Source organism: Xenia sp. Carnegie-2017, unplaced genomic scaffold (genome assembly GCF_021976095.1).
Source record: "Xenia sp. Carnegie-2017 unplaced genomic scaffold, XeniaSp_v1 HiC_scaffold_21, whole genome shotgun sequence".
Lineage (NCBI taxonomy): Eukaryota > Metazoa > Cnidaria > Anthozoa > Malacalcyonacea > Xeniidae > Xenia > Xenia sp. Carnegie-2017.
Window position 1 is genome coordinate 1 of NW_025813484.1, and position 1,094,274 is coordinate 1,094,274.

Consider the following 1,094,274-nt stretch of genomic DNA (forward strand, 5'->3'; position numbering starts at 1 on the left):
AGCGGGTCTATAACTACACCCGAGTTAGAAGCACCAAGTAGTAACACATACGAAGAGATAAATAATAGTTAGAGCCCCCATCTGCTACCTAATCCTCTGAAGTAATAGATATTGAAGATGATACTCCTCCTTGTAAGTGAGCAAAAACCTCCCTCCCTATGGGGACAAGTGAGACAGATTCAAATGAAGAAGAGCAAAAGAAATCATGCAGCAGATCAAAATGGTATAGAAACAACACGCCTGGAAAATGAAAATAATGCAGAAACGATGCAATCAGAAAATGGAAATACTGTAGAAAATGGAAATTTTGATGGGGTGAATAGGGAGCTGATTTTTCATGTTTAATACTATGTTTGACCAAAAGATTCTGAAATTCTTGTGAAGTGAATTCTGTTCCGTTGTCGCTCCTAATGCGTTTTACCTTGCCATATGGAGTAATATCAGCTAAAAATTTTTCAGTTGCCTTATTAGTGTCAGACTTATTCACGAGAAAATATATCATAGTTAGTCCTGAATAATCATCTACAAAAGCTAGTGCATATCGATAATCATTTCTGGCTACAGGATCTATTGGACCTGCTAAATCACAATGGACTAGTTCTAGAATTGCATTTGCACGCCTATCCGGTTTTCTACTTCTGCTCTGAGTCATTTTTCCTTCTACACAAGTTTTACAGTCGAATTCTTCCTTCTTGTCTATTTTCATGTCATCAACCACATTTTCTAAAGCAATAATATCATTTAGGTTGCAGTGCCCTAAGATGTCATGCCATTCCTTTAAAGATTTTGTTTTGCCATTTTGAAGGTGAAAACATACCTATAACATTATACGAAAAACATTACGCACAATGTGAGAGATTAGGGGTTGCTAAAGCATATAAAGATTCATTACATCCAACTATACAACTTGTTATGATGCATGATAAGGTGATCGATGCGAAGAATCGGAATGCTTCTTTGCTTGATTTCTTTTAATGGCGCATGTACTTATACAAAATTCGTGCAAACTTATTCATAATAAGCGGATACGAACACTTGAACGTATATTTTTACGATGTGTGGGTGTTAGCTATTTGCTTCAGCACGATTCAAGGTGCTATCAAGCATTAATATTTTTTCGGGATCAATTATATGAAAATACATTTTTCCAAAATGTATTTGAAGATTTTGGTGACATTCCCAAAGACTTTAATGTACATATGTTTGACGAATTTAACAAAAATTGGATTGAGGATGTTATGGCGCTGTTACAACATACAGACACAACCCAAACATTAGAAAGGCAACGACTGTATCGACGTAGAAATAGAAAACAAAATACACCTATCGAAACACTACAACAAGATGTTGTTCCTGATAGTAGTAGCGAAGATGATGAAACAATGGATAAAGAGCGGGAAGAACAAAACACAGAATCTATGGGTGAAGAGCCTATGGCTATAGCCCCACCCCAAATCTATTGAACCTATTGAAGAAGTGAGCATGGGTATGCCTTCACTTGAAAATACTGAAGGAGAGGTTACATCTGTCATCAATAACGAAAACCAAACAGAATTACAATCTGCTATGCTTGAAACGGTAAATATTGAAAGCGGGTCTATAACTACACCCGGGTTAGAAGCACCAAGTGGTAACACATACGAAGAGATAAATAATAGCGAAGCGACAATCATAGAAAACGAGCCCCCATCTGCTACCTAATCCTCTGAAGTAATAGATATTGAAGATGATACTCCTTGTAAGCGAGCAAAAACCTCCCTCCCTATGGGGACAAGTGAGTCAGATTCAAATGAAGAAGAGCAAAAGAAATCATGCAGCAGATCAAAATGGTATAGAAACAACACGCCTGGAAAATGAAAATAATGCAGAAACGATGCAATCAGAAAATGGAAATACTGTAGAAATGCTGCACTTAGAAAATGAAAATAATGCAGAAACGATGCAATCAGAAAATGGAAATACTGTAGAAAATGGAAATTTTGATGGGGTGAATAGGGGGCTGATTTTTCCAACCGTAGTTATGGTGCTGTTACAACATACAGACACAACCCAAACATTAGAAAGACAACGACCGTATCGACGTAGAAATAGAAAACAAAATACACCTATCAAAACACTACAACAAGATGTTGTTCCTGATAGTAGTAGCGAAGATGATGAAACAATGGATAAAAGGCGGAAGAACAAAACACAGAATCTATAGGTGAAGAGCCTATGGCTATAGCCCCACCCCAAATTTATTGAACCTATTGAAGAAGTGAGCATGGGTATGCCTTCACTTGAAAATACTGAAGGAGAGGTTACATCTGTCATCAATAGCGAAAACCAAACAGAATTACAATCTGCTATGCTTGAAACGGTAAATATTGAAAGGTCTATAACTACACCCGAGTTAGAAGCACCAAGTAGTAACACATCTTAAGAGATAAATAATAGTTAGAGCCCCCATCTGCTACCTAATCCTCTGAAGTAATAGATATTGAAGATGATACTCCTTGTAAGTGAGCAAAAACCTCCCTCCCTATGGGGACAAGTGAGACAGATTCAAATGAAGAAGAGCAAAAGAAATCATGCAGCAGATCAAAATGGTATAGAAACAACACCTGGAAAATGAAAATAATGCAGAAACGATGCAATCAGAAAATGGAAATACTGTAGAAAATGGAAATTTTGATGGGGTGAATAGGGAGCTGATTTTTCATGTTTAATACTATGTTTGACCAAAAGATTCTGAAATTCTTGTGAAGTGAATTCTGTTCCGTTGTCGCCCTAATGCGTTTTACCTTGCCATATGGAGTAATATCAGCTAAAAATTTTTCAGTTGCCTTATTAGTGTCAGACTTATTCACGAAAATATATCATAGTTAGTCCCGAATAATCATCTACAAAAGCTAGTGCATATCGATAATCATTTCTGGCTACAGGATCTATTGGACCTGCTAAATCACAATGGACTAGTTCTAGAATTGCATTTGCCGCCTATCTGGTTTTCTACTTCTGCTCTGAGTCATTTTTCCTTCTACACAAGTTTTACAGTCGAATTCTTCCTTCTTGTCTATTTTCATGTCATCAACCACATTTTCTAAAGCAATAATATCATTTAGGTTGCAGTGCCCTAAGATGTCATGCCATTCCTTTAAAGATTTTGTTTTGCCAATTTGCTTAGTCATGCTAGATGAGATTGCACTATTCAAATAATATAACTTTCCTTTTCTCTCAATTGGAAATTCTTTCCCATTTGAGCTAACTAATTTAGCACAATCTGGCTAGAAAGTAACAGTGGCACCTTTACTAACTGCGGCATGTACAGAGAGAATGTCTTGTTTATAGGATGGGACATAGAGAGCATCCTTAAGAAGAGCCTTATGCATTACACCATCATTATCACTAATTTCAATCTCCGCATCGCCCCTTCTTTGTGCAACCTTATTTGACCTTTTTCCATCTGCTAACTCAATGAAATGCCTTTCAGGAATGAAATTTGTGTCAAACCTAATAAATTTGCTCATGTCATGAACTATGTGTCTAGTTGCCCCACAGTCTACAAATACATGGTTAACATAGTCAGCGTTCGTTATATCCACGTTGACATTGAATGCATATGAATGACCTTCATGGATGTCATTGTTACTAACATAATTATCTCTTACTGATTTAGTAGCATCGTTCGTATTCCTCGTTTTCTTCTTGTTCTTGCGACATTTTTCTGTGTTGTGGGAGCTGTTCTTGCACAAATCTCACCAACGATTATTTGACTGACATTCTGATATTTTATGTCCTGGTTTTCCGCATCCGTAACAAACGATTTTTGCTTTGCCGTGTCTGTTGCTCGTAGGTTTACCGAGAACTTCCATCACGCTGTCCTCCTTTTGGTTATCTTCATCTGAGAGCTTTAGTGTTTCTTCGAAACCTCTCAACGCGACTTTGAATTCGCTAAACGTTTGTTCCTTGTCTTTCTGTGTCACAACCGTCGAGAACGTTTTATATTTTTCAGAAGGCAATCCTTTGATAATCATGGCAATCAGCAAGCTATCGCTTATCGTTTCACCAGCAGATTTGAGAGACGTTGATGCCGTTTCTGCTCGCAGCATATAATCCGTAACTGTTTCATCACTTGACTTCTTTAGCGAAGTTAGTTCTGTATGTAACGTTATCACACGTGGTTTGCCTTTCGAAAGATAGTGCTCGCGTAAGATCGCCAAAGCTTTTCTTCCATCGTTAGCAGCGTCACGAATGATGAGAGATAAACTTCTATCGTCCAATAGTTGTATCAGTTCAGCATAGGCATCGGCATTTTTCACAGCGTCTTCTTCTCTTTGTGTTTGTCCAGCATCGGTAGGCAATGACGACAGGATTGTTTTACTCAGCTTCTTGAGTCTTAAATACCCAAGGAATTTTATTTCCCATAACTCATACTTTCTCTCGTCACCATCGAAAATTAGGCGGCTGTTGCTGGGCCATAACCTGTTGAATTCATGATGGTGGTAGCGAATAAATCACACTATTAAGCTAATATAGTTCAAGTTTATTATTAGTTCGCCATTGCGTTACATGTGCTCGACTCGACTGAATATATAATAGAATGCAGTAAAAGCAGCGCCCTCTATAGTATAAGAGTTGGGACAAACGGTCTGGGGCGAGCGCGGAGCCGCCATTTTGGTTCCTACTTGCAAAGTGAAACTATAATAATACTATTGGAAATTGGGTTTATATGCAAAAGAAGAAAGCAATTTAAGCTTATTCCATGGTAGTATCAAATATATTAGGAATAATAGCAAGCTCTTGCGTTTTTAACGATTTGCGGCAGACCTGATTTAATTTCATTGGTTTGAGCTTCGTTTGCGGTTTACTAGTTCGTGCTTCAAATTGATCGTGACCCATTGTAAGAAGTATTTTCGTACGTGAACGTGTTTTCTCGGCTTATGTTCCGACTCTGTAACAAGTTTTCAAGATCTTTAAGCTTGGTGGCAAGCGGCAATGTTATCCTGGCATCAGTGTTATCAAATACTTGGACAAGACTTTGTTCGAAACTTTGAATCATAGTAATCATGCAGATTTAATGGAAGTGAGTGATTTATGCCCCCCCAATTTAATCCAAGCATGATATCTTTTATTCTGAAAGATCACAAAATTTTCTTGCTCAGCAGAAAATGACAGACTTTTTTACTTTTTAGTTATTGAAATATGATTTGACCAAGATGCATTTGACCTTAAACGTTTTATTCCTGTATATGAAGTTATTTCGCCTTTATCACTTTATAAAGTATTAAAGTTTATTTCTAATAAAGTTTGTTAGGGATTCTGCTGAAAATTTTGGTGAAGCATTTCTTTAAAATGAATATATTATTTCTATAATATGAAACATTTCTGTTGTTGAAGAACAGTCTGTTTGCTATAAATGCTACTGTTTGTAGTCTTTATACAGCATATGAGTCTGATCCAATCTTTAATTTAGCAAAGAGTTAAATTTATTGGTTGAGGAATGACAAAACTTCTATATGTGTTTAATGATCAAACAGGGTGTGTTGAGGAGCTCAGCCCCGTTTGTTCAAATTCTATGCCTTGTATTGCCAGTGAAATATATATATCAAAAAGCTAGCAGCACCTAAATATATATCAGAAAGCCAGCAATATTTTAATATATATGAGAAAGGCAGCAACAGTTGTAATATACATTAAAAAGCCCAAATAGCTGAAATTATGGAGATATGCCTCTGTGATCTTATAAACCAAAACCTACAATTAAAATATCATCAACAAGTCTAGAAGAGAAGTAATGTTCTACTTTGAGCTACAGAAGTAGGGTACATTTGTACAATTCAATAAAAATATATTGTACTCAGCTGTTTCATTGAATATCCTAATTATAATTACTTCATTTTAAATGATGAACTAAAAATACAAAATACAACATGGAAAATCATAAGAGTTTCTGTGATTTGGTGTAGTTGTTTTAGTATGGAAGTGGCTGAGAATTGAGAGGTTTGTAGATTGACCAATTTCAGAACATAATGAGAAATCATCTTCGATTAAAAAACAAGCTTTGGAGTAAGAAAACTATTGAAACTGCATCAGCACGAACTTTGCAATGTTATTTGGCCCAAAATGTTTCTCTACTTGAGTCAGTTAATTGAACCTTATATCAAAAGCAGTTCAGCACAACAATCACCATACGCAATCAAATTTCGTAAGTTCGACGTAAAGGCATTTTTTCATTTTTTCGTAATCCTCGATTTATGCGATATGTAATGACATTTAGTAGCCTTCAACAATCAGTTATTACACACTTATCCATAAAAAAACGCAATATTATCTCAAAATACTGTATTACTAGCAGCAATTGCTATATAAACACAAGCTAAAATTTCAAAACTAGGAACCAAAATGGCGGAAATTGATCAGGTGATCAATATTGCCCAATCAACGTAAGCTAAACGGATAACAATAGATGTCCCAACTCTTATACTATAGAGGGCTCTGAGTAAAAGTCCTATAAGAATGTTCACGTGTCTTAAAAGAAGCACTTAAGGAAATATCAAATTACAATGTTTAACCTAACAAATGTTTATCAGACATTGATCTTTACGTCCAATAAGGATGGTGTCATAAAATAAGCAGAGTAATGCTGCGATTGAGTGTACAAACACACCACACACATGAGATAGCTCATTTTGTTAACATATTGCACAAATGTGTTAAACATTCTACCAAACAATCCCTTCTCTTTCAAGATTCAAAATATGGCATACAACACATCAACTAACTTCTTTTAAGACAATATTGAAGACAACATAAATTGTTTGTGAATCAACATTTTTGTTCTGGCAGTGGCTTCGGACGAATAGTTTCCAACTTATCAATCACCTGAAAAATGGATACAGAAGTTTTTAACATGATAATGCTGCATAGAATAGCAAGTCTTACAGCCTTCATATGGCCAAACTATGGTAATTTGTTGATTGATAAAAATTAATCCTCAATAGATGAACATCGTTTCATCGCTTACAACAAGAGAAATGTCCCCATACAACTGTTTCTATTCTATTGAAACTTGCAATCGTCCCAATTTCAATACCTAAAATAAAAATTTTCAAAATGCTTGACAGCATCAACATACATACACAGCTACACATAATATGTAAGGAACAATGTGCACAGAGAATTTAAACTTTTCAAACAAACAGATGTTTAAAGATGTAAAAGGCAGCAAGTACCTCACCACTCTTACTTCCATTCTCGCTTTCCACATTTTTGTCTAAAAATCTATCCTTCTGAAGATTGGGATCGCTAAAATAAAACTCAATATGAAAATATAGATAAAACACAAATGGATCATAAATCAATGGAACAGTAAATAAACCTTTTCTACCTGCTTTATAAGATCAAAGGATGACCTTTCACATGCTCTGCTTTTCTCCCTCTGTATCGTTGCCTTTGACTCAAAATTGTCTATTTTATCACTTTTCGCATTATTCCTTCCATTGAAATGTTACTAAAATCAAAAGCAAGTAAATTTGCTTTAATAACAAATCAAAATTGTTGAAATATAGTACATGTTAAATGAATTTACATCCGCCATGACAGTTTTCTGACTCAGTTCCCCATGTGCGTGTTTACGCGTGACGCGTGAGTTGTCTTCAAAAGTCACATACGTACGTATAGAAGTCAAACCTATCAAAATATTATTCAGGTTGCCAACAAGTGCATATTTGAGTTTTTGTATTATCAAAATTATTGGCCACTGAGCTAACTGATGGGATCCTGTTATGATCAATACTACGATTATTATAAAAGTATTTCTGATTGGCGATTCTGGTGTTGGGAAATCATGCCTTCTTTCACGTTTTACTAGAAACGAATTCGATCAGGAATCGAAGTCTACAAATGGAGTGGAATTTGCGACAAGAAGTTTGGAAATCGATGGCAAAGTTGTTAAGCTCAGGTAAATGACTTTATGCTTCTGTTGAACGAGGAACGAGTTGAACTAGGATTAAATGCTCTTGGTTAAGATGCAATTTTTAAACAATAAAATCCATTTAAGCACTTTAAAATATTAAGTAGGACGAACGACCATGTAAAAAACTCACCCAATATCATTATTTTCATTATGTGTCTCACTAATGAAAATAAATTCAAACAATGATTTTTTATTGAGTCATTTTATATGTGCAATGAATTCCGACAATACTCTTCTACTTCCTGTGTTAAGTTGTCTTTCTACTGCATTGATAGCATCTTTAATATGTAAAATTTCTTATGAAGGTTTGGGATACTGCAGGTCAAGAAAGGTGCAGAGCAATTACAAGTGCTTATTACAGGGGAGCAGTTGGTGCTGCTATTCTAGTTTATGACATAACAAAAACAAGACTAATTACATCAAAAGAACACATCATTAGGTTTGGAAACATAGACAGATTTGGTTGTTTCAGCCCATTTGTATGCCAATGTTCGTTTATGCATTATCAACAACATTAAATGCAGAAAGTTGTAATGTATTTTAAAACCATTACGCTCCAAACTTTTGTATACCTGACTGCCTGGGTTAGCCCTTCAGTTTATCCTGTATTTCTGATTAACAAAATGAATCCTGTTTTTCATGTTATTGCAAATGCTTGGTAAGAACTTGGTAGGGGCTATCTATTTCCTAACCATACTTAATTAAATCATGCAAAGGAACTATTTCATAATGTTAAACAAAAGGTTTTAATTCCTCAGCCAAAAAACACGTTATTCAATTATAAAGGTGATCAATTCACGCATAATTAAGCATGACAACTGAAGATTGATTGTTCATAACAATAATCAAATATGGTAATTTATATCTAAAACGTTAAAAAGCACATCTACTTTTTTCTTGCATCAAGATCATCCAGTATCTTGGTCATCTAAAGGATTCAATATGAATAAATGGTCACGTGTTGGTTTGATCTGAAAATAATCACCTTCTTTGTCAATAACTACATGAGAAAAATTCACATGGTAAATAATTGAGAAAATATTCAAGATGATTGATAGCTAGCAACCATGTACTTATAGCGAAGTAAAAGACAACTGTGAATATATATTTTAAAACAATAGCACATACTTCATGTAGTCATATTTCCAGTCTTTAAGTTTCAGGATATTTCTTTTTACAGACAATGGTGAAACCCAGGGTAAAATATTGAGATAACAGCCAGGTTTATCATTGGTACCTGATGCAACGTTATAGCATAAGAAACAGCTTTTGTGTACAGTAGCAGCACAGCTAATCTATCTTATTTATATTGATATAACCTTCTGTCTATTGAAAAATATTTGAAGTAATAAAAAAACATGTTATTGAATGGACCGACCCCTTAAATAGTAAAAATAGTAAAAAGTCTCTTTACATACAAGTTAAGGATTATACTGGCCTTTAGGTTGTGCTTCATACGGCATAAACAACAAACCTGACATTCGACGACCACCAAATGGTTGTTGAGCAACCACTGACCCTGTACATTTGTCATTGATATAAAAATTACCAGCAGCTTGTCTTAAAACTTGTTGGACTTCCCTGATAACTTCTCTGTAATTATTCAACATATAGAAAAATGGTAAGAAGACTTGTAGTATTGTACTATATATGTGTATAAACATATTTTCTCGTAATATCACCAATTTTAGATTCTTAGTTTGAAGACTTCTTATGTAAATTTTTAGCCTTAATCATAAGTGGACAATGTTTACATCATTTGTACCTTGATTCACTAAAAACGGCTCCAGTTAAAGCAAATTTACTTGTTTCATCAATCTAAAAAAACACATTCAAGATGTAACATGAATATTTTTAACATGTTCATCAACTGTTATAAAACGAAATATTTCATTTTAGGACGATTAACAATTTCATCAAAGTCCGCAATTGCTAGACAATTGCTATGACCTTTAACCAAAAAGTCATCTCAAATTAATAGTTTTCTTTTTCACTGAACAATTAAATACAAACCATTTTTAATATATCTCTATACATATCAGCTTTGTAAACATAAATCGGAAGAACTGGTCCAAATATTTCCTAGACAAAAAAAATTTTTCGAAGGTCAACTTTTGTTAAGCTGAAATATGATGTTTAATGTTACCTCAGTCATTAGTTTGTCTTTTGGATCTTTTACCTCCATAATAGTTGGTTCAATGTAGTAACCAACTCTAAGTAAATTGCGATAAATCATGTATTTCTATATGGACAACAATTTCTCTTGATTTAAAAATTATGAAATAAGGTGAACATACCTATCATCTGAAATTCCACCAGCCAAAATAATCACATTTTCACATTTCTTTGCATAGTCAATGAATCCTTTAATTGACTCAAATGCCTTAAAATAATGTAAACATTCTTTCCTCCCCTTAAAATTTTAACAGAAAAAATAACAAAGACTTACCTTCTTGTTAATTACTGAAGACATAAAGTTGGAAAATTCTGAAGGCTAAACATAATTTAATTATAATTAGAAAACGTTACATAGATGTCAATGAAATTTTTAGAGGTCATACCCATCATGGATATGTGTTTTTTTAAATAGTCATGAATTTATATCATTTAATGATTTTATGATTTCCCTATCGTTCATTCTTTTTGATTTTCTTCGAAAACATTCCATTTATTGACTGGAATAAATACGGTCTCAATATTTTATTTTTGCAATCTGCTGTACGTAAAGCCTAATTATTTCTTTAAGTAACGTCAAACTTTAACAATTACATAGCATTGACTTAGACAAACAAGAAGTTATTATTTTCAGCACAGGTGTACAGATTTCTAAAGAAAAGTTTGTGGTAAAATTATATAGATTAGAAACCTCTCCCATTTTAACATCTTTGTGACAGTCCAACAATTTCTCACGTATCTAAAAAAACGTATCAGAAATCCTGACTTCATAAAGTGATGATGAATTATTTAACTGCACAATGCCTCAGGTCCAGTTTGATACCAATATGTGTTCAAAAATATTGACCTTTCATGTTGGTAAAGTCCTGAAAAAGACCATTGATGTTGATATTTAAGGAAAGATCGAATTTTTTGGCAGTAGTTAACTTCAAATTCAAGAAGAATTAAATGTCAGCTTCGCCATATTTTTTGTCTGCTTTATACCTAATGATGTCAAAACATCAGTCAATACTACTAACACCAACAATCCTTTTGAAGATTTTACTGTAAAAGAATTTTAATCCTTTAAATTATTGTTTTGGTTTACTTATAACATATATTTTCTATAAAGCTCCTGTCTACCCTATGGTTACCTTTATTACAGCATGTGTTCCTTACCTGAGGCCATATTGTGTCAGGAACATACATCCTTCCGCAGGCAGAACATTTTTGACCACTGTATTCAAAGGCTGATCGAATCGTGCTATTGACAACTAAATCTAAAATTTATACAACATTTACATTACTGTAATTTATAAGAAAGGTGAATGCATTTCATACCAATGTCTGCTGATTCATGAACAAAATGGAAATTTTTGCCTCCACATTCTAAAAGATAAAATAAATTATATTTATGAGTGTCATATTTTAAAAAGTATGAACAAAGGACAAAGATAAAGCACACACCTCCAGAAAGACGTGGGAAAGTCCTCAACAATGAAAAGATCATGTCATCAATTAAATAATATAATATGTAGAAAGGGTTTCAGATCAATTGGTTCACCTGTAAATGTCAATATTGTTTCCAACCTGTTTCCATAAAGCTTTAAAAGTCCTTCAAAAAAACCCAGAATTAATCGTTTAAAAAAAATACCATACACAAATCAACAATTTCATTCATACCTCTCACTACCAACAAATGATAAACCTGCCATATGTGGTGAGGATGTTACTGTGTTACCAAATTTTACTTCATGTGATGGAAGAAAATTGATGACACCTTAAAAAAAATTGGACTTAATTATGGCTGAATTTCAAAATTTGACGAAGAATTTAAAAAATGTTAATGTAAGAACCTGGTGGAAGACCTGCTTCTTCTAATATTTCATATATTGACCATGATGCAATCATAGAACTCAAAGATGGTTTCCATAACACTACATTACCAAGAGTTGCGGGACCTGTTGCTAAGTTACCTCCAATTGCAGTGAAGTTGAATGGGCTTATGGCTGCAATAAAGCCCTTAACAATAAAGAAATTGCATTTAATTTTACCATAAAATTATTTCTGCAAATAATAAATGATCACAAAATTGTAGCAACTGACCTCCAAACCTCTGGCAGTCATTGAGTTTTTTTCTTTTTCAAATTGAATAAGTTCAACGTTATCCAAAATTCCCTTACAAAACAATGACAGTTCACAACATGAAAATTTAAATAAATCAGATAAATCATTACTTTATGATTTATATTATATATTAATTTTTTACCTTTGCATAATGAGCATTAAACCTTAAGAAATCTGCCAACTCTGCAACACAATCAATATCTGCTTGCATGGCAACCTTGGCCTATAAATATCAAATACTTTTATATAGTATATTTTCACATTTTTATAGATATTATTGAGGTCAGTACAGGCCTAAGAAATACTGTAGCGTTTGCTATAGTTGCAGTTTTTGCTGACTGATGTAGACACACAGTACTTACCTGGATATTTAACATCTATGACAAACATGAAACAATACTCTTGCGTTCAAATAATATATATTTTTTTAAAAATAAAAATGAAACAAGTAAATACTAACTTGGCCAGCCATTGTTAGTGCTAATGAATGCAAGCGATATTTTGTTGTCAATAAAGTTGCTGCATTTGTAAAAATTGATGACCTAAATGAAGAAAATCAATTTACATTTCTCACAAGTTTTTATATCATTTTGAAAGATAAAGATTAATTAAATAAGTTGATTATGAACCACAAATGATTCATATTTCTAAATTGGAAACACAAAAGACCTATAGTACACAATATATTTTCAGTCTCTCAGCTTTTTTTTCAATAAAATCTTGTACCTTTCATCTTGACTCAAAATTTCCCACTCATTTCTCTTCAGTAAGGATGAATCAATAGCTTTGTTAATAAGTTTCTAATTATATAGTAATGGAAGAATAACAAGCTAATAAGCATTGGTGTATTACAAAAATTAAAAAGCCTTTCAGTTAGTACAATGTACCTCATCAGCAAGGTGAACTTTAGCCACCTTATTTTCATGTCTGTACGGCTAGAATACGAAAATATTGAATTAAAACGATAGAAAAATTACAGTGTTACTAACCATATAAATCTAACCAGGATTTGGTACGCAACATTTCCTGTAAATATTTTTTTGCCATCCACTACACATGGAATTTCAATTTGCTTGTTTTCCACATTATAGAGTTCGTTCAACAAACTTGTGCGAATAGATATATCAGTAAGATCAGTCGAAGGTTCATTGACAGGGAAAGAAGAAACATGCTGCCATCTCGATATAAAATATCTGAAATGAAATTGTTTGTCACAACGAGAAGCATTCAAGTCTATCTTATGTTTTTTGTACTATTTTGTACCTCGGCCATTTTAGATAAAACTTCTTCGCTATCATTTTTGTGCTCATCATTTAAAGTTTGATGTCGTTGATGTGGTTCATTGAGAGCATACATCGTCATCTGAGGCGAATATCGTCATCTGACAAATATCGTCATCAAAGTATTAACTTATTTTGATAGTTACTTTGGATCAGAGCCAGACAGGACAAAAAACATCCCTGTTCCATATAAACAGATCAAAATTACCTATAGAAAATGTATACGGTATATGATCCATCCCACATTTAACATCCAGACCCTGCTCTCATATAAACAGGCCCTAAAAGAGAGTAAGATGATATTATCAGGTATTACATCTGCACTCAGAACAAATGAAAGTTCCCGAGGGGAGGATATGAATGCGATGTGATGATACACGCTTTTGTTAACCACCTTTTCATTTTGTTGCCTTTACAACGAAAAACAGTCATTAAAGCAAGCCCTGTGTTATTCAAAAAAATAAAAGAAGTGTGATTTGATTACGTGGCAGACAAATTTAAAACTTTTTTGGCTTGTGCAGGTAATTTCATGAATTTTAACCTCCCCCCCTTCCCCAGCACAATTGGGAAAAATACCAAGTTCAAATACTGTCAAATTTAAGATGGCTGCTTGTGTAAAGTTTCTTCGTTTAAATGCTAATTGTGTGGAGAAATGTCATTTGCTCATTCTGTTTGTTAATTTCTTTTTGATTCGCACAAGTTGCAAGGAAGATTACTATAGTATCTTGGGTATTGATAGAAATGCAAATGTTGAGGAAATAAAACGTTCTTACCGTCGTCTAGCCAAAGAATGGTTAGTTATAGTTTCAAATTTTATACACTGTAATGTGATCGAAAATTTTAAAATGTTTAAAAAATGTTAATTTATGCAGTTGTCTTGCTTGATATTACGTTGTATAAAATCATTATATGGTGTTTTACATAGGCATCCTGATCGAACTAGAAGATCTGGTGCTGAAGAAAAATTTATTGAGATCAACAAAGCTTACGAGGTATTTATTCTAATTAATGAGCACAATTAAATCTTACAGAGAACAGCAATAAAAATGATAGACATTATGAAGATAAGTTGCTGCTATTGTTTGTAGTTATGAAAATGGACCATGGAAGATTGATAATTGGGCTGTGCCATGGCTTGTGCAAAATCTTGTCTGAAAACTGTTTCCCAAACTTTATTGGTCATGCTTAAAAAAAATTTTTTTTTAAACTTGACAGGTTTTGTCAGATTCTAATAGAAGATCAGAATATGACAGATTTGGTGAAACAGGAACAGCAAATTATCCTGAACAAAAATTTCACTTTTTTTATGGAAACGAGTTCATGTTCTTTAATGGCATGCCTAACAACAAAAGGCATGAAGATTTAATAACTACAAAATTTTATCAATATTCAATTTTACCTGAAAGCAGAAAAAAAATATATTTGCTCAAGATTATTTCAAATTGGTGTTTGTCATGTAAGTCTGATATTTTAATTATCATTCATCATTTTCAAGACAGCATTATATGTTAAGATTGATGATTTCATCAAGGTTCTGCTACAGAAGATATCTGGGAAGATCTCTCTCGTGATTTGCAAAGAAATGGCATTGGAACTGGACGAGTGAATAAAAATTTTGATCCTATTTAGCTCAGTTATTGGATGTAAGGAGGTTGCCTGACTTTGTTGCTGTTATCTATGGTAGATTATATCATTTTACTGGTATTGTTAGTGTTGAAAATTTGAAGAAGTTTGTAAGTGATTTGATCTCTTCTTATCACTATATTCATGAGGTTTGTGATGGTCTTTTTTAAAATAACAGTAGTGCTTTTTAAGCCACAATTGTGTGTATTTAATATTATAGCTTACTGACGGCAACTTTGAAGATTTTTTAAGTCATTGGTATGACAATAAACCACGGGTAGTACTGCTAACAACCAAGAAAGAACCACCATTGCTTTTAAAAACTGTGGTATTTAAATATAGACATTATATCGGTGTTGGTTATGCCCAAACTACAAAAAATCCAAAACTAATAAACAACTTTAGTGTATCAAAAACTACTCCATCATTGATGATATTTAAAGAGAATGTTAGATTTCCTCATATTTTTTTGAAGGTAGGTACTATATTTTTTTAATGGGCTATCTTTAAGAGTTGTTAATGTTTCAACTTTAAAATGATTTCTTAAATATCTAGGGTTCGGATCTAAAAGCTGGAGCTTTGGAGTTGGCAATTTTCAACAATTTGTATTTGAATCTTCCTCGACTTTCTTCACAAATGATTTTCCAAAGTTTTGCCCTTATCAACCTTACTCCATGAGCCATAGGTAATTCTTCATCATTATCTTACCTCAGTTCTGTTATTACATTGACATATGACAATTTATTTTAGTTATTGCGTTGTTTTGTTCACAAATGAATGGCCAAACCCAACTCACCCACTTGTTGTTATGGCTCAAGATAACTCCTGGAGAGAAAGAAAAATTCATTTTTGTTATATTCATACTAAGACACAAGCGACATTTGAGAGGAGCATTTTAATGAACGAGAAGTCAAGAAGTGTCTGTATAAACAATCGAGATCAAAGAAGGTTTTTTAGAACCTATTTTTATTTTGTTTTACATTTCTCATGATTTTTTCTATCTTATATAGATTGCCATTTTACGTCGTGTTAAAGAGAACGAAATTCGTTATACTTGGTTTGAAAATGGCTGGTGTGGAGTTGAGGACGTTAAGCGTCTTTCTCATTTTCTCAAAAAAGTACAGCGAGGGGAAATAGACCTGGAACTAAAAGCTGTTCTCCCAAATTTAAATGACGAACACAAGAAAGTATGACAGATTTTTTGAAATATTCGATGCAACATCTTACTGAAATAATTTGTTTGTACTTAGGATATTGGTGGTCGAATACTTGATCTTTGGCGTGATATACACTATTATTCCATTCATTATATTAATTGGTAGCCTATCATCAATTGTTCTCTTTTCTTGTCAAAGTTCAATTTCGTTATTTTTATAATATCTTTATTTTTATCACAGGTCTAGTCATTTACCTAAGATTTCTTTAGTGATGACCGCTCTTATGGTTATTTTCATCAGCGTCATCTTTCCATTTCTTTCGTGAGTTCTTATCATTATTCATTTCTACCGACATTTATAACGCATTTGACTATATCCTTTTTTTTCTAACAGCGAAAAAGAAGATAAGAAAAAAGACTCGCTAAAAACTGAAGACGTTTTTGGGTTAATTGAGTTGAACTCTGTCACACAGAATCAAGTTATTCAACAATGTCCCTCAGGACACCTAGTCGTCATTCTGTTATCAGATGCAATGTCAGGATATGAGGCTTTTTACTCACCAATTGTGAAAACTTTTGCGAATATCATTCAGCCTTTTCGTCGGTAAGATTTTTTGATCCTGTAAACAATGTGTACACAAGCAATTATAATTATATATTGTGTTTGATTTTAGTGAAAGCATTTTTAAAATGGGATGGTTATCAATTCCTCGCTATATTGCATGGTGCAATGAAGTAATGAATGTTCAAACGTTTGGTAAGATCACCCCAGGCACGGTCCTCGTTCTCAATCCAAAAAAGAAATATCTTTCAATATTTAAGATCAATAAAATAACCCCAAGTGATCCTGGAAGTGTTTTTGATGATTTCGAAGAAGAGGAAATGTCCTCTTGTCAAAACAAAACGATTTTCAGTGAAGACAAGAGAACACAAAAACGAACTGCGTACGAACTAGGGCAACAATTCCCAAGATGGATGGAAAAATTATTGCAAGGTATGATTGCGCGTGTAAAATTGGAAAATTGGCCGCACCTAGAATCGGACGAATGCTTTTCATAAAGCTCATATCAAAACAATTAAACATTTAAAGCAGATAAACTGCACATTGTAAAATATGTACATTTTTTTTAACGTCCTCAAAATATAATGCACACGAATAAAAAATACTTATTTTTTGTCCATTTTGCTTTTTGCTCTCTTCTGCTTTGAAGTAACTTTTACGTGACAGTAAGCTGGTTGTAGAGTTGTGTCAAAAAATGGAGGATTAGTAATTTCTTGAATTATAATAACGTAATCACCTGCATCAATAAACAGGAAACAGAATATAAATATACAAGAAAGAACGTCAATCTCAAACTTAAAAATTGTTAGAATTACCGGGTTTACAGTATTTCCATTTATCATCATTAAGTTTTTCTTCTTTCTTCTCTTTTCTACGCTTCCCTTCTTTATAATCTGACACTTCTGTTGTACTATTCTGGGCACTTCCTTTCTTAATGACTCGTTTCCATCTGTTAGTTAATAACAACATTATGATACCTCAATGAATATGAAAACAAGTACTTACAATTTAACATACTTTTGAGGTTGACTTGCATGACTGTCTGGGTTGTCTTCAGTAATAGAAGAATAACTTGGATTAAAAGGAGGTAGAAAAAGATTTGTAAACGTTGCGCGACCGTTAATTGTACGTAGTGTACTGACACTTGGAAATATATAGCCATGTGATGTACTGGATATACCTACAATGTACATGAATTTGTCAAAGTCAAACAAAGCCAAATGTAGCATCTCCTTATACATACCTTCTGGTGAAGCACCATAATCTGCAAGTGAGGAGTGTTGTAGCACACTTTCTTGGGTTAAATGACTTACAGCTGATGCTGTACGACTGGAATTATTCTTAGATGTATCTTCTAATGTCAATCTATCCTAAATTGGTATAATAAGATATTATAACAGAGAAAATTTATCAACTAGAATAGCAAAATCTTTGTACAATTTCTACATTCTTGTCTTCGGTTTCAATGGTAAGAGATACTTCTTCTATCTTCCCATTAACAAAAGATTCACTATCTGGCAACATTTCTGTCAGTGGATAAGACTCTGCTTCAAAATCACTAAGTATAATAAAAGTGTTCTAGAAGAGTGGAGACCTGGATACAAGTATGAAAATACAAAGACAAACAAGCAAAACATACAATGGAGTAGTGATAATCTCTTCATCACTAAACTTTCCTTCTGATCGTTTATTTAATATTTTTACTCCAGCAGTAACTTGAAGGAGTCGACCTTCATCTAAATTATCATAAGTATATAGAAGATGTAGAAAATTTACTATTTTTTCTCAATGTTCATTACAAAAGTGCATACCATTGACAGCCTTTCCATCAACTGTTTGACAAATAACATCCAAATCAAAACATTGTCCTTGTTCTATCTCAATCACATTGCTTTCACACACCAATATAGATGACTCCACTTACAATACAAAAAGACAAAGACAAAAGAGCAAATTATATTACGATGAAAAAAATTTGTGATGGTTATGTATGTAATGTGAGTCATTAATAATATATTTACCAGCAGGGCTTCCAGAAATCCACATTCCTTCATACTTTACTCCAGACACATGCAAGATGGAGCCTTCACCATTAAACATGTTATTTCGCCATTGACCCTAAATAGTCAGATAATTAAACTATGGAGTTGAACATAAATCTTATTCTGATTTCTATTATAGAAATTGTTTGTATGCCATGGTTACTCACATTGTATATTGTACCATCACTATATTTGATTATTCCATGACCTTGTTTCAATCCTTGCACCCAGTCCCCTTCATACTCATCACCATTACTAAGAAATAAAGTAAATGGTTTGAACCCAGGAGTAGTTTTATGTGTTTGTAGACATAAGAAGGTTTGCAGTAGTAAACATGCATATTGCTATGACAGGTTGGTATTTCCAATAATTATAAATTTGATAGTTTATAAAGTAAAACATGAATTGTTAACCTGTAAATTTGATGGCCTTTACCATGTTTCTTATGTTGATAAAATGATCCTTTGTAAATATCTCCATTTGCTTCAACAAGCTCACCTTCTCCTAAAAGGGCAAGCAAAGTAAAAAAATGAAGCAATGATATTGAGGTCAAAAACTGTAAGTTCAGCAATATTATACCATGTCTTTTGTTATCTTTCCATCCACCTTCATATTTTTCACCATTACCATAGGTCATAACACCAATACCACAAATTTCACCACATTTAAACTCTCCAATATACACATTCCCACTATAAGACCAGCTTCTGTAACCATGACCTGAAATTTCACCATTCTTGAAAGACCCTTCGTAGTAACTGCCATCAACCATTACCAAACGACCATGACCTTATGAGAATTAAAATAAGTTTTTTGAAATCATCTTCGGGAGTTAGTGAATAACAGAAACCCCTTTCAACAACTTACAACTAACTATATGTACTAAAGCAAAAATACCATGTTTTTTTCCTTTCCTCCATTCTCCTTCATAACGGAAAAATTTGTTAGGATAATTGTACACACCAAAACCTAAAATACATTAAATTCTTTAGCAATAATCGTGAAGTTGAAAATGAAAGTGGACCAAAGTCACAAAACTCATTCAAAACTGAAATGACAAAACTTAACCTTACCATTTCTTATTTGTTTGCTTGTCTCGCCTACATAGTTGCCAATTGCCTTTCCTGTTGTGCTTCTAAAACCTTTAGACATATTTATTATGTAGAAATGTCGTAAAAACTTTTAAATCCCCTAGTATTTTTATTATTCTACAAACACCATTGACAAACACGGCACAAAGTTTGCCAATTCTTCGCCATGTTTAAGTTGCCATGGTTGCTGAAAGACTGAACCGAAATCTGAAATATAAGAATAAAAAGGAAGCACAATACCCCCAGCAAAGTTCACGTGGCCTCTTGTTCACCAGCAATTTTTACAGTCACAATGGGACAGGCAAGTGGCTTGAAAATTTATTATTTTTTCTTATTTTCTCTAATCTGTTTGTCCTATTTTCGTCATGATTTAATTTTTTTTATTGTGTTTCATGGTTATTTAAAATTTCATAGGTTTTTTCCTAAATAATAATAATTTTTTATGACTTTATAAGAGTTGGTTTGTCGACGTTGTTCAATATAGATTTGTAACATCTTATATCTATGAAAATATAATTTTAGAAGAAGAAACAGCAGAAGAAAAAAACTCAGTTGAAATTTTCAATCGACTGTACTCATCCCGTGGAAGATGGGATTTTGAAAGCAAATGACCTCGTAAGTCATGTTTGTAGAAAAATTCCATTTTATATTTGATATAAAGTAAATATCGTCTTAATACTTAGGGCTCTCTTCCCTAAGTCATACATTTATTCTTCTAGGCAGACTTCATGAAAGGTCGTATTAAAGTGAATGGAAAGACTGGCAATCTGGAAAACAACATAGTGATTGATTGTATAAAGTCAACTATCAATATTACCTCAGAAATTCCTTTCTCTAAGAGGTAGTATAGTAATGTGATTCCTGGACTTTTGAAGTTTCAATTTTTTGATTGATGATATACATCCATTGAAAATCCTCTAGATGTATTTTCTCTTTGGCTCACACACTAGTAACTCCAAAAGATTAAATATTTTTTCCTGAAAGGCAATTGTGTTTCTTTAAACCATGATTTTGTGTTCTCTTAGGTATTTGAAATATTTGACAAAAAAATACCTTAAGAAGAACAACCTTCGTGATTGGTTGCGTTGTGTGGCAACTGGACCAACGGGTTATGAATTGAGATACTTCCAAATCAACAATGAAGAAGAAGATGATGATGCTGATGAAGAATCTTAAAAAGTTTATTTTGAAAGCAATAAAACATACATTCTGCTGAATTTTGTTGTTTATTTTAATTGAGCTTGATAAAGCAAAGGTTTAGGATATAAAAATGTTGGGAAGAGGCTAGTGAAAATTTAGGAAGAAATGTAATCCTTAGTTTTGATTGCATTATGAAAAGTGACCAAATGTTTGTCATTGTTTACCACAGAAAATATGGGAACTCAAATTAGCTGGATTTGCCTTGTTGGACTTTGAATGCCTATCCTTTTTTAGAACTGAGAACAAATTTTCTGCATTTATCCCATTTACGTAATTCACATACAAACAATGCATATATTACGTTGTAGTGGTGTGCAATGGGGAAGATTGAAATTTTGTCGCTTTATGTCTTCGAAGAGTAAACGAATAATAGCAAGTGATATATTGCAACGAAGAAAATATGATTTCATTAAAAAAATTGAAAAAATATCTGAAAAGCAAAAATTATGGAAGGAAGAAGGCACTTTAGCTGGAGTACTGGTGCCATTTTGTGTTGTCGATTGTAAGCCATCTATATTACTCACTAAAAGATCGTCGAAAATTATACGAAATAAGAGTGATGTATGTTTTCCTGGTGGAAAAATGGACAAAGGAGTAGATAACACCATTATTGATACTGCTTTAAGGGAAACTAATGAAGAAATAGGTCTTTCAACATGTGATGTTGAAGTATGGTTAGCTACAAAACCAATTGCTGCAAGCTATGTAAGGATGAAATGATCGTCATATTTAGTTAGTATGGATGTTTTGGAAATGCAAATGTTATTTTTTATGTCTTTAGGATGAAACAATAAGTGTAGTACCAGTATTTGGCTACATCCATAATGTTGATATATCAACTTTGACAATCAATAAAAATGAGGTTATCCCATTTTATAAATTTTCCGTTTTTAATTATTATTTTACACTGACGCAAACATTTCATTTAGGTGGAGTCTGTCTTCACTGTTGCATTGGAGGATTTATGTGATGTTGCACAACAAGCTCATACCAAGTTTAAAAGTGGAACAGTTTTGCCCTTATTTTATCAACATCCTTATAAAATTTGGGGGTTCACTGCAGTAATTATGGATTTTTGTCTTGCAAATCTTTTACCAGACTTTTATACTCTTAGGTTTGTCTCTTCAAGAAAACAAAAACAATGACAGTATTTTTATTTAATTTATAAAAACTAAACTGAACATGGTTCACAACGTTCTGGAGAAGTGTTATATTGCATTTCACGTAAATAAAGATTTTTATTGATTTGATGTGGATGAAGTTTGCTTGACCATCTTTGAGGTGTTGACTTTAGAACTGCTTTATTTCCTGTATTCATGACAACTGGTTGCTCCGTGGAAAATGAAATTTTATAAGTTGTGGCAAATTGACCAATGCTTTCAAACAATTCTTGTTCTTTCCATTTCTTCAATAGAGTTTCATTTAATCCATAATTTCTTGGTTTACCTAAAGTATTTCAGTTTGATTTAAAAGGCTTAGTAATTAGATAATCTTGCTCATGGTAGAAAAACTTACCTTGTAATGGAAAGTCTGACTTCTCTGGGAAATATGCAAGCCTTTTTCCATCCCATTTTCTCAAGGGTGGTAACTTGGATTCATTGAGTTCACGTTTATTGTAATGTTGGTCATACCAAGTGATGTGGTTTCCTTTATAGAGTTGGTCATGATGGTTGAATATATATTTTTTTCCTATCCCCTAAAGATGAAGTACACACATAAATTTTCTAACATTAAAAAATTATATTAAGCTAAATATTCATCTTTATTAATAGTGATACAATGATACACATCATTCATGCCTCATTACGTATGAAACAAGCTCTTCGAATCTTCGTGTCAGGCTTAACATTGCCATAATTTTTAAAGTCAGCTCTATTAGTGCTGTTGTAGTAACTTTCTCCATGACGAAACTATAAAATATGAAGAATGTAATGTTGGTTGTGTTGGTTGCCAAAAAACAGCAACTGTTATCAAATACTTAGATAAACACACAAACTAACATTTCTACACTCCTCGTTCCAGTTTCCAATCAAAACATGATTATTGTATCGAGGTTCTATTCTCCAGCCAGGTAAACTCAACTTCGTCACCGTTGCAGAACTCATTATGCACTAAATTAACAAAAAACCTCTATTTGAAACTTTTTTTGTATAATGTTATCTTTTTGTTATTATTACAAATATCCATAGCAACGGTAACCGTGACGATGGTGGATAATTTAGTACATGAAAGGATGCGTAATTTTGTTTTCTTATGTTCTGACAGTTCTGTCTTGAGATTATCTTTACCTTCACTGCCTTGATATAGCATGCTAAATAAAAACAAACCTGATCACAATGTTTGATGATATTATTTCTGGAAAAGAAGAAAGTAGTTTCATTTTAATACATGGTAATTATCTTCATCAAATTGATTGCATTTTATGACAACAGGAAAAAAGTGTTTAAGCAATTTATTAATAGACAGTCTAAAGCACAGAGGAAATTGCTTATTGAATCACATCATTCAGAAATTACTTGACAGGTATAAGATTAGGTATATTGTGTTGCCAACTGTGCATAATAATTTCATTTGCTATGTTATAGATTTGGCATTGTAATTATGCTGGCATTTGATAAGTTTTCAAAAAGTAATAGAAGGTTACTTGAAATTGATGTGATTTGATAAAAAAAACTTGGTTAAGTCAATTACTTTGTTTTTTAATTTTGTTAGGTTATACATCTATGATGGCATTTCTGATCCTCTGAGATGGATCAACATTGGGTTGGACTTCTTTTGAGGATTTGTTGCTTTTTGTAACATGTAAATTTATTTTCTCTTTTAATTTTATATTTACCGAAGATGCAATGATATATCATCTTCATATATTTGCAAAAATATTCTTGTGGAAGTTACAAAAGATGAAAATTTTATTCAGCTACTACCAGGTACCAGTTATTATCCCTTAAGAAAGTGGTCAAATCATTGAATTGTACAGCAGGATTTCATGAAATTTTAGATAAATTGACCAAAGTAAGTGTAGTGATCAACTCACTCAGTATGGTTATCCATCATGGAAATCAAGCAACAATTTCAAAAGATTTGTTTGAAGTCATCCATTTCAAAACACCAAGTATTCTTATTGTGTTATGTATAAAAAAAACACACACTTGACTTAAGTTATTTCATTTTGTTTTGAAGAACTCCAAGTTTATCAAACTGTTGCTCTAGTTCACTCTGATTTACACGAGAAAAATTCCTTGCTTTCCTTAAACTACATGGCCTCTACCTGTGTTCATCTCTTGCATCATGACTTTAATGGTGGTAATTTTAATGGATACCTTGCAATCACACACTTAAAAAGTAATGGGAAATTGTACAAAAAGGTTTGTCATGACAAACAATTGCTCATCATTTTGATCAGCATGATCATTTTGCTGGTGGTAAATTTATCAATATTTTTAGACTGAAACTTATAGATGTACGAAGAATGATGAACTAGAATTTGCAGCTACACTTGGAGGGAACAAAAAATATTTAGACAATGGAACAAAAGTATCTGAGAATGTAAGTCTATATTCATTCAAAGAGATTTTGAAATCACAATTTTGTATGTTCAACCTTTCACTACTACTACACCAGGAAGATGTCTTATCAAATTTGACATTCAATCTCTCATTAACTGATGAACAAAAGAAAATTCGTGATCAGTTACAGCTACCCTATTTGCTGGATGAAAAAACTAAAAAAATTCAGTTGGAATTGGGAAAGGAAAGTAAAATATTTTATGAAGCTGATGCAAATGATGATCTTGATGAAGAAGATCCTGATGATGATCTTAACTTCTAGCAAATATAACATATTATACTACATGTAAAATAAAATTTGTACATGACTTCTGTGATCTACATACAAAGCATGTAGCTAGAACAAAGGAATAAATACAAGTTTTCTTCACTGTGTGAGATTGACTGCAGGGAAAATTTGATCATCTTGTTCCTTTTCCACTTTTTGAATTTCTTTCTGAAAATGCTGAATGGCTTCTTTACTAGCTTTTAAACGTTCATTTAGTTCACTTATTTCATTGCTGATTTTTTGACGAGCAATTGAGATGGACTGTAATGTTCTTTGCTCTTTCTCTACCCCTGGAAATATATGTAATGTTGATGACTCACTTTGTCCTTTTCATTTCTGAACATGAATTTATGAACTTACAGTCTGTATCTTGTTTGCTAAAAGGAATTTGCCTAGTACTTAAAAGACATTGATGCATCATCTGAGTAGGATCTTGAAATATCTTTCAAAAAGAATTATTTCTGTTAAACTAAACACAAGTGTCAATCTGTCCATGTTACATCACCTACAATTTCATCATAGTATTCGGATACTAAGTTTTTCTTTCCAGATGCTAATGCTGCTTCTGTTTGGAAAAGTTTTAAAAGATGATACAGTGTCACCTATTAAGAAAATTAAAATTGAAGACATGAATCAGCCCATACAATAACAGATTCAGTAATCTTACTGGCCGTTCAACAGGATCCATAAAATACACTTTAATTTGGATTTCAAATTCTCCCCATCCTGTTTCATTCACTTCGTAAGGAGGTTTTGAGAGAACTAAAAATACCATGTTTTTTGAAACCATTGACTATTGGCCTATTTAACAAACTCTGTCCTTTTTTCACCTCTTGTTGGATTAGCATAACTTTCGTGAAGTTTAAACTGTACTTTCTTGATATATGAAGACATATCCTACAAAATAACGATCTTTCTTGCTTGTATAAGTTTGTCAAGCACAAGATAGTCAAACAATAATCGCTTACTTCGTTGTTAAATGATTTAAAATAACATGTCCATGAATGGGTATGCCCGTCAGTTTCACGTTTCTTACCAAAGTATGACGATTTATTTCCAAATATTATCTGCTTTGTTATTATAGTACCCTGCAACATACGTAAGTACGGTTCTCATGCTGTTGATGTGATCAGTGAAGAAAAACTTGTCATATTTTACCTTAACTCTGGAGTTGTCAGATGAATAACCCGCCATGTTGAAATCTACCTCTCACACAACTTTGCTCATTAATTGTATTAAAAGTTTTTATTTATCTTTAGTTGAACTATGCAAGACACATTAAATTCAATAAGCAACACCAAAGTCATTTATTTGAAACTAAGCACTAGCAATATATTTAATGAGATCAACAACGCGATGACTGTAGCCACATTCATTGTCATACCTAAAAAAGAAAAAAAAATGATATAGAACCATTCAAATACAGGACATCACATGTTCAACTTACCAAGCAACAAGTTTTACAAACTTATCATTCAATGCAATCCCAGCTTGTGCATCAAAAATACATGAGTGTGTGTCTCCAATAAAATCTGAAGAGACCAGAGGGTCTTCAGTATAGCCCAAATATTTATTCAACTCTTTAGATTCAGATGCTAACTTCACTGCAGCTTTGATCTCATCATACGAACACTAAAACAAGATAAGATAATCAAAAAACTTTGTAGAAAGCTTCATCCAAAAGCAAACTTACACTTTTCTTCAATTTGACAGTAAGGTCAACCACAGACACATCTGGAACAGGAACACGGAAAGCCATTCCAGTTAATTTTCCATTTAACTCAGGAATAACTTTACCAACAGCTTTAGCTGCACCAGTCGATGCTGGTATTACATTTTGATGGGCACCTCGACCATCTCGCCATGACTATACCAAAATATAGTGTTTCTTTACTACATTGCATATTTCTGACAGAAAATTTCCAATACCTGGACGATCTACATTTACAAACATTTAACGATACTCCCGGGTTCAAACCATTTACCTTAGAAGATGGTCCATCAACTGTTTTTTGGGTAGCTGTATATGCATGAATAGTACTCATCAAACCTTCCTCTATACCAAATTTATCATTTATCACTTTGGCAATTGGTGCAAGACAGTTGGTTGTACATGAAGCATTGCTGGGGGAAATAAACAAAAATTTCATTAAATTATTCATACTGGTTGTAAAAAACAATACTTTTGTAAACACCTAACAACTTTCATAGATTTTTCATAAGACTTTTCATTTACACCCATCACAAACATTGGAGCATCTTTTGATGGAGCAGAGATAATGACTTGCTTTGCTCCAGCCTCCAAGTGAGCACCAGCTTTCTCCAAAGTGGTAAAAACACCTGTAGACTCAACTACATAGTCTGCACCAATTGATCCCCATTTAAGGTTTTTAGGGTCACGCTCACCAAACACAGCAATTGGATTACCATTAACCACAAGTTTACCATCTTTTGCTTCAACTGTTCCCTTGAATCTACCATGTGTTGAGTCAAACTTGAACATGTACACCTTGCACATTCAAAAAAAAGAAATTGCATTCAATCACAGCTAAACTATAACTGAATAAAATTTAAACTAGATGACGTACCATGTAGTCAAGATCAATAAAAGGATCATTAACACCAACAATAGTAACTTCTGGATGTTCTAGTGATGCACGCATCACAAGTCGACCAATTCGGCCAAAACTAGATGTGAAGGAATATTATAACTTGCAGAATGAATACGGACGCAGCAGGAGTTTGCTTCACAACAGAAAAAGAGTTATACATTGCAAGTGCCATAATACAGACTATAGATTCTTCTGTTTTAATACTGTACAAAAAGTACATACCCATTAATTCCAACTTTGATTGTCATTCTGATGAGAAATATGCAGCCAAACAATGCTTTAGCTTCAAACTAATGTAAAATAAATACTTACAAACTTCACAAAGAAAATGGAGAAGAGAATCAAAAAACACTTACTTGCGTTTAAACGAGAGGAATTGCACAGCAACAAAAAAATTACCTTCGCCCAACAGTGCCACAAGTGCCGATATCCTTTTAACGATAATTTCTGTAATTTAATTGGTTTACTTGATCACGTGACGTTTTACAGTGCAATAATGCATGATTCGTGGCATGATTATGATCCCATTGTGTAATGTGATCTTTTCTTTCACTGAATCAGATACACCAATGCTACTCCAGTAATGAAACCACTCACTCTTTACCGTTGCACGTCATTGTTGGAACTTTATACCATTGATTTGATTTAATCATTATTAAAACTATGTGTTTTTGAAATTACAAGTGATGATATAAAATACAAAATTTAAGTCACAAAAAAAGAAGAAAGCAGGAAAGAGATTGTGGAAAATAGATTTAATACATTTCCACAAACGGATAGAGTAACTGAAGAAATTCTGAAACGAAAATAAATAAAATTGAAAGAAAAATCATGCTTAAAAATACTTAAGTGTACTGTTTAAGCCTTCAAGGTCTGTTTCTACTTGCCTTTTTCGTTGACTTCTCCATCGAGGTTTGGATCAGCCATACGTAATATGTCGGCCAGTTCCAATGTACTAGCCCTACAACTTATCATAAATGCATCCCGTAACTGAGAAATATCGAAGTAACCTTTTCTTTCAGGGTCAAACACTGCATAGGCAGAAAGAGCCTCTTTCTTGACATCTTGATGCTTTAGAATTTGTTTCATTACTTCGAGAAAGGTGTCCCAACGAATTTTTTTTTCTTCTACGCATTACGGTAACAGAAAAATGGTGAAGAATTGTTTAGAGTTTATAAACAATAAAACATTGTTACCTAATTCTCCCGTATAAAATCGAGCTGTAGTAATTGCATCATCAATGTCAAGGGATGTTTCATTGTATCCTAATGTTCTTAACAAACGAGGACGTCTTTGACGAAGATCTTCCGTTTATTTAAACGATCATATATTGAAAATGCGTCATAAAATTCTGTAAAAAAGAAAATAAATAATGACTTTTCCCTTTCATCGTAATCTATATTAAGTTACATAATTTTCTTAACCTGTCATTTGTTCGTTACTAAAAACAATATTTTCTGTTCTCCTGCGTCCCTAAATGAAAAATAAAGATGTTAAAATGACGTTCTTGTTAAATATTACTCATTACTTGTTTCTACCTTTCCTTTTCTTACAAGAATTCTCATTTTCTTATCACATTGTTTGATCAAGGAGACTGGCAGCGAACGAGCCGCGCAAGCAACTGTTATACCATTGATCTAAAATCAGCAGGTTTCAGTTAGTGGTAACAGTTTGTTTGGAAATGTACTTTATATTGGAACATCAGTGTTGTCACTGTTGTGTTCATTTTAAAAATCTTTTCTAATTTCACAAGAACAATAGGTTGCATTATTCTTGCAATATTATTTTGGCAACAGCCTTTACAACCTTAATGATTTCGTCATAAGGTTCTAGACCAGCTTTCTCTGCTATACTGCCTCGAGTAACATTCTCAACAAGTATTGGCGTGGCCGTCCATTCACTAACATCTCCTGTTTCATCAAACATACTACCACCGAATGAGAATCCAATTTCACCAATGAATCCTTGAAGTTAAGTCAAAACCATACTTTAGTAAGACCATTTAAGATAAAACAATCTGCAAATTTTGTCTGCTCAGTGCGTTATACAAGGACTTATATATTTGTTGTATTATGACAATGTATTTTTTAAAGCTTTTTCATCAGTATGTCAGTTTATGACATACCTTTCTTGCCAGTTGGAAGTTCAAAACACATCATTTGATCCTCCTTAACATGTTGTTCTTTGCTCTCAGATGCATTGTCAAGGTCGTTGAAAGTCCCAACGTAATTGTTAATCACTTTCTCTTGCTTTTTTTCCATAAAATGACATGATCGCTGCATTTGGCTCTTTTCGTAGATTTAACAACATATTTTGATGAAAAAGTTGATTGATTATAGAGGATGGTTTACTTCCAAAGTAAAATTAATGATGACTGAAGGATATGTTATAAAAGTAAAAAGTAAATATGAATTTAATTATTTAATTACTTTAGTTGAAAAAGCGTTTTCATTTCTATTTTTCTGATTTCCTTCACCTATCATCATCAATGTGCCTTCACTTGTGGTAAAACCATTGTTAGTACTCGCGTTTTCCTGTATTGAGAATGAAATATTATCAATTCTATGGTTACCACGTTTTTATTGGGTAAATACAGTCTCAGCAATATGTATTTCAAGTATGCAGAAAAAAATCAGCAATTCTAGTTATCACTTAGTCCTTACTTCTTACCATTTTAGTTAATGGTATAATAGTTGAACGCGAATCGACTTAGAAGTTCATCTTGTTGTTTTGTGTATTATAGGAGGAATTTTCTCGTTTTCGTTTGTGTCGTTTGCACTATCTGTTTGGTTTTCACGCGTAATTTGATATTTATAATGCATTTTTTATCGGTTTTTGCATAACAATAAATTCAAAAAACATAGCTACAGTTTCCCACGCCGTTACCAGGTGATGTTTGACACACCGCAGTCATGAAGCTGAATGTTTGAGTTAGAAATAGCTAAAAAAAATTTAAGTCTTGGAATTACTTCTGGTGACCTTCCCTGATATTTACTGATGATGAAATTGATTTGAATGATGAAGTGACTTGAACTATCCCTAGCATCCCAAGTCACAAGGAGACCTTGCGTTCATAGTACTTTAGCAAGAAAAATTGAACTTCTGTTTTTGTGCAATGCTTCAGATTTTCATTTTTTTATTGTTTTTTAAATGGATGTAAAAACACAAATAAATTCCTTTTCTTTGTAGACTTTTCTTTATTTCTTTTTTAACCTTTGATATTGTGGTTTATGAAAATGAATTGTGGTTGCTTGGCATATCTATCGCAGGCTCATGCGACAACCGTGCAGCATTGAATTAGAGCTAACCTACAGAAAAGTACAGTTTTTGTACAACAGGAAGAACCAGAAGCATTGCCATAACCAATGATTGTTTGATTTCACATTTCAAAATTTTTTATTCTTTTTATATTTCAAAGTGTGTATGTTTGTAAGTGCGTTTTCCACACTCGACTGAATTTATTTCCTGGTTAGGTCAGCGGTGTTGCGCCTAAAGATACTCCAAAAGTTGCTGCAAGTTCAACTTCGCATTCATTCCTTTCATCTTCTGCGTTGACTACTTCGGCTGTAACAAACAACTTTTGTCGTATTTGTACAATGGTAAGTTCATGTAATTATATTGAATGTGGTAATCAGTTTATTTTGTTTAGTTTAACTGTCGCTTCATTTGATGACAAATTACCAGGGAGTAGGGAGTACTCATGAATATGCAGTAAGAACTAAAATCAAAAATACCTTCAAGAAATAATTCATAAAACTAATTTTTTCTTTCGCAAGAAAAACATGCAAGCTCTTGTTTCTTCGTCATTTTTTTGTAAATAAACTGATGAGTGTTTTTTTACATGTTATATTGAGAAATTCAGCCTCAGTTTTCTTATTGTTATTGGAAAATATTGTCGTGTATTATTATTGTCAGGCTTTCTTTTATCGATTTTTATCAAAATAATGGGAAGATATTACTTAAATTTTCGTCACCAAGGATATAAATTGCAGCAATCTTTATTTCAAATGTAAGAACTTTTGTTGATTTGCTCTCTTTCACCTTTGTTGATTGCTTGCCCAACGAACATCCTGCTGAGACTTTGGTCTTTGTTGTAATTGGAGATTTTTTTGTTTTAAAATATATGTGAATTTAACGTATATGTGAATATATGTTGATGCAGTTTGAGCAACTTGTATGATTTTGCCAAAGAATCTTACTGTTTATGTTTGTCTTCAATTCATCCTTAGGCAGATCAACTTACAGAAGAACAGATTGCAGGTAATTATTGATTACTGAATTATCCATCAAAATTTCCATATTATATACTTAGCAACATTAGATAAGCAAAGTCTTATGAGCTGTGAATGTTGAAGAGATAAGCAATATATTTTTACTTTATGGGTGGTAAGATTTATAATCTTTTTTATTTGGAAGATGTAATGTTTTAGAGCATTTTATTTTAGTTTTGAATGGTTAAGAATTATTGAATTATATTCTAGGAATTTAAGTGCTCAATAGATTGGTATGAAGTATTAAATGCTAAATTTTCTTATTGCAATTGAATCTTTTGACTGTGATTTATTAAATACATACTTCAAACATGAACTGTAAAAGACACTATTTCTCATTTGTAAATCTTTATTTGTTGTAAGCTTTTGTATGTTTACATGTACAACTTTACATGAAAATGTTGGCTACAAATGATTTTATTTTATTGGATTTGCTAGAATTCAAGGAAGCCTTTAGTTTATTTGACAAAGATGGAGATGGAACAATCACCACAAAAGAATTAGGAACAGTCATGAGATCACTTGGTCAGAATCCAACAGAAGCTGAATTACAAGACATGATCAATGAAGTTGATGCTGATGGTAACAATTTTTATTTTAGTCTGTCAGAAATATTTAAAAGGGATACTTAAAGATATAAAATATTTGAAATGTTTCAAAATATTTGAATTAAAGATGTGCTTGTATTTTTATTAATATTATTGTTCCCTACTTTTTACAAGGTAATGGCACCATTGATTTTCCTGAGTTCTTAACCATGATGGCTCGTAAAATGAAAGAAACTGACAGTGAAGAAGAAATTCGTGAAGCATTCCGTGTATTTGATAAAGATGGCAATGGCTTTATTAGTGCTGCAGAATTACGTCATGTAATGACAAATCTTGGTGAAAAATTAACTGATGAAGAAGTTGATGAAATGATTCGTGAAGCAGATATTGATGGTGATGGCCAGGTCAATTATGAAGGTAGTGTTAATGTTAGATATTTATTGAAAATTTATTTTTGTAATTGAAGTAAATTTCCTTTTTGTAGAATTTGTCAAGATGATGACATCAAGCTAAGATAATTATTTATGTATGTTATTGCTATTGGTCACATTATGTGAACAGAAACACAAAGTTTTGTACAATGCAATTAACTTGTTTTTTGATTTACTGTTATTTAACAAAATTCTTTTATGTGAATTGGTGTAAATAAGTACTGTAACTAATTCTGGAAATGGTACTTTTTTTCAAGCATTTATAATTAGAAACATAAATGTTTAATGGTTTTCAATGGAAGTGTTTGTTGTGCAATTTAATGCTGTGTAATGCTGTGCAATTTTTTTATATTTGTGCAAATTGAAAGAAAGCAATAGACAATATTGTATTGTGAAATACCACAGAAATTTGTTCATAATCAATACATTTACGTCATTAAAAAAATCATAACAGAATTTAATGAAATATTGCTGTTTTTCTATAAACAACATTAGCAAGTTGAGCATTAGAAATGTGCACATGAATGTTTTATGTTGATATATTGATTCTTTTTTGTTCTAAGTGACTGCTGGCTCATGCGACAAGTATGCGACAATAAATTTTTGAATAGTCGTTCATTTTTCAAATCCGCATTTAACTATTGCTTTGATTCACAAGAAAATAAGTAAATAAATTATTATATGGCATCAGCTAGAGACCTTGATGGTTTTATGTTTACTTTCAACTGCTTTTTACCGAGAAAATTACACATTTTTTACAAGTTTCAAATAATTGCTTGATATGTTAATTTAGTGGCCACACCCTTTAAGAAATGTTACTAAAGCTGGGAGGGAGGACAAACAGGAATTTTCTTTAAGTTTAATACGTCAAGTGAGTAGAAGCAGGTCTCGAGAAGCAACGTACTCATTTTCAATATAAAGTTTTAAATGGTATGTACATAAGTTTGCGCTTGCTTACAAGTAGGATTCTCCACAACATATGCGTTTGTCATTGTGTGTTAGGTACACACAAGTACAAACTTAACTTCAGAGTTGTTGCCGTTATTTCACAGTCGCTCATCAACATCTAAAACTTTCAAAGATCTGTATTATTTCAAGCACACAACTCCAACAAGTTATATATAAAATTGTTATTTTCGTCTGCTCACGATCGATTTTTTTCAGAGGTAAAATGTCCCCTAATTTATATCCAATTTATGTTCCTTTATTTGAAATTGCTGTTCTAATTTGGATTTTCCCGATTTCTGTAATAGATTGTGCACATTCCGCAATCGTGTTGTAGCATTTAATGCTAACACCAGATCATTTTCTCCCAAGGCTAGCTTCTTGAGCTTTCTGTTATACGGCCGGCACATTAAAAAATAGAAAGCTTGTTAAATTTATGTGGAATGATAACAATCTACAATATTGACTATGTGAAGAACAAGTGAAGGTGTAGTTAGTTTGATTTTGGATTTTCTCATAATACTCCTTCCCCAAATAATGACCTTTACTTGGCGTACTGTTGTGCGATGCAAGAATTCGACCTTTTTAATGAGTTGAGTATCATAGTGTGTATTTACTTTTCGTTTTTGTTAAGGCTGATCAACTGACAGAAGAACAAATTGCAGGTAACTTTTGATTATTTCTTTTCATAAACATAGCTCAGAATTTTTATATATTATTTTTATTTTTATCAGAATTCAAGGAAGCCTTTAGTTTATTTGACAAAGATGGAGATGGAACAATCACCACAAAAGAATTAGGAACAGTCATGAGATCACTTGGTCAGAATCCAACAGAAGCTGAATTACAAGACATGATCAACGAAGTTGATGCTGATGGTAAGGTTTAATTGTATCATTTTTACTATCCTACTTAAATTAACATTGGCTTGTTGATGGGGATTTTTAGGTAATGGCACCATTGATTTTCCTGAGTTCCTAACCATGATGGCTCGTAAAATGAAAGACACTGACAGTGAAGAAGAAATTCGTGAAGCATTCCGTGTATTTGATAAAGATGGCAATGGCTTCATAAGTGCTGCAGAATTACGTCATGTAATGACAAATCTTGGTGAAAAATTAACCGATGAAGAAGTTGATGAAATGATTCGTGAAGCAGATATTGATGGTGATGGCCAGGTCAATTATGAAGGTAAATTTATATTTCATTAAATTTTTATTTGAATATTTGAAATTTACTTGTAAATGGTATTGAATTTTTATTGACTTTAAACTATCATGCTTCATTTTGCTGAATTCTTCCATTTTCATCATTGTATCATGATGTACACCTAGATCATTGTGATCCCATCAACTTGGCAAATTCTAAATGTATTAAACGTACTTGTCTTATGTGTTTTTAGAATTTGTGAAAATGATGACATCAAAGTAATATTAAAGTAGCTTTCAACTGGACATTCTCAACTTCTTTCATAATTGCCTACATGACATATTTCAACTGCTTGAAATATTCTATTGCTATTTTATTTAAACTTAAAAGTTAACAATCTTGTAGATTAAATTAATGGCATACATTGCTTCATAAACACAGAGTTTAATGTCTCCAAATGTATATTGTCAAACATACCTTCATATTGAATAAGACCATCTTTGTTTGTGTCAATTTGTTGAATGAGATTTGTCAATTCATCATCAGTGATGACTTCACCAAGTATTTTTAATCCTTCTTTCAGTTCTTCTTTGCTAATATATCCATCACCATTCTCATCAAAAGCCTTGAATGCACCAACCAGGTTGCTATAGGCACTTTCCTTTTGAGTTGGCTCAATAAGAGACAGAAACTCATTAAAATCAATTGTACCATTACCTGCAGAAATGCAAAAATTAAAGTTGGGGATTGTGTGGAATGGTGAATTATAAAAATCAACTTACCATCTTCATCAATCTGTCTGATCATTACAAGGACTTCTTCTTGTGTTAGATTTTGTCCAAGAGATTTCATTACATTTCCAAGTTCTTCAGTAGATATTGTTCCATCACCATCCAAGTCAAATACACTGAAAGCTTGCCAGTATTCTGACATCAACATGAAAATTATTGATAATGATACTTACACTTCAAATTTTTTTTCTTTTGTTTTCATGGCTTACCTAGGAGTTCCTCATCTGTAAATTTACCTGCCTAAGAAAGATTTTCGTATTGTAATCGTACTGATCAAGTTTTGACTAAGCTCATAATTTACAACACGGTTGGATTTTGATTTAGTGCTAGTTACACAAACTTCTCGTACAGAGCAATTATATAACTAAAAAACTTACCATTTTAATGAATTCGAGACGGACGAGTACGTTTCACTCACAAGAGAAAGGCGCGAAGGTAACTGACAGCAATCTCTCCCAAGCATTCCATACGTAATGTTTCCTTGGCTTAAAAACAATGGCTTTGAGAGTACTCCTAGGATAAATTATGTATGTTTATTTAGAACAGATGCAATTACTCATCGTATGGACGATAAAATGAGAATATAACTTTGAAATTGCAATATTATTTTAAGTTGTTCAACGGAAATGTCAACTTGAAATTGCTAAATTTTCTTTAATCTTTGCGTCATGCGAGCTTTACGAGAATAGCGTATTTACTTTGCAAGAAGTTACGATATAGCTAAAGAGAAATACAAAAAACTGCACCATTTATTAATTACTTAAGACAAATTTACATTTAAAACATTTCCCACATCGTTATCCAGCTGGGAGGAAAATTACTGTCCAGTCAGTTTCCTATTATTTCCCTACACTAGAAAGCCTTTTAAAACAGAAAATGTAGAAATATAATGTAATTGTTCACGATTTCTATAATCTTATCTTTACATTGAATACATTAACTTTTCGAAAGTTTAATAGAGATGCGGTCAGTCAGTCATATATTAGTAATAACTTCATTTGATACACGTCGTTCTATCTTCGGTTCATGAGAAACTTTCCTTTTAATCTAAAAATAAAAATAATTCTTGCTCTTTTTTATAATTTACAGCAAGGGAATTATAAAAACGAGATCAGTATCTCCCTCACCCCTTCGACGCCTCTAGGCTTCGTTGATTCTTCTGTGTAGGATGAATGAATGGCGGACCGTTCTCATATCTTACATTATCGTCAAAATCTTGCGTGCTTCCAGATGCTTTAATGGCTGCTTTTAAATTTTGCATCTATTTATTAAAAAGTTAAAGACAGCCTTGTAATGTAAATGTTTTGCAGCCTTAAATACTTAATTAGTGACAGAAACTTTAACTTCCATACTTCATTGTCAAATTTAGTTTCTTCAGCTGCCTTTGAATCACGAAAAGAATTTGATCTCTTAATTTGATTTTCTATTCCATGAAGAACATTTTCACAACTACTGCACCTAAAAATCAGCAATTAAAAAATATGAAACAGCTGTTTAAAATGAATAAAATTTGTGTAAAATATATCTTACCACTCAAGTAAAACATTTATGATTGATGGAATATTTTCTGATTTGATATCCCTTCCAATAGAAAATTCTACTTCCAGCTACATGTAATATTCATTGCTTTTTTGGCAAGAGTTTGTAGATAAATCAACTGATGTAATGTAGGGTGTACCTGGTTGTTTTTTTGATCCAATTTACCATGAATAACATCAGCATAAATTGCTTCTATTATCAAGTCCTACGATAAAATAAAAACAAATTCAGTCAAAAAAAACACACAACAATTCAAACAATATGGATATCTACTTACCTCTAAGTCTCGTACATTGGAAATATCTAATTCTTTCAGGAGAACTTTATATGAAATGTTCTTCAAAAAAATCATCATCATTAACCTGTGCATTACTTTAATACATATTATAAAATATTCAACAGACAAATCAAACCTTGGATTCAGATGCCAAGCTAATAATAGTCAAATGTTGAAGTTTCATGGTCTGTGCCGGAGATAATTTTGGTAGGTAGTTTATATTAGCTGCAGATATTAATAATAATAAGTTTTTACAAAAATTCTTACAAATGAAAAAGAAAGCAATAAAATTTACCTTTATAGTCACTATATTTACCATATGCAAAGATGTTTAACAGTGTCCAATATTTTGCATTATCGCCTTTTTGCAACTAAATAAAAAATTTGAAAAATAATACTATCTTTGCAAAAAACCACATAGAATCATTAAAAAATTTTCTACCTCTTGAATATTGGGTTGATTAAGCAGCTCACCAAAGACATATATACCAGTTGTTTCCAACACTTGGTTAACAAGTGATACCACTGCAGCACCTCTTGCTGATTTTGCCAACAAAATAAACTGCTCCAGGGGATTGACATTTGTTTTTATTTCTTTATCAACCATTTTATGACAATATTTGATCTCTAACTCTTCTTTAGAGTTGATTAAAATACCTTACACAGATGAATTAGGAGAGCAGCTTTTCTATTCTAGTACAATGCAACACCTACCAAATATTTAAAGTTGTTTGTGAAAAGACAACTTATTACTCTTTTTTCACATTGTTTCCAAGCATGAAAACTATCAGTTATCATTTATTTACTTTAAATTTACTTAAACTTCGCCTCTCAACAACTGTCGATTGTCGTCGACTTTTATTATGTTATGTTTTTCTCATTATCAAACTGGGTCAAACAAGGCGAAGGAGTCGAAAGGACGGTTTACTTAGGCGGCCTTTGGCGGTTTTTAACGAGAGCTTACGGAGCTCACGAGTTACTTATGACGTATCTAATTTATGCAAAGACCTGGCAAAGACTCGTGAGCACTGATATCTATACATGTTTGTAAATGTAGATCGTCCAGGTTGGTATAGTCCTGAGAAGGACTGTTTTTGTTGTTGTTGACTGACGTTTCGACAACTTTAGCGGTAGTAATCTTCAGAGTGAAATGAGGAGTAAACTTCAGGTTAGCCGTATTTGTTATCTGGTTCTTACGTCATTGTATTATGTGTACAGGAAATGTGTATTATCATTGTGAATAAGTCGTTTATAAGGTGCCCGTAATTGCTGTGATCTGTTCAGGGGGGTTTGTTCCAAGTTGGTATACCAACTTTCTAATGTAAGCCGTTGTCTATACTCTATAGTCAGTACTGTAAGTAATGCATTCTGCCGAGTCTCAGTCATTGTTGTGCTTTGTGATTCGGTGATGTTCGGCAATGTGATTAGTTTTGTCCTGTTTCTTAGTAGCTCGTTTGAGTTCAGTAAGTCTTATGTTGAAGTTCCTGCCAGTTTCCCCGATATAGGAGGCGTGACAGTCGGGGCAGTTTATTTTGTAAACTGCACCTTGTCGTTCGTTGGGTTGTTCTTTGTCCTTTATGTTCTTTAGTACTTGTCGTAACGTTGTGATTGGTTTATGTGCGACACGTATGTTGTATGGTCGTAAGATACGCGAGATAGTCTCAGACGTACCTTTGATGTAAGGTATCGTTGCTGTTGTCACTGAGTTGTTAGTTTCGTTGGGTTTGTTGGGTTTGTAAGTGTTGCGTTTGATAAAATCAGAGTTATAGTTGTTTCAAAACAATGCAGGTCGACTTTGTACCATCTCAATTTTCTGCCATTATAAAGCCAAGAAGACAAACTTTTTAGGCTTAAATATGTTTGCCGGTTGTTCTGTCCCTTTCACAAAAATTTTGCTCGAATCAAAAGTTTGTAGAAGGAATAAAAACGCAAGAACTATGATTTTGTATTACAAAAGTATAGTAAAGTGGGACCGATACCCCCTAAGGTCATAATCAGATGACGAATGCGAAAAGAAACATGGCGAATGCGGAAATAAAAAAGGTTTCGCCAATAAAATATTTTTGTTGATTCTTCGCGTTTTTTTTAAGAAAAATGAGCAAACGTATTCATACAACTGCATCATCAAGATTGAAGCAAGATTATATGAGAATTAAGAAGGATCCTGTACCTTACATTACCGCTTCACCTCTTCCTACCAATATTCTAGAATGGTATTGTTATATTTTATTTGATTCTTTTCGTGTTCTTCGTGCAGTTCGTTATTTTAAACCAGTTTACTGTATTTTAAGGCATTATTGTGTCAGGGGACCAGAAAATACTCCGTACGAAGACGGTTTTTATCACGGGAAACTTGTTTTTCCAAAAGAATTTCCATTTCGTCCTCCTAAGATATTAATGATTACTCCAAACGGTCGATTCAAAACTAACACAAGGTGAGATTTTAGAATATTTCTCTAGCTAGTTATAATTACTCCAAATTTTAATATCCATCCAATATTTATTCTTAAAGGTTATGTTTGTCAATCAGTGATTTCCATCCTGACACATGGAATCCAGCCTGGTCAGTGTCTACTATTCTTACTGGATTGCTTAGTTTTATGGTAAGATTTATGTTTTTATTATTTCATTTGAATTATAGTAAATTAGTTTTGGGTCTTTTGTTTTAGGTTGAGACATCTCCTACCTTAGGGAGTATAGAAACACAAGATTATGTGGTAACAATACTATTTTTATCATATTTGTCGAAAAGATATTGTTATTTCTTTAATGTTTTTAGAAAAGACAATTGGCATCAAAGAGCGGTGCTTTCAATTTAAAAAATGAATTGTTTCGTGAATTATTTCCAGAAATATGTGAGGTTTGTGTATTTTAAAATGAAAAATGCACTTGAATATTTCCACAAAAAGATGTTTTTTATCTAGGAGATTGAAACAAAATTAAATGAAAGAGAGAACGAAAATATCAAAACACCACCAATTGTAGAAGCAACTTCAAGTAATCAAAATGAAGGCATTATGGGCACTTCTGTAGCAAATCTAGTTGTAATTATTGGATTTGCTGCATTTGCATACACTGTCAAATGTGTCATATGTGGTGTTGGAAATAGTTAAATTACTAGAATATTGTAAATATTTATGAATTGATTCCAATATTTTTGCAATCATGAAGGGTATGTGGGTGTTTGGATACAGATTAGAATTTATCAGCAACCACAGAATTTATATCAGAATTTATCTGCAAAGAAGCTTTCTTAGTCTGTACCAAGATGTTGCATGTTACCAAAGAAGGACAAAGAAAAAATGATATACATCTTATTTATTACTGTGTGCAAACAAATCATCATGAAGGATGGAAATGATGTAAATAGACCAGTTGTTGAGTTTGTAAATCTTCTCTACATAGAGGGCATTGTGGCTAAATGAAGTTGAAAAAAACATCAATATCAACATCAAAAAAAATAAATGAAGAAAATTGAATTTTATCCTACTTACTTTATTCTTACACCATTGACAAATACAATACCAACAAAACAGGTGACCACAAGGTGTAGCTGTTATATCTTGAAGTTTCTCCAAACAAAGTGTGCATTTTAATATCTTACTTGAGTTAATCATTTTCTTTAAAGGCATGGAATTTACTTCACTCTCATTGTTGGCTTCTACTGCCTCTTTTACTTTGGAAAATGTCTACAAAAGAAACAAATGTCTACAAACTTCTTTTCAGTTTAACATGCAATTTCTTGTGTTCAGCCTCACTTGAATGGCATGATGAATGAATTTGCTGAGAGATAGCAAGAAATGTAGAAATGTTATATAACCAAGAACTTGATAGGTGTAATGATAATTTTCATTCCTCGTCACTCCTTGTGCAAGAACCTGTTACAGTAACAAAATGTTGTTTATCAATTTATAGTAAACAAATAAATGATTGTTAATTGTAACTTACATATTGAATTCCAGAAATACGTTTGGCAATATCATAATAAACACTTGAAAAATAAAATTTCGTCAAATGAAACCTTTGTAAAACTAGAAAGTATAAATTTCTTGTCAATAAAAATTAAAAAATTATAAAAGTTTCAATAATAGCCTAATTACCATTTATTAATTGTCTTAATAGGGGAACCAAAAGTAAAATCACATTCTTCATCTTTGAATGTGATACACAACATTGCAAGGCCTGCTCAAGTTGTCTTAATGACTTTCTTATAAGATAAGGAATCATAACTTGTATAACAACCATCAACTTTCTTTGCTAATGGAATAAGAATTATAATAAATATATTAGCAATAAGTAAGATCACTTTGTGGCTTCGTACATGCCAAGTCTCCTGCTTTATGCATGTCACACATGCCTTGGCATTAAGCTCACATATATAGTATGATGTATCTCACATATAAACAAGAAGTTGAAATAAATTTTAAATTTAGCACAAGAATGCATACATAAATTTTCAAATTTTCAAAGCATTTTTGATAACATTAGAGGTTGACATTAGAGATGGCTACCTGTCCTTAGTAAATGTACTTTAACAATGAAATATACGCAGAAAATATTGGAAATGTCATTTCATTAACCAAATTTTAAAAATTTCCTGGAAGGGATACATTTGGACCTCTCTCTTAACACTCTGAGGTGATGACAGCCACATGGATAATCTCATGCATGAGTGAATTGGAACCTTTTCATTAATTATTTACCCAACTTGTTGGTACAGTTCTAGCTGTATTGTCAACTTGAACAAGGCTACAATATTCTTCACCCAAGGTTTGGTAACCTTAATTAAATACAAGATTAAACATTGATAAACCAATGTAATAATCAAATTAACCAGTCAAGACTTAAAGGTTCAACTTACCAGAAAGAGTGGTAATAATATAATATGTGATATCTGCACAAAATTTAATCTCTTCTTTCCATTTAATCCATTGCTGTGTTCCTATTTGAAAATAATAATGTTTTAACTGAGGAGCAAGGAAAATGTTGGCGCAAGAACAATACAGGTGACTTACCAGTTGAAAGTTGTAAAATTTCACCTAAAGAGTTTCTAAAGAATGTTTCGTATTCTTCATCTTTTTGACAAGCATATATAATCTCACACTGACCTGCTTTTAATGGCATTTTAAAGCATTCGTTACCTAAATAACATTTATGTCCAAATATCAACAATATAATATTTTATGTCTAAATTTAAACTCATTATACAGGGGGGTCAAAGTTCAACATCAGTTTACAACTCATCAGACCGGGGGGGTTTAAAAGCAAAACTTTGTTTTAATTCAACATGGCGTCCGAAGGCGAATCAAGAAGCGAAGAAATATTAGGTCGAAAATGGGACCGATGCCTTGCTGATACCACAATAAAAATTGGTAGGAATTGTCCTTTTTGAAAGTTTTGCTATTATCTTTGTAAAAATATACGATTGTGTTACTTGTGTAGGTACCGGTGCTATTATTGGTGGAGTGTTCTCACTTATATTTTTTAAAAGTACGTTTTGCACTATTTAACATTAAAAATGTGTTTTGCTGAAAAATGTTACCATACTTTAAGTTTTCTAGCATCAATCTGTGAAAATTCTGTGTTGGTTTCTTTGCAGAGTTTGTATCGCTATGTTAAGACCGTATCACATCACTCAAATATATGTTTGTTTTTTGTTTATGCTTTAGGAAAGTTTTGGCCCATTACATTTGGGTCAGGGATTGGTTTAGGAATGGGTTATACCAACTGTCAATATACATTTTACTCTAAATTTCCTCCACAACATAATTATGGATCTCCTTGGTGGCAATGGGTAAGTTGATATCTATGTAAATTGTCACATATGCGTGTTTTGTATTGATTTAGTTTAAAGCGAGAAACAGTTATATTTAACAATTATTGTAAATAAAGTATGCTTGCCTGCTATTAATGAATTACATAAAAGCAAAAAAATGATTTTTATTCTTTTGACAATTACATTGTAAGAACCCTGAGATCATGGAAAAATGGAGAAAAAATTGGGAGAAAAGATTGAAGTTACAAAAGTCTTCTGAGAAAATTGATGAGCAAAACTCTGAGGATAAGTGAGTGATATGAAAGACATTGTTTGAAATTTTATCAAATACAATTTGTTTCTTCAATCCAGACAATTCTAAGGAAGAGAATCTTTGTATCTGTTTTAATTGATAAATTTTGACTACAGACAAAATTCCCCAATAAAACTTGTGAATTTGATTTCATAAACATATATGTATCATGTACTTTATGGGGACCATGATAGTGCATAAAGGCAATGTACTATCTATAATATACTCATGATAAATTATAAAAAAGTTTGAAACACTAAACATAGATATGCACAAATCTTTAGTCTACATACATCATAAGTAGTTTTGCACTTTGCTAAACATTAGTATGTCGATCAGGATCATATTTTCTTAATAATCTCTCTGGATTTAGAGATGCAATATTTGAGAAATCTCTTACAACATCAGTGAATGTATCATCACCTGGCAGAAACAAAACAAAAATGCCAAACAAGTTATTTACACAGTTAAAGTCACTTATCTCACCTTTATTATCTAATACATCACTTGATTCTTTCATTTCATCATTCAAACGTGACAAACGTAATCTAACAAAAATATCTCTGAGAATTTTTCAAATTTTTAGATTAAATGCATGTACATATGTACTTACAGTGTAACAATGTCAGCTTGCATCTGAGACAAAGCAATAGTCAGTGCATCCTATTGGTAGAATAGAAAATATCAATACTGGACTTTTGATGTACAAGTTATTGAACAACAAGAACCTGTCCATTTTCATCCACTGCATGCTGATTAGCCCCTTTCTTCAAGAGCAAACAAGCCTCCCTATAATTAAAGAAAACAAACAAAATATCCTTATGCATCACTAAAATTGAGTGAAAAGTAGGTACCCAGTTTGTCCCAAAAGAGCTGCATGATGTAATGATGCACGACCACGGGAATCACGAAGATCAATCTTTGCACCATTTTGAAGAAGAAATTCTGTGCCAGCTAGATATCCCTAGTATGATTCATAAAATTTTTATCATTTAAGTATAAATATGTATAAAAAAGAAAAACTGCTATTTACTGCTTCAACTGATTGGTGTAAACATGTTTTCAATTCATCCTCTTCATTTTGCCAGTTAATTTTTGCACCTGTACAATCATGATTATTGCATAAGAAATAACACAGGAAAAATTTGGAATTGTATACTTTGGATGTCTTTCTTACCTGCTGTCAATGCTAGCAACATCAAAGACAAATGTTTCCAGTTTGTGGCTTTATACAATAACTAAAAATCATAAGAGGATTATAAATTGAGCAACAATTGTCAAGATTGTGTTTGAGATCATTTAAAGAAGATTTTAAGGAGAGATAGATTGCTAAGTAAATATAGGAAAGCCTATCTACATAGAATCTATTCATCATCATTGCTGTAATTGAAAACATTCTAACCAAGTTTGCAGGAATATTCTTTAACATTTCTCTTGCAGCCAACAGCAAATGATTGTCTTCACAAGCTGTTGTATCTGTTTTATTACTCCAAACATCAACCTCTTTACTACTCCCCTCTTTCATCTCAATATCTGACTCATGGAATTCTTCTGTTTGATCACTTTCGTTACCATCTGAAACCTCTTGATTGATAAGGTTGTCATAGTGACTCCCAATGGAGTTTCGGTCAAAGCTGACTAGTTTGGCAGTATGAATGTTATCTTCCATATTTTGGGGGAGTTGAGATGAGACAGTTTCTTCCTGTTTATCTCTCATATCTGATTCATCACCCAACTCTTGTGGTGTCCTAAAATGTGACGTAATTGTGTTTATGTTCTCTTTAAGGGCATGTTTGTAATATATGTCCTATACCTGGAGACGTTTGATGCAGAAGAAATTAAATGAGATGAATTTCGTTGAATCTCTAGTGAATAATCAGGAGTTGCTGTTGTAGAGTTTCGTTTGCTAACATCAGTATTCTTTTTATCTGGTTTAGTACTAAATCGTTTAAAGAGAGGGATGTTGGGTCTTCTACGTCCTCCAATTTTCTTTTTATTTCGTTTTACTTCATTAACATGATGCTCAGGAACTTTTCTCAATGCTTTTAAAATGTGTTCATCAAGTGTGATTATTTTCTCAAGACATATTTCACGGCAAAAATATATCTTATCAACATATTTTGATTTGATCCATTCTTCTTTATCTTCTCTGCGAAACACGGTTATAAAGTGTCAATAAGATGCATATAGCTACAGATGCATGTGATGATAAAATTCTACCATTTACCTGTTGCTGTCTGGGGAAGGTTTAAAATTTGATGTGTCCGTTCTTGACTCTAATATTCTGTTGACGACCAGATTTCCCAGTTCTTTCATAACCTATGATGAAACAATTTATTCTGAAAAAAAAATCATTAGAAAATTCACTTTTTGATTTTCTCTTTACCTTAAGTGATTCTGGTTCCCAATCATCAAGATTAAGTGATCGAACCTTGGAAAAATGTACACCTAAACTCCTAAAATAAGTACAAGAAAAGTAATTAATACAAAGATTCATTTTTGATAGGGCAATTAAATGAATAAAAATACCTATGAATACCAGAGCATTCAATGCATAATACCAATCCTAAATTAATACTTGCCCACTTTGGATCTAGTAAATGGATAATGTTGAAATTACAAGTTAGAGATAAAAATGAATATTAGTCAACTTCATTAATTTTCCTGACTAATTTCATTTTTTACTTGCCTAGTTTATCACAGTCTGCACATCGATCGTTTCCGGCTACACTTTTAATCTCTTTTTCAGCACTGCAAACAAAATACAACAAATACTTTCTTTCGGCAATCAATTGTTCTTCGTTCATTGATAAAATAACTTACTTTAATAAAGAAAGTTTATCTAATGATTCAAGACTTCTGCTTTTAATGCTCAAAGCTTTTTTTGAGATTTGCGATTCATCTCCTTCGTCTTGATCAAGACTTGCCAGATTAAATGCGTGATGTATGCTTACCTAAACATACAAAATTCGAATTTCTTTACAAAATACGAATTTCTTTCATTGACCTTCATAAAAAAAAACAAAGAAAACCTTCATGGCGTTCTCCCACATCTCCTGTAATTGTTGCGAGTCTGCTTGGAGGATAACCAATCTAAACGGATCACAATCATAAAAGGGGGAGACAAATAGACGGTGTAACGTGAAGGATAAGAGGTAACTAGAGGGAAATGGAGAAAAATGTAACGTGAAGGATAAGAAGTAACTAGATGGAGATGGAGAAAGAGAAACGGTGTAACGTGAAGGATAAGAAGGAATAGAGGAGATGGAGAGAAAGGAACGTGAAGGATAAGAAGGAAGAGGGAATGGAGGAATGGAATGGAAGGAATGGAAGATGGAGAATGGAAGGAAGAGGAATGAGATGGAGGAATGGAATGGAAGGAGGAATGGAATGGAATGGAAGGATGGAAGGAATGGAATGGATGGAATGGAATGGAATGGAATGGAAGGATGGAGGAATGGAATGGAAGGAGGAATGGAATGGAAGGAAGGAATGGATGGAGGAATGGAATGGAAGGAATGGAGGAATGGAAGGAATGGAAGGAAAGGAAGGAATGGAAGATGGAGAAAGAGAAACGGAACGTGAAGGATAAGAAGTAACTAGAAGGAGATGGAGAAAGAGAAACGGTGTAACGTGAAGGATAAGAAGTAACTAGAAGGAGATGGAGAAAAGAAACGGTGTAACGTGAAGGATAAGAAGTAACTAGAGGAGATGGAGAAAGGAAAATGAAGGATAAAAGTAAGTCGGAGATGGAGAAAAAACAAAACAAATCGGATAAAATTAAAAATCTTATTAAATCTTAGATTTTATCCTATTTATAAAACAAACAAATTTTAACACCTAAGAGTTACACCAGCCGATAATTATTACCTTGTATTTGTGTTGATAAAATAACTTATTGTTTTGAATGGTGAAATATCTCCTATATAAAGAAATGTTACAATTATTTTTTTACTTCAAATTTGTAGGTACGAAATTTCTTGTCAATAACTACCTTTGCCATGTTTTAAACGCATTTTTACTCCTTTTAAACAAATAACCTTCCAGAACAACATCACTACTAGAACAAAGATAAAATTTTTTTGATAAAACTCTGAAATATTGATTGACATCAAGAGATGATGATTCTGGGTAATAATGTATAAAAATGAATTCTCACATTGAAGATGCGACTGGATTCATGGTTGCAAACATAGACTCATTCTAAAAACAAATCAATTGAAATAATGAACTATCAATAATATAAATTATCATGATGAATTTATATCTTTACTTGTGCTTTTACAAGTTGATGTCGGTTTTCCATTTCTTTCTTCTCAGCAATAAATGACACTGAAAGCTCTTCTAGCTATAACATTTACCATCATAAGTTTATGCATATTTTCATTTTTAAAATTTCCAGGTAAATGAGATGTCAAGTTTTTGACCTGTTTACCAAGAGCACGCATTTTTGGCTCAACTTCTTTTAGTAGATTAAATCCTTGATGGAAGAATGAATATTGTGCATGCATATATGCAAGCATCTAGGTAAAAGACTTAATGATTAGTTACATTAGGCCATGAGAAATAACATTACCATATAATACTAACCACATCTAAAATTTCTAAGCGTTTCCTTGATTTTAAAACATTAATCTAAAATGAAATATACATATTAAGTTACATGCATTATGTATGTTTGTATATCATGTTGCAGGAGAATACATATATTACTTGATATGTGTAATCCAAAGAAAGATGATCAAAACCAACTTTAGTAGCAGTAACTAAATTTTTCACCTATAAATTTAATAAAATATTCTTATTATTAGTAGGCAGCACAAGCTTTCACAGACAACAGACAACTTGCCTCTTCATATTCACTTGCTTTGCTATTTTTTGGTAACTGGGCATTTCTTACTAATGCACTATACAAAAACATAAAAAGTATGAGAAACAATTCCACAATGAAGAAAAACTATTTTTTAATACTTGTTAAGGTCATAAGACATTCTGTCAAAAGTCTTCTTTGTTTCTTTAACTTTTTTTAATTCGCTTTAGGAATAAATAAAACGTAAGATTAACATATGGACATTAGTTAGTATAGCTATTGTTAGGACTTACTCTTTCAGGAATTTCTGAAGAGCATTAGCTATGGAGGACCTTGTCTGATCCATTAATATCTTGATAAAAAACATGGCATAGTCTTAGTAAAGAATCATAATGCCAGCAATTGAAAATTGAACATACCAACCATAAAATATTGCCTTGTTTCTTCTAAAACATTGTTGAATTTTCCTAATGATTCTGTGACAATTGCATCTCCATTGAAGTAGGAAGATAATGAATATATACCTTTGATAAGACCACTGGAAGTAGAAATAAAAATTGATAATGACGGCACATTGCCAGCTAATTTTGAACAGCACACTCTTTTGTTTACAGGATTACCTCATAGCAGAGCCATATGAAGTTCCTGCTTCAACGACAGCATTGCAAGTCTTGATAAGCTGAAGAATTACGTTTATTTACTACACTTCTTACTCTAGAGCATGATAAATTGTTGTGAAAATACGTACTTTTTCTAGTTCTACTTCTAGCTTGGAAATGTCTTGCTCATTTTGCTCGACCTGGAATCTTTTTGAAATTAAGTAATAGGATTATTGGACCGAGATGTAGTTGTAATTGTATTTTTTCTACCGTTTTTAACTTAATCGTTCAAGATCTGTAAGCAATAATAATTTAATTTAACTTAAAAAAAACAAATACATCGACATCCTCAATTCAATTCTCGAACTCGCCACCAGAAAAATGATTAATAAACTATCACAAACAGAGTTGAAGTTTCTATTGTCATGTCGTTTATGACAAAAGCAACTGAAACTCTTTGTCGACATAAGAATTTCATCACTTAAGGCAACAAATTGTTTTTAAAATGTTTGTTTTCGTTCTACATTCTACTCATTATATAATAATATTCTGAAACTTTCCAATTAAAGGTTTCTGTTCTTTTATTGACTTCTCATAATTCAACCATATGAATACCAAAGTAGGAAACAGATATTTTACTTAATAGTTTAATTGAAATAAGGCAGAAATTTGTAGCGCGCACCTAAAAAACGGAGAATCTTTCAGACAGTCCGTGAATTCCAGCTTTTCCAACATAGTTTATAGAAAAAATTCCCAAATTATTCGTTGCTTTTAGACCAAATTTATAATTGCAATGTCCATCTTTGTTCAGAAAAATTATTACAGTTTATGTTATGACAGTCGACACTTTGCAGTCTGTGGATATTATCGTCACCGGAAGTAAGCACTCGTCACGTTTTAATGCTGACGTTCAAGTGTATCCTGGGGGGTGGGGTGAGGTGGTAAAATTTTATAAATGCATGTGAAGGACATCACAAAGGTGAGTAGATTTCGAAGTTCCTTCGTATTTTATGATTATTTTGTAAGTATAGCTTTTCATATTCACTATTTAAGTAAGTTAGGATGTAAAATATCAAGAAAGTCATGCTACTGAGTATATATTGATGAATGTGCAAGTTTATCATATGGAGAAACAGAAAATAAAAAACGGGGCAATGTTTATTTTTACCCATTGGAATGGTGGCGTTTGTGTTAAATAATATTGTACAAGTTTTATTGAAATCTTGTTTCCATATGATACCAAAGAAACAGCATTGTTATGTAAATTGTATAAATTTGATAATAATGGCTGTGTTAATGGGTTGTAAATATTTGATTTTTCATGTTTTTTAGATGCAAAAGTGTTATTCTGTATTTGGGTTTGGCCATGTGCCTGGTGATTACGATCTAAATGTGAAATTGGCCGAAAGTAATGCTGCTATTTCCTCTGTATGTCAAACTGTTTTGTTTATTTTCTAGTCTTCTCTTGTTCATAACTTGATTCTTTTCGTAGTATTCCAATCTTTTGAATTGCTTATTTGTCAAAAGAGAAAATCCTTGTCCGTTTAGTATTTCCACATCTGGTAAATAATGATGTACTTAAAATCATAGAAACATTTTTTCTTTCAATAATGTTAATTGAAATTATGAATCATTACAGTTGCTCCTCCAGCTGATACCAGATTAAAGATTAATGTTTTTTCTGAGGATATGAACCCAGTTATAAGATGCTGGTCTCATTCTGAAAATGATGGTAACAAATATCATTTATCTTAAGGTCATGTTGATGTATCATATTTCATTCATTGTGATTTTATTGTTATACACCATTGTATTTTTCTATATAGATTTTGTTGCACCTCTTCATTTTGTGAGAAGTGGAAATAACGAGGCATATTACGATTGTTGTTCTGAAACAGGACAGCTCTCAATTTACTTACCTTATAAACACAACAATGGTAATGGCAAGATAATGAACTTTTTCTTTTTTATTCAAATGCACTTCAGTGACGGTCAACTTTGAATGAATTTTTGTTCAGATCTTGATGAAAATGTAGAGATTCTAATGTTTTTATGCTCAAGTATGTCTTGTATAAAGAAAAAAGTTTTTCTCAAATTTTCATTAATCTACAGGTAGATATTATCATTATGTTCTATGTTAATGTTATACTTTAAAATCATCATATGAGTGTTTTCAATTCATTTTGTTTCAGAGATGAAGTAGTGGGATATAAAACATTTGGACTTCATGTTTGCTCAACCCCAATCAGGGATAGGAGAAACCATGAAAAACAAAGAAAGCCTGTTAGGAAAAGAAAAGCTCCTGTTGGTAAAACCGAATAATGAAAAAAAATTTTTGATTTTTGAAAAAATTAAAGATTTTTAATTAACACTAGGAGCTTATGAAGACACTCCTAATGAGTCTAAAGTGTTTGTATTGCCTGTAGGTATTCTAGTATTTATAAATAATTATGTTGAAATATGTTTTGGTATACTTAATTTTTTTCCTTGTTCAGATTAAGCAATCTTGGATCTACAATGTCATGAAAAAATTGAATCGTGGCCTTGAACTGCTGGATGCTACTACTGTTGAAGAACAAGCTTATTTTTTAAAAAGGTTTTATAAATATTTAACCACTGTCCTTTTGTGTTTTTAACATGAATATTAACATGAATATTATGATTTAAATTACGTATTAATTGCTTAGAGCAAAGCGAAGAAAAAAGAAAAGGGAAGTTAAATCTACTACATCATCTTCATCAATTTCTAGAAGTAGTTCAAAAAAAGTCATTGTAAAGTAACAACATCAATTTTAGTCATTTTTAGTTTGTTGTATACTGATATAGTTAAGTCCCATGATGGTCAATGTAACTGAATCTTTTGGTTAGTATTTGTAAATAAAATGTTAAATGAAAGCAAAAAACAAAACAAAAATAAATTGAGTTTATGCCTGTGGCGCGAATTTTGTGTTGTAGTTTGAAAAATTATGTTTAGGAGTTGATGGGCTGTTTCATTCGTGAAAACAGCAAAAATTTAACAAGCTTATTGAAATTTCTTAAAGAGCAACTGATTTCTTATTGTATTAAACATGTAAATATTGTTTGTGGACAATTAACTTTGTTACAATTTCATTGAAAATATTTCAAGAATGAAATATTGTTGATTGACGTTCAGTATTCAAGTATTTAGTGATTTGTATGTCGCACTGTTTCCTTTGAATAAGAAATCTGCATATTTTGCGATCTTGTCATCGTTTTCCTCACATCATTTGCTTCCTTGTTCTTACTTACGTTGAACCAGTTGACATTGTCTTCTAACTCATTTGGTAAGAATTGTTGACTGTCAATGTGATTTCTGGAAGTATAAAAATATCTGTCACGCCATTCCTTTACGTACCTCATTACATACACTTGTAATTATTTATATATTTATTCATTTATCAGTTTTTTGTAATGCTGTATAATCTAGTTAGAGGGCCACAGGTTTGTCAGCTTTTCAGCTGTTACGTGTCCCCCTCTTCAAATAAAGTCCTTAGATACATACTATAAACAAGTTTTCTGGCTACACTTTATAAATCAACGAATGCAAACAATCGTATTTCATTCAGATAAACCAATGATTCATTGTTGCTCATTTGCATGTAATATTACTCACTAAAACTTCTAAAAGAATCATAGAAACCTAAATGTCATTCAACGATAACGCGTATAGATTACGTAACAAAAGTTGTTATGTGTATATTATCTTTTGAAAAGTCATAAAGGATAAATATAAGAAACGATGCCAGGGAAAGAAATTCTAATACCTGTAATACACAGATCTGTTGCTTGATGAATCTTCAATATTCTAAAACAGTATTTTTTTAAAATTATTTGAGTTCAACATTTTCGTTATTTGATAAGATATTTCAAAACCTTGTGATAGCCTTGTCTTGCTTGATTTTGTTTTTGTTCACTCACATGAAAAGGTCGGCTTTTAGAGAAACTGCAAAAAAAAATATTTATGAGCAATAAGACTGTCTGAATTTATGTCATGTCTAAATTCATTAAGAGATTCTTGCATTTTATCGTATGATTTTTCTTTGCTTACAATCGTTTTTCCATGCTTGTGAAAAGTTCAAGTGCTTTAGAAATTCGTTCCATAATTACAAAATTTTGTCTTCCATTGACCTGACAAAATATGATGAAATACAAGTTTCGCAGTAGCTTGAATTTAGCACGATAATGAAGACGTGCATTTACCTTGAGATAAAATGTTTCCGTTGATGTCTTTCTTTTGTATGATGGTCCTTTGTTTTCATGCGTAATATTTAATGGTGAACCTTGGGAAGGCTCTTCACTGTTCATAAATGATCTAGTAAAGACTAAATTGAAATATTGCATGACGTCAATTGTACTTTTTATCATCGTGAAGTATAGTATTACTTACTTTCATCTTCTAATCTTCTTCTTCGTTTAAATGGTTGTCTTTGTTGTCGTTCTTCAATGGTACTGTCCCTTCCTGGACATGCACAAACTCGCACTTCCAACAAACGTCGACCCAAGACCATTTGTCTAGACGTAAACAATTTGAAATTATTAAAAAGGTGTTTGTTCAGCAAAAAGAATAGTAAAAAATACTTGGTAAGTAACCTGTGACTGATCTCAAAAATAATTTGGATAGACCGTCTGTTGAGGCCGACACATGAATTGTTACAGACAAATGATAGCAGTTCGTGAGTACTCAGTCTTTTCGTATGAGTATCTAAAATGGAGTTTTTATAAGAGGTTAAGTGTATTCTTTGTGTTAAAGTATTTCACTTTCTATACCTATTTTGTTTGGTGTATAAGGCAAGACAAGATAATATCTTCCTGTCAATGGACATTCTTTATACAAAACTTGATCACTCTCGCATCGAACGAAATGTTTGACTGTTGAAAAAGCTGGATGGCAAAAAAGTCAAAGTAAGTATAATTATCTCCTTCATTATTTTTACAACTTTTCTTTCCTTGAATTTTACATCGCATTTATTTTCTTACATAGTTTGTCTGCATTTTCCATGACATGGTTTGGACAACATCTCACAATGTCTCTGGCATCTTCAACATTCTTGAATACAGCCATTATTCTTATATTACAACTCTCTGGTATGTTGTCTGTTTTATGGAAACAAAAATTACAACTACTTTCAAGTCACATATGTTTCGTATACAAATAAACTTACCTGACGAAGAAAACATGATTGGACACAATGTTCCTGACTTGATGTACAACTTGTTGTTTTTAAACTGCAAATAATCATTTTATATCGTGTAAATGGTGTTCATAATATGCATATATTCATTTTATTAAACGTACCACCCATTCTGGATTGGCAACTCTTCTCAACTGTAGCAAAAATATTTGTGGTTTGTGTTGGTTAAAAAAATAAAGTTATCAAGCTATAACTTACGAAACTAACCTGTGGCCCAAGTTCCACTTGAAAATTATAAAGACCGTGCACCTCAGTTCTACAATACCAAAAAAATTGAACGATTTGCACAAATAATATGGTACAAATGATTATTTGAAATAATACGAACGTTGTTGGGACGTGTTGTGGCAAGTGAAGACTGGACATGGGTTCAGTTTCTGTGAATGAACATTCTTCGTCGATGGAGTAATTCTTAAAAATAATTCAACTATTAAAAAATGCATTGTTTTATGTACACAGCAATAGAGGGTGTAACTTGCGATGTAAAAAATTGCGTAATTATAATGTAAATTGACGGTTATCTACGCTATAATCTACATTGCTTATGCATATTCCTTATGCTTCAGCTGGGCCTCGTTAACATGCGTTACGAAATACATTTACACGAATTTACACGTGTAAATGTAACGATTAAGTTGCTTTTCAAAAAGATATAGCTATTACGTTAAAGGATCAAGTCTATCATTAAATATTTTCATTCAAATATGTTTAATGCATAAAACACATTTGATGACAAGAAACTGCCATCGATTTTTGTCGTCAAAATTTTAATCACTTTTAAGTATAATAATACAATTTATAAATACTTTGCTTGCTATTAGTGATTGCAAAATATGTTAAAGTCGAATATTTCTGAAAATAAACTTACAGAGATTGGATCGTCACCGTCTGCCTTTAGTCCTAGGAAATACGTTATTTTGATTAAGATAAACATAGAAGTTTTTTGTGACTGGACTGTCTTATTTGCGCACACAAATTTTGTGAAATGATCTTGCCAGAAAGCGGACTTCAAATATCTCATCGTTTCATAATACATGTGCATATATTTAAGAAATTAGTTATTGTACACGAGGATGGTTGCGTGACGACATGCTTAGAGAAAATAAAAAAATTTATTATTTTCTTAAGTGCTTTAGTTGTATTTTCTTTATATTTTCAATACCTGGGCTCTGTGATGAATTTGTTGCAGAACTTGGAAGTCTACGAAAGAAACAAAGAAATTTATTTCCGACTTGACGTCGGTACTTCAAATTTGCTGATACGATAAACACAATTTGTATGAGCTCGCTTCTGTCTGAAACATTGTCAGGAATTTACAAGTTTAACTGGAAGTACTTTAAATTAGAATTCTTAGATAAATCATTATTCTCTTACTCTGTAAGAAACTCTTTCACATCAAAATTGTTCATTAATTCATCAAGAGAGTCCATATTGAGTGACAGCTTCCAACATTTACCTTCAATGAGATAAAATTTCTAAAGTGATGTTCTTAATTATGCAATGACATTATTATGTTGATGAACTGATTTATTGATTTTTATTCAGATATGATGGTAATTATTACAATCTTTATAATGCATGACGAACTTAGTAAGAAACACAGTAACTCTAGTTTCTATATTGTTGCACGTTTGAAGGTTTTACATTATACTCTGTTTGGTTATAAAGTTTATGCACATTCATCTTTGACATTTCTATTTCAACCTTTCTATTTAAACATTTCAAAATTTCTTTTCTTTTTAGCGGAGGTCGACACGTTTCGCTGATACTTGGAAATTAAAATATCTTTTAAAATTACCATTTTATGTCTGCAGGTGTCTTCTTACAATAAAGACCATTTTTGCAACTAGAGATAAAGAATTTGTTTGATAACTTTTGTCTTTAGTGCTGAAGGAAGATGCTTTCATTACACGTCAAAATTTTCTATCTCCATTATCTTAGTTCCGCAAAACAATTTTCCTAATTTTTATATACGACAAGTTTCATAGAAATTTCAACTAGTCCAACATATAATTTTCAGTGCAGATAACTAAGGGAAAGTATTTCAAGCGATTTAAGTGATGTGTGCTGCACATAGTTTCGCTATTTAAGAATAATCCCTAATGTACAAGAGCATTTTTGGCAATATGATTTGACTGTGAGCGTAAAAAAATGACTTAAGAAAAAGAAATCTATATATTTTATATAGATTACAAAATGTTTCCTTTGACATACCACCAGGACTATTCTTCCAGAAGTCATCGTACTGTAACATACAATTTAAAATTACAAAGGCAAATATAAACAATTGACTATAGAGCTACGAAACGATTTTTATTAAGTCCTATTGTACCAAATCCACTCTATTTTAAAATTCATTTACAGCAATTTGCGACCTTTGAGCATTACCAAATTTGAGCAACTAGACATATATGAAGTTTCGGATGAATTGATGCGTTGTCGTGTTTATTTGAAGCAAACTTGACGAGGGAAATAGCTTGATCTTCATTGGTCAGTTTGATCATCAATCCAAAATTAGGGCGTCGTTTACTTGACATCTTCCAGTTGTAAACAGATTGGAAAATGTCAATATTCACCCATTTTTCTTTATCTTTAGAATATATTTCAGCACTCTTTGTTGCACTAGAGATTATCATAAATTTCATCAAACAATGTATTTTTCTATTTTTAAGATTAAATGCTAAATTATATCACATATGAAATTGTCAAATTGTATTCCTATAAACTCACCTAGCTTTATCCACATCCTCGTTAATACCCAAAAAATCCTTATACCACGGAAACCGTGATGTTGTATTTAATTCATGCCATTCAGTACTAGTTATTGGGTAAACGTCGACTGTATGTATCAAATTATCTACTTTATTCCCAGCATTGACTAAGAATAACTGTAACGTAGCTGATAAAAGCCGGGCACGACGCGGTATTCTGGCCAGATCAAATTGAATAAGGAAGCGATGGTTATGATCATTTACATGACGTCCTAGGTAAAGATATTCTGCACCAGCGCTGTTTTGAGAAGGAGAAAAAATTGTCAGTGCTTGAGTAACCTCTGCTTTTAGTGAACTCACTTGGAAATATTGAGCTTTTAAATCTGAAATAAAAATGATTCAGTTGGTTTGCCATTCATCACTGACTTGCAGTAAAGTGGAATAAAGTTTCATTTAACTGTTTTTTAACTTTTCTCCTTACCTGGACTGCACTCATATGTATTTTCAAAATTCTTATTAGGAACACCTGTGTTTGTTGGCTTCCTTACTGGTTCTACAAGAAAATTATAAAATGATGAAGAACTGTTCCAGCAATTGCATATACGCTCAGATTAAAATTTCACCTGCTTTTTCAGTATCCGAGCATTTGAGTCGAAATTTATAATTACTGCATTTAACATTGTCCTGTTCATTGTTTCTACATACGAAACCAACATCATTGCTGCAGTCAAAATTTTCCTCTGTACTCGCTGCATTCTCGCCATCAGCTGTTTTACATTCTATCTCAAGACTCGAGAAACCACCACACATTTTCTTTAGGTCAACTAGAGCCCACGATCCTGTTGAGAGTTTTTGCGTATAAACCCAATCACTCCATCGAAAAGGTCTTGTCGCCAAAACATCACATTGATTACCTGAACATTTCTCTATATAGTGGAATAGTGAAAAACATCACTCGCACGAGCCGTGAATTTCAATAAATAAAACACCTCACCTTCCTTCCATTTGCTAAAATCGATTATAGGGAGGCCATTCTGACATTCAACTCTTCTGTTTGTGTCCTCATTAACTGGAAGAAATGCATCTGGTTGAAGAGACACGACATTGTAAAGATTATCGCAAATCACACGAGACAACGACGTTTTCTTCAATTCAAGCAATTGTTCTGTTGTAAAAACACCATCTCGTTCATACCAAAACCTATCTCCACTTCTTAGTCTTTCAAATTGTCGTTTTAATATACAGTGAAACGTAGGACCAATCATTGCTCCTGGAACATGCGCCTCCGCAAGTCCAGCTACCCAGAGATCAGCGTGTTCCACAGTATCGTACAACTCATTTAGAATATTTCTCGCTTTTGTATCTGTAATCTCATAGTTCGTCTCGTCAAAAAATGTCGCTTCTGGAAGACCACATTCTCGTCTCCAAGCTCCATAGCCAGGAAGTCCGTGATCTCGTCCACGTTGAATATTCAATGCTGCTAAATCAAAACCGTGCTGAGAACCAGGTTGTTGAAATAAGTGTTTCGTTAATCCTTCAGCCATTCCACGATTTATCGTTTCTGAAACATTTCCCAATAAGCCAAGAATAAAAGGGGCGATGCCTTCCTTTTTTAAAAGATCATTGTTGAAAAAAGCTTTCACCAAGGGAACATCCTCACCAATACGTTCAAAATTTTCATCCAATCTAGAAAATGCTGGTCGAACTAAACTATGCCCTGCACGGAATGCAGAAGTAGCAAATGCATTGTAGATTGTCGTGTCGATGTTGCCATCGTAGCCAGTGTATTCTGTACAAATAAATTGTTTTTAGATTATCCGTGAAAAGAAAACAATATTCCAGTAAAATCAAATACCACTTACCTGAACGATAATCTTCCCCTAATAACTTTGGAAGATATTCTGTATAAGTTATATGCTGTAACTCAGCAATTACAATCTTTCTTGTTTCATGGTAAATCTTGGTTGAATTCCAACGCGAGTTAACTACTTTCAATATTCTAGCGATTCGATTATGTTCATGTACCCATAACGTGTGCATCGCAGCAAGGACAATCTGTTCGTTAGCCCGCATGTCACCTGCTTCAAAGCAACCTCCTGAAAATTGGCATAAATTCAACGGAGGTTTTAAAGTAGTCTCCATATCCGGTAATAGATACGTGGTAGGGTTGACTTTAAGAAAGCCTTGGTAATCTGTCGCAAAGAAACAAAAAACAAATTTTTCAACGTAAGGTTAACTGAAGGATTTACATACATGTAAGGAAAAGTGTTTGATTTGACTTGATATTCCTCTAACAATACCTGGTGAAAACTCTCTTAAACGTTCGGCTTGTGTCTTTGACGAACCATAAATCTGTGATCCGTCGATGTAGGACGTGATTAAATTTAATTGCTCTCGTTTGCTGATGTTTTCGGGATCTGTTTGACATGCAGCCGCTGACCGTGTGAACATCGTGCACTCACCACTTGTTTTTGGATACATTATAGGATAACAAGGATACTCAAAATCTTCAGATGATCCATCACACCTAAAAAAAATAAATAACGAAACAAAATTTCACAAGTCGAACCAAAATGACTATAGCTGCGGTGTATGAAGTAATATTACTTCAAACCATTACCTTGGTAATGCACAATGTTCAGATCCGTCACTTTCAGCTGTAAATGTTAAATCATGATCAAGAAATTGACCCCATTGCATCATCATCAATGAAAACTTTCCCCCTCTATCTCCTGATGTCCTGTGATTCACGTAACGTTTGCTGATCAAGTGTGGAGAAGGTAATGATGCAACTCGTAATTGCCCTGGAAATCCATAAGGTTCCCCTAAACCGTCTGCATCCCAATATTTTGCCTTTACCATCCTCTTGAAGGGAATATTGGCTGCTCCCCATAATGTATTGTTGAGATTATTACAAGTTCCGTCAAATGTCCTGTATTTTGAATGAAATCTTTGGTTCGAGCAATTGGCGACAGGAATAACACAATGGGTAGCGTTAATAAGCTCTGCTAGCTTGTCACGTGATGCAAGAACAATCGGAGAAAGTTTTGTGATCAATTGTTCGTTTGTCACAACACGTATAGCTAAAACAAAGAAAGAAGATTATAAAGAAGACGATAGAAAATATAAAGAGATTGAGAAAGATAGGTAAAGTACTCACATGCAAACTTGTCCTTAACGCTATTTCGCAATCCTCGGATGATTTTGTTAAACTTCGTGTTTGCAATTGATATATTTTGAGCTGTCGGGGATAGACGACGGAAGAAGCGATGAAATGCAAATTCTGACCTTCGAGATTGATTGCTTTCATCATGTTGTACTTGTTGTGTTAAATTAACTTTTTCCAGCAAATGGTCAAAAACATCGCCCGAATATGCAGGTATAACATAAACATCAATAAGTGCAGATGCAACAATAGTTGTTGGACGGTGTCGGAGCTGCGCTATCACAGTGAAACTAAATTTCTTAGAAGAATTTCTGGCGAGTTTAATTTCACTGAAATCCCGCTTGAGTTTTATTGTGCCAAAATCTCGATGAATTGAAAAAAATTCGTTCAATCCTGAAATATTATACGTAATAAACTGCGCAGCTTTTAGTGATTTCATTGGGAGATCAAGTATCTTTTCTCCATTCTTCATACTGTCACTTACAATGACGCTGTAAGATCGTCTTGAAAACTCAATTTCTGGGATGTTTCTTTTCGACACTGTAAAATGAACAGGGGCCAAAACATAACTTACCCTGTTCAATGATGCCTTCACTGTCATTTTGTAACTTCTCTCCTCTGGGGGAAGTTTTTTACGAGACCTGATCTCGCCTAAAAATATAAGAGCCATATTTAGAAACAAAATTCGCTGATAAAACGTGAAATAATTTATTAGATAAACTAACCTGTAGAACGAGATATTCTAAATGGATAAGATCCAATTTTATGATGTTTTGGATACTTTCTTATTAAACTGTACGAAATAGGAAGACTTGTTCTTTCAACAAAAGCTTTGACTCTCAACACCAACGTGTTCTCAGGGATTGATTCGGAAATATTTTTCCTGTATTCTTTTTCTTCGAAATGTATCTTGTAAGCTTTAGGGAAAAAGGGAATGGAACTGTTTACAAATTTTTGTTGCGCATGCATCATTTACACTGATCTTTTACCGGTACAATTGACGCCATCTTTATGAAGTATATAACCAAGATTACACGAACAGCGATAACTGCCCAAAGTATTAACGCAGTTCTGTTGACAACGATGTTGCGAAAATTGACACTCATCAACATCTGAAATTAAACTTTCTCAAATAAATACACCACGTAATCTGAACTTCTAATGCAAATTATATTCCTTGCCTCGAGCCATGTATCTTGCTCGAAATCCAATATGTTTTTGACTTTTGTTGGAGTTTGCAGATTGAAAGCGAATCCACATGAAGTTATCAGGAACAGTGACGTTCCTCATTTCTCCTCGTCCACAAAATACGACAGTTTGTTGCGATCCTTTAGGTGTGTTATGACGGTAAAGACGGATAGTACTTACTGCAAGATTTACACCTGACAAACACTCCACATCAAAAGTCTCAATGAAATCCAAATGCACGTAGAAACCTTCCATTCAGGTAAAAATAAATAAAATGTTTAAATTCCACCCAATAAGTTATTAATTAAGAACATCATTATTCATTTTACCTTTAGGTACTCGAATACGCCAGACACATTTCAGTTTATTTCGGTAAGGCAGTGGATAACCAGGAGTTTCAATAATCCCATAGGAGCCATTCTTTTTAATCAGACGTCTTGGACATCTTCCTGTTTACAAAAATGAGGCAAAAAACTTTTTATTTTATTAGCAAATTAGCAATTGGTTAAACAATATAATTTGCATTACTACTACATATTAAATACATAATTATTACAATTATTATGATATAAATATAAAAGTCTTTCATCTAACCCCGTCTACTTTCTCTTTTTCTCTTTCTCATAGATAATCCTTCATCAAAGCATATCGCTGCCATCCTGCATAAGAAAAAGTTTTCTTATGTAATATGCATCAATGATTTTAATTCAGATGACTATCAATACAAAGCATGCGGACAAGTTGTTTGTATTGATGCATTAGGAAAATATACACTTGCTATGTCGTGTGATGGACGTCACTGTAACAGGGTTTCAACTTAACGAACGGGGAATGAATGAAAAATTCACTATTATTAAGCGTTTGCACTCTTTTCGAAATTAAAACATGAGATGACTTATTGTCAATGTGAGGAAGTAAAAAATGCTTGAGGAATGAATGACTTTATTTATACTTCGCAATCCCTCAACTTTCTTTCAAATGTTCTGAAGAAGTCGATATTTATTAAGAAATACCATACTTTATGAAATTATACGTTATACTTACATAAAAATGATAATAAATGACTGTATTTTCGACATTGTTCTTGTTTATTATCAATGGCACAATAAGATGTCAAGAATCGGATGTACGTTAGCATAATTAACCAATCAAAAGAGGATAGAAAATGATATTAGACACCGAATATTACAAATATGGTCCATTTATACATGATACATTCAAGTCAAGCAGGGATGACGGTGATCATCAGCGTCAAATTATATAAGATCTCTACACATGAAGAACTTAGACTACATTTTTGTAATCATTCTTGAGCATTGAACTAAAATACATGGAATTTTGTATTACTGGTAGCGTTCCATGTATTTTAGTTCAATGTTCTTGAGACATCTTACACTGCCAAAAATAAACATGAAGCAAAGAAAATTTTATAAAAATAGCACTTTCTTATCAACTATCACATTTACAGTTTTAACATGTTTTTATAAATACGCACATTTATATATTGTATGACCAAGTAAATGGCGTAATGTCTCACAAATTCTTTGTTGAAAAAGATTATTGCAATGAAGAATACTTTTTACGTACAGCATTTCGATTTTCCCCACGATAATATCTAAGCTGCATAAACTAAATTGTTAGTTTTCTCCAGTTCTCTCCAGTGTGATGCTATTTAAAAGTTGAGAAATATCAAAAATGGTCGAATTGTAAAGTACACAGTGAGCATAACGGGTGTTTCACATGAAATATAAAAATAGATGTGATTTATTGTCAAAATTATGTATATATATTTTATAGTATCAAATATCAATATTGACATATCTATTTGTGATATGATCATTGATATAATAAATTATTAATTGTTGATTTTATCATGAATAGCACATTTTACTACGTAATGTTATGTAGACAACATGCAGAGATGAAACCTCCTAAGTTTTTTACATCTATGTCGTTTCCATCAAACATCATGACTATATTTGACATTCTCCATAACAGACGGTTTTGTTTGTGAGATTATTTTGAATGGGATAAAAAATTTATAATATAACATTTCGCCAACGACGGCATGGATTAGGATGTCCGTTATTTATACAAAAAATAGATGGTACTAAAAGCTTTCCCTTGTTTTTTCCAAATTAACGATTTAAAAACAGACATTGAAAAAGGGCATATATATTTTAATTTTGATGAATTAACATTAAAAAAACGTTAAAATATTTTTAAACATTTTATTTTACATCCTTTGTTGCTCAAAATACCGGATACATTTAAATATAGATTGTTTGTTTTATTTCCTGATGATGCATGTTTCCGAAACTTACTGTTACTAAATGTTTGAAAAGTATTTTCCTCACATCTTCTGTCACCGTTCTTAAAAATGTCCAATTTTCGTGAAGAAAACTTTACTATAAATTGATATCAATAAAATAAAAATAACTGCTAAGTATTTTATGTATAGTAAGATTAAAACATTCATATTTAAGTCTATTTAAGAAAACACGTTCCTTTATTTCAAGTTGGTGGTGTTATTAAGTTGGCGTTATTATAAATATTTAAGGTGGTGTTATCAAGTTGGCATTAGTAGGTGACATGCATAACTTTTTCTTACATTCTTCATTAGTAGTGAGATTTTCATTTAACTTTTTTATAAATTGTGTAAACCAATCATTGCTTTCGAGTGAAATCCTTTCCTTTCGTTGTAAAATGTTTAATTTCCTTCATACCATTATATTTCATGTTTAGTGTCAATTAAATTAGCCGTCTTTCTTTTGAAGTTGACCGGCTAATTCAACTCAACTTAATTATTGTCAACAGAGTATTGAAGAAATAGTGCTTATTTTACGGAAATCAATTCCACATTGCCATTTTTCTTTGATAGAATCTATTGTGTAGTGCCGCGGTCCATCTAAACCATGCATCTGTTGTCAGTGTTGCTGATAAGCTTCCTTCTTCATTTTGTTACTCCTGTTAGATGGATGTAAGTACTAAGTATATGAATTATTTTCTTGGTTTACACATAAAATACCAAATCCTATTTTCTTTATTCTTTATTCAACCTAACTGGGTTTTTTGAACATTGCTGCATGGCAATGACTGACGAGATTTATCAATAATTGAAGTTTGCGTAGATTTAATAAACTTCTTGAGAAATTAAAAAACAAACTGGTACAAATGCCACCCTCACTGCATGGTTTATTGGGGTTTTTTTATCAACAACAAATATTTACACAACTTCCTTATCTTTTAAACTTTCGTTACATTGATGCAAGTGCGTGTCCAAAACAATAAAATTTACGGCGACCACAACGGTACATTAGCAGTCATTTAATAGGGCTTTCAACAAGCAATTGATTGAGAAGTTCAAAGGACGTTTATTCGACAAAGTAAATTCTCATTGACATATTGACTACAGACAGAAAACAATTGGTTAGACATTCATTTAAAATGAGGTACTAAATATATATTTCATGAACATTTGAATTGAATGGAAAAAGAACCTGTAAGAAATTGTTGAATGTCACTTTCAAAAAGAAATCCATGCGTTTGGTTTCATTAACTATATGTTCAACGATATTTGTCATAGGTCCATCGCTTTGAGTGGTACAACGTTTGAAAATGAAAACATGTGTCACATTTTAAAAGGATTGAACAAAAAACAAGTTCGTGTTTGTAGAAGAAATGTTGAACTGATGAATAGCGTTAAGAAAGGAGCTGAAATAGCGATAGCAGAATGTCAGCATCAATTTCAATATCGTAAATGGAATTGTTCTACAGTAAACAAAAACAACGAACCTGTGTTTGGAAATGCACTGAATAAAGGTGGGCAAATCATTCACAATCCAAAAGGATCGTCACCCTACTTAACATTTTATTTTATTTTATTGTCGCAAAAAGGCACAAGAGAAAGTGCGTTTGTCAGTGCACTTTCTGCAGCGTCTGTCTCTTACTCTGTAACGAAAGACTGCACATCTGGACAACTAAAAAGTTGTTCGTGTGATACATCATTGAAAAGAAAGCAACCTCAACTTAACGAAGAGAATTGGCGCTGGGCTGGATGTAGTGACAATGTCAACTTTGGAAATAGTTTTTCAAAAAGTTTTCTCGATGCTCGAATACGTGAACGACAAGACTTCAGTCGTGCAAGACTTCTTATGAATATACACAATAACGAGGCCGGACGGACAGTAAGTTCTCTACTGTTTTGTAGAGTGACGTATGGTAATGTTCATTTTACACGTATCTTAATTCTTTTTAACCATCTCTCAATAAGATTAATCGCTCTTTACTATACAACAATATTTGAACAATATTTGAGATATGTTATCAGCCATATGAACATTTATATATTATAAACTTTCTAGATATTGTTAAATAAAATGATAAAAACGTGCAAATGTCATGGTGTGAGCGGTACTTGTGCTTTGAAGACGTGTTGGAGACAACTACCCTCCATAAGAACTGTTGGTGATGTATTGAAAGATAAATTTGATGGGGCGAGCTTCGTTAAAGAGACTAGAACTGGAGGAAGGCGTATCTTAGTACCAAAATACGATAAATTAAAACCACCTACAATTTCAGATCTAGTTTATCTTGAAGCATCGCCTAACTTCTGTCAACTGAACAAGCAGACGGGATCATTAGGCACAAAAGGACGTCAATGTAAAATCAAGTCACGCGCAATTGATGGTTGTGATTTGCTTTGTTGTGGCCGAGGTTATACTTCACGAAAAGTTCTTGTTTATGAAAAATGTGACTGTAAATTTATATGGTGCTGTTATGTTCGTTGTAAATCCTGTCAAAGGACTTTGACTGTGCACACTTGCCTTTAACCTAACTAACCATAAATTATTAAACTTTTATCTATGTGCCAAATTATACCTATCCCATCCTATCCTCATTGATCCAACCTTGGCCTTGATCTACAATATGTCAATAAACAAACTTTTGATTTGATCTTATCTTAATGTTAATTTCTTGTGGTGCATTATGTAATTATTATATTAAATAAGCTTTTCATTGACCAAACATGAGATGAAACAAAGATCATACAAAATGACAAAATAAACTTTATTAAACGCAATATATTTATCACAACAGACACCATCTTGTCTTTCTCATCAATGCATTTCAGAATCAAATGCCACATTTTTCTTTTCTTGCGTGATAAGTGCATGAAACTTTCCAGGAGCAATGGGATTTTGTTTTTGATTATTCCATGCCAATCTAAGTAAAATACGGATGTGGTTAAAAATTGTTAAAATGGCAAAAAAATAAATTAACTTAACTATAAATATGTTTGGAAAACCTTTTGTCAGCAACTTCTCTACAAACACGAATATGTTCATGTATCTTGTGTTGGTTTTCAATTGGATCTTCCATTAAATACTTCATCATAAGCCTTGTCATAAATGGCTTTAAAAATTACAAAAAATAAATACATCTAGTTACAATTATCAATATTATATTATGAAAATATCACATGTTGATTTTGAAAAGATTTTCATTGAAGCCAAAGGAAATAGAGTATAATCAAGTTATGTTATGTTGGTGGTATGTACAGAGATATGAGGCTTAATTTTACGGAAAAAGTTAAGAATTGTTAAATACAATATGTGAAGCAAGAATAAAGTGTAGAAAATAAAAAGACAACTGATTGAATTGAAATACTTGAATTAAGAAAGAAGCTTAAAACAAAAAAAAATTGGTTGATTTTCTTCTAAAATGATTTAAGCAGAGAGAAAATATATGTCCTGAAAAAAAGCATAAACAAATCTTTCACTCAAAACAAGTAATTCATAATAACCAGTTTTTTTTCTTCTTCTGAAAGGTCATTAGTGCCTGGTTCTGTAAAATAAGAAAGTACTTAAGCTAAATTTACCTCAATGGAGAAATGCAAATCAAAGATATTTATAATCCTAACCAATGACAGTCTTGTAAAATAGTAAAGCACTGACAGGAACTCCAAACGCTAAAATCTATCAGACAAAATATTTCAACATATATTTTCAATATCACGAAGATAAAAATTTACTAATTATATTGTGCAATGTAATAACTGGTTGTGAAGAATACCAAAAATTTCCATGACTGCTTCGGCGTTTCTTCAGCCAAATTGCTATTTGCTTGGATTCGTTGCAAGTTTAATGCTAGCCAAAAGATGAAGTATAAATACATTCAGGAAAACAATGGTAAAATTTGCTATGATATATGTATACATTCATTTTTCATAAGTGCATTTCTCGTACCACATTTAGAGCAACGAAAAAATCGATTTTTGAGATACAAAGTCATTCCCCTGGCTGCCATTTTGTAACTCGCATGTTTCGTTGAGCTCCGTTAATTGTCGTTGAAGTACGTAAGTACTCGGTCTATTTCTTATACTTTATATTACTTTGTTTATGTACACCTATGATATGTGAAACAAGCTCGCAACTTTGTAATTTACATTTGTCTTAAGAATAAAATTTAATTTAAAACCATTCAAAGTGGGAAAGATTACAGAGCCAACAATATGATTATTGTGTAATGACATACGCTCCACAAATTTCCAGAGATGATGGGATGATCTCGAGTGATGATGGAAAAGTTCATGAAAATATTTTAATTAGCAACAGAACTACGACAGGCAGAAATATCCTGTCTAACATACGATCCTTGTTTTACTTCTTAGTTGAAATATCAGAATAACTGAGTGGAAGAGACGATTGCACAGTTCACCATGAATCACAACTTATTTCGACAAATATACAGGATACATTGTGTCCATCGGCATTTGGAAAGGTTAATCTTCTTTGATTGTTCGAAAAATACTTGTTTCATCTGCTATGGTTAGAAGAACTTTCTCTACCAAGAGCGGCAGCAATTCTGTCACGAAGATTGTCAACAGACATCTTTGTCGATCGTTTGTTCTCATCAATGTCTTCTACCTGCAACCTACTAAAGATATCTGACGACACAGTTAAAACGGACGATCTGTCATAATGGTCCTTGGCTTTATTTCTAATTTTAGATCGCGAAAGATCAAAATTTTGTTGAAGAGCCAAGAAACGTATTCGTATATCACTTAGAGCTTGTGTCAGCTCCAGTCTTTCCTCGCACTCACGTCGTACAGTTTCTTGGAGAAGAACGACCTATAGAAATAATGTGATTTGAAAAAGCATCTTAAAATGCAAAAGAAAGAACTTCTTCTTTACTTTTCTTCTTTTAGTACCTGGTCTTCTTTTTCAGACAACTTTTCTTTTAACATTTTGATATCAACAAGTTTTTCAAACTTTACTGCGTCAAAACTTTTATCTTTATCTATTTCTTTTCTTTGAAAATTTTCAATTTTTTTATTCAAATCAAGAATTTGTAATTGCAACAGTCGAGTTTCTTCACTTTTCTTTACCTTGATCACATAAATTTTAATGTATTAATCAAATAAAGAACTGCAAAGAGGATATTAATAAAGTTCACACTTACATTGATCAAAGACAATTTCATCTTTATATTGTTGTTTTCGTCTTTTAAAGACAGCAAAACATTTGATTTTTCTTTGAGCTGTTGTAAAACAATGAAAGCTATCAAACAGAATTACTTCACGAAATATTGAAATGAAATGCGTTTCAAGTAAACGTGCTTTACAGACCCTGTAATAGCAACATAAACTCTGTCACAGGCAACCATTAAAACTAACCGTTTCCTTTAAGTTATTTATTTCAACATTTAACATGTCGACTTCTTTAGAATGATCCGTTCTTATAGCCGCTATTTTCTAAAAAAAAACAAAAGTATGTAACCTGGATTTTTATGGATAAGGTAAATTTTTCTTACTTTTTCTGCCTCTATGAGCGAAGAACGTAACGTTGCAGATTCGTTTTCAACTTCATTCTGTTTTTCAAGTTGTTTTTCGAGCTTTATTCATGGATGAAAAATAAACATAATACAACACTGTTTGTAAATCACAAAAAAACATTGAATTAAACTTACATCTCTACAATTGATTTCTGACGTTTCTAGTTTTCTACCATAACTTTTTCTTAAATCATCAATCCGGTCATGATGAGCAATAATCATCGTTTCTCTAGGGAAATGTTTGTAAGCATGCATTGTGTTGTAAATGATTACAATTTATCTGTTGAATGTCTACCTTTCACTCTGAAGACTTTCACAAAGGTTTGTTAATTCTTCAACTTTATCTTTGACATTCTAAAAAAGTACAACTTAAAATAACAAGAATATAACAAACACTTTAATATGATTCTTACTTGTAATTCAGCATCTTTTTTCACAGTTTTTCTTGCTTCTGTAGCAGATTTGTCATTGACTTGCCTTTCCAAAGACTTGCAAAAACTATTTAGTTTTTCAATTTCTTCATTTTTTTCAGTCAATATTTTTTCATGGGCTTCCTGTTGTTTCTGATGTTTTTCCATTGATATTTTTAATTGATCACTTGATGAAAATTGTACAAATATGGCAAAGAAAACATTTCTATCAACAATTAATCCAAAACAGATGGAAAAATTAAGACATGTTCATACCCAATATTCCTTTGCAATAATTCATTTTTTTCTTGCAATGATTTATTTTCATGTTCAAACTGTGTCACACGTCTTTCATATTCGTTCATTTTCTTCTTCATAACTGCAAATTCAGTTTTTGTTTGAAGCAATTTCTTATCTGTTCCTTCCATGTTTTTCAACTTATGTTGAAGATCCATACATTGTTTCTCCATGCTGTTGTATTTTAAAACCATATTATCTCTTTCAATGACAGCCTGTTTAATACAAAGATTAGATACTATCATGGCTGTTTCTTAATGAGACAAGATGATAAAAAAATGTAGACTGTATGTAACATACATTATCTTTTACACTTGTAGTAAATGTTTTCAGTTCATTTCCAAAATCAGCAAGAATCTTTTTGAAAAAACCATGTTCTTTGACAATATTCTCTCTTAAAGTATGTAAAACTTCCTTTTGCTTTCTAACTGCAACAATGCATAAATTGCGTAAGTTAGATAATCTTGTAATTTTTGTTAAAAGTCTATTTGTCTGTTTGTTCGATGTAATCATCTTGAAAATGCTTTTTTTCATGCAGCTCGTTTATTGTTCTTGCTTTGATTTCAAGGTCAGAGTTTAAGAATGCTAGCCTAAAAATAAATAAAACTAATATTTTTTCTTAAAAACAAACAAACATATTACAAGAAAGATTTTTATTTTAGTCTAAAATCAGCCAACTGTCCTTACTGTCGTTTTTGCTCCTCAACTTTATAACGCTGTTCTTTAACACTGGTCTCCATATTCTCCAACTCTTGTTTTAACTGTTTTTCTCGAAGACCACTTTCTTTATAATGTAATATTTCCCTCTCAGCGTTCGACAATTTTTCTTGCAAAGATTTCACTTCGTTGTGGATTAAATAACTTATTCCACAAAATTTACAAACAGTTTCACTGCGTGACATTTTTTGTATTTCTTCTGGTAAAGGATGTTTGGGCAGACAAAAATTCGAAGAGAAAGAATTTTTCATTGTTTTTGTTTACTATTCTCTTAAATTTCAGCATCAATTTGAAAAATATAACTTGTTTTTCCTTCTCTAGTTCAATTTGCTCATCATGGTGATGTTTGAAATTCACAGTCCGAATACGTTACGGAAAGCCACGAGGAAACCCGACCTCATCAAGACCTTCACTTCAGTAGTTGAAGTACAAGCCTTTGTCGGCTTTATGCGATGTTTTCATGGAGAATCCTCAAATCCAGGCTCAAGAAATCGATTTTTCAATTGAAATAAATAGCAGTAGAATGATTAGCCATCAAAAAAGTCGTTATCCTTGTTGTATTGTGTGGACGCCAATACCAATGTTGACGTACGTATATGTAGTTTCAATATTTTCTATTTAACATTTTGATTACGAGCTCAAGCCCGAATCAACTATCGCTTCACAGAAATCGAGAGCGAGTAATCCAATTGTTTTAGTAGAATCTTACCATTATTCGTAAAGAGAAGTGTCGTTATAGTTTTCCTTAATTTTTTTTAAACATTTGTTATTGTTGACGTAATGTTTATATTAAAAAGCGAAAGGCTCTTACTCGATGCATATTTTTATAGTTATTCTGATTGGATTTTTGTTTGTTTCACTTTTAAATATCTTAATATTCTGTAGTAAAATATATGATGTTTGATGTGGTGGTCAATACTCCTTACGTTGTATAAAATAAACGAACAAGTTTAATTTCAGCCCATCTGTGTCACAAACATCATAAATAAAGTCAAAAATTCAAAGAAATTAGATCAAATGTGAAAAGTAATTATTTATTTTTTTCTTGTATGTAATGCAGTTGGTTTTTTCCTTTCATTGGTCACATGGGAATTGCAATGTCATCTGGAGTTATTCGAGATTTTGCAGGACCGTATTTTGTTTCAGTAAGTAATATTTCTTCATATATGTATTGCAAATACTTTCCTTATATTAAATTATATATTGAACTACCACGTAGGAAGACTCTATGGCATTTGGAAAGCCAACAAAGTAAGAATTACTTGCTTATTTTATGAATTTTGCTTTGTGATCATTAAAAATTTTTTTGAATTCTTAGATATTGGCAACTTAATCCAACACTAGTCAAGAATTCTAATGTGACATGGGATAGTGCTGTTTCTGATGCATCTGAAGTTTACAAACACAGAATGGTATGATTATTCAATGATTTGAAATGTCTTTGAAATGAATAAGAAATAGTGATGTTTTACTATATAGCACAATTTATGTTGCGATAATTGTCATTCTCATGTGGCAATGGCACTCAACATCATGAATTATAATGGTTCAACATCTTGGAACATGTTCTATCTGTGTATATCCATGCTTATTCATGGAAAATATGTCAGGTCAGTTAATATGACATGTATAATAATTAAAATCAATGTTTTGTGAACTACTTTCCTTTTTTAGTGTTGGCTCATTTCTTAAAACATGGCTGCCATTTATGACATTGTCATTAATAGTAATTCTTCTTGTCATCTTTACTAATTTATAATAGAATATGAAACAAGTACAAAAACATTATCATGTATGAGTATAAAAAGTTATCTTTTTGTACTGTTTGAAACAACTATCTAGAACTCTATACATTTTAAGTTTTTTAAATTAATGCTTACAACAATCCATGCATATTCAGTTGTAACTAATCACTGGAATGTTGCTTTTTGAATTCCAACAGGTTTTTCTCCGATAATATTAATGCAATTCTCATGTTTCCCATGATTTATCTCTAAGCATATGAATTATATTATGATCTGTTTCCTTTCTGTATTCCTTTTATTTATGTATTCATTCTAACAATGACCAACTACAATAAAACAAATATATTTAAAAAATATGCACCCTAGAAATACACTTTTGAAAGTTTACACAAACAAAATAAAATATCACCATGAATATAATACTGTTTTTCAATACATTGCACTAAAGTGATAGCTTCTAAATGTGGAAGAGAAAAACTTGATCATGGATGAATTTTTCAGGCATTGCCAACGTTGTTACCTGTCACTAAAATGATTTATTTTGAAGGAAATTTCAATGATCTTGCAAGAAGAACAGCTGTTGTTTTACCAATATCTCCTTCATTCTTGTGAAGTTCCTTTAATATATCTTCACGTCTAAATCCCATTTCAAGAAGACCATTTATATCTGCCTCACTAACATTAGGTGGAAGACGAGAAAATGCTTCAGCGCTATATAATGACAAGAAAGATATTGTTTGATGAAAAATAAACAAATTTAAAAGTTTAAAACTTAATTTCTACCCATATCTTAATTGACTGCCAGATGATTGAGCTTTTGATGCTGACAGGCTATTTTGATTTTCATTTTCTTGGTTAAGATTACTAGATAATTGGGCAAATGATGGTAATTCAGATTCAGGTAAGAATGGAGTACTTGTGTTGGTTGTTCCAATTTTCAACTTGTTCTCCTTTAGATCGATGCAACACTAGAGCAAAAGGCATAGAGTAGCTCTGTAAAATAAAATGATGTGAATAATATAATTGTATTAACATCCTTACTTGATGACGTTTTAACATATCCAAGCCAAGTAGCATGTCCATAGGTTGTGACTCTAACACGGAAAATGATGAAGCAAGGAAGACATCTTCAATCTGAATCTGTGTTACATGAATACGACCAATAATCTTTTGAGTACCAACTCCTTTTGCAAGACCTGCATAACGTTGATCAACTAGTCTCATGATATTACACTTCTCAGCACATTCTGCAGTCATTAATGTTGCTTGAGCACCAGAATCAACAAAAGCTTTGACAGGATGGCCATTTACAAAACAATTTATAAACAGCATTGTCACCTGACCAAATGACTCAGGTGCAAATTCCATAGCCGTCTCCATATTTGAATTGATGTTCTCTTGTTGAATTGCCTCTGCTATTTTCTGTTGTGCTTCGACATCTAATGGATCTGCTTGAATCATTCTCTGTCGTAGTGCAATTTGTTCTGCTCTCATCCTTTTTTGTTCATTGAATGCTCTCACAAATTTCTGTGCATCACCACTCTCTAAAGCTTGAGATAATGGTGGGTTTCTGTCCTTCAATAAGGACCTTTGATAAGAATCTGAAAGTAACATTTCCCGTAGCACAAGAGGATCAATGTTAGCCATTGCACCTTCTCCTGAATAAGATCCCCTTGACATGTCCATAGTTGTCATACTACTCCAATCACTTGACATCTCTGTTAAAAATAATTGATCAACATTAACCAATATTAAAAAGCAAATGAAAATAATCAGGCAAAATACAAACCATAATTACCTTCTCGTGCGGGTGGCCTTGGAAGGCGTTTCGTCATTACCAAGATATCACCATCCCTAACACCGTAACTCTTTAACGTTTTCTTCGATTCTTTCATGTAATTACCATTGTGGTAAATTGCAAAATCAGACGAGTTTAATCCACTCTCTGACTCAAGTAAAGCTTTTAATACTTCTAATTCAGAGTCATGGCTAATGTCCAATGGATACAAAAAATCTTCGTATGTCACAGAAATCTTCATCGCGAAGCAAACTCTTCTAGTGATACTGAAGTAACAGTGAACCACATGCTGAAAGTCATCATCTGTAATGACATGTCACATGGCGCTATAAAGATGTCTGAATAATCTGTGAGAGTAATATACTTCATCCTCCTTCAACACGATGGTACGTGGTTTTAATCAAAATGGCCAAATTTTAGGGTGGCCCACAAGTACAAGACACAAACAAAAATAGCAGTACACGAACAAAAATAGAAGTACACGAACACAAATAGAAGTACACGAACACAAATAGAAGCACACGGACAAAAATAGAAGTACACGAACATAAATAGAAATACACGAACAAAAGTAGACGCACACGAACACAAATAGAAGTACACGAACACAAATCGAAATACACTAACGCCAGTCCATATTCTGCTTACTTCAAGAATAACGAAACAATAAGTATACAGTTTACATCACAATTCTTAGCAGTTTAATATTCCGAGCTTACATCTCAAGATCGAAGAAGCAACACGATTTTACTCTACCAGGAATTATCAAATGAAAATTACAAGCACTCTTATAAACCCAGACTGAAGGCTAAACTAAAGCAGGTATTTATAGTTTCTACATAAGAAAATTTATGAATCAATCAGCTGGTGAAATAATTGTTTCAACGGTATTTTATGCATTTCACCACAAACAGCTAATACAAAATTGGAATGCCATATTATATTTAGATTTGTACATATGACTTTAACGTCCCCACAAGACATTGTCGAACGTCCATGAACTTTACTCGCAAAGAATGGAAAACTCTTGAACAAATTCATTGTATAACTGATAGATGCTTGGAGCTTTAAGTAAAGGACCACAATTATGTGCAACAGATCGACAGGCGAAATGTTTTAGAGTCGGTGAATGTGATAACCAACTTCATTTCTGGCAGATCCACACTGGCTCCAGTAGCGAACAGAAGAAATGCAATAACGTTACTTCCAAGAGATTTAATGATATAATTAAAGAGCATTTTCAAATCTTGAACAAGTTTGACGTAAAAAATATTAAATTTATAATTTTATTCTAACTATGTAGATACCTCATTCAGTAGCAAAAGACTTGCAGGCTACCAATCTGTACGCATTCGTACCAATATTTTTTAAATATATGCCCTTGTATTTGATAAATGCAGTGTTATGGGAGATATACCCAAAGGCCAAGAAATGAAAAAGAAACGTGAATATTCATAATACCTATGATAAATAATGTTGTGACAAATTGCTTCGCTTGGCCCCAAATGTGGACACTGTTTTTTTTTTCAAAACAAAACGAAATGGGAGGGAAAACCGGGGATCCGGTAAAAAACCCTCCAATAAAAGAAAAGGTCGAATATTTAGAAAAACTTCTTCAAATTTTTGTACTTTTAAGATGTTTCATATTTTTGTTGTTTTCAATGATCCCGATGATCTACTTTAACATTCAGATCGTATAAAAACGAACGTACGTTTGTGTTGAAACAAAAGAAAAGGCAACTTTAGTAGAGAACAAAAAATGAAAGAGCGCAGAGTGTTAGCAAAAATTTTATTAAAGAGACGAAAAACAAATTGCAGACATATATAAATCATATGAAAAAATTATTTAGTCCAAGCGACCTGACCATTCACCTGCCAATAACAATGAAAAATGAAATGGCAAAAGTGACGTCATTACTTGCATAAATATCAATTTTGATGACTACTAACTTAAAATTTCCTATGTTGCTTCATTAAACCTTCATTGATAGCTGGCTTTCACTCGTGTGTTTTTTTCAGAATATTTAACAATTGTGAAGACTTATTTTTACGGAAATTTTTAACGGTTGAATTTGAAAATGTGCAGAAAGATTCACTCTAGTGACTTTAGTTATGCATAACTAAATTCACTAAAGTGAATTTTTCAGGACGCTTGTTTACTGGTGCTTCTGTCCGACTTGGTCGCTTATTCATTGTGCAGTTGGTAGCCTACAAAAACACGTTATAAATGTCAGCATAATGAATGATCAAAAACAAAACTTAAATATATTGAAAAGAACAAAACTTTAATACCTGATATCCAAGCGTTGTCCAGGTCAGTCTGATCCAGGCGACACAGTCGGTCTCTTCCTTTTTTTTTTACCGCGCAGTTTTTACGTTTATATCGTTGAAATGTATTGTACAATTTTTTCTTCGAAATTTTATAAACCCTACTTGCAGCATTGCAATTTTCTTTATAAAAATAAAATAAAATAAGTAAAAAGTAGCGAGTGAAAGCCAGCTATTTTCTAACAGCAAGTGACATCTTTTATCGACTTTATTTTTAATTTGCGTGTTTTTCATGGTTCAAATTATAAAATAGACCATCAGGATCTTTTTAACTATCTCATGCAGTTACTCACGCAAGTTAATTTTAACATTTATCTTCTCAACTTACAAACCAAAAGACATGGATCGTGTTTTTCCACTCGCTTCCCATCTTCGTAGATTAAAATCCATTTTTACCAATCACTTCAATGTTCACCTATGAGTCTACCAATATGCCGTTATGGGATGTCCATTCAGTATGTTTAGACCATTCCATACACGAAGTTACAGGCATCATTAACCAATAAAAAAGCTACTGTTCTTATGAATCGCCATTTTGATAGAATGCACACTTTGGGTAACTTCAAGCGAAGGAAAAGGGACCACTTCAATACCCCAGTTAAATCATCACTCAAAGAATGGTCAGTGCAGAGTTGATCTTCTGTGAGTATCAGCTGACCACCTTCAGGTGGGTTCATATAACAATGGGGCCCATCATCATTATATGAACAAACAACTGACATCCACAAAGAATCCAAACTACAAATGAACATTCTTGGCCATGAATCACCATGACACATTAGCAATGACAAACTAGTAAGAGTAATTGAAGTGAATGACACAGGTGGTAAAGGTACTTTCACAACTCCATCCATGTGGGATCTACAATATAAGGAAATATTAAACACGTTTACGAGATTTCATGATGAATAACTCTGCATATGACGCTAGTTTGCGTTTTAAATTTTTATTCAGATATATTGAGAATGAGCAAATTGTAATATGTTTTCTGTTTGACTGTTCAAATGGTAGAGCATTTACCTTCATTGCACAAATAGCTTTAGTTAGTTGAGTTTAAATGATGTAGCAAGTTTCACACAGTCAAAAGGCTAAACATCGTGGTCAAAGCCTCTTACAGTAGACGCTTTCGTATTACAAAGCCTTCACTAAGACTAGGCTATTATTCCACGTAACTTATACATATTTTCTCAGTAAAAAGACAGAATTCACGTTTCTTACTACTAAGTTAAAGTGACTAATTTTCCTTTGTTAACATTTCTTTGATTGACGTCATGACTACAATTCTTTATTTTCATTTACTCATTAGGAGCATGTTATCTTTCACAAAGACAATAATTAATCCTTCAATGCGTTTAAAGACAAAAATTCATTAGAATTTTCAGATGTTTCGTGCGTTTTAATGTCGTTATGCAAAGTAACGAGACATGATGTGGTAGGGTAAGATTGATGATACGATAATGAATTTAGAAAGTCGACTTTAACTTTGTCCAAATATTCATCGAATCTTTCAGTCATATTTCTTGCTAGGTTAAGCTTAGGAGAAGGTTTAAGGGCATTCTGTTTGCCTTGAGGTTTCTTGACTACTAAAAATAACGCAAGGAGTAGTAGAGATTCAAACAAAAGACAATTACGGCTCTCGTTCGTTGCAAGTCTACACCACAATCTGTGAAAACTGCTCCTCTATGCACTCAAACACATAGTGCGTTAGAGAAAGAAGGCAAATTTAGTGTAGTTGTATTCATTAGATATATTCAGTAATGACTAATGTCACTTTGAAGAAACCAAAAATCAGTAGCATCAATAAAATAATCATTTATCGTCAGTGTAGTCACTTACATTTATAGTTTCCAGCCATGGGATCTATTTTCATACCTGATATCGAAGCAATTATGTGTGTATACACATTTCATAAAGGATTTCCTCGCTCAAACTTCTTTTGCAGCTGCTATCAACATTTTGGATGTGGTACTGACAGCATTCCTGTTGGGCGTGAATACTAACTTACTTCACTTGGTTTCTCCTCTCTACGTGGTATCTTATCAACCGAATTTTCTCAAAACTATTGGAAAAGGTCTCTTGCTGTTGATCGAATTATGCCCAAATTATCGGTAATTACCAGTGCAAGTTACATCTGCAATCAAATAAGACGTCTTTCGAAGTGAATGGTATCTTTATACATGGTGTTAAGCATGTCATTATGTGTATTTCATCCACATGATTGTTTAACATGCCATTGTTCGTACTTGAACAAATTATCGGATATCTATCAAATCTAATTTTTAAAAACAAAACGTATTGTTTTGCCAAACAAAAGAACTATGCTCTCCCAGTGTCCCTTCATTAATATACGTAAAATACAAATGACTATTGACAATTTTTCTGTGATTCCACGCAAATCATAAATTAATCAAATTTATTCAGAGTATTAAATAACGCAAATATTGATTTTGAGCATTAAGATGTTGGTGACGTCAACCAGAACGCCCTTAAACCTTCTTCTAACCTTAATCTAGCAAGATATGACTGCAATTTGGACGAAATTAAAGTGTAGTTTCTACATTCAATATCGTCTCATGATTGCTACAACTTCATGCATTGTTACTATTCATAACGACATTAACGACATGTTCTGTAAAGTCTCGATACTGTGACTTCAACGGAAATTAAAGTAGATCATCGAGATCATTGAACCAAAAAAGATATGAAACATCTTAAAAGTACAAAAATTTAAGAAATTTTTCTAAATTTTTGATCTTTTCTTTTATTGGAAGATTTATTAACGAACCGCCGGGCTTCCCTCCCATTTTGTTTTGTTTTGGGAAAAAAGTGTCTAACATTTGGGGCCTAGGAAGTCATTTGTCATAACATTATTTATTGTAACTATCATGAATAGTCACGTTCTTTTTCATTTTTTAGCCTTTGGGTATATCTCCCGAATCGCTTCGTTTATTAAATACAATGACATACATTTTGAAAAAATAGGTACGCATTGCGTGTGTGTTGGTAGCCTGCAAATATATAGTAGATTAAATCAACATAGTTAAAATGAAATTATATCTTTAATATTATACGTCAAACCTGTTCAAGATTTGAAAATGCTCTTTAGTTATATGATCAAGTAATTTCCTCCCAATATTGGAATCCAATATTACCAAGTAATTGAAACTGCTGAAATATGATACTACAGTCGTTGAAGATCGAAGGTGCAGAATTCCAGAATAACGCAAACATTTTCTTTCTTCAACAAAGAAAGTCATTAAAATGTTTGATTTTGCATCTCCGCAAAATGACAACGAGCACGTAGCGTTGAAACACATCTCTTGGAAGTAACATCGCTACATTGCACATGTTTGTGGTCCGTTTACTTGAAGTTCCAAGCATCTATCAGTTATATAATGAATTTGTTCAAGAGTTTTTTCTATTCTTTGCGAGAAAAGTTCATGGACGTTCGATATTGTCTAATGGGGACGTTAAAGTCATATGTACACATCTGAATATAATATGACATTGCAATATTGTATCTGTTGTTTGTGGTGAAATCCATAAAATACCGTTGAAACAACTATTTCACCAGCTGATTTATTCATTGTCTTATGTAGAAAGTATAAATACCTGCTTTAGTTTAGCCTTCAGTCTGGGTTTATAAGAGTGCTTGTAGTTTTCATTTGATAATTCCTAGTAGAGTAAAATCGTGTTGCTTCTTCGATCTTGAGATGTAAGCTCGGAATATTAAACTGCTAAGAATTGTGATGTAAACTGTATACTTATTGTTTCGTCATTCTTGAAGTAAGCAGAATATGGACTGGCGTTAGTGTATTTCGATTTGTGTTCGTGTGCTTCTATTTGTGTTTGTGTACTAAAGGTTGTGTTCGTGTATTGTACTTGTGGACTGTAAAATTCATATAAGTACCTTTGACACTTAATTATTGCTGAAATTTTTTTTCTATTTTTTGTCTGTTGATTACTAAAATTTCTATCACACAAGCTTGCCAGTAAAACTCTTGAACTAATAAGATCAATACTTAAGTGCAACTTCATAAAATTCCTACCATTTAAAGATTTTCGTTATCTTCTTGTAATAGTTTTAATAAGCTTTATTAAAAAAGCTTTTTTGAATTTGAGATATCAAAGATCGAGTGGACCATATAATGTCCAGTCCAGAACTACTAACTTAAGGTAACACAACTTTCACAAGTTTTATTGCTAATATTCATGACTTTGTGTATCATTTAATCTATCACAAAAAATTCTGTTTTTCTGTTAAGTTTGTGGTTTGCAATAACAATTCAATTAACGTTATCAATTATCAAAATTAAAATAAAATTTAATTGAATCGTCGAGTGCTCGAGGAAGCAAGGCCATTTTTATTGCTACAAGAGTAAATTGATAAAAGAATTTCACATTTCAAGAGACGAAAATTGAAAACAGGTACGAAATGATGAAAATGAAAATACACTGACTGAATTCACGACATAATCAAAATAGAAATGTTTGTCGTTTATAACGACAAAAATACAATGATAAATTTTGAGCTTCACAACAATATGTAGAACAAATCTAAGAGATTTCGTGCTGCACAACAGCTAAATGTCTCTTAAGAATGTTTAACCACAATTCAAAGCGTTGTCAAGCACTTTCTAAAAAAGGCATAATTCGTGTGCTTGCTATATAAATCATATTGCACAACATAAATACAAGTTGAAAACCAAACAATGAATTTGCGGTATTAATTTTATTTAAATGTTATTATTTTTATGCACAAGTTTTGTAAAGTACGGAGCGTGCTTACGTTTTTGTTATAGATGCTATAAACGTGGCAGTTGTGGGTTGATCTCTATATCTACCTGAAGATGTAGTATTTAAAAAAAGTCCTTATAAATGTTACAGAAGTAATTATTTCCAACTATTTATCAATGTATACAATATCTCCTTCATATCTAACATTTGTCGAATAAAGTTAAAGTTGAGAAACGATATTATATCTTGACTTCAAGCTCCGAATCCTTTTATTGTTTAAAAATAACTCTACAAATGTTAAAATTTTTTATACTTTTCTTCGGCATATTGGAAATTGTTGCTAATGATTTCTCACCAAAACGAGATAGGATCAAGTATAGTTATGTCTAGTAATTCTATGTACCTGTCGCTCTTAAGTATTCGCCTATAATATATAGCGCAAAAACAGGCATCAATAATAACATTTTTGCAACTAACTATAGAAGTTGTATTTATACCATGAAAAATAAGTAAGTATAATGTAAAACCATTTTCTCTTCCTCTTCTCAATGGCTTGCAGCCGTCACTGAGTAAACTTATAATTGTTTAAGAAGTAAAATCAGAATTATTAAAGACTTAAAACAAAAATATTGTCACTTAGGAAAATTTTATCAATGATGACAGTAAACATCACAAATACAACTGAGACAACATTCGAGATATGTCAATTGCCTCAAGTTTACTACGTCATTGTGGCTGTGATTGGTTCGTTTGCATTTCTTCTTAATGCTACTTTGCTGTTTGTATTGTGGAAAAATAAGTCGCCAACGTTTAGACAGGGAACAAGTTATGTCATTGGGAATCTTGCATTAGCTGACAGTTTGACAGGTACGTGTTTTTACGTAAGTTTGCTCATTAAATAACCTGTTCACTGTCCACTAAAAATGTCACTTGAGATATTTTCGTCACGAAAAAATAGTTGAACACTTTTACTCATTCCAGGTGTCGCAATAATAATTTTTGCTTCATGTAACAGCATGCTCGTAAAATTTCAACTGTCAATGATCTGGACGACAATTGAAGCATCACTGATGAGTTTGGTATTCCTTTCAATTGAAAGAGTCATTGCTGTGTGCTATCCTCTCACATGCAAAATTATCGTGTCAGTAAAAAGGACTATTGTTACATTGTGCGTTATCTGGATCTTTGCATTTTCTTGTGGAGTTTTTATTACTTTAGATGTATTTAAAACTCAGTTCGCACTGACAATTGTATTCGAAGTTTGTGTTGTCGTCTTTGTAGCAAGCCAAGCTTACATCATTCTAAAAATGGGACAAAGAAAGCGAAGTCATTTGGTCTGTGATAGCGAAGTTTCGTCATACACGAGAAAATATCTTCAGACACAACGGACAAATGATCACGTGACAACGGTCGTTTTCCTTTTGGTAGTAATAATGGTGGTGACAATACTACCACATATGGTAGCCACTCAGATCTTTCTTCTTTCAGCAGTGAAATTTCGATCTCCATTGGATGTAAAAACACAGGGTACCCTTCGAAAGTTCATTAGCTATTATCTTCCAATAGAATTATTAAATTTCATCGTCAATCCCATCGTCTACGCGTACAGACTAAGGCGTTACAGGGAAGCCTTCATCAAAACCTTCTCTTTTAAAAAAACACGTGATGACTCGAAAGTGAACATATATGATCGAGAGATTAATCATTCAAAGAGATTGGAAAGAAACTCAAGACTGTTGAATAATTCAAATCAAGCAGGAACTAGTTTGACATAAATATTTCATTCTTTGCGGGTGTTCATTTTGGAACAGAGTTGATAAAGTTTATTCATTTTCCTAATTATTGAATAAAATGTCTACAAATTATAATTCTTGCCTGAATATAAAGACATTTAAATTATATTAACTTTCAATATAATCAGATAAAGTAAAATATTCAAATTTGAGCACATAAAACAAGCTGTTTATAAACATACAACACTCAAGCTAATAAAGAAGAGTGTACCTCGTCTGGGAAATTTTAAATTGCAGCAGTAGTAAACAAAATAAAGGTAAATTAATCATATTCCTCAAACGTATGTAGCATCTCTTATAATAAAATTGTGTTCCATCAGTTAAAGCCAACGAAAACTCAAATCTATAAATTTTTTTATGGCTATCTGATAAATGTAATATCATTGGCGTGAATGAGAAATTTTATAACACAGGAATGGCAACTGTTCAACATTTTTTCTTTGAAACCGTTTGCTTTAGGTACAATTCTAAATTTTGTGAACATATTAGGGGTTAACGCAAAAAAACATAAAGGTTAAAATTTATATTAAAACTTAAGGTTTTATTTCTCATCTATCTGTCTGGACAAAATGATGAACATGCAAGTAAAATATTAAAACTATTTTCTTTGAACACATTACCTTTCATATAAAATAATGAAGAATATCAGTCATTTTTATCTGTAAATTGACAAAGTTTGCATATTAAAGCTGCATATTAATGTACATATCATATGTTTTTATCGAAACAACGACAACTATCATTCGTTTTTATCTGCAAGTTGATTAATTCATAATTTTTTTCTTGTCCAAACAATAAAAGCAACGCATAACTCGCACATTTCAGTATGTAATTTAAATTGATGAATATATAAAGACTCATAAATATAAAGAAACGTTTGCTGATTGCTCTAGGTTCTGCAAAATGAGTGCTGAATTGAAACCATCTGACTTGCTGTCCTACACATTAGCCATGGTGGCAGTTCTTCTCAACGGCACTCTACTTGCTTCCATGTATAAAGAACGCAAAAAGATTTTTGTTTCCCGCATTCGTATCTCGTAGGAAACCTGGCGTTTGCAGATTTTTTGAATGGTTTATTTTTTGTGGTCCTTATACAACCCATAAGAAGCATGAGATACAAGGACCGTCTGGTTGCAATTTTATCATTACCTTTAACGTGGATGGCACTTTTCGCTTCTTGTACAACATTACTTCTCATGTCAGTAGAAAGACTAGTAGTCGTTGCCTTACCCATGACATGGTCTACACTCCTTAATAAACGTCGTACTCTGATGGGAATATTTCTTGTTTGGATCACATCTATTGCAGCGGGGTTATGGGTTGGGTACAAGAAACATTATGCACAGTTTTATGTGTGTGTTTTCATTGAAGTCAGCGCAACAAATTCCATCATTATACATTTCTACGTCCTTTGGGCATTAAGACGTGGAGCAAAACAACGCTTTCAAATGACCGAGGATCCGCAACAGTCGCAAGCTTTTTTGAAAGAGAATGTTGCTCACAAGAAAGTCACAACTGTCGTCACCATTCTTCTGGTCGTGTTAATCATAACATGTGCTCCATATCTTGTATGCACTCAAATGCTTATAGTTAATTTTACTTTTGACAAAACGCTTCATCAAAAAGTTAATGTCCATATCTTTAGCATCATCTATGATTACTCCGTCGCTTTCATGTACATCAATTTCCTGTGCAACTCAATAATTTACGCATGGCGTTTACGTATGTACAGAAAAGCATTTTTTAGCTTAGTAGGTCGTAGTATAAGTTTGTAATGTAAGATAGATCATCGCTTCCGACGTCTCCGATTACAACCAATCAAAAAGAATATCAAAATCGCGACTTTAATAAAAAGCTAGAATAGTGGTGACTAGACTAGAATCAAATTATTAAAGTAATTAAGGAGACACTTAAGATTTGGATGTGTACATGGTGTGAATGGTAAAAACATATAAATTATACTGAATGTTAAACATCCTCATGTTCATAGCAGGTGTGTATTATTTAGAAGTTAATTATTGCTTCACTTCATTCTACGTATTCCTGCAATGGTAACGAAATGACATTTGAATCACAAACCTGGTCTGTACGCCACACTAAACGTTAATATCTTCGCTGAGCCTGCAGCAAGGACAATTTAATGTGAACAGCTGTTTCACGTGTTAGCACACATCTGCTGTGAATCATTGTGAACGTTCATTTGGACTTTCTACAGCTGTCCACTAATTACGTCATTGTGCACGACAAAATCAATGACGACATGCCATTACCATGTGGAATGATTATGTACATTACGACTGAGTATGGATCTCACATCGGCAGTGAACCTGAGAGCATCTAACATTGGTAGTATATTCAAAAGAGCTTTATCAGATGGGTCAGCGAACCATGATTTTATTGGAATGGCATTATCTAGACATAAATACAACATTTTGTAAAAGATTTTCATGATAAAGATACAAATTTGGAGTGATCAACGAGTAAAAAAAATGTGCGCCAACGTACCTTTGTTATTCATGTACGCTCCAGGGGAGTTATCCAAAATAAAAATACTGGATAAATCCTCACTAATTATTGACAAGTCTTTGATGTAAGTTCCAAAATGTAATGTGCAATGCTAAAATATAAAAGTGGCTGCACTTTTCAAAAAAGAAATTGAAACAAGAAGAAACAACATGATATAACTTACATGTCTAAAATATCTTTGGCTAAAAAATTTCCTATTACCGTCAATTTTATCAGTGACAGCCGTACCATATCTCTAAAAAACATTGACTTTCATCTTTAACGTTATTTTGTATCATTGCTCTTTCAAATGAGTTAAACAAATTACCTCTAGGCTTGCTGTGAATACAACTAAATCAAACCACTGACAAACCTGGTGACAAACCAAAACCATTAAGATCATTAAAAAAACATTTATAAAATCATGATGTATCTGATTATAAACATACCAATTTTAAGAAAAAATCAAGATGAGGACGCTTATGAACAAGAAATCGAACTGTTTGATGCTCAACTGTAACCTACAAAAACATTGTTAATTCACAAAATAAAATGCACTAAAAATCATGTTAACATGAAGTCTTACTCGAAGAACAAAGTCAGCTGGCATATTGGGACACAATGATTTTCTACCAGTTCTAAAGTAATGAAAATTAAGATAGACTTATTCAAAGACAAACGTTTGTAACTTGATATGCTTAACAATACCCATCTCGTTGGGAATGAATCAATGTTTCATCTAAATCCAAGACAAATGTTTTTCTCCGTACAACACCTGTTCAGAATATATCAAAAACATAAAGTCATAAAACAAGAAAATTGCTTACAACAACATCACTATAAGAAACACAAATTTAAAATCAATCTACTTACGAAGTCTCTGCTGTGATAAAGGTGATAATTCAAATGTTGAATATCGTATTGTTTGATGCTCAATAACCTGAGAAAGAAGAAATATTGAAGAAAAAATATGCACAACTATAACAAATCAGGTCAAGATATAGCTATTACTTTGAACAATTTCCCAGCCTTTAATTAGAATTATACAACATGGGGGCACACGTACAATTTAGAAAAATGGGTAGGAGTGTTCAATGTTCTAGATTTAGGACTGACTTTTAGTGTAGTGTCTATTTTAATACACCAAATATACCCCTGATGTGTACCTCTGTATACAACAAACACAATGTAAAACACAGACTAGATTTTTTGAAGAAGTGTGAAGTCTTGGTAAGAAAGGAAGCAGGAAGACTGCCTACTACTTTACAAAATGCTAATATATCAAAAAATTAGACAACGGCAAATATTGTTTAGTGGGGCATACTTCCAATAATTTCCCAATCACAATAAAAAGACAAGAAAATTTAACAAAAAAAACAAGAGATGATATGACAATATGGACCAACCCAGGAGAAATACCTAATGATGAGCTATTTAACACAATATTTTCTCTAAAATATTGACAGACTTGCAATAATTTGAAAAAATTTGAATTTTTGCAAATAGCAACTATTTGCTTTGAATTACTTTGAATAATTAAAAGTCAACTATGACATTAAACACAAATGGAGAGCATAAAAATTAGTGATGTTGGTAAGTTCTGTTATTGATTTTATATTCTTGACAGTATAGTTTTTTACATGTTTGTAAATGATGATCGTCAAGGTTGGTATAGTCCTGAGACGGACTGTTTTTGTTGTTGTTGACTGACGTTTCGACAACCTTAGCGATAGGTTGTCTAACCGCTAAGGTTGTCAAAATGTCAGTCAACAACAACAAAAACAGTCCTTCTCAGGACTATACTAACCTGGACGATCTACATTTACAAACATGTAACGATACTCCCTGGTTCAAACCATTTACTTTAGTATAGTTTTTTGCAACATATTAATGTGTATTGTGACAGTGTAAAGTTGACTAACACAATGTGCATTTTGTAAAGTTGCCTCAAACTATAGTGTTCATAAAGCCTACTTACTAGTAAAGTTTTCAAGAACAGTTTCTAAAACAATGGCTAAGTTTTCTTATTGTGAAACTGAAAATTTCCAAACAAGTTGGAAAGAGTTTAGTTATAACTATATATTGATTTGACAGTAAAAAACTTGTTTGAGTTTTTGAAAGATGTGACAATGAATAACAAGTACATTTACAAAACAAAAATTCCAAATGATAGTTTACAACTGCTTTCGGTTTGGTTTTATGTATAAATTATTTGAATATAAATACAACAGGAAGATGGATGTAAGAAAAAGTTGTCTCTACTTTTAAAGAAGACAAAAATTTACACTGCTCCGCCTATAAAACATTGAGCACTATGCTATTTATTTATAAACTTATATATCAAGGTTTCCTTTCTCTTTTAAAATAAATCATTCATACCGCTCTCATATTTCGTTTGAGTATGTACACAATTAAACTCCATAGTTTTACAAAAATTGTAGTAATTCTCCGACATTTATGCAACGGTAAGAATTCTTTTAAGATCTTTAAAGCCATCTTGAGCTCCATACAGTAAGTGCATGTAAATAATTACAAGAATTTGATGATTTTTTCTGAATTTATTTCCTACATGATGGTTAATATTTTCATTCCAAACTTCCGCTTTATTTCTGTGTATTTCCTTTGCATTTTTCCAACCGAGAAATTAGCGAAGTTCGGTGTCACGTTTCTATGGTTACCGTATATGCAATTTGACAATTTCTCTCTTGGAGTTAAATTTGATATTAACTGATAACAATTTTGAAATATTTTTTGAAATGTCTGATTTCGATGAGGAAGAAGGAGTCGACGAGCCCATTTTGGATGACGACGACGATGATAATGGTAGTGGAGAAGAAGTGAGTTAAGGATGTATCGTTTTCTTGTACATTTCAATGCTATTATTGACTAGTCAATTGTTATCAGAAAGTTCCAGAGAATCCTCTCACAGAAGAAATATTGGCAGAATCTTTATCATTGTTGTGCAAAACTGGAAACGGCCTAGCCCATGCTTATGTTCGTTTAGATATCCACGACAGGTTGATAAATGTGTTCATTGAAAATCTATTCTTTTACAAATTGAAAATAATTTTCTGTTGTCATTTTTACCAGAGAGATCACTGACATTAGTATATTAAACTGCTTTATCCATCTTCGATATATAGTAAGTATCATAAACATTTCACGAACTTATAGATATATTGCATTTTTCAGAAAAATGAAAGTTTCATGTTTGTGTCATTACAGGACATCAGTAGTAATATGTTGAAGGACATTTCTTCTCTAAGCTCTTTAACGCATCTCTTGACGTTAAAAGCTGATAAAAATCTTTTAGCATCCGCTGGTTTAGACAAAGTATGAAAATCTTTAAGATAAAAATGTTTTTCTTTCATAAATGATCTTGACGTGTATCCATTTTATGTTTCAAGCTACCTTACTTGCAACAAGCCAACTTCGCCAATAACAAGATAGTGGATACTAAAGGCATTGCCCATCCTTTGCTGGAAAATCTGAATCTTTCATGTAATTACCTGCGTTCTTTAATAAAAGAAGACAACCTTATATTTTATTATCATTCTTGTTTTTTATGCAACTCGCCTAGCAAGGAAAAGTTGCTAATGCCTTCAGCAAGAACTTAAAAACCTCATGATTTTTGTCATGAACAAATTATTAATTGTTGACATGTCATTGCTTTGTTTTAGTCAACAACATCTATGAAATAAGTGACTTTGATTCATCAGCATTATCACGTTTGACAACCCTGGAACTTCGCAATAACCAACTGATATCTACACAGGGTATTGGAATGTTACCCAATTTACAGAAATTGTACTTGGTAAGTGAAGTCCTGACTGTGCCTGTGATTGCGTACATAACAAATTTAAATAAATCTTTTCCATTTGTTAGGCCGGTAACTCGATAAAATTTTTGGAAAATCTTGATCGTCTCGAACATCTGACTTCAATTCATCTTCGCGATAATGAGATTGAAAAACTTGACGGTTTTTCTTCTAACATGAAACATTTGCAGTATTTAAACCTTAGGTGAGGTAAACCATTTAATAGAAATGAACATGCTTTGAACTAAATCCCTTAAAATGTTCTGCAATATTTGTCTTTAAGAGGGAATATTATCTCCGACATAAAGGAAATTGAAAAATTGAAATGTCTACCGTTACTGCGAGCTCTTGTCATCATGGGTAATTTACACAACTGTAAATTCTCGCCAAAAAGCAGCAATGAAATTTTATTGTCTTACTTATAGAGAATCACGCTGCAGATGAAGATGATTACAGGATTGAAGTATTGATTGCTTTACGTCGACTAGAGAGATTAGATAAAGATGAATATACTGATGAGGAAAGACAAGAAGCTGAGGAGGTTTACTTTTGGATTTTATAACCATTTGCAGGATCTATGATTTTATCCTCTCAATAACATACAACGATTGTAATATTTTGCTTTTGTCTTAGATTCACGAACAAAGACGGCGAAATAAATCGTTGGAGGTAATAGATTTTTGAGTGTGGTCTTTTGCTTAAAGAACACCATCATTATTTTTGTCTTTTTTTCAGGAGAATACAATGGAAGTTATTGCAGATGAAGATGATTAGCCATTTAAGATGTTACCAACAAGAATTAGAAAATGACTGACTATCGATTTTGACAAAAGTTGAAGACATTTTTTAAAATTGTTCTTACTAAATAAGTGTTAAGTAAAATTTTTCCATTCATAGATTAAAAAAATACCCAAGCATTGTTATCAACAAAATACTATCTTCCACTTCTCAACTTTCTTCTTCCATCCATTTTCACAAGATGACGCGAATTTTTACTCTTTTTTTTTGTGTATATAAAACTTCTTCTTGTCACAAGTCTTGTTTGTGTGAATACCTTTCACATGACAGGCAACATGAACTAGTTTCAAATTTTTTTTTGTGAACAAAAGGTCATAGAAATATCTCCAGTTAACTTCACTATCTTTAGGTGTTTCCTTAATGGCTTTGTATAAAGATGGTAAAATCTCTCTCGATTTTTCAACTCTATGAATAAAATGAAAAGAAAAAATTAAAAACAAATTTCTAGTTAAACAAAAATATACAATATTTTTCTAACATGTGGTCAAGATTCCAGGTACTGAATACAATTCGTGCTTCTTTAGAACCATAAGGATTGATGGAATGTAATTTTGCACAATTTTCCTCATTAAACTTTCCCTCACATTTAAACCAGCCAAGTTTATCGCAAATTCGAGCATTACTTTTGGCAGAACGAGCAAAATAGTTTTCATAATAATTATTCTTGCACAATTCCTGATGAAAAAGATCCAATAAAGCCATTGTGTTATTGCCACCACACTCCTACAGTAGAGAGGAAAATATGAAAGAATTGTTACTCAGTACAGACAAATAACAAAATCCAATAAATCAATAGTGACCATTATGAAGCTCATACATGGTCAATGAGGTATTCCTTGGTACGTTGATAATAATTCCTAATTCTTTTCTTTGCCCCATCTTTCATGACAGAATTCTTATTCTGATATTTTTCATGTAATCCATCAAACCAACCACTATCATCCTCTCTCCTTTCCAAATCAATATTTGAATCAAGAGTGGTCACACAATCCAACAAAGCTTGATTGACAAGTTGTGAATGGTTTCCATTGAGCAACTCCTGAACTTGAATAGTGATAGTCTCCTGTCCTGATAGCTTCTTTGCAATTTTATTTGTCAGTACTTGCAACTTGAGAATATCTTTCAAATGCAAATGAATTAACATTAGTGAAAATGAAGAAGTCAACGAATACAGTTTGCTTCCCCCTCCCAATCACTGAAGCTTTCTCCAGCCAGATGTGTTAGAATCGAACATAACTCTTACCCATTTCTAGATTATCTTCATCATCGGGAAGGCAAAAAGTAAAACATGTCTGTGGTGGTAGACGTTTAAAATACTCCTCGGTCAAAACAGCTGTTCCATCATCTAAATACGGTTGGTGCTTTTCATGAATGTTTAATCGTTTTATCGCTTCTCTTTTTAAATCTTTTAGATTTCGAGCCGTTATTCCCACACGTCCGCAGCCATTTACTTCTTGTATTTTAAAAGGCTTTGTTGTATTTGTACCCATAAGAGGCTACTTATAACGAGAAAAATTCTATTATAAAATTGCCATATTATTTCAACTGATCCTGGTATGGACATTAATTAAGCATAATATTAAAAACTAAACCAATGATTAAAATCATTGAGTTCTTTTTCCACTTTGGCTCAACAAATTTCATTATTATCTTCTTTCAAATAATTGGTTTCCAACAGTAACGTCAGCAAAAGATCACCCTGTCAGGTAAATCAATGAATTTAACCATCAAACGAAGCACCGTCGATCTCACCATTGTTCATTCTGCTGTATGTGAACTGAACAAATATTAATTAATGTTTAGTAGATACAGCAGCAAGTTATTAAACAGTTGACATAGTTGCTTAGTTACCGCAAGTATATCTTCAAATAAGCTGATAATTTTCTAGGCTAGTTTCCTTGGAATTTGATCCCACTAAAGCAAAAACGTTCGTCTATTAACAATACGTCAATAGGTAGAATTTACGAAATTAAGATTCTTGAACACATGCTAGTAATCCTGTATTTTGAACGAGATTTTATGTGAGAAAGAAGCTTTCTTTGTCAGTCCATCTGAATCAACAATCATATGTCGACGGTGTAGCGATGTTGAATTATGTACAACGTGCGTGAGAAATGATGAGATTGAACAATGTCACCTCTAGCTCTACAAGACATGTCTCAAGATCGGTTAGTATTATCTTCATCTTCATTAAGCATTCAAAAACTCTTTTTTCTTATCTCTTCGTGATGGCCCAATGTCCATTTCTATAGAGACAGAGATGTTGAGATAGATATTGACCGACAAGAAGAAATCACTAAAAATATACCAACCCTTTTTCTATCACAACCAAACAACAAAGATCAGCGATCCTTTTCAAGTAACTCGAAACATTCACATGACTATGGACAACAATTTCTTCCGGCAAGAGCTGAGATTTGGCGTATTATCTTGTTTAAGCTGACTAACTGAGTAATTGATCAATCTTAAATTTGATTTTGTAGCTACCTTCGTCTAAGTATCGTTACACTAAATGGTATGATGTAGATTCTATGGAAATCAAGGGAAACATGTTGAAATCTCCAAGAATCAGACGAGGTAACAAGTACAGTTCCTCTCCGCTAATTGTAAAGTAAGATTATGTTTAAAAAACTTCTTCATGTGGTTTTAGCTCCTATTGGATACAACATTTCGACATTGCAACATGATCAAAAACAAAAACGACTCAACTATCAAAGCAAACTTGAATGTTGGGAGACGTGTGAGGTGTGTTGATTAAAAACTGTTCATTTTCCACAATTACTTTGTAATTACTGTTCATATGTTTCAGTTCCCGGTGATTAGGAGTCATTCAACACGATTGTAATAGGTCATCTTGATTTAGGCTGTTAATCTGTCGTTTCAAGAGCTTGGCCATTCGTATCAATTGAGACAATTTCTAGCTGTTCTTCAAAAACTAATTCGTTGTGAAAGTCTTCAGTTGATGGATAATGGACTAACTGATTTAAGAAATATTTACTTGCCCAGGTATAAATCACTGTTTAATACTTTAGACTGAAATGGGGGAATGTGTTTTGATTAAATTACACCTCTGTTCTAGATGTAAACACCTATGTCTTCAACGAAATTATCTGTCAAACTTTAAGGTCAGTTTTGAAAGAGCATTTTTCTTCTCAGAATAAAGAAGGCAAACTGCTTTTGTTTTTATCACAAGTATTCTAACGTTGGCTTTTGTGCATTTTTTAGAAACTTCCTAAAACTCCGATGTTGGAGCATCTATCGTTACAGAAAAACAACATAGCGTCTTATGAAGGCCTTAGCGCTCTAAGAAAAACATCGATTGTGTCTCTAAATCTTAAAGATAATCCTATTGAATTTGATCCATGGTACAGAAAAAGGTGTGTAGGATAAACATGTCATGTATAAACCGCCCATGTATGAAACAGCTACTGATAATCATCTTTAATAACTAAACTCTTTTTTCGTTGAATAGGGTATTTCAAATAATTCCAAGTCTGCAGTTCTTAGACGAAATCCCTCGACTTAACAATGAGGAATCTGACGACATTACCAATGACAGAAGTAAATGTTGTATTTCGTGATAACGACTAAACTTGAGGATGTTGTTGGACGATACATAAGCATTCCTTAAAGTGATGAAAATTTGGAGCTCGTCTTCATCTTCATCTAATATTAAAGTGAACAAGATAAATGAATTTTTTGAGTTTTCAGGACTCCTTAAAATACCTGACATGTGATGTTGTTGTGCAAATGTTTTAAGAATGACCGCAGGCGGTGGGCTCTTTATTTATTTTAAATAAATTTTAAATGAATATTGAATATATCGACAATATGTACATAACTGTTGAATTTATTTTACAACATTAAAAATGACAGTTAAGATAATTTTTTAAGCAGATGTTTTGAGACCTTGTAACCAGGCAATCTTGAAGACGACGATAAGAGAAAATTGAATTTGATTTTGCTCATTAATTTTTCGTTATGCCATTAATTATCCGACAGCTATTTCACTTCATCCATAATCATTCTTGTTTCCTCCTAATCCCCACCATAACCATCATCTTCCCAGTTAATCCCCGACGATCATCTCATGTCAGTAGTAGATAAAAGTGTTTAGTGACGCTGACGATGTTTATAACCTCGGTACTTGCGATGAAAAATTCACATTATACAATTCAATAAAACTTTTTGTTACCATAAACACGATGTGCAGCAACACAAAACATTTTCTTCCATAATAAACGTTCGGCTTCCTCTTTTGCCAACACCTCGGCCATTGCTGCACATCTTTCACGAAGCGTTGTTCGTCTTTCTCCAATTTCTGTGAAAGGTGTTTCTTTATCTTGTATGAGCTGGTTGTTGTAATCTTCTTTAGCTATTTTAATGTAACTCTTAAAACAAGCAAAAAAAACCAAATGTTGACTAGTCGTACCTCATAAAGCTGTATATTTCATTACCTGAACAAATTTCTTCTCGTCTTCAGCGAGACTTTTCAGTTTCCGCTCATAATTCGCCCTTCTGTCCGCTAACGCATGCGCAGTATCATTTCCCCAAACCTTAGTCTCTGTTTGCTGACGTTGTGCTTCCACACCAGATACAAACATTTCTTTAGCTGTTGGAGGATAATATTTGCTACGAATGAAGGTTATACTAGGCAACGGAGCGCTGAGTAATGTGGGAGATTTGGGCGCTAGCGTAACGTCACGTACATCGGTTTCCACCGATGAATTGCAGTGAGAGATTTTTACGTGGATAATGTTGCTCTAAGAATCAAATAAATAAATAATAATAAAATGTACAAGTCTATAAATACATCATTATTAAAAAAGTGACATTATTGGATATTTTAAAATTCTGGTTGTTAAATAGATACATGAATACACATCTCAAATTTTCATTTATATTGAAATAAGAATTTACGGTGAAATGCATTTCTCTTAACATTCTATCTTCTTCAGCTTTTGTACGAAGAACAGGGTCACGATCTATATAAACAGAAGCTTTCATACGTATCATCTACGTAAAAACCACTGAAATATACATGTAGCAGTAAACGTACTTTTATCTCTGATAGTAAAATTCAAAATGCCCTTTTCTAAGTCTTTTTCTTTTTGTCGAAATATATCTTCAAGAGTGTCCAACTCTTGTTTTTTTTCCTGAGATAACATGTGGAAAATCTATAATAAAATGAAGTAAGCTAATCAGCGAGCTATAAAATCAAAACATACAAAGACACAATTATCCATTTGAATCCTTCTTGAACTATAACACATTTGAAATCAAAAAGACATTTCAGTTTGAAATCAATTCAATACCTTCCTCGATAGCACATAAAATTTTATAACTATTATTGTAAGTATCAGCTGGTTAATCGACGCAACACATCTTTCGTATATAAAGAAGTTCATTTACTTTAAATGAGAAACATGCAATCTTTAAAACAGATATTTCTATTCAAAGACGACAAAGTACTTCATAGTACTTTACAATATTGCACGGGATAATACACACAGAATAGTGTAATCTATGACTTTAAACCCACGTTCTCTACACGTTCCCATTACATGTAACAAAAGCGTTCATTGTCTATAGAAAATACAATAAGAGAATAATAAAACGAATAATGTTCCATTCACTGAGAAAAAATTGATCTTCTAAAACATTCATTTGCGTGCAAAATAAAATTGAAATGAACGGACATTTTTTCAAACACAAAATATTTTTAATTAAAGAAAGATAATCAGGATGTTTCACACAGAACAAATTTCCACGGAAAAGATATACATCCTTTTCCGTGGAAACTTCATATAAACACAGATTAAAGTATGCTAGAGATTTTCCTCCTTCAACATAGACATTAAATTTTGTCTCAGTTTTATGAGTAAAACAATGAATATCGAACAGGCGGAATACATTTAAAAAATTAATCATTTGCAATAAATTTCACTAAAAACACATTAAATGCTCACGTTTTAAAAAAACTTCGGTTGCAGAATTAAATCAGCACATGTATTGCGTCTAAAATATCAAGATGACAGAAGTCGAACCATACTGAACTTGATTTTTCTCAAAGCGACAGGATGTGACGATAGAAATGTCCACTTTTTTGACGACCCACGTTCACACTAACAATCATAAAGGTTACACAATCGTTTACAACGGTTACATCTGTTCAGGGATGAATAAAATATTCAATTAAAAGTTACTAATAGTTACATCTGTTACGATCCAAGCATGGATAGTTTGTAATAAAGAGAGCCGACAGTAATATCTTTGGCGTCAAAACGACAAAACAACTAAATTGAATTTTTAATTTGATCGGCAGCTCCAACACTTGCCATATAGATTACGAGTTAAACGGGATGTTAATGTAATGTTAAAATATGCAGATGAAGTAAATAGTTGGGATTTGCATGTTTACTTTTTGTCTACAGCTACCGTAAAATCTGTTTCTAACTACGACAAATAAATAAAAATGTTTAGTACTGTAGATAAATCATTAACTACCACACACGTACAAACTCTCTCACAAAAAAAATTAAATGAAAACCTGTTTCGTAACTCTATGTACGTCAGAATGGTAGAACCGTACAGGCGTTTTTAATGATATGACTTTAATCATGTGAACAAATAGTACACTTTAAAATGTATGAAATCGACTAGATTGACGTAAGGAAACATTCTTAATTGAAGATTATCTTCCTATTGAATCTCATTACTAATTCCCTACATTCATACCTATCTTTTTGGTCAAGAGACATAGAAAAGAATATTTCACGCAGTTAAAATTTTTCACGTTTAGTAAGGAAATAAAATGTCTTCGAGAAAGTTCATGACAAACGAAAGCTTTAATTAGATATTTTCCGGATTTTCAAATAATTAATTAATTCAAGTAAATGTTTTTGATGAACAAATATGAAATAATGAAGGAAACATGTTCACGCAGTGAACAGTCAAGTGGGCTAAAATGCAGACGACTATCAACGATCAACTTTGAAAATATTTCACAACTAATGGATAAAAATTGCGTAACATTTAATCATTTTCAAAGGCAACAACAACGATTTCAATTTTTACAAACATTTTGCTTTATTCCTCTTAAATAAATGTATTTTGATATAGATAATGCTTTAAATGATTACCATCGTGGTAAAATTAAAAAATAAATTAATCTCCAACAAAGAAAGCAACGGCAGAAATAATGAAACAAGAATTTATCCAAAGTCGTAAAATATCTCTAAAAGTGAACCTTTTTTTTTTCATTAAATTCGCAAATTTATAAACTTATTCCGTTTTTTAAAACTTTATCAACAAATACAAAAATTGATTCAGTTTATTTTTGCCATCGTTTCCTACTGTTTCATGGGATATGATAACATCTAATAAATGATGAAATATTTTTGTGAGAATATGTCGCTATTTTAGTTGCGTAGCTATCATCGTTATTGGAAATGACCGCGCTGCCTCTGAAACACTTTTTTTTGAATTGCATGGTCTTAGTTATGATGCATAATCAAAATGACGGACAGATGTTTGAGAATATCATCAGGATAAAAGACAAAATTCAACTTTTACTGACTTATCTCAAATTCAAGAAATGCTACAACGCTTCATCTCGTTACGTTGAGTCAGTCGACTGTAGCCTGTGAGCTGGAAACAACAAAAGAATACATACTGCAACTCAACATCCACAATAATACAGGGTTACATGTCATACACTCAATAATCACATACATAACTTACATTTTATTGGAATCCGTAGTTGCTGACAGTCGTCAATTATTGCTTCATGTAAAATATCACGAAATAAATATCTCACTTGAAGAGACTTGTCTTCACCAAAACATGGATCGTAAAAACCGCTAATTTGAGTCTGCAAATAGAAAAGGACATTTCATGTAGTATTTACAGTAATTTTATTTTGACAAAAATAAGAAATGACAAACCTTAGAGCCTTCAGGTAAATATAATTTAGAATCTTTAACAAGACATTGCAGGACTAAGGTTACATCAATTATTTTATTCATTCTGTAGGGATTGTTAAGATCGCTGAAAGCAAATTAAAAGACGGTTGAGTGGAACAGTATTTTGCAACGCTTTAAATACGAAATTCTCAGATTCGTACTTTTCGCTGAACGATAAAAATTTTCCGTAAAAAGCACTAACGATAATGAGACCTAAATACAAAAGAAAATAGAAATAATTGGATGATATATACGTGTGTTTAAGAAATCGCCTCAACCATAAATGGAAGATGTTTATAACTTTTCTCTTATAACCCCTCTCGACACCAAACCCACTTTAAGCATCGAGTAAGAACAGACAGTAACTGATGGTGGAAAGTTTTCATGAGTAAAACAGATTAGTTAGGACATCGATGGAGAAAGTCATGTGACTACTATCTGTCAGTTCTTAACTTCAACAGTAGTTAAATTTCAAAAAAAGGTTTAAAGTTACTAGAATACCATGCCGTTTGCGTTCACACTCCACGCACGATTCGTAAGTTTCTCTCATTAACTCAGTCTAAAAATTAAACAGTAAAAAAAAAGGAACAAAAACTTGTATTTTACGTCACCAACACATATGATGTCAACAGCGCATGGTTTTGCTTACATAATCTTCAGCATTTTTTTTCATCGTTGACAATTTTTCAGCAAATTTGTCCTGCTTCTCTTTAGACTCTCTTAAATGAACGTAATGAAACTAGCTGGAAACTGTGTCGATGCAAATCTCTGACTGTCAAAAAAATAAAACTACAGACCTTTGTTTGGCTTGCGCTAAGAATGGTTTGACAATCAAAGTATTTATGGAGTAGTAGAGGATAAGTGGGGTCACAGTTCCATAGAATATTGCCATGGGAGAGATGGACTCAGAAAGATAAAAAGGGAAAACAAAACTCTGATTTGAACGATTCAACCTTAACATAAACAATTCATGATCATATAAGGGAATTGTGAAATTTTACAATATCATAAACAACTGTGTAAGACATTACCTTATTTTCAATGTTACACCACTTAGAGTACTAACATTAACACTCATGCCAATATTACTACGTTCAGATATCTTGTGATCTGCACCATAACTCACATTAGATCCCAAAAAACCCAATCTGTGGTGAAGAAAAATAGAAGCTATGACAATAGAATAAAACTTTTGCTAAAAGCAACATTGCCTACTTTATTCCAGTCCTCACAGTCGTATCAACAGCAATCTTGTAGTTATAAGAAAATGAAGCAAAACAGTTTTTGATCCCAAGCTACGATAAAAAATTTAAGCAAAATATTTTACAAAAATTGCACAAGATTGTCATTCACCAAGAAAAGAAAGTAGACCTGAAGACCAAGCTGTAATCTTGAATTAGCACTTTCCTTCACCAGCGATGTCTCAAGAGATGAACCTGAACCAGCTTTCCATGTCATATATCCAGTTGTTTGGTTTCCTAGTTGCCTAGCAACCACTGAAATTGAAAAAGAAAGATAATGTTGAAAAAACTGTGGTGAAGTGTTACCATATAAAACATGAAATGATTGTTATGTAAAAAAGAAACATACTTGCTTGAATGCCAGCACCAAAACCTTTATTTTGTCCATGTAGAGCAACACATGCACTTCCATAACTAATTGAAAATTACAGATAACATAAATTGTCAACATGTAGAAAAGCTTCACTGACATGACTATTACTTACGTACCTGGACTTGGAGATATTTTTAAATATTCTCATTTGGAACAATGGTCCATTACCAGCAGCAAATTCAGCCTTATAATCAATAACATCATGTATAAAGATGAGCTATTCAGGAACATAAGGTTTCATGAGAACAACAACAAAAGCATAAACATCAATTAAAAACAATTTCTATTCTCACTTCAGCCCAAGAAAATGTAGAAATAACTCTTCGCCAAGCAGCAGACACATGACCTGTACCATTACCATTTTGAACAGCAAGATTGCCACCAAGTGTGATTGTATCCTTGCTTGTTAATGGAGCCTAGACACAGTTTAAGTTTGAAGTGACATAATTAATTATGAATTTTATGATGTGCTCTTTCATATATGGCTACCTCAATTGACTGGTTTATGTTCATCTTTGTTACTTCAATATTTGGTAACAATCTAAAATATACAAATATCATACAAAAAATTAAATGCTCTCATTAAACATTGAATTGCTTTATATGATTTAATTCTAGACCTAAATTCATCGTTATAATCCTCATAATGCTCAAAGATATCTGTTCCATCAATGCCAATGATAAAACTTCCCTAAAAAGACAAATGACTTTAATTTACAACAGAAAACCAAGAAGTTAACACTACATCAGTTAAAAAGAAGTCAATTTGACCTTAGGATTTGTTCTTCTATTTAGCATTTCTTCTTCCTTTTGTCGTTGTAATCTTTCATATTCTTCTTGAATCTAACAGAAGATAATACAAAGTATTTAATTCTGGAAAAATTATGAATTATATACACAGACAACAATAAATTTAATGTAACAATACAACATTATAAAAATCTAATAATCTTACCTCTGCAGGTGTTCTTTGTCTGGCAATAACCTTAACAAAAAATAATCTTTAAAGTCAACTTTATCAACATTCAACTAAATCACAATCTTAATTACACCTGCCAATCGGCATCCAACCCTTTCTGTCCATACATATCATATATTGCTCTCTTCTCTTCATTAGAAAGCACTGCAATTGTTTTATTGTTAATAAGCAAAAAGGATTTGAGTTATATCAATAATATATGACAGCAAACCTTCATATGCCTTCTGCAGCTGATTAAAAAACTTTACCGCTTGCTGAAATAGATATACATATATAAAAATCTTAGTTAAGTTTACTGTATTTTTAAAACAAGTTTACCAACCTCTTTTCTTGTTTGCTCAACATGCCGATCTGGATGATAAAGTTTACATAATCTGCGATAAGATGACTTAATCTCTTCCGTACTAGCCTGAAAATAACGTTTTGTATGACATGACAGGACAGCACCACTGGCTGCAAACACATTAAAAAATTCAAGAAACACGCGTGCACCAAAACGTAAATAACTAATTATCTTTAAAATAAATATATTTTTATGTGTTTTTGGATTAATAATAAAATCACTACCTCCTTGCTGACGTTTAAAACGATGTAGTAATTGATTTCTACAAAATTTTCTGACTCTTCTTCAGACGCCATTTTGAGTGCTCAACCTATCACCAAGCTTATATGAAGTATTGAAATAATTAGTCTTCTGAAAAATGGGGGAGGAAGAAGGAAAGAGGAAAAGGAATCCTTATGAAGATCTTGACCGTGAGGTAAAGGTTATGTGATTTGAAGGAAGACAGATCATTACTAAAACTTAAACAACAATGAACTTTGCAAATGATCAACGCGAGGATGGCTTTAATGATGTTTTTACTGCATTGACATTAAAATATATTCTTGTGAAAACTAAGATTTCTTTTTACTGATATGTCCTGTGACACTGACAACGAGGTCAAAAAACATATTGGTAATACTAAACTGCAATCACTTACATCAGTTGAAAAAGAGAATGCTGCTGTCAAAAAGAAAATGCTGCTGTTGAGAAATAGCATTACTCATTAAAAAGGCAGTTGTTTTACAAAACACATAATGCTCCTTTTTAGATTGGTTGAAAATTATATTTTGAAGTATTACATTGTTGACTGCAATCATTGTTTCGCAGGAGTTACTTGCAAAGTTGACTGAGCTGGAACACCAAAATAAGCTGTTGAGGCAACATCTTACATCAGTTGAAAAGAATATGCATACACATTTAACACCAGATAACTGGGAAAATGATAAAGGCAAGCCAAGTAATTTGAAAAAGAAACGTAAAGGTTTCGATTTTTCAAGGTAGGTAGTCATGGCCAAAATCAAACATGAATGGTAAAGATAAATGACAGGAATGTCTTAAATATATCACAAAATTTCCTCACTTAGATACAATGTTCGTCATGTTGCTTTGAAGATTGCCTATCTTGGTTGGGATTATCATGGTTTTGCTAGCCAAGAAAACATTGAAAATACAATTGAGGTTTGTTTGTCTTTTAATGTGACCTTGGAACCAAACGTATGTCTTTACAACGTTTTATTTTCTCAGGCACATCTCTTCAATGCTTTGAAGAAATCTTGTCTTATTGAAGAACGATCAACATGTAACTACTCCAGGTGTGGTAGAACTGATAAAGGTGTCAGTGCTTTTGCTCAGGTACGTATAATCGAGTTAAACATCTCCACCATCATTGTCACTGTGACTAGGTATATTTAAACACAGTACAATGCCTCAATGCCAGCTAATTTTCAGGTCATATCGCTTCACGTCCGCAGCAATCTCGACGAAGGAAAGGGAATTATCGTTAGCAAAGATCCAAATTTCGATGTCGATGACGCTAAGCACTCTTTAAACAAAGAAGAAATCAACTATCTTTATGTTTTGAATAAACTTTTGCCAAATGAGATCAGAGTTATCGGATGGACACCCGTCTCTCTGGACTTTAAGGCTAGGTGTGAAAGAGTTTCGACATATTCATATTTAATGAACTGGCCTCAAATATGACACGTACAATAAACTGAAGAATCATAAAAAATGCATCATATTAAATGAGATAGAGAGATAGATCGTAAGCATAAAGTGAAGTTATTATCGTAAATAGCTTTTTTACGTATATGATGATTAAAAGAGGTATAACATTCGTATTTTTTAGATTTAGTTGTATGCATCGAATGTACAAGTATTACTTTCCCCGTGGCAATCTTGATCTAAAGGTGAAATTTATCTGTACACAATGTGTATTGTATTCTAAAAATAATATTGATCAATTTCCTATCTTAGCGAATGAATGAAGCAGGACAAAAATTTGTTGGTGAACATGATTTCAGAAACTTTTGCAAGGTTTAAATATTTCGTTCTTGTATTACCAATCATGCATAAGAACTGACAATGATGTGTTATTTTCCTATCAGATGGATATTGGTAACAACATCTTGTCATTTAAAAGAAATATTCTTTCTGTTGAGATTGAACAGTTGACAGAATTTGGGTGAGAATAACCAAAGTAGCAATGTTCACTCCTCTTCTCTACAATACGAATTTTGAATTATTGTTCCTGCTCATTTCAAACAAAATATTTCTTTTTATAGACACAGTGAATACGAAACGTGTACCGTGACTATTAAAGGTATGGCATTCCTTTGGCATCAAGTAAGGTGTATTGTTGCCATCTTGTTTCTCATTGGTCAAAAACTTGAAGAAGCAGAGGTAATGTGAGTGATATAGATGATGATGAGGTATTTTTTAACACTTCTACAAATGTTTGTTTAGATATCGCTGTTTCTTATAAATCTATATTTTATTTTATTATATTTATTGTTACTGTATTTTATTTCCATTTTAATAGATCATTGATCATATGTTGGATATAACAAAATGTCCTCGTCGTCCTCAATATAACATGGCTTCAGGTTAGCTTGCAATTTTTATTACTTTAAACTCTTTCGAAATGTGAGTGCTGCATTTTTTCTAAGTTGATACGATGTCAAGGTTCCTTTCTTATTGTTAAGAGATTCCACTGGTGTTGTATCATTGTGAATACGAATCTCTAACATGGCAGTACGATGAAGGTTGATTTTATTTTTGTATAACTATACGTAGCTACCTTTCATGATTTCATCGTATCTTGTTGTGCACAGCTTATTTATTTTTCTGTTTGTTTAGATGAAATGCAAAGAGTTTTCAACAACTTTCAAAAACTGTGGACCACTAGCATTATCAGGTACTTAATCTAATTCAGTAATAATGTTCATTCATCCCTTCTTACGATAATTTTCTTTTATTAGGACCACTATGATACGAACTTTACTGGATGATCTAAATTCAAAAAAAGGTAATATAACCATTTTTTGTTCTATCAAACGTGACACTTTGTCATCTGAAATGTTGGCCTGTGATGAAAATTATCTGACCAAAGGTAATTGTGTTTTGACTAGACACATGCAGTTTTTAATTTAAGCTTTAATAAACCATTGCAATTAAGTACCTATGTTGGGCCGTTTGAGTTTTGAACCAACCTGTGATCTGATCTTAAGCACCTTGGATGGTATGGCTTATGTGCAGTTTTTGTGCTTTTTTTTAGATGTCGAGACGAAAAAAACATTTCGAGGAATGTGTTTGATCCCAGGTCATCACGTTAATTCCTACAAGAAGATTTTGACACGAGCTTTGTGTGGTAATTAGACGTTATTTAAAATTTATTATGCTTCATTATTGACGTCACAGTTCATTGTTCATAGTTTAAGATAAAATTATTACAATGAATGTATTAAATAAAAAATAAATCATTTAAGAGTTCGACGTTTCCTCTTTCTCTAATCTATAGATATATAGATAAATGGATAGATAGATGATAGTCATATTTATTGTGTGAGCACAGACTTTCCATTGAAACTAATTTTTGCGGTCTTTTTTTCAGACAGTTTAGAGACAAAATTAGAGAATTTGGCTTCTAAACGGGACAGACGGAGGAAAAAGCTCAGCAAAGTGTAGCCTTCTCTATAATCGTGTGGTTTGGTGGCTTTTAGTGATCTCGGGTCCTTGCACGGTTCATGACCAGAACTATAATTGTTAAGATATTTAATTTTTCATGTAAACGATTTCAACTGTAAAATAAATTCTATTTTGTTTGTTATTTTGTGAACAAAACCATGCATATCATTGTTTGCTCAAGCACATATTACCTTAATGAAATGTCGCATTAAGTCTGTATGTGGGCAACCACACACCCAATGTCATAAATCATTGTTCCATGAGGTCGTCAAAATTCTTCTAAACCCAGGTGTGAAAAAAGCTATTTATCAAAACCGCACAAACACTTCATATGAAGATCACACAGCACTCATCCATTTGTACATTTACGTATTGAACAGAGCAAGAGGAAGAACTCGAGATTTGTCCAACATACTGACTTGCCTTTTAATAGACTATTTAAAGAAGTCTACTGCTTATTCTTTGAAGATGAGAATTTCATTGACAAAGGGTTTAGCAATCTTAATGTTATGGCTGGCGATGTAAGTTGGTTTATAGGTATTTAATAAGCGGTTCACGAGTATTTATACATTTTTAAGTCTTACGTTTTAAATTCAAACAGTTAATCGATTTTAGTTTTTTCTTTTTGGGAAAAAGACTAAGCTTGTTCTGATTTCAGGATGATAGCAAGCGGTAGTAGATTGAGCAAAAGATGTCAGAGACGCAAGAAAGGTAGTATTCTCATTATTCAAAATCTTTCTTCTTTGGAAATGCTACGTTCTTTAAACTTAAGCATAAACATGTAATCTTTCTCATCAGTATATTGGTAGAGTATTTTACCGGGCAATGAAATGGATGAAACTGACACATGAATTACTGAGGAATTTTTTCGTTCTAAAAATTAAATTGAAGTCCGAATATTTTCAGTTTTATTATGCATTGTACGTACATCTTATTTTGCGACTCCAAGTACGATTCTTTCATGTTCCAAGATTTTTTTCTACCCAAGATTTGTAGGATTTATTAATGAGCAGCTAAATATTCTAATATTTTGCGTCATTTGTGTTTTGCAGTTTAATATACTTATTTCAAATGCGCTCAAGTTTTATAATTTTGGTATTTTTTTTTTGGTTCTTTTAACTCCGTAAATTTTAAGCAGTGACATTTTCACGTGACTTAGTAAGTTATTAAGTATATTGGATTTCATTCTTTTTTATCTGAATATCAGGTTGGTATGAACGAAATTTATTGTCCAATATCATGGTATGTTATAGGATTAGTCTGACAAGATTGCGTCTCGGTGACTAGTGTTTCAACTACTCTTATATTACTAAAAGCTTAAATCAAATACGCCCGTAATTACTGCATTAGGATTAAAATAAAATTGAAATCTGATTTCGATCAAAGAAGGACATATGCATTTTTATAATTTGTGTTTGATTAAATATCTTGTAAAATACTTTGTGGCAAGCCGTGCTAGACAATGCTTGGGAATTAGGTTGGTGAATTAATAAAGAGTAATTAATTGCAATGCTAAAGCAATATAAAGCAACAGCGGTCGGCAATGAAAGAAATGACCAGCAAACTATCATAAATCATGGCCTATTTCCGCTACTGAATAGAGGCGTGATTTCTGTCAGCTGCAACAAATTGTTCCGTTGAAAGTTTATGCAGAAAATTCCAATCGGGAATTTCATCTAATTAAAGTTTATGGAACGGTGCGATAGCGGGACTATTGACGATCTGATCTGTTTCCTTAGAGTATTTTATAACAGTTCCTGTTGTTTTAAGGCATGCCGCCGTTGCATCTAACGTTATTAAATTGCTGAAAGTTGAAATCATAAATCACTTAAATGTTAATAACATACTTTTCCTTCTGTTAGATTACGCATGGTGGGTACTTAAATAGTGCCTATCGCCTACTTCACACTCGTCAATGGACCTCGTTGAACAATTGTAAACAAAACATACATAACATGCAACATAAGAGAGTTATACTGTGACAATGCCTTTTACTGACATGATTACACAACTCAATAAAACTAAAAGTTGTCTCCCAGAAAGAGGCGCAAATTATGCTAATCCGTCTAAACGTTTGAATAAGGAAAACCGTAAATGAGGTCATTGTCGTCAATCGTCATGAGAGCGTCTGTTGACCTGGACGAGAAAGAGGATACAGACAGACTGGCGTAGTAGTCTACGTTATATTGGGTGTGAAAATATCCATTTTTCTTTGACACCCTATCGTCTATTCACTCACGAGCATAAGGAAACTGCATGCAACAAATGTCAACGAAGTTTGCTTTTTCAAAATGTTCAACAGATTTTTCACAATTTTAAATTTTTAGGAACGTTGTCATTTTTCTTATTCATTTATACGATGCTTTTTCTTATTTAAGGCATATGTCGAACGTCCGCCATTTTAACAAAAAGTTTTGGCAGCTTTCACTCCCCTGGTTATCCAAAAAACTACAGTGATAACTCACAAAGCATGTGGTATATCCGTGTATCGAAGGGATATCGTATCAAATTACGACTACGAAGGGACTTTCAAATAGAAGATTCCACTTTGTGTCATAAAGATGCGCTCATTATTTCTTTTGACCAAACACAGAAGAACAAAAAATTACTCTGCGGAATGAAGCGACAGAGGGGAGTGACATCATCAACCAATGAATTGTGGGTAATGTTTCGCAGCAATGACGCCATCACAGCCAAAGGATTTTATGCTACATATCGGGCAATAGGTAAACTCTTACATAACCAATTTTATTTATTTTTTTACTTTCTGTTTTAGCATCATTTTCTTTTTGCTGTAGATGTGAATGAATGCAAGAGAGAAGTTTGCAAATTTCCTAGTTTGTGCAGGAATACGGTTGGAAGTTACATGTGTGACTGTCCTAATGGTTATAAGCTTAGAGGAAGAAAGAACTCTGGACGATGTGTAGGTTAGTCTGGAAATATGTAGTAAGTGTCTAAACATACAGTATACGTATTTTTCACAAGATAAAATATCGTTACCACTGTGCGAAAACACTTTAACAACTGAAATCACTAATCCAGTCACTTGTGAATATTAGTTGTAATGAAATGTTAATTTATGCTAAATTATTTCATTTTATCATTTTAGATATAAACGAGTGTTCAGATAGTCAGATGAAATGCGAGTTTAAATGCGTCAACACCGCAGGAAGTTATTACTGCACGTGTCCTAGGGGTTATAAATTAGCTCAAAATGAGAAAAGTTGTCGAGGTAAGAGAAATATTTTTCATCACCGAATGTTGCTTTGATTAGTTTATCTCAAGTATGTTTTAATGCTTCCATGTTAATGTATAAAATTTTTAAATTTTGTTGTTGAGATGTAAACGAGTGCTTGAAATACAATGGTGGATGTAGTCATCAATGTCGAAACTTCAGAGGATCGTACAACTGTATTTGTCCTCCTGGCTACAAATTGGATAAAACAAGAAAGATATGTCATAAAGGTTAGTCGGTGCGTGTCCATTTTTTATTTTTCAATTGATTGATAATGCAGTGACGAAAGAAAAAATGCTTTCATCTTTTTTTTGATAACTTGTCAGGTGTTGCGCGCTACACATGGTTTTCTTTTCCATTTTAGAAATATTCTACGATAATTATCAGCAAATCTATTATATTAAAGAAAATGCTAACATCGGGACATTGGTAACTAAAATAAAAACAAAGTTGAAAAAAAGACGAAGTCGGAAGATTCTGTTTTCGATTATAACGGAGAATCTAATGATGAAATCAACGACGTTCAAAATGAACCGGACAACTGGCGAATTAAGAGTTAACGATACCCTAGATCGTGAAAAAACGGCTGAATATCTTCTTGAAATCGAGGTGAAGCATTTGAATGAAAGACGAAAATGGACAAAAGCAAAGAGTTATATTGTTGTACGACTACTGGATGTCAATGACAATGTACCAAGATTTGGTTATCCTGCCTATACGTTAACTGTTCCTTGTAATGTCAAACCCGGCAGTATCATATACCGTATGGATACATATGATGCAGACCAAGGCAAAAATGCTCGTGTGATCTATAAACTTGAGCCGAAAAACTTATATTTTACTGTGCAAAAACACAGTGGTAAAGTGAAAGTCTTAAAAGGACTTAGAGCATTTTGTAACGGATCTCTCAGTTTGCCCATGAAAATTTTCAACTATAAGATTGTTGCAAAAGATCGTGGAGCACCTACATTGAGTTCAAGTGTTAACGTGCGTTTCATCATCGCGGGCGTCGATCTGACGTCACAGTCAATGTTTGTGTGGTATACTGAGAACCATGACGTTAAGTTAATACAGAAATCATCACGAAAGTCACGTGATCCTGACGATAAGTAGGTTATGAAAGAATACGATTGATGTGACTATTGTATCCTGTCTCCTGAGTGTATGAAGAACTTGTATATATAAAACAATGTATAAAGTTATAACAAGATACTGGCATATTTTGTTCATTTGAAGATACACACGTATTTTCAAAATTGTGGTTATGTGAAATAAAAAATCTTACGTCTTATGAATTTGCTAAGTAATTTTAAAGTAATGTCATTAAAAGAGCTTTTTACAACACAATTTTTAGCAACCCTAACGTAATTTGCTGTTAATAACCTGCTTCGGTAAGATTATGTCTTATATAATAAGGATTATTTGCTTATATTGATGTGTTAATCAGCAACATCTCTAGAGAATAATGAGTAAAGTCAGCTGACTAAGGATGTATTTCGCGACAAGAAAATATTTGAAATTAATGTGAAAATTAAAGAACGAATTAATCATTTTTGCTAAATGGACGAAGAGACGTTTTCCGAAAAAAACTAACAGCTGCAACTATGGAAAAATTTGAACAAAAACTAGCTACCAAAATTTTTTCCAAATGATTTTTTCTTCGGCTTGATCAAGAATCTAAACCTAATAACGATGCAAACCTTACCGCAGGTCCCAGACATAGTCACTTTTTTTTCATGATGGAAACCTGCGTATTGAAGAGTAGTTGAATTGTTCCCCAGGAGGGAAACCGTCATTTATACTGTAGAATAATGTTACAATATTTATATCTTTACACGGACTGACTTTTAGTATTCATAAATAACCTTACTTATCGATATTTACAAACTGGGATGGATTACTGCTATGTTTACAAGATTGATAAAATTGCCTCACAAAGCTTTACAGTTCGATAACCTACAACTATACAACCAACGAAAGAAATATATCACTCTAAAAATACAAATTCGCCATTTTTGATACCGCTTTTAAATGCTGTGCTTTAGTTTGCAAGCAAAATTTTTTTTAGTTTTCTTAGTTTAAATTGAAAACAAAACTTGAAAATGGAGATAAATGATGGTTAAAGTCAATTAAACGCTATTCGTGCACGTCGTTGCTTTGCTTTTTTTGCCGAGGTTTCGCATTGCAGTAGTGATTTCCGCCATATTTTGTGGAATTTTTCCACCATTATCGAGTCAACTACAAACGCTTGCGTCAATAGTGTTTGATTGTGATTTACATGCATTAAATAGAATTTAATAATACGTATTTAAATTTTTGAACTGACTACATACGACAAAACCTTAAAAAAAAGTACTCGTACATCCTGGTAACCAAGAAACAAAGACCGGTTAAAACATAATTTCCGACATTCCTTTTGAAACCAAAAGCTATCAATCGCCAGACATTCACACTTTTCAAACATATCAGACAGCTATCAAAATTCACACGTTTTTCGAATGTGTGGGTGGTGGTTTTGTCTTTTTTCCTAAAAAGTTGCCAATCCATTAGCAACACTTGAAGACAAATTAAGATATTATAAAAAATGACTTCGTTTTGCTACTCAACCAAGTTTTAATAATCTTTCTGTTAGTGTTGATTACCAGGAATCTGTACAAAAAATGAACTATCGCACCTGAAACGTCGTCTTCATTCGTTGATTAACTTAATCCTCAATGTTCCACAACAACCAACATTTATCCACTCATAACAAGCATTCAATGTAATCCCCAAAAACCATGATGTAGCTATCCAGTAATCCGTTTATGACACAACAATAATAGAATCCACATTAACCATGATATTATTTCACAATAACCATCAGTTGAGTCTACTCATGACTTAATTTACGACAGCCATGATTTAATCTACAATAATACATTTGTCTTGTAAGAAATACAAAAAACACAGACTAAAAATCAAGAGACATTATTGAAACAGTTCCCATGATCTTTTAGCTTAGGCAGCTTTGCAAAGTTTATGTTTTTGTTGATTTGGATCACAAAAACTTATGAATGAAAAAAAATTATATTTTGTTGTGCCTGAAACATCGTCTTTAGTCTTTATTCGTTTATTTATGTATTCTAGGACAGCCATGATGTATTACACGACAGACATGAATTCTACAACAGAAAACACCAATGGCAGATCTACGATAGATCAAAGAAAGTTATGAAGCTAATTTTCAATCAAAGATAATTTTTTATAACGACGTTGTCGGCCAGAAGCCTCTTAAGAATACTTAAAGCTAAATTACCAAGCCAATAGAATAAGCTTTACAGCAGAGTGTATCGAAAAATCTAATCATCTTTGAAATGAGCAGACGTCTACAACTCAAGAAAGCATAAATGCAAATAAAACAATTTATAAAACACAATTCTAAGGAACTTTGGAAATTATTTCGAATTTCGTTTGTGCTAACTAACGAAGATATGTACAGAGACAGATATTAATATTATTACAACACGTCAACTTCTAAACGTCTTCTCTTTTATACACTTTGTGCAGCAGCTGCAATACGCAATGAATTATATTAATTTCAATAGCGTTTATAGGGCTTTGGGAGATCAATTAATGCTGAATCATATAATTTCTAAACTTGGGCTGATTTCAAAGATGAATATAGTTTTTTGATTCACTTTGAGCCCAAGGGAACATATATTATTGTCAGGTACGTGCATGTAGTAGTTTTGTGCTTTGCAAAAACATGCATTGTAATGAACAAGTAGGATTATCACAGTTGTCGAGAATCTCCCTTTCCGACGGTAAACACTCGTGTCAAAAATACATGACTAACTACGTGATTAAAAATTCGGACAGTCAAATGGTCGGACACAATATTGTGTATGTAGAGAAGTAGCAAGAAAATAGAAAGAAGAAGCTCTTTGGGCATTTGTAAATCTCATTGTTTGCAGTGGCTTAGGGTCCAGACGTTTCGGGTCGCGACCGCACTCTCCCTGCGTACCCCGAACAAAGCCTATAGCAGGTGATCTCGGGGTCTGATGGGCGGAAGCTTGCTATTGCATCTCCCAAGTAGGATAGCGTGGAGGGGCCGAAATCTCCTACCGAAACGTTAACATGCGGCGTTCTAGTGCCTTACGCTTAAGAAGGTATCGGGAAGCATGGACCGAAAACGGGGTTTTTTATCTTTTTGTTTATCATAAAAGAAACTAAAGCATCCAAGGATACTGCAATGGTTCAAACAACTTCTGCGTTCTTGAATTATAATTTAAGCCAACTCTAAACATGTTTATACGTTTTTTACTACCCTTTTACAATGTAACTTTCTCCTAACTCTCTCGTGATGAACGAAAGCATCCATGGGCTTCATGGAAAAAACGGGGTTATCTTCCTTTTTATAATAGTTTCTACAAAGATAACATTTAACTTGTCATCTGTTCACGAGCCATGCAACTTGTATCGTCTAAATTGAACCTCGTTTTCAACCCTTATGTTATAAAATTTTGATACATTTTGACAGTAAATTTCTTTCTACTTAACAATATTTTCATGACTCAATCTAGAAAGTAACTTCTCTTCTCGAGTAATTTTTCGATTAAACAGAACACCTTTTGGATTCAAGGCACTTCTTTTGATCGGATAGAGACAGCCGTCCAATTTACTACGTAAATTCATGTTCTATATATTTCGTTGTAAGAAACCACCCTACCAAAGAATATCCAGAACTGGTTTTAGCTGCATCGAGCGAAGAAAATTGAAGAATTTTTTTAACTGTTTTTTATGATATTTATGATTCAATGTATCACATAATTCCAGACGCGATTTATGACTGCCTTTGAATACAATTAACACGTATTCTTAATAAGACAATGTTTTATGTTATCATTTAGCGTCATCGTAATTTCATACATTTAAATTTATAGCTATAGTTCAATTTCAAAATTCCATATTTACGTATATAACATGTAAATGATTCTGAAAAGCCAGTTAGGGAGATTTTATCCATCAATAATAGTAATAGTGATCAGTGATTATAAAACAGTGAAAGCAACATGTAATAAAAATGACAGTTCAAAAATTTGTATGGCTTGCTCTTTGTATGGCTTGCGCTTTTTGCGCTTTATCCAGTTGGAATTCGTTAGGATATTCTTATGTCACGCCGTAAAGGCCCGTAATAATCCTTACATAAAATTCATTAGCGCGACAACTTGCCAGTATTCAAGCTCTCCTTCGATCATTATGCTTTTTTCTAACCCAAAATGGCTATAATTTACTGTTATGCCTTCTCCCTTTATAAATAATCGTTCCGAATAACTAGAATCAGATGCACAATTGCCCCAAAACTCAAAAGCATCTTTACCACTCATTTGATCGTCCGAATTTTGTAATTTTATCTCGTATTTTAGACACGCGTGTCTATCGTCAGAAAGATGGATTTAAATTTCACAATATGAGGCATGGTTTTCTTTCCTAGGACATACCCTGAAAGTCTTTTAAATTGGAAAAACAAATTTAGTAATGTATTAAGACTTACCTAAAATGCATGACAGCCAAAAAGGCAGACAACCATAACAAAAATGACTACCATGTTGTATTCCACGACTGTAAAGATGCATAGCACGATAACTAGCTACATTGTACTCTACGAAAACCATGTTGTATCTCATGACAGCAATGATGTGTTCTAACACAATCATTATGTATTTCACGACATCAAAAACATCTACCATTACAACTAGGTTGTGTTCACGACATCAAAGACCAGTGATGCGGATCTATAGTAAGTAGAGCTTTATTTTAAATTCAAAATACTTTTGTACCAACGCTATTCGTTAGAAATTTATAAAGAATAATTATTTATTCTTTACTACAATTTTCCCAGTGGGATTAGCTGTAAAGTGTTTTTAATTTGGAAAAAAAATCGAGCAATGTATTCTGATCTTACCAAGATTCCATTATTAATGTGTTCCATCACAGCAAAAATGTCTATCATGAAAAGCAAGTTGTATTTCACCACAGCAGATGTGATGTGCAGTGCAGACTGGAAGAGCGCGAAAACTTTAAACATTACTTCAACACGTGTCTGTCACACCATCTAAAGTCCACTCTTTCCCAGCCTCTTCATCTTGAACACGGACATAAATTGGCGCCTGATTTGTTTTGCTCGCACTTCAAACAAAAATTTTCCCCAAAAAACTTTTCGCAAAAGCACTCTCAACACGAAAAAACCAGACCAAGAGACAATGCATGCTCGACACAAACGTTTTTTACGGTTTACTAACATCCTCTTGCCTTGAAATCTTCGCTATTTTGCCAAAACTTTAATGGCAACTCGCTTTGGCAAGACTGTTAGTTTACAAATTCGTGTCAAAACGTAAAATATTCGGCAAAACTTTTCTTCCAAGCGTTCTAAAACTATGCCTAAGCTATAAACTCATGTAAAACTGTCAAAAAATAATGGTACCAAATCGAAATTTTTAATTTTTAGAGCGTGCGGGATAGACCACATGCGAACGCGGAACAACCAGCACGCTCTAGAGACTAAATTTCATAAAAATACCAAAAAATAAGGCTTATAAGATACAAAAACCTTACCTCCATGTCATACATTGTCGTTCAATTCGAACTAATGGACTTTTGAGTAATTTTATAAGTCTTTCAAAGCGAGCTTCAACCAAATTCTCTCTTCGAGCGCGCAGTAAGAAATGAAACAATAACATTTAACAATATCATTCTAGATCTTGTCAATCATTTCGTCATCTCATAGCACTGTTTTCATTGGTTGGCTTTACTCATTGGATGACGCAAGCTACTTTACGATAAGCTAACGTTTTTGGAGCCTTTGAGTTACCAAAGATAAAATATCAAAGTAAAACATGATTATACCAATTTATTGCCAAAATATACTAGCACACAGAAAAACACAACAAGTGATTTTCATGTAAGGGCTATTGATTCACCCACTCCAGTCAAAGGAGTAAACAGGTAATTACCCTTCTACCTAATTTATCGTTACATCTTCAATACAGTATATTGAATGTGTTGAGAAGATCAATTACAAAATGGTAATTCGAGGTCACCTTCAACACTGTCAGTTAGTATTCTGTCCTATTTACTACATATATAGACATAAGCTTAAATAAACAAAGTGTTACACTTTGAAAAATCCTAATGGCTAATTCTTCAAAGTGTTAATGGTTGCAATGTTTACAGTTCCTTCTCTCTGGTGATCATCGCTTTGATTCCGTTGTACATATCTTGAACAAGCTGAACCTCTGATCGACCCAAACGCCTCTTGTTTGAGATATCATAGACGCCTCCAACAGATCCTGAGTGTTCACCGTGTATTCCTCGAATCTGGACGTAGTATTTATCAGCAATAGCTTGAAATTCATCCTTTCTTTTAGCCAGCTTTGGTAACTTGATGTGAACAGAAGCTCTAAGAGCAGTTCCAAGATTCGTTGGACATGAAGTGATGTATCCCAGATGTTCATCATGAGAGAATTTTGCAACTGATTCAATATGATTAGCTGCACGACTTAGACGTTCAAAAACTGCCAGTATATCAGCGCCCTTTTGCATCGAAATTATTCTCAACTGATCTTCTTCGTTCACCCAAACCAAGAACGTTTTATCGGCATTATGAAAGATACCACGACCAGATGGCCAATCTCTGTTGCAACCACATGCTTCAAGGAACCTATCACCTTCCCTAAAACAAACAGTTAATGAAATGATTAAAAAGTTTCCTTTCCTGTTATTGAACAAGTTGATCTTACTTGAAAAGAAAATGATCAGCGATCAATTGATTTTTTGTTTTCTCATCCATTCCTTCCAATGCATAAAAAGTTCCTTTCAAATCTCCAACAAAAGTCGAGCAAGCCCTAACAACCTTATGAAACAAAAGATACATGCAGTTACCATCGACCAAAAAAGTAATAAAGCAGAAAGTTGCATGGATAAATAAATAGAAGAATTAAACCTTTTCCATTATTTCATGTCGTTGTTCTTTTGTCACGCCAGGAGCCAAAGGATAACCTTCAAGGTTCCGACCAACTCTGATGCGTGTAGAGACAATCATGGCTGCTTCATCAGACATTAGTGGTGGACATCGAAGTTTACTTGCGTCCATATCTGACACGTGCTTGTCTTCCGGCTTGTGTTTGTGATAGTAAGCAATGATCTGATCCATGAGATCGGAAAAGACTTTGTAACTGTCGTGTGAGCCTGCATACACTCCAATGCCGGAGTCAAGATTCTTGACACCAGAGAAAATGCACAACTTATATGGAACATTATAGGCGTCTCTCTTGTCTTTATACTTTTCCCAGATTTCACGAGTATTGAACTTAGACAAAAGTGATTTAGTGCCTTCAGGAAAAACTGGGTACCCAGTTAAATCATCAATACTGTTTAAGTGAAGCCCACATGGCACATTTGGAGTAGACATAGTTCACTGTAGAAGATATGAAGAAAAAGAACTTGGCGTTTGACTAATTAGTGAACAGCAGATATCAGAGTACAACATTTGATATTCTAATCAAGTAAAAGAGTGTATAAGTTAGTATTTGAATGGAGACGATAAACCTTTCAAAAACACCTTAGGTCTCCAGGGTTTCTTGACTTTCTGCTTGTTAATCAGGGTTATTCGTGCATTGTTGGACAAAGTCTACAATCCTACTTTCGCATTATTTAGTCAAAAATTTAGACAGGTAAGTTTATCTTCGACAAACAAAAAAGGATGAAATCAACTTAGTAGAGACATAACTAATTTGAATGGCTTTCATAATTGAGAGAATGCGACAAGAGCAGTGAATTTATCCTTTCTAAAGTCCATCTAATGAAAAAGATCTTCAGGCAAAGAGTGGAAATTTTTTGTAAGGCGAAACGACTTTATGTATTCATACCACATAACAACATACATCCAAGGAATGCAATACAAAACGAAAAACAAACCAATAACGTACTGATAACCGTATGAAATGAATATAATTACGATTCTGTACATTAAAAGAACGAGCTCATTCCAATCATCAACCTACCACTTATCAATCTTTATACATTATGAAAATAAATATATTTCTATTACATACGGTCGTCCACAAAAGAAAAATTATTGAAAAACAACTTTCAATACCATTATCTGCTGCGGGGTGCCATCAAAGAGAAAGTGGGGCAAACGACGTATATAAGAAAAACACTTACCTAGTTTTCTTTTTTGGAGAAATAAAGACAAATATCAACAGCAGTAAACAGATGAACGCACCTTCAAGTATAAACTGATCGAAATGATATCGTTAATTAAGCTACGCAGAAAAGTCTAACTTGTTCTTCAAGCTCCGCCTACAACTGTCAATCCTACCTTGAACGGCTTGAGGTGTCCACTAAAGTATATGAAGTTACTCTACCTATCAATAAAAAGTCTGTGTATTCTCCACAAAGACATTTTATTGTTCCGAAGAAAAGTCAATAAACTTGCAAACTTTCGAAATAAAAAGTAAGTTCGGTATTGTACAGACGTCTCTTCAATATTTCCATTAATATTCCAGTTAAGACAAAAAAAAAAGCTAACCATGGGGGTCAATAAACACGACTTATATTTTCAATCAATATTCATGCAGTAAAGCCTACTAAGTCCGCTAAAAAGACGAGATAATGCAAGCAGACGTATTAAACAATACAAGGATTTGCAGTAACCAGGACAAGCAGACAATTTTAAGTAAAACAAAATAAAACAAATTCCGAAAACGGACATCTCGTTTTCTTGATATTCAAGATAATACAAGAGTTTGAAACAAAAGATGGTGTAATATTTCGTCTTTGTTCCAAAGACATCATCAATCATTAGTCTGATGATGTCTTTGGAATAAAGACAAAGTATTACACCATCTTTTGTTTCAAACTCTTGTATTGTCGTGAATATCAAGAAAACGAGATGTCCGTTCAGGATTTGCAGTGATTTACAATTATTTGCATTAATATACAAATAGTTGGCAATAATGGTAATGTGTGCTTATCATATCAATAGTAGAACACATAACATGTTTTTTGTGACTATGTTAGTTGAACTGTGAAGTCTTAGGCTATATAGTAACCGATTTAAAGACGTAATATCACATACCAAATTTATAAAAAATAACTGGCGATTTTTTTTAAAATAAGACGATCACAAAAAAACTACAACTACAGGACGATCATTTGGTATTGCAAAATTTCAGTAAATCTTTAGTCTTCATTGACAAAAAGTGTGATTGTCGACATTTTATTGAGCCGACTTTAATAGTTCTGAGGACAAACAGGACGGTAACATAAGAAAACATGGCTAAATGAATGTTTTGAGAAATACTTCCACCAATTTGAATAATTTTACCTCTTTCTCGTCACTACCCTCCCAATGTTCAGATCGCGAACGGTTTAAAGATCTGCTTGTAGAGCGCACAGACTTTGGAGTAGAGCCTGGAGAAGGTGAGTAACCACGTCTCCCAAAATGTCTTAGGACACCGCGAAGGAATGGCTCCTAAGGAGAAATGAGTTATGGTACTAATTTGATGCAAGAACAAGACAAAACTAGCCAGTAGCTTACCAATTCGCTTCCAAGTTTTCGTTTCAGAAGTTGCTTGTTTGCATGTTCAACTCGTGGGTCTTTGAGATAGAGCAATGCTTGCGATAAAATAAGTATGATGGAATTGTCCATGGCAAAGTTAACAGAAGATCTGTAAGTAAGACAAATATTATGTCGAATCAAGAAAAAATTCTTTCAGAAAAAGGAAGGCAAAAAAGAAGACGATGTAATTGAACTTACTTGGCTAAAGCTGAACTTAAAGCTTGAAATTTCCAAGGAGATCTATCAGGAGAGGAAAGAGGTCTTGGATCAGCCTATATTGACACAAAGAGTAATTTTTTGATTATTGAACATTTCTCTCTCCCATCCATAGTCCTACAGGTGACACACATATCCCATAAAATATACAGGAAGATTATTGAACATTTCTCTCTCCCATCCATAGTCCTACAGGTGACACACATATCCCATAAAATATACAGGAAGATTATTGAACATTTCTCTCTCCCATCCATAGTCCTACAGGTGACACACATATCCCATAAAATATACAGGAAGATTATTGAACATTCCTCTCCATCCATTGTCCTACAGGTGACACACATATCCCATAAGATATACAGGAAGATTATTGAACATTCCTCTCTCCCATCTATATTGCATACAATCCAGAAGAAGACCCACCTCCTGCATGTATCCTAGACAGAGGTTTAAACAGGATAAAAGCGTCCCAAAACCAGGAGATCTTTCATTATCCAACGCAGGCGCACTAAACGTTAGTGTGAACAGCGGTGTGTATTCATCAATGTCCATGCCTTCATCAAGGAGCAATTCACAAATATTTGGAGTGAAGTTTCGTTGAAATGCCATTACATTACAAACGATACGAAGTAATCTGAGAAGGGAACGTTTCGTTTCATTTTAAGTTGTAAATTTTGAACAAAGATTTCAACTGCCCTTCATAACATTAAATTCAACAACTCACTCACGTTTTCTGTGTTTCAACAACAACAGGATTTTGTTTTTCTAGAGGTTCATCAGGAGAAGAAAATGGACGTAACAAGTCCCTGGTCGTCGATAAACTTTGCGACAGTTTTCTTTTTGATACAGAGCTTGGATCAGAAAGTTTTGAAAAATCACGTGGTTTCTATTAGATAATCATTTTCAAGGCAATCCGTCAAATACTTTAGTTTGAAGTGAAAAACAAATTGAAAAGCTATTTCTTGCCTCTATAACATACGCCAGAAGTCGTGGTCTGATCAAAACAGCAATACAATTATGAAGAAGACATGATGATGAATGTATTATCTGTTGAAATGCTTGAGGTAAAGTAAGTTGCCATTCCTTACGATATTCTGACAACTCAATGATAAACACTGTGATATATTCAACTTCTTTAAGACATAAGGATTTGAGCTCGTCACCTACCATATCCATTACCTAAATAATAAGTATTTGTCGTTGGTCAGCAGTCAGTTTCATTAAGGAAAAGAAGCAAAATAAGAGATACTGTATATGATGTTACAACAAAATACATTTCTAACCTCGACAATCCTGCAGCAATGGACAGCCACGAAATCAAGACATTCTTTCAAGAACTGATATCGTAACTTACGAAGCAGAGTCGCCATGACGACAAGAGAACAACACCAGATTTTCAACCACTTATCACGAGACTCAGAACATTTATCTGACTGCAACAACACAAAGAAAATTTTATGCTTGTGATAATCTTACAGATATGAAACACGAAACAAAAGACACCTGAGATGAATTTTCACAGTCGATTTTCTTCAGTAAAGAGAACATTCCAAGACAAAGAGGTTGAACAAGTTTGTTTAAACAGAGTGATTGGGATGTCTGCAGAATGAGTTTATATAATTCTTTTCATAAAATAAAAATAAAACAAACATATTGAACGATTTTGTCTTTACTTGTAAGTAGTTTGCCAATGAAAGGATAAAATGTATAGCAGAGTCAATAACTTCAACATTTTCCATTTTCTATAAAATGCAATAAAAAAAAGTGAAGACAAAGGATAGTTACATAAATGAAAAACAACATTCAGAAAATTTACCTTTAAATTAACGTCAAAGATATTCACAATATTGTCATATAACGCATGCTCTGTGAAGACTTGATGCCATTTAACAGGCTCCTTGACAAACGTCACAATTTCATTAAGAAGACTTAATGACACTGAAAAACACTACATGAAGAAGAGAAACGCTTAGTTATATGCAACAAAAAGAACCATTATTTGAAAGAGAAACTATGTAAATGGATTGAAAAAAGAATAACTATATTCAATTCATAATCATACATACTCACCCTTATTTGTTGATGGCACTGTTTCTCTTCTTTAGGTTCATTGCGATACTGCAACATTTCACACATTAAAGGCAGCAGCAACAACAAATATTCGCTCGTTTCCTCTACGATAACAGAAAATATTATCCCATCACGTAAAATACATCATCAAAATACGCACACATTTGTATTCAGAGCTTACCCCGGTCCTCTATTTTCGTGTTTTGTAACAAGAGAGACAACGAGGAAAAAAGTGAGACACGCAAGTGAGTTACTATCTTTGAGTCTGTTTTCTCAGCAGTTGTGATTGTGGCAACGATGGACTCTATTAGATCTAATGATGACTGGGCAGCTCTGAATAAAAAAAATACACTATGTAATAGTTGTAATCACAGACAAAGAAAAACACGCCCAACATATTTGGAAGTTATAGAAAATAAACTTTTTGAATGCAAACATGTCTAGATATAATATGTGTCATAAACAGCTTGACATTACTATTGTAAATAAATCCTTCCCTCTGCATTACTTGTTTTTTTGTATATGAAATATTACGTAATATCACTATCATAAATTATCATGTATTTAAATATTTTATTTGCTATGAGCTGAACCTATGTATGGTGAAACAAGATTACATCAAAAAGATTAGACATATATTTAAGATGTCTTTTTCATGTCATGGTGCCACGCAAATATAAAAACCATTTTATTTCATATCAAACATCCATACTTGATCCATTTTCGAAGCAACATTAAGAAAAAGGAACATTTTTCGACAATCATTTTCATAGTAGTTTCGTCAATTCCTTCTTCGAGCTAAATAAATTTTAATCTTGATCATTTAATAATGTTAAAAACCCTTTACGAAATCATTTATCCCTACATGATTCCTTATAGATCTCGTTATGTCCATCAATATCATCATTTGAGCATTTTTATCGTTGAGCAGCACACTGGAAAACTGGATGATTGACATTTGTAAGAAGCAGATTTTGAGATGAGAAATAAAATTAATTTGAGTAGAAAAACCTCTGTAAGGACCATCAAAAATGTTCGCCATGACTTTTGAAAGTTTAGACATGCTTCAATCATTTCTTTCCTTTCATCGACGTTACAAAACAACCACGGAGAGATAGAATACTTGTAAAATATAAAAAAGATCTGTCATGACGTCATGTCATAAACCGAAAAACAAAGAACAGAAAAAGAATGTTATAGCAACCTGTTTCATCATGTACTCATATCTTCTTTTTGCTTCAAAAATTTCCAAGACCTTCTTCAACTCTGCGTCTAGTTCATCACTGACGTATATTAAAAATGATTACAGAATTACGTAGCAACGAGAACTAAACATTTTACAATGTCATGGAGCTAAACACCTTTTGATGTAAAACAACTCATGCGCAATAATCTGTAACACATATGATCGGATTTGAATGTGAGAGATCAACATCTAAAAAGTATTGAAAGTTAACAAAAAACGCTCACATTTTATGAGAGCTATCGTAGCAACCTTTTTAGTTCAACCTTGTGAGCCAGTACCTTATCTGAATCATCAAGATCTTCCATAAGATATTGTGATAGTGTTGTCCAAAATTTTTCTCTATAGAACCATAAAAACAAAGAAATAAGCATTCTTCTTTGTTATTTTCATGGTCATTAAAATAAAGGCTTACGATTTCTTTACTGTCGTCATGGCAACATGACGTCGGTTCCTCCACAAAGAGTAAAGAAAGCTGTAAGAGGCTGCTACAACAGGAGCAGGATTCTGATAAGGAAATAGAAACATGAACTCAGGGAAAAAAAGAACCAAAACATGTTACAACATGCAATGATCGTTTACTTTATGGTTTAAATTTGTAAGAAGTGACTTGAGACAACTATTTGAGCCAAATTCCTAAAAAGAAACGACACATTTATGCATATCAATAATCCGTTTTGCAGAAAAGTGACAAAGCAACTGCGTTTAAGAAAAATCTTTGATAAATACGTTCACAATAATTGACGATGAACTGAAATCAAAGAAGATTTCCAATAATCCAGGTTGAGTAGACACAACGGCTGATAAAAAATCCAAAATGGCAACTTTCAACATTGTATCCTAAGAAAAAACTTATTTTAATAAAATAAATTATTAGAAACGTGTTACTGTTTTAGATAGTCACCTCAGTATACGATGTCAATTTATTGATGATAGCATCTCTAAGGCTCTTCGTTTGAGATCCCAGATTACACAACATTGACATTGGAGATAACTAAGAGAAACACAGGAGTGAAGGTTTAATTGAAGACCCTAGTTTGGGTGATATATGTGTACTTACGAAAGATATCTTTCGGAGTAATTTCATCGCTAATACTGGTATATCATTATCTTCTTTTATGTACAAATATGAAGCAACAGTTCCAATAAGGTGAACTCCATCTAGCGTACATAAAAACAGGCTAACATAACGTTTTTGCTGTTTTAGAACGTTCTTACGGTTAATCAAAATATCGACTAATGCCGAGTTATACCTGAGCTATCACCGTTGAACTTTCGAGTGACTTGTGTAATTAATGAGTTCTCCAAGGGTGAAATGTCTACCTCATCACAACGATAAGTCTACATAATTACAAATAAAATATAATAAGAAGTAATTATGCACAATTACAAAAGACTCTTTACCTTTGGTCTTCTGTCTAAAACTTCATTTACAACCATTAACGAGAACTTAACAAGATTTAGAACAACTCCAGCTGAACTGAAATGTAGACAACATATAAAATGCACATACATGTCTTAATATAATCAAAGTCCACCATGATAACGAGGCTTTTTAATATTGATTTAAAAAAACTTTGATATTAAATCATGAAATGTACAATGTTCATATCGTTGAATCAAACGAATCTTACCTTTGTGGCAATAAAGAGACTTTATCGACAACTTCAATACCTATTCCAACAATTTTAATCAACGTTTGTCCAACATCTGACCACAGCATTCCTTCAATGAGCATCCTAGCGACTCTCAAAACGTGAGTTTTACTATAAAAGAAACAATCGATAGTTGAAAAGGGTTAAGAACAATAAACAGAGGTTAGGAAAATTCCTTCACCTTTTGGATTGTGTTACGTTGGTAAATGAACTATCAAATGATGTGCCAAATGTCTTCTCATTTTCATCATTTTCTTTTAAACATAGAATTCCATGAAATATTTCTAAGCATTTTAAGCCTGGGATGAACAAAAACGAATTTATTTGATAGCAATTATAAAATGAATTTGTACAAGCAGTGACTCATTAAATTAAACTCTTCGACATAATTACCTATCTCTTGCTTCTCTTTAAGGTTATTGTAAAACCATTTCTGGTAACCAGTAAATATTTCACGACACACAAACACAATACAAGCAACAAAATCATTGATTTTTGACCCATTCGTTGCTTCTGCACAACACATTCCTGGCAAAAACTCTTTGATGATGTCCAAAGTTGCTAGGGTTACTGGATAATGTCCACGTGAACGTTCACGAGGCAATACGTGGCCAAAATGTCCCGGATCAATTGTCACTGAACTGAACAAAAAAGAAGCATGTCAGATACAACAGACGTCAAATGTTAACTGGATTAAAGCTTCTACGTAAAAGCTCCAATGAAAACATAAATGACAATGCGCATTTAAAACACCTCATTAAAATTTTCTCGTCACTCGGTTGTAATGAAGTAACACAAAATGGAAGAAAACCAGTCTGTTGAAAACTCAACCATGACTAAAGAAGACGAATAATAATTGTATAACAAAACAATATGACACAAAGAGAAGCAGGCAGAAGGAGAGAGGTGGGTGCAGAGGGGGAAGGATAGTGAAGGAACGAGATTCAGGAAAGGGAAAACTGGGAAAAGAAAATAAGAGAAAAAGAGTAATGGAGGGAAGGGGAATAAAAGATAGAAAGTGAGGAGATGATATGGAAGGAAGGACAATGAAAAATTGCTGCTGACGGAGTGAGAATGAAGCAGAGTGAAAGAATAAAAATGAGAGACAAAAATAGGGAAGGTATTGTAGGGAGAGTAACAAGATGATGAAGATTGAAGAAGAAGAGAAAGAAACGTAAATGAAAATATACACATTACCTGAACGGTTTCATATGATGTGACAATAACAAGACACTTTAAACAGGAAACAAGCAACTCAAGAGGACAGTTAGGGTTAGCAGAGAATCTGTAAACAAATCAACATAAGAAAATGGCAAAACTAAATTGAAGAAAAATTGTGTGTGATGACTTACTTTTGTACGATATAGTAGACCCTATCGATAAGACTAACCAAAGATATTATCTTACTCCAGTTATATAGCAATACATTATGTAATATTTCAATAACATCAAGTACTTTCTTCACCATCTCATGTCTTTCACGATCTGAACAAAATCAATACGTATATGCATCATAGAGAACGTGGAAACCAGTTTAGATTTTTAACTGACCTGAGCTGTGAGGTACATATTGAAGAAAATAATCTAGTTCAAGTAAAATAACTGCCAACAAGAATACTTTAAAGACCACTGAAGTAAATGGGCGCCTGTATAAAATCAAATCAAATCATACAAAATAATACTGTGAACACCAAGTTCCCCTACTAAAACATTGAAGCATTTCCTATGAATATATATTTAGTAATCAAACCTTCATTTGATGTAGTAACTTTTCCAACAGTTCCCATTGGAATTACGATTTTATCTGCCGTTGACACAACTATAAGTTAAACGCACAAAGTTAAAATCTTTTTTTTCAAATCTACGCCAGCTTTCATACATTGTCAGCTATATGATTGCTATTCAAGATAGCAAGAGTATGTTCTGTTGTCTTAACCATAGAAAAGTTTACGCAATCCTGAAGTCAATAATGTTTTTACCAGACTTGTAGAGAATCTTTGCATTGATCAATTTCCACGATGTTTTATCCGAGTCAACACAATCGACATCTTCCAAACTGTTCAAACTTAAGAGTTCAGTGTAGAATTTCATGTTATCCAAGTAATGAAAAACCTTACAAGAGATAAAAAAAACAAGTTAACTATTTTAAAATTTAACTTTTGTTAAAATCCTGCTATAATAACACACATTTTCACTACTGTTCTCATCCATAGCAAGCGAAGCCATAATCTGTGCGAAAGGTGAGAAATTATAGGGAAACCTGGTGAAAAAGGATTTGTTCTAGTTTTTATCATGTTTTAAATAACAATATAAAACAGTAAACTAAACTTTTACTTTTCAGTGGCGGACTTTAAAAGCATTGCCATACCACAATTTAGACTCTGTGAAAACAGAAATCAAATTTTGAAAATTATTGCAACGTTTAGACAAAATATTTCATTCGTAATCTTACACTATTCCAAAATTTTCACACAGCTCCGAGTTCCGTAATGTTTCCTTTAACACAGCAATTATCATCTAAAAAAGCGAAGATAAAGCAGGGAAAGTTTAGTCCTAGAGAAGAAAAAATCTGAAGAGAAAAGAAGAAAATAATATACCACAGGATCTCCTAAGGTCGTCTCATGAAACAATGTTAAAACAATAGACAGTAGGTCATAAACAGTAGATCTTGATGAATTTGAGAGGATCTAGCTCAGGAAAAATAATACAAGAATAAATAAAACAGACATTGATATATTTATATAAAAGTCTCTTTCCTTACTTCATCATCAAGAAATGGAGAAGATTTGATAAGATTAAATAAGTAAGGAAAGACGCCACATTGTAACGCCCGACTTCCCAACATTTGTACAATCTTAAATGAAAATGAAATATTCATTAATCGTGTACTATTTTAAAAATGATTGTTGCTTCATTATCTATGTACATTTGGCGTGTCTACGTCATCGTCCATCACTGTGAATCTGACCGCAGCCCACGCTAGCATAACTGGAGAGTGATGTACAAGGTCTCCCCATTTAAGAAATATTTTCTCCAATTGCTGTTAGGATAAAACAAAAGTTATTGTGTACACATATCCATCATCATCACCCATAATACACACATATACCTTCTTGTCTTTTATTTTGCCAATTACATGATCTTCAAGACTAAAAAGCAAAATTCATGACAAAACATAAAAAACATAACAAGTCCTCAATCAATAAAAATCTAAAATGGTTCAAAAGTACCTTTGCTCTTCAACATGCTTGATTAAAGTATGTAATTTCATTCCTTCCAGCAAAATCATTACTTGAAGAAATCTAATAAAAGCAATGAATCATTTGTTAGTCCATGTCATGTAAAATATACATGATCAAAGAAAGGTTATAATGACAAACCCGATCTGTGGAATCATGAGCTTGGTATATCCATCAAAGGAATGTCTGTTCAGTTGTCTGGTACCAAATACCTGAGACTATTAGAAGAGAAAAAATTTTTTAGTTTACAGCAAACCTGTTTCTCACCACTCTTCTATGATTGGCCAGACTAAGTCATGAATTTGACAATGGAGAAGCTGCAATCAGTGATTAGCTCCTTTCAAAAAATTTCATAGTTTCAAGAAACATATGTGTAATGTATGTCTTATTGTAAATGGGACTACTTTCATGATAAATTTAGAATAAAATAAGAAAAATTTATTAAAAATTTATACATGTAACCATGGATGGATTAACAATGGTGTGTGTGTGGGGCGGGGTGAGGCGAGGGTGTAGGGTGAGGTAGGTGTGTGTGTGGTTGGGGTGTTAGATAAGGTGGGGGTGGGGGTGAGGTGAGAATGTGTGTGTGTGTGTGTGTGTGAGGAGGTGTGGGGTGGGGTGGGGTTCTTCTCCAGTTTATATATTAGTTTTGGAGGCTTCTCCTTGCCTAACCTTGTCCAACTTTTTTGTTAAATTCTGTAACCTTTTTATATTGATTTGGAGATATTTTAAAGTACAATCTTTTGAAAACTTATCACAATTGTTTTGCTTAATTACTTGCTATAAAAATCAGCAAACCTCCTCCAAGCCCATCCTCTAAATCTTCCCTGCATATAATACAATCAATCTAAATATATTTTATGACAAAGTTAGATAATTACCTGAAACAAGGCTACTACTGAAAGCAAAGATTTTGAAGGGTTATCAAAATGTTTGTATAAAAGATAAAGAAGACGAAGAACACCAATCTACAAAATGTAAGACAACAAGAAGTTATAAAACTACTCCTTGAGAAAATCATCTACTACTTTCATACACCTGTTCATTAAGTAACTGCCGTGCAAATCTGTGTGAATGCCTTTTGACCTACAAATATAAAACAAAGGACCTTTTAAAGGGATAAAATATACAAATTGAGAGGAAAGTATCAGTTAAATATGAAGTTTACCATATCTAGATGATCACCCATAGGTAAATGAATAGGTGTTTGACAAGAAGTCTGGTAGACATGCCACATCTGAAACACAAGGAAACAGCAATAAAAAAAATATTATATGAAAATTACTAATTCCTTATCATGTTACAAACTGTAAACTCTTACCTCTGTAAATATTTCCATATCTTTCATAATATCATCCAGAAACTGCACAAAAATTTCCTGAAATGAAGCAACATAAATTTTACGTCCTGTAAAACATAACAATAATAAAAGAAAATTTAAACCTGGTAAGGATGTGAAGAATTTTGTGATTGGATAATTATCACTTCAAGACATTTTAATATAGAGTTTCTCTCGTCAAAGTAATACTCCATTACCTAAATAATGAAATACAGCATCAAAAAATGTACAATTAATCTTTAGACATAATCAAAACAACCTTTATTAGTAAGGTCTCCATGAGAATCTCATGTTGAAGAATTTCCTTAACAACATAATGTAAAAAATTGAGAAACATTGAATCACATGACAAAGTAAAAATTGAAAAAAATAACTTGAAGTTGCTCTTTTGATTCTCTGAATGAGTTTTGAAGATAACTATAAAACAACTTCAGACTCTGTAACTCATCAAGATCCTAAATCATAAAAAAGTCTCATTGAGTACATAAGCATAGAAATAAATATACATTTTAAAATTTCCTTACAATAAACTTGCTGAGTTTCAATGTAAAATTCCTTTGTAATTGTTTCACTTTTGTCTCTTGTTCCAACTTTTCTTTTGATGTATTACTAAAATAATATATCATCAATTTGTATAATTGCACTTATTAACTCCTTTCAGAGATTTTTTAATGACTTGAAATCTTTCCTACTTTGGTTTTCTGTAATATGATAAGCTCTTCAACAGTATATCCTTATTCTTCTTCAATTCTTCTTCAACATATTCCTGAGTGATATAAAAACAGAAAATGTTTCAGGAAAATAAGTCAATTATTTTGAAAAACTATCATATTTTCAGTTGTGATAAAAATGTAGATTATTGCCAAAGTTTGTCTACAAAACTACACAACATTAATAATAATCATAAATATCTTTAATTTTCCATGAAATTATACTAAAAAACTACATAACAATAGTTGGTTACACAGTACCATCAAGCAAAACTTAAAGTTAGTGACAATTCATTGATAAAAACCATTGTCACTTGTCAGATGAACAAGTCAACAACAGTGAAAACATACATACCTGATTTCTAATATCACACTGATTTGCAAGAATATCCAAAAGTTCGGAAGACCTGGAAATTACTAATTTTAGTAGTTGTAATGTGTAATTTTTAAAGTTTCAATACTGTTTTCTAGACAGTTCATCAGTTTCATACTTAAAAACCATGACCAGCCAACAATTTAAAGAAATATGGTATAAAGCAAATTCCGAAAAAACAAGACATCTTGAGACTGCAAAATATGCATCAAAACAAGACGAGAAGTGAACTGTAAATTTTCGACTTTATTTCAAAGTCATCCTCAGCCAGAATGATATTTGAAACCATACATTCACATAAATATTTACAACGCATGAATTAAGTAACGGAAGTCAAGCAATAGAAATTAAATAGTTTGATATTTACGAAAGCGGAGTTGGAAGAGCTGTCATATATTAAAAGGATGAATTGAAACAAGAGACCAGACTGGTGGAATGAGTGTATTGTAATTTAAGAGAAGAGTTGCAATTCTTTGCTAGCCTTAAGTCCCATGTTCAGAAAAGGTTTGTTGTGTTTGATGAGAAGTGCTTCAAGAAAAGCAAGAATGTGGTAGTTGTTAGATTTGGTTGAGTGAAGTATTTTATAGTTGTTGAATATAAGGTTTTCTATAGGAGGGGGTTCTGGGAAGTGGAGGGAGATCATTGAGTTGTGAGAACTGGTTTTGTAGAGTAGCCAGGAATTGAGCGTTTCATATGTGTATGTATGGTTTTACATATCATTCTGTCTGAGGATGACTTTGAAATAAAGTCGAAAACTTACAGTTCGCTTCTCGTCTTGTTTTGATGCATATTTTGCAATCTCAAGATGTCTTGTTTTTTCGGAATTTGCTTTATACTATAGTGTCATACTTGTTATAAGTAACTTATGCACAGGAAAAAATCTCTAAAAACTATTGAATAGCTAATAAAAAACATACGATATATAATCTTCCATGACTTGGAAAAACTCGATGATTTAATTTTCAACGTAACAATAAAATCGACTGCAAGATAAGTCAATTTCTCTCATCTTGTTAAAGTTTGTACGGCGTCCATTTTCTTAATGCGGTTGATTGGTGTGTCCGCTGTACAGTTGGAAAGACAACTCAGAAGTAAATATAATAAATTATAAAACAGGACTCCGCTCAGAGCCCCACGAAAAGAATAAAAAAATGAAAAATAAATCCTTTGTATGAAAAATTCAATATCTTTTATAGCAGAAACTATGTGATTATAAAAAATTTTCATTCAAGCACATTAAGAAATTTTTCTCAAATATCTCTCCATGATGTGAATCAGGGAATGAAACATTGGGGTGTAAGAAGATTTTGTCGAACAATTCCATTCCATTTCCATCATAATTATAGTCTGTAGAAACCACAAGTAGAAACAGCAGAATATTTTAAAGAACAAACGCATGATGTCATAATCATAAGCAGGTACTTGTAGTCTACAATTATCACAAACATTAAATCTTCCGTTTCTTCTTCCAACATAAAATATGAGGATATTTTTCACTGTCCTTCTCTTTTTCCTAATTGTTCAAGTTTACGGACGACAGAGATGGATGAAAAAACATCGCAAAAATGGAAGGAATGGTTATACCAAAGACCAAATTCTAACAGCAAGTATGTAAGATACAATTTTATGTTGACAGTTGTTAACTGTCCATAAAAATCCAATAGTTTTTTTCTGATCTTTGTTATTTTGATTACATAGGAAATTATAAACACAGTAAGAAAAACCGTTTTGACGAACTGGATGCTTTGCCTTATTCATCACCACTCTCTCGACCTTATAATTTTAACATGTACATAGATGGTCCTTACGGCTGGGGGCCTGCGAGACGTCGACGTAACATTAACAGGTATAGTCAGTAGAAATTTTGATCTTTATCAGTGTCTAGAACTAAAGGAAATTTTTCTTGGAAATATTTTCAATAGTTACCAAACAGGTTCTCATCCAATTCAAAACAGTCAACAGTTCAATAATCTTCCAGCTCTCCCTGCTGTATATCATCAACGTCAGCCATATAATTATCAAAATTTTCAAAGTCGCAATAAGATAAATCATCCTAGTCAATTGTCTGTCAAACAACTGCTACCAGAGGCTCCTAAAGTGCAGCAACCTGCAGAAAGGACATGGGTGGACAAGATGGGAGTGACGTGGACGACAAGGAAGGTTAATGATTACAAATGGGGCGAACGAGAACCCGGAATAATGATGGATGAGTACGCAGGGGGTCCTTTTGGGTTCGATGACGTCAAGAGAGATAACATTGAACGGTTAACAGCAAACGAGGTATTTTGTTTTGTATATTTGTCTGGATTATCATGGGGCTTAAAAGCTCTCAAAGATTCAATACCATCTGTAAAGGAAGATTATATGTTTACTGTCTGGCGATATGAAGTTAAAAACACGTTTAACTATGTTTTATACCATTTCATTTTATTTCAGAGATGATCCAAGATTCTCAAGGAAGATATAAGAGAATAAGGAATGCTGTAAACAACGGGATAGTAAATTATTTTAAATGGGGTAAAGGTGAATCTAAGGTGAAAATTTAAAAGATCATTTGGCCAAAAAGATGGGACAAAAATTGCAATATACTTTCTCACAGGTTACAAAAATAGAAACAAACATGTTTCAAAATACATAGAACATCAACATTTAATTTTCACATTTTGTTTCAAAGGATCGTTAAACTTTTAAAACCATGATTGCAATGGCGTCTATGACGTCATAAAAGTAGGAAACATAATGCAACAACAGACGTGGCCTTAATTAAAATTTATGCAAAATTGACATCATAATTATAACAGCACCAATATAGTATCATATGATGTTATTATAACAACAGATGCAGCTTCATGTGATCGTTTCAATTTTCTATTTTTTCTATATTTTGAGACGTGTGTTCATTTACAATAAATATTTGAATATGAGGTTATTTAAATTTCATCATACACCTATGATCGTGTTGTAACAGTAATATGGAAGATTCTCAAGTCTTAAGTGAAGCTGGTGATTCGGCTTGTAGTAAAGAAACAGACGAATCGACACCTTTAACAGGAGAACTCAAATCACAGCCTCCTGGTGGAATAACTACATGGCTTTTTCTTACGACTTTGATAACAATATTTGGATCGTCTTTTCAGTTTGGTTATAATGTCGCAGTTGTGAATACACCAGAGAAGGTGTGCAGTCGGTTTTGAAAAAAATCTTTATTGACATTACTTCGTTTGCCATGTTTATAATTGTGCTATATGGAGATACTTTCTTAGATAAGTGAATATTCTGGTAGCTCATATAAATACACGTAGACTAGATATGAATCATGTGATATGACGCAACTATTTTGTACAGTTACAGCACCCGTAACAAAAATATATGGCTTTTGCTTTTATAGAATTGAGAAAAGTACAAAGTGTTTATAGTTGTAACTCTTGACATTTCTTAAACCCTGACTTTCGATGTTGAATCACTGTGTTTACAATATCATTAATGCCTTTAGATTGATATAAAGAAACAACCATAACGCGTTGAGAAAAGATTATTTTAGCAAAAGAAAATAAATATTTTCTTCTCAACAGCATTGTCAAAAGCAACCTTATTTAACTAAATTTTACTCAAAATATTAGCTTTCCTCCTGGAAGGTTAGCGCTTTGGCACGCTTTTATATCAATCAGTTATGTCATCATTAAACTTAAAACAGATTCGCGTAATAAACGCGTGTGGCATAATTGGTTAAAATTCATTCCAATTTTGATTTAAATATCTGATTTCTCTTGAAGGAAATTCGTCATTATTTTAAAAGTCACAATGTCGCAATAAGTGACATAATTTGGTCGACTGCTGTTTCCATTACATCATTTGGTGGTTTGATTGGAGCAATAATTGGTCCAATTGCAGCTGACATGTTAGGAAGGTAAAATCACATCAATCAAAGTAAAATTTAACATCTCTCTCTTTCATTCTTTCTCATCTTCTTGATTAGGAAAGCGACTCTTCTTTGGGATAACGCAGTTATCATTGTTGGTTGTGTTCTTGTATTTTCCTCTCGTTTTGCACTTTCGACTATTCTTCTTATTTTTGGCCGTTTTATTATTGGCGTAAGCAATGGTAAATAAATCGTTAACTAAGTGTTATAGCAAAAATACTTGAAGAATAAATGCTCTTATTCATAAATTTTACGTTCAGGTATAGTTACCGTTGTAGTGCCAATGTATTTGTCTGAAATATCTCCCACAAATTTACGTGGTGCTGTTGGTACATTAAATCAGTTTGGTATTGTTTTTGGAATGCTTATTGCCAACATTCTTGGACTTCATCAGGTATTTTTACCATTTTTAATCTTCTGAAGTGGAAAATTTAATTTTATCAATGTTCACGATGTTTATTCAGATTCTTGGTACATCAAAAAGTTGGCATTATCTATTGTCATTCAGTATTGTTCCAGCTCTGATTCAGATAATTGTTCTTCCCTTTTGTCCTTTAAGTCCACGATATCTTTTAATTACATTAAATAAAGAATCCCTCGCCAGGACAGGTTTGTCGTTTCGTCGTTTGATGAAAACTTTCTTCTGCAAGAAATATTCATGAATTCATATAGTATGATTATGTTCTGTTTTGTAGAAGTTATAAAACTTCAGGGTTCATACAATGTTGAAACAATCATTTCTGAAATGAGGGTTTGTTAATTGATATATCAAATAAAATACTTATCAATCGTATTTAAGAGGATGATTTTTTCTTTAACAGCATGAGAAAGAGACTATATTACAGCAAGGAAAGTTGTCAATATTGCAACTGCTACAAACAAAATCGTTAAGACGCCCTCTGTTGTTGGGTGTTTTACTTCAACTTTCTCAACAGTTTAGTGGTATAAATGCCGTAAGTATTTTTGTATAATTCACATGTTCAGATCACAATATCAACAATACGCTCACTGATTTATACAGTTGATGTTCTACTCAACTTCTACGTTCACAAAAGCGGGAATGTCGAATCCTGATGTGGCAACTTGTGGTGTAGGAACCGTCTCTGTTGTTATGGTCGCTGTATCAGTAAGTTGTCTCTGTATATGGCTATGCTTCTTATCAAAATGCAGTAAATCTCTGGCATTGACTTTCGCAATACTTTTTTTTCACAAGGTGTTTTTGATGGATCGAGTTGGTCGACGTAGTTTGATGTTGATTGGTCTAGCAGGAATGTTTGTTTTCTATGGTATAATTACGATCAGTTATGCTCTACAGGTAATTTCCATAAACTACTAGTCTGTAGTTAAGAATGTAAAAGATCAGTTTCCGACTTTCTCTACGATTCATTTAGGATAAGTATGAAAACTTTAAGTATTTGGCCGTTGCATGTACATTCATCACAATGGCTTTCTTTCAGATTGGACCAGGTAAATTAATGTTATTCAATAGCCTACGGGCAATATCCTCAAGTACAATTTACTACTTATGTTTCATACCAGGTTCCATACCATGGTTCATGGTTGCAGAGTTCTTTTCTCAAGGTCCAAGACCAGCAGCAACTAGTATTTCAGGTTCAGTTAACTGGCTTTCGGGTTTTATCGTGGCTATAACATTTCCTTCCATTCAGGTAGACATCATGGTATTTTACCATAGTATCTTCGTTATTTCACCACAGGATTGTCGGAGGATTTTTCTTATTTTAGGATGTGTTATTTCCTTACGTCTTTATCGTGTTTATGGTCTTTATCCTTGTACTATGGACGCTCATTTTCATCTACGTTCCAGAAACAAAGGGGAAAACATTTGAAGAAATTTCACGAGAATTGTTAATTAATTCCTACGAAGTAAACAATGATACAAATCATAGCGATTGAAACATATTTGTTAAACAGATATTGTTTATCGCATTTTATACGTTAAAATGAATATCTAAAAAGATTAAGAATTTTATTTATATCAGATATTTACAAAATTACAACAATTGTCTTTAGTGGTAATTGTTGTTCTCTGATGTATTTTCCACCATGTTTATTTTAAACTGTTGTTACCAAAGCTGTGGAAGTATTTACTGGCAACATTCCATCATCGCCAACAACTTTTAGTGAATTTATTGACGATGACCGCTGACTGGCTAACGATGACCGCTTACTGGCTAACGATGACCGCTGACTGGCCAACGATGACCGCTTACTCGGTAAAGACGGACGACGATTTACCGAGCGACTACTCGATTGATAATCGAGACTACCAACAGAGTTGTGTTTACTTCTTCTATTGTTAATTGTTTGTTCTTGAGAATAAGATCTTTTCCATAAAACGTTAGCGTCATTCTCTTCATTATCAACAACACTCTCGTGTAATTTGTCATATATTTTATCAAGAGCAGCATAATCTTTGCTGATGCCAGTAAATGAATCACTATTTAATGAAATAGTGTCTTCATTTTGTAAACGTAGATGCTTGATCAATTTATCTGATATTTCTGCGTATAAATGAGAGTCGAAGTCCGCGGTCAAGTTCTGGGAGACTGGGCGAGAATAATAGTCTTCGAGCAGTTCTTCCGACGACGATTGTTTACGAGAAATATCGAAGTCATACGAGCTTCTATTGCTATGAAATGAGAAACGTTTCACGGAATCATGTCGTTTGAAAGGAAGAGGTGGAGGAACGTCGGCCTTTATGTTTTGTGGTACATCATAAATCTCAATGTTCTCGTAAATCTCATCGTGAGAGTCATCTTCATCACTTTGATAGTTCTTCGAATAAGAAACGCGTTTTCTATCAAGTGTGGGGGCTGATTTTACTTTGACTTTGTCGTATAATACATGCAAAGTCCTTTCTTTTTCCATTGAGAGACTAATTCTGTTGTTGTTTCTGTTTGTGAGTTTATGTCGCAAATCAAACTCTGGAAAACTATGACAACGACCATTTGTTGGTACATGAAGATATTGAGAAGTAATTGTTGGTGTATCATAAATGGAGTAATCGACGTTCACAACAGGAACACTGGACCGTTCATTGCTTCGTACGTTATTAACATAAATATTCTCAGTGGAAGAAGACATGTAGAGATTCGATGGTTCAAGGTTATCATCATAAGAAACATTAGATGTAACATCTGATACTTGTGGAACAACGTAAACTTCTTCTGTTACTCCTTGTGATTCATTTGAAAGCAGCAAGGATGACCTATCAATATTTTCGTAAGTCTTCGCTATTTCACTGATGTTTTCATAAGGATGTGCAGATTTTCTATAATTTTCTTTCGATGTTAGATTACTATAGTAACTAGTTCGTTTCAATGGAAGAACAGGACGTGAATCAGGTCCAAAAGAAATTTCTGAATTCATTGAGTCTCTATGACTTTGTTGATCTAACTGCGTATTCATACCAAGAGGAAATGGGAAACATTGCTGTGATGACAATAAATTTCCTTTGTAATTAATTCCTGGAGATATTTGTCGTCCTTGAGCACTGCTACCCGGAATAGATATGGGTTTACTTCCGCTCATGAGCTCATAGTCTTGCGACATCAACGTATCACGGTTGCTATAGTAGCCAGAGTCAGCGCAACTCCTGGGGACGAGTGACGATGAACTGCTATCTGAAATATCCGGGTTCATTACGTCAAAAGGCTCGGTGTTTTCACCAGCTGAAAAATAAGAAAGGAATTGATGATAAGCAAAAACTTTAAAATGCTTTTGCAAAAAAAAAACTCACTTTGATTGTTGGAAGAACTATTTAATGGAATGAGCTTGGTTGGTAAGTTCAGTGGTAACTGTTTTTGAATCAATTGTCTGATAAAAAAAATATTTCACATGAATTCACATTATAAATTGTCTGCTCGAATACAAATTTCGATGATTCTGACCTTTCATCAGACATAACAGATCCCCAATCTGGGGTATCGCCATTACCACGATGAGCGCAATGGGAAAACGAATTATCCAATGGAGGACTGATATCTTTAACTTTTGCAACTCTATAAACAAAAAAAAATTCAATAGATTGTGAAATCTCCAAACTACAACAAAAACAGTAAATGGTATACCTGGTCTTGGACATCGAACCTTTCCTCTTCAGTGTACGTGTCACTAAAAGTGAGATGAAAAAATGGTGAGAAACCAGAACGAGGACACAAAAATAATGTTGCTATAGTTACCTAGTGAAATAGGAAAATAACCAACTTGTGACGTCCTTTTATTTTGACCTTTAGCAAACTCTGTTCCTAATCTTGATCTTAAAAATAAAAATTTTACAAAAAAAGATTTAAAAAATGAAAAACCCGAAAGAGAATTAAAGTGAACATCATTTACGATGTTCGAACATTTTGCTAGAAATAAATCATTCGATATTTTTATCACTTTAATGACTTACTTCCACGAAACAACTGTGATCAAATCCCCAGACTTCGCAAGCAACAGTTCAGTATTCTTCTTGTCTTGCAATTCAAAACAACACGTAACATCTTCAGGAGTGATCTTTGATAAATGCAAAACAAATATTTCACATGCAAAATTAACAAGACGACGATAGAAACCCTCCACTCTTCATCTTCATAATGCCTGCACAAAAAAAATTCACCTCATATAATCTCTCTTGAATTGAAATAAATTTTCCACGATCCTTTGGATTTGGATCCCAACAGTGTTCAATAAGAAGAGAATATAATCTATCAGGACAATGATCTGGTTTTCCTGGTCGCCCATTGGCTGGTTCGTCAATGATTTCAAGGATCTAACATATGAAGAACGTCACAGTGAACTTTTCATTCTTTTTACACTTAAATAAATATTTTTCTAACTTTACCTGAGAACCGCTAAGTCCTTCCCAAGGCTGTCTACCATATGAAAACATTTCAATAACTGTTATACCGAGAGCCCAAACGTCACTGGCATGAGAAAACTCGCGATTCTTAAGGCATTCAGGAGCACACCTAGAAAAGTTTATAAACATCATGACCAAAGCAAAAAATAGTGTTCCCTATGCAGTTCATAACTAACCAGGCCACAGCAATCCTTCCACTTGATTCCATAACATATACGTCGTCTTCCAAGGCAATATTCGCATCAAACCAAAATCACCAATTTTTATCTGACAGGAAAAATGATATATTTTATCATCTTAACATGTTAAGCGTGTATGTTGATATGTTTTACGAGAGAAATATAAAATCAACATTACTTTATCATAGGAGTAAAGAAGAATATTCCTCAAAGCCAAATCTCTATGAACAAATCTTTTAGATTCCAGGTAACTCATTCCTGATACAATTTGCAAAACAAAATCAAATAAAGTCGATATCAAGAATTTCTTGGGTTCCCTTTTCAATCTGTGAAGTAACGATCCTAATGGAGCGAGTTCCAGAACAAGCATAATAGGTGTCGCGAGGACAATGCCGTACAAACGGATCACATTAGGGTGGTTAAGGTCACTCATGGCACTTGCTTCACGCATCAAATTATCTTGCTCTCGAAGAAAAACATCTTTGTCTGAAAACTTTAGATATTTGACCGCCACAGGGATCTATGAAACGTTCAAAAGTACCTTCATCATTTATGAAGAAAATGATAATCGATGACATGCAACACCTCCGGCATCAAAATACAACATTACATAACAACACGCAAACTCCTGTACTTACTTTGGAACCTTTCTTTGGTGCCCATTCTCCTTTACTTACTACACCAAATGCACCGTTACCAAGCTGTCCAGTAAATTTAAGAGAACTTTGACTAATCAAACAAGAATTTCCCTCGGTGAGTTTGTCATTTGACGACTGTGGCGAACCATCTTTCTTTTTTCTCTGTGCAACATAAAACAAAATGTATCTATTTAAAGTTAAAATTCTCTTCATCAGTTATGTAGAATAGTTCATAAAATAATGAAAGTTAGCGATAGTCGTTGGAGAACTTCATATGCGGTACTTATGTTAAAACCACACGTTATCACGAGAATTGCTTTGTAAACAAAGTATGTCATAAGAGATCTTTGTATAAAACAACATGGGTGTGTTACTACATGTGACGGAAAAACACATATTCCACAACCAATATCGACAAACATGCGTTTAATACTTTTCTTATTGTTAGAACAGTTTTACTACATTGATATAAACTGCAATAACAGATTATTATGTAATGAGCAAAGCATTCTTATAAACTACAATAGTCACGAACATTTTACACCGTGATTAATGACCTTCACAAACTACAAATAATTAACGTCAGTTGGCAGTAATTACGTCAAAAAAAAAGGGTTTCATCACATAGGAACAGGAAGATGTAAGGGTACTTAAAGTCATCGATAGTAATATCAAGATTTTATAAGTGAAAACGACCAATAATGATGGGCAAGGTTTTGCGTCAAATATAAACTATTGAATCTTACTCCGTAGGAGGTTTTCTCCTTAGATCTATCAAATACAACCGGAAGTCGTTACGCTTCGTAAACGATGTACGTCACATGATGATATCGTGATAATGAAAGCAGAGAAAATGTTTCAATTAAAAATATTACGTGGAAAACGTGTGCAGTATTGACGAGTATTGTTAAGAGGAATATAGTTGGTTGCTAAAATTAAATAATTATTCCATAACAATATTATGTTTGTACCAAGCATGGAGAGCAGATTTATACGGCTTTAGAAGACATCATACCTTAATATAGTGCAATAGACATATGTGTGACGGGGGATTTTTGTTAAATGTTGAAATAAATTGACATCTTTCTATCAAAATTCTGGAGGATATTTTACTCATTGTGGGAGGAAAAAATTATTCTTCTACGAATGTATTCCTTATCAATCTTTTCTACAATTTTCTAAAGGGAAACTTCATTAGTGACTTTTCATTTCATTGAATGAAGAACGATATGATTTACCTGCATAACGCCACATACACACACGTGTTAAGAAGATCTCAAACAATACAAAAAAACACGTAATGAAAAAAATATTTAAAGAAATGTAGTCACACATAGGCAAATCGATCAACAAAAATGCTTGAGAGCAAAGACAAATAAAAATTTAAAAATCTCAAATGTGAGTGACCACGAATACTTTAATACATTAGCGTTTAATAACATTAACTTTTTGTTTCATTTATAATTGTCTCAATCTACAACAAAATAGTGCTTTTTCCACACAATAATCCTTGGAATAAAGATAATATAGAATTAAAATATCTTAAATTCATCTTCTACATTATCATACCGTAATCAGCTGGCAAGTATAAAACATTAAGCGAGGTATGAGCTGTATTTGTTACTAGGAATGACCGAAGTTTTGAAAGAAGTCGGTTAAAGATATGAAATTTATCATCGCTGTAATAACATTAAGTTTACGATAATACAACAAATTAAAATATGCATGAAAAGTGAAACTTACTCGAAAGCTTATTCTTATTTTGTGTCCTTTCTTCTTTTCTTTCTTATATTTCTTAACAGCATCAAATAATCTTCGTTGTTCAGGTTTAGACATATTGATATCCTCTAAATCACTTTCAGTAACATGATCGAAGTGAGACAATCGTGTCAGATGTAATTCATAATTTATCTTGTGGTAAAATTGTTCCAGTTGTATAGATTGTAGGAATACAAACACATCCACTTCAAGATCCCTTCCACTCATTCTTCGTTTATATATATATGAGATCAGATGATCAATATTCTCAAATCTTCCTCATTACTATTGTAAAAAAAAGCCATCATCTTCAATATCCAACGTCAGACTTTTATTCTGCTTCAATGATCCATATTTCAAATGCAAAGCAAATTCAAAATAACAATAAAATATGGACACGTTATCTCCTAAACGAATGTCTAATTTTAATTTAAATATATATATTAAAGCGTTGGCATTGTTTTGTATTTACGTAGTAAGGAGAAAATGCACTTTGGTCAGTGTTACTAACAATAAAGGAACAATAAGATGACAGCACGTATAAGCTCTACAGAAATATGCAAAGAATGTTAGTGGGCAACAATTTAAACACATACTTTATTTAAACATATCTCACTAAACTCCACAAAAAATGGTATTATCTCAACTTTGCGAGATTTAGTGTCTAAACTGACGTTAGCCAATCATTATCGCCAAGACAACTCCTTTCGACTGTAAAATTAATTTCCGTAGTCTCCTTTATATAGCAAAAGCCGCAAGTGCGTTGGAATTCTGGAATTTTTGGCTTTAGTAAAAAGCTTTTTGTTTACATTGAGTTTTATTTCAAACTTGAAAGAAATCAATATTGCCGTTACGCGGCACCCATTTCGCTTTCTTAAAGGAATTCTATAGAAAGATTTCTTTTTTACTTCCTTCTAATAATCATAAAATGAACGAGAATTCAATTCGTAAATCGTGAGCAACTAAAAAATACCACGCAAAATTTTTTGATCAAAACTTTTCATCGAACAAAGGATTTCAATGTTGCGGAAGTGTTAATGAAAAACAATTTTGTTGTCACGTTCTATGATATTCCATTCATTTTTTCATTTATAAAGGTAGAGGACCTTACCTACACCCTGACAATTTGAAAATGTGTGAAATCCCTCATTGTCCCTGATTAGAAAATCCCTCATTATCCCTGATTAGAAAATCCTTCAATGTCTCTGATTAGAAAATCCCTCATTGTCCTGATTAGAAAATCCCTCATTGTCCCTGATTGGAAAATCCCTCATTGTCCCTGTTTAGCAATAGATATAAACTAGTATTGAAGAACGAGAATGATAGCCAAATCTTGCCTCACGATAATCTGTTGCCCGTGTTATGTTGAATGCATTTCACTATATATGGTAAAAAGAACGCAAAGTTACCATCTTCCGGTAGTAAGGAAAGAAAAACGGTAGGACTTGTGAACTTTGATAAGATAACTAACGTTTCTATATGAGAGAGAGAGAGAGAGAAGATGGAGAAAAACATGTAGGTGAATTTTTTTGTCAATATAAATGGTCAATTCAGTATTGTGTATAAAGATGATTACCTTTAATTATGTCGCAGTACTTTGTGCTATCCGTGCGGTTTTTCTCAGTCAATACATGAAGAAGACATCTCCACTAAAACAGATAATGATCACTGATCAAGTACATATAAGAGATATCGTCTTAAACATTTCCTTTGTTAAGTTTTTCAACATATTTACTTTAGTACAGCTGTCACCAAAATAATGATTCACATAAGTCATTAAAATTGACGAATCTATGAGTAAGATTGTTTCCACTGCCTAAAAGTTAAAATAAAATACCAGAGCGAGGAAAGGAAAAATGAATAACATAATGGGAATAGAGCTATATTAAACCTTCTCATATTCAGCAATAAGTGGTAAACATAACAATGTGATGGAAATTTCCCAAGATTTTCCCACCAAATTTTTAAGTACCATACGGCCGAGTTGTTCATCACAATATCTTGAAGATAGTAATGACTATATGAGAAAAAGATAACACCTTTATTTTCAAATTATCTTCACTGTTGTTACCAAGCAAATCCAAAATAAATTTAAGGAAGAAAACCTTCGGTGCAGATAAAAAAACGCAAAATCTACAAAAAATTTAAGAAGACAAAATTGCATGGACGATAAAAATGTATTTAACCTGTAATTTAAGAAGTGTTTGCCAACAATAACGACAGGAACAGAATGACGATTCTCCATTTCCCTCAGTGATAATTTTATTATTCTTTTCTCGAGATAGACCTCGCAACCTCATGCCTTTATTTGGGGAAGATGCAGCCACGATGTTAGCCCGGGAAATCGGGCAGGGTTCGGTCACATGACCTGCAGTAAAAGCATTTGCTTTAAAAAATGATTGAGACGCATTCAACGTCGTTCCAATGTTTACTTGCCATTAAATGGCGGTAATTTGTCGAGCCAGGAAAAACGACGCGCAAAATGACCTGTGCCTCTAGGCTAAAGAATGAAGTAGAAAAATCTCGAACAAAATTCATAAAAAATGCACAAAAAAATTCTCTTACAATGTGGTAATGTGGGAACTGAAATTGCTGTTTTTCACGAGAACATGGACGATGTACAAGTTTCTTCAAATAAATATCAACGAGTAATTTCTACGAAAGGCGCAAAAACAGTAATTAAAAGATGGGAAAATGTCATAAAATATGATACAATTTCATCTTACTCGAGCTTCGTTGAACGATCTAGCACCTTTGGAATCTAAAAATTAAAAATTTACTATGAGAACTAAAGAGTTGTAGTAAATTAAACATAAATATTTGCTTCAATAAAACTATAACATTTACGAATGAATAAAAAAAAACAATAATACCATTGAGTAAGATCTCTAAAAATCCCTGTAAATGATTGTTGAATTGTGTCTCCCTATCCTTTCCCTAAATATATATATAAATAATTAATGATAAGAATGTAAACTTATGCTTAAATTATGACTGCAAACCTGAAGAAGATCTATAGTTTTCGTCAGAGTTAGAAGATGGCGAAGATGAAGAAAGACAAGAGTTTTGGCAAGCACTTCAGGAAGATACTTTCTCAGAAGCTAGCAAATAAAATGAAAGCAATTCATTAATAATATAGGCGTAGATTTTTGCATCAAATCAAGATATCCATTTTACCTGTCCTAGAGGATTTAAATATTCTTCCTTCGTGTGAAGAACGTAATGATACTTCACGCAAATATCCGCCAACTTTTCCTGGTAAAAAATAACAGAAATGGATTTAATAATTTAAGTGAAGAGAAACTGTGATATTCTTTAAATTTACTATACTTATATAAAACAATGATGTGAAGAACACACATTTTGGCCTTACTTTAGAGATATGAACAATTTCATCGATTGCTTCATCCAACATACAAGATTGCAGATACAAAATACATAATGCTAAATGATCTTCTCGACTAAAACTAAAGGAGATAAACGGTCAAACACATGAGAGTTTTCCAAGAATACAGCTACTTTGATTTCTGTAATTCTTCCTTCCTCTTTATCCCTTTATTCAACCCAGTCCCATCGTGCATATTAATTTTCAAATCATTCTTATGTGCTTTTTCATACACCTGTATCCCTTTGAACTCTTCAACTGTTTAAAAAGTTTTATTGCAAAATCCTGATTGTATCCATGAAGTAAGGACCTAAGAATTAGATTGGCGAGTTGTGCGGGCTCACTGTGGTAATATATATGCATCACTTTGTCAGCTGCAACCTGAATAAAAAAACTATTCTATGGTCATCATCATTCCTACAGAATGTAGTTTATGGTGAATGGTCTACCTTAGACAAGTCAATGCAAGTCTTTTCTTGATTCTTCGAGAAAAATATTGTATTGAGATAATGTAGTAAACCTTTTCCAAACTTCATTTCTTTCAACTAAAAAGCAAATGATGAACATGAGAGCTAATGAAAACAATTCCTCGAAGCTTGCTAGCCAAACTATCACGTGATCATCTTTTCATACATACGTCGCTATGTTTTAACCATTGAGTTCTATAAGACCTGGAGGGGAAACGTAAACAAAATTACTATAAATTATCAGCGCTGCATGGCGGATTTTGGTTGTCAAAGTCAGCGGAAAGACGCGGGCTCATAAAATGAAATTTTTGCCCACCCGGACAACCACAATAGCGATTATATAAAATATCAATGCCAAACACAAAACTTTTAGAAATTTTATCTTTAAATTTGCAAACTTGTTTGGTAGACGGATGCTGAAGTAATGCCAGAAAAGGAAACATTTCATGATACCGGTAAGCAACGTAAGATTGTTTACCATTTAAAGTGTTCAGTGTTTTGTTTTAAGTCAATACTTGAAGTGTGATTGTATATATTTTGTGAATGTTTTTACTCCTAAGTTATAATTTAAGTTATGTTTATCCATTCTTATTTGTTATTTACTTAATCGCTTGCTAGACGAGGCAAAGCAACCAGTTCTTATCGAGATATGCATATCTTAAAACTCCTTGTTTCAACTGAGTTGAAATGGAGGATTTTTTCATGATATTTTTCTGAAAATATGAAGCAAATATTAAGGACAGAGCTGTATTGAAATCAAATGCAGTGCAAGATTAATTAATGAGCTCTTTGGTACATGTCGTACAATAAAAAATACCTGTATTAAACAGCTAGCCTGGACAATTTGACAGATTATGGACAATCATGATGATGGTGTGTAATGGTTTGCTTTATGCTAAAAGTTTTATGAATGCCATCTGGTGTTTCTGTAAATGAATTGTTTGTTACACAGTGTAGTAAACAGGTTAGTACATCAAAATCAAGATAAAAACTACTTTGTTCAATAATGTGCCAAATTTTGCTCCTACCTTGAAATATTTGCTCAAGCAAAGCTTATCATGACATGCATGAAACATTAAATACAGTACTGCATCATCTGACAAAGTCCATATGTTTTCAATTCCAGGTGATTAAAATTCACATAAGATGCATTGGTTGCAATGAAGTTGAATGTGGAAGAAGCAAAAATTGATGACAAAGAACTTTTTATGTCTTTTGAAGAATTACGATATCATTTAAAAGAATAAGAGTAGCAATCTAGTAAAAGAAGCCACATCGGCCTTCAACATGAGACTTTTCCAATTATGTATAGTTTTTTGTACAAAATACTATTTTAGATAAACTTGATTTTAAGTCATTTACTGATATTTTTAAAAGACAAAAGAAAAATTCAAGGCATAATGTAAAATTCAAAAATTTGTCAAGTTGTTTGAACCTAGAAAAATTAGTATAGGTAACTGTAATTTGTAAGGACACAAGAAAAAGTAGTGCAAGAAGGTTAGCATTTTGAGAATTAATAAGTTCTTGACATACATTACACAAGGCCATAATATTATAAATAATGTCTGTATAATAACAATTATACAACATGCTAAATATCTTCACCTACATTATAATTATTTAAACAGGTTTGCCTTCATGCAGCAATAAGAAAAGTGTTATGTCAGAGAAACCAATGCACTTTAATTTAAAAATCGTATTTTCAATGGGAAATTAATGTAGTTCTGTTCAATAGTAGATCCATGGTTGTCAATGACAATCCAGTTACTAATATCTTGGCTCAAAACAGAACCAGCAACATGATTATAGAATTTCTGAATTTCGTTCTTTTGCTCTCCTAGTTCGAGATATTTTCTTCATAAGTTCTCAGTAGATTTATCAGAATATCATAATACCTTATAAGACACCCAGAATCAATCCTACCAAAAAACTCAAAAAAATACATACCTACTTATAATATATTTCCAGTCGACTTAAGTCGTAGGGTAAGCTAACTTTTCTAACTCCTTTTGGACATTTTAACTAATATTTACCCATCTATTCAAGAAAGACAGTTGCACGAAGCTGTTAAAAAATAGTCAAAAACACAAGTATTGCGCATGGGATTATGCATTAAAGCTTAACGACACATTGACAGTGTAAAGAATGCCGTTTGATATTTATTTCTAACATAGCTAAAGCATTATTTGACAACATATACGCTATTTTACAGTAGATTTACCTCATTTAAATGTGTGTGTCTATTTCACAAAAACCTGAAGCATTATTTTCAATATTTTATGCTTACGGTATCGTGGTTGTTTTCGCTGGTTGTCATCAGTGAACTCGACATTTGAATAACTGGAATGATAACCGAAGCCAAAAATTGAAGCCAAAAAAATATTTGTCGTCATCATTCGTCATCACACGTCAGGCTCTAGTCTCTCGCGTGTTCATTTTAATTTTTTTTAATCATTTGTCCCTTGGTAATGGTAGAGTTCGGATCTTGATCAGAGCGTAAAAATAACGAAATTTTTGGAATGAAAAGGTTCACGGAAAGTGAATCAAAGTGATAAATCGAGAAGCAGGGTGAGGTGAACTTAGTCGATCTGCTTTTACGCTGCGGTTTTCCTTTAAAACATATCAAAGTCTTTAAGGATATTCAATTACTGATATCGAGATGACAACCATTTAGTATTTCAAGCACTATCAAAATCGATGAAAGATACAATCGCTCTGTAAAAAGTAAAATGCGAGTTATCGACTCAACATTTTTTATGAACCGGGATATTCAAGTTTCTTTTTTCTTCGGAAAAACAGATCTTTAAATCCATTGAAACGACAAAAAAGACAAACACTGTCTGACACCGTTTGAAAATTTACCTTCCGACGAAAGAAAAATTTATTCTTGAATATTTTCTCGTCATATTTTCTTATTGTATTGCGTTTTTAGCATAAAGTGTAATTTTCAGTTGGCTTTTCCTCGTTACAAGTTGTAAGTAACAACGAACTCACTGTAGTAAAGTTTTAGCTGTAAAAAAATAACCTTTTGCGAGGAGTTGGCCTAGTGTGTTGTTTGTCGTGATGTTGTTTATATGTTTATGCTTTTGCAGTTTGTATTCAAATTTATATTGGCCGTGTATGTTTGGCACTCAGGGGAATGAAACTGACGTACAAACCGCGTGAATATTCGACTTTGAAGGACTGGAACTGACGTACAAACCGCGCAAGAGACTAGGACTTTGGCTTCAATTTTATATCTATAAAATGTATTGTAGTTATCATTCCAGATATATATATATATGGAGTTCACTGGTTGTCATTGATATAAGCAGTAATGGAGTTCCGGATTCGGGAGGGAGCGAATGTTAAAAATTTTTCTCAAAGTGGAAGTTTTGACAACCAAAATCCGCCATTACCGCCATGTTTTTGACCACGGGGTCCAGGCCCCTTTGCCCCTCCAGGTCTTATAGAGCTCAATGGTTTTAACTAACCTTTCCAATATCACCAACAACATTTTCATTGACTACATCCTCCAGACTAAGGTTTGCCATCTTGTAATATTCGTTAACGTCATTTTCATTTTCCATTGAATATCTTAAACATAAAAGTCACAACATTACCTAAGTTACGAGATTGTTGACAAGGATGGGGTATTGGTATAGAGAGCGAATTTTAAAAATAAAAGTAAGATATTTGGAGCAAACGCAATAGCTTTAATGAGCAAAATTTTCCATGACAATATAGGAGTTTTATCGTTCTTGTGGTAAATCGTTCAATTACTTGTGATCAAATCATTTCTAACCGTGAAAAATAATGACCAAGGTTTCTATAAGAATTCCTGAGAGCAAGAAGTAATGTTTGTTGTTGACTTTTGGTCATTTTACCAACTTGAAATTGTGTTCTTAAGATGAAATGTTGTTCTTTCAACAATCGTAAATCAGCTGTCAATGTGTCTGACTTCTCTGTCAAGCTCTCCTAAAAATTCAAACGTAACTAACAACAAGCAAGTGTGATAAAGAGAAAAGAAAAAAAGTTCAACATTAAAATGATCGTACCATTCTCTCGTAAAGATCATTTAATTCCATTGATGTAAGAACATGAAGCGTCCAATCTTCCACACAATCCCCATTATGTCCTTTTGATTTTTTCCTGTTAAAAACAGCAGAACTACAATATAAATACCCACAAGATGAACAATTAATGAAAAGTACAATTATTCCAGTATTTAATTCCTATAACATATATTATCCCTCAATACCATTTCTTCATTGATGGACTTGAAGGTGCATAAGACAACGTTAATATTCTCTTGCCAGCTGCAAGAATGGAGCAGAGACCTGGGATCTGGTCAACTCCAATCATATATAGATCTGTGGAAGGTGATGGACATGGCTGAAATAAAATATAGAACAGATGGTTCATAAAATAAGTAGCAATGTCACAATTACAATTTAAACAATGTAATACACATATATGTTCAAAATCAAACCTTTTGTAGCATTTCATAATCATAGATGGGAAAGCCATGATAGGAAATCTTTGTTTCATTATTAACTTTATCATTTGCATCTAACATATCCTGTACAGTAAATCCATCATCTTTGCCATCAATGATCGACTTTTAATGTATTTTGCAATAGTTGCATATAATGGTATGGTGTATGTTTCAATTAAGTGTTTTGTAATTGAATAAAGCATATTATTGCAAATAACAGCGGAGGTTACATCAGCAGTATACATACAACGAGCTATTAATTCTGATTCACCAAACACATTGTAGAGAAATCCTTGTTTTGGTGATGATATAAAACACATCATTCCAGATAATTCAGGAGTTTTCATCTTATTATGGTTAAAAGCTGTCAAAAAACAACAACAAATACATATATTAAAAAGAATAGCAATTTGAAAAGTTAAATTTTTATTTACTGAACATATAATTTCCTTACCAGTGAAAGTTGGCTGCAGTTGTAAGGAATGAAGTTCCGTTTCAATCACATGATCTTCTTTTATCCAATCAAAATAACAATATAGCATTGTAACAGATTTTACTTTTTTCAATGTAGTTTGTACTCTAACTGGATGACCATGTACTGTGTTTACAGGACCTAAAACCTCACATGCAGTCTGGGAATAATCAATAAAAGGAACTTCGTCTTTTAAAGAAGGAAGATCAATGACATCTGAAGAGAAATTCTCATCTTTTACATCTTCAACCCATTCTTTGCTACCCAAAATTGACTCCCAAAATGCAAACTTGTCTGTTTGATTCTTTTCATATTGATCAAACTTCCAAAGAACATAACTCTCATCAAGAACTTCTTTTTGACAAGCACTTGCAGACAATGTTTGCTGGGTTACAAGTTCTTTTGCTGTTCTGAAACAAAATAAAGATTGTTATACATTTATTGAATTTCTACAATTGGTATGAATAGATTTAATTTCTGAAAAATATACCTATGATTGGCCAAATTCTTTTCCATATTGATCAATATTTCCTCGTTATCAAGCTTGACTTGCAAAACTCGAACTTCACAAGTGGAAGTAAATGCAACATACTGTTTGCAAATAGCAAGCTGATTCATAGAAAAGCTAGCTTCAATTGTGTATAATCTCTGGAAATCATAAGAACATTGTTTACATTGTTCATACACAGTAATTGTTGACTCTGCAGCCACAGCAATGTTCGAACTAACTGGGCAACAACAAATGGCACAAACAGAGGACTTTGACGGTACCTCTAATGCTACAGGAACACTTTCATCAACAGAATAATTTTCAGTTAAGGAAAAACCAATTTGAACAGGTTGTATTTTAGCAACATGCTCAACCCATTTTGACCAATTGAAATAAACTCTTGCAGTAAAACTATTTCTTTTATCTTTTCTTATCATTTCCTTAGTAAACAAAAAACATCCAACGTTGCCAAATATTATCTCTGTTGCGACAGAAACAGTTGGAAACTGACAGAGTAAAGGAAAGCCATCCTCAGAAAGTGAATAAACAAAAACATGACCTTGTTTTGTGCTTATAAATACTGCATCTCTTGATATTGAATACGCAATTGCAATGGCTTCGTAAGCATCAGAAAATACTTTACGTTCTTGAAAATTATGGCAAATGAGAACACGAACCATCTTGGCTTCTTCATAAGCTAGCTCATTGATAATAAAATTTTATAATATAAGTAAACACTACATGTATATCCAGCAACGGTACCATCGAGGCACAAGACCAACTTCGGAACGCAATCGGAAAATCATCTTCGGAAATGTTTTCCGGATGCTCCTCCTTTTGATGGATGTTTTTCTAGTTCAATTTATATTTATAGTTATATTGTATTTCGCTTTAATTTGTCATCCATTTATTTCATTTCTGTACTTAGACAATTCTTTTTCCAAATTTTATAAAAAAAGGGATTCTCATATCTCAATACTTGCATATGAAAGTATGTACTTAATGATCAAATTCTAAATAATTGTGTGTCGCTGCATGATATGACAGTTTCCACACAACGAAATGATCTCCAATTCAAATTTTGTTTACCAGCGGAAATATCCATGAAAATATCAAATCTTGAAAAGTGAAAAAAACTCGACCGTTAAGTTTTGAAATAAAGTGATGAATTTTCCCAAATTCCAATTTTATTCTGCAAGTAAGTATTTGTATTTGTTACAGCATTTCATTTTAAGATTTTTAGAGAAACAGCGATGAAATTTAAATGTTTACAATAGTATTACTATAATAGTGAAAAGATTTGTCACCGATTCTAGTATGTACACTAATTTTAATTAATACTGTGGTATTACTATAGAGGTTCTAATCCTTTCGAATTTCAACATGGAAATAATATCGCTCAATTTTTTCATTAATGATTTAGATACTCGTCTTTGCTCATTTCGTACTTACAGTATGGTAAGGAATTATAAACTTTTATGTCTTAAAACTGTGTTGTGTGTTTCTTTTGATGTTTTTATGTCAGATCAAAACCAATGAGGAATTCGTTTAAATGAAATCACTTTATACGCAATAGAAATACTGTGATGACCTCATCTTCCTTATACCTAAAACAATGTATTATGCAAATTTTACTGAAGTATGTATTGAAAGAATTTCTTTTTCTCATAAAGGGCCAATCAATGTACTTGGCTTCCAACGTCCTATATGTTCTGTAACTTTTTTGTTCTGGCTCTTGGAGTTGTCACTGTTGTCCATTCAACGGATCACACCATTTCAGAATTGGTGAGAAATGAGAAATCAATGGCAGCAAGGAAGACTTACAACATATAAATAGGAAGCCTTTGGACGATAGGAAAAATACGTCCAGCTTATTATTGTTTTAGAATTCTTTTCAATCAATTTATGTTTTAATGTATGATACATTGTGTTTTGTTACTAGTTAATCCTAGGAATGGCCTTTTCCTTGTTACATGACATTATTATAGTTGCTGTGACATACGATGGTGATAAAAACACACGTATGTATGAAGGTTCAAAGCAAGAAAATTTTATTTCAAATATCTTAAATGAACAACGATTTTACAGCTGGTGTTTGCAAAGAAAAAGACCACTTTCGTTTTAGTTTTGGGTATCCTTTCATAGACACTTTCGTTAAAACGTGATGTTTCCTAATATGAAAAAAACTTTTGTTTCTTTTGATGTGAGAATGTTTCTTTAACACATTATGAAGAATGTCCATCTTGAATATTATCCTTAAGGTAAGTTTGAACATTAAAAGACGTACTGATAACTGAGTTAAAGAAAACAATATTTTCTCATGATAAAAATTGGAATCATCTTTTTAGCCAGTTTCCTTGGTCGCTATAATCCTGAACTACTTACATCGTGGTGATGGTGGATTCAGGGCAAAGGTGGCTGAATTTCGCGCCAACAGAGGTGAGGTTATTCTTTACTGCTAACGTTCATGTCACGTGCTTTCTCTCAGTTACCTTTTACCCTTGGAATCTGGGTTTTAATGCTCAAGAAACCAGAAAAGTTCGAAGCATTAATCGAGAAGAAATCTTTAAGAGCGAATTCAAACAAGATGTTAAAGATAGTTTTTGCTTTTTCAACTATAGGTGAAAATAACGAACCTCCCAATGAACCTCTTCCTCCAGTTGCGTATGGTAATCAAACATACTGATAACAAAGCCTATCTACGATATCTTTTGAACAATCTTTAATGAATTTTCCTTTAGAATAGTGTCTTAGTCATTAGCCTACACGAAATAACCAGCATATCGCACGTCTAGAAAGAATGTTACCATGTTGTACAATAGCAATATACAAGAAATATAAACAATGAAGTTAGCGTAAACCATTGTCGCTTGTGTCATTTTATTCTCACAGTTGTGTGTCGATACTGTGTTTCTCCTTTGAAATCATTTGATCCTTTTCACAGCATGAAAAATGATTCGCATATCACATTACTTCGACCTGTAGTACATGTGATTGGTTCGTTTGAGCCATAAAAAGGATGTGAATGCGCTTCGCGCAATATTATTGGTTAAAAGGTGAATTTGGTGGAAAATGAGGTCAACGAGATAAATCTACTCAATTTGGATTGAGCTGAAATGGTTTGTATTTGGAGTGCGTATTAAACAAATAATTGAATTTTATGAGTAAAGAAGTCTTAGTATTAAGGGTGAAGAAATGTCAATACATAAAGCGGATCCTCTTAACGATGAGAGAAGGGTTATAGGTAAATATATTTTAAATATTTTAGAAAATATAACAAATAAGAGCGTTTCTTTCCATTTATTTTAATTCATCATTACGCGTTAGCATCCATGAAGCAATTTCAAATCAATTCGCTAATTTCGTTATTTTTTAAGTGGATTGTTACGAGGGGTTATCGCCGCTCTAATTAACTCTTAATTAATTGATGTTTGCATTTGTTTAACAGCAATATTCAAAACATTAGCTTCATTTTACTATAGTAATTGATCCTAACTATTTATGAATGCGCGCGTTCTATTCATCCGCATTTTATGTAAACGGCTGTTGTCAAACAACAAAACTTGATTCGCTCAGCCATGAAATAGCGCAATTTTTACTAAACATCAAATGCGCCTAAATTTTCACATTTTTGCAAGAATTAAAATAATATAAAGAAGGAATTGTGAAAAACTTATAAGCAATAAATTAAACGCGTTTAGCTAAGGGAGTGTCGATATAACAAAAGGAAGTTTTCGGATACATTAAAAAGTTGCATTATCAACAATTTTTCATAAAAATGAATTGAAGGTCAAGTGTATCGTTCACGATAAATAAACTTTTTACTAGATAAAAAAAAATAAACAATTTTAAAATCGCAACGCAACATGGCAAGCAATCTGCTTCAACATGCGCGCAGTAAACAGGTTACACGTTTTTCTTACGTGAATTCAAAAAATAGGAAATCATCCAAATTTTGTTGGTGATTTGACAACACACCCTTCCTTGCGAAGCAATTACAGACGTACGGCAGCCAACTTATATAGAAATATTTCAAATTGAAAGTGATCCAAATAACAGTTGAAAAGTCTAAAGGTTATTACGAACCAGTGGTATTATTGCTGATGTGAAAAAATTCTAGTTTCGATAAAAGGACCTTTTCCTGTAAACTCATTAGCTGAATTTTGAAGTCTACGTTATGATGAACACTCGTGTCATTTTAGCAAACTTATCTTACAATTTAGATAATCTCATAGCAAATAGTCAGAACTTGATGGGAAATAATGAGACCAGTTTGCAGTACACACAATCGTCAGACTATCAAATGACGCCAACCAAATCAAAGATGTTAGCCAAATCAAGACGAGGACGAACATCGTTTACTCAGGCACAACTGTCAGATCTTGAAACAGCTTTCTCTAACACACATTACCCTGATTTTCAAACAAGAAAAGAACTAGCAGGTCGCTTGAAGATTCCTGATGATAGAATTCAGGTAAGAAAAACAAGTTTTTACAAAGCAAAACGTCGATAAAGATTTTTACATGATCATGCTCTGTCCTGTCTAAATAGGTATGGTTCCAGAATAGACGGGCCAAGTACAGAAAGATACAACGACAAATGGTAAATGGATATCGCGGAAGTCCTGGTTCACAAAATAATGCAACAATTATGTTGGTACATAGCAACCAAGAAGGAATTGCAAGAGCAGCTCAAGTAAGAAATGGTGATGTTATGGTCAGACCATCTTCAATACAACAGACCTCAGTAAAAGAGGAGAACACAGGTAGGTTATGTTGTAAAGATAATTTCTTAAGGTATATTTCTGTGTCACAAGACTTTCTTTAACCGAGAACGTTTTCTTCTCTACAGAAACAATGACTTCAGTTTTAAATGCTGTGACAGCAATAGAGAACAAGTCACAACAACACGCTACAAGACAGGACCACTTCACAAGTATTTACAGCAAAATGCCAACAGCCCACAGGTTACAAGAAATGTTACCTGAAAATCAACGAGTTGCACCTTCATTGTATTCATTAAGCACAGCAGTTACATCAGGACAATACATTATTTTAGGAGGAGGTAATGCAACTTCAATGCCAGCTGGACATTTTCAAGCACAAATTCCCACAACCTCTGCCAACTATTAGAAAAAGAAACTATTTTTTACATGTTCAAATACAAAACGCAATTGCTATTGTCAAATAAGACAAAATATTTTTTTGCATTGTAAATATTTGGTGGAAATAAAGTTTGATTTATTTGGTTCGAAAGGTATAGATTCTATGATTTTAAATTTTCATGTAAAATGTTTGTTTGAACACCAACATACTTTTGTACATATATTTCTTCCAATTTTCGTAGTCGTTCAGTGAGTTTTGGATGTTCCCAATCTCTGAGATCATTTCCTTCGTAGGAAAAAAATTCCTTCTCAACATCACCATGGAGAGCTCTCAATGCTTGATTTAGTTGCATTCTTTTTAACATCAAGCTCATCCCACCTTTTACATAACTCACATCAACTAAAGCTGCATTCTTATCTGCTGAAAATTCTTGTTTGTGATGAAAGTCAGACATTTTGTGGTTGAAAAACCAGTAACTTAAAATCGACAAAGAAAACTGAAGAAGTAATTTTGCTACGAGATTTGCAGGTGAGTAATTTGAGATAACAAGGATTGCTCTATAGGTGAAATATAACCAGCATGGTGGAAGAAAACAGTTGGTTAAAAAATCTAGATGTTTTAAATGACTTATTTCGTGTGCTAAGATGAACTTCAACTCGTCGTCGTCAAATAGCAAAGACTGGCTTAATTTCTGTCCAGCTTTGGAGGTCATATTAATTTTCTTCCCCTCAAACGTTAGCCCTGATTCTGACAGTTCAGTGACGTTAGAGTAAAGAAAAAGACGCGATACACCAATAACAGCAGCACCAGGCAATAAAGTCGTACCTGCCGATACACTACTTGATCCATTGTTTATAAACAGTTTTACCTTGTGTCGTTTGTATAAATCCATGTTCTTGGCAACGACTTGATAACTATCTTCAATTTTCTGTGGCATTTCAACGTTGTTGAATCCATAATAATTGACAACTAAACTAGGATAAATGTTGGGTACAGTATGAACCAAAGCTAAACCACCAGCTGTTGCAATAATAATTCTATGAACAACTCTTGATGAAAGCATCCAGCAATAATTTTGGTACTTTTTCCAACACAGTTTCAGATTAGAATGCTCTGAAATGGTCGATTTAATGACTGTTTTCCATCCGGTAAAGAGACATAATTACACCAGAAAAATAAGAAATATCTCAAATCTACACAGAAGAGAATTAAAGATTTCTTGTTTTTCACAGAGAAATCTTTCAAATAATATACATTAAGAAGTTGAAAAATAGCTACAGTAAATACAATCATCTTTATTCAATAAGTATGATATCTCCAGACTTCTTCGTCTCGTTACTCCCAGATTCATTGCTGTTTGCCGATGTTTTTTCTTTCTCTGTTGAAATCTGCACATGACTAACTGACTTTTCGCCATTCGTTGCATTAATGGCAGACTTAGAAGACACGCTGGTTTGAGGAATAGGTACATGTTGTTGACCTGCAACAGCTTGTTTTGGATCCTCAGAAACAGACTCCGGTTTCTTCTGTGTCAACTTGTTCAAGATACTTCTCTCAGTCATTTGAAGTCGAGATGAAACTGGAGGAAGGTTGATTAAAGTTGCTGGTAAACGTCCCACTTCATTTTTCATCTCTGACAGCAAATCTTCCAGCTGGTTGAGAACTACATAGTCAATATTCATAAGAAGAAAAGAAATTAAATTTAACAAGTTATTGATAAATGTAAGTTTTGTTTTTTATACCTTTATGTAAGACAGCATTAGCAGGTTTATTTCCATTTAATGATTCTTTAGATAAATGCTGATGACTTTCAGCTAAACACTGTACTTCAGCAAATCTAACACACCAGACACAAGAAGTAATTATACGAAAAAGCAACTAATAGAAAAATTCTCATTGTCCGTTTCTCGTGAGATAAGTACTGACCAATAATATAAAACATATAAATTATGGAACAAGTAAAAAAACAAAAATGCAATTTACTTCGAGTTTAACGCCATAACTGGAAGTTTTGGATCTTGATGTAAATTCAAAATTTTCGCTCTTTCTATCTGTTCTTCGACAATCAATGCCTGTTCCAGTAACTAGAGAATATATGATAGGTATATCGCCGTTTGTAAAATGTCAGAATAAGAATCCTAAATAAGTTTTCTACCTTGAATCGTCTAGATATAAACTTGTTTTTGTACTCTAGAGAAACTGTAAAAAATATCAATTAAGTAAAATGTACAAAAGGAAGTAAAAGTTCATTATAAGAGATACAAACTAGATTACAAACCTCTTCTAAAAGGTTCGTTGACTACGGTAAATTTTGGATCATTTGCAATATCTTGCCATCGACCATAACCATGACTAACACCTCAAGTTAAAGGCAATTCGCAGAAACACTATGAATTAATTCATTCTCAAAAATATTGAACCATAAGTTATGTTTCAAAGAATGTTTAAATGAAAGGATACACAACTAGTCCCGCAAGTAGCCAATAATCATGTTTTCTCCACCAAATATCATCTCTCTTCTGTCGTTCTTCCACCTCCCAGATAGTATGAAGTTCAGTAAAGCCACCATCAGCAATATTAAAAACAAATTCTTTAGAGCGAAGACGTGCAAAATCCTCAGGACTTAATAAAGCAAATCTTGGATCTTTCTTTTCTTCCAATGGAGGATGTTTAGTAGGGCCTTTTTTCGGCACAGGATTTTCAACATTTTTTGCATCACCTTCTCCAGCTTCTTTTTTATCGCTTTCGCTGTTTTTATTTTCAACGTCTTTATCAATCTTCGTATCTTTGATAGGAGGAGGAATTTTATTATCTTGCTTAGAAGTATCTTGACTGTTATCTTTATCAATTTTAACGTTATTCATAGTATCTTTGCTGGATTCAGTAGAAGATGGTTGTTTTAAACTATCAACATTCTCTCCATCTGTTGCCTCCTTCACCTCCTTTACATCCTTCACATTATCCTCATTTCCAGTTTTCTCTCCAGTCTCCTTTGCTGTTTCCTCGGACAGCACTCTATTCTCATCAGTTTTCTTTTCTTCTGATTTTTTCTCCTTCTCTTTATTAGATGACTTTTCAACAACTGCAGATAAGATAAACTCAAACTACACGAAGTATGACGGATAATAGGTAGAGATATGGAGAAAATCAACAAAAACATCGGCAAACAACTGCAATCATGTGAGAAACATACCATTAACTGCAGGATCTTTTATCTCGATCGTTTTATTTTGTTTGCTCTCCTATAAACATCGTGTTAAAAGAAATGGTTACATTTTATAAAACAGACACCAAGTAATAAGACATAAATTTTACCTTTACTGGACTGGTGATGGTCGGCTTTGGTAAAATATTATATGGTGAAAATTCGTCAACCTAAAAGAAAATCATGTTTTATAATTTTTACATCAATTTTAATAGTCTTCGAAAGCTTACTCATTTCCATCTTATCAAAATCTAACCTTCTTCCTAATTAAACTCATGATACCAATTCTGTTCAATACGACATGACGTTGTACTCCCTCTTTAGGAACGCCATCCGCATAAGTCGGTACAGTATCTGGTGTGGGCTCACACAAATGACGCATAAACATTGACACATAGGTCCTGAAAATACAAAACAACTTTGGAAAAAGTTAATTAAAAAAAAAAGGTTTTGCTTGTTTGAAACATACTGCACTTCTTTGTCAGTCTTTCCCCTCAGGTCACGAACAAACCTAAGATGAAATTTATACAAACAAATTCAAACAAACAATCATTTAATAAAAAATCATATTTATTTACCATTGAGTTCGAAACGATTGCTTTGGAGGCAGACCATATCTCATTATTGCATTTAAAAAAGCCCGACGTTGTCGAATGTTAAATCCATGTACCTACGTAAATAGCAAATTTAAACACGTAGAATTACAACATTAACAAAAAAAGAACAAGGAAAGAAGAAATTAAAAATCAAATGATAATTTTACTTCAAGATTTCCATTCACTTTAGCCAATAATGGTGGAACGTAATCTGAATCAGGTTTCGGTCTTTTGTTACGACCTAAATATTCACAATGGACGTTTTGTATGGATGAAATATTTTTATAATGATCTATGATGCATTGATCACCTTGTCCTTCCGATTTCTTATATTCATCTTCATCATCAACACCTTCTTCTCCATCAGAGAAATTTCCAGCAATCCATGCTTCAACAAAGACAAAATACAAAATAAATAAAATCATCAATAAAGATAACGATGATAATCATACCTTTGTCTCTGCCATCATCCACGTGAGAGTCGAGGTAGTTCACCTTAAAAATAGAAGAAATATTTCCTTTTTAATAAAGGTAAAATATAGAAATGTTACTTTATATTAAAATGTTTTTATTTCAACATTGAAATAAGATGAAAATGAAGTTATACATCAGTGTCAACAAAACATTACATCAATAATACACTGATCAATGGTTCATGCTACAAAGCACCAATCACATACCTGTTTACGTATTCTTTTTCCCTTTCCAAGTTTTGATTGGATGTCTTCTTGCTGTTGTTCATAATGATGACGTAATAACTTCTCCCAATACTCGGGATCAGGTTTTTCTGCTTCCTAATCAGACGATAAATCATTTTTCATAATCAAGGCATAACTAGTCATTTGTCATGTTTTTCTTACCTTTATAACTTCCACTTTATCTTGTTCATCATCTTGTTTGACGATATAACTAGCAACCTACGCAGGTAAGACGTAATATTAGCAAAAAAGCAATATTAGCAAGAAAATATTAACAAGAAAACAACACCTTAAATGAAGCAAGATATTCATTGGCCAACAAAGATTTCTCTTCCACTCCCTCTCGATTTCTGTCCAGTAGATTGTCAATTGTCGCGTCATCATAATGAATAGAGCCAGCATCTCCAGGTTCTCAATGTGGTATAAACATGTATTTAATATTTGCTTTTATTGTTTATATTTCACTGTCGATTACTACTGTCTGCATTTTATTGATTTTTTTGAATATATATAAAGCAAAAATCACCTACCTCCATCTTTAGCGTTATCATCTTTAAACAACTCTTCAGTTCCAAACTTCAATATATCATCGAGTTCTCTCTTGGACATACTTGCTCCTTTATTAGATCCAAGTCCTGGTCTCACAACCAAATGAGTAAGCATCATTTTCTTCTTAGCAACCTCAGTAACACGTTCCTCAACAGTTGCTCGTGTCACGAAACGATAGATCATCACCTTGGAAACACATTAATAAAAACAGTTTATTCTCAAAATTATTATTCGAAAGAATGAACCAATGAGACACAAAATCAATAAAATGCACAAAGCTATTGCCATGCCAACATATACCTTGGTTCGTTGACCAATTCGATGTGCACGTGAAAAAGCCTAAAAATATGATTGGAGATTATAAAATGAACATATGTCTACATTTAAATAGATCGAGCAAACAGCCACAGATATATGATAGAATAACATAAAGTAGTTCATATAGAAGAACCACTGACCTGTATATCATTATGTGGATTCCAGTCTGAATCAAAGATGAACACGGTATCAGAAGAAGCCAAATTTATTCCCAGTCCTCCAGCTCGAGTGGAAAGTAGAAAGCAGAACGCCTCCGCCTCGGGAGCTTTATATAACGACATTAATACGTGTATGTTGTTTTTATAACTATAAACCTGATTAATTTATATAAAAAATAATAAGTTTTACGTACCATTAAACCTGTCAATACTATCTTGTCTCATTTGACCAGTAATATTTCCATCTATACGTTCATACTGATAACTATGACCTTCAAGAAAATCTTCCAGTAAATCCAGCACCCGCGTCATCTAAACGTAACTCACCCCAGTCTTTACAATATTCTCCATCGACATCTTGTGCAAGTACTATACCTGAGAAAATATTAAAACTCGATGTCCTTGTTCCTTTAGTTTTTTCAACATTTTTGCCAATAAAACAAACTTTCCAGACGCTTGGGTCAACTCGTTCACTTCAAAATGACCATTCTCGTTTTTCGCGGCTTCCTGTAAAATAAATGACAACAATGAATAAAACACATAAAATACACAATTAAATACAGAAGATTCCTAATTAAGAATAGAGATATGTAGACCCTACTCACCAATGCAGCTGTCGAGAAAAGATATGGATGATTACAACATTTCTTTAGTTCCATCATAACGTTTAACAGGGAGACAGTCTGAGAACCACGAGCATTTAATGCCTCATAATTTCTCGTTAAAATATATTTGTAGTATTTCCTAAATGATACAAAAATTCTTAAACTCAAGCAGCAGGTTCTACACATCTATCTATGCACATGAAAAATCTGTCAAAATTATATATATAATGTTAGGAAGATTACAATTGGAAGCTAGCTGGAGCACATGCAGTTAATTGTATATCGTCCAACGCTAACGGCTAACTTCATTAATAAAAATTCCTTACTTTTGCAAAGGACTAAGTTCCACGCGAACAATCAATTCACTTTTGGAAGGCATGTCGTGAAGAACATCTGCCTTTAAACGTCGTAACATGTGAGGGCCAAGAATCTCATGAAGTTTTTTGATCTAATGTGGATAATAATGAATGTAATGGGATAATTTAGGTAAGGTTTTCAAACAATGAGTTCATGTGGATAACAATGAATGTGATGGGATAATTTAGATAAGGTTTTCAAACAATGAGTTCAATACCTGGTCCTCTTTAGCGACATCTTCAAAATCTCCAAGAAATTTGTTTTTATCGCTGAAAAAGAAAGAAAAAAAGGGGGGGGAAATATGGCACCAATTCAAAGAACTGAAAAATGCTGTTTTTGTCTTACTTGAATAAATTGGGATCCAAAAATTTAGAAGATGAAACAATTCTTCAAGATTGTTTTGTAGAGGTGTGCCAGTTAACAGCAAAGTGTAATCAATATTGTAATCGTTTAACACACGAAAAAACTACGACAAATGAGAACAAACATGAGTTAGATGTATAGCATAAAAAAACATTTCAACATTAAGATGAACAAAATGTATTTAATAATTGCATCAAATAGTGTGACGAACACTAACACGTGACTGGTTGTTCTTCAGTCTATGAGCTTCATCGACGACAAGTATTGCCCAGTCAATAGACTGAAGAATTGTACTGTCAATAGCCACTAGTTCATACGATGTCAATAAAACATTGAATTTTACAGGTGCATCTTTCTAGAAAAAACAAAAGTGCATTGCTTATTGAAAACTGTTTTTGAAGAATGAAATTATGATTTGCGTAATACAACCTTCATACGATAGACTTTTGTACCAAGGCGAATGGCATTTTCTTCAAAAGAGAACTCGTGTTCTCTAAGAAAAAAGAACACTTACGTACGTTAGTAGAGTATATTTGGAAAACTTGTCGTACATATAAACCTTAAAGTATATTTCTAACTATTTTAACATGAATACAAATTATTTATACAAGAATTTACCATTCACCACCACATATGTACCTTATGGAAGCCCTACAATCTTTATCACCAATATACGTCACACAATACATGTCAGGAGCCCAGAATTCAAATTCTCGTTCCCAGTTTATTAACGTCGAAAGTGGAGCGGCGATTAAAAAAGGACCATTACAATGACCCTACGCAAAAACAAGAATGCGTAAATCATTAATAAAAAATTATAACTTCTACATATTTTATGCTGTAAGATATTAATTTATCTACTGTATTGCTGTACCTCTTTGAACAAAGAATAAATAAATGTTATAGTCTGTATTGTCTTCCCCAGTCCCATTTCATCTGCAAGTATCGTGTTGGTTCCTTGAGCCCACGAGAAACGTAACCAATTCAAACCCTCCATTTGATATTTATGTAATGTTCCTCCAGTGGCGTCAAGATATTCTGGTTGTTTATGGAACTTTTGTCGACACTATATGATCACATGTTTAAAATATAAGTAAACTAATAAAAATATCAATAAATATGTAAAGGTGAAATTAAGTTTCTTATAATTACTGGACTTTATCTATCAAAGTACACTAACTGTAACACATTATTTATCCTTACATCAGAACTTGGCTTTGTTTTCCTAACTTTCTTTCCTTTTTTACTTTTCTCGTAAGCCTCCCTAAATATACGCAATTATGAATAATATCAAACATAAACAGGATAATGTGATTGGAAACAGAAAGGTAGCATAAGAAATGGCGATAATAATTTATAATGTACCTGAACTTTTCGTACTTAGTGATATGGTCTTTAAAATTACTTGAAAAAATAAATAAGTAACACACATGAACGATGGTTTACATCTACACAACATACTTTTTATGTGTTAAACGTTTTCTTACTTTATCAGAGAATTATATTCATCATCAGGATCTTCCCATGTGCTTAAATTATAAGCAAGTTCTTGCCATTTCACAAGATATAAAGTTTTGCCTTTTCCCGTTCTACAAAAAACGCCAAACGTTTATTTGTAAAGATAACATAAAAGATAGTAACATTTATCCAGTATTTGACTAAAATACAATATTTTAAACAGCGATTGGGAAACCAATAAAAATAAAAGGTTTAAGACCTGGAGTTTAAAATACGCTGAATTTGGAGATATTCAGGCCTCACACCATAACGATAAAATCTTGCTTCCAAATCATTTTCGTTCACTTTCTTACGAGCTTCATGCAAATGAATAATCTCATCGCAATTGACGTCATCGAGATCAAGTTGCTGATTGGTTGACATGTCATTCTTACGGACGTAGGCACTCAATAAACCTGGATGATGAACTTCCAACTACAATCATAATAGTCATAGTTCACAATGAGATCTATGTGGATAAATGGGTACTTAATGAATATATGTAAACACTTGGAGATCTATGTGGATAAATGGGGTAGTTAATGAATAAATGTAAACACTTGGAGATCAACACAGATTTAAATTAACTTTTATCATCATTATGATACATGGTCAAGTAAAATAAAAGAAAGTTTTATTGTATGCACAAAATGATCTCCAAGTTTGTGTAAAATGTATCATCTAACATTTATCAATGTATAATCTAATTAATGAAAATAAAACTCTGTAATACCTGCATTTCTTCAACCCAAGAACATTTCCAATAGGATTTTTCCTGCCATTTAATAAAGAACTGTCGCACAACATGTTCCTGTTATAAAACAATGAAACATTTAACTTGTCATGTAGTAAATAATGACAAAAATAAACATTTTTACCTTTGACTTTATGTCACTGACAATAGTTACGTTATTGCCATCAGCTGTGGACGCTACACAGTAATAAAAATATTTATAGACATGCTACTATGGATATGGATACTTTAAAAAGATAGCAAGAAAGCCAAGAAAACATAGCAAGTTATGAGCAATGGAGAGTCAAAATGAGATGTACATAACTGGTGATGTTACTTATTGAATGGTTTATATTTACATAAATGAACACAAAACGAGTATGCTTTGTTTAATTAATACTCACTGTTACTTGGTAATTGCACAAATCTCCAAAACAAAATCTTTGCTGCCTTTCCATCCAACGGAGCAACCTTAATGTATAAAAATAACAATTTTAATATATATTGAACACAGGTGGTTCTTCTCTCACAATTTCATGTCTTATGTTTAGTGAATTCAAACTTCTAGAAAGGTGTTTTGTACATCAGGTTTTATCCAATCAGCTGTACTTAATAATCCATGTGTTACCTGTATATGTAACCTGTGATCATTACCTTACATCGTGGACATCTCCAGTCTCCTTCAGGTATTTCTTTCAAAGGTGGTTTCAAACAATGAATATGATACGAAGATGGACATGAATCACAACACAATAAATCCCCGCCGTCTTTACAAACACGACAGAAATCAAAATGAACATCAGATTCCATCTGTTCGGCATCTTCTTCTTCCTGTAAATCAATCAAATATAAAAAAAATACATTGAAGATTGTCGTCAACATCATAAATTATACAATAGTTCTTACACATTTAGGACAACTCCATATTCCTTGTGGTGCTTCATCCAATGGTGGATCAAGACAATGTAAATGGTAAGATAATGAACATGTATCACACAGTAAAAGTTCACCACTTTCTTCACAAACTTCACAATAATCTTGATGTTGATCATCTTCATCATCATCATTTACATCATCATCATCATCAACCTGCTAACAAACATTATACAATGTCACTCTCCCCTCTCTGCTTATAATTTTGGTATGAATGAATAAAAGTTTCTTCGAACCTCATCTTGTTTCATTAAACGTCGTCTTTTAACCACTAAAAACAAAGGAGATAAAGATTGAGAATTTTGAAAATAAACATGAGATTAATGATATATTTCTCATTTCACCTTTCTTTTTTTCTTTTTTTGTTTTTGTTCGATCACTTGCTTTTGATTTCTTTTTCTTTGGTTTTTCATCTTCCCCAGAATCTTGTTCTGTTACCAGTACATTTTTCTTTTTTGAAATAACCTTACGTTTTTTTGTGCGACTACTGGTACTACCGGCATCACTTGACCTATCAGTGTCATCACCTAATTCTTGAACTGTACGATCTACACGGCGGGAAATGGATATTGATCAAAATCTCATTCATACACAGCATATGTGTTTTCCACAACAATTACTTTTCAACTTCTTCCTCACAGGAACATCTTCATTATCACTGTTGGAACCATCAGACTGTTCCTAGACAAGTAAGTAAATCATAAATTATGTTTTGATGATATGAAACTACAACATAGCACCTTGTACATTGTATGTTAGCATAAAACAATAGTCACTAACCAATGCTTTGTTGGCTTTCTGATTAGCTGGTATCTTTGCAAGTTTTATCTTAATTGGAGCAATAACTCTCTTCTTCTTTCCTGACTTTTTTATTTCTGTTTTACTCTCCTCAGTATCCTGTATATCAACATTTGTCCTTCCCTCAGCATCCTGTGTACCAGTGTTGGATATAGATGCTTCACAAACTTTATTATCAACACCTTTTAGAGAGAGACAATGAAAAATTCAGCAACAATATTAAGTAATAAATTCATCACTAAATTTTTAGTTTATATACCAACGAAATTTAATACCTTTATTTAGCATATGTACTTTGTAGTCTTTCCAAGCTGCAGCCACAAGTGAAACAATTTTTGAATTAGGAAATCCAGGGTTTACAGAAGAAATTTGTTTGTGAACAATTCGAAAAAATTTCTGGTAATTCATGTCATTTGTATCATTTGGAGGTATGCTGTACTCCAGTTTCATACCAAGGTGCTGTGCCAGCGCTTCTGATGGCTACGAATGTCAAATATAACTGTTGTCAATCTACTTTTTGAGAAGATTCTGCATGCTTACAATTTGTGACAAATACCTTCTTACATATCTCCTCTTTAACGTCACCTTCAACATAGGGAACGTCAGTGGATACCAATGAACTCCCAGGTGATTTTCCATGTACTTTCTTTTTCTTTTTTGATCCATCACCTAGTGGATAGAAAATCGAAATACTATATGATTGAATAATATAATTTAAATTTACATTTTAGATTCATTTTAAAAAACGTAGTGATCCTCAGTATTTATGTCTTTCTGGCAAGTCAGAAGTGAATTATTGAACAAACATTGAACAATCATACAAGTTTAACAACTTAAAATGAAGCAAGCTAGTATCCAATAACCAAAAGGTTTAGTAAAAATGTACAATTTGCCAATATTTTAAATTTTGCACTTGTTACCAGGAAAATGCTATTAGAAAAAAAATAAATACTATAATATAGAAGACAACAATTCCAGTTTTATAGTTCAGTGTAGTGATCGGTAGTACAGTTCAAAAACATCGTTCATCGGTTTTAGAGAAACCCAAACAGGGGGGGGAAAGCAAATGATAATATAGTAAATGCTTTCGTTCACAAGTCCAATGCTGTTTTTGTTTAGAAAAAACGATGATATTGCCCAAATATTACGTACAATTGTATGTCGTATTTTACGACATGAATAAGTTACGATACATCAACAGTTTAGCCAACATAAACTCAATGATTTGAATACTTTCCCACGCTTGTAATTTATAATTTACCGCGCCATTTGAACACATAACAAATAAAACACTAAAATATTACAACACAGAAACGTTGATTAAAATTAGACAATGACACAATGAATAAATGGCCATGTTGTCAATCTAAGAAATAAAACAATCCAAATAACGAAATTAAACAAATATGACAAATTTTCAACTCAGGGACTCACCAGACGTAGTGGGTTCCGAGGCTGACGGTTCTTTCCGCTTTGAACTGTTTCTTTTCATTGTTTAACCATAAATTACTGGGGGTTTTTTTATCAAAGAACGTATTTCTCTGGGGGACTTTGTCTTACGGGGACGGGCAAATTTTATGATGTCCACTGCGCATGTATTTTACTTTTCACCAGACTTCCACGGTCATTGTCAGGGGGGAGAGGTACTCATACTAAAGACAATAGCTGCACCCCTCCATTGAAGACATAGAGGTGCCAAAAAAGTACCTTTTCACCTCATAAAAACTGTAGCAAAAATACCCTGGGTGTTTCAACCTCCCCTCCTTTTTCGGCAAACATCCAACACCCACAAAAAATGTGTTTTTCCAGCAATTTTGACAACACTAAATAAATTGTAAAAACTTCACACACATGACAACTTCAGGCATTTTATTTGTTAAAACTTTCAAATCTTAAATTGAATTAGCCATGTCACGAACTTCCAGAATTTGATGTTGAAAGAAGGGCAACAAATCCAGAAGCGGCAGCTGTAGACATGACATAGTTACTATTCCATGATGTCAAGGATACATACTTTAGCAAGCTACACAATATATAACAAGTTGGATATGGTTATAAATCGAAACCTAGGAGGGCAATGTTAACACATAAAAAAAAAATTAAAAAAGGATACACTCCAGGATTAAAGGATCTCAACAAATAAAAAGACATAATCAACATGAAAAACAAGAACAAAGTGTTATTGTAGAAGATAGAATATGTTGTTGCTTCCATGTCTGCCACATTGTTCTTCTTCCACAAAATTCTGTAGTTCATATAAGACATAAAAAGTGAATGAATTAATTTTTTCATGTTTATTGATATAAAATATCTTGACTCAGTGTGTTTATGCTACTGAGCAATGAAATTATCATTAGTAAAATAATAAATTGTGCATTATACTCAGGTGTCTAAGAATATTTACCTTTCATCTTTCTCTTGTCTAGTCAACTTTTTTGTCTCTGGTTTTGAGTCAAGCACTTGATTGACCTCACGTGAGACAGCATGCTCTATCTTTAGAGCTATCCTATAAAATAAATAAAAAAATTTAACAATAAATAAGTATCATTATTATAAACATTTAGTATCATACAAGGATTCGCTTACTTATGCTTTAGTTGAAATTTGATGTTTTTATAAGCAAAAGAAATCAACCAGGTACATATTAAGGTCATCACAACAAACAAAATAACAGATTCTTGAGGATCCATTTCATGTACACGCCAGAAAAGCCCTTAAAAAGAATAAAAATAAATAATATAACCAAACAAGCCACAACTGTACAGTACACTGAGTATGTCTAAAACACTATGTTTATTGTTCACAATGAACTAAACAAAAGTACAATTTACAATTCATAAATAGATTTATAAAGCACAATGGCCTTCAAATATAAAATAAAATGGTCTTTCTAACAATTTATTTGTGAAAAGAACATGAACCGCAGATACAACTTAGATCAACTTACACAGAGGAACTGCCGAAACAACGAAGGCATTGCAATAAAATAAAAGAGAAGATTTTGTCGAAATGTTCCTGCCAAAATCTTGTAACAACAATTCCTCCTCTTTTGTGAGCTTCTTGTTCTTCGACATGCTTAAACCAAGGAGAAATACGAATTAAAACAAGACGTGTAAAGGATCACTTTATGGTAAAATTTTAAAAGATCACAACAACACGTAGTTGTTGTTGCCTCGTTTCCACGTGCTAGTTACCAGGCCTAGCAACTTGTCGGCTACAAGCGTACCACTACGTCATTATTTGCAGAAGAAAAAGAGTTCTATGACGTTTCTATGGTATACGAGCCTGTCTGCAGGTTTACAGTAAAATTAACTATGATTTCATAGTAGAGAAGGAAATGTTAGTTTAAACATTGCTTTTTACTTTTTGGATTATTTTAAATCTATTCGCTAAAATATTTAAATCATTCCAGATTTTTAAATACTATGTACAATACACTTTAATCATACATATATTCCTCTAATTATTGTGATATCTACGATCTAACTCATCTTTACTGAGTCATTTACGAGGAATTATAATTCATCATTACTTCGTTTATTAATATTTGATTCAACAACATTCTCTTCTTTACCAATTCCAACGCTATCTTCATCTTTCTCCATTGATTCCTCGATAATTCTTCCATCTTCTTCAGACTTTCCTTGGCTTTTACTTGATCGCCATTCCTCTGTTATCAGTTTGATTTCATTATCATTTAACTCAATTTCAAGAGCTTTATAGTTAAGCAAAATATGGCGAGGATCATGGGAACGAGGTATGACTGTCACATTCATATGAATAGCCCACCTAAAATAAAAAATAAATTGAACTAACATCATTTTTATTGATTGAGTTTTTATCAAGTTCAAGAGGAAAATTATTTTTTTCAAGTCAACAACTGATAGATGAAATTTTAAACAAAATGCACGAGTTCAACAAAAGTAAGCAAATATTTTACTTGTATATGTGATGAATGAATGAAATCCACCTTACGTAAAACGTCGTCATTTTTTTGGGAACTATATCTACCTCAGGACAACTTGAGCAACCACAAATTCATAATGACTTGCGATGTCAAAGAAAACTGGAGAAGTGAGAACAGGATTTGATTGAAGCCCTCCATACATCGTCCACTGAGAACCTAAAATATTTTCAAAAAAGTTTACTGTCTAAAGTGCGTTTACTTTAAGTAAAAATAATGCATTCATTTTCAAACCTAGGGTAGAATATCCCATGTAATGAATATGATGTTTTGCACAAAATGCACGAACACTTTCATCTTGATGGAATGGATCAAACCAATTTTGAAGGACGGATACAGGAACTTTTTTAATGTTTACTAACTCCTTCAGGTCAACAAGATCAAAATTACTGACACCAAGACTACGTATTTTTCCATCATTATGTAAACGTTCCATTGCTCTCCAACTATCCTGCCATGTACCTTGTGGAACTACACATTTTATAAATAACAGCATTTTACAAAGTTTCATCAAGTCAATATTTTGTATAAAAGAAGAAAGATTAAACCTTGTTGACACTTGAAGTAACCATCGTCACAATATTTGGTATGAATAAGAAAAACATCAATGTAGTCAGTTTGAAGATTCTTTAAAGAATTATAGACGGAAGAAATTGTTGAATCAAACCCGTGATTCTCTGGATGAAGTTTTGTTACTATCGTAATTTCATCACGTGAAATGTTGCGTTCTTTGAGGGCTTTTCCTAATGGAACTTCAGTTCCGTAAATTTGGGCAGTGTCGAATAATCTAAAAATGACGTAATTCATGAAAAATGACGTAATTCATGAAAAATGACGTAGACACCTCTGGGGCACCAGGCACGTAACAAAAAAGATAATTGGGGGGGGGGCATATTCATGTATTCATTTTATAATATGTAAAAACAATGGATTTCAAAAGAAACTAATTTGGCATATCATGAATATATGATCATGAATATATGAATATGCCCCCCCCCCTGCAATTATCGTTCTGGCTACGTGCCTGTGGGGTACTATAAAAAATCACTAGTTTACCTGTATCCAGAGTCTAATGCAGCAAGGATAGATGATAAATGTTCAATAGGATGAAGTCCTGCTGTTCCAAAGCCTAGAGGTGGCACTAACAAGGCAAGATTCCAATTTTAGACCAAAACTTAAAGTGAATAACTTTAACAATGACATGAATCAACATACTTGTATAGCCACTGATCAGTTTAAAATCAGGTGGATGTTTTGTAACCTTAGGTATACGTAAGGATGCAAAGGAACTATCATTGATAGAAATTTTTAGGACTTGATCAAGACTGGGTGATTGTTCTTTGCATTCAATTGTGGATGATTGAGTTTTTACTAAGTTTTCAAACATTTCTGCAGTCTTAAAAACAACAAAAAGTATGAGAATTTGATGAAAGCAAAACTAATGAGCATCAACTAAGTTTCTACATATACCTTGACTACATGCTCATTTTCCTTGTAACCAGCTTCGTCAAACTGCTTTTGAAAGTTGAAGACTTCAAACCATATGTTAATAGCAATATTTGGAGAACCAGAGGAAGTCACATGATGCCACCAATATTGGGGAATGTATAAAATATCTCCTGCAACAGTTATAAATATTATACAAAAATGAAAACCAAGATCTCATTGATGATACAGCGCATTTCTTTAGAAGTTGTTGTACCTGGATTCAATTCTGACTCATAAAATATGATGTCAGAAAATTTGGGAAATTTCTCCAAATCTACCTTATGTGGATCAATAGGCGAGAGGCCAGGTAGAACATTAAACTGATCTCCATAAACATTCTCACTGAATGAACTATTAAACAGGATAACTTTCTTTGTCCCTGATATTACTGCAAGTATATTTTCATAACCATCATGATGAATTGGTGAAGAAGCATTTCCACTATTTATTAAAAGATTAACGTCACTAATAGTTCTACTGATCTCTGGACACTGAAGCATTGAAGGAAGATTCATTTCATTTAGCATATTTGAAGCTGGGAATTGTGAATCTAAATAGACACTTTCTTCTTTGTAAATGTTTAGAAAGTGAGAAAGATTCATGTCATTACGTACACACAAGTGGTCTTTGTAAACTTTGCACATATGAACAGTAAATGGAAGATCTCCATAAGTCGAATTCAAATATGTCTCATTTGACCATTTCTTAATGGCGAGCCAATCACGTACAGCATTTCGAATCATAACTGGTTTTCGACCATGGATAAAATGATGGTAGAAATACTTTCCATCTGGGACAAATTTCAATTCAGGTATTTCATTTAAAAATCTTCCCTGAGAGCCAACTGGTTTCAAATGACCTGAACAAAAAAGAAATCTATGCAATGTAATATATCAATAAATTCTTGAGTAGAGACTAGAGAGATGGGAATAGATGATGTTTATGTTCTCATAAATGACATGCTTAGCTTAAAGATAGTAACTTTCTGATACAGCCTAGAAAACTGTGTTAAAATCCCTTCTTGTCATTACTTATCAATTTATAATGAACACATTAATGATCATGAACATCTGCTCACAGGTTTTTCGCGTTAGAAGACAAAATCATACAATGAAATGCAAGTTTTCAACAAAATGAATCTGTTTTACCGTCTAATACTATCGCAGCGTCTTCAATTTGATTTCCATATAAATTGTACAATTTCCCCATCAAACATACAAGAAAAAACCACATTTTGAATGCTCTTAACCTCGTAACTCCTCTCCAAATCAAACAATGTTACTATGTAAACACAATTTTTTCAATTTCTTCGCTTTGTGCAGGGGGGTAGGATGATGTACTAATGTACAGGGGTGTGTGGGAAAGCAAAGAAAACAATTAGAAAATTTATTGAATAAATGTTCAATAATGAATATAAAGCTATCTACATAGAACAATAAAGTCCTTCAAATTAATGTCATTTTTCTAAGTGATTTTGTTGAAATATAATATCAACGGCTGCTATATAACTATGAGTATTTACTACTTCCTTCCCTTTCGACGTTGTTGTCTAGCTTTAGCAAAAGGTTATTTGATTTGTTTGAGTTAGTTTGGATTGGCGTTGATGATGTAAAACCACCAGATAAATTAAATCCACCTGCAGGAGAACCTTTAAAAAGAAGATGTAACTCAAATATCACCATGGATGGTATTAAAAGTTATATCTTACCGAAATTAAAGGTAGCTGGTGTTGTTTGGTTACCAAAGTTGAAGCCACCAGAAAAAGATGAAGGGTTTTTTACAGCAGTAGTAGAGTTACCCAATTCACTAGGAGTATGGGATGTAAATGATGAAAAATTGACATTACTGTTGGTATTCGTTCCAGTAAATACGTTGGGTTGAAAACCATTGCTTGAATTCGTTGTTGTAGGGCAATAAAGTTAAAATTACTGCTGGACTTTTGAGTTTCCGATACAGATGGGGCTGAGAACGTAAAAGCACCACTGTTTATTGGTTTGTTTGTAAAGGTTGAATTTGACAATGTGAAAGAAAAACCAACATTATCTTTTTGTTTTACAGGTGCAGCAGTTGAAGAGAATGATGTTACATTGCTGGGATTTGAGACCGCTGGCAAAGTAAATGAAAATTTTGGAGTTGAAGATTTTTCAGATGGTTGTTTTGGCTGTGACATCAGCGTAGGTCCACCGCTGACATTCGTCCCTGAGACAGCAGGCGCTTTAAGAGTGAGGTCATTCTTTAGATTAGTTTGATTGGCAGTAGATAAAGGAAATGAAAACCCAACAGTCGGTTTAATACTGGTTTGTGATTGATCAACATTAAAGCCAGATGTAAAACTGTTTAGACCAACCGTCGTGCTTTTGTTGACAAGTGCTTCAGTTGTAATAGCGTTTATATTCTTGTTCGTATCAGTAGTAGAGTGTAAGTTAAACGATGATGAAGTGTTTGATGTGCTGGAGGACGTTGAAATGACCTGGGTACCAAGTACTTGCTTAGACGTGGAGGTATTTAAAAAGGGGCTTGGGTTCGAGACAAGTGATGGTACAAATGAAACTGACGTAGGTTCAACAGTACCGCCAAACAATGCAGTGTAGGATTTTATCCCGCTAGAAGGACGAGTGATTCCTGCTGAATCATTAGATATCCCACTTTGTAGCTGTGTGTTCTTTAACGTCGTTGTAAATGATGTAGATGAAGATGTTGATCCTTGACTTGTTTGTGTAGTAATGCCTGTCAATGGGTTTATTTTATCTTGTTGATTTCCTGGAATATTGCTGCTAAATGACGACGGTACTTCTGACGTAACATTTGACGTCACACTTTTTGCTTGACTGTCAGAAAGCTTCTCGGAAATTGTAGGGACTACAGTAAAGAATAAAGGAAAATTCATGAAAACGTAAAATCAGTGCCAACTAAAATGACATCAAGTCTTTTATCTTCTGTACACCAGTAAGTTTATAATAGTAACATGAACTTACTATTTTCTTTGCGGAATGATTCTTCAATGTCATCAAGAAGCTTTTGTGATCGTTTCCAGGCTTCGCGCCTACTTTCCTGTATATCCTTCCATGTGATGTTCCCACGACTTCTACGTCGAGATGAATTTTTCTTCTTTCAAAATGGAAGTACATTTAACAATACGTCAGACGTTTTCTATTGATATTTGTAGAAAATTGAATTGGAAAATGTGTCTCAGAAATTACCTCAACGCGTTCTGATAAGGAGGAAAGATAATTTGGCGAAAGGGATTTCCTTGGAGAAAAAGTAATCTAAAAATTGAATTGTAAATTTAAATCAGTTGCAATCACATAATACCAACATTATAACAACGATGTTATAAATACTTACACGAAAAACATTTGCATTTACTTCTTTGTCTTTTGTTGAATCTTTTTATTAAGATTGTGATGAGATACTTTTTCTTTTTTTCTTGCATTTTCTGGTAGATATTCATCAATAAGTTTGTCAGAAAATGATACAGACTTTCTTTTCCTTGCTTTGATCGATGTAAGCTTGTTTTCTGAAATATTTTATTGAAATGAAGGCATAAAATTATTGTATCCATAATGTTATGATCATAAATACATTTTATGATTGCAATGAGTACAACAAACCTTGAACAATAGGATTTTGTGAAGGTTTAATTGGTGAATTAACATCAACTCCACTGTCTTCGAATGAATTCCTGTAAATATAATAAAATATGTAATATAATGAGGAGAAATGAAAAAAAATATAACAAAGTTAACGATCATACAATGGTGGACTAGGTTTCTTTCTTGTTTCATTTTCTTTCATTTTTTTTGTGCCAGTTTGAGTTGACGGTGTCTGAGAACCAGAATAAGGTCTCTTGATTGTCTTCGTGACAGGAGATCTTTTCAAAGGATTGTTGACAACTTCCAAAAACTCATCTAAATCATCCCGACGACTAAAGAAAACAAATAATTGTAAAATAGAAAATTCATGGAAGTTTGTAATGTAGTCCAAACCTTTTCTTTCCCACTGGATATGAATCTACCATTAAATTATCTGAGTCTTGACGATTGCGTTTCCTATGAAACATTTGAATGCTCAGTAGAATAAATCAAAAAATGTTACACAAATATTTCTCAATAATTAAGACTATCACTGCATACCTGGATGATCTTTCATCAAGGGCAGTCACTACTGACTGACAACTACATGGATCCTTAGTTCTTTCAAAACGCTTATGAAGTAATGATTCTCTGCACAAAGCACGAAAACCTTTAGCACTAGCAGCACAATCAGTTGTACATTATATGAATTTAAGAGAAACAAGTACAATATCAAGAAACTTACAACGCAAAACGTGAATCATATTTACTATCACTAGGACGTGATATTTTCACCTTTGATGTATCATAATTAATTCTTCTTTGAGGACTTTGATAAATTAATTTTTCTGGATAGTATCCTTGTGTTTATAATGAAAGACATAAAGTGTTATGAATGTTTTAACTATGATAACAGAAGATTTAGTTCAACTGTACTAACCCTTGGTGGTGATGTTCAGTTGCAGGTGAGGTGATGTTGCAATTTCTGGATAAATGTACGATGAATTACTAAAAACAAGTAGAACAATTTCAGTGCTGAGCAAAAATAGTTAAAAACATGAAGTACTTGAATGGTGATATGAACCTGAAGAAGTAAAATGATGAAATGGATCATGCTGTCTCTAAACAGTGGCCACAAATTATTGGTTGTGGGCAAAGACTGGAACTAGTCAAGTCATTATACCCCATGAAATCACAAGTCATGCATAAATTTGCTGATGAATAAATTACATCCCTCAGAAGTCCTTCAAGTGCTTGTTTATGAATTTAAGCCTCATACATTGAGTTTATATATAACATAAATTCTTACTTGAACGAAAGACGTTTGGTAACTTGACAAAGTAAAGGCTCCCTGTGAAATGGTAATGTGTCATTATGCAGCTTGCCTCTTCTCATTTTTCTTCCGTATGTTTCATCTCTGCTCAATAGTGTACCATTCTGACTTGGCTCTATCAAAGTGTCTCTCTCGTAGTTGTACTCATATGATTCATGTTCAGTAAAAGTTATGTTATTCTCCATAAATTCCTCTTGATTTTTAACGATATTATTATTGTTCTTTGAATCGAAGATGAGTTTACTTAAAAATAAAGTTATTCCAATCAATATTCCCCATTTTAAGCCGTAGATTCCTGAGCACAAAACCACAGAAATAATAAAGAGTAAATCTTCGAGGTTAGCCATATTGAATTATTTAAAACTACTGCGCATGCGTTTAGTTATGAACTTCCCGCCGCTGCTTTAAACCAATCAGTAATCAGAATGAATATTTACGAAAAGCAGCGTCAGCGATATGAATGGAACAATGAAACAATGACAAAACCAGGGACAAAACTGACCAAACTTTGAAAACTTTGACATTAAACATTGACAAAATAACAAAACATCACGACATTATTTTATTTATTACTTGTCTAAACACACTTAAGAGAAGAATTAATTAAAAATAACGTTTTCTACCATACATAGAGCAAAAATGAAATAATTACTGGATCAAAATTCTTTTTGGATATTTATAGTTATATCATTGCTTCTCTAAGCCCCAGTCTTTTGTGCTTATTCATATATACCCCATAACTAAAGATGCCTACATGACTATATCTATACATGTTGGTAAATTTACCAACATGATTGTACTATATCATTTATTATATAATATGAAGAAATGAAATAAATGGTGCATTGACTAATTATTTCACTAATTTGAAAAAGTGGAGCTTTTACAAGTTACATAAAAGATTAAGATAAAATTGAATTTTATACAAATTTTGGCACGTGTACCTGATGTGATTCTAAAAGAAAAATATCACACAATCTTAAACATGGAACAAAATATATCAATTTGTTCAAAATAATGTACACATCTCCAGAGGAATTTAACAAAATCATAAAAACACAAATCATCGTTTTCTAAAATCATACCTCATTCATTCGTAGAAAAAATAAAAGCAGCCAATATAGAAATACAGATCTAAGGACAAAATGTAAATCTATCTAATGGCTGCTTGTCATTTATGTCTTCCACCATGACGTCTCTTCGATGGAGTTTTCTTTTCAAGTTTATGAGCAAAACTTTCACGACAAATGGGACAGCGTGTTCTAAAGGACAGAAAAAATATTTCTCATAATCATAAAATAGACTGTTGGACAATGTCAGGAGATGACGTTTGGTATAACGTCAGTAGCGCATAAATGACGTTTGGTTTAACGTCAGTAATACATAGATGACGTTTGGTATAACATCAGTAATACATAGATGACGTTTGGTATAACGTCAGTAATACATAAATGACGTTTGGTATAACGTCAGTAATACATAGATGACGTTTGGTATAACGTCAGTAATACATAGATGACGTTTTGTATAACGTCAGTAGCGCATAAATGACGTTTGGTTTAACGTCAGTAATACATAGATGACGTTTGGTATAACGTCAGTAATACATAAAGTTGGATTCATTTTTGGATTTTCGTTCAACTTACATTCCTCTTCGAATCATTTCATTGGCGCATTCTTTATGAACTTTATGAGAACATGGTAATATTTGACAACCTGTGAAAGCATCCTACAATAAAATATTGAAAATATTTTAAAGATTTGAATATGAATTTGACTAAACATTACAAAATGAAAGACGAGCAGCAACTATAATGAATATTTACCATTTGTAGCGGGGTAGAGATACAATGAGATAGATTTTATCGTAAGCAGAAGCAGTTTTAGTTTTGAGAAAAGAATTATTGAATAATGATAGTGAGAAAGTAAAAAAGTTGATGGTAAAAAAGCAAGTGTCCAAAAAAAGGTATCCACTATGGTGACGGTTGACTTGAAGAGAGATATATCATTTAAAGGTCGATAAAATTTACCTAACAACGGTGAAAGTGCCATACACACATAACAGCAACTCGTGTATATAACACTGAAAAGTCAAGAATCATTTGTTTTATTCTATTCATTGTGCCTGAATAAATCAGCAGGAAAACTAAAGTAAATGTTTACCTCTAAACATATGCAACATTCATCATGTGCAGAGTTTTCTACATTTATGATTACCACGCAGTTGTACATCAAGACACACACCACAAACATCGCAATGAAAAGAACGATCTCCGTGAACTCTAATGAAATATAAACGTGTCAAAAATCAGTTTAGTGCTTAATATTTATGATTATCTAACAAATGAGATCAATCAGTTATAATTGGAGAACGTGTTTTTATTTGGGTACATTTGAGTACCTGCAAATTCCACATTTCTCGCAATGATAAGGATGGTCGTCTTTGCCAGTAAGGTGTTTACATAAAGCGCAGAAATATTCGGCAAATTTAACACCACAATTCGTGCACTTTTCACCAAACTAGCGAATTTCAAATGAGAATAGGAAAAATTAAATGAAATGTTTTTACGACCATAACAAACAAATTTCATTTAACTATTCTCGTATGTTTAGAGTAGTTTTTTTGTGTTATTTTACAGCATAAAAATATATTACCTCTTGTACGTTGCTACAATAAGCACATTTGACTTTTTTTACATCACGTGATTTAAGCTTCTTGTTGCCACACGCACTTTGATTGTTATGACAACGATGACAGGGATAAAACTGCTCACAACAATCAAATTTAACAAAGCAATGTCTTTTATAGTGACTACATAACCAGTTACCTTCCCGAGACGTTAACACCACTTCAGAATTCTGGGAATTATTATGGAGCTTTGAATGTTTCTTACCATTACTGCCTGAAAATGGAATACTTTTTGGGAGACCAGAAGATCGCAAAGGATTGCTTGCATTGTTGAATGACGTATCTGTTGAAAGTTAATTATAAACAAAATTTTGCATTAGTAACGTAGGAAATAAAATCAATGAACTATATTGTTTTCAAACATTTTTTCTCAAAGTTTCTTCTCATATTCACGATCATTGAAATGAATATAATTAAAACACAAACTCCGAAGAGAAGGACATCTTGGTTAGGGATATTATTTTGTTTTTTAAAATGTATTAATTTTATTTCATTGCGTTGTTGCGATTTTTGGGTGGAAATTTTCGTGTGTTTGTCGCCCTATTTCTTCGGCGTCTATATCGTATGCTTTTCACATGCACTATGGGGAAAAAGAAATGAAAAAACAAAAAAAAAGTAGAAATTGCAAAATTTAACTTTCCCGTAGGAACAAGGTTTCAAGATATATTCAGTTTAATGATCAAGATATATTGACCAAATGATCACAGCCATCGAGAGCTAAAAACATGGTGTTGATGTTGTTGAGTACTTTAACATTTTAGGAGAAAATCGGAGGCACTGTCAAGAACTGCTCAATAATACACATTTTTCTTTTTGGGCGACATTACAATTCTATTCTCAACGCCGAAAAGCACTTCACCATACACCGTAGTCATTACCATACCATATTCTTTGGTGCCTCCACAGTTAAGAGTAGCAACATGAACCCACGTCGTGACAATGTCGATGACATCGGGCGTGGTGTTTCATGGGATATATGAAAATAACGTTAGAATGATTACTTTAAGTACTACTAGTGTAATGTGAGGTTTACAACAACGTATCAACAACTGCAGTCTCTTAAATTTTTATAGCTGCTGTGATAAAAATTATTTACTTAAAATATACCATGTTGTGCATCAAATATTCTAGGATAGTACATTTCAGGTTGTAAGAGTAACAAAATAAAAGAAATAAAAATTATTTTAAACTTACTCATTGCATGAACTGCATGCACGATTGTGTTTGTTGTAATTGATGATTTCGGTTTCTGAGTTAAAAAATCTTCTGATTGATTTTCATGGGGATGTTTAGCAACAGGGTTGGAAACATTGATGTTTACAGGCGACAAAGGATTAGAAGGTCGCTGAATGGATCTATGAGAGCTAACATCGTTGTTTCTTTTGGGTATGGGTTTGCTTGCAGTTGAGGAATATTGCAACGAAAGACGATCATTTGTTGACATTAATAAAGATTTATAACTTGATCTTGTTCCATGATTTTCTCGTCGAGGTTTTTCATTTGCTGAGCGTTTTTTGAAAACACTGTAATCTCCGGCCAGATAGCCGTCAATAATGTAGATGAGGTCAAATCTGATGATGGATTCAAAAAACGAGTGAAGAACACTTAAATTTGAAGCACTAATGATCAAACGACGATCAAGTTGATGTAAGATTTCTGTTGCATCTTGAGCATGCTCAATTGAGAATTGTCGACGTGCCCATTCTTTCATTGCTGTCACATCAGAAGACAATAATCTTTCAGGGATTGTGAGCAACATCATTTTGTAATTAACAAATAAAGAAGAAGCAACTGAGATTGGTGGCGCACTTTTTAATGATATATTTTCATAATTATTGCTCTCATCTTGTTGAACTGAGAAAGGTAATACATCTTCTTCATTAAATGGTGACATGTCTGAAGATCTCATCATTTCTTCATTATCATTTCTTTCTTGACCACCTTCATTGTTTCTCATTCCTTCATCATTTATTGTGTCATTTTCAATGTTTCCTTCAGGTTTCATTTCAACATTTCTTTTTCTTTTATCACTTATTATGTCGTTTTTTACTTCTACAGGACGTTTTTCCTCAGATTTTCTTTTATTGTAGTTCAGTTCTTGATTTTCATCAAAATATCCATTCATATCATTTGTCGAAATTACAACTTTAGGCACGTCTTTTAAGTCTTCATTACTGCAGTTAGTTGCATAATTACAATTCTTAAAATTTGGGTAGCCGAGCCGTTTCCCATCATTTATAATACCAGGATTATCAATGAAAACATGCTTACACTCTTTAACTTTTTCGGTTGCTTGAAAAAGTTCAATCATAATAGCGTTATGTCGTTCTTCTAACTCTGAAATTTTATGATTCAAACGATTGTTTTCAGAATTAAGACGATCTAAACGTGCTTCGAGCGTTTCATTAGCTTCACTGCCGCTTGTAAGCAAAGCAGTAACGTCATCGTCTTTTTCAAATTTTTTGATTTGTGAAGATTTACTGTTGGACGAGTTTCTAATTTCGGTATTCACATCGACATTCTCGTCTGAAATTTTGGCAAACAAGGTTGAAATGTCTTTCGCTGATTTGTCATTTGGATTTTTCAAAAATTTCTCAACTATGTCCACCGAAACAAGTAATCCTTCAGCTATTTCTTTCATGATTGAAACGATGAGAATACAATTGGAAATAAAAGATTTAGTAGAAGAAGACATATTACTACCATTATCAACTTCCTTCAAAAACGCAGGATTTAATGGAAATGGATTAGAAGCAGGACTTTCAGGAGCAAATAAGAATTGTGTCGCTTTCCGCCCGTTCATATTTTTATGATTTTTTCCCCTTTTTTTCGGACAGGCTTGTATTTTATCGTCATTGAATTTCATGACACCTTTCTTTCCAGTTTCATTTTGATCATTTTATTTTCACCAAATGTTAGAATCTCCACAGACATTTCTGATTTCGTAATATCTTCCAAAATCTTGGAAAAGTAGCCACTTTTCTGTTTCCACCAGGCAGGGCACAATACGTCGCCGGACTTCATATTTCAACTTTTCTCGATTGTCACTCATTGAATCTTGGAACTTTTTCAGAACGAAATTTGAATGTATGAAAATGAATGACCGCAATAAACTGTTTCAATGTCATACACTTGTACAATATAAAATAAGATGTGCTACGACAAGGAAGAAGCTCTACAAGTAACTAAGACCTTTCATAAAATGAGTTCAAAAGCTTTCACTTTCGTTTTGATTCAAGTTCTACGTTCATTTGAATTAGAAATTTATCTTTTAATACTAACTGATCTCTCTAACTTTTATGTGTTTGAGAAATGTTGAAAATTGCTAAATGTTGTCTAAAACGTTGAATAAAAAAATAGAACAGAGAAAGACATACCGACGTTCTTATAAAACACCAACTCAATTCGTTTATTTAAGCTAGTGTTAAAATATCGTCAGCAGCAGCAACAGAAGATGAACCAGTTTGTCCAATAAATATCATTGTGAAATAAGACTCTGTAAGAAAGTAGTTAACCACTTCAAAATTCCCAGACATCAATAAAAACAGTAAAGACAGTTTGGACAATCATTACAAGTTTAACAAATACACAATGAATTTGGTACGAAATATGTTCACAAATAACTCATACATCTAGATTACTGATCATAAACAAATATGAACATTATGATACCGTGTTGAAAATGTTGAAATTTCGAACGTTGAGAGTTAACGTGAAGCAGCGACAACAAAATGCAATGAAGCGGAAATTTCTAACGAAGCAAATATATTGTTCGAATTCAAAATACTAGGAATTTCTTAGCAACGGTCATGCAAACAGTGGGAGTTTCCCATATTAAAATGGGAAAGCCCCGATGGAAAGAGAAACCTGCTTTTGAATTTTGCTCGATTTGAGTGGAATATTGATCATAACCCGAATCATGGGAACATAATTAATTTAAAAGTAAGCCACTTTTTATCGAATGATTTCGATTGGGAATGACCAATTTGCTTGACTAAAACTTTTGTGGGAGTTCCCTAAGAAACCTTGGGAATTACCCTACAGAACCACTCTTGTCAAATAATACTTCAAAAAGCTTACACAACTATATAAAATCAAATCTTAAAATAACAAAGCATTTTGAAAAATAGAAATAAATAAAACAATCAGACATGTACAAAATTAACTTTTTCAATCACACAACACGCTAAATAAATGTTCAGAGGGGTTTCCCCGTAAACAATTTCAACCATGCTACTATATAAGTATACAGAATCAACCTCGTGTACATGCACAGAATCAAGGCTTTGAACACATTTTTAAAACACAGAGGTTGAAAAGGTAAATGAAAATATAAGTAATTGTAAACACAAAAATAATTATGAAAAAAGGTCCGTTGGATAATTGTTTCAACCTTCCATAACAAGAAAAAAATTCAGGTACTCATGCATTAGTCTATATTGGGCAATCATTTTCTTTGTTGTTTCTTCGTAGATTTCTTTTCTAGTTTATGAGCAAAACTTTCTCTACATATTGGACAACGAGTTCTATTATAAAAGAAAACAAGATATTGATTCAGATAGACAAATAAAAAATGTTCAGTATATTTGAGACAAAACCTCACATGCCAAGGTTATAATCTGTCATATAATTTCATATCCACGATCCATTGGGAAAAATTTGAGACAACGAAACATTTAAGTCAGCCACACAAAATGCTCATTAGTGAGAGGTATTAAATATCTTATCAATGAATCACGATATGGAATTTAAACATGGCAACAACTCAACTATAAATATTTAAACGGATATCCTCCTTATTTAGAAAATACATTATACATTTTCTCCCACCACCTAACCTTACAATTTGCATTTCGATTTCTTCTTTTACTTCTCATTAAATTTGGATTGAGTAAAATCAAGAAACAAAATTTTAGCCTTCACCTTTTACACCATCAACGTGGAGAACCAATTCTTCGAGTATTTTCAATTTAAGTTGGCTATATCAACCGATACTAAAGTTTCTGTTATTATTTTAACTCAAGTTGCACATAAGTATATAATATAGACATACTTCTATCGTATATCTATCATATAATCAAAAAATACAGCATGTCCAAGCCCTTTTTATTGTACTCTATGTTTCCTCTGACACGTGATTACGAAACTTTGTTATAGATATAAATGAAAACCTACATTCCACTGCGAATCATTTGTACAGCACATTCCTTGTGAACTTTGTGAGAACACGGCAAGATTTGACATCCAGTGAAAGCGTCCTTTAACAGGTACAAATACACATTTTGATTAAAAGACACACATATAACTAAGAATGAATGAAATTTGTTATTTATATACACTTCATTACCTCTAAACATATACAACATTCATCATGTGCAGAACCTTCTCTACATTTATGATTACCACGCAGTTGTATATCAAGACACACACCACAAACATCGCAATGAAAAGAACGATCTTTGTGAACTCTACATTTTTTCAAAAAAAAAAAAACAAAAAAACGATGTAAATGAGAAAAAGATAGACTGAAATAAAATAAAATAAATTATTGACTGAAAGTTAAAGTTTGTACCTGCATATACCACACTTATCACAGTGATACGGATTATCATCTGTGCCGGTGAGATGTTTGCAAATAGAACAAAAATATTCCGCAAATTTTATTTTGCATCGTGAACAAAATTGTTGAAACTGAAATATTAAGAAAAATTTCGCATCAGTGTTGTTACTGACGTCATCAAAACAATGGCTGACCTGAGTCATCAAGTACACTAATATTTATTTATCATGAAATACATACTGGTTGTTCTAAACCGCAACGAGCACACTTAACACGCTTCGCGTCACGTGATTTTAACTTCTTCTTTTTGCCACAACTGCTTTGGTTGTTATGACAACGATGACAAGGCCAAAATTGATCACAACACTCAAACTGAACAAAACAATGACGTTTGTAATGGGTACACAACCATTGGCTACCACTGCTGACCAATTCATCAAAAAATGACTCCAAACTACGTCTGTCTGAATCATCAGGTCGTATTGGTTTGGATAATTTCTGTCCATTGCTTCCGTTATTGTGTGAAATATTTTGTTGATCACTATGTCCAGTTGATTGAATGATACTAACTGAAAATCAATAATTATTACGTCAGACGTTCATCAACATGACCATAATCAAAGATTAATATAAACTAAACAACAAAATTTCATGCCTTACCATCATCACTTCTTCCACCATCTACCACGATTGTATCACGTGGTAATGTCGTGCTAATATTTCTTGACTGAACTTTTCCTACCATGGGATCACGTGGTAGGGGACTAGGATGGTCCGTATTACCTTGATGATACGTGTGTCGTGATGTTGATTCACGTGATTCTCTAACGTTAGATGTTGCAAAACCAGACATCGTACGTGACATCTCATTTCCAGCTGTAGTATTAAACCCAGAATCTCTGTGACGTTTTCCTCTTGAAGTGGAGTGATGTCGCCAAGATGACACTCCAAATGATGAAGGTCTACTTTGTGAAGTTGATCCAGGATGAAATGAACCCAGTTCTGCGATTGGTTTACGTATTCTCAATTGAGAATAATCCCCAAGAAGATATTTATCAATAAGAAAGATGATATCATATCTTAAAAGCGTATCAAAAAATGTTTTCAATCGACTGAGATCGAAGATATTAATAATCCTTTTACGAACCAATTCTTGAAATATCTCTATCACACTTAAAGATGAACTTATCTCGAACTCGGTCCCCACCCAATTTCTTAGAGCAGTTATCTCAGGCTTGAGAAGCTTGTTTGAGATGCGAAGAAGCAGAAGGTGGAAATTATTTTCAATATTTTGATGAACACCAATGTGTAAATCGTCAGTTAAACTACTTGGTGTGGATGTAAGAGTTTCTTGATTACCATGACCATCAATTTCAATGTTTCCTACATCTGATCGCAACATTCTTTCATTTTCTACTGCTTCATTAACATTGAGAAATTCTCCAGATACAACTGCATCTGTTTGTGTTGAAACTACTTGTGAAGTATAAGTATTTTGAAATATTTTATGGCGTCTGCTTTCATTTCGAATCTTGCTCATTTCAAAACTCATACGACCAAGTTCTGTAAAAGTTTCCTGTAATTCAAGTTCACGTCGCGAAATTTCTTCTCTCAATTCATTATTCTTACGAGCTAGCTCATTGACCTGTGACTGTAAAACGTGTCTTGTATCTCGGATTTCCTCATTTAAAGATTGAATAATTTTTATCGCCCTTTCATTTTCTTCTCTCAAACGTTCAACTTCACTAGAAGAATGATCTGTGTTTGTAAACATATCAAATTTTCTTTCATCATTTTTATAAGAAGAAAAATTTTCTTCATTACATGCTGCCTTGAAGTCGTCAATGTGATGTTGTAGTAGAACATCTAGTGAATTATGGGGATCATGAGGAACATCATGAATCATTTCAACTTTGTCTGTCTTATTATAGTTTGTTTCATAGTTTTGGGTAGACAAGGAAAGATCATTAAGTAACTGTTTCAAAGTTTTCAAAACCAAGACCAAAGAGGAAGACTCTGATTGGGAACAATCTAAAGAACTATCTTGGGATCCCTGTGATACGATCGAAATCAGCACAGGACCAGGTTTGGTGACAAGAATATTAAAAATATTATTGTTCAATATTTGGGTGTGAAAGTCTTTTGAATGATTGCTGACAAGACTTCTCAATAAAGTTTGAAATCTCTTAAACTCTTCTAGTGATTTTACATAAAGGTGTAAAACAACTTTTTCTGTTGGATGCATTAAATCTTGAACATGAATGGTCCATCTATCGACATTTTTGTATGCTTTATTTAAAGATGATGCCAAACTCCAACGTTTCAATAGCTGATCAACCAAATTTTGTTCTTTCTTCTCCTTTCTTTCATCAGAATTTGTATCCTTGACCATCCATTGATATCCATTCTTTAATACTTTCACACAACTTATCATCAATGAATCCATTGCTAATGCACAAAATACACTATACAGACTATAAAAAATAAATCTTGTTTCGTAACATCTGTACATCAATAATTATGTAACAGGCACATAACCAGGGGGGGTACACTGGGTGCCTGTATATCAATAATTATGTAACAGGCCCATAACCAGGGGGGTACACTGGGCGCTTGTGTACAACGACACTAAACCACTATTTTATGGCAGATACATTGACAATATTTTTTGAGTCCCCATATTGTTGAAGTCAATTGGGTGTTTGATTCTCAGTATTCATATAAAAGTACAGGTACCAAGTTGAGCCAGACTTAAGAAAGGGTGTTGGTAGCATACAAAACACTAACATCAGTTAAATTGCCAAAAAATGGGCATTATGTATTTATTTTTCTTCAAATGTGCACCTCCCTTCTTTAACCTTTCATGATAAGGCAGTGTAAAATTCTTTAACTTTCAAAAAGAACATCAACTTATCATCTGTCATTCTGCTACATCAAGTCTCATAAGGTCAAATGTGAATAAATAATTAATAATTTTATCCGCCCATGGAAAGAAAAATTTTATGAATATTTTTTTACAAAGTCTATGATTATGATCATGATGGGAAAATGATTTTTATTCCGGCTATAAGTCCTTTCTTTCATTTGTATCTTGAGTGAAGAACAATTTAAAGCTGATGAAGTGTAGGGTATCATGTCTTATAATCAATTAACCGGAAGAATCAAAGGTTAATTTATCATTTCGTCAGAGAAAATTAACCAATAAAAAAACACTATGGTATATATTTAATGATGGTCATTCATGATAATTCGTTGATAAAGAAGACGCTGATGAATGACACTGTACGACTGAAGGATCGAAGATATTTCTGATTAATGTTTCTGAACTTTATATTGGTACACCTTTGTTAATCACTGTTCAAAATATTCTTCAAGCTAGTTCTGTTCACAGATATACGGTAAACTTAGTATCATAAACACTGTTTAATTAAAGCATTGATTCTGTTTGGAAACTTAACAGTTATACAAAGGTAAAATCTGAAAAGTCCTTGAAAAATCTTAGAGAATATTTTCAACGACATATGCTCTCCTCATGAACTAATATCGACAATATTTTGAAAGCAAATTCTTATCAAAATTTGTAAATTATTTGCGAATAATATCATAGTTATAACAAACCTTTATCAAATTCAACAACGAGAATCTATTGCTCTTTAACTTTTTCGTAAATGCAGCGAAAAATGATGTTGTGTAAGCAATATTTTTAAATAATTTTCCTTATACGTACTTGGTTTGCAACGAACAAACGACTTAAAAACGCGAAGTTCAGAAGCATTGCGCATGCTCGTTGTCCCTCCCAAATCGTCCCCATATTCATCCCGCACACCTGCGCACATCACAAATGCCACCACCACCACCCCAGACACACGCACACAAAGCTTAATATGGATCATTGAAAACGTTCATCATAAATGATTTCTAACGATGATTTGAGCCAATCCTTTTAATCCGCTTTTACCCGTTTTTAATAAGACGTTGCCGCTTAATGTTCTTTGAAAGTTACCTAATTTCTTTCCTAGAATGATTCTTAAAGTAGAAACGTTTCAAAGGTTAATCTTGGTAATGCATGCCTTGTTTAACTTGGACATGAATTTACTACAAGAACTGCAGCATTTTAACATGAATAATGACGGTAATGGCATCGAAACTGTCATAACTTCTCTTAGGGAGAATGGACAAAATGATGCAGCTGATCTTTTACGCATCACCATTCAAGGTAAAGTTGTTGAATTTTGGAAATACATTTTTAGTGTTTTTAATAAATTCACCCAAATCAATGTTTCAATGTTTAATTTCCTCGCACTCTTTTTTAGTACCAGGAAATCTTTATCCATTAGAAGAACAGGAAAGAAATCTTTGTTCTAGGTTGGAAAGTGCTTACGGCAGGAATAGACAAAACACCGATAGCTTGCCCGAGATTTGTTTCCGGTTGACACGTAATGGAAATCTTTTACAACAAGAGCAAGGTTTCCAACAAGAAACACAGCCAAGTAATGACAGGCATCTTCCTCAAGCAGAAAGACAAGGAGAGAATAATGAACAATCAAGACATCACGGTCAAAACAATTATAAAAAAACTGTTCATCGTAATTACGTACATTTGGAAGAAGATCACTCTCGTGAACCTGTTTTTGGTCAACCTGTAGAACCAATCAGTAGCCCTAGACTAGAATGTACTACTTGTGGAAGAAACTTAGAAATAGAGGTATTTTGATAAAGGCTGCAAATGAATTTTTCACAGTTGTAATTATAAAAACACAGACACCTAGTAGACAAAGTCAACTTTTAACAATTCTCTAAAGGACAGAATTCACGTGGCAGATCGTACCAAAAATCTTAACAATCATGGTTTTCTACTATCACTATGTTTTACATTTAACTTACAGTTTCAATACTGCACAATTTTTAACAATACGACTTAAGTCTTTGTAAGAAGATGTTGTAAAAATTTAGTGTCACAAACGTGGACGATGTAAACTACTTTAGAATGAGTTGAAGACGTCATTAGAAGTGTGGAGTGCTAGAGTAAATAAGTAATCGTTATTAGTAGATCATTTGTCAAACCTAAATCCAAAGTAATTTATTTTAGACATCGGACAGTAGTCAACGCAATAATCTGAAAAATGTGCTGTTGCAAATAATGCAAAATTTAGACGAAAGGCAGAGGACTAGTCTTTTGCACGAAATATGCTCGTGTACGGAGATAGAAAATCCACGAAGATCTATGCAAGGAAGAGAAGTCATGGAGTTTTTGATGGGTCAGTTACACCACTTGCGTCGTCAGGGAAAATGCATTATATGCGTGCTAAAGTATGCTTTGCAAAGAATTGGATGCACAAATTTAGTAACGATAACAAGATTATTGGGCTGATTGCACGAAGTCATTTCAGTCAAAGTTTAGTTGTAATTTAATTGTGTAAAAAATTCTAAATTAAAAAAAACGCTATGCGTCGAGAATGCGCTAAATGTAAATAGCTATCGAGATATTTTCAAACTCAGGCAAAAATATTCTTTTTATTCAAATGCCTCTGCATTCTATTGTATTTTTTCATTCTGTTCGTTGACATGTAAATAAACAGTAAAACCGATTGCGATGAATTTAGAGGAGAAATCAATATCAGAAAAAAACAACTTTTCTTAAGTTTTCGAATTTTAGAAACAAATATTTATAAGTAATTTTTTATAACAGCATTAGATAGAAACAATAGCAAAAAGGTAAAAAAGGTATATTGATATAATCAAACATGACTTTTTTGTTTAACATTTGGTATGAAATATGTTCACAAATAACTCATACATCTACATTACTGATCATAAACAAATATGAACATTATGATACCGTGTTAAAAATGTTGAAATTTTGAACGTTGAGAGTTAATGTGAAGCAGGGACAACAAAATGCAATGAAGCGGAAATCATTGCGTAAACAATTTCAACCACGCTACTATATCAGTATACAGAATCAACCTCGTGTACATGCACAGAATAAAGGCTTTGAACACGTTTTTAAAACACAGAGGGTGAAAAGGTAAATGAAAATATAAGTAATTGTAAACACAAAATAATTATGAAAGAAGGTCCGTTGGATAATTGTTTTCAACCTTCCATAACAAGAAGAAATTGGATGTACTTAGTCTATATTGGGCATCATTTTGTCCATTCTCCCTAAGAGAAATTATCACAGTTTCGATGCCATTACCGTCATTATTCAAGTTAAAATGCTGCAGTTCTTGTAGTAAATTCATGTCCAAGTTAAACAAGGCATGCATGACCAAGATTAACCTTTGTAACGTTACTACTTCAAGAAACATTCGAGGAAAGAAATTAGGTAACTTTCAAAAAGCATAAAGCGGCAACGTTTTATTAAAAAACGGATAAAAACGGATTAAAAGAATTGGAGCAAATCATCGTTAGAAATCATTTATGATGAACGTTTTCAATGATCGATATTAAGCTTTGTGTGCGTGTGTCTGGGAGGGGGCATTTGTGATGTGCGCAGGTGTGCGGGATGAATATGGGGATGATTTGGGACAGACAAAGAGAATGCGCAATGCTCCTGAACTCGTCTTTTTTAATCGTTTGTTCCTTGCGAACCAAGTACGTGTAAGGGAAATTAATTAAAAATGTTGCTTACACAACATAATTTTTTGCTGCATTTTCGAAAAAGTGAAAGAGCAATAGATTCTCGTTGTTGAACTTGATAAAGTTTGTTATAACTATGATATTATTTGCAAATAATTTACAAATTTTGATAAGAATTTGCTTTCAAAGTATTGTCGATATTACTTCATGAGGAGAGCATTTGTCGTGGAAAATATTCTCTAAGATTTTTAAGGAATTTTCAGATTTTACCTTTTTATAGCTGTTAACTTTCCAAACAGAATCAATGCTTTAATCAAACAGTGTTTATGATAGTAAGTTTAGCGTATATCTGTGAACAGAACTAGCTTGAAGAATATTTTATTGCTGACAGTGACTAACAAAAGGTGTACCATTATAAAGTTCAGAAACATTAATCAGAAATATCTTCAATCTCTTCAGTCGTACAGTTCGTTTCGACAGCGTCTTCTTTATCATGGTCATGAGCGACAATCATTAAATATATACCATAGTGTTTTTTTATTGGTTAATTTTCTCTGACGAAATGATAAATTAACCTTTGATTCTTCCGGTTAATTGATTATAAGACATGATGCCATACACTTCATTTGCTTTAAATTGTTCTTCACTCAAGATACAAATGAAAGAAAGGACTTATAGCCGGAATAAAAAATCATTTTCCCATCATGATCATAATCATAGACTTTGTAAAAAAATATTCATAAAATTATTCTTTCCGTGGGCGGATAAAATTATTAATTATTTATTCACATTTGACCTTATGAGAGTTGATGTAGCAGAATGACAGATGATAAGTTGATGTTTTTTTGAAAGTTAAAGAATTTTACACTGCCTTATCATGAAAGTTTGAAGAGCAGAGGTGCACATTTGAGGAAAAATAAACACATAATGCTCATTTTTTGGCAATTTAACTGATGTTAGTGTTTTGTCTGCGACCAACACCCTTTTTTAAGTCTGGCTCAACTTGGTACATGTACTTTTATATGGTTGAAATTGTTTACGGGGAAACCCCTCTGAACATTTATACTTAATGATAGCGTGTTATGTGATTGAAAATGTTGATTTTGTATATGTCTCATTGTTTTATTTATTTATATTTTTCAAAATGCTTCGTTATTTTAAAATTTGCTTTTATACAGTTGTGTAAGCTTTTTGAAGTATTATTTGACAAGAGTGGTTCTGTAGGGTAATTCCCAAGGTTTCTTAGGGAACTCCCACAAAAGTTTTAGTCAAGCAAATTAGTCATTCCCAATGGAAAACATTCGATAAATAGTGGCTTACTTTTAAATTAATTATGTTCCCATGATTCGGGTTATGATCAATATTCCACTCAAATCGAGCAAAATTCAAAAGCAGGTTTCTCTTTCTATCGGGGCTTTCCCATTTTAATATGGGAAACTCCCACTGTTTGGACGACCATTGCTTAGAAATTCCTATTATTTTGAATTCAAACAATATATTTGCTTCGTTAGAAATTTCTGCTTCATTGCATTTGGTTGTCGCCACTTCACGTTAACTCTCAACTGCAATAAAAAAAAATCTGAGGAAAAACGTCCTGAAGAAGTAAAAAACGACATAATGAGTGATAATAGAAAAAGAAATGTTAAAATGAAACCTGAAGGAAACATTGAAAATGACACAATAAATGATGAAGGAATGAGAAACGTTGAAGATGGTCAAGAAAGAAATGATAATGAAGAAATGATGAGATCTTCAGACATGTCACCATTTAATGAAGAAGAGGTATTACCTTTCTCGGGTCAACAAGATGAGAGCAATACTTGTGAAAATATATCATTAAAAAGTGCGCCACCAATCTCAGTTGCTTCTTCTTTATTTGTTAATTACAAAATGATGTTGCTCACAATCCCTGAAAGATTATTGTCTTCTGATGTGACAGCAATGAAAGAATGGGCACGTCGACAATTCTCAATTGAGCATGCTCAAGATGCAACAGAAATCTTACATCAACTTGATCGTCGTTTGATCATTAGTGCTTCAAATTTAAGTGTTCTTCACTCGTTTTTTGAATCCATCATCAGATTTGACCTCATCCACATTATTGACGGCTATCTGGCCGGAGATTACAGTGTTTTCGAAAAACGCTCAGCAAATGAAAAACCTCGACGAGAAAATCATGGAACAAGATCAAGTTATAAATCTTTATTAATGTCAACAAATGATCGTCTTTCGTTGCAATATTCCTCAACTGCAAGCAAACCCATACCCAAAAGAAACAACGATGTTAGCTCTCATAGATCCATTCAGCGACCTTCTAATCCTTTTTTGCCTGTAAACATCAATGTTTCCAACCCTGTTGCTAAACATCCCCATGAAAATCAATCGGAAGATTCTTTAACTCAGAAACCGAAATCATCAATTGCAACAAACACAATCGTACGTGAAGTTCATGTAATGAGTAAGTTTAAAATAATTTTTATTTCTTTTATTTTGTTACTCTTACAACTTGAAATGTACTATCCTAGAATATTTGATGCACAACATGGTATATTTTAAGTAAATAATTTTTATCACAGCAGCTATAAAAATTTAAGAGACTGCAGTTGTTGATACATTGTCGTAAACCTCACATTACACTAGTAATACTTAAAGTAATCATTCTAACGTTATTTTTGCATATATCCCATGAAACACCAAGCCCGATGTCATCGACATTGTCACGACTTGGGTTCATGTTGCTACTGTCAGCTGTGGAGGCACCAAAGAATATGGTATGGTTATGACTACGGTGTATGATGAAGTGCTTTTTAGCGTTGAGAATAGAATTGTAATGTCGTCCAAAAAGAAAAATGTGTATTATTGAGCAGTTCTTGACAGTTCCTCTATTTTCTCCTAAAATGTTAAAGTACTCAACAACGTCAACACTATGTTTTTAGCTCTCGATGGCTGTGATCAATTGGTCAATATATCTAGATCATTAAACTGAATATATCTTGAAACCTTGTTCCTACGGGAAAGTTAAATGTTGCAATTTCTAAATTTTTTTGTTTTTTCATTTCTTTTTCCCCATAGTGCATGTGAAAAGCATACGATATAGACGCCGAAGAAATAGGGCGACAAACACACGAAAATTTCCACTCAAAAATCGCAACAACGCAATGAAATAAAATTAATACATTTTAAAAAACAAAATAATATCCCTAACCAAGATGTCCTTCTTGTCGGAGTTTGTGTTTTAGTTATATTCATTTCAATGATCTTGAATATGAGAAAAACTTTGACAAAAAATGTTTGAAACAAAGTAGTTCATTGATTTTATTTCCTACGTTACTAATGCAAAATTTTGTTTATAATTAACTTTCAACAGATACGTCATTCAACAATGCAAGCAATCCTTTGCGATCTTCTGGTCTCCCAAAAGGTATTCAATTTCCAGGCAGTAATGGTAGGAAACACTCAAAGTTCAATAATAATTCCCAGAACTCTGAAGTGGTGTTAACGTCTCGGGAAGGTAACTGGTTATGTAGTCACTATAAAAGACATTGTTTTGTTAAATTTGATTGTTGTGAGCAGTTTTATCCCTGTCATCGTTGTCATAACAATCAAAGTGCGTGTGGCAACAAGAAGCTTAAATCACGTGATGTAAAAAAAGTCAAATGTGCTTATTGTAGCAACGTACAAGAGGTAATATATTTTCATGCTGTAAAATAACACAAAAAGTTCCTCTAAACATACGAGAATAGTTAAATGAAATTTGTTTGTTATGGTCGTAAAAACATTTCATTTGATTTTTCCTATTTTCATTTGAAATTCGCTAGTTCGACGAAAAGTGTACGAATTGTGGTGTTAAATTTGCCGAATATTTCTGCGCTTTATGTAAACACCTTACTGGCAAAGATGACCAACCTTATCATTGCAAGAAATGTGGAATTTGCAGGTACTCAAATGTACCCAAATAAAAACACGTTCTCCAATTATAACTGATTGATCTCATTTGTTAGATAATCATAAATATTAAGCACTACACTGATTTTTGACACGTTTATATTTCATTAGAGTTCACGGAGATCGTTCTTTTCATTGCGATGTTTGTGGTGTGTGTCTTGATGTACAACTGCGTGGTAATCATAAATGTAGGGAAAACTCTGCACATGATGAATGTTGCATATGTTTAGAGGTAATGAAGTTTATATAAACTTCATCAATACTTGGTTATATGTGTGTCTTTTAATCAAAATATGTATTTAAAGGACATTTTCTCTGGCTGTCAAATCTTGCCATGTTCTCACAAAGTTCACAAGGAATGTGCTGTACAAATGATTCGCAGTGGAAAGTAGGTTTTCATTTATATCTATAACAAAGTTTCGTAATAACGTGTCAGAGAAATCTAAATGCAAATTGCAAGGTTAGGTAGTGGGAGAAAATGTATAATGTATTTTCTAAATAAGGAGGATATCCGTTTAAATGTTCATAGTTGAGTTGTTGCCATGTTTAAATTCCATATCGTGTTTGATTGATAAGATGTTTAATACCTCTCACTAATGAGCAATTTGTGTGGCTGACTTAAATGTCTCGTTGTCTCAAATTTTTCCCAATCGATCGTGTATATGAAATTATATGACAGATTATAACCTTGGCATGTGAGGTTTTGTCTCAAATATACTGAACATTTTTTATTTGTCTATCTGAATCAATATCTTGTTTTCTTTTATAATAGAACTCGTTGTCCAATATGTCGAGAAAGTTTTGCTCATAAACTGGAAAAGAAATCTACGAAGAAACAACAAAGAAAGTTACGCATGACCCTTCAAGGTAAAGTTGCTGAATTTTGGAAATACTTTTTTAGTGTTTTGAATAAATTAACCCAAATCAATGTTCAAATGTTTAATTTCCTCGCACTCTTTTAATACCAGGAAATCTTTATCCATTAGAAGGGCAGGAAAGAAATCTTTGTTCAAGGTTGGAAAGTGTTTGCGGCAAGAATAGACAAAACAGTGATAGCTTGCCCGAGATTTGTTTCCGGTTTACACGTAATGGAAATCCTTTACAACAAGAGCAAGGTTTCCAACAAGAAACACAGCCAAGTAATGACAGGCATCTTCCTCAAGCAGAAAGACAAGGAGAGAATAATGAACAATCAAGACATCACGATCAAAACAAATGTAAAAAAGCTGTTTATCGTAATTACGTACATTTGGAAGAAGATCACTCTCGTGAACCTGTTATTGGTCAACTTGTAGAACCAATCAGCAGCCCTAGACTAGAATGTACTACTTGTGGAAGAAACTTAGAAATAGAGGTATTTTGATAAAGACTGCAAATGAATTTTTCACAGTTGTAATTATAAAAACAGAGACACCTAGTAGACAAAGTCAACTTTTAACAATTCTCTAAAGGACAGAATTCACGTGCCTGATCGTACCAAAAATCGTAACAATCATGGTTTTCTACTAGCACTATGTTTTACATTTAACTTACAGTTTCAATACTGCACAATTTTTAACAATACGACTTAAGTCTTTGTAAGAAGATGTTGTAAAAATTTAGTGTCACAAACGTGGACGATGTAAACTACTGTAGAATGAGTTGAAGACATCATTAGAAGTGTGGAGTGCTAGAGTAAATAAGTAATTGTTATTAGTAGATCATTTGTCAAACCTAAATCCAAAATAATTTATTTTAGACATCGGACAGTAGTCAACGCAATAATCTGAAAAATGTGCTGTTGCAAATAATGCAAAATTTAGACGAAAGGCAGAGGACTAGTCTTTTGCACGAAATATGCTCGTGTACGGAGATAGAAAATCCACGAAGATCTATGCAAGGAAGAGAAGTCATGGAGTTTTTGATGGGTCAGTTACACCACTTGCGTCGTCAGGGAAAATGCATTATATGCGTGCTAAAGTATGCTTTGCAAAGAATTGGATGCTCAAATTTAGTAACGATAACAAGATTAATGGGCTGATTGGACGAAGTCCTTTCAGTCAAAGTTTAGTTGTAATTGTTGTATATAATTTAGGATATTTCATTTATATTTTTTATTGCATGCCAGATTTTATAAGTTCCCATGCAGAGTTTTATGTGTGCCAAAATTATAATTAAAAATTAGGGTGTATATACTTAACACTTCCTAAGTATTTTCTCTCTTAATTAATTCATGTTGTAGTAGTGCACGTAAGTCACGAAATGTAAACATATAAATAGACTCAAATTTGTAATAGTCGGGGAGATTGTGTAGATTGTTCATTGCTAATAAACTCCATAAAACAAACCGAATCAGAGTGCAGATCAATTTTCTGGACGAACTCAGTGAATTCTGCGACAGTAATTAAAATTGTGTAAAAAATTCATAAATTAAAAAAAACGCTATGCGTCGAGAATGCACTAAATGTAAATAGCAAAAATGTTCTTTTTATTCAAATGCCTCTGCATTCTATTGTATTTTTTCATTCTGTTCGTAGACATGTAAATAAACAGTAAAACCGATTGCGATGAATTTAAATGAGAACTCAATATCAGAACAAAACAACTTTCCTTTAGTTTTCGAATTTTAGAAACAAATATTTATAACTAATTTTTTATAACAGCATTAGATAGAAACAATAGCAAAAAGGGAAAAAAGGTTAGGAGTTATTGATATAATCAAACATGACTTTTTTGTTTAACATTTCATACAAATCTTCAGTTTCCATTTTTTCTTCCATCTTTATCTTTTTTACATTTTGGACACACTGTCCTAGAAAGAAAAAGATAAATAAATGAAAAACAACGATATCAACAATTATTTTGTTTCATTTTTTTTTTGTGAAATTATATATGATGGCTGACAACATACTTTCCGTTTTTCGTTATTTGTTTTGCGCATTCTTTATGAACTTTATGTCCACAAGGAAGAATTTTACAACCAGTGAACGCATCCTATGGGAATACAAAATGAAACTTGTGTCAAAAAAATGACAAAAGTCAAATAAGGAAGCAAAATTAAATAAAAATTTAAAAATATATTATAAGTTAAAAATTTATCAAGGATGGATTGTATCACAGCACAGCCACATATGGAAAATTTTTTTCATATGTTGATCGACTGAGACATCCGGGAAACCAAACTTACTTCGAAACACACACAACATACGTCATGCGCAGAACCTTCTCTACATTTATGATTACCACGCAGTTGTATATCAAGACACACACCACAAACATCGCAATGAAAAGAACGATCTCCGTGAACTCTAATGAAACAAAACATTTAAAGATCACTTTATCAAAAAGTAAATGAACGTATATCAACGAATTAAATTTGTTAAAGAAAGAAAAATGAAAAATTTCGTTTAAAAAACCAACGAACCTACAGATTCCACACTTATCACAATGAAATGGATGGTTTCTTTTGTCTGTCAGGTGCTGACATATTGCACAAAAATACTCTGCAAATTTCAAGTTACATCCAACGCAATGCGGTGATTCTTTAGGAAAATCTTGAACAAGACCACATCGTCGACATTTAATTTGTCGTATATCACGTGATTTAAGTTTCCGCTGTGCACAAGTAGTTTGGGCGTTGTGGCATCGATGACATGGCCAGAACGATGAACAGCACGAAAATTTTACAGTACAATAACGATTATAATGTTCACATGGATAATTTCTGCCTTCAATCCACGATTCACTATTATTTTCGGTACTTGTAGCAGAGGAATTACCAATGGTCATCGTACCTAGGGCATTGGTGACAGGGGTTATTGTACCTGGGGTATTGGTGCCTAAGGCATTGGTACCTGGGGTCATCGTGCCTAAGGTACTGGTACCAGATGTTATTGTACTTATGGTATTGTTGACAGGGGTCATTGTACCCAGGGTCAAGGTGACAGGGGTCGTTGTATCCTGAGAATTGGTACCAGGGAAAGCTGCGATCGAAAGAGGTGTGTTTTGATATGAAGAACGACCATTAGCAGTTTCAGAACCATTGAAAGAAGCATCAAACTTTCCCTCAATAGCATTCAATCTTTCAGTATCAGCAATATTAGCAGGTCTATTTCTTCCCATCCAATCAAAGGCTTCCGTGTTAGCCTGGACAGAAGATGCTGAATGCACAACTGAATCCTCTTCATTATCTTGTTCTTGCATAGAAAATGATGAGTACGTTGAAGTATTTTGTGCATTAGTTCGGTATGTTCTTTTTAAACGTCTATCAACGGTGGCATCAGATGTCATAGTAAGTACCGATGTGACAGGTAATGAACCACCATCAACGACGTCTACACCACTAACATCGTTACCATGGTTTCTGTTGCTCGATTGCGATATAACATGGCTATCATTACGTTCATTACTTTGCTCTCGGTTTACAAGCAGAGTTTGGGGAGGCAATGATTCTTGATGGCGAACTTCTTCATTAAAGCTGCGTGATTGTGCATTAGGATCAGCAGTTATAAAGATACTCATGTCACCTTCTTTAATACAGTCTAACATATGAACTAGATCAATACGTTGGATCTCAAAGAATGCATTTCTCATATAATCTGTGTTTTCATTATGTATCATATCACGTCTCACTAATTCTAGAAAAAACTCAATTCCATTTGGAATTACCCTTATCACTCTTGCTGGTACATCTCTCTCCACAAACTGTCGTAAATTGGTCCAATCAGATTGTGTTAACCTTGTTACAGAATATTGAAAGAAAGTTCGTAATGGTAGTGATTTATCAGCACCTGCTCCATTATTAATGTCAGGATTTGACTTATTTTTTACTGACGATAGTCCACCTGTATCCTTTAGAGTACATAAGAGTCTGTGAAACATTGTGTAAAATGCTTTATATATGATTTTTTTTTGATACATCATTTCATTCAATTCCTTCTGAAAATTATGCTGACTCATTAACGGTTGTGAACTACTTAAATCTGTTTCATCCAAACAAATACGAGAGTTGATAAGTTTTGGTAAATCATCATTTATTTTCTTCAGTTTTCTAACTTCATCTTTTATTTTATGAAAGTCTTCAGTGGGAACTATCCTTTTTTCATCAGATTCAAGTACATATGATACACCTTCACATATCCATAAACATACCCATTTATCATTGGTTTTCAAGTTTAGAGTATTCCTTAATGAAATAAAGTTTTCATGGCAATCACAAGGTCCACTTCTTTCAGTAAAACTTTGTAGGTTGCATAACACAAATATATCCAAAAAAAATGTGTTGAAAGACTCTTTAAAGTCTCCATTTACCAAAATGATATTGTGACCACTATTTTCTATTGTGTTTTTCCATTTTTCAGGTTCCAAGCATTTGATATGTTGTATTATGCCATCTTGGTCTTTGAAAGTCTTTGACTGTGGTATGATAAGACAGTTACACGACTCAAGATTTTCCCAAGATGTTGCATGAGAATCACTCATAATTTGACAACACTTTTTCTTAGGTACACAAAGTTCTTAACACAAAGTGCCAAATTAAAATGACGAATCAACGAGAACATATTTTTTAAAAGAAATTTTGAAAGATCAGCATGAATAAGCAAAATTATATGGCACATGATTATAAATTTTTCTTATCAATATATACATATATATTAATGTATATTACATAATATGCATGGCATTTTTAAGTGTGGTGCAATTAAGGTTACATTATTAATGTTTTCATTGGAGTTTTTAAAACCAAATTTGGACCTTTGTTATATATGAACACGTAGCACTTTTAAAGGGGAAAATTATTTTCCCCCAAATAAAATTCTTTTCTCTCTGAACACTTGCACAAAATTTTATTAAAATACATCTTGTGTTAACATTACCGATAAAATAAAACTCAAATGATCCACAACATTTGATAAAATTATTCAAGATATTTTTCTCTCCATTCTTACATCAACGACAGACAAAATGGCCGACATCACAATGAATTTTAAAATTGTACATTTAAAACATTGATTTGAAATTAAAATTGTTTTTAAAAACTGAAAAGAAATATGCTCTTCAAAAGGCCTTCATACCAAAGAAATTGCTGCTTCATTGAAATAAACCCACGAGAACAGAGAGCAAAGTCATACTTTATATGTGTATAGCTCATTTTAAAATTTAATAATGTATATACGTCAGCCAAAAAGTCAAAAGTGCTGCGTCATTCGATTGGCAAAATTTACTCAAAATGTTAATTTACCGTCAGCATGCAACATGAAAGCGAAAATTTTCGATAACATTGACAAATTTGATGATTTACCTTACTATTTTGACACCAGTTGACAAGGTTGCTTTCCTTGTTTTTAGATAGTTAAATATTCTCTTTATGCCATGATGTATCTATACAAAAACATACCAAAATAAAATACAAGAATTTAAAATATTGTAAATTTCAACAAGAAAAAGGAAGTTCTTTTACCTTCAAACGAAATGCGCTTATTATATACTTAAACGGTAATTTAAAAAATGCAAAATTTTATCCAATCCGATGTCAGAATTAACAACGACACAAATTTAAATCATTCATAAGACCTAAGCTTGGTATAGCCAAAATGCTTATATCTTTACTCTTTCCGTTTACATCATTGGAAATTGAGGAAATATGATATTTAATATGAAGTCATACAATACAGATGTTTCCTCTTAACTAATGATTTGTAATCACATGAAAGATGAATGAGATGTTTTTAAGGAACACTTTTTTTCGAGAGAGTTCAATAAAGTTCTAACTCAAAAGAGAGCTTTTGCTCAAAGACTAAAAATATTGTAAGAAATTTCACTATTATTTCAGGCAGTCTGTTTAGGTTTATACAAAGACTATTTGCACCATTATTTTCGATTTCCTTTTACACCTTTGTCGTCCAAAAAATGGTATGAATTGATTGAAAACATTTTCATTTTCCGTTTCTCCACACTAGTAGAAATATCATCTGATGTCTGATCAACAAACGTCCACTATTTTATCTACATGTTTAACATCATTATTAACAAATAAATAAATAAAAAAAAATAAAAAAAGCAAAATCTTTATCATCAAAAATTTGAAAGGGTATCACAAGACTGCAATATTTCATGACTGCTATAATTTAAGAGTGAGAAATCTCATTCGTTTCGTGATTTATCGTTGTCGTTGACGTCACTTGACCCACGAGTTTTGAAATCATTTCCCGGCTCGACTTTTAAAAAAAGGAACATATACAATTGAAAAAAAATTATTGAACTTAGAAAGACATATTACGCGTAGTTTGAAACCTTTATTATATCTTTGGCTCGTTCAGTTGCCTCATCAGCTCGCCTCCGTTCTTCATGTAAAGCTTTATAATGATCAATGTTATCCTTTTGTAAAACATTCTGAATTCTTCTGCATGAAAGATAATAAACAGATCAACAGTTATCATGACAAAAAAGAGAGAGAGTTGTACAAAAATTATTCACCTATAAACAAAGAACTATCATTTACCTTGACTTCTTCAATTCCGACTGAAGATTGGTGAATTTATTTTTAAACCAGTCGTGAGCTTCTTTTAAATTAACAGCGACCTTAATGTGTTAAACATAAACTTAGTTTTCTTGAAACTTTAAGAAAGCCTACAGGTAATCTTAGTATTGACTGGAAATTATAAATGAAATATCTCGCCTAAAATATTGAATATAGTTGACCTGATGTGACTCAAAATTAGCTTCATTTAATTGTCGTTCTGTCACATCGTGTTTCACTTTAAGATGTTTTTCACGAGATTTCAATTTCTAAAAATTCGAATAACAAAATCGATGAAAAACAACAATTCACAAGAAACTAAAAAATAGAAGAAAAAACTATGCAATCAATGATGTATTTCTTGAAATAGATAATATTATAAATAACAGCATTCTCACTTCACAAATCAGTTCAGTTTCTCTTCGACGCTGTTTTTCTTTTTTGATCCTCTCATCTTTTTGCCTTGACGATGTAGAAAATTGTTTTATGATTAGGATAATTCAATTTACTGCATGGATAACACGGTTGACTATATGGATAATATGGTTCACTACATGGATAATACGGTTGACTATAGGGATAATACGGATCACTACATGGATAACACGGTTGACTATATGGATAACACGGTTGACTGTATGGATAATACGGTTCTCTACATGGATAATACGGTTCACTATATGGATAATACGGTTTACCACATGGACTATATAAAGTCCACCATATAAAACAGGGTGACTTTTTTGGATATGTAAATTTATAGAACTTTACTTGCAAAGTAATTTTGTCTCATGTTGAGCTTGTGCTAATGTTTGAAATTCCTCCTGAAGTTCTGTTAATTGTGAAATGAAATCCTGTAATGAACGGGCCTAGGAAGATATGGGATAAAAGAGAAGATAAAGAAGTAAAAATTTGATGGAAAATGGGTTAAAAATTAAGCAACAAACCGAACCTGTTCAATATTATTCTGATTGTATTCAATTTTCAAGTTTTCCAATGTTGTAAGTTCACGATTCATTGACTGAAATGAAACGATTTTCAATCAGACAATTTCAATAAAAAACTTTGAATAAAATAAAGTTTAATGGATCTTTGAGTACACCACATGATAGATTGAATGCACCACGTGATAGATTGAATACAACAAGTGATAGATTGAATACACCACGTGATAGATTGAATACAACACGTGATAGATTATTTACCGTAAAAACGTGTCACATATACACAAAGTTATAAACAAAGTTACTCTTACTTCAATCTTATTATGGGCAACTTCCAACTCTACTTCTTTATCATTTACTCGTTTGACACAATCATCCAGTTGATGTTTTGTTTGTTTTAATTTTTCTCGTAATTTCTTAATCCTACCATCCATCTCTTCTTTTTCGCTTTTAAACCAAACATTTTCCTCTTTCAGAGAGTTCTTTAGCTTCACTATTTCCTGAAAATCTTTGCGAATCTAGAAGAAATAATTATTTGTTTATTTTTTCATGAAAAAAAAGTGAACAAAAAAATTGGCGGAATGAAATGATGAGCAATCGACGTTGTTTAGTTTGATCAACGTCATACGTACGTAGACTTAAAATTTATTGAGTATCCATTTTTACCTTACCAATTTCCTTCTTATGATGCTTCTGAATTTCCTTTATTTCAGCATCATATGTTTTTCTAACCTCGTCTATTTTCGTCTCCATTGTAACAGCTTCCACTTCCATCTCGCGTTTAACGTTAACGGACGAAGCTCGAAGTTTTTTTATTTCATTATTTTTTAGTTTCAATTCGTTTGCCATGCCTTCAAGAGATTCTTGCAAATCTTTATTGGTCTTCATTAAAGGTTCTATAGTAGCGAGTAACTTTTCACGATCTTGCTCAAGTAAGTGAAGTTTATCTACATCTTCAGACTTATCATTAACGTTTTGCACGAGTCGTATCTTCAATGTTTCCACTTCTTGATTCAAATTCACAATTCTTTCCTCAGTGTTTGACCTGCGAGTTAAGATTTGAGTATAAAGTGTCACGTAAACATGTTTTGAAAAAATTTATTTACTTTTCTCTCTCCAAATGTGCCAAGCGACTGTCTCGTTTGCCAAGCTCAGTTTGTAACTGTTCACACAGAGACTGGAGGTGAGTATGTGACGTCATAACGCCATTGAGTGTTTCTGCCAATTTCTTATTGTCTTCTTTTGATTGATTTAAGGCAGAATGAAGCGTTTTTATCTGTACGAAAGTAAACAAATTTTTCGGAGCACAGTAATTATTTCCGCTTTAATTAAATACCTGTTTTGAATGTTTTTTTTCGTAACTTTCTGATTCTTGTATGACTTTTTCTGCAACTTTCAAATTTTCTCTCTTTGTTTCATTAATGATTCTATCTCTTTATCCTTTGTCAATAGAAGGTTCTTTAGCTGCATAAGAAATTTACATGTTTTAAATGGTAGAACACCAAAGTCAATAAAATGAGCAGAGATGACAACCTCATTGAGATGTTTTTCAACGGTCTTCTCCTTTTTTTGTAACTTCTCGTTCTCTGTCTTTAAAGCAGATATTTTCTGGAGTTGAACTAATCATAACACACAGATGATGAAAGATTCAGTTATGTACTTACTGATAAAACACCATTTTCATATGCCAATCTTCTTTTATCTTCAACCATGTTTTGAAGAGCAATGTTTATACGACTGTGATTTGTCTACGAAAATCAAGTGATTAATAATTTTATACGTTAGTTGATTATGATGGATTTGAAGATAAAATTGATGAAAATTATTCATTCAATATGTTGACCTGCTGTTGTTCAAGAGTATCAACACGAACTTTCAACATCTCACATTGATCAGATAATTTTTTGTTTTGATGATTTAAGGATTCATTCTCAACCTCAAAAAGTGAAATAATTTCATGATAAAACAATTTGGAAATGGTTACTACAGGAAATGACGTATGTACATACTACGTTTCTCTACATCGTTCTACACTGTATTGGACTATATAACTATATTTGAAATCCTCTACTTCCTCATACATAACTACAATCACAATTGCTACATAAAGTATACTACATACTCAATTTTACTATAAAATACTACTCAATGTAATACCCAGATCCCTTGGTGTATACTTTTCTACACAATGATTGATTCCATGCCCTTGACTCCATGCTATCCTACACTATCCTACTCTGCTCTATTCTAGTGTAACTTTACCTGCATCTGAGAGCAATCCGACAATACCTTTCTGTCATCAAGCTCCGCACTAAGGCAAGTCTTTTCAGAAACAAATTTGTCCAAGTCACGTTTGATCTAAAAAGAAACCACATGAAATGAAATAAAGTCAAAGAGTTAAATATTGTTATTGTAGATGATATGTCAAACTTACTTCCATTAAAACTTTATCATTTTCTTCAATCATATTTTCACGATCAGTTGTTAACTTCTCCAACACTTCTTTGATGTTGGACAATTCTTTATCCTTTAAAACATTATTGAAAAAATCATCATTGAAAAAATTGTCATTAAATAAAATAAAAGATAAAAATAAACAAACCTTTTCATCCAGTAAAACTTGTTTTGTATCTCGATCTTTTTGTAGAATGACACTGTGTATAATTTGTTTTTCATTAAAATATGATTAAAATAAAACAACATTTATTTTACGAAACTATACTCATTTTACATTTCTTTTTCTTTTTCAAGTAATTCTTGTTTCTCTTTTCTTAATTCCTGTAAAATGCTTTCTTTTGCTTCATCCAGTATTTTATCTTGTTCTTGCAGTTTGGCAGCAAATGCTTTCTTTTGTTGTTCAACAGAATCACAATGTTTGGCTACCAAGATCTTATTATCATCTTCCAACTTCCTTTGAGTCTCTATCATTTCTTTAAAACGTTTCTCTAATTCAAGATTGGCATCCTATTTATTATGAAAAAAATGATGACATGATCAATTCAAAGTTATCATAAGTGGATTTCATTTATTAAGCAATGGAAATAAAGAGGAAAATAAATGAAATGATGCTGTACCTTAAGTGTGTTGTTTGATTGTTGTGTGAACTCCTCTTTCTGTTTTAACTCTTTGTTCTCATGTTTCAACATCATCAAGCTCAACTGTAACGTCTTAAATCAAATATCCAAACTCTATAAGACTAAATAGTTCTAGACAAAAATATTCTAAATATAACTGCAAAGAGTATACCTGTTTGTCATTTGAAATAGCCAACAGTTTAGATTCCATATCCTCTGAGCAAAGAAGCAATATCTTATTTCCATAACAAAAAGGAAAGTTTATGTATTAAAGAAATTTCTATTATTATACAACCTGTATCATTCCTCAATTTATCTACATAAGTCTCCAACTTTATTCTTGTTTGATATTCTTTATCATATCTTGAACTTGTCTCGAGCAACTCTCTTTTTAATTTCATACAATCACCAGACAACATTTTCATTTCATGATTTTCTCTTTCTACAATTTTCTCCATTTCTGTTACACGATTCAAAAGATCAGATTGTGAATCTTCCAAGTTCTTCCGCAAATTTTTCTCCTTATTCAATGCTCTACTTAACTATTTAAAGCAAAAAATGTGTTTCATCACACAAATGTACAAACACTTTAAAAAATAAAATAATTTCACTTACATCATCAGCATTTTTTGCAACTTCATCTTGTGTGACATACATTTCTTGTATCTTTAATACAATATCTGAATTTGTCATAGCATCACAATTCAATATTTTTCTTAATTTTTGAAAATCCTCCTCAGTTTGAGCACGAAATCTTTCACTTTCCCCAAGCGATTTTTGTGTTTTTGTCAAATCTTTCTTGAGTTTCATAAGTGTTTTCTCATATGATTCGTTTGCATGTAGCGTCTTCGTGGCACTATTTCTTGTCATTAAAGTATTCTCTGCCTCAAGACTTACTAAAGCAAGTTTTAATGACTGAACTGTACTTTCAACATGACAAACTCGACTCACAACATCTTCATAATTCTTCTTCATTGTGTCATTGTAACCAACGATATTTTCACTAGCTTCAAATGGTGCTATTGTTTCGATAACATTCTTTCTTTCAGAATTATTTGCTGGAGCAGCTACGCTACTAAAACCATAGCTAATCAAGTTATCCGATAGGTTCTTCACTTCAGATTCTGCTTCATCTAATTTCTCGTGCAACAATTTCAAAGTCCTTTCAGACGATGACTGCCTTGCTTTGGAAGGAGATAACACTGCTTTGTTCATCTAAATATTTCTTGTTCACAATTCTTCTTAGAAAGTCAAACATACACTACACATTTAACTGTTTATTTTTGAAATTTGCGCCAAATCATTTAGGTTTACGTTCTTCATGTTTTGCATGAATCTCACACCGATTTTTTCCGAGTATTTCCGAAAGTTGACGAAGGAAAGATAGCAAAAGAAGTGTCGTAGTTATGGATAATATTGCTGAATTTCTGATAGGTTCAACTGCTGCTTGTGGAGCATGTCTTTTCACAAATCCATTAGAAGTTGTAAAAACACGTATGCAGCTGCAAGGAGAACTGCAAGCAAGAGGAACATATGCCAGACATTATCGTAATGTTTTTCATGCCTTTTATACTATAGCAAAAGTTGATGGAATCATGGCATTGCAGAAGGGACTGGTACCTGGTCTACTATATCAGGCTGTGATGAATGGTATCAGGCTTGGTTCCTATCAACATATGGTTAGTTCTTCTCTTGTTCGGGATTCCGAGGGAAATCTTATTGCATGGCGATGTATCCTTGCAGGGGGTATATCAGGATGTTTGGGGGCATTCATTGGAAGTCCATCTTACATGGTAAGTTGCTGAATGTAGAGCTTTTCCTCTTAATATTTAAACAAGATTCATTGTAGAGAGGTTTATATATACATTTGTATTCCATGATTTTAGTTCAAGACCCAGCTACAGTCAAAGGCTACGGAAAGAATTGCAGTTGGAACCCAACATCAAATCACAAGTGTTACTAGTGCTTTCAGGGATGTTTATGGACACTTTGGGATAGCAGGACTGTGGCGTGGTGCAAGTGGTTCTGTATTACGTGCAAGTATTGGTTCAGCAGCTCAACTTTCCACTTTCTCCATCACTAAACATGCAATTGCTAAAAGGAAATTATTTGAGAAAGACAGTTTTATGTTAGGAGTAACAGCCAGCTTTTGTAGCAGTTTTGTTGTTTGCATTGCTATGACTCCATTTGATGTTGTCAGTACAAGGTTATACAACCAAGGGATTGATAATAAAGGTCATGGTTTACTGTATAGTGGACCTTTAGATTGCATAATTAAAATATTCAAACAGGAAGGGTTTTTGGGTTTCTATAAGGGAATTGGAGCACAATATTTTCGTCTTGGCCCACACACAATACTAAGTCTTGTCTTTTGTTATGAATTAAGGAAACTTTATTACAGGTTTCGCAAGGCAAGGAGTGAGTAGTTTTTTCAATTAATATAATCATGTAATACCAAATATAGAATTAATTAAAAATGCAGAATGTAATTTCTTCTTAAAATACATTTGTTATGTAACAGAACATAGACATAGAAATAAAAAATTTATTGATTCAAAACAACTGAACATTTCAGTGTTGTTGATACATTCTCGTTTATAATAATACCAACAACATGGTCACCACTTGTTGTAATTGCTTCCTGCATTTCAACGCAATCAACAGGAACAACGACACCTAATTTTTTACGGCATTGTGTTGAGATATCTTTGGCTGTATCTTCCAAGCTTCTCCATTGTCGTTGATCGTAATTTTTAACAAAGTCTTCTCAAAGAAAGGAAGGATCTTGGGATCCTCAACTTCATTTTTAACTCCTTTCTCTTCACGAACTTTCAAATATTTCGCTTTATTTTCATCAGTTGCATATACTGCTCGCCTGTTAAGGATTAAGTCATTTCTACCGTAGCCACGTTTTACTTGCACAAGTTGTCCAGCAAAACCTAAATTTGGAACATCTTCTTTCAAAATCAAGTTCAACCTCGGTTTCTTGTTCGCCTTTTTGTTAACTTTAACCAACTTTTTATAGTCAAATTTCTGAGTTCTTTTGTTGAAATTGCGGCAAAATGAATTTCCTAAGTAGTAAGTTGAACTTCTAAAGATAACTTTTCCTAAGTTCATGACAAAAAAAGCTGCTAAGGCAGCAGAAATTCAACTAACAAAGTTTATTAGACTTTCGCCATATTGAAATCGACCGCGTGGAAAACTGGTAACTAAAGTGAGAGTGAGACATACAGAAATACAGATGTCGTTACAAAGTAGATTCAGACAATTTTTCACTGTCATCTAGCAGCTCAACAACAGCATGGTCCCAAATTAAGAGCGCAGATGTTCACATTGAATTCTACTCAGGTAATACGTGTCTTTCACCCACGGCAGAGTTTCATAATTAACATGTTTTGTATTTTTGTTAAATAAAGACGCCCTATGAAGAGAAAGAAAAGTCAAATGAAGAAAGTCTAGGGGGAACTTTCCGTCAGTCAGACTTGTGACTCATCAGACAGACTTTATAACAGCTCACATTTGTTATCTTACTTATCAACAACACATATATATACAAGACTATAAAAAGCAATGTTACTTTGAGCTTTCGTTATTTCCTTCAGGAAATGAAATGTCTGAAAATTCTATTAATTTTTCCATTTTCAATTACATTAAACATAGCCCATTTCAGTGAAAATATGATGCATCATTATTTTTTTGAAAAGTATACATGTCAATTTCCATCAACGTTCTCTTGATATTAAAAATGATGCTTCAAATGACAATGACGACGATGATGCTACAATGAAACGAAAGCTGATATTTTTAATTAAGAACATGAGTGCTTTTGAGTGATCATCATAGCAAAAAAACAGATTTCGATTTGTATCTGTACTAACATACTTGAGCAATTTTATGAAAACAGCCAACATAGTTTGTGGCTATTTTCTTATAGAAAAACGTCACAAAACTTTACATATGTAAAGTTATTGACGTACACTGAACAAGACATATGCTTCTGCAAAGCGCTAATGAATAAAGTTAAAAATATCTCCATGAATATCTTTGGTTGCTATTGCGCTCACGAAACATGCTGTAAGAAACCAAAATTACTTATTTTAATGCTAAAGCAGTTTCTCCGTGGAAAATGCATTTTTTGGATGAAGAGTATTATTGACATAAAAAAATAAACGACATCAAAAAAATAGTTTACATTTAAAATAGCCATTGTAGGTAATCATAAAAGCAGCTGCAATGCAAGGAGAGCGAATGTTCTTATACTGATGTCTTGATTGGATAATACATTTCCTTTACGATGTTATGATTGGGCAGTTTTATCGATGAACAGCACCTGTGTTAAAAGGATGTACACAGGACAATTTATAAATCTTACTTTGCGTTTGTTACGTTCTAACAAATGTCTTGACAGTCTGACTGAACAGCATGATAAACCATTCGCTCGCAAGAAGAAACTGCTAAGAAAGGATATAAACACCAAATTATGGAACAACGAGAAAAAATGTAAAAGTGAATAAAAACAAGATGTCTGGATTGATTGTTGAAGATTTAAAGACGAACTATTTTCAATTGAAGTCATCAAGTCTCTTTGTTACTGGCAACGGACACATCGCGACTACATTTGCATGCTTATGTTATGTGAATGGACATGACGATAAAGTGAAAGCTGTGTTTGCTTACGACAACAGCAAATCCTTTATCATAGATTTCAGAGCGACTATAAAACAGCAAAATGTTAGCACTAAACATCTTCAATGTTCAAATGAAATCGAAAGCAAAGATCAAAATTATTTAATGATAAATGTCGGTTATATTCCGCCTCGTGCATTAGTCATGTTAGAGATAACTGTTGCAGGAGAGTTGGAGGTTGCAGAACAAGCTTTGGTCTACAAAACTCCACAGACGTTTACACCATCCTGTTTGGACGAAGTGATAAGCAAGGAGAGAGAGTGTCAATTTCATTTGATCATAAAGATGACTTTTCCCTGTCAATTAGCTGGCTGCTTTTCATCATCGCATGCCATTCAAGTTGATGGAGATATTGATGAAACTGGCGCTAAAGCTGTCATTATCACATTGGCTGAGGATTATAGATATGATAGAGATGTCGAAGTTCATTTTTACCTTGCAAAACCATTAGATTTGTTTAGTAGCATAGAGCATGGCTACTTAGTTGACGATAAAAACTCTACAAAAGAATTTCTGACTGATCATTTATCTGAAACTACAAAGAACAGGAAAACAGACGAAAAGTGTAAGAACTTTCCAGAATATTTACTGAGTGAGGATTTCTTGTACAAAACAAAATCAAAGAGCAATTCAACGCAGGATTATATGAAAGCAAAAGATAGTTTTGAGGTTGAAATAGAGAGAATGGAAGAGAATATTCGTTGCTCAAAGAGTAAGATAAACTTTTCTCAGCAAAATAATCAATCACACATTCCAACTTTTATTGACTCAAAGAATCTTGCTTCATCTCCTAAAACAAAGATTTCCAACAAAAAGATTACAGACAGCACACTTCAGTTGAACAGCTGTGAAACGAAAGAAATGTTTCGAGTGGGAGAAAAAAATGTTTTCAATAGATGCAATGTTCAACTCGATGGAAATGACACAAAAAAGCCGAATACTTAGTTCATAAAAGTTTGTTAAAAATTTATGAGTGTTGCAAAGAGCTCAGACAAAGTTCGAAATTAAAACACGAAGAAAAAAACTTTAAAATGGACATAAGTGAAAACAACAACATAAATTTAGATTCTATACTTGCTGTAAGTTTAGTCCTCCTTTTGTCAAACTATCCTGTTTGTGGAGAATTTATCTTTATGCTGGACAGAAGTGGCAGTATGAGCGGTTCTTTTATTACCAATACAAAAGAATGTCTTGTTCTTTTTCTCAAAAGCCTTCCGACTTCTTGTTATTTCAATATTGTTAGCTTTGGATCATACTCACAATCTCTCTTCCCCACTAGTCAGCGATACAGTGAAGATAACCTAGAAAAAGCTTGTGAATATTTAAGTGGTATAAAAGCAGATATGGGAGGTTCTGAGCTGTTGCAACCATTGAAGGCCGTGCTGGACGCACCAGAAAAAACTGGTCATGTGAGGAACATTTTTATTTTTACTGATGGAGATGTCGCTCAACCTTCAACCATTCTGAATTTTGTAAAGATGAAAAGGCGTGGAGCAAGGTATGGAGAAAATATATACATTTACATGGATGATATCACCAGGATAAGTAAAGCGTTTAAACTAAGATTTCTGAAAGAAAATTACTTTTATGTAATTAGCTCATCTATACAGTATTTAATAAGTAAGTTATCTTAATTAATATTTTACAGGATATTTACGTTTGGAATAGGTCCAAATATCTTTTATGAAACAGTCAGAAACATTGCAAAGCTTGGTAATGGTAAAAGTTACTTTGCTCAAACTGATGGCAAAATTCAAACCAAGGTACACTGAAAGAAAATGGTTTTATACTTTATCATGAGGATGAAGGAGACTTTTTTACCTGAGTAGGATTACTAATCAGTCTTACCCTTTATTTTTATTCTTTACAAACTTTATTTTTTCAGATGATTGAATGTTTAAAAGAATTTTTAAGACCAACTCTTTGTAATGTCAAAGTTGATTGGGAATTGCCACATAATTGGTGCGTAATACGACCAGCTCCTACGATACCTTATATAGTCAGTGGTCAGCGTACTAACTTATATACAGCAGTAGTTTTCCCAGATAAAATCACTCATCACCAGTCGAAGAGACGAAATCAAGTAGTGTTAAAGAGTTTTGGTTTGATGAAGAACTCGAGTCTTGTCAACTTGGAGATGAGCTACAATGTTTTAAGCTTGAGAAGAGTACTCTAAAGTCATTGAGAAACGACATTGATGCTTTGATGGAGTTGAATAAAAGCCAATTAAACCTTGATGATGCAATAAAAAACTGGAGAAAAACAACTCAGTTCCATTCAACTTCAAGTGATACTAGCACAGATACCGAAGATGAATATTCTCGATTCTCTCCTCCTGAAAGGGATCAGTCTGGGATAACTGTGGATAATAGTTTAAATAACAATGCTCACTTTAAATCCAAGACAAACATTGTACAAGAGAGGGAATACCTGATAAGTGAGGACAGACCAAAGAAAGTTTTTGGTGAAATGAATGATGTCATAACCCACTACATGACAAACAACGCGCACTTTCGTAGCGCATTTTATGCAAATGATATAATAAACAGAACAAAAAGAGAAAACACAATTGACGTTTATAAATACGTTAATTCATCAAGTGATGTTAATGAAACAGACAATCATATGGATTTCGGCTGGGGATGTGTTTCTGTTACTGGATATATTGGCTCAGATTTATACAGAAAAAGAATAGAAATTCCTTCACAACCAAAAGTGTGTCAAGGAGTTGCACTACATCAGTTTGCAGCCGAAAATATCTTTGTTGCTTTGGAAAACACGTTGGAAAGAACGCCTGACAGTTCACATTTAGAAAGGAGTTCCTTTGTTTTGAGTGAAGAATCAAAATCACTTTCAAGTAAGATGTTTGAAGACACTTTAGATGATCCAGAAGATGTTATGGTTTCATCTAGCAGGTAAAGTGTTTAAATGTAAACAAACTTTAATAACATTTTCATGTCGCTAGAAATGCATCCGTAGAGGGAATTTCAAAGCTGAAAATTGCAAACCAAGCAATCACTCAAACTTTATTTGTTTCATGTTCAAAGCTTCAAGTTATCAACAAGAAAACCACCATTAATGAAAACTCCAGAAAACATTTTCGAAAGTCAGGATATTTATAATGTAGAAGTATCTCCGGCGAAAAGAACGTTTGATATGTGCTTGGAAGAAGATGTTATACTTGATAATAAAAAATATAATCGTCTTGAAAGACAAGAACCAGAAGGTTGTGATCACGTGACTTACAAACCACGCCATGCAAGTCGTCGTACAAGTCTCAAGGAAAGACAAGTCACTTTAATAAATAAAGTACATAGAAGCAAATTCATTAATGCCCAACTGGCTTTACTGACAAGGAAAATGAGAAGTATCCAAAAATTGAATGTTTTTGCTGGTAAAATTTTCTTCTATTTCCACACATAGTAGCTGAACATATACTTATTTTGTTCATCCTTCTAGGTCCCTCATATATCCGTTTGATCCTACTGCAATCATGTCAAGGCTACTGGCAATTAAACTACGCTTTTGCGCGTATTGTTGACCTACCTCTCACACAGCTTGAGCTGTCTGCCCCTTTTGTAGACTCGACAATGATTCCGTTGGCAGAGCAAAATGGTGGCCTGGGAATAGATAATTACTATGATTCTCTTTCATTGTGGGCAACGGCTTTGGCCCTGATTTATCTTGAAAGGAAATGGCCAAGCGTTAAAAGAGAGTGGGAACTAATTGCAAGCAAAGCCGCAGCTTGGTTAGAAAGACAGAAATTTCCTTTTGGATTTAATTATTTAGACGTAAACTTGGCAGCAAAACAGGCTATGATTTTACTGGAACAAAAATACAGAAAAAGAGCAAACAGTAATCTCTTGTAGAAGCAAAATTAAAACAGAGTTCGATGTAAAATCGTCTCACAGTTTATTTTCTTATTTCATTGTAAATAAAAACAATGGACGTTGTATTTTTCCTTTCCCATTCGAAATTGCTGAAGTTAGACAGCACATAAATCTATGTATTTTTGAGATTTATCATCAGATTTTCCATGTTCTTCGTCATTTCCTTGATTCGTCCTTCTCAGATTCTTTATTCTTTACAGCATATTTTTTACTTTTTTCTTTATTGTCTTCATTTTTTTCATCATTCTTTTTGTCGAGTTCATCTTTCTTTTCTGATTTATCCCCTTTCTCAGATTTTTCACTCTCATCTAATTCATCATTTTCTTCAGATTCACCACTTTGTTCAGATTCACCACTTTGTTCAGATTCACCACTTTGTTCAGATTCACCACTTTGTTCAGATTCACCACTTTGTTCAGATTCACCACTTTGTTCAGATTCACCACTTTGTTCAGATTCATCACTTTCTTCAGATTCACCACTTTGTTCAGATTCATCACTTTCTTCAGATTCACCACTCCCTTCATCATCGTACTTAGATTTTTCCTTTTTGTTTGATTGTTTCTTATCATCTGATTGCACCTCATCATTACCATCACCACTATAATCATCATATTTGTCTATCTCATCAGTTTCCCCGCTATTAGACTCCTCCTCTTCATTAGAGTGATTCATGTCTTCATTCACAGCAGTTTCGGCAGCAAATTTTCCCAAAGACTTTTCTTTCTCATTTCTCTCATCTAGTCATGCATAATAACATTAACCTTTAAGGACATTTTGTAATTCAATTCAGCAAAGGATATAGAACTTACACTTACCCAACAAAGGTTTACCAAAAGTGAGCGATACGCCGAGAATAAGAATAAATCCAGTAAAATATATGATTGTCGTCATATTTAAAGACGATAAAACCTACAGGAAATGAAATTTTTCATGTCAAGTAACACAATATAAAAGTGCTTTGTTTCAATAAATTTAATTTAGCACCAGGTAAAGGTGCTAATTCTAGATACTCTGATATAATTAATTTCAATACAACTTTAAGTACGAAAACAAACCTTCATATCATCGGAATAAAATTTGAAATGAAAGCAAGAAAGTTTTTTAAAGAAGTAAATATTTTTCTTTTTAAAATAAAAACGTCTCAATAACTGTTCAGGAAAGACGCATTGTTGAACACACAAATGTTAAAAATTACTTTTTTAACGTATATACTTATATAAACGAAATAATATATGAAATTGGCTTTGATTATTTAAGCAAATCTGCCAATATTTGCAAAATAGAAAGATGTTATTTTATTCTTCAAGGAGACAAAAAAAAATGCAACAAACTTTAAAAACTACTTTGAAGAATATATAACAAAAAATAAAATAGTATATAAGTATAAGTAAAATATCCACGAACCTTATATAATGTTTATCCAAAATTACTTCGCTCAACCTTTCCGTGCAATAATCAATAATAGTACATTGAATAGAAAAGAACAACTGGTATCTTATAGTAGACGCAATGGGACCAGTTTTAGATTAGCAGGTGTCACAGACCGCAAATATTATAAACAATATTTCAAGTATAAATTACTTCTTCATTAAATCAATATAGTTTAATCACTTATAAAACAATAATAAATAACAATAAATTGCAAAGTTTACTGAAAGTAGACACAATTTTCAGTTAAAAATTCACGAATTCAAAGCCATTTAAAATTTAGCAATAAATATCATAAATACTTAATGAAAAAATGAGGCTGTTCACTTGTAACCCGTGAAATCATTTAACTAAACACGTTTATCGGTCATTATGAAAACAAAAAAAATATTTGGTAGTACGTATTGAATATGAACACGTGTAGTTAATATTTTTATTTCACGTATATTTGATTGGTGAGAGGCTCGTCACTAGAGCGTTGATTAGGATGGGGTGAAGACTGGAGGGTCGTTGTGGGTGAATATTCATGTATTCAGTTGTGCTCAATTGATTTCATTTGTAAGCAAATTCACTTCTCAGTCTGGCAGAGCTGAATGCATGAATTCTGGCACCTTTCCTTTAGATTAAAATGTTGTAAGGACAGCACTGGTTGGTGGCTTTCTACTTCAATGTGTATTCACTAAAAAGTAATCCATGATATTTGTCTGATTTTCATAGTTAAATCAAATGAAAATGAAAAATATAGAATGATGACAGTATCTTTATAATTTACGTTCATTTTAAAAGTTGCTTCAGTTTTGAAAATAATGCTAAACTAGTCTCAATAGAAATCACTTACATTTCAAGGATTTCTATTAAAAATAACAATGATCTGGTGCATTGTACAAAACTACACTTACTGCAAAGTAATTTCATGAAGCAACTGGTTTTTAATGACCTTTTGTTTTAACTGTCCTTTTGCCTTCCTCATTTTCTTTTCTACATAAATTCACTTACTCAGTATCATACCCTGTGTACAAGTCTTTCTTGTTATAATTGGCTTCTATAGCTTCAATCGCATGTTTCTATAAGTTCAATTGAACAAAAAATATGTTCTGAGGTTTTTAAATTGATACTATGCTCATGTATGAGAGTTTAAATTAGAAGACACGAGAAAAAGTTTAAGATTATATGAATAGTGAAAGACATTTAGTGAGATCTTAAAGGTAAGTGGAAACACAATAAGTAAATGAATATACATACTCGTTCATCAACAACCAGTTTAATCATTGCCATTGATTTCTTAACCTTATGCAATCGCTCTGGCGATGGCATAACAACCTGCAATCTTTTTGCTTCCTCTTGAACTGTTAATAGCATGTTTCGTTCTTTTAACAAAACATACCTATGTTAACAAATTACAAAGATAGGCTTTATTCTCAATGACATCAATATTCTAGTTATCCATGGTTATCCTTCATCAACTCCCATTATCATTGGCAATTTAACCTTAACATTATTGCCCATGGCTCCTGTATCGGAGATGAATGATATGGCTAGAGAATACCAATTTCTATAAAACCATGTAATGCCTAAAAAAATCTACTATTGATCATGTAATATCTCTAACTTTACCAAAGTTTATGCAAGTCTTCATTGCTTTTCTGTCTCAGCTCAGCAGCTCTCCAACGTCTCCCTAGAAATAAAATATACAATTTAATATTCTTAATTAAAACATCTCACTTTGCAACAAATGATGTAGAATATATATTTACCAGATTCGACCTGCTCTGGTAATGGTTGTTTATTCTGTAACACTCCAGGAGGAAAGAACTCCTCAATACCACAATACTTTTGACATATGAATACATCTTGGCTGTACTTTAGTTGGTTTCAATGGTAATATATAAAAGTGTAATTGACTCAATTTTTTTTTCATTGAATATGAAAAATTATTTACACAAGATTTTGTGAACTCTAAATGTAGTAAACGGTACCTTGACAAGGAATACCTGTAAACCGTATTTACTGAAATATTTTGGAATATTGAAACGGCCGCCATTACTTTGGTATCACTGACCTCAATACAATACATGGAGTATGCACATTGAGTATGCTTCAAAATATTGGTGTCGAAAAAAATCCTCTAGGCACAGGTTTTATCAAAGTGAATACTTTTTCATCATCCCTGGATGAATATTATTCATTGCAAAATGTTTTATCAAGTAAAAACTTATGTAATGAGTTGTTTGCAGTGAGATAAACGAATATAAGACAATATACAAGTTAATTCTTAATATTGAAAACTTCGATGAGTTTGTATATCATCGAGTAACTGTTGCAGATCATCATCTTCAAATCTTCCTTCAAGGCTATGAAAAAAATAATCAAATCACATAAAAAAAACATTTTATTTTCTCATTTCATCTCATTTAACTCTTGAACAAATGGTAACCTACCTTGGTATTAGTGATTTTGCTTCTTCAGCTGATTCTGGGCAAAGATTAGCAAGACAAGCCAATTCAAATCTATGAAGCTTCTTTTTACCCAGCAAACTGGGGAATGAATATTATCGTAAATATACACAGACGGTTTTAATGTGTAAATTGAACAATGAACATCAAAACATGATCAACCAACAAACCTTCTTACGCTAGCTATAGTTTCACGGTTTTTGTAGCGACTAAATTTCTCCGTATACTGTAATGTTTTCATAAATACTTCAGAAAGTTCTTGTTCATCGTCCGTTTCTTCACTTTGTTTCTTTCGATGTTCCAGTAACATGAATACCTCAGAGTTTAACAAGGTTTCCGCATCTTCAAACTCTATACAACAGAATTAACTAGCATTGAACAAATATTTTGAAGAAATGAACGATTCACGAAAAGTGACACAGGTCTTTTACCTTTCGTAAATTGCAATTCAGTAGCGTCTTCTCCACCACCATCTGAGGAAACTGCCGCCATGTTTACTCTCGTTTCAGTTTCCCGCGCCAACTTTTGAACTGAAAGAGGACTGAGGAGGACAGGAATGGATCATGGATGTAAAAGGTGGATATTGCAAGATAAAGGTCATTAAGCGAAGAATGAGCATCTTTGGTAGAAATAATTTCCCCTTGACTTTATGTAACACTTAAAATACTAACAAATGTGCTTGCTATGGAAAGATTTCACGTTTCAACAACTTTCTCATTGTTGTCATTATTTTATCAATTCATCTTGTGCTCATTGTGATAAAGTTGAAATAAGTGTCGTTACCGCAGCCTACATACAAGACGTGATAAGATAGAACCATTTTTTCTGAGGAATTGAGAAACAGTATGATACAATTTAAAATGTTTTCTCACATTTAATTCATCCTATATCGTGAAAATATGTTTGTTCAAATCATTATCTAACTTATCAAGAAATTGCCATACAACTGAGTCATTGATTATGAAGTAATAATGATAAAATTACATTCACTAAGTATAAATAGTACAAGAACTCGCCTGTCATTAATGGGTGCCCTTATTGTTTCAATTATTGCAAAAATTGCTAAAGAGTGTAATTACTCCCTCATCATTAATGAGTGTTCTGATTGTTCCAATTAATGAAAAAATTACTAAAGAGTATAACTTACTAATCAATAAAGAGTGATATAATTCATCAAATTAATGAAAAATTACTACATAGGTAACATTGTGTCATCATTATCATCATTTTCTAAACTAAAGTCATCATCAGCAATAGCATCATCCATTGGCTGAAATTGAAATATTCAAATCATGAAAAAAATTGACAAATACTAAATGTAATATTTATGATACATACTTTGTATCGAGTTGGTTCTTTTCTACCTCGACCTCTACATATGTAATTACAACCATCCTGAAGAAATTAAGTGATTACAATGAAAAACAAAATATCTAAAATCTTTACACAAATTTGCACAGTTTTGCTATAAAAAACATACAGCTTGTAATGCTCCAAACTCTCTCCACATTAAATAATTAGGAATCTGTTCCATTCCTTTTGCACCAACAATAAATCTTTGATAAAGAAATCCCAACAGCAAATAAAGAAAAACAATAATCGCAATGCTGCAATGAATGAAAAATAAGATTCATAAGATTATTGATTGCTAAAAACAAGAGTTCTATGTATTTCACAAAAATTTTAATTTCATTATAAGGATAGAAAAAAAATGAGCACAAATAATTATGTAATGACGTACATTATAATAAACACTGATCCTGGGCTGATTTTACTCTTCTCTGGAGGACATACACCATTATGTTTCATTTCAAATAAATAATAACAGAAATCATTATCAGGTTCATTTGGTCGATACTCTTCGATAATTCTTGGTTTTCTTTTTTTCTTTAACAGAACAAGAATGGTTGAGATTCTGAACAAGAATTACAAATCTAGAAAAACTTCAGTGATTTCAGGGAATAACAATTAGTTAATATTCTACAACTTCCATCTAGTTTTACATTGACAAAATAAATACTTACAGGAGTGGTAGCAGATTGATCACATCCAATATAAAATATTGATATTCTGTTTTTCTTATTACAATGGGTAGTATACTTTTCACCTGTATACTGAATAATTAACCAATCATCTATGAAAAGTAATAAAAATACGAAAAATTTACTTTTAAATGTTATTCAAGTAAATCTAGCTGTAAAAACCAAGTAAACTTACTGCCGCCATAAACGTGGGCACTTTTGAAGTTGCCAAGATCATAAATGTCCTTTGGTTTTTAAGTCATATTGTTCAATTGCAATATCATCTTCGCCTTTTTTGCAAAGATTTATTATGTATTTATATTTCTTGTCTTTGTCATATATCGTAAATTCGCTATAAATGAAACATTTAAAAGAAAATCCACATTAAACACATCCGATAAAAATTGTCATTGATGAATTTTGCAAGCTCTTCACGAATCAGAACATGAGAAATGCACTACCTTGTTCCAGCTAGGTTTCGGGCTTTTTTATTGGCATCCTCATTTCCACCCTTCTGTTGAGGACATACATATTCTGCATGAACAAAAACAGCCAAGTAAAATACAATAAAAATGATCATACATCCTCGCCATTTTTCCGCCATCTTGCGTGATAATCTCGTGACTCCATCCAGTTACGTATAGAGATCATCATAACAAGATGGTGGTCATCGAAGGTAAAATCGCACTTCTCACGTTTCTTTTGTACGTCTTCCTCGTACTTTATGTATTTTTGGGGGAGAATATTGTTCATCTTCAATGGATGGTATCGTTTAAATTCCCTCTGGCTTTATCTCTGACATTAATTGGTGTTTTTCTTCCATATTCTCAAGTGACAAGACGAGCAGCTTTGTTAGGTTGTTTATTTGGCGTTGGTATTTTGTTAAATATGAATTCAACGTACGATTCTTGGTCTTGCCTCGGATGGTACTTATGTTCATTGTCATTCTTTCATTTCTCGGAGTACATAATGATGGCACTGTATAATGAAAATAAACTTTCCATTGACTCATTTTTATTAAATCATAGTTTTGAGTACAAGATGGCTGCCGTAGCCAGTTGGCTGGAATTTTTATTGAATACTATACATTTCCATTCTTAAAATCTCAATTTACTATCAGTTTTCTGGGTCTTATCTTAGTTGTGTTCGGTGAACTGTTGCGCAAGATTGCCATGGTTACAGCGAAAACAAATTTCACTCATTTAATTCAATACAAAAAACGTGATCAACACATTTTGGTCACGTGGGGTGTATATGGTTTGTGTCGTCATCCTGGATATGTTGGTTGGTTCTTCTGGAGTATTGGTAAGTTCATTTCAGTGTTTATAGAGTATTTACTATCTATGTCTTCAGGTTTTAAAATTCTACTTTTACCACCTGTTTTAACTGTGTAGCGTACCTATTTTTTATAACACTGTGGTATACTTTCATATGATTGTACGTCAGATATTAGTTAGATCTAATATCATTCTTGGTGTTTTCCAGGGACACAGATAATCCTTTGTAATCCACTATGTGTCCTAGCCTATACCTTGGCATCTTGGCAGTTTTTCAAGGAACGCGTTGAAGATGAAGAGTTGTCATTGATTGAATTCTTTGGTGATGATTACCGCCTTTACCAGAAGAAAGTTTCAACAGGATTACCATTTATTTACGGTTATAAAGATGACAAATCATAAAGAGCTTGAAGAGGATTGAAATTAGTTTATGATCGTTGTTTCCTCTGTAAAAAACTTCTAATTTTTCATTTACCTTCAATCATAAAAAAACAGTCATGCGAAGAAAGCACAAATAATTTTTATTTAATATTTACATTATTTAGAGTAGACGCAACGCAACTCGTCTATTTTCAACTTTAGTTTTAAAGCAGGTCCCAATTTCATGCCCATTTTATTCGAGAGATGATCTTCAGTGAGTAAAATCAATGCCTGTCCATCGATTTCTTGCTCACGAAACATGTCACAATATTCTGTTGAACCAATAACGGAGCTAACAAACTTACAAACTTCTTCAATACTCCAACCAACTGCAACTATATCCGAACATACGCGACCATTTGATGTTCTTTCTTCTTCCTCAATGCAAAACTTTGAATTTTCGTTTGATGAACAACGAGATTTATTTCCTATAGCGACAGGTTTCGTCATTGTTTCATTATTTAGAGAATTATTCTCCAAAATATCAACTTCGCATTCTTCTCTTTTCTCTTTTTCGTCTGCTGGAACCTTCTCCTCTTGTTCATTTTCACTCTCTTGCAAGGTGTACGGTTTAAAATGTGATGCAAGAATTTGCTTGCCCGGTAATGGATGTGTAAATGTGAAAGGAAACACCGTCGGCATGGCACCAAAATCCTGACGTAAATGCTGAGCGTAAATACGCGACGATACAACAGCTTGATCACGAAGTACCCGCATCTGCGCAGGCGAGGCAACCGATGCTCTAACGAAAGACGGCGACAGTAAACGGGGTGACGTGACGTGACGATGTAAAGCCATATGATGTTGACTATGACCGTATAAGGTATTTGCTGAATACACAGAAGACGGGAGTGTCAAGACAGGGAGATCTAATTAAAGATTGAAGAGAATATTAAAAACAACACAGTACTGATTAGAAGTCAACAAATAACAGATATTAATTATTGTTGTTGTGTTGTTTTTAAATTGACAAATCAATCGTAATCACTAAATCACTTCCAACCTCTTCTTAACGGATCATGAAAAGACTGGACTTCACTGCTACGTTTCACGTCAACACCTATGACGTCATGTTTCCTAGAATTTTCAGCATGATTTTCTATACAAGTCAAACATATACATTATTCATGTTAGTATCATATACTAATACATAGACAACAATGAGGAAGATGACACTGAAATCAAAACAAAGGTTGTTAGAAATACATTTTCTATCTCTCCATTTATCTATTCATAACCTTACATTACACTCTTCCTTACCTGCTGTAGTTTCACTCATGCGTCGTCTTTTCGTGTTAACACGATTACGTTCAAGATCTGGTGAAGAACTACGGGGTCTCCGTACAGAATTAATATGATCCACTGCTGTGTAAACTCTAGGTTCGTCCGAGTGAGATCGCTGGGGAAGGGATTCTTCATCCTGGTTTTCCGACTTCACATGTTCAATTTCATCACTACTTGTCGTTGACGTTGAGTTTTGTCGCCACATTGAGGGGAAACGATCGGCCATCGACTTGTCCGTAAGATATGAAGGTAATTTAGAGAAACCACATTTGTCTGCAAGCCGGGTCCGATTCTAATCAAAGAAAAAATGTCAATTTATGCGTTTCCATAATTTCCACAAAAGACTAAGTATGTTGGAAGATTGGAAAAAATGGAAATGAAACAAAAAGTAAGGAAAACATTTTCCTTACTTTCATACTAAACGACATGTAAACAGATTGCATCACATTGTTGCTTTCCTTTCTTGAGTTTATCAACAATTATTTCTTCATAGCTCTCAAGTTATACACGAATGCACAGTCTTTATCGAATCAAATTGGAAATCGAAGTGGAGCGCTGGTATTTGACTCAAAATGCGACAATAAAACACTTCAGCATGACTATAACTTATGATTAATTAATCACTCTTCATGGCAAAACATGTACTTCATACGGTATCTTAATCATCGAAATAAGCAAGCCTTATACAGCCAAGCACACATACGTGGGCAGGTGGCGCCTACGCTTTGTTGACAACTCTTATTGTAGTCATGCAAGTATAAACAGCAGGCTTTGTTATTCATATCAATGGACATTTCTCGAAATTACGGAGATCTTACTATCAAACTTAATTTGTCTTGTTTGGCTGTGAACATTGCAGAAAATGGCAAAAGTTTAGGTAAAAATAACAGAGACAATGTAAGCGACAAAGCATACGTGACACTAACAAATACAGGTATAGTGGTACCTGTGTCGTTGACAAGACAATGTTTTTACTATTTCATAACTAAGCAGACTTTCGTGAAACCACATAATTTTAAAAACAATATCATTTTTATGAACAAAACAAAGTTAAATCAGACGTTTGTTACAAGGCTTGCGTAGGAGAACTGAGTATTCTTACTCACCACAAATGAAGAATCGGAGACAGAATTTATATACTGAATGCTACTCTAAGATCACGCTTTAAATGGTTCTTGTGTAAGCATTTCACTCAATTTCCGCCTGTCGTAAACACTTGTGGCGTGCTTATATCTAATCTTTGCGAGCTAAAAATAACGATAAATTTCGAACGATTCGCGTGCCTCATATGTCAAGGGTCATCGTAAATCACTAGGGCTATTTTCCTGCTAGAATTTTCTATTACATGGGCGAGGAAAGATGAAATTTCTACAATTTTTTAGTGCATTTTCTTTACGCATCGTAATGAACGTTAATACTTCAGTGTGCAGATCGTAAAAGACTAGTTTAAAAAATCTTAAATCACAGTTGTTGTAAAAAATACCAACATAAAATGAACTTAACTATATTTTGAACAGCAAAAAAACAAGTTACAATAAAAGTGTAGTAACATAATTTTGCATTCATGATGGAGAACACTTCTAAGTTAGGTCTTGCACTCGGAACAAGGTTTAGACTAAATAAAAATGAACTAATATGAAAGCTATGATAAACAAAAGAACTATTTATCAATTAACGGATAGCAAAGCTGTGATTTTCATATTTGCTTTAACGCATCATTACATTCAAAGCAAAGAGAGAGAAACCGTGTCGCTACGACATGTAAATAAACCTTGAACATTTAACGTGCAAATGGTTCTTCCAATCAGTTATCGTGGGCGTAAAAGAAAGCGTGGTATGATAATGACGGCAAAAGTTTAAAACAAGATCTATAGCAACCATATAAACTGCAAACGGACAAAATCGTTAAGTTTACATAGCGTTAAATGTATTACTGAGAAAAACCTTCCTCTAATTTAGGTTGTTGGAAGAATCGCTTGATGGATACAAAATTATTTCATGGAAGTTCTATCTTAAACAAATTATTAATTAAACAAAACAAAACGATTTACTCATTCTTATAACTGTACGATTGTAATTAGTAGGTGAAAAACAATTATGCTCCTTCAGTAAGTACGGAGGCAAGTACCTTAATGCAGGTGGAGAATATAAATCATCCTGCATCCAAAAATGTCTCTTCCAATTACCAAAATATCAATATTTTCAGCTTGAAATAAACCCAGCTGTTTTTTTACGAACTAAGCAGTTGTTTTGATTGTCATAAAGCAGTGCAAAAATTACGCTAATTTATAAGGTGTGTATAGAAAGCTAAAAATACAGGATAAGCCAAAGATAATTAAAATATCGAGAATAACAACTTAAGAATAAATAACTTACGACAGGCGAGGAAACACGACATCCAGGACAGTCACAAATCGGTGGATGAACTTTTAAAAATCCTTGAGCAATTAAACTTTTTAACGACTTCCCTTTGTGTCTAATACTTCGTTTCCAATCTTTGGCCGTCTCACGTCCACAAATATATTGTAGTTCATTTGGCGTCAACCAATCGTTGTCATAGAGAATACAAGGCCCTTTGCTTCCCTGACACAGCTTGGATACAAACAACAACGCACTCTTCTCTCCGCATTGAATTTCCAAAGGTTCTTCACTACCAACGTTGTGTAAGTGCGTTTTGCCATTTCTCTGAAGGGATCCTTGAAGCAACGACCTTGTATTTTCATATATTTTTCCGTTGTCTGAGATTACATGCGTCGAGCTAGCCACACCAGACGAGACGGACGACGGGGCATTTATAACACTCTCACCGTTCATAACGGGTCCTTCTGTTCGCAATGTGCCGTAGACGTTTTGTCGGCAGTGAATTTCACAAAGTTACAAGACGTACAATTGATATATCTGTAGCGTTATCTCAGAGCGCGTCAGCGGGCACCGTGCAATTTGTGGGCGAAGAAGCGAAAAACGCCGTAAAGTCCGTAAGATTAAATACGAGTTTGACGTCACAGATAGCTTATACATGAATAATTAAAGATTTGAACCAATCACCACGCTGCGTGTGGGTAAACACAATAATCGTGGTATTCGAACGACGCGTATTTGGCATAACTTGGATAGCATTCGAGCCGACAATGACAAGTGAACGGGATACCATGTCCGATATAAACATTGACATATGTGTTATATTGCACCTAAACGAAAATATTGGCAAAATAAACAAAGAAAAGTTGAGTTGATGTGACTTACAGTAACACAACGATAGACACTTTTCTTATCTTAATACTCCTCTTCACAACCTTATCCGCTTTATCTTTTCATCAATATCCAACGTCTTCGTGTGATATACAAAATATTGTAGAAAGAGAATGATTTTATTGTTATACAACACAATATTGTATCATGAAACGACAGTTTGTTCTGGACTTTAGGAAAAGAATATTACCAAAGATGTCTTTCATCTTCGAGTGCATTTTCACCTTCCAGAGAAAGAAAAGATGAAAACAGTCAATGAGTTATACATCGAGTGCTTGAAATTTAATACGAGAAAAAGATTTTCTACATTACATTTTAAGCACATCGTTACTTCAAACAAGCATTAAAATAAATCATTTAAATTTTTTTTGGAAGAATTTACGAAGAACATTTTATGAGCGATGAACTGTTGTCATCAATATAAATACAAATCTCACGACTATTATGAGTACAGGGTGTACATACACTTGTCTAACGATTAATGACCGCCTAGACTATCGTTCGATGCCCTTCTTCGGACATAAATCGTCTTCGCCACAAGTATGACAAGAATGTTAATTTCATTAGAGTGTTCAACAACGTTGCCATGGATACATAGTTATCTTGCCGCGTCGCCACAACTGAAATATAATTTACCCTTTGAAATTTGGCCCATTTCTTTTTCTTAAGTTGTAAATGTTAGAAAACTAAGACGTCGAACAAGAGTATATTGATATCAGCTCAAAACAATGACACAATGAAGTAAATAAGAAAAGAAAAGATATTTAAATGTTGATGTACAAACTCAACAGGGTATTACATAGAGGCAATGTTACAGTCTATAGATATATAATGAATAGCACAGGAAAAGTAAATACTGTCGTGTATTACGCAATGTTCACATTAATATGAACGATCTAAGCAATGTTTAATTTAAACCAATGTGTACTTCGTCACATAAATACTATGAGCTTTACACTTGTGTCAACATGAGACATTTCGCCAAATACGGCATTCTAATATACGATGACGTCGTTTAACCACTCATCACCTGTCGCTTCCGGGATATTCTAGCGGCTTCTATCACATTGCAACGATAAAAACATCTCAGGGAAATCCTACGTCGCCTGTCGTCGCCTGATGACGTCATATGAAGCGGAACTGACCGCGAGCCGGGTGGAGTACGATTTCACAGAGATATACACGACAAACGATTGATGTATTAAAAGTAAGCGGACATGGAGCTTAGAAGGAACTGAGCAATCATTTTCTTCAATGTTAAGATATCGATGTAGATCATCCTCACATCAGCCTAGTGATCTCTTTAAATTGCTAAGTTCGTGTTCAATCATTGATAACGAAAATGATACAACTGTTTCGTTTGTTTTATTAAATTCCTAAATGATTGCATGATTCATTGTTTTTATTAAAGATAAAATCAGATTTGCTTAACTTTAATCCAATCGATTAAGCATGCAGAAAAGCTGTATTTCCTTTTATTTCAAGGCGAGTCAAGTTATTAATATCGTCATGTAGAATGACCTTAGAATTTAACCTCACCAAATATAGAATGAAATAGAAACCTTACTTGAAACTTTTTAAGCCCTTTGAAACATATAGAAAAAAACACACCTTCGTATAAATGATCCTTTCTAAGTAAATTCTTAACATAACAACATATGCATTGACCAACTTTTATATTAAAAATATTCTAAATCATATTCGAAACCAGGAATCAAAGATTAATACAAAGTTTCTTTTCGTAGGATCGCAGACGTATGTGTGAACGTCACTCTCCCTGCGTACCCCGAGTACCATAGTGGATCTCGGAGTATGATGGGCTTAAGCTTGCTATTGACATCCCCAAGTAAGATAGCGTGGAGGGGACGAAATCTCCTATCGGAACGTTAACATGCCTGTCCCAAGATGTCGGGAAGCATGGATCATTTTTTGTTTTCAAATTTTTTTTCTGATATGTACGCGTTTTTTATTTAAAAATAAAAAGCGAAAGGCTCACAGCTTTAAGCTGTTGCTTAATTTCTCGTAAACTAAACAAATCTTAGTTAAAGAGCTTGACATCAGTAGATGGAAGCAAGAAAGCTACAAAAATCGTAAAACATCTTGTTTCCATTTTACGTCGTCTTTAAAGGATTTTGGCTCAAGAAATTTACATTTTGCTTTCTGTAGTGCTCTATCTCATAGTGTTTAACGTAAAAACTTGGTGACTTAAATTTTAAATTGAACGCTTTAATCATAAAAGATCGATAATGTTTAGAAAACCTCTTAACATTATGTATATGTTCCATAAATAACATTTAACAATATATATACATATTTATATATATAAAATAGCACGCAAATATTCTTGTGTTTGTAAGTTTTGCCATAAATTTCGTAAAATAATCATCTCTGCAGCGCATGAAAAACAATAAAGTGTAAAGTCACTAACCTCATTATTCCTGTGAAACAACAATACCTCTCAAAAGAACATGATATTGCGTCACTGTTTCACCTTTGACTGTTACTGTGGTGGATGCACTAACAACTGCATTAGTATCATGGTCAGCGGTAGGCTGCCATCGAAATACAATGTCTTTCTTAGCTCCACTCTCCACACTTGATTTGATGGGGTCAAAACTGAAGCCTTTTTCGTTGCATTCTTTGAGACTATCAAAAACAAACTCGCAGGATTTTCGATTCACCATACTTGACTTAATACATCCAACCAAAATACGTCGTTCTATAGGTTTGAAGGACTCCCCTTGTTTGCTTTCGCTCTTGAACATCAGAAGAACTTTTTTTTGAAGAGGCGAGCCTAGTAACATCATGAAATGACTTGAAAGAATGAAGTAAATAGTTGCAAAACTAAGATAATTCAAAAAGAAAACAGGATTTAGACAGACAACACAAGGCTCAAAAAAAGAAATGTTTCCATCTTTTCTACCTTCCTCGTGTTCACTGATGATTTCCGTAAGTGATTTTTCTTGTTGACGAAGTTCATCCCATCCTTGAAGATACATCAATGTCGGAGATGCCCTTGCTCGCAAACGCACAATCTCGCTTACATCATTGTTAACCTCGATACTTAGTTCGTCAGCAAAATATTCACTGGCATGATCAGGGGTAAAAGTGACAAAAATATCCTGAGATTTGCCAGGTTCTATATTGCCTGACGACGGCACACAATCAAATACAACTTGACCAGAATAGTTAGAGCAACCTAAAAAATTCGACATGAAGCCAGTACTTTGACGAAAACATTATAAACGAGAAGTGTACCTATAGCTGGAGATTCTGTTTCAAATGGCATGGTGTTTCGTAATATCGACCGCTTGGATTTCGATAAACTTGCAAAGTTAAGATCGTAGGAGACACGTAATTCAGAATTGTTCTCCAGCTATAAAACCCACAAGTTTGTAGACATTCAACAATGGATGAACTTCACAAAATAAGATCATGAAAAAATTTCAGCACAATCACCTTAAACATCGCAGTTACTGAGTCGTGAACCAATGCATAGCCAAAATCAATGACAGAATTTTCAACATTACTTGCGACAACGGGCGTGACACCTTTACCTCGTAATTTCACATGCAGGCTCGAACGAACACAATTGAACTCCAATACTTCATAAAACTGCAAATGATGAAATCATAATGATGGTAATTTCAACACAAATGAACTTTAGAGAAGACTGACATACCTCTTCTGCTGACTGAGGTGAGAATGAAATGCAGCAGGAGATACTCTCCATACTCTCTAAAGTTCGATTGACATTGAGCAACATAAAAGGACCATGAGGATCAAGGATGGATGTTGATAACTCCAACGTATATGACGAAATGTTTTGAATGGTCAAATCTCTGACTTCTCGCTGTCCTGAATAATTAACATTTGTCAAAGGTTAATCGAGCAATGGGTATGTAAGGGTGGGGGATGACAAAAAGGATGAATGTATGCAAGATTTAATGAAGAGGTAATGATTATATTTAAAGGAATTTTGTCTTACCAACAGAGACTGGACCAAAATCAACAGAAGATCTTCCATAATTTGAAACAACAACCAGATGAGGCCTAATTGCAGGACAATGTACTTTTAAGAACAACGTATTGTATACACTATATTCTAATGTTCCAGGTTCACTTGACTCTCCACTAGCAACAAAACACGGTATACTGTAGCTGTTAAATTGGTTTTCAAAGTTTTTCAGAAGGGAGAGTTGAGCTGCAGAGTATTCGTCACTTCTAAAAATATAAGACAAAAGATTTACGTGTAAAAGTTGGCTATCTACAATGACTTAATAATTTTAAAGAGATTCATTCGATAAACATTCACCCTTTCATATCTTTGTCGTCGGTGCTTGTTTTCATTGATGTCGATTGTGTCTTAGATGCAACTGAAGATGTTTGTCTTCGTTTTGGTGAATCTTTTCCACTTTTCTTTCCACCCAACTTGGTTAATTGTTTCTTTACATTAGATGGTGAGGTAGTTGGAATAGTTTCCTCCACTTTGGAGGAACTTTCTTCACTTATCTTTCTTTTTACCATCTTACCAGCAATACGAAAAGTTTCTTGAATGATTTCTTCTTCCAACAGTTGTGGTGAGAATGTTACATCAATGTTACAGCTCTAAATCACGTTATATCTACGTATCAACTGAATGAGTAACGCAACCAATGGGAGTAAACCATTTGTTACAATACCTTTCCTGGCATGACAACACCAACAGCGGGAGATATATTGATAGGAGAGCCCGAAGGAACAACAAACTCAAAGGTAGTTGGTCCAAACTTAGCCACAGGCCCCTTCCCAATACGCGGTACTTCATGTGTAAAGCCATTTTCATCAGTGAGATGATTGGTGACTTTCAGTTTAGCAACTGAACTGTCACCTATGCTCGTTGCACGAAATGATATGCTTGATACTGATAGTTTTAATGGTGGGTAGACACCAGTCCCCTGCATGAAATACTAAACTCGGTCCCAATGCCATTCTTGCACACAAGATCCATATTATACTCCTAGAAGAGAGGGAATTTTACGAAACTGAAAATAATTAACTAGGGAAAGATTGAAATACATGAAATTGCTGTATCGTAACTGATTGTAACATTTTATTGAAAAGTATAAATAAATGAGACAAAAGAACTTCACCTGAGCATTCTTCGGACTAAATATAACATCAACATCAAGACTTTCTAACGGAAGTAAAGTACCAAAACCATCATTTGGTTGTACTTCTAAACACTGAAACAAAATGAAATGAATATATATACATGAGTAGTTATATTTCATTGAGCAAAAATTATAACCAATATTACCTCGGGTACACGACAAAATCCATACATTTGTGCAAGAACTGATTTGTTTGTCATGGTAATGGTCTGTTTTACAGACTCCACAGTTGTACAATAACCAAAATCAATTTTGGAGACATTGAATTCAATATCGGATGGAGTTACAATAGCATGTACAGTGAATTGGACTGGACGCGTCTAAACATCAAATCATATATTAAGATAAGATACTGTTGATCTTGGAGAAAATAAAAGTTAACAAACCTTATCAGCAACACATATTGTAAGTGGCGCTCGAAGAATTCCAGTTTCAGCGTTAAAATAATTTGGACAATCTTTAGACAATGTCTTTCTAGAATGTTTAAAAAACCATTATATTAATGTATCAAGTATTGTACACAAAACAATATTGTTACCTTGGTAGGAATTTAAGTTGAGCAGAAAATTGGGACTGTGCCTGAATGTAAGCAGTCTTTGGTAATAACTCCAGGTGATTACTAACATCTTTATTTACTTCAAACTTTAGTCTGAGTGCTGATGTTGCTCTAAACAAAGACAAACATGAAAGCAATTTCTTTTTGAGAATTTTTCCATGTTTCGTGGTTTACATTAAGATAAGTTACCTGTTGTTTATGACAATAGCATCTTGATAGAGTCTGTCATACATACAGATTTTGAGATCCACTATCTTAAAACAACACAACATAAGTGTAAACTTTCATAGTTAGCTACTAACACTTTATCTAGTATACCTCACGTTCAACCCACACAGGAACGTCGATACAAGTCCCATGAACATTGATGATGATCTGCAAGTAATTAAGAGTGAGAGTACAAAAAAAAGTATGGAAAACGCAATAGCAACTTACAGGCAATAATTCTCCATCTTCAAATGTAATTTCGAACGAGCAGGTGCTGTCACCAGGCTTAAGAGGTGCAAATATCACTTCGAGTTGAAATGAAGTTTGTGGTCTCAATTCTCCACATTTCACCTAAGAAAGAAAGCAAGTAGGAACGAGTTGAAATGAAGTTTGTGGTTTTAATTCTCCACATTTCACCTAAGAAAGAAAGCAAGTAGGAACGAGTTGAAATGAAGTTTGTGGTTTTAATTCTCCACATTTCTACGATGAAAGCATGTAGGAACGAGTTGAAATGAAGTTTGTGGATTAATTCTCCACATTTCACCTAAGAAAGAAAGCAAGTAGGAACGAGTTGAAATGAAGTTTGTGGTCTCAATTCTCCACATTTCACCTAAGAAAGAAAGCACGTACGAACGAGTTGAAAGTCCTTAACTTTAAATGTTCATGATTACAAACCTCGCCAAGCGTGAACTCTTCTGTTACGATGTCATCAGACTTTTTATGTATAGGTGAAGGTAAATCTTCCATCTCTTGTTTATCTTCGATATTTTGTTTTTCAAAGTGTTTCTTATCCTGAGTTTTGTCATCAAGTTCTTTAATCAACAGGAATTCACCACAGCTATCACTATTGTTTCATAACATTTTTTTTTAACAAACACAATCATACCTTTTAACTTTTCTTGCTTATTAAAATCGTCTCCAACATTTTCCACAACATTTCTGTCAGTTTCCTATAAAAAATATTACATAAATTGTTCAAATGATTCTGAAAAATAAAAATAATTAATATTTTCACAATTCTATCCAACTTATCCGCTGAGCCAATCTAAATCAAAGATAAGCTGATCCGATGGTATTTTAAGTATACCTTAAATAATGGAGGATTGACGTCAACTGACGAAAGACATTTCTTCACGTAAAACCTAGTGCCCAATGCTCCGTCATTTATCAACGTGACTATTTTTTTACAACTCTCTCCAAGAATTTGAGAGCCAAAGTTGATGTGTTCTTTATCAACGCTGACCTAGAGGAAACACAATATATCCATGACACAATGATACGATGAATCAACTATGTTTATGTTTTATGACAATGTGCATAGGCAAGATCTTTTAAGTATAGTATTGCTATGGTAAATAAGATCTCATAAGGATAGTATCACTATGGATAAATAAGATCTCATAATGATAGTATCACTATGGATAAATAAGATCTCTTAAGGATAGTATCACTATGGATAAATAAGATCTCATAAGGATAGTATCACTATGGATAAATAAGATCTCATAAGGATAGTATCACTATGGATAAATAAGATCTCTTAAGGATAGTATCACTATGGATAAATAAGATCTCTTAAGGATAGTATCACTATGGATAAATAAGATCTCTTAAGGATAGTATCACTATGGATAAATAAGATCTCATAAAGATAGCATGGATAAACATGATCACGTCCAATGTAAGAAGACACTTTAAGATAAACCTGACACTTTTTGGAGAGACATTTCACAGGCACAGAAAATGGACCAGTTTGAGCAAGAAAATCAATTTGACCAATAAGATCTTCATTCAGCTTCAAAAGAAAATATTTTACAATAATTTTAGTCTTTGCAAATTGACAAGATAAAATTTTGAGGTATTCTTTACCATAGGTTTAAATAAAACGGCAAAATGACATGTAAGGCCAGCAGACATCGCTCCTGGTGGATCATAACTGAATAATAAAGAGTAAGAGGGGATAAACAGGGGAACAATATGATTACTTGGTGATTATATATCCACGTAACTTACATGACGTCAATAAAGTCAAGTAACTGTTCAGACATTCCAACATATTTACAAAAATTCTGAGTAAATGAAACGTTCGTGAGGATGATTTTCTTCCGATAACTTTTGCCGACATCGAAATCCTGAAATACACATTTCAACAAAAAGATTGAAAAGGCATAAGAAAGAAACATTGATTCAGTTACCTTAAAGATGATAACTTCAGGTTTGCTATAAAAAGCCTGACCCTGTAAAACACAAGAACGCAATTTATGCAAATTATATATCTGATACAAAGACGTTAATTAAGAATGAACTAACTTTAAACTCTCTTCCAACAGCTACTTGTTTTGAACAATATTATCCCTTTGTTTCTTTAAGGATCGTTCTCTTATTTCCTGATAAGCAAGCAACCAGTAAATAATCAATATTTTAACTACAGTAAAAGAAAATGTGTTCTTCTTCACAAGAAAATGAACGTAGGTAATTAACCTGTTCTGTTTTACTCATGGCATTGTTCACTGTCAATTTTCTTTCCGTCTGACATTTGTCAAATTTCTAAAAAAGATCATCATAGGTGATGAAAATTCAATCCATATAGCTACGATATAAGAAAGGAGGAACCATCATAAAAACCTTGTTTGCACTCTCTTCAAAATCATTCCATAATCCAGGAAATTCTGGTTCAACAAGATCGTCTTCGTCATGATCAGAATCACTAAATTATTGTTCAAGTAATGAAAATATGAAAAACTTATGATCATGGACGATGACAACTCAATATCCTAAATTAAAATACCCATCTTTTTCTTCATCACGACTTGTGTGACCAAATGGAGAGAAATCATCTTCGTCATCAGATGAAACTGGGACGAGTTTGCTGGGTAAAAATCCTCCCTAATGAAGAAAAGAAACTTGTCAGTTACTTTGTTTTTTTCTGTAACCAAATTACCGTTGTGCCTACCCCAGCATCTTCAGCATCTGCACTGTATTCCATTGAAGAGGAACCGCTGTACACTTTGAACGGTTTTGATTTCGTTCTTCTTTTAGCAAATCTCTAAAGTAAAATATTATAAAACACTAAAGACCAGAAATTCGAAAGATTAGGAATTTAAAGGATGTAGCAATCAACGAATGAAGAAAGTGAAGCTTCAAATGCGCAAAGAATCGAGATTTGAGAGAACAAAGACAGTGGAGTGCAAAAAATTACAGTTTAAACCTTGTTTCTATCACGATGTTTCTCTGGCCAAAGTTGTGGTTGCTGTTGAAAACGTTTTTTCATTTGTTTTTCCTCTCTCAGTAACTTATCGGCAATTTCGATCTTAAATATAAGAAAAAATCGTTTGAATTCCGAGTACGCAACTTCGAAAATAGGATTGGAAAGAATAGTCGCAAATTACGAAACGAAACTAGTATACAAGTGTCGTTGATTATATTTTACGAGAAAAGAAGTATACAAAAAAATTCCGTACCTGTCTTTCCCGTTGTCTTTTCTCTAATGTTCTTAAAAACAAAAAATATAATGTATATCGTCAAATCATTTGTCTTTAAACACAACATATCAATGACCACCCATTTACAAAGTAAATTCATAAACAGAAAAAAGCAAACAATTGAATAATTGACAGTTGAAAATGGCATTACTCTTTATCTTTTTCAAACTGTCTTATTCGCTTTCGACGAGTTAATATTTCATCAGGATTCAATCCATCAATAAGAATTTCTTCTCGTTCAAGTTGATCTCTTTGTTCTTGCTCCTGTCTCATTACATCTCGTCTTGCTTCAATCGTACGTAAACTGTCCTGAATAGCAAAAATGATATGATGTCATCACATGACTTATATAGACTGATTTCAAAATAACATGACGCCACTCACGAAGACAAAAAATTACCTTGTTTTTCTCAATGTTGTTCTTCAAACTTAATAAATTTTTGATTCTGATTTCCATATCAGCGCGGTGATGATCTTCGTCTTCAGCTTCCTTCAAACGAACTCTAAAATGTTAGTAAGAGTAAATTTAAAGGACTATGATCAGAAAAAATGTCAATTATCTATAATTTCAGGATAAAAAGATTGATGTAAGCCCACCTAGTCATTGTCTCTTTTAAAAACTTTGAAGCTTGTTCTCTACTTTTTTTAGCCATATTGATAGCATGTCGATGTTTTCTTTCTCGTTCACGTAATGCTGTGATATTCTCCCTACATTTGCACATATATAAATGAACCATTTGTACACAATATGGTCACACAATATATTATCAATTATTTTATATTACTAGTATATTTTATACATCATATTATAATTTACTTCTCGCGTGTTCTTCGACGTTTGTCAGCAGCCATTGCTGCTATATTTTCTTTTCTGATTCTCATTGCACTGGCTTCTGACTTATTTTTTACTTCAAACTGTTCCTCCTTTTCAAGTTCTTCACCAGCCAGAAGGAATCGACCTTGTTCCATTTTTGCCAATGAAAGGGAATATCTGAAACAAACACAAATGCTCTCAGGGTCATATCACACTGGAATAAAATGAAGGTTTAACTATTTACTCAGCAGAATCAAGTCTATCTCTTATTGCCATTTCTACTTTATGTTCCGTGTCAAGTTCACAACACAATTTGGTGTAATGTGACTTGAGTCGAAATATTGGTGCCCTGAAAATAAGATAATTCAAACTGTAAACATAGTTTGTAGCTATCAAAAGAAGAGAATCGCTCAATTGAAAACACAACAAAAATACTTGTTTCCTTTTGATTCATGGCATTCAATTTCCTTTTCAACTTTCTGAATTTCTTTCTCCAATGATTGTATATTTTCACGACATTTCCCCAGCTCCTCCCTGTTAAAATAAGTAAGAAAACATTATTTTTGTTAAACAAAATCAACTGATCCATAAAAGAACCTGGATTGAATCACAAGATAATCATTCTGCACCACTTGATCACTTAGAGCATCAAGGTGTCTCCTCAGAGCAAGCATCTCCAATTTATCCTTAATTTGTACATATATGCATGTAATTTCTATCAAATATATCAATATTCACAAATGATGATTATCTGTTTGATTACCTGTCGAATGTGTCTTGTGACAGAATCTGAATGGTATTCTGTATCATCACCTGTCATTTCATATTCATCACCACCAGTAACACCATCCAGACTCCTTAGCACAGAATATTAATTTTAGCAACATATTCATGCAAAGAAACATTTCAATAACTTAATGCTTACCCAGTCAACGACTCTGTATCTTCATCGCTCATTGCATTCTGTTCAAAATCCGAAGGAGAATCACTTTCATGAACTTTAAAATCCGCTAAAAAAATTTAAATTATGATAAATTATCATATATAAGTGGATTTTTAAAATCTCCAAGACGTTCAACACAAATTGAAATTTTACGCTTTACATGTTCCTTCACCTTCTTCGTCAGAGTCATAATCATTTTCATTCTTCAATACTTCATTTTCAGCATCAATCAAATTGCTCATCTTTTCCTTTGACTCGCTACCCATCAACTCCATTTACTTAAAGAAATGCTGCAAAAGCATTAATGAAATATAGCTTTTACGATTATACTAAACTGATATAAATTATGTGCATAAATACTCTGACATACTTTCATCAAAAGCAAAAACAGAAACTATCCTTGTACAAAAGAGAAATATTTTCATTTCAATGCAGTGGATTTAATTAATTTTATTTCAATTCGATTGAATCAATTGCTTGTCTCACTCACTGACGCCATCTTGTATGTTTCGGAACGAACTCGGAAGTTTCCGTACGAGCTTTTCAACTTGACACTCGACCTTGTATAGATGAACTTCAATATTCACCCTTATAACTGGTTTCTTTCCCCTAGTACTTCTATAGATTGCTGAAAAAAGTTATTTGAATAAGAAACTTTCCTGATTTATGTGTTTCTGTGTGTAAGCTTGTTTTCTAACTGGAAGATTACGTTTCACATGACCATTTTCGACCAATTACATTTAAATATTGATTATAATCTTTGCCATTGATGTGCACGAACTCAACAAGGAGGACTGAATGATAACAGTGAACTCCATATATATGCATCTGAAATGATAACGACAATACATTTATAGACATAAAATTGAATCCTAAGCCTCCCGATACCCCGAGATAGTTGAACACAAGAGCGTTTCATATTAATTGACCAGACAATCCTTGTTTGCCATGAAGCCCATACAATACAAAAGAATACTTTATTTCAGAACAACATGTAAATACATCATTATTAAGAAAAAGGAAACCCAGAGGTTAGCCCTATCTCAAGGGTCTCCTATTTATGTAAAAAATCTTACAGAACTAGTTAATAAAAATAAAAAATAATAAATAAATAAATAAAATAAATAGTAAATAATAATAAAAAAAAAAATGGACTCGTGATACAGGAGAAACAGTAAACGAGAGAGTTAAATCAGAATGATATAAGCCAATAAAAATTGTTTAAAACATGTTTAAAATTTTATTAAATTATAAGTAAAAAAGGCAGAAGTTGTTTGAACCTTTAGTGAATTCTTGGACTTTGTAAACAAAAAGATAAAATTCGAAAGCAAAAAACCCCGTTTTCGGGCCATGCTTCCCGATACCTTCTGATATGTAAGGCACTAGAACTCCGCATGTTAACGTTTCGGTAGGAGATTTCGGCCCCTCCACGCTATCATACTTGGGAGATGCAATAGCAAGCTTCCGCCCATCAGACCCTGAGATCACCTGCGATAGGCTTTGCTCGGGGTACGCAGGGAGAGTGCGGTCGCCACCGAAGTGTGGGCCCCTAAGCCACTGCATACTATATCGCACACAGCTCGAACGCATGCGCAGATGATTTCTCTATTAAATTGTTACTAAGCATGCTATTTACTTTAAAATTGGTGCTAGTAGATGCAGTGCGCAGATAATTTATCCTAAAATTTGTGACTGAGCGAGCTAATTACGCCATAATTTGTACTAGTACATACAGTTAGTCGTTGCCATGACCATGAACTTGAAGAGTTGGTGCAGTTGGCTACGCATAATAAGATTAATTCTCAATTAATTTGTGACGGAGCAAGCTCGGAAATTGGTGCTTGTATATGCGCTTAGCAAATTTCAATCATATATTTTGACACTACTTAATCTATACCCCAACTTAATATTATTGTCCAGACAGTTCTTTCAGTTTCCCTGCATTAACTCAACCCCCCCTAATCCTGTCATGGTTTTGTTCAATATGGCGGTACACTTTGCTAAAATTTTTAATATGGGTAAAAATCTCCTTTGTTTATGTTAAAGTTTTTCGATTGATTGCTTGAAACTTTTCATCTTATTTATATTTTATTTAACAGCTGGGACTCGACGTTTTCAAAGAATACGTTGTTTTGCGATAAAAATCGAGCAAATTAACAAGAACCACGGATTTTATGTATGTAATGTACTATACATCACAAAACGTAGTAAAATGTTTGAGAAATTCGATAACAATAAACACATTAACGGTAATTTATACAGTCGTTTCTCGTATACTTAGAAATTGTATGGATGTCAGTTATTAAAATTGACTAATACAAACTGAATTGCCTCTTTTAAGCTATTTCATAATACCTCAAAAGTACAGTGCAGGTGGTTGTGTGATGGCTTTAACAAACAATCAAAGAAGGCTGGTTTTGTCAGCAAAAGTAGTATGAGCAGTCCAATAAGATGGACTGGCTTCATTGTTACTGTAATTATTGGTGGAGCTGCTGTATATTATGTTAAAAAAGCCAAGGAAGAAATGGGAAAAAGTTAGTACTATAATATTTTGTTATAATATGTTGAATTTGTTCTTTTCTCAAACCTCTTCCATATGGTTACTCTATTTTCCATCCGTCAGAACGAGAAGTGGAAAGAAACAGATCGATAGGAAAAGCTGCTATTGGTGGGCCATTTACATTGGTAAACCATGAAGGAATTACAGTGACTCATAAGGATTTCTTTGGCAATTGGTTAATGTTGTATTTTGGTTTTACCCACTGTCCTGATGTTTGTCCTGAAACTTTGGAAAAACTACAAAATGCTTTGGATAAGATTGGTAAGCAATGTGAACAGGAATCTTTATCATAAATTTTAATTTTGAAATATGGCAAACCTAAGCTTGTTAATCAAGATTGTACAAAAGATGTTCCTGATAAAGTTTTACCAATATTTATTACCGTGGATCCTGCCCGAGATGATGTTAACACTGTTGCTGAATACATTAAAGGTAGTTGGAAATTTTGTTGTTCAAGAAAACAGTCCACATATCCATACCAAAACAAACAATTTTTTTTTAAGATTTCCATCCTAGATTGGTGGGTCTAACTGGGACAGATGAACAAATAAAGGCTGTATGTAAAGAATATAGAGTTTACTACAGTGCCGGACCTGCAGATGCTGACAATGATTATATTGTAAGGAACAACAAATGATCAATCATATTTATAAAAAGATTTTACTACTATTTTTGTTTATGTTTTCATACAGGTTGATCATTCTGTGATATTATATCTTGTTGATCCTCAAGGAGAATTTGTTGACTACTTCGGTCAAAATATGGATGAAAATGAGATAGCAAATACAACTATCAGTCACATGTTAAAGTATAAATTACAAAGTAAAAATAACAATAGATGACAACTGATGTTATGACTTCTGCTATCATATTACAAAATATATCTTATGTTGCTACTAATGGCAAACTAACATAGCTAGTTAAGTAAATGTAAACGAGAAACTATTATACAACCAAGATATCGTCTGGATGATGATGTCATTATAAATTTTAACAATCATCTATCTGCCATAATAAGAACAATACCAATCAATGCCATAGCAACAGTTGTCCATCCAGCACCGTACGACCAACTGAAGTAAATATCTTCATCCCAAAATTTGAATGTGTATATCATCATTGCAATAAAAGCGGAAACAGCTGAATAAATTAATGATTTAAAAATAAAACAACTTGTATGATTATTTTACATGAAAGATAAACGATTGACCACACATACCTGCGATACCAATTAAACTACAGTTTACGACGATAGGATATTTTGTACGTCTTGTGTAGAAAGAATAAATTGCAGCAAAAACAAAGGCCAATATAAAGAGAAACATTGAGATGGAAAGTAAGATCATTACCATCACATTCCAAGCTGTTATAAAATAAAGGAAAAGAGCATTAAAAAAGTAAAGTAGGAATAAATTATGAAATATATTTCCTAAAAATGAACGATAATATATCCATCAATTTTCAAAAGGAAAAGTATTCTGTGTGAAAAAATCCAGAGATTTATAAACATACCTGCGACTTTAAGGTTCAAACAATTACTCTTACTTTCAACATAAGTGCCATTTTCGTAGACGTCAAAACATCTTTCATACAAGCCTTCATAATGATAGTGAACTTGATTGGCGTTTAAACCAGCTTTCTTTATTGTATGTTGATTCCAGTGAGAAGTCGCAAATGCCAGAATCAGCATTAAAATGGACACAAAAGAAGTGACATAAGTCACAATTATCTTGATCATTGTTACAAATTATTACGAAAAGTTGTGAAATAAATGTTTCAAAAGTCAATAATTCTTTGTCGTTTATTATGCCTCAAATACGTTTTCGACTAAAGAATGTGGAAACCGCGACGAGTTATTCATTGGAGGAATGAAACCGAGTTGCCTGCATACGGGCGTCTGAGGCGGAGGTGCCCACTGCTGCCATGTAGGTGGTTTTGAAATTTGAATGGTACTATAATCAGTGGCATCAACCACTGTTAAGTGTTTACCAAATATTTTCTACTCAAATAAATATCACGTATTATATTATTTGTTGCTGTTTAGGTACGTTACCGTAAAAATTATCTGCCAGCGATTGTTTATGTTGATCTGCTTGTTATGATTATGAGCATGAATATTCTAACGAATAAACTCACTGGGTTTGAATTTCTTTGTCCCTTTTAAATCACTCTTTATTTATTCGTAAAACCAAGGTAAAACCTTACCAAAAAAAATCCATGTCACGTGGTTCTTTATCAACGGGACCAACAACAACTATCCCAAATTTTGAGTATATGAGAGCTATGATGTATTTCAGTATATGAGAATAACGAGAGCTTTAAAAATATTTGTGATTATTAGTTACAAGTTGTAAAAAACATGCTTGCAACATTGAAAAAATTGAATACTGATGTTGATGCTGAAGATTGAAGGCAACCATCGTCAATTCACCAGTTCACTTGGAAAATGAACGAACAGCTATGTAATTATGTCCTTTACAAGAATCGTCATTTGACAGGAGTCATCTTTCTTTCGTTCTTTTCTTACCTTTGTGTCTACTTTTTTTGCCCACTTTTATCTCTAACTTAATGTCTAACTTTTTGTATCTTTGCCTTTAAGTCTTCCTTTGTGTTTACCTTTATATCTAATTTTATGTAAACCTTTATGTCTACCTTTATGTCTACCTTTGTCGACCTTTATGTCTACCTTTTTGTCCAGCTTTATGTCCACCTTTATGTCTACCTTTATGTCTACCTTTATGTCTACCTTTATGTCTACCTTTATGTCTACCTTTGTCTACCTTTATGTCTACCTTTATGTCCACCTTTATGTCTATCTTTATGTCTACCTTTATGTCTACCTTTATGTCTACCTTTATGTCCACCTTTATGTCTACCTTTATGTCTACCTTTGTCTACCTTTATGTCTACCTTTATGTCCACCTTTATGTCTACCTTTATGTCTACCTTTATGTCTACTTTTATCTCCACCTTTATGTCTACCTTTGTGTCTACCTTTATATCTACATTTATGGACACGACCATTTTATAGCAAATCATTCTGCAGTGCTCCTAAGCTTCTACGTCGCGGATAGAATTTGGTACGCGTCCGCTAGTCATAATGTCAGCTGTCCCTTTATCTGCCACCTTGAAGCCATTCACTGAAGATGAAGGAACTTTATAGATCGGATTTCAGAGCTCCACTGACCTTACCAAACATCATTGGGACCTGGACGTAGCATCTCATGCAAAATTGATATATTTTACTATCGCGCAGTTTATTATTAAAAATGTAGATGACGTTATGCCATGATTTGTTAATTTTGGAAAAGAATGTCAATAAGGAGCGTGTCGTAGTTAAGCTCAAAGAAATTTAAGAATATTATAGTTATTCATTTTTTATAAATCGATTGTTTTCGCAATGAGCAAGCACGGAAATATTCGCATAGCAGGAGTAAATAAACCTGAGAACGAAACGGAAGATAGAAAATGCAAGAAAGATGAACCAATAAGAATTTGTGAAGGATGGAATGTCAAAGAATGTTGTCATAGAAGTGTATTGTCTATTCATGTATAATTCATTCATTACAACGGATGCAGGCACCCACAGAAAACACAAACATTTCACGATATGTATCAAATTTACCATTCATGGTGGTAAATGTGAGAAAATAACATCATTGATCATACAGAATAAAAACCAACAAATTGTGAAAGCAAGATAGAAAAATAATGTTTCAATAAGATAATTTTTGAAAACCGTCTTTTATCTCTTTCAATCGTGCAGCATCCTAACAATGTCGCCTATGGTGTTAGCCACGCCTCCAGGCGATAACACACATTTCATATTAATATCAATGAAACCACTGAGTCACAAGCAGCCTGTATCTGTTACATAGCTTGCTGTAAATATGTACAGAAGCACTGTTGCTATTTCTCTGTTAGTGGCGATTATTACAGGGACGTGCAAGACACAAGATAATGGTAAGTCAATGTTTATTTTATCTTATGAGACATTTGTCTTTCGTAAAACCATGTGTCTGGATACTATTTCACAGCATTTTTTAAATGACTAAGTTAAAATATTTAGCTAACAATGCAAAACTCTCTCTCTTCCACCAAATCAAAACAAATGCAAATGTGCAGAAAAATAGGTAACAGTGAAAAAAAAAAAGGGACTGAAGTATTCATATGAATGGAACCAAAGAGTTGGAACATTTTCCCTGGGGCTAAAAACTGAAGATGCATATTTTATACCCAACCGTTTCAATAACAGTGCTTGCATGAGTTAAAATAAACTTTAACTTGATTATTTATCGACAGCAGACACTTGCTCTTGTCCTTATAAATTTCACCTTTGTTTCTAACAGCCAAAAATTTCAAGACGAAACATTAAAGCGTGTCGACATAAATAAACATAAATGAAAAATTTTGAAATTAAAAGATAATCGCCTATATTCGTAAATAATGACCAATTTGGTATCCAAGTAACATAACTTTGCCTATCGTATTATATTTCACGTTCTGGTCTCATCCTAATGTGTTGAGCATAGGAATATTTTAGAATTGGCGGGAATCGTTAGATAACGTCATGAATTATTATTTCATGTGTGAAAGCATAAATGACTCATATCTACTTTTTTCCTTTTCTGATTAAATTCACTACGTGCTATTACAGAGCATGGCAAGATGAAGATAGCAACAGACACTTGACCTTTGATTTGATTTGCTTATTTTTTAAGAAACATATCTTAACTACACGAAGTGAAAAACCAACAACACGCTGCTTACAACGGAAATTAATTGTTGTTTAGTAAAGAAAATATTTGTCGGTGTTCACAAACTCTGGTTTTAGTATTCAAGTTAAATCTGGTGTAAATTAAAAGCATGGTAAATGGTTTCATATTCTTATCTTACTTCGAATGTTGCATTAGAGAGCTATCAGTATAACGATTGATAACAACCGCGAAGTGACAAAGTCACAATTAAGTCTGTTTCCGGCGTGTCCATAACTTCATTCATTTGTTCTGGTATATTTATCAATAATGTCATCTTATCCTAACCCTTTTTCGATTCATTTTTTATGCTTTAAACATTATCCTTGCTCGCTTTGTCATATTATTTTCATGTCACAACCTTATATTCCGAACAATTGGTAAAATCTTAACTTGTGTTGAAACTACGCCAAATGTCAGACATATTTTCAAACTGGCGGACATTTTCAAGAGATGTTATTAAAATGACAGAGTTTCAAACTTGATAAAACATTATGTATACCAAGAGGTAAACACAATAAATAAATACTTAAAATTTAAATTTAAAAGAATTTTTAAAGTATCTTCCAAGGATACTTTTTGTAAATTCTTCTAAATGTATGAATGTTGACTGCCTGTATATTCCTGTGTAGGACGTATGACCTAACGTTATGATGATCGTTAATATCAAAGTATGCATTCACATGATTCTTAGTTAAAGCTTTAAAATGTCCTTTCTCATTTCATAACATGGAAAAGAGTTATTTACCTTAAATGGGACCAATAATTCTAATTTATCTGTCAATCGTCACAGAAAGACAAAGCGAAAGTAGATCACTGGAAAATTATCGTTAGTATATGACTTAACAGGGTGTATAGAAGGACGAATAAGATGTGAATGCTTCATTAAAATTAGTCATCCATCCAGTATTACTTGATTAAATAAGAAGGTTTGTTACTATTGAAAAGATAGAGCTTAAGAGTGATTCAAGATTAATATTTCGTTCTAAGAACATGACGGGTCATTCTTCTACTTGAAAGCATGAGACCAGGATGAATTTTGAAAGCCTGTCACAACGCTATTGTGAAGTATTTAATTTAAAGTTCATCCATTTTAAGCTGAATTTCTTTGACATACAACAAAAGAAAAAGAACAGAAAATGAGCATATGTCAATTAAAAGTTCAGAACAACGACGCCAAGATCCCATTTTAGCTGTTTTATTAAAGAACGACTGACGCCAGCATTAACGTTATTTGATGAATAACCTTTGTCTATGGTAATCTTAGGCTTATTCTCTTTCATTATTGTTAATGAAATAATAATATTTTTCAGAGTACTTGCAATGCAATACTTGCGTTAGCGAAGTCAATTATGCCAGCAGGGATCCCGGATGTCCCATCTCTGGCGAGAACGTCAACATTCAAACATGTCCACAAAATTTCGATCGTTGTATCTCGTATCGAGCACGTAATATACTCACGGGAAAGATGGTGTTTCGACGACATTGCGCTAATCAAAAGATTTGTAAATTGCAGTGTTTGTTTAAACAGCACTTTGATTGTGAAAAAAGTTGTTGTATAAATGACTTGTGTAATGACAGGAAATTGGAAGTATACAAGGTAGGAACTACGACACCTAGGACAATAAAACAAACCATAACGACAAAATCAACAAAAACAACTGCTACAATCAAAACCAAGATACCCTCTACACCACCACCTACAAAGCCTAACGTCGCAAAGTCCACGTCAACCACTGCTATCCCAGAATTCACCACGACCAGTAATGTTCAACACAGTACTACTAAAAAAGGAAAACCCACCACACAAGAATATATAACGACAACAGAAGAACAATTATTAGGAGGACCAACAGACCAGGAAATATCAACAGGTACAAAGTTCAACCGACAGACAAGAGATTGAAGATAAACAATAGACATTCCTTTTTTCTGTCCATGCTAATTTGAAAATATCCTCTAATGTAGGGAAGCCAAATCCCAATTGCAGAGATCGTAGAAAAGAGTGCCCGCTATATGCTAGTTATCCAGCGTATTGTCAATATACAAGAAACTTCATGTTAGTCCACTGTCCAGAAAGTTGTAAATTTTGTGGTAAGTCACAAATACTATAACGTGTTGCTTTAAGAACATTGATGGTGATGGAGGACTGTTGGTGAGGTTATTTAGAACTGCGTTTTTAATTATTTGGAGACGTCATTTTCGCAGAAAGAATTCCAAGAGGAGCAAGAACAAGACCAACTACAAGTGGTACAACAACTGTAAGTTTTACAGAAGTACAAACAACCAGCAATCGTGTGATTGAAGGACCAAGTAAAGGTAAATTTTTATCTAATATAACTTTATGACAAAATGATGAAGGAAATTTTCCAATATTTTATCACAGGTTGTGAGGATAAACGTAAAAGATGTGGACATTTTTCAAATTTTGATGGATACTGCGGGTATCATAAAGGTTTTATGATGACATACTGTCCTCTATCCTGCAATTTTTGTGGTACGTACTATTTTTTAAGGTCTACTTAAGAATAAAGAAGGAAAACTAGTTCACTGTGTTTTCTTCTAGATGAAGTGCGCCTTCCAGAATCTCCAACCAATCCGAAAACAAAAGAACCTGCGATAACCAAGGAGCCAACAAGTGGGATATCTTTTTCTTTAATAGGGAGAGGATGATATTAACTTGGCTTTTTTGTTGTGTTTAAGGTACATCAAAGACAACAATGGCTCAACAAGAAACAACTAACAGTTTTGATGGGGAAGGTAAGGGATGGCACAGGATAATGAACCGCGCACAAAGATCACGAATTTTATTTTGGGAGTTTTCAAAACTGATAAAATGTACTATTACTTAAACGTACACACATTGAAAAAACTAGCGAAAAAAAAACAAAAAAATGTTATTGCGTGAAACTCAGTTAAGAAAATTTTATTTTTAGACTTGAATGACGGATGTGTTGACTTAAGAGAAAACTGCACATTTTACGCAACAAAATATGATGGATATTGCGAGTACAATAAAGATTATATGGAGATTTATTGTCCATTTTCTTGTGGATATTGTGGTAAGTTTAAACGAGGAAGGCAAAGATCTCCATACATGACCAAAAAAACATAGTCGTTTGCCGCGAGTGCGCAGTGACTACTCACACAAAAAATTTGTTTCGAAAATACATCATGAGAGCAAAGTACTTTGTACAAATACAATTTACCTTTGACGACGTACAAAGTGTTTTTAATCTCTCAGGAACAACATCAATAGAGAATGCTTTTCCTCATCCTCCAATTTTCCATAATGGCCATAACGTGAGAGGTACTTATTGCAAAAAATGAATAAATTTCGTAGATTTTTACCTTGAACAATAGAATATATATTAACTTAAACTATTCCCTTCAGATTTTCCAGATTTTCCAGCACCCCCCGTCAGTAAAGGTAATGTTTAAAATGTATTTTTACAAAAAAAATCAGGACACATATCATTAATATTTTCGTAACATTGTACCCAATTATTTCAGATGCAAGATGGTTAACTCTATCTTGCAATGAGGTAAATATATTTATTTAATACTTGTATAAATTTTATCAATAATAAAACATGTTTTTGGTTTGTTGTAGTGTAAAAATGGTGAACAAGAATGTTTTTCCAAATGTATTGTTATTCTCAAGGATGGTACATATGAACCAACAGGAAATAACGTATGTAAAAAATTGCTTGGGCAGCCAGAGAAAATTATACCTTGTTAATAAATCTATATAATGGAATGTAGAATAATGACTTGTTGAATACTCTACGTTTTCAAATGTAATCTTCAAACAACCATGTATGGATGACTAGAGACGATGTAATATTTTGTTCTCCAATATATTTAAGTCCAGCGTCAATTACCACAAACCTTAAATTGCCTTGTTTTCTTTTTTCAAAAAACTGGAACAAAGTTTTGCTCTCGAAGATGGATATTTTATTTAAATAGTAAATGATTTACCTGTATAATAGAGATAGACATCATAACTTTTAAATTGTAACTTGCAGTTATATGATATTGTGCAACCACAATTGAAGATCTTTTAAGTCATTCTCATCATTGCCTTTGGCACTACATTCAATAAAATCAACTTTCATTGAACGTATGTCTTCAAAACTGAAATCTTTTCCTTTCTGTCCAACAAAAACCTCGTCACAATTGACAGATTTCTCGTCCAGAGCTCTCACAGCTGCAGCTCTTGTTTTACGCAGGGTATTACTTAGATAAACAAGTGAAATATTAATTTTGATTAGGTGTCACTTTAATGATGAAAAATGCAGTTACATTAGATGAAAGATTTAGAGAAAGAATTACAATACAAAAAAATACTAAAATATGTTCAATTTATAATTATGAAAAACTCTTTTTGTGTCAACTGTACAAATTTGGAAGTATTTCAAAGTTAAAAATGTTATCAAAAAATTCTCAAAGAAAAAAGGTAAATATACTCACATTTCTTTAGCCAGCTGTGATTTGATGACATTCATTGACTTTGCTGTAGTTAGATCTGATTAATTCAGAGATTTTTTAGAATTTAGATATAAATATAAAGCTTTCCACTTTACAAGCACAGTACATACCTTGCTTGTTGCAGGCAACAAGGACTTTTGGAGAGATTTTGTTAAATGTCTTATTACTTAGTATGTCAAATAAGCATCTATGATAAGAAATTATTTCTTGTTACTGTCATTGTACAAACATTTCATTTCAAAAAAAATCACTTACTCAGCAACAGCATGAAGTTCTCGAATAATGTTGGCACTGTCCACAACAAAGATTATACCTCTAAAATATTCAATACTTTCATTTACTCAATGGAACACCAAGTTATCAAACCACAATAAAATTATCCTACGATATGGTAAATTTTTAACAACTTCAAGATGGTTTCAATATACCGTGCAGAATCTTTAAATTTATCAGTAAATTTTGATCTTAGTTTTTCATTTCCAGGTATATCAACCAATTCAAGTAACTTTCCATCTTTCATCTAAAAATATTCATTATACGTACATTACAATAAAATTGAACTTTAAGAAAATAGAAAAATATGGTATTTACCTGTTTAGAAGAGTAAGGTCCTTTGTTTTCTTTAATTGAAGTGTGAGTTTCAACAAAGGTACCATAGTAAAGCTGCAATTGAATGGCAAATTCAAAACAAAATTTATGAAATATTCATTATTTTCGGAAGTTTTCTTACCCTGGTAAACAGAAGAGTTTTTCCAGCGTCAGATAAGCCCACGAGAATAATGGTATTTCGCTTATTTCGTCCGAAACCCATGACCCACACAATAACTAAAACACATTCGCTGTTCAGAATCTTAAACTTTCTTCTAACTGCACGAAACATTTTCATGAACAAAATTATTATTAAAAATTGAAATCTCTACATACCTAAAGAGATAATAACAACAGTCACCGCTGATATCAAAGCAAAAATTGTTCCATTGTCACCATCCAGAATGAAAGCCACGTTTTGTAAATCAATCGCCATATTGGAATAAGGATAATTTCCCATCTGTCAGAAGGAGAGAGGAGCAGCATTGATAGAACGATGTTTAAATGCGCAAACAGGGATATATTTTTTAATTAAACATAAACATAATTTTTTTAATGAACATTTTAAGTTATTAATATCGCAGTTATCTCAATAAATGAATTGATGGTTTGATTGATTTAGCAATTTCGACTCTAGTTCTAGGATATTTTCATCACGTTTCCTGTATATTCTTCTGTTTTTCTAAGAATTCGTAGGGCAGTCTTTGTATTCCGAAGGTTTATACCCAAGTTTATGTCGACACACATATTTTTGAACAAGATAATCATGGCCATTTTCTTTGCTGAAACATTTTACGATGCGTCTTCGAAACCCTCCATGACACTGCTCAAAGAATTATAAATTTTAATGAATCTCTAATGAAGAATCAAGTAAATAAATATGATACAGAAATCATACCTTCAACCATTCTCCAACAAGCCAAAATAGTTCTCTTTTGATTTCCACTGTAAAATAAAATAATTTTTTCAGTTACTTTGTGTAATTGATGATGGAAAACACGACTGTGAGAGATTTCGATGGATACAAACCATTGCAAAATCCACAGCTTTTTTCACAGCTTGCTTTCATAAATGCTTTGTTGTATTCACAATATTCAGGAAGAAAAGCATAAAAACTACAAAGTTCATCTCCATATTTATTGAAACAGTCTAATATGAAAGTATAAAAAAACGTAATGATTATATCAAAGATATTCAAACAAATGTCGAGACGTTATTTTACCTTTTACAACTTTCCGTTTCCTCGTCCTTCGACAAGATGGTCCACTTTGACTTCTATCTCCATCAAATCCATCATTACTACCTGTAATCCCTGGAAGCGATAAAAAAATCACAAGCCTGTGGCTACAACCATATTTAACAAAGCAAATCCTACCTCTTGGGGCAACATTTCTGACATAATCATCAATAAATCCAATATTTCCCAGTGGATGAAACCTAGCAACTGTTATAACACCATTACGAGCACTGGTACCTACAGCAATACCAACTTTTACTGTGTCTTTCCAAATAAGCTGAAAAAATGAAACCGAGAAAGAAAATTACAACGATTAAAGACCATCATGTAAATTGTAAAGTAAATAATGTTTTCATACCTGGGTAAAATGTAAGACTGGTTTTGTACCATCTAGAGAATAACCAGTAACATAGTTATAATAATTTGATTCGTTGTACCAAGAAGCAATGGTATCTCGGCATGCATAGCAATCTCCAGATGGAGGGTATGTACGACATATTTCCTTTGCAGGCAATAGATAGGAAACAGTTTCTCCCTGACCAAGTATTTGTAAAGACTCGATGTCGTTGGTGAAAACGTCATTTTTTGCTAGTTGATCGGCACGAAGTTGAGCGTGATATTGTAAATCCTTACTCCAACGTAATGGATGAGATCCATGGTATTTACGATATTTATTTATTTCAACCAAACAGTCTTTAAAGAAATTGTTTGGTACGGCTGCGGAAAAAAACAACAACATAGTAATATAAAACTTTTCAAATTTTAATATTATAATTATTATTTTTCCACAAAAATTACGAGAAACTAAGAGACATTTATTAAAACATGTTTCTCCTTATTGACGTTGTTCTTAACGTTTTCTTTGACAATTTGCATAATCCTGCAACGTTCATCTCACCTTTTATAAGAGGATGTGAATTTACGAGACAGGCAGCAACTACAGCTTATGCCGGATTAAGTAATGTATCACATAACGAAAGACCAAGATTGTTTGCGCAGGAAAATGAATCATAGAGTATAAGCTAGCGCTATTAATCGACTATAACTCTGACTTATAATACCAGTCTTTGAAACACTTTCCTTTTATACAAACCAAGAGGTACGTTTTCTACATTGTATCTAAACTATTAAATACATGTCTGTGAATGTACTTTCTCTTGTATTGGGAATAGGATAAACAGGGATAACGACGGATACTTATACTTGGTATATCTCTAGATTTTCTCGTTCATAAATAAGTAATGTGAAACACGAAAAAAAATGTAGACAATGAAACAGGATATGAGTTAAATCATAAATTAACTAGATGATTTTTTAGTAATGACAACAAGTTAAGGTGCCGTATGTGTATTGGTTGATGACAGCAATATCCTTGTCTTGAAATAAAATGATGCATTATTAATATACGGAGCAAAGTTGATTAAATTAGAGATGTTGATGTCTATTCATAGTGATGCAGTTTTTAACAATGTATTTGGATATGGGCAATGAATGGTTACGAAGATAATGACATATAGACAATTCCCTTATCAAGATAAATAACTACAGCTAGTATAAACATTTCTTAGACCTCACCTTCAAAAATATTTCGTTGGTTACATGTGATGAAACGAGTGATGTGGCACATAAAAAGAAAAAAAAATACAACTGTCTTCCTCATGGCTTATGTTCACACCCGGCAGTGTCGAATTGTAAAAGAGATACGCTTTCTTTGGTCGATAATCAGTCGTCCTTCGGTCAATGTCACCAAACGAAACTGCCTCTTTACAGCAACTAGTAAAGTAGGATGGATTAATCAAAGTAAATAAAGATAAATAAAATGAATAATGTTGGTTATCATATGGCGCTGTTGATCGGTAAAAAGCTGTTGATATTTCGACATATATAAAATATATTTCATACACTCTATTCAACGCATATCCCTATAGATCGCACAAAACATACATATCCTAATTGCAATTTTTAACATCGTTTTCCTCCCATTTTTTGCGAAAATCGAAGACCGACAATGGGCAATACGACAAAGCCCTTCAGGAAGACTTTAAAAGTGTCTGCTTTCGGTCGATAGTCTGTTTTATCATAAGACAAATGTAAAAATTCATGTATGAAGAATCAGACCATAAAACACACGACATTATCGCTTGCAATGTTAAGACAAACTTACTGAGGTTATGGAAGCCCAAGTAATGAGAATGTAGTTACTGTAAACTTTGGTAAAAAGCAACTCCAGACATCATTATTTCAAAGGAACTACTTAATAAATCATCACCAATATTTTTTTTTAATATCGTGTATGAATGATGTTAACACAAAATCCAGGAAATAGCACATTAAGTTTCATATCCTTATCACAAAAATATAAAGTTTCAGTCAATTTCACTAACAATGCATAACAATTAACAAGTAAATTTTCGAAAAATTCAAAAAGCATGTAAGAAATTTAGAGTTTACCACGGGTAATAGCAAACTAAAATTCACTCACAAAAATGTTCTAAAAAAACTAACGAAACAGTTCAGAAAAGCTACAATATAAACTCTTACATAAAGTATGTCAATACTCAAATCCAAGATGGCTGACAATGTTAATATTAACAAAAACAGTACTTCTGGTTCTATTTCGACAAACACAACTCATGCATCCACTAGCTCATCGAAAAATACCTCGGCAAATTCAAGAGATATCGACGTAAAACAAAAATCAGGTGGTGCCTCGCTTGCAGATTTTTTATTGCATTTGGATGATTACACACCAACGGTATAAAAAATTCAGTCGTGTAAATCATATTTTGGAAAAAAATTGTTCGTGATCATGTTTTGTTATTTGAATTCTTTAGATTCCAGATGCAGTTACATCGTATTATTTAAACAGATCTGGTTTTGAGACTTCAGACCCGAGATTGTACTAACTAAATACTTCAATTATTTGATAATTGTTAAATTGTTTATCTTAACGTTCGTACATTTTTTAGGGTTCGTTTGATCTCTTTAGCTGCTCAGAAGTTTGTTTCTGATATTGCAAACGATGCTCTACAGCATTGCAAAATGCGAGGATCTGTACAAAGTTCAAGAAAATCAGGAAAAGTAAGATTTTTAACGGTTCTTTTTAATGTTATTTGTGATTTTCAGTGACGAACATACCTCTCTTTTTTTGTAGGATAAACACTACACATTGACCATGGAGGATCTCACTCCAGCACTTGCAGAATCTGGGATTAATGTAAAAAAGCCACCATACTTTTTATAATACATTGCTATAAATGGGTTGAAAGGTAGAAAATATTAAAAAGAAAAAACTTGCGCAGAATCATTTGTCAGAAAAGAAAGCATTTTTATCAACAAGTACTTGCTGGCAACAACATATATTGAAATGAAACGTTTTATTTTTTCTAATTATTGATGAATAAATTACTACTGTCACGTTGTGTATAAGTTCCCTTTCGTTAAACGAAAAGGACAAGAATCTACGAAAGATCTATCTAAATGTAACGATAATACAAGTGGCAAAGCCAATCCACAAGTTTGGTTGTGCTATGTAGATGTTTCTGTGTTCAATCACTGTAAAAAATACATTTCTAACGAAATAAGCAATGATAATGTCTGAAATTTAAATAGCACGACCAAACTTGTGTCGTTTACGGCACTGCATAGCAAACTTGATGTCGTCAGAATTTTAACTAAATTCTCCGTCATGGTCAATAAATGACAACGTTTTCCGGCAATTTTCACAGTAATCTCAATGAATCTGATCATAATATCAAAAAAATCATATAAACTGTATGTTTTGTCGTTGTAAACTTTCCTCCGTATATATTTAACGTACGCAGTTTAAACACGAAGCAAAACTATTCTTAGTATGTTTTGTTCACGTGACTTTCTACATTTTCCGTGAGTACATTTCAACCAAAAATGGTTCTTCACATGACTCCTTCCTTATGAAGGTCCCGAGTCACTATCGTGATGATCATCATAAAGCATTTCACTTCCCTCGACGGTTTGACGGATCTAAAATAATTTAACAAGAAATTTTTGGAAAATCTCCGGAAAATAAAAGAACAAGCGATTCTTCTTTCGCCCTTTAATTAATAGAATTTCTACGAGACTGCAGTTACATATAGAGATCTCACTACTCAGGAGAAATAAAATAAAAGAAATGAGAAATTACCTCAGTAAGTGCAACAACACCGACTAAACGACCCAATGAAGTCACGTATGCATGAGAAAGATTTAATAACGCAAACAACTTGTGCACCTGACACGAATAAAAACATTAGAAAGTCGTCATAAACTCCCTCATCGTCGGATATAAACCATAGAATGATGAATGTTCCTTTGAAAAGTTACCTTCAGTAAAGATGTTCTTTCCACAAGTTGAAATGGTGCAGCATCAATTTGACATAAATCATAGTCAACTTCTTTTTCGAGAATTTCTTTTTCCCATTGTAAAAACTGTCAAAGAAACGAAAAACAAAGAGTTGATGCTGTGATTATATTGTCCCATTTTTTTTTATGTTGTGTGACAATGGTAAACATCAAACCTGTTCCTGCGACATACTATTTCTTGCAGAGTTAGGACTAGACGTACGAGTCTAGCATAAAAAATGTAGTTATAATTAGAAAGAATATACGTCGTCCACACCATAGTTATGTAAGGTTCACAAAAATACGTCATTATATTTTATCACCTGTGAATCAAGAGATGTTGAACTCGAGTTGAACAGACGTTGAAGTTGCAATGAACCTAAATGTTGAAACATTAATAAATTAAACAGTGAAGATGCTAAAATTCATTTTTTGATCTCACCAGGAATTCTTTCCAGTAATGATGTATTACTGCTGGATGGTTGTAATGCAGTCTCATTTTGACACGACTAAAAAAATTTTGAAATGTTCTTGACATTTATTTCCATAGTCAAAAATTTATCATTCTATATTGTCTATGTTTGAAGTAATATTAATCATTTTCATAACCTCATCGTTATCAAACTCGCTCCCATTTTGCCTGCAACAGAAAAAAGACATCTTATCTTGCAGACAACTAAAACAAATATTATTGTTTATCACTAACCTGCGTTCAAGCAATAAAGTTGTTGATGAAGATGAAGGAGATGAGCCAACCTCACTTTCAGCTCGACTGTTTGCCTCCTGTTTTGCCCTACTCAAATATCGCGTCAGAAGCATTTGAAGTTGAGTTCGACGTATTGAACCAAGAAGAGTCATGGTTTCTAATGAATGAAAGATATAAAGAAAATAATCAACTTATGATTAAAACACACACAGATGATAGCATACATTATCAAGTAAATGCAACAGTAATGATTCACTACACTTGATAACAAAATGAATTATTACTCCATTATATTAATTTTCAGCTTACCTTTGCTGTCAACTAATGGAAATGATGTTAACTTTGTTGCATTAAGTACATGTTTAAGATCGCCATAAGTAGAACTTCTTGTAATGAACTTTAAATCAGTTTTCATAATGTTTGCAACAGTGATTTTATACAATCTACAATCATATAAAATATAAATTTTTTTAAACTGTACTAGGACATTGTAACTTTGATAACAATATCAATATATTGTTTGTCAAATTACGCATTATAATTACCATAACGATGTACCTTGAGTTAGTTATTTCAGGAAGGTAAGGAAGTTTCTTGATTTGAATAATACTATCATAAATCGAAGGTTGCAGCCATTGCGCAATTCCATTAGCAATCAATACAGCAACCTAAGATTTTATATTCGTCAATAATCCAAGTTCATCATATAACTTTTAACAATAATCCTACCATGACAGGAAGTATGTGAGCAATTTGCCCAGTAAGCTCGAAAACGATGACAGAGACAGATATTGTGTGAGTAACAGCACCTGACATGGCTGCAGCACCTAGCATTACCGCAATGATTATGAATAGCATAAAATAATTGTGATGTCAGGAAAAGTTTATTATCAATGTTTGTATTACCTACAACAGCATATCCACCAGGCAATATTTTACTGATAACGTCATTAGGACCTTTGTCATGGATACCATCTGGGAACCAGGTGGCCATGGCTTCACCAACAAGTCGACCAAAGGCAGCACCTGTAAAGAATAATACCATGAAAGATAAAGGTATTTAGTAAAAGATAACGGTGGAATGTTTTGGAATGATATTTTACGCACCGATAACAAAAACGGGAAAGAAAATTCCTGCAGGAACAGGTAAGGTTATTGCGATAGCTGTCATAACAAACTATAAAATCATTTAAAATGTTTTGATGCGTGGAATAAAAGGACAAAATAAGAAACAAAACACGATGTTACGTACTTTAAAAACGATGAAAAAAACTAAAGTAACGTATATATTATGAAATGCTCCATTCCAATGTTTTAATGTTGCTGCAGGAACATCGGAGTCTTCACTTTCTCCCAATGACCATGTTGTGTTGGAGAAGAGTTCTTCTATAGCTTGTTTTTGAGTTAACTACTCAAAGATAATAAGAAGCGAGTTGAATATACTGTAAAAGAGTAAAATTTCTTGGCTATAATAACCTCTCCAGCAATGAGACGTCCAGGTCCTGGTGGAAACATTATAGTTGACACAAGTAATGTGACTATGACGGGATAAAGAAAACGACTGGAAAAAAAGCAAAATGGTAAAATAAAATTGTTTTTTTATGAACGAAGTTCTTAATTCAAAGAAAAAATTTCATGTGGTTAACCTTTTTTCAAGGAAACGAGAAACGGGATTATCCCTATGATCTCGCCTTATATCCACAATCTTCCTGTGAGTATACACAAACAACGCTCCTCCAAATCCACAAAAAACCCTAGAATAAATGCGTCATTATACGTATCAACGATGTTGAAACTCAGAAATAGATAAATATATTGTTATGTCGATCGTTAATGTTGTTAACTCACCCAATCAGAGAGAAAGCAATAAATTCTTCTGTATCAAAGGGAAATTCAATCCTGAAGTTGGTCTTAAAAAGAGCTGTGATTGTTTCTGGAAATGAAAAAGTTTCAGAATTAATTGACCTTGGCGATGTATTTATCCACAAAATCATTGCTGACACATGCGTTATAATGCCATGTATCATTAATGTGATCATACGACCTTCTTCATTGTCCCACACAGAAAGAAGACTAAACACAAATGCACCACAAACTGCAGCAAAGAATCCTCTCCAATAATTTCTTACGGCAAAATATGTACTAGTTACTTCAATACTGAATAAGACACCTAAACATGAGACGTTAAAAAAGTTATATCAATGTTTGCACTTTGTCAGGTAGGCAGTCAAAATGCTCAAGACTAACCTCCAATTGGAGATGCAAAACAACTTGATACACCAAGAGCACATGCGGCAGCAAGTATCTCTGTATTACGTGATTCATTCTATAAATACAATTCATTGAATATGAACTTATATTTAGTCAATTGCAACCCATTTCACTATGTTATCAAAATGTCGTAATACCAATATAGTACCATAAATATTCCTTTAAATGAAGTAACAAATTTTCCCAGAGCCCTTGCAACAATACAAGCAATATGAACAAATGGACCCTACAAGTACAAACATTAAAATTGATGATTTATAAAACTCAAGTCTTATTGTAGTTTTACTTAGTTAATACATGTAAGTTTTTAAACAATCACCTCTTTTCCAATGGGAATGCCACTTCCTATAGAAGCTGTTAAGCCAATCTAAACATAACAATTTTATGGCCCTTGACCAATCCTGTGTTTTTGCTTTAAAAATAATTACTCCAATAAAAAAACACCCAACGTCTACAACCCTACATCTTTCCTCCCAGCAATTTTTTTCTCTCTACCATCTACCATTCTTTCCTGCTCTTCTTCTCTACCATCTGCCCCTTTTCCCTATCATCTGCCCCTTCTCCCTATCATCTGTCCCTTCTCCCTGTCATCTGCCACTTTTTGCCATTCCTTCATGCCATTCGCACCTTCTCCCGGCCATCCGCCCCCCTGCTTCTACCCTGGTAAAAAAAAAACAATGTTTATGGTCATATGTACCACTTTGGAAATTAATGTTGGTATTGAGAGATAACGTTTTAAAACAGTGCCACGCAAAATGGTCTTCATTTCTGGTATTCCAGAACCTACAAAAATAGTTAAAGAAACACTGGGTATTAACAAACTAAACACTTGGATATTTATAATTCGTAAACATTATTACCGATAGCATGTGGAGAAACAAGATGCGTAAAACCAACAGAGAAAAATATCAGTGAAACAGGAAAGAAAACCCACAACAAATACTGAACGAAAACATTGTCAGAGACATGAGAATACATCCAGAAATGTGCTAGATAATAAATCAATGATATGTTATCATTTTGAAGTAACTGCTTTGAAGTTTAACCAAAGACATTCTTTGTTACCTTGTTGACATTTATCTATTGAGTAATCCAAACCAAAACTAATGAGGGCAACAATAATTCCCAGAACAAGAAGAAATAACCAATCACTGTCAAATTTCTCTTCAATTGACAGAAAAACTTGTTTCATTTGTCCTGGTAACAATGTAAAACATGTTGCAGTACTAGCAAATGAAAGAATTTCCTTCTCAACTTATCCAACATTTTATGTGTGTAAATAAGTGTAGAAAGTTTGTATGAAATTGATGTTTGCTTGCATGGGATGAACAACAAAATTGTGGTTCGTAAATTACAACATATTTTCCATAACAAAGAGAATACATTGTCTACTGTTAATTTTCTACACGATTCAATAGATACTCTTACTCACAATTTCCATCTTTCCATCATTTACACTATATTGATCCTCTACTTACTCCTAATTATCCCCCATCTGGAGGTACTGTATGCGTGAAAGTGATCATCATTTGGTTCTAATGGTGCGGTTTCATCTTGAGAAGTTTGACTTCGTAATTCAGCAGCAAAATTCTTAGCATAATCTTGTAATTCCTGGGCTGTATGACTGCCATACATCTACACATAAAAACTTTAAATGAAATATTCCTGCTCATATAAAAATCTGTACAAGAATTTCCTTGCTATAAAACATATAAGACTCTGTACAAGAATTTCCTTGCTATAAAACATATAAGACTCTGTACAAGAATTTCCTTGCTATAAAACATATAAGACTCTGTACAAGAATTTCCTTGCTATAAAACATATAAGACTCTGTACAAGAATTTCCTTGCTATAAACATATAAGACTCTGTACAAGAATTTCCTTGCTATAAACATATAAGACTCTGTACAAGAATTTCCTTGCTATAAAACATATAAGACTCTGTACAAGAATTTCCTTGCTATAAAATATATAATGCTGAATATATTTTTCTGTTTGAGAGTACTGTGCACAAATACTTTGCCTCTGCCTTTTATCGATATAATTCCCTGGCCTCAACTGCCTCTACATAAATTGTACACTCTTGGCAATGAAACAAGGAAATTCAAGTTACATTTAGAAAGATTTTTGCAACTAACCAATGTTTCTTGATAGTTATAACGACTTTGTTCATCCTCAACTCCAGACATGATTAAAAAGAAACGAAATCGTCAAAATAATATTTCAGTACAACTTTAAAATTCAGCCATATTTGCGTTTACACTAAACTACTTTCCATCCACCAAAGTCATCTAAAGGTATTTTTTACAGAATGATCACAAAACGACAAGACCCCCTCTTCAAGTCTTTTGCATTAACATAAACAACATCAATATTTTGTCAGACCTATGTTTATAATTTTTTGTCCAAAATCAAATAAATGTTGAAGAAGAAGAATATGTTGCATTCGTGATGAATGGTCAAAGGAGAAGTACGGTAAAACCACTGGGTATAACTTAATGGAATTTGGTTATTGAGAACAACAATGATACAATTGCCATTACCAAGCTTACTTAAATGACTCAACTTGTCAAGATCGATACAAGTAGATGTTTGTAGAAAGCACAGAAATTTAAAACATGTAATTTTATTCCAGAAGTAATGAAAAAGACTAGCAATTTCTTCTTAACCGACGATTTAATGATCTTCCGAGAACAATAAAGTATTTTCATTGTTCCCAAATCACAGCTCAACCTGGAGTTCTCAGGAAGGTCACGATGAGAAAAAATGAGAGCAGCATATTTCGAAATTTCTCGAGAAATCTGTCTGTTATGATAGATATTCTCTTCTTTCTTCACTACTGGTCCAATACAGGCAATTCTATAAAAAAATAGCAAGTGAAATAAAGCGTCTTAGTTGTAAAATATTACATGAGTATTTTAACAGTTGGATGAGCATAAAGTGATGAAATGTTACAAAAATTGCAACTTACAGTACAGATTGGACAACACCATATAAAATTCCGTCAACCTAACGTAATATCACTCCGTCATTATGACGATGTTATAAAATAACATTAAATATCCGCTTCTTTTACGGAGGACTTAACGACGCCTTGTCATTCATTCCTATCATTGCAAACAAAGACTTTGTGTTAATTATATCGTATAAACTGCTTTCCTAAACTCAAAAACTCATAAAATGTAGTTCTACCGTTCCTTGTGTTGTGTAAAAAGAAAAATTGCAAGTCGATTTTCTCTCAGTAGTTGAAGTAGTTAGTCTTGATACGTTAGCGGAAGATTTTAATATTCACATACATTAGAACCCAGGCTACGTCGTTAAAAAGATTTAGGAAGAATTTAGAGGTTACAACAATAGTAGTCCTATGTATTTTGTAAACTGAACTAGATCTAACAGTATATGATTGAAACATCACGATAAAACTATCACAAACATTGCCTTGGTTTGCCATAAACTTGGTCATTGTAATACATTATGAAAGCTTATTAGTTACTTGAAAGAGTCTTTTATGATTGAAGAGCCTCTAAATCTGTTACACTAAGTTTTTCCATTTTTATATGCTTAAAAATAACACCTTGCTTTGAGTAACTCTCATCTGCGATATCATTGTTAAGCATACAATACAGTTATTGTTAATAAAAACACCTTTTCTTGATAATTTAGAAGATTGTGAAGAATTTCATTTATTTTTTTTTAACGTTAATAAGCTTTATATTGCCCAGTCGGAAGCACAGTGAACCAGCACATTTGGCGTAAGTAATTTAGATGAACAGAGAGAGTGACAGAAGAAACACAGCAATATTTAGCGAAGATAGAAAAGACAAAGTACTGTTATACAGGTATCGTTTACCAAACAAAAATAAAATAAAAATAGTATATATTGTATACATATCTTTCATCGATGTTGTGTCTTATTTATACAACAATTTAATAAATATTCTTGGTAAATGGCTAATTATTTAACAATGAGATTGCAAGACTAATTTAAAAAAGAGGAAAAAAACGATAGAGTAAAGATTTAGTGATAAAAAATAATAGTTTTCTTATCTGCAGAAATATTACTTATTATTATTGTTATCTTAACTGCATATTAAGACGTTTAGCCAAATGTGTTTTAAAGAACTACTTGGAGGTTCTACGTCAATTGAAAATATTCAAAACACGGAGGAGGATGGATTAAATAAATTTCTAAAAGTTTGAGCAATTAAAAAGCGATGTATAGAAAGCAAAATATTCTTCCATCTTCAGGCTTTTCAATTTGTATTTATGATAATTGGGCAATTTGTTTTTGTTAATATCGCACAATTAAGGTAGAATTAAGAAGAAAAATTATGGGTTTTCCATCAAAGAACACATTATTTTTTTTACCGTCTATTTCCTTAATTATCTTCGATACAACTCTTGAGTGTATTTCCAGAACGATCAAGAAAAACAGTTTCCTTCTACAAGTTTATAAACTTTTCGTGATCATGAAAGATAAACACTTGGTCGCCATATACACACAAATTTTTTTATGTTCACGAAAAATCTATTGTGTTAATAACGCATTCTTGCAATTTATTAATAAGTATAAAATAAAAAAAGTAGATAAAATGACAGCCTAAGGCTACACTTAAAAATATGATTTATAAAATAGAGTTAAGAATCTTAAAAAGAATCTATAGCCCCCACGCATTAATGTCATGGTAACACTCAAATCAAGTGGGATTGTCATGTGAAAACGAAACATATATAACTAGAGACAATCTTTTCATTCAAACATGTTAGTTACAGTGATCTGTCGACGTTCATATCAACACAAGAAGTATCAAAATACGAAGATTATAAACTACTAAACATAAGGGTAAGTTTGTTCCATATTATTTACACTTCTTTCATTTCTTCTTACAACTTAACTATCTCTCTTTCATTATAAAGAAAATGTACCTTTGTAACCCACTATGTTCACAGGAGTAAAAACTTCCGCTAGCAAAATGAAAATTCTTCTGATCTATTGTACTTTCTACCCATAAAACAAAGGGAGGAGTTTTTTTTCCAATAAAGCTAAATAAGTGTAATACATACATAATAGCATACGCACTTTTCGAGCACATATTTATAAGAAAGTTATATTATGGTGCATGTTAACTTTTCCTGTTGTCAACAACCTTAGCAATTAACGTGAAAATTGTGGGCGAATATCAAGAAGCATTTAGCGTCTTGATGACGTCGTATCATTTAACATGCTGAATAACAAGATAAAATTTACTTTTAGAAAAGTCGTCAACTACAATAAAATTTATGATGAATAAAAGAACTTGCGGTGTCTGCATCATGCAAGATGACATACTTCATAACTACCACGTTAAATTTTTTAGTTCATTAAATTTGTTTACAATATTTACCTTGCATGAAACTCGTTGGCGTGGTAGGTGTTTTTGATCATTGTAGCTTACTGAGCATGCGCACGTCAATTTCTACATTGATAAAGGAACTTTGTTTTTGAAATCAAGTCATAAAAACATCACTAGAATTAATCGGCTGTTCAATCGTCAGCAGAATATAAAGAGGATTATAACCTAACATCATTTACCTTACATGTTTTTAAATGTTGACTGTAGTCAACAACAACAAAAACAGTCCTTCTCAGGACTATACCAACCTGGACGATCTACATTTAAAAACATGTAACGATACTCCCGGGTTCAAACCATTTACCTTGTTTACATAGATTGTACGAACAAGATGAATGCATCAGGATCATTGTTTATATTTTCATTGGCAATGTTATTACTCCTCATACAAAATGCTGAAAGTAGACCAAATAATGTCAACAAAAAGAAAAAATCGTTGAAAAGTATTTCACTTTTTCCCAACCGCACAAGCTGGTGTCGGGCTCAAGATATAAACCACGTGATAGATCACGAGGGTTGCGAGTCTGTAAGCGTGCGAAACAAGTTTTGTATTGGTCAGTGTTATAGCTACATGTCACCTGACGTCATGCCAAGAAATTCAGTCATTCGTTTAAGCCATTGCGAAAGATGTGTTGCATCAAAGACAACTTGGCAGAAAGTTCAGCTCAATTGTAAGGATGGAACTAAAGTGGATAAAATAGTTCAATTTATCCTGGAGTGCAAGTGTAAAAAATGCAGAAACAATATGTAATAAGAGCAACGATTCACTCTAGGAATAAACTTATATATCGACATTCAAGATTGTAAAATACTCTTGAAGATCTGTAATTCTAAGGATGCTACAGTATATTGAAAAAATTATCAATAACGCAGTGTTTGTGATTGTTTAATACACCCACACGTCAACTGTTGTTTTTTCCTGACTCGTCGACACATTTGCTTGTATTCGAAGATTTTTCTTGCAAATTTTTACAATAAAACGTTAAACGTTTAAAAATAAACGAACGTTACAAATAAAACGTGTAAAACATTGTTTTTTACATGTTTCTCTTTAAAACCCTCATTATCCACCAGAGTCCTCATCATTATGACGTCAACATAATTAACAGACATTTTTGTTTTTGAATATTTTACGAGTTGCCATAACAGTTTACTAAAATATACAGAAAAAGCTGGACAACTCTCCGTCGTTCAGGTTAGAAGCTCCAAAAAATGAAAAAAATCCCGAAAAACAAAAATTCACCACAAGGATCCAAGAAGAGCTCAAAAACCAAGATAATTTTAGCACCGTTAGTTGATTTTGGACGACCACAAATATTGAAAGAACCAAGTCATCCATCTTTGATTGCATTCAAAAGAAACTGTGAGCGACCACCTACTCCATACGACGATATTCGAACGAAAAAGTCTATCCCAACACCGGAAACAAATTCACCACCATCTTCTCAAGCAAGTTTATACAGTATTGAAACAAGACAAACAAAAAGAATTACAAAAATACCACCTATAGCAATGGAAGCATACGAGCATTACAATGAGGATTCAAAAAAACACAATCGTAATCGCACAAAATCATTATTCTTGCCAAAAATTGACAATAGTATACCGACCTCGTTAATGAATCATTCACACTGTGGCAATACTCGGTCGACAATAGTGAAGCTCCCACCAGCAGGTTGTAGAAATGTTATAACACAAGGCAATTACTCTCATGAGATTCGACCACAATCACCAGCTCCCGGTTCGTTGACGAACATTGAAGGAAACAGCAAGATGGCAAGAAAACGAAGAACAAAATCTCGAAACAAACAGTTTCATAATAATTTAGAAAACGACGATGCTGAGATTACGAAGAAAGCAAAATTGTGAATATTACATTTCATAACAATTAATGCTTCGGCCAAAAAAGTCATCATTAATATTTTGTGAGACTGGTTCATTTTATTAAAATGGAGACGATTGTTTTGACAAAACCATTAACTATGATTACATTTTCCAGACTTGTCATGATACAATAGAATAAAATTATAACTGGGAGCATAATATAGAAAAAAAGAATACCGTTCCTTTACTAGGTCAATTTGTATATACGTCTCTTTCCTAATGAACCACAGGATATGTTTATCATACTATAGAAAAAAATGCTTACGTTTCAAAAAAGGTTTCTATTTTTCACGACTTAAAGCATCGATAAATTGCTCTAGACTTTCTTGGATATGTCTCACACGTTCTAAGATACAGAAAAAATTCATTACTATTTTGTGTTGCTGAAATCTTGGGATATTGAAATATTGTTATATAAATAAGCTTGAAGCCTTGGACTTACTTAACTCTTCGGAGAGATCAACTTGTCTTCCAGTAATCAAATTCATCTTTTTATTTGGATCAGAACAGATGTCATCTAACACAATTTTAACATCTTTCTCAAGACGTCGCGCTAAACCAAGACAGTAAATATCATTGATAAAATAAGTAAATCACGATGTGTTTATAAGAAAATTATAGTCAACGTGCCTTCATAATTCATGATTTGTTGTCGTAATGAATTGCTGGTAATTTGTAACATTTTTTGTATCCTCCAAAACAACACAACATCATTGCATTGCAACTGAAAAATATTGTAAAATTTACCAAAAAACTATCGAAATGTCATCAACTTGCTAGCCCCATGATATAAATTGAACAACATGCTTACATCGGTATTGATAGAGTCTTTATGATGAAAACCTTTCCGGCATTCTTGAGCATTGCGAATGGCTCGTTGTATAAACTGCTCTCGCTGCATATGCCTCCAGGTACGTCTGATCTGTTCAAACAATTAATAAGATACCACCATGAATAACAAACACAACTATATTTAAGAATGGTGCGAGTTAAAAATAAACACTGACTTTGTAAGTTAAAACAATCAAAATCAATTTTTCATTTCATTAAAGTATCATGTGGAAATAAGCAGTCGATAATTCAATTACACCACTTTTGAAGTAACTAGCTCTCTAAATCATAAATTACTAGAAAAAGCATCTGAGCAAGAACAGTCCGCTCTTAACCAACGGTTTGAGTTGATAATCATGGCTCGATCGTATTCGAAAATATTCGAGAAATCATCTGAGCATGCAGACAGTCCACTTGAACATGCATGGTTCACTCGCTCAATTGTTCGAGTTCATAGTCTTAAAAATGACCATTTAGATCCACTTGCACAGCTTTTGGACTATCTAGCTCGTTCAGTCACAAACTATTAAAGAAACCATTTGAACACGCGCAGTGGACATGACGAATGTTTCATAGTCACGGCAACGACCAAATGGTTGTACTTGCACAGTTTTTGCAGTAAATAGCTTGTTCAGTCTTAAATTAACAGAAAAACCATCTGAGCGTCAAACATCTAGTTGATGTCAACTAGCAGCGAAGACAGGATATCATTACGTAGTGGTAACTTAGGATGAGAAACGTATGTCGCAACGTCACTCTCCCTGCGTACCCCGAGTGCCATAGTGCGTCTCAAGGTATGATGGGCTGAAGCTCGCTATTGACATGCCCAACGTTAAAATGCGACGCTCTAGAGCCTTTCCTCTTCCATGGTATCGGAAACATGCACCGAAATAGGATTTTTTGTTTTCGAAATTTCTTTTGACAAAATAAACTGTAATATCCAACACAAATGCAAATTTTCAAACAATTTCGGTCTTTTAACGTCAACCTTACATCAAATTCTATTTTCTCCGCTAATAAAATAAGCCAATTTAAAACATTTTTCATAAGTCGATATCTTTTATAACTTAACTTCCTCTTATGTAACTTTGTCAAGAGATATCAACGACAATTCATACCAAATTATGATCCACATTAACATTTAGAGCTTCCAAATTCTTACGAACAGTTGTCAGTTCATCTTCTGCAAGATCAGGTCCGTGTTTCTTTAAAGTAATAACAACGCAGCTCATATACTTTTTGACAATGATATTTTAAATGCAGTGTTATGTAAAGAAAAGTAAACTGACCTCATCAATTTGAAGAAGTTTTTGTAACTCATCTCTTGCATACGAACACAGCTCCTGAGAAATGAAAACTCACAATTATAGACGCATTTTATACACTTAAACAATTGAGGATTGATCACATTTCTTCTTAACATCGAGAAGAAAATAAAGAATACGAGAAAATTATTCAACCTGTTCCTTTGAGCGATTTTTCCAATACAACCATCTCTCTGCCCTTCCCGGTCCAGTCAATTCGTACATTTTTTTTGACGCTTCAAGACAAAGTAGTGAAAACAAACATGTTTTGTCTGATAGCTGAAGAATATCAAATCTACAGATCTTAGTTAATTAACAAGATGAGTTTGAGATGATAAAGTTAAAAACATTTGATACCATCATCCAACTGATGATTTAAGGTCTCTTCAAGGAATTTCGTTGCCGAATTCCATTCCAACTGATCACTAACTGACCAATCTTCCAATGCCGTCATTTGCATCACTTTCTATAATCCACAAAAAGGCCACTAATATTTATAAATGAAGGGAGTAATTCAAAGCAAGGAAATCACAACCATTGAAGTAAATGTAGAACTGGAAAATATAAACATGTCTCTACTTGCACGAGGCTAAATTTTACCTACAGACACAAATCTCACAGTTTAGCTTATTGTCGTAAATGAGATTTTTGGAGCGGTGCGTGTAAAAAATCGTGAATAGCTAAATTGCTGGCTTCAAATTTACGCAAAGTAGCATTCCAGTTATGCATGTAGAGCACAAGGATCACATCACATCTCACCAAGCTTTCCTCTGCTTTATGCAACCATTGATGGTTTGTCGTACAATAGCTCTTCACCGATGATTTCAAGTTTTCAAATAAAACACTGTGACTATCTCGACGATTAAACGTGTTCGACGTCTAACAAATAAACAAACATACAGCTACATTTACTATCGTAAGTATAAAGATGTGTGGCTAATATAACTGCTTATGGTAGACTAACCTCGAGAGACTTGGAAACTTCATAAAATAATGTATCCCAGCCAACCTAAAACATATTAAAACAATCATAAAAGTAACATTAGAATATAAGAAGCAAGAGGGCATAAGAAAGTCACATTCTACAGCACCTGTATTGAAGTGGTGGCGAGACTTTTCTCTGCCCAATGTTTTAGTTTAATGTCGACAATTGTATTAAATTTGCCAGGATCATTATTCTGTGCAGCAGGAATGTATATGTCGTCAATCACACGTGATGATATTGTTTGCCATAAATTTTCATAGAGTTTTTTCTCCCAATCTTTTGGCCTAATATCATGAAGACTTAGAACATCATCCAAGATCTCAGCTCTACCTTTCTCAAACAGTTCATCCTACATGAAGTAACAAGAGAACATTACTACATGAAGTAACAAGAGAACATTACTACATGAAGTAACAAGAGAACATTACTACATGAAGTAACAAGAGAACATTACTACATGAAGTAACAAAGAACATTACTACATGAACAGAGGAGTAAAAAATTCTACAAAGCTTCGCAAGAATGAGCGCACCCGATCAAGCTCACGGATTTTGGGAAATTGATTCTTCCATTCTGCCTCAAGATTAAACTTTTTAGCTAAAGATAAACATAGAAAAATGCAATGGTGAGAAGGACCGTTGACTGACGTTTCAACAACCATATAAAGTCATCTTAATAGTTCATACTAATATCAAAGGATTACCTACGTATTAAAGAGAAATTTTATGAAAGAACACAACTACGTACCTTTAAAGAGATCAGCTTGTTGTTCAATAGATTCTCTCACCATTTTCCAAAAACAATTAGATACAGCAAAACTCAAGTTTTGCGTGGTCATCTGACTGGCTTTGAACACGCCAGTTCTTCAAAAAGAAATAAAAGACATTCAATTTTTATCTTTGCTTCAACAAGAGGACAGTAGACTACAGACAAATAAAAACTTACTTAAAAAGTTTTGAATGTCGGAACATTTCTTCTTCATAATTCTTGATTGATTCAATACTTTCACTAGGATTTCCTGTTCCCGTAATCACGGCAAAATATCCCAAAGCCTTCATTGGAAAGAGACGGCCTTCCAGAATTTGTTTGATCTATAAAATATAAAAAACTTATATTTGAAAAACTATTATGCAAATAAATAAATTTCAATGATTAACTTTGTGATAGCTACGTACTCGACTTGGGCTTGTCTCGTTCTTCTCTGCCAGATCAACCTTAGTTAGTACAAAAATTGTTCTCTTGCCTGTAACATTGTGATAAAAAACTTTATCGTCAAAATCAATATCTCTCATGAAATTGAAGTTGATGGTTCACCTTGAGGATCCATGATATTTGCAAGCTCTGTTACATTGCTGCGTTCGGCATCAATGGAGCCATCTGGTAAAATGTAAGATTATTGTTCATGTCACAAAATCAAATTTTTACAATTTATAAAGTTAAAAAATGACCTTGAATACATAAGATTATCGCGTTAGGATTCTGCATATATAACCTTAAAGAACAAAATGAATTCCATTTAGAAACGTAAAGTAGATGCTTGCTTGTCAACATGAACATCAATTTTCCAGGTGGGAAACGAAACACTCACGATAGTTTTACAACAAAGAGAAAAAATTTATTTATATTGCTTACTTGCACATTTAATATAAACGACAACTTTTTTGAAAATAGACATGTTTCGACATCTCATGATGCCATGCTCTCAAGATGGAGACACGTTTATATTAAATGTGTATTGGCAATAGTGCTTTTACGAAATTATGGAAACATTTCTTACTTGCTCATATTGTAGATTGAATCTTTTGTATCAGCCGCCATACCACTCGTTCGTGTCTAACAATAAAATAGTATTGTCAATAAACATACAGTACATTTAAAGTAAAATAAACGTAACTATGTATCGATGTTACCCCTATAATCCCTGGAAGATCAACCAAGACCATCCGCTGTAGTCCAGGTCCTTTAACATTCATTGAGATCACCTGGGTAAAGATCGAATGTAATTTTCAAAAGGACATCGATGACGAGTTCAAGAACTATAACACACCTCTTGACTAACTGTTTTGCCTTCTTTAACACTGTTTTTCATTCTTCTTTCAACTTCTTGTCTTAATGCCTGCAACTACGTAAAAATAACATCCTTTCATTCAAGGTATTTACGTTAGTTGAAATAAACGCGACAGGTGTGTACGCAGATATGAGAAATAAGAACTAAATATTATACTTACATCATCTTCTTTACTTAAATCATATTCATGAGAGCTTCCTTTAAAATAAGCCAAATGATTTGGACCTTCACTTAACGTCACCTTTCAAAAATACAAAATTAGTGAATAAACTACAAGACTTTAAGAATTATAACACAAGACTAGAAATGTTTCACAAACCATAACAGGTGCTCTTGTCATCATTTCACCAGAACCCCTGAAATCAGAAAACCAAAATAAAATGAAGAATTGAACTGGATGATTCATACTTGCCAAAATTACCTAGGAAAAATCCTCGCTTGAGCAATCATTTCAAGAACACTCGTTTTTCCAGAACTTTGATCACCAACAACAACCACCTAAAGGGTAAAGGAAACAATTCATTGATAATTTCTAGGAACCATTAGAAACATAAATTTAAGTGAATAAGAATTACATACACGAGGAAGGTTATCAGTTGTGTTATAATTGGCATCATATTCAGAGAGAAGATCCAATACATCAGAATACATATCAATCAATGATTTCTAAATGATTTAAATACTTCATGAAAGCAGTTCATAAGAATACTCTCTATGAAACTTAGGTACAACTATGTACCTTGATGTGTCTGCTGGATACTACAGGTTCCCCTTTCAACAACAAGATTTCTTTACGAAGATTTTATTTTCTTGAGATAATCTTTCTACCTCATGCTGATACTTTTGCTAAGAATTTTTTGTTTGGAAAACATGACATTATTATTTTATAATCATGTCAGACTAATGATTGAGTTTAACTTACCTGTAAATCTAGTAATTCTTCACTTGATTTCTCAAGTCTCCTATGCAACTATATGTTTTAAAAATGAATGCAAATTTACGTAAGCAAGAAGTATTTAGTACTAGCATATTGTGCATGCAAAATGACTATATGACGAAGAGAAGACATTGATGTGAGTAATGAAGGCAATCGCAAACATAAACAAAAACTCTTACTTTATCTTTTTCTTCATTATCAATCTTTACATTGTTTTGTTTAACTGCTGCTGCAATAATAGGGGGACCAGCTTCTAAGAGAGACACATCATTAATATACACAATCTAAATTACAAATTTATGAATTCACAAGAAAAAACGACAGAAAAAAGCAATGATGGACCTGATCCTAAGGAATCTTCAAGATACTCCTGAGCCGCAACAAAGAAATTTTTCAAGTCTGTACAAAACATCATTTGTACAATGTGAGCTCTTGTTATTTTTCATCAAAAAAATGATAGTAACAATGAAAAAGACACTTACCTTTGTTTAATGATAAATCTGAAAGATCTGGCAGTTTTTCTTTGGAGAAAAAATCTTTCAACCATGTGATATTGAAAGGAAGATTGGGGATATGACTTGTAAACTTGTCCCATTTATCTTTATAAGAATCAAACATCTAAAACATTAAATAAATTAAAAACATGATCATTTGTGAATGTATTGTGGATACACACAATATCTCACCATCTTTGAACCAATAACACCAGCTCCAGCTGTACCCAGCAAAACATATCGTAATCTCAAAAGGTTTGACATGGTTCGAACAATATTTGTGACATAAAACTGTCTTCTGTACATTCCCTGGTCTACTAAGAGTCTTTTTGTCCATGTTCTATGTAAAGTGTTCAAATGACGAATGGATGACATTTGTTTGTAGACAATGCAAAAGTTCTTCTGTTTTACAAATGATGTTTGATTAGGGCAAACTAATGTAGTTTTCATCACTTGTTTTGATTGGTTGGTGCAACTTTTTGCTACAATGCACACAAGACGCTCTAAAATACGAAAAAAACATGGCATTTCTTATAAATATTTAGTTGAAACCTTCAAGAAATCTGTCAAAAAAGTCCTATGTATAGTCAACAATATTTTCATATTAGGTTGGCTTGTATGATACAAATGCTATCTGAATGCTTTGAAAATCGATCTTTTCATCAAACACATAAAATAACAGATATGCACTGGGACTTCATACTATAATATTACTACAGGATATAAATTCGCAATGCCTCATTAAAAGCAGCATTTAATCATTTTTAATGTCGTGTTTTTATGAATTGAGTTTTAAAGATATTTCACATGTTAACATACCCAAATGTCCCAATGATACGCTGCATTTTTTGACAACTTAGCTATAAAGTTTTACTAATCATAACTGTGACAAACTTCCTTCTCTTCATTGCTAAAACTTGAATGAACAAAAACTGTATTGACATCAGGTGAAAGCAGCCATTTTGAATTTTAATTAGAACGCAAAGTAAGACGTCATTGGCAATGGCAATGGCTTGGAGATTTTGTTTTTCAAGTACGAATTTTTTCTTCAAGAATGAAAAACCATTATTAAAAGTTTAATATTCTCATGTAATTTTTTTAAAGAAATTATAACATGAGAGTAATAATTGCTTTGAAAGCATTTTCATATGCGTTATTGGTTATTTGAAATTATTCATTCTTAAACTGCTGACGTAACTAAACACAAAAAGCCCAGAAAACATGTATAGTTTGACATGGATAAAATCTTACTCTTAACTCTGCATTTGTTGAAACTTAGCACCTGAAGACGGTCACTTATCTGACTCACACAAAACACAACGAATTTCCAACATGTTGCAAACTAACTACGTCCATAAACCTAATTTTTAATTGGTGAAAATGAAAAAAACAAACTAAACCATCCAAGCACACCATAAAAACATCTTTTAAAAATATAAGAAAATATACAAAACTAAACATGCATAATCGTCGTATATAATATATGATAAACCATCTAATGTCATAATAATCTATTCCCATTCAGTAGTTCCAGGAGGTTTGGCTGTCAAATCATAAAGTACACGTGATATTCCTGGAATTTTCTTTATTTGTTTCGCCATTTCAAGGAATACCTGAACAAAAAGACGATAAACTTTGTACATCTATTGTTGAAGAAAAGCTGAACAATCAATGTTTACAGTTAAAATGTGGTCGTAAAATTAAAGTTGAATAAGGAGGATACAGAATATGGATTAAAAAAACATCAATTGAATGATAATAAAATGAACCACTAACATGCTCTGGTATTTCTTTATCAATCGTAGCAGGGACTCCTGTCATAAAGTCATTTGTTATGAATGTTCTTATCACAACAGACCGCTGACACGAAGGTATTCTTGACAACGGATCGCGGTCAAAATGAACGGGAATAAGAACTACAGGCATTTGACTCAAGGACTTCATGTGACCTATAAGATTCAATAGAACGATTATACATCATCTTTATGTGAGCTCAGGGGATTCAATAGAACAATAGTACATCATCTTCATGTGACCTCAGGGGATAACACAGAGCATAAAGGATGATTTTTTACATTCAAAATGCAACACCTGAGTCCCGTAAAACTTTTCGAGCGATATAATCAGCTTCTTTAATCAAATCCAAAACACAAGTCGACAAATACGTTGGTGTAATATCATTTATAGGATAATGAATACGACCACCAAACGCGTACACAATTCTGAAAAAACATTTTCTTCATAAACCAAATGTTCTACAGGAAAACCTACTGTGATAAATCAACAAGAAAATTTGATGTTAATTAAAAAACCTGTTAACATTGTGACAAATACGGGGAATCAACTTTGCCAACGTCATCAAATCGTTATAACTAACATTCTCATCGCTTGATAGAGCTACAACATAACTGTATGTACGACAGTCACCCTGTGACAGATGACAAGTTATCAAAGGTACACTTCTTCATATACGTTTATGTTTTAATTACCTGAACGCCCACAGTCTTTATGGGCAGCAGTGTAGCCGTTACTTTATACTTATCACTAAAAAACTTCATGAATTCTTGTTCTTCAGGCGATGATGCATTTTTGATGGCTATCAATGACGTATGAGGCTAAAACAACAAAAACACGTTTGTTTGTATAAACACAAAGTATTTGAATAATGTCTTTGACTTACTTTCGTTAAACTTTCTGAATAATTCACAATAGTCGTTACAATCAATTTCGTATCGGCATAATCATCCTTATGATAAGGTTTCTCACCACAGATAACACGTATTGCAAGACCAGGACCAGGGAATGGGTGTCTATCAACGAGATTCCTCGGTAACCCAAGTTGTACGCCAAGTTCCCTAACTTCGTCTTTATGAAAATCTTTCAATGGTTCAACAACTTTTCCCTATAAAGTAGTCACCAAAACAGATTATTGCCTACAGCACACCAGATCACCCCTTCAAACCCTCTAAACTCCTACATACGTACATGTAATCATTGCCTACAACACACCAGATCACCCCTTCTAACCCTCTAATCTCCTACATACGTACATGTAATCATTGCCTACAACACACCAGATCACCCCTTCAAACCCTCTAAACTCCTACATACGTACATGTAATCATTGTCTACAAGACACCAGAGCACCCCTTCAAACCCTCTAAACTCCTACATACGTACATGTAATCATTGTCTACAAGACACCAGAGCACCCTTCAAACCCTCTAAACTCCTACATACGTACATGTAATCATTGCCTACAAGACACCAGATCACCCCTTCAAACCCTCTAATCTCCTACATACGTACATGTAATCATTGTCTACAAGACACCAGAGCACCCCTTCAAACCCTCTAAACTCCTACATACGTACATGTAATCATTGTCTACAAGACACCAGAGCACCCCTTCAAACCCTCTAAACTCCTACATACGTACATGTAATAATTTCCAACTCAATTCTTACCTGTTCTCTTAGAGCTCGGACAAGGTTCGTATCGTTATGATGTGTTTTGATGGCGTCAGCTTTGCAGCTGGCCATTGCTGAACCACTTTCTATAAGGTCTGGTCGTAAAGTTCCTAAATTTCAGATAGATGGAAGAATGAGAGAAAGCTAGAGAGAATACCTTAAATGAATGATAAATGACTTGACCAACCTTGTGCTAACATCGTAGTTTTAGGATCTAGTTTAAGTTCTTTTATTGCATCGTTAGCAACCTGAAATAGTCAAGAAATTAGCCGTTTTTCAAGACTAGTTAATTGATGTCTTTGTTCATCACCTGTATAAAAGTATCACCAATGATTTTACGTTTCTCCTCTGGATCTGAAGAATTGTTTAAAGTTTGTGAATACCATCTTTTTACAGGATAATCCATGTCACTGGAGTTCTGTAGTGTTTTAGCGTTGTAGAATGTGTGACTGGCATTGATTACTATCAACAAAATAAAAATTTATGATATTTTATGAGAAATTACTTGGGCAAAAATACATGTCAATCCTATACTGAACCTGTTAACTTGAGTCCTAATGCAGATAAAGATTGGGTGACCTGTTCACTTTCGTTTTTACGCATAAAGCCATTATCAATATGAACCGCATACACTGAGCTTGCACCTAAAGCCTGGAGTGATACAAACAATAAATTCATGTGATACCTAAGATTGCGCAATACAAGCTGTCAACTCCCAAAAAACACATGATGAAGTTAAATATTGAGAACTTGAGAATGTGAAAAACTTCAGTTACGACTCACTTGACTTAATAATGCTGTACAAACAGTTGAATCTACTCCACCACTGACTAAAGACTAAAGAAATGATTTATATGATAATGGAATGGACTTCAGAAAAATATGTGATGTAAAAATTACTGACAAGGATTTTTGATGATCCACATATTTTCTTAATTTCATCCATACAAGAATGAATCCTACAATCCATTGTAAATTGGCCAGAACAGCCTGCTATCTATAACAAAATGTACAAGAGAAAACACAATATAACATTTTACTAAAGTAAATGGTTTGAACCCGGGAGTATTGTTACATGTTTGTAAATGTCCATTGTTCAGGTTGGTATAGTCCTGAGAAGGACTGTTTTTCTTGTTGTTGACTGACATTTCGACAATCTTAGAAGTAGACTCTGAAGATGACTACCGCTAAGGTTGTCGAAACGTCAGTCTACAACAACAAAAACAGTCCTTCTCAGGACTATACCAACCTGGACGATCTACATTTACAAACATTTAATAACATTTTACTGTTGGCAAAAAAACTTTCTAGCTACAGGCTATCAGCATGCTTATACATAACAACTTACTTTAAATAGAAAATTTTTAAACATATCCACACCATGTACAGTGAGGTCAACCTCAGGATGAAACTGTACTCCATATATCATTTTAGCTTCATTATCAATACCTAAAAAATATCACAAATATCCATGTACTAAACGTTTTTCATCTCTAAATACTTGGAACGAATGTAGTGCACACCAGCAACAAGATTTCCTGATTTGGCAATCTCTCTAAAACCAGGTGCAACTTGTGTGACTGTATCACCATGTGTAAGTAACACATCTTGAGTTGATGATAATCCACTGAACAAAAATAACAAATCTTTAACAAGTTTGATAACATGAATAGATGGGGCAGAAAAAATACCTGAATATTGGTGATGATGTATCAACAGATATTTTAAATTGACCATCCTCTCTTGAAGTTTTTTTCTCAACTGCTCCACCAAAGATTTTGTTTATCAACTATATCATTACAAAAAATGTCATTACCAAAAACCTTCAAATATACAACATGCAAAGAGCATATTTATTATTTAATCAAAAACCTGAATGCCATAACAGATTCCTAAGATAGGAATTCCTAATTCAAAGATGTGAGGATCACACAATACTGGTTTTGTGTCATTTATACTACCAGGTCCACCTGAGATTACTATAGCCCTGAAAACACCACAAATATTAACATAGGAATGAAATGCAGTGTGAGAAAAGTGAGCACCATGTTTCTTACTTGTATTTTCTCTGTTTGATTACAGAGGCTGTCGTCTCAAGAGGTAGAAAATCTGTCTCAACTTTTAGTTCCCGTATTCGTCGATCAATGACCTACAATAATTGAAGATTTACATTTACGATAATGTTCCCACTTAATATGTGTATCAACTTTTTGAAGCAGACGTTTTTTTTCACAATAAACAATTAAACATAACAAACAGCTAATTCTTTCATCAATCAAAGCATATGTTATAATACATTGTCAAAAACGAATCTATTCCCATGTATTATACAAGCTTACTTTTCCATATTGAGCTCCAGCATCCAATATTGCAACTCTTTCTTGTTTCAGTGATGTCGTGTCTTCTGTCATTTCTACATGACCGTTCGCAGAATGATGAACACTTGTGTTCATCTTCGCCGCCATATTCTGTGTTGATATCTGCAGTCCCCAGTCTTTTACATGGTGAGCAGATGACGCGTCCAGTGTTGTGAATTTGGGATTTAATTTTTTCCATTAAACATTTTTGCAGCTATTTTACTCATTGTAGCATTTTCTAAAATACATAGCATCCATCACATGTTATGTAACATGCAGACTTTTCATACTTTGCCGTTTTTAACTGAAATTTTGTCAAACTGTATGGTACGTTATGAGCAGTCCAGACGTAGTAGTCATTTGAGATCAGTCATACAACCTTTACAATATGGCCACCAAGACATCAACATTTCTTCAAAGTGCAGCAATAGAATATCAAAATAAATGCCCCGAACTAGCTCGATTTTTGATGACAAAGTGTTATAAACGTTTTAACGATCACGTTTCTGAAGAAATAGACAAAAACATGCATTCAATTGCTTGCGAGCATTGTGGAAACATATTTTCAGGAACAAACTGTGTATTCCGAATTAAACCCAAAAGAAAACGAAGAAAGAAAATCCGATACAGAAACTCTCAAAACATTAGAAAATCCTGCAATTTCTTGCAAATCCTCTGTAAATACTGCGGTTGGAAAACAAGATGCGAAGGTGCAGCGAAAAAGAGAAGACAGTCCTCGACTGACAATAATAGTGCTTTTCGTACTCCAGAATGTAATAAATCAATGAGAGAACTAGATGGTTCATCTTCCAGACAAAGATATACAAGTGGGAGTAAAAAGAGATGTAAAAGTCGATTGAAAGAAATATTGGAGAAAGAAAGATTAGATTTAGATAAAAATAAAACTCCTCCAAGCTTGAGAAACTTTCTTGCTACAATATAACAATGTATGAATATGAATAAATACTATCATCTTATCATGCTTTTTTTACAACTTTTTTACAATTTTTATAATTTAAGTGAGCTTCACAACATGCGCACTCATATACAATATGTACATGACCTTCAAAGCAGAACCTCATCAACTGTCAAACATTTAAGACTGACAAATACGTAAGAAGAAACATTAAGAAGGATTATGTCGTTTCATCCATGTTCGAAACCATCTTCTTGAACGAAGAATTATTATTTCTTTTGACAAAGCTTTACTAGCTGAGGTACAGGCATACCAAGAAGTAAATGCCTAAGAATGATATAGTATTTATGTTAAAAACCATTAAAACAAACTCAGTCGATTGTCATTAAATATTTACTAAGAAAAAGAGCAAAGAATGACTGGAACTTTAAAATTTACTTTTGAGAGAACAGTTTGATTATCAAGATAAACCATGGCAGATGAAACTCTTTTCTTAACGAAGTTGTGCCGCCAACGTTTCCAATATTTTGAACGTAAAATCTGTTGTAACTAAAATACCAGACATGCCATAGTTTGTAAGACATAAACCATGAACTACTGTGAATTTGCTCTTAATACTGACGAATACGTAAAAATGATTTCACCTGATTATCAGCTTTTCTTGATAAAATCCACTTAGTCTGCCATATTTTGAAACATTTCATTATCAATCCAAAGTTAGTTCGCTTATGTGAACGCTGAAATTCACGGAAAGAATTCGATAGACTTTTTTTCTTGGAAAAGTAAGCATACCATGCCAAAAATGAACTGAAATCAGAGATAGATAGAAGTCAGATATCAATGAAACAAAGAAAAAAATTTACAAAAAGCTTTATACTTCCTAACCGTTGCATTGACCGTTTTTCTTTAAAGTATTTTGCTATTTTTGAATTTTCATAGTGATGTCGCCAAAGTAGAAATTTCTTTTTCATTAATTGAATATGAGAGTTTAAACAAAAATTTTGTGCAATCTTATATTGTTCTTTATTCGCTACAAAAGATAAAGACATTCTATAAAAGAAATCGCAGACTGAAAAAGATGATAGTTAAAGCATGACAAAATACCACCAACCTGCAACCTTAGTTTTCCACAATTGAAAATGTTTCCGCGTCTTAACATTAGTCGAAATTTAAAGTCAAACTCGTGATTGGCAAAATATCGATATATGAAGGAGAAATGTCTAACCTTTTGCCATTTAGAAAGTTTTTTGCACCAAAAACGAAATGCCTGTGGAAAAAAATCAATAAGTTGACGTCATCGAGATATTCCACAAAACAAATAAACGATGCGTTAAACAATGATCGTCAACTTTTTACCTTTTTAAGAACGCATCTAGCACAATATTTCTCACCATCTTTGTTCATTTTTTCTCGATGCCAATGGTTGAAAAAGAACTCAAGATGTCGCCTTTCTCTTGCTGCAGTGAATTCCACCAAAGTTTGTTGATTTCTTGTTGTCGTTCTCCAAAACTTTAATGTTGAATGTAGCTAGAAAATTATGAAGAAGTCAAACTTTTGCGAATAAATCAAGTCGTTATTGAAGGTCAATACCATAATTCTTGCAGTGAAGAGTTTAAATGCTGCCGTAGCTTTTTGTGTTTCAGCCTTTTGTATCAAAACATATTTCCAACCTCTGAGAATTCTGTTTGAAATCACACAAAATGAAAAATGTTATTGTGCTGCATGCATACTATCTTAAAATAATTCCATTTTTTTACTTTTCATGAATAATAGAAGAACATCTTTCTTCACCTAATTTGAAGAGATCTGTGGTAATATTCTCTCAATCTTCCATATTCCTTTGTAACAGCAAACCACAATAATAATTTTTCTTTTAGTTTTCTTTTTTCAAGAACGTAGTTATAATCATGCAAAGATTTTCTCAAAAATCTGGACTCTAACAAAACAAAAAGAAAAAGAAGATAAGACTTAAATTACCAAAATACTGAGAAGTTCAAATTAACTGTTTCAACATATTATGATAAACTTAACATAGATCTTCATAAGTATTTTTTTTTTGAATGCATTATACCTTTAGCCCACAGTAGCCAAGCGTTAAATATCTCTTTAATTTTCCTTTTTTTCGAAACCTTCAAATAGAGAGCATTAAATTGTATGAAACAACAGAGCCAAGCTTTTTCTTGAAAAGTGTTACGTACTTGAAAAACAATCCTAGCAGTCTGTATATGTTCAAAGCGTCTCTTCCATTCATGAAAAACCTGTGAGCAAAGAAATGGAACGCCGGGATCATATAAAGCAAAAGCAATAATTAATACAAAGTTTTTGACAACCTTCAACTGAACTTGCTTAGCCCTAAATGTCCACATGTTTTTCCTATGCAGAGCTCGATGTAACGCCACAGTCTTCCATGAGAGAAAACATCTAAGGCGCGCATCAAAACATGAATTAATAGGGAAAAAAGAAATTTAAGATTGTTTTAAAAGGAAAGGATACCTTTTCAGTAAGACATTGCTATAAAGCCTTGTAGCCATTTGTAATTGTCGTGTGAAATTTTTCCATCTGTAAAACGTCTTTCGCAGGCGGTTCTGATGATCTATTTTTTTGCATTGTTCTATCACTAACTTGTCCATTTCTCTTACTAAAAATATAACAAGGACAAATAACTGTTGCATTAATTGAAGACATTAATAGTTACGTAACTTACCTTTAACCAATCGTTGCCAACCAGAAATAATGCTTAATAAGCGAGTTTTAGTTGTCCCCTACATGGAAGTTTCGAAGAAAATTAAAAGTTTGCAAAATGAGGTATTTTTACGTACGTTAAAGTTAAACAAACCTTTTTTTTCCAAATTTTGTAAAACTTCGTTATTAAAATACGTTTCATGAAATCATTAGCATCATTTTTACGTTGAGAGCACAAATTTTGTTGCTTGTTATACTGTTGCCATATTCTCAAATATTTCTTCTTCATCATACAAACCTGAATAAAACAAATAAAAATTGTTACACGAGACGTAAAGGTATCGCTATAAAGTGTAAATATATCGTTGTCACAAAGTTATGAAGAACTTCTGCAAAAAGCCTTTTTACTTCATTCACGTCTCATTTATATTTAAAACATACCCAATATTGCCGACAGAGCACAGAAACAAACAGCCAACGTCTCCAAAGATGAAAATATTTCCCAAAAAGTTTATTTTTTTTCCTGATAATCCATTCACCATAAATCCATTGAAGATGATGAATATGCTGCGTGTATTTGAACCATGAACGAAAGGCAACACTTAAAACAGAGATCTCCAATGAATAATAGTATAAGCAAGTAACAATTCCCGTTTATTTGCTGCCTCGGTGCTAGGAGTCTGGTACGAGTGTAGTGATTGCGCATCACTCTGGGGTTGGTACGAGTGTAGTGATTGCGCATCACTCGGAGGTTGGTACGGGTGTAGTGATTGCGCATCACTTGGAGGTTGGTACGAGTGTAGTGATTGCGCATCACTCGGGGGCTGGTACGGGTGTAGTGACTGCGCATCACTCGGAGGTTGGTACGAGTGTAGTGATTCCGTTATTAGGAGTGATGCAGCAGAGTCCTGGAGCAAAGAAAGTATTTTTGAGTCATTTTATTGAATATGAATTTGTAATAAGGCATTTAAACAAAATTGATTGATTCAAACATTCTTACTAAGTCATTTTCTTCTCCTTCATAATGAGGGAAGGAGATGTGAGCCTCAGAAGAATCGACATCAAAAGATAAAACATCTGAGAAAGGAATCGTCTCCTCTTCACTTGATCGTGGACATTCTTGTTCATAGTTGAATAGTTTGACTGTTGAATATACACGTCGACTTACTGGGTGATAGGTAGGAAGCATTGAAAATCCTTTATACACCTGATCACCTGTTGGACTAAATGGTCGTGATCGTGATGTTGACTTTGGTAAGAGCAAAGTTTGTCCGTTCTTGTCTGAAGTAAAGAACAGAAATGATGAATCAGAATTCTTAAAGGAAGTTTGGTAACCAGAGGTCGATAAAAATGTAGAACCACTTGACGTTTTCATAGCAAGGTTGAAGGTAAAGTCACAAACTTGACGATCAAATTCTGATTTCGCAAATTTTTCCAAGTCAAAAATATTCTCGTAAGGCACTTCTTCTTTGAATGGTCTCTAAAAAAAATGAAAATGAATTTTATCAAACTATTGGTGAGATATTCCTTCTTTGACGTCTTCATACTTTGCTTGGCATTCAGCAAAATATTGTCTTCTCCATATTAGAAAAGATCGTCGCATTAGTAACGTTGTTTGATTTTTATCAGCAACTTCTACGAAGGATGTCATCATCTGAGCATGCTTAAGATGACGATATTTCCAGGAAGTAAAAAAACTCTTGAGAATAAAATGACTTATAAACTATAGAAAAGAAAAGAGTCATGTTTAACCATACATTGTAGTACACAAACGTTAAAATTTCCTCTTTACAGACCTTATTAACAAACATTGTTTCCTTATACTCTACTTTACATCGAGCCTTTTCTTTCCATATTCTCATTTGTTTCCTCAATAAATTATTCTTCCCCTGTAAAACCAGTCTTTTGCTCTCTCGCATGATCAAGGTATACCCTGAAGTATCAAACATTAATGAATAATTTTAGAAATAATTTAGACATGAAGTAACGAAGTCAAACGAACCTTGCCACTTTAAGAAATGTCTTGCAATTTTTGAACGTCTCAACGTTTCTTCTGTTTCTTTTTGTTTAGTAAGATACCACAAGCTTAAGCTACAGAAGAAATTGTTTAGAAAATCACAAATGATAAAAGAAAATAAGTCAGCATTTTAAACTGAATAAACAAACCTCCAGTTTTCAAAAACATTTTTCTTTAATCGAAAAGATTTCTTTGAGTTAAATCGTTCAAGTTTGTATCGAAGAGATGAATAATTTTTCCAAGAATCAAAAACTCTATAAAAATAATTGCTGTCAAAATATCATTCCAACTTTGTATGATCAAAGAGTTTCTAACCTAGCCATATTTCGACGTACACGTCTCTTTAACAACGGTTCAATAATGCAATCTTCCTGGTTCACAACTCTCCAGGATCGAAAAATACGACAAAGTGTTTTCCTTTGTAAAGTTCTCGAGGCATTCGCAGATCTCTGTCTTAAATCGTCAGCTTCCCGTTGTTTAAACTTCCACATTTTCAAATAACCTGATTAACATTGTTACAAAACAAAATTGACTTTAGAAAAAAACTCTAGTTTTTTATAAATGGTTTTGACATTTACATTACGTTTTTTCAGAAGAATACAAAAATATGGAGAGCTTTCTTCAAGCTTTCTTGCAAGTTTACATTTTTTTGTCACCAGTTTCCAAATGTCATAATACTTTTTTACACAACGCTGCCTTCGTTTCAATTCAGAACGTCTAGCCATCATGAAAACTGTCAGTTGAAATTTCCACTTTAACCAATGTTTACGCACGAGACATTCTGATCTCGTTACTCGAAATTGCTGGACAAAAATCCTGTTTCCAGAAAGACAATGAGTAAAACTAAAATACAACAAAAACCACACACACTCAAAGGAAAATGTCTTTACTTTATTTTCTTGGTCTTTGTTGCTTCTTCTTTCCAACATTGAAAGAAGGAACGGATGAAAAAAATTTGCAATCGTGAGATGTATCTTTTGCGAACTTGTTTTAGTTGGATGACAACATGTAACCATTTAATAAAATATCGTCTTTTTCTGACCTGTATAAATGGACAGTACAAAGATATAAATAAGAAGTGACAACTATGCAATATAATGACACTCAAGACAACATTGTCAGTTCACCTTTCTCGCTATGGCTTTACATAAATGTTTATGAAGATGCTTTCTTTGATATCGTAAATGCCATAATTTCATCACTCGACTGTGTAAAAATAGAAAAGTATTTCACCATGTTTAGTGAAATGTGCAAAATATAATCACAAAGTAATAGCACATTACCTTTGCAGTTTTCTCCGACAAAAATGTTTCGCCTGTTTGATACTTTTAGACTGTCGCCATAGTTTAAACAATCTTCGCAGCAACATTTTCCTATGATATTCCTTGCACATATTAAGCAAACGAAGATGAACAAGTCTAAAAACAGCAATATAAATGTACACATGCATAAACACAAGTATACGGACAATATTTCTTACAATTATTCACTTAGTATTGCGGATTTCATAAACGTACTTGGCATACTGAGTCCAATGCTTCCAATGAAAAAACACTTTGATTAACATTCGTCGTCTAAAAAATATGGATGTAGAATGACTCAAGTCTGTCGTTCAAATTTGATCATTGAAGAAGTTTTAAACCTTGACAAACGTCGACACAACGAGGATTTCTCGCTCCTTTTCTTCCAATAGTTAAAAACACGATGCAGACATTTTTTTTCGTAAAAAAATCTGAAGAAAGAAAAAATTTGATTTTTGAAACAAAATATAAAACTACATATATTGTACAGATATTGTTTAGCAAAGCAACAGTTTACCTTGCTCTTTTCCTCAAGAGATTTTTTACCGAACGTTCTTTGATATAAATCACCCAACAATTCCAGAACTTATAAATTATATTGACTCTAAAAAATTCATGAAGTTTCCTAAATTATTAAGATAAAAGAAGTGTTATGAAAAAGTATATGGCTCTCACTCACTTAAAATGAACATTGGCCAGTCTCGTTTTCTGTCTTAAATCAAACATTTTCTTCCATTTGTAGAGATTTCTGGACAAAAAATGTCGTCTGGCAATATCGTGAAGCAAGGAAACTCTGGTTAAAATATAAAATAAACTTTATCCGGTCGGTGAAGAGGACCAACATCAGAGAAAATTTTTATAGACCTTTTCATATTAAATATATAATAACGCCATTTATTGAACATATCCAAAATTTTTCCCTTTTCTTCGCACAAGTCTTACGTCGCCACTAAAAAATATCATTAAAAATCTATGTTAGTGATGAAAGGTTGTTTAAACTAGCGATAAAGACAAAGGACGAAAAACATCATATCTTTGTTCACCGTTTGCCAACATTTCTTCATCAAAGCTGCATTTCGTTCATAAATCAAATATTCATGGATCGCTTTTCGTCTTTTCATTGCAAAATTTAATCCTTTCATAGCTTTCACCAACAAATGTTTTCTACATAATTTATTAGCTTCGTGTCTAAGAAATGATCGTTGTTTTCGCCAAGCAATAAATATATTTCTTTGTAGCTTCATTCTATAAAAATCTTCAGCTCTGTAAATAAAAAAAATTATTGAAATTTTCATCCGTGCTTGTAACCAAAAATAATTGCATCTTCAAGTACCTTCTTATTTTCTTTTCATGCTCTTTTTGAAACAACTCTTTAACTTTGTCTGTTTGATATAAACACTTCTAAAATATGAACACAAAAGAAAATAAATCTTCTCCCATTCTTCAACAATCAAGTAAATAGCTATTTTTATCACTTTACCTGTTTGTTTGATGGCTTAAAATGTGTTTTATGATAAGATGATCCCCAAGACTTTGACAAACTATGAACAAATAACAAAATTGTAAATTTATCTAGTTTTATAATTGAGCTGAATAAATATTGGTAATACCTGTACGACTTTACCGTTGTCATTTTGTTTTGAGATTCACTGTTTTTTGACCTAACAGATCTCCTTGGTGTAGTGCTATGTACTTTGTTTTCCATTAACTTCTCAAAATTCTCGTTCACATTGGTTTGAACAAACGGTTTAAGACATGCAGTGGACGAGAAAGATTGCCTGTATCCACAGATATCATCTTTGTACGTCAATGGAGAAGAAGATCCCAATCCTTGATTTTGTTGAGGTGAAAATGTGGTTTGCGGTAAATGAGTTAAGCTGGGGAGATTTTGTTTGAGATTTTCAGACCTACTAGTCATTGGAGAGACGTTTGATTTGGACATAGAACGACTTAGATCCAATACAACATCTGGAATCTCAGAAACTAAATCTATGGACAATTTAGGATTTTTCTGGAATGCAGAATCACTTCTTGATAAATTTGGAAAAACGTTTGCTGTTTGAAAATCCTGAAGAACAGCGTCTCCCTTTTCTTCTACTCCATGTTTAACACAGCTCGCTACTAAACTTCCACCATTATGTTCGTCTCTTACGTTTCTGTAGAGATGAGTGAAGTGATCATCATTAAAATTCTTGCCGCTGTGAAACTTCTCAGAATTTCTTCGAGTCGCAGCATACTGCTCATCCATTGACCTACCAAAACAAACGATACATCATATTTGAGAAGTACAAATGTGTGCAAAAATTAAAAATACAGTAAACGAGCATTAACACTAAACAATCCAAAACAGTAAATAGGTTTACAAAACATATTTTTATTTCTTCAACTACACCACCTTTTCTCTACATGGATATTAAGAGCTTTCAACGATCTTTGTAATTAGAATGAATAGTCGTGTTGACTGGGAGAAAAATATAGTTTTAGTTCATGGCTTTATTTTAATGAATACAAATACTGAGCTTAAGTAAAGCAACTTGTGATTAGCATTCTTTTTTGAAGAACAAACATTGGCTTAGTGAAGTTAGTTTTAACAATAAACTACAGTCAAGTAGTCGCTAGCTCTTCAATGCAACGCATGACAGTTTTTCATAAATTCCTGTACCCATTGTTTCGTTAAATAGTGGTTTTTATCGATGGGAACGAGATGAAAAAAAGCAAAAAACAAACAAAATTCTTTAGTTGCTGTTAGAGACAATAGAGTCTTGCATTTTTAAACAATACATATCATTTCCACGAGATTGTGAGGGTGAGCAGTTTCATTTCTCAAAAATAAATTGCATATGCTCTTCAACAGTTTTGTAATTCTAGACAACAAAATAACGTGTTTTTTTCCGTCTGCCTCAAACATTTATCAACCAACACGTCATCACCTCACAAGGTGAAGTGCGACGTCACAGTAAAATGTAACAAAGATCTAGGGTAAGAGCAAAAATCACAGACCTTTGTCACCAGTGATTAACAGAGTTGACAGTTCCTACGACGTTCGCTTGAGTATAAACGAATGTTCATATCGGTACTATTAGGGTATTATAAAAAGTTTTACTAAACGATTGAAACTATCAATGTTAGTATACACGGCCGCCACCTCTAGAGCGGTCTTTCTGTAATATTGAATGAGCATCGAACGCTGATCAAAATCACAATATTTACAATCATTAATATTATTGTTCCATTGATATCGCACATTTCAACATAAATCCACTTGACTTTATAATAACATATACACGTTGATGTGGGATATATTTTATCACATGTAGTAGTTAGTACATACCTTAAATATTCTTTTGTAACATATTCAACACGGGATAATTATAATATCAAAAATTTCACAGACTGCTGGGTCTGTGGCAAATAAGAATAACTGAGTTTTCAAGTTTTGAATCGTATGTATTGTTTGACTCACAATATAGAAGAAACTCCTTTAAAATTTCAATGATTAATAAAGATACATAGATCTTATAATCGTGAGCGTAATAGATAAAATACGTGAGCATGTATTTTAGAGGCGCCATATAAATGCTGAGAAATATGATCGGCTGATCAGCGGGATGTCTACGTAATTTATTGAGTTAACGTATACATCGAGAGGGTGATAACTGGTGGTGTTAAAAGAACAAAACATAAAACAACATGTGCTTCAGAAATACCACATTCTCTCACAAAGGTGAGCGGTATCCGCCAGCCAAGGCGAATGGTGATTTCTTCGTCACAAGCAATATTAATAACTTGATATTACTATATAAGCACACACAATAATCATAAAATCATAAATGTGGGACAGCATGTTTTAAATACATCACATACGCATGCGTATAACTGTTCCTGTCGATTTATTGTGCGTTTTAAATCTTGCTACTCTACCGTATTTCTTCATCATTTGATGACAATATATATGTTTTAATATGAACTTCATCCAAAACGTCAAGTTTGAAGCCAGTGCCTGCTAATTCTCATCACATCCAATACGACAGCAACGAATAAAACTAAAAGAGCACCTTTTATCCAAAACTCAACGTTTGATTTGAGAGAAGTTGTAGAAAAGGATTTCGATGTCTGAAACAAAAAACATCAACCTAACACACTAGCGTAGAACGTAATAACTGAAATCATTGAACAATTAATGTTTCACCTTTGAAATGCCACTAACAACTCCTTTTGATAGCGGTGGTGCAATACTTGGCGTAAAAATAGGATTATCTTTAAGGAGCCTTCCTTTCAAAAAATGCTTTCCAGTTTCTATTATTTTAACTTCCACCATTTTCCCCATTAAATCACCTTCATCTTTACGAACCAGCACCTATAACAACAAACAATTATCGACTTAGGGATTGATTACATGAGCCAGGGTAGCCGGGATTCAGGCAAGCGTTAAATGATTTTGGCAAATGGAAACGATTCAATACTTATGATCAGATATATCTTCTCGAGCAACTTCACATTATTCTGATTTAATAACTGCTCAAAACATTTAAAAATGAAAGAAACCAATTCGGCCTAATTTGAGAATAACAACAGCAATGACTTGTGGTGCTTAAAAAACAGTTGTAATTTTTAACCTTGAAGTTTTGGCCTCTTTCAATCCCTCGAAATCACTTCCCGCCTCACTGAATCTCGGCTAGCTGGGATCATATAAACAGCCCATAAGAATACAGTATTAAGGAGAATAAAGAAACATTTTATACCTGATCATAACTTTTATTGTGAGCAACGTAATGGATTCCATCGTGAGATTCTTCTGTGATCAAAACTCTTTGATTTTCTCCTAACTAAACAAGACAATCAAAAGCATTTGTATTTTGTCATCGTAAGTGCTATAGTTTCAATTTCATAGAAAAACCTTTCACTTTGTCGTAATCAACGAAAGTAATTAATGAAAGAAAACTCAACAAAACTTTGATAATTTTACCTTATGATCATAAGGTAGATAAGAATTGAATAGTTTTGTAATTCTCCGCGTACGTCCTTTCACCTAAAATATAGCGCAAATTTTGTTCTAATGTAAATATCATATGTATATGTATTACATCGTGTTTATAATACATACAATGGCCGTATCCAGTCTCTTCATCCGCGCTGCAGGAGTTCCCGGACGAGGATAAAACTGGTTGATGAACAGACTAGGAAATTTAAACTGTTCAACTACTTTCATCGTTTCATCAAAATCCTGAAAAATTCGAAGGTGAATTTTATATCTCTGACAATAAAATAGTCACATGTTTGTAGATGTAGATCGTCCAGGTTAGTATAGTCCTGAGAAGGACTGTTTTTGTTGTTGTTGACTGACGTTTCGACAACCTTAGTGGTAGTCATCTTTTGAGTCAATGAGTCTTTTTGACTCTGAAGATGACTACCGCTAAGGTTGTCGAAACGTCAGTCAACAACAACAAAAACAGTCCTTCTCAGGACTATACCAACCTGGACGATCTACATTTACAAACATGTGACGATACTCCCGGGTTCAAACCGTTTACTTTATTAAAATAGTCGCTGAAAGCTCGTAATACAATTAAAATCAAATAGAATGAAGAATCCACACATTTCATTTTCCCGTACATCATAAATGACGATGAAAATTTGTAAAATACCTGCTCAGTCTCCGTAGGAAAACCACAAATAACATCAGTTGCAATGGTGATATTGGAAACTCTACATTAGTAAAGAATACATTAAGAATACAAGATAAAGTAAAGAAGAAAAAAAAAAGAAAAATTTTGAATTACCTTTGTCTGAGATATTGAACAACATGTTTAAAATCATCAATACAGTATTCACGTTTCATGTCCGCTAAAACACTGTCAGATGCACTTTGTACTGGACAATGTAAGAAAGAATACATCTTAGAACTGTTCATTATCTTTGCGATTTCCTAGAGAAGAAAAAACATCTGCATTGATAAGTTGATAAAATACACAATTTATATCAAAGTTTGATATTACCTCCAAGTGCTCTAAAATATACGGTGGATTCGTCATTCCAAGTCTCATCATTCCACCTTCAGGAATGACGTCAATCAGTTGCCATAGTAACTCAGGTAACGATGATCCAATATCTCGTCCGTAAGCTCCTGTGTCTTCACTGGTTAGCCAAATTTCAACAACACCCTCTGTAAATAATTACACTTGATAAAAGACATTTAGTTGTCAAAATGAATATCACCATCTTGTACTCCATACCTTGGAAAGCTTGTTTAGCTCGAGCAAGAATCTCATCAGGAGAATAACTTCCTAATTCCCTCTTGCATGTTTTGTTTTGCAATATGTACATTGATTTAGGCAACTGTCAAGTAAAATGAACAAGAACCATCTTGCTTTTTATTTCTGAACAAAAATGCTATGAAAGTAATATTCTTAAAAATATCATTATTACAATCCATTATAATGCCCTACAAAGCACTCACCCTGTACTGATAGCAATAATCTCAATGAGTGGATTTTTTCGAATTTTCGGCAAATCTAACTTTGCTCCCCCAATTTTTCTTCCATTCTCTTTCTTTTGTTTAATTATCCTAACTGTATGACCTTAAGGAGGGCAATTGTGATCACAGTGATGGTGTATCTACAATCCAAATAAGTATTTCTTTCATACCTTTCAATGTCTCTTCTACTGCTTCAACTATTCTGTCAATTTGTTGCACCTACATGTACATGTACATGATGACAATATTATGACAAATCTTCCACTTCCCTTGGTTACTTTACTTGGTAGAAGTATAAATTGCTCAAAATTTACATTTCTTAACAACATTTCTCAACAGTAAGCTCAAAACACAATAAATATGTCATAGTTATATGAAATTATAATAAAGTATTTAAACTGTAGTTAGCCCACATCAATGCCTCAACAAACTATCACACGTACATATTAGTGCTTTTCCAACATTCACATAAAACATAGAAAATACTCAATACTTACCCCTATTATACTTAGACCACGTAGGCTTGCATGATTTGGCTGTCCTTGAGAAACACAACCTGCCAAAATTACATGTTTACCCCATTCTTTTGCTTTTTTATACTGTTTCTAAAGTTATCTTCAGAGGGATTTTTTACAGTACAACTATTCAAAAGCCAAAGATCTGCCAGAGCTGGTTCATCTAGGAATTGACAGCGTAAGAGTTTATGTAAAACCATAATTTATATAAAAGTGGATGTCCGTTCAAAGATTACCGATAATTTTATATCCAAATGCAGCCAATTGACCAGCCATATATTCGCTATCACTATTGTTATGAGAACATCCCCAAGTTTTGATGTAAATCTTCTGTGTTCCAGGTATAATACTATCTGAAACAGGTTCTCTAACATCAAAACTCTCCTGATTTTTACGTTTGCCTTTTCTAAATTTGGGCAAAACATCGTTTCTTACTAATTGTCCATTATTTGTAGTCACATCACCCTTTTTTATGATATCTTCTATATCATTTACATTCTCCGAGCACAACATTATATAAATCCTCCACAAAACAATGAAGGATTCAGTTCATTCAAGTTTCTTTACCAAACGTCTTCTCTACACCCGATTCGCACATAACCAAACAGCCGCTAATTTTGGCAGTTAAGCACCGGAGAAAAGACAATTGTAATCTTACCACCACCAAGGCAAAAAGCAGGGACAAATTACCAGAATTACATTAACAAAATACAATTAAAACAGTAGAAATTGCACCAATATTTAGAGAAGCAAGATTCTGATGAATTAAAATCCGACATATTTGGCATGTTCAAGCCACAAGTAAATAGAATAATAATTTTATCAAAAGACAGATGGAATCTGACAGATACACATATCTAATAAATGACTTTGAATAAAGAAATGAAATAAAATGAAATTCCCCATATATATATAGCTGTGATATCGTCTAAGCCACAATTGCCAGCAATAATCCTCCATTGTTCCAACACGTTCCCACACGTAAAAGGTCAATGAACAATAGATCCATCGGTGCCAATGAAGACATGTCTTATTCACTCATTTATAAATCATCATTTAGTAAATCATCGTCGTCCAAATCAAGATCCTACAAAGAATCAAAAACATTTATCAATAGAAGAAATACAACTGATTCACAAGAACATGAAATATCTAAGGAGAAAAGTTTCGTGTCGATTGATACAGGTTTCACTTAGTAGAAAGATAGAAACACAACGCTATGTCTAATCTTATCATACAGAACAAGCAACAATATAAAAAAACGCCTCAATATTATTGTCACAAAAATATTTATATAACCTACGTCATCATCATCATCCAGATCAACGTCAACATCGTCATCATCACCAAGATCGTAATCCTATGCGAATGAAATCAACAGTTTATCAAACCAAATATTTCAAATGTCATTAACAGATTCATTTACCTCATCGCTCGTTAAAGACGCCGCTGGTTGTTGAACAGCTGGCTCGTTTTCGGGACTTTCGACATCAGCGAGAGGAGGTTCGGGGTCAGTGTTGTTGGTTAGATTCATATTCGCTACATAATCCTGACAAGATAAATACGAATCATACAAACAAACAAAGTGACTGAGTTATGTTACAACTTCAATAAGCAATTGAAAATGGGCATTGTAAACAATTTTTTTTATACTCACTGTAACGTTATCAACATTCGCTTCTACTGAAACATTAACGCCTTTGATTTCTTCAAAGATATTGCGATCAAAATTGTTCTAAATCATGGCATAAACATCCTTGAGAAGTGAATATTATGAATAACTCCATGAGAATATGACTTACTGTTACTTTAGTATAATCTGATGCAGGGAGAAGATTTAACCTTTCTTTCTTCAAAAACTGAAACAAAATTTTCAAGTACTGAGCCAATCAAACTTTGCTACCAAACCATCTATCTTTTGCTTCCTAGTCCAAGAAGCATTAACACAAATCCAATAAAGCCTTACTATCAAACTAAACAGACATTACCTCTTCGGCTTTTAACGCTTCTTGGAATTCTGGGAAAAGATTTTCATAATCAGTTGGATCAGCAAGAGAATTCGCCGCTTTCTTGTTTAGTTTAGCTAGATCTTCTTTCCATAAACCAACAACTCTACAAAAGATTATGAATAATTGACAAATCATTGAAACAAAAACCATTGACCCAAGAGAATAGTCATACGTATATATATACCTGGATACATGACTTGGTAAATATGTCCTAGCCATAAAGGCTGCTTCTGGATAGCGACCTGTATTGCACAAAACTTGAAGACAATCCTCGAGTCTAATGAAATGTGATATATAAGGTAGCTAAATATGTTAAGAACTTACAATTATTAACAGTGAAATTTTTCATACCTTCCCAAGAGGAAAAATGCCAAGAACGCAACATTATTCTTTCCTTTTTCTAAAGCAGAATCTGCAAGTTTTGCAATCATATCAGCATGGCCAGCAGACGACGCTAGTAACAGCAGGCCTCCAAAATCTTCAGCTCTATGTAGGCATTCTTGAGCCAAATGAAACTCACAATTCTTGATCGATAATTCTGCCAACTGTTTCCACTTCTTCTCATTCTGATAAAAGAAAAAGGAAACGCAAGACAATGAAAGAGAAGTACAGTAAAGCCGTTATGTACATCACCGATAAAATAATTTGTATTAAGTGTTCATATAAAATCGATATGTTTAAGGCAGCGATTGAGTTTTTGATCAGAGCTTTTGATAAAATATACTTTGTTACATCGTTAAAGTAGATGAATGACACTATATAAGGTATGCTACATAGCTAGAAAAAGACAACAATGTTTAAATAGTGAATATTTCACATCCAAAGTTAAAAAACAATGAAATCAAACGATATAATTTACACATGTAACTATGTCTACATACGCCAAACAAACCTGATCTTCCAAAGCGATATCATAAGCAATCTTTAGCTCTCCCAACTGTATAGCAAGCTCAAATCTTTAAACAAAACATAATGAATGTTAAAAATAAGTACTAGAAAATATTGCAACTAAGCTTGATGAAACATTACTTGTGCTCAGGATCACATGACACGGATAAAGCTTGTTGCTTGTATCCTTGCTTCTCAAGAAAATGAGCCACGCGGTTACGTTGTTCCTTTGGAATAGTCGGTAGCACCTGTACGTAGGCAATGTTACGAGACCATTCGCTCATCATCAGAAGAATAAATGCACGCACACACAGAGAGAGTACAGTATTATACCTGTTTAGCAGTTTCAAAGTCTTCTCTCATCACAGCAGTCTGATACTCGAGTACAGAAAGAAGAAGGGAATAACTAACGACATTAAGATCTTTATCACCAAGATAAAGACGATTATCTTTAGGAATGTAACCAAGCAAGTACATCGTACTAAATAAAACAAAAAAAATGTCGTAATTGTTTTAGCTACTAACGAGAAAATGCGAATGAGTTAACATCTTACCCATCCAAATGAGCAATCGTGACAATTTCTCCGCCAACATAATAGTTTAAACGATTGACTGGAAAGAAAGAAAAAGACTTTGGAATCATACGCGGCATTACAATCAAAGATATGTTATTTATTCATAAATATTTTTTACCTGAATTAGTGTAAATGAAACAATCACCAACCCAGAGTCCAGTTTTTACAATATCCTCAATCTCACCAACAACCTTACATGAAAAATTGAATTATCATCACTACAGTCATATTTTAACATGTTGGACGTCGTTAGCTATAACAGAATATAGAGAATATCTTACATCAAATGCATCTTCAACACCATCTTCTGAAATCTCATCTTTATTCTCCATCGCTTCTTGAACTTTATCAGGATTATATTTAAGTATATATATTGTATCATCTGCAGCAATTGCACATAATTCTCCGCTATCGGACCAATGAACCTAAAAAGACATTACGTTTTATTGAATTTGTTTGTCTATTCTTATTTGTTTCATAACGTTATTTAAGATTAAACATTTATGAATATTGAAAATGAATTTTGATTTTCTGTTTCCTAACCGACTTGGCCGTGATGTCTATCCTTCGTATCAACTCGATATTTTCCCAATCATAAAACGAAAGTCCAGCGGTTGAACGAACTCCAATAAGATTACCACCAAAAATATCTAAACATAAATTCAAACATTAGCGGGAGATTTATTATGCTGAAAAAATTAGAACAAACTCCATATTTCTTAAATAGAAAACAAACTCACTCTCAGCGCCATAGTCTGGTTTGAACGATTTTCTTTCTTTAAAATTTTTGTAAATGGATATTTTGTTGCCGTCACGAATAGCGTATCTGATAAAATAAAATATGAACAAGAAGATGAAATGATATCAGAATATGAGCAAGAAGATAAAATGACATCAGAATATGAACAAGAAGAAAGAATTTGGTGGTAAACTTACTCAGAAGAATCACTGGCCCATATGAATTCCATAGCATTACCAAAACTTTTATTCCGTAAAGCCATTGCTGTATATATGATGTACTCGCCATCACCACAAGCAACCACAAATCTTTAAAATGAAATCATGCGATAATAAAACAAAGAAAATTATGAAAATCTCACCCCCTCAGTCATTATGGTACGATGGTATTGTACCGTCCATTGGGATTGTGACATAGCGTCTGAGGAAATATTTCGCACGAGCCCATGTCCTTGATTGCCAGCGGAATTTTCTCACCATCTTTGATTTCATAATCTGTTAAGTAATTTATAAGACAACATCGTTAAATAATAAGACACGTTAATCAATCAAATGTTGAACAATAAACTATCTTATTAAAAAACTTCAATCATCTCACCTGCTAAGTTCTTTAAATTTGCTTGACTTATTTCACTGTGCTTAGCAAAGATAATCTTGCCATTGCTGTCCATAGACATTGCAGGCTCTTCTCTACCCAGCTGTAAAAGACAAAGGTAGGAATATGTTAAAAAATATCAATATATTAGTTCAAAGAAGTGCCAAGTACATGTCAGTTGACTGAAAAGCAACATTTGGAAAATAAAAAGTTGATTTGTCTCATTGAAATATACATTGGTTAAGTTAAAAGTGAGCAAAGTTAGTTAAAGAGTGGATTGGTTTGATAAACTAGGAATCCAAAGATAGCACACAGCTTGCTTGTGATGTTTGTGTTATATTTATTGACAGTAAGCTGATAAGTAAAAACAAAAAAATGCTCATCAAAGTTGTTAACTATAAATGCTTATACAATGTGAAATTTTACATTAAACATTGTTTAAAAAGAACCAAGTAATTTTGTACTAAAAGCAGCTTACGTACAATTCATGCATTTGATCATGTTTGTAAAAACCTACACCTGGGTATACTGGTTAACATCCTTTAGGGAGATGATTGATACATTTTTCAAGGTAAATTAAAGAGTTGATGTATATTTACCTTAACAATCATACTTCCTTCATCATAACCGAGTGCAACATTATTTGATCCTTTCATCATAGAGATAGTCCACACTCTCTCAAGGCCATAGTTGAGAGTATTCTCAAGACGATATGTGTTGGCATGCCATATTCTTACAGTACCTAGAAATTTTAAATTAAAGTGAAAAACAAATCAAAAAGAAAAATCATATTGAAAAAAGACAATATTACCATCTTCAGAACCAGAAAGAATAATTGGCAACTCAGGATGAAAACCAACACAAGAAACATTCTGTGCATGACCTTCCAATGTTTGTACGCATGCTTTATTCTGTTGATTGATTACAGCAAGAAAAAAAAATTTACTTCTTATTATTAAAGATTGATGAGAAAATGCAAAGTAAATTTTGTCACCAATTTTGGGTTTATTTATCATAATCTCAAATATTGGTAGACAACAGTGAGTGTACCTTATAATCCCATATTTTCAAACAGTGAGTGTACCTGATAATCCCATATTTTCACAGCTTTATCATCAGCTCCTGAGATGAGGTAAGGTTTCTCTCCTCCATGAAAATAATCAACACAATTTACACCCTTTGAAAAAAACCAATAAAGTGTTTGATTAGTTATGCATCTTACAAGCAACAGACTTGTACATTACCCTTACACTACCTTCTCATGTCCTTCCAATGTAAAGTTTGGTGCTGTAGATCCTAGTTGCCAAACCTTAAAAGATTTTTAGTAATTTATTAGCATGAGACAACAACATTTAAAAAAGAATATTGCATTAAATAACCAAGTTGTTTAAAATGTCATTTTACCTTAATGGTTCTATCCAAAGAAGCACTTGCAAACTGATTGTTATCTTTAGGATTGATGACAACTTGCATCACATAATGTGTATGTCCTTCAAACACTTGCTGAAGCTGCCAGTTTTTGTCCCAGTTCCAAAGCTTAATGAGCATATCATCTAAGAAAAATGGTAAATGAAAAAATGTTGACATCTAAGTTGTTCAAGATGAATATATCACTAAATACATGACATACCACTACTGCTAAGGATGTATGATTGAGTTGGGTGGACTGCAATGGATCGTAGGTAGTCACTATGAGCTTCAAAACCATGAATCTATAATGAAAAATTATGCGATAACAATACCAACAATATTGAAAGATTCTTTGTTGTAATTAAGTTATTTTACTATGAGTATCCCACCTTTTCCAAAGTATTATAGTTATAAATGCGTAGATGCATGTCATCCTGTATTAAAACATAGCAATAGATAAGAAACTTTACTAAAAAATCTTTGTATGAAAAAAACCACAAAAGTTACCGAGCCAGTGATCACCCAGTTTTTGCGAGTCACAAATTTTGCTACTCTCACTAAAAACATAGAAAATGTTTATAATCAAAGATTTTGATCAGTAATGAAAACTCACACAATTTCCTTACAGCAACAGTTACTTGAAACTGATAACAGTGTACAAAAATATAAATAGGTTCCTTAAAAAGATCTATTCTTTAAAACAGTCAATGGAAATCAATGATTTTATATTGTTCATTATTACCTGGCAAATCAGTAACTTCAAAAGTTTTGATTAATGTTTGTGAATCAATATTCCAAATGTGCACATTTCCATTGTATAAACTTGCTAACATCCATGGCTCACTTGGATGTAAATCAACACTTTTAACACGGTCTGAACGTGCTGATAACTTGCGCTGAAAATTATAGGAAAAAGTTACTGGTAAATTATATAAATGCTGTGAAAAAATAAAATGACACGATCAAGTCCCAAACCTTAACATCGAGACGAAGAGGCTGCAAAATACAAAGGAACTCATATTATTTTATTTAACACACTAAGATCAACAAAGCAAAATAAATTAATAAAATTATTGTATATCACTCACTCAGTAAACATGCTATAGAGTGATTAGCTTTAACGAAGTTGACGATTTCATGATGAAATGATTTCAAAGAAAACTAAAGCACTATATATATTGACTATGAAACCCATGTGTATTTATAGTACAAATTAAAATGACCGAGGACCTCGGACGCCATATTATTATACATGCAGTTTAAATTTTTAAGATTTTTATGAACATATAGTCCATTTAACATATAGCACGTCTAACTCCATCTAACACACGACTTCAATAAAAAAAAACTCACCATGATGAGAGAAAAATGACCAAAGAAATAAGAAATTTTAAAAAGTATGTTCCACAAAACCGACGTGGCAAAATAAAACTAAGAGACTGGAAATGACTCTGAGTTGGCATTACTTTATGTAAGAACACAGAGTGAGTTCAGCCAGTTACGACGCATGCGTTCATATGTCGTACAATCCTTTGTAAAAAGGAGGTAATACATTACTGCAATCACTTTAAACGTTAAAATCTACACAATAGCAGTCTATAGGATGTTTTGGGATGTCATAAAATATCATAGGTTATCACAGAACGTCACAGGATCAATTGGGATTCTATAAGATATCAAAATACACCATTCTTAAATTAAGGCGTACATCGGTGATCACACCCAGCAATTAAAGGATTTTCTAAGTTTTTGGACCAAATTTTGTAGTGTCTGTGTTTGATAGAACAAACCACAATTTTAGTCAGGCCTTCTTTTAACGTTCTCCCTCATCTTCTCAAGGGAAGTTTTAGAGATATTTTGGGTTATGCACCAATCCACACACACTAATTGGCGCTTCAGTTCCTAATAAAAAGCTATGAAAACTTAATGAAATTTTTGAAGAAAGAGAATGAAAACAATTCATTATGCCATCATCGACCAAATGTCTTATTTTCAACATTTCAAGGATGAACTAATGTTAGAGCACTTCAAGAACGACGACAAACCAAGGTTAAAGTTCAAGATACATAGATTTCAATAAAATAACTACCATTTTATTCTGCTGTTGAAAGAAAAAAAACGATGAACTTTGAATGATTGAAAATAATGAGAACGAACATTTGAAAATCGTTCGCAGTTGTAAACAAACAACTATAGAACAAAAAGTGTTTGTGCAAGCTGATGTTGCATAACAAAAACAGCCGTTGCTCTGTTTCAATTATGTCTCTTGTCAAGTTGATCAACTCAGACTCCCAAAGCAATAAAAATATTTGTGTATCGTTCAATTGTTCTATTCATTAACGACACATGATAAAATAGATATTTTTTAAGGATATTGTTGCAACTTGAAAATTTGTTTCCATGGCTTCTTGAATGTAATGTATACAATGAAATAAATTGCCCTTGGCACTTAGCTTAAAAGTGATATAATGGATTTTTTGAAGTTGATCCGTCGCCATTATATTTTTCCTAATTGTTCATAAAATAAAAGCAATTGACTTTTAATTTTATTTCTTTCATTTAAACAAACCATTTCTAAAAAATGGTTTACAAAACATTTTAAATATTTATGTAAAGAAAGCAGGTAAATTTACAAACATAAAACATCCATTTTTGAAATTGATATCTAGTTCTCGGTTTTCACGAGAATATTGTGTGATCGTAACCGCTCAGACACATTTTAAGAAGTTCGGTAATTCGTCTGTATTGCCTCAAGTCATAAATGAATACTTTCATTTTTCAAAGTTTCAATTTCCGATCATTGAGACTATAATGCTTAAACCCAGGTGTTTGTTGAAAACTGATACAAACATTTGTCGAAACAAAAAACCTTGTTTTGACTAAACAAAAATTCCAAATTGCTATTAGAAGATATAGAATTATATTTTCCCTAAAGGTACAAAATTTGGTGTTACTTATAGCTCCAAATAGCAAGCAATTATTTTCTTTACATATAATAGAAAGTAGAAAATACAACGAAAGGAATTTATTTATTAAAGAAGCAAATTGGCCGCACAACACACACATAAAAACAATTTTATTTTTTCACTTCATTCTTTTTCACTTCTTCACACTAATACAAGCATTCCTCTCTAAAAACTGATGGATAATAAATGTATTCCTGGTGTTTTAAATAAAAACATAAGAAATATTGGAGTATTTTTTGCCATCGTTGAAAATATTTTAGGTATTGTAGAAGTGCGTTAAGTACTACTGATCTATAGTCGTCCCTACGTAATTTTAAAACATCATATGATATCAACGCAAATATTTTGATAACAATCGTCAACCAACGGACGTGTAAACTGCCAAAGTCATCAAACTGTGAGAGGAGACTATAGTTTCGTGTACAAAACCCTGAAAATCCCAATATATCAATTATAAAATAAATGATGAATATAAACGGTATTTGTCATTTATTCTCAAACATCAGAAAACAAAGTTAGTTATCGTTAATGGAATAGATTTTTAGCAACTGTGAATGGTCTTTACCATGACACCTGGTCTATCTGTTCTATCTATATGAAATAAGTTGTTTAAAAACGATATTGCCGGCTGTTTTTTGAAAAGACTTTTTTGACACTGCACTTAGCAGGAACTTATTGACATAATACAAAACAAGTCATGTTTTAGCGTTCGTGTAAATAGAATAATTTAAAGCAAACGGTTTGTAATTATACACAAAATGATTATTAAAGATGAGCAGGTGTTAGATAGTGTTTAACAGACACGAACATCTTGATTAAATAAATAAATTTTCTCTCAAACTTTACTTAAGTAGTTATTCTAGCTAAACTACTACTTTTTAATATAGGGATATTTAGATCTTTTTGATGAAAATCTTTCGCGTCAATACCATTAGAAAAATATCTCTAAGCATGTATACAAAATTGTCTAGGCTAGTTAGATTAATGACTGTACTGTTTGCGTCTTATGCTAGTGGTAGGCCACAATCTTCCATCATATTGCAATGAATCATCATAACACATGCATTATAAAGATCAGTTGGAGTTATTTTTCATAAAACTTCTTACAAAGTACATAGTGAGATCATTATATGTCCCGATGTTCTCATTCAGGAGCCCTGTTGTAAAATAATGTCACAGCGCCAATAATTTGCACCGCATCGCTATTATTATAAATATATTGATATATTTCAAAAATACTGTCAATATAAATGAATGATAAGTCAATGGCAATAAAACAAAGCATGATTCAACGATATGTATACAAATGGATGAATGAGGTTTCTGTAGATTTCTTTAGACCTGGAAGCTTCTTTTTCAACACTGCAGCTATAAGTGACGAAGTGTTGGACAAATGAAATTTCACACTGTTTTAAAAACTTGATATCACACGATTTAAACTTTGCATCTTTTTATGTCATGAACAAAGCAGAATTGAAGACCACGATCTTAAATAATTTTATGTGTTATATAAAAAATCATAAACAGCTTGTACATGCAATATTTTGATAAATAACAGCAGAGGATAACAAGCTCCATTGAACAAGCATCGATGCAGCAAATCATAAATAAGTTTGCACAAAAATAAAAAGGTATACAATGCATCATATAGAAAATACTCGAAGAACAATTCAAAATATACGATAATTCGCGTTCCTATATGTATATAATGAAAGATTCATAATTTCATCTTGTTACATGATTGTAAAGTAGTTCAAACAAATTTAGATAACCGAGCTTCTTACTAAAACAAACATAAAATAAGGGACGTAAATGTATGTGAAAGGATTCGGAGATAGAAATATCTCGCGCGATGAAATGCTGATAGAATCATTATTATGTCAAACAAAGAAAACAAGCTAAGACTGTCATGAAACATTCCTTGGCTATCATTTTTCTGACAGATTTATGGTGGACAATAAAATGCATTTCCAAAATGTGTTCATTGTAACGATAAAGTTTTGAATATTTGTTTACAAAATTTCACGTCAATGTAACGATTTCACAGAACAATATTATCTTTTTATCAATGCAAACATTTATGAAAGAAGCAAAATATTTACATTTAATAAAGAATCTGAGCAACAATTTCATTTGGTTATCAACTTTAATCTTTAGGCTATGCATTATAACATTTACTGAGAATAATTGGAGAATTTGGACATTTCATAAGATTAGCAATTGTTTATTTCTCATGTCTTCGTCAATCATAAAGCTGGCTAGCTCCTTACTAAACCTTAACACTTTATTTATAAGCACAATTGACATTTTAACTGAACAGAAAATATGCATTTATCTTGAGTAAACTTTACAAAACAAATTCATGATATCGTGTAAAATTCAAAGATGTTTTAGTTTCTCCCGCAGTGTGCTCATTATTTCCAAGATTGGATAATTAATGAAAGAGAAATAACGTAAGTAGAAGCTAAATCGACGTAAAACGTGGCAATTTTTACAATTCTATCTTCATATAGACAAATGACACAGATCTACACTCAAAATGCAATACAGTATAACAGATGAATTGCATTTGAAGTCAATACAAGGCCATTTATTGCCAGGAAAGTATAACATTTGATAGAAAAAGCGGATGAAGTGAGAACGAAAGGCATGCATTGTACGTAACAAGTTAAAGTTGTCAATGTATAATGGAGCAAACGGATTTGACAGGAAGCTACGGTGTTGTCTTAATCTTACTAAGAAAAGGGTTTGCCATTCTTCAAAGAGTGCAGTTGAAGTGGCACGTTTTTCCTTTAAAACTGGTGACATGAGTGTAATACGATGAATGTGGATAATGGCAATTTTATAGAACGTAACAATTAAATGGCATTGAAGAACCAGCTGTAGCCATCTAGGTGGTCGACAACGTTGACAAGCAAAGACAAAATAAGCAATCCAATTGGCTTTAATATCTGTATTTTGATTGGACGATATATGACAATAGGCATAGCGGGATGCCTTGTGAGTATTTATAGCTGTTTGGTTCTTAGAGGCTGCAACAATCAATGACTCTTGTACATAACACAATCAAAATACGCCGACAGAAAATCTTCAAAAATGGGTTCGAACGAACATGATTTTGAACAGAAACATGTAATCTCCGAGCGAAATGTGAACTTGAAAACAGATAATTCAAACTTAGATGAAAAAGACCTTGATAAACACAATGACCCTAGCGTCAAACCACCGTATTCTTATGTCGCACTGATTGCTATGGCTATTAGGGAATCACCGGAGAAGAGACTTACTTTAAATGGTATTTATCAGTTCATCATTTCCAAGTTTCCATTTTATGAGAACAACAAGAAAGGTTGGCAAAACTCTATTCGACATAATCTCAGTTTAAACGAATGTTTTATAAAAGTACCTCGAGAAGGAGGCGGAGAACGTAAAGGGAATTATTGGACCTTGGATCCTTCAAGCGAAGATATGTTTGAGAAAGGAAACTTTCGTCGAAGACGACGTATGAAAAGACCTTATAGACAACCAGCTCTTCCACAGAATGGAAGCTTTGCTTTCGGTGATCCAAATCATTATGGACCAGCAAGTTATCACGGCCTTGCACCAAACTGGTCGCCGTATGGACAGCCTCAACTCAACCAAAGTGCTTGGAGAAGTGCAACTCAACCTTATTCACAAACAACTCGAATACAAAGTGGTTCATTTGTATCACCCTATATGAACATTCCTTCAATACCAGGCGTCTCAAACTATGCTACTGCTGCGTCTTCCTATTCTACTCATCTTCAAAGTCAAATGAATGAACAACATCCTTATATTCCTTTACCAAATATGTCAAATTGTAGACGAGAACACGATCATTCACAAAGTCCTCATTATCCTTACTAATTGTAACATTCAACGAGCTAACATATAATAATAGGCCACGCTTTGTTACACTTCATAAGTTCTCAACAATCCATTGAATTTCCAAAGCACGATTGCCGCCATTTTCACGAGAACTTTACCGGCTGAATATTTACCAATCTGATGATTAAACTGGTTTGACAGAAACGCACAGACTACAATCATTAAAAAAGCAAAAGTACGTTGACTCCCTTAGCTTTTCACAAACTTTAGATATTTTATGTTTCCTTATGTAGAGAGTATATTGTAGGTTTTATCTGGCCCCTGTAGGCGTTAAATGTTTTCCCAGTCCACAAATTGTTTCTCAACAAATGTTTATATAATTTAAATTCATTGCACACGGCTATTTTGTCTATGGACTGTATCGAAATGTCGAGGCTAAGACTTTAAAATCGCCCAATGCGAACATTTTTCTACTTTGGTTAAAGGGGATTTCATATTTACGTATCATGAGAGTATGATACTAAGAAACGACTTCACATACTTCATGTGAACATTACTTATATATATATTTATATATATATTATTGATTGCAAATTTTAATTTAAAAAACATTCAATGTAAATATTTAGATGATTTTATTCACATTCATGTCAATAAAGAGATTTATAACAATAGATGAGTCGTATAAAGATCTCGAAGTTTAAATAAGACGAAAAATTTGTGGGGGTGTCAACGATGGTCGGCTATATTCCGGTAACTCGCAGTCTGCATTTCACCGTATATAAATCATAATTGCATCTTGTAATTGTGTTGAAAAACTGATCTAGTGTACGGTAAGGTCATTAAAGAACTGAAAATTTGGAAGTAAGCGACGCCTATCAATGCATGACACGCATATGGAAGGCAAAGAGCTTTTCATTCAATTTCTTTACAAAATCGATTTAAACGTTTTTAAAATGCTTAAGTGTATACAATCATTCCGTGAGCAATTTGCATAAATTTAATTAAAGAATAATTGAGTTGGTTGTGTTTCTATTTTGTTTTGTAGTATGAAATGATTCTCTAAAGACTAAAGTTGTTCCTTCGCCATTCAAGGGCGGTTCTGTTTTACCATCACAAATGTAAACTAATTTTTTCATAAACACTTGTTTTGAAAAATAAATTACGCTTTTTCAATTCGTTATTGTGGTATAAATCATTTGTCTCCTCACATCACGGAAGGTTTCGTTCATCGACCAAGATTCTAATCTTTATCCGTACCCTAGACTTACACATGCAATGAACAAAATGCAAAATTACTGAGGATTTTAATTTAAATCTACTATATTGCTTTTAATCTCAAAAGTCGCGTGAGAGATATCTATTGAGTGAAATTGTTTTGCGGTAAATGAATTACGTAGAGTACAAGCGATAAACTAAAATGTTCAATACGAGGGAAATTCTTGTTTCAAATGAAAACGTAAATGATAAGTACAGAAAATCCCATCAAAAGTACAGTGGAGTATCTTATTGACAAAAATGTCGACACATACGAAAGATACAAGCGACGCCTTTAATGCTATTTATTAATTTTGTTTAGATAAGAATTTCTAATATAAACAAACGATTGACGATGACGAATCGTCAAAATGTACAAGGTGAGAGTTATGAAGTATTGAGATCATCCCGCGAGAGAAATGGAGAGCTTTGAGCGGAAAGAACGCATCCACGAGCCAACGCAAGAAAAGAATCAATGTCGAAGAGATTTTCAGAGATTTTTATCAATTTTCAGCTGTTTCTAAAGAGTAAATGCTGCGCTAACGCTAACTTGAACAGGTGACACAAGTGAATATCTGCAAGATAACTAAGCCAAACAAACATCAATTCAACGGAGACAGAAATCGGAAATGGTATCGGAAAAAAGCAATTTGCGTCAGCCCGCAAATGATACAGCTTGAGTTCCATCATTTTATCCAAATGAGCTTTGTAGCGTATTTAAATTTGTTTTTCTTATCAGTAAATTTCTAGGGAAAATATTTTGCATATATTGATTTTATAAATATAATTGAAATCAAAGCAAAAGATAGAAAAGATGTTGAAATACGAGGTAACTTTAAATGTCAGGCAAGTGGTCGCAGTTATTGAGAGAAATCACAAAACCATTAAAAATGATCGCTTTAAAAGTTTGATCGCTACAACTGGCTCTTGCGGCAAACAACATTAAATATTTAACATTGGCCATAAAGTAACTTGGAAACGCGAATGTCGAACAAATGAAAAATATAAATATGAAAGAAACCAAAAATCTTTTAAAATAATTTTTTGCTTTAATAAATATTTAAACTGGTATAGTAAAAATGATGCAAAAATAAAGAAATGAAAAGGAGATATCTAAAATGGTTACGTTGGGTTTTTTTTCTGTAACTGTTTTTTCTTCGTGACTCAATACTTCTAATGGTGTAAATTTTTTCCCAAACTCAGTAGCTGTGATGAATGAAAACACGCAAACGATGCTTATTTTTATTGCTAGACGCTTTGTATAGCTACATCGTACGTGCAAAAGTTATTATGAAAACAAATTAAAGTTGTCGTCAATATTGTTGCAATTAAGATAAAGAATATTTGAACGAGCATGATTGTTGATGGGAACCATCTATAGGCGCAAAATCCAAGAAAACATTCCGGAAAATTATAACTGGGTGTGACAACCACAAAAAGTCGGTTTTTTTCATGAAATATTTTTTGTTCATGAAAACGTATATTCTCGCCAGATGTAGATTGCTTCTAGAGATTAAGATGAACATTAGAAAGCTTTCATGTTTCACTTGTGCTTAGTAATATATAAATATGAAAACAAAGAGAATTAAATCTCATTGTTTTGCTCCTCAGTGGTTAGTTTTCACCGACTTAGGTCAGAAGACAAAAAGACGATGTAGAATTATGATTTGTTTTTAAAAGACCGCACATCTAGTTTGATTTTTTTTAAGTATGGTTTGTAATGTATCGTGACTTTAGCTGTCTTAAAGCAATACCATGTAATCTGTTATACATTCTTAAATATTTATACGTCTGTTTAGGATGTGGTTTCAATCTAGATTGTATCATTGAAGTTGTTGTTTTGCCTTTGTAGTAATTTTTTTTATGAACTTATTGAGGCTCTCTCTAAAGATGACAGAAAATGGAGGACAAGTGATGAAAAAGACTTTCCACCACATCAGAGTGAAGGTACAGATGAGTTGAACCGCTAAAGATGTAAATGAAATGAATCGTCACCTCTACCCAAGGAACGAATAAGGTGGCCACACCATTCCTATGTTAAACCAAACAACATCTAACCATCTACATGGTAAATAGAGTGAACTAAGAGAGGAGAGAGGTTAAAAAAAAAGAAAGATTTAGTGAAAGATGAAGAACACTTTGGTTGGTACTTATTTGGGCATAAATTTCACATGTCACACAAATAAATTCTATTACTTTTTACATGAATTAGACGCGAGAAAAAACTTTGAGTTATTTATAATCACGTGTTGGCATGATTTCACACTAATGACGTAATGTTCGTAGAATAGATCTCTCGCTCTTAACCATTTAACGTTGACAAATGTCATGTTTCAAATGGAATATTTTAAAAGGTATAAAAGAATCACGTGGGATTTTCTCCATTACTCTTTCGCTCTTTTAACATGGAACAAATGCATGTGGCTGTGTCTTGTTTTCTAGCTTCCTTTCCATCTTCTGAGTGAACACAACATCATCATCTATTTCTACCATGAACCATTTTGTACTTTGCAATTCCTCGTTACCAGGCCATTCTCAATGAAGAACGAAACGTTATAAACATAAAGCATTAAATTTCTTCAATCATTGATGCTCTGAATTTCCCCCATGTTTACTCTCTCTGCAGCTGCATTTACACTAAAGCCAAGGATACTTGGATCAACTTTTTGCATTCGCTGTTTCTTCTTCTTTTTTGTTTTGTTACCATTCACTTCATGATCACTTTGGGTATTCTTGCCAACTCCTCGGGAAACAACGGGAACAGGAGCATGCGCTTTAGGAGTCACGTGTTTCCACTCGGAATTTTGACGTTTCTCAATAAATTGTTTTGCAAAGTTGTTCGCTCTCACGCTGTCTCCAAAATATTCGCGAACATAAGTATGAACCTATGACACGAAATTAAACAAAAACAGAAACTATCAGATATTAAACTCGTATAATTCGTGAAATACCGGATGAAAAAAGAAAAAAAAATTAGAAACATACCTCGTACGGCGACTGTTGCTCCTTTAAAAATTCGATGAATGTTGGTACTAGACGAACGTAATGTAATGTGAATAAGGAAAATAAGCGAACATGACGTAACGTCAGGGCTCACGTGAAAATGACGGAAAAAAGATGTACATGCCCATATGTGGATGAGTTCTCGCCATTTTTTTACACTATTTTCTTGCTAAATTTTTCTAATATTATTGATGAAATGCAATGGTAGAAATGAAAATAAAGGGTTTAAATAAAGGTTTGTCTAATAAAATAAGTCACATGACTATAGAAGAATTGTCTGTTGTCAACATAAACAAAAACATAAAAAAACAAAGATTTCCTACCATCAACATCAGTTGAAAAACCTTTTAAACTTTGACTACACCATTCAATAAATGGATCGTCACTGACAGCTGATTCTTGAAATATTCTACGCACGCTCTCCTATATATGAATTTTTATTAAATTGCTTCGAATTGTTCAAACCAACGAACAATACATAAACGAGAAAAGTTCATTTGTTCCATATCATACGTTACCTCATCTTTAGTCAACTTTTTCACAACTTTTTTCCCATTATGGACGGCATTTGTTGGACTAAAAATTCAACACAAAAATTACGTGAAATTTCGTGTTTCACCAGAAATCATTTGAAAATAAACATACCTAGGTTTAGTCGTCTGATGACTTCTCATTGTCTGTTGGTTTCTATTATTGTTTTTTATGCGCTCGTTTGCAGCCTCCTCGAAGTCATTACCAGTCCACACATTGTTGTTGCCCGCGGTCCAAGCCATGTTCCATGCGGGCGAGACCGGGGCTGCGGGCTAAACAATCCATGGAAAATAATTTCAATTTTCAAAGGCAACATTTCCATAATAGAAATAGCGCATTTACGTAAGGATCTGTAACAAACCTGTGAGCGATAGGTTGTTTGCTTGTTCATTTTCTGTAATTGACGAGCTTGTTCATCTTGGATATCTTTTAAAGACTTCACGTTACTTGTAGGAGATACCCTTATATAAAGTATGGAAAACTTTATACAACCATAGATAATCAAACAAATCTCTAAATTGCATATTAACGTACTTTTGAGATGACCATCCACTACTTGTGGTAGCCGACTGGAGTTGACGTTGCCTAGCTTCCAGTTCCCTCATTTTTTGCTCGTGCGCGCGGCGATTTTTTTCTTCCTGATTTTGAATCTCAGACAAAGATAGAGTAACAGAAGCATGTGATGTCATCCAATGGGAGGTACCATGTGACTAAAAAAATAAATATTCAATGCATGGGAGGTACCATGTGACTAAAAAAATAAATATTCAATGCACAGGAAGTACCTTCAGTGAATAGCTTTCAAAAGAATCAGTACGGCAAAACATATGAACAAAACACACCCCCACCCCCAATAATGTTCTAGGGACAGCCCTGATTCAATGCTAGAGGTTGGCCATTCAAAACGATGGCAAAATGTTCAATATGCAGACACAAACCTCGGAAAAATTTTCTTTTTGCTTGTTTTCCTTCATTTCATCATTTTCGGCTCTTTCTGGAATACCTTTTGATCGTTTAAGCACCTTCAAAATAGAAAAGAAAACATCCAACGCATGAAGATCACGACCAAAAACGTCAAATGATCAAGATTTCACTACATCTTCTGTAGGTTTTTGTTCAGCAACGTTATTCTTCACGATATTTTCTCCTTTCCTTTGTTTAACTGCATCATATTTCTAAAATGAAAAATATCCCGAAGGAGCGCTCACCAGGTATATTGACATACTACCACACTTTATCCCAAGTAATCATAACCTACGCAATCCATTGAAATCCCACAAAATTCAGTGTTACCTGCATACGTCTAATTTGTTCATTCTTTTCATTCTTTTGTAATTCATCGGTAACTATCCCTTCGTCTTTCAACATGTGACCAACACGTGATTCCATCGTGTCATAGAGCTTTCCACGACCCTTACCCACCTTACCAGGCACAAAATCTTTACTACCACTAACTTGTTTGTTTTCTACTTTTTTATTTACTTTCTAAACAAAAAAAACATATATATATAAAATTTATTCAGCTTTATATGGAACGGTACACGAGATGACGGTACATTGATAGGGTAAAACAGTATCTACAGGCAAAAGATGATGTAGGATCAACTGAACAATATAGAGAGCAGGAAGTACCAAGCGTTGAATAATGTACGATAAGAGCATGAAATGATTGACACCTGTAGTTCCTTGTCCTTTTTTTCTTTCAGTAATCTTTCCTCCGCAATACGCTTTAATTTTTCCTCATCTGAACGTTTTATCGTTTCCTCCTCTCTTTGTTTTAAAATCTCTTCTTGTTTCTACCATAAAGAAAGCAAGAAAATAAATGTTCTGTCCTAACATTCATATTCTCACTAAACAACTATGCTGACTTTTCTTTCTTCGTCTCTATCGTTAGTTTCAGTCATTTTGCTTTGATCATCGTCATTTCTGGGGTAAATCAATATTTGCTGTTAACAAAAATTTAAAAAACAAAATTCTACAAAAATTGCGAGAATCCTCATACCTTATTGTATTTTCTTTCCAAGGAGAAGTTTTGCCATTTACTGACCAAGACTCTATCGTAAAAAGACATGATAACGTCTACTTAATACTTGGTGATTTACGTAACACATGCGAATCTTGCGATTTAAAATGTTTAAAAAAACGATGATTTAAAAAACTCAAAAATATTCACAAGAAATAAAATAGTACTTTCTAAGAGAAAGATAAATGATACAAGGAGAAGTTCAGTCGAGATGTAAAACATTATCATCACACACAGTTAAACATAACATATTCATTTACTAACTAAAGTGCAGTAAACACATACGAATGCAAAGGTTCTAACACATGCGTCTTCCACGATAGGTATATTCCCAATTTTAACTACTTACCTTGCGTTGTGTCCGGATCTGGTCCCCAAATCATTTCTGTTACGTCAGTGGGAGATCCTGAATGCGCCTGAGTAAGTAATGATCGTGAAGCAACAGCCGAGAAAGACGACGAGTTAGAAGATAAGTTTAGTAATGCTGACTCGGCAGCTTTTTGACGCTGCTCTTGTTGCAACTGTTGCTGTTGCTGTACGTTAAATAAAAATAATTTTAATTGGAAAATTTTATACTATATGCTCAACTAAATGGCAGCGATTGAAACCTGTATTTGTTGAAGAATGGCTTGTTTTTGAAGTTGCTGATAATGTTGATTTAACAATTGTTGCTGCATGAATATTGTTTGTTCATTCAACACTTGTTGACGCTAAAACGAATGAATTCAGGACATAAAAATGGACACTTCATAAAAGGGGAGAAATATTCCTTTACATGATCGTACAACGGAACAACGCACCGTAATAGGAGGAGGACTGGGTCCGGGTAAAAAGGGAACGCGACTCCAGCGTTTAATGAGATCACCTGATAAAAAAGTCGTAAAGAAAATAATTATGAGAATATGAAATACGAACATACATCACAGCTGAACAAATGTCTCTTTCGTTATGAAATGAAATTTTTAAAAAGAACAGAGTTTCAAAAAACTAACCAAGAGAAAGATAAACATTGTCGCAATTTCTTCTTACAGATAATTGCATGGTAAAATAACCATGATGGAACCATTCCACCATTTCTTCATTACTAAAAGGGCCTTGTTCCTGACCCTGGGGATCAAGATAGTACCATGATACTTGATGTAATGTTGACGAACTTTCCTCTTTTTCTTCACTTATTTCTTCTTCCTTGAAATATAAACTTAATTTAGTTTAGCGCTCGAGAAATTATTGTTGGAAAAAAACACACCTCAACATCTAGGCTGGCAATACAACTTTCAGCAACTCTCTCTAGGTTTGCTCCAACTTCATCATGACGAGATGCAACAGATGGACCATCAACATCATCAACTGCGTCTAAACAAAGATAACAACAAAATTATTTTTTAACACAAATCAAAACATGAATTGACACACAATTTTATTTACCTTCTTTTGACAACAGCCGTCCATCAGATTCATTTAATATATTTTTTATGTGACAAGGAACATTCTCAACAACATCCTCAACATTTTCCTCTTGAATCATAGTGGTTTGGAGATTATCTATATTGAAGATAGGATAATGAGAATGATGACAATTACTGAACAATATGATATTTCAGTCTACACTGACCTTTCATTGGTAGAGTAAGTGGAGTATCATTGTCATTTTTCTTACCATTGCTATTCTATTTGTATGAAGACAAAATCAAAAAAAACAAAATTGATATAAACAACTAAAGTATAATATATGAAATACAAACTTACATCACTGATTTCTGATTCTTTAGCAAGATTTCGATCTGAGTCCTCTTTAGAACATTCATTGTCATCTGGGGGTTTTTTATCCTGCAACATTACCACAAATGTACCTCTACATACACATTTATCTTATTAAAAAGATCATATTGTACCTTTGAAACACAAAATGCTCCAGATGCATCAAATGTTCCAGAATCTGGTTCAAACACATCATCAGTTTTACTCCATTCAGGAATATTTTTATCATTGTGCCATCTTTCCTTTTGTTGATCTTCTCTTGACCAATGTTCACGTGATGATGCTAAAACAATGAACAAGTTTCATACAATCATTGAATGCTATGCCCAAGATACATGTCATGCCTACATCTCCAATGTTCGGATCCTCGCTGCTGAATCATCCATGCAGCAGGTTCATCATCAGTCTCTGATGATCGCCAGTTTCCACTAGCAAGAGCTCGACTATGACGACCAGATGACATTGTTGATTCATAAGCTCCACGAGATGTTTCTGAGAAAAGAAGTATTTATTTGTAAAATGAAGTCATTGAAGTTTTGTATTTTAAAAACCATTTACCATTGTCTTTTTCATTTGATCTCTCACTAAATCCACCTCGCCTATAGATGAAAAAAATTGTTTATAACTATACAATATAAATAAAAATAAAATAAAGTCAGCTTACCCACTACTGTCTCCCCAACTTTGCTTGCGTGATACACCCTCTCGTTGCCATGATTCTTCTGTTTTTATTGATGCTGAGTCCTCTTGAGAAAGCCCACGTTGAAATGCAACTTCCCCACCTCGTCCACGACCAGATCCCCTACCACCCCTCAACATCCCTCTACCTCCTCTTGATCCTCCTCTTCCCATCATTTTCAACACAGCATTGCTGTTTAAGGATCCAGATGAATTTCGCTAACAAAATAACATATTTCATGTAAAGTCAATACTCTTAAGGTAAAAATAAAACTTTCAGATCTCACTTGTTCTTCTTCAGTTAAAGGTTGCATGGCAAGGGGATTGCGTGATACTTTCTTCAAAATAAAATCTGCAATATCTGTATTAACAACAGGAGGTTTAGTAGTTTGTGAAAATAAAGCCAACATTTCTTCCTTTCCATATCGATACTTTGCAAGTTTATAGGCAGGACCAGGTGATGGTGGCGGCACTAAGATGTTGCTTCCATTTGAAAGATCACGAATCCTTGAAATGCACATAATTTGATCATACCAAATTTTTTGATACATTTTTGTCAAAAAAAAAACAATGAAAACATATCTTGAAAATAACTAGAAAGGCAAGCCTCGACTTCTTTAGCTGACAAAAAACCCAAGTAAAGCAAACATAGACGACCAAAGTCATCAAACTCGTATCATTATATAAAGTACACAAAAATTCTTAGGATTTTAATGATTGTAAGTATCAATACTTCTTCGTTAAGTATGAGACTTACCACTTTGGTCCAAAATTTAAAGCTTCAGTGTTTTGGTCGGACATTTTCACCTAAAAAACGCATTTATAGATAGTTCCTGTGCTGGAATATTTACAATTTCATTTTATTGAATAGTATGGACAATTGCAATAAGAAACGAGGCAAAAAAAGACAAGCAAAAAGAACTGATATTAACAAGAACATACAACATAAAACAACAAGCAAATGACGTACTTCTTTCTTTAATCTTTCTAGCACAGGAATATTGGTAGACTTCTTTCGAAATACCACGAAATACGACTATTATTTTTTTCAAGCAATATGGCGTCCAAACGATCACGTGTCAAATTATGTGTTACATAAGAGAGACTGGGGAGAGCCAAAGGAAGAGAAGAAAAGTTGAAAATATTTTCAATTTATTTAATCCAAGTTTCTATGTACACAACATTTCAGGGAAATGCAATGAAAAATAGTAATATAAAAAACCTAGATTGCTGCTACATTTCAAAATATGCCTACAATTGATAGTATAGGTAGGAAAATCGTTAAGATAATGACGTGAAAAATTTATGTTATGACGGTTACATATTTATGGGGAAAATCAATGAAACCAAAGAGAACCATCTGGTTTTGGAATACAAAAGTAATCTTTCTTGCATCCTACAAAAATGACCAAAACAAAAATACCGAACAACAGCAGCAACACCCATAAACCTACTAAGGAAGCCTTAAAATTGGCTCGGAATCTTGATGGACCAAAAACACTCAAAAGAGCCATAGTTAGTGTAATGGTGTAAAATAGGGATATCGCTGTGTTAATTGTCACAATGAGACCAAACTTTGCAAAAAGTTGTATTTGAGTAAAACATAAAGGTACCGCTGCAAGAATTGTAGTGATCGCCGAGCTGATGATTGACATACCAATGTGTGATAAAGCTGCTCTTGCCCTCCATTGACGTGCATTCTAGAATAATAACAACGAGAAAGTCAGTGTATTATCAACATTATTATTTCAAAAATATTGTACAAATGACAACTTAAAAGAAAGTCACCTTGTTCGATAGAGATGGGTTAACAGCTTTTCCAGCAAGTATATACCCTTCAACAAGATGGAAACAATAATCAACAGAGGTACCAACTAGGATAGAGAGGGATATAGCTTCAACACCGCCAATTTGCCAACCGGTCAAATAAAATATTGCCATTACAGTTGATAGAACAGCTGGAAAAGAATATTTGTAAAATCATTTTCACTGTAGGTTAATCATTGGTCGTAAAACTACAAACATACCGGTAATTGTAATTGTTAGGACGAGAAAGAAAATGATGTGTCCAGTAAAGATTAGTACAGCAGCTACACATAACACCAATGACGTAGCAATACCATATATGGCACTATCAAGCACAATAATACCGCTGAACATCTTCACCCACGTCTCGCTGGCTATAAAGCCTCTCTTCAAAGACTCGGGAGCATCATGTAAAACGTCTTCAAGCTGTTTCTTCCATTTATTGTAATCTTCGTGTTGAGACTTGAAGCTGGATGTCTTTGATGTCGTCTGTAATAAGAACATATCAAATCACATTCATAATAATTCTATTGTTAGATACGTCATTGCATCCATGGCAACAATAATTGAAATATTTACAGATATAAAGGCCATTGCCATCCATTTCAACTGACGAAGACCTTGGTCATTCTTTTCAAACATAACATAACTTTTGAGTTTCGACGAAGTCGACTGAGGAAGATTTTCACATTCGTCAGCTATTTTTCCTAAAAATGGTTGAATGCTTGATGGAAAGCACTGGGACCCTCCACTTTTCACAAGATGACTATTTTCGTTAAACTTCTTGCAAATTATACAGGCAGCCTTCAGCACACGTTTAGTATCGCAATTGACTTCACGTAAAAAGTTTTTGTCGTATAAAATTTGGCCCTGAAATATAAGTAGATTGGACGAGATGTAAGTACATTGAGTGAGACATAAATACATTGGGTGAGATACAAGAATATTGGAGGGAGATACAAGAACATTGGAGGAAGATACAAGAACATTGGAGGGAGATAAGTACATTGGGTGAGTTGTAAGAACACTGGACTAGAAATAAGTACATTGGGTGAGTTGTAAGAACACTGGACTAGAGATAAGTACATTGGGTGAGATATAAGAACACTGGACTAGAGATAAGTACATTGGGTGAGATATAAGAACACTGGACTAGAGATAAGTACATTGAGTGAGATACAAGAACATTGGGTGAGATATAAGTACATTGGGTGAGATGTAAGTACATTGGGTGAGATATAAGTACATTGGGTGAGATGTAAGAACACTGGACTAGAAATAAGTACATTGGGTGAGTTGTAAGAACACTGGACTAGAAATAAGTACATTGGGTGAGATATAAGAACACTGGACTAGAGATAAAAACATTGGGTGAGAGATAAGTACATTGGGTGAGATATAAGTACATTGGGTGAGATACAAGTACATCGAATGTAATAAGAAGTACATTGGGTGTTTAGTACAAATGCAGTGGTGACGCACGAGATTAAAAATAAAAAAGATATTTGAGTGAGTGACATAAAACGATAAAGAATGTAATGATCACCTCGTTGTTCTCTAAAACATGTCTTCGATCAATGGAAGACTTGTCAATTCTTTTAATACCAAAAACAATATAGACAAAAGCAAACGTTTCATCGGGCGGGGGTGCAACTGTTTTACAACCAGTGGAACAAAGAGGCGAAACAGTCGTCGATGGAATGATGCATTTTTCAAGTTTCTTAGCATGACGTTGGGTACCACAGTAGGTACCAGACTTCTCGCCCAATTTAATGCAACTATAATGTTCGATGTTTTTGTAAACGAATGGAAAATTGCAACAAGTTTTGTTTGGTGTTTGAGTCTGAAAGAGACAGCTACCTAAAAATAGATAGAAATCACAACAAACAATCAAATAAAAAGTTATAAACGATGGGATAATAGTGAAAAATAAAAGCTAGTTGAAAAGTCGTTAAATCATGGGTTGTTTTTGTGTTGTTGCCTTTTATTGTTACCTTCAACAGTTAGATTGCACATTTTTCTATTTTCTTTGGTGTAAGTGTCCTTAACCGAACACCACGGTTTGCTATCCTCCAAAACACAACCCAGACGTTCCTCTCTTTCGTATTTGAAAGGAATATAACAACAATCTCCGTCCACCGTCTTTATTGGACAGTATCCTATAAGAAATAAAATGAAGTCAATGGAGATTGATGTAATCTTTACATTCATATCAGCAAAGTACAAAACTTTAAAGTGATACAACGAAAAAGAATTAGATACGGAATATTGTAAAGTTGTTGTTTTGATTGAATAAAAGTGAATTAAATCTTACTGGAGCAGGACGGACCAGAGTATGAATGATGACATTTACATTGTCCTGTTTCATTAATACATTCACCCATAATGCATTTCAAAGGACAACCTATAAAAAAATGCAGAAACGGTAAAAGTATTTCATCTATTTATGCAACATTTTACCATAACTAAAGAATGAATAAATATACAAAAAATTACCAGTTTTTACAGTTATTTTGCTTCCAGTGGTTGGTGCATAATTTGAAGGATTATATGTAGTGTTAGACCACGATGCTCCCTTAGATGGCTTGCGATTATTTACTGTAGCAGATATCGTTGTTGCTGTGATGGCCTTTTTATGAGTTGTCAAGTCAGATGAACGAGTTGTCTGCTCAGACTGTGAACTAGATATAGTACATCGAATAGTACAATAAACTAATAGAAATAATACATAAATAATACATTCACGTATTTTATATCACTTATCACAAACGAATAATAATAATACAAATATTATCTCGCAATCGAGTTTAATCATACCTTGCCAGCGATGATGCCGTTGAAATAGTTGGGCGTTCTGGTGTAGTAGATGTTGTATGGTCAGATTTGGTGGCAGAGGTTGTATGGTCAGATTTGGTGGTAGAGGTTGTATGGTCAAATGTGCTGGTAGAGGTTTTATGATTAGTTGTGGTGGAGATTTCACGGTCAGGTAAGGTGGACTTTTTAGGCTTAGATGTAGTAGAGCTTGTACGACGATCATGTAAAGTAGAGGTTCTTCGGTTAGGTGTGGGAACATTTGTACGCTTAGATATTTTAGAAGTTGAACGCGTCCAAGGTGTATTGGTTGTTCTTTGTTCAGTTATAACGTCATGAGGTTTTGTGATTTCCGTCTTAGGAAATTTTGTTGGAATGTTTAGAGGATTTAAATTCTCGATATCATTGATAAGAGTGCTTGCTTTCAGTGAAACTTCAGGTAGGTCCAACCACCTCTGCAAGTTACTGTCTTTTTTGAAAAATTTTGGTTGTTCTTTCGATATCTATGAAGATAGAATAAAAATCAAGCGTTTAAGGAAGAAAATAAACATTCTTCAACTTTCTCAACTATCTTTCAACATGCTTTGGATATAATATAGTATATGAATATATGTTAAGGGTTGTTTTGTCAATAAAGCTGAAATCTTTAAACTACGTTTCTATTATCATGGCGTAAATAAAATAACCAGTGACGTCATTACCTTAAGCTTGCTAGTAAGAACAAAAGAGGCAATTAAAATGGAGACAAAAATCATCATAATGGCATAACGACCATTGGTTACAGGGACTGAAATAAAATGATATACAAGACCCTGCAGGCGGAAGCCAATGTGATCTGTATTGTTGTAAGAAGAATCTGTGACATCTTGGTTATCTGTGGTATCTGTGGTATCTGGAGTATTCTCCATTTCAAGACTAAGCAATGGAACATCATCATCATCTACTTCAAAATTATCATTATCATCATTGATAGGCATTCGAAAACTTTCCAATTCCAATTGCTGTGGAAATTCATTATCATTTCTTCCAGAGAGAAAGTCACGGATACCATCTAGTACACAAAAATAACAATAATGAATAGCTCATCAGCAAAAATATCATAAAATGACAATCTCATTCCCAGGCCCCTTCCATGCAAAGGCGAATGACTTAAAGGGGAGCATATATAATTGGTATAAAGCTCCAGTTTTTTTCAGCCAATGGTCTTACCTGGCAATCTTAATCTCTCATTTCTTGTAACACCAATTGCCCGCAAACAACTTCTCCATATAGACAATTCAATTGATCTAATTCCAGCATGCCATAGGGTAAGGGTCGGTGAAATTATGAACACTACGCTCAACCAACAAGTTGTAACAAGAATAGCCATAAACAAACCAAAATCATGAATAGCAGGGATCTAAACAACAGTAAAACAAGTTTTATCCTAAACCAAAACAAACAATAAAGAACAATGAGAATCCTACCGGTGATAGTACATTTGCACCAAAGGCAACAGCAGTTGTAAATGATGTAAAAAATGTTGCCTTTCCAGCAACATAAATGGTGTGAGCAATTCTGCTCTTAACATCCTCGTTGTCTTGTGCCTGACGAAATGTATTGACAAACACGAATATATCATCAACACCAATACCAATGATGACAAATAATGAAACACCATTTAATATCCCAATGTATTGTACACCAAATACAACATGGTATACAAAATAGGCCAATGCAACACTGGCAAGGATTGTTATGATAGCCATTATGGTCAAAATAAGTGAAAAGAGCAAGATTAACAGCAAAAAAAAAATCAGTATAAGGCTAATGAGAGCCAGTCGAAGATCTGAAAACAATGCTTTTTTCACAAGATGATCAAATAAATCACCACCACCATAGAGAACAGACACCTCGCTGTAAGAAAATATTATGAATAATTTAAGTGGGAGAAAATGAAGCACATCACAGCAAGAGGCAAGTGTATTCAAATGATAGCATGCTGAATATTTTCTTTGTGAGAAAACAATGAAATATATGAAAGTTAGAAGTTTACTTTCATGATGAAAGGTGTTACATTTGTGTTTTTGTCATGAAAATAAAGCAAGTTTTTCACATTCTTACTGATAGTAATTAAAAAAGTACAAATCCCGAAGCAAAGGGTCTTTATAACGACTAAAAATATTTAAATGTAAATGTTAAAACACAAACATACTTGACAAAACAATTGATTGCTCACAAACAAAACAGAGCTTACATGTCAATGTAAAGACAAACACAGGAATTAAGAAGTTTTTAACGTGGATGAAAGTTGTGCATAAACTGTGGTCAGAAAATTTAAGTGAATATAATAAGGGGCTATTGAAACAAAGTAAAGAATCTTAAAAATCCTACTTGTTATTGTTTAGGTTCTCCAATAAGCCCTCATACGTAGTTAGAAAACGTTTGTATTCTTTTTTCTGATCTTTTATTCCTTTGACTGGCTGTCCAAATAAAATCTGTGCTCTCAATATGTTACTCTTTCCTGTACGTCTGAAATTCGAATCAACGTAGAAATAGAAATAGCTTTTAGATTTCAAATATGTCAGCGTTTCTTCAATAGGACGCTGCATTTTGTCGTTTTGACCATCAAATACTTTATCTCGAGCAAAAAAGAATAGAGTCAATGAATTTGGCGGTGTACAGTTGCCGTACTTCCTTAATGATTCGTCTTTAAGCGAGAGGTCTGATTTATAGCAGTGTTTCTTGTACGACTTGTGTTCCATTAACGTTTTTTCAATTTTGTGAATTCGCATTAAATTCTGTTCAGTGAAAATGTTGCCTGTACCTTTGGCTTTATAAACAAGATTTAACGTGCCAGAAAGCTTTCGTTGATAAGGGTATTTTTTGGAAAGTTGTGCCACATTTGCTGCATATGAACTTCTCTTTGATCGACTCTTTTTCTTAGGTAAATCATTAGTAATACAGGATTCACCTTGTAACAACGACTGAAAATCCTTCTTGGAAGGTCGCTTTATTTTTGCTTTTGCTGCACTAAAGGAGGCGTATTCGTTCGACACTTTTATATCGGGCACCATAAATGAATTAATGGATATATCTAAACGAAATCCGCGGTACTTTCCAGATAAAGATACCAAAAACAAAGCCACGACCAACACAAGATAAGAAATTAAAAGAAAAAGAGCTACCTTCCACCTTCCAAACGCATTTTTCAAACCAACATTGAAAAAATTAATTAATGTCAGAGTCATTTTAGAGAGAGTCGGTCTCAGCAAGGAATACACACTTGGTTTAGGACCAGGAAAGTCGACTGTAAAGCCATCTAGTCTGTGGTTCTCTTCGCCCCCGTTTAAAGACTGCGTATCAAACATATTCGTATCTTCAGTGACATATTTTGATGCTGAGTCCAAACGAACGTAAGAATTTCTTGAAACAGGCATTTCTACTTAAGAATAACAACCGTTGTTGAAAAGCACATTAAATATAAGAACTGATGGCTTAGACGAGCTAAAGATAAAATTTCTCACATTCCAACAATATTGAAAACATCATCAACGTAACAATTTTCGTTCTCAAAGTCTTTTTGTTTGTTGTGAGACCAGTGATTATTCATCATCCGTCAGCATGATGATAATGGCATAACCAAAAAAATTCAATTTTAAACATGTCATATTTTTTCGTAATTTCATTACACCTTGAATCTCTAAACAAAAATGAAGTGAAAAAATAAGAAATACAATAAAAACACTTAAGCACCCACCGTGAAAATTGAAGAAATTATTCAGGAGCAGTCCAAGCATACAATGCAAATGATAAGATGCTAACTCCGCAGATGGTAAATAGTAAAGCGGGCTTCGGATCTACGAGAAAATTCAATTTACGAAATGTCTAATTTGTGTGAAAAAGATCAACAAATTCTTGATTGTATCTTTAACCCAAATCAATCGTTCGGTTTTGAAGTACATTCACAAGAACCCGAAAGCCATAAATGTACGATAACACATGACTACGAAGTAAGTGAAGAGGTCAAAGAATTGGAAATTTCTGCTGTAAAGTATGCTGAAGAAGGAAAATTGGATTTAGCTTTAAGTTGCTTAAATAAAGCTGTCAATCAATGTCCCTTGTGTGCATCCATCTATAATAACAGAGCACAAGTTCAATTGCTAAAAGGTGAATAATTAAAATCTTTCGTTGAATTTATTTGCAATTGCCTGGCAGTAACAGCTGACATTTATCATACAGCTTACTATTCCTCTTAAAATTAAATTTTTAAGGCAACAAAGAGTTTGCTTTGTTGGATATTGAAAAAGCTCTAAAAGTGAGTAATGGTTTGGGTGAAGTTGCAAGCCAGGCATTCACACAACGAGCACTTATTCATAGATTAAATGGAAATGACAATGCTGCTTTGGAGGATTTCAGACATGCCGCAAGTTTGGGGAATTTATTTGCCAAATCACAAATTGTAGAGATGAATCCTTATGCTGCATTGTGTAATCAAATGTTGGCTGAAGCAATTTTTAAACTAAGATACTCTAAAGAAGCATGAGTTTAGATTATTATGAATGTAAAATCTAGACTAGTTATATCCTGCCTAGCGCATGTTTAATAAATAATTGCAAATTATGTTTAATGCTAAAAGTTATTGTTTGTTTTGCCAAGAGGTTTTATGCAGGTCTTTGTTAAAAATGATCACATGTTACATCAGAATAGTTGTTGATGTCTAGGTGATATTTAAAATTGATGTTGTGATAAATAAATCATGATTGAATTTCAAACAACCGTTATGATGTTTTCCATGTTTTTGGATGTTCATCTTGTAGTTGAGACACAGCTTGACGTTTCCATTTTAACCACAGAAAACCAATAATAACACTAATTACAGTTTCTATGTAATATCCATCAATGTTTGTTATGCATTTACCACCCAGATCAGAACACATCTACATAATAAGTGAAATAAAATTTTCTGAGATAAAAAACAACTGGACAAGCCTTGCTTTTCAATGTAACTCATTAAACTTAATACTGTACCTTTTCACCAATTTTTGAGCTACAGTTAATAGAACTATCATTTTTGCCAACACAGGATTTCCAAGTTAAGATATCAACAAACCAAAGAGCAGTTGTGCTTGTCCATACTCCACCAAGATTCGATAAAGTGTTGAGGAGTGTCATGTAGGTCCCACCAACAGTAGGATCACTGACACGTGCAGTGAAAGCCATCATTGAGACAAACATACAGTTTGTTGTAACCTAAGAGTCAATCATAACAGGATTATATTAATTACTTTTGTATGGGCACATTTAACATTGATGTATATTACCTGATGTAGAGCATAAAATAGTACTATGGTAACATAGAAATATAAAGGAAAGTCAACTTGTCCTGGTGCTCTGACGTGATGCGCCCACCAGACACATAGTGCAAACACAATGCCCATTAGCAATCGAAATGGCATTGCAAATAGGGCAACATCCAATGGCCTTGATCCTGAAAAAAATTAAAGAATGAACATAGTTATGTATAAATCAATTGCCCATAAGAAACTATAAAAACTGTAATAATAACCTGAAACATATCGACTTATTATCCAAGGTAATGTAATCTGTAAAGGAATCATTGGTATAGCTAACATTGCAAGTGTCTCTTTGGGAACACCAGCTTCAATAAGTTTTAAACCTGTAGCAGCATCGGTGATAGCAAAGCCTACCTGAAAATAAAAATGTCTTGAGAACCATAGTTTACAAGAAATATAAACTGTTAATAAACCGTTTTACCTTGATGGTAAGAAGTATCACAAAAAGCTTTTGAACATTTGGCAAACAAACTATTTTCCATGCCATCTGATATGCAGCAAACACTCCTTTTTGAAGAGTGGAATCTTTGCTTCTTTTGTCTTTTTCATGTTTAAAAATCCACACAAGAGTTGTCGTAACAAGGAACAACAAACCCCAACAAAACAGGAAGCTTGATGTTTTAATAATACCTGTTTCCTTGGGTACTATTCGAAAATATTTATTTGCAAGATCAGGTGAAGTTAATGCCAAGAAACAAAGATTTCCCATAAAATATCCAGCAGTTTGGCCAACAGAATTGCAGGTTGAAGCATAGCCAACATTTTTATCTGATAACATAGTTAGGGCCCAACCATCAGTTGCAATATCTTGTGTTGCAGCGAGAAAACACAATGAGAAAAATAAAGGTGTCAGCTTATATATATTGATGTCAGCATTTTTATTAACTTGTCCAAGTAAACTGTCAGCAGTCTAAAAAAACATTAATTCACAAACTTAGCAGTACAACACAAAGTTTGACAGAGTGAACTAAAGTCATCCTTACCTGAGATAACAAAATAATAAATAGTCCAATAAGATATTGAGTTGGTATTAACCATGACTTTCTACGACCCACACGTCTTGAAAAGACAGAATCAACTATTGGTGCCCACAGGAGTTTCACGCTAAACGGCCAAAATGCAAAACTAAAAACAGCTTGATCTTTGTATGCTACATGTTTTGTTTGAAGAATCAAGGGTATGCTTCCAGTCAAACCTAATGGCATCCCTTGTAAAACGTATAACAGCAATAAGAGTGCAATACTTCCGCGGTCTGTTTTCATACTTTCTTCTTTCCTTACAACATGATTCTCTTCTAAGCCGTCGGGTTCATCTTCTGGTGATATTATTGCACGCCGTGAAATAGCCATAGTAAAATGAACAGTAATTAACACACTATAGAAATTACGTCAATTCAAATGGTTTAAAAAACTCAACTTTGTTGTAATCAGTTTTTATATTAATTCTAATTTTATTATTTCTTTGTGAAAAAAGTCATACAAGATTTGATTAACAAAATAGTACCAAGCACGACAACTTCGAAATTTGAAAAACGTGTCGAAGTTTTATTGTGGCATGTATAGAATATATTTATCAATCACAGTAATTATGAATAAATTATAATATTTTTCATAATTAAAATGGTTTGCGGATATTATGATAATCTTATTATTTTACACTTTGCAATGGCAAGACTGGTTTTTAAATCATGGTACTAAACTTGACACCAGAAATGAGTATAGAGTCTGCAAAAAGGACTGAAGCAGCTGTTTCCAGAATATAACAAAATGAAGTTTTTTCATGTCTTTGAGGGTTAATTTTCGTGAAGAAATTTTCCATTTTTGCAATATCAGACATGATTTTATTTTAAGAATGATGTACGATTTCATTTGAGGGTCAATTAATCGGTTCAACGTCATGGACTGTTGTACATAGAAATATGCATATAACTGATTAGTAGTCTATTATAGGGTGTATCAAAAAAAGGAAAGCTTTCGAGCTTGTAACAAAGATATGTGCTAGATATGTACATACACATAACCAACAAGACCTGGCATATAATTATAGGCAGTGAAATTATATTATTAATTACAATATGTCTAGGTTTTCTTTTTTCATACACACTCAATGTATATGAACTATGAATTATTATGGACAATTTTGAATGTAAAAGTTGAATAATCGGAGTTACTTGATAACCATGAGATTTATAATTTTAAACTTTTGTCATTAATATGTGATATATACATTGTGTTTTGATTAAATTTCTCAAAAGTGGTTAACTGTTACAACTGTACCGTTTTATGAAGCTATTGATGTTATATCCATTTGTGAAATTGCTTTGGACAACAGTGTGATTTTCCGTGCCATCACAGAATCACCAGATACAATGTTTTCACATGAACTTCTTGCTTTATTTAAGAAAATATCTGCCTAAATGATATTCACATATAATTTTTCACAAGGAAATAAGATAATGTTAGAAACAGAAGAACTCCAGACACCATCTCACCTGTTTAACATCATTAATGATAAAATAAAGCATAACAAGTGTAAGATAAATTTTACACATTATAGAAGCATTTTGTACTGGCTGTTGTTCACGTAATTCTAAAATAGCCTTCAACACCTGCATTGCTTCCGCTTCTCTTGCTTCGCCTGTTTAAGAAACATAAAAAAATAATAATTAAATCAATTTATGCATCAAATGCATTTACATGTTTAAATTTAGTTATTACTAATGCTATCCTGGTTACATCATCATACCAAGAACGTCAACGTCATCAGTGACGTCACTGTTTATTTGTCCAATTATTTCAGTAGTAACCACAGGTTCCTGAGTTCTCTGCTCCACTAACTGACTGAGATAATCATTCCAGATATCAATAACCTAGAGAGAAAGATGGCCCACTGGAACATGTTGTAAATAGTGTTCCTTAAGAACAGAACCACTTTGACAATTACCTTGTTGTAAAGAGAAAATCCCACATCAAGTCTGTTTTGTTGGTAAAAAATGTTAGCCATTTGAAAATATCCTCCTGACGTTTGAATGTCTTCAGTACCATAAGCACATGAAGAATAATAAACCTAGAGATGAAAAGTCATAATGGATACCAAGTCAATAATTGGGAATTGTTGAAAAACAGACAATGCTGTTTTATATATTCACAAATATTCATATTGCATTATTACATCATTTGAAAGGTGACTTAAAGCTTGAAAGTAATTCTTTTTAGCTGCTTCAAGTAATCCAAGGTTTCTGTATAATTTTGATTTCATTTCATCACTGCAATCTGGTGTCTTTATAACTGTCCATTGTGCTTGAGATAAATACTCACTTGCTTGAAATAACTTTTTCAAGCCTTGAAAAGCAAATTTCATTATTTAGTTATATACTGTCAATGTATATTGTCTAACTGAGAAATTTTACCAATACTAGCTTCACCAAGAATAAGATAGGAAGGAACCAACTCAATACTTGACAGCCCATAAACTTGAATGACAAACTTTAATGACGCAAGTGCAGCTGGTATAGCACTTTCATATTTTCCTTCAAACAACAATTTCTGACCAGTTGTACGACATAATTCTATCATTTGTTTCTGAAAGAGTAATATTGGTCATTACATGACATACATGCAGATCTTGCAGAAGATATAAATATGTCATTGCTTGTCACTTGTCAGTATTTACTTTTAAAAAAATTAGTCCAACATTGATTTTTGTTACAGTTGTTGAAAACTTCAAAACCCAGGTTTGCAAGCTTTAATTTTCCACTTCTATCACCAGCTTGCCACATTTACCTGTCTGATAACTCGTTGATTATGACGATGTTGTCGATCTTCTTCTGATCCAATAATTGGTAACGGAGTCCTCAACGGTATCAACAATTGACATATCTTTTCATGAATACCCAGCCAGTCTGCTTTTTGATGTTCTGCAGAACTAATTTAGAGTAGAACGCGTTGAAAATCAAAGGAAAATTTTTAATTTTTAAAATTAAACGCCTCGAGAAAAATACATATGACAAGTCAGTCAAGTCTTACCAATAATAAGTCACCCTACATCGTGTGCATAGTTCAAAAGCTGGTTTCTGACAGAGTTCACAGAGTAATTTTACTCCTTTAGGATTGGCAAGAGGATTCAAAGCCATTCCAGCCAATATTTTTTAAGAAGAAATAGCTTGCTAATCGCTCGCCATGTTTGTATGAACAGTTACTAAGCAACGTGATGCTTGCATAAAGTTGTCGAGAAAATTGGTGGAGAATGAATGAAATATACTTAGGGAAGAGCGAGATGGCTGTGAAAATATGTGGTGATATATGTTTCTAACTTATATTTAAGTCTTTGGACAGTTTTTACAAAATCCCTGGAAAACAATTACAATCGCTTCCTTGGAAGCCAAGTTGGCGCAAAAATTGGAAAATACCACGAAATAAATGTCGGAAGAACAATATGGCTGCCAAAGCAAATGATCAATTGAATTCAGGACGAAAACAATCAGATGGCTAATTTAAATCAAACCGTTTCATTCAAAGAAAACGAAGGCAACGATCCTGCTTGTTTTCTTCCCGAAGGAAGTGAAGCCTTATTTCATTACATCCAGGAAGATTTATTGAATGATTGTGATTCTAATTCTGAGGACGAAGAGTCAAGTGCAGAAGGGTACACCGTAAAAGTATTTTTAAAAGCAGCTGAAAAAGGAAAAATAGATGTCGTTTCGAAGATTTTAGACTCAAACGAAAGTTTTATTAACTGCAAAGATTGCGATGGCTACACAGCCTTACACAGAGCTTCTTATAATGGTCACATTGAAATGGTTAAATTACTTATTTCGCTTAATGCTGATGTAAATAGTGTGACAAACAATATGTGGCAACCACTGCACAGCGCTTGTAGATGGGGTAAGGAAAAAGTGCTTTCATTGATTATATTATTAGGGAAAAGGCATTGAATGTGTATATGTTGGTTGAACAAAGTAAGTCGTACTTTGCTAGTTTAATTTATTTTGTATTTTAATTGTAGATCAAACGGCAGTAGCATATATATTATTGCAAAATGGTGCAGATATCAACGCTCAAACATGTGGAGGACAAACACCGTTACATCTTGCTGTAACATATGCAAGAGGAAACTCTTTATTAGAAGTTCTTTTGCTGAATAAGAAATTGGATGTAAATATTGTCAATTGTCAAAATAAGACAGCTCTTGACCTTGCCAAACCATTAGGTAAAGAGTCTTTATTTGAAGTTGTAGAAGATAGCATAAATGTACAATGGTAATTCTTTAAGTGCTTTAAGCATCAAGTTAAATACAAATGTTGCAATCATAATGAAACTTTACTACAGCAATTATTTTGTTTTCTTCATTCCCAAGACTGATATTTTATTCAGGTGCTCAAACAAGATGTTCTATTTGTAAAGGTTTTCATTCCAGTCTTGATTTAGGTACAAACAGAACGTGCATTCATACTAAGCACACTGGTGTACATTATAGTACCCGGTGCTTCACAGAATGATTCCATTAGTCACCGCACTAAAAATGAGGCAGTGAGGAAGGTTTCCTAGCAAACCTAAATGAATCATGAATAGGTACCCTTAGACTGAATCTGTCCAGGTTAAAGCTGTCTTGAGAAGGACTGTTGGTGTTGACTGACCTTTTGACATTCTTAAAGGTAGTCAACATTCGAATGTGAACATGATTACCACAAAGAATGTCCAAATGTCACTAAATACCAACTCATTCTCAGAACTGTACTAACTAGGATAACCAACATGTACGAACATGTAAATTTGAAATATAATTGGAACAATAAAATCCATTTGCTTTCTCAGCAAAGATGATAATTAAAAAAATCCTTGACTTGGCTATATCTGTATTTTATATTTTTATTTTTTCTTTATACTTATTACATTGAAACAAACTAACTTGGTGTCCCACTCAATGGTATAAGCAGAGTTATTGGTTTGTTACAAAAGTGCATAGATTAACTTTGGTAACACAACAGCTCAGAAAGGGAGATAATTTCAAATGACAAATAATAGCAGTACACATTAAAACATTTAAAATAAAATAATATTTGCCCATATGTTGGGTATTCAAGGTGTTTGATTTAGCTGAGAGAATTTCCAACATCATTCTGATCTCATCCCATCTCTAGGTATCAACTTATAACACAGACAAAACTGTGTTCAATATCGTGCTTCTCATGTGGTAGCCTTTTTAGGAGGAGGTCTATGTGAGGAAAAAAATCAATTAAATAGCCTCAAACATGATGGAATAAATAACTGAAAGATTCGCTTTGAGAAAATCATCAAAAGAACAAAAATAATTCACCCAACATGATACGGATGTATAAAATTGCACTATTACAGTTCTAGCATACCTATAAATACCAACGACAACAGCATGATCTCTTTCATAAGGTTCTAAAGTAAGTTGTTCTTGTGGTTTCATCTTTTCACTTAACATCTTTTTAACTTCCCCCGCAAACACAGCAGCAGGCTCAGCAGTTGAGTCAATACAATTTGCCTGTATAAAAAAATAAGGGAAAATGACACCAACTAAAACCTTACAAATCATCAAATTCAGTTTGAACTATTGGACTTGATTTTGTTAAAAGTCTTTAACTTTTACAATTCCTAAAACCACAATCTGACACATTGAAAGCAATTTCAAAATGTTTGTTAAAAAAGGAATGATCCCTTGGACATTCAGTATTCTAAAGCCAAGCTATGCAACATAAGTATTTACCTTTATGGATATGACAAAGTGTCCTTCATTTTTCAAAAAATGGTGAGCATTAATTGCAACAATTCGAGCTTGATCCGGCTGAGCTACATCAGCAAAAATGGTATCAACCATTCCTGGGAAAAAAACATTGGTTTTATTAATAAGGAAAAAAACAAAACTGGCAAAAATTAAAGAGAACAATAATTACCAACAAGGAGCCTGTATTTATGAGGATGACGAGCATCTTCAATTATAGGGATGACATTTGTTCGCTTTTTGGCAACATTTATTAAGTCTCGCCCTGATCTATGGGAAAATTCCACTGCATATACAAGGCCATCCTTTGAACAAAGAAAGTATAGTATTTATTTTCTTGTTCCATAACTGTGAAATTTGTTAGAACTTGACTATTTCACAAAATAAAATGACGATGGTTAAAAAGATCAAATTTTTAAGGCACATACAGGTCCAACGATATCAGAGACATGAGAGACAGTTGTTCCGGATGCTGCACCAAGATACAAGACTTTACTACCAGGTTTCATATGTATCTTGTCAATTCCACCTAAGATGGCAGCTGCCAGCTTGGAACGAAATGGATTCCATACTCTATATTCAACTTTGTTTCCTTCTGCAACCTTCATAACAAGACATATGTATCATACAAAAACAAAATGCAATATAAAAATTACAACCTTACACCTACATCCACAGATATTTTTTTTTCTCCATAAACAGTTTCGCCAGGAACAATATTCTTGGTAACCAAAGCATCTTCTTTGCCACGAGCAATAAATACACCTAAAAAACCACTGACCATCATCATTCCAACATATAGAAAAAGTAATACTTTCTTATTACACTTTATTAATCTGTAAATTTACATATGTGTTCAACATTTATTCCTGAACTACAAAAACAAATTCAAACCTTCGTGTCTGTGGGGTTCAACAAAAACTCTCGCACCGCCTTTGAAACCACCTGTTAAAAAAATGTTCTACACGGTAAGAGAATAACAAAATAATTTAACTAATACTTTTCAATATCATTAGAATATGAACTAATATAAAAAATATATGGTTTATGTCATTGACTGCAGCATTTCTGTAAACATCTAGAGTTTAAAGCTTCAGTATTGGACATGATTCAAACAAGAGCTTCTTTACAATGATATTAGAAATAAAAAGAAAAGTTTATCACTTATTAATAAGCCAATAATTTGAAAATGACAATAAAATTGTCCATATACTAAACATGACAAAAATTGAGCCTCACCTCTTCCTCCACCACGACCACCACCACGACCACCACCACGTCCTCTACTACCACCTCTACCACCACCTCGTCCACCTCGTCCAGGACTCTTAAAACCACCTGAAAATATGGATGTAAACCATGTAATTAGAAACTATGCCAAGAAAGACATCGGTACAATTTCTGCAAAACTCTCTCAAATAATTATTAGGCTTCAATACTTGTGCTCCAGTATTTTGGTAAAAAAATTGTCAAAACAAATTTAATAATCAAATTATCAGGAATGTAACACAACTTTCACACACAATTTCTGGAAAGCTCAGATTGATAGATGCAAGGAAAATGATGTAAAACGTCACCTCTACCACCACGGCCACCACCTCTACCGCCACCACGTGGAGTACCCGATCCTGAAAGAAAACATTGATTTGATGTTTCTCTATCACAATACTTGACATAATTCACAAAATAAATCAAGAAACTTCGTCCATACCTGGTCTGCCCATCTCGAAATACAGCAACGAATCTTGGCTGATTACAATCTTTTAATACAGATTGCAAAAGATTTATGTTATGACTTTGAAGTGGGTTTTTGCAATTGCGCATGCCTGAAGACAAATATTTCAACAACGCTGTGGTCACGTGGGTAGAGTTCGTTTATGTTATATAAATAGGTACGTTAAGCGTACATAAGAGCACGTACATAAGAGTTCACATGTCACCTGTCTACCTTTATGTCTACATACATTTATGTCAACGATACCTTTTGTCTACCTTTATCTACCTTTATGTCTACCTTTATGTCTACTTTTATGTCTACCTTTATGTCTACCTTTATCTACATTTATGTCTACCTTTATGTCTACCTTTATGTCTACCTATGTGTCTACCTTTATGTCACCTTTATGTCTACCTTTATGTCAACCTTTGTGTCTACCTTTATGTCTACCTTTATGTCTACCTTTGTATCTACCTTTATGTCTACCTTTATGTCTACCTTTATGTCTACCTTTATGTCTACCTTTATGTCAACCTTTATGTCTACCTTTATGTCAACCTTTGTGTCTACCTTTGTGTCTACCTTTTGTCTACCTGTATGTCTACCTTTATGTCTACCTTTATGTCTACCTTTATGTCTACCTTTATGTCAACCTTTGTGTCTACCTTTGTCTACCTTTGTGTCTACCTTTTTGTCTACCTGTATGTCTACCTTTATGTCTACTTTTATATCTACCTTTATGTCAACCTTTGTGTCTACCTTTATGTCTACCTTTCTGTCTACCTTTATGTTTACCTTTTTGACAACTTTTGTACTAACTATGTCTAACTAAATGACTTATTTCCTTGTTCATAAGAGTCGACATTTGGAAAATCAATAATTTCATGAGACCAGATTTAATGTATACTGCGGGCTAATTGAAGTGCATGTAGGATTCTGTCGTATAAAATTTTATTACGAGAGGATGGAAGTAAAAGTTGAATCATAGTGACTTTTTATTTTTACTGCTTTTTTATTTTAATGTTACACAAATATGAAACTAAGGCTTATTTTCCACAACATCACCACATGATAATGAATCCTTTACATGTCTTTAACAACTCTATGCTCAGTGCCATTCTTGACGGACTTGGGGAAATTCCTTTGAGGAGTTCAAGGAGACAGACAGAATTTGAACATTACCAACACAAAAAAACTGCAATGATCACAATATCACAATTGATATTGGGAATGTGTGCTGGTGCAAAAGTCCTGCCAGACCAAGCAAACTTTTCCACGATTATAATTTTATATATAAAAATAAAAATCATAAAAAATCTTATGTTTACAAGAAAATAATTCAACAACCATATATCGTGTATGAAATGGTTTAAATAAATTAACCAAATTATTAATCATAAATATTTTTTTGTATTACATTACTTTAGTGGTTATAACTGAAACAATGGGAAAATTTCTCTTTTGGACGTTGAATAACATAGTTTGCATAGTAAAGAATAAAAGCAACACAACCATACACAAATGTTTCCTTTCTATTCAACTTTAAATCAATCTTCAATTTTCACACATACTCTCTAAAGTAAAAATAACATTCAGAGTGGGGATACGACTAAATGTGATGGTATTTTTATTGAAAATAACAATTATTCTACTTACGAGGAGTCTCTTCTTTCATCATGTTTCTTCTCGTTCAACTCTTTTTCAGCGAGCTTTTTCATATCTCGATCACGATGTTTCTTTATTTGTTTACGATGATTATCTTTGGAGTTTGTACGTGTTGTATCTTGCTGTGAAATACAGTTTTCATTCAATGAATCATCTTCACAGTACAATCCACTCCTGTTTCTCTTCAATTCTCCGCTCATTATTTTTGATTGATCAGAATCCATCAGTTGTCGCCGAGAACGCATGAGAACCTTTTCAGATGCACTCTCGGAGTTCATGGATTCGTTTGGAATATTTTGAAGATCATTTGAACAATCGTCAGGCATGACGTTGTCAATAATGCTTGCATGTCTTGACTTGGACATTAAAGCATCAACAGGAGTGTCAGCCTCGCTTCTAGCACGGCGAAGTGGAGGAGAAGACCTAGGTTCTAGAAGTTGATCATCCATAGATTTTCTCAAGACATCACTGGACTTTTTAGGCAGCACAGGAGAACGCTTTGGTAACTGAGCACGTTTTCGAGAAACATCGGCGCCATTACTTCCATTTCTTGAAACAGGAAGGTTTGTGATCAAAGGAGCTTTAATAGGTGGAGCCTGGTGACTAGATCGTGAACTCTCTGCTCCGTCAAGTGATAAATCTTCATTGTATTGAGCTCCATCAACAAACACATTCTCGTCTGTCTTCGGAAGATTTCTCGGTTTGTTAGAGAGGTTATTCGGATCAGGCAATAGTCTGTTACCGGAAAAGGAACGCGTAATCTTTGATTTATGTCCTTCTTTCATATCTGACGTCATAACAGTAGATTCACTATTCCCAGCATCCATCGATAGTTTACGCTCACTCAATTTTTTTGAACGATCAAGGGAAGAATTTCGTGGTACACGCTTTCGTTCACCATGACTTCGTGCCATTCGCCTTGTATTTCCTTTTACAGAATTGTCTCCTGTTGCCTCACTCAACTTTTGTCCACGTAATACTTTCTGTTTAGCTTTGACATCATTCGTAACGTCACTCGGTGTAACCTCGGAAAGATTTTCGCCTTCGGAAGATAGTGACATATGTATTTGATCCGTATCCACACTCTCCAATAGTTCAAATTCAGAAATGGCTGTTGTTGGTCGAGAGTTGACGTCGAAGGAGGTTTCTTTGAACAGGTTCTTTTCTCCTGTATAAGTGTTCGGTTGTTTGGCTGAAGATGACCGCGATAACCTACCTGAATGAAGAACGTCATCACGTGGAGTCTTATGTGGGTCAGATGTCGACCGCATGATCTTACTGTCGGATCGTTCTCGACGATTAATGACTTCCGGTCTGTTTCTTGTTTTATGTTCGTTGCATGACGAACGCCTAGATAAACTACTAGATTTCTCCGAAAGACCAGCAAGAGAAAGGTTTCCTTCAGAACCAGACAAATGACGACGTAATCTTGGAGATCCTAAAGACGACGATGGATTTTTTACTTCGAGGAAATCAGGTGAATTTTTTGTGGAATTTCTTTTGTGTTTTGGAGATTGAATGGGTGTCGATTGGAGATCAGCATCATCAGACGTTAGGACTCTGGAGCCATCATTGTGAAGAACAGCTTGAAACAAAGCCTATAGTGATAAAAATATAACATACTAAAACAAACCACGAGTTGTTTACAATAATAGTTTAAAATCAGCTCACATACGACACCTTTCTAATTTTTTCTGTTTTTAAATTCTATTTTTCTACGAATAGCAGAATTTTACCTATTCTTACAATGTTCAGTAAAATGCAAGCGTTTTCTTAACTCATTCATTTCAATGTTTTGTTTTTGGGTCATAATTATACCTTTGCTTTCTCTATTTTTTCCGTCCATTTTGTTAGTGCGTCAGAAGAAGGTGCTTGAAGTACATAAGCAGTAACCATGATGTAATATTCGTTTAAATAAACCATTAAAAACATGCCAGGATCTTTCAAAGGATGTATGCGCACTTTGTCTACACGCATGGGCTATGTATAAAGAAAACAAATTTGATGTTAGGAAGATGAATCTTCATATGAATCATCAAAGGTGGTAGAGCAACTTTTGTTACACGACTACAGTTTTTTGTAGCTACTTATTTTCACTTCTGTGTATATTTTCATAAAAAAAAATGTGCCAAATGATCTTAGTAGCACAATAATTAATAAACAATTTAGATAAACGACAATATATATACGTGATTGTAAATGTAGATCGTCCAGGTTGGTACATGGACGATCATGTTTACAAACATGTAACGATACCGGGTTCAAACCATTTACTTTATACATACGTGTGTATAGTGCTTCTTTGAGAGTGAATGCAAAAGCACGGTGAACAAAAATGACTTACGGTTTAAGTCGAAACATGTATGTGACTAAAAATTTTAAACTGAAAAATAATGTCGTTTAATCAAAAATTTTTATAAATCATCCCAAACATGGCAAACTTTGTGTAGCAATGCACAACTTTATGAATCCATGGAACGTCAAAAAATATTACCGGTTTCACAATCTTGAACTTTTCCGTTTTTTTCCCTTTTGTTAAGAGAATTATGTCGGTGAAGAGAAATATATGAAGATCCATCTACATGAAGCAAGATAAACGCAATTATATATAAATATATAAATAAGACATTTTTCATGTTGTATACTTAGTTCAAAAGACATACCCGTCCTTGTTTGTCGTACAATCTTAAAGGTCCATGATATAACAAACATCTATGTTGATCAACTGATGCACCAGGCATTACTCGCAACAAATCAAAGTCACAATAATTATCAACAAGAAGCTATGGAACAAAAAATTGAAACTCATTATATGAACATTTTAATCTAGTCATAGGCTTTCGTTTTGATGGATAATCTTTGTAGTTCTACTGACCTTTTCAACTTCGTCAGTGACAGGATCAACAGGCCAATAACTTTCAATTTTTAGTGAAGTTTTACTTAAAATCTCTTTTTCCTGTCGAACTTTCATACTACTATCAACTTTACTAACAAACTTTTGTACCGTTAAAATCTATATCCAATATAAAAGTTGAAAAAATAGTAAGTAAACAAATGATTTATAGCCACCTTTCACGCATGATCTCTTACCATTGTTGATATTTCCTTTCGTTTTTCTTCATCCGAAGTTTTCTTTAATATTGCTTTCAACAATAATGGGTATTTTGTCAATCTTTGCATTGGTTTAACAAGAAGATCACTGAGTTTTAAACGTTTACATTCTGGTCTGCTCTCGCACCACTAAAAAAGTTAAACAGAATATGAGTATATGAAACAGAGACTTTGCAGTGGTAACAAATCTAAACATTGCCTTGAACAGCGAAATTGCCGGGGTGAATGAACAAAATAGAGTTCCCAAGGGTTCTGAAACCCAAGGCAAAACGAAGAAAAACCCAAAATTACTGAAAACAACTGTTTTAGACGCTATGGACTTTCAGCAGAAAACTAATCGGGTGTAAACGTCTGCTGCCAGATAAGAATGAATGAAATTGTATTTATAAAACTTTTTATCATGACGATTTATCCAGTGGGAGATGTAGTAATTATCTCTTCTATCATCTAGCAGACGTTGTCATGTTGTCTGCCTTAATACATAGTGTCCAAAAAAGTTCTTCTCAGAACTATTGGAAAATCTATTTTTTCATCATTAAAAATAACAAATAAGAATACAGGGTTTATTCTACCTCAACATAAAGTCTAAAATATTCGTCTTGCGACTGTTTTTGTTTGAAATATTTGGTACAGCTCGATTCCTCCATACAATACTTAAGATAAGGCTCGAATTGACTGTCAAACTATACATGGTAAATATAAAAATGTTGTAAATAACATTACTTTAAAATCGACCAACTTAATATTACATCATTATCGAAATGAAGGAAAAAAGATCCTTCGATGAAATTTTTACCGTGGCAAAACCATCTGCCATGTCGAGTGAATTCAATAACTGTTTTGTATGTCTTGCCTAAACTCAAATGATAATATCGTATTTTGAAATATAAATATGCTTTTGGCTCTAGCTTTACATCACAAATATATACTGACCATATTTATGACTGGTTTCAACGAATTCAACCAAAACGACACATTTACAGCATAAATCTCTTCGACATTACTGAATAAGTTTGTGAGATCAATCTAAATGGAAGAGAGCAAGGATGTGACTTTCTTGTAGGTAATTTAATGTTCATTGCATATAGCTGTACCTCATTTAGATAACCTTCATTTTGGATGTTCCGCAGGCATAAAATAAATATCTACAGAGATTAAATTAAAAAGTAACTAGTTGTTGCAAAATGGACAGAAATAACTCATCCAATGTTGCCAAAATGTTTTACTAGCCTTTTTGATAACCTGAAGTTTGTTAATATAGGCAATCTCAGTGGTTAGTAGCTCCCAAATTGCTTCTTGTTGATCACGAACATTTTTACTCAGATTCTAAAGTCATCAAGTCAAAATACACGGGTCATCGTTTAAAACTATCATTGCATTCACAAAAGAATACTTCGCTTAGGCTACCTCATAGTTTTCAACGATATCACTCCAAGAATTTTCCTAAACCAGAAATGAAATAAATAAAAATCTCAAATTGCAAACTGATGAAGAATAATTTTAAATGCTTTCCATATCAATGTTAAGAGAGTTCGTACAAAAAAGTTAACGGCATACCATATAAAACTGTTGTTGGTTTGAGTTGTTAGCTTTTGAATCATTCTCCAAACCATTTTCAGAGTAATATTGTAATAAGCGAGGTAGAACTTGTTCAATCTTTTAACGAAAAGAAGAAAAAAACAGTATAGATACCATCAAAAGATATGAATTCTCATTAAGATCGTTTTTATAAGATCTTAAAAAAAAGAGTAAAATTTCAACTTACTTTCCCTTTAAGTATAGTTGGATTGCCAGCAAATGTTCCTGTAGGTTTTCTTTTTTGGAATACTGTTGAATTACTGCTGTTTGTTGCGTTCATATCATTATCCATTATGAATTTTTTACCTTGTTTCTAAAGATATTCATGAAGAAATTAATTACACAGTTTATTTCGTGCGACAATCCAACATTTAGGTATATAGACGAATAATTATAAAATCTCCAGAAACCTCTACATCTTTTTCGTCTTGTTTCAGCGTTGCGTCTTCTTTTTTCTTACCAAATGATGGAGTTCTTGAAACAGGATTTTCAGGCGCATTTCGTAATTCAAACTTTTGAGAAATATCTTTTACTCTTTTGTCAACATTTGAGTGATCTAGGGTTAAAACAAAGTTTTTAAATTACAAATACCTGTGCACAAAAACAAGACGTTAACACGTTTTTCAAAACATTTACCGCGGACGTGAAGGATACTGCCACTGAGAGGAAACGTTTCAAAAGCAAGAGGCAGAGGTGTGTTTGAAGAATCAAGAAATAATGAATGACTATCAAATGTGATGTTGTATTTTTCCAGAATTGGCTCCAGTGAATCCCTAATAAATAAAACTCTTCTTAAATAAATATTTCAAAGAAAAAAAGTTGCAATAATGTTAAGCATTTTTTACTTTAGAGTTTTTCCTTTCAATGCAGGTATAAGTTCAAGGTCAAAATCCTCGGATATTCCAGAATATATCTTAATTCTTATACACTCACGAGCAGGATCCTACAACCAGAAAGAAAATTTAAAACATTGGATTGTACGGCTTTGGTTAATGACGAGTTCAACATCATACATCGGTGTTGTGTCTTCGTGGTTTCTTCTGCTTGTCATTTGGAAGCTTGAATTTTCTTCGAGTTGAATGAACTTTACCTTGCTTAGACTTTTCTCTGCATGGGACATAAAATCACATCTTTATTTTTTAAACTTAACACATACAACAATGAAAACGAAAATGAAGCACCCACACTGGAAGAATGTCGTCTTCAGCACCAGAATCAGATTCAGCAATTTTACTTGCAGACATTTTTTCTGAGGTCACGTTTCCTGACATTTAATGAACAATTAGCACAAAGTAATACTTAAGTAATGGATCGTAAAACATACGTTGTCTAAGAAATTGATAAAATGTCTCAAATTCATGCATGGTTCTTGAAAGATTCCACACGAAACACACTACACAGTCTGAACAAAGTAAGTGTGGCTGAAAATTGTTTAATTTCTGACTGTCTTTGTCATGATAAAACCTGATAAAAAAAATAGTCAACCTCACAAGACGTCGTCGTACGAGTCATAAACATAGGCTGTGACGAAACAATGACAATATGGAAACGTAATCCTTATAAAGAAAATCCACATAAATATTGGTATCAAAAATTAAATACCTTCTAAAACATTAAGTGTTTTGAAATATACATTAAGTTATACTAAGTCACTCACCTTTGAATCAAAGTTTTTGCAATAAAATTTTTATATAAGCATCCTTGGCTTAAGAGTAAGTCTGCAACATAAAATACAATTCCTGGTTTTACCAAAAATTAAAAAAGTTTATTTTTCAAAACAAATCCAGTGTAAAAGGACACTTTAAGAAACACACAAGCTCAGTCGTATGAAATCACTGACCTCAATCAAACATATGATAAGGGGAACATGAAGATACAAGACATCCATGTGACATTAAAAAAACAACTCATGTAGGTATCAATTCTCATGACTTTCATTAAAGATTATGATTTAATAAAATGATGAATGCTAATTTCACATCAATTACTATACAATTTTGTTTAAAATGAAACTTAGTGAATACAATATTAAATAAAAACAAAGACAAAGTTTTTGATACCATAATGCATTGATAATTTTGTGCTGAAACTTGACACTTGCTTAATCAGCCAGTAGTTTTAACCAAAGGATAGATATTTACTGTTTAGGCTTGCCAAAATAACAAATTTGATATTGAATTTCTATATGCAAGACTACTTAAAATCAGATATTACCAGTGTTGCACAATTTACGACATATTTTATAAAATAATTTGCATACGAGTTCAATAAACGTAGATTTTTCACTTAGAGGTGACAAAATAAATAAAGGATAATTATGCCATCGTATTCTCATACTTTACACTAACGTCAAGCGAAAAACTTTAAGATAATCAAGTCGATCATGAATATTTTGACGTGCGTTTTAATAAATATTTGCAGTGCATAGCCATGTTTAGAAAATTAATGTATAGCAAACGGCTGCACGAACGCCGACCATGAACCTTATTTGTTTTTTGTCACGTTAATGAACATTTCATATTAGTACAACTTTTTTTAAATTGATAATCATTGGTTTGTCGATTACATTTTGAAGCCTGGCAGTTCCTAAATTCTTAGTGTTATTTGCAAACTTGACCGTAGAAATATAATAATTTTGCGTTGCGATGCATCACAATAGAAGTCCTGACTGTCATGTGTCTAGTAACTTTAGAATGTTTCTAATTATAGATTTTCCTTACAGATATAAACACAATAGATCATCAAGTTTAACGAAAGCTTTTATTTAAAAAGAATGTTGTGTTCACTACGATAAGGGCCAACACATAAAATGTTTGGTTAAACGTGTTTTGCGGAAATCGTTTCTTTCAAGGCTCCAAGTGCAGATACTTAAAGATGATATTATTCTCAAAGGATTAATGAGGCGTTTTAAAGTTCAAAATCCGGCGAAAATGTCGCAAATGACAATTAATAAATTGAAAATAATTTAGTTTATTGATATATTAAAGAAAATGTGGCAGAAAGGCGAAAAATTACAAAATGAAATCAAATGAGAAATCTTGTTTATGTTTCATATCGTATGCTCGTGTTTAATAAACACAGTCATGAAGACACGGGATGAAGGAACGTGACATATAACAAAATCAGAATTATACACCGCGTGCTAGAAACAGCACGTCCTTGTGGAAAAGCGAAACGACATAAATCGTAAATGTCAGTTTAAAGCATTTTCCCTAATTTTGCGAGTGTTTACAATACGTAGTTTCATAACCTTAAAACTTAGAACAGGGGCTAGGATGCAGTAGTTAATTCCGAATATTTATTTACAAATAACCAAATCTTCGCAGGTAACCACAAAGAAATTAGTATAATAGTTTATTTGTTGAAGTAAAGAGCGCTGTAAAATTTGGTTAAAGTAAATAATACATGACACTTCATACCTACCTTCATTGGATATTTGCATTTACAAAACAGGCATATTTTACACAATGTCCATCGACGCCACAAATTAACTTCCTCAAATATAATTGTCAGCTATAAATGCTTCTTGTTTAAAAGATATTTGTTCCAACTTTCATCAAGAGTTCTATCATACGGAAACAATGACCGGTTATCCCAAACGCGGACTAAGACGACACGATGGCTTGGCAAACACAAATTGCAACGATTCTTCTTTACAAACGTTTTACGTGGAAAGCAAATCTTGTCATTCCTAAAATAAGATGAAACTTTGGCCTCTAACCATTGAAAGTTTCTTTTAGGTAAATATTGTCGCTATATTTCTATTGCTTTCGGAACGTTAAATGATAGATTCCTTATGGGACAGTCTTAACTATAACTTAATTTACATATCATTTACATGTAAAGATATTCACCAATCAAAAGTCACTAATGTGATGTTAAACACACATGCGTGGGATTATATGCAAACATTGCAACTATTGCGAGACAATTTACAGGTTTTGAAACATCTTCAAACCATAAAAAGTTTCATAGTCAATCATCTGTATTGCAGATTTAAGATGATCTTACTGTTGGAAATGTTATTTTCAGCAAGAGAATTATCCACAAACTCTAATACTTCGTTACTTTCTCAGTGGCAGTCTGGTGAGCCTCACAGCCCTCACACCTCACTCATGTGAGATGGTATAAAAACGTGAGCATAAAAAGCATTTTAATAGAATAAAATTACAATTGCTTGACTTACTTTTGATTTGTTGGTTGGTTCTATGTGTTGTAAATAAAACATATAATTAGTGTAGTTCACTTCATTGGTTCCAGAAAAAGTTGCAGGAAATGGCTATAAAGAAATCCTGCGTACCCTCAGGTGACCATACACCTTCAACACATGATTCAAAAACATTGATTTTGTGAAGGTTAACCATGGGGACTAATTACTCTTAAATTACATTCACCATTAACTTATTTTACTGCAAAATTTTGTTTTGTACACATTCAATATTTACACTTTATCGTATGCTTCACTACAACAAGATAATGCACATTTGTATCCAGTGGGATTCCTTATAAGGAACTATGTTGACGTAGAAATCAATTCAACTCGTTCAAAATCATTCAGTTGTTTTCAAAACTACTTCCAAATCTTAATCACGCCATCACGGCTGGCGGAGACGAGCAAATGTTGTGGAGTTGTGACGAATGCTAAATCTGTGATGCAATCATGATGGCCGGTTGGAGGTTTATCTGGAGCACGTTTTGGCATGTCATCTTGTACGACGACCTGGCTTGATTTGCAATACATTTCTCTTAAAACTTTAGTGCCATCAATAAGACGTGAGCTGACAAAAAATTATTATACCAACATAAAAAAACATGCCACTGGTAAATTAGGGGTATATGCTACACAATCAACTCTAAAACCATAAAGAAATCTTTGCCATCCTGTATTGAGCGAAGAGATGATAATCTTATATCTATAACTGTTGACGTGCACGTTATCAAAACAAAAGAAGTATTTTGTAGGAAAATCGCGTGATCACCTGTATCTCAAGACGACATCGTTGAGATTGTCAGAAGACGATCCCGCTATAAGGCATGACTCGTTAGGTGATTGAAGATCCCAAAGACGAATTCGTCTATCTGAACCACCAGTTAAAATAAACTGACCGATGTCTGGATTACTTGTATAAATACCATAGACCGAATGTTGGGACACCTAAATATATTAAAGAACAGAAGTCATTGGGACTAAGCATACAACGGATAATGGAAATATTTAAATACCAAGACACCTGTGTTTGTGATAGTGGAGGAGCATTACTTGCCCATAGAGCTTTCTCGCATGCTCCAGTCTCTAAGTTCCACATAGAGACCTCATTATTGCCATCAAATGAACAAGTCACACAAGATGGTTTTGAGTTTAACAATGGTGCTGCAGATAATCTTCGAACTCTGGCACCTACTCATAATAAAAATATTTTACATTACATAATTATCGTGTTTTCATATGAAATAGAATTGTGTGTAACATATACCTCTAGGATGGGTTACTCTAGCAACAGGTAATTGAAATCTCAAATCCCAACAAATAATCTCTCCGTGACTTGTGCCAACAGTAAGCCAACATTGAGATGGATGGACAAAAAATGATGTGATCAATCCTATATATACACATCAAACAATAAAAAATCGTTTAAAAATCCAGCTGTTCTTATATACTATGAATTTGTAATGAAATAACCAAAAAAACACAAAAAGCGTGAATTTGAAAGAAGATTATTTGAATAGAAAAATCGCGGACGAAAGAATCACTCAAGTTTTATATAAACTCATCTTGTCAATATATCTTTTGATATCATGTAGTCAATAAATCTTCGGACCAATAAATCATGTCGTCAATTTATCCTGAATTCACAAAACTATTATTTACCAAAAGCAGGATCATTCTGTAATTTCCATATTGTCGAAGATACACGGACGTCCCAGCCATATATCAAACCTCGTACGGTAGCATATGACAACACTGAATGAGAAGCTAAAACGAACAATATAAAATCAAAATTTGTCACCAGAGATTTGCCAGTTGAAAAGCAGATTCTCATTATGAACATAATAGTCCAACATAAGACTTTTAGAAAAGCCATCACGACAATAAATCAGAAGTAAAAAGAAAAGGTTTTTCAATAATGACGTTTCGTCTTTAACTTAAAACATCTTCGATGATTTTAATGACTACTCAATTCTCTCTTCTTCCTCCGACAATTATATGACCTTATGATTCATGAAATTCTTCTCATATCTAAGCTTAAACCCTCTCTTAACACACAAGGCAACTCAATTCCCCTTTCACCTTCTCTAATACAGTACCCTTTCCATTCTGTCATCTAAACTCCCTGCTCTCCTCTTATGTCATTTAACACCTTGTAAATGTATGCTTATATTTAAAGCCTCTTGTAAAAATTTCTGTCATTGAATTATGAAGATGCGTTAAAGACGAAACGTCATTATTAAAAAACCTTTTATCTTTAATACTGATTTACTGTAGTGATGGCTTTTTGAAAGTCTTATGTTGGGCTAGTATGTTCATAATAAAATCAACAACATGTTGTTTGTACAAAAGCTGCTTAAGTAACGAGGAGGAAAAGTCCAAATAAAAGCTACTTTTGAATAACAAAACTTTACCGGTGTAAAAATGATGCATGTCAACAAGGTCCCCGCCCTGTGCTGTATCCAATCTTGTGCTGAGTTTTACGACAGGTTTATACATGGGACATTGTGTCATTTGTGTAGGAGTTGGTGTCACCTCTGGACTGAGGAGAAAGAATATAAATATACGTAATCACGTAGATACAAGATAACAACTCACAAACCAAGGATAGTACAAAAGTTTTCCAACTAACACTCCTTTTTTGAGTTGCTATTTTATTTTTTCTATATTTACTTTATTTCTTCATTAAATGCGATTTAATTCTGACTCCTGTATGTAAACGAGAGCATAACTTGACTTCATAGTTATCATTGTTTCCCTTACTTGATAATGTAAACATCTCCTTTGTCACTAGCACAAGCCAGATGTTGTTCTTTCTGAAGAAAAACAATCCCTCGTACCTTACCACCTTGAAAGAAAAAATTACCATAACTTTTCTGTAAATTTCTATTTCAACCGTTGAAGATTTTTTATAATAATGAGGGAAGTGGGGTAGAACAAGTCCTTAACGAGGGAGGTGGGGGAGAAGAATTCCTTTACCATGGAGATTGGGGAGAAGAATTCCTTTTCCATGGAGGTGGGGGAGAAGAATTCCATTACCATGGAAGTGGGGAGAAGAATTCCTTTACCATGGAGGTGGGGGAGAAGAATTCCATTAGGAAGGAGGTGGGGAGAATTCCCATGGAGGTGGGGGAGAAGAATTCCATTAGGAAGGAGGTGGGGAGACCATGGAGGTGGGGGAGAAGAATTCCATTACCATGGAGGTGGGGAGAAGAACCATGGAGGTGGGGAGAAGAATTCCATTAGGAAGGAGATGGGGAGAATTCACCATGGAGGTGGGGAGAATTTCTTTACCATGGAGGTGGGGGAGAAGAATCCCATTAGGAAGGAGGTGGGGAAGAATTCTTTACCATGGAGGTGGGGGAGAAGAATTCCATTACCATGGAGGTGGGGAGAAGAATTCCATTAGGAGGGAGGGAGATTTTCTGTAGGACAAGTAAAATTCCATCAATAAACTTACGTGTGGTTGTATCGGCATGTTGGAGTTGAAACGTAAAGCAAGATTTTACAATCATGCCGTGTTTTTCAACACGCTGTGTATCCCATAGTTTCATTGTTCCGTCATTAGATATAGATGCAAAGAGAGATGTGTTTGGACAAACTTGTAGCCTATGAACATACAATAAAAATCAATAAAAATATGATATCAAACCAACCAATATACAAAATATTTTATCATTTACAACACTCACTTTGTAACCGCGCTTTTATGTTCGTGTAAATGAATGATTAAATTTCCCTTTGGACGCCTTTAGGTAAAAATAATATCAATAAATATTTGTAGGAGTGGCTATTTAAACAAAATGAAGATCCACCTAATTTGTCCTTTGTTATTTGAGTAAAGAGCCTCGTTGATAAGCAGTCTTGTTTCTAACTCTAAGAAAGTACGTTTAAAATAAAAAGAAATGAAAAGTTATGTAGACTTCCTCCGTCAAACCCTTTTTATTTCTCAAGTCCGTAAAGACATTCAGCAAATGTAAACACTACCTTCAGAATATTGCTCTCGTTTGTATTTCACTAAATCATAAAGAGATTTCTTGAATGTTTCTGCCTTGGAGCTGCATGATGATGTCGGAGAAACGGGGGAAATGGTGACGTCATCCATAGCGCGAATGGAGTAAGTACGTTGTTTTGTTTTGGTCGTCTTCATTTGCAACCGAAACGAAGAGTATTAAATATATATCAAAAGGCATATACTTCATGTAAAAGATCTAATTTTTTTTTGAATCACTGTTGCAAGCAACAAAAATATCATATTAAACCTGTGGCATTGAAGCAGATCTTGTGAGAGGTTTCTTTTCATTAACAACATCAGCCATTGGTAAATTCCTAGAGTTGCCTTTCTCGTTCATGTTTCCAAATATTTGATTCCATTCAGCGTTCTTTATGATAAAAAAAATCAAAAAAAAGAACACACTCAACGTTAAATGCTCAAAATCATGGAAATAAAATTAGTTTAAGAGTAAGAAAACGTAGATAATGACCATAGGTGACTGATATTCACGCTTTGATTTTTTTACACTCTTCGATGTAGTTGCAACCACGTCCTGTTTCTGTTCTGATTTAACAAGAAGATCGGCATGCTGCCTTTCAACTTTAGTACCAAATTGTTTTAAATCGATAACCCCTGGATGGCGAGTAACCTTTTTGTTGACTCCTTTGTCGGATAAAGTGATGAAGCTAGAAGACAGTTAAATAAACCAATTATAAATAAGTATATTAATCAATCACATAAAACCGGGAATGATAAGCTGAAACAAATCTTACTTTATTTTTGAGTTGTGTAATTTTAAAATGACTGTCTTCAACAGTATTAAAGTATCTTCTTGTTCATCGTTCATTCCCTGGGCTATGAGTTTACGGAACATATGAGACAATACATCATTTTCAATTTTTGGATATTCCACTTTGACATGTGCCTTGTTTTGACGTCTCAAAACCTGACGTTCATGTAGGCTAAAAACATAAACAAATAGCGAGATTTTAGTACTGTTTCTATAGTCACAGTCGACAATGTTTTTCTTCATTTCCACGAAAATTTATTTTTTTATTTTCAAGGCGAAATTTTACCAATCATAGAAGGCTTTCACGTTCTCAGACCGTACGATGAAATCAAACACAGAACGCGACAATGGCTCTTTAAGAACACTTATTAGCAAAACATCTTGGTCTGCGTGAACAATTTTTTCTTTGAAGTACGGCTGTAGCAACGGTAAAAATTTACAATGAACATCAACTGCACTGAGTGTTTTTGCAACAGCAGTGACAAAACCAACAGCCCCATAACGAATCCATATATTCTACAAAAAAGTTTACACATTACTGCAAAATTCTAGATAATTATTTGACTGTGTATCGTAGACTAACCGGATGAGAAAGAAATACAATAATATCTGAGGTGAAGTCGTACAGTGTTGATTTCTGCAACAAGCCAAGCTCACCAAGATAAGTCAACGCGTTTAACGATTTACATATAACAAACTCTTCATTATCGGTCAAACCCTGAAAAAAGAAGATGAGCACATTGATTTTGTAATATTCATGAAGACGTGTCTATATAAGAGCATACTTGTTGTAAGAGCGGTTTTAACATGGCTAAACTCTGCCAACCAACATATGACGCAACACCAACAATGCTGTCAAAAAAAGACGCCCTCAAGTGCCAATCCTTTTTATCGTTGAGAAAGGTGATCATGTGAGACAAAAGGACATCATTTGCTTTCTGTCGTCCGAAAAACACACAGAGTCGTGTAATGCCTTTCTCTAGTAAAGTTTGTTTCACTATATTCTCAGAGTCACTGAGCAGTTTTACAACTTTTGTCTGAATTACTTCATGCAATTGTTGCAGCTCGGCATCGTAACTTCCCTTTAGAAGGAAAGAAAGTTAATCAAAATTGTAAACATTCACCAAAAACTCAAAAGCTCCATCTACAGGCTAGAAATTTACTTTTACCTGATATCTCGAAGTCTGTTCCTGACCTTCTTCTTCGCTAACCGTATTGTTATACCTTAGCTGTGCCATTTCCAGAAAATTCAACGCAATTTCAGCAATAGAAGCTATGTTCTCAGCGTATGCTATACGAACTATTACTTCCTCATCGTCCGGTAAGTTCATCAATGCAGGAAGAATATACTCAGGGAATATGTTCCCTTCATCTGGTGGTAGGATTTCAACGAGCTGTAATATCTGAGTTAAAGTCCAAATTGCGCGTGCTCTAACACGTGCAGCACTATCTCCGATAAGATACAATACATAAGGCACAACTCTTTCTATGATCAATTCATCATTGGAATTTTCAGCCAATTGCAGTAACAACTCTAAACATTTCAGCTTGGAATGACAATGCTGAAATACAAAGAAACCTCGTCAAGATTTGTCAAAACAATATTGCTAACAATGCACAGTTGAATACAAATTGTAGATATGTCAAAACATTGCAAAAATATGTAAAGTTCATGAATAACTGTTTAGCAATTTAAGCTCTAAAATCATCCAACCCACAAGTCCACAAAAATAAATATGTTACTTACATGACAGTTTCTAACACTGGATGTAATCAACGAAATTATCAATACAAGAGTACCTACGTAGCACAAGATACATAAAAGAAATTGTTAAAAAACATTAAAAAATGTTAGCTACAAATCTTTAACAAAACAAACCATTTTCCTTGATAAGATTTTCCTTTTTACCAGCCAGCTCTTTCAAGATAACAGAAATACAATCTGCAATTCTAAATTACACGTATATTAAACAATTATGATTTAACGAATGAATTGAGTTTAGTTTATATCAAATACCATGTTTGTCAGGTTAGTGGAGTCCTCAGAAGGAATGTTTGTGTGGATGTTGATTGTAATTTTCAGAGTCACGCGACTCTGACGAAATGTTGATGAAAAGTGCTAAGGTTTTCAAGAACTCAACTAACCTGGACGATCTACATCGACAAACATGAAGCAATACACCAGGATTCAAAGCATTCCCTACAAGCTATGTAATACCTGACAACTTTTTCATCTGGAGTAAGTACGGGTACTGAAGCAAAACGAACCATAAACGCACGAAGGAAAGTAAAAAATTCTTCAGGGAATAATGATCCTGTGACAGTTTTCAAAACATAATGATGTTGAAGCATAATTTTAACAAAGACCAAAGAAAATATCTTAGTAAACATTCACCTCTGTATCTCTCTAGATATTCAAATGCTTCACCACGTTTCTCTGGATCTTTTGATATCATCTCACTGATCAATTCCTTCAACAAACAACTATAAACTTGAATTCTACTTTCTATTACATATTTTTGTTAATTATATATATTTTAAAGGTCAAAAAACAAAGCTTATTAACATAAGCAACAATGAAATCATTCTATATTTACCTTTACATGAACATCATCAATTTTTTCCAAAGACAGCAAAGGATCATAATCATTACTACGATACGCAAGCAGTTTTGAAAGATCAAACAAAGGAATACCTTCACTAAACAATTCTGTGATCACACAACTGTAACACAAAAATATATGAAAGTCATCATAAAAAATATTTATATTATATGATTGGACACCAACCCCAATGAGAAAATATCCATTTTTGAAGTTAACTCTGAAACATGATCTTTCATTAAACCCAAGTCCATTGAATCTGGAAGTTCTGTGCTAGCAGTATTAATGACCTCAGCAGTTTTAGTGTCTATAAATCTCTCTGGTGCAAGGTAACATGTTCGTCTCCGTGACGTATCAAAGAAATAGGAAAAGTCTGCGGGATTATTTTTTTGTAGGAATGTAGGTTTGAATGAAGCAAAATCAGTAAGAAGAACTGATGTCCAACTAGTTACCATAATATTTTCTGTTTTAATGTCACCATGAAAAATCTACAAAGAGAAGATGAAGAATACTTTTAATTGCTTCATATAATGAACAAAAATAATAAATTTTCACATGTCATAATTACATCATTTTGATGACATTGCACTAGAGAACACAACAGCTGAAACACAATCCATTTTTTTTCAAGAGCATTTAGGAATGGTCTTGTACTAAAACATAACAAAATATAATATTTAAAGAAAGTTACAGCTTATCCACTGAAAGGTCATATAGTAAGTTTAATACTTTAATTTAGTACATTATACCATTATAATATCCTGACAGGCATTATTATCATTTCTAGTCATTAAATTATTACCTTATTCTATCATAAAGGTTATCCTTCATATATTGCCTAACCAAGATGCCAGCCTTCTCTGTAATGATGATTCTTTCAAAAGGCAAAACATATTGGACTGTTTGAAGTTTGTCTGAAATTTCCTTGATGTGTTTGTAGTATGTCTGTAAGGGTAATGATGGATCCTGGATAGCAAATACCTTCACAACACATAAACCTTCCCTAACAAGAATTAAAAAATTTTATGATTATCAAAATCAAAATAAACTGAAGGAACTATAAATATTAAATATACTTATGTTTTGCTCTTGCAACTTTGAAGAATCTTGTGCTACCTAAGCTTTAACAAATAATTAAAATGAAAAGTTGAATTTGATCATGATTTTAAAATCTACAAGAACATTTTTCTTCATTACACACATACATTATACATACAAAACATATAAAATTGTGACATATTTTCAGATATTATTCAATTTTCCAATCTACATTCATTCCATATAGCATACATCAAAGAAATTAGTCCTGGATTTACAAATCTGTAATACATTTTATAATAAATATTGGTATATCTGCTCCATACATTTTACTTCGATTGCCCCACATTGATGTAAGAACGTTCAAGTCTTTTGCAGTTTTTAGTTTAAAACAACAGTGATAAGTTAAGTACATTTCAGTTTATGTTTGCAAACAGATTTCCAAAAAGTTTTTTGAACAAAATCTCAGATTTTAGACTCATTTTCAACAGTATAAATATATTAATGTGGAACAATTACATTTCAGTAATCCAGTTTGTTTTGTTAAATTGGAGGTTACATAATGAGACAAATGTAATGATTCAAAATACCTTATATCATATTCATAATCACGTAAATCACTGAAATAATGATCTACACTCAGGATTTGGGAAGGTGCAATACTTGATAATTGATTTCCCATCTTACATCTTCTTCCTGATGATAAAGTTACTTTTTTTACTCGACATTTTGTTGGCCGTGCTTCCACTTTGCCCTAGAAAAATTTATCCTTTTTTCACAGATTTTCTTTCTCTGTAACGGCAAATTCCTTTTATGATGTAACAATTACATACCTACAGTTAAATTATGTATCAACTCTGGCTGAAACCATATTGGTGTTACCTTTCTTATGGTACAATGTTAGCCTAACCACAGTTGTCGACATTGTTGGTTATAATGGTTAATCTTCGTATGTAATGTCAGCCTAACAACGTATGTAACGCAAGCTTGACAAAGTTGTCTACTTTGTTACAACCATGGCTATGATGGTTGCAACCATAGCTTTGATGGTTACAACCATGGCTTTGATGGTTGCAACCATAGCTATGATGGTTGCAACAATAGCTTTGATGGTTACAACCATGGCTTTGATGGTTACAACCATGGCTTTGATGGTTACAACCATAGCTTTGATGGTTACAACAATAGCTTTGATGGTTACAACCATGGCTATGATGGTTACAACCATAGCTTTGATGGTTACAACAATAGCTTTGATGGTTACAACCATGGCTTTGATGGTTACAACCATAGCTATGATGGTTGCAACCATAGCTTTGATGGTTACAACCATGGCTATGATGGTTACAACCATAGCTTTGATGGTTACAACCACAGCTATGATGGTTACAACATTAGCTATTATGGTTACTCCTCGTTTGTAAAGAGAGCCTTCGTTGATAGTGAAAATACTGAATACCCAACCACCTACGTTGTACGTTGACTCGTGGAGAAATATACTGCATCTTTATGCTCATTTGTGTATTCATCAAAATAACGTCATCAAATTACAAAATTCGTGCAATCAAATGGTCGGACATAGTATTGTATTTGTAGATAAGAGCCAATAAAATAAAAAGATTCTCTTGGGGCGTTTTTAAATCTTATTTTAGAAATACAGGTCGACTAATTGTATAAGTAGAAGGTGTAAGAGTGAATAAAAACCATTGGCCGTCAAATCAAAGGAAAGCTTGGATATGACATGCAATATGCAGGTACAAAGTAATAGAGAAAAATAAAAAACATTTTTAACATTGTCACGAATATTACGAGTGCCGTAACAAAGTGTTGATGAGTTTCATATGCATTTGTCAAAACAAGCTTAAGAAGACAAAGAGCATGCCAAAAATATATGATTGAAAACTTGCTCAGTGCACCTACAAGCACCAATTTCAGAGCTCGCTCTGTCACAAATTAATTGAGAATCTGAGCATGCGTTGTCAATCCCACAAACTCTCCAAGCTCATGGTAACGACCGACTGGATGTACTAGTACCGATTTTGGAGTAATTAGCTCGCTCAGTCAGAAGTTTTAAGACATATCATCTGCGCATGCGCAGTCAACTTGACCAGCTACCCAAGTTCATGGTCGTGGCAACGACCAACTGCATCTACTAGCACCAATTTTGAAGTAAATAGCATGCTTAGTAACAATTTAATAGAGAAATCATCTGCGCATGCGCTCGAGCATGCGCAGTCCACTCGAGTAATTGTTCATAGTCATGACAACGACCAACTATATGTACTTGCACTACATTTGTGTCAATTAACTCACTTAGTCGCAAATTATCAAAGAAATCATCTGGGCATGCGCAGTAACGATAACAATTATCCCACAACTTTCGTACGCCTTAAAATTTTGGTATATATATATATAAAGCTAAAACTTCATATAGTAGATGTCAACTAGCAGTGGAAGCTGGGTGCGATATAGTATGCCCACACTTCGGTGGCGACCGCACTCTCCCTGCGTACCCTGAGCAAAGCTTATCGCAGGTGATCTCAGGGTCTGATGGGCGGAAGCTTGCTGTTGCATCTCCCAAGTAGGATAGCGTGGAGGGGCCGAAATCTCCTACCGAAACGTTAACATGAGGCGTTCTAGTGCCTTACATATCACAAGGTATCGGGAAGCATGGCCCGAAAACGGGTTTTTTTGCTTTCGAATTTTATCTTTTTGTTTTCATCTCATAAAAGAAACCAAGCAATGTTTCAATTAACTTCTTATGACCCTGTCTTTTTCTCACACTTATAATTAAAGACAACCTTAAACATGTTTTATACCATTTTTATCGGTTTATATCTTTCTGATTTAACTCTCCCATTTACTGTTTCTCATGTATCACCAGCAAACCATCCATATGCTTCATGGCAAACAAACAAGGATTATTTGGTTCCCTTAGTTAACATGCGACGCTCTAGTGCTCAACTATCACGGGTATCGGGAGGCACGGACCGAAAACGGGATTTTTTTTGTTTTCAAAATTTGTCTCTTTCTTTAGAAGAATTCTTCGCATAAAAGAAACTAAAACGTCCAAGGATATTTCAAAGGTTCAAACAACTTCTGTTACCTTTTACAATGTAGCTTTCTCACAACTCTCTCGTGATGAACGAGAGACTCCTTATACAATATGACTATCTCATTTGCTATGAAGGAAAGCATCCATGGGCTTCGTGGGAAAAAATGATTATCTACTTTTTTATAATAGTTTTTACAAAGATAACATTTATAAGCAAAGCAATTCTATCGTCTAAATTGAACCTCGCTTTCAACTCTTATGCTAGAAAATTTTGATTCATTTTGGACAGTAAATTTCTTTTCACCTTACAATATTTTCATGATTCAATCTAGAAAGTAACTTCACTTCTCGAGTAATTTTGGGATTAAGCAGTAAACTTGTCGGATTCAAAGCACTTCTTTTGATTGCGTATAGACAGCCGTCCAATTCATTACGTTAATGCATGTAGTATGCATTTCGTCGTAAAAAAACCACCCTACCAAAGAATATCCAGATCCGATCCAATAATAGTGATTAGTGATTATAAGACAGTAACCATTGCTAAGATGGTTACAGCCATAGCTATGATGGTTACAACATAGGTATGGTTACAACATAGGTATGATGGTTACAACATAGCTATGATGGTTACAACCATAGCTATGATGGTTACAACTATAGCTACGATGGTTACAACCATAGCTATGATATAGCAACATTAATGACAAGCACTACAATTAAGCATGTTTTTATAAATTATAGCTGACTAACCTAATAGAAGAATTCACGAACCACAGAATAATCATTGAAGAAACATAAAAGAAATGATTTTTTTAACCATTTTTGGGTTACTGTTCACACAAGGTACTAACTATTGATTGCATCTTTTAAAATTGAGAAAGATAAATAAGATTTCTATTCAATAAATCAGAGTTGTATAACGATCATTTACGACTATAAAGTGTTACAATAGTACAGTCCTAATACCTAACACGTTGCCTTGTTGTTTTATTTTGAAGGTTTTAGCCAAGAGTTCGACACAAGTGGAATAATCTACTACGAAGTAAATGGGACATTAACAACACATGTAGAAAACACGGTAGATGGTTACTCAACACAGTACAAAAACATTTCAAATCATCTCGCTCTAACGGTATAATAAATATAAAGTTTATCGTCTGTATGGTAAAAATTGATTAACAAGAATTTAAATAGAATGCATCTATCTACTAATAAATTAAGCTTTGGGTATTGAATGTTACAGGTACATCAAGGGTTAAATAAGGTAGTAATTATAGTTATCATTAACTCTTACTTTTTTCTTTGTATAGTTTGTGCGACTTTTCCCCAACCACTTTTCATGGCTTGATTATAACATTAGCGTGAAAGAAATATTCATTTGGTATATATGATCTTTGCATGGTCAGCATAGCTGGTTGTACATTGTTCCTTCGATCCCACGACTTTCCATTATTTCAACCATGAACTTTAACATTGCTTTACATTTACTACATGCCTAAGGACACCTATGAAGATGGAAAGAAACACAAGAAAGTTAATGTAAAGATAGTTAAATACAAACTAACTATCTCTTAAATGAATCGTAAGAAAGCGTAAAAATAATCAGTATCCACAGCTTCATTTTATTCCTTTACAGAATTTCGTTTACGTTAATTGTGAAAAACAAGTTCAAAACAACTGCACAAAATAAGGGACGTGCAGAGACTTTTTATCATACTGTTATTGAAAAAAACAGCAAGAACAAATTTGGACTAAATGTTAAATATGGCAATGCTAAAGTACGTTAAACAGAAAATATTGAAAATGAAATAGAAAGATTACTGATATAAATGAATGAAACACGACGAAGAATATGCACATTACAAATACATTTGTAAAGAATTTAGTTTAATTCAATGCAATGTTGATAATGACGGACAATTTTGAATCGTCTGATTTCAGCTTTTGCCAAGAGACATTGTAGATGTCACCATGCATTACATGGCGTTCATCGATACCTTCGACAAAGGAGATGAAGGAGGCAAAAAACCAACCTACAACTCCTCCATAACCGCATCAAGTCTGAATAACCTAAAGATTTCTATGGGATCCACTTAAATATCTTACATAGCGTACACCGGTATAACGATGTCAATGGTTGGCATGCTCATAATGATGACGTCATTATCAATTACAAATGTTACTGAAGGATATCTGACGCCATACATAATACGTTTTAAAAAATCACTTCAACACCTCATGAAAATCCTTTTTACAACCAATCTAAATGCAGAGACCGATTTCTTCTCTTTTCAGAAGACAGAAAAAATTCCGACGAAACCAAATTCTTGTGCATACCTGTGTAACTATAATGGCAGGAATGTTGCTCAGTGTTCTGGCGTTTAACTTTGACTGAGCTATGAAATATTGTTCAATTTTGGCTCAAGTTCTTCTTTGCTTCATCTTAGCTGCATTGCTATGGATGCGTGTCGATGCATACAATCTGTACAAGGATGTGGTCAATGTGTTAAAACACCAACATCCTCCCTCAGAGTATTTTTACTTTCCTTTCAGGGTAGGCATCTTTGCTTACGGTAATGTTAACTGATGAAATAATCACGAATGTATGAAATGAAATAAAATCATTTTATCAATTCACAAATTTATCAAAACGTTTTGAGGAATGCCAGCAGCAATCGTTGGAATAATGTCTGTTGTGGATATTGATGTTTTCGATCAAGTCAACGACGCATAAGTCTACAAAAATTATACTTCATATTACGTGCCATGTCTTATGTTCGCACGTGACAATAAACATTAGTTGGAATCTTAATCTTTTACAGTTGTTCGATGAAGCCATGGAAAGTTTTAATGAGCTTTCTCATCCCAGTCATACTCATACTTTCTGTAAACATTATATTCTTCAGTCTGATTTTGCACGAGATAATGAAAATGACAAAACGTGATGAGAAAAACATCGACCCCAGTCTTCGTGCAGCTGTATCGCTGTCAGTCGTATTTGAATATTGTTGGCTTCTCTCAGCTATCTCTACGTTAACGTCCAGTTTAATAGCAACCTATGATTTGTAATTGCAACATCGTTTCAAGGATTCTTCATCTTCATATTTCACGGTGTTGGGAAAAAGAATTTAGGGACGAGTGGATAAATTTGCCCATATTTCATTGTCAGTTCTTTAAGAGTACTAGCAACAATTGTACTTAACGACTGGATCAAGTATCCAAGATGCACGAAAAAAGGATAAATGTTTAACACCAAACAAGTCCAGAACAATTAGTTAGTGCAGATATATAGTCCAGAAAAATTTTGAAGACCATACTTATGATCTTGATACAGATTTTCACTTCCTTAAATACCTTAAGAGAAACCTACATTGCAAATCAAGAAACACGAAATGTATTGTAAAGAAAAAACAGTTCACTGGTAAGCTATCATAAAGAGTTCTTTCTAACCATGAACCGAGAATGAAAGATATGTAGCTACAAAAGAAATAAAAACTTCTATTGTTTTGCACTCTAAAACTGATTTGAACAGTCCAAGCATCATAAATTAAGCCCATCTTTGCACATACAACGCTTGTTCTCCAAGATAACTGGCACAAGACTTTATTCTCTTCACGATTGTTTCAATGCTATAATCAGGTTCGGTTATATTTAATATTTTAGGCGTGTCTTCTCCCCAATCCTGCAACCTTGCCCCCCAATAATGATTCATACGTAACATATTTTCAGGAGAGTTCATACTCCTCCCCTTTTTAATGCCATTATGGTGCACTTGAGCCCACATGATATCTTCTGGTCTGTATATAGGCTTAACAAGTGCGTTTGCAGGCTTGCGGGTTCTTCTTCTGATACGGGCCATTAATAAAGGTTCTATTGTATCGCTTATTGGTTTTCCAAGAAATAAATAATTCTTCATGGTAATCTCGGAAACATCAAAATATTTTGAAGTAAAATCATTCAGAAATCTCCTCATGAAATCCACGTCCTGATCACGTGGACTAAATGGATATTCATCAATGTCGATGGCTGCCATCCACGTGGTTTCTTTACCGTAATGATCATTACAATGTTGATAGGCAGCAACTTGAGTGCCCTGAATCGTGTACGGGTTCTTTTCACTCCAGTCGATATAAGTGGCAAATCCTGATTGGATGAAAGGTGCCATGACGTCACGTTGAGACTCAGAGGGCTGCACGTAAGCATCATAAACATATAGATGCTCAAAGCCAGCATAACGTAAATACTGAAACCATTGAATCATTTCACGACTTGACAACTTAGCCAGATCCGATTCATATATACGCACTAGTAATACAGCTGTTAAATAATATGGTGGTTTTATATTGTTACCACGATTATACCATAGGCTACAATTTTCGTTTATTGTACGTGAGTCAAAAACTTTTCATTGCAGTCTTATGTTCATATTTTGCATTGCTACCTTGTTGAAAACCATTTGGATTACCATTAAGTTTTAGCCTTGAGCCTTCGACAGCATTACGCTCAACATAAATTTCTTTCTTATAGCTCCGACTCGGAGTAATGCCCTCAATACCAGTTCGTATTGACAAACCACGATGTTTTGAGCTTGGCCAGTAATTATTTTCTTCGTTTTTTCTCACGGGATATAGGTAAGGCAGGATCTTTGTAGGATTTTTGAGGGTATCATTTTCCCAAGTAACCTGAGTAAAGAAATTTAAAATGGCGAAGAAAGTGAGCAACGACAAAATCACCAAAATTTTACGCAATTTAAAACAACGATTCTTGATAAATGGTATCATTTCGAATGTTCGCCATCCAACTCTTTAAAGCAGCTGAAAATGATAAAATTATTTACGTAAAGAAATGTTTACTTCGACAAACGTAAATATGCATTAAGTCATTCAGATACATGGACAATATACACACACACCTCTGAATGACAGATATAAACATCAAAAATATCCATGTATAAGAAATATTTTCACAAATATTTTCAATGCCTTTCGTATGAATTGATAAAATACTTTATATTTGATATATTTGTGACTAAAAAGCGTCAATAAAACAACACAAATTATTGCACATTTTAAGATAATACCAATATACAACAACTCATTTACAACTTTAGACATAAATAGTGAGCAAATTTCAATGACGACAATTCTTTAAATGCTTTATAAATGCACGTAAAATAATCATTTAAAGCATTTGTACAATTTTAGCAAACACCAGCAATCAAGTAAGAGTTTAATGGCCAGATACACGAAAGCTGACGCATTAAAACAATTATATTACGTGCAATGGACTATAAATTCAAATTATAAAGTTATAATGTATTGCAACAAAATGCATTTGAAACACAAAGTCATCAAACGGGGAAAATCAACAAAATAAGAATGCAATATATATATAATTAATAGAGCATACCTTTTAGTTAAACACATAATCCTGTAGTCAAGAAATGTCTTAAGAAAACCGCCAATCTCTTTATTCTTCCTTATCGATTCCAATTAGAATGTTTATATATGCATGTTGTTACGTGTACATAATAAACAGATGTCATACTTCAATATGTCAATATGAACAGAGCATAACATACTACTGAATATCACGATATAAATTGGGTATAATTTGGATAGAAGATTACATAAAACAATTTGTAATTTGATAGAGTGATTAATATCCGACGTATGTGCTAACCGGATCCACCAGGTCCCATATATAGCATCACATATCGGTGGGTTACGGTGGCCGGTACGGGTCACCAGAAAAATAATTTAGAATACACAACAAACAATAAGAAAACATCACTCAAAATCATACTACACATTTCAAAATACTCACTACACATTTCAAAATATTCGCTACACATTTCAAAATACTCGCTACACATTTCAAAATACTCACTACACATTCTTCCTAGTCTTACCCTGGTCTGGCCTGCCCACGGTCATCGTTAGTTTCCATATAGGAAACTGACATAACATAAAGTAAGCATATTAAATATATAATTCCGCATTTCACAAGACAAACAAAATGGGACATTGGGATAATAGCATGAACATATTGGTTGAGCTCTAATCAGAAATTCTTCCAGGGTTTTGCTGGACTTGGTCGGGCAACAACATTAGTAGACTTTCTACATATCGCCAGCAAATGTATTTGCAGTGGCTTTCGACACATGTCCGTACTTTAATAGCAAAAATTTGAGTATATGAATTTGCATTCGCTATGTCGCGTACGTACTTGTGTGATGCGTTACAAAAATAACAAGGAAACCAAAGAGGAAATTTACACATAGTGCTATAATTTGTTGCACAAGAAACGCCAAAGAAAATGAAAAGTTCGGTAATTTCGAGTAAACGCAATAAATTTAGAACTTCAATACCAGTCACGTCAATAAGTGCATTAGTTAAACTAATGATTGTCGAATATCACCAATACAAATACAATTACATGTAATCTGTAGATTGACCACTCATGTTGTGTTGTCTAAACAAGACCAAGAAATCCCTGGAAGAAATATTACTAATAGTTCATGTACGCGTATCGCATATTTTGATGCTATTGTGGCGATATGTTTGTCTATGTGCCGAATTCCACATAGACAACATATCGCCACAATAGCATCAAAATATCCTTACGCGTACTGAACTGTTAGTAATATCGGAAGCGTATATTTATATTAGCTTTCTGCCATCACGTCGTATATGTAAACTAATGACGACCGTGGGCAGGCCAGACCAGGGTAAGACTGGGACGAATATGTAGTGAGTATTTTGAAATGTGTAGCGAGTATTTTGAAATGTGTAGCGAGAATTTTGAAATGTGTAGTGAGTATTTTGAAATGTGTAGTGAGTATTTTGAAATGTGTAGCGAGAATTTTGAAATGTGTAGTGAGTATTTTGAAATGTGTAGCGAGAATTTTGAAATGTGTAGTGAGTATTTTGAAATGTGTAGTGAGTATTTTTAAATGTGTAGCGAGAATTTTGAAAAGTGTAGTGAGTATTTTGAAATGTGTAGTGAGTATTTTGAAATGTGTAGTATGATTTTGAGTGATGTTTTCTTATTGTTTGTTATGTTTTTTAAATTATTTTTCTGGTGACCCGTACCGGCCACCGTAGTGGGCACCAGTGCGTGGCATACACGTTATATCTGTTGTTGCTATCGATATTGAATGCGCGCAAAAACTATCTCATCAAACATCTTTGAATCGTTAAAAGTCAATTAAGCTCTTTTAACCTACACTGGAAACAAAAGAATGTGAGTTATTTTTTGTTTTTCTTTGTACTAAATTTCATCGTTTTAATCCGCTTTAATAAGAGCGTCGGAACGGGATCACTGTAATTGACACAGAATGAGTTTTTGAAAAAGGAAACTCGTGATGGTGAACATAATATTCTTTTGAGAAATAAAATGGAGCTTTTGAGGGATAAAAATACGAGATAGCTCAGGTTAAACAAAAAATTTATCACAAATATACATAACCTTACCTTTACAACAAAGGATTTAAAGCATCGTTGATTTTTTCTTTATCAATATTCATATCCTCAGACATTCGTTCACTTCGTGACCGTCGTCTTATACATCTAGGACACGATCTTTCCAGTTTACAATGTTTATGGAACAACGCTTTGCACCTAGAACACTGTGTTAAGGATGAAAATATACGTAAAAAAATGAAATGATATTAACCTAGCAACGTGAGAAGTTTTGGATGCAAGATGTTATAGCTAATAAAATCTTACAATGAACATAGTATTTAATGTTTACCTGTAATGTATTATGTACTTCAAACGGATAGAGAATCTTTGAATCCTTACAGATTTCACATATAAAACCTTTTTGACTACACACCTAAATTTACACCAAGAGAATCTTTTTACTAACAACCAGGGATGGTTGGAAAGAGCAGTAGACAATCCAGGGTGTATATATATTACGATAAACATATTTCTAGTTCATATACTTTTTCGCATTCATTTCATCGTATTTTATCCTTCTATATTCTTTAGAAATTTCCAACCAACAACGTTTTCGTTGTGGCCATTGTAAAATGGCCATTTTATTGTATTCTGACCTACACCAGATGACCGTTATGGACCCCCACTTTTTTCATTTCAATTATTTATAGACTTTTTTTATATACGTTAAGAGTCCGTGCATTGCAGTAAAGCATAGTCTTCACTTGGAACATAAGCAAAAGGACAAGCAAAGACAAAAAAAGATAAAACGCAATGCAACGAAGCATCTTACAAAATGATAAACATAAGCAAAAGCACCTCAACTTGGCACATGGGTAGCTTTGCCCAAGTGAAACAAGTGAAACAAAAGCATATTAAAGAAAAGTCCTTTTGTTTTGTTTCTCCAACGTCTGGAGGATAAACTTTGCTTTGTTTTCTCTTTTGTGCTTATGTCGATAGTAAAAACTTGTGTTTCTATTGAAATTTATTGTAAATATGGTTTGTAGTGGAAGAATATTGAAATATAACCCACCCCCCAGTCCCAATTATCAATTTTCCACCGTCCATGTACGATAAAGTGATGAAAACATGCTAAGATTGTAGGTAGAAATCTCCAAAGATGATTAAAGATTGTGATCTGTTTTACCTCGCATTCATAAACATGTTTCTTACAAAAAGAAATAATCTTCCTTATGTGATGATGCAGTTGTCCAGAATTCACTTGAATTAAGTCCTGTAAGCAAAAGTAATTAACCAGGCATGTTATAAACACAAGTCTTTACAGTACTTAGTTTCAATTAGTTAACATAAAAGGAGAAATGTTCTCATTAATCCTTACCAAAAGCGAATACTGGTGAATATCATCCCATAGATAGTCTCTAGGCCACATTCTGACAAGTAAAACAAGGTATTTTGGCGTTACATTACGCTTATAGCACTTGTAACACAACATATTTAACAGTGGAGTAAACTAAAAATTGTTAAATTGCTTGTATTCCTAAAATACAACATTAAATCAAACACAGTCGCGTAAAGAGCATTTAAGCGTGGGTGATATAAAAAATTTTGTACAAACAGAAATAACATGAGATCAAACTACACTTTTTATTTACGACATCAGAATGTTTACAAGGTTTAACTTCACTGAATAAAAATCTACATGTCATCGATCAATCACAAATGTACAGAAACTCTCTCAAACCTTCTTCTCACATCTTCAAAAATCATGGAATTTTTACACGTCATCACATATCCTTTCATATGTTGAAGTTGCATTCTTAAATGCTGGAAAAGAGAACATTTTATGTAAGATAAGAAGTTTGATACGGCGAAAAATAATTTTGAAACAACCTTCGCTTTTTTCATTTTCCCAATGGCATTGTACAAAGTAGAATTGACTTCATCAATATGAAACAAAGGTTCCTCGTCAATTTGCATCAAAAATAATTTCACATGTTTCGCAACTGAAAAACATCCAAGAAGAACACAAACTTTTAAAGATAAAAAGGGATAAAAGAGACAGTAATGGATAAAAGATTAATCACATAAATACCTTTGTATTTGGACAAATCCCAGTTGTGGACTATTTTTGATGGTATAACATGTTCATCGTCAACATGGCATTCGTAGCAGTAATAACTGTTGAAAATACTCTAAAACTTTATAACTGCAAGATGCAGTACTTATGGATTTAAAAAAACGTTTAATACTGGACAAGGGAATCATACTAAAGGAACAAAGCTCAAGCAAATAAAAATATTCAAGGCTTTTACAAAACCCTAGATTACTTTTTATGCATGACCAACCTACATGCAGGCTAAACAAAAAAGATAATTTGCCTGGATATATATCTGTATATCAGTTTTACAAAAATTCTATGAAAACTTGTCCATTGACTAACTTAGAGATGTACTATATCGACTTTTTTGTTGTAGAGAGTTTGCTACAATAAGACATACCCAACATCAACTGAGCAAAATGAAGATGATAAGTAACTCATACTAGCCTAAAATTACTATAAATTAGATGTACCTTCCATCAAAGCAACACACTTTGTACTGTCCATAAACTATAGAAAATAAATATATTTGAGTTATAATGAAAATAAGAAGTCGAGAATCGATTGATCATACTCATTCCAATTGGTCTGGAACAACCATGACATTTATAATTTTGACCATCTAGCCCTTTCTCTCGGGCTATATTGTTAATTAACGACAGTAACTTCATACGTCGTTCTTGCTGAACATCTTCAGGTGAAGTAGGATCATCAATAATCTATTAAGTATAAAAACAAAATTTATCCATAGAATTATAGCAAAGTTACGATGGAAAGATGAGAGTTATTAAAGCTATAAAACTTAAATTCAATATATCGTATAAAGTACCTCAAATCCCGAGGATTTCTCGTATCGAAAGGATTCTAAAGTAAAGATGAAAATTAAGATGAGAGATTTTGAAGAATTGAAACTAGAGAGTTTTTCAAGTAAAAAAATGTTAAAAATACCTGTACTACCACTAGATTCTTCAATGTCTATGCTCTAAAATAATAGTCATTAAAACGACAATTTCAAAAAACATAAAAAAAGCTAAGTATTTGTAACATTGGTGAAAGATACAGGATGAACATGAAACCTTCTCAGAAGACGATGCAACGAGACCATAACCACTTGATGTGAACTTCTTGCTAACAACGTTTGCATAATCCCTTAGCATACCATGAAAACTAACTTCTGGTTTAGGCGACGCTTTACTAGCAACTTCTTCAACGTCTTCAGGACAATTAACGTCTACTGAACTGGTGTCACAAGGCTCAAATGACGATGACCAACCACTAGCCATACCTAACATGTTACCACCAGAAATCTTTCTTGGGTAGATCAAGGTTTTAGGAACTTCAGACAAGGGTTGTGTTGAGCTGAGACCTAAAAAAGAACAAATATGGATAGATGATGAAGTGGAGAACAAGAATAGAGGTTATAGAAGACACACTACGTATGGTCATTGGTGTTTCACAGGGGTATACATTACAGGATAACTATGGATCCAACTAGTCTAAACAACTAGGTACATTTAAGCAATCCATCTTTCCCATGGTAAACACACGTGTCAAAAAAACGTGATCAAACTACAAAATTCGTGCAATCAAATGGTCGGACATAGTATTGTATTTGTAGAAGAGAGCCAATAAAATAAAAAGATTCTCTTGAGGCATTTGTAAATATTATTTTAGAAATACAGATCGACTAATTATTGAGGCAGAAGGTGTAAGAGTGAATAAAAACCATTGTCCGTCAAATCAAAGGAAAGCTTGGATATGACATGCAATATGCTGGTAGAAAGTTATAGAGAAAAATAAAAAACATTTTTAACATTGTCACGAATATTACGAGTGCCGTAACAAAGTGTTGATGAGTTTCACATGCATTTAACAAAACAAGCTTAAGAAGACAAAGAGCATGCCAAAAATATATGATTGAAAACTTGCTCAGCGCATCCACAAGCACCAATTTCAGAGCTCCCTCTGTCAGAAATTAATTGAGAATCTGAGCATGCGTTCTCAACTCAAAAAACTCTCAGAGCACATGGTAACGACCAACTGGATGTACTAGTACCGATTTTGGAGTAATCTAAGCATGTTTATACGTTTTTAACTTGTTACCTTTTACAATGTAACTTTCTCATAACTCTCTCGTGATGAACGAGAGACTCCTTATACAATATGACTATCTCATTTGCTATGAAGGAAAGCATCCATGGGCTTCGTTTATAATGGTTTTTACAAAGATAAAATTTATAAGCAAAGCAATTCTATCGTCTAAATTGAACTTCGCTTTCAACCCTAATGTTAGAAAATTTTGATTCATTTTGGACAGTAAATTTCTTTTCACCTTACAATATTTTCATGATTCAATCTAGAAAGTAACTTCACTTCTGGAGTGATTTTGGGATTAAGCAGTAAACTTGTCGGATTCAAAGCACTTCTTTTGATTGCGTAGAGACAGCCGTCCAATTCATTACGTTAATGCATGTAGTATGCATTTCGTCGTAAAAACCACCCTATCAAAGAATATCCAGATCCGATCCAATAATAGTGATTAGTGATTATAAGACAGTGAAAGCAACACGTACTAAAAATAACAGTTCAAAAATTTTTATGGCTTGCTTTTTGCGCTTTATGCAGCTGGAATCCGTCCTGGATATTTATACGTCACGCCGTAAAGGCCCGGAACAATCCTTACAAAAAAAAGTCTTTAGCGCGACAAGATGCCAGTATTCAAGCTTTCCTTCGATCGTTATGTTTTTTTCTAACCCAAATCCAAAATATTTAAAGTTTACTGTTATGCTTTCTGCCTTTATAAATGATCGTTCTGAATAACTAGAATCAGATTCACAAATGCCCCAAAAGTCAAAAGCATCTCCTTACCTTTTGTTGCCCCTATTCTACATAAACAATACTTTGCCGGTCATTTGATTGTCCGAATTTTGTAATTTCATCTCGTATTTTTGACGCGTAAGTCTACCGTCGGAAAGGTGGATTGATGCCACTGACTTTAAGCTCAAATGCACCGTACCTGAGTTCTTATTTTCTTGGGATAAATTGGAGTCTTCTTCTGAAGGAGTTTCTTTCTTCTTTGTTAAATGTTTAAGGAAAATATAAATTTAGAAAAAGATAATGAAACAGTTTAGAAATAAACTACAGACTAGCGAACCTTGGATATAGATGTGACCTTTTTACAATTTCAATATCTTGATCATTGCTATGCTCATGAGTTGTGTTTTCATCCTTTGATTTTGTTTCCTGTTGAACTATTTTGTCTTCAGCTAAATCATTCATGGATGAAACATTGCTCAGAATGGCTACCTTAGGAACTGTTAAAAGTTGACCCGACTTCTCTAAAACAATAAGAAAAATACCTAACCATATTAAACAGTACAATCAAATATGAATATTGTGTAAATTATTTTTTCTTCTAAAATATATATAAACAACTAAAGTCTGATATACCTGTGACTTTTGCTGAAATGGTAGCCGCTGGGGCATATGGTGGTTCCCAGACTCCAGAAAGCTGAAGTGATTGCCCGGTCCATTGATTAAGACTGGGAGTATTGTAATTGAAGTCAAAAGTTAACTCAATGAGACCTAAAAACATTGAAACTGTTTGTCTGTTTCATGTGCAACCAAAAGCAATGAATTTTATCTCACATTTCTTCAGTTAAATGTCCATACACTAATGACTACCTGACAGATGTGTTAACAAAATGGCCACAGCTTCATCATCTCTCAATAATGACTTGGACGTATAACTATGACTACAAAATTGAGGCAACATTTATCATAAACTGTCTGTAAAAAGTACATTAATTCAAAGTACATAAAAAATTCCTTAACAAAAACCCTCATTTTTACTTAAAATGTCTCATCAGCTATAACTGACTTCCGATACATTACGTACAAATTGAAAATAATGCACATACTGAACTTTCTTCTTGTCAGCTAATATAGCATGGAAGTAACTCTCTAAAAGTCCATCATTTAAAGCTAGTCTCAACCAAGCCTATAACCAATGCATCATAACATTAATAACAAACATTAGTTAGAGCATCCTAACAAAGACTGTTGTTTCTTACCCTACACAATCCAATATGAGATGTAATGTGCGATAAATGAGCCAGTTGATGAATAACATCATTGTGGGTAAATGAATGGACAAGTTCCCAGAAATCCTTGAAAAAAAACAGACAGCTCATACTTCATAGCATTGCAACATCAAAGTCTTGAAGAGTAAATACTCACTGGAGTAGGCATTGTTCCTGATGATGTTTTCTTGAAGAAATTTGTTCTCTAAAATTTAAACATCAAACAATTTCACATGAAACATATCCAATATCAAAGACATTTTACACCTAAAAAGATATCTTACAGAAGAGACTTGATATCCATGCAGAAAGATTGCTTCTATTACATATGTCAAATTCATGGCATAGTCATCATTCCTAAAAAAGGACCATTAAACTTTATAAGTTCTTTACAAATATCCTATTTAGTGCATACAATAATAAGAGAAAATTGCCATCAACTGTCTAGAAACCTTGAAACATCTAATGTCCCAGAATTTAATGCAAGCTTTGGAGCTAAAAAAGAAGACATAGATGATAGCAAAAATAAAATGTCAAAGTAGTAGTCTGGAAAGTTTGTACTACGCACCTGAGATCTTGAGTGCATGTTTTTAAGATAAAAATGCTTTTATGCAAACAAATCTCAAATCAGTTGCAAGCAGTTTACAAACTTTCCAGTGTGCATGATTAAAGCACTGAATACAAAATCCCACAGATATACATTACATACATCTTTTATTACTTGAGAAAGCTCCTTTAATATATTCTCCTTTGTTCTTTCTAATTTCTGATCATTGTCTAAACAGGAGCCAAAAATATGACTAAACAGATGAAAAGAAGTGTAGGTGAACGCCATGATAGTCAAAGGCACTTTAATAAATTTGAAAAGCATTATTTTAGCTGCCCCTTACCATACTTAATAGCATTACAATAAAAAGTAGATGCTGTGGGTTGACATAATGAACTGTTTTATAACATTTCAAGACATAAAATATCATAGTGAAAAGCTATATGGTAACATAAAACAACATTTAAACCTGTTTTGTGACTTTTTGTCACGTATTTGCTTGAAAAATGTATGAAATTCCTACATATAAACATGATTTTAAAAAATTTTATGGAAATTTAATTACCGCCTTTTTTCCTGTTCTGAAACATGTTTTAAATCTTTGTAATACAATGAAAGAGTAGAGGATAACGAAGGTTTTCAATTTTCATTCATGTATTTATGTTGCCACCATTAAGTACTATAGACCTGGTCACAGGGTTTTGCCAGGTTGCCAGGTTAGGAAAACTGATCGCAAACATCGGCCAAACTGGAGTAAAATAGTCCAAAATTGCTAAATAACCTAAACTTTTCCATGTTTTCGCCGAAAAACGGTTGATACTGTATTTATCGTATTAAATACACTGTTCATGCACAAGTGGACAATACATACATTTATGGCAGGCTCGCTTACAGAAAATTGTGTGGTGATGTGTAATCATTTGATTCTATTGTAAAGTAATTCATTGTAAATGTGAATGATCAATTGTATTTAATGACAAAACTGTGAAAATATAATCTTAGCTTTTAATAGCTGTTTTTTGTCACATTTTTTAATTCATATTTTGAACAAAACAAAAACATAAATGTACAAAATTTAACCCATTATCTAAACCAAATAAGTTCATACATTAACCCTCTAGGAGCCGAAAATACCTGCTAGAGTTGAAAATACCTGTACTACCACTACATTCGTCAATGTCTATGCTCTAAAATAATAGTCATAAAAACGACAATTTCAAAAAGCATAAAAAAAGCTAAGTATTTGTAAAATTGGTGAAAGACACAGGATGAACATGAAACCTTCGCAGAAGACGATGGAACGAGACCATAACCACTTGATGTAAACGTCTTGCTAACAAGGTTTGCGTAATCCGTTATCATACCATGAAAACTAACTTCTGGTTTAGGCGACGCTTTACTAGCAACCTCCTCAACGTCTTCAGGACAATTAACGTCTACTGAACTGGTGTCACAAATCTCAAATGACGATGACCAACCACTAGCCATACCTAACATGTTACCACCAGAGATCTTTCTTTGGTAGATCAAGGTTTTAGGAACTTCAAACAAGGGTTGTGTTGAGCTGAGACCTAAAAAAGAACAAATATGGATAGATGATGAAGTGGAGAACAAGAATAGAGGTTATAGAAGACACACTACGTATGGTCATTGGTGTTTCACAGGGGTATACATTACAGGATAACTATGGATCCAACTAGTCTAAACAACTAGGTACATTAAAGCAATCTATCTTTCCGATGGTAAACACACATGTCAAAAAAACGTGATCAAATTACAAAATTCGTGCAATCAAATGGTCGGAGTCAGATAATATTTTAATGTGTCTTCCTCAATTAGAATTAAAATAGATAATTCCTTCAGGAAATAAATACTTTACTAATTTTTTAAAACAGGTTCAATGGACATCCTAAAGTTACTGAAAACACTTACAAACATTAGTTATGAAACATAGCACAATGTATTACTTGGTAGTGTATTAGATTCCAGGGTTAGGAAATTACTTGGTCATATAATTAAACTGCATTTTCAAATCTTGAACAAGTTGGACGTAAATAATATTAAATATATAATTTTATTTCAACTATGTTGATTAAATCTACTTCATTCAATAGCTATATACTTGCAGGCTACCAACATGTACGCATTGCGTACCAATTTTTTAAAATGTTTGCCGTTGTTTTTAATACGCAGTGTTTTGGGAGATACACCCAAAGGCCAAGAAATGAAAGAAACATGAATATTCATGATAGCTACAATAAATAATTTTATGATAAATGGCTTTGCTTAGCCCCAAATCTGGACACTGTTTTTTCTTCCAAACCAAAACGAAATGGGAGGGAAAACCGGTGGATCCGGTAAAAAACCCTCCAATAAAAGAATAGATCAAAACTTTAGAAAAATTTCCTCAAATTTTTGTAGTTTTTAAATTTTTCATATTTTTGTTGTTTTCAATGATCCCGATGATCTACTATAACATGCAGCGCAGTCAGTCAGATCGTGCGTTACAGTGGTATAAAAATTTAAATTTACATAGCGACAAAAAAGTGGGCTAACTACCCTATTGACACAGCTAATATTTTATGATCGAACGAAAGAAACGCAAACTTTGGTAGAGGACAAAAAATGAAGGAGTACAGATTATTAACAAAAATCTTAGAAAATACGTAGACGAAAAACGAAAACAAATAGAAAACATATATGAATCATATGAAAAAATTATTCAGTACCAACGCCCTGACCATTAACCAGCCAATAACAATGAAAAATGAATTGACCAAAGTGACGTCATGACTTGCATGAATATCATTTTTGATGTCTACTAAACTTCAATCGATTTAAAATTTCCTATGTTGCTTTAATAATAGCTGGCTTTCACTCGTGTGTTTTGTCGGAAAAGTTAACAATTGTGAAAAATTAGTTTTACGGAAATTAGAATCTTTCAATAAGGACTCTCAGGATCTTCAGTCCAATTCATTGTCCAGCGAGGAGGCCTACAGACATAGCTACTCTATAAAAAACACGTTATAAATGTCAGCATAATGAATGATCAAAAACAAAACTGAAATACACTGAAAAGAACAAATCATTTATACCTGATTTCCAAGCGTTGTCGGGGTCAGTCTGATCCAGGCGACTTAGTCGGTCTCTTCCTTTTTTTTCACTTTACATGATATACACGTAAAAACTCTCACACAGTTTTATGTGTATATCATAGAAATTAATTGTAACCTTTTTATCTTAGAAACTCAACAAACCCTACTCGCAGCATTGCAATTTTTTTTATAAACGTTAAATAAATTAGTAAAAGGTAGCGAGTGAAAGCCAGCTATTTTCTCAAAGCAAGTGACATCTTTTCTTGACATTTTTTTTAATTTGGGCGTTTTTCATAATTAGGGTTCAAACTATAAAAATAGACCATCAGGATCCTTTTTTAGTATCTCATACAGTTACTCATACATGTTAATTTTAACACTTACGTATGTACTCAACTTACAAACCACAAGACATGGATCGTGTTTTCCACTCGCTTGTTTCCCAGAATCTTCGCAGAATATAGCCCGTTTTCTAGTCCAATCACTTCAATGTTAATGCTCTCATACGTACATATGCCGCTATGCAATGTCCATTTGATATGCTTAACCCAATCCATACACGAAGTAACCAGCATTAATAACCAATAAAGTAGATACTGACATCGTGAATCGCCATTTCAAGCGCCTGAAGGAAAAGGGATCACTTCAATACCCCAGTTATATCATCACTCAAAGAATGTTTAGTGCAGAGTTGATCTTCTGTGAGTATCAGTTGACCACCTTCAGGTGGGTTCATATAACAATGGGGCCCATCATCATTATATGAACAAACAACTGACATCCACAAAGAATCCAAACTACAAATCAACATTCTTGGCCATGAATCACCATGACACATGAGCAATGACAAACTAGTAAGAGTAATTGAAGTGAATGACACAGGTGGTAAAGGGACTTTCACAACTCCATCCATGTGGGATCTACAATATAAGAAAATATGAAACACATGTAGGACATTTCATGATGAAGAATTCTGCATATGACGTTAGTTTGCGTTTTTAAATTCTTAATCTGATATTTTGAGAATGACCAAATTGTAATATGTTTTCTGTTTGACTATCTAAATGGTAGAACATTCACCTACATTGCACAAATAGCTTTAGTGAGTTGAGTTTGAACGATGCAACAAGTTTCAAACAATCAAAGGCTTAACATCGCGGTAATTTTACAGCAAAGCTTTCATGTTGCAAGGCCTAAACTAAGACTAGTTTATTATTCCATGTAACTCATACTTACTTCGTCAGTAAAAAGAGAGAACTTACCTTTCTTACTACAACGTTCAAATGAAGAAGGCCTGTTTCAAATGTCGAACTTTAAGCCTGGTTCACACGAGGAAAGTAAGGAGAAGAACAAGCGTAGACAAAAGATAAAACAAAGATAATCAACGAAGCATGTGACATAAGCATCGACATAAGCGTCGACATAAGGAAAAAATTCCAGCATAAGCTAAGAGAAGAACAAAAGAAGAACAAAAAGATTTGAACAAAATCTCAATGTCTTTGTCTTGGTAAACATCTAGAGCAATAGAAACAGAGGGTCTTGACTTTCATGCTCATTTTACTCGTGTGAACAAGGCTTTACATGCACCGAACGCATTAAAGACAAAAGAAAATGAAATGAACTACCTCATTATCTTTTGTTTTAAATGCATTCGGATCATGTAAAGTTCGACGTTCGAACTAGGCCTAATTTTCGGCATTATTAACATTTCTTTAATTGACGTCATGACAATTGATTATTTCTGTATGATATTATGCAAATCATAAATTAATTAAATTTATTCAACCTATTAAATAACTCAAATATTATTCTATTATTTTCAGCTAGTTGCTCTTTAGCAATTCATTTGTGCTGCTTGAAACAAATTTGAAAGCTCTTTTTATTTAAAAGTTATGTTAACTAGAAGCACATAGTTATATTATTTTTTGGTTTCTTGGTTTTTATAATTTTTGAAGACTTTCAAATGGCAAACAAACAATGTTCAAACACACAATTTGCTCAATTTTAGAAATTTCATTGAACTCATCAACAAAGTTGAAACTTCATAAATGTTCACAACACAAGTATGTACCTTACCACAGTTGGGCAAGCATTGATATACATCCATTGGTGGTGCCAGTCGGTGGATGCACATTACTTGGGATCACCTTATCTATTTTTAATAGTTATCTTTACAAAAAGATTGTTTACATTTTAAGGCCTTAATTATGTTTACAAAATTTCTTATACTGCCTTTATCTTTACAAAGTTGTTGACAGAGGTGTCCTATTGGCATTATGCACCCTTCATCTTCGGAAAAAACCGAAACCGGCTCCTTTTTTATACATGTACCCACGTAGTTCACCCTCTTCATCATCACATAAATACATGTACCCACCTAGTTCACCCTCTTCATCATCACATAAATACATGTACCCACCTAGTTCACCCTCTCCATCATCACATACATACATGTACCCACATAGTTCACCCTCTCTATCATCACATACATACATGTACCCACATAGTTCACCCTCTCTATCATAACATAACTGCAATTCTCCCTCATATTTCAGGCACATAATGTCTCACCTATTTTGACATTCTTCTTGGAGATAAATTTTGGTAGAGTGTCATCAGTGGGCGAGAAATAGCCAGGAAACGATGAGAAAAGTTGTGGTAAGCAAGACAGTAGTTCATCACATACTACAGTGTCGAATTCAATTTATTTCAGTCAACCAATGAATAAAATCACCATCAACAAACTGCATCCCACCCTGAACATCTTCCTGAATAGCTTCCTTGAGTATAAAAATTAGTTTAGTACCATAAAATTTAAGAGAAAGCATCCTTGAAATGGCATCATCTTGTAAACTCAAGAATAGAGTTATGCTAGCAAAATTTATAGCTTTTGTGAACATATTGTGTACACAAAACACAAATCATGAGTAGATAAAATAATGCTTTTTGGAAATTGTAGGCAGGGAATGGTTTTTGTACCATAATTCTTCGTTCGCCATAAAAGATGCCAGTAGAAATTTTAAAATATTCACGATTGTTCGTTTATACTCTTGTCTTGACTTGCAATTCAGCCATGTTGGTGATATGATAGAAAAGAATATTTTATCAGTGTTATTTTAGGCACCAACCGACGTGGGCGAGCAACATTGTTTGCTAAATCTCAAGAGACGTGACCAAATTGCTATAAATTATTAGCGAACAGCCTGTGGTCAAAAACATGGCGGATTTTGGTGGTCAAAGTCCAAGTATGGTTTTATACTTCCGTCGTTAATGTCAGATGTTATTATTTTTTGGATAATTACGCATAATTAAAGTTAATTATTTACAAATATGATTAAATATCTTTCTATATTCTTTTCTTTGATGAATTTCTTTCTAAAGACAGTGGTAAAAAGCACAAAAGGACCACAACATTCTCATCCTTTCTTCTTCACCTTACACTTCATTGGGCATAAAAAGATATTACTGCATCGATTCATCACTGCATTAATTATGATTGCACCCAATCATCTAGCTTCTTTGAATAGAAATGTGATTTTGTCTCAGTATGAAAAATTTGAAACTGCCATGTTAATCAAATGACAAACACTATTGATATTAATATTTTCATGCATAATATTTATTATAAATTACAGAAATCTTTGGTCAATAATCATTGGATAATTTATCATATATTATGATTCAACTTAACAATAAATCACACTCGGGAAAGAGGTTTCCATTCATCACACACTTTTTATACACATTATGCTAATCTTTCCAAGAAACAACAAAAGCTAGCTTGAAATTAACAGTAATATTTACAAATTGTATTAAGCACTAAAAAGCACACATCACAATCTAGTCAACTTTGGGGATATGGTCTTATTGTCATTTGATGCACCCCAAAACACGTTACACTAGCAATAGTTTTATCGACTTATCAGCAATGATCACAGTTACCTCAGATGTAAAATATCCGTACTTTTGATGTGCTCACCAACAATTTGCCATCATAGAATTTTGTCTCAATTACCAAGTTGCCACTGTGAGAAAATTAAAGTTAGTTTAAAAGGAGAAGAAACTATACACTAATTATTTGATTAATTGCAATTGATCTAAAGAAATACACATGGCATTTGTACATACAAAAAGGACTTCTCCTCACCTCAGAACTGATGATGGCATCATTTGATCCTCCGGTGCTGCTTCAATTAATGATTGCCATGTATTCATGGATTCTGGTATAACAAATCCAAAGTCAAAAAACCACTCTGAAACAAATAAACACTTTGAGTTACATATAAATGACGAAAAAGGACCATATTATTTATCTATATTTGTCTCATCTACCTTCAAGACATTTTCCTTTGAATAAAACTCTCTGCTCTAATCTGAATTGTTTCATTTCTTGTAGTGATGAAAAATTCATCTCCCTTGACACGGCTTTGCATTTTAAGATTTTCTTTGGTACTCGTGCTAAAAAGCAATAACAAATAAAAAAACAAATACCACAATCAAAATTACTTACCATCAAAACATACCTTCATGTTCAATATCAGGTGAGGATCTAAAGTTTGTACAATGGCATTAGAATAATATCTTTGTTTTGCTATTTACTCATAGAAAAATTGTTTTAACAGCTATTTTTATTATTCAATGTCTTAAATATAAAACCACTAAAATATGAACATGAAGATTATGAAGAAATATAATGTTTTGAGACAGACTCTCATCTTATATAAATTCTACATCAACGACTTACAAATCTTCACTTGCTTGCCAAATTATTTTGCCACTTTCAGCATCTCGGAAGTTGATCCAGTTACTAACATGACGAAGTTAAGAATGTACTTTCTCGTAGGAGAAACACGTGAAAACTTGTACATTCTAGACACTGAAAAACGATCACACAATACACTATCGAGTCATTTTCAAGATATCAAGGTAAAAAAATTTTTTTTGCGTTTACTACAGCGCAAAAAATGTTTCACTACAACGTAGTGAAGCATTAAGTCTTTTCAGAAAACAACGCTACTCACGCCATCAACAAAAGCAACAGACACCTTAGTTACAACATGCCTTTTATAAAATTTATGTTCTCATTTCAAATCCGGAGAATGCCCTGTGCTGTAAAAAAGATACAGTTTAAAGCCATCCATGATTTTCTGTGCTCTTTCCATAACAAAAAATCGTTAAATTATTGCAACAAAAAGGACAGAAGTTGAAATATTTTAGCTCAAGCTGCTACCTTGGTAATGTTTATATTAAAGATGGCGAACTTGATGAGCATTGCAGTATATAATGGGATCATCGTAGGTTGAAAGAGGGGACATAGTAGAACCGATGAAGAATAAAATAGTACCCTCTTGACCTTTGTTTATGTGGTCCTAAGCCACGACGCCAGACCAAAATGGTCAATATCATTTTAACAACAATGTACGAATTCTTTTATTGTAAGCAAATTTAATAATTCATGGCATATTTCCGTTATTGCTAAGTGATTTGGGTTCGTTTTTTAAGACTGAAACCTATAATTTGACAAACCAATTTCTTGTGTTTCTCTTCAGAGTTTGGTGCTTATTTTAAAGTATGCATTTCTTTCTACATTTTCTGTGAAGTAAAACAAGTTTTTAAATGTTTAAGCATTGTAAGTGCTAGATGAGACATTTCCACCATGACCTGTCCAATTGGTATGAACAAAATCACCAGGTTTCGACAATAACTCGTACGTATGAGCTCCAAAGTAGTCACGTTGAGCCTATGGTAAAGAAAAAATATAGCTTTAATATAGCTTTACTTGATAATATAAATTCTTATGATCAAAAATATAAAAATACCCAATAATTTTTATAGTTTATTATATTTATTCGCAACAGTGTTATACCTGAATAAGATTTGCAGGAAGAGTTTCGGACCTGAATATAATGAAAAAAATATACAGTAAAATATACTTATTTACTTGTTGGCCTCAAAACAACAACCTCAAAAATTTGATGTCAAAGGCAAATGAACTTTTGTATTGTTTGATTTTTCGCAAGATTTTAAAAATTATTGTTTGGAGATGTAGTATATACAGCAATAAATTGACAAATATTCTCTACTTGTTTCTATGACTCGCCTGATAACAAAAAAATATGAATCAATGATATATTAGAAGTTTGATAATACCTTTACGTTTTAGCTAAAAAACGCTATAAAAATGACAATTCAATGTCAAAATGATAATTTTTAACACTATCAAAAACGTAGAAACTATACTGTGTCAAGTGTCCGACTAAACTTAAAGACTACCAATTGCTACTATAATTATCAAAATATGAAATATGAAATTTGATTTTTAGAGACTTTGGGATGCAGTTGCCTTTTTTTTGTAATACAGCCTGCTATGTTGAATCTTAATGAAAGCACTGAATCTTAATGAAAGCACTGAATATACCAAATTCATAACAGTTTTTCCTACCATTTTTACTTTACCATGATATTGACTATTTAATATATACGCTGATTACAAATTGTAATGACATTAATAATGAACACAAATATGCTAAATAATTATTTACAGTAGAAGATATTTAACAAACCTGTAACCATCAAAAAATGCCAAAGCTGAACTGAATGTTGGGGTAGGTATTCCTAATGTTACAGCTGTAGCAACCACCTTTCTCCATGAATCCTTCAAAACAAAACATTTGCAATTACGTAAACACAAGAATGGTGATACAGTGGACCAGTAATTGTAAATTCCATCAAATACCTGACAGTTTTCTATAGCATTCTTGAAGAAATCGTCAAGCAAGAGATTTTTTAAGTTTGAATCCTTGTCAAAAGCTTCTTTGATGTTTCCCAAAAATACACTAGTTAGGCAAATGAAACAACATTAAAATAATTGATAAAATGCCAAAGAGCAAGCAATTACCGCTATAGCCATTTCTAACCTGCGAATAATACACCCTCCTCTCCACATGAGAGCAATTCCTCCATAATTTAAATTCCAATTATATTGTTTTGCTGCCTCCCTTAGCAACATGAATCCTTGAGCATATGAGACAATTTTAGAAGCATAAAGAGCCTAAAAATAAAAAACGACAATTTAACATGAAGGAAATACAAAGAAAAATAACGTGAGCAATTTTATAAACAGTTAAGATAAAAGCTACCTTTCTAATGTGTTCGATGAATTCCTTTTTGCATCCTTTGTATTTTGTAACCTTTGGTCCTTTTAAATGCTTGCTTGCTTCAGCACGTTCATTTTTCAATGACGACAAACAACGGGCAAATACAGCTTCACCTATAATTAACAATATTTGAGAAGGGCATTTTGTTTCTTCAGTAAGCATATTTCTACCAAAAAATCATTCCAGTTTTTACCAATGAGTGTAACAGGAATTCCTTTGTCTAATGCAGATATTGCTGTCCACTTTCCAGTACCTTTCTATAAGAATAAAAGGTTCTGTATGCCGTTATATGCACATAGAAGAAAAAAACACGACATAAAAAAGATATTTCTACTAGGAATAAAGTATATAACAGAAGCAGTTTGACAAAACAGGGATCATTGCAAAAAGTAAAAGTAAAAATGTCTCTTGACATGACTACTTCTTCCATATGCTATGTTTTTCACATTGAAATCATGATAATTCACCTGTCCGGCAGAATCCCGTATCTTTGTCACTAAAGGCTTGCCATCTGTATCATTGAATGCTAAAATATCTCTGGTTATTTCAATAAGGAACGAGTCAAGTTCACCTTTGTTCCATTCGTCCAAAGTCTAAATCACAAATTATTACCAGCAAGATCCAGATTATATTTTCATGAATAAAAAATTAACCTACCTTGCTGATTTCACCTTCAGTCATTCCTAAAGCATCCTTCATTAAATGATACGCTTCACAGATGACCTAAAAGAAACATGTTACTAAAATGAAATTGACTAGAGCACGTAACAATAGCATTCCCCAATACACACATGGATACTTGCATATGTACCTGCATATCCCCATATTCTATACCATTATGAACCATTTTCACATAATGACCAGCTCCATCCTCACCAACCTGACATAAACATGAATACAATGAAAATCATTCCAACAATACTAACAATAACTTTTTTCGTTCTCATTGTGAAAACTAACCCAATCGCAACAAGGTTCTTTACCAACATGTGCAGCAATTGATTGGAAAATGTCCTTTATGTGAGGCCTATGTAACAGAAAGAAAAGCTACATAGGCATGTATCTTGATGTACACAAATCATTGTGTGCCACAAGTGTTTGAATTTGAAGAAATTATTTACCATGCTTTAGGAGAACCACCGGGCATGAGTGAAGGACCATAACGAGCACCATCTTCACCACCACTAACACCACTTCCCACAAACAAAATGCCTTTCTCTTGCAGAGACTTGCATCGACGCTGTTAATAAAATACATTTCATAGTTGTAAAATTAATCACTGCACAAATTGCAAATTTTTCATCATGGAAGACCAAAACAACCTGAGAATCCACATATTCTGAATTTCCACCATCAATAATAATGTCATCTTTCTCAAGCAATGGCACCTATCACAAAAATGGTTCAATTTAAAGTTGTCAAATCACCTTTAAAGTATAAAAATTTGTTTCATACCAGTTGATCAATAAATGCATCAACAGCATTGCCAGCTTTTACCAACATCATAACACGACGTGGTTTCTTCAACTTTGACACCATTTCCTCCATGGAATGCGCACCAATTACCTTAGTTCCTGATATTAGAACAACAAGCATCATATCATTGGGTAATTTTCAATGAAAACCAGTGACAATTATTAAATAATGTTGAACCTTTAGCTTCATTTGCCAAAAATCGATCAACTTTTTCCACAGTCCTGTTGTAGGCACATACCTGTAGAAATTTCAATGCAAAAAAAAGAATACTTCACATCTGGTCTTTATAAAAATATTATCAACCATTTCACAATCACTTTATGATTAAAAAAATAGATGTTATTGGTAAAAACAGAAAGGTTATGAAATTATCGAGATGCTTGAGTAATTTTAGAAGTTATATAACTTTAAAAATGACACTATGTGAAAATGAAGAAAAAATAGTGAAGTCTTACAACAAATCCATGATCATTCATGTTGAGGATAAGATTCTGTCCCTGTAGATTAAAATAATGACAGTTATTTGTCACTATGGTCTAAGATTGGCAGACAGTTTTTGATAAAACACGGAAATAATATTTCTACTGCTAACAAGGTCTGCATTTTTGCATAGAAATTCATATTTCTCTTAAAATACATCATACATACCATGACAGCAAGACCTATCAAAGCGATATCAGCTCTAAAGAACGATAAAACAAAATCAAACTTGTTTTATAACGATAAGAGGTAAACCTCTTCAAGGAGTAACACTGGGAACAAAACAAATTCTCTTATTTTGAAAATATATCAAATAAATAGAAAAGAACAACAAATTAATGTTTCTATATTTTTCTATTTTCTAACAAACAACTTACTGTCCTTCTCCAGCCATTTTATTCTTGCAAAATCGTTAAAAATATTCTGTCCACAAATGCTCAACGATTATGAAATTGTATTTGTACAAGCCAAACCCTAACACAGACCAGTGACACAAACGTTCGATAAAACCTTTTCCGGTGAAACAACTTCCGCTACAGTTATAAATTATGCAGAAAATTATAATAATGCAAATATATGTTCAGAGAAATATTTATGCAAAAAATAATTCCAAATAAAATAACATTGTGGACTTGATTCGTGAACGGTTTTGAATAGTTACGATTTGGGAAAAGAGATCGAGCCTCAAATAAAAGTTTATGAAACAATAAGGTAAATATATGACCAAATGGCCGAGGCTGATTTTAAAATATGTATGAAATGACAGAAACCAAAGCTTGTTTCTCAAGCATTGAAAGGTAATACTTTTAATTTCACAGCCCCATCACATATGTAAAAAAATACGAACATTTGCATCATATATACCAAACCAAATCCAGAAACACTTAGGCAGCATTCAGCAGCAACCATCTGGTGGTTATAAGACCGAAGTTGGCGATGAAAACCTGACGTCACGTGTCACGTGTTTTGCAAAATTGCATCTTTCTTCGTTTTATTTTAAGGTAGTCTCTGTAGTCTTATATAAGAACGCATTTACAAAATTTACCAAGTTAAGCCAGGCATAACCCAGAATATTTGTAACATATAAAACATTAACGTTAGTTATGATGCCAATAAAATTACTTGTGCGAGTCCATTTTCCTAAAAACTGCGGCTTTATACCACTTATATATGCGGGACGATGGGAAGTCTTGAAAAGTTAAGCAGGTTAATTTAAAACATAATCTCTTTAATTTTGTCATACAACTTTTTGTTATTGGCACACTCATAAATCTAAGATAAAGGACATTTGTACAACAACAGTAGTCTCTTTTCGACAAGTGTTCAATCTTTTAGCATTTTTTATTCTTTGTCTATGGATCTTGTATTCTTACTTCTTGGCGAATTTTTACGCGCAAATTGTATAACTGATGTCGCATTTGATTGTTGCTTTTTATTTCTTGAAGCAACTAAAACTCCTTTCGAATTAGTTGAAGTGAGATTTGTGGTGTGTATAGAAGAAATATCTGTTTTTTTTAATCTATGAGACTGCACATGGAATTTTAAATCACGATATTCTTTAAATGTCAAGCCACAGAAGGGACAAGCGATTGCTTGTGTATCTTCTTCTTCGTGCTTCAGTTCATTCATCATGGTGAGGAAAGAAGATTTGGTAGAATCCAGTGATATAAATTGTTGACGTATATCTTTTGGCAATGTTCGCCTTTTAAGATCATCCTGATTTTTAAAGACATTCTTTGATGTCCGTAGGACTTCGCTCCTCAACGGACAGTTTACTGTTCTCTCTGATGTATATTGTGGAGAATAATATCCTTCATATGAAATGGCGTTTTTACTTTCTTCTCCTGAAAGTTTCTCATTTGAAACACTATAGTTACTACACTTCTTTGATTTCAAATACAACTCCGAGTTGATACTCTTTGTTTTCGGTAAAGTGTGAAAAACGTTATGAACATGTCGAATGTAAGTTGTTTGATTTTGTGGATCAAACTTGGCTGCTTTTCTACCAATGTCATACAACTTACTTGACAAAATATGATCTCCTTTGCGCTTTAACTGTGTTTGAAATGTATAGCCGTGGTGCGCAGAAAACTTTGTATTAAGATGATTGATATTGTAAACGTCCCCTTTTATAAAAAATGGATTTGTCGATGCAGCGACAGGAGTAGAAATTTCTCTTAATTTGGATTTTCCGTGTACCATACTTTCTGGTTTGTCTTCTTCCTTTCTTGTTTCGTCTACCGAGCTTGTTTGTTCGTGAGTCATTCGTTGAAACTTCGGATTACTTAATTGACGTAGTTTATCCGTTTACTTAACGAAACTTTGAATTTAGAAGATTTCTGCAGAATTGTCACCGCCACTGCTGTTTTATAAATCACTTCTGTTTATACTTGGAAGCAAACATCAAGTGCTACCATGGTTTCAATACAGACATGATATGATAAATGTGTGTTTAAAGTCTTTGATCAGCGCAATTTACCTCGCATAAGTAGACATTTTAAGTTCAACGCCCTATTCAGGGTGGCTACGGAAATTATATCAATTCAAATGTTTTGATTACTAGATTTGATTACGTCAATGGTTTTCCGCTCTGCATGATTTTTCCTTAATAATGTCCAAGGCAACTGATTGATTCTATTTCCAGAAATTAAAACGTCACGCTGCTGACGAACCCAAAATAGCAATGATGAAAGACTACGATTGCGACATCTCATTATGTCTGGTTTTTTTCTTCAATGTCGTGTTGTGGATGAAGTCTGAAGTCGTTTACATGCTTCATTCATTTGCTTGTCAGACAGAATGTTGCTGTAGCTACGAACAGTTATCGCTTTAAAATGTTATTTATGTTTGATCATGATGTATGAACATAGAACTTAAGCTTTCCTACGTTGGAAAGTCTGCATGAATGTCGTTCATTTCAGACAATCACATCGGGTAGCCACAATATGAACAAATAATGTTTAATGCTGCATATCAATACGCTAGGAATTAATATTTTAACTCAGGAAAATTAGGAACATTTTGTTGCATGGATTTCCCATTTGCTGATGATAAATTTTCTTTTCTTTTACCGAAACGGAAAACTCAATTAGTCCGTGATTCAGCAAATTTAAACAATGCGGAACAATGAAATAAATTTAGGAAAATTATCAGGCATTTTTTTAAATGTCACTACTTCTGGCCGTTCACAGCACGAACTTTATACTCTGCAGCGCGTCAACACAATACAACTCCTTGCCAGGTAAAAAGATTAGCATATTTTGCGCGCATGACGCGAATGAGATTAAACTAATCGCATTATATGATGAAGTTAATCAATTAACGTCGTTTCAGTTTTGCTTGAGTAAATAACAAAAATACCTTCCATTATGATAGCATAGGAAACTCTTGACTCACAAAGAAAATCACAGCGCGGTAGCCTATGCAGATATTTTATAGCAGATTCTAAGCTCATCAATATATTGAAGAATATAATTCAAATACCTCGAAACGTCCAGAAACATTACATATTTTGTCTACGGATACTCCCACCGATTTATTGAAACTCTAGCATGTTAACTTTTAAAAAGTATGAAAATTCAAAAGTCAAATATGTAGCTGTAATCACTACTGCAATATAGTTGTCAGTTTCATCTCTAAAATTTTATTTATTTATTTACAGTAGACATTAATCGTAAACTGCATTATCTGACAACTAGTGATCACATAAACCAGCTTAAAGCTGTTATTATGACTGTTAATATACATTCCTTTTTCTAATAATCATACGAAATTCTGGTCTGTTTCATCATCTCTCGATCCCCTAGTAGCAGAATCAGTGATTGTAACACCGCTGTCGGTATATGTTTCTATTCTGCTTATTTTCTCAGGTAAACAACATTGCGCAAACTCGCGAAAGTTAATGCCACCTTTCTTGGGTTGGGCTACTGTGTAAGCCATTGTTACAGCTAGTCCAAGTTCTATCAAGCGAAACATGGAAACATAGACCCACCATAACCAGGGGTCCGGGTGAGTTTTTCCATCAAAACGAACTTTGAATACACCGACTAAGGCATAAATTTGTAACGCTGCACACGTAACCCCAAGTAACGCTGTCATCAAGGTTACACGAGCCACTTTCTTCGTGTTACTGGCTTTGGTTGAATATGTTGTTGCTTTTTTTGTGCTACCAACTTTTTCCGTGTTAACGCTCATACGTTTCAGCGTCCTTCTGTGTGTTTTTGATTCCTTCATAACACGGACACCACTGTAAAATACGCTTGCAGAAACTGCTAAGGCACAGATGATGAAATATAACATACAAATTATGACGAGTACACTTGTATTCGCAACGTATGATGTAACAATCTCAGCAACAAGAACCAAAATCCCGTGAACAGCTATAACACCAAGAATGAATCTCAAGCTCTGTATTTTACGTCTCGAAAAACTCACTTTAGCTGCTTCGAGAAATGCATAATGGATAAGGGTATAACCAGCAATGAGACATGGGAAACCACTGCCAAAGAATAATCTTTGTATAACGATTGGTGTTCCATTTCCATAATCAACCATTTCATAGGGATAAAGAAACAACGACAATGCTCGAGTTATACCGAAAACTACTAGTAAACAATTCACGGCATAGCAGAAACGCCGAGTGACAAGAAGTTTTGTATTACGGGCACGTATTAAAGCCAGAATTGACCAAAAAGCAACAAGTAAAAACATTATTCCAAAACCAATATAATGTAACTCCCATGCACCTTTCCATACATACTTTGCAGCAGGCCATTCTGGGACTGGTTCGGCATTTGGATGTCGTGGATAGTACTCAGCTGTCGCAGGTGGTTCACTCTCTGGTTTTGATATGTTCTTAGGTGATGGGGATGGTTCGCTTTCCGCTCGAGGAAATCTCATTATACTTTTAAAAAATAAATATTATTGATGCTGTTAATAATTTTCGTCTGTGCCAAGACAGATTATACAATCAATTATGAGATACAATAGCTGACAAAGAATACAGCGCATATACAAATTCTTTCATTAATGCTTACCTGTACGGATGCAACCCAAGTAAAAATACAGAACTAAACTTTAATACTTCACGTAAGTTTTCTTGTATTTGCTGTCTGAAATCTATAAGCAAAAAGTAATTTTGATATTTTTTAATCAGAAAAAAAATGTAAGCTTAGAAAAGAGTTTTAATAATATTTAAAAGTAGATCAACGGACGTGTTGTTGAATATAACTACATTACGTGAACAACGGCAAAAGTACACGGTTTCTTGAGATGCAGCCTTGACTGTAGCCACTTTTCTGTGTATTTTAAGTAGTTCAGAAGTTCCACAAGATCATTGCAACCAATAAATTTTATATAAATTTTCCATTTAACTGTTTAAGCTAAGCGTTCGTCTTAGCCCATGCAGAAAAATATAATTAAGATCGAGACTTTAATAACGTTGCTTCAAACCAACAGGTGAAGTTTCATCGCAGGTGTTTGTAAACTTTGTCGGACGTTAAAAATTTAACTTTTCCTTATTTAAACAAGAAATATTGAACTTTAAATTTTTTACCATCCAAGAAACAATTGATTTCTTTTCCAAAAAAACATTCATAAAATCAAAATCTTACCAATGCTAAAAACTCTATCTTTTGAGAGCAAGTACTTCAAAGTATGTATATGCATATATGTTATAAAAATTTTATGTTATAAACATTAGACTAGCATATAAATTGATCATTACTCTTATATCATACGTCATAAGCTTTCCCAGCAGGGAGTGATTTCCGATGTCAGTGTAACTGTAAAAATTCAAACTGTTGGTAAATTTGTAATGAAACATTTTGCACCTTTTTTGAGTTTGCAAAAAAAGACAAGATCAATATTGTTGACGTTTTAACAATATCAATTATAAAAGGCTTTATAATTTTATCTGTATTTTACTGGTATAAATTTTTTCTTTTCTGATTTTAATTATGAGAGTGCCTTGTCATTGCCAGTATCTCATTAAGAAATATTTCGATTCAATTGAATAATTCAATGTTTATTAAAAATTTTCGCTCTGCCAAGATTCAATTCGTTATATAAGTTTTGAATGCACAGATATATAATCACATAATAATTGGACTTCAAATAAAAATTTGGAAATCGGATCCGCTGATTTAACGTTAATCTATATACGTACGATACCATTATTAACTATTTGCACAAACGTCAATTCTCGCCACCAGCACTAAAGACTGATGCATAAGGTTGTAGTCACAAAGTCCAAAGTGGACATATCCATTTGCTAAATACATTATTTTAAAGACAATAGATAATGATTTATATTCCTTACTGTCCGTTGTCGTTATAAAGCTCCTGGCAACGAAAACGTTTTCCTTTTATAATACTAAAAATCTAGCATGGAGTTGAATTTTATGTTTGTTGAATATATCCGGACATAAGGACATCTATCAACAATGCTTGTAGAAAAATTGCAATTTCAATATCACTTTTATTATGGCGAATGAAAAACCTTAGATATTTTTCTCGCCAAAAAAACTTACGTAAAGTTTTACATCACATAAGAATAAATAATTTTATATATTGAAACGAATATTTACGTTGGATTTGAACCAAGGCAACTCTTCATTGCCAATTTACCCTTTTGTGGCGTAATGATTTAATTCATGTGGCGTAATGATTTATTAAGCGATAATTTAACAAATTTATCAGACACATATACCAAATATTATTCAATATATAAAAATTCTAATACGCCATGATCAGCTAACGGAAAATGAAGAAACCATTCACGATTTCATTTGTCTATAAAATTACATAAGTTTCTTCAAGATATATAAATATCCTTTCCCATCTTTAGTGACCCTTGTAGCTATGTACATACCTGGTGACAAACATAGAAAAGTCTAGCCGATGATTTTTTCTGTGTAATAACTCAGAGCTGAACGGCGAAAAGACAATGTGTTTACCTACATTAAAACACTCCAAACTACATTTACCTCTCACGTTTAAACAAAGAAATTTCGCCTTGTATTAAAGAATTGTAGTACTTCCTGTCTTTATTGCGTTAAACCTTGTATGCCCTTAATCACATGACAAGCACATTCCACGCATAATGACTGTATAATGTTTGCTAAAAATTATCATTGGTATACATGGAAATGACTAAACTAGCTACGACAGTATTTTCAAAAAATTATAAAAATTCAACACTTAAAATGCAGTCGCATGCCTTGTGAAAACATTACTGCTTTTTAAGCTTAAAGTGTCTAGATTAATTTATGTGGAAAAGAGAAAAAGGATTTGAGAACACTTGGAGTTGGTAAAATCCTTCCCGCAAGGAAAATTTTTTCCAGCTAAAACAAACTTTTCATAAACGTTCAAGATATTGAATGGTACAGTTATTGTAGAAATGACAATTGTCAAATGACAATTATTAAAAATACGTTACCACTAAAATTATTTACGAACTATCTCAACATACATTCCTGCACAAAAATCAATAATTCTTTATAAAAAAATCACACCACCAATATGAAACGTTAGTTTTGAATCCGAAAAAAACTATTACCAGACTAACATATAGTTACTATATTTGATATATATTCAGTATATAAACCAACTCTATTTAACTAAATTAAAATATTCCTTGGTAAATGTAAATGATGATGAATAGCAATATATGAAATATTTGTTACATTGTTACTGCTAGTAAAGTGTATGTATATCTACTAACCTACAAATAAATGTGCTTTTATATAGAACTAAAAGTCTTTTATGTATGAAACTGAAAAAGATTTTGCGTATGTCGTGATGATTGATAAATAGAATTGATTCTTGTTCAGTTAGCAGTTACGATATTTCAAAGGCATTGGGGAAACGTGTTCAATGCATGCTCTTATTGTGACATGATAATCTATCTCATTAAATAAATGATAACATCGAACCACTCTCCATTGCTGTCCATTTTCACACTAAAAAAAGAAACGCTTATTGATAGGCAATTTTTCAATGGTTACAGGCCAATATAGTTGTTACAAAGTGCAAAAATCTGACATCGTGGTGCTTAGTGCTGGATATTTTGAGTATTGGGTAATAATTAACATAGCCATGTACAATACCTCACTCCAAGGCCAAATTTTCCATCGCAGATTGTTTCCTAAAGATAAAAAATAATCTCAATTCACGATTGTTAAGTAATATCGATCGATAAGAGTAGAGTGAGCAAATACTGAATTTCAGTTGAATAATGCATTTGTGGAAAAAGTTTCCTCTTACCATACGGAGACGTTTCCGGATTGGCTGGTGTAAGAATTCGTATGTTGCCCGGATTGGAAACATCAGGTCCTAAAATTTAATAAAATTTCTTATCTATAGGATAAATAAAAAATTAAATGACTCTAACGTCTTCACAAACCTTGTTGTACTTGATTATCTACAAAGAAGACAATAAACAATCAGATTTAACAAAATATTGTACATGCAAAGAATGTGCAGGCTACATGAAAAGGGAGTGCAAAAAACGTGACTTCAAATCTACCTGTCGTGCTTGTATCACGTGAGCTTTCCGAGGTGGTAGATGTTGAAATCTTTTCACTTGTACTTTTAGATGGAGTCATGACTTGGCTACTTTCTGATGGTACTGTAGTTTCTGTTTTTATTACGACATTAGATCCATCTAAAAAGACAAGAAAATAATGAACAACTCGTTTATTATTTTTAGTTATCTTTATATGACGTAATGTACTCACTGCCATCACAAAATCCACAAGATTTTGGACAATTTATGCTCATAAAATCTCTAGAATATTCACAATATCCATCATATTTTGCAAACGTTGCGCATTTTGTTCTTTTATCATAGCAATCTGAAATAAGTAATACAAAGAAAGGTTTTTAATTATTTCTACTGTTCAGATGTAGTGTAACTTGTCAAAAAGCCATTAATCGTTTAACTATTGATGTGAATGTAAGACTTTGTCGTAAAATGTTGAAAGAGAACATTGCCTGAGAAAAAGATTTTTTAAATACCTTTTTGATTTATCTTTGGCCCTAGAGAGCTCTTTGTGACAAGTTTTGTTATGGCTTCTGTTGTACTGATCTTCGTACTCATTGATGACGTCACAGTGATATTGCTCTTTGACGTTGTTGGAGCTGTGTTTAGCAACTTGGTTGTCTCCGGAGGTAACTTTGTTCCTTCAGAGCTCTCTACAGTTGTTGTATCGGGTGAAAAATCTACACCCGTAGGTCCAGCAATAAAGTCTTCAGAAAGACATATCACTTTTAATAGAATTATGAATGATGAGAATTTGAAATATAAAGACACGCTAAATTACCACATAGTCCACATGTTTTACGGCAACCAGAATCCGATAGTAAAGAAAACAATCTACAATAATCCATCTTCTTGAATTCACTACAATCACTCCTTAAATCTTCGCAATCTATAGTGATGACAATTATTAATTATTGATGTGATGACAAGAGAAGATTTATAAAATCTGAGGTGATTTGAAACGTGATATTCAATTCAACACTTCAACAGAACTTCAAAATCATTTTAAAAGATAAAAAGACGCAGTAACATCTAATTCTAAGAGAGAGTCTACCTGATAGTACTTTTACTGTGAAAATTTCCGTTGATTTTTTTAGGTAGGTAAAAAGTCACCAGGAAGAACAACGGTGAAAAAATTCTCTAATTTTGTCATTTGAATCATATTATGGAGACAAATTATAATAAAAAAAATTATTAGAATCATACTTAGTCTTTGGCTAAGCTCCTACCTGATGAAATACCTGTTTGGGTCGAAAATACCGTTGATTTTCCACCTAGGTGACGAAACAGAAAAAATAATGAATTTTCATAAAGAAAAGGCATAAACTATGAATTCAGTGAAACAAGAAGATTTTCTAATTTTGCTATTGAAATTCGTATTGTTATTGAAATAAGTAGATTACTTAATTGTGAAAGTGGCTGTTGGTGTAGAAGGAACCGTTGATTTTTTAGCTAGGTGATTGAACAGAAAAAGTAAAAAATTGAAATAAAGGAAAGGCATAACTTATATGTGTTGTAAACTAAGAAGATTCTCTAATTTTGCTATTAAAGTTATTTTATAGATCAATTAGATTAGAAGGAACCGTTGATTTTTCACCTGGATGATGAAACAGAGAAGGCAAAAAACAATCATTAGTATGACTGTAAAAGAACAAACGACAGTCACTGATTTTCTAATTAAACTTATTTCATAGATGAATTAGAAAATGTATGAAATATGAAATTGATGAATTGAAAATGTATTAAATATATTGGTGACTTTTGCATGGTATATTACGTACTAGTGATAGTGGCTGTTGATGTAGAAGGAACCGTTGATTTTTTGGCTAGGTGATTAAATAGAAAAAAAATTAATTAGAATTTACAATGAAAGAAAGACATAACTTGTGAATGCAACGAAGCAAAAAGATTTTCTGATTTTGCTATTAAAGTTATTTTATAGATGAATTAGAAATTCAAAATGTATAAAAATATGTTGGTGACTTCTGCATGGTAGATTACATACTTGTGACAGTGGATTTTTGTGTAGAAGGAACCGTTGATTTTTCACCTAAATGATGAAACAGGAAAGGCAAAAAACAATCATAAGTGTGACTGTAAAAGAACAAATTACAATTTAAACATAACTATATTTCATTTACCAGGAAGGACACAGAAACCACAGGTCTTTTCACAAGCTAATTTCGAATATTGTTTATTTATCTCACAGAATGATTGAGCGTATGCTGAACATTGTGGATCTATATCACGACAATCTAAAAGAGCAGTAATTTTCAAATTATCAAAAAACGCTATTTTGATATTTCAAAATTTTGTATCGAGTTAAAACGTTGCATAAATGATGTTAGAATAACGTATACAAGTGCATGAATTGTTTGCAGTTTGTTCAATTGAAAAGTTTGTATTTTATCAAGTGGCTTAAATATTTATCTTTCTGTTTCAATAATTTGGAGCAATTTTTTGTAGCTTTGAGCGATTTCAGTTTTTAAGATTACCTGAACGAATTGTAGGGTCAAATTTCTTTGTCATTCTGTCAACTTCATTGGCTTTTGATGATTCTGTTGTAGATAGTTCTGATGATAATTCTGTTGTAGATGTCACAAATACATCATTAGAAAAAGTAAAATTCCATAAAAATTTGCTGTATGATTATTTAACATTAATCATGTCAGAAGAAATTTATTTTAACATCATTTTCACGACAAAAAATCTGTTAGTATATACATATAATTTCAGCATTTCCGTCAGTACATGTTATTTTGATATAACTAAATTATATTGTCTAAGCAATTGTATGATACAAAATAAATTGTCAAAGAATTTGCTAACTGTCCATAGATGATAACGAGAAAACAGACTAAGGCACAGTAAAAAAGTACCAAATATCTTTTTTGTTAATTTTTCATTTAAGGTAAATGGTAAACGTAAGCATTTGCTCCAAATTTTGTGAATTTCATTAATTCGGACTTTAGAGCTTACCTGAATTGACAGCTAGATTTCCTTTCTTTGTAGTCTTTGGTTCCGGTGTTGAAGGTTCTGGTGTTGATGGTTCTGGTGTTGATGGTTCTGGTGTTGAAGGTTTTGGTGTTGATGGTTCTGGTGTTGATGGTTCTGGTGTTGAAGGTTCTGGTGTTGATCGTTCTGGTGTTGAAAGCAATTTGTAAGCGATTTTTTTTCGTATTTCCTGTAAGTCTTAGTCATGTATTTTCTAAAAACGTTTACAACTTGAGTAAATATATTTACAGTGTTTCGAGGTGCAGTAACGTACTTCATAAATCTATTCAAATAGTGCAGTTACGTAAAATTAATCCTAACTTTTACAAAAAACAACTTTTAGTTTATGCAAACCGAAAAAACAAGGTCTCCACGAGATTAATTTTTCTGTCAGCAAAAATCACCATTAGTGCAAATTCCACATGTTTTCTTGCAAACCTTAGCTGTGAATTGAGATATTTCTTCACAATATCCCAATATCTTCAAAAATTTAAAATCTGTGTGCATATCCTTACAGTTTTTAAGACGTTCATTTATCCAATTACTTAACTTTATAAAGTTCGACTAAAGTCTATAAATAGTGCAAGTTATTATTTAATGATAGTTGCTTAGGATTTTGTTTACCTTCTGTAGAGAAAGACTCTGTGGGCTTTTCTGTCGTCTTTTCTACTTCTATCAAAGCACAAAGCTATTAAAATGGATTTCATTGAACGAGAAACAATGTTAAAAGAAAAACAATAGAATTACTTTCTTCAGCAGGTAAACAGAATTTGCAAGTCTTTCGGCACGCAAATTCGGTGAACTCGAAGTTTTCTTTGCAAAACGTATCCAAGTTTGAAGAAGCCACGTAGACTGGACAGGAAGGGTCTAAATCTGTACAAGCTGGGAAATAAAAAGTTTAACCGTTGATACAGATGAGACATCACGCATTTGTCGTGACAGATAAGATGATTATTACATACGGTCTCCTTCTGCTGGAATCAAAGTATTCTCAGGACCAGATAATACATCAGAAGGCTCTTCAGCTGACTTAACATTACTTTTTGTTCTTTCTGTGGCAATAGAAAGTCCTGCTTTGGAAGTTGTATGCACAGTAGACTTGTCATCTGTAAAATTAAAGTTATTACAAAGGTTACCAGAGCAACATTCGAAACGACAGTCACTTGTGATAGTGGCTGTTGATGTAGAAGGAACCGTTGATTTTTTGGCTAGGTGATTAAATAGGAAAAAATTTAATTAGAATTTATAATGAAAGAAAGACATAACTTGTGAATGCAACGAAGCAAAAAGATTTTCTGATTTTGCTATTAAAGTTTGTTTTATAGATGAATTAGAAATTCAAAATGTATAAAAATATTTTGGTGACTTCTGCATGGTAGATTACATACTTGTGACAGTGGATTTTTGTGTAGAAGGAACCGTTGACTTTTCACCTAAATGATGAAACAGGAAAGGCAAAAAACAATCATAAGTATGAACGTAAAAGAACAAATTACAATTTAAACATAACTATATTTCATTTACCAGGAAGGACACAGAAACCACAGGTCTTTTCACAAGCTAATTTCGAATATTGTTTATTTATCTCACAGAATGATTGAGCGTATGCTGAACATTGTGGATCTATATCACGACAATCTAAAAGAGCAGTAATTTTCAAATGAAAAACGCTATTTTGATATTTCAAAATTTTGTATCGAGTTAAAACGTTGCATAAATGATGTTAGAATAACGTGTACAAGTGCATGAATTGTTTGCTGTTTGTTTTGTTTAAAAGTTTTTATTTTATCAAGTGGCATAAATATTTATCCTTCTGTTTTTATATTTTGGGGAAATTTTTATATTTTGAGCGATTTCAGTTTTTAAGATTACCTGAACGAATTGTAGGGTCAAATTTCTTTGTCATTCTGTCAAGTTCATTGGCTTTTGATGATTCTGTTGTAGATGTCACAAATACATCATTAGAAAAAGTAAAATTCCATAAAAATTTGCTGTATGATTATTTAACATAAATCATGTCAGAAGAAATTTATTTTAACATCATTTTCACGACAAAAAATCTGTTAGTATATACATATAATTTCAGCATTTCCGTCAGTACATGTTATTTTGATATAACTAAATTATATTGTCTAAGCAATTGTATGATACAAAATAAATTGTCAAAGAATTTGCTTACTGTCCATAGATGATAACGAGAAAACAGACTAAGGCACAGTAAAAAAGCGTGTGCATATCCTCACAGTTTTTAAGACGTTCATTTATCCAATTACTTAACTTTATAAAGTTCGTCTTTATAGTGCAAGTTATTTAATGATAGTTGCTTAAGATTTTGTTTACCTTCTGTAGATAAAGACTCTGTGGGCTTTTCTGTCGTCTTTTCTACTTCTATCAAAGCACAAAGCTATTAAAATGGATTTCATTGAACGAGCAACAATGTTAAAAGAAAAACAATAGAATTACTTTCTTCAGCAGGTAAACAGAATTTGCAAGTCTTTCGGCAAGCAAATTTGGTGAACTCGAAGTTGTCTTTGCAAAACATATCCAAGTTAGAAGAAGCCACGTAGACTGGACAGGAACGGTCTAAATCTGTACAAGCTAAGAAATAAAAAGTTTAACCGTTTATACAGATGAGACATGACGCATTTGTCGTGACAGATAAGATGATTATTACATACGGTCTCCTTCTGCTGAATTCAAAGTATTCTCAGGACCAGATAATACATCAGAAGGCTCTTCAGCTGACTTAACGTTACTTTTTGTTGTTTCTGTGGCAATAGAAAGTCCTGCTTTGGAAGTTGTATGCACAGTAGCCTTGTCATCCGTAAAGTTAAAGTTATTACAGAGGTCACCAGAGCAACATTCGAAACGACAGTCACTAAAATCAGGATCTGCACAGGATTCTCTTTGTTCACAAGATCTTTGTGATGCACATTCGCGTTTGATGACTGTTAAATTTTTTGTTCGTGAAAACGCCTGTATGACAATACACTTGTCAAAATGATCTTCTAATGAACAATGTTCAATCTGAAGATTGTTTTCAGAAGAGCAACCTCCAGTCTCTTCTGAGCAGAGATAGCATTTTGTCGAAATTTCTAAAAGAACACATTTTCATACAAAAGTGCGGATACAAAAATATATAAATAGAGTACTCGCATTAGCAAGCAACCACTGAGTAATTTATGTTCAAAGGGTGAAATGGGCTGAGTTTTTCTGTTTGTTTTAAAAAGAAATGGATAAAAAGTCATGAAAAATAAAGTCCAATATTTTCAAGTAGACCGAAAAATTCGTGAAGGGAATGGAATGAAAACAATTTCATGAAAACCTTCTCGAATTTTCATTAGAAAACTTTAACATCGTAAATGAACGTCAATTCAATGCGGGTACAGAACTTTATAAACGAATTAAATTAAGATAATTATGATACCTTCTTGGTACGTTTATATAATATTTATTCACGTTAGGTATACTTATAAGCTATAAGAAATGCATGACTAATCAAGATCAAATAAAATACCGTCATATGCGCTTATTTCTCACATTCTTCTATATCATAGTAATCATGCATACTTTTTTATTGGGAATAGGATTACTCTTGTAATACAATAAGTTATACATTGACTATTCCACTATGTACAATTATACTGAAAAGAGTTACTTAACTTTATTGGTATGCAAACCACAAACATCCATTTTACTGTTTGTTGTGCTTTTTAGGTTTCTTAACCCAAGAAATAACAAGAAGTAATTATTGGATTATTTTAGGAAGAATTTGAATATCTACCCAAAACTACTTAAAAAACTGATTATGAAGTTAGAAATGAAGAAAGTTGTTTGTTCTTTAATTTCAAAACCCTTGTGCAAAATAGTAAACGTAATGAAAAGAAAAACATCACTCAGGTTTAGCTGAAAGAATGGCTAAAATTAGCCAAATGCATAAACAACTTTAAACGATTGAAAGGTTTTATAAAAAGGTCGAAAATGTTAGTGAGCATAGAATTTAAGACGGCATTTTGTGGATTGCGTCTAGTTGTTTTTCATTAGAGATAATCCATGCAAATTTTGTACCAACAACGGAACATCAAAGTAGGTCAAGGCTTGTCAACACAAATAATAAATTTCCGATTTGAAGAGCTACAAACATGCAAGATGCAAGTGAAATAGTCAATTTTTAGCGTTTATTTCAGGATAAAAATCAGTTATACGATAGAATTATCAAAGATTGGACGTTATCTTGGAAAACTGTATCCACAAATACATAAACCCAGAGTAATATGAGTTGAATTATGAAGAATTTCTAAACTTTTTCATTCATTAAAATTATGAATCGCAGGAAATGAAAAAATCTTGCACATCACAATTTAAGCTTTGGATTGACGACTTTACGATATTTTTCGACAAAATAAATTTCATAGATATTGTTGGTAAAGACCAACATGCAAAAGACCAATGAATACATAAAACAAAGAAAAACTTAGAGTTTTGTATGTGAATCTTACAATATTAACGGAATAGTTGGTAATCAATGAAACATTTCAGAAATAAGGCTGTATAGTCTATTTTGGGCTGAAAATATATTTTTGATTTCGAATAAATAACATTATGACGCAGTGACATAAACACGACAAAGCAGAAATATTTTAATTCATTATTATAAACATTGACTCGATGAACTTACCTTTATTGTTTAATGGAGCACCTTCCAAATCATAAAGAAATTGACTTATGATAAAGAAAAATATCAAGAAGATTGACATCTTTAAAATAGCTATTCTACACGCAAAAGACGCTATAATACGACGCTCTTGATCACCTTAAGGAATTTGCCCACCTAGTTGAGCGAGGCTCCCAAGCATATCCCAATGAAAATAAAGAATATTTGTCTTTTTAATTTTTACATATACTAACAAAAAGCTCAAGTACAAGCAATAATTTACTATAAACAATTCTTACAATTGTGAAAGTAAAATGTTTAAGTATTTATGCAAAGCAGCGGGAAGCGTGAGAATAAAGATAATGCTAAGTGTTTCTCTATACAAATATCCTTCACCTATGGTATGCTTGATTGTCGAAATGAAGTTGTTAGAAAAATTTTTCCAGTACACGTAAAAATCCAAGACAACAGCCATCGCCTGTTTCACTTCTCCCTGTGAGAAATCTCTGACAATTCAGCGACTTCTGTTTAAAGCAACTAACTCATGGGTTTTTTATATAAAAATTTTAAAGTTCGAAGTAAAGATCGTAACAAAACCGATCCAGCATTATCACATCAACACAAGGTCAAAAGCGTAAATTCGTGACATAGTTGTTATATGCTCTTACCACAAAGTGCAGTCTCTATCATGAATTTTTATTCTGGAACAATATGATCTATAATTTTCACTAAATGCTTTGTGCTTGTTAATCTTCGCAGACTAATGTATTGTATTAAACGTGTATTATGTCGAAATTCACCATTGAAGTAGGTTCCGAATAAACTACCATGATATCCAATTGGATATCAAAATAAAATTATTGTAATGGAGTGATTTTGACGCACATTGATAAGGATGCTTTTCTAAAACCATACGAACAGGAGCATTTAAAGGATACAGTGAAACCGCCAAGCAGAGCAAATTTCAAACATTTTCAATAGTATTTTCTCGAATGCCAAAGTAAATAGTTCGTGACATGGAATGCGTTCATGGTATTTAAAGAGAATGTACACAGTGGTTTATAAAGCTAATCAGTCACGTATCTTTAATTGTGTTTGATGAATGTGTGTAGGTGTTAATATGAAACAACTTACTGCTGCGAATTCAATAGACATTCTCGAGAATTAATACTAAAATTAGCTTTAAATAAGAAATAAATCAGGCAATATAATTTTATCAATAAGATTGTTTCAGCTGTGTTTCATAATATTATATGAATAAAAGATTGTATCTGCACACAAGAAATTGGAAAATCAATGCATTAAATAGTCTGTATAAGCAGCGACAGTTGTTGACATAATGATTTCCATGTTTTCTTGTAAAACCTTTGATTAGTGGCAAATTTATCGACAAATGACTTTGAAACAATTGATGAATTTTACTATTCTACACCCCGATCTTTTAGGACATCATCTTTGTGTTTTTGTCCTCAGATGTCCCCTATACACCATCATCATCAAGCTCATCCAGACTGTCCTCACTCTTTGTCAGTCCTCCTCCTTGGTGTTCGGCCAACGCTTGTTTTGCCAGGTAGGCCTCTCGTTTGATGAGTATGTCTAAATCTTTAGGAATATCAGGAACGAGAAGATCAATCATCGCGGATACAAAGAAGACAAAATGCTATAAAAGAAATATAGCAAGAGTAAAATAAAATTTACGTTAAAATATGACTTTGTACTGACGTGCATATTATTGATAGTTTAATTACCTCAAATATTATAACAAAACCTAGCTTGAGAGCAAGTAAATGCCAGTAAAAACCTGTATGGGAGCCATTATTATCGCGGAATTGTAAATATCTAGATTTTAAAAGAAAAACAACGTAGAAAACAATGTATACAGCTAGATAAGCATACGAGGATACAACTAGGATATGTAACTACCTGCAAGGCTCTTTCGTGGTATTAGCTGGTGCCCAAGCTAGAGAATAGTTTGTGTATCCTTCTAAAGAGCCATCTGGTGAGACCGAGTAACGGTACAAGAGCTTGGGTAAGAATGATGACGTAAACGCGATGAGAAATGCCTGAGATCAGGTGTAATTGAAAATTATTAAAAAATTTTAGAACTTGATAAATCAGAAATATTTGCTACGTTTAAACTGATCATGGCATACAATGCAAAGCAAAAAGTCGTCTATAATATCCATGAACATGAATGAAACAACAATTAGTACCATTTAAAAATCATAAATATACACGTTATCGTTGAGAAAATAGGAATGAAAAACTTACGTTGCTAATTACAGCAATCTTAGCGACTGCATCAAGAATATTAAACCAAATACCAATATCCTGAGCACGATCAGCTATTGGACGACGCACTTCGCATACAAACTTATCAGAGTCGATACGGATTTCAAAAATGTTATTGGCAAGCGCGAAGAATGGGGCGAGAGGAAAAGCAGCAACAAAAATTGTAATGAAACCAAACTGAAGAACTTAAAATGAAAAGAAGATTAAGTTATTTACAATTAAGATAAAAGGGAATTTCAAAAGAATGTCGTAGAGTGATGATTTTTATAAACCATTACATAAAACACAAAATCTTACCCATTTCAAGATATTCACCAAATAGTCCTTCATTTGGAATAAGTTCATAATCTTGTTCCCATCGAGTTTTTACTTCATCTCCCTTCTTACCCCTCTTCTTCCTCGCTATCCATTGTTTTACCACACTACAAAATTGACATTAAACACGATCAATTGAGAAGATCTTGCTGGGAGTTGTGGATAAAACGTTTATATTTACATAATTACAGTGTTTACAATAATGTACTTATGGTGTCATAAAGGATAAAGAGGATACTCATAGTACATTATTATTATCATAAATAATGTACTTACGGTATCATGAAGGAAAAAGAAGATACTCATAGTACATTATTATCATCATAAACAATGTACTTACGGTATCATGAAGGATAAAGAGGATACTCATAGTACATTATAATCATCATAAATAATGTACTTACGGTATCATGACTTCTTGTATATTGTTGATCAACTGTTTTCCAATCATTATAATGACCAACTGTTGGGCCAGTTCCATCAGACAGCCACCAGGAGCACACTAAACAAAACACATTAACAAAAGCAGTTTTTTCTCGCATGTTTCATTTAAACAAACTAATTGCATCATTTTACTTCTTCTTGACGTAAACCCATCAATCTGTTGTAGTTCCCAGGATAACCAATCATCCTGAAATAAAGACAAACATGCTGAAAAATTAGTTATAGATCTACAAATAATTCTCATCGCGAATGATTCTAATCTCACATACTTTCCCTTGAAGAACGCGATATAGAAGATCGAAGAGTAGAAGTTGACAAATTGGAAACAAAAAACTTTGAACGTCAGACTATCTTCATATTCAGTTTGTGTCCGATGCATTTCTGTAAAGATGTAAACCACCTCAATATAATAATGAAAAAAAGAAACAAAGAACACAAAATTTTACACACCCCAATGATTTAAAGCCTGAGCAACTTTTTCATAAACCTAAAATGATATGAAAAACATTTATCAAAGATAGCATGCAACTCATAAGGATAGAAGAAAATGTATGTCCTTACCCTACTTAAAATCATGATAGTCATTAAATTTACAATTGCTCCTGTCATGTTTGCAATCTGTTGCGCTTTTGCTTTTGTTGATGAATTTTTAGCCAGCGGTCTGTACACCAACAGTTTATATACAATTACACCGACCATAAAGACTAAAACTAAGGAAACCATAGTAAGTATAACAGCAATGCCAGAGAAAACACGATTTGATCGTCTCTCTTCAGGAAAATGAGGTTCCATGATTCCTGTAACTGGATTTCTCGCAACCGTGGGAGCTAAAGCTGCAAATGTTGGACGAGGCCGCTCCTAGGCGAATATAGAAGAGAACATGAAACATGGGATATTATGATTAAGACCATAATGACGTTGAACAAGACTTACAGCAGCCTCTTCATATTCCAAGACGTCCCAATGATAAGCTAACGTTATTTCTTTTCTTTTCCAAAACTCGAGGAAGAAAACAGCTGTTTAAAAATAATAATGAATTGGTACAATGTAATTTTCAATGACAATTTAGACATTCATGATTTCTATCATGCAAAACGCCTCACCAATACTTGAAAATAAATATTTACCCCAAAACGAAACAAAGACAGCATAAAATACAGTGGCAGCGTTATCGAACAGATAGGCGATCTACAATATATAGGCAGAAACTTCTTAGTGAAAAAATTCATATAAAATTTCAATTGTGGAATACATTTACCTTTCCCGTACCACAGCTCATCTTAAGATCCCAATATCTACAACCTAAATCCTCATCACACAATGGACACATTTTAAAAGTCCATGGAGGATATTCGCACACTTCCAAGCTATAAAACAAAAAATTTCACAAAGAAATTTAAAATCTAATAAATTAGCCCCTGAACATGTAATATAAACGGCCAGAGATGTCGACTCAAGATAATCTTCGAAAACAATTAATTATGAGACTTACGCAGGTCTGTTATCCGGACCGTGAATGGTTATCACTCCATAAAGAAAAACAAGTGTTCCAATAAACGATGGAGCTAACAGCCATGCCGTATATTGTCCTTTAAAACAGTAACCAACAAAATAAATGTTAAAGTTAAATTAACGAGAAGAAATATTAAGAGTTTTACCAAGCCATGCGAAGTATATTCCAATCTTTTCGCCAAAATATTCCCTGAAAAAAATGAGAAGTCAGTTTCATATGACATTTTATGTTTCAATGATATATTTACAATGTTTACCTAATGTGATCTAGAGGTTGATATTTCACCCATTTTCCCCATCTTGCCCAATATTCTTTTAAAACCTAATAAAATATTCATTTTGTGAATAGGAGAAATCATTTTAAATGTTTATGCATTCAAAGCAAAGGTGTGCAGGAAGAACAACAAGCAAACCTGTCTTTGATTAAGATTAATTTCCTCAGGACTGTCAGGTCCTTCCTTATATTCGCGTGGTAACTCGTAGGGGCCCTTGTCAAAAATTTTCAATCATAAATATTGTCTGATGATGTCTTGAGAATAAAGACGTCATACTTTTCAATAAATACAATTCTTTATAACTTTGTATTGGATGGTTTAATATTTATTATTAGAATTCTCTTCACGTCTGGTATTTCTTGGTCAATAATAAAGTAAATTCCCATTCTTAAACTTACCACATGAAGAGGATAGGAGGCAACAAAAACTTTCTCTTCAACTAATCTTTCAATACCTGTGAAAGAGGACACGTCGGTGGCATTATGCGAACTCGATTGTGGAGCACACACAACCAAACATGGCACAGTCAAATTACCTATCTCTCCCCTTTGTTTTTTGCCATAAGGAGCAGTCTCCAAAATTTCATATGCCTAAAGTTAAACAGAATTTTTTACTTCCAACCACGCTCATGCCATCATACATAGTGAAATAAATGATAATTATTGATAATAATAATTAAATATAATGATAATTAAATACAAACAAATAGTTACATTAGCAGTTAAATGGAAATTGCAATACGTTTAACTTACAATTCGGCTCCTTTCCGTATCTTTGAAATATGTATCACGATTTTCATTTCCCAAGAATCTGGAGTGGTAAAACTATAGTTAAGGACACAGCATTCTTATGGACATATGGAGAACGTCAAAATACTCACTTGTCTAATTTAGACGCCTGGAACTCAGCAGTAAAGTAGTCAGGAGGTTGATTAGGTACGTCATCTTTAAATATGTTTGGTAAACGGAACTTCGTAAGCATTCGATCACTCCAATTTATCTTTTTTGAACCTCGAATCTTTAGTAAGAAAGAAGTAATTTAAAGAAGATGGACTAAAAAGAGGAAAATTTTTGAGCATTGGCATAAAACTTGTTTAAGTCTGTAAAGAAAATCAAAATTTTAAAAATTGCCACCAACCTTAAGAGGAGCTCGAAAGCTTAGTTCCTCGGCGTAAAAGAGTAAAACTTCCCAAGGAACATGAAGTTTAACGAAATGAACTTTGCTCTTTCGATCTTGTGTTATATCCTTAAATGTATAAAAAAAAACAGTAGAGGATTAGGAGCAAGTAAACAGACGTTATAGTTTATCATTGTTTCTATACTTCTTCGAATTCCAGTTGAGATTTCGCTAGATTTTCTAGGAATGTTCTTCTAAACTCAGCGTGACGCGGTGGAAGTGCTTTTTCTTCTTCAACATAGACAAGAACGAAGTCTAAAACATTCACAACAAAAAGACTTAGCTTTTGAAAAGATAAAATCTCGGCAGATGTTGAAATATCTTAAAAACTTCATACATTTCTTTAAAAGTTATCAAATTTTCTATGACTCACCAATTCTACGTTTGCCATCCTTAAAGAAACACCCTCTTTCACCAATTAGATCATCTTCATCAACATCCTAACAATTGTAAATCCTTATTAGGAATTCTTAGGAAACCTTATAGGTAAAAAAATAATAATGCCTGGTTGTCAAGTCTGAGTGCTGTACAGTTCCATGATTTTAATACATCATATTTTACTGAATTTCATTCCTCATGCAAAAGAAATACTGTTTAACAACCTTATAGTAGCTATAGTTATGATCATCGAAAGTGTTGTATTTAGGAATCAATTCCTGAAAATACAATATTATTATCAATTAGAAGGCCACCACTGGATAAAGCGATATTTTCTCTTCGTTACAGATGTCAGCCACTGTTACAGCAAACAAAATTCAATGAAGAAAAACCACATACATTAAAACATCCATACAATATCGACGACATAAAGACAATGGAACGTATTTTATATAACGTTTTAAGAGAAACTAATTGAAATAAAAATTTTAAGCAAAAATATAGTGTTTATCTTTAGGATGATACAAAGCCAAAGTGATATTTTACCTTTCTGGATTTAAGGTCAAAGAAAAATTTCATTTTACCAAAAATTGTTTTACAGAATTTCAACAATCAAACGTAGATTTTTGTGTCAGTGTTCTTTCACATCTTCGTATTTTGAACGAATGTTATTAGAACATATAAAGGAAAGCTTAGCAACAAAAATATCACGCTGTTATCTTTATGAATTTATCGATAATTACTAAAAATGCACAATTACTGCAGGTAGCAACACGAAGTTAAGTATTGCAAATAATTTCAAAATTATTGAAATTGGAGAAACGGGAAGAAAGTTTACATTTTCAAACATGGTGTTCAAAATTTGTCCATCTTGACAACTATGATATAGATATATATATTATATTATACATTAATGTTCATCCAAGAGTAGTTCCCAGGGCTCCACTAGTTATATAGAGAAAGACGATTTGCAAATGTCATGCGTAAAAGCGACAGCTGCCCAGCTGTGTTTATATCAAACTTTTACACGTATATTTTCAAAATATTAAACGTCTTTAACTACTAAATACCCCAAAACAATTTACAAGTAGTTTAAGTCATCATCATGAATGTTCGTGTTGACAAAATGAAAAAGCAATAAGAGATATGTGGTTATCTCATCAGAATTGTATTATGAGTCGCTTGCTATACCTTCACTATTATCTATCACCTTCAATTGCATTTGGTCGACAAACAAGTATCATCTCAAGTATGTCAGATTTGGAAGAGATAGTTTCTTCTACTTCCGAATATATCTTAATCCATTGTTCGTTGACTTATGAAGCCATAAAACCAACATCATCGACATTATTCAAGTTGTATATATATATTACAATATATCAGCAGTTATATGACGTCTATTTTACTCGCAGTTATTTATTATTAATTTGTTAAATAATATTATACCTCTGAACTACCACTTGCATAATCAAAACTACTTGACAAGTTATGTCCATTGATCAACCTTCGTCTAGAATTACCACTAGATTTTTCTGTCAAGCGATAAGTCATACTTGATACATTGACAAAGTACGTACTCTGTCTTAAAGATTGCTTGACTGCTTATGAAACGTAATGCGAAGGCAATTAGCAAATCTAAATATTGTCCACAAGAGCAGTCAAGCCTGAAGCCTGTTGTTTTCATTTTGCAAGCTAGACGTAAAGTAGTTAATCCATTCTTATTTTGAATACAAAAGGAACATCCTCCAACCTAAAGGTTATCTGTTATCAATGCATTTAATTTCAGTTAACAAATATATTTGAGCCATCTTTCTTTCTTTCATTAAAGTCCCTAAATCTTATTTTCAGAACAGTCTAAATTTTTACAGAACTGAGGAGCTGTGTGTAAGCTTTTTAGTTATATACATCAGCTTCTATCGATAGCTAAAATGTCACGTTTTCTAAAGATCGAAAAGTTATTTCACATTTGTTTGAAAAGATATTTACTGAAGTGTACGATAGCCTACTGTAATTCTGCTAATTCAGTTCATCAGCCAATATATACACACACTTCTTGAAAACTGACATTTCATTATATCGCAACATGCTGCCTTGTAGAAGCTTTATGTTTGTAAGCGCAACGTGGTTTTGTGGCTTGAAAAATCATTGAATGCACTTAGAATTTGATCTCGATGAAAAGATTTCATAAAACTTAACAAATATATGAGTTATACTTCTTTTACAGGTAATAAATCTCTACTTCCTATAAATTAGGTGCTTGTAAAAGAACGAATAAGCAAAACTTCGCAATCAAACTCTGAAATAAAATCTTCATTAATAATACAGCTAGAGATATAACATTCATAAAAGACCACGGACGAATTGCATCTCAAATATATGCACAAATTTGATTTAGTGTGAAGATTTTGATTAATCCATGATTATTCCACAGAACAAAAAATTATTTTGGACTATTTTAAGACTTGCAGCAAAGGAAGATAGCGGAAACAGTGTTAAGGAACACATGACATTTTGTTGCTGAATTGATACTACATGTAGACAAATCCATCTTAAATAATAAATACTGAAGATGACAAACACCTTAAAAACGTTAGGAAGACGAGAGCAGCTACAACAAACATAAATAGCTACATAAGTCACAGCACAGTGCATACAATACCAAACTATCACTATTTCGTCTTCTTAAAGGCACTTTCGAAACCCTTTCCATTCCTTTCAGAGAAATATCAAAATTTATCGTCGTTTCTCTTGGCTAATTTTACTCGATGCTACAATAATATCATGGACCACATCTCTGGGCCATTTCATTGCACCACGGTAAGACAAAAATAGTCAAAAACATCAAATGAAATCAGACAAAATCCGCTTGATTCCAAAGATATTGCGAATCAGTTTTGACGTTGATAAATATATTCAAAAACTTTGTCAGAGTAAAGCATGTATGTATAAATTAAACTTGGGACATTGCTTTCATAAACCAATCAAAACACAAGCTTTATAAGGCAGATGTTTTTACGCTAAACTGAGTGAATACAAATACTTTGGAAGAAAAACATTAGCAGTACTTTTTTTGCAACTGAACAATAAACAGTAGCTATAAACGAGAACTTCTTCTACAGAATTTCAGAGATTTGAAAAAACGCTGTGAAAGTTTCTATCGTTCGTTTGAAAACTTTTATCTAATACAAAATTAATGACGAATATGAAAAGCCACTCAATTCGCGGTTGTTACAAAAGCATCAATACACGTGAGATACAATTCATGTTTTGTTGTTGTATCTTCCTGTCACGTACATGTTAACATGTACAGCAGACGTTTCACATGACGTTTTGAACACAACAAAAAACATTACCCTAAGACGCTAAACTTTATCTAAGTATGCAAGCATACTACATGAAGTAGACACTCAAGGGTGCAAAGTTTTATCTTAGGATACATAGTATTACCTTGGGATACAAGGCATTAACCAATGATATAGAGCTTTACCGTAGGATAGAAAGTATTACCTTAGGATGTATTACCTTAGGATACAAAGCATAATGCAAGGATACAAAACTTTACTCTATTACAATAAACACAACTGCACAAACCTCTTTATTTTTGAGAGACGAGTTATAGTATTTTTCCGCTTCTTTTTCGACAAGAAGTGATATCCTTCCCTGAGATTTCTGAACAAGTAAAGCAGCCTTCTCTTGAGGTACATCGCGAACATCTTCACCATTGATCTAAAAATAAAAGACTTTTTCAACAGTACTATTACTAATTTACTCTATCAACTAAGTATATTCCATTGTACCTGTCGATCTCTTATAATACACATGTATTACCTTGAGTATCCTATCCCCACGTTTCAATCTCTTATCACGGTCAGCTACCCCACCAGGACGTATAGACGTAACGAATATCCCAGGATTTCCCGCGAGGTAAGGAGCATCACTTCCCCCACGAACATTAAAACCAAGACCTTCAGTTCCTTTATTGAGTTCAATTAGAAGAACAGGACCACGATTTACGTCAACACTTCCTTCTTCGTTTTCTTTCTATTGAATCAAAATCAACTTTTATTCAAAGTTATCATTGACATTGAAAACATGAGTCGGTGGGAATGAGATCAAATCAAATCAACTTTATTTCATCAGGGCTACATCAAGAGATCCACGAAAGATCCTCAAGTCTCTAGAAGCTTGGAAATGCTTTGTTCGAAATGATAATCGATGAAGTGATGAAGACATGATCCAAGTGATATTTTCAAAAGTTTTCTACTATCTACCTCTACATTACGAAAATCTTTTCATCATTTAAACGAAAGTAGAAACATACAATCATATTCTTTAATGCATCTTTCAATAACTTAATGCGAACATTTTTCTTGGATTCGTTGATGAGATCAAGTAGTGCTTGTCTGGGTACTCGACGCACATCAATACCGTTAATCTAAATGAGAAATGAAAGATCATATGAAAATTGCGAATGAAAAACGTTTTAAACACTTCAACCGATACTGTCCACGAAGGCCTCAAACTTTCTTCACTCAGCTTACTTCAAGTATTTTATCACCAGGATGCATTTGACCATTTCTAGCCGCGACACCATTTTGCCTTACTGACGTAACAAAAATTCCCGGATCATAACTGAGATGTGGATGGTCCACACCACCACGAATGTTGAAACCAAGACCAGAAGCAGAGTCTGAAAGAACCAGTGATAAAGAGATTGAACTACTGGAAATCAGTAACATGTCTTGGCAATCAATACCTGAAGGATTTTTTGGTAACGTTATTTCAATGATTTTCTCGCTCATATCTTTGGGTTTCATTCGAATCTAACGAATATTTTTTCACATTAAGCAAAGGAAGTTCGCGATAAATGGTTCAAAATCTTTCAAACCTCAATTGCATTTTTTTCAATTTTTAATCTAACTTTATTGACGGAATTTTTCACTAAATCCACAGCAGTCTGAAAATTGACAAATCTGCAATCCCTGTCATTGATCTAAATTTACATAGAAAATATATTAAAAACATCATCTGACAATATAGACTGCGACTGGCATAGCGTTCGTAAAATCAAAACTTGCTGCAATATATGCAGGGCACCTTAAGACAGGGCTCTTGCAGGTACCTCCCTCCTGGAAATGAGTTTCGTAGCTGAATGGATTACTCTACTTAAATATGTTCATTTTCAACAATGCCCATTATACTTCAGAGAATAAAAAACACGATAATCAATTCCTGTTGAAATGCATCTTTGCCACTTTTCGTTAGAAATATTTTGATTTCTTTTCATATGTGATAGATTTACCTCAAGAATTCGATCTCCAGGTGAAAGTGTTCCATCTCTAGCAGCTGCTCCTTTTGGACGAATCTTTGTAATGAATATTCCAGTGTCTTCTCTAATGACAGGTTGATCCAGACCTCCTTTGATGTTGAAACCATAATTTTCTAAATAGAAAACAGAAATGATATTTACCTCACATGTGGACGTTACGGTTTCATTGACTTCATAATAAAGGCTATCTCAATACATAAAAGTTTTTATTGCAATCTATTTCACAATAGCAATTACAGTAAACCAAACTGAACATTTATTAATTCAAGTTAAAATTAATTATGGCATTGACGTCATCAACCGACATTTTCTATATATACTTTTTCTTCAATGTTTCATATTATTTGATATTGTCCTCACCTTCTGGGTTGGATTTAAAAAGCTCCACCACCTTTGTCAGTCCACTTCCAACGGGTTTAGCTTTGTTGGCTTTCACATAAATCTGCGAATCATCGGAAAGTTCTTCGCTCTGCAAACACAAGAGAAAGTTAAGTATTTTTTCCACCCTTGAAAGGCAAGACCGTGTGACAAATATTAGTGAAGCCATGAATAAACGAAAAGTCTGAACTTTTGCAAAGACTGAACATTTGTTAATGTTTTTAAGTCCTAGATGACTTCAAAAAATTATAACAACACTAAACTCATTTAACGAAGAACTCTCTACATTGTAGATTGGACACACCAGTAACGTAGCCTGCCCTAAAGCCCAGTCCCCTTTGCTCCCCAGTCCTTATATCTGTGTAAATATGTGGAGATGACACGCGGAAATATACTAGCTTACCCCAAGTCACCTAAGTCCTAACTTAAAAGTCAAAACAGAGTAGCCAACAATTCATTATTTTCGCGACAGTATCGTTGACATAACAAGTTATACGCATCAAAGTGCACGAGAACAAAATTTATAAGTACAGCACGGTAACTAACATGTGTGCATCATAAGAGATTATAATGGTAAAAATAGCGACTGCAATTCTTGTCTCAATACGATAATAACGTTAGAGTAAACTTTCTAATAAATCAAATTCACATTCACTGGTGGACATTCAACGACTTTCAGTCGTGTGCCCAGTTTTTTCATGAAGTCAACACATATAGAAGGCATGTATGTATAAGGACGTCATTCAAGGCATATTATTGTGGCAGTTCATACGTGTAGGCGAAACATCTATTTGTTTATTCATTGTGAATACTATGGATTGTAATAGATTGTTGTAAATACGAATGAGCTTAAAGTATGGCTCACTTCTCCGCACTAAACTAAGGCAAATCTTTTGTTATGTTACGCTTTATAAAACACTAATTAATTGGAACAAAACTTGGTAAACTGTGTATACGCTGATTAATGATTTTGAATCGTTTATAAAATGTATTTCAAGACAAATTACATGATGGAAATCATTAAAACATTGATAACAATATTGGCCTTTATGTTTAACTGACAACACAGATGAAGATACGTGATTCATGAATGTGAATTGCAAATATTTTATCAAAATTTGTAAGTTGGCAAAGATTGTTAAAACGGAATAACAAACCGTAAAAATTGTATTCTTCTTTACAACGCTAGTTCATAAATATATGTGGTAGCGATGACAATATTTTAAACACCAGAGACGAAGAAAAACAGTGAAAATAATTTGTTCAATAGATGCTTATATATACTTAGATGTACTTATATTAACTGAACTAATACGTTATAACACTTAACCACATACCGAAACGTAGGACATTTTAACACAGTCACACTGACTTGTTCTTTCTTATAAAGAGGAATTACGCAATTCTTTCATTCGTTTTACCAAACAAGCATACACGAGTCGAAAAATGGAACGGTTACCCTGAAACGCCACCATATCGGTAATGGATTTGTATGATTTTACCGTTGAAATGCCATCAGGTCGTTGAAATTACTCGTCATTCATGCAACATCGGTCAAGAATATTTACACACTGTTTGGTCAAGCATCATTAGTCACTTTTGTTATATAAAATGCATACAAAATATAGCAAGTAACCGTAGAATGTTCTTACTATTAACGAAGTAGCAATGAAGATGATATATTCAGACATCCAATGACTTATACGATCAACTATCAAGCTCTTTGAAAGCCTAACTAATAATATGGTTGATTTGAATCTATGATCCAAATAACAGCGTTTCAATGTTATAAGAAATTATTAAGGACTAGCAACCGGTAGGAATTTTTATTTCAGTCTTCATACCTAACTTTAACTAATGAAAAAATTTTTTTCAAAAAGTTGGCAGTTTTTACCAAAAGAAAAGAAGTGCTTTATTTTTTTTTCTCTTTTTTTCTTTAATTTTTTTTGCTAACAGAAGGAACGATAGCATTATTTGTGAAGTATTTTGCTATATATATATTAATATCAAAATACATCTGAGTTAGTTTTGCTTTTAGCTGACATAAATATAACGTATATTTCTGCTATGAAACAAAAAATTCTTCTACAAACACGAAGACAAATCAAATGTTGTCTTTGTACGTCTCAATCTCAGTCCGATTAAGTTTTTGACGCTTGAAGTTATTGTGGAGTACAACATAGTAGGATGGTTTAAAGAAAATTATTAGGTAGGTAATGTCATATGAAATACAGAAATCAATCTGTATTTCATATGACATTATTGAAAAAATGTTTTTGCTTACTCACTTTATAACGAGGCTCAAATTTTCTAGTGGACGTTTGTTGGCTATAATATTCATCAAGAAACTCTATGATCTCATCGTAATTTTCTCGAAGATTTTTTTCACCCATTTTTTCTTTCTTTCCAAACATTTGTCTTTAAGGTACTGACGAAAAAAAAATTGAAATGATGGATGTATGGGTCAGACAGCATCTATCTATAAAATTAAGATTGATAACTAGATCAAAATAAAATGAAGTACAATACACAATAACAATTATAAATCAAAATGCGAAAATAACCATATTATGTAGATCCCTACTGTGAATAACATTCTAAAAATTTATGTACGTGACTGATCATTAACGACTGCCAACAACATCCAAATATTTTCTTTGACACAAAAATCAACCAGTACAAGAAGTTCGTTAAAAAATGCAACATTTCCATGTTAGCAGTAAACAAAAATATGTGCTTTTTAAGTCAACTGAACTGTAGAAAGAGCTTCAATACCTGATTAGCAATGTGCGCTTCTATCGTCTTCAGAATTTCTTTAATTCTATCATGTCATTATTTGTGTAAGTGAACGAACACTCTTGATTTCTAACAATAAATGTAGAACCACAGACAGAACTAGACAGGAAAAAAGAGCATTTGAACACTGGAAAACAATTTCTGTTTAAGATCAGTTCGATGAACGACGTGCGTTTATCTGATGAAAGAATTGTTAAGGTTATTGAAAATTAAGTCCAACGACTGCAGTTTATCAATTTAATTGGATTCTCTGTGTATTTAAGGGTACTTTTCGTACACACACTCCCACTCGCACATCAAAAACATAAAATACACAAATAAGAATTTTGAGTATGATTATTATACTCGACTCGTGCATGCGTGAAATAATTCATTTGTCAGGTAAGAATTGTGTAAACATGACAAATTAAACCTTTCTGCCAATGGTGAAAATTCAACATTTGCATGACTATAAAATGTTTAAGCTCATGGGCCATGAGATTAAACGTTTTGTGTTAAAAATGATTTTTAATCTCCTTCAAGTCTAAACAGAGATTGTCATTGGTTGCCAGGTATTACTAATATAATGACCTCACCAATGAAAAAGGAAAAAGATGGTGATGGTAATTCACTGGTGCAATATTACAGAATTGTGCGCCCATAAGCACTTAGTCAGCGGTTCTTAACTGTGGCCATCTTGTTTTAATTTGTATTGGTATGAATCCAATGGTATATTTATTTTCTTCAATTCTCGAATTTTTATTGTGAATATCGAAGGAGACGCGAATTAATTCTACCGAAAATTTGGCTATGTGGAAACGCAGTTTTCAGTTATTAAATAGTGCCTGGAGGACAAAGTTTATTTGTAAAAATTTCATGGCAAAAAATGTTTCATTTTTGTCAGGAAACATTGACGATTCTCGAAGTAAGTATGGAAGGAAGAAATAAAATTCTAAGAGAATGAGGAAGATTATTCGTAAACTCAGCGGGGAAAAAGTTTTGATAAAGATCAGGGAAAATTTCTAAATAAAATTAATTGTAAATGGCAAATCTTTTTAATTGAATTAGGTATCTTCATGGGAAGTTCTACTGGTACTACGACATCTATATTTCTGAAAAATTCACTTGTTGGATTCAGTGACACAAAGACAGAAGTGTATTTTCCTAATTATACTAATATCGTCAAAGACATCCCAACTTTGCAAGTCAAAAAGAATGCACAATTGTTGACATTGTTAAAAAATAATATGAATCATAACTTATATGAGAATGGTAACATGCTGGTTAAGGATAAAATTGATAATCAATATTGGATGGGAAATTTATTGAAAAAACGGCGAAGGAAAATGAACAGGCAAAAATACAAAAAAAGACGCAAACGAGATCAATTCAAAAGAGAAGCTCTGAAAAATCTGCGTTTGAGGAAAAAACAAAGAAAGGAAAGAGCAAGAGAACGCAAACAGGAAATTCTTTCAAAAATGGTGGTTAATACATCAATATCAAGGAGAAGAACAAGATATTTAGCTCATAAACTTCAACCAGGTGTAATGAAGGTGATGGGCTAGCATAATTTTAAAAATCTTATAAGATTTCATAGATTTATTTCTATATTCTTCAATCATATGTCCATAAAGAGATCATCAAAAAAAAACAAGTCTATGGTTTTCTTTCTATCATCATAGTTACATAAAAAATCACGAAAGTAGCACCTAGGTATACAAAATTTTCTTCCAATAGAAGTGGATTTGTCAAATTGACTGTTCTTACCACAGTTCATATCTTTATAATTCTTAATCACATACTTTAAATCTACCAAAGAAAAGGAACAAACCTAAATGAAATATTAGAAAGAGGTCAGCACATTCCTTGCATTTTCTTAGAGATATACCTTACCTTTAAAAAAACATTTAATAAACAGATGGTTGATGTGTGGGAGCAGTCTCTGGTATATTCTGATAATCTTCATGTCTTGGACCTAAATAATAATTTAGAAATCATTTTTTGTCAAATATCACAAACAAAACGATCTCAAATATTTTCATATTCTAATTTGACGTGAACAACTTGTTTGTTTTAGTATAGTCAAACATCCCTGTATGTTCCTGATATCCCAACAAACTACTATCGTACCTTGAGATGAGGTGAATGCCTGTGTTATTTTACTATAATCAAATGTCCCTCCACGTTCCTGATATCCCAAGAGAAAAAATATAATTGTAACTGGCTGAAACAAATAAAAACAACTGAATGTAAGAAAATTACAATAAGACTTTGATAAAATGCCATTGAACCATTTCTTACCTTCAAGAATAGATTAAAGAAAGAAAAACTAAATTTGTTAAAGAAAATTTTACCAGTCAACAACTATGAGATGTACAGAATAAAACACACTTCAAATAGACTTATTTTAAACTCAAAATTTGACATGTATTGTACATAATTATTTATCATCTGTAAAGGGTATTTGGTATTAAGAAATCAAAAATATAAGGATACACAACAGCAAATTTTCTCTCAGATGAAATGTCATCTAGTGTTAAGAAAGACCAATAGCACTTTCACTATACGAATATCAAATGTTGAGACAAATCAGTAAAAAGTTGGAAAAGCTAGGCAACTTACTTAAGGTTGAATCAAAATATATCCCAATTAAAACACAATCATTTACTATGCCAAAAAGCAGCGAAATAAGAAACTAAAAAAAAATGAAAGAAGTTAAGCAAAAATATACAAGAAGTTCAAAGTTTAAATTTCAGTTTACCACTTGCGCTGCATCTAGACTATCTGGTTGAATTACCACCCAAATAGCAAACATCAAAATCATCAAATGTGAAAATAAATAACTTGTTGGTAGCCATGGAAATGCAAGAGCCCTGTAGTAAAGTGGATGATTTTTTAGGCATGATCAACAATCACTAACTACAAGGTAAAACAAACATAAATATTTCTTCACTTATAGACAGCATTTGCATTTATGTCATAACTGTATTTGATAAACTACCAGAATTACCATAGATCATTAATGTAATTCACAATCATTGATCATGACGTCATCAAATTGGTATTGAAGTATTTTAAGAAACAATATCAACAATAGCGAAGGTTAACAATCTTTCCCTTGTTTTAGTATTGAATAAATTGTTAAATAGCTTTAACACAAGCTTACCATGATGTGAACATAAAATGCGCCAAAATAAAAAACTAAAAACGCAAGAAAATGACTTATTATTTACAGTCATGTGACAAATCATGCAAAGTGTAAGTGCAACATATTAACATTTAATTATAAAAGACGTAACAATGGAACACAATATTCGTCGAAGTACATCTTTTTTTGCAAAGTTCTCACCTTTAAAGGTATCACTAGCATGATGTTTTGTGGAAACCTGTAACAGTCGTGCCAGAATATTGCGATTCTAAGAACTCCTACCTTTATCTAAAGCAATGACCGGAAATGAATGAAACGAATTTTTAAGAAACGCATCTTACATAAAGTATGTGAATTTAGGTGTCGTGATAATGGTAAATGTATAGTCACCTCGCATTTTATGTTAATTTCACGTAAGTAGGGAATAAGAGACAGTATCATATTAGAAATGTTAATAGAAACCAAATACAAGTAAATTATGTACATCATTACATAGTAAATGGCAGACTAGAAAACCATAATTACATAGAACATAGTTGACAAATTTCTACATAGCATTTCATCTGCTTGAATGATATTTTTCAATTCATTCATTCACTCATTCATTCAGGAATTCATCTTCATCTTCTGCTAAAAGAAATGATAAAAAAGCGATCATTTTTTACTTCCTTATAAACCATAAAAATCTATTTAATACCCCATCACCCTTTCAAGAAAGAACTGTTTCAATTTTATAAATTTTACCTTCTTCCTTCACAGCATCTTGAGGAAGCTCCATTATCTCATCCTTATGATTTTCTTCAACTATGTTGTTTTCATTTTTGCCTGAAAACATGTAAATATAATATGAAAGTTTCCCAAATTTATGACTTGTGAGGCCAAAATTTCCAGGGAACATTCAATACACTCAACACTCTTTATCAACACTATGTGGTATAGGACATTTTATGAAGCTTTATATTCAACCTCTTTCTTCATCCTCCCAATCTGCATTCCTTTTATCTTGTTTCAAATGCACCTCATCTTTTGGACCAAAATCTACATCTTCCTGGTCCTTGTTATCAACATTGAAATTATTCTCTTCTAGAAATAAGATCACAATTCTTTTTTTTCAAGATTAACTATTACACATAAAAAGTTTTATACATATGTGATGTACCTTGGTTATCATGGTCCATAACTTCAATATTGTCAACATTTTTGTCATTTTCATCATTAATGCTTCAGGCTTCATGTTTTCTTTCATAACATTAACTATTTCTTGGTTTTCCTTTTCTTCATTTAATTGTAGAGGATGATTTTCATTGTTTTCGTTTACATTGTTTATAACATCTTCATTATTGTTGATTGTATCTTGATTTTCAATTGCATTATGATTGATGACAGCATGAGGTTCAATAAAGTTTTTCTCATTTGGTACATTGTCTTCATTTGCGACATCATCCTTGTTTACAATATCTTCATTACTCTTACCTGTATCTTCAATTTCCCTTTCATTATTATTAATGACATCATAACGTTCAGCAAACTTTTCACTATTAGCTTCATGGTCAACATTAGCAACAAGGTCCTTGTTTATGTTGCTAAAAATTTTTTCATAAGTGTTGACTGGCTTGTGAAAGTTATTACTTTTCTTTGAACTTTTACCCCATGATGGCAAACTTTCATTCTCTTCTAAATTCTTTTCAAAGCCATATTTCTTTGGAACTTGGTGATTTCCTAAACTCTAGATAAAGAGGAAACAATTTTGATGTTCACGTCAGACAACATTAATAAAATTTCAAAAATTATTGACTTATAAGCCCAAAATCTCATCAAGTACTTCAATTTTTCTCTTCCTAAAAAAGAGACAAAACTCTTTTAACAAAACATATCAAACTTGTATGTATAACTTGCACAGCACAGCATTTACCGACGCCTGATTCTTGAATAAGAATTGTCTTTATGTTCAGTTAAACCTTGCACATCAAAACCAGCTGGAAAATCAAACCTTATATGTAACCAATATATTACCTACAGACAAACATTACTTTACAAGCTAAATTACAAAAAACCTGTCAACTTGGTTTTAGTTTTACTGTTAGGGTTAAAGTCAAGTGTTTATATTATACACAGATGAGTGGATGGTTATTTTGCAACTGCCTTCTTTACATAAAGGCTATTTACCTGATTTTGAAATAATATTACTATTCTTTGCAGTTTTTGCTGCAACGTTCTAAAAAAACCAAAATCACAAAGCTGGAAAGTTAAATAAAGATTGATTTGCTTTTGCTAAGTAGATTACCTGATATTTACTAAGACTTTGTTGTAAAGTATCTATTTGCATCTGCATGTTTTGTGCTTGCTTTTGGTACTTTTCCACTTCATCTGATATAAAAAGTAAATTAGGTATAGAAAACAGCTCGAGGTTTAATCTTCAAAATGATTACAATAAAAGAACTTCAGCAAAGCCATCAACAACTAATTTAAAGTATTTAACATACTTTGCAATGCAATGATAGTCCTAAGGTTTTTCTCCTTCAGGTCCCTATAGTTCCTAGAATGTTCTATGTTCATCCTACTATGGTCTTTTTTAAGACGATCCAAGGTTGCTTTATGATTGCTGCAGTCAACTTGAGAATCTTTGTGATATGCCTAAATATTGAATTTGTATCTGTATGATTTAAAAAAACCATGAACCATAGACCAAAACAAATCCAATCAAATACCTCAAGATTTTTGTACTCTGTATTTAATGCTTCATAGCGTGTCTGTAACAGATGAAGATCATGATATGAAATCATGTATAGTATGAGCAAGCATACATAGTTCCCATTGTATAAATAACACCTTAGCTTTGTTTGCATCATTCATTAAAGTGATCCTTTCATCATGCCAGGCTGAAAATTTGTAACATGTGAAAACCAACGCAATGAATAAAGAAAGAAACGTAGCATGTTATAATTATAAAAACCTTTCTTTTGGTCTAAAAATTCCTTAATCTTGGTTTTCAAGGTAAGTTCCAAGTTGCTTTTTTCTGCTAGGGCATCTACAATTTAACAAAATCAACTATGAATTAATCATTTCCAATTAAGGTGTATAACTAAACGTTTTCCGTTCAAAGATAGTATTAATCGCATGTTTTATTTTTATCAGATGAACTTTGTTCTGCCGGTTAGTCAATCAATTGATGAGTGACGACTTTGAGGCAACAGACTTAAAGCGATATATCTACCGTAGAATTGATAAGCACACGTAAAGTTGTTCAAAACCAATGATTCACAGGATGCAAAAAATGCCACCTACCATCCACTTGTCGAGTAAGAGAATTTCTTTCCTCCAATAGTTCATGATGTCGAATTTTTGCACTTTTAGCTTCGACTCGTTATCATTATAATAGTTGTATGCAGATCGTAGGGTTAATCCAAAATTGCAAATAGAAGTAAAGCTTGCCACACTGTTTTTTGACGACGTAACATCTCTATCATTGTGTTAAATATCAAGCTATGTTCATAATACGGTCGGAAAGAAAATTTACCAATAGAACATGATAAACATTGTAGCTACAGCACCAAAATTTGGAGAATGATTTGTGAGGTAAAACTCTTGAAATTTCACCCAGATTAAAAACAAAACATTTCAACTGAAATCTATGTGTTGTGTCGACGTGGAGTGTAATTACAGCAGTGAAACTAAAACAAAGAATAGTTAATGAAGTATCAAGTCAAAAATTTCCATAATCGTTTTAGGTAGCCATGTTATTGAGCCTGCGATTTTCTTTCCATTACTTCATTTAAAACAAAATAACAAAATAAATAAATTTTTGTTCTTAGCTTTGTCTACCTCTTAAGAAACATCTTTCGATTTTATACTATTAAGACATGGTAACTAAAAAACACTCGCCTCATATCTTAAAATAATGGATCTCGAAGCGAAAATTTCTTCCCTCAGAAGCTATGTGAAATTAAGTGCACAAAAAGATCAAAATGGCATAAAACAGAACGAGAAACCAGACAACAGTGGAACAGATGCTGAGTCTAATGGATGGTGGAGTTCAATATCTAATAAGGCACAGGAACCAGATCCATGGTTGCCTGGATTGGTAAATAAATCTTTATTTTGTACTTTTGACAATGATTATCTGTTTTTGTATTCAAGTATTAAAGATGTCCTATTTGAATACATTTGATAATTGATATTTTCTATAATTTACAAATGAATTTCTTTCAGACTAAGACACAACGAATTGTCGGGTTTTTTCTATGTTTACTGCTGGGAGTGTTTTGTTTTGGAATGGTAAGCATGCAGTTAACAGCCCTTTGCATTTCATCTTTGCAGTGTTTACTATCGTAACTTAAACTTTAGGCTGCAATGATTATTCCATTCATCATTCTTAAATCAAGAAAATTTGTTGCACTTTACACAATGGGAAGTGTATTTACCTTAGGAAGGTATGTATGTTTAACATATTGAATATGACAAATAAGTTCATCAATGGTATACATCAAATCACATCAATGTGTGCATCAACACACATCAAAGTACATTTCTTATTTAGTTTTTCTTTACTTTGGGGTCCTTATCATCACCTGAAGCATCTTCTGAGTTTGGAAAGATTGCCATTTACCACAATGTATTTTGGCTCAATGTTCACTACCTTATATGTTGCCATTTTTGTAAGTAATAATGTTGAAACAAATAAAACAAAGTGTGTTTGCCTTACCTTTCATTGCTGGCAATGTTTTTTTAGATAAAGAGTACGTTCTTAACACTAATTTGTGCTATAATTCAAGTCATCACATTGACATGGTAAGTTTAACTTTTTGTTCTTGACATGTATGTTTGCATAAATAAGTGCACCATTATCTTCAGTAATCAGAAAGTCAAAGATGGATTGGTGTGATTAATGTCAACCTATTTTAGGTACATAGTAAGTTATCTTCCTGGTGGAACAGCTGGTATGAAAATAATGTCAAGATTTTTCTCAAATGTGGCCATTAAAACAGTTTCAAAAACATTACCTGTGTAAAAATGTACATAAAAAATGAAGTAGAGATCAATGAAAGTCAAACTCTTCATTCCTCTTTTTAATTTAGGATTAAAATTGTTGGTACACATGAAACATTAAACATCAACTTGTATATTTTTAATTATATTACAGGGTAAAAGGTGTGGGAGAGTGTTGGTTAATGATCAAATAAATAATTACATAATTGTTGTCATACCTGACTTTCAAAGTTCTTAGGTGTTTCATTTTGTTAGAAGAAATCACTTAGAACCTGAGTGTAAAAGCTGGTACAGCTGTTTTTCCTTGAGATTTGCCCACAGGCATATGAAATGAGCCGTCACTCTTTTCACCATCTTCAGACTGTAAAACATGAAAGGATACACATGATAATAAAAATCTTCACTATATCAATTGAAGAATTGCAAAAAAGATACATGTATGTTTAATATAATAAAAGAGAATGAATTGCATACAAGTGATTTATAAAAATCTCCTCCTTCTGGTGCTTTTGGACTGGCTTTTTTAGCTCGTTTACTTCCTTCACTCCTGGCAGGCCATGATGGAAAGTGTGAAGGATCTACGGGACTTGGTGCTTCCTGTACATACATAACATTAAATAAAAATATTTAAAATTTTCTACAAAGCACCATAATTCAAAGAATGAAGGGCCGCTCATTGCTGAAAGAAAGTGTGTTCATTACTTTGAAAAAGTTGTGACGTAATGCTGCATCAGCCGTTATCCTTCTCTGAGGATCATATGTCAAAAAACTAAAAGAAAAAGTCATGAAGAGGTCTGGTACTTAAGCAATACTGTCTTATGACTAAATAAAGCAAAAATATTACCTGTTCAATAAATCAAAGCCATTATCTGTGAGTGTTGCTCCAAACTTGTTACGAAGATTATTGTAAGGATATTCAGAAAAAGTAATTTTCTTTACGGCTGGATGCTCGGAATATGCTGGTGGACCTGGCCATATCTTGTCACTGGGTGTTCCCAATTCTTTAAAGATTTTGTTGATTTGACTGATCTCAGTCTGACCATTAAATAATGGCTTCATTGTCAACAGTTCAGCAAAGACACAGCCTACTGACCAAATATCAATGGGCGTCCAATATTCCTGTGTTATAGAGTCAGAGGAATATAGAAGTAAATACTTTTGACAAAACATTGTACACACATTTACTTTATGCATAAAAAAGATGTATATGTTAAAAGCAAAGGTTATTGCTAGAGATAATAAATATATGTAGATGTTTCCACACATAAATTATATTTACCTTTGCTCCAAGCAAAAGTTCTGGTGCTCGATACCAGAGTGTAACAACAACTGGAGTGTAATATTTTAATGGTGAACCATATTCACGTGCTAAACCAAAATCCCCAACCTGAAAGACACAATGTACTATAATTTGAGAAGATATTAATGTTTAACTTAAAAATACTACTATAAACATTGGGAAAATGTGTGCAAGAGATGAAATTTGTGATAACATACCTTAAGAACACCTTTGTTACTAAGCAATAAGTTAGAAGTTTTAATATCTCTGTGAAGGATCCAATTATCATGGAGATGATTAACAGCACGTAGCAATTGAATCATTATTGTTTTAATCTCACCTGAAACATAGAAAAAGAAAGTATTGTTGAGTATGTATGTACACAAGGGGACATAATGTATTGTATGTACAGTTGGTTATGTAAAATGTTATTGTATGTACAGCAAGTAATGTTGAGTGCACAATAGAGGGTGGTTGTGTAATATAAAAGAAAATGTTTATCTTACCAGCAAGAAATGGGTGAGTCATTGTTTCCATCAATGCCTTTAAATCATGTTCAACAAAATCCATGACAATATAGATCTTATCCATGTTACTACCAACAACTATTTCCTATGTAATAAAATCCATAAATATTTGATATGAACTCCACAGGTGCAAAACATCCCATAAAAACAAAGCTTTGCCAGTATGTCAAGTATTGGGTAAACAATGGTCAATTCTGGAAGGATGAACTTAGGAAAAGTTGATGACTACTGACCTGTACTGTAACAATGTTAGGATGCTGAGCTTTCAACAAAGTGTTAATTTCACGCAATGAAGTTATTGGAAATCCCTCCTTTTCTTTTTCCATTTTCAATTTTTTTAATGCAACCACTTCTCCTGTAAGATACATGCAGACATTCATTGTATTGCCCTCACTTTGACAACAACTGTAATATGTCACCGTTTATTTCACCTGTTCTCTTGTCTTTTGCACGATAAACAACCCCATATGTTCCTTCTTCAATCCTATTTAACCACTGGAACTCTTCAACACTTCTACAGCCTTGGATAGCTGGAAAATAGGGTGGAAGCTTGGGAAGCTCAGGTGAACTTTCCGTTCAATCATGTCCTCAGCTTCATCATCTTGGTCACTATCTGAAGCTGAACTGACATCAGATGCTTGAACCTTTAATTAAACAATTAAACAAGAACATAGCACAAATTATTATAATCCACAGAAAGCAATTTCAACCAACCATATGAATATGCTGCGGACTTTCATCACTTTCTTCTTCAACAACTTCTTGCGAAAGACCTTTACTTTCTTTGAGACTCTGCCTAACCAGTTCCCTCATTGAGTCACTCATAATCCCCTTCTGTACTGGTTCTTTAGATACCTGTGCAGACTTTCGATGCTCTTTTGGTATCTTACTACTATCCTTAGATTCACTTTGATCCTTTGATATAGATATTTTACTGTCTTTAAAAGAGTGCCTTACATCTTTTCCATCCATTTTCTTTGTCAATTCCTTTGAACGATAGTCTTCTGTTGATTTCTTTAAATCTTTAGAACCTCTATTGTCAACAATACTCTTCTTTTCATTCCTCTGAGTTATATCCTTCCGTAAATCCATCCAATGACGATCCTCATGTTTGCTAGTTTTACCAGTTCTTATCTTCCTTGAATCATAGGACCATGGTTTATCAAAGTCAACATCATGGTATTTTTGTCCCTTCTTATCTTGACGAGTACCAAGGCTTCCCTACAAAAATGGCAACATATAAATGTCAAAAATGAATAAATAAATACTAAAATGTTTTAGAAGATAACACCTCTCTTCTACTTTCGCTGCGATTGTCATTTTTCCTTTGCTGTTCTCGTTCTCGAGTTCGATCTTTCTGTCTAATTCGAGTGTCTCTTTCACGATTTCTGTATTTCAGAAAACTTTCATCATTTTGATGCTTATCTCTTTTTCTATGATCTTTTCTACTTTTTCCTTTTCTACTAGATTTCTCAGTGATTTGTGCAAGTTCTTTGTGAATATCCTCCTGTAAATCCTCAAGATCTTCCATTGTTTTAGTGATGTAGTCACTTGATTCAAGTCTTTTTCTCTTTTCACCTGTGACATTTGTCTTTCCATCAACATTGTCATGAACATCCTTAACACTATTCATGTCTGACTTCATTTCATCATCAACACTTTCATTGTCACTTTCTTCATTTGCCTGAAGGACAGGACTGACATCATTTGAACTTGGTTTTTCATTCACTACAGAGAAGAAAATGAAATGCTTAACTGAGTTGAATAAATGCTTGTTTAATGTGAGTAAAACAATGATCGTGTGTACAATCTTAAAAAATCAACAAGAAAAGCTTCGCAAACTAAAATGTTAAACCCTCAAAATCATCCAGTACTTCAGATGATGCGACAAATGATCATGTCTGTCTGACATACCAACAACTTAGAGCAAATAACATTTACCCAAGAGATATGTTGAAATTATAATATGAAGCAATTTAAAAAATTTTACGTAAAAGATATTGAAATTGTCAAATTGATGACACAATTTTCATACACGCACAACGCACATCTCAGTGCGGAGCGTCATCAGATAGCTTTTATCTCAAATACTATGATTATGACTTTCCAACAGTTATATCAAAACCAACATATTCCTTCTTCTTTTGTGGTCGATTGCAAAATGGAAACAAAAATACTTATTTCAGTGGAATTTGAATAATTTGTAACTTACGCAGCGATTCGTCATTATCTGAACTCATTTCATAAATAACTACTCCAGGCGAGTCCCCTTCACCTTTTACAAGTTCAACATCGTTATCTTCCTCAGAAATTTCAGAAAATTCAGAAACAATACGCGCTCTTTTCTCTCGCTTTATGCCTTCATCATTGGCAGCCATCTTAAGTTTGAAAGAGGTCAGAGGGGAGGGGAGTATTAAAAATTCATGACTTCTCCTCGTTGCCCTCCACCCCCGGTTTTTTTTACCTTGTCATTGATCAAGAAGAGGAAAGAATTAACGAAGATGAAAATACAAAGAACTTGGCAACCATTACTTCTCGAAAACACAACTAGTACACAACTAGTACAAGGATTCAGGTAATTTTCAAATATGCCATCAAAAAATTTAACTGTTCTTTCGTTACCTTAAATGTCATTGATACAGAGCTCTGGACATAGGCGTAAGGGATGGGGCAGGGGCAGCTGCCCCCAACGAAGAAAGTTTAAAGATCAAAAGGTTGGGCCAACTTTTAACGTTAGTCGGGCGAAAATTCGTCGGAGCCTTCTTAGTGAGTTGGAGAAAATATTTTCTGCCCTCCAGAAACGATAGCCTATATGACTCTGGAGTTTTGTTTTGTAAGGAAATGAAGAAACAAGTACTTAGAAAGTTTGATGTAAAGTGAATATTTAACGTTAAGTAATCAAACATGGCTATAAAGTTCTGTTCTTTTCAATCATAACGACTCAGAAAGTTGTCAAATTAGTTTTTGTTTATATGCTATCTAAAGAACTTTACCTAAAATTGATCAGCACAAACAAACACAACGATGCACGTACATGTTTTATGTTTGCTAACCACAAATGTGCTCTTGTATTCCAAACTCTGACAATGTTCACGTGGATTAAACAAAGCAATACCAATACTGTATCACGTAAAATCATCAATGCTTTATTTCTTCTTATGTTTTGTCGCTGTTTTTTCATCAGAGCGTGCAGAATGTGGAGGAGAAGAATTCCTCGGTTGGACTTCCCGACGATTGATCTGGGGGTAATAAAAAAGGTGAATTTTACAACTGTTTTCATTAAAAGTGCTAATAGTTGTTCCATGAAGGAAGATATCGTTGATTTATACAAACTCACACTTTTCATTATCTTGTTTTTTAATTCCTGCGCTGTCAATGGACGACATTCGTCTTCACTTTCCTCCGTACTGCCTTCAGTTTCGTAATCATCACACGTCGTAGGAGGAACAATAGCTATCGATCCTGCAGCTATCTGAGGACCACCACCTAGAAGTCCAACAACACTCAAATCTACTCGATCCGGGTCTTGAATCTAAGAAAAATAAAAGTACGTGAACTAAAACATTTGATTTCTTTGACGAATCATTCATTACTAATATGGAAAGTATAGGTTATACTTACTTTGGCGTTTTTATACGCATGCGCTTGAAGGAGTTCATTGGTTCTTTGCTCGATTATGCCTAGATACTGAAAAATTAATTGCCATTTAATGAAATCTCTGGTGGAAATGTATATATTGACACATCTTGTTTACCTGCATCATATTTCCTTCAGTTACTCCAGCAACACCACCTAACATGTCTCTTACAGATGATTTATCACATTTGATCTTCTTGAACAATGAATCCACCCCTAGAAATTCACTAGACCTTATTCTAAAGTTCGTAAAACTTATTATGTTCTCAGGCCTCGTTCCCAGGTCTTCCTCATCTATCCCAAAAAACAGAGAAAAATTTCTAAACGCTCACTCGCACTCACTGAGTGGCTCTTAAAGATGGACACCTCATTGTCGTTCAAAAACGCCGTTTTCTTTCCACTGATTACTTCTTTTAAAATATTTAGCGAAAATCTTGCCATCGTTGGAGAAAAGACTTTCTCATTAATCAGGGAGAGCGTAATTATTATATTCACTATGTGAGTGTGAGTGACCTTTAAAATGTTGCTCACCTTCCTTTAGCTGCTCTATAATCTTATGCATTCCTTTGTAATCGCGATCACAATCTTCCCCAGTTTTAGATGCCTTGTGTAATTCATCCTCTAACTTTCTTAAAATATTCTTACGTTCCTCTTCAACATCGACGCCTTCACTTTTGAATTTATCAATATCATCTTGAGCCTTTGAAAACAATTTATTTAGTGAGTTAGGATGATAATGAAAATTGTTACCCTTCGAGGAAGAGGTGTCGGGATTTTGAGGTTAAACAGAAAAAAGCATGCATTACTGTACAATTATTACTTATTTTAGGGGCTATGGTATTAATATAAAACCTCGTAAAAATTCTCTTTTCTGAATAATGTTCAAATTCATTTTACATACCATGTTGATCTGTTCTTGCAATAATTCGATGTCGTTATTCAACTCGTTCACGTAATTAAAGAGAGCAAAATTTTTGTCTTCAACTTCCACGAATTTATTGACAAGAAGATCGATATCGTCAATATCTGTTGCTAATTTTAACTTCTCAAATGCTTCTTCATAAGACTAAACCATAGAATCAGTTGTAAAGATTGCGTTCAAATGTTGTTTCATATCGTTTAAAGAATAAAAAGATAGTATAGAAGTGTACCTCAACAGTTTCCTCGCGGTCCCCTTTATCCTTTTCTGTCTCTTTTTTTTGCTTCTGGCTAAAATCGCTATCAACAATGTCAGTGCGTTCCTCTCCTTTCACTCTCATGAATTCTTTCAGTTTCCTATCATGATCAATGATACGAATTAGTTCTTTTAGTTCCATGTTGTATTGAGCGAGATCCTTGTCCGCTTTCTCTTTGATTGCGATCATTTTTGACTGTGCTTCATCCCTGAAGAAGAAATTGTTCGCCGTTTATCAATGATTACGTGTACGCATTCATTTAAAGAAATTCACTTTATGGTTGACCTTGCGTCGTATGCAGCTGAAGACATCTCAATAATTTCACCCATTTCACGTTTTAACTCTGCCAAATTTTCTTCCAGTTTCTTGTATTCTCCGTCAAAAATCGCTCGGACTTTTCGTGCGTGATCAATCTCATCTCGAAGCTTGGAGTTTTTTGCAAGATAACTATTGAACTGAGTCGTTTTCTATACAAATACATTCAAAGCAAACATTTAAGGATTGGTATGTAGGAAGTCTTGGGTCGTAGCTACAACGCTAATTTCTTTAGATAGCCAAATCACTTTAAAAAATGTCAAACACAACTGAATATATAAATATACACCCTTCCCCCCAATTAGCGTTCGAGCTACGGCCAGGAGAAAGTCCACAGAACCATGATGTCCATAGAGTCTTAAAAAGGACAAGTCAAGATTAATTTAATCAAGGGAAGATGGGGGGAGGTAGGAGAGTAGGGAAGGAAGAATAATAATTGATACCATTGTGAATTTCATCAAGTTCACAACATTAATGTCATTTTGGTACACATAATTTTCTGGCGCCCCTAAATCTACGTCATTATAAAGAGTTTTTATATTCTTCAACTAATTTTAAAATTCTAATTAATTACTCACTTTATCAAGTCTATTTTCCATCACTCGTATCTGTTTTCCTATTTGAATGAGGATCTGATGTCGTGCATTTGTCCTACACACAAGAGAAACAAGCCTCAAAACTTTAATAACTTATATATCCAATTTAAACACATTGTTGATGATAAACCTACCCTCTCATAGTTTGTCTTTCAGAATTTTTTGATCTTTCAGCCAGTTTAATCTATGATGAATATTTTTTCAGTCATATTTTTACAAATGAGAAAAACTCTTACATCTTATACCTGTTGATCAAGGTTGCAAATAAGTTTTTTCTCCTCATTATACTGTACTTTTAAAGCTCCTAAATATGCACAGACTCTTTGATAGGACATTTTATTCTTAAAAGGTTGTAATTTTTATTATGCTTACCGTCTCTCTCTAGTAGTTTTAGAAGATAGTCAGTATTTTTGTTGTCCTAAAGACATAAAATGTCATAATGAAATAAACCTACTAGCAGTATACTCATGTAAATATTTTCTATATGATAACTCATGGATTGCTTTTTTTACAAACAATGGAATGTGTAAACAAACCTATCCTATTTAAAAAAAATCACCTTTTGATGATTCTGTTTACTACCAGCAAGCTCTAACTCCTTCTTTAATTCTTGGATTTCTTCATCAAGTTGAGCTATTTGACCTCTTTAAAAAGAAATATAGAAATTCATAATTTAAATTCATAATTGAGATATCAGAATAAAAATTATATGAGAATGAATATGAATATCTGAAACATTCAGACCTCAGTAAGGTAAGAAGTGAAAAGGCTTCACAACATGAAAAGTTTCACACATTAACTGACAAAACTGGTTGTATTTCTGCAATTAGGCAATTACTGCATTCCAATGATAACATACTGTTGTTTTCTGATGATATTCTGTGATTGTTCGCAGAATGTCCGACGTTGACCGTCCATGACACGATACTGGCGTTGAAGTTTTTCCAGTTCTTGCTCAGCTGTTTATCAAAATTTTTCAGTTGCAGATTATTTTGCAAATATATATGCAAACGTAGTGTACAATTTTATTCTCCTACCTAAGCCATCCATTTCTATATCACTCTCTACGGAGTGTCTACTGTGAATACGATGCATTGTTGGACGTTTTTGCAACCTCTAAAATCGAGTATAAAAGAAAACGATAAAGATTAAAATTTTATTAAGAAATGGAATGGATTTCTTTTGTTTATATTTGGAATTGGAACTAGATAATAGAACAATATTTTTTCACATAGATACAAAAAACCACAGTTAACATCATCCCACCTACAAACAGAGTATTGTGATTCTTTTCTTCTTCACAACTGATGTTTCGAATATTCCTTCTCAAGTTGTATATCTGCTATTGCCATGGTAACTGCTGAATGTAATAACAAATGATATTACCCGATTGTCGGGCAGGATCATAAAAGTATTTTCAGGCGTGGCCAATTTGGACAGGTTTGTGCAAGTTTAGGCAAAGTATGACGTCATTCCAATATGGCAGCCTATATTATATATTAAAAATGTGCTAGTTCGTTTTATTTCTTTGATATGTATGCTTCGTTTAGTTTCAATCGCGAGTCTTTCATATCATTTTGAAACTAGGGTATTGTTTAAATATTCCTGTTACTTTTTAAAGATGGGAGAACCGCGTTTTTTTGCAGAATATGCGAAGCAAGGTCGGGCCAAATGCAAAACTTGTAAGGAAAAAATTGAGAAGAATTATTTAAGAGTTGGTCGTTTGGTTGCTAACCATTTCAGCAACGATGGTGGTATGATGAAGGAGTGGTATCATACGAAATGTATGTTTGATAAACTGAGTAGAGCGCGTAGTACAACAGAACGAATAGAAACGACTCAAGATTTGGAAGGTTTTGATATTTTGGAAAATAGCGATCAAAAATTGATTGAAAAATACATCACTGGTAAAAAGGCGATATTTAACTTGTTGCATCTTTGTCATATACAGTAAAATCGAGTGAAGAGATTCAAATTTTACTTTATTTTTACGATCATTACCAATGTGAAGGACTTTGCCACTTTTTAAAATATACCCATTGACGTGATCTGTCCCCATGAACTTTATATTCCTTGCAGAGTTGGCCGAATCAAAGAAACATAGCCCTAAATCAAAGAAAAAGAAGCAGACAAAGTTAGCCTTTGCATTAAATGCCAGCATCTCCAAAAAAAGTAGGAAATAACAACGAAATTTAAAAAACAGAACGTTTTTCACATTAGTACAAATGTTCCGGTCTATCGTTCGCACTTTTAGGCCTTGATAAAACTGAGACAGAAAGCGTTCACAAAGGACTGAGCAACGTTGATAACTCGACAAGCTCAGTGACTCCGACATCTTTTTACCAGTTCTGCCAATTATGTGGAGATCTGTTCAATGAAACAAGTTACAAAGCAAAAACGACCATTGTAAAGAAATTTTTAATTAAAGGTCAATGTTTAATTCATCCATTCATCCTTTTGCGTTCATTTTTATATGAAATCATGTGAAAACGACAATCATAGCATGATATTTTAACGATTTGTGAACGTAGGAATATTACGTGAGAACTTGAAGACCTAAATTCTATTCTAAAACATTTAGTTAAAGAAAACGAAGGAGATATTTATCTTGTCGTCAAGCTGCTGTTACCCAGTGCTGTAAAGAGAGTTTATAATTTACAAAACAAACAACTGGTTAAATTATTCAGTCAGGTTTGTTAAAATTTGCAATGCACGTAGTGTTTACAGTTAATGTTGCATATTATATTTGTAGATTTTAGATTGTAGTTTGGAAGAAATGACTTCTGATTTGGATAAGGTTCGTTTTGAACATACATCATTAAATAATCATCTAGATAAAAGACTGAGGACTTTTTTGTTCGTTTTTTTTTTCACTATCTTTTCAAGATTCATTTTTATTTCAATTACCAAGGGTGATGTCTCAGAAACAATCAAGAATTTCTTTGAAACCAGCATCAACAAAACTCTGTTAAAGCAAAGTTGTTTGACTCTTCAAGAGGTTCATGTTGAACTCCATTTAAATGTCAGAGTGACATTTTAAATGTTTGTATTTTTTCCAATTTCCATCGTTTTCAGGTTGATGCTTTTCTTGACAAAATGAGCACGTTAACTAGAGAAGATGAACAGCAAAATGAATTGTCCAAAATGACAAGGAGGTATTCGTACATAAATTTTATCGTCAAAAATAATTCCTTCTTCTTGTGAATGAATTCTTGTTCATCTCTTTAGATGTACATCCACTGATCTCAAGTACATCATACGTTTGATAAAGCACGACTTGAAGATCAACGCTGGTGCCAAACATGTGTAGGTTAAAAGAGTTTAATATAAATATAGAAACTCTTTCATATATGATATACATCAACATAGTCTTTAATCTTCCGACACAATGACATATAGACTTGATGCTCTTCATACGGATGCTTACACCGCGTTTCACGCTTCTCACAATCTTCAAGATGTTGTTGAACGTTGTTTGAAAAAGAATGATGACGTCACTGGTGTGTCACGTGAGCTGAGCATCAATACTCGAGTCATGACACCAGTGAAACCGATGTTAGCTGAAGCATGTAAATCATTTGATTACGCCATCACGAAATGTCCAAATGGAATGTTTGCTGAGATCAAGTATGATGGTGAACGTGTACAGGTTGAAATGAATGTGTTTTAATACTTTCGTAAAAGCACTATTGCTAGTGCGCATTTAATGTACACAACGAGTTTTTTTAGAATAGACATGTTTCGACATCATGAGATGTCGAAACATGTCTATTCTAAAAAAACTCGTCGTCTATACTAAATGCGCATATTTTAATACGTTGTCAACGTGATGGTTAAATGTTTCATATTGGAGCGAATTTTGCTGAACATTTTTTTCACTGGAATTTATCGTTATTGACTTGTAGACGAATGAAGCTGTTATTGAGAGCAAGTGCTCAAAATTAGGCGAGGCCATCAATTTTTCATATGTTTTCTACAGATTCACAAGAGCGGCAATGATTTTCAGTTTTTCAGTAGGAGTTTGAAACCTGTTATTCCTCATAAGGTATTGAATTTGTTTTCACTGTTTCTTTCAAGAGAAATGATGTTAACACGTTAGTTCTCTTTTAACTATTCAAGGTTTCTGAAATCAAGGAGTTTTTACCAAAGGCTTGTCCACATGGAAATGATTTGATATTAGATAGTGAAGTACATGTTTATATATGTACGCCATTTATGTAGTATCAAGCTGTTTTAACGTGAACATCGATTTCAGGTTTTACTTGTGGATCATAAAACTGGTAATCCTTTGCCATTTGGTACACTTGGAATACACAAGGTATTCTTTATCATTCCAAATGTAGATTTGTTTTCTCTAACATAGTTTAATCAGTAAGTAATTCAAGTACTGATTTAATTATTTCTATTGCTAGAAATCAGCGTTTAAAGACGCCAATGTCTGTCTGTTTATTTTTGATTGTTTGCAATTCAACGATGAGAACCTAATGAAAAAGTGAGCGAACTTTCTTACGGTAGAATCATTTTATTATTATGTAGCTTTATGATTCTATCTCACAGACCAATGGAAGAAAGAAGAAAGCTTCTTGAACGAAATGTAAAGGAAATAAAAAATCACATTATGTTATCTGAAACTAAACTTATTCAGGTAAAATTTTAAGCCTCATGCTGAACTTTTCATATGAACGTGATTCGATTATTGTTTTCTCATTTTATATTTTCTTCAGAGTAAGGATGAGTTGTCTGATTTGATGATGCGAGCCATTAACGAAGGTCTCGAGGGACTGGTTATGAAGGATGTCAAGGTAAGATAAACTTCCACGACGAACTCAATTATTCCTATGCTCTTGTTTCCTAGAATTTGAGAATGATTTCAATGACTTGGTTTTCATTCGACTTTTTTTCTTGTCTTTCAGGGAATTTACGAACCAGGAAAGAGACATTGGCTCAAGGTATATTTGAAACACCATGTTAACATAACTATATCGTGTAACTCAATTTAACTAAGGCAGGAAAATCGACAGCGAAACCACAAATTTCCTATTTATCTCTATTTATAAGATGAAGAAAGACTATTTGGAGGAAGGGTCTATGGCAGATACCGCTGACCTTGTTGTTCTTGGCGCGTATTACGGTACTGGTAACAAAGGTTAGACTTTGAAGCTTCAAACTTTTTTGTTTGACTTGACTTTTTTTTCTGAATTGACTAAACGGGGTTTTTCTTCAAACCAAGGTGGCATGATGTCAGTATTTCTTATGGGAACGTACGATGAAATTTCAAATAGCTGGCTAACGGTGGCAAAATGTGGCAACGGTCATGATGACAAAACATTAGATGAAATAAACAAGACTCTAAAAGTTGTTAAAATTAGCAAGGTTGAGCATTTTGTACGCATGCGCTAGAGCATAAACAAGACTCTAAAAGTTGTTAAAATAAGCAAGGTTGAGCATTTTGTACGCATGCGCTAGAGCATAAACAAGACTCTAAAAGTTGTTAAAATTAGCAAGGTTGAGCATTTTGTACGCATGCGCTAGAGCATAAACAAGACTCTAAAAGTTGTTAAAATAAGCAAGGTTGAGCATTTTGTACGCATGCGCTAGAGCATAAACAAGACTCTAAAAGTTGTTAAAATTAGCAAGGTTGAGCATTTTGTACGCATGCGCTAGAGCATAAACAAGACTCTAAAAGTTGTTAAAATCAGCAAGGTTGAGCATTTTGAACGCATGCACTAGAGCAAAATTTAACTGTTTGGAAAATGACTATACGGTTTTTAAATCTTCTATTTCTTTATCTTGAATAGGACAGCACTAAGGTACCTTTGTGGTTAAATGTTCATAAAACTCTCGTTCCAGACTTTGTCGTGTTAGATCCAAAGGTTTGTTACTTAAAAGTACTCTTAAAACTACTCTCAAATCAACTCTAGAATCTCCTTTTTCTTCTAGGCAGCTCCAGTGTGGGAGATCACAGGCGCTGAGTTTAGCAAATCGACGACCCATACGGCTTATGGGATATCAATACGTTTTCCAAGGGTTACTAAAATCCGTGATGACAAGGATTGGAAAATGGCAACAAATCTCAAAGAGCTGAAGGTTATTGTTGAGAAAGAACGGAGTCTTTCTCGTATTTTTTCATGTTTTTTTCAATTCCAAAATAAATGTCATATTTTATCATAGAAACTTGTTGCAGCCTCCAAACAAACACCTGGTGTGGTAATGTAGTTCTACATGATTTTCTTCATAATGAAAACCAGAATAATTTAACTTTGTTTCGTCGTTTTGTGCTAGACTTCAAGACAAAAACATCAACATCATGTACTGACGTTATTGGCACAGGGAAAGCGCTCGGTACTGTCGACGAGACTTTAAAAGAGCACGATGGTCGAGGGGAGAAAAGAAAAAGTGACGAAGCAGAGTTAAAAACGTCAATTAAAAAGGTTTCTATTGTTTTCTGAATGCAGGACTAATTCATTTTTATGACGTTCTGATGAGAACATCAGTAAAAACGTAGTTTTTATTTAATGCTTCAGGTCAGATCAGAGAATTGCTTTAAAAAGAATCCTGTTGATATAGAAAAAGTCCCACATTGCAATCGAAAATTGCAAAAATGAAGGCAAAAGAAGAACTCACGTGGTTGGTTAAGAACGCATGCGTAAATAGTGGCAAGGAATCACATGATGTATTTGAACTGTGTTTTCTTTTCTAGAGTTTGCCTTCAATATTTTCTGGAGTCAAAGTATATATTGCAAATGATGTTGAAGATAAGAAGAAGCTGAGAAGATTTGTCATTGCGTATCCTCTTATTACGTAGTACTTTATTCATTATCCTTTTGTTACACTTTGTACATCTTCCAGTATCTCTTAATTTCCCAATCGGTCTTTTATTATCCTCTAAGTGCCCAGTCGCTCTTTCAGTATCCTCTTAATACATGCTCGCTTTTCCAAGATTTGCCATAAAGTGAACATGTATAAATCATGTAACGTTTTGTATTTTTTCAAATGACAAAGACCATGCGTTGATGTTTCCTTGACAATTTACACAGATATGACGGTGATGTTATTCCTGAATACGAAAAACATAATGCAACTCATACTATTTGTAACGAGGTGAACATTTTAGGAATTGATTCATGCCCAGACTTCTCATCGGTTATCGTTAAGAATGTGACATTGATAATTTTATTTTATAGAGTTCACCAAAAGAGAATGGAAACATCAAAATAAAGCCAAGTTGGGTGTGGAACTCGATTAAAGCAGCGAAAATGTTACCCGAGGAAGAATTTAAACCTTAGAAAGTAATTTTTGCTCTTATCAGCAATGTATTGTTGCGTGCAGCTTTTAACAGAATGAATGTATTATTTCGCAGTGATATGAGACGGTAGATTTCTATATTTTGATTCATATTTAACTAACAAGTGTAGGATAAAATGTAATATGTCTGAATCAAATGTATTTAAACTGATATAGCTAAGTATTAAAAATTGATTTAAATTTAAAGTTAGAAACATCACAGAGAATCATTTAGATAAAATCTTGTATATAAAGATCAAGGTAAGGTGACAAGCTGCTACATTTAATAACATTTTACACACTGGCATGGACAATCTGTTTAAGTGAATTCTGATAAGCCATTCTTATACTAATCGCTCGACACAACTATACTGGCAACTTTGCAGAAAAACACTTTGAAACACATTGCAAGGAAGTCTTACTCACATACAGGGCCATATAAGCAGCACTTTCCATGGCTTCTTCAATGCAAACTCAAGGTACTCCAGAAAAAATTCTTCCCAGTTGTTATAACATGCTGCAATATACAAGATTGTAAAAATGAATGTGAACATGTTTAAAAAGAACAGAATAACATGCAGACAATGAAATAAATATTTCTCACATACCTGAGCAATATAAGGATCCCGTGGTCTCGCCCTCTACAGGGTGTTTCTTCTAAATTTCATTCGTTGACCAGTCTTTATCCAAGTTATCGCTCTCTAAGTCGAATTCGAACCCTCCGTAGATCCATTGCAGTTGTTTCGGTTCACATTTAATCCGCTTTCTCACAGAAGTACTTTTATGTGCTTTCAATGCTTTATTTTATGTATACTTAACCGTGCTCAAATAAATCTCAACGGACCACAATTTTAATCTTTATGACAATCAGTGGTTTGCAAAAAAATGTAATAAATTTTTTCGTCCCATTGTTTTAACTAGTACAGGATGAATAAAAAAAGAAACTTTCGACAACAAATACTATATACGCAACAAGAAGTGCCAGCGGTCCACCGTCTATCAAATAAAATAAACTATTTATGGGGATTAATAAACGTCAAACAGTAATTTCAGCATACCATGTATGTTTGGAATTATTTAAAGCTCGTAATTTTTGTGTCCCAAATTCAAGAAAATTGAGATTCAATGACGAACTATTAGTACCAAATATTTGGCACAACAGTTGCACTCCTCGAGAGTTCACGACAAATGCATTTAGGCAATTATAAATATATAAAATAACATCACACAACAAAACAACTTATATAATTTTTTTAAGGTTAGATTGGAAAGGCAATAATTGTTTTAGTGTAAATATTTCTGCACTAAACTTGCCAGATGACGAGGAGGACTGGGACGATTGCGATGACGCATTGGATGATGTACGACTCAGTTGTGACAATTCGTTAACTTCTTGCGAGGACTGGAAACTAGATTCAAGCTTCACATAGCAATAAAGAAAAAGAAGTTAGTGAAGTCAAAATGACGAATGTGCTGAAGTTGCTGTTATCAAACGAAATATATCAAATCAAAAAAGACAAAAATATGTACCGAGGAATTGAAATGTCATGAATTGAAATGACGGTGAAAAGTCATCGTGAAAATATACCTGAATTTCAGAATGCACATCCTGTATCTTATCATGAACTCTTGGCAGAATTTTAGTGAATTCTGGAGGACTTCTTTCATCACTTGCACATCTTAAAACGATTAGTGAATGCACATAACATTAAAAATAATGACAATAATGTTTGAAGGTGAAAAATCTCTCGCGTGAAATTACTTGTTTTGTATTTGATCAGGTGCCTTTACACCATCTAGTAAATGGAGAGCCTCGTTGATTTTCGTTAATAACTCATAACGCCTCTGACCATGTACCTTTTTTAAAAAAAGTAAAATACCTTCGTGGTGATAATCATTTCACATAATCTCCAATTGTTCTCACCTTCAGATAAAACGTTTCATCGGAACTTGAAGATGAATCAGCCGCACATTCTTGGCTCCACTTTCCTCTCTTCACAACAAATCCATCGCTCAAATAAGGATTTACTGGAAAATAATGTCGATTAAAATCACGTGCTTACTGAATACAAAATTTTCAAAAAACATACATATCTCATATCATAGCACATAGGAAAAAAACTTTCTATGAATTCTTTCATACGTAAAACTTACGTCGTTTGCGAGGTTGTTGTCCTTGCGTGATAGAGAACTGGAAAGGTTTGGGTGAGCTGGAGTCTTTAACCGTCGACATTAATACACTCTGTCGAGGGGGGTATAATGTTGTTGTGGATGATGTGACGTCTGTCGTTGAACTGGGTTCGTTGTCCTGGTGTTTGTTTAGCTTTGAATTAGATCCCAGGTCCTTTTCACTGCTATCTCTCCCAGGTGAAGCACATATACGGAGCTCAACCACAGTTATACCTTCAACCCTAGAACTGACAGAGGAGAAAGTATGAGCCTTTGACATACATGTATATCACATATAATACATGTATGTACTATCTCATTCCTTATAATCCATCAAATCCATACTATACAATAAAAGTAATTAAATAACGTACCCACATTCCAGTCGAAAGGATAAATGTGTTGGTCGTCTGTTCATTCCTCCAACACAAGAGTTAAAGCATGTAAATCTAAACAATTCCTTGCGATATCCGCTATCTGCAAAATAATTTACAGCAAAATTACTAAATACCTGTGTATGTAAAGAAATTAAAGTGCTAAAATAAAATACAAGAGCAGCACATATACCATCTGGTTTCATAGCATTCAGCGGTATGAATATAGACAACCTTTTTGTCTTTGGGCAACTTTCGTATCTTGTTTGTGGATTATCACATCTCATTACATGCTCAGGATACTCTTTTAAAACAAATAAAGTCAATTCATATTAAAAGTCGTTTCATTCTCAAGTTTTAAAAAGTTAGATGAGTCTTACTTTCTGAGCACGTATTTTTATGATTTGGACAACGGACAACAATTTCGCGATAATGCTCTGGTTTTTTGTACATAAGAATACCACGAATTCCGCTACCAGACGGTGGATTGCCTAGATAAAATATTCAACATTACATTCGTCACAAATATGAGAGCAAAATACAGAAATCGATTCGATTCTTTTACCTTTTATTTTAAACATTATTGGAATGACACATTGCATCTTAACAAATAATTTTTTACGTTCTTCGACGTAGACACATGGTGTTGCTTTAGTTATTGGAAAAACTGTGGGCTCAAACTCAATACCAAAATGGTATCTTCCCGGATAATCCTTATTACTAAGAATTGGAGCCAGCTCTATTTCTTCATTTACGACAAGACTTTCCCCCTAGAAAAATAAAGAACAATTGTTATAAGGCTATGATAAATAATGTGTGAGGCAATATTTGTCATTTGTTTTTTCTGTTATGCGTGAAGAAAAAAGACAATAATGTAAGTTTAAAAGCTTAACTACTCACTACAAATTTATTGTTTCCTAAATGTTCAAATTCGTATAATAAAAATTAATGCCCAACATAAAGTTTTAATTAGAGCCATAGAATATACCAAAAGTTGTAAAATAGTTCTAAAGATAGCAAATACCATAGTGAAAGGTAAAAGTAATATAATAAGTTGATAGTTCTTAAAAGAACTGTTTTAAGTAAAGAGCACTAACCCAATAGTTCTAAAATAAATCTTAATGCACTAGGGAAGAAAGAAGAGATATGCTCCCTTTGAGGACAAAATTCCCAAACCTCTGAGATCTGGTGTAGTCTATTTATCCAAGTGTTGAAGCTGCTACGCTTCGTATGTGGGTCAAACCACACTTCATCTACACACCAGATTTTCGGAGCATTTGGCAATATCCCCCCTTTGTAGGCAACCAAGTTTCCCACCCTTCATTATCGAGCATTTTGCTCACATTAACGCAACTAGACACACCCCCAACCTAGACGACTTTAAAATAATCTCCTCTTCTAACGATTCTTATGAGCTCTCCATTCATGAGAGCTTCTAATCAATAAATACAAGCCTTCACTTAACGTGCAAGGAAGTTCCATTCCACTTAACCTCTTTTAATTTCACATTAAATTTTATTATACAATATATTGTACGAATTTGATTTCCACTCGGCAAGTCTCTCGCTACTATTTTAAATGTTCAAATTTTACTAAAGCTTAAAAAAATAGAATTGTCACAAAATTAGCTGTGTTACCCTCCATCTGATATCTACGATGTTATATCACATGGCAAAATGATCGAAGATTACTTGGCACTACTTCATCTAATTATTTTAAAGTTTCAACTTCTCACATGTTTTTTAATGTGCAACAACAGAAAATGTTTTGTTTATATTGTCACACAACATAAAACATACTGGTCTCAACCTTTATAGTTTTAATTCAAGTTCTCTTTTCCCACTACATACATAAAATATTCTTAGAATAACAACTGGTAGAAAATAGAAATACCATTTCTTACATTCAACATTGAACTTTCATCATCATGGCCATTGGTCGATGGCAAACTTTCTTTTTTTTCCTAAATTGACAAATAAATAAGATTCACAGAAATGATGCAAACTTCGTAGCCTTTTGGTTTTGGATAAAATATGAAATATCATCTTAACTTTTCTAAACTGCATCTGAGCTAAATAAATTAAACTGAATCTTTCTTTCAAAAAAATAAATCTCAACTTTCAGGGCACTTTCCTGAAAGCACACCTACATCCCTGATTGTAGAAGTATAGCTGTAAATGTACATCTTTAAAACACCACCCCCTTAACAGAAATATCTATTTTCCATCTGCTAAACCATTTGAATACTTTCTAACTATAATCAAACAATTTGATAAACATAATCACAATACAGATTTAAGTCACGGCTTACAAAATGTCTGTTACATGAAATAAATAAAGCAAGTCCATAAAAAAAACAAACCTAGCAGTATGTAATGTGGCACAAATTAGTCTACCTGAAAGTTATATTTGGTGTATGAAATTTCCACCTCATCATGATCTATAAGATAAAAAATAAAAATTTAACATCAACTTTGACTTCTCCCCCTTTCTAATGCATACATTAATCACTTTCCACTTTATCACCACATATACCACACCTAATCCTACATTGATAAAATTTTCATAAGTCCCATCTTGTTGACACTACAGAGTGCTGTGCAATTTTTCTTAACAGAAACATACATAAACAAACAGTAAAGTGATTTTGATTAGGCCACTAAAAATTAACAAGGGTAGGAAAACATTGCTTCATAAGCACTTTCAAGTCATGTTAAAAGAGCTTCCTTATGTCATGAATAAAGTAAAACATGAACATGTAAACTACATCAATGGAGACCAGTGCATGCATTAAAAGTCAAAAGCAGTGTCCATCAAATGTAATGTGGGTGGTAGTAATTATCCAAACATCCTAAATGATAAGTGCCACTTGACTTGTCAAGCCAATGAAATTGGGCAGATTGAACTAATTATTCAAAATTGTCACGTTGAGCTATCTAATCATGCATTACAATTGAACACAGATTCAAAACATAAGTGATGTTATAAGTAAATTTTGCGCACAACAACTGATCCAAAAATACAATACAAAAATACAGGCACAGAATCCAAACAGCAGAGAAACATTTACAAAACAAAAATTCTTTATATGCTTTGAAAAACATAGCCATATGTGTTCAGCAAGCTAATGACTTTTAGTATGTAAATTACAAAAGCCATTATCACAGCTGGTTATTTTTAAGAATAAAAAATTGAAACCAAACATAAATAAGCACACACAAAACTTTTCACTTTCAGAAAGACTGATAGGAAATATTAAAAGTTAAGTATATTCGAGTAATAACTTATAAACAAGAGAAGAAGAAGCCTTTCTAATTCTAGTTATCACAACAATGGTCATTTGTAAAACAAAGCCCACCTCCGTGACATATATTGATTTATCACCACATTAGAAGGGATAAGATTTACAATCTAAGGAGTTGATTGCATTTCTTTGATGTCAATTACCAAATAAGAGAACTTGAATGTTGAACAAATGCCAGTGGAAGTCAATAGAAAGATTGATTTTTTCAAGAGACAAAAGCTTATTATATTCTATTCAATTTCTATAACCACTCAAAAAATGACATGATTAGAAAGGACCGGAAGGATGAAAGCCACACAATACACAATATGGCTCATGTGAACATAGAAATATTTCAAGTGACTGTCACATCTCACACCTTTTTATGCTTCCACAAGATATCTAACTATATCAACTAATACCTACATTACTGGACAAGCAAAAGCCAACAAAACATTTGCTACAATGACAAAAGTAAAGACTAATACGGTAAACATGTGAATGGTTAAGGAACGAGCATACCAAGCACATGGTAATGCGTATTACAAAGTGTCCTCATTTTCTTTGATCACAGACAAGCAACAACTCAAGGAAATACTAACTAAAATAACCCCAAGTCAGCATTATTGACCCATACACAGGATGGAAGTAACTTGTAAAGCATAAAGGTATGACACATTGTTACTGCGGGCGACAGCACACAAAAGAAATCAAAGATATACTAATGTTGCAAATTAATATATTGCTATCAACTTGTGTTGAAAACACTGTTTGTTCCATGGTAAAACAAAAAGATGGCAACAATTAAGCATCTCGTATATTTTTGCTCACTTCACAAATGTTCAAGAACAACGTGCGTGCCACCAGGCGCATCGGGGTAGACAAAACAAAGTTGCTTCCCATAACATTTGTTAAAAAGCTTGAAAATAACAACAACAAAAGAAAAAGAAACATCATGCCCAACAACATTCAATTGAAGAACATACCCTTCAAAAAGGAAATTATATCCTCAAAGTTACACCCTTCCATCTGCTGGCTAAGCATGTGCAAAAAGAACTGACGTGAAATAAATGGCACACATTTATGCCACTCTCAATCACCGCTGAAAATGTCAAGACAACAAAAACCGAACAAGAAACGAACAACTACGATTATGACAGTTCACAAATGTGATTGGTTGTTCACATACAAGATTGAATGATAGAAGTCAGTGAAGGACAGGACATAGGAAAAGGAAGTAAAGATGATATTGAATGAAGAATCATATATTTCCTGAGAATACAAATCTAAGCATTCAACAGGTTATAAAAGTTAATAGCAATATGTAATACACAAAGTTTAAATGTTGTTACCTTTATAATCTTGATCTCTATACTCGATTTTTCTAGGAATTGTATCCAAAACACTAAAAATGCACAAAAGAAATAAGTAAATTTGCTACATTTTACGAAAATGTACTCAATCAGTAATAGTCAATATCAAATTCAACCAATGCAAATGGGCCACAATGACCCACACATTTTGAAAGATACTTATCAAGCTCACTAACCATAAATATCCCAAAACAATTTTAACATGAACAATATCATACCATGTGGGATCACTGAATGTCCTTTGCAAGGAAGCCCATATCTCTTGAAAGGTCCCCTGAGATAAAATATCTGACTCTTGTGATGAAGGTTGATCTGATTGAGACATCTAAAAACATACAAATATAATTTAGCACAACTATTTGAACAGTTATAAACACCCCCAAGGCATGGCTAATGATAGGGAAATCCTGATTATGTACTGGATTGTAAACAAAGTCATTAATTTTTCCAGATTACAACAGGAATATGTATTCTACAATGTCAATGCTAAGTTATATGTATTTTAGTAAATAATGTATTGTTGTGTCTAAACCCTCAATGAAATTGAATTACACATTATTATTCATCAATTTATGTTCATAAAACTGTGTTGCAATTTTTTCAAAATTTTTTTTTTTAATTTCTAGTGAAAGTTCTGGAATGGGACGACAAAACTCTGTTTATTTGTCACAAAAAAAATAATTTACATAAATGACCTCTTGCCCTCTTGAATAATTTCACGGTAGGGTGCTTGTGAACACGAGAGGTGTAATATGAAGCTTTAACTAGACACAAATAATACTACACTTACTAGTAGCTAATAATACTTTATTTAACCTATTATACTAACACATATACTTTAAGGCCAATGTTTTTAAAATATGATTTCAAAGAAGTAAACGGAAATTTCATCAAAATAACATTGTTATGAATTCTTATTAATCCAATCCAACGCATAATTCCTTCCATTGCTGGAATACTACCCAAAATTACGTCCAAATGAAAACAAAACACACATACGCAAAGGATAAAAGACAAAAATCCATTATTTCATACGTCAATCACCACGACAATTCTTAAATCTCGTTAAACTCGTAGCTGCAAGAATGCAATCTGTAAATGCATTTCGTTTCCTTAGCATAAAACAAAGCGCCTCACGATTCGTTTTGTTGCCATACAGACAATACAATTAAAGAACAGTTGTTATAGTGATTGCAGTGAAATTTAAACAAAAAGAAATTATTTATAATACAATTGCCTGTTTTTGTCCATAAAATATGTTAAACATAAAGGACAAGCGTCACTTTCTTGCATAGAGCAATAAAAAATAAAATATGGCGTCAACCACGTGCTTGAAATATAGTTATGTAAAACAATGAACAACAAAAATGCGATGCAGACGTAATTTTAAAAATCACGTCACAACGCCAATAGTTTTAGCATTTGACTTTTGATTTGTGAAAAAACCCTGATGCTACATGGCGATGAAAAAGTGCGAATTAAGCCTTCCCCCACATGTTTAAGTCGTAAATGAGGAAATGTGATTAATGCTTATTTTACTAAGGAAAACTTTCAAATACAGAAAATCGTGCAAATACCACCATAGTATATAAATACCTTTACAAATCACAGAGCGATTGCAGAATACCCGTTCACTCACACATTTAATACAAAACTTGACCTTAACCCTAACCCTAACTAAAATCGAAAGATCTTAGGCAAAAAACCTGTCCAAAAATGCGCACATTCTTACATCGTAAGATGGAAAAACACTTTGCATTGAGTAACCATTCAAATTGTATACTTTGGCAATTTTGATTAGCCACCAGATAACTATATAAACAAAATTACTCGCTTGGACTCAACTTACTTTCGAAATCACGTAGGTATATTTTAGGTAGTATTGAAAATAGCCTAATAACGCTGTCTCCTATAAGTGTTGAATTACCATCCCATATGTTCAACAATATCAGCCATGAATTGAAAAATTTGCGCGTAGTTTCACATTTGATAGCCCCCGTTATTTTGCGTAAGCGATGTAAATTGTAACGTTCTTTCCAAAACGAGCCAATCAAATGATAGAAACTGTATTCTCTTAACTTATGTCTATATCACTATATCATGACAGCTAGTATTACAAACACGTGGACAATAAAAAGATTTAAGGAATTTATCTTGCTGATTTAGATGTGAAGAGCGATAAATGTACATGCATTTCAATACAAAAAACAAGGAATAACCTCAAATCATAAATTATGAAGCAATCCCACAAAGACATAACCCAGATCAAATTTTTATGACAAATACAAGACACACATATATGTCGTTGTGATCCATACATACAAAAGAATTACATTTATTACAAGGAGACAACACACATACAAAAACGTATATAACTACACAATACAAACACACATTCTAACGGGCTATACACAAGAATTTTCTTTAACAGGCTTAACAACACAAGAAAGACAAATAACGAAATACATACTTTGTGTTAAGTGGGCAATCATGGACATTATATGACAAAATTCGCAGTATTAATCCAATGATGCTCTTTCTATTTCTTACATGTGATTGTTGGGCACGTTTAGACATGCCTTTTAGAATTTCGCTTTAAAATGTATAAACCTGCCCAAACCTGTTTATAAGATATACATATATTAACTGATGACGTCATCATATGGAAACCGTGAGATCGATTGTTCACAGTATTCATCACAAACAGTAGTGCAGACGGGCTGACTTTAATTCATGCTGTGCGAATATTTTTGATGATGGTCTTGCAAAAAACTAGACATTTTGTATTGCTTTGTGTTTGCTTTTCGCATAGTGTTGCAAAGTCATTGTGACATCACCATTTATATAAAAAGGACCGTAATCTTTGCAGTAATCTTTCATTTGTCAGGTATTGTATGATAATCATGATGATATAGAGGTATTTAGACATGGTTTGTTTATAGAAATTCATTTTGAGGAAACTGAACAGCTGCAATACATGACGTCTTCATCTTGCTTAATTGTGGTTATTAATTTAATTATTCAAAATTATTTGTAATATTTTACGCAACTTAATTCGATAAGTATATTAAACATGGCGGACAGCGCAGAAGGTAAAGCGGAAATTCGCGGACTTCTTTAATAAGTTTTTTTTTACGAAGAAATATTTTCTGTTAATTTTTCAGGCGAAGAGGAAGATGCAGGAATTCCTTTACTAGATAAAGACGAACTTGTAAGTAACACGATTAGATAAATAAGGCTGCGTTCTGTCAATCCATACAACAATCAGTAATTTGAAGGACAGGTCATAGTAGAAATGAGTGTTAGTGTTACTATGATGGCACTATTATGTATGATTTAGGATGTTGATTTGACACATAGACAAATTGAGAAGATTGAAAATTTAGATCATTTACATAAGATTGAGGTAATAGGTCTTGGTGATTTAACTGATTTTCCTATGAATTATCTGCACTGTCTGATGTCTGAATTATGGTCTATTGACAGACATTGTGCCTTCGAAGAAATGTTATTCAGAAAATTGAAGGTTTGGAGACGCTAGTTACTTTGGAAGACCTCGATCTTTATGATAATCAGATTGAAAAAATTGAAAATTTAGAATCTCTCGTCAATCTCAAGTACGTGATAGGGAGAGATTTTGCATTGTGAATATACTGCAAATGATTTACATGAATATATTATGTTGTAGAGTTTTGGATCTGTCTTTTAACACTATCAAAGTTATTGAAAACATTGGATCTTTGACAAAACTTCAGAAACTGTTCTTTGTTCAAAATAGAATTTCAAGAATTAAAAATTTAACAAACTTAACATCATTAACAATGCTTGAACTTGGGGCCAACAAGATAAGGGTTAGTATGAAACATTACCTTTGCTTAAGTTGATTTTGTGTGTTTTGATATATTTTCATTCACTTCTAATGTATGAAAGATATCTTTAATAGCATTCATAACTTGATTGATAAAGTATTTTTCATGTTTGTTTATTACAAAATACTTCAGTTGTACAAGTTCTAAGTAAATGGGACTGGGTATGAAAGCAAAATGTAATTATTCCAAGGGAGGATAGGAAGTGGGTGCATGCCTTCAAGCCTTGTATGAAATGACATAACAACACCCACAAACAAGCCACTGAAATCATATTCATACTACATTGACTGAGCCACATCATGTAAAAATATGAAGAACAGTCCCTTTCAACAAAGTTTTCTTGGATCCTTCCCTGAATAATTCAGCAATTTTTTTTAAGGTAATTGATGGCCTAAACTCATTGGTCAATTTGGAAAGTTTATTTTTGGGTAAAAATAAAATAAGCAAGTTGGAGGTTAGTCGATATTTTTATTTTGTCACATCAACATTATATGAAAAATACAACAAAAGTACCTGTTTCTATGCAGAACCTTGGTAGATTAAAGAAACTTAGACTGCTCAGTATCCAAAGTAATCGTATCACAAAATTAGAAGGACTTGAAGATCTGGAAAATTTAGAAGAATTATACATTAGTCATAATGGAATAAAAGTGATTGAAGGTCTTGAGAAACTGGTATGAATCACAAGTATTTGTGTAGACTAAGTGGCATTGCCAAAGAATATGTATTTTTTTTTGAGGTAAATCTCAATACACTGGATTTGGCATCAAATGAAATCACTAGGATAGAAAACTTGAGTCATCTCAATAAAATTGAGGAATTTTGGGTATGTGAAGTGATGAAGGAAATCCAATATGAATTATCGTATGTATTTCAATACTGGTCAAAATCAAATGTAGTAATTGAAAAATTACTATTTGTAGTTCAACAATAATCTACTGAGCTCTTGGAATGATCTTGAGTCGCTGACAAAAATTGAGACATTGCAAACCATTTACTTGGAGGGAAATCCTATAGCAAGTGACGTTAACTATAGAAGAAAGGTGAAACTAGCTTTGCCATTTCTTAAACAAATTGATGCAACACTCACCCGATAAATATTTACTTCTACGTAGTTGATTATTTGTTATATACATAGATAACTGCTGATTACTCTATTACTTTAATGTACAATAATATGCTTGTCTTTCCACATTTAATGTATATAATTTGTAGTCCATTAAAGATAAGTTTATTAAAGCTGGTTTGGGGCTACATGCAATATGCTGTTATTTAAATATACTGTATTACTTACCTCTGATATAATGTTGATGAATATTTATTAGTCAGTTGGGTATTCTGGAATACAGGTGTTTGTTTACAGTTCTAATGTCAAGATCACCAAGACGTGGAACTTGATCAGCTTGAATGTACTCTAAGTTCATTTCTTTATTATAAGGGACTTTTCTTGAAAATTGATCTTGGAAGGAAAAGAAAGATTGATGAGTTTATTAGTAATTTAAAACATGCTATGTAACCACTGTGTGTTACATCCTACCTGTTATGGTTGATATTGAGTTCAATTGAGGTGTTTTGAAAAAATTCCAAGCAATGTAGAAACATATGACAAATACCAACGTCATACAACAATACAATGGTCCTGCGAAAACCCAGAAACTAGAGTGAAAATAACTAACACTGTTTACATTAAACATAAAATAAAAATAAAACATGGATATATTGTTCTCACCGCTGTGGTAAATATGTTATGCCAATATAATTGAGAATGGAATCAGGCAAAAAAGCCCACATAATGTACAAACCTAGGAAAGGAGTTTAACAGTTTAATGTAACATAAACTGGTGTTAGTAGTGTTTTACGAAAAAAATGGAAGTTAGAAGCACTGACCAAAAACCAAATATGTCGTAATATAGAGAAAGAATCCATATATTGCTCTTTCTGGAGTCGGAGATGGAGAATGTTCAGCCATTACTCAATTTAGCGGAAAGTTTTCAACAGATTTAAATTAATTAACGTCAGCCATGTGTTCCAAATTTTTCATGTTTAAATTTTTTGACAAGAAAAGCTGTGAACTGAAAGATACCGCTGACGCCAATTAAAACGGCTCAAATTTCTATTTTGAATGTATTGAATCAGTTGGACAAAAAAGAAACATAAGAAAAGCAAGTCAAAAAGAAACAAGAATTAAAACTCGTCTAAATAAATCCATCCAAACTTTAAAGAGCGTTCCAGTTTTTTCAGAAAATTTAATTAAAATGGTTGAGCACTGAAAGACATACAGGGTGACTGACTACAACGAATATATGGGTTAGACACACACTAACACTCCTGTTATTCATAGCTATGCAAGGCAATGGAAAAACTACATTCAAAACAACGCAATTGTTCTTTAAGTTTAAAAATGACATACAAAATGGTTTTAATTCAAATGAAAAATATTATTGCGCCTTATAAGCACATGAATATATTTTTAGTCACTCACATTGAATGTCTGCAGAAGAAATCTTGCCATATTTTCTGTCATGAATACATAAATTCAATATGGAGCTATTCTATGAAGTGAGTGCAGCTATACATTTCATACACAATGGTATTAATTTACTAAGAGCTTGTTTAATCAGTTGTAGGATGCAGAGAATCATTATGTATTCAAGAAACAACCTATTTTTGTCTATTCTTCAGATGTTGGAATAGTTCTGCTTGCATATTTTTCATCTTTCCAGTATCTTCAAGACTTTGAACACTTCTACTCAATAAAAAGAAGAAAAAAATCAACGTTTTATAATGCAATACTTGAAAGAGAAGTTTGAGGTATGATATACCTTTAATGGTACCTAACAAGATTATCTCACCTAAGTGCATTGACTATATCCCTGGTTTTCCCAAAGTAAATTTCATTCAGAGTATTACGCATCTTATTTTCCATGTCCTTAAAAACAACTTGTAATTAATCAATCTTGTGTAAATCTCTGAGAAGTACACAATTATTTTACAATTACCTCGATAAGTTTACCCATATTTACTATGTGAGATCCAGCTTCTGACATAGGGCTGTCAGTCTCAACCTAGATTTAAAGAAAAACACGAGTATATGTCTTGTTAATGCAATAGAAATTCAGCATTAACTAAAATGTTAAGATTTACTTGACAAGCTTACCTGACGTGTCAAACTACCACCTAAATTCATGATGCCCGAGCCTTGTTTATTGGTCTGTACAATGACAAAGTTTAATTCAAAATTTATAAACTAAACAGCTTGAGACGTGAAAAGACTTAAAGAACTATACCTGTAACCAAAGCATGACTGTTGAGGTTAGTTTATAATGAGCCATTCGACCACCTGACTTCTCCTAAAATATACATAATTGCATTTATACAATGTACATGTTGAATGAGTGTTGTTGTTCTGTGTCATAATACCTGTACTTCAATTACATGAATGGAATCCCAACAACCTTTGATTTTTTTCGATCCATCACCAGCTATGTTACAAAAATCCACAAGTGAGAATTATTCTATGGATGGCATATCAGCCAATTAATCAATATAAACCTTTCTTAATCAAAATAACCCCTGCAAATCCATGGTCCAAATCCCATAAATAAACAGATGAGACACCACCTTCAAAATACCTAAATAAGATAACTTTCTTAAATACACCATTCATATTGTACACTTAATGACCAAAAATGTACATTTCACGATACTGATCGAAGGCAGCATTTGCATCTTGCTCCAGTTTTCTAAGTTTTTCAGATGGAATTGCTCCGTCGTCTAAAGGTGGGTCATAAGTGTTGCTCCATGGTGATCTGAAGTTTATAAAAATCAATTAGACATACATTAAATATCTGTTTAAGTTAAACATCATTACTTATATACCTATAAGAATCCCCATCTCTGTTATAATCACATAATAAGTAATCTTTTCCAGTAGCTTTGTCTCTGGCAACCTTCAGCGGTTGATCCACAGAAGATAACAAGTCTTCACACAATTCTGGCACCTACAAACACATACATAAGTCTTACAGTTAGAGGATGGAAGCTTGAGTACACAAAACCTTGCATTTCATATCTTACTAGATCAATAAGGTCACTAAGATTCTTCTCAATCTGCTGCGGAGGAAGACGTCTCATTAAATCCAAAGCATAATCCAACTGACGTTCAGTCTGTTATAAACAATGTATATTTTAGTGCCTTATCTAAGAACAAACAAATAACCAAGTGTTGTCCAAGGAAACTGTTTCATGTTTATTTAATTTTATTAAATGTCAATTCACGACAAACCACAATTGTTTAAAGCAAAAACATGTTGCAATAAAAATAAAATCTTAAATCTTTATCTTTAATCCTATGGAGCATAAATGAATTAAAAAAAACCTATACATACAAGTATAAAAATACATTTTCAAAATACAAAGGCTAAGAATACAGTATTACCGAATGACAATGCACCCGTTCTAAAACTCGCATATCACCTTTATTCACAAATAAACGAAAACTAAGAAGAAACAATTTATAAATCCTCGATAAATACGGCTTACCATGGTCTTCTAGTTTCGCAATTCAGGAAAATTCGAAGTAGAAACTAAAATACGACAAGTGTACTCCCTTCTTCCGCTTCTGAAATAGATATAAACTTAGATTTATGGACGTCAAACTATTTCCAGACAAATATGTCGCGAAACATTTCCGATATACCATCAGCACTGACCTTTAATAGCATCTGGACTCAAAAACAAATCAATTTGTAGCAATTTGTAACTATTGATGTTTTAATATAATCTTTTTATCTTTATTTCAAGTGGTTTTGTTTTTTGACAACCAGTTGCCAAAATATCTGCTTTGCATGGTGCCTGTAGTTTGAATTTTCAACATTCACACTCTTTTCTATACTTAACACATGCTATTATTTAGAATTTTTTCATGAAAAAAAGGGTATCATTCACCCTGGAGCTAAATAACAAACAAATTCAATATTATCAATTCTATGTGTTTACACCAATGGTTAACCCACGACCGCACCCTATACATGTCAGTGACGCACCCAGAGATATATCTATGACCGCACCCCAAAAGAAATGTCGGAAATAGCCGGAAGTCAAAACCGCCGACTCATTCCGATTGTGTCAAAATAGGAAAAATATCTGCAATATTCGATTCATCGACAAGATTTGTCAAATTTTAAAGGTCTATAATCAAGAAAATTGTATCGATGGTTGTGGCTAGCATCATGGATGATATGAATGCCATTCCAGTCAAAGCATTCTTTGATCGGTAAGAGATTTCAGCTTTAGAATTTTATAATTTTCTGTTCGTTTATGATGGAGTTTTTTCGAATTATTGGTAGTGACTCCTTGATCATCACATACAAATTTCTCAAGGTTGAACTTTTGTTTGAAAATTTGTTTCGTTTTGACTCAAAATGCTTTTTGGTATTTGTATTTTCCTTTGATAAACAAATCAAAATAAAAGTTTTATTGCCTACATTAATCATAAAATAACAACAATGAACAATATACCTACCAAGTTGGAAATCGGTTTTGATGAAAGTTGTGCTATGTAGTTATAAAATTTTATGCATCAGAATATAAGTATGATTGTTAAAGACTTCATGTTCTTACCAGGGATGTGATATGTGTGAATATGAACCGTGGTATGTCAGTTGATGACCTTTCAAACAATGTGAAAGAGTTATTTAAGTTCATGCCATCACAGGAATTAACAATGAAGTGGCTTGATGATGAAGGTAAATAATGCAATAAAAACTTAACATAACGGATCTTTTTCCTGTTACTATTGGTTAAAAAATCATGCCATATTACTATTTCTAGGTGATCCTTGTAGTATTTCATCGCAAGACGAGTTGAATGAAGCCATTCGATTGTTTGATATCAATAAAGAAGCACAGTTGATTCTTCATGGTATGATGGAAGGAGTTGATGGGAAATCGTTTAATGTTGAGTAATTGGATAAAACAATATTTTATGTTCTTTTATTTTTTTACAGTTTTTTGTGGCATTCCAGAAGAACCTGGAAAGCTATGTGCGGGAGAAACAAGTAAGAAACAAAAAAATTATTTTTAGAATATCTTAGATATTCAATGTAACGGGAAGTTTGCACCATTTATCATTGAAAACACTTTAGAATGCTCATGCTTGCTCACTCTGTCGTCCAAATGATCTTAATCAAGTGATTGATTTGAACCTGTGTGTATTGTTGTACATGTTTGTTTATAGATGTGGATTGTCCAGGTTAATGGAGTCCTGAAAACTGAGGGTGTTGTTGACTTATGTTTCAACACCATTAGCAATAATCATCTAGTGACGAAATATAGTTGACTAAGATTGTCAAAATTTTAACCCCTCACCAACAGGCCATCTCTGGACTCGACAAACCTGGCCAATCTACATACATCTGCAAGCATGCAATAATATTTCCTGTTTCAAACCATTCACTTTAATGCTCACTTGGTAATTTTCTATGAATTTGTATGTCAGGGATCCTTCAAAATTCATCAAATTCATGACTCTATGTTAAACCTGATAATGTTGTCCCTTTGCTTACTCTTGTCCCAACAAACTATTGAATTACTTTGATAAAATGCTACCAATTATTTCAAGTCATTTTTTGAAGACAAAAAATAGCCTTTCTACTTTGCGACTTGTGAAAACCAAACCTTGGACAAATTACGTAGAATTTGCACTTTGATGCTCTTCACAATGACATAATACACTTCTACATTGCTATTTCGATATTTCATCTTGTATTGTTGTACTGGGTGGATAATCTTATATAATGCATATTATAATGCTGTAATTATCATGACTAATTAGCTTATAATATTCTATTATTATGTGGTCAGCGACCTGATGTATTTTTAAGTGGCAGTGTGTCCAAGCGATATTATGACTGGTTGAGGAATTTTCATTTTTAAAAACAATAAGTTCATTTTAATCATATTCATATTGTATTTTATGTCGTGCAAAATACACGACAACCATTCTTATTGTACGTTTACAATAGAAGAGCTTGTTAGTGTCTAGTCAGTGACATTTGCTTCTGACGTATGCGCTTGTTAATAACTTGGCGTTAAAATGAAGTAGAAGAAGTAAGACTGTTCAATGAGGAAATTTTGGAGGAAAGAAACCACGTTAAATTGGTGAATATATCCTTCTCTTCTCCTCTGGGAATACTTTCATTTATTGTTTCGTCATTTTGTTTTCAACGTTAGTGACATTTGAATACTATGTTGTTGTGTGAACTGTGAATGAAAATGCGCTAATATAACAGCTGTTTCCAGCTCGTGGTTCTACTGTGTAGAAGATTATACTTTCGTGAATCGACGTTATTAATCATCAGATAAAAAAACACCGTGTTTGCCGTGAGCGATATGATTTTACTTCAGCTTGTATCACTTTTGTGATCAGACGCGCTCTGTTGGATCTCTGTTTCATTTACATAAACTGAAAATTAAGTGGTGGTGTGCCATTCAAATGTTTTTTTTTTGTTTGATAAAATGATGTTCTGAAAAGTGATGTGTTTATATCAAACATATCTTTGATGTTACTCTTTGTGTTGATGACGCTATACTTTAACATTATATATCACACAATGAGCGCAATTAAACAGAATGGTTAAAAATGATGTGCGATTAACAACCGTTCAAGAAATCTTTATAATAAACTGAAAACATCATTTCCAACAAATGATCCCTCATTCCTCTCCTACATTTCCACACACATGGAATCGTTTTCACAATTTGACGACTGATTTGGAAGTGAAGTACGAACAGCCACAAAAGCGTGTTACGATACCTGCAATCCCTAATGGAAAGCGTAAGAAAACAACGAAGGTTTCATTTGATGAAAACTCTACTCTTAACCCAGAAAATAAACAAACAGAGAAACACACCGGTACGACTGAGAGTAACCGACTCTCTTCCGGTTATATTTTGAGTTTGCCTCCAAAAGGACAAAGTAAGTTATCGGGGACTTGTGAAAATCTGTCTCGTGTCTGTAAAAACGAACGTGAAGATGATGTTGGGAATTGCGTGAAAAGAAAAGGACGATTACACACTACCCGTTCATCTCCAAACGTAAAAGGAAAAGCTGTTAATCAAACAATTGATGGTATTGTCATTATACCACTGAAATACTAAATCCAAGCACCATTTCCTTACAAATCATTTATTTTATTTTTTCTGAGTAATAAATTTTTAAGAAGTGTGGAATAAGGAAAATATATTTGCTCGTTCTCAGTCCTTATACTTTAGCATCTGCTTCAAATGCAGGATGTGAGTAGCGTTATGAAAAAGAGGTTGAGAGAGAAACTTTCGTTTCTAACTTCAACAAGGATCCCTGACTTGTCATTTGTATGAACGGGACTTCATAAGTTTCGGTCAAATTTGTGAAATGAATAAAACAATCTAAATCATTCATTTACTCTGCTTTTGAAAGATAACTTCCTTCACGTCTATTTAAGGAAATATTTATCGTCGTGGCGCTCGTAGATGGAGGAAGATTTACAAGATCAATGGACATTCTTTTGTGGCGAGAAGATTCAGTAGAGTAAGTGTGACATGTATTAATTTTTTTGTTTCCATTCAAATTTGCTATGAATTAAGGAAGAATTTTTTTCTGTTTTTAGCTTGCACAATGTGCCTATTGCACGGACATTATCTGGGGATTGGGTCGACAAGTACGTGTTTTGTCAGTGTGTAATGGTGACTTGAAATTTGTTATGATTAGTTATAATCGTCTTTTTCAGGGTTATAAATGCTTGGATTGTCGTGTTATTGTTCATAAGAAATGCAGTCGATTATTACCTCAAAGCTGCGAAGAGATTAGATCAGTAAGTTATTGAAAATCGTTGGTGTATTCAAGAATCATGTACAGAACGACTTATCCACAATATGCCTTATGTTTTCATGAAAGATCATTAGAAAAACATACAATTTCATCTCTTTAAAGAATCAAAATGCGAGGTACACTTCCTTTCCTACTGACTCTGCGGAAAATACTGGTAACGTTCATGATCGTGTAGTAAACCGAAGTAAGTTCATGTTGCATTTCCTACCTGTCCCTCCCCACCCACCCCCTATTATTATTACCGTTAAGAGATAACATTATTCTTGAAATGAAAAAATTTTCTTGTAACAGCCAACAGCGATAGCCCAAGTCCACATAGTAAACTGTATAATGACTCATTTCCTTTGTCGAAATCGGTAAGCTGATGTGATACAATTGTGAGAGATATCGTCTTTGCATATCATGTGACTGACATGTGTATCTTTTCATAGGGACTGGATACGAGCAAGTCCCACGTTAATGTTAACGATTTCGACTTCATTCGTGTAATTGGTCGTGGCAGTTACGCTAAAGTTCTTTACGTATGTCGGAAATTAAACTGTGTGTTAATTTTATCTCAGGAAATCAGTCATACCAATTGATAATTTGTGCTAAATTATCTATTTTAGGTCTCTCACAAAAATACTGGGATTAAGTACGCGATGAAAATCGTTAAAAAAGAATTAGTAAATGATGACGAGGTGTGTCTATAGTTATCTGCTTCTATCTACTATATTGACCCTTCATTTTGCCTTCTCTTTCTGTCTTTTTTTTTGTTAACCGTGAAATTTGTCTAAGTTTAGTCGTATGCACTGAACAATCCCCAAGCATATAGATTGTGTCCAAACATTGTTGTTTGAATACTCTAGGATATAGATTGTGTCCAAACATTGTTGTTTGAATACTCTAGGATATAGATTGTGTCCAAACATTGTTGTTTGAATACTCTAGGATATAGATTGTGTCCAAACATTGTTGTTTGAATACTCTAGGATATAGATTGTGTCCAAACATTGTTGTTTGAATATTCTAGGATATAGATTGGGCCCAAACATTGGTGTTTGAATACTCTGAGATATAAAACTGGGTCCAAACATTGGTGTTTGAATACTCTTACATATAAAATTGATTCCAAACATTGTTGTTTGAATACTCTACGATATAGATTGTGTCCAAACATTGTTGTTTGAATACTCTAGGATATAGATTGTGTCCAAACATTGTTGTTTGAATACTCTGAGATATAAAATTGGGTCCAAACATTGGTGTTTGAATACTCTGACATATAAAATTGATTCCAAACATTGTTGTTTGAATACTCTAGGATATAGATTGGGTCCAAACTGAGAAACACGTGTTTGAACAAGCATCGAATCACCCGTTTCTCGTCGGTTTGCATTCATGTTTCCAGACAGAAAGCAGACTTTTCTTCGTGATTGAATTCGTAGCAGGAGGTGATCTTATGTTTCACATGCAGAATCAGAGAAGATTACCCGAAGATCATGCCAGGTACGTGAAACTTGTTGCCTCAATTTTTTCATAAGAAGCAGCTAAATCTTGGAGTACTTGCTTTATTCCTGGTGATTTTTTGTTTTCATTTAACTGAGCATGTTTTTGTGTAGGTTTTATTCAGCTGAAATAGCTTGTGCTTTGAATTTTCTTCACGAAAGAGGTAGAATACAATTTATATTTCCTGGCCTAACATCTTCGTGTGTACCCACACATTCCCCCTGCTTATATCTTCATGTCAACATGCGTTTCCACACATTCCTCTATTACATCTTCATGTCAACATGTGTTCGTACTTATTCCTCTATTGACATCTTCAGGTATTATCTATCGAGATCTCAAACTCGATAATGTTTTGCTGGATAAAGATGGTCATATCAGATTAACTGATTATGGCATGTGTAAGGTATGATTATTGAACGTTGAAATAAGTCAATTAAGTTAGTGCTGTGAGAATATAATCATTTTTTATTCAATGATAACAGGAAGGTTTAAGACCTGGTGACACTACTAGTACATTTTGTGGAACACCAAACTATATTGCACCGGAGGTTCTGCGTGGAGAAGATTATGGTAACAAACGATTGCAGAAATGTTACCGTACTTTAATGTGTTTGTCTCATTGTTTATATTTTGTCAGGTTTGAGTGTTGACTGGTGGGCTACTGGAGTTCTTTTGTTTGAAATGTTAGCTGGACGATCTCCGTTTGATATGGTTGGTCAGGCAGATAATCCTGACGTGAATACTGAAGATTATCTATTTCAAGGTATGAAGTATTTCATTATTGCATTTTCTGTTATATCCTTTGCTGGCCTTTTGTAATTTATCTTACTTGTATTTACGTTTTTATCAATCACGTAAAATTTCCTCTTGTTCTCCAATAGTAATTCTGGAAAAGGCAATTCGAATTCCAAGGTCACTTTCCGTAAAAGCTGCCTCAATTCTTAAAGGATTTCTAAACAAGGTGTGTGAGCTTTTGTGTGTGTAATGTTTTTTTGTTTCTTTTGGGAGCACAACTAACCTTTTTTGCAACAGAATCCAGAAGAAAGATTAGGTTGTCATCCACAGACAGGATTTGCTGACATACAATCTCATTTGTTCTTCAGAGCAATAAACTGGAAACAGGTATTGACAGTTTTCCACTCAGGTATTAACATTTTCATTCTCATCTTAGAAAAATTATTTTTTTTACAGTTACAGGCTCGTCAGGTATGTCCTCCGTTCAAACCACGAGTGGAAGAAGGACAAGAAGTAGAAAATTTTGATCCTCAGTTTACTGAAGAACCTGTTGTTCTTACGCCTGATGATCCGTAAGTTGCTTTGAACTGAATTGAAAAAGGACGCGAGAAAAGGTTGAATGCAAACACGATAATTATTGCTTTTAGGAAAGTGCTTCATGCTATAGACCAATCAGAGTTTGAGGGATTTGAATATGTGAATCCATTATTAACATCAACAGAAGAAGTCGTATGAGTTAAGGATTAAATAAGAGAATCAAAAGGGGAGAAATATAAGGAGAGTAAGATAATATTTTTAGATTATTGCTACAACACTTGCACAATGTATAATAGCCATTTAATGACCACGGTAAGATCAACTTTAGTGAGCATGCTCCGTCGTGATTCCTGCCATTTCCAAGATTGCTTTATCTGGATTTTCGTCCCAGGTTCCCGGCAATTTGACCTGCATATACGTACGAACAGAAAGGTTCTTAATATACACAACGTACATGTATAATTACAAGGTGTCCAAATAATAAATCCATCGAATACCTTTTGTAATTTTTCTGCCTGTCGTTTCTCCCACTTTTTTTGTTCTTTTTGGTGAGTTTCGGCGTTTTCGCCTGCACAACCCCATACCTGTAGGTATATATATAACTAGAAGTCTGCAGACACATGCGTAAAACTTGCAGATATGTGTGCGGTGTTCCTTGATTTAGCAAAAAAACAGAATTATCCCTAAAATCTTTGCAAAGTTTGTGACGGTGTAGAGATAATGGATGAAATACCTTTATTCTATCCACTGGAATTTCTTCCAAACCAAATTTTGCCGAATTTAAACCATCCAACAACGATACGACAGGTTTGCTGGGATTACGTCCCAAGACAAGTCCAACAGGAATGCCACGCGTCTTCTCGTTGAAGAAAACAATACTTTCTTCTAAAATTAAAAGAGGAAAGATTGCAGTTATTTCACTTTCATTTCTTGAATATTTCAATGCCAATGTAATAATCTGTGCATCTTAATGGTTTCTACCATCCAAAATATTAAATCCCGGATTAATTTCATAAAGGCGAGTATTGGCTCCTCCGAAACATTTCGTTGACTCTCTAAAAGAGAAAGACGACGTATATTTAACGTAAAAGAGCTTTGTCAGTTACTGTTGTAAATACAAAAATGAGATTTTTTCATTGTTTTTACTTCACAAGTTACCTCCACTCCACGTCAAGAGCCAGCACTAATCTCTTGTCGTTCTCTAAAACTATTAACATAACAGTTGGGCCACGGTATGAGAATACATGATGTTTGAATCTGAAATGCACATGAAACATCCTATGATGCCCAAAATGACACGCAAAATTTTTTTATTGTTATACTGAGATTCTTGATATTAACCTATTGTGACTAAGACCATGTTCGTTACTGTTATAAAGATCTCTCCATTCACATATTGAATCTTGATCCTTAAAAACCAAAGAGAGATGAACATCAGTTTTTCTATACGAGTATGAGATAGAACAGCAGACGTTCTGTTTTACTTGTTTGACAGTTTTTCGTTTGTTTCCAAAAAAAACTGTTGGAATTGAGACGGAAAGCAGCCACAATATTTCCGGTGTAATGATAGGCTCTGCGTTAGTTGTTTGTATTGACCAGCAGTCCTTTTTGAAAATAAAAACGCACTTTTAAATGACCAATCATTTATCGCCAAAATTTATTGTCATACGTTTACTTGTTTTTTACGTTGATCTGTTTCATATAACTTGTCATGTTCACGTAAGGATGCCACTATCCTAGAATGAATACGATTAAACAGCCTTGGCCATAATTCGATTATTTTGTTGGCAGACGTTTCTTTGTCTTTGTTAACCTAGCCATTATTTTAACATGAGTAAAGCATCAATTGATACTAAAAGTTACTCCTCAATTCATTATTTACCAAACCCCTGGCCACTTCTTGAAAATAAGATGATTGTTCATATGCTGTATTTAACTCTGCTGCATAAACAACAGTCAAGGTGCGTTCGACATCTTAAATGATACAATGGACAACGTGAAAAGGTCGTAAAAGAAAAGGTAATTCTTGAATTTTTATCTAGTCACCTTGGGCACTTATTTGTTGTTTCCCATTATTAAAAACATTTAAATAATATGGGACCATCTCTTTTGCGCCACTATCTAAAATCATCCCAAACATTTCAATAGAAATTATTAAAGAGTGGTCAGTGGATAGTCACCAGTGTACCTAATTTCATTATTTTATCAAATGCTGAGATAAAAGAAGCGATTTCCAATGTTTTTGAGGTTTTATTGTCTGCTTCTGCCATGAGCATTGTATGATTGAACAGAAGTTCAATGATTTTCTTCTTTTCATTGGAAAACAACTCCTGAAAGAATCGAGATGAGTTGGAATACGTCAGCGCATGAGCAGAATCTGTTGTCACGCCCACCAAGAAAAGTTGAAAAAACCTGAACTCTTATAAAAAGTCTTACATTAAATCCAGACTCGTTCATAATACGTTTGCCATCGCAAATTGTGGACCTATCCTGGTGAATTAAACAAATTTCTATAAGCAAAGTGACGGTAGAAACAAATGAATGGCCAAACGCCTTTAAACCAAACCTGAAAAAGCTTTGACAGAAACAAAAAATTCGGTGAGTCTTTTAACTCTTGAGGAACATTTGATCGACTATTGCTAATACCCATCGCAACATTTGATGCGAAGTTCGTTCATCGACGTAATTTTGAAATTACGTCTGCATTCCTTTTAAACTGGTTTTCTCCTTATCCAGTTAAGACTACCTTAATTAATTTACAGCCATTTGAATCATTCCACTTCTTTATTGCAAATGTGACATAAATATTGTAGTGCGAAATATTGCGTGTGGGGTACTCGCGCGTTGTCCCCGATCACAACTTGTAAACAATAAGTCGTCTGCGGTCTTTGCTTCTGTATTTGTGGGATTATTCGTCAATTTCGACAAGAAATGAGCTCACCAAACTCAAGTCGAGATGAAAGTCACAGTAAGGACACAAGGTTAGCTTTGTTTGGCGTTATTTGATTCATGCTTTTGTGTGTAAAGTCGTTTCAACAATTTGTATTGTTGTTGCTATGGCATTTGTACATAAACTTCTGTGTTTTTGCATTATGATTAACTAAACATTATATTAAGATCAATAGCTTTGTAGCACTAATAATTCCTAACAGTCAGTGTCGAATTTCCATGTTTATTTTCAGTATATGGCTTGATGCTCATCATGATCCAGTATCATCCCTTAATACCTTTACATCTTGTTTGTCCCTTGCTGACCTTCATGCTGATGGTGATTACAAGCTTTTGGTTGCAGATTTAGGAAACTGGTCAAATGAAATGAAACTTAAAGTATTCAAAGGGACCTGTTTGATGGTAGAGAGTGCAATAATTGATCTTCCCACTGGTCTGGTTACCTTTTACATGGATACAAACGACCCTCGTACACCAGCGGTTGCCGTGGCATCTGGCCCATTTATTTATGTCTACAAAAACCTGCGTCCATACTTCAAGTTCACTCTACCACCTTTGGATGTGAATCCAATAGAACAAGATCTTTGGCATCAAGTTTGTGATAAGAAAATTGATGTGAAAGTATTAAGGGAAATGTTGGAAAGTCTTCAAAAAGAAGGAAGTGAGGGTTCTCTAACCGTACGTTCATTGAAGTTCTTACAATTAGATGAAGATGAGCTTGAGGCATTTGCACAACTACATAAAGCTGTACCTTTAAAACGTCAAACTGTTATCACATGCATAACAACAATAAAAAAGAGTCTGCCTGACGATGATGCTATAAGTTGTCTTGTTGTTGGTACAGAAAGTCATGAGATATACATCCTTGATCCAGAGGCTTTTACTGTACTCTCAAAGATGTCTGTAGCTAGTGTGCCTGTGTTTATATCAGTGTCAGGTCTTTATGATGTTGAGTTTCGTCTTGCTATCGCATGTCGTGATGGTAACATTTATATTCTAAAGAAAGGAGGAAGGTCATTGCGTCATGTCATTGAAGTTGCGTCACAGATAGTCGGCTTGGAAAGAACTGGGAAGACATTAGTTGTTGGTTGTATTAATAACAGTCTTGTGTGTTTTTCTTCAAAAGGACGGAAACTGTGGTGTGTTTATTTACCACATAGCATCACTACAATGACCAGTCTTAACCATAAAGCCAAAGGTTTTAAGGCTGTACTTGTTGGGTTAAAGAATTGTGAAGTTCGTTTGTACAAGGAGAAATTCTTAATCAGCACTCTCCAGGTTGACAGTCCTGTGACAGCAATGCAGTATGGAAGATTTGGTCGTGAAGATAGTTCATTGATAGTTGTGACACTTAAAGGAGGAATTTATGTGAAGATTTTGAAGCGTACTGCTTCATTTGAAGAGAAAGATATCATATCTGGTCCACCACCAGCACAATCAGTAAAACTCAACATTCCTAAGAAGACAAAGTTGTTCGTCGATCAATCGTTACGTGAACGTGAAAACAGTATTAATATGCATCAGATATTCCAACGAGATATCTGTTTGCTTCGTTTGAGGGTGGCCAGAGCCTATGTCAGTGCATTGGAGAAAAGCCTTAACCCTGTGTCAAGTGGTGCTGAATCTATTAAAGTGTCTGCGCATGTGCAAGGATTTGGTCCAGCTTTCAAACTCACTATAAAACTACAGAACACGTCTTTCAACTCACCGTCCACTGATCTGTTTATAAGCTTTCACTACCCGGAGAGCTTATACAACCTTAGTAAATCGTGTATCCCTGTACCTCTACTTATCCCAGGCATTGAGTACATATTTGAGACGTTTGTTGAGTGTATTAGTGACAAAGGGATAGCAGATATCATAAAGGTGTTCGTCTTACACAAAGGAAACAGCGTTCCTATCATTACTGCTGTCATTAATATGCCCGTCAGCGAAGCACTTGTCACAGTCTAGCCTTGAAAATAAACCGACATATGCAGAACTTTGAGTTAAGTTCCAAACTTTTAAAAATCTTTTTTCTTTTAAAAATATGGATGGATTGTTTTATGCAAAGAAGCAAAAACACTTTTAAATGTGAGAACAGGATTATCAACCATGAAACTTTGATACGTTTACTTCATTACTCCATTACACCACATTTTAAATTTATTCATGTATCATTAGGAATAAATACATTGTCCTTTCTCAAGAAAAATAATTTGTAAAGTGTGCACACGTCAACCGATAAACAAGCCCTCCTGTTTTTTTTCTTCCTTTCCCTTTGAATCAAGATACTGGCTTTAAGTAACATTGTCTTTATTTAAATTTCTTCATATAATGTTGCTACACTTTGTCATTGATATTCACTCCACATTTATGTCTCAAATTAGCCAGTTCTTCCCGTTCATGTTAAATACCATCAATTTCGCTTTCTTAGCGTCATCTTCAACACATAATTTACTAAACTTTTAGCCACTTGAAGAATAAAAGAAATAATTCTTAAAGTAAAATGCCTTTCCTGACGGCAACCTCTTTCAGTCGCCGCTTACGACACACGCAGAGGATGCGTTGGGTCTATTCTTAAACGCCGGAGCCTACACGGCCTGTTCAAATTGTCTTTCTATGAATGTGTTAGGCTTTCATTGGCAGTAATTTCTTGGCATTATTATTTCTTTTTTAATACATATATTTGCCAAAAAACCCACGTGATTCAACAAGTGGATACCTTTGTCTTGCATGTAATACCTTCAAATTATAAAACAAAAAATATTACACAGCAAGATATAATATATATTGATATTGAAATAACTATGTTAATACAGTTGTGGTAGAAATATTTTTACCTCGACGTACCAATGATCCATAGCTTAAAGAAAGTACATTATTCTTCTTTCAGCTGGCTGTTTTCGAGTGGACTGGGAATTTAACCCAATAACCATACAAACCCTTCATGTTTCCTGTAGGTCCCAAACATGGCCACCCTTTTTTGTTTTTGAGAATATTCGAGAGAATACTCATTGAGGGAAACCGGCGATACGCCGGAGGAAAACCCTCAAGAAAATGTGGGATGTATGCTTATGATCACCTTGTCTATTTTTTTACCTGTTATCTTTACAAAAGTCACGTCTACATTCATAAGTCCTTAGTTATGTTTACAACAGTATGTAGACTGCCTTTATCTTTACAAAGTTGTCGAAACAGGTGATCAAAGCAACATACATCCTTGTAAAAATTGTCTTTTAAAAATGAACCGAATCCGCCAAACACTGCCATTTTTAAGTCGCTTTTGACTTTTCCGGATTTTTTTTTGCGTATGCGCAGCCTTAGCTGTAACCCTGTCGATCAGTGGCATGATTTAACTAATATCTATAAAATAAAATAAATCAAAGCAAACCTTTCCACGATGAGACGAACATGCGACGATGAGACACCTGCAAAGCAATATTAGTACCCGTGCCGAATTGGAACCTAATGGATGGGGAACCGCTTCCCTGGGCCCTTATACATTACCAAACGGCGTGCCAACCAATCCTTCTTGTGTCCAACACTCGATCACCTAGGCACCAGTTTGGCACCGTTTACAATTATTTCTACCTACATCTACTCTTAATGTATCGCCGATTACTTCGTCTCGCTATCAAATCATCTTTCTTCAGCAAATCGATGAAGATGTTAGACTTGATGTCGAGACGAGCATGCCACTGTCATAACATTGATTTTGATATTCAAAAGCAATGCCAGAGTATCATGCACCTATTCTGTTTTGTTTTTCACCAGACAATTTTTTCACTACAGACATATTCATCTTGATGATACAGGTCATTCATTTTTTAGCCACAAACATTTTTAAACACTTAAAGTTGTTCCTTTTATTTCGCATTCTTTGACACAAAGCTTTTTTTTAGCATGGTTGAAAATTTTAACTTAAAAACGAATCGTGGAAATCGAAGAGCATCATCAAGCAAGAATATTTCAGGCATTTATAATTTTATTTAAATTTTATTTACGTCATGCAGCTGCTTGCATTGCCAAAATGCCGAAGTTTGCTTTGTTGTTTTCTGCCATATTTTGGATTCCGCCATGTTTTTGGATTCTGCCATGTTTTTGGATTCTTCCATATTTTTGACCTTTTTTTTTGTGGTCGTATCGCGCTTTTATTCAGGCATTCAGACTTTTAATGTTTAGTTATGCTTTTTAGTTTTCATGTTGGATTTGAAATATTCATGCGCACGATCAAAATTCAAGGAAACCCATGCTTATTTCCTTGAACTTAGATTCGTGTATCCTGGTGATCAAAAAATGAACTTATAAAAATAGTTCATTTCATTAACACTCAAACTATTTGACATTGTTAGAAGCCCGTAAATGATGACATCTTTATGTTGCACGATAGCTAGGTAAAAGCTCTCGTGCAGTACAATATGTGCCGTCATTTTCAGACAACTGTTTGCTCTGAAATCATCGGCGATGTTCTGCAATCATTATTTGAAATCAGTATGAAAAATGTATAAACTCTAACAGCATCAAGACAGTCAATAAGTTTAGCCATATTTCAATTATATTCATGCTAATATTGATCACCAGGATATTAACAAAATGTAAACTTTGGAACCTTTATCGTCGTCATCATTGTAGATTTCCTTTCGTCATCCATGACGTAATCTACGACATTGAAGATATAATCCACGATGTCGACAATGTGATCCATGATATCCATGTACTCCATGCATGATATTTGTGATGTGATCCATGATATCCATTATGTACTCCATGACATATATGATACGATCCATGATATAATCCACGGCAAGATATGTGATTTCCATAATCTATTTCATTGATCTGATGCTTCATTTCTTTACACATAAAAAAATGTTTTAGAAAATGAAAACCTGCGTTGGTGAAGTTTTTTTTTGCGAAATCATTTTTTATACCAATGATAATGTATGTGAAAACATTAAAATAAGTATAAGAGAATTTTAGCATTTTTATTTCTAAAAGGTCTCTGGAAGTTGTATGTTTTTCAAGCAGGTACATTATTTTATGAACAACGTGCCTAAAATTTCAGCACATACCTGTAAGATCAAGGCTGATAAGAGCTAGTTGAGTAACGTACAGCAATGACGCAGATGCCACGGTCGATAAAGTGTAAATTTCTGTGTGCGACAATTTAGAACAGAGAACGAATATTCAAAATTTTCAAAAACGTGTCCAACGTTTTTGAAAATTTTGAATATTCGTTCTCTGTTCTTATATTTTAAACCACAGTTGATTAATCTCAATTAGCACGTATTGTTGAATGTACGGCGAGTTATATCTTCCCAGCATGCAGTTTGACACAAATATTGATTTAGAAAGTGTTCAAACGAGTATGATATTTACAAAGGATTACACCAAGCCCATATTCCAGCTGATACATGACATGTACGATAATTGTTTTCATAGATAGTAGTTTACTCCAATTCTCTTTTACTCCGATTTAACGATGACAAAGTTTGTATGTGATGCGACACAAACACCATTTGATGACAACTATACATATCATTTCTGTACTTTTCATCTATCTCGACATCAGTTGTTCATCTTCAGCTATTGACAGTGATTTACTTGTGCACAATACAACAGAAGTTATTGAATAGTTAACCAAAGTGTTTTTTGACAGACGTTTTTCAGTTCATGTTGGTTACTTTCGTCTCAATGAATGTACTTTATGCATGCTTATACCAGGTTTATTGCGCTAAACAATTATTTTTTATCAAGCGTAAGTAGTCATTTCATATAGTATGTACTCCAAGCTTGTACCAAGTTTATTAGGCTAAACATTAACATAATTGTTATGCCTATGCGTTCAGTAATATATTATATTAATGAATGGAGCAAAGTAGTTGTCATCCATTCATTATATAAAACTTTCATTGGGCTTACAACTAAAAGAAAACTTAGGAGAAGAGAAACATTTTATTAGCTAAGCATACAAGCTATTTACATTTTGCAGGCTGAATTGAATAGCGTCATAAAATCATTCTTGACGTCTCACTTTTAGGTCAATTAGTCTTGACGTTCTCACAAATTGCCTTTCAGTTAATATTTTAATGTAATAAAGAATTTATTCATTGTATCTTGTTCTGAAAGAAAGGCTTACTAAGTGTTAGCTTGTATGGGAGGAGTTTGAACTGAAAAACGTCGAAAAATTTTATGTCATGAAAAAATATGTGCACAAGTAAATCAGTGAATAAGCTTGATTGTCTCTTTGTTCCTATGAAATTAAGTCAATTAAATATTCATCAAAAATAACGAAGAAAATCACAAAACTGCAAGACTATGGTACTGCCATCCTTTCTCAACAACGAAAATAGTTCAATACTGTACTGTTGGCCTCCATGACTTCAAATAAAGAAAAGTTGATCGGCCATTTTGTCTTATGGTAGCGAAAACTTCTATACACCATATAAATTTATTGTTTTAACTCGGTTTGAGATAACTGAACAAAAATATGAAAGCGCAAACATACTTTCTTTCATGAAGATTTCGAATCTCTGGTCTTTTCTGTCGAATTGTTTTCACTTGAATTTTAAATTAGGCAAAACTTGTGCCCAGTCTCTATATAATTGTTCGCTGTGAAAAATTGGCGCCAAAATTTGTTCTTCCTCAACAACATGATATATATTGCCAAAGAAACTTTCGTATTTTCAGTAGAAAAACTCGGTTTTAACTTCAAATAAACGGAAAAAAAATTATTCACATCCTACCTTTAAGTATAGTCAGTCGACATTCTTTGTTTCCGTCGAGTTTGTTAGGTTTTTGGCGTTGAAATGGGACAACCGCTCGAGTTAGCTTGTCGCGCAAGCTAAATGGAAGTGGTCACAACTTCTTGCTAAAAACGGAAAAATATGAGCTATTTCTTGCTTCCAAACCTTCCAAAGCATTCATGAAAGGAAGAAACAAAGCAACATTGTAAAAAAGTTTGCTAAAAATATAGAAAACGGGGGAATAATACGACAAACTATCATCTATCGCCAAGGTATGGCGAAACAAACAACAAGCCAAAGTCCCTTGAGTGCTTTTAACCTTGAAAATACAATGAAACAAAACAAAAAAGTTTTCTAGACCACAAGAAAGTCGTTACCTTTTATTCAATTGAAGATAGATTCACAAATTCTTCATCTTTCTGCGATATATCTTCGGAATTTTCGTCGAAATTTTAGACATAAGCTCTTCTTGAAGATATGTAATAAATGAAGGAGTTGGGTTCTTCTCCGGAAATGCAACTAGAAATGAGTGATTGACACTTGGTTAATTCAACCTTCCATTGGTGAAAATCACCCAATAAGATTACGAGATTTGGTTTCGGCGGGAAATTTGCTTTATTTCTTCTTGTACCCTTTGTAATCATGCGATATACTCATTGTCATACAACAAGTACCAGTTTGTACCTTTCTAACCCTCCGCTGGTAAAATTCTAATTGACTCTTTTTTACGAATTTTAAAACCAAGGCAGAAACTTGCCCCGTTATTAAGAATACGAGATGCCATGCAGATACGCGACTGGACTTATTCATGAAAATAAGATTCATAATATTGGTTTGATATCTATTTAGCTTCATCAAAATGACAAAGTTTATCCTTCGTTTACATGGTAATCTTTTACAACACAACATATATTTAACCTATTTGGTTTTAATGTCTTACTATAACCTATGCACATGTACTTTGTCATCTCTGTATGAAAAAGACCATATGTTGGAGTACTCAGAGCCGAAACATTCTATTGCCACTGGTGTTAAATATATGTATAATTTATAGTATTAGGCTGAAAAAAGCATAAATTTTAATTGCACACATTTACACTGTACACACTTCACAGAAAGGACAGAAAAGAGAAGAAGAATGGTAGAAGTATGAAAAATGCTAGTGGGTGTTCACCTTTGAATTATGAATGCTTTTGTTATATGTAAGCTTCAATGATTATTTTGCATTTTGGCTATATCATATATATAAATTGTGCTAAAATCATGCTACTGTTTGATGTTGTTTTAGTTTTCTAGTGATTTGTAAACAATATTGTTATATTTTATGTATAACATATACCCATCATCCTGAGCCTCAAGGGCTGCAATTCATTCATCATAAGTTATACATATAAGTAAAAATTTTCCAACTTTTTATTTTTATGTCAAAAGAAACAAAGAATCAATACATGCCTTAAAAGGTGAAGCATGTACAAATACATTTTATAATATCTAAAACTCCTTTTTTGATTCAAGAAGATGCCATAATTGTGGTGAGAAGGGAAAAAGCAAAAACATAATGAGAATGAATGACAATGAATGAAATAACATTTCTTTCATGAATATTGAAACATACTATGATGTACATTTTCTTTTTAGACTTTAATCAAGCAAAAAAGTTTGAGCTAGTAATAAAACGTTGCACACTGATTCTGTGACAGTGGTTGCACAACTGCATTCATACGAGGCCAACAAACAGTTCTTTCGTCGATAGGCTTCCCTCGTGGGAACCAACACACTGGCAACCACAATTTGACTAACCATTTTGAATTTTCGGTTATTACCTTGATTTTTATCATCGAATTGTTGCCGAAGAAGCCAAATGCGAAATAAATAACACATTTCTTCCGAACTTATTTCAGGGGGGGGTATGACATTACAATATTTTCCGAAAACGGTCAATTTTGGTAAATCTCAGGGAACATTGGGGAACTATAGGTCTTTTTCGCCATTTTTAAGTCGACAAATAAAGCCGTTATTGCGATAGAGCTTCCAGTAACCAGTTATTAAAGAACTCTAAGTTCTCTACTACTACAAGTACTGTTAGAGTTAGCAAATAGTTATAGTAAGCGTCCGCAGCTTCAAACAATAAAATATTGATTAACCATGCTTTGTCCTAAATGATAATTCCACTGCAAATTCCTAATTCAAAATGAATAGTCATGGTAACGAAAACTTTTACATAAATAATGCAATTCTGGGATAACAGAACAGAAACATATCATAATGCATTGAAAATTAAATTTCTTTCTTCATAGTTTTCATTATCTGGTCTTTTTTGAAATCTTTTCCATGCAATGATCTCCGATTTCTAAGTATATTTTTTTGCATGTATTATAGAAAATTTGGTCCCCAGTCTCTAATAATTAAGCGCGGTGAGAAATTGGCGCCAAAAGTGCTTCTTCTTCAATACAATATAAACGGACCAAGCAAAATTTCGTAGTTTTAGCACAAAAACTCGCTTTGAACTTCAAATAAACAAAGAGAAACTTTATTCACGTCCTACCTTTGTATATTTTCAGTTGATGTTCTTCATTTTCCGTCCAGTTTCTTGTTTGTTGGCGTTAAAATGGGACAACCGTTTGCGATATCTTGTCGCGCAAGCTCAACGGAGTGGTCACAACTTCGTGCTGAAAACGGAAAAATATGAGCTATTTCTTGCTTCCAAACCTTCCAAAGCATTCAAGAAAGGACGAAACAAAGCAACATTGTAAAAACGTTTGCTAGAAATATAGAAAACGGGGAAATAATACGACAAACTTTCATCTTTCGCCAAGGTATGGCGAAACAAACAACAAGCCAAAGTCCCTTGGATGCTTTTCACATTGAAAATACAATGAGACAAAACAAAAAAGTTTTCTAGACCACAAGAAAGTCGTTACCTTTTATTCAATTGAAGATAGATTCACAAATTCTTCATCTCTCTGCGATATATCTTCGGAATTTTCGTCGAAATTTTAGACATAAGCTCTTCTTGAAGATATGTAATAAATGAAGGAGTTGGGTTCTTCTCCGGAAATGCAACTAGAAATGAGTGATTGACACTTGGTTAATTCAGCCTTCCATTGGTGAAAATCACCCAATAAGATTACGAGATTTGGTTTCGGCGGGAAATTTGCTTATTTCTTCTTGTACCCTTTGTAATCATGCGATATACTCATTGTCATACAACAAGTACCAGTTTGTACCTTTCTAACCCTCCGCTGGTAAAATTCTAATCGACTCTTTTCTACGAATTTTAAAACCAAGGCAGAAACTTGCCCCTTTTTTAAGAATACGAGATGCCATGCAGATACGCGACTGGACTTATTCATGAAAATAACATTCATAATATTGGTTTGATATCTATTTAACTTCATCAAATTGACAAAGTTTATCCTTCGTTTACATGGTAATCTTTTACTCACTTATAATGCAAAATTTCCACACGAAATATGAGTGATATTGAATGGAAACAATCCGAATGGTGAGTGTAAAAAGAACAGAGTTGTCCAGGTAAAACTTTTTACTAAAAGTTCACTGTATTTTCGGCATGTATGATGGATAACTTTCGGAACGTATTTCGTTTTGTAATTTGTCTTGCAGCGTTAATTATTTGGGGGTTGAGTGGTCTTAGCCACCCTTCTATAACCCCTTTAGCTCCTGCTCTAGGAAGAAGGTCATGATAATTTTATCACATACGCACAGGAACGAATATCGACCAGTCGGAATCCAGGAAAGTAAAAAGCTATATGATAACTGGTATATACCAGTGAAATGAACAAAGGTGAAAACTGTACCTTAGTTTAACATTCTTTTATTGTAACTTTTTAATGGCCTTTATTTTAAACAAAATGCAGGGTGTCAATATTGTTACAGACTTAGAACTCGAGCACTGCTATTCACAATTTCATCAGCAAAAACATATACTAACACCCCTCCCCCCCCCCTATGATAAGTGAACAAAATTTTCTTGAATCAGTTGAATTTCTCGGAATGTAAATTGGTTTTAATAATGTTCACATCAGATTTATTAGTAAAACATACAAAATAATTTACAAGAAAATCTTGATTGATCACATATTAACTATATTATCTTTGACAAAAATGATCATTATCATTTCTATTGAAGTACATCAAAAGAAAAGGAAAATTATTGACTTAAAGTTTTGGTCTAGTTTCGATCAGCTCTTTTATCTTGCTGGCACTGCTGGTTTCGTCATGATAAATCTTTCCATTTGACGTTGGGGATCATAACAAATGCTTGTCATCTGAAAGCCGTAGTTTTCTAAAGCGTGAACAATATCCATCTTCAAGAGTTGAAGAGCGTTAGGACCGGAGTACAATCGTTGATTAAATTTAAGGGTTATCGTTAACGCCATAGAGTACTTTCCTTGAGCTGCAAGAAAGACACAAGGAAGATTTGACAGACGTCTCTCAAGTTGTTCTACCATATCTTTATAACCACTGACAACAATATGCTGTTTTTCAAAAATTTCGATCGTTTCTATTTGTAAATGCCTTGGTTCTGTGTACATTTTATTCATTTTTTACGTTGAGTTCGATTTTAACCGTTGAATTTTTATTCTACTTTATTGTTCTCAAGGTGATCGCGTGACCATTAACGATTTTCTTGTCCAAACATGAAATAACTTGCACGAATCCATATGCAAATGTTCATAGCCCCTTGCAATCCAAGTGAAAAAGACATTTTTAATTTCAGAATTCATGCAATGAATGACTAACCAAATACCACTCACTACATGTACAAGCAAGTCACAACGACCATTAGCCATTAACGCATTAATTTTCGTTGTGTCTAGTCAAAATACTTAAATATATCTTAAAGACCAACATTAAAAACTATCGTAGAAGGAGTAATTGTATTACGGATATTGTTAATCCAGAGATTCTGCGTGCCCTTTTTCACGAGATGAATACACTGGACATACAACAAGGATTAAAACATTATTTCCGAAGCTGACTATTTTTGGTATAAAATATATATGGCATTGACAATTAACATATTTCCTATCAAAACATGAAATTTGAGATGATTGATGGTAAATCGACTTATAAAAGGACATTAGTAATACTCAATTCTCAATAGAGCTTGCATTTATAGTATTTATTTGCCCTAGAAGTTTGTTATTTTATTGAGCTAGCCAAGCGGATTAATTAATCTAAAAATTCCTTGTAACCATTGTGTAGTTTTCTTGAGTTTTGTCAAATAGAAGTCTTAGTCTATGCTCATATTTTTCATTTTGAATGAACAAATGTTTACGTGATTACAACAATCTAAACAATTTCTCCAAATATAGAGTGCTCTTGAAACATTCTTAAGAACTCTGAGCTGATATAAACAAGGAAAAGGCAGTACTATTGTACTAGTGTGCTCTAGAACACAAGGTAAAATAAACATTTACACAAATAATTCATAGCTTTAAACATCATTGAAAAAAATAACACGTTGATCATCAACGTGTTATTTTTTCAGGCTACATTTTATTTTAAATATTTTTCCACTTACATAATGTGTCGATGATAGAGAAACACGCCCTTTTCATGCCTACGTAGTTCCTTTTTTTCCGGAAGACTGAAAACCCATAAAGCTTAAAATTGCTTTGTTGTCTTCATCAAATCTACGATAGAAAACAATACGAACGCGTGCCGTGCAAATAAAAATGCCAAAGCCTGTGAACGTTGTTGTAGAAATGAGGTATGTTGATAAACGTTAGATGAAGTATCTCCTTTGGTGGTTCTTGCTCATTTGTTTTCAGCAATCACGCACATTACGTTGATTTGCATAAAGAGCGTTATGGAACGCATTATTTTGATCTAATCATAAATTTAAGACATTTTCTTGGTGCGTTTGGTGTACCTGCAATATTTTGTAATGTTGCAGATCGTGAAATAAAAAATACAATGGCAATCGTTATCTATCGATTTTTCACGATGTAATATTAATATTTCTAATTTTCTTAGTACTCTTAACACTAATTTCATTATTCTAGCGGTGAGAAAGCTTATAAAACTCTCTTTGCTGAGCTGTCTAGTTGGGTTCGACGCAGAACCCCTTCGGCCGAGTGTACAGGAAAGACTGGTAGCGATGGTCCGTTTACATTTTTTCAAGAGATTTCATTTTCAGTCGACAACGAGGAGAAATTTTAAAAGTTTTTGATGTTTAGGAGCTTTTGAAGTGTTTGTGGATGGCCAAAAGATATTCTCGAAGTTGGACAGCAAGGGATATCCTGTCTTAAATGACGTAGGTTTTATTGACTGCCATAGCCGATCTATCCTCAACTATCGTTCTCTCGTTGGTAGTTGATCTATCCTCAACTATAGTTTTCTCTTTGGTAGTTGATCTATCCTCAACTATCTTTCTCTTATTGGTAGTTGATCTATCCTCAACTATCTTTCTCTTATTGGTAGTTGATCTATTTTCTACCATCGTTCTCTCATTTGTTACCTTCATCATTTTTTCTGCTTCTTCCTAGATTGCCATGGTGATTGAAAAGTACGCGAATGGCAAACCAGCTGTTATTGTGACAAAAACAACGCCAAAGAAATGTCCACGTGGTAATGAAAATTGCGTGTGTGGCATAAGTTTTAGTTTAAAAAAAACAGATTGTCCATGCCAGTGTGTAAAATGTTATTAAATGTAGCAGCTTGTCACCTTACCTTGATCTCTATATACAAGATTTTATCTAAATGATTCTCTGTGATGTTTCTAACTTTAAATTTAAATCAATTTTTAATACTTAGCTATATCAGTTTATATACATTTGATTCAGACATATTACATTTTATCCTACACTTGTTAGTTAAATATGAATCAAAATATAGAAATCTACCGTCTCATATCACTGCGAAATAATACATTCATTCTGTTAAAAGCTGCACGCAACAATACATTGCTGATAAGAGTAAAAATTACTTTCTAAGGTTTAAATTCTTCCTCGGGTAACATTTTCGCTGTTATAAAATTTATTCAACCTATCAAATAAAGCAAGCGTTTCTTGTTCCCTTAGTCACAGACGCATCCAAGTGATGTAGACTACAAGTCTTGGCACTTGTAACTACGTTAAGGCTTGTTGTTAACAAGTGCATGTCACTATGAACTAGAAGATGGTTCACCACATGGCAATTCTTGACATTGCGCTTACTTTATTCATCTTCTTTGTAGTTAGAAGCATAAATTGTTTAGAATGGAATGATTTGATATGAAAATCAGAGCAAGTTTTTGACTCTTAGTTGTCTTGTTGTCGAAGACTATTGCCAAACACATTTCAAATTAAAGTCTTAGTAAACATTTTGAATAGACGACAATATTTCTAGGTTTGTAATTTTTTATCAAGGAATTTAGATCATATGGTAGAAGCATTAAGTAATAAAAAACGATAAACTCTTTATTTTCAAGATAGGGAAAACGGGGAAATCTGCCAAGAAATAAGTAGTATTCGTTATTATTTTAACTAAAACCCCAAAGAAACTAAAAGCAATAAATGCTTTTCTCTTACAAACACTTGATATGTAGTCTCGCTCACTTCCATCTCACTCGTCTGGCTGAGTGGCACAGACGCAAGGTTGTCAATCGTTCCATCCCCAGTTCAAGACAGTTTCGTTTTATTTCGAGTTTGAATGTTTGCATATAACTACTAGTAAAGTAGTGACAGTCGAATCTTCACAGGTTCAAGCCCAACTCCCTTTCTTTCACTTCAAGGTTGAAGAAAATGGTGAAATCTTCCAAAAAATGAATAGTATTCGTTGTTGAGCTTCTGGCTCAACAGGCTTTGACTGACCTCCAATGCACGAGGTTCTTGGTTCGTTCCGCGGTTGCTGTCGGTATGAGTTGAAGGGTTGAGTGCAAGGTTGAGGTTAGGAGAGAGTTTAAGGGCGGTCTGTTTGCCTGAGGTTCTTGACTATTAAAAATATGACTCCTTACGTTTGTAAGGAGTCATAGAAAAATTTAATCAAAAGAGTTAGTTTTTTTAGGGCAAAATTTTGTGCATGGATCCACTATCTTTTATTTACAGAGGGAATTTTTTTCTGAAAATATACTAAGTGTCGCATTCCATTCTCTAAAAACTTAGAAAGAGTAAACTCATTTGCACACTTTATGTGCAGTATTATCCTCCTTATCCTCGCATACTCCCTACCCTCGCTGACTCCGGTATCCTGACCAGTTTGACTAGTGTTCATCACAAGTTCAATGCACAACACCATACTACCCTTGAAGGATTCGAACCTCACACCTCAACCTGAGAAACCTGACCACTTGCACTCGACTACTGAGTGCGTTGAAGAATCCTCGTAAATTTAGTCTATTTATAGTGGAACACGTGATTAAAGTAATAAAAAAATATATATTCTGTTAAGTAAACAATCAATGAAACAAACTAATAAACCATATACCTTTTTCAAGAATCTAAGAGGTAAATCACAAAGCATTTAGTTGTAAAGAAATAATATTTTATTGTCAGTTTTGTCATTCGCACAACAACATTACATTAATAGTTTCTAGCCATTGGATTTATTTTCATGCATGATATTGCAGCAAGTATACATGTTTAATAGGGTTTTCCAATTGAGATTTCTTTTAGCAGCTGCAATCAATGTCTTTATGTGATACTATCTATCTAAACATCGTGGCTTTCAAATGCTTAGATATGATGTGGTATATGTGTCCATTAAAAAGACGCATTTTCTAACTTAGGCCCCATTGCACTATACCGTTTTGCTATCGTAGCAGGTTGAATAATCTTTATATTAAAAGGCAGTGCAATTGTTCAACGTCAAAAATACAACCAGACTAAATCTATCAACTTGATAAGCTTTTACTCCGAACAGTTATCCCTTTAAAGCAAATGAATATGTCGAGATGAGGAATCCGGTATAGTGTAAACGCAGCCTTAATTCTGCACTGATAGCTTTCAACGTTAACAGTGCAGTTTTCGTTAACGATCCCTTCCAAACTCACGTGATTTGGTTTCTCCTCTTCTTGTGGTATCTTATCAACTGTTTTTTTTTCACAAACATCAGTAAAGGTCTCTTGCTGTTTATAGGATCATGCCCAAATTATCGACTATTACCAAGTAGGGTTGAAAACACTAACCAATCTTCCTATCTTCTTGTGTTCTGTGATTCATCATTCCTCTACCATTTCCTGCATGGCTCTTCATTAGCATTTGATCACTATTTTCTACTGTTTTTTTCCTAAAATTAACTATTCTTGTCGTTAACTTCAGTTTGCTCGACTTAAGACACTAAATTTTCTTTCCACAACCAGAAAGTTTTTGAATCGATAACATACTTGTTGCTTTTGAGTTATCTTGTTTGCATTTGTTCTATCGCCAAGTTTTACCACGACGCCTTGTTGTTCATAAAAGCCAAAAACTTGAAGTGAATAATAACTTTGTGCAAGGTGTTATGCACGTCGTTATGTATTTGTTCGAAATGATTGTTAAACATTCATTGTTCCTACTTAAACAACTAAACGGATACCTATCAAAATCTAAAACAATAAGTATAGTCATGCCAAACAAAAGAACTATGCTCACCATTAAATATAAGACATAAAGGTAGACATAAAGGTAGACATAAAGGTAGACACAAGGTAGAAATAAAGGTAGACATAAATGTAGACATAAAGGTAGTCATAAAGGTAGACATTAAGGTAGACATAAAGGTAGTCATAAAGGTAGACATTAAGGTAGACATAAAGGTAGTCATAAAGGTGACATTAAGGTAGACATAAAGGTGACATAAAGGTAAGCATAAAGGAAGACATAAAGGTGACATAAAGGTGACATAAAGGTGGACATAAAGATAGACATAAAGGTATATATAAAAGTAGACATAAAGGTAGACATAAAGGTGGACATAAAGGTAGACATAAAGGTAGATATAAAGGTAGACATAAAAGTAGACATAAAGGTGACATAAAGGTAAACATAAAGGTAGACATAAAGTGAACATGAAGGTAGACATAAAGGTAGACATAAAGGTGACATAAATGTAAACATAAAGGGAGACATAAAGGTAGACATAAAGGTAGACATAAAGGTAGACATAAAGGTGGACATAAAGGTAGACATAAACGTAGATATAAAGGTAGACATAAAGGTAGACATAAAGGTAGACATAAAGGTAGACATAAACGTAGACATAAAGGTAGACATAAAGGTAGACATAAAGGTAGACATAAAGGTAGACATAAAGGTAGACATAAAGGTGGACATAAAGGTAGACATAAACGTAGATATAAAGGTAGACATAAAGGTAGACATAAAGGTAGACATAAAGGTGGACAATCTAACACATAAATTCCAAGACACAACTATACGACCTTTGTCAATGATATACACCATCACAAATATAAATGTAAAATAACACAATTCGAGAGAACCACACAAAAAAACAATTCGCAGTTATGTTTATCTTACTGTAATTTTATGGATTTCCTATAACATAATATCAAGGATTTTATACTGACATTAGTTTGCAATGCGAGTTAATTCTCAAACTTTTTTAATGTAAAAAAGTCCATTTTTTGGTGGATCTTCGAGGTCTAAAAAAATGAATGTTGATGATAAGTACAAGGACAAAAAAAATTTAGTCAACCAAACTTCAATACTACCTTCTTGATCGTGAACACGAAGCTGGTATAAGTTCACTTATCACTGGTTCTAGTCTTTTGAAATCCGATACGATGAACAAATTTTTCTTTTCTTTCGCTATTTGCTCTAATTGTTTTGGGTATACGCTGCCCACACCAACTACCATAACTCGTACACCTTTAGAATGTAACTGTTGCGCTGATGGAACGACGTCTCCTCTACTCTTTCCGTCAGTCATTAGAACAAGCACCTTCTCAGACTCAGGGCGGCTTCCACGTGCTATAGTGAATAGTTCATTTGCCTTCTCCAAACCTTTTTCAATGAATGTTTTTCCTCGTTTTCTCTCCAAGTTTTGCACCGCAGATATGAGCTGTTCACGCTGGTAATAACGGTCAAATGCGATCGCAATTTCTGCATCTGTACTAAACATGACAACACCTACTCGAGTCTCTCGCTCCGAGATCCCTGGGAAGGCGTCGATCACATATGTTACAAATTTAATGACGTCGTTGAATTCAATATCGTCAATGCTGTTTGAATCATCCAATACGAATGCTAGATCCAAAGCACCCGTTTCGCAACCTACAAAAGTAGGTTGTAGTCAATGAAAATCTTATTGCACTTAAATTGAAAGAAAAACCCGTCCGGTACTTTATAATTATGATGTGACAAAACTTACCGGGAATTTCACAAGCGGTGCCAGTAAAACTACCTGGACAGCGGCATGAATAGGTTAAATAAGGTTGCTCAACGCATGAGCCGTTGTTTTTACAAGGTGATGGATCACACGAGGTGCATGTAGATACCAGTCTTTCTTTCGTCACGTCTTTGCTAGGATAGCTAAGTTCCAGGGTCTTGCCGTTCAACGTTACATTCCCAATGCAGCCAATGAACTGGAAGTTATTATCAAGTTTCGTAAACTCGCGCCCATATACTCTAAGAGAGAAAAAAGAAAAATCACTTAATACTTCTTGATGTTATCCTAAAATATTTGTTATTCATCAACTCACCTTTCGGGTGATGTTTGACTTTCTCCATAAACTGTTCCAACGTACATTTTTTCATCAAGATTGATCTTCGTAAACCTTCCCACATTTTTCGCATTCACAAAACTCTGATCATCAATAAACAAACGCATTTCCACAGAGTTTCGGTACAATCTGATTTTGTGCCATTTATGCAACACTAGAGCCTGTCGACTAACAACCGAACTCGTACCGCTGCCAGAATCCAATCTAAGTGAATAGAAAAACGCGGCATATAAGCATTGTTATGTGTTATTTATGTAATCATATAAAATAACTTGGCAATATACCTCGCCTCTACTGAGCCATCTCGCATGGAAATAGCAATAAAATCTTTCTTCTTAAAAGTGACAAAAAGTGGGGCTGTTTTAACTTGAGGTCTGATTGAAAATGACAAGTCAAAATCTACGTATTCATTTTGCACTGTTAAAACCATCATTGAACCCTTTTCTTTGAAGTAGACAATGCGCTCTGGAAGAGAAATTATGAATTATTGACATAGAAACTCTGTGGTCAGAAACAAAGTTTTCGTATGACATAAACTGTGTAAAACCTTTTCTTTCACAAAACGTTCCGGTATATTTGTCATCGCATTTACACGTAAATCTTCTGTCATCATCATGAGGAACACAAACTCCATGATTACCGCAAATTTTTCCAAGACACATAGGACAAGGCACTAGGGCTCTTTGTTCCAAAGTATCGCCATCTTTTCTTGCAAAGTTGATAGTGTGATCATCAATTATAAGATTATTGATACAGCCAGAAAAGTAAGCATGTTTTAGACCACTGCGTTCTCGTGATATTATTCTAAAGGCAAAAAAGTTTTTCAACTGTGTTTTCAATCGTGAACTTTTCATTGTTGCAAATGACGTGTTTTTTAAAAATCTTGCAAAACCTACCGTTTCACTGGTTCTTTTGGTTCACCGATGACGAGGGAACTTTCAAGATCGATGACAATAAATGTTTTGGGCAACGATCCTTGCACTTGTTCTTGCTCATCAACAGTCAATTCTAAAACTTTCTTGTCACGATTAATTCTGATTTTGTGCCAGTCAAAGAGAGAAATTTGCTGTTTAGTTTTCACAGTAATTTTTCCCTGGCCAGCGTTGATGCTAAAGAAACAATTCAATAATCAATTTAGGCAATTGACAAGCGAAAACACGGCATCTTAACATTATTAATGATGGTTAAATCCAATTACCTGACTTCAACAAAACCATTCTTTACACCAACACTGACAAAATCTGTTGATTTGTCAGACTTTCCGAACAAAATGGTGCCATCTTTTTTCAAAATTCGAACTTCCATTGAGAGAACAAACTTTTCCTTGTTGTGAAATGATTCTAAAACTGCATAAGATCCATTTCCAGGGAAATAGACTGGTTTTCCTATGATATACGAAAGAGTACAGGATAGATAAACATACAGTTAAAGTATTTACAATTACAAAATGATTCATGTGACAGTATTCATGCCTCTGATAGTTTGTATCTTGCTTGACAACAAATGTTTTTGATAGTTTATATCTCTTGGTTTACAATTTTTTTATGATTTATAATGTTTTCATCGTGAAAGAAAAACGAAACTGTTCATAACCATAACTTTCTCAACCACAATATATTTTTATATATTTTTAAACATAGAGATTAAAGTGTAAAACACAGTTTAAGCGACTCACAACAAAAAATCAAAACCAGAAAAATCTTGTTTGAATATCATTAAAGGAAAATTTTCCAAACATAGCTTTGACGTAATACCTTTGGCCTGACATCTTCTACCCACAAAACCTTTCGGGCAGATGCAGGTGTACGAGTCATGCATCTTCGGATCATATTTACACTTGGCTAAGTTCTCACAAGGTTTTGCTTGGCAGGGATCACTGGGACATTTTGCTATATTTCTCTGCTTAATGATATGAGCGCCAGGATAAATGAGATCATAGTCCATAAAACTAATTTTAAGACCTTCCAAACAACCAACAAACCCGGCCGTTGTACCTCCAAGTTGATTTTTAGTTCTAATAATCAAATATAAAGATATTAAAGAACTTGACTTCCCGTTTCTAGAAAAATGAATTTCAACAAAAGGAGAATTTCTGACTAGGTAATAAAAGCAATATACCTGGACGACGATTTTTCTATTCCGCCAAAGTATAACTTTTTACCGACATTAAGTATGGTAAAGTTGTTTGTAGACATAAGCATAGTTACGTCTTTCTTGTTGATTGTAATATTAGCCAATCTTCCTTTTCTTGTTAACATAATGTGATACCATTTGTTTATCTCCAACTGCTTGGCACTCTTTTTTATTGTCAAACCCTCACCAAGATTCATTCTAAAAAATTACGACAACCATTACGTAACAACTCATTAGTACAACAAAAACAAGATCAAAGTCTTGAAGAGAAACACTCACCGAAGCTCAAGATTTCCATTTTTTAACACAAGCGCTATAAAATCCGAGTACTTATCATCGCTAACAAAAAGCAGGACGCCATTTTCTTGAAGAGGTCGAATGCTGAATTCCACATTTGTATAAACACCAATCATTCTTAATGGTGTTTTAAACTGCATAAATGATGTTCCTTGGAAGTACTTTACGACTGAAAAAATTGATATTAGTGAGAAGAAAAATAATCATAATAGTGATTTTTATATAGTAGTTTTAAAATAATACACACCTTTTTCTGTTTGTTCAAATGTGGCAAAGATAGCATAGAAAATAGGACAAACAATGTTAGTTTAGAATTTAGTAAAGAATACTGAGTGAAATTGCTTGCTGAAAAATGCACATATAGGAGATACATTAACATCTACATTATCATACACGACGTTCTTACCACATGATCCAGGTTTTACGGTTCCAATAAGTGTGTTTGTTAAGCATTCTTCAATCTGCATATGACACATATTCTTGTAAGTCTTGCCATTTGCTCCACACACCCGTTTGTACGCGTTAGGACAGGACCCTAAATCTGGACATTTACACATCGATTCTCCCGTGTCGTTTAATAGACATTTAGCATTGATTGGACATCTTACAAATAGACAGAGAGCTGAAAATACAATACAATAAAATGTTAAGATTTATAGTAATTGTGGGCATTTCTTAAATGAAGCTACTGTAGCTCAATTCTCCAGCATTATAAAAGCTTCAATTTTATATCGAAAGAAATATTTATTAAAGACGTACCGCATTTCTCCATAGGAACAGGTAACAGTGTCTTTTTAATTTTGCAAGATTCTGCTTTCATTTGACAGTCATTTCGATAAATTCTACCATTACTTGCACACACTCGCTCAAGATATGGAGGACAATCATCTTTCAGTGGACAGAAGCATTTTCCTTTCTTGCAAACAGCGTAATGTTCACATGTTTTTAAAGTGCAAGAGTTCTCAATTACACCTAAACAAGCAAAATTCAAAGGAGGTGAAATAGAGTTAAGGATTGTTTTTTTCGAAACATTTGTTTAGGATTAAGCAGCTCACTGTGTTCGTACAACATGATATGATATCGATGGATGCCTAAGGATCTTACCACAAACGCCTTCATTTTTAACTCGTATTGCTTTCCTCTTTAAGCAAGATTCTGTTCGAAGTTCACATAAGTTGTCGTATGTTACTCCATCATCTCCGCAAACAGGTTTAGCAGACTTGATACATTTCTCCTTTGGACAGACACAATGAAGTTGATTACTTGAATCCACTTCACATACGGAGTAAAACTTACATTTCTTATTGGAACAGATGTCTGGAAAAAAGTGAATTGTGTATTAGTAGACTAAACATAGACTTGATCATTCAATTCAACCCTTTAATTAAAAGATTTATAAGATGCAACATATATTCTAAATGTCTTTAAAACTTACGACATGATCCATTGTGAACGGCATATATCGGATTGTTTTGACGACAAGCATCAGCCTTCAGATGGCATTCGTTATCATAATCTTCACCATTGCTTCCGCAAACTCGTGGTCCTGTTTTTGGACACTCGTCAGCTTTAGGACAGTTACATTTTGGTTTTCCTTTTACAATCATACAGGTTGTTAACACGCCACAATTCACACCAGAACAAACATCTAAAGAGTCAAACGTACGTATAAGCCTAAATTACATCAGATCAATTTACTCCGTCTGTGAAGTGTATTCTGTTGATTTCTCTTACTCTAACAGAATCAAAACAAAGACAGAATGCAATCAAATCAAGTCATGTTTTTTCTAATATTAACGTACCACATTCTCCTTTGTTTATGATGACTAATTCCTTCATTTTCTTACAACTTTCTAACTTCATTTTACATTCATCTTGATACGTCAAACCATCAGATGCACAAACTTTTCCTTTGGTACAAGAGTATTTTACAGGACAATCACATTTGGTAGAACCTTGTCTGTCCAATGAGCAAACGCCGTAAAATGGACAGGTTGTGAACATACAATGATCTATAAGGATAAGAAATAGTCACGTTATAAACTTATACAGTGATCTATTTGGATTTTTGCAACTGATATGTTGAAAAAAAAATTGTCATAGATTGTCAAGTATACGAATAATGACGTAAACAAGACAATTTAAAACTCACCACAAATTCCTTGCTTAACCATAACTATTTTTTTGTTCTTTCTGCACGAGTCAGCCTCCAATCGACATTTGCTTGTATAAGATTTTCCATTACTTCCACAAACTGGTTCAAATACAGCTGGACATGTTTTAATGGATGGACAAACACACTTTGCTGATCCATTTTGATCCAGTTCACATTTTGCGTAGTTGTCACATCTTTTTTCAGTGCATTTATCTGTTTTAAAGACGAAAATTTCAGCATTCTCCTAGTATCTAAAAAATTTTTGTGCAATAATTTTATGTCAATATTAAAATACTTACCACATCTCCTGTTTGCAATCACTTTTATCATTTTGCCTTGTTTACAAGCTTCGGTTTTCATTAAACATTCATTACCATAAGTTCTATTGTCACTTCCACAGACCAAATCTTGATCTTCTGGACATTCATCCAAACTTCGACAAACGCACATGGCTCCTGTCTTGTTGCTCAATATGCACTTCGTAAAACGAGAGCACGATTTACCACAGCAGGAATCTAGGAGGGAACAAGACAAAAATTACATCATCTGCAGTCCAAAAAAATAATAAACGTGGGTAGTTTCAAAGCCTACCATCTTTATTGTTGGGACACAATGAAGGAGATAGTAACTTTAGGTCACCAAACACCATACTTTTAATGTTGCACCATGTGATAACATCACCACCACTCATTGAACCACATGATTCAGAAAATGCTGTGATTTCATTGGGTTGCAATACCTTCGACCAAATATTGAACTGCGTCATCTCTCCAATGAGAGCATGGTCTTTGTCAAACCTGTAACCAGCCTCTTCTTGCATATGTCCTAGAATCAAAGTTCCACCACGTGGAATAACTCCCTTCTGGAAATCGGTCCCATTTGCAGAAAGTTGTCCATCCTTATATATCCCCCATACACCGTCATTATATCGCCAAGTCAGCGTGATTTGATGCCATTTGCCATCATTTACAGCAATATTTGTTTTCCTGGAAATTTAAGAAAATATTCATTGGTTTGAATTGAATTAAAATGAGAAAATTTCCGAGAAAAAACTTACACGTGCTTTCCGTTTTTATCATCGGCGTTAACATATAGTTTTAGACCCTTTGTATCCGTCAAAGTCAACACATTTCTTTTTCTGGGGACTGAGATCGAAAAGATCGTTCCTTTTTTCACTTGGTCAGCTGTCTTCACCCAGAATGCAACAGAGACTTCTTTTATTTTAGGCAGGTTTTCAAATTTAACGAAATCTTTATCTTTGCCAGAGAATTGTAAATCATAGTTGGTTTTTGTGCCTATGAATTACCAAAATATCATTAAAAACCTCCTTAATCTCATACGAAACTACTTACCACAACTATACGTAATATAAATCCTGGATTTATATTATAATTTTATAATATAAGTTTAGGATAGAATTAAATCATGGATAATGTAAATTTAGGATTTATATTATGTATAATCGCTCTGATGATGGCTTTGGAATAAACTTACCACAACGTCCTTTATGATTAACTTTGATTAATTTTCTGTTTTCACAACTCCATTTTTTCATGGTACATTCATTATTATACGATTTTCCATCGTCACCACAAACTGGATCTTCTACAGTGGAACATTCTCTGATACAAGAACAGTTCACTCCACCATTGGCAGCTGGACTACATACACCATTGAAAGGGCATTTAACCAATGAACATATCGCTAGCAAATACAAAAACATATGTTAAAGTTAGTTTTCCTATGATGTTGAACAAAAGAAATTTCCACAGTAATACTTACAACAATAATCATTTTCGACAATTCTGAATGTTTTTTGCGTCAGACAACTGTAAACCTTTTGTGCACAATCATTAATGAAAGTTTTTTGTTCTAACTTTGCACACACCAGTTGAATTTTACGTGGACAGTCTTCAAGTCGAGGACATTTGCACATCGAGCCTTTTCCTTTCATAGCAATACATTTACTGTTATTGGGACAAGTCCTACTCTCACACGTATCTAATAAAAAAACATTCATCAAATAAAAAAAATGACACTATGGTGATAAAATGAATGTAAATTGATGACTGACGACAATTCTGTCTTACCACAGGCTCCAGTTTTAACGGTTTCAATCAGCATTTGTTTCTTACATGAAGTAACGTCAAGATGGCATTGATTTTTATAAGTACGTCCATCGGTACCACACACAGAACGAGGATCAGGTGGACAATCACTCTCTTTAGGACAAATACATTTTCCTTCGAAACAAGAACTACCATATTTACAGGTCTTCAACGAACACAAATTCTCAATAAATCCTAAAGAACAAAAAAACACAGTATACAATGTGAATATAAAAAGTAAATATGTGGGCGCATGACCGTACCACAAGATCCTTCTCTAGCAACTTTTATCTTTTTGGTCCCTTGCAAGAAACCACTCTAAGAACACATTTATTCCTGTATGTCTTTCCATCTGTACCACAAACTTCTTTGGTATGATTAGAGCATTGTGTTGCATCTTTGCATTGACATCTAGGAATACCATTTTCTACAATACAATCACCATCAGCTGGACATTTTACCATTGAGCACGCATCTAAAAGAAGAAATAACCAGTGCAAAAATATAACAAAATTACAAAATTACAAATATATAAATATTACAAAATTCAGGCATCAAGTTGTTTTCTAATCAGAAAATTTCGATTTCAATTCAAAGGATAAAGACTAAACGAAAGCCATACCTTTAGAGGTGTAACACAAACATGCGTGGGGCATTTTTTAAGGATGGTCATAAATTGAAATACTTTACCGCATTTTCCTATCTTTTCAACTTGCAAAAATGTTTTTGTTTCACAAGATTTTTTCTCAAGATGACATTGACTTGGGTAGGTGTTTCCATCTGTACCACACACTGGCTCATTGATATTTGGACAGCTTGTTAAACAACTACATCGAACAGTTCTATCCGCATTCACTGAACATTTCTTGTTGTATTCACAACTTGCAAATGCACACGGGGCTAAATTGTAATGGAATACACACTGTTTAGTAAAGGTTTTCACGTACTCGTGCACTGAGGGTGACACAAAAATCTCGTTCCCACTAATGAATGGCAAACGTATTTTTGCACTGATGGCAAGATTTTTACTAAAATAATTCAAATCAAGCAATCAGTAAGAGTGAATATCGTCTTAGAATAGTTATGAGGTGATTTTCAATCCCCATAAATTGAATGTGAATGTGAGTGAGCTTATACAATACACTAATGCATAACTTACAACAAGAGCCATATTTTTTTACGTAAATTGAAGCTCCTCGTTTGCAAGCCGTCGCTTTTAAATGACATATATTCTTGAACGTCACACGATTGCTACCACATATTTTTTCTGCAGCCGAAGGACAGTCATTTACATCTATACATGTGCATACGGTTGAACCATCATTGTTTATGCTGCATGTTCCATTATTTCGGCATTTGGACACTGAGCAAGCATCTAAAACATTTCAAAAAATATATGATAGAAATATTTCTTTAAAAAAAACTTTTCAATCAAAAGCAATCCAATACTCACCACAAACTCCGTCATGTAATGGAATTATCCTCTTCTTCTTTTTGCAAGCTTCTAATTTCATTATGCATTCGTTAAGATAAGATTTTCCATCATCTCCACAAACAATCTTTACGTCTTTAGGGCAAGAATCAAGTGTGGGACAAACACAAACTCCACGATTATTTATCTCTTTGCAAGTTTCGTGCTCATGTGTACACGTAATCATGGTACATAAACCTCAAACAAACAAAAAATAAACATATTGACTTTACAGAACAAACTTATTTGAAACAACATTTGAAATCATTTTGGAAACACACAACTGACCACATTTTCCCTTATGAAGTGGCGTAGTTTCTTGTCCAGTTTTACAGGCCGCGACCTTGAGTTCACAATCATTAGGATAACTTTGACCATCAGATCCACAGACTGGGTACGATACCAAAGGACATTCTGTCTTCTCAGGACATTTGCATGTCGCGGTACCATCATTGTTTGTCTCACATTTGGCATATCTGTGACAAATCTTTGTTTTACAAGATCCTAAAAAGAAAAACGTCCGTTAATGAAGGTCAAGTAAGTCAATGAAGTTTCAAATATAGCAGGTTATGTACCACAAGGACCATCGTGTATCTTTTTCAAGGATAGTTTCATTTTACAAGCTTCAATTTTCATTAAACACTCGCTATCGTAGGTCTTGTTGTTTGAGGCACAAATCATTCGCGAAGAAGATGAACAATTTTCCTTCACAGGACAGACACATTTTACTGTTTTATCGTCATTCTCAATACATGTCGCAGATTGGTTACAGCTTTTCACCAACGTACAAACATCTGAAAGAGGATGGAAATCAAAGTAAAGTAACACAAAATTTATTCATTAGCGCAAAATGGATATCAAACATCAAGTAAAATGGAGTATGAAAAATTGGTCTGATTTTAAAAGTTTCACTTACTGCAAACGCCATCTTTGACTTTCTTCACTAAAACCCCTCTCAAACATGATCTAGCTTTCAATACACAGTCATTGAGATATGTTTCACCGTCCGAGCCACAAACAGCATCAGCAACATGTGGACAACTACGCTCATCCGGGCATTTGCATTTCGCATCTCCATCGACATCCACATGACATTTGCTGTAGAGAAGACATTTCTTTGTCTTACATTTATCTTTAGAAGAGAAAAAGAGAAAAGTGTAAACAGATGAAGTAAGATGCTACGATATCAACGTAGATGCTATCACATCATTTGTAGATCATATCATGTATAAATACATAAATATAAATTAGCAACAACAATATTTAAAGTATCAACAATTCTATCTACGACACATACCACATTCTCCATGATGTAATAGTGGGATGTGCTTCATTCGTTTACAACTCGCCACCTTTCTGAAGCAGTCATTAATGTAGGTGACTCCATCTTGTCCGCAGACCGGATGAATAACCTTTGGACAATTATTCAGTGTTGGACAAATGCATAATGCAGTACCATCATCCTTTAATGCACATTTTGCATAATTGACGCAGGCAGTTCGCGAACAAAGATCTAAAGGAGGCAAATAATTAGAGAAAAATTTTCCAGAAAAGTTCTATTTTTGAGTATTTTCTTACCACATAAGCCAAGTTTGATGACGATTAAACGTTTCTTTTTTGTACAAGCTTCTTGACGTAGTGCGCATGTATTGTCATAGGTTTTACCATCACTACCACAGACATGGTCAATCTTATGTGGACATTTTTTAGGGCATTGACAAATTGGCTGAGCGTCTTCATTAACCACGCAGTCAGCAGAAAAATCACATTTGAAATTGGAGCAAGGATCTAAAACAGAAAAAGGTGCCATAAGTGGAAATGAAAGAAATATTTTGCCTAAAATTTGCAAAACCAAAAATAATTTTATGATATACTAATGTATTTTCAACAGATATGCATGTATTAAGTAAAATGTCTATACACATTTACCAACGTATACAAAATATTTCATTACTTTTGCAGGATAAAGAAGCCAATTTCCCAGCAAGTGGAGCAAGTTCATCAAACGAAGACACTTTCAAATAATATCCTGGGCTTGCTATAGCCTCTAGTTGATCATCCTTCACATATTTCCCGATGCCAAGGGCAATTACAGTGGTTCCACTCTTGTGTAACTTATTTGCAGCGTCTTCAAACGCGTGATTCGTCTTTCCATCGGTGAAGATAACCAAAACGTTTGGAAATTTCTGGCGTGCTCCATTTTCTGGTGTGAACATTGAAATTGCTTCATATAATGGTTTGTCAAAGTGTGTAGCACCTCCACTACTCTTTATTCTTGTTAACGCAGATTTTAATGCAGCAATATCGTATACATCATTCAGTCTGAAAAAGAAACCACAATTGAAATAACATATTGTTTTTCGTTAAAAAATCTATGTGAATGAGAGCATGTTGACGAACGTATATGAAGAAAACGGGAGAAAGTAAAAATTTTATTGTTTTAATACGTCAGAGCTTTTACAGTTCTGCAACAAGTTTTTTCAAATTAAAAAAAAATTTCGTCTTTGACAAGTAAGTCTTATTCACAAGTTTAGTAAACGGAATTTTAATATAAAATATAGTTTTGTTACCTTATCCAAACCGTTGTCGATTCACTGTACTGTATAACACCGACACGAGTTAGTGTTGATGATATTTGCATCATTTCAACGGTATTGGAAACCAGTTGCGTCATAGTGCTCAACTCCGATTGTGACACGCTCGTTGAACCATCCAGTGCAAATAAAAGATCAACTGGAGTCTTACAAGCTGTTAGGAAAGAAAGAAAATTGTATTGGTAGAAGAATTACATCATAAATAGTTCAAAAATATAGTTGATGTTTGGCAATATATTTTATGTCGTTTTGGACACACTAAGCATTGAGAATATCATAAATACTCACATTCAGGAATCCTACAAACTTGCTGCAGCATCAATGGTCCGACAGGAGTGCATCTTCCACACCACCCACCACATTTTGCAGTGATAATCATTCCTTGTTTTTGGATCGTAAAGTTATGAATTTCCACATCGGAAGGATAACCTTGATTCTTCCATCTTACTTTATCATGCACCTTTAGACCAGTGTCGGTAAGATCGACCATGAAAGAACCCTTACGACAGTTACCATGAGGATTCATTGAGAAACAATCACCAGCACTTCCATAAGGTACTGCCATACCTTCCATAACAGTAAATTGATAATCATCAACGACCACACTAAGATCTTTCAGATTCAATCTAATTTTCGAGAAGTATGTTTTCCCTCCATTTTGATAGAGATTATTGCTCAAAATTCCGTCGCATTGGAATCGAGAAATGACAGGAGATGTTGGCAAACGTCGATCATACACAATACCAAAGTTTCGTTCTCTTCCAGCAGGTAGCTCAAGATATTCTTTTGGCTGATCAGTTGTTAAGCCATAACAATAAACTTTGATAGGATCTTTACAATTTGTGCTGACGTAAATGAGATACAATCCATCTTCAGTGGCCCCACTCGATTTTACGTCGTTGCAACTCTTGAATTCTGTAACAAACAAAGCTCAAACTTAACGAATAATGTAATATGCTCATTTCCTTTTTCCGTTTTATTACTCTATGAACTTGATAAAATCAATTTGAACATGAAAGCTCGTTTTAATGATTTAAGTCGTACCTTGTGTTACTTTTTCCACGAGATCATCAACAATTTGCGGTTTCTTCTCAAGACTTTCTGCTATTTCCAAAAGGTTTGGAGTTGAAGGAAGTTTCTTTGCTTTTTTCTGGTGTATATTATCTCCAAGGAACAACACAACAACTTTGATGCCTTTATTATGAAGTTTCTTTTTCGTTTCTTCTGCCTCAGGAACATCTTTTTCGTTTGTTATAATGACTAGACTTTTTCTTGCTGATGGTCTTGCACCATTCTTTATCGTAAACAATTCTTCTGCCACCAGCTTCAAACCTTCTTCAAGGACACCGCCATCTTCACGAGCTAAAGTCTTTATATCTTGCTTCAATGATTCTCGATCCTCAATAGCTTTAAACGGAATCTTAATAACAGGCTTTCCACTGTATGCAACGAACGCAACATGTGTTTTTTCTTCAGAAATGTCAAACGAGTCCAACATCTTTGCAGCCACTTTTTTGCCATCTTCGAAAATGTTTTCTGCATCTTTTCCATTAGTATCAATCAGAAAGGCAAGATCTAGACGCTTCTTATACACTACACAAAAAATAATTGTAAAGACTAAAGATCATACGGTTCGTAAGTTAAAATAAAACATTAAACAAATGTTCATGTAACTTGTACAACATAAAATAAACTGTTAAATAGTTTGTAAAATGATGTAACATAACACATTTTACTTACAACAAGCGCCCTTATGCTTTAATCCACCATTTCGTTCTTCCTTACACATTTGTCGACGCATGACACATTCATTAATGTACGAAACGTTATCAGAACCACAAACTGACATACGAAGATTGCCACAGATTTTGGGACATTTGCAAATCGTCAAATCGTCTATAGTAGGAATACATTTTGCACCATATTTACAATCACGCGCCATACAAGGATCTAAAACATAAAATCATAACCACTCATCATAAAAAGTGTAAAACATGTTGAAAATATGAATTAATAGATCCCCAGACACCCACCTCTCTTTACGACCTCTTCAATAAATTCAGAAAGTTCCTTTGGATCGACAGTTTTCCTCTTCTTTACAATGTTTTTCTTCGGTGTAATTGTTTCCAATCGTTTATCATCTGGGTCTGTACCTAGTTTCACTAAAATTATCTTCACATTCTGGTCATTCAATTTTTTCGCAGCCTTCTTTAATTCTGCAGTGGTGGAATCGGCTCTTCCAGTTACAAATACAATTGTTATTTTACGAGCTTCAGGTCGTGCATATAACTTTAAAATTTTTTCGGCTTCGACAAGAGCATGATCTAACTTGTTTCCTTCGTCGGTCCACTCTAGTGTATCAATAAATTGCTTGACTCTATTTTTGTCCGGCTGGTCGTTGAATCGTGATTTTACGAGAGCATCCCGTCCATAAACAATCGTACTGTAGAGAACATCTTTGTCCTTGTCATTATCGATCATTAATTTTGCAGTTGTCTTTTCTTTTTCAAATAAGTTTAGAGCATCTTCACCAGTAGATCCAAAAGCAAACACAAGATCAATCATTTCTTTCTCTTTACGTTCTGTTGAATTGAAGAAATTAGAATTGTTTTTATCTTATCAAAAGTTAAACGTCAAGGAGACGTGAACACAAGTAAAACAACGAGAGAAAAATGTTTTCCATAATGAAAGAAACACTTACTTTTGATCAAATCCTCTTCGATAATCTCAGACATTTCCTTGTTAAGTTTTGGTAGTTTCTTTTATCCTTTGTCTTTTGATATTTTCCTCGTCACCAACCAGTCCATTTAAAACTTTTGGATCAGCATCATCCAAAGCTATTACGTAAACTCTAACACCGCGTTCTTTTAACGGTTTTGAAGACTTCTTCAATGCTTCTTTACCGGTTGTATTACTGGCCGCAATAACAACTAAAATCTTTTTAGCCGATGGACGTCCTCCCATTGAAACACTGAACATTTTGTTTATAGATTTATCCAACGCCTCGTCAAGATTTGCATCTTCTCCTGCTGATGGTGTCATGTTCTTAATGACGTTCTGTATTACATCTTCATCAAATGTTTCATCAAGACGAAGCTTTATCGATGGTTCTTCACTGTATTCAACAATGCCCACATGTGTTCCGTCTTTAGATATTGTATAATTTGATTGCACCATGTTCTTTATGAATTCTTTCGCCTCCGTAAACCCGTCTTCTTTCATTCTTCTTGTTCCTTCGATGGCAAATACAAGATCTATAACTTCACCAATATCTGAAACGATAACAAATATGAATGTGAAACTTCTTTCGAAAACTCGTTTTCATTTTCCTGACTCAAATTTACTGCATACCACATGTAGTTGAATCATCAGGTTTAGCAACACAAGCTTTACACTCGACAGCAAAACACGGATCTGTAAAAAATACGCAATGATATAAGATTATGATGTGAATAAAATTATGTTCACATTCACGTCGTTTACCATTAAAAGTTTCCTCAGAAACTTCATCAGCCAATTTCTTAGGATCTTTTCCTTTCTTTGCTTTTTTGTTATCAAGAAGTAAAGGCTTAAGTTTGTCTTTATCAACGTTATCTTCCAAAACAACAGGAATTATTTTCACATTCTTCTTCTTTAATGGCTCTGTCACTTTCTTTAATTCTTCAACAGTCGACACATCTTTACCATCAATAAATACAATCATTATCTTACGAGCCTCTGGTCGTCCGTTCTTCTCAAATTCGTTTCCAGCATTTTTTATTCCTTCGTCTAAATTTCTTCGTTCTTTGAAAGGTATTTTCTTTACGCTTTCTTTCAATTTCTTCTCATCTTCGTAAACACCAAGAGGTACGTGTATCGAACCAATGGGATCTGTTTCAACTACACCATATTTAACAAATGCATCTTTTGGTTTCTCAATCATGTCGTTCATAATAAGCTTCTCTTTCATCCAGTTATCTCTGCCATTTGGATCAGCAGAACCCACAACGAACATTACGTCGACAAGTTTCTTAGGAACGCCTAAAATACGTGATCAGTAATTAACCTAAAAAATTGCAAAGAATACTATATCTCTAAAAATAGTTTTACAACTCACGTTTTTTGATATCTTTTTCGATGTCTTCAACTAGTTTTGAAGCAATACTTGGTAGCTCTTTCGGCGTATTTGCATTATGTATGTTCTTTTCGGTGGGTACGATGTCCTTGATTTCGTTAGGATCAGTATCTTTTCCAATATTGACAACATAAACTCGAACACCTTTTTCTTTGGCAGGTTTCACAGCACGTTTAGGTGGTTCTTTACCAGTTGATTTACCATCTGTAATGATTATAAGAACTTTCGATGCTCCAGGTCTTCCTCCTGCTTTTACATCAAACACATCATTTGTTGATTTTCGCAAAGCTTCATCAGTCACCGTGTCTTTACCACCAGATGGAACGATGAGATCAATTTTATCTTTGATGGCGTCCGCTTCAAACAATGCATTAAGTGAAAGAATAACTTTTGCTTTATTGCTGTACTCTATTATCCCAACATTGGTTTCACTCTCAGAAATTGTGTAGTTGTCGATCATTGCTTTAACTAATTCTTTAATCTTAACAAATTGATTCTTATTCAAACTGTCAGATCCATCCAAAGCAAACACGAGATCAAGGAAGCGTTCTACGAAGAAACAGCAAATACATATTGTTATGTTTGAAAAGTAATGATTTCAATCTTCTTTGAAAATTTGAATCACTACTTACTGCAAGAGCCTTTCTTTTTCTTGGAAATCAACTTTTGCATCATACACATGTCTTGTTTCAGGTGACATTCGTTAGTGTAAGTGACATCATTAGACCCACAAATGAAATCTTCTGTTGTGGGACATTTCTCTTTACATTTACACAAAGTTGTATCATCGACTTGAGCCTCGCATTTTGCACCGTAATCACAATCAATAGCATCACAAGGATCTATAACATACATGTTTTTATAAATCTCACATTCACCTTATTTCAATAAAAAAATTCAATGATGTTGATAAAGATTGCTTACTTTTCTTTACTTGCTCTTCAATAAATTCAGAAAGTTCCTTTGGATCGACAGTTTTCCTCTTCTTTACGATGTTTTTCTTCGGTGTAATTGTTTCCAATCGTTTATCATCTGGGTCTGTACCTAGTTTCACTAAAATTATCTTCACATTCTGGTCATTCAATTTTTCGCAGCCTTCTTTAATTCTGCAGTGGTGGAATCGGCTCTTCCAGTTACAAATACAATTGTTATTTTACGAGCTTCAGGTCGTGCATATAACTTTAAAACTTTTCGGCTTCGACGAGAGCATGATCTAACTTGTTTCCTTCGTCGGTCCACTCTAGTGTATCAATAAATTGCTTGACTCTATTTTTGTCCGGCTGGTCGTTGAATCGTGATTTTACGAGAGCATCACGTCCATAAACAATCGTACTGTAGAGAACATCTTTCTCCTTGTCATTATCGATCATTAATTTTGCAGTTGTCTTTTCTTTTTCAAATAAGTTTAGAGCATCTTCACCAGTTGATCCAAAAGCAAACACAAGATCAATCATTTCTTTCTCTTTACGTTCTGTTGAATTGAAGAAATTAAATTGTTTTATCTTATCAAAAGTTAAACGTCAAGGAGACGTGAACACAAGTAAAACAACGAGAGAAAAATGTTTTCCATAATGAAAGAAACACTTACTTTTGATCAAATCCTCTTCGATAATCTCAGACATTTCCTTGTTAAGTTTTGGTAGTTTCTTTTTATCCTTTGTCTTTTTGATATTTTCCTCGTCACCAACCAGTCCATTTAAAACTTTTGGATCAGCATCATCCAAAGCTATTACGTAAACTCTAACACCGCGTTCTTTTAACGGTTTTGAAGACTTCTTCAATGCTTCTTTACCGGTTGTATTACTGGCCGCAATAACAACTAAAATCTTTTAGCCGATGGACGTCCTCCCATTGAAACACTGAACATTTTGTTTATAGATTTATCCAACGCCTCGTCAAGATTTGCATTTTCTCCTGCTGATGGTGTCATGTTCTTAATGACGTTCTGTATTACATCTTCATCAAATGTTTCATCAAGACGAAGCTTTATCGATGGTTCTTCACTGTATTCAACAATGCCCACATGTGTTCCGTCTTTAGATATTGTATAATTTGATTGCACCATGTTCTTTATGAATTCTTTCGCCTCCGTAAACCCGTCTTCTTTCATTCTTCTTGTTCCTTCGATGGCAAATACAAGATCTATAACTTCACCAATATCTGAAACGATAACAAATATGAATGTGAAACTTCTTTCGAAAAACTCGTTTTTCATTTTCCTGACTCAAATTTACTGCATACCACATGTGGTTGAATCATCAGGTTTAGCAACACAAGCTTTACACTCGACAGCAAAACACGGATCTGTAAAAAATACGCAATGATATAAGATTATGATGTGAATAAAATTATGTTCACATTCACGTCGTTTACCATTAAAAGTTTCCTCAGAAACTTCATCAGCCAATTTCTTAGGATCTTTTCCTTTCTTTGCTTTTTTGTTATCAAGAAGTAAAGGCTTAAGTTTGTCTTTATCAACGTTATCTTCCAAAACAACAGGAATTATTTTCACATTCTTCTTCTTTAATGGCTCTGTCACTTTCTTTAATTCTTCAACAGTCGACACATCTTTACCATCAATAAATACAATCATTATCTTACGAGCCTCTGGTCGTCCGTTCTTCTCAAATTCGTTTCCAGCATTTTTTATTCCTTCGTCTAAATTTCTTCGTTCTTTGAAAGGCATTTTCTTTACGCTTTCTTTCAATTTCTTTTCATCTTCGTAAACACCAAGAGGTACGTGTATCGAACCAATGGGATCTGTTTCAACTACACCATATTTAACAAATGCATCTTTTGGTTTCTCAATCATGTCGTTCATAATAAGCTTCTCTTTCATCCAGTTATCTCTGCCATTTGGATCAGCAGAACCCACAACAAATATTACGTCAACAAGTTTCTTAGGAACGCCTAAAATACGTGATCAGTAATTAATCTACAAAATTGCAAAGAATACTATATCTCTCAAAATAGTTTTACAACTCACGTTTTTTGATATCTTTTTCGATGTCTTCAGCTAGTTTTGAAGCAATACTTGGTAGCTCTTTCGGTGTATTTGCATTATGTATGTTCTTTTCGGTGGGTACGATGTCCTTGATTTCGTTAGGATCAGTATCTTTTCCAATATTGACAACATAAACTCGAACACCTTTTTCTTTGGCAGGTTTCACAGCACGTTTAGGTGGTTCTTTACCAGTTGATTTACCATCTGTAATGATTATAAGAACTTTCGATGCTCCAGGTCTTCCTCCTGCTTTTACATCAAACACATCATTTGTTGATTTTCGCAAAGCTTCATCAGTCACCGTGTCTTTACCACCAGATGGAACGATGAGATCAATTTTATCTTTGATGGCGTCCGCTTCAAACAATGCATTAAGTGAAAGAATAACTTTTGCTTTATTGCTGTACTCTATTATCCCAACATTGGTTTCACTCTCAGAAATTGTGTAGTTGTCGATCATTGCTTTAACTAATTCTTTAATCTTAACAAATTGATTCTTATTCAAACTGTCAGATCCATCCAAAGCAAACACGAGATCAAGGAAGCGTTCTACGAAGAAACAGCAAATACATATTGTTATGTTTGAAAAGTAATGATTTCAATCTTCTTTTGAAAATTTGAATCACTACTTACTGCAAGAGCCTTTCTTTTTCTTGGAAATCAACTTTTGCATCATACACATGTCTTGTTTCAGGTGACATTCGTTAGTGTAAGTGACATCATTAGACCCACAAATGAAATCTTCTGTTGTGGGACATTTCTCTTTACATTTACACAAAGTTGTATCATCGACTTGAGCCTCGCATTTTGCACCGTAATCACAATCAATAGCATCACAAGGATCTATAACATACATGTTTTTATAAATCTCACATTCACCTTATTTCAATAAAAAAATTCAATGATGTTGATAAAGATTGCTTACTTTTCTTTACTTGCTCTTCAATAAATTCAGAAAGTTCCTTTGGATCGACAGTTTTCCTCTTCTTTACGATGTTTTTCTTCGGTGTAATTGTTTCCAATCGTTTATCATCTGGGTCTGTACCTAGTTTCACTAAAATTATCTTCACATTCTGGTCATTCAATTTTTTCGCAGCCTTCTTTAATTCTGCAGTGGTGGAATCGGCTCTTCCAGTTACAAATACAATTGTTATTTTACGAGCTTCAGGTCGTGCATATAACTTTAAAACTTTTTCGGCTTCGACGAGAGCATGATCTAACTTGTTTCCTTCGTCGGTCCACTCTAGTGTATCAATAAATTGCTTGACTCTATTTTTGTCCGGCTGGTCGTTGAATCGTGATTTTACGAGAGCATCACGTCCATAAACAATCGTACTGTAGAGAACATCTTTCTCCTTGTCATTATCGATCATTAATTTTGCAGTTGTCTTTTCTTTTTCAAATAAGTTTAGAGCATCTTCACCAGTTGATCCAAAAGCAAACACAAGATCAATCATTTCTTTCTCTTTACGTTCTGTTGAATTGAAGAAATTAGAATTGTTTTTATCTTATCAAAAGTTAAACGTCAAGGAGACGTGAACACAAGTAAAACAACGAGAGAAAAATGTTTTCCATAATGAAAGAAACACTTACTTTTGATCAAATCCTCTTCGATAATCTCAGACATTTCCTTGTTAAGTTTTGGTAGTTTCTTTTTATCCTTTGTCTTTTTGATATTTTCCTCGTCACCAACCAGTCCATTTAAAACTTTTGGATCAGCATCATCCAAAGCTATTACGTAAACTCTAACACCGCGTTCTTTTAACGGTTTTGAAGACTTCTTCAATGCTTCTTTACCGGTTGTATTACTGGCCGCAATAACAACTAAAATCTTTTTGCCGATGGACGTCCTCCCATTGAAACACTGAACATTTTGTTTATAGATTTATCCAACGCCTCGTCAAGATTTGCATTTTCTCCTGCTGATGGTGTCATGTTCTTAATGACGTTCTGTATTACATCTTCATCAAATGTTTCATCAAGACGAAGCTTTATCGATGGTTCTTCACTGTATTCAACAATGCCCACATGTGTTCCGTCTTTAGATATTGTATAATTTGATTGCACCATGTTCTTTATGAATCCTTTGGCCTCCGTAAACCCATCTTCTTTCATTCTTCTTGTTCCTTCGATGGCAAATACAAGATCTATAACTTCACCAATATCTGAAACGATAACAAATATGAATGTGAAACTTCTTTCGAAAAACTAGTTTTTCATTTTCCTGACTCAAATTTACTGCATACCACATGTGGTTGAATCATCAGGTTTAGCAACACAAGCTTTACACTCGACAGCAAAACACGGATCTGTAAAAAGTTCGCAATGATATAAGATTATGATGTGAATAAAATTATGTTCACATTCACGTCGTTTACCATTAAAAGTTTCCTCAGAAACTTCATCAGCCAATTTCTTAGGATCTTTTCCTTTCTTTGCTTTTTTGTTATCAAGAAGTAAAGGCTTAAGTTTGTCTTTATCAACGTTATCTTCCAAAACAACAGGAATTATTTTCACATTCTTCTTCTTTAATGGCTCTGTCACTTTCTTTAATTCTTCAACAGTCGACACATCTTTACCATCAATAAATACAATCATTATCTTACGAGCCTCTGGTCGTCCGTTCTTCTCAAATTCGTTTCCAGCATTTTTTATTCCTTCGTCTAAATTTCTTCGTTCTTTGAAAGGCATTTTCTTTACGCTTTCTTTCAATTTCTTTTCATCTTCGTAAACACCAAGAGGTACGTGTATCGAACCAATGGGATCTGTTTCAACTACACCATATTTAACAAATGCATCTTTTGGTTTCTCAATCATGTCGTTCATAATACGCTTCTCTTTCATCCAGTTATCTCTGCCATTTGGATCAGCAGAACCCACAACAAATATTACGTCAACAAGTTTCTTAGGAACGCCTAAAATACGTGATCAGTAATTAATCTAAAAAATTGCAAAGAATACTATATCTCTCAAAATAGTTTTACAACTCACGTTTTTTGATATCTTTTTCGATGTCTTCAACTAGTTTTGAAGCAATACTTGGTAGCTCTTTCGGTGTATTTGCATTATGTATGTTCTTTTCCGTGGGTACGATGTCCTTGATTTCGTTAGGATCAGTATCTTTTCCAATATTGACAACATAAACTCGAACACCTTTTTCTTTGGCAGGTTTCACAGCACGTTTAGGTGGTTCTTTACCAGTTGATTTACCATCTGTAATGATTATAAGAACTTTCGATGCTCCAGGTCTTCCTCCTGCTTTTACATCAAACACATCATTTGTTGATTTTCGCAAAGCTTCATCAGTCACCGTGTCTTTACCACCAGATGGAACGATGAGATCAATTTTATCTTTGATGGCGTCCGCTTCAAACAATGCATTAAGTGAAAGAATAACTTTTGCTTTATTGCTGTACTCTATTATCCCAACATTGGTTTCACTCTCAGAAATTGTGTAGTTGTCGATCATTGCTTTAACTAATTCTTTAATCTTAACAAATTGATTCTTATTCAAACTGTCAGATCCATCCAAAGCAAACACGAGATCAAGGAAGCGTTCTACGAAGAAACAGCAAATACATATTGTTATGTTTGAAAAGTAATGATTTCAATCTTCTTTTGAAAATTTGAATCACTACTTACTGCAAGAGCCTTTCTTTTTCTTGGAAATCAACTTTTGCATCATACACATGTCTTGTTTCAGGTGACATTCGTTAGTGTAAGTGACATCATTAGACCCACAAATGAAATCTTCTGTTGTGGGACATTTCTCTTTACATTTACACAAAGTTGTATCATCGACTTGAGCCTCGCATTTTGCACCGTAATCACAATCAATAGCATCACAAGGATCTATAACATACATGTTTTTATAAATCTCACATTCACCTTATTTCAATAAAAAAATTCAATGATGTTGATAAAGATTGCTTACTTTTCTTTACTTGCTCTTCAATAAATTCAGAAAGTTCCTTTGGATCGACAGTTTTCCTCTTCTTTACGATGTTTTTCTTCGGTGTAATTGTTTCCAATCGTTTATCATCTGGGTCTGTACCTAGTTTCACTAAAATTATCTTCACATTCTGGTCATTCAATTTTTCGCAGCCTTCTTTAATTCTGCAGTGGTGGAATCGGCTCTTCCAGTTACAAATACAATTGTTATTTTACGAGCTTCAGGTCGTGCATATAACTTTAAAACTTTTCGGCTTCGACGAGAGCATGATCTAACTTGTTTCCTTCGTCGGTCCACTCTAGTGTATCAATAAATTGCTTGACTCTATTTTTGTCCGGCTGGTCGTTGAATCGTGATTTTACGAGAGCATCACGTCCATAAACAATCGTACTGTAGAGAACATCTTTCTCCTTGTCATTATCGATCATTAATTTTGCAGTTGTCTTTTCTTTTTCAAATAAGTTTAGAGCATCTTCACCAGTTGATCCAAAAGCAAACACAAGATCAATCATTTCTTTCTCTTTACGTTCTGTTGAATTGAAGAAAGTAAAATTGTTTTTATCCTATCAAAAGTTAAACGTCAAGGAGACGTGAACACAAGTAAAACAACGAGAGAAAAATGTTTTCCATAATGAAAGAAACACTTACTTTTGATCAAATCCTCTTCGATAATCTCAGACATTTCCTTGTTAAGTTTTGGTAGTTTCTTTTTATCCTTTGTCTTTTTGATATTTTCCTCGTCACCAACCAGTCCATTTAAAACTTTTGGATCAGCATCATCCAAAGCTATTACGTAAACTCTAACACCGCGTTCTTTTAACGGTTTTGAAGACTTCTTCAATGCTTCTTTACCGGTTGTATTACTGGCCGCAATAACAACTAAAATCTTTTTAGCCGATGGACGTCCTCCCATTGAAACACTGAACATTTTGTTTATAGATTTATCCAACGCCTCGTCAAGATTTGCATTTTCTCCTGCTGATGGTGTCATGTTCTTAATGACGTTCTGTATTACATCTTCATCAAATGTTTCATCAAGACGAAGCTTTATCGATGGTTCTTCACTGTATTCAACAATGCCCACATGTGTTCCGTCTTTAGATATTGTATAATTTGATTGCACCATGTTCTTTATGAATCCTTTGGCCTCCGTAAACCCATCTTCTTTCATTCTTCTTGTTCCTTCGATGGCAAATACAAGATCTATAACTTCACCAATATCTGAAACGATAACAAATATGAATATTAAACTTCTTTCGAAAAACTAGTTTTTCATTTTTCTGACTCAAATTTACTGCATACCACATGTGGTTGAATCATCAGGTTTAGCAACACAAGCTTTACACTCGACAGCAAAACACGGATCTGTAAAAAGTTCGCAATGATATAAGATTATGATGTGAATAAAATTATGTTCACATTCACGTCGTTTACCATTAAAAGTTTCCTCAGAAACTTCATCAGCCAATTTCTTAGGATCTTTTCCTTCCTTTGCTTTTTTGTTATCAAGAAGTAAAGGCTTAAGTTTGTCTTTATCAACGTTATCTTCCAAAACAACAGGAATTATTTTCACATTCTTCTTCTTTAATGGCTCTGTCACTTTCTTTAATTCTTCAACAGTCGACACATCTTTACCATCAATAAATACAATCATTATCTTACGAGCCTCTGGTCGTCCGTTCTTCTCAAATTCGTTTCCAGCATTTTTTATTCCTTCGTCTAAATTTCTTCGTTCTTTGAAAGGCATTTTCTTTACGCTTTCTTTCAATTTCTTTTCATCTTCGTAAACACCAAGAGGTACGTGTATCGAACCAATGGGATCTGTTTCAACTACACCATATTTAACAAATGCATCTTTTGGTTTCTCAATCATGTCGTTCATAATACGCTTCTCTTTCATCCAGTTATCTCTGCCATTTGGATCAGCAGAACCCACAACAAATATTACGTCAACAAGTTTTTGAGGAATGCCTAAAATACGTGATCAGTAATTAATCTACAAAATTGCAAAGAATACTATATCTCTCAAAATAGTTTTACAACTCACGTTTTTTGATATCTTTTTCGATGTCTTCAACTAGTTTTGAAGCAATACTTGGTAGCTCTTTCGGTGTATTTGCATTATGTATGTTCTTTTCCGTGGGTACGATGTCCTTGATTTCGTTAGGATCAGTATCTTTTCCAATATTGACAACATAAACTCGAACACCTTTTTCTTTGGCAGGTTTCACAGCACGTTTAGGTGGTTCTTTACCAGTTGATTTACCATCTGTAATGATTATAAGAACTTTCGATGCTCCAGGTCTTCCTCCTGCTTTTACATCAAACACATCATTTGTTGATTTTCGCAAAGCTTCATCAGTCACCGTGTCTTTACCACCAGATGGAACGATGAGATCAATTTTATCTTTGATGGCGTCCGCTTCAAACAATGCATTAAGTGAAAGAATAACTTTTGCTTTATTGCTGTACTCTACTATACCAATATGTGTTTCTGCTTTTGAAATAGTGTACTCTTCAATTATCATTTGTACGAAACTCTTAATGATATTGAAGTCGTTTTTACCGATGCTTTGCGATCCATCCAAGGCAAATACTAAATCTAGAGTTTGTGCTAAAATGATTGAAAATGAAAATATTAAGTGAAGAATTTAGATTTGCATGGTGATGATATTTAATAGAAGTCAAAATATAAGAGCACTAACCACAAGGGCTTTTCTTTTTCATCACAATTATTTTCTTTTTCAAACATGATTTGCGCTTCACCTGGCATTCATTTTCGTACGTAATGTTATCCGAGCCACATATTGGTTGAATGAGATCGTTGCACATCTTACAATGGCATATTGCCGTATCATCAGCTTTTACTGCACATTTTCCGTCAAAAAGACAATCTTTAGCAAAACACGCGTCTAGAAATACGACGTAATTTTGTTAGAGTGAAATACAAAATGTCATTTTGAAATACTTGAATTATCTTCTTACCTTGCATTATCTCATCATCAACTTTTTTGGCAGCATGCTCGTTGGTTTCGTTCTCATTGATCGTTACAATATTTTTTCTTGGAGTGATTACCTCAAGTTGTTCATCATTTGTATGATTTCCTAGTTTTAGAACAACTATTTTCACATCGTCATCATGCAATCTCCCTGACAATTTCTTTAAATCACTTTGTACTTCATCAAGATGACCACTTACAAATACAACAACCATTTTACGAGAATTTGGACGGTCACGATATCTAAACAGTTTAATTGCAGCTTTAAGAGCGTGGCCCATCTTTATACCCTTGCCTTCCCATGTTAAATTATTGATGAGCATTTTCAGGTTTTCTTCACTTGTTGTTTCATTAAACTTTGATTTGATGGATAAATTTTTGCCATACACCATTACTGCGTACGAAATATCGCTTTCCCTGTTATTCTCAATCATTTGTTGGGCAATTTGTTTTTCTTTTTCAAACCACATGACAGCGTCATCTCCCGTTGAACCAAGTATAAAGAGCAAATCAGTAAAAGATTTCTCCTTGCTTTCTACAAATGAAACAAGTGTGTCGCACATTATTTTTTGTAGTACGTAAAATTTATTGCTTTCTTCTTGCATGTTTATAGTTTACAATAACTTACTTTCTGAAACATCCTTTCTAATGATTTCTTGTAATTCTTTGGAAAATTCAGGTAATGCTGATGATGGAGTATTCTTTGGAAGCTTGGTTTCATCAGGAAGAAGAACAGCCAGAGTCTCTGGATCTGAGCCCAATGATACAACATAAACTCTAACACCGCGTTCTTTTAATGGCTTTGAAGACTTCTTCAATGCTTCTTTACCGGTTGTATTACTGGCCGCAATAACAACTAAAATCTTTTTAGCCGATGGACGTGCTCCCATTGAAACACTGAACATTTTGTTTATGGATTTATCCAACGCCTCGTCAAGATTTGCATTTTCTCCTGCTGATGGTGTCATGTTCTTAATGACGTTCTGTATTACATCTTCATCAAATGTTTCATCAAGACGAAGCTTTATCGATGGTTCTTCACTGTATTCAACAATGCCCACATGTGTTTCGTCTTTAGATATTGTATAACTAGATTGTATCATCTCCTTTATGAACTCTTTTGCCTGAGTAAAACCATTTTCCTTCATTCTTTTTGTTCCTTCCATGGCAAATATAAGATCGATAAACTTAGCGTCATCTAGTGAAGAAGAAATAATTAATCCATGTTAATTTTTTAATGCATTCGTAACAGCTCCATTCAGCTTGTCAATATACTTACCACAAGTAGTAGAATCGTCTATCTTTACAATGCAATTATAACATTCTTCAGCAAAGCATGGATCTAATGAAGAGAATGAAAGTAAGAAAAAGACGATTAACAATGCTTTGATAATAATGGGTAGTTCAGGATTTTACAATAATATCAGCAGTGCTTTAAAAAAGAAATACATTACCATTTAAAGCTTCTTCAGCGAGCTTTTCGCTGATATCTTTTGGATATTTTCCCGTGACTGGTTTCTTATTGATAGGTATAAGACTTTTTAATTTTTCATCATCAACTATTGCATCCATTATTACAGGAATAATTTCAATATTTTTAGCATTTGATGTTTTTTTCACTTTAACCAACTCTTCTTCATTACTTCTATCAATTCCATCCACAAAAGCAATTATAATTTTTTGAGCTGATAGACGACTGTTCTTTTCCATTTCTAACAATGCTCTTTTTAATCCTTCATCCAAACGTTTTCCGTTTTCTTTCCAAGTGAGAGACCTTACATAGTCTCTGAGCTTCTTTTCATCAATGTAGCCAAGTGGAACTGGGACGTCTGTCTCGTTCCCAAACAGAACGATGCCATAATTAGCAATAGCATTGTTCGGTGTGCTGATGAAATTCAGAACAACATGTTTCTGCGCGTCAAATGATGTCTTGGCCTTTGGATTGAAAGATCCCATGACAAAAATCACATCCATTAATTTCTTTGGCAATCCTATTAAAAATGAAAGGCCAAAAATCAATGTTTTTCTAAGCTCTCTCTTCAATTGCATATCGTTATATGACACAAATCATTAAACAAAAGCTAAAGTATGGCATCATTTCATATGAATAAAGTATAACTTACGTTTCTTTACATCATTTTTTATCTTATTTGATAGTTTTGGAGTAATTGCTGCAATTTGATCTATGTTCTTAATAGGAAAGTTATTATCTTGAGTGGGTACGATGTCCTTGATTTCGTTAGAATCAGTATCTTTTCCAATATTGACAACATAAACTCGAACACCTTTTTCTTTGGCAGGTTTCACAGCACGTTTAGGTGGTTCTTTACCAGTTGATTTACCATCTGTAATGATTATAAGAACTTTCGATGCTCCAGGTCTTCCTCCTGCTTTTACATCAAACACATCATTTGTTGATTTTCGCAAAGCTTCATCAGTCACCGTGTCTTTACCACCAGATGGAACGATGAGATCAACTTTATCTTTGATGGCGTCCGTTTCAAACAATGCATTTAGTGAAAGAATAACTTTTGCTTTATTGCTGTACTCTATTATCCCAACATTGGTTTCACTCTCAGAAATTGTGTAGTTGTCGATCATTGCTTTAACTAATTCTTTAATCTTAACAAATTGATTTTCATTTAAACTGTCCGATCCATCCAAAGCAAACACCATGTCCATAAAGTATTCTTAGTATATATAAAAAAAACACATTTTAAGAATTATATAATTAAAATTAAAATTACTTGAGACTAATAATTTATAATTTTATAATCTGCGTTTACAGAATATACTCACTGCAGGACCACGATACTTCATGTAGATTGGTTTCTTCAAGCAGGAGTCACGTTTTAAGTTGCAAAGGTTATCGTACGTAAGTTGATTGCTACCGCAAACTGAATATGGCTCATTACTACACATGAATTGGCAGTCACATTTTGTCATATCATTGGATAAAATTTTGCATTTTGCATAATGATTACACTCTGCCACGGCACAAGGATCTACAAGAAGAGATTAGAAGCTTCGTTATACGTATTCATTCTATGTCATACTTAAAAATCAAAAACAAGTGTTTTGATTAGATATGCAATAAATTCTCAACTTACTTTTGTCAGAAATTTCCCCAATGAATTCGGCTACTTTGCTTGGTTCATTCGATCCATCATCAGAGATAACATTTTTATCGGGTGGATGGATTATATTATCAACATCACCCATTTTAATGAAGATTGTTTTCACACGAAGCTTTTCAAGATTTTTAGCAGCTAATCTTACTTTCTCACTGATTGTATCAATATTTCCCGTTATAAAGACAATCAATTGTCTTCGTGAACCAGGGCGACCATTTTCCGTGAACATATCTGAAATGATTTTAGGTTTTTATTTTATTTTTTTCAAATACAGCACTCAATATCAATTGATGAAACTTAATTTATTATAGCTTAGACTTTAGAAAAGAGATTGTTTATCAACTATGAAGAGCCGTTGAAAGAAACTATTAAGCCCAGGGTACAATCAAATTTGTGGCCTTTTCACCATGACTTAAGGACACCTATATAACTTTCCTTTCTCGTTTTTCATTTGGAGACCACGTTAAGCAAGAGGCCCGAGAAAAATTGCTCCTGTGACCTCTTCCTGAGTGGTCCCAGATAAATAATTATACATACTATGAGCTTTATCCAATGGAAGGTGGAGCCGAGATCCATCTGATTTCCAAGATAGCTTTTTAATCAAAGTCTTCACTTCATCCCTGCTGTAGTGGTTATTGATGTCAAGCTGACTCTGAGCACGATTTCCATACGCTATGACACCATATTTTGTATTGGGAAAACTCTGCTTTTCTATCTTACTCAGTGTTATAAGCTTTTGTCGTTCAAACAACTCGACAGAACTTTCACCCATAGCACCAAGAGCAAAGATGATGTCTACCATAATTTCTTCTTTTTTATCTTGTCCTAAAAGGTCAAAAAAACTTTTATACAGGAATTAGTTATTTATGTGGCAGCATAGATGACAAAAAATACTTACCTTCGGTCACTTTCTTCAATATTTCGTCCACAATTTTATCTGTCTCCTTCGGAAGGGTTTTAGGATCCACCACTTGGTGGACATTTGGTGTAATTATCTTTAAAGAAGGATCAGTTTGATTTCCAAGAGATATGACCATTAAATGTATTCCATGTGCCTTTAAAGGTTCAACTGCTTCACTTAAAGACTTGTCTCCATCTGACTTTGATCCAGTAAAAAGAATCAAAACTTTGGGGTAGCTAGCTCTTCCACCATTTACAACGGTAAACATCTCTTTAGCTTCACGAAAGACTTTATCAGTAAACACCTTTTCTCCGTTAGAAGGTCTGATATCAGCAAGTACTTTCTTTAAGTTTTCAAAATCATAATCATCATCCAATCTTATTTCAATCGAAGTGGTGTCACTAAACTCGAGGACGCCAACACGAGTGTCTTCACGAGATATTTTGAAGCGTGCCAACATTTTTATCGCTGTCTCTTTGATTTTATCAAAACCTTTGCTTAAAGCCTTAGAGCCTTCAATAGCAAACACAAGGTCCACTGCATCATCGTAAACTAAAATTTGTGACAAAACATAATTATGCTAATGTCAAATTGAGTATTATTACCTGTGTTCATGCTAGAAAATTGAATTTTAAGTCTTATTTTCACTTACTGCACATTGTCGTTCCGTCGATTAGTGGTTTGCATGAACTTCCTTTGTTGCACTTAATTGCAAAACATGGATCTGTTAAACAAAAAATATAAAAACATACACGTTAATCCATGAATATTTAAAGCTCTCGTGATTCACAAACTGCTGTAGAAAAGGCATTGCACAAACAAAAAGTCATAATGGGCAATAGTTAAGAAAATGACAAACCTTTGTAAATGTCTTGGCTAATATTATCGGAGACATCATTTTGATCATCTCTGGTTTGAATGTTCCATGATATCATCTTCTTTGTGTCGATTTCTTGAAGAATTTGATTATTAGCAGGTGTACCAACAACAACTGTAACAACACGAATATTATTTTTCTCCAATTTCTGTGCAATATCCTTGATTTGACGACGAAGAGTCACATTATTGATGTTTCCAAACACAACCAGTATTTTCTCTGCATTAGGACGGCCAGTCTCTTCAAACGTTCTCAAGACTAACTTGAGTCCGTCGACAAATGTGTTTCCCTGAGCAGTATAGTATACGCTTTCTGAATCTCGGATAAACTCATCTTTTTCTGAGAAAGGAATCTCTAAACTTGCAATACTATTATAGCGAACCATTGCAAATAATGCAGAGGATGTTTGTTGCTTTTCTACAACACTGCGAAGAAGTCTAATTGCTGTGTAAAAATGATACACTGTATTACCACCAACCAAGAATATAACATCTTTAACTTTTTCACGAGTTCCTGAAAAAAATAAATAAATAAAAGTTTTCAGAATGGCTGTAATACAGCTTAACACAAATGCAGCAAGATCTTACTTTGATCAATTGCACGTTGAATGTCACTTGATAACTTATTAGAAACTTTAGGTGCCTCAATTGGAGTTGCAACTTTTGTAATTTCTTCTTGACTGGGAGCGATATTTTTTAATTCCTCAGGATTAGTTTTATCTCCGATATCAACAACATATATACGAACACCAATGTTTTGTAAAGGTTTTACAACACGATAAAGTGGTTGTTTACCACCTGACTTGCTATCTGTAATGATCACAAAAACTTTAACAGCGTCAGGTCGTCCACCAGAAGATACAGCAAACATCGTTCGAGCTGCTTCTTGCAATAACTTGTCTGTAACAGTTACATCACCACCTGAAGGTATTGTCTTCTCAATAACTTTCATGATGTTTGTCGGATTGTAAATCTTATTGAATGGCAGAAGAACGTTCACATCGCTGCTGAATTCAATCAATCCAACGTGAGTGGCAGACATGGAAACTTTGAAACGATTTACGATATTCTTGGCGAGCTTTTTTATGTCATCAAAACCTCGAAATTTCAGGGAAGAAGAGCCATCGAGTGCAATCAAGAGGTCAACAATTTCAGCAGGAACTAAACAGAAATTTTATTAATATTAACAGAAATAACAGATTTGAATGTTATGTCATGGTATGTATTTGATTGTGATAAAACCTACCACACAAGGACTTGTCATCTGGGTTCACTGAACATCTTTCATTTTTCGAACACGTGGTAGCAAAACACGGGTCTTAATAAATGATAAGAATTGCTTATCAGGCATAATTTAAACTTAATAAACCATACGAATTCATACGACTTTATGTTTTCTCTGATAAAATAAAGTCAAGCAACCAAAATATTTACCATTAAATACTTCTTGCTTCACAGATCCATATGGATCTTCTTCCTTTTTCATTGGTGTTAAAACTTTGTCAATGGTATTGATTTTAGGATCCACATAGTCACCTAGTACCACAGATAACAGTTTAATGTCGTTTTTCCTTAAAGGATCTAAAATATTCTTTAGTTGATCGTTGGAGGGTGCAACAGGACCGCTTGAGAAGACCACAATCACTTTTTTAGCATAAGCTCGACCTTTCTTTTCGTGAACGTCACCGGCAATTTTTATTCCATCATCGAGTTCAATTCCCTCCTCAAACCAATCCAATGATTTGACGATTTTTATCGTTTCTTCATCTGGCCTCGATGCGTCAAAATCAGCACGTATTACAGCTGTCTCACCATATTGAATTACTGAGTAAGACGTGTCAGCTGTGACATGTTCATTGATCATGCTCATAACAATCGTCTTTTCGGTTTCAAATATTGAGGAAGCGTTAGGAGATCTAGATCCCATCACAAACACAACATCGAGCATGCTGATGGGATTTCCTAAAAAAATTTCGAATCAACATCAAACAAATGTAAGCAAAAAAATTGATATGTACGTGTAAAGAGTCAAAAACCTACGCTGAATAAAGTCTTTTTTAATCTTATCGGCAACAGAATGTACAATATTATTGAGATCATTTGGATCAGGAACATGTTTTGTGTTATTTTTCTCTTGAACAACCGTAGCATAATCATCACTATCAATTTTATCTCCTGTAGTTACGATGTAAAGACGAACACCAGCCTTCTCTAGTGGTTCAAGCAATGAGGTGACCGGTTTTTTACCTTGATTGAAAATAACAATTTATGATCAGTAAGTTCAAACATGCACAAAGATAAATGGGTGGAAAGTGAATAAAGTTATTCAGCTAGTAGAAAACTGATCTCTCTAACTAACCAGGTATTCCTTCATCAGTGAGAATAATCAAAATCCTTTTTGCACCAGGTCGTCCACCCTCATTGACACTGAACATCATATTAACTGTATTTGCCAGCACACTATCTGTGACAGCATTGCTTCCACGAGATGGTAAAATCCTGTCTACAATCGAATACATGGAATCTTTATCGAAGATTTCATTGAGCTTGAATTGAACAGCAATTGTATCGCTGTACTCCAATACACCGACATGAGTTTCCTCTTTAGAAATTGCAAACTTTTCAATGGTTTCTTTAACAAAAGTTTTGAAGTTGTTGAATTGTTCAGCTGATAAACTGCTAGAACCATCTAATGCAAACACAATGTCCAGGAGTTCACGAGGAACTAAGAAAGAAAAATTTAAACAGTTCAAGAATGCCGAATAAGTTTTTGCATAAAAAACAAACACTGCACAAGATATTCCTACCGCATAAAATAGAATCATCCGGTTGAGTTTTACATATTTCATTCTTGCTGCATCTTACTGAAATGCACGACTCTGAAAACGTTGATGAGGATAGTAGTTGAAAAAAATATAGTTGGGTGAAATATAGAAATATTCAAAACAAGCTTGAACTGTACCTTGTTTGGCACCTTTTTTAATGTTGTCCACAACTTTCTTGACAATCGTAGAAGCATTTTTGGGAAAATCAACTCGATAAGTGTCCGTTATATTTCTTAAGTATCTTTCTAATTCACTTAAATCAGATGAATTACCAACAACCACCACGTGCGTTTTGATTCCATCTTTATTCATGACCACAAGTGCATTTTCAATTGGTACAGAGCCCGTTGATATTCCAGCAATAAGTAACAAGATCGCTCGTGGCACGTTTGGACGAGCTCCCCCACGGAGAGATAAAACGTCTTCTTTAGCAACAGACATAGCAATATCCACGTTTCGTTCATCACCGTTGGAAGCTTGGATCTCATCAACCAAGCGCTTCAAAATAACAGGCTCAAAGGATCTAGTAAGTGGAATTTTTACTCGAGCATCTTTACTGTATTCAACGATGGCAACATGGACTCCATCTGATGAGACGTCGAATGAATCGATGGTCTTCTTAATGAACTTTTTCAAATCATCGAATTCTTCAGCCTTAAGAGACTTTGAACCATCCAAAAGAATCACAAGTTCCAACGGTTCCAACGACACTAAATTATATTTTATGTAATACAATCGATAAATTTAAATTACCCAAACATAAACAACAGGTTTACTTACCACAAGTTGTGCTGTCATCGCTATACTCTTCACACTTTGTATTTTTTTGGCACTTTCTGGCAAAACATGGATCTAAATACAATAGAAACGAAAATCAAGTCAAACACAGCTCATTAAATTTTAAATGATAACAACTTAAAGCTTTAAGATATTTGGGACGAAATAAATGACATTTTTCATAAACTTTAGAAACGTTTTTCAACATTTTTACCATTTGTTGTTTGTTCTGCGATCTTCTCTCCAGTCTTCTGTGGAGAAGTACCATTTTTCATGGAACCCAAATTCAAAGATTTCCTTCCAGAAAGAGCTTCAAGGTTGTTGCCAATGTATCCTTCAGGATCATCAAACGCGATACCAATGATCTTCACACCATCTCGACGTAGTTCTTCACCATGCTTCTCAATGATGCTTTTAGGATATCTAGAAATATCTGCATCAGAGAAAACAACCAAAACTTTTTTGGAATTCGGACGACCATATTGTTCAAATGATAACTTTGCTTTTTTAAGAGATTCTAGGAATGCTTGGGCAGGCTCCTCATACTTCAACGACGCAATTAATTTGGGAAGATCTCTGTCTTTTACTCTTTCTTGTAATCCTTTCTTTACTACTGCAGTGGATCCTCGTTGTATGATCTCATAAATGTAATTTAAGTTCGTTCTTTGATGATGACGAACCATCTCCAAAATAACCTCCTTTTGATTCATAAAATACACGGGATTCAGAGCACCCACGACCAAAATTACATCCACCAAGTTTTTGGATAATCCTTCAGAGAAAGCAAATCAAGTATTGAAAATAAGTAAATTGACGAAAGCAGAAGTGATGTTGGAAAATGTTTTTATAGTTATTCTCAATTCTCAGCTAAAGACATTAAACGAATTCACGCCCTTACTTTCAGAAATATCATCTCCAATGATCTTTACAATTTCGTCAACTTTTTCTTCAGGATGAACAGGACTTGTTGGAAATACGTGAGTAGGAACAATAATACTCTCGTCTTCTGTATGTAGGCCGTCACCAACACTTAAACATACACTCTCACACCCTTCCTCCGTAATGTCTTTATTGTATTGTTTAGCGACCGCTGACTTGTAGACTTACCAGCAGTGATCAGTACAAAAACACGTGATGAACCAACTCTTGCACTCTTGTCAAACAATTCAGTGTCAGCCATTTTAACTGCTTCATCAATTGCTCGACCATTACCTCTAGACTGTTCAATTCTGTCAATCATTGCTAGTAAAACATCGCTATTAAAGCTTTCGTTCAGAGGTACTTTAACAACACTGGTGTCACTAAATTCAATCACGCCTATATTAGTTGCTGTAGGAGAAATGACATAGGAGTTCACAATATCTTTCATCATATCTTTCAGTTTATTGAATTGTTCAGAGTTGAGAACATTGGAACCATCCAAAGCAAACACAAGATCAAGAGTCGGTGTGCTTTCTGTAAGATTTTAGTTAGAAAAGAACATTAATTTAAGGGGATAACGATTTCAACAATATAAACAAGATAGACGTACTTCGGTTGACTGTCCATAGGAATTTTGACATGACTACAACATCACCGTCAACGTTGAGTCCTTTTACAATAAAAGAATGTTGTCCATCTTTAATATTTTCACCGTTCCACTGTCCTGTTTTCCCATTACCACAAACTCTAAAAGACTGACTATCTAACGAACATTGGAAAAAAACATTTGTCGTTGAATTCCACTTCAGTACTGGATAATGATTTGTCACAGTAGGTTTCTCGATAAACGTTATCATTGGTTCGACCGTTTCTGAAAAATATTCTCCGACTGTAAATAACGTTATAATAATGAAAATTGATTGGAATTTCACACTGACCTACGATCCATGTATGAGTAATTGTTTGTCCCAAATTTCCAACGCTATCTCGTCCTCGAACAGATAAATTATGCTTTCCGTCATTCATACTATCATCACTCCATTGCCCTTTTAAACCATAACCACAATTGAGATACATCTCTGCATTTACTGAACATTCAAACTTGGTGAATTCTGATGATATCCAATTTATTTGCGGTGAACCATTGGTCTTTGATGGTGGATTGGTGAATATAATGATGGGCGGAATTGCATCTATAAAAGGAATTTACAAAGATCTTATAAATCACATTCTTATGGTGCAAGTCATATTCGTATGGTGCAGATAAATGAAGCTCACTTACCTACTATCCATTTTAGTTTGAATACTTTTCCTACATTGCCAACTGTATCTGTTGCTCGGACTTTCAACAAGTGACTACCATCCTTTAACGCATGCGCATTCCAACGACCACTTAAACCGTCACCGCAACTCCTAAACACTTTTCCATCATCAAGTGAACAATCGAATGTAGCATCTTCTGATGATCTCCAAGTAACTTCAACTGAACTACTTGTCTTCCTCGGTGGATTGTTAAATGTTATAACGGGATTAATGGAATCTACATCATAAAAAACTCGTAAGAATACAAAATCATTTCTAAGTCATAAATACAAGTCAATTTAGTTAGTGTTACGTACCGACGATCCACACATGTATATTTGTTTTTCCTTGGTTACCAGAAAGATCAGTACCTCTTACAGCTAGAACATGCTCACCATCTGAAATATTATCTTTCTTCCAAGATCCTCTTCTTCCATCATGACAGTTTTCAAACGTTCCATTATCAAGCGAACACTCAAAAGAAGCTTCCTCTGACGACATCCACCTAATGTGGGAAAGCCATTCGTCTTAGCAGGAGGATCAACATATTGGATTTTGGGTGCCACAGTGTCAATTATCCATCCTGTAATTTCAGTTTCAACCACATTTCCTGTTTTGTCTGTGGCTTTAAGTTTGAAATCATATTGTCCATCTGAAAGACCACGAGGACTCCATTGACCAGAGAGACCTCTACCACACATTCGATAGACTTGGTTGTCGATTGCACACTCAAATGTCATTGTTGTTGGTGCTTTCCATTTGAACTCGGGCAAACGATCGAAGAGTCGTCGTCTTGGTTGCAGAAACTCTATTTTGCCTGAACATGTTTCAAAAGATTACTCAATGAAATATCTAAAGGATTATACAAGTTAAGTTTACATAAATATGGATAGTGTATCTTACCAATAATCCATGAATATGTGATAGACTGGCCTACGTTTCCAACTGAATCTATTCCTCTCAAAACCAGAATATGACTGCCATTTTTTACATTATCTCTTCTCCACTCCCCCCGTATTCCATTTCCACAATCCACAAAATCTTCTCCATTGTATGAACATTGAAATCGAGCATTTTCAGATGATTGCCATGTAAACATTGGTGAAGCAGTTTCTCTTATACTAACGAACGAAAGCACGGGACCTGTTGCATCTAACCAGAAAATAATCATGAAGAAATCAGAGCATTGAAAATCATAAAAATAAGAATGAATAATAGTATATGCTTGGGATTATTTGAACGATTTGATAATTTACCAACAATCCATGAATGAGTGAATTTCCGTCCAAGATTACCGACATCATCTTCACCTCTCACAGAGAAAACGTGTCTACCATCACGAAGATTTTGACCATCCCATGTTCCATTGACACCACGTCCGCATAATTTAAACACTCCTTCATCCAACGAGCAAACAAAAGAAGCAACTTCAGAAGATTTCCACGAAAAAGATGGTGTATTATTCGTGATCCTTGGTGGACGAGTAAAGGTGATGATGGGACCTCTTGTATCTATTAATGAAATAAACGTTATCAAAGTGCCTTTCTTATATCAAAGGCGTGAAAATAAAGATCAAGCTATTTTTCAAGACTTCCTCAAACAATCTAAACTTTCAAAGAGCCGTACGATTATTTATGAATCAATGAAACTAACCAACAATCCATGAATGTCTAGTAGAAGGCCCTGTATTACCAACACGATCAACACCACGGATCAAAAGAACATGGTTACCATCACGTGATATTTGCTTACGCCATTGTCCAGTCAATCCATTGCCACAGTTTTCAAATGCTCTCCTATCGAGTGAACACTCGAAATTTGCGTCTTCTGACGAAAACCATGAAAATTCGGGTGTTCCATTAGTTTTTGATGACGGACTAATAAAAGTAATAATGGGACGAACTGTATCTACAAAATGAAAATGAAATCATTTAAAATAAAAACTTGTGGAAAATTGCCACGATTTTGTAAAAACTTTTAAGTAGAATTTACTAAATCATAGAATGAAGTTTTCTTACAAACAAAACTTACCAATATCAAATTGATGAGTTACTATTCTTCCTATATTACCAGAAGAGTCTCTTCCCCTCACTGACAAATAATGTCTACCATCTCTTAAATCATTTCCATTCCATGTTCCAGTACGTCCACTACCACAATTTTCATATCGTCCATTGTCCAGTGAACATTCAAAGACAGCTGATTTTGTTGACTGCCATGAAATGGAAGGAAAACTCGTTGTTCTTGCAGGAGGATCATTAAAAGTAATGGTTGGAGGGACAGTATCAATCAACCAATTATCAACTGTTATATCCACGGTATTTCCACGACTATCAGTTCCTCTCAATCTAAATGTGTGTCTTCCATCTGGAATTATGTTTCTTGAAGTCCATTGACCAGTTAATCCTTGTCCACATGATCTGAAAAGTTGATTATTCAAAGAACACAAAAAGGTTGCTGTTCTTGTGGCTGTCCATTTAAAAACAGGTTGACGATTTCCATATGGAGGAGGTTGCTCTGTAATTTTGATTTCGAATGGTGCTGAAAAAAAATGAGGAATATTTGAAATTAACCAAAACAAGTAAACTTCAAGAAAAAAACAAAATAACATGAAGCAAAAAATTTCATTGATTTTCTTAAAATTAATTTATATGAATAATTCTTTCGCTTACCAACATCAAATTGATGAGTTACTGTTCTTCCTATATTACCAGCAGAGTCTCTTCCTCTCACTGACAAATAATGTCTACCATCTCTTAAATCATTTCCATTCCATGTTCCAGTACGTCCACTACCACAATTTTCATATCGTCCATTGTCAGTGAACATTCAAAGACAGCTGATTCTGTTGACTGCCATGAAATGGAAGGAAAACTCGTTGTTCTTGCAGGAGGATCATTAAAAGTAATGGTTGGAGGAACAGTATCAATCAACCAATTATCAACTGTTATATCCACGATATTTCCTCGACTATCAGTTCCTCTCAATCTAAATGTGTGTCTTCCATCTGGAATTATGTTTCTTGAAGTCCATTGACCAGTTAATCCTTGTCCACATGATCTGAAAAGTTGATTATCCAAAGAACACAAAAAGGTTGCTGTTCTTGTGGCTGTCCATTTAAAAACAGGTTGACGATTTCCATATGGAGGAGGTTGCTCTGTAATTTTGATTTCGAATGGTGCTGAAAAAAATTATGGATATTTGAAATTAACCAAAATCTGTCTAATCTGTTTTAGATCCTTTTTATAAATACCTTCTATCCAGCTGTATGATTTTCTCGTAGCGATATTTCCAGCTCTATCAGTAGCTCGAACGTGCAACGTATGAAGACCAACACCTAATGAAGAACTACGCCATTGTGATGATATGCCTTCCCCACATTCCAAATACATAGAGTCATTTAGGGCACAATGGAAGAACGCAAATTCATTAGACGTCCACTTGAGTAAGATCATTGTTGGTGTTTGTTCTGGTGGTAAAACAAATGTCACCAAAGGAGGCGTGGTATCTAAAACAGAGTAGGTAAGGATAAGTTTACAAGATACAAACCCGCAATGATGATTACTGTACAGGATGATAGTCTTTTCTTACCAACTGTGAACGTCAGATCCTGTGTTGCGGCTCTGTTTCCAAATAAATCTTCAGCATTTAAATAAAATGTATGTTGACCATCAGTTAAATCGAACGACTGCCATCTTGATGTTCTACCTGATCCACAGTCAAATAACGTTGTTGAATCATCGATTGCACATTTATACAGCGCATTCTCATTGGAAGTCCATCGGAATTGAGGGGAATTTTGCCGAGTTAAAGATGCGAAAGGATTGATTATAACAAAAGGAGCAGTGGAATCTAAAAATAGGAAAACCTACCATGAAAATGTAGAATGATGAAACAGTGTATATGTAATAATAATTAGCTACGTGATAAGGTTAAAATGTATAAGGATGTCTAATTATCGTCCTATTGATCCTTACATGAAACCACAACACAACTTGCATTATTATTTATAAAGCCTTACCAACAATCCACGAATGAGATATTGTTGTTCCTTCACTCCCATCTGCATAAACCGGTGTTACACGAAGTATATGAAGACCTTCAGAAATATTCCTTCCAATCCATTGCCCTGTATATCTCAATCCATTAAGATCTCCACACCTGACGAAAGGTCTACTATCCAGTGAACACTTGAATATAGCTGGTATGCTAGATCGCCATGCAATACGCGGTTCTTTACCTGTTCTTTCATTTGCACTAACAAACACTAACGTTGTCTCAGATATTCCTACAGAGAGAAGTGTAAAGCATCTTAAACCAATCACCACTTAGACTACATAGAAATGAAATGCATGAAATTAAGATATGAACTCTATTCCTTGACATTAATAGCAACATCTCTATGTGTAAAATTTCTTACCATCCTACATACATGCGAAACATGTTGACAGCTAAAGAAATATTGTCCCTAAATCCTGGGGCCCAAAACGAATGCATAATTTGCAAGTAACATTTTTTATGCAACATCTTACCGCATTCTCCAGGCTTGGCCATAGTAACAGTAATATTCTTCTTACAACTCTCAGCTTGCATTGCACAAATACTAACATAAACCTCACCATCACTACCACATACTGATTGACCAGTTGTTGCACACTTAGATATTAATGGACATTGACATCGTGCAATTTTGCCATTAACACACCGAGTGTACAAGTGGCATTGCAGTTTTTCACATGGAGAAGGAACTGAATATGCAATAAAAACACAGAAAAAAAAGATCAAACCTTTTTCAAAATAAAATAAAAATATTTCCTTCAAAAAAGCAATACATACCTTTCCTTGATGTCTCAGCAACTTTGTCAGCTATCTTTTTTACTGCAGAATCCACTTCACCGTTTATGTTAGCTAGGATGATATCATCACCATCAGTAACCAGTTGTACCATTTGTTCCGGACTAACACGCGATCCAAGACCAATAACAATAACATCAACACCCGACTCTTCAGCCATCCTTCGTACATTCATCAAATTGTCGCTTGACGCAGTTGTCTTATCATTCATAAAAACAATCAATAGTTTTTTGGCACCAGGTCGATTTCCTTCTCTGATTACTTCAATACCCTTCTCAACCCTTTATCCACACGTGTACCTTCATTTTGCCAAGGAATCAAGTCTAGAAGTTTCATGAGGATTTCTTTCGGTATGTCCGGTGTTAGCCTAGTTATTCCTCGATCACTGTAGGTTACAAAGCCATAAAGAGTTCCACTTGGTCTTGGTTGTTTGATCATCTCTTGAGCGATCTTCTTCATGACGTCAAAATCACGTGATGCAAATGGATTGCGAGCACCAAGAACGAAGACAATATCAAGCTTAGTGTTATTCATGGCTAAAAGCAAGAATAAATAATCGTTTACATCACGCGTAGGCGTACAATTATGACAAATAGATTTTAAATTATAACCTTGTTGAGCTTCATTTAGGATTTTCATTTTTATGGGCTGAACCAGGGTTTCTAGTTGAAGAGCATCCAAAATATACTTTCGATCATCATTTGGTGCAACAATTTCCATGATTTCTTTACGATTAATCCGAGGTCCCACTCCAATAACATAAACTTGAATATCTTCACGTATAACAGGTATAACAGCTTCTTGAACTGGTTCGGAACCAGCTGACTTACTTCCAGTTATAATGATCAGCCTCCTTTGAGCAGTTGGACGACCACCGGAGAAAGACTTGAAAGCTTCGCTAGCTGCCATGCGTAGCACTTCATCAGTGACTGCACTTCGACCTGAAGATTGCTGTATGTTGTTTAAACTACTGATAAATGACTCCACATCTCTATGATCAGACAGTTTGATTTTTAAAACTGGTCTATCACTATATTCAATAACTCCCAAGTGTGTCTCATGCAGAGATGTTGTATTCTCTCGCGCTGTACTTTACAAAATCTTTCATCTTTTCAAAATCCTTGCTACGAATATTGACAGACCCATCCAGGGCAAATATAACATCCAGAGCAACTGTTGGTTCTGAAACAAGAAGACATATCGTTGTGAAGCCTTACTCATATGATGACTATTTAGCTTCATAAAGAAATGAATATGTGACCAAATGCAAATGCTAAACTAATAAAAAAACATTGAAAGGAGTTCAACCATAGTTATTACTTTAATAACGCTCTACATGTTGTTCTAGTTAATCTTATACAAGGTTTTTTTGTAGAAATTATGTACTATATAGTAATCTAAAGTGAAAAGCTTTCTCACTTCTAACTTTTTGCATATATTTAGTGAGTGAAACATTTGCATCTCAGTAAAAAGTACGTAGAATATGAAAACTGCATTTGTTACTTCTGAATCTTACCACAAGCTCCAACATGTTTTACTTTAACATCTTCATTTTTTATACAGGACATTACTTTCATCAAACAAATACTTTTGTATGTCTTTCGATTACTTCCACATATTGTCGTATGTTGGCCAATACACGAGGATTCATCATTACATCGACATATGGGGGCGCCTGTCCTGTCGTAGACACATTTCGCTGAAGAAGGACACACAATAGAACGGCACGGATCTAAGAAAAAGTCGATCAAACAAATTAAAGTTCTTGTTTTCTTTAAACAATACAACGTAAAACTAAAATACCTTGAAAGATGTCACTTATGATGGATGGAAGAGCTTTCTTTGTGTTCTTATTAATGTCGATATTGATGATTGGTTTATCTGCAGGAATGATCCTCTTAATTCCCATTTCATCTAGAATATTTATTGCAATCACAACAGTATTCACTCCAGCTTCTGCAAGGGATCTCTTTAGATCAAGCGATTGGTGGTCATCCACAGTTGAGCGTCCACTTACAAATAACACCAAAACCCTACGAGCACTTGGGCGACCATTATTTTTAAAGTTAGCCAAAGTTTTATTGATAACTTTATCGATGGCTAGACCCGGTTTCTCCCATGGCATTGCGTCAATAAACTGCTTTAACATTAAGGAACTACTGACGTCGCTAAATGGTAGCACTGTCTGTGCATTATCTCCGTATTTGATCACACTGTATTTTATGTCTATGGTATCAAACGAGTCGATGATTTCTTTCGCGAGTTTCTTTTCCATGTTGAAGATAGAGTAAGAACCATCAGCACCAAATGCGAAAATCATGTCCGTTTTTTCATTCGTCACTATAAAAGAAAGTTTAATTATCATCATGAAAAATAGGTGTTCTACATTTTCTTATAGTTATTAACCTTTATTTAAATTTTCATTTATCTTGTTCAGAAGACCAGGAACAACTGTGTTGATCTTCTTAGCTTCATCTAATCTATTTACGTATCCACCACTTGTTTTAACTGACGATACATCAGAAGTTTGCTCTTCGTTACCAATAGTAACCACATATAGAAGAATGTTGGCTCGACTCAGCGAGGTCACTGCGTCATCAAGTGATTTACCACCGGGGAACAGCCCATCCGTCAGGAGAACAAGTGTTTTATGAGCACTGGGTCGAGCTCCGTTCATCAAACTAAATCCAACACGACGAGCAAACTCTAATGCTGCGTCAATTCGTGAATGTCCCCGAGAGGGCTGGATCGAACCAATAGCATTGTTTATTTGATCTTCATCATAAAATTTATTAAGAGGAATAATTAGTCTAGGCTGATCGCTGAACTCTATGACACCGAGTTGCACACCATTATGAGAAATCGTGAAAGACTTAACAAGTAAGCGGACGAAATTTTTGAAATATTTAAAATCATGATCATTGACACTAGCTGAGCCATCTAGGAGGACGAGAATGTCAGCAAATTTCTTGTACGCTACAAAAAAACAACGATTTAATACAATACAATTGTTGAGTTGTGAATACAGTTATCGATATACTACTGTACTGTTACTTACAGCAGACGCCGTAGTTTTTGATAGTAATGTTCAAGCTGTTACGACAAACGTGTTTCCGTAGTGAGCACTCGTTTTCATAAATCTTCTCATCACTACCACACACAAATCCGGATTTCTTTTCATAAGGAAAGCATTTTTCAAGGCATCGACATTTCGTTGTGCCATCAGCATTTGCAACACATGTACCATAGTGCTCACAGATTCTTCGAGAACATGGATCTAAGAAGATTCAAGTACTATGGCTCAATAAAGAGGTAGAGTAAGATTTACAACTAATAGATATTCACCTTTATTGATAATCTCAGAAACCTTGATGGTGGCAACGTTCACGTTTAATGTTGGTGACAGAATATAAATATCTTGATTGTTTGGAGAAACATCAAGCAACTGACGTCTAGATGAACCAGTATCAACAACAACCAATCGAATGTTAGCTTTCAAAAGTTCATTTTTATTGCGTGCAATTCAGCGGAAGTTGCATCAGTTGGACTGTGGGTAAATAACACGATCAATCGATGCGCATTAGGATTTCCTTGTTCAATAAACATTTCCAATGCTTTTTGAATTCCTAGTTTGAACTTGATGCCAGGTCGTGGTTCATCCATCTTAGAGATAAAATCCGTTATCTTGGACTTCTTCCAGTTGAAATTGAGATCAATGACAGACAAAGCTTTCTGACCGTATACGACCACTCCATAACTCAAACTTGGTAAGCTTTCTTGATTAATAAGTTCCTTGATGACTTGTCGAGATCTCTCAAATACTTGAGAATTACCAGAAGTTCCAAAAACAAAAATAACTTCGTTTCTCTGGAAAATTTCTATGAAAAAAGATTTTTGACTGTTTGATCAGAATCCTAGCAATACAAATCAAATCTACAATAGTAAGAAATACTTACTAGATTCAGCATATCCTCTGATGTTTCTCTCAATGTTATCCTTAACAATATTGATATGATCCGAAGTGTTCACAACAACCACGCCATTTTCATTTTGTACAACATCTGTCCAATCTGCGGGAATCACTCTGGGCCCAATTCCAACGACATAAACTTTCACTCCTGCTTCTAACAGTGGACTGGCAACAACACTAAGTGGTCTCCCTCCAGTAGACGAATCATCAGTTATAACAACCAAAACTTTAGGAACTCTAGAACGCGACCCAGTAATGGGTGAAAATAATTGATTAGCTTCAGCAAGAACATGATCAGTCAAAACCCCAGATCCACGAGAGAACATCACTCCATCAATAGCTCTTAGTAACCCTGGTTTGTTGGTGTGAGTCAAGAAACCAAATTTCATATCAATATTATCACTATATTCTAATAAAGCGACACGAACATCGTCTTCAGATATCGGGAATCGATCAACGGTAGATTTAATAAACGCTCGAACGTAGTTGAAGTCTGTTGAAGTCATGCTATCTGATCCGTCGATGGCAAATGCCAAATCCAATGGGTAATTATACAGGCTTTGTTCTGTTGGAAAGTAAAAAGAGTAAAAAAGAAAGATTAACTCAATATATAATACAGGATATGAAAGTAGAATGTAGATTAAGATGATTTTAATACACTTGCCACATTTCTCATATTCCTGAATATCAATTTTCTCTTGTTTTCTACATGATTCGTAGTTCATCTCCTCCTTACTGCCATACACCTTTCCATCACTACCACATAATTTATGAGAGAACTTAGAAAATGAATTACTCAACGACAAATTGCACTGACACATGGCTATATTTGATGAGGTTAAGGCACATGTTGCGTAGAAAGAACATTCAATATTGTTACATGGATCTACGAAAAGTAAAAAAGAAGTTAGAATTTATATGTTAATCCCAGATAATAGATCGTAACTTTCGTTACCTTGGATAACGTGTTCAGTAATACCAGGACTTATGGTTTTCGCAGAGTCTCTGGGATCAACGAACAGGATCTTGTCCCGTTTAGTTATTGTCTCTAGTTCAGAAATTTTAACATTGTTGCCAATAGACACCACTATAATATCAATTCCAGCTTTAGTTAAGCTATCGACGCCCTTTTGAATATTTTGAGCCAGTGAAGTAGACTGAGTGGTGACAAACAGAATCAGGCGTTTATGTGAACCTCTTGTAGAATTTTGTTGAAACATTTCTGAAGCTTTTCGTAAAACCTATTTGGAAAAAACATTTAACGAAACCATTTTATGTTGAATCAACATATTGTTTATCAACTTACTTCATCCAATCCAGTAGCATCACTTTTCCAAGAAATTCCTTGCAGCGCTCCTTGAACTTGTATCCGATTCCCACCAAGATCCAATACAACCCTAGCAGATTTTCCGTACTCCAGCATTCCATATCTCACATTGATTAAAGACACCAGATTCATAATGCTTTCTACGATATCTTTTTGCAGATTCAAAACAGATGACCCAATGGGACTTGATGCTCCAAGTGCAAACACAACATCCATGGATGGTTGAACTGCAATAAATATTTAAATTTCACAAAGAAGAAATTAGCTCAGACAGATTTGCATAAACATCAACATTGTAAAACTACCTGTAATAACATGGTTACTAATACGCAGAGCGATTTTCGAAATCAGTGGTGAAAGATCATTGCAGTCATCTGTCACAAATACGTCATCTTTGTTACCAGGCGCAATACTCGATAACTCGTCACGATCAACGTCATAACTTGTACCAATAACGAAGATGGTGACTCCCAGAGATTTAAGCTGTTTCACAAACTGTTGCAATGGTTCAGTTCCAGTAGATTTACCACTTGTGAAAAGAATAAAGACTTTTGGTTGACCAGGTCGAGCACCATTCTTTACTGTGAACATTTCTGCGACGATTCTAAGGACCTGATGCAAAAATAGCGAGATAAGATCGGTTTATGAGCGTTGAAACTTAAAAACTTCATTGATAAAAAAAGATACATTACCTCATTCAAGTTTTGTCCATTACCAATGGAAGGTTGGATATTATTCAAGGCAGCAACGACATCCTTTTTGCTTATGTATTTATTCAGATGAAAAGCAACGTCAACACGATCACTGTATTCGACCACACCGACACGGCTGTCTTGTTGAGACACTATCATTATTTTAAGCATATTTTTAATTGAGTTCTTCATTTTGTCAAAATCTTCTGGTTTCACATTTTGTGAACCGTCCAGAGCAATGACCAGATTTGTACCAATGCTGGGAACTAGAAAACAAAAGAAAATCCGTATTATGACGTCCTTGTTCGACATCAAAGGACCCGATCTAAATGATGTAAATGACGCTGTATACATTTTTGTATTTCAGAGATAACAAACAACAATTGTTAAATGAAATTCTACGTTTTATTCATTTTATTGCTCACCGCACACGCCAGAATGTTTTAGTGATATTTCCAGTTTCCAAAGACAAGATTCCCTCTTCATTGTGCATTCATTAATATAAGTTTTACCATTAGACCCACATAGAGGAAGGTAGTTTTCTGAACAAGATTGCCTGCAAACGCATTTTGCTGTTCCATCAAACTGTCTAATGCAGTCAGCACCATGTTGACAATACGTCGCAGCACAAACATCTGAAAAACATAGATCAGAAACAAAATGAATATTACAGACAATCAATCAAAACCCCAGTGATTTACTTTAAATTATACATTTACCTGCAAGCAAACCGTTAGTTATCGTAGTGATCACCACATTCGAGACTGGATCTGTCAAATTTACCACTACAACATCAAAATCTTTGGGTACCAAAGGTCTTAACACATTCTTTGTGCTTCCATCTGTTGTGATAACTCTAACTGTGATACCTTGTTTACGTAACATAGCTCCAACCTGAGACAGCTCTATCTCACTTGCAATTTGATTACCATTAGTAAACACGATCAAAACTGAATCTGCATTCGAACGTCCCTCTTTGACAAACTGATCAGCGGCTCTACGCAACGCATGCGCAAGGGTGATTCCATTTCTTCTCCACGTCATTGTATTAATACTTTGTTTCAGATTATCCTTATCCCTAATATAGCCTAAGCGCACAGGCACTGATGGATAGCTATCATATTGCACAACACCAAACCTTACATCACTGTGATAAGGAATATCTACGATTTCTTTGACAATATCTTTTGTTTAGCAAAAATAAGGCGACCATTTGGATCTGAAGAACCCATGACAAATATCATATCCACAGCATGAAGCTTTTTACCTAAAAATATTAAAAAAAGAAGGATATTACTGGCAGTTTTCTGAAAAAGAAACAAAGCTAATCAATACAAACGTTTCTCAATGCTTTCATCAATCACGTGGGTTAGTTTAGGTCCAAGGTTTTTCACGTCATCCGGTATACGAGTGTTGATCACGTGTTTAGGGCTAGTTGCAACATCCTCTATTTCCTTACTATCATGTTTTTCATTCATAACAACAACATATACTGGAACACCTTTCTTTCTTAATTTCTCCACTGCATAACGGTAAGATTCTGTGTCACTCAACCTATCATTGGTAAGAAGAACCAATGCTTTTGGAAAACCTAAACGTAATCCTCGCTCAGGAACAAATACATGGTCAGCGGCTAATTCTAGGGCGTTACCAACAGTGGCATTTAAACCACGCGAGGGTTGGAGGTTATCTAATACATCCTGTAGTCCATTACGTTCCATATAATCATTTAAAAATGCCACAACACGTGCAGTATTGCTATACTCAATGACAGCAACCTGAGTGTGGTCAGATGAGATGGTGTAACGATCTAAGGAACGTGATACGAGTTTCTTTGCGTTATCAAATTGCATTCTGGTCAAACTATTGGAGCCATCCAAAATAAAAACAAGATCGATGGCATTCTTTGGAGCAGGGTAAGGCTTTGAAACTAAAAAACGTAAAAATCACAAACACGTGAAGTGTTAAATTTCTCCCATCACTGCAATAACAGAAAATCAAGTCATCAAGTCATAAGCAAAGGACAACTCAGTTGCATTTCATCAAGTATTGAGTTCTTCTCATTAGCACCTACCACAAGCACCAAAATGCAAGACTTCCGTTTGTGCCATCCTTCGACAATTTTCTAACATCATTTCATCGAGATTACTATATGTATGACCATCAGTTCCACATATTGCTTCATAAACTGTAGTTATATCACGCTGACACAAACATTCCGTATTGTTACCAGATACAACACGACAAACACCGTTAAATTTGCATCTTCTTGTGTCGCAGAGGTCTATAGAGAGGGAAGTCACACGTTTAAAAACATCTGATTTACAAAATGAGGTTAGTAATGATATCATTGTATAGTGGTAATACAAAGAATTTTGTTGACTATTTTTGCAGTCGCAGCTGATTCAATTTTATGCATTCGTCTTAAGTCTTACCGCAATGTCCACTGTAAGCTTTTGTTATAATTTTCTTTTCCCTGCAAGCAGTAGCTTGCATTGCACAGTTACTTTCGTATGTCATTCCATCATCTCCACAAATTCTCTCAGTGTCTTGCGAAGTTTTCTCACACGAAGGACAAATACATGAGATAGAACGATTGGACGAAACATGACATATTGAGCCATACTGGCATTTTGCTGTAGCACATGGATCTAAATAAAATAAAGCGCATTGAAATTTTCAGATAAATTCAATGTGTTGACATCGGTGAACATCAAACCATCCAATCAACAGACTGCATTTTGTACAAACCTGTGAGCGTTTTCTCAGCAATAATTGAGGTTGTATTTTCCAACGTTTCACGAGGCAGCACAATGTACATATTGTCTACTCGTGTTGAAAAAATTTTCATTTTATCTTGGTTAACATTTGAGCCATATCCAACCACAAATACTTCAATATCCTCGTCAGACAAAGATTGAATCATGCGTGACAATTGTGGGTTGTTTGCTGTCACGAAACCATTTACGAAGAGTAGGACCAAACGACGAGCATTCATGCGACCTTCATCCTTAAACATTTGTACGGCTATCTTCATACCTTCTTCCGGTCTTATACCATATTTCAATAGTTTAAAATTGTCAACTTTAGACCAAAGATCTTGTTTACTGGATTGAGGAGTCATTGACAGGGTCTTTCGACCAAAAAAGCTATACTGAACAACACCAAATGCAGCATTCACGTGTTTAGCTTTGCCAATTAAAGACTTCACGTGTTCTTTCTGTTTGGAGAATATGGTTTCAGCATCAACGCCATTGGCACCAAGCACAAATATCACGTCCAAAATATTTTTCCTTTTATCTGTAGTAAAATAAAGAATTTATTTATAAAATAGTTTTATAATGAAGAAACTTAACTTGAAAAACTTAGCGGAACTAAAAAAAGATCGAAAATAATTTTCTATGAAACTCATATGGTCATTTTAATCAATGGATAATCAACTTGAAGAAAGCAAGGTAATTTTTTTCCGAAACTTTCTAGATCGTCAAGAGTGATTTTAGGTTCGCTACCTTTCTCTATGTCAGACATGATTTTATTGGCGATGTTTGAGCCAAGAATGTCAAAGTCAGCATTTTGAGGTACATTGAAAACACCATCAGAAGTCATATTCTTTAATTTGAAGTTATCCTTTTCACCAGAATAGATGACTATCATTCTCGCTCCACGATCAGCGAGAGCTTGAGATGACAATCTTAAAGATTCACTACCAGTAGACGGGCTTCTTGTGAGAACTATAACAACTCTTCGTACTCCAGGTCGCGCACCATGCTCCAATGTATACACTTGACTAGCTACCAGTCCTATGGCTTGGTCTGTAACCACACCTAAACCACGAGATGCTTTAACTCTTTCCACCGCTAACTTCAAAGACTCTGGATTTTGAAAGTCTTTCAAAGAAATAACAACGGAAGCCTTGTCACTGTATTCAACAAGTGCAACATGACTGCCTGTATCAGATATGTCAAATTTACTGATGACTGATATTATAAAGTTCTTATACTGCATAAACAGTTGTGGAGAGACATGTCTGGATCCTTCGACCACAAAGACGAGGTCAAGAACATTTTCCGACACTAAAGAAGCAAATAAACGAAAATATATTCAGAAATCATAAGAACTCGAAAAACAACAAAGCACTGCAACATATATACCACATATCCCATCATGTTTTATATCCATTTCAATTTTTCTCCTACAAGAGGAGATCTTCATAAAACAAGTATTGATGTATGTATTTCCATCCGTAGCACACACTGGATTGTGTTTTCCATGACACGAGTCCACATCACGACACTGACATGTGTATGAATCATTAACATTGGCGATGCATTGGCCATGATATGAACAACGAACTGTTGAGCACGGATCTAAAGTGGAAATAAAAATAAAACTAGTGATGCAGAAGAAGCCTTGTAGTTTCATGCAAGAAAGTTTTGAAGTTGGAAGCTTTGTGAAAAAATATTTAAATGAACTATGTGAAGAAAAAGAATATATTTACTATATTTACATGTTCAAACAACAGGTTAATGACTTAAGATAAAACATAACGATGGTCTTAAGTGAACTTTACCGGAACATTAAAAAAAGCTTATAAAGATCTAAAGAAACGCACCTTTCAAAGCTGCAGCACCAATAAGATCACCAAGTCTTTTAACGCTGTGGGTTGTTTTCCCAGACAAACCATTCAATGATGTAATTGCAAGCATTTCCTCATAATAAACTCTCTCTCCAAGACCAACTACAATGACTTTAATGCCGGCAGAATTTAAAGTTTTTACAGACTGCTTTATTACATTGAGATCCACGTTTTGAAGATCGTTGATAAAGGTCAAGAAAACTTTTCTTGAACCTTTGCCCCATTTAAAGGTCTCTTCAACTGTAGTGAAAATATCCATAAACTGATCACCATTTCCTTGCCACTTTAGAAGATCGATTCGCTTTTGAAGTTTTTCTTTGTCCTTATAATCGTTCAGGTCGATCAAAATATTTGTAGCGTTGTAATAATCAATCAAGGCATAACGCGTTCTAACTATAGTAGGAAGATTAATAATGTGCTTCACAAGTTTTTTCTCATACTCAAAAACATCCATTGCACGGCTGCCCGAGGCACCAACACCAAACAAAACATCAAGATGTTCGAGTGAGTCTAAAACAGAATTAAACAACGTTGAAGTAATTAAACAGTTCATATATTATTACCTTTCTAACTAACAAGTACTAGATGTAGCACTGAGAGTACCTCCTTTGCCTTTGTCAAGATCCTTTATCACATCACGTACAACGGTTGACAATCCTTGTACACTGGGTACGACGTACACGTGATTTTCGTTCCCTGAAATATTTCTCAACATCGTCGGGTCAACTTGTTTTCCTAGACCAATCACAAAAACTACAACGCCATCTTGTCTTAACAGGAAAGCAGTATCATCCGTCGTTGGGTCGTCTTTGCCATCTGTTGTGAGGACAACCAGAGCCTAAATTCAGAAAAATAGTGAGCAAAACAAGTACCTTTTTCGTGATACAATCTTTTTGAAGATAGTTTGAAAATAGTTAATTTCTTTCACTTCAATTGCCTGTAATATTCTATGTTACCTTTGCAATTCCTGGACGACTACCGCCAATAGGACTGAACAATTCTTCTCTGGCCAATTTCAATGCTTCGTTTACAGACGCCATGTTGCCAAGAGAAGGTCGAACACGATCAACTGCTGCTTTGAAACTATTTAAATCTTTCGTATCTTTGAACGATATTGCAACTCTTGCAGCATCACTATATTCAATCACGGCAACATGTGTTCCTCTCTCTGACACGTCATATTCTTGAATCACAGTCTTTACAAATGCCTTCAAACGATTAAATTCTTGCACGGTAAGTTGACGAGAGCCATCCAAAGCAAAGGCCAGATCCGTTACTCTCAACTTCTCATAATCTAAACGTTATAAAAGTAAAATTAGATTGTGATTTTAGAAAACTTTTTGATATTTTTGAAACATACTGCATTCTCCAAAAGATACTTTGGCGATCGTGATATTTGATTGACATGATGCAACCTTCATAGCGTGAACATTGCTGTATGTTCTCAGATCAGAGGCACACACAGGCTCGTAATTATCAGGATATGTTGTCTTGCAAACACAGCGGCTTCTTCCATCTTCATATGACACGCATACACCGTAAAAGTTGCAATTAATCGCCCTACATGGATCAGTAAAAATGATTTTCACAATCCCCTTGAGCACAGGATCAATGTTTTGGGTGGCATTTAAACGAATCACGAGGTCTTTATTGGTGGTGATCGCTGATATCTCGTTGTTGTCTGGCCTGTTGCCGATGGGAACAACAAGAATATTTACACCAGTTTCACGAAGTTCTTTTGTTTGTCTTCTGAGTTCAGTGATCGAAGCACCAGTTGATGATGTTATAAAGACAACTAAAATTTTTCTAGACTTGAGTGGTGATGATTCATGAAAAAGCTCCTTAGCTTTGTCCAATGCATCATTAAGTCCCGCACCATTTCCAGTCCATGGTATTAAATCTACAAATTTCATCATTATGGAGTTATCTTTATAATCCCCAAATCCCATTCTGATGTTCGCCTTACTCTCGTATGTTATCAAACCGTAGCGAGTAAAGATTGGTTTATCTTGAACAATTATTTCCTTTACGACATTCATCTGAGATTGAAAGCTTTCTTTTCCACCAGGATTACTTGCACCAACAACAAAAGCAATATCCAATTGACTGTTGTCGTTTTCTAAAATAATGAGACCATTCTCAATGCCGTGAAATGACAGAAGTAAATCTTATTGATGTTAGAGTACTTACGTCTCTTGATATCTTCGTTGATTTTCATGACAACATTCTTTGAGATCCCAGGCAGTTCATTAGGTCTATTTATGGAGTAAATTGCACTTTTTCCTGCTGCAATCCCCTCGAACTCCGGTGTATCCACATGACTCCCAATACCCACAACATACACTCTCACACCGTTCATTCTTAGTTGTTCAAGGACCTGAACAGATGGTCTAGGACTTGATGACTTGCTGTGCGTAATGAGAATTAATGCTTTAGGAACTTCTGCGCGTGCGCCTGCCTCAGGATTAAACACGCTTCTAGCAGCTTCCTCAAGGACTTCATTCATTCGGCTATTCACTCCGCGCGTAGGAATAAGATTTTGCAGAGTCTGAAACACTTTAGTTGCAGAAATGCCATCACGAAGTGTAGAGACAATTTGAGGATGGTTGCTGTATTCGAGTATAGCCACACGCGTATCGAGAGGAGAGATGTTATACGTCTCAACAACTGACTTTGCAAAATCTTTAAGGTTCTTAAATTCTTCTTCAGTCAGACTATCAGAACCATCAAAAGCAATGGCGAGATCCAAAATATGAGCAGGTCCTGAATGATAAAGTTTAAGAATAGTTTTTAGTATATTGATAACGTTTACATTGTTCTATTTCACACACCACTGTAAACTTTGATTATTCAAACACTTGGCTGCAAAACTCAGTTCAGTTAAGCTCATTAAAGTATCCACTAATCATTAACTAACATAGCATTACTACATACATTTGACGTGAACAGTTTTTTTGATGTTAAATATAATTACCGCATCTTCCCATATGGTTGATTTTGATATCTCTCTGATTTTGACAAATTTCTGCATTAAGATGGCATTCATTGAGGTAAGATTTCCCATCGCTACCACAAAGAGCTTTGTCTGCTAAAGAGCAGTCGTAGACTGAAGGACATGAACATGACACAGTATCATTAATAGTCATTTTACACACAGCTTTATGTTGGCATTTCATCATGGAACAAGGATCTATAGGACAAGTAAAAAATCTATTTAGTACGAATGCTCGATTTTGTTTTGATTGCATGAAAATTTACAGTTCAACTACAAACTTTACTTACTTTTCAAAAAAGCCAAGGAAATTCTGTAAGTGTCGTTATCTTTGTCAGTACTTGGAGTAATAATATTCTTAGGATTTTTGGCAATTGCAAGCAATTCGTCGTAATTTAATTGATCACCATAACCAACCATAACAATGCGCACACCTTGGTTGATTAAAGGTTGTATTAACTCACGAATAGTTGCTAAGGGTGCAGACGCCTCGCCACTCATAAAGAGTACAAAAGCCTTCTGCGAGCCGGGTTTTGATTGGTCGAATATCGACTTGACCTGAGTTAAGGCTGAGTGAACACCTGAGCCTGAACCTGGCCACTTGAGACTGCGAACATTCTCTTCAAGTCTATAGGTGTCAATTGATGGTTGCATAGACATTTCTGTGGTTGAAGTACTGGAATATGTGACCACGCTATAACGTGTAGGAATCCCTTTCTGTTGGCTCATAAGGGATATGGCCAGCGCCTTTTCTTCTTCAAATATACGCGCACCATTCGGATCATTAGCACCGAGAGCAAAAACTATATCTAACTCCTTTTCCAAGAGATCTGCAAAGAAAATGAAGAATATAAAAAGGACAAAGACAAAAACACAGTAAAACATTGTTCGTTTTCGTGATCACGCACAAAACTTTAGTCACTAGGACATTGGACAATGTTACTCTTTTTGTTTTGGCTCAAAGAACTAGGAAATATTTGTTGGCAATAGCACAAATGATTTTAAGCATCAAATGTAATTTTACCTTTTCGGGTGTTGCTGATCATATTACGTACGAGACGAGAAGGTAACTTAATAAGATCATAAACACTTTGAACTTGATAAAATCGTTTCTCTCCGCTTGTTAAATTATGCAATTCCTGTAAATCTGTTGCTGCTCCAACAGACGTGACATAAACATCTGTCCCAATCTCTCGTAAAGGTTTAACAGCTTGAGACAAAGGAAGAATACCAGTAGATTCACTATCTGTGACCAATATGACAGCATTTAGTACACCCGGGCGGTCACCAGCACTACGGATGAAAACTTCATCAATGGCTAACTGCAAAGCCAGATCCGTATTAGTCCTCAGACCACGTGACGCGATCACATCATCAATGGCGTCTTTAAGAGCAGCTTTATCGTAGTACTTATTCAAGGGGAATTGAAGAAAAGCCTTATCACTGTATTCTATTAGACTAACTCGCGTGGAAGTTTTATGAATATCCATTAAATCAATGATGGATTTTATGAATATCTTTAAAACTTTGAAATCTTGTGATGACATGCTCGATGAGCCGTCCAGAATGAATAACAGATCATAGATTGGCTTCGTTTCTAAGGAGAATGGTTAACTAATTTTACAAATAAGCAGAAAGTTTGAAAACAAGAATGACTAATGAAATCACATGACTAAGAAAAAAATCAATGAATTGATGATAACGAGGAATGTAACGTAATGCAGCTCCACAAAGCAAAATACTGCACACTGGAATTTTGTTTTCAAAATCATCATTCATGTTTTAGTAGCTACCTTATGCATAATTTATGACTTTACTTACCACAGGATTTTTCATGTTTTACGGTGAGTGGCAAACCCTGACGACACGATGCATGCTGTACGCTGGTAAAACTGGAGTATGTTCTACCATCACTTGCACACACTTCAGCCAATAGTGATACGTCGTTGTACAGACATTCACATACTGCTGTATCATCTACAGTGCGCATACACTGCGCACTTGTTTTACAATGGATTGATTGACAAGGATCTAAACAGAACATTCATGCTGCAATCTCTTGTATCCCAACAAAACATTGGTAGGTTCATGATAACTAAATACACTACAAACCTTTGAATATTTGCAAGGCAACTCTACTTCCAACGATCGCGGTTTCATTTTCTCTTAACCATGAAAACACATCATTTGTAGTTGAAACAATGGGTTGAAACATCTCATTATTTATGCGACGGCTGCTGTAAACAACTGCAACCACTTTAACACTATGAGAACGAAGTTCGGCTGAGACGTTTTTTAAGTTCTCGATTTCTTTCGCCGTCAAGTCATTCATAAAAACAACTAAAACTTTTCGTTTAACATTGCTTGATGAGAATTCATTTTTGGCAACGTCCATCGCTAATGAGATAGATTTACCACGTGATTTTAAAACTGTTGCTTCAACAAATTCTTTAAATGCTTTGTTGCTTCTAAACTGAGATATACTTCGTGAAACTTCGGCAAAATCCAAGCCATATTGAATAAGACCATATCTGACTCTCGATAGTCCCTGACTATCAACAATGGAGCTCACTATCGTTTTCTCCTGGTTAAAGATATTAGCAGCGTTTAATCCATAAGCTCCTATCGCAAACATCACTTCCATATCTGATAGAGGAAGATCTGAAAATGTGGAATATGTTAAGTGAGCAGTGTCCGGATGCAATTTGGTAATCTTAAATAGGTATATTTGCCTTCTGCACTTACCTCTAAGGTCTTTCATGATCTTTTCCACCAGTTCTGGGGCAAGCAGGCCTAATGAATCAAATTTTTTTGATAAAAAAATATCTTTCCTTGTCCTACTTATATCGTGCAGTTCCTGCTCACTGATCTCATCTCCGATGCCAACTGAATAGATAATTGCTCCCATTTGACGAAGTCCTTTAACTGCATCAGACAATGGCTCACTTCCAGTTGATCTGCCATCGGTAACAAGAACAACAACTTTAGGGACACCTGGACGAGAACCTTTGTCGTAGGTAAAAAATTCCCGGGACATAGATCTTAAAGCAACATCCGTTCTGGTACGGCCACCTGAATCAGTAATCTTACTGATTTCATCTTGTAGAAGACTCAAGTTTTGATACTCGTTGAGTTGTATTTGAATTACTGGTCGGTTGCTGAACTCAGTGACGCCAATCTGCGTGGCATTGTGGGAAAGACGAAAAGCCGTGACAACCAAATTGACGAAGTTCAAAACGTGGCGGAACCCATCCTTTCCTACGCTACCAGATCCATCAAGAAGAAAGCCGATATCCACTGGTGAATGAACAACTGAAAGACAGAGAAAGCTGTGAAAGAAGAACATTATATAAAAGAACAACAACATAAAACTTCATACCACATTGTCCAAGGTTCTTTATCATGATGTCGGTTTGTTTAAGACACAAATTTCTTCTTAAGTCACAATGATTGTCATACGTCACATCATCACTACCACAAACTGGACCAACGTCATGGAGATCTGGGCAAGTTGTTGGACATTGGCAAGTGACTGTATTATCTGCATGAGGTATGCAGTTAGCAGAATAGCGACACGGGAAAGCGTAACACGGTGCTAAAGTAAAGCAAAAAATCGAACAGCACAATTTATTCAAGGTAGATCATTAGTTTCTAATCCTCCAAAAGAAACGTATTAAACGAAAGATACTGAATTCTGGTATTACCTTTGAAAAGGAAACCTCCAGCCTTGTAAATGTTAGCTCGTTGATTTGTATTGCGAGGATCTATATCAACAATAAGCGAGGGATCTGGTACCCACTTTGAATGGTCCGCGTTGTTATTGGTGTTTATCAAAATCAAACGGATATCTTGACGATAAAGATCACGTGCTGCCCCAGCTAAGGCACTGACTTCAGTTGGAAGCAACAAAATGTTAATAAACAAAACCAGGACCTTGTGGGATTTTGCCGGGCTGAATTGATAAAGTTTCATTGCTTGACGTAGAACTGACGTAAGGTTAGCGTCAGAAGAGGTTGGTAATGGGACATCACTCATAATTTTCATGAAAGATTTCTCATTTTTGTACAGTTGAAAATTAGTTTTAACTGTCGCTGGACCATATACAATAAGACCATAACGTCTCTTAGCATTCGACTGGAAAGCGATGATTTGCTTCGCGAATTCTTTCTGTAAAAGAAAGAGGTCGCTTTGCCGGAATCCAGATGCACCCAGAGCAAATCCAATGTCATAAACAGGAATATTGGCTGTAAAAAGAAAATGAAAAATAAGAAATGCAAATTTTTATTTACTTTCTTGTACATCATGGTTTTTTCAATCATACCGTGTCATCGAAACATAAAAGACAACGATGAAAAAGTATTCTCACGAAGATAATATCTAAAATGAGCACCTACCTTCATCTTCATCTCTGATACGCTTCACAAATTGATCGACATTATTCTGCACAAATGATAATCTCGTCAATATTGTGATATCATCTTTATGTACTAAAGTCTCTAAGCGCTCTTTAGTTGGTCTGTTGGAAGCTATAATATACACTCTTATGCCATCTTTCCTCAGATCTTGCATCGCCTTTTCCAAGGTAACATCCAAACCATTATATTCACTGTTTACAATCAACACTGCAATCTTACTTGCTCCCGGTCGATATCCTTGTTCTATATTAAAGATGTCCTTTGTCTTCGTAAATGCTCGATCAAGTCTAGATGTTCCACCAGTTGGTTGGATCGTGTCCATAAACAATTTGACTTGGTTTTCGTTATTCACCCAACTAAAGGGCAAGGCTATTCTTGCATCTTGTCCAAATTCAATGACTCCAATGTGAGTTTTATCCTCTCCCACGTTCAATTTTGATACTAATGACTTTGCAACGTCTTTTATTTCGGAAAATTCAGATCGGCTTATTTGGGAGCCATCAAGAATGAACGCAACATCAAACAAAGAGTCAGACGTACCTAATAAAATCAAAACATTAGTATTTATGCTATTTGACGTACATTGTATAATGACTCCATTTTAGCAAACTTACAAACAACATTCAACTTAGATAGTGTGCAAAATATGCATTGCCTGTTTTTAAAGACGAACCATTTTATGGACTATTTTGCTTTTAGAATTTAATTAGTGTTAGTATAAGCTCTTTAATATTACAATAAAATTTTGATATTCAATGTATTATGACATCATTCAAAACTATTTTTTTGTAATTCACACGTAATTAAGCCTTGAGACCGAACTGCCGTGTGTAAACTTCAATAAACTGTATAAAATAATTTAACTAATTTACAGGTATGTATAATACTTGTTTGTGTGGATGGTTGTCATGTTATCAACGGTTCCAAATGTCTGTAGTTAATTTGTTGCTCACTTTTCTGCATGGTGAAGAGATGCACGACTGCAAAAGTCATTGAGGAAGTAAGTTTTATAAAGCATTTGTTGAAACAAGTTAAAAGCCAGTGTTAATTTAAGTTCACATTCCCACTGCCAGAAATGCACTTCAAGAAAATTTTGGCAAGAAATCGACTATGTCTTCAGGCATGCTTGAAATTTTCACGACAGCAATTTCATTTTCCGTGCTTTGATTGGATGGCCTGATCAAAACATTGGCATCGACCAATCAGAGCACATGTTTTGCCTTTGTTGTTTTATAATTGTACGTCTTCATAAAACCTAACTACCTAAATAAAATAAATTATGTAGTACGTTAGTAAAATGGCTTTACTTACTTTTTGGTATTTTTAATATATCCCTTGCAACAGGCGACGCAAGACGCCTTAGACTATTGACCTCATTCACTGAATAAAGATTTTCTGTAGGACTGATGGCTTTGCCCAAACTTAATGTGTCAGGTTTACTTCCAACTTTTACGGCTAGTATTCTTGCACCAGTCTGTTTCATGAGTTCTGCTTCAGACAGGAGATAATCGTTAGAATACTCCTTGCCATCAGTCACCAAGACAAGAACTTTTGACACATTAAGTCGATTTCTAAGTCCTGGGGCAAACATTTGTTCACGTACAAACTTGATAACATTCCCAGTTTTTGCTGATGAACCTTCGCTGGCTTTGATCAGTTGTATATCTTTTATGATGGCTTTACTGTCGTAAAAGTCGTCCAGATTTATTTCAGCATACTGCCTGTCACTGTACTCAACCACACCTACGTTTATCTCTGACTTGGATACAGGCAAGAATGAAACAATGCGACTAATAAAATTCTTCATTTGAAGGAAACTAGTGGGATGATCCTTGCTTGAACCATCAATAGCAAAAACAACATCAATAGGAATGGATTTACCTTAAAAAATAAAGAATGTTTCAAAACGTTGTAAAGGTAACGCATTATTAAAGAGCAAACACTGAAATATTTTGAAAAATTGTACTGGAGGGTAGATGATATACATTGGGTAGTTGAAGAACATTAGGAGATGTCAATAAAATATGACTTACATGGTCCAGTGTGAGCAACAGTTACATCAATCTTGTTGTTACATGACCATTTTCGTAGTTCACATTCATTCTCGTACACTTGACTATTGCTACCGCATACGAGATCCATGCGTGTACTACACGAAGTTGGACACACGCATTGCGCTGCATTCAAGCTGTTGACTTGACAAAATGAATAATGACTACATATCATGCTTTTGCAAACTCCTACATGAAGATTGAAGGAAGGCAATATTAATGACAATAAAAGTTATGTCAAATCCGATACGCAAAATTAAACTCACCAACAGTACAGGCTCCTTGCTGCCGTAATGTTATAAACGTCCTTCTTTGACATGAATCTTGAATAAGAGTTTCGTAATTTTTGTATGTTCTCCCATTGCTACCACACACAGGATCTGTATAGTCGCTCGCCTCGGGACAGACGCACTCGGCTCGGCCAATACGATGCTGTATACAATAACTATGATAGTGACACCTCTTCCATAAACAACTTTGTAAACCTGTCAATATTATAGATAATATTTTACAAGAAACACAATATTTCCAGCATTATTGGTAAATTGGAAATTACATATTGAACCTGTTTTCCTAAAACGCCACTTGTTTTGGGTGGCATCAGAAACAAACTTCGAGACAAGCAACTACATTTTATTTGAGTAAAACGACAATAAGAGTATTGAAAGCATACCTGAAGTTATACCATTAGCAACATTAGCGCTCATTAACGGCATTTGAACTTCATATCTTGCCCAAAAACTGTACGCCTCATCTGATGCAGCTGGTTTTAAAATGTTATAATAGTTTCTGGTTCCAACACCAAACATGACAATCATCACGCCTAGATCTTTTAAAGACTTCGCCGCTCTTTCAAACTCCAGCCTGTCAACAACGGAGTAACCATCACTAGCAATAACTAACACCTTAGGGATGGTAGAGCGAGGGTAACCAATCTGTAGCATTGCACTGAAGTTGCTGTAGACCTCAGTAAGTATCATCTCCAAAGGCTTGCGGTATGGATTATTTGGTATGTATGGAATAAAGGATCGAAGAACGGTGAGATTGTAGCCATATTCAAAAAATTCAACGGACGAGTTGCCGGTAGCAGAATGCATAATGTATCCCAATTGACTTTTTGATGATTCAAAATCAAAGAAATTCAACAGATTTTTATAAAATGAATGAGTCTGAATCAGCATCGTTTGTCTTTGCTCACTGGTGAAGTCCGTCAAATAAATCACATCCACTGCCTCCTCGCTCACTAGGATACGAAGAAAAAAATAATAAAGAATACAACAAATAATAAGTTTACCGAAGTTCACGTGACAACGTACCACAACTTCCCAGTTTAACAAGTGCTATCATTGTTTTCATACTACACGCAGCTTGTTGCATTAAACATTCATTATCATAAGTACGTCCATTACTACCACAAACTTGCGCGATCCGGCTGGAACAACGATTTGGACAAGCGCATTTGTAGCCAAGCTCCGAGTTTGGATGACGGTAACATATAGAATAATATGGACACTGAATTGATATGCACGGATCTAATAAAAGTAAATATTGTTCAATTGCAACAACAACGTCGATAAAAACTACATGGAGCAGATACCTTACAACAAAGTTCGTAGTCTATAGCTGTGGGGTTTAAGGTTTCACGTGCCGGTTCATTTATCGATGCCAACAATATAGTATGTCATGGCAAATACAATAAGGATAGCAATGTCAAACGATGTAGACTATAATCAGATGTTAGTTATACTGCCAGAACATGAGAGGGAAATATTTGCATATAATTAAATAAAACTACAATTACCATCTTGTCTGATGCATTCATCTTGCTGTACCGTTACGTCCCCATCAGGTCCGCAATGTCCGCACCAGCCACCACATTTGGCTGACACGACATGATTGCTTGTTGATCTGTAGAAATCTTGCATTCTAATATTGAGTGGAAAACCATTTGCAGACCATCTAACTGTCCTGTCCACGTGCAATCCAGTATTTGTGAGGTCAATCTTGAAACTGCCTTTTCTACATGGCCCAGGATTAGCTGAGAAACAATCACCTGCTTCGCCAAACTTGATCGATCTCCCAGATTCAACATGAGCAAACGTAAAATCGTCCGTAATGATTGTCATTTTCTCAACATCAAGTCTTACCTTATTGAATCTTGTCACTCCAGCTCTGGAATAATCCAATCTTCCAACAAGACCATCACAGCGATACCTCGTGTTGACAGGGTTTGTAGGCAATCTCTTGTCATATACTATAGCGTAGTTATTTCTCTCACCTTGTGGGAGACTTAGGTACTCCTTGGGTTCTGTCGTGTTCATACCATGACAATATACACGAACTGGAATTTGGCATTTACGGTTTAGTTGAAGAAAATAATGACCATCATCACGACCCAGTTCCTCCGTGAGAACGTCACGGCAAGTTGAAACTCCTGAAATATATACACATTTTATCGTTCTCAACTATCTAAATTTCCCTTTCACAACGAAAGCAAAGGTGACTTAAATTACTTTTGGACAAACTTACCACAATGACCGTAATGGATGATGGTAATGTTTCTTTGTTTCAGACAAGACTCGTATTTTACAACACAAGGGTTAGGGTAGGTTATGCCATCCGAACCACACACCGGATCATATTCCTTCGTGCAAACAATTGGACATCGACATATTGGTTTACCAGTCGAAAGAACAATACAATATCCTCCACTCTGACATTGAAAATTCTCGTTACATTTTGTCTCAACGTCTGCAGCAAAATAACTCTCCAGCCATTCACGATTCTCGAGTTTTTCTAAAATGCACGGGTAAAAATTTAAAATAGATTTACTGTCGGAAAGATGAGTATCGTTTGCATCTATGTCTTCTCACAACAATTGCTAGAAAAGTCCATGTGGCAAGTTGGTTTTTAGATAAAGGAATTAACATTTAAATGTTAGTAAAACGACTTGTGTTTATAATCTGATAGCCAAGAGAGAGGAAAATAAAGCGATTTTTGTATACGGTGAAACTTTTACTTTCGCTTTCCCAACAAGCGGTTTGCTAGTAATCTACTTTTAAGTCACTTTTAGATGCCGTGTGAAAAAAAGTGAAACTAGTTTCAACATATCGAGGATGATGAAAAATGATGTAAAAATCTTTGAAGCTTGTGAACACCTTAATTCATCAACACGTCCTAAACCTAATGTGACTATCGTTGGCAACGAATTGTACCAACTCACGCAAATTTCAACTTTGTATTTCATTATTCAGAAAAATAAATCATGAAGTTTTTTAGCGCTATACTCATGGCCGAAAAAAGACTTCCCTTTTAAAGAGTTCATCAGGTTCAAGGTTAAAAATGTGACAGTTCTAGTTTTTTCGGCAATATGCCTGCCCAACAGACCACCTGTCAACGCAAGTGTTACTATCCAATAATAGTTCGTGTGTATTTAAAGGTTTAGCCGGCAGTGCTTACAAAATATCCATAAAATAAACAATTTCATTCGGTTTCTATCGTTCATAAGTATCCATATAATTATTCTCTCTGTTAGCATTACGGACAAGAAAGTCACAAATAACTTTTCTTTAATAAGTTAATTTCGTTTAGAATTTGGGACAATAGCCAATGATGACGAAAATTCACACTGTGATACGTGTAATAGAAAATCTACGAAACCTCTCCACAGTAACGAAAGGTTGATTTCAATGATAGTGCTTAAAACTATAATGCATCACTACACTATAACGCTAACCAATTACCCTTTATTGATGTAATCTAATAGCAAGTGAGTGTTTGAAGTTCTTAAATTGCTTTATATAAACAATTAAACAGGTGTAAAACATAAGGTAATGATTACGTGCAAGAGCAAAGGAAGGGAGCAAAGCAAACTTGAAGAAACGTACCATATTTTGCATTAAGTGTCAGGTGTTTAAGACCCAATGGTAGGGTGCCAGACAAAGAAAATTTTTTGCGATCAGGATGTGCGTCAATAACGAAGATTCTTTGATCACCAATATTAAGCGCATGCCCACAAGACTTGATTTTGTTCACTTGTGATAACTCCAATTTATGGTGACTAATATTACCATAAATATTCTCTAAGATACGAACAGATATAGTATTCGAGCTCTTGGTTTCATTTTGAATTTCACCAACGATCACAACACTGTGTTCATTTAAATTCACGCTTCCACAAACATCGCCATAAATGATTTGAAAAAACGATAGCCAATACAGAATCACCACTTGAGTGCAGTAATTAGCAATTGCCATTGCGGCTTACCACTCAAGCTGTCCTTATGTCTAACTTCACAGATCCAAACCTTCTCTTAAAAGCAACAGTTTCTGGCAAAATAACGTGATGTATACAATACTGAGAAGTCCAGTAAGATCGATGCATGAAATACTTTGTAATTTGATATGAATATGCAATATGCAATATTCGTGAAAGAAAATGCTAGCGTCTCTCTGGTGTCGTCTCACCACGAAAACAGCCAGTCGAATAATGATCCCTTGGATGCTGACAACTAAGTTATTCTGCGTCTGTGCGGAAGACAGAAGATTTAGCGCGCATTGATTAATTAAAATAGCGTGCGATGTATCGGGGGTCAATAAAAGGTCGTGTACCTCCGGAAAGACACACCAGGTCAACTGTTTACGATGAAAATAAAAAGATAAAATACTTGTCAACTGTAGGTAATACATCTTTAGAATTAGTCTCGATGTTATTGGTGTAACATCATGTTTCGACTAAGTAGATTTATAAAAAGGAAATTGGCCTTTCACTATTGCGTGTGGTCATTTCTTTTATAATTCACGAAATGAAAATGTTAGCGCTTTTCTTCAAATACTATCCCTTTTTGTAAAAGCTCAATCCCCAAAAAAAAAAAAGAAGAAAATTGAACGTGTCAAAGTCATCGTTCCAGTGAAGTATTTAGTTTAAGAGAGGTCAAACAATAGGCATTTGTTCATTATGTAACTTGCATTGATTACAACATAAAAAACAATCAAAATTAATGAAATTTGAACGGAAAATATTTTAATGCGCGAAGGATTTGACAGATTGTATTAAGGAAACATCGCGGGATAGAAAATTTCAACATGCAAACAAGATCAAACTCATAAATACCAGCGATAAGTTGTGGTCGACGTCTTTAACCAACAAAGAAAAGCTTTTCCAAATAAAGCATGCAATTTTAGAACACAAATTGAACAAATTAAATCAAATGAAAATCGATTATGAAAATATTTTTTATTGTAAAATACTGCTCAATTTGTTCGAGGGAAGAGTGTATCATAGAGAAATTCTAAAATCAAAACAGAAAATCCCCCGTAAAATTAGAAAATGCAGAAAATCCCCCGTAAAAAATGATGCAGAAAATCCCCCCGTAAAATTAGAAAATTTTCTATTATTTCTCAAAAATTTAGTAAATTTTCTATTTCTACACAAAGGCAATAATCAAACCATGGATATGCCTTGGCAAAATAAAGAAATAAACACAAAATGTATTCAAATTGTAGGAGCTTGTCCCATATCGTCGTTTCTGGTAGATAAGCGTATCAGCTAATATAATTCTGGGGAGTTATGCAGTTGGGTTTATTGGGAACCAGTCCCCCCTAACTTGCACTCTCGGTTTGGTAACTGTAGAACACTAGAGGTGGCATTGTAACATGATTTATAGTCCAAAAAATGGTACGAGCAGTTTGGAGGACAAAATCAATTCCCTGATGTTAAGCTACAGTGGCCAACTCTGATATATTGTTAAGATTTTGCAAAAATATTACAGTTAACATAACATAATCAGAATCAATTTATAACACAATAAATTCATCACATATTGTAATTCTTTATGGTCTAAACCACTCATGTTTTGTAAAACATGTTTGTTTTGCTTTTTTACTTATTCAGTAAATTTAAAATCATGGATGTTGTTCATAAGAATAAACTATAACAATAAAAGCTTGCTGAAAACATTTACTAACGTTTCAAATTGATAATATTTCTTGATGTTAGCTGCATTCAGACAAATGAACAAAAACACTTACAAAAGTTTTCAAGAAAGAGTCCGAGCATGGCAAAAGGATGGGCAAAGCATATTTAGCTCTTTTGTGTTTGCTAAGCACCTTCAAGAAACCTTGCAATACATCTGGCACCTAACTCCCCCCCACCTCCTCAAATACACAAAACCCTCTTGCTCCATAGTATTATTAATAATCTCTATGGAAGTAGCAACAGCTAAATGATAGATGCAGTCGTAGCGATAGCTTGGAGAAAAATAATTAATGGTGTACGTGAATTTTTAGCTGTATAGAATCAAAATATAAACAGAAATGATTTTCCCATAAGACTAGTATTTTAATGATTAAAACTTACTGATGACATCGTTAGCCTACTTTGTAAATACCAGGTAAAATATAGACGTAACCAATCCCAGTCAGCAATATTCTTTTAATTACGATTGATTGAAAAGTCCTCTATGTTCATTATTTGTACATATGCAGTATCTTTTTAAAAAAAAAGTAAAATGTGGCTGAAAGAAGTTGCCAAAGAGGTCACTATATTCAAATCAAAATTCCCGCCAATACCAAAGTCGAGCATTGTCGAGTGTTGTCGAGCATGACATCACACAAATGGCTTTAAACGCACTCCAGCATTACGCATTTACGCCAGAGATCAGTGGTAAATACAATTTATAATTTCAAAATGCCTTACATATCGCAAGGTAAGAAAAAAGTCATTTTCCTTCATTTTTTTTCTTTTGTTGTCTAAATTTCTATTTCAAATTCTTTTCTTTAGGCAATATACAAGAAAGCCGAAGTATTTGGCGGGCTAGTATCGTCCAAGATACGTTTTGGGGAATTATTAATTTCGTGGTACTTTTGTGAGTTTTGTTTGTTTGTTGTTTCGTATTCAAATTTTTCTTTGATGAAAGAAGTGATATATTTGCTTATATTCTTTTTCATTTGCAATGTTTTATATATCCTCTTGAAAATGAAGCTTTCGAACAATGTTCTCCGTAAGTATCAATTGAATTGAAACCATCGTGCACCAAGACTCCAAGTCTGCATTGTCATTTTCTTATGGATATCTAAAACATTCTGAATGAATAATAACTATTGTAAGTAATGTTGACAATTGTTCATTTTAAGCCTGACATGACAAAGAAAGGAATTTCACAATCAACTGATTATCGAAGGCCTGGTGGAGGGTAAGGGGCTCTTGGTAAATTATTTGCTTCTAAGACACTCATAGATTTTCACTCTTGTTGTTAGACCACCACGACCTCCAGGAAGACGAATGGGTCGTGTTGGTGGTGGAGGAGGTAGGAAGAAATGTGGAAAATGCTCCTTTATGTGACATTTGTTTTAATTTTAAAATTCATTCAATGTTTTCTTCAGGTGGACCAAGTCCTCCACCAATGGCTGGTGGTGGATGAGGAAGGTATGTTAAGTGTAACTGTATTCACTGATTAATAATACATTTAGGTTAAATATAAAATATCATACATTATAATTTGTAGGTAAACGCTTGTTGCTGATGAGCAACAAGCGTTGGACCTGGAAGCAGCAATGAATACAAAAAAAGTTTTCATTGGGGTCCTAAACTTATTTAAATATGAGAAGCCATCATGGTCTTAGTGAAGTCATTTAAAAAATGAACTGTTGATAAACACATGTATAGCTTTTCAAATGAATTGCTCATCATACATGTACCATCCATACTTTTATTTTTAATGCCCCTACAAATACATGAATCATCCTATGTACTCCTTAACATTGAAGACTCCCTATTAAAGACCCACTCCTACCAAGGAATTAAATAACATTGAATGGTACATTTTGTGAATGAACAAATGGTACATGTTGTGATGTGTAATTCTATGTAAAGTCATGTATGAAATCCTATGAGTAAAATTATATTACTATAACCTCATTGGATGGATGTAGTATGCTCTTTATGTAAAAATTATATGTATTTATAATACAAATCTGAAATAAAACTGTAATTATTACGAAATTCATATATTAATATTTTAATATTTTTTCTTTAATTGCTCATTAATCCTTGAAGTCTATCGAATTAATGGTTACTGGAATTGGAAACAATGTTCATTGTCACCATGACAAATACATGAACATTTAACACAACAAACACAAAATTATTTTGAACAGAACACAATCTAAACTACTTTATGTTTCATAAATTATTTTGGTTTATGACGAAATCGCAGTGTGCAATATCCAATGATGTGAAATATGACTGTATATGCTAACAAAATGGCAAAATTCTCTCCATATGTCCGTGAGACATGGAGATGTTTAAGAATTTGACTTCCACTGATTGTAGTACCATTATTTTGGCATTCAATGTAACTTGTTCTTTCTGCACAACTACAAGACGAAAGTAAAAAGATTTGTGCAAGTTAATTTAAAGAAATCCGAAATTCATTCGTGAAATTTTCCCCTCACGTATATTTTCCTCTAAGGAACGTCATTAATGAGTACTGTGCTGTAACTAGAACGTTCATTGGAGGGATGTCAATTCATATATTCAGGGGTTAAGTACATTTCATGATATTTCTTATAAATATGCTCACTCGTCACAAATATACTGTCGATATCAAGGCTAAGCGAAAAAAATAAACTTATTTAATCAATAATTAAACTAATTACCAAACCTGTGATCTTTGATTCCGGTAAATTCCATAATGAGGCAATTTTCGAATGAATAATTAAGAAAGGTGATATAACGAGTCCAACGTAACCAATCAGGTACTCGGTCAGTATAGAATCCACCCAATAACATACACGTAAGAGCAAAAACTGACGCAAAACGATTCCTTCATTGAAAGACATCACTGTGGCACCAATAGCCAGACCTATTGACTGTAACGTACAATATATATAGCTGTAGGTATTCCATTTGAAATATACAATTCAAATCAAGCAGTCGACACATAATATGTTCAATCATAAGATAACTCAAACGTCAAACATTCATTAAGCCAAGTCTATTTCCACTTGCTAGGAAGGCCTGCTCTAGAAAGTCAATACAGGGAAGAATAAACAGTTCACCATTTAACGTATTTTTTTATATAAGAAACCCTTATAGTACAAGAACAAAAAACACACCTGAGATAAAATTGCATTAGTAACGATGTTTAAAGCTTGACCAAGGAACGCGACACTCGGATTAAGGCCACATAGCCAATAAAATATGAAAAGAAAAATGATTGGATAACAGATAACCAATGGTATTTCACTGAGACATTTAGCCAAAAAATAAGCAGACAGACGGTAGCTTCCAGCCGATCTTTCTTTGCGAATGACGACTTCCTCAGAAGGAACTGTAACAATAAAGAGAGAAAATAGACATTGTAGTTTTAAAGAACTAAAGGAAAAGAAAGGAACAAGAATAAAAAAGAAATATTTTTTAACAAACATGTAATAGTATCTTAAAAAAAATAAAATCATTGGCAATCCCTACTTACAAGTGAGTAAAGCTCGAAACAGTGGAGTGAAGGTCCAATATGTAACAAAGAAAAATAACTGAAAGGAGAAAATAAAACAGCATAAATTATTAACAATTGATCTCGGAGAAAATAGATTGTTTTCCCGACAGGATTAAATAATGCATGAAAAAAAACGTTCAAACTTTATTGAAAAACATTAAAAATAAAAACAACGTTCCTCGAGAAATGAAACATAAATGAAGCAATAAAGCATCATTAATTCGGGGTAATAATGTAAAATCTATGTTCTGGTAGCTGATACTCATGTTTTTACTTCTTTACCGCAATATTTAGAATTACATATGCACATTGCCATCAAGCACCATGTGTAAGTAAAATAATTTGTATGATGAAGCATACCAATCCTCGTCTGTCATTTATTGATTCTTCTTTATGTGGCACTTGAAACCAAATCAATCCAATTATCAAAGCTAACAAAACATTCTTGCAAAGAAAGAAAAACAGCAAATTCACCATCATTATGGTAAATAAAGTGTGTATGGTTACGTGTTTGTAGATATAGATCATCCAGATAGAGTCCTCTGAGGACAGTTAATGTTAATGTTCAAAAGCTTAGCGGTAGCCATCTTCAGAGTCAAAACTAATCTGGACAATCTAAATCTACAAAATTGTAATTTTGGAGAACAAAAATCATCCATAATAGCAATATTAGCTACATTACAATCAAAATAGTAACCTGCACAAGATTTAACTTTGATAAAATGATCGGCATTGATTGTTTAAATGTTCTATGAGTGAGAACACGGAACTGTGTCCAAAATGATGTCGGCCATTTATCTCTGTGATCCAAATGAAACCCATGATATCCATTATCATCATCGCTATCTTCCGAACTATTATCCATCATTCTCTTTATGGCTTCCATAGAGTTTCGACGAAAGGATACTCGATTGTTCCCTGTAGTATCGATATGTACGACAGTTTCTTGTTTAGCTAGGAATCCTGACCCAATTTTTCCTTTATTTGCCGTTGTGTGCGTCGTCTTCACGCATCCATTAGATTCATCATTGTCATCATGTTCATTTTTATCGGTACTCTTGGTCCCAGTACGCGAGCTAACAGAGTCAAGGGAACGATCCTCCCGTGAAATCGAGCGGTTTTGTATGCAGTAGTCCAAAGGTAGCACGATGGAATCACGATTTCTTTCGCTTTGGGTTGACATGCTTCGTCTTTCTACACAAACAGGAATAGGCAGGGTTCCTTTAATCCTGTGAAAAAGACAATGATAGTGATATGTAGGTGAAGATGACAGCATTACCATACACCAATCTAAGATTTTGGCTACAGGATCTTCTTTATGACCTTCGCTATGAGATGATAAACAAACATCTCTATGGCGTTGGATAGTAGAGTTGTTTGTCAAAGCTTACGGACTACAAGATGGTAGACACATCTTTATAGGCTTAAGAGCAATGGATGGTAGACACATTTTTATAGGCTTGTAAGCAATGGATGGTAGACACATTTTTATAGGCTTGTGAGCAATGGATGGTAGACACATTTTTATAGGCTTGTGAGCAATGGATGGTAGACACAATTTTATAGGCTTGTGAGCAAGGATGGTAGACACATCTTTAGGGCCTTATGAGCAATGGATAGTGCATTTTTATCTTACCATTCTTGACAGGCAGAAACAATCTTCTCTTCTGCTTCAATACCACTTGACAAAACCTCTACTAAAGTATTAGAGAAACACAAAAAAAATTCAATCATAAAACTCTATTTTTATATGAAATGAAATAAAATCTTACATATATAGTCTGCTGGATTATAATGTTCTTCACAAGCATAACCAACATGCTCAAAAAATGCGAGCACATCTGCAGAATTTCCGTAATAAGCCACCTGAAATAAAGGTTGTGAATTATAACAATAAAAAGACACGAAGGGTTATAAAATAAAATATCAATGTAAAGGTGGTGAAATTTTTACCTTTCCATGAACCATAAGTAATAACTTATCAAACAAATGAAATATTTGGCTTGATGGTTGGTGAATAGTCATCACAATTGTTTTTGCTTCCCTTTCAGCAAGATTTTCCAAAGTTTTCACTAAACTGTAAGCATTACTTGAGTCAAGTCCAGATGTTGGTTCCTATAACATTCAAACAACACCATCACAAGCTAATAAAGAACACATCCATGATATACAACAATGTAATGGTTGAATTTTTGATGATAAATATTTACATCAAGGAACAAGAGTGAAGGATTGGTAATCAGTTCACATCCAATGTTAGCTCTCTTTTTTTCACCTAAATTGAAGAAATATTTTATAAACATAAAAAACTAATGTCAATAAGTCTTGTTTTCATACCTCCAGATAAGCCTCTTTTAATAGAGTTTCCCATTTCTACATTTATTAAAAAATTGTTGATTAATGTTTTGAGCTGCAAATGATTATACAATATAAATTTTTACTTGTGTTAACACATTGTTTTAGATCCAAAGTTTCAACAATCTCTTCAACCTACATAAACCAATAAAATATTGTTTACACATCATGAAAATCAAATATTATCAAAAACTGTACCATAAATTTCTTCATTTATCAGATCTATACCTTCCGAAGTTTTTCAGACTTTGACATTTTCTCTGGCAGCCGAAGAAAAGCTGAGTACTAAAAATGACAAGATGATACACTATGACATTTTATCAGATACAATTTCATCATGTATTATTGATTTATTATTAAATCTTACAGTAAGGGTCTCTTTTAGTGTCAAATTGTCAAAGAAAAGATCCTCTTGCAACACATAGCTGACTTTTCTCTTTAGTTTCTTATTCATATGTCGACCATTCAATAAGACTTCACCAGATTTTTGATCACCAACTTGACGGCCAGCAAGAAAATTCAACAGAGTCGTTTTTCCAGAACCTTTATTAAGTTATTTTAAAGTGATCATTGATAGACTGGTATGAGTGGTATATTATATATTATCTACCAGCTTTTTTAAAAAGATATACCACCGCAAGATTACATTGCAGTTTTGGACAAAGCTTTTATGCGGTGTCTTATGAAAGGCCGTGCTAAAAAATTATTTACTATGGCAAAACGTCATCTTCTTGCAAATCCGGCGATAACTATGTTGTGGTTTTAACGCATAATTACTCAAGCACGAGACGCAATTGTCCAGACAATATAATCCAACAAAAGATTTAATATCATTAAAAGTTATCGATTACGATGGTAGCAGTTCCAAAAAGAAAACAAGCGGTAAAAGAAAACATAACTTGCCCCCAACCTGACAGAAAATGTCAGTGATAAACTTTACGCGTATAAAAAAGTTCTTGCCTTACCACTAGGTCCCATTACAGCCAGAACTTCTCCTGGCTTCACACAACCGCTCACATTATCAAGAATCTTGCGGTTCTCAATAAAAACTTGTAAGTTATTAAAAGTTAGAGTCATAGGACTACTATCAGAGGACGTATTTACACCGGTGTTAACGTTAGCGTCATTTTCATCCTTATTTCCAGGTAGAATTATCGGTGAATTTTCCCAGTTATTATCCATCTTTACAATGAAACAATAGAACTCGTACTTAAATGAGATATGATCTTCGCACTTTAGCTGGACAATTTAAGCAATCGTCTCAGGACATGAAAAAATCAGGTGACTCAACGTGATTCGAACCCATGACGGCACTGCATAAAACATTCATAGAACTCGTACTGATGTTTCTTGTTGCCTCCGCATGCGAGCAAAGTAAAGCGTTTAGTGCTATAAAAAAAGTTCAAGTTTTTTGGTCTTCTCCTGTTACTTACGTCACTATAACGAACGTAAGAGCAGGTTGCAGGATGATGGTGCAATTTACAACATGGTCATTTTAGCGCAATTTCAAAGATTACAAAGCTTCTTTATGGTGTAATCAAGTTTATTGTCAAACACGCCATTTCCAAACACGTCACCATCGACAAAGAAATTTTTTCAATCAATCCACACTGCTGTAACTAATTTAAGATGAACATTTTCTTAAAATTCAGGCCACTCACTGAGACAACTGTCAACCGCTACCAATAACAACACCAACAATTCTGCATTACGCATCTACCTGCTGCTAATTTATATTATTTATTTACTGTCCAGTTAGCAAGAAAAATAAAAGCACGTTTTCAAAACAAAAACGTCAACAAATCAACAAGCTGTTTGAGAGAAACGTGCAATGCTCAAATAAATTTTACGTTCAATTCATGTTTGATGAAAACAAATATCACCAAATCCACCATATCTTTAATTACAATGAAAGACCAGCAAGGTGTCTGGTACCCACCAACCAATAATTCACACCACAAGATGTACTTTACATGAATACTTCAAAATCAAATTACAGGAGAAAATTTCCAGACTACACTCATGCTATGTTTTGTTAAAGATAAGAATGTTTACTTCTTGTGAAAGGACCTAATAATTTATACAACTATCAATCAATTTTAGTCTAATTACTCTCATGTTTTAGCAGTTCATTGTAGTCTCATCACAAAAGCCAAGAGGCTATGCTTTCATCATTACTTTCCCACATTTGAAAGAAAAATTATTGTAATGATCACATTGCAGCACATTGTTCAGCTTAATACATCTGACTTGATTGTTAAACAACTTGTACAATTCATAAAATTTACACAAAAAAATTCTAATTTAACCTAAATCTTCATTCTAAATTAATAGCAATCATGCATGATTTGCTTAAACTTAAATAGAGGTACATATAGCAGATATTCAGTGCTGCCTTGCTTGCATAAGCCTTGTATTGTCATTGAATGTAGACAAGTCTGATCAGTGTTGTTCATGTACATTTTACAAAATAAATGCATAACTACTGGCTCAGCAGCCACTTCACATCACTTTCATTGCAGCGTTACATATTTAATTCCAAATCTTCAGGAAACTGTCCCAGCTACCGGTGCAGACAGCCATACCATCTTCAGTGATACCAAGATTACTTACTCTGTTGTCATGACCTGCTAGAACACCAGCACGTTCACCCTTCAATGTGTCCCAAACATTACAATTAAAATCATCGTAACCAGCCAGCAATAGACGACCACTCTTTGAAAATGCAACTGATGTAATGCCACATATTATGTTGTCATGTGAATAAACAATGACTTCCTAAAAATATAATGTACCACAAATAATCACTAGTTGTACAAGCTACACCCACTTCATCCCTTTATAATTGTTGTAAGAGTTTTTTCATCTTACAACAAAGTAACAATCAAGAGCACAAACCTGGTCAGCTCGGATATCAAATAGCCGACATGTTGCATCATCAGATCCGGTAGCAAATGCATTACCATTTGGAAAGTACTACATGAAATGAAAACTATGTTTTCATAAAAATTTCAAAATAGATAACAGCCTGATGAAAAACTTACAGCAACTGCATTTATATCAGATTCATGACCAGTGAAGGTTTGCTTGCACATGCCATCACGGATATCCCAGATCTACATATATTTACATAAAAGAAACACATTCATGATGTGTAATTTCAAACTTTCACTATGAAACCATTTATGTAAAGCAATGTGAACTGATAAGCAAATTCTGCCAAGCATTATTCTTTGGTATAAATGTGATGTCATGCATATAATAATGTGATGTCATGTCAATGATTTTGTTAGCTCTAATAAAGACATATGTTTAACAATAAGGTCTAGCAATGTATGCAACAATAACTCTCAGGAAAGATGATAAGTAGTATCTTATTCATCAATAGACTAATGCAAATTTTTACCTTAGCTGATGCATCACAAGCACCTGATACAAATGATCTTCCATCAGGAGCAAGAGACAAAAACATGACATCCCCTGTGTGACCATGAAAGGTCGTTGTTTGTTGACCAGTATCAATATCCCATAAGCAACTAAATAAAATATGAAATACATTATGTTACAATTGATCAAATCAACACAGCACAAAATTACAAATTCAAAGCATTAAAAAGTACCATGTCATATCTCCTGAGCAAGTAATTATTTGCGAATCATCTAAAAATCTACAGCATGGAAGGTAACCTACAACAAGAGCAAAAATCTTAAAAAAACCATTTGATTAAAGACAAATCATTTGCTATCATGAAATAAAAACAAAAGCATCTACTGACCAGTATGACCAGGTAACTCCCTACTAACTTTAACATTGCCCTCTCTGGTCTTGAGACTGTAGATTGAGCAAATATTGTCCAATCCACCTACATAGAAATATGATCAACATGAATTTGGAAAAAATTTCCAATTTAGAAACGGCTAATACACAACTAGAGATCATTAGCTTACCACATGCAACAAAGTTTCCTGATGGAGCATATGCACATGTCATTACCCAACTAGATCTTAATGGAATGGCATGGACCTGAATTCACAATAGTAATGATTAATTTCACATAAATATGGTTTACATTTATAAATAACGTTACCAGATACCTTGTTTGTTGTGTAAGAATCCCATACTATCAGTTTGCCATCTTGAGATGCACTCACAAGATTCCTATAACAAGGAACCATTCGTAAGTGGCAATTTATCAAGCCAATTTACTTTACTTTTCAGGCATCATCAATACAATTGTGTATACCTGGAATCAGTAGCCCAGTGTAAAGCATAGATCTTTGCTAAATGACCTCGAAGAGTTCTTCTGGTGCGCATTTGAATTCTACCCACCGCTTCAACATTAGAGGCAACCTGTAGACAAACAGATATTGGAATAAAATATATCCTATTAAAAATATTGCCTTCAGAAAGACAATAATACAACAAGCATGCCTATTGATAGAATGGTTGGCCAAAAATTTGTGAATAAATCAGTGAAGAAGTACCTGCATTAATGTTGTATCTGCAGCCACTTTGCGTGCATCCTGCAACAAAAGCATTGCAAGAAAATGACGTTTATAACGTTGTCACATATGATCACATAAAGGAGTTAAAATTTGGGAAAACGTTAAACCCAAAGTGTAACGTTCAAATCACGCTTAAAATCTTAAGTCAGTTTTTCCACAGAATTTAAAGTCAACTTAAAACAGACAGCCAGTTAGCAATGGATTCTACGAATAAGCGATTGAAAGTAGCAATCTACAATGTGTTACAATTTTCCGTAATAGAACTCCAATTAGAACATATTTGTACAATAAACTGCAATATTTCCAAACCAAAAATTATGATCTAGATTGCGAAGGCTTAAAATGAAGCACAAAAGATTGCATTCTCATGACAACTCGTCACAAACCAAATGCAGGTCTTGTGCAACGAATGTTGCGCCAGTTCCGCTGAAACAGATTTCACAATAGTGTCGAGAGAAAACTGCTCGATTCATCAGCACTGAATAAAGCACTTTTGAAAATGATTATAGTTTAGTATAAGCGATGAAAAAAGCATTATTTTGACAGATTTCAGCTCGAATCTAAGACAACTACGCAGTATTTCCATATGCAAAACACAACAGCATGGACGAGTGATAAACGCAACATCGGGAAGCACATTTTCAGGCATTTGGTGAAGATATTTTACGATAGATTTCAAATGTATTTCTTATGTTTTTCTTGTTTTTTTCTAACAAGAAAAATTCTTCAACAATAGGATTGCTTCATGAATTTTCGTTCAGCTGCGCCAAAAATGTTACAGCTATCAAGGCATTTCTAATGAGCTACTCATGATAAACAAGTCCGTTTTTCGTAGCCACAAAGACACTATAACGTTATAGCACTACATAATACAGTACACAAGTCATGATACCGTAATACACAAACCAAAACACGAAAAGCAAGACAAAACAGGAAAAAAAACGACGTTTTTAAGTTTCTCTTCGAACAATAAACAATATAAGCGACGCCAATTTAGCGATTCTGCAATAGAAGCCTGGCGATTTTGATAGAAAAGTTTAATGTAATACAACAACATACCCTTATTTCGGTCCGCAAAGTTTCGGCCTCTTGCCGCAATCTATCTATATCAGTACTCATTTCGTTTTAGTACTAATAAAACGCACGTAATACTTCTCGCCCTTTATCGTTCTGTGCTCTTTACTCGAACTACCCAAATAAATTCTGTGGACTTCACGCACAATTAACTGCACCTTCAACCCAAACAAAGCTGTTGAAACAACTAGAGGGTATTAGGAGAGAGCCTTCGCAAATCCAAAATCTACCAAAAGCGAAAAATAATGAAAAACGTTTGCCTTTACACTGGGAGTGGTTCCTTTCGACCTACACGATTGCAATGCCGCAGCTCGACATCCGTACAGCCCCTGCGTGAAACAAAAGACCGCCCCTTATATGGTTGCAAAAAAGATCGGAAGACAACGTAGACTAAACACTTCCGTCTGTTTACGATGAATATGGATATAATTTTCTTTGAGAAATTTCTAGTCCCAAGCTTTTAAGCAAAGTAAGATAACTGTTGTTTGAATTTACACTTAACCACCGCCTGCACCAACCAAAAATGTTGGTCCGCCAGGTTAGTGCAGTTTGGAGAAGGAGTGTAAATGTTAGTGCTGATGGAGTCAAATGAAGATGATTTCAATCAACTGTTCTCCTCTGGACTTCACCAACCTATACAATCAAATTCTACAACCACGTAACAATACTAGTTCTGCCATGTTCAAGCCATTTACTATGACATCGAGATTTTATTTGGTTTTCCTTTCTTGCATGTTACAATAATGACACTGCCGAGAAAAAAATTCATTCGTTTCTTGTAGTTGTGGGTATTGAGTGCTGTTGGGTTGGGCTCAACCGAATTGCCAAGTTATACAATAAACCACCAATTTTGAGAATTACTTTTTATAGTAACAAATATAACAATAGGAAGAAAAAAGCAGCCAAGAATATTGAGAAAGATCACAAAAATTTACAACATTAAGTTGTCTTTTGTCTATTTACATCTACGACCATAGATTTTAGTTTAACATCCACTCTACATAAGTTAGTCGTAGCCACAAAGTGCTTCCCTATGAATTAGCAAGCTGTAAGGCCCATTTCATCAAAAAATGAGACAACAGGTGCCTTGTATTTCATCCTACTCTCTTTAGTAAGATCTACTACATTAAAAGATAAGAGTACAGGAGCCTTGATATTGCAACCTGTTTTTTCTTCAGAACTTCACAATACAATGACACCATGGCTGGCCATGATAACTTCGTATAACGTTCTATAACATAACTAATAACGTGAATGTGTTCAATTTTTTATCTACATCGCACACGATACATATATACTGCTTAAAAAAGCACAAAGCCAGCATAATTGTTGTTACACTGATCAACAGTAACTAACTTGTTTTACTTAAAGTTCTACATTACATCAACAAAAAGTTCACATGGATTAGACAATGCAATTTGGAAACTACTTCTACTGGCAGCAATATGATCTGGAACTTGATCTAAACGTCCAAAATCACGGACATTTGGGGTAACAGCTGGACGTTCTTTCACAGAGATTCTATCCCCCTTACTGCTTCCGCTCGTACTACTTCCGCCACTGCTTCGAGATTGCGCATCCACGTCCTTTTCACGGCTTTTCTGCGAGCCACTGCTTATACTTCGTGGGCTACCGCTACCAGTCTGTGATGGGGCCGTGAAAGCAGCCGGGTTGTAAGGATGAAGATCAGGGAATGTCTGAGGCATCGGATAAGGGGGACGCCAGCCTGCAGAATACTGGGGAGGTACGCTACTCGCCCAATTTGCAGGTTGAGGTAGAGGAGCTAGGGTGTCTTGATCGCTGCCATCGTGCTCCTTCAGCGAGATGCTTCCCATTTCTAAAACACAAAACAAAAAATTAAGAAAGACCAAAACAAAATCATTTCAGTCATGTCTGCGTTCAGAATTCAAAAAGTAAAAATGGTAAGCGAAATACTTACTATCGCATAAATCACCAAATACATAATAACATTGTTCAGAGAAAGTGATCTTGTTCACAGTATGGCGAATATAACCAGCCTAATAGAAAAGAAATAAAAAAAACTCCGAGTTTATAACAGAATTTACGTTACTGTGCGATGTTATTTTCCTTACTAGCATGTGCTTCTTTGTGAAATATACTGTATACTGTCGCTTATGTACCTTAAGTAAATTGGATGCATATTTTCTGGCTTCCCTTCTATCCGTGAATCCTTGGATACGAGTAAAGAGCCAATCGACAAGATCAGAGCCAATGAACGCACTTGGAATAGTAATTTTCAACCACATTCTATCTCTGACATCAAGACCCGAGTCTGGACTTGCTAGAGCTTTTGCAATGAGACTCATGTCACTGTTAACATGAAGCTGTGAAAAGTTTTCTTCTGTAAATCCTAAAGATGATAAGAGAGCACACGTTAGGTAATGCAAAAGAAAAAAATTCTTTGAAAAGGTAAAAAAGTTGATGAAACATGATGAAAAGTTACTATTCAAAAACACAACGTAGACAGACTTTTGAAACAGTGACTTACTATCAGATTCTGGTAAGGAGCTTGTCAAAGACGAGCTGGTGGACGTCATGGTTCCCAAAGATTGATTCACCATCTCTTTCGCATGGAATTCTAAATAAACATGTGTAAGTAAAGTTTAAAACGCGGTGAACTTTAAGGAAGATCGTGTACCTCGCATTGCAGCCAACTGTTGTACCCAGGCTTCCGTGTTGATAGGACGAACTGGCTCACCTTGACAAAAATAAAGCAACGTTATATTTTTTCAAACAAGTGATAGAAGATGGCTTACTCTGTAACAACGTAAAATATGACTCTTATCTGTGACAATGATAATTCAACTCACTTTGTGGGAGTGTAAAATATCCTTGCGGAGAAGGATCCCAACATTTAGCAACGGTTAATGTGATTGGTCCAGGTTTATGGACCATTTCACGAAGAACTCTGACAGCATCGTCGTTGCTCATATTTTGAAAATCCACATCATTTACTTGTAGTAACATATCCCCAGGTTCAATACGACCATCGAGAGCAACAGCACCGCTACGAATAAAGAATTTGCAACATGGAAGTATCACAAACGATGAAATAGTGTTTGAATTTTGCTAAGCATTTTGAAAATTGTCATATGCTGGCTAGCGAAAGTTGAATGAAATTGACAGGATCATGAGAACAGGAAAAAAAAACAGCTGCGACGTTTTGACTTGATTTACCAAGTTATCTGATATTTATGACGCAGAACTTTCAAAATGGGAGAACGAAAAGTTAACTTGGTGATACTAACATGATAACAGTCAAACATAAGTTTGAATCAAAAACCTTGCAAAATCAAACAAAATAACAAAAACATTACGTAGGAAAAGATTTTGAGGTTAAAATATTCCGATTATGAAAATTCTTACCCCTTCATTACGGAGCCAACATGAATGCCACCATCACCACGGCTACCACTCTGTCCAACAATACTTATACCCAAGAAATTGGCTTTATCTGTCGATAATACAATTGGATTAGTCCAAAAAATTAGTCAGTCCAGAGTATATGTCGATCTTCAAGTGAATTTTTACCCATGTTTAAGGTGACAGTGATTATATTCAAGGACATGGTTGATTCTGTAATTGTACTGAACGAAGTGCACTGCAAAAATAAAGACAAGGGCTTATTTAAGTTCAATAAAAGAAGACGTCTGTCTTATACGCAGAAATATAACCAAGTACCTCAATCGGTGAATCTCATCCTAATGTGCTTATCTATATACATTTGCGATGTAACAATAGCAAGTCTGACATGATATATCGATAGGAGAAAAAGTATTCGCATTTAAGTGATTATTGCATTCATGTAAACTGAAATATTTATGCGTTGTCAACGCCTACACTGTGAAAAAACAGTTTACAGTAAAAACACATGTGATTGCAGTAAATGGCTAATTGTACGAACATAGTACAAAAAATACTTGATCAACGCAATGTATAACCAAGAAGACTTCACAATTAGAATACAACCAACGGACCAATTACAACTGTCCTTTTTCAAACTTTACAACAGGGGAAAATTAGGCTTCAACAATGTTTGTGTTCAGTTATTAGCTACATTAACGAATGAAACTGTCGTCTAAACTCTAAAGTTCTTTCCCTTTTACTCACCCGTTGAACGTGTGGCATTCGTGGACGTCTCCTACGACGTCTGTGTCTTCCTTGGTACACACTAGACCCATCTGTGATGCTGGATATCCTACCATAAGGATATCATGGATCATAAGCAAACATTAATGGATCGTGAGCAAAATTCATCCTTGCATAAAGTAACACACCTGCTCTTACGATCGTCCTCTGATTCGGCAACACTAGTCGTATCCAAGTCACTACTGAATATGGACGATTCCTCGCAACTGTCGTCCACTGGAGCTTTATACCGCTGACTGCTCGAACGATGGGCTGCAATGAAGAAAACCATGTGATAAAAATGACTTTTTACGTCTTGAACAAAAACAAGAAATAAAGAAAAAGCTGGAAACGAAGCGATAAAATACATACGTCTAGATCTATGTCGACTAGATTGACGAGAACAGATGGATTCAAGATCAGAATTATCTGTATCTTTAACAGACTTTAATCCCGTACGGCCACTGAAAAATATTTAACATTTAAAACAAACAGAACAATAATCCTAATTAAAACGCCCTTTTGAGCAAAACCCTAAACTTACTGAAATGAAGGAGGTCTAGAATCCCCGGATGCAGGGCCTCTTGTTCGTGGAACACCTGTCGAATCTGGATCCGAAAGAACTGACTGTTGATCGTGCTGTTCCGAGCCTGATTCCGAGACAGTACGTCCGACATCGCTAGCACTTCCTTCTGACGACGTTACAAGCTGAAGAAACAATCAGAAACGATTTTTTTGTAAAAACCTTTCGACAAACAATGAAATACCATCAAGTTGGTGATCAACATAAAAGTATTAGGCAAGTAGTTGTTGAAGCAACAAACTCATCAGCTATCACAAAAAAAAAATCATAAAAACGTTTACACTATACAAAGATTTTCCATTGAAGGGTTGAAATTATAAATTAAGTCTATAACATCATTGCGTGAATAACCTCGAAACCACCAACATTTTTTGTTTGTACAGTATAATCTAATATAGACACACCCCTGCAAAAAAAACTTCAGGGTCAAACTTATTTAACACGGTTCCTTTGACACAGTACACCAAAACAAACTACTTGCTCCATCTAACAGACAAATTACATTATCACATTATCGTCTGCCTTTGCTTTAGAAATCGCACTTAATTATAGCAAAGCGTGTGTTGTATATTTGCTTTCATCTTCGAGACATTCTTTGGTATCATCAACACTTGATGAGCAAGGTGACAAGTGCATGTTGAGAAGTGAAACACACTTATAAAGATATTTGTATATGTAAAATATGCTTGTAAAATTGGAAAGACAATATATATTCTATATGAACACATGAACAATAATTCCGACTTTTTATAGGAAATGTGAAGTATTACACAAGCGATATTAACATTAAACCATAAAAGCGTTGTGAAAAATATCTTGGAACATAAATCGAAAGAAAAAATATAGATCTTTTGCCACACAATAAATATTCTTTGTAAGTAAAAATTTTGTTTTTACAAGCATGCCATTTTCCTACCAAATAATTTCAGCAATGTCGTAGACAAAAAAATGTTCAAGCCAACAAATAACAAAAAGTCTTATTTCATGAGGAACATTTCAAACAATAAAAAATAACAGAATTTAAATGAATATTTTGCAACTGATAAAGATAATAAAGCAAATATTAGTGTTAATTAATAATCAAACATGTATTAAATATTTTATTTAAAAAAAAGCAAGCCCAGGCATGACGAGATTATCATATAAAACGCTTGACGAAGAGAAACATTTTTACACGAGTGGCAATTAAATAGATTACAACAGTCAATTCTTGATCAATTTATATTTCAAAACACTTCAGTAGCAGTTTGTTCGGTAAGATATTGTTCATTAAAAGTTCGCAGCAAATTGTTGTGAAGCTTAATTTAACTTTAAAATCGAGCAACTGTAAACGATTTTGCCAACCCCTACTGCTAAATACTAGTACAACATACGGTTAAATACTCAAGATAGAGTTATGTTAGCGTTCAATCAACACCACACTGTAGAAATTACTTGATTTCGTTACTGAGAATCAAACAAGATTCTTTTAAATTTTTTATGCCATAAAATTCACTATTGCCTAAATCAATTTAGTAGCAATAAATGTTTTATGAGAATTTGATAGGCGTTGATGTAAATTAAGAACAGGTACGCAGCAATTTGCTGTTTTGTAATTGTAACATTCAATGTTACAACAATAAAAAATTCGTTTAAGTTTTGAAGAATAGACAGTTTAACATAAGAATTAAACAGCGGCAATTCTAGCAAACTTTTGAAATTCCATCTTCTATAAAGAAAATGCGGACATGCCTGATAATATCCCGCTTGTTCGCTTGCTCGCTACAATCTGTGACTATAGAGACATTTTTAAGAGCATATTATTCATACCTACCTGTCAATTTCCTGAAGCACTTCATATTAAATATTGGGACAAGGGCAAAATCATAAAAGAATGTTTTCATATTGTTTCGCGCAATAAGATAGTTTTTGTCATTTCAGTGCATGTTAACGGCGTTTCGTCTGGGCCAGTTGGGTAGGAAAAAAAGATAAAGCACTACAAGGATCATTGATTAATTCATTCCTTTGAATTGAAATAACAACAACACAGAAATCCCGCAAAGATAAGGTCCCGTTTGTGATGCTAGACATTTGCCAACCGAAATATGATACGTGATTTACGTGTGAAATATACAAACATTTGTTTTCATGCGTAAATAGCAACATATTTATTATAAATTGGACGCCAAAATAGGACAAGAAATTAGATTACATGATACGATAGACAAATGTTTCGGAGCAAGCAATGACCACGCAAAACACAATTTTAAATTAGGCAGAAAGGTCACTAAACGGACGGATTAAAAACAGCTCTTGTTAAATTAAATTAGAAAACCTATATTCCAATCTTACCCAAGCAACTACACGTCCATTTACACAAGGCAAACCTGATTCATCATCTTTTATCTCTTCCTTTACAACTCTAAATAAAAGACAGAAAACATGCCGCATCGACATATGCTTAAAGATATTTAAATAAATAAAACTTAAACATGTATTTCTCATTCGAACATTTTGCAATATACGAGATTCGAATCTTTGAACTGCTCTAAATGTTACAATTATAAGCCAATTCTTCAGCAATATATGGTAAAGCAATAACGCAATAAATATAAGACAGTATAATACTGCGAGTCTACTTGCGCGTATTGACAATACATATCGTAACAACACGCAAATATTCATTGTCTTTGAGCGGTATCAAACAGTCGGAGTTTGTCTCAGTATTATTTCATTGCAGCTAGCAAGACCTAAGAAATAATTTTGCAACATATACTTCTTTCACAAACACGCTGATCTTTTCTAAAACAAAAATATTAAACAATTGAACAAAGCGTCCTTTGGCAGTATTGGTAGTACTCATTAAAATACAACATACCCAAAGTCATCGTCCATAGATTTGAAGAAAAACTTATAACTAGGACGGTTAAGAATGTTCTTGAAATCACCAAGTGTAACATCGCTTGGTCCTTTCGATATTTTCACTAAATACGGTGTTTCTTCGTCATCTATATGATAAATAATCTTGGTTTCGTCCGCCATCATCAAATTTTGCTCCGAGAAGTAAACTATTTTATAATGACCTTCAGAATATACAAATACTGCACACTGATTCGCTGATATTGTCACGTGACCTGGCCATTGACTGTTCTCCGTTTCATTTGGTGGTTTCGTATGGTTTATCTCGACCAATCTCTACAATTTCGGTAATTTCTAAGTACAGCAAACTACAGAGAGCAAACCGAAAGATAATTGCAATTGCAAACCAGTTTTACTTATCAAAAATCGATGAAATCAAAGCTATCAAATGTTTTGTCATAAGAGAGTTCTTTCAAAATGTTTACTGTACAAAGCTTCACTTTATTTGGAAACAACCAAACGAGCCATGATTAAAGAAGCTAAAGTCAAACATTTACATTTTTGCAATATAAAAATCGTCTTAAATCCACAGTAAATTTCATTTTCATTACACTCTTGTAAATGACCTATGTAAATGAATGGCACAAATGATGTGATGTCAAGAAATCATAAATAAAGTTTTACTTGAAGATTTTCAGTCAAACGTGAAATGTTGGCTTCGGGCGAGTATCTCTTCAAAATTACTTTGTAATTAAAGCACAACTAATAAACAGTTTTGTTCTTGAGACAGCTCATTAACGGGTAATTAAAAATTGTTTTCATGGGAAACTGGAATTGGGCGGATTAAAAATATTGTTCGGTGGAATTTCAAGTGGTTTTTTAATATAAAATTTTAATACGTCTAAGGCTATGTAATGTTAATATTTCATATAAGATCATGAAAATGAATTTCTATTTTCGTTAGCAACAAGTACGCTATAGTCTTGTCAACAGGATGTTGATAAGTTTACTAATGAGTAGTTCTATCTCAAATGACAGAGAAGTGAAAAAGAAACTGTGTTGGCATGTTCAAATCTTTCCATACAAATCTTCTGCTTTTGCTGATATTTGTAAATTTTGTATCGTATTTACCGGAAACATTTAGTTAGAAGGTACGGAAATGAAATTTTAATGGAAGTGGCAAACACGTTGAACTATTGACAGGTATTTTCTTGCTTTGTTGAGTAGCTCGGACACACAAAATTGCATTTTTCAATCCGTAAGTATAAAAATGGCCGAATGTACATAGGAGCGAATAAAATTTCTTTTGATAGAATTGTGGAAAAAATCGTCAGAGTAATGAACAATTTGAAGCGTTTTACCTCCACTTATTCTGGTCAATAGGATTGAATTGCTAGATGTGAAATACAAATGTTTTCCCTATATTATGTTCATAAGTCCTTCATCGATGACAAGAGAATGACGTCACTAAATGGGACAGTGACGACAAACATGATAACGATGACGTTAGAATGCTATTAAAGAAAATGTGAAATAAAAATCAAAGCTCTCGATGTAACACATTAGGTATGATATGCAGGAACAAAAAACAATTGTATCGCATTTCCAAGCGATAAATTTGATTTTAAATTAACTAAGTTGATCCAATATGAACTTCCTTGTTTGGAGTTAAATTAACGAACAAAAGTCATGGGGGTATGGAATCTATCCTCTATGGGAAGGAATGGAAGGAAAGGATAAATATTTTGTTTGTGGCCTATACGCAGGTGGCATTCTTTCTTCGAAAATGCAGGCTTGGCAAGCATTAGCAATCATTTAGACCACGAAGACTTGAAAAGTCAAAAAAAACCTATCCATTTAACTTTAAAAATGTTCCCAGTACTTTTTCATGTAAAATCTTAACAAACTTAAAAATTTACATGTATTGTTCACTCTTATTCAAGGGTTTTATTACTTCAAAAATGATCTGCAAACTGTTTCAAAGCATTTGGGGCATCAGGCATTACTACATTTTGAGCAATATTGATCACATAAATCAACTCCACCCATTTTTTTTATAAAAGCAAGACTATAAAAAATGTTAAAACTGTTAAGTGGTATTGTGGAAATTGTTCTTACTTGTTAATCAAAATCAATATTATGATTCAGAATTCAGGACAACTGGCTGGATCCTGCACCACGTAAAGAAGCATGTATATGTGTCTTGATTTGTATTTCTAGATTGGCAGGTAACTTCAATTTCTTTTACTTTCCCATCACTTTCCATTGTTAATTCAGTATAATCTGACAGCATAACAAAATCATTTTAAAACGATTATTATGCCTAAGTATTGCCATTAAAATTTAGTATTAGCGGCCGCCATCTTGGAATATAAGATAAAAAAAAATCCAGAAAAAAGTTCAAAAAGCTGTGAAAGTCAATGGTGAAAGTCACGCCACCGCAGTTTTTCTCGTAAAATATGTCGGCAGGGGTTATGATACATAATATAGGATGATAAAAATGCAGAATAGTCTTCACCAATATAGTCTTATCAAAATGTTATCAAAGATGAAAATAAGAGCAGCAACACAATACGGCCCGCGCCCGTCGACCCAAAAAGTTCATTGGTGTTATGTACTGTCTTCAGTTTCTTGTCAATTTTTTTTTTGTAAGTAAACATGCGTTAAATATCAAAGGTAGAGTGAACGATGTATCGTACTGTTGTTATTTCGAAAGAAAATAAGGAAGGTACTTCATTAAAGATACTTTTATAATTTTTTATATATTTTTCGTCTATTTTTATCTGCATTAAATACATCATCCGAACCGTGCTACTTGCATGCACGCTGTGTACCTATTTTTATAGAGGAGGGAGGGAAACCATTGAATCATAAATATACTGGAATGATACCTCCATTAAGAATGCCCTGTGATTGGATGAAGCAATATACGTCTGAAATTTGTCTACTCCCCCCTGAAATAGTGCATATTTGCTTACAAAGGATTGGCACTACCTACAAAACACGGCTTCAATTTTCCCCCCTGAGTTATCATTCAAGTATATTTTTATTCAAAAAGGGAAACTGAAACACCTGATCTCAGGCACAATTTGATTTGCAGTTATTTGTCATGGTATTTGTTTTCACTACTCAAATCATTTTGATGATAATCAATTATTAAATAACATAAACAACAACATTTTCAATAATATTTTGAATATATGTGAAGGAGGCTTGCAAATAATTTTTATTCTGCGTAGTTTAAAGTTTTAACAAAAATCGTAGTCGGCAGGATTCGAACCTGCGCGGGGAGACCCCAATAGATTTCTAGTCTATCGCCTTAACCGCTCGGCCACGACTACCTATGACGCACAAACTTGAAATAAGTTATTTTATACGTTTTACTTATTACTTATTAAAACGTAATAATATATGTTTACCAAACACTTATGACGTATTTGTTATTTAGGAGGGTACAATCTACAATTTGTCAAGAATTTCTTCTTATTAAATCTGATATTTCTTCCGTCAAAGACCACGAGACAAAGCATAAAGATGTAAGGAAACCCTAAATGCCATGAGTTTCATTAAAGTTGTTAGAGAACCGAAATAAAAGCAGCATTAGGCACAAATTTGTTCAATTGTTTTATGCCATTACTGAGTTATTTAAATTGTGTGTGCTGCCATTTTCCTCTGCCTTTCTAACTTATATTCTTGTATTTATATCTCTAGGTCGAATGATAGATTAAAGCAGACTCAGCAGCAAGTTGATGAGGTTTGTTTTAACCTCACATGTCAATATATTTTACCTCAGAAGAATAACTGAAACGATCGTTTCAATTCATTCCCGAATATGAGTATTGGCTCTGAACTTTCGCTTACATTTATTGATATTTAAACTACATTAATATGGCCTATCACATTTCTTCGTAGAAGTGTGACAATGTCAAATTTTAATATAAAGCACATTTCATGTTTCCTGTCATAAAATATTTCCTCAAACAGCCACAAAAAATGCATAAATTGGATGTGTTTTTTACAATGCTACGTCACCAGACTTTCTCACCAATATCAAACAGACTTTCTCACCTATATCAGTATTGCCAACCTTATTCAAGTTATCTTTCCTTGCTGATATACATCTGTTAAATTTAAGATACAATATAGATTTATGAAATTTTGGGGGTTCTGTTGTAAACTAAATCATTCTGAGGTTCAAAACAAGGCATAAACGACTGGCAATCTGGTTTAGAGTATCACAATTTCATAAATTACCTATGTATGTTGCTATGTTAAAATCTTTGATTTTAAAAATCCCGATTCACCTACATTCTTCACATATTTCAAGCATAAATTGAATGAGTAAGCAGTTTGTTCACTTTGTTGAAAGTCTTTTATACAGCTTTCTGGATTTGTTGTATTCTGGTGTTCCCAAAACATAGGGCTGGTTGGAGTGTGCAAAACCATGCTTTATTGTAATAACTGGAAACTTCATTACTGGTATTTAACTAGCAATTTAAGATGGAGTGCTGGGGAGAGATACTGTATATATCACCATCTTTTTAATTGTCTTTCTTTGTATGTGAATTTGCATTTAGCTAACTTCTGCATTCATGACTAACAACATACGATCATTTACAAAAATCAGTTCATTGGTAATTGATTATTAGGTTGTGGATATTATGAAAGAGAATGTCGATAAAGTCTTAGAAAGAGATGCTAAACTTTCAGACCTTGATGATCGAGCTGGTAAGATTTGGATTTTATAAAGTAGATTATTCTCTTTTTTACACTGTTTGTAAATAATTTTTACAGTCTCTATTCACTTTATATTTGTACATTGTTTCTCAGATCAACTTCAAGCTGGAGCTGCCCAATTTGACACAAATGCCCACAGACTGAAACGTAAGATGTGGTGGCAAAACTGCAAAGTAAGCTTTTGATTTTAGTATTATGTACTTATGGGTTTCTGTTGCATCTTAACTGTAATTGCGTTGTCGTTTAGATGTGGGTTATTCTGATTGTCGTAGTTGTTGTCATTATTGCTGTTATTGCCAGTAAGTTTTTGCAGAATTCTATATTGAAATCATGAATCTGGTGGAATGAAGTACATTAAAAATAGGGATGTGAATAAGGGTGATTGAAGTATACTGAAATAGAGATGTGAATAAGGGTGGTTGAAGTATACTGAAATAGGGATGTGAATAAGGGTGGTTGAAGTACACTAAGAATGGGGATGTGAATAAGGGTGGTTGAAGTATACTAAAATAGGGATGTGAATAAGGGTGGTTGAAGTACACTAAAAATAGGGGTGTGAATAAGGTGGTTGAAATACACTAAAAATAGGAGTGTGAATAAGGGTGGTTGAAGTACACTAAAAATGGGATGTGAATAAGGTGGTTGAAGTACACTAAAAATAGGAGTGTGAATAAGGGTGGTTGAAGTACACTAAAAATGGGATGTGAATAAGGGTGGTTGAAGTACACTAAAAATAGGGGTGTGAATAAGGGTGGTTGAAGTACACTAAAATAGGGGTGTGAATAAGGGTGGTTGAAGTATACTGAAATAGGGATGTGAATAAGGGTGGTTGAATTATACTGAAATAAAGATGTGAATAAGGGTGGTTGAAGTACACTAAAAAAGGGGATGTGAATAAGGGTGATTGAACTATATTTAAATAGGGATGTGAATAAGGGTGGTTGAAGTATACTAAGAATGGGGATGTGAATAAGGGTGGTTGAAGTATACTAAAATAGGGATGTGAATAAGGGTGGTTGAAGTACACTAAAAATGGGATGTGAATAAGGGTGGTTGAAGTATATTTAAATAGGGATGTGAATAAGGGTGGTTGAAGTATATTTAAATAGGGATGTGAATAAGGGTGGTTGAAGTACACTAAAAATAGGGATGTGTATAGGCTGTTTGAAGTATACTAAAAATAGGGACGTGAATCACAAGGGTCAAAGCATTTTTAAGTTGGACAGGACATGAATAAAGAGGATTGAAGAGTCTGGAACAGGACTCTACCTTAATAAAAATGTTTGTCAAATTATATTTGGTTTCCTTTGTTGTCTACTGTATTCTTTTGTCTTATATTGTGTATTTACTATTGTCTCTTCATGAAATGTTTTTTTTTTTAGTTTGGGTAGCTACTACACAGTCATAGTTACTACCAGAAAATTTGTACACCATTGCTTTTCATTTTGGTATTAGAAAATTTTACCATATATCAACTGTAATAATGAAATGGAAATGTTGAATATTCTGTTGAATATTTATTATTGTCAATGTAATAGTTTGCCATTAGTATCAACTTGTATTAATTATGCTCCATTCTTGTCAACATCTAGATAATATGGTGGGTTTAAAATCATCAAACATTTCGTGTTTGTAAATGATGACAAAGTGTAGGACAAAAAAGGTCATTTATTATGAAACAAAACTAAATTAACTTTAGGATTTTTGCTTAGACTTTATGTTTGACATTGGATTGGCTCTTTATTAAATGCATTTTGTGTATGAAAATTCCATGCAAAAATTCAAAGAATGCTTACGAAAAATTTTTGCTTACATGTATCTTGTGTACAAATAAACTTATTTAATTATTTCCTTGCATACTAATTAAACATGACAATAATCAGAAATTACGTTAATGGTTTAAATGTGTTGTGATGCCATGAGATTTATATCCTTGTATGACTGTCCATGCATGAAAAGTCCATACAAAACAATGATGCAAGTACAGCTCAATTTTCTGGTTGACAAACGTCTCCCTCTTCCATTGACTTAGTTAAAAAGCAAAATTATCATAACGTAACAACATACAACTATTATAATGAATTGTGGCGATCATTAATACTCAGTAAACTAGCGAATCGCGAATTCATTCATGCGAGGGTGCGTCATTTGGAAACGTTGAAATATCCAAGCTCTGGAAGGGGTGCTCACCTTTTACACCTCTTCTTTGGATGCACTCTCACTTTTTGACGCAACCTTCTCTTTGGATGCACCCTCCTCTTTTAATGCACCCTCCTTTTTTAATGCACCCTCCTCTTTGGACGCACCCTCCTATTTGGATGCACCCTCCTTTTTTAATGCATCCTCCTCTTTGGACGCACCCTCCTGTTTGGATGCACCCTCCTTTTTTAATGCACCCTCCTCTTTGGACGCACCTTCCCTTTGGATGCACCCTCCTCTTTTAATGCACCCTCCTCTTTGGACGCACCCTCCTCTTTGGTTGCATCCCCGTCTTTAGATGCACACTCCTTTTAGGTTGCATCCCTCTCTTTGGATGCACCATCGTCTTTGGTTATTGATAATAGTTACTGTGTTGGTGATATGCCATATTGTGTGAATGTTATTTTGTTGTGTAGCATTAAGATGACATATCTCTGTTGCAATTTTTTAAGCACATTGTGTATGGCTATCTTCCAAAATAGAAAAATAACATTTCACTAAATGGTGAAAAGCGTCATCATTACCAATTGCTTAAGACATAACGTTAAATATTAGTATCTCGCAATTGCACCAGTGACATCAACTATATACAGTACAAACTATTTTACCAGGACTGGCTTTCATTCACATATCACTTAGTTACCATCTCTTGTCAGAAAAATGTACTTCAACTTCACGTTTCGCATAATTTTGCAACCTTTCATGCGTATTACTTTAATCACTGGCTAACAAGTGGCTCAACAAGTAGTATATGACTTGACTGTTGACTCTTCAGTTGTTCATAATGTAAGTAGACTGTTATAGGATCGTTTATGTATAAGAAGGCTGTATTCATTTATTTTAACCGATGTTAACACATATAATGTTGAGTATTGTCACAATGCAGCGTAAGCTGTGTTTATTCATGGGGATGCGCCATGTCTTTGATGGCTTCAATGTTGACAAAACTACTGGGTTTATTGTTTACTATCTTCGTCATTACCAACTTCTTTTAATGCTTTTTTATGTTTCCAACTATTATTACGGTGTCGTGTACAAAAATGTGAGTGGTCACTGTAGTTAACGATAGGATCACACCTCGGAGATGATATTAACAGTGCGCTTATATAGTTTTTTTAATAAATGAAAAATTTAAATTCAATGAACGAGACATTTCTTATAGAAAATATACAAGAAAAAAATTCACAAGGCAAATTAACCCTAGATTCAACACATTCTAGGCTTTAATTTCCCCGGCCAGACTTATCTAAATCAGCTTTATTGTATGACACAGCATGGCTTTTAAATTCAATACCAAAAGACTGTTAATAAGTACATTATCCTGAGTGCAACGGAGCTGCCAATTGTATCCAACCTGTGGATGAAACTGATTTTGAAGACATGAGGGAATACTGCCATGAAGATGTGGAAACTAATATTTTTCAGGAATATTTTTTGCATGTGACAGATACTCTTCACTTACTCCCTTCCATCAATTGGAGAAATGCTCTTGATTTGTATGAAGATTTATATCAAATTGCTCAATGAAATGTTCTATAAGGCAAACAAATAATTGATAATTTTTAGTTTTTTAATTAGTGTAAAACTTTTTTAATAGCTTGATTTTAAAAATAAGTGTGCTTATTAAATATAAATGAAAAACTGTTCTATGTGAACAAGTGTTAAACAAAACTTACAATAAATAAAACTATTTGTATGCATTATAAAAAACTGACATGCTTGCTATAATCATCAGTTTATAATTTGCTGAAGACTCCTCCATTGATTAATGCAATCAGCAATTGATGGGCTATGCTGTTTTCAACAGTATATTTGTTGACATACAAATACAGCATATTTGAACATGTTTGAGCAGTAGGTATCGTCATATCATCATGCACATTGTTGGAGACGGATCAAAGCCTAAAGTAGGTGTGTCCGTTGCACCAGTTGCAAACAGAAGAAAATAAGCAGGTTTTAAAGACGGGATGAATTTTTTTTTCTGTTGTTAACTCAACACCTTCATCAGCCAATTCCTGCATTAATGTACCATCTACAATGTAAAAGCTTGTGTTAAGATTGCGCCTAATTTAATCTTTAGTAAAAAGTTTTTCCTGAATCTTCAAACATGTTAGTAAACCATCAATATCATAACGCCATTCACATTGATTGAGAGTTTCATCCGATTCCTGCTGAGTGCTGCTATTTTCAAGCTAAAATTTCAACATTTTTAAAACAATGAAATTTTAAGATAAATATAGGGATGCTAAACAATCAACGGATCAATATGACATACCTTCTTTAGAGAATTTCTGATACTCTTTTCAGGCACTTCCTCAATAACTGGTGTTGAAGCGTCAAAGGATCCTTGAATGTACTAGCAAATTGATCTACTCAACAACCGTGGCAGTTGACCTCCTTGAACAACTAATGTTGATAGCATCCGCCCAACATCTGCATAGGTTTTACTCTGCAAAGCATTTACATTGCACCTCAAAACATGACTGCAAGTTGTATCTGCAAGAAACACAATGATTTTAGTATGTAAACATTACAATGTATGTTCCCCATATTCAAATGGTCAGTTACATTGATGGAGAAATGGTACTTCATACTTGCACTAAACAATTCCAAAGTCAAAAAATGTTGAGGTGAAAATCAAAGTTGAAACATTGAAGCTGCCTTACTTGTTAATGTTGCACTTCCCCTTGCTATAGCTCCCAACAAAAGATGGAAAAATTCCTTTCTCGGACCACCATGATCAATAGACCTTTTCAAGGTTATCGCAGCCATATTGCAGGGGGTGCAAAACATTGGGCCGAGCGCGCGGTCACGCATAGAGTCCATATAAATTACTAATAAATGCGCAAAAATTACCCTTATACATATTGGCCATTTCTTTCAAAAATATTTCTCAAACTCGTCCATTTTAATAGTGAAATTATTATTTGCGATTTTTTATACACGTGAGTCCAATTTTGTGGCAATCAACAAGCGGAAAGTTAAAGAAAACATTTGTTTTCTTTGAACAAGTTGACCGTCGTTTCAGCGATGCTCTCGAGTTCGCAAATATGCGGAACTCGTAAGCCAAGTCAAACGAACTAAACCCTAAACTATCCGAGTAGATGTGAGCAGTCATAGCCGAAATGGTAAAAAATGCGCGTTGTGCAGTTGGATATTGCGATAATGATTAACGCTATCCTGATTATCAAGTTAAGAGGTCTCGCGTAGAAAAGTTAGTTTTTCATTAGTGGCTCACAAAGATCAAGCACTTGCTGAAATTTTGCGATGACTTTAACCCAAAGCCTGGTGCACAAGGTACTTTCGTTTGCTCAAATCATTTTCCCTTGGGAAGAAGAACCCCAAATAACCGCGGAACGGATTATCCTTCGATTTTTATTACGCTATCAGAGTACGAGCAATCAAGGACTCCGCTTAAACGTAAAGGAAGAGAACCATGGACGACATCAAAGCGTCCTCATCAAGCCTATGACACCGAGGATTCTGATACAAGTTTTGATGGAAATCCAGCAAAATCTGAGGCATCTATACTCCCTGTCCCTTTGGAATTTGAACAGTTGACGAGAGAGTATGATGTAAGGTTTCACACCGGCCTGCCATCGACTAACAGTTTTAAGTGTGTATTTGAATACTTGGCTGTTTCTTCTTCTGGCTGTTAAGTCGCCTTACATAATAATAAAAATAGCAATGTCTCTTTACAAATAATTGGAAATACTAATAAGAGTTTGCCGTAGAACAGTTCCTCGCGATACTTGCTGACTTTGCTGTAGACATGTGCGTGGGTTGCGAAGTGAAGAACATCGCTCAAACGACGGTCAAGTTGTTCAAAGAAAACAAATGTTTTCTTTGACTTTCCGCTTTTTGATTACCACAAAATTGGACTCACGTGTGTAAAAAATCGCAACTAATAATTCGACTATTAAAATGGACGAGTTTGAGAAATATTTTTGAAAGAAATGGCCAATATGTATAAGGGTAATTTTTGCGCATTTATTAGTAATTTATATGGACTCTATGCGTGACCGCGCGCTCGGCCCAATGTTTTGCACCCCCTGCAATATGGCTGCGATAACCTTGAAAAGGTCTATGCGGCAAATGTGACAAATGCGGCAAAATGTGACACACAACATGTAAGGAATAACGAACAACGAATAGTTTAATAGGCGTGAACTTACATTTGTTTGGCCGTCGAGCCTGAACAACAAATTCATGTCCGGGAAACGAAAACAGCGAAAGAGGCATGGGATGCCCTAAAAGCCCAATTTGCACGAGAGTCAATCTTGCTGAAAATCAAGTTAAGGCAGCAATACTTTTCCTGCAAATTCCAGTCTGGAAGTAATATGTTGCAACATATCAATCACATGCGTTCACTTCATGATCAAATGCGAGAGATGGGGATAAATGTAAATAACAAGGAATTGGCGATGACCTTGTTGGCAAGTCTGTCTGTTGAGTACAAACCTCTGATTACCGCATTAGATGCTGTTGGGGAAGATAGCTTAACGTTTGAAAAAGTCAAAGGTATGTTGTTGAATGATGTGGACAGAATGGGTGATGAAAAGAAGTATGAGGATGCCTATTCTGTTCAAAGAGGTAGACTTAACAATGACAAGTCAATTCATGGAGAAGGGAAAGAACGAAGGGATTATAAGAAACAATTTCAAGGAGTTTGTCACAATTGCAAGAAAAAGGGACACTTTGTGAGAGACTGTCCAGAAACTACCGTGAAATTGGCACCACATGGGCACAACTTTCAACACAACATTCATCACAACATTCAACACCACATTCAACTAAAATTTATCATTCAAAATGATAAATCGAAAAATCGTCTTTAAAACACGTTTTCCATCAAATAAAATAGTAAAAAACAATTCTTAACTGTTTATTATTATTTTACTGTCCTTAACCATCACAAAAAATGTATAAAAGTCAAGAAATTGAAGAAAACACTAAGATTTATATTACAGTGTACTTTCCATTTCTCTTAATTAGCGTATAACTTAAAAACTACACGGTAGAATTTTTTTAAACTTGGCCAGAATATAGATAATTATATTGCCTAAAATATATCCAAAATCTGGAGAGTGCACAAAAAAATAAGTTGTAGAAAATCATCGGCAAAGTCGGATGACACGAATACGCGTAATATAATATTATATAATTAACTTCCTATATCAAGGTATTTTTGCAAACAAAGGCCTATAAATAAAAAACTACACGGTAGAATTGTTTTAAACTTGGCCATATTGTAGATATTTTTATTGTCTATAACATATCCAAAATCTGGAGAGTGCACAAAAAAATAAGTTGTAGAAAATCATCGGCAAAGTCGGATGACACGAATGCGCGTAATATAATCTTGCATATTTAAGTTAAGAATTCCGGTTCTTTAATAAACAAAGCCTTCTAAATAAAAAACTACACGGTAGAATTTTTTTAAACTTGGCCATATTGTAGATATTTTTATTGTCTATAACATATCCAAAATCTGGAGAGTGCACAAAAATATAAAAGGAATAGTATTCCTTGAGAATAAACCGTGAAGTTGGCACCACATTCGACAAACAGCTTTATAGCTAAAAAACTACACGGTAGAATTTTTTTAAACTCAAGTATATTATAGAATTTTATATTGTCTAAAATACATCCAAAATCTGGAGAGTGCACAAAAATATAAATGATAGAACAAAAACATCGACAAAGTTGGATGACTCAAATGCGCGTAACATGATCTTGCATAAATAAGTTAAGAATTCCGGTTCTTTAACAAACAAAGCCCTATAAATAAAAAACTACACGATAGAATTTTTTTAAACTCAAGTATACTATAGAATTTTATATTGTCTAAAATATATCCAAAATCTGGAGAGTGCACAAAAAAATAAATGATAGAAAATCATCGACATAGTTAGATGACACGAATTCGCGTAATATAATCTTGCATGTGATGAACAGTTGTTTTTATTTTGCTTTGTTGTGACGTGCGCGTGCATTTTACGTGATTGAAATTTTGGGATTATCACAGAAGGGGGGAGTGTTGTTGAAAATAAAAGAATTCGAGATGTTGTTGTTGTTGAATAACGTTGTGTTTTTCTTTTGACGACTTCGTTGTAAAAAAATAACGATTTTATCATGCAACGTGCATGACATTGCATATTTAAGTTAAGAATTCCTGTTCTTTAACAAACAAAGCCTTATAAATAAAAAACCACACGGTAGAATTTTTTTAAACTTTGCCATATTGTAGATATTCTTATTGTCTATAACATATCCAAAATCTGGAAAGTGCACAAAAAAAACAAATGATAGAAAATCATCGACATAGTTAGAGGACACGAATTCGCGTAATATAATCTTGCATATTTAAGTTGAGAATTCCTGTTCTTTAACAAACAAAGCCTTTGATTTGAAAACACTAAGATTTATATTACAGTGTACTTTCCATTTCTCTTAATTAGCCTATAATTTAAAAACTACACGGTAGAATTTTTTTAAACTTGGCCAGAATATAGATAATTATATTGTCTAAAATATATCCAAAATCTGGAGGTGGCACAAAAAAATAAGTTGTAGAAAATCATCGACAAAGTCGGATGACAATTTCAAGTCATTGCTAAACAAAGGCTTGTAAATAAAAAACTACACGGTAGAATTGTTTTAAACTTGGCCATTTTTGGAGATATTCTTATTGTCTATAACCTATCCAAAATCTGTCTATAGCATTATCGAAAATCATCGTTGATGTATGGTTACAGATGTCCGTAATATGTAAGTGAGTAGCGGTTCCGGTTCTATTGGAAACAAAGGCGTCTAACTTGTAAATCAAACGACATGCCTATTTAGCTGACAACAGTATTTAAAGTTTTTATTTATTTTTAAGTCATACACATTAATATATATGAATAACTTTTTTTTTCCCCCCTCTTCTTCCTCGTTGCTTCCTTCTGTTGTTTTGTGGGCATCTCCATTTTTTGTGGCCAAGCTGCCCACAAATAAAGCATCTCACATCTGTAAAAAGTGTTCCCACTCATTTTACTTGAATAGTTCTAGCGTTACTTTCTATAAAAGATGAATTACCTTTTAAAAATGGAGGCTGAGTCGACGCCTGGTGCATGGGTTGATCTGTTTTCTCCTGATGCTCAGAATCTGAAGAGAATTCTTTATCAGCTAAGAAAAATGAGGTTTTTCCAACATTTATTTTCAATATAAAACTGCACCTTGGGTACGTGGAGCTTGTTGTTCGCTGGGCGGAACCTCTCCATTTTTCCGCAAATATTCTTCAAACACTGTAAAATTATAATATATAACTATTTTATAAAGCTCATTAGATGACTTGAAAGGATATTTTTATTTACAGCGAAATCTTTGGAGCATTTCTTCGTCCAATGTTATGGTTCTTCCCCCACTGTTTGGGGTAGCTACTCCTTGCATTGCCTCCTCAATTTTTTCAGCATCTATAATAAAAAATAAGTCTTGTTGTTAGAAGAAAATATAAAAATATTGATGAACTTTTCTTTCTTCTATTCAAAAATATTACCCATTGGCGAAGACATATTTTTTTTGAACTTTAACTCAACTGTTCAGATTTCAACGTACTGGCTGGTCTGTAAGCTGTGAACAGTGATAGGATGTAATGTTCTAGGATGCTTTGTTGTTAGGAATTTGAGACGAGATGACAACAACAAGCCAATGACGGCACTGCTATTTTTGGATGATTTGCATATCTCAATAGAACAATAACAGCTCCATATTCTCATTAATTGAAGTATATTCAAAAGCATTTCATCGGTTGTAGTTAACTTTTGAAAGTTACATTGCTGATAACCATACTTTTTTGAACAGGTAAGCAGTGGGCCTTTTTTGATTTTTTGGCACCGAATTAACAAAACCGTTATGATTTACTCACTTTATTTCAATTTGCATTTCCTAAGGTAGCATTCACACACTACAGAATTTTTTAACTGCATTGCGTTTATAAAAATGTCGGTATGTAACAATTTCTCTTTTCTGCGTAATTTGCGTTTATTTGAATGAATCGTTATGGACACTTTTTTATCTATTTATAGACACGATTTCAAAAAGCAAAAGTCGCAGGATGTTTTCCTCTAAAGGAGAACATTAAGGAAATTGCATCCATAATGGTATCGTTGAATTGTGCCAACATACATGCATGTAAGTGGTGGAAAATTGATGGTTTTTGGGCTAAAGTTTTGGAAGAGTGTGGACATCCAAATCTAGCAAATTCACGCAAATACCTCTATATGATGGGGCGACGAAATTGGGGAGGGTTTCAAAATGCATACGAGAGTGAACAGCAAAGGCAAACAAACATCGCTAAAAAGTAGGTAAATTATTGTGAATAAGACATTAATACATTCTTTGTGTAATTAACCCTTATTTTACAATGACGATGCAATCTCGATTGTGCATGCAAACAGTGAACTCAATATTTAAACAACTGCAATGATGCCTGAAAGCAAAATTGAAGCCAAAAATCTTTGTCGTCATCATTCGTCATCACTCGTGTTTCTCCCGCGTTCATAAATAATTTGTATTTTTTCGGACTTTAATTTGACCTCAGTTGATTTCATTTCAATAGTCTGTTTTATCTTCATCAAGAAAACATTTTGAACTTAATTTACTTCGTACATGAGTGATTGTTTGAATGACATAGCTTACAGTAAAGACTTCATTTGAATAAACAAACGTTTTGCGATAATGAAACGAGGAAAACGTCTAAAATCTTCCTTTCCTAATAAAGCCATGTGATTAAATGAAGCTAAAAAATATGTTTAACCGCATTACGTAAAACGTTGTTAAATGCACATATCTGTTCGTGAGGGTTTTTTTAAAATTTGTTGACAGAAGCCTTCTTACAGCTAATGCACCGTCGTTTGCAAATTTGTAGACACCCCATTCAGTGAAAAATTGGAGATTCGGGACAAGAAAAAAGTCCTATGGAGCAATAAACTGAGCAGATTTTTTCTTCTATTATTGTCAAAGCTAATTTGCAAGCAAGGCATGAAAATAAAGAACGCAAGTCAATTGTAAAACTCCTGTCATAATCTTTATATATTTGTAGGTTGTTGGCTCTAGCATTCCGGGAAGTCGTATGCAGTCACAAGAGAAACGGGAAAAGGAGATGCAGAAAAAAGCTCCTATATCAGGTGATAAGAACGTATTTATTGACACAAATGACTTTACACCATTGACATGTTTAGGGGAGAATGATAAGTCTGCAAGAATACAAGTTAAGAAAGACGAAAATATGCAAGTAGAAGTGAAGACGTTGGAAACTGTTCTCCAAGATAAAAAGTCAGCATGTGCAACACCCTCTAGTCATATTCGTGTTTCTACTAGGCAGCGTCGTGCCCCCAAAGTGTACACTCTGAACTGCAGCGAACAAGCTGTTTATTGCTTTTGCCAACGAGAAGACACTGGCTGGTATTTAGTGTGTAATTTTGAGAAGGTAGGATGCATGAAGTACTATCATCCTAGATGCGTTGGTTTGGAGCACTTGAAAAATAAAGAAGATGGAGAATGTTTTAGTAACTGTCTTGATGGTGTTTCATTCATGTGTCCTGTATGCATAAAGAAAACGGATGAGGAAACAAGTGGCTGGATGAAAAACAAGAGTGTACCACATGTGCAAAATAGTTCCAAACAAACAAACCGAGCCAATGCACATTTGTTGACTGAAGAAAATGAATGTACGGTCATACAAGAAGTTAGCAGACTTAACAGCCCAAATGTTCCAACTAATGACGAATTATTTACTGCGGAGAATCAAGAGGCTGAGATTGAAGGTGCTTGGAAAGAAGAAAATATAGTTTGCTCTTATTCATCAGATGACGTGAATTACGATGACATGCCAGATGACGTTAATTACGAGGACATGGCAGACGATGTGAAGCATGATGGTATGCCAGATGACGCATCAATAACGCTCAGAGAAATAAGAGACGACGATCTAATACAGAATTATAACATCAACAGCTTAAAAAGGAGTGATTTGACGTATGTTTCCAAAGACAAAAAAGCCATTGGGAATGAGAACGGAGTGACAAAACCATTTGATGCAAAAGAAGCTGTTCATGTAAGACCACCAACTGTCAACATTTTGCCAATTCCTCATGACACCTTAGGTCGCATGATGGATTGTCCAAAACTAACATTTGATTCATTCTTCACTGCGGAATGTCCATCAGAAGCATCGTTTACACTAAGTCAGGATGAATGGTCGCAGATGGTACCCACGTATGTATCACCAAATCGCCTTCAAAAAATTGGACTAAGATAATTGCCGGACACCTGCAACTATCTAATCCATTTTGCAGTTTCATCTTCGACAGGCATTATGTTCAGAAACAAAACTCACGAAAGCGACGTTACAAAATCTATTTCAAAGCTAATGGTCGATGTATATTTGAAGACTGTTCGTGCCGCTTTACTCTCGCAATGAGCAAAGATGATTTTCCTCAAAAAATTGTTCATGTGAAATACAATGGTAGCATCAAACATACAAATGGTGAAAGAAAATCTCGTCCCATTAAAGGAAAAGAACGCGCTCAACTCAGGGAAGAATTCTGCAGTGGCCTTCTTAAGCCATCCGTTATGTATCAGAAGAGAAAACTGGATGTTTTCCCTGATGCAATGGCATCTGGAAATAGAACAGGCTGTGGCAATAAACCTGAAACCATGAGAAAAATTGCAAGTGAAGGAAAACAGTTGTTGCAACAAGATAAAGACCTTTCATGCTCTCTGGAAAAAATAAGAAGAACGCTTGTTGAAAAGGAAACTGCACGCGAATTTCCACCATCAAAAGCCCACGATGGTTTCGTACATACTATTGCAATGTATCCTCTCATCGTTCACATGTGGATAGAGAATCAAGTGCGTTTGTGGCACGATAGGTGCAAGGATGATATTTCTTATCTTGACGCAACAGGAACATTGGTTGCTGATCACAACGGGAAGCGCGTCCTTTATTATGCAATAGTAATACGCCATCCAGTAGAAAATGAACCATCGTTTCCAGTCGCAGAAATGATTACTTCGGATCATACAACAGGAAATATTCGCTCATTTTTAGAAAGATTTCGGCGAGATGAGTCAAAGTTATATAGAGGGCATCTATCATCTTCAAGGCAGGTAAACACTGACTATTCAAGGGCTTTATTAATGGCAGTTTTGCAGGAATTCAATAACGAATCAATGGCTGCATTCTTCAAGAGAGATTTCAGGATAGTCAATGGAAGAAGTCTTGACAATGATTTATCTCTTACAGTACCTCATGTTGGATGTAGTCACTTCATGCACATTGTTCACAGGTATCTCAAAAAATTGGATTCTGCCGAAAAATTTGTACGGCCTGTAGACGAACTTAAGGAGAAAGAAGAAAATTGGTATCGTTTCAACATGTACGCCATGTCCTTGCTTGTGAATGCCAGGACTCTACACGAATTTCAAACGACTTTAGAAGACATTATTATATGCTTATGCAGCAAGAAGCAAACAAAGATGTTAAGGAACGCATATGCAAGAGTTAATGCACGCATCCAAAACATGGACAAATTATGTTCTGTAAACATTTCCGAATTCCAGAAGGAAAGCAATCACACCACTTTGGATTACAGCGACTGTGAGGATAGTGTAGTGATCCCATCTTCAAACCCTTTTGTCGATTTGTTTTCTACCATCGTTGGGAAAGTTAAAGGATGTGTTGAGAAGGATTCAGAAAATTCCTGCAAAGCACCAGGAAATGAGAATCGTTCCTACTGTCCCAAATTTCTCTGCTTCATTACAAAGTATTTGAGTGAGATGGCATTGTGGTCTGGTGTTTTATTAGGAGATATGACACGCTACGGGGAGAACGGAGGAATTCGAGAAAGTAGCTCTTGTAGGTTTTTGTCGTTCACATCGGCAAACGCTAAGACTGAAGGCTACATAGAAGGAGCCATGCGAAATCTCAAACAGGAAGACTTCCCTGGAAAAAGACGGTTAAGAGCTGACGTATTTGTACTGCAAAATTATGAGCGCATACGACGTCGTGAGCGAAATTATGGTGATCGATTGCATGTTTACTTGAAAAAACAGAAAAAGAGAAGGTATGAAAAGAGGACAAAGAATATCGCTGAGAGCAACAATGAATCTGATAGTGATTTGCCAGAAATGACATATCACACAAGTCAAGAGACATGGGGTAAGAAAGATCCGGAAACTCCTAAGCAGAATCCAAAGCTTGGAAGGTATCAACAATCACCATCAATTCCACTGAGTGTAACTCCAGATTTAAAGAAAAATAAAAGCAAAAGCAAAACGCTACTTGATAAAACAGACAGAGATGCAACATTGATGCGAAGTTCACCAGGTAAAAGAAAGTTTATGAGTGATATGACGTACAAACAGAACGAAGCAGATAGTACCTATTCCAAAGTGGCAGTTACGAAGATGAAAATTGACGATTTAGCAGAAAATAAACATGAAGATGGTCAGGTGATAAAGAAGGACAAAACGCGTAACAAAGCACACCTTGATCCATGTCAAAGAAAAAGGAAACTAAAAATAAAGCGCAAGAAACGTTTGTCAAAAAGCGAAAGAGAGCAGGAGATCAAAAAATGGACCGAATGGATGTGGAAAGGAATGGATGGGTGCGGCACAAAAAACATCGAAGACGAAAAAATAATGCCAAAAGAACAACAATGTCGCAAGGAGGTAGTAATTCACAACTTAACAAAAGAAAATGACCTGAAACAGCTAGAACAAAGTAAGAAATTCTGTGGTTTAATCAACAAAAGAAATTCTTGTTGGGTTAATGCTCTTTTGCAATGTTTGTATGTCTTGCCCATCAAACGTATTTTCTTAAATAAAACAGAAGAAAACGTTAAAGAGCAAATTGATTGTGCTCTTTCAAACGCATTGAGGAAAAGCATCAAAGAGATGCATTATAGCACGGGATCAAGTTTTTATCCATCTGTCTTCCACAACGCGTTTACAGAAGAACACAATTTTCCATTGGGCAAGCAATGTGACGTACAGGAAGCGTTCACAAGGCTGTGTTCCAACACAAAGGAAACGGCCATCGGCGATGCATTCAACATTGGCACTCAAACCAGGAAAACATGCATGTCCTGTGGTAGTTTCGAAGATAGAATGCCCGAAACACAAACTTCATTAATTGTATCTCCACGCAACGGCATAGATGATTTAGAAAATGCTATTAGAAATTGCTTGGAGGACACAGTAAATGCCTGTTGCAGCTCGTGTAAGTCAGAAACAAATCATTTCCAACACCGAAAGTTCATATTTCTTCCCGAAACACTGGTTATATGTTTTGCAAGATTCAAATTTGGTAGTGGACGTATTTGCAAAAATGAGGCGATCGTAAATTTACCAAATCAATTAAGAATAGGACCAGAGTCCTTCCACTACAACCTTCGTGCTTGTGCGCTTCATCATGGTTCGCGAATACAAAGTGGTCATTATACTGCTCTCATTTTTAATGACAATAAAGTTTTGCATATTGATGATACCAGATGTAGTGACGTGACTTGCGAGTGGCAATTGCTAGCGCAACAAACAGTATATTTAACTTTTTTCACAAAAGTTGGAAACGGCTTAACTCTATTTTCGCAGATAAGTTCTGGTTGTGGATTAGATGAGTTTGAAAAAGGTGATGAAACAGGGAATTGTAATGAGACATTCGAGGAAAAGGCTAATGTTCAGCACGAAAATGAGTCACCTAATTATAAATATGATGTACCAGGAAAACAAAGTAATGAAGTACGCTGGAAGGAAATTCAACAACTTTACGACGTTCTCAATAAGAATAAAACAATTTGTTTAAACGCAACTCACGGGTACGAACTTAAAGGTGAAGACTTCAAGACACTAGAGCAACCACTATTAAACCAGACTTATTCAGTAAAACATACTGGGTGGTTGAATGATAAGATAATAAATGCTTACACTCATTTGATTGTCAATGCTGCACGTGAGAATGGGAACCGTGTACTCACATTCGACACACTTTTCTATTCCAGGCTTCGTCATTGCGTGGTACAACGCGCTGACGAAAAGAAGTTAGTAAGAATGATGTTTGAAAAGAAAAGTGATTACAAACTCGAAACCTACGACTACGTCATCATTCCAATAAACGATAACGAATGTGGTCATTGGACTGTGATGATCATTGATATTTGGAAGACCTCTATCCATTACTACAACCCATTGAAACAGGGGATGCAAAACGAGACAGCAGTAAAACTGATCAAGTTCTTCTTTGCTGCTGTACTCAAATGGCGAAGGAAATGCGAGGTTATCATAAATAAACGTATTTTAGTTGAGAATTTTAAGGTAATATGGGAGAAATCATTCAATTACCAGCAAGATTCTTCCAGTTGTGGGGTGTATGTTTTAATGTATTGCAGTTATCTGTTAGGGCTTGCGTTTTTCAACCCATCTAGAAAAGATATAACTGTCATCCGAAACAAAATTGCCGGAGAGTTACTGATTGGTAGGAAAGACAACACACTGAATGAAATTTGCAGACAAATTAGGCGCAAAGATCGGTGTATCACTGCCGAAGTCTACCGACAATATGTTGAAGGTGAAGTTTTATTGTACTGCAGTACTTTAGCAAAAGGAAAAAAATTCATTTGGCGACATAAATCTGAAGTGGTAAGTCGTCAGCAAATACATAAGTTTAAGTTAACACCAAATACTAAGGGTACATACACATGCTTCGTCTCAACTAGAGATGACATTGAAAACAGCAATTACCTTACATGCTCTTGCAATGTGGAGTGTATAGAAAGAGCTATTAATTACAATGAAAAGGAAGTAATACGTGAATTGAAAAACGACATTGAAAAAAGTTTTGTAGCAAAGAAAAAGTGATGTGTGGAATCAGTCACTGTAAGAATTACAATGCGCGACTAGCAGCTTACGAGGAATGCGCAACGTGAGCGACTTGTTTTGAAATAACGAGAACTTTCCCACTAAATTTGGAAAATTCTCGCAATTTCATTTGGCGCTGTTGCTGCTTTATTAATGTTTGATGTTTTTCAAACTGACAGAACGCGCTGTCGCAGCATAGTTAGGAATTTTCAAACAGGGCCGAAACTGAAACGTCCATTGGGGTGAGGGGGGGGGGGCAGTGGTGAATATTCATATATTCAGGTCTGTCCGACTGATTTTGTTTGTTAGCGATCTTTAACGTTCTAGTTTCGGCCCTGTTCTCAAATCTTAACCCATTTTTCAAGAACAATGAGAGAAATACGGCATGCAGTTTTTCAATAGACTTAATATGCAATGCCCGTATTTCTCTCTCAACAAATTCATCACAAAGCGATTTTTTATCCACGCATGTACCATTTAAGGCACAAAATGCCTCTAACGAAAAAATGACAAGAAATAGTGTGGCTACTTTAAAATTGATTTTTAAACGCGCAGATGGCTAAACAACTATCTCGCTAAAAGTCATTGCTTTTGTATGACAAACAGTAGCACATCCAAAAGTCAAAATATATGTTAGTGCTCAATTTCTGAAGACTAAAATTTTTACCAATCACGAAGTTGAGTCTAACATCACACCGTAGAATGTAGTAATTTTTGGTAAAATTTATGTAAATAACATATAGATATATTCAATATAGGCCATCGGCAGCCATATTTTATTGCATGCGAAATAAATAAAAAAATTCCACACAGCTTTCCTTTCAGCGTTGTGAAAATGAACATGTTATTGCCATTCACTTAAAATCAATGAAAAGCACAAAAAAATTGTAATTATAAATTCTAAATGAATGGAAAGAACGTTTTACTTAGCACTTCGCCTAGAAACTGGAATAGAGGAATCGCGTTTCTGCTGATTACATATGTATTGTGTGTATTCTGACCATTGAAATGCAAGCATCGATTGGAGAAGCAAAAATAAGCAAAGTACGTATTCGTAACGAATGTTTAAATCACGCTCAGTTATTTAACAAACGTCTTATGGTAAAATCTTTTCAGATTTCGACGTTCGTTGATGTCATGATCAGCACAAAATAGCCGCTTCACTTGTGCCTCAAACTACTGGTATGTACCTGTAAAAGCACATTAATTAAGCCAAGTACGTAATTGCTAAAATCTGCCGAAAACCAAATTCAATTCTCTAACAATTATTGCAATAACGTATTTTGATTTACTTTCAGTATACATAAATAACATTTTCAGAAAAAAATCTCTCCATGGATATTCCAATTGTAACCGTTGTTAACACAATTAGATTCTTCAAAATCAACAAAAACATACTGTGGAAGACAAAAATGAGGACTTGTGCTGATAAACTGTAAGTGTTGATTTGTAATAGTAAAAAATATATACTAAAGCATTATAAACCTGTGAGAATACATTGAGAATACTAAATCATCTATTAATAACTGCATTTCTATTTAGCTACAAGTGACGTGTTAAGAAAGCGGAAACGGGCAAGAGCGTAGTAACTAAAATCTGCCAAAAATAACGTTCAATTCTCTATTAATCGTCGAAGAAAAGTAACTTCATATAAGTTCAGAATGCAAGAGGAACATTTTCAGAAAAATTGAAATTATTAATCGATATTCTGATCGTGTCAACAACGTAAAAAAATGCGATAGAAAAAAAAATACTGTGGAAAATAATAGCCGATTTTTAATTATAAGACAATAAAGTAAAGTAATTTTCTAGTAAGTCTGTAAAAAATACAATATAAATAATGCACATGTCTAATTATACCGTGACGTAAAGGTCCTGGATAAAAGTAATATTTGGTCACGACTACTCCAAAAAACAAGTCATTTACTTCACTAGATTCACTAAATTTTGAAAAAATTAAAGCGATGAGCAACTAGAACAAATTTTCAAAAAAAATAACCAGCACTGTTACGTCACTGCATAATTAATTTGGTACTAACAACTAGAGTTTAATACTTTTAAACAATTTAGTAAAAAGTGAATTGTATTAATAATTTTTTGTTCACTCTCTAGATTTTGGATATATTTAAAAACAATCTACCGTGTAGTTTTTTATTTACAGGCCTTTGTTTGTTAAAGAACCGGAATTCTTAACTTATTTATGCAAGATCATGATACGCGCATTTGAGTCATCCAACTTTGTCGATGTTTTTCTATCATTTATATTTTTGTGCACTCTCCAGATTTTCGATATGTTATAGACAATAAGAATATCTACATTATGGCCAAGTTTAAAAAAATTCTACCGTGTAGTTTTTTATTTACAAGGCTTTGTTTATTAAAGAACCGGAATTCTTAACTTAAATATGCAAGAATATATTACGCGCATTCGTGTCATCCGACTTTGCCGATGATTTTCTACAACTTATTTTTTTGTGCACTCTCCAGATTTTGGATATGTTATAGACAATAAAAATATCTACAATATGGCCAAGTTTAAAAAAATTCTACCGTGTAGTTTTTAAGTTATACGCTAATTAAGAGAAATGGAAAGTACACTGTAATATAAATCTTAGTGTTTTCTTCAATTTCTTGACTTTTATACATTTTTTGTGATGGTTAAGGACAGTAAAATAATAATAAACAGTTAAGAATTGTTTTTTACTGTTTTATTTGATGGAAAACGTGTTTTAAAGACGATTTTTCGATTTATCATTTTGAATGATAAATTTTAGTTGAATGTGGTGTTGAATGTTGTGATGAGTGTTGTGTTGAATGTTGTGCCCAATGTGGTGCCAATTTCACGGTAGTTGTCCAGAACGTTATAGAAGAGGGAGTAAGCAACAACATGGTGATTAAAATAAGGATCCGTCCATTGTGCAGAGAAAGATGAAGCTGATCTTGATTAGGAAGCTTTAATTACATCCGACTGTGGAGATAATGTCCACTGGATTGTAGACTCTGGGGCTACTCAGCACATGACATACCAAAAGAACTGTCTATATGATTATGTGGATTTCAAGAAACCATGCATCGTAAATCATACAATATTTTGGCAGATATCAATGGTCGTACCCAAAATATTAGTCTTTGTGAAGTACTGTATCTTCCAGAATTAGGAAAAAACTTGTTATCTGTAAGAGCAATGACAAGATTGGGTGCCTCAATAAAGTTCCAAGGAGATGAATGCGCAATCTCAAGAAATGGAAAGTTATTGGCAAAAGGTGAGATATGTGGAAAATTATTTGTGTTAAAAGCTATCGATGATGAATAAGTCAATGTTGCAAAGAAAATGTCTCAGGGAGAATTATGGCATTGTTGGTTTGGGCATTTGGGATATGATAACATTTCAAAACTTGCTAAAGGTAATATGGTTAAAGGAATGAATAATTTTCAAGAAGATGAAATCAAGTCTGTGTGTGAATCATATATTATGGGACTCCCTATCCAAAGAACGTGAGTACAGCAACCTATTTAAGAAACCGAAGTCCTACTACTGCTGTGAAAGAGGTAACACCATTTGAATGATTCTTTGGATATAAGCCAGATGTGTCAAGCATGAAGGTATTTGGTTGCTTAGCTTATGCCCATATTCCTAATATCAAACGGAAGAAATTAGACACTAAATCGTCGAAATGCATATTTATGGGTTATCCTGAAGGTACAAAAGGATTCAAATTGTAGAATCCAGAAACAACGTCATTCATCAAGAGCCAAGATTTAATTTTTGATGAATGGAAGTTTTACAACTTTGACAATAAAAATTCAAACACTGCTAATACATTTATATGCAGACACCTCTTATGCAAACTGATGATGGTAATGTGGAAAATGATGATCTCGCTGTAAGAGAAGATAATATTTTTCATCCTGAACCTAATAATCCAGTGGGAGAAATTTATGAAGAAACTTTTATGCAACAAGTTGAGAATCTGAATTTGCGAAGAGAACGAAGACCCCCGTTAGATTCGATGAAGAGGTATATGTTGCAGATGATCTCACTGCAGATATTAATGAACCCAGGAACATTAATGAAGCATGGTCATGTGATCAGAAAAAGGAATAGATTGAAGCCACTGATGCTGAGTATATTTCACTGATGGAGAATAAAACGTGGGAGTTGGTAGCTTTACCCAGTGGAAAGAATGTAGTTGGAAGTAAGTGGGTTTTCATATTAAATATATGTTGTTTTGTTTCTTCTTTAATAATAAATGAACACAACAAACCATGTGAAGACAAGAAGCCACTTCTTTTGAAATAAGGCATGGCTGTTTGCCAAATACTCAGACGACTTACAACAATATTTCTCTCTGGACCTTGAACTTTAATCTTTGTATGTTGCTTTATCTTCTCTTGTAAATCATTGACGGACATTGTTGGGTCAACACATCACTTTTGTTATCCATAATGCGGTTTAAGCTGAGCCTGAGAGCTTTTTCGACAGCACTATTCTCATTGTAGCCAATTGGACTAAATTATATAAGAAACAACATGCATTATGTGCATGCATATCAACATGTAGTATGACTATGTCCTGCAAGTTGGCTCAGGGCAAACACTTTATTTCAGCATCGTATGTGGAACAGTAACTTTCAAACTCACATGAAATCTTCAATCTGATATAGCAATGTTTGCTCATCAACATCCAACACTGGACTGCTCAGTTGAACATTCTCATTATTTCCATCTCTCATGTCATCATCAGTTTTAATGGTAGTTGATCTATCTCCTTCATCATACTCATCTGTAAAAGAATTATTTTCCACAATTCTAGCTTCATCGTTGGTTAGATTACTGAATTCATCTTCATTTTCCAAAAGAACTTCCTTTTCTTTCGCTTCATTGGCTTCCAAGACTGGAGCCAAATAAAGTGTTATCCTTGAATAAGCTTTGCCAAGGCCTTCCTTTTATTTCTTCAGAGAAAACTCGATATCGGTACCTGCAATAGTGCGCGTAATTTTTCCGTCAGCATATACCAATACATAACCGCGATATCGATCAAATGACCGGTCATAGTCTTCCCCCTTCGTCGTTGACACTTTCTTCCGAACACTTTTCTGAGACTGCCTGAACCGCATGGTTCGAACTCCATAATCCCAACATTGATCAAAACCTCTTGATCTTTTTCTCTTTTTGAGCAAACTTTTCTTTTCTTCAATTTCGGCTCAAAGTATGAGCGACGCTCAGCCTCCTTTTCATTTCTGTAGGTAAAAAAATTGTGAATTTTCCCTCTGGGCTCTTTGTTTTGTTTCTCTTCAAGTTGCTTTCGTTGTTTAAGTCTTTAGATAGACACGAGGAAGTAGAAGATTCAAGGTCTTCTACCTGCTTCTTGGTGCCGTAACTTGGACAAAACAAGAACGTTTTTTCAAGTTTATAGCCACATTTACAGCAAAACATAACAGCATTTAAAATCAAAACACACTTGCTGATTCTGAATGAGCCTGCATTAGCTTTGGTGCGCGATAATCATTTCGCATTGTTAAACAAATATTTTGCACTGAAACATTTTAATAAGTTCGTTTTGACTCTTCTGTTTTGCATTGGCGGACTTTGAATTGAGATTTCAATACTTAAGTGCGCTTTGGCAACATTAATTTTGTTTTGTAATGTTAAAAATTGCATCTGAAACATAGATGTTGCTTTGAATTCATTATTTTATGTATTGCACTTGTGGGCAACCGTATATTACGTATTAAAACGTAATAATTCTATGTTTACCAAAGACTTATGACGTATTTGTTATTTAGGAGGGTACAATCTACAATTTGTCAAGAATTTCTTATTAAATCTGATATTTCTTCCGTCAAAGACCACGAGACAAAGCATAAAGATGTAAGGAAACGCTAAATGCCATGAGTTTCATTAAAGTTGTTAGAGAACCGAAATAAAAGCAGCATTAGGCACAAAATTGTTTAATTGTTTTATGCCATTACTGAGTTATTTAAATTGTGTGTGCTGCCATTTTCCTCTGCCTTTCTAACTTATATTCTTGTATTTATATCTCTAGGTCGAATGATAGATCAAAGCCGACTCAGCAGCAAGTTGATAAGGTTTGTTTTAACCTCACATGTCAATATATTTTACCTCCGAAGAGTAACTGAAACGAAAACGATCGTCTCAATTCATTCCCGAATACGAGTATTGGCTCTGAACTTTTACTTACATTTATTGATATTTAAACTGCATTAATATGGCCTATCACATTTCTTCATAGAAGTGTGACAATGTCAAATTTCAATACAAGGCACATTTCATGTTTTCTGTCATAAAATATTTCCTGTCATAAAATATTGGCTGTTTAGCCACCAAAAATGCATAAATTGAATGTGTTTTTTTACAATGCTAACATAGATGCCAAGGTTTTTGGTTTGTATGGAGTGAGAAATGTAATCACCCCGAAGGGGCAATAGTGAGGCTCGGATGGCCGAACTTCTAGACTAGGGGGTCTGGGGGCATGCCCCCCAGAAAATTTTTAAAAATTTATGTTGCAGAGAAGCAATTTCCTTTATTCTGGGCAAGCATTTGTTGTTTTTAAACCATCAAGTTTATCACCAAAAGTTATGTTGTCCGTGACCATAAAATGAGATGTAGCCAGAGCAAACTTTATAATTAATATTAAGATTATCTTGTATCAAAAACAGAATGTTTGTTTCTTCCAAATGCGAACAGACTCGTTACTTGATTTATTCAATAAAATTACAGCAGCTTGATTACCAATGATCTCTTATTTAAACAAAAACATATAATAAAAATTCATCGACCTACTTTGGTTTTCATCAACGTAATTGAAATAAGGGTTCAATCAACATGTTTTGTTTTCTCAACAGTAGAAGTTTTGTGAAAGAGTGATATTTTGTCTGAATGGCGTGGTTGCGTGAGATTGCGTCGAAAAGCGTGAGTCTCACGCCAAAAGCGTGAGACTTGGTATCTATGTGCTAAGTCAACCAGACTTTCTCACCAATATCAGTATTGCCAACCTTATTCAAGTTACTTTCCTTGCTGATATAGATCTGATAAATATATGATACAATATAGATTTATGAAATTTTGGGGGTTTTGTTGTTAACTAAATCATTCTGAAGTTCAAAATAATGCATTAAGGACTGGCAATCTGGTTTAGAGTATCACAATTTCATAAATTACCTATGTATGTTGCTATATTAAAATCTTTGATTTTGAAAATCCCGATTCACCTACATTCTTCACATATTTCAAGCATAAATTGAATGAGTAAGCAGTTTGTTCACTTTGTTCAAAGTCTTTTAAACAGCTTTCTGCATTTGTTGTATTCTGGTGTTCCCAAAACATAGGGCTGATTGGAGTGTGCAAAACCATGCTTTATTGTAATAATTGGAAACTTGATTACTGATATTTAACAGCAATTTAAGATGGAGTGCTGGAGGGGGGAGAGATACTGTATATATCACCATCTTTTTATTTCTCTTTCTTTGTATGTGAATTTGCATTTAGCTAACTTCTGCATTCATGACTAACAACATACAATCATTTACAAAAATCAGTTCATTGGTAATTGGTTATTAGGTTGTGGATATTATGAAATTGAATGTTGATAAAATCTTAGAAAGAGATGCTAAACTTTCAGACCTTGATGATCGAGCTGGTAAGATTTGGATTTTATAAAGTAGATTATTCTCTTTTTTACACTGTTAGTAAATAATTTTTACAGTCTCTATTCACTTTATATTTGTACATTGTTTTTCAGATCAACTTCAAGCTGGAGCTGCCCAATTTGACACAAATGCCCACAGACTGAAACGTAAGATGTGGTGGCAAAACTGCAAAGTAAGCTTTTGATTTTAGTAGTATGTACTTATGGGTTTCTGTTGCATGTTAACTGTAATTGTGTTGTTGTTTAGATGTGGGCTATTCTAATTGTCGTAGTTCCTGTCATTATTGCTGTTATTGCCAGTAAGTTTTTGCAGAATTCTATATTGAAATCATGAATCAGGTGGAATGAAGTACATTAAAAATGGGGATGTGAATAAGGGTGGTTGAAGTACACTAAAAATGGGGATGTGAATAAGGGTGGTTGAAGTACACTAAAAATGGGGATGTGAATAAGGGTGGTTGAAGTACACTAAAAATGGGGATGTGAATAAGGGTGGTTGAAGTATACTAAAATAGGGATGTGAATAAGGGTGGTTGAAGTACACTAAAAATGGGGATGTGAATAAGGGTGGTTGAAGTACACTAAAAATGGGGATGTGAATAAGGGGATGTGAATAAGGATGGTTGAAGTACTAAAATGAGATGGGAATAAGGGTGGTTGAAGTATACTAAAATAGGGATGGAATAAGGAAGTACATTAAAATGGGATGGAATAAATGGGAAATGTGTGAATAAGGGTGGTTGAAGTACTAAAATGGGATGTGAATAAGGATAGTTGAAGTACACTAAAATGAGATGGAATAAGGTTGAAGTATACTAAAATAGGGATGAATAAGGGTGGTTGAATTACACTAAAATGGGATGTGAATAAGGTGATGGGATGTGAATAAGGGTGATGTAGGGATGGAATAAGTGGAAAAAATAGGGATGTGAATAAGGGTGGAACACTAAATAGGGATGTGAATTAGGGATGGAATAAGGGATGTGTTACACTAAAATAGGGATGTGAATATGGTTGAATTACAGATGGAATAGGTTGAATTGAAATGGAATACTAAAAATAGGGATGTGAATAAGGTGGAAGAATGGGGATGTGAATAAGGGTGGTTGAATTACACTAAAAATAGGGATGTGAATAAGGGTGGTTGAATTACACTAAAAATAGGGATGTGAATAAGGGTGGTTGAAGTACACTAAAATAGGGATGTGAATAAGGGTGATTGACGTATACTGAAATAGGGATGTGAATAAGGGTGGTTGAATTACACTAAGAAAGGGGATGTGAATAAGGGTGGTTGAAGTACACTAAAAATGGGATGTGAATAAGGGTGGTTGAAGTATACTAAAATAGGGATGTGAATAAGGGTGGTTGAAGTACACTAAAAATGGGATGTGAATAAGGGTGGTTGAAGTACACTAAAATAGGGATGTGAATAAGGTGGTTGAAGTATACTGAAAATAGGGATGTGAATCACAAGGGTCAAAGCATTTTTAAGTTGGACAGGACATGAATAAAGAGGATTGAAGAGTTTGGAACAGGACTCTACCTTGATAAAAATGTTTGTCAAATTCTATTTGGTTTCCTTTGTTGTCTACTGTATTCTTTTGTCTTATATTGTGTATTTACTATTGTCTCTTCATGAAATGTTTTTTTTTTAGTTTGGGTAGCTACTACACAGTGATAGTTACTACCAGAAAATTTGTACACCATTGCTTTTCATTTTGGTATTAGAAAATATTACCATATATCAACTGTAATAATGAAATGGAAATGTTAAGACTACATTCTGTTGAATATTTATTATTGTCAATGTAATAGTTTGCCATTAGTATCAACTTGTATTAATTATGCTCCATTCTTGTCAACATCTAGATAATATGGTAGGTTTAAAATCATCAAACATTTCGTGTTTGTAAATGATGACAAATTGTAGGAGGAAAAAGATCATTTATTATGAAACAAAACTGAATTAACTTTAGGATTTTTGCCTAGACTTTATGTTTGACATTGGATTGGCTCTTTATTAAATGCATTTTGTGTATGAAAACTCCATTCAAAAATTCAAAGAATACTTACGAAAAATTTTTGCTTACATGTATCTTGTGTACGAATAAACTTATTTAATTATTTCCTTGCATACTAATTAAACATGACAATAATCAGAAATTACGTTAATGGCTTAAATGTGTTGTGATGCCATGAGATTTATATCCTTGTATGACTATCCCCGTGCATGAAAAGTTCATACAAAACAATGGTGCAAGTACAGCTCAATTTTCTGGTTGACAAACGTCTCCCTCTTCCATTGACTTAGTTAAAAAGCATAAATTATCATAACGTAACAATATGCAACTATTATAACGAATTGTGGCGATCATTAATACTCCGTAGACTAGCGAATCGCGAATTCATTCATGCGAGGGTGCGTCATTTGGAAACGTTGAAATATCCAAGCTCTGGAAGGGGTGCTCACCTTCTACACGTCTTCTTTTGATGCACTCTCATTTTTGGACGCACCCTTCTCTTTGGATGCACCCTCCTCTTTGAACGCACCCTCCTCTTTGGACGCACCCTCCTCTTCGGATGCACCCTCCTCTTTGAACGCACCCTCCTCTTTAGACGCACCCTCCTCTTTGGACGCAGCCTCCTCTTTGGACGCAGCCTCCTCTTTGGATGCACCCTCCTCTTTTAATGCATCCTCCTTTTTTAATGCATCCCTCCTCTTTGGTTGCATCCCCGTCTTTAGATGCACCCTCCTTTTAGGTTGCATCCCTCTCTTTGGATGCAACATCGTCTTTGGTTATTGATAATAGTTACTGTGTTGGTGATATGCCATATTGTGTGAATGTTATTTTGTTGTGTAGCATTAAGATTACATATCTCTGTTGCAATTTTTTAAGCACATTGTGTATGGCTATCTTCCAAAATAGAAGAAATAACATTTCACTAAATGGTGAAAAGCGTCATCACTACCAATTGCTTAAGACATAACGTTAAATATTAGTATCTCGCAATTGCACCAGTGACATCAACTATGTACAGTACAAACATTTTACCAGGACTGGCTTTCATTCACATATCACTTAGTTACCATCTCTTGTCAGAAAAATGTACTTCAACTTCACGTTTCGCATAATTTTGCAACCTTTCATGCGTATTACTTTAATCACTGGCTAACAAGTGGCTCAACAAGTAGTATATGACTTGACTGTTGACTCTTCAGTTGTTTATAATGTAAGTAGACTGTTATAGGATCGTTTATGTATAAGAAGGCTGTATTCATTTATTTTAACCGATGTTAACACATGTAATGTTGAGTATTGTCACAATGCAGCGTAAGCTGTGTTTATTCATGGGGATGCGCCATGTCTGATGGCTTCTATGTTGACAAAACTACATGGTTTATTGTTTACTATCTTCGTCATTACCAACTTCTTTTAATGCTTTTTTATGTTTCAAACTATTATTATGGTGTCGTTTACAAAAATGTGAGTGGTCACTGTAGTTAACGATAGTATCACACATCGGAGATGATATTAACAGTGTGCTTATATAGTTTTTTTAATAAATGAAAAATTTCAATTCAATGAACGAGAAATTTCTTATAGAAAATATACAAGAAATAATTCACAAGGCAACTTAACCCTAGATTCAACATATTCTAGGCTTTAATTTCCCCGGCCAGACTTGTCTAAATCAGCTCTATTGTATGACACTGCATGGCTTTTAAATTCAATACCAAAAGACTGTTAATAAGTACATTATCTCAACGTGTGCTAAGTAATTGTTGGTTGATAGCTTCTTTAGCAAGATGTGTAACTATTCATCAATATAATTATCAGGGAGAAAACTAGACTGTTGGAGACACAGAAGGAAACAGAAGAGGTGTGTATAATTATGATTGGATTTTACGATGTGTTGAAAGTAGTGTAATACTTGAACATTAGAAGGTGGGTCATGGAATAAACATTAAAAGCGTATGGACAATAACTGTGTCATACGTCAGACAAACGTCACTTGTGTTAATTATTCAAAGTCAAAGCACTTTAACACAGGAAATTAATAAAGATGCTCTGGCTGTTCACCTTCCTCCGTGATTTGTGCTAAGTTCCCATTGCTATATTTTCTCACTTGTGTACACTTATGAACATTTATGTACAGGCTATTGCTATTATGAGAGATAATGCAAACGCACTTATTGCAAGAGATGAAAAACTCGAGGAATTGGAAAAACGATCGTGTAAGTGGTGTTTAGTTAGAGACATGAGAGCCAAGGGAAGAATAAAGTAAAATGAGGTCTAGTGAACAAGAGAAATAGAGAAAGGGCGGGGGGTGAGATAGAAGAATGGAAGGAGTAAAATATGTAAAATATGAAAGAAGTTGGGTAGTATAAGTGAGGTGATAAAGATAAGTCAGCACTTCTCTAGCTAGCTAATTTTATTTTGCATTTTTCTTTGGATAAAATAATATTGTTTTTCCCAATGTTTTTTTTCGTCAATAAGAGAAGCCTTTTAGAGACAAGATGTGTGCCAATTTTACATAGGTAACATAAAGGAAGATGCAGCAATGTTTAAAAAAAACGCTACTGGTATCGCTCGTAAAATGTGGTGGAAAAATAAGAAGGTGAAAATTTTTAAAATTCTATCCACAATTCACTGTCTTATTAAGTATGCCAACTAATTTATGAAGATTTTACTTTAGGAATAATATCACTCTTTGTGAATGCATATTGTATGTAATAAACTATACTTTTATTGTTTCAAAGAAATAATTCGAGATCGGTGGTAATTCTTTATTTTATATAGATGTGTGTTATACTTTGGGTGGTTGTTGTCGTTATTATCGCTGCTGTAGTTGGTAAGTTGTCAAAGTATAGATGAATTATCCATGATTTGAACAATCACCGTTTAAAGCACTAACTACATGACGCCAAAGCGTTGATGGAAAATAAGTCAACTTGTGTACTTAAACAATTACAAAACTATCGAACAAATTTTAATATTTATGATGATATTTAACGTTTGTGACTAACACAAGGCTGGATCACAATTTTCACTGTAAATGGGGTTTGCGGGATTCACTCCAATTTTTTAGCAACCTTTTTGACACCAGCCAACATACAACTAGGTGACAAAATTTTTTTGTGGGAAATCGATCAGAGTGCATACAAAATACAAATGGTTTACTCCTTTTAACTTTTCTTTATTGTTTTTTAGTTTGGTTTGCTGCCATAAAGTAAGATATGACATCATAATTTTGTGTATTGTACATTGTGGACAGATTTGGCTGATGTACGCGCATAATTCAAATTTAAAAAAATATATAAAGACGCTATGAAATGCACCTCTACCCCTAAAATACAAGAATTTTGATGAAGATTTCAAATACTGTAAAGGGTGTGTTAACTGAATTTTGCGTGCATGCATTTGCAGTGTGAAATGATGACATTCATTTAATAAAATAGTCTCCGGCTGACTGCTTTGTCACTGCATTAGGTCTATTGGATTGCTATTGATTTCTGCGTCTTTGAATACCAAACTTGTGTCATTAATAAGACATTAAAAGAGTATTTTAATCTTCTTTCTATCTATTAGTATCAAGAAAGCAAATAATTGTTCTACAAAAATTTCATTCAAGACAGCTCAAAATATTGCGCTTATAGTTGGATCATTTTAATGCAAAACAACGTGCAATTTTGCACGAAAATTTGACGTTTTGCTGGTGATTTAACAATTTCCGTCCGATTTGCCACTCGTTTGATATGAGATAATGACAGAACCTTTTTCTTCAATCATAGAAAAAAGTATTCCAAAATTGTTGCAACAAATGTTTTATTTTGCATTCAGACTATATTTACCAAGACATGAGCATTTTTTTCTCCATCATGTAAAGAAGAACGTTTTAAAAAGAAATTGACAAAAATTTTTCATTTAACATTTTCCTTTCCAAAACACTGAGAGCTTTCAGAACATAAAGAAACTGTTTTTGTGTTAAAGGCCACTTGAAACATTGCCTAAAAGCTCATTATGAATTCATGTTTCGCCCCCTGCTATGTCGGGGTTGGCAAGGGCCATATAGAGACGCCACAGTAAGATGGCGGACTTAAACAGTAGTTTAACTGCTATGGATTGGTTGCCCAAGTTAACCGTTGGTGGAGCGATGGCCAACGCAAATGGTTGCGATAATATTGCTAATGGTGTTAATAAAAACTCGTTGCGAAAAAGCCCCGTTTCACCTGTGAATCCCTACTCGACATTACCTGACCATGATGGTCACGACCATCAGTTGAGAGAGAACAAGCCGCCGTATTCATACGCTAATCTTATAACATTCGCGATAAACAGTTCAGAAAGTAAGAAAATGACCTTAAGTGAAATATATCAGTGGATCTGTGACAATTTCCCTTATTATAGAGACGCTGGAAGTGGTTGGAAGGTAGGAGTTTTTGATTAATAATTCTTGCATGATACAATATTACAAATAAGTCTTGTGCAGTGAAGTATATTATCATGAAAGACGATCGCGACTGTGTCATTATTTTTGTTTTTTTCTCGTTCAATCATGTGTTTACTTTTTTTTAGAATTCTATAAGACATAATCTCAGCCTAAATAAGTGTTTCCGTAAAGTTGCGAGAAGTAGAGATGATCCAGGCAAAGTACGTACTCGTTTTTGTTAGACACCATACTTAAATTATTGCTAATATTGTTGAAAGTCTATTGACATATATTTCCATTCGAAGGCTTGTTTTATAATTCTCCTGACTATGCTTGAGTTTTTTTTTGTTTTAAACCTACGACTTACTTCGTAAATCGTGATACCGAGTTCTTAGTAAATTAGTCATCTAACTCATCTCTTATGACCTTCCTTTATGTACAATTTATGTGCAATTTTTGTACAATAATTTATTTGTTAAACGTTTTAAGGGGTCATATTGGGCGATAGAACAAAGTCCTTCTGACGACATATCGCAGTTGCGATCTAGTAGAAAACGTGGTCCAAACGGAGTAAGTTTATTTTGTTGATTAACAATATCAATATTGGAAACACTTACAATGATGTTGGCGGTGTATTGTTGCTTAGATTTGACTTTAAGTTTTGCGTTGGATTTTAATTCATTTTTAATCATCATTTCGATGTCGTTTTGTAAATACCTGTTCTTAACATTTGACTTTAAAATTTTAACAACATCCTATCATTGAAAAATTGTTTGTAAGTATTTAAGTAAGCGTTGTTTTCCTGCGACATTTTTTCATCAAATTATGTGTCATTTTCCGTTTTTATTTAACGTTTTACGGTCCATTTGCTTTGAACCGAAAGAAAAATATATTTCAGTTAATTTGATGTCAATGGAGTGCCGATATTTTCAGTGTTAAATATCAAAATTGCTTTTCATAAATTGCTTTTCATTGCTTTTCAAAATTGCTTTTCAAAATTGCTTTTCATAAGCATTTTTTGGGGGATTTTTTGCTAAAAACACTCTTTCCACTTTGGAAATCTGTCTTGTTTGCTGGTATTCCTGCAAACTTTATAGTTGTTTTTTTAGAGGGAATAAATGAGGTTTGACCAATATTGTGATGATATTGAAGAGATCAAATTTTTTTGTCTACTTTTTTTTTGAAATGTGTATATTTGATGTATATGTCTTATATTTTGAAAGAAGACATAGTCTCATAGATGATAAATTAATTGATTAACACCATTTAATTTTTAACCTCTGACTAATGCTCTCAACTCTCCCTTACAGACATTTTTGTATAGTGATGATGAAGTCCAATATTCACCTGGTGGTATGTCACCTGACTTATCCCCTATACATGCATCCCCTATCCCAGGAGGTCCGCTACATCCTTCTCAGTCCCCATATAGCAGCTCACCTGTTACATCAACACATATCTCTCCTCATACTCAACATGGAGTTGTACCATTCAGCAACAACAACACTGGAGAACCTCCTACTAAAGTTGTACCTGAAATAAGTCTTCAAGACTTAAGTGCATCCTTTCGTAGTTTGTATCGGTCCATGTTTGATGCAGGTCTTGCCAATAATTCAAATTATGGAGGTATGTTCTCAATCATTTGTATAAATCATTCATATGGTGACAATTTTTGTTATAGATAGCTATCTTATGTAAATCAATGATTCAACTGTAAATTATCATTTTATTAACATAGTAAATCGATTTTTTAACTTACTATTATTTGTTCTCAAAAGTAGAGCATTTGTATGTTCATACTCATATATAGTTAGAATCATGCATTTCACACGAAACAATTTTTTTGTCTGCATTATGCAAATGTAATGAATTTCTTTAACTAAGGCTCAACTTCCCAATCAAATCCAATAATGGGCAATAATCCAAGTCTTGGAATGACAAGCACCAGTCAACAATCTTTAAGTCTTGTACAAAACCTTGAAACATTGCTGGAAAGTATGAACTCTGGCGACTGGCATAATCTTGATTGGGGGCAAATGCAATCTGTGATGGAAAGTATGCAAGGATTGGATGCCAGCTCATTTGGTGTTGATCCCATGCAATGGCAAGAGCTAACTCAATCATTTAATCAACTCCTTAATAGCCAAGGAGTCCATCGGAACATTCCCACTTCTAATCAATCATTCTCAAGTAACAGTAGTTTAAGTAGCCATTCTGGCAGTAGTTTTACTCAAGGGAATTACTTAAATATTTCGCCAAGTAGTCGTCCACATTTATCAACAGGGAGTTTTGTTAGCTCAAGTAGTGTTGGAACAAGTGGCGGATCTTATCATTCTGCTACTAGTGTTCCAGGAATTCGTGTAACACCACCAAATTACAATATGTCACAGCGAAATTTCATAGATGATGAGGAAGAGGATGAGTTTGATTGGTCATCAATAATGTAGCGAGGTAAAAATCATCAGCTTAACATACCATGCAGTTTTTTTATGAATGCTAGCTCTCAAAGTCAAAGGCAATCTATTCTTTTGAGTGACATTGGATATTGTTAATATTATAGATTCATTCTTGGCTTCATAATACATGTATGTATGTAAATAATGGGTATATTTACTGCCCAAAGTTAAGTCTTGCAAGAAGAGCTTCTCTACTTATTCATGAAATAGTTGAATTCAAATTCAAGGCTTTCAAAACAAGAGATTAATTTTGGCAATGTTGGACATGAAATATAGATGCATTGCATGGGTTCATGATTCAATGATTGCTGTGATAGGTGTTTGAATATTTGGTTATTGGGATTCATGGTTAATGGCCTAGCCAATACTGTGTTTATACAATTCATTAATTTGAATGTATTCATCAAAAGCCTGAGTAAGAGCAAAAAGAGTAAACGAGCCTGGTTTTGAGCAATAGTGTTAGTATATATTTATTAAAGTTGAACTGCCAGGTTTAATTAACCAAGTTGACCTTGGTTGTGATGTAAAATAACCACTTCTGTTATTGGTCAGAAATATATTGTGATGGTACCTTTTATAAATATAACTTTATTAAATATGTTATTTTATTTTAGTGTTTTGTGTACATTTTTGAGAGTTATTGACCAAAACCCTACTATTATTTGTGATCGCAAAAATACATGAACACCTCAACACAAGTAACAATACCACTTCACCTCACCCCCACCCCCACCCCCTAGGTAACTTATTGTCTCCTAGACCCCAAGAGACAGTTTACACCATTGAGCTCTAAAAGACCTGGAGGGGCAAAGGGGCCTGGACCCCGTGGTCAAAAACATGGCGGTAATGGCGGATTTTGGTTGTCAAAACTTCCACTTTGAGAAAAATTTTTAACATTCGCTCCCTCCCGAAACGGATCTCTGTTACTGTTCATAATAATGACAACCACGATACCGTAAGCATAAAATATTGAAAATAATGCTTCAGGTTTTTGTGAAATAGACACACACATTTAAATGAGGTAAAACGGTGTCATGAAATGTTTCCTTTTCTGGCATTTCTTCAGCATCCGTATACCAAACAAGTTTGCAGCATGTTTTAAAGATAAAATTTCTAAAGTTTTTGTGCTTTGCATTGATATTTTATATAATCGCAATTGTGGTTGTCAAATCCGGGTGGGCGAAAAAAATTTCATTTCATGAGCCCGCGTCTTTCCGCTGACTTTGACAACCAAAATCCGCCATGTTTTTGACCACGCGGCCGCGCGATAATAATTTATAGTAATTTTGTTGACGTTTCCCCTCCAGGTCTTATAGAACTCAATGGTTTACACCTATAAAGTTCATAAAAAAACTTCCGTAAATTTTAACTATGGAGCAAGATGATCTCGAAGAAATGAAGCTAATGAGAGGTACGTTCTGTGTATACTAGTTTGTCCATGAATTCTTCCACTGTTTTTGTGATACTTTACGTACGGCAGGTTTTGAATGATGATCCATTATGGTTTTCTCCATGATTAAATGTAGAAACAAAAAGCACAAAGAAAACTGATAACTCCAGCTTCCAGGAGGGATTATCTTCACATACATTGCCAGGTTCATCAACCCTCTTATCATCATTTTGTTACTTTAGCTGTAGATGGTTATTTTCAATACTTGTTTCATGCATTGCATTTTATTTCTAAGATGATGAAAAAAAAGATAGTATGTCTTCATTGATGGGTTTCTCTGGCTTTGGTAGGAATTTGTTATAATGTTTATTAAATGGTTTTATAGTCCATTTGTTTACCTTATTTTATCCCTCTTTTCACACTTGTTTCAAGTGCAAGACTTGGCAGTAATGTCATAACCATATTTCTTTCTTAGGGAAGAAAGCTAGGCAATTTGACATCAATGAAATGATGGCTGTAGCTAAGAGAAGGGTAGCAGATGCATATGAAGAAAAGAGAAAAATCAGAGGTATAATGAATGCAGATTATGATGAACTATATTGGAAAAATTACTCATTGATTGTTAAATAACTTTTTAGATGATTTAGATGTAGATGCTGATGATGAAACTCTGTATGTTACTATGCCTTCATGTAATGAAACTCCAAGTGATAATATTAGAGTATGAATATTCTGCTATTTCATGTGTACTACTGCATTTTTTTAAAAAACTTTGAGTGTTGGAAGATTCAGTCTTTTCACATTGATGTTAGGTCAGTCAGATTGAAAAAGCCAAAGATGACGACAGTGATGATGAAGACAATTTGGAGGATGATGCTGAGGATGTATGAAAAACCTTTTCATAATTATGTTGCATTATATACTTGTGCTAAGTTTTGTGCTTTCCCTTTCCAAAGGGCATAGCGTCAATTGTTCCATGCAGCCATGAAATCTCTTTGGGACATGGTGCAAAGACGGCAAGTGTTTATTTTTGATTTAAAGAGGAATTTCCCACTAGTTGTTTGGGAAATTTTGCATGAGTAAGGTCATTAAATATTTTTTGATAGGTATCAGCATTATCTTTGGATACAAGTGGAGCTAGGTTGATATCTGGAGGACATGACTATGATGTGAGTGGGTGTTCATTAATAAAGCTGCTACATGTATGTTGTATTTCAACTCAACTCATTTACAGATTAAGTTTTGGGACTTTAATGCAATGGGTACATCAATGTCAGCATTCAGAAATATTCAACCATGTGGCTGCCATCAAATTCGTTCTTTGGAGTACAGTTCCAGTGGTGATACAATTCTTGTGTGTTCGGGAAATGCTCAGGCAAAGATTTTGGATCGTGACGGCTTTGAAGCAATGGAGTGCATAAAAGGAGATCAATATTTGTTTGATATGGCAAAGACAAAAGTGTGTTTTTGTCATGATTTTGAATATCCTTTGCAATCTTTTTAGCATGATTTTGTATTTTCAAGGGTCATGTCTCCATGTTGAACTGTGGATGCTGGCATCCTAAAGATCGTGAAAAATTTATGACATGTGGAGATGATGGGTTTGTGTTTGATGATGTGTTTGAGTTTGATGATGTGTTTGTGTTTTATGATGTGTTGTGTTTGATGATGTGTTGTGTTTGATGATGTGTTGTGTTTGATGATGTGTTGTGTTTGATGATGTGTTGTGTTTTATGATGTGTTGTGTTTGATGATGTGTTGTGTTTGATGATGTGTTGTGTTTGATGATGTGTTGTGTTTGATGATGTGTTGTGTTTTATGATGTGTTGTGTTTGATGATGTGTTGTGTTTTATGATGTGTTGTGTTTGATGATGTGTTGTGTTTGATGATGTGTTTGTGTTTGATGATGTTTGTTTGATGATGTGTTGTGTTTGATGATGTGTTGTGTTTGATGATGTGTTGTGTTTGATGATGTGTTGTGTTTGATGATGTGTTGTGTTTGATGATGTGTTGTGTTTGATGATGTGTTGTGTTTGATGATGTGTTGTGTTTGATGATGTGTTGTGTTTGATGATGTGTTGTGTTTGATGATGTGTTGTGTTTGATGATGTTTGTGTTTGATGATGTGTGTTTGATGATGTGTTGTGTTTGATGATGTGTTGTGTTTGATGATGTGTTGTGTTTGATGATGTGTTGTGTTTGATGATGTGTTGTGTTTGATGATGTGTTGTGTTTGATGATGTTGTGTTTGATGATGTGTGTGTTTGATGATGTGTTGTGTTTGATGATGTGTTGTGTTTGATGATGTGTTGTGTTTGATGATGTGTTGTGTTTGATGATGTGTTGTGTTTGATGATGTGTTGTGTTTGATGATGTGTGTTTGATGATGTGTTGTGTTTGATGATGTGTTGTGTTTGATGATGTGTTGTGTTTGATGATGTGTTGTGTTTGATGATGTGTGTTTGATGATGTGTTGTGTTTGATGATGTGTTGTGTTTGATGATGTGTTGTGTTTGATGATGGCTATGCTGACAAAGTGTAATGGATCGTCCAGGTTGGTATAGTCCTGAGAAGGACTGTTTTTGTTGTTGTTGACTGATGTTTTGACAACCTTAGCGGTAGTCATCTTCAGAGTCAAAAAAAAACACAGTCCTTCTCAGGACTATACCAACCTGGACGATCTACATTTACAAACATGTAACGATACTCCCGGGTTCAAACAATTTACTTTAAAGCCGCAACACTTCATATCAACCATTGTTATTCATCATTTTTTGTAGTACTGTACGACTGTGGGATGTTAACACACCGAAAAAGAATATTAATGTACTAAAAACAAAAAGTGCTCAAGGTAATATCACATCCAACTTACATTTTAGTTGCATATCTTTTAAAATTTAAATAGTTATAAATAATCCCTTTTCTACATCGTTCTACAATATGATTTTTAAAACATATTTTAGGGAAGAAAGCCATACCAACACATTGTGCTTACAGTAAAGATGCAAAATATATCATTGCTGGTGTTCAGGTAACTCAAAATTTTTTTGCATGGCAAGATGTTTTGCATTTTCATTTAATTTATTAATTCTCTTAGAATGGAACAATTCATGTATGGGACACTCGAAAGGCTTTTGTAAGTTTAGATTATCCATGCTGTATGATTGAGTAAAAATGAACTTTCCATTCATGACGATTTCTTTTAGGTTCATCCCACATTTTTGATGAAAAACTGTCATGCAAATGGCAGTGACATTTCATGTCTGAAATTCTCTTATGACAACCAAACATTTGTGTCTAGAGGAGGTTTGTCCATTATTAATAACCTTATAGATGAAGACTTGTAACCTGCTTTGGTCACATGTATAGCTTTATTTCAGGAGATGACTCAATGAAACTTTGGGATCTTCGCAGTTACAAAAAGCCAGTAAATGTTGCGCTGAATCTTCCAAATGCATTTTTGACGTATGTTCCCAATGAGTAAAAGTAATTTTGTAAAACAACATAAATATAATTGAATTAGTTACTCTACGTATATTACATGAAAAAGATTTTCACGAAGAGGCTAACAGTCAGAAAGAACCAATTTAAATTTGGTATTTATTTAGTAAGAGTGGTGATAGCCAACATTTTCTTTCTTTTGTTTTGGCTGAAATAATGTTGCTGACGCTGAATCTTTTGTGATGACAACATAATTTTGCAAAATGTTTAAATAAAAAGATCTTTATTGTATTTTGTAGAACTAGTTGTTTCTATAGTCCTGACGAGAAACTTATTGGTACTGGCACCTCCGTGAAAAAGGGACAGGTGTTTATCGGATATGTTTTTGACCGTGTCTCCAATAATCATAACCACATAACAATTTCCATTGTGTTTAGGGAGAAGGAAAATTGGTATTTTTTGAAAAATCCACCTTCAACAAAGTCATGGAATTTTCAGTAGCAGATTCTGTAAGAATATTTTATCATTTGTTTTGCATAAAACTTTTGTTTTTATTTTTGTCGGTGTGTTTTCAGAGTGTCGTCAATTGTCTATGGCATCCAAAAATCAACCAATTATTCGTCGGTTGTGGCAATGGAGAGATAAAAGTTTTCTTTGATCCTCAAAAAAGCAGAAGGTACGATAATCTCTGTTCAAAAACTGAGAAAAAAATAGATATTTCATATGTTGGTTTTTTTTGCAACTTTCAGAGGTGCAATTACTTGCATATCTAAAGCCAAGAAGAAAAGTGAAAGTCGCGAAATGATACTTCCACCAAGAATAATTACTCGTAAGAGACTCGAGTGAAGAGTGATGACTGTGTTTATCGATGTTGTAAGAGTGTAAATTTCATTAATTATTTTCCATGAACATTCATATCATTACAGCGCATGCCCTACCAATGTTTCGTCAAAATCAAGGTGGTGCTACCATGAAGAAAGTGAAAGATAAGCAACGCGCTGATCCAGTAAAATCAAGAAAACCTGAAACACCTCTGGCTGGTGCAGGTCTCTAATCCACCATCATTCGCAACTTCACAAAATAAAAAGATTCTGCCTCTTTTTGATATTTATGTATGTTCCATTTTTAGGAAAGGGTGGTCGCGTTGCGTCTGGTCTCAGTTTGTCACAGTTTGTTTCAAAGAATTTAGCTGTAAAAAATCTCGATGATTCTAATCCTCGCGAGTCTATACTTCGACATGCTAAGGTAAAACAACACTACAATTTACCAAACTATCTCTTAGAACTCACTCCTTTCCCATCAACTCAATCTATCTTTCTCTGTTATTAATGTCCAGTTGTATATTTGTTACAGGAAGCTGCTGAGAATCCTTTTTGGGTCAGTCCCGCATATGCAAAGTACGTATATCCCCACTTTGTTTTGTATGTCTTCATGATTAGGTGTAAACTTTGCTGGAAAATTTTCTTGTCTCATTAGAACGCAACCTCGAACAATTCTTGTTGAAGAAGAAAATGAAGATGACGAAGAAGAGGATGCTAGCCAAGCAAAGAAACTAAAGCTTTCCTGATTTCCAAGTTCAGTGGTTCGTTCCAAGTACGTTGGAGCAACCTGTGATATCCATGGTATTACATGATTTGGTGGAGCAACCTATGATATCCACAGTTGTATACATGGTTTAAGTGTAACAACCAGTGATATCCATGGTATTACATGATTTGGTGGAGCAACCTATGATATCCACAGTTGTATACATGGTTTAAGTGTAACAACCAGTGATATCCATGGTATTACATGATTTGGTGGAGCAACCTATGATATCCACAGTTGTATACATGGTTTAAGTGTAACAACCAGTGATATCCATGGTAGTATAGGGTGTGGTGGAGCAACCTATGATATCCATAGTTGTATACATTGTTAAAATGAACCAACCTATGATATCCATGGTTTTTTACGTGATTTAAGTGGAGCAAGCTATGATACAGTATTTCACGTGTACTGAGAGAAAAAGATGAATTTATAGACAAGAGAATTGTTGCTGGTATTTAACGAATGTGTTATTACGTAAGAGAAAACAAAGGTTGTTATGTCAAGTAGTGATAATTCAATAAAACAGGTCAAAAGTCAGTGAGCAGTTTCGTATGCAAAACATCAAAGTGTGGAGGCATTCTTTTAGAACAAACATCTAATGTACTGAAAGTATGTATTTGATTAAATGAATTGTTTATTGAATGTTCATAAACGTTTTCTTGCTGTTATTGATTTGCTATTTTACATATCTAACTACACGTATGTACTTTATATTTATATGCACTCGTTTTCTCCCTTTAAATATCACATATTCAAATATCGCTATTCAAAATATAAGAATTCCTTTCCTTCAGTCTTCAATAAATAATATCTAAATGCAATGAGCCATCTCGTTATAAAAATGTTCGGTAAAGCTTGAGAAAACGATTGCACATAAGTCCGACAGACTGTTATTACCAGCGTTTATAGAACTTTTTTTAATTAAACATCTAGTTAGTATGAATTTGGAGTTCAAAGCATCTGTGTGTAAATGAGCAGTACTTTTTATACCCAGATAATCCAGAGATATTGAAAATGGAAGCGAAATTTTTGAACGTCATTGACTTTTGAGGCGCCACGCGTGGCAAGCAAGTGCAAGACAAACAAACAGACGCATGTTTTTGTTTCCGTCGCCAAGAATAGCTTTTACCTTATAAGTTCCTTTGCCATACGCTAAAATAGAGCGGTTATCTCCAAGGTTTACTACACACGGTTGCTTAAATTCTACGTAATTGCATAAGCCTTCCAAATCGTAAGTCATGTGCTGCGTTGCACCGGAGTCGATAATCCAATCTGAATTTCTTGTAATACTTGATGAATTTGAAATCAACGCATTACCATTATCGATTTCGCTATTTTCTTCGTTTTCTGCAAGCTGAGCAGACTTGTTTCCCTTATTGATTGAAGAGTTGCCACTGTTTGGAAACTGCTTCGTCTTCTTCTGCGGACACAGTCTTTTGCTAGATGTCCTTTCTCGTCACAAATGAAACACTTGCCACGAAAGCCTTTCTTTCGATTAAAAATGTTCTCATTCTGACCACCACGTTGTTTCCCACCTCGAAACTTGTTGCGTTGCACGGAAAATGCATCCTCTTTTCTGGTCTCGGAATCTTTGGCTCTGTCTTCATCATTTAGTATCATGTTTTTGACTTTCTCATAAGAAAGTTCATTCTCACCAACAGCATCCAATGCCGCTATTAATGGTTTATATTTATCTGGCAAACTAGCCAACAGGGTCATTGCCAGTTCCTTATCATCGATACTTGCGCCCATTTCTTTTAGTTGCTCGTGTAATGATTTTAAGTTGTTTATATGCTCCAACATATTCCCTCCAACATGAAATTTTGACGAATAATATTGCTGACGAAGACGAACCTTTTGAAGTAACGATTCCCCTGGCGAATTGACTTTTCAAAGCGTCCCACGCTTCCTTTGCCGTTATCGTTTCTCTCACGTGCACTTGCTGATCCGGCTCGATAGCCAAGCAAATATACGTCCATGCCTTTTTCGCTGAGGAATTGAATCTCCTTCGAACATCTGCACCGGCATCGTCGTTAGGAGCAATCGCACTACCTTCGACGAATTCAAACAAGTCCATGCTTTCCAAATATAACCGCATGTTGAAAGCCCATGACCGGTAGTTCGTGCCATTCAATTTTGCGAACTTAAGAGCGCTATCCGAAAATGACATTGCTTAAGTTTTAAATTACTTATCTTTAGTAGGACAGTTTGCGTCCTGGGCCCATAACCTGTTGAAAGTACAGTCATAAAACAAACACAGTATCCAGTAATATAGTTTATTAAACGTGCAATCCAAACAGCAACATAATAGAATAGAAAGGTATAGGAATAGGAATTAAACAGTAAAGACGCTAACTATTATATAGCATGCAATAGACCACTTTGGCGGTTTTATTTTGAATAAAAACACGTGCTCGCTAAGTGAAAAACTCGGACAAACATGGCGGAAAGTCATAACAATGACTAATTGCTATGTGAAATAGAAATATTTTTCGCTCTCTTGCAAATGTAGCGACGAATCAAACTTAGTCATAGTTGTACTCAATGCAATAACATAGGGAAGAGTGCTTACTTTTTCAATCTCACAACATTTTTTAGGATATTGAAAAATATGAGAAATGTCCCAATGATTTCATTCTCATGGAACATAAATGGTTCAGTAACAAGGATGCAACAATGGAAAGAAATAAATGGCACAGAACTTTGCACACATTGTTTACTCTGCATTGATCTAAGTTTATTAACACAAAGGAATATTGTCGCTATGGTATTTCTCCCCAGGAAAATGTAAAAAAAATACTTTGCTTCTACATGCGTCTCGTTTTAAACGATCAGGATACCGCGAATCGCTTTTGCAGGTTCCCCAAGCGCACCTCTTCGTCGTAACCATTGTTATAAAATTACTCCGCCACGTATGGTTATTATTATTGCATTATATTTAATCATACGAGTTTACATTGAATTTTGCTATGCTCTATTCATCTCTTGTCCTATTCTATATTTTGTCGTGCATTTATATAATAACTAAAAGGGAGTGTTCTCCGTCATATCCTGCACGTAATAGTGGGATGACTTAGTTCTTTCTAAGCGCGTTATAGTGCTTTCATGCTTTGTGGTCGGGCTTGTGTGGTTAGCTTGTAGCGAGTTGTTGTGCTTACTCACATCGTATATCCGTTGACGCACAACAACTATGACTAAGTTTGATTCGTCGCTACATTTGCAAGAGAGCGAAAAATATTTCTATTTCATATAGCAAATTATGACATTGTTATGACTTTCCGCCATGTTTGTCCGAGTTTTTCACTTAGCGAGCACGTGTTTTTATTCAAATAAAACCGCCAAAGTGGTCTATAGTATCAGGTGACAAAATAAACCAATCATCATTAACATAGATATGTGACCTTTGTGACCCACGTTCTTATAGTGTGATCGTTACATGCAAACTACGTCACTTAAAATATCACTTCTTAACAAGTATGTCTTCGTTGATGGGTTTCTCTGGCTTTGGTAGGAATTTATTATAATGTTTATTAAATGGTTTTATAGTCCATTTGTTTACCTTATTTTATCCCTCTTTTCACACTTGTTTCAAGTGCAAGACTTGGCAGTAATGTCATAACCATATTTCTTTCTTAGGGAAGAAAGCTAGGCAATTTGACATCAATGAAATGATGGCTGTAGCTAAGAGAAGGGTGGCAGATGCATATGAAGAAAAGAGAAAAATCAGAGGTTTAATGAAGGCAGATTACGATGAACTATATTGGGAAAATTACTCATTGATTGTTAAATAACTTTTTAGATGAGGTAGATGCTGATGATGAAACTCCGTATGTTACTATGCCTTCAAGTAATGAAACTCCAAGTGATAATATTAGAGTATGAATATTCTGCTATTTCATGTGTATTACTGTATTTTTTTAAAAAACTTTGAGTGTTGGAAGATTCAGTCTTTTCACATTGATGTTAGGTCAGTCAGATTGAAAAAGCCAAAGATGACGACAGTGATGATGAAGACAATTTGGAGGATGATGCTGAGGATGTATGAAAAACCTTTTCATAATTATGTTGCATTATATACTTGTGCTAAGTTTTGTGCTTTCCCTTTCCAAAGGGCATAGCATCAATTGTTCCATGCAGCCATGAAATCTCTTTGGGACATGGTGCAAAGACGGCAAGTGTTTATTTTTGATTTAAAGAGGAATTTCCCACTAGTTGTTTGGGAAATTTTGCATGAGTAAGGTCATTAAATATTTTTTGATAGGTATCAGCATTATCTTTGGATACAAGTGGAGCTAGGTTGATATCTGGAGGACATGACTATGATGTAAGTGGGTGTTCATTAATAAAGCTGCTACATGTATGTTGTATTTCAACTCAACTCATTTACAGATTAAGTTTTGGGACTTCAATGCAATGGGTGCATCAATGTCAGCATTCAGAAATATTCAACCATGTGGCTGCCATCAAATTCGTTCTTTGGAGTACAGTTCCAGTGGTGATACAATTCTTGTGTGTTCGGGAAATGCTCAGGCAAAGATTTTGGATCGTGACGGCTTTGAAGCAATGGAGTGCATAAAAGGAGATCAATATTTGTTTGATATGGCAAAGACAAAAGTGTGTTTTTGTCATGATTTTGAATATCCTTTGCAATCTTTTTAGCATGATTTTGTATTTTCAAGGGTCATGTCTCCATGTTGAACTGTGGATGCTGGCATCCTAAAGATCGTGAAAAATTTATGACATGTGGAGATGATGGGTTTGTGTTTGATGATGTGTTTGAGTTTGATGATGTGTTTGTGTTTTATGATGTGTTGTTTTATGATGTGTTGTGTTTGATGATGTTGTGTTTGATGATGTGTTGTGTTTGATGATGTGTTGTGTTTGATGATGTGTTGTGTTTGATGATGTGTTGTGTTTGATGATGTGTTGTGTTTGATGATGTGTGTTTGATGATGTGTTGTGTTTGATGATGTGTTGTGTTTGATGATGTGTTTGATGATGTGTTGTGTTTGATGATGTGTGTTTGATGATGTGTTGTGTTTTATGATGTGTTGTGTTTGATGATGTGTTGTGTTTGATGATGTGTTGTGTTTGATGATGTGTTGTGTTTGATGATGTGTTGTGTTTGATGATGTGTTGTGTTTGATGATGTGTTGTGTTTGATGATGTGTTGTGTTTGATGATGTGTTGTGTTTATGATGTGTTGTGTTTGATGATGTGTTGTGTTGATGATGTTGTGTTTGATGATGTGTTGTGTTTGATGATGTGTTGTGTTTGATGATGTGTTGTGTTTGATGATGTGTTGTGTTTGATGATGTGTTGTGTTTATGATGTGTTGTGTTTGATGATGTGTGTTTGATGATGTGTTGTGTTTGATGATGTGTTGTGTTTGATGATGTGTTGTGTTTGATGATGTGTTGTGTTTGATGATGTGTTGTGTTTGATGATGTGTTGTGTTTGATGATGTGTTGTGTTTGATGATGTGTTGTGTTTTATGATGTGTTGTGTTTGATGATGTGTTGTGTTTTATGATGTGTGTTTGATGATGTGTTGTGTTTGATGATGTGTTGTGTTTTATGATGTGTTGTGTTTGATGATGTGTTGTGTTTGATGATGTGTTGTGTTTGATGATGGCTATGCTGACAAAGCCACACCATGTTTGTAAATGTAGATCATCCAGGTTGGTATAGTCCTGAGGACTGTTTTTGTTGTTGTTGACTGATGTTTTGACAACCTTAGCGGTAGTCATCTTCAGAGTAAAAAAAAACAGTCCTTCTCAGGACTATACCAACCTGGACGATCTACATTTACAAACATGTAACGATACACCCGGGTTCAAACCATTTACTTTAAAGCCACAACACTTCATATCAACCATTGTTATTGATCATTTTTTGTAGTACTGTACGACTGTGGGATGTTAACACACCGAAAAAGAATATTAATGTACTAAAAACAAAAAGTGCTCAAGGTAATATCACATCCAACTTACATTTTAGTTGCATATCTTTTAAAATTTAAATAGTAAAAATAATCCCATTTCTACATCGTTCTACAATATGATTTTTGAAACATATTTTAGGGAAGAAAGCCATACCAACACATTGTGCTTACAGTAAAGATGCAAAATATATCATTGCTGGTGTTCAGGTAACTCAAAATTTTTTTGCATGGCAAGATGTGTTGCATTTTCATTTAATTTATTAATTCTCTTAGAATGGAACAATTCATGTATGGGACACTCGAAAGGCTTTTGTAAGTTTAGATTATCCATGCTGTATGATTGAGTAAAAAAGAACTTTCCATTCATGACAATTTCTTTCAGGTTCATCCCACATTTTTGATGAAAAACTGTCATGCAAATGGCAGTGACATTTCATGTCTGAAATTCTCTTATGACAACCAAACATTTGTGTCTAGAGGAGGTTTGTCCATTATTAATAACCTCATAGATGAAGACTTGGAACCTGCTTTGGTCACATGTATACGTTTATTTCAGGAGATGACACAATGAAACTTTGGGATCTTCGCAGTTACAAAATGCCAGTAAATGTTGCGCTGAATCTTCCAAATTCATTTTTGACGTATGTTCCCTATGAATAAAAGTAATTTTGTAAAACAACATAAATATAATTGAATTAGTTACTCTACGTATATTACATGAAAAAGATTTTCACGAAGAGGCTAACAGTCAGAAAGAAAGAACTAATTTAAATTTGGTATTAATTTAGTTAGAGTGGTGATAGCCAACATTTTCTTTCTTTTGCTTTTGCTTAAATAATTTTGCTGATGCAGAATCTTTTGTGATGACAACATAATTTTGCAAAATGTTTAAATAAAAAGATTTTTCTTGTATTTTGTAGAACTAGTTGTTTCTATAGTCCTGACGAGAAACTTATTGGTACTGGCACCTCCGTGAAAAAGGGACAGGTGTTTATCAGATATGTTTTTGAACGTGTCTCCAATAATCATTACCACATAACAATTTCCATTGTGTTTAGGGAGAAGGAAAATTGGTATTTTTTGAAAAATCCACCTTCAACAAAGTCATGGAATTTTCAGTAGCAGATTCTGTAAGAATATTTTATCATTTGTTTTGCATAAAACTTTTGTTTTATTTTTGTTGGTGTGTTTTCAGAGTGTCGTCAATTGCCTATGGCATCCAAAAATCAACCAATTATTCATCGGTTGTGGTAATGGAGAGATAAAAGTTTTCTTTGATCCTCAAAAAAGCAGAAGGTACGATAATCTCTGTTCAAAAACTGAGAAAAAAATAGATATTTCATATGTTGGTTTTTTTTGCAACTTTCAGAGGTGCAATTACTTGCATATCTAAAGCCAAGAAGAAAAGTGAAAGTCGCGAAATGATACTTCCACCAAGAATAATTACTCGTAAGAGACTCGAGTGAAGAGTGATGACTGTGTTTATCGATGTTGTAAGAGTGTAAATTTCATTAATTATTTACCATCAACATTCATATCATTACAGCGCATGCCCTACCAATGTTTCGTCAAAATCAAGGTGGTGCTACCATGAAGAAAGTGAAAGATAAGCAACGCGCTGATCCAGTAAAATCAAGAAAACCTGAGACACCTCTGGCTGGTGCAGGTCTCTAATCCACCATCATTCGCAACTTCACAAAATAAAAAGATTCTGCCACATTTTGATATTTATGTATGTTCCATTTTTAGGAAAGGGTGGTCGCGTTGCGTCTGGTCTCAGTTTGTCACAGTTTGTTTCAAAGAATTTAGCTGTAAAAAATCTCGATGATTCTAATCCTCGCGAGTCTATACTTCGACATGCTAAGGTAAAACAACACTACAATTTACCAAACTATCTCTTAGAACTCACTCCTTTCCCATCAACTCAATCTATCTTTCTCTGTTATTAATGTCCAGTTGTGTATTTGTTACAGGAAGCTGCTGAGAATCCTTTTTGGGTCAGTCCCGCATATGCTAAGTACGTATATCCCCACTTTGTTTTGTATGTCTTTATGATTAGGTGTAAACTTTGCTGGAAAATTTTCTTGTCTCATTAGAACGCAACCTCGAACAATTCTTGTTGAAGAAGAAAATGAAGATGACGAAGAAGAGGATGCTAGCCAAGCAAAGAAACTAAAGCTTTCCTGATTTCCAAGTTCAGTGGTTCGTTCCAAGTACGTTGGAGCAACCTGTGATATCCATGGTATTACATGATTTGGTGGAGCAACCTATGATATCCACAGTTGTATACATGGTTTAAGTGTAACAACCAGTGATATCCATGGTAGTATATGGTGTGGTGGAGCAACCTATGATATCCATAGTTGTATACATTGTTAAAATGAACCAACCTATGATATCCATGGTTTTATAATACGTGATTTAAGTGGAGCAAGCTATGATACAGTATTTCACGTGTACTGAGAGAAAAAGATGAATTTATAGACAAGAGAATTGTTGCTGGTATTTAATGAATGTGTTATTACGTAAGAGAAAACAAAGGTTGTTATGTCAAGTAGTGATAATTCAATAAAACAGGTCAAAAGTCAGTGAGCAGTTTCGTATGCAAAACATCAAAGTGTGGGGGCATTCTTTTAGAACAAACATCTAATGTACTGAAAGTATGTATTTGATTAAATGAATTGTTTATTGAATGTTCATAAACGTTTTCTTGCTATTATTGATTTGCTATTTAACATATCTAACTGCATATGTGTACTTTATTTTCATATGCACTCGTTTTCTCCCTTTAAATATTACATATTCAAATATCGCTATTCAAAATATAAGAATTCCTTTCCTTCAGTCTTCAATAAATAATATCTAAATGCAATGAGCCATCTCGTTATAAAAATGTTCGATAAAGCTTGAGAAAACGATTGCACATAAGTCCGAGAGACTGTTATTACCTGCGTTTATAAAACTTTTTTTAATTAAACGTTTAGTTAGTATGAATTTGGAGTTCAAAGCATCTGTGTGTAAATGAGCAGTTCTTTTTATACCCAGATAATCCAGAGATATTGAAAAGGGAAGCGAAACTTTTGAACGTCATTGACTTTTGAGGCGCCACGCGTGGCAAGCAAGTGTAAGACAAACAAACAGACCATGCATTATCTGGTTACGGAAATGCTTTTCATAAGTCTTTCAAAATGACTCAAGCAATGTAGTCGTTTCATCTTCAACATATTTCTTCATTTTTTGTGAATAGAAGAAATAAAATTAAAAACAACCATGGCACCAACGGTTTTCTTTGGATGGACTTCACCAGATCTACCAAAAGAACTGACCGTAGATTGCTTTTTACCTACTGGCGTTTTGGTTCCTTTGCAATGTCTTGTTTCTGAAACCCTGGCGGAAATTAAAGCAAAACTTTTTAAAAGTGCACACAATTATCCGCTCTTCAGTCGTCTCGATGAAGCATCGAACTATTGTTTTCTTTGTATCAACGAGAAAGGAAAACGCGAAACTTTGTTGGATGAAACGCTGAAACTGACAGATGTTCGGCCATTTAGGCCTGTGTTGAAGCTACTAGAGAAACGAAATGACGAGAAGGGTAACTGTGAACTTGATGCGAAAATAAAGTTTCTAATGAGACAAACCCCTGCTGAACTGGAAGGCAAACAAAATGAGGAGGTCGTTAACTTTAGAAAGGAATATTTAAAAATATCTTTAAAAGAATCTCGAGAGAGACGAAAATCCACATGGGAGGACAGAGCATTATCTATGTATCCTTCAGAAATTTCGTTTGATCCTCTTCCTGACTATGTATTCGATAAACTTCACAATGATAAATATAATGTGATTGTGTATCTGCCCCCTGGAGATGATGTGGAAGAACTGGAAATTCCACTTGGTATCAATCCTTGCGATGTTGTCTATGTATTCAGGCAAAACTCAGAGGAGAGAAAAAGAGCTATTGAGAGTGATAAAGACTATGTGCTGAAGATAGTTGGCAAGGATGAATATTTATTGGGAAATTACCACATGGACAGCTTTCAGGTTTGTAGAATCTGGTTCAATCCCTCTATGCTCATTCTACTAAAGGAGTTCCTCCAATACATCTAAAGTGAATTGAATATACTTCTACCTAGCTGTCCTTTAAATTTTCCAATTACATTATGATCAGGGTCTGATGTAAAGCATATTTTTGGCTTCGGTTTATGACATTTCAAATGCATGTAAGTGTAATGCTCCCTAAATGTTTGGTTTACTTGCAATTTTAAAGTTTGTATTTGTTTCAAAATTTGCTGACAAAATACAATAAGTTGATAAACAATGGTCAGAATTATTGATTTTAACAATTAATTTTTCTTCATTTTCTGATCATATTTACTAAACTTTTTTTTATTCTGGTTATGAATGTGAAATGACTGATTTTACAATTCTTTACCAAGTTTTAGTGGCATATAAAGGATACTGCTATCTCTTCCCTGAGACACATAAATCTACACACAATAACACACTCTAAATGCAAATTTTTGCATACCACAAACTTTTCATGTTATAAACAGGCTTTAATCACTAAAGCACAAGCCATTCTCAAGCCAGTAAAATAAATTGAAGTTGAAACAAAAAGAAGTATGAAAAGGCAACCATAAAAACACGAATTCATGGAAAATGAGAATATGCGCAAGTGAAGCAGTGAAGCCACATACTCGTATCGATCAAGGTCGTGTTTGGGTCATCGAAACCTTTCGTGTGTGTGGGAGGTTAAAACGCGCTTTCACAGCTCAAATACCGTATTGTATATGTATTATTTATGTGTACAATTGTATTTCGATTATTCGTGGAAGAAGGAAGTATGTCGTCATGTTTTTTTTATTCGGTCATCTTTCACTGACTTTGTAAGAAGCTCGTTTGAGATGGATTTTATTCAGTGGAATAGTACAGATGTCGCGGCTAAAGTCGAAGTGAATTGCTTCTTACCCACTGGCGTTTTGGTGCCTATCATGTCCACTCTTACTACATGTTTTTTGGACATAAAAGCTCAACTATTTGAAGAAGCGCAGAGGTATCCATTGTTTAACAAGTTGCCCGAACTTGAACCGACAAAATATAATTTTATGTACATTAGCAGTAAAGGAAAGCGAGAAATGGTTGACAACGAACGACTAACTCTTCGGGACGTTAGACCTTTTCGTCCATTTCTTAAATTGGTTGCACAGCGAGGAATTCGCGAGAAAGAATTAGTGGACTCGAAAATAAGATGCCTGATGGGCACAACTCGTGCCATTGAACACCATACAGACAACATTGAAACAACTTTATTTCGACGTACATATGCGGAACTTGCGACTGAAATATCTGCGAAGAGACAGGAAAAGGAATGGCATATTAGAGCAATGTGTGCTTACCCAGTGGATCTATGTGATGATTTCCCTAAGCTACCAAGACATATCACTTCAAAATTAGAGGATGGCTACTTCCTCGTTTCACTTTGTAAACTTACTGATCCAAAAATAGGAGAGAATGCTCTGATTTTCACGTTCATTGTGATTGGAAAGCAAGTGATGTTCTTGCAAAAGCTTTGCAATGGAGGGCAGAGAAACTGAAGCTTGCTATCAGTGATATGAGTAAATTTACCTTACAAATAAAAGGAAAACAGTCGTTTTTATTAGGAAATTATCCTGTCTTACAATATCAGGTGGTCAATCACCTTCATTTGGCTCTTTGTTTGATATATTAAAACTAGTGTTATCTCAGCAATGCTTTGTTTGTTGCACCTGACCAATATAAACTACAAATTGCACAAACTTATGCTTTCCACAAACTTATAGTCATAGCTTATACAGTGTTATTATTTTTTTAGTACATTCGGGATTGCATTGCAAAGCAAGTGAAGCCAGAATTATCAGTGGTTCCAAAAAGTTCCTTGAAAGTGGAAGATTATGCTCCTGCATTTGCTGACCCAGTATCTCCTCCTCCAATTCCACCAAAAGTAAACTTGACTGTTTGGGAAATTAATGCTAACTTTAAGTTTAAGATCAAATCTGCATCCAACATCTCTGTTGATTCAGGAACAGAGGTAGAAAAGCAACAGTTTCATGAAAACCACATAACTGTGTCTAATGCAACAACTTATTGTTTGGTATTTATTTTAGATTGGAGTTCGGGCTGGATTATATCATGGAAGTACAAAATTGTGTGAGGAAAGGTTTTCTCGGGAAAAGGAAGGTCCTTCACCAGATTGGAATGAGTATCTTGAGTTTGATATTAACATGTGTGACATTCCACGAATGGCCAAACTTTGTCTTGGAATATATGCCAAGAGAAAAAGGGTCAGAATGACGAAATTTTTTGAACCTGGCTTTTGACTAAAGATTCATGTGATTTGTTGACATTTAAGTCTATTACATTTTAGGATAGAATACCTTTAGCCTGGGTAAACATGACCTTATTTGACTTTCGTAATTATCTACAACAAGGCAAAGTCAAACTTCATGCCTATCCTGTGAAAGACAATCTTCAAGATTTAAATCCAATTGGTACTGTGGTGTCAAATATCAATACTAGCACATCACCTTGTTTGATCATTGAATTTACTCAATATGCAAGACCTGGTGCCAGTGTTGTTTATCCACCATTTGACAAGGTAATTCCTGTTGAAGAATTAACCACCACAGTGCTTTGACTATTGAAATTGAAATTTTGTAAAACTGTCCAAGCTTGGCTTATCTCCAATAGTTTTTTAACATGTCATTAGTATGTATTTTGAAACTTTTCATTAAGGTCAAAATCCAACGTAATGTAGTTTCCAACCTACATTAAATGGTAGCATTACTCTTTTGATATTCATGTAATGTCCAACACACACTCATCTAATTTTCTTGCACTAGATTCTTGAAAAGGCATCCACTTTAGCTGGAAATGATTCAAACGATATACTTGTGAGTATTGGAATATTATGCAAAATGATGTTTTGTTGCAATTATGTTGACTGTAATAAAGAAAAAGTTCAGTATAATTAATGATTATCTTTATATATCCGAATTCCAACTTGGAATGTTTCCATGGCTTTCCAGGAAATGTTGGTTGAACTTTAAAACCATGTTATTTCACAACTGTTTGCAGAGAGAGAAAGCTAACATAGACTTGCAATTACTTACAAATCGCGAACCTCTTGCAAAGTACACTGAAGCAGAGAAACAATCTAATTTGGTTTTTTAGGTAAAAAAAATATCAACACCTAAACAGTGTTAGAGAACTAAATCAAAACTTACATAAAATCTGTTTAGATTTGAATGCAGAGATAATTTTCCCAACTCCTTGCCCAAGGTTTTGTTGAGTATCCACTGGAATAATCATGAAGATGTTGCAAGGGTATGCTTATCATTTTGTTATTTTGAACATTAATTCAGAATAATATTTGTTTTATTTTATGGTACATTAATGTGTAGGGTGGATCTATTCTTATTTGACAAAAGTCAGTTTAAACTATGGGTGCCATGGTAGGTTAGCAAAGGGTTTCAGGGCCTTGGCTATGTATTATTAAAATAATAACTAAGTTGCATTCATGCTCTGTCTTACTTTATAATTTCATCATAAGAACTTAAACTACACAAGCCTTATTTCAATTTTATTGTGAAGTATACATCCACCTGAGATCACCCCCCTGAAAATTGATGTTTATTTCTCTGTTAGATGCATGCACTATTACAAAGCTGGCCAGAATTTCACCTGAAGCAGCTTTGGAACTACTTGATTTCAAGTATCCAGACATGGAAGTTAGACATTTTGCAGTACAATGGTTGGAAAAGCTTTCGTGAGTTACTATGATTTTTTAGCAGTGCACAGTTTTCTAAACCAACTCATGATTTATTTTATTATATTTAGTGATGGTCAGCTTCATTTGTATCTTCTTCAGTTGGTCCAAGTATGTTGATATTTATTACAGCATTTGCTGGTCTTTAACTGATGAAAAAGTCACCTTATTATGTATTCCATTGAATGAAAATTAATGACATGAAAGGAATGTCAATAGCATCTTTTAACATCCGTTAGAATTGTTAATAAACAATAATATCAAAGCCAAATACATTTACATTCAAGACAAAATCAATAAATACAGCATCATATGCATCTATATGTTGAATAAGTTTAGTTGGTGCCATTGATCATTCATAACACATTACTATCATTGTCATTATTTTGATGATTTTTGTTTTGCATTAATAACCAGCAAGTGCTGTATTAATTTTGCATACATATAGAAGTACCTAGGGTGACTTTTTAAAACAGGGTAATATTGATCACTTGATAATTTTTATGTTTATGTTTAACAGACAATCTTATGACTTGCCATTGCAAATGTTTGTTTTTAAGCATAATTTGTTTTAAAGCACTGCAATGTTATTGTTCACAGCATGCAGTTTTTTCCTACTGTTGCCTGATCACAAAAATAATCAGTTAAACAGCTTCAAAATACCCAAATTGAAACTCTGAGACGCGATATTCAATAATCATTTTGAATGATGTATAACAAACCATAAAGAAAGAATACAACCTGAACTTAATTTAAATGAACAATATTTGATGATTACTGAGAGATTATCATCTTGTTAATGCATGCATATGGGTGTAGCCAAAGAAATTACATCCTCTGTGGTGGTCACAAAATACACTAGGGGTAGTACCACTGAAAAAGAGAAGGAAGTACATCTTAGTATGTATTGATCAACAATCGCTTACACAACACAAACGTTTTTCACATTGTTTTCATACTTCAAAATTACTTACACAATACAAAAGAGAATGAAAAACTGTGACAAAATGTATGAACTATATGTTTCATCAAAAAAAGTTTGTATCTATTGTAAATTTTTAGGTTCTAAAGTATGAAGCATACTTGGATTGTGATCTGGCCAAGTTTTTATTACGAAGGGCTCTGTGGAATAGAAAAATTGGTCATTCTTTGTTTTGGTTACTTAGGTATGTAAATGAATTGTAATTCAGCTCAATATAAAAGAAAGGATGAATTTGATACTTTTCTTTTCAAGGGCTGAAATGCATGTTCCAGAAGTTTCAGTGAGATTTGGTTTGCTTCTTGAAGCTTACTGCAGAGGTTGTGTGGCACACATGGCATCATTATCAAAACAGGTAACCAGCATTGTAATGAGTATACTATTATGTTTTCGATTTACAAGATGGGTACAATGATTTTAATGTATTAAAGATCTTGCATTTGTCTTTCACAAACATTTTGCTGATATTTATTTAAAATTGGAATGCCCTTCAAGCAGTTCTTTTTATGAAGGTCTTTGATAATTTTTAATTGGTTAAGAAGTGTTTGAATTATTATTTTTTTAGTCAAAGTATCATCAATATTAACATATTCATATGTTGATATTGATGATACTTTGATGATACATCATATCAACAAATTTACATGTTTTCATACTTCAAAATTATTTACACAATGCATAAGAGAATGAAAGAACTGAGAATGAAAGATCTTGCATTTGTCTTTCACAAACATTTTGCTGATACTTATTTAAAATTGGAATGCCCTTCAAGCAGTTCTTTTTATGAAGGTCTTTGATAATTTTTAATTGGTTAAGAAGTGTTTGAATTTTTATTTTTTTAGTCAAAGTATCATCAATATATGATTTCAATTGACAGATTTTACAATAACTCAGTTAATTTAATAAACTTGATCTCTGACAAGTCTTTCATTTAAAAAAATATCCTTCAACACAGCTTGATCTTTTATGTATCTGTGTAGTAAAAATCTAGATCAAACTAATTCATTCATCTGTGAACTAATTTAGGTGGAAGCCATGAATAAACTTAAAGCAATCACTGAATTGTTGCAATGTCAAGCATTAAAGGTATAGAATGTAATAATATAATCATAATGCACAATATATGAGATCTACATTAATCACGAAATTAAACTTATCAAGCACATAATTTTTCTGTGTGAATTAGAAGGAAAAATGTCAGCAAACGATGAGAGAGTGCCTTCTTCAGATTACATTTCAAGAAGCATTTTCAAATTTTCATTCTGTGGTAGATCCATCATGCAAGTTGAAAAGCTTAAGGTAAATTTGTGTAGTTTATTTATACACAAATAACCTTCATTTGAAATTTTTACAATGTGGTATTTTCAGAGTTGATAAGTGCAAAACAATGGACTCTAAAATGAGACCTCTATGGATGGTATTTGAAAATGATGATGAAATGGGCCCTGATACAACATTGCTTTTTAAAAATGGAGATGGTTAGTAGAGCAAGGAGTACGCAGTTGTTTGAAGTGTATATTTCTATGAATTATCGATATTTTTTCAAGATCTTCGCCAAGATATGCTTACTTTGCAAATGTTCAAGATCATGGATACTCTATGGCAAAGAGAAGGATTGAATTTAGAGTAAGAAATGGTTCCTTCAATGTTCCAAGGAATTCTTTTACTTTACATTTACCTTACAAATATTTAAGCTCTCAACAAACGTTCTCTTCATTTTTGTTTTTAAAGAACGATTGGGGTATCCTTTTGTTTTTAGTCTACAGGCTAGAAAAGAATACACTATTGTTTAAAAATATCATTTAGGATGACTCCTTATGCTGTATTACCAACTGGCGATAAGATTGGTGTTATAGAAGTTGTAACTGATGCAAAAACGTTAGCAAATATTCAAAAATCAGAGGGTGGTGTTGTGCGAGGTGCATTCAAGAAAGAAGTCTTACTTGATTGGTTAAAAAAGCATAATAAATCCCCTGATATGTGAGTAACTTTAAATTATAAAATCCAGTTGAAACTTTTAATGCAAAATTTTGTCTATTTCTTGTATTGTCTATTTAATTGTTTCATTAAACATGGTCCCTAGGCTTCGAGGTGCAGTTGAGTCATTTACTATGTCTTGTGCTGGTTACTGTGTTGCAACATATGTCTTGGGCGTTGGTGATAGGCATAGCGATAACATTATGGTCAAAACAACTGGCCAAGTAAATATTCTGTTGTAAAAAAGTTGCTCAGGGTTTTGTAGGTTTTTCAAATTTTATGTTTTTTTTACATTTTAGCTTGTTCATATTGATTTTGGACATTTTCTGGGAAATTTTAAAGTAAAGTTTGGTGTAAACAGGGAACGTGTACCTTTTATTCTTTCACGAGATTTTGTTTACGTTATAACAAACGGCAAAAAAACAGATGCTGACAAATGTCAAGAGTTTTTACGGTGGGTGCTGGAACTCAATATTAGAAAAAGTGCTCATGTCTATCAAGATTTTGTTTTAACAATTTACTGATTTCAATTGTATAGATTCAGAGAAATATGTGAGAAAGCCTATTTAATCCTGCGAAAACACAGTCATTTGTTCATTAATCTCTTTACCATGATGCTTTCAACAGGTGTGACTTAACTATGGTTTTTGATGTTGGTATTATGCATTCTATGAAATTGAAAAATTCATTTTTTAGGCCTTCCTGAACTTCGAAGTGCTGCTGATATTCAGCATCTTCAGAACACTTTAGGTTTAAAAAGTGATGAAAAAGATATGTGTGAAGAAGAACTTGAGAAAGCTGCATTGAAAAAATTTAGAAAGAATTTTGATGATGCTTATAGGAACAGCACGAGCACCAGTTTGAATTGGGCAATCCACAATTGGGCCAGACAAAGCTAAATGATTTTGGAGAATATGAGGTGAGGATGTACCTAAAAATTGCTTCAGTAATCAATGCATCTGTTTTATGGGTTGCAATTTAACCTCTTGAATAGTTTCTTAACAAAACATTTTTGTGACTTAATTTTGATGTAAATAAGTGTAAATCTATATATTAATATGCTAATACTTAGTTATACTATTCTAATCCAAGACAATCAACATTGGTAAAACAATTTAAAATTTCCCTATTATATCGATCAAAATTGTGCTTAGTAGATTCGAGATGCAGCAAGTCTCCACAAAAACTATGCACTTTAGTTGCTGTGTGAAAAATTTCGGATATGGCTGTTTACAACAATTAAAATATGTTGGAATGTAATAAAAAAACACAACTTTATGTACCAATATTTGGGAAATTTCTGTAATAAGTATGTTTAACACTTGTGTCAACATTTTGCATTACAGTTTTAGCCAGAAATAGTTTTGCCTGTTTATTCTCTGGTTAATACTGTTCAAACTATTTGCATATGTATTTCGTTCTTTCATAGCCATTTTCTTTTTTTTAAGAGCAATCTTTAACAACAACTTGGTCAAGTTTTGTTTCTGTTTTGATTTGATTTTTGATTTTTTATCTTTGTTTCTAAATATATGTTTCTTCTGATTTTGCAAATGCTTTTTTTGAGTGCTATAACCAGTACCCAAATGTGATAATCTTCTTCGCCTATTTGATGTTGCTGCTTGCTCATACATAAATGGAATAAATTGCCTGAGGCTCCCTTTAGGCCTCAATCTTTCATGTCGAAAATCTTTCCCAGATGAAGTTTTAAAAATATTCTGATGACGAAGAGCTTGCATTTGGTGCGAAGTTGGTTTTATCCAGAATAATTGAACTTGCAATTCTTTGCAATTATGTCTTTTCAATAGCTTTTCATCAGGTATTTGGGCAAGTCTTAGATTTGAAGAATTTTGAAAGATTTCAGAACTTTTTGACCAGTCATCCTTAAATGAGCTTTGTCTTGCAAATTCACTAAGAGTCATTAAGTCTTCGAAATTTCTACTCTCTTCACTGACATCTGAGATTTCTGCATCACATTCACTGATACTTTTTTTGCATGGTAGTAAATCACCCCCATTTGAGAATACACCCTCTTTTAAAAGACCAGTAGACAATGAAGCTTGCAAGATGAGACTTCCTGTAGTCTCTTTGATACAATTAGAAGGTGGAAATGACTGTATATTGTTGTCCGACAATTGTTTAATTTGTTCCGAAGATTTAAATAGCCTTGGTTGAAGAAGAATTTGACAATCAAGACATTTCTTCAACAAAGAACTTTGTGAGGTCTTTTCTGGTACTAGTTGGGAGGTTTTCTTTGAAACATCCACCAAGCAGTTTTCTAAACACACAACCAACTGCCCTCTATCGAAGACATCTGTATAATTATCTTGTGTCATTTTTCAGATCCTAGTAAAAGAATACATTTATTTGAATATCAAACAGTATTTAGAAATTTCATTTATCATGGTGTTGACCACGCTTACAGCATGGACAATAATTGCGAACAAAAACCTCCAGAAATTGAACATTTTCACTCCAATTACATAAAGCTTTTAGGATTTGTAAAGTTTGATTGTCTTTGTTGCAAATGATATAATTTTAAATGTCATGGCAAGTACAACAAAGTAAAATTTTGAGAAAATTATTTTTTGCGTGCGCCATTTTAACAGCAGATTATAATATAATTTCATCTTACCGAAAGAACATCTCGCGAATTCAGTCAGAAGACAACTTCACTTCAACTAAATGCAAACAATGAAGAAATTTGTATTTTCCTTGTCTTTGATATAAATGGCAAATCTTGAAATAAAAGTTTTAAATTCACCAAACTCGAGCAAATTGCAAATAAATCGGGTGATACATCGAAATCCGGGATATTACAACATTACATCATTCTGAACAAAACATTATGGGAGGGGACGGTAAGGAAACTCGTGAAAGAAAATGTCAAAAAATTAGACTGTCATGTTTTTCATTCTTCTCCTGAAAAGCTGAGAAAAGACATATAAATTAAATACCTCGAAAACTATGATATATTTCAGCTAAATATTTCTAAAAAAACGAAAAAATCAAATGAATTTCTCTGAGCCTTTTCTAGCGGCGTATGCCGCCAACAAGCGGGTCATGCTCGGATGCGGATGCGCGAGCGCATATTAAAATTCAAAAGTTTTTAGTAAACGTTATAAACAAGTTGCAAAATATCAATATATAAGGTTTTTAATTGCATTTAGATTTTTTATAAGTACATTTTAAAAAAATTAAACTCATAAGCTGACATTTATTTATATATAAGTACAACAACTATGGGAGTGCCAAAATTTTACCGTTGGTTGAGTGAACGATATCCTTGTCTTAGTCAAGTTGTAAAAGATCATCAGGTAATTTATTTACATTGCAACCCTTGTGAGTAAATAGTTATAGCTTTTATGTATCAATCAAAAATTTTACATTTATTTGTTTCAATTACTATAGAAAATTGGACAAAAATTATGAATATAATACTGCATTTGTTGAATTATTAGCATTCTAACTAAAATATTTACGTATGGTTGCATAATGTAGCATGATTAGTTACAGCTTTGTAATTAGTCATTGAAGATTTACTGCAACTACATTTATTATTTGAATCGTGTTTATTGTATTTGGTGATTCTCTCATCATCACACATGCAAAATTTACACTGTCATTTTGTATTTATTCCTGGCTCCAAGTATTGACAATAGTTAAGACTTTACGTAATATAGCATATTTGTTGTGTCTTAGGGTAACATTATCTCAAAACATTTGCCTTTAAAGTTTTTCAGAGTTCTGCTTAGAGATGTGCTGCATCACTTGTGTGACCCACAAAAATTAAAATGTTTCCATGCAGGTTCACATTCAGAGAATTTCCCTTTTGTGTATGTGACAGTCAACATTTATTTTTTATTTCCATGAGAAAATATCAACATTATATTCTTTATGTTGCAAGTGTAGTATTGCATGCTTTATTAATTATATATAAAATTAAATTTTAAGATTCCTGAATTTGATAACCTATACTTGGACATGAATGGTATCATTCATCCTTGCTCTCATCCTAATGATGATGATCCACACTTTCGAATCACGGAGGAGCAGATTTTTTTAAATATTTTTCAATACATCGAGGTAAACAAGGACCATAATAGATGTTGTTTTCTTTTTAAGTTGTGCTTAATTGACTGATTTATGTGGATGTTGTATTTATATAGGTATTGTTTAGGATAATTAAACCGCAAAAAGTATTTTTTATGGCTGTTGATGGTGTTGCACCAAGAGCAAAGATGAACCAACAAAGGGGGAGAAGATTTAGGTTGTTAAATAAGATTGTCTTGCAATTTTATACAAATATCTCTGAGCTATTAAATAAATCTTTGTTCTAGGTCAGCACGTGAAGCTGAAGCATCAGTAAAGAAAGCTGAGCAAAAAGGTGAAGTGCTACCTATGGAAGCAAGATTTGACTCAAACTGTATCACCCCAGGTATGAAATTTTCTAATTCATTTTTATCAGAAATATGCTTGTTTTATTTCAACATCTATTTCCTTTAAAATTAGGTACAGAGTTTATGGTAAGACTCCATGAACAACTGAAGTATTTTGTAAATAAAAAAATTAGTACTGATCCTGGTTGGCAAGGATTGCAAATTTATCTTTCTGGTCATGAGGTGTGTTGTGTTGAATGATTGTTGGGTTTTGTGAAAAATGGTTTATGTTTATGTACTTGTTTATCTGTTTTCCTTTCAGACACCTGGTGAAGGAGAACATAAGATAATGGATTTTATTAGATTTGAAAGATCACAGCCTGGATATGATCCAAACACAAGGCATTGTTTGTATGGTCTTGATGCTGACTTAGTAAGTTACGATTTTCTTACAAAGATGATTGCTTTATGCTGATGTGCTGAATGCTCTTGGTGTTTAGATAATGCTTGGTTTGACCAGTCATGATCCACATTTTTCTCTGCTTCGTGAAGAGATTCGATTTGGAAAGAAAGAGAAAAGGTTGCAGTCAAATAGTTTTGTATTTCACCATCCCATGTGATTTTTTGTTTGTAGCATGTTAATGAGTATTTTTAATTTATTAGGATAAGCAATCCTGAAGATATTACATTTCATCTCTTGCATTTGTCTCTTTTGAGAGAGTATATTGATTTGGAATTTGTAGCTTTAAAGGTGAATTTCAGATGTTTATGTCAGTTTTGCTGTTAAAGGTAGCTGTTTGGCCAATCTTTATGTAATCATAGCTTTTGTCTTTTTCCCTAGGAAATTTCGTATGGTTATGATTTAGAGAAAATCATCGATGATTGGATATTGATGGGTTTTCTTGTGGGAAATGATTTTGTTCCTAACCTACCAAATTTTCACATCAATCATGTAGGTAAAATATCTGCTGTTTTGTTCAAAACTACATTTGAATAATTGTTACATTTGTATGAAACAGGATGCCTTACCTTATCTGTGGAGAGTATATAAGGAAGTCATGGTTTCTTCTGATGGTATTGTATATTTTATTTGTTTTCATGAGATATCTGCCATCTAAGATTGTATTTTGATTGGTACATACCAGATTCTAATTTTGTACTTTTTTTGGGAGCTGGTTGAACCCCTGGAAAATTTATGATTCTTACATAATACACATAATAGTTTATATTACTAGCATTTTTAGGTTATATGCATAAAGATCATAGTGTGGGAAATATTTGGGGGGGGACTCCCCTGTCTCCTTGCCAACATCACTGACCATGTAATAGCAAGTTGAGCTTTTGTTACAGGGGTGGATCTATGATGATTTTGTACAGGGGATGCTTTAATTATAATAAAATATCATTCTGTTTGTTAAGTTTGGATTAGATTTTGGTGGCTCCATTGTGGGTGTTGTTATGTCATTCGAATGTCAGACTTTTTGTGGGTTTGACTTGAGACCCTGGGAAATATGTAGTTTGATAGTTGCTTTAGCTTCATTAGAAGGTATATTAATCTTTCATATGGAAATTTGCACCCCTTCTGCACCCCTTGTGAAAGCTACGGGGTGTGCACACCCATCCACACACCTCCTCTAAATTCATCACTGCTTTTTTATATCCAAATATTTCTAAACAAGCAGTACTGTCTCATGTTTTAATTGATATTGCTTAAATAGGTTATCTTCATGATGGTGGCATTCTTAATTTGCAGCGGTTTGAAACATACACAAGGGCCATTGCCAAGGTTTTTTAATACATTTTTTCTACACAATCTACTTAAAGAAGGTTGTGTCACAAACACATTTCTTTATTTTAGTTAGATCTTGAAACCTTTGAAGACAATTCTGCTGATTTAAAATGGCTTGAAGGAAAAACGTCGCAAAACATTGAAGATGATGAGGTGTGCTTTTGTCCTTCTATACACTAAAAATGTTGATGTTTTGTTTCTTGTGGGAAGAAAGGAGATGTTCTTTTTTCTGTTAGTTATATTTTATGAATTCCTAATGATTTGGGTTTACAGTTTTTCCCTATATTTACGTGTTTCTTTTCTAAAATATGTGTTGAAATCATCAAAATGACTTTCAAAGTATCTTTTTCTGTGCGCACACAGGAATCAGAGCTCTCTGAAGTTGATGGCCCAGTTAAGTTAGCATCTGTCGACATGGAAAATATGTCTCTGAATTGTGATACAGGGAAGCAACAGGGAAAATTGTTGAATTATCTTGAAGAAAAAGGTGAACTGGATGACGAAGATGATGATGGAGATTTTACTAAAGAGCATGAAAAGTATAAGCTACGTTATTATAGAGAGAAATTTAACCTTTCAGAGGATGACAGGTTAGATGTATATTTAAAAATTCCTCACTTTGTAAATGTTTAACATTTAAAATCTTAGTGTTGATATATCATGTTGTGTTTAGTTGTCAAGACATTATTCGAGAGTTGTGTATGAAATATGTTGAAGCCATCCAGTGGATATTGCATTATTATTTTAATGGTGTCTCATCCTGGGGATGGTTGGTAAATTTTCACAATAATAGAAACCTACCACTGTCTATAGCATTGTATCTCATGCTACCTTATATTTATCATATATTATTCTACATGTATTTATCCTATGCTATGTAAATTTAAAGTTTTTGTTATCACAATAGTCATAACATTCATAGTTACGACATTCATGAATGACCATTCACATAACGTTATAACATTCATACTTATGTGACCATTTACATAACGTTATAACATTCATACTTATGTGAACATTCATATAACGTTATAACATTCATACTTATGTGACCATTCACATAACGTTATATCATTCATACTTATGTGACCATTCATATAACGTTATATCATTCATACTTATGTGACCATTCATATAACGTTATAACATTCATACTTATGGGACCATTCATATAACGTTATAACATTCATACTTATGTGACCATTCATATAACGTTATAACATTCATACTTATGTGACCATTCATATAACGTTATATCATTCATACTTATGTGACCATTCATATAACGTTATAACATTCATACTTATGTGACCATTCATATAACGTTATAACATTCATAGTTATGTGACCATTCATATAACGTTATATCATTCATACTTATGTGACCATTCATATAACGTTATATCATTCATACTTATGTGACCATTCATATAACGTTATATCATTCATACTTATGTGACCATTCATATAACGTTATATCATTCATACTTATGTGACCATTCACATAACGTTATATCATTCATACTTATGTGACCATTCATATAACGTTATATCATTCATACTTATGTGACCATTCATATAACGTTATAACATTCATACTTATGTGACCATTCATATAACGTGTATAACATTCATACTTGTGTGACCATTCACATAACGTTATAACATTCATACTTATGTGACCATTCATATAACGTTATAACATTCATACTTATGTGACCATTCATATAACGTTATAACATTCATACTTATGTGACCATTCATATAACGTTATAACATTCATACTTATGTGACCATTCATATAACGTTATAACATTCATACTTATGTGACCATTCATATAACGTTGTATCATTCATACTTATGTGACCATTCATATAACGTTATAACATTCATACTTATGTGACCATTCACATAACGTTATAACATTCATACTTATGTGACCATTCACATAACGTTATAACATTCATACTTATGTGACCATTCATATAACGTTATAACATTCATACTTATGTGACCATTCATATAACGTTATAACATTCATAGTTATGTGACCATTCATATAACGTTATAACATTCATACTTATGTGACCATTCATATAACGTTATAACATTCATACTTATGTGACCATTCATATAACGTTATATCATTCATACTTATGTGACCATTCATATAACGTTATAACATTCATACTTATGTGACCATTCATATAACGTTATAACATTCATACTTATGTGACCATTCACATAACGTTATATCATTCATACTTATGTGACCATTCATATAACGTTGTAACATTCATACTTATGTGACCATTCACATAACGTTATAACATTCATAGTTATGTGACCATTCATATAACGTTATAACATTCATACTTATGTGACCATTCACATAACGTTATAACATTCATAGTTATGTGACCATTCATATAACGTTGTATCATTCATACTTATGTGACCATTCATATAACGTTGTAACATTCATACTTATGTGACCATTCATATAACGTTATAACATTCATACTTATGTGACCATTCATATAACGTTGTATCATTCATACTTATGTGACCATTCATATAACGTAGTTATAATATAATATCTGACTTTAGTATAACGTGGTTATAATATTCATAAATTTCTATGTTTTTTCTAGGTACTATCCATTTCATTATGCACCATATGTATCAGATATAAAAGATTTTCAAGATCATCCCCTTGTATTTGAAATGGGCAAACCCTTTCTGCCATTTGAGCAACTGCTTGCAGTATTACCTGCAGCAAGCAAGGAGTTGTTGCCTGAACCATTTCGAAATCTTATGATTATGGAACAGTCACCAATCATTGAATTTTATCCTGTTGACTTTGAAACGGATCTCAATGGTAAAAAACAAGACTGGGAGGCTGTTGTTCTTATTCCCTTTATTGATGAGGTTGGCCTGACAACATTTATATCTAGCAGATTTACAAGTGATGATGTGGCTCTCCTAACTTTTTCTAACATATACCAAGAAACCAAATGACAAAAAAGTTAAAAATTTACAACTGACAAAAATGTGGTTTGTAACGTATAAATTTGAAAATTTAACTATTTTATTACCTAGAAAAGATTACTTGAAGCAATGGAGCCTTTTTATCAACGATTGAAGAAAAGTGAACGCGAGCGTAATTGCCATACTTCATGTATGTTGTATACTTATGATGCTGGAAAAACTGAACGTTATACGTCTTCTCTACCTGGAGTGTTTCCTGACATAGAATGTTGTCGGGCAAGGTATCTTTCTTCGTTTCTGTGCAATTGTATTAAATGCTCGTGGATTCTTTATTATGATAATGAAAAGTTAACTACTTTTATTTTAAAAAACATTCTTATTTTTAGTTGTGAATTCATACCTATCAACAAGTATCGCCTGTCAACTGAGAAAATAATTAAAGGTGAACAAAAGCTGTGCGATTTTTATCAATTAATCGCCTTCCTAAAAATGTTTAACTTTATTTTAGGTCTTCTACGAAATGTAAAAATGGATATCTACTTTCCTGGATTTCCAACATTGAAACACCTCTTGCATACTGTAAGTGAAAATGTTATTCTACTTTAATTAATTGTGAGGTGATTGGTTGTAACTTATAGCAATGTTTGAAGCTTTAACAATGTCAGCTGACTGTCAGTGATTTTTCTTTTATTACTAATGAAAGGGTGAACTGAAGAAAGCTGGTGTCAAAGTTTTCCAAATGCACAGTCGTAATGAAAGTATGGTGTTGAAGATTGACGAAACTGACGAACCTGTACGATTGAGTGTTCAATTTTTACTTTTATTGTATGTTTATGTCTATACATTGTCGCTGTACCGTCTTTGGACGGGGTTTTCATATTTCTTAGAATTTGAAGGAGATTTGTGACTCCTTGGTGGGAAAACCATGTTATATTGGATGGCCACATCTTGTCGAAGCGTTTGTGAAAAGCGTCAGTGATGGGAGAAAAAAGTTAGTGAATGTATTTTGTTATAGTGTTTTCTTTGCAACTGCCAATTCTTCATATGAATTCCTCTACAGATACATCATTGCAAAAGATTTACCTGAAAATATTATGGAAGTAAATTTAACAGAAAGCGATGCTTCTGCCTGGAGGAGACAAGTCTATAGTGAAAAATCCGAGTAAGCAGACATGACCACTTTTAAGTGTCATTTTTGCATTGCGTAGTAACTGTACAAAAGTTTATCGTTTTTGTTGTAGATATCTTGAAAGGAAGGCAATTGATATTGGTGTCACACACGTTCTTATTGAAGCTTATCGAATACAGGGGAAAAAGTATATATGATGTTTGTTTCCTCGTATGGTGTTGACTCGTGTGTACTAATGATGTTATTTACTTCTTCATAGATATGTTTGCGAGAGTAATGGAGAAGTTATTCCGGAAAAGATATGGTCTGATTCGGTTGCTACTTGTCCATTGCAAGTTACAGTAAAGGTGAGTTTTTGTGTCTGAGTTATAGTGTGTAGAAACTACAGAAACTTGGAAATGTTCGAGTTGCTATGATAACGACATGTCTGTTATTGTCTTCAGAATATCAATGTGTTTGATGAGGTCGATGCTAGAGGTCTGTGCACTACAGTTGCTGAGCTATTTCCTGTAGATACGGAATGTTTCATGATGGCCATTCCTCATTATGGTTCTTTAGGAAAGGTTGGAGTGTTTTCAACAAAATGGTTTACTTAAAAAAAGTAAATGAATTTCTTTTTAAATTGCTTTTGTTATATTTCTCTTCAGGTTATCGAGGTTGACTCGAAGACGAATCGCGTCAGAGTTCAACTTAATGTTGTTCCTGAGCCGGACTTTATTTCACTCATCATTAACAAGGAAGACTACGCTGAAAACTACATACCCGCGCACATTATGGCCAAGAGACTGGGACTCACAACGCTTGCACTTGCGCAGATCACAGGAAAAGTTCTCCTTTCTGTTGGTGATGAGGAAAAGTAATAATGAAATTGTCTTATGTATTCAGAGTTAAAATACTTGCTCGGTTTGTTTGTGCATTATGTAGTTCTCTTGACCATTTTAATTTAACTCACAAAACCGATGCATAAAATTTTGAAATAAGAATAAAACTTTGTCCGTATTACGAATACACGTTAAAGTCTTTGCTTCACACAAGAGAGGAATTAAGAAAAATGGTCAGCATTCACATGAATCATTATCTTTCTGTTTCAAACTCTTATATATGTATTTATTTATATCATAGCTCGAGTAAAGTCGATATTGGGTTAAATTTAAAATTTTCCAAGCAGAATAAAGAGGTTAGCATGTATGAACTATATGGATAACAATACTTAACACATTTTCTTCTTTGTAATTCTTTTTTATTTTATTCATGATACATCTGTACTCCCAGGTTTTAGGATATGCTCGTAGAAGTGAAGGAAATTGGAGTTTTTCCAAAAAAACTGAACGAACGATTTCAATTTACCAAGAAAAGTAGGCGAAAATTGTATAAAGTGTGTATGTCTATATTTCAAATGTATAATAAAATGCTGTTTCGTAGATTCCCAATGGTTTTTGACGTCCTGAGAAAAAATTCCTTGTACAATGAAAGATTGAAAGTATCTGATGTGTTTCCTGATGAAAAGTTAGTGTAGTGCAACTTTGCAATAAATGCTGGTTTGAATTACTTCATTAATAATAGTTTTAATTCGTTTATCAACGTTCTTCTACCATTATTCTTATTAACCCTCCTCTTTCCTTCATCTTTTCTCCTAGATCCATACTCGTAATATTTATTTTCTTAAATTTGAATGGTTAGATCAACAATTTTTGCTGATGTGGAAAAGTGGTTGAAAACTCTCCCTAGTCACAAACAGAAGGCCGTGAGCTGTGGTAGTTCCACTCTGGATGAACCTCTTATAAGACAGATTGAAGAAACTGTAGAAAAACTAAAGGTTGGTAAACTTTAATAAACCTGTAATAATAAGGTAGTCTTCGTCTTCCATTAAAACATCGTGAAACATCATGGTTGAACATCATGGTTGAACATCATGGCTTAAACATCATGGTTGAACATCATGGTTGAACATCATGGTTTGAACATCATGGTTGAACATCATGGTTTAAACGCCATGGTTTGAACATCATGGTTTGAACATCATAGTTGAACATCGTGGTTGAACATCATGGTTGAACATCATGGTTTGAACATCATAGTTGAACATCGTGGTTGAACATCATGGGTTTAACATCATGGTTTCAACATCATGGTGATGAAACATAATTATTTGTCGCTCTTACCTTCCAAATACATATCTTCTGTCCGATTTAGTACATTCAGGCTATCGTGTCACTGGATGAGCACATTTGTCTTTCAGAAAGAAAGAAGAAGCAGCAAAATTGTGAAAGTTCGCGTCAAACCTTCTGTTCTTTATAGAGTATGCTAAAATCATTTATTTGTTTTATATAATACGTGCGGATAAAAAATTTTCACAAATTTGTAATATTTTTAGCCAATGAAATTTTTTGGTAAAGTGTCGCCAGATCCTAAGGCTGATTTTCAATTGTTTGATCGTGTTGTTAACGTACGCACATTGGGTGTAGCACCGTTTGCTCTTAAGGGAACTATTGTTGGCATTCATAAAGGTATGTTACTGATCATCTGTTGGTTGAAATAATGACCTATGCATAGTGATCTATGGTCATCTGTTGTTTATAACGGTGACCTATCCATGTTGATCCATTGTCATCTGTTGTTTATAAAAGTGACCTATCCATGTTGATCCATTGTCATCTGTTGTTTATAACAGTGACCTATCCATGCTGATCTATGGTCATCTGTTGCTTATAACAGTGACCTGTCCATGTTGATCCATGGTCAACTGTTGTTTATAACAGTGACCTATCCATGTTGATCCATGGTCAACTGTTGTTTATAACAGTGACCTATCCATGTTGATCTATGGTCATCTGTTGTTTATAACAGTGACCTATCCATGTTGATCTATGGTCATCTGTTGTTTATAACAGTGACCTATCCATGTTGATCTATGGTCATCTGTTGTTTATAACAGTGACCTATCGATGTTGATCCATGGTCAACTGTTGTTTATAACAGTGACCTATCCATGTTGATCCATGGTCATCTGTTGTTTATAACAGTGACCTATCCATGTTGATCCATGGTCATCTGTTGTTTATAACAGTGACCTATCCATGTTGATCCATGGTCATCTGTTGTTTATAACAGTGACCTATCCATGTTGATCTATTTATGTTCAGGTAAAACGGAAAGCGAACCTGCAAATTATGAAGTTTTATTTGATGAAGAATGCATGGGTGGAGAGTCATTAAGGTGAGGGTTTTTACTACTAATGAAACTACTTTTTGTTTCAATTATTTATACACGTTAAAATTATACAATCTACTTCCATTTTTAAATTTGCTTTTTCATTGCGGATTGATGGAGTTTCATTCCCATTTATGTAAATCTTCTAGAGGTTCAGGTGCATTTGAAAATAAACTTTATGTGATACCAGAATGGTCTCTTCTAAACCTTTCCTATGGTGATCGTCTTGAACGGGAAAAGAGAGGTTTACCAAACCCTCTTGTTCAGGCACAACATGCACTTCAATACTCGGTCGATCCGAAAAATGGCGTTCCAGCTGAATATAAACGAAGCAGAAAAGGTGCTTACCATCAGAAAACTTGGCAAACGTCATTGTGGAGTACCAATCGCCAGAGTCCAAGTCCAAGTGGTATAGCACAGAATAACAACGAGCAGAGTCCCCGTGTAAGTTATAATAGTCTGGAGTCTCATTCCTCACTCCAGAATCATCAATTTAACAGCCCAGTGTAAGTTTTGCGTTTCAAATGTCATAGCTTGAATAAGAACGTTATGTTATGGTGTTTTGTTATATTTTCAGGAATTTGGAATATCAACCATTAAATTCGCAAACTGTTAAACGGAATGAAACTAAAGGCATGTTGGTAGCTTTATCTGTAGATACGGTCAGCTTTTTTCCCATCATCTACATTTATCGCCAATTCATCATTTTTATTTAGTAGTTCCAAGTGAGACAATGAAAGAACATCTTTCAGCTAAGGTGAGAATTTTGTTAAATTATTTATACAGTCGCGTAGTTATTGCATGTTTAACAAAAAAACTTTATTTTTTTTTTAGGGAAGTGAACGCACGACTCGTGAAATGTTGCAACTTAATGGATCTCATAATTCAAATACTCCTATTCATTCACCTCAAACGTCGTTATTTTATCCAGGTGTGCAACAACTAAAGTTTAATATTTTGGCCATGAAAACTTTGGGCTTTTATTTCAAATTTTATTTTATAAGTTTTCTGTTAAATGACAAATGATGTATTGTTAACGTTGACATTTTCCTTTCAGATAATGCTTTCATGACGTCATATCTTCCTCAGGCTACACCAGTTTCACTTAGGTATTGTATGTTTTGTGTTGATTTGATTTTTTGCGATATGCACCATGATTATAGTGAGTAAAAACGAAAGTTTTTTTTGAATGAATAAAACAATGTTCATATGAATAACCCATTAACCCATGTCATATACATAGGGTTGATCACATTGTTACAGAAATTTTTACTGTTTATATTTATTGTAAATATTAATTATATTTTGTCATTCTTTAGCACTTCAACAGGTATGTTGTTTCTTATTTGCCAGCAAAACAACTGGCCTCAACCTACGTATAGTTGTCAACCTACGTATAGTCATGCATATGCTCAGGTATGTGGGAAATATTTATTTCATTGTCTGCGTGTTTTTCTGTTCTTTTTAAACATGTTCACTTTCATTGTTACAATCTTGTCTATTGCAGTATGTTATAGCAGCTGTCTGTGTAGCGGGGAGAATTTTTTCTGGAGGACCTTGTGTTTCTATTGAAGAAGCCATGGAAAGTGCTGCTTATATGGCCCTATATGTAAGTAAGAATTCCTATTAATGTGTTTTTTGTGCAAAGTTGCCAGTTTAGTTGTATAGAGCGATTATCATGAGAAGGATACTTATCAGACTTCAATTTTTTAGGATTGAGTGTTTGACATTTTCGATTTTTGAATATTTTAGTTTTCCTTGCAACTCTTTTAACTATAATCTCAAATGAAAATGAAAAACTCACAGCTACACAATCGTTTGTGCTAATTTTAGATAATTATAATGAACAAGAACTGATAATTTATTTCATGATAATTGTGACGTTTTTCTCTGTCGTGAATTACATCGCGAATTACAATTCGATAATTATTTTTTAGTAGCGTGATAATAACTTCAGTTATCTTATCCTTCAGCAAATGATTCATAATTTTTCTTTAGTCTTTTTCCCCTGAAACATATTCGAGGCAATATAACAACATGACGTCATCTCCTACTAGTCCCATGGCATCTACTACTAATTACAACAATTTCTCACCTTCCTCTTATTCATGCAATAACGAGTCTACAACTTCTCCCATGAGTCATGCAAGGACTTCTATGCGAAAGGAATTCTCTTCCGAAAAACATATCCATGAGAAACAAGCTGCATCGCCACATGAATGTTGGGAAAATGTTTTCCCCAAGAATCAAGTTGAATCATTTAGTAAAGGATCGAATTCCGCGAGTGGAAGTTTGAAGAATTACAGTGGAAGTAATAATCCATTCATTCCTTTCCAGGTAAATATTCATCTGAATATTGTTGGATAAACTACACTGTGATGTTTCCAAATTTGATGTATTGTAGGAATAATTTTATTGAACAGGTGACATTGAACACATCACAATCGACAAAATCAAAAAACATTGTGAAAAGAAACGAAGTATTTCCTAGCGATCAAATGAGAGGGAAATCATTAAACGAACCAATTCATGATGCAGGATCTATATTACCAAATGCCCATCTTGATGAAAAGGAAGAAAAAAGTTTAAATATTTCGTCTAACTCAGATGATGAAGACATGATACAAGAATCCTCGATAGTTAATTCATCGAAAAGTGAAAAAGATAAGAAAAATATCTGTGCTATAAACCTTAAACCAAAGTTACTTGCTCCAAGCTTTTTTACCTCGAAGAAATGATGAAAAGGGGTTGTGTATCCATAATATAGGTAGTTAAACTTTCGTTTATAATTTATTTCTTATTTTCTTTGTTTTATATCATTTTAAAGTATATATAATAATAAAAAATAAGCATTATATAGCATAATCGTTTATGTATGGATTTAGGAGTAAGGAAATCTATTTCCGTTCATCAAATCTTACGATGAATGATTATTTCTTGCAACTATGCTTTTTAATTTACCTCTAGTCTTTATGTAAAAAAGTCAATTGTTTATTTTTTGTTTCATTGAATGTCATTTAACAGAGTATATAATTTTTTTATTACATTATTCATGTGTTCTATCATAAATAGACTAAGTTTACCATCATTGTCCAAGGCACTCAGTAGTCGAGTGCGAAGGTGCAGGTTTCTCAGGTTGAGGTGTGTAGTTCGAATTCGTCGAGGCTTGTTGTTGGGCTTCGAGTAGTGCTCGTGGAACTTGTGATGAACGATTGTCCACGCGAGGCTAGCCGAGTGTACGAGGTTAAGAAAGGTAATACTTCGCAAATGTGCAAATGGTATTTCGCTTGCTAAGTTTTTCGAGAATGGAATGCGAAACTTAGTTTTTAGGGCAAAAATTTGTGCATGGATCCCCTTGCTTTTATTTACAGAGGGAATTTTTCTGAAAATATAAGAAACTGCAAATGAAGTATTGAAGGTGAAATTTTGGTTGGAGTAAAGGGTTTTTGTATATCGTAAATTTGTTCAAATGTTATGTTCAGGGGTTACAAAAAGTGTCATTATTTATTTTTTTTACTAAAGAATGCTAAAATGCAAAAAACGTCAAACGACGAAAAAGATTTGGGGAAGAATAATGAGAAGAAGGAACAACAAAGGTTTTGTTTTTCTTTGTATATTTTGATATTATTTTCAATCGAAGGCAAAATTTGTTCCTGACAGGCAATCTTATGGCTTTGACGAAACTAAAGTAATGGATGCCACACGGCCCTCCTAAAAGAACACTCATACAGCAAAAACTTCGAGTCCTTCAAAGTTGTCTGTTGATGGATTCTGCATTTGCTGGAACTATCAGGCAACGATCATGTCCATTCGCTGGAGGAAGGCATTTCTATGACGTCTGCGTGTTTTTCTGTTCTTTTTAAACATGTTCACTTTCATTGTTACAATCTTGTCTATTGCAGCATGTTATAACAACTGTCTGTGTAGCGGGAAGAATTTTTTCTGGAGTACTTTGTGTTTCTATTGAAGAAGCCATGGAAAGTGCTGCTTATATGGCCCTGTATGTAAGTAAGGAGGAAGGCATTTCTATGACGTCTACAACTAAGGAGAACCCAAATAATTTTGAAAATTGCGTTAAAGTCATTGACGGTAAGGAAAAGAATCAAATTTCTAAATCTGTTGGTAGTTTTGAAGCATTTCTCGATGAGATGATGTGAATATTAGGTTAATTATGCATGTCGTGGAGCTTGACACTTTCAGCCGTTAAGATTAACAATCAAACTTCACAACAACAATAGCAATAAATGAAAAACCAGTCAGGTGCAAGAACAATCATTGTTATAAAGACAGAAAATTTTGTACTGTAGGATTAATCTGTTTCGTTTATGCATGCATAATAACGAATAAGTAAGAACATTAATTCCACTTATAAATCTGCCTAGACTAAATTTGAACAGAAACAGCAGCAGCAAGTGCAATGGCAAGGATAAAAGGGCGAGACCACGTTAACGTTTATGTTGGGAGAAAATTATTCGGTCACTGGAAGGGAGTCTCCACGTGGCTTGAACGTAAATTATTAACTATCAAAGCGAAATTACTACGAGTTAACGACGTCTACCAGACACACCAAACATCAAATGGATATACCGGACCAAATCTAAGCATTTGATAAGCATACAGTTTGTATAGAAGCTATGGAATTGAGTGATAGCAAAACACAACAAACAAGAGCGCTGTGAAGACTGTGCAGATTGGTTTCTTACAACATCCTATGTCCTCAACACAATGTTTAAAGATAATATGGCTGCGTTGTCAAATATGCGGTGATATGTTATAAGTGTCATAAAGCTTTGAAATGTAGGATATAACTCGTGAAATCGACATTCCTAAAGAATACACCTCAAAATCGGGACGATAGGAAAATTCATTTCCTATGTATATTATATAAAAGCTAAAAGAAGACAAGTTATAGGCTGCTTTAAAGCCTTCACCAACGTCAATCCAGAAATATGTCATCCTCATATTTTACTACGACAAGAGCCATTGGAGTAATAAAGCTAATATCAACAGCAGCCGCTAAATGAAATCTGTATTGCTTAGCCATAAGAAAACGTGCTTGCTTTTGAAAGACTTACTTGTCTCTGTCTTTTCAAAAGAAGACATAAGTAACTATAGATGTTTTGCTAATGTATTACCAAACTAACATTAATATATAAATGTATTTATTTGTACTATTCTTTCACTCTTTATATCAACACTCGATCACGAATATGATTTTTGGTTTGTTGTTTTGTCTTTAGCTGTAAGTGTTCTGCTATAATTTTGATTCGAGACCTTAAATGGTCTATTTTTTTTTGCATTAATTACTTCTAGGTAGGAGTGGTACTTTAAAATGACCAGGTGTCTTCAACGAACTCTCTGGTCTAGTGGATAGACACAACCTTTCGAGGTTGAGAGTGGAGGTTCGAACCCTGTCTGGAATAAGATGTAACTATGCTAAGGATGAATAAGAAATAGGAAAATAAGGAAATAGTGCTGGTTAATAGAACAAAAATGGGATTTCTATTACTAAACTTTTCGAGAATGGAATGCGACACTTAGTATAAATTCAGAAAAAAACGCTCTCCGATGAGAAGGAGAGCGAAGAAAAAAAGATAGGATCCCATGCAAAACCACTCTTAAAAACTAAGTCTTTGCTCAAATTTTTATGACTCCTGTGATCAGGGAGTTATTTTTTTAAATTTTGAAAAGTCAGGAAACCCAAGAGCAAACAGAACGCCCTAATCATCCCTTTCTTACTTCCAGGCACTCGTTCCTCAGTTCGACTTTCTGTCTTCCACATCCGCCGCGTACACCTGCCAAGTGTGTTGGCAGAGGGGCGAACCAAGGATCTTGTGCACCGGAGGTCATTGATGTCGAACTAAACGCCCAACATCGGCCAGTTGAGCTAACCGCTCATCATCGAAAGCTCTATGTTTTTTGGAGTATTTGTTAAATTTTTTCAATGTGAAGCGAAAGAAAAGGAGAAGGTCTTGAACCTTAGATGGTCTTGAACCCGAGAAGGTGAGAGCACTGCACCTGCATCTTTACCACTCGGCCAGACGGGTGAATTGGAAAACCGGCTAAAACATGTCAAGTGCTTCTGACAAAACAACATTGCCTTCGTTTCTCTCGAGGTTCACATTTTATATTGTGCTTATCTTATTCTTCGTCATCATCATTGCAAAGGTGAAGAAAGGGACTTACTACGCATTAGAGCTGTTCAACTCTAACATTGTTGGAGAATAAATGTTATAACTGAAAGGAGGAAGACCAATAAAGTATGCACAATGTCAGACATTGCCATGTGGTGAATCAAAACAACAACGCGCATGTTCGTAGTCAATTTAATGGCGCTGGGAGTTTCTAACTTGTCTGTTCAAAGTTAAATAACATATTTTTTACCATCATGCATGATAATATTGTAATGGTTTCTACAAAAGCGTATGGCTCCTACAGAACAGTATCCACTTACTAATTCATAGTCTATTCAAGTCTTTTTGTCATTTTACAATCTTGCCATGTCTTGAGTGTCATCATTAAAATATAGTCAATGTAATCAACATAGCCAATGCGGTTTTTGTCTACATTTGTGTCTACCTTCTTGTGTACCTTTGTTCTACCTTAATGTGATTGTCTACCTTTGTGTCTACCTTTTCATAGGACAAAGTTCTCATTTTGTTGAACACGACAATTGAAAAATTAGTCATTTCATAGTCGAAGTAATCGAAGGTAGTCAATTCACGCGATGCCATATGGTAAATCAGGGCAGTGACGAGCATGTCTTTGATTATTTTTTCTGATATAATGGCGTTGAGATCATTTGACTTTATGTTTGAACTAACTGAACTTTTTTTTATCATCATACGCACCAACCATATTCTATTCATCGTTGGTTTTGGTTGCGCACAGACAAGAGTTTAATAGCAGGGACAAAAAACCTATGAAAAGACGTCTTTTTAAAAGACTATAATTCACGCATTTTCACAAAATTCCACATTTTTTCACAAAGACTATAGTTCACGCATTTTAACAAATTTTCACATTTTTTTCACACAAAGACTATAATTCACTGCATTTTCATTAAAAGACTATAATTCACGCATTTTCACAAAATTCCACACTTTTTCACAGACTATAGTTCACGCATTTTAACAAATTTTCACATTTTTTTCGCACAAAGACTATAATTCACTGCATTTTCACTAAAAGAATATAATTCACGCATTTTTACAAATTTTCATATTTTTTTCACACAAAACTATAATTCGCGCATTTTCGCAATATTTCAAACTTTTTCACAAAAACACTATAATACATGCACTGAATTCAAATGATCTCAACGCCATTATATCAGAAAAAAATAATCAAAGACATGCTCGTCACTGCCCTGATTTACCATATATCGCGTGAATTACTACTCGATACTTCGACTATGAAATGACTAATTTTTCAATTTTCGTGTTCAACAAATGAGAACTTTGTCCTTTGTATGAAAAGGTAGACAAAGGTAGACAAATCACATTAAGGTAGATACAAAGGTACACAAGACAGACACAAATGTAGACAAAACCGCATTGGCTATTGATTACATTGACTATATTTTGAATGATGACACTCAAGACATGGCAAGATTGTAAAATGACAAAAAGACTTGAATAGACGAATTAGTAAGGATACTGTTCTGTAGGAACCATACGCTTTGTAGAAACCATTACAATATTATCATGCAGGATGGTAAAAAATATGTTATTTAACTTTGAACAGACAAGTTAGAAACTCCCAGCGCCATTAAATTGACTACGAACATGCGCGTTGTTGTTTTGATTTACCACATGGCAATGTCTGACATTGTGCATACTTTATTAATCTTCCTCCATTCAATTATAACATTTATTCTCCAGCAATGTTTGAGTTGGACAGCCAAAATGCGTAGTAAGTCCCTTTCTTCACCTTTGCAATGATAACGACGAAGTACAAGTTAAACACAGTATAAAATGTGAGACTCGAGAGAAATGAAGGCAATGTTGTTTTGTCAGAAGCACTTGACACGTTTTAGCCGGTTTTCCAATTCATCCTTCTGGCCGAGTGGTAAAGATGCAGGTGCAGTGCTCTCACCTTCTCGGGTTCAAGACCATCTAAGGTTCAAGACCTTCTCCTTTCGCTTCGCTTCACTTGAAAAATTTAACAAATACTCCAAAACCTAGAGCTTTCGATGATGAGCGGTTAGCCTCAACTGGCCGATGTTGGGCGTTTAGTTCGACATCAATGACCTCCGGTGCACAAGATCCTTGTTCGCCCTCTGCCAACACACTTGGCAGGTGTACGCGGCGGATGTGGAAGACAGAAAGTCGAACTGAGGAACAAGTGCCTGGAAGTAAGAAAGGGATGATTAGCGTTCTGTTTGCTCTTGGGTTTCCTGACTTTTCAAAATTTAAAAATAACTCCCTGATCACAGGAGTCATAAAAATTTGAGCAAAGACTTAGTTTTTAAGAGTGGCTTTTGCATGGGATCCTATCTTTTTTCTTTTCGCTCTTCATCGAGAGAGCTTTTTTCTGAATTTATACTAAGTGTCGCATTCCATTCTCGAAAAGTTTAGTAATAGAAATCCCATTTTGTTCTATTAACCAGCACTATTTCCTTGTTTTCCTATTCTTATTCATCCTTAGCATAGTTACATCTTATTCCAGACAGGGTTCGAACCTCCACTCTCAACTCGAAAGGTTGTGTCTATCCACTAGACCAGAGAGTTCGTTGAAGACACCTGGTCATTTTAAAGTACCACTCCTACCTAGAAGTAATTAATGCAAAAAATAGACCATTTAAGGTCTCGAATCAAAATTATAGCAGAACACTTACAGCTAAAGACAAAACAACAAACCAAAATCATATTCGTGATCGAGTAAGATATAAAGAGGAAAGAATAGTACAAATAAATACATTTATATTAATGTTAGTTTGGTAATACATTAGTAAAATATCTATTACTTATGTCTTCTTTTGAAAAGACAGACAAGTAAGTCTTCTTCAAAAGCACGTTTTCTTATGGCTAAGCTATACAGATTTCATTTAGCGGCTGCTGTTGATATTAGCTTTATTACTCCAATGGCTCTTGTCGTAGTAAAATATGAGGATGACATATTTCTGGATTGACGTTGGTGAAGGCTTTAAAGCAGCCTATAACTTGTCTTCTTTTAGCTTTTATATAATATACATAGGAAATGAATTTTCCTATCGTCCCGATTTTGAGGTGTATTCTTTAGGAATGTCGATTTCACGAGTCATATCCAACATTTCAATGCTTTATGATACTTATAACATATCACCGCATATTTGACAACGCAGCCATATAATCTTTAAACATTGTGTTGAGGACATAGGATGTTGTAAGAAACCAATCTGCACAGTCTTCACAGCGCTCTTGTTTGTTGCGTTTTGCTATCACTCAATTCCATAGCTTCAGTACAAACTGTTTGCTTATCAAATGCTTAGATTACGTCCGGTATATCCATTTAATATTTGGTGTGTCTGGTAGACGTCGTTAACTCGTAGTAATTTCGCTTTGATAGGTTAATTTACGTTCAGCCACGTTGAAACTCCCTTCCAGTGACCGAATAATTCTTTCAACATAAACGTTAACGTGGTCTCGCCCATTTATCCTTGCCCTTGCACTTGCTGCTGCTGTTTCTGTTCAAATTTAGTCTAGGCAGATTTATAAGTGGAATTAATGTTCTTACTTATTCGTTATTATGCATGCATAAACTAACAGATTAATCCTACAGTACAAAATTTTCTGTCTTTATAACAATGATTGTTCTTGCACCTGACTGGTTTTTCATTTATTGCTATTGTTGTTGTGAAGTTTGATTGTTAACCTTAACGGCTGAAAGTGTCCAGCTCCACGACATGCATAATTAACCTAATATTCACATCATCTCATCGAGAAATGCTTCAAAACTATCAACAGATTTAGAAATTTGATTCTTTTCCTTACCGTCAATGACTTTAACGCAATTTTCAAAATTTATTTGGGTTCTCCTTAGTTGTAGACGTCATAGAAATGCCTTCCTCCAGCGAATGGACATGATTGTTGCCTGATAGTTAAGCAAATGCAGAATTCCATCAACTGACAAATTTGAAGAACTCGAAATTTTGCTGTTCTTTAACTATTCTTGTCGTTAACTGTAGTTTGCTGCAGTGAAGACACCAACTTACCTTTATACAACCAAAGTTTTTGAATCGTTAATATAGTTATTGCTCACATGAAGTCTTGTAATATCAACATGTATTTACCTTGACGCCTCGTAGTTCATAAATGCCAAAACCTTGAAATGAGTAATATCTTTACATGGTGTTATGCATATCATTATATATGCTTCTTACGACTTTTCACATCCATTGTTCGTACTTGAACAAATTACTTGACGTCTATCAAATCTAATTCTCTAAAACAACAAGAATCGTGTTGCTAAAAAAATGCTCTCCATTAAATATACCTAAAATACAAATGACAATTGTCTATTGTTCTACCTCGTTACATGAAATCATTAAATAATAAAGTTTATTCGGCCTATCAAATAAAGGAAGCGTTATGTACTTCGAAACGTATGGAAAACGAGTGTGGATCACCAGGAAGAAAGTTGAAGATGACTAACAATGTTTCATTTAAATATAATACGAGTACAGTGAAAATGATCCAAACAATTATTTTGCTCACGACTCAGTAAAAGTTGTTAAATTCTTAAATTCTTCATACCAATCATCAATTCCTTGATCGTTCATTGCTCTTAATATAAAATGAGTTTTATATTCCAATAGAAAAAAAAATATATATAGTACTTGTATACGCAGCTGACTTTCCCGAGTCTTTTTATACATATTCAGGTTCAAGCCGAGTTTTCACTAGCAACATAAGCCAAAAGACAAAACAAAATACAAAAGAATTCAATGAAGCGTCAGACACATAGATTGACATAGACATGAGCACTAGCAAAGCAACTTGACATAAGAGTAAAGTGAAACAAAAGCAAACTGAAAAGAAAAGCTCTGTTGTTTTGTTTCCTCCAGCGTTTGCAGAAAATGCTTTGCTTTGTGCTCTCTTGTGCTAATGTCACTCGATAAACAAGGTTTTAACGTATCGTCTTCACATAAGATTCACGACTGAAATTTAGTGTTTTCCCTGTGATGCATCAACGAAAACTTACGTAGTCAGAGAAATAAAATGGGCTGGCTACGTCACAATGTATTCTCATATATAACCCTAAAATAGTCGAAATGCACGTCTCTTCGTAAGGATTCTACGAAAGTCTGCCATGGGAAAGTCCCCTTCTGCTAAATGACATCAAAGGAATTTTAATGATCTATGATGATTTCATGAAAGGCTTGGTAACAAATTTAAGTCACATAAATGGAAAGAATATTGATTTAATTAGACAACATAACAGACAAATTTTCTCTATCATTGCATTCACTATTTGGTTAGCACAATTGGTGAACAGTTACACAATATTGTGCCAGTCATATTATCGAATACTTCTCTCTCCATTCTCAATGTCAATGGTAAACAATTATGGAACAGGTTTTGAACCCTTTATCATGAGGTTCGTAAGCGAAATAACGTCTCCTTTTTGCCAATCAACTTTTTGTCCATGTTGTGCTATAGATTCCTGTAGACGCTCTTCCATCATGGCTTCTGTTAATACACCATCTTTAGAGCCAAAAGCACTGGCCTAAAAGGGACCACCAACTCCATTGTCAACTTAAGGTCATTTTTCAAAACACAAATGAAAAATTACAATTTTTAAGGTAAACACACACGTACAACACACCTGCCAGGAAACAGCCAGTTTTGCTATCTCTCGACCCGACAGCCCTGCTGTTCTTTCAGCAATCGATCGACATATAGAGTTGAAATCAAAGTTGTCAATTTTAAGTCGCCTTTATTTGAAAGAAAAATCAAAGTTTTAAAAGTTTCAATTTTCATGTAAAATTGTTCATAATGTCAACTTACCGAGATTTCCGTCCACTTGTGGCACAATTTAAAACATATTCCTCAAAATATTTTCGCACCAATCGTTCACGTTCGTCTGTAGACGGAAGAGTAAATTTGACCATTTCATCCAAGCGATCATTAATGGCCCAGTCAAACTGATCTGGTTGGTTACTAGCAAGCACCAGCATGAATCTGAAACGTTATATGTGCTTTAAAATAAACGTCTCCTCAGGCTTAAGGGACGTAAGACACAAACATAAAACTCTGAATCATAGTGAAAGTTTGAAAAAAAACACTTCATTTTGAATCAACCATAAAATGTTTCATCCATTCATTTCCTTTCTAAATTAATTCTCATTTTGCTTCATGTATCATGAGGCAAACATCCATTGACTTAATAACTTTGACTCGTTATAAAACTTATAAATTTTGGGTAAATAACCAGTTGTTGTCTTGTTGTCGATATTTGTCTTTTTGTTTACGAGAATTCCTCTCATAAAATAAACGAGAACATCCAAGAATACTACAAAAGTTCATACAACTACTGTTATTTTGACTTTAAGCCAACCGTATAAATATGTTTATTTAAATCCTCAAAGTAGAAACATTACCTTCTGGATGCTTCACCAGTTCTGTATAAAAATGCGTTCAGAGTACTTCTCATATCTTCACTGATACTTTCCTACATGTAGCATTGTTTATTCACTTACGGTGATCAAGGTATAAAGTGATCATATAATGACATTTTATCAACTTACCGTACTACGTTTTCTTAGAATGCATCAGCTTCATCGACAAAAGTAAGACACCTTTACTGCTGCTCGATGACCAATCAAATACTTTATGTATTGCCGTTACGCCTTCCTTCCCATTGGAGCAATATCACCCCGTCATGATAGCATAATCCATACCAGAATGCTTTGCCAAACTCTAAAACATAGTTATTAGAAAATACAAATTGATTAAAGAATACAAATCACAAACCTTAGCAAACATTGTCTTTCCGGTACCAGGAGGACCATAAAACAATAGATTACGATAAACTCCTCCATTACGTTTTGTATTCGCTGTAGCACGAGAAATTTCTTGAAGTCTCTTTTCCAATGATGACTGAATAAAACATTGAACATGAAGATCAAACATTAAGTAACTTTTCTCGACTCTAAAGATGACTACCGCTAAGGTTGTTCAACATCAACAGTCCTTCTCAGGACTCTCTAAACTAGACGATCTACATCGACTAAGTAAATTTTATGTTCACTTTCAACATTTTTAAAATCAACAATAAAAACCTGTAGTATTATTCCTTGCATAGTGTCTTGTGGTCTCGTAAGCCATCTTTTTACCATCTAAATAAAAAATACAAAAATATAATCAGGCATTAACATGATTTTCTGCTTTTGAAAAGGTTTATTTTATTTAATTCATTGCAAACATTTCCAAACCATTATTGGATGTCGAACGGCACCAACGACGGTTAATCTTGAAGTTTCGCGAATTAATGAAGGTTTGCCTAATCTTGCTTCAATATATCTGGCAAAAGGATTGAGTTGGATATCTACCATCAATTTTTTTTGGCAACAACGGATGAACCTAACAAGATCACTAAATTGCACGACATATATAGGTATGTACCTCCCAACGACACCAGTTGCTTGTCTAGCAGCATATATACCCAACGCAAACAAAGTAATTCCGGCTGCCTATACAGAAGTAACAGAAATTGACTTCAACGCAAAAAACCAAATGGCATTATGTCTTTTTCTACTTACTGCGCTAGTAACTCGATCCCAATCAGAAATAAATGTATTGATACCAGTTCCCAAAACGCTTCCTGCCGTCCTGAATTATATGTATTACTGTTACATAAGAATCATCTTTCTACAAATAAAAAATTCTTCTGAACCTACTTTATTGACTCCAGTACTGTCTGCCTTCGTTCTGAAGCTTCAACTTTTATTTGCTCCAAACGAATGTCTCGATTTTCACGTTCAATTTTAGCTCTTGAGAAACAACAGTGTAATTTTATTGCTTGCAAGCTCGTCGTTTAAAAGAATTAATTTTCAAACTAGCTAAGATACCTACTTTCCTTTCAATTCTGCTTGAAGACGTTTCATATCATTCTCATGTTTCAGTTGAGCTTCATATTCAATGGTTTCTTAAACAAACATTTAAACTATTTTATCAATGACCATTTAAAAGTTAACTTTAATTTGCCTTATACTTTTCCGCAAAGCTTCTTGTTTCTTCACAGATTCTTCCTGCCTCTTTAAGTTTTCATCGTTAACACTACGCTGGATTATGTATAATACCAATTGATGGTCAAATATAAACAAATTTTAATCACATTTCATTGGCCAACCTGTTGCAATAGCTGATCTTCATAACGTTTTCTTGCAAGTTGATCTTGATATTGTGCTTTCTGTTGATAAGACAAAAAAAAACTAATCATTATTTACAAAAAGAAAGAATTACTGTTTAGTGTTTGTTAACAAATCAGTTACTCTCAGGCTTTTTGTCAGAAACCATCCAAGTGTTGAATTTAAGCCTGACTAGCCACATACAGCCTGTTCATAGATTAACTTTAAGGGATGTTTGCAACCCCCCGTGTTATTGAAAGGAATTCGGAAAGAAAGCATAATAAAGTAGTGTCATTGTTCACAAAGTAATAGAGATAAATGATAAATCATTGGTAATAAATACTTGTTGATGGTGTTTTGCTTCTTCTGCCAAGGTTTTTCTCCTTTCTTCTTGCTCTGCTCGCATCCTTTCAATGTCTATTTGCTTGATTCCCAATTCATATTCCTTAAAAAATAGAATCAGAAATTTTATAAATAATCACATGCCTCTGTCAATGAAGTCTAAATAGTGTTTTTGCAATGATTGTTATGATACATAACAAAAGTGATGATCTACACAGTGAATAAAAGATAAATTAAGTACCTGCTTTAAAGTTGAAAACTCTTATAAATCCCTCTCTAGTACATTTACTAGTGTTTCTCCAATATGCAAATATATTTATGAGTCAAATGTTCTTTCAGTTGAAGTAGGCATAGCTTTTAGTTCTTAACTAACATCAAATTTTCCTTCTTTTTTTGATAAAACATTAGGACTTAGTCATTTTGCAGCCATGATACTATCAGGTATATCATTCCTGAATAACTGCTATCTTTTCATATCATAATGATAAATACACTGATTGAAGTACTCCTATAACTATGCAATACCATTCATTTATATGATAGCAATATTTACTCGTGATAGCAAACCTTTATTTTTTCCTGTTTTTCTAATTGTTTGGTTGTCTCTTGAACTTGGGCCAAATCCAGGGCATCTTTAGAATGTTCTAAAAACAATAATAGAATTGTAAAAACCAAATTGCTACAACAAGTAGTAAAGTCATAGATTTCTTGTCCTATTTGCATAACAAATTCTGTACAAAATGAACAAAAACTTGTACTTACTGGACCTATCTAACTCTCTTGCTGCTTGTGCTGCACGTTCAAGACCTGTGGGATCAAAGTTAGCCCACACAGGTGACTTTCCCCCTTTACCGTCATCCACTCCAGCGCCATCGCTGTCAGAGTTGCCACCAGAGTTATTTCCTTGATCATTTCCACCAGAAGCAGGAGGGTACGGTGGTGGGTTGTTTGAGGTAGGTGTTTGCCTGTTTAAACCAAATAACCAAGACATTTTCGTGTCTCCTTTCATGTAATTTTATATGTATGATAAAATATCGTTCATCATTGCATAACACGTGTTAGGTGGATAACCGCTGGTCACTTGACATAGCAGTATGGTCATATGAGTATGGCCTTGGCGCAAGTCAGGGCTGACTGCTGTATCTGACAGAGAATTGGAATTATTTAGGAATACTATCCACTATAGTCAATATTTTACAGAATAAATTTATTACATTTTTAAAATGTATATATAACATTATAGTATTATAATATACATAAAAGAAACGTTCTCTCAACTTGATTAAAAGTCTTTGATTCGGAGGGAAAAATGTTTTAAATGGATGAAAAATCGATAAAAATAAAAATACGCTAACATGTTAAAACATAAAATACACAGACTCTATCTTCTTTAATCTTTCTTCTTTTGTGGTGATCGCAGAGACGGGTAAACAAATTGATAGAATACAATCCAAGCGATCAAAATAAGATGTGGGACGAAATATGTTGTGCTATAAACCTAAAAATATGAGACCGTGAAATTGTGTTTTTCTTTCAAAAAAAACTACATGTGACATTCAGTACTTTACCTGATAAACTTTGCTCCATGATAGGAGAGAAAAGGCTACCAGACAATAGGAAAGTATTAAAGTTTTGACAAAATACATGGTAATCCAACGAATCTTGAACAACAATCCTTTGGGGTCTATTCTTTCCTCAAACGGTGCCAGCATGGAGTGAAACTATTTATAAAATCAAGGAAAAATGTTGCTTACAGAGGCCTTTAAACCTGCAATGAGTCTCCTGTTAAAATTTGCTGGTAATTTTTTGACACCAAATCGACAGTGAAAACAAGTCAACTAGCAATGATTTAATTGTCTACCTATATTTCATGCTAACGTTTTGTGTTTCATCAAAAAAAACTCGTCAAATGTTGATTTTGAGAAAACAAACTGGCGAATAAAAATTTTACGTACATCTCGATGAATAATATTAGAAAACATCAATCTGCATGGCATTAAAAAACTGCAGAAAACAACTTTTATCAAGTACAAACCTGTCTTTCAGCATTTACATAGAAATACTCAAAAATAAAATTAATAAAATATCCAATATATATTCCATGCCAAACTGCCAAGAATAACAATGTTGTCATGTGCGAGACTGTCTTGTTCCCAAGAAACCTCAGCCTTTTAAAAACGTATCTAAAGTTGCAAATAAAGTGGACGATCAAAACTTACAAAACATGTCAACGATGTTTTCCAAATGCATATTATACTAGTACAAGACGCTACTTCTAAATTTGATGGTATTACAAGAATCTTAAATTGACGTAAATTTATAGCAAAAAGAAACTATATCTAACTTGCTCATCCATAGATTTGTGTTCACATTGAACGAGTCAATTACACCCTGAAAAAAAATACGTAGTCAAGGTATGAACTTGATAAGATGTATATGTGTAACGAAAACTGATCTTAATTTATGTGAAAATCCAACGAAAAACTCCATAAGCTATTTTGCAGTTGTCAAAGTTGCAACATCAACGCTTCAGTTTGAAATACCTGTAATGTAATTGCAGTTTCGTGGATTGTAATTTTAAAATTTTTCAATGCATCCCAGCGAGCTTCGCCTGTTTCTGTCTTCCCATTATATGATAATCCTGTCATAATACAACTGCCTTCCTACATATGAAATGAAGAACATAAATCACTACATAAATAAAAAATAAAATGGTTTTAACGATAGTTGAGTGACGACGAGACACGTAGAATTGCAACTTTCAACTTCCAAAAACAATTAAATGATGTTAACAAAGACGAGACACGTAGAATTGCAACTTTCAACTTCCAAAAACAATTAAATGATGTTAATAAAGACGAGACACGTAGAATTGCAACTTTCAACTTCCAAAACAATTAAATGATGTTAATAAAGACGAGACACGTAGAATTGCAACTTTCAACTTCCAAAAACAATTAAATGATGTTAATAAAGTATGTATATACTTACTGCAATCAGCCAAACTGCAATATATTTACACAACAATATTTTACCCCATACAGTGATGTACAACAATTTTCTCAATAATGACCAGATCTACAAAGATTTTATAAAACTCGCTTTAACTCAAGAACTGTTTATAAAGCTATGTTAAGACATGAAAACCAACAAAGTATGATTTTTAAAGAGCTTCATAATACAATATAAGAAAATTACCTCAAACTCTTTTGAAATCAAAAAGTCATTGTTAAATTGAGTTTCCAGCACAGCATGTACACTAAGATAGACAACACCAGCAGCTAAACGCAGTAAACCTTTATTGATCCTAAATATATACCAAAAGCTTTGAACTGCTAATAAGATTACATAAAATAATGTAAGAGTTATGTTAGAATGCGTTGGATTGTGTTTTCATCAAAAGAAACATGTCAACATTCAACATCACTGGGGCATTTTGGACAATGTTATGTAGCTTTTTCTACACAAGAAATATCTCTACTAACTTCACAGATGGTTGATCAAGTTCTGGAGGAACTAAAGTTCCTTTAACAAATGCAAGATATCTTGACATAGGAAACTTAAAGAAAAAATGATACGAAATGCATAAACATGATAAAAAGATAATTTATTACTGTGGTCATTGTCAACCATCAATATACCTGTGGTCCAACTACAAATGATCCAAAAAAATATGTATGACCCATCATCTGTCAAAATAATAAAAGAATTTCCCACAGTGAAACATGATCAGTTTCAAGTCAAATTTACAAAATTTAAAAAATTATAGCATGCATTATGTGCAACTAATCTGACATATTTGAAATTTCTTGATTACCACAAGTTTACACAAAAACATGCAAGCAAATAAACTCTTATTCTTACAACCTTCCTGCCATTAAGCAAAATATTTTGATGATTTTGTACCTCGAGTAATCCTGGAGATGTACTTAAAGCAGTTTCTTTGTTATCATTTGGAAGTTTTTCCTACAACAAGCAACATTTTTACTGAAAATATTTTGTTCTCATTGCAAATATAAAATTAATGGACAAAAAAAAATATTTAAATACACACCATGTCTTGAGCACCATCATATACCTGTCCCAAGCAACTCCTTCAAAAATTATAAATTGACAAATTTATTCACAAACTTATGATGACATGCAACTTTTTCAAATTTAACATTGCCTACCAATCAAGCGCAAAGTCAAAATGCACTGTGCAACAGTCCAGTCAATATCATAGCTTTCAGTGGAATAGACTATATAACCAATAACCAAATATGCCTGGAAATAATACATTATACATACAACCATCAGCATACACATTACAAGGATACAGTTTTGTATCAACATCACATATAAAAAACTGCAAAAGACCAACATACCATTTGAAAAACAAAACTAATTAACACCATCACATAATTTGGTCCAATCACTTGTATAATCATGTATTGCACAATGATCGCAACTAGCGTGTGGAATCCTTCGAGACCTGTGGTGGAAAAAGAAACTACCAGTTATTTTCTTCTTGAACTAATGCATATAAAATTGAACATTGTTAGACATACCGTACAAAAATACTGCAAGTAATAATCCACACACTGTAAAAGAAACATGCTACAAAAAAGCCAAAAACTGTGACATTTCACCAAAAATAGGGGAAATGTAGTATGCAGCAAAAATAAAACAGACAAAAAAGTCCGTTGTTTTGCAGTACTATTAAATTTATAAAACATTTATATACTTTGATGGTTTAATAGATGATCCAGCTTTATGAAATCTGCAAATGCACGTTTTAACATAAGTTTAACAGTACCTGCAAAGTGGGATCTTTTTATACAGTGTTAAACTGTATATCAAAGCAAGAGGATAAGCTATAGAAAGATACAAAAGACAATGAGATGATTTTACAATAGATCTGTCTGCAACTTCAACAATAATTGCTTACAGCTTCTTACCTATAAAAATTCCCGTTAAAAGCCGAATAACAGGTCCTTCAAGTCCAGTAAGTTGTACTAAAGGTTCTATACTTATAATATGATATCCCATTACAAATGAAAACTTTGTAGATTAAAAAATTTTGGTGAACAAAACAAGTATATTAACGATAATGTTCAAATTTTATAAATAGCCACTGAACTATGTACATGTACGTAGTGTCAATGGATTATATGATAATAAATATGTAATTATGCAAACCAGCTGAATTTATACAACGAAATGTATTTTAAATTTCCGCATGACTTACAAAAAAAAATTTCTAAGTACTACTTACTATTTTAAAGGACGTATGTTTATTGTAAATAATTGCCATTTGACTCTGAAGATGACTACCACTAAGGTTGTCAAAACGTCAGTCAACAACAACAAAAACAGTCCTCAGGACTATACCAAACTGGACGATCTACATTTACAAACATGTAAATAATTGCCTTACAAAGTCTAAATACAACATTCAGCAATTGCAAAGTAGGCGTGTCCTGAAAGAGTTGTATTTTTCCACATAGCTTAGCAAATGGTAGCAACTTGTGCTACAATTGAAAAATTTTAATTTGATTTAAATTTTACTTTATATCACGAGTTTAGAACGTTTGCTACCATCGTCTTTTCTTTTTATGACACAAATGTTTCTACAGGAAGAACATACGTTGCTAAGGTATGTCGCGTATCATTTTTTGCTAGATTATAGAAGTCTGGAGTCAAAGAAAAAGCAAACGATTGGCTTCTGGCGTAGGATAGAAAAACGAAAAATTTTAGTACTTCGGTTGTCCAAGATTTGATCTGGTTTTTTTCCAATTTTATAGCTTGCCTTGCAATTTGTTCCTCTGGAAGTCGGAATTCTTGCATACATTAATATTAATTGTAATCAGACAGCAGGTCATTTGGATACAACTATCATCTACTAACCCAAACGCTTAAACATAGTGTACAGAAAACGCTCATTTAAAGACCATAAATATGAATGCAAAATCAGTTGGGAAAAGAAATCTAAATTTGGGGTTAAAAAGGTAAGACTTAAATTTTTATTTTGTTTCATAAATGTTTTACAATAAACCCCGCTGTATACTACAGCAATCAGATGAATGAGATGATAAAACTCTTATTTAAAAGAAGAAGTTACGTACGTTACACTGTATATTTTATATGCGTGATTCTTCCAAATTCAATAATTCTACGGCAGAATAGACTTCAGCCAATAATAATAATAATTTCTGAAAAAATGAAAGAAAGTAAATGAGGAAATAAAAGCATTACGATGCTTTCATGCATAACAAACTGAAGCCCAATAGCTTCAAGAAAATTTACTGTGTAATTGATGGAATATGTCAACTAACTACTTTCCACTAAGTTCAATGTTACTCATTGTCCAAACTGGCATTATCATATTTTACTTAGAAGTACAGACAGAAATGCTCTAGCGATAAGACATTGATTGAATAACTGAACACCTATTTTTAAACGTTCAATTTATTTATTTTTATATATAGAAAAAAGGATTTGGGTAAAAGTTTCCCTTGGATTAAGCGAAATGGTGAGAACCTTAAAATCTCTGCGCTACAGCTGTTGCAATTTTCAGCTGTTGCTTCACGGAAATTTCTTAATTTCGTGACGATTCTTGGACCAGCTAGACAGGGAAAGTCTTTTCTAATGAATTGCATAATTGGCTGCAGCGTTTTTGATGCAGCTGATGCAATAGATGTGTGCACAAAGGGTGTTCAAGTTGCAGGCATTATGAAGGAAGTTGAAAATGGAGGTGGAGCTTTTTTTGTGGACACAGAAGGACAAGGAGACGAAGACATAGACAGTGATACGACACTTTTGACTCCGATTATCTTGCTCTCTAAAGTTATACTATTCAACTGGAAAGGTGGCTTGCAGAAGAATCAAATCTTAAACGAACTTGCAATTCTAGTGGAAGTTGGAAATAGCGTGTCGTCAATGAATTTTAAAGAGGACACTGTGAAATTTGGACATTTGCATATCGTTTTACGTGATTTTCATTATGACGGTAAACTTTGTTAAGTAACTCGTGAAATGCAAGTGTATATAATATGCTCATTTTCTTAAAATTTACTGTTTGCTATATGATTGTAACTTGTATATTTTGCTGCTTTCTTTAGGCACAAAGGATGAAGCATTCGCTATAATTTTTGATGAAGAAAACAAACGTGGCGAAAAAGTAAAAGAACGAAACCAACTGCGTAAGAAATTGCTCTCTTCCTTTGAAAGCATCAACGTCTGTTTTTTCCCAGCGCCAAGCGAGGACCTACGCGAGCTTCACATCGATTCCACATCACCAGAATTCAAAGAAGCTCTGAATGAACTCAATGGTGTGATAATGGATGAAGTAAGTGAACCACGACGCTTTGGCACTGTTGTTGTCAATGCAGAAAACGCAGAATTTCTGCTTAAAAAATTTGTTAAAGAAATGAAGGACGGAGATATTGTTCATGTAAAATCCGTGATTACTCAACTTCAACGGGGAGTAGTTGACGAGGCAAAACGGGATTTCGAGGAAAGTCTTATCAAAGCCTTTAAAGATATCCACGTTCCAGTAAAAAGTGGAATCGAGAAAACACTATCTCAAAAAAGGGACTCACTTCTTGACGAATTCAGAAAAAATACTGATAAAGTTGACCTCGAGCAAATGTATAAAGATGACGTACTTGAGGATTTAGAAAATTTTGCTGATCGCGAGATCGATTTAAAGAGAAAAGAAAACCAGCTTGCTATTCAATCCAGAGAAGCCAAAGAAAGAGAAATTCTTATAAAAGCAGGAGATGATTTCAGATCAGCAATGGAAAATGAGTTAAGAAAAGGATACAAAACGAGCCAAGAGATGTCACAGTATTTTAAGACTATGACCGATACATTGATCAGCGATTATACAAAAATAACAAGCAAACTAGATTGGATACCAGAGATTGTCAACAAGGATCTGCAAAAGCTGAAAGAAATGGTTTCTATTAGAATTGATGAAAAAATCAAAGCAAAACAACAAGAAGAATTTGCAGAAATGAAAGTGCTATCTGCAGAAATGCATAAATTGGAAGTGGAGAGTAAGTTTGTAGAGTTGTATTTGACTTGATACACGTACGTCATAAATTAACACAAGTCATGAGTCAACACTAATAATTTATAACACACAATGAGTTAACATTCCTCATGCAGTTTGCAAATTATGCTTATGCAGCATCAAAACACCGATGCAATGTAAATTGACGTAGTAAGGTTTGTGTATGTGGTAATACTATAGTTATAAGAATAAAACTCGACGGTTTAGAACCTAAGTATATTTCAAGGTATAAAGAGCTCTTTATATTGGCAACAGTTTTGGCAATTTGTCCTTTATGATGTACAGCATGTCTAAATATCTTTTTATCTATTATCTTCAGGACAAGCTATACATGCTATTAGAAGCTACATGGATACACAAGCACTTCCTCCAGAAACATATCCCATGAGCCCTAGTACACCATCATTTAATGTTGAGACACCACTACCTCAGCATACATCTCCTTTCACCACGAGCCCTAGAACATCATCATTTAATGTTGAGACACCACTACCTCAGCATACATCTCTTTTCACCACGCGCCCTAGAACACCACCATTTAATGTTGAGACACCACTACCTCAGCATACATCTCCTTTCACCACGAGCCCTAGAACACCACCATCTAATGTTGGCTTAAAGTTCTATAAAGGAGGTCAGTTTACCCCTGGCGGAGGTCGGTCTCCTGCAGGAGGCTGCTATATTGCTCCCAGTTCAGGCACCAGCTCTAGATCGTCAAACTCAAGTGGAGGGACGTTCTATAAAGGAGGTCAGTTTACCCCTGGCGGAGGTCGGGCTCCTGCAGGAGGCTGCTATATGGATCCTAGTTTAAGTACCAGTTCTAGATCATCAAACTCCAGTAAAGGCACGTTCTATAAAGGAGGTCAGTTTACCCCCGGTGGAGGTCGGGCTCCTGCAGGAGGCTGCTATATGGCTCCCAGTTCGGGCACCAGTTCTATATCGTCAAACTCAAGTGGAGGGAGGTTCTATAAAGGAGGTCAGTTTACCCCTGGCGGAGGTCGGGCTCCCAAAGGCGGCTGTTGGAAATAAATCACGATCGCTGTGCAAGGAATTCCCGTTCATCGATACTGTTTTTTTTTGTTCCTCTTTTCTTTCACAAATTTTTTTCTGTTTCCATAAGCTCGTAATCGATTAATTAATCTTTGTTGGTTTTATTAACATTTAATAAACATTGTTAACAATTCTTACTGTATACATAGGTAAAGAAATAAAAAGAACTGAAATACTTATATATGGCTAGCATCACATAAAGAAAGAAACAAATTGATCTTTTATTGTTAACCTATTTCCTTTAGTTTCTCGTGATGCATTTGCATTTCACAAACTTATTTGCTTTCCTTAATTGTGATCCTGAAGATGTTGAATAAGCCCGTGGCTACCTTTATCAAATGAGAGACGATTGCTGAACACAAACAGGAGAAGATCCAGAAATGCTGATGTACTCCGAGAAGCAAATGGTGAAGGGATGGGGGAGGGAGGTTAGGAGGATTGTTCCCCTATAATGTTTGAAAATTAGATTTTCGTTTATACCCAACACCATGTATAGTTTCATTAACAATGTGTTTATTCTTTGACGAAAAATTGTCGAAAAGCATTCCATTAGAAGAAACTAAGAATTCACTTTTTCACTGTGAATGTGAAAAAACATTTTGCAAAAAAAAACAGTACACAATGTGGCGGTGTTTTTCTTTATAAAACATACACAGAGTTTTATATTTCCATAGTTCTATTATCGTTGAAGGAGAAGAATGAAGCAAGAAAATTAACATCATCGCTCTAAAAGCTCCTAAGCATTTCATTAAAAAAATGACAGAGGAGCAAGATGCATGATGGGACAAAAAGGTCCATGCCAGAAGGAAGTTACATGTTAGTAGACAAGATAGTGTTACATACCGTATAAAAATGCAAAGCATGCATTTACCGTTATGACAGAATTTTTAAATAGGCTATGAATTTAAAATATCATTTGAAAGTAAAGCATGTAATTTAGAAAAGCAATTGCAAAGTCGCAAGTGCAAATTATCCAATAAGTCAGACATCAAGAACCTCTGTTAATGCAGAAATTGCAAGCAGATCGTTTGCACCATTCCATTTGAGAAATCGTGAATTTTCATTCTTTCATGCCCAAAACAACACCGTGACGTCATTCTGTGAAAGATGATACACAAATATCGAGGAATTTCTCCTTGTAATCTATTATTATTGTCCAACAACAGCATATAAGTATGAAAGATCGTTCATAACAAATCCCGGATTTCCGAGAATTCCCGAATTGTGAAGAAAAAGAAAGAGAGAAATGATTGGTCATCAATGAAGATTCTATGTCAATACGAAAACAAGCATTGTAAAAGACAAATGAACATATAATACAATGTGGGCACTGTGCTATATACTTTGTCTTGATTTATGTTATGGAATTTTATACAAGGAACATATTGTACTTATTAGCGATTATTATGTAAAGGTTCCTGCCGCTGACCACAAAGCTAATAGACGCGTCCCCGATCATCGCCCGGGTTATAGCAAACCCCTTTGGAGATACAACAATCAACTACTAACCCAAACGTTTACACATAGTGCATAGAAAACGCTCTTTTAAAGACCATAAATATGAATTTGGATTCAATAAGGTAAGACTTAAATTTTTATTTTGTTTCATAAATGTTTTACAATAATCCCTGCTGTATACTACAGCAATCAGATGAATGAGATGATAAAACTCTTATTTAAAAGAGAAAGTAACTACGTTACGTACATTACACTGTATATTTCATATGCGTGATTCTTCCAAATTCAATAATTCTACGGGCAGAATAGACTTCAGCCAATAATAGTAATAATTTCTGAAAAAATGAAAGAAAGTAAATGTGGAAATAAAAGCATGCTTGATGCTTTCATGCAAAACGAACTGAAACCCAATAGTTTCCAGAAATTTTACTGTGTAATTATTGGAATATGTCAAATAACCCCTTCCCACTAAGTTCAATGTTACTCACTGTTCAAACTGGCGTTATCATATTTTACTTAGAAGTACACACAGAAATGCTCTACCTCATGCCTCGTTAAGTACGACGACAAGTACTAGTCGACCACATGTTAAAATCACAATTACACATATCTGATTACAACCTAATAATAAATTGATAGTATTCAGCTATCCGACACTGCAAGCGCCCGTGACCATATATTGTGTGTGTATTTTTATTTTGTGTGTATATTTTTATTTTGTGTGTGTATAATGTATTTTGTGTGTGTATTTTTGTTTTGTGTGTGTATAATATATTTTGTGTGTATATTTTTATTTTGTTTGTGTATAATGTATTTTGTGTATGTATTTCTATTTTGTATGTGCGTGATGTATTTTGTGTATGTATTAATATCTTTATTTTGTATGATTCTTATTATTTTGTGTGGTGTCCCTTGTGAGCCACCGTAAATAACTGAACACTTATTTTTTAAACGTTCGATTTATTTATTTTTATATATAGAATAAAGGATTCGGGTAAAAGTTTCCCTTGGATTAAGCGAAATGGCGAGAACCTCAAAGTCTCTGCGCTACAGCTGTTGCAATATTCAGCTGTTGCTTTACGGAAATTTCTTAATTTCGTGACGATTCTTGGACCAGCTAGACAGGGAAAGTCCTTTCTAATGAATTGCATAATTGGCAACAGCGTTTTTGATACAGCTGATGCAATAGATGTGTGCACAAAGGGTGTTCAAGTTGCAGGCATTATGAAGGAAGTTGAAAATGGAGGTGGAGCTTTTTTTGTGGACACAGAAGGACAAGGAGACGAAGACATAGACAGTGATATGCACTTTGGACCTCCGATTATCTTGCTCTCTAAAGTTATACTATTCAACTGGAAAGGTGGCTTGCAGAAGAATCAAATCTTAAACGAACTTGCAATTCTAGTGGAAGTTGGAAATAGCGTCGTCAAATAATTTTAAAGAGGACACTGTGAAATTGGACATTTGCATATCGTTTTACGTGATTTTCATTATGACGGTAAACTTTGTTAAGTAACTCGTGAAATGCAAGTGTATATAATATGCTCATTTTTCTTAAAATTTACTGTTGCTATGATTGTAACTTGTATATTTTGCTGCTTTTAGGCACAAAGGATGAAGCATTTGCTATAATTTTGATGAAGAAAACAAACGTGGCGAAAAGTAAAAGAACGAAACCAACTGCGTAAGAAATTGCTCTTCCTTTGAAAGCATCAACGTCTGTTTTTCCCAGCGCCAGCGAGGACCTACGCGAGCTTCACATCGATTCCACATCACCAGAATTCAAAGAAGCTCTGAATGAACTCAATGGTGTGATAATGGATGAAGTAAGTGAACCACGACGCTTTGGCACTGTCGTTGTCAATGCAAAAAATGCAGAATTTCTGCTTGAGAAATTTGTTAAAGAAATGAAGGACGGAGATATTGTTCATGTAAAATCCGTGATTACTCAACTTCAACGGGGAGTAGTTGACGAGGCAAAACGGCAATTTGAGGAAAGTCTTATCAAAGCCTTTAAAGATATCCATGTTCCAGTAAAAAGTGGAATCGAGGAAACACTGTCTCAAAAAAGGAATTCACTTCTTGACGAATTCAGAAAAAGTACTGATAAAGTTGACCTCGAGCAAATGTATAAAGATGACGTGCTTGAGAATTTAGAAAATTTTGCTGATCGCGAGCTCGATTCAAAGAGAAAAGAAAACCAGCTTGCTATTCAATCCAGAGAAGCCAAAGAAAGAGAAATTCTTATAAAAGCAGGAGATGATTTCAGATCAGCAATGGAAAATGAGTTAAGAAAAGGATACAAAACGAGCCAAGAGATGTCACAGTATTTTAAGACTACTATGACCGATACATTGATCAGCGATTATAAAAAAAAAACAAGCAATTTAGTTTGGATACCAGAGACTATTGTCGACGAGGATCTGAAAAAGCTGAAAGAAATGCTTTCTAATAGAATCAATGAAACAATCAAAGCAAAAGAACAAATGCATAAATTGGAAGCGGAGAGTAAGTTTGTAGAGTTGTATTTGACTTGATACACGTACGTCATAAATTAACACAAGTCATGAGTCAACACTAATAATTTATAACACACAATGAATTAACATTTCTCATGCAGTTTGCAAATTATGCTTATGCAGCATCAAAACACCGATGCAACGTAAATTGACGTAGTAAGGTTTGTGTATGTGGTAATACTATAGTTATAAGAATAAAACTCGACCGTTTAGAACCTAAGTATATTTCAAGGTATAAAGAGATCTTTATATTGGCAACAGTTTTGGCAATTAGTCCTTTATGATGTACAGCATGTCTAATTATCTTTTTTATCTATTATCTTCAGGACAAGCTGCTATACATACTAGAAGCTACATGGATACAAGCATTTCCTCGAGAAACATATCCATGAGCCCTAGTATTATGAGCCCTAGTATCATGAGCTCCTAGTACACCACCATCTAATGTTGGCTTAAAGTTCTATAAAGGAGGTCAGTTTACCCCTGGCGGAGGTCGGGCTCCTCCAGGAGGCTGCTATATGACTCCCAGTCCAAGCACCAGTTCTAGATCGTCAAACTCAAGTGGAGAGAAGTTCTATAAAGGAGGTCAGTTTACCCCTGGCGGAGGTCGGCTCCTGCAGGAGGCTGCTATATGACTCCCAGTCCAAGCACCAGTTCTATATCGTCAAACTCAAGTGGAGAGACGTTCTATAAAGGAGGTCAGTTTACCCCTGGCGGAGGTCGGGCTCCTAAAGCGGCTGTTGGAAATAACTCACGATTGCTCTGCAAGGAATTCCTGTTCATCGAGACCGTTCATTTTTGTTCTCTTTCTTTCACAAATTGTTTTCTGTTTCCCTAAGTTCGTAATCGATTAATTAATCTTTGTTGGTTTTATTGACATTTAATAAACATTGTTAACAATTCTTAATGTATACATAGGTAAAGAAATAAAAAGAACTGTAATACTTATATATGGCTAGCATCACATAAAGAAAGAAACAAATTGATCTTTTATTGTTCCTTTAGTTTGTCGTGATGCATTTGCATTTCACAAACTTATTTGTTTTCCTTAATTGTGATCCTGAAGATGTTGAATAAGCCCGCGGCTACCTTTATCAAACGAGAGACGATTGCTGAACACAAACAGGCGAAGATCCAGAAATGCTGATGTACTTCGTGAAGCAAATGGTAAAGGGATGGGGGAGGGAGGTTAGGAGGATTGTTCCCCTATAGTGTTTGGAAATTAGATTTTCGCTTATGCCCAACACCATGTATAGTTTCATTAACAATGTGTTTATTCTTTAACGAAAAATTGTCGAAATGCATTCCATTAGAAGAAACTAAGAATTCACTTTTTCACTGTGAATGTGAAAAAACATTTTGCAAACACAAAAAAGAACAACACACAATGTGGCGGCGTTTTTCTTTATAAAACATACACAGAGTTTTATATTTCCATAGTCCTATTAGCATTGAAGGAAAAGAATGAAGCAAGAAAATTAACATCATCACTCTAAAAGCTCGTAAGCAATTCATTAAAAAAAATGACAGAGGAGCAAGATGCATGATGGGACAAAACGGTCCATGCCAAAAGGAAGTTACATGTAAGTAGACAATATAATGTTACATACCGTATAAAAATGCAAAGCAAGCATTTACCGTTATGACAGAATTTTTAAGTAGGCTATAAATTTAAAATTTCCTTTGAAAGTAAAAGCTTGTAATTTAGAAAAGCAATTGCAAAGTCGCAAGTGCAAATTATCCAATACGTCAGACATTAAGAACCTCTGTTAATGCAGAACTTGCAAGCAGATCGTTTGCATCATTCCATTTGACAAATCGTAAACTTTCATTCTTTCATGCCCAAAACAACACCGTGACGTCATTATGTGAAAGATGATACACAGATATCGAGGAATTTCTCCTCGTAATCTATTATTTTTGTTCAACAACAGCATATAAGTATGAAAGATCGTTCATAACAAATCCTGGATTTCCGAGAATTCCCGAATTGTGAAGAAAAAGAAAGAGAGAAATGATTGGTCATCAATAAAGATGCTATGTCAATACGAAAACAAGCTTTGTAAAAGACAAATGAACATATAATACAATGTGGGCACTGTGCTATATACTTTGTCTTGATTTATGTTATGGAATTTTATACAAGGAACATATTGTACTTATTAGCGATTATTATGTAAAGGCTTCTGCCGCTGACCACAAAGCTAATAGACGCGTCCCCGATCATCGCCCGGGTTATAGCAAACCCCTTTGGAGATACAACAATCAACTACTAACCCAAACGTTTACACATAGTGTATAGAAAACGCTCTTCTAAAGACCATTGTGTTGTAATTGTCAGGTTATGTTATGTAGTGTGTGACTGTGTCATATTTTTGATTATAAGATATAACGGATATTATGTTGATGTAAAATAGTATAGTCATGGTGAGAGAACACTTTCTCACCGCAATGCGTCATTGCGGTAGGATGTAGGTATAAACGGAATGGTGTAGTTGCAAGTCATGTAGACGCCCAAAAACCACTTCCGAATAATTACACATAAATATTGCTTGGAAGCGTTGGTTCGGGAGTTCGGAAAAGTTGTAGTTATTGGTGTATGAACTGGTCATACAAATTTGATGAATTAGAGTTGTATTGCAGAAGGCAATAAATTTCGAAAACGCAGTTCTAGGATTGACGGTTGTCCGCAATCTTAACGAGATCAATTTAATTCTTCCGTATCGCGAAGAACCAACGCTTGGAACGTAAAATCGTGCACAACACTGTAAATATCTTATTGAAGTGTTAAAATTTTATATTCAAAATACAGTCCCATCGTTAGTGTGAAGTTTTAGAACAGTGAACCAGCAATTCGCGCAGATTGTGCGAAAACCATAAATATGAATTTGGATTCAATAAGGTAAGACTTAAATTTTTATTTTGTTTCATAAATCTTTTACAATAAACCCGCTGTATACTACAGCAATCAGATGAATGAGATGATAAAACTCTTATTTAAAAGAAAAAGTTACGTACGTAACACTGTATATTTCATATGCGTGATTCTTACAAATTCTATAACTCTACGGGCAGAATAGACTTCAGCCAATAATAATAATAATTTCTGAAAAATGAAAGAAAGTAAATGTGGAAATAAAAGCATGCTTCATGCTTTCATGCATAACGAACTGAAACTCAATAGTTTCAGAAATTTTACTGTGTAATTATTGGAATATGTCAAATAACCGCTTTCCACTAAGTTCAATGTTACTCACTGTTCAAACTGGCATTATCATATTTTACTTAGAAGTACAGACAGAAAAGTTCTACCTCATGCCTCGTTAAATACGACGACAAGTACTAGTCGACCACATGTTAAAATCACAACTACACATATCTGATTACAACCTAATAATAAACTGATAGTATTCAGCTATCCGACACTGCAAGCGCCCGTGACCATATATTGTGTGTGTATTTTTATTTTGTGTGTATATTTTTATTTTGTGTGTATATCTTTATTTTGTTTGTGTATAATGTATTTTGTGTGTGCATCTTTATTTTGTATGTGTGATGTATTTTGTGTATGTATTAATATCTTTATTTTGTATGATTCTTATTATTTTGTGTGGTGTCCCTTGTGAGCCACCGTAAATAACTGAACACTTATTTTTTAAACGTTCAATTTATTTATTTTTATATATAGAATAAAGGATTCGGGTAAAAGTTTCCCTTGGATTAAGCGAAATGGCGAGAATCTTAAAGTCTCTGCGCTACAGCTCTTGCAATATTCAAATGTTGCTTCACGGAAATTTCTTAATTTCGTGACGATTCTTGGACCAGCTAGACAGGGAAAGTCCTTTCTAATGAATTGCATAATTGGTAACAGCGTTTTTGATACAGCTGATGCAATAGATGTGTGCACAAAGGGTGTTCAAGTTGCAGGCATTATGAAGGAAGTTGAAAATGGTGGTGGAGCTTTTTTTGTGGACACAGAAGGACAAGGAGACGAAGACATAGACAGTGATACGACACTTTTGACTCCGATTATCTTGCTCTCTAAAGTTATACTATTCAACTGGAAAGGTGGCTTGCAGAAGAATCAAATCTTAAACGAACTTGCAATTCTAGTGGAAGTTGGAAATAGCGTGTCGTCAATGAATTTTAAAGAGGACACTGTGAAATTTGGACATTTGCATATCGTTTTACGTGATTTTCATTATGACGGTAAACTTTGTAAAGTAGCTCGTGAAATGCAAGTGTATATAACATGCTCATTTTCTTAAAATTCACTGTTTGCTATATGATTGTAACTTGTATATTTTGCTGCTTTCTTTAGGCACAAAGGATGAAGCATTCGCTATAATTTTTGATGAAGAAAACAAACGTGGCGAAAAAGTAAAAGAACGAAACCAACTGCGTAAGAAATTGCTGTCTTCCTTTGAAAGCATCAACGTCTGTTTTTTCCCAGCGCCAAGCGAAGACCTACGCGAGCTTCACATCGATTCCACATCACCAGAATTCAAAGAAGCTCTGAATGAACTCAATGGTGTGATAAAGGATGATGTAAGTGAACCACGACGCTTTGGCACTGTTGTTGTCAATGCAGAAAACGCAGAATTTCTGCTTGAGAAATTTGTTAAAGAAATGAAGGACGGAGATATTGTTCATGTAAAATCCGTGATTACTCAACTTCAACGGGGAGTAGTTGACGAGGCAAAACGGCATTTTGAGGAAAGTCTTATCAAAGCGTTTAAAAATATCCACGTTCCAGTAAAAAGTGGAATCGAGGAAACACTATCTCAAAAAAGGAATTCACTTCTTGACGAATTCAGAAAAAGTACTGATAAAGTTGACCTCGAGCAAATGTATAAAGATGACGTACTTGAGAATTTAGAAAATTTTGCTGATCGAGAGCTCGATTCAAAGAGAAAAGAAAACCAGCTTGCTATTCTATCCAGAGAAGCCAAAGAAAGAGAAATTCTTATAAAAGCAGGAGATGATTTCAGATCAGCACTGGAAAATGAGTTAAGAAAAGGATACAAAACGAGCCAAGAGATGTCACAGTATTTTAAGACTACTATGACCGATACATTGATCAGCGATTATACAAAAAAAACAAGCAATTTAGTTTGGATACTAGAGACTATTGTCGACGAGGATCTGAAAAAGCTGAAAGAAATGCTTTCTAATAGAATCAATGAAACAATCAAAGCAAAAGAACAAATGCATAAATTGGAAGCGGAGAGTAAGTTTGTAGAGTTGTATTTGACTTGATACACGTACGTCATAAATTAACACAAGTCATGAGTCAACACTAATAATTTATATCACACAATGAATTAACATTCCTCATGCAGTTTGTAAATTATGCTTATGCAGCATCAAAACACCGATGCAATGTGAATTGACGTAGTAAAGTTTGTGTATGTGGTAATACTATAGTTATAAGAATAAAACTCGACCGTTTAGAACCTAAGTATATTTCAAGGTATAAAGAGATCTTTATATTGGCAACAGTTTTGGCAATTAGTCCTTTATGATGTACAGCATGTCTAAATATCTTTTTTATCTATTATCTTCAGGACAAGCTGCTATACATGCTACTAGAAGCTACATGGATACACAAGCATTTCCTCGAGAAACATATCCCATGAGCCCTAGTATTATGAGCCCTAGTATCATGAGCCCTAGTACACCACCATCTAATGTTGGCTTAAAGTTCTATAAAGGAGGTCAGTTTACCCCTGGCGGAGGTCGGGCTCCTCCAGGAGGCTGCTATATGACTCCCAGTCCAAGCACCAGTTCTAGATCGTCAAACTCAAGTGGAGAGAAGTTCTATAAAGGAGGTCAGTTTACGCCTGGCGGAGGTCGGGCTCCTCCAGGAGGCTGCTATATGACTCCCAGTCCAAGCACCAGTTCTAGATCGTCAAGCTCAAGTGGAGGGACGTTCTATAAAGGAGGTCAGTTTACCCCTGGCGGAGGTCGGGCTCCTAAAGGCGGCTGTTGGAAATAACTCACGATTGCTCTGCAAGGAATTCCCGTTCATCGAGACCGTTCATTTTTTTGTTTCTCTTTTCTTTCACAAATTGTTTTCTGTTTCCCTAAGTTTGTAATCGATTAATTAATCTTTGTTGGTTTTATTGACATTTAATAAACATTGTTAACAATTCTTAATGTATACATAGGTAAAGAAATAAAAAGAACTGTAATACTTATATATGGCTAGCATCACATAAAGAAAGAAACAAATTGATCTTTTATTGTTCCTTTAGTTTGTCGTGATGCATTTGCATTTCACAAACTTATTTGTTTTCCTTAATTGTGATCCTGAAGATGTTGAATAAGCCCACGGCTACCTTTATCACATGAGAGACGATTGCTGAACACAAACAGGCGAAGATCCAGAAATGCTGATGTACTCCGAGAAGCAAATGGTGAAGGGATGGGGGAAGAAGTTTAGGAGGATTGTTCCCCTATAATGTTCGGAAATTAGATTTTCGCTTATGCCCAACACCATGTATAGTTTCATTAACAATGTGTTTATTCTTTAACGAAAAATTGTCGAAATGCATTCCATTAGAAGAAACTAAGAATTCACTTTTTCACTGTGAATGTGAAAAAACATTTTGCAAACACAAAAAAAAGCAGCACACAATGTGGCGGTGTTTTCCTTTATAAAACATACACAGAGTTTTATGTTTCCATAATCATATTAGCATTGAAGGAGAAGAATGAAGCAAGAAAATTAACATCATCACTCTAAAAGCTCGTAAGCATTTCATTAAAAAAAAGACAGAGGAGCAAGATGCATGATGGGACAAAAAGGTACATACCAAAAGGAAGTTACATGTTAGTAGACATACCGTATAAAAGTGCAAAGCAAGCATTTACGGTTATGACAGAATTTTTAAGTAGGCTATGAATTTAAAATTTCATTTGAAAGTAAAAGCTTGTAATTTAGAACAGCAATTGCAAAGTCACAAGTGCAAATTATCCAATAAATCAGACATCAAGAACCTCTGTTAATGCAGAAATTGCAAGCAGATTGTTTGCATCATTCCATTTGACAAATCGTGAACATTCATTCTTTCATGCCCAAAACAACACCGTGACGTCATTCTGTGAAAGATGATACACAGATATCGAGGAATTTCTCCTCGTAATCTATTATTATTGTCCAACAACAGTATATGAGTATGAAAGATCGTTCATACTAAATCCCGGATTTCTGAGGATTCCTGAATTGTGAAGGAAAAGACAGAGAGAAATGATTGGTCATCAATGAAGATGCCATGTCAATACGAAAACAAGCTTTGTTGGAACTAAATAAAAAATGCCATTCATGATAAGATGATTAGGATTAAATTCCCAGAAACAACAGCGACATGCAGAGCTTGTATCTTTCTGAGCCCGTAAACACTGGAAATGTCCAATTGGTTCTTTTTGACATTGACTCTAAAAAAGGCGGCTGATACTTGATTTCGATTTTGAGTTTCATTCATTACACCACCGTAAGTGTTTTTTAATGCTCTCCACGATATTTATGTCTACAATGTAAATGTCCACATTCTAAACGTCAACGGTTCTCTTGTTGTCCACCGTCTGAATTCTAAGGGTTGTCTGTGTCTCAGGAAGACAATTACCATAGCTTGTACGGATGTAACAGATTTTTGCTGAATAAAATTTTGCCATACATACCCTGATAAGATAGCAAAGATTTAAGACCTTCATCAAACTTTCTAGATTTCTAAAACTTTTTTTAGACTTCTAAAAAAATTGTCAAAAATATAGTAAAAGAAAGAAAATTAAAATTATTGATGATAGTCGAGTGAGGTGAATCAAACTTTTACTTCACTCTTGAGTCTTGAAGAGACGTTACAGCTTCTCAGCCTAACAATGAGGTAAATTAACTAGTCATTGCTGTGATATCTCATCACAAGAGCATTTTGAAAGCTACTCAAACAATATAGGGGGGAAATTTGGCAAACCGTTGAAGCAAATTAAAAATTCAGATATTGAGAAGTCTGGTTGAACTTTGATAACATGATATGACGGTGTAAAGTTCGTTTGAATAAGTCACGCAAGCAACGATGGCTTGTTAAAATCAGTCTAATTACTCAAAATGTTAATTGTTAAATTATAGAAATAAATATTCTTTTTAAAAGATTTATCTTGGATATTTAGAGTATAATTTTTAAAATTTTACGTGTTGCGTGTCGAGATGTCAGTTTGCGTGTCAACGGGTGATCGCTGAGCACTATTGATAGATGCAAATCATCTTCCGTCAAAACAGAGATAGCAGAAGGACGCACGCACTTTTCTTGATATCAATATCTGCACTATCTTAATATTTGTATGACAGTAAAAATTAAAGTCTTCAATGAACACTTCGGTAACAATTGTATCATACATTCACGGTTTGAATGGAGAAAGACAATTGACAATACTTTCTTTGGCCGATGTCAGTGGAACTTCTCCAAGTTCAGTCAGATCAGGAGAAACAGTTGAGAAAGGTCCCATTTCTTTTTCGTCATTTGATGAACACAAATTTATGATAACCTAGCTCACCAGGTAGTATTGAATTGCACAATGTTGTTACGGTTGAGCCGTTATGGTAAGCTATATTTTGCGATAAATCATAAATCCACTACTTGTATTCTTTCCTTACTTTAGACTTTCACGAAATAGATAGCGTTGAATACAAATGAACATATAAAATGATTTTACTGATATTTGTTGACCATGTAAACTGTGCACATAAAAATATTGTCATTCAAATGTATTTTGAAACTGTGCACTCTTGTGTTCCAATACGACCAATATATAAAACCGCAGAATTTAGCGTCAATGAAGGAGATTTTAGCATTATTCAAATGTTATTTGCATTTTAACATTTAAACAGGTTTTTGTAAACCTACATAGGGGTCCTTTTACAGAAACTCGTCGCTTTTGCAAAGAACATAGAAGCATTTCATGGTTTCTGTGGATACATCATAAAACGAGGAAATTTTAAACATCACTTGTACTTTTACTACAAACCTACAAGGTAATATGTAGCGTACGAATTGGATTTATGACACTGTTATAAATAGGATGAAACACAGCGCTGTTTTGTCAAAAAGGACGACAGATTTGGAAAAATGTTTCAAGACATTTATGCTAGATTAGCTAACGAATCATTCGCTGACTGGCGATAAGATATATTGCTGTTGCATTGATAGCCTAAATAATGAAGTTTAGAAGGGAGGGTTTGCTTTTTTTTTCTTACAATATTTAGCGATGACAAATGAGGTTGCTCGTTTCTGCTCCACGACGTTTTGTCTGCGAAAATGGAAGGTGATGCAATGAGGTTGACTTCAGTTGTTGAACAAACAACTTAAAATAAGAAAGTTCAAGAACTTGGAATGAATGAGAGTGCGTGGCAATGAACGGCATGTCGCTAACTGCCACTTATACTTCTCTTCATTTTATTGTGAAAGAAGTACAAGTGGTAGAAAATGACATTGTTGTTGGTACATAATGTTGAAGAATAGCCAGCTGGCCCGCGAATGTACAAACAAAGGATTGCCATAATTTATGCCACATGGCCGTTGCTAAAATTTTCATAAATAAATAAATTTTTTACGTAAGTCGAAGACAGATGACTTAGAAAGCTTTCTCCTTACATTAATAGGTTCGAGCTGGTTCGAGCACAACGCAGATGTAACGTCCATTAAATGAATGTAGGCAAGAAAACAATGAAACAATAACTGAAAACTATTTATTAAAATTTCCTCAGAACTAGAACAATTTTAAGACAACTGCCGTGAGTGGGTTGAGTTGCTTCAATCTTCTTTAGTCTTGCTTTCATTTCGATGATAAAGAAAAACGAAGGAAAAGAAAAACAGACCAATCATCATAGAGAAGGCGCTGGAATAATAAGGATAAGCTGAGAATATGAAACGTTCGTATTCTGTATGTTGGAGTGGACGCACGGAAACCTAAATAAGTAAATAATTACTTTAATATAAATAATGAATGAATATTGGTATTATTTGCTGATAGTTGTGCAATAAAAAATTATTGAAATGATAGTTGAATGCCATCTTTAATATTAATATTACAAACAATTTTTACAAACACTCTCCTTGATTAAAATCTTGTGTTAATTACCTGGCTACGGCTATGCAGAAAAGAGTAACCCACTCTTTCATAATCTACTTTGAATGTAAATACACCATAAACATCGGGCAATTTGAATTGCACAAAGAATTTGTCATCTAAAATACCATCGTAAAAATAACTTTAATTGGAATCATGTATTGCATGAAATTTTCAAAAACAAGTATGAAAAACATGAAATATGTATGAACCTTTTCTCTTCAAAGTTGTACGTACAAATGGATCAATTCTAACAAATTCCATTTGCACATCATTTCCTTTAAACGCTTCCCATTTTCCATTAACAAGTTCTTGAATCTCAATGGTATAAATCTATGTCCAAGATTATGAAATATTTCATTGAAATGACAAGGTCTAATCACTTGTTAATAACAACTCATCTTCAAATTAGACATCACACTTACAACATCATTTCCAATAGTGTATGCAGGAGGTGCAATGTCTTGCCCCACAAGATGATGTTTTGCCTCTACTACACGAAGTACTCCCTGTTCTTTAAATACCCATTTGCTTAAAGCAATAGCAACTTGCTCATTGCCAGAATTTGTAAATCTATGAAAGTAGAATAACAATAAAGTATTAGGTTAAATCAAAGGATAAATAACTCTGAATATATTTCAATAAATGAAGACATACAACAATCATGTCAATAAATCGAGTCCATCGCACTTACTTTGCTCCTTCTGATGATGCAAATTGCACTGGTGATTGGAAAAACCTAAAGGATTACAAAGAAAAATAGGATTTAAAGATTTTCTGATGAACATAAATCAATATTAATCTATATAAACAAGTCCTTACTCATCACTAAAGAAATCAAGAGATCCAGAAAATACAACACGAGCATTATTCCTTGCTTGAAGCGCTGAAATCAACAAAGTACTTTTGCCGACAGCATGAGGATAATCAGTGATAGATATATGAGGATGATATGAATAAGCTGATGAAGATGTTGTGAGAACTTCAAGGAGAAGTGGGTTGTCAGAATCAACAGTCATGCTAAATGATAAAAAGATTGTGTATCAATGAAATTTTCATAAATTACCAGCAGAAATTGCACAGAATAATCTTACCCAACACCTTTAAACAACAGAGGCTCAATGGGAGTCTCCCCAACAATTAATGAATTTTTGATCAGGTGTGAAGGAGAAGACAATATCCTTGTGTGCTGAAAATTAGAAAACTATTGAAGTAAATACATAAAAAATTCTTATTGTTTAATTTCATTCATTCAGAAATTTTTGATGTTTTACAAATTTATGTCAGCATATTTGTGGAAAAAAATCAATTCCATACATCTCCTTTATCAGAAGCATCATAGCTAATGTGGTCAATCACGGATGTCTTCTCTTCATCATATTCAACTCCACACTCGCCTGCTAACTCCCTTATTGGATCCCCTTTTAAAATTAGGGTACATTCATCAAAAGAAAACAGGCATATACAGTTTGGGCATGTATCAATTTCTGAGCATCATACCAACATTTGAGCTAGCAACAACAAAAACATTATGACCGGCATCAATAAACTCAATGATAGCATTCACATTAATGGATCCTCCAAATTCTATAAACAATGAAAAAATAAACACATTGAAAACTTTATCAAAAGCAATGCATGGTGATGAATTTCTATAAAGAAACAGTAATATTAATAAAAGATTACCTTCTACTGATGGTGATAACAAGAGCAAATGGTCAAATAAAAACTCTCCATATTTTTTCAGGCTTAGACCTGCATCATCAGCGGATTTTATAGTGAGTTCAAATCCTCGCGCTGAAATCATAATCGTCTAGGAATTATAGCTTCATATTGTTCTTTACATATCAAATCAATTTCAATAAATTAAGAGTATGTCTTGGAGAAGTTTGAGCTCAAGCCTCAAAAAATGCCATGTAAAATTTCTATTCATAATAAAGCTTGAAATAATACCTTTTAACGAGCCAAGAAAGATTGAATGCGTATCCTGTGTGTTAACATTATCCACAAGAACAAGAATCTTGCCAGCGCTATGAACAAATCCGACGAAAACGACCGACAAAATAAGAAACAAGGCACAACATTTCGATGAAATACACGTGTACTTTGTCGCCATTTTGAAAGAAACCATTTGTCGGAGCTAACCGTGAAGTCCTCGGAGTTTGCCGTCACCATCCCTATCCGTATACCCATGATGAATTTTCTAATCTTTGTTGGCAATACGAAGAAAAAGCAGGTTTTCACAGAAAAAATTTAGGGATTTGGGTTCAAAATCTTTTATATTAAACAATTTGTTGCATTGTTCATATTGTTACCGATTTGTTTTTTTCTTTGCTTACTGATCTTTTTTCTATTGCAAAGGATTGTGACCAAAGTGAAATGCTAAATTCTCGTTAGGTAAAGTGTTCATAGAAAGACGTCGTTTCTTTTTTTAAGTGTATTCTTAGTTAGAACGATTCTGAGGCTTCCAATCATAAGCAGACAGTAACCTGATGACCTGTTTAAAGTTATTTTTATTCATAGTTCTCAAGATAGTCAACATTAGCGATACCAAAGATAGTAGATGTTAAAAGATGCAATCTGGTCATTTTGAACATATTGGTTGATGGTCTAACGCAGTTATCTTTCGTATGTTTCATTTTGTTGTTTTAAAGTTATTGATTTAAATTGGAACAGTTGTCACTCCTATCAATTTCACGAGTTCAGTTTTGCTTGCTATAGCTAATTGAGTAAAATACTAAACAATGAAAACATCGAAACATACTTTTACTTTTTTGATCACTACAAACTATGAAACAATATTTCTTAATACAATATATCATAATATTTTTATATAAATACTCTCTTAAACAGAACAATAAGTTGATGAAGTAAGTCTATTTACAAATTATATGGAGTATTGATTTCTTCACGACTATAAGCTTATTTCCTCCAGAATTCGTCGAAACATTTTACACGCTAAACTAACACAGGCTTAGAAGTTAGCACAAGAACAGGGAACTAACAATTCTATATCATTTTGTTGATGGAGGATTTCCTTTCATACATAAGATTGATTTAAGGTTTACAGGTAGATTTAGGTTATTATATTCCAATAAGAACCCCAGTAAACGTGGATCTTGACTGAACGACAACTGGATTTGATGAATTATTATCAATGTACACGGATACATGTTGGCCAGCCTGGATAACATACAAATAACATGAAGTATCTCAATATGATACTGTAGTCTATCAATGCTTGAAAAAAAATTGAACTCTTCATCTTTTCAGATCCTCAGTACACGATTATTATAATACCTTTAAAGAAAGAAGACCTTCAACGCGTATTGTAAAAACTCTGCTGTTCGAAGATAGACCACTAACAGTCATCAATGATCTATAAAATTTTGAATACAAGAAAAGTTGGACGACCACTCTACTTCATGATTGTATTAAAATGTGTAAAGGATTTTTGCTTTAAACTATGACGTAGCAAGAAACTATAGCTAACACGTGATTCATACTTACGTGTTTCTGTTGCATTGAAAGTTTATGCATATCAGCACTTTAACCATGTCACGTGGTCGAAGACTGGCATCTCTAAACCTGGCAATATTTACACCAGATGAAAATCTGTAGATTGCCGTATAAGGAACGGTGAACTGTCCCGAGCGGAAGTTTATATCATCACCACGGATAAACGTTCCGTATTGACCAACCTAGATATTTGAAATTAATGTAAAATTGCGCATTTAATAAAAACGACGAGTTTTTTCAAAATAAACATGTTTCAACATCTCATGATGCCATCTTCAGTATTATAAGGAATATTATGTATGTGATGAATATATATAAGAGTAATATGATATTGTGATACAATTTATACACTTATGAATAAAATATAATTTAACATTATATTCAGCCTGTAAATACTTTCATCATTAATTCTAACCACTATTTCATTGCCATATAATAATCTATTCATAAATGTATAAATTGTATCACAGCATCATATTACTCTTATATATATTCATCACATACATAATATTCCTTATAATACTGAAGATGGCATCATGAGATGTTGAAACATGTTTATTTTAATAAAACTTGTCGTTTTTCTTAAATGCACAATATCAATAGTGCTTTCACACAGTTACAATGTAAAATTATGGTGCAGTTTTAATTTCATTTATACGACACATGAGTTGAAAATGAAAATACAGCAGCTAAAGACAGACATACGTTAGTTTTGTAGTTACGTAGTTCCACCATGCTTTTCTTTGGTACTTGAATGTTGTTTTTTAATTCGATATGAAAAGCAGAAACTAAATCTGCTACACCGGTAGCCATTAAGGCCATTGCCTGTAATGATACACAAATTGTAAAACTGTACAGGAAATAGGAGCGGGAATTGCCTTAAAAACGACTGAGTTAATCTCTTAATTAGTTTTTACCTGATCAGAAGTTTCTCTAATTCGTCCAGAACGTCTTTCAGCAGTAGCTATTTGAATTGAAATGTCAGTTCGTTAAATATACAGCAAGTAAATTTTATATAATAGAAAAGTTGCTAATTTACACATGACAAAGTAAAATGCTCACTTCTGATCAACGCTCTAAACTTTGACATAAGATATGCTTCTGTAACTTCAGCACCAGGCGGACCACGTGGTCCTGAAGGACCAGGTGGACCTCTTGAACATCTACACCGCTATTAATATATAAAATAAGATTTTAGGCTATGAACATATTTCCAAAGAGAAAATAAATCCTATGTGTTCATCTGTGCAAAAAAAAACAAAGCAAGGTAAATATAAACCACAGGTAAACAAATCATTACTTCATTATTTCTTGCTTGATACATAGTGTTGTCTCTAGGAGAATCTCTATCATAAGAAGTTGCAAGATTTTTTATTTGAAAATGTAGCCAACTCTTTTTTGGATTAACAGGACTATCTGATTTCTAAATAAGACAAGCAGTTACATTAGTTTCTATTCAAAAGAAACTTCATGTTTACTCTTAAACGATCTTTACGATACTGTGTTTATATCTCCCTAAGTAGTTATCTCTCAAAAAATGCATGCATGAAAGTTTCTTATATTTAAACGCACCTATCACAGTTAAGACTTCAAATAAGAAAAATGTAAACTACAAGCATAATAGTTAACAAAAACTGCTCACGGATTCACTGTGGAATATGATACATGTAAATATCAACACAAGAACAGACGCGAAACAAAGAACTAATCAATATATTTGAACCTTTAATAAGGTCGGGAAATTGTAGTGAGAATGAAAAAACAAAAAAAGACGATGACCCAAATATTTTGAAGTATTTTCACACATATCATGTCACAAACTTTTCAACAAATTCACATATTTATAAGACCAATGTAGAGTATAACACCTTTTTTATTGACAAGTAGTGGATTCTTCATCTTTCCTAACAAGGTGGGCAGAAAACTTAATAGGGGAAATCATTAATGGCAAAATATTGAGGTTGAAGAGCGTCAGGACACAAAAAAAATATGTGAAAAAGGTTCTTGTACTTTTAACAAAATGTTTCTTTCTTTTTATCAATCAGATAGAGCTCCAATTACATTGTATCGATAAATGACTCATGCATTTTTAAGACCCCACGAATTTTTGTCACGAAAGAGTGTATATGTCATGTTAATAGAGAATAAGAGACAGATTGCTTATTGATTAAAAACACGGACAGTTAAGCTTGTTTTGTTGTAATGGTAAACAATCGTGATAGTTACGGTTCTTATGGGTACTGTTTAAAATGTAAATGCCAACTTGTCAAAACAGGCATGAAATTTCATTTAAGTATTTTAAAATCTTATTTTCAACTTAAAAAAAGGTGACACAGATTCCTACGGAAATTAGATTCAACGTTGGGTTTCACAAGGCTCTAATTAGTACATATAGCCGCTCATCTTCACTTTTCAAGTACATTGGAATTCCACATTCAACAATTCATACCTAAGTATAAAGTCATTTTCATAAAGTTTGACTATGAAATTGACGATAGGTATATTCCTAGATATATTAGGCGACCGTTCTTTCATTTGTCCAGATCTCATTAGCATGAAATGCGCACCCTGTTTCTTCAAACATCTCCTCAAAAACACATGTCTTTAAAAAATTAACAATGCGATATCTTGATGAATGTCAGTTAAGATAAGATTGTAGGCATGATGGCTTGAGCAAGGAGTCGTTTCAACAAACTTTGATGTATTGATCACACCGATATCGTCTGCTTGATCATTACCTCCGTTTATAAGTACGAGAAAAACTATTTTTACCATAAAGATCATGAAATTACGTCAAAACAATGTACTTTTGTGAAGAGATAGCAAAGTCTTAATATAGAACAATATATAATCAAATCTACTTAAGAGTTTCGTGATCATGTTCATATTAGAAGTCTAAATAACTACTTATTAAAACAACACAAACATCCACCTGTTTAAAGATGAATTTAGTTAATGATCGCATACACAAACACATATTTTTACATCCCCATAAATTGAACAAGAATGTCTGGAAATTCTTTATACCAAATGAGACATTGATTAGTTAACTATACTTAAGAAATCAAGAGGAAACATCTTTTTTAGCTTTTCTTTCAAAATCGCAACAGTTAGATACACAAACAATCTCGGAATTTTGTAGTAGCTTTTTATCTTTAATACATGCGCATAGCTACTGCTCAGCATGCCATCAATCTTATAGAGATTACATTACATCCATGAAAAAAATGTCCCATTTGTGTTCCAGGGCATAATTACGAAAGGGATTTATTACACAAAAAAAACCAGCAAGAAAGTGAAGCACACTTTGAGTAAAAGATTTCATTAAAAAATTTCAAGATATTTGTCTGGATGAAAAATTTGTTCAATGAAAAATATTTTTAAATGAATTTGAAATAACAACATTCACACCATGTACATTTGCCCGACAACTATAGGAACGTGTAAAACATTTGCATTGTTGCTTAAAGCCAACTTTACTTACAGTAATCTTTAATGATTCGGAATTTTCAAACTAACGAGAATGCTTCCAAAAGGAAATAGCATATAGAGATGGAATACTTACCGGCGAATTATTTCTGGTCCTTCTTTTCTTCGCGTCAACTGCGCAAGCACATAACAGAAACATTATAGTATAAACAAACTGTGAATAAGCCATAGGTAAATGTCAAGCGTTCGATTATCTGTAATATATGAAAGATATTCCATTAAAGAGTTATGTTCTCACATTGTATAACAATCATGTCGAGAGCACTCTACTGGAAGAAGACTACACGCAAGGTCTGCAGCAATTCAAGACCGTATTACTGTGACGCCAATAGCGCATATCGCATAAGTCAGATGTGTATACTAACCTCTTGTTTAAAATAAGTTCGTTCTAACTTCTACAATTCGCAAGTTAAGCCAAGAATGATTGATTACGTTCGGAAACAGGCGTTTTAAACATGCTCCAAGGCCCCACTTATCGTATATATCGTCACCAATTAAACACGCGCATAAAATGCTAATTACCTGCCGAACAACGAACGGAAACAATAAGGTTGAGAAGGTTTGACGTAGGGTTAAGAAGCACATAGTTCAGTTCCAACCATGAAAATTGTAAAAAATTCATCTCATTAACATTACTGCATGTCATTCATACTTATTCATAATATGTAACGCCGCTTAGTTCAAGGGGAGTTTTTGAAAAGAAGACACCACATAACCAAACAACGTCGGTGTGTTTGAGCTCCACACCTTAAGGTGCTCAAATCAAACAGAAATATTTACATTAAACAGGCAAATTTACAGCTCCAAGTGCGTTATACTTGCTTATTCCATACTTTTTATTGTTTCTTTTATGCGTACACGATTCATGTGACTTATGACTGTTGAAATCATCGTCATAATTTCTTCATGTATGTATAATCAGTTAATCAGTCGAAAGAATCTGCAAGCATTCTTTGTAATAACATTCGTACACAAACACAAGACATAAATTTATTTATATGTTATTCATATTTTTACATCCACCACATTAATTCCATAAATGAATCAAAATATCAAAATAATTAAACACAACAGGTCAAATGTTCCAAGCTAAGTGAATAAATTTATAAAAAAGTTAGTCTAATCTTTCACAGCTTTAAATTTTTAAATTTGTATACAATATAGTACTAATCATAATGATGTAAAATTAACGTTGAGTCCCGCGTGGGTTTTATAAAACCAAACACATTCTACAAAGACAGTGTTGATAACATCAACGCAAATGGGACAACCAAAGTGTGACCTTAAAAATGATTTATTGCTTATTGAAAGCATTGAGGGTTTTTGAGCAATTGTGAATGAAATCACATTAGAAGGCGTCAGATTTTTTCCTATAGCTAAATCATTACATATAACTGCTGCTTGTAAAGATTGTCAATATTTAACTGCAATCGCAACACTATATCACAAGGAAAGTAGAACAGAGCAGGCGTAGACAGGGTAAAGAAAAACAAGTGTGTGTCGTCTGGAATGAATCAGATTCAGATAATTTGAGAGATCGTTGCGAAGCCTTTGATTTCATTAAACTTTACTCTAACTTGCACTAGTCGTTTGTATTTTTTTGGGACTTTATGGGAAATAATTGAATTCTAGTTAAACTCTCACATAACTTAGACGACAGTAGGTTATTTGGAGAGATACAAAGAGGTTATCTCTTTTGGAAAATCTTTTTCTGTATATTAGGAGATTCAAAACAACAAAAAATCATTTTCATGTTAAATTTATTGGCATTATTTCAACTAGTTCTTTCAATTAGCTAAACAAAAACATCACGCCCGTCAAATCTTAAAAAAACATTAACTTTAACGATGCAACGAGATAGCTAAATGTCAATTACCAAACAACTTTTTCTCAAGTTTACCATAAAGTTTATAAGAGTCTTTATTTTTGAAACGACACTGTTTTACATAAATAACGCCATATTTCCTTAGTCTAAACCAATTCTATTCTAATTTTGTAAACAGGACTTAATCGAAGCTAACTAACGATAAGTTTGGGATCCAGCTGTTGAATATTTTGTCATTACTCGCTTAAACACGACAAATAATAAAAAAATCCGCACAAACTATTACAAAAAAAGGACGCAAAATACATTTTTGAAGAACATTTCAAAACTGTAGTAAAACACAAAACAGAAGTTTTCTATGTGTCATTCGGTATATTAGCTGTAATTATATGAAGCCGGAAGTGTACTTGAGCACTGAGCCAATATTTACTTTTCAAGAACTCTCGATATGAATGTTTGAAATTGATACCATACAGGAGTTAGAACTATTTTATTTAAAGGAATTTGTCAACATATCTCAATTGGTCCACGCATCTCTCCCGCGATGCATGTCTGTGATTTTACAAAAGAACTTTGAACGGAAGAAAAAGACAATCTTAACGTAAACCACTTAATCCTTTTCCTACCACTGTAATATAATTATGTCTATGTTCTTCTGCCGTAATATTTCTTCAGATGGATCAAATTTAGTTCCAAATTTAAGTCATGAAAAAAATGAAAAACAACGAAAATGTTACAAAATATATCGCTGAGAATATTTGTAGCGTTTGACATACATACACATAAACTAATTTAACAGTGGTATCATAAAAGGTGTTGAAGATGTCGAATACGCAAATTAAATCATGTTTCAGCAACATTCGTATATCTTGGTTTAGCTTACCTTAGCCTTTCGTGAAGAACTTTGCGCTGAGATACAGTTATTTTAATCTTTGACGTACGATGACCAAATGAAACGCCTCTAGACAGAAGCAAAGGTAAAAGTGGTTGCTGTAATTATACAAAACATTTATGGAATTCAGTTTGAAAAAAAATATTTGAAACTATTCATAAAATATTGTTGCTTGCAAACATATTTCTTCACATGACTTTTTTTAACACAGACAACTAATCCAGAAATACGACAGATAATTGAATTTTACTCAAGAAAATCAATTACTGAAAAGAAGCAAAAATTAAGTAAAAATAACAACCAGATTGATATTATTTATCATTATCGTTGTTTGTTTTAAAACCAGTCAGTTTTAGTACAATTATATGAGTCAGTTTCAGTGACTTTATCTGAATTAGCCAGTTTTAGTGAATAATAATAATTGTTATTTTTAAGATATATTGTAATTAAATTGGAAAATTGCATAGATGTTCAATATATTATTCTTTTAGACGTAAGGCTACTTCTTTTAAGCTATTGCTAGAAGTAAAAAAAACAGTAACTGATTAGTTTGGGAAATCCCACAACTTTTCTTAACGGATTTATTTTCGAGCATATAAGTCATTGTTTGAAATATTTAGATTGAAGGTTTTATGTCTCATACTTTACATTTTGATCCACCATTCCAAAAACTTCCACAAGAAAACGGGAAACACGGATCGACTTTGTTCACGGACAAAAATCCTTTTGTATCTAGAGAACAGACATCCTCGAGAAATCTGTGACATTTCAACCAGAGATTAATCATCATCTATTAATAATTGCTACTTTTCTGTCATTAAAATATTTTGATGAGGTATTGAAAATTTCGTTTCTACGTACGAGTTGTGCAACCCTACTTTGATTTTCTCCGACAATTGTAGCTGTGCATTTGAGATATGTTTATTGATAGTAGTGGATAGATATTGATAGTAGTGGATAGATATTGATAGTAGTGGATAGATATTGATAGTAGTGGATAGATATTGATAGCAGTGGATGACATCACAAGAAACTTAAGACTTCATCACGTCAAGAAAACATTCTTGCTCATCAACTGTGGTCGAAATTTACAATGCTCAATTGCTTCTTAAATGTTAAAACTAGACAGAAAAACACAAAATCCTCAATAAAAAGGGAAGCATCGAATTTTGTCTATAGTCGTGTGTGAGTAAATATATTTCACAACGAATAAACGATGAAATAGAATCGTTTAGCATATTTTTTGAGCTAAAAACAAACCAAGCTTTGGGATAAAATAAATAACATACAACCGTTAACATATAATAATACTTTCACATGCTGTTCTTAAATGCAACTAACTGCTTACATTAAAATACATTTCTGCATATTACTTTCACATTTTTCTTTCAGAGCAAGGAGATTGACATCATTTTCATCAACCATTAAACCATGTTCACAGATCACGTGAGCCTTCCGAAAGTCTTTGCGTGCATGCGCAATACGAGCTGAAGTCAAAAATATGCTAACAGCAGAATCTTTTCCTGGCTTTGAGTTAATAAAGATAAGTGCAGTTTTCGAATCGCGCTCGATAGCAGTCATAAAATCCCGGCATGCTCGCTCGTCATCATCGTCCATCATATAGGCGATTGCTCGAGCGCAAAAATCACTCACTTGAGGACTGGGAAGAGCAAGTACTGTGCTAAAATCTTGAATTGCTCGTCCATACTCTTGCAAACTCTCTAGACATTTACCACGTGCGCGTAAAATTCCAGCGTCACGACAGCATGATGATACCACTGCTACAGTGTAGTATTTCAATGCTTCAGAATTATTATCTTTCTTTTTTAAAAGTTCAGCGTGTTGGAAAGAAGCGAGAGCTATTTTAAATTTGGTCCCTTCATCCATTGCTTGCATGCAGAACGTTAGAGTGTTCCATTCCTCAGATATTTTTGACAACTCATTTATCGCTGCATCATGGTCATCAACTTTAATAAAAAGTAAAGAAATTCTGGCAATAATGGATACATCAAGAGGTAAAAGCAATTGTACTTCACGAAGCCTCGCAATAGCTTCGCTATAACGTCGGTGAACTATCAAAGCATCGCCATAAATACTCAGATATTTTGGTTCATTAGGTGCAAGTGTAATCAAGAGGTTTGAGAGAAGTAATAGCGACTCCCCACATGTCATCGAGCTATCTTCGTGAATAGACGACGTTATATCGCCGTTCTTTTCACAATATGCAAAAGCAATTTGTAGATACTTTTCCAAGGTAAGCAAAACCATGCGCAGTTTTATGTCTGGTAGTGAGGCCAAATATCGAGTGGTTGCTGGAATGTTCGAATGAAGGCTATATAAAATATCCCTGCTGGCAGCCAGGTGCTCCTGAAGTCTTACATAAACGCATGCGCGTCCGCATCTTGCCTCAACACACGTGGGAGTCCATTTTATAACTGCAGTGAAGTCACTGATTGCTTTCAGATAATGCTGCATTTGCATGAGACATCGAGCACGTGCAAGAAACGAGTCTGGGGCATGACAGGACGCTGCCGCTATAGCAACACCAAAACAATCTATTGCCTCGCAGTATTTTTTTTCACGGAACAAAGCAAGACCCCGGATGTGAGCTTCTCGAGAGATTTGAGCACGATCTTTCTTGGAGAATTCTGATAGCTCAGCGGCTAACCGTTCTTCATCTACTTCACGTAAGACGCTACCAAATCCTTCCATCGCAAGTTCAGCATTACCGAGTTTCAAGCGAAGAGCAGCAAGATGTATAATTGGTAAACAATCTTTCGATGAGTTCTTTACCATTCTTAACATTATAGCTTGGGCTTCTTCGCGCATGTTCAATGCAAACAGGACATCACTATATTTTATGTAATAGTCGAGTTTGTCTGGTGAAAGATTAATAAGTAAGTCACAAAGATAAATAAGTAATTTAGATTTGGCTTTTATTTCCGGTAACATTTTCTTGTTGTAATCATGGATGTACTTCTCTATCCCTCGCGTCATTATCGCATATTGCTCCTCAGTGAACTTCTTTAACACTTTTGTGGTTGTGGCTGGGCTCACAGAGCATGCAAAACTCAAATCCTCAACAGCTTTTTCTGCCTTTCCCATGAGAAAATTCAAATATGCCTTGCAAGAGTGAACTTCAATGGAGTTACCTTGCAGATGAGATGCACATTCCAAATCAGTTTGTGCCATTTTGAAATTCTTCATTCCTAAATAAGACATAGCTCTTTCACACAATAAATGTACAGAAGGAGTTTTTCTAATGGCCTCCGTCAACAGAGCAACAGCGTCTTCGTGCTTCCCTGCCACCTAAAATGAAGAAATTTTTATTACTAAATACGTCCATTGGTGTTATTCTTTCGAGTTGAAACAGATCGTAAAAGTGAGAGCAAGTTTATAAAGACGAAAGATGATAAAAGCAATAATAATTATGAAGCCAAAACGCTTAATTTCAACTGAAAAAAAAGGAACAAGAATTTCCCACACAAATGACTAACGTACAAAGCACAAATTATAAAAAATATTTACATGTAACGATTCGGCACATTTTCGTAGAGCGTCGACATTCTCGCTGTCAATTGCATAGAGTAATTTATAAAGACGACGATAGAGCTGGAGTGCGCTATCCGCATTGTTTTGATCCGAATCTTCGCCTTTGTCACATGTGATTTGATTGACGAGTGTCGAAGCTTGCTCAATAACACATGCTGTAAGTTTATTGACAAACACATTTGAGAGAGATTGAAGAGTGATTTGTGTTAGACAGGAATCGTGTTCCATGGCTTCTAAATAGTCCAGCACTGCTTCTTCAAAACTGGCAATGTTTACCAGACAATCTGCATGATAGAGTCGAAAACGTACTGCTTGAAAAAGATCACCTTTACTCTCTAGTTGGTCGACAATCCCTTCAAAAATAACTTTGGCATCTTCATATCGAAAGACCTAAATTGGAGGAAAGAAATGCGAAGAGCATTATATCAATTTATCTAACGAAAATTATACTGATCAATATTGACACCATTCTGAACATTGAGGAATGGTCAACTTTGTATTTCATGATGACTTTATTTTGTCGTGATTTGCATGGCTCTTTAACAAATACGATACTCATTCGTACCTTCATCAATAGCTGGCCATAAATTTCCGCTGAGTTGATATCATTGGGACAAAGTCTCCAAATCTCACTGTAATAATTCAACATGTCAACGCTATCCTTTGTGCTCAGTGATGTCATATTACGATGAAGTTGTGATGCCTTTTCCAGTAATGTTTTATAAATTATCATTTTGTTGTCCTCTCCAATACTAACAATGCATTTTCTTGCCTTTATGGAGTCAATATTGATTGCTGTCTGATACAGCTCGAGACCAGTATCTTTAACACCAGTTTTCATATGTGCCAGCGAGCACATAAGATATAGCTCAGCTGTTTCATTACTCGCAGGCATGCTTGATAAGCGATTGGTATTCAAGACTACTTCGGCGTACTCCTCTGATTCAAGCAACATCCACAATCGTATTCGCCATGCAACGGAATTGTTCGCATCAACTTCGGGCAACAAAATAAGCTCGCTTATTTTTTTTACAGTTAGAGACGAATCTCCATTATTTTCGATTAAAAACTTTTCTAAAACTTTTACAAGTTTTACAAGATTCACCCTTTCTATTCTTCGTAATTGCTTTCTTGTACGACGAGGCGCAAGAGAGTAAGCTTGACATAAAGCCACAGCCGCAGATTGTGTATCGTTACGTTCAATGTTCCTCTCAATGCCGCTAAGAAGGGATTCAGTTCTTCTGACAATGCTTTGTTTGAAGTTTGTAACACAGTCAGACTGACCAACCATCTTTTTGGTTGACTCTGAAGAGGATTATACAAAAAAATTTAAAAGAAGCAAGCTACAAAAATTATGGATCACCCTTATATAAACTAGCTGTACGATTCTTACTCGATCAATGTCATATCTCAAACCACCTGCAACATGCAGTTTAGATATGTCGTCACCATAGAAACTTATTGTTACAATTGAGCCGCAATTCATTTTTTATAATTGAAATTCCTTAATTTGTCATCGAAAGGTTGACGCAGCAAATGCTAATCGCTTTGTTTGCTTCATTAAATTGTTTTATTTTTGAAATTGAACAAAATTGACGGTTTTAAAAAACTAAATTGAATGTCTATGGTTTACAGCAATAATTTCTGAGTGAGAAAAACGAGCTTGACACTAAAAATAAATGCCAAATGTTTTACAATTGCAATGAGTTTAATAAAAGTTTCTGTTTTTAATTTAAAAGATTTCAGTATAATCACAGGATCTTTAATTTCCGTGGTCAACAGACGAGTAAAGTGTAAACAAGATGTGACATTGAAAAGTAATCAAGCCGGTCAACATCATTATTAATATATTAACACAATTAAATTGATTAACATTTAATAGACTCATTATGTAGTTACTAGTTATCTGTTCTCAAATGAACAACCAATGTTAAGCTACTAACAAAACAGCAGTATATCTGGATTGAAACTTGAAAGTAACGTTAAAACACCTGAGAACTATACAAAAATGTGGCGCGCGCAAAAACTAAAGTATCTGTACAAAATGTTAACACAAGTACCATGAGACAAACGAGATACGCCAGATATTTCTAATTAAATAATTTTTATACCACATACCAAATGAATATATTTCCGTTGTGCAGATATGATTAGCTAAGTATTAAAGAAAATCATTTCGATCTAAACATCTTGGTCGTTTGTCACAAACCAGAATTATAAACAGCTTTCATTACACACCCTTATACGATAGTCACAGGAAAAGACACAGCGCATAGGTATTCAACGTTCACAGCTAACTAAACGGAAATACGCAGAAGAAATATGATTCGAAACCTAAATGACCAAGCCATTTCCTTCCACAGGTGATATAGCAGTTGGTGTTCATTCAAACAATTTGCGTCATGTAGAACTTAAGACGTTCATGGAGTCTCTTAAAAAATTACCACACGCAGATGCACCCCAAAAAAGTCGCAAAGGATCATTAACCACACTGTGTTTGTACAGGTAACTGTTACACTTGTATAGTACCGCACCGTCTACCACACACAAAACATTGTGAAAATACCTTATATCAACAAACCAAAACAAACATCTTTTTATATAAACAAAGTAAAAATCACACCACAACTTCCTTGACATTGGTTGCTGGTAATTCCTTGCAAATATAAACTTTCTGAGAAACGAATTTTCAAATGTTGCACAAAGATTACATTAATATATATTTTTTTCATTACATTAACAAAGTTTTATTTTAGAGGTGTTTTTAACACTTTGGTTTTAAATAACATAACAAATGACTATACAGAAAAAATCCATCGTTATAAAAAGCAGATGTTTGAACAGCAGCCTTCGATATTTTAGAAAACTCAAATATGGTGTTATAGAAAATTTGCATTATTTAAAGGAAAAAGGACAAGTCAAATGAGGCCAAATTTTCTCAATCTTTAGCAAGATTGAAAAGAAAAATGTGTTGTGGGGCGTAAATATTTTGAGTTTCCCATTGAATGACATGCATTAATGATTAATCTAAATGCAATTTTTTACAAATGTGTTGTCCTGCTGCGCGTTATATTTATTTTACTATTAACAATTTACTCGCAGCAGCATCGTTTTCACATCTTTCATTATTTTTCTCTTCAGCTAAAAATGTTGGCATATCTTTTAAAAGCTCATGTTTACTATCTCATATCTGCACAACAAAACAAATAGCAAGAAGTATTATCACGAAAATACACGAACTATTAAATAATTTCGCGCACAACTTGCCCCTAAAGAGCTATCAGAGTTCTGAATTTTGTTGAGAAATCTAAATTTTTTATGCTTTACTACGTTTCAAGTTTCCTATTATAAAAAATAGTGTCTCACCCTTGTTCTCTTTCGATTCGCATTCAACATCAAGGGCTAAATTCGTAAAAGACTTTGAAGCAATGTCATCTGTAGTGTTTGTTGAACTAAAGCAAGATAAACATATTGTATATAATCATTATAAATATCTTAACGTTGCTTTGAATTCTTTTTTTTGTCTTCGATTAAAAACTGTTTAGAACTTTCGCATACCAATGACTAATTAAGTAATTTGCATTTGGTGCGCAATTATAGACAGTCCTTTACCAAGTCTTTTATAACACATATACACAGTATGATGTCAATAATTTGAGGTTTCTGTCGACATCGTAAGACATACTCAAGTCAACTCTCAAACAACCACGACCTTAGCATAACGAACGTTACAATAATCAACTGACGCAGAAAGAATAAGACTTTGATGAGTTCGATAACGATTATACAACATGATAAGGTGCAGATTAAATTAACGTTTAAGAAGCAAGCACGCGAGCACTTACAACGCAAATTGATACAACAAACGTGTTAATTACCTTTCGTTCTGTCGCAACGACATTTTTCCAGAGTGCAAAAGAAACACTTCACAGACAAAATCATAAACGTTTCTGCTTCTTCGGTAGAACTCGATACGAAAGATCGTAGCTCAGATAAATATCAACAGTGTCGAAAAGTCAGGCTATTAAACCTGTCCAAAATGAACCAATAAAATTCAAGCATTAAAAAGCTTTCTGCAGTCGTGATGACCAAAAGAGTGTAATCAAAGCAGATTTACAGTCAAATCCCTATAAGGTATTTATAACGACATTGATTTGTGCATACCAAGAAGAAATAGTACTAAAATGAAATAAGATGATAGACATTGACCGCCAATAATTCTTCATAGATACCACCATTGTGCTCTGAATCAACTAATGATTGGCAAGATAATTAAAATGATATTAATACATTATTATACACATTAGGAGACTGAGATGTATTTGATAACCTGTGACGAAGATGTGAAGACGAGAGCACCGACAAAAAAATTCATCGTCAATAAATCAAATAGCCATTCCTTAAACATAACTTCGGTGAACTAGATATTTAAATCTTCTTATCAGACAAGCTTCACGAGTCTGAAGGAACGGATTCTCGTGAAAATGTAGGTCATTCATAAAACAAAATCGCAATGTTCATTAAATATATATTACAGCGCCATTTTAAATTTAAAATGCAATTGCAATAATTCTGTTGGTTAAAAATTTTTAAAGAGTATTTTGAAGCTCAAATTTTACCAATAGGATTGTTTGCAAAGTATTTTGAATTTTACATAATTTTTTTTAATGTGTTCTGACTTACCCTAAATTCGCCGTGTACTTTTATAAACATTTCTCGGGCAAGATATACAACACAAATATTTAGGCGTGGCGACTCAACTTTTCGTATGGCGCCATTGTTTTCAAACGCCACACATATTGTCATCTAAGCTTTTCAGACAAAAAATATCACTAGGCAAGGGGGCAACATGCCAATATCATACTGAGAAATGAAAGACGATACCGGCCAATTTGTTTCACATGGCAAGAAAGAGGCCATGTTAAAATCACGGCATGATGCATCAAAGTACATCAGGATACACGCACAACGCCAAATTGACATAATCTTTCTGAGAATAGTATTTTAAATAGATATCATTGCTAGACGCGATTGACTAACCATTATCAATATGTTAATAATTCATGTATTCAACAAACCTTTTATGGCTCAATTATATTTCAACATGCCTCTTATAAATATCATCAATATGGGTTTAATATTTGGAGATTTTAAATAATGCCAATTTTCAGGAATCAAAGAAAACGTTCGACAAGGCAATTATTTTGGGTGTATTCTGGCCTCTTAATTGAAGATTGGAACTTGCACAAAACATCCATTGGTCGTAGCAAATGATAAGTTATCTATTAACTATTAACTAACTCTTTAAATTCATCTACTTACCAGTAAACAATCTTGATAACAAAACGAATCGCAACATGTTATAAATCTCTAGTTACAAATTGAATAAAACCTTTCCATTACACCATGACAAAACAACACCATGTATATGAACAACGTATGACATTCTCTCAACCATCTCACTGATACATGAAAATTTCTTTGGAATCTTAAAAAATAAGTAAAAAAAAAAATAAAATAAAACATAACAGAAGAACAGCCTTATTAACAAACAACATTTTTTGGATAGTGTCAAAAACAAATATCGTCATTCTGAGGCAGGTATCATGAACATAATCATTACATTTTAAATGAATGGTTAGATCTCTTTACTACTATAATATGAAGTATTGTTTTCACTTGACCACATCCATCGTTATCTCACTTCTCACCTTCCTACAGACGCAAACATCTATGTAGATTAATAAGCATAATGGGTTGCTCTAAAGAAAAATAAAATGATGACAGTAAAAATCATTTTTAATGAAACCACCATTATTTTACCATCAAGGTTGATGAACAATTTTGTATTAGAGTCGTCTTGAATTCATCTTTCAATTTCAACCTAAGTCTGTCCAATGATGCCCCTAAACAATAATTTTGATGAACAATGACTTCATTTTAAATTATTTTTATGCTACAAAACGTTTCTCCAAGTATTTTATCGTCGTACCATCTTTCATGGATGTCGGATAAATTGCCCACTTTCCACGAAAATTCCAATATTTTTTTCATCCTTTGTGAATTTAATCTTGTTGTTGATTAATATTGATCTATCCATTCTTTTATGTTTATAAAGGATGTAGTCCACTGTGAATTGATTCAGAAGATTAACATTGTCATTCAGGAATATACAAAAGCAAAGTAAACGATGAAAACAGATATACGTGTTATGCGCAAAGATTCTACCCACAGATAAATTTATCCTGCTTTTGAAAATGTTACAAATTATGTATTCTTTGTGTATTCAAAAGAATAACCATAATTTTATTTCATTAATGTAATCCAAAATTTTACTGAGTTAGTATTTTTTTCGTGAAATCATCAGCCATTCAAGGGCAAGGTTGCTTAGCACAACAGGATTTAATAGCATGTAATCCCAGTTCACAAATCTATTTTGTTTAGGATTTAACTTCATGCAGGCTAGGTTAGGTTGTGAAATCCCTCTGTGGTGGATCTACTCTAAGTTAGAATACATTAAAGTAACCAATTGTCAATTAAGAATGCTATATTAACTGTCTTGTTAGAAATATTGAAAGATAATTATACTTTAGTTGCAAAGTAATTTGAATTGAAATATTTATATTAATGTATTCTGGCTATCCCTATATAATTCTCATTGCACAACTGCATCAGTCACAGAATTACAAAAAATTATGTGTTAGAAACACAAAAAGGATGATCTTACAAATGCTGAATTATTAAATTAAACTAACTTGTTGTGTTATGATGCCATCATTTTGATTGGCTTTGTCTTCACAAACATATTTATGTTGAACTAAAGACACAATAGTTTTCACTTGTTTGTTAAAATGATACACATGTTCTTTGGAAACCTTCACCTCTTGACAATTAATATGCATGTCCTTTATTTGACATATGAGAGGAGGTGGTAGTTGTGGTTTCCATACTTTGGTACACCCCTCACCTCAAAAATAAATTCCACCATATTGCCATGCTTGTTCACCTTGTATGTCATGTAAATTCTTGCAGATGTATGTTTAAATTTGATCTATTTCTACTGAAAACAAACATGATGGTTAAATTTCAATAGTACAGGTGTTATTAATATTTTGACCTTCAATTTAAATGAGCAATAGTAATTTTTTGCGCATCTTCTACAGCGCATGCAATAATTAATACCAACCAATCAATGACTACTACTGGAATCTTGATCGACTATTCGACTTACGTACCAATTTTATTGTAAGTATAATATTTTTACTAAAATGCAACATTCGTTTACCAATCTGTCTGTCCTCTAATCACTTAAGTAATATTTTCGAAGACCAGTAAAGTTGAAAAATCACGGATCTTTGTTAATACCAGTGCCATGGCTATATGGTAGCCAACGGGGAAGATATGCGCATGCTCGAACCAAGAAGTAAAATAAAGTGGTGAATAATTGTCTGAGATTACGCGAAAGCCTCATAACAGCTAAAATATTTTACATGATCCTCTCAAACGGATTATTGCATTTTCATGATTAAATCCACTTGACTGTTTTTAGCTAGAGAAAACCACAACAAGACGATGAAAGAGGACACTGCTCATTGTCAAAACACAAATCCCTTTAACCAGTAATTACGGAGATCCCAACCCCAATCTTATTTTACCAATGTTGGCTTTATTCTTTATAATTATTTGCTACGTTTCTGTTTATTTGAAAGCAGTGTGCTGTGAAAAAACTCCAAAATAAAACTATGAAAAACTTGTAAAATGTAAACTTTGGGCGTAGTTTGAGCTTTGAAAGTGCTTTTAACAGCAATTACAAGCAACCATGCAAGGAAGTGCTTACGAGATTTTTGATTTATTTTAACGTGTAAGATATTTTTCTTGGTCAGGTACGGCACCAAGAAATTAAACCTGTGGTAAGTGGGGCAAACTTGAATTTGATGACATAAGACGACACATGACCCAATACGGTTGGAGAAATTGTTTGCTGCAACAGCGAGACTTAAGTCTGTTAGTTGTTTATGTTCGTGTAAACCGAGGTGCCAACATTTTTAAAACGCAGTTTTGTTTTTACTATTCGTGCTGGTAAAAGTGAGTGCTCAACTTTGCAGTTGCAACTTACAAGTATTTGCAACATTTGAAAAATTAAAATTACCCTTTGCGATTGATTTGTCCCTACCTGGTAGAATTTAAATTGGTTACCGAGAGATTTCGACGAAATTCTATCCAGGGGGCGGTAATTTCTTACCTTTCTTGTACTCGCTGATTGGCGAATAATTAACGTATAAAAGTTTAAGCTAAAATCCGCATGAAACACAATAGCGGTGCCTTTTACAGTGATAAATAGGCACTTAATTTGATCCGTGCAGCTTTTCGTCTTCCTTTGTTCACTAATAAGAAAACTTTAAGATAAAATTATCAGAAAGAAAATAAGTATTGCTGAATTTCGGCTGCACATTTCTCAATTCTGACACATGTTGCTAAATTCTGATACTTAAAAGGTAACGAGAGGTAATTGCTAATTGAATTCTGATATGAATATCTTTAGACGGGTTTCTTTATACTGAATACTGATAAGTACAGTACTGCTGAGTTCTAGAAGCTGCTTGATAATTGAAAACAGGCATTCTCATATTGGGGATTTTTTCGTGTTTTAATCAAACAACATAACTGACTTGTTAATTCAAATTAATTAATCAGTTGATTAAATGATCAAAAAAATACAAAACAGTCAAATATTATCCCAACCTACGATTGTATCTTTACAGTGAGTAATCATTATGCTTTCATCTTGATAATTTACATGTACAAAAGTTTATCTGTGTGCGACAGCTGTGTATTTTTTGATTTCCAGTGTCAGTTACATTAAGCAACAATCTTCTCTTTGATGATAGAGTCAACTCTTGTTCTTGGTGCTTTACGAATGCACAACAAGTGACACAATTTTATTATTGGGAGCCGGTAATATTCTTTGAAGGTCTCGTGTGTTATTGCGGTTGAGAAAAGGTATCCATATGTACCCCATGGACGAACGCAGCATTAAATGATTTGTTCAGAAACGGGACATGTTTTGGCCTGTTCGAACATGTCCAAACAATTTCTATGATGATTTTTAATGTTCCAAATACTGTATTTGTCAGGTGCTTTATATTATAGCGACGAAAATTATGAGCAGCAACATTTATGGAGTCTTTATGGAACACTCAGCACGGCTTTCATTTGTCGCAACGTAAACGAAAGTGAAATCAAGCAAGTTTCCCGGAGGGAGTTTGTTTTATCTTTGTCCGCATGCGTATTCAATTCATTCAGGTATTTATTGCAACAAGCATGGCGTTGTGTATACTGTCAATAGTTAGGAAGCATTTTAAACCAACGAAAGCCTTGTTGTAAAAACATTTGTTCGTGTTTCTTTATGATAACTAAAAGGCATGCAAGACAAAATCTCATGTTGTGTTGTAACGTTCTTGCCTTGATCGGAACATGAAGATTTGACGATTTTGAGATCGTAAGCGTTAAATAACAGTATACTTTTTCGATGGGCTTGTCATAAGTATTAAAATTAAAAATACAGAAATCGTTGATGCACACCAAGTAATATATAAATTCTATCATTTGATAGACCTACAAAAAATATGATGTAAACAGAATTGTATAAAAATTCTAACATTCGATAAACTTACAAAAAATCTGACTGCATTTTTTTGTAAAATTGCCCAAAAGGTGTAACAATTGTTTGAAACACTACTAAAACGCCGACAATAATCATAATGCTATGACAAACCAATGCAGAAACGTTTGTAAATCTAACTAACTCCATACTGACAGTACAACTTGTTATGTTTGTAACTTTATCGTATACAGTTCGTCTTATCACAAATAGCTAACATATTTATTTCTATAGAAGGTCATGTACGTTGTTCGGGCAATTGTCCTGGAAAAGCTAATACGTTACAAATACATAGTACACAATAAACATAGTGACAGCATTCTTGATTAGCGTGGGATTGTAAGTGGAAGATTTATTCTGATGTAAGTATTAAGAACAAGCCTTTACAAGACGAATTGTTTGTTCATTATCCTATAATCTGATCTTAACAATTATAATCTCTTAATCCCATTTCTTGCTGTTGCATATAACATACTGATCGCATTAACGAGAGTAATTAAGGCATGCCATAGCTTATAAAACTAACAAAATTGTAACAATTTTTTTGGAGTTTTTGGATAACATTTACGATTTTGCGCGGCAAAAGATTGATACTTGAACACATTACACCAAAGTGTTAATACGAATCCTCCTGCACGATTACACCACAGTAGTCTTGAGAATAACTGTTCACAATTAACACGGGCTCTTGGTGGGCATGTGTGCGCAGCAACAAGTAATTATGAACTCATACCAAAATATTCTGTAAAAGATTGTCACCATAAACGAATATGGAAATATTGACTAATTAGAAATGATACTTTGATAACATGTGACGATGTTTATGAATGGTCATATTTGATGTACTAGGTGCAAGAAATGTCAAACTGTTACATAATAGTCCATTCAAAATACGTATTTGTTTAACAGATGAGTGGAATTGAATAAAAGAAGAGAAAATATATGTTTTCATAAATTGAATAACATGCACTTTTACCAAAATGAAATTATTGTGGAACATAAATAGTGATATCACTGATACCACAATGATTAAGTGAACAGATCGAGTATCGTAAAAGTTGCATAAATAAGATTACACAATAGATTATTAATTAATAGTTACTTCCCGCTGTACATTTAAATTGATCGATTTGCTTTAGTATGAGTGACACACGTGCAAAATGCATGCAAACCACGTATACAGCTGCTTTATCCAACCAGCTTTGAAATAAAGTACGTATTTCTCATATACAGCATACATGCTTGAGACTTTTCACGGCTTTTCAGACTTTGCAACTTGGCGACGACAGATCTGTCTCATTTTTGATTAACGGTAGGAGTTTGTTATTTATAATTAATAGCCAAGTTATTGAGATTTGTCCACTATAGTGATCTTTGAAACTTAAAGCCGTATTTAAAATTTAAGTTTCATGGAATATTTTAGACTGCTATGCACTTTCAATTTATCATGAGATTGGCAGCAAATATTTCGTTAGTTCTTTATTGTTTGCGCAAATTAACAACTATAATAAGATAATTTGAATAAAATGCGCCTGCTGTAGCTAGCTTGACTGTACCGCATGATCAACATTTGATGAAAACTTTTACTTAAACGGTTATTTAAACATCATTTTTATTCACACATTTACATAGGACAGTATTAAATCGAGAGTTCCTTTAAATCTTTGATCGATAACTGATGTGCGCTCTTCACGTTTTTAACACAAAGTCCATAGTTCACATATCATAATTGGTCTAACAATCTACTTGTTATGGTATGTTTCAGTCTATCGTGGAGCACGAAGAATTTTTCATGAACATTATGACAGCCTACAACAATGAGTACATGCTTATAAAAATGATACTGTCACCCATTAAAGTGTTAAGTATGCTTGACGTCATTGTTTTGATGTTGCAATAAAAGACTTCCATAACACGTAGAATTTTGACCATGACGTTGACCATGAAATTTTGTCATGTATTTGGATACAAAAGTTATTTTTCCACCAAACCATTAAACAGCTGGATGAATCCAGGCTCGAAAGGCTTTTTTTCATGCCCTTTCAAGATTATAACCACATCTATATCTAGACATTGGAATTCGAACTTTGAAGAGATCAGATTTTTTACACGAGTCTGAAAGTGATGCAATCCCTTTAATCAGATATACATTGTTCGTATGATTTTGAAAAAATTTTCAAAAACACTTTTTATCTCTAAATCTTAAGAGAAAGCAACGTTGAAAATATATACTAATAATTCAATAACCATCACATTTGTTCTCGGAATATTATAATGGTCTGTTCCGTGCAGACAACCAATTAAGTCAAGCTGAGTGTAGTTCCGATAGCGGAGTATAGATAATTTAATCTATTTTGCTCTTAGACTAGGAGGAATGTTTGCCATCAACTTAGAAAAATACTAACCAGTGACGGCCAATTAAGCGTCAGTTTTTACTTTCATGTACAACCAGCTGGCAAGGCAGGGTCGCCACTCCCTGAAGCATCAGGTCTGCTGCTTATAACTGCATCGCATCTGCCATGCCTACCCAAAATACTTTTCATTATAATTATTAGTATTATTATTATTATTATTGGGGCTGATTATAAGCATTTTTACAACTTTTTTTTATTTCTCTCTAAGCACTAAAAACGATTTGGAAAAATTAGGTACGCCCCATATGCGCAAGTAGCTATCTGTAAAAGCACATTTCTGCAAAGATCAATTTTTAGTTCATTAGAATAGCATTTGTGGTACTCGCTCTCACTACATTCTCTGCACTCGTTACATTTATTTGAATAGATATGTTCAATTTAGCTCACTATAAGTTTTTCGAATTTTGAAATGTTTGTCTTAATGAGGATGATAATTGCCATATTTATAAAACTTGAAACGAACGTGTAATTGATGATTACGGAGAATGGATTTTACTAATTTTAATAATTAAAGGATAATCACTAAGATTGATATACTAAATTAGCGTCATAAAAAGGCACGTCTTTACATGTTTTGGTTTACTTTCGAAAAAGTTATTTAACATTTTAAATATTTAGAATTCTTACTTCTCCCTTCCCTCGGGTTTATTAAGAAGTCATTCAATTTTCTAAATATTTATAATTTTTGCTTCTCCCTTCTTTCAATCAATCGTTAGGAATATGGTTAAGATGTTGGCGCGGGCTATAGTGTGTATTTTTGGCATTTGAAGTATGTCTTATCTGAAATATTTGTCTTTTCCTGTCAAAGGATAAAGAATTCCGTGTGACTAGTGTGGGAACTTTATCATTTCTATGACTTCTAAGTTTTGTTAACATTTTTATCAACCATTTTAAATGTGAATTTTACTTATATTAATTATAAGAAATTTCCAATAATAAGAATTCATTGAAAGTCAGATCCAAAACGGTTCGTAATATTTTTATTATGGAAGCATAGACATATTTTCTAATTATAAATAAATCATTTCACAATATTAAAACAAAATTCCCAAGGCATATATCGATTTCCGTGTTTTGCTCCCTTTTCCTGAATGCAATAACATCAATTGGTTTAAACTTAGAAGTTATTTCCGCCACCCACTCGAACTGTTTATATCAGACATATGAAATTTACATGTAATTACATTAATTAAAATGTTTCGGTTAACCAAAGATCTTGACGTTGCCACGCTATTTGAAATATTTTCTTGACAAATTGTTATAAGCAAAGAAGAAATTAAATATATATAGCCTATTTCCTCCATACGACGTATTTTGTCATGGGCCGTCAATACAAACAGACACTGGGGGATTCCATGGGGTATTTATGAACACGATGAAAGTGCAGAGAACATGTGTTTACGTAGTTGTGTATACTATATTCTAAGAATGTAGACGAGTCTGTTCATGTTACGCCTTAAAGGCATGAGCTACTTAAACATACGTAGTTTCATATACAATAATTATACTTTAGAAGTAGTTGCCCAAACACGTTTCGAAATTTTAATTGGCCACTCAAGCGTTCAACATTTTCGATAGACCAATCAGAAGGCATACAAATTGCGTGGCTAGCATGCCACCAGACTGCAAATTACAAATTCCTGTTTGAGTGATAGTGTGCTGACATAAATTTGTATCATGCATATGGTCTACTGATCTATCATAATTTCTACCCATGCTAGGCTTATGGAGGTACGACGATGGATTCAAATCCTGTACTTATTACCAGCATTACAGGTATGCCACATAACACTGTTTTTATATTCTCTAGAATACGTTCAACACATTAGAAAAATACTCGTGAATGAAGAATGCAAAGTGTTTTAACTGTATACATGAGTGCCTACTCTTAACTAAATATAAAGGAAATTCCATATTTTAAGTAGATGAAATAGACAACACTTGAGCAATGCAGCTGTATAATTGCAATGAAGATAGTTGTAGCTTCGCAGTGGTAATAAAAGAGACACTTTACTTATATTCGGTTGAATATCATTTTTAGCTTTCTAAAAATGAATTTTTTTTACTCTATCGAACTTCAAACAAGAAATTATGGTGCCGAACTAGTACATCGTAGTAGATGATGACCCACTAACGTTTGATCAAAACTTGACAAAATTGTTTTAATTTCTCCAGCAGCTTTTGACCTTGTCGACCTTTAGGAGGACATTATAGAAATATGGTGTATTTTTTGCAAAGTTGTACTATCTTGTGATAGTCATTTTGTGGTGTGATTGGTAGGTGAATGACAGTGAGTACAGCACATGCTAGCACATTTCATTACACGACTTCGTGAGCTCTTGCTACATATGTTGACTTCAGTACAATGCAAGGAAACAAGTCATTATCTAAATGGCAAAATCAGGTCATCTTAAATCTGCTGGTCAAAATCTACAAGATTGTAAGTCAAACAAAATTTCTGTGCCAGTCGTTTTGGTAAATGTATTTCGCGATCTTGAGCTCAAAACATTGTCAACAAGTTTTTTAGTTCGCTTTCAAAGGGAAAGATAGCGTTGTGTTTATTTGTATAAGATTTCCCACCAACTGTGCGAAGTCGTTTTGGATTGTTTAGTCATTGTTGGACGCCCAAATAATTCTAATCGATATTTTTCGTTGACAACTATATATAGTGAAGACAAATAAGCATTTCCTCTAGTGTGGTCTTGTGAACTGTAAGTCAATTGAATGACCATCTAATTATGAATTATGACAAAAGTTAAAGCGTCAATTGTGGTGATAAGTTGGAGCATGTTTCACAATTATTGACAGATTTGACTGATACGTCCTCCATTTAATCCGTCTTTTTATAACTGAATACACCGCGATGTTAAGAAATAATAATTTGCAAATAGTATTAACTGGGTCCAATTACTATAATCGCAGGTTTTTCATGAAGCACATCCAAGCAATAGCATGATAAAATCAGGTTGAAATCTCAGAAACTCTCACTGATCGTAAATGGCTTGTATCACATAATACAACGGAATTCATCTGTTGAGTTGACTACATGTAGCATTTTTATCATAATTGGTCAAATTCGTGTGGGGAAAGATACTTTGATAATCTTGCACCATCAAAAACCAAAAACCATACCATCAAAAAAATATAGACAAAAAGCTTTACTGAGAACTTTACAGAAAAATTCCCATTAACAGCGCATCAAAACGATAACAATATTGATGCCTCTATTGACCAGCTTATAACACAACAATAAGTAGTACAAATAGCAAAATGACAAAAAGTTACTGCTCACTTTGTAACAGCATATTCATCACATTTGTCATGTCAACAATGTCTATGTATGCGATATTCAATAACATTTTGAAAACCAAGATTTATTTGAATATCATTGCAATCGGTGTAATAGTCATTTTACTTCATGAAGAGGTGTTACGTGATAAGATTTGGTTGAATACTAGTAAGTTTGAAAGCATTCAAAAGAAATGAAAGAACAAAAATGCAGAAAATTTTTCATGATAAAAGACAAGGCAAATTATTAATAACCAGAAATGTTTAGGTAAAAATTTGTTAAGCTCTTTAGAGAAAATATTCAATAATTATAGGTTGTATAAAAAAGGCATTGTGTCAGGAGACAGCCAAGTTTCCCTTTCGTTGTTCAATGTGTGCTTTTTAAAGATGTTTGAAATGTTATCGTTGAATCAATCACGACAACCATTTTAATCAAAAATATTTCAGTAAACTTTAGTCACGATATGGATAGTTTGTATGAGACCTTGAACACTCTTGTTCGACCTTATTAATGCATGGGCAATTACAACGTTAAATTATGCAGTCACATCAGCAATAATACATGCTTTCGTTTTGTTTTGACTGTAATTGTCTTACTCACTGCGACTCATTTGCATAAACGTTCTGAAATTGAGAGAATTAGGACAAAACGTGGGTAGAAAACTGTCGCTCAAGAAAGCATATTCATAAATTTATATAAACTAAGATTGCTTTCATCATAATAAGACGATTTTCAAAACAAAACATCAAACGAGATTGGGAAAATTAATGGCATATTTATCGTGTTTTGCCGAACAGTTGTAAGAACAGTAATAATAGACAGACCAGTATAGCATTGTCACTATGCAAAAATGATAAATCAATTTCTTCATAACCAACAGGTAGTCCTACTTGTGCATGTTAATGCATTACTATAAACAACAGGTTGTTAAGAACAGATTTTTATTAATGCATTGTTAATGCAATGGCTATAAACAATTATGTTCACGGCTCTTTCGTGGAATATCCTTACACTAAAGTTAGAACCAAAAATATATATAAACGGAAATATGATTCCATCGTTTATTCCATAATATTTCAGTGGTTTTTTTGATCACTGTCTATCACCAAAAACAAGACATTCCAAAATAAACAACAACGTTTTTCCAAAACTGTGTGTTCTAAATTTCACGGTGCAGCTTATTTAGAAAAAATGTATTTAACAAATACCCTAATCGTAACATCATTCTCTATGATTATCGTACAGTAACATAATTTTGATATTATCAGGGTGCAGCCCTCCAGTCTTTAATATCGACGTGTTTTTACTGTTTATTAACACTGACATTCCAAGAATTTTATATATAAGGTGGACTATATACGTTACATTATTTTAATAACATCTAAATACACTGCATGTGTTTCCGCATAAATGAGATTTAGTTGAAGCTGAGGATAATGCATGACATATTAAAATCATCACTTTGTATAAAGTTTTTAAATAATTTGTGTACTTTGTTTTTGAGCTTTGATAAACATAGTTGCTCTCGTTGACATATTTGCGTGAAAAAAGATCGAGGTTCAAAATATCATTTATCTCAACAAATGCGTCGCATCTGAAGTTACATATATATGAATTTACAAGAGCTAAGAACGCAAGAACATCTTTCAACCTCAATAATTTTATTCTTCAGTTTTAGCGAAAGCCATGCTCTTTAGTATGTAGTTTATAATCATGGTGACCATGCACATCAACTCATGCTACCATGCACAAGCCCATTTACTGTTTACAAAGATTAATTTTACATGAAAGAACCTGTCAAATTACCTTAGCACTCTTTTATGTTCGCGAATTGCAACTCATGTTATGCAGAAAAGTCTTTGATACTTGACAAACAAATTTGTAATATATTTAAATGTTGACATGGCCAAATGATGCAACAGTCCCCAGCCTTCAAAACAAACTGTACTGTTTTCATTGAATTGAAAACTCTCGTTTATCATAGGAGTTTTTGGATATTTATGCCAACTCGATGGTGTGCCCAAGTACCCATTATTTGACACCCAAAGGACGACGATGTTGCATTAAGTGCAAAGCAGGAGAAAAAGTTGTTGGTGATTGCGAGCCAGGAAGAAATGAAACAACTCGTTGTGCGCCATGTCCACCCGGTGAATTTCAGGAATCGCCCAATGGTGAACGAAAATGCAATCGATGTTTTGGGTATATACCGTTGAGAATTATAGTAAAGGAGTGCAACAGAACACAAAATCGGAAAATGGGAGTTTGTATCGAGGGTTACTACTATAATAATGCATTATCTTATTGTCAACCGTGTAAGAGGTGTCTTAGAGGATATGGCGTAAAGAAACTATGCACAAATGAAACAAACACAGAATGCGAAGAGAAGCAATGTGCTTTGGTTAGTGAAATTTTTTGCACTAGATTTCAACAGGCTACAATATTACTGTTCTACAAATATGCTGGTGAATTTTTTGTTAAAAGCCTTTGTTTACTTTAGGGAACGTACAGCGACAAAGATAGCAAAACGCAAAAGTGTCAGCCATGCACTAATTGTAAAAAAAACGAGAAAACGATAGGTAGATGTAATGCGACAAGTAACAATTTGTGTCAAAGACGATTTTCGACAACGCCAACATCTCCTCTGACGACACAAATAAACATTACAAAAATCATCACAACGGCAAGTAAGACTTTTTGATTATCATCAACAGGAAACAAAATCGATAAGTTATTGCATTTTATTATTTTTTGCAATGAAATAAACAGGACTTGATTGAAAGCAAGCAAATATAAGACACTGTAGGTGTCTATCTATATATTTATTTTTTCCATTTTTGCTATGGCCATTTAGCGATCGTGAATTTGCTCGTACACAAGGAAAACTAGTCACCACATTTTAACATGATAAACTTGGATTCTCAGTGAATAACTCGTGCAAAAGTTCTGACTTAGAATGTTGAACGATTTACTCATATGAGTGTCTCAGGTTGAAAGCAAAGGATTAAAAATAGCAAACGATCAGCATAGGGGTTATCAAAAAAGCGGTTTTTGTCGCTCACCTCTGACATTTATCAATGACAATCGCATGTGCACAGTTCAGTCACGAACTATCAACTATCGGTTAAAAATAGCATAATACAATCTTCAGATTCCTTCACAAGAACCGCGGAGCATTCATTTAATTGTGAGGAAGGGGGGGAGGCTGTATAATATCCATTCATAGATGTTTGTTTCAAATGAGGAATCCAGATTTTAAATGTGAAAAACTTGAAGTAGAGGTAAAATTATTGGTGGAGGGGGGGAGGGAGTGCGCTTTATCAATCCAAGTAGACTTTGACGAGGAGTAATAAATTAATGACTTTTATTAAATTAAAAGCCCCATATATCTGATCTGAATACAGACAAACAATTTTATTTTATTTTCAAGCTACACCTCAGGACTCACCAGTTGCCCGTCCAAATGTGAGTAGTAGCTGGGTGATACCATTTTTTATTACATCTATGATACTGTTACTGGTTTTATTCATCGCATTGGTTCTTGGCGTTATCTTATGGTGTTGTGTACATAAACGACAGAGTATCATCATCCATTCAGAGGAGTCGAGGCTCGGACAACGTTTGTCAAAGTTTAATGATGAGATGGATTCTGGTTGTTGTAAGTCATCTCAACAGTACATAAATATCAAAGGTTTTTAAAGAAAGCTTTTAAACTTCATTTTCTCATAATAAAATTACAAATTTCACATGTGCTCTTTTTTACGATAGTACCGAGCGAGGAAAGTCCTTTCATTTTGGAAGAAATTCCGAGGATACAAGAGAATGGTTTAATGATACGTGATGTAACTCACGACATCATTGAACAACTAGCAAGCTATTTAAATCCCATAAATCCGCCAAGTAACTGGCGAAAAGTAGCCAGTATGCTTGATTTTCCTTGGAATGTCATTAACAATCTGGCCCTGTGTCCAACAACCGCCACACAACAACTCCTAGAGCGTTGGGGGACCAAGAGGGATGCTACGGTGTACAAGCTATATCTCACGTTGAAAGACATTGGTCGAGATGACGCGGCAGAAGTGCTGGAAAAATTGCTCATGGAACGTGTGGGTAACAACAAGTCAGTGTAACAATATAAGCCAGTGTAACATATACGCGGCTCATGTCTTTGAGCGTACGTATGTGGAATAACGTTTGTACGATATTCCCCTGGTGTCTCACATGGAACGTGTGATCAGTCACACAGCACCGATAGCATTGAATGGCGGAGCACAAGCTATGATAACTTATCTCTTTTGAGGTACATATACTTCAAGTTAGCAAAAATATACCCGCAATGTGTAAAGAAAAACATTAATTAGAGACACGTGTAGAGATGGGAATTGACACAGAAAAAACACAAAGAGGGTTCATGGTAAAAAAGCTTTGATAGAGTACAAATTAAGAGTAACTTTAGGAGACAATGCTGTGTTTCTTCCATAAATCGAACATCCTGCAGTGTTAATCGAAGTAAGGATTCGTATTTAATTGTTAATATGTATATATTTGCTCATCTCTGGAAACAAATATCAAAACTTGATATTTTTTGTCATCAAAGATACCAAAAGCAGGAAGGATATGTTTTGCTTTTGGTAGCAATCCTCTTTTGGTTTCTAATTTATGCAATGATGTTGATATGAAAGAGCGTATCCCAAAGAGCAAGTGTTTCCCAGCGAAGGCTCATCACATGTGTCCTACGCCATTGGCTTTGGACTGGTTAGCTTAGTGGGAAATGGTTTGAGATAAAAAAAGATCGCAGCATGTTGACGCTCAGTTGGAAATGATCCATGATATACTGAAAGAACAAGAGTATATTTTAATTTAAATCATATTTATCCAGTATTTAAATGTTACGTAATTATTTTAAGTACAAGGCTTGAAAACTGAAAAATCGAATTATTTTCACTGAATTTTAAGGATGAAAATTAAAAAACAAATCTTCTTAGCTACTTCAACGAATAAACAAATAACTGAGCTGTATTTGTGCCTAGAATGGTACTCAAAGCTTTTATATAAATGTAAAGTTATAAATATTGTAGTATTTTTCTATTTATACGAAAAAAGCAGCGTTATTAAAAATAGAAAAAGTTAGCGTTACAAGGCATTATTTGTGACTATCGAAGATGTTTTTTTTTATGTGAACTTCAATGTATACCTCCCTTTGTTATAATTTGCTTCAATTTAGGTTTAGTCTAATATAGCTATGTTCAAAACAAAAAGAAACCTGACAGAAGGTTTAATCTAATACAGCTATATTTAAAACATTACGACAGCTGACAGAAGAGCGAGCAATCTGTTTGAAACTCCAACAGTCTGCCAATCGACAAACTTACAGCCTTTATAGTGCACAGTAATAGAATACCTTGCCACAAAAACTATCACACGTATGCATACGCACGTGGCAAGATAATCTAATTGCTCACTAAATTTCACATGATTAAGCGTTTTAATATTTTAACTTCATCACCCGCACTCGTCAAGGAAATATGGCATAATATGTTGAAACGATGGCGATAACATTTTACTATTCTCAGTTGTTCTAGTTTCTTTCACAAAGTTTTTCCTGAATTAGTTTCAATTGCCAGATTCACACACACGCGCTGTGCAAAACTCTAATTTTGATTTTGGCAATGATGTAACTAATATGCAGGAACATTTATTAATGTAGACTTTCGTTATTATATCACTCGAAATTATTTCGTTGCTTGTTTTTACAAAGAATGAAACGAACCGATCTTTTCTATTCAAATTATCCACGTGATAACAGAGGTATCGTTGACTGGGAAATAAATCAGTCATGTTATTTTATCAGTGTTTGTCAACGTTATTGCTACTTGTATTTCGATACGTAAATAATTTTGCATGAACGATCATTCGATTCTTCATGGATTGCCAAGCCAGTTCGTGGTTTTTATAAAGATAATAAAATACAAACAGCACACCCAGAACCAAGAACAGTACGACCACACGTTGTAATGTTTTGTGTAAAGGTAGCACATAGCGTTTCCAACTCCATGCATAACTTCTTCTGTATTCTTTATTCATTATTATCCGTAAAATATAAATATTTTTATCAAAGGCACATCAGCATACCATAATATTTTTATAGTCAGTCTCCATAAGATAGGAACACATTATAGATGATGGAAAAACCTCTACTTTACTCTGTATTTATTTCTCTGTCGATGTCTGTCCTTTAAACAAAAGGTTGACCGTTTTTTTTACAATCTCTACTTCAAATGCCTTGCATGATGGCGCTTTATTCTAGACCATCGTGTTTATGTATCAAACACTATATTTAGGCTTAAATGACGTCTTGCTCACAAAATGTAATATGGCGGCACATGTGATTATACATCATCAACACTTTACGCGAATTTTTAAACATTCTCTTTTTCGAGCTCCATTTCATGGAATGAGATTTTTGTCAAATCGTTCAGTTAATGTTAAATTCCAAGATGAAAGTGTGCAAATTTTGCTGAAGAGAATTACTGGCAGAAATTTGGAGAGGATCCTGACTAATCGGCGTGAAAGTGGAGTTGACTTGCCTTCGTATAGATTAATGACAGATAACGAAGTCTCAATGGTTTGTGGGGCTTTTTTTATAGGAACTCGACATATGAAAACCACATTTCCTTCAAGTTGCAGAATGATATTTAGTGTCCATATAAATTATCTTGATAAAAATTTTCTTCATTAATATTCTATTTAAATCTTATTTTCCTTATTCAGGCAGAAAAAAACATGGAGAGAGAAGTGGAGAAATTTCTGGAAATGCCTGCTGTCATGGAGGAAAGAAAAGACTCCAATATTGTATTGGAGCAAAGGCCAGATCTTGAAGGATACACAGAGTGTAATATGGTCTTCACTGATATAAGCCAAAACACAACAAACAGGGTAAAACGATGCCCTTCAATTACTAAAAACAGCTAATCATCTTCAGTTGTTTGCTTATCTAGTCTTAAGCAGGAATGTTGTACATTCCAATCAATTCTTTACTCCAATCTACTTATCCTGATGGGTATTTTCTTTCAATTTGTTCAACAGAATATAAGCATTCTTTATCTTTATTGATTTCTTTTCTGTAAGGATCGATGGATTGTTGTAAGACAACCAAATGGAACATTGCGCAAAGCTCATTGGAGTGAAAGGGACAGGATGAATTTTCTCTTTCATCAAAGAGATGGCCAAAGCTACAAACTGCCATCTGTTTTAGAAAATGAACATCTGAAGGTTGTCAGAATATCAGAGATTGTGGTTTGATTTTTAATTTCCATCTCATTCTTCTTTTCATCCTTGAATTCATTCACAGAATGCATTTGACAGATTGGGACATGTGGACATTCTTGATCTTGTGTGTGTCCAATGTGAGGCTGACTCATCTGATTATATAAGGGTGTGTCCTTTGAAAATATGGTTTCTGACCTAGTAATGTATATTTGTCAGTTTTGACTGAAATTGTGCATATGTTTCAAATCCAGGTTCATCAACATACATATGAAGATCTGCATAAGAAGCAAGCATATGATCTATTACGATCTACAAGACATTTTGGTGGAATGGTTTACTACTTTGCAAAACACAAGAGATTAACGTGGCTCTTAGTCGATATGTTAAAGAGAGATTTGTAAGCTTCCTTAGAAGTCTGTTGAATCGCGTAATCACAACAAACAAAATTATTTTGTATGTGTTAATAGAATTTCTGATGCAAGCGATGTTGTTAGACTTTTTTACATTCTTCATCCTACGTCTCTGACTGAAGGTAAACAGTTGGATGGAGTTGAACTAATCAGGGTAAGAAAGGCAAAAAAATGGAAAGATTTCATTTGAATTCATCTTCTCTCTTCTTAATGATGCTTAGTGTTAATCTTTTTTGCTCAAGGCTTATATTAAAGCAGAAGGACCAAAGGCTCTATTGGATTTTATTGAAGATGATGTTGTCGTAAATGTAGCGTGAACTCTTTCATATAATCCTCTTCTGCCAGTGTTTGATGGAAGGAGTGATACCATTGGTCAAGTCTGACGCTAAAGATGATGTCAGCTGAAATTTAAATTCATTGGCTCAAACTTTTGTGTCTCAATGGATTATTAACACAACGTGTTTTATTGCGTTCAATGGACGATACTTTCAATGTATTGTCAGCTGCCGAATTTCATTATTTTTTCAATGTAAATGACAAATAAATATTTACAGTGCGTTTTTAGCATATATAGGCAAGTTGATCACGTAATCGTTACACAGTAGTCACCTTTACGTACAAATTACTTGAGACTAAAATTGTGTCGAGATAAAGCAAAAAGTTGGCATGCGTTGTTGATGTTTCATTTCGAAATTTACAAAATTAGCATAGGTGAGCTGGCATTTAATGTTCGGGTTGTTAAACTCATTTGCATTCATTAAATATATACACCTCGTAACGGTTGAGAGGTTGTAGAGCTAACGATAGTTTGCCGGGAGAAAACTTCACGGAACAGTGCATATTGTTAAGTTGACCGCCTACCAATCGCTGATTACGCCTTTGGTCAATCAATTTATATATGAGTGCTTCAGTTAGGTTGTCGCTATCTGTTAGTACTGTTTATTAGGGAAAATATCTTTGCGTTTTAAAAAATCCAATGGAGAAAACAACAATTTTGGACTGTAGCGATTGCATTTCACCTCTTGATAATTATGAAGTGGATCTTGCTTCCATGGCTGATACGGAATTGGATTACGGTTATCACTCGATGGGAAGAAATATCGAGGTAAAAAAACTTTATAATATCACTGTGATATGTTTACAATCACTGCCTGCTTGGCAACGATATTTTATTGTTTTCATCGCGTTGTGTTCAACCGTTAACGAAGAATACTTTAATACGTTTCTCATTATTGTAAGGAAGCTATATAGCTTGAATAATTATTTCAACATACACACTCTCCGAAAAACTTAATCAAGTACAAATCATTTAGCTGTAGATAGCTGATCATACGTGACTTGGGTGGATTAGCGAAAGTACATTATATATTGAAAACAAAAAGAGGTGTTTATAATTAATTTTTTCAAAATTCTATTACAATGAACCAAAACTACTCATCGGGTGCTTCAAAGAATCGTTAGTTATGATGGACCTTGTGTTTGCAGTTAAAATCTTTTACTGTTTCAAGCAAATTAAATTATCTTCAATTAACACAAAAGTAGATTGCAGTCTTTGCAGAAATACAAATTCCTGTAGTTTGTTCCAAACTAGAATGAGAAAACGCATTGATCCACTATGTATTCCGACGACGCCAGAGTAGACTACATATAATGACAGAAAGATTATTTTTCTTTGCTCTTTGTTTGAAAGAATTAACTTTGTTTGTGTTCTCTGACAGGTTTTCTTTCTTTGGATATATTTGAGCCATTTTATAATACATTCACATACGCAGTGATTCAATTTGCATGGGAAACGCTTGAATAAGTCAACCTTTCATAATATTGCAAAATGAGCCTTTATGGAGTGGATCGTAAACCTTGGGTGCTATAGAAAGAATAGCAATTTCTTAATTTAGACCTACCTTACAATTGCTGTCATTAACTGAAGAGTGGTTTTGACTTGAGAATTTTTCAGCAGCTATTTGATAATGCAATAAATACAAAAAGGTGAGTAAGGAAATAACATCCACGTATTGTAAAAATATGGCAAAATCAAAGAAAAAGATAAACATTACAAGCTGTAAAACTTTCACTCACACGAAAAATCAGTCAATAAAACAATCCTAGGATTTTCTATTAACAAACACAAAATACTTTAGACATGTAATTGAAGAATAGTCATTCGAACTTTTTCAATGCAAGTATCATAAAACACTATTATGTTCATCTTGCAACCTTGACTGCATAGTGCAGTGCAGTTATGAAGGTAATTTGAGTGACGGCGTTCGCGTCATGTTTCCATAGTAATTTTACCTGCGAGACAAGCGTAGCGTCCTTTCGAGGGCACTTGTGTTCCTATTCATGCGCTTTTACTTGCAAACACAAGCTTCGAAAAAATTGCCTTTTATATCAGTTTTATTCGTTTTAATTTAAAATTTAAACTTTATAATCCAAAATATGTCTAGTAAGCCATGATTGCATAAGGAATTTCTATATTTTTGTGGAAAATACTTGGGTAGTATTTATGGTCGATTTGTGGCATATTGTCGTTAAAAGCATGTGTTGGAGGAAGGGTTTATAGTGCATTAACCGTTGAGGTCGACCTCCACGATCAACGATGAGTTTCCGTGAGTCAAGAAGTCCTTATTCCACAACGTACGAATCGCGATTACCAAGTGTTATAAAGGTCTGCGACTTTTTCATTTGCAGATAAAGATCCTACACTTCGCAGTTTCATGTACTAACAGCGCACGCTATTAATTGCGACATTTTACGATTAGCACCCTAATTTACTCGCTCTTTTTGTAGAAACTGGAAGAGCAGCATCTTCAACCGGACGAGAAGGCACCATATCATTCTACACATGCGTACGTTCCAAGTAAAATACGCGACATTGTGACCAAATCTATTTCGGGTTCTGAACCAAGAATGTCTTCGGGTAACATACCAGAAGAAAAGCGTGCACTTGAAAGTGAAGTCAGCAGATTGGAGGATTTGCTATCATCGACCAGAGCTGAAAGGGATGAGATTTCGTCAAAGTATTTAGCCGTAAGTGAACGAGTAAGTATGAAATTTTGTTCAAATATGGACAATTTGCCCCATGAAGCAAATCTGTTTTTAGTTTGCTTAGAGGAGCAACCACTGTAACAGGTGGTTTACACCACAAGTTTATGTTAATTGCATAATGAATTAAACTACATTTCAACCTAAGTAAACTACTTAAATTTTTCATGAGCAAGGGAGGTCTGCAGGTAAATGTTTAAAACTGATGTTTTCCTTGCATAGCAGGGAAACTCTGCTTCAGTACATTTTGTGGGTGCTATAAGCTTTTGACAAAGTATAGGTGATCAAGTAAAAAGACTTTCTCATCATCTTCTCAGCTGAATGATCACATGAAGAGTGGAGGAAAAGGATTGACTGTTACTGACACCAGCAGTGAAAATCTTGTCCAACAAGTGGCATATCTACGTCATAAGCTTGATGATGAGCATGCAAGTTACAAGAGGAAGCTTCAGGCTTATCAAGATGGGCAGCAACGACAGGCACAACTCATTCAGAAACTTCAGGCAAAGGTTAATAAGAAAACAACTGAATAGTTTGGTATTATTTGGAATGTGCTTCATTGCTTTAAAGTTGAGAGTGAGACTTCCAAAAGAGGATATATGATGTAGTATTTTGTCTACCTGCATGCCTACTTAATTTTTTTTTACATATTTTCATCAATAGACTTACAAATTTATCCTTCATGTTTTACCATGTAGGTCTTACAATACAAAAGGAAATGTGGAGAACTAGAGACATCAATGAATGAAAAAATTCAAGGAGAAGAAGATGCTAAAAAGAAAGTAATTATTGTTTCTATTTAAATCAGAAAATTCAATGCTATATTTCCTTAGCAACTTATGACTGCCTTTTGTAGTTGCAAGATGCCACTGATACTTTGAGAAAAAGAGAAGAAAGATTAAAAGAGACAGAAGAAGAGCACGGAAATGATTTGGAAAACTCACTAATTCAACTGGAACAGGAGCAGCAAAGGTGTTTTATAGCAAACTGATATATTTGTCAGCAAATAAAAGGAGCTTACAGTTTATTGATAGATTGACAACTTCATCACAAAACTGTATAAACAGAATTGTCATTTTTGTGGATAAGAACCATTTACAATATTGCAATAATTTACAGATGTGCAGGTCTTCAACATGTGAACAATATGCTCAGAGAGCAACTGGATGATGCCACTGAGGTTAATGAGCAAATGACTTTAGAAGTGCAAAAATTGACTGGTGAAAACAAGAAATTGAAGGAGGAGCTTGAATCTCGTGATGAAGAGGAGCATGCTTATTTTGCAAATGAGCACAATCGATTGATGTCACTGTGGCAAGCTCTCACCTCCTTTCGTCGTCAATTTAATGAAATGAAGTCAGCCACCCAAAAGTAAGTTAAATATATGGACAATGCTCCCTGTTTTGGACTGCCACACAAAGATAATTTCAATAAAATCTATTTAGGGATCTTTCAGTCATTCGCAGTGACGTTAGCAAATCAGCACGTACTCTACAAGGTGCTTGCTTGTACTTGGATAAAAATAGAAGAAACATTGATTCAAATATGAAACAGGAACTTGAGGAAGAAAGAGATAAAAGAACGCAGGCAAGTGTACATGGGCTTGAGGATTGGAGCATTTGTACACAAAAAGTCACGTAGATATTTTAACAATCAGGTAGAGGAATTGTTACAACAGAAGTTGGGAGAAATCATTGATCTACAAAATCAATATGCGCAAGAAGGGCAATCGTATAAGAAGAGGTGAAACTAGCTGTATATCATCATTTTTCATTGTTAGTTGAATTCAAATTTCCTTTCTTCATAATACATTTCAGAGTTCAAGAACTTGAAAAAGAAAAAGGAGAAAAAGATTCTTTGCTAAAGGAAAAGGACAACGATGTAGCGATCCTAAAGACGCAGATTCAATCTTTGGTTGGTTTGTAAAATAGTAATTTGTAACCATCCTCAAAAATACGTTATTCTTTTCAGTGCAATGTTTGCATGAAACATTCCATAAGCATGGAGATTTTTCACTCATCAAACGAATCATGCATTGTGTAAACTTTCTGGGGGTGAATGCAATTTGTGTTTGTCGAGATTTATTGTAGTCATTCAATGTCAATGCATTGAAGGTTATTTAGATAGTTTTATTTGTTCCATTTGAAAAGTAGAGATTTAGCCAAGATCACAGAAAATTTGGGAAATCATTAATTGTAAATTTTGTAACATTTGAATACCTGTGCTAGGAGTGCGCGTAACGTTATGATCTTTTCTAAAGGAAACGGGAATAGCTTCAAAAACAGAAGAGTGGGAAGTACAGACTGAACATAGTCAGGCAGCCATGCGCGAGGAAACAGAACTGCTTGTCAACACACTTAAAGAAATTGCAAAGGCTATCTATAAAGACACAGAAGATACAGGAAAATTCATTGATGGAAGAACGAAAGGTACCTTCTTGCACGTAATGTAGGATGCGACAATTTCAAGAAAATATAAAATTCTTATATGTCGTGTATGTTTTATCGTAGGAGACAGTTTAGATGAATCATTTAATTCTGAAGCTCTTGAATTATTTGACGAAATACCAACAACAATTGCCCGACGAAGTCCTTCACCTTCGCGCGTAGCACAAATGCGTTCATTATCTCCTGTACGTAGTCGATCGCCTGCAGTAGCTGATAGCACGTTGGCAATGGTACAATCTGCCATCCATAAGCGTTCACTACAAGTTCAGGTAAAAAATCACGCCAGACTGGTATGAAATACTACTTCCAATTGTTGCGAGATCAATTAAAATTTCTTTTAGAAAATGAAAGCAGTAGCTGATGCAGCAAAGGATGCAGCAAATGAGAGCAAAAAACAACTGGAGTTAAGCGAAGAAGAAAGACGAAAATTGGAAAAACATTTGAATGCAGTGCGTGAAGATCTTGATAACACGTATGTTGTAGCTATATTGTGCTCACGTTGCTTTAGTTATAAACGCACAGCATGTGTTTAACGCTATTACACTCTGTCATTATCAGAAAACACAAAGTGAACGAGCTTCATGCCGACAAAGAACGTCACCGAGGTCATACAGAGAACTTGGAAATAGAAAAAATGAATTTGGAAAATACTCGTCAGAAACTGCATGAGGAATTAAATATTGTGAGCGGTGAATTGGATAAGCTCAAAGCAGCAAATGAAGAACTTCATAGGCAACGTGACAACCTAGAGGATGAGAAGGATGATCTTGAACGCGAGACCACAAAACTTCAAAAAGAAATACAACGCTTGCAAGGTATAATTGAGCAAGGTGATGATAAACAATCAATGATCAAGGAAGAGTTTGTTCATACTAAGGAGCAACTTGCGAGGTAACTTTTTGTGATTTTACTGGCAATCTGATGGACAACTGTTTATATGATTAATACTTAACAGATTGATCCTTGATAAGGAGGTTGTTGAACAAGAAAATGGTCAAATGAAAGAGTTATTGTCTGTAGCCGAGCAACAAAGAACCGAACTAGAACTAGACGTAACTAAAATGAAATCTGAAGAAATTGCACTAAGAGATGCTCTGGTTAAATTGCAATCCTTGAATGAAGGCCTAGGCATGTTAAATATATTTGTAATAGCTTGTTAAAATGTATTGTTTAGTTCGTTCCTCTGTAAACCAAATTAAAATATTTGGGTTTTCTTTCACAGGGCAGGATAAAATTGAGTTAAACAAGATCATCAAACAGATGGAGGTCGAAAGAGAAGCTTTGGCTGAAGATAAACGAGAACTTGAACAAGAGAAAAGCACTATACGTAACGAGCTTGTCAAAGCTGAACAAGACAAGATTGATCTCGATGCAGAACGCGCATCATCCGATCAAAAACTTAGTATTGCTGAGCAAAGCAAGGAGAAGATAGAGCAGGAGTTGATTGTGGCTAATCGTGAGCGTGCCGAGCTTAACGAGGCATTGAGTAAAGCTCTACGAGAAAAGCCAATAATATCAGATGATTTGAATCAAACAAGACGTGAACTAGAGAGGCAAAGTAACATTGTCTGTGAGTTGATATTAGCTACCAATGGTTCTGCTATATTTGCTTTGCTTGTAACTTGATTCGTTTCTTCTCATTTTTTCTAATTTTTCATATTGTTATATATTTTCATATTTTTATATTTTAGTAAGATTGTCGAAAGAGAAAGAAGAGCTGACACGAGAGCGATCCAGCTTAACCGTACAAGTCAATAGCGGTGAGCGAGAGAACAGAGTGCTGGCTGAGAACATTGCCAGCTTAAAGAGTGATAAAGAATCACTTGAGACTGCTTTGTACGAGACGCAGCAGAATCTTGCCAAAATAGAGTTACGAAAAGAGGCATTAGAAGTAGAGAACCAAGAAATTAATTTGGCCAAAGAAGCGATCGCTGTCGACTTGTGTCGTGTGAAGAAAGAACAGGAAATAGAACTATCAAAAATGAAACGTGAGCAGGAGATAGCTGAACAGAAACTCGGCTCTACACATAATGAGTATGCTTTGCATTTAAAGAAGGTGAGTGTTTATCCATATTTTTTCGACGTGTCAAATGATGGCATTTACGTCTCTAATCGTGAATAATAGGAAGACATTTATTTATTGCTTCATGTATAGTTCATCGCATAGTTCTTTACTTCTTTCTTCAAAGTTTTCCGGTCGAATTTAGAACATTCTCTTTTGATAAATTGCAGTATTTTTAATCTAATACAAGTGGTTTTGCTTGAAGACTTGTGCCGTCTTTTCTTAGGCAGAGGAGCGCCTTTTAGAAGAACGCGCTCAAATGAAAAGAGAGAAGGAGAACATGCTTCTACAGGTACAACAAGAAAAGGAAGCAATCTTGAAACGGTCAAATGAAGAGAAAGATGAAATTACACTTAAACTTGAACGCGAGCGAGCTAATCTGGTCAACGAAATTTCCTTAATTCAAAAGGAAAGGGATGAACAACTACTTATGGCTGAAAATGAAAAGCAAGAGGAGCTTCATATTGCTGCAAACGAAAAGTCTTCATTGCTAGAGAAGCTGAAGAGCAGCGAAGAAAATCTGTCTGCAAAGAACATTGAGAATGACCGGCTTAAACGAGAGGCATTCAACAAAGGTGAACAAGACAAAGTAAGTCACATGATGAATTTGAACTGGCTCTGAATAGCCTGTGGAAAATTCAATTTCTTTTTGTTTTAGCACCTAATCGGAACGCTTCAACAAGAAGTCAAAAATCTAAAGAGTAGGCTTGAAGATACAAAGTATGTAAAGATAATTTCTTGCACGCATGCTTGCAATCAAAATACAACGATTTAATAATCATGCATTACCTTCTTGTTTTCTTTAAAACAGCAAGTCGAGTACGGCAGAAAAGAACAATCTGAGGACTCATGTCGACGATTTAACAAAATCCAAGGAAAACAATGTCCGTGAAATTGGTGAACTCAAGCTTCAGTTAAAATTAGTCGAGGAAACACGTGATAATATTCGTCGAGAACTTATCGACAGTCAACGTAAGATGCGTGAAGGTGATGAAGCACGAGAGGCCGCTCGAAAGGAGATGATTGATCAGAAACGTCAACTGAGAGATAGTAATCGAGAAAGAGATGTTGTGCAAGCTACAGCCAATGAACTTCGAGGTTTGTAAATGAATAGTTCTCTGTGTTGCGTTTTACATTTCGAAAATACTTTTTTGTTATGCTTACACAAGTTGGTGCCTAGACAAGTGCTTTTTTTCCTTAGCAAAGGTAAAGAAAACTGAAGCCGAAAAGATAAACATTCGTAGAAAACTCGAAGAGACTACTCAGGTAATGAACGCTTTAGAAGAAGCTAAAGCCGCACTTCAGAAAGAAGTTGGGGATTTGAGAGAAAGCTTGAGAGAAGTTGAAAAAGCTAGACTGGAAGCGCGTAGAGAATTGCAACAAGTACATAATCAGGTCAGACCATGAACTGTTGCAAAACCAATGTCTTTTTTCGATGCATAGACAATATGATTTTTTAATATAGGTAAAATTGTTGGATGGGGAATGTTTAAAAAACAAAAAAGAACTTGCAGATCTCAAAGAAAGTCTTGCAAAAGAAGGACAACTTTTGCAAGAATGTCGCCATGATAATATGATTATGAAACAACGTCTTGTTGACACAGATAATGCAAAAGAAACAACAATACGGGAAGTTGCTCTTCTCAAACGACGATTATCAGAGCTTGATGAAGAATTACGCGTTAAAGAAAAAGAATTTCAAATGAACATTGACGCAGTGCGTAGAGCTGAACAAAAAGCAGTAGATAAGATTCATAATCTGGAAAATATGCTGGAGCATACAAGTCAAGACTTAGGAGATCAGAAATTGAAATTTTCTGGTGCGGAAGGACGGATTGCTGGCCTAGAAGCACAGCTAACGCGTACCGAAGATGCGAAGAATGAGGCAGAGATGAAGCTAGCAACCCTTCACTCAACTTTGAGGAGAACACTGGGAATTCGAGGACAGTAAGTGTGTACTTTTGTCTAAACTGTCTCGTTTATCGTTGTCAACCTTTTGTTGTGAGGATTAGAAATGTTTCAAGGAAACACATGTATTTTGATTTTATTCCAAAGATCGCCATCTCCAGTAAGAAGTACTAGCCCTCGTCGTAAAGGTTTTCGTCGAAGCCGGGCAACAGATCTTAGCCCCGAGAAAGAAACAGAAGAATCTGAATCATCAACGCAGAATCGCTCCTTGTCGCCTGTACGTAGACTCTCGCCTAGCAAAGCTGAGATGCTCTCTGAAATTGACCCTGAGATTGTGCGTGTTGCCTTGCGTGACTTTGCGCAGCAGTTAAAAGATAGCACACGTGAAAAAGAGGAAGCAGAGGCCAAATTGGGTCAGTTGCAACGAACTTTAACTGAAGTGGAGGAAGATCGCGCTCGTACTGAAGGAAGATTGCAAGCTCTTCAGAAATCCCTCGGAGACTCAGACGAAGGTGCTCATGCATCTTTCAACAAAAATTTGTTATTTTTGTGTCGTTTTTCAATGCTTTTTTTTCCCCAGCAATTCCTGATTAACAATCTGTTAAAGTATTATTACATTTTTTCCCCTTAAGGTCGACGAACGTTAGATGGTAGACTTAGCAGTGCTCAAAGTGCCTTGACTATGCAAGAGGATACCATACGTCGACTAGAACGAGAACGTAATGCACAACATGAAAAAATTGAGGCCTTGGAGGAAGCTGTAGGACAATTTGAAGGTGATCGACGACAACTGAAGGAGAAAGTGATGAAATTACAACAAAGTGAGGCAAAAAGTGAACAAGAGAAGGAAGCAATGAGAGTTCAAATTGAAAATGCTGAGTCAAGAATAACAAAGATTGAGTTAAAGAAACGCTCTCTTGAAGGTATTTTATCATTTTATTCGTCCATGCAAAACGCTTCTGAAACATAGTGTTTTTGTTATGTTTTTGTGCTGACTTTACTTTTGTTCTTCTTAAGGCGACGTTTCCAGACTTCGAATGCAATCAGCTGAGAGTGACGCTGAAAAACAAGCAATGCGGGAACGTATCGACGCTTTACTGCGATCGCAGCAAGACTTGGAATCAAAAACAACTTCCCTGCAACTAACAGTTGATAGACTTACTCTTGCTCTAGCAAAAACCGAAGAAGAAGAAGCAAGTTTTCGTGATAAGGTCTCTGAACTTTCAGTAAGTCTCAACGATAGCAATATGACTACTCAAGGACTTCAAGAACGCATACAGCAGCTGCAGCGGGCTTTAATGAACAATGAACACGATCGAAAAATAATGCAAGAACGCATGGAGGCGTTAAAGACAGCTCAACAGGATGGAAAGAACAGAAATCAAATGATGGCTGATAGAATACAAGAATTGCAGAATGAAGAGACCAACGCAGAGGTAAACAGTTTCACCAGCGTCCATTTTGAGTTGCATTTATATTAAGGTATTTTCTTGTGCTACAGGTAAAACGTGCAGAGCAAGAAGGTGAGATAAGGAACATGAAACAAATCATTCAACAACAGAAAGAAAGTGAAGAAGAACTAATCAACCGCACTGACAAATTACAGGATGAAAAACGCTTGCTGCAAGATCGTGTGGCAACCTTGCAAAAAACTTTAGCTCAGGCTGAGCAAGATAAACGTGAACTTGAACGAGCTCAGATACGCGTCGAAAAAGATAAAAAAGCCTTGAAGAGCACACTGGAAAAGGTAAATTCATCAGACTAATAACAAAACTTTTTTGACATGTTTTGCTCTTGCGGTGTTCATTTTTGAATTTGTTGTTTGAAGGTGGAACGCGAGCGTCTCGTAACTGACGAGAGACTTTCTCGCACAGAGAAAGAAAGAACTGAAGCTGAAAGATCATTTGGTGATCTCGAAAAAGAAAACCAAGAAATGATTAATCAAATCGAACTTTTACAAGGTCGACTGGCTGAAACCGAAGAAAAGGCTGAAAGAAAGTACGTGATTTTCTTCTAAAGTATTTTCACATTGTGCATAATAGTGTGACATTACAATGTAATCATTTTTAATTCTTCGTCCGATAGAAGTCACCTGAGTTGAATTGAAATGTTTATTATTACAGAGTTTTTGAGATAACGGCAAGCCATCGTCAGGAAATTGAGTCAGAAAGTGAGCGCAATAAAGCATGGCAGGCTCAAATAGAGAGAGCGACTCAAGCTCGTGAGCGAGCATATAAACAAAAAACAAAAGGTCTTGAAGAACAGGTAAAGATATACCTATATTTTACAACATGAAAAAAGCTGCCTATTACTTTCTTACAGGATACTAAAAGATGTTAATTGTTTACGAATTCAATTATTCAAGGTTGCTACATTAAAAGACCAACTAAGTCGTGAGCTTCAAAAGAAGCAGCAATACATCAGGCGTACAGCTGCAAAGAACGAAGAAACTAGAGATCTACGCAATCAACTCGGTGAATCACTGGGAAGAGTGGCACGAGATGCATCTTACGAGCCCACTGTTCTTGACGAGGAGTCACGACGTCTGGATGAATCTCTGGAGTATAGAAATACTTACACTGGCCGTTCTTCAACAAGAAGGAGCAAATCCAACTCCCTTAATACAATGAGCCTTGACAAATATGGCACAAGCACACCTAACGGATCTACAGGTGGACGAAGAGTTGTTGGAACAACACCGAGCTCAGTCAGTCCCCTCCGGAAGACAAGTCGCAAGTCAACGAAATAGGAAAGCGACATTGTTTAAGAAAAGAATGTTTTTGAAACACGATGCTTTTACTATTTGAGATAGCTTACTTTTTAAACATAATCAATGCTTTCATTTAATTTCACTTGATGTGGTTTATCTATAGTAACTATATATTAATACAAATTTTACTCCTATAAAGTAATATGACTTAATTATTTCATTTAAATTGTTTGAGTTGATTTTACAAACTGTGCAGTGATTTGCAATAAACATACAAGAATACGAGACAGCAAACATAATATTGATTTAAATGATGCAATAAAAGTTCGGCAGTTTTAAATAGGTGTTACGAAAAAATAATTTGGAAAAAATTTGTTTTTTTCTCGACTAAAGCCATAGACGCAATGTTCGAGGAATTTTATTACATTGAAATTGCATTTGAATTTAAAAAAGAGCTGCGTTTTATAAAGTTACATAAGCTACCCATACTTTTACAAAAAGTTTTCCAATATAGAGCAGTCAAATACTAGACATGTATTACACAATCTAAAATATCTAGATATTGATAACGATACTTATGGTTTCTAAGGAGACAAAGCATCATAATGAGGATGAGAAACCCTCTGGTCGGGTTATTAAGAGTTGCTGTAGACTAAACTCTATATTCGGTTATTAAGAGTTGCTGTAGACTAAACTCCGAACAAGTGAGGGTTTGGTTAACTTATTTGCCACGGTGAGTGAAATATATTCATTTCTAAATTGATGACAGTTTTATGTAAAGAAAATACTACTCATGTATACTCGTTTTGTTGGCAATAACTTCAAAAATTAAAATTAATCATTTTCTTTTACGTGTTGTTAAAGTGAACACTTCCTTCAAACGCTGAATTAGCAGAGAATTGTGTTTACACTTTTATGTTGTGCAACTTATTTTGCGTATGCACGAAGGAATAACAAATACTTTCTGAAAAATATAATCGTGCCTCATGAATTTGATTTTTCCAAAACTAAACTAGACGCCATCTTAGATGAAACAATCATAAAAAACCATAGCGTATAATATACATAAAAACACACCAAGATAGATGAACAATAAACTGATAAAAACAAGGAATACCATCAAAAGGGCTGCATATAGTTTATTCTTTATCGTTAGATGATGAAAGGAGTTATCATTGGAATTCTCTTTGTCAACTGCATTGGTATTTTTGGAAAACCACGTCCACGACTGATGAAAAGGTAAGCTGATAAATCAACGTGATGTTGAACGTCGGAGAGAGTAAAAGCAATCTATAGTTTTTGTCGTTCTTCCCTTCAGTAAGGGTTCGCAACAACCAAGTTCTTTGATTCGTAGTTCTTTTGTCATTCTATAGGATTGTAAAAAGACACACGAATCGCGGTTTTAACATTGAAAAGTATCAAGAGGATCAATTAAATCTACACAACTACTATAGAAGTCTTCATGGAGTTCCACCTTTAGTTCTAGATCCAACGTAAGTAGCCAATCACTGCATTGTTAACTGCTCAAACTAATCATGATCTAATCATTTTGCCAATAAGATTGAGCGAGGAGGCCCAAGACTATGCTTACAGTATGTTGAGAAATAATGAGTTCCAATATTGTGATTCCACAAAATGCAATCCAAGTGCTGCAGCAGAGAGCATTTCCAAAATGACAAACGCAACAGAACATTGGTGAGGCAGAAGACATAAATCTTTTATGTAGCTTGTGTGCATTAAGACGTCTTTGAAATGTTCAAAAACTTTTTTCAGGTACCAACAAGTAAATGACCTCGATTATTGCTCATTCAATCAAGGAAGAGCGTCCACAAGACCAGGCAGTGAAGGAAAAATAATCTTTGATTTTACCCAAGTGCGTTACTCATTACTTTCTGATAAAATAAATCTTCTTGCAATACCAAAACTCTTTTTTGGTGTTATTATCGTTTCAGCTTGTCTGGGCATCAACAAAAAAAATTGGCATTGGTTTTGCTCATAGTGCAGACGGAAAGAAAAAATACGTTGTTGCTCGCTATTTCCCCCCAGGAAACTTTTTTGGGCAATTTTCGCAAAATGTACCCAAAGCAGTACACATGAAAGAAAAATATCAATTAAACTGCGATGGTAGGCTGAATTTCTAACTCAACGACTTTTGCACAAGCGTCTATCGTCATGATGTTGTTGTTTTCTCATGCCAACATAAATAAGAGCAATGCAAAAAATATTTGCGTTGGCTAGATATTTGATCACTTTACCAATTTAGGTGTGAATGGTGGATTTACAGAATGGTCTCAACCAGGCGCATGCTCAAAGACCTGTGGTAAAGGTATAAGTTACCAGACGAGAAGCTGCAGTAATCCTAAACCATCTTTGAATGGTAGAGCTTGTGTTGGAGAAAGTGAACGGTTGCATCCATTCTGGTGCAATTCACAGGTAAGGTAAAACGACGTATGATTTCAAAAAAATTTTATTCATTTTCCTTGGCATTTCACTCTTCTCAAGTTTTTTATTTCATGTTTACCTCCAAGAGCTGCCCTGTTCCAGTTGATGAAAGAAGTCTTCAATGTGAAAAACGCGGTTTTGCACCAGTCTCGTACAACTTCGGAGGAAAGCGTCAGTAATAATTCATAAAAAATAAGTATACTTTGATATCTCTATCTCTCTCTTCTTTTATGAACGAGTGTAGCTTGTCCCTTCCTCTTGTTTTAAGGATGAATGTAGCTTGTTCCTTCCTCTTGTTTTATGGATGAGTGCAGCTGGCCTCTCTCTCTTGTTTTATACACGAGTGTAGTCTTTCTCTTTCTCTTGTTTTATGAATGAGTGTAGCTTGTCCCTTCCTCTTGTTTTATGGATGAAGGTAGCCTGCCTCTCTCTCCTTGCCTCTTGTTTTATAAACGAGTGTAGCCTTTCTCTTCCTCTTGTTTTATGAATGAGTGTAGCTTGTTTTTTCCTCTTGTTTAATGGATGAGTGCAGCTAGCTTCTTTCTCTCTCTCTTGTTTTATACACGAGTGTAGCCTTTCTCTTTCTCTTGTTTTATGAATGAGTGTAGCTTGTTTCTTCCTCTTGTTTTATGAATGAGTGTAGCTTGTCCCTTCCTTTTGTTTTATGGATGACTGCAGCCTGCCTCTCTCTCTTGTTTTATACACCAGTGCAGCCTTTCTCTTTCTCTTGTTTTCTGAATAAGTGTAGCTTGTCCCTTCCTCTTGTTTTATGGATGAGCGCAGCTTGCCTCTCTCTCTTGTTTTATACACGAGTGTAGCCTTTCTCTTGTTTTATGAATGAGCGTAGCTTGTCCCTTCCTCTTGTTTTATGGATGACTGCAACCTGCCTCTCTCTCTTGTTTTATACACGAGTGTAGCCTTTCTCTTGTTTTATGAATGAGTGTAGCTTGTCCTTTCCTCTTGTTTTATGGATAAATGTAGCTTGCTTCTCTCTCCTTGTCTCTTGTTTTATAAACGAGTGTAGCCTTTCTCTTCCTCTTATTTTATGATTGAGTGTAGCTTGTCCCTTCCTCTTGTTTTATGGATGAGTGAGGCTGGCCTCTCTCTCTCTTGTTTTATACACCAATGCAGCCTTTGTCTTTGTCTTGTTTATGAATGAGTGTAGCTTGTTCCTTCCTCTTGTTGTATGGATGAATGTAGCTGGCTTCTTCCTTATGTTTTGGAGATGAGTGTGGCCTTTCTCTCCCTCTTGTTTGATAGATGAGTGTAACCTGCCTGTCCTGCTTCTTTTATAGATGAGAGTTGCTGTCTCTCACTTTTGTTTTGTAGACGAGTGCAGTCTGTTTCTTCCTCTTGTTTTACACATGAATAATACCTCACTGTCCATCTCGTTTTATGAATAAGAGTAGCCCACAACTTCATCCCACATTTTGATAAAAGTTGTGCGCCTATACATCGTGTTTTATAGATGAATGTATTCTGATGTGCCAAGAGCCGAAGTCAAGTAATCTCTTTTCCCCAAGAGGAACAGTCGATGATGGTTCGCTTTGTAACAATGAAAATGGCACTTGCATCAAAGGACAGTGCACATTGCTCGGCAGCGAACCAATGACATCCTTTCCTTATATTAAAACGCCATTTTCAAAACCTCCCAGTAACAATACACAAGCTTCAACTAAGCAAATGAACACGACGGTCATAGCAACAACACAAGAGGCCACCACCACCGAAGCAGAAACGACAACACAAAAGCCTACTACCACAGTACCACCAACGACAATGAGCACAACTATAAATGCAATTGGTAAATAATCAGATATTCTTTTCTACCTAATACATGATCAGTAAATAATATTATTATAACAATTCAACGAACGTACTGTTGTGGCGCATTCTCGATGATGTTTGTTTTGTCAGTGTTAAATGGTGGCTACTCAGAATGGTCCCAACCTGGTCCATGTTCTAAAGTGTGTGGTACCGGTATCAGTTACAGAATGAGAACATGCTTGGTACCACAGGCTAGTGGAGGATGTGTTGGTCCCAGTCGAGAGATATATAAATACTGGTGTAATCCACAGGTAAATAATACCAACCCGATATTCTAATAAATCTCGCTTACATTCAATGCTCTCGTGGTAGACATATGGAATCAGAAGAGAAATCGGGCCATTCCAAATTTCATTTCATGCCTATTGCTTTGAAATTTTTCTTCACTTTTTTATGTAATTTCTGTATTTTAATTGATGGTATAGTGTTAGAGCCATGAACAAAAACATGTTAAAAATATTTATATTGTGTGTCTTTCTAAGCCATGCAAACCATCAATTGTCGATCGCAATTATCAATGCAAAAATCGAGGCTATAATGAAGTGGGTCATGATTTTGGTGGTGCAGGTGGGTGATTGTTGTGCAGACACTAAAAAACATCAGCATTCTGGAATTTCCAAGTTCCTCATTTATCTTTACAGATGAATGTAATTTACACTGTCGGGATTCGGAGACAGGCTACTTTTTTCATCGTGGCTCTGTTGATCCTGGAACACAGTGTAACCATGGAAATGGCGCTTGCGTAGACAATATTTGTGTACCAATGACGTATAAACCAGGTATAAAGTGAACTGAACGTCATTTCTGAATTTTTTCCATCTAACGTAATTGAACTCATCAAAATACCTATTATTCCTTCTCCAAGAAATAGCCACTTCCTCGTTTTGTAAAACTCATTATTGTGCCACCCCTCGTTTGCTAAACTCAATATAGTGCATTATTGACATTGGTCATTCACATTTTATTTAAAATGTTATTATTTTCATCTGATGATTTATTATTTCAGGTACAGTTATTGTAGGTAAATACCATGAGATTCCTTCATCCACTTACTGGAAGAACATCATTGTTGCCATACCTAATGGCTCGAAAAATGTCAAAATTATGCGCAAAAATCGTGAAGTAGATGCCGGTAGGTAGTGTGACATTGGTTATTATGGACCACAACAACCAACTGACAGCAAATGATGAATTAGCAAATGCTTGTAATTTCATAGTAAATGTTAGGAGCAATCAACTTGTAACTGCGCTCACAACAATGCTTCGCCGGAACGTTTTTGTGCTGGCTTCTTTCCAGATAAAGCAGCACCTAATAAACGTATACACATTTATATCCAGTTGTAGGTTATCGTTCCAACAAAGCGTATGGTTATGAAGCATCAAGCGTTGTGAAAGGTGTAAAAGTCATTTATCATTTTAATTCAGATATCACCATACACGGTAAGTGAACTATTGCCACGGGGAAGAAACTTTAGTTAAGGCCACGGGGAAGAAACTTTAGTTATTGCCACGGGGAAGAAACTTTACTTATTGCCACGGGGAAGAAACTTTACTTATTGCCACGGGGAAGAAACTTTAGTTATTGCCACGGGGAAGAAACTTTAGTTATTGCCACGGGGAAGAAACTTTACTTATTGCCACGGGGAAGAAACTTTACTTATTGCCACGGGAAGAAACTTTACTTATTGCCACGGGAAGAAACTTTACTTATTGCCACGGGGAAGAAACTTTACTTATTGCCACGGGGAAGAAACTTTACTTATTGCCACGGGGAAGAAACTTTAGTTAAGGCCACGGGGAAGTAACTTTAGTTAAGGCCACGTGACCGATCTTTTAACTTGGTAGTCATCTTTTAATTTTGTTTTGGTCTTGTTCTAGGTCCTGTATATCCTACTGAAGGCTATCAAATCGTGATCTACGCTCTTGGTGAATCACGAGCTAATATTGAGTTCGAGTACACTCCACCATCAATATAACGTGTAGCTTTAAGTTTTATAGTTTTTGAAAATATCGACTTGACGCAAAACAGCCATTATATAGCAGTATGCCATATAATTAATTTCGTTGCTTGAGAACGGGATCACTATATTATTCGTAAATGTCGTGATTTTTGTTTTGGGAGAAATGAAATGCAGATGTTGACTATCAGTCATCGGAGGACCACAAAGCATTGTTTTGGGCAACTTTTTCCCTCTATAAATAAATATTACGATCATTGATGTGGAATTGAATTGATTCTTCGAACTGTACAATGTACATATATTTGGATGGTCGATAATTATTGTCAACAACCATAGTACACCATAGAATCTTTACAGTTCACATGACAACATTTGATTCGGTACCAGTCTTCTTTCACTATTAATGGTTGCGTAATGACCAAACAACAAACACTGTATTGATGCCATAAAGATGCTTTGCACTCACTGACTACTTAACAGGATTCTTTCGTTCTTTCACGATGTCTGGGTGAAGAAACAGATATTAAAATATGAAATGACACTATAAGAAATCTATTTTACAGCGTTGACTCTTTACATGAGGTGACGTGGTAGGTATTTCATATAAAATTTAAACCCAACAAGTATTCTTTGACCTTTCTTCGTTTACTGTTTGTACACATCTTCGTTTGTTTATTGTGATGTGACAAAACTTAGATAACAAGATAAAATGAATTTTGTTGACATGAAACAAAGTAAACTAAAATTATGTTTAGCTACAAAGATATATATCCAGCTCTTATGCAAATACTATTGTATACAACAGAATACTAAAACACATTATGTCATAATTATCGCGTGTGATCGTGTAAAATTAAAAAAATTATGTGCTTACATGAAATGCAGGCTGAGAAGTAGCAATGGCTATGCGTGATCTTGTTGAAGGGGAATGTGGTGGTGCAAACCCGTTAATGAAATTAGTTTCTTATTACACAAAAGACAAATCATTAAATCAAGTATGTACTATAAGTCATTTTTGAGTGATTTATCTATCAATGATATCATACAACCATCCAACAATGAATAATTGACACACAGGCAGGCATTCAAAGTCGTGTTTCAGGATTTGGCAATTCACAGGTAAGTTATTTGTATGACTACTGTTATTTGTTTTTACACTTTAGAAGCATTTGATTGGCTATTTAACTGGTAAAGGTAACAGGCCTTTGCCAAGATGCTTTCTTTTCAAACTGCCTTCACAAACTTGATTTGTTCCGAGTAGCCATTCACACACAATGACCATGATCTGTTTGTAAGTCTTTCTAAAATTTTGTGTTATATTCCCATCCAAGATAATGTCTATCAATTTTCTCAGAATCACCATGCTTTCCATGAAGCAACAGAACAAGAGGTTTCTACATTTTCTTTGATTTTCTTATCTAATTTCATCCATTGAAAAATGTAAATTCAATCCGATATCCAAATTTCTAGCTTGTTGGTGAATATTTCAACATACAACAACATTATGGAGCTCCACAAACATTTCATATGGACACCTTGCTTCATGAGATCAATCAAGTAGATGATTTATCCCTTCATCATCCTTCATCAGGTAAAATGTGTTCATTACTTTCAAATTTTAATAAACGATTCAAAACTTCCAGCTTGTCTTGCCCTTCTGCAAAAGTTGGATAAAGCTTTCATACAAATATTTAATACTGCTATGAGCTGCTACCCTTTTCATAATTCATTTTCTTCTTCATAGATATGAATCCATGGACCAGAGAATATCTTGGCACTGATGAGCATAAAGAAAGTAGGCACTGGTCTAAATATATTTTTGTTTGATCAACTGTGAGCTATGTGTCTAAATATTTCAGCTTGGGTTGAGGAATTTGAGGAAGACGTGGGTTATTATCATAATGATCGAAGGAGAGGTATTTTACTATCTTGATTCTTCATTTTTTTGAACAAAACAAACTTTATCTGATCTTACTTTACAATCTTCCAGACAGGTTTCAAGCACAGCAAACTGTTCCCACAAAATGGGCATCAGAATATTTAGAAAATTTAGGGTGAGTATGCTTAGTTCTTTTTTTTTCAATTAACTTTCTTAAACATTCTATTTATAATTTCAGACCAGCTGAGGTAAATCACGAAATAACCAGGTCAGTTGCAAGTTACAACACACAGATTTGTCTTTTTAACGTCCACTGAAAGTGTGCAAAATTGATGGTTTTTGTCTTTAGTCAAAGATTGAAACGTCCAGAATTGAAAAATTCAAGTAGCTCCGATGTGAAACATGCAGAAGATTCACGACTCTTTAATTCTAAGGTACATTTTAAGAAGACAGACATCCTTCCTTTTGCTTGACGTTACTTGCTCATTATGAACCACCGTGATTTTCAGATGATAGGTGTAGATAGTGGCTTTGAAGTGAAATCAGGTGAAGTTGCTGAACGATGGGTTGATGAGTATGAAGCGGCCATTTCAGGAGATGAATATGATTGGTTGAACGAGTATACTGAGGTACTATTGTTGGTATGATTCAAGGCTTGATGAACTCTCAACTTCTTCTAAAACGACGTTTGTTCCAGAGATTGCTAATACACCAACAAAATGTACGTGAAGTGTTCTGTTAATTGTGACTTTTGACATTTTCCAGAAGAAAAACGAAAATGACCGTAACGACAGTACTGTCAAGGTATTTTATTGGAGACGTTTGCTGATGTCTTTTACAGCCATGTTTATCTTTCACTTTAAGAATAAGAGATAATTTTATCCACAGGCAGATACAGACTTCTGGGGTAAACTTGAAGAGGAATGGTACAATCTTGCCAGGTAAGATATTTCCCTTTAACGTTACAACTGTAGCTATATCCCACATGGTACGCGCACATGCATTAATATTTCTCCAAATACTTTAGACAGAATATTGATGAGCATCCTTGGTTGGCTGAATATTCGTCTGAAAAGGTTATGTTCATACTTTTGACTGTTATAAACTCGTTATATTAACGTAGCTCAACGCCATTTATTCTTCTTCTTCATCTATCTTCATGATGTATTCTGTACTTGCGGGTCTATAGGACTACACATTTGAAGAAAATAACCCTATGATGGCAGTAGCAAATCCTTACGAAGAAGGCTTGAAGAAATTAAAAGAAGGAGACATTGTCAGTGCAATACTACTTTTTGAAGCCGAGGTATGAATATAATCAATGCTTTTAAAGCACAGCCACTGTTATTTACTTTGCTAAGACACTTCAATAATTCTTTTTATAGGTCCAACAGCGTCCAGAGCACGCGGAGGCATGGCAGTATCTTGGTACAAGTCAGTCAGAGAACGAACAAGACAACTTAGCAATACCTGCTTTAAACAAGTACGTCTTGTTATGCTATTTTCTTTTGGTTGATGAAGGCAATGCTCAACGTTCATTCCACAAGAACATTTCATTACTCAGGAATAAATTTTCAGGCAATGCTTGACTTTTTTTCATGTCTGTTCATCTTCTTAGGTGTTTAAGTCTTCAATCTGAGAACTTGACAGCTTTAATGGCTTTGGCTGTTTGTTACACCAATGAATCCCTTCAATCCCAGGTAAAACATATCGTGCCGAAGAAGTCTTTTACTGCACCATATCTGCTCCAAGCATCACAAAAGCAATCTTCTTTTTCAAATGAAAAATAATATACGGACTTGCATGCTTCGGGTGCCGTCTTTCTTTTACGGGCGAGAGAAAGATGCAAATTGGTGTGAGTATGTTAACTGCAGAAGCCATCACGAAAGCTCGTTTTCTTCATTTTAGGCATGTGATGCATTAAAACTTTGGTTGAGAAAAAATCCGAGGTATCTATCATCATCTTTGTCTTTCGTTTAAAAGATTACACAAATCTTGCTATTTCATCCATTACAAACGCTCTTCTATGAAATTCTACATCTTAAGCACATAATATACTTTTGTCGTTGTAGATACTGTAGTTTATTGGACAACACCACTAAAACCAATGAAAAGTCACCACAAAGTCCAACGTTCACCAGCTCTATTATGTCAAATTCTATGTACAATGAAGTTCGTGAATTGTACATAAAGGCGGCACAACTTGCTCCTGATAATGATATTGATGCTGATGTTCAGGTAAGCATCTTTGGTAAATAACGAGGGAGATGCAGTGCTAGGCAATTAATGGAATTGAATTGTATTTACATACATACGTAGATATTGTGTACATCATGCACATTTACATGTATACCTATTTTAACAGATTAAAACATTTTAAGTGTTATATTTTATGTAAATTAGGTATGTTATATTTATTATAAACATACTTAACTAGTGATTATCTATTATGAACAATATGTTTACATATTGACATATATGTAATAAAGATCCTTTACGTTTTCATCCTAGGCTCGTTTAACATAACAGTCTTCACAGTGTTTTGCATGTAGGTACTGATTGTCTTTATTAATGCCATTATCTAGATCGGTCTCGGAGTCCTCTTCAATCTCTCGGGAGAGTACGATAAAGCAGTTGATTGCTTTCAAGCAGCATTGCAGACCAATCCCTGTGATGCTCTCATATGGAATAAACTTGGAGCCACTTTAGCCAATGGCGGGAAAAGCGAAGAAGCTGTGGACGCATACCGTCATGCACTGGAGTTCAGCCCTGGTTATGTTCGCGCTCGGTATAACCTGGGAATTAGTTGTGTGAATTTGAAAGTATTTTATGAAGCCGTGGAACATTTTTTGACGTCTTTGAATATACAAAGAAAGGTAAAATAATGAGTTTATGTGTACCAATCAGGAAATTTCTTTTCTTCAAGGAGAATTGCATCACTATCGAGCTCATAATTCTTTCATAATTTTCATGTGTTTGATTTTTTACCGTCAGGGTGTACGTAAAGGTCGAGAAAATACGTCCACGATGTCCGAAAGTATTTGGACAACACTGCGCATGTCTTTATCACTCATGGGAAAACCTGAATATCACGAGGCTGTGGATAGTCGGGATTTGGATTATCTCAATCAGCAGTTTAATATACAGATAATCCAGGAACCGACTTAGATATTTATGGCGTAGATTGTCCAATGTATTAGCTTTAGTGAAATGAATGATTCCGAAGAGCAGGAGATGCCGTAATTTAACAGCGTGCAGTACCCATGACATTACAAAGGTTATGAAATTGAATATACCACTAAAAAACACCGATGATGCACAAGGACTTCTGTATGATCAGCTGCTAACCAAAGAACTTTATTTTCTTCCTTTTTAATCGTCAACCACAAATCTGTATGATTTACTATAGCATTGATTGTTTTTCATTTAGCGCGTTGGTTGTATAAATGATAGCAGAGACGTTTTAATGATGGTTCTACTTTTGGTTCACTACAAACAGCACAATTGCAGATAATTATTTCACAAGACGTTTGACCCATGTTGTAATTGTTGATAAATTGATGTAAATTGGAAAGAAAGAAATAAGAAAAAAATCTCACAGCTCTTTGGCTGTTAGTGACGCAAAGAATTTGCGAGACTTGGTGAGACTCTGCCAATCTTTCCCAATCAACACAATAGATACGTATCATTTTATCGCACTGTTGTTAAAAACATGCCATGAGGTTACGTGCTCACGTTTACATTGACTTTCATAGATGATCATTGAATAACTGCAGCATTATAAAACACGACATGATTCCATCTACATCATATTTCTCACATAATTGAGTTTAGCTCAGGGCGTACAGAATATAGTATTCTGCTGCTATCTGTCAACATGCGTGGACGGCTTGACGAGATTCCCAGCTTCTTGTGTTAATGTACACACCCCCAAAAATTACATACCGTAGATGGCTGCGCTAATCATTTTCCGTCCTATCAAAGCGCGTATCATCTTACAATGATTGCATAGGTGGTAGATGCTGCACTGCATAGGTTGATGCAAAGGTAGTGTCCAGTATTGTACACGGTCGCCTCGCTCGAACTCTCTTTAAATCAAAGTCGACGAATTGAAGAGCTGGATAATTTTTAGTATTCATTATTACTTGAATCACTTCGCCAAAGGCTATCCTGAAACTCGCTGGTATTAATACATATCACACGCAAGGCAAGTGAAATCATGAGATGGTCTTTGCTTTCTCACGGTATAAACGAATGGTCATTCAACAAAATTTACTTTAGTGAAATTTTTACATTGAAAAGTGGCTAATTCTTCCACCAATTACATTCATTCCTGTCACAATTAACGACTCAATATCTCTACTTCTGCGAGTGTTTTTCGGTTCCGTGTGCTGTAAATGCCCGTTTTCTATAGTAAATACAACTATCTTTTCGCGCGACGGTAATAAAATCAAACAATTCCGAATTTGGTACTGTGAATGTAAAATTGGTTTGCGACATTATCTATCAATGAGGTATTTATTACAAATTAATGGCTACTATCCTATTTGACTGATATTTTATCATAATTTATATGCATGTATGACTTGTACAGTATTTTCAATACGTGCGATGACAAATCTTTACTAATTTTCACCGGAATTTAATTGAACGCATACAATAATAACTCTTTCATTCATGATGATAACAAACTTCTTTAATTGAATATGTGTGTGGCTTTTATTGCGTAGAGTAAACATTTCTGATCACAGTGGATTGTTGTTTGGATTTCCAGGGCAGCTTCTAGTAAAATTTGATTGGCACTTTCATTGCTAAATAGCATGACACAAAGATCACGCAGTTGATGATCAACGTTGTTTTGATTGCTTTGAAAATAAATCACGACGCGCACGGTTTTTCAAAAGTTTCTTTTAATGAAAAATATCAAAATTCACAACTATATGCAAGTTTTTTTGAAATTATCTTAAAGTTTAATACAAGCTTTTCTAAATAACGCAATAATCTTGGATGTATATTTTACTGATTGAGCTAGGCAATCACATTCGAATAAATTGCGTGTGAGCATTCGGGATAGATCAAAGAGCCTGAGTCCGACATTTGCCAACATTTACGGCTTTTTACATGCTAAAAATACTAATAAAACTGCGTATGTTAGTTTAATGGTAGGATAGGCCATTTAATCGCATAAGTTATTTTTCATGTGATAAAAGAACTAATTAACACACATATCAAGCAATCATTAATCCTGTAAGTGAAACTATCTAAAAACATATGTTTACAGCCGCGCACTTCACTGTTAAGTGTCATTAACATTTTTAACAAAAAACGTTCATGGTTTTTTGATGCGCTAAGATAGTATTTTAGCGATTTAGACTACGCCAGCGTATGATTACCGCACATCAAAATGCACAAACTTCACATATACAAATTACTATACTATGAGAATCACGATTTTGATTTTAAATGTTTTATATTTTGCTACCTAGAGGTTGGGATCTTCTTTGTAAACAAAATTATTCAGATATGGGTCTGTCAGCGAGAGTGGGTAAGAAAATATTTTGAATAATCGAAAGTTTACTCTTTCGTTAACTCTTAATTTAAGTTTACTCTTTCGTGTTTTTTCCACTAAAATGTTTAATATTTTTCGAAGGTTTAGCTCTTGCTGTGCTTCTTTTAATCTTGTTCTCCTTATTGTGGGTAAGTATGCAACTAAGTCTAAACTGGGTTATCAATTGAATCAATAAACGAAAACCTTTTTGATTTCAAATGCTAAAGTAAACAATAAAAGCTATATCTTGTTTGAAAAACGATATTTATGTTCATTGCTAATATCTAGGAGCAATCTACATCAACGATTGTCCTGTGGAGAAAAAGATTCCAATATTTTTAGTGGTGGCCGGTATAACAGGCATACTACTTGTGCTGCTGACATTTCTGCAAAGTTGTTGCTACGACGAAGACAAAGAATCAGATCTGAGTTGCTGGCGTGTGTTCATAATTGCTATCATGATATTCTGGTCAGCGTGGCTGATCACTGGCTCATTTTGGGTATATTCCAACTATCGTCCAAAGTATACAAAGACAAACAAAGATGACCTCAGAAGATATTGCAATGAAATGTTGTATATCTTTTCTTTTTGGGCAATTAATTTGGTATATATGTTTTTTGTTATATTTCTCATCGCGGGTGTCTTCCTTTACTTATGCATGCCAGAAATCTGGAGTCAACTTTGGGGGTACTAAAACATTTTGCTCCTGGCTCTTTAACTTAATATCATTCATTTATGCTCATGGTATAACTGGTTATTTTTGTCAATAATGAGATACGAATTCATTATAAAACGTAGAATTTATAACAACGCTGTTATTTCACGCGAGGTATTCTTCAAAAAAAAATTGCAAGAAAATCGTGTACAATATTCGTACACATCTTTTTCTTTCGTCGCGAAACCAGAGGAATTAACGACTTTCACAAAAACACTTTTAGAATAAATTCAAGAATCATACAAGACCATCTTAAAAATAATCATAGAGTGGTTCTTACCTCTGCATTTACACATTACCTTATATGAAAACTTAAATCTTTTATCCTCCAAAGCACTTGGCTGGCTGATTTAGTCTTATCAGAGTAAATAATGATAACACCATTTCTTCTGACAAAGAGTCCATTTAAATGAAGTTTATCTTGAGGCCGGGTGACATATTTCGTTACACCAAATACAAAGCAAAGCGAAGAAAACAAGTTAATCAATTTGTTCACGTGATTCCACCATGCATTTCACTAATTGAACTTTACCCACATGTCAATAAAGCGCGCGAAATAAGAAGGATAACTTCTTTGGTCGCGCCGGCCAAACGACAAAAACGCCTTTAAAATAAAGATTTACGATTTCATATCAAACACAATGTTACGTGGACTTCAACGAGTTATCGAATGAACTTTTCAGCAACTGAAAATTTGAAATAAATCAAATAAAATTGTCATCTCAAAGTCATTCAAAATTGAGTCAGGCTAGCCGAGTTTCAGTCTTTCAGATGGGCGTTAAATGATTTAGTCGAATAAAAACAACCCAATATTCATTAAATTACAAGTATATTTTAACACTTCCTTTCTGGTCTTACCTTAAAAGTAATTGACTCAAATAAAATGAACATAACTTCCAGGAACGGCTCTGGCTTTCAGCGAATTCCAGGTAACTTTATAACTCAAGTAACGACTCGTTTCAATTCCTCAAAATCCTTCACGTGTTCACGCTTCGCTGAGTCTTCGGAATTGGGACTCACTCGAGAACAAGCTGCTACGAACCACAAACGGCATTAAGTGAATAAAACTAAAATTAAAACAGTCTAGCAGACTCTAGCTTTCCCACATTTTAAATTGGTGTAACAATGCGAATTCAGTCAATGCTCAGACAGTGGTCTAGACCAACAATTTTTGTTCTTTGAGATAAATAATCAACGATAGTTTGTCTAGACGCATTTCCGCATAATTCGTCATGTTCTTGTACTCTGATGACATAATCACATTTTTTTCCCTCACAATTGTTATCGCCTGCATTAGGAGTCCCAAGTCCAGTTTAAAACAAGTACGACGACATGTTTATTGCTGGCTTTTCAGTAAACTATTACTTTCACTTTTACTAATACCGATAATCCTTTATGAAAATAATATCATTTATTAGTAATCACTCCTTGGCAACCTTACTTTGTTGACATATATTTGATTGTTAGGCATTTTGACATGTAAACTCGTACTACACTAGCAATAGCAATGTTTGCTTTACTTCACTAAACAGTGATTTCTATGAGAAAAAAGTCATGTTGCTTTGTACATAAGAACCACTCACGAAAAACAAACGTTGGACTTTTTGTATAAACATAAACATTAAACATCAGAGCTATTGATTAAAGTGCTACAGTGTTGACATTATGTCTGTTAAAAGAGCCGAATATGATGACTCTATAAATGACTCCTATGCAGATTTTCTCAAAAAGAAAGAAGCAAAAGGAAAGGTATGAAGAGGAAACATGAATTATTGGCAACAAATTGTTTTAATGACAACATTGTATTGACTTGGACCAGCCCATTGACCAGCCTTGTTGATGACGTCTTTACTATAATCGCATGAAGAAATTTTTATTTATCATTTTATACTTACATACAACGCATTAAAGTTTTTACGGCAGAAATTTATTCTACGATAAAGGATTTCAAATTATTACTAAATCACATGACATAGCATCTGGATTTTTAAGATGCTTCCTGATTGCGTGTATATTAACTATTCGTGTTTGAAAAAAGCACCTTTTCTTATATTTACATGCAGTGGATCTCATATTGGGCAGTTCTCTGTCAAAACTATTTGAAATTTTATGAAACGAATAAGTGTGAAAAGGTAGGTTAAACACCTGTTCAGGCCAACTGTAGCGAAGACATTCTTATAATTATCAATTGCGTTTATAGCTTCTCGGTAGTGTTGAAATTGAAAGTCGTACAAAATGTGTTATTGCGAAGCACAAAAGCAAGAGTTATGAGTTCACCGTTTGTGCAGCTCATGGTCGTTATTTATTCAAGGTAACTTTTGATACTTGACGAGAATCATTGAGGACGTAACGTGACTTATAATTCAATTTGTTAAGTGTATGACAGAGACAAAAAGGCATCACTGGATGAGAGCTATTCACATTGCAATACAGGTGTAAACGCAGTTAAATATTCTCGTTGTTCAATACTTAAATGAACTGAAAAGTTAATGATTAATACGATAATCATTTTGAATGACTTCATTTCGATAGTTTGATAGTAAAATGTTGCGTTTCATTTCTTAGATTGTAGTATTATTAGGATATTTTACCATCCAGGCTTTTATTTGTAATAGTCATTAAAACGTGATGGTCCAAATGAAAACAAAGTTGAAGATTTAAAGGGTATTATCAACGCAGTTCATGAAGACGATGATAATGTCAGTTTACGAACGAATTTTCTCATGGTTGCGCCATGTTTAAACGTCTCGGAATCTTTATCATTCCCATCGATACAAGGTTTAATGGATGAATGCGAAAACGAACTGGAAACTGAAAGTATGTTGAAATTTATTGTTATGAACGTTTGTATGTTTCATGGTATGATTGTTTCTTAATAAACACTTCAGTCATCACTAAAAACTAAGTTTTTTTTTAACTAGGTAAGTATCTCCAGCATGTGCACATCAAATTTACCGTACAAAAAAAACATGGAAAGTCTAAGTCATTTACTTTTTTTCAACAAATTGCAGTTCCAAGAGACCAATTAATCTCAAAAACAAGAAAAACCAAAGTCAATAGTTCATTGACACTTCAATCATCTTACGACAACGAAACGTCGTTACCTACAGTACGAAGCTTACTTACAACCCGTGAACATAGTGCTGGCTCTGTGAGTTTGAATGTCCAACATTTCGACATGTCCAATTCTACCGTTTCTTCACGAGGGGATCTACGGTTCTCCAGACATATGATCAACGGCAATGTTCGCGGTGATATTTAAGTGAAAAAAGGCTTATATTGTGAAATGTTTCATGTTTGATAAGTCCAATTCTTCTATTTCATCTCCAACGGATGTGCGGTTCTCTAGGCATACAATCAGCGGTATAATCACGATGCAAAATCCACTCATATTTCTTGTAAATTTCAACGATAGAAAAATTTCGAATAAATCACCTGCAGTTATGTAGTAAAATGCATCATTTCTGCCTCAATCCTTTAAATAGCAAGAGCCTCGAGACCAACAAATTCAGTGGCAACAGAGCTTTGTGTATCGTCATTATTTGACAACTCTTTGTTCTTTAATTCCTTTCGCTTTTCTTCCATTCTTTTGGCTTTCTTTACTTGTTTCCGCTTCCGGTTACTTGGCGCAACCTAAAATTTATTCAACATTAATATTATCTATGATCATCATCGTCCAGCTTATCACCACGTTACAACTAGCGCCTTCATGTAAAGAAAACATAACTTGAAATCTTACAGTGAAAAACACAATTTCTTGTTGAAGTGGGAAATGAACAAGTATGGACACATGACGGTTTGATTGGTCATTTTACCTTTTCATGGCGTTTGACGGTGTGCCTCTCGTTATTTTTGCCAACATATTCACAAGCTTTCCTACTGGTGTTCGTCGATCGAGAGTCCTTTGATTTCTCTTCAATTTCTAAGTTCGTCATTTCTGAAGAACAAGCAGTGTCCTCCGCATCATTGACATCTCGATCTTAAAAGTATGTTTAAAAATATGCTTGTTTTAATGGAGGGAGAGGGGAAATTTTATGAAGATTTACGTTCAATCGCATTTATACCTTGGAAAGACTGCAGTTGTAGAATATGTCTAATGCTGGCATCAATATCATAGCTATTCTCGATCAAAGATTGCTGAATCAATTCCAAATTCTACAATGATAAACAAGAAACCATGATTTTGACATTATAAATCTGCACAACTGAGCATACATGAACACAATCTTTGTCCCTTCTAAGGCAAACATTTGCTGTGCTAAGAATACATGTACAGAACATAGCTCCCAGAAAGAACTGTAAAAGTAACCTGACAGGCGGTTGCAGCTTGTATTATGGCAACATCACTGGATTCATCACAAACAGTTTCCAGATCTGGCGATGTACTAAACTTCATCTTCGCTTTTTTTGATGCCAATTTATTTTCACCTAAGTCACAGGTCTCTTTCTTCTGTTTTCATTGCAACATAAACAATACAAGTAAAATAAATATATATGTAAGCACTTTAAGTGAACATATGCTATATTAATTATCAAAGCTATGTTTATAACGACAAGTATAAGCATTGATTTGAGACAAATACCTTTTCTTTATTATTATACATCCATGCAGGACCATTTATAGGATCACCAATACGACGAACAGAGGAATAATGGTCACCGTTATGGTAGGATATATGAAGATCACGTTTAGGATCATCAGGTTTGCGATATTTATCCCCTTCAATAACCCAACACCGCTCATTTAGTTGATGTATGACAATGTTCACACCATAGCAACGTGAAAAAGCAACAATTGAATCATTTCCTCCATATGTACCGGCATTCCCAAGCTCCTTGACTAATAAAAGAATTATATTAAGTTCATTTAGTTCTGTTTGATAGCTTATGAGACTAAGGCAATAATATAGAGCCGGCATTTTAGTCATCATTTTTGAAAGCTCAAAGCCGATGCTTTTAGTTTGCACAAGTAATTATTTTAATTCTCTTTTTACCATATTCATCAAATGATCTATCATCTTCAACAAATGGTTCAAACTGATCTCGATGATCTGCTAAATACTTCACTACAATTTTTCGATGTTGCAAATGGTCATCATCACTTCCGTCCAACTGATCAGCTAGAGCACGAAATAAACAGTTGCTACAAAAACAAACAAATATCTATAAAACAAAGTAGATTATATAGATATGTGATCAAAATCAATAAAAAATCTAACTAACCCATCTCCTTTTATGTCCTTTATCTTATATCCTATGACTTTCAACTGGTTTGAAAATGACACAAAGTTCTCATCATTTTCTAGATATTCTTTTGCTTCGCGCTCTTTCTTCAATGCATTTCTTCGCGCTCGCTCGTCTCGTTTTCTCTCAAGTTGGTGCTTTGGTAATTTTACTGATTTAATATTATTTCCCCCTTTTTTACCTTTACTGCTTTTTGTCATTCCTCAGAAACGTTGATTACTTATACACAGAGACATACAACATTTTCAAGTGAAGTCAAACACAACAGTATAATCTGTTGTCGGTCAAATAAGTGGTCAAATATAATTTTTTATATTTTCTTTACAACTAAAAACACCGCCATATTTGAGTCTTCCGTGTCGTTGTCAGCAGTTGCCTGGGAAATAACAATATACCAAAATGCAATGCGGCTTGGGTCCCAAAAGTAAATAATGTATGCGCAACGCAGTTCAACGTCATTGTTTACTCATTAATACATTGTTGTGGTTTTATTATAAAAGATGGTGTTGTATTTTATAATTGTACCTCTAAACTTCAAGTTTCATTAAATTTTCAGGCGTGTTCTGTTAAAGAAGCAAAGAAAAACATAGAGTTCATAATCTTTTAGACTTTAACAGCCGCCATTTTGCGGGAAATCATGGCGAGAGTATATCGAACTTCGCAGAAGAAGAAATCTTCAAAACGAAGAAATCGTGAATCTTATCACGATGAACATTCGTCCATCATGGATTGTGTTGAATACTTCGTCACTCTCAAATCTCGAGAAAATATTGAAAAGGCATATTTACATCCAGATAAAAAGAAAAGGAACAGATATTTTAAAAAGCTCTTCGAGTTTTTGGGTGGTGGTGATAGCCCTGTTGAAGCAATAGAATTAGCTCTCGGACGTGATTCAACCTTGAAAGAAACACAGTTTTCCATAATTTCTATATTTTCCTTATGGATTGATGAATTGGAAAGTTATACAGTGGTGAGAAATGCTCTTCGTTTACTTTTTTATTAGGGACTTTGAATTTTCCCCTTTTTACAAACAATGTTAGTTTATGTATGCTTGACAAATCTCAGGAATGCCTAAAACGTGTGCTTGCATTGCTTGTACACGTGCACTATTCATTTATAACAGAAAAGTGCTATGTCAATAAGTCTGCACAGTTCTATCTTACGTGCGACGCAATGGACATTTAATAATGGCAACCTTCACTACAATAATTTTTCGTTTTTCTTAACCTAGCCAACTTCATTGAAGTGGTGTTCGTTGGACCAATTTCATAATTTTTTGCTTGTTCGGTTGATTTTAAAGTTACAAAATTATTATGTATGCTGATAGTTGTATTTGTTTTCAGAACTTGCAAAAAATAAAAGACATTCAATTTATAACTTTATTTTTATATTCAATTCACCTCAGTATAAGGTTGGAATTGAAAGGCTTTATTATCTTTAAATATACGATAATAGTTAAAATAGATTTGCTGATAACTGTTTTCTATTATATTTTAGGCTGGATTGAATGAAAAGAAAAAACTGTTAACCTTTTTGTCAGATCGTAACATTGTAAAATTGTTAATTCGTCTGATTATGCTAAAGCCAAGTCAATCAAGTAGGACAGGGATTTTTAACAAATATCTTTACTATTACTGCATGAACATTTTAGGATACATCACTGACAAACAATTTATTGAAAGTAGTTTGGAGCGATTCCACAACATAAAAACCATACAGAGATATGAAGGTATACCAAGATTAGTGCAGTTTCTCAATCCACAGAACAATGATCCTTTGCTTGTATATCAAACTGCAGAGGTTCTTCATCATTTAGCAATTGACCAGTCTGATATATGCATAAGTATACATAAATGTGATGGACTCAAACCTTGTCTTCATTATATGATGCATAAAGAGACAGATAAGTTGTTTATGGACTATTTTCAAAAATATTTCACTTCAAAATTATCAATGTCTTCTGAGGATGTAGAGATTATTGAGAAGTTTTATAGTGGTAAAAAATATTGGATAAAAAGAGAAGAACGATATCCACCAATTGGTGGACATGACTATCACAGAGATTGCTTCATACATATGGCAAATTTACTGCAAAAAAACTGTGGGCATATTGTACTTGAGGTAAAAGACAAAATATTGCATCTCCTTTCATGATCTAAATACTTGATTAAAAGTCATCGAATTTTAGATTACACGTAGCTCGAACATTCCAAAGTCTGAGATTCTATCTTTAAAGCCATTCATGAAGGTATGTCTTTTATGATTTCTGAAACTATTTCTACATACACACATCAAGAAATTACATATTTCTGACCTATGTTCAGGTTCTAAGTAAATGGTTTTCAACACCTTGTATATGGAGGAAAGAAAAGACTATGCTTTGTGTATGTTTAACTGTGCTTGAATGTATCATTACTTGTGACAAACCAGTTATGTCTTCTGAAGATTTGCTCAAGAAGTATGACATTTGGAATCTTCTTGAACAGCATGGTAAAACTTAGACAAATTGCTTTTTCTTATGTATGACCTGTGAGAACTGGGGCTAATAATTGTGCTGTTTTCTCTGTTTAGTGTACAATCCTGATTGTTTAGTTGTATTGAGTGTTCTAAATTTGGTTAAAGAACTCAGTTTTAGATACAGTGATTTGAAAAGCAAGTTCATGTCATCTACGGTAAATTTCTTTACTTGTTTATATCATTTATTAAGGAATGTTTCAAAAATCTGTGTTTCGTTCATACTTCTCTAGTTTTCTTATTTGTACATACCTTCTTAAAAAAGCATCATGCCAAATGATCGTGAAATCAACAACTTTCAAACTTCCAAAGCTATTTTAATATTGTATTTATTTCATTTATTAGGTATACAGAAAACTTTTTCCTATTTTTATCCAATCCTACCAACAACAGGTGATATTAGCTGCTTAAAATTCATGAATACATAATGTACTCTGAATTCAAATGTATCGCATTTGCTCTTTTTGTTTAAGATCCAAACTGAGGCTCTAAAAATTCTCATATCATTCGCACAAACAAAAGCTGGTGCAGAATATGTGTTCTCTATTGGTATCACGGCAGAACAGTTATTCCTTCTCATGGAATATAACTGGGTATGTGAACTTTACTCAGATGCATGTTTCAAAGTCCAAGGAATTATAGCTGATATGAGAAAACCTTTTACAGCCAACAGCTTTAAGAAATAGAATATAAAATATACTCCAAAAAACATCATCTTGTAAACTCAAGATTTGATGTGGATAGAAAAATACTCCATTTTCTTTATAGCTTCCAACGGCGGAAGGAGTCAAACATTTAAAAGCAGCTCTTGAAGAATTTTGTCCTGGGTAAGAACAAAGGTTGACTTGTATTTTAAATGTAGTGTCAAAATATTAATCACATAAAGACTTATTTTCATTTTGTTTCAACCAACATTTATACATACTCTTTTCCTCAATAAACCTAGCGACAAATAACTGTCCACGTTATATTGGATAAAAGTTATTTGTCGCTAAAGTTGAAACAACTTTGTTTTGATATTTTACGTATTAGATAATTTTATTTTGTTATCATTTTCCATTTCAGCGAGTGGAATCGCAGCGAGGAAAAATTTCGCGAAGATTTACCAGGAAAATACTCTCTTCCCAAAGCGTTAAAGTTTAAAGAGGAAGGCAACGCGCGTTTCAACGCAGAAAAATACGATTCAGCTGTTATGTGTTATACTTTTGGTATAGAAAATGTCCCACCAGTGGAGCACTTTCCCATGGAACTCATCGAACCAGATCCTGCCTACAAACCTTGGTATGTTCTACTGTAAAATTTTTCTATTGGATATAGTTTTTTCGCGAGTGCGTTTGAGTCTTGATAGTTCTTTGGCACATAATTATTCATCAATATGATGGCCTTTAAGTAAAAATTAGGAACTAAAATGTTGCTATATATAAAGGGCGACAGTTTACACGTTTTTATTGAGCTAATTTGAAGTACGAGATTGTATAAATTCATTGATATGCCCAGGTATGCTCTGCCAGCGGTATTATTCACCAATCGGGCGCAGTGTTATATTTCACTAAAAAAATGGAAGGAAGCCATTGAAGACTGTACTCAAGCCATTATAAGAAGTTATGAAGGTGTGTGAAGCGTGCCATGTTTTATTTTATTCTTTTACTTTATTGATAATTATGTTTATAGCAATGATAAAACGTACAATAATAGTTATAAGTAGATGGTTTTTTCCTTATTACTAACGCACGATCATTGTAAAAATCGTTGAAAAAGTAAAATTCCTTTTCTTCAGTGTAAGAGCATGTTTTTCTCTATTCGTAGACAATGACGAGGCAAGAAAGATTCTTTTTAAAACCTCATTTCGTCGAGCTCGAGCTTTCATGGAACTAAAAGATTACAAGAGGGCGCTTAACGATATTTCATTTTGTTTACGTATTGACGTGACTGCAAACAACGTGAGATGGTATTTTCGAGAGGTGATTTATGTGAAATTACATTGCTGTACCATGAAAAAATAGCCGTTTATGTTCAGTGTGATGTATGACTTTATTCTATTTTCAAAACTAGATCTTGACTGCCTACCGAAAAGAGTTTGGTATCGAACCATTACGTCGTTGTGGTACTTGTATGGAAGGACTGGGGATGAAATTGAAGCGCTGTGCAAAATGTCCAGAATTGTACTGTTCGCGTGATTGTCAGACATATGCATGGGGAGAAGGTCACAAGCACTGGTGTAATTACTCTTTGGATGAAAATAATAGTGAATGATGACGTGCATTGCTTCTCAGCAGTTTTGTTTGGTTTTAGTTGGGTTCTGATTTTTCATTTTATTACATGAATTTCTATCGAGCAGCTAGCAAGACCTTGCATTTTTTATTTGACTGCTCAAAAATATTAAAATGCGGCTTTTTGCTGTTAAAAAAAAGTATTGGCCTCTTAGGTTTGTCAATAAAATTGCTTGCAACAGTTAAACAAGTCTTGTAGCATTGCATTTTACTATCTACTGTCCATATAAAGCGAGGTTTCTGTCTCATGCTCGTATGAGGTTTTTGAGTATTTGTGTACAATCTAATGTGGTATTTAATGTGGTATTATTCTGGGGATAGACTAAATTGAGATTAAAGCTTCACTATAATTCTATTTGATATATCAAACATGTTGAGTTAATAAAGTTGTATTGAAGTGAAGTTGTAACTGTTGTAATTCTCAGTTGAAGACGTGAAGTATAAACAAATAGGATTGTTTTTCATTTTGTTCGTGTGGCGTATCTGCTTTTTTGTTTTTGTGCTTCCATTTCTACTTAAAAAAGTCCTTTTGAGAAATTTATGCAAAGGAAAGCGGAAGAAGCAATTTCATTAGAGAAAGTTCTTGAAAGTTGTTGTGTTGTTACAAGTATTTTGTTAAAACTTCTTTCGTAAAGACGTTGTTTATTGTTCACCATGAAGTGGGAATACAAAGAGGAACATGCGTTCGAAAAGCGTCGCGCAGAGGGCGAGAAAATCCGCACGAAGTATCCTGACAGAGTCCCGGTTTGTACAAATAAACTACTTACCAAAGCGACATGTCGATGGCATGACGATTCTAGCATTACAAGGATACGATTTTAAACATACTTATTGAGTGCTTTTAATTAATTTACTTGCATTAAAGTTTTTCTGCATTTCTTTCTAAAGTCTCTCTAAATTACTAAAGTGCCCACTTCGGAGGAATTTGATTTAGTTGAGTCTGCCATGTTGTGGTAGATTTATATAATTAAATATTGTATTTCTAACTTCCAAGGTCATCGTGGAAAAAGCACCCAAGGCAAAGATTGGAAACTTAGATAAGAAGAAATACCTTGTGCCATCAGATCTTACAGGTATGTTAGAAAATGTGAAGAAAGAGAAATACTTATTTTAATCACTTTAGTGAAATAGGCATAGGAATAGGTCTTTTGCTTTTTAGAAAAATAAAAGCAGTTTAATTTATCCTTTTCTCTCACTATTGACACTTCAAACAAAGATTAGAACCTAGAATTAGGTTTCATCTTCTTGTATATAATACAACTGGTCAAAGTCTTCTTTATATTTGTGTATATTATTGCCTTCTTTGTAGCTATGCATTTAACTTGCATCAATAATTAAAGACTACAAAGTCATTTTATTTTGTAAAATTTCAGTTGGTCAATTCTACTTTCTCATTCGAAAACGTATCCACTTGCGTCCTGAAGATGCTCTGTTCTTCTTTGTAAATAATGTTATACCACCAACTAGTGCCACCATGGGTCAGTTATACCAAGAGCATCATGAAGAAGACTTTTTCCTTTATATTGCTTACAGTGACGAGAGTGTATATGGATATGCATGAATGAAGAACTGAAAATAATCAATCTCTTGTATATGTACAGTAATGCAAACCAGTGTAGGTTTTTTCATTGAATTATTTCAAATTCACATAATAATTATTCATGAAAGATACATTTCTAAATACTCTTTAGTCCTTTATATTCCTTTGCTGGCACATTCAATGTACATTCCATAATAATAAAACATTTTATTATAATTAATTTGTTATTATATTTAAAATCCAAGTACAGTACTTTGTAATAACACTTCTTAAGCATGAAAAATTGACCATACAACACTTCATTCATAATTACCTTACGCATTACATATTATAAGAACAAAATATTTAGTCATTTAAGTTCCTTTTGAGGTAAAGTCAGGAATTTGCATCAAATTTATTTTCACTCTCCTCACCCAAATTTACAACTCCAAGCTTTACAGGATTTTCTCCTTTGTTTCTATTCACTTGATGAGTCGATGCAAATTGTGTTGCCAATTTAACATTTGTGGACATTTTGAAAAGTTTTGTTTGCCTTGCTTTTGTTGATCTTCTTGTGGATGTTGCAGTTCGCCACAAGTCAATTGTTGTCTTTTTCACAACAAACGTCACGAAAATTAGGACACCTATAAAAATGTTTGTAAGAGGTGATGACTTATTAATCATGACGTGTTTAAACTGATTGAAAGTATACAAGAACTATCAGCATGAAATAAGAGAAGAATTTTAGACGTTTCTTTCAGAATTTTGGAATGAAATATCTTCTTTGACATTCTCTTGGTAAAATTGAGCGATTGACAGGAATCTCATTTCTTGTTATGGACGTTGAATTGAAAGTTCATGGTGTTCCTTATGAGAAAGTGAAACCTAGCATGTTGAGAATATTGTTTAAAATTTATTTTACATTTCTTCGATGTCTCGAAGACAATTCTGAATGCGATTCTATTAAGTGTTTATATGATTTCCTTACCTTGAAAACTGTTAACAATGATGTAAATATACGCTACGACAATGTTATGAGGAGCACCATAACCAAAGAACCAGGTAATACCCATCATTACGGATAGCTTTACATATATTTTCACGTTTTGCCATCGATTCTCGGAGTTCACGGACTTATTAAGACCTTGAGAGAGCTATGGTATGTAATGTCAGAATATTTTAAAGTCAATTTACTTTGTCAACTTAATTTCATGTTCGTTTTTGTTCTATTTCTAGCACTTTCTGTGCTTTACCTTTCTAACATTTTCTATGCTGATTATTGTCCAAATCAAAGATAATGCGTTGAAGACAAGCATAAGACCCACGGGAATATAGAAGAATAGTATCATTGGTAACACCCCTCCAATCCAACACGATGACGTTTTACCTTGAAAAATTTACAAATGTAACGCGAGTTATAAATTTTCTACTGTAACAGTGAAGATATACAGCGAGAGGATATGATAGCAATATTTCTTGTTCTCAATTCTCACACCTGACAATCAGCATCAAATCTTTTGTGTTAGACGGCAAAGTGAGTTTAATGTTTTTACGACAGAATCTTACCATAGCCGATATCTATAGCACCGGTTTCTTGCAATATCACAGCCGATCCCACAATGACGAGCGACATCACGATAGCAATGATGACATACTTATGAAAGGAAGACTTTATGTTCCTTCCTAAATTGAAAATTGCTATTGTTAGGTAAAGATGTGAATGTAACTCAAAAATTTCTCTCTAACCTTTTCGAGAGAATGTTTTTGTTACATCATAGCTCATGACAGACATCCAAGAAAAAGAAAGAATTATGGTGAAATGTAACAAGATAGCCATCGCTTTGCATTTTGGGCTTTTTGGTGTGACGTAAGGATTGGCCAATAATAAACTCTGATAAGCTATCAATGATGCAGAAAGACCTAACAGCATAAGACCTGGGAGTGTTCTCAACACCTTGAATTTTGTGTAGGTTATTACGACAGCTAACAGGCACGTGATTGATAATGATAAACCAATCACAGTCAAGTATCTTTGTATGACGTCATGTAAAGTTTCGTCATCTGTAGGCATTTCACCGGGATGATGTTGTGAATCTTGGGAAAGTGTTTTGTAGTCGAAAAACAATGATAACGACGGTTTTTTGACGTTGACAGCAGGCTTCTTGAATTCTATCACTAATTTTCCATTACAAGACGCACAGTGAAAGTTCTTATATACTGCACTTCCTGCTACTACTATCTGGGAATAAGATTTACATTTGTTTGCAATGTCTTTAAATTTTTTGGATTCTTTTGTCGTAACAACTGCTTTGCAAAGAGTTGAAAGCGTGCAGGGTTGAGCTGATGTAATGTTCTCCCCCGGAGATAAATACCAGCTGCAATTCTCTCGAAGGTATGGACTTCCGTATTCGAGATTTGTTCCATTCTGAATGGGATCTAGGCACGCTACAGTAACGCCCCAGTAGCTAACATTTCGTATTCCATGACAGCTGGCAAAATATTTACTTCTATATGTGTTCCTGTCTTCGTCCACTACCGGAATATGCTCGAGAGGGTTTTCACAATTCGATTGTGAATTTGTACAGCTTGCCCTACTGTCATTTGCTCTTATGTGGGTTGCTGGGCAACGATTTATCATCATATAGGCGCTTGGTGCTAATCGTCTTCCACTTTTTGCTTGAATAATTTCCGTGTTGATGCATTGCCATAGTTGTTGGGTTGTTCGGTTAAACTGCTTTGCTGTTATGTTACAACTGGTAAAAGAAAACTAAATAAACTTTACATGAAATAACATGTTTTGGAAAATAAGTTTTTTACATATGGAACACGATATTGCAAATGCATTTTTATTTCAAAAGGTTGAATACATGCAATTCGTTTATGTCAGTGATTAATAACTCGCCTTGTATATGAAGTGACACTTTAATAGCAGCAATCAATCAATAAATTTATCTTCATTAGCTAATGTTAATTGTGTTCACGGGATTCATTTTTTCTTCAAAACCTCAATGCCAATGATCATGTGACTTTCATACCTTGGCCAATAATCGATGCAACAATCTTTGAATAAAGCACATAACACGTCACAATGGCAAAAGCTATCAGGCTTGCGTATTTCGTTACATCTTTTCGCGCACGACCTCTCCTTTTTCTTGAGAAAAAAACGATTTCCACTGCCTATGGGACGGCGAAAATTTGCCCATAAGAGTTTTCTCATAAATTTATGATAGTCATTAGAGAGGTTGGTATAAGCTGTTGACGATGGGTCATCTAAAGAGAAAAAATAAAACTATATTTCGTGGAAGTTAATCCACTGAGAAAAATGTAGAAAAAATAATCTTCTTCTTCGTCTTAAATCTGATTATTTAAAATGTGAAAAGCTTGTAGATGTAGAGTAGTTTCGATGTTCAATTATGCTTCCATTCGCAATACTGCTTATAGCTAAACTAGCTGGAGTGAAGTTTAGATGTTTTTATCTTTAAGTGCTTTTTCCATAATGAATCAACTTACCATATTCCAACGGTAAAAACTGTTTCGCTTGAACAACTTTGACAAAAACAACAAAAAAATACAGCAGAGTTTGCCAAGAGTCCATCATACCTGGGATAGTAGAAACTCTGTAACAAAAAGACGCTCTTACGTTGATCGTTACGTTATTGCATAAATGCAAAACGGCAGGTGTATTTGGTTGACAGAGGCTGGTGACACGAGAAAAATAATTTCTAAATTGTCATGTAATGTATCTTATATCAACATTGAAATCTGACATATTTAGCTGGCTTCGGTTGTAACACATATGTATAACCTGACCAAATGTCTAATTTCTTGTTTGAGCATGAAATAAAACGATTGCCCGTTGGCAAACTTTATGCATTCTGATTTTGAGATTAGAACAATAGTTAATTGACTTTATTCTACGAGTAATCATTCTGTATGCCCTAGTGTATAGTATACAATATCATTATTCACGAGCTTTTTCGAACATTCTGACATTGAAATTAGAACATTAGAAATTAGAAATATAACATTGCTACAACATTTTCATTCCACCTTTAACTTTCATCCCTGCCAAGTCATTATTGCCTGATACAAAATAGTGAAAATAAAATAAAATACATTTTTCTATGAAGAAAATTTGTGCATTACAAGTTATTGATCAAAGTGTACAATCAATATTGGCCGTGCATTGCTGCTGTCGAACTACTTAAGTGAACGCGTTAAAGTTAATTTTATCTCGACCTACCTCGAAAATAGAGCTTTCGAACTACCATCATGACAACTCAACATCGTATTGAAGAATAAATATTTTATAACACATCAGATTTCGCCTTTTAAGTTTAACAAATTTACATCTTCCTTAATTGATATTGTCGGTACGATTAAGCATGCATAACACGAAAAAATAATCTTGTAGACGTGACAATTCACAGCGCATGATTACATTATAATTTTCCAATAGTAAGTTCTTTTAGTTAACTAGTTCTCTTCATTTGCAATGATGTTGGAAAACGATTTCTAGGCATTTTTCTTTACAAATTTTAACGTAGATTTAATATTTATTTTAGAATCACGGCTTGGTTAATATCGGCTGTTACCAAAAAGATGGAGACGTTAGACCATTTTACACCATCTCAACAGCTTAAACTGATTTTGGGTTTGAAAATTCAGCCATCGTGTTACATTTTGGCAGATTCAATAAAAAATTTTTTATGGAGATATCCATAAGTCTGTTAACAGGTTGATAATTTCATATGTTGTGCACGAGAAGCAAAATTTCGGACAAAACAAGAAAACAAGTATCTCCATTTTATTAGCAATGAAAGCATGATTATTTTGCTGCAGCAAAATTTCTAATTCGGTTCTTCGGACTATGATCGAAGTATTGCTTTGTTAATAATTTCTTGTGTTCTTCTTTTACATTTAATTTAGTTGCGAAGGAGTTTTTAACATTTATTTTGTATACAGAAAGAAAATCGAGTAAGTGAAAAAATATATAAAGCGGCTCACAGATGTTTTTGTGTGCGTAATTTCAAACAGACTAAACCTAATTATAAAGTAATGGACGAAATTGATTTGACGTCAACGTTGCACCGTTTCTGTAGTTAATTTTTCCCGAAATCTACATTTTGAAAATTGGATTTTTAACTAGCTTCATCAAAAGCCTTAAGTCAATTAAGTTATTATCAGTGTTTTCCTATAGCCATGTATGCATTCTATGCATATAATTCTAACAACAATTATTGCAAAGAAGTTATGTAGCACATAAAAACAGCTAGATTGTGAACATTGCCGGGGAATGGTTCATGGGATTGATGTTAAAGTTTCTGGACTCATTTACAACAAAATAGGCTGTTGATGAAATGTTACGATAGCAGAAAACATGGTATAGGATATAACAATGTTTCTTTATTTAGTGAGTGCATAATTTGGCAATAAGTTACTGATCACAAATACTATTTATATGCCAATTCGCAGCAGGAGCAAAATATTATTTACATTTTTCAAAAGGAAAGCTGGGAAGATAATTGGAATGATCAAATGAAATTTATTCATAGAAGAAAAAGCAATATACACTGTTTTATGTTACACCTTTTTAAGGATTGGTCTTTTTAAAGAAACAAATGTCTTTCTTGTTTCTTTATATAGAAACTAAAAGCTTTTACCCTGAGAGTTGTTTCGGAGACAAGACTCAAACATTCGTAAAATGGCTTTGTTTCCTTTCAGTGTGATTTTGTCGTGTTTCAAATTTTGATTGCAGTCATTGCTTGTACAAAGTATCATTGGTAATGTTAAATTTAATGAAAATTTAACACTAGCGCTATTTTTAAATAGTACAGTAGTTCGCATTTGGAATTTCTGTATTCAATCACAAGCTACGTTTGATCTGGCACATTGTCTAGCAAGTTTTGTTACATAACGTGTTACCCAGCAACTCGATAGATTCACTTTATTTTGCATACTCTCATTTATTTTGCATACTCTCATTTATTTTGCATATAGTATGCCACTTCAGTGATGTTTACCTTATTGCTGGTTGTCAAACGAATAAACACATACACTATATTCGATAGAAAATATTCAAATCTTTTAGTCATATTTTTTTAAATGTATTTTTACAGTCAACCAAAGATTCGTTTAAAGAATCTATGTTATCATATGCTACGTACGTGATAACTTCATGGTCAAGTGATCTTAAAAAATCAAAAAGAACAACATGATACCAGTATTTAGTAATTTGAGCTTAATATAATGTGATTCAATTAATGTAAGCATAAACTTTCTACCTAAGGAAGTTTTTATTGTTCTTGGAGTGTTTAAGTTATATGTTGTTTAGCAAAACATGACTTCTGACTCTGGATTCAACGAGATGAATTATTTTTTCCCTGTTAGACCCAACTCAGAGTTTCGTGACTTCAACTCTAGTGAACAGCCGATGAAATTCATTATTAACGTCTCTGGACTACGTTTCGAGACATATAAACAGACTGTTGAACAACTACCTGATAGCGTACTAGGCTCAGAATTAAAACGGAGTAAATATTGGGATAGCGAGAACAATGAATACTTCTTCGATCGAAATAGAACTTGTTTTGAGGCAATTTTGACGTATTACCAAACGCGTGGAACCTTAATTCGACCTGAAGCCATACCCATGAACATTTTTGTGGATGAAGTAAAGTTCTTCGAGTTAGGTGAACAAGCAATGTGGCAAGCAACAGAAGGATACGATGGATTCGAGGAAAATTATGAAAAATCAACGAACAGGTTTCAATGTACGGTGTGGGAGTTGTTTGAGCATCCAGGCACATCTAATTTTGCTAAGGTTATTGCAGTATTTAGCGTGAGCATAATATTAATATCTGTTGCTTTATTTTGCATCGAAACATTGCCGTCATTTCAAGAAAACCAAACTAAAAAAAATGGTAGTGAAATCGATAGTAATGTTGACAATCATTACACGTCAGCAACATTTACCATTGAAGCATTCTGTATTAGCTGGTTCACGTTGGAGTATGTCGTTCGACTTTTAAGTTCGCCGAATAAATGGAAGTTTGTGATTTCTGTATTGAATATAATCGATTTTATTGCTATAATTCCGTTCTACATCGGTATTGCTGTGGATATTTCAAATTCTGGCGTTTCTTCCATTGCCATGCTTAGAATTGTTCGTTTAGTTCGAGTTTTCCGAATTTTTAAACTGTCACGATATTCCAGAGGCTTGCAAATTCTTGGACACACACTTCGATCTAGCATCAAAGAGCTTGGTTTGTTGTTGTTCTTTCTTTGTATGGGTAAGTTGAGCTTATCACATCTCTTTACTTTTTATGGTATATGTTTTGTAAAGTATGAAAATCCTATATTTTCTAGGAGTTGTGTTATTCTCTAGCGCGATATATTATGCTGAGTCAAATGATAAGTTCATCAGTATTCCTCACTCATTTTGGTGGTCAATTATCACCATGACGACAGTTGGATATGGCGACTACGTTCCAAAGACTGGAGGTTTGAGAGAAGTTTTGTTCCTTTTGTTATTTCAACTGTGCGTTCCTTTTTACGAATGACATTGATGTATTTAAATTAATGCAGGCAAGCTCACTCTGTTTTATTTTTTAGTTGGAAAATTAGTTGGATGTTTTTGTGCGATCACAGGAGTGTTGTTTATTGCTCTGCCTGTGCCGGTTATTGTCGCCAACTTTACATATTATTATTCAAAAGAGCGCAGGCGTGAATCAATACGTGGGGATGTTTCATCAGAGAAACTGTCCTCTGCAAAGTTTCGTGTACTTCGATCACTTGTTCGTTGTTCAACAGTAAATAGGCAAGACGATAGCTCAAGGATTCATAATCATGGAGAAGCCACTTCTGATAATGCTGAGAATATTTATGTTAAAAGAGAAGGCCCATCCGAAGGATTACTGGAAGACGTCAATGGACATAATGCAGAAAGTAATTTATAAATGGTCACGTCATGTTGTATAGGATGAAGCTGCTGGTCTTGTGACAATCATGATTAATTTAAAACTTGATGAAATCTCTTTCAGCAATGATTGACATAGCATGCATCGTTTCAAGCACACAATAGTTTAGTAGAAATCAAGAATAGACAAAAGAATTGTTTCCATGCATGGTCTACATAATTGTATGAATGAAAACCCAATCGTGACAAATTTATGATCTATCGTCACTTCTATTTGTGTTCATGACATGCTGGCAACATAATTTGGGAATTTAAAAGACTGAATTTTGTAAAAAAACTAAAAAATTAGATCGTATCTTTTTGTGATCCATGGAACAATTGATATATAAATTAATCGATTTTTCAGATGATGTATTTTCCTGTACATTAATGAAGATTAATTTTCTATATAGTAAACTATAGAGTGTTGCATGGCTCATCAAAAATCTTTGTCTCATTATTTTTTTCATTCAAAATGTCACTAAGATATAGATAATTGCCAAGTAGGCGTTTAGCCTTGCTGTGCGTGATGGCATAGCTTCCAGATTACCTTTACGAAAACATTTTTCCAAATCAAAAGCACCTCTCAATGTTGTTAGTGGAAACACAAAGGTAAAAGATCCCTTCATCAGCATCACACTGAATATGATATAGGGTGTAAACAACAAGAATAGGTAGAAGACATAAGATCCTCGATGACCAAGAACAGTAGCTGTTGTGACAGTACCCACGTCTCGATCTTTAACCATATCCTTAGCATGTTCACTGTGAAATATTGCTTCGGCGTTTAAAGCCAAAGGTATTGCATAGAGGATTGCTTTCACATCAAACTGTCCACATTGAGCGACGTAAGAGAAAAGAACGGCAATTGGTCCAAAGATTATGATGATGAGAATATCTCGCAAACATATGTAAGGTTTAGGGGTCCATGCGCCTAAAAAATATTTGTTTTTTTTTGCACTTAGTCATTCATTATATCATTTGCTTATTCTTTATAAGTACATTGGAGCATGGTTAATTAAGTCACTACATTGCTCAGAATTATATGTTGCTTGTATAGTATTTGATATCATAGTATTGTATAACATTACATTGTCATACAGTCATACTGTCATGCTCACCTGTGTACACAAACGATGCTGAAAGACCACCAAAGAAAAGAAGAGCAAGATGTTCAATCTTGGCAGGTGAAAGATACATCAGACCGAGCATTGACACACAAGCCATAATATACAAAAGTACACATATTTGAGCCATACTTTTTGAATAATCCTCCTCGTCTACTTTCTTGTGTCTATCATGCACGAGCTTCTTTGAGACACTGTCGCAGTATTTATGCATGGCGTTCCCAGCAAAATTTGCCGAGAGCACAACTACGAGTGTGAGGGTAAAAATTACCAAGCTGAATTGCGATGTCTCTCGCCAAGCTAATACATTTCCCAGGGCGACCGGTGATATCAATATTGCAAAAAACCACGACCCATAAGCCGTTTTATAGTTTTTGAAGATATTTTTCAACTGCCCTTGATAAGTGATATGTGTCTTGTCGTTGGATTGATTATTGTTTTGGAACTTGTTCATATTGATGCTTTTGTTTTTGGTATCATAAGTTCTTATAGCACGATAATATAGCAACACTTGCCTCTTTTCACTCTAAATTATGAGGCGTCGGCTCCTTCAGCAATTCTTTAAGAACATCAACTGTTTTAACAACATAAGCATTCCTCAGACGGACAAGAAGTCTTTTGACAACTACTAAGTTTTTGTATTGTCTTATGGTTCTATTCGGTTCAAATGGTGCAGACGCCCTATGGCCCTCATTCGTTTACGTGCCTGGCACAAAGCATGTACAACTTCTCATATTTCCTATTTCCTCTGCTAACATCTTTCCGTGTTAAAAATATCTACTTCTTCAGCAAAAGTTATTTGAAAGCCAAAGAATAATTCACCATGAATCAAGCTATCGTAACAATACATCTTATGTGTGAAATTTCGAAGGTTATTCGTAGATTATGGAAACTAATATTTTAAGAGCTTCTTATCACTTGAACATCACTGACATCACCACTCATTTGAAAACAGATGGATCTGATTTGAATGAAAAGAATTGGAATGATGGTGCCTAGGAAGTCTAAGTTCAAGAACAAGATACTTACGACAGGCAAAATTAAAAGAGTCTTGGTCTATACCTATAAAGAATAAGATGTAAACTGAAATAAAATCTGTTTGGGTTAATACTAGGCACAACAGTTCAATAGACGTTCTCTGCATCCAGAGATTACTAATGTTATCAAACTCAGATGACGGTAGTTCGTTTCATCTTTGATTGGTTCACACCATCGACCTATCATTCTAATCCTAACTTCACCATTAAAACACTGGAAAAGCTATTTTCTGTCGACTACCCATATGCTGTCGTGTGATGAAGTCGATTTGTGTCATCTCTTCAACCACTCAATGTAATATTTGCAAAGTGCACCGAATTGAGGCATGTTAATTAGTATTATTTCTTCTTTTGCTTTTTCTTAATAAGTAAACAAAATAAACTAGAATTAGACACACTACACATTCTGAGTTGTTTTTTTTTAGTTTTCCCGTAGAATTTACTTCGTACTCGTATATAAAAAATTGTGACGCGTTAGTGTTTCATTTATCCGTAATAATAAAATAGAAATACTCGAGTATACGTAGTCTATGGATCCCTGTTTCTTAAGTTTTCTAATGAAACGCTGTAATCTACCTTCTCTAAAAAGAATGGGGTCATTTTTTAGTACTTTGAACTTTGACTTGTCATTTTATATTCCCATGCAAATAGAAATAATTATAATAACACTAATAATATACTTCGAGACATTTCTCGACTGTGATTGGTGGTGCACTGTAAATGCTGTAACCTGATTGGCTGAAAAGCACTGAAAGCGTGAAAGCAAATAAGCTTCTTTTCAATTCAAAAAAAAACATGGCGGCAGTAATTTGACTTACTTTATGTAAGCAAAGACTTTTACAATAGCAAAAATTATCAATGGTGTGAAATTAAAGAATTGCAGAATAATGCAAAGCGTAAAAACTACTGTTTTTGTGGTGAATGTTTGTAAAAAAGTAGGGCCGCACAACGACACTTCTGAAGCGATAGTGAGTTACGAAGTATATTATTAGCAAGTAATTTAAGAGTTTCTTATGCTACTATTATCTCTATTATTAATGATCACAATAATAATAATAAATAGTAATGACAACAAAAGTAATAATTTTATCTCGCGTGCTGCAAGAACGCGTCCCGTGTGGGTAGAGCTCTGAGAGACTGGGAAGGAGGATGTAAAAAATACGACATTAGTTATGAGTTTTTATTTATGCTCACCGATGTTCTTTGTTTATTCTTTGTCCATGTTAATCATTTAATTTTCGGGAATTTAGTGCGTTTTTCAGTAGAACATTCAGAAAATTTAAGCAATGAATGACAAAGTTTCTGATAGTAATGGTACAAATTTTAAGCATTGTGATAGAAGAAGTTTATCTTCCTACATTGTAGCATTAAGACCATGGTCTTTTTCAGCAAGTATGACACCTGTACTTGTTGGATGTGCCATATGCTACAAGAAAACTGGAAATTTTGATTTTCTGGTTTATCTTTTGACTTCAGTAGCAGTCTTGGCCGTACATGCTGCAGGAAACCTGGTGAATACATATTATGACTACATAAAAGGTATAGATAGTAAAATATCTGATGACAGAACACTTGTTGATCGTGTACTAACTCCACATGAAGTAGTTCAACTTGGTGTCGTCTCTTATATCATTGGTTGTTTTGGTTTGTGTGGCTTGATCTATCTGTCTCCGGCTTCCTTGGTTCAAATGTCTTTGCTTTTTTTTGGTGGTCTGTCGGCATCCTTCTTATATACCGGAGGCTTTGCATTGAAATATTATGCGCTTGGTGATCTTGTTATTGTAATTACATTTGGACCATTGGCTGTGTTATTCTCCTATGTTGCTCAATGTGGTAGCTTTTCATTGGTACCATTGCTGTATGCCTTGCCATTAGTTTTGAATACAGAAGCAATACTACACAGCAACAATACTCGTGATATTACACAAGATAAGCTAAATGGCATTATAACTCTGGCCATATTACTTGGTCAAAAAGGCTCATATATTTTATTTATGTTTTTAATGTTCACACCTTACATAATATTTACTGTTCTAGCTGTTAACTACAAGCTTGCTTTCTTGTTGCCATTGGTTACAATACGTGTAGCATTTGCCTTAGATAGATTGTTTCGAAGGCAAATCCTGGATTCACTACCAAAGAAAGTGGCAGAATTGAACCTTTACATGGGATTATTTTATTTGATCAGTATACTAATTGGTGTTGATTAGATGAAAATTCAAAATTTTCAGGTTGTAAAAAACATATGTATTCATTGCGATTGTGATTAAATCATACTATGAACAATCTGAAAATTTCTTTTAATTTCTTATAGTTAATGATATATTCGATTTATTTTTAATTTATATAAAATTGATCATTAATAACTTTTTATGGAAGTTTATGCAGATCAAATTCTGTGTACAAATGATCTGTGATTTCATATACATTATCCATAGCAACAGAAACAAGGGACAACAATCTTTTTGCTTCGTCTGTATTTTCTATAGCACCTCCACATTTTTCCAGTAATGCCCCACAGCTACCCAAAGTGTAAGTGGCAATACCAACACCTTTCCTAATTAACCAAGGATGATATTTCGCCAATGTCTCATTATAAGAGTTATATGCTAGAATGGAGGATTTGTCATGCGCACTCGCGATCCCCAATCGTTTCATGAACAGACTGGCAAATTCGAGTGCACGATGAAGTCTTAGTAGAGTTCTGCAGCCATTTGGATGTTCAGGACTGACCACGAAGTTCTTGGATTTCTCAAAAAGTATCATAGACTTCACCGTTCGATATGATTCACTGCTGCTTCCGGCACGATAGTGTTTTAAAATATCAATTTTTTCATTTATATCAGAATTAACATAACCGAATACCGTCCCTAAAAGTTCAAAGAAATATGTAAGCTGTACGTAACCACTCACATACTCATCAACTATGATTTCATTGTCCTGTTTTGCCCTTTGAAACGCATCAAGCAGCTCTTTAAGATTGAATTGATTGAGTTGATTACTTTCTTTCATGATTATTTTATCGAAATGTATTACATCCTTACATCCCGGAAGAAGAGAGAGGGTGCGTCTGCGATGCATTATGGTCAGTGTAGTGGATAAATATGTATGAACTCGATAAAAAACAACTATTGCATTTATTTTTATTCAACTATTCCTGAGATTGACAATATGTGATTATAAGTGGCATTTTCTAGAAACTAGAGGGTTAACAAAAAAAGATGTACGTGTCGATGTTGTATGAGTTAATGTTCAAAAATTGATCGCTGAATCCGAGAACTATTTTCTGCACTCGTCAAAAGCAGGTATGTATTCTCTTTTTCTCATATATTTTTATTTATAAGCCATTATGATAAAGTTTTGCTAAGCTTTAAGTGTTATCCTATCACGTTTACTTCTTCTAAATCCAGCACAATCATTGAAGCATTTATGACTGTTTGCCTGTTTCCTTGAAAATTTATTTAATGTTGATATGGTAAATGTAGACATTTATGTGATATCATGACGAGGGTTTTAACATGGACAAACAAAATAGTTGGAGAGGACAGAAGAAAAGTCTAAATTGAAACAGCTGTAATTGAAAAACTGAAAGCATTTGTCTTAGCATATTTTGCAAAAACCAGTATTTCCTCTACATCAACACAAAGAAATGAATTCAAAATGAATCTAAGTTTCTCGTGCACTGTATAGTGCTTTAAAGACTGGTTAAAACATACTCATGAATGTCATCATAGCAAGAGTGTTATTAATTTCTTTATGATCACCAAATATGAGTGATATTAATTTCTTTCTGTCTAATTCCATTTTAAAATTTCTGTCTAAGCTTGAATTTTCACTAATACACCACCTTGCAAACTGTGAAAAGGAAATTTCTAAAATTAATGTACATAAATAACTGGCAGTATACATTTATACATATTTATAGACATTGTGATTTGTGGGCTTGATTTGCATTGTGTAGAAATTTAGTGCAAAACTACAAGAAATGAGCAATGTATGAATTAATAAAATGAATTGTAGAATGTCTATGGGAGTGCTCACTTAAAAGACAAATGATTACACTACAATTGAAACTGTCCTGCTGTGTGAAATGTAACAGCTCGATACAAGGCCGAAAATGAGAATTCCAACGAGTTTTCATGTCAGCAATTTCACAAAAAGATTCAGTCGCAGTATTTAAATATTTTTTTTTATCAAACTTGATACTTAAGATATCCCTCTGCTCTGCATAATGTAAATACTTAAAACTTACTTCTCTATTATATTTGATCAATTATATTCACATGTCTTAGGTTACAATTCTATGCAAGCAAGCAAGTAATTTGCCTCCTACCCACTAAAAAGTCCTGTTATACCTTGTAAACACCTTTACAATATTTTTTAAATCTTTGCTTAGGGTATTCTAGATGCCTCCCAATACGCCAAGATAGTTCAGCACTTGAGCGTCGCATTGTGTAAGGAGGCTCTCGCTCATCACGAGAGAATTATAAGAAAGTTACATTGTAAAAGGTAACAAGTAAAAAAGTATAAACATGCTTAGAGTTTGCTTAAATTGTAAGTCAAAAAGGCAGAAGTTGTTTGAACGTTTGCAGTATCCTTGGACGTTCTAGTTTTTTTTATGAGAAGAATTCTTGTAAAGAAAAAGACAAATTTTGAAAACAAAAAAATCCCGTTTTCGGTCCGTGCCTCCCGATACCCGTGATAGTTGAGCACAAGAGTGTCGCATGTTAGCTAAGGGAACCACATAATCCTTGTTTGTTTGCCATGAAACATATGGATGGCTTGCTCGTGATACATGAGAAACAGTAAATGGGAGAGTTAAATCAGAAAGATATAAAGCGATAAAAATGGTATAAAACATGTTGAAGGTTGTCTTTAATTATAAGTGTGAGAAAAAGACAGGGTCATAAGAAGTTAATTGAAACATTGCTTGGTTTTATGAGAAAACAAAAAAAGACAAAATTCGAAAGCAAAAAAACCCGTTTTCGGGCCATGCTTCCCGATACCTTCTGGTATGTAAGGCACTAGAACGCCGCATGTTAACGTTTCGGTAGGAGATTTCGGCCCCTCCACGCTATCCTACTTGGGAGATGCCAATAGCAAGCTTCCGCCCATCAGACCCTGAGATCACCTGCGATAGGCTTTGCTCAGGGTACGCAGGGAGAGTGCGGTCGCTACCGAAGTGTGGGCCCCTAAATCACTACATACTATATCGCACCCAGCTTCCACTGCTAGTTGACATCTACTATATGAAGTTTTAGCTTTATATATATATACCAAAATTTTAAGGGGTACGAAAGTTGTGGGATAATTGTTATCGTTACTGCGCATGTGCGTTGGTCGTTACCATGGAGAGTTTGTGGAAGTGACAACGCATGCTCAGATTCTCAATTAATTTGTGACAGAGGGAGCTCTGAAATTGGTGCTTGTAGATACGCTGAGCAAGTTTTCAATCATATATTTTTGGCATGCTCTTTGTCTTCTTAAGCTAGTTTTGACAAATGCCAATGAAACTCATCAACACTTTGTTACGGCACTCGTAATATTCGTGACAATGTTAAAAATGTTTTTTATTTTTGTCGATAACTTTGTACCTGCATATTGCATGTCATATCCAAGCTTTCCTTTCATTTGACGGACAATGTTTTTTATTCACTCTTACACCTTCTGCCTTTATAATTAGTCGATCTGTATTTCTAAAATAATATTTACAAATGCCCCAAGAGAGTCTTTTTATTTTATTGGCTCTCTTCTACGAATGCAATACTATGTCCGACTGACATCAACACAAGTGATGTAGATCATAAAATTTCCAATGAATCGTAAATATACAGTGTTCAAAATTGAATTTTTCATCCTATATAAACCTAAATCCATTAAGATGTGTCTAGTAGTGCATTTTATATAATTTTATAAGTGCCACAAACATGATTTACAATAAAAGTAACTTTTTTATAAATCAAAATAATCTTTTGTAATTGATAACAATATATATCAGGATAATCTCTGATCTTACGACTGGCCTGTCTCGAGTACTGCTGCTGTTTATTGTCCATTTTGATGAAACCTTTTGTGAGCACAAAAACCAATCCACCCTGAATTTGACGAAAAATAATATCAAAATTTGTTCATTGTATGGTTAAGTACAACTTTGTAAAACTTACCAAAAATATTCTCTTTATTCTTGTTGAGCTGGGAAATAATAAATTACCACAAAATAAACGGAAAATAATGAGGAAAAAATAGCGCAGTTAAAAGCGGTCTAAAAAGCGGTTTTAAAAAGCGGTTAAAAAATGTCGTGCGTCCTACAGATGACGTAAAAAAGGAGCCGGTTTCGGTTTTTTCCGAAGATGAAGGGTGCACAATGCCAACAGGACACCTCTGTCAACAACTTTGTAAAGATAAAGGCAGTATAAGAAATTTTGTAAACATAATTAAGGCCTTAAAATGTAAACAATCTTTTTGTAAAGATAACTATTAAAAATAGATAAGGTGATCCCAAGTAATGTGCATCCACCGACTGGCACCACCAATGGATATATATCAATGCTTGCCCAACTGTGGTAAGGTACATACTTGTGTTGTGAACATTTATGAAGTTTCAACTTTGTTGATGAGTTCAATGAAATTTCTAAAATTGAGCAAATTGTGTGTTTGAACATTGTTTGTTTGCCATTTGAAAGTCTTCAAAAATTATAAAAACCAAGAAACCAAAAAATAATATAACTATGTGCTTCTAGTTAACATAACTTTTAAATAAAAAGAGCTTTCAAATTTGTTTCAAGCAGCACAAATGAATTGCTAAAGAGCAACTAGCTGAAAATAATAGAATAATATTTGAGTTATTTAATAGGTTGAATAAATTTAATTAATTTATGATTTTCGTAATATCATGCAGAAATAATCAATTGTCATGACGTCAATTAAAGAAATGTTAATAATGCCGAAAATTAGGCCTAGTTCGAACGTCGAACTTTACATGATCCGAACGCATTTAAAACAAAAGATAATGAGGTAGTTCATTTCATTTTCTTTTGTCTTTAATGCGTTCGGTGCATGTAAAGCCTTGTTCACACGAGTAAAATGAGCATGAAAGTCAAGACCCTCTGTTTCTATTGCTCTAGATGTTTACCAAGACAAAGACATTGAGATTTTGTTCAAATCTTTTTGTTCTTCTTTTGTTCTTCTCTTAGCTTATGCTGGAATTTTTTCCTTATGTCTGCGCTTATGTCGATGCTTATGTCACATGCTTCGTTGATTATCTTTGTTTTATCTTTTGTCTACGCTTGTTCTTCTCCTTACTTTCCTCGTGTGAACCAGGCTTAAAGTTCGACATTTGAAACAGGCCTTCTTCATTTGAACGTTGTAGTAAGAAAGGTAAGTTCTCTCTTTTTACTGACGAAGTAAGTATGAGTTACATGGAATAACAAACTAGTCTTAGTTTAGGCCTTGCAACATGAAAGCTTTGCTGTAAAATTACCGCGATGTTAAGCCTTTGATTGTTTGAAACTTGTTGCATTGTTCATACTCAACTCACTAAAGCTATTTGTGCAATGTAGGTGAATGTTCTACCATTTAGATAGTCAAACAGAAAACATATTACAATTTGGTCATTCTAAAAATATCAGATTAAGAATTTAAAACGCAAACTAACGTCATATGCAGAATTCTTCATCATGAAATGTCGTACATGTGTTTCATATTTTCTCGTATTGTAGATCCCACATGGATGGAGTTGTGAAAGTCCCTTTACCACCTGTGTCATTGACTTCAATTACTCTTACTAGTTTTTCATTGCTCATGTGTCATGGTGATTCATGGCCAAGAATGTTGATTTGTAGTTTGGATTCTTTGTGGATGTCAGTTGTTTGTTCATATAATGATGATGGGCCCCATTGTTATATGAACCCACCTGAAGGTGGTCAACTGATACTCACAGAAGATCAACTCTGCACTAAACATTCTTTGAGTGATGATATAACTGGGGTATTGAAGTGATCCCTTTTCCTTCAGGCGCTTGAAATGGCGATTCACGATGTCAGTATCTACTTCATTGGTTATAAATGCTGGTTACTTCGTGTATGGATTGGTTTAAGCATATTAAATGGACATTGCATAACGGCATATGTACGTATGAGAGCATTAACATTGATGTGATTGGACTAGAAAACGGGCTATATTTTACGAAGATGAGAAACTAGCGAGTGGAAAAACACGATCCATGTCTTGTGGTTTGTACGTTGAGTACATACGTAAGTGTTAAAATTAACATGTATGAGTAACTGTATGAGATACTAAAAAAGGATCCTGATGGTCTATTTTTATAGTTTGAACCCTAATTATGAAAAACACCCAAATTAAAAAAAATGTCAAGAAAAGATGTCACTTGCTTTGAGAAAATAGCTGGCTTTCACTCGCTACCTTTTACTAATTTATTTAACGTTTATAAAAAAATTGCAATGCTGCAAGTAGGGTTTGTTGAGTTTCTAAGATAAAAAGGTTACAATTAATTTCTATGATATACACGTAAAAACTGTGTGAGAGTTTTTACGTGTATATCATGTAAAGTGAAAAAAAAGGAAGAGACCGACTAAGTCGCCTGGATCAGACTGACCCCGACAACGCTTGGAAATCAGGTATAAATGATTTGTTCTTTTCAGTGTATTTCAGTTTTGTTTTTGATCATTCATTATGCTGACATTTATAACGTGTTTTTTATAGAGTAGCTATGTCTGTAGGCCTCCTCGCTGGACAATGAATTGGACTGAAGATCCTGAGAGTCCTTATTGAAAGATTCTAATTTCCGTAAAACTAATTTTTCACAATTGTTAACTTTTCCGACAAAACACACGAGTGAAAGCCAGCTATTATTAAAGCAACATAGGAAATTTTAAATCGATTGAAGTTTAGTAGACATCAAAAATGATATTCATGCAAGTCATGACGTCACTTTGGTCAATTCATTTTTCATTGTTATTGGCTGGTTAATGGTCAGGGCGTTGGTACTGAATAATTTTTTCATATGATTCATATATGTTTTCTATTTGTTTTCGTTTTACGTCTACGTATTTTCTAAAATTTTTGTTAACACTCTGTACTCCTTCATTTTTTGTCCTCTACCAAAGCGTGCGTTTCTTTCGTTCGATCATAAAATATTAGCTGTGTCAATAGGGTAGTCAGCCCACTTTTTTGTCGCTTTGTAAATTTAAATTTTTATACGACTGTAACGCACGATCTGACTGACTACGCTGAATGTTAAAGTAGATCATCGGGATCATTGAAGACAACAAAAATATGAAAAATTTAAATACTACAAAAATTTGAGGAAATTTTTCTAAAGTTTTGATCTTTTCTTTTATTGGAGGGTTTTTTACCGGATCCACCGGTTTTCCCTCCCATTTCGTTTTGTTTTGGAGAAAAAACAGTGTCCAGATTTGGGGCTAAGCAAAGCCATTTATCATAAAATTATTTATTTTAGCTATCATGAATATTCATGTTTCTTTCATTTCTTGGCCTTTGGGTGTATCTCCCAAAACACTGCGTATTAAATACAACGGCAAACATTTAAAAATTGATACGCAATGCGTACGTGTTGGTAGCCTGCAAGTATATAGTAGATATATAGTATAAGTAGATTTAATCAACATAGTTGAAATAAAATTATATATTTAATATTATTTACGTCCAACTTGTTCAAGATTTGAAAATGCAGTTTCATTATATGACCAAGTAATTTCCTAACCCTGGAATCTAATACACTACCAAGTAATACATTGTGCTATGTTTCATAACTAATGTTTGTAATTGTTTTCAGTAACTTTAGGATGTCCATTGAACCTGTTTTAAAAAATTAGTAAAGTATTTATTTCCTGAAGGAATTATCTATTTTAATTCTAATTGAGGAAGACACATTAAAATATTATCTGACTCCGACCATTTGATTGCACGAATTTTGTAATTTGATCACGTTTTTTTGACATGTGTGTTTACCATCGGAAAGATGGATTGCTTAAATGTACCTAGTTGCTTAGACTAATTGGATCCATTGTTATCCTGTAATATATACCCCTGTGAAACACCAATGAACATACGTATTGTGTCTTCTATAACCTCTATTCTTGTTCTCCACTTCATCATCTATCCATATTTGTTCTTTTTTAGGTCTCAGCTCAACACAACCCTTGTCTGAAGTTCCTAAAACCTTGATCTACCCAAGAAAGATCTCTGGTGGTAACATGTTAGGTATGGCTAGTGGTTGGTCATCGTCATTTGAACCTTGTGACACCAGTTCAGTAGACGTTAATTGTCCTGAAGACGTTGAGGAGGTTGCTAGTAAAGCGTCGCCTAAACCAGAAGTTAGTTTTCATGGTATGCTAACGGATTACGCAAACTTTGTTAGCAAGAAGTTCACATCAAATGGTTATGGTCTCGTTCCATCGTCTTCTGAGAAGGTTTCATGTTCATCCTGTATCTTTCACCAATGTTACAAATACTTAGTTTTTTTATGTTTTTTGAAATTGTCGTTTTTATGACTATTATTTTAGAGCATAGACATTGAAGAATATAGTGGTAGTACAGGTATTTTCAACTTTTTTTTTGTTGAAAAATTCTCTAGCTTCAATTCTTCAAAATTTCTCATCTTAATTTTCATCTTTACTTTAGAATCCTTTCGATACGAGAAATCATCGGGATTGAGGTACTTTATACGATATATTGAATTTAAGTTTTATAGCTTTAATAACTCTCATCTGTCCATCGTAACTTTGCTATAATTCTATGGATAAATTATGTTTTTATACTTAATAGATTATTGGTGATCCTACTTCACCTGAAGATGTTCAGCAAGAACGACGTATGAAGTTACTGTCGTTAATTAACAATATAGCCCGGGAAAAAGGGTTAGATGGCCAAAATTATAAATGTAATAGTTGTTCCAGACCAATTGGAATGGGTATGATCAATCAATTCTCGACTTGTTATTTCCATAATAACTCAAATATATTTATTTTCAAATTTCTTAGCTTATTAAATGTTATCTTTGTAGAAACTATTATAACAAAGTACATAATCTCTTTTTTCCATAAAGCCCATGGATGCTTTCGTTCATGATGAAAGAGTCATATTGTATAAGGAAGCTCTCGTTCATCACGAGAGAGTTATGAGAAAGTTACATTGCAAAAGGTAACAAGTAAAGAACTTATAAACATGCTTAGAGTTTGTTTAAATTATAATTCAAAAAGGCAGAAGTTGTTTGAACCTTTGAAGTTGTAGTTCCAGTTTCTTTTATGAGAAGAATTCTTGTAAAGAAAAAGAAAAAGACAAATTTTGAAAACAAAAAAATCCCGTTTTCGGTCCGTACCTCCCGATACCCGTGATAGTTGAGCACTAAGCGTCGCATGCTAACTAAGGGAACCACATAATCCTTGTTTGTTTGCCATGAAGCATATGGATGGTTTGCTCGTGATACATGAGAAACAGTAAATGAGAGAATTAAATCAGAAAGATATAAACCGATAAAAATGGTATAAAACATGTTTAAGGTTGTCTTTAATTATAAGTGTCAGAAAAAGACAGGGTCATAAGAAGTTAATTGAAACAAGGCTTGGTTTATTTTATGAGAAGAAAACAAAAAGACAAAATTCGAAAGCAAAAAAAACCCCGTTTTCGGGCCATGCTTCCCGATACCTTGTGATATGTAAGGCACTAGAACGCCGCATGTTAACGTTTCGGTAGGAGATTTCGGCCCCTCCACGCTATCCTACTTGGGAGATGCAATAGCAAGCTTCCGCCCATCAGACCCTGAGATCACCTGCGATAGGCTTTGCTCAGGGTACGCAGGGAGAGTGCGGTCGCCACCGAAGTGTGGGCCCCTAAGCCACTGCATACATATCGCACCCAGCTTCCACTGCTAGTTGACATCTACTATATGAAGTTTTTGCTTTATATATAAAGGCGTGCGAAAGTTGTGGGATGATTGTTATCGTTACTGCGCATGCTCAGATGATTTCTTTAATAATTTGCGACTAAGTGAGCTAATTGCCACAAATGTAGTGCAAGTACATATAGTTAGTCGTTGCCATGACTATGAATAATTAGTCGAGTGGACAGCGCATGCTCGAGCGCATGCGCAGATGATTTCTCTATTAAAACGAGATTAAGCGAGCTATTTACGCTAAAATTGGTAGTAGATCCGGGTGGTCGTTGTCTTGACTATGAAATCGAACAATTGGTCAATTATGCTCGACTAGACTGCGCATGCGTGGATGATTTGTCTATTAAATTGTCACTAAGCATGCTATTTACTTCAAAATCGGTGCTAGTAGATGCAGTTGGTCGTTGCCATGACCACGAACTTGGGCAGCTGATCATGACGACTGTCTATGCTCTGGCATACTGCGCAAGCGCAGATGATTTATCTGGAAATTTGTGACTGAGCGAGCTAATTACTCCATAATCGGTACCAATACATGCAATTGGTCGTTGCCATGACCATGAACTTTGAGAGTTGGTGAAATTGACAACGCGTGCTCTGATTAATTCTCAATTGATTTATTATTCAAAGATATTACAACTGTCTAAATGACTGAAAAGAAAAAATATTGATGTGGTAATCAATAATGGAGCGTTTTCAAAATTTGCGATATCAATGATAAATTATTGATTAGTCTTAATTTCTATTGTATGCGCACTGCAATAAACAAATTGCTGGTATTTTCATCCTTGCTTAAAATGAATTACACCATTCGCTCATCATTAGAGTACATTGGACATTCAATGACACGCTTTAACTTATCAATTGCGCTGTAGAATAATCTTTAACACGAAGAAAAAAGCAAAAGAACAATTTCCTAATCAATAATAGTTATTTATTTAAATGAAGGTATGATCTTCGCACTTTGCTGGACAATTTAAGCAATTGTCTCATGAATCTGAAAAATCATGAATCCCGTTGAGTCACCTGAATAGTTATTTATGTCGCATAACAATGGGGAACATTCAAGTAATATCAACGTGCATTCAATAAAATCAAAAGAAAGGATCGTTAAGATACAGATGACATTCAAATGAATTTAAACATATTTTGTATGACAGAGAAGTGCGATGTAACAGTTGCGATAGACTATCAGTGACAGACTATTTCTGTTGGGACACAGACATCATCCATGCAACTGTACAAAATATATACATGTGGTGCTTTTGATTGTTTCTTTGTGTTAATGAATATTCTACAGCGCTATTGATGAATCAAAGCGTGAAAATTGTAGGAAAAGTCGACAATAAAGTGTATTTGAAGTGTTCTGATTATGAAGGATTTTAATGATGGAAAATACCGTTCAAAGTTTGAATTGGCAGTCAATGGCGTTCAACATTTGAAAGATGAAAGTTTCATGAACGCGGTCAGTTGAAAATATCTTTTAAAAATATTTGGGTCGATTAAAACATTTGCGATAAATCTTCCTTACAAAGCATGGTTCCGATCTGAACAGCAATATACATTGACAGCAGCTGTTCACACAAAATCTGCATGCTCTAATAATAGAAAGTTATAGTTAGAACTTAGACTTTGAAGATTACTGCAAAAATTGTTTAAATTTCGGATCATCTTAAGGAGACCTCCACTGGGATCACTGTTATGTTTAAATAACATTTATGAGCGTGGGATAAATAATTGTTCAGCTACGTAAGAGAGCAAGGAAAAATATTAAAATAGACGCCTTTCCACGGAGAAGAAAACAACACAAGCATTCTTGCAATTCAATTCATAATTTTTTAGAGTTACAAAAACGACTTCGCAAAAACAAAGTGTTGTACAAAAGCAGCAAAAAGCTTTGGCGAACAATCGTCAAAAATTTGTTCAATTTTATGGCAAAATATACAATACAACAGAATTATAGACAATTATTTTAAAGACGTTTTGTGCTTTATTGCTTTGTGAAAAAAATTAATCTGATGTTTATAAATCTCCTTTGTGAAAGATTAAGTCCTACTGTCCAAGATATATAATTTTGATTTTTTTAACAATGCTCATCATTTTCTAAAGCTACAAAATTTAATCTGGGGAAGTGAACATATTTCGTTTGGTCCGTCACTCATATGTTAATATTGATAGTTTAATTTACTGCTATTCACAAATCAAAATAACGCAAACTATTAAAAGCTGATATAGCAGACAATGCTGGCAGGATATGCAAGACAAACAAACTTAGAAAAGGGCTTAGTCAATACATCACTTCCTTATAGAAGATGAACTAAAATATGTGAAAAATATTTGAAATTTGACGACATAGAAAAGCTTTCTTCAGTTGTCGCTCATTAAAATCTCGATAAAAGTGGCGAAATTTAAAGAAGGCTACATGAGAGTTAAGGCAATTATCGTTCCAAAATTATACAGCATCAAATTAGACAAAGCAGGTTTTTTAAATTTCTTAGCTAGCAGCAATTAATTGTCTATTCCTATCTTAAACGTTAAGTTTATTTGTCCACTTGCACAGTTAGTGATTGTTTGAGAGTTTTCAAAAATTGTTTCCACTATACCTATACTGACTTCACACATCATTCATATTTTCCCAGTGCCTGAAGTTTTGAAATACGTTAGGTCTGTTGCTATTCTACTAGTGATTATACTTTCAGAGATTCTGACCGTTTAAATGTAGGATTTTTAGACCCTTCTGAGACAGGCAGGTTACGAATTGTGCGTAGCATTTTATTGCGATGTCCGATCAAGTTAACTCCTATGACCTGCAGATCACCGTCTAGTAATCCTCCTAGCTCAGAGAGTTGCACAAAACCAGCCTGCTTAAAATGTGGGATGTATGAGCTCATTCTGATTTCATTGAGCCAGTCTTTTACCAACATCGCTGGATCGCTAATCCCCGACATCGATCTAAAAAATCCAATTAATTTTTTTGACTGCCATTACTGTCATCTTAATATCAAGGTATCAGGGTATCGAGGTGTCTTGTTTGTAAAATTGTATGAATGTAATATTGTGAACTAAACAAAATAAAATTCCAGTTAGCTTTTACTTTAAGTACTTCTACTTACACTGGTCGTTTTCTACTTAACGACACGTATTTCAGAGTTTCAGGTGATCTAATCCACTCATCGATGATTTTCACAATACTAGCAAACTCAGGTCTCTGACTTCGATCTGCTTCCCAACACATATGCATGAGTTCATGAACTGCTTTTGGACAGCTCTGTTGAAAATAAAATGCATTTTAGCTTGTTACATAAGGGTCCATTTCAATTTTATCATTGATATGCACTCAAAGTTTACGGAGATTTGAAAAGAGTCGAAAGTGTATTAAGTCTGCATGCGAATTTTTTTAGTTGTAAAAACTACATTCAAATATAACAAGCAGTAATTAAAAAAAAATCACCAAGAAAATACTGTTCTAAGTATTAACGACCTTTGGTGCAGGTAAACGATATCCTTCGTCGACACGTTCTAATACCTACAGTAACACGTAGCGATAGAAAAGACAAAGTTCAAAAATGCACTTAAACAAATCTAACAGTTTTGGATTCTCTATCACCTTAAAATTATCCCAATCCCAATAAGGCCTTTCAGCAAACGACATGATCTCCCACAACAAAATACCATAACTCCAAACATCGCTTGCAGTTGAAAATTTACGATACTTGATAGCTTCAGGTGCTGTCCAGCGGACAGGAATTTTTCCTCCCTACATTTGAAGTTGCTACAAGTTGCTATATTATAGTACTGCAAGTTGCTAAAGTGATTTTTAAAGGCATACATCGATCATACAATCATTAGTTGCTAGAATACTTTTTTCCATTACTAGTATACAATAATTAGCATCTCGACAACATAGCTTATTGATTTCTTGCTAGGAATAGTGTCGACATACATATCCATTTCTAACATTAAGCTTTATAATTTACATCACCCAGCATTATAAAATAACTAACCATGATTTTCTTAGATGTGTTAGTGTAACTTTTCACTTACCGTTGTTTGATACTCCCCCCGTGAGGAGTCGGCTGTTTCTAAGACTCGTGAAAGACCAAAATCTGCAACCTTGCACAACATCGCTTCGTTTACCAATATATTTCTCGCTGCTATATCCTGTTATGTTGAATAACGTTTAAAATAAAGTTAAAGATGTGGCATGCATTGGATAAAGTAAATATTTACATTGATAAAACATGTGATGTGGATAGTATTGAGTTCTCACCCTATGAACAAAATGTATTGATGCCAAATATTTCATTCCTGAAGCAACACCTCTTGCCATACCAAGAAGCTGCAATTCGGTCAGGCTACCATCATTTTGCTAAATGTTGTTAATACAAGAAAAAGAAACTTTTGATAGTTTTAGGCATGGTAGTAATTTGTTTAGAGAATGTTTACCTTTAGAAAGTTGTCCAAAGAGCCGTTGGACATATATTCAGTGATTATCATGTGTGGAACAGCTTAACATACAAACAAAAAAGTTAATTTCGTTCCTTTTTGTCATATTCTTGTATAAGCTTACAATTTAACAGTGAAAGCTTACAATTTAACAGTGGAAACTTACTTTTTGTGATGACTCCTTCTAAATGGATGACATTTAGATCATCAAACTGACCCATTGCCGATGCTTCCATAAAGAAATCATTCTTGCTTCTCTGGTCGGCGTCGTGCTGAAATTTCATGAAGCTTTCAGAATTTTAAATAAATTTTTAATCGTAGTTTCTTGTTTGCTGTACCTTTAAAGTTTTTGCTGCAACATCAAGTGCTCCTCTATCGTCCGTTTTTAACGTTCCCTTGTAAACGTCTCCAAATTCGCCTAACAGAGTGAAGTCAGACGAAAAGATTCAGTTGTCTATTTTCAATTTGAAAATTGCAACAATTAAGGCTCACCTCCACCAAGTACTCGTTCCAGCAATAATGATTTGTAACAAATTTCGTTGACAAACTCTTTTAATGCTGCTTCAGGATTTTCATAGTTTGCTGGATCTATATACACTTTTTGGCCAAGTGCTGGTAAAGATACTAAACAATACGGTGCAGAATATGGTTTTGAAACTATACTGTACGAACTGTACATTGTTTATTGGTAGGTAAACAAATCATGCGAAAGTTAAGCTTGTTAAAACAGCTGTCAAATACGAATTTAATCTTTGAATGTGAAAAAAAGAACTTTATACTTACTGCTTTCAAAACCTATGTTATTCGTTCCATCAGGCTTGTTTTTCCCTCTATATTGGAATGTAAATTTATGAATAATTGATAATTTTGTTTGTATGTAATCTTCTGTTGTTTTGTTGAATTTAAGATTTAAATTTATAATTTCAATAAATATGTACGAAAGTAATCGAGCTGTTAATTGCAGAAAGAAATATTCATATTAGTATCTTATGATGTAAAATTCACACAATTGCAATTATGATCCTTACTTTCGCAATCTTATTACCAACACGATGATAATGGTTAACAAAACAACGAATGATGTAATACCAACTCCAATGTAAATGAAGAATCCCCTACGTTGGTTAACTTTCACATTATCTTTAATACCTAGATAAAAAAGCAATAACATTGAATTCACATAAATATCACCCCAACTGTATAATTAGTAACTCTTCAACACAAAGTGTTGAAAGAACTTTGAGACTCTTCACTGCATTGTGCACAAACTTTATCTTTGATCACAGTACTCACCGGTTTCATTGCTCACGGGGCTCCATTCCATTTCCACAAAATTCCATTTTGATGAGTTGACATTCGTTAAATTACCCAAAGTATACACGATAATCTTAAACTTTGCTTGGGAACAAAGATTTGGTAAACTGAATTTGGTTGTATTTATCGTTTTATTACCGCATAGCTTTGAAAAGTTAGCACCAACGAACCACTCAACTTTATAAGTTATTGTAAGGTCCTCATTTGTCTTGGGTGTAGACCATGATAATAAAATGGACGTGTCAATTTTTTCCATATTTAAATTACTAATTTTAGGTGGAAGACCTGTGATAGATGTAATAAAAATAAGTTGTAAGTATTGAAGTTCGATTGTAATTCAACCATAGTATGCGGCCATCAAAAACTGAAAAAAATATTTTCACTCATTATACTCACTATAGCACTTTCCGTTTTCTGTTTCACCAACATAATGGTCAGCTTTACATTCACAATCAGTGTGCATTTTATTATTTGTCTTTCCTTCAGGGCAACTCTTGCAATCAATATCTTCTATTGTTCTTTTGTATTTATCTATGTCACAGCCTTTACATACAAGAATATCAAAGAAAGACTTTAATGATGAAAGTGATTTAACAAGTCAAAGAATCTTACTTTCATCTTGTAAATGCATTTATAAGCTGATATTTTATATTCATTGAAACATATTTCCTAACAAAAACTGGTTTCTAAGTTTGTGATGTAAGAAGCAAAATTACAACAAATAAAATGAGGCCTGTGGCATAAATCACTCACGCATGCACTTCATGTTTTGCTGTAGACCAAATCCTTTGTCACATTGACAAGTTTCACTTAAGTCCCAGGTTCCATTGGGTCTACAGGAGACAGTTTTTGACTGAGATTTGCCGTCACTGTTTAACACAGCATTCTGGCGACATTTGACAGGGAAATGTACATCTGATACATTGGAGTTTGTTCTTTCTAAGTTTAGAGTTTCGTTCTTCTTACAATAAAAATGATACATCTCTAGGGAAAAAATATTCCATGACGTATTGTTTTTCTCTGTTGAAGCAAAAATTGCAAGATGCTTAAAAGCTCCATTTATTGTGAACGTCCGATTCACTTTTGTCTCACTCTTGTATTTTTGTCGGTCTGTACGATTAAAAACTTTTATGAAATCTGGATAGTTCGCAGTATGATGTTTTTCTTCAATTCTGTCATGAAAAATAAAACAAACCATTTAGCACGACCGCTTTTAACAATCTCGATGTAATTTATTTAAAAAAGCAATAGCTAACCTTTGCGTTGATCCATAAACGTCTAAATAACACGAAGGATCACCAGCACAGTTCGTTGGCTTAGCTTCAATCTTAAGATATGATGCTATTGGCAAATCCAATACTTTGCTTATGAACCAACTTTTACCGCTTTTTGAAATTTTTGTGAGCAACTGCTGGATCCCTTTAATTTTGTAGTAAGTCCACTACAAGCAAGGAATGTAATTGATGATAAATTATGCTTCTATATGAAAATAATTTCAAAATTTATTCTCATAAAAACCGTCAGCATGACATTCAAGCAAACATGACTGAATTTTTTTAGATTAACTTTACTTTTTAGTAAAATACTTAGTTACCTTCTCAGCATCCTTGCTGCCGGCACTCTCCCTCCATTCAGAAAGGGACCGTCCTTCATAAAGTATTTCTTAAAGCAAGAAACGAGGCTCTCACCATTACAAAATCATTTTCATCAATTCATAAATATTTGGTTTTTGATTGGAGAAGATATATTGTGACGTAAGGATTATTAAATATCAAAGTTATTCTGTTTTTAGAAGATTTTTCTGACCACCATAAGTAACGATTACATGTTTGTAAATGTAGATCGTCCAGGTTGGTATAGTCCTGAGAAAGATTGTTTTGGTTGTTGTTGACTGACGTTTCGACAACCTTAGCGGTAGTCATCTTCAGAGTCAAAGGTATAGTCCTTCAATCTTAGGGACTATACCAGGTTGGTATAGTCCTCAGAACTATACCAACCTGGACGATCCACATTTACAAACATGTAACGATACTCCCAGGTTCAAACCATTTACTTTATAAGTAACGACTGACGATTGCAAATCAAATGCTTGTAAAAGATAGCGAGCAGGAAATGTCTTCTTGAAATACTGATTCCTTGTTTACCTTTTTCGGCTGATATAGTATGTGAATTTATGAGCCACAACAGGAAAACCAATGATGAAAACACGTATGTCATTTTTAGTGAATGTTATTCAGACTCTGTGAAAGAAAAAATATAAAGTATTCAATCCTACAACAAATTTTTTTTTGAATAAAAAGCTAACAAAATCAGCGAAAAAAGATGTGAAAGTGAAAGTCTATCATAAATTTTGTTGGCCATTGTTGTCAAATGCTACACGTTGTTGCTACAGCGACGATATTGCTAAACCATTAATATGTCAAAACTGATCGTTATAGCACACTGAAAGTATTCAATAATCAACTAAATAAAACGTAATACTATAGATTTTGAATATATAAAATGAACGTATTTAAGCATGATTCCTTGTTGCAAGGCACAATTTTTTCTTCTAAAATTCTTCTCGTTACTAAGATACGAAAGTAAAATTTCACAGACACATAATTGTATCAAATTTCAGTTGACTAAAAGTATGAATGATTGTGATGATGTGTGAATGTTTCACGAACAAAATATTGTTACAAATAATAGGAGTATGCCAATGTATCCAAACTCTTTTATTCTTTTTCTTAATTGCTCACTTACCAATGAATATTAAAAGTATAGCATCGAAGATAAGTATCAGGAATTGCATCGAACTATTTATTGATCTTTTTTCCGATGGCTACATAACCGTAGCGTTTATTTTTAGACTCTAATTCTTTGTGTTCACTTCAACCCATAAGCTGATGCCTTGTTTACGTCGAGTTGTATTTAAAAGTATTTTGAGCCGCCATGGTAAAAGCGAATTTTGTTTAATATGTATTTATCAATTTACTGCTACTGACGTGCCAAGACGCAACCATTAAACAGATCGTGTTACAAAAAGGAAGTCAATCACATTTTTGTTTAGCAATGAAGGATAAAGGCTGAAACACACTAGGCAGTCGCTTTAGTCGCGCGTCTAAAACTACCGCTTTGCGTGGTTACTAAGCTAGTAGCGTAGTCGCGTCAGCTAGTCGCTTTGAAAGTTCAACATGTTGAACTTTTGACTTTGGTCGCTTCAGTCGCTTTACACTGATTGGCCAATAGATACATTTTAACTTCCTAAATGCATATCATATTTCCTGTCATAAGCATCATACGAAATTTATAGATTATCCTAGGAAAACGAAGGCAATATATAGTGAATTCACACTGGAATCTTTCAGTTTTTATATGACTTATCAAATAGAGACAATAGGAGCTACAAACTGGAACCCTAATGCACAACCTAAATGCACAGAATAGGATTATCCACGATATACGCGTAATGTGCTATGATCATATTGGCGTGTTTTAACTGGCTTGTTCTCTTTTCTCCACATAGTAGTTTGTACTGAGTAAATATTCATATATTAGTAGCTATAATAAAGGCCAAAATACAAAGTTTAAGTGATATCTGTGTCTGTAACAAACTAAAATCACCGCCATGTTCAATAGACGCCACGGTAAATGTCGCGATGGTCGCTGCATGTGTGTTTCTAGCGTTCAAGCGACTGACGCGTGCGCATCAATTCGCTTTGGACGCGCGACTGAAGCGACTGCCCAGTGTGTTTCAGCCTTAACGTGTCGGCTCAAGTATTTATTTTTTTGTGAATGAATCAAATAATTTCACTGATCGAAAAGTATTTACACTAGATTTAACAATATAAGGCGACAAACGAAAAATCTTCTTACATTTTGAAATCATTTTATTAAGTAAAGATTTCCTTTTACGACAATTCTTTTATGAAAAAAATTGACAACTCCCCTTTTTAAAGTGTTATTTTAAATGCGTATGCAAACACGACGTAAAAATTTTGTTCTCCTTTTTCCTTAGATTTCAAAACGTCTCTATGAAGCCACATGGAAGGAAGAGTTTGATAAAAAACAGAACATGTGGAAATTGTTAATTGTCCACGGAAAACATAGAAAGTTACAGAAAAGGTTAGTGGAGGAAATACGAGTAATGCTATTTCAATGTGTTAAGTCATTCCTGTTTCTGCATTGGACGTGATGAAAACTGTCCGATGAAAAGAATTCGGCCGTTGCCATTGAAAAAACTCCGTTATGTCTAATTTTGTGAGACGAGATCCTGAGAAGGGTAGACGGTAGCTTCCAAAGCGGCCAAGAAGGCAAGAGAAAAATCTAGAATTTAAGAGCTTTTTAAATATTCGGTGCATTTTGCAGAGTTTTAGGGGCAGGCTTGTGTACGGTCTAAAATATTTTTTCTTCTTCAAAATTATGATACCGAAGCCTGAAAATATCACCACATTTTTGGTGGAAACGTAGAAGTTACAATTTGCATCAATAGTTTTCTAGCTCTGAAGTAAAAGTTACTAAAATTATTCACTATTTTACGTAAGCCGTTTTATGTAATCTACATCTCAAACTTTCTGATGACAAGAGAAAAATCTTACAGATAACATTGACTAAAATTATGATTGCAGTGCATTATGTAACAAAGCCGTCTTATAAACAGCTTAAGTATTTATGCGATTTCAGATCCTCCCAACAAACATTGTCATCTTCCCCATTTAAGCTTTCATCGGATATAAAAAAAGAAGAGAATTTCTCTTAAACATGAAGTGGCGCATGTGAATGTCCCCTACAGATCTTACAGTGAAAAATTTGTCAGGAACACTGAATGTTTAGCGTAAACAATCAAATACCTATAGTATACATCAATAACGTGATTTATCGTCAATTAAAACCTATCAGCAATGTGTAGCACTGAATCGTTTTTCTCCTACGCTAAAACCTATTAGCAACAGCAGCTTCGTCTTAACAAACTCAGACTAATTTTTGACTACATCTCCGATCTCCCAAGTTGCATGATTCTAAAAAAAATGTATTATTGGACCATAAAATAGATCATCCAATTGCATGTTTTATGTGATTGAAGCTTGGATTATTCAATAAACCCGGTTCATTGAGTTGTTTGGCAATGTGGTTAGTCGATGAGCGCATTTGCTTATCGATATATTTAGTCACACCACAAAATCCTACTGTTCAGTAACCCGAAAAATGATAAGCTAGATATTCATTATACTTAATAAGTTGTAGTTAAATCTCTTTAGCAAACATCGAGACTATCTTCTTAGACTGAAATAACTTGTCGCCAAAAATTACTAATTGCACGTGAATCTTATGTGCGAACTGGCTGTCAGACATCTTAGCTGCGCTGCGTTGAGTTGAGCCCTCTCAGTGGGCAAAACCGCAAAAACAGTCAGTAAGATTGACAGCTCATCTAGCTATATATAAATCTGCAACACCAAAGGTTGCTAACATTTTCCAGTCTAGGCAGTTGAAGAAACTTTAAGCTGGAAAAGTAACGATTTTTTAAAGATGCAAATTATAAAGATAATTGTCGTTATCATTCTTCTCTTCACGTTTGTGTCACGTCATCAAGCACAAAGATGTGGTGGTCCAGTGATTTATTATTGCAAGGTATGTCAAAGAATATTGAAGTTTTGATTCCCAGATTCTCCTATAGGACAATTTCCTGTCGACAGACAACTTATACTTGTCTGGTGAGCTTGCATTCACTACCAATAGTCAACAATAAAGAAAACTCGTTTACGAAGGTAAACTTTTGCGCACGTTTAAACATTAGGTTTCTAGACTTACAAAATCAGTTATTCGTTAGTAATATAGGAAGATAAAGCAAATTTTCTTCAGAAATACAGCGTACTTTTTTTCCATGAACTATATTGCAAACTATAAAATAAATAAATCGTTTCATTTGAAGTGATGCTCCATACTCCAGGCCGTGATTTTCTAAAATATAGTTTACATCACACAAAATATAGTTTACATGATGTACGAGTAGTGAATTAAAACAAATAATTCAACATGATCATCAAACATGTAATGTTTATTTCATTATTCATAAATATAGAACTTAATTTGTTGAAACTATCAGCTGTCATACATTAACAGACATTTTTTAACAAAAATACTTAAATAAAATGCAACAAACAAATTGGTAGAAAATTCCTTTTTATTCCACAGTATTTTTCGCCACAAGTATAGCTGACATGATGATATTTATATAGTATTTATGATATTGTTTTTTTCGTTTGTCTTCTCTGGATTCATATTTAAACACGTGACTAAGAGTTAATCGCATCGCTTTTCCCCCGAAGAGCAAATAACAAAAAATAATTTCCTGAAATGAATCTCAACACTGATAGAAAGGTTGGCTATGAGAAATATATCAAGGAACAACATATGAGATTGACCATCTTATAATGATTGTCTTTCGATTTTTTGGGATAAATGTAAGCCATTTTTTCTGTCTGTGAGTCAATGGAATTATACTTTGCTTTTTTAATTTTTTGCGATTGCATATGGATTAATTCAAATTCACGACAGCTGATTTTATGTTACATTCTTAAAGGTATCCGGTATATACTTACTTCTTTCAAAATTTTCAGAGTTCAAGGATATTTATTAACTCATTTTCTGTAACAGCTGTCAATGTATAAAGAAACAGAGCATTGTATTGCTTGCAAGCAGGAGTTAAAATTCTTTGTTGTCAAAGTTTCTAAAAAGAGGCTTACTTCAAAGTTGCTATCGTTTTATTTAGGCAGATGAGAATGTATATGACTCAGGTGTCAACCATCGACAGTGATGTTAAAAGATAGACAAGCTTAAAACAATCTCGATGTTAACAATCATCAAATTTTTAGTTCAACATATGGTTACAATTTACCATTCCATTTATTTTAATCTTGTTTACGATAACTGTATTAACATATAAAGTGACCCTTTTGAGTGTCAATTAGATATATCAATAATATGCAAAAATCTATTACTGAACTTCATCAACATAAATCGTAGATCTTTCATCGGTTATATCAGGCACATGAGGTAGATATCATGTTTTACACATGAAGAGCATAACTGTCTACAACAAGTCCTTTGCATTCAGTTGTGTGTTCGTTCTGTTAAGCTGCTCAATTCCGTGCTAAGTAAGCTATATTGATGTCGATCCAGCTTAGCTGGGATTACCAAATCGTCTCAGAAGATTTTGCTTAAAAAAGAGACCGCTATGCTCGACGTTGCCTTTTGTTGATATAAATTATGTATACATATTAACATTTCAAGGCTTAACAAATAACGCACAGTATTAGAACACTAAGAATACTGTTTGTGTTATTATGTCTATTTTAAGTGAACAAAATGTAAGAAGTCTAGATTGTCATAATATGCCCTTGACCTTGAGTGGAACTGCTTTGTCCAAATATTTTGAGTTCGATTTATCACACTACGCGTGTGAGGATGTTGCTTATGTAGTCTCAAAAAATTTGCGTTGTCTGCAAACGCTTACATATTTTCTTTACATTTTTTTCAGGAAAATCAAATTAAATCGTTCATCAAAAACAGAATGATTACGAAAATGACGACATATAGAAAATGGCGTAAAACATTAAGTACACTTCGATTGACATGAGGCAAAATTGCAAGATTCTATGAGATCAAATTTGTCAGCCTTTATATGAAGGGGATACCGATTCAGAAACGTAGAATGTATTACAAGGAACTTAGAACATGGCAATGACATACTCTTTTTAGGAATATAATTTATAACAGCTCAGTGGAAATATAATTGACCTGTGGTCGGAAAAGTTATCTTTTCTGCATACATGTACTATTTTTATAAACTGGAAGTTTTGACTTTTATTTCGAATGAGTTTGATGTTTACTATACACAAGTATGAATGGAGTCTTTATACATGCATTAATTGTTTGTATAAAGCTCATTAAAAAACAAAGACATCACTTCTTCATCCATTAGGAGTGATTGTCATCTAAAACATCTCTTTATATTTAAACTATATTATCAACATTTGAACTTAACATACTCTCAACTGTTTAAGCTTAATTTTAGTCATATTAGCTGAAAGCTTTGTTGTAGTTAGGTAAACTATTGAACGGCACATTAAGCCCATTTGAAACAATTTTAATTTTTTGAAAGGATGTAACTTAATTGTTCTTTTTGTGATAGATAATTAACGTTTTCATTTATACTGATGTTTTGTTTGCTTCAATATGTGACACTCACGAATCAACAGCCGATGTCTAAATTTTTTGTTTTTAATGCATTACATTTAGTAATAAACAGATCTCTTTAAAAAAGAACTGCTTGTATAGTTCCTTTTTCTTTGTTTTCTAAAACATATGTTTGTGCATTTGAATGTAAAATAATCCATAATTAGTTCATGAATGAATAATTTGCTAACGTAAAACCTTTTATCGAAATTATCTCAAACAGCTTTAATGTACTGCATCATATATAAGACAGTTTTCTGCCTAATTTGTGCACAAAGCTTCATTTTATTTAAATACAACGCTCGTACAGAGAAAAAAATGAAAGCTCTCACTTTGTATACTATATTGTTGTGTATTGGAATTTTCACGGTTGGAAACCAATGTAGGCGTCAATGCAGCCACAACTCTAAATTATGTGGAAAAAGAACCATGGTAAGTATAGGTGACTGCTGTGTCTTTGTACATGAAAGAGCTCTATCGCCAGATGTTTCTCTTCTTTTGCTGATTTGTTAATGCTTTCAAAATTCAAAGAATTTTCCCCTATTGAATATCTACTTCACTTCGACAATTGAGCACAGGTTGATGTGTTAACAGACTTGATGATTTTATTTCATTTTTTGTTAAAGGGAAAATGGAATAACATGATGCTCGAGAAAAATGTTGGAGAAATGAATGAATACGACGAAGCTGGAAGGCAGAATTTCGAAGATCAGCCTTTTGAAATCGGATACTATGAGTAGTTTTGTGCTAGCAGGTAGAACTTTACGAACAACTAAACTCTGTCATTTTCTATAGAATTCTAGCAACTGATTATATAATTCAAAACATCGTCAATAAATAAGTAAAATTATTTCAGTATGAAAGAAAAATACTTTTCTATGCGGACTAGAGCCACTGTTTAATATAAATGCAAAGTAACTTTTTGCCAACATTGCATTGTTACATGTTTCCCATCCACTATTCTAACTGTTCAATTGGGTAGGTAGGTCACTTTATCACTTATAGTTTATGGTGCTCTATAAGATGACGTAATGCCATAATTCAAACTGCATAGCTATTATGATGTGGCATTTTGAATAAGAAATACAATACGTGATTTCACTAATTTGAATAAATATCATGATTGCAAATTTTCTGTGCCCTACAAGATAAATCAATTGTAAAATTCTAATTTATTAGTTTACAACGTTTAAATGCTGACTCTTGCATCTTTTTCAAGTAATAAAACAATACGAAAAGTGTGCATTAAATCGTTTATGACTCAACGGTTCAGTCAATGTCAGGTGTGCAGTGTTAACTATCGACATAAAGTAAGCTTAATTACACTAATATACTGAAATAACAATAATACTGCAGTATAACTTACAACACAAACTAATATAGAAAGAAAAAAATGAGAACTAAGCTAGAAAAGTGAATTTCTTAAAAACTTACTTGACTCACTGAACAGTTTCATTGAAGGAGAATGCATGGTAATGTAGAATGGAATTCTTCTTTATTTATAAAAAAATGTGGCATCAAATGTTGGATGTGAAATAAAGACTAAACTTTCTGCTTGTTATACAAAATGAAAGTTTAATCTAATAGAGAATGAAGTGCTTCATATTTCTTTTATTTTGATTGTCTAGTTATACATAGTGGTCGGCTTTGGGAACATTTTCTAGGCAATGCTGCATGATCGAAGAGTATGTCTTTAATTTTATTTACTGGCTATCAGACTTCTACAGCTTGTTGAAATTTCAAAAGTTCAAGTTGAGACACCACATTATACACGATTTTAATTTTGAAGAGAGCACAAATTGCATGCTCTATGCTCCAACAATTTCGATGAGATCCAGTGTTCAGGTCGTTGATATAAAAGTCAGAAGTCACAGCAAATAAGAGACAAATAAGTCCAATGTCATATTTACTTTGCTATAACATGTAGAGCACAACATGCGTGTGATGTAACAAGGGGAAAAAACAATCACGTGGTTGTGCACGAGAGCTGTTTTTCTAGATCAAATTTATTACTTTGATTTATCCATGTGCTAATTGGTGCGCTGTGGGGAATTTCTAGTCTAAGTCTCGCCCTGTTTTTGCAATAAATAAAATTACCAAAAAGATAAAATTTCGAAAACGAGGACAGACTTCAAAAGTAAACGAATCGATAGCTATAAATGTTGTTTGCAAAAAATTCCTTGTAGCACAAAAAATGTGATGTTTACGTTGAAGCTTGATAAAAAAAATTTATCATCTTATCGTGGCGGCACAAATCTTTATATATGCTTGCCAAAAATTGAAATGAATTTGAAGATTCAATTTCATGCGGAATTTGTTGAATCATGCGGCCACGAAAGGTAAACATTGACAAGCCATCTGCTCACACAACCCTTGCTAATAAATATTTTAAAAAATGAGAAAAACATTTCGCGTTGTCATAACTTGAGCATCATAAACAGCTGTGTAACACAAAAATTTAGCCCCATGAAATATTTCCAGACGATTTTTGAACAAAGGTTTTTATACATTAATTTTCAGTTCAATGAGAGTGTGGCATATGTAACGTCTCATTGACAAGATTGTATTATGATATAACTTTTGACATTTCGCTGTTGGATGATGAGCCCAAAATTATCAAATATATCGCTTTGATTTTCATTTGACATGTATTAAATGGTGTATTTGCGTTCTTCGGATGCGTATTAAGCTATTTAATAGTCATTCTGTCAATCATTTCAATCAAATATCGTTCCCAAACAAACAAAATATATCTTGGCTTGTTTAGAACATTGCGCATCTTCAGTCACGATAGTTCTTATCTTTGCTCTTGATGAAGTCGTACTTATAACTATACTAAACTTTTTCTTTGTCGTTTTACGTCTTCACAATCACTGTAAAAGCATATGCATATTTTCCAAAATGAACATTATTACAAAAATTGAAAGAAAAAACTCAATCAGTGACAACAATATCGCAAAATCGATTTGATAGTGATCGGATTAAACAAAAAGTTCAATACGCTGTAAAAACATCTCAAGTGAAACAGTTTTTGTTAGACAAAGCATTCACGCAATTGGAAGTTTTTAAAACTCGTCTGCTAACGTTCGAGCATTATCAATAGTCTAGTATCCCTGATGCAGAATTATTTCAGATCGTTTCAAAACATTATGTGGGAAATATATTTGCAGTAAAATCTAAAGTTCTTATTAACATGTTGTACTATACAATGTTGCCATTGAGTTTCAATCCTGTCTTTAATGTTATGTTCATCCTATACATTTACTTGTTTATCTTCCTTGGAGTTTCCAGAGCAAGAATAAATGACAGAGCTCTCGTCACACCTAACATCGCGGTTAGCAATAGGACTTCGTAGATTAATCCCAGACGATACACGTCTTGAGCGCTCTGTCATGGACGCAGACCTTGTGTATCGCCAGTCCCGCGGTCTCAGGACTCTCTTCAGACCTTCACGTAGTTCTTTGATTCTCGCAAAATAAAGAAAAGGGTTTATGACACCACTTGTGTACTGAAAAAATAGGCTCAGGAAATCTAACCAAAATGATTTGTAATTTCGATACCGTAGTAAAATTACTATCATATATAAAATCCAGAGAAATATATAAGCAGCAACGGTAATAGCAGTCGTTTTAGCTGTGTTAATTTCGAGTTTTCGCGCTCGCTCTTCAACGCGGTGCGAGTTCTCTGCGCTCACGAACTGAATTCGTCGTTTTGCAAGCTGTCTAACACTTTTGAAGATCAATGCGTAGAGCACAATTAAGGCAAATAAAGAAACGATAAATATGCAAAGAGATGTTACTGTGGTCGTTGTCCTAGTTAAATATTTCGCTCTGTAACGCGTGCATGTTTGGTCACCAATATCTTCGTTTATATGGGTGGCGATGTAGGTAGGAAAAACAATTATTGCTGTAATAGCCCAAGGTGAGACGACAAACAAACAGCGAACATACGTCTTGCTTTTCCAACTTTGTTTATATGCTATGGGATGAACGACCGCAATGTATCTATCCATGCAAATTATAACATAAGCCAATACTGTAACTGTACCGACAAATGCACTAAATGATAATAATATCAAACAAACTACTCGTCCTTTAAGGGGTGATTCTGAAGGATGAGTAATTATTGTTGCCGTCAACAGTGGAATAAGAATTCCGCTCTTTACCAAGTCAACACAAGCAAGATTTGCCAATAGAATATTCGACAGCGAGCGTAATCTCTGTTGCAAAATAACAATGAAAGCTACGATGCCATTACCAGCTAGACTTAGGAGAGCCAATACTATCATAAGAAATGCCTGAACAACTCGTTCTCCTGACGTGCTGTTATAATAGTCTTCTAAATTAGTGGAGTTCCCGTTTGGGTACGCCATCTTCTTATAACAGGAGCCGGCAGCGATCTTCCAAACTTTGCGTAGTAAACAAGAAACGAAGAATCGACTTTGTACGTACTCTGAGACAAGCACCACCTTTGTGTGACTTATTCTCAATAGAAACAGGAACTTGCTTCAAAGCAGATGTTTGACATTGTTTTTGTGCTAGTCAGAAGCCCTTCCGAAGTTATTATGACAAAATGAAAACTTTGTTCACCACCCGCTGTCAATAATAATGCTTACCAAGTGCAGTATCGTGTCCCAAACTCTTAATACATGCATCTAAAACTGTTGTAAGATTGTGGCATCTTCGTTGTCATTATAACCAAGACTTTCAACCATCTGTGTGCATGATCGCCAAGGTGCTATCTTGGCTGCGGTCGACGTCACGGAATGAAAGCCAGTAGTTATTATTTTGTCTGACAATTGATGAGTTTGAAAGACTGCTTGCTATACGACAGGTGATGTTGTTTTTCTCTATGTTTCAATCCCTGAAGTTGTATCACTTTCCGTCAAACAAAATCTTAGGCAAGATTTTAGGAACAGCTCTCGGTTGAAATATCATCACTATCTAAATTCTTGTGAGGCGCCCTAACAATGAACACGTGTGGTATTTATATCTTTTCAAAACTCGTAAACAACATACTTGGCATACGATAAGAGCTCAAGGTAAGCTCTTTGCAAACAGCAAAGTGTACACGTTAATGTAGACAAAAAACGTTGAATATTAATAATGGAAAAGATATGCCAACGCAGATGACTATCTAATACGTGTTTTGATGTTTAACCTGCGCGAAAATAAAATACGCAATTGGTGTTGAAATTCCAAGCATGCCTAGACGGTTTTTCGTTTCCGCTCGAAGAGGAAAAGAGCAATCAGTCTTGTTTAGAAATGTTTTGTGACATCTAATTTTGTTGGATGTGTCAAAACAAGCAACAAGCAACAAGTGTGGATAGTACGTCTCAAAAATAGATGCTGTATTTGCCATTTACGGTTTTAAATCATAAGTGAAATTTAAATTCCGATAAATTAAATGATAATTTATACTGGAATATATCTTAACTGACGAATCTCCTAAGTAAACAAAAGAAGCACAATGGCAAACGTTGCTTTATATTTTTTAAATATTTTCTTTAAAAAATGAAATGGATACTTTATAGTCAATATTTTTGAATAAACCTGATGCATTTAATGTACTTAAGGTGCTGTTACCATAAATATATAATTAATAATCATGTTTTGGCCTTTCAAGGACTTAAATATTTTCAAAAATAGACAGGAAACAAAAAAAAACAACTATGGCGTGATAAAATTTACACATAACTGTGTTGGCCTCCCATGACTTTATTAATTTTAAACGTACATGCTCATGAAGGGTAGTACAAACGTTATATATAAAGAATTTTTTAGAAAACGATTTGCTTTCATTGAAATTCTCATGTAAAAAAATATGAAAAATGCTTTGTACACCACGCGATGTACTCGATTCTCGACTCTTGCAAATTAGACAGCGTCAATTTTAGTTATGAATCTCATTATGTGACGAATGATTAAGTCCATATAACTATTTGTTTATGTGTATTGTGGCAATGGCTCGCCCAATGGCTCGGCCAGTAATGCAACCACACACTGTGAAAATATTCATTTCCCGTGGCGTAAGTGACCACTTTAAAGAAGGAAAGCCAAATTCTTTAAGTGTATAAATATTTTGACGTTGTTCTTATTTTTATCGCACATTTATATCTACGTAAAATAAATTCCAAAAGCTTAAATAATGTATTTTAAAAGTAGGGAAATATTTGAATGCATAAACATAGCGGATAATGGCCTAGTCTGCAGAGCCCTGCTAGTCTGTAGTCTAGCAGAAGGGGTTCTTACATGATTTTCCTTTAACACGTAGCATCTGTGATGGAGTGTCTGTTCCCATTGAAAGTTCTCATCTTGTTGCATTCTGTGTACTCTGTGCGCTTATTGCGAAGAAAAAATGAAAATGTTCATTGTTTTTTGGCATGCATCAAACAGCTGTGTTCGTTTAGACAATAACACACCGTTACACACGGCGCCATCACGTTTTGACTCAACTATTATGTAATAAAATGTTATTACAGTTAAGTTCGTAGGGCATTCTGTGTCATTCTATGTGCGGTCTCAAAAATTGCTAATTGAGCGTAAAAATGAACATGTTTCTCTCCCCCCACCCCAATCAGGTAAACATGTTTACAAGGTCATTCAACTCTACAAAAAGTGTCGTTAATCTCTAAAGAGTCTGAATCAAAACTCAAATTGCAGTAGTTTTCATCTTTTTGTCATGCAGGTGTCGTCTATGAATTAAGAAAATTATTGTTTTTTGAAAGTTGATTATTGGTATTACAACGGAATAAGAACCTCACAGAAAAGTCTTTAAATTAAATTAATGTTTATAATTTTGAAAACTGCATTTGTATTTTCCATACACTGTGACTTACACAATCTCGAAAAAATGCTTGTTTATTGTGTATATATTTTCTCCTAGTTCGCCCCGCCATTTTTGTCCTTAAATCACGTGAACATTAACATGAATATTTTAACAATAAATTAATAAAGGTCGGCCATGTTGTTTTAGCCATTTTATAGTTATAGATTCTTTATTATACTCATTATACTACCGTAAAACACTATGTGTGACTATATTCGTGTTGCTGAAGACGAGCAAATGCCAGAGGAGGAAATAGAACTACCTAGTGACGAAGATGGCACAATTTTACTGTCTACAGTTCAAGCACAGTTTCCAGGAAGCATTGGTTTACGATTTCGAAACGAAGAGACACAGTCATGGCGTGGAGTTAGACTTGCAAATGGCATACTTTATCCTCCCGTAAACGGTTGGGGGAATGCACTGTATATAGCTGTAACGGTGAAAACAGGTTTAATGCATATTTATTTATAGTATTTTGTGTATTAAGTAGAATTTTTCTCAACTTTTTCACTTCATGTTGTTGTGCAGACTCAGCAGATGCAGACAGCTCATCCAAAAGAAAATACGAAGAATCGCCCACTGGACGTGAACCACATTCTAAAATTATGAAGAACTACTCAATGGAGACGGATCAAGATTTACTGAGCGATATGATTGTTCTGGGGCTTTCATGGAAAGCAAAAGATGAAGATTTATTTGAATATTTCTCTCGATTTGGAGAACTTGACTTTTACGAAGTAAGATGAGATAATGGCAACTGATTCTAATTTATCAAGAGTATGCAATAAGTTTTCATTGAAGAGATTATTTTTGCTATCTAGCAATGTCTCAGGGACATATCATCTCTTTTGTATAAGTGTGTGTCTGCTACTCAAACTTTAACTTAACCCAAACATGTTATTATACAAATAAAGCACACTGGGGTAATGGTTCACATTTGCGCTTCAAACTATGATGTATATTTTTGTGGCATTATTCTTTAAACATGTTTCAGTTTTGATGAATTTTAAACTTTATTTAGGTGAAACGTAACCAGCAGACAGGACAGTCTCGAGGATTTGCATTTATTCGCTTTAAAGATGCAAATGTGGCTAGAACAGTTCTGGCACGTACACATACCATATTAGGTCGTAGAGTCGACATTAGGTCTCCCAAAGGAAAGGTAGTTTTAAATTTCAGAGAAAAATGTTTGTTGATTTTGTTAATTTACGATTTACTTTAAGGATGATGCACCACGGAAAATATTTATTGGACGTTTGCCCAGCAATTGCACTGCATCAGATGTTCACTCCTATTTTGAAAAGTATGGTACATTAGTTGATGTGTATATACCACAGCCTTTTAGGCAGTTTGGTTTTGTTACATTTGCATCCAGTGAGGCTGCACGTAATGTACTTGCCCGTGTACATGTTCTGAATGGTGCTCGTATAAATTGCACACCAGCAGAACCAAAAGCTCAAAGTAAAGGGCATGCTAAAAATGCTCATGAAAGTCCAAGCCATACTCGTGAAATGCCAGGAATTTGGGGTGGTAATATTTTACCGTACATGAATACTCCTGATCGTGGTGGGACCAGTGCCTTTGCTAACCAAATGAATGCAATGTGGAATATGGCAGCTTTGGCTCAGGGGATGGCAGCTGGCATGGTTGGAGGTATGGGAGGTAATATGAGTTCACCTATGAACACGAGTGGTATGAGTAGTTCAGCTGGTGGTAGTGGTATGTCTCCACAGTTTATGCTTAGCAACATGAATGGTGCAAGTGGAATGGGAATGAGTCATTCAGGATCAAGTGGGATGGAAGGAGGACATGATCAAAGGTTTTGAAAGAATTTGATGATATATTGCTTATCCCAATACATGTGGTTGGCAAGGGAACAATTTTAAAATGTTGTATAAGTTTTGTGAGGAAAACAGATATTAGACATTTAGTTTAGAGAACATACTCTTATACAAGCATAGATTTAGAATTACTGTTTTGTAGTAATTCAAGGCCATATATGTGTGAAGTTTTATATTACATGAAAATGTTTAAGTTATGAAAATAATTGAGCTGTTGCATCCAGTATTTGTAGGCAAGTAACAAAAGATAGCTTTAACATTCTCATGTGCAAACATAGCTCTCTGCATCAAGGCTTCATGATGTAGAAGGACAGAAGAAATTGAAAGTGCGTGAAACCAGAATAGAGGCGACAAGAGAGAGTAAGTGGTGGAGGGGAAAGGCAAAAGTACAAGAAAAAAGCCTTCCATCAAGTTGAATCTCATTTAGTTGACTAATTGGAGAGGAACTGTTCATCCTTTATGAGTAAACATGAAGAGAATGTCTAACTGTGTAAGAGAGATTGAGGGTAAATGCACATCGTTGGTATGTTTGTATCTTTGAACCTCTTGTTAAGTTTACAAACTATCCATTTTCACTATTTGTCTTTTCTTCAGAGGAAATCACAAATCTGGTTTCATTTTGAAAATAAATATGGAATAAGAGGTAAGAGAGTTCATTGAAGAGGAAATTATCAGTTAAATACAGAGGAAACAGTTCATCGAAGAGGTAAGAAATAATGTTAAGAAATATGTATTATCATCAATGGAAAAAAATTTATTTCATTCAACTTAACAATACACAAAATTATATCCTGTTATAAATACATAGTGATTAAGTATTCCATTTGTAGTATTTCACATTCAACATAGAACTGTTATTGTTATGAAAACAAGAATTGAACTTTATACTGTCAATGTAATCTGTTTCTTTGTTATTTAAAGCATTAAATGGCAGCCTCCTTAGGTTTCTCGTATGATGCCATCATGGTCTTGATCTTGCCAACAGCTTCACCTGGATTTAACCCCTGTGAAATTATTGCAGTTAGAAGATTGAGAGAAAATTACTGATATTTTTGTGGTAGGTCAAAGCCTTAATGTTGTGAATATTTATTGTTTGTTTTTTCTATGTTTTATTGCACATAGTAGAAAGTTGTAAAGACTGGGTGACACGTTTGGTAAATATTGTGTAAAGTTACCTTAGGACACGTCATGGTGCAATTCATGATTGTTTTACATGGATATACACTGTGATGATTATCAAGCATTGCCAATCTTTCATTCTGATAATGATCCTAGAAATGAAAAAGCAAGGAAACCCCTTTAAGCCATCTTCACATATTAGGTTCATGCTTTCTATAAGAAATTTTGTTTCACTTAAAAAATATAAGAGAATCGTATAGCTTATTCATATTTTACCCTGCTATCAATCATCCAACGGTATGCCTGCATAAGGACAGCTGGACCAAGATATTTGTCCCCATGCCACCAGTAACTTGGGCATGATGTTGTGCAACAAGCACATAGTATGCACTCATATAGTCCATCCTAATAAATAAAAAAGTGATAAGACTTCTTTTTTCTGATTGTTGTAAGGAGAAAGATGATGAGTATCATTAACCATAACCTACCAATTTGGTACGATCTTCCACACTTTGAAGAAGCTGTTCTTTACCTTCCTCCAAGTCATCTTTGCGCATGAGATATGGTTTTATTGAACGATATTGTTCATAGAAATGGGTCATGTCCTTAAAGAGATGTGGTTAGCTGAATTAAAAATATGTGGCAGTTTTTTTGCTTTCAGATCCATGGCACTTACAGGAACAAGATCTTTAATGACATACATGTGTGGCAGGGGGTAGATTTTTTCCTTTTTATTGGACGTATCATCAATGCGACTATATAAAAAAAACTTATAATAAATAAATTAAAAAAATCAAAATAATCATCTTTCAATGACCACCTGATGCATGCCAATGTGTTCTTTCCACCAATGTTCATAGCACATGATCCACAAATTCCTAAGTAAGAAGAACAGGCACTTGTTACAATCCTTTATAAGTTTCTGATTTGGTGAAGCATGCATTGGTTGGTAACACACCTTCACGACATGATCGACGAAAGGTCAAAGTTGGATCAATTTCATTTTTGATTTTAATCAAAGCATCAAGCACCATAGGACCACAACTAAATTATTATGAATAATAACATGACAAAAGAAACTCAAATCAATGGTGAAGCAATGGTTATCACTGCATAAAACAAGTATTGGCTATATTTAATGAAAGACCTGTCCAAGTCAACTTCATAGTCTTGCATACGAGGTTTATCACCATCTTTTTCTGGATTCTAAAAAGAGCAATGATTGTCATTTGTTGGCAACTTTTTTTAATCAGATAGCGTTTATAATCACCCATCGATATACGGAAAATGTCTTCATTCTTTTTTCGCTGCTTGCGAGTGTCGACGCTGAAGTAAATGCCTGCAATGATTATTAAAGATAGATTAAAAACGTGACCGGTGACAGGACAAGTATTTGTGATTTGTGAGTGTATTGTCAGTATTTAACTCACAACAATGAGATATAAAAAGGATAAGTCTAGAACTGTTATATGGCGGCAGTAATTACATCAATGTAAAAAGAGAAATGTTCCTTATTGTTAGTTCAATTTTAAGCATGAAAGTTTTAACGACGTAGGCTTTTGAATAATATGGCAGTGCTGGGAAAAAATCCATAAAAAAATCTACCATCTTAAATATTAAAGTATTTAGTAAAGGTCTTCCCTTACTTGAATAACCGGTAGTTTCTTTGGTTTCATCAATTTTTTTCCAATGGAAAGTGCTCTAATCGACGCCATTTTACAATTGTTTATATTTATGTTATTTATGTAATTGATTATATCATTACGAGCCTTCGATAACTTTTGTTAGCAGTAGTTTTATGATGTGAACTGACTGTAGTATTAACTGGGACAATAACTGCTTATAAATGCGAGGTTCTGACATAACAACACATAACGCGTGTATAATGCGCGGGTTGAATGACATCTTCCACGTATCGTTGTATGTACACATTGACCTCCTGTAAACATCAAATTTGCTTTATTTCGCCTGCTCGTGAAGAGGAATTTGAATGTAGCAGCTATGGGATTAAAGACAAATAAGACCACAAAAACGTCGGCACTTTACTGTCAGGTAAACTGTGCGAAAATAGTGAAGTTTAAAGCATGATAAAGTATTTTGTTTACATTCAAGTGCTAATTAATCGATTCGATGAATACGCAAGCTTTGACCTGTTTGTACAAAGACCTTTAATATTTTGATTTAAAATCTCTCAGTAGCATAGTACTTTTTGAATTGTGTCAATTATTCACTCATAAAACCAATGTTGCGCAATGTATTCAATGCCTTATTTATTCCTTATGTCATATGAAAGGAGATAAACAAGGCCTTTATATTGCAACATTCTGGATTAAATGACTTGGAAGAACAGTATCTCATCTCGTCATATTTATTTTACATAAATGTATGTGTCTCATTTAATATCCTGAAATTACACATAGGCAATTTATCGGAATCCCGTGTGTTTCCTGTGATCGTGGCGTCTTGTAATTTACCGGCAAACATGAAATAACCTTTATGATGGTTTATAAATAATCATCCTCTTCAACGAATTATATTCGTCGTTTCATCTCAATAGACTCGAGAACTACTCTTTCATTGACCCCAAAACATTAACAAAGCTTTTCTTTGTAAAGAGATTGTATTCCCAAATTTTTTGAATTGTTTGTTTTATGTCCTAGTATGTCGGCTCTTTCCTTGTTAAAAAAAGAGACCAGCAAATGTCTATTACGGACCAGAAGGAATTTGTAGATGAAAAATTGCGAAACTGCTCTAAGGTAACTAAGTGTAAATGTAAATGATACTAATTTGTCCTGTAGAAAATGCATTTTAAGTGTATTTTGAACTTTTAGAAATTGTTGGATGGCATGCCCGTTTGTCTTCAGGTTTCCCCAAATGGAATTGAGGTGTTATCTTTAGACGAAAAGGTTCGTGTAAAGTTGATTTTCATTATTCTGCTAGCTTTGCTTCGTTTTGCCTTGCGTAGTTGAGGTTTGTCTGTAAAAACGGACATTAGGATGCGGCCAATACAAAGAGCATTTTTTTCATATATAATGACAAGTACGTTTAAAGGTCGATAAAATTAACAATTTCAATCCCGAGAAATCTCCAATCTAAATGCTGAACATGCCTGGATTCCCAATACATGTTCAAACATTGTATGTATTATTTATCTGTATGTCTATCGCAACTATACGTAGACTATCAAAATGGCTCACACACTCAGGCGCATTTCTTATTCAACGGTGGAACATACTAGCAAACTTTTTGCTTATGTCAGCCATCAACCAGGAGAAGAAATGGAGGTTGTTTGTCACACCTTTGTTACCAAGAAAAAGAATCACGCTGAAGGGTTAAGTGCTGCCTTAGGCAAACTGTTCAAGGAGGCATTTGCATATACTCTAAGAAGGCGTGACAAGTTGGAAGAGGCTGCTCAGAAACGAGGGCAAGGTAGACGCTGGGCAAAACATCAGGTTTGGTATTTTGTTTATATCTGTTACAGCTACTATTTTTATTATATTTGATGCGTATCTTTTAGATTGCCGAGGGTCACATTATTACGAACAACAATCAAAGAAACTCCCACGCAAGATCTGTAGTTGAGTTAAGAGAACAGAATAAAATAGATACGCTAAACGCTGCGCATTTGCAAGTAGCAAATCAACCAATTGGTTCTATTGTAAGCCATGCTGACGTCAGGCAGCCAACACCTGCAGGGAATGCAAGACATTCCTTAGAATGGACTTCAAGTAACGATTTATCGACGATCGAAGGCATCGATCAGCATTCAGATAATGTATCCCAAAAGAGTTTTTTAACGGAGGATGCATTTCTTACCGAAATTTCAACTGATGCAACTTCTGTACAGCAAATGCACAGCTGGCAAACTCAAGAAATTTGTAATGAAACAGAGGTGAGCCATAAGGGGATTCTCCCCGAAAAAAGTCCAAGCTCGTCTTCCACAGATTTATGTATTACATCGAGAGCCGTTGATAAATCGACAATTTTACCACCTATGAATACAATGTCTAGCCCAGCGATTCCTGATGAAAATGGAAAGGTCAAGCCTCGGAGAAGGCCTCCGCCTAAAATACCTTCAAGGTCACATTCTATTGATGACACGGCAAAGGTAGACCTTTTAGAGAATGCAGCAGAACGACCTCGACGAAGGACACCTCCAAAAGCACCACGAAGATTTTCTTCACCAGATAATTCATGTCGAACAGGAAATATGGTGAATCATAATGTTAACATTTTTCACTTAACTTATCACTGACAGAAGAAGAACCTCCTCCATTGCCTTCACGTTCTAGTAGATCTAATACTGAAACATTTATGTCATCTTCTGTTACAAGGGAGCAGGAATTTGTAAAACCCTCAGCTCCACCAGCCGAAAATACTTTCACATTTGATGATGAAAGAAGTATTCATGGAAATAGGTGTCCTCCACCAATACCAAAGAGACGTACGTCGGATTCTAACATTGGCTTAGCAAGAAGCTTTATTGGTATGAATTTTGACGACCAGCGTAAACTTAATAATTAAAGCTGACCATAAATTAAGTCCAATAATAAAACACCAGAAAGGATTAACGACAAGGTCAAATCCTGCTAGTGAAAAGATCGTATTTTCTAAGGTAACTGCAACGTTACTTGTAGGTAATGAAGACGCGCCTCCTCCTTTACCTAATCGGTCCAGATTTTCTTCTTCTACTGGAATGACTGAAGGAAAAACAGCACAGAACATAGATGAGAAGGTACAAACAGTTGCAAATGAGCCAACAGTTTCTCTTGCGTTGGAAGATGAACATTGGTATATTCCTGGTGTATCACGGTAAGTGCATAGAAAAGTTTGTCACACTGGTATTTTTCTGGGATGTCCTGGTAAGTACTTGTTTCATAGAAAAGTTTGTCACATTTTCACTGCGAAATAACGATGAAGTCAACGTTTGTTTCATTTTAGCGATATCGTCATGGAAATGCTGCAAACCTCAGACACTGGAACTTTTTTTGTTCGCGACAGTCAAAGTTATAAAGGTTGCTATGCTTTAACCATGAAGGTTGCGATAAGTGAAATTAATCCTACTGGATTTGGAAATTACTTGATAAAGTCTGAAGAAGGTGGATTGAAGCTGCAGGTCTATACATATAAAATTTTTGGGCATATTTCTTTCGTTTTTACTGATTAAGTGCAGTTTACTTGCAAAAGTTTTAAATACGTACAGTATATGTACAGATACAGATATATCTTTTAGTAGGTACTCACATAAAATGCTTCATTTTCAGGGTTTCGATAAGAGTTTTTCTGACGTTTCTTCCCTAATTCATCATTACGCTTTGTACGATGATGGCCTACCCTGTCGATTAGTTCTTGCTGGATCTAACCCTTTATTTCATGACGCCAATGAATATTTGGAAGAATTTATGGAAGAAGAGGAAAACAATTATGGGACTCTATCCAATTGTATTTCAATCGTAAAAATGGATGATCCTTGGTGAAGTTTAGTCCTCGTACGGTCAATCGATTTTGCTAATAGCTTAATATAATGATGCTTTATCTTATTATGAAGAGTTAATACATACTTCTATTTAAATTTCTTTTCAATTTTGAGCTTTTGGACGCTCTCTCTTGTACACGAAATTCAGCCCAGGTGATTTAAAATTAATTTATTTGAAAAATAAACGATGGTTAATTTATATCATGACATTGTACACCAGGATTCTTTAGTCAACGTTGCCTTTGTTTGTTGGTCATTATCTTCATCGGAGGAAGAATATATGCTTTCATCGTTGGAATCCTCTGCGGAGTCTGTGTCTATTATATCTTCAGAATTTGCATATCCATTGATTTGTTGTGATGTGATGAAGGATGGGTCTTGCACATATCTAGAAATGAAGCGAAAAGATAAGAAAAGCGCAACAATGATTGTTGAGAAAATTTAGAGGCTCAAGACATGGCATGCAAATACCTTGTTGTCTTTCGAAGTTTATTTCCATTCACGTGGTCATAAATCATTAGTTTATCTCCACCGGTGCAAATGCGATGACGCAATGAGTCTTCATTGTGCGTATCAACACATCGTAAACCTGCAATTCTGGTTGTCATCTCATCACCTATTGTTCCCAGGTATTCTTCGTTGGCTAATGTTCTTACTTAAGAAAGTTATTGAAATAAGCGCTAACCACGTCTCTTACCATCATTTTCAATGAAATAACTTTACATACCGTTGATATGTGTTCGAGCTGTTGCACCATCGAGCCCAGCACTAAACAGTAGTGAATCATGAACTAACAGCTCTGTTGTTACACCATAAATTGACAGGCGATTCTTTAGTTTACGAACTTTGCCTGAAATTTAAAACGAAAGGTTTAGTTAAGTCTTAAAGGTGAGAAGGAGAGAGAAAGGTCGTGTTGGAATAACATTACCTGCTTTCAAATCTAGAACTTTTATATTATTATCTCCCCAGTAGATATTAGCATCAGTTGTGGCAAGACAACGGACACGATCTCGTTTGACGAATGTCATGTTTGGATCACGTGCAAATGTTACAGGAAAGAGTGAGGTTTGTCGTACATCCCATACTTTGATTTGACCAGTCGATGAGCCACTTACAACTACACTATCTCCTTGGAACTGGAGTGTTAGTGTGGGTAAATTGATGTGAATTGATATGACATGAATTGTGGACAAAAACAAAAAGCAGACGTTTATGCATCTTACCTTAATACGCGTTACACTACCATCATCGTCTGTGTATGTAGTCGAGGCGATGTTGCTACCAGTCGCTAAATCCCATATCTCAACTTTACCACCCTCTAAACGTTTAGAATAAAAGTTTTTTTTTGCAAAGGAAATACGTAGTGATTTGGCCATATAACTAAGACGTAATGTCTATACCTGACCCAGAACACAGCAACTCTTTCCTTTGATCCAAACATGAAATTGGTGAATAAGCGTATACAGAACGTACGGATTTTCCTATAGCACAGTTTGAAATCTTGTAAAACATTTTTTAGGCCATTATACTTAAGAAATTGAACAATGACTTGCCATTAACGACCGACCAATATCTTATTGAACAATCTTGAGAGCCAGAGACACCAATGTATTCTGTATTGCTCTCTTGGCCACGAGAAGAAGAAATTTACAAATACTTGTATAGCTAACTTTAGAGTTCTATCAATGTTGGAATACCTTGGCTTCTTTCTGTCTTTACCAAAACAACAGATGATACCGCACCAGTGTGACCACGCAAGGTAGAAACTTCTTCTCCAGAATCTGCATCCCAAACTTTTATTGTCGAGTCACAACTAAACACGAAAAATGAGGGACTCAAACAGAACACGCTTCATTTGAAAACATTGCTGCTGAGCACGTTGTTTGAATATCTATTAAAATTGTTGCATTCTTTGTGAGGTCTTTGTCGCAACGTTAGAGAGCTGCAATGTTCAAACGAACAAAGTCATTCATAGTACTATAGGCTTATAAGAGCTTGGATACAAACCTTGCTGATACAAGAGTTGAGCCATCCAAATCAATGGATGTTATAGGTCCATGATGACCTTCCAAACATCTCACTGTAAATTTCCTATCTTTCCATTCATTTTTTAGCTTCTTTTTATTTGTTTCAGTTTTCTCATTTACTTCTTTTACTTTGTTGACAGGGTTTTCACCTTGCGATTTAGCTTTCTGATAAAATTTGCCAATGGACGAATCTTGTTCAGTTTTACCTACTTGTTTTGCTTTCTCATGTTTCTCATTCATTTCTGGAGTTGTTGTTTCACATCCTAGTCCTTCTGGTTTTGTTTGCAAAACATTTGATAAATTTTGACGATTGACTTCTTTTTTGGCGGGAGTTTTCTCATTGACTTGACCACAATCGGGAACTTTCTCAGCTTCTGAAATTTTCAATGCCATACCGTAGGGATTTCCTTCTTGACTTTCGCGAATTTTCTCGCTTAAGAGCTTAGCAACTTCAGTTTTCTTGGAGACCTAGTTGGAAATATTTTGTTGTTTTTTAAAGCTAAACAATCGTCCATCTTTATCTGTCTATCCAAAGATGCCTATCAGCCTATTCACTAGTATGGATAAAATGGTTGCATGACAGGGAAGTAAACAGCACCATATCTACAAGTATGTAGTACAAAGCTACAAGCTGTACAAGGTATTGTTTTGGAACGATCATCTAGTAGAGAATTTAATAAAATATCTGGTAACCATTATTTTATTAATCTAGTTTTAACCTTTTCTCTTTCCTCTTGCGTTAAATCTCTTTCTAATCTCTCTAAACATTCTATTTGTCGTAACTTCTTTTTAAGTTTTCGAATTTCTTCATGACTTACACAAGCCGCCATCTTGTTGCATTATCAACTTCTCAATTTTCCAAGATCACCGGGAGGGGTAACAGGTTTATGTAATTCACTTTTTTTAATGTTGTGCATTCGTTTTATAACTTTTACCTGCCAGAATTATACAACTCTTTGATTTTAGTTCAATGAAATTAATGTTATAACTGGCATTAAAGCGTTAAAAAAACAAAAACATTTAGAAATAGCTGTAATGTGTTCAATAATACTTCACACCCCCCTGCCATTTTATCGGTGTTTCCATTTCAATAAAGTCATTGATGTATGTTTCTTTATAACATGTGTCTGTCTGTTTACTTGGCGTACACGAGTAATGGTGATAATTTTAAGAATCTTTATGATGTTGTTCGCTATTGAATTTTCAAATAAAAGTTCTACATCAATTTCTACGGATTTATAAGGTATAATTTTCGTTGAAATCTCTTATATAGCAATAGCAAATAGCAACACAACGAGAAGCGTGCAGTGTTTGAATACGATTTTACACCTTTTTCCTTATTGAAACCAAGTCAGCAATTATGTCCTTACAAAGAGGTTTTACTGTGAAATATTTATCAGATTTTGATAAATCTGTGATCGTGAATAATTTTGAGAAACGTGGCTGGATATCAAGTGACCCTGACGATGACTGGAACTTTTACTGGGCTAGCGTTCATACTGTTCGCAGCATTTTCAATGTAGAGACTGGATTTCGACTAAATGATGATCAAATTCTAAATCATTTTCCAAATCATTATGAACTAACACGTAAAGATCTTATGGTGAAGAACATCAAGCGATATCGTAAGTCACTTGAGAAGGAAGGAAATTTAATAGGTTTGTGGTCATATTTTCTCTTTGATTAAAGATATATACCATTTCAATTTTCTGTCCAACAACAAGAAGAATTTTACTGTCATTAAAAATGTACTTTGCACATGCACAACAAGCCAATTTTTATGGAAATAATCTGTTTATGGTGAAGCTACTTGTGATGTAGTTATGAACTTAAAGTCACTTAATGAATGATTCTCATCCCTTATATAACACTTGCGTGTGTTGTATAAAGGAAAAAGAAAAATTCAAATCATTTTTGTGAATATAACAATCAGGAGGATCCTTAGATAAGTCAACACAAATGTGGTGATTACAGGAGACCATTTTGTCTCAAATCAGACATTGTCAAATTATTAAACAAAGATGAAGGTCATTATTTTCTAAGGCATATTTTTTGCAAGCCTTTGGAAAATTCAACAGAAATTGATAGCAATCCAAGAATTATGACAGTTTCTTGGCTGCATATATTTTTACTGATGTTAGATATAATTACAGCTGAAAAAGACGAATGTGGTCGCTATATATACCTGGACTTCATCCCAGTTACTTTCCTACTTCCTGCTGACTACAATCTTTTTGTTGAGGAATTCCGCAAAAATCCATCAAGTACATGGATTATGAAGCCTGCAGCGAGGTCACAAGGCTCCGGTATCTTTCTAATTAACCGTCTTTCGCAGATTAAACGATGGTCACGAGACGGGCGTTCAGGTGTTCCGTCTTATACCATCTCCAAGGACACTTACGTCATTTCCAGATATATTGATAATCCTCTTCTGATTGGTGGAAAAAATTTGATCTTCGAATTTATGTTCTTGTGACATCGTATCGTCCATTGAAATGCTATCTGTATAAGCTTGGGTTCTGTCGGTTTTGTACTGTTAAGTATAATGCAAATGTTAGCGAGCTTGATAATATGTTTGTTCACCTCACGAATGTGAGCATTCAAAAACATGGCGACGAGTATAATCCCACCCATGGTGGAAAATGGACTGTGGAGAACTTACGAAGATATCTCGAAGGAACCCGAGGTCACGAGAAGGCAGGAAAACTTTTTGATGATATACATTGGTTGATTGTTCACTCACTTAAGTCAGTTCAACATGTAATGAACAGTGATCGTCATTGTTTTGAATGCTATGGCTATGATGTTATCATCGACAATAACCTAAAACCTTGGCTAATAGAGGTATACTGAGCTTATTATTGTTTAGTCTCTTTGTGCTTACATGAAGTTCATGCACGTTTAAACATAGTTTGAAAAGATACTTTGAACTAAGACGTGACTGAATTGTTTCGTTAGGTTAACGCTTCACCATCCATGACGGCAACAACAACATCTGATAGAGTCATGAAGTATAATCTTATCAATGACATCATCAATATTGTCATGCCAACTGGCGATGTCCCGGATATTCGATGGAATAAGATTCCTCCAACTGATGTGTATGGCAATTTCGAACTGTTGTATGACGAGGAACTAGCGTCTCACGAGACAGGGGAGGGACGCGACGTGAAATCTAAGGGATCTGGAACGAATATTGGAAAGCCAGGTAGAGATGGTAAACAAAAGACAACAACGTGGAGATGAAGGGCTGTGTAAACATGTCCAACAAATAATATTTAAAACTTGTTTTTCTCTTCTTTGGTGTAACTTGATGAAATTTGTCGAGGGATAATAGAGTTTTATTGTTTATCCATTTGTTAGATTTTTGATTTAAATGGTTTGTTTTTTTTGTACGTTACGCAAACTTTCTTGTCTTTGACTTTTATAATCCTCGGTGTTCGCCAAATGCAATTGTTTGTACAAAATTTTGTTTTACGATGTCTTTACTATGGCATGATTTCTTCAACAACTGTTTAGCATAAATCAAGAAAATTAATTGAACTTTTAAAAGAAAACCATAAATCTTAAAAAACGAAAATCTCCCAGAAACAATGTGTGCTATTCAATGAAAAAGTTGGAATTTTTTCCAATCAAAGACAACTAAGATTTTCTTCTCGTATACAATCTTAAATTATCGAGTTATCTATGAAAAGCTTCCCACTCTTACAAAAAATCCTTTAAACGTGAATAAAGATGGTCAACACTACCAAATACCAATACACGCATCTTACCAACGCAGAATTGAAATTATAAAATGATGTACTGTAAGGCGTGTTATAAATACCACTCTATGCAGCCTTCCAAGTTTCCAAAACAAAATTAACAATCGTGAACACATGTTTTAAATCAATGTACGGAAACAATGCAGTCAATGTAAATATTCAACTCATGAAGGATTTTCACTTGATCTAAAATTTTTAACTGCTTATTTATGTCGTTGCATTGTTATTGTAGAAAAAACAAATACAATTGTAAGCCAAAACTTGCACGTGCTACATTAAATGTGTTTAATATCTGCATGATATTGTGCTCAAAGTCATATAAATTAGAATATAAAATTTATCGTACTTACGAATGTAACTAGCTGATCGTTGACATTCTTGTCTAGTATTTGTTGGTATAAAGTCCAAAATTAAAGTTCGTGTTGGTTCTTTGTTGTACTACATAATTGCAATCGCTTGTTCTCAATCTTAAGAAGTGTTTCCCCTTAAGGTCTGTTGCCAACAGCGTTTGACGTTCGTGTCTGAAATTATGTTGAACAATTTCTGTTATTCTATTGTTTGATATTGGCTTCAAGATCTTTGTATTAATGATAATTAACAATCATTAAGTATTTAATACACAAAGAACGACAAATGACGAAAGTTCTTGGGATGTTTCTGCTCTTTCAGAAAACAAAATAATGCTCTCCCTTGCATTTGCTACGAATGATACAAGCTCTTGGCCAAAATATGGCGTGATTAGAGCTAAACTGGACTCAGTATGAAGAAAAACATATTACATACAGGCTGAGACAAATTTGTCTTCTTGAGACAAAATAGCAAACCTTTTAAAATATATTGCTATACTCTACTGACATTTGTAGTGTACTTTTAGCTGTTCTTCGATGTATATAACATGAAAAATAGGGAGTGGATTTTTATCGTAGAAATTCTTCAATTTTTGCTCTAAAGCTCACTGAACTACACAACAACATGGTATTGATGTTTTACTATAAAGCGTATGACCTTATCAGTAGATTATCATAACGCTTTTTAAAATGCCAAGTTTGTATGTTTTAGATAAAAAATACAACCATAAAATAATTAGGAACAAAGTAAGTTTCTGACGTATGGTGTCTGTTGTGATTGTTTTAAGAAGAAAGGCTGTATAATTCATCATCATTCCTATAACATCCGTGTGCGTCAACTTATATAAAAGAACATTTTTTATCTTACATAATTGTAGGTTTTGCCATTCCTTCACAGTCACACCTATATTTCAACCCATTTCCTTTTTTTAATTATTTTATTATTAAGACAATGCTTCTTTACATGTATCAGATATTATTTTAGAAATAACATTTACAGGTTTTGAAATGTTTTATAATTTTAACAAACTCATTGGCAATCATTGGCAAATAATGAATTGTATCTGTGCAATTTATTTATGATTGTCTTAAAATATACCTAACATATATGATTATATTTTTCAAAGTAAATCAAAGTAAATAATACATCACTTAACTTCTTAGATAAATACATGATATTGTGCTATTTTTTAATATATCACTACAAGATATTTTGTTCATATTTATACTTGTGAAATCTGGCGAGATGTAGGGCTTTTTGATTCTCTATAATGATGTAATCGCTGCATTGTTTCTTCATAGTTTGGTAGACCACGCGAGAAATTTTGTTCATAATAACAATTATAATTTCTGTTACAGCAATTGTTATACTCACGATTCCTCATTGATCGTTGCTTATAAATAGCAACAGCTGTGTCTGAGCATCCCGAGCCTTGTCTCATCAATCCGTTGACATTGCCATGTGTCATGGAGCGAGTGTTGACACCTCTTGAATTGTACATATCTATTTCTTCAACCACATGACTGTCAGGTACCTTAAGGTGAGAGTAGTTTCGTGATACCTGATATCTATCACTTGTCAATCGATATTGATTGTTGTTTCTTGAACTTTGATAGATTTCGTGGGTCTTTTGATTAGAATCTTGTATTTGCCTCGGTTGAGAACGATGATATTGATTTGAGTCGTCAAAGTCATTTCTAATGTACGCTTTTCTACACTGTACTGTGTTTGATCTACCTTTTCTTCGTTCATAACCCCACTCTTCTTTGCCCACTTCATCGGCATAAAATTCCACCATTCTATTTCCGTTTCTGGATAGTTTCATCGATGTGCTAGGATAAACTCTTGGCTCATAGCTACACCCACCATAATCATCACATTCCTGCACAATGTCTTCTACGAATCCTAAATCTTCGTTAGGGTTGTGCTGTGCAGACATTTCAAAATTACCGGTATGCTCTTCATAATAATCCTCAGGATCTGGTTCGACACGAGATAAGTTCAAAGCTGCAAGCTCTTCGGATATATTCCTATGACCGTTGAAATTTCGTCTTTGATGTGAAGGCATTCTTTCTGACAAACTCCTGCGAAATCTTGGTGGACGGTTCCCTGCACGAATGTTCGTTTTTATGCTCGCTTGAGCTCTCAAGTACTTGTTTTCACGCTGATTTTCTTTTTGAGCGTTTCCTGCACTAAAATGGCTACCGTTTACGTGTCGATTTCTTTCGATAATTCTATCGTTTAATCGCTCGCTAAACTGTTCTTGTAGAAAAGTTTCCCTGCCATCGAAAGTTTTACTCCTGGATCGGTTTTCTTGATAAACATCCATTTTAGTACCAATATCTTCAGTTGTATGCGCCCTCTCCCGACCTTGTTCATGAACATATTCATCTGATTCATGTAAAACCCCCATTACAACACGGTTATCGTTTAGCATACCACGATTGGACCCGTATCCATTTGGTCTTGATAGCTTGTTCTCGCTGTTTCGTACGCTTGGATTATCGTCGACACATACACCTGAGTCCGAGGATGAGTTTGAAACCAAAGAATTGCGTGAACCTGGCGGTAGACTTGTAACATTCTTACTCCAGTCTTCTGACTTATCTCCTTGTGTTTTTGGTTGTTTTTCTTTACCTGCTTTCTGTAGGAAAACTATGATTTCATTGCTCTTGGCAACATCAATGGCTGACTTGCCTTCGTTGTCTTTTGCGCTAACATCTGCACACGAAGCGATTAATAATTTTACCAAATCCAAAAACCCACCAGCCGACGCTAGATGCAAAGCAGTACGTCCTGTCTTATCTGTGGCGGAGATATTTGCGCCATAGCTTAACAAAACTTCAGCAACCTCATATTTTCCGTCTTTACAGCTTTGTTGAAGAGATGTGAATCCTTGCTTATTGCGTTGATTTACTCTTCCTTGTTGGCCAAGATTGATGAGAAATTTTACTCGAGTAGCATCGCCATCCGCTACAGCTTGATGGAAAACTGCCGCATTCATTTTAAGACAAGAAGATACTGCGAGATAATCCAATTCTTCAACTTATAATGATTGAATTCACAATTCACAAAAATCTCGCAGCTTTCTCTTGATGTAATTTATTCGACGGCAACCATTCGAAGGTGACTATAAGAACAAAATGTCGTGAAACAATATCTCTGAGATATCGTCAACTAAACTTGGCACTAACATAGAGACGTTTAAATTTTAAGTGAAGCTCCTATCTACGCCGACGCTCGGCGTAAAATATACGCAATTTAAAACGAATGGAATGTTTAATTTAATGCCCATCAGTTCATGCGCAAATTTTTTGGGGTAGGGAGGGTGTGTAGACTTTCGTGCTAGAAAAAATAACCACCTGCTGTCTTTGTTTTATTTAAAACTTTACTCGTCAATGGCAAGCAAATGTTTTTATGCTTCGATGAAAACACGTACATGCATAGCTACATGAAAAATTAAAAGTTTTATTTAAACATTGACGAATAATTGTACAGCGCATTGAAATTCTTGATACAATAAAGTAAATTTTATTATCTATGTTGCCGTATGTATAAACAGTCTGTAAAAATAATGCTTTTATGAAATATTGTTATGTATTGCTTCGCCTACACCACCTTCGTCTTCATCAACAAAAATGGATCCAACTGATTATAGTTGCTCGTCATGGCATAAAAAATATTTTTATCAACGAAATTTTTTTATCGCTTATTCTAAAGATACTATCGTGCCAAGAAAGTGAAAATAAATCTATTAATAAACTTAGATTGGTATTCTGTCTATTTTCTTATTCCTGTTCGATTTATAACACCTTTGCACTACTTTTGTATCCCTTAAACAAAATTCCTTGCTTTACTGTCCTTAATAGTACATCTTGTGTATTATGTTCACACTTTTGAAAACACAAGAAGAAAAAATTAAAGTGTTTTGTCCGCCAGGAACTGAAGATTATTGTAATGAACGGAGGCGTTATGACATGCTTTTCTTACGTATATATATTATAATGTTACAAAAAGTAAACATCTTTACCCAACTCCATACAGCTTTTGTTGTGTTGAGAAAGACCATATGATTTCAATTTTTCTTTATTGTCATCCCGCAAAAACTAAATGAAGATTTCAGCCATGTTATATAGTATGCCGATCCATCATTTTGTTCATTACCTTAACTGTGTGATTGTATTCTGATTTTTGGCGGCTTCCTGTCTTTCTTCTTGTTCTGTTAATGTTGGCTTTATTTACATGCACATGATTTTCAAATATTCTCACGTGAAATTGAGTGTTTATAAAATTTTTGCAAATTCCACCCGCTTAATGTTTCAGTCATAATTGTGAAAAAATCTTGTTGCCATGTGAAAATAAGAAATTCGAGTCTCGTTGATAAAATTGCTCATCGAAGAAAAATACTCGTTAGTTTAACTGATTTGTACATACACATAATTATCCTTGTAATAAAAGACATAATTCACATTCACATGTTTAGTGAAATATAATTCTTCACTTTGCTAAGGAAAGAGTGTGTATTATACCATATGTGTATCAGACGTTGTTTGTTGTTGAAATTTGAGAAGTTATACAAAAACACAGAATTTTATGATAAACAGTCTTAATGATCTAGACAAAGCAAAATAAGATTTAACTAAATTTCAACTTTCATGACACTGGCAGAACCTTATCATGTCCAAAGTTTTTCACACTCAGACATATCTTGTCCTTGTGGTATTTGTTGACCGACGATTGCGTCGATTGCCTCATTGGAATTCATTTTCGACTCTCCTGCATTTTAGAAATCTTTTGGTTTAGAAATCAAATCGTCAAATTGCAAAGAATGCGTGTTGACTCATTTGAATGTTCGATAAGATTAGGAATGTGAAATGAACAGTGATGTTAGACACAAGCACAATGTGATATTTCCTGTCGCATACATTGAATACATTTTCATATGTTTATTGTATTTTAATTCTCTTTTATATTTGTTGCCTGACCATAAAATAGATAGTCTTAGATAACCTCATATTTTTTGAATCATGAAAAAAGCTTGCTGTAGTCTTATTCTCGCCTGTTAGATATTGGCCATTTGGCTTTTTGTTCACTTGAAGTTTTTCAGATGTTTGATTTTTTCTAAAGAGAACATATGTTGTATTTTTATTGTTTAATTTTGGTGATGATTCCTTCCTACTAATTATTGCTATGAATTTGAATAATAATACGTAAAACGTAGGATATCGAAAGACAATTACAGCTTTTGATATTTCTGCTATAATTATCGAGATGTTCGTATGTACCGACGGATATTTCTTTCATTACGTTGTACAGCCACCGGCACACGTAAATGCTAAAAATATACCGTAACAGGTATTTTCATACAACTACACGTCTACTTTTAATTACAAAAATTGTTTAATAAATTTCTTGCGAAACGCAGCTGTTTCGTCTCTTGAAATTGATTATTTTTAGCATACTAAATGCACGTCTTCTGCTTACTGGCCTGCGCGTACAAATTTGTGAAATTTTATTGCCTTTGTTGGCAGTTGGAAATGTCTCATGAATTTTCTTGAAAAGAAAGAGAAAAAATGATGTGTGTAAATTCTACCGAAAGGGATCCTTTGTTATTATGACCAGTTTCACTTATCAAATGCAAGTGAATTTTTTGCTAATTGCGTTCTTGAAAAGGAGGAATTGTTCAGGTTATTGAATTTGAATGATGCCCTATTATTCCCAGTCTTTCTTCCACTCTCCCTTACACGCCACCAACATAACCTGGTGTAAACATTGTACTCATCACATGGAGTTGCAACATCACTTTCAACAAAACTGAGGTGTTTTATACTCCATAATGGTCTCGGTTCAATCTCATTAGCTGCTTTGTGTCCAGACCTCATTGCTACTTTCCTGTCCGGATATGTTCGTCCACTGTTCGCGGGTCGCCGTCTTATTTCCACTGTATTAAAATGTTCTGCGTTGTAATTGAATGGTTGAACCTTGTAAATAAAGCCTAATTTTCTTTGACTCTGTTGAATGTCAGGCAAAAATTCGCTCATTAAACGATTTTTGGCTCGCCATCTTAACGATCGTAAATCCATATTGTAAATACTGTCAGTGTTTACCATCTTTCAGTCGCCCAAGTCACAATTAATCCACAAGTTGGGTAGTTTAGTGAGTTTTAGTAAGACTATATTACACTATTGTTCTTAAAAATCACCATGTACACATGAACCAAGGTCTTCGCCACAGTACCCATTACCATTATTGTTATCCGACAGTCTGAGACGTTTTTCATGTTTGAAATTAACTGCTTAGCAACCAATTAGCAACTACATTTTTTGTTGCTTAGTAACTAACGGTATTTGTTATGCTGCTGTGAGACACGTTTGTGGTTACATTATTGATAAGTAAATAAGTAAAATGAACTGCTCAGTTTGTTCTTATTTATTACAAGCGAATAAACTATATTGTATTGTCAGAGATAATGAATTTTCTGTTTACTTAGAAATGCATTAGTTTATATTCCTTTAATGACTTTCAGTTATACTGATTTCCGACTTTACGTGGAAATTAAATTGATTTGAGTGGAAGAGCTGGTATTTCAAAATTCAGGATATTTTGCATGCTGGTTTGAAACATTTAGCACGAAATTGTGCTGTATGCTTGGACAGAGAAGATTTGGGGTCTGGGTTAGGTTTAATTGACAAACATCAAAGGAGATTTGTACGAAACGACAGCACCAAATTTGTTTCTTCAGCAACTAGGGAAAATAAATCATTTACTTTGCAATAATTTACTTTGGCTTTATTCTTAGGAGATCAACCATGCACAATAAAATAGCTGTAAAAAGGTAATTTTAAGCATTTGTTTTAACGACCATTTATATAATGACTCAACAAAGAGAAAAAGTACATTGCACGAATGAGCAACAAGACTACGACAGTCAAATTCAGAATCGACATTGTTTTTATCTCTGTAGATGGACAAGACATTTCATGAGGTTCAAGTAAAAGTAGCTAAACGACTGATTCACAGTGACAGACATAGAGTTCGTCGTAAATCACTTGCTCCAGAGATAGCGACATGTAACAGCAAAAATCATGATCTTTCTCGTCTCATGGTAAAAAACGAAATTCTTTTCAAAAATCTTGAGGGAAAAGTCTCTTCCATAGAACAGGAACAACGTCGAATACGAAACGAATTTCTTCGCTCGGAGAAAGCTTTATCAGTGTCGGCGAGAAAGACGAGTTTACCACATCTACAGCAAAAGAAGTTTGGTTCGTCTATGAATGATCGTCGATGGTCAATACCAGCGAAACAGCCACGACGTTGCTCTTTAATGAAAGATGAGCCTTCTAATTCATCAACAAATGCGCTTGTTCAAAGATGGCTGAAACGTTTTGATGATGAAGTAAACGAAAAATATGAAAAAACACACGTTTGGATACTTCATCGTAGTGCGATCCTGATTTGTAAAAGAACAAGGGTACTGCTGTGTGGCAAAAAAATAGAAAAAAGTGACCATTATTCTGAGAGCTTTTATTGAAAAAGATTGTTTTGTATAACATAGCAGAAACCTAAGAAACTTTTAATTTTCTATTTTGCAAGAATATCTTACTAGCTGAGTTAATTGCATGTAAAGTTTGTTTTATGACGAAAAACTCAAACCAGCCTGTTGCCATCGTCCTAAATTCTTTCTGATATAAAAGAAAGCTTTTCATGTTCATTCATTGCCATGTTCAATAATCATTCATTGGTGAAAAATAGAATGCCTTTAGCAAAAAGTTATTTTTTGTTATGATGACAACAGTCGAATGTAGTTTTCTAATATTTACAATTATGTCTTTAGTTTGGTGCATGATTTATCCAGTCCTCATCTAAAATCAGGTCTCGGTGACGTAAAAATTTCTTCTACAAATGACGCACATTACAATCCTCATTATGCCGTCATAAAAATGTATTTATTTCTTCTAGAGCAAGTATATACATCATCAGAAAACAAATTACTTATGTGGCTCGACATTATAAATATTGCTTGACAATTAACGATTGATTTATTGTTTCACAAACAACATGCTACAAGTTGGTTTCCTGTTTCATGCATGCAACATCTAAATTGATGCATCACTGTAGCGATTGTGCTAGTCTCTTTAAAAATCTTTTTTTTCCATAAAATTATACTCTTTTTCATCTTTCACATTATTCATATCAAAAGTAAACGATTATGATAGTTGACTTTTTAATAGTACATTTTTCATTAGGACTGTACATGATTTTACTTGTTTAAGAGCTATTAAAGCTTGTCTTTTTATCACATTCTGTTCTTTTGTTTCCACAAAAGAAAAGGATACAGTCTATTTTCTGCAGAAACCACAAAAGTAAGGTGAAAATATTTGGTGTAGAAATCGATTGCTTATTGGAGCTTTTCATCAGTTCTTGTGTGTAGATTTTGTCTGCGGCGCACTTTCCACTTGAGACCTCAGCTCGGATTCACTTTCTTCTACTTTACTTACCTCTGTGCTTGGTTTGCTATCTTTCTATTACCACGCTCCAACTTCAAAGCCACTCTACTTCTACGCAATATGTCGTCTTTTACTTGCACTAAAAAGGATCGATAAAGACAGTTTCCCAACGCACTTTTCAGCCTCTCACATCTTGTTCTTATGATTTTCGACTTTCATCTTTTTTCCTATTTCTAACTGAGGCAAATCCCTTATATTCTTGTCAAGATACCTTTCGTCTTTTGTCGTTTGATGTGCAACTTTTCTTTTGACGTTTGTATATAACTATTTAAGGAATTTAATCGATTGGTGGTTAAACTTCTTTGTTTTAATAGACTTATAAATTTTCTCACTTTGGACGACGATTTCCTATAATGTGATAACGACGTCCATAAAAAAGGATTTCTGTTAAAGAATCAATATTGGATTTAATGATATATATTATGTTGTGTTAAACTAACACAATGGAAACAAATGAAACTTTTGTCCTCAATCGTTTTTTGTCTAATATATTTTATGACCAATTCACGTGCATGTCACAGAATATGTGAATTTGGCACAGTGTTATTTAGCTACCAGCCATGAAATTAAGATTTGTTTTGCGCATTTGTATCGTGTTTTTAGTCTTTCACACACATGGATCAGTTATTTTAAAGGAAAAAAATCGCTCATACAAACGATGGAAGGTTTGTTTGCTTATTAAATTCTTGTGGATTATTACATGTCACTATGCACTTGTTATCGTATATGAAACATGTTCAACAATTTTTAAACTTTCTTTGATGGAGAGATTTATTAAAAGTGTGGAAAATCTTCCAGCTTTCTTCTATTGTCACAATATATAGAGTTAAATTATTTTTCAAGTATCAGATGTTTATAGTAGCTACGCACAAAACTTTGCTCTTACATGGTACGTTGTTTACTAAAAAACAACGTTCTATTATTCTAGAACTATTTCTCAGCGTATGGTTACACACTTCCACAAAGATAGCCGGGAGGATCATAATGAACAAAAGGAAGCTTATGAGAAAGTCAGAATTCTGTTTCGCTTTGACTACATGACGTCGAAAAATTGACAAGTTTTCAATCACCTCGATGCGGTAACAAAGACCTCGAAACACATGTTGAATCGCGAAGGAAACGTCGTTACCAGTTAAACCCTGCTTGGCGAATCAATAATTTTACATATGCTTTTTTAAAATACACTTCTGATATGACGACTGAACAACAACTTACAATTGCAGCTGCAGCTTTCAAAGTCTGGACGGACGTCGTTCCTGAACTGAATTTTACTCTTGCGTCAGTTTCATCCTCGGCTAATATCATAATTTCGTAAGGAAAAACATTATAGTGTTTTTGAAGTCCCACAATCACTCTCGGCACTTGCATTGACATTAAAAATAACTTACATTGCCTAATAATTAGTCCATATACTTTTCAACAGTTTTGAGGAAGGAAATCATGGAGATCATCAAGCATTTGACGGCACTGGCCCAATTCTTGCTCACTCGTTTTACCCAGAAGATGGTCGCATACATTTGGACGACGCAGAGGAGTTTAAAACATCGTGTAGTACAAATTATTGTCTCTTAAGAATCCTGGTACATGAAATTGGTCATGTTCTTGGTTTGGGTCATTCATTTGTTCTTGGTTCAATAATGAATCCTCTTTATCAATTTGTGCCGGGAGAACCAATTTTACATGATGATGACATCAATGGAATGCGATTATTATATGGTTAGCTGATTCTAATTGTATCTAACAGATTTTGTTGATGTATGTATGTGTAATACAGAACTATTACTTAGTATGACAGATTTTAAATGTAACCAAAACTGTTTGTCTTTCTGAAACAAATGTGTTCACAATTTTTGTTCAGATTCGTTCTTTTAATGATGATTTTTTTTCTTTTCTCTTTCAGCCCAGAAACTGCTTCACCTCCAAGTAAGTCAAGTTACTGTGGAATATAAAAAGTTTTTGTTGTGTTATATAATAATAGTGATGAAAAATTGTGCCAACAGTATGTTTCCTTTACCCATTCAATTGTTTCATGTCATATATCTAATTTTCATTGACAGCCAATATTATAAATGGTTTTTCACGTCCCTCCTGCGATTACTGTTCTTATCGATGCAGAAAAAATGTCGTTTAGTTGAAGGAAGTTATCTAATTAAACGATTTGCTTTTTGAATTCCCCCACGTAACATCTAATGTGTAATAGAATTTCGGCATGTTTTCTGTATGACTGTTTGTTATATTCAACCTTGAAAAATACCAAAAGGGATTATTTTTTAATATACTTTTTCAGAATGCAGTGACATCGATTCACTTTGTAGCTATTTTGCATCTGAAGGATATTGCACAGAATACGAAGATGTGATGAAAATTACATGTCCATACAGCTGTAACTTATGTGATAGTTAACTTCGTTGATAAAGCTTAGATATATATTTACTTAATAATAATATAGTCACGTGACTCAAGAGTCACATGACTCCAAAGTCACATGACTCCAAAGTCACATTGTTCCAATATTTGATATTGTAATAGCACATAGCTATAGTCAGTGTTACCAGATTTGTAAATTAAATTTCTTTTGTAAACTTTAGCAACTTTTTATACAATGAAATTTCATTTTATTTTCACGAAAGCTTACAATATTTTGGCTATTAGATTTAGATAGAAACAACTGCTTTTCAAAGTTCATTCAGTCTGTGTTCAGTAATTGCTAAACACAAGTCGAACGCCTTTTTAGTTATTCTACGGAAAACTCCACTTATCTTTCAAATGCTGACAGTAAAATGGAAATTCTTACTTATTAGTTTTCATTAATTTCAAATTTTCGGCTTAAAGCTAGAATTCTGATTAATTACGTCAAGAAGCATGAGAAATCACTGGGAGAAACTGGTAATTTTGAATGGATTTGGTAATTAAGTTTTGGAAGGTTTATCTAGTAAATGGCTTCAAAAAGATCGAGCCAAGAATGCACATACTAGATAACACGTATCAGAAAAAGCCCTTTCACACTACAGCCTATAGAGCATATTTTGAGAAAGAGGCTTTTAAAAACAAAATCTGTTCAGTTAGACTAAAACGATTTTATTGTTCCATTATTTTGCATTTACCACTTGCCAACAGATTTTACAAATTTTTAACATGAAGTAGTGACATGTTATCAAGTGACTGATCTACAATACAGCAGGCTGTTTTTAAAAAACAAGACACAGAAAGGAAGTCATGTGAGGTCCTATGAAGGAAGTAAATCCAAGAAATTATTCTCATAATAGACTTGCTGACTATGATACTTTCATTTAGAAAGCAAAATGTTGGAAGAACATAAGCACTTGCTTAATGCAAGTAGAATTTCAATTGTCCAAGACTTAATCGTGGATGATGTCTTGACAGAGTTGAAAGCAAAATTTATTGTTGATATAAGTGACTGTGAAGAAATCAAAGCTGAAGTAACAACTCGAAAAAGAGCGGAAAAGCTTTTAGATCTACTCCCAAAGAAAGGTTATGATGCTTTTTCTGCATTCCACGAAAGTCTTACAGAAAAATATCCTCATTTGGCGCAATTGCTCTCTGGCGGCGTCAATGGAGTCTCATATAATGAGGAAGATGTGCATGGTGTTTATAATTATTCAAACAGCGAAGGTATAGTCATTTGAATCGCTAAATGTTTGCTATGCTTTATTGAGTTTAGAGACTCATTTTCACATTTCAATATTCTGGCTTTCGATTAAATGTCAAAACAGTTTTTCACCATGGTGAAGATTGTTTTCTTGTCATACTGTAGCTTGAAGTTCTTCACCATGGTGAAGATTGTTTTCTTGTCATACTGTAGCTTGAAGTTCTTCACCACGGTGAAGATTGTTTTCTTGTCATACTGTAGCTTGAAGTTCTTCACCATGGTGAAGATTGTTTCTTGTCATACTGTAGCTTGAAGACATGAAGCTGAATAGCTAAGCCATTGTTATCTTTGTTCAAGTATATTTTCAAGCATAATTTATAAATGTCTTAGTTACTGAGAACTTTAAAATGTTGGTAATAAATATTCAATGTTACTTCATTGTCACATGTTACATTACACATAATGCGTTGCAAATTAAACATTTTAAATATATTTTTCTTATTTCTTATGACTGTAGTTACCATGACCAATGATCATAGAGATATTCTGAACAAAAATAGAGAAGCAATTGTTGAAGATTTACTTGTTGACGATATTTCATCTCCCTTGGTATCAAACTTAGTCTTCAATGATGATGATTTGGAAATGATTCGGTCTGAGAAAACATCTAGACTCCAGGCAGACAAACTGCTGGATCTTCTTGTGACCCGGGGAGATAAAGCATTTGATTATTTTCTGTCTGCTCTTGAGTCACACTATCCTCATCTAGTAGAAATACTGCAAGAGAATGAAGGATTGGAGAGATCAAGATTTCCATCAGTTTCTGCTGATGCTGAAAAGATTGGTAAGGGAAGGTTAAAAACAGTTGACCAAGGTCATGCTGTATGAAGGTCCTGTAACAGTCAGTTAAATGTTTGATGTGCTTTGGCAAGATTTAACACAGTCATATCTCTTTGTCTATATTCATTAAATATACAAAACACTCAATTCCGAAATATTTTGATTTTGGAAATATTAATCAATTAATGAATGTTAATTTTTTTAGTTGCGGAAAAACTTTTAAAAGGTGGTGTGCCAAAGCTACCTCAGGTTTTCATATCTAGACCACGTGAGATAAAGCGTGTGCGCACTGCACTACGATCTTTGAAAGATCGAGATGCCTGGGTGGTCATTCATGGGATGGCAGGAAGTGGAAAGACCATTTTGGCAGCTGATGCTTTAAGAAGTGCCTCTCTACTAGACGAAATTTTTCCTGGGGGAGTGGTGTGGGCGCATATTGGTCTTGTGAACAAACAGAAACTTCTGATGAAGATGCAGAATCTTTGCACGCGTCTTGACGAGAACAAATACAGACCGCAGAATTTGGAAGAGGCTCGCGAGCATCTGAAAAGTGTATTTGCTGATCAATATCCTCAAACGCTCCTTGTTCTTGATGATGTATGGACTGCACACGACGCTCGTTTTTTTGACATTCGAGCTCGTGTATTGTTGACTACACGTAATGTCAGTGTTGCGGATAACATTGAAGTCAAGAGATGTCCAGTCAAGGTTTCCGAGAAACTGAGCAATGAACAGTGTATGGAAATTTTTAGAAAATGGACTAATAAAAAGTCCATTATAGAGCTACCTTTAACAGCGAACAAGATTATCGAAGAATGTAATGGAAATCCTTTGGTTGTTAGCATAATTGGCGCATTGTTGCGTGATAACCCCACTCGTTGGGATTATTATTATTCACAATTGCACGAGCACAAGTTCAGTAAACTGAAGCCAAATAAATTTGCATACGATTATCCAAACCTCAATAAAACCCTTGCAATGAGCATGGAAGATTTGCAAGAGGATTTGAGGGAAAAGATCTATGATTTCGTTATATTTGATTCTTCAATCAAAGCTTCCACCTCTTTATTTTGTCGATTGTGGGAAATGGAAGTAAGGAATAAACAGTGTATTTTACTTTACAAGTTTTGAATGCATTTTAAGATTCTTTAGTGGCGTTGATTTGATTTGAAATTTTAACAGTACAGTACAAGCGTTGTTTTGTTTTGTAAATGTTAGCTGCTAATTAGTTTAATATATTTGTCAGGTTGAGGAAGTTGAAGATATAATGCAAGAATTAATAAACAAATCGTTAGTTTATGCAGAACAATCTTGCGATCACGACACAACAGTATATTACGTCCACAACTTGCAGTTGAATTACATGGTTGAAAACTGCGATAATGTTTTAGAAAGACACAAAAAGCTTGTGGAATGTTATAAAAAGGCTTGTGAAGGTTTGTTTCATCAACGTATACCTGCCTCCTACATTCATTGCTCCACAATAGTCTCATATTACCTTGCAAAGTAACGTTCAAACATTATTTTACACATTCATTGTTCCAAAGGAGTCTCAATTTACATCACAGATTAACGTTCGAATTTTATTTTACAAATTCATTGCTCCAAAGGAGTCACACTTTATTTCACTTAGTTACTTTGTGACGTTATTAAAGGTTTATACTGGACGCTAGAAGATGACGGTTATGTCTATTCAAATCTTGTCCATCACATGCTTTTGGCAAAACAAGAAGGAGATGCAATCCAACTTCTTACGAATCGAGAGTGGATTACAAATAAGTTGAAAATATGTGGACCTGCCGACGTTATCAACGACTTCCTTGAGCTTTTCACATTTGTCAAGGAAGATGAGGTTGTTATATACCATATAATTAATATTGAATTAATTTTTTATGCTGTAACAGAATTTCATTGACTGTCTTAATAGAAGAATGAATTGAAACGTGTCAACGAGTTTTATCATTTTGTGAGAACGCATGCTCACATGTTTACGGTTTGTCCGTTCCCGGATGTTGTTCAAATCGCACTGAGTGAACCTTCAGACAGTGATGCTTACAAGCAGGCCAAAAAAGAAGCCTTGAGAAGGTCAAAGGATGAAGGAAAACTTTATCTGGATTGGTGGTTAGTTCATATTTATTTTCAGTGTCCGAATTACAGTATGCTGATTTTATTTTTCATTTTCAATGTTAGTAAATACGCCTATGGCGTTCTAAAGTGTCTTAATATCATTCTGTATCAGATAGATCTTTGAACATTAATTTTGAAGTAGTGTGATCAAACGCATTTGTTTTGTTTTTACCCACGAAATGTTTGGAAATGTTTTTATGTTACAATTTGCTTTTACATATTAATATTATTTACATATTATATGTTGATTTTTACACATAAAAGATTACTCATGTTTACACCTTACACGTTGCTTTTACACTAATAAACAAATGAAATAAGATTGAATTAAATACAGACATTTCGTGCTTTTCTCCAGCAACAAACAGAATGCCCAAACTCTGGAAATGACAGTGAAACCACACAATGGTCCTGTTCATTGCTGTGTTTTTTCTTCTCATGGTCAATACATTCTGTCTTCGTCATCAGACGGAACTGCTAAGGTGAAGATAGTTTTAAGGGAATGGTTAAGTTAAGGTAAAGATAGGTCTTAATGGTTTGGTGTAGTAAAGATGGGTTACCTTATGTGAAAGTAGGTTAGTTAAGGTGGATATAGGTTTTTGGTTTTTTAAATGATGTTACGTTCGTCTATGTGTCTTATTTCTTTAATCTTTAGGTGTGGGAAGCAGTTTCAGGCAAAATTATTCACACACTTGACGGTCGTGATGATATCATAACATGTTGTGCTTTCAACAAAGACGACACTGAAGTTTTGACCACTTCGTATGATAAATGTGTGAAGGTAATACAGCAAAAAAGCTTTGTGTTTGTTTTTCCTACTATTATTAGCAGGAATTGCTTTATTTTGTATTGTAAACTGTTGTACTTATAGATCTGGCAATTGGGAGTGAATAGCTTTGTCAAAGTTGAATATAAAGAACATAAACAGGATGTTCACTGCGCTGCATTTTCACCAACATCAAATGAAGTTGTATCATGTTCAGCGGATTCAACACTGAGGGTATGCTCTTTACCTTTGTTTGAAACATAAAGATGTGTTCACTAAAATAGCTTATCTCTAAGGTTTGGGACAGTGGCAGAGGATTTACCAAAGCTGTTTGCAAAGGTCACGACGATGTCGTGAATTGGTGCAGTTTTTCCTTTAATGGTTTAATAGTTGTTTCTGGCTCAAATGATGAAACTGTGAAGGTAAATGTCAACATTGTGGACCTTTTATTTGCGTCCACTTTTTTTGTGTAATCTTTGAGCAACTCGTGATTTAGGTTTGGAAAAGTGATACTGGAGAATGTTTGGCGACCACCAAGAAGCTGGGCTCATTTGTATCGTATTGTTGCTTTCATATTGATGGGTGTCGAGTGTTTGCTAGCTCAGGGAGACATATTTGGGTTAGTTTTATGCTCAATCCAATGACCAGATTCATCATGATACATGTACGTGAAAATGTGAGCTAATCTTATCGCTCATTTCATAGATTATAAATAGTAGTTCAGGAGAACTTGTTAGTGATATTGACATTGGTGAGCAAGTGTTGGCTTTCTCATTGTCTTCTGTGGAAAACAAAATTGCTGTTGCACTATGCAATAATGTGCAGGTAAGGAATTCCTATCTACTAAGTGAAACATTGCTCATTTTTCTGTACACATAGTTAAAAGTGATGGACTTATTGTTGTTTTCCAGCTGTGGGATTTCGAGCTCAAAAACCATTTGAACACGTACTTTGGGCATAAGAATTGGGTCCACTCTGTAAACTTCTCGCCTAATGGAAAGCAACTGGTCAGCGGTTCTTCGGATGAAACAGTCAAGGTCTTTAAAGACTTCATCTTGTCACAATTTTTATTAAGACATCGTATTGTATGTTTGTCACTGTCAATGTAGGTATGGCCTGCTGAAGCAGTTACATCAAAGGTTATACGATTAAGGAAAGTTTTTGATGTTTTCTTTGAAGAAGAGCTGTTGTCATCAATTGCCGTTGCCGACAGTGAAAATAGGGTGAAGGTAATGTACTTTAAATGTACTTAAATTGTTTGATTTGTTTCAATTGTTTTTGTAAAATAATATTTGTAAGAGTAATTTTGAATATGTACATTTTTATTGATATTTTAAAGGTTTTGAGGGAATCGAAGGAAAATACCTTTGCCAAAGTGATGCACATACTGAAAGGATTACTTGTGTTTTGTTTTCTGGTGATGGCCACGCCATTGCTGTTGGTTTGAATTCAGGATTGATTGAAGTGAGAGTTTTGAGCTCTTTTATTCTATACTTTGATTAAATGATAAATGTGGGATGTTTTCGTTCAGATATTGTGCCGCAAAACATGCCGTCTACTCCATAACTTGGTTTCACATGATAAATGTGTGAATTTGTTAGCATACAGTATCAACGGCTCTGTCCTTCTGTCATGTTCGGAAGACAAAACTTTTATGGTGAGTTTCATCCATGTTTTTATCACCATATAAACACCTTGTCATAAGATTAATGATGTCAACTGGATACCCAGGGCTGTAACCAGAAATTTTACGCTGCACGTGCACCCAATTCCCCCCCTCCCTCGTTATGGCTTGATCCCGTATGAAATAACTCAAATAATTTATTTATTTTTTTCATTAATTTATCAGACGTGGGATGGCAAAACAGGCCAGAATTTATTGATGAAGGAGAAAAAACACGATGGCGGAATAACAGAGGCGTTGTTCTTTCAAAATGACAAGAGAATCCTTACAGCTTCTAGAGATGGTTTTGCTAAGGTCTATAAGATTTATAAATATATTAATTTTACTGTTATTCACTTATTTCTACCTAATATTTCATTTTTGACCAAAGCTACATACATACACGCATTGAAATGTTTTAAGACTGTAATTTACGGTAGTTTTAATTTCATTATAGGTTTGGGACAGCAAGAATGGAAATATTATATTTTCTTGCGAGCATAGCAAAATAATTGGGTTTCAAAATGTGTCATATCACACGATAACAAAACAATTTTGACCGGCTCCACTGATCACATCATAAAGGTTTGTACAGTTTCAGATTGGATTAACCGTTGAAGTAATGGTTTAGGATTCAAGTCAAACCTGGTTAGGCTTGGATTAGGGCTAGGATTGATATGTAATCTGATTGAAATTATGTATCGCTTTGTCTGCTAGGGTTGGAATGTCGAAAATGGGCAGAAATCATTTGAGATATCATGTGGAAATGACGTCATTAGATCTCTTTCTATCAACAAGAGCAACTTGTTGTTTGCGAGCGGCAGTGATGATGGCACTGTAACGGTTGTTTTTTATTTCATTTTTTATTTTACGTGCACGGCTAAAATTGAATTCTCAATCAATCTGTTTTGATTATTATAACAATGTTTCCTGTATTTTTTCAAAATAAGATCTTAGGTCTCGGAAACGGTGAAATATTGCATTCGTGTACCTCTCATAATGATTCATGGGTAACAGACCTAGCTTTCGGTGGCGCCCGCAAGCAATTGGTTTCTGTTGGGAATAACATACAGGTTTGTGCAGCATTTTTATTATTTCTATGTTTATGAGCAGTGGATTTCCTTTAGCAATTCTTATTCGTATAATGTTTTGTTGTGATATCATTAAGTTTCATTTTATCGAAGTTGTAGGTTGTACAAAACGTACATTATTATAAAATTATTGTTAGCTGTTTTTCATTGATTACATCTATTGGTTATTATCAATGACATAATAACTTATACTAGATGATATTGCCAACAATATTCCAAAAAGGAATAATTTAATCAAATAAACTTTGGTTTGAACATCTTATTAATGAATCGACATTTCGTCTTTGAAAGATTTCGCATACCGTGGCGACAAGAATTATTTTGGAGGCACGCCTCCCGATTAAAAATTTTTATCTATTTATTTTAGTGGCATGATGAGGATGGCAGTCTTCTTCAACAATTTTTCATAAAAGGCAGCCATTTGCGTGGCATCAAATGCTCGCCACATTTTCAAATTTTTGTAACTGTTGATAACTTTGGTGTTTTGTACATTCTTAAGGTGATCTCCTAAAACGTACATTTGCATAATTAGCTAACGCATAATTCATGTCGCACATTTATAAATAATGACAGAGCAAATAGTTTAGGATAAAGGATCGCAGACTTTCAAATGTGCTAATTCTCAGCAATTTTTACATAATGCTTTCTATAAATCAATTCATAGAATATTTTATAATGAAACTAAAAAACTTGATAATTAATTTAAAAAGTCAACAAGACGAGTCCAATATTTAGTGAGTCCTTGCTCCTTGTTCTTTAATCACCTTCTATGAACATCTCTAATTTCAAAGTCCTGTCTTTGAAAAATGACAGCGATAAAAATTGGCAATTTGAAGTCTTAAATGTTCAGGCCAGCTAACCCATTCTTTGCGAACCCATTCGTTCGCTCTCTTTGTCATGGGACGATCTAATCTATTCCAATCAGATTTGTAAATACCTATTACAAAAATTCTTCTGTTAGTTTATTGGTACTTGTGTGCCTTTACCAGCTCTGGCATTTTCTATATACCTAATATGTCGTAGCTAAATGTTTCCCGAATTTCTCGCAGAGGTTTCAAAATGCTTTGAAGAGAACCACAATGAGACAAGCGAAATAAAACAGGGTTAAATGCTATTTTGCCTTGATTTGTATGCTACCAAAGACAATGTGAATTAATATATAAAGATTCATGTAGATTTTACTATCTTAGCAATGTTTTTTTCTGAATGGCTAAGCATGTTGCATTCAACTCACTTTTCTGTCAAGATGTAGTATTGTGTCTGGTGTAATGATGTGAAGATCCATAAAAAATTTGATGCTGTTGAGATTTTTTATTTTGCTTACTGCCCTTTGTATTGTCTTTCTTGTATAAACAACTCCCTCTTTTTGAACAGTTCTTATACTTGGCAGTCGGTTGCTCTAAGACAATCATAAAAAAACGATGTTAGGGATTGATGATTAAGATCTTTGCAATCAACCAATGACAGGCCTTTTCTTCATTTCATGAATAAAAGTGCAGAAAATTAAAATCAGTATACAGGAATATATTGCTTACTTTTTACATTCTTCCATTAATCTCTTGTTGTCATATCCGTATTTTGAAATAATAATAGTTAGATGTTTCTCGTTATATCTAACATACACACTTTCCACATTTGCCATAAAATGATGTGACTATTTTGTCTGTCGCTTAGCAACAACACTAACGTAACGGTTGCTTTCTATTTTATGATGAAACTCTGGGGCCAACAAAGAGTTTAAGAAAAGATAGTATGTGTCATAATATGCAACATTCCTGTTCGTTGTTTTTTGAAATTATATCCACTAAAATTATGGAGTCGTTTCGTTCATGAAATGTTTCTTTGCACATCAGTAATTTGTAAGTCGTTAATGCTAGACATTTGTGACACCTTTAATTCTAAAATAAGGTCGTGGAAGAATCTTGAGATTGAACGCAGATTCTTCATGGTAGATTCGTACCAATTATCACAGTTCAAAATAATACAGTTAACATTTCCTCGCCTTATTCATTTAAAATGATATCTTTATATGGCATTGCAATAAGTTTGCTTTTCTGGAGAAATAAATCATGTAATTTACACTGACTAATAAAAGATATTCAAATAATCTTTTTTGCTCGTACAACTAACCGTTTCTCACTTGTTACTACATCTGTATACACATTAAAGACCATATTAATCAAGTCATGTGACATCCCATGACAATCTCTTGGGTAGCAATTTCCAACGCATTCCATATAATCTGTGTTATCCTTTGAAACACAGATGATAGGCGAATTTTGTTCATGTTTATACTTCATGGTAAGCGAGGTTTTTTGTGACTTACTTAAAATATGCTGGAGAAATTTTATCAGTCTTCTATTGGCCAATAATAAAAGATTTTTAATGACTTAAGAAGTGTTGGAGGCTTTTTTATAACGTTTAATGAAGCGCTTGGTAACTTCTTGTGATGGCGTTGATTTTCTTTCCGAGCTGAACGAGAGAATATGGAGGAAATTATCACCATCTTTTTATAATGATCTTCTTCGCACAATAATTTTGTTCCGCGAAACGCAAACCGTAGAGGTACTAATATACCGCACACGGTAAATACGAGTAAGATAGTGCTTTGAAACGAAAAATTTCTTTCCATTTGCTCCCTTGCATCTTCAGTTTTCTTAAACACACGAAAATAACAATATATAGCATATAAGTAAGATGTTTTGTAACTACGACGATATGTCTTCTTTATCTATAAAAAAATTAAGTCATGGAAACAGTCTCACATAGTCTCGTGCAAAACGGATGCTTAATTGACAAGTTATAAAATGAAATTGTAGAATTTTACTGTGCAATCTAATGGGTGTTTTATACAAGTTAGACAATGAAACCAGTTCATCTCTATTCAGAACAAGCCATTGTTACCTATGTGCTTTTTAAATGTTTTTCATCTTCCTTGCAGTGACGGCGGAACATTGATAATTTGGGGGCTATATTCATATATTCATATCTTATAATCCGTAACCACAATTGATTTCAATTGAAACTAATAAAGTAAAACATGCATATATGAATAATACCCCTCACCCAAAAAAAAATTACCAATGCCCTTGCTTTCTTGCATCAATTTCTTAGATTTATAAATAAATCCATATACTTTATACGTGTTTTTTTTACCCTTACACGATATTCATGAATATATTTGTATGCATAATCGCAGAATCTTTTAAGAAAGGTCTGAAATCAAAAAAATCAAATTACTATTGGTCAATGCTTTCAACTGTAACATGAATAAAATTCATTTTTACTATCCCCAATTTATTTCCATCCTTTGGTGAGAGTCAAACAAATTTCACTCGCGACGTTTCAGGATTATTGCCACGAATAAACTTGACGCTTTCTTTAATTCCAACCACGTTCGTCGACTGACCGCATTTTTTAATCAAAAAACAATACAATATGAATAGCACAACAAATAGAACAACGACCAAACCGATGCTAACTCCTATCCATGTCAGAATGTTGACCGACGACTTTGTTTTGTCCTTCCCAATTGATGTTGTAGTAGTCCGTTTATCAGCTGCTGTTGCCTTGGTGTATTTGTCTGTTTTAGTGTATTTGCACTTATTTGTGTATTTGTCTGTAAAAAAATAGACTCGATGGATTGAGGATCTAGGTGACATATGAGTTAAAAAAATCGTTATTCATTCAGTGAGATAGGAAATATGAAAGTTTTCAATTTTCAAGGCGGGGGAGGGGATGATGATAAGAAGTTTTTAATATTCCTATTCTTCTAGAAATTTTATAAAAAAGCATAATTCCTAAAATGCAAAGAATTATTTGCTCATGTTTTTAAATGAATTAAAATTTTGAGAGATAAAAAGTTTATATTTTAAGGAAATATACAAAAATTTTCAAAGAAGGGCGATCGTCCCTCTCTGTGCCCCTTCTCCATGCATTTTCTACGTCCGTGGATGTGAGATGAAAAAGTTTAAAATAATCTACCCGAGTCAATGTTAAATACACAGACATTTTGACTGGAAAAATTTAAGCTCACTTACATGTTACATTTCCAGTTGTTTTTAAGACAAAACAAGATGAAATTTCTTTTAATGCGATCTCATGACTGGAAGCCTTATCGTTTATGCATGTAATATGTATCCGTAAAAACGATGCTTCGATGTTGTGCTTTTCACTGTCATTCATCGCAGAAATAATCTTCAAAAAAAAACAAGATGGTAAAATGACAGATATATGATTTAGCGACGTGAGTACATCTACACGTAAACATCACAACTGTTCATAAATTTTTTCATGCATACCCAAGTGAAATGCCACATTTCGTGTAGTTCAAAGAAAACTACATTTTCTTCTTCGGAAAACCTCAAATCAATGGGTTTCCATAATCCATCTTTGCTGTATCTTTCTCCGAAGGTTATTGTACACTTATCGTATAATTTGGCTGAAACGTTTATTGCAGCAGTCAAACCGTAGGATTGTACGTCAAGTATTGGAAGCGAATTTTCTTCACCATCCCAATTCCAGCCAAAATGCCAAGACCATGAGCCGCTGACGTAATTACAATCTATTTTTTGAATGTGAAAATGGGACATAAATAATGCGCTATTGAGAAATGTATCATGAACCTTCTATTAAAACCGTTACAAAAATATTATGAATCTGCCACTGAAATTTTAAGAAAAATATGACGAGTCTTATATCGAAACCTCGTGCTGTTTGGTCTTATTCATTTAGGCTTTTCATCAAAAGCAAAGTAAATCTATAATCTGATGATGTATTGTGACTTCTGTGTACAAAAAATAATTCTTTTACAATCAAGCAACAGGATACAATTGCAGATGCATAATGTAATAACATCAACTGCGATCCATTGCAAAATTAAAGTGTTGGTCATTTTAAGCCCCCCAAAATACGAATATCTTGTTTCACAGTTTGCTAAAATATAGCTCTTGCGTTGCCTCATATTATCTTTATAGGACTCACCTTTTTTCAAAACATTTTCTGCAATACATTTCTGTTCAAATGCATCAAAGCTTGGAGTGTTTTTACTGCATTGACATTCAAAAATACAAACTTTTTCATATGGATCGAATGATAGTGTTCCACAGGTTCCTGATACGTTTTGGGCGAAACCATCTTTTAAATATGTTAAGCTGCTTGTATCAGCTGTATCAACTCTCAATCGAAAAGTATCTGTCGGAGACCCACCATATCGTGTTACTGTAACAGAATCAACATAGGATATCTGTTTTCCTGCAATAATTTCAACTAGCGTTGCGAAGCGTAAAAATATAGAAAGAATATTCAAAGACCTTGAAAACATGTTACACATTTTACATTGATAAGTTGAATAAAGCTTTGGTTATCTAAATGAAGCGTCGTCTTTGAAGAAAATTTATTTCATTTCTATAATTTTTTAATGAGCAAAAAAGCTCATGTCGAGTTTCCATGTATTAAAATAATTTTTTTAAATAAAAACAAACAGCATACCTGCAATGTTTTGTCGAGGGATGTTAAATTGTCGTGAAATAAAAAATTGTCTCAAAACTAAATCGTGCCACAAAAGCTTAAAAGTATTTGGTATCGTGTTTAAAGAAAAATGTAACAGCAATGTCCTCTGCAAAAATTCTCGTTTATTTGACTGAAAAATATTACGTGATAGCTATAGGTTATAAAATTTTGCCAAGTACTTGGACCCAAAAATATAGCCATGCTGCCTTATCTATAGTTTTTAAATCTTCATATTTTATGCACTGATGCTATGAATGTTGCCAATTTAAGATTAAGTTCAAATCTAGCAGAGTAGCAGTGGGCTTTGAAGTTTTTATTTAAGCCGTTGGTGCGTTTTTCAGATCAGAAATGCAAATATTTAAGGAATAAAAAATGAATACTCGGTTTTTACACAGACTTGTGTAAACTTAGGAGACCTTTGGAAGAACTCAATAGCAGATCAGTTCAAGCCCATACCGACGATCAATGGTTTGTACCTCTTCGAAAGTCCTTACAAACGTCTCCGAGGTTTCCATAAGCCAGTGCAAAGACAAAAGATATCTTTTATTTTTTTATAAAATGACAATAATGCGAAACAAAAATTTTTTCCACAAAGATGTGTTCATGATTGCTTTGCAAATTCTCTTTCATCGATTTAATTAATTGAGCTCAGATCAATTTGCACAGGCTAATGCAAACTGTGCTATAAACCAATCAGCGCCCGCCTTTTATTGTTGATATTTTATGAAAAATAAACAAAAATATTTCCCGACACGTAAACTAATCTAATATTTATAATTGTGTATTAACTTTAAAAATTTTAGTAACAATTAGGCACCGTATACACGTATGAGAATATTTTTGAAAACGGAGGTTTTTTCTTCTGTTTTGGCCTTGCGTCTACACGTAAATATCATTTTTGGTGACCATAAACGGAGGTTTTCGAATACAGAGTGCTGAGTGAAGATTTTTCAACCAACTTGTGTTAACGTGTAGATGGGCAAAAATTGAGGTTTTTGAAAACAATGACGTTAACAATCAAGTCCAGTCCAATAATAATTGAGAAGTTGATCGATTGTGTTTGAAAATGACAGACGTAAATTTTTTCAGAAACGGAGGAAAAAATATCTGTATTTTTATACAGAAGGCAGATATGTGTGGACAGGGCCTAAACGCAATACGTTTTGCTTTTTGGGCCTTTGGACTACTCAAAACTGGTTCTCGTATAGTTTTCTCTGTTGCTTCAATCATTCTCGTCGAGTTTTCTTGTTGCCTTGTTAGTTCGATTGGTATGTCAGAGAGAAACGATTTGCTATATGACAACTAACCATCACTTCATCCACTTCCGTCAGTAATTAAATTTTTACTGGACGAGTGTAACTAAATGTAACAAATGTTTGGCAAAATGTTTCAAATCAATGCAATTTTATTACATCACTAAAAAATTTTTGAAAAAATAAGTTGATTCTATGAATTATTATTTTTATCGTTTGTACGTTTTTTTTATACATCACGTAAGTTAGTTGAAATGAATGCATAGTTTGATAAAACGTCTGAAAATACAAATTACATCAATTATATAACGTGATATAGTTGGTATACAACAAACACCATTGTATTTTTTCTAGTGTGCGGTAAAATAAACATATAGATGAGAATCAAGTTGCACTCCTTTGCGGGAAAGTTGAGGGATAAGTACCACATGTGTAGAAAAGAAAAAATTTAATTCATGATTTGTCAACATGTTCTGTAATAACGGACTATTTTTATGACATGCGTGGTTCTTCTGAGTTACACGTATTACTTCCGCTGCTAGCATACACTAAATTGTCATGAAGTATTAGCTAGAGTCAACCAGTCGTTGTGTGAGAATGGTTGAATTATGTGGTGTGAACGGTTGTCCTGTTGTGAATTAAGTTACGCTTGAGGCTTGTCACAAACAATGAGTCTTAGAAGACAATCCAGACATCAAACAGACAAACGAAAGAAGAAACTGATATTTTTGAATTCCTTTGTGCGTTTTAAAGGTAAAGTATCATTAATGATTCATATCAGACATGAATTTGACCTTTATTGAATTATAAGGATATGGCAATGACTGTGTTCGCAGCTGTTTCCCAAAAAAAACGCATTCATTTGGTAATTTCCACATGTTTATCATGTAACTCACCCTACGGTAAATACACTGAAGGTGATACTATACTCGTCTCCTGTTACTTTTGTCTCTTCAATTAAATGACTCATTGTGAAGTCAGCGGCAGTTTGGTTGAGAGTTTGGCTTCATGGATGGTCGCATAAATGTCGGAAACCTCAAGCTGTCTCATGATACTTATGTCATAATTACGACATTCATCTTGAAGCATCGTTGAATAGAATTAAATTAAGGCGCGTCAACTTCGTAACCGATGGAACATTATTTAATCACATCCGCTGCTGTTATCGCGAGAGAACTCACAGAAGAAAGTTAAGCCATGAGTCGTATCGCGTGAACACACTGATAAGAGTTGGTGTGTGCTTTTGTCGTGGAAAATAAAGAATAGTACACGTGGATTACAATGTAGGTGATAACGATCTATGATTACGTTTGTGAAGTATGTGACAGGTTCCCTCTTTCAGATGATTTTGATGTGTTTAGATTTTGTGAATTAACTGGATATAATCAATTAGTTGAATGATTAAAATTCCCAAAAACTGACTTGCTAGAATCATCTCACTATGAACTGTTTACATAATAAATACACAATAGTATACGCTTGTTCTACTTCATGGTTATATTCGATCATGGCACATGATTTCTTTGTATTTTTTACGTCTGCATCATCACAATTTAATGTCTGTTAACTTTTCTCTCGGCCTGTTTAATGTAAAGATAAACCTTACATGATTGTGTATAAATTGGAAAAACAGTACCTGGTACTGGGTAAGACTGAGCTGAATAAGTTAAAAGAATTTCATATTTATAATTATTTGATGTATATTCGTGAATGACAAATGTGAAGTACTATTGAAGCCGCTATTTTTGTACCAAACTAAACTGGCGTTTATTGTTTTGTGCAAATTTTTTATGATGAATCATGACTATCCATCATTACAGAAAGCATTTTTCTCTACAATATATGCTAACTTTGAAGTATTAACATCGAGCTGACCATGCAAGGTGACGTTTTCCTGAAGCATTGCACGCATTTAATTGCGAAATTCAATATCACTAACTTCTTAATTTTATTTCAAATTTAACTAAGACAATATCGATAGTCTTGATAAGCTGGTTTTTACGCCATTACTTAATTATCTTCAATTATAGCACCGATAAACTGCGTTGTGGGACGTGGGTGATCTCTCAAAATGAAATAGCTTTTCTACGCTTCAATTCTATTGTACTATCGACCAATTACAACAATAAGAATCGAGAACATCAAACTACAGTAATCACAGATCTCAAAATGTCTAAAGAAGCTTCTAGCCAGCTTTTATAACATATATATTTCCTGTTTTATAAAAAACTGTGTCTTTCTAGGTGGCTTTAAGTACTTCCTGGCGTGTGTGAAAATTTTCACCGCATCGTCACGCTCTTTTCTAAATTTTCTTATTGAGATTTCTTATTTTGATAATATAACAAAACCTAATGCTACAAATGGATATATTCTTTGTAGTTTCTGTAATGACGCGTTTTTCAATAGTTCAGCACTTCAACTTGTCATGCTTTGCAACCAAGCTTTACATTCATGCCCTCTATGTTTTTGTTGTAGCTTATTTACGTTTTAATGAGCGTGTTTTTGTACGTGTGGTAAAACAAATATTTTCAAACAGTATTTTTTCCTGCTCTTGGTTTGTTTTAATTGCATCTCTAATAAATGCTTCTCTTATTCAGTACTTGCTTTATTTTCAGTATTTTCAGGCTAAATTGCGCGGAGAAAGGAAGTATGGCAAAAACATCAAAATATGTTTTGCTATCACATTCTTTTGGTGGTGTAACATTGTTTGTTCTCCTCAACCTCGGCATTTCTTTTGCTTTAAATGGTTAGTCAGTCATAAATTTTGTCATATGTCTTAGATCATGTTTCGTGCAAATTTTAGCATTATTGATATTATTGTTATGACTGAATACGAGTAAAATGAAACTCACATCAAAGGTAATTAAATGCATGTAACTAAACTTTGTTATTTTTTCTAGTCACAATTATGACAGGTAATATGGGAAAATTGTTTCTCTCAAACTTTGATTTCAATCCAAAATCGTCTGGAGATCCGGTAAGTAAAAGAACTCTATTTCTAGTTGTACTTCGTTCAAGATATTATTTTCATACGCCAATTTCATGTATGTTAGCGAAAAAGGTTATTAATTTTAGTGACATCTGTATGTATTTATGTCTTTTCAGTGGGTGTTGAAGGATGGTTATTTAGAATCGTGTGGTACTGGTACCGACTATGTCTTTATAACAAAGTCAATTACCATTCAAGATACTTACACTGACACAATTTATATTGCTATGGAAACGATGCCGAGTTTTCGACCAGACTATAATAAATCTCTGGGTATTTACATTTATAACGGAACGAACCAGCTTCCTGATACATCATCAGACATTTTCAAGAATTTCTTCGATGTAAACTTCTCTTATTTATACACCGTTAATAATGACACAGCCATTGAGAGAAACAAAAAAATTTTGAAACATGTTTTCAAGTTTTTAAAGTACAATGCCACAAAGATTACAATCGCTGTAAGGGCAGTCGGTGTGTGCACAAGAATCTATTCAATGATGTTGTATTATTATTATTGCAATGACGTTCAATTAAATGGAATCAATTTTCCAAAAACTCGATCACCTGTTCATGGATGGAAAAAAGTTGAAGGAATTTGTCCCGTTAAATCTGATCAAAAGAGAAGATGGATAGGTTTTTGTGGATACGATGGGACATGGAACGTAACAATGGCATGTACCTGTCGAGAAGGTCACGAATTGAATGATGAAAAGAAGTGCATTCGTGAGTATATAACTACTAAATGTATTTTTTGTTTTATTTTTTTCATTGGAAAATTTTCTTGTAAGAATGTAGGTAGATGCATAAAGAAAGAACTCTATGATACAACATAGAATATTGAAAAATCTATGATAATTGCATGAATATGTCGAAAATTTGTAAAAAACCTTTCCATAAGACACTTCAACTTTTTCCGTGTTCCGAGAGATAAGTGGTCTGTTTACAGCATTTTTGTTTATTCAGATTTCCTCTCTTTTTTAATTCATGGTTATTTAAGGGAGGTATTTGAGTACAATTGCCATTTGAATAAATGTTTTTTGTGATACTCTGGTATTATCGATCTCGTCGGTGGTTTCAATGCAAAATCACTTGCTTTTAATGTCATTCTTGACGTGCAACTCCGCCATGATGGTGGTCTGCTACAAAAAATTATCATTAGAGTTGTAGCACCAGGCGACATTGTTTGGTATATCTCAAGCAACAGATTGAACACAATAATAAAGTGAAATAAATACATTAAAACCTCATCATCCAAATTTATAACATATATATTTCCTGTTTTATAAAAAACTATTGTGTCTTTCTAGGTGGCTTTAAGTACTTCCTGGCGTGTGTGAAAATTTTCACCGCATCGTCACGCCCTTTTCTAAATTTTCTTATTGAGATTTCTTATTTTGATAATATAACAAAACCTAATGCTACAAATGGATATATTCTTTGTAGTTTCTGTAATGACGCGTTTTTCAATAGTTCAGCACTTCAACTTGTCATGCTTTGCAACCAAGCTTTACATTCATGCAAAATCACTTGCTTTTAATGTCATTCTTGACGTGCAACTCCGCCATGATGGTGGTCTGCTACAAAAAATTATCATTAGAGTTGTAACACCAGGCGACATTGTTTGGTATATCTCAAGCAACAGATTGAACACAATAATAAAGTGAAATAAATACATTAAAACCTCATCATCCAAATACTTATGTTGATAATCCCAATGTGTGCTTGTCATTATTTCACATGATATTAGCAATGTCATTGGTTGCTGGGCAAAACCACATTTTGAAATTTTGAATATTTTCGGTTCCGGAATTCTTGTCAGCTTAGGATCAAAAGCTACTTCATTCTCATTGTTTTTGTTTTTGGGAAGGAAAGACTACGTGTATCGGAAGGCAGGAACGTGCTAATTTGATTTATTTCTTAATTTCATTTCATTGAACCACAGACCTTAACTAGAAAGTTCATCCAAGGTCATTTATCCTTTAACTTTTTCAATATTAACACATTCTTCTTCATTTATGTATTATTTTTACTTTCACAGCATGTCCAGTCAATCATTTCAAGCAAACGTCTTCAATGAAACCATGTCAGCTTTGCCCAAATAAAGCTACAAACACGTCAAATGGGACAAGTTGTCAGTGTAAAAATGGCAACTACCATGTTGCTATCAACTTAGATCCCACAAAGTCACCTTGTTTTGGTAGGTTGTTGAGGAAATACGTTAGTAATCGCACTTTCCTCCCTTTACACAGGAACCTAAATTTAACAGCCAGTAGCGTATATACATTTAACAACCGTTAGGGGTAATATATAGCAGATAAGGTTGAATAAGATGTCCATCATAGAAGTAAAAAGATTATATAAAATACCGAAACTTTTACGCAGTTCCAAAATTAACTTTTAAATCGTAATATTGTGCATATTATAACTTTCAAATTTCAATGCTTGTGAAGGACTAATCACAGAGAAACTCAAGGTCGTTATTGAGAAAATAGTTGCACAGAAAAGAGTCGAGTTATTTTGGCAAGAGCCTAGTGTGGATGAAGAACTTAAAGATTCTCTGCATTATGACATTCAATGTCGTCCAGTATCTCGTCGTTTACGTCACTGTAGCAGATCATGTGACTATTTGAAATACCAACCAAGAAAACTTAACCTCGCGCAATCGCAAGTGAAAATATCAAATTTCACTTTGGATTGTGTATATAAACTGCAAATTTTTCCCAAAACGTCGATCAATGACTTAGTTGATAAAAGTAAATGGAATTACACGGAAATAACTCTTGAAAGATTTGTAGGTAGGTATTTTATGCACTTTTTTTTTGCATCAGCAGAGATAGGTCATTCATGAAACGTGTTCTGCGTAATAGTTTAACACCATGCAACAGTTACATAAATGATAAATTATGATAAAGAATTGTAGTTCCTTACAACTTTCTTCATTTCACAAACTAGTTGTCAGCAATATATCAAAGTCTAAACGCACCAATGAAAGGAAGAATTTTGACATCGTTATGGTGTCTGGAATTGCCAGTGGAGGGCTGTTGGTGATTATCATATTTCTTGTTTTTCTCATAAAGAGGTAATTAAAGAAATAATAGGATAGACTTTTGTCTTTCATCAAAAATTTTTCTCGTAATTAGAAAAAGATTAAAGTAAATGGTTTGAACCCGGGAGTATCGTTACATGTTTGTAAATGTAGATCGTCCAGGTTGGTATAGTCCTGAGAAGGACTATTTTTGTTGTTGTTGACTGACGTTTCGACGACCTTAGCGGTAGTCATCTTCAGAGTTAAATTAAACTTTCATTAACAACTTTTTCGAACGTTCTAGGAAAAATAATAACTACGGAAGACATTTAATAATTAAAAATATACAACATGAAGGTTAGCTCACGGTTACTTTAATATAGAAATCTACAATAATCTTTACATATACTGATTATCATTACTTTTTATACTTAGTCGAGTTACCTGGCGTCGGGCAGAAATGCTATGTGGATCCAACAATCTATGACGATCCTGAAGATGCTTTGAATAAATTTGCCAACGAGCTTGATCCATGCATTTTGATTTTAAAAAAACATGTTGGTGGAGGTAGGCATGCCGTATACAGCATGAAAAGTTCCTTTGTCATACTATTTTAAAATTTCTTATGATTTTTTGAACGGCAGGCGAATTTGGCGATGTTTACAAAGGAGCAATGAATTCGATCGGTGGAAAGACCGTGGCAGTTGCAGTGAAAACACTAAAGGTTGATTCTGGGATACCCATTAAAATATCAAAGTGTTCAAGTAGTGCGGATGTTACTTGAAAAACATAGTTAGTTTATATGTCCATAACAAGGATTTTTTTTATTTTATGAGCAGAGTGATTACACCACAAAAGATGAAAAAGATTTTCTTTTAGAAGCTTCTGTCATGGGACAATTTCATCATCCCAATGTTATTCGCCTTGAAGGCGTTGTTACGAAATGTAATCACATGTTGTTGTAACATTCATCATTATCTTGAAGAAATAAAATATGTCTTCATTACTTAAAATCCTATAATTATCTTTGAATATTTTCCTTAGCTTTGCCACGGATGATCGTCACAGAGTTCATGTCTAATGGCTCACTGGATAAATTTTTAAAGGTGACTGAATTTCTTACTGTATACTAACATCTAAAGCATATGTATGCCTTCAACAGTGAATAAAAATGTTAACTGTTTCGCGATTGCTCTTAATTAAATTATTGTAACCTTAATTAAATTGATAAATTTTTTTAACCAAATAGACAAACGAAGACCGTTTGACACAGATGCAACTTATTACAATGGCGAGAGATGTTGCATCTGGTATGACTTATCTATCTTCAATGAATTTTATTCACAGGGTAAGAACATCTTAATGGCATCGAGTCTATGCCTTTATTGAATTATTATTAATAAGATTTTTAACAATGACTTTGATGAACACAGCTTAAAAATATACGTGTAATGAAATTAGAATTTAGCAATGTGAGAATTCAAACTTATTGATCTAAATTCTTTCAGGATTTAGCTGCAAGGAATATTCTCTTAAGCAACGATATGTTGTGCAAGATTGCAGATTTTGGTCTGTCACGTTACTTGGAAAATGGCGGCTCTGAAGCAGAATACTCCATGTCTGTAAGTTTTTTCTGAATTCTAGTATTTTCCAATCAATATATAAACGTAAATCAATCATCAACTAAAATTGGTTCTGACTGAGAGCAACGTGATGTATACATGTGGTCTTTGTAAATAAGCCAAACACCCTGCCATGCAGATACGCTAATGTAAAAACAACATTGCTGAAATAGTTGCAGTATGAAATGCCAAAGTGATAACATTTCTCACTAAAGTTGAACTTGTAATAATTGAGAAGTCTTGTTTTTCTAGGGCGGAAAGATCCCCGTGAGATGGACCGCTCCAGAAGTTATTAATTATCGCAAGTTTTCTTCCTCCAGTGATGTCTGGAGTTATGGTATCACACTTTGGGAAATAATGTCGTTTGGCGATCGTCCTTATTGGGAATGGAACAATTCCATGGTATGAAACACTTTAAAAAAAGAACCATAACATCGTGCTCCCGTTGACATTTCACACGTAACAGAGATTTGCTTTTACCTGTGATGAAAAGAAAAGTTAGATAGCGAAAGCAGCAATGACAAAACTTTTCATATGGAGACTTATTTGCTGAAATCTTTCTTTTAAATATAGGTCATGCATAAAGTTGAAGAAGGATATAGGCTTCCTCCGCCAAAGGTTAGTCGATATATGCATTGCTAGCCCGCAAGTTTAACATTTATTTCTTTAGAAGTCAGGAATCTTTTTTTCCACATTGAGAAAAACATCTAAAATTTACATATCAGGACTAACTGATCAGCCTGACTTCGGCATTGTTCGTAGAGCATACATGCATAATGCACACATTACAATGACCCTCTTCCCTTTAAATGCTCCTCCTTGAAAATCATGGCTTCGGCATTGTGTTGTTGTGCAAAGACTTTGAGGTGGCTGTCTTTAAACTTGAATAAATAAGAACTTGGAAAAATAAGAACTTGGAAACAAAGTAACCTAGCTGTGATTGGTGTATCGCTATTAGGATTGTCCTTTGGCTGTTCATAACCTGATGTTGTCCTGTTGGAAGGCTGATCGTAACAAGAGACCGAACTTCTCGTTTCTTAAACAAACCTTAACCGAATGGTCTTCATCTCCTGATGCCTTAAAAAAATTAAAAACACTTTCAGCCATTGGGGATTGGTTGGATTCTATCAAGATGGGCGATTATATGAATGTATTCATTGACGCAGGTTATGATCATCCATATCAGCTGACAAAAATCAGAAACGAAGACTTGTTGACCATGGGTGTCAAACTGATTGGCCATCGTAACAAAATTATGAAGGCAATCAAAGCAATTGAATTCCAAGACAATAAAACTTCAACGACTCAATCCAGTTAATTTATAGTATGATGATGGCCAATGAAAGTGCAGAATGTCTAACAAAAACTCAATACTATTTTTGTAGGTTTAAGAGCAGATGTTAAATGCAATAAAACCATGCCCAAAAGCCACCTTGTTAATTTGACTGCTTCTTAGTCCTTTTAACCCCACTTAAACTGTTTTTTGTAATTTTTAAACTCAGTAAAAATAACTATTCTAATGATACGACGCCAAGATCATTGTACGTTTCAATTAATGCTTCATTACAAACACTCAGTATTCGAAAAAATTCTTTGTTCGTGCAAGTATAAAATCAAGTAGTGAGTACAACTATGATTTTGAGTAAATGTAACTTAATAAAACCATTCAAAGTTAAATTGTATTGCACATGGCTTAAAAAAGTGCCGAATTGAACGTAAAAAGTTTTTTCTTTTTGATCATTAGGATGAAGCTGCTGTTGATTCCTGTCAGTTGCAACTAGTTTGTTCCACCTGACATTTCTTTCGCTACACAGACATTTCCTCCACCAGACAGACATTTCTTTCGCCACACAGATATTTATTTCACCACACAGACATTTCTTTCACCACACAGATATTTCTTTCGCCACACAGACATTTCCTTCACCACACAGATATTTCTTTCGCCACACAGACATTTCTTTCACCACACAGACATTTCCTCCACCACACAAATATTTCTTTCACCACACAGATATTTCTTCGGTAACAGATATGTTTGGCAAGTTGACCTAATGATCAATATTGCACTTTGTCTTTTTGATCCCATAAGTGGACATTACAAGACCTTTTCGAATATGAATGTGAAACGGTCAGTTGTCCATTGAGGTGTGCAACTTGCACAATGCTAGTGGTGATAGGGATAATCGATTGTGCTGCTTTAAATATATCCGTAATGAAAATATATAAAGCAATAGAAACTTTCGAATAAAGGAAATGAATGCTTTCATCTCATTTCATTTAAAAAATTGCCATTTGACAAATGCAACTACGTTTACCATTAGAGAGTAGTAAAAGTCAACACAAGGAAAAACAACTTGTTTTTTGAAAAAAAATTCCCCCTGGTTATAACATGAAATAGACATGAGTTAAAATATAACTACTGCGTGTTTTATTCTATCCGCCCACTTACATTAAGACAAAAATCAAACAGTACAAATCAAGTTGTGAAAACAATGCTATTCACCATACAACTCATCTTAAATTTATCATGAGTGTAAGATTAAGATTCAGATTAATTTAATCGATAGAATGGAAGCAAAGAAACATTTATAGAGAGATAAGGTAAACTTTCCTATCACATCCGCGTTGTATTCTCATGCATCCGGAAACTACACGGCACCTATATGCACACATTCAATGATTCAAGGATGATAAATATATCATGGCGTTTAGCAGTGGAATTTTGAGGAACAAGAATGAAAATGTATGGTGGCAGTAATATACCAAACAAAAAATGTTTTTTTAGTTTTCTCTGTAATATATGACTAATAGGTTAACATCGCCATTTTCATCTTAACGACCAGTGACTAAGCACGAATATATTGAGTACTTTGTGTTCGAATAGCTAATGTATAGAGTCGTTTCCGGCAAAGAAAACAGAGTGTGGGAGACTATAGAGTCCATCAATACAAGGCAAAATATGTGTTAAGAACAAACGAGAGAAATTTTCTGTATTCAATTACGGCTCTTTATCTGTTAAAGAATTCGACGTCCTTAAAGCAAATCAAATAAAATCTATATAATTTTCTGCTTCCGCGAACTCGTTTGACACAGTGAATAAAATGACTTTGTACACGTTAGTTATTTAGATATCCAACAAGGAAAACGTGAAAAGCCAGGTTAGTGAACTACGTATTTCAGAACGATAGGAATCTACGCTTAATCAATGGATAATTGCTAGACAGTTTTGGTTGACTTATTTCATTGAACTTATTCAAATTGATGTAAGCTTTGAAGGAAAGTCTAGCCATGTGTTAACGTGTAACAAGTATGCCTCAGTGTATGGGATATTCATTATGTCTATAGCTCGAGAGTTAGAATTCAAAAATAAATTGCAGTTTAAAAAGCAGAATTTATGAACTTCAACATTTGTTTTGTTAATTCACCAAAGTCTATTTATATGATGAAGCTATTAAACATCGTCACCATGCGCACGATTTTATGGTGACACTAAACGTAGTCTTATTATCGGACTTATTAATTCTTTTTTAGATTCAATTCCTTTGGCTATGGGTGCGTTTATTGCGTTATAAATTCCTTGCAACTTTAGTATTTGGTTCATTTTTCAGGACATCTAAAGACGATGAAGTGTCTTTTATTTCTTGTCTGTCTTTGTGTGTGTAATGGCGTTAGAGGTAAACATTTGATTTCTTTGCAATAGAACTTACTTCCAAAGTATTTTAATGTACGAAGGTTTTGTTTACTGATAACCTTTATGCTATTTGATTTTCAGAGGTTTTCAATTTTGATAAATAATATTTTAGAAATTATTGAAGATGATGCTTTTGACAGAAGAAGTTTTCAGAATTTTCGTTTTGAAAATAAGGGTGGTGAAAACGTAAGTAATTATTTATTGCATATTTGGTGTTGTGTTCATCCTCTTCGCATGTGTATGAGATTTGAACAGGTTTTTGATGGTTATGTTATAAATATTCTTTCTCAGTGGAACAAGAAGCCTGAAAGCGAAATGATTACAGTAACCACATGTGGTAATGGAGATGTGGCTGACTTTTGGTTTATGACAAAACACATCAATCTTACCTTATTTGCGAATGTCGATGCAGTCCATGTCGATATTGTGTCAGGTTTCAAGGAATGTATAAATCAGAGAGGAGAGAGAGCTGACTGTCATAACAACAGCCTTGACGTATATGCCAACTTAAGTGGTATGACACAAACTTTCAAGAATGACCGCCCTAAATTGGATGACATTTTCAGCAAATTTAAATTCTACAGTTCAATAATCAGCAACAACAAACCAAACACCACTTTTTCCAATCAAACCAACACGATTTCCCTCACTTTAAATAACGAAAGAGGAATCACGTTAGCTTTCCGATCGAGAGGCGCTTGCGCAAGGATTTCCTCAATAATTATTTACACTTATTACTGCAATGAAACGTTTATGGACGGTGTTATGTTGAGAAAGACTTCAGCGCCGAGAGATGGAATTAAAAACGTCTGGGTTAACTGCTCTGTCAACGCAATTCCTACAAACAATTTCACCACATTAGAAGGCCAATGTAACAGCAATGGATCCTGGAATATTGATGGCGATTTGAAATGTTTGTGTGTGGAAGGTTATGAGCCAAACACGTCATTGGGATGTACAAGTAAGCTTTAGAAAATAAGAAGAGCAAGGGATTGTCGATAGATACTGAGTGCAAAAAATGACTGAACAATTGTGACAAAAAAACATTCACGAGGGCCAAAAAACAATGTCAGAGACGGGTCCAGGGAGGGGAACACAGAAAGTGCGCACCCCACCCTACGCTCGGTGCCCAACGTTTTCACTCGTTGTCAGCTCGGTGTCACTGTTTTTGACAATACGACACTGCCGAATGACGCGCCAATCCATGAATGAAATCCTGGATTCGCTCTTGAATATTTAGACACGAAAAATTCAGAAAAAAAGTTAATAAGAAATAACCTACAATAACTCATGTGTCACTATCACTATGACGAAATTTGTTTTTGATTATATATTTTTTGTTCTTCAGGTTGCTCAAATCGCAGTTTCAAGTCGAGTGTGGCTAACTTCAAATGCAAAAATTGTCCTCTTGGAAATATCGCTACCGAAAATAAGACAAGTTGTGTTTGTGAAGATGGTTTTTATAGAGCAAAGATAAATCAAGGCAATTTCTCTACATGTTACGGTAATGTACATGATATATCATGTTAAAACAATATTTATCGAACACACCCACTTGATAAGAGCTCAATATTTCATAGACAGGAAAAGGATGTTTTATGCCTATGCTTTTGTATACCGGTTTCTTTTACAACCATTTTTTGGTAGAACGAAGATTTATATGATGACAGGCTTAATAATATAACAGCTGCAGCAAAATCAGCAATAAATTTAGTAAAATACCGTCAATGCTTTACATATAGCTAGAAACTTGAAAAAATATACCGTCCATATGTTGGTATATTGATATAGATTTGATAGTCAACCAAACAAAAGACAATTTGAGCGTTAATATTGCCATACTAGAATATCTTATAATTGTACCATGTTTTTTTAGCTCTGCCAGAAATACCTGGTCCACTCCAAGCCGAAATATCTGATAATAATTTGACAATAAGTTGGACAAGTGTTAGCAAGAGCAAGAATCTGATCAATGAAACTGTAATCTACGATATCCATTGCTTCGTGTGTGAAAATACTGACGTTTGTAAGGAGGGATGTGAAGTGGAATTTATTCCTCGTCAGTTTAATCTAACTGAGACATTTGTGGTAGTAAGAAGTTCAACAACCTCCCGAAATTACAGTTTTCAAGTTTACGCAAAAAACAGCTTAAATTATGGTGTATCAAGAACGAAATGGAAGTTTAAGAAAATCTTTCAACTGTTTCCGCTTCGAAAAAGTTGGTTATTTTGCACTAATTCATTTTCTGATACAAAAGTATTCGTGATGGTTGATGATGTTGCTTTTTAGATGGAAATGCCCCAACAAGTCAAGAAAGTGATAACACTGTTTTTATTGTGATCGTTGTTGTTATTGTGGCGTCTCTGCTGTTAGTAATGATCTTTCTTTGTACATTTATTTTGAAAAGGTATTTTTGCTTAAAACTTTTTATTTCCTCAATATCCATATTTGTAAATAGCCATTTTTCCTCTGTTACAGGCGAGGGAAAATGCTGAAGACTCGTTTTCCATGTCTCCCAAAACAGGGCGGTAAGATACATAAAAATAAATATACTATAAAATTTCACCAGTTTAACACCTGAAATATATTCTTTGATTCTAGTTGAATTACCAGCTGTTGGTCGCAAATCGTACGTTGATCCATCAAACTACACCAATCCAGAAGAAGCTATACAAGAATTCGCGAACGAACTTGACCCTGATAAAATTTTTTTGGAAAGATTGATCGGTGGAGGTATGTGTATATTGAGGTTATAAAGTCACCAACATTTATTAACTTTTCCTTTTGCAACAGGAGAGTTTGGAGATGTTTACAAAGGAGAGCTTACAACTAGTAACGGACAGAAAACTCCCATTGCTGCTAAAACATTGAAGGTATTTTATCTGACCTTTGAATAAATATTTTTTTGTTATCTAATCAAATTAAAAATCTAGTTTCGTCTTCTAAATTTCCTTTTTTCTGTAGCCAGAATCATCTGCAAAAAGTGCCCGTGATTTTCTACTAGAAGCATCTGTAATGGCTCAATTTGACCATCCAAATGTAGTACGAATGGAAGGAGTTATTACAAAAAGTAAGACTAATGACTCTTGAGAAACCGCTGTATACAATGATTGCAACTTGTTGTTTTCTAAAACAGGTACACCAAGAATGATCATAATTGAATATATGGCAAATGGTTCGCTGGATAATTATCTTCAAGTAATAGAATACTATAAATAGATTTTGCTTCCTCTCAAAGAAGAAATAAGAATTAGTATGTGTTTTCCTTCCATTCAGATCAATGATGGTATATTGTCCAAAGTGCAATTATTACGCTTGGCAAAGGACGTTGTTGAAGGAATGAATTATTTGTCCGATATAAATTTTATTCACAGGGTGAGTTGGAATTGTTAATTCTGTTCATTGAATGTCATTATTTCAGTGCTACTCTCTCATCTTCGACATTGTCTCGTCTTAAGGACTTGGCTGCACGAAATGTCCTGTTGAACAATGACATGGTTTGCAAAATATCAGATTTTGGTCTTTCGCGAGAAATGGAATCCCACTCTTCGGGAGAGTACGAAACAAGTGTAAGTCGTCATAAAACAACTCTATGAAGTCCTTGACAACTTTCTTTTTCAATACTTTGTTTTTTTCCAGGGAGGAAAGATACCTCTTCGTTGGACGGCTCCTGAAGCAATCAGATATCGTAAGTTTACGACGGCAAGCGACGTTTGGAGCTATGGAATTTTACTTTGGGAGATTATGTCATTTGGTCAGAGGCCTTATTGGGAATGGGACAACTTTAAAGTAAGAAAAATGTTTAATTTTTAAGAAAGTTAATGTGCTTCACCAGTTATTATGAAACAAACGCAAATCTTGCAGCATTTCGGTGTGAGATATCGGACTTTATGGAGATGAAGTAATGATTTTCTATCATTATTTAATCTTAGGTCATGGAAGAAGTAAATGGAGGATATCGTTTGCCCCCACCACCAGTAAGTTAAACTTTGAAACAGTTTTCATGACAATACTTAGATTGCAATGATCGTTATGTTTGCCTCTCTTCTTCCACAGCAATGTCCTAACGGTGTACACGGTCTTATGCTTCGTTGCTGGAATGAAGAGCGAGCAGAAAGACCAACTTTTGCTCAAATAAATATTGTCATAGATAGATGGTTGCGTTCCCCAGATACGTTAGATAATGACGTTGACTTCTTCGTTACGATTGGCAAGTGTTGTAATGTTTAACAAGATATATAAATTCATAAACAAAGCATGTTTTTCACGTATATCAATAATTAATTCTTGGGTTATTATAAAACAGCATGTGTTTTTTAGGTTGAAACAATCTACTAGATCAATTGTTACTTAGGTAACATCAACGGTCAAGTTGGTGTTGTTTCGACATTCAAAAAATAGTGACATCCATGTAAATGGCTGTCAGTGAATGGATATTTTTATCTTCATTAAATTAGACCAATGCAAAGTAATATCATTACAATGCTATAAATTAATGAAAAGTCTAATAGAAATAACTTTTTCTCAACTCAGGCGAATGGCTGGAATCGATCAAGATGGGAAAATACCAGGCTATGTTTATTGAGGCTGGATATAGTAAACAGTCAGATATTCTTGACTTCAAAGAGCAAGATTTGCAACAGCTTGGTATCACGTTGATTGGACATCGTAATAAAATTTTAAAAGGTATTGAAACATTACGAATGAGGAAAAGTAGAAAAGAGTTAGCATTACTTCCTAAAACGACTTCTGTCATTTGAGAAAAACGGCTCTAACGTTCTTTGCAAACATGTATGCCAATCAAATTGGAAACAACGTACGAGGTGTGATACGATAAAATTGAAGTTAAAAATTTTTAGGTAATAGTTTCAAATTATTCAATTCAACAAAGTAAAGATTATTACAAATAAAAACTTTTACAGTAGTTGCTTTTAGAATATATAAACTTACACAAGTCGAGTTATGACGTTATAATAATAGGTACGAGGGTACAACTGACCATAGACTAGTGCCTGTATAAAACATATAAAATGTAAATAATGTCCAAGAATATAATGAGGAGGACTATAATATTAATTGAAATTTACCTAATACAAAATTGTATATTGTTGTTAGTAAAAACAAGGAACAAATACATTGAAGGCAGCTAAGTATTTTCCCAAAAACTCCTGCACTGTTTGTTATTCATTTTAACAACGTATACACGAAGAGGCAAAGCATAGTAAAGCTGTAAACTATGAGTGACCTATCTACAAAAAAGCTTTGCAGCTGAATGATCTTCCCTTGCATTTATCATCGCACGAGTTTTGATCTAAAAAAAGATAAATAACTGCTTTCATCATGGCGCATTCAAGAAAATGGCGTCTAACTAGATTCATTTACCTATGAATTGTGTCTCTGCGGACCTGGATTTAGAAATATCTGTGCGTTAATGAATAATGCATGTATCTCAGTGAGAAGTACTTCAATACTTATATTCAGTATTTATATTTTGCACAAAAACTTACTACTTGATAGGTTACTTCCCATCGTTCATGTTGTCTTTTTGTCATTCATGTCGTTCTTTTGAAATGTCGTTTACGTCTCTCTTCGTCATTTATGTCGTTCATGCCGATTTTTTCAAATGTGGCTTATGTCGTCTATATTAATATTCTGGGATGGAATGTAATTGTTGGTCGTACAAATAACCGTCATTAACCCGCAATAAACGAGGATAAACATAAAGGTAGACACAAAGGTAGGCCATAAAGGTAGGCATAAAGGTAGACATAAAGGTAGACACAAAGGTAAACAGAAAGAGTTGAAAGGATTTCATGATAGAAGCCTCAATTTAAGACAATTCAACAATCAAAACATTGCTAAGTTGAAGGTGTCATGACTGTTGATATTTATCTTCTCTGCGGTCCCAATCTTTCAATTGATTGTCATTCATGAGCAATGGATCTTTGGATTGCTATCTGAAGGTAAGGGAAGATGTAGAAGGAAAAACTCCAAAAGATAGCTTTCTATACAATTCACTAACCTCAGTAACACGTTATATCATGTGCTTAGGGCTGTCCAAGAGAAGTTCATCAGCTCATGCTAAAGTGCTGGCGAGGAGAAAGACGTGAGCGCCCTAGTTTTGCAAAGATTATTGCCATTGTTGATAAATGGATATGCTCTCTTGACACAAAGGATAATATCGTATTCAACGTCCCTTAACTTCAATTGGTAAGAAAACTAAGAAATTTCTTGTGTTTCTTTAACATTCATGAATTGAAAATACTTAAAGCAAATGTATATGTATATTACAGGATCGTAGTTGGCTTCGATTAACATGACCCATCAGAATAATTTTCATGAAACTTGTTTATGATAAACTTTCAGATAGCTATAGCAAAACTCGATGACAAAGATTTGATTTCACTTGTTATAACACTGATTGGTTATGGAAATAAATTAAACAAGGCAATCTTCTCAATTCGACAAAAACAAAGATCAATTCTGATCTGATATTCCGGGTACCAAGAAGTACGTTTCTATAGAAATGTATGGCGGGTAACGTTTACATACAAGGATTTTCGAATATTTAAGGCATTTCGTGACCTTTTACTTATCTCAAACATCTGTCATGGATAAAACAAGTTATGTTAATCATTTGACATCAAAATGATACCAATATCTGCAAAATATCGGCGTTCGTGTTCATTTGAAAATTGCGCGTGCAAGAATCGAATTTGCTCCATCGTTGCAAAGGCAAGATAATTCACAGCTCATTTTCCAAGTTCAGAGGCAGTTATGATCTAGAATGAGTTTCGATGCTTAAAAAATTCGTTTAGTACCTTTCTTTTATCATTCTTTATTATCTAGACATTGTTGTATGTAACTTTTGCCGTGACTTCATTAGCTGGGTACTGTTGTTGTAGGAACAAGACAAATTTACTAAGCTTTCTTCCTCTCTTTATTCTTATTTTCATTTCTGTTTTTATTTTATAAAAATAATACAATCGCACCTTGCTAGCATTTGTATATAGCCATGAGTAAGTATGGTTGTTATTGACAAAAGTATCCAACATTTTTGTCAATTGCAGTCTATACCGTAGCATCAGGAATTGTATTCCCATGTGGTAAACTGCCATCTGAAGTTAAAAGCACCTTCTGTTTTATTGCATACTTGAATAACAATAGCTGTTGGTTTGAATTCAAGTACTCATGTCTTTTAAAGGCAGAAAAGAATATTCACTTTTGTAATTTTTTCAACCAACAGCTTCTTAACAAGTAGGACAGGTGGTTTTCTTTGGCAGCATCTGCCTATACTCACTCATTCATGAAGGCCATGTCCAAATGTATTAGCAAAGCGTGCTGATTAAATTATATCTGTAAAATAAAAACAGAAATGAAAATAAGAATAAAGAGAGGAAGAAAGCTTAGTAAATTTGTCTTGTTCCTACAACAACAGTACCCAGCTAATAAAGTCACGGCAAAAGTTACATAAAATAATGTCTAGATAATAAAGAATGATAAAAGAAAGGTTCTAAACGAATTTTTTAAGCATCGAAACTCATTCTAGATCATAACTGCCTCTGAACTTGGAAAATGAGCTGTGAATTATCTTGCCTTTGCAACGATGGGGCAAATTCGATTGTTGCACGCGCAATTTTCAATTGAACACGAGCGCCGATATTTTGCTGATATCGGTATCATTTTGATGTCAAATTGATTAGCATAACTTGTTTTATCCATGACAGATGTTTGAGACTAGTAAAAGGTCACGAAATGCCTTAAATATTCGAAAATCCTTGTATATTAACGTTATCTGCCATACATTTCTATAGTAATTTGTATTTCTTGTGGTACCCGGAAGTGCATTTTGGATGTATAATTTGGCTTCACTATTGTTACCTATAGAAGCTATATCCAGTCTATTATCAGATCAGTGAGAAAAACCAACACAACGTACGTTAAAATAATTTTAGCAACACGTAATGATTAAAAAAAATGTTTATATTAGCATATGCATAATTAACATAGCCATGTATGTCCATCTTCAGACCTAAAATAAAACATTGAAAAAATTAAATAATATAATTATTCCCATCAAACCATAGCACTGTACAGATGCATGCTATCGTTTTTATCCATACAGTAATGCATTATAAAATTTAAAATTTTTAAACTGAGTAGATAGCCGCCAAAGATCGACGAATTCAATTTTTAGGTTTTCAGTTTCCTTTGCAATTATTTCTCAAACCTGTTCCCATGGCAAATCAATAATAATAACTTCAAAAGCAATAAGTTCACAACGATTTATTAATCCCGTAAGATGAAAAAAGTATTTCTCGGCAAAACCTAAAGGCTTCTTGAATGAAAAACACGACATTTGGATTTTGAAAGGTTAGTGTATTGCTTTGGTCTTTTAGCAAACAACTTGTTGAGCCGAGTGTGAGGTTATCCACAAATTTCAAATGTAAATAAAAAGCAGCGAAATTTAAATGAAAATATTCCTTTCAAAATTAATAGTAAATGCTAACCACAGCAGTTTTGCCTGCACAAATTGTTAGTGTTTCCATACGTTTGGTATTCAACAACCAAATATATAAAGTTTATTAGAAAAAAATCCTATCCTTTAAAAAGTGTGAATGTAGTGATGTCGATGTTAAATAAAAATTACTCTATTTAATAAGTTGACAAACATTTCATTTCATGTCACAAAATCGTGAAAGTTCGACAATATCCGTGACGGAGTCGAACGCCTTTATTTGTTCAGTTCTGCTGCTATAAAAAGTGTCTGTAAAGTTTGCTTATTTTAATACTAATTGCACACTTGAATAGAATGACTTAGACAAACATATTATCGTAAGCATAAAAGTATATGTATATGATTTTATTCAATGTTTTCGTTCAATAACTTCATCTAATGTAGAAACACGTTTGGCGAAAACTTGTTGTTGAAGAGTGGCAACGATCCTTGGCTTCGACTGATACGAAGAAACAATATTTAAGACTCTTGTTTGGTTAGTATTTGCCACGTTGCGGTGAAGGACATATCTTGTTCAAATATAGGTACGTGGATTTCATTTATTGTCGATTTCAGTTAACTTTTCAAATGGCGGTTGCCAAGTTACTTTCTAATGTTGCCAGCTACATTTCCAAATATGGAATATTCGTTATGAACTTGTCAACTTGAGTTGACAAGTTGTGTACTTGAGTACTGAAGTTGTGAACTTGAGTACTGAAGTTGGGAACTTTAGTACTGAAGTTGTGAACTAAAGTTGCGAAGTACTGGCAAACGCGAAAGGTCTTTGTACCCTGCAGACATTTGGCAATGAATCCGTTCAGTAAGCAAGGAAAAGCTTTACCAATAGAAGTAAGAAATGAAATACTTGAAAGGTGGTTAAATAACCAGCGTTTGACAAACATTTTGAAACAATTAAATCTACCGTATAAGACTCTATCAAATATAATAGATCTATGGGTAGATACTGGTTCTATTGCACCTCGCCAGGGCGAACGTGATGTTCGAACCACGCGTACAGATGATGTTATTGCATACGCTGAATATCTAAAAATTAATAAACCATCTATTTACGAAAAAAAGATTCAGCAACACCTAGAAAATAACAAAGTTTGCCTTCCAGCAAACATACCTAGCAGGTCATCCATTAGTAGAATTTCGAAAAAAGATCTTGGTTACTCTTACAAGATAATAAGTTAAATTCCTCGAGAGACAGAACGGCCGGACGTAATGGAGAAGTTAGAAGCCTACGTAGCAAATATTTCATTGATTGATTGCAACCGTATGCATTTCTTTGATGAGTCGTCTGTATTTGTTACGAGTGGCAACAGACGTCGAGGGCACAGTATGCAGGGTACTCCTGCATTTAAAATCCAACGATACTCTTCTAGTGCCACATTTACTGTAAATTTTTTAAATAATGTAAACGGCGTATCGCATGATAACACTCTTAGAGGGCCGCCAAACGGATTAGAATTGCTAAAGCTTTTCCTTGCTTACGGACTATTACATCATCTGTACGCGTGGTTCGAACATCACGTTCGCCCTGGCGAGGTGCAATAGAACCAGTATCTACCCATAGATCTATTATATTTGATAGAGTCTTATACGGTAGATTTAGTTGTTTCAAAATGTTTGTCAAACGCTGGTTATTTAATCACCTTTCAAGTATTTCATTTCTTACTTCTATTGGTAAAGCTTTTCCTTGCTTACTGAAAGGGATTCGTTGCCAAATGTCTACAGGGTACAAAGACCTTTCGCGTTTGCCAGTACTTCGCAACTTTGGTTCACAACTTCAGTACTCAAGTTCCCAACTTCAGTACTCAAGTTCACACAACTTGTCAACTCAAGTTGACAAGCTCATAACGAATATTCCATATTTGAAAATGTAGTTCGCAACATTAGAAAGTAACTTGGCAACCGCCATTTGAAAACTTAACTGAAATCGACAATAAAGAGGATAAGTCAATTATCCATCGTCACGAAATTACAAACTATCATTTTGTGGAAAGTCTGCCACAACAAATTCTCACAATGTTACATTGGAATGTCAATATTCGCTTATAGCTAAGTTCCGCCGACAAAAACCTGTGATTATAATATATGATCTATCTGTTGAAAACAGCATATAAATCGTTTTGTTCTTTTTTTCCTAATATTCGTTCACCGATTAGGAAGGAATAATTTTTCTTCAACAAATTTTTTTATCATCGGAGCATAAAGAGCACGCTTGTTAAACTTCAATTCAAAGCATATCTATTATTGTGTTTGTATTTTTATGTTAAGAGCGCTTCAGCCATTAATCCATACAAATAATTATTGCAGACCTGCCAACCCCAAGGAACACAAAACCTTGAGATTAATGCAGAAAAACCGGGAGATCTGGCAAAAAAACTGGATTTTTCTATTCTTGTATACGACATATTTTTAGATTGATTTATTAGGCAAAAGGCAATGATTACCTCAAGTGTTATGCACAAAAATTTTAGCTGGCAGCCATTTTGTGTTACATAATTATACGAAAAAACGAAAATCAATGTGATGCCCAGTTCCCGGCGCACCGGGCTACAATACGTTATGTTTTGAATGCTATTCATCGAGTATTTCTTTCCATGCGATGAATAAAAATGCCAACAAACTTCTAAAAGCCTAAGCTTTAAAAAAACCGGGAGATTTAGTATCTTTGTCGGGAGGTCGGGAAAAATGCAGCAAAAGCGGGAGTCTCCCGGCGAAACCGGGAGAATTGGCAGGTCTGTTATTGGCTTACAAAATTGAAAGGTAACTGATGACATCATTACCTGTGTAAGAATAAAGAAAATTATTCGATGGATCAAATATTTCAGACTATCATGACATCATTTTTTTCAGACTATTATGCCATCATTTTCTCGAGAGTATTTCTTTTGTCATACGTATTCGAAAGACAATTAAATATTGACAGTGAATGAAACTAGAAACCACAAGCAACTAGGATCGATTCCAATTATTTACTTTTTGACAATGAAATATTATAACTGAACCATATTATTCTGGAGCAATTATAAAATTTACGCTACCTGAATTGACGTAAATTTCATTACTGAGTTAGCTGATTATTTTAATTATGGCAAGTTTGAAAATTGAAATTAGCACGCTAACCACATGACGCCTCGACTAAACAAGATCAAGCGTCAAATTCTACAGTCTCGTCAATCTCGTTTAACAAATAGTTACATAGCAATAAAAACTCAGTGAAATGTGACATTTTTTTGCCAACATCTTCTAGCAATGAAAATAGTGAAGTGGAAAGCCTCACGTTGGTTTTTGATGACTTTATATCCCTAACTCGTGCGAATAACATTTGTATGTTGCTCTAATTCTGTGCGTTTAAAAATACGTTTCAGGTATCACACTTTTTCAAGAAAGATGAGAATTCTTGTTCTAGGAAGAGTTGTGTTCAGTTATTTACTGCTGGAAATTTCAATGGGCGAGAAAAGTAAGGAGAGCAAGAAATGACTAATTTTACATAAAAATGATCATAAGTTTTATAATCTTTGTGAATTTTAATGTATTTTCTCAACTTGACAGTGGTCTTAAAGGATGCAACATTTGAATTTTGGATGAAAAAGTCTTTAATATTCGATGGACTCGGTCAACTTGTAAGAACGTCGATACATTGATAATGTTCCACGCTATAGCTTCTTCTGTCAGCTATTCCTCATTTGAGTCATTTTATAGTTTGCAACAGACACAATTAATAAAACTTGTCTGTGGGATCAGCATTAATCCTGTTTTTTGATCTTTACGTTATAACCTTAATTCTAGTTGTGACCATAATCCTACTCTTAACTCTAATCCTATAATTAAACACATATTTAGAAATGATTATGTCTTTATAGTTTCTCAAAGAGAATGGAAAAGCTAAAACGTGTGCAGATGGAAGAAAAACAGAAACGTGGTTGTTGACAAAAACATTGAAAATTGATCAAACATTAGATGATGTTAAAATGTTCATCGAAATTGACTCAAAAATGGCGAATTGCGATAACGAAGATGGAATTTGTTTCCGAGACGGTTTTGAAATATTTACCTACAATGGAAATGGTGAGCCAGTGATCCCTTTTCCTTCTAATAGATACTCAGAGAAGAAAAAAAATAGCATTTATTTCAATAACAATTTCGACTTTTTGGGCAACATCACTGGCAACGAAACATCAAAAGAACGGTTCATCAAAATGTTTACAATACATGTGAAAAAATTTCACGACATAACATTTGGCATTAAGTCTACGGGAGCTTGTGGCACTTTGTTTCGTATGAAGATTTTCTACTACGTTTGCCAGCAGAAATATCAAAACAGTATTCTGCTAACGAGAACGTTATCACCTCCAAATGGGACAAAGGTCATTTATGGTAATTGTTCAACTAATTCAGAGAAATTGACAAAAACGAGCGATCTTAGAGCTTACTGTCACAGCAATGGAACATGGTTTCTAGAAAAAAATGCATCTTGTTTGTGTCGTAAAGGATATGAGCCAACAAAGGAAGGCTGCCAAGGTAAAAGAAACTTTGAAAGAATACCAATGTTTTCATCTTAAAATAGTTCTAAAGATAAAAAATACCATAGTGAATGGTAAAAGTAATATAATAAGTTGATAGTTCTTAAAAGAACTGTTTTAAGTAAAGAGCACTAACGTAATGGTTCTAAATTAAACGACACGATGCATTTCGTCTGCCGAATTAAACGACACAATGCATTTCGTATCTTTAGAACTATTTTCAGATTTGTCACTACGACAAAGTCTCTATTTTATTGTTTTCATCTTATCTCTAAGTAATGTTTTCACCATACCTAGACCGTACCATATATTGCTTCATATTACCAACTTAAACCACTTTTCTTTTGAAGCTTGCAAGATTGATCATTACAAAGAAAATGTTTCCAACAACAAGTGTAAAAAATGCCCTCTGTACACGTCAAGTGGAGAGCAAAAAACAACATGTTCGTGTAAAGAGGGATACTATCAACTTAAGCAAGATGAAACAAACAAAAAAATATCAAGATGTTATGGTAATTTCCCAAATCATCCTGTTTTAGTCATAATATTTCTCTTATAATAAGCTTTATGCAACATGTCACATTCAAAGCATGCACTACACATTTCTCGTTGCCCTCATAAAAAAATGAGTAAATTCTTCCATGAAAAGTCGACGTCAGGCTATTTTTATACCAAACTGTCTATTGATGGGAATTTAACAATAGTTTACAGAATACTTCAGATTGCTTAGAATTCTTTGTTAATAACTAGCTCCAGTAGAGATTACATCTCAACCAAAGATCATGGCAGTAAATGGTGAATTAAACATGGTGAACGTTAGTTGGATCGCTCCCGTTAACGTAAGCTTCATTGGTGAAAATCTTGTTTATGACGTCGAATGCTACGTTTGCAACAAAACCTGTCACTGTCCAAAACTGAAGTACGATCCAGGACAGAAAAATATCAAAAACACATTCGTTATTGTGTCTGGATTAGTGACTGGAAACATTTATCAATTCAAGATCTCTCCTAGAGATATCCTAAGCTCGGTCATTCCAAAACAATTCAATAAATTCATCCTAAGTGAAATTTACGTCTGGGTTACGTCATCAAAACGTAATACTTTATCTATAGCACCCAGTACGAGAACCACCGCAGCAGACCCGAAAGCCAACGCAGCAGACCGAAGATGGCGTCTATTTGGTAATATGAACAGCGACATATTTCTAGTTAAAATCTTGAAGTGCTCAGGTTAAGTTATTCTTGCCAATGTAAGTGTTGAAGAATCGTTCGTCCCGCTAAAGGATTGAATGTAGGAAATGGGAACAACGACATTAATATCGAAAAACGACGTAATACATAAAGACAATACATTGACTGCACCCAAAAATTCTGTTTATCGTTTTTATAAAACTTCTTGGAAATTATCAGGACAATGACTCTCGTTTGACTGAAACTTAAACTTCATGAGAAAAGTTCATTTATTAGCAGCACTTATAGCACATAATGACTACTGAGGGAGATTTTACTGACAAAATCTGCGAGCCATCCTACTGCTATAAACTTTCTCTTTTTAGGTATAATTGCTGGTATTGCAGTTGGTGCAGTTCTTTTTACTTTTCTTGCTGTCATCTTTGTGTTGTGGTTTGTATTTTGTAATTGTTCTCATCCGTGAACACAACCCAATGTTTTGCTCAGCAATAGCTTAAAGCCGAACATTTCTTTTCGACCAATAAAGATAATTTCATAAGACGATTTCACTAATTTAAGTACTATGCAAATTTGCAAAACCTATGTTCAAGTTAGCTTTGGAACATATTTAAAGATATATTAATCGTATCCCTTTACCTGATAAGATTTGCTTGATCACAACTGACTTAAAAGTGTTGGAATATTTTTATCAATTACAGTTTTTCTATGCTAAAGTTTTTTGAAGTAATTAGTTGGGTTTTATAGCAAAAAACTTCGAAAGAAAGATTTTGGTATGCACATGGCGCCTGTTAAATACAAGAAAAGGACGAAGGAAGAGAAACATTTAACCGTCAACATTGTCGAAGAGTACGAAATACCCATTCCTAAAGTTCTTAACAAAACTCAAAACACGGCAATGGTAAGTCTCAATTGTATTTGTCAAGATAAACTTCAGATGCAGAAACAAGACTAAGTCCTTTAAGCAAAATTATTATTGCATACTGCGTCGTAATGAGCACTGCACGACATTACGGGGAGTGCTTGTAATTTCTCTAAACAATTTCAGTTTTCTATTGTTTTCCATCGTTATCTCATTCTTTCCTTCACAATCACTAACATTGATATTTGCTTTTATGTATTTTTTAATTTTCTCCATGTAATCAACATTTTGGGCTTAAAATGGTGGCATGCTAGGTTGTTAATGCAGCAAAATGTCTTCTCTGCCTTCCGTCTCTTGTCCATCAACGCTAAATTAAGGCTAGGCTGAAAAATAAAAAGAAATAATGATATTAAAGTAAAAGAAAGACGATATTTCAAATTTGAGAGAAGCTTTTCTCAAAAATTACCCAGAATACAAACTCTAAACTCCGTAGCAAATATTGGAAGTTTAGCACCAGAAAAGCACGCAAAGCATTTCCGCTGTCTTTAACTGCATCATTATTCTCTATATTATCAGAAAATCGAAGATGACACGACTTATCAAGAACTAGAAACAACACAAATGAATCAAGAGGATAATTACACGCCACTACATGCAAACGTGCACGACGCAGCCTATGAAGAGCTAGATACAAAGCAAATGAAAAAAGAAAGTGATGGTTACCAATCACTGGGAATGAAAGGAAAGAGCAACAAGGAATTAGTGTACGTAATGACGTATTAAATAAACCACTTCGAAAGTCTGAGTACAAATAAAACACGTAAAAATACATCGCCTTTATGGTGTAGTTAAAAACAAAGACAAATTAAAAACACTATAACTACAAAGAAAACAGCCAGCTCGAGTTAGATAAAACATGATTTATACATAACTTTTGTTGTGTAGAAGAGTTGAATTTTGTTGAATTGCCGTAGAGTGATTTCCGTTGAAATCATCATCGACTTTGTAAAAACTTGCAATTGTATTGCTATCATTTCTCGTATCAGAGGTTTCAATTTCTATAATTATGAGTTCGGAACGCAAGCTGGGGCCCCTCAAAACAGTTTCAATGAAAATACTGGTACCCAGACTTCCTGCTGTTTTCGAAATGGTTTAATTTAACAAAGTAAAACATACATGTGTAATAATGGGCCTTCATAGTTATTAATCTTCCTCCGTTTTTGACCCAATAAAAAGTTTCAAGAAAAGTTTTAAAATCTAAACCCGTCAAAAAGAACATGGTACCCATGGAAAGAGAGGTTTTCTGAAAATAACACTTCTTATTTTGTGCCCTTGACATAGTTTGACAAAAGCTTCGCTTTTTGATTGCTTAACAAAACATATGACTTCTAGTTTCGGTTATTAATGATGTCCTGTTTGTTTAGGTAAGCTCTTTCTCCTCTTTTTTGTGTTCAAACATTTAAACAACTTTATTGCAATGGTGCACATAAGATTGGGACCTATTTGAAATTGGCTATTCAATCAGATCGTATTCAAACAGAGCATGTACTTGATATATTCCGATGTATCAAAGTGCTACGAGAAGAAGGTCCTAATGTGGTAAAGTTTAAAAATTTTTATTCAACAACTTTAAAATTTTTGCATTACAGCTTCTCACAATACATCTTTTCTTATTTTATTTAAAGAGTATATTTATAAATCAGATCATTAATCACTTTTTTAAGAATCTACAATAAGTCGTCAATCGTGAGTTTCGAGCAACAAGTCCACGGGCGTAACTAAAACGTTAATTAGGGTGGTTGCTGTCTATTCATATATTCAGTATTGCCCCATCGTTTTGAACATAGTCCATAATGATGCACATTTTAACGTATGTATATCACTTTATTTGACAAATTAACAATATAAATGGACGGCTAAAATGTGCAATGTTTGTACGACTTGTGTTTTTGCGTTATGATTGCAGGGTGGTTAGGGCACAAGGTAAGTATTTAAGAGTCCTGGTTAGGGCCATTGAGTTAACTGGAGCGGCTAACTGTACTGGGGCGAGGACGCCAAAAAATTGCCGTCTAACGGACGTATTTCCGCTGAAATGATCGCTTTGCAGAAAAATAATATTCTCGACCTCCCTCTGGTGACTATAGTAAATTACAAAGAATTTCTCAAAAACAAACACGATATCACAGAATATGGATATCGTTAGTTCCATATTCTGTGACGATATCTTTTTTGGCATTTCTTTTATAATGCCAACACTTCAATCGTTCAATTGTTGGATGTCGTAGTTTCCACAAAAAGGAACATATCGCTTCTCACAGGTGAGATAGTTACTTGTTTTGTTAGTCCGTCAACGATTGAAAAGCAATTATACATGCACTTGAAAAGCCATAAAATACATATTAAAGATCGTATATTTTAAGACTGACTTGAATGCCTTGGTTGGATTCTATCAAGATGGGCGATTATATGAATGTATTCATTGACGAAGGTTATGATCATCCATATCAGCTGACAAAAATCAGAAACGAAGACTTGTTGACCATGGGTGTCAAACTGATTGGCCATCGTAATAAAATTATGAAGGCAATCAAAGCAATTGAATTCCAAGAAAATAAAACTTCAACGACTCAATCCAGTTAATTTATAGTATTATGATGGCCATGGTTATTTAAAGGTTGGTTATTTTGCACTAATTCATTTTCTGATACAAAAGTATTCATGATGGTTGATGATGTTGCTTTTTAGATGTAATTGCCCCAACAATTCAAGAAAGTGATAACACTGTTTTTATTGTGATTGTTGTTGTTATTGTTGCGTCTCTGCTGTTAGTAATGATCTTTCTTTGTATATTTATTTTAAAAAGGTATTTTTGCTTAAAACTTTTTATTTCCTCAATATCCATTTTTGTAAATAGCCATTTTTTCTCTGTTACAGGCGAGAGAAAATGCAAAAGACACGTTTTCAAGTAATAGAATACTATAAATAGATTTTGCTTCCTCTCAAAGAAGGAATGAAAACTAGTATGTGTTTTCCTTCCATTCAGATCAATGATGGCATATTGTCCAAAGTGCAATTATTACGCTTGGCAAAGGACGTTGTTGAAGGAATGAATTATTTGTCCGATATAAATTTTATTCACAGGGTGAGTTGGAATTGTTAATTCTGTTCATTGAATGTCATTATTTCAGTGCTACTCTCTCATCTTCGACATTGTCTCGTCTTAAGGACTTGGCTGCACGAAATGTCCTGTTGAACAATGACATGGTTTGCAAAATATCAGATTTTGGTCTTTCGCGAGAAATGGAATCCCACTCTTCGGGAGAGTACGAAACAAGTGTAAGTCGTCATAAAACAACTCTATGAAGTCCTTGACAACTTTCTTTTTCAATACTTTGTTTTTTCAGGGAGGAAAGATACCTCTTCGTTGGACGGCTCCTGAAGCAATCAGATATCGTAAGTTTACGACGGCAAGCGACGTTTGGAGCTATGGAATTTTACTTTGGGAGATTATGTCATTTGGTCAGAGGCCTTATTGGGAATGGGACAACTTTAAAGTAAGAAAAATGTTTAATTTTTAAGAAAGTTAATGTGCTTCACCAGTTATTATGAAACAAACGCAAATCTTGCAGCATTTCGGTGTGAGATATCGGACTTTATGGAGATGAAGTAATGATTTTCTATCATTATTTAATCTTAGGTCATGGAAGAAGTAAATGGAGGATATCGTTTGCCCCCACCACCAGTAAGTTAAACTTTGAAACAGTTTTCATGACAATACTTAGATTGCAATGATCGTTATGTTTGCCTCTCTTCTTCCACAGCAATGTCCTAACGGTGTACACGGTCTTATGCTTCGTTGCTGGAATGAAGAGCGAGCAGAAAGACCAACTTTTGCTCAAATAAATATTGTCATAGATAGATGGTTGCGTTCCCCAGATACGTTAGATAATGACGTTGACTTCTTCGTTACGATTGGCAAGTGTTGTAATGTTTAACAAGATATATAAATTCATAAACAAAGCATGTTTTTCACGTATATCAATAATTAATTCTTGGGTTATTATAAAACAGCATGTGTTAGTAACATCATGTGTTTTTTAGGTTGAAACAATCTACTAGATCAATTGTTACTTAGGTAACATCAACGGTCAACTTGGTGTTGTTTTGACATTCAAAAAATAGTGACATCCATGTAAATGGCTGTCAGTGAATGGATATTTTTATCTTCATTAAATTAGACCAATGCAAAGTAATATCATTACAATGCTATAAATTAATGAAAAGTCTAATAGAAATAACTTTTTCTCAACTCAGGCGAATGGCTGGAATCGATCAAGATGGGAAAATACCAGGCTATGTTTATTGAGGCTGGATATAGTAAACAGTCAGATATTCTTGACTTCAAAGAGCAAGATTTGCAACAGCTTGGTATCACGTTGATTGGACATCGTAATAAAATTTTAAAAGGTATTGAAACATTACGAATGAGGAAAAGTAGACAAGAGTTAGCATTACTTCCTAAAACGACTTCTGTCATTTGAGAAGAACGGCTCTAACGTTCTTTGCAAACATGTATGCCAATCAAATTGGAAACAACGTACGAGGTGTGATACGATAAAATTGAAGTTAAAAATTTTTAGGTAATAGTTTCAAATTATTCAATTCAACAAAGTAAAGATTATTACAAATAAAAACTTTTACAGTAGTTGCTTTTAGAATATATAAACTTACACAAGTCGAGTTATGACGTTATAATAATAGGTACGAGGGTACAACTGACCATAGACTAGTGCCTGTATAAAACATATAAAATGTAAATAATGTCCAAGAATATAATGAGGAGGACTATAATATTAATTGAAATTTACCTAATACAAAATTGTATATTGTTGTTAGTAAAAACAAGGAACAAATACATTGAAGGCAGCTAAGTATTTTCCCAAAAACTCCTGCACTGTTTGTTATTCATTTTAACAACGTATACACGAAGAGGCAAAGCATAGTAAAGCTGTAAACTATGAGTGACCTATCTACAAAAAGCTTTGCAGCTGAATGATCTTCCCTTGCATTTATCATCGCACGAGTTTTGATCTAAAAAAAGATAAATAACTGCTTTCATCATGGCGCATTCAAGAAAATGGCGTCTAACTAGATTCATTTACCTATGAATTGTGTCTCTGCGGACCTGGATTTAGAAATATCTGTGCGTTAATGAATAATGCATGTATCTCAGTGAGAAGTACTTCAATACTTATATTCAGTATTTATATTTTGCACAAAAACTTACTACTTGATAGGTTACTTCCTGTCGTTCATGTTGTCTTTTTGTCATTCATGTCGTTCTTTTGAAATGTCGTTTACGTCTCTCTTCGTCATTTATGTCGTTCATGCCGATTTTTTCAAATGTGGCTTATGTCGTCTATATTAATATTCTGGGATGGAATGTAATTGTTGGTCGTACAAATAACCGTCATTAACCCGCAATAAACGAGGATAAACATAAAGGTAGACACAAAGGTAGGCCATAAAGGTAGGCATAAAGGTAGACATAAAGGTAGACACAAAGGTAAACAGAAAGAGTTGAAAGGATTTCATGATAGAAGCCTCAATTTAAGACAATTCAACAATCAAAACATTGCTAAGTTGAAGGTGTCATGACTGTTGATATTTATCTTCTCTGCGGTCCCAATCTTTCAATTGATTGTCATTCATGAGCAATGGATCTTTGGATTGCTATCTGAAGGTAAGGGAAGATGTAGAAGGAAAAACTCCAAAAGATAGCTTTCTATACAATTCACTAACCTCAGTAACACGTTATATCATGTGCTTAGGGCTGTCCAAGAGAAGTTCATCAGCTCATGCTAAAGTGCTGGCGAGGAGAAAGACGTGAGCGCCCTAGTTTTGCAAAGATTATTGCCATTGTTGATAAATGGATATGCTCTCTTGACACAAAGGATAATATCGTATTCAACGTCCCTTAACTTCAATTGGTAAGAAAACTAAGAAATTTCTTGTGTTTCTTTAACATTCATGAATTGAAAATACTTAAAGCAAATGTATATGTATATTACAGGATCGTAGTTGGCTTCGATTAACATGACCCATCAGAATAATTTTCATGAAACTTGTTTATGATAAACTTTCAGATAGCTATAGCAAAACTCGATGACAAAGATTTGATTTCACTTGTTATAACACTGATTGGTTATGGAAATAAATTAAACAAGGCAATCTTCTCAATTCGACAAAAACGAAAAGAGAAGAACAAAGATGTTGTTTTTGTTTAGAAAAACCACTGATCTAGTAATAGACTGGATATAGCTTCTATAGGTAGCAAAAGTGAAGCCTAATTATATATCCAAAATGCACTTCCGGGTACCACAAGAAATACAAATTACTATAGAAATGTATGGCGGATAACGTTTACATACAAGGATTTTCGAATATTTAAGGCATTTCGTGACCTCTTACTAATCTCAAACATCTGTCATGGATAAAACAAGTTATGTTAATCATTTTGACCCCAAAATGCTACCAATATCTGCAAAATATCGGCGCTCGTGTTCAATTGAAAATTGCGCGTGCAAGAATCGAATTTGCCCCATCGTTGCAAAGGCAAGATAATTCACAACTCATTTTCTAAGTTCAGAGGCAGTTATGATCTAGAATGAGTTTCGATGCTTAAAAAATTCGTTTAGTACCTTTCTTTTATCATTCTTTATTATCTAGACATTGTTGTATGTAACTTTTGCCGTGACTTCATTAGCTGAGTACTGTTGTTGTAGGAACAAGACAAATTTACTAAGCTTTCTTCCTCTCTTTATTCTTATTTTCATTTCTGTTTTTATTTTACAGATATAATTTAATCAGCACGCTTTGCTAATACATTTGGACATGGCCTTCATGAATGAGTGAGTATAGGCAGATGCTGCCAAAGAAAACCACCTGCCCTACTTGTTAAGAAGCTGTTGGTTGAAAAAATTACTAAAGTGAATATTCTTTTCTGCCTTTAAAAGACATGAGTACTTGGATTCAAACCAACAGCTATTGTTATTCAACTATGCAATAAAACAAAAGGTGCTTTTAACTTCAGATGGCAGTTTACCACATGGGAATACAATTCCTGATGCTACGGTATAGACTGCAATTGACAAAAATGTTGGATACTTTTGTCAATAACAACCATACTTACTCATGGCTATATACAAATGCTACCGCAAGGTGTGGCGATTGTATTATTTTTATAAAATAAAAAACAGAAATGAAAATAAGAATAAAGAGAGGAAGAAAGCTTAGTAAATTTGTCTTGTTCCTACAACAACAGTACTCAGCTAATGAAGTCACGGCAAAAGTTACATACAACAATGTCTAGATAATAAAGAATGATAAAAGAAAGGTACTAAACGAATTTTTTAAGCATCGAAACTCATTCTAGATCATAACTGCCTCTGAACTTAGAAAATGAGTTGTGAATTATCTTGCCTTTGCAACGATGGGGCAAAATTCGATTCTTGCACGCGCAATTTTCAATTGAACACGAGCGCCGATATTTTGCAGATATTGGTATCATTTTGATGTCAAATGATTAACATAACTTGTTTTATCCATGACAGATGTTTGAGATTAGTAAAAGGTCACGAAATGCCTTAAATATTCGAAAATCCTTGTATATTAACGTTATCTGCCATACATTTCTATAGTAATTTGTATTTCTTGTGGTACCCGGAAGTGCATTTTGGATATATAATTAGGCTTCACTTTTGTTACCTATAGAAGCTATATCCAGTCTATTATCAGATCAGTGAGAAAAACCAACACAACGTACGTTAAAATAATTTTAGCAACACGTAATGATTAAAAAAAAATGTTTATATTAGCATATGCATAATTAACATAGCCATGTATGTCCATCTTCAGACCTAAAATAAAACATTGAAAAAATTAAATAATATAATTATTCCCATCAAACCATAGCACTGTACAGATGCATGCTATCTTTTTTATCCATACAGTAATGCATTATAAAATTTTAAACTTTTAAACTGAGTAGATAGCCGCCAAAGATCGACGAATTCAATTTTTAGGTTTTCAGTTTCCTTTGCAATTATTTCTACAACCCGTTCCCATGGCAAATCAATAATAATAACTTCAAAAGCAATAAGTTCACAACGATTTATTAATCCCGTAAGATGAAAAAAGTATTTCTCGGCAAAACCTAAAAGCTTCTCGAATGAAAAACACGACATTTGGATTTTGAAAGGTTAGGGTGAAGGAATAATTGCTTTGGTCTTTTAGGAAACAACTTGTTGAGCCGAGTGTGAGGTTATCCACAAATTTCAAATGTAAATAAAAAGTAGCGAAATTTAAATGAAAATATTCCTTTCAAAATTAATACTAAATGCTAACCACAGCAGTTTTGCCTGCACAAATTGTTAGAGTTTCCATACCGTTTGGTATTCAACAACCAAATATATAAAGTTTATTAGAAAAAAATCCTATCCTTTAAAAAGTGTGAATGTAGTGATGTCGATGTTAAATAAAAATTACTCTATTTAATAAGTTGACAAACATTTCATTCATTTCAAGTCACAAAAATCGTGAAAGTTCGACAATATCCGTGACGGAGTCGAACATCTTTATTTGTTCAGTTCTGCTGTTGTAAAAAGTGTCTGTAGTTTGCATATTTTAATACTAATTGCACACTTGAATAGAATGACTTAGACAAACATATTATCGTAAGCATAAAAGTATATGTATATGATTTTATTCAATGTTTTCGTTCAATAACTTCATCTAATAGAAACACGTTTGGCGAAAACTTGTTGTTGAAGAGTGGCAACGATCCTTGGCTTCGACTGATACGAAGAAACAATATTTAAGACTCTTGTCTTGTTAGTATTTGCCAAGTTGCGGTGAAGGACATATCTTGTTCAAATATAGGTACGTGGATTTCATTTAAAGAGGATAAGTCAATTATCCATCGTCACGAAATTACAAACTATCATTTTGTGGAAAGTCTGCCACAACAAATTGTCACAATTTTACATTGGAATGTCAATATTCGCTTATAGCTAAGTTCCGCCGACAAAAACCTGTGATTATAATATATGATCTATCTGTTGAAAACAGCATATGAATCGTTTTGTTCTTTTTTTCCAGTATTCCTTTACCGATTAGGAAGGAATAATTTTCTTCAACAAAATTATTTATTATCGGAGCATAAAGAGCACGCTTGTTAAACTTCAATTCAAAGCATATCTATTATTGTGTTTGTATTTTTATGTTAAGGGCGCTTCAGCCATTAATCCATACAAATAATTATTGGCTTACAAAATTGAAAGGTAACTGATGACATCAATTACCTGTGTAAGAATAAAGAAAATTATTCGATGGATCAAATACTTCTGACTATTCCATCATTTTCTCGAGAGTATTTCTTTTGTCATACGTATTTCAAAGACAATTAAATATTGACAGTGAATGAAACTAGAAACCACAAGCAACTAGGATCGATTTCAGTTATTTACTTTTTGACAATGAAATATAATAACTGAACCATAATATTCTGGAGCAATTATAAAATTTACGCTACCTGAATTGACGTAAATTTCATTACTGAGTTGGCTGATTATTTTCGTTATGGCAAATTTGAAAATTGAAATTAGCATGCTAACCACATGACGCCTTGCCTAAACAACAAGAGCAAGCGTCAAATTCTACAGTCTCGTCAATCTCGTTTAACAAATGGTTACATAACAATAAAAACTCAGTGAAATGTGACATTTTTTTGCCAACATCTTCTAGCAATGAAAATAGTGAAGTGGAAAGCCTCACGTTGGTTTTTGATGACTTTATATCCCTAACTCGTGCAAATAACATTTGTATGTTGCTCTAATTCTGTGGGTTAAAAAATTCGTTTCAGGTATCACACTTTTTCAAGAAAGATGAGGATTTTTGTTCCAGGGAGAGTTGTGTTCAGTTATTTACTGCTGGAAATTTCAATGGGCGAGAAAAGTAAGGAGAGCAATCAATGACTAAGTTTACATAAAAATGATCATGTAGTTTTATAATCTTTGTAAATTTTAATGTATTTTCTCAACTTGACAGTTGTCTTAAAGGATGCAACATTTGAATTTTGGATGAAAACGTCTTTAATATTCGATGGAATCGGTGAACTTGTAAGAACGTCGATACATTGATAATGTTTCACGCTAGAGCTTCTTCTGTCAGCTATTCCTCGTTTGAGTCATTTTATAGTTTGCAACAGACACAATTAATAAAACTTGTCAGTGGGATCTGCATTAATCCTGTTTTTTTGATCTTTACCTTATAACCTTAATTCTAGTTGTGACCATAATCCTACATTTAACTCTAATCCTATAATTAAACATATATTTAGAAATGATTATGTCTTTATAGTTTTTCAAAGAGAATGGCAAAGCTAAAACTTGTGCAGATGGAGGAAAAACAGAAACGTGGTTGTTGACAGAAACTTTGAAAATTAATCAAACATTAGATGATGTTAAAATGTTCATCGAAATTGACTCAAAAATGGCGAATTGCGATAACGAAGATGGAATTTGTTTCCGAGACGGTTTTGAAATATTTACCTACAATGGAAATGGTGAGCCAGTGATCCCTTTTCCTTCTAATCAAGAATCAGAGGAGAAAGAAAATAATAGCATTTACTTCAATAACAATTTCAACTTTTTGGGCAACATCACTGGCAACGAAACATCAAAAGAACGGTTCATCAAAATGTTTACAATACAAGTGAAAAAATTTAACGACATAACATTTGGCATTAAGTCTACAGGAGCTTGTGGCACTTTGTTTCGTATGAAGATTTTCTACTACGTTTGCCAGCAGAAATATAAAAACAGTATTCTGCTAACGAGAACGTTATCACCTCCAAATGGGACAAAGGTCATTTATGGTAGTTGTTCAACTAATTCAGAGAAATTGACAAAAACGAGCGGTCTTAGAGCTTACTGTCACAGCAATGGAACATGGTTTCTAGAAAAAAATGCATCTTGTTTCTGTCGTAAAGGATATGAGCCAACAAAGGAAGGCTGCCAAGGTAAAAGAAACTTTGAAAGAATACCAATGTTTTCATCTTAAAATAGTTCTAAAGATAGCAAATACCATAGTGAATGGTAAAAGTAATATAATAAGTTGATAGTATTTAAAAGAACTGCTTTAAGTAAAGAGCACTAACGTAATGGTTCTAAATTAAACGACACGATGCATTTCGTCTGCCGAAATGCATCGTGTCGTTTAGATTAGAACTATTGGATTAGTGCTCTTTACTTAAAACAGTTCTTTTCAGAACTATCAAATTATTATATTACATTTACCATTCACTATGGTATTTGGTATCTTTAGAACTATTTTCAGATTTGTCACTACGACAAAGTCTCTATTTTATTGTTTTCATCTTATCTCTAAGTAATGTTTTCACCATACTTAGACCGTACCATATATTGCTTCATATCACTAACTTAAACCACTTTTCTTTTGAAGCTTGCAAGATTGATCATTACAAAGAAAATGTCACCAACAACAAGTGTATAAAATGCCCTCTGTACACGTCAAGTGGAGAGCAAAAAACAACATGTTCGTGTAAAGAGGGATACTATGAACTTAAGCAAGATGAAAGAAACAAAAAAATATCAAGATGTTATGGTAATTTCCCAAATCATCCTGTTTTAGTCATAATATTTCTCGTGTAATAAGCTTTACGCAACATGTCACATTCAAAGCATGCACTGCACATTTCTCGTTGCCCTCATAAAAAAATGAGTAAAATTTGCCATGAAAAGTCGACGCCAGGCTATTTTTACACCAAACTGTCTATTGATTGGAATTTAACCATATTTTACAGAATACTTCAGATTGTTTAGAATTCTTTGTTAATAACTAGCTCCAGTAGAGATTACATCTCAACCAAAGATCATGGCAGTAAATGGTGAATTAAACATGGTGAACGTTAGTTGGATCGCTCCCGTTAACGTAAGCTTCAATGGTGAAAATCTTGTTTATGACGTCGAATGCTACGTTTGCAACAAAACCTGTCACTGTCCAAAACTGAAGTACGATCCAGGACAGAAAAATATCAAAAACACATTCGTTATTGTGTCTGGATTAGTGACTGGAAACATTTATCAATTCAAGATCTCTCCTAGAGATATCCTAAGCTCGGTCATTCCAAAACAATTCAATAAATTCATCCTAAGTGAAATTTACACCGCAAAAAACAATAATGGTAATGATCCTAAAAAGTTGTACTTCTCCGTCTTCCTTTATTACATTGAGCATTTTCTCATTTCAGATGAACCAATGCCCCAATCAAGCAGCAATTCAAACAAATACTTGATAATAATTGTCAGTGTTGGTTGTTTGTTTCTCATCCTGATTGTTGTCATTTTCTTCATTTTTATTCGGTAAATATGACGCGGTTAATGAATGTATTGTCAGAAACAATTCTTTATCGTCATCCAAACTTAATGTCATTGTTTCAGAAGGAGAAAACAAAAAAGTGACCTATTTCAGGCACTTCTAAGAAATGGAGGTAAAAATTATAAGTTAGCTATAAATTTGCTTATTTTTATCTCTTGGGCAAGACTTTGATCATAAGGTCTTTTACAATTCACTCAATTCATTATTTTACAACTTGTTTGTAGTGGAGTTGCCAACAACTGGAAAAAAGATGTACGTGGATCCGAGCAACTACGACAAACCGGAAGATGCGATCGTTGAGTTTGCAACAGAGATTGACGCATCACTTTTGTATTTGGAGATGCTAATTGGTAAAGGTGAGAACATTTGGATTGTTCCTTGGCAGGAACTGTTCCATAAACAATGGAAAATAACTCAAAAATGATGTCTTTTTACAAATCTTGCAATGGATTTTTCATTTTTTTCAGGAGAGTTCGGTGAAGTATACAAGGGGTCCATGACTGGTGCTCTTGGAAAAAAGCATCCAGTGGCAGTCAAGACACTGAAGGTTAATACAATTTATAGGAAATCATTTATAGCGTCCTCAAAAATACACTAAACTGGCCAATATTTTTTCACAGAAAGATACGACGCCAAAAGCGAGAGGATTTTCTTTTAGAGGCTTCAGTGATGGGACAATTTGATTGCCCAAACGTCCTTAAATTGAAGGGCGTCGTGACAAAATGTAAATATTGTTATTTTGATAAATCCCCAAAACTCATGTATTGTAATGACTCTTCTGTTCTTGTTGTCCAACAGATAGACCTTGGATGATAGTGATGGAGTTCATGTCTAACGGCTCTTTGGACAACTTTTTAAAGGTATTGAGTTTCGTGGAAAGTTTTACTGGTCATCTGAAAGATGGATAAGAAGACGTTGCAAGCATTTTTTTTATTTATTTAAATAATAGAGTACGTCTATGCACTGTGAATGTTCCAAGTTATGAACCGACTTTTTTGTAGGCCAACGATGGTAGATTATCACATCTTGAGTTGATTAGTATGGCCAAAGGAGTGACAGTTGGAATGAAGTATCTGGCTGAAATGAATTTCGTTCATAGGGTGAGAAAGTTGATGACGAAAAAACATCGTAGCAATAATTAATTTTTCGTACTTCTAGTGGTTGCTTCATATTCAAAATTCTTTGCATTTTTTGTGATGTGTTCAACTGAATTTAGTTTTATCGTATGCTTCAAGTATGCTTTCTTTCATCAGGATCTAGCTGCACGTAATGTACTGATTGATGGAAATCTGGTCTGTAAAGTCTCCGATTTTGGTTTGTCACGTGAGCTCGAGGAAAAAGAATCATCACGTGGAGAATATGCCACGACCGGGGGAAAAATACCCATACGATGGACAGCCCCGGAGGCAACAAAGTATCGTAAATTTTCCTCTGCCAGCGATGTGTGGAGTTTTGGTATTTTATTATGGGAGATCATGTCGTTTGCTGAGAGACCATATTGGGAATGGGATAATTTCAAGGTAAGCAACCATAACGTGATGTAAATCAATCAGAGTTTGTGATAAAGCGATAATCGTGAGTTTTATGCTTATTAAGGTTATGGAAGAGATAGACAATGGTTTTAGACTTCCCGCTCCTCTGGTAAGTGATAGTCGAGATTTACCACTTCAATATCTTTGCAATATTCATGATTGAATGTTGGAAATGAAAAAGTGAAAACACAATACGTGCATCAAAGAAATGTTAACTTTCTATTTTTTAAGAATTGTCCAAAGGGTGTTCATGACTTGATGATGAAATGTTGGAAGACAGAGCGAATAGAGCGACCTAACTTCACTGAAATAAACAAAATTTTGGATGGATGGATTGAAAAACCGAAAACAATGGAAGGTGATATTGACCTGTCGTATGCGCTGCGCAGTTGGCTGGAATCCATAAAAATGGCTGAATACACTGAGTATTTTGTAGCAGCAGGTTACCAAAGACCTCGTGAGTTGCATTCAATCAAGGAGGGTGATCTTAAGGAGTGGGGTATAACCTTAGTTGGACATCGCAATAAGATAATGAAAGGCATCAAGAATTTGCAGGCAAAGAAAAACGGAGGAAAGCCACCATTCAAAAAGCAGATATCTTTAGAAGTATAAAACTGTAGTTAATGATTGCATATAGATCGCTTCATGCATGGTGCTGTTGATGCTGCCCAATGGCATTTCTAAATTAAACGTGTATACATGCAAGAACGTACGTTCGTCCAAGACATCCATTATTCATCACAATACAAGTAGACTAGCGTACACAAAGCCGTAGCCGATAAGCAAGTTGTACGAGATTTAGCATTAGATATAAGATCATACGTAAGCATTTTTATTTCATAGTCTAAGTTCGTTTTAATGACGTTAATAAAAAGTTGTATAAAATTATTCAGAAATAAAATATGGCTACAAATTGCTAATAGCTTGATGATATGGGTATGAATTGACGGGGTAAGGTTAAATTCATACATTCGGTTTGATAAATATAGATTACAGAACTTGTTGTACGAGCCAATGCACTCAACCTACGCCTACTCTCTCCTCAGCATAGGTTCTTTCGAACCGAATTGTATTATTTTATATAGTCTTGATATGCAACCCTCCCTCCTTATTCTCAAAATAAATACACCCTTCATCAGAGTGGCGAACAAGATATCACTTGTTTTATTTGACAAGCTGAATAATATTATTGTTTAATGATTTACGTAATGCCAAAAACAATGGTCAATTGTAATTTGCATTTTACGTGTATTCAAGGTTGAGATAACATAGCCCTTGTTTTGCAACACTACCTATTGTTTTTAGGATTAGATTTTTTGGACATTCGGTAATTTGTTCATGTACGAACAATGAAATGACGTGATACAAATACATAATGACAAATACATAATGATATGCATAACAGCATGCAAAAAGATATCATTCACTTCAAGTTTGTGGCACTTATGAATTTGAAGGCGTCATGGTAAAAACTTGTCGCTCGTACGAAACAGGTATAACGTATTCAAAACATTTTTGGATGTTGAAAGCAAAGTTGATGACTTGGAGCCTTAACTGGAGTAGACGACAAGTATCGTTATTTTTCATCTTACTACCAAACAACGCCTTATTTTACTGCTAATGCATTTTAATTGACGTGCTAATAAGCAATCAAGATCGTCAACATCTTTGAATAAACGGAAAAAGAAATGGAGCCTATGGTCTTAAAGAAACTTATTGAAAACATAGAAAAGTACAGTAGAAAACAGTGATTAAATGTTAATGAAGAACAATGCAGGAAATGGTAGAGGAGTGATAAATCACAGAACACAAGAAGAAAGGAAAAGATTAGTTAGTGTTTTCAACCCTACTTGGTAATAGTCGATAATTTGGGCATGATCCTATGAACAGCAAGAGACCTGTACTGATGTTTGTGAAAAAGAACAGTTGATAAGATACCACAAGAAGAGGAGAAAGCAAATCAAGTGAGTTTGAAAGGGATTCCTTAACGAAAACTGCACTGCTAACGTTGAAAGCTATCAATGCAGAATAAATTTAGAAGAAGCTTTTTTCAATGGATACCAACCAATAGATGCTATCACATAATACATTGATTGCAGCTGCTAAAAGAAATTTTAACTGGAAAACTCTTTTAAACATGTATATTGGGTTTCGTTAGCATCCCGGTTTCCATCTAATGTTTAGTATGGTGCAGTATATTCATCACTTTTTCTGATTGACGTCGTGCCAACTCTGCATTGATAGCTTTCGAAAAAAAAATTAGCGCACAGTTTTCGTTGAGAATCGCTTCCCAAATTTATGTAAGTTAGCCTTCCTCTCAGTGCGATATTTCATCAACCATCAAAAATGGGTGAAGGCGTCCTGCTGTTGATCAGTCTATGTTCAAATTGTTCGCTATTTCCATGTAATCTTGAAAATATTAACCAATCTTTTTCTATATCTTCTTGTGTACTTCGATTTTTACTCACACTGTTATTTGTGCTTGCATTGTTCTTCATAAACATTTAATGAACGTATTTTCAACTGTACTTTTATGTGTTTTCATGCTTATAGCAAGAATGTGACGAACGATAACTTAGCATAAGAACAAGGACTAAGGAAAATACACGACAATGCAATGACGGACACGTCTGACACAAAGAAGTACAGCCACTTGACGTAAGTAGAAAATACATCCAAAATAAATTGAAAAGAAAATTCCTTTTACTTTATTTCGTCTAACCCCCAGGAGAACAATGCTTTACTTGAAAAACTCCCGTCTGACGCCGGGTTAAAGTACACGGGTAAAGTAACCCCGGTTACGGCAAATTAATTCAACATGGCCGATGAAAGTGACGAAGAAGAATCTTGGCACAGTTTCTTTAAAAATAATCGTTCTGTGCCGTTACACAAGACTCGACAAGAAAAGGAAGATATTGAAAGTATTCCCTATCGTTTGAAAATTAAATCTGTTGAAGGAATACCAATTCCAAGCACTGTTGTATGTAAAAATAGGATGAATAAACCTTTGTAATTTATTGCATTGTGCGTGTAAACAAACCGTTTAGTGTTATTTTCTTTTATCTCGAGTTTACATTTTTAATCAGAAATTTTAGTATCCTGTTTAATACAATTTTATTGCTGTAGTTTACGTTTATTCCACGCATAAAATTTGAGATAAAAGTATAAACATTTAGGTCTTACCCTGCATTTAAGCATTATGTTTAATTGTTCATACGTATCTATGCTTATGAAACAGCAACTTCAAGATTATTAACTTTCAACAATTTCAATACTTAAAGCGTCATGATTCAGTGGAGTTTCAAGTTCGTGTCACACTTTATGACGCTGCTAACAAGAAATTCTTTGGGAGCACATGGCTTGGCGCTTATCTTCCATGTAAGAAAATTGATGAGAATAAGGGCAAAATATTTTGCAATGAGGTAATGGAAAAATTCATCAGAAAATGCATGCTTATTCAGGATTTAGTTATTTCAAAAATTGTATGAGAATACCATCAAACAGAATCAATTAGCTATTCTTTGGGCTTATAATTTGAGATTCTCATATCCATTTGTCTTCATATTCATCATACACCTTCATTGTAGGCTGTCTATTTTCATTCTCCTCTGAGTGATGTTACTTGCATTGGTGCAGTTGAGTTGATTGCATTGGGTAAGATATCTGATTTTCACAACTTTCATTGTGCCACATAATCTAGCTGTAATAATTTCCTGTGTTTTAAGACGAATCAACTAGAACAACCTTTTCTTGCGGTTGGGGAATTCTGAGAATTTTTGATTCAACCATTTCAATGAAAGATTCCTCAACCACAAATGACATCGCTATTAACAGGTGAGATGCAAGTTATCAAATCATCGGGATAAAGTACTATAGAAAAATTTTTACGTATGCTTTGTGTTTCCATTTCAAAGATGTATGTCTTTTCAAAGTCTTTCACGATGTGATCTTTCCAACGCATGAAATGAAGCCAATAATTGAGCTGTATTCAACACAATTTCAGATTGACGTTTCTGTCTGGAACTGTTCAAGCATTGTTTTACATGAACGAACCATTGGAAGGTACCTTCAGCTCTCTCTCGAAACTTTTTTACTTGATTATCCTTCGAAGATTAGGGATTTGAAAAAGCACTAACTCTCCAAGGATCGTCATGAATTTGATTTGTACACACATATATATACTCATCTTTTTGCTGATTTTTCTCATTCAGAGTTTCCAGGGTTACTGGCAATTCCTGGATGTCAGTTGGTCTATCAACTATCCCGCCATTCAAGTTTAGGTAATGCACTTCATCTGTTTCCTGAAAACGTCTTGATCGGTGGTGACGATATAGTTCCGGGAATTCGAGAAGGACCGCCAGATGGTACATGATTTCAGATTTTTTTCCTAATTCTACACGAATTGAGGTTATTTTCAACGCAATGCATCTTCAATGTTCCATATCTAGCAAACGGTGTCATTGATATCTTACATAAACCTCGTCTTGAGAAGACAATAGCGTTCTTCGTTGACAAGGTGCCCATGATCAATGCTTTGCTAACTTTCTTAATTTAATCCTGCACATAGACGACAGAACGGTCATATCTGATTCCTCTTACTCTTGTGCTCTCTGTTTAACGTCATTATATTTATAGTTGTACGTTGGTCTTCACCCTTCTGTGGAAGATTTTGAAAAGCAACTAACAGATGATCTAAATTCTGACAGAATGTTAAAGGTAGCACGAGCAAGGCTTTCTTTTCTTTGAAACTTTGAATGTAATATTGAAATATTCTGTTACACATACAGCGTAATGTTCAAGAAGGTTGCCCGAGTGTGAAGATCGTTGAAAGAAAATTGCAGGTTCAATTACAACCTCAAAAAGTACCATACAATAAGTTTGGCTCCATAAACATACAATATGTATGCATAAATGAATTGTTCTTCTTCTCTAAGGTTGGTGTACATAACGGATGGACGTTTGTCAGCAAGCCACACAGTATGGTGTTGGACCCAGAGTACACAGGTCAAGTTACGATAGGAAACAGACCAAACTCCATGTCTTCATTGAAAGGTAAGGGTCAATTTCAAAGTAAATTTCGAAAATTAGATAAATTTATTTATTACAACGAAATCGCGAGAGTTATTATATTTTTCATCACATGAACACCAATGACCAAAAATTGATTGTGCGAATTTGTTTCAGGGAACATAACCAGACTGATATTGCGTAGTCGACTTAATCTGTCGGATTTAGTCGCTGACAAGTTGTTTGTTATTGTTTTCCAACTCATCTACGTCATGTCTGAGGAATTTGCAAAACCAGTTCTTGTTGATAACACCGTTGACGTTAAGAAAAAACGGGTACGGAAATCATCACTATTTAACATAAGCCACGTACGTTCAGTGAAGCGTTTGTGACTCTGTCCCCGTGATTCTCTGCAAAGATACTTGTCTTTCTGATCTTTCCAACATGCTATACGTTGCTAAGACAGTAATTGATGCATAGTTCATCTCTGTGTTTCATTTTCCTAGACTTCTTGGAGAAACAACGCGAGTTTGCCTTCGGGAAGTTTAGTACGTTCAAAAACGTTTAATGTTTGCGTTCGGCAAGGAATTTGGGAACCATTCAAGGATGGTAACCCAGAGGAAACTAATGTGACATTGGTCTTACAAGGAGGGCATCACTATCACCCTGGAAATGTGTTCACGTGGTTCGGACCGCAAAGAAAAGAGGTAACATTCAGCCAATTATTATTTTAGTTTTACCAGTACGGAAGAACATGGCGAGGTGGATGAAAGTGCTGCATTTGTCCCATTAACGTTTATAGAGCTGCTTGTTTCATAACACTTTTCAGTGACTTATGAGACACAAAAATCGTACGAAAATGAACAAAACTTATGAATTATTTAAACTAAACACTTCAGTAGCCATAAAATTACAACATTTCTTTGTTCTACAACTTTACTCTTTATGCCATCTTTCTTTTTCAGACATTTAAAGATCTTAACCACCAAATTTATGCCATCTTTCTTTTTCAGACATTTAAAGATACTGTTCGCTTTCGATTCACAGCCAAGAAAAAAACTGAACAAAAGAGGGTAAATTCACGCGCTAGCTCACGAAGGCATTCCACGCGGGAATCCATGGGAACCGCGGAGAGCAATAGTGTTTTTGGTGGACAAAGTTCCCCAGGTGTACCATATAAGGACACAGAATCTCCACACGAAGAAACTATATCGTTTCAGTCAGATTTTCCACCTTATCGACCACCTTCGCAAATCGTAAGGAAATTTTCACTGCTTTCATATGCATCATTACCGCTATGTCGTCTTTTTAAAAAACCTGGGATGCATTTAAATGATAAAAAGATGTTAATTTAAGTCTGAGTATTGCTGACCTACATTCAATTGTCACATATCGATGTTTTAGTATATTATTGTATTTTCTAAAAATTAACTTCTGTTACTTCTCTGTAGCCAACTCAAACGCCAATTTCACAAGATATACTAGTGGATACTCGTGTATCTGGAATTTCCGAACATCATTCTCCTCTGATTCGTCCTCCCTTAGCATCAGGGTATGTGTCAAAAGAGTTGTCTTCATTTCCTTTCTGTGGTTTCTATAGGACATACGTATCTATTGTATATATAGAGCTGCTTTCACGTTATCACGTGCCGGTCATGGACGTTTGACTAGTGCCCAGTTCCAAAAGATTCTTGATCGTCATGGTAATCCACCAATCAACATCGACCCAAGTGTTGTTCGTCAGTATGATTTGAAATACGAACAAACAGACATTCGACATTGTAATGAAATCATTATTCAGTTTTTTGCTTTATCTGCCTGTTTCCATCACACTGTCTTCTTTACATATCAGTTTTATCGATTGCCAGAAGTGAAAACTGAAAGGTAAATGTTGATGAAACTCCTTTCTTTGCGTTACCCATTATAAACGTTATGTTTGCTCATATTTCATTACTTCTTTCAAATGCATCGTTGGAAATTTTCATCGTAATATTAGGTTGGCATTAATTGACGTAGAAAATCAAGCAAAAAACCAGTCATTTCTGCCATGTTTGTTACAAAAATTTGATAGTGACGGAACAATTGATAAAAATCCAGGATTACAGGTAACCAATCCAGCTTTATGTGTTGAGTATTTCTTAAAAAGTTTGTTGAAACTTGAAAGTAATTATCTTGGATAAAGCCATTAAATTTGTATTTTTTTCATATTTAGTTCAAGTATTTTTTCGATCCGTGTGACATGTTGCCGGGGGAGATGTATCAATTATGGAACTACCTTAAAAATCATCGTCTTTACATAGACGTCTGGAATGGTGAATCGCTATTGCTGATTGGATCAACTTCACTGGATTTAAAAGTATAAACGCTTTCAACTGTTTATCTTATATTTCATTTGGTGCGTTCTATCTCATCGTTAATTCTTCCAGCATTTGCTTCGTCAAGGCCAAGAAGCAGTGCAAGCTATGCACGAGCTGGATATTTTATCCACGGACTACTGCGAACACTTGCCCGCCACTGGAGAAGCAGTATGTACAAAATATACCGTACTTCTAAGTCATATGATGGACATGATTCCAAACAATCTACGAAAATATTGAATATTTGTTGTCCATTGACGGAAGTGATGATTATTGAAATGATTATACAATAACTGCCATTTTTCTTATTCCTATCAAACCTTGTTTGTTTGAATGATGATTGTATATTTATAGTTTTCGTTATATGTTGAAGTTCAACACTAAGACTTGTTTTCGTTCCCATTAGACTCGTAACGTTGGTTTGAGGTCAGCTGGATCTGCAATGAAATTTCAAGACAAACTATATTTACGCATTGCGAATATTGGCCATCCAAGTGAAAACAAATCGGAAAAACCTTGTAAGAAGTCCAAGTAAATTCTTTTGTGCGATTTCTTACTTAGCCACCTTTATTCTTTTGGATTATATACACTCTACACATGTTGAGTTTGTATTTTGTTGTGTAGGTATAGTACCGACACTCTACACATGTTGAGTTTGTATATTGTTGTGTAGGTATAGTACCGACACTCTACACATGTTGAGTTTGTATTTTGTTGTGTAGGTATAGTACCGACACTCTACACATGTTGAGTTTGTATATTGTTGTTTTTGTATAGTACCGACACTCTACACATGTTGAGTTTGTATATTGTTGTGTAGGTATAGTACCGACACTCTACACATGTTGAGTTTGTATTTTGTTGTGTAGGTATAGTACCGACACTCTACACATGTTGAGTTTGTATTTTGTTGTGTAGGTATAGTACCGACACTCTACACATGTTGAGTTTGTATATTGTTGTGTAGGTATAGTACCGAGAAAACAGCGTTATGTTGTCAAAGCAGACATCAATGAAGGGCAGTACGGTAGGTACACTTCAAACACTGTTTTTCGACGACAATCAAAGCTTTAACAAATACATTTGATTGTGGCTGAAGCGAAAACTTTTTTTAATCGCTGCTGATGTCCATCACCTATTGGTGGCTTTAACGTTACGTCACAGCAGCCATGGTGGTTGAATTTGACAAATGATTTTTCTTGTTTACAATTAAAATTTCAACCAACATGGCGAATGTCTCCTGGCCTTTTGACTGCTTGGGAAGTGGTTGCAATCCACCGAGATGTCAAATTTTTTTCCTTGTCGTAGAAGACTTATGTTGGGCTTCGATGAATTTCAACTGACTAATGTGCCATGTGTTTCGAACTTAACTATGTTTAGCGTTTCCCACGCGATCGAAAGCAAAGCTTATGAAAGAATGTGATCGAGAGTTGGCGAGAGTTTTGTTGTCTAGAGATGCAAACAAGAAAGGTACATCAGACGGAAGACCAATCAAGGAATCAGATGCCGTAAGACAAAGGTTGTTTAGTGTATATATGCACGAGGGGTGATGTATGTACAATTTCACTTATGGATTGTTCAACTTTTTTTTTACAGAAAGCTGGAGAGAATGCAGGCAATAAGAAAAACACAAAAAGGACTGCCTTTCACTACAACCCACGTAACGTTTGCTATAACACGTCCTTACTTTCACAAATTAAAAAATTCTTTGCTATAACACGTCCTTACTTTCACAAATTAAAAAATTCTTTTTGCACACATTGTATGATGGAGTTTTAGCCTGTTGGACTTTTCGCTGTTTTACTTTAGTTGATTTACCTAAATGTTGATTGAACTATTAGATCAAACTAATGATGAAAAACTAAAAGATTTTTCTCTTATTTATCATCTAGCTCATCAAGGAAGAAAAAGTTCAACGAGCAAGGGATTTGAAAACAGTTCAAATGTATCGGTAAACCGACGACGTATACATATGCATGACAACGTATATTTTCATCTATAAGTGAGATGATTATGTTCATTGAAATACGTTGTAGACAAAAATGGAAAAAGGAAGGCATCATGGAGCTACTTTCAAGGAATATAACAACAACACATACTATATATCCAAGTTTTGGTCAAGCTGTGTTTTTTGAATTTGTTCTGAAGAACCCGTACGCATCGGAGTCAACAGTTATCGTACAGTGTGATGACAATGAACTAATGTTAGTTCATAAGAATGGATGATTTCACATTTGCTTTGCATGAGCTTGATGATGCTTTTAGCCAAGACATGACTAACTCGTCTCCGTTTCTCCAGGGTAGTTTCGAATACCCAAGAATGGAAAGAATACAAGAAGCTGACTCAAACTTCAACCAGTAAGCATGAGTAAATTTACGTTTCATTTTCATAATAATATCTCAACATGAAGTCTCAAGAAATGTTTGTCAAAATCATTTATCTCAGACATCGAAGAAGACATGTTTAATCTGGCCACTGAAAGTGGCTACCCCGAGATTTTTATGCGTTCGCAAGAAACCGTAAACATACCATTCAAATATCAAAGCTTCAAGTCAACCAGTGAACAAGCGTCATCTATTTTACACGCCAAAGATGAAAATGGACGTGTTGTCAAAAAAAAGGAACTTTCTTACAACATTAAGGTAAAAGCAAATGATACAATAACCAAGTTTTATTTCGCGTTTCCAAACTCACAATTCTTGTAAAGTCCTTTTCTTTAACTTCCTTTTCAATTCAACGTACTTCACTCAACCATCATCTTTTTTATTTCTCTTTTCAAAAGACTAATTTAAATTTTCACTAACTTTGTTTTCAGGTCGTATTTGAAACACCACAGCAACAACGTCTAGCGATTCTTTCACTTAAAGTCGAATTGCAGCCACTTGCCGTTGATCAGACCTTTAGATTTAACAGTCCAGAACAAACATACTTTAAGAAAACCATTCGACTACCACATTGGCATGCATTAGCAGGCATGTGATTGCCAAAATAACGACGTATTGACTGCCACAATAATAATAATATCAATGTCAACATCATTTGCGACCACAATACGTTCATAAAAAACGTCAAATTTTACGTTTGCAAATAAATTGTAAATTTTAGATGAGCCCCTTCGTGATGGTGAAGTACCAAGAGAGATGCATGTTCGCTGCAGTGACATCAATGTGATTTGTAATACAACTTCTAATGTACGTTACAAAATACATTTACTGTTGTAATTCTTCCATAGACAAGTTATAGTCTAATTATTCTTTTTCGTAGGGCAGGGATCAACCACAAGATATCTTTTTGAAAGTTCCATGTGGAGCTTCACCATCTGTGAGAAGATTTTTTTTATTTGTTTACACGTAAGTTAATTTAATGGTGCCCAATTGCTAGAGTTTACTAAGAACGATTCCAAGTTGGAGTAGAATTTAGTGGGAGTTTTTCGTTGCATTTTCAGAGACCGATTTCACATCAAACCCAAGCAAACATGGCAACTCTACGTTCATTCTTTGCAAAGGTATCCTTCTCCATAAAACAATTAATAATAAAGGAGTTAAATGTTGATTTTATCCATAAAAGGTACATATAACATGGAAATTTTATTTTAGGCTAGATATAAGTTCTACACAAGGACAGAGCAGTCGCTTATCTTGTGTACTTCGCGGTACACATTCATCACGACTTGTTCAATGTTTTTCTTCACTACCAGCGGAACTCCAGGTGGAACTTCTTTTATTTATTCTCTGACGTATGTTATGACTTATGGCAATGTGATTTTTACCTTTTGTGTTAGGTTGAACCATCTGATCCCTTCATGTTAATGGCAAATGGAGTTCAAGAAGTTAGCTTAAATTTTACACCTTGCACGCCCGGATTGAAGCAGATAATCGTGAACGTTGTTGGTAATTTTTTCTTTGAATATTTTCTATATTGTGTACCTCGTTATTTTGTTTTTACATGATTCTTCCATTGGTGAGATATCCCAACCTTTACGCTGAATAGCAATAAGTATGTTTTCATCACAATCATGGTACAACACCTTCCTTTAGTGTAAAATAGCAATATGTTTTCACCACTGTCATGATGCAATACTATCCTTCAGTGTTGACTAGCAATGCGCTTTCATCACTATCATGGTGCAACATCATCCTTCAGTGCTAACTAGCATTGCATTTTCACCACTGTCATGGTGCAACACCATTCTACAGTGTTATTAAAGCATTAGGTTTATCTTCCAGACACAGAATTTAGCCAATTGCTTCGATCATGGTTAGTCTGTGCTACATCTCGTCCACCAGTTATTTCAAAGACCTTCGATATAAACGTTGAACTGGGCGGAGGAAAGGGATCTCGTAAGGTAAAAATTACATCTCATGCCTTTTTTCTTATTATACGTATATCTGACTATAGTCTATCAAATGGTCCCACTAAACCTTTGCTGAGCATATATGAGCATCTAAGGCTGGCAAAGATCTATAGCTGATGAGATCATTTTGATCAATAGTTCTTTCACATTGTAGAGGATTCAGTTCATCAACCCGTATCAAGTTGGTAAAACGTTTTATTTAAAATGCAACCTCGATAATGTACTTCATCTAGAAAACACTACACTAAATGTAAGTCAATATGTATTTCTTTTAAAAGATTATTCTTCATTCCATCCTTTATTTCCAATGAGTTTTTCGGCTACACGTTTTATCACTTATTTGTTATAATTTCTGTAGAAATTGAGCACCAATTTAGATCCCGTTTCATGTAATTTTATATATTCAGTATTATTTTTACTTCCTTGCCTAAAATCTTCTTTGTTACATGAAAGATGACACAAAGATATTTAGCTTTAGGCTTTTTATATTTTTCAGCTTGGTCCAGGTGAGGCTCAGAGTATTAGTTTACGGTTTCAACCCCGACAATCAGCTGCTCAACTTAAAATTCTCGTGTTTGTTTACGATGGTGACGGAAAAAACGAGGAAACGTTCCTACTCAATGTGATTTACCGTTGACGATTACAAATCGATATGATATCGGTAAAGATTCATAGCAAAGCTATTTACAAGCATTAAAAATCACAGGTTTACAACGCTTGTGAAGACGTCCACACAGAAGACACACGAATAATAAAAACATATATTGAGGTATTGGGCTTATTTGTTCTTAAAGCAATCGCAGAATTTGGATTACAAAACAGTGATTAACAGTCATTATATGTCCTTGATTTGTTCAAAAACCCAAAATCCCAATAAAGATTAACAACTACCAGTCGTTATTACAGTCAGGGGGGATTTATATTGATTGTATTTATAGCACTGACGGTAAAATCTTCATGATCATCAAAATATTTCTTTAACATGACAGTTGAATTTGGTTTTCGATTTCAGCCAGCGCCAATCACCTTAATTCCACCTTAGTTTTCACTTCTGTCGATTGCAACTTCACAATTTCGTGAAAATGTCTTTCCTTTTAAAGAAATTGCAACATTTTTACCGAAGTGAACCCAATGCCTGAATTCGTTCAGTTACAGAGTTATTCACAAAGCTTTGTTGTGATTTGTTAATTTAAAAAAACACGTGGTATTATTGGTCAATTCAAAACAGGAAGATAGGCGTTTTTCAAAGAGTTTCGACGAGGAACTCCGTAGATCGATTGATAAACGTGCGCCAATGTGTTGATGAAATTACACGCGACTGTAAAAAATAGCGACAACAAAAAGGATTACGGTGATGATCAACATGATGGAGAATTAGCTAAGGACTGTCGGACTTAGAACTCGCGACAAGGGAATTTCGTAAAATAATTAGAGAGTTTGAGCGTAGCTGTAAGACTACACTATCGCAAAAAAGACTATGTTGTTTTATGAGAGAAAATTAACACAGCAGTGGATAGAGCTTATTTTTTGTGTTGTTTAAATTGCGCTTGTAGTGAATATCATAAATTTTTGAGAAAACACAACAATAAAAACAGTGCATTTTTAGAACCATTGTAATGTGTTCGAACAATTTCTTCGCTAAATTTGAACAGGAGAGCAGAATTCTATTAACTGCGAAATAAATTTAGTGTTATGTAATAACTGAAAATAACGTTATCTGTATATGTCCTAAGCCTTGTCACATCATTAATATTAAATGAAAGTCGTCTGAATGAAAAAAAAAAACCCCGAAGTTTTAGACAAATAACGATGTATATATTTATTGTATAGCTGTATATTTTGTAAAATTTAAACCTATCGTTTAGCTCTATTGTTATTTCATTGCAATGTGATTTATGTAATTGTATTTATAGGCACGCCCCCTCGTGTAAATTGAATTCAGTTCACGAGGCCAAAGTGTCAAAATAAAGACTTTCATTCATTCATTCAAAAATAGATTTGATCGTTTTGTTTAATGCCTAGTACACAAATCAGACATTTCGTACAGAAATGATCTCTACAATATTTGTACACTTACTTCTGCTATGATTCCGATGCAATTCCGATCTTCTTACCCTGCTTTTATTATCACAACAGTAAATTTAAACATATTGAACTATTAGGCGTACTTGTATTTAAAGTGTGTCCGTTTGATATAACTAATCAGCAATACTCCTCTTGTATAGATGTGTACAACGAAGCATATCAAAAGGATATAAAAGGTTCCCCAGTGAAAGCAATTTATAATAAAAAACCCTACAAAATACCAACCTTCAAGTATATTCTTGATTAGATCTTTTGCTCTAAGGGGCCCTCATTAATTTGGACAACCACCAAAAACCTACCTATAACAAATGGATAAAATTTTAAGTTAAAAATCCTCTCATTAACTGCCATTGTCATAGCACGAGAAGTTAGGTATATGTACGTTATGCGTACCTATTTCATGATTGCGTGTATTATAATGTGGTTTTATTTCCACTTCTGACAAAAGCGAATGATTTCCGCTGTAAAACGATAGGAGGCGACGACGCATATGTAAAGCAAATTAGAAGCAAGACTATCAAGAAGATAGTAGAAGAATGTATGATGGAAGTCACTTCATTAATATGAGCTGTACTTCATTAATTGATTGGGCTTTTTAACTTGAAATTTCGTACTTTTCGTAAATGGAAATGTCCATTATATAAATACACAGGTCACCTTAGGTCACCTTTCTCCGCTGTGTCCTAATCGGGTAGCGGGTCTTTGCCGGAGACCCAGTTCTATCAGACTTCTCCAGGCTGCTCTGTCCTGGGTATCCTCTTCTTTGACACCACATAGCTGCATGTCTCTCCTGATGGTATCCTTCCACCGATGCTTTGGGCGTCCTCGTTTCCGTCTCCCCTCCACTTGCATCTCATAAACTCTCCGAATGTCTACATCTTCTTCACGCCGGCACACATGTCCGAACCACTGCAGTCTTTTTCTTCTCATCAAATTCCAGTATACTCATGACATTCCTTCTTCTCTTATGCTTTCATTTGTTCTGAGCTCCTCCAGGCTGACTCCAAGACAATAGCGTAGCATTCTCATCTCGCATACACTGATCTTCTCTGCTAGGTAATCTGTAACAGGCCATGTTTCATTCCCATACAGAAGCACTGGGCGTATCACCGTTTTGTAGATGAGGATCTTCAGTTTCTTCGGCATCTTCTTATCGCAGAGCACTCCTGTTAACTCCCTCCATTTATTCCATGCCCGGCTAATCCGTAGTTCAACCTCAGTCTTGCAACCGCCATCCTGATGGATGGTGGTCCCGAGGTACTTAAATGTCTCGCACTTTGGTAGATCTTTATTTCCGGGTCCAGCATATTCTCAGCATAAATACACAGGTACGTATAGAATATAATAACGCCTATTGTGGTGGATTTGTGCTTCATTGCAGTTAGTAAGTATTGCTGCTTGTCTGCCAAAAAATGTTGTGATCGCTTGTTCTTTCCTACAAACACACATTGAACATTAAAATAGACCTATTATGTAAAGGATTTTCGGTACCAGTGTTGATCTTTGATACATGGTTGTGAATTTTCGCAATAATTATTGTTTTTATTCAATAATACACTTTGTAACGGTGTGGCATACTTCCTATTTATTTTAGCCAATACATATAACATGCATGTTTGTGGTTTTAGACTGATATGTATGGTTTAGTTTTTCCTAATGCTACGAATTAGTAATCTTTTTTGGTCCAACATCACGGCAAGCGACACAAGGAAATGAATATTTCGACGAACATTTTACTTAAATAAGTTGAATTAGCTTACGCAGTTAAACTACCGGTGGTCTATTTAGAAAATAATCGAAATTGACAAATTGGCAAAGGACAGGATTAGTCAATTTAAATAAAACCGACTTCATGACGCGTAGCTGGAATAAAAAAAAGTCGCTCGTTATTCCAGCCACGCGTCAATTCTGTCCTTTGCCGACAAAAAGATTACGTGTTTAATCTGTCTCTGTTTTCAGTGTCATCTCTAAAAATAGGGATGACATTGACCTTTTGTAACATTATAAATATAGCATGATTTGGAGGTTCTCATTTAGCAGACGTTGACACCTGACGAGTAGTCTGCCTAAATGCATAGTGTCTCTTTCTAGCTGTAAATAACGGTTTCTTTGAATTGTTGAGTTAGTGTTCTGGTTAAAACAGTTCTTTTAAGAACTATTACATTGTTATTATCACCATTCACCATGGTATTTGCTATTTTGAAATCCATCTTTAACAATGACTTTATAATGTCAAACAGTACATTCTCTTGAAATAAATATTTCGGCTAAGTCCTATTATTTCAGGTATTTTGTCGCATGATATCGTAAAAGCAAAGATAAGGCTGTTGTTGCCTTATCTCTTTATTGAATTTATCAAAAGGAAATGCACGATGAAGTTCAGAGGAAGCTCTATCGACAATGGTTTGTTTAAGACATATCATGTTTAAGCGTAAGAATTATATAACTTTAATATATGACTTTTCGGTATAGATTTGAGCTTTACCCAGTAAGCAATAATCTTCAGATATGGTTGTGAGGTATAATAATTGCTGTATAGTTAAAACTGCTTAGTCATTAAACGAAGGGTCAGCGTATTTCATCAATAACGTGATGTCAAAATTGGATACTTTAGAGCGCGTTTGAAGAACTAAATAAACTCATGACACTTTAAAAAAAGTTGAAAAGTTTGCAGTGGAAAGTATGTTGTGTTAAACAAATCTGACAAAAAGCATTAATCCACAATTTTGATTATTTTCTAAATAGACCACCGGTAGTTTAACTGCGTAAGCTAATTCGACCTTTTTAAGTAAAATGCTCGTCGAAATATTCATTTCCTTGTGTCGCTTGCCGTGATGTTGGACCAAAAAGATTACTAATTCGTAGCATAAGGAAAAACTAAACCATACCTATCAGTCTAAAACCACAAACATACATGTTATATGTATTCGCCAAAATAAATAGGAAGTATGCCACACCGTTACAAAGTGTATTATTGAATAAAAACAATAATTATTGCGAAAATTCACAACCATGTATCAAAGATCAACACTGGTACCGAAAATCCTTTACATAATAGGTCTATTTTAATGTTCAATGTGTGTTTGTAGGAAAGAACAAGCGATCACAACATTTTTGGCAGACAAGCAGCAATACTTACCTACTGCAATGAAGCACAAATCCGGCACAATAGGAGTTATTATATTCTATACGTACCTGTGTATTTATATAATGGACATTTCTATTTACGAAAAGTACGAAATTTCAAGTTAAAAAGCCCAATCAATTAATGAAGTACAGCTCATATTAATGAAGTGACTTCCATCACACATTCTTCGACTATCTTGATAGTCTTGCTTCTAATTTACTTTACATATGCGTCGTCGCCTCCTATCGTTCTACAGCGGAAATCATTCGCTTTTGTCAGAAGTGGAAATAGAACAACATAATAATACACGTAATAATGAAATAGGTACGCATAACGTACATATACCTAACTTCTCGTGCTGTGACAATGGCAGTTAATGAGAGGATTTTTAACATAAAATTTTTATCCATTTGTTGTAGGTAAGTTTTCTGGTGGTTGTCCAAATTAATGAGGGCCCCTTAGAGCAAAAGCTCTAACAAGAATATACTTGAAGATTGGTATTTTGTAGGGTTTTTTATTATAAATTGCTTTTCACTGGGGAACCTTTTATATCCTTTTGATATATAAAAAATGCCGCTCGTTGTTTCAGCTACGCGTCATGGAGTCGATATTAATTAAATTAACTAATCCTGTCCTTTGCCGACAAAAGGATTACGTGTTTAATCTGTCTCTGTTTTAAGTGTCATCTCTAAAAAGGGATGACATTGACCTTTGTAACATTATAAATATAGCATGATTTGGAGGTTCTCATTTAGCAGACGTTGACACCTGACGAGTAGTCTGCCTAAATGCATAGTGTCTCTCTCTAGCTGTAAATAACGGTTCCTTTGAATTGTTGGGTTAGTGTTCTGGTTAAAACAGTTCTTTTAAGAAATATTACATTGTTATTATCACCATTCACCATGGTATTTGCTATTTTGAAATCCATCTTTAAGTTTGTCACCACGACAAAGTCTCTGTTTCATTAATTAAAGTCATTGTTGTTATTTTATTTCAGTGGATTAGCAACTAACCTCGTCGTGTTAAAGAGAAAATCTGACACGGAATTCGAATAACAAGCAAGCCAGCGCCAATCACCTTAATTCCACCTTAGTTTTCACTTCTGTCGATTGCAACTTCACAATTTCGTGAAAATGTCTTTCCTTTTAAAGAAATTGCAACATTTTTACCGAAGTGAACCCAATGCCTGAATTCGTTCAGTTACGGAGTTATTCACAAAGCTTTGTTGTGATTTGTTAATTTAAAAAAACACGTGGTATTATTGGTTAATTCAAAACAGGAAGATAGGCGTTTTTCAAAGAGTTTCGACGAGGAACTCCGTAGATCGATTGATAAACGTGCTCCAATGTGTTGATGAAATTACACGCGACTGTAAAAAATAGCGACAACAAAAAGGATTACGGTGATGATCAACATGATGGAGAATTAGCTAAGGACTGTCGGACTTAGAACTCGCGACAAGGGAATTTCGTAAAAATAATTAGAGAGTTTGAGCGTAGCTGTAAGACTACACTATCGCAAAAAAGACTATGTTGTTTTATGAGAGAAAATTAACACAGCAGTGGATAGAGCTTATTTTTTGTGTTGTTTAAATTGCGCTTGTAGTGAATATCATAAATTTTTGAGAAAACACAACAATAAAAACAGTGCATTTTTAGAACCATTGTAATGTGTTCGAACAATTTCTTCGCTAAATTTGAACAGGAGAGCAGAATTCTATTAACTGCGAAATAAATTTAGTGTTATGTAATAACTGAAAATAACGTTATCTGTATATGTCCTAAGCCTTGTCACATCATTAATATTAAATGAAAGTCGTCTGAATGAAAAAAAAACCCCGAAGTTTTAGACAAATAACGATGTATATATTTATTGTATAGCTGTATATTTTGTAAAATTTAAACCTATCGTTTAGCTCTATTGTTATTTCATTGCAATGTGATTTATGTAATTGTATTTATAGGCACGCCCCTCGTGTAAATTGAATTCAGTTCACGAGGCCAAAGTGTCAAAATAAAGACTTTCATTCATTCATTCAAAATAGATTTGATCGTTTTGTTTAATGCCTAGTACACAAATCAGACATTTCGTACAGAAATGATCTCTACAATATTTGTACACTTACTTCTGCTATGATTCCGATGCAATTCCGATCTTCTTACCCTGCTTTTATTATCACAACAGTAAATTTAAACATATTGAACTATTAGGCGTACTTGTATTTAAAGTGTGTCCGTTTGATATAACTAATCAGCAATACTCCTCTTGTATAGATGTGTACAACGAAGCATATCAAAAGGATATAAAAGGTTCCCCAGTGAAAGCAATTTATAATAAAAAACCCTACAAAATACCAACCTTCAAGTATATTCTTGATTAGATCTTTTGCTCTAAGGGGCCCTCATTAATTTGGACAACCACCAAAAACCTACCTATAACAAATGGATAAAAATTTTAAGTTAAAAATCCTCTCATTAACTGCCATTGTCATAGCACGAGAAGTTAGGTATATGTACGTTATGCGTACCTATTTCATGATTGCGTGTATTATAATGTGGTTTTATTTCCACTTCTGACAAAAGCGAATGATTTCCGCTGTAAAACGATAGGAGGCGACGACGCATATGTAAAGCAAATTAGAAGCAAGACTATCAAGAAGATAGTAGAAGAATGTATGATGGAAGTCACTTCATTAATATGAGCTGTACTTCATTAATTGATTGGGCTTTTTAACTTGAAATTTCGTACTTTTCGTAAATGGAAATGTCCATTATATAAATACACAGGTCACCTTAGGTCACCTTTCTCCGCTGTGTCCTAATCGGGTAGCGGGTCTTTGCCGGAGACCCAGTTCTATCAGACTTCTCCAGGCTGCTCTGTCCTGGGTATCCTCTTCTTTGACACCACATAGCTGCATGTCTCTCCTGATGGTATCCTTCCACCGATGCTTTGGGCGTCCTCGTTTCCGTCTCCCCTCCACTTGCATCTCATAAACTCTCCGAATGTCTACATCTTCTTCACGCCGGCACACATGTCCGAACCACTGCAGTCTTTTTCTTCTCATCAAATTCCAGTATACTCATGACATTCGCTTCTTCTCTTATGCTTTCATTTGTTCTGAGCTCCTCCAGGCTGACTCCAAGACAATAGCGTAGCATTCTCATCTCGCATACACTGATCTTCTCTGCTAGGTAATCTGTAACAGGCCATGTTTCATTCCCATACAGAAGCACTGGGCGTATCACCGTTTTGTAGATGAGGATCTTCAGTTTCTTCGGCATCTTCTTATCGCAGAGCACTCCCGTTAACTCCCTCCATTTATTCCATGCCCGGCTAATCCGTAGTTCAACCTCAGTCTTGCAACCGCCATCCTGATGGATGGTGGTCCCGAGGTACTTAAATGTCTCGCACTTTGGTAGATCTTTATTTCCGGGTCCAGCATATTCTCAGCATAAATACACAGGTACGTATAGAATATAATAACGCCTATTGTGGTGGATTTGTGCTTCATTGCAGTTAGTAAGTATTGCTGCTTGTCTGCCAAAAATGTTGTGATCGCTTGTTCTTTCCTACAAACACACATTGAACATTAAAATAGACCTATTATGTAAAGGATTTTAGGTACCACTGTTGATCTTTGATACATGGTTGTGAATTTTCGCAATAATTATTGTTTTTATTCAATAATACACTTTGTAACGGTGTGGCATACTTCCTATTTATTTTAGCCAATACATATAACATGTATGTTTGTGGTTTTAGACTGATATGTATGGTTTAGTTTTTCCTAATGCTACGAATTAGTAATCTTTTTGGTCCAACATCACGGCAAGCGACACAAGGAAATGAATATTTCGACGAACATTTTACTTAAATAAGTTGAATTAGCTTACGCAGTTAAACTACCGGTGGTCTATTTAGAAAATAATCGAAATTGACAAATTGGCAAAGGACAGGATTAGTCAATTTAAATAAAACCGACTTCATGACGCGTAGCTGGAATAAAAAAAAGTCGCTCGTTATTCCAGCCACGCGTCAATCCTGTCCTTTGCCGACAAAAAGATTACGTGTTTAATCTGTCTCTGTTTTCAGTGTCATCTCTAAAAATAGGGATGACATTGACCTTTTGTAACATTATAAATATAGCATGATTTGGAGGTTCTCATTTAGCAGACGTTGACACCTGACGAGTAGTCTGCCTAAATGCATAGTGTCTCTTTCTAGCTGTAAATAACGGTTTCTTTGAATTGTTGAGTTAGTGTTCTGGTTAAAACAGTTCTTTTAAGAACTATTACATTGTTATTATCACCATTCACCATGGTATTTGCTATTTTGAAATCCATCTTTAACAATGACTTTATAATGTCAAACAGTGCATTCTCTTGAAATAAATATTTCGGCTAAGTCCTATTATTTCAGGTATTTTGTCGCATGATATCGTAAAAGCAAAGATAAGGCTGTTGTTGCCTTATCTCTTTATTAATTTATCAAAGGAAATGCACGATGAAGTTCAGAGGAAGCTCTATCGACAATGGTTTGTTTAAGACATATCATGTTTAAGCGTAAGAATTATATAACTTTAATATATGACTTTTCGGTATAGATTTGAGCTTTACCCAGTAAGCAATAATCTTCAGATATGGTTGTGAGGTATAATAATTGCTGTATAGTTAAAACTGCTTAGTCATTAAACGAAGGGTCAGCGTATTTCATCAATAACGTGATGTCAAAATTGGATACTTTAGAGCGCGTTTGAAGAACTAAATAAACTCATGACACTTTAAAAAAAGTTGAAAAGTTTGCGGTGGAAAGTATGTTGTGTTAAACAAATCTGACAAAAAGCATTAATCCACAATTTTGATTATTTTCTAAATAGACCACCGGTAGTTTAACTGCGTAAGCTAATTCGACCTTTTTAAGTAAAATGCTCGTCGAAATATTCATTTCCTTGTGTCGCTTGCCGTGATGTTGGACCAAAAAGATTACTAATTCGTAGCATAAGGAAAAACTAAACCATACCTATCAGTCTAAAACCACAAACATACATGTTATATGTATTCGCCAAAATAAATAGGAAGTATGCCACACCGTTACAAAGTGTATTATTGAATAAAAACAATAATTATTGCGAAAATTCACAACCATGTATCAAAGATCAACACTGGTACCGAAAATCCTTTACATAATAGGTCTATTTTAATGTTCAATGTGTGTTTGTAGGAAAGAACAAGCGATCACAACATTTTTGGCAGACAAGCAGCAATACTTACCTACTGCAATGAAGCACAAATCCGGCACAATAGGAGTTATTATATTCTATACGTACCTGTGTATTTATATAATGGACATTTCTATTTACGAAAAGTACGAAATTTCAAGTTAAAAAGCCCAATCAATTAATGAAGTACAGCTCATATTAATGAAGTGACTTCCATCACACATTCTTCGACTATCTTGATAGTCTTGCTTCTAATTTACTTTACATATGCGTCGTCGCCTCCTATCGTTCTACAGCGGAAATCATTCGCTTTTGTCAGAAGTGGAAATAGAACAACATAATAATACACGTAATAATGAAATAGGTACGCATAACGTACATATACCTAACTTCTCGTGCTGTGACAATGGCAGTTAATGAGAGGATTTTTAACATAAAATTTTTATCCATTTGTTGTAGGTAAGTTTTCTGGTGGTTGTCCAAATTAATGAGGGCCCCTTAGAGCAAAAGCTCTAACAAGAATATACTTGAAGATTGGTATTTTGTAGGGTTTTTTATTATAAATTGCTTTTCACTGGGGAACCTTTTATATCCTTTTGATATATAAAAAAAATGCCGCTCGTTGTTTCAGCTACGCGTCATGGAGTCGATATTAATTAAATTAACTAATCCTGTCCTTTGCCGACAAAAGGATTACGTGTTTAATCTGTCTCTGTTTTAAGTGTCATCTCTAAAAATAGGGATGACATTGACCTTTTTGTAACATTATAAATATAGCATGATTTGGAGGTTCTCATTTAGCAGACGTTGACACCTGACGAGTAGTCTGCCTAAATGCATAGTGTCTCTCTCTAGCTGTAAATAACGGTTCCTTTGAATTGTTGGGTTAGTGTTCTGGTTAAAACAGTTCTTTTAAGAAATATTACATTGTTATTATCACCATTCACCATGGTATTTGCTATTTTGAAATCCATCTTTAAGTTTGTCACCACGACAAAGTCTCTGTTTCATTAATTAAAGTCATTGTTGTTATTTTATTTCAGTGGATTAGCAACTAACCTCGTCGTGTTAAAGAGAAATCTGACACGGAATTCGAATAACAAGCAAGTTTACACTTGTCATAAGAAATGTCGCTTCGTGTATTGTACAGTTTATGCTTGTGGACGTTATATATTCAACAACTACAAGCTGGTGAAAGTAAGTTTGTAACCATCTAAGTAATTAAGAGGGGAAATCGTCATTATTTGTGTAATTAAAGGAATAATACCAGTTTTATTCTTTTTAAATATCCGATAGATTTTGTTTTTCTCTCTATGACCCATGTTTGGCGTAGAAAAGTTCACGGACCGGTCAACCCCCCTGGCGGGGATTAATACTGGCTGGTATACAAATGTTGTTTGTTGTTTGTTGTTTGTCTATGACCCATGTTTATAATAACCTACAGGTAGTTTTTGTCAATATAGCTAAAACTCCTAATAGTAATAATATTTTAATAATGGAAACCTGCGTCTCACTTAGCCCCAATTCACACTTAAGAAGAAGGCCAGCCAAAGTTATCTTAGTTATCTTAGGGAAAAAGTAGGAGGGGGGGGGGCACACTCACCAGGGTACCGCACTCTTTATGTTGTGTTATATGTTTTTCCAGAATGCGAAAAGAACACTTACAAAGACAAAGCTGGAAATGAAAGATGCTTGCCATGCCCAAAAAATTCCATAAGCAATGATAATCAGCAAGGCTGCTCATGTGAAGAAAATCATTTTCGATTTATTGGAGAAAATTACACTAGTCCCTGTTACGGTAAGTGGTCAGTTCTTATTGTTTTCTACATTGAACAGTTTGTTGCAGACGATTTGAATATATTTTGACAATGAATAAATTGGAGCAACTGAAAAATTTGAAAGGCAATTTTACTTTTACCAGAAATTTAAGCTGGACAAGCAATTTTGTGCATTCACCTTGAAAATGAAACAAACTTAGCTAAAGTTTGAACTTAGTTATATATTTTCATATAATTATGTCTAACTTAAGTGCCCAATGTGTTTCTTAAGTCCACCTCCATCTCAATAATATTTTATTTTTTGACATAGGAATCCCAACATCTGTAAATGAACTCCAATATAAAGATAAAGATCACGGGTCAGTCACGTTGCTATGGAAACCTCCTACTTTGTACGAATCTCTAAGTAGCAAGATCGTGATTTATGAAGTGGATTGTTTCGAGTGTTCATCGAGCAGGAAGTCTGCCCTTGTGTATTAAGGCGTGTGATCCCAGTGTAAGATTTATACCGTCAAAAACCGACATCGAAAGTGAGAATGTCACCATTAAAGATCTGAAATCGAACACTGAATACGAGTTCGTAATTTATTCCAAGAATGAGTATAATGTGAATATAAGTCGTTCTCATTGGGCTCGCGCTTCCAAGAAACTGAAAACAGGTTTGTTGTACGTCTTACTTAGAATGAAAAATTTGATCAAGATGTATAATAAAACTCCCGCATCGATTTGAACAATATGTATGATCAACCTTTTCTCTTTTGTGTTTAATAAAAAACTTACAGATCAACGGGTTGCACCGAAATCAAGTGACGTACCAGTTGTTGTAGTTGTTGTATCAACCATTGGTTTTCTCATGGTGGTAGCAGTTATCATTATTGTGGTGATTGTTTTTTATCCTCGCGACGCCCACTAGCATCGCTGCTGACTCCGGCATCCTGACCAGTTTGACTATCGTTCACCACAATTTCAATGCACAACACCATACTACCCTCGAAGGATTCGAACCTCACACCTCAATCTGAGAAACCTGACCACTTGCACTCGACCACTGATTGCGTTGAAGAATCTTCGTAAATTTAGTCTATTTATATATTCTGTTAAGTAAACATTCAATGAAACAAACTAATAAACCATAAACTTTTTTCAAGAATCTAAGAGGTAAATCACAAAGCATTTAGTTGTAAAGAAATAATATTTTATTGTCAGTTTTGTCATTCGCACAACAACATTACATTAATAGTTTCTAGCCATTGGATTTATTTTCTTGTGGTATCTTATCAACTGTACTTTTTCACAAACATCAGTAAAGGTCTCTTGCTTTTCATAGGATTATGCCCAAATTATCGACTATTATCAAGTAGGGTTGAAAACACTAACCAATCTTTTCATTTCTTCTTGTGTTCTGTGATTTATCACTCCTCTACCATTTCCTGCATTGTTCTTCATTAACATTTAATCACTGTTTTCTATTATTATCAAGTAGGGTTGAAATCATTAACCATTTGTTTAACGTAAATTTAACTGTAATTTTCAAAACTTTTTAACAAGTCTCTTCACGATCATTGACCACATTTCTTCTTCGTTGCACTCACAGATGTTGACGATCTCTATTTTTGGTCAACACGTTCAAATACATCGGCAATAAAATGAGAGACATCTTTTCGTAATGAGCAGATTAACGATAAATGTTGTCTATTCTAGTTAAGACACCAACTTTGCTTTGCACAACCACAAACTTTTTAAATCTGCCTTTTTGAAGTCTTGTTGAACTTCGTACTATTTTCATAACAAGATATTTCAGCAATTTATTTGAAAACGATTTTCCAGTTCAAATTTCTTTTAGCACCTGCTATATCAACATTTATTGATGCAACTTCACAAAAATAGCAGTTGTAAATTCTCTAATTGCCTTACGAACATTTCAAAGTAATCCACTCGATCATGTAGGCACCATGGGTTCTTTGTCGAGATGTTGAAGTGCATTGTTTAGAAATACCGTAAATGTTTCTCAAGTCGTACCAAACTTAATTTGGAAAAATATTCAAGTATTAGACTACCTTTCTTGCTTTTCAAAAAACTTTCACGGTAGCCTTATCCTTTCTACACGATCGTTCAAGGTTTCTTGCTGTTCAAATGTTATACGAAACATTTCTATTTTCCAAATACTGCATGAATCGATGAATATATTTGCTATAAGAAGCTATGGTTAAAACAGTTCTTTTAAGAAATATTACATTGTTATTATCACCATTCACCATGGTATTTGCTATTTTGAAATCCATCTTTAAGTTTGTCACCACGACAAAGTCTCTGTTTCATTAATTAAAGTCATTGTTGTTATTTTATTTCAGTGGATTAGCAACTAACCTCGTCGTGTTAAAGAGAAAATCTGACACGGAATTCGAATAACAAGCAAGCCAGCGCCAATCACCTTAATTCCACCTTAGTTTTCACTTCTGTCGATTGCAACTTCACAATTTCGTGAAAATGTCTTTCCTTTTAAAGAAATTGCAACATTTTTACCGAAGTGAACCCAATGCCTGAATTCGTTCAGTTACGGAGTTATTCACAAAGCTTTGTTGTGATTTGTTAATTTAAAAAAACACGTGGTATTATTGGTTAATTCAAAACAGGAAGATAGGCGTTTTTCAAAGAGTTTCGACGAGGAACTCCGTAGATCGATTGATAAACGTGCTCCAATGTGTTGATGAAATTACACGCGACTGTAAAAAATAGCGACAACAAAAAGGATTACGGTGATGATCAACATGATGGAGAATTAGCTAAGGACTGTCGGACTTAGAACTCGCGACAAGGGAATTTCGTAAAAATAATTAGAGAGTTTGAGCGTAGCTGTAAGACTACATCGCAAAAAGACTATGTTGTTTTATGAGAGAAAATTAACACAGCAGTGGATAGAGCTTATTTTTTGTGTTGTTTAAATTGCGCTTGTAGTGAATATCATAAATTTTTGAGAAAACACAACAATAAAAACAGTGCATTTTTAGAACCATTGTAATGTGTTCGAACAATTTCTTCGCTAAATTTGAACAGGAGAGCAGAATTCTATTAACTGCGAAATAAATTTAGTGTTATGTAATAACTGAAAATAACGTTATCTGTATATGTCCTAAGCCTTGTCACATCATTAATATTAAATGAAAGTCGTCTGAATGAAAAAAAAACCCCGAAGTTTTAGACAAATAACGATGTATATATTTATTGTATAGCTGTATATTTTGTAAAATTTAAACCTATCGTTTAGCTCTATTGTTATTTCATTGCAATGTGATTTATGTAATTGTATTTATAGGCACGCCCCTCGTGTAAATTGAATTCAGTTCACGAGGCCAAAGTGTCAAAATAAAGACTTTCATTCATTCATTCAAAAATAGATTTGATCGTTTTGTTTAATGCCTAGTACACAAATCAGACATTTCGTACAGAAATGATCTCTACAGTATTTGTACACTTACTTCTGCTATGATTCCGATGCAATTCCGATCTTCTTACCCTGCTTTTATTATCACAACAGTAAATTTAAACATATTGAACTATTAGGCGTACTTGTATTTAAAGTGTGTCCGTTTGATATAACTAATCAGCAATACTCCTCTTGTATAGATGTGTACAACGAAGCATATCAAAAGGATATAAAAGGTTCCCCAGTGAAAGCAATTTATAATAAAAAACCCTACAAAATACCAACCTTCAAGTATATTCTTGATTAGATCTTTTGCTCTAAGGGGCCCTCATTAATTTGGACAACCACCAAAACCTACCTATAACAAATGGATAAAATTTTAAGTTAAAAATCCTCTCATTAACTGCCATTGTCATAGCACGAGAAGTTAGGTATATGTACGTTATGCGTACCTATTTCATGATTGCGTGTATTATAATGTGGTTTTATTTCCACTTCTGACAAAAGCGAATGATTTCCGCTGTAAAACGATAGGAGGCGACGACGCATATGTAAAGCAAATTAGAAGCAAGACTATCAAGAAGATAGTAGAAGAATGTATGATGGAAGTCACTTCATTAATATGAGCTGTACTTCATTAATTGATTGGGCTTTTTAACTTGAAATTTCGTACTTTTCGTAAATGGAAATGTCCATTATATAAATACACAGGTCACCTTAGGTCACCTTTCTCCGCTGTGTCCTAATCGGGTAGCGGGTCTTTGCCGGAGACCCAGTTCTATCAGACTTCTCCAGGCTGCTCTGTCCTGGGTATCCTCTTCTTTGACACCACATAGCTGCATGTCTCTCCTGATGGTATCCTTCCACCGATGCTTTGGGCGTCCTCGTTTCCGTCTCCCCTCCACTTGCATCTCATAAACTCTCCGAATGTCTACATCTTCTTCACGCCGGCACACATGTCCGAACCACTGCAGTCTTTTTCTTCTCATCAAATTCCAGTATACTCATGACATTCGCTTCTTCTCTTATGCTTTCATTTGTTCTGAGCTCCTCCAGGCTGACTCCAAGACAATAGCGTAGCATTCTCATCTCGCATACACTGATCTTCTCTGCTAGGTAATCTGTAACAGGCCATGTTTCATTCCCATACAGAAGCACTGGGCGTATCACCGTTTTGTAGATGAGGATCTTCAGTTTCTTCGGCATCTTCTTATCGCAGAGCACTCCCGTTAACTCCTCCATTTATTCCATGCCCGGCTAATCCGTAGTTCAACCTCAGTCTTGCAACCGCCATCCTGATGGATGGTGGTCCCGAGGTACTTAAATGTCTCGCACTTTGGTAGATCTTTATTTCCGGGTCCAGCATATTCTCAGCATAAATACACAGGTACGTATAGAATATAATAACGCCTATTGTGGTGGATTTGTGCTTCATTGCAGTTAGTAAGTATTGCTGCTTGTCTGCCAAAAATGTTGTGATCGCTTGTTCTTTCCTACAAACACACATTGAACATTAAAATAGACCTATTATGTAAAGGATTTTAGGTACCACTGTTGATCTTTGATACATGGTTGTGAATTTTCGCAATAATTATTGTTTTATTCAATAATACACTTTGTAACGGTGTGGCATACTTCCTATTTATTTTAGCCAATACATATAACATGTATGTTTGTGGTTTTAGACTGATATGTATGGTTTAGTTTTTCCTAATGCTACGAATTAGTAATCTTTTTGGTCCAACATCACGGCAAGCGACACAAGGAAATGAATATTTCGACGAACATTTTACTTAAATAAGTTGAATTAGCTTACGCAGTTAAACTACCGGTGGTCTATTTAGAAAATAATCGAAATTGACAAATTGGCAAAGGACAGGATTAGTCAATTTAAATAAAACCGACTTCATGACGCGTAGCTGGAATAAAAAAAAGTCGCTCGTTATTCCAGCCACGCGTCAATCCTGTCCTTTGCCGACAAAAAGATTACGTGTTTAATCTGTCTCTGTTTTCAGTGTCATCTCTAAAAATAGGGATGACATTGACCTTTTGTAACATTATAAATATAGCATGATTTGGAGGTTCTCATTTAGCAGACGTTGACACCTGACGAGTAGTCTGCCTAAATGCATAGTGTCTCTTTCTAGCTGTAAATAACGGTTTCTTTGAATTGTTGAGTTAGTGTTCTGGTTAAAACAGTTCTTTTAAGAACTATTACATTGTTATTATCACCATTCACCATGGTATTTGCTATTTTGAAATCCATCTTTAACAATGACTTTATAATGTCAAACAGTGCATTCTCTTGAAATAAATATTTCGGCTAAGTCCTATTATTTCAGGTATTTTGTCGCATGATATCGTAAAAGCAAAGATAAGGCTGTTGTTGCCTTATCTCTTTATTGAATTTATCAAAAGGAAATGCACGATGAAGTTCAGAGGAAGCTCTATCGACAATGGTTTGTTTAAGACATATCATGTTTAAGCGTAAGAATTATATAACTTTAATATATGACTTTTCGGTATAGATTTGAGCTTTACCCAGTAAGCAATAATCTTCAGATATGGTTGTGAGGTATAATAATTGCTGTATAGTTAAAAACTGCTTAGTCATTAAACGAAGGGTCAGCGTATTTCATCAATAACGTGATGTCAAAATTGGATACTTTAGAGCGCGTTTGAAGAACTAAATAAACTCATGACACTTTAAAAAAAGTTGAAAAGTTTGCGGTGGAAAGTATGTTGTGTTAAACAAATCTGACAAAAAGCATTAATCCACAATTTTGATTATTTTCTAAATAGACCACCGGTAGTTTAACTGCGTAAGCTAATTCGACCTTTTTAAGTAAAATGCTCGTCGAAATATTCATTTCCTTGTGTCGCTTGCCGTGATGTTGGACCAAAAAGATTACTAATTCGTAGCATAAGGAAAAACTAAACCATACCTATCAGTCTAAAACCACAAACATACATGTTATATGTATTCGCCAAAATAAATAGGAAGTATGCCACACCGTTACAAAGTGTATTATTGAATAAAAACAATAATTATTGCGAAAATTCACAACCATGTATCAAAGATCAACACTGGTACCGAAAATCCTTTACATAATAGGTCTATTTTAATGTTCAATGTGTGTTTGTAGGAAAGAACAAGCGATCACAACATTTTGGCAGACAAGCAGCAATACTTACCTACTGCAATGAAGCACAAATCCGGCACAATAGGAGTTATTATATTCTATACGTACCTGTGTATTTATATAATGGACATTTCTATTTACGAAAAGTACGAAATTTCAAGTTAAAAAGCCCAATCAATTAATGAAGTACAGCTCATATTAATGAAGTGACTTCCATCACACATTCTTCGACTATCTTGATAGTCTTGCTTCTAATTTACTTTACATATGCGTCGTCGCCTCCTATCGTTCTACAGCGGAAATCATTCGCTTTTGTCAGAAGTGGAAATAGAACAACATAATAATACACGTAATAATGAAATAGGTACGCATAACGTACATATACCTAACTTCTCGTGCTGTGACAATGGCAGTTAATGAGAGGATTTTAACATAAAATTTTTATCCATTTGTTGTAGGTAAGTTTTCTGGTGGTTGTCCAAATTAATGAGGGCCCCTTAGAGCAAAAGCTCTAACAAGAATATACTTGAAGATTGGTATTTTGTAGGGTTTTTTATTATAAATTGCTTTTCACTGGGGAACCTTTTATATCCTTTTGATATATAAAAAAAATGCCGCTCGTTGTTTCAGCTACGCGTCATGGAGTCGATATTAATTAAATTAACTAATCCTGTCCTTTGCCGACAAAAGGATTACGTGTTTAATCTGTCTCTGTTTTAAGTGTCATCTCTAAAAATAGGGATGACATTGACCTTTTGTAACATTATAAATATAGCATGATTTGGAGGTTCTCATTTAGCAGACGTTGACACCTGACGAGTAGTCTGCCTAAATGCATAGTGTCTCTCTCTAGCTGTAAATAACGGTTCCTTTGAATTGTTGGGTTAGTGTTCTGGTTAAAACAGTTCTTTTAAGAAATATTACATTGTTATTATCACCATTCACCATGGTATTTGCTATTTTGAAATCCATCTTTAAGTTTGTCACCACGACAAAGTCTCTGTTTCATTAATTAAAGTCATTGTTGTTATTTTATTTCAGTGGATTAGCAACTAACCTCGTCGTGTTAAAGAGAAAATCTGACACGGAATTCGAATAACAAGCAAGTTTACACTTGTCATAAGAAATGTCGCTTCGTGTATTGTACAGTTTATGCTTGTGGACGTTATATATTCAACAACTACAAGCTGGTGAAAGTAAGTTTGTAACCATCTAAGTAATTAAGAGGGGAAATCGTCATTATTTGTGTAATTAAAGGAATAATACCAGTTTTATTCTTTTTAAATATCCGATAGATTTTGTTTTTCTCTCTATGACCCATGTTTGGCGTAGAAAAGTTCACGGACCGGTCAACCCCCCTGGCGGGGATTAATACTGGCTGGTATACAAATGTTGTTTGTTGTTTGTTGTTTGTCTATGACCCATGTTTATAATAACCTACAGGTAGTTTTTGTCAATATAGCTAAAACTCCTAATAGTAATAATATTTTAATAATGGAAACCTGCGTCTCACTTAGCCCCAATTCACACTTAAGAAGAAGGCCAGCCAAAGTTATCTTAGTTATCTTAGGGAAAAGTAGGAGGGCACACTCACCAGGGTACCACTCTTTATGTTGTGTTATATGTTTTCCAGAATGCGAAAAGAACACTTACAAAGACAAAGCTGGAAATGAAAGATGCTTGCCATGCCCAAAAAATTCCATAAGCAATGATAATCAGCAAGGCTGCTCATGTGAAGAAAATCATTTTCGATTTATTGGAGAAAATTACACTAGTCCCTGTTACGGTAAGTGGTCAGTTCTTATTGTTTTCTACATTGAACAGTTTGTTGCAGACGATTTGAATATATTTTGACAATGAATAAATTGGAGCAACTGAAAAATTTGAAAGGCAATTTTACTTTTACCAGAAATTTAAGCTGGACAAGCAATTTTGTGCATTCACCTTGAAAATGAAACAAACTTAGCTAAAGTTTGAACTTAGTTATATATTTTCATATAATTATGTCTAACTTAAGTGCCCAATGTGTTTCTTAAGTCCACCTCCATCTCAATAATATTTTATTTTTTGACATAGGAATCCCAACATCTGTAAATGAACTCCAATATAAAGATAAAGATCACGGGTCAGTCACGTTGCTATGGAAACCTCCTACTTTGTACGAATCTCTAAGTAGCAAGATCGTGATTTATGAAGTGGATTGTTTCGAGTGTTCATCGAGCAGGAAGTCTGCCCCTTGTATTAAGGCGTGTGATCCCAGTGTAAGATTTATACCGTCAAAAACCGACATCGAAAGTGAGAATGTCACCATTAAAGATCTGAAATCGAACACTGAATACGAGTTCGTAATTTATTCCAAGAATGAGTATAATGTGAATATAAGTCGTTCTCATTGGGCTCGCGCTTCCAAGAAACTGAAAACAGGTTTGTTGTACGTCTTACTTAGAATGAAAAATTTGATCAAGATGTATAATAAAACTCCCGCATCGATTTGAACAATATGTATGATCAACCTTTTCTCTTTTGTGTTTAATAAAAAACTTACAGATCAACGGGTTGCACCGAAATCAAGTGACGTACCAGTTGTTGTAGTTGTTGTATCAACCATTGGTTTTCTCATGGTGGTAGCAGTTATCATTATTGTGGTGATTGTTTTTTATCCTCGCGACGCCCACTAGCATCGCTGCTGACTCCGGCATCCTGACCAGTTTGACTATCGTTCACCACAATTTCAATGCACAACACCATACTACCCTCGAAGGATTCGAACCTCACACCTCAATCTGAGAAACCTGACCACTTGCACTCGACCACTGATTGCGTTGAAGAATCTTCGTAAATTTAGTCTATTTATATATTCTGTTAAGTAAACATTCAATGAAACAAACTAATAAACCATAAACTTTTTTCAAGAATCTAAGAGGTAAATCACAAAGCATTTAGTTGTAAAGAAATAATATTTTATTGTCAGTTTTGTCATTCGCACAACAACATTACATTAATAGTTTCTAGCCATTGGATTTATTTTCTTGTGGTATCTTATCAACTGTACTTTTTCACAAACATCAGTAAAGGTCTCTTGCTTTTCATAGGATTATGCCCAAATTATCGACTATTATCAAGTAGGGTTGAAAACACTAACCAATCTTTTCATTTCTTCTTGTGTTCTGTGATTTATCACTCCTCTACCATTTCCTGCATTGTTCTTCATTAACATTTAATCACTGTTTTCTATTATTATCAAGTAGGGTTGAAATCATTAACCATTTGTTTAACGTAAATTTAACTGTAATTTTCAAAACTTTTTAACAAGTCTCTTCACGATCATTGACCACATTTCTTCTTCGTTGCACTCACAGATGTTGACGATCTCTATTTTTGTCAACACGTTCAAATACATCGGCAATAAAATGAGAGACATCTTTTCGTAATGAGCAGATTAACGATAAATGTTGTCTATTCTAGTTAAGACACCAACTTTGCTTTGCACAACCACAAACTTTTTAAATCTGCCTTTTTGAAGTCTTGTTGAACTTCGTACTATTTTCATAACAAGATATTTCAGCAATTTATTTGAAAACGATTTTCCAGTTCAAATTTCTTTTAGCACCTGCTATATCAACATTTATTGATGCAACTTCACAAAAATAGCAGTTGTAAATTCTCTAATTGCCTTACGAACATTTCAAAGTAATCCACTCGATCATGTAGGCACCATGGGTTCTTTGTCGAGATGTTGAAGTGCATTGTTTAGAAATACCGTAAATGTTTCTCAAGTCGTACCAAACTTAATTTGGAAAAATATTCAAGTATTAGACTACCTTTCTTGCTTTTCAAAAAACTTTCACGGTAGCCTTATCCTTTCTACACGATCGTTCAAGGTTTCTTGCTGTTCAAATGTTATACGAAACATTTCTATTTTCCAAATACTGCATGAATCGATGAATATATTTGCTATAAGAAGCTATGAAAACGGCGTTGTAAATATCTTGGTCTATTGGGTTTCGTTAGCATCCCGGTTTCCATCTAATGTTTAGTATGGTGCAGTATATTCATCACTTTTTCTGATTGACGTCGTGCCAACTCTGCATTGATAGCTTTCGAAAACAAATTAGCGCACAGTTTTCGTTGAGAATCGCTTCCCAAATTTATGTAAGTTAGCCTTCCTCTCAGTGCGATATTTCATCAACCATCAAAATTGGGTGAAGGCGTCCTGCTGTTGATCAGTTTATGTTCAAATGATCCATGTAATCTTGAAAATACTAACCAATCTTTTCCTATATCTTCTTGTGTACTTCGATTTTTACTCACACTGTTATTTGTGCTTGCAATGTTCTTCATAAACATTTAATGAACGTATTTTCAACTATACTTTTATGTGTTTTCATGCTTATAGCAAGAATGTGACGAACGATAACTTAGCATAAGAACAAGGACAAAGGAAAATACACGACAATGCAATGACGGACACGTCTGACACAAAGAAGTACAGCCACTTGACGTACGTAGAAAATCCAAAATAAATTGAAAAGAAAATTCCTCTTACTTTGTTTCGTCCAACCCCAGGAGAACAATGCTTTACTTGAAAAACTCCCGTCTGACGCCGGGTTAAAGTACACGGGTAAAGTAACCCCGGTTATGACAAATTAATTCAACATGGCCGATGAAAGTGACGAAGAAGAATCTTGGCACAGTTTCTTTAAAAATAATCGTTCTGTGCCGTTACACAAGACTCGACAAGAAAAGGAAGATATTGAAAGTATTCCCTATCGTTTGAAAATTAAATCTGTTGAAGGAATACCAATTCCAAGCACTGTTGTATGTAAAAAATAGGATAAATAAACCTTTGTAATTTATTGCATTGTGCGTGTAAACAAACCGTTTAGTGTTATTTTCTTTTATCTCGAGTTTACATTTTTAATCAGAAATTTTAGTATCCAGTTCAATACAATTTTATTACTCTATATTTTTTTATGTAGTTTACGTTTATTCCACGCATAAAATTTGAGATAAAAGTATGAACATTTAGGTCTTACCCTGCATTTAAGCATTATGTTTAATTGTTCGTACGTATCTATGCTTATGAAACAGCAACTTCAAGATTATTAACTTTCAACAATTTCAATACTTAAAGCGTCATGATTCAGTGGAGTTTCAAGTTCGTGTCACACTTTATGACGCTGCTAACAAGAAATTCTTTGGGAGTACATGGCTTGGCGCTTATCTTCCATGTAAGAAAATTGATGAGAATAAGGGCAAAATATTTTGCAATGAGGTAATGAAAAAATTCGTCAGAAAATGCATGCTTATTCAGGATTATTTAGTTATTTCAAAAACTGTATGAGAATACCATCAAACAGAATAAATTAGCTATTCTTTGGGCTTATAATTTGAGATTCTCATATCCATTTGTCTTCATATTCATCATACACCTTCATTGTAGGCTGTCTATTTTCATTCTCCTCTGAGTGATGTTACTTGCATTGGTGCAGTTGAGTTGATTGCATTGGGTAAGATATCTGATTTTTACAACTTTCATTGTGCCACATAATCTAGCTGTATTAATTTCCTGTGTTTTAAGACGAATCAACTAGAACAACCTTTTCTTGCGGTTGGGGAATTCTGAGAATTTTTGATTCAACCATTTCAATGAAAGATTCCTCAACCACAAATGACATCGCTATTAACAGGTGAGATGCAAGTTATCAAATCATCGGGATAAAGTACTATAGAAAAATTTTTACGTATGCTTTGTGTATCCATTTCAAAGATGTATGTCTTTTCAAAGTCTTTCACGATGTGATCTTTCCAATGCATGAAATGAAGCGAATAATTGAACTGTATTCAACACAATTTCAGATTGACGTTTCTGTCGGGAACTGTTCAAGCATTGTTTTACATGAACGAACCATTGGAAGGTACCTTTAGCTCTCTCTCAAAACTTTTTTACTTGATTATCCTTCTAAGATTAGGGATTTGAAAAAGCACTAACTCTCCAAGGATCGTCATGAATTTGATTTGTACACATATATATACTCATCTTTTTGCTGATTTTTCTCATTCAGAGTTTCCAGGGTTGCTGGCAATTCCTGGATGTCAGTTGGTCTATCAACTATCCCGCCATTCAAGTTTAGGTAATGCACTTCATCTGTTTCCTGAAAACGTCTTGATCGGTGGTGACGATATAGTTCCGGGAATTCGAGAAGGACCGCCAGATGGTACATGATTTCAGATTTTTTTCCTAATTCTACACGAATTGAGGTTATGTTCAACGCAATGCATCTTCAATGTTCCATATCTAGCAAACGGTGTGATTGATATCTTACATAAACCTCGTCTTGAGAAGACAATGGCGTTCCTCGTTGACAAGGTGCCCATGATCAATGCTTTGCCAACTTTCTTAATTTAATCCTGCACTTAGATGACAGAACGGTCATATCTGATTCCTCTTACTCTTGTGCTCTCTGTTTAACGTCATTATATTTATAGTTGTACGTTGGTCTTCACCCTTCTGTGGAAGATTTTGAAAAGCAACTAACAGATGATCTAAATTCTGACAGAATGTTAAAGGTAGCACGAACAACGCTTTCTTTTCTTTGAAACTTTGAATGTAATATTGAAATATTCTGTTACACATACAGCGTAATGTTCAAGAAGGTTGCCCGAGTGTGAAGATCGTTGAAAGAAAATTGCAGGTTCAATTACAACCTCAAAAAGTACCATACAATAAGTTTGGCTCCATAAACATACAATATGTATGCATAAATGAATTGTTCTTCTTCTCTAAGGTTGGTGTACATAACGGATGGACGTTTGTCAGCAAGCCACACAGTATAGTGTTGGACCCAGAGTACACAGGTCAAGTAACGATAGGAAATAGACCAAACTCCATGTCTTCATTGAAAGGTAAGGGTCAATTTCAAAGTAAATTTCGAAAATTAGATAAATTTATGTATTACAACGAAATCGCGAGAGTTATTATATTTTTCATCACATGTACACCAATGACCAAAAATTGATTGTGCGAATTTGTTTCAGGTAACATAACCAGACTGATATTGCGTAGTCGACTTAATCTGTCGGATTTAGTAGCTGACAAGTTGTTTGTTATTGTTTTCCAACTCATCTACGTCATGTCTGAGGAATTTGCAAAACCAGTTCTTGTTGATAACACCGTTGACGTTAAGAAAAAACGGGTACGGAAATCACCACTATTTAACATAAGCCACGTACGTTCAGTGAAGCGTTTGTAACTCTGCCCCCGTGGTTCTCTGCAAAGATACCTGTCTTTCTAATCTTTCCAACATGCTATACGTTGCAAAGACTGTAATTGATGCATAGTTCATCTCTGTGTTTCATTTTCCTAGACATCTTGGAGAAACAACGCGAGTTTGCCTTCGGGAAGTTTAGTACGTTCAAAAACGTTTAACGTTTGCGTTCGGCAAGGAATTTGGGAACCATTCAAGGATGGTAACCCAGAGGAAACTAATGTGACATTGGTCTTACAAGGAGGGCATCACTATCACCCTGGAAATGTGTTCACGTGGTTCGGACCGCAAAGAAAAGAGGTAACCATTCAGCCAATTATTATTTTAGTTTTATCAGTACGGAAGAACATGGCGAGGTGGATGAAAGTGCTGCATTTGTCCCATTAACGTTTATAGAGCTGCTTGTTTCATAACACTTTTCAGTGACTTATGAGACACAAAAATCGTACGAAAATGAACAAAACTTATGAATTATTTAAACTAAACACTTCAGTAGCCATAAAATTACAACATTTCTTTGTTCTACAACTTTTACTCCCCCCCCCCGCAAAAAAACTTTATGCCATCTTTCTTTTTCAGGCATTTAAAGATACTGTTCGCTTTCGATTCACAGCCAAGAAAAAAACTGAACAAAAGAGGGTAAATTCACGCGCTAGCTCACGAAGGCATTCCACGCGGGAATCTATGGGAACCGCGGAGAGCAATAGTGTTTTTGGTGGACAAAGTTCCCCAGGTGTACCATATAAGGACACAGAATCTCCACACGAAGAAACTATATCGTTTCAGTCAGATTTTCCACCTTATCGACCACCTTCGCAAATCGTAAGGAAATTTTCACTGCTTTCATATGCATCATTACCGCTATGTCGTCTTTTTAAAAAACCTGGGATGCATTTAAATGATAAAAAGATGTTAATTTAAATCTGAGTGTTGCTGACCTACATTCAAACCATCTCATTGTTTGCCACATATCGATATTTTAGTATATTATTGTATTTTCTAAAAATTAACTTCTGTTACTTCTCTGTAGCCAACTCAAACGCCAATTTCACAAGATATACTAGTGGATACTCGTGTATCTGGAATTTCCGAACATCATTCTCCTCTGATTCGTCCTCCCTTAGCATCAGGGTATGTGTCAAAAGAGTTGTCTTCATTTCCTTTCTGTGGTTTCTATAGGACATACGTATCTATTGTATATATAGAGCTGCTTTCACGTTATCACGTGCCGGTCATGGACGTTTGACTAGTGCCCAGTTCCAAAGATTCTTGATCGTCATGGTAATCCACCAATCAACATCGACCCAAGTGTTGTTCGTCAGTATGATTTGAAATACGAACAAACAGACATTCGACATTGTAATGAAATCATTATTCAGTTTCTTGCTTTATCTGCCTGTTTCCATCACATTGTCTTCTTTACATATCAGTTTTATCGATTGCCAGAAGTGAAAACTGAAAGGTAAATGTTGGTGAAATTCCTTTCTTTGTGTTACCCATTATAAACGTTATGTTTGCTCATATTTCATTACTTCCTTTAAATGCAACGTTGGAAATTTTCATCGTAATATTAGGTTGGCATTAATTGACGTAGAAAACCAAGCAAAAAACCAGTCATTTCTGCCATGTTTGTTACAAAAATTTGATAGTGACGGAACAATTGATAAAAATCCAGGATTACAGGTAACCAATCCAGCTTTATGAGTTGAATACTTCTTAAAACGTTTGTTGAAACTTGAAAGTATTTATCTTGGATAAAGCCAATAAATTTGTATTTTTTTTTCATATTTAGTTCAAGTATTTTTTCGATCCGTGTGACATGTTGCCGGGGGAGATGTATCAATTATGGAACTACCTTAAAAATCATCGTCTTTACATAGACGTCTGGAATGGTGAATCGCTATTGCTAATTGGATCAACTTCACTGGATTTAAAAGTATAAATGCTTTCATCTGTCTATCTTATATTTCATTTGATGCATTCTATCTCATCTTTAATTCTTCCAGCATTTGCTTCGTCAAGGCCAAGAAGCAGTGCAAGCTATGCACGAGCTGGATATTTTATCCACGAACTACTGTGAACACTTGCCCGCCACTGGAGAAGCAGTATGTACAAAATATACCGTACTTCTCAGTCATATGATGGACATGATTCCAAACAATCTACGAAAATATTGAATATTTGTTGTCCATTGACGGAAGTGATGATTATTGAAATGATTATACAATAACTGCCATTTTTCTTATTCCTATCAAACCTTGTTTGTTTGAATGATGATTGTATATTTATAGTTTTCGTTATATGTTGAAGTTCAACACTAAGACTTGTTTTCGTTCCCATTAGACTCGTAACGTTGGTTTGAAGTCAGCTGGATCTGCAACGAAATTTCAAGGCAAACTATATTTACGCATTGCGAATATTGGCCATCCAAGTGAAAACAAATCGGAAAAACCTTGTAAGAAGTCCAAGTAAATTCTTTTGTGCGATTTCTTACTTAGCCACCTTTATTCTTTTGGATTATATACACTCTACACATGTTGAGTTTGTATATTGTTGTGTAGGTATAGTACCGAGAAAACAGCGTCATGTTGTCAAAGCAGACATCAATGAAGGGCAGTACGGTAGGTACACTTCAAACACTGTTTTTCGACGACAATCAAAGCTTTAACAAATACATTTGCTTGTGCCTGAAGCGAAAATTTTTTTTTAATCGCTGCTGATGTCCATCATCTATTGGAGGCTTTAACGTTACGTCACAGATGCCATGGTGGTTGAATTTGACAAATGATTTTTCTTGTTTACAATTAAAATTTCAAACAACATGGCGAATGTCTCTTTGTCTTTTGACTGCTTGGGAAGTGGTTGCAATCCACCGAGATGTCAAATTTTTTTCCTTGTCGTAGAAGACTCCATGTTGGGCTTCGATGAATTTCAACTGACTAATGTGCCATGTGTTTTGAACTTCACTATGTTTAGCGTTTCCCACGCGATCGAAAGCAAAGCTTATGAAAGAATGTGATCGAGAGTTGGCGAGAGTTTTGTTGTCTAGAGATGCAAACAAGAACGGTACATCAGACAAAAGACCAACCAAGGAATCAGATGCCGTAAGACAAAGGTTATTTAGTGTATATATGCTCGAGGGGTGATGTATGTACAATTTCACTTATGGATTGTTCAACGTTTTTTTTACAGAAAGCTGGAGAGAATGCAGGCAATAAGAAAAATACAAAAAGGACTCCCTTTTACTACAACACACGTAACGTTTGCTATAACACGTCCTTACTTTCACAAATTCTTTTTGCACACAATGTATGATGGAGTTTTAGCCTGTTGGAGTTTTCGCTGTTTTAATTTAGTTGATTTATCTAAATGTTAATTGAACTATTAGATCAAACTAATGATGAAAAACTAAAAGATATTTCTCTTATTTATCATCTAGCTCATCAAGGAAGAAAAAGTTCAACGAGCAAGGGATTTGAAAACAGTTCAAATGTATCGGTAAACCGACGACGTATACATATGCATGACAACGTATATTTTCATCTATAAGTGAGATGATTATGTTCATTGAAATACGTTGTAGACAAAAATGGAAAAAGGAAGGCATCATGGAGCTACTTTCAAGGAATATAACAACAACACATACTATATATCCAAGTTTTGGTCAAGCTGTGTTTTTTGAATTTGTTCTGAAGAACCCGTACGCATCGGAGTCAACAGTTATCATACAGTGTGATGACAATGAACTAATGTTAGTTCATAAGAATGGATGATTTCACATTTGCTTTGCATGAGCTTGATGATACTTTTAGCCAAGACATGACTAATTCGTCTCCGTTTCTCCAGGGTAGTTTCGGATACCCAAGAATGGAAAGAATACAAGAAGCTGACTCAAACTTCAACCAGTAAGCATTAGTAAATTTACGTTTCATTTTCATAATAATATCTCAGCATGAAGTCTCAAGAAATGTTTGTCAAAATCATTTATCTCAGACATCGAAGAAGACATGTTTAATCTGGCCACTGAAAGTGGCTACCCCGAGATTTTTATGCGTTCGCAAGAAACCGTAAACATACCATTCAAATATCAAAGCTTCAAGTCAACCAGTGAACAAGCGTCATCTATTTTACACGCCAAAGATGAAAATGGACGTGTTGTCAAAAAAAAGGAACTTTCTTACAACATTAAGGTAAAAGCAAATGATACAATAACCAAGTTTTATTTCGCGTTTCCAAACTCACAATTCTTATAAAGTCCTTTTCTTTAACATCGTTTTCAATTCAACGTCCTTCACTCAACCATCATCTTTTTTATTTCTCTTCTCAAAAGACTAATTTAATTTTTCACTAACTTTGTTTTCAGGTCGTATTTGAAACACCACAGCAACAACGTCTAGCGATTCTTTCACTTAAAGTCGAATTGCAGCCACTTGCCGTTGATCAGACCTTTAGATTTAACAGTCCAGAACAAACGTACTTTAAGAAAACCATTCGACTACCACATTGGCATGCATTAGCAGGCATGTGATTGCCAAAATAACAACGTATTGACTGCCACAATAATAATAATATCAATGTCAACATCATTTGCGACCACAATACGTTCATAAAAAATGTCAAATTTTACGTTTGCAAATAAATTGTAAATTTTAGATGAGCCCCTTCGTGATGGTGAAGTACCAAGAGGGATGCATGTTCGCTGCAGTGACATCAATGTGATTTGTAATACAACTTCTAATGTACGTTACAAAACACATTTACTGTTGTAATTCTTCCATAGACAAGTTATAGTCTAATTATTCTTTTTCGTAGGGCAGGATCAACCACAAGATATCTTTTTGAAAGTTCCATGTGGAGCTTCACCATCTGTGAGAAGATTTTTTTTATTTGTTTACACGTAAGTTAATTTAATGGTGCCCAATTGCTAGAGTTTACTAAGAACGATTCCAAGTTGGAGTAGAATTTAGTGGGAGTTTTTCGTTGCATTTTCAGAGACCGATTTCACATCAAACCCAAGCAAACATGGCAACTCTACGTTCATTCTTTGCAAAGGTATCCTTCTCCATAGAAACAATTAATAATAAAGGAGTTAAATGTTGATTTTATCCATAAAGGTACATATAACATGGAAATTTTATTTTAGGCTAGATATAAGTTCTACACAAGGACAGAGCAGTCGCTTATCTTGTGTACTTCGCGGTACACATTCATCACGACTTGTTCAATGTTTTCTTCACTACCAGCGGAACTCCAGGTGGAACTTCTTTTATTTATTCTCTGACGTATGTTATGACTTATGGCAATATGATTTTTACCTTTTGTGTTAGGTTGAACCATCTGACCCCTTCATGTTAATGGCAAATGGAGTTCAAGAAGTTAGCTTAAATTTTACACCTTGCACGCCCGGATTGAAGCAGATAATTGTGAACGTTGTTGGTAATTTTTTCTTTGAGTATTTTCTATATTGTGTACCTCGTTATTTTGTTTTCAAATGATTCTTCAATTAGTGAGATATCCCAACCTTTAGCGCTGAATAGCAATAAGTATGTTTTCATCACAATCATGGTACAACACCTTCCTTTATTGTAAAATAGCAATATGTTTTCACCACTGTCATGATGCAACACTATCCTTCAGTGTTTACTAGCAATGCGCTTTCATCACTATCATGGTGCAACATCATCCTTCAGTGCTAACTAGCATTGCATTTTCACCACTGTCATGTTGCAACACCATTCTACAGTGTTATTAAAGCATTAGGTTTATCTTCCAGACACAGAATTTAGCCAATTGCATCGATCATGGTTAGTCTGTGCTACATCTCGTCCACCAGTTATTTCAAAGACCTTCGATATAAACGTTGAACTGGGCGGAGGAAAGGGATCTCGTAAGGTAAAAATTACATCTCATGCCTTTTTTCTTATTATACGTATATCTGACTATTGTCTATCAAATGGTCCCACTAAACCTTTGCTGAGCATATATGAGCATCTAAGGCTGGCAAATATCTATAGCTGATGAGATCGTTTTGACCAATAGTTCTTTCACATTGTAGAGGATTCAGTTCATCAACCCGTATCAAGTTGGTAAAACGTTTTATTTAAAATGCAACCTCGATAATGTACTTCATCTAGGAAACACTACACTAAATGTAAGTCAATATGTATTTCTTTTAAAGGATTATTCTTCATTCCATCCTTTATTTCCAATGAGTTTTTCGGCTACACGTTTTATCACTTATTTGTTATAATTTCTGTAGAAATTGAGTACCAATTTAGATCCCGTTTCATGTAATTTTATATATTCAGTATTATTTTTACTTCCTTGCCTAAAATCTTCTTTGTTACACGAAAGATGACACAAAGATATTTAGCTTTAGGCTTTTTATATTTTTCAGCTTGGTCCAGGTGAGGCTCAGAGTATTAGTTTACGGTTTCAACCCCGACAATCAGCTGCTCAACTTAAAATTCTCGTGTTTGTTTACGATGGTGACGGAAAAAACGAGGAAACGTTCCTACTCAATGTGGTTTACCGTTGACGATTACAAATCGATGATATCGGTAAAGATTCATAGCAAAGCTATTTACAAGCATTAAAAATCACAAGTTTACAACGCTTGTGAAGACGTCCACACAGAAGACACACGAATAATAAAAACATATATTGAGGTATTGGGCTTATTTGTTCTTAAAGCAATCGCAGAATTTGGATTACAAAACAGTGATTAACAGTCATTATATGTCCTTGATTTGTTCAAAAACCCAAAATCCCAATAAAGATTAACAACTACCAGTCGTTATTATAGTCGCGGCAATAGAAGCGTTCCAAAAAATTTTGATCAGTGGGGATTTATATTGATTGTATTTATAGCACTAGAAGGGCGAGTGGCTGAATGGTTAATGGCGTGAGCTGTTAGCCAGACGGCGTGGGTTCAATCCCGGCTCGTGGCACATTTGGCAATGTGTCTGTAAACCTAGCCCGGGTTGACCAAAGCCATGTGAGGGAAATTTGGTAGAGGAAACTGTGTCCTCGGATGGACTGTACCTGCATCTGTAATGTTGCAGCCTTGTCACACTGTGTCACGCTGATATCAGCGTTGTAGTTGCGTGAAGGGTACGAGTGATTGTAGTCTGGTCAGCTGCCTTCACTATAATTTCAGTAACCAGGATGTTCCACTTCGTGGAACCCTCATACGTCGAAATCGACGGAGTCCATTATATATATATTATTATATTTATAGCACTGACGGTAAAATCTTCATGATCATCAAATTATTTGTTTAATATGACAGTTGAATTTTGGTTTCGATTTCAGCCAGCGCCAATCACCTTAATTCCACCTTAGTTTTCACTTCTGTCGATTGCAACTTCACAATTTCGTGAAAATGTCTTTCCTTTTAAAGAAATTGCAACATTTTTACCGAAGTGAACCCAATGCCTGAATTCGTTCAGTTACAGAGTTATTCACAAAGCTTTGTTGTGATTTGTTAATTTAAAAAAACACGTGGTATTATTGGTCAATTCAAAACAGGAAGATAGGCGTTTTTCAAAGAGTTTCGACGAGGAACTCCGTAGATCGATTGATAAACGTGCGCCAATGTGTTGATGAAATTACACGCGACTGTAAAAAATAGCGATAACAAAAAGGATTACGGTGATGATCAACATGATGGAGAATTAGCTAAGGACTGTCGGACTTAGAACTCGCGACAAGGGAATTTCGTAAAAATAATTAGAGAGTTTGAGCGTAGCTGTAAGACTACACTATCGCAAAAAAGACTATGTTGTTTTATGAGAGAAAATTAACACAGCAGTGGATAAAGCTTATTTTTTGTGTTGTTTAAATTGCGCTTGTAATGAATATCATAAATTTTTGAGAAAGCACAACAATAAAAACAGTGCATTTTTAGAACCATTGTAATGTGTTCGAACAATTTCTTCGCTTAAATTGAACAGGAGAGCAGAATTCTATTAACTGCGAAATAAATTTAGTGTTTTGTAATAACTGAAAATAACGTTATCTGTATATGTCCTAAGCCTTGTCACATCATTAATATTAAATGAAAGTCGTCTGAATGAAAAAAAAACCCCGAAGTTTTAGACAAATAACGATGTATATATTTATTGTATAGCTGTATATTATGTAAAATTTAAACCTATCGTTTAGCTCTATTGTTATTTCATTGCAATGTGATTTATGTAATGGTATTTGTAGGCACGCCCCTCGTGTAAATTGAATTCAGTTGACGAGGCCAAAGTGTCAAAATAAAGACTTTCATTCATTAATTCAAAAAAATATTTGATCGTTTTGTTTAATGCCTAGAACACAAATCAACATTTCGTACAGAAATGATCTCTACAATATTTGTACACTTACTTCTGCTATGATTCCGATGCAATTCCGATCTTCTTACCCTGCTTATATTATCACAACAGTAAATTTAAACATATTGAACCATTAGACGTACTTGTATTTAAAGTGTGTCCATTTGATATAACTAATCAGCAATACTCCTCTTGTATAGATGTGCACAACGAAGTATATCAAAAGGATATAAAAGGTTCCCCAGTGAAAGCAATTTATAATAAAAAACCCTACAAAATACCAACCTTCAAGTATATTCTTGATTAGATCTTTTGCTCTAAGGGGCCCTCATTAATTTGGACAACCACCAAAAACCTACCTATAACAAATGGATAAAAATTTTAAGTTAAAAATCCTCTCATTAACTGCCATTGTCATAGCACGAGAAGTTAGGTATATGTACGTTATGCGTACCTATTTCATGATTGCGTGTATTATAATGTGGTTTTATTTCCTCTTCTGACAAAAGCGAATGATTTCCGCTGTAAAACGATGGGAGGCGACGACGCATATGTAAAGTAAATTAGAAGCAAGACTATCAAGAAGATAGTCGAAGAATGTGTGATTGAAGTCACTTCATTAATATGAGCTGTACTTCATTAATTGATTGGGCTTTTTAACTAATAGAAATGTCCATTATATAAATACACAGGTACGTATAGAATATAATAACTCCTATTGTGCTGGATTTGTGCTTCATTGCAGTTAGTAAGTATTGCTGCTTGTCTGCCAAAAATGTTGTGATCGCTTGTTCTTTCCTACAAACACACATTGAACATTAAAATAGACCTATTATGTAAAGGATTTTCGGTACCAGTGTTGATCTTTGATACATGGTTGTGAATTTTCGCAATAATTATTGTTTTTATTCAATAATACACTTTGTAACGGTGTGGCATACTTCCTATTTATTTTAGCCAATACATATAACATGTATGTTTGTGGTTTTTGACTGATATATATGGTTTAGTTTTTCCTAATACTGCGAATTAGTAATCTTTTTGGTCCAACATCACGGCAAGCGACACAAGGAAATGAATATTTCGACGAACATTTTACTTAAAAAGGTCGAATTAGCTTACGCAGTTAAACTACCGGTGGTCTATTTAGAAAATAATCAAAATTGAGGATTAATGCTTTTTGTCTGATTTGTTTAACACAACATACTTTCCACCGCAAACTTTTCAACTTTTTTTAAAGTATCATGAGTTTATTTAGTTCTTCAAACGCGCTCTAAAGTATCCAATTTTGACATCACGTTATTTATCAAATACGCTGACCCTTCGTTTCATGACTAAGCAGTTTTTAACTATACAGCAATTATTATACCTCACAACCATATCTGAAGATTATTGCTTACTGGGTAAAGCTCAAATCTATACCGAAAAGTCGTATATTAAAGACATATAATTCTTACGCTGAAACATGATATGTCCTAAACAAACCATTGTCGATAGAGCTTCCTCTGAACTTCATCGTGCATTTCCTTTTGATAAATTCAATAGAGAGATAAGGCAACAGCCTTATCTTTGCTTTCACGATATCATGCAACAAAATACCTGAAATAATATGACTTAGCCGAAATATTTATTTCAAGAGAATCAACTGTTTGACATTATAAAGTCATTGTTGTTATTTTATTTCAGTGGATTAACAACTAACCTCGTCGTGTTAAAGAGAAAATCTGACACGGAATTCGAATAACAAGCAAGTTTACACTTGTCGTAAGAAATGTCGCTTCGCGTATTGTACAGTTTATGCTTTTGGACGTTATATATTCAACAACTACAAGCTGGTGAAAGTAAGTTTGTAACCATCTAAGTAATTAAGAAGGGAAATCGTCATTATTTGTGTAATTAAAGGAATAATACGAGTTTTATTCCTTTTAAATATAAAACAGATAGATTTTGTTTTTCTCTCTATGACCCATGTTTATAATAACCCACAGGTAGTTTTTTGTCAACATAGCTAAAACTCCTAATAGTAATAATATTTTAATAATGGAAACCTTATCAAGGTTTTCTTTCTTACATACACTACAATAAATGTTGCTTCATTTGGTAATTTATTATTGGCTACTTTATTACATCAATTACTAAAATACATATGTAAATAAATGACTTTGAAATACTGAGTTGACTATAATGGCAATAACCTAAGGATGCAAATTTATCAATAAAACGTTTTAAATACCTAACATGTCCGGTTTTTCTCATTCATTATTCTTACAAACAAACAAACAAACAACATTTGTATACCGGCCAGTATTAATCCCCGCCAGGGGGGTTGACCGGTCCATGAATTTATTCATTATTCTTACAACAGAAATTATAATAGATGGTTCGGATTGTTATTGTAATCATTTTCTTATGCTATATATTTGATGTTTCTTATCCATACCAGTCATGTCCAACATATCAAAGATGACATAGCCCTCATGAGCAAAGACACCTAATGTGCTAAAAGACACCTAATAGGCACATTCACATTAAAGTATTGCTGCCGTTTTTTTTATATTTGTTGCCTGTGTGTATTTTTCCCACATAACAATGTTGAAATAACTAATGACAACACCAAATAATAATAATAATAACATTGATAACTAAAAATGCAACTACTTTGATTGGACAACAGGTATCCTTCGGTCAGCAGAATGTTCTTATTTGTTTGAACGAAGTGTTGAGAATCCCAATAACAAAACTACTTCGGTAAGTAGTATAAAATTGCCACTTTTTATCTTTGGACTATGAAATCAATAAATACATTAAAATAATATTTTTCTAGTGGTCAAATAATGTGGTATCCTCAAGCAGGTCGTCATGTTCTATTTGCAATTCAAGGGATTCTAAAAAATCGTGGCTCGTGTTAGAGGCACTGCCAAATAATGGTTACAATGTAATTCATGTTTCAATGAAAATGAAAGTGTCAGACTGCAATGTTTGCAAAGACCAATCAATTAAGGCATTCATAATGCATGCATCTGTGGTAGATAATTTACAATCCTATAAACTTTTAGAAGATCTACCATTAGTTAAAAATTTCCCAAACAAAGAACAAAATGTTGTTTACACTGCAGATTTTAAATATGCCTTGAAGGGCAGAAAACAATTTGCTGTAGTTCTGCTATCTGCTGGTAGTTGTACTGAGATCGAAAGGATAACAATATCATACTATGTTTGTGAAAAGAATACAAGTACAGCAATGGTACTACCTCGTACAATTGCCCCAGAAAATGGTCATCAACAAGTGAATACAAGCTGTTCACCAAACACAATTAATCCTGGAAATAAACTACCCTATGGACTTTGTTCAAGTGAAGGGGAATGGACGATAGTGTCACAGTGTATGTGTAAAGAAGGATACACATTAGATTCACTTGGTGGTTGTAAAGGTAAATAATTTTAATTTTGTGTTTGAGCTGTCCCCATAATGCAAAATAACACGTGACTTTATGTATTCTTATCTTATATTTCTAAGTTTGGAAATGAATCATAGTATTTAAGACATTTGACTTCTAATTTTTCCAATAATGTATATGAATTAAAACTGCCCGTTTATTCTGAGTTTTTTATGTGCGATAAAAACACTTTGGTGGCATTGTGCAGTTAAATAAATTGAAGAAGTTTGAACGAAGACCCACGCGTGGACAATTTTCACCGTATTACATGTTCTACACATGCAAACTCGGTTTCTGAATGTATATTTAATTAAAAAATCGAAGTATTCAAGTACTTACCTATTACTTCCTCTTTTGGTGAACGCCAATCTGAACGGCATTCGCATTTTTCCAGAAAAGAATAAGTATGAGCCATGGCATAAGCTAGAAACTTTCACTTCGTTGAATGAATGTGAAAGCCTGATGACAATCTTGTCATAAGTAAGCTATTGGCGGGAATTATTGGTAGCCAATCACAACCGTGGATTTCCAATAAACATTTCATATTCAACTAAGGCGTGTCAAACTTAGACGTTTGAATGACATGTTTTTCTCATATTCAAATGAACGAACAAATCTTCGAAAACATTGTAAACGTAACTTGTAGGCAAGTTGAAAGAGCGAAGTCCTTGCAAACTACAATTTTAAATGCATAATGTAGGCAAGGCGGCACGAAAATGAACCTGCGAGTAGCGGGTGGATTTGAATATACTGAATTCACTTCGTCTCACTTAGCCCCAATTCACACTTAAGAAGGCCAGCCAAAGTTATCTTAGGGAAAAAGTAGGAGGGGCACACTCACCAGGGTACCGCACTCTTTATGTTGTGTTATATGTTTTTCCAGAATGCGAAAAGAACACTTACAAAGACAAAGCTGGAAATGAAAGATGCTTGCCATGCCCAAAAAATTCCATAAGCAATGATAATCAGCAACGCTGCTCATGTGAAGAAAATCATTTTCGATTTATTGGAGAAAATTACACTAGTCCCTGTTACGGTAAGTGGTCAGTTCTTATTTTTTTCTACATTGAACAGTTTGCTTCAGACGATTTGAATATATTTTGACAATGAATAAATTGGAGCAACTGAAAAATTTGAAAGACAATTTTACTTTTCTAGAAATTTAAGCTAGACAAGCAATTTTGTGCATTCACCTTGAAAATGAAACAAACTTAGCTAAAGTTTGAACTTAGTTATGTATTTTCATATAATTATGTCTAACTTAAGTGCCCAATGTGTTTCTTAAGTCCATCTCCATCTCAATAATATTTTATTTTTTGACATAGGAATCCCAACATCTGTAAATGAACTCCAATATAAAGATAAAGATCACGAGTCAGTCACGTTGCTATGGAAACCTCCTACTTTGTACGAATCTCTAAGTAGCAAGATCGTGATTTATGAAGTGGATTGTTTCGAGTGTTCATCGAGCACGAAGTCTGCCCCTTGTATTAAGGCGTGTGGTCCCAGTGTAAGATTTATACCGTCAAAAACCGACATCGAAAGTGAGAATGTCACCATTAAAGATCTGAAATCGAACACTGAATACGAGTTCGTAATTTATTCCAAGAATGAGTATAATGGGAATATAAGTCGTTCTCATTGGGCTCGCGCTTCCAAGAAACTGAAAACAGGTTTGTTGTACGTCTTACTTAGAATGAAAAATTGATCAAGATGTATAATAAAACTCCCGCATCGATTTGAACAATATGTATGATCAACCTTTTCTCTTTTGTGTTTAATAAAAAACTTACAGATGAACGTGAACGTGTTGCATCGAGATCAAGTGACCTGCCAAGTTTTGTAGTTATTGTTGTACCAATCATTGGTCTTCTCATGGTGGTAATTATCATTATTCTGGTGATTTGCTTGTGTAGACGGTATGTTTCTTCCCACTGATCATGGAACTTACTTAGCTCTATTTATTTCTACGTGAAAATCCTTTACTATAGCCTTGTATTGCATTTTTCTACAGTCGCAAGACAAGGAAGTACAGGGCTAGTATGCGGTTGCATGGCGGAGGTAAAATGTGTTATTGCTCATGGTCGGCGTTGTTGGCCATTCTTTGTTCACTATTGCTTTCCAATCCACAGATATCCCTCTGGTTCGCAGTGAAAGAAACTATATCGATCCAACAACCTATGACAATCCAGAAAGAGCTGTTCTAGAATTTACAAAAGAGTTGGACAGAAGCTGCATTTCATTTGAATCAATAATCGGTGGAGGTTCGTATATCACATCGTCTATCAATAATCATCAGAGTATAATTATTACATCGTAGAGGTATAGAGGTATATGTATGACAAACAATCAGTTGAGGTTTCAATATTAGATGGCTTTAATCGCTTAGAAGCATGTGCTGACCGAATAATGTTCTACAATATTACTTTTTAGGTGAGTTTGGTGATGTTTATAAAGGTTCCTTGAAAGTCCCTGGTCAGAAAACCACAGTAGTAGCTATAAAAACGCTTAAGGTTGGATTATTTTTCTTACACAATGTTTGGTTATAACGTAGGATCTATTCAGGTTGAAGTTTTTTTTTATATGAACGAGACTTAAATGCATGTACTTAATTTATAATCCTGTTCATGCAACAAAATTGTATATGAGCTCGATAGCTGCATGTTTTCATTTCTTCCAGTAATTTGATAGGAAATTTCACATCATTCCAATTGAGACACGTTTGAACTAATGGATGTATGGCTAATGACAATTGCTGTAAAAATAACCGAGCGATGATTTTTCTATTCAGACTGGTGCTAAGCACAAGAACAGAACAGACTTCCTCATTGAAGCATCTGTTATGGGACAATTTAAGAATTTGAATGTTATCAGTCTTGAGGGTGTGGTGACACAAAGTAAGTTGATTTGTTTTGGATTTGCAACCGCGCAAGTGCAATGCTACGAAATGGCCATAAAATATATATGCGCGGGAAGTTCACAAAAGTGACTTTTTACAAACAGTAAAACTTCTTTCACAGGCTCACCAATGCTTATTGTTACTGAATTTATGGAACATGGGTCTTTAGAAAAATACTTAAAGGTATTTTACTATCTTATATAAGCAGGAAAATAAATGTTGATCGAGTAAACTTGTTAGTGCTTTTAAAATCACTTTTCAAACCTAGATAAATGATGGTGTTCTTAAAATTACGCAACTTCTTGGAATGGCCCGAGGAGTTGCTAGCGGCATGGAGTATTTGGCTGGAATGCACTACGTTCACAGAGTAACCTTTAAATTTTTTGTTGTTGCTATAAAAAATTGTTTGTTAAGTTTTCATTTTTATACAAAACATTCAAACGACATTTCGTTGTTTGTTACAGGATTTAGCAGCGAGAAACATTTTGGTAAATGCTAATTTGACCTGTAAGGTTGCCGATTTTGGTCTGTCACGTGACATCAAGAATGAGGACTCAGAATACGAAACACAAGTACATAACTCTGTTCTTTTTCTAATTTGTTGAACACATATATAGTAGTTTTTATTTCACTTAGATACTTCTTTTTCTATTACATTTGAACATTTGCTATTTTCTGCATCTGGATTGTCTTGTGAGCAAACGATGTTCTGCGATAAGTAAATATTATTGGATGAGCCTGAACAGATATAAGAATTCAGTCCTTAGTCTTAAAGGTGGTGAACGCTGACTGAGCTGACCGAGTTCATTATAATACTGATATCCCGCAAAGCCGAATTCAAAAATTTGTTACTGTTCATTGTACTTTAAAATAATTCACTCTTTTGACAAAGAAGGGAAACGAGCAGAAGCCATGTTCAAAACAAGCTGATTTTACAAATTTTCCCATTTCCCCATTCTTTTGCTATAAATTCTTTGTGTCGTTGAAGAACTACGCTGTCACCCATAAATACGAGATTTTTTCGTCCGCTCCAGATTTCAACCAGTCTAGGCTTTTGACCAATAAAAATAACAGAAAATTGTACAATGACTTTAATTTTAGTTGTTGATCAGAATGATATGTCTATATCGTGTTGTTTGTTCAAGGGAGGAAAAATTCCAGTTCGTTGGACGGCACCCGAAGCTATCAGGTATCGTAAATTTTCAACAGCCAGCGATGTGTGGAGTTATGGTATTTTGTTATGGGAAATAATGTCGTTTGCTGAGAGGCCCTATTGGAACTGGGGTAATGAAGAGGTAAATTTACATAAACATATCTAAAACTTACTGTGGATCTTTCATGATATATTTTGTTGCATCAAGGTGATGAAAAGGGTCGATCAAGGCTATCGTCTTCCTGCACCTATGGTAAGATAGCATAAACTGCTGTACTTTGAACTCTATACTTCTTAGTGAAGAGTTATTAAGCCAATATTCTCTTTACACTACGTATTATTTATGTGCCAAAATGATTGTTGCTATTTTTGTATCTTTCTATCGACTAATCAATGAAAACTTTCTTGTACGTCTTGTAAACGTGTTTATCACATAACAAAACTTTAGTGGATTATGAGTTTCTAGCGATGGTAATTTGGTCGAGCTGTCTTGCATGTGCACTCTTGTTGATCTCAGTAAATGAAGAATTTGTTTCAATCTAGAACTGTCCAAAGGCTGTCCATCAACTGATGAAAGAATGTTGGATATCAGACAGAACGAAACGTCCCCCATTCAATGAACTTGTCAGAATTCTCGACGATTGGTTAACGTTCCCTGAAAAACTAAATGAAGATTATATTAAAGTGCGAAGGTGATGCCCTAAAATTTTTTTGAAATCAATATATGTTTGAAATTTACATCAAGATTCTTGTGTGTTTAGAAACGACGCCTTGGATCACACTACATTTAAGTCTGTGAAAGACTGGCTTGAGGCCATTAAAATGGGAATGTATGCGAGCAATTTCACAAAAGCTGGTTATGAAGAATTTGCAGATATAGCAAGACTAACTGAAGATGAACTTTTACAAAAAGTTGGTGTAAGGCTCGTTGGTCATCGGCACAAAATTTATCAGAGAATAAAGGAGATGAGTGACGTATTGGAGACAAATCGAGAAGAGTCAGTTAATATTTGATTTTTTTTCAAAGTATTTGGTTGTGCATAATAGAATTTACACACAGTCTTATGAAAAACGTATAACTAACAGTCGTCCGTATATCACTAAACGCGTGTGAAGCGGAAGACTGGCTTTTTAAGCTCATAAATCTGGCGTTGGCACGCATGCCCTTTTCAGGCAAAATATTTTGAAAATGAGAAAAATCGTATACATGAACGAAACTTCATGATTCATCTATGTGTTAAAATTTATGTGGTGTTAGATGTTGTAGCTTTTATACTTCTTTAATTCATGAAAATTTATCACGAATCACTGTGAATGAATAATGCAAAATACAAATGATCAATTTTTAGTGAAAAATATATACTTGAAGAGAGTGATACATAAGCATTAAAAAACACGTTGTTGATGCATGAAAATGCTCTATGTGACATGGCAATTATGGAGGAGAAGTTAATAAACATTTTTATTTTAGTATCATGAGCAATGTATTTCTTATTTGTTCGGTGAATCTTTAGCCTATCTCATATTACTGGTTATACTCTATCTTTGGAATTGAAAAGATTAGAAAAATATTATTTTTACAATGTTTGCTTTTCATTGTGTACAAAATATGCGGTGATTATCTAAGTTCAGCTGTCTCCAAAGTCAGAAAGAAATATTTAATGCTATTGTTTCCTGCAGAAAAAGGCGAATTTTCGCTCATTGTGTATTAGCTATATACGTAAAGTTCACTTTATATGTTAAAGCAAGTACAAAACATAATTTTTCACGTTTTATTTATTCAACTTACACCAGACGTATTTTTAATTGAAATAATAATAGCCTTAACAAGCAAACATTGTATAAACAAACTTTGCTAGTTAAAAAATTCTTTATTTGTCTTAAAAGCATTAATTAACTTTTTTCCAATCAAGACAGAAAATTAAACCGTCCTCATTTTGGAATGCTAATGATCCATAGTTTTAATGCCTTATTTCCATTCAAAGGATTTATACTCCAAAACCATCTGCTGCTTAATATTTCTTTCTCTTGTTCATCTTTCCATCGATTGTTAAATTATATTTACAGTGCTCTCATTTTTGCAAAACACATACCTTGCAAATGCAAATCTTTTAAACAAAATTTTGTGAGGAAATCTATTCTCGTTATTCACACAAAGAAAATATTGGCAAATTCTTTCTGTAGCCTTTTACATTAGTGCAAACACGGGCTTAAACAGTAATATTGTTTGCCCTTGCTGATATTAGGCAATTTTGGTTTACATCATGTGACTACATCGTGTGTTTACATCATGTGTTTACATCATGTGACTACATCATGTGAAAACTTTAAAACAAAACAGGTTTGTGTAGCGTAACAGCAAAGATGAACATGGTTTTTTAAGATATGTAAATTTAAGATATGAAACAACCAACCATAAATGATCTAGTTACTTTAATATATCACAAACAGCACAATAGCTCAGGAAGATTACATGAAAACATGAATATAGAAAAGAATGTCCACTATAGTTTTAGAAGACAAAAAATTTGTTACAGGCATTTGAATTTACTGTATTTATATGCACACATTCTTACGACCAATTGATGTTAGTTAAATAGCATAAAACCAGAACAGTACTTAGATGGCATAAGAAAGCGTTTTCTAGATGTTGTGTCCTCCAGAAAGTCATTGATGTGTAATTATTAATTGGAAAATGACCGAAAGTTCTGACATAAAATTATCAAATGAGCTTCGACTTAGTAAGATCTTCTAAGGTTGTACTTTTTGTTCATAATTACGGTTCTTTACTGTTTGCGCATGCGTCTTGTGCCTCGGATATAATGTTTCAATTAAACAGTTCTTTAATAACGATCTGAAGTAATTTAAGATTGCTATAAAAAGCCACAGTACAAGCCATCAAATCATACTTTAATTCGAAACTACTGTAGATGGATAACCCATTGAGACACGAAGAATATCAAACCTTAAAAATTCTCTCTTACGGCTAACCAAGCAAGGAAAAAGATCTGTGTCATTTAATACGATCACTCTTCATATACTTTGATACATTTCATGAGTTTACGTCGTTGAGCTACCTTGCAAGTTATCAACGATCAGAATTTGAGAAATATGGCAGTTAGCCTTTTGGCTGGTTTGAGCATTGGATTCGCCTATCTTTTTATCGCCTTGTTGGGAAGTTTCACTAATGGTCTGGTCATTCTAGCATACCTAAAATGGAGCACGCTGCTCATGAAACAACCCAAAGATATCCTAATTATTAGTTTAGCTCTTGGTGATTTTGTGATGTGCGCAGTCATTTGTCCACTTGGATTCGTTTCTGCATTCTCCCTCAAGTGGGTGTGGGGTTTTAGTGGTTGTATGTTCTACGGCTTCTTTTCTACCTGGGTTGGGTTAGCAAACATTGCTCAGTTGACATGTCTCGCTCTCGAGAGATACCTTACAATATCAAACTCAACACCACACGCTGTTTCCATGAAAAATTCCTTCAAGATGATCATGGCTTCCTGGTTTGTTAGTTTTATTGCAAGTGGTTTTCCATTGGTTGGCTGGTCACGATACACTTATGAAGGTTTCGGTCTACATTGCTCAATAGTATGGGACTCTGGTGCTCCATTAAACAGTAGCTACGCGTTTCTTTTACTGTTTTCTTCTTTGTGCCAGTTGCAGTGATAGCCTTCTCTTACGGAAAAATATTCATCATTGTTCGTCGTATGTACCATAACGCTGATTCAAGATGGGGAAGCGATGCGCAAGGGACTCTTGACACGTTTAACGCACAAGTTAAAGCATCAAAACAGCTCCTTCTGATGATCGCGGGCTATTTATTCGCCTGGACGCCGTATGCAGTCATGTCTACGTTAGTCACATTCACTGACATCCAATATACGTTAGAATTCCTTGAATACCCTTCACTTTTGGCAAAGTTTGCGAGTGTTTATAATCCACTTCTATATTTTTTTTCGTATGAAAGCCTTCGCACAAAAGCTAAGGATATTTTGCGATGTAGAAGTGACAATCTTGTTCACCCTTATACTTTTAATATTTCTGGTAACCACTCCAGAGGAATAGCTCCTTGTTCCAATATATAGTACACACATAAAGTTGATTTTAAACTCCACAATTAATTTATTTATTAGCTTTGGGATTTAAGATTAGAAGGACTTTGAAAATGAAATTGGACTGTTCGTTACACTTGACTTGAAGATATTTGAGCAACAGAATTTGTTGTTCGACACATAAGCACACTCTTGGCTTTTTGACGCAGTGCTTTGTACATAAAGTAATATGTAATTGGATTGAGCAAAACTGATGTTTTAGCAAAAATTGAGGGGTATTCACGATTACCCAGGGATATGTTTGTACCTTCAAAAATAAGAATATAACAAGACATGAACGCATATGGTGTCCATGAAACGAGAAATGCAACAATCATTGCAAAAAGTTGCTTTGCTGTTCTCACCTGAGCCACATAACTCTGTTTTGTAGCTCGTGCTTCTGGTCCCCACATGTCACTCGCATTGGCATACATGTGATGCACAATTATGTAAAGTTGCAAGTTGGCTATCACTATGACGCTGATGGGAGCGAGAAAGAACATAATTAATAGAAAAAGGGAAAAAGTAAGATTGCCTGTTGATTTCTCTTCCCAGTTGATGGAGCAGTGCAATCCAAGACCTTCTTTGATGTAGGTAGACCAGCCGAATAATGGGAAGGAAGATACAAGAAAAGTTATTAACCAGCAAACTATCGTCAGTTGAACGGCACGCCAATTCGTGATTAAGTTTGCCATAGGGCTTCTCAAGGTCACATAACGTTCCATAGCAAAAGTCGCAAGCTGAATGATCGATGACAAACTGACCCAAGTCGTTATAAATCCGTACCAAGAACAACCGAAATCACCCCACATCCATTTCCGTGCAATGGCAGAAGTGAGACCTAAGGGACAGGCAAAGACGACTTGCACGAAGTCACCAATCGCCAAACTGAGAATGAGAATATCTCTAGGTTGAATAGTCAATATGTTTTTGTATCGTACATATGTCCAGATGATCAAACCGTTTGAAAACGAACCGCATGTGAATATGACAGAAAAGAAAAAAGCAATGATTGCTGCTTCGTTTGACGAAACCAACTCCATCGTACTAACTAGGGTATTGTTTAATCAAGCCTCTCTAAATATAGAAAATATGAACGACAAAGTGTAAAGAATTCAATAATTATTATTGTGTATTCGATTAGTCTTCTAATAGAAATACTGTTCATTTTCTTGTATTAAACATTGCATTCGTCACCTTTCAAACTTGTTTATTGCAAAAAAGCACGCAAAAAAACTTTCTAGATTATTTTTTCCATCGCAAACGCTTTTCTCTTCATTTTAAGACAGCTGGCAGATAATAAGATGCAGCATGCTATTCTTTCCGAATTGAGATTTCAATTATTTTTTTAAGACGTGTAAATTAAACAGCCAAATTTCATTCTGTTTATACTGCACAACAAACAGAATTCGATTGCTGAGCTACAATAAAAGGATTGCTCATTAAAAACATTGCAAAGTTTAATTTACAGTTTACATTCTGAGGATACACACAAGCAAGCAACACAAACATGCTTCACCTGGAACATAAGTATTTTGACAACGTCCATGACTACAAGATAAAACAAGGTCAAAGTGAATTGAACAAATCAAAATTCTTCCAAAGTGCCTTGGCAGTCATTGCCTAAAATAAGGTGTGTGACGAAACGTATGCTTGATATTTGCTTTACTTGAAACATTTGCCTTTCACGAAAATTTTCTAAAACAAAGACATTTTCTCTTTCAATTAAAGAAAAAAATTTGTGAGGCTAAAATGTTCAGCACGGGTTTTCTAAAATTGACTATCTTGTGTGGACTTAAGCTAAATGTTCACGACATCAGCTGTACTTTGGAGAGAAAACCATTCCTGAGCCAGACTGTTCCTTCAAATACGACATCATCTTTAATACACAAGTACTGTCAAATTATCCAAATGCATTACGAGCAGAACTTTGCAACAAATGAACCCTATACTAGTTGAATATGTAATTTATTGAATTGTAGCATCCTCCATTGCAATGGCCCTATCGCGTGGAACTTCTTGCACACTGTTCAAAGACCGGCATTTCAACATGTCTATTGCTCTTTTTCTTAACTTTCGATATAAGTAAAAATAGATTGTTGGATTCCAAAGCACACCAGTTTTGGCAAACATTGACGGGTATTCACGAACCTTTGATGACAAATTCGTATTCAGAACAACCCGTGCAAAAGATAACGCTGCATATGGGGACCAAACAGCTAAGAACGCCAAAGTCATGGCAGTGAATTGTTGTGCGACTTTAACTTGAGCAAAGTAACTTTGTTTAGTGGCAGGAGCGTTTGCACCCCACATACTGTTTGCATTCTTGTACATAATATTCACTGTTACATAAAGTTTTGCATTCGAGAAGATAATGCTTCCGACCGGTACGACAAAGAAGACAACAAGTAGAAACAAACAATAGGTGAGGTTACCAGTTGTCTTTGACTCCCAAAATATGGAACAATGTAAACCATAGCCTTCATAGGTGTAGCTTGACCAACCAAATAATGGAAGAGAAGCAACGATGAAAGTCACGAACCAGATAAAAACTATCCATTTAATGATACGTTTTTTTGAAATGAGGAATACTGTTGGGCTTTTTAAAGTAGTTAATCTCTCGACTGCCACAATTGAAAAATGAGCAATGTTGGATAAGCCAGTCCAACTTGTAACGAAGGCATAAATATAGCAGCCTTCATCACCCCAAAGCCATCTGCCGGCAATAACTGAGGTCAGACTAAGAGGGACGGCGAAAATTGACTGTGTTAAGTCTCCCAAGGCAATGCTGAACAAGAGCAGATCTTTTGATTGCTGAAGCATCGTTTTGCGATATTTTATAAACGTGATGATAGCAATTAGGTTCGTAAAACAGCCAACAATTACGAATAAGAAAAAGAAAACCGAAATTCCCGTCAATTCTTCGCGAGATGCCATTTTCATCTCAAATGTTTGCTGGTTGAGCTCTCTTTCATCACCTGCAGTTTTTAAAGGCTATATCAAATATATATGTATGTCTCATTTGTTTTCATAAAATGATTAAGTGAGAGAAAGCATAAAATGCAAATAAATTGTGGTCGAATGAGTATTTTATAGCACTTACTAAAACAATTGAATAATATATTAAATATGTATAACACATTTTGAGCGCACACAACGAATTTTGACTCTTGAAACTTTCATCATGACTAAAAAATTATAGAAACTACAAATACCACACTTTTGATGATAAGTTAATAAAGATAGTTGGGTCATTCTAGTTGGTATTTCTTCGCAATTGATGTATTCTTTAGTAATATATTTTATACATCAATGTCTAATGACAACCCTATATTTGTCTTTCTATAAATGATATTGATATTATGATGTATGGCTTGTTGTATTTTAAAGACAGCAATAACCTGGCTTGCAGTTACACTGACTTGCCCTCAGTGATATTTGAAACTGTTTTTTCATAGATTTATAAAATTGGTCTTTTCATATTGTTAAAGATGGAGTTTGTAATCTTAGGGACAGAGTACATTAGCTTAGCTAACGACAATATCAAATATTTCATTTCCATTAGTTTCACCTGTATTGGATGAGGTAGACGAACTTCAAGATAAAATGCTTGCTACTAAAAACGACATAATAAGCTGCATCTTTGGGCAATATTTAATTATATGGATAAAAAATCACTTTTTAGACACCCATTACAATACAACCTTTTTTAAACTCGTTCTATTCGAATATTCAAACTAAGATCAAATCAGGCACAAATGACAGCACAACCATTAATACCAAGAATAAATATTTTTGATGTATTGCACGTACATCCTCCAGCTGCAAGACGTTGATCACTTGATTGATTGGTTCTAAAATTTGTTATGCAAAAAGGTGTTGAATTTTTTTCTTCAAACTGTTAAAATTTGTAAAAGAAATGTCGAGAAAGTTGGCAAATCACTTTCTTTCGCCATTTATATGACGTCATTATTGAAATGGTCACGTGTTGCAGATGGCCTATTCAAAAAATGGCGGAAGAGAAAGCATTACGCGAGAAGAATTTAATTTTACTTTCGAGACTAAATGTCGCTCAAAAAGCTATTTGGAGAGATTTATGTTCCATCAAAACAAACTCAGAACTATCCAGCAAAAATTTAAACTCGGAAAAATCTACTTTGAAAAGTTACGGGCTCGAAAAATTGCGCGTCAAATCTCAAACAAGAAAAACTGCGATGTCAAAACTATCAAGTGCGATTGAACCAAGGAAGAAAAATGAAAATAGTTGTGTAAAGTTTCAAATGACAAGCTTGGCTAACAAAAAGGAAAACAAAACACCACTGTGTGAAAGCAACGCCCGTAATTCAATCTTAAAGACACCGTCTTCGCAACATATAAAACATATTAAACAAATATCATTAAAGGTAATTGAGCATTGTTGTTAAAAAATTTTATTGTATAGTTGAGACTCTTTTACTTTCCTAATAAGTACAACACATATGTTTCCGTCTTCTGTCATAGTGTGTGATTGTTTCACCACTTTCCCTCCATTTTCTTCCATTTTCCTTTTCTCTTGTTACTTGTGAATCTATTTATAATCAGGAATTTTTTGTAAAATTAACAACATTATTATAGGAAATTGATGTGCCTAAACCTCGACACATAACATTCTCTTCTGATACTTTATTCAACAAGCCAGACCAATCCATGCTTGGTTATGATTGGATAGCTGGTATGCTTGACAATGATTCACATGTATGTGAGAAGAACGATAGTTTCTTCAAAGATCTGAAAGAGTTTCGCCAAGTCAACCATGCTGAGTGCACAGGGACTTCCTTTTTATTGTAAGTTGCTCTCATTTATCCTGAATTGATGTATTATTTTCTTGAAACATTTGTAATACGTTTCTAATTATTTCAAATTATAAATGTAATTATAAATGTAGTCAAGTATAAATGTAATTATATTCAACTATACATGTAATTATAAATGTATTCAACTTTTTATTATACAGTGCTTTTAGTCTGTCATCATTTTCATCTGTGGTGTTTTGTGTATGAGTCATTTTGGTATCTTGAAAATTTAGAACCCAAGAAAAATCACCTCAACAAATGATGACTAAAACAAAATCAGCCATAAAAGAAAACTTTGATTCTAAATGTAAGTGCAAGATCTGATACTTTCAGTGTAAAACATGATCATATTAATGCTTGCTGATGTAAATTTCATATAGCTCACATAACTTTGCAGAAAATACATACAATGCCTTTAATTGAACAAGACTATTGTTTTGCAATTGATAATCATGATTTATAATTTATAATTCAGGCTCAAATACCTATATTCTGGATGAGCGTCTGTTTGCAGTTCCAATACATGGCTCCGGCACTAACTGCTCAACCTGTAAAACGAGCAAGTCTCCTGCTGCATATGTGGATCAAGAAAGTTATGTGAGGATAAGTGTACCTAGATCAACACTTCAATCTCCTCATCGAGTTAAACCTCATCGCAGAAAGAGTTTTGATCCCACTGACTCAGTGGCTTTATCAAGGGTAATAAATCTTTTCACCTGGAAAAAAACCTCAATACTTTCATTTTCTTTAGAGTTCATAATATTTCATTCTGAACAAGGGTTATTTAAGTTTGAAATGATGTTTTAGTTGGCTAAAACTTATTGTCAGAGATTTTTCAATTAGCTAGATTTGCTAACAGTTGAAAAAAGTTATCAGAACTTATTTATTATGATTCAAGAACTTTAATAATATATTGTGCAAGAATATTTATAAAAAAAATATATTTTTATTAGAAGTTTTAGACTTGTTGCATTTATTAAAGTGACATAGTTTTTTCAGCATTGTCTTCTTGGATGGCAGTCATCAAAGCCTGTGATTCTGCCAACACAGTCTACCATGGATCTTAGAGCTCATTCAGGAATTTCAAATACGGTAGGATCTCAGATGTTATAATTCAATCTTATATTTACAGTAAAGGGAATTATTGATAGAGAAATAGATTTTGGTATTATTGATGAGTTTTGATGATAAAAATCAAAAAAACATTTGTATAAAGTTCTTTGCTCAAGTATGTCGCGCTAGCATTCAGATTGATTTCTCAAAATTTAAAAAACACAGATTTTAAAACAGCGCTAAATTGTCTTGATCTCTTATAACGTTGTATCCGCCTCTTTTTCTGCTTGGACGTATTTGCTATTGTTTGTGTTATCTGTTGCCATTTCCGGTAAGGGTTTATCTTTCGTCTCTGGTAACATTAATGACAAGACTCCAGCTATTATTCCAGCTGTCCCAAATACAACGAAGGGAAGCGATTTTGGTGTTCCATCCTAAAAATGACATGTGTTTAAATATGTTTATATACATTGTACAGTTTCTTTTGTGTCGACGGTCTATATGGATGAATTAACGTAGATATATTATAATATACCACAATGAAAGGTGCACATATTCCTCCAATTCTTCCGCATAAAGATGCAAAACCCATTGCGTTGTTTCTATTAAATAAATTAAAAACAAATAATCATCATACTATAGAACCTTCAGCTCAATGTCTTCATACTGGAAGAAATTTATTCCAGTAAAAAGGAGCATTTATGTTTGGCGTAAATTTTTTATGCATGCGTTAAAAAATACCAAAGTACTGTAGAAAAAATTCGGCCGTTAGGTATATGGAATCATTTATACACGCGGGAATGTTTGCTACCTGAGTACTGTTGGATAAAGTTCGGCTGTTTGGATGTAAACTTGATAGAAACTTGCAGATATCGCAAATTTTCCAATCAATGAGAAAGACACCACTAAATTTTTAAGCTCTTTATCTTTTCCTTTGAAATAGAAATTTAATATATATGTATTGATTTTGATTTTTGTATAGAGAATATTGATCCAGTTTTTTTGTAACTGTAATCCGGAAAGTAGTTTACCATACCTTCTAGAACTATAGGGAGAGTGGATAATAAGGCAATACCTCCGACAGAAAAATATATCACTGTAGGAATTCGTCTGCCAAATCTATAAAACAACAGAAAAGGGCCATATTAGGCTGGTTAGAGATAAAAAGGAAAATTGTTGTCGATTAAAAAGCAAATGCGTACTTGTTGACTACAACGGTTGCAAGAGCATATGCTGGGATCTCGACCATTCCAGAGAGAGCAGCATTCAGGTATAGATCGCCAGCAAGATCATCGACATTAAAAGCAAGTCCATAGTATACCAGACTAACAACCAACCTACAACAAGCAACGATTAGCCTTATCTATATCGTTTGTCATCACACAAGTTCAGAAGGATAGAATACCAAGCAAATCCCTGAATCATCGTTATCTTTGCCAAACGTTTCGTGCTGAACAAATGTCCAAGATGATAGGTTTTTTGCGAAATTGCCTTATCAAATGGAATCATATTTGTGTGCATCTCCTTATGGAAAGTTTGTTTGTTTTGCTTTGCTATCTTTTCAAGGATTTTATCAGCATCGTCTGTCCGTCCTCGAGCGACAAGCCATCGTGGTGATTCTGGCATCCACCTATAATCATTGTAACATTTTGTTGTTGCTATAAATGGTGAAAAAATAGCATAGTTTGATGAAACACTTGGAAGTTTTTGAAATCAATACCACAGATAAAGGACGAAGAAGATATTAGGCAATGTGATCAGCAAATTGAAATATCTCCAATCTCGAACGAGATAAGCCAAGAAAGCTTGAAGGGCTAAACCAACCCCATATCCTGCATGCATTAAACCATTCGGTAAATTTCTTTCTTTTATTCCGACCATTTCGGTTGCCAGCAAGAACGCGACCATAAAGTTACCTGATGAATTTATTAAATTTTGCAATGATTTCATAATAATGAGTTGAATACAGCCTAAGAATTATGTATTTTTAATGAAAACGTTTCTTGCGTACCTCCACTGCATAGGCCAATTAGCAAGCGCATGACGAGAAACATGTAATAATCAGGAGCAAATGTGGTCGCCAATGAGCTGGCAAATTGTATAAAAGCTGTGATGAAGAAGACTGGACGTCGACCATAACGATCAGAGATCCATCCAAACATATAGGCACCAAAGAACTTTCCGACGTAAAATATACTCTTGGTCAAAGGAATCTTGTATTTGTCCACCCCACACACATAATTCCACTAGTGAAGGAGTAAATGGATTGCTTCAGTTTTTATTTGGAAAAATGGAAATAGTGTTAAGTAGTTTCAATAACCATATACATTAGTCTGATTAAAAACACACCAAGAAATGATTAATGATAAATTGTTCTGAAATGAATAATTTCCGTATACCTCCAGCTTTTAACCTCCCCCTGCTCATGCATAAGGCCCTCGCCCTCCTTATGCATAAACCCTTCACCCTCATCCATAAGACCTTCCGTGATTAAGATCGTGACATTCAACTCATACACAGAAAACCATACCTGCGTATAGAACCACACACATATAAATCCGTGTTTTGATTATGTAATGTTTACAGATCCATGCAATGTAATATTTTTATGCATTATCTCCTCCCTCCGTGTATAAGCGCGGGCTTATAGTCGGAGGTTTACAGTGGGCTGCTTTAGTTGTATCGTTTATGTTAAAAGACAAGGGAATTATACTTTATATTATTATTTATTAGCATTTGTCAACATTCATTACACAATGTATCATATGACATGAGTCAATAAAGCAAAATTATATTAAAAACTTCACAATGCGATGCCATTTCGAGTTTGTATGTTATTCACTTCAATGTTGACATACCTCCGTCACAATCGAAGTAAAATCAACGGCGTACCTCTTAGTGGTACAGTTTGCATCGCAACCATCTGATATGTTTGCATTTGAAGAGCACAGCACCTCGGAATCTTTTACTTTAGTCACGGTAAAGATAGGTAAATAAGAGTACCATGCTTGCGTTATGGTGGCTAAGATCATGAGGAACCATTGAATGTGTTGGAAACGGGAGAAGTTACCGACTTGGATAAGGATATCGTCGAAGAGCAGCGCCATTATTATGCAAACTGAAAAAGTAAAATTTCAATTCATGGTGCGAGTGCGCCTATGTCGTTCGTTTATTGTACCACGTGATCAATTTTTATCTACTTTATGATAATGCCTTTCAACAGCGCAAACGGTCATTAAATATAGTTCTGTTTTGCAAACAATTATTATTCCTGGGTAAAATTATATTCAACAAGAAAGGGCGCAACCTGCAACATGTATCTCTGATGAATAACAAGACGCTAAATATAGGAAAATATTCTCTTCAAATTTTGTAACTGAAAGTTTCACGTGCTGTTAGAACAACATCACGTTGTCCAGGGAAATTCCATCACTTGGTTTACTTAAGGGCGGCTCGCTCCTTTTTTTACGTTTTATCACTTTACTGGTTTACGTGTCTATGTAATTTGATGTGTCTTTGATGCCCTTGTCTTTGATGTTTTTGACACATGTGTCAAAAATACGAGATCAAATTACAAAATTCGGACAATCAAATGGTCGACCATAGTATTGTTCATGTAGAATAGTGGAAATAAAATGGGTAGGAGATGCTTTTGAGTTTTGGGGCATTTGTGAATCTGATTCTAGTTATTTACAACGATTATTTATAAAGGCAGAAGGGATAACAGTAATTATTAACTGTTTTGGGTTAGAAAAAAGCATAACGATCGAAAGAAAGCTAGAATACTGGCATGCTATCGCGCTAATGACTTTTTTGTAAGGATTTTACGGGCCTTTACGGCGTGACTTAAGAATATATAAGACGTATTCCATCTGCATAAAGCGCAAATAAGCAAGCCATACAAATTTTTGAACTACTATGACTTGCAATTTTCTTCGCTCGATGCGGCTAAAATCCGATCTGGATATTCTTAGGTAGGGTGTTTCTTACAACGAAATGCATACTACATGCATTTACGTAATAAATTGGACGGCTGTCTATGCGATTGAAAGAAGTCGTTTGAATCCGGAAAGGGGACTGTTTAATTGCAAACTTACTCGAGAAATGAAGTTACTTTACAGATTGAATCATGAAAATATTGTAAGGTAAAAAGAAATTTACTATCTAAAATGAATTAAAATTTTATGGGTTCAAATTAGACGATAAAAATTGCTTGGCTTGGCTTATTAAATGTTATCTTTGTAAAAACTATTATTAAAAAAGTATATAATACCCCTTTCCATGAAGCCCATGGGTGCTTTCGTTCATGATGAGAAAGTTACATTGTAAAAGGTAACAAGTAAAAAACGTATAGGCATGCTTAGAGTTGGTTTAAATTATAAGAAAAAGGCACAGTGCCAGAAGAAGGTCATTGAAACATTGCTTGGTTTATTTTATTGAAAGAACTCTTGTATTTCATTTGAAGAACAAAAAGATAAAATTCGAAAGCAAAAAAACCCGTTTTCGGGCCATGCTTCCCGATACCTTCTGATATGTAAGGCACTAGAACGCCGCATGTTAACGTTTCGGTAGGAGATTTCGGCCCCTCCACGCTATCCTACTTGGGAGATGCCAATAGCAAGCTTCCGCCCATCAGACCCTGAGATCACCTGCGATAGGCTTTGCTCAAGGTACGCAGGGAGAGTGCGGTCGCCACCGAAGTGTGGGCCCCTAAACCACTGCATACATATCGCACCCAGCTTCCACTGCTAGTTGACATCTACTATATGAAGTTTTAGCTTTATATATATATATACCAAAATTTAAAGGCTTACGAAAGTTGTGGTATAATTGACATCCTAACTGCGCATGCTCAGATGATTTCTTTAATAATTTGCGATTAAGTGAGCTAATTGCTACAAATGTAGTGCAAGTACATATAGTTAGTCGTTGCCATGAATAATTGACTATGAATGACTATGAATAATTAGTTGAGTGGACTGCGCATCCTCGAGCGCATGCGCAGATGATTTCTCTATTAAATTGTTACTAAGCATGCTATTTACTCCAAAATTGGTGCTAGTAGATCCAGTTGGTCGTTATCTTGACTATGAACTCGAACAATTAGTCAAGCGGATCGCGCATGTACGAACGGACTGCGCATGCGTAGATGATTTCTCTTTTAAATTGTTGCTAAGCATGCTATTTACTTCAAAATCGGTGCTAGTAGATGCAGTTAGTCGTTGCCATGACCATGAACTTGGGCAGCTGGTCATGTCGACTGCGCATGCTCAAGTAGTCTGCGCATGCGCAGATGATTTATCTGAAAATTTGTGACTGAGCGAGCTAATTACTCCATAATCGGTACTAGTACATACAGTTGGTCGTTGCCATGACCATGAACTTGGAGAGCTGGTGGAGTTGACTACCCATGCTAGATTAATTCTCAATTAATTTGTGACGGAGCGAGTTCTGAAATTGTGCTTTGTCTTCTTTAGCTTGTTTTGACAAATGCATATCTTCCTTCTATCTTATTGCCACTATTCTACAAATACAGATCTATGTCCGACCATTTTATTATCCTAACTTTGTAATTTGACGCGTGTGTTTACGGTCGGAAAGGTGGATTTGGTTTGACGGAGTTTTAGATTGCGGAACAAACTGTCTTGCTTGCGACGCTTATAGGAGTTAAAACGATTTAAAGTGCAGTTGACAAAATCATACAAAATGTAAAATAAAATGTAAAATACATGACGTCATGATATATGATCACGTGTGAGGAAATTCCTGACATTATGTCTTTGAAAATATCATTGACCCAACAAACTGGCTGATGATTCTATGTTATGTATTCTATGTCTAAATTTTTAATTGTATATTGATTAAACTCAGCTTTCTATCAATCGTTTTTCCTTCCGTATCAATTGAATTTACAACAAAAAATCAGCATTTGTCGTTAAATCATTTCTCAGTTTCTTATTTAGATATTTGTGTGTAATGTGTATAGTGGAGCTTTGGCTTACATATCGAGTGACTATACTAAAGAAATCCTACTTGCACTTTGGTTTCCACTTAAATATTGCTTTACAAAACCAAGACAAAACAAGTGCAGTGGCGTAGTCAGCCTGCAGCATTTGATCTTGCTAATTTTGAAAATTTCAGATCATTATCATTATTCACTTCTTTGCAAATTAATTGTTTTTACAGTAAGTGAACACAAAAAAGTATTTACATAGCACGACCAAATTTGTGGGCGAGTACGAAATGTATATGGCTACAGTCAACAATACTTTTCTTCACATTTAGCTACGTTTTTCATAAATGCATGTAACAATGTTGAAAGTACCGTTTAAAATCTGTTTCATAATATATGAACATCAATATAAATATTTTGAATGATGCACTCTTTTTAAGTTTTTTCGTTAATTATTAATGATTTTTAATCAAACAAAAAACTATATCATTGAATATATTAGTATTGCTGAAGATAGAAGTTTTGTTGAAGGTAGCAGTTTTGTTGAATGTTTTAGTATTTGTTGAAGGTAATGGTATTATTGAAGATAGTGGTATGTTGAAGATATTAGTAAATAAAAAAGAAATTGTTTGCTTCTTCAAAGGCCGTTTTGCGGACATTTTAGCAAAAATATCTTCTCAGTTAAGGATTCAACGACGATTTCGAGTGAAAGGCGTAAACACATAACAGCATTCTTTGCGAAAAATCCTTCTAGTATTTGTTATCCGAAGCTTCCTAAATATTACGACTGTATCTTTAGTGTGGGTTTAGATGGTTTTGTTTGCTGTGACATTATTTTCTCATTGCCTTTATTTTGACGCTCTTATAGAGATAAACATTAACTGGATGGCAGTAACAACAGATGTGTTAAATGTACTATAGTCTACTTGAGATTTTTCCTCTCCACTCTCCTTCCCTCCCCGCAATCACTTTGCCAAATAGGAATTTTTAACTAAAGACGTCAGAAACTTCAATATCTTTTTAGTGCACGTTGCTGTTAATTATTGTTTTTAATGATTGCATCCTTATTTAAAGTGTATTTGATCGCAGAAGAACGATTGGAAGATAAAAGGTGCATTTAGGAGTTGTTGAAATCAGCTGCGTTTGAACTTAAAATGTTTTTAAAAGTGTAAATGCTATGAATTAATGCAAATGTTCGATGAAAGGTCAAGTGTACATACAAATTCATCTGTAATCCTTTTCCAGCCGACAATTTCAAAAATAAATGATAAAACGCACTTCAAAAATCATCATCTTGTAAACTGAAGATTCGAGTCAGCTATAACAGCAAGAGACAAGATTTAAAGCAATATTTCCACTTTATTTCAAAGCCCTTATCAAGCTAAGTGATAATTGCTATCATTTTAATCCATCTATATTTAATGAATTCGACCAATTCATCTTCCTTTTCAAAGTATGATTAATGTTAATAATTGTGACATATTTGTGTTCCTTTCATTTGATAATATTACGGGGGTTTTTTTTCAGTGCAGTTCTTTGATTTTTTTTCATGTAATATTTCATGTTATTGTTGAATGAGAGTAAAACAGGGGCAAGGGACATTTAAAGAAATATCGTGCATTATGTAAAGTAAAGAATAATTCTACAGAAAAGCTAGTTTTTTGTCGCCAGAGCTACTTTTTAATTTATTACTGTTTTGTCATATAATGTGCTTGGACGCAAAACATAATTACAATCTTATGTTTTCATAATCATAATCATAATCATAATTTTCTATGTTCGAATGACGTCGTGTGTCCATATATTCACGTAGATATCCTTGTCGATCATCTGCGTTGGTGTCATAGACTTTTTCCGTCATCTTACGTCCTGTATGATCATTATCGTTACTTTTGATCAATTTCCTGAATTCATTTACCTTGGTGAAAAATCATCAAAATTTATGTTAAAGTGTAGTAGTTCGGATATAGAGTTGAGAAAAGAATTTTTGCGTCTTTACATTTGTCATGTACGTATTTTGATCTTAAAGTTTGTTGTTTGGCATATTTGTAGGCTATTTTCGTGCATCACCGATCTGCCCATACTTACTGTAAAGAGTGTTTTTCGTGGCTTCATTTTCCTCCTTTGTTGTACATTTCTAATTATACTCATGCAAATAGGGATGCACGCGCGTGATAAAATCTTCCGTTATTTTAACGATTACTTTGAGGGGGGTGTATTAAAGAAAGAATATCTTAAGAAATCGTCTATTGTGGAAATTTCAATAGTGAAATACGTGCTAGTAATCACATGACATGTTAAAAATAACCAACATATTTTTATTCAAACTGATCTTCTTGCTCAGTTTGACAAAAACGTACTCAAGGTTTCTTAGACTATTGTAAAATGTGTCAGTTAATGAAGATGGTGAAAATCGCAGATGAATTGTTGGATTATTTAATCATTCCTTCAAGTCAGCATTTTCAGATATTTTACTCTTATACACAACAGTTTACATAGCTATAAACTCCGTTGCAGTTATTTATAAAAGATCTTTATTCAAGGTAGTATTTTGAAATATCCTATCATCGTCGATCATATTTTGTTGACAGAATCTTTTTATTTTATTTTTTATACGTGGTTTTTGATTGCTCGCTTGAGTGGAAGCATTTCCTTCAGCTCAATGTTTTCTTTGTGGCTATATGTATATAGCCATGTATTATTAGCTAAATTGTTCGATTTTGTTGCCAATATCATATAAATTGTTCAATTTTTACCATTAAACGTCAACATTATCAATAATAATTTTCTTTCTCTACGGTCAAGGAAAATACTATCAAATGCCTTCCACAACAAAACCTGTGATATTTTACATGAACTCGTGGTCGTTTGTTCTCAAACACAAAACTTTATTTTGAATCTGACGAAGTTCAAACTCATAAACTATATACAAGAAACATTAGTGTTAATATATAACCTGCGTGTTGGATAGCCAATAGTGACGTGTGGTTTTAACATACGAATGTGTAAAATATGTTTTATTCTCTTACCCTAACGTTCCTCTTCTTTGAACAGAGATGTGGGCTGCATCTTACTCTGTTACTGAATGTAAAACTGCTCGCATAAAGTAAAAGAAAACAAAATAGAAGATATTTGGTGATGATTTCCATCTTGATGAACCCCACGATAATATGCACTTTTGAGATCAATGTTCCGCTTTTATGCTAACTCAAGAAGCCATTTCATTTATACATGTTAACAGGCTATTAATAATTTACAATATGCAATTATTACTTCAATTATCTTGCTGATGCTTATAAAAATGGTTTATTTGTTCTTACTCTGCGGTTGTCTCCAAACATGCTGTGTAGATGTCAATGACTTTGACATATGCAACGCTGACATTGTCCCACTCTAATGCTTTATCTTCGTTTGCGTTTCTCCTTATGATTGCAACGACACAAAAAGAGAACAGCTGGAGTCATTTGTGTGTCTACACGCAAAGTCATTTAGCTGCGTCGAAGAAAAACGAGTGTATCGGTGTTGTTTTTCATTCGTGATTTTTAAAATACAACCCAATACAATTAAATGTATTCACTGGTTGTGATAACATAAATTTTGTACATAGAAATTCTAACTTCTCAGCAATTGTATTCTAATTATATCGATTGTGATAATTTGAGAACCATGGAAGGCACTGCGAAAATTAATACAGATAGCCATAAGATTTTGTTCCCGCTGAGTTGCACGTATTTTGATAGAGATTGCTGCAAGCATGTGTCAGCCCTATACATAGGTCTTACAAGCTGATTGTTAGTAAGAGTTGGCTTTCTCTTAATAAATGTGATATCGCATGGACTTTGAAAAATTAGCTGTACTGTTTATTAGCTGTAAGTGTGTACTATTTTACAGTGAATTGAATAGACTTCAGTTAATATTTCTTTGTTATACAATGATATCTTTTGGTTTTGTTATTGAAATGTGGACTTTAAAAATTAATATAAAATACATGATCACCATGTGTTCGTCGTTCTCTTTATCGTTTCAGGCTCTTTTCTTGTGCGTTACTAACCATTTTTTGTGTATAACAAAGCAAATATTACGCAGTTCGCTACTCAAAATTCCAAGGAAACCTTTTACTATATTTATGAAATACGTGTTGTCTTTGTTACCATGTTATCTTGTAGTATTGACGTAAAGCCTTCATTAAAAGGTTAGGTTGACAAATTGTAGCCAATTGCTTATACGTGATTAATCATTTTGTGGGAAGAGAAATTTTTTGATAATCACCGGCGTAGCAATATTTCTCGGTGCGGGCAATGTTGCGAGGGAGTCGAAACTGTAGAAAAACAATTCCGGAGCTTTATGTTTTGAAATTCTCATGCTAATGGTCAAAACGTTATACCTATGTGTGTGTATACATATAAATCTTTGTATAAGTCAAGTATAATGCGATTCGTAGACATTGGCCATCATATAGTTTCATATCAAAGCAATCTTTGTAGGCAACAAATGATATAATAACGGTTGTTTCTTCAACTCGCTATATTTGATTTGCTGACGTGCGTGTCTGGTATTTGAAAGTGTCTTTAACATCTGTATATAATTTCATCAGTTTATCAATTTCGCTATTCAATCTTAAATCTGTACCAAGAAGAGCTAGTACAAATGCTCCAGTCAAAATCTCTATAAAATTTATGGCACTACTGTAAATTTTTGAGAAAATAGACGTAGAAGAATTTAAACAAATATTTTCATAGAAATAATCGTTATAATTTTATTGCCATCAAAATTGTTTACATAGATGCAAATAATAATTAATTTTGTAGATTTCAAAAACTTAATAAATCGTTGACAATGCCAGTCAATTCAAATATCTTTCTACTGTATAATGTATATTCATTCTTGCATCCTTTTTCACGCACATATCTTGAAGAGAAACCGTCAAATCAGTCTTTGAGGACCCTAGAACAGATTGGGTTTTATTTGTCAAAGTTTGTTCCATTCTATCTCTGATCAACTTTTTTTTATTCAACTCTTATGTCATTATATGTATGATTTTATCAAAAACGCTCAATGACGATATTATATTGTCACAAAATTATTCAAATAGCTATCCTCAAAATACATCCTATTTTATTACCATATATGTATATATATATATCAACGAGAAGACAAATGTCTATATTATCTGGTTTGATCTCTTTAAGATAAATCATCCGAGTTTTGCATTTCTTTTTCGGAGTCTTTTTCTACATTCAGTTATTTTTTGATTTTAATTTGACATTGTAAAAAAACAACTCACTTTATAATTTGATATTAATAAAATCAGCTAACGAAAAGAGAGCCTAAGGAAAAATGTACTTCTTCTAGCGCAAGTCACCTATATCACATCCTATCATTGACATATGGGACTCCTTTTTTATGCTTGCGTGATAAAATGCCACATGTTATGATTATAATCCAGAAAACACGCCAATTGAATAGATTAGCAAATAATGTCAAAAAATCCATTGACATATATAACTGTGTAAACTGCATGAAATGGTCTATTATTAGTGAAGATGTATTATAGCAGTTCTGATTTTAATATCTACTTTATGGCCTGGGGAAGGAGGGTGGAATGGTGGAGAGGAACATGAAGCAGACACAAACTGATGGTAGACCTTTGTGAAATTACTTACATTTCTTGCACAAATAGGTTTTTCAAGGCACGAATTAATGGATTCGTAATAATCCGTCATAGAAATAGGTATACATGGAGGGCAGGAGTATCGTTTTCTTCTTCTGCACAATGGTGTGAAAAGACGACAGTTTTCATAAACATGCAGCAAATGCTGAGGTACACAATCTGGACAACTCTTAACCATTTTTCGTCTTTGATAACATAGTGGAGTATGAACACAGAGATTTTTGTACGTCGTCACCTCATTTAATGGTAAACATGGTGGGCACGGGAAGGCGTTACGGACACTTTCAATTTTCTTTGTTTTGCAAATATCAACGTGAGAACACGATGCCGCGTAAATGTGTCTCAAATTCAAGGGTATACAAATGGGACAATTGTCTGTTGACCTTTTTGATCTTTTAGAAACAGACATGCTTGCACATATACCGTTCTATTATTATAAAAAGCAAAAAAAAATAATTAAAAAATATTATTGTAATGTATGTTGTTTAACTTTTAGTTTGCGTGCTATGTTTGTTAACTGTTTTATTTAAGTGAGTGATGGCAACAACGGTAAAATAAAATACAACATTGCAAGTTCGATACTGAAGCAGAAATAGTAACAGAATAAAGTTTTTAAACATCTTCAAATTTATGTATGACCGAACACACATCCGTCTCTCACGGATGAGTATGACGTCAGTCTATTTTATTGGAGTACATACCGCTTTTGAGTCTCTTAACGGAATGCATGGTGGAGAGGATGCACTTCGTTTCACGACATTGTGATAGGCAGATTTTTTCATACATATTGACTTGTCAAGGCATTGATTCTTGTACATACTTATTTTATCGATTGGAATGCATGGTGGGCATCCAGAGCTTCGTCTTTTCCCTCTTTTACATAGTGGAGTTTTTGAACATATTGTTCGATAAACATTTACTTTTATTCTGGGGATACATACAGGGCAGTCTATTGCTGACATGTACACTTTGATTGTGAGGCAGAGGACAACGAGGGCTGTCAAAAAGAAAGCGTTTTCCATCCTAAATCAATTAAGAAAATAAAAGTTTAGTTATTTTTGTTGATGAAAGCAACAGAAAATTTACTTGTGCAAATCATATGACCGTTTGATGCTTGCTGTTGCTTAGTTTCTTTATTGATATTTGTGGAATTGCTCAGGTCGTATGACATCTTTTGATGAGATTGTGTGCGTCGTCTTTTTGAACTAACTTGAGGCTTAACAATCTTTGCATAAACTTGGTTTTTATTTCTCATTTTGCACTAATTACGTCATCATTCTTGTATGTGCGCTTTGAAATTGCTGACTTGAAATCGACACAACGTGGCATAAAACTATGAGCATGCGTAGTATTGCAATTCATTAGGTAATCATACTTTATCATTAATTTAATCGCAAACTAATGAGGCAGCAATTATAATAATTATAATAATTGCTGTCAATAATACTGTTGTCTATTTTACGCAACAGACCCATACTTATAAATACTTCTATGTTTTAATTCAAAAAAAAGCTTTGCTCTTAAAGATTTTATGAAATTTTTTAACATCATTTATCATTTTAGATTTCTTCCGTGTTATCACAAAATCTGGAGTAAACCAAACGAACTATTGACTTTCATGCATTGGTAAAAATTTGTATTCATTTCACATGGATGAAACTGCTTGGGCGTAAGGTTAGTGAATAAATGAATTATGCGGACTTCTATTTATATTTTAAAGAATAATCCAATAAATCCATGGCGAACCAAGGAAAAAGAAAAAAGTTTTGTTAGAAATACTCTAGTATAACAAATGAAAACATGCGATACCCTCGATCAATTTTTCTAAAATCAAGAATTTGTTGATGCGAGAAAGGATATTTGGGATAACCGCATAATTAAGAGTAAATCGTTAATGACTTTCGTCCATTTAACATTTTGCATTCAGTAAACTCGTTTTAAATTAAAAGCAGATACTTAATGAATGACCAGCACGTCTATGCGTGGATGATAATCAGTCAATAAAAACCATGGGTCAATTATTTTAAAACCACTGAAGTAAAAATATGGGTGTAGGTCAAAACTTTTCTTTCAAATTGTTGGCAATCGTTAGAATAAAACAATTCATAACTACATATTCATGTTACAGATTTTTGATAGTTCTGATTAAAGAAAATTTTTTGCAGTAGCTCGGCATAAATGATAAAATGAATATCGTATATAACTTACTTTATAGTCGTTTGTCGTTTTAGTAGTTCTTGTCGTTCTGCCTTTGTCCAAAGTTCAGGAGAATGAATTTTCGAAACCGTTGTGGTGTTTTTATACACAACTTCGTTACTGTAAATTCAGTCGTCTCCATTACATTGCATGCGTGTTTTGTACATCCGTCCGATTCTTGACCACAACTACATGTGTTCTCATTTCCTTATTTCGTTTTTCATGACCTTGCCAAGTTCGGAATTAAGCTTCTGTCAGGAAGCTCAATATGTTGTTTTTCACAATTAATGATAGCTACATCAGCTGGTCTAATGCTAATGGAAACATAGTGTGTGAACTGCGAACGACATCGTAATCACCACCAACTTTGCTCAAGCAATCATTTATTATTTTAACTGTTTCTGGTTAATGCATGGTGAACAAGTAACTGTCAAAATGATTTTTCTTTTCATTATAAAACATTGAAACACTATACACTGGAAAATAATTTCTATGGAGGGTATGGAAAAATTGTAATAGACCGAGAAATTCCTTGGTTTATTTGAATTTGATATGCTGAATTAGCTTTCAACAAACTCGTAATTGTATATCATTTTTTCATTTTCTCTCTATTTTTATCGTTTTCTACAAAAATAACAAACTGGGTGTTGTCTTCCCAAACTTGTCTAAATTAGCAGTGTAGGATAGGAAAATCTTACATATAACTACATAGAACTCCATTTGCCTAAGTTTTATATATCGTAGAAACTATACCAAAGAGCTATTAATGAAAATACCTTTTTGGTTTTAATTATTTGCATGATCAGTTTGATCACCATAAATTATAACTACTTTTCTCAGGTTTGAAACGTGGTCTCCAAGAATTAAATTGGGGACTACTGTTAGTTGTGACTGTGACTGTTATGTTATATATTGCTAAACGTTGCCCATAACTGTTCTTATGAATTGTTTGGTATTTCTATCTTTTGCTTTGATTTCGTTGAAATTCATTTCACATGTGTTTTTTTTGAAGTTTCTGTGTTTTTTATATAACTGTTTTTGAAATTTTCATTGTCTGTATAGCTACCTCTTAAACTTCATAAATCTCAGTTTTTTATGTTGCGTGAGACTATGTTTGTTTGTTACAGGAAACTTTCTCATCCAATGAGTTGTGTGAACAAAAACAAACATTAAAAAAAATATGATCTTTGGCATCTTTTCCACTTCACTTGATTATAAATAGGAAACTTCTCGAAATGACTTTTTATGTGGAGATATTAGAAAAATATATCCAATTAGATCTAGTTATATTAGATGTACTTAGGTAAAAAATATGTACTTGGCGAACTAAACCAAAAAAATGTATTATAACATGATTTCTCCCACTATGTAATTTGACCTCTAGTCACGATGTGACTGGCTCTCTAACCGCAACTGTGACACGATTATCACGCATGAGCACATTAAAACCTCATCTGCTGTAAAACAGAAAATGAGGACATGACAGACTTCATAGACCTCATACTGGTTGAAACTATTCCGTAAAGCTCGCGGAGAGCTGGGAATAAAAACAGTTTTGAACAGTTAGTGGTTCGACAAATTCAATTAGATAAAAACATGAAGCGAAAGTCGTATACTCAATAAGTAAATTTGTTGCAGTACAGTATTCTAGTAAAGTTTTTTTAAACTATATAAGGTAACTAGTGATACAGTTCTTTGCACTAATATTGGGGAATGTAATTGTTTAAAACAGTTGTGATATTGGGTTTTTTTTGAATACCAATGAGGAATTTTTTTGTCTTTTACAGCTGCATACTGTATTTTCGTTTCAATCAAATAGAATTGTCATGTTTCTTACCTTTTTTTTTGTTCAAAATGATCTGAAATTAATTCTCGTGTTGTGACATATGCTGTCACAATTGACGCTTATAAAGAACTTTCATCACTTTTTCATAAGTCGTAAACTCTTCAGTTGCTAAAATTTGAATAACAACTTTTTCACGATTTATATTGCTATTTTTACTACAGCACGGCTCTCATTTGCTTAAAATGCGATTAATCGTGGTTACACGTCACACTGATGACCGCCAAAAAAAATGCATTGAACTAAAAATATTGAGGAATGTGAACATTTGTTTTTACTCGAACTTACATGGTGTAAACAAAGCATTCCAGACCTCTTAGTCTTAGTTTTTCGTTTACCTAAATCGATCAGCAAAACGAAGAATGTGCGTCATAGTTATTGACCACAAGATTTGACTTTTTACCCGCTTGAAAAACATTTGTGCAAAGAAAAGATATGTGTCAAGTATACACTCTTATATTTATTGATTTTGTTGAAAGCAGTAAGGTCTTTTCCATGCATGGCAGATTGTAAGAATTACAAGTTGTGATTATTATATGATTTTAGTCTGCACGACTGCACGTGCGTGCTTATGCTAAATTTTGACCTTTCAAGTTCACAGTAATGTAAGATAGCATTCTGTTTTGTCAACTAACATCTGCTTTGTATAGATTGATTACAGCAATCATCAACAATATTAAGTTTCATAACGGAGGTTTCTTTGACAAAAGGGACACGATCAAGTCGGTTTTCTGTGTCTACCTGTGGGACTGACATACCTAGTGGTGTATCTAGAACTTAGTCTGCGGGTGGGTTATTCAAATGTTTATGGAAAAATATCGATTTTCAAAGTAAAAACGACTAATTTAATTTAAACTCGATTAACAATCCTAACAAGCTGCTTTTGCTCGAAACGTCTGCTGTGTTTGTTTCTTAACAAGTGTCACGATTCAACACTTTTACTTTCTTTGTATTTTGTTGCTTGATTTGATGAGTGAAGAGTTACCAAAGATGAGGAAATCTTATTCTTTGCCGCTTCAGAAACCTTTACAGAAAACTTTTATTTATTACAATAATTTCTCTGCGAAAGCCTACAATGATCAGGAAATGAAGTTTTCTTTTTGTCTGGTCAAGCAGTTATCAACTGAGCAATGCTAAAAATAATTTAAAGGCCAACACGTTCAAAGACTGTTTGGTTATTTAGCATTTTGATTAAAGTCGCATGTCGTATATGTCGTATTTCTACCAAAACAACTTTTTCCCATCAGTCCTCTTTTACTTTTACAACATGGCTGAAGCGTGTTTTACTTTTCTTACCTCACTACACACAAAAGTGTAGCTCAAAAAATGAGAACATTTTTAAAGGCAGTGATGATAATTATTCATTGAGTTTCTTTAGTTCAAATATATTCTTATACCTAGTGACGGCATATAAATAAAACTAATAAACAATCAATATTGTTTTTGTTTTACGATTGTAGCTATGTTCATCATTCCATAGTTAAAAATATGTATGGCTACAATTCCCACTTCTCAACCCCGATTCTAATTTTTGAGCTGCAATTAGAAATGTATGCCAAAAAAACTTTAGGTCACTGGTTTATCTTTACAACGGCTACTTAAAACAAGTGCTCAAATTTCGTGTGATTTGTTTTTTGAAAATTTGAAAGCATTTGTACATTCCTGTACTCTTGTAAAACCAATATCCGCTAAAGATATGGAAAAAGTTCAACATGTTTATGCCAATAAATAGTAACATAATTAATGGCTACTCTTATCTTGTCTTTTTCTACCCTTTCATAGATTCATTTCATTGAAAATCTTTTCGATCGGAAAATATCATAGAAATAATGATCTGGTGTTTGCTTGTTTTTTTTTCTAGCATCTTCGTTCTTGTCAACAACAACTCATGATATTTATTGTGTTACATAATTTCCTTGCATACACACGTGTTTGTTACATTCTTCATTACACAACACGTGGACTTTATTATTTTTTATATTGAGTTCCATTTTATAGGAACTTGATTTAACTGAAGTTAGCTACTTCAACACTTTTTGTTGTATGGAATGTCTTTCTTTTCTGTCAAAGGACATTTGATTTTAAAAAACCTCTAATAAAATCCTATCCGGATCTTTTCAACATCTTTATTTTCGGCGTTGTAAATTAATAGAAGCCTTTCTTATAATTGTGGTTTTCAAAATCCTATGCAGCTAGAGATATAATCCAACTACTTAGCTTTCTTGAGCATTTTCCAAATATTTTAAAAATATTGTACCCAGCAATTCACTTTTTTTGTGATGTAACTTTCATGTAATTTTCAGTTACCAACAAATATTCGACTCTACTCATTTTTTTTTAATTCATTTGTAGTGATCAAGGTGATATTTGTTTATAAATATGCGACGCAACAACTCGATCCCTTCGATTTCTTTTTTTTAAGATCAAAGTAATATTTGGTAACTGAGTTATTCAACGGAGTCACCGAAGTTTTGGGAAAGTAATGTTGTGCCAAAATAAAGCAAGACTTTCCGTCTGAAGAAAATTTAAGGTAAATTGACGTAATTATGGAAAAAGCAGATCATTGCGCAGACTCTAACCAGTCTCGACACCTTAACTGTAAACACTTATCTGTGGATTGTTGATAGCGAAAACAGATGCTTTAGCTAACTCATTTATGATTCTTTCAATGTCTGTCATATCTTGAAGATTTAAACCTTAAAACATATAGGTCCACACAACTTTGTTTTGCTCAGTTTGTAATTTTATGACAAAATGCAATTTCATGCCATGCAGAATAAGCTCATTGTTGCTAAGTTGAGTGAAACAATGAGAAAAATTTAAGAAACCAATTAGACTGAGAGTTGAAAGTACTATAGAAATATTATTCTTGTAGCTTTAAGTTTGATCATCCATTTTATACTCAATTTAAGTATACTTAAGATTTTAAATTGTTTGTTTCTACTGTTATTATAGCTCTTATGATTTCATCTTGCTAAATTTTGTCTGATTTCTTTGATACTATTCTCTCGAATGTATATATGATCATCAATCATTATTTAATGGCGACATGTATTGCTATACTGGGCATGCATGCATAAACGCTACGGTGAAGGAACTTCCTTTTTCAAAAAAAAAACATTCGTGTGCATAGCGGTAATGAGGTTTTTTTGACGCTCTCCGGCTCTTGGCGGTCGCCAAGCCATGTTTTTGGCCATCATCAAGCTACGCACGTATTTTAACAACCGGAAACAAACAAAGAAATTGAGAGGTTGTTGATGGAAAGACGATTACATATAAGTGTGATCTAGCTGGACTATCGGTTTAATAAGCACATCGAAACTTCACAGAACATCGTTTGTACTTTGGGGAAAGAGTCATATGATTCAGTTTGACTATCTGTAAAGAGTTTGTTATCAGTGATATAGAAGGAACATTTGACAGATATCATATAAAGGATCAAGCACTCTATAAAAAATACCAAAAGAAAAATATCTCAGTTATTTTATCAAGGTACGTATTCTTCAATGCATATGTAATTTTTTTCTTGTATTTTAACCTTGCCTTTGGGGTGATGCTATACGAGTCAGTTAAATTGATTTTAGTGTGAGGTCTTTTTATTGTTTTAAAATTCCGAGATAGTTTAAAACCGTTGCTAGATTTACCTTGCAAAAATTTGTTATATTTTTTTACTTTTAGTATGAAATTGGCCTTTAAAATGTGTGTCATTGTTGTCTTTTTTCTGTTCATTTCTTTGGCAAATCCTATGCCAGCTAACAGAAAAAACGACATTAAACAGATTGCTCCTGATGTATTTGGGACGATTTTAGAACTTTGCCCGCTGTGGCTTGCTCGTCTTCCCGGAGGATGCTCGCGCTTCCTCAGAGTAAAAAGATCTGACGGAAAGAAAACATTTTGTGGATCGTGGCGGCCAATATGCCCTGATGATAAAAAGAATTTCTAATAATTTCATAATTTTACTTCTGCTACTCAATCAAGAGCGTCTTAGAAAATATGTTTCAAATTAAAAGACAATTGTAAAAATAATTTCACAAACATAGACATTGATGAAATATCAACCCAACATGCATTCAGCATCGTTTAGGTGTCAATACATTTATTTTCAATACATTTAGTTTAGTTTTATATTTTTGATATTTGTACTTAGTCGTAACTAAATTTTATTTAACAAGGTTATGTTTCCACTGTGTTGTATTATGTATTTGTTTTTTCATAATAGCTGCTATTTTTCTTTGCAATTTTCCTGCTAAAAGAAAACTTTTCAATTCATATTTGGACTTTTCGTAGGGACGGATTATCTCCTCATATGTGCGTTTTGTTTCCTTTCCTGGCTGCAGAAAAGAACGTCAATCAAATTTTGTTAATTTATGGTTTAGGGATGTTATATTGGGTTATAATGGGCGGAAATATTAAATATACAATGTGATGGTGTACTTTTGCAATCAATTTAGTAAATAAAACTGGAAGTATTTACTAAAACTATACATGGCTTCTAACTTTTCGTTATCTCATTGAAATTTATTTTAATTGGCGTAGTTTCATTGATTTATTGAGTAATTTCTAGATGACTGTTATTAGTAATCGCAGAAAATCTTTTACAACGAAGCTGACGCTTTTATAGATAAACATATGAATGTCAAACATTACCTTACAGCAATAAAACCAATAACTTCCGCCACAGTTACAACGTCCGTCAATGAGTGAACATTTCAAAAGTATACATACAACAATAAACATGCTCTTCATCATCATTTTGTCAAAGTAACATTCGTTCACAGAAAGTATCCTCTTGACATTCCAGGTTGTTCGTAAAATGATTGATAAATCATGAACTTTTTACAACTTTTATAGCATTCATTTAGCTATTTGTCATAAATAATTAATAAACAAGAAACACTCAATCATAACAATATTGTTTATAGTTATAAATGTACTTCATGATTAAAATAATATACTTCGTTCACAATTCTCTAAATATACAGCTTGGGTGTTGCATTATTGAACGTATTTTATCACCCTACAATTCCCTGATTGGTCTATTGTTCACCCAACATAATTACGCACATTTGTTATTCATTGTTGTTACATAATTATAGTTACGTATAATTATGTAATCGTAATACAATCAATGTTACGAAGACTATATTAATCTTTTCACATGAAGTTGTCGATGATTTATCAAACTTTTCTCACAGAATTTTTTATTGTACTATTAAGATTTAGATATTGATGATTACATACACGCGCGTGAACACAATAACAGTATAAACATGTAACACCATACACCATTAACAGAAAAGCTGTTAAAAATAGCTGTAAGAAGCTGGCACTGTCTTTAATGAGACTTTCTTTTTTCAGACACTTCATGACTGCATGCCGGAAGTCAGTGACCCACTAACATCACTATATCGAGTAGGATCATATGCTATCCTGTCATATGTACTGAGTGGATTGTTGGACCCTGTTGTAATGTCTAAATGATGTCTTCGAGACTGACCAGCTGTGCGCATTTCAGGTGTTGGCGACCTTCCTCTCTCATATGTATACTTTGAAGTTGCATTCAATCCCTTGACAATTTCGGTCTGCCAGGCTTGTTTACGACTTACACGGTGCTTGTTTTGCATGTTTTGTGGACTATTTTTTGTGTCATACTCGGTTTGATTTTCTTTTCTATTTGTGCGCTGATAACTTCTCAGAGAGTGGTGTGAAGACAAGATGTCTGGCTCAGAGTTGGAAGTGTTATTTGCAGCATTCCTTTGTCTAGTATTATGCCTACGAAAAGACTTGATTGTAGAGATTTTTTGGGGTGAAGTGCTGGAAGATCCAGGCGAAGCGACATATGCATCATACACACTATCATTCTCTTTGGATTTCGGCGCTTTTTTCTTGGCTGTTTGTCTAGAAGTTGTGGAGTTTCTTTCTCTAGATGCAATGATCGAGGAGTTTAAACTTTTCTCATCCAGGTCACCTTGTTGACTTCTCATCATCTTAGATTTGGACTTCAAACTTGAGTTCTTTTGGCTTCGTGGTGAAACATGGGGCTTTTCTGTGTATTTCTCTTTTACAGAAGACATATTTGAGCGAGAGCGTTTAAAATCTTCCCCGTAAACATGAACTTTCGGACGGCTCTCTTTATGTTGCAAAGTGTTGTTCCTTGAGAAAACTCTTTGCTTGATATCGTCTCTATTTGGTGTAACTGACAGACCGTACGCATCCTGTCTTTGTTGGAGAGCCTACACATTGTAACGAAGAGAAATTTTTCAATAAATATTTGAAAAATGAACTAGTGTGAGCTGGCTTTAATTCTTCATACTTTCTCATAAATGGCCATATCAATCTTGGTGGATGGTGGAGGTCTTACGTGAGCTCCAAAACATGTTGAACCGTTATCAAACTTTGTCTTGTATTCGGTCATTGAGCTCCTAAGTTCAAGGAATAAAAATTAAGGAGAAGTTAGCTGGAAATAGTCAATGAATTTCGGTTGTGGTGTGATAATGTCTTCTCCACACTTTAAATTTTGTTTACTGTAATTGTGATATTTGTCTGTGAAATAAAATAAAAATATGATACCTAAGTTCTTCGTTTGTTATGTGAGGATTAAAATGATTATCAGAATGTCTTAATAAACGTTTGTCATGAGGATCAGCCGTGTATGTTGCTATGCCAGCAGCAGGTAATCTGTCCAGAGAATCAACTGAAAGTAAAATGAACTCAGTTAAAGTAAAGTGTTTTTCTACAGGAAACCAGTGCTTGTTAGCAAGCATAGAATACCCAGAGCTCTCTGCTGTTCTGCCCACATCGCAGTCGATTTCTTTTTGTCCCTCGTTTTACTGGCGAGCTCTACTGGACTTTCGTCAGCAATTTTCAACTTGTCAAATCCAACATTGTATGCGCTGTCCTTTTTATTTTTCGTATTCTAAAAAATCACAACAAATGAAAGTGCCCATTTCAGAAAATGCATTTTTGAAATCTAACGAAGAAAAATTAGAACATCCACAAGTAAGAGCCATTATCCTTCAAGACAAAATTTTCGCACAGAGCAACATTCTTGCTGAACTTACTCGAACTTCGTCCTCTTCATTGCCAACCGTTACCAACCAGTCATTGTCGCTGAGTTCCTTTACCGTGTTTGTTGACAAAATATTATGATTGTATTTGTATGGTACAATTCGCTTTCTTTGTAGTGCTGGCTCTGTCACTTGACTGAACTGATTTGAGAGAAGACCGGCTCTACGACTGCTATCTAACGTCTCGGGGGCTGTGTCTGTTGGGTAAAGCTTTGCTTTTGTTGTCACTGGTCTTTGCACGCGAAATGTCTTGAAGCATGAATTGTACTCTGAGTTCAACTAAAAATATCGTCGGTAATCAAGAAATTTAAAAAACTCTGAACGAATGATTGAAATAAAAGAGTGACTATTTGTTTTAGTGAAAGCTCAAACAAGACATGTGTATGATATAGGACTAAAACATGAAAATACTTAGATGAAAGTGGTATTACTGGCCCTAAATGGTCACACATATACACTAAAGGCATAGGTGCTTGTTCTTTTTGTATTCAAAACACAGAAAAGCTTCAATTCATACCTTCTTTAGACCCATCTATTCTTTCATTAACGACACAGAAATCTAAGAAACTCGAAATATTGTGTGCACATTTGATATGGAAAATGGAAACAACACGCTAGTACTTTACTACCCTGACAACGTCGTGGCCTAAGTATATATTTGAATTATATGAAGTTTTTCCAGTGATTATTGCGGGCTCAATCCATTTAAGCAGAAAATGGAGGCAATGTCGACTAGAATTCAGAACTTCAAAAATTCACCTTTTTTTGATTATCCTGATTGGATTAATTCACAGCATTTGACTGGGGTGAATTTAATGCTCATTGACTATTAAAAAATTTAAAATTCGACGTATTTTACGTGTATTTTTCTTATTTTTAGACGACAATTATGGCAGTGGAATTTGCAGATGGAGTAGTTATTGGCGCAGATTCTCGCACAACCACTGGGTATTTTGATAATTCTTCTTAAAATTGTTTTGAAATATAGTTGAGAAAGCCTTTTGCAATCCAATTGACTTCATTAAACTGAAATATGCTCATTGTACAATACCATTAAAATACTTTAATGCAACTAACTGACAAAATAATACCTTGTTTTAAGTCTTACAAAGCTCACAAATTGTAAGAATTTCACTAATTATTACATGAATAAAGCTTTTTAATGCCTTACATTGTTTGCTGAAGATATATATTTAAGTTATAAAAAATAATGTACACTGTTTTTGGACATTATAATTTTTATTTAAAGATCATACATAGCCAATCGTGTGACAGATAAACTAACTCCAATCACAGACAAGATCTACTGCTGTCGGTCAGGTTCAGCTGCTGATACACAAGCCATTGCTGATATTGTGAAATATTATCTTGACTTTTATTGGTATATTTATGGTTTTCATAATTCACTTATTGACCATTTCATAAAAATATGTTCATTTATTTAAGTCGAGAGATTGGTAAAGATCCTCAAGTTACAACTGCCGCGAATATTTTTAAGAAGTTCTGTTATGACTACCGTGATTCCCTGTCTGCAGGAATCATTTGTGCCGGTTGGGATGAATATAATGGTGGACAGGTATTATATGTAAACTGCCATAAAAAAATGTTATTTCTATTATTTTATTTGCATTAATTGTTAATGCTTGATCACTAGGTATACTCTATTCCACTTGGAGGAATGTGTGTAAGGCAGCCATTTACAATTGGAGGTATGATAACTTTAGCACATAATGTCATTATTTATGTTTTATTAAAGTACAAAATTTTATTGTTGGCAAATGACATGTGATTGAAAATCTGGCTTCCATAAGTTTTTCTATGGTGTAAACAGTGACCGAGTGCAGCACACTCATTTAATGTCACATTACTAACTTTTATGCCTAAGTCATTTTTGTGAGTTTTGGGAATTAGAGAAGGAATTGATATGATTTTATAAAATATCAAACTTTTTATTGAACGTCATCTATTAAACATTTATTAAGTAGTTTTTTGGTTAATTGAGTTTGTCAATGAATACAGAACACACCAGTGTACAAAATAGTACTGGCTTTAGACAAAAATCCAAAATTGAAAAATATGACTTAAATAGTTCATTCAAAACTGTCAAATTTCAATTATTTTAACATCAAGATGTGTGTTTTACATTTGGTTTTACCATTTCTTGCATGATGTCATTGCACAGCAATAATCATGAAACTAAATTGATAGCAAAAATTCATGTAAGAATACAGTATGAAATTATAAGAGCAATCTATATCAACCAATAAAATAAGTAAATCTTAAATCTTGTTGGCATGAAGCATGCACAGGTATATAATGTTATTTTCCGGTAATGGATGCCATTCATGATAGATGCTGCTGGAAGTGATTAAAATACAATTAACTCTTTGCTATATGCTGTTTGTTGTCCAGCAACCATAATTAAATGCAATGAAGCTTGATTGATAGTAAAACTTCATGCAATAAACGATTTAGAGTGATGTTATTTTGATGACATGTATTAAAGCTTATTTCCTTAACCTTTCTCTTGAAAATCTTGTTGCTTTGTTGCAAATCTCCATATTTGAAAGCAAAAATAGGTGCACTGATATTGGCTGTTAATCTCTTAGTAAAGAACTGGCTACTGTAATACAGCATGTGCACTACATGTGAGCTGTTTTTCATAAATATGGTTTGTATAGGCTCTGGTAGTACATATATTTATGGGCATTGTGATGCTACATTCAAAGAAGGAATGACTAAAGATGAATGTTTTCAGTTTGTCGCTAATGGTGAGAAGATTTCATTTTTCATTTTTTACCCTCTTGCTTAGCACAAGCACTAATTTTTGCCTTGTTACAGCTGTATCATTGGCAATGTCACGAGATGGCTCATCAGGGGGTGTTATCAGAATGGCTGCAATCACTAAAGATGGTCTGGAAAGGAAAGTGCTTTTGGGAAAAGAATTGCCAAAATTCTTTGAAGGATGATGTTGAAATAAGAGACACTATGAGTAGTGAGGCCAAAGAGCATTTCATACATTTGTTATTAAACAGTTAAATTTAACACAGACTATTTTGTATTTCTGAATTCATTGCACCAAATATTTCTAAAAATGTGTTTGCATTTCAAAAGGTAAGTCCGTTATATTTTGATCATAAAATACTGTTGTTAACTTACTCATTTCACAGTTGCTGAGAAAGTACTTGTTTTCTAGAAGAAACTTTTTTCAGAATGAAAATGGCTAATGACAATTGGCAAAAAAGATGAGTTCATTGTTTTTATTGTACACTGTAATCAAAGGTATTGTATTAATTTTGTTAATCACAAATAGCAAAATAAGGATAAATAATTAAATTAATAGTCTGTTTTTCTAAATACACATATTATACATGGGTAAAATTTACAGTATTTCTTAGTATTCAACATAATTACTTTAATTCGTAAAAGAATATTTGAAATTAACAAAGTACAGTGTAATTGCAAAATTATTAACATTTTGCAGTTCAGGATTCAAAATGACTTCCACACAGTGGAATAAAAAGATTTTCATGTAAAATATAAATGGCTTTCTTTGGCTTGTCTAAAGGACCAAGTTTCCCTTTTCAAATAAGTTGAACAAAATAAGAATGAACTTACAATTAAGTGCTACCCAAGCAAGTTAGTGGAATGCGAACATTACAGTCTAAAGTTGGTGTATCTCTGGCTCATTGAAGAATGACCTCCACTTCTAGAAATGGGAGTCATGTATGTTGCTCCTTCATGATGAAGGTTTCCTGGCAAATGGTGAACATCTCTTGGTAGTCCACTGTGATACATAGCTGGTAGATTCACTGATGCCCTTGGTGTTGTTATACCCACACCATGTGCAGCTCGCTGCTTCAACATTGTCCAGTCAAAAACGTAATCATACTGATAATTGAGTGTGCGAAAAAGAATCCTGAACAGCTGTCTGAGGTACATATAATCAGGGTTATCCATGAATTGTAGATTTCTACAATAATTAAGGTACATAGCAAATTCAGCAGGAAATCCTCGACAGAGAAGCTCTACGGGTGTGGACATTTTCTTCTCGCTAATTTTTTCATATTTCTGCTTCTTTGTCACTGCCTTCAATCCTTGCCACGGTAGACTGGTACGATTAAAATACATCAAAACATAACCTAAGGACTCCAGGTCATCCCGTCTTGACTGTTCAAGTCCTAAGTGAGCGTTTATACTGGCATAACGAGCCGTACCGGTAAGATTCTTGTCCTCTCTATATGGTATATGTTGATAAGTACGACTGTCCCTGTATTTCTTGGCCAGGCCAAAATCGATTAGGTAGACTTTATTACAAGACTTTCCGACTCCCATAAGAAAATTATCGGGTTTGATATCCCGATGAATGAAATTCTTGTTGTGAACATACTCGATTCTGCTTATCATTTGATCGGCCAACATAAGCACTGTCTTCATTGTAAAACGACGTGAACAGAAATTAAAAAGATCTTCTAAACTTGGCCCGAGAAGTTCTAAAACAAGTGCGTTGTAAACGTCGCGATCTTGACCGTACCACAAGACATTGGGAATTCCTACTCCTCCTTGTAAAATACGATACAGTTTCGATTCATACAACAGTTGAGGATGTCTTGCCTTCTGTAGTTCTAGTTTGACTGCGACCTCTTCGCCCGTATGGCGATTGACGGCCAGGTATATATCACCAAATGAACCGCTTCCAATCTTTCGTAGTACGCGAAATTTGTTCCCTATAACAAACTCGCAACGAGCATCAGACGTCGATGCCATTTTAAGGCTTAGAAAATTGCGTAGATGTCTTATGAACCTTGGAATGAATCGAAGTTTCAATCGTGTGTTTATGATGGAAGGACTATCGTGCTCTCGATTGGTTGCAATCATTTAAAGTGCGAGAGTCCCGCGTGGTGAAATAGGTCACGCGTGTTGTTTTGCACTTGTGCCTAGCTGCAGGCAATGTTGTTTCCTTTTTTGAGGAATCGTAAGGAACTTTTATTAATGACTAGCGTAAACAAGCTCGGAACAAGCTGATCTTGTGAGAACATTGCGATTCAAATAACTTTTGATTATTAAATGCACAATTCGCTTCTTTAAGTTGTGCTTGCATTGAAGGCTTTGGTGTTGCAGTTGCCATTTCTGATGGCGAGGTTTGACTCTTTCATGATGATGAAGAAAATTTGAAAAATGTGCTGCTGTTCGTGCATAGAAACAGTTTCGTTGCAATATTAAAATAAAAGTTCAGGAAACTCTCACTTGTAAATTATCATCATTATCAATGAACAAAACTCTTTATTGCACTCTTACCTTTTAAATAAACGTTCATTTATTAAATACATTTTATAATATATAAATAACGATTAAACATTTAAATTAGAAATATATTAAACATTTTTTCCATATATTTCTTCATATCGACGAATCGACCACGTTTCTATTTTCACTTGCATCACAACCAAGTCACGACATCTTTGTTATAGTTGCACGGAAATGTGCTTAAATAACTGTTCCCTGATCCTTTTTCTGACCATTCGTAGTCGTAATTATATTCGTGGCCAAGGTTTTTAAGTAAATCGCGAAACATTTGTCTAAGGCTTGTATAATCTGGTTTTTCCGTAAATTCCAAGTTTCTACAGTAAGATATATACCGTATTAATTCCTTGGGACATTGCCTACAAAGGTCATCTAATTTCATATCGCGTTTTATCTCTCCTATTTTGGTGTGCCTCTGCTTTTTGCATAGTTTTTTCGTAATCCCTTGCCAAGGTAACGAACCTCGCAGGAAGTATATCATCACGTAGCCAACACTTTCCAACTCGTCTCTTCGTGTTGCCTCGATTCCCTGATGTGTGTTGATGCTTGCATATCGAGCTGTTCCTGTCAAATTTTTCCCGTCACGAAATGAGATATGTTGGTTTGTGTAAGAGTCACGGAAACGTTTTGATAAGCCAAAGTCCACCAAATACAGTGTATTTCTTGTGTTGCCTAAACCCATAACGAAATTCTCTGGTTTTATATCTCTATGAACGATATTCATGTTGTGTAAGTACTCCAGACGGCTGATCATTTGATCTGCTAGGATCAAAACTGTTTTGATCGAAAAACGATTGCCGCATTCTCTAAACAACTCTCCTAAATTCTTTCCGAGCAAATCCATTACGATTACGTCGTAGAAGGGCATGATCTGACCAAACCATCTCACTATTACGTAAGAAAATAATTAGCAATCTCAACATGTAATGATCGGAAACATAATGACAATACATTTATTATCAGAGAAACGCATCTATTTACTTTTGTCGTAAATTGATTATAATGATGACAATATCTAATCAAATAATTTAAACTAACTGGACTCGTTCAATCTTTTGAGATAATTCTTCCACTACACGCGTGTGTTGTAAAGTAGTTTTCTTACACAAATTTTCACAAGGGAAATATTCTGCCGAAAGAGATATTTTTTTTAGGTGAAAACAAAGTTAATAGCCATTCCACATGCACATAAGAACTGAGTGCTTCTTTCGACAGATATTGGTTCTTAACAAAATTGATTCTCAACTGTTTGGACGTCTATAAACGCTAATAATAAGAATAATATCAGCAGTCAACTTTATATTAACCAACCTTTTGGGAAACCAACAGCGTTTCGTAGTAACTTATAAGTATGCCATTCCTTCGCAAGAAGTGAACCAGTTCTCACCTCAAGTTTGATAGCTACCCGTTCGTTCTTTTTTGTATCAAGACCGTTAAATACAACACCAAAGGATCCTTCACCTAATTTCTCTTGAATTTGATATCTTTCGTTTATCAAATGCACCTTCTTTGCTTTAAAGCTCGTAGCAATTGTTCCCATTTCGTGAAAAACTTTAGTATAGCTTGGTTAGTATAAATGCAGTTATATACAAAGCTCGTTTACTTCTATGTTGAAAATAGTCGTGTGCTATTTGCTTTACTGTTAGCTAATGACGTCACGGTTTCCTTGTGCACACCCAACACTTGGAGGATATTTGAAGTCCAAAAAAGGTTTTGGTGTATTTGTAAAATGAGCTGAATATCCGGTCATAGCCGTCTTTGCTAATGATTCACGTATCCTAGGTGATACCTAGTTGAAAGGGATGTTGATATTTGAAATATCACGTTCATCTTGTTGAATAGAGAAGTCATTGTTTGGTTCGTATCATCAACTTGGCGTGAAAATTCTTTATAATCTATTTATCTGATGGCTCTCATAGAATTACTGCACCCGAAAGGCGAGGAATGCCTTATGATTATTTCCTTTTTCTTTTATATTATATGTCAATTAAATTCCATACTTATTTACATTATTTGCCAACAATATATTCATATGTTCCAAAAACGTGCCCTGCAACAGCTTTTGGCACACCGTTCGCCCGACGCCCGGTCTCGTGCTTTACACAAACATGGTTAAATATGTTTTTGTACAAAAAACATTAAAAGCATCAGCAAACCTTTCACAAAATTTGACATACAAAATACATGGTTACTTCCATTACTTTGAAACAATTTTTCATCAAACGCATAACAGTGTTCATGGTTTTCACGTTCAAGTCCAACGACATTAAATGCAAGAGCTTTGCAAAACGCTATGCCGCTTTCGTAATGGCTTAAAATAGATTGACCGTTGTACTCGGCTGAACTGCAATGATTGTAAAGGTCTTCGCAATAGGAATGGCAAATGGATAATGTCTGGTTGTACCAAAGATTTTGTTGTGGGCTACAGAAATAACACATAAGATAGTTCATCCTGTTATAACATCCTTTGTTCTTGGTCAAGAGTGCTGGCATCTCTCTGAAAACTGATGCAACTTCTGTTCTTTTGCAGCAAGCACTCTCACGATACCACGTGCAATTTGAAAGACTGTACTCCTCTTCTGGCAAACGGTCATCTCCTGACACAAAAGTTTTTAAAAATAACCAAATCAACTATAATCTTTAAAAAAGCCTATCGACAAATTTAATGTTGTGACTATACAATTTTCGCGTAGTCCTATACTTTATTTTTATAATAATGCAAAAAGCTAAATGTATCGATATTTGTAGTTTATACATTATAAGGTTAAACAGTTGGAATGTTATTAAACAAAAAGTTTCCCTTTCCTAGGAAGAGGAGTGGAAGGTTAATTTCTCAAATGTTAGATAAGGTCGTTATTGTTTGTAGTTGTTGGATAAAGCATTATGCTATCATTCTTTTAGTTTATACATTGGTATTAATTTGCTCGTAAAGTATGTGCACTCTAATACTGCTATGCTTACCAAAATAAGTACACAATCGTGTTTTTCCACTTGTAAACAGAAGCGAATATATGATTGCGTGCAAAATCCACCGAGTGGAAAGCATTGAAAGCCAATATTTGGTTGCCATAGTTGATTTTGTTTATGCTAGTTTACATCGCTCAGATTTATCATTAATTAACTCCTATCTTAGTATCTACGTTTGACGCATGAAAAGTAAGAAAACACATGTTTAAAATCTTCTAAAATGGCTTCTGTCAAGAAACGGAAAGGTTTATACAATGTAAAGTTCTGGTTCAGTAATGCAATAGATTTTATCAGAATGGCCTTATTTGAACCTAGAAAAACTTGGTTTGTGGCTTTGCTCCTTTGTTCAGCTGAGATATTTGTCAATATCTTTGTTATATGGAAAATAAAGTGTAATTATTTTGCTTATTTAAATATTTGATTTTATTTCCATGTAAACAGTTTAATATAATTATAATATAATAGCCTGCAATGTTTATATAAGAATTATTGGTCGATTTAACTTTTTGTAATACACGTCTCCATTCATGCAAATTCCACACAGGACAGTTTGATGATAACGTTAAATTATTTTACTATCAAGCAGAAGCAAGGAAGTGTAGTAGATCAGTACATTAAGATCATGGAGTGATGGAAGATTGCATTTGTCTTTTTAGACACTGAAATAGACTGGGAAGCGTACATGCAAGAAGTGGAAGGATTTTTGAATGGCACTCATGATTATACAAAACTTCAGGGTGCCACAGGACCACTTGTGTATGTATCTTAAGCTACCTAGTGGAAGCCATGAGTACAGTATACTTATAAACATATTGTCCCAAAATATATTGCAGTTACCCTGCTGGATTTGTCTACATCTTCAGTGCTCTATACTATTTGACTAAAAATGGAAGCAATATTCGGCTTGCTCAGTATATTTTCCTTTTATTGTACATGGGAACATTGGTTCTCCTTTTTTCAATTTATCAGAAATCATCAAGGGTAATTACTACTTGCTTCAATTGTTGTATATAAACTTAACAGTTAATTGTATTTCATGATTTCATATTTATATTTGATATAGCATTTCTTTATGTTAGGTTCCACCATTTGTATTCTTCTTCATGTGCTGTGCATCATACAGAATTCATTCAATTTATATCCTTCGACTTTTCAATGATCCTGTGGCAATGTTTCTTTTTTATATTGCTACATATTTGTTTATTAATCATTCGTGGAATTGGGGATGCCTTATTTTCAGGTAAGATTATAGAATTTAATTTATGATATATTATAACTATTTATATTTGAACTCTAATATTTTTTTAGTTCAATTTTTAAATTTCACTATTTTCATGAGCCAGTTTTTCTTACAGTTTGGCTGTCAGTGTCAAAATGAATATTTTGCTATTTGCACCTGGACTCTTGGTTTTGTTACTGGAATCGCATGGCTTTTGGGTGCCCTGGAAAACTATTTATATGTGCTTTGCCACAATTGATTTTGGCTGTTCCTTTTTTACTTGCCAATCCAGTTGGTTACATTGTTAGATCTTTTAATTTGGGACGGCAGTTTTTATTCAAATGGACTGTGAACTGGCGTTTTTTATCGGAAACAATATTCTTGAATCGTTATTTTCATATGGCGCTTTTGATTCTTCATATCACGTTTTTAATCGTCTTTTTTTTCTTTAAATGGAAAGGGTAAGTATTGCTCACTTTGTCGTTAAGCTCAGCAGTCATAGGCTGTTTACAATACGTGGTATTAAAATATTGCAGATCTTTTCGCAAAGTGACAAGATATTTTGATAAGACTTATCAGTACAAAACTTTATCCACAAACGGTATCCTTTTTTGTTGGAAAACGTTGTCATAGTGTAATATTTATTGATAGAATAGAAGTTATTCTTTGCTTAACTTAGCGAAGATATCCTGGGTTTGTTGTTTACCTCAAATTTTATTGGTATGTGTTTTTGTCGATCGCTACATTATCAATTCTACGTTTGGTACTTTCATACTTTACCATTTCTAATGTGGGATACAAAACTATCATCTCCATTAAGGTTAGTTCGGCGTAATGTACATATGAATGCAATAAATTGATGAATGGTTGACAAATGACAGAATTTCTACTATTTCTAACTTTTTCATTTTCAGAATTTTAATACTTGGTGTGATAGAATTGTGTTGGAATACATATCCATCTACAAATGTTAGCTCGCTTGCACTCCACGTCTGCCATGCGGTTATTTTGCTGTCGCTTTTGTTTTACAGCAGAGATGATGAAAAAAAGCTCAGCTAAGATATGCCTCATTAAAAGTAAGATTTATAACAAAATTACACACCGCACGATGATTTAATCATGGCTATGCAGCTTGTGCTACTTCTTTTACGGAAAGTTGCAGTTATCTAGAGTTGCAGTTGCACGATGCTGGATATGTCTATATCAAAATATCCAACTGTAAGCCGTTGTGCAGTTTATTTTTGAAAAGTAGGAATCGTTGACTTACAATTGTTACATGATTAAAAAGATGATTGCTTTTTAATCTAAATAATATGTCACCATTGTTATGACTGATTATTTAAAGTAAAAAAAAAAAATCATTATCAATGCCAAGAAAAATATTCTAAGTTTTTAGCTATCATTTTATGACTGTAGGAGTGACTGTAATATTTAACTTTCTCAATATATTTTTCTTGTATTTCGTACGAAAACATTGGCTAATGATTAGTCAGTGGATGACAGTTATTGGTCATTAATGAGTTGATCTTTATCTTTTTAATATATAACGCTAACATGCATTGATTACTTGTTATATTGTGTGCTAAGCTTGCTTCGGATATTTAGCAAAAACAAGGAAAGCATTTTATCAAAAGAAGACATTATAGAAGCAATTCGCGTTTTTTACGTATTATCCAAGCCAAACTTTTCGGTCAAAAATTTGTTGAATTTGACATGTTGACGTTATAAGCTGGCGTAACAGAGAACAATGGAAAAATCGAAAATTTTTACTCAATTAAAATACCACATTTAGTCTGGCATGTTGTCAAACTGATGTTTGTTACCATTATTATATTATTAGGAAATTCTCCTATGTTTTATCATCTTAGCTTATAATAGCAGCACTTTTGTTTGCCCAACAATTTAATCATTGGCCTGCGAAGTTAACATATTAGAGGAATTTCCGAGTTTTGCTGACCTTCAGCTAGGTATGTCTTCAATGTTGTTGGGTTTCTTTGATCTTTGTACTCTGATCACTGTTGAAGAGGTGTTATTTTTAAAACATTTATAAAAGCAATATGAAATTTTCTCTGTGGTAGATGTTATGTTGGTTGCATTACGCTTTCTTTCCATTGAAATATTATTTATAAGATAAAAGGGCATTGAAGGACACTTAATGGGGTGAACGATGCATCAAGCACTTCGATGATTAATGGCTACAATCTGGCCAATTTTTGTTGTGCTTTTTTTCAGAAATTTTAGATGTTTGCGGATTTTGTCACCGTCAGCTTATCTATTATCATATTATTTTTGTCACGCCATTTTTTGTCATGCGTTGTCTAAAATGTCAAAGTCCGTTTAATCTAATTTTTGTTACCAAAGCGAAACAAATAATACGTTGCCACTCAATAACCCAAATCAGTTCTGATTGGTCAAGTTATAACACAAACAATGTCTGTAATTTATTATGTACACATACTTACATATAAAAATTAAAAGCTTTTTACATAATTTCAAGAAATATTACATGCTGTCCATAATATCTTCCACAAAAGTACAACTTATAAACATAAAAACATAGTTATCTACATATACCCGTTCGATGTAATGTTTACATATGCTTCCAATATACACACTGGTGATTGGGTAATACTTAGTTTCATGTTTTATGCAAAATCCATATGTTATTCTATCAAAGAACGTGGACCTCTAAGGACTCCACGTACTTTGAATTTCAACGTCCAATAAAACGAAACGAGTGTATGGCGGCCAGATCTGCAGCACTTGATGAATATCCGCCATTTAAAGAGCGCGAAAACGCTGATGGTCCTGTGAATGGTGACGATTTGTATTGTTTCTTTGAGCTTTGAGTTTTTTTCACCGACTGTTTTAATAAATTACTTCCACTGGATGTAGAGATCGTGGATGAAGAGCTGGCAGAAGTTGAAGCCATAGAATTGCGACACGAACTCGTCGTTTGCATGTTTTCACTGGATACAGAAGAACTAAAAGAGCTTCTTGACGTGGAATTTTTTCTTTGCTTTCTAAGGCATTGAAATAATGTTGGCGATAACGTAAAATTTCCCATTTTTAATGTTAAAGGTTTTAAAGTTGTCTGACTATCCTCACGTGTGTGACTTTTGTTATTGTCGCTGAGACTGTCTGACGTATATGCAAATTGTACGAATGTAGCGCATGCTTTTATATACTATATTGTAATGTAATATAATCCGGCATGCCACAGGACACGAACAAGTCAAAACTTCCGTGTTTGCGGATCGTTCAAAGGCAATGTAATTGCTACGCCTTTCCTGTGACGTAAATCTAATGCATTGCATTATAATAGATACCGTGCGCAATTTAACGACCTCTATTTCAGGCCATATAAAATGTTATATTGTATTTGAAATATTATGATCCTCTCATCCCTGTTGCCAAATTGTTTTGGGGGAACGAATTGCCACGTATACCAAATAATTGAATTTGAAATATTTAAAAATAGTATTTATCACATGAATATGATAACATGATTAAGCGCATATCTCTCGGTTCATATCAGCTAACTAAAGTAAGTGACGTAGTCATGTAACCACAGGCTTTGTTTTTGACACAGCCATGACCTTTTTGTTTCCGTCAATTGTTGTTTGTAGACCCCAATTTCTTAATACTGCATCAATTATTTAAAAACATTTTCGTTTAACCTAAAGGTCGTTCATTGCTTACAGAGTCACAATGCTTATAGGTAATTCTTTAAAACTGTTAGTTCAAATGACGAACCCTATCAGTTGACTAGGGGTTAAAGTTTAAAGAGAAAAACTGAAACGGAACCATTATGTATGAAGCTAGTCTATTTATAAAACTGCCGTTGGAAATAGTCGTAGTAGTCAAAGAAACTGCAGATATACATATGTAAAAACCAGGTTTTTATTCAAGTTCCCACATAGATGAAAATAATGACCAATCCATAGTTCATTTCATTCGAGGCGTAATGTTCTTGTGCAATCTACTAAATACGTCAGCTCCTTCTCTGTTGGGGGCCCATGGGCTTTCCATCGTATTCGTCCCTTACTGTCAATCAAAACAGCATGGCCAACTAGCGTGTTTTCAAAAATTGCGTCAACTACCTCGGCAGCTCCATCATAGCAACATAAAAATTTTGCTGTCGATCTAAAGGTAACTGCTTTTGCAGATTTGTAATAATATATGACTTCATCATTTTAAATATCCAACGATCTAGCAGGTTAACCTAAAAAAATAAATTTAAACCATAGTGTTAAGAATTTACAAGGATATGATACTCATGACAATTAAAACAAACTACCTCGTAACACCTCACATCCGAAGTGTGAAAGTTCTTTTGAAATACACTTCGATATGTATCACACGCTCTCTAAGATGGAAAAATATTTCACTATCATAAATGCAACGAAAGATTTCTCATTTTTAGTTGTTCGTTTCTTTCGCAATCGAATGCTTCACGTTAAAAACAACATCAATATTGCACAACTGCATAAAAGAATCGAATTTCTTTAAGTGTTATTGAATGAATAATATTTATGACTATAGCAAACTGGGTAACCTGTCCATGATCTCTAGTCCATAATAAGATGAGAACAACAAAACCAATAATATCCTTGGGCAGTTCCAATGATTCTCCACTCAATGTTACACCAGTTATTGTTGGTAAAGTAATCGATTCCTGCTTAAAAACAATTTGTTTCTGGGTCTGCGCGTAAAGTTATATTGTGTATTACTGAAGTTGTCAACGTACTTCTTTCGGAAACGGTTTCTCCAGTGCATTATATCTCTTCCCACCATTTTCCTTAATCTCTGCAAAATATTAAGTCTTTCTACTGGTAGTTATCCTGTCATATAAGATGCTCAATACGTTTTGATTTGAAGTACCTTTCAAGTCAGGAATGAAACCTTTTTTCAGTTCTGATACACTAAAGACAGTACTGGTGTGAGGTGTATTTATAAATGGTGATTTACATCAAGGTCATTGCTGTTTAGAACTGTTAATGTTTAGGCTTTAAGGCATTTAGTATCGAGTGGTGATGTACCATGAAAAAATGCTTCAAATTGAAAGTCTTACATTTTGTTTCTTTTTACTTTTCTTTCATTCGTATTTCCCCAAATATTCCTTGCTAAACTCCATGTGCGTAATGTTAAAAGGCGACTTTTGCTATACATTTGAAAGTGACCAAAAAATCGTCCAAAATTCATGTTAGTTTAGCACTATCAGCCGGCCATTGTTTTAGAAATGAGAGTGCATTATTAAATGGTCAGCAACTGATATAAACAAACGTGGCTTACTTCATATTATACTATGAGTAAAGTTAGTATTGAAATGTATTTGACAACACCATGATTTAATGTCTCACATGTTTAACACTATAACAATTTTCATGGACGAAAGATATACTATCCGTTGCATGAGGCATTGTGATAACTCTTTTAACATTTTCTACATTAAATTTCCGAGAGTATGCTCCATTTGTAAAAAGAAAATCGAAGGTTCAGTTCTTTTGCCGCCATTTTGTATACCACAACCTTTCGTTTCAAGTCGACAAGCTAGATGCTCGGTGATTCTTAAACCAACAGATGGCTCCTTTTTGACGTATGGATAAGTTATTTCTAAATGCTTTGTGAAAGAACTGCATTGTGAAATTTAATAGCACAATTTTGTTCATTTCCCTTTTATAGCACTTACCTGAGTGGAGATAACTTGCATATCGGTTTAACAACTTCGCTTGGTATAATGATAAAATTTACTTGAAACAACTAACTGAAAACGCTCTAGCCATGATTATTTATTTTTATATTTTTTACATGTTAGGCGGCTTGGTTTACAGTTTCTATGAAGATGGCGTACAAGTTGAAGATAACTCGATCTGGTCAATTTGTATTGTTGTGAATGTGCTGGACATTACGCAGCAAAAATTTTTCATGTTCAATCTAAATGCATGGGACGATGCACTAACTAAACATTGCACACACACATTATGGAGTTACGATAAGTATGACAAAAAATGTTCAACCGCTTTTCAATTCGCATTATGATCTAGTCCTTTGAATTTTTCGTTGTAGATATAACGCTACTGAGAATAATTGTTACGATTTTGTTCTTGGATTCCTTCAAACTATAGTTCCTTCATCGCAAGAATTTTTTAATAAAGATACATTTTGTGAACGATACGTTTTACCTGAGACAAAAAAGGCAGCACATTACATCGATCTTTACAGGAATATTGTTGGAAATGGCGGCGCCACTGTTAGAAAGGTACGGCAAGTTGAATAAACATCTAGTCTTTCTTTGATGAATTTTCTTTCATATCTTATGAAATGACTGTTAAACGTAAACTGTTGCAAATATAGAGAGAAGAGTCAAAATTAAACTTTATTTCAGTGCTTATTATCTGTGAAAATACATATGATCAATCAAGTGATTTATTAGTAAATGAAGATATGATCTTCGCACTTTTGCATGAACCTTCATGAGATAATTGCTTAAATTGTCCAGCAAAAGTGCGAAGATCATATCTTCATTTACTTTCAAACACCGCACTGCACATAACATTCTTTCACAAGTGATTTATTGATGCATTGGAAACGAAATGCATAGATTTTACATGCTTTTTATGAAGTGTTGAATTGCAAGACCAATATCATCAGGGGAGTCTTCTTGTAAAAAATGCAAGCCCTTGACTTTCACCACTTTGGTATTTGGCCATTGGAGTGATACACGTTTGAATTTGGTTTCACTCAAGAATCCTGGGTCAGCTTCAATGAATAGTTTAGGTATAGTTGACTTTGAAAGAAACTCTCCATAACTTGCTACTATGTTTATAACATCTTGAGGTCCTTCACTCTCTATTGGAATCTCCCTCGGCCATGTGAGGGTTGGTCTGCGACTCTCCCCTTTCTCTTTGTAAGGCATCTTGTAGGCCTCAAACTCTTCCTTGCTTAACTCTCGTATGATGCCCATTTGTAGAACTCTCTCGACAAAAAAGTTTTTGTTTAGTATCATTTCTTCACCAGCATCAGAGCGAATTTCTCGTAACATGCTTCTTGCAAATTCTGGCCATTCATCCAGAGATTTGAAAGGTGCAACAACACTTTCCATATGTACTAAGGCTTTAACAAAGTGACTATTTTTATGACACCAGTGAAATCCCAAACCAGATCCCCAATCATGACAAACAATTGTTATTGGATGATGAAGGTCCAACAAGTCAAACCAGGCAGACAGATATTTGAAATGATCAATAAATCTGTATGAACCATTACCAGATTTACCTTATCAAGAATCAAAGCTGGAGTTAATTTCATTCAAAAAATTGAAACAACAAATTGAAGTGAACAGCGTTGCATGTAAATTGCTATTATATGTACAACACCCATAAAACAGTTGTGTTTTGTGAAGGGAGTGGCTGTGAGAATGAAAAGACGACAAACACGTATTGTTGTGTATGAGACAGTTGTAAGTTTTGTTTACCTGACTGACCCATACCGATGAGATCAGGGGCTATGCAGCGAGCAATTCCTTCCACATGTGGAATAACATTACGCCATAAGTAAGAAGATGTCGGGTTTCCATGAAGGAAAACAACCGTATCATCATGCGCACTTTGTGAGTCGTAATAACTTATGTGTGAGTCCAGAACATCAATTCTCTTGCATCGCTCAGTCCATTCCAAGCCTGTGATTGCAGTCCGTTTTAGTATGTACTGCTGTTTGGCGAGTAGTTTCAATTGTCGAGCTGAATGATTTATCAGGGAAATAAAAGCCATTGTTTCACTGTTGTCTTATCAACTCACTAAAAACTTGGCGAAATGGCGGACCCAGGGCGGATGGGCGGATACTGTTACGTCAAAACAATTATAGCTCCTCAACTTAAAATTTAAATTACGTTATGAAGGACACAAAAGGTTTTTAAATTCTAAAGAATATAATTTAACCAATGGATTTGCCTCTGAGGTGTGTAATAATGTAAATAATGCTAAAATGTGCTGCCGTAATTTATTTTGACGTACTCTAGATTCGCCACGGTTCTTAGTATATCTAGTATCTAGTATCAATCATTAACAGAAAATGGATTTTTGGACTCGACAATCACTGCTTGCATAATTCTTCCCACAATCAGGGCGAACATTTACACGTTATTCAGAATTAGTTGTATTTAATTGTTTTGTTGACAAAAGCCCTGTTGCAATCTGTGGGCTGTGGTCCACTCTGTGACAACGTTCTGTAGTCATGTTCTTCAATGGTGAGCATGATGAGCATACGACCCCCATGACCCCTGACAAGAATGGATGATTTGGGATCCCATTATTATCCCAAAATTATGCTAATTAGCAAAGCAAATGGCGTCGAGAATTTGTGAACACTATGCTCTTCCTACTAAAGTATGTTTTAAAGTCAAATTAAGAGCAGACATCTTGAAAATATGAGTGTAGGTAGCTTAATACCGGCTCGCTTTCTTACCTTGACAGCTCACCTTGTCATAACTATCGTTATATTTTGGTCAAAGGCAAGTGTATCAGTTGTGTTTCGGTTTTATTTATAATTTCATTTGTTTACCTAAAGGCGTGAACTGCATTTATAAAGTTACATTTCAATCCAATTAAAGGAATCGAATGTCTCTGAATGCCTTCCTGTGTCTTATTCACCATCGGAATATGACAATAAAAGTAAAAGGTTTGACTGTATTTGATTTGTCAACAATACAGGCCTCTTTATTCTCATAGTTAATGGATTGAAGTGTCGATGTGATGATACTTACTTGTATATACTCATAGTTTAGTGGTTGGACTTTCAATAATGTTGGCATGTATATTTATTGAATTGATGAGCTTTCTTGGAGGAATTTCTATGTTTCATGCATCTGCTTCGATGCTTTGTATCCTTTAGTTTCTACAAAAAAATCTCATGATACACAAAAGAATATCCACAAATTTTCAAATATACACTTTGTGTGATACACAACATACACTACAAGATTTTGAAACTCAAATGATTTATCATTATGTTTTTCAACAGCTTAAAGCCTTTATTTTGAATATTTATAACTTAACTCTACAAAGCTATAGCTGTGCATGGTGTTGGGACCATTGTGTTGTCATTCTTCATTTTGGAATCATGGAATTGTGATAGATTTTGGTTTATATTTGGTTTTTCCAGGTAATTCAGATATGAAATAGCAAGATTTATAAGGAAAGTTAGTTCTTGATGAATTTACTCTTGAATTGCTACAGTTCATGCACTTTTCTTGCATCGTCTTTGAATATGCTGGTCTAAAAATATTATTTTAAACAGAAGATATGTGTTTTCTCCTGAAAACCTTTTAACACTTAAACATTTATATCACATGTTTAACTCATGTACACGCTACAAGAAAGCTACAAATATTCTCTTTCTTTAACTTTCACAGTGTCCTTCCTGTACTTGTTGAAGTTTTTGTACTAGTTACAGTCCTTGGTTTAAAGAAAGGAATCTGATTTATTGGATATCTTCACATCTTCTGAGTGCCTTAACATGCTGTGTTGTCAACAATATTAGTGATCTTAAAAAATAGGAGTATTTGTAATAGCTCTTGTCTAATGTTTTGTTAAAGCTAATGGGAATACAGAGAAGGTCCTAATACTTCCAACATGAATGTAGGTTAAAAATACACAGCTGATTCTATTGCTACTAGTTTGGTAATATTTGACGAAATCAACAACTAAAGTCAAAGAGGCTATCATTGTTGCTTATTGGGCTTCTTGATATGAGTAATCCCTGAAGAAATAGTCATATAAAAAGAACAAATACAAGATGTTTAGCTCCATGGACTTCCTAGCAGCTAGGAATCCTGATACAAACAATTTTCTTGGATGTTACATGGAAGTAGACGTCAGTACTTTGCAATCCCAGCTATCCCCCTTTTTTATCATCTGGCTTGTGTTGATTTCGGACAGCGTTTTCCGAAAGACTTGAACAAGAATCTTCAAATTTATTTGGTTAATACTATGTTCCTATTAGAATCGAATGGAAGTAATTGTTTGCTATATTGAAGATTTTGGTATCTCTTCCAATTCACAGCTAATGGTAGCTGCCCTGGATCTTTCTTCGCCAGTTGTGTTGCTGTTTTTTCGGCCTACAAATGAGAAATGTACTTGATGAGCAGACAGAACCACGAGAACTGCATAAAAATTTCACAATACAACCAGACGCTTTTTATTCGTGCGTATTGAAGTAAAAATGCTCGTAAGTTGAAGGAAAATAGCATTTTGCAATAATTTCTATTATCCATTGCTTACCTTGACGGACATCGTGAAGAGACTGTTTGGTTGAAGCGAGCGTCTTCACTCTACCCATGAGATAAAGAACAGCTTTCTTATATCGCTTTAACCTTTTCAAACAAAGTAAAGGACACACAAGCGGTGCTGCCAAGGATATTGTTCCGACAATCACACCCATCCTGTGGTTGTATTCAACCTTTGGTCTCAGTAAATTGTAAAGGTTGTAGATCTAAACATGAAAAGGTGACAAAGTTAAATAAATAATGTAAAAGATGAATACTATTAACTTTCAATATCGCCAGCTGTATATTTACTCCATTTACTAGTAATAGTGGATGGATATTTTCCTTCACAACTTACCAGAAATGGTAGCCAGGTTATGTAGTAAACGATCACGATGTAACCCATAACTTTGCACAACTTTGTAGCCTGTAGCATTCCTTTCGTCTCCGTAATCGTTTTCGTTTTATTTTCTGTTGTATTTTGTCTACGACCATCTATATTTTGGTCTCTTAACATCGTCTTCTGGCGTTTTCGAAACTTTCTTGTTGAGATGAGCATCGCGATGTAAGAACATAAGACAAAGATGAAGTGAAAGAGTCCAATGACTTCGATTAGAATTCCAAAACCCAAACCAAACTCATACGGCAGATGACGGCAATAAACTTTGCTTTTGTATGGTGTCATCTTTGTGAAGGCTGCCGGTAGAGTTGCTAAAACTGTTGAAATAAGCCATGCTAATACAACGAGTTTTCGCGTCAATGAAAACGTGAATTGAGTGTAGTAGCGGAGAGGATTGTAAAGCAGGAAAGCTTTTTCCATGCTCATAAGTGATACTGTGCATAACGAGGCTAATCGTAACGTGTAGGTCATCCAGATAAAGCTACCGCAAAGTGATCGCGACCACAACGTCGCGACGAAGTTCCTTTTAATGTTTATAATTTGTAATGGCAACAGGCCATTCACAAAATCTGACAGTGACAATGACAAAATCAGCAGATCAAAAATTCTCACTTTCTTGTACAGTCTTATGATGCAGAGTACGAGAAGATTTTCTATTACGATAAACACGATAATCACCTCGAGTAGCAAACCCAGAAATATATTTTTCTTTGGATCGTTAATTTCAACATAGGTATTGTTCTTCGACAATGGATTCACGTTCGTCATTTTATTCTCACTTCCCATTCAAAATTAATGTTGACTGTGCCATAACACGACAAGAATAAATGAAATCTCAATGAAAGGAAGTGTTGGTCTATAGATGATGAGATATTGGACGTGCTTTTACAATGCAATATGTACTTTATTTGTACCTCGTTGATTAGTGATGTAGTATGATAATGGCGAATAATAAGTATGATGTTTTTTCTCAAAATTATGAAAAAAACGTGAGCATTTGTTTTGCGGCACTTGAGGTATTGAAGGTGCTTTTACGATGGAATATGTACTTTATTTGTACCTCGCATTAAATCGTTGATTAGTGATATAGTATGATAATGGCGAATAATAAGTATGATGTTTTTCTCAAAATTATGAAAAAAACGTGAGCATTTGTATGGCACTTGACATAATATTACTCTCAAATTTACGAGCAACGGGTTTTTGTACGATATATTTTCAACGAATTTTCGTAGTTTTGCTTTGCTAAAAATAAAAGCAGACGCTTTATTATGATTACAACTTTATGCATTTATATGAGAATTTAATGCAAAACTCGGGAAGTGTAAATTTGAATCACATCCACATGTTTGAAAGTGTCGAATCTTTACCAAACACAGCTTCAACTGTTGTTTATCGTGAAATAATCATTCTTATCAAGCAGGTTCAAATTTGAACTGATCAGCTCTTGAGTTTTCCAAAAAGTTTTCTCGGTGTTCATAAGGCTGTGCGAACATAGTTGACACATATTTTTAAATAAACATAACTGTATGCGCATTCACTAATGCCCACGCGCATTTGTTGCAATTGGTATTGTTGACACTGTTAATTTGTTTCTTATGGCATGTGATTTATTCGTCAAAATGATTGACTTAGCTACGTTGAGGATATGTCTGGTGTAGTAATGAATCTGTTTATAGTTGTCTTCATTCAATTTTTGTTTATTCACTTAGATTTTGGTGTAAAAATTCCGAGAAAGAAAGGTAACTTCCTGTTTTTTCTGTTGTGCCGTTTTTATGAACTATGTTCAAACTTCTTTTTGTACTTTTCGTTCCTCCAGTCCAGTCTCTGGTTTATTCTATTTAGGAGCAATTGTGTAGTTTTCTAAAGGCACCAACTGCTATTCTTATGGATGTTACAAATTAATACCTAATAATCGTCATGAATGTTTGCAAACGTGTCTCAACCACACCAAATGTAATTTCGTTGCTCATTATGCAATGAGAGGCAAGTGTCATCTGTGTAATGGTCAATACAAAGTAAGAAAATCATGTGGTAGACATTATCCAGTCGAGATTGTAGTCAAAGGTATGTCTAAGAGTTAGAGTAGAGTAGCAAAGGGTAACTGTCATTGTTTTATATGCATATTTAAGGTAACCACGATATATATATTGACTTGTCTTTTATAAACTTCGATTGTGAAGTTTGATGCTAACTTTGATCAAATAAAAATTTTAAGATTTAAATGAATGTCAAACTGGTGCCCATAACTGTGACCAGGATTCCTCTGTCTGCATTAACACCCTTGGAAGCTTCAAATGCCAATGTAAAACCGGTTTTATAAAAACAGGACTTGGATCTTGCGTTCAAGGTTTGGGAGATTCATACTTGTTTTGATTTCTTCTGCAATATAATCAGACGAAAGTGTTTCTTTAGTTCCGCACGTCGTTTGGATATCTTACTTGGACAGCTGCTTGGAGGCTTCCTCTTTTTTCATTTTTTGCTGAAGTAGACAGCAAGGAACAATGTCAACTCAAATGTCAAATCAAAGAACACTGTGTTATGGCGGAGTACAGTAGAGACAGAAAAATTTGCAAACTCGCTAGACGTCGTCATTACAGGCCAATATCTCCCTGTGGAAGGAGATCCGACTTGTTTATAAAGGGTAAATTTATATCTATGCAAGTAATGAATAGCTTTACCTATTGCGTAACACATTCTATGATTATGTAATGCACCTTGTACTTTTGAAGATTATACACAAATGTACTATGGATTGTTACTGATACAATAATTGTTTATCTCCAGCTATTATTGAATGTGATAATATCGAGAAGTTATGTCCACGACATTCCTATTGTCATAGTTACAGTGGAAATCGTGTATGCCGATGTCGTTCTGGTTACAAAGGCACTGGCAATGTTTGCCATGGTAAATTTCTTTCTACATCCTATACATTTTAGATCATTAGACTGTGCACTATTTTACCATCCAGGCTCATTCATTCCAATAAATTCATGTGATTTGATACCAAAACACTTTACTTATCTTATGTTTGCGTGTGATTGTGTAGACGTTAATGAATGTGAAACATACCGAAATCTTTGTGGTCATCATGCCAAATGTGTTAATACCAATGGCAGTTACAAATGTCAATGTTCACCAGGCTATCATGGGGATGGAGAACTTTGTATTAAAGGTAAAAATTTCAAAGTTTTATGTATCTACTTATGAAAGTACTACAACTAACATTTAAATTGATGCAAATACATTGCTTTAAACATGTTATAAATGTGTATTTCACAGAAACACCAACCAAGAAAAACATTTTGACACCCAGCAAAGAGAAGAAAGGACCTTTCAAGGATTTATTAGATCTTTTTAATACATCTGCATCTCCATCTATCCTTGCTCGTGGCTTTTTCGTCATTTTCTTGGTATTTTTGGCAAACATAATTTATTTTTTAAGTCAAACTATGTAAATCTGCAAGTCTGTACTCTTATAAAGTAATACAAATCCATTTTTGCAACTTTCATCTTTTTAGTCTAGTGGCGCAAACCCCTCTTTTCAATTTCATATAGTTGATTGTGTCGTTAGTAACACATTGAGAAGTTTAGCTAGTGGTCTATTGAATATAGACTATTTTCTGTTGTATACTCCAGTTTGTGGAAACTCCTGCATTTTATATCGTGATCAATAGTTTCAGCAATTAAATCAAACAGGCTTTCTGCGTAACAGATATGACGTCACATTTATGACGTTAACGATAACACATTTATCACGTTAAGATTGCAGCTGATCTGAAGGTTTGGTGATAGATTTTTTTAACATTTATTTTCATTTGACATGAAAGTTGATGACTTCAAAGCTCAAATTTCATGAAAAATATTTTCTTATGTAAGCTTTCACAATTACATGATGTAACAGTCATAATTAAGGAAAAGATCTTCCCTGAACTAACTTGTTGATTTCTATCGTAGTATGTTAAGTATGGTCAAAATATGCAGATATTGATGACATCTCTCTTGTATCTTTTCATCATAGCAACCTCCTGTTTTCACGAACAGAATTATACTGAAGGAAAAAATTCCGGTAACTAGAATTGAATTATACATTTTTAAACTGCATTATTTAAACTATTTAGAGTACAGCACTTTTAAAATCTTTTCCTGCCTCCCAATTTATAATATCGGGAAGGGTAAAGAAAAAAATTACTTTGAATATTCAATGCGGAAGTATCTGATAAAACTAATCGTAGGGAATAGCGAATGAATTTCTAGCTTCTAACTGACGATGAAGACTTCTCGGAAGTTTCCAAACACATGTTGCGCAATTAAGAACATAGTAAATTAAGTAACGCAATTTTCTTCCATAGCTTGTAAGTTTGTTAACTTACATTAAGTTACTTTGTATAATTTGCTCAGTCTTTTTCCTTTCCCTTGTCTTCTTTTCGAAATATAATGTGTGGCTATTTTCAGCACAAAGAAGGATGTTATGTTTTTTACTCGATCTTTATATATTTTTCTCCAGAGTTAATTACGTGGCACAGTGCTGGTTTCAACTGTTTCGACTACAATTTCTACGATTTAAAGATGACCGAGAATCGTCAAAAGTGTTTGCAAATCTGCCTCAAAGATAACAGTTGTAAATACTTCGCTTATTTTGCACAAAATATGAAATGTGCCCTGTGCACAGGTGTTTACAAAGCAAGAAAGTCATGTGGTCGCAAACAGCCAATCGAGATCGTGGTTAAAGGTATGTAGGAATGATCACTTAGGGACAGTACGTGACACTTATAGTATTGGTTTGATTGCATTTATACTAACCACGGAATATACATATATATATTTATTTATTCAAAACACAACAGTTTTATTGTTACTACTTCAAGTTTCGTGCCAAATGCAATCATCAGGTAACCATTGAAGTTATATTACTATACAGGTCAGTGCGTGTAACTGAAATGCAAAAAACGGCTTAATTTTATACTAAATCACGTTACTTATTTGCTGACATGCGTGGTTGCGTTTATTTTTAATAACCTGTTACGACGATTTTTGTTGTTTCTGATCTCTCAAAAATTTAATTAAGATATTGATGAATGTCAGACTGGTGCCCACGACTGTGACCAGGATTCTGCTGTCTGCATTAATACTATTGGAAGTTACAAATGCCGGTGTAAAACCGGTTTTTATAGAAAAGCTGGACTTGGAATTTGCGTAGAAGGTAAGGGGAATGATGTTGCTTTATTTTCTCTTGTAGATCTGAAGCAAACAAGTGAGAATGTTGTTTCTTTAGTACCTGAAGTTTTGTGGATGTCTTACGAGGACGGTTGCTTTGAGGCCTCGTCTCATTTCGCACGTTTAAAAGTAGAGAGCAAAGAGCACTGTCAACTCAAATGTCAAATCAATAATAGCTGTGCAATGGTAGAATACATTAGTGAAAAAAAAATGTGTAAACTCTTCAGACATCATCATTATAAGCCAATCTCTCACTGTGGAATAAGATCTGACTTGTTTTTAAAGGGTAAATTTGCAATCTAAGCATAGTTTCCTAGAAATTTAACAACATTCTATAGTTAATATGTGCCTTGTACTTTTGAAGATTATTCATAAATGTACCATGGATTGTTACTGACACAATAACTGTTTATCTCCAGCTATTGTTGAATGTGACAATATCGAGAAGTTATGTCCACGACGTTCCTATTGTCATAGTTACAGTGGAAATCGTGTATGCCGATGTCGTTCTGGTTACAAAGGCACTGGCAAAGTTTGCCATGGTAAATCATTTACTGTCTCAAATTCTTTTTTTTAAATAAACAATTTGACTGCACTAGTTTACCATCATAATTTCATGTCAGAATCTTTACTTACATTGTGTTTGTGAATGTGTAGACGTTAATGAATGTGAAACATACCGAAATCTTTGTGGTGCTAATGCGATATGTGTAAACAACAATGGCAGTTACAACTGTGAGTGCTTACTTGGCTATCATAGAGATGGAGAACTTTGTATTAAAGGTGAAGAATTCAAAGTTTTATACCTTTACTTTAAGTATTCTGAAATTAACATTTAAATTGATAAAACAACATTGTTTTAACATGTTATATTAAAATGCGCATTTCACAGAAACACCAACCGAGAAAAACATTTGGACACTTAGCAAAGAGAAGAAAGGACCTTTTAAGGAGTTATTAGATCTTTTCAACACGTCTGCATATCCCCGATATCATCCTCGCACATGGCTTCTTTTTTTCGCTGTCTTGATATTGTGGGAATACATATAGTTTTTATTATTTTTTATATTAAACTCTGTAAAACTGCAAGTCTGTATTGTCAAACTAAATTAAATTATTTTTACAACTTTCATCTATAGACTGCACAATCTGTTGTACTATAGTTGTGGAAACGCCTGCTTTTTATATCGTTCGTCATCAAAAGTTTTAGCAATTAAATAAAACAGGCTTTCTTCTTAAAAGTTATGACTTAACATTTATCAAGTAGCAGACTGCCTTTGAAGTTTTGTTGACTGATGTTATTATTTCATGTTAAAATTTTTAAATTCTATAATTTTTCGAGCATCAAAGATTCTTCTTACGTAAATTTTCATAATTACATGATGTAACAGTCATAATTAAAGATAAAATTTCATTGAGCTAATTACATGATGTAACCAGTCATAAGGATAAAATTTCATTGAGTTAATTACATAATGTAACAGTCATAATTAAGGATAAAATTTCATTGAGTTAATTTGCTGATTTCTGATGGTTAAATCACACGATATGAAGATATGTTTGACAGATTTTTTATATCTTCTCATCGTAGCAACCTCGTTTTGGCACGAACAGAATTTTGCTGAAGCGAAGGATTTTGGTAAGCATTTAATAATAAAATAATTTAAGATCATTTTCTTTTAATTCACCATTCACTTGAGAAATGATTATTTGATTTTAACAGCTATATTGTATTTCGTCCATAATCTGTGTTAGCTCTGACATCATTTAAAAGAACAAGACTAACAAGTTTTCTATTTTCTTTTTTATGGTAAAGTAATCCAAATGAAAGCATTCCCAAAGGATTGTTATGTTGTTACTCAATATCGAAGACGGAATTCAATCAATGCAAATGATTGTACTAGTTGGTGTCTCAAAGATAATCGATGTATGGCTGTTGTCCAGATTAAAAAACTCTGTATTTTCGCTTCCACTCATGATCATGACATACTTTTTTGCTTTGAAACTGCAAGTTACTGGCAGAAAGGTAAATAAAACTTCACCTAACTAAAAAAAGGTTAACAGGCAAAACCGCACTTTTTCTCACTTGTCTTCTACTTTAAAGTGAAAGTAAAAATTACAACTACAAAGGCGCCTCCCACAACAAGACCTCTTCCGACAGTGCATCCAATAAGTAAGTTTGGTAAATTATTTTACTTTGTTTACTTATCTCGTTTTTTTCCAATTTCTTGATTTTTTACAATCTAGAAACGTTGAGCATATTGTAAAATATCGACTATTCGGCTGCCTGCTAGTCGTAGTTAAAGAACCTTTAATCAAAGTGTTATTTTGCAATTAGTATGTCTTATTAATGAACAACATTCTCTGACAACGAGCTACCACCAAAATGACGACAACGTAAATTATTCAAGATGACAAACTTCAAGATATATTTCCAAACACAAATTTTCGTAATTACTTAAGACAATCGAAGTGTGTGTAGCTTCAAAAAAAACATTGCCCATGGTTCATGTAGTTGCAAATGTTTGAAATCGTGACGTCACATGACACTGGGACAAACTTTTCCCCAACCCCACTTTTTGTCGCAACACCGTGGTAATAAATCTGTTTCATGGTGTCTTGATTCAATTGTTGTTTATTCCCGTAGATTTTCGTTTAAAATTTCCGACTAAGAAAGGTAACTTTTCTTATTTTTCTGTACGTTCAAACTTTCTTTTCTTATTTCTCCAATTCGCTCTGTGGTTATGTTTAGGAGCGGTATCGTGGTTCTCAATGGGTGTCGGCTGCTATAGAAATGGCTGCTATAGAGCAACATTAGCCAGACGTAGCATGTGTATGGAAATATGCCGTAGAGATGTTTCGTGTTATTACATTGCTTATTATGCGAGGAAACGCAAGTGCTTTGTACAGTGTGTTCGTCAATACGTACCACGACGATCGTGTGGTAGACATTACCCAGTCGAGATCGTGATCAAAGGTATGTAGAAATAATCTTTGCTTTGATTGCTTTATCTGCATATATATATATATATATATATGTATAATGGTAACCTCGAGGTAATGAGATTGATACTGACATTGATCAAATAAAAATTTTAAGATATAAATGAATGTCGAACTGGTGCCCATAACTGTGACCAGGATGCTGCTGTCTGCATTAACACCCTTGGAAGCTTCAAATGCCAATGCAAAACCGGTTTTTATAAAAAATCAGGACTTGGAGCTTGCGTTCAAGGTATTTTGAAATAAATTTGTTTCGCTTTGCTATGTAATATAACCTTGCAATAGTTTTTCTCAAGCTCTGGGCGTGTATTGATAGTGATACTTTCTGTATTTTTTGATATGTCGTTTACGGTGAAACGTTTTCGAAGCCATTTCACTTAATATGCTCATTAAAACGTTGCAATATTGAGGGGAGTTAGAAACTTGCAAACCGTACAAAAACCAAGTATTAATTGTTGTTTTAAAAGTACCTTCCATTTTAAGCGACGAACTCCTTTCGTTTCAAAGTAAATACTCGTGAATTTATTACGGTTTTAACTGACTAAAAACAAATTTTCTAAATCAATACAAGCAAGTAAATGTAAACAAAAGAAGCTATAGCTTATTGACTTTACAGGTATTTACTCTACGACTAAAAAAAGTAACCTATGTCCGCCTTAGTTGTGTTTTTGAATAAATTTAAGAAATAAATGAATATGAAGTTTGGACCTTAAATTTATTTTTTACTTTTTTACTCAGATTTACCAAGTGCACCTCGTAATTTACGTGTATCTTCGTACTCTATAAATCTTATCAAAGCCACATGGTCTTCACCTGACAGATCTCTGTTTATTGGCTTTATATACAACTACTCGGTTTGCATACGACGAGTGTCTTTGTCAACCTGCAAATCTCCAATAATAGTTCCAAAAACACAAACATCATATACATTTACTGGTTTAAAACCTTATGTGCAATACACCATTGAAATATCTGCTGCTACTAAAGCTGGCTATGGTCCTCGAGCAAGATTACTCAAAGAACGAAAGAATCAGGTAGGAGGAGGATGTATAACATAAATCAACAAAAGTTTTGCATTGCATTTATACGTGTAAGATTCGTCAAATTAATAAATTTTGATGGTGTTATTGTCATACCTATTTGCTATTTCCTTACTTAACATAATTAACTCTTTTATTATAAGAAAACAATCGAAAAGTAAAAAAATCAGTTACTCAAACTTTCTTAATTCACTAATATTAAGTATTCTTTTCATGATTATGATAAAGATGAAAGTATTTTAAACAAAACTTTTTACTATTCTTAGAAACTATCCCTTTGCACATTGATTTGTTCATCTCTATGCATTTTCTTACTTATTAATCCATAAATCACCAACATTTAATTTTTTAATGTTTTAAGCCCAACAATTTATTTAACTTTAGTTCCTTATGGTCCTCCAATGAAGTTTCAAATATCACGCATTGATGCCACGAGTATCACATCTTCATGGCTTCCTCCAGATCCTGCATTACGCAATGGAAGAATCATCAATTACATACTCTGCATTAAGCTAGTCAGTACTTCACGAGGACCATGTTTACTCACAACTAGGACACGCAATATCGCATTCAACTTAAAGCCTTACACCAAGTTCCGTCTTAGAGTTTCAGCTGCAACAAAGATTGGATATGGACCTGCAGCTGTTTTAACAACTAGGACATTAGAGGCAGGTGAGAAAAGGACAGAACCTGAAGACTTTCTACAGTATAAGCATGTTTCATAGTATAAAAACTTTTCATATTGTAAAAGTATTAATTGGCAGATACGTTCATATTTACTGCTTACAATTTTATATAACTTACAAATTATTGCATTTTTTTTGTAATGACAACATTATTTTCCTTTTAATTCCTTCAGAACCATCGGGTGCACCTCGCAATTTAAATGTCATTTCGTACACTAAAAACATTATTAAAGTAACATGGTCGTCACCTGACAGCTCCCTGCTCAATGGTATTTTAACCAAATATTCATTTGTATTCGACGACAGTCTTTGACATCATGCACACCTAAAGTAATTGTTCCATTCACGAAAACATCATATACATTTACTGGTTTAAAACCTTACGTGCAATACACCATTGAAATATCTGCTGCTACTAAAGCTGGCTATGGTCCTCGCGCCAACATAACTCAAAGAACGAGAGAATCAGGTAGGAGAAGGATGTATAATGTTTATTTATGGACATGAAACATTCATGGTTGAATAAATTTTGATAATGTTCTTAAAATTTATGAATTTTAATAGAATTAGTTATTTAACTGTATTAACTTATTTCAAAGAAGCAAATCATCAAATTTAAAAAAGGTTTATTTATAACTTCATCATACAGTGATGTTAAGTATTTTTTAAAGGATGATAAAATACTAGAATGAAGTCGGAAGTATTTAATACTAGGAAGACTTTCTATCATTAGTCCAATGAAATGTTCATTTAACCAGTAATTGTCAAGTAACCTGTAAATCTGTGTTCTTACTATTTTATTTTCTAAGTGATTCAAATTAAGAATATCAATCCTTCAAATTTAAAAATTTATGTAATTTTAGTTCCTAATGGTCCACCGACGAAGTTTCAAATATCACGCATTGATACCACGAGTATCACATCTTCCTGGCTTCCTCCAGATCCTACATTACGCAATGGAAGAATCATTAATTACAAACTCTGCATTAAGATTGGCAGTACTTCTCAAGGACCATGTTTACTTCAAATTACTACAGGCAACATCACAGTTTACACTTTTTCGAACTTAAAGCCTTACACCAAGTATCATCTTAGAATTTCAGCTGCAACAAAGATTGGATATGGACCAGCAGCAGTTTTAACAACTAGGACATTAGAGGCAGGTGAGAAAAGACTAAACCTAAGGAGTGTCTACAGTTTACGCATGTTTCATAATATAAAAATCTTACAAAATTGTAAATTCATTTTTGGTGGGTACTTTCGTTTTTACAATTTACATTTTCGACTGTCTTAAAAAATTTCTTGCATTCCTTTGTGATGAGCATTATTTTCCTTTTTATTCCTTCAGAACCATCGGGTGCACCTCGCAATTTAAATGTCGTTTCATACACCAAAAATTTTATCAAAACAACATGGTCGTCACCTGACAGCTCCCTGCTCAATGGTATTTTAACCAAATATTCAGTGTGTATTCGACGACAGTCTTTGACATCATGCACACCTAAAGTAATTGTTCCATTCACGAAAACATCATATACATTTACTGGTTTAAAACCTTACGTGCAATATACCATTGAAATATCTGCTGCTACTAAAGCTGGCTATGGTCCTCGCGCCAACATTACCCAAAGAACGAGAGAATCAGGTAGGAGAAGGATGTACAATGTTTATTTATGGACATGAAACATTCATGGTTGAATAAATTTTGATAATGTTCTTGAAATTTATGAATTTTAATAGAATTAGTTATTTAACTGTATGTGTGACATCATTATCAACCAAACTTATTAAATGTATTTTATATACTATTTTGTTATTTGATATATAATTAACTTATTTCAAAGAAGTAAATCGTCAAATTTAAAAAAGGTTTACTTATAACGTCATCATACAGTGATGTTAAGTATTTTTTAAAGGATGATAAAATACTAGAATGAAGTCGGAAATATTTAACACTAGGAAGACTTTCTATCATTAGTCCAATGAAATGTTCATTTAACCAGTAATTGTCAAGTAACCTGTGAATCTGTGTTCTTACTATTTTATTTTTCAAATTAAGAATATCAATTCTATACTATTTCAAATTAAGAATATCAATCCTTCAAATTTAAAAATTTATGTAATTTTAGTTCCTAATGGTCCACCGACGAAGTTTCAAATATCACGCGTTCATGCCACGAGTATCACTACTTCCTGGCTTCCTCCAGATCCTGCATTACGCAATGGAAGAATCATCAACTACAAACTCTGCATTAAGATTGGCAATACTTCTCAAGGACCCTGTTTACTTCAAGTTACGACAGGCAACATCACAGTTTACAATTTTTCGAACTTAAAGCCTTACACCAAGTATCATCTTAGAATTTCAGCAGCAACAAAGATTGGATATGGTTCAGCTGCAGTTTTAACAACTAGGACATTAGAGGCAGGTGAGAAAAGACTAAACCTGCAAAGTGTCTACAGTTTACGCATGTTTCATAGTATAAAAATCTTACAAAATTGTAAATTAATTTTTGGTGGGTACTTTCGTTTTTACAATTTACATTTTCGACTGTCTTAAAAAATTTCTTGCATTCCTTTGTGATGAGCATTATTTTCCTTTTTATTCCTTCAGAACCATCGGGTGCACCTCGCAATTTAAATGTCGTTTCATACACTAAAAATTTTATCAAGACAACATGGTCTTCACCTGACAGCTCCCTGCTCAATGGTATTTTAACCAAATATTCAGTATGTATTCGACAACAGTCTATGACATCATGCACACCTAAAGTAACTGTTCCATTCACGAAAACATCATATGCATTTACTGGTTTAAAACCTTACGTGCAATATAGCATTGAAATATCTGCTGCTACTAAAGTTGGCTATGGTCCTCGAGCCAAGATTACTCAAAGAACGAGAGAATCAGGTAAGAGAAGGATGTATAATATTTATGAACATGAAACATTCATGGTTGAATAAATTTTGATAATGTTCTTAAAATTTATGAATTTTGATAGAATTAGTTATTTAACTGTATGTGTGACATCATTATCAACAAACTTATTAAATGTATTTAGTTTACTATTTTCTTATTTGATATATAATGAACTCATTTCAAATAGAAAATCATCAAATTTAAATAAGGTTTACTAATAACTTCTTAATACAGTAATGTTAAGTATTTTTTAATGGATGATAAAATACTAGAATAAAGTAGGAAGCTTTAAAATTAGGGAGACTTTCTTTTATATTTCCAATGAAATGTTCATACAACCAACAAATACACAGTGACTTTAGTACATCTGTGTTCTTATAAATTACTTTTTAAGTGATTAAAATTAAGAATATTTTTATTGCTTCAAATCTAAAAGCTTATTTGATTTTAGTTCCTAATGGTCCTCCTACGAAGTTTCAAATATCTGGAGTGGATGCAACAAATATCACTGCTTCCTGGCTTCCGCCAGATCCTGCATTACGCAATGGAAGAATCATCAACTACAAACTCTGCATTAAGATTGGCAGTACTTCTCAAGGACCCTGTTTACTTCAAATTACGACAGGCAATATCACAGTTTACACTTTTTCGAACTTAAAGCCTAACACCAAGTATCAACTTAGAATTTCAGCAGCAACAAAGATTGGATATGGTTCGGCAGCAGTTTTAACAACTAGGACATTAGAGGCAGGTGAGAAAAGACTAAACCTGAAGAGTGTCTACAGTTTACGCATGTTTCATAATATATAAATCTTACAAAATTGTAAATTCATTTTTGGTGGGTACTTTCATTTTTAGAGTTTACATTTTCAAATTTCTTGCATCTTTTGTAATGACAACATTATTTTCCTTTTAATTCCTTCAGAACCATCGGGTGCACCTCGCAATTTAAATGTCGTTTCATACACTAAAAATTTTATCAAGACAACATGGTCGTCACCTGACAGCTCCCTGCTCAATGGTATTTTAACCAAATACTCAGTTTGCCTTCGACGACAGTCTTTGAAATCATGCACACCTAAAGTAATTGTTCCATTCACGAAAACATCATATACATTTACTGGTTTAAAACCTTACGTGCAATATACCATTGAAATATCTGCTGGTACTAAAGCTGGCTATGGTCCTCGTGCCAAGATTACTCAAAGAACGAGAGAATCAGGTAAGAGAAGGATGTATTATATTTATGAACATAAAGCATTCATGGATGAATAAATTTTGATAATGTTCATAAAATCAATAAATTTTAATAGCATTAGTTATTTATTTGTAGTACTGACATGACTATCAACAGAGCTTATTAATAATATTTAGTTTACTATTTTTTTATTTACAATATTATTAACTCATTTGAAAAAAATAAGATGAAAATTGAAAACTAAGTACTTTACTCGTAGCTTTATTATACAGTGATATAAAGTATTCTTTTAATGGATGATAAAATACTAGAATAAAGTTGGAATTATTTAAGTGGGAGACTTTCTTTTATATTTCCAATGAAACGTCCATTTAACCAGCTTTTACACAGTGACTTGTACATCTGTGTTCTTATAAACTACTTTTTAAGTGATTCAAATTAAGAATATCAATGCTTCAAATCTTAAAATTTGTTAATTTTAGTTCCTGATGGTCCACCCATAAAGTTTCAAATATCTCGTGTGTATACAACAAATATCACATCTTCCTGGCTTCCTCCAGATCCTACATTACGCAATGGAAGAATCATCAATTACAAACTCTGCATTAAGTTTGGCAGTACTTCTCAAGGACCATGTTTACTTCAAATTACGACAGGCAATATCACAGTGTACACTTTTTTGAACTTAAAACCTTACACCAAGTATCATCTTAGAATTTCAGCAGCAACAAAGATTGGATATGGTCCAGCAGCAGTTTTAACAACTAGGACATTGGAGGCAGGTGAGAAAACACCGAACCTGAAGACTGTCTACAATATAAGAATGTTTCTTGGTATAAATAGGTTACAAATTGTAAAAGCATTGGTTGGCACATACTTTCATTTTTACCATTTAATCTTTCAATCATCTTACAAATTTTTTCGCTCCTTTGTAATGACAACATTTTTTGCCTTTTTATTCCTTCAGAACCGTCGAGTGCACCTCGCAATCTAAATGTCATTTCGTACACCAAAAATTTTATAAAAACAACATGGTCGTCACCTGACAGCTCCCTGCTCAATGGTATTTTAACCAAATACTCAGTGTGTATTCGACGACAGTTTTGACATCATGCACACCTAAAGTAATTGTTCCATTCACGAAAACATCATATACATTTACTGGTTTAAAACCTTACGTGCAATATATCATTGAAATATCTGCTGCTACTAAGGCTGGCTATGGTCCTCGAGCTAAGATTACTCAAAGAACGAGAGAATCAGGTAAGAAGAGGATGTATATTATAAATGAACAAAATTTTTACATTTTTATGTGTAAGATTCGTGAAATTAATGAATTTTTATAGTGTTTATTAAATAATGGTAGCGTCGTCAGGACTAACAACAGAACTTGTTAATTTTATTTAATTAACTATTTTCTTACTTAATATAACTAATCCTTTTATTATAAGAAATCAATCAAAAGTTTAAAAAATTCATTTACTCAAAGTTTCTCAATTCAGTAACATTAAGTATTCTTTTCATGGATTTCAAAACATTATGATGATGTTGAAAATATTTAAAAGAATTTTTTTACTATCCTTAAAAACCAATTCTTTGCACACTGATTTGTTCATCTCTATGCATTTCACACTTGTTAATTTAGGTAAATAAACAACATTTAATTTTTTTAATGTTTTAAATCATCGAACAATTTATTTAACTTTAGTTCCTAATGGTCCACCCATAAAGTTTCAAATAACTCGAGTGGATATAACGAATATCACATCTTCCTGGCTTCCTCCAGATCCTGCATTACGCAATGGAAGAATCATCAACTACAAACTCTGCATTAAAATTGGCAATACTTCTCAAGGACCCTGTTTACTCCAAGCTACGACAGGCAATATCACAGTTTACACTTTTTCGAACTTAAAACCTTACACCAAGTACCATCTTAGAATTTCAGCTGCAACAAAGATTGGATATGGCCCAGCAGCAGTTTTAACAACTAGGACATTAGAGGCAGGTGAGAAAAGACTGAATCTGAAGAGTGTCTACAGTGTAAGAATGTTTCATGATATAAAAAAGTTACAAATTGTAAAAGTATTAGTTGGCAGACACTTTCATATTTACAGCTTACACTTTCAATTGTCTTGTAATGAGATTTTCTGCCTTTTTATTCCTTCAGAACCATCGGGTGCACCTCGCAATTTAAATGTCGTTTCATACACTAAAAATTTTATAAAAGCAACATGGTCGTCACCTGACAGCTCCCTGCTCAATGGTATTTTAACCAAATATTCAGTGTGTATTCGACGACAGTCTTTGACATCATGCACAACTAAAGTAACTGTTCCATTCTCGAAACATCATATACATTTACTGGTTTAAAACCTTACGTGCAATATATCATTGAAATATCTGCTGCTACTAAAGTTGGCTATGGTCCTCGAGCCAAGATTACTCAAAGAACGAGAGAATCAGGTAGAAGAAGCAAGTATAACATAAATGAGCGAAAAGTTAACAGTTTTACAGGAAACACATATGAAGTGAATAAATTTTAATAGTGTTTCTAAGTTAATTGAGATAGCGATGACAAGACTACCTACAGATCGAGTTGATTCTATTTAGTTTACTTTTTTGTACAAACATATTTTATTTATGATAAGAGAACGATCAAAATTAAAAAATCATTCACTTAAACATTTTAATTTAATAATCTTAAAACTTTGTTCTCATTCATCGCAAAACGTCAGTGATAGAGCTTTTATGACGTCGGCGAACGCTTACGATTAATGAGAACGCATTAAAATTTGTGTCGCCGATTTTTTATGACGGTCGCTGAACATCGGCGCTGCCATTGCAAGAAACAAAACAGTTTGTTTCTTGCATTCATCGCCGATCATTGCCGAGTGGTACTTGCTTAAAACATCTTTTTGAACGAGAATCTGTTGAGTCCTGCAACTTCGGCGACAACTTATATTATAAACAATTGAAGCTGTACAGAAATTATCAACTTAAGATGAAAGGAGCCATGAATATCGAAGAGCGTTTGCTAATATATCCTCGCCAATTTATAAGAATCTTTCGTGCACTTGCCATCACTGACCATCGGTGATAAACGTTGACAATTCAAGCGACGCTTTGCGATAAATGAGAATGGATTTTAAAGATAAGGATAAAGTTGAAAGTGTTTGAAAGAAGACTCTTCACTATCCTTAAAAACCAGCCCTTTGTACACTGATTTGTTTATCTCGGTGCATTTCCTTGCTTATTAATCGTTAAATAAACCAAATTTCATTTTTTTCAATGTTTTAAATCTAACAATTTTTATAACTTTAGTTCCCAATGGTCCTCCAATAAAGTTTCAAATAATGCGCGTTGGTACGACGAGTATCACATCTTCATGGCTTCCTCCAGATCCTACATTACGCAATGGAAGAATCATCAACTACAAACTCTGCATTAAGATTGGCAATACTTCTCAAGGACCCTGTTTACTTCAAGTTACGACAGGCAACATCACAGCTTACACTTTGTCGAACTTAAACTCTTACACCAAATACCATCTTAGAATTACAGCTGCAACAAAGATTGGATATGGCCCAGCAGCAGTTGCAAATACTAAGACTTTAGAGGCAGGTGAGAAAAGAATGAATCCAAAGTCCTTCTACAGTATAAGAATGTTGCATGATATAAAAAAAGCTTACTAATTGTAAAAGAGCTCATGTTGGCTTATGCTTTTTTTACAGCTTACATTTTCAACTGTCTTACAAATTTCTTGCGTTCTTTTGCAATGGCATTTTTTTGCCTTTTATTCCTTCAGAACCGTCTGGTGCACCTCGAAATTTAAAGGTCATTTCGTACACGAAAAATTTTATGAAAGCAACATGGTCGTCACCTGACAGCACCCTGCTCAATGGTATTTTAACCAAATACTCAGTGTGTATTCGACCACAGTCTTTGAAATCATGCACACCTAAAGTAATTGTTCCATTCACGAAAACATCATATACATTTACTGGTTTAAAACCTTACGTGCAATATACCATTGAAATATCTGCTGCTACTAAAGTTGGCTATGGTCCTCGAGCCAACATTACTCAAAGAACGAGAGAATCAGGTAGGAGGAGGATGTATAATATTTATGAACATGAAACATTCATGGTTGAATAAATTTTGATAATGTTCTTAAAATTTATGAATTTTGATAGAATTAGTTATTTAACTGTATGTGTGACATCATTATCAACAAACTTATTAAATGTATTTAGTTTACTATTTTCTTATTTGATATATAATGAACTCATTTCAAATAAAAAAGTCATCAAATTTAAAAAATGTTTACTAATAACTTCTCAATACAGTAATGTTAAGTATTTTTTAATGGATGATAAAATACTAGAATAAAGTAGGAAGTCTTTAAAATTAGGGAGACTTTCTTTTATATTTCCAATGAAATGTTCATACAACCAACAAACACACAGTGACTAAAATACATCTGTGTTCTTATAAATTACTTTTTAAGTGATTCAAATTAAGAATATTTTTAATGCTTCAAATCTAAAAGTTTATTTAATTTTAGTTCCTAATGGTCCTCCTACGATGTTTCAAATATCTGCAGTGGATGCAACAAATATCACTGCTTCCTGGCTTCCTCCAGATCCAACATTACGCAATGGAAGAATCATCAATTACAAACTCTGCATTAAGATTGGCAGTACTTCTCAAGGACCATGTTTACTTCAAGTTACTACAGGCAATATCACAGTGTACACTTTTTTGAACTTAAAACCTTACACCAAGTATCATCTCAGAATTTCAGCTGCAACAAAGATTGGATATGGACCAGCAGCAGTTATAACTACTAAGACATTAGAGGCAGGTGAGAAAAGACTAAACCTGAAGAGTGTCTACAGTTTACGCAGGTTTCATAATATAAAGATGTTACAAAATTGTAACTGCATTAGTTGAAGGGTACTTTCATTTTTAGAGTTTACATTTTCAATCGTCTTACAAATTTCTTGCATTCTTTTGTAATGACAACATTATTTTCCTATTAATTCCTTCAGAACCATCGGGTGCACCTCGCAATTTAAATGTCGTTTCGTACACTAAAAACATTATTAAAGTAACATGGTCGTCACCTGACAGCTCCCTGCTAAATGGTATTTTAAGCAGTTATTCAGTTTGCCTTCGACGACAGTCTTTGAAATCATGCACACCTAAAGTAATTGTTCCATTCACAAAAACATCATATACATTTACTGGTTTGAAACCTTACGTGCAATATACCATTGAAATATCTGCTGGTACTAAGGCTGGCTTTGGTCCTCGAGCTAAGATTACTCAAAGAACGAGAGAATCAGGTAGGAAGAGGAAGTATATTATTAATGAACAAAAGTTTTACATTTTAAGTGATTCAAATAAAGAATATAAGTGCTCGAAATCTAACAATTTATTTGATTTTAGTTCCGAATGGTCCACCCACGAAGCTTCAAATATCTCGAGTGGATGTAACGAATATCACATCTTCCTGGCTTCCTCCAGATCCTGCATTACGCAATGGAAGAATTATCAATTACAAACTCTGCATTAAGATTGGCAATACTTCTCAAGGACCATGTTTACTTCAAATTACTACAGACAATATCACAGTTTACACTTTTTCAAACTTAAAGCCTTACACCAAGTATCATCTTAGAATTTCAGCTGCAACAAAGATTGGATATGGCCCAGCAGCAGTTATAACTACTAAGACATTAGAGGCAGGTGAGAAAAGACTGAATCTAAAGTGTGTCTACAGTATATGCATGTTTCGTGATAAAAAGAAGCTCACAAATTCTCAAAATGCGTTGGTTGGTGATTAATTGAAACCAGTTATTTCTACAACTTACATTTTTTGCTGTCTTACAAATTTTTTCACATTTTTTTGCCTTTTCAGAACCATCGGGTGCACCTCGCAATCTAAATGTCGTTTCGTACACCAAAAATTTTATCAAGACAACATGGTCGTCACCTGACCGCTCCCTGCTGAATGGTATTTTAACCAAATATTCAGTGTGTATTCGACGACAGTCTTTGACATTATGCACAACTAAAGTAATTGTTCCATTCACGAAAACATCATATACATTTACTGGTTTAAAACCTTACGTGCAATATACCATTGAAATATCTGCTGCGACTAAAGCAGGCTACGGTCCTCAAACCAAGATTACTCAAAGAACGAGAGAATCAGGTAATAGTGGTAAATTTCGTAAAATAGGTCAATATGAAAGCATTAACTGTTTTACTATTCATTGGCAATCATGAACTACAAGAAAGCAATATACAAATAATTCATCTGTGATTAAATACTTTAAAAACTCTTTACGTGATGTAATAACGAACTTCTTAAGCTAGATCAGTTATATCAAAGTTGTAACGCTAGTGTTGTAAATATTTCAAAATGAGCTTTTAAAACTATGTAACACGTAAATTTTTAATTCCTTGTTATTTAAATCGAATTGTTCACCCTTTCTGATTCGCCTTTGATTCAGTTGATATTCGATTTATTTATGGAAGTTTTGCAAAAAAAATATTAGTAGAATAATTTTAATGTTTTAAATCGAACAATTTATTTACTTTTAGTTCCTGATGGTCCACCCATAAAGTTTCAAATATCTCGAGTGGATGCGACGAATATCACTGCTTCCTGGCTTCCTCCAGATCCTAAATTACGCAATGGAAGAATCATTAATTACAAACTCTGCATTAAGATTGCCAGTACTTCTCAAAGACCATGTTTACTTCAAATTACTACAGGCAACATCACAGTTTACACTTTTTCGAATCTAAAGCCTTACACCAAGTATCATCTTAGAATTTCAGCAGCAACAAAGATTGGATATGGTCCAGCAGCAGTTTTAGCAACTAGGACATTGGAGGCAGGTGAGAAAACACCGAAACTGAAGTCTGTTTAGCGTGTTTCGTACATGATAAAAAAAGGATACAAATTGTTAGAGTATTTTTTGCATTTCGTTGTGATGACAACATTTTTTACATTTTTGTGCACTCAGAACCATCGGGTGCACCTCGCAATTTACGTGTCTCTTCGTACACTAAAAATCTTATCAACGCAACATGGTCGTCACCAAACAGTTCTCTTCTTAATGGTATTTTAACGAAATATTCGGCTTGCATACGACGGCAGTTTTTGTCAACATGCACACCTAAAGTAACTGTTCCATTTACAAAAACATCATATACATTTACTGGTTTAAAACCTTACGTGCAATATACCATTGAAATATCCGCTGCTACTAAAGCTGGCTACGGTCCTCCTGCAAAGATTACTCAAAGAATGAAAGAATCAGGTTGGAGAGGATTTTAGTTGTATTTGTTAATATTCATGCTCCTCGAAAATTTTTACAGGTTTTAACAATAAAAGATAACATGCTATTGAAATGGATTAATATATATTGAATTGCAGAAAAAACGGAAATGGTCAAAAAGTTTTGTATCATTTAAGAAAATAACTATGATGTTCTAAGAACTCGATATTTATTTTCATATCAAATTTATTAATGATAAATCTAACAAAAACTGATCAAAATGTTTACAATGAAGATTTTTCGAAGCGTACCAAAAGAAGACCAACTTTTTTGTTTGAGTTAACATTTATTCTCATGAAAAAGTCAAATCATTGTTATATACAATACAAAAACAAAGCTGATCATCAAATTTTGATGTGACATATGTAGTCTAACTCAGATACTAGCATTGATTCAATCGTGCATGTTGTACTTTTATATATGTGAATACACAATCTAATACAAGCAATCAATTAAGGAAGATGGCATGTAACTTTGACCTGTACTTGAAAAACTCTGAATATTTTTCTTATTTCTAAAAAAATAAATTTCTGCTATTCAAATTTCTTGAATTATTTTTTTTATTCTACTAGTACCTAGTGGTCCTCCGCGACTTATAATGGTAAAAGATGTTACTTCCAAAAGCTTGAAATTAGCCTGGTCACCACCTGAAGAGCATCGTCGAAATGGAATCATTACCAAGTATGGTGTGTGCTATATAGAGACAAACTCTGGCCAAATTTGTAGCATCGTGAATTATATTACTGATGGAAAATCATTAAGGAAAATCATCAAAGGGTTGAAACCATATACGGAATACTTATTGGCAGTTATGGCGAGTACAATTGTAGGCTGGGGACCGAAAGCAGTTATCTCACGAAAAACTCTTTCTTCTCGTGAGTTAAAAGTTAAAACAGTATATAAATTTTTTGAAAAGAATGTTGGCTTGATTTGTCATTCACTTAATTTCTCAGCTCCTTCTGGACCACCACGTGCTCTTTATGCTATCAGAATCGGTCCACATATTCTACAAATATTCTGGAAACCTCCAAATGCTACAATGCAAAATGGTCATATCACCGGCTATAGACTTTGCGTACAGGAAAAATATTTGAATGCGCCGTGTCGCAATTACATTACCGTGCCTAAAACTCAATTGTTTCATACTGAAGACAATTTGAAGCCTTATACATTGTATAATATTCACGTCGAAGCAAGAAATGCTCAAGGTTATGGTCCTGCTAATCACATTGGTTTTCGCACCGGAGAAGCAGGTATCTGATTTTACGAAATATGTACTTGATATGTTCATTTTGATAATCAGTTTAAACTGTCCTTCGTTTATATAGCACCATCTGCTCCACCTAAAAATGCAGTCTTACGAACTTTAAGTTCAAGATCAATTGAAATAAATTGGACAGCTCCCGATGTTAAGGATCAAAATGGCATTCTTGTGCTTTATGAAGTTATCGCTTATGAAGAAATGTTTCATTCCAAAGTTAGGAAGGTCACAAACTCTTCCTTGTCTCCAAATATCACTGTATGGAAGAACAATAGCTTGAATCCATTCACCAATTACATATTTCATATTAAAGCTGGAACAATTGCAGGAGTTGGACCGCCTGCTGTTCTTCACAAACATGGCAATGGTAAAATGTTTATTATTTCTATTTGCATTATAGCGAAATGTGTGCAGTAACAACCTACCAATGTACAACTGAACTGTAAGCTTATTTTTTATTTAAGAACGGAACAAAATACCAGATATAACGGAGGAAAGTAAGTTGTTAAATTTTTGATAAATTTATTTAAACTATCAGTAATGATCAAGATACTTTTTATTCATTTATAAATACATTACAAAAAACAAAAACGAATAATTTGTTTTTGTTTTATTGTCAGGTGTAATAACGTTCTCTGGGATAGCAGGAGTGTCTATCTTTGTAGTGGTACTGATTGTCATTGTCATTATTTGTGTTTCATGGAAGAAAGGAATTCTACCTTATGATAGGTGTGACAAATTAATTATGTACAAAACTCTTTCGTACAAAAAATAGAATTTTGCTTCAGACCTCTCAAACCTTTTATTACGTTTTGTGTCAAAGTCCTAATAAATGCGTACTTTGTTATGTTTAAGAATAATATAGGCGAAAAATAAGTAATACAGGATTATTAAAAGAGAATTTTTGTTACTGCAGTTTTACTTTTACGTTACTTTCCTTTACAATTTTCACAAATTACTGATATCAAACTGTTATTCAAATGTTGTCTTGCGTTCATCAGACAAACTCAAAACAAACTTATATTTGAGAACTCTCTTTTCCTCTAATTTGAATAAAATTATTCAGTGGGCTTTGACTAATAAACAAATTATTGAAAGGTATTGCTTATTAATCCGACACCAAATCTTTTCTGGTTCTTTCTTTGGTGTATTTTTTGTCTTATTTGTCATTCAATCAGGAACTACAGTATATTATAGAAGTGGATCGCCAGCTAATTTTATCAATTTTTTTCTACAGAAAAAAGCAACTCGAAGCAAAAGAAAGACAGGACAGGCTAACAAGTTATTGGAACAAAAAAGATAAAGATAGATATAGCGAGTGCGTGTTTAAATCTCAATGTAATTTTATAAATGGCATTATTTCCTTCCTCCCCCTTCCCTTTTTAGTGCATGCTCATACAGATATTGATTATATTAAGTGCATGCATAATCTGCAGTTTATCAGAACCTCTTGTTGATCGAGGGTTCTTTGCTTTTGTTTTTGTTTTGTTTTGTTCTAGTTTTCAAATTTAAAAAATTGTTTTTCAAAGTAAAACGAGGAAGCAAAGTTTTAATGTTTTCTTTATCACCGTTGTTTAGTCAAACTGTACAATCCTGCACGAGACGGTAGCCTTTGGCAAAAAATAAATACGTTCTTTGCCGTTTAAGATGAAAAATCTTTTCCTTCGGTCTTAAAAACATCCTACAGCATATAGAGAATATCTCACTAATTTGGAAATATGCCTAAACACAATCACCACCACTGTTTTTATTGGGTTTGTTCATCTTTTCTAATGTTTTATACAGATATACAGATGTTGTTTCTTCGAAAATTCATGATGCAGACTCTGAGTACGATAATGTTTCATCAGGAGAGAGAGGTACTCTACGTAAAATTTGAATATCTTCCTTTAAAGTAAACAAGCATTCTTCTCTCATATACTGGACCAATAATACCAATGTTTCTTTTTTAAAATAAAACATCTTGTATCAAATGACAAAGTTCTTCTCCACCACGAAGATGATCGTTCAGTTATGATGTAATGTAGCCAGTTTTCTCGTAAAATAATTGCATGAATTGACCTCAAATTATCGTCATTGCATGAATAGAAATGTTGATTACTTTTTTGTGAGCATCGTTTGCACAAGAATTCTGTTCCAAAATACATAAAAATAATCTGTAGATGCTGAATGTACTTTTGATTTCCTTTATACAGCTCAAAACCTGTATGACGCAACATTTGTAACAACTAAGTATGACATGGGCAATATTACTGCAGAAAACCTGTATGGAACAGAGAATGTGACAACTGAAAACGTATATGACAGCAGTTTAGCAGCTTTTACTACAGCCATTGGTGCCTCTAGTCAAGATATTTATAGACAGCCAGATAATGCACTGGCAATAGACATATATGATTCAGAAGTGGAAATTTATGAACTTGCACAAGCTTCTATGTCTCCGAAGCCAAGCACACTCAGCATTGCTTCAGCAAATATATCATTGAATGAACAAAGTACTATAGCAACTGTTGTTCCAGCCATTGAAGCTTCTAGTCAAGATAATTATAAAATGTCGGATAATGCTACAGCAATAGACATATATGATTCAAAGATGGAAATTCATGGACTTGTGCAAGATTCTATAAAACATTCCCACACCAAAAATAGTCAACGAAAGTCCTGGAATTTAAGGAGACTCGTAAAATTTTTCACAACGAAATCAGTACGTAAAGAAAGTAGTTTAGTAGCTGTTTTTAAGTCAATTGAAGCTTCTAATCAAGATATTTATAGAATGTCAGATAATGTTACATCAATAAACATTTATGATTCAAAGATGGAAGTTAATGAACTTGCACAAGATTCTATTAAACATTCTTACACCAAAAATAGTCATCAAAAGCACCAGAAGCCAAGGAAACTGAAGAAATCTTTATCAACCAAATCATTGCCTAAACCAAATAGTTTAGCAACTGTTGTTCAAACCAATGGACGTTCTAGTCAAGATATTTATAGAATGTCAGAGAATGCTATATCAATAGACATATATGATTCAAAGATGGAAGTTAATAAACTTCCACATGATTCTATAAAACATTCCCGCAACAAAAAAAGTCATCGAAAGTTCTGGAAACCAAGGATACTGAAGAAATATTCTTCAACTATATCATTACCTGAACCAAGTAGTTTAACATCTGTTGTTCCAACCATTGAAGCTTGTAGTCAAGATATCTATAGAATGTCAAGTAGTGCTACATCCATAGACATATATGATTCAAAGATGGAAGTTAATGAACTTGCACAAGATTCTATCAAACATTCCCACCCCAAGAATAGTCGTCGAAAGCACCGTAAACCAAGGACACTGAAGAAATCTTTATCAACCAAATCATTACCTAAACCAAATAGTTTAGCAGCTGTTGTTCCAACCACCGGAGGTTCTAGTCAAAATATCTATAGAATGTCGGGTAACGCTACATCGATAGACTTGTATGATTCAAAGATGGAAATTATTAATGAACTTGCACAGGATTCTATCAAACATTCCCGCACCAAAATTAGTCATCGAAAGTCCTGGAAGTTAAAGAAACTCATGAGATTTTTTACAACGAAATCAGTACCTAAACAAAGTAGTTTAGTAGCTGTTGTTGCATCCATTGGAGCTTCTAGTAAAGAAAATCATAGATTGTCAGATAATGCTACTTCAATAGACATATATGATTCAAAATTGGAAATTTATAAACTTGCACAAAATTCTATCAAGCATTCCCATACTAAAAATAGTCATCAAAAGCACCGTAACCCAATGACACTTAAGAAATCTTCAACTTTATCATTGTCTGAACGAAGTAGTTTAGCAACTATTTTTCCAACCATTGGAGGTTCTAGTCAAGATATCAATAGAATGTCAGATAATTCCTCATTGATAGACATATATGATTCAAAGATGGAAGTTAATGAACTTGCACAAGATTCTATCAAACATTCCCACACCAAAAATAGTCATCGAAAGCACCAGAAGCCAAGGAAACTGAAGAAATCTTTAACAACCAAATCATTACCTAAACAAACTAGTTTAGCAGCTGTTCTTCCAGCTATTGGTGCTTGTAGTGAAGATATTTGCGCAATGTCAGATAATCCTACAACAGTAGACATATATGATTCAAACATGGAAATTTATGAACTTGCAGAAGATTCCATCAAACATTCCCACACCAAGAATAGTCATCGAAATCACCGGAAGACAAGGAAACGAAAGAATTCTTTAACAACCAAATCATTACCTAAACCAACTAGTTTAGCAGTTGTTGTTCCAGCCATTGGTGCCTCTAGTCAAGATATCTATAGAATGTCAGATAATCCTACAGCAGTAGACATATATGATTCAAACATAGAAACTTATGAACTTGCAGAAGATTCCATCAAACATTCCCACTCCAAAAATAGTCATCGAAAGCACCAGAAGCCAAGGAAACTAAAGAATTCTTTAACAACCAAATCATTACCTAAACCAACTAGTTTAGCAGCTGTTGTTCCAGCTATTGGTGCCTCTAGTGAAGATATTTATAGAATTTCAGATAATGCTACAGCAGTAGATGTATATAATTCAAACATGGAAATTCATGGACTTGCACAAAATTCTATCAGTTATTCCCACACCAAAAATAGTCATCGAAAGCACCGTAAGCCAAGGACACTGAAGAAATCTTCTTCAACTGTATCATTACCTAATCCAAGTAGTTTAGCAGCTGTTATTCCAGCCATTGAAGCTTCTAGTCATATCAATAGAATGTCAGATAATGCTTCATTGATAGACATATATGATTCAAAGATGGAAGTTAATGAACTTGCACAAGATTCTATCAAACATTCCCACACCAAAAATAGTCATCGAAAGCACCAGAAGCCAAGGAAACTGAAGAAATCTTTAACAACCAAATCATTACCTAAACAAACTAGTTTAGCAGCTGTTCTTCCAGCTATTGGTGCTTGTAGTGAAGATATTTGCGCAATGTCAGATAATCCTACAACAGTAGACATATATGATTCAAACATGGAAATTTATGAACTTGCAGAAGATTCCATCAAACATTCCCACACCAAGAATAGTCATCGAAATCACCGGAAGACAAGGAAACGAAAGAATTCTTTAACAACCAATTCATTACCTAAACCAACTAGTTTAGCAGTTGTTGTTCCAGCCATTGGTGCCTCTAGTCAAGATATCTATAGAATGTCAGATAATCCTACAGCAGTAGACATATATGATTCAAACATAGAAACTTATGAACTTGCAGAAGATTCCATCAAACATTCCCACTCCAAAAATAGTCATCGAAAGCACAAGAAGCCAAGGAAACTAAAGAATTCTTTAACAACCAAATTATTACCTAAACCAACTAGTTTAGCAGCTGTTGCTCCAGCTATTGGTGCCTCTAGTGAAGATATTTATAGAATGTCAGATAATGCTACAGCAGTAGATGTATATAATTCAAACATGGAAATTCATGGACTTGCACAAAATTCTATCAGTTATTCCCACACCAAAAATAGTCATCGAAAGCACCGTAAGCCAAGGACACTGAAGAAATCTTCTTCAACTGTATCATTACCTAATCCAAGTAGTTTAGCAGCTGTTATTCCAGCCATTGAAGCTTCTAGTCAAGATATTTATAGAATGTCAGATAATGCTTCATTGATAGACATATATGATTCAAAGATGGAAGTTAATGAACTTGCACAAGATTCTATCAAACATTCCCACACCACAAATAGTCATCGAAAGCACCAGAAGCCAAGGAAACTGAAGAAATCTTCTTCAACTGTATCATTACCTGAACCAAAGATTGAAGTTAATAAACTTGCACAAGATTCTATCAAACATTCCCACACTAAGAATAGTCATCGAAAGCATCATGAGCCAAAGACACTGAAGAAATCTTCTTCAATTATATCATTACCTGAACCAAGTAGTTTAGCAACTGTTGTTCCAGCCATTGAAACTTCTAGTCAAGATATCTATAGAATGTCAGGTAGTGCTACATCCATAAACATATATGATTCAAAGACGGAAGTTAATGAACCTACGCAAGATTCTATCAAACATTCCCACACTAAGAATAGTCATCGACAGCACCGTAAGCCAAGGACACTGAAGAAATCTTCTTCAACTGTATCATTAACTAAAGCAAGTAGTTTAGCGACTGTTGTTCCAGCCATTAAAACTTCTAGTCAAGATAATTATAGAATGTCAGTTAGTGCTACATCAATAGACAAATATGATTCCATGATGGAAATTAATGATGTTGGGCAAGATTCTATCAAATGCTCCCACAACAAAACTAGTCAACGAAAGTCCTGGAAGTTAAAAAAACTCATGAGATTTTTTACAACGAAATCAGTACCTAAACAAAGTAGTTTAGTAGCTGTTGTTGCATCCATTGGAGCTTCTAGTAAAGAAAATCATAGATTGTCAGATAATGCTACTTCAATAGACATATATGATTCAAAATTGGAAATTTATAAACATGCACAAGATTCTATCAAGCATTCCCGTACTAAAAATAGTAATCAAAAGCACCGTAACCCAATGACACTTAAGAAATCTTCAACTTTATCATTGTCTGAACGAAGTAGTTTAGCAACAATTTTTCCAACCATTGGAGGTTCTAGTCAAGATATCAACAGAATGTCAGATATTGCTTCATTGATAGACATATATGATTCAAAGATGGAAGTTAATGAACTTGCACAACACTCTATCAAACATTCCCACACCAATAATAGTCATCGAAAGCACCAGAAGCCAAGGAAACTGAAGAAATCTTCTTCTACTGTATCATTACCTGAACCAAAGATTGAAGTTAATAAACTTGCACAAGATTCTATCAAACATTCCCACACCAAGAATAGTCATCGAAAGCATCATGAGCCAAAGACACTGAAGAAATCTTCTTCAATTATATCATTACCTGAACCAAGTAGTTTAGCAACTGTTGTTTCAGCCATTGAAACTTCTAGTCAAGATATCTATAGAATGTCAGGTAGTGCTACATCCATAGACATATATGATTCAAAGATGGAAGTTAATGAACCTACGCAAGATTCTATCAAACATTCCCACACTAAGAATAGTCATCGACAGCACCGTAAGCCAAGGACACTGAAGAAATCTTCTTCAACTGTATCATTAACTAAAGCAAGTAGTTTAGCGACTGTTGTTCCAGCCATTAAAACTTCTAGTCAAGATAATTATAGAATGTCAGTTAGTGCTACATCAATAGACAAATATGATTCCATGATGGAAATTAATGATGTTGGGCAAGATTCTATCAAATGCTCCCACAACAAAACTAGTCAACGAAAGTCCTGGAAGTTAAAAAAACTCATGAGATTTTTTACAACGAAATCAGTACCTAAACAAAGTAGTTTAGTAGCTGTTGTTGCATCCATTGGAGCTTCTAGTAAAGAAAATCATAGATTGTCAGATAATGCTACTTCAATAGACATATATGATTCAAAATTGGAAATTTATAAACTTGCACAAAATTCTATCAAGCATTCCCATACTAAAAATAGTCATCAAAAGCACCGTAACCCAATGACACTTAAGAAATCTTCAACTTTATCATTGTCTGAACGAAGTAGTTTAGCAACCATTTTTCCAACCATTGGAGGTTCTAGTCAAGATATCAATAGAATGTCAGATAATGCTTCATTGATAGACATATATGATTCAAAGATGGAAGTTAATGAACTTGCACAAGATTCCATCAAACATTCCCACTCCAAAAATAGTCATCGAAAGCACCAGAAGCCAAGGAAGCTGAAGAAATCTTTAACAACCAAATCATTACCTAAACAAACTAGTTTAGCAGCTATTGTTCCAGCTATTGGTGCTTGTAGTGAAGATATTTGTGCAATGTCAGATAATCCTACAACAGTAGACATATATGATTCAAACATGGAAATTTATGAACTTGCAGAAGATTCCATCAAACATTCTCACTCCAAAAATAGTCATCGAAAGCACCAGAAGCCAAGGGAACTAAAGAACTCTTTAACAACCAAATCATTACCTAAACCAACTAGTTTAGCAGCTGTTGTTCCAGCTATTGGTGCCTCTAGTGAAGATATTTATAGAATGTCAGATAATGCTACAGCAGTAGATGTATATAATTCAAACATGGAAATTCATGGACTTGCACAAAATTCTATCAGTTATTCCCACACCAAAAATAGTCATCGAAAGCACCGTAAGCCAAGGACACTGAAGAAATCTTCTTCAACTGTATCATCACCTACTCCAAGTAGTTTAGCAGCTGTTATTCCAGCCATTGAAGCTTCTAGTCAAGATATTTATAGAATGTCAGATAATGCTTCATTGATAGACATATATGATTCAAAGATGGAAGTTAATGAACTTGCACAAGATTCTATCAAACATTCCCACACCAAAAATAGTCATCGAAAGCACCAGAAGCCAAGGAAGCTGAAGAAATCTTTAACAACCAAATCATTACCTAAACAAACTAGTTTAGCAGCTATTGTTCCAGCTATTGGTGCTTATAGTGAAGATATTTGTGCAATGTCAGATAATCCTACAACAGTAGACATATATGATTCAAACATGGAAATTTATGAACTTGCAGAAGATTCTATCAAACATTCCCACACCAAAAATAGTCATCGGAATCACCGGAAGACAAGGAAACGAAAGAATTCTTTAACAACCAAACCATTACCTAAACCAACTAGTTTAGCAGTCGTTATTCCAACCATTGGTGCCTCTAGTCAAGATGTCTATAGAATGTCAGATAATCCTACAACAGTAGACATATATGATTCAAACATAGAAATTTATGAACTTGCAGAAGATTCCATCAAACATTCCTACTCCAAAAATAGTCATCGAAAGCACCAGAAGCCAAGGAAACTAAAGAACTCTTTAACAACCAAATCATTACCTAAACCAACTAGTTTAGCAGCTGTTGTTCCAGCTATTGGTGCCTCTAGTGAAGATATTTATAGAATACCAGATAATGCTACAGCAGTAGATGTATATGATTCAAACATGGAAATTCATGGACTTGCCCAAGATTCTATCAGTTATTCCCACACCAAAAATAGTCATCGAAAGCACCGTAAGCCAAGGACACTGAAGAAATCTTCTTCAACTGTATCATTACCTAATCCAAGTAGTTTAGCAGCTGTTATTCCAGCCATTGAAGCTTCTAGTCAAGATATTTATAGAATGTCAGATAACGCTACATCGATAGACATATATGATTCAAAGATGGAAGTTAATGAACCTACGCAAGATTCTATCAAACATTTCCACATCAAAAATAATCACTCGGAGTCAAAGACAGTAAAGAAATCTTCGACAAACATGTCATTAACTGAATCAAGTAGTTCAGCAATTGTTGCTCCAACCATTAAAGCTTCTAGTCACGATATTTATAAAATGTCAGATAATGTTGCAGCAATAGGCTTATATGAATCAGAAATTGAAATTTATGAACTTGCACAAGCTTGTAAAAAGCATTCACACGGCAAAAATAGTCATCGAAAGCACAGGAAGCGAAAGGAACTAAACAAATCTCCCATAACCATTTCATTACCTAAACGAAGAAAGTTAGCAACTGCTTTTCCAGCTATTAAAGCTTCCGATCTTTATGGATTGTCAGTTAATGCTACAACATTGGACACATATGACTCAGAGATGGATATTTATGAACTTGCACAAGGATGCGTAAGTCATTGCCAGTGCAGAGGAGAGATGGAAATTTATGAACTTGCACAAGTATGTAAAAAACGTTGCCACTGCAAAAAAAATCACAAAAAATCCCGGAAGCCAAGATCACGCAACAAATCTTCCAAAGCGAAAGCATTACCTAAACGAAAGAGAAAAGTCTATGAATTTTAATATAAATAATAGAAAAGGAATTTCTAGAGTTAAAACTATAGATCCTTAAACAGAGAAATTCAACGTCAAAATCATCTGTATCAACTGTAACGAAACGTACAGCTTCATCAAATCCAGTAAGTTTACATGATTTGGTATCGAAACTCTTTACGTATCTTGTGTTTATGATTTTGTAGACGTTAATGATTTCAAAATCTTCGTGGTAAACTTGCCAACTGTATTAACACCAATGTATTGTAGTATAAACTTGAACGTCAACGTTGCCATCCTTTCTGAAACCGGAATTGTTACTGTTCTTGAGTTTATAGAAGCTCCATGATGTTATTTTAAAAAATGAAAAGGGGATATGAATTAAACACTGTTGCACATATTGTCACGTTAGGTTTTACCACACAAGCTCTAGTTTCTAATTAACTGAAAAAACTCGAATATAAATACATCATAGTGTGCTAAAAATGACCTTTATCATTAGTATTGGAGTTAGCATTCCAGTTTAAATTAGAAAGTTCATTGGTTAACTTTGATGGCAGTTACGAATGTGAATGTTTACCCTCTTATGTTGGAGGTGGAGAACTTTTATTAAAGGTAAAGACTTTAAAGTTTCAACTAACATTTAAGTTCATACGATAAAGTTTAACATTGCTTTAACATGTTCTCAATGTGTTTTCTGCGAAACATTAAACAAAAAAACATTGCAATTTCTAAGAATTAAATGATGTGAGCAATAATAATTATGGACTAATTACTAATTGGCTATTTTCAACTGCTTATTTAAGTCATTGTTACTTCATTATTATTACTTTAATAGCGTGACATTACGTAAAATGATGTAAGCAATCGTAATTATTTACTAGTTAACGATTTTGACATGCTTAACCAATTCATGATTACTTTAATTCCGTCACCATACGTATAATAAAAAATAAACGTTTACTGAAAATGCGAATGTGTTTGTCCTCCTGGTTATCAGTTTTTTTACTCGAAAAAATGTACCGATGTAGGACTGTTACATACTCGTTTACTAAGACGGAATGTACTTCCAGTAACCGCCGAAGGTACTGTTCTCGTACTCGTCTCAAAAAACAGTTATACTGGCAGAAAGGTAAATAAAGTTGATAAAGATCAGATCACTTTACATATGTAGAACAAAGATGAGAAAATTTGTACTTCTTTACAGTGAAAATAAAAGTCTTACACACAACTATAGAGTCGCTTGCCACAACAGCAATAATGGCGAACACTGGAAAGACCAAAACGCAAATGACGACAAGATCTTTGGAGAACTCTCAATTTAAGGTGGAGAAAATAAACTTCTTATTGATTTGCTTTAAAAATTCTTCAACTAGCATTTAAATATATACAACAACATTGCTTTAACATGTTATCAATGTGTAATCACAGAAACGCTAACCAAGAAAAACATTTTGGCACCCAGAAAAGAGAAGAAAGGGCCTTTTAAGGAGTTGATTTTAATACATTTCCATCGCCACGGTTTTATCCTGGCTCATGGCTTCCTTTTGTCACTGTCTTGATATACTAAGCAAACAGTTTTTCTTTATCTTTTTTTTTATTAAACTCTGCAAATCTGCAAGTTTGTCATGTGAGACTAAAATAAATTCATTTTGTCAACTTTCGGTTTTTACTTCAGTGATATGGATCTCCTTTTCATGGTCGATTAGATAATTGTGTCGTCACTAACACATTAAACAGTTTGATAGCGGTCCACTGTGTATAAACTGCATTACACTGTACTTAAATCAACAAGGCTTCCTGCGTAACGGACATATCCTATCATTTATCACGTTACAGACTGAACTTTTAAGTTTTGTTGAATGATGTTATTTTACATTGTTAGAATTTTTTTATTCTAAAATTTTTATCGAACATCAACAAACATTTTTCTCACTCAAATTTTCATAATTACATGATGCAACAATTAAATCATGAGGATTACTTCCTCACTGAGCTAATTCCCGATTGCTGATTGGTTGTTTTCATGGGTTGAGTAAGTCACACAATATGAAAATATGTTTGACAGATTTTTTATATCTTCTTATCGTAGCAACATTTTGGCACGAACAGAATTATGCTGAAGCGAAGGATTTTGGTAAGCATTTAATAATGAAATAATTTAATATCATTTTCTTAAATTGACCATTCACTTGAGAAATGATCATATCATTTTAACAGCTATATCGTATTTCGTTCATACAAACAATTTTTGGTAGCTTTGACATCATTTAAAAGAACAAGACGAACATGTTTCCTGTTTTCTTTTTTCTGGTAAAGTAATCCAAATGAAAGCATTCCCAAAGGATTGTTATGTAGTTACTCGATATTACAGACGGAAGTCAAACAATACAAATGATTGTACTAGTTGGTGTCTCAAAGATAATCGATGTATGGCTGTTATCCAGATTAAAAAACTCTGTATTTTCGCTTCCACTCATGATCATGACATACTTCCTTGCTTTGAAACTGTGAAATACTGGCAGAAAGGTAAATAAAACTTCACCTAACTAAAAACGTTAACTGGCAAAAACCGTACTTTTTCTTTCTTGTCTTCTACTTTATAGTGAAAGTAAACATTACAACTACATCGTTGCCTCCCACAACAAGACCTCTTGAAAACATGCATGCAATAAGTAAGTTTGTTAAATTATTTTATTTCACTTTGTTTACTTTTTACTTTGTTTACTATTTTTCTCTCCAAGTCATCAATAGCAATGCATTTTACGCTGCACTCAACCCCAACGCACACGCACGCCCACACACTTAAAGAAACGTTCTTGCATGTCTAAACAAGTTCATGCTAAAGCAAAGAAAATAGTAAAATGTCCAGCATAAAGTTGTCTGTAAATGGCAGTTCAAGGTTGTGTGATCTAATGGTTATTTGTCTATTAGTTTATTTCATTCTTGTAAACAACATTCTTTGACATTAGTCACTGTGGAGTGCCTGTCACGTGTGTTTGGTAATTTATGTATTAAGCGTACCGGATGGAACAGTTTCCGAAGAGATGTTACACTCTTAAAAGTATAATGGATAAGAAATACACAAAGAAGCCACAGGATTGTGCACAATGGTGTCTCCAAAATGACCGATGTAGGGCTGTTACATACTCGTTTACTAAGACGGAATGTACTTCCAGTAACCGCCGAAGGTACTGTTCTCGTACTCGTTGTCTCAAAAAACAGTTATACTGGCAGAAAGGTAAATAAAGTTGATAAAAATCAGATCACTTTACATATGAAAAACAAAGACGATGAGTGTGTACGTCTTTATAGTGAAAATAAAAGTATTACACACAACTATAGAGTCGGCTCGCACGACCACAATTATGGAAACAACAGAAAATCCCCTCAGTAAGTTAAAGAACTTTGTTATTACTGTTATTGTTTTCGTCACAAAAACGTATGTTATACTTTTTCTTACTATGTTTTGTTTATTTTTCTTAAGAGGTTGTGTGGCCCGAAGTTGGTCCCAAATGTTTTGACTACAGTTACTACGTTTCAAACCAGACCGAGAATCGTCAAAAGTGTTTGGAAATATGCCTCGAAGATAAAAGTTGTAAATTCTTCGTTTATGATGCATATAAAAAAAATTGTTTCCTTTGTAAAGGTGTTTACAAAGTGAAAAAGTCATGTGGTCAGCCATTTAAAATCACGGTCAAAGGTAGATCACGTTGAAATGATCATTTTTGAACTTTACGTGTGTCTTATGGTATACATTTGAGTTCATATTGATTAGAAACCACGATGACTTTAACCCCCTGCGGCCGTTGTTGACCCACGGCAACAATCAACAAACGAAATATGTACAAACTTTTTAAAAAGTCCGGCTCCTAGAGGGTTAACAACACATAACACGACGTCGAACGTGAAACGTACGTTTGCCAAAATGAATGTGTGACTCATAAACCACAACGCGCAACACTAACAACAACATACATAGGTCCATTTGCTTGTGAGGGCTGCAATCCACTACAGATGCGGCTGTGAGCGAGTTTTCATTGAGTAAACAATGTAAATTTATTTTATTTCAACTATGAAAATTTATTTCATTTAATCATTATTAATTTTAAGATGTAAATGAATGTGCTATTGGTACCCACAACTGCAGCAAGAATTCTGCTAACTGCATTAACAGAATTGGAAGCTTCAAATGCGAATGTAAAACTGGTTTTTATAAAAAATCAGGAACTTGCGTGAAAAGTAGGGGAATCAAGTTTGTTTTTTAACTTTCAATGAGTTGTTCTATATAATATGAGAACAATCAACAATGTATTTTTAGTTCCAGAAGTTGTCTGGATACCTTACCTGAATGGTTGCTTTAAGAATAAGACTTATTTTGCCCATTTGAAAGTAGAGAGCAAAGAGCAATGTCAATTCAAATGTCAAATCAAAGATAAATGTGCTGTGGCAGAATACATTAGTGAGAAAAAGCTGTGTAAACTTGCCACACATTATCATTATAAGTCAATATATGACTGTGGAAGGAGATCTGTCTTGTTTATAAAAGGTAATTTTAGGTCCTTGTTATCTGTACATGCATGTTCTACAAGAAATGTAACATTCTGACTTTAATGTACTCCCTGTATACCTTCAAGATTATTCATAAATGTACCATTGATTCATTAATGACAAAATTATCGTTTTTTCAGCTATTATTGAATGCGATAACATAAAGAAATTTTGTCCACCACATTCCTATTGTCAAAGTTACAGTAGAAATCGTATATGCCGATGCCGTACTGGTTACAAAGAAAACGGCAATGCTTGCTATGGTAAATATCTTTCTACATCTAATTCTTTACATTGACATAACAGTGTATGTTTTTCGACTGTCAGTGCTTGTCAAAGACAAAAACTCGTGTGATACGAGAGATTTTTACTTTTGTGTTGTTATGTTTATTAAGACGTTAATGAATGTGAAACATACCAAAATCTTTGTGGTGAGAATGCCAAGTGTCTTAACACTGATGGCAGTTACAAATGTGAATGTTTGCATGGTTATCAAGGAAATGGAGAACTTTGTATTAAAGGTAAAGAATTCAAAGTTTTACTTTTATAATACTACAACAAATATTTGAGTTGCAATAGAAGAAGTTTTGACATTGCTATAACATGTTATTGATGTGTATTTCGCAGAAACATCATCCTTGAAAAACATGTCGACACAAAACCAAGACAAGAAAGGAGCTCTACATGAGTTGATAAATCTTTTGAATTCATCTGCATTGCCCCGATTTTATCTTCATTCTTGGCTTCTTTTTGTAGCTGTCTTGATATTGTCGGCAAACAACTAATTTTTGATATTTTTTTCTATTAAACTTTGTAAATCTGCAAGTCTGTATTGTTAAAGTAAAGCAAATCCATTTTTGCAACTTTCATCGTTTTAGTTCAGTGACATGATGCTCTTTTTTCCTCAGCATATTGCAAGGAAAAATACTTTAGTTGACCGTGTGTTTTTTTCAACAAAATCATCATACACTTAAAAACAATCAAGATAACCATGATTGACATATCATGACATATATATTTATATAACAGAAACAATTATATTGCATAAGTTGATGGTGATTTTCCATTTCTATATATGGCCAGCACTTAGTTAAACTTGTGAGCTTTCTATGCAAAAGGTCTGGGAAAGAAGTTTATTTGTCTTTGACTAAAGTTCTTGCAGATAGCCAATACCAGAAAAGAAGAACAGAGGATACAACATGTAGAAATACAAATTGTAAGATTATATTATAAATGTAGTTAATGACATCTGAGCATGCTCCAACCAGTAGCTCAAACACGCAGATTTGAGTCATTGAGTCTGATCCATTGATTTCTATTAAGATGTGTCAAGCTGCTAAGCGCATACGCTGATTTTGATGTTTAAAACTGCATCCATTTCTGCTTTTTGTCTTTTTGCAAGAAAATCTAAAAAGATACTGTAATTGGACTAATTTTTCCATTCCTGAAGATGCGTGATTATAAACATATAGCTCAAGTGTGTTATTTTGAAAGATTTGAAAATGTTTCAAAATTTAAAAATTTTTTAATTCGAAAAGACCAAAATAATGGAATGATAAAATGCAGTGACTGTTCAAAAATTGAATATTTCTTTTAATGTTGAAATATACATATATATCAGAATATTTATAGTTGTTTTATTATTTAACGGTTTCATTGTATTTTTCAAAACTTCAAGTTCAGTTCTGCTAATACCAACATTTCTCCCCTTAAGATAATGTCATTCATTATCCTTTAAAGTTACCTTAAATTTACTGTGAGTGAAATTAATAGCTGCTTTTATATCAGAGCCATTAAAATGATGATGAAGTTGCGATCCAAAAGTAGTAATTTTTGTTTATTTTTTAATAAATTTATTTTAGTTGAGATCTATGATTACTAATTTTTATTTTGACTTCTCAAAAACTTTTATGTTGTACACTTATAAGGAAACACTTCCAACGCTAGCATCTATATAACAACAATGGTTGTCTTAGCAACGTACTTGCTGAGCATTGAGCAATAATCATAAATCATATGTATTGTAAAGTACAAAATTTTATTATATATTTAACTGGGTTTTACTCTAAATATTGTTGAACAAACTTTAATATTGTACTATCCTGACATATAAAATTTGTGAAGGCGTTTTCCATTATTACCTTAGCAAATTGCAAGGGGAACAGACTTAAGTTTGAATAGTATTTTTTGATAATATCATCATATACTTAAAAATCAATCACAATAACTATGATTGACATATAATGTCATATATATTTATTAAACAATAACAACTATATTGCATAAGTTGATTGCGATTTTTGCCTTTTCTACGTATGACCAACATTTGAGCGCGAGTTAAACTTGTGAGATTTTATGGAAACAAACGTCCTGGAAACGAGTTTTGTTAAAAATCGAAGAGATATTGAAAGATACAGTCCCTAGAATGTTATTGAACCAGCAACGGGTAAGCTGAGAGGAGTTTTCCATCAAAGTACACTCAACAAAAGAAAAAAATTAGAAAAATTAATATCAAAATATTTACAAAAAAAAGAATTCTATTCGAAATATGTGAACTGTTGCAGATATTCACTGAAAGTGACTTGTCCATCTAAGCTAGAAAATGAATTTATAAAAGTAACTCAAATGCGAGAGGCTTTCTCATGACGGCGATTTACACCCATAGCACGAAAAAGATGGCCGCCTACTACAGTCAAAATCCAAAGCAATTTGTAAAACATTTTTACATTAGATAAACATTAATGAAGTACAAAAAAAGGTAGAACGAAATAACTATTAGATATAGACTTTTCACTTTCTTCTTTTTATATATTAATGGCTCTCTTTCTTGCGCATTTTTGTTTTAGTCGTATGTTAAATGGTAAATAAGATTAGGCAAAGCCATCATAATTCATAAATAAATATTCAATTACATCATACAAAAGTAATTAACTTAACAATATCACTGTCTTATTTAAGGCTTTTTTGAAAGATATTTGTTGCTCTCTTGTATTTTTCTTGAAAACGTTTTTCTACTCGACAAATATCTGCATGTAACCATTCAAAACATTTGGCATGTGCGTATATCTAGAAACATACTTAAAATAAATTGCCTTGTCATTCACAAACTAGACATGCGATTTTCCCAAACTAGATGCGAAATAAAAAGTGAAGCCATGCGGAAGTACAATAATGATTTTATGTAGCTAGAAATTACGAAATAAACAATATTTTCCATTACTTTGTTTTAATATCTTTGTACTGAATACTATAGAATTTTTACAAAATCACAAAAAACTAGAGATGCGACTTTCCCAAACTAGACATGCGTACCCAAGTTCATTTTTGATGACCCCTGATGCACAAAATAATATGTTGCTTATTCAGTGAAAATTTTTTATTAGCTTTTTCAACTTTTCACTTCGGTAAGTGTGTAAAAATGCTAAATGAACATCTTAATTTCACTTTCTTTGTCATGTCACACTACATAACAAAGCAACTTTATCTCGTTTCCAAGGTAACATAATTTTCATTTATTAAATGTTGTAACAATCATAATTAACTTCTAATTACTGATTGAGTATTTTGACATGCTTAATTAATTCTTAAGTACGTCAAATGCAAAACCATACGTATAATAAAAAATAAACGTTTCCTAGAAATGCAAATACTGACAACGGCTATTTTTTACCTTTTCATTTTACTGTCTCTTTGGCGTGAACAGGATTATGTTGAAGCAAGACAATATGGTAGAATGTTTTAAAAATACTGTACAAGTTTGTTGCTAAATATAGTTTGTTCGTTTTCAAATGGTTATTTCGTAAAGTCATTATTTTGAAGCAAATTTCATATTGAGCATTTAACTTAACCAGAAATGAATAATTTGAGCCTCTCTCGCAAAGAAGTTTACCGAGCATCGTGGTAAATGCTCAATATGAAATTTGGACCTCAAAATCATTATTTTACTTTTTTATTCAGCTTTGCCGAGTGCACCTCGTAATTTACGTGTGTCTTTGTACACTAAAAATCTTATCAACGCCTCATGGTCGTCACCTACCAGATCTCTGTTTGTTGGTGTCATAAGCAACTACTCGGTTTGCATACGACGAGTGTTTTTGTCAACCTGCGTATCTCCAATAATAGTTCCAAAAACACAAACATCTTATACATTTACTGGTTTAAAAGCTTACGTGCAATACACCATTGAAATATCTGCTGGTACTAAAGTTGGCTATGGTCCTCAAGCCAACATTACTCAAAGAACAAGAGAATCAGGTAAGAGAAGGGTGTAAAACATTTAAAAATATAAAAAAAACTTATGACGGATAAATTTGATAGGGAAATATGATAGTAAATTGAAATATTTTAAAAAACCCTGAATATTTTTGCTATGTCAAAAATTAAATTTTCTGTTAGCTTAATTTCTTTTGAATTATTTTTCTTTATTCCACTAGTACCCAGTGGTCCTCCGCGACTTATAATGGTAAAAGATGTTACTGCCAGAAGCTTAAAATTAGCCTGGTCACCACCTGAAGAGCATCGTCGAAATGGAATCATTACCAAGTATGGTGTGTGCTATATAGAGACAAACTCTGGCCAAATTTGTAGCATCGTGAATTATATTACTGATGGAAAATCATTAAGCAAAATCATCAAAGGGTTGAAACCACATACGGAATACTTATTGGCAGTTATGGCGAGTACAATTGTAGGCTGGGGACCGAAAGCAGTTATCCCACGAAAAACTCTTTCTTCTCGTGAGTTAGAAATTAAAACATGCTACAATATATAAAATTTTTGAAAAGAATGTTGGCTTGATTTGTCATTCACTTAATTTCTCAGTTCCTTCTGGACCACCACGTGCTCTTTATGCTATGAGAATTGGTCCACATATTCTACACATATTCTGGAAACCTCCAAATGCTACAATGCAAAATGGTCATATCACCGGCTATAGACTTTGTGTACATAAAAAATATTTGAATGCGCCGTGTCGCAATTACATTACCGTGCCTAAAACTCAATTGTTTCATACTGAAGACAATTTGAAGCCTTATACATTGTATAATATTCACGTCGAAGCAAGAAATGCTCTAGGTTATGGTCCTGCTAATCACATTGATTTTCGCACCGGAGAAGCAGGTATCTGATTTTACGAAATATGTACTTGATATGTTCATTTTGATAATCAGTTTAAACTGTCCTTCGTTTATATAGCACCATCTGCTCCACCTAAAAATGCAGTCTTACGAACTTTAAGTTCAAGATCAATTGAAATAAATTGGACAGCTCCTGATATTAATGATCAAAATGGCATTCTTGTGCTTTATGAAGTTACTGCTTATGAGGAAATGTTTCATTCCAAAGTTATGAAGGTCACAAACTCTTCCTTGTCTCCAAATATCACTTTGTGGAAGAACAATAGCTTGAATCCATTCACCAATTACATATTTCATATTAAAGCTGGAACAATTGCAGGAGTTGGACCACCTGCTGTTCTTCACAAACATGGCAATGGTAAGATGTTTATTATTTCTATTTGCATTATAGCGAAATGTGTGCAGTAACAACCTACCAATGTACAACTAAACTGTAAGCTTATTTTTTATTTAAGAACGGAATAAAATACCAGATATAAAGGAGGAAAGTAAGTTTATGAATCTTTTTTTATAAATTTGAATTTATTCATTTAGAAATACATAACAACAAATGAAAATGAATAAGTATTTTTTGTTTCATTTTCAGGTGTAATAATGTTCTCTGGAATAGCAGGAGTGTCTATCTTTGTATTGGTACTGATCGTCATTGTCATTATTTGTGTTTCATGGAAAAAAAGAATGCTACCTTATGATAGGTGACGAATTAATTCTGTATCAAACTCTTTCGTACAACAAGAATTTAATTTTTCGTCAGACCTCTTAAATTGGTTTGTTACGTTTTTTTGTCAAAGTCTATGGCTTTTAAATAAAAATATCGGCAGAAAATAGGTTTTCAAAGAAAGGCCAGGAACGGACGTGTGCATACTATGCTAACGTTTTGTTTCGTCTCATGTAAATTTGAAAATTACCATCTATTACGGTTGAATTTGAAAACAATCCTCATTGTATCTTTTTTAGTTGTCAATGAACTATGTGGTTCCTAATTATTTAAATATATATTAATTACTCTGCAAAAAGTTACAAGAACATTAAGGAGAGGAATTTTGTCACTATAGTTTTACTTTATTATTCTCTCCTTTACAATTTTCACAAATTACTGCTATCAAACTGTTATTCAAATGTTGTCTTGCTTCCACCAAACAAATCCAAACTAAAACAAATTTACATTTGTAAACTCCTTTTTCCTCTAAGTTTAAAAAAATTAGTAAGTGTGGACTTCTGATAATAAACAAATTATTGAAATGTATTGCTGATGAGTCTGATTCAAAATTGTTTCTTGTTATTTATTTTGTGCATTACATGTTATTCAATAGATGGTATTACCTCCTCCTTTTTTTATGAAAAAATATGGACTTATTTGCTCATGCCGTTATTGATTATATTTAGTGCACGCATAATGTACTGTTTATCATAACCTCTTGTTGTTGAAGTGTGCTTTGTTTTACTTGTTTTCTCTGTTTTTTAATGTTTTGCTTTGTTTTGTTTTCTTAGTAAGTAAACTATTATTTCACTTCTAATTTTCAAATTTAAAAAATTGTTTTTCAAAGTAAATCGAGGAAGCAAAGTTTTAATGTTTTCTTTGTCGCCGTTGTTGAGTCAGACTGTACAATCCTGTCGGAGACAATAGTCTTTGGCAAAAAATAAATGCCTCATGTAGGCCTGTAAGAATTTAAAAATTCCTCCTCAACCCTTCTCAAAATCATCTTACAGCCAAGAGAAAATATCTTACTAGTTGGCAAATATACATAAAAATATCACCATGACTGTTTTTATTGGGTTTTAGTGTTTCTTCATCTTTTCCCATGTTTTAAACAGATATACAGATGTTGTTTCTTCGAAAATTTATGATGCAGACTCTGAGTACGATAATGTTTCATCAGGAGAGAGAGGTACTCTACGTAAAATTGAAATATCTTCCTTTAAAGTGAACAAGCATTCTTCTTTCATTTACTGGACCAATAATACCAATGTTTCTTTTATAAAACAAAATCACTTCTTGTATCAAGTGACAGAGTTCTTCTCCACCATAAAAATGCTCGTTCTATTGTGATGTAATAAAGCCAGTTTTCTCATAAAATAATTGCATGAATTGACCTCAACTTACCGTTATTACATGATTAGAAATGTTGATTTTTTTTTTGCACAAGAATTCTCTCTCAAAATACATAAAAATAATCTGTAAATGCTGAATGTGCTTTTGAATTTTCTTTATACAGGTCAAAACCTGGATGAAACAACATCTGTTGTAACACAGTATGACGTTGGGAATATTGCTGCTGAAAACCTGTATGGAACAGAAAATATGACAACTGATTCTGAAAACCTATATGACAGCAGTTCAGAAGCTGTTATTCCAGCCATTGGTGCTTCTAGTTATGATATTTATAAAATGTCAGATAATGCCTTGGCAATAGACATTTATGATTCAAAAATGGAAATTTCTGAATCTCTGAGAGGTACTCTACGTAAAATTGAAATATCTTCCTTTAAAGTGAACAAGCATTCTTTCATTTACTGGACGAATAATACCAGTGTTTCTTTTATAAAACAAAATCACTTCTTGTATCAAGTGGCAGAGTTCTTCACCACAAAGATGGTCGTTCTATTGTGATAAAATAAAGCCAGCTTTCGCATAAAATAATTGCATGAATTGACCTCAAACTACCGTTATTACATGAATAGAAATGTTGATTGCTTTTTTGTGAGCATCTTTTTGCACGAGAATTCTGTCGCAAAATACATAAAATTAATCTGTAGATGCTGAATGTACTTTTGAATTTTCTTTATACAGCTCAAAACCTGGATGCAACAACATTTGTTGTATCACAGTATGACTTTGGCAATGGTGCTGCAGAAAACCTGTATGGAACAGAAAATATGACAACTAATTCTGAAAACCTATATGACAGCAGTTCAGCAGCTGTTATTAGAGCCATTGGTGCTTCTAGTCATGATATCAGCAAATCATTACCTAAACCAAAAGTTCATGACTATTCTTCCTGCTATTGAAGCTTCCAGTGAAAATATTCAAGAATGTCATATAATTCTACAGCAATAAACATACTATTCAATGATGGAAGTTCATGAAAATTCTAGAGTTAAAAACTATACATCCTTAACCAAACAATTTTAACGTCAAAATAATCTGTATCAACTGTAGCGAAACGTATTATCACCAGATTCATCAAATGCAGTAAATTTCTTTCTACATCTAATTCTTTACATTGACATAACAGTGTATGTTTTTTGACTGTCAGTGCTTGTCAAAGACAAAAACTCGTGTGATACGAGAGATCTTTACTTTTGTGTTGTTATGTTTATTAAGACGTTAATGAATGTGAAACATACCAAAACCTTTGTGGTGAGAATGCCAAGTGTCTTAACACTGATGGCAGTTACAAATGTGAATGTTTGCATGGTTATCATAGAAATGGAGAACTTTGTATTAAAGGTAAAGAATTCAAAGTTTTACTTTTAAAATACTACAACAAATATTTGAGTTGCAATAGAAGAAGTTTTGACATTGCTATAACATGTTATTGATGTGTATTTCGCAGAAACATCATCCTTGAAAAACATGTCGACACAAAACCAAGACAAGAAAGGAGCTCTACATGAGTTGATAAATCTTTTGAATACATCTGCATCGCCCCGATTTTATCTTCATTCTTGGCTTCTTTTTGTAGCTGTCTTGATATTGTTGGCAAACATCTAATTTTTGATCTTTTTTCTATTAAACTTTGTAAATCTGCAAGTCTGTATTGTTAAAGTAAAACAAATCCATTTTTGCAACTTTCATCGTTTTAGTTCAGTGACATGATGCTCTTTTTTCCTCAGCATGTTGCAAGGAAAAATACTTTAGTTTACCGTGTGTTTTTTTTTAACAAAATCATCATACACTTAAAGACAATCAAGATAACCATGATTGACATATCATGACATATATATTTATATAACAGAAACAACTATATTGCATAAGTTGATGGTGATTTTCCATTTTTATATATTGTCAGCACTTAGTTAAACCTGTGAGTTTTCCATGCAAAAGGTCTGGGAAAGAAGTTTATTTGTCTTTGACTAAAGTTCTTACAGATAGTCAATACCAGAAAAGAAGAACAGAGGATACAACATGTAGAAATACAAATGGTAAGATTATATTATAAATGTAGTTAACCTTGGTTTTTACGACTCAGCTACTTAAATAAATAAACTATCGACTGGACTTGAACAAATATTTATTATAATAAATAAAATGTGTTAGAAAGAGTGGCAAAAATTTCCACCCACACAAGAAATTTGCTTCACTTAAAATTCAAAAGGAATTAGTTTAAATTTTGAAATAATTTAATCTATTTATTGCAAGTTTTGAGCAAATAATCCAAGTCTTTGAATAATGATTTTGGTTTAATACGCCATTCAAACTTAAACATTTGCGTATAATGACATCTGAGCATGCTCCAACCAGTAGCTCAAACACGCAGATTTGAGTCATTGAGTCTGATCCATTGATTTCTATTAAGATGTGTCAAGCTGCTAAGCGCATACGCTGATTTGATGTGTAAAACTGCATCCATTTCTGCTTTTTATCTTTTTACAAGAAAATCTAAAAAGATACTGTAATTGGACTAATTTTTCCATTCCTGAAAATGCGTGATTATAAACATATAGCTCAAGTGTGTTATTTTGAAAGATTTGAAAATGTTTCAAAATTTAAAAATTTTTTAATTCGAAAAGACCAAAATAATGGGATGATAAAATACAGTGACTGTTCAAAAATTGAATATTTCTTTTAATGTTGAAATATCCATATATATCAGAATATTTATAGTTGTTTTATTATTTAACGGTTTCATTGTATTTTTCAAAACTTCAAGTTCAGTTCTGCTAATACCAACATTTCTCCCTTAAGATAATGTCATTCATTATCCTTTAAAGTTACCTTAAATTTACTGTGAGTGAAATTAATACCTGCTTTTCATATCAGAGCCATTAAAATGATGATGAAGTTGCGATCCAAAAGTAGTAATTTTTGTTTATTTTTTAATAAATTTATTTTAGTTGAGATCTATGATTACTAATTTTTATTTTGACTTCTCAAAAACTTTTATGTTGTTTGTTTGTACTTTAAAGACAGTACATTTAATTTTAATAAGTTACTTATGTCTTATTCTACGTATGATTGAAAATCATGACGTTATAGCGCGTGGCTCTGTAAACATTAGCGTGACCAAAAACTTTTTGCTACATATGCCACTGAAGCCAAGCAGTACAAGCAACCTTCGAGATTTTTGTTTGAAATTGAATTTTGCGTGCATTATAGAGTTATAGAAACACTTTTTTTCAAGCATTCAACCAAACAGTGTCCATGTTTTTAAAAGATTATTTTATACAAATTGTATTAGTAATGGTAAATTATTAAGACAAATGACAAGAAAAATAGCAGAAAAATAAAAAATGTATATAGCGTTTAATAGACTTATAGTCAACAAAACAACGTATAACCACAATATAACAAACGTATGACTGCGCCCGCAATACTTCGTCATTAGTAAATAAATTTCTACTTTGTATAAGTAATCTGAAATGTGGTTTATTTTTTGTAATGTCAGACTTAATGATGAATATTGACTTCATCATTGTTCATATATTTCACACATTTCTACGATAGCATAATTTTTGTTCATGAAGTGACGTCATAAGCATTAACTAATTACTGATTAACTTTTTTGGCGTGCTTAATTAATTCATAATTACTTCAACTGCGTGACATTACGTCCAATGAGAAATAAATGTTTACTGGAAATGCAAATACTGACAACGGTTATTTTCTATGCTTTCATTTTACTGTCTCTTTGGCGTGAACAGGATTAACATCAAAATATTTACATAAAAAAATTTTATTTGAAATATGTTAACTGTTACAGATATTCACTGAAAGTGACTTGTCCATCCCAGCTAGAAAATGAATTTATAAAAGTAACTCAAAAGACTTTCTCATGACGACGATTTACACCCATAGCATGAAAAAGATGTCCACTTACTACAGTCAAAATCCAAAGAAATTTGTAAAACATTTTTACATTAGATAAACATTAATGAAGTATAAATATAGGTAGAAGGAAATGACTATTAGATATAGACTTTTCACTTTCTTCTTTTTATATATTAATGGCTCTCTTTCTTGCGCATTTTTGTTTTAGTCGTATGGTAATTGATAGATAAGATTAGGAAAAGCCATCATAATTCATAAATAAATATTCAACTACATCATGCAAAAGTACTTAACTTAACAATACAACAGTCTTATTTATAGCTTTTTTTAAATATATTTGTTGCTCTCTTGTACTTTTCTTGAAAACGTTTTTCTACTCGACAAATATCTGCATGTAACCATTCAAAACATTTGGCATGTGCGTATATCTAGAAACATACTTAAAATAAATTGTCTTGTATAGAACAGTATTATAGTAAGTTTAGTTGAATGAAGTGTTTATAACTTCCTCAAATAAAAACTAGCATGAACGTTGATACTAACCACGTACGTTGTCCGGCATGAGGTCAAAATGAGGAAACATGAAACGCTGTCACAAATTAAAATATATAAAATGCGAAATAAAAAGTGAAGCCATGCAAAAGTACAATAATGATTTTATGTAGCTAGAAATTACGAAATAAACAATATTTTCCATTACTTTGTTTTAATATCTTTGTACTGAATACTATAGAATTTTTACAAAATCACACATAAATGGAGATGCGACTTTCCCAAACTAGACATGCGTACCCAAGTTCATCTTTGATGACCCTTGATGTACAAAATAATATGTTGCTTATTCAGCAAAAAATTTTAACTAGCTTCTTCAACTTTTCACTTCGGTTAGTGTGTAAAAATGCTAAATGAACATCTGAATTTCACTTTCTTTGTCATGTCACACTACATAACAAAGCAACTTTATCTCGTTTCCAAGGTAACATAATTTTCATTTATTAAATGTTGTAACAATCATAATTATTTTCTAATTACTGATTAAGTATTTTGACATGCTTAATTAATTCTTAAGTACGTCAAATGCATAACCATACGTATAATAAAAAATAAACGTTTCCAAGAAATGCAAATACTGACAACGGCTATTTTTTACCTTTTCATTTTACTGTCTCTTTGGCGTGAACAGGACTATGTTGAAGCAAGACAATATGGTAAAGAATGATGAAAATCTTTTTAGATATTGTTTAGTTTGTGCAATCTCTGCAAATATAACAACAAGAAATGCTGTATTTTTAGATTTGGCTTATCGTATAAGATCTGTACAATTTAATGAATGTCACCTAAACGTACCATTTAAAGAACGTTTTTTTACACATTTGGACGACTGTCCACGATGGTGCTTGCAATTTCCCAAATGTCAGACTGTATACGCATACTCTGTTTCCTCATCTTATCGCTGCGCAATCAGTAATGAAAATTTTTTTCCAACCGCATATGGTTGTATGCCTTTTTTTGACTATTATCACTGGAAAAAATGTAAGTGTACAAAAATTAGAAACTCAGTGTTCATTCAAAAGTAAAATCGATGTTCATAAATTTTGTCATTTTAGATTCGGTAAGAGTATTGCGTACAACTAAAGAAACGCCTCCTACCACAAAGGAGAAAACAACAAAAGAAATAACCACGACAGAAAGACCAACAACAGAAAGACCAACAACAGAAAGACCAACAACAGAAAGACCAACAACCGAAATGACCACGACAGAAATGACAACAACAGAAATGGTGACGACAGAACCTTTGACAACAGAAGTATCAACAACAGAATTGATAACCACAAAGATGACAACAAGTAACTTTACTGGAAATAAATTAAATGTATAGGAAGTTATTAGTTTATTTTAAATGCTAATTTTCTCAGCTTCTATTCCATGGAAGTTTGCCGAGCATCATGGTAAATGTTTAAGAGCACCACACTATAAACGCTACAAGACAAAGCATAGCTCAAAGTGTAGAAAGGCGTGCAAAAAGGAACGCAGATGTTGGATGACTGTTTATAACGCCAGAAAAAACGTGTGTTATTTTGCATCAACAAAGAAAAATATCAAACACATGACGAAATGCCCTTGGAGTAACAAAATATTTGAGAAACTAAGTATATTTGTAAATTATAATTTTTACATACGGAGGAAAGTGGGTACATAACATTGTTTTTTCTTTAGTTGACAAAAATGACAAAGGATATCGTTACGTCACTAAGAAAAATTCAGGAAACACTTCCAACGCTAGCATCTATAAAACAACAATGGTTGTCTTGGCGACTTACTTGCTGAGCAATGTGCAATAATCCAAAATTATATGTGTTGTAAAGTACAAAACTCTTAAATCATATGTGTTGTGAAGTATAAACTGGTTCTACTCTAAATATTGTTGAACAAACTTTAATATTGTGCTATCCTAACATATAAAATTTGTGAAGGCGTATATATTTATTTAACAATAACAACTATATTGCATAAGTTGATTGTGATTTTTGCCTTTTCTACGTATGACCAACATTTGAGCGCGAGTTAAACTTGTGAGATTTTATAGAAACAAAGGTCTTGGAAACGAGTTTTGTTAAAAATCGAAAAGATATCGAAAGATACAGTCCCTAGAGTGTTATTGAACCAGCAACGGGAAAGCTGAGAGAAGTTTTCCATCAAAATATACTCAACAAAAGAAAAAAAATAGAAAAATTAATATCAAAATATTTACAAAAAAAATTTTATTCGAAATATGTGAACTGTTGCAGATATTCACTAATAGCAACTTGTCCATCCCAGCAAGAAAATGAATTTATAAAAGTAACTCAAAAGCGAGAGGCTTTCTCATGACGATGATTTACACCCATAGCACGAAAAAGATGGCCACTTACTACAGTCAAAATCAAAAGAAATTTGTAAAAACATTTTTACATTAGATAAACATTAATGAAGTATAAATATAGGTAGAAGGAAATGACTATTAGATATAGACTTTTCACTTTCTTCTTTTTATATATTAATGGCTCTCTTTCTTGCACATTTTTGTTTTAGTCGTATGGTAATTGATAAATAAGATTAGGCAAAGCCATCATAATTCATAAAGAAATATTCAATTACATCATACAAAAGTAATTAACTTAACAATATAACAGTCTTATTTATAGCTTTTTTTAAATATATTTGTTGCTCTCTTGTACTTTTCTTGAAAACGTTTTTCTACTCGACAAATATCTGCATGTAACCATTCAAAACATTTGGCATGTGCGTATATATAGAAACATACTTAAAACAAATTGTCTTGTATAGAACAGTATTATAGTACGTTTAGTTGAATGAAGTGTTTATAACTTCCTCAAATAAAAACTAGCATGAACTTTGATACTAACCACGTACGTTGTCCGGCATGAGGTCAAAACGGGGAAACATGAAACGCTGTCACAAATTAAAATAAATAAAATGCGAAATAAAAAGTGAAGCCATGCAGAAGTACAATAATGATATTATGTAGCTAGAAATTACGAAATAAACAATATTTTCCATTACTTTGTTTTAATATCTTTGTACTGAATACTATAGAATTTTTACAAAATCACACAAAACTAGAGATGCGACTTTCCTAAACTAGACATGCGTACCCAAGTTCATTTTTGTTGACCCCTGATGCACAAAATAATATGTTGCTTAGTCAGCGAAAATTTTTAACTAGCTTCTTCAACTTTTCACTTCGGTAAGTGTGTAAAAATGCTAAATGAACATCTGAATTTTACTTTCTTTGTCATGTCACACTACATAACAAAGCAACTTTATCTCATCTCCAAGGTAACATAATTTTCATTTATTAAATGTTGTAACAATCATAATTAACTTCTAATTACTGATTGAGTATTTTGACATGCTTAATTAATTCTTAAGTATAACCTTCAAATGCATAACCATACGTATAATAAAAAATAAACGTTTACTGGAAATGCAAATACTGACAACGGCTATTTTTTACCTTTTCATTTTACTGTCTCTTTGGCGTGAACAGGACTATGCTGAAGCAACACAATATGGTAAAGAATGATGAAAAATATTTTTAGATATTGTTTAGTTTGTGCAATCTCCGCAAATATAACAACAAGAAATGCTGTATTTTTAGATTTGGTTTATGGTATAAGAGCTGTAAAATTGAATGGATGTTACATTAACAGACCAGATAAAAAACGTTATGTTAGACATTTTGACGATTGTCCACGATGGTGCTTGCAAATTCCCAAATGTCTGACTGTATACCAATACTTTACACTCTCATCTTATCGGTGCGTAATCAGTTACGGAAATTTGAAATATTCCGCAAGTGGTTGTCTCGTTGGTTATCACTATGATTACTGGAAAAAATGTAAGTCTACAAAAATTAGAAACTCAGTGCGAATTCAAATACAAAATCAATGTTAATAAATTTCTTATTTTAGATTCGGTAAAAAAATTGCGTACAACTAAAGAAACGCCCCCTACCACTAATGAAAAAACAACAAAAGAAATAACCACGACAGAAAGACCAACAACAGAAAGACCAACAACCGAAATGACCACGACAGAAATGACAACAACTGAAATGGTGACGACAGAACCTTTGACAACAGAAGTATCAACAACAGAATTGATAACCACAAAGATGACAACAAGTAACTTTACTGGAAATAAATTAAATGTATAGGAAGTTATTAATTTATTTTAAATGCTAATTTTCTCAGCTTCTATTCCATGGAAGTTTGCCGAGCATCATGGTAAATGTTTAAGAGCACCACACTATAAACGCTACAAGACAAAGCATAGTTCAAAGTGTAAAAAGGCGTGCAAAAAGGAACGCAGATGTTGGATGACTGTTTATAACGCCAGAAAAAACGTGTGTTATTTTGCATCAACAAAGAAAAATATCAAACACATGACGAAATGCCATCAGAGTAACAAAATATTTGAGAAACTAAGTATATTTGTAAATTATAATTTTTACATATGGAGGAAAGTGGGTACATAACATTGTTTTTTCTTTAGTTGACAAAAATGACAAAGGATATCGTTACGTCACTAAGAAAAATTCAGGAAACACTTCCAACGCTAGCATCTATAAAACAACAATGGTTGTCTTGGCGACTTACTTGCTGAGCAATGTGCAATAATCCAAAATTATATGTGTTGTAGAGTACAAAACTCTTAAATCATATGTGTTGTGAAGTATAAACTGGTTCTACTCTAAATCCTGTTGAACAAACTTTAATATTGTGCCATCCTGACATATAAAATTTGTGAAGGTGTATATATTTATTTAACAATAACAACTATATTTCACAAGTTGACTGCGATTTTTGCCTTTTCTACGTATGACCAACATTTGAGCGCGAGTTAAACTTGTGAGATTTTATAGAAACAAAGGTCTTGGAAACGAGTTTTGTTAAAAATAGAAAACATATCGAAAGGTACAGTCCCCAGAGTGTTATTGAACCAGTAACGGGAAAGCTGAGAGGAGTTTGCCATCAAAATATACTCATTAAAAGAAAAATTAGAAAAATTAATATCAAAATATTTACAAAAAAAGTTTTATTCGAAATATGTTAACTGTTACAGATATTCTTTAAAAGTGACTTGTCCATCCAAGCTAGAAAATGAATTTATAAAAGTAACTCAAAAGCGAGAGGCTTTCTCATGACGACGATTTATACCCATAGCATGAAAAAGATGTCCATTTACTACAGTCAAAATCCAAAGAAATTTGTAAAAACATTTTTACATTAGATAAACATTAATTAAGTAAAAAAAAGGTAGAAGGAAATAACTATTAGATATAGACTTTTCCCTTCCTTCTTTTTATATATTAATGGCTCTCTTTCTTGCGCATTTTTGTTTTAGTCGTATGGTAATTGATAAATAAGATTAGGCAAAGCCATCATAATTCATAAACAAATATTCAATTACATCATACAAAAGTAATTAACTTAACAATATAACTGTTTTATTTATAGCTTTTTTCAAATATATTTGTATTTTTCTTGAAAACGTTTTTCTGCTCGACAAATATCTGCATGTAACCATTCAAAACATTTGGCATGTGCGTATATCTAGAAACATACTTAAAATAAATTGTCTTGTATAGAACAGTATTATAGTAAGTTTAGTTGAATGAAGTGTTTATAACTTCCTCAAACAAAAACTAGCATGAACTTTGATACTAACCACGTCCGTTGTCCGGCATGAGGTCAAAATGAGGAAACATCAAACGCTGTCACAAATTAAAATATATAAAATGCGAAATAAAAAGTGAAGCCATGCAAAAGTACAATAATGATTTTATGTAGCTAGAAATTACGAAATAAACAATATTTTCCATTACTTTGCTTTAATATCTTTGTACTGAATACTATAGAATTTTTACAAAATCACACAAAACTAGAGATGCGACTTTCCTAAACTAGACATGCGTACCCAAGTTCATCTTTAATGACCCTTGATGTACAAAATAATATGTTGCTTAGTCAGCAAAAAATTTTAACTGGCTTCTTCAACTTTTCACTTCGGTTAGTGTGTAAAAATGCTAAATGAACATCTGAATTTCACTTTCTTTGTCATGTCACACTACATAACAAAGCAACTTTATCTCATCTCCAAGGTAACATAATTTTCATTTATTAAATGTTGTAACAATCATAATTATTTTCTAATTACTGATTAAGTATTTTGACATGCTTAAGTAATTCTTAAGTACGTCAAATGCATAACCATACGTATAATAAAAAATAAACGTTTCCTAGAAATGCAAATACTGACAACGGCTATTTTTTACCTTTTCATTTTACTGTCTCTTTGGCGTGAACAGGATTATGTTGAAGCAACACAATATGGTAAAGAATGATGATAAATATTTTTAGATATTGTTTAGTTTGTGCAATCTCTGCAAATGTAACAACAAGAAATGCTCTATTTTTAGATTTGGTTTATCGTATAAGATCTGTACAAGTGAATGGATGTTACAATGTCAGACTAGAAAAACAACGGTATTTAAAGGATTTAAACGATTGTCCACGATGGTGCTTGCAAATTCCCAGATGTCTGACTGTATTGGCATATTTTGATTACAATATGTATCATTGCGTAATCAGTTATGGAAATTTTTTACCGACATATGGTTGTCCTCCTGGGGTATTTTACTGGAAAAAATGTAAGTCTACAGAAATTAGAAACTCAGTGTGAATTCAAATACAAAATCAATGTTTATAAATTTTTTTATTTTAGATTCGGAAAAAGTATTACGCACAAGTGAGTTGACTGGAAATAGTCAAATTCAAAATATGCAGAAAGTTGATTGTTTATTACAATATTATTTTTTCTGAGCCTCTCTCGCAAAGTTTACCGAGCATCGTAGTAAATGCTTAATATGAAATTTGGACACTAAAATCATTATTTTACTTTTTTATTCAGCTTTGCCGAGTGCACCTCGTAATTTACGTGTGTCTTCGTACACTAAAAATCTCATCAAAGCCACATGGTCGTCACCTAACGGATCTCTGTTTGTTGGTGTCATAAGCAACTACTCGGTTTGCATACGACGAGTGTCTTTGTCAACCTGCATATCTCCAATAATAGTTCCAAAAACACAAACATCATATACATTTACTGGTTTAAAACCTTACGTGCAATACACCATTGAAATATCTGCTGCTACTAAAGTTGGCTATGGTCCTCAAGCCAACATTACTCAAAGAACGAGAGAATCAGGTAGGAGGAGGGTGTATAACATTTAGAAATATGAAAAAACTTATGAAGGATAAATTTGATAGTGTTCATAAAATTAATGAATTTTAAAACAGTGTTAATTACTGAACTGTATTACCAACATGACTTTCAACAGAGCTTAATAATTGCATTTAGTTTACTTTTTTCTTATTTAATAAATATAACTCATTTCAAATAAGAAAATAATCAAATTCAGAAGAACGTTTTCTGATTTTCATAACATTTTTAATGTTTCAAATTTAACAATTTGTTCGACTTTAGTTCCTAATGGTCCTCCTACGAAGTTTCAAATAACTCGTGTGGATGCAACAAATATCACTACTTCCTGGCTTCCTCCAGATCCTACATTACGCAATGGAAGAATCATCAATTACAAACTCTGTATTAAGATTGGCAATACTTCTCAAGGACCATGTTTACTTCAAATTACTACAGGCAATATCACAGTTTCCACTTTTTCGAACTTAAAGCCTTACACCAAGTACTACATAAGAATTTCAGCTGCAACAAAGATTGGATATGGTCCATCAGCAGTTGTAACTACTAAGACACAAGAGGCAGGTAAGAAAAGAATGAACCCAAAGAGTCTCTACGGTTGACGCAAGTTAAATAATATAAAAAGATTACGAAGTTGTAAATGCATTGGATGGAGTAGGCTTTCATTTTTACAGTTACATTTTAAATCGTCTTACAAATTTTTGCATTCCTTTGTAATGTTAACATTTTCCCCCTTTTTTCTCCCTTCAGAACCGTTGGGCAAGCCTCGCATCTTAAAGATCATGTCATACACTGAAAATTTTATCAAGGCAACATGGTCGTCACCTGACCGCTCCTTGCTTAATGGTATTTTGACCAACTACTCTGTTTGCATTTGTCGTCAATCTTTGTCGACATGCACGCCTAAAGTAATTGTTCCATTCTCGAAAACATCATATACATTTACTGGTTTAAAACCTTACGTGCAATATACCATTGAAATATCTGCTGCTACAAAGGCTGGCTACGGTCCTCGAGCCAAGATTACTCAAAGAACGAAAGAATCAGGTAAGAGACGATTTTAGTGGTAATTGTTAATAATCTTGCTCCTCGAAAGATTTTTACAGGTTTTAGCAGTAAAAGATAATATGTTAGTAAAGATAAAACTTGTTAGTAAGATAATGAAAAAATTTGAAAACTGTTGTATGCTTTTAGAAAAAAACTAATGTTTTCAGAAATAGATTTTTGTCAATTTTATTGACGAATATATAAAAAAATAATCAACATGTCGCTTACAGCGAAGCTTTTTTGAAGTGTACCGAAAAAATACCAACATTAATTCTTGTCAAAATTGTTATTTATGTTTAGCACTTGGCAGCTCATTTTACATTTGTTTTTTAGTGTTGTATTATGCAAATTTTAACACTTGAAAGGGATAGAAAAACGAATTTGAACATCGATGAAAAAAAACTATTGAAATGGATAAATATATATTGAATTACTGAAAAACGGAAAAGGTTAAAAAGTTTGGTGCCATTTAAGGAAGCAGCTAATGTGTTAAGAACTAGATTTTTATTTCCATGATTTTTATAGTCCATCTCGGATACCAGTATTGATAAAATCGTGCATATTGTACTTTTAAGTATATGAATACACAAAAGTAATACAAAGCAATCAATTGCGCAAGTTAAATGACATGTATTTAAATTGAAATATTTTAAAAAACCCTGAATGTTTTTGCTATCTCAAAAATTAAATTTTCTGTTAGCTTAATTTCTTTTGAATTATTTTTCTTTATTCCACTAGTACCCAGTGGTCCTCCGCGACTTATAATGGTAAAAGATGTTACTGCCAGAAGCTTAAAATTAGCCTGGTCTCCACCTGAAAAGCATCGTCGAAATGGAATCATTACCAAGTATGGTGTGTGCTATATAGAGACAAACTCTGGCCAAATTTGTAGCATCGTGAATTATATTACTGATGGAAAATCATTAAGCAAAATCATCAAAGGGTTGAAACCATATACGGAATACTTATTGGCAGTTATGGCGAGTACAATTATAGGCTGGGGACCGAAAGCAGTTATCTCACGAAAAACTCTTTCTTCTCGTGAGTTAAAAATTTAAACATGCTACAGCATATAAAATTTTTGAAAAGATTGTTGGCTTGATTTGCCATCCACTTATTTCTCAGTTCCTTCTGGACCACCACGTGCTCTTTATGCTATGAGAAGTGGTCCACATATTCTACTGATATCTTGGAAACCTCCAAATGCTACAATGCAAAATGGTCATATCACCGGCTATAGACTTTGTGTACATGAAAAATATTTGAATGCACCGTGTCGCAATTACATTACCGTGCCTAAAACTCAATTGTTTCATTCTGAAGACAATTTGAAGCCTTATACATTGTATAATATTCACGTCGAAGCAAGAAATGCTCTAGGTTATGGTCCTGCTAATCACATTGATTTTCGCACCGGAGAAGCAGGTATCTGATTTTACGAAATATGTACTTGATATGTTCATTTTGATAATCAGAATAAACACTACTTCGTTTATATAGCACCATCTGCTCCACCTAAAAATGCAGTCTTACGAACTTTAAGTTCAAGATCAATTGAAATAAATTGGACAGCTCCTGATATTAAGGATCAAAATGGCATTCTTGTGCTTTATGAAGTTACTGCTTATGAGGAAATGTTTCATTCCAAAATTAGGAAGATCACAAGTATTTCCTTGTCTCCAAATATCACTTTGTGGAAGAACAATAGCTTGAATCCATTCATCAATTACACATTTCATATTAAAGCTGGAACAATTGCAGGAGTTGGACCGCCTGCTGTTCTTCACAAACATGGCAATGGTAAGATGTTTATTATTTGTATTTGCATTTTAACAAAATGTGTGCAGCAACAACCTACCAATGTACAACTAAACTGTAAGCTTATTTTTTATTTAACAACGGAACAAAATACCAGATATAAAGGAGGAAAGTAAGTTTATGAATCTTTCTTAAATTTGAATTTATTTATTTAAAAATACATGACAACAAACGAAAATGAATAAGTATTTTTTGTTTCATTTTCAGGTGTTATAATGTTCTCTGGAATAGCTGGGGTGTCTATCTTTGTATTGGTACTGATCGTCATTGTCATTATTTGTGTTTCATGGAAAAAAAGAATGCTATCTTATGATAGGTGACGAATTAATTCTGTATCAAACTCTTTCGTACAACAAGAATTTAATTTTGCGTTAGACCTCTTAAATTGGTTTGTTACGTTTTTTTTTGTCAAAGTCTACTGCTTTTAAATAAAAATATCTGCAAAAATAGGTTTTCAAAGAAAGGCCAGGAACGGACTTGTGCATACGATGCTAACGTTTTGTTTCGTCTCATGTAAATTTGAAAATTACCATCTATTACGGTTTATTTTGAAAACAATCCTCTTTGTACTTTTTTCAGTTGTTAATGAACTATATGGTTCCTAGTTAGTTAAATATATATTAATTACTCTGCAAAAAGTTACAAGAACATTAAGGAGAGAAATTTTGTCACTATAGTTTCACTTTATTATTCTCTCCTTTACAATTTTCACAAATTACTGATATCAAACTGTTATTCAAATGTTGTCTTGCGTCTATCAGACAAACCCAAACTAAAACAAACTTACACTAGTAAACTCCTTTTTCCTCTAATTTTAAAAAAATTACTCGGTGTGAACAAATTATTGAAATGTATTGCTGATGAGTCTGTTTGAAAATTGTTTTTATTGGGCTTTAGTGTTTCTTCATCTTTTCTCATGTTTTATACAGATACACAAATGTTGTTTCTTCGAAAATTCATGATGCAGACTCTGAGTACGATAATGTTTCATCAGGAGAGAGAGGTACTCTACGTAAAATTGAAATATCTTCCTTTAAAGAGAACAAGTTTTTTCTTTCATTTACTGGACTAATAATACCAATGTTTCTTTTATAAAACAAATCTCTTCTTGTATCAAGTGGCAGAGTTCTTCTCCACCACAAAGATGGTCGTTCTATTGTGATAAAATAAAGCCATCTTTCTCATAAAATAATTGCATGAATTGACCTCAAACTACTGTTATTACATGAATAGAAATGTTGATTGCTTTTTTGTGAGCATCTTTTGCACAAGAATTCTGTCGCAAAATACATAAAATTAATCTGTAGATGCTGAATGTACTTTTGAATTTTCTTTATACAGCTCAAAACCTGGATGGAACTACATTTGTTGTATCACAGTATGACTTTGGCAATGGTGCTGCAGAAAACCTGTATGGAACAGAAAATATGACAACTGATTCTGAAAACCTATATGACAGCAGTTCAGCAGCTGTTATTAGAGCCATTGGTGCTTCTAGTCATGATATCAGCAAATCATTACCTGAACCAAACAGTTCAGCGACTGTTCTTCCTGCTATTGAAGCTTCCAGTGAAAATATTCATGAATGTCAGATAATTCTACAGCAATAAACATATGATTCAATGATGGAAGTTCATGAAAATTCTGGAGTTAAATACTATACATCCTTAACCAAACAATTTCAACGTCAAAATAATCTGTATTAACTGTAACGAAACGTATTACAACAAGATTCATCAAATGCAGTAAATTTATATGATTCAATATCAAAACTCTTTACTTATTTTGCTTATGATTTTGTAGACGTTAATGATTTCAAAATCTTCGTGGTGAACTTGCGAAATGTGTTAACACCAATTTAGTGTAGTATAAATTGGAACGTAATTGTTGCCATCCTCTCTGAAACCGGAATTGTTAGTTTGTTTTTGAGTTTCTAGAGGTTCCATGATGTTATTATAAAAAAATGAAGAGGGAAATGATTTTAACACTGTTGCACATATCGTCATGTAACTTTTTACCACACGAGCTTTAGTTGCTAATTAACTGAAAAACCTTGAATATAAATACATCATAGTGTGTTAAAATGACTCTTTATCATTAGTATTGGAGTTAGCATTCCAGTTTAAATTAGAATGTTCGTTTGTTAACACTGATGGACGTTACGAATGTGAATGTTTACCCTCTTATGTTGGAGGTGGATAACTTTTATTAAAGGTAAAGACTTTAAAGTTTTAACTAAAATTTAAGTTCATACGATAAAGTTTTACATTGCTTTAACATGTTCTCAATGTGTTTTTTTTTTTGCAGAAACATAAGACAAAAAAACGTTTTGGAATTTTCAAGAATTAATTTACTCCAGCCTTTACCAAATGGAGGATTTCCGAGCATTGTGGTCAATGCTTAAAAGTATGAAACTGTTAACGTTAAAAGAAAGCATAGCTCAAAGTGTAAAAAGATGTGCAAAAAGGATCGCAGATGTTGGTTAAGTGTTTATGACGGGAGAAAAAACGCGTGTTAATTTGAATTAAAAAAGAAAAACATCAAACACTTGAAGAAATGCCATCACAGCAACAAAATATTTGAGAAACTAATTGTATTTATAAATTTTTATTTAATTTATTTTTACATACAAAGATAAAATTGCTACATAACATTGTTTTTTCTTTAATCGACAAAAATGACAAGGAGATCGTTACATGACTTACGTCAGCAAGAAAAATTCAGGAAACACTTCTAGCTCTAGCATTTAAAAAACAGCCATTGTCCTACTAGTTACGTACTTGTTGAACAATCTGCAATAATCTAAAATCAATCAAGATAACTATGATTGACATATAATGATATTTATATTTATTTAACAATAACAACTATATTGCAAAAGTTGATGATGATTTTTTGCCTTTTTTTATATATGACCAACATTTCAGTTAATCTTGTGAGCATTTTGTGGAAAAGATCCGGGAAACGAGTTTATTGTCTTTGACTAAAGTTTTTGGAGATAGCCATTACCAAAATAAAGAACAAAAGATACAATATCTAGAAATACAAATGGTAAAATTATATTATAAATGTAATTAACCTTTTTACAATTCATCTACTTAAATGAATGAACTATCGACTGCAACAGGGAAGCTGCTTGTACATGCAACCTGCTAAAATTTTGATGGACTGAAGTTCCCGTGTATTACCACGTCATGAAACACGATTTTTTTAAGCATTCGACCAATCGGCACCTGTGTTTTTAAAAGGTTATTTTATAATACTAAAGAAACATCTGAAGTGTTCTTTGTTTTTTTGAAATGTCAGATTTTATATGGAAGAGTGATCTCATCTTAGTTTATATAATTAACAAATTTCTATGATGGCATAATATTTGTTTATTAAATAATGTTAGCAATCATAATCATGGACTAATTACTGATTGATTGTTTTCAATTGCTTAATGAATTCATTATTATTTCATCATTATTATTTTAATTGCGTGACAATACGTAAAATGATGTAAGCAATCGTAATTAACTACTAATTACTGATTAATGATTTTGACATGCTTAACCAATTCATGATTACTTTAATTCCGTCACCATACGTATAATAGAAAATAAACGTTTCTTAAAAATGCAAATTGTGACAACGGCTATTTTTTACCTTTTCACTTTACTATCTCTTTGGCGTGAAGAGGATTATGCTAAAGCAAGAAAATATGGTAAAGTATGATGAAAAATCTTTTTAGATATTGTTTAGTTTGTGCAATCTCTGCAAATATAACAAGAAGAAATGCTGAATTTTTAGATTTGGTTTATCGTATAAGATCTGTACCATTGAATGGATGTTACAATGTCAGACTAAATAAAGATGGTTATTTTAAGGATTTAAACGATTGTCTACGACGGTGCTTGCAAATTCCCAGATGTCTGACTGTAATGACATATTTAGATTACGATATGTATCGATGCGTAATCAGTTATGGAAATTTTATGCCATCAAGGGGTTGTCCTTCTGGTCTTCAGTTTTTTTACTGGAAAAAATGTAAGTCTACAAAAATTAGAAACTAAGTGTGAATTCAAATACAAAATCAATGTTTATAAATATTTTTATTTTAGATTCGGAAAAAGTATTCCGCACAAGTGAGTTGACTGGAAATAGTTAAATTCAAAATATGCAGAAAGTTGATTGTTTATTACAATGTTATTTTTTCTGAGCCTCTCTCGCAAAGTTTACCGAGCATCGTAGTAAATGCTTAATATGAAATTTGGACCCTAAAATCATTATTTTACTTTTTTATTCAGCTTTGCCGAGTGCACCTCGTAATTTACGTGTGTCTTCGTACACTAAAAATCTTATCAACGCCTCATGGTCGTCACCTAACAGATCTCTGTTTGTTGGTGTCATAAGCAACTACTCGGTTTGCATACGACGAGTGTTTTTGTCAACCTGCCTATCTCCAATAATAGTTCCAAAAACACAAACATCTCATACATTTACTGGTTTAAAACCTTACGTGCAATACACCATTGAAATATCTGCTGCTACTAAAGTTGGCTATGGTCCTCGCGCCAACATTACTCAAAGAACGAGAGAATCAGGTAGGAGGAGGATGTATAATGTTTATTTATGAACATCAAACATTCATGTATGAATAAATTTTGATAATATTCATATAATTATAGATTCTAATAGAATTAGTTATTTAAATGACTGACATGATTATAAACCGAGCTTATTAATTACTCTATGTGCCCATGCGGTATATGGAGTTTTAAATTCTTCTTTTGTGTTTTTGATTTTTTTTCGATGTTGTAAATTGGCCACTGATTTACTTAAAAGTTCATAATACAGTAATATTACGTATTTTTTAATGGATGATAAAATACTAGAATAAAGTAGGAAGTCTTTAAAATTAGGGAGACTTTCTTTTATATTTCCAATGAAATGTTCATACAACCAACAATTACATAGTGACTTTAGTACATCTGTGTTCTTATAAATTACTTTTTAAGTAATTCAAATTAACAATATTTTTAATGCTTCAAATCTAAAAGTTTATTTAATTTTAGTTCCTGATGGTCCTCCTACGAAGTTTCAAATATCTCGAGTGGATGCAACAAATATCACTGCTTCCTGGCTTCCTCCAGATCCAACATTACGCAATGGAAGAATCATCAATTACAAACTCTGCATTAAGATTGGCAGTACTTCTCAAGGACCATGTTTACTTCAAATTACTACAGGCAATATCACAGTGTACACTTTTTTGAACTTAAAACCTTACACCAAATATCATCTCAGAATTTCAGCTGTAACAAAGATTGGATATGGTCCAGCAGCAGTTTTAACAACTAGGACATTAGAGGCAGGTGAGAAAAGAATGAATCTGAAGTTTGTCTACAGTTTACGCATGTTTCATGACTTAGAAAGAATACAAATTGTAAATGTACAAATGTACATTGGTTGGTGGGTACTTTCATATTTATTGGATTCCTTTGTCATGACAACATTATTTTCCTTTTTATTCCTTAAGAGCCTTCGAGTGCACCTCGCAAGGTAAATGTCGTTTCATACACTAAAAATCTTATCAAGACAACATGGTCGTCACCTGACCGCTCCCTGCTCAATGGTATTTTAACCAAATACTCAGTGTGTATTCGACGACAGTCTTTGACATCATGCACAACTAAAGTAACTGTTCCATTCAAACAAACATCATATACATTTACTGGTTTAAAACCTTATGTGCAATACACCATTGAAATATCTGCTGCTACTAAGGCTGGCTATGGTCCTGGAGCCAAGATTACTCAAAGAACAAGAGAATCAGGTAGGAGAAGGATGTATAATATTTACAAATTGATTTTTAAGTGATTTGAATAATGAATAAATTTAATGTTTTAAATCCAACACTTTGTTTGATTTTAGTTCCTAATGGTCCACCTACGAAGTTTCAAATATCTCAAGTGGATGTAACGAATATTACTGCTTCCTGGCTTCCTCCAGATCTTGCATTACGCAATGGAAGAATCATCAACTACAAACTCTGCATTAAGATTGGCAGTACTTCTCAAGGACCATGTTTACTTCAAATTACTACAGGCAATATCACAACTTACATTTTTGTGAACTTAAAACCTTACACCAAGTATCATCTTAGAATTTCAGCAGCAACAAAGATTGGATATGGACCAGCAGCAGTTTTAACAACTAGGACATTAGAGGCAGGTGAGAAAAGACTAAAACCTGAAGATTGTCTAGAGTGTAAGAATTTTTCATGATATAAAAAGGTTGCAAATTGTAAAGGCATTGGTTGGCACATACTTTTATATTTACAGCTTACATTTTCAATTGTCTTGTAATGACAACATTTTCTGCCTTTTTATTCCTTCAGAACCATCGGGTGCACCTCGCAATTTAAATGTCGTTTCATACACCAAAAATCTTATCAAAACAACATGGTCGTCACCTGACAGCTCCCTGCACAATGGTATTTTAACCAAATATTCCGTGTGTATTCGACAACAGTCTATGACATCATGCACACCTAAAGTAATTGTTCCATTCACGAAAACATCATATACATTTACTGGTTTAAAACCTTACGTGCAATATACCATTGAAATATCTGCTGCTACTAAAGTTGGCTATGGTCCTGGAGCCAACATTACTCAAAGAACGAGAGAATCAGGTAGGAGGAGGATGTATAATATTTACAAATGGATTTTTAAGTGATTTGAATAATGAATAAATTTAATGTTTTAAATCCAACACTTTGTTTGATTTTAGTTCCTAATGGTCCACCTACGAAGTTTCAAATATATCAAGTGGATGTAACAAATATCACTGCTTCCTGGCTTCCTCCTGATCCTGCATTACGCAATGGAAGAATCATCAACTACAAACTCTGCATTAAGATTGGCAGTACTTCTCAAGGACCATGTTTACTTCAAATTACTACAGGCAATATCACAGTGTACACTTTTTCAAACTTAAAACCTTACACCAAGTATAATGTTGGAATTTCAGCAGCAACAAAGATTGGATATGGTCCAGCAGCAGTTTTAACAACTAGGACATTGGAGGCAGGTGAGAAAAGACTAAAACCTGAAGATTGTCTAGAGTGTAAGAATGTTTCATGATATAAAAAGGTTGCAAATTGTAAAAGCATTGGTTGGCAGATACTTTTATATTTACAGCTTACACTTTCAACTGTCTTGTAATGACAACATTTTCTGCCTTTTTATTCCTTCAGAACCATCGGGTGCACCTCGCAATTTAAATGTCGTTTCATACACCAAAAATCTTATCAAAACAACATGGTCGTCACCTGACAGCTCCCTGCTCAATGGTATTTTAACCAAATATTCAGTGTGTATTCGACAACAGTCTATGACATCATGCACACCTAAAGTAATTGTTCCATTCACGAAAACATCATATACATTTACTGGTTTAAAACCTTACGTGCAATATACCATTGAAATATCTGCTGCAACTAAAGTTGGCTATGGTCCTCGAGCCAACATTACTCAAAGAACGAGAGAATCAGGTAGGAGGAGGATGTATATTATTTATGAACATGAAACATTCATGGATGAATAAATTTTGATAATGTTCATAAAATTATTGATTTTAATAGAATTAGTTATTTAAATGACTGACATGATTATAAACCAAGCTTATTAATTACTCTATGTGCCCATGTTTTATATGGATTTTTAAATTCGCCTTTTGTGTTTTTGATTTTCTTTCGATGTTGTAAATTGGCCACTGATTTACTTATAAGTTCATTATACAGTAATATTAAGTATTTTTTAATGGATGATAAAATACTAGAATAAAGTAGGCAGTCTTTAAAATTAGGGAGACTTTCTTTTATATTTCCAATGAAATGTTCATACAACCAACAATTACATAGTGACTAAAGTACATCTGTGTTCTTATAAATTATTTTTTAAGTTATTCAAATTAAGAGTATTTTTAATGCTTGAAATCTAAAAGTTTATTTAATTTTAGTTCCTGATGGTCTACCTATGAAGTTTCAAATATCTCGAGTGGATGCAACAAATATCACTGCTTCCTGGCTTCCTCCAGATCCAACATTACGCAATGGAAGAATCATCAATTACAAACTCTGCATTAAGATTGGCAGTACTTCTCAAGGACCATGTTTACTTCAAATTACTACAGGCAATATCACAGTGTACACTTTTTCAAACTTAAAACCTTACACCAAGTACCATCTTAGAATTTCAGCAGCAACAAAGATTGGATATGGTCCAGCAGCATTTTTAACAACTAGGACATTAGAGGCAGGTGAGAAGAGAATGAGTCTGAAGATTGTCTACAGTGTAAGAATGTTTCATGATTTAAAAAGAATACAAATTGTAAATGTACAAATGTACATTGGTTTGTGGGTACTTTCATATTACGGTTTACATTTTTGACTGTCTTACAAATTTCTTGCATTCCTTTGTGATGACAACATTATTTTCCTTTTTATTCCTTCAGAACCATCGGGTGCACCTCGCAATCTAAATGTCGTTTCGTACACTAAAAATTTTATCAAGACAACATGGTCGTCACCTGACAGCACCCTGCTCAATGGTATTTTAACCAAATACTCACTGTGTATTCGACGACAGTCTTTGAAATCATGCACACCTAAAGTAATTGTTCCATTCACGAAAACATCATATACATTTACTGGTTTAAAACCTTACGTGCAATATACCATTGAAATATCTGCTGCTACTAAAGTTGGCTATGGTCCTGGAGCCAAGATTACTCAAAGAACAAGAGAATCAGGTAGGGGAAGGATGTATAATATTTACAAATGGATTTTTAAGTGATTTGAATAATGAATAAATTTAATATTTTAAATCCAACACTTTGTTTGATTTTAGTTCCTAATGGTCCACCCACGAAGTTTCAAATATCTCAAGTGGATGTAACAAATATCACTGGTTCCTGGCTTCCTCCAGATCCTGCATTACGCAATGGAAGAATCATCAACTACAAACTCTGCATTAAGATTGGCAGTACTTCTCAAGGACCATGTTTACTTCAAATCACGACAGGCAATATTACAGATTACACTTTTTCAAACTTAAAACCTTACACCAAATACCATCTTAGAATTACATCAGCAACAAAGATTGGATATGGTCCAGCAGCAGTTTTAACAACTAGGACATTAGAGGCAGGTGAGAAAAGACTAAACCCTGAAGACTGTCTACAGTGTAAGAATGTTTCATGATATAAAAGGTTGCAAATTGTAAAAGCATTGGTTGGCAGATACTTTCATATTTATAGCTTACACTTTTAATTGTCTTGTAATGACAACATTTTCTGCCTTTTTATTCCTTCAGAACCATCGGGTGCACCTCGCAATCTAAATGTCGTTTCGTACACGAAAAATTTTATAAAAGCAACATGGTCGTCACCTGACAGCTCCCTGCTCAATGGTATTTTAACCAAATACTCAGTGTGTATTCGACGACAGTCTTTGAAATCATGCACACCTAAAGTAATTGTTCCATTCACGAAAACATCATATACATTTACTGGTTTAAAACCTTACGTGCAATATACCATTGAAATATCTGCTGGTACTAAAGCTGGCTATGGTCCTCGAGCCAACATTACTCAAAGAACGAAAGAATCAGGTGAGAGGAGGATGTATGATATTTACAAATTGATTTTTAAGTTATTTGAATAATGGATAAATTTAATATTTTAAATCCAACACTTTGTTTGATTTTAGTTCCTAAAGGTCCACCCACGAAGTTTCAAATATCTCGAGTGTATGCAACAAATATCACTGGTTCCTGGCTTCCTCCAGATCCTGCATTACGCAATGGAAGAATCATTAATTACAAACTCTGCATTAAGATTGGCAGTACTTCTCAAGGACCATGTTTACTTCAAATCACGACAGGCAATATCGCAGATTACACTTTTTCAAACTTAAAACCTTACACCAAATACCATCTTAGAATTACATCAGCAACAAAGATTGGATATGGCCCAGCAGCAGTTTTAACAACTAGGACATTAGAGGCAGGTGAGAAAAGACTAAACCCTGAAGACTGTCTACAGTGTAAGAATGTTTCATGATATAAAAGGTTGCAAATTGTAAAAGCATTGGTTGGCAGATACTTTCATATTTATAGCTTACACTTTTAATTGTCTTGTAATGACAACATTTTCTGCCTTTTTATTCCTTCAGAACCATTGGGTGCACCTCGCAATTTAAATGTCGTTTCGTACACCAAAAATTTTATAAAAGCAACATGGTTGTCACCTGACCGCTCCCTGCTCAATGGTATTTTAACCAAATACTCAGTGTGTATTCGAGGACAGTCTATGACAACATGCACACCTAAAGTAACTGTTCCATTCTCACAAACATCATATACATTTACTGGTTTAAAACCCTACGTGCAATATATCATTGAAATATCCGCTGCGACGAAAGCTGGCTATGGTCCTCAAGCCAGGATTACTCAAAGAACGAGAGAATCAGGTAAAAGAGGATTTTAGTTGTATTTGTCATAATTCGTAATTTTTTGCAGTTTTTAACAATAAAAGATAACATGCTATTGAAATGGATAAATATATATTAAATTGCTGAAAAACGAATAGGGTTAAAAAGTTTTGTATCATTTGCATTTTCAAATTGTACTTTTATGTATGTGAGTACACCAAACTAACACAAAGCAATTTTATGGGCAACTTAAATGACATAAAAATCCCTGAATATTTTTGTCATTTTAAAAAATATGTATTTTATATCATCTTGATTTGTTTATAATTATTTTTTATTCTGCTAGTACCCAGTGGGCCTCCGCGACTTATAATAGTGAAAAATGTTACTGCCAGAAGCTTGAAATTAGCCTGGTCACCACCTGAAGAGCATCGTCGAAATGGAATCATTACCAAGTATGGTGTGTGCTATATAGAGACAAACTCTGGCCAAATTTGTAGCATCGTGAATTATATTACTGATGGAAAATCATCAAGCAAAATCATCAAAGGGTTGAAACCATATACAGAATACTTATTAGCAGTTATGGCGAGTACAAATTTAGGCTGGGGACCGAAAGCAGTTATCTCACAAAAAACTCTTTCTTCTCGTGAGTTAAAAGTTAAAACAGTATATAAAATTCTTGAAAAGATTGTTGGCTTGATTTGTCATTCACTTAATTTCTCAGCTCCTTCTGGATCACCACGTGCTCTTTATGCTATGAGAATTGGTCCACATATTCTACAAATATTCTGGCAACCTCCAAATGTTACAATGCAAAATGGTCATATCACCGGTTATAGACTTTGTGTACATGAAAAATATTTGAATGCGCCGTGTCGCATTTATATTACCGTGCCTAAAACTCAATTGTTTCATACTGAAGACAATTTGAAGCCTTATACATTGTATAATATTCACGTCGAAGCAAGAAATGCTCTAGGTTATGGTCCTGCTAATCACATTGATTTTCGCACCGGAGAAGCAGGTATCTGATTTTACAAAATGTGCACTTGATATGTTGATATTGAGAGTTTTGCATCACTTTAAACACTACGTCATTGATGTAGCACCATCTGCTCCACCTAAAAATGCAGTCTTACGAACTTTAAGTTCAAGATCAATTGAAATAAATTGGACAGCTCCCGATGTTAAAGATCAAAATGGCATTCTTGTGCTTTATGAAGTTATTGCTTACGAGGAAATGTTTCATTCCAAAGTTAAGAGGATTACAAACTCTTCCTTGTCTCCAAATATCACTGTATGGAAGAACAATAGCTTGAATCCAAACATCAATTACATATTTCATATTAAAGCTGGAACGATTGCAGGAGTTGGACCGCCTGCTGTTCTTCACAAACACGGCAATGGTAAGATGTTTATTATTTGTATTTTTATTTTAGAAAAATGTGCTCAGCAACAACCTATCAATGTACAACTGAACTATAAGCTCATTTTTTATTTAAGAAGAGAACAAAATACCAGATATAACGGGGGAAAGTAAGTTGTTGCATTTTTGTTAAATTTATTTAAACTATCAGTAATGATCAAGATAGGTTTTATTTATTTAGAAATATATAACAGCAAACGAAAACGAATAAGTATTTTTTGTTTCATTTTCAGGTGTTATAATGTTCTCTGGGATAGTAGGAGTGTCTATCTTTGTAGTGGTACTGATCGTCATTGTCATTATTTGTGTTTCATGGAAGAAAAGACTGCTACCTTATGATAGGTGAAGAATTAATTCTATATCAAACTCTTTTTGTACAACTAAAATATAATTTTTGTCACGTGTTATGTCAAAGTTTATTGCTTCTTAGCCAATTCGTTATTTGTTTTGTTTTAAAACAACATAGGCAAAAACTAGGTTTTCATTGAAAGGCCCAGAACGAATGTGTGTATATGTGTGTAACCTTAACGTTTTGTTTCGTCTCATGTAAAATTAAAAAATACTGTTTTTGTGCGTTTTGTTTTGAAAACCATCCTCTTTGTACCTGAATTTAGTTAATTGTAAGTGACATATATGAATCCTAATTATTTGAATACGTATTAATTATTGTGCAGAGAAATACAAGAATATTAAGAAGAGAATTTTTATCACTGTAGTTTTACTTTTACGTTTCTTTCCACTACAAATTTCACATAACTGTGTTATTAAAATTTTGTCTTGCGTCCTGTAGACAAAGCCAAACCAAAGTTACGTTTTAGCTCAAAGTTAAATTATTGAAAAAATTACAAAAAGATAGATACAGCGAGTGAATGTTTAACTCTCATTGTCATTTTATAGATGGTATAACCCCTACACTTACACACACCCTTTTTTTATGAAAAAATATGGACTTATTTGCTCATGCCGATATTGATTATATTTAATGCACGCATAATGTACTGAAGTAAATGGTTTGAACCCTGGATTATCGTTACATGTTTGTAAATGTAGATCGTCCAGTTTGGTATAGTCCTGAGAAGGACTGTTTTTGTTTTTGTTGACTGACGTTTCGACAACCTTAGCGGTAGTCATCTTCAGACTCTGAAGATGACTACCGCTAAGGTTGTCGAAACGTCATTCAGCAACAACAAAAACAGTCCTCAGGATTATACCAACCTGTACGATCTACATTTACAAACATGTAGCATAATGTACTGTTTATCAAAGCATCATGTTGTTGAAGGGTGCTTTGTTTTACTTGTTTTGTTTTGTTTTTTATGTTTTGTTTTGTTTTGACTTGTTTTGTTTTGTTTTTTTTGTTTTTTTTTGTTTTTTTTGTTTCGCTTTGTTTTGTTTTGTATTGTTTTGTTTTGTTTTGTTTTGTTTTGTTTTGTTTCTCTTTGTTTTGTTTTGTTTGATGCGTCATTTAGGTCGGTTACAATAAAAACATTCCCCCAGTCTCAAAAACATCCCACAGCCTAGAGATAATATCTCACTAATTTGGAAATATACCTAAACAAAATCACCGTTACTGTTTTCATTGGGTTTTCTTGCTTGTTCATATTGTCTTATGCTTTATACAGATACACCGATGTTGCTGTTTTGAAAATTCATGATGCAGACTCTGCGTACGATAATGTTTTATCAGGAGAGAGAGGTACTCTATGGAAAATTGAAATATCTCCTTTAAAGTGAACAAGCATTCTTCTTTCATTTACTGAACCAATAATACCAGTGTTTCTTTCATAAAATAAAATATCTTGTATCAAGTGGCAGAGTTCTTCTCCCTTACTTACATGCTCCTTCTATTGTGTTGTAATGTAGCCAATTTTCTCATAAAATATTTGGCCAAATTGACGCCAAATTACCGTTATTAAATGAATATAAATGTTTATTACTTATATGTGTGCATTTTTCGCACAAGAATATTGTTGCAAAACATAAGAAAATAAGCTGTAAATGTTAAATGTACTTTTGAATTTCCTTTATACAGCTCAAAACCTGTATGACGCAGCATTTGTAACAACTAAGTATGACATGGGCAATATTGCTGCAGAAAACCTGTATGGAACAGAAAACAAGACAACTGAAAACGTATATGACAACAGTTTAGCAGCTTTTACTGCAGCCATTGGTGCCTCTAGTCAAGATATTTATAGAAAGCCAGATAATGCACTGGAAATTGACATGTATGATTCAGAAGTGGAAATTTATGAACTTGCACAAGATGCTATGTCCCTGAAGCCAAGCACACTCAGCATTTCTTCAGCAAATATATCATTGAATGAACAAAGTACTATAGCAACTGTTGTTCCAGCCATTGAAGCTTCTAGTCAAGATAATTATAAAATGTCGGATAATGCTACAGCAATAGACATATATGATTCAAAGATGGAAATTCATGGACTTGCACAAGATTCTATGTCCCTGAAGCCAAGCACACTCAACAACTCTTCGGCAAATATATCAATAACTGAACCAAGTACCATAGCAACTGTTGTTCCAGCCATTAAAGTATCAGATAATGCCACAGAAATAAACATATATGATTCAAAGATGGAAATTCATGGACTTGGACAAGATTCTATCAAACATTCCCACACCAAAAATAGTCATCGAAAGCACCGGAAGACAAGGAAACTAAAGAATTCTTTAACAACCAAATCATTACCTAAACAAACTAGTTTAGCAGTTGTTGTTCCAGGCATTGGTGCCTCTAGTCAAGATATTTATACAATGTCAGATAATGCTACAGCAGTTGACATATATGATTCAAACATGGAAATTTATGAACTTGCTGAAGATTCTATCAAACATTCCCACACCAAAAATAGTCATCGAAAGCACCGGAAGTCAAGGAAACTGAAGAATTCTTTAACAACCAAATCTTTACCTAAACCAACTAGTTTAGCAGCTGTTATTCCTGCTATTGGTGCTTGTAGTGAAGATATTTATAGAATGTCAGATAATTCTACAGCAGTAGACATATATGATTCAAACATGGAAATTTATGAACTTGCAGAAGATTCTATCAAACATTCTCACACCAAAAATAGTCATCGAAAGCACCGGAAGTCAAGGAAACTGAAGAATTCTTTAACAACCAAATCTTTACCTAAACCAACTAGTTTAGCAGCTGTTATTCCTGCTATTGGTGCTTGTAGTGAAGATATTTATAGAATGTCAGATAATTCTACAGCAGTAGACATGTATGATTCAAACATGGAAATTTATGAACTTGCAGAAGATTCTATCAAACATTCTCACACCAAAAATAGTCATCAAAAGCACCGGAAGCCAAGGAAACTAAAGAATTCTTTAACAACCAAATCATTACCTAAACCAACTAGTTTAGCAGCTGTTATTCCAGCTATTGGTGCCTCTCGTCAAGATGTTTATAGAATGTCAGATGATGCTACAGCAGTAGACATATATGATTCAAACATGGAAATTTATGAACTTGCAGAAGATTCTATCAAACATTCTCACACCAAAAATAGTCATCGAAAGCACCGGAAGCCAAAGAAACTAAAGAATTCTTTAACAACCAAATCTTTACCTAAACCAACTGGCTTAGCAGCTGTTGTTCCAGCCATTGGTGCTTCTAGTCAAGATGTCTATAGAATGTCAGATAATGCTACAGCAGTTGACATATATGATTCAAACATGGAAATTTATGAACTTGCAGAAGATTCTATTAAACATTCTCACACCAAAAATAGTGATCGAAAGCACCAGAAGCCAAGGAAACTAAAGAATTCTTTAACAAACAAATCATTACCTAGACCAACTAGTTTAGCAGCTGTTATTCCAGCTATTGGTGCCTCTAGTCAAGATATTTATAGAATTTCAGATAATGCTACAGCAGTAGACATATATGATTCAAAGATGGAAGTTCATGGACTTGCACAAGATTCTAACAAACATTCCCACACCAAAAATAGTCATCGAAAGCACCGGAAGCCAAGGAAACTAAAGAATTCTGTAACAACCAAATCTTTACCTAAAGAAACTAGTTTAGCAGCTGTTATTCCTGCTATTGGTGCTTGTAGTGAAGATATTTGTACAATGTCAGATAATGTTACAGCACTAGACGTATATGATACAAACATGGAAGTTCATGGACTTGCACAAGATTCTATCAAACATTCTCACACCAAAAATAGTCATCGAAAGCACCGGAAGCCAAGGAATCTAAAGAATTCTTTAACAGCCATATCATTGCCTAAACCAACTAGTTTAGCAGTCGTTGTTCCAACCATTGGTGCCTCTAGTCAAGATGTCTATAGAATGAAAGATAACGCTACAGCAGTTGACATATATGATTCAAACATAGAAATTTATGAACTTGCAGAAGATTCTATCAAACATTCTCACACCAAAAATAGTCATCGAAAGCACCAGAAGCCAAGGAAACTAAAGAATTCTTTAACAACCAAATCATTACCTAAACCAACTAGTTTAGCAGCTGTTATTCCAGCTATTGGTGCCTCTAGTCAAGATATTTATAGAATTTCAGATAATGCTACAGCAGTAGACATATATGATTCAAAGATGGAAATTCATGAACTTGCAGAAGATTCTAACAAACATCCCCACACCAAAAATAGTCATCGAAAGCACCGGAAGCCAAGGAAACTAAAGAATTCTGTAACAACCAAATCATTACCTAAACAAACTAGCTTAGCAGCTGTTATTCCTGCTATTGGTGCTTGTAGTGAAGATATCTGTACAATGTCAGATGCTACAGCACTAGACGTATATGATACAAACATGGACGTTCATGGACTTGCACAAGATTCTATCAAACATTCTCACACCAAAAATAGTCATCGAAAGTACCGGAAGCCAAGGAATCTAAAGAAATCTTTAACAGCCATATCTTTACCTAAACCAATTAGTTTAGCAGTCGTTGTTCCAGCCATTGGTGCCTCTAGTCAAGATGTCTATAGAATGTCAGATAATGCTACAGCAGTTGACATATATGATTCAAACATGGAAATTTATGAACTTGCAGAAGATTCTATCAAACATTCTCACACCAAAAATAGTCATCGAAAGCACCGGAAGCCAAAGAAACTAAAGAATTCTTTAACAACCAAATCTTTACCTAAACCAACTGGCTTAGCAGCTGTTGTTCCAGCCATTGGTGCTTCTAGTCAAGATATTTATAGAATGTCAGATAATGCTACAGTTGTAGACAAATATGATTCGTAGATTGAAGTTTTTGAACTTGCAGAAGGATGTATAATACGTTGTGAACGCAAAAAAGTCACCAAAAATCTCAGAAATCAAGAACATGCAACAAATCTTCCAAAGCAAAAGCATTACGTAAACCAAAAAGAAAAGTCCATGAATTTTAAAATAAATAGTAGAAAAGGAATTTTTAGAATTAAAACTATAGATCCTTACACAGAGAAGTTCAACGTCAAAATAATCTGTATCAACTGTAACGAAACGTATTACCAGAAGATTCATCAAATGCAGTAAATTTATATGATTCAATATCAAAACTCTTTACTTATTTTGCTTATGATTTTGTAGACGTTAATGATTTCAAAATCTTTGTGGTGAATTTGCCTAATGTGTTAACACCAATGTTGTGTAGTATAAACTTGGACGTCAACGTTGCCATCCTTTCTGAAACCGGAATTGTTACTTTTTTGAGTTTATAGAGGCTCCATGATGTTATTTTAACAAATGAAAAGGGGATATGAATTAAACACGGTTGCACATATTGTCATGTTAGGTTTTACCACACAAGCTCTTGTTGCTGATTAACTGAAAAACTAAGATATAAAAGCATTACAGTGTGCTACAAATTGACCTTTATCAATAGTATTGGAGTTCACGTTCCAGTTTAAATTAGAGAGTTCATTAGTTAACACTGACAGAAGTTACGAATGTGAATGTTTACCCTCTTATGTTGGAGGTGGAGAACTTTTATTAAAGATAAAGACTTTAAAGTTTCATTTAACTACTTACTACAACTAAAATTTAAGTTCATACGATAAAGTTTTACACGGCTTTAACATGTTCTCAACGTGTTTTTGTGCAGAAACATTAAACAAAAAAACATTTCGGAATTTTTAAGTATTAATTTACTCCAGCCTTTACCAAATGAACGTTTTCCGAGCATCGTGGTAAATGCTTTAAAGCACCACACTGTAAACGTTAAAAGAAAGCATAGCTCAATGTGTAAAAAGACGTGCGAAAAAATGGCAGATGTTTGTTAACTATATTTACGTGAAAATAAAAGTGTACTATTTTGCATCAAAAGAGAAAAGTATGAAACACATTAAGAAACGCCATCAGAGCAAAAAATATATTTTAGAAACTTATTATATTTATAAATTATTATTTAATTTATTTTTATATATGAAGACTGAAATGGCCACATAACGTTTTTTGTTTAGTCGACAAAAATGACAAAGGATATCGTCACGTCACTATGAATAATTCTGGAAAAATTTTCAATTCTGGTATGTATAAAACAACAATGGTCGTTCCTAGCGATGTACTTGCTGAGCACTGTGAAATAATCATAAATCATATGTATTGCAAAGTACAAAACTTTTTTACATATAAATTTGTCATACTGTAAATGTTAATGAACAAGCTTTAATATTGTGCAATCCCAGCATATAAAATTTGTAAAGATGTTTTCCATTATTACCTTAGCATCTTACAGTGAAAAATACTTTAGTTTTTACTGTTTTTTAATAACATCATTATACACTTAAAAAACATGCAAAATAACCGTTTTTGACATATAATGGTATGTACGTTTATTTAACAAAAACAATTATATTGCATAAATTGATGGTGATTTTTTGCCTTTTCACTATATGACCAACATTTCAGTTAATCTTGTGAGATTTTGTGGAAGAGATCCGGGAAACGAGTTTATTGTCTTTGACTAAAGTTCTTCCAGATAGCCAATACCAGAAAAGAAGAACAGAGGATACAATATGTAGAAATACAAATGGTAAGATTATATTGTAAATGTAGTTAACCTTGGTTTTTACGTTAACCTTTGTTTTTTTAATGTCAGATTTTATATGGAATAGTGATTTCATCTTTGTTTATATATTTCACACATTTCTACGAAAGCGTAATTTTTGTTCATTAAATGACGTTGGCAATCATTATTATGGACTAATCATTGATTGACTTTTTTGACATGCCTAATCAATACATAATTACTTTAACTCCGTGACATTATGTACAACGAAAAATAAATTTTTACTGGAAATGCAAATACTGACAACGACTATTTTTTACCTTTACATTTTACTGTCTCCTTGGCGTGAACAGGATTATGCTGAAGCAAGACAATATGGTAAAGAATGACGAAAATCTTTTTAGATATTGCTTAGTTTGTGCAATCTCTGCAAATATAACAACAAGAAATGCTGTATTTTTAGATTTGCTTTATGATGTAAGATATGTTAAGTTGAATGGATGTTACTATAACAGCGCAGATAAACATCGTCTTTTCCAGAAGGTAGAAGGTTGTCTACGATGGTGCTTGAAAATTTCCAGATGTCTGACTGTAGTCGTGTTTCATGATTACTCATCTTATCGATGCGCAATCAGTTATGGAGATTTTATACTATCGAAAAGTGGTGGTTGTCTTCCTGGTCGTTTCCTGTACTATAGAAAATGTAAGTCTGAAACTTTGCAAAAATTAGAAACTCGGTATTAATTGAAACAGAAAATTGATGATAAAATTTCTTTACTTTAGATGCAAACAAGGTATGGCGCACAACTAAGGCTCCACCCACAACAACAAAAAGAACAACAACAGAAAAGACGACAACAGAGAAGACAACAACAAAAAGGCCGACAACGAAAATAACCACTACAGAAAGACCAACAACCGAATTGACCACGGCAGAAATGACAACAACAGAAATGGTGACAACAGAACCCTCGACCACAGAAATACCAACAACAGAATTGGTAACCGCAAATGTGACAACGAGTGAGTTGACTGGAAATAATTAAGTTTAATAAAAATATGTAGAAATTTAATAGTTCATTTTAATGCTATTTTTCGTTAGCCTCTATTCCTTGGATGTTTGCCGAGCATCGTGGTAAATGCTTAAGAGCACCACACTATAAACGCTACAAGACAAAGCATAGCTCAAAGTGTAAAAAGACGTGCAAAAAGGATCGCAGATGTTGGTTAACCGTTTATAATGCTAGAAAAAACGTGTGTTATTTTGCAGCAACAAAGAAAAACATAAAAACATGACGAAATGCCATCAGAACAACAAAATATTTGAGAAACTAAGTATATTTATAAATTTTTTTTACATATGGAGGAAAGTGGGTACATAACATTGTTTTTTCTTTAGTTGACAAAAATGACAAAGGATATCGTTACGTCACTAAGAAAAATTCAGGGAACACTTTCAAATCTGGCATCTATAAAACAACAATGCTCGTCTTAACGTCGTACTTGCTGAGAAATCTCCACTAACCATAAATCATATTTATTGTAAAGTACAAAATCGTATTATATATAAACTGGTTTTACTGTAATTGTTGTAAGACAGTTTTTAGCTTTTAATATTGTGCTATCTGTTATACAAAGTTTGTAAAGATGTTTTCCATTAATGCCTCAAACATTGCAGGGGAAAAAAGAATAGAGCTTGCCGTGTTTTTTCAATAACATCATCATACACTTAAAAATCAATCAACATAACCGTTATTGACATATAATGACATACATTTTTATTTAAAAAAACAACTATATTGCATAAGTTGATGGTGATTTTTGCCTTTTCTACATATGACCAGCATTTGAGTGCGAGTTGAAGTTGTGAGATTTCATGGAAACAAAGGTCCTGGAAACGAGTTTTGTTTGTCTTCGACTATGATCTTCTTAGATTGTAAATAACCAAAATAAAGAGCAGAGGATACAAAATGTAGAAATACAAATCGTAAATTTCTTTTGGATGTAATCAATTTTTTGATACTTAGATAGTTAGTTCAATGAATAAAGCACTGATAGCTAGCTGGAACTTATGTCATTTGTGAAATATTTCAATAGCGATAAAGAAACTTTGATCCCTACTTTGCTTTAACGAGAATTACGAAGAGCTTTTTATGGAAAAAAAATCTTTGCATATTGAGAGTAATTCGGACAAAACATGCATGGCATGTAATTACACTCAACAAAAGAAAAAAATTAGAAAAATTTACATCGATATATTTACAAAAAGTAGTTCTATCTGAAATATGTAAACTGTTACAGATAACCACTGAAAGTGACTTGTCCATCCAAGCTAGAAAATGAATTTATAAAAGTAACTCAAAAGACTTTCTCATGACGACGATTTACACCCATAGCACGAAAAAGATGTCCATTTACTACAGTCAAAACCCAAAGCAATTTGTAAAAACATCTTTGATTAGGTAAATATTAATGGTTAGGAAATGTTGAATAAATAAAGGTAGAATGAAATAACTTCGTGGAAGTGTGTATAACGTATAAAAAGTAACATAAACGTTAAATGAAATGCGAAAGAAAAAGAGTAGTCAAGCTGAAGTGCAATAATGAATTGATGTAGCTAGAAATTACGAAATAAACAATACTTTCCATTACTTTGCTTTAAAATCTTTGTACTTGCCGTTGAATACTATAGAATTTTTACAGAATCACATAAAACTAGAGATGCGTTTTTCCCAAACTAAACATGCGTACCCAAGTTCATCTTTGATGACCCTTGATGCACAAAATAATATGTTGCTTATTCAGCGAAAATTTTTAACTAGCTTCTTCAACTTTTCACTTCGGTTAGTGTGTAAAAATGCTAAATGAACATCTGAATTTCACTTTCTTTGTGATTTCAGACTGGATAACGAAGCAAATTAATCTCGTTTCCAAGGTAACATAATTTTCATTTATTGAATGTTGTAACAATCATAATTAACTTCTAATTACTGATTGAGTATTTTGACAGGCTTAATTAATTCTTAAGTACGTCAAATGCATAACCATACGTATAATAAAAAATAAACGTTTCCTAGAAATGCAAATACTGACAACGGCTATTTTTTACCTTTTCATTTTACTGTCTCTTTGGCGTGAACAGGATTATGTTGAAGCAACACAATATGGTAAAATGTTATAAAATACTGTACAAGTTTGTTGCTAAATATACTTTGTTCGTTTTCAAATGGTTATTTCGTAAAGTCATTTAAAGCAATTTGTACAATCACTAACTGTATGAAGTGCTTTATGTTTTATTTTCAGACATCGTTACCCGTATGAAGCCCCTTCCAAAAGGAGGATGCTTGAGACTTTTCATTTCTGTTATTATCCCCGCTGATAATATGAACTATTGTACTTGGTGGTGTTTAAGAAAAGTTAAATGTGATGCTGCATACTTCGTAAGTAAAACTTGCCATTTTAGTTTATCCTCTAAACGTTGGCATGGAGTTTGCAGCCAACCAGGTCAATACTGGTTAAAAGGTGGGTGAGCTATAGTCGATGTTGGCAAATTCAACATTTTTTAAAACAGACAAACTATTATTCCATTTGTTTTTTTAGCGAAAGTAAAAGTACGGCGCACAACTAGAGCTCCACCCACTACAACAGAAAGGACAACAACAAAAAGGACGACGACAGAAAGGACAACAACAAAAAGGACGACGACAGAAAAGACGACAAAAGAAAGGACAACAACAGAAATACCAACAACTGAAATGACAACAACAGAAAGGCCAACAACAGAAATGGTGACGACAGAACCCTCGACAACTGAAATACCAACAACAGAATTGGTAACCGCAAATGTGACAACGAGTGAGTTGACTGGAAATAATTAACTTCAGTGAAAATATGCGGGAAGTTAATGGTCTATTTCTATTCCTATTTTTCCTCAGCTTCTATTCTTTGGAAGTTTGCCGAGCATCGTGGTAAATGCTTAAGAGCACCATATTATAAACGCTTCAAAACAAAGCATAGCTCAAAGTGTAAAAAAGCGTGCGGAAAGGATGGCAGATGTTGGTTGACTGTTTATAACGCCAGAAAAAACGTGTGTTATTTTGCATCAAAAAAGAAAAATATCAAACACATGACGAAATGCCATCAGAGTAACAAAATATTTGAGAAACTAAGTATGTTTCTTAATTATTATTTTTACATATGAAGACTGAAATCAGTACGTAACAATGTTTTTTTCTTTAGCTGACAAAAATGACAAAGGATATCGTTACGTCACCAAGAAAAATTCAGGAAACACTTTCAATGCTGTCGTCTATAAAACAATGGTCGTCTTAGCGACATACTTGCTGAGAAATCTCCACTAATCATAAATCGTATTTATTGTGAAGGACAAAAGTGTATTATATATAAACTGGAAGTGACAATTTTCGGTCTGCGCAAGTTTTAAGAATTAATCGTCAAACCCTGCGAAACATAACTGCGCACTTTTAACTAATGTAAGAGAGTTAAGATATATAGACATGCACATCGAAAAGATGTTTCAAAATCTTTACATTGTACCTTGTTCTTTCTGGAAATCATATTAGTCAACAATCGCGAGCAATGTGTATATATTGTTTTGGAATACAAGCTTCCCCCGTCAAGCCATCGTTTATTCGACACCCATGTATTTAACACTTAACTACCCTTGTCAGTACAACGCTCAAATGTTTATTGGTATGTGATACAGGAAGAGGGGCAAAGAATTTTCATACTTGCATATTTTGTGCGTTTCGAATACTTTCCTCTTCCAACAACAATACGCATGCGTTATACAGATAAAATCAATGAAGTAGCTTCTTTTAAGTAAGATGGCCGCCGTTTATAGTGGAATCCTCCCCGACGTCTGGCGTTTGGTTGCAATGATTTTGCCTCTATACATGTAAAGAAAGCATACTACTATGTAGTTTAGGTAAATAATATTACGCTGTTTTTTTGTGTCATATTTTTCATAAAGCCTTCTCTGTTGTCAATACAATACGCATTTCAATGTTCAAAATATAAAGATTTCGACATGGAAGTGTTGATATGATTTTTTCTTCTCTGCTTTTAAAACCTTGCAGATATATAATTGCCGCGACTGAGGGTTAAGATTAATAGAATATTTGTGCTGTTCTTAGGTACTTAAAGCATAAAAGTATCAAATTAAACGGTGAAATAACGGCTTAAATTCGATTAGCAAACTTATGTATGTAATCTGACAATTTTATCAGACAGTTAACATCCTCTTTTACTGTTCTACATGTTTAAAATTGTCCGATTAAGATACCCGTACTTGTAGGTTTCAAAAAGTAAAGTATTGAATCGAATTTGCTTAACGCTAAGAAAAGTATTTTGTATATGCTGTTTTTTATAACATACTTGAGATTGTTTTGTCATAATATTGGTTGCTATTAATAATGATTTTGTGTCTTCATATTGATCTCTCTTGTGATTTCCTATAGTAAATGATTAAACCAATTTTATACTATCCCAGCTTCTTGTACACGATCATCAAATCTTTCTTCTAGGTCGTCAAATATTTTCGAACGCATAATATTTCTGCCACGAACTTACTTCGATTCGCTCAATGAATGGCTCACCAGTATTATTCACCATTAAGTTAGCAAATTAATTCAACAGGAAAACATTAAATTAATGAATACATCAATATATTGCTTCGCGAAAAATCCTCAGCTACATCTACAATTTATAAACGCAGTGCTTATATGACTCATTGAAATTTTGATGTTCTTGGAAGATCTTTAAATCTCAGATATTTGCCGAAGAGGTTCGTCAACACAGCATAATTTGTGAACTTTCTATTCGCAATTAATATGAACACTACAATATTACAACCACACACTACAGAAAGAAAGTATATTCGCTTCCACGATACTTTCATATCCGATGTCAGAGATAAGTAAATATTAGAAATATAACTCTGCATGTTCAACTACATTAAGTTGAAGATCCGTTGGGTTAAAGGTACACAAAAATTTGTTTTTCGATTTCTAGTAATATATCTTTACAAACTGAAGATGCTGTTTTGTTTTTACTAAGTTTTCGACGTGATTATTTTATGTTGTTTTTTGTTCTAGAACTTTTCCATTCTTTGCCATGTATCAAATTAAGATTTCAATCTGGTATCTAATGCAAATTTTAATCATTTTGTCATTTTAGATTTTCACGTTCAACTTGAAGGACTGCAGCTTTAAAACGATATAAAACGTCAAAGAAATGCCGATATTTGACGCAACAACATCTCCCACTCTTCAGGGAAAGTAAGGGATTGTAAAGTTTAAACATGACCATTTCAGTTGTTTTTCTATCCACCAAGCGTTGCTTACTATGTATAATATCGTTTACATATGACTTGTTTACATATGACTCGTTCCCTAAATCCTTTTGGTCGATCGTGAATACTTGAAACTCAGTTTGCAAAAATAACATGTTGAAATGAATATATTCTAATAAACTAGTCTAAAACGTGCTTATTTAAGCACTTTTAAATGCGTGATGCACAAAAATTTAAAAAAATTGTTCTTTTCAAAAAGACGATTGTGCGAAAAAATATTAGTTAAACAATCTTAATGACAGAATAAGAGCGTCACGGCATAATAAGATTTTCATAAATTTTATGCCTCACAGATGCAGTTAATAGACTGACTTTAAAAGTTTTCACTTCAACTATTTAATATGTTTACCTGACTATCTCATCATTACTTTATCTGACAAGAGTGAGTCGAGTTCAATTTCAGGTTCACCAATTATCAGTTAACATCTTATGATTAAAAATGTGTAACTATATGTACGACTGTTGAAACATTCAGTTACGATCTTACTAATTTACGGCGACTACTCCCTTCATAGTAAAATAAGCCACTATTTGTGATGAGTGACCTAAATATGTGGAGTGACGTTTGGATCATTTTTCATAACTGGGTGTCTGTCAAACATACGAAAGCTTGGCTATTTAGGTTTACCGTAGATTGCATATATGACTGATATGATAGTGGTGACGAATGCTTTAGCACACGACATGAAACTCGTTGTTTTCATTTGATTGCTAAATCATGCATATTTTTCATTGTTTCATGTTCTTTCAGCATTGAAAATGAATCAATACCTCGGGAACAAGCTGAACACATGCTCCAGGATTTGATCAACGAAATGAGTCAGTAATACACTTTTTTTATCTCCACCGATAATTGTCTTATTTATTTTGAAATAAGAGCGACGACATGGAAGTTCACTGTCAAAAAACACATTTTGGATGCAAAATGCTCGAATTTGAAGTTCGGATAGAGTTTCACTAACATAAAAACTACTTGTAGGTTATAACATAGTTGTAAAGTCATTTAGCCAAATTTTTATCCAAAATGATCAGGACGATATTTGGTAGCATACGTAATTCGAGTCAAAAAACGCGCGCTCATGAAATATAGTAATGAAATATCAGTTGGAGGTATTTGGTATAGAGCTCTGTGGAAATAGTTGTGTTTCAAAACATCATTTTCATGTTTAACTTCTCATTCTTTTAGATGCTCAAAATTTTGACTCAATACAGTATGCATCCCAAAGAACTGGATCCAAACTTTTCTTTTTGATGACAAAAACGAACTGTAAGTTATGTGAAAAAACCATAGGTATCCCAAGCCCGTATGCACTCTGTAATCAGAACTATGTGACGTACATATAACATGTATGTCACAATACTGCAATTTGAAACTTGTAAAGTGATTGAAATAAGCTACCATGAATAAAACATCTTTTCCCGTCCGATTGCCGATAACAGAGTCTTGATTCGGTTGTTTAGTGCATCTGGTTGATATTTACAACATGATTGAGGCCTTTCGCGAGAATCGCCTTCATACTATGCAGCATGACGTTGAAATCCACGAGTCAAAACTGGAAGCTGTGTTATCGAGTATATTTTATGCCCTGAACAAACGTATACCTTCAACTACTGATATTGACGTCGAAAAAAGCATCGCTCTAGTCAAACAATGGCTTTTGTACGCCTATGACAGGTACACTTCGCTAAATTTTTAGTCAACGTAATGGTTATTTGTACGCATTACAAAGTCTTACTTGTCGTTGATCGGCACCTTCGTTATGATAACATGTTCGTAGATGTTGATAGTCTTGGTTATTACAGGCCTGAGAAAGACTGTTGGTGTAAGTATTGACTGACTTTACTTTGAAGATGATTACCGTTAAGAACGTCGTAACGTGAGTCAACACCAACAGCTCTTTTCAGAATTGCACTAATCTGGACGATCCAAATATGTGACTCCCCGATTCAAACCATTAACTTTATTACTTATGGTGGGTTGATACCTTACTTATGGTGGGTGGACTCAGTCATTTTGGTGGGTTGACACCTTACTTATGGTGGGTGGACTCAGTCATTTTGGTGGGTCGATACCTTACTTATGGTGGGTGGACTCAGTCATTTTGGTGGGTTGACACCTTACTTATGGTGGGTGGACTCAGTCATTTTGGTGGGTTGACACCTTACTTATGGTGGGTGGACTCAGTCATTTTGGTGGGTTGACACCTTACTTATGGTGGGTGGACTCAGTCATTTTGGTGGGTTGACACCTTACTTATGGTGGGTGGACTCAGTCATTTTGGTGGGTCGATACCTTACTTATGGTGGGTGGACTCAGTCATTTTGGTGGGTTGACACCTTACTTATGGTGGGTGGACTCAGTCATTTTGGTGGGTCGATACCTTACTTATGGTGGGTGGACTCAGTCATTTTGGTGGTGGGTCGATACCTTACTTATGGTGGGTGGACTCAGTCATTTTGGTGGGTTGACACCTTACTTATGGTGGGTGGACTCAGTCATTTTGGTGGGTTGACACATTATGCCATGTGTTGACACTTTACTTATTGTGGGTTGACGTGATTTAAAAAAACTTTGACTGGAAACATAATAATGATATAATATGTTGAGAAATTCAACGTCTACAAAGTGTAAATGCTTTCAAATTCAAATTTTGCGATAAAGAAAGAGTTCACACTGTTTCAAGTGTAGTTAGAAGGTCTTGTCAGTTCAAATTCTGTGAAAACCCGTTGTTATGATTCAGGCCCACTGCAAATCAATTTTTGTGCATATATTTCCAAATATTTGCTTCTTTCTTCAAGAAATGATCGTGTATAGTGGCTTTACTTTATTCTTGAACAAACAATAAAAAGCAGGATTTATATAACAGTCTTTAACGCAATCCTCGATCATCGCCAATATTCCTTTAAAAAACTTGGGATGATTTGAGTGTGATGTTTTTTTTCGATTAAAAGTTTGTAAATTTTCATTTTAGTGAGGGCAATGATAGGGTTCAAGTTTTATCGGTGAAAACGTCACTTTCAATGCTGTGCGCTGGACGATTGGTTGATAAGCTAAGATGTATAATTACTACCTGAATTTCAAATGATACAACTTAAATGTTGTCAAAAACGCTTGTCTATTTTTTTAGATGTTTTTTCTCAAGTGTCGGAGGAGAATGGCAAACTAAATTTTGCTAAATTTGAAGCCTATCTGAAAGAAATCTTAAAGGTATTACAAAGAAGTCGGGAAAAATCTTTATTTTCTAAATTAAGGATGTAAAAAGATACAACAAATTAGAATAAATATTTTTGGTTTAGCTTCCCGAAGCTGTTGGCGAGTCTCCGACTTTTGGTTTTAATGAAGATGTTGTTAATTCATTTTTTAGACCCACTGGGGTATGTTGTTATACATTATGCCATTTTCTGTCTTGGTCTAAATAATACATAGTGAATAAGTCAATAAACTACAGCATTTTTATTTAATCTCAACCCGTTGTATATTGAAAGTCATCCAAAAGCCCAAATTTATGAGAGTGTTAAGGTTAGCTAGATGTGCTCATACAGTGAAGCTATTCAAACAATTTTTAAGCGTTCCTTAAACTTGTGCCATTTTTATTTCGTCAATCTTTTCATTTTTGTTCAGCCTTTGCGAAAGGATTCGACAACTTTAGAACATTTTCTTGATTGTATCTGGGCAAGCAATTGTCCTCCCTCGCTTCTCTGGCTTGCAGCATTTCATAGGATTATCAACGACACAAATTGTAAGTATGTTTATTGGTCATTCGCTTGGTTAATTATATTAGTTGGTGCATGTGTGTGATCAGTGGCCAATATTTGCACATTCTGATGATTTAGCGAATCCTGAACCCTCATGGAAAATTCAGAAGAAGCCTGTTCCTAAATTGCCGGAGTATTATGAAGAAGTACCTCCTAATCAATTATATGACATATCAAACGTTGTGTAAGTACAAAAATTCTTTAACGCTTTACTTTGGCAGTGTTGCCATACGGCAACAATTTTCCAAACGAAATTTGTACAAAATTTTCAAAAAATTCCCCCTAGTAAAGGGTCAAATAAGATCTTGGAAATTAGTTATAATTTGATGATTCATTATACTGCATTGAATAACTTTGCCGAATCCCTGTTTTGTAGTCCTCCCGTTGAAGACTTTTCTACAATGAATGGTGGTTCTCACTCTACTCCAAGCTCTTCTGGTAAAATTAGTGATCCTGACAGCTTTGACTCCAGGTCAGCTGATGAATAATTTTGATGTTTGAAGTTTTTTAACAATACATACACGGAGAAATGTGAAGTTTATATTTCGATACAAAAGTGTTGTTAACATTGATATGTTGAAAATTACATGAAATTAACGAAGAATTGAATATATGTGTTGTCAACTTTTTAAACATACACAGTATTGAAAGTAAAACTCTTACCTGCACATTGTTCAAATCAGTCAAATTTTTATGTAAGATTATTAGTATACCCTTTAACTTTCGAATTTCTAATGTAGTCATTTGTACGTAAATTTGAATTTTTTTCTTAAATTTGAGCCTTTTTCTTAGAATTGATGATGAACATAAACTGATTGCAAGATATGCAGCAAGGTGTGGCCACAGTTTGAATTTGTCAATCTTGTAGTTTTATTTCTTATATTGTTTACTTTCTGTGTTTTTGTAGACTCGCTGATAATACGGACGCTGAGGTGAGGGATTCAAAAGCACCTACTGAACTTCGACGTGATTTGGAGGAAAATAAAACCAAGAGAAAAATCATCAATGATTTGCAGTCCAAGAATAGGTAACTTTGTATAACATTTCATTTATTAAAATACAATTTCTTGGAGCAATTGAATTATGAACAATTTTCAAAAGTGACCTCGTGATATTTTCTCAGAGAATTATTGGAAACAATTCGAAATTTACGTGAAATCCGTGACAATTCTACTGACAAACCAAACGCCAGTGGAGTAGATTCTGCTCAGATTGCGGAACTCAAGGGATTACGTCAGAAGAAAGATGAACTCGAGCTAAAAATGAGTGGATTACAAGAGACTAGAAAGGAGTTGATGTCACAGCTAGAAGGTCTCATGAGTATACTGAAGGTGGGTGGAAAGAGATCTGTTAAAGGGGGGGAGTTTTATTCTGTTTTGATGAAGTTGATTATAAGATCTGTTAAAGGGGTGGGGGAGTTTTATGCTGTTTTGATGAAGTTGATTATAAGATAATATTTATTCGAAAGTAGCATATGCTTGGTGTGTAGTTCTTTTCTAAAGCATTCAATTCCTCAAGGCGTCTTCCTTTCTGCATTTTATGAACTTCATGTTTGCAATTGATGTTATATATTTGTGTTGTGATAAGGATATCATTATATCCTTACATTTGACTACGAAAGAGAAACATAAGCACTGCTTGAGTTTGAAACATAGAGAACGATGTGAATTAATGGTGCTTATAATATCAAAAATATCTTTCTCTTGTATTTTATACTTCAGGTTTCGTTTACAGCCAATTTCGTTAAAAAATTATTTCATACAACTTTGAAAGGGCAAAAATTGAGAAGATGTTCACTAGAGACTTTAAATCTACACACTTTGTTTACTTTATGGTCGAAAGTTCACTTTTAATTTTTATAAAAAGACCTTTAATTCACCACTGTTCTCTGTGTTCCATATAGGCTGAACACCTGTGAATCGTCAGAAAACTAACGATGCACATTCATGTGGCATTCTTGAAACAATCCTTTGGTTGTATTTCTGAAAGAACGTTTGGATAGTTAACGCGAAGAGAATAGATAGTTTTACAACATATATATATATATGTATACATATATACATGTAGTCGATTTACTATGGAATTTTCAACGAAATTTTTCCATTGCTAACTTAACACTAATTGTAGGTTTCTCTAGCGTTGTGATCGAACTTCATGTTTTTGTTGAACATTCGAATGTATTTTTAGAAAAGATCTTAACTCGTACTTCACATATTGCATGTTATTACATAACTGCGATGATTCATAGTAATAGTTTCGTTTTATCGACATAGTATAGAAGTTCAATAACAATAAACTGTGTGTTATAGAATATATGATATTGTGAGGAAAGTTAGAAACTGTCATTTATTATAATCGCCTTACATCGAAATATATCCAGAATGGAACAAACATGTTCGGTTTTAAACCTTGAAAGAGAATCACAATGTATTGACAATAGATCTTGTGGTAATATGTACATGTAGTGATACATAAGGATACCTACATGCTCATGACTGGTTTTTATGCTTGAAGCTTATTGTCTTTACTATTTCACGTTCATTTCCTCACACAATACAGCAGTACGTTACTAAGACACAAGTAACTTACGTGGTACGTAGTTTCAACTATCTTTTAGTTTGCAGAGCTCATTGTATTCACTTATGAAGGTTACAACTACAAGAAAATATGTTTTACTGTGTATTAATATAATATACAAAATATCTATAAGTTAGTGTTGTTGATATGGTCATCTTATTGAACATCGTTCATCCATTGACCGTGTACTCTCACGTGGTCGTATTCACTAGTGATTATACAATGTTATCACACGTTCTCTCTAGGCTGGATCACCTAGATCGAGATCGACGCCTAGCTCACCTTCAATACGCCCCAGAAATACCGAGTTGATGCGGCGGTCGCCATCTGATCCAAGGGATAGTAATTCGGCCGTACACGTAGTCACAAAAGAGAATCCAAGTCAGCAGGGCAAAAATCTTCATCGCGATCTACTTCATGCCACTGATAATGTTACCAATGCAATGTCTTCATTTGTTGATGAGCTCACTTCAGGTTAGTGTATATAGATCAACTGCAAAGACAATAAACGTACGGAAAGTATGAGGAAGGACGGGGGGTTGAGAAATTAGAATTGCAAAGTTTTATGGTAAAATATGCATGGAAATATTTCATAGGAAAGAAAAGAAACTTATCCTTAGCACTTGGGGTTTTGCTCATTTTGTTGACATAGCTTTGCTTTTTTCCAAAATATGTTTGTGCTAACAGTTGATTTTTGATCGAAGTTCAATGTATTTCAATGTAGAAGAAAAAGATGATGAGGATGATGTCAATAATAATCATCGCTCAAAAGGCGGAATAGATATGGGGATTGCTGACCACTCTAGTCGTCCTATCCTTGCTGAAGGCTAAGGCATGTGATAATTCTAGGCTTATTTGTTGCCCATAAACTGTGTTTTAAGTCAAACTGTTTATCTAAGACATTTCCTAAACTATAATTAGTTTCATTATTTGTGTAAAGTTTTTTTAACGGGGAGAATATAATCGATTTTAGCCATCCACAAAATTGCGCAAAACTTTCTTTATCTACTCAGATAATTTTTCATTTTTAGCTCAGCGGGGTTTAATTTCACACACAGATATTTAGTTTTTATTGGGAATGTCGATAGCAAAAGAAAGCAAATCTTCATATTTGAATCTTGTGAATCGTCAACTCATAGAATGACGATTTATTGTCTTAATTCTGAAAACTCGACTGAAAGTAGCTAATCGTCTACTGTTTGTGTATTTTGGTTTTAAAAATGAAAATTAACTTTTTGTGCTCTCTTGCGGCGGTAACGTCGTAATTTTAATTTTTCATTTTTGCTATTATGTTTGCTTCTTTATTACATCTCCATGGTGATTGAAAGTTTGAAACTCCAAAATGCACGTCAAATCTTTAAATTATGAAAACAAAATGGAACTGGCCATTTTGCCTAATTGTCTTTGCAAACAGTCTCAATATACAAAGCTTAAATTGACTTTTCAAATGTGCACGATGAAAATATAACTTGACATATGTAGGCGTAACTCGTCAATATTGAAGAACATTTGCGTTGTTGTCTTCTTATTCAGTTTGAAAATCTTTAAATTTTAATGTGAGTTACTATGAGAGGTGCAGATGTCATTTACAAAATCCTAAATAGCAATTTTTTTATTGTGGTCACTTTGTCAATGATCAAGCTTACGACATATGTGACGTTTCTTCGTCTTAAAGTAATATTTAAACCACTATGCTAGTCTTCTCTAATTATATTTTTGTAGACTAATTGACTTTTAAAATTTGTGCATAAATTATTAAATAGCTTGCATATCATGTTATTTGAATTTGCAATTATTTTTTGTGTTGTGCATGATTTAATGAGCAGATGGTAAATAATGCGCGTTGGGCACCTGATGACGCCAAATGTATTTAAACACAACTAGTTTCAATTTTACTTTCATTCATTTGAAATAAGAAGAGAGGCAGTTTTTAGACTCATTCGAAAAGCAATAAAGATGACTCACTATGTTCATTGTACTATCGTAATCTCATTTTTGATTGCATTGAGCGAAGTTACTTCGGCAAAAGACTCTTCTATTCTTAGTGGGAAGAGAGAATTTGCTGGAGAACAACCACTCTATGGGTTGAGAGAATTTGCTGGAGAACAACCATTCCATGGGAAGAGAGAATTTGCTGGAGAACAACCATTCCATGGGAAGAGAGAATTTGCTGGAGAACAGCCATTCCATGGGAAAAGAGAATTTGCTGGAGAACAACCATTCCATGGGAAGAGAGAATTTGCTGGAGAACAACCATTCCATGGGAAGAGAGAATTTGCTGGAGAACAACCATTCCATGGGAAGAGAGAATTTGCTGGAGAACAACCATTCCATGGGAAGAGAGAATTTGCTGGAGAACAACCATTCCATGGGAAGAGAGAATTTGCTGGAGAACAACCATTCCATGGGAAGAGAGAATTTGCTGGAGAACAACCATTCCATGGGAAGAGAGAATTCTGGAGAACAACCATTCCATGGGAAGAGAGAATTCTCTGAAGAACAACCATTCCATGGGAAGAGAGAATTTGCTGGAGAACAACCATTCCATGGGAAGAGAGAATTTGCTGGAGAACAACCAATCCATGGGAAGAGAGAATTTTCTGAAGAACAGCCATTCCATGGGAAGAGAGAATTTGCTGGAGAACAACCATTCCATGGGAAGAGAGAATTTGCTGGAGAACAACCATTCCATGGGAAGAGAGAATTTTCTGAAGAACAGCCATTCCATGGGAAGAGAGAATTTTCTGAAGAACAACCATTCCATGGGAAGAGAGAATTTTCTGAAGAACAGCCATTCCATGGGAAGAGAGAATTTGCTGGAAAATATCCAGTCCATGGTTGATTGAGTGAGGACCGATGCTCAATCTTACAAAGAGTCATTATCATTAATCTTTCTTTAGTAAAAGACGTTTTCAATAGACAATGAACAATGTATTATCATAGTACGAATTGTAACATACAATGTAGTCTTTACGTAAAATTAAAACTTGATTTACATTGAAAATTTCTTTTTTGACTAAATCCTTAAATTTTTCTCATAAAATAGTATGCGTTTATCTCATGTGCATATTATATAAGTAGATATTTTAAAGTGCCCCTATCAGCAAAAACTTTATTTGCAATATCAAAATTAGATGTAATGTCTAACGTATTGGTTGAAAAGTTTTTAAATTTGGTCAAATCGTCTTCTTGTTATGGCAGTTCAAAGTTGCTTTTCAACGAACCTTGGCCATTAGGCATGAAGTCTGAGTCTGGTATATATATCTTGTAATGAGGAATCCCTTGCATGACGTCACAAAAGTAAGTCGTTCCAAACTTTTCGAACGACGGACAAAGTCCATTAAAAGAAGCATTTTTTGCAAACTTTAAACAATCATAAAAATGGAATAATTAGACAAACTTCGAAACTTTTTTCTCTGATACATTAGAAATTTCACCTAAATTTAATATCGCAATTAAACAGTTTTGATGAGAGAGACACTTTAAGTGGTTTTTTTGAAGATAAAACATTTATTAGTTAGTCACAAACTGTATTTAACAGGTATTTAATTTCTCCCTACATTATGTAACAAAACACTTTCATTCGACATGCGCACCTCGAATACTTTTAAAATGTCGTTTGCTATTCATTTATTTGGTAATGCAATTTGTTGTCTTTTTTTAGCGTCTAATAATACTTTAATGAAGTCAATTTTAAAGAATAGTTAAATGAATGACTTCATACTATTGCGGAAATTTTCAAACTTTAAATACGATATCATAAACATTATTCATATTCATTCATTTTTTGGTGCCAGCTGTCTTATAATTACTTACTTTTGGAATATAGATACAACATTTCATTCCAACAGTTTTTAGCTCCTTTTCTTTATTGTATTTTAAGAAATGCTTTCTTTAATGAAAGTAAAATCAGGATATAATGTCTTTTGTTTTGAATAGTTTCTATCAAGGTTTTGATCTTTAACGAGGAAGATGTTATAAGAGAATGTATGTTGACTATGATTGTCTTACTATGTAGAAAATATTTTCAAAAACTTGTAGATAAAGTTTTAAAAAGTTGTATATAGATTTGCTTTATCAATGTTCTCAAATGTTTGTGTACATGTTGCGGTACCTATGTTTATTGCACGTTTGGACGGTTTTGTAATTATAACATGACGTTTCTCGCAAAATAAGAAATTAAACTTGATCCGATGATTTAAATTTATATCAAAATTTTGTAATAACAAAGTAAATGAATGTATTTCATCGTTTATTGCTGTTAGACATGATCATGAAGATGTTTTCGTGAGATTTTGATCTAAAACTGTAAGTATTCCATGTTTATGACTTGTGAAATGTAAGATGTTAGCTAACGTAGCTTTAGATAAGAGAGTTGTTCGTTATTTCAACTGTGAACGTAGAAAATCTGGAATGAAGGACTTTGTGTGTCGTTTAATAATTGAAGCTATATCTTAGCATTGAAAATTGGCTTTAATTACGCGTCAAAACTGTAAATGAACATTTGAAAATGACATTTTTAACTTATGCTTATTTCAACTGCAAACATATGGTTGTGGTTACCATGACAACTTTAATTTGATCATTTAAATTTTAGAATTTAGTTTAAGCATAAAAATGTGTGTCGCATCTTGCAATATTTCGAAATCAAAAACTTTATTCGTCTGAATCAATTGTATTTAAATTGTGTATGTCAGACAATTTTTAAAACATTTGAGATTCATTCTTATTGTAATCATTTGAAAACTTTGCAGAATTAGTATGTTTATAAATTTGTAATGCATGTCAGCATCAGTAATGTCATTTTGTCATAATGAACAAAATTTCTTTCATTTGAATGAACAGTGTTCATTTCCACAGTGGAATTGTTTTATCAGTCAGACAATGTGGAACAAAAGGTTTCTTGCTTGAATTGTACAAATATATCAGTTTTAGAAATATTTCATGCATTTCCATTTTAATTTTCCGCCGTAAAATTTATAGAACTTTATCTTGAATGGCATGCACACCAAGTATTATCGAATTTTACATCAAAATATTTTTCTTGTCACCTGAATGACTTGCTTTCCCAAGTATATACAAACATGTGATAAAAATATTTTGTCTTCAGTTTTATCAAGATGTGCTCAGCCCAGTAAACAATATGTATGACATATTTTGTCAAATCTCTTCCTCATTTGTATTGCCTCCATGTGTTATCATGCTTGGTAAGAGATTTTGTTCTCATAGAAAGTGATGATCAATGTTTTTTGCTTTCATGATAGAAACTTACGCAGAAAATTAATATTTTAGTTTGCTTGCTTGAGCATAAGACATGAACATATATAAAAGCAGACTTTGCTTTAATAACAATGTGCCTGGCAGAAGGCATGGAAATATAATTACTATCATGATAATATGACAATTTTAAATCCAAAATCTTTGTCAGAGATTTAAGAGACAGAGAGCAAATTTGCATTGTGTCAATATGATAGCCTTGCATAAGTGTCTTATTGGATCCATCACAAAAAAAATGAATTGTAAGTTTTTTAATGAAGACATTTTGTCTTTAACCTAAGACAGCCACAGATACAATAATATACAAATATTTACTATTTACTACTAGCAGTTTCAAAGATAAGCAGATTGTTATACATTTACATGGTATTAAATTACATATAAAGAGAGTAGGATGTTAGGATAACAGAACAAAGTTAAACAGAGACATGATACTAAAAATATAAATAAATAAAAACAAAAGACAAAAACATGTTGAAGTAGGTTAAGGGGAATGGAATTGCCTTATGTTTTGATTAAGTATTTAAGAGTCTTTGTTCACTGCGATAGTTAACTTCCTTAGTGTATGCAATAGTTGTTAAATCCCTATTTTCAATGGCTTGGTTTTATTATTGGTATTCATGGTATTCATGAAAATGCTTTGATTATAACTTACTGCAATTTTTATAATGATGAATATGTACTAAGGAAATTGATTTTAATCATGATAATAACACTCTTCTCGACTCATTAGCCATTTACAATTAGATTTCCCTTTAATATGTCTAATATAAAATCATGCATCATGGTAGAAAAATATCTTTCAACATTAAATGACATACAGGTTCAAACTTGTTTTGTAACTCGTTTCATTAAGCAAAACCAGCATAATTATACGTTGAGCCAAGTTGTGAGATCATTGTCAATGGTAACTTGTTCTAGTGTGGTTGGATTATCTCCTAGAAAACTTGCTTTTAGGAAATCTTCATCATCATTGAAACACCATAAAGACATTTGCTCTTGTTCATTTCTGTAAGATGGTGATGTTGTTGAATGATGAATTGATGATTCGTCATGTTGTATTTGGATGTGTTGGAATGCCGGCTTTATTTCTTCATATTTTGGTTGAGGTTCTGACCAGTAGGGATACTGAGCATTCATTGTATTGTCGATTGTTTCATTCTCTCCAAAGAAGACCTCATCTTCTCCTGTTGTTGGTGAAAGGATCCCCTGTAAGCATAGGTAGAATGCGGCTGTATGATATATAAAGTACATGTCTAGAGGTGAAAGGATCCCCTGTAAACATATGTAGAATGCGGCTGTATGATATATAAAGTACATGTCTAGAGGTGAAAGGATCCCCTTTAAGCATAGGTAGAACGCGGCTGTATGATATATAAAGTACATGTCTAGAGGTGAAAGGATCCCCTGTAAGCATATGTAGAATGCGGCTGTATGATATACAAAGTACATGTCTAGAGGTGAAAGGATCCCCTTTAAGCATAGGTAGAATGCGGCTGTATGATATATAAAGTACATGTCTATAGGTGAAAGGATCCCCTGTAAACATAGGTAGAATGGGGCTGTATGATATATAAAGTACATGTCTAGAGGTGAAAGGATCCCCTTTAAGCATAGGTAGAATGCGGCTGTATGATATATAAAGTTCATGTCTAGAGGTGAAAGGATCCCCTTTAAGCATAGGTAGAATGCGGCTGTATGATATATAAAGTACATGTCTAGAGGTGAAAGGATCCCCTTTAAGCATAGGTAGAATGTGGCTGTATGATATATAAAGTACATGTCTAGAGGTGAAAGGATCCCCTGTAAACATAGGTAGAATGCGGCTGTATGATATATAAAGTACATGTCGAGAGGTGAAAGGATCCCTGTAAACATATGTAGAATGCGGCTGTATAATATATAAAGTACATGTCTAGAGGTGAAAGGATCCCCTTTAAGCATAGGTAGAACTGGCTGTATGATATATAAAGTACATGTCTAGAGGTGAAAGGATCCCTGTAAGCATATGTAGAATGTGGCTGTATGATATACAAAGTACATGTCTAGAGGTGAAAGGATCCCCTTAAGCATAGGTAGAATGCTGTATGATATATAAAGTACATGTCTATAGGTGAAAGGATCCCTGTAAACATAGGTAGAATGGGGCTGTATGATATATAAAGTACATGTCTAGAGGTGAAAGGATCCCCTTAAGCATAGGTAGAATGGCTGTATGATATATAAAGTTCATGTCTAGAGGTGAAAGGATCCAAGCATAGGTAGAATCGGCTGTATGATATATAAAGTACATGTCTAGAGGTGAAAGGATCCCCTTTAAGCATAGGTAGAATGTGGCTGTATGATATATAAAGTACATGTCTAGAGGTGAAAGGATCCCCTGTAAACATAGGTAGAATGCGGCTGTATGATATATAAAGTACATGTCTAGAGGTGAAAGGATCCCCTTTAAGCATAGGTAGAATGCGGCTGTATGATATATAAAGTACATGTCTAGAGGTGAAAGGATCCCCTGTAAACATAGGTAGAATGTGGCTGTATGATATATAAAGTACATGTCTGTAGGTGAAAGGATCCCCTTTAAGCATAGGTACAATGCGGCTGTATGATATATAAAGTACATGTCTAGAGGTGAAAGGATCCCCTTTAAGCATAGGTACAATGCGGCTGTATGATATATAAAGTACATGTCTAGAGGTGAAAGGATCCCCTTAAGCATAGGTACAATGCGGCTGTATGATATATAAAGTACATGTCTAGAGGTGAAAGGATCCCCTGTAAGCATAGGTAGAATGTGGCTTTATGATATATAAAGTACATGTCTAGAGGTGAAAGGATCCCTGTAAACATAGGTAGAATGCGGCTGTATGATATATAAAGTACATGTCGAGAGGTGAAAGGATCCCCTTAAGCATAGGTAGAATGCGGCTGTATGATATATAAAGTACATGTCTAGAGGTGAAAGGATCCCTGTAAACATAGGTAGAATGTGGCTGTATGATATATAGTACATGTCAGGTGAAAGGATCCCTTTAAGCATAGGTACAATGCGGCTGTATGATATATAAAGTACATGATCCCCTTTAAGCATAGGTACAATGCGGCTGGATATATAGTATGTGATACTGTATGTGGCTTTATGATATATAAAGTACATGTCTAGAGGTGAAAGGATCCCTGTAAACATAGGTAGAATGTGGCTGTATGATATATAAAGTACATGTCTAGAGGTGAAAGGATCCCCTGTAAACATAGGTAGAATGTGGCTGTATGATATATAAAGTACATGTCTAGAGGTGAAAGGATCCCCTGTAAGCATAGGTAGAATGTGGCTGTATGATATATAAAGTACATGTCTAGAAAATATCGTTTGTGGTCTTGGAAAACTCTCGTCGACAAGTTAACAAGCGACAGCAATAAGTTGAAATTAAATAATTGTCCGTTAAAGTTAAAGTGATTCTGTGCAAGAGTTCAGTGTTTTTGCATAAATTTCAAACAAATGAAATTTTCAGAGGTTATTTTTCACTGTAGATGACTTCAAACGTTAAAATTGTCGTAAATACTCTCTGTAAGGGCATCCATTACGACGTTTTATGGCAATAAGATGCATTCCATTTGTACCAGATTATTTTGCAACTTGACTACAGTGCTCAAAACGTTCTGAACATGGGCAAGCAGAGAAAAAATTACTCGTCGACAAAATTACTAAACTCTGCAGAAGCAGAATTTTTCCTATTTACTCCATCAAAAAGCGCTGCTCATATAGAGAGGAATGATCAATCTGTTCCATTATTTAGAGATAATGTATTAGGACCAATTATTATGACAATGTGTTACTTTAGTCAAAAGAAGTTGCCAAAAGGTGGCATGCTGGTGGGAGAAAGAATCTGACTGGTATATTACCATGATTAGCATTAAAAATTGGGTGATACCACGATAGCAGCACGACACCTATCCGCTTCCTTCTTTTGCAGTTTCTTGTTTGTAGATATCAAAATGTAAGATTTAAGTAAATAAGGAAAGATACGATGTATTTTGGGAAAAATTCGGCAAACGGAATGAAATGTCCATTTTTGTCGTTAAATAAATGGTCGTTTGAACTCATAACATACGTGAAGACATGTACTTACTACATATTCCTGTAACAAGCATAGAAAGAATGAAGTTTATTGTCAACTTTTTCAACGTCCCTAACTTTGTATTATCGTGTTTGTAAGATTCAACGGAAGAAAACGTGTATGTTAGCAAAGGTTTTCTAGTTTTGATTGACTTTCTAAAGTTATCATTGCGCACTAAATACAATGGAAAAATTCAACAAATGCGCCCTACGGGCGCAGTCTACAAAAACATTTCAGTCCGATATTTCTTCTTAAAGACCTCGCGTTTTGTTAATAAGGGCTTATTGTATCGCGACAAGTTGAAGGATGTTTTGGATTAACGACTATACGATAATGAGAGAAATCTGATATTAACCAACACGACATTGATTGCAAACCACTATTTAATGACCGAAGTCTTACCAAGTCATTCAAATTGTTCGTTGGCATAAAAGTCATGCTTCTGTTGCGTTTTGTTTTAATTCTAGAAAAACCTGCTCATGACTTTCGGAATTTAGGTACCTACATTGCAGAACGTTGCAAAATGAAACAGGTCCCATAAGCTGCACAAAATCTCTACCGATAAAAATCGTCATATTATGTTTTTCTTTCAGAGAAAAAAAATAAAAAATATTTGAAATTGTTTTGTGAACTCTTATCACAGATTCCAGTCTGGAATATATATTGATTGATAACTCGTACCTGTGTAGCCAGAAGTTCGTCCGATACTAGGAAGTCACTTTGCCTTCGTGACGAATATCTCTTGTTCGTGTGCTCCGTCGACTGTCTATGTGTAGGTACGCCAGATTTTGCTAATTGTGAAGATTTTAGTAGAAATTCAGCCTCGTTCTTTGAGACCATTTTTGTTAGTACCTCTATGTAGTCGATTGCAAACTTAAGAACATCGAGTTTTGTACGGATGCGGTTTGAGTCACAGTATGGTATGTGTCTTTAGTATCTCAAATGCTTCATTGATTTTTCTTACTCTTTCACGTTCACATTTATTTGCCAGCAAACGTTTGATGGTTGGTTTCATTTTCAATCGCTGTGGTTTTGTAGTTTTCTCGTTCTCCATTATCTTCCTGTTTGTGTTCTTAAGCGAATATGAGCTCATTGTGCTGTAAGCAGTTGTGTAGTTTTAAGTATTCTGCTTTGCTTGCGTTGGTTTTAGAGAATCGTTGGTGTGTTTTCTGATTGGTCAATTTCACATAAACGTGACCCAGTTTTGCTTGTTTCAAGAGTGTTGTGCTGTGTATTTAATCAAAACAAATCGCGTTGTTTTGACTGTTTTTCACTTTTTATTTTGAAAAACAATTCAACATTGCGATAAATTTGCTGTTATTAAGGTGTATTATGACAGTACAATGTGTTATGTATGGACTTGAAATATTTGATGTTTGCCTTTGTTGTATGTTCTTCACTTTTCATAAAGCTTATTAAACTTGCGCTGGGAAGGTTTTTAACTAACCCATATATCTGCTGTGAACCGGATATTCCTGTTAAAATCCAAATATCGCTGGTAAAAACTAGGTGTTCGTGGTAAATATCACGTTTTCCAAACGTGTGTGTTGTTACAGCTCTCCATATAAATTCATATAATGTATTTGCTGTTGCATTTCAAAATTTATAATAAGCCAAGTTTTAGTAGTACGTATTGCACAATTTTTATGGTTGTTCATATGTTGACTGCGTGATAAGAACGTGATAAGAATGTGATTAGTTTAAAAAGTATGGTAATCGTGAATGGTCGGATTGTGTTAGTCATGGTTGTATTAGTGTGGTGATGAATGGTGTAGTAGAGTTCTCATTTAGTTGTATTTTAGTAGGAAATCGTATGATGAATGCTCTTTACAGCGATAGCACAGTTTTTGAAGGAATTAAAAATTCGTGTAGGAATTTTTTTTTTGATCAGCGCGTGCTAATTCTATGAATTCTTACCTTCAGATGAGCACGCGTGTGTCAAGTGCATAAAAACATGGAACATCAGTGCTCCACCAAGATCCCCACCCCACCCTCATCCAACACCAAGATCCCCACTCCACCCTCAACCAGACCATCATCATTACGGAGACCAAGATCAAGATATGTAAATAGACTTCTTAAAGAGACAAGTGACACGAATGCAACGAGGTTCTCTCAAGTATCAACGTATGAGATGCCTGAAGCTGATCATGAGCTGACACGATACAGTATATTGCCTGCCATCAGTAGCTCCACAGATGTAAGAGAAAACAGTAATTTACCTAAAAATGGTGAAGACGAAAGAACACTTTACATAAAATCATCGAGGACATGTGATAGTGAAGAAATACAAGGAAAGGTAACTGGAAGTGATGATGTTAATATATATCCTCCAAACGTGTATCATCAGAGATATTGTTTTCCTTCTGGTCATGATCTTCTCCCTCTTTCGGAACATCAAAATAAACTTCCAAAAAAAGGTGGAAAAAATTTTGACCTATCTCTGGCGAATGAAAAATCTACGAAGGAAGCAAGTACAGTGTTATATAATATGGATTCCTCTAATGTTATTGACGTTAGAGTTCGAAATGAAAAGGAGAAGATTCAGTTCAGTTTGAGCTCTAACGACATGCCTCAGGGTAAATTGGACTCTCGTGAAATACCTACTATGGAATGGTCGATTGGTAAACATGACCTATTAATAGCGACGAGATTGCCTGACGGCAGTCGTTGCGAAGGCACTTTCGCAAACACAGATACACTAATGGATTTACTTCACTTTTTACAAGCAAATTCTTCTTGTCTTCAAAGTTCCCGATGCGAGTTTGTGACTTCTGATATACCATGTCGTGTTTTCTCTGATTTACATTTATCTTTTCAAGACGCCAAAATTAAGACTCGGACTTTGTTGCACATACGCGAGTTTGACAATAATTTATAGCTATAAACTATAAATCACACGCTGCAGGTTTTTCGTTCAAAACTGATTATTTGGGCTTTCAATTTTAGAATTCTGTCCGTTGTTAAAATATCATAAACATTATTTTTCTCTAATTTTATGCCGTACAAATGAGGATCATCCTCCATGTGAACAATGCAGTTCTGAACTAACCATGTACATAGATAAAAACAAATTATCGAAACAACATAAAATTTACTTTCGTTTTTATACCATATTTTCCATTGTATTTGTCCCAGTCTGTTTGTCGTTTCTCTCCCCCCTGTTTTTGGAGCATTTTTTTGAAAGATCAGATATGAGATGGCAATGTTTTATGTTATAAAAGATTCTTGATGATAAATATTGTAATGTCGTGTTTTTAACAGCCATCTCAATGCCACGTTGTCTTACCAAGGCAAAAAGTTCTCTTGTCAGCAAATTTTGTATAGGAAGGTCTCGTATCATAAAGATGTCGTCGAAGTTGGTTTATTGCTTCCAACTATCATCAACTCATTTCAATATAAACGCTGCACAAGAACTCAGTGGCATGAGACAACATGGGACAACATGGGACAGCATGGGATAGTTGAAGAACCGTGAGAATTGACAGTTGACCAACTTATAGCAACGAAACATAATATCATTTGGTAGAACTTTTGTACGTGAAAGTGAACAAAATTTGGTAACGGGAGATGTCAGAAGATTCAAGTAGATGATAGCAGTTTACCGTTGATGACAATGGATAGTGTTGGATGAAAGGTGATGACTTTAAATCACGCCTCACGAAGATAACAAACGGTATAAAAATATTCACTTATAGTAAATGATGTTGGTTGATAGACGGTGAAAATAATTTACTGTGCACATGGCATTAGGTTGCAGTTGATAAAGCATGACATCAATTCACTCTAGAGAAGAGGAGGTTGACGGTAGATGAGGTAGATGACACTTAATCTGCTATTTGAGATAAATTAATCTTATTATTTTACTTTAGAGAAGAGGAGGTTATGGTAGATGAGGGTAGATGACACTTAATCTGCTATTTGAGATAAATTAATCTGATTATTTTACTTGTAGATAAACAAGACGATGCTTAAACATACAAACGTAAACACGTTGGAGCAATCAGAACAAGGGCTTGGAAACAGGAGTTTGGGAATGATCTTGTGACTAAGACCAATATGTAAGACATTTTTATTGATTTTTTATCTCATATATGTACAGGTTTTCAACCAATCAAACATCTTAATGTGTACAATCTTCTTGCTAAATTATTCATGGTAGTTTGAAAAATTGAGTTGGAAATCGAATTAAGTAGTGCAGCAGTGAAACATTGTTTTTATTAGTTCTCAATACCGTAGTTGACCGAATTTTTATTGTGTATTCCAATGTAGAAACAAGTTTTAAGTAGACAGTAGTTTAACATTATTAAGGGCAACATAGCAACAAGACAACTAATCAAAGACGTTATAAATATGGGACTATTTGTTGAATTCCATCTGAAAATACCATGTAAAATATTCTAAACTTCCACTAAAAGTTTATTTAACATCACAACAATCGTAGTACCTAGGAACATTTGTATTTTATTACAAGATTTTAAAATTTATCCTAATCGTCTTGAATAATGAAATTCTTATCGTTATCATGGTTGTTGTAATGAAAACTTCATGTTCACTAATACACAATGTTTTTAAGGTACATGGACAGTATATACGACATTTTACCATTTTTTTCGTGTATGTTTTAAGTTAGGTCGCTACAATTTGTGTAATAATTTATTAGATATTAGTTTGCAGGATTAGAGAACAGAAAAAATTCTTCATGAATGTATTATTGGTATGTCAAATTTATTTGTAGGTGCCTTAACCAACACCATGCAAGCTTCAATTTGCTGTATTTATAATCAAAACTTTTGTATTGTACTTAAGGCAACGAGAAAACGTACAATTGCTCCTCGACGAATTCAACAAAAACCGTTTAAAGAGCTGCTCAAAGAAATCTGAAAATGAAAAGAGTTTTGGAGTATGCTGCAGACGTGCTTGCTGCGATATCATGTATGAAAATAGATCCAATGATGAGAAACTTTAATGTATTCTTGCTGTGTGACCAAGCTAACGATAAGTGATTACTTCTGTGAGCGAGGCAAGCGGAACTTGCGGGGTAAAGGATGGTAAGACTCCACACAAAGTGTGCAAATGACATTTCTCTTGCTAAATTTTTCGAGAATGGAATGCGACACTTCGTTTTTAGGGCAAAAATTTGTGCGTGGTGGATATCCCCTTGCTTTTATTTACAGAGAGAATTTTTTCTGATAATATAAGAAACTACGAAAGAAATGTTGAAGGTGAAAATTTTGGTTGGAGTAAAGGGTTTTTGTATATCGTAAAATTTGTTCAAATGCTATGTTCAGGGGGTTACAAAAAGTATTATTTTTTTTACTCAAGAATGCTAAAATGCGAAAAACGTCAAACGACGAAAAAGATGTGAAGAGGAATAATGAGAAGAAGGAACAACAAAGGTTTTGTTTTTCTTTGTATATTTTAATATTATGTAACTTTTTCAATCGAAGGCAAAATTTGTTCCTGACAGACAATCTTATGGCTTTGACGACATTAAGGTAATGGATGCCAAACGGCCCTCTAAAAAGAACGCTCATACAGCAAAAACTTCGATTCCTTCAAAGTTATCTGTGATGGGATTCTGCATTTGTTTGAACTATCAGGCTACGATCATGTCCATTCGCTGGAGGAACGCATTTCTATGACGTCCACAACTAACGAGAACCCAAATAATTTAGAAAATTGCGGTAAAGTCATTAACGGTAAGGAAAAAAAATCTAATTTCTAAATCTGTTGGTAGTTTTGAAGCATTTCTCGATGACATAATGTGAATATCAGGTTAATTAAGCATGTCGTGGAGCTTGACACTTTCAGCCGTTAAGATTAACAATCAAACTTCACAACAACAATAGCAATAAATGAAAAACCAGTCAGGTGCAAGAACAATCATTGTTATAAAGACAGAAAATTTTGTACTGTAGGATTAATCTGTTTTCGTTTTTGCATGCATAATAACGAATAAGTAAGAACATTAATTCCACTTATAAATCTGCCTAGACTAAATTTGAACAGAAACAGCAGCAGCAAGTGCAATGGTAAGGATAAAAGGGCGAGACCACGTTAACGTTTATGTTGGGAGAGAATTATTTGGTCACTGGAAGGGAGTCTCAACGTGGATTGAACGTTAATTATTAACTATCAAAGCGAAATTACTACGAGTTAACGACGTCTACCAGACAAACCAAATGTCAATGGATGTATCGGACCCAATCTAAGCATTTGATAAGCATACAGTTTGTATAGAAGCTATGGAACTGAATGATAGCGTAACGCAACAAACAAGAGCGCTGTGAAGACTGTGCAGATTGGTTTATTACAACATCCTATGTCCTCAACACAATGTTTAAAGATAATATGGCTGCGTTGTCAAATATGTGGTGATATGTTATAAGTGTCATAAACCATTGAAATGTAGGGTATGACTCGTGAAATCGACATTCCTAAAGAATACACCTCAAAATCGGAACGATAGAAAAATTCATTTCCTATGTATATCATATAAAAGCTAAAAGAAGACAAGTTATCGGCTGCTTTAAAGCCTTCACCAATGTCAAGCCAGAAATATGTCATCCTTATATTTAACTACGACAAGTGCCATTGGAGGAATAAAGCTAATATTGACAGCAACCGCTAAAAGAAATCTGCATTTCTTAACCGTAAGAAAACGTGCTGTGCTTCTCAAAGACTTACTTGTCTCTGTCTTTTCAAAAGAAGACATAAGTGACTATAGATATTTTGCTAATGTATTACCAAACTAACATTAATATAAATGTTTTATTTGTACTATTCTTTCACTCTTTATATCAACACTCGATCACGAATATGATTTTTAGTTTTGTTGCTTTATCTTTAGCTGAAAGTGTTCTGCTATAATTTTGATTCGAGACCTTCAATGGTCTATTTTTTTGCATTAATTACTTCTAGGTAGGAGTGGTACTTTAAAATGACCAGGTGTCTTCAACGAACTCTCTGGTCTAGTGGATAGACACAACCTTTCGAGGTTGAGAGTGGAGGTTCGAACCCTGTCTGGAATAAGATGTAACTATGCTAAGGATGACTTAAGAAATAGGAAAATAAGGAAATAGTGCTGGTTAATTGAACAAAAATGGGATTTCTATTACTAAACTTTTCGAGAATGGAATGCGACACTTAGTATAAATTCAGAAAAAAACGCTCTCCGAGGAGAAGGAGAGCGAAGAAAAAAAAAGATAGGATCCCATGCAAAAAACCACTCTTAAAAAAACTAAGTCTTTTGCTCAAATTTTTTTATGACTCCCTGTGATCAGGCAGTTATTTTTTTAAATTTTGAAAAGTCAGGAAACCCAAGAGCAAACAGAACACCCTAATCATTCCTTTCTCACCTCGAGGCACTCGTTCCTCAGTTCGACTTTCTGTCTTCCACATCCGCCGCGTACACCTGCCAAGTGTGTTGGCAGAGGGGCGAACCAAGGATCTTGTGCACCGGAGGTCATTGATGTCGAACTAAACGCCCAACATCGGCCAGTTGAGCTAAGCGCTCATCATCGAAAACTCTAGGTTTTTTGGCGTATTTGTTCATTTTTTTCGATGTGAAGCGAAAGAAAAGGAGAAGGTCTTCAACCTTAGAAGGTCTTGAACCCGAGAAGTTGAGATCACTGCACCTGCATCTTTACCACTCGGCCAGACGGGTGAATTGGAAAACCGGTTAAAACGTGTCAAGTGCTTCTGACAAAACAAAATTGCCTTCGTTTCTCTCGAGGCTCACATTTTATACTGTGTTTATCTTGTTCTTCGTCATCATCATTGCAAAGGTGAAGAAAGGGACTTACTACGCATTAGAGCTGTTCAACTTTAATATTGTTGGAGAATAAATGTTATAACTGAAAGGAGGAAGACCAATAAAGTATGCACATTGTTAGACATTGCCATGTGGTGAATCAAAACAACAACGCGCATGTTCGTAGTCAACTTAATGGCTACATTTTCACACACAAAGACTATAGTTCACGCAATTTCACAAATTTTCACATTTTCTCACACAAAGACTATAATACACACATTTTCACAAATTTTCACATTTTCTCACACAAAGACTATAGTTCACGCATTTTCACAAATTTTCACATTTTCTCACACAAAGACTATAGTTCACGCATTTTCACAAATTTTCACATTTTCTCACACAAAGACTATAATACACGCATTTTCACAAATTTTCACATTTTCTCACACAAAGATTCCATAATACAGGAAATTTTCACAATTCTTTTCACATTTTCTAAAGACTATATAATCGCATTTTCACAATTTTTCACATTTTCCATCAAAGACTATAGTCACGCATTTTCAAATTTTCACATTTTCTCACACAAAAGACTATAATTAACGCATTTTCACAAATTTTCACATTTTCTCACACAAAGATCTACAGTTCACGCATTTTCACAAATTCACATTTCTCACACAAAGACTATAATTCACGAATTTTCACTAAATTTTCACATTTTCTCACACAAGACTATGCGCATTTTCACAATTTTTACATTTTCTCACACAAAGACTATAGTTCACGCATTTTCTTAAATTTTCACATTTTCTCACACAAAGACTATAATTCACGCATTTTCACCATTTACATTTTCTCACACAAAGATTCATAATAATCGCATTTTCACAATTCTTTTCATTTTTTCACATTAAATTATAATTCGCATTTTCACAAATTTTCACATTTTCTCACACAAAGACTATAATACACGAATTTTCAATTTTTCACATTTTCTTTCATTAAAAGATTACCATTTTTTTTTCACACAAAGATTAATTTTCCAAAGTTTCTTTTTTTCATTTTTCAACAAAGACTATAATAAACCATTTCCTTTTTTTCACACACAAAGACCATTACGAATTTGCACACATTCATTTTCAAAAGTATTGATTTTCACAAAGTCCATTTTCACTTCACAGAAAAGATTTCAATCTTGACATTATAATATTACTTTTTCATTATCATTAAAATTAATACGTTATTAAAAAGATTCATATTTCATTAATAAAGATTTATTGTTATTGTTTTTTCACATTTTTCAAAAAGTTAATTCACGCATTTTCATTGTTTTCATTAATAAAGTTTTATGACACAATTATTATTTCTTTTCACACAAAGATATACGTTAAAATATAATTATTGTTTTCATTATTTCAAATAAAGATTTAATACACGCATTTCATACTATTTCAAAAAGATTACCATTATTTCTTTTTCAATAATAAAGATTGACATGAAATTTTCATTAATAAAAGAATTTTCAATAAATTTTCAATTTTTCTTTTACACGAAGAATAGAAAATTTTCAATGCCACACAAAGATTAGAGAACGGAACAAATCTCATTATTTTTTCAAAAAGATTAGTCATTTATTTTCATATATTTTTCATTATTTTCAAACAAAGAATGAGAACATGCATCTCACAAATTATTTTCATTAAATAGAGCCACGCATTTTCATTAAAGTTTCATTTTTTTAACACAAAGATTGGACATTATGTATTTTCACAAATTTTCACATTGTGAGAAAATGTGAAAATTTGTGAAAATGCGTGAACTATAGTCTTTGTGTGAGAAAATATAAAAATTTATGAAAATGCGTGAACTATAGTCTTTTTGTGAGAAATTATAAAAATTTGTGAAAATGCATGAATTATAGTCTTTGTGTGAGAAAATGTGAAAATTTGTGAAAATGCGTGTATTATAGTCTTTGTGTGAGAGAATGTGAAAAATGTGTGAAAACGTGAACTGATAGTCTTGTGTGGAGGAACATAAAAATATATGAAAATGTGTGAACTATAGTCTCTTTGTGAGAAAAGATAAAATTTTACAAATGGATGAATTGAGGGTCTTATGGAGAAATGGAATGGAATGGAAATGGAATGGAATGGAATGGAATGGAATGGAATGGAATGGAAATGGAATGGAATGGAAATGGAATGGAATGGAATGGAATGGTGGAATGGATTAGAAAATGTAATGTGGAAATGAGGTCTCGACAGGAGAAAATCGTGGAATTTGTGAAAATGGGTGGTGATTATAGTGAGAAATGGAAAATGGGTGGAAGGGTTCTTAGGTGGAGAAAATGGAATTTGAAATAGTCTTAGGGGTGAATGGAATGAATGAATGGAATGGAATGGAATGAATGGAATGGATGAGGAATGGAATGGAAATGGAAGAATGGAATGGAATGAATGGATGAATTATAGTCTCTTATGTGAGAAAATGTGAAAAATTTGTGAAATGTGTATTATAGTCTTTTGTGAGAAAATGCGAAAATTTGTGAAAAATTCGTATTATAGTCTTGTGTGAGAAATGTGAAAATTTTGTGAAAATGCATAGTCCTTTGCAAAGAAGTTTTAAGAGTGGTTTTTTGCATGGGATCCTATCTTTTTTTTCCTTCGCTCTCCTTCTCCTCGGAGAGCGTTTTTTTCTGAATTTATACTAAGTGTCGCATTCCATTGTCGAAAAGTTTAGTAATAGAAATCCCATTTTTGTTCAATGAACCAGCACTATTTCCTTATTTTCCTATTTCTTAAGTCATCCTTAGCATAGTTACATCTTATTCCAGACAGGGTTCGAACCTCCACTCTCAACCTCGAAAGGTTGTGTCTATCCACTAGACCAGAGAGTTCGTTGAAGACACCTGGTCATTTTAAAGTACCACTCCTACCTAGTAGTAATTAATGCAAAAAAATAGACCATTGAAGGTCTCGAATCAAAATTATAGCACAACACTTTCAGCTAAAGATAAAGCAACAAAACTAAAAATCATATTCGTGATCGAGTGTTGATATAAAGAGTGAAAGAATAGTACAAATAAATACATTTATATTAATGTTACTTTGGTAATACATTAGCAAAATATCTATAGTCACTTATGTCTTCTTTGAAAAGACAGACAAGTAAGTCTTTGAGAAGCACAGCACGTTTTCTTTACGGTTAAGAAATGCAGATTTCTTTAGCGGTTGCTGTCGATATTAGCTTTATTCCTCCAATGGCACTTGTCGTAGTTAAATATAAGGATGACATATTTCTGGTTTGACATTGGTGAAGGCTTTAAAGCAGCCGATAACTTGTCTCTTTAGCTTTTATATGATATACATAGGAAATGAATTTTTCTATCGTTCCGATTTTGAGGTGTATTCTTTAGGAATGTCGATTTCACGAGTCATATCCTACATTTCAATGGTTTATGACACTTATAACATATCACCACATATTTGACAACGCAGCCATATTATCTTTAAACATTGTGTTGAGGACATAGGATGTTGTAATAAACCAATCTGCACAGTCTTCACAGCGCTCTTGTTTGTTGTGTTACGCTATCATTCAGTTCCATAGCTTCTATACAAACTGTATGCTTATCAAATGCTTAGATTGGGTCCGATACATCCATTGACATTTGGTTTGTCTGGTAGACGTCGTTAACTCGTAGTAATTTCTGCTTTGATAGTTAATAATTAACGTTCAATCCACGTTGAGACTCCTTCCAGTGACCAAATAATTTCTCCCAACATAAACGTTAACGTCTCTCGCCCCTTTATCCTTGCCATTGCACTTGCTGCTGCTGTTTCTGTTCAAATTTAGTCTAGGCAGATTTATAAGTGGAATTAATGTTCTTACTTATTCGTTATTATGCATGCATAAACGAAAACAGATTAATCCTACAGTACAAAATTTT

At 33.8% G+C, this 1,094,274-nt stretch overlaps 182 protein-coding genes, 29 long non-coding RNA genes and 1 other non-coding gene across 308 annotated transcripts; 103 read left to right on the forward strand and 109 right to left on the reverse strand.

The window, feature by feature from the left end:
• The first annotated feature begins 7,685 nt into the window (after nt 1–7,685).
• Nucleotides 7,686–9,326, forward strand: LOC124443778 (ras-related protein YPTC6-like). The gene is made up of 2 exons (XM_046994299.1): nt 7,686–7,942; nt 8,256–9,326. The coding sequence occupies exons 1-2, from the start codon at nt 7,767–7,769 to the stop codon at nt 8,473–8,475; spliced, it is 396 nt and encodes a 131-aa protein (XP_046850255.1). The 5' UTR covers nt 7,686–7,766; the 3' UTR covers nt 8,476–9,326.
• Nucleotides 8,685–13,979, reverse strand: LOC124444921 (delta-1-pyrroline-5-carboxylate dehydrogenase, mitochondrial-like). Of its 3 annotated transcripts, XM_046995613.1 has the most exons (24): nt 13,913–13,979; nt 13,727–13,799; nt 13,502–13,619; nt 13,242–13,431; nt 13,126–13,173; nt 12,965–13,038; nt 12,699–12,780; nt 12,381–12,461; nt 12,218–12,289; nt 11,968–12,133; nt 11,795–11,891; nt 11,676–11,726; nt 11,579–11,601; nt 11,453–11,500; nt 11,291–11,391; nt 10,824–10,871; nt 10,407–10,451; nt 10,255–10,340; nt 10,104–10,170; nt 9,971–10,039; nt 9,723–9,775; nt 9,432–9,550; nt 9,086–9,194; nt 8,685–8,885 (listed from the first exon to the last, which is right to left on the reverse strand). In XM_046995613.1, the coding sequence occupies exons 3-24, from the start codon at nt 13,549–13,551 to the stop codon at nt 8,882–8,884; spliced, it is 1,683 nt and encodes a 560-aa protein (XP_046851569.1). In that variant the 5' UTR covers nt 13,552–13,619; nt 13,727–13,799; nt 13,913–13,979; the 3' UTR covers nt 8,685–8,881. The 3 variants fall into 3 exon arrangements, with proteins under 3 accessions (XP_046851569.1, XP_046851568.1, XP_046851570.1); XM_046995612.1 differs by lacking the exon at nt 13,913–13,979 and having other exon boundaries at nt 13,727–13,842; XM_046995614.1 differs by lacking the exons at nt 9,086–9,194; nt 13,913–13,979 and having other exon boundaries at nt 13,727–13,849.
• On the forward strand, nt 13,080–21,209 carry LOC124444941 (60S ribosomal protein L22-like). The gene is made up of 6 exons (XM_046995642.1): nt 13,080–13,083; nt 14,493–14,498; nt 20,238–20,293; nt 20,515–20,607; nt 20,712–20,833; nt 21,018–21,209. The coding sequence occupies exons 3-6, from the start codon at nt 20,285–20,287 to the stop codon at nt 21,166–21,168; spliced, it is 375 nt and encodes a 124-aa protein (XP_046851598.1). The 5' UTR covers nt 13,080–13,083; nt 14,493–14,498; nt 20,238–20,284; the 3' UTR covers nt 21,169–21,209.
• On the forward strand, nt 14,099–17,478 carry LOC124444424 (dnaJ homolog subfamily C member 16-like). The gene is given in 13 exon segments (XM_046995046.1): nt 14,099–14,311; nt 14,444–14,510; nt 14,734–14,974; nt 15,050–15,144; nt 15,147–15,290; nt 15,362–15,616; nt 15,697–15,816; nt 16,030–16,089; nt 16,152–16,328; nt 16,392–16,459; nt 16,539–16,619; nt 16,692–16,901; nt 16,972–17,478. Coding segments are annotated over 13 exon segments (2,094 nt in total). The 5' UTR covers nt 14,099–14,120; the 3' UTR covers nt 17,357–17,478.
• LOC124444922 (MORN repeat-containing protein 1-like) lies at nt 15,452–20,174 on the reverse strand. 3 transcript variants are annotated; one of them, XM_046995615.1, is made up of 15 exons: nt 19,975–20,174; nt 19,799–19,870; nt 19,481–19,690; nt 19,315–19,405; nt 19,069–19,156; nt 18,881–18,977; nt 18,671–18,778; nt 18,499–18,595; nt 18,297–18,417; nt 18,103–18,229; nt 17,877–18,039; nt 17,675–17,808; nt 16,859–17,595; nt 16,553–16,684; nt 15,452–15,966 (listed from the first exon to the last, which is right to left on the reverse strand). In XM_046995615.1, exons 1-13 carry the CDS (start codon nt 20,051–20,053, stop codon nt 17,465–17,467), a joined length of 1,518 nt encoding a protein of 505 aa, XP_046851571.1. In that variant the 5' UTR covers nt 20,054–20,174; the 3' UTR covers nt 15,452–15,966; nt 16,553–16,684; nt 16,859–17,464. The 3 variants fall into 3 exon arrangements, with proteins under 3 accessions (XP_046851571.1, XP_046851572.1, XP_046851573.1); XM_046995616.1 differs by lacking the exons at nt 15,452–15,966; nt 16,553–16,684 and having other exon boundaries at nt 17,365–17,595; nt 17,877–17,910; XM_046995617.1 differs by lacking the exons at nt 15,452–15,966; nt 16,553–16,684 and having other exon boundaries at nt 17,365–17,595; nt 17,877–17,930.
• A 92-nt stretch (nt 21,210–21,301) lies between the features above and the next one.
• Nucleotides 21,302–22,442, forward strand: LOC124444933 (mitochondrial coenzyme A diphosphatase NUDT8-like). Its single transcript, XM_046995630.1, has 3 exons — nt 21,302–21,897; nt 21,974–22,054; nt 22,122–22,442. Exons 1-3 carry the CDS (start codon nt 21,481–21,483, stop codon nt 22,335–22,337), a joined length of 714 nt encoding a protein of 237 aa, XP_046851586.1. The 5' UTR covers nt 21,302–21,480; the 3' UTR covers nt 22,338–22,442.
• On the reverse strand, nt 22,335–23,585 carry LOC124444936 (uncharacterized protein C1orf158-like). 2 transcript variants are annotated; one of them, XM_046995636.1, is made up of 5 exons: nt 23,520–23,585; nt 23,193–23,303; nt 22,992–23,102; nt 22,708–22,888; nt 22,335–22,638 (listed from the first exon to the last, which is right to left on the reverse strand). In XM_046995636.1, exons 2-5 carry the CDS (start codon nt 23,295–23,297, stop codon nt 22,364–22,366), a joined length of 672 nt encoding a protein of 223 aa, XP_046851592.1. In that variant the 5' UTR covers nt 23,298–23,303; nt 23,520–23,585; the 3' UTR covers nt 22,335–22,363. The 2 variants fall into 2 exon arrangements, with proteins under 2 accessions (XP_046851592.1, XP_046851591.1); XM_046995635.1 differs by lacking the exon at nt 23,520–23,585 and having other exon boundaries at nt 23,193–23,377.
• Nucleotides 23,392–25,136, forward strand: LOC124444929 (elongator complex protein 5-like). 2 transcript variants are annotated; one of them, XM_046995626.1, is made up of 9 exons: nt 23,392–23,583; nt 23,655–23,715; nt 23,778–23,831; nt 23,905–23,955; nt 24,034–24,119; nt 24,191–24,304; nt 24,373–24,557; nt 24,637–24,738; nt 24,814–25,136. In XM_046995626.1, the coding sequence occupies exons 1-9, from the start codon at nt 23,529–23,531 to the stop codon at nt 25,018–25,020; spliced, it is 915 nt and encodes a 304-aa protein (XP_046851582.1). In that variant the 5' UTR covers nt 23,392–23,528; the 3' UTR covers nt 25,021–25,136. The 2 variants fall into 2 exon arrangements, with proteins under 2 accessions (XP_046851582.1, XP_046851583.1); XM_046995627.1 differs by lacking the exon at nt 23,655–23,715 and having other exon boundaries at nt 23,567–23,583.
• LOC124444934 (YEATS domain-containing protein 4-like) lies at nt 24,928–26,259 on the reverse strand. Its single transcript, XM_046995631.1, has 7 exons — nt 26,185–26,259; nt 25,995–26,114; nt 25,857–25,923; nt 25,694–25,788; nt 25,536–25,628; nt 25,387–25,468; nt 24,928–25,316 (listed from the first exon to the last, which is right to left on the reverse strand). Exons 1-7 carry the CDS (start codon nt 26,218–26,220, stop codon nt 25,126–25,128), a joined length of 684 nt encoding a protein of 227 aa, XP_046851587.1. The 5' UTR covers nt 26,221–26,259; the 3' UTR covers nt 24,928–25,125.
• On the reverse strand, nt 26,253–28,051 carry LOC124444927 (glyceraldehyde-3-phosphate dehydrogenase-like). Of its 2 annotated transcripts, none has more exons than XM_046995624.1 (8): nt 27,995–28,051; nt 27,861–27,928; nt 27,615–27,714; nt 27,222–27,535; nt 27,012–27,150; nt 26,720–26,893; nt 26,474–26,658; nt 26,253–26,410 (listed from the first exon to the last, which is right to left on the reverse strand). In XM_046995624.1, the coding sequence occupies exons 2-8, from the start codon at nt 27,884–27,886 to the stop codon at nt 26,344–26,346; spliced, it is 1,005 nt and encodes a 334-aa protein (XP_046851580.1). In that variant the 5' UTR covers nt 27,887–27,928; nt 27,995–28,051; the 3' UTR covers nt 26,253–26,343. The 2 variants fall into 2 exon arrangements, with proteins under 2 accessions (XP_046851580.1, XP_046851579.1); XM_046995623.1 differs by having other exon boundaries at nt 27,861–27,931; nt 27,995–28,035.
• A 783-nt stretch (nt 28,052–28,834) lies between these two features.
• LOC124444937 (calmodulin-like) lies at nt 28,835–36,408 on the reverse strand. 5 transcript variants are annotated; one of them, XM_046995637.1, is made up of 7 exons: nt 30,309–30,525; nt 30,068–30,172; nt 29,764–29,926; nt 29,445–29,602; nt 29,177–29,275; nt 29,063–29,111; nt 28,835–28,989 (listed from the first exon to the last, which is right to left on the reverse strand). In XM_046995637.1, exons 1-7 carry the CDS (start codon nt 30,309–30,311, stop codon nt 28,913–28,915), a joined length of 654 nt encoding a protein of 217 aa, XP_046851593.1. In that variant the 5' UTR covers nt 30,312–30,525; the 3' UTR covers nt 28,835–28,912. The 5 variants fall into 5 exon arrangements, 4 of the variants coding, with proteins under 4 accessions (XP_046851593.1, XP_046851594.1, XP_046851596.1 ...); XM_046995638.1 differs by having other exon boundaries at nt 29,764–30,012; nt 30,115–30,525; XR_006948056.1 differs by lacking the exons at nt 28,835–28,989; nt 29,063–29,111; nt 29,177–29,275; nt 29,445–29,602; nt 29,764–29,926 and adding exons at nt 35,460–35,699; nt 35,765–35,908; nt 35,983–36,013; nt 36,151–36,408 and having other exon boundaries at nt 30,062–30,172; nt 30,309–30,579.
• On the forward strand, nt 31,126–35,495 carry LOC124444943 (calmodulin-like protein 12). Its single transcript, XM_046995644.1, is given in 9 exon segments — nt 31,126–31,237; nt 31,868–31,898; nt 32,348–32,491; nt 32,632–32,879; nt 33,774–33,818; nt 34,468–34,498; nt 34,568–34,711; nt 34,782–35,024; nt 35,236–35,495. Coding segments are annotated over 9 exon segments (918 nt in total). The 5' UTR covers nt 31,126–31,234; the 3' UTR covers nt 35,265–35,495.
• A 242-nt stretch (nt 36,409–36,650) lies between the features above and the next one.
• On the reverse strand, nt 36,651–38,630 carry LOC124444931 (COP9 signalosome complex subunit 7b-like). The gene is made up of 9 exons (XM_046995629.1): nt 38,032–38,630; nt 37,885–37,960; nt 37,726–37,814; nt 37,590–37,649; nt 37,452–37,517; nt 37,304–37,380; nt 37,126–37,231; nt 36,901–37,034; nt 36,651–36,820 (listed from the first exon to the last, which is right to left on the reverse strand). The coding sequence occupies exons 1-9, from the start codon at nt 38,194–38,196 to the stop codon at nt 36,787–36,789; spliced, it is 807 nt and encodes a 268-aa protein (XP_046851585.1). The 5' UTR covers nt 38,197–38,630; the 3' UTR covers nt 36,651–36,786.
• LOC124444935 (ubiquitin-conjugating enzyme E2 J2-like) lies at nt 38,594–41,068 on the forward strand. 2 transcript variants are annotated; one of them, XM_046995632.1, is made up of 7 exons: nt 38,594–38,655; nt 39,680–39,802; nt 39,881–40,024; nt 40,102–40,192; nt 40,259–40,306; nt 40,369–40,449; nt 40,514–41,068. In XM_046995632.1, the coding sequence occupies exons 2-7, from the start codon at nt 39,684–39,686 to the stop codon at nt 40,700–40,702; spliced, it is 672 nt and encodes a 223-aa protein (XP_046851588.1). In that variant the 5' UTR covers nt 38,594–38,655; nt 39,680–39,683; the 3' UTR covers nt 40,703–41,068. The 2 variants fall into 2 exon arrangements, with proteins under 2 accessions (XP_046851588.1, XP_046851590.1); XM_046995634.1 differs by lacking the exon at nt 38,594–38,655 and adding an exon at nt 38,662–38,757.
• LOC124444436 (arf-GAP with coiled-coil, ANK repeat and PH domain-containing protein 2-like) lies at nt 40,893–49,931 on the reverse strand. Its single transcript, XM_046995059.1, has 36 exons — nt 49,749–49,931; nt 49,216–49,273; nt 49,088–49,146; nt 48,891–49,005; nt 48,761–48,819; nt 48,629–48,691; nt 48,507–48,564; nt 48,371–48,436; nt 48,248–48,292; nt 48,085–48,180; nt 47,931–48,005; nt 47,817–47,860; nt 47,652–47,717; nt 47,502–47,579; nt 46,690–46,750; nt 46,481–46,611; nt 46,347–46,408; nt 46,187–46,250; nt 46,044–46,113; nt 45,885–45,976; nt 45,471–45,806; nt 45,060–45,405; nt 44,835–44,895; nt 44,691–44,758; nt 44,512–44,621; nt 44,386–44,446; nt 44,271–44,320; nt 44,144–44,205; nt 42,605–42,730; nt 42,451–42,531; nt 42,293–42,369; nt 41,690–41,846; nt 41,538–41,620; nt 41,348–41,467; nt 41,084–41,278; nt 40,893–41,006 (listed from the first exon to the last, which is right to left on the reverse strand). Exons 1-36 carry the CDS (start codon nt 49,799–49,801, stop codon nt 40,932–40,934), a joined length of 3,423 nt encoding a protein of 1,140 aa, XP_046851015.1. The 5' UTR covers nt 49,802–49,931; the 3' UTR covers nt 40,893–40,931.
• On the forward strand, nt 42,857–43,814 carry LOC124444942 (MICOS complex subunit Mic10-like). The gene is made up of 4 exons (XM_046995643.1): nt 42,857–42,961; nt 43,032–43,079; nt 43,259–43,383; nt 43,557–43,814. The coding sequence occupies exons 1-4, from the start codon at nt 42,877–42,879 to the stop codon at nt 43,656–43,658; spliced, it is 360 nt and encodes a 119-aa protein (XP_046851599.1). The 5' UTR covers nt 42,857–42,876; the 3' UTR covers nt 43,659–43,814.
• A 67-nt stretch (nt 49,932–49,998) lies between the features above and the next one.
• Nucleotides 49,999–52,008, forward strand: LOC124444930 (cellular tumor antigen p53-like). Of its 2 annotated transcripts, none has more exons than XR_006948055.1 (10): nt 49,999–50,045; nt 50,399–50,494; nt 50,559–50,628; nt 50,706–50,798; nt 50,893–51,003; nt 51,085–51,178; nt 51,259–51,370; nt 51,442–51,488; nt 51,562–51,662; nt 51,754–52,008. XR_006948055.1 is itself a non-coding variant. In XM_046995628.1 (10 exons), the coding sequence occupies exons 1-10, from the start codon at nt 50,022–50,024 to the stop codon at nt 51,845–51,847; spliced, it is 846 nt and encodes a 281-aa protein (XP_046851584.1). In that variant the 5' UTR covers nt 49,999–50,021; the 3' UTR covers nt 51,848–52,008. The 2 variants fall into 2 exon arrangements, 1 of the variants encoding a protein (XP_046851584.1); XM_046995628.1 differs by having other exon boundaries at nt 51,259–51,374.
• An 83-nt stretch (nt 52,009–52,091) lies between these two features.
• Nucleotides 52,092–56,350, reverse strand: LOC124444924 (cellular tumor antigen p53-like). The gene is made up of 17 exons (XM_046995618.1): nt 56,078–56,350; nt 55,654–55,735; nt 55,442–55,479; nt 55,148–55,179; nt 54,608–54,690; nt 54,487–54,535; nt 54,384–54,413; nt 54,250–54,313; nt 54,065–54,181; nt 53,855–53,968; nt 53,678–53,789; nt 53,475–53,599; nt 53,288–53,409; nt 53,136–53,215; nt 52,961–53,030; nt 52,852–52,892; nt 52,092–52,400 (listed from the first exon to the last, which is right to left on the reverse strand). Exons 2-17 carry the CDS (start codon nt 55,707–55,709, stop codon nt 52,232–52,234), a joined length of 1,302 nt encoding a protein of 433 aa, XP_046851574.1. The 5' UTR covers nt 55,710–55,735; nt 56,078–56,350; the 3' UTR covers nt 52,092–52,231.
• Nucleotides 56,351–56,571: 221 nt separating this feature from the next.
• On the reverse strand, nt 56,572–62,476 carry LOC124444920. Its single transcript, XM_046995611.1, has 15 exons — nt 62,389–62,476; nt 61,939–62,003; nt 61,674–61,793; nt 61,338–61,592; nt 61,146–61,268; nt 60,882–61,073; nt 60,151–60,807; nt 59,611–60,073; nt 59,291–59,517; nt 58,853–59,182; nt 57,985–58,779; nt 57,614–57,916; nt 57,472–57,543; nt 57,010–57,373; nt 56,572–56,901 (listed from the first exon to the last, which is right to left on the reverse strand). The coding sequence occupies exons 1-15, from the start codon at nt 62,421–62,423 to the stop codon at nt 56,664–56,666; spliced, it is 4,239 nt and encodes a 1,412-aa protein (XP_046851567.1). The 5' UTR covers nt 62,424–62,476; the 3' UTR covers nt 56,572–56,663.
• Nucleotides 62,477–64,166: 1,690 nt separating this feature from the next.
• LOC124444926 (protein Wnt-4-like) lies at nt 64,167–66,443 on the forward strand. 2 transcript variants are annotated; one of them, XM_046995620.1, is made up of 4 exons: nt 64,167–64,324; nt 64,931–65,166; nt 65,242–65,531; nt 65,709–66,443. In XM_046995620.1, exons 1-4 carry the CDS (start codon nt 64,260–64,262, stop codon nt 66,174–66,176), a joined length of 1,059 nt encoding a protein of 352 aa, XP_046851576.1. In that variant the 5' UTR covers nt 64,167–64,259; the 3' UTR covers nt 66,177–66,443. The 2 variants fall into 2 exon arrangements, with proteins under 2 accessions (XP_046851576.1, XP_046851577.1); XM_046995621.1 differs by lacking the exon at nt 64,167–64,324 and adding an exon at nt 64,763–64,796.
• Nucleotides 66,394–70,395, reverse strand: LOC124444928 (CAP-Gly domain-containing linker protein 1-like). The gene is made up of 15 exons (XM_046995625.1): nt 70,188–70,395; nt 69,867–70,102; nt 69,594–69,798; nt 69,476–69,534; nt 69,316–69,409; nt 69,160–69,240; nt 69,023–69,100; nt 68,809–68,886; nt 68,558–68,734; nt 67,593–68,477; nt 67,420–67,493; nt 67,268–67,322; nt 67,151–67,191; nt 66,653–66,759; nt 66,394–66,570 (listed from the first exon to the last, which is right to left on the reverse strand). Exons 2-10 carry the CDS (start codon nt 70,079–70,081, stop codon nt 68,163–68,165), a joined length of 1,302 nt encoding a protein of 433 aa, XP_046851581.1. The 5' UTR covers nt 70,082–70,102; nt 70,188–70,395; the 3' UTR covers nt 66,394–66,570; nt 66,653–66,759; nt 67,151–67,191; nt 67,268–67,322; nt 67,420–67,493; nt 67,593–68,162.
• A 598-nt stretch (nt 70,396–70,993) lies between these two features.
• On the forward strand, nt 70,994–72,638 carry LOC124444939 (transmembrane protein 222-like). Its single transcript, XM_046995641.1, has 6 exons — nt 70,994–71,192; nt 71,665–71,749; nt 71,824–71,855; nt 71,923–72,016; nt 72,084–72,214; nt 72,279–72,638. The coding sequence occupies exons 1-6, from the start codon at nt 71,065–71,067 to the stop codon at nt 72,361–72,363; spliced, it is 555 nt and encodes a 184-aa protein (XP_046851597.1). The 5' UTR covers nt 70,994–71,064; the 3' UTR covers nt 72,364–72,638.
• Nucleotides 72,639–72,676: 38 nt separating this feature from the next.
• Nucleotides 72,677–74,533, reverse strand: LOC124444925 (protein DDI1 homolog 2-like). Its single transcript, XM_046995619.1, has 4 exons — nt 74,148–74,533; nt 73,391–74,067; nt 73,133–73,317; nt 72,677–73,060 (listed from the first exon to the last, which is right to left on the reverse strand). The coding sequence occupies exons 1-4, from the start codon at nt 74,386–74,388 to the stop codon at nt 72,886–72,888; spliced, it is 1,278 nt and encodes a 425-aa protein (XP_046851575.1). The 5' UTR covers nt 74,389–74,533; the 3' UTR covers nt 72,677–72,885.
• A 7,323-nt stretch (nt 74,534–81,856) lies between these two features.
• Nucleotides 81,857–84,780, forward strand: LOC124444437 (galanin receptor 2b-like). The gene is made up of 3 exons (XM_046995060.1): nt 81,857–82,471; nt 83,544–83,589; nt 84,314–84,780. The coding sequence occupies exons 1-3, from the start codon at nt 82,229–82,231 to the stop codon at nt 84,778–84,780; spliced, it is 756 nt and encodes a 251-aa protein (XP_046851016.1). The 5' UTR covers nt 81,857–82,228.
• A 53-nt stretch (nt 84,781–84,833) lies between these two features.
• Nucleotides 84,834–88,082, reverse strand: LOC124444274 (CTD nuclear envelope phosphatase 1-like). The gene is made up of 9 exons (XM_046994851.1): nt 87,890–88,082; nt 86,384–86,450; nt 86,219–86,285; nt 86,097–86,148; nt 85,960–86,031; nt 85,839–85,883; nt 85,695–85,766; nt 85,511–85,622; nt 84,834–85,417 (listed from the first exon to the last, which is right to left on the reverse strand). The coding sequence occupies exons 1-9, from the start codon at nt 88,016–88,018 to the stop codon at nt 85,272–85,274; spliced, it is 762 nt and encodes a 253-aa protein (XP_046850807.1). The 5' UTR covers nt 88,019–88,082; the 3' UTR covers nt 84,834–85,271.
• Nucleotides 88,083–88,193: 111 nt separating this feature from the next.
• Nucleotides 88,194–90,259, forward strand: LOC124443709 (leucine-rich repeat-containing protein 23-like). Its single transcript, XM_046994210.1, has 11 exons — nt 88,194–88,347; nt 88,415–88,527; nt 88,601–88,652; nt 88,736–88,843; nt 88,918–89,011; nt 89,191–89,324; nt 89,396–89,532; nt 89,611–89,687; nt 89,753–89,868; nt 89,961–89,996; nt 90,063–90,259. Exons 1-11 carry the CDS (start codon nt 88,267–88,269, stop codon nt 90,099–90,101), a joined length of 987 nt encoding a protein of 328 aa, XP_046850166.1. The 5' UTR covers nt 88,194–88,266; the 3' UTR covers nt 90,102–90,259.
• Nucleotides 90,260–90,295: 36 nt separating this feature from the next.
• On the reverse strand, nt 90,296–91,882 carry LOC124443708 (DNA fragmentation factor subunit beta-like). The gene is made up of 4 exons (XM_046994209.1): nt 91,369–91,882; nt 90,943–91,244; nt 90,604–90,848; nt 90,296–90,530 (listed from the first exon to the last, which is right to left on the reverse strand). Exons 1-4 carry the CDS (start codon nt 91,613–91,615, stop codon nt 90,320–90,322), a joined length of 1,005 nt encoding a protein of 334 aa, XP_046850165.1. The 5' UTR covers nt 91,616–91,882; the 3' UTR covers nt 90,296–90,319.
• Nucleotides 91,883–91,995: 113 nt separating this feature from the next.
• On the forward strand, nt 91,996–94,010 carry LOC124443710 (leucine-rich repeat-containing protein 49-like). Its single transcript, XM_046994211.1, has 8 exons — nt 91,996–92,293; nt 92,378–92,528; nt 92,609–92,702; nt 92,776–92,870; nt 92,989–93,131; nt 93,205–93,250; nt 93,351–93,502; nt 93,598–94,010. Exons 1-8 carry the CDS (start codon nt 92,256–92,258, stop codon nt 93,704–93,706), a joined length of 828 nt encoding a protein of 275 aa, XP_046850167.1. The 5' UTR covers nt 91,996–92,255; the 3' UTR covers nt 93,707–94,010.
• Nucleotides 93,879–97,004, reverse strand: LOC124443711. Its single transcript, XM_046994213.1, has 6 exons — nt 96,342–97,004; nt 96,095–96,250; nt 95,185–95,302; nt 95,046–95,110; nt 94,583–94,888; nt 93,879–94,516 (listed from the first exon to the last, which is right to left on the reverse strand). The coding sequence occupies exons 3-6, from the start codon at nt 95,291–95,293 to the stop codon at nt 94,301–94,303; spliced, it is 696 nt and encodes a 231-aa protein (XP_046850169.1). The 5' UTR covers nt 95,294–95,302; nt 96,095–96,250; nt 96,342–97,004; the 3' UTR covers nt 93,879–94,300.
• Nucleotides 97,005–97,143: 139 nt separating this feature from the next.
• On the reverse strand, nt 97,144–102,267 carry LOC124443704 (dnaJ homolog subfamily C member 11-like). Its single transcript, XM_046994206.1, has 22 exons — nt 102,086–102,267; nt 101,250–101,346; nt 101,005–101,091; nt 100,894–100,936; nt 100,756–100,826; nt 100,659–100,688; nt 100,475–100,546; nt 100,324–100,394; nt 100,193–100,244; nt 99,997–100,119; nt 99,820–99,887; nt 99,680–99,744; nt 99,461–99,585; nt 99,305–99,384; nt 99,121–99,237; nt 98,887–99,042; nt 98,739–98,808; nt 98,591–98,648; nt 98,251–98,302; nt 98,072–98,174; nt 97,869–97,998; nt 97,144–97,775 (listed from the first exon to the last, which is right to left on the reverse strand). The coding sequence occupies exons 2-22, from the start codon at nt 101,319–101,321 to the stop codon at nt 97,744–97,746; spliced, it is 1,677 nt and encodes a 558-aa protein (XP_046850162.1). The 5' UTR covers nt 101,322–101,346; nt 102,086–102,267; the 3' UTR covers nt 97,144–97,743.
• On the forward strand, nt 101,374–104,833 carry LOC124443706 (tRNA pseudouridine(38/39) synthase-like). The gene is made up of 15 exons (XM_046994208.1): nt 101,374–101,440; nt 101,833–102,002; nt 102,090–102,183; nt 102,250–102,357; nt 102,454–102,653; nt 102,854–102,914; nt 102,982–103,041; nt 103,113–103,189; nt 103,290–103,407; nt 103,547–103,610; nt 103,710–103,769; nt 103,864–103,921; nt 103,986–104,032; nt 104,282–104,374; nt 104,618–104,833. The coding sequence occupies exons 1-15, from the start codon at nt 101,384–101,386 to the stop codon at nt 104,689–104,691; spliced, it is 1,341 nt and encodes a 446-aa protein (XP_046850164.1). The 5' UTR covers nt 101,374–101,383; the 3' UTR covers nt 104,692–104,833.
• A 135-nt stretch (nt 104,834–104,968) lies between these two features.
• LOC124443705 lies at nt 104,969–109,273 on the forward strand. Its single transcript, XM_046994207.1, has 7 exons — nt 104,969–105,212; nt 105,350–105,402; nt 107,070–107,417; nt 107,490–107,618; nt 107,801–107,923; nt 108,031–108,156; nt 108,291–109,273. The coding sequence occupies exons 1-7, from the start codon at nt 105,160–105,162 to the stop codon at nt 109,037–109,039; spliced, it is 1,581 nt and encodes a 526-aa protein (XP_046850163.1). The 5' UTR covers nt 104,969–105,159; the 3' UTR covers nt 109,040–109,273.
• Nucleotides 109,274–109,721: 448 nt separating this feature from the next.
• LOC124444163 lies at nt 109,722–110,944 on the reverse strand. Its single transcript, XR_006947865.1, has 2 exons — nt 110,601–110,944; nt 109,722–109,918 (listed from the first exon to the last, which is right to left on the reverse strand). It is a non-coding gene; the product is annotated as an uncharacterized LOC124444163 (long non-coding RNA).
• A 3,857-nt stretch (nt 110,945–114,801) lies between these two features.
• LOC124444138 (arginine kinase-like) lies at nt 114,802–117,329 on the reverse strand. The gene is made up of 4 exons (XM_046994722.1): nt 117,131–117,329; nt 115,908–116,381; nt 115,705–115,817; nt 114,802–115,637 (listed from the first exon to the last, which is right to left on the reverse strand). The coding sequence occupies exons 2-4, from the start codon at nt 116,373–116,375 to the stop codon at nt 115,133–115,135; spliced, it is 1,086 nt and encodes a 361-aa protein (XP_046850678.1). The 5' UTR covers nt 116,376–116,381; nt 117,131–117,329; the 3' UTR covers nt 114,802–115,132.
• A 721-nt stretch (nt 117,330–118,050) lies between these two features.
• Nucleotides 118,051–130,791, reverse strand: LOC124444439 (nucleoporin NUP188-like). The gene is given in 55 exon segments (XM_046995061.1): nt 118,051–118,442; nt 118,509–118,638; nt 118,728–118,801; nt 119,172–119,382; nt 119,477–119,634; nt 119,715–119,927; nt 120,032–120,181; nt 120,225–120,347; nt 120,422–120,490; nt 120,565–120,696; nt 120,819–120,922; nt 121,000–121,151; nt 121,531–121,616; nt 121,684–121,761; nt 121,830–121,940; nt 122,023–122,101; nt 122,180–122,253; nt 122,343–122,403; nt 122,477–122,568; nt 122,644–122,697; nt 122,791–122,901; nt 122,966–123,055; nt 123,122–123,222; nt 123,315–123,402; nt 123,466–123,541; nt 123,696–123,827; nt 123,898–124,015; nt 124,110–124,357; nt 124,470–124,552; nt 124,914–125,001; nt 125,069–125,201; nt 125,268–125,312; nt 125,315–125,362; nt 125,467–125,535; nt 125,696–125,828; nt 125,904–125,976; nt 126,051–126,097; nt 126,171–126,233; nt 126,314–126,403; nt 126,478–126,570; nt 126,643–126,756; nt 126,826–126,865; nt 126,947–127,018; nt 127,097–127,173; nt 127,837–127,923; nt 127,994–128,041; nt 128,124–128,192; nt 128,277–128,333; nt 128,399–128,491; nt 128,554–128,598; nt 128,669–128,749; nt 128,819–128,903; nt 128,987–129,060; nt 129,360–129,411; nt 130,295–130,791. Coding segments are annotated over 55 exon segments (5,286 nt in total). The 5' UTR covers nt 130,312–130,791; the 3' UTR covers nt 118,051–118,247.
• Nucleotides 130,792–130,816: 25 nt separating this feature from the next.
• Nucleotides 130,817–135,333, forward strand: LOC124444136 (solute carrier family 2, facilitated glucose transporter member 3-like). 3 transcript variants are annotated; one of them, XM_046994721.1, is made up of 15 exons: nt 130,817–130,984; nt 131,076–131,223; nt 131,300–131,657; nt 131,814–132,553; nt 133,151–133,284; nt 133,354–133,478; nt 133,557–133,690; nt 133,761–133,905; nt 133,992–134,047; nt 134,118–134,249; nt 134,318–134,422; nt 134,510–134,611; nt 134,688–134,763; nt 134,836–134,963; nt 135,040–135,333. In XM_046994721.1, the coding sequence occupies exons 4-15, from the start codon at nt 132,350–132,352 to the stop codon at nt 135,208–135,210; spliced, it is 1,512 nt and encodes a 503-aa protein (XP_046850677.1). In that variant the 5' UTR covers nt 130,817–130,984; nt 131,076–131,223; nt 131,300–131,657; nt 131,814–132,349; the 3' UTR covers nt 135,211–135,333. The 3 variants fall into 3 exon arrangements, with proteins under 3 accessions (XP_046850677.1, XP_046850676.1, XP_046850675.1); XM_046994720.1 differs by having other exon boundaries at nt 131,076–131,090; nt 131,175–131,223; nt 134,688–134,963; XM_046994719.1 differs by having other exon boundaries at nt 134,688–134,963.
• Nucleotides 132,566–138,382, reverse strand: LOC124444135. Its single transcript, XM_046994718.1, has 7 exons — nt 138,146–138,382; nt 137,921–138,073; nt 137,714–137,817; nt 137,499–137,575; nt 137,208–137,430; nt 137,057–137,133; nt 132,566–136,988 (listed from the first exon to the last, which is right to left on the reverse strand). The coding sequence occupies exons 1-7, from the start codon at nt 138,293–138,295 to the stop codon at nt 135,370–135,372; spliced, it is 2,403 nt and encodes an 800-aa protein (XP_046850674.1). The 5' UTR covers nt 138,296–138,382; the 3' UTR covers nt 132,566–135,369.
• A 2,341-nt stretch (nt 138,383–140,723) lies between these two features.
• Nucleotides 140,724–150,936, reverse strand: LOC124444440. Its single transcript, XM_046995062.1, has 22 exons — nt 150,030–150,936; nt 149,522–149,949; nt 149,147–149,431; nt 148,831–149,044; nt 148,628–148,721; nt 148,375–148,547; nt 148,064–148,166; nt 144,573–144,668; nt 144,359–144,504; nt 144,112–144,205; nt 143,916–143,993; nt 143,741–143,839; nt 143,612–143,675; nt 143,465–143,499; nt 143,304–143,393; nt 143,175–143,238; nt 142,925–143,106; nt 142,630–142,755; nt 142,474–142,554; nt 142,315–142,387; nt 142,148–142,213; nt 140,724–141,023 (listed from the first exon to the last, which is right to left on the reverse strand). Exons 1-22 carry the CDS (start codon nt 150,707–150,709, stop codon nt 141,007–141,009), a joined length of 3,288 nt encoding a protein of 1,095 aa, XP_046851018.1. The 5' UTR covers nt 150,710–150,936; the 3' UTR covers nt 140,724–141,006.
• A 265-nt stretch (nt 150,937–151,201) lies between these two features.
• Nucleotides 151,202–152,892, forward strand: LOC124444142 (type-1 angiotensin II receptor-associated protein-like). Its single transcript, XM_046994729.1, has 8 exons — nt 151,202–151,227; nt 151,453–151,487; nt 151,703–151,814; nt 151,972–152,050; nt 152,118–152,160; nt 152,263–152,290; nt 152,378–152,468; nt 152,651–152,892. The coding sequence occupies exons 3-8, from the start codon at nt 151,737–151,739 to the stop codon at nt 152,713–152,715; spliced, it is 384 nt and encodes a 127-aa protein (XP_046850685.1). The 5' UTR covers nt 151,202–151,227; nt 151,453–151,487; nt 151,703–151,736; the 3' UTR covers nt 152,716–152,892.
• A 192-nt stretch (nt 152,893–153,084) lies between these two features.
• LOC124444140 (homeobox protein otx5-B-like) lies at nt 153,085–155,284 on the forward strand. Its single transcript, XM_046994727.1, has 4 exons — nt 153,085–153,273; nt 154,253–154,503; nt 154,581–154,794; nt 154,881–155,284. The coding sequence occupies exons 1-4, from the start codon at nt 153,225–153,227 to the stop codon at nt 155,159–155,161; spliced, it is 795 nt and encodes a 264-aa protein (XP_046850683.1). The 5' UTR covers nt 153,085–153,224; the 3' UTR covers nt 155,162–155,284.
• LOC124444139 lies at nt 155,246–156,197 on the reverse strand. Its single transcript, XM_046994726.1, has one exon. It carries the CDS (start codon nt 156,195–156,197, stop codon nt 155,295–155,297), a length of 903 nt encoding a protein of 300 aa, XP_046850682.1. The 3' UTR covers nt 155,246–155,294.
• A 131-nt stretch (nt 156,198–156,328) lies between these two features.
• LOC124444134 (chromodomain-helicase-DNA-binding protein 4-like) lies at nt 156,329–167,706 on the reverse strand. The gene is given in 47 exon segments (XM_046994717.1): nt 156,329–156,797; nt 156,877–156,971; nt 157,118–157,218; nt 157,290–157,333; nt 157,413–157,486; nt 157,595–158,216; nt 158,328–158,376; nt 158,450–158,509; nt 158,596–158,740; nt 158,809–158,850; nt 158,918–159,009; nt 159,103–159,176; nt 159,246–159,323; nt 159,388–159,430; nt 159,616–159,729; nt 159,796–159,852; nt 159,923–160,044; nt 160,164–160,368; nt 160,483–160,521; nt 160,641–160,765; nt 160,853–160,970; nt 161,034–161,165; nt 161,264–161,402; nt 161,590–161,711; nt 161,838–161,889; nt 161,966–161,990; nt 161,993–162,086; nt 162,201–162,338; nt 162,413–162,476; nt 162,623–162,759; nt 162,858–163,049; nt 163,187–163,247; nt 163,349–163,387; nt 163,471–163,572; nt 163,701–163,915; nt 164,214–164,291; nt 164,359–164,411; nt 164,618–164,684; nt 164,868–165,044; nt 165,120–165,305; nt 165,383–165,417; nt 165,491–165,694; nt 165,767–165,827; nt 165,927–166,126; nt 166,220–166,424; nt 166,501–166,613; nt 167,379–167,706. Coding segments are annotated over 47 exon segments (5,616 nt in total). The 5' UTR covers nt 167,437–167,706; the 3' UTR covers nt 156,329–156,429.
• A 92-nt stretch (nt 167,707–167,798) lies between these two features.
• Nucleotides 167,799–169,114, reverse strand: LOC124444141 (translocon-associated protein subunit gamma-like). The gene is made up of 5 exons (XM_046994728.1): nt 168,892–169,114; nt 168,531–168,657; nt 168,349–168,450; nt 168,058–168,189; nt 167,799–167,931 (listed from the first exon to the last, which is right to left on the reverse strand). Exons 1-5 carry the CDS (start codon nt 169,016–169,018, stop codon nt 167,856–167,858), a joined length of 564 nt encoding a protein of 187 aa, XP_046850684.1. The 5' UTR covers nt 169,019–169,114; the 3' UTR covers nt 167,799–167,855.
• Nucleotides 169,115–169,284: 170 nt separating this feature from the next.
• Nucleotides 169,285–174,662, reverse strand: LOC124444891. Of its 2 annotated transcripts, none has more exons than XM_046995565.1 (12): nt 174,597–174,662; nt 174,372–174,501; nt 173,105–174,255; nt 172,545–173,044; nt 171,611–172,255; nt 171,379–171,527; nt 171,124–171,304; nt 170,965–171,049; nt 170,457–170,695; nt 170,143–170,379; nt 169,956–170,067; nt 169,285–169,733 (listed from the first exon to the last, which is right to left on the reverse strand). In XM_046995565.1, exons 4-12 carry the CDS (start codon nt 172,627–172,629, stop codon nt 169,460–169,462), a joined length of 2,007 nt encoding a protein of 668 aa, XP_046851521.1. In that variant the 5' UTR covers nt 172,630–173,044; nt 173,105–174,255; nt 174,372–174,501; nt 174,597–174,662; the 3' UTR covers nt 169,285–169,459. The 2 variants fall into 2 exon arrangements, with proteins under 2 accessions (XP_046851521.1, XP_046851520.1); XM_046995564.1 differs by having other exon boundaries at nt 174,372–174,504.
• A 161-nt stretch (nt 174,663–174,823) lies between these two features.
• On the reverse strand, nt 174,824–176,728 carry LOC124444892. Its single transcript, XM_046995566.1, has 7 exons — nt 176,278–176,728; nt 175,909–175,976; nt 175,714–175,828; nt 175,530–175,619; nt 175,383–175,445; nt 175,151–175,321; nt 174,824–175,078 (listed from the first exon to the last, which is right to left on the reverse strand). The coding sequence occupies exons 1-7, from the start codon at nt 176,646–176,648 to the stop codon at nt 174,982–174,984; spliced, it is 975 nt and encodes a 324-aa protein (XP_046851522.1). The 5' UTR covers nt 176,649–176,728; the 3' UTR covers nt 174,824–174,981.
• A 112-nt stretch (nt 176,729–176,840) lies between these two features.
• Nucleotides 176,841–182,789, reverse strand: LOC124444890. Its single transcript, XM_046995563.1, is given in 10 exon segments — nt 176,841–177,256; nt 177,387–177,563; nt 177,948–178,030; nt 178,465–178,504; nt 178,506–178,583; nt 178,703–178,821; nt 178,957–179,273; nt 180,185–182,054; nt 182,368–182,486; nt 182,663–182,789. Coding segments are annotated over 7 exon segments (2,400 nt in total). The 5' UTR covers nt 181,857–182,054; nt 182,368–182,486; nt 182,663–182,789; the 3' UTR covers nt 176,841–177,256; nt 177,387–177,472.
• Nucleotides 182,790–183,144: 355 nt separating this feature from the next.
• LOC124444888 lies at nt 183,145–188,328 on the reverse strand. 4 transcript variants are annotated; one of them, XR_006948049.1, is made up of 7 exons: nt 188,169–188,328; nt 185,211–187,024; nt 184,791–185,119; nt 184,563–184,681; nt 184,338–184,458; nt 183,914–184,248; nt 183,145–183,516 (listed from the first exon to the last, which is right to left on the reverse strand). XR_006948049.1 is itself a non-coding variant. In XM_046995561.1 (7 exons), exons 2-7 carry the CDS (start codon nt 186,994–186,996, stop codon nt 183,438–183,440), a joined length of 2,517 nt encoding a protein of 838 aa, XP_046851517.1. In that variant the 5' UTR covers nt 186,997–187,024; nt 188,169–188,328; the 3' UTR covers nt 183,145–183,437. The 4 variants fall into 4 exon arrangements, 2 of the variants coding, with proteins under 2 accessions (XP_046851517.1, XP_046851518.1); XR_006948048.1 differs by having other exon boundaries at nt 183,594–184,248; XM_046995561.1 differs by having other exon boundaries at nt 184,166–184,248.
• Nucleotides 184,201–190,311, forward strand: LOC124444893. Of its 3 annotated transcripts, none has more exons than XM_046995569.1 (4): nt 184,201–184,257; nt 188,570–188,766; nt 188,864–189,255; nt 189,640–190,311. In XM_046995569.1, exons 2-4 carry the CDS (start codon nt 188,571–188,573, stop codon nt 189,919–189,921), a joined length of 870 nt encoding a protein of 289 aa, XP_046851525.1. In that variant the 5' UTR covers nt 184,201–184,257; nt 188,570; the 3' UTR covers nt 189,922–190,311. The 3 variants fall into 3 exon arrangements, with proteins under 3 accessions (XP_046851525.1, XP_046851524.1, XP_046851526.1); XM_046995568.1 differs by lacking the exon at nt 184,201–184,257 and adding an exon at nt 187,823–188,020; XM_046995570.1 differs by lacking the exon at nt 184,201–184,257 and adding an exon at nt 187,834–187,948.
• A 2,301-nt stretch (nt 190,312–192,612) lies between these two features.
• Nucleotides 192,613–197,408, forward strand: LOC124445039. Of its 2 annotated transcripts, none has more exons than XM_046995760.1 (8): nt 192,613–193,590; nt 194,500–194,816; nt 194,951–195,069; nt 195,189–195,309; nt 195,383–195,465; nt 195,850–195,944; nt 196,064–196,431; nt 196,816–197,408. In XM_046995760.1, exons 1-8 carry the CDS (start codon nt 192,750–192,752, stop codon nt 197,095–197,097), a joined length of 2,226 nt encoding a protein of 741 aa, XP_046851716.1. In that variant the 5' UTR covers nt 192,613–192,749; the 3' UTR covers nt 197,098–197,408. The 2 variants fall into 2 exon arrangements, with proteins under 2 accessions (XP_046851716.1, XP_046851715.1); XM_046995759.1 differs by having other exon boundaries at nt 192,615–193,590; nt 196,046–196,431.
• Nucleotides 197,409–197,647: 239 nt separating this feature from the next.
• Nucleotides 197,648–201,602, reverse strand: LOC124445038. The gene is made up of 6 exons (XM_046995758.1): nt 201,517–201,602; nt 201,358–201,437; nt 198,481–200,572; nt 198,244–198,364; nt 197,968–198,050; nt 197,648–197,868 (listed from the first exon to the last, which is right to left on the reverse strand). Exons 3-6 carry the CDS (start codon nt 200,535–200,537, stop codon nt 197,814–197,816), a joined length of 2,316 nt encoding a protein of 771 aa, XP_046851714.1. The 5' UTR covers nt 200,538–200,572; nt 201,358–201,437; nt 201,517–201,602; the 3' UTR covers nt 197,648–197,813.
• A 33-nt stretch (nt 201,603–201,635) lies between these two features.
• Nucleotides 201,636–204,265, reverse strand: LOC124445042 (coiled-coil domain-containing protein 150-like). The gene is made up of 9 exons (XM_046995763.1): nt 204,191–204,265; nt 203,831–204,037; nt 203,528–203,596; nt 203,347–203,444; nt 202,974–203,037; nt 202,758–202,844; nt 202,558–202,637; nt 202,350–202,458; nt 201,636–202,273 (listed from the first exon to the last, which is right to left on the reverse strand). Exons 2-9 carry the CDS (start codon nt 203,951–203,953, stop codon nt 202,184–202,186), a joined length of 720 nt encoding a protein of 239 aa, XP_046851719.1. The 5' UTR covers nt 203,954–204,037; nt 204,191–204,265; the 3' UTR covers nt 201,636–202,183.
• Nucleotides 204,266–204,681: 416 nt separating this feature from the next.
• Nucleotides 204,682–207,940, reverse strand: LOC124445040 (coiled-coil domain-containing protein 150-like). Of its 2 annotated transcripts, none has more exons than XM_046995761.1 (13): nt 207,209–207,940; nt 206,889–207,135; nt 206,766–206,809; nt 206,594–206,686; nt 206,251–206,483; nt 206,122–206,173; nt 205,954–206,046; nt 205,782–205,877; nt 205,363–205,455; nt 205,184–205,267; nt 205,053–205,109; nt 204,856–204,983; nt 204,682–204,795 (listed from the first exon to the last, which is right to left on the reverse strand). In XM_046995761.1, exons 1-12 carry the CDS (start codon nt 207,806–207,808, stop codon nt 204,915–204,917), a joined length of 1,761 nt encoding a protein of 586 aa, XP_046851717.1. In that variant the 5' UTR covers nt 207,809–207,940; the 3' UTR covers nt 204,682–204,795; nt 204,856–204,914. The 2 variants fall into 2 exon arrangements, with proteins under 2 accessions (XP_046851717.1, XP_046851718.1); XM_046995762.1 differs by having other exon boundaries at nt 205,809–205,877; nt 207,209–207,939.
• Nucleotides 207,941–207,966: 26 nt separating this feature from the next.
• LOC124444443 (solute carrier family 25 member 35-like) lies at nt 207,967–209,116 on the forward strand (the record flags this gene model as incomplete). Its single annotated transcript, XM_046995065.1, has 2 exons — nt 207,967–208,386; nt 208,480–209,116. Coding segments are annotated over 2 exons (960 nt in total), but the record flags the coding sequence as incomplete, so codon positions are not given.
• On the reverse strand, nt 208,963–209,887 carry LOC124445043 (50S ribosomal protein L9-like). The gene is given in 2 exon segments (XM_046995764.1): nt 208,963–209,336; nt 209,339–209,887. Coding segments are annotated over 2 exon segments (570 nt in total). The 5' UTR covers nt 209,711–209,887; the 3' UTR covers nt 208,963–209,138.
• A 924-nt stretch (nt 209,888–210,811) lies between these two features.
• Nucleotides 210,812–215,179, forward strand: LOC124444775. 3 transcript variants are annotated; one of them, XM_046995428.1, is made up of 5 exons: nt 210,812–212,777; nt 212,928–213,042; nt 213,165–214,194; nt 214,327–214,673; nt 214,739–215,179. In XM_046995428.1, exons 3-5 carry the CDS (start codon nt 213,485–213,487, stop codon nt 215,146–215,148), a joined length of 1,467 nt encoding a protein of 488 aa, XP_046851384.1. In that variant the 5' UTR covers nt 210,812–212,777; nt 212,928–213,042; nt 213,165–213,484; the 3' UTR covers nt 215,149–215,179. The 3 variants fall into 3 exon arrangements, with proteins under 3 accessions (XP_046851384.1, XP_046851386.1, XP_046851385.1); XM_046995430.1 differs by having other exon boundaries at nt 214,327–214,646; XM_046995429.1 differs by lacking the exon at nt 212,928–213,042.
• Nucleotides 215,077–216,676, reverse strand: LOC124444778 (processed variable antigen-like). 2 transcript variants are annotated; one of them, XM_046995432.1, is made up of 3 exons: nt 216,577–216,676; nt 215,988–216,081; nt 215,077–215,909 (listed from the first exon to the last, which is right to left on the reverse strand). In XM_046995432.1, exons 2-3 carry the CDS (start codon nt 216,061–216,063, stop codon nt 215,326–215,328), a joined length of 660 nt encoding a protein of 219 aa, XP_046851388.1. In that variant the 5' UTR covers nt 216,064–216,081; nt 216,577–216,676; the 3' UTR covers nt 215,077–215,325. The 2 variants fall into 2 exon arrangements, with proteins under 2 accessions (XP_046851388.1, XP_046851389.1); XM_046995433.1 differs by lacking the exon at nt 216,577–216,676 and having other exon boundaries at nt 215,988–216,222.
• Nucleotides 216,677–216,760: 84 nt separating this feature from the next.
• Nucleotides 216,761–218,466, reverse strand: LOC124444444 (39S ribosomal protein L47, mitochondrial-like; the record flags this gene model as incomplete). Its single annotated transcript, XM_046995066.1, has 5 exons — nt 216,761–217,279; nt 217,597–217,664; nt 217,843–217,984; nt 218,215–218,275; nt 218,355–218,466. Coding segments are annotated over 5 exons (402 nt in total), but the record flags the coding sequence as incomplete, so codon positions are not given.
• A 270-nt stretch (nt 218,467–218,736) lies between these two features.
• On the reverse strand, nt 218,737–219,701 carry LOC124444779 (DNA-directed RNA polymerase II subunit RPB4-like). The gene is made up of 4 exons (XM_046995434.1): nt 219,485–219,701; nt 219,224–219,404; nt 219,039–219,134; nt 218,737–218,951 (listed from the first exon to the last, which is right to left on the reverse strand). The coding sequence occupies exons 1-4, from the start codon at nt 219,543–219,545 to the stop codon at nt 218,873–218,875; spliced, it is 417 nt and encodes a 138-aa protein (XP_046851390.1). The 5' UTR covers nt 219,546–219,701; the 3' UTR covers nt 218,737–218,872.
• Nucleotides 219,702–219,907: 206 nt separating this feature from the next.
• On the reverse strand, nt 219,908–221,328 carry LOC124444780 (cation-dependent mannose-6-phosphate receptor-like; the record flags this gene model as incomplete). The annotated part of the gene is made up of 6 exons (XM_046995436.1): nt 219,908–220,323; nt 220,392–220,448; nt 220,534–220,660; nt 220,795–220,940; nt 221,078–221,187; nt 221,271–221,328. Coding segments are annotated over 6 exons (576 nt in total), but the record flags the coding sequence as incomplete, so codon positions are not given.
• Nucleotides 221,329–221,555: 227 nt separating this feature from the next.
• Nucleotides 221,556–222,866, forward strand: LOC124444777 (protein-S-isoprenylcysteine O-methyltransferase-like). The gene is given in 3 exon segments (XM_046995431.1): nt 221,556–222,143; nt 222,146–222,379; nt 222,560–222,866. Coding segments are annotated over 3 exon segments (837 nt in total). The 5' UTR covers nt 221,556–221,734; the 3' UTR covers nt 222,754–222,866.
• A 1,066-nt stretch (nt 222,867–223,932) lies between these two features.
• Nucleotides 223,933–226,522, forward strand: LOC124444781. The gene is made up of 2 exons (XR_006948015.1): nt 223,933–224,304; nt 224,549–226,522. It is a non-coding gene; the product is annotated as an uncharacterized LOC124444781 (long non-coding RNA).
• Nucleotides 226,523–229,514: 2,992 nt separating this feature from the next.
• LOC124444774 (cilia- and flagella-associated protein 74-like) lies at nt 229,515–239,186 on the reverse strand. Its single transcript, XM_046995427.1, is given in 42 exon segments — nt 229,515–230,098; nt 230,228–230,503; nt 230,563–230,680; nt 230,764–230,919; nt 230,987–231,162; nt 231,293–231,528; nt 231,620–231,912; nt 231,987–232,240; nt 232,243–232,303; nt 232,437–232,529; nt 232,604–232,777; nt 232,844–232,931; nt 232,996–233,124; nt 233,203–233,267; nt 233,332–233,388; nt 233,449–233,571; nt 233,896–234,032; nt 234,107–234,170; nt 234,308–234,463; nt 234,926–235,015; nt 235,090–235,156; nt 235,234–235,352; nt 235,416–235,457; nt 235,531–235,562; nt 235,565–235,607; nt 235,702–235,767; nt 235,846–235,927; nt 236,009–236,106; nt 236,174–236,266; nt 236,429–236,530; nt 236,682–236,712; nt 236,854–237,011; nt 237,103–237,205; nt 237,300–237,410; nt 237,520–237,693; nt 237,761–237,865; nt 237,952–238,050; nt 238,114–238,202; nt 238,280–238,373; nt 238,442–238,526; nt 238,620–238,749; nt 238,830–239,186. Coding segments are annotated over 41 exon segments (5,016 nt in total). The 5' UTR covers nt 238,735–238,749; nt 238,830–239,186; the 3' UTR covers nt 229,515–229,736.
• Nucleotides 239,187–240,413: 1,227 nt separating this feature from the next.
• On the forward strand, nt 240,414–242,188 carry LOC124444408 (protein SCO1 homolog, mitochondrial-like). The gene is made up of 7 exons (XM_046995021.1): nt 240,414–240,477; nt 240,559–240,635; nt 240,801–240,993; nt 241,083–241,280; nt 241,356–241,451; nt 241,523–241,638; nt 241,712–242,188. The coding sequence occupies exons 1-7, from the start codon at nt 240,429–240,431 to the stop codon at nt 241,859–241,861; spliced, it is 879 nt and encodes a 292-aa protein (XP_046850977.1). The 5' UTR covers nt 240,414–240,428; the 3' UTR covers nt 241,862–242,188.
• Nucleotides 241,661–242,858, reverse strand: LOC124444409 (lens fiber membrane intrinsic protein-like). Its single transcript, XM_046995022.1, has 3 exons — nt 242,532–242,858; nt 242,239–242,382; nt 241,661–242,159 (listed from the first exon to the last, which is right to left on the reverse strand). Exons 1-3 carry the CDS (start codon nt 242,755–242,757, stop codon nt 242,017–242,019), a joined length of 513 nt encoding a protein of 170 aa, XP_046850978.1. The 5' UTR covers nt 242,758–242,858; the 3' UTR covers nt 241,661–242,016.
• Nucleotides 242,859–244,850: 1,992 nt separating this feature from the next.
• Nucleotides 244,851–249,895, forward strand: LOC124443931. Its single transcript, XM_046994480.1, has 12 exons — nt 244,851–244,982; nt 247,087–247,647; nt 247,742–247,867; nt 247,982–248,092; nt 248,160–248,270; nt 248,340–248,411; nt 248,477–248,533; nt 248,710–248,835; nt 249,018–249,083; nt 249,168–249,203; nt 249,287–249,318; nt 249,387–249,895. The coding sequence occupies exons 1-12, from the start codon at nt 244,910–244,912 to the stop codon at nt 249,513–249,515; spliced, it is 1,500 nt and encodes a 499-aa protein (XP_046850436.1). The 5' UTR covers nt 244,851–244,909; the 3' UTR covers nt 249,516–249,895.
• Nucleotides 248,685–251,280, reverse strand: LOC124443934 (signal recognition particle receptor subunit beta-like). The gene is made up of 9 exons (XM_046994484.1): nt 251,189–251,280; nt 250,995–251,089; nt 250,856–250,927; nt 250,693–250,784; nt 250,520–250,579; nt 250,375–250,451; nt 250,247–250,301; nt 249,755–250,012; nt 248,685–249,124 (listed from the first exon to the last, which is right to left on the reverse strand). The coding sequence occupies exons 2-8, from the start codon at nt 251,073–251,075 to the stop codon at nt 249,802–249,804; spliced, it is 648 nt and encodes a 215-aa protein (XP_046850440.1). The 5' UTR covers nt 251,076–251,089; nt 251,189–251,280; the 3' UTR covers nt 248,685–249,124; nt 249,755–249,801.
• Nucleotides 251,281–251,351: 71 nt separating this feature from the next.
• On the reverse strand, nt 251,352–255,143 carry LOC124443932. 2 transcript variants are annotated; one of them, XM_046994482.1, is made up of 8 exons: nt 255,051–255,143; nt 253,665–253,886; nt 252,448–252,806; nt 252,228–252,366; nt 252,075–252,164; nt 251,882–252,001; nt 251,751–251,797; nt 251,352–251,675 (listed from the first exon to the last, which is right to left on the reverse strand). In XM_046994482.1, exons 2-8 carry the CDS (start codon nt 253,747–253,749, stop codon nt 251,535–251,537), a joined length of 981 nt encoding a protein of 326 aa, XP_046850438.1. In that variant the 5' UTR covers nt 253,750–253,886; nt 255,051–255,143; the 3' UTR covers nt 251,352–251,534. The 2 variants fall into 2 exon arrangements, with proteins under 2 accessions (XP_046850438.1, XP_046850437.1); XM_046994481.1 differs by lacking the exon at nt 255,051–255,143 and adding an exon at nt 254,254–254,323 and having other exon boundaries at nt 253,665–253,862.
• LOC124443935 (transcription initiation factor TFIID subunit 10-like) lies at nt 254,658–255,506 on the forward strand. Its single transcript, XM_046994485.1, has 4 exons — nt 254,658–254,844; nt 254,924–254,988; nt 255,059–255,170; nt 255,244–255,506. The coding sequence occupies exons 1-4, from the start codon at nt 254,659–254,661 to the stop codon at nt 255,331–255,333; spliced, it is 453 nt and encodes a 150-aa protein (XP_046850441.1). The 5' UTR covers nt 254,658; the 3' UTR covers nt 255,334–255,506.
• LOC124443927 (chloride channel protein 2-like) lies at nt 255,450–266,697 on the reverse strand. Of its 2 annotated transcripts, XM_046994475.1 has the most exons (31): nt 266,433–266,697; nt 265,401–266,326; nt 264,814–264,885; nt 263,798–263,871; nt 262,401–262,536; nt 261,568–262,288; nt 260,904–261,060; nt 260,491–260,622; nt 260,286–260,414; nt 260,123–260,208; nt 259,745–259,792; nt 259,574–259,651; nt 259,402–259,480; nt 259,199–259,324; nt 259,003–259,087; nt 258,801–258,908; nt 258,631–258,715; nt 258,407–258,562; nt 258,262–258,331; nt 258,061–258,180; nt 257,884–257,981; nt 257,713–257,822; nt 257,464–257,597; nt 257,155–257,311; nt 257,058–257,088; nt 256,891–256,957; nt 256,772–256,827; nt 256,625–256,675; nt 256,431–256,535; nt 256,252–256,338; nt 255,450–256,091 (listed from the first exon to the last, which is right to left on the reverse strand). In XM_046994475.1, the coding sequence occupies exons 6-31, from the start codon at nt 261,616–261,618 to the stop codon at nt 256,020–256,022; spliced, it is 2,478 nt and encodes an 825-aa protein (XP_046850431.1). In that variant the 5' UTR covers nt 261,619–262,288; nt 262,401–262,536; nt 263,798–263,871; nt 264,814–264,885; nt 265,401–266,326; nt 266,433–266,697; the 3' UTR covers nt 255,450–256,019. The 2 variants fall into 2 exon arrangements, with proteins under 2 accessions (XP_046850431.1, XP_046850430.1); XM_046994474.1 differs by lacking the exon at nt 266,433–266,697 and adding an exon at nt 265,127–265,217 and having other exon boundaries at nt 259,003–259,324; nt 265,401–265,465.
• A 46-nt stretch (nt 266,698–266,743) lies between these two features.
• On the reverse strand, nt 266,744–274,312 carry LOC124443924 (dynamin-like 120 kDa protein, mitochondrial). The gene is given in 32 exon segments (XM_046994472.1): nt 266,744–267,052; nt 267,149–267,259; nt 267,337–267,430; nt 267,518–267,628; nt 268,656–268,742; nt 268,827–268,880; nt 268,998–269,077; nt 269,199–269,307; nt 269,601–269,720; nt 269,806–269,850; nt 269,933–270,175; nt 270,359–270,423; nt 270,574–270,689; nt 270,772–270,917; nt 271,002–271,069; nt 271,141–271,203; nt 271,275–271,318; nt 271,604–271,659; nt 271,737–271,808; nt 271,874–271,948; nt 272,055–272,135; nt 272,214–272,250; nt 272,316–272,392; nt 272,474–272,560; nt 272,634–272,695; nt 272,698–272,740; nt 272,817–272,864; nt 273,011–273,084; nt 273,174–273,230; nt 273,314–273,449; nt 273,518–273,828; nt 274,145–274,312. Coding segments are annotated over 31 exon segments (2,784 nt in total). The 5' UTR covers nt 273,776–273,828; nt 274,145–274,312; the 3' UTR covers nt 266,744–266,987.
• Nucleotides 274,313–274,733: 421 nt separating this feature from the next.
• LOC124443928 (GMP synthase [glutamine-hydrolyzing]-like) lies at nt 274,734–279,678 on the reverse strand. Its single transcript, XM_046994476.1, has 18 exons — nt 279,135–279,678; nt 278,853–278,944; nt 278,668–278,782; nt 278,487–278,584; nt 278,319–278,422; nt 278,144–278,244; nt 277,700–277,792; nt 277,579–277,632; nt 277,335–277,446; nt 277,106–277,257; nt 276,983–277,043; nt 276,793–276,905; nt 276,006–276,227; nt 275,815–275,940; nt 275,638–275,753; nt 275,417–275,547; nt 275,102–275,274; nt 274,734–274,938 (listed from the first exon to the last, which is right to left on the reverse strand). The coding sequence occupies exons 1-18, from the start codon at nt 279,258–279,260 to the stop codon at nt 274,837–274,839; spliced, it is 2,091 nt and encodes a 696-aa protein (XP_046850432.1). The 5' UTR covers nt 279,261–279,678; the 3' UTR covers nt 274,734–274,836.
• A 385-nt stretch (nt 279,679–280,063) lies between these two features.
• On the reverse strand, nt 280,064–284,635 carry LOC124443929. Its single transcript, XM_046994478.1, has 20 exons — nt 284,547–284,635; nt 284,298–284,473; nt 284,153–284,230; nt 283,919–284,031; nt 283,192–283,351; nt 282,905–283,048; nt 282,773–282,830; nt 282,562–282,706; nt 282,399–282,489; nt 282,267–282,326; nt 282,140–282,197; nt 281,860–282,004; nt 281,659–281,749; nt 281,425–281,595; nt 281,294–281,335; nt 281,180–281,219; nt 280,954–281,098; nt 280,713–280,875; nt 280,507–280,617; nt 280,064–280,395 (listed from the first exon to the last, which is right to left on the reverse strand). The coding sequence occupies exons 2-20, from the start codon at nt 284,307–284,309 to the stop codon at nt 280,279–280,281; spliced, it is 1,944 nt and encodes a 647-aa protein (XP_046850434.1). The 5' UTR covers nt 284,310–284,473; nt 284,547–284,635; the 3' UTR covers nt 280,064–280,278.
• Nucleotides 284,636–289,759: 5,124 nt separating this feature from the next.
• Nucleotides 289,760–293,740, reverse strand: LOC124443930 (threonylcarbamoyladenosine tRNA methylthiotransferase-like). The gene is given in 15 exon segments (XM_046994479.1): nt 289,760–290,181; nt 290,258–290,425; nt 290,811–290,894; nt 291,035–291,097; nt 291,173–291,292; nt 291,714–291,774; nt 291,849–291,994; nt 292,065–292,231; nt 292,302–292,355; nt 292,358–292,404; nt 292,526–292,646; nt 292,714–292,762; nt 293,041–293,141; nt 293,144–293,221; nt 293,295–293,740. Coding segments are annotated over 15 exon segments (1,668 nt in total). The 5' UTR covers nt 293,572–293,740; the 3' UTR covers nt 289,760–290,049.
• A 98-nt stretch (nt 293,741–293,838) lies between these two features.
• Nucleotides 293,839–300,730, reverse strand: LOC124443925 (coatomer subunit beta'-like). The gene is made up of 30 exons (XM_046994473.1): nt 300,627–300,730; nt 300,249–300,269; nt 300,016–300,169; nt 299,781–299,830; nt 299,663–299,707; nt 299,494–299,575; nt 299,268–299,416; nt 299,119–299,172; nt 298,948–299,040; nt 298,675–298,774; nt 298,463–298,605; nt 297,867–297,966; nt 297,664–297,763; nt 297,467–297,577; nt 297,271–297,356; nt 297,074–297,180; nt 296,812–296,955; nt 296,649–296,721; nt 296,510–296,567; nt 296,289–296,436; nt 296,097–296,203; nt 295,960–296,023; nt 295,419–295,633; nt 295,252–295,344; nt 295,047–295,170; nt 294,861–294,917; nt 294,716–294,793; nt 294,485–294,607; nt 294,362–294,418; nt 293,839–294,145 (listed from the first exon to the last, which is right to left on the reverse strand). Exons 1-30 carry the CDS (start codon nt 300,627–300,629, stop codon nt 294,101–294,103), a joined length of 2,784 nt encoding a protein of 927 aa, XP_046850429.1. The 5' UTR covers nt 300,630–300,730; the 3' UTR covers nt 293,839–294,100.
• Nucleotides 300,731–305,240: 4,510 nt separating this feature from the next.
• On the forward strand, nt 305,241–306,762 carry LOC124443933 (forkhead box protein L2-like). The gene has a single exon (XM_046994483.1). The coding sequence runs from the start codon at nt 305,336–305,338 to the stop codon at nt 306,125–306,127; it is 792 nt and encodes a 263-aa protein (XP_046850439.1). The 5' UTR covers nt 305,241–305,335; the 3' UTR covers nt 306,128–306,762.
• A 2,748-nt stretch (nt 306,763–309,510) lies between these two features.
• On the reverse strand, nt 309,511–316,413 carry LOC124443923 (GRB10-interacting GYF protein 2-like). The gene is made up of 28 exons (XM_046994471.1): nt 316,309–316,413; nt 316,096–316,145; nt 315,626–315,845; nt 315,325–315,557; nt 315,219–315,259; nt 315,009–315,152; nt 314,795–314,943; nt 314,649–314,729; nt 314,515–314,569; nt 314,328–314,444; nt 314,149–314,255; nt 313,895–314,087; nt 313,703–313,767; nt 313,511–313,612; nt 313,252–313,435; nt 312,882–312,933; nt 312,748–312,805; nt 312,556–312,675; nt 312,173–312,364; nt 311,977–312,054; nt 311,818–311,901; nt 311,414–311,589; nt 311,241–311,340; nt 310,994–311,151; nt 310,867–310,924; nt 310,672–310,771; nt 310,331–310,377; nt 309,511–310,230 (listed from the first exon to the last, which is right to left on the reverse strand). Exons 2-28 carry the CDS (start codon nt 316,137–316,139, stop codon nt 309,925–309,927), a joined length of 3,264 nt encoding a protein of 1,087 aa, XP_046850427.1. The 5' UTR covers nt 316,140–316,145; nt 316,309–316,413; the 3' UTR covers nt 309,511–309,924.
• A 60-nt stretch (nt 316,414–316,473) lies between these two features.
• Nucleotides 316,474–323,545, reverse strand: LOC124443922 (protein dispatched homolog 3-like). The gene is made up of 13 exons (XM_046994470.1): nt 322,329–323,545; nt 321,422–321,851; nt 321,165–321,354; nt 320,657–321,006; nt 319,962–320,458; nt 319,641–319,825; nt 319,459–319,548; nt 319,139–319,303; nt 318,691–319,004; nt 317,724–318,014; nt 317,366–317,633; nt 317,127–317,296; nt 316,474–317,038 (listed from the first exon to the last, which is right to left on the reverse strand). Exons 1-13 carry the CDS (start codon nt 323,372–323,374, stop codon nt 316,676–316,678), a joined length of 4,359 nt encoding a protein of 1,452 aa, XP_046850426.1. The 5' UTR covers nt 323,375–323,545; the 3' UTR covers nt 316,474–316,675.
• A 234-nt stretch (nt 323,546–323,779) lies between these two features.
• LOC124444268 (tetratricopeptide repeat protein 36 homolog) lies at nt 323,780–324,709 on the forward strand. Its single transcript, XM_046994848.1, has 2 exons — nt 323,780–324,104; nt 324,209–324,709. Exons 1-2 carry the CDS (start codon nt 323,819–323,821, stop codon nt 324,478–324,480), a joined length of 558 nt encoding a protein of 185 aa, XP_046850804.1. The 5' UTR covers nt 323,780–323,818; the 3' UTR covers nt 324,481–324,709.
• LOC124444266 (acetyl-coenzyme A transporter 1-like) lies at nt 324,518–327,067 on the reverse strand. The gene is made up of 6 exons (XM_046994846.1): nt 326,275–327,067; nt 325,713–326,201; nt 325,504–325,645; nt 325,259–325,425; nt 324,966–325,187; nt 324,518–324,874 (listed from the first exon to the last, which is right to left on the reverse strand). Exons 1-6 carry the CDS (start codon nt 326,638–326,640, stop codon nt 324,716–324,718), a joined length of 1,545 nt encoding a protein of 514 aa, XP_046850802.1. The 5' UTR covers nt 326,641–327,067; the 3' UTR covers nt 324,518–324,715.
• A 390-nt stretch (nt 327,068–327,457) lies between these two features.
• LOC124444267 (zinc finger MYND domain-containing protein 12-like) lies at nt 327,458–329,489 on the reverse strand. The gene is made up of 8 exons (XM_046994847.1): nt 329,317–329,489; nt 329,074–329,215; nt 328,701–328,872; nt 328,463–328,632; nt 328,235–328,357; nt 328,037–328,160; nt 327,783–327,928; nt 327,458–327,703 (listed from the first exon to the last, which is right to left on the reverse strand). Exons 1-8 carry the CDS (start codon nt 329,421–329,423, stop codon nt 327,572–327,574), a joined length of 1,116 nt encoding a protein of 371 aa, XP_046850803.1. The 5' UTR covers nt 329,424–329,489; the 3' UTR covers nt 327,458–327,571.
• A 52-nt stretch (nt 329,490–329,541) lies between these two features.
• On the forward strand, nt 329,542–330,612 carry LOC124444419 (ankyrin repeat domain-containing protein 49-like). The gene is made up of 2 exons (XM_046995042.1): nt 329,542–330,174; nt 330,296–330,612. Exons 1-2 carry the CDS (start codon nt 329,775–329,777, stop codon nt 330,550–330,552), a joined length of 657 nt encoding a protein of 218 aa, XP_046850998.1. The 5' UTR covers nt 329,542–329,774; the 3' UTR covers nt 330,553–330,612.
• A 521-nt stretch (nt 330,613–331,133) lies between these two features.
• LOC124444418 (rRNA 2'-O-methyltransferase fibrillarin-like) lies at nt 331,134–333,857 on the reverse strand. Its single transcript, XM_046995041.1, has 10 exons — nt 333,750–333,857; nt 333,616–333,666; nt 333,278–333,376; nt 332,933–332,983; nt 332,709–332,803; nt 332,467–332,640; nt 332,211–332,343; nt 332,024–332,136; nt 331,656–331,801; nt 331,134–331,504 (listed from the first exon to the last, which is right to left on the reverse strand). Exons 1-10 carry the CDS (start codon nt 333,760–333,762, stop codon nt 331,477–331,479), a joined length of 903 nt encoding a protein of 300 aa, XP_046850997.1. The 5' UTR covers nt 333,763–333,857; the 3' UTR covers nt 331,134–331,476.
• Nucleotides 333,858–334,726: 869 nt separating this feature from the next.
• Nucleotides 334,727–343,909, reverse strand: LOC124444065 (pleckstrin homology domain-containing family G member 5-like). Of its 2 annotated transcripts, XM_046994636.1 has the most exons (23): nt 343,533–343,909; nt 341,767–341,827; nt 341,434–341,573; nt 341,295–341,373; nt 341,123–341,216; nt 340,955–341,052; nt 340,746–340,882; nt 340,520–340,665; nt 340,297–340,422; nt 340,089–340,187; nt 339,939–339,974; nt 339,762–339,857; nt 339,626–339,676; nt 339,465–339,557; nt 339,328–339,384; nt 339,104–339,214; nt 338,511–338,660; nt 338,296–338,433; nt 338,084–338,203; nt 337,915–337,998; nt 337,239–337,400; nt 335,412–337,018; nt 334,727–335,329 (listed from the first exon to the last, which is right to left on the reverse strand). In XM_046994636.1, exons 1-23 carry the CDS (start codon nt 343,549–343,551, stop codon nt 335,317–335,319), a joined length of 3,717 nt encoding a protein of 1,238 aa, XP_046850592.1. In that variant the 5' UTR covers nt 343,552–343,909; the 3' UTR covers nt 334,727–335,316. The 2 variants fall into 2 exon arrangements, with proteins under 2 accessions (XP_046850592.1, XP_046850593.1); XM_046994637.1 differs by lacking the exon at nt 341,434–341,573.
• Nucleotides 343,910–344,245: 336 nt separating this feature from the next.
• Nucleotides 344,246–353,526, reverse strand: LOC124444230 (phosphoinositide 3-kinase regulatory subunit 4-like). Of its 2 annotated transcripts, none has more exons than XM_046994815.1 (28): nt 353,332–353,526; nt 352,780–352,824; nt 352,506–352,706; nt 352,272–352,356; nt 351,890–352,191; nt 351,698–351,824; nt 351,496–351,571; nt 351,319–351,415; nt 350,980–351,050; nt 350,848–350,900; nt 350,270–350,662; nt 349,886–350,182; nt 349,684–349,818; nt 349,387–349,616; nt 349,084–349,272; nt 348,801–348,996; nt 348,579–348,698; nt 348,304–348,460; nt 348,132–348,192; nt 348,009–348,065; nt 347,777–347,925; nt 347,080–347,164; nt 346,731–346,858; nt 345,979–346,083; nt 345,584–345,709; nt 345,341–345,507; nt 345,089–345,264; nt 344,246–344,887 (listed from the first exon to the last, which is right to left on the reverse strand). In XM_046994815.1, the coding sequence occupies exons 1-28, from the start codon at nt 353,421–353,423 to the stop codon at nt 344,680–344,682; spliced, it is 4,128 nt and encodes a 1,375-aa protein (XP_046850771.1). In that variant the 5' UTR covers nt 353,424–353,526; the 3' UTR covers nt 344,246–344,679. The 2 variants fall into 2 exon arrangements, with proteins under 2 accessions (XP_046850771.1, XP_046850772.1); XM_046994816.1 differs by having other exon boundaries at nt 352,780–352,819; nt 353,332–353,472.
• Nucleotides 353,527–356,664: 3,138 nt separating this feature from the next.
• On the reverse strand, nt 356,665–371,417 carry LOC124444445. Its single transcript, XM_046995067.1, has 23 exons — nt 371,370–371,417; nt 371,083–371,116; nt 370,092–370,154; nt 369,835–369,877; nt 369,667–369,739; nt 369,540–369,587; nt 369,374–369,469; nt 369,221–369,300; nt 368,985–369,055; nt 368,751–368,885; nt 368,455–368,638; nt 368,317–368,374; nt 366,643–366,666; nt 365,875–365,977; nt 365,774–365,810; nt 365,295–365,380; nt 365,093–365,205; nt 364,944–365,026; nt 364,581–364,632; nt 364,389–364,475; nt 363,552–363,635; nt 363,272–363,426; nt 356,665–357,301 (listed from the first exon to the last, which is right to left on the reverse strand). The coding sequence occupies exons 1-22, from the start codon at nt 371,415–371,417 to the stop codon at nt 363,274–363,276; spliced, it is 1,755 nt and encodes a 584-aa protein (XP_046851023.1). The 3' UTR covers nt 356,665–357,301; nt 363,272–363,273.
• Nucleotides 371,418–378,452: 7,035 nt separating this feature from the next.
• Nucleotides 378,453–382,641, reverse strand: LOC124443737 (6-phosphogluconate dehydrogenase, decarboxylating-like). Its single transcript, XM_046994251.1, has 18 exons — nt 382,515–382,641; nt 382,306–382,339; nt 382,113–382,154; nt 381,835–381,895; nt 381,637–381,755; nt 381,504–381,569; nt 381,303–381,421; nt 381,142–381,208; nt 380,993–381,061; nt 380,839–380,904; nt 380,649–380,774; nt 380,375–380,438; nt 380,164–380,294; nt 379,942–380,075; nt 379,761–379,860; nt 379,588–379,679; nt 378,891–378,921; nt 378,453–378,764 (listed from the first exon to the last, which is right to left on the reverse strand). The coding sequence occupies exons 1-18, from the start codon at nt 382,529–382,531 to the stop codon at nt 378,645–378,647; spliced, it is 1,458 nt and encodes a 485-aa protein (XP_046850207.1). The 5' UTR covers nt 382,532–382,641; the 3' UTR covers nt 378,453–378,644.
• Nucleotides 382,642–385,582: 2,941 nt separating this feature from the next.
• On the reverse strand, nt 385,583–389,558 carry LOC124443777. Of its 3 annotated transcripts, none has more exons than XM_046994296.1 (3): nt 389,124–389,558; nt 387,174–387,255; nt 385,583–387,040 (listed from the first exon to the last, which is right to left on the reverse strand). In XM_046994296.1, the coding sequence occupies exon 3, from the start codon at nt 387,034–387,036 to the stop codon at nt 385,900–385,902; it is 1,137 nt and encodes a 378-aa protein (XP_046850252.1). In that variant the 5' UTR covers nt 387,037–387,040; nt 387,174–387,255; nt 389,124–389,558; the 3' UTR covers nt 385,583–385,899. The 3 variants fall into 3 exon arrangements, with proteins under 3 accessions (XP_046850252.1, XP_046850251.1, XP_046850253.1); XM_046994295.1 differs by having other exon boundaries at nt 389,009–389,558; XM_046994297.1 differs by lacking the exon at nt 389,124–389,558 and adding an exon at nt 387,376–387,462.
• Nucleotides 389,559–389,657: 99 nt separating this feature from the next.
• On the reverse strand, nt 389,658–398,892 carry LOC124443775 (flocculation protein FLO11-like). Of its 4 annotated transcripts, none has more exons than XM_046994293.1 (24): nt 398,352–398,892; nt 396,352–396,768; nt 396,137–396,271; nt 396,014–396,061; nt 395,546–395,608; nt 395,198–395,311; nt 395,062–395,106; nt 394,636–394,779; nt 394,421–394,555; nt 394,298–394,345; nt 393,659–393,790; nt 393,175–393,264; nt 392,821–392,934; nt 392,685–392,729; nt 392,461–392,505; nt 391,909–391,953; nt 391,461–391,568; nt 391,156–391,386; nt 390,876–390,992; nt 390,665–390,802; nt 390,542–390,559; nt 390,403–390,471; nt 390,246–390,283; nt 389,658–390,098 (listed from the first exon to the last, which is right to left on the reverse strand). In XM_046994293.1, exons 1-24 carry the CDS (start codon nt 398,428–398,430, stop codon nt 389,970–389,972), a joined length of 2,547 nt encoding a protein of 848 aa, XP_046850249.1. In that variant the 5' UTR covers nt 398,431–398,892; the 3' UTR covers nt 389,658–389,969. The 4 variants fall into 4 exon arrangements, with proteins under 4 accessions (XP_046850249.1, XP_046850248.1, XP_046850247.1 ...); XM_046994292.1 differs by having other exon boundaries at nt 390,665–390,775; nt 393,659–393,820; nt 398,352–398,891; XM_046994291.1 differs by having other exon boundaries at nt 393,659–393,820; nt 398,352–398,891.
• Nucleotides 398,893–399,385: 493 nt separating this feature from the next.
• LOC124443574 (anoctamin-7-like) lies at nt 399,386–413,495 on the reverse strand. 3 transcript variants are annotated; one of them, XM_046994041.1, is made up of 34 exons: nt 413,202–413,495; nt 412,715–412,854; nt 410,409–410,517; nt 410,022–410,161; nt 409,608–409,712; nt 409,476–409,542; nt 409,261–409,409; nt 409,041–409,154; nt 408,548–408,760; nt 408,311–408,445; nt 404,715–404,781; nt 404,487–404,596; nt 404,303–404,410; nt 404,046–404,182; nt 403,918–403,975; nt 403,701–403,755; nt 403,564–403,619; nt 403,304–403,378; nt 403,148–403,212; nt 403,037–403,080; nt 402,871–402,967; nt 402,637–402,745; nt 402,506–402,566; nt 402,312–402,394; nt 401,940–402,236; nt 401,829–401,865; nt 401,648–401,759; nt 401,511–401,565; nt 401,339–401,436; nt 400,917–401,041; nt 400,599–400,804; nt 400,251–400,390; nt 400,076–400,166; nt 399,386–399,987 (listed from the first exon to the last, which is right to left on the reverse strand). In XM_046994041.1, exons 2-34 carry the CDS (start codon nt 412,838–412,840, stop codon nt 399,808–399,810), a joined length of 3,624 nt encoding a protein of 1,207 aa, XP_046849997.1. In that variant the 5' UTR covers nt 412,841–412,854; nt 413,202–413,495; the 3' UTR covers nt 399,386–399,807. The 3 variants fall into 3 exon arrangements, with proteins under 3 accessions (XP_046849997.1, XP_046849996.1, XP_046849998.1); XM_046994040.1 differs by having other exon boundaries at nt 412,715–412,905; XM_046994042.1 differs by lacking the exons at nt 412,715–412,854; nt 413,202–413,495 and adding an exon at nt 411,764–411,992.
• A 379-nt stretch (nt 413,496–413,874) lies between these two features.
• On the forward strand, nt 413,875–415,708 carry LOC124443576. Its single transcript, XM_046994047.1, has 2 exons — nt 413,875–414,126; nt 414,270–415,708. Exons 1-2 carry the CDS (start codon nt 414,012–414,014, stop codon nt 414,764–414,766), a joined length of 612 nt encoding a protein of 203 aa, XP_046850003.1. The 5' UTR covers nt 413,875–414,011; the 3' UTR covers nt 414,767–415,708.
• Nucleotides 415,709–416,786: 1,078 nt separating this feature from the next.
• Nucleotides 416,787–420,059, reverse strand: LOC124443575 (GATA zinc finger domain-containing protein 14-like). Of its 4 annotated transcripts, XM_046994046.1 has the most exons (13): nt 419,635–420,059; nt 419,303–419,377; nt 419,179–419,228; nt 419,058–419,099; nt 418,833–418,983; nt 418,634–418,716; nt 418,516–418,564; nt 418,262–418,325; nt 418,172–418,187; nt 417,509–418,075; nt 417,316–417,432; nt 417,094–417,174; nt 416,787–416,979 (listed from the first exon to the last, which is right to left on the reverse strand). In XM_046994046.1, the coding sequence occupies exons 3-11, from the start codon at nt 419,200–419,202 to the stop codon at nt 417,388–417,390; spliced, it is 1,041 nt and encodes a 346-aa protein (XP_046850002.1). In that variant the 5' UTR covers nt 419,203–419,228; nt 419,303–419,377; nt 419,635–420,059; the 3' UTR covers nt 416,787–416,979; nt 417,094–417,174; nt 417,316–417,387. The 4 variants fall into 4 exon arrangements, with proteins under 4 accessions (XP_046850002.1, XP_046850000.1, XP_046849999.1 ...); XM_046994044.1 differs by lacking the exons at nt 419,179–419,228; nt 419,303–419,377; nt 419,635–420,059 and having other exon boundaries at nt 416,787–416,976; nt 419,058–419,147; XM_046994043.1 differs by lacking the exons at nt 419,179–419,228; nt 419,303–419,377; nt 419,635–420,059 and having other exon boundaries at nt 419,058–419,147.
• An 88-nt stretch (nt 420,060–420,147) lies between these two features.
• Nucleotides 420,148–421,500, forward strand: LOC124444074 (protein transport protein SFT2-like). The gene is made up of 6 exons (XM_046994656.1): nt 420,148–420,430; nt 420,559–420,624; nt 420,694–420,779; nt 420,887–421,004; nt 421,079–421,137; nt 421,252–421,500. The coding sequence occupies exons 1-6, from the start codon at nt 420,248–420,250 to the stop codon at nt 421,355–421,357; spliced, it is 618 nt and encodes a 205-aa protein (XP_046850612.1). The 5' UTR covers nt 420,148–420,247; the 3' UTR covers nt 421,358–421,500.
• On the reverse strand, nt 421,389–430,379 carry LOC124444447 (cyclin-dependent kinase 11B-like). The gene is made up of 28 exons (XM_046995068.1): nt 430,130–430,379; nt 429,901–429,979; nt 429,723–429,822; nt 429,423–429,507; nt 429,236–429,281; nt 429,109–429,167; nt 428,998–429,047; nt 428,846–428,918; nt 428,238–428,419; nt 427,929–428,160; nt 427,679–427,843; nt 427,309–427,477; nt 426,896–426,993; nt 426,763–426,828; nt 426,479–426,673; nt 426,291–426,380; nt 425,354–425,519; nt 424,433–424,869; nt 423,856–424,362; nt 423,573–423,717; nt 423,375–423,496; nt 423,121–423,226; nt 422,833–422,954; nt 422,615–422,722; nt 422,180–422,454; nt 422,038–422,104; nt 421,810–421,932; nt 421,389–421,696 (listed from the first exon to the last, which is right to left on the reverse strand). Exons 2-28 carry the CDS (start codon nt 429,956–429,958, stop codon nt 421,601–421,603), a joined length of 3,942 nt encoding a protein of 1,313 aa, XP_046851024.1. The 5' UTR covers nt 429,959–429,979; nt 430,130–430,379; the 3' UTR covers nt 421,389–421,600.
• LOC124444066 (DNA ligase 3-like) lies at nt 430,308–436,354 on the forward strand. Of its 3 annotated transcripts, none has more exons than XM_046994639.1 (26): nt 430,308–430,770; nt 430,943–431,035; nt 431,118–431,291; nt 431,445–431,554; nt 431,616–431,660; nt 431,775–431,861; nt 431,939–432,018; nt 432,092–432,169; nt 432,263–432,512; nt 432,843–432,908; nt 432,983–433,051; nt 433,119–433,181; nt 433,276–433,355; nt 433,421–433,508; nt 433,588–433,665; nt 433,777–433,812; nt 433,922–434,009; nt 434,094–434,236; nt 434,662–434,736; nt 434,804–434,950; nt 435,035–435,070; nt 435,146–435,294; nt 435,388–435,490; nt 435,564–435,649; nt 435,901–435,964; nt 436,048–436,354. In XM_046994639.1, exons 1-22 carry the CDS (start codon nt 430,401–430,403, stop codon nt 435,224–435,226), a joined length of 2,337 nt encoding a protein of 778 aa, XP_046850595.1. In that variant the 5' UTR covers nt 430,308–430,400; the 3' UTR covers nt 435,227–435,294; nt 435,388–435,490; nt 435,564–435,649; nt 435,901–435,964; nt 436,048–436,354. The 3 variants fall into 3 exon arrangements, with proteins under 3 accessions (XP_046850595.1, XP_046850594.1, XP_046850596.1); XM_046994638.1 differs by having other exon boundaries at nt 435,035–435,065; XM_046994640.1 differs by lacking the exons at nt 434,804–434,950; nt 435,035–435,070; nt 435,146–435,294; ... (2 more) ...; nt 435,901–435,964; nt 436,048–436,354 and adding an exon at nt 434,303–434,500.
• Nucleotides 436,227–447,815, reverse strand: LOC124444069 (cellular tumor antigen p53-like). 6 transcript variants are annotated; one of them, XM_046994649.1, is made up of 16 exons: nt 447,729–447,815; nt 447,216–447,262; nt 443,565–443,671; nt 443,326–443,378; nt 441,087–441,130; nt 440,594–440,653; nt 439,256–439,460; nt 439,071–439,181; nt 438,884–438,994; nt 438,691–438,793; nt 438,302–438,564; nt 438,072–438,175; nt 437,910–438,004; nt 437,736–437,826; nt 436,756–437,567; nt 436,227–436,664 (listed from the first exon to the last, which is right to left on the reverse strand). In XM_046994649.1, the coding sequence occupies exons 3-15, from the start codon at nt 443,669–443,671 to the stop codon at nt 437,388–437,390; spliced, it is 1,527 nt and encodes a 508-aa protein (XP_046850605.1). In that variant the 5' UTR covers nt 447,216–447,262; nt 447,729–447,815; the 3' UTR covers nt 436,227–436,664; nt 436,756–437,387. The 6 variants fall into 6 exon arrangements, with proteins under 6 accessions (XP_046850605.1, XP_046850603.1, XP_046850602.1 ...); XM_046994647.1 differs by lacking the exon at nt 447,216–447,262; XM_046994646.1 differs by lacking the exons at nt 447,216–447,262; nt 447,729–447,815 and adding an exon at nt 445,967–446,066.
• Nucleotides 442,283–444,242, forward strand: LOC124444076. Its single transcript, XR_006947818.1, has 2 exons — nt 442,283–443,274; nt 443,973–444,242. It is a non-coding gene; the product is annotated as an uncharacterized LOC124444076 (long non-coding RNA).
• LOC124444072 (protein phosphatase 1 regulatory subunit 7-like) lies at nt 446,281–448,515 on the forward strand. The gene is made up of 9 exons (XM_046994653.1): nt 446,281–446,438; nt 446,511–446,557; nt 446,687–446,752; nt 446,833–446,963; nt 447,035–447,197; nt 447,595–447,669; nt 447,743–447,889; nt 447,955–448,041; nt 448,139–448,515. The coding sequence occupies exons 1-9, from the start codon at nt 446,420–446,422 to the stop codon at nt 448,310–448,312; spliced, it is 909 nt and encodes a 302-aa protein (XP_046850609.1). The 5' UTR covers nt 446,281–446,419; the 3' UTR covers nt 448,313–448,515.
• LOC124444075 (phosphatidylinositol N-acetylglucosaminyltransferase subunit P-like) lies at nt 447,664–449,478 on the reverse strand. Of its 2 annotated transcripts, XM_046994657.1 has the most exons (5): nt 449,103–449,478; nt 448,945–449,017; nt 448,753–448,871; nt 448,510–448,674; nt 447,664–447,820 (listed from the first exon to the last, which is right to left on the reverse strand). In XM_046994657.1, exons 1-4 carry the CDS (start codon nt 449,182–449,184, stop codon nt 448,541–448,543), a joined length of 408 nt encoding a protein of 135 aa, XP_046850613.1. In that variant the 5' UTR covers nt 449,185–449,478; the 3' UTR covers nt 447,664–447,820; nt 448,510–448,540. The 2 variants fall into 2 exon arrangements, with proteins under 2 accessions (XP_046850613.1, XP_046850614.1); XM_046994658.1 differs by lacking the exon at nt 447,664–447,820 and having other exon boundaries at nt 448,524–448,674; nt 448,753–448,854.
• Nucleotides 449,479–449,582: 104 nt separating this feature from the next.
• On the reverse strand, nt 449,583–452,293 carry LOC124444073 (F-actin-capping protein subunit beta-like). Its single transcript, XM_046994654.1, has 12 exons — nt 451,928–452,293; nt 451,758–451,836; nt 451,293–451,382; nt 451,095–451,216; nt 450,911–451,024; nt 450,768–450,847; nt 450,636–450,697; nt 450,503–450,565; nt 450,373–450,426; nt 450,215–450,280; nt 450,068–450,144; nt 449,583–449,961 (listed from the first exon to the last, which is right to left on the reverse strand). Exons 2-12 carry the CDS (start codon nt 451,758–451,760, stop codon nt 449,877–449,879), a joined length of 816 nt encoding a protein of 271 aa, XP_046850610.1. The 5' UTR covers nt 451,761–451,836; nt 451,928–452,293; the 3' UTR covers nt 449,583–449,876.
• A 34-nt stretch (nt 452,294–452,327) lies between these two features.
• On the forward strand, nt 452,328–459,352 carry LOC124444067 (protein kinase C iota type-like). 2 transcript variants are annotated; one of them, XM_046994643.1, is made up of 20 exons: nt 452,328–452,490; nt 452,841–452,962; nt 453,048–453,137; nt 453,223–453,273; nt 455,698–455,783; nt 455,863–455,913; nt 455,983–456,066; nt 456,186–456,267; nt 456,375–456,439; nt 456,515–456,604; nt 456,692–456,763; nt 457,387–457,571; nt 457,685–457,734; nt 457,892–457,977; nt 458,057–458,144; nt 458,212–458,337; nt 458,456–458,535; nt 458,607–458,696; nt 458,766–458,881; nt 458,957–459,352. In XM_046994643.1, the coding sequence occupies exons 1-20, from the start codon at nt 452,429–452,431 to the stop codon at nt 459,042–459,044; spliced, it is 1,764 nt and encodes a 587-aa protein (XP_046850599.1). In that variant the 5' UTR covers nt 452,328–452,428; the 3' UTR covers nt 459,045–459,352. The 2 variants fall into 2 exon arrangements, with proteins under 2 accessions (XP_046850599.1, XP_046850598.1); XM_046994642.1 differs by lacking the exons at nt 452,328–452,490; nt 452,841–452,962; nt 453,048–453,137; nt 453,223–453,273 and adding an exon at nt 454,201–455,345.
• On the reverse strand, nt 459,083–461,657 carry LOC124444071. The gene is made up of 12 exons (XM_046994652.1): nt 461,413–461,657; nt 461,283–461,336; nt 461,035–461,176; nt 460,893–460,967; nt 460,729–460,820; nt 460,522–460,659; nt 460,331–460,450; nt 460,188–460,255; nt 460,005–460,103; nt 459,828–459,901; nt 459,580–459,731; nt 459,083–459,430 (listed from the first exon to the last, which is right to left on the reverse strand). Exons 1-12 carry the CDS (start codon nt 461,494–461,496, stop codon nt 459,116–459,118), a joined length of 1,413 nt encoding a protein of 470 aa, XP_046850608.1. The 5' UTR covers nt 461,497–461,657; the 3' UTR covers nt 459,083–459,115.
• Nucleotides 461,174–463,989, forward strand: LOC124444068 (Bardet-Biedl syndrome 1 protein-like). Of its 2 annotated transcripts, XM_046994644.1 has the most exons (3): nt 461,174–461,444; nt 461,660–461,827; nt 462,029–463,989. In XM_046994644.1, the coding sequence occupies exons 2-3, from the start codon at nt 461,778–461,780 to the stop codon at nt 463,746–463,748; spliced, it is 1,770 nt and encodes a 589-aa protein (XP_046850600.1). In that variant the 5' UTR covers nt 461,174–461,444; nt 461,660–461,777; the 3' UTR covers nt 463,749–463,989. The 2 variants fall into 2 exon arrangements, with proteins under 2 accessions (XP_046850600.1, XP_046850601.1); XM_046994645.1 differs by lacking the exon at nt 461,660–461,827.
• A 5,174-nt stretch (nt 463,990–469,163) lies between these two features.
• On the forward strand, nt 469,164–471,432 carry LOC124444090. Of its 2 annotated transcripts, XR_006947830.1 has the most exons (3): nt 469,164–469,725; nt 469,955–469,983; nt 471,085–471,432. It is a non-coding gene; the product is annotated as an uncharacterized LOC124444090 (long non-coding RNA). The 2 variants fall into 2 exon arrangements; XR_006947829.1 differs by having other exon boundaries at nt 469,164–469,983.
• A 2,761-nt stretch (nt 471,433–474,193) lies between these two features.
• Nucleotides 474,194–475,404, forward strand: LOC124443990 (migration and invasion enhancer 1-like). The gene is made up of 4 exons (XM_046994554.1): nt 474,194–474,260; nt 474,556–474,653; nt 474,730–474,806; nt 475,039–475,404. Exons 1-4 carry the CDS (start codon nt 474,226–474,228, stop codon nt 475,198–475,200), a joined length of 372 nt encoding a protein of 123 aa, XP_046850510.1. The 5' UTR covers nt 474,194–474,225; the 3' UTR covers nt 475,201–475,404.
• An 18,128-nt stretch (nt 475,405–493,532) lies between these two features.
• LOC124444448 lies at nt 493,533–516,415 on the reverse strand. Its single transcript, XM_046995069.1, has 52 exons — nt 516,072–516,415; nt 515,735–515,992; nt 515,391–515,645; nt 515,063–515,323; nt 514,568–514,986; nt 514,430–514,454; nt 513,746–514,303; nt 513,535–513,606; nt 512,892–513,464; nt 512,737–512,808; nt 512,289–512,654; nt 511,970–512,176; nt 511,364–511,891; nt 511,176–511,247; nt 510,518–511,090; nt 509,913–510,443; nt 509,706–509,777; nt 509,051–509,605; nt 508,690–508,977; nt 508,129–508,383; nt 507,814–508,023; nt 507,142–507,708; nt 506,473–507,009; nt 506,298–506,360; nt 505,647–506,216; nt 505,005–505,553; nt 504,725–504,931; nt 504,067–504,633; nt 503,454–503,990; nt 503,322–503,384; nt 502,668–503,240; nt 502,264–502,548; nt 502,002–502,130; nt 501,710–501,919; nt 501,059–501,625; nt 500,314–500,982; nt 500,027–500,232; nt 499,661–499,931; nt 498,993–499,541; nt 498,701–498,910; nt 498,050–498,616; nt 497,437–497,973; nt 497,305–497,367; nt 496,884–497,223; nt 496,752–496,765; nt 496,282–496,534; nt 495,988–496,214; nt 495,696–495,905; nt 495,046–495,612; nt 494,433–494,969; nt 494,301–494,363; nt 493,533–494,221 (listed from the first exon to the last, which is right to left on the reverse strand). Exons 1-52 carry the CDS (start codon nt 516,253–516,255, stop codon nt 493,692–493,694), a joined length of 17,571 nt encoding a protein of 5,856 aa, XP_046851025.1. The 5' UTR covers nt 516,256–516,415; the 3' UTR covers nt 493,533–493,691.
• Nucleotides 516,416–518,136: 1,721 nt separating this feature from the next.
• Nucleotides 518,137–520,868, reverse strand: LOC124444865. Its single transcript, XM_046995535.1, has 7 exons — nt 520,591–520,868; nt 520,287–520,502; nt 519,776–520,042; nt 519,346–519,606; nt 519,008–519,262; nt 518,427–518,935; nt 518,137–518,295 (listed from the first exon to the last, which is right to left on the reverse strand). Exons 1-6 carry the CDS (start codon nt 520,817–520,819, stop codon nt 518,511–518,513), a joined length of 1,653 nt encoding a protein of 550 aa, XP_046851491.1. The 5' UTR covers nt 520,820–520,868; the 3' UTR covers nt 518,137–518,295; nt 518,427–518,510.
• Nucleotides 520,867–523,855, reverse strand: LOC124444449 (collagen alpha-6(VI) chain-like). The gene is made up of 6 exons (XM_046995070.1): nt 523,768–523,855; nt 523,015–523,584; nt 522,412–522,948; nt 522,125–522,340; nt 521,700–521,790; nt 520,867–521,599 (listed from the first exon to the last, which is right to left on the reverse strand). The coding sequence occupies exons 1-6, from the start codon at nt 523,853–523,855 to the stop codon at nt 520,867–520,869; spliced, it is 2,235 nt and encodes a 744-aa protein (XP_046851026.1).
• Nucleotides 523,856–523,986: 131 nt separating this feature from the next.
• Nucleotides 523,987–527,641, reverse strand: LOC124444861 (collagen alpha-3(VI) chain-like). The gene is made up of 9 exons (XM_046995529.1): nt 527,317–527,641; nt 527,023–527,232; nt 526,598–526,863; nt 526,211–526,517; nt 525,885–526,132; nt 525,534–525,819; nt 525,243–525,464; nt 524,565–525,143; nt 523,987–524,486 (listed from the first exon to the last, which is right to left on the reverse strand). Exons 1-9 carry the CDS (start codon nt 527,639–527,641, stop codon nt 524,104–524,106), a joined length of 2,826 nt encoding a protein of 941 aa, XP_046851485.1. The 3' UTR covers nt 523,987–524,103.
• LOC124444860 lies at nt 527,631–545,226 on the reverse strand. Its single transcript, XM_046995528.1, has 29 exons — nt 544,579–545,226; nt 543,221–543,487; nt 542,493–543,125; nt 542,008–542,223; nt 541,365–541,934; nt 540,958–541,176; nt 540,674–540,880; nt 539,952–540,521; nt 538,620–539,180; nt 537,930–538,469; nt 537,605–537,820; nt 536,971–537,537; nt 536,338–536,886; nt 536,047–536,256; nt 535,250–535,822; nt 534,516–535,055; nt 534,208–534,423; nt 533,424–533,996; nt 532,594–533,352; nt 532,190–532,527; nt 531,837–532,071; nt 531,210–531,743; nt 530,749–530,964; nt 530,107–530,670; nt 529,349–529,897; nt 529,033–529,248; nt 528,672–528,881; nt 527,937–528,527; nt 527,631–527,864 (listed from the first exon to the last, which is right to left on the reverse strand). Exons 1-29 carry the CDS (start codon nt 544,946–544,948, stop codon nt 527,761–527,763), a joined length of 11,913 nt encoding a protein of 3,970 aa, XP_046851484.1. The 5' UTR covers nt 544,949–545,226; the 3' UTR covers nt 527,631–527,760.
• A 2,121-nt stretch (nt 545,227–547,347) lies between these two features.
• Nucleotides 547,348–548,693, forward strand: LOC124444872 (selenoprotein K-like). The gene is made up of 7 exons (XM_046995544.1): nt 547,348–547,398; nt 547,473–547,557; nt 547,674–547,692; nt 547,826–547,884; nt 547,949–547,998; nt 548,075–548,117; nt 548,197–548,693. The coding sequence occupies exons 1-6, from the start codon at nt 547,380–547,382 to the stop codon at nt 548,110–548,112; spliced, it is 270 nt and encodes an 89-aa protein (XP_046851500.1). The 5' UTR covers nt 547,348–547,379; the 3' UTR covers nt 548,113–548,117; nt 548,197–548,693.
• A 145-nt stretch (nt 548,694–548,838) lies between these two features.
• Nucleotides 548,839–554,269, reverse strand: LOC124444862 (ABC transporter G family member 9-like). Of its 4 annotated transcripts, XM_046995531.1 has the most exons (16): nt 553,878–554,267; nt 553,509–553,746; nt 552,911–553,086; nt 552,772–552,828; nt 552,630–552,678; nt 552,526–552,561; nt 552,399–552,463; nt 552,142–552,303; nt 551,961–552,054; nt 551,825–551,885; nt 550,886–551,417; nt 550,549–550,632; nt 550,168–550,225; nt 549,809–550,023; nt 549,355–549,562; nt 548,839–549,067 (listed from the first exon to the last, which is right to left on the reverse strand). In XM_046995531.1, exons 2-16 carry the CDS (start codon nt 553,723–553,725, stop codon nt 548,946–548,948), a joined length of 2,136 nt encoding a protein of 711 aa, XP_046851487.1. In that variant the 5' UTR covers nt 553,726–553,746; nt 553,878–554,267; the 3' UTR covers nt 548,839–548,945. The 4 variants fall into 4 exon arrangements, with proteins under 4 accessions (XP_046851487.1, XP_046851486.1, XP_046851488.1 ...); XM_046995530.1 differs by having other exon boundaries at nt 553,509–554,267; XM_046995532.1 differs by lacking the exon at nt 552,526–552,561 and having other exon boundaries at nt 553,509–554,267.
• Nucleotides 554,270–554,399: 130 nt separating this feature from the next.
• On the reverse strand, nt 554,400–558,427 carry LOC124444866 (guanine nucleotide-binding protein subunit beta-1). The gene is made up of 11 exons (XM_046995536.1): nt 558,109–558,427; nt 557,029–557,067; nt 556,788–556,894; nt 556,639–556,702; nt 556,492–556,567; nt 556,320–556,406; nt 556,164–556,230; nt 555,950–556,079; nt 555,588–555,659; nt 555,442–555,519; nt 554,400–555,321 (listed from the first exon to the last, which is right to left on the reverse strand). The coding sequence occupies exons 1-11, from the start codon at nt 558,166–558,168 to the stop codon at nt 555,076–555,078; spliced, it is 1,026 nt and encodes a 341-aa protein (XP_046851492.1). The 5' UTR covers nt 558,169–558,427; the 3' UTR covers nt 554,400–555,075.
• A 544-nt stretch (nt 558,428–558,971) lies between these two features.
• Nucleotides 558,972–565,937, reverse strand: LOC124444863 (segment polarity protein dishevelled homolog DVL-3-like). Its single transcript, XM_046995534.1, has 14 exons — nt 565,713–565,937; nt 565,187–565,256; nt 562,817–562,980; nt 562,645–562,736; nt 562,422–562,545; nt 562,255–562,342; nt 561,676–561,745; nt 561,511–561,598; nt 560,955–561,151; nt 560,783–560,842; nt 560,633–560,722; nt 560,265–560,494; nt 560,063–560,141; nt 558,972–559,960 (listed from the first exon to the last, which is right to left on the reverse strand). The coding sequence occupies exons 1-14, from the start codon at nt 565,877–565,879 to the stop codon at nt 559,497–559,499; spliced, it is 1,983 nt and encodes a 660-aa protein (XP_046851490.1). The 5' UTR covers nt 565,880–565,937; the 3' UTR covers nt 558,972–559,496.
• On the reverse strand, nt 558,972–571,869 carry LOC124444873. Its single transcript, XR_006948043.1, has 3 exons — nt 571,860–571,869; nt 566,879–566,886; nt 558,972–559,229 (listed from the first exon to the last, which is right to left on the reverse strand). It is a non-coding gene; the product is annotated as an uncharacterized LOC124444873 (long non-coding RNA).
• Trnas-aga lies at nt 568,953–569,034 on the reverse strand. The gene has a single exon. It is a non-coding gene; the product is annotated as a tRNA-Ser (tRNA).
• Nucleotides 569,122–572,316, forward strand: LOC124444869 (vesicle-associated membrane protein 3-like). Its single transcript, XM_046995540.1, has 6 exons — nt 569,122–569,229; nt 569,405–569,447; nt 570,343–570,421; nt 570,524–570,603; nt 570,678–570,729; nt 571,813–572,316. Coding segments are annotated over exons 1-6 (282 nt in total). The 5' UTR covers nt 569,122–569,227; the 3' UTR covers nt 571,839–572,316.
• Nucleotides 570,736–571,752, forward strand: LOC124444875. Its single transcript, XR_006948044.1, has 2 exons — nt 570,736–571,206; nt 571,281–571,752. It is a non-coding gene; the product is annotated as an uncharacterized LOC124444875 (long non-coding RNA).
• A 1,029-nt stretch (nt 572,317–573,345) lies between the features above and the next one.
• On the forward strand, nt 573,346–600,809 carry LOC124444871 (synaptobrevin-1-like). 2 transcript variants are annotated; one of them, XM_046995543.1, is made up of 6 exons: nt 573,346–573,415; nt 599,042–599,084; nt 599,361–599,439; nt 599,743–599,822; nt 600,005–600,056; nt 600,416–600,809. In XM_046995543.1, coding segments are annotated over exons 1-6 (279 nt in total). In that variant the 5' UTR covers nt 573,346–573,413; the 3' UTR covers nt 600,439–600,809. The 2 variants fall into 2 exon arrangements, with proteins under 2 accessions (XP_046851499.1, XP_046851498.1); XM_046995542.1 differs by lacking the exon at nt 573,346–573,415 and adding an exon at nt 598,366–598,433.
• Nucleotides 573,715–575,435, reverse strand: LOC124444877. Its single transcript, XR_006948046.1, has 2 exons — nt 574,905–575,435; nt 573,715–574,821 (listed from the first exon to the last, which is right to left on the reverse strand). It is a non-coding gene; the product is annotated as an uncharacterized LOC124444877 (long non-coding RNA).
• LOC124444868 lies at nt 579,477–580,654 on the reverse strand. Its single transcript, XM_046995539.1, has 5 exons — nt 580,170–580,654; nt 579,988–580,086; nt 579,850–579,918; nt 579,710–579,778; nt 579,477–579,640 (listed from the first exon to the last, which is right to left on the reverse strand). The coding sequence occupies exons 1-5, from the start codon at nt 580,183–580,185 to the stop codon at nt 579,522–579,524; spliced, it is 372 nt and encodes a 123-aa protein (XP_046851495.1). The 5' UTR covers nt 580,186–580,654; the 3' UTR covers nt 579,477–579,521.
• LOC124444867 lies at nt 580,593–582,020 on the forward strand. The gene is made up of 3 exons (XM_046995537.1): nt 580,593–580,618; nt 580,699–580,973; nt 581,715–582,020. Exons 1-3 carry the CDS (start codon nt 580,613–580,615, stop codon nt 581,842–581,844), a joined length of 411 nt encoding a protein of 136 aa, XP_046851493.1. The 5' UTR covers nt 580,593–580,612; the 3' UTR covers nt 581,845–582,020.
• On the forward strand, nt 588,354–589,256 carry LOC124444876. The gene is made up of 4 exons (XR_006948045.1): nt 588,354–588,574; nt 588,647–588,712; nt 588,903–588,965; nt 589,073–589,256. It is a non-coding gene; the product is annotated as an uncharacterized LOC124444876 (long non-coding RNA).
• Nucleotides 591,201–593,208, reverse strand: LOC124444878. Its single transcript, XR_006948047.1, has 2 exons — nt 592,172–593,208; nt 591,201–592,039 (listed from the first exon to the last, which is right to left on the reverse strand). It is a non-coding gene; the product is annotated as an uncharacterized LOC124444878 (long non-coding RNA).
• On the forward strand, nt 593,293–597,365 carry LOC124444870 (vesicle-associated membrane protein 3-like). The gene is made up of 6 exons (XM_046995541.1): nt 593,293–593,401; nt 593,577–593,619; nt 595,112–595,190; nt 595,293–595,372; nt 595,447–595,498; nt 596,858–597,365. Coding segments are annotated over exons 1-6 (279 nt in total). The 5' UTR covers nt 593,293–593,399; the 3' UTR covers nt 596,881–597,365.
• A 436-nt stretch (nt 600,810–601,245) lies between the features above and the next one.
• On the forward strand, nt 601,246–604,703 carry LOC124444885 (forkhead box protein J2-like). Its single transcript, XM_046995557.1, has 5 exons — nt 601,246–601,634; nt 601,781–601,855; nt 602,124–602,204; nt 602,945–603,260; nt 603,519–604,703. Exons 1-5 carry the CDS (start codon nt 601,293–601,295, stop codon nt 604,079–604,081), a joined length of 1,377 nt encoding a protein of 458 aa, XP_046851513.1. The 5' UTR covers nt 601,246–601,292; the 3' UTR covers nt 604,082–604,703.
• Nucleotides 604,704–605,392: 689 nt separating this feature from the next.
• LOC124444884 (WD repeat-containing protein 70-like) lies at nt 605,393–619,154 on the forward strand. 4 transcript variants are annotated; one of them, XM_046995553.1, is made up of 23 exons: nt 605,393–605,501; nt 605,617–605,685; nt 605,776–605,826; nt 605,956–606,048; nt 606,119–606,201; nt 606,293–606,364; nt 606,437–606,496; nt 606,587–606,649; nt 614,902–615,126; nt 615,192–615,268; nt 616,413–616,483; nt 616,595–616,662; nt 616,729–616,767; nt 616,838–616,937; nt 617,012–617,096; nt 617,376–617,442; nt 617,514–617,585; nt 617,651–617,751; nt 617,825–617,904; nt 618,002–618,121; nt 618,205–618,320; nt 618,429–618,472; nt 618,552–619,154. In XM_046995553.1, exons 1-23 carry the CDS (start codon nt 605,462–605,464, stop codon nt 618,640–618,642), a joined length of 1,887 nt encoding a protein of 628 aa, XP_046851509.1. In that variant the 5' UTR covers nt 605,393–605,461; the 3' UTR covers nt 618,643–619,154. The 4 variants fall into 4 exon arrangements, with proteins under 4 accessions (XP_046851509.1, XP_046851508.1, XP_046851512.1 ...); XM_046995552.1 differs by lacking the exons at nt 614,902–615,126; nt 615,192–615,268; nt 616,413–616,483; ... (10 more) ...; nt 618,429–618,472; nt 618,552–619,154 and adding exons at nt 606,715–606,939; nt 607,005–607,081; nt 608,262–608,332; ... (10 more) ...; nt 610,276–610,319; nt 610,399–611,164; XM_046995556.1 differs by lacking the exons at nt 605,393–605,501; nt 605,617–605,685; nt 605,776–605,826; ... (3 more) ...; nt 606,437–606,496; nt 606,587–606,649 and adding exons at nt 613,745–613,872; nt 614,149–614,241; nt 614,312–614,388; ... (1 more) ...; nt 614,624–614,683; nt 614,774–614,836.
• Nucleotides 619,155–619,318: 164 nt separating this feature from the next.
• Nucleotides 619,319–628,571, forward strand: LOC124444883 (phosphatidylinositol 4,5-bisphosphate 3-kinase catalytic subunit beta isoform-like). Its single transcript, XM_046995551.1, is given in 22 exon segments — nt 619,319–620,493; nt 622,304–622,519; nt 622,596–622,772; nt 622,856–623,086; nt 623,331–623,381; nt 623,566–623,643; nt 623,645–623,661; nt 623,730–623,814; nt 624,136–624,160; nt 624,163–624,256; nt 624,328–624,367; nt 625,319–625,422; nt 625,491–625,590; nt 626,262–626,321; nt 626,422–626,534; nt 626,604–626,713; nt 626,783–626,861; nt 627,042–627,215; nt 627,319–627,436; nt 627,512–627,666; nt 627,751–627,839; nt 627,909–628,571. Coding segments are annotated over 22 exon segments (3,087 nt in total). The 5' UTR covers nt 619,319–619,725; the 3' UTR covers nt 628,112–628,571.
• LOC124444887 (phosphatidylinositol 4,5-bisphosphate 3-kinase catalytic subunit alpha isoform-like) lies at nt 621,228–622,123 on the forward strand. The gene has a single exon (XM_046995560.1). The coding sequence runs from the start codon at nt 621,243–621,245 to the stop codon at nt 622,044–622,046; it is 804 nt and encodes a 267-aa protein (XP_046851516.1). The 5' UTR covers nt 621,228–621,242; the 3' UTR covers nt 622,047–622,123.
• On the reverse strand, nt 628,510–630,156 carry LOC124444886. The gene is made up of 2 exons (XM_046995558.1): nt 629,845–630,156; nt 628,510–629,555 (listed from the first exon to the last, which is right to left on the reverse strand). Exon 2 carries the CDS (start codon nt 629,543–629,545, stop codon nt 628,553–628,555), a length of 993 nt encoding a protein of 330 aa, XP_046851514.1. The 5' UTR covers nt 629,546–629,555; nt 629,845–630,156; the 3' UTR covers nt 628,510–628,552.
• A 164-nt stretch (nt 630,157–630,320) lies between these two features.
• Nucleotides 630,321–643,777, forward strand: LOC124444051 (5'-3' exoribonuclease 1-like). 3 transcript variants are annotated; one of them, XM_046994618.1, is made up of 42 exons: nt 630,339–630,361; nt 630,442–630,526; nt 631,164–631,295; nt 631,379–631,479; nt 631,550–631,647; nt 631,722–631,831; nt 631,911–632,021; nt 632,089–632,168; nt 632,252–632,339; nt 632,430–632,540; nt 632,608–632,662; nt 633,307–633,374; nt 633,447–633,530; nt 633,741–633,967; nt 634,051–634,146; nt 636,033–636,309; nt 636,481–636,650; nt 636,756–636,811; nt 636,878–636,948; nt 637,073–637,162; nt 637,257–637,360; nt 637,430–637,531; nt 637,611–637,685; nt 637,758–637,845; nt 637,942–638,061; nt 638,146–638,354; nt 638,621–638,675; nt 638,771–638,853; nt 638,921–639,004; nt 639,179–639,314; nt 639,738–639,797; nt 639,873–640,005; nt 640,642–640,714; nt 640,858–641,214; nt 641,286–641,341; nt 641,425–641,465; nt 641,543–641,639; nt 641,766–641,817; nt 642,028–642,124; nt 642,216–642,317; nt 642,707–643,045; nt 643,132–643,777. In XM_046994618.1, the coding sequence occupies exons 2-42, from the start codon at nt 630,452–630,454 to the stop codon at nt 643,444–643,446; spliced, it is 4,878 nt and encodes a 1,625-aa protein (XP_046850574.1). In that variant the 5' UTR covers nt 630,339–630,361; nt 630,442–630,451; the 3' UTR covers nt 643,447–643,777. The 3 variants fall into 3 exon arrangements, 2 of the variants coding, with proteins under 2 accessions (XP_046850575.1, XP_046850574.1); XM_046994619.1 differs by having other exon boundaries at nt 630,321–630,526; nt 643,113–643,202; XR_006947807.1 differs by lacking the exons at nt 642,216–642,317; nt 642,707–643,045; nt 643,132–643,777 and having other exon boundaries at nt 630,321–630,526; nt 640,858–641,152; nt 642,028–642,091.
• Nucleotides 643,778–652,096: 8,319 nt separating this feature from the next.
• Nucleotides 652,097–656,776, reverse strand: LOC124444310 (ATPase family AAA domain-containing protein 3-like). The gene is given in 19 exon segments (XM_046994893.1): nt 652,097–652,417; nt 652,517–652,625; nt 652,699–652,872; nt 653,292–653,362; nt 653,439–653,455; nt 653,458–653,481; nt 653,484–653,610; nt 653,665–653,790; nt 653,973–654,029; nt 654,126–654,213; nt 654,316–654,383; nt 654,453–654,522; nt 654,591–654,683; nt 654,766–654,838; nt 654,905–654,974; nt 655,043–655,102; nt 655,384–655,485; nt 655,950–656,026; nt 656,145–656,776. Coding segments are annotated over 19 exon segments (1,815 nt in total). The 5' UTR covers nt 656,392–656,776; the 3' UTR covers nt 652,097–652,255.
• A 2,659-nt stretch (nt 656,777–659,435) lies between these two features.
• LOC124444311 lies at nt 659,436–660,461 on the reverse strand. The gene is made up of 6 exons (XR_006947936.1): nt 660,323–660,461; nt 660,181–660,238; nt 659,933–659,981; nt 659,750–659,856; nt 659,555–659,648; nt 659,436–659,476 (listed from the first exon to the last, which is right to left on the reverse strand). It is a non-coding gene; the product is annotated as an uncharacterized LOC124444311 (long non-coding RNA).
• A 790-nt stretch (nt 660,462–661,251) lies between these two features.
• Nucleotides 661,252–669,454, forward strand: LOC124444914. 2 transcript variants are annotated; one of them, XM_046995606.1, is made up of 5 exons: nt 661,252–661,372; nt 661,853–662,373; nt 662,486–663,424; nt 663,761–664,102; nt 664,355–664,704. In XM_046995606.1, the coding sequence occupies exons 1-5, from the start codon at nt 661,323–661,325 to the stop codon at nt 664,468–664,470; spliced, it is 1,968 nt and encodes a 655-aa protein (XP_046851562.1). In that variant the 5' UTR covers nt 661,252–661,322; the 3' UTR covers nt 664,471–664,704. The 2 variants fall into 2 exon arrangements, with proteins under 2 accessions (XP_046851562.1, XP_046851561.1); XM_046995605.1 differs by lacking the exon at nt 664,355–664,704 and adding an exon at nt 668,895–669,454 and having other exon boundaries at nt 661,255–661,372; nt 663,761–664,030.
• Nucleotides 669,455–670,884: 1,430 nt separating this feature from the next.
• Nucleotides 670,885–674,706, forward strand: LOC124444916. The gene is made up of 4 exons (XM_046995607.1): nt 670,885–671,370; nt 672,157–672,677; nt 672,790–673,698; nt 674,036–674,706. The coding sequence occupies exons 1-4, from the start codon at nt 671,351–671,353 to the stop codon at nt 674,464–674,466; spliced, it is 1,881 nt and encodes a 626-aa protein (XP_046851563.1). The 5' UTR covers nt 670,885–671,350; the 3' UTR covers nt 674,467–674,706.
• Nucleotides 674,707–677,073: 2,367 nt separating this feature from the next.
• LOC124444918 lies at nt 677,074–678,526 on the forward strand. Its single transcript, XR_006948054.1, has 2 exons — nt 677,074–677,499; nt 678,127–678,526. It is a non-coding gene; the product is annotated as an uncharacterized LOC124444918 (long non-coding RNA).
• LOC124444917 (dolichyl-diphosphooligosaccharide--protein glycosyltransferase 48 kDa subunit-like) lies at nt 678,192–680,741 on the reverse strand. The gene is made up of 11 exons (XM_046995608.1): nt 680,547–680,741; nt 680,280–680,390; nt 680,094–680,180; nt 679,911–680,014; nt 679,688–679,782; nt 679,416–679,613; nt 679,288–679,332; nt 679,019–679,166; nt 678,806–678,926; nt 678,606–678,712; nt 678,192–678,433 (listed from the first exon to the last, which is right to left on the reverse strand). Exons 1-11 carry the CDS (start codon nt 680,722–680,724, stop codon nt 678,278–678,280), a joined length of 1,350 nt encoding a protein of 449 aa, XP_046851564.1. The 5' UTR covers nt 680,725–680,741; the 3' UTR covers nt 678,192–678,277.
• Nucleotides 680,742–681,088: 347 nt separating this feature from the next.
• On the reverse strand, nt 681,089–689,053 carry LOC124444710 (adipolin-like). Its single transcript, XM_046995346.1, has 11 exons — nt 688,962–689,053; nt 688,310–688,387; nt 685,967–686,123; nt 685,678–685,795; nt 683,413–683,535; nt 683,175–683,283; nt 683,030–683,076; nt 682,818–682,937; nt 682,104–682,294; nt 681,894–681,972; nt 681,089–681,776 (listed from the first exon to the last, which is right to left on the reverse strand). Exons 4-11 carry the CDS (start codon nt 685,768–685,770, stop codon nt 681,678–681,680), a joined length of 861 nt encoding a protein of 286 aa, XP_046851302.1. The 5' UTR covers nt 685,771–685,795; nt 685,967–686,123; nt 688,310–688,387; nt 688,962–689,053; the 3' UTR covers nt 681,089–681,677.
• A 432-nt stretch (nt 689,054–689,485) lies between these two features.
• Nucleotides 689,486–695,854, reverse strand: LOC124443834. Of its 2 annotated transcripts, XM_046994370.1 has the most exons (5): nt 695,749–695,854; nt 695,237–695,322; nt 692,436–693,175; nt 691,847–692,260; nt 689,486–691,627 (listed from the first exon to the last, which is right to left on the reverse strand). In XM_046994370.1, the coding sequence occupies exons 1-5, from the start codon at nt 695,769–695,771 to the stop codon at nt 689,663–689,665; spliced, it is 3,228 nt and encodes a 1,075-aa protein (XP_046850326.1). In that variant the 5' UTR covers nt 695,772–695,854; the 3' UTR covers nt 689,486–689,662. The 2 variants fall into 2 exon arrangements, with proteins under 2 accessions (XP_046850326.1, XP_046850327.1); XM_046994371.1 differs by lacking the exons at nt 695,237–695,322; nt 695,749–695,854 and adding an exon at nt 693,989–694,181.
• Nucleotides 695,855–697,605: 1,751 nt separating this feature from the next.
• On the reverse strand, nt 697,606–703,369 carry LOC124443837. The gene is made up of 5 exons (XR_006947765.1): nt 703,160–703,369; nt 698,838–698,927; nt 697,863–698,687; nt 697,694–697,776; nt 697,606–697,632 (listed from the first exon to the last, which is right to left on the reverse strand). It is a non-coding gene; the product is annotated as an uncharacterized LOC124443837 (long non-coding RNA).
• On the forward strand, nt 700,957–712,390 carry LOC124443836 (tumor necrosis factor receptor superfamily member 16-like). 4 transcript variants are annotated; one of them, XM_046994374.1, is made up of 7 exons: nt 701,111–701,173; nt 701,766–701,893; nt 705,667–705,721; nt 709,219–709,632; nt 709,732–709,918; nt 710,662–710,922; nt 711,000–712,390. In XM_046994374.1, coding segments are annotated over exons 2-7 (1,281 nt in total). In that variant the 5' UTR covers nt 701,111–701,173; nt 701,766–701,891; the 3' UTR covers nt 711,362–712,390. The 4 variants fall into 4 exon arrangements, with proteins under 4 accessions (XP_046850328.1, XP_046850329.1, XP_046850330.1 ...); XM_046994372.1 differs by lacking the exon at nt 701,766–701,893 and having other exon boundaries at nt 700,957–701,173; XM_046994373.1 differs by lacking the exon at nt 701,766–701,893 and having other exon boundaries at nt 700,959–701,173; nt 710,662–710,889.
• Nucleotides 712,391–713,581: 1,191 nt separating this feature from the next.
• On the forward strand, nt 713,582–715,488 carry LOC124444748 (28S ribosomal protein S22, mitochondrial-like). The gene is made up of 7 exons (XM_046995395.1): nt 713,582–713,856; nt 714,003–714,167; nt 714,360–714,503; nt 714,583–714,666; nt 714,752–714,897; nt 714,968–715,064; nt 715,153–715,488. Exons 1-7 carry the CDS (start codon nt 713,605–713,607, stop codon nt 715,225–715,227), a joined length of 963 nt encoding a protein of 320 aa, XP_046851351.1. The 5' UTR covers nt 713,582–713,604; the 3' UTR covers nt 715,228–715,488.
• An 87-nt stretch (nt 715,489–715,575) lies between these two features.
• LOC124444742 (rootletin-like) lies at nt 715,576–727,419 on the forward strand. 4 transcript variants are annotated; one of them, XM_046995389.1, is made up of 29 exons: nt 715,952–716,015; nt 716,806–716,896; nt 717,698–717,949; nt 718,270–718,461; nt 718,651–718,734; nt 718,809–718,924; nt 719,072–719,323; nt 719,398–719,539; nt 719,610–719,695; nt 719,770–719,866; nt 720,213–720,381; nt 720,463–720,668; nt 720,741–720,871; nt 720,958–721,290; nt 721,355–721,527; nt 721,622–721,969; nt 722,091–722,455; nt 722,688–723,050; nt 723,120–723,181; nt 723,273–723,559; nt 723,663–723,856; nt 723,927–724,408; nt 724,517–724,881; nt 725,002–725,292; nt 725,387–725,805; nt 725,871–726,116; nt 726,198–726,367; nt 726,493–726,634; nt 726,735–727,419. In XM_046995389.1, the coding sequence occupies exons 3-29, from the start codon at nt 717,818–717,820 to the stop codon at nt 727,116–727,118; spliced, it is 6,231 nt and encodes a 2,076-aa protein (XP_046851345.1). In that variant the 5' UTR covers nt 715,952–716,015; nt 716,806–716,896; nt 717,698–717,817; the 3' UTR covers nt 727,119–727,419. The 4 variants fall into 4 exon arrangements, with proteins under 4 accessions (XP_046851342.1, XP_046851343.1, XP_046851345.1 ...); XM_046995386.1 differs by lacking the exon at nt 716,806–716,896 and having other exon boundaries at nt 715,576–716,015; XM_046995387.1 differs by lacking the exon at nt 716,806–716,896 and having other exon boundaries at nt 715,576–716,015; nt 717,698–717,937.
• A 310-nt stretch (nt 727,420–727,729) lies between these two features.
• Nucleotides 727,730–733,567, forward strand: LOC124444745 (SCO-spondin-like). Its single transcript, XM_046995391.1, has 15 exons — nt 727,730–727,812; nt 728,236–728,318; nt 728,453–728,572; nt 728,640–728,774; nt 728,853–728,952; nt 729,032–729,203; nt 729,343–729,512; nt 729,608–729,692; nt 730,990–731,325; nt 731,439–731,599; nt 731,831–731,915; nt 731,990–732,127; nt 732,355–732,480; nt 732,687–732,788; nt 733,227–733,567. The coding sequence occupies exons 2-15, from the start codon at nt 728,236–728,238 to the stop codon at nt 733,322–733,324; spliced, it is 1,911 nt and encodes a 636-aa protein (XP_046851347.1). The 5' UTR covers nt 727,730–727,812; the 3' UTR covers nt 733,325–733,567.
• Nucleotides 733,568–733,649: 82 nt separating this feature from the next.
• On the forward strand, nt 733,650–738,813 carry LOC124444746 (peroxisomal targeting signal 1 receptor-like). Of its 2 annotated transcripts, none has more exons than XM_046995393.1 (21): nt 733,650–733,899; nt 734,195–734,304; nt 734,387–734,428; nt 734,641–734,699; nt 734,780–734,900; nt 735,054–735,104; nt 735,169–735,225; nt 735,300–735,363; nt 735,427–735,456; nt 735,538–735,622; nt 735,698–735,817; nt 735,954–735,992; nt 736,077–736,129; nt 736,216–736,264; nt 736,378–736,494; nt 736,574–736,671; nt 736,807–736,888; nt 737,097–737,137; nt 737,261–737,426; nt 737,774–738,064; nt 738,183–738,813. In XM_046995393.1, the coding sequence occupies exons 2-21, from the start codon at nt 734,238–734,240 to the stop codon at nt 738,354–738,356; spliced, it is 1,806 nt and encodes a 601-aa protein (XP_046851349.1). In that variant the 5' UTR covers nt 733,650–733,899; nt 734,195–734,237; the 3' UTR covers nt 738,357–738,813. The 2 variants fall into 2 exon arrangements, with proteins under 2 accessions (XP_046851349.1, XP_046851348.1); XM_046995392.1 differs by having other exon boundaries at nt 734,664–734,699.
• A 1,882-nt stretch (nt 738,814–740,695) lies between these two features.
• On the forward strand, nt 740,696–741,602 carry LOC124444450 (transmembrane protein 272-like; the record flags this gene model as incomplete). Its single annotated transcript, XM_046995071.1, has 3 exons — nt 740,696–740,733; nt 740,839–740,885; nt 741,025–741,602. Coding segments are annotated over 3 exons (492 nt in total), but the record flags the coding sequence as incomplete, so codon positions are not given.
• Nucleotides 741,603–742,804: 1,202 nt separating this feature from the next.
• Nucleotides 742,805–744,358, forward strand: LOC124444749. Of its 2 annotated transcripts, XM_046995396.1 has the most exons (5): nt 742,806–743,201; nt 743,516–743,584; nt 743,653–743,763; nt 743,829–743,885; nt 744,068–744,358. In XM_046995396.1, exons 1-5 carry the CDS (start codon nt 743,118–743,120, stop codon nt 744,326–744,328), a joined length of 582 nt encoding a protein of 193 aa, XP_046851352.1. In that variant the 5' UTR covers nt 742,806–743,117; the 3' UTR covers nt 744,329–744,358. The 2 variants fall into 2 exon arrangements, with proteins under 2 accessions (XP_046851353.1, XP_046851352.1); XM_046995397.1 differs by lacking the exon at nt 743,829–743,885 and having other exon boundaries at nt 742,805–743,201.
• LOC124444747 (OTU domain-containing protein 3-like) lies at nt 744,265–747,087 on the reverse strand. The gene is made up of 8 exons (XM_046995394.1): nt 746,676–747,087; nt 746,447–746,595; nt 746,036–746,292; nt 745,762–745,902; nt 745,517–745,607; nt 745,268–745,431; nt 744,888–745,085; nt 744,265–744,797 (listed from the first exon to the last, which is right to left on the reverse strand). Exons 1-7 carry the CDS (start codon nt 746,894–746,896, stop codon nt 744,930–744,932), a joined length of 1,179 nt encoding a protein of 392 aa, XP_046851350.1. The 5' UTR covers nt 746,897–747,087; the 3' UTR covers nt 744,265–744,797; nt 744,888–744,929.
• Nucleotides 747,088–747,102: 15 nt separating this feature from the next.
• Nucleotides 747,103–751,944, forward strand: LOC124444744. The gene is made up of 12 exons (XM_046995390.1): nt 747,103–747,666; nt 748,194–748,817; nt 748,885–748,944; nt 749,021–749,186; nt 749,268–749,368; nt 749,556–749,603; nt 749,684–749,803; nt 749,979–750,037; nt 750,276–750,491; nt 750,708–750,820; nt 751,017–751,171; nt 751,263–751,944. The coding sequence occupies exons 1-12, from the start codon at nt 747,334–747,336 to the stop codon at nt 751,461–751,463; spliced, it is 2,196 nt and encodes a 731-aa protein (XP_046851346.1). The 5' UTR covers nt 747,103–747,333; the 3' UTR covers nt 751,464–751,944.
• Nucleotides 751,945–751,999: 55 nt separating this feature from the next.
• Nucleotides 752,000–753,236, forward strand: LOC124444750 (gamma-aminobutyric acid receptor-associated protein). The gene is made up of 3 exons (XM_046995398.1): nt 752,000–752,224; nt 752,475–752,553; nt 752,854–753,236. The coding sequence occupies exons 1-3, from the start codon at nt 752,135–752,137 to the stop codon at nt 753,039–753,041; spliced, it is 357 nt and encodes a 118-aa protein (XP_046851354.1). The 5' UTR covers nt 752,000–752,134; the 3' UTR covers nt 753,042–753,236.
• A 585-nt stretch (nt 753,237–753,821) lies between these two features.
• LOC124444452 lies at nt 753,822–756,637 on the reverse strand. The gene is made up of 7 exons (XM_046995072.1): nt 756,510–756,637; nt 756,035–756,269; nt 754,746–755,752; nt 754,566–754,682; nt 754,253–754,386; nt 753,988–754,153; nt 753,822–753,884 (listed from the first exon to the last, which is right to left on the reverse strand). The coding sequence occupies exons 1-7, from the start codon at nt 756,595–756,597 to the stop codon at nt 753,868–753,870; spliced, it is 1,764 nt and encodes a 587-aa protein (XP_046851028.1). The 5' UTR covers nt 756,598–756,637; the 3' UTR covers nt 753,822–753,867.
• Nucleotides 756,638–759,208: 2,571 nt separating this feature from the next.
• Nucleotides 759,209–761,402, forward strand: LOC124443769 (potassium voltage-gated channel subfamily A member 2-like). Of its 2 annotated transcripts, none has more exons than XM_046994286.1 (3): nt 759,209–760,291; nt 760,368–760,502; nt 760,614–761,402. In XM_046994286.1, the coding sequence occupies exons 1-3, from the start codon at nt 759,340–759,342 to the stop codon at nt 760,955–760,957; spliced, it is 1,431 nt and encodes a 476-aa protein (XP_046850242.1). In that variant the 5' UTR covers nt 759,209–759,339; the 3' UTR covers nt 760,958–761,402. The 2 variants fall into 2 exon arrangements, with proteins under 2 accessions (XP_046850242.1, XP_046850243.1); XM_046994287.1 differs by having other exon boundaries at nt 760,368–760,539; nt 760,614–760,875.
• Nucleotides 761,308–762,770, reverse strand: LOC124443771 (ubiA prenyltransferase domain-containing protein 1-like). The gene is made up of 2 exons (XM_046994288.1): nt 762,078–762,770; nt 761,308–761,890 (listed from the first exon to the last, which is right to left on the reverse strand). The coding sequence occupies exons 1-2, from the start codon at nt 762,535–762,537 to the stop codon at nt 761,427–761,429; spliced, it is 924 nt and encodes a 307-aa protein (XP_046850244.1). The 5' UTR covers nt 762,538–762,770; the 3' UTR covers nt 761,308–761,426.
• Nucleotides 762,771–764,326: 1,556 nt separating this feature from the next.
• On the forward strand, nt 764,327–765,414 carry LOC124443772 (ubiA prenyltransferase domain-containing protein 1-like). Its single transcript, XM_046994289.1, has one exon. The coding sequence runs from the start codon at nt 764,407–764,409 to the stop codon at nt 765,328–765,330; it is 924 nt and encodes a 307-aa protein (XP_046850245.1). The 5' UTR covers nt 764,327–764,406; the 3' UTR covers nt 765,331–765,414.
• A 76-nt stretch (nt 765,415–765,490) lies between these two features.
• LOC124444453 (ceramide-1-phosphate transfer protein-like) lies at nt 765,491–766,201 on the reverse strand. The gene has a single exon (XM_046995073.1). It carries the CDS (start codon nt 766,199–766,201, stop codon nt 765,491–765,493), a length of 711 nt encoding a protein of 236 aa, XP_046851029.1.
• A 47-nt stretch (nt 766,202–766,248) lies between these two features.
• LOC124443773 lies at nt 766,249–767,653 on the forward strand. Its single transcript, XR_006947746.1, has 2 exons — nt 766,249–766,425; nt 767,517–767,653. It is a non-coding gene; the product is annotated as an uncharacterized LOC124443773 (long non-coding RNA).
• A 6,282-nt stretch (nt 767,654–773,935) lies between these two features.
• On the forward strand, nt 773,936–774,363 carry LOC124443774. Its single transcript, XR_006947747.1, has 2 exons — nt 773,936–774,071; nt 774,207–774,363. It is a non-coding gene; the product is annotated as an uncharacterized LOC124443774 (long non-coding RNA).
• A 2,659-nt stretch (nt 774,364–777,022) lies between these two features.
• On the reverse strand, nt 777,023–783,848 carry LOC124443768 (ephrin type-B receptor 2-like). The gene is made up of 19 exons (XM_046994285.1): nt 783,558–783,848; nt 782,957–783,052; nt 782,407–782,474; nt 782,069–782,253; nt 781,566–781,984; nt 781,209–781,355; nt 780,792–781,097; nt 780,527–780,647; nt 780,282–780,328; nt 779,991–780,122; nt 779,837–779,916; nt 779,665–779,770; nt 779,499–779,560; nt 779,323–779,421; nt 779,097–779,213; nt 778,660–778,809; nt 778,534–778,578; nt 778,166–778,320; nt 777,023–778,004 (listed from the first exon to the last, which is right to left on the reverse strand). Exons 2-19 carry the CDS (start codon nt 783,027–783,029, stop codon nt 777,740–777,742), a joined length of 2,577 nt encoding a protein of 858 aa, XP_046850241.1. The 5' UTR covers nt 783,030–783,052; nt 783,558–783,848; the 3' UTR covers nt 777,023–777,739.
• A 2,217-nt stretch (nt 783,849–786,065) lies between these two features.
• On the forward strand, nt 786,066–789,007 carry LOC124444724. Its single transcript, XR_006948009.1, has 2 exons — nt 786,066–786,422; nt 788,332–789,007. It is a non-coding gene; the product is annotated as an uncharacterized LOC124444724 (long non-coding RNA).
• A 256-nt stretch (nt 789,008–789,263) lies between these two features.
• On the forward strand, nt 789,264–789,879 carry LOC124444723. The gene is made up of 2 exons (XR_006948008.1): nt 789,264–789,461; nt 789,656–789,879. It is a non-coding gene; the product is annotated as an uncharacterized LOC124444723 (long non-coding RNA).
• Nucleotides 789,880–792,166: 2,287 nt separating this feature from the next.
• LOC124444348 (histamine H2 receptor-like) lies at nt 792,167–794,153 on the reverse strand. Its single transcript, XM_046994934.1, has one exon. It carries the CDS (start codon nt 793,399–793,401, stop codon nt 792,283–792,285), a length of 1,119 nt encoding a protein of 372 aa, XP_046850890.1. The 5' UTR covers nt 793,402–794,153; the 3' UTR covers nt 792,167–792,282.
• A 1,573-nt stretch (nt 794,154–795,726) lies between these two features.
• On the forward strand, nt 795,727–799,616 carry LOC124443667 (TAR DNA-binding protein 43-like). 6 transcript variants are annotated; one of them, XM_046994152.1, is made up of 6 exons: nt 795,727–796,305; nt 796,386–796,594; nt 796,879–797,019; nt 797,081–797,519; nt 798,293–798,755; nt 799,271–799,616. In XM_046994152.1, the coding sequence occupies exons 1-5, from the start codon at nt 796,059–796,061 to the stop codon at nt 798,319–798,321; spliced, it is 1,065 nt and encodes a 354-aa protein (XP_046850108.1). In that variant the 5' UTR covers nt 795,727–796,058; the 3' UTR covers nt 798,322–798,755; nt 799,271–799,616. The 6 variants fall into 6 exon arrangements, with proteins under 6 accessions (XP_046850108.1, XP_046850109.1, XP_046850103.1 ...); XM_046994153.1 differs by having other exon boundaries at nt 797,081–797,510; XM_046994147.1 differs by having other exon boundaries at nt 795,732–796,305; nt 797,081–798,221.
• On the reverse strand, nt 798,432–800,612 carry LOC124443668 (succinate dehydrogenase [ubiquinone] iron-sulfur subunit, mitochondrial-like). Its single transcript, XM_046994154.1, has 10 exons — nt 800,464–800,612; nt 800,088–800,156; nt 799,965–800,023; nt 799,776–799,861; nt 799,638–799,695; nt 799,494–799,572; nt 799,306–799,422; nt 799,094–799,222; nt 798,874–798,969; nt 798,432–798,702 (listed from the first exon to the last, which is right to left on the reverse strand). Exons 1-10 carry the CDS (start codon nt 800,530–800,532, stop codon nt 798,622–798,624), a joined length of 843 nt encoding a protein of 280 aa, XP_046850110.1. The 5' UTR covers nt 800,533–800,612; the 3' UTR covers nt 798,432–798,621.
• A 58-nt stretch (nt 800,613–800,670) lies between these two features.
• On the forward strand, nt 800,671–804,492 carry LOC124444454 (protein sprint-like). The gene is made up of 9 exons (XM_046995074.1): nt 800,671–800,869; nt 801,478–801,573; nt 801,649–801,723; nt 801,997–802,269; nt 802,335–803,059; nt 803,152–803,303; nt 803,455–803,629; nt 803,759–803,933; nt 804,082–804,492. Exons 1-9 carry the CDS (start codon nt 800,819–800,821, stop codon nt 804,292–804,294), a joined length of 1,935 nt encoding a protein of 644 aa, XP_046851030.1. The 5' UTR covers nt 800,671–800,818; the 3' UTR covers nt 804,295–804,492.
• LOC124443670 (mitochondrial division protein 1-like) lies at nt 804,448–807,162 on the reverse strand. The gene is given in 10 exon segments (XM_046994156.1): nt 804,448–804,681; nt 804,765–804,948; nt 805,021–805,143; nt 805,222–805,429; nt 805,517–805,611; nt 805,694–805,774; nt 805,847–805,958; nt 806,013–806,106; nt 806,301–806,788; nt 807,040–807,162. Coding segments are annotated over 10 exon segments (1,683 nt in total). The 5' UTR covers nt 807,151–807,162; the 3' UTR covers nt 804,448–804,494.
• Nucleotides 807,163–807,680: 518 nt separating this feature from the next.
• LOC124444455 (polyglutamylase complex subunit TTLL1-like) lies at nt 807,681–808,796 on the forward strand. The gene is made up of 2 exons (XM_046995076.1): nt 807,681–807,978; nt 808,462–808,796. The coding sequence occupies exons 1-2, from the start codon at nt 807,681–807,683 to the stop codon at nt 808,794–808,796; spliced, it is 633 nt and encodes a 210-aa protein (XP_046851032.1).
• On the forward strand, nt 808,627–810,525 carry LOC124443669 (polyglutamylase complex subunit TTLL1-like). The gene is made up of 2 exons (XM_046994155.1): nt 808,627–809,164; nt 809,279–810,525. The coding sequence occupies exons 1-2, from the start codon at nt 808,892–808,894 to the stop codon at nt 809,564–809,566; spliced, it is 561 nt and encodes a 186-aa protein (XP_046850111.1). The 5' UTR covers nt 808,627–808,891; the 3' UTR covers nt 809,567–810,525.
• On the reverse strand, nt 809,793–810,685 carry LOC124443671. Its single transcript, XR_006947714.1, has 2 exons — nt 810,435–810,685; nt 809,793–809,831 (listed from the first exon to the last, which is right to left on the reverse strand). It is a non-coding gene; the product is annotated as an uncharacterized LOC124443671 (long non-coding RNA).
• Nucleotides 810,686–811,350: 665 nt separating this feature from the next.
• On the reverse strand, nt 811,351–815,289 carry LOC124444043 (ankyrin repeat domain-containing protein 12-like). Of its 3 annotated transcripts, none has more exons than XM_046994612.1 (2): nt 815,104–815,289; nt 811,351–813,562 (listed from the first exon to the last, which is right to left on the reverse strand). In XM_046994612.1, exon 2 carries the CDS (start codon nt 813,434–813,436, stop codon nt 811,655–811,657), a length of 1,782 nt encoding a protein of 593 aa, XP_046850568.1. In that variant the 5' UTR covers nt 813,437–813,562; nt 815,104–815,289; the 3' UTR covers nt 811,351–811,654. The 3 variants fall into 3 exon arrangements, with proteins under 3 accessions (XP_046850568.1, XP_046850567.1, XP_046850566.1); XM_046994611.1 differs by lacking the exon at nt 815,104–815,289 and adding an exon at nt 814,597–815,057; XM_046994610.1 differs by lacking the exon at nt 815,104–815,289 and adding an exon at nt 814,463–814,542.
• A 5,330-nt stretch (nt 815,290–820,619) lies between these two features.
• LOC124444133 lies at nt 820,620–821,573 on the forward strand. Its single transcript, XR_006947847.1, has 3 exons — nt 820,620–820,655; nt 820,840–820,862; nt 821,227–821,573. It is a non-coding gene; the product is annotated as an uncharacterized LOC124444133 (long non-coding RNA).
• Nucleotides 821,574–822,158: 585 nt separating this feature from the next.
• LOC124444132 (apoptotic protease-activating factor 1-like) lies at nt 822,159–829,770 on the forward strand. Its single transcript, XM_046994716.1, has 21 exons — nt 822,159–822,572; nt 823,067–823,393; nt 823,595–824,481; nt 824,636–824,825; nt 825,045–825,241; nt 825,317–825,510; nt 825,875–825,998; nt 826,172–826,297; nt 826,388–826,516; nt 826,579–826,704; nt 826,779–826,901; nt 826,988–827,107; nt 827,194–827,319; nt 827,392–827,513; nt 827,623–827,746; nt 827,814–827,939; nt 828,132–828,260; nt 828,403–828,530; nt 828,663–828,788; nt 828,896–829,018; nt 829,404–829,770. The coding sequence occupies exons 1-18, from the start codon at nt 822,242–822,244 to the stop codon at nt 828,502–828,504; spliced, it is 3,603 nt and encodes a 1,200-aa protein (XP_046850672.1). The 5' UTR covers nt 822,159–822,241; the 3' UTR covers nt 828,505–828,530; nt 828,663–828,788; nt 828,896–829,018; nt 829,404–829,770.
• Nucleotides 829,771–830,892: 1,122 nt separating this feature from the next.
• LOC124444456 lies at nt 830,893–834,748 on the reverse strand. The gene is made up of 6 exons (XM_046995077.1): nt 834,727–834,748; nt 834,349–834,402; nt 834,020–834,256; nt 833,338–833,600; nt 833,077–833,233; nt 830,893–832,655 (listed from the first exon to the last, which is right to left on the reverse strand). The coding sequence occupies exons 1-6, from the start codon at nt 834,746–834,748 to the stop codon at nt 832,357–832,359; spliced, it is 1,032 nt and encodes a 343-aa protein (XP_046851033.1). The 3' UTR covers nt 830,893–832,356.
• Nucleotides 834,749–836,378: 1,630 nt separating this feature from the next.
• Nucleotides 836,379–864,876, forward strand: LOC124443639 (ephrin type-B receptor 1-A-like). 3 transcript variants are annotated; one of them, XM_046994122.1, is made up of 18 exons: nt 836,379–836,553; nt 836,912–837,083; nt 838,416–838,546; nt 838,701–838,777; nt 838,906–839,515; nt 840,831–840,989; nt 841,243–841,587; nt 841,745–841,871; nt 842,122–842,174; nt 842,253–842,384; nt 842,462–842,541; nt 842,657–842,762; nt 842,862–842,923; nt 843,067–843,165; nt 843,326–843,439; nt 843,692–843,841; nt 844,013–844,057; nt 844,398–845,116. In XM_046994122.1, the coding sequence occupies exons 3-18, from the start codon at nt 838,450–838,452 to the stop codon at nt 844,755–844,757; spliced, it is 2,616 nt and encodes an 871-aa protein (XP_046850078.1). In that variant the 5' UTR covers nt 836,379–836,553; nt 836,912–837,083; nt 838,416–838,449; the 3' UTR covers nt 844,758–845,116. The 3 variants fall into 3 exon arrangements, with proteins under 3 accessions (XP_046850078.1, XP_046850080.1, XP_046850079.1); XM_046994124.1 differs by lacking the exon at nt 836,379–836,553 and adding an exon at nt 864,654–864,876 and having other exon boundaries at nt 836,610–837,083; nt 844,398–844,555; XM_046994123.1 differs by lacking the exon at nt 836,379–836,553 and adding an exon at nt 838,276–838,335 and having other exon boundaries at nt 836,631–837,083.
• Nucleotides 839,523–840,524, reverse strand: LOC124443652. Its single transcript, XR_006947707.1, has 2 exons — nt 840,474–840,524; nt 839,523–840,035 (listed from the first exon to the last, which is right to left on the reverse strand). It is a non-coding gene; the product is annotated as an uncharacterized LOC124443652 (long non-coding RNA).
• LOC124443638 (ephrin type-B receptor 1-A-like) lies at nt 845,874–852,292 on the forward strand. 2 transcript variants are annotated; one of them, XM_046994120.1, is made up of 18 exons: nt 845,874–846,600; nt 847,051–847,116; nt 847,246–847,319; nt 847,425–848,094; nt 848,482–848,637; nt 849,010–849,351; nt 849,423–849,540; nt 849,612–849,661; nt 849,735–849,866; nt 849,927–850,006; nt 850,098–850,203; nt 850,270–850,331; nt 850,410–850,508; nt 850,592–850,702; nt 850,773–850,922; nt 851,066–851,110; nt 851,190–851,343; nt 851,667–852,292. In XM_046994120.1, the coding sequence occupies exons 2-18, from the start codon at nt 847,065–847,067 to the stop codon at nt 851,891–851,893; spliced, it is 2,628 nt and encodes an 875-aa protein (XP_046850076.1). In that variant the 5' UTR covers nt 845,874–846,600; nt 847,051–847,064; the 3' UTR covers nt 851,894–852,292. The 2 variants fall into 2 exon arrangements, with proteins under 2 accessions (XP_046850076.1, XP_046850077.1); XM_046994121.1 differs by lacking the exon at nt 851,190–851,343 and having other exon boundaries at nt 851,667–851,985.
• On the forward strand, nt 855,409–863,477 carry LOC124443642 (ephrin type-A receptor 4-like). 2 transcript variants are annotated; one of them, XM_046994129.1, is made up of 10 exons: nt 855,409–855,506; nt 856,036–856,126; nt 859,011–859,102; nt 859,195–859,265; nt 859,506–860,163; nt 860,516–860,677; nt 860,916–861,347; nt 861,722–861,788; nt 862,101–862,254; nt 862,792–863,477. In XM_046994129.1, exons 3-10 carry the CDS (start codon nt 859,033–859,035, stop codon nt 862,996–862,998), a joined length of 1,821 nt encoding a protein of 606 aa, XP_046850085.1. In that variant the 5' UTR covers nt 855,409–855,506; nt 856,036–856,126; nt 859,011–859,032; the 3' UTR covers nt 862,999–863,477. The 2 variants fall into 2 exon arrangements, with proteins under 2 accessions (XP_046850085.1, XP_046850084.1); XM_046994128.1 differs by lacking the exon at nt 855,409–855,506 and having other exon boundaries at nt 855,923–856,175.
• A 361-nt stretch (nt 864,877–865,237) lies between the features above and the next one.
• LOC124444457 (ephrin type-A receptor 7-like) lies at nt 865,238–866,756 on the forward strand. Its single transcript, XM_046995078.1, has 6 exons — nt 865,238–865,357; nt 865,441–865,551; nt 865,620–865,769; nt 865,913–865,957; nt 866,037–866,190; nt 866,530–866,756. Exons 1-6 carry the CDS (start codon nt 865,238–865,240, stop codon nt 866,754–866,756), a joined length of 807 nt encoding a protein of 268 aa, XP_046851034.1.
• Nucleotides 866,757–866,848: 92 nt separating this feature from the next.
• LOC124443650 lies at nt 866,849–868,540 on the reverse strand. Its single transcript, XR_006947705.1, has 2 exons — nt 868,018–868,540; nt 866,849–867,952 (listed from the first exon to the last, which is right to left on the reverse strand). It is a non-coding gene; the product is annotated as an uncharacterized LOC124443650 (long non-coding RNA).
• A 1,507-nt stretch (nt 868,541–870,047) lies between these two features.
• On the reverse strand, nt 870,048–871,755 carry LOC124443651. Its single transcript, XR_006947706.1, has 2 exons — nt 871,578–871,755; nt 870,048–870,134 (listed from the first exon to the last, which is right to left on the reverse strand). It is a non-coding gene; the product is annotated as an uncharacterized LOC124443651 (long non-coding RNA).
• LOC124443646 (ephrin type-A receptor 5-like) lies at nt 870,917–877,119 on the forward strand. Its single transcript, XM_046994133.1, has 16 exons — nt 870,917–871,155; nt 872,138–872,229; nt 872,323–872,393; nt 872,635–873,295; nt 873,739–873,900; nt 874,139–874,480; nt 874,547–874,658; nt 874,737–874,786; nt 874,899–875,030; nt 875,142–875,221; nt 875,299–875,398; nt 875,473–875,534; nt 875,676–875,774; nt 875,928–876,194; nt 876,271–876,315; nt 876,438–877,119. Exons 2-16 carry the CDS (start codon nt 872,160–872,162, stop codon nt 876,816–876,818), a joined length of 2,634 nt encoding a protein of 877 aa, XP_046850089.1. The 5' UTR covers nt 870,917–871,155; nt 872,138–872,159; the 3' UTR covers nt 876,819–877,119.
• Nucleotides 877,120–878,896: 1,777 nt separating this feature from the next.
• LOC124443636 (nephrocystin-4-like) lies at nt 878,897–895,178 on the forward strand. 7 transcript variants are annotated; one of them, XR_006947698.1, is made up of 36 exons: nt 878,901–879,186; nt 879,488–879,628; nt 879,794–879,860; nt 879,932–880,040; nt 880,210–880,268; nt 880,418–880,570; nt 880,655–880,722; nt 880,842–880,922; nt 880,994–881,068; nt 881,141–881,258; nt 881,391–881,548; nt 881,720–881,920; nt 882,227–882,469; nt 882,665–882,765; nt 882,840–883,097; nt 883,210–883,318; nt 883,426–883,569; nt 883,640–883,738; nt 883,977–884,088; nt 884,538–884,597; nt 884,951–885,089; nt 885,167–885,230; nt 885,463–885,521; nt 885,607–885,774; nt 885,870–885,928; nt 886,017–886,213; nt 886,387–886,543; nt 886,677–886,762; nt 886,836–886,921; nt 887,017–887,076; nt 887,168–887,279; nt 887,353–887,461; nt 887,798–887,916; nt 888,080–888,175; nt 888,422–888,694; nt 895,101–895,178. XR_006947698.1 is itself a non-coding variant. In XM_046994117.1 (35 exons), exons 1-35 carry the CDS (start codon nt 879,025–879,027, stop codon nt 888,560–888,562), a joined length of 4,164 nt encoding a protein of 1,387 aa, XP_046850073.1. In that variant the 5' UTR covers nt 878,900–879,024; the 3' UTR covers nt 888,563–888,815. The 7 variants fall into 7 exon arrangements, 4 of the variants coding, with proteins under 4 accessions (XP_046850073.1, XP_046850072.1, XP_046850074.1 ...); XR_006947699.1 differs by lacking the exon at nt 895,101–895,178 and adding an exon at nt 889,839–889,918; XM_046994117.1 differs by lacking the exon at nt 895,101–895,178 and having other exon boundaries at nt 878,900–879,186; nt 886,842–886,921; nt 888,422–888,815.
• Nucleotides 889,911–890,934, reverse strand: LOC124443649. The gene is made up of 2 exons (XR_006947704.1): nt 890,668–890,934; nt 889,911–890,309 (listed from the first exon to the last, which is right to left on the reverse strand). It is a non-coding gene; the product is annotated as an uncharacterized LOC124443649 (long non-coding RNA).
• Nucleotides 895,179–899,434: 4,256 nt separating the features above from the next.
• Nucleotides 899,435–900,613, forward strand: LOC124444458 (ephrin type-B receptor 3-like). The gene is made up of 3 exons (XM_046995079.1): nt 899,435–899,552; nt 900,001–900,153; nt 900,444–900,613. The coding sequence occupies exons 1-3, from the start codon at nt 899,483–899,485 to the stop codon at nt 900,611–900,613; spliced, it is 393 nt and encodes a 130-aa protein (XP_046851035.1). The 5' UTR covers nt 899,435–899,482.
• Nucleotides 900,614–900,705: 92 nt separating this feature from the next.
• LOC124443648 lies at nt 900,706–901,379 on the forward strand. Its single transcript, XR_006947703.1, has 2 exons — nt 900,706–900,792; nt 900,916–901,379. It is a non-coding gene; the product is annotated as an uncharacterized LOC124443648 (long non-coding RNA).
• A 2,782-nt stretch (nt 901,380–904,161) lies between these two features.
• On the forward strand, nt 904,162–931,254 carry LOC124443640 (ephrin type-A receptor 8-like). 3 transcript variants are annotated; one of them, XM_046994126.1, is made up of 18 exons: nt 904,162–904,268; nt 923,979–924,133; nt 924,967–925,040; nt 925,117–925,723; nt 926,613–926,765; nt 927,055–927,402; nt 927,525–927,648; nt 927,744–927,790; nt 927,862–927,993; nt 928,163–928,242; nt 928,521–928,626; nt 928,750–928,811; nt 928,897–928,995; nt 929,093–929,200; nt 929,774–929,923; nt 929,990–930,034; nt 930,325–930,473; nt 930,543–931,254. In XM_046994126.1, exons 2-18 carry the CDS (start codon nt 924,064–924,066, stop codon nt 930,793–930,795), a joined length of 2,607 nt encoding a protein of 868 aa, XP_046850082.1. In that variant the 5' UTR covers nt 904,162–904,268; nt 923,979–924,063; the 3' UTR covers nt 930,796–931,254. The 3 variants fall into 3 exon arrangements, with proteins under 3 accessions (XP_046850082.1, XP_046850081.1, XP_046850083.1); XM_046994125.1 differs by lacking the exon at nt 904,162–904,268 and adding an exon at nt 922,814–922,984; XM_046994127.1 differs by lacking the exons at nt 904,162–904,268; nt 924,967–925,040; nt 925,117–925,723 and adding an exon at nt 922,815–922,984.
• Nucleotides 911,348–920,757, forward strand: LOC124443645 (nephrocystin-4-like). The gene is given in 37 exon segments (XM_046994132.1): nt 911,348–911,518; nt 911,835–911,975; nt 912,144–912,210; nt 912,282–912,390; nt 912,560–912,618; nt 912,766–912,918; nt 913,003–913,070; nt 913,190–913,270; nt 913,342–913,395; nt 913,489–913,606; nt 913,739–913,896; nt 914,068–914,268; nt 914,548–914,790; nt 914,999–915,099; nt 915,174–915,254; nt 915,257–915,430; nt 915,543–915,651; nt 915,761–915,904; nt 915,975–916,073; nt 916,312–916,423; nt 916,530–916,589; nt 916,945–917,083; nt 917,161–917,224; nt 917,408–917,466; nt 917,552–917,719; nt 917,815–917,873; nt 917,962–918,158; nt 918,332–918,488; nt 918,622–918,707; nt 918,786–918,865; nt 918,961–919,020; nt 919,112–919,197; nt 919,200–919,222; nt 919,296–919,404; nt 919,742–919,860; nt 920,024–920,119; nt 920,366–920,757. Coding segments are annotated over 37 exon segments (4,137 nt in total). The 5' UTR covers nt 911,348–911,356; the 3' UTR covers nt 920,507–920,757.
• Nucleotides 931,255–932,892: 1,638 nt separating the features above from the next.
• On the forward strand, nt 932,893–933,872 carry LOC124444459 (opsin-3-like). Its single transcript, XM_046995080.1, is given in 2 exon segments — nt 932,893–933,427; nt 933,430–933,872. Coding segments are annotated over 2 exon segments (978 nt in total).
• A 1,974-nt stretch (nt 933,873–935,846) lies between these two features.
• Nucleotides 935,847–936,815, reverse strand: LOC124444460 (parapinopsin-like). Its single transcript, XM_046995081.1, has one exon. It carries the CDS (start codon nt 936,813–936,815, stop codon nt 935,847–935,849), a length of 969 nt encoding a protein of 322 aa, XP_046851037.1.
• A 1,038-nt stretch (nt 936,816–937,853) lies between these two features.
• On the forward strand, nt 937,854–940,007 carry LOC124443644 (migration and invasion-inhibitory protein-like). Its single transcript, XM_046994131.1, has 5 exons — nt 937,854–938,281; nt 938,493–938,701; nt 938,944–939,017; nt 939,186–939,409; nt 939,710–940,007. The coding sequence occupies exons 1-5, from the start codon at nt 937,856–937,858 to the stop codon at nt 939,821–939,823; spliced, it is 1,047 nt and encodes a 348-aa protein (XP_046850087.1). The 5' UTR covers nt 937,854–937,855; the 3' UTR covers nt 939,824–940,007.
• Nucleotides 939,593–942,932, reverse strand: LOC124443643 (organic cation transporter protein-like). The gene is made up of 9 exons (XM_046994130.1): nt 942,622–942,932; nt 941,775–942,009; nt 941,484–941,679; nt 941,169–941,393; nt 940,966–941,100; nt 940,800–940,882; nt 940,575–940,695; nt 940,299–940,365; nt 939,593–940,197 (listed from the first exon to the last, which is right to left on the reverse strand). The coding sequence occupies exons 1-9, from the start codon at nt 942,868–942,870 to the stop codon at nt 940,021–940,023; spliced, it is 1,488 nt and encodes a 495-aa protein (XP_046850086.1). The 5' UTR covers nt 942,871–942,932; the 3' UTR covers nt 939,593–940,020.
• A 4,438-nt stretch (nt 942,933–947,370) lies between these two features.
• Nucleotides 947,371–949,071, reverse strand: LOC124444226. The gene is made up of 2 exons (XR_006947901.1): nt 948,746–949,071; nt 947,371–947,634 (listed from the first exon to the last, which is right to left on the reverse strand). It is a non-coding gene; the product is annotated as an uncharacterized LOC124444226 (long non-coding RNA).
• Nucleotides 948,165–958,799, forward strand: LOC124444228. 2 transcript variants are annotated; one of them, XR_006947904.1, is made up of 4 exons: nt 948,165–948,259; nt 952,951–953,061; nt 957,849–957,956; nt 958,382–958,799. It is a non-coding gene; the product is annotated as an uncharacterized LOC124444228 (long non-coding RNA). The 2 variants fall into 2 exon arrangements; XR_006947903.1 differs by lacking the exon at nt 948,165–948,259 and having other exon boundaries at nt 952,683–953,061.
• On the reverse strand, nt 950,447–951,607 carry LOC124444227. The gene is made up of 2 exons (XR_006947902.1): nt 951,380–951,607; nt 950,447–950,660 (listed from the first exon to the last, which is right to left on the reverse strand). It is a non-coding gene; the product is annotated as an uncharacterized LOC124444227 (long non-coding RNA).
• A 1,542-nt stretch (nt 958,800–960,341) lies between the features above and the next one.
• LOC124444225 lies at nt 960,342–963,135 on the reverse strand. Its single transcript, XM_046994811.1, has 6 exons — nt 963,011–963,135; nt 962,488–962,772; nt 962,198–962,342; nt 961,997–962,120; nt 961,740–961,848; nt 960,342–961,659 (listed from the first exon to the last, which is right to left on the reverse strand). Exons 1-6 carry the CDS (start codon nt 963,023–963,025, stop codon nt 960,790–960,792), a joined length of 1,548 nt encoding a protein of 515 aa, XP_046850767.1. The 5' UTR covers nt 963,026–963,135; the 3' UTR covers nt 960,342–960,789.
• A 58-nt stretch (nt 963,136–963,193) lies between these two features.
• Nucleotides 963,194–965,538, forward strand: LOC124444258 (proteasome subunit beta type-6-like). Its single transcript, XM_046994837.1, has 7 exons — nt 963,194–963,299; nt 963,374–963,441; nt 963,743–963,874; nt 963,940–964,069; nt 964,148–964,202; nt 965,175–965,264; nt 965,335–965,538. The coding sequence occupies exons 1-7, from the start codon at nt 963,210–963,212 to the stop codon at nt 965,460–965,462; spliced, it is 693 nt and encodes a 230-aa protein (XP_046850793.1). The 5' UTR covers nt 963,194–963,209; the 3' UTR covers nt 965,463–965,538.
• A 201-nt stretch (nt 965,539–965,739) lies between these two features.
• LOC124444255 (casein kinase I-like) lies at nt 965,740–967,470 on the reverse strand. Its single transcript, XM_046994833.1, has one exon. The coding sequence runs from the start codon at nt 967,369–967,371 to the stop codon at nt 966,151–966,153; it is 1,221 nt and encodes a 406-aa protein (XP_046850789.1). The 5' UTR covers nt 967,372–967,470; the 3' UTR covers nt 965,740–966,150.
• A 270-nt stretch (nt 967,471–967,740) lies between these two features.
• LOC124444257 (casein kinase I-like) lies at nt 967,741–969,411 on the reverse strand. Its single transcript, XM_046994836.1, has 2 exons — nt 969,109–969,411; nt 967,741–968,685 (listed from the first exon to the last, which is right to left on the reverse strand). Exons 1-2 carry the CDS (start codon nt 969,335–969,337, stop codon nt 967,934–967,936), a joined length of 981 nt encoding a protein of 326 aa, XP_046850792.1. The 5' UTR covers nt 969,338–969,411; the 3' UTR covers nt 967,741–967,933.
• Nucleotides 969,412–969,755: 344 nt separating this feature from the next.
• On the reverse strand, nt 969,756–970,864 carry LOC124444260. The gene is made up of 2 exons (XM_046994840.1): nt 970,759–970,864; nt 969,756–970,394 (listed from the first exon to the last, which is right to left on the reverse strand). The coding sequence occupies exons 1-2, from the start codon at nt 970,841–970,843 to the stop codon at nt 969,910–969,912; spliced, it is 570 nt and encodes a 189-aa protein (XP_046850796.1). The 5' UTR covers nt 970,844–970,864; the 3' UTR covers nt 969,756–969,909.
• Nucleotides 970,851–973,792, forward strand: LOC124444254 (dol-P-Man:Man(5)GlcNAc(2)-PP-Dol alpha-1,3-mannosyltransferase-like). The gene is given in 9 exon segments (XM_046994832.1): nt 970,851–971,156; nt 971,421–971,520; nt 971,598–971,745; nt 971,844–972,004; nt 972,120–972,207; nt 972,209–972,444; nt 972,520–972,584; nt 972,668–972,803; nt 972,898–973,792. Coding segments are annotated over 9 exon segments (1,251 nt in total). The 5' UTR covers nt 970,851–970,984; the 3' UTR covers nt 973,043–973,792.
• A 2,072-nt stretch (nt 973,793–975,864) lies between these two features.
• On the reverse strand, nt 975,865–977,221 carry LOC124444261. Of its 2 annotated transcripts, XM_046994841.1 has the most exons (6): nt 977,058–977,221; nt 976,868–976,908; nt 976,734–976,792; nt 976,542–976,661; nt 976,284–976,352; nt 975,865–976,208 (listed from the first exon to the last, which is right to left on the reverse strand). In XM_046994841.1, the coding sequence occupies exons 1-6, from the start codon at nt 977,186–977,188 to the stop codon at nt 976,083–976,085; spliced, it is 546 nt and encodes a 181-aa protein (XP_046850797.1). In that variant the 5' UTR covers nt 977,189–977,221; the 3' UTR covers nt 975,865–976,082. The 2 variants fall into 2 exon arrangements, with proteins under 2 accessions (XP_046850797.1, XP_046850798.1); XM_046994842.1 differs by lacking the exon at nt 976,542–976,661.
• Nucleotides 977,222–977,331: 110 nt separating this feature from the next.
• Nucleotides 977,332–984,619, forward strand: LOC124444259 (MKRN2 opposite strand protein-like). 2 transcript variants are annotated; one of them, XM_046994839.1, is made up of 6 exons: nt 977,332–977,582; nt 977,669–977,718; nt 977,802–977,982; nt 978,053–978,245; nt 984,360–984,389; nt 984,493–984,619. In XM_046994839.1, the coding sequence occupies exons 1-5, from the start codon at nt 977,338–977,340 to the stop codon at nt 984,369–984,371; spliced, it is 681 nt and encodes a 226-aa protein (XP_046850795.1). In that variant the 5' UTR covers nt 977,332–977,337; the 3' UTR covers nt 984,372–984,389; nt 984,493–984,619. The 2 variants fall into 2 exon arrangements, with proteins under 2 accessions (XP_046850795.1, XP_046850794.1); XM_046994838.1 differs by lacking the exons at nt 984,360–984,389; nt 984,493–984,619 and having other exon boundaries at nt 978,053–978,377.
• On the forward strand, nt 980,316–982,655 carry LOC124444262 (transmembrane protein 107-like). Its single transcript, XM_046994844.1, has 5 exons — nt 980,316–980,495; nt 980,595–980,662; nt 980,764–980,864; nt 981,049–981,145; nt 981,396–982,655. The coding sequence occupies exons 1-5, from the start codon at nt 980,412–980,414 to the stop codon at nt 981,460–981,462; spliced, it is 417 nt and encodes a 138-aa protein (XP_046850800.1). The 5' UTR covers nt 980,316–980,411; the 3' UTR covers nt 981,463–982,655.
• A 531-nt stretch (nt 984,620–985,150) lies between the features above and the next one.
• LOC124444256 (protein kinase C-binding protein NELL2-like) lies at nt 985,151–988,999 on the forward strand. Of its 2 annotated transcripts, XM_046994835.1 has the most exons (11): nt 985,151–985,291; nt 985,435–985,557; nt 985,700–985,825; nt 985,933–986,063; nt 986,672–986,719; nt 987,158–987,382; nt 987,719–987,853; nt 987,926–988,153; nt 988,287–988,409; nt 988,525–988,650; nt 988,760–988,999. In XM_046994835.1, the coding sequence occupies exons 6-11, from the start codon at nt 987,220–987,222 to the stop codon at nt 988,915–988,917; spliced, it is 933 nt and encodes a 310-aa protein (XP_046850791.1). In that variant the 5' UTR covers nt 985,151–985,291; nt 985,435–985,557; nt 985,700–985,825; nt 985,933–986,063; nt 986,672–986,719; nt 987,158–987,219; the 3' UTR covers nt 988,918–988,999. The 2 variants fall into 2 exon arrangements, with proteins under 2 accessions (XP_046850791.1, XP_046850790.1); XM_046994834.1 differs by having other exon boundaries at nt 987,719–988,153.
• Nucleotides 989,000–992,898: 3,899 nt separating this feature from the next.
• On the forward strand, nt 992,899–999,087 carry LOC124444461 (phosphatidylinositol phosphatase PTPRQ-like). The gene is made up of 9 exons (XM_046995083.1): nt 992,899–993,065; nt 993,460–993,759; nt 993,945–994,241; nt 994,726–995,025; nt 995,211–995,507; nt 995,968–996,267; nt 996,442–996,738; nt 998,423–998,722; nt 998,885–999,087. Exons 5-9 carry the CDS (start codon nt 995,348–995,350, stop codon nt 999,085–999,087), a joined length of 1,260 nt encoding a protein of 419 aa, XP_046851039.1. The 5' UTR covers nt 992,899–993,065; nt 993,460–993,759; nt 993,945–994,241; nt 994,726–995,025; nt 995,211–995,347.
• A 51-nt stretch (nt 999,088–999,138) lies between these two features.
• Nucleotides 999,139–1,016,180, forward strand: LOC124444462. Its single transcript, XM_046995084.1, has 17 exons — nt 999,139–999,193; nt 1,000,039–1,000,338; nt 1,000,523–1,000,819; nt 1,001,282–1,001,581; nt 1,001,769–1,002,065; nt 1,002,169–1,002,468; nt 1,002,641–1,002,937; nt 1,003,330–1,003,629; nt 1,003,758–1,004,054; nt 1,004,645–1,004,947; nt 1,005,026–1,005,325; nt 1,005,401–1,005,700; nt 1,005,798–1,005,830; nt 1,005,954–1,006,062; nt 1,006,571–1,006,651; nt 1,007,119–1,007,192; nt 1,007,529–1,016,180. Exons 1-17 carry the CDS (start codon nt 999,139–999,141, stop codon nt 1,015,238–1,015,240), a joined length of 11,355 nt encoding a protein of 3,784 aa, XP_046851040.1. The 3' UTR covers nt 1,015,241–1,016,180.
• Nucleotides 1,016,181–1,017,554: 1,374 nt separating this feature from the next.
• LOC124444463 (protein kinase C-binding protein NELL2-like) lies at nt 1,017,555–1,020,624 on the forward strand. Its single transcript, XM_046995085.1, has 10 exons — nt 1,017,555–1,017,739; nt 1,017,817–1,017,885; nt 1,018,230–1,018,451; nt 1,018,526–1,018,603; nt 1,018,698–1,018,913; nt 1,019,324–1,019,452; nt 1,019,532–1,019,759; nt 1,019,902–1,020,024; nt 1,020,157–1,020,282; nt 1,020,389–1,020,624. Exons 1-10 carry the CDS (start codon nt 1,017,643–1,017,645, stop codon nt 1,020,544–1,020,546), a joined length of 1,446 nt encoding a protein of 481 aa, XP_046851041.1. The 5' UTR covers nt 1,017,555–1,017,642; the 3' UTR covers nt 1,020,547–1,020,624.
• A 7,650-nt stretch (nt 1,020,625–1,028,274) lies between these two features.
• Nucleotides 1,028,275–1,028,697, forward strand: LOC124444263. The gene is made up of 2 exons (XR_006947916.1): nt 1,028,275–1,028,350; nt 1,028,457–1,028,697. It is a non-coding gene; the product is annotated as an uncharacterized LOC124444263 (long non-coding RNA).
• A 3,399-nt stretch (nt 1,028,698–1,032,096) lies between these two features.
• LOC124444464 lies at nt 1,032,097–1,059,141 on the forward strand. The gene is made up of 27 exons (XM_046995086.1): nt 1,032,097–1,032,424; nt 1,032,499–1,032,741; nt 1,035,057–1,035,296; nt 1,035,370–1,035,582; nt 1,035,652–1,035,771; nt 1,037,880–1,038,110; nt 1,038,185–1,038,208; nt 1,038,371–1,038,667; nt 1,046,605–1,046,904; nt 1,047,069–1,047,365; nt 1,047,464–1,047,763; nt 1,047,930–1,048,226; nt 1,048,325–1,048,624; nt 1,048,791–1,049,087; nt 1,049,555–1,049,854; nt 1,050,050–1,050,346; nt 1,050,445–1,050,744; nt 1,050,910–1,051,206; nt 1,051,305–1,051,604; nt 1,051,770–1,052,066; nt 1,052,374–1,052,676; nt 1,052,755–1,053,054; nt 1,053,137–1,053,436; nt 1,053,534–1,053,566; nt 1,053,690–1,053,798; nt 1,055,079–1,055,152; nt 1,055,489–1,059,141. The coding sequence occupies exons 1-27, from the start codon at nt 1,032,097–1,032,099 to the stop codon at nt 1,058,710–1,058,712; spliced, it is 9,621 nt and encodes a 3,206-aa protein (XP_046851042.1). The 3' UTR covers nt 1,058,713–1,059,141.
• Nucleotides 1,059,142–1,064,594: 5,453 nt separating this feature from the next.
• LOC124444275 lies at nt 1,064,595–1,065,172 on the reverse strand. The gene is made up of 2 exons (XR_006947922.1): nt 1,065,017–1,065,172; nt 1,064,595–1,064,768 (listed from the first exon to the last, which is right to left on the reverse strand). It is a non-coding gene; the product is annotated as an uncharacterized LOC124444275 (long non-coding RNA).
• A 101-nt stretch (nt 1,065,173–1,065,273) lies between these two features.
• On the forward strand, nt 1,065,274–1,075,337 carry LOC124443703 (dystrobrevin beta-like). Of its 2 annotated transcripts, XM_046994204.1 has the most exons (16): nt 1,065,274–1,065,407; nt 1,066,658–1,066,758; nt 1,067,584–1,067,651; nt 1,068,019–1,068,099; nt 1,068,294–1,068,507; nt 1,069,805–1,069,890; nt 1,069,961–1,070,040; nt 1,070,130–1,070,207; nt 1,070,455–1,070,572; nt 1,070,667–1,070,772; nt 1,070,965–1,071,060; nt 1,071,381–1,071,422; nt 1,071,496–1,071,615; nt 1,071,712–1,071,919; nt 1,073,411–1,073,639; nt 1,073,890–1,075,337. In XM_046994204.1, the coding sequence occupies exons 2-16, from the start codon at nt 1,066,715–1,066,717 to the stop codon at nt 1,073,994–1,073,996; spliced, it is 1,677 nt and encodes a 558-aa protein (XP_046850160.1). In that variant the 5' UTR covers nt 1,065,274–1,065,407; nt 1,066,658–1,066,714; the 3' UTR covers nt 1,073,997–1,075,337. The 2 variants fall into 2 exon arrangements, with proteins under 2 accessions (XP_046850160.1, XP_046850161.1); XM_046994205.1 differs by lacking the exons at nt 1,073,411–1,073,639; nt 1,073,890–1,075,337 and adding an exon at nt 1,072,492–1,072,979.
• Nucleotides 1,075,282–1,076,007, forward strand: LOC124444465 (aggrecan core protein-like). Its single transcript, XM_046995087.1, has one exon. It carries the CDS (start codon nt 1,075,282–1,075,284, stop codon nt 1,076,005–1,076,007), a length of 726 nt encoding a protein of 241 aa, XP_046851043.1.
• Nucleotides 1,076,008–1,076,480: 473 nt separating this feature from the next.
• On the forward strand, nt 1,076,481–1,085,669 carry LOC124443985. The gene is made up of 2 exons (XM_046994546.1): nt 1,076,481–1,077,473; nt 1,084,484–1,085,669. The coding sequence occupies exon 2, from the start codon at nt 1,084,515–1,084,517 to the stop codon at nt 1,085,439–1,085,441; it is 927 nt and encodes a 308-aa protein (XP_046850502.1). The 5' UTR covers nt 1,076,481–1,077,473; nt 1,084,484–1,084,514; the 3' UTR covers nt 1,085,442–1,085,669.
• An 857-nt stretch (nt 1,085,670–1,086,526) lies between these two features.
• On the forward strand, nt 1,086,527–1,087,780 carry LOC124444049. Its single transcript, XR_006947805.1, has 2 exons — nt 1,086,527–1,086,621; nt 1,087,370–1,087,780. It is a non-coding gene; the product is annotated as an uncharacterized LOC124444049 (long non-coding RNA).
• The last annotated feature ends 6,494 nt before the right edge of the window (nt 1,087,781–1,094,274 follow it).

Excerpts from the sequence above, each read along its gene's own strand:
- LOC124444257 (XM_046994836.1), bottom strand. The coding sequence starts at position 969,337 with ATGGGAACAATTGCTACGAGCTTTAAAGCAAAGAAGGTGCATTTGATA. Across the intron at positions 968,686-969,108 it reads CGCTGTTGGTTTCCCAAAAG|TGAGATGGTTTGGTCAGATC; the intron begins GTTGGTTAATAT and ends CTTACGTAATAG.
- LOC124443768 (XM_046994285.1), bottom strand. The coding sequence starts at position 783,029 with ATGACATACGTGTTTTCATCATTGGTTTTCCTGTTGTGGCTCATAAAT. Across the intron at positions 782,475-782,956 it reads TACTATATCAGCCGAAAAAG|AAATACTTTATGAAGGACGG; the intron begins GTAAACAAGGAA and ends TCTTGCTTTAAG. Across the intron at positions 778,579-778,659 it reads GGGATTGGGATAATTTTAAG|GTATTAGAACGTGTCGACGA; the intron begins GTGATAGAGAAT and ends GTGTTACTGTAG.
- LOC124443669 (XM_046994155.1), top strand. The coding sequence starts at position 808,892 with ATGTTTGTTCACCTCACGAATGTGAGCATTCAAAAACATGGCGACGAG. Across the intron at positions 809,165-809,278 it reads TAAAACCTTGGCTAATAGAG|GTTAACGCTTCACCATCCAT; the intron begins GTATACTGAGCT and ends TTGTTTCGTTAG.
- LOC124444942 (XM_046995643.1), top strand. The coding sequence starts at position 42,877 with ATGGCGTCCGAAGGCGAATCAAGAAGCGAAGAAATATTAGGTCGAAAA. Across the intron at positions 43,080-43,258 it reads CTCACTTATATTTTTTAAAA|GAAAGTTTTGGCCCATTACA; the intron begins GTACGTTTTGCA and ends TTTATGCTTTAG. Across the intron at positions 43,384-43,556 it reads GATCTCCTTGGTGGCAATGG|AACCCTGAGATCATGGAAAA; the intron begins GTAAGTTGATAT and ends TTACATTGTAAG.
- LOC124443640 (XM_046994126.1), top strand. The coding sequence starts at position 924,064 with ATGTCGCTTCGCGTATTGTACAGTTTATGCTTTTGGACGTTATATATT. Across the intron at positions 925,041-925,116 it reads CCAATAACAAAACTACTTCG|TGGTCAAATAATGTGGTATC; the intron begins GTAAGTAGTATA and ends ATATTTTTCTAG. Across the intron at positions 929,201-929,773 it reads ACTCAGAATACGAAACACAA|GGAGGAAAAATTCCAGTTCG; the intron begins GTACATAACTCT and ends TGTTTGTTCAAG.
- LOC124444447 (XM_046995068.1), bottom strand. The coding sequence starts at position 429,958 with ATGCATCGTATTCACAGTAGACACTCCGTAGAGAGTGATATAGAAATG. Across the intron at positions 426,674-426,762 it reads ATGCGTATAAAAACGCCAAA|ATTCAAGACCCGGATCGAGT; the intron begins GTAAGTATAACC and ends TATTTTTCTTAG. Across the intron at positions 422,105-422,179 it reads GGCTTTGATTTATTGAACAG|TTTTTTGACATATGATCCTC; the intron begins GTAATATTTTTG and ends TTTTTCTTTTAG.
- LOC124444460 (XM_046995081.1), bottom strand. The coding sequence starts at position 936,815 with ATGGCATCTCGCGAAGAATTGACGGGAATTTCGGTTTTCTTTTTCTTA.
- LOC124444437 (XM_046995060.1), top strand. The coding sequence starts at position 82,229 with ATGCTCGTAAAATTTCAACTGTCAATGATCTGGACGACAATTGAAGCA. Across the intron at positions 82,472-83,543 it reads CACTGACAATTGTATTCGAA|GTTTTATTTCTCATCTATCT; the intron begins GTTTGTGTTGTC and ends TTAAAACTTAAG. Across the intron at positions 83,590-84,313 it reads ACAAAATGATGAACATGCAA|CGGGGTTATGGGTTGGGTAC; the intron begins GTAAAATATTAA and ends CATCTATTGCAG.
- LOC124444865 (XM_046995535.1), bottom strand. The coding sequence starts at position 520,819 with ATGAATGATAAGACAACTGCGTCAAGCGACAATTTGATGAATGTACGA. Across the intron at positions 520,503-520,590 it reads TGCTGAGACATCAAGGAAAG|TTCCTTCTCCATGTGAAAAA; the intron begins GTATGTATTGCT and ends TTGCATATTCAG. Across the intron at positions 520,043-520,286 it reads GGCCAAGCCTGGAGAATGCG|GAATATCTGAGACAACGTTA; the intron begins GTAAGATGTTGC and ends TTCTCTCTGTAG.
- LOC124444072 (XM_046994653.1), top strand. Across the intron at positions 446,558-446,686 it reads TACTAGATAAAGACGAACTT|GATGTTGATTTGACACATAG; the intron begins GTAAGTAACACG and ends TGTATGATTTAG. Across the intron at positions 447,198-447,594 it reads TTGGGGCCAACAAGATAAGG|GTAATTGATGGCCTAAACTC; the intron begins GTTAGTATGAAA and ends ATTTTTTTTAAG.
- LOC124443836 (XM_046994372.1), top strand. The coding sequence starts at position 700,980 with ATGTTCCAAATACTGTATTTGTCAGGTGCTTTATATTATAGCGACGAA. Across the intron at positions 709,633-709,731 it reads AAGAGAAGCAATGTGCTTTG|GGAACGTACAGCGACAAAGA; the intron begins GTTAGTGAAATT and ends TGTTTACTTTAG. Across the intron at positions 709,919-710,661 it reads AAAAATCATCACAACGGCAA|CTACACCTCAGGACTCACCA; the intron begins GTAAGACTTTTT and ends TTTATTTTCAAG.
- LOC124444747 (XM_046995394.1), bottom strand. The coding sequence starts at position 746,896 with ATGACAAAAAGCAGTAAAGGTAAAAAAGGGGGAAATAATATTAAATCA. Across the intron at positions 745,608-745,761 it reads AAGCTGCAACCGCCTGTCAG|AATTTGGAATTGATTCAGCA; the intron begins GTTACTTTTACA and ends TTATCATTGTAG. Across the intron at positions 745,432-745,516 it reads ACAACTGCAGTCTTTCCAAG|ATCGAGATGTCAATGATGCG; the intron begins GTATAAATGCGA and ends CATACTTTTAAG.
- LOC124444135 (XM_046994718.1), bottom strand. The coding sequence starts at position 138,295 with ATGATGTTTATAAACTTTTCTAGGTGTGCTCCTGAATGCCTTAAGAAT. Across the intron at positions 137,431-137,498 it reads TTATTTTCCTATTTCACTAG|TGACACGTACACTGAAGAGG; the intron begins GTAACTATAGCA and ends TCTCACTTTTAG. Across the intron at positions 137,134-137,207 it reads TCTGTTATGTCTGATGAAAG|ACAATTGATTCAAAAACAGT; the intron begins GTCAGAATCATC and ends TTTTTTTATCAG.
- LOC124444073 (XM_046994654.1), bottom strand. Across the intron at positions 451,025-451,094 it reads AGAGATGGGGATTCTTATAG|ATCACCATGGAGCAACACTT; the intron begins GTATATAAGTAA and ends TATAAACTTCAG. Across the intron at positions 450,848-450,910 it reads TTCGATCAGTATCGTGAAAT|GTATTTTGAAGGTGGTGTCT; the intron begins GTACATTTTTGG and ends TATCTTATTTAG.
- LOC124444937 (XM_046995637.1), bottom strand. Across the intron at positions 29,603-29,763 it reads ACTTCCAACTGGCAAGAAAG|GATTCATTGGTGAAATTGGA; the intron begins GTATGTCATAAA and ends CTTAACTTCAAG. Across the intron at positions 29,112-29,176 it reads TTCTTGTAAGAAAAGGAAAG|GGACGCAGGAGAACAGAAAA; the intron begins GTAGAAACAAGT and ends TTTTTCATTTAG.
- LOC124444922 (XM_046995615.1), bottom strand. The coding sequence starts at position 20,053 with ATGTCTAAAGGTTTTAGAAGCACAACAGGAAAGGCAATTGGCAACTAT. Across the intron at positions 19,871-19,974 it reads AAGCAAACAAATAAGAAATG|GTTTTGGTGTGTACAATTAT; the intron begins GTAAGGTTAAGT and ends AATGTATTTTAG. Across the intron at positions 18,779-18,880 it reads GATTTCTGGAAGCCCTGCTG|TGGAGTCATCTATATTGGTG; the intron begins GTAAATATATTA and ends TTGTATTGTAAG.
- LOC124443706 (XM_046994208.1), top strand. The coding sequence starts at position 101,384 with ATGGGGGAGGAAGAAGGAAAGAGGAAAAGGAATCCTTATGAAGATCTT. Across the intron at positions 102,654-102,853 it reads TCTCTGGACTTTAAGGCTAG|ATTTAGTTGTATGCATCGAA; the intron begins GTGTGAAAGAGT and ends CGTATTTTTTAG. Across the intron at positions 104,033-104,281 it reads TGATCTAAATTCAAAAAAAG|ATGTCGAGACGAAAAAAACA; the intron begins GTAATATAACCA and ends GCTTTTTTTTAG.
- LOC124443935 (XM_046994485.1), top strand. The coding sequence starts at position 254,659 with ATGGCTGACAATGTTAATATTAACAAAAACAGTACTTCTGGTTCTATT. Across the intron at positions 254,845-254,923 it reads TGGATGATTACACACCAACG|ATTCCAGATGCAGTTACATC; the intron begins GTATAAAAAATT and ends TGAATTCTTTAG. Across the intron at positions 255,171-255,243 it reads GTTCAAGAAAATCAGGAAAA|GATAAACACTACACATTGAC; the intron begins GTAAGATTTTTA and ends CTTTTTTTGTAG.
- LOC124443576 (XM_046994047.1), top strand. The coding sequence starts at position 414,012 with ATGTGGAAACGCAGTTTTCAGTTATTAAATAGTGCCTGGAGGACAAAG. Across the intron at positions 414,127-414,269 it reads AAACATTGACGATTCTCGAA|GTATCTTCATGGGAAGTTCT; the intron begins GTAAGTATGGAA and ends TAATTGAATTAG.
- LOC124444914 (XM_046995605.1), top strand. The coding sequence starts at position 661,323 with ATGAATGCAAAATCAGTTGGGAAAAGAAATCTAAATTTGGGGTTAAAA. Across the intron at positions 661,373-661,852 it reads CTAAATTTGGGGTTAAAAAG|AAAAAAGGATTTGGGTAAAA; the intron begins GTAAGACTTAAA and ends TTTTATATATAG. Across the intron at positions 662,374-662,485 it reads ACGTGATTTTCATTATGACG|GCACAAAGGATGAAGCATTC; the intron begins GTAAACTTTGTT and ends TGCTTTCTTTAG.
- LOC124443703 (XM_046994204.1), top strand. The coding sequence starts at position 1,066,715 with ATGCCGATATTTGACGCAACAACATCTCCCACTCTTCAGGGAAA. Across the intron at positions 1,067,652-1,068,018 it reads GGATTTGATCAACGAAATGA|ATGCTCAAAATTTTGACTCA; the intron begins GTCAGTAATACA and ends TCATTCTTTTAG. Across the intron at positions 1,070,773-1,070,964 it reads TATGACATATCAAACGTTGT|TCCTCCCGTTGAAGACTTTT; the intron begins GTAAGTACAAAA and ends CCTGTTTTGTAG.
- LOC124444868 (XM_046995539.1), bottom strand. Across the intron at positions 579,919-579,987 it reads AATGCTCCAAAGATTTCGCT|TGTTTGAAGAATATTTGCGG; the intron begins GTAAATAAAAAT and ends ATAATTTTACAG. Across the intron at positions 579,641-579,709 it reads TCAGCCTCCATTTTTAAAAG|ATGTGAGATGCTTTATTTGT; the intron begins GTAATTCATCTT and ends CACTTTTTACAG.
- LOC124444132 (XM_046994716.1), top strand. The coding sequence starts at position 822,242 with ATGTTGGAAGAACATAAGCACTTGCTTAATGCAAGTAGAATTTCAATT. Across the intron at positions 825,999-826,171 it reads CATCAGACGGAACTGCTAAG|GTGTGGGAAGCAGTTTCAGG; the intron begins GTGAAGATAGTT and ends TTTAATCTTTAG. Across the intron at positions 827,320-827,391 it reads CTTCGGATGAAACAGTCAAG|GTATGGCCTGCTGAAGCAGT; the intron begins GTCTTTAAAGAC and ends CTGTCAATGTAG.
- LOC124444863 (XM_046995534.1), bottom strand. The coding sequence starts at position 565,879 with ATGATGGCGGACGAAACCAAGATTATTTATCATATAGATGACGAAGAA. Across the intron at positions 561,746-562,254 it reads GAATGCCACACGTTCAACGG|TGCACTTCGTTCAGTACAAT; the intron begins GTGAGTAAAAGG and ends TTATTTTTGCAG. Across the intron at positions 559,961-560,062 it reads ATTTGGTGATTTATGCGATA|AAATGGGAAGCATCTCGCTG; the intron begins GTAAGTATTTCG and ends TTTGTGTTTTAG.
- LOC124444929 (XM_046995626.1), top strand. The coding sequence starts at position 23,529 with ATGTTTGATGATATTATTTCTGGAAAAGAAGAAAGTAGTTTCATTTTA. Across the intron at positions 23,832-23,904 it reads TTTTCAAAAAGTAATAGAAG|GTTATACATCTATGATGGCA; the intron begins GTTACTTGAAAT and ends TAATTTTGTTAG. Across the intron at positions 24,120-24,190 it reads TTTTATTCAGCTACTACCAG|ATAAATTGACCAAAGTAAGT; the intron begins GTACCAGTTATT and ends ATGAAATTTTAG.
- LOC124443922 (XM_046994470.1), bottom strand. The coding sequence starts at position 323,374 with ATGCCTGTTTCAAGAAATTCTTACGTTCGTTTGGACTCAGCATCAAAA. Across the intron at positions 321,007-321,164 it reads TGAGAGATTAAGATTGCCAG|ATGGTATCCGTGACTTTCTC; the intron begins GTAAGACCATTG and ends TTTGTGTACTAG. Across the intron at positions 318,015-318,690 it reads ATGTTTTAGAGAACAACGAG|GGCCAAATTTTATACGACAA; the intron begins GTGATCATTACA and ends CTTATATTTCAG.
- LOC124444051 (XM_046994618.1), top strand. The coding sequence starts at position 630,452 with ATGGGAGTGCCAAAATTTTACCGTTGGTTGAGTGAACGATATCCTTGT. Across the intron at positions 637,361-637,429 it reads GTCAGTGATGGGAGAAAAAA|ATACATCATTGCAAAAGATT; the intron begins GTTAGTGAATGT and ends ATTCCTCTACAG. Across the intron at positions 641,640-641,765 it reads AACGTCGTTATTTTATCCAG|ATAATGCTTTCATGACGTCA; the intron begins GTGTGCAACAAC and ends TTTTCCTTTCAG.
- LOC124444225 (XM_046994811.1), bottom strand. Across the intron at positions 962,343-962,487 it reads ATGAAGAGGACGAAGTTCGA|AATACGAAAAATAAAAAGGA; the intron begins GTAAGTTCAGCA and ends GTGATTTTTTAG. Across the intron at positions 961,660-961,739 it reads ATATGGCCATTTATGAGAAA|GCTCTCCAACAAAGACAGGA; the intron begins GTATGAAGAATT and ends TACAATGTGTAG.
- LOC124443668 (XM_046994154.1), bottom strand. The coding sequence starts at position 800,532 with ATGGCGTCGATTAGAGCACTTTCCATTGGAAAAAAATTGATGAAACCA. Across the intron at positions 800,024-800,087 it reads CATTTTCCGTATATCGATGG|AATCCAGAAAAAGATGGTGA; the intron begins GTGATTATAAAC and ends TGCTCTTTTTAG. Across the intron at positions 798,970-799,093 it reads GTTGGATGATTGATAGCAGG|GATCATTATCAGAATGAAAG; the intron begins GTAAAATATGAA and ends TTTCATTTCTAG.
- LOC124444462 (XM_046995084.1), top strand. The coding sequence starts at position 999,139 with ATGGTCCTCGAGCCAAGATTACTCAAAGAACGAGAGAATCAGGTAGAA. Across the intron at positions 1,002,469-1,002,640 it reads TACTAAGACATTAGAGGCAG|AACCATCGGGTGCACCTCGC; the intron begins GTGAGAAAAGAC and ends TTGCCTTTTCAG. Across the intron at positions 1,003,630-1,003,757 it reads AACTAGGACATTGGAGGCAG|AACCATCGGGTGCACCTCGC; the intron begins GTGAGAAAACAC and ends TTGTGCACTCAG.
- LOC124444742 (XM_046995386.1), top strand. The coding sequence starts at position 715,887 with ATGGAGAAAACAACAATTTTGGACTGTAGCGATTGCATTTCACCTCTT. Across the intron at positions 722,456-722,687 it reads ATGCTTTGCATTTAAAGAAG|GCAGAGGAGCGCCTTTTAGA; the intron begins GTGAGTGTTTAT and ends GTCTTTTCTTAG. Across the intron at positions 723,857-723,926 it reads TGCAACAAGTACATAATCAG|GTAAAATTGTTGGATGGGGA; the intron begins GTCAGACCATGA and ends TTTTTAATATAG.
- LOC124444887 (XM_046995560.1), top strand. The coding sequence starts at position 621,243 with ATGTATTATTTATGTGTACAATTGTATTTCGATTATTCGTGGAAGAAG.
- LOC124443711 (XM_046994213.1), bottom strand. The coding sequence starts at position 95,293 with ATGTTATCTCAGGAAAAAAAACAAGAGTTGGACACTCTTGAAGATATA. Across the intron at positions 94,889-95,045 it reads TAAGAGAAATGCATTTCACC|AGCAACATTATCCACGTAAA; the intron begins GTAAATTCTTAT and ends TTTGATTCTTAG. Across the intron at positions 94,517-94,582 it reads ACGAGAAGAAATTTGTTCAG|AGTTACATTAAAATAGCTAA; the intron begins GTAATGAAATAT and ends GCTTGTTTTAAG.
- LOC124444454 (XM_046995074.1), top strand. The coding sequence starts at position 800,819 with ATGGGATTAAAGACAAATAAGACCACAAAAACGTCGGCACTTTACTGT. Across the intron at positions 802,270-802,334 it reads GACGCTGGGCAAAACATCAG|ATTGCCGAGGGTCACATTAT; the intron begins GTTTGGTATTTT and ends CGTATCTTTTAG. Across the intron at positions 803,934-804,081 it reads AAGGTGGATTGAAGCTGCAG|GGTTTCGATAAGAGTTTTTC; the intron begins GTCTATACATAT and ends CTTCATTTTCAG.
- LOC124444067 (XM_046994642.1), top strand. The coding sequence starts at position 454,922 with ATGATCCCTCATTCCTCTCCTACATTTCCACACACATGGAATCGTTTT. Across the intron at positions 457,572-457,684 it reads TTACCCGAAGATCATGCCAG|GTTTTATTCAGCTGAAATAG; the intron begins GTACGTGAAACT and ends GTTTTTGTGTAG. Across the intron at positions 458,536-458,606 it reads TTAAAGGATTTCTAAACAAG|AATCCAGAAGAAAGATTAGG; the intron begins GTGTGTGAGCTT and ends TTTTTGCAACAG.
- LOC124444259 (XM_046994838.1), top strand. The coding sequence starts at position 977,338 with ATGTCTCACATGTTTAACACTATAACAATTTTCATGGACGAAAGATAT. Across the intron at positions 977,583-977,668 it reads ACAGATGGCTCCTTTTTGAC|CACTTACCTGAGTGGAGATA; the intron begins GTATGGATAAGT and ends TCCCTTTTATAG. Across the intron at positions 977,983-978,052 it reads ACATTATGGAGTTACGATAA|ATATAACGCTACTGAGAATA; the intron begins GTATGACAAAAA and ends TTTTCGTTGTAG.
- LOC124443642 (XM_046994129.1), top strand. The coding sequence starts at position 859,033 with ATGAGAATTCTTGTTCTAGGAAGAGTTGTGTTCAGTTATTTACTGCTG. Across the intron at positions 859,103-859,194 it reads AATTTCAATGGGCGAGAAAA|TGGTCTTAAAGGATGCAACA; the intron begins GTAAGGAGAGCA and ends TCAACTTGACAG. Across the intron at positions 862,255-862,791 it reads AAACTCAAAACACGGCAATG|AAAATCGAAGATGACACGAC; the intron begins GTAAGTCTCAAT and ends CTATATTATCAG.
- LOC124444453 (XM_046995073.1), bottom strand. The coding sequence starts at position 766,201 with ATGCATCGCAGACGCACCCTCTCTCTTCTTCCGGGATGTAAGGATGTA.
- LOC124443931 (XM_046994480.1), top strand. The coding sequence starts at position 244,910 with ATGTACAGAAGCACTGTTGCTATTTCTCTGTTAGTGGCGATTATTACA. Across the intron at positions 247,868-247,981 it reads AGAAAGTTGTAAATTTTGTG|AAAGAATTCCAAGAGGAGCA; the intron begins GTAAGTCACAAA and ends TCATTTTCGCAG. Across the intron at positions 249,084-249,167 it reads TAATGGCCATAACGTGAGAG|ATTTTCCAGATTTTCCAGCA; the intron begins GTACTTATTGCA and ends TATTCCCTTCAG.
- LOC124444267 (XM_046994847.1), bottom strand. The coding sequence starts at position 329,423 with ATGGCTTTGAATCCTCTTGCCAATCCTAAAGGAGTAAAATTACTCTGT. Across the intron at positions 329,216-329,316 it reads TGTAGGGTGACTTATTATTG|TTCTGCAGAACATCAAAAAG; the intron begins GTAAGACTTGAC and ends ACTCTAAATTAG. Across the intron at positions 328,161-328,234 it reads GATTTTCTCTTTACAACAAG|GTTATTGATATCTGGAATGA; the intron begins GTAATTGTCAAA and ends CTTTCTCTCTAG.
- LOC124444870 (XM_046995541.1), top strand. Across the intron at positions 593,620-595,111 it reads CTCAGCAGCAAGTTGATAAG|GTTGTGGATATTATGAAATT; the intron begins GTTTGTTTTAAC and ends ATTGGTTATTAG. Across the intron at positions 595,373-595,446 it reads TGTGGTGGCAAAACTGCAAA|ATGTGGGCTATTCTAATTGT; the intron begins GTAAGCTTTTGA and ends GTTGTTGTTTAG.
- LOC124444261 (XM_046994841.1), bottom strand. The coding sequence starts at position 977,188 with ATGAATTTTGGACGATTTTTTGGTCACTTTCAAATGTATAGCAAAAGT. Across the intron at positions 976,909-977,057 it reads AAAGTAAAAAGAAACAAAAT|TGTATCAGAACTGAAAAAAG; the intron begins GTAAGACTTTCA and ends TACTGTCTTTAG. Across the intron at positions 976,353-976,541 it reads GGACTAGAGATCATGGACAG|AGAGCGTGTGATACATATCG; the intron begins GTTACCCAGTTT and ends TTTCCATCTTAG.
- LOC124444141 (XM_046994728.1), bottom strand. The coding sequence starts at position 169,018 with ATGTCGAAGAACAAGAAGCTCACAAAAGAGGAGGAATTGTTGTTACAA. Across the intron at positions 168,451-168,530 it reads AAATTTCAACTAAAGCATAA|GATAGCTCTAAAGATAGAGC; the intron begins GTAAGCGAATCC and ends TTTATTTTATAG. Across the intron at positions 168,190-168,348 it reads AGACAAGAGAAAGATGAAAG|AATTTTGTGGAAGAAGAACA; the intron begins GTAAATATTCTT and ends TATGAACTACAG.
- LOC124444136 (XM_046994719.1), top strand. The coding sequence starts at position 132,350 with ATGGAAGATTCTCAAGTCTTAAGTGAAGCTGGTGATTCGGCTTGTAGT. Across the intron at positions 134,250-134,317 it reads AGTTTAGTGGTATAAATGCC|TTGATGTTCTACTCAACTTC; the intron begins GTAAGTATTTTT and ends TGATTTATACAG. Across the intron at positions 134,964-135,039 it reads TAACATTTCCTTCCATTCAG|GATGTGTTATTTCCTTACGT; the intron begins GTAGACATCATG and ends TTCTTATTTTAG.
- LOC124444262 (XM_046994844.1), top strand. The coding sequence starts at position 980,412 with ATGAGTGTAGGTAGCTTAATACCGGCTCGCTTTCTTACCTTGACAGCT. Across the intron at positions 980,663-980,763 it reads TATGACAATAAAAGTAAAAG|TTTAGTGGTTGGACTTTCAA; the intron begins GTTTGACTGTAT and ends ATATACTCATAG. Across the intron at positions 981,146-981,395 it reads TTTATATTTGGTTTTTCCAG|TGTCCTTCCTGTACTTGTTG; the intron begins GTAATTCAGATA and ends TAACTTTCACAG.
- LOC124444924 (XM_046995618.1), bottom strand. The coding sequence starts at position 55,709 with ATGGACTCTCTTGATGAATTAATGAACAATTTTGATGTGAAAGAGTTT. Across the intron at positions 54,691-55,147 it reads ACGGTGACGATCCAATCTCT|AATTACTCCATCGACGAAGA; the intron begins GTAAGTTTATTT and ends ATTATTTTTAAG. Across the intron at positions 53,031-53,135 it reads ACAAGCATGGAAAAACGATT|TTTCTCTAAAAGCCGACCTT; the intron begins GTAAGCAAAGAA and ends TTTTTTTTGCAG.
- LOC124443771 (XM_046994288.1), bottom strand. The coding sequence starts at position 762,537 with ATGAACAAGTTCCAAAACAATAATCAATCCAACGACAAGACACATATC. Across the intron at positions 761,891-762,077 it reads AGCATCGTTTGTGTACACAG|GCGCATGGACCCCTAAACCT; the intron begins GTGAGCATGACA and ends AATATTTTTTAG.
- LOC124444921 (XM_046995613.1), bottom strand. The coding sequence starts at position 13,551 with ATGATGAGCACAAAAATGATAGCGAAGAAGTTTTATCTAAAATGGCCG. Across the intron at positions 11,602-11,675 it reads AACAATATTGACATTTACAG|GACTTTCCCACGTCTTTCTG; the intron begins GTGAACCAATTG and ends TTCATTGTTGAG. Across the intron at positions 11,501-11,578 it reads TTTCCCACGTCTTTCTGGAG|AATGTGGAGGCAAAAATTTC; the intron begins GTGTGTGCTTTA and ends TTTATCTTTTAG.
- LOC124444930 (XM_046995628.1), top strand. The coding sequence starts at position 50,022 with ATGCATGTGAAGGACATCACAAAG. Across the intron at positions 50,629-50,705 it reads GTTTAGTATTTCCACATCTG|TTGCTCCTCCAGCTGATACC; the intron begins GTAAATAATGAT and ends GAATCATTACAG. Across the intron at positions 51,375-51,441 it reads GAAAAGAAAAGCTCCTGTTG|GAGCTTATGAAGACACTCCT; the intron begins GTAAAACCGAAT and ends AATTAACACTAG.
- LOC124443927 (XM_046994474.1), bottom strand. The coding sequence starts at position 261,618 with ATGTCTGGAGTTGAGGATGAACAAAGTCGTTATAACTATCAAGAAACA. Across the intron at positions 259,652-259,744 it reads GCATTCCCATTGGAAAAGAG|GGTCCATTTGTTCATATTGC; the intron begins GTGATTGTTTAA and ends TTGTACTTGTAG. Across the intron at positions 256,536-256,624 it reads ATAGTATGTCGCAGGAACAG|TTTTTACAATGGGAAAAAGA; the intron begins GTTTGATGTTTA and ends TTTCTTTGACAG.
- LOC124444457 (XM_046995078.1), top strand. The coding sequence starts at position 865,238 with ATGTGTTTTCCTTCCATTCAGATCAATGATGGCATATTGTCCAAAGTG. Across the intron at positions 865,552-865,619 it reads CGGGAGAGTACGAAACAAGT|GGAGGAAAGATACCTCTTCG; the intron begins GTAAGTCGTCAT and ends TTGTTTTTTCAG. Across the intron at positions 866,191-866,529 it reads TGACTTCTTCGTTACGATTG|GCGAATGGCTGGAATCGATC; the intron begins GCAAGTGTTGTA and ends TTCTCAACTCAG.
- LOC124444888 (XM_046995561.1), bottom strand. The coding sequence starts at position 186,996 with ATGGATTCATTGATGATAAGTTGTGTGAAAGTATTAAAGAATGGATAT. Across the intron at positions 185,120-185,210 it reads TGGTGGAAGAAGTGATGATG|TTAGTATCATTCAATCAACT; the intron begins GTAAGGCATGAA and ends ATTGATTTTCAG. Across the intron at positions 184,459-184,562 it reads GATAAGTGTGGTATATGCAG|AGTTCACAAAGATCGTTCTT; the intron begins GTACAAACTTTA and ends GAAAAAATGTAG.
- LOC124443769 (XM_046994286.1), top strand. The coding sequence starts at position 759,340 with ATGACTTCTGACTCTGGATTCAACGAGATGAATTATTTTTTCCCTGTT. Across the intron at positions 760,292-760,367 it reads GTTGTTCTTTCTTTGTATGG|GAGTTGTGTTATTCTCTAGC; the intron begins GTAAGTTGAGCT and ends TATATTTTCTAG. Across the intron at positions 760,503-760,613 it reads CTACGTTCCAAAGACTGGAG|TTGGAAAATTAGTTGGATGT; the intron begins GTTTGAGAGAAG and ends TTTATTTTTTAG.
- LOC124443704 (XM_046994206.1), bottom strand. The coding sequence starts at position 101,321 with ATGGCGTCTGAAGAAGAGTCAGAAAATTTTGTAGAAATCAATTACTAC. Across the intron at positions 100,395-100,474 it reads ATAGAAGAACAAATCCTAAG|GGAAGTTTTATCATTGGCAT; the intron begins GTCAAATTGACT and ends TTGTCTTTTTAG. Across the intron at positions 99,586-99,679 it reads TGGTGCTGGCATTCAAGCAA|TGGTTGCTAGGCAACTAGGA; the intron begins GTATGTTTCTTT and ends TTTCAATTTCAG.
- LOC124444872 (XM_046995544.1), top strand. Across the intron at positions 547,885-547,948 it reads TATCGAAGGCCTGGTGGAGG|ACCACCACGACCTCCAGGAA; the intron begins GTAAGGGGCTCT and ends TCTTGTTGTTAG. Across the intron at positions 547,999-548,074 it reads TCGTGTTGGTGGTGGAGGAG|GTGGACCAAGTCCTCCACCA; the intron begins GTAGGAAGAAAT and ends TGTTTTCTTCAG.
- LOC124444458 (XM_046995079.1), top strand. The coding sequence starts at position 899,483 with ATGTCGCTTCGTGTATTGTACAGTTTATGCTTGTGGACGTTATATATT. Across the intron at positions 899,553-900,000 it reads ACAACTACAAGCTGGTGAAA|AATGCGAAAAGAACACTTAC; the intron begins GTAAGTTTGTAA and ends ATGTTTTTCCAG. Across the intron at positions 900,154-900,443 it reads TTACACTAGTCCCTGTTACG|GAATCCCAACATCTGTAAAT; the intron begins GTAAGTGGTCAG and ends TTTTTGACATAG.
- LOC124444255 (XM_046994833.1), bottom strand. The coding sequence starts at position 967,371 with ATGATTGCAACCAATCGAGAGCACGATAGTCCTTCCATCATAAACACA.
- LOC124444274 (XM_046994851.1), bottom strand. The coding sequence starts at position 88,018 with ATGGAGCTCAAGATGGCTTTAAAGATCTTAAAAGAATTCTTACCGTTG. Across the intron at positions 86,451-87,889 it reads TCAAACGAAATATGAGAGCG|GTTATTGAGCATCAAACAAT; the intron begins GTATGAATGATT and ends CTTCTTTCTCAG. Across the intron at positions 85,767-85,838 it reads TATTCACAGCAAGCCTAGAG|AGATATGGTACGGCTGTCAC; the intron begins GTAATTTGTTTA and ends AATGTTTTTTAG.
- LOC124444775 (XM_046995428.1), top strand. The coding sequence starts at position 213,485 with ATGGAGTTGAATAAAAGCCAATTAAACCTTGATGATGCAATAAAAAAC. Across the intron at positions 214,195-214,326 it reads GTTATGGTTTCATCTAGCAG|CTTCAAGTTATCAACAAGAA; the intron begins GTAAAGTGTTTA and ends TCATGTTCAAAG. Across the intron at positions 214,674-214,738 it reads AAAATTGAATGTTTTTGCTG|GTCCCTCATATATCCGTTTG; the intron begins GTAAAATTTTCT and ends TCATCCTTCTAG.
- LOC124444884 (XM_046995553.1), top strand. The coding sequence starts at position 605,462 with ATGGAGCAAGATGATCTCGAAGAAATGAAGCTAATGAGAG. Across the intron at positions 617,586-617,650 it reads AATTTTCAGTAGCAGATTCT|AGTGTCGTCAATTGCCTATG; the intron begins GTAAGAATATTT and ends GTGTGTTTTCAG. Across the intron at positions 617,752-617,824 it reads GATCCTCAAAAAAGCAGAAG|AGGTGCAATTACTTGCATAT; the intron begins GTACGATAATCT and ends TGCAACTTTCAG.
- LOC124444445 (XM_046995067.1), bottom strand. The coding sequence starts at position 371,417 with ATGGCTAGTGGTTGGTCATCGTCATTTGAGATTTGTGACACCAGTTCA. Across the intron at positions 371,117-371,369 it reads AGATTTGTGACACCAGTTCA|AGCATAGACATTGACGAATG; the intron begins GTAGACGTTAAT and ends CTATTATTTTAG. Across the intron at positions 368,639-368,750 it reads CATTTCAGCAAAAGTCACAG|AGAAGTCGGGTCAACTTTTA; the intron begins GTATATCAGACT and ends TTATTGTTTTAG.
- LOC124445040 (XM_046995761.1), bottom strand. The coding sequence starts at position 207,808 with ATGAACAAAGCAGTGTTATCTCCTTCCAAAGCAAGGCAGTCATCGTCT. Across the intron at positions 206,484-206,593 it reads AATCAAACAACACACTTAAG|GATGCCAATCTTGAATTAGA; the intron begins GTACAGCATCAT and ends CATAATAAATAG. Across the intron at positions 205,268-205,362 it reads ATACTCTTGAACAACAGCAG|ACAAATCACAGTCGTATAAA; the intron begins GTCAACATATTG and ends TGATTTTCGTAG.
- LOC124443667 (XM_046994147.1), top strand. The coding sequence starts at position 796,059 with ATGTGTGACTATATTCGTGTTGCTGAAGACGAGCAAATGCCAGAGGAG. Across the intron at positions 796,306-796,385 it reads AGCTGTAACGGTGAAAACAG|ACTCAGCAGATGCAGACAGC; the intron begins GTTTAATGCATA and ends GTTGTTGTGCAG. Across the intron at positions 797,020-797,080 it reads TTAGGTCTCCCAAAGGAAAG|GATGATGCACCACGGAAAAT; the intron begins GTAGTTTTAAAT and ends ATTTACTTTAAG.
- LOC124444075 (XM_046994657.1), bottom strand. The coding sequence starts at position 449,184 with ATGGCTGAACATTCTCCATCTCCGACTCCAGAAAGAGCAATATATGGA. Across the intron at positions 448,872-448,944 it reads ATAACATATTTACCACAGCG|TTTCTGGGTTTTCGCAGGAC; the intron begins GTGAGAACAATA and ends TTTTCACTCTAG. Across the intron at positions 448,675-448,752 it reads CTCAATATCAACCATAACAG|ATCAATTTTCAAGAAAAGTC; the intron begins GTAGGATGTAAC and ends TTTCCTTCCAAG.
- LOC124443639 (XM_046994122.1), top strand. The coding sequence starts at position 838,450 with ATGGCAAAAACATCAAAATATGTTTTGCTATCACATTCTTTTGGTGGT. Across the intron at positions 841,872-842,121 it reads CTTGTTTTTCTCATAAAGAG|GAAAAATAATAACTACGGAA; the intron begins GTAATTAAAGAA and ends CGAACGTTCTAG. Across the intron at positions 842,385-842,461 it reads AAAAAAACATGTTGGTGGAG|GCGAATTTGGCGATGTTTAC; the intron begins GTAGGCATGCCG and ends TTTGAACGGCAG.
- LOC124444867 (XM_046995537.1), top strand. Across the intron at positions 580,974-581,714 it reads CAAACAAACATCGCTAAAAA|GTTGTTGGCTCTAGCATTCC; the intron begins GTAGGTAAATTA and ends ATATATTTGTAG.
- LOC124444348 (XM_046994934.1), bottom strand. The coding sequence starts at position 793,401 with ATGGCGTACCCAAACGGGAACTCCACTAATTTAGAAGACTATTATAAC.
- LOC124444860 (XM_046995528.1), bottom strand. The coding sequence starts at position 544,948 with ATGGCAATTGCTAATTACTGCACTCAAGTGGTGATTCTGTATTGGCTA. Across the intron at positions 540,881-540,957 it reads GCAAGGAGCCTGTACTGTTG|GAGTTTGCAAAAGCATGATA; the intron begins GTGAGTTTAATT and ends ATCTTCATGTAG. Across the intron at positions 537,821-537,929 it reads TGGAGGTTTCCTTTTCAAAG|CACCGTGTTACGCTTTCCCG; the intron begins GTAATACCAGAA and ends GCTTTACTTTAG.
- LOC124444440 (XM_046995062.1), bottom strand. The coding sequence starts at position 150,709 with ATGGTTCGTGTTCTCATTTGCCATAATTTTCAAGAACGTAAAGTATTT. Across the intron at positions 144,505-144,572 it reads CTTGCATTGACTTGTCTAAG|GTTGCAGCTGACAAAGTGAT; the intron begins GTAGACCATTCA and ends TTTTTTATTCAG. Across the intron at positions 143,394-143,464 it reads GATCGTTCAACGAAGCTCGA|AAATTACTCGTTGATATTTA; the intron begins GTAAGATGAAAT and ends CGCCTTTCGTAG.
- LOC124443775 (XM_046994291.1), bottom strand. The coding sequence starts at position 398,430 with ATGTCAATCTTCTTGATATTTTTCTTTATCATAAGTCAATTTCTTTAT. Across the intron at positions 395,609-396,013 it reads AGAGTCTTTATCTACAGAAG|AATCATCAAAAGCCAATGAA; the intron begins GTAAACAAAATC and ends CATCTACAACAG. Across the intron at positions 390,284-390,402 it reads TCCGGAAACGTCTCCGTATG|GAAACAATCTGCGATGGAAA; the intron begins GTAAGAGGAAAC and ends TTTTATCTTTAG.
- LOC124444779 (XM_046995434.1), bottom strand. The coding sequence starts at position 219,545 with ATGGCGGCAGTTTCCTCAGATGGTGGTGGAGAAGACGCTACTGAATTG. Across the intron at positions 219,135-219,223 it reads ACTATAGCTAGCGTAAGAAG|TTTGCTGGGTAAAAAGAAGC; the intron begins GTTTGTTGGTTG and ends TTCATTCCCCAG. Across the intron at positions 218,952-219,038 it reads GCAAAATCACTAATACCAAG|CCTTGAAGGAAGATTTGAAG; the intron begins GTAGGTTACCAT and ends TTTTTTTCATAG.
- LOC124444066 (XM_046994638.1), top strand. The coding sequence starts at position 430,401 with ATGCTTCGTTTAGTTTCAATCGCGAGTCTTTCATATCATTTTGAAACT. Across the intron at positions 431,862-431,938 it reads GTTGTTTGACTCTTCAAGAG|GTTGATGCTTTTCTTGACAA; the intron begins GTTCATGTTGAA and ends CATCGTTTTCAG. Across the intron at positions 435,295-435,387 it reads TAAAAACGTCAATTAAAAAG|GTCAGATCAGAGAATTGCTT; the intron begins GTTTCTATTGTT and ends TTAATGCTTCAG.
- LOC124444258 (XM_046994837.1), top strand. The coding sequence starts at position 963,210 with ATGGAGGCAATGTCGACTAGAATTCAGAACTTCAAAAATTCACCTTTT. Across the intron at positions 963,442-963,742 it reads GATTCTCGCACAACCACTGG|ATCATACATAGCCAATCGTG; the intron begins GTATTTTGATAA and ends TTTTATTTAAAG. Across the intron at positions 964,070-964,147 it reads ATGAATATAATGGTGGACAG|GTATACTCTATTCCACTTGG; the intron begins GTATTATATGTA and ends CTTGATCACTAG.
- LOC124444941 (XM_046995642.1), top strand. Across the intron at positions 20,608-20,711 it reads TTTTGAAAGCAAATGACCTC|GCAGACTTCATGAAAGGTCG; the intron begins GTAAGTCATGTT and ends TTATTCTTCTAG. Across the intron at positions 20,834-21,017 it reads GAAATTCCTTTCTCTAAGAG|GTATTTGAAATATTTGACAA; the intron begins GTAGTATAGTAA and ends GTGTTCTCTTAG.
- LOC124444436 (XM_046995059.1), bottom strand. The coding sequence starts at position 49,801 with ATGTTGGAAAAGCTGGAATTCACGGACTGTCTGAAAGATTCTCCGTTT. Across the intron at positions 44,622-44,690 it reads TACACCAATCAGTTGAAGCA|GGATATCTAGCTGGCACAGA; the intron begins GTAAATAGCAGT and ends GAATCATACTAG. Across the intron at positions 41,468-41,537 it reads GTATTTCTGGAATTCAATAT|GTTCTTGCACAAGGAGTGAC; the intron begins GTAAGTTACAAT and ends TTACTGTAACAG.
- LOC124444939 (XM_046995641.1), top strand. The coding sequence starts at position 71,065 with ATGGAGAATCCTCAAATCCAGGCTCAAGAAATCGATTTTTCAATTGAA. Across the intron at positions 71,193-71,664 it reads ACGCCAATACCAATGTTGAC|TTGGTTTTTTCCTTTCATTG; the intron begins GTACGTATATGT and ends TATGTAATGCAG. Across the intron at positions 71,750-71,823 it reads CAGGACCGTATTTTGTTTCA|GAAGACTCTATGGCATTTGG; the intron begins GTAAGTAATATT and ends ACTACCACGTAG.
- LOC124444260 (XM_046994840.1), bottom strand. The coding sequence starts at position 970,843 with ATGCTTTCCACTCGGTGGATTTTGCACGCAATCATATATTCGCTTCTG. Across the intron at positions 970,395-970,758 it reads ACGATTGTGTACTTATTTTG|GAGATGACCGTTTGCCAGAA; the intron begins GTAAGCATAGCA and ends CTTTTGTGTCAG.
- LOC124444925 (XM_046995619.1), bottom strand. The coding sequence starts at position 74,388 with ATGAAGATTTCTGTGACATACGAAGATTTTTTGTATCCATTGGACATT. Across the intron at positions 73,318-73,390 it reads ATATGTTAAAACGTCATCAA|TGTTGCATCGATCTAAAGGA; the intron begins GTAAGGATGTTA and ends CTTTTGCTCTAG. Across the intron at positions 73,061-73,132 it reads GGCAGTCAATTAAGATATGG|CGCTGAAGCATTTTCTCGTC; the intron begins GTAGAAATTAAG and ends GTCATTATATAG.
- LOC124444455 (XM_046995076.1), top strand. The coding sequence starts at position 807,681 with ATGTCCTTACAAAGAGGTTTTACTGTGAAATATTTATCAGATTTTGAT. Across the intron at positions 807,979-808,461 it reads GAAGGAAGGAAATTTAATAG|ATATAATTACAGCTGAAAAA; the intron begins GTTTGTGGTCAT and ends TACTGATGTTAG.
- LOC124444926 (XM_046995620.1), top strand. The coding sequence starts at position 64,260 with ATGCATCTGTTGTCAGTGTTGCTGATAAGCTTCCTTCTTCATTTTGTT. Across the intron at positions 65,167-65,241 it reads TGGAAATGCACTGAATAAAG|GCACAAGAGAAAGTGCGTTT; the intron begins GTGGGCAAATCA and ends TGTCGCAAAAAG. Across the intron at positions 65,532-65,708 it reads ATAACGAGGCCGGACGGACA|ATATTGTTAAATAAAATGAT; the intron begins GTAAGTTCTCTA and ends TAAACTTTCTAG.
- LOC124444140 (XM_046994727.1), top strand. The coding sequence starts at position 153,225 with ATGTCAATACATAAAGCGGATCCTCTTAACGATGAGAGAAGGGTTATA. Across the intron at positions 154,504-154,580 it reads TTCCTGATGATAGAATTCAG|GTATGGTTCCAGAATAGACG; the intron begins GTAAGAAAAACA and ends CTGTCTAAATAG. Across the intron at positions 154,795-154,880 it reads AGTAAAAGAGGAGAACACAG|AAACAATGACTTCAGTTTTA; the intron begins GTAGGTTATGTT and ends TCTTCTCTACAG.
- LOC124444068 (XM_046994644.1), top strand. The coding sequence starts at position 461,778 with ATGAGCTCACCAAACTCAAGTCGAGATGAAAGTCACAGTAAGGACACA. Across the intron at positions 461,828-462,028 it reads AGTCACAGTAAGGACACAAG|TATATGGCTTGATGCTCATC; the intron begins GTTAGCTTTGTT and ends GTTTATTTTCAG.
- LOC124444452 (XM_046995072.1), bottom strand. The coding sequence starts at position 756,597 with ATGATGGACTCTTGGCAAACTCTGCTGTATTTTTTTGTTGTTTTTGTC. Across the intron at positions 756,270-756,509 it reads GTTTTTACCGTTGGAATATG|ATGACCCATCGTCAACAGCT; the intron begins GTAAGTTGATTC and ends TTTTCTCTTTAG. Across the intron at positions 754,154-754,252 it reads GCATAGAAAATGTTAGAAAG|CTCTCTCAAGGTCTTAATAA; the intron begins GTAAAGCACAGA and ends TACATACCATAG.
- LOC124443708 (XM_046994209.1), bottom strand. The coding sequence starts at position 91,615 with ATGGGTACAAATACAACAAAGCCTTTTAAAATACAAGAAGTAAATGGC. Across the intron at positions 91,245-91,368 it reads TGAAGATAATCTAGAAATGG|ATATTCTCAAGTTGCAAGTA; the intron begins GTAAGAGTTATG and ends TGCATTTGAAAG. Across the intron at positions 90,531-90,603 it reads ACCTGGAATCTTGACCACAT|AGTTGAAAAATCGAGAGAGA; the intron begins GTTAGAAAAATA and ends TTTTATTCATAG.
- LOC124443710 (XM_046994211.1), top strand. The coding sequence starts at position 92,256 with ATGTCACCTCTAGCTCTACAAGACATGTCTCAAGATCG. Across the intron at positions 92,871-92,988 it reads AATGTTGGGAGACGTGTGAG|GCTGTTAATCTGTCGTTTCA; the intron begins GTGTGTTGATTA and ends ATCTTGATTTAG. Across the intron at positions 93,132-93,204 it reads AGAAATATTTACTTGCCCAG|ATGTAAACACCTATGTCTTC; the intron begins GTATAAATCACT and ends CCTCTGTTCTAG.
- LOC124444071 (XM_046994652.1), bottom strand. The coding sequence starts at position 461,496 with ATGGGTATTAGCAATAGTCGATCAAATGTTCCTCAAGAGTTAAAAGAC. Across the intron at positions 460,660-460,728 it reads AAGAAGTGGCCAGGGGTTTG|GTTAACAAAGACAAAGAAAC; the intron begins GTAAATAATGAA and ends AATAATGGCTAG. Across the intron at positions 459,732-459,827 it reads GGGATTTAATATTTTGGATG|AAGAAAGTATTGTTTTCTTC; the intron begins GTAGAAACCATT and ends TTTTAATTTTAG.
- LOC124444934 (XM_046995631.1), bottom strand. The coding sequence starts at position 26,220 with ATGGCGGGTTATTCATCTGACAACTCCAGAGTTAAG. Across the intron at positions 26,115-26,184 it reads CTGACAACTCCAGAGTTAAG|GGTACTATAATAACAAAGCA; the intron begins GTAAAATATGAC and ends CGTATGTTGCAG. Across the intron at positions 25,317-25,386 it reads TAGCAAACAAGATACAGACT|GGGTAGAGAAAGAGCAAAGA; the intron begins GTAAGTTCATAA and ends ATATATTTCCAG.
- LOC124444461 (XM_046995083.1), top strand. The coding sequence starts at position 995,348 with ATGACATCATGCACACCTAAAGTAACTGTTCCATTCACGAAAACATCA. Across the intron at positions 995,508-995,967 it reads TCAAAGAACGAGAGAATCAG|TTCCTAATGGTCCTCCTACG; the intron begins GTAAGAGAAGGA and ends ATTTGATTTTAG. Across the intron at positions 996,739-998,422 it reads TCAAAGAACGAGAGAATCAG|TTCCTAATGGTCCACCCATA; the intron begins GTAAGAGAAGGA and ends ATTTAACTTTAG.
- LOC124443636 (XM_046994116.1), top strand. The coding sequence starts at position 879,025 with ATGGCCGATGAAAGTGACGAAGAAGAATCTTGGCACAGTTTCTTTAAA. Across the intron at positions 883,570-883,639 it reads CAACTTCACTGGATTTAAAA|CATTTGCTTCGTCAAGGCCA; the intron begins GTATAAACGCTT and ends TAATTCTTCCAG. Across the intron at positions 884,089-884,537 it reads AAACAAATCGGAAAAACCTT|GTATAGTACCGAGAAAACAG; the intron begins GTAAGAAGTCCA and ends ATTGTTGTGTAG.
- LOC124444268 (XM_046994848.1), top strand. The coding sequence starts at position 323,819 with ATGTCTAATTTGTGTGAAAAAGATCAACAAATTCTTGATTGTATCTTT. Across the intron at positions 324,105-324,208 it reads ACAAGTTCAATTGCTAAAAG|GCAACAAAGAGTTTGCTTTG; the intron begins GTGAATAATTAA and ends TAAATTTTTAAG.
- LOC124443929 (XM_046994478.1), bottom strand. Across the intron at positions 282,327-282,398 it reads CTAAGCAAGTTCAGTTGAAG|GTTTTTCATGAATGGAAGAG; the intron begins GTTGTCAAAAAC and ends CTTTGCTCACAG. Across the intron at positions 280,876-280,953 it reads GAAAAACGGTCAATGCAACG|TTCATTTTTGGCATGGTATG; the intron begins GTTAGGAAGTAT and ends CTCTGATTTCAG.
- LOC124444065 (XM_046994636.1), bottom strand. Across the intron at positions 339,558-339,625 it reads ATGAAGGTTATCTAAATGAG|ATTGATCTCACAAACTTATT; the intron begins GTACAGCTATAT and ends TCTTCCATTTAG. Across the intron at positions 337,019-337,238 it reads AAAAAATAGAGAAAGCAAAG|GCTTTGTTTCAAGCTGTTCT; the intron begins GTATAATTATGA and ends TTATCACTATAG.
- LOC124444256 (XM_046994834.1), top strand. The coding sequence starts at position 987,220 with ATGACCGAGAATCGTCAAAAGTGTTTGCAAATCTGCCTCAAAGATAAC. Across the intron at positions 987,383-987,718 it reads AATCGAGATCGTGGTTAAAG|ATATTGATGAATGTCAGACT; the intron begins GTATGTAGGAAT and ends AATTTAATTAAG. Across the intron at positions 988,410-988,524 it reads CACTGGCAAAGTTTGCCATG|ACGTTAATGAATGTGAAACA; the intron begins GTAAATCATTTA and ends GTGAATGTGTAG.
- LOC124443933 (XM_046994483.1), top strand. The coding sequence starts at position 305,336 with ATGGGTTCGAACGAACATGATTTTGAACAGAAACATGTAATCTCCGAG.
- LOC124443932 (XM_046994482.1), bottom strand. The coding sequence starts at position 253,749 with ATGAGGAAGACAGTTGTATTTTTTTTTCTTTTTATGTGCCACATCACT. Across the intron at positions 252,807-253,664 it reads CCAACGAAATATTTTTGAAG|CCGTACCAAACAATTTCTTT; the intron begins GTGAGGTCTAAG and ends TTTTTTCCGCAG. Across the intron at positions 252,002-252,074 it reads GAAACGGAAAGTTGTAAAAG|ACTGTTTCAATAAATATGGA; the intron begins GTAAAATAACGT and ends CTTTCATATTAG.
- LOC124444928 (XM_046995625.1), bottom strand. The coding sequence starts at position 70,081 with ATGGTTTTAAAATACAACAGCATGGAGAAACAATGTATGGATCTTCAA. Across the intron at positions 68,735-68,808 it reads TGAAATTGTCTTTGATCAAT|GTAAAGAAAAGTGAAGAAAC; the intron begins GTAAGTGTGAAC and ends TATGTGATCAAG. Across the intron at positions 68,478-68,557 it reads TGTCTGAAAAAGAAGACCAG|GTCGTTCTTCTCCAAGAAAC; the intron begins GTACTAAAAGAA and ends TTATTTCTATAG.
- LOC124444074 (XM_046994656.1), top strand. The coding sequence starts at position 420,248 with ATGGATCTCGAAGCGAAAATTTCTTCCCTCAGAAGCTATGTGAAATTA. Across the intron at positions 420,625-420,693 it reads GAGTGTTTTGTTTTGGAATG|GCTGCAATGATTATTCCATT; the intron begins GTAAGCATGCAG and ends CTTAAACTTTAG. Across the intron at positions 421,005-421,078 it reads CCTTATATGTTGCCATTTTT|ATAAAGAGTACGTTCTTAAC; the intron begins GTAAGTAATAAT and ends ATGTTTTTTTAG.
- LOC124443705 (XM_046994207.1), top strand. The coding sequence starts at position 105,160 with ATGAGAATTTCATTGACAAAGGGTTTAGCAATCTTAATGTTATGGCTG. Across the intron at positions 105,213-105,349 it reads TTAATGTTATGGCTGGCGAT|GATGATAGCAAGCGGTAGTA; the intron begins GTAAGTTGGTTT and ends TTCTGATTTCAG. Across the intron at positions 107,619-107,800 it reads GAACTCTGGACGATGTGTAG|ATATAAACGAGTGTTCAGAT; the intron begins GTTAGTCTGGAA and ends TTATCATTTTAG.
- LOC124444935 (XM_046995632.1), top strand. The coding sequence starts at position 39,684 with ATGAGCAAACGTATTCATACAACTGCATCATCAAGATTGAAGCAAGAT. Across the intron at positions 40,025-40,101 it reads CGATTCAAAACTAACACAAG|GTTATGTTTGTCAATCAGTG; the intron begins GTGAGATTTTAG and ends TTATTCTTAAAG. Across the intron at positions 40,193-40,258 it reads CTGGATTGCTTAGTTTTATG|GTTGAGACATCTCCTACCTT; the intron begins GTAAGATTTATG and ends CTTTTGTTTTAG.
- LOC124444869 (XM_046995540.1), top strand. Across the intron at positions 569,448-570,342 it reads CTCAGCAGCAAGTTGATGAG|GTTGTGGATATTATGAAAGA; the intron begins GTTTGTTTTAAC and ends ATTGATTATTAG. Across the intron at positions 570,604-570,677 it reads TGTGGTGGCAAAACTGCAAA|ATGTGGGTTATTCTGATTGT; the intron begins GTAAGCTTTTGA and ends GTTGTCGTTTAG.
- LOC124443834 (XM_046994370.1), bottom strand. The coding sequence starts at position 695,771 with ATGTCGTTGCGACAGAACGAAAG. Across the intron at positions 693,176-695,236 it reads CGAATCGAAAGAGAACAAGG|AGTCAACCAAAAAGATGGTT; the intron begins GTGAGACACTAT and ends AATCCTCTTCAG. Across the intron at positions 691,628-691,846 it reads AATGTGCCGAATCGTTACAT|GTGGCAGGGAAGCACGAAGA; the intron begins GTAAATATTTTT and ends TCTTCATTTTAG.
- LOC124444456 (XM_046995077.1), bottom strand. The coding sequence starts at position 834,748 with ATGGCTATATTTTTGGGTCCAA. Across the intron at positions 834,257-834,348 it reads ATGTGTAACATGTTTTCAAG|TAACACGATATGGTGGGTCT; the intron begins GTCTTTGAATAT and ends ATTCTGTTACAG. Across the intron at positions 833,601-834,019 it reads AGAAAATGTTTTGAAAAAAG|ATTGTAATTACGTCAGCGGC; the intron begins GTGAGTCCTATA and ends TTCAAAAAATAG.
- LOC124444448 (XM_046995069.1), bottom strand. The coding sequence starts at position 516,255 with ATGTCGTCAGAGGAAGCTTCTTTTGAGTGTTCGCTTGATAATGGAACG. Across the intron at positions 508,978-509,050 it reads ATTGAAGAAAGTGACCGAAG|GACAAGATAAAAAAGAAGAA; the intron begins GTAAGTATTTTT and ends TTGACCTTTTAG. Across the intron at positions 503,991-504,066 it reads CGAAAAAGATATCAAAAAAC|GCATTCCTCAAAAACTTGTT; the intron begins GTGAGTTGTAAA and ends CACGTATTTTAG.
- LOC124445038 (XM_046995758.1), bottom strand. The coding sequence starts at position 200,537 with ATGAGTGATTCTCATGCAACATCTTGGGAAAATCTTGAGTCGTGTAAC. Across the intron at positions 198,051-198,243 it reads TATGTTGTGTGTGTTTCGAA|GATGCGTTCACTGGTTGTAA; the intron begins GTAAGTTTGGTT and ends GTATTCCCATAG. Across the intron at positions 197,869-197,967 it reads CAAATAACGAAAAACGGAAA|GACAGTGTGTCCAAAATGTA; the intron begins GTATGTTGTCAG and ends TTTTCTTTCTAG.
- LOC124444408 (XM_046995021.1), top strand. The coding sequence starts at position 240,429 with ATGGTTTTGTTCAATATGGCGGTACACTTTGCTAAAATTTTTAATATG. Across the intron at positions 241,281-241,355 it reads AAATGCTTTGGATAAGATTG|ATTGTACAAAAGATGTTCCT; the intron begins GTAAGCAATGTG and ends TTGTTAATCAAG. Across the intron at positions 241,452-241,522 it reads TGTTGCTGAATACATTAAAG|ATTTCCATCCTAGATTGGTG; the intron begins GTAGTTGGAAAT and ends TTTTTTTTTAAG.
- LOC124444744 (XM_046995390.1), top strand. The coding sequence starts at position 747,334 with ATGGCGAGAGTATATCGAACTTCGCAGAAGAAGAAATCTTCAAAACGA. Across the intron at positions 749,604-749,683 it reads TCCAATCCTACCAACAACAG|ATCCAAACTGAGGCTCTAAA; the intron begins GTGATATTAGCT and ends TTTTTGTTTAAG. Across the intron at positions 750,821-751,016 it reads CATTATAAGAAGTTATGAAG|ACAATGACGAGGCAAGAAAG; the intron begins GTGTGTGAAGCG and ends CTCTATTCGTAG.
- LOC124443777 (XM_046994296.1), bottom strand. The coding sequence starts at position 387,036 with ATGAGATTTCCTCGAGCGGAAAGCGAACCATCCCCATCACCTAAGAAC.
- LOC124444916 (XM_046995607.1), top strand. The coding sequence starts at position 671,351 with ATGAATTTGGATTCAATAAG. Across the intron at positions 671,371-672,156 it reads ATGAATTTGGATTCAATAAG|AATAAAGGATTCGGGTAAAA; the intron begins GTAAGACTTAAA and ends TTTTATATATAG. Across the intron at positions 673,699-674,035 it reads GCATAAATTGGAAGCGGAGA|GACAAGCTGCTATACATGCT; the intron begins GTAAGTTTGTAG and ends TATTATCTTCAG.
- LOC124443644 (XM_046994131.1), top strand. The coding sequence starts at position 937,856 with ATGGTCACGTGTTGCAGATGGCCTATTCAAAAAATGGCGGAAGAGAAA. Across the intron at positions 938,282-938,492 it reads TTAAACAAATATCATTAAAG|GAAATTGATGTGCCTAAACC; the intron begins GTAATTGAGCAT and ends ACATTATTATAG. Across the intron at positions 939,410-939,709 it reads ACTCAGTGGCTTTATCAAGG|CATTGTCTTCTTGGATGGCA; the intron begins GTAATAAATCTT and ends TAGTTTTTTCAG.
- LOC124444139 (XM_046994726.1), bottom strand. The coding sequence starts at position 156,197 with ATGCTTTCATCAAGAGTTGTTCATAGAATTATTATTGCAACAGCTGGT.
- LOC124444931 (XM_046995629.1), bottom strand. The coding sequence starts at position 38,196 with ATGGTTGATAAAGAAATAAAAACAAATGTCAATCCCCTGGAGCAGTTT. Across the intron at positions 37,815-37,884 it reads TAAATATAGTGACTATAAAG|CTAATATAAACTACCTACCA; the intron begins GTAAATTTTATT and ends TAATATCTGCAG. Across the intron at positions 37,232-37,303 it reads ATAAATGTTTTACTTGAGTG|GTGCAGTAGTTGTGAAAATG; the intron begins GTAAGATATATT and ends GCTGATTTTTAG.
- LOC124444891 (XM_046995565.1), bottom strand. The coding sequence starts at position 172,629 with ATGTGGTTTTTTCTTGTATGTTTGATGGGGAAATTGTACAATTTATAT. Across the intron at positions 172,256-172,544 it reads CGCTGCGATAGTATTAGACG|GTCATTTGAAACCAGTTGGC; the intron begins GTAAAACAGATT and ends TTTTTTGTTCAG. Across the intron at positions 170,068-170,142 it reads CATGGGATATTCTACCCTAG|GTTCTCAGTGGACGATGTAT; the intron begins GTTTGAAAATGA and ends AAAATATTTTAG.
- LOC124444892 (XM_046995566.1), bottom strand. The coding sequence starts at position 176,648 with ATGGCTAACCTCGAAGATTTACTCTTTATTATTTCTGTGGTTTTGTGC. Across the intron at positions 175,446-175,529 it reads CTTGATGAAAGATCATCCAG|GAAACGCAATCGTCAAGACT; the intron begins GTATGCAGTGAT and ends AATGTTTCATAG. Across the intron at positions 175,322-175,382 it reads TATCCAGTGGGAAAGAAAAG|TCGTCGGGATGATTTAGATG; the intron begins GTTTGGACTACA and ends TGTTTTCTTTAG.
- LOC124443772 (XM_046994289.1), top strand. The coding sequence starts at position 764,407 with ATGAATGACAAAGTTTCTGATAGTAATGGTACAAATTTTAAGCATTGT.
- LOC124444465 (XM_046995087.1), top strand. The coding sequence starts at position 1,075,282 with ATGGGAAGAGAGAATTTGCTGGAGAACAACCATTCCATGGGAAGAGAG.
- LOC124443778 (XM_046994299.1), top strand. The coding sequence starts at position 7,767 with ATGATCAATACTACGATTATTATAAAAGTATTTCTGATTGGCGATTCT. Across the intron at positions 7,943-8,255 it reads GGCAAAGTTGTTAAGCTCAG|TATGAAGGTTTGGGATACTG; the intron begins GTAAATGACTTT and ends TGTAAAATTTCT.
- LOC124444464 (XM_046995086.1), top strand. The coding sequence starts at position 1,032,097 with ATGGTAAAGAATGATGAAAATCTTTTTAGATATTGTTTAGTTTGTGCA. Across the intron at positions 1,048,227-1,048,324 it reads TCAAAGAACGAGAGAATCAG|TTCCTAATGGTCCACCTACG; the intron begins GTAGGAGGAGGA and ends GTTTGATTTTAG. Across the intron at positions 1,051,207-1,051,304 it reads TCAAAGAACGAAAGAATCAG|TTCCTAAAGGTCCACCCACG; the intron begins GTGAGAGGAGGA and ends GTTTGATTTTAG.
- LOC124444710 (XM_046995346.1), bottom strand. The coding sequence starts at position 685,770 with ATGGCTTATTCACAGTTTGTTTATACTATAATGTTTCTGTTATGTGCT. Across the intron at positions 683,536-685,677 it reads GGACCAGAAATAATTCGCCG|AAATCAGATAGTCCTGTTAA; the intron begins GTAAGTATTCCA and ends TGTCTTATTTAG. Across the intron at positions 683,077-683,174 it reads GTTTAGAGCGTTGATCAGAA|CTACTGCTGAAAGACGTTCT; the intron begins GTGAGCATTTTA and ends CAATTCAAATAG.
- LOC124444069 (XM_046994646.1), bottom strand. The coding sequence starts at position 446,044 with ATGAATACTGTGAACAATCGATCTCACGGTTTCCATATGATGACGTCA. Across the intron at positions 440,654-441,086 it reads ACACCAAATATAACTTTCAG|GAAAAAAAAGAAAGTTTGCC; the intron begins GTAGACTAATTT and ends TTGTCAATTTAG. Across the intron at positions 437,568-437,735 it reads ATGTGCATTCTGAAATTCAG|CTTGAATCTAGTTTCCAGTC; the intron begins GTATATTTTCAC and ends TGCTATGTGAAG.
- LOC124444409 (XM_046995022.1), bottom strand. The coding sequence starts at position 242,757 with ATGATCAAGATAATTGTGACTTATGTCACTTCTTTTGTGTCCATTTTA. Across the intron at positions 242,383-242,531 it reads TTTGAACCTTAAAGTCGCAG|CTTGGAATGTGATGGTAATG; the intron begins GTATGTTTATAA and ends ATTTTATAACAG. Across the intron at positions 242,160-242,238 it reads TAGTTTAATTGGTATCGCAG|CTGTTTCCGCTTTTATTGCA; the intron begins GTATGTGTGGTC and ends TAATTTATTCAG.
- LOC124444936 (XM_046995636.1), bottom strand. The coding sequence starts at position 23,297 with ATGAGTTCTGCAACGGTGACGAAGTTGAGTTTACCTGGCTGGAGAATA. Across the intron at positions 22,889-22,991 it reads CTTGTTTCATACGTAATGAG|GGGATAGGAAAAAAATATAT; the intron begins GCATGAATGATG and ends CTTCATCTTTAG. Across the intron at positions 22,639-22,707 it reads GTCAGACTTTCCATTACAAG|GTAAACCAAGAAATTATGGA; the intron begins GTAAGTTTTTCT and ends GAAATACTTTAG.
- LOC124444927 (XM_046995624.1), bottom strand. The coding sequence starts at position 27,886 with ATGACAATCAAAGTTGGAATTAATGG. Across the intron at positions 27,151-27,221 it reads AAATCTATGAAAGTTGTTAG|CAATGCTTCATGTACAACCA; the intron begins GTGTTTACAAAA and ends TATTTCCCCCAG. Across the intron at positions 26,411-26,473 it reads TTTGTAAAACTTGTTGCTTG|GTATGACAATGAATGTGGCT; the intron begins GTAAGTTGAACA and ends TTTCTTTTTTAG.
- LOC124444449 (XM_046995070.1), bottom strand. The coding sequence starts at position 523,855 with ATGGTACATGTGTTGCAAATGCTGATGGCACAACGAAATGTCGATGCC. Across the intron at positions 522,949-523,014 it reads AAATGAAAATTTAAATAAAG|TGACGAATGAAAAAACGGAC; the intron begins GTTAATAACTAT and ends TTTCTTTTATAG. Across the intron at positions 521,791-522,124 it reads AAAACATGTTGGAGCTTGTG|AACCAACAGTTGCTCTGGAT; the intron begins GTAAGATTCAGA and ends TTCTTGTTTCAG.
- LOC124445039 (XM_046995759.1), top strand. The coding sequence starts at position 192,750 with ATGAGTGATAATAGAAAAAGAAATGTTAAAATGAAACCTGAAGGAAAC. Across the intron at positions 194,817-194,950 it reads ATTGTAGCAACGTACAAGAG|TTCGACGAAAAGTGTACGAA; the intron begins GTAATATATTTT and ends GAAATTCGCTAG. Across the intron at positions 196,432-196,815 it reads GAAGAAACTTAGAAATAGAG|ACATCGGACAGTAGTCAACG; the intron begins GTATTTTGATAA and ends AATTTATTTTAG.
- LOC124443990 (XM_046994554.1), top strand. The coding sequence starts at position 474,226 with ATGCCAAAGCCTGTGAACGTTGTTGTAGAAATGAG. Across the intron at positions 474,261-474,555 it reads AACGTTGTTGTAGAAATGAG|CGGTGAGAAAGCTTATAAAA; the intron begins GTATGTTGATAA and ends TCATTATTCTAG. Across the intron at positions 474,654-474,729 it reads AGGAAAGACTGGTAGCGATG|GAGCTTTTGAAGTGTTTGTG; the intron begins GTCCGTTTACAT and ends TTTGATGTTTAG.
- LOC124444745 (XM_046995391.1), top strand. The coding sequence starts at position 728,236 with ATGATGAAAGGAGTTATCATTGGAATTCTCTTTGTCAACTGCATTGGT. Across the intron at positions 728,573-728,639 it reads CCTTTAGTTCTAGATCCAAC|ATTGAGCGAGGAGGCCCAAG; the intron begins GTAAGTAGCCAA and ends TTTGCCAATAAG. Across the intron at positions 732,481-732,686 it reads AAATCGTGAAGTAGATGCCG|TTGTAGGTTATCGTTCCAAC; the intron begins GTAGGTAGTGTG and ends ATTTATATCCAG.
- LOC124443646 (XM_046994133.1), top strand. The coding sequence starts at position 872,160 with ATGAGGATTTTTGTTCCAGGGAGAGTTGTGTTCAGTTATTTACTGCTG. Across the intron at positions 874,481-874,546 it reads CACCGCAAAAAACAATAATG|ATGAACCAATGCCCCAATCA; the intron begins GTAATGATCCTA and ends TTCTCATTTCAG. Across the intron at positions 875,399-875,472 it reads GAAGGGCGTCGTGACAAAAT|ATAGACCTTGGATGATAGTG; the intron begins GTAAATATTGTT and ends GTTGTCCAACAG.
- LOC124443737 (XM_046994251.1), bottom strand. Across the intron at positions 380,439-380,648 it reads TACGGGATTCTGCCGGACAG|AAAGGTACTGGAAAGTGGAC; the intron begins GTGAATTATCAT and ends TTATTCTTATAG. Across the intron at positions 379,680-379,760 it reads ATGCTATAGAAAACTGTCAG|GATTCATGGAGAAAGGTGGT; the intron begins GTATTTGATGGA and ends TTTGTTTTGAAG.
- LOC124444746 (XM_046995392.1), top strand. The coding sequence starts at position 734,209 with ATGGCTATGCGTGATCTTGTTGAAGGGGAATGTGGTGGTGCAAACCCG. Across the intron at positions 734,305-734,386 it reads AAGACAAATCATTAAATCAA|GCAGGCATTCAAAGTCGTGT; the intron begins GTATGTACTATA and ends ATTGACACACAG. Across the intron at positions 734,429-734,663 it reads CAGGATTTGGCAATTCACAG|AATCACCATGCTTTCCATGA; the intron begins GTAAGTTATTTG and ends CAATTTTCTCAG.
- LOC124444142 (XM_046994729.1), top strand. The coding sequence starts at position 151,737 with ATGTTCTGTAACTTTTTTGTTCTGGCTCTTGGAGTTGTCACTGTTGTC. Across the intron at positions 151,815-151,971 it reads ATCACACCATTTCAGAATTG|TTAATCCTAGGAATGGCCTT; the intron begins GTGAGAAATGAG and ends TTTTGTTACTAG. Across the intron at positions 152,469-152,650 it reads TGAATTTCGCGCCAACAGAG|GTGAAAATAACGAACCTCCC; the intron begins GTGAGGTTATTC and ends TTTCAACTATAG.
- LOC124443638 (XM_046994120.1), top strand. The coding sequence starts at position 847,065 with ATGAAGTGTCTTTTATTTCTTGTCTGTCTTTGTGTGTGTAATGGCGTT. Across the intron at positions 848,638-849,009 it reads CAATTTCTCTACATGTTACG|CTCTGCCAGAAATACCTGGT; the intron begins GTAATGTACATG and ends ATGTTTTTTTAG. Across the intron at positions 850,332-850,409 it reads CGCTGGATAATTATCTTCAA|ATCAATGATGGTATATTGTC; the intron begins GTAATAGAATAC and ends CCTTCCATTCAG.
- LOC124444871 (XM_046995543.1), top strand. Across the intron at positions 599,440-599,742 it reads GGAATTGGAAAAACGATCGT|GTAACATAAAGGAAGATGCA; the intron begins GTAAGTGGTGTT and ends AATTTTACATAG. Across the intron at positions 599,823-600,004 it reads TGTGGTGGAAAAATAAGAAG|ATGTGTGTTATACTTTGGGT; the intron begins GTGAAAATTTTT and ends TATTTTATATAG.
- LOC124443925 (XM_046994473.1), bottom strand. Across the intron at positions 299,576-299,662 it reads ACTATAATACTTTGGAAAAG|ATTCATGGTTTTGAAGCTCA; the intron begins GTGGGATACTCA and ends TTTTCATTATAG. Across the intron at positions 296,956-297,073 it reads TAGACATCACGGCCAAGTCG|GTTCATTGGTCCGATAGCGG; the intron begins GTTAGGAAACAG and ends ATGTCTTTTTAG.
- LOC124444862 (XM_046995531.1), bottom strand. The coding sequence starts at position 553,725 with ATGGATAATAACTGGGAAAATTCACCGATAATTCTACCTGGAAATAAG. Across the intron at positions 553,087-553,508 it reads GGCTGTAATGGGACCTAGTG|GTTCTGGAAAAACGACTCTG; the intron begins GTAAGGCAAGAA and ends AACTTAATAAAG. Across the intron at positions 550,024-550,167 it reads GTTTCGAGCTTTACTCACTT|TTCCTTCTGAGGAAGTCGTC; the intron begins GTAAGTAGGGAT and ends TTATTGTTACAG.
- LOC124443928 (XM_046994476.1), bottom strand. The coding sequence starts at position 279,260 with ATGGCGGCGAAGATGAACACAAGTGTTCATCATTCTGCGAACGGTCAT. Across the intron at positions 278,423-278,486 it reads ACATCATCACCAATATTCAG|TGGATTATCATCAACTCAAG; the intron begins GTATTTTTTCTG and ends ATTTTTGTTCAG. Across the intron at positions 276,906-276,982 it reads AACTACGATGTTAGCACAAG|GAACTTTACGACCAGACCTT; the intron begins GTTGGTCAAGTC and ends TCTGAAATTTAG.
- LOC124443709 (XM_046994210.1), top strand. The coding sequence starts at position 88,267 with ATGTCTGATTTCGATGAGGAAGAAGGAGTCGACGAGCCCATTTTGGAT. Across the intron at positions 88,348-88,414 it reads ATAATGGTAGTGGAGAAGAA|AAAGTTCCAGAGAATCCTCT; the intron begins GTGAGTTAAGGA and ends AATTGTTATCAG. Across the intron at positions 89,012-89,190 it reads GGAAAATCTGAATCTTTCAT|TCAACAACATCTATGAAATA; the intron begins GTAATTACCTGC and ends GCTTTGTTTTAG.
- LOC124444885 (XM_046995557.1), top strand. The coding sequence starts at position 601,293 with ATGGCGGACTTAAACAGTAGTTTAACTGCTATGGATTGGTTGCCCAAG. Across the intron at positions 601,635-601,780 it reads ACGCTGGAAGTGGTTGGAAG|AATTCTATAAGACATAATCT; the intron begins GTAGGAGTTTTT and ends ACTTTTTTTTAG. Across the intron at positions 603,261-603,518 it reads CAATAATTCAAATTATGGAG|GCTCAACTTCCCAATCAAAT; the intron begins GTATGTTCTCAA and ends TCTTTAACTAAG.
- LOC124444933 (XM_046995630.1), top strand. The coding sequence starts at position 21,481 with ATGCATATATTACGTTGTAGTGGTGTGCAATGGGGAAGATTGAAATTT. Across the intron at positions 21,898-21,973 it reads AACCAATTGCTGCAAGCTAT|GATGAAACAATAAGTGTAGT; the intron begins GTAAGGATGAAA and ends TTATGTCTTTAG. Across the intron at positions 22,055-22,121 it reads TGACAATCAATAAAAATGAG|GTGGAGTCTGTCTTCACTGT; the intron begins GTTATCCCATTT and ends CATTTCATTTAG.
- LOC124444866 (XM_046995536.1), bottom strand. The coding sequence starts at position 558,168 with ATGAGTACTGATATAGATAGATTGCGGCAAGAGGCCGAAACTTTGCGG. Across the intron at positions 556,703-556,787 it reads CACTGGGCTACTGATTCCAG|GAATCTTGTGAGTGCATCTC; the intron begins GTATACACAATT and ends TCCTTGTTATAG. Across the intron at positions 555,660-555,949 it reads CTTGTGATGCATCAGCTAAG|ATCTGGGATATCCGTGATGG; the intron begins GTAAAAATTTGC and ends AAATATATGTAG.
- LOC124443923 (XM_046994471.1), bottom strand. The coding sequence starts at position 316,139 with ATGTCCGACCAAAACACTGAAGCTTTAAATTTTGGACCAAAGTG. Across the intron at positions 314,944-315,008 it reads AGGATCCGAACATTGGAGAT|CATCATCACGTGAACATTGG; the intron begins GTAGGCATGACA and ends TCATTGTTTTAG. Across the intron at positions 311,341-311,413 it reads AGTGGATGGTCATCTCAAAA|GGTATCTCCTACAAGTAACG; the intron begins GTACGTTAATAT and ends ACTTTATATAAG.
- LOC124444419 (XM_046995042.1), top strand. The coding sequence starts at position 329,775 with ATGGCTAATTTAAATCAAACCGTTTCATTCAAAGAAAACGAAGGCAAC. Across the intron at positions 330,175-330,295 it reads GCACAGCGCTTGTAGATGGG|ATCAAACGGCAGTAGCATAT; the intron begins GTAAGGAAAAAG and ends TTTTAATTGTAG.
- LOC124443643 (XM_046994130.1), bottom strand. The coding sequence starts at position 942,870 with ATGGCGCTGCTCTTCGACGATATCCTTATCCAAGTCGGTAACTTCTCC. Across the intron at positions 940,696-940,799 it reads TCTCCCTATAGTTCTAGAAG|GAAAAGATAAAGAGCTTAAA; the intron begins GTATGGTAAACT and ends TCTATTTCAAAG. Across the intron at positions 940,198-940,298 it reads TATGTGCACCTTTCATTGTG|GATGGAACACCAAAATCGCT; the intron begins GTATATTATAAT and ends TGTCATTTTTAG.
- LOC124444463 (XM_046995085.1), top strand. The coding sequence starts at position 1,017,643 with ATGGCTGTTATCCAGATTAAAAAACTCTGTATTTTCGCTTCCACTCAT. Across the intron at positions 1,018,452-1,018,525 it reads ACAGTTATACTGGCAGAAAG|TGAAAATAAAAGTATTACAC; the intron begins GTAAATAAAGTT and ends ACGTCTTTATAG. Across the intron at positions 1,019,453-1,019,531 it reads ATCAGGAACTTGCGTGAAAA|TTCCAGAAGTTGTCTGGATA; the intron begins GTAGGGGAATCA and ends ATGTATTTTTAG.
- LOC124444266 (XM_046994846.1), bottom strand. The coding sequence starts at position 326,640 with ATGGCTATTTCACGGCGTGCAATAATATCACCAGAAGATGAACCCGAC. Across the intron at positions 326,202-326,274 it reads TTATTATTTTGTTATCTCAG|ACTGCTGACAGTTTACTTGG; the intron begins GTAAGGATGACT and ends ATGTTTTTTTAG. Across the intron at positions 325,188-325,258 it reads TATTTTATGCTCTACATCAG|GTTACAACAAACTGTATGTT; the intron begins GTAATATACATC and ends ATTGACTCTTAG.
- LOC124445042 (XM_046995763.1), bottom strand. The coding sequence starts at position 203,953 with ATGGATGGTAGGATTAAGAAATTACGAGAAAAATTAAAACAAACAAAA. Across the intron at positions 203,597-203,830 it reads TTGCCCATAATAAGATTGAA|TCAATGAATCGTGAACTTAC; the intron begins GTAAGAGTAACT and ends GTTTCATTTCAG. Across the intron at positions 202,845-202,973 it reads AAACTGAACTGATTTGTGAA|AAATTGAAATCTCGTGAAAA; the intron begins GTGAGAATGCTG and ends TCGAATTTTTAG.
- LOC124443934 (XM_046994484.1), bottom strand. The coding sequence starts at position 251,075 with ATGGGTTTCGGACGAAATAAGCGAAATACCATTATTCTCGTGGGCTTA. Across the intron at positions 250,580-250,692 it reads AAATTTAAAGATTCTGCACG|AGGTATAATCTTTGTTGTGG; the intron begins GTATATTGAAAC and ends TGAATATTTTAG. Across the intron at positions 250,452-250,519 it reads GAACTTCATGCTGTTGCTGA|ATGCTTATTTGACATACTAA; the intron begins GTAAGTGATTTT and ends TTCTTATCATAG.
- LOC124444418 (XM_046995041.1), bottom strand. Across the intron at positions 332,641-332,708 it reads AAAAAAAAATATCTGTGGAT|GTTGCAGAAGGAAACAAAGT; the intron begins GTAGGTGTAAGG and ends CTTGTTATGAAG. Across the intron at positions 331,802-332,023 it reads ACTTTGTCATATCCATAAAG|GCAAATTGTATTGACTCAAC; the intron begins GTAAATACTTAT and ends TTTTTTATACAG.
- LOC124444886 (XM_046995558.1), bottom strand. The coding sequence starts at position 629,545 with ATGACACAAGATAATTATACAGATGTCTTCGATAGAGGGCAGTTGGTT.
- LOC124444861 (XM_046995529.1), bottom strand. The coding sequence starts at position 527,641 with ATGACGTGGAGAAGAAATGGAATCACCCTTGCGCATGCGTTGCGTAGA. Across the intron at positions 525,820-525,884 it reads ATGCTACTGGATTGGATGAA|GTTTTACGAAAAGCTTCAGA; the intron begins GTAAGTTGATAA and ends TTTTCCAAATAG. Across the intron at positions 524,487-524,564 it reads CAGAGGATATGCTGAATCTA|AAATTTTCCAGAGAAACGAA; the intron begins GTAAGTATTTCT and ends CTTTTTTCATAG.
- LOC124444748 (XM_046995395.1), top strand. The coding sequence starts at position 713,605 with ATGGCGGCACATGTGATTATACATCATCAACACTTTACGCGAATTTTT. Across the intron at positions 714,168-714,359 it reads GCCAAAACACAACAAACAGG|GATCGATGGATTGTTGTAAG; the intron begins GTAAAACGATGC and ends CTTTTCTGTAAG. Across the intron at positions 714,504-714,582 it reads TAGAAAATGAACATCTGAAG|AATGCATTTGACAGATTGGG; the intron begins GTTGTCAGAATA and ends ATTCATTCACAG.
- LOC124444749 (XM_046995396.1), top strand. The coding sequence starts at position 743,118 with ATGTCTGTTAAAAGAGCCGAATATGATGACTCTATAAATGACTCCTAT. Across the intron at positions 743,585-743,652 it reads AAACGAATAAGTGTGAAAAG|CTTCTCGGTAGTGTTGAAAT; the intron begins GTAGGTTAAACA and ends TTGCGTTTATAG. Across the intron at positions 743,764-743,828 it reads ATGGTCGTTATTTATTCAAG|TGTATGACAGAGACAAAAAG; the intron begins GTAACTTTTGAT and ends CAATTTGTTAAG.
- LOC124444917 (XM_046995608.1), bottom strand. The coding sequence starts at position 680,724 with ATGGTTTCTTTCAAAATGGCGACAAAGTACACGTGTATTTCATCGAAA. Across the intron at positions 680,181-680,279 it reads GTTATCACCATCAGTAGAAG|AATTTGGAGGATCCATTAAT; the intron begins GTAATCTTTTAT and ends CATTGTTTATAG. Across the intron at positions 679,167-679,287 it reads GCATCATCAGAAGGAGCAAA|ATTTACAAATTCTGGCAATG; the intron begins GTAAGTGCGATG and ends CTACTTTCATAG.
- LOC124443574 (XM_046994041.1), bottom strand. The coding sequence starts at position 412,840 with ATGTTTGGAAAGAAAGAAAAAATGGGTGAAAAAAATCTTCGAGAAAAT. Across the intron at positions 410,518-412,714 it reads AATTTGAGCCTCGTTATAAA|AGCGAAGAACTTTCCGATGA; the intron begins GTGAGTAAGCAA and ends TTGTGTTTGCAG. Across the intron at positions 409,713-410,021 it reads CTGGAGATCGAATTCTTGAG|ATCAATGACAGGGATTGCAG; the intron begins GTAAATCTATCA and ends ATGTAAATTTAG.
- LOC124444230 (XM_046994815.1), bottom strand. The coding sequence starts at position 353,423 with ATGGGAAATCAATTATCAAGTATTGCACCTTCCCAAATCCTGAGTGTA. Across the intron at positions 351,825-351,889 it reads ATGGATATTTTCTCATTGGG|TTGTGTGATCACAGAATTGT; the intron begins GTTGGTGTCCAA and ends TTTGTGTTACAG. Across the intron at positions 350,663-350,847 it reads CCAGTGTTAGAAACTGTCAT|CATTGTCATTCCAAGCTGAA; the intron begins GTAAGTAACATA and ends TTTGTATTTCAG.
- LOC124444750 (XM_046995398.1), top strand. The coding sequence starts at position 752,135 with ATGAAGTGGGAATACAAAGAGGAACATGCGTTCGAAAAGCGTCGCGCA. Across the intron at positions 752,225-752,474 it reads AGTATCCTGACAGAGTCCCG|GTCATCGTGGAAAAAGCACC; the intron begins GTTTGTACAAAT and ends CTAACTTCCAAG. Across the intron at positions 752,554-752,853 it reads TGTGCCATCAGATCTTACAG|TTGGTCAATTCTACTTTCTC; the intron begins GTATGTTAGAAA and ends GTAAAATTTCAG.
- LOC124443575 (XM_046994044.1), bottom strand. The coding sequence starts at position 419,132 with ATGATTTCATATCATGATCTTCATCTGTTACAGACACGCTATGAAGCA. Across the intron at positions 418,984-419,057 it reads CAGAGTACAAAAATCTTGAG|GCATATCACAAAGATTCTCA; the intron begins GTATTTGATTGG and ends TTCAATATTTAG. Across the intron at positions 417,433-417,508 it reads TATGGACCATGATAACCAAG|AAGAGAATAATTTCAATGTT; the intron begins GTACATCACATA and ends TCTTATTTCTAG.
- LOC124444043 (XM_046994612.1), bottom strand. The coding sequence starts at position 813,436 with ATGAATGCGGCAGTTTTCCATCAAGCTGTAGCGGATGGCGATGCTACT.
- LOC124444920 (XM_046995611.1), bottom strand. The coding sequence starts at position 62,423 with ATGTCGAAAATACAGTCATTTATTATCATTTTTAT. Across the intron at positions 60,808-60,881 it reads TAGAATATCTCGTTCTACAG|GCGAGATCAGGTCTCGTAAA; the intron begins GTTAGTTTATCT and ends TTATATTTTTAG. Across the intron at positions 59,183-59,290 it reads TTTAAGAGAGTTTTCACCAG|ATTACCAAGGCTTTCTTAAA; the intron begins GTATTGTTAGAG and ends TCTTTGCGACAG.
- LOC124444138 (XM_046994722.1), bottom strand. The coding sequence starts at position 116,375 with ATGTCTACTCCAAATGTGCCATGTGGGCTTCACTTAAACAGTATTGAT. Across the intron at positions 115,818-115,907 it reads GACATGAAATAATGGAAAAG|GTTGTTAGGGCTTGCTCGAC; the intron begins GTTTAATTCTTC and ends TTGTTTCATAAG. Across the intron at positions 115,638-115,704 it reads GCTGATCATTTTCTTTTCAA|GGAAGGTGATAGGTTCCTTG; the intron begins GTAAGATCAACT and ends TGTTTGTTTTAG.
- LOC124444893 (XM_046995569.1), top strand. The coding sequence starts at position 188,571 with ATGATTCTTAAAGTAGAAACGTTTCAAAGGTTAATCTTGGTAATGCAT. Across the intron at positions 188,767-188,863 it reads TTTACGCATCACCATTCAAG|TACCAGGAAATCTTTATCCA; the intron begins GTAAAGTTGTTG and ends ACTCTTTTTTAG. Across the intron at positions 189,256-189,639 it reads GAAGAAACTTAGAAATAGAG|ACATCGGACAGTAGTCAACG; the intron begins GTATTTTGATAA and ends AATTTATTTTAG.
- LOC124443985 (XM_046994546.1), top strand. The coding sequence starts at position 1,084,515 with ATGGAACATCAGTGCTCCACCAAGATCCCCACCCCACCCTCATCCAAC.
- LOC124444778 (XM_046995432.1), bottom strand. The coding sequence starts at position 216,063 with ATGACGACAATCATATATTTTACTGGATTTATTCTTATTCTCGGCGTA. Across the intron at positions 215,910-215,987 it reads TTTTGGTAAACCTTTGTTGG|ATGAGAGAAATGAGAAAGAA; the intron begins GTAAGTGTAAGT and ends ATGCATGACTAG.